This window comes from Petromyzon marinus, chromosome 30 (genome assembly GCF_048934315.1).
Source record: "Petromyzon marinus isolate PM22_M1 ecotype Great Lakes invasive population chromosome 30, UKy_Petmar_22M1.pri1.0, whole genome shotgun sequence".
Taxonomy (NCBI): Eukaryota; Metazoa; Chordata; class Hyperoartia; order Petromyzontiformes; family Petromyzontidae; genus Petromyzon; species Petromyzon marinus.
Genome location: NC_133696.1, coordinates 10,361,191 through 11,449,785, shown reverse-complemented (window position 1 = coordinate 11,449,785; position 1,088,595 = coordinate 10,361,191). Strand labels below are relative to the sequence as shown.

The 1,088,595-nt window shown below is 45.1% G+C and overlaps 4 protein-coding genes and 6 long non-coding RNA genes across 17 annotated transcripts; 5 read left to right on the top strand and 5 right to left on the bottom strand.

Annotated features, from left to right (window-relative positions):
• Nucleotides 1-40,244: 40,244 nt before the first annotated feature.
• LOC116947609 (RNA-binding protein 5-like) lies at nucleotides 40,245-118,872 on the bottom strand. Of its 5 annotated transcripts, none has more exons than XM_076070747.1 (26): nucleotides 118,265-118,872; nucleotides 69,582-69,640; nucleotides 69,249-69,358; nucleotides 68,699-68,820; nucleotides 65,158-65,328; nucleotides 64,454-64,523; nucleotides 62,775-62,848; nucleotides 61,768-61,854; nucleotides 61,604-61,664; nucleotides 61,112-61,174; nucleotides 60,253-60,425; nucleotides 59,499-59,596; nucleotides 58,597-58,660; nucleotides 56,086-56,190; nucleotides 55,575-55,674; nucleotides 54,895-54,962; nucleotides 54,245-54,377; nucleotides 53,532-53,623; nucleotides 52,428-52,610; nucleotides 51,819-51,968; nucleotides 50,986-51,069; nucleotides 49,081-49,266; nucleotides 48,565-48,639; nucleotides 47,664-47,761; nucleotides 46,492-46,621; nucleotides 40,245-41,499 (listed from the first exon to the last, which is right to left on the bottom strand). In XM_076070747.1, the coding sequence occupies exons 2-26, from the start codon at nucleotides 69,596-69,598 to the stop codon at nucleotides 41,374-41,376; spliced, it is 2,640 nt and encodes an 879-aa protein (XP_075926862.1). In that variant the 5' UTR covers nucleotides 69,599-69,640; nucleotides 118,265-118,872; the 3' UTR covers nucleotides 40,245-41,373. The 5 variants fall into 5 exon arrangements, with proteins under 5 accessions (XP_075926862.1, XP_032819445.2, XP_032819446.2 ...); XM_032963554.2 differs by lacking the exon at nucleotides 118,265-118,872 and adding an exon at nucleotides 71,160-71,313; XM_032963555.2 differs by lacking the exon at nucleotides 118,265-118,872 and adding an exon at nucleotides 70,609-71,153.
• A 314-nt stretch (nucleotides 118,873-119,186) lies between these two features.
• LOC116947610 (uncharacterized) lies at nucleotides 119,187-120,315 on the top strand. Its single transcript, XR_004403700.2, has 3 exons — nucleotides 119,187-119,350; nucleotides 119,752-119,850; nucleotides 120,071-120,315. It is a non-coding gene; the product is annotated as an uncharacterized LOC116947610 (long non-coding RNA).
• Nucleotides 120,316-141,486: 21,171 nt separating this feature from the next.
• LOC116947608 (interleukin-17 receptor A-like) lies at nucleotides 141,487-179,377 on the bottom strand. The gene is made up of 11 exons (XM_032963553.2): nucleotides 178,905-179,377; nucleotides 167,797-168,066; nucleotides 166,591-166,615; nucleotides 164,115-164,261; nucleotides 158,385-158,506; nucleotides 157,070-157,196; nucleotides 155,630-155,677; nucleotides 154,013-154,173; nucleotides 149,257-149,334; nucleotides 148,059-148,122; nucleotides 141,487-142,892 (listed from the first exon to the last, which is right to left on the bottom strand). The coding sequence occupies exons 2-11, from the start codon at nucleotides 168,004-168,006 to the stop codon at nucleotides 142,642-142,644; spliced, it is 1,233 nt and encodes a 410-aa protein (XP_032819444.1). The 5' UTR covers nucleotides 168,007-168,066; nucleotides 178,905-179,377; the 3' UTR covers nucleotides 141,487-142,641.
• Nucleotides 179,378-259,916: 80,539 nt separating this feature from the next.
• KCND1 (potassium voltage-gated channel subfamily D member 1) lies at nucleotides 259,917-760,811 on the bottom strand. 4 transcript variants are annotated; one of them, XM_032963620.2, is made up of 7 exons: nucleotides 757,982-760,810; nucleotides 393,072-393,234; nucleotides 292,520-292,645; nucleotides 291,381-291,476; nucleotides 279,028-279,087; nucleotides 267,957-268,213; nucleotides 259,917-262,636 (listed from the first exon to the last, which is right to left on the bottom strand). In XM_032963620.2, exons 1-7 carry the CDS (start codon nucleotides 759,088-759,090, stop codon nucleotides 262,441-262,443), a joined length of 2,007 nt encoding a protein of 668 aa, XP_032819511.1. In that variant the 5' UTR covers nucleotides 759,091-760,810; the 3' UTR covers nucleotides 259,917-262,440. The 4 variants fall into 4 exon arrangements, with proteins under 4 accessions (XP_032819511.1, XP_032819512.1, XP_032819513.1 ...); XM_032963621.1 differs by having other exon boundaries at nucleotides 292,547-292,645; XM_032963622.2 differs by lacking the exon at nucleotides 279,028-279,087 and having other exon boundaries at nucleotides 757,982-760,811.
• On the bottom strand, nucleotides 638,332-664,666 carry LOC142929389 (uncharacterized). The gene is made up of 2 exons (XR_012945694.1): nucleotides 645,931-664,666; nucleotides 638,332-645,745 (listed from the first exon to the last, which is right to left on the bottom strand). It is a non-coding gene; the product is annotated as an uncharacterized LOC142929389 (long non-coding RNA).
• Nucleotides 760,812-797,984: 37,173 nt separating the features above from the next.
• LOC142929388 (uncharacterized) lies at nucleotides 797,985-805,666 on the top strand. The gene is made up of 4 exons (XR_012945693.1): nucleotides 797,985-798,688; nucleotides 799,858-799,949; nucleotides 803,420-804,362; nucleotides 805,244-805,666. It is a non-coding gene; the product is annotated as an uncharacterized LOC142929388 (long non-coding RNA).
• A 22,898-nt stretch (nucleotides 805,667-828,564) lies between these two features.
• LOC142929387 (uncharacterized) lies at nucleotides 828,565-844,810 on the top strand. The gene is made up of 3 exons (XR_012945692.1): nucleotides 828,565-829,560; nucleotides 830,827-830,946; nucleotides 833,661-844,810. It is a non-coding gene; the product is annotated as an uncharacterized LOC142929387 (long non-coding RNA).
• A 52,191-nt stretch (nucleotides 844,811-897,001) lies between these two features.
• Nucleotides 897,002-928,361, bottom strand: LOC142929386 (uncharacterized). The gene is made up of 3 exons (XR_012945691.1): nucleotides 926,656-928,361; nucleotides 913,183-913,299; nucleotides 897,002-898,389 (listed from the first exon to the last, which is right to left on the bottom strand). It is a non-coding gene; the product is annotated as an uncharacterized LOC142929386 (long non-coding RNA).
• A 46,035-nt stretch (nucleotides 928,362-974,396) lies between these two features.
• LMOD2 (leiomodin 2) lies at nucleotides 974,397-1,011,784 on the top strand. The gene is made up of 3 exons (XM_032963552.2): nucleotides 974,397-975,559; nucleotides 996,511-998,022; nucleotides 1,010,111-1,011,784. Exons 1-3 carry the CDS (start codon nucleotides 975,281-975,283, stop codon nucleotides 1,010,135-1,010,137), a joined length of 1,818 nt encoding a protein of 605 aa, XP_032819443.1. The 5' UTR covers nucleotides 974,397-975,280; the 3' UTR covers nucleotides 1,010,138-1,011,784.
• Nucleotides 1,011,785-1,050,865: 39,081 nt separating this feature from the next.
• Nucleotides 1,050,866-1,053,696, top strand: LOC142929385 (uncharacterized). Its single transcript, XR_012945690.1, has 2 exons — nucleotides 1,050,866-1,052,984; nucleotides 1,053,429-1,053,696. It is a non-coding gene; the product is annotated as an uncharacterized LOC142929385 (long non-coding RNA).
• Nucleotides 1,053,697-1,088,595: the final 34,899 nt, after the last annotated feature.

Genomic DNA, 1,088,595 nt, shown 5'->3' with positions numbered 1-1,088,595 from the left:
CAGTGACGATTATCTGAACCGGTCCCGGGCCTCCCCTAGGTCGACTCAGCCTCAAATGAGTACCTGGTGCGGTGTGTAAACATCGCCACTAGGGAGACAAAGGCGGTCGGGCGTGGTGCTGGCCACCCACCCCCTCGTGTACCGTTCCGGCCTTCATAGGTGCTCGCTAACAGCACTTGCCCCTACAGTCTGTGCAGGCTATATGGGGGATCTTTGTTTTTGTTTGGTGTCCCGCTTGGCTCGTGTTTTGCTGTCCCCCCCCCCTACACGCGCGACGTCCGTGCGAGTTTTGCCGATGCGATCGGCAAAGCGCAAGGGGGGACTTTGCGCGTCGTGGGCACGCGTGGCCAGCGCCACACGGCCGTGCGAAGCAAGCGAGGACGTTCGTTTGACAATAGAACAATGAAGGCGATGTTTACTTATTTTGACAGCAGCCGCCCAATTGTGCTGTCCGCCTTTCGCTGTTGTTCTCTCGTCTGACACTGGCGAGGCAAGGACATGAATGAGGCGGGTTCGGGTGTAGGACAATCAGTTTAATAAACAAAAACACAATGCCTTTTAAGAATTATCAGAGCATGTCTGTTTGCATGTTTGACAACCACCGTGTGTGGTTAATGCCGATTTGATTCCTTGCACAATGTTTCTACTTGGTGTTTGAACATCTTAACACCTGTTTTTATTGCCAGAAGGGGTGAAACATATTCTTATTGATTCACCTATCAAATTGTTGGTTAAACATTACATGCGCGGTAGTAACGCACGTGTACAGACACGTACGGTGTCGGTGCGCGCTCATGAATTGTAATGAACTTTGGTGCGAGGCGATGGTAGGTAGGGGCTGGAGCCAACCTTTCAGCTGCCAAGGCTTTATACGTGTCACAAACGAGTTGTGCAAAGGTTTTAATGTTATCACGCGTAGCGACAAGTCAGGGCGAGATTCAAGCTCCTCGACTCGTACGCGATTACCCTGAGTCAAAGAACAGGTCGTGCGTTTGCTGCGGTGGTCTGCACCCTGGTTTGTCTCGTAGCGGCGTCAATCGCGTTTTGAGAGCAGTATCAGAATCAGCATAAATGTGTCTCAACGTAGGTGCATCCTCTGCCACCAGTTCGGATATTTTGGCAGATTTTCCCGTGCATGTTTTGTGTATAAGATGCACAGAATCACACGGGAAAAAAAAGATTGTCAGCAAGACTCTACACGTTAACTCCAGTCCACACGTTAGTAAATGTTGGTTCTCTTGAGTGTATTCTGGGTCTTTCGGTAAAGCCACGTAGATAAAAAAATAATATCACGACGTTTCGATCGCAACAAAAGCAATCGTCTTCAGGTGAGAGGAAGACCCATAGAATATGTATTCCTGCAGTCACGATAGCTTTAAGTCAATATATATTTAGGTGTTTAGGAGTAATATATTAAGGTTATTGAAGGGTCTGTCTCCTACTAGATAGTTACGAATGGGTAACTATTCATACGCCAATTTAAAAAATACTGGTGATTACAATAAAAAAAACAACTATCATCATTGCCCCATCATGGTGTGAAGCGCAGTCTCCAACTCTCATCCTCTCTCTGGTCTCTATTTACGTGCTTATGAAGAAGGACCATTGCCCGAAACGTCGCCTCCTGAATATTGTCCCAGTTAAGGCGGCGCGGTTCCGTTGGAGGAGGCGCCAGAAAGCCGTCGCACGCCGCTACCAACAGCGGGACGAATCGCCAAGACGTTTGGTTCCCGACCGCTTGGTCAGGATTTGAACTTGACTCAGTAGCTGTTAAACTTTAGAAATCAACTCCAAGTTTTGCGTTTGTGAATAATATACAAGTGTCGTATATCAAACTAAAAGCTGAGCACAGACCGGTGGCGAGATGTTAACTACCTCGCTTGGTATGCAGGAGGTCGTGGGTTCGATCCCGACGACGTGTAGACCCCAGGCTCTGGAACGCTCTTGCATGACATATCAGGATATCTGAGTCTGTAAACATTTGTAAAATGCGTCTGAAAAACCTATTTACACGCTTCCGTTTATTCCACTCTTAGTTCGTTTAGTAAATGGATTCTTAAAATGTATTTATAATATAACTCATTTTAATGTCGAACGTCAGTTGCTGATGTGTCCTATACATCGCTTTGAGATTCTTGATGAAAATTGCTATGTACATAGAATTATTATTATGAGTTTGCGTGTTAACTCCGTGGTGGCGTGGATTGCTCTTCGGGACCTCCGGCTTTTGCTTCCACATTTAGAATCAACATGCGTTTAGAGTATTTGGCTGCTATGAATATCCACGTGAAATATGCATGTATGCTGAACTTCTTTCGCACCGTGCGTAGCCAACCGTGCTAAACACAGCCACTTTCGTTGGGCTATCATTTGTGGCCAGATAGCTTCTGAAAAACAGCTATATAGCTCAGTGGGCCTTACCCGGTAAAATAAAAAAATAGTAATTTAGTCGTTGTGACCTGCAGTGTGGAGAGTGAGTGGGTGGGTTGGTGTGTATATTGTGACCTGCAGTGTGGAGAGTGGGTGGGTTGGTGTGTATATTGTGACATGCAGTGTGAAGAGTGAGTGCGTGGGTGTGTATATTGTGACATGCAGTGTGAAGAGTGGGTGGGTGGGTGTGTATATTGTGACCTGCAGTGTGAAGAGTGGGTGGGTGTGTATATTGTGACCTGCAGTGTAGAGAGTGGGTGGGTGTGTATATTGTGACCTGCAGTGTGGAGGAATGGGTGGGTTGGTGTGTATATTGTGACCTGCAGTGTGGAGAGTGGGTGGGTGGGTTGGTGTGTATATTGTGACCTGCAGTGTGAAGAGTGGGTGGGTGGGTGTGTATATTGTGACCTGCAGTGTGGAGAGTGGGTGGGTGGGTGTGTATATTGTGACGTGCAGTGTGGAGAGTGGGTGGGTTGGTGTGTATATTGTGACCTGCAGTGTGGAGAGTGGGTGGGTGGGTGTGTATATTGTGACCTGCAGTGTGAAGAGTGGGTGGGTGGGTGTGTATATTGTGACGTGCAGTGTGGAGAGTGGGTGGGTTGGTGTGTATATTGTGACCTGCAGTGTGGAGGAGTGGGTGGGTTGGTGTGTATATTGTGACCTGCAGTGTGGAGAGTGGGTGGGTGGGTGTGTATATTGTGACGTGCAGTGTGGAGAGTGGGTGGGTTGGTGTGTATATTGTGACCTGCAGTGTGGAGGAGTGGGTGGGTTGGTGTGTATATTGTGACCTGCAGTGTGGAGAGAGGGTGGGTGTGTATATTGTGACCTGCAGTGTGGAGGAGTGGGTGGGTTGGTGTGTATATTGTGACCTGCAGTGTAGATAAAGGGTGGGTGTGTATATTGTGACGTGCAGTGTGGAAAGTGAGTGGGTTGGTGTGTATATTGTGACCTGCAGTGTGGTGGTTGACTTCAATGTGGATGAGACGAAATAAGTAAACAGGTCGTGCCAATCGAGTGCAGGACATAATTACGGTACGGTAATGTACCATCCTGTGTGCATGGGAGTTTCCGTGTTGTAGGCTTTAATTGCTTGGTAAAATAATAATTGTTTAGTTTCCAGAGTATTATTATCGATCAACGTTGAAGAATAATGAGAGAGAGCCCTCTTCACAAGAAGGCTGCTGCTGGCTTCACACGAGTCCGAGAAGGGGAGAGAGAAAGCGCTTGGCCACAGCGAACGAGAGAGCCCGCGAACCTGTGACATCGTTCCCAAGAGTGGGGGGCACGCAGACCCCCCCGGGGGGGGGAGGGTCATACGCACGCGGCTGATAAAGATTTCCATCGGCACGGCGATCACGGCAGGATTCAGCACAGCAGCTGCACCCCCTCCCCCCTCGGTGGGATCTTATCGGGAGTTTTTTTTTGTTATTATTAAGGTTACTCGTTGAATATGTAACAGACTGATACCTAAAGCAGTGCAATATTAATCTCACGTGCACAGAATATATCCACGTGTATTTTCCATACGAGTGAGTGTTTTTTTGGGCATGTGACCCGTTATTACAGAATGTGCAAAGACCTGCCTTACGCATTATTATATCCAATATTGATATTCATATGGACACACACGAGCTCAATGCATCGGGATGTATTGGGGGATTTCTTTTAGTATGAGAGATGCGAATCTCATTATGTAGGCATCATTATGTGGGCATCATTATGTAGTTACGTTTATTTCTACAGTGCACAATTTGGAATTTTATGGATGTTTATTGAACATATTTTGCCCCGTACGTAGCCGACCCTGCTAATCGGCGGTGCGGGGGAAGAACCACAAACTAAACACAAAAAGCAGTTGTAAATAAATGAGTTTTCAATCTAGATTATTTAAAAAGTGCATAGCTCCAGTGGCTTTCTAATATCGGAAGGAAGAGCGTTCCAGACGGCCACAGAGGCGCGTCTGAAAGCGGCGTGCGATGTGGTGACCGCCGTCTTTGTTCGATGGTGTGAGGATGACCAGAGTTTGCGTGATGATGGTTTACGCTCCGTGACGAGATCAGCCAGGTGTTGTGGTTCATTTGTGGCAAGCACTTTGTGCGTAATGAGTGCGATCTTTCACTTGATGACAGCTGACAGAGAATCACGTCTTCAATGTCCCGACGATGCTGTTGGCAATTATTTGCTCAAATTACCGATCAGATTTCAGTGGACCCACGACGGTTCAGCCTGGTCTGGTGCCACGTGTCGGCGAAATTTACATTTCACGAAACGAGCTTATTGAGAGAGAGAGAGAGAGAGTCACTCACCGCACGTTCGACACGACGCAAAGTTCCGCAACCTCGTAAAAATGAATACACGTTTTAATATCGAACGTGTGACTAACTGACGTTGCTCACTTCCGATTGGCACGGTTGGCTACGTACAGTGCGAAAGAAGTTCAACGTAGACACGTGCTTCCAGTGCACGATTCGAGACGTGCGGAAATCAAAGGTGCAACGGAGTTGAACGGTCGCGCCAGAGCTTTTGGAGCGCCTCGTTGGCGAAACGGCTCATCGGGCCCACGTGCTCCTGGAGGCTGCTAGCGTACGGAGCTCGACAACCTCGACTCCTCCCCGAGCAATCGTGCGTATCCCTTTAAAATAAATAAATAAATCAATATCCCGAACCAGAAGATTCGTGCTGCGTACAACTGCATTTGCGAAATGTGATTCCTAACATTCATCCTTACCCCCCGCGCCCCCGCCGTGTATGGATAGTTACTTTTTAACGCGCAATTTTACTGAGTCGTTGTCTTGGCTGGGGTCTGGGACCCTTCTTGATGTTGGTTTTGCTGCCTTGCCCAAGCTTGGGAATTGGTGTACCTATGAAATTTTAACTTGCATACTTTATCTATTTTACGTATGTATCTTCAGTTACTTGTTTTACCTTCCGTATACTTTGCGCCCCTATCGTGTTTTTCGATTGTTTGTTGTTGTAACTTTGTAACCGGCCCCTACTGGACATCTGGAAAAAAGGAGCTTTATAGCTCATCGGATTTCTCCAGGATAAGTAAAAATTATTATTCTGAATAATCATCTTCATCATTATCATCATCATCATCACGTGTGTATTTCAGATTGCACGCGGTGATTATGTGTCCACTTGAAATTGAATATATGAGTAGGTGTGTGCGTGTAAGCTATGTCTATCTAATGATGACTTTAAAGTTTGTGGAGAGGCATAGGACTCTATTTACATGACATTGACTTATCTAGGAAAGCCTCACTGGGTCGCAGCACGCTTTTTCAGGAGGGTCCTGCATTAGATTTTAAGAAGTTTTCAGCCAATTTATGAGTTGAGTGTAATGATACAAGTGGGAGAAACCCGGAGCACCCGGATAAAACCTCCAATCAACACGGCGAGCTACGTACGGTACGAAAGAAGTTCATAATACGCACGTACAAGACGCACGCCTCGCGCGGGGGGGGGGGGGGGGCAACGCTTTATCCCCATACAGATGGAAACAGATGGCTATTGGTCCACTCACTGTACCGTCTTTTCATGGCGAGCCAGTGTACGGCACTTCCTCGACTCCCACTGGGAGGGAGTTTCTAGATTACAGTCTGTGTGTGACACCACTACCGCGGTGGCTAGGAGATGTTAACTACATCGCCTGGCATACAGGAGGTCGTGGGTTCGATCCCAACTCTGACGCCTGCTGCTGTATTTGTAGACTTTGCGTGTCTCTCTCTCTCTCCCCGTGGTCACGTGGATTTTTTTCTCCGGGTCCTCCGGTTTTTCCCTCCACATTAAAAATCAACATCACGTGTTTAGAGTATTTGGCTGCTATCAGTGTCCACGTGTTAAGCCACTTCGTTGGGCTATCATTTGTGGCCAGGTCGCTTCTGAAAAAGAGCTACACGACTCAGTGGGCCTTAGTTGGTAAAATTGAAAGTGTTAGTTCAGGATGATGCAGGCTGTAGAAAGTAAGCCCTCTTCCCGTACCTGCAGCTGTGTCGTTAAAAGCGATCGCGTGAGATTTTGGGTTTGAGACGTGAGCCGGTGCCTTCCGCACGGCGTTTCCTCTCCCTGCTCGAGGCCAACTTAACGTGCCGGGCACGCGTCCCGCGGGGAACATCCGCCATGTGCCGCTGGCGAGAGGCTGTATTTTAGTGAATGTACGTACGTTGAACTTCTTTCGCACCGTACGTAGCCAACCGTGCTAATCAAAAAGCAGTTCTAAAAAAAATGAGTTTTCAGTGCATAGCTCCAGTGGCTTCTTAATATCGGAAGGAAGAGCGTTCCAGACGGCCGCAGAAGCGCATCTGAAAGCGCGCGGCGCGGTGATCACCGACTTTGTTCGATGGTTAGCCAAAAGCCGCTGCTGCGAGGATGACTGGAGTTCGTGTGACGGTGCTTTACACCCCTTGACGAGATCAGCGAGGATATTGGTGTGGTTAATCTGCAGCAGGGACTTTGTACGCTAACAGAGACAACGTTGCGCACACGTGCGTCGATGCACGGCGATTTGTGTTTATAACCAGCGCCCACGAGTGGGTCGTCTTGTCAATAGGCGGAGGTTCATTTGAGGGGACCGCGTCCACAGTGCAGCAGCTTCGTGGACATGGGCAACCCCTCGTCCACGTGGCGCTCAATGGCAGTTATCGGCTCTCAAGTTCGTTTTCGGGTTGTGCCGTGTCGGACGTTTCGCTCCACTCGAAGCTTCTTCAGGACCTAATAAGAGCACAGGATTTGTTTTCCTTGGGTACGTAAACGCAACGCGGAACTCTTGAGCGTAATGTATCGGGAATGACAATTTCCCAGACGAACCTTTTTGGCGAAGCCATCGAACAAAGACGGCCACTGCATCGCGCGCTTTCAGATGCGCTTCCGCGGCCGTCTGGAACACTCTTCCGATATTAGGAAGCCATTGGAGCTATGCACTTTTAAATCACCCGATAGATTCACAAATTAATTTCATTAGAACTGATTTCTGTCAGTTGAACACGTAGTAGGCTTTCGCAACCAATATTATCCATAAAAGAGTTTGGGTTAGATCTCGTAAATGTAAATGTGACGTTAAACCCACCACCACCCGACGCAGCCAATTAGGAAGGTTTGTCACGAAAGTAAAACGCATGCCAAGTTGTTACTGGTCCAGCACACCGGTGCGCTGGAGAGAAAACCCGCAACATTTACAATTCCCGTACCGTGAAGTTTCACCGGTGATTACGACAACCAGCCTCATCAGGTGACAGCCAGAGTTGTGGAGAAATCCTCCTCCGGTTTCTGTCTGTTTGTGTTTAGTTTGTTGTCTATCCCTCCCCGAAACCTCCGATTAGCACGCTTGCCTACGTACGGTGCTAAAGAAGGTCAACAGACATACATACTACCACCTTGAATGACGCTGGCACACCTTTAACCATGAATAGTTTAATTTTTTATGAATTCTGCCTGTTGCCACTGGCTGCACAACGGTCGTACAAACACAGACACACACGCACAACGTGAGAGTAAACCCAGACGCACGAGCAGTAACCAGGCCAGAGGTAGGTTGTGCAGGGACGTCCCCAGCCCAACGCTAAGGCGGCCTCCTCTACACCACCAGCGACACGGAACACGGTCTCCAGGGATCGAGCAGTTGAACATTCAGGACCGTGTAGCGAATGCATCTGGATCAAATTAATCTTCATTTCAGAATCAGAACATTTATTTAGACTGGAGGAATCCGATGAGCTATGAAGCTCTTTTTCACAGATGTCCAGCAGGGCGCGGGTCAGAACAGTACAACAAACAATACGAAAAACACGATGGGAGCGGACATTATATATGTGTATACATACATATATGTGTATATATATATACATATATATGTATATATAAACATATATATGTATATATCTATGTTTATTTAACCAGGTAAGGCCGACTGAGCTCAATCGCTTCAGAAGCGAACCTGGCGATCACAAAAATCATTCCGCCAAATGAGTGGCAGCAGCCAAATGACAATCTGCGTCAATCCCGTCGGGTCCACGGCGCCTGTTTGAGAGCGGGACAGGGCGGCCCGGCACCCTCGCCGCTCCGCCACGGCCAGCGACACCGAGGACGGGGCGGTGAGAGTCACCAGAATCCGGTGAACTCCAGGTAAAAGGGCGCATTCGGCTTTCGTGAGCCGGGGGCGCGAGGTGGACCTCGCTCAAGCGGGGTAATCGCGTCACACCGACGAGATGGGAGACGCGGATTTGACGATGCCCGGTCGTTTTTCGAGCCGGTGCCTGGGCTTGAAGCCGCTAAAACAAAACAATGAAAACCCCTCCATGTTGCTCTGCCACCTCAACGGTGGCACGTGCGCTTGACCAACGCGAAAGCCCGGGCACGCCAAAGGGCCCATCCCGATGCGCGTTCCTGCAACGATGGCGTCGTGGCAAGCGCTGCTGTGGGCCCGGTGAGCGTCACGCGAGAGGAGGGCGGCCTGGCCAGCACCACGCGTGGCAGCCGCCATCGCTGATGTGTACGCATCGCGATCGGCCCAGTAGAACGGCCCACACGCTCGTAACGACGGCCATTGGTTCATGGCGGAAGCGGCCGTTAAGCGAGTTGCTCGTTAAGCGGGTGTACGGAGTACGCGTGAAAGGGTTCACTCGTTCCGATAGCGTCGACAGTTGCCCCTTTTCAACACCCCAAAAAACGTACGTTTATAATATTTAAGCAATGGATATGGATACATGAAGATACTGACAATATTAATCACGCATAATATTAAAATAAACGTGGTTAATCGGTGGATTAATTAATATTTTCTGTACCTGCAACAGCCCGTTGTTAACAGGGGAATGGTCGGTAAGCGAACATATTGGGCTCTTTGGAGCCCTACACTGCTATACACTACACTATATACTACACTATACACTACATTACTACACTACTATACCTTACACGATACACTACACTATACACTACTATACACTACACTATACACTACACACTACTATACACTACATTACTACACACTATACACTACTATACACTACACTATACACTACACACTACACTATACACTACACACTACACTATACACTACACTATATACTACACTATACACTACACTATACATTACTATACACTACACTATATACTACACTACACTATACACTACACTATATACTACACTATACACTATACACTGCACTATACACTACTATACACTACTATACACTACACTATACACTACTATACACTACTATACACTACACTATACACTACTATACACTATACACTACACTATACACTACACTATACACTACACTATACACTACACTATATACTACACTATATGCTACACTACACTATACACTACTATACACTATACACTACACTATACACTACACTATACACTACACTATACACTACACTATACACTACACTATACTATACACTATATACTACACTATACACTACACTATACACTACTATACACTACACTATATACTATACACTACACTATACACTATACTACTATACACTACTATACACTTATATACACTACACTATACACTACTATACACTACAATATATACTATACACTACACTATACACTACTATACAATACACTACTATACACTACACTATACATTACACTATACACTACACTATATACTACTATACACTACATTATACACTACACTATACACTACTATAAACTACACTATACACTACACTACATACTACTATACACTATATACTATACTACACTACATTATATACTACACTATACACAACACTATACACTACTATACACCACACTATACACTACACTATACACTACTATACACTTATATACACTACACTATACACTACTATACACTACACTATACACTACTGTACACTACTATACACTACACAATACACTAGACTATACACTACTATACACTACTATATACTACACTACACTATACACTACACTATACACTACTATACACTACACTAAACACTACTATACACTACACTACTATACACTACACTATACACTACTATACACTACACTATACACTACACTACTATACACTATACTACTATACACTATACTACTATACACTACTATACACTTATATACACTACACTATACACTACACTATACACTACACTACTATACATTACACTATACACTACTATACACTACACTATACACTACACTATACACTACACTATACACTACACTATACACTACACTATACACTACACATTGGGCTCTATGGATGCCCCATCGTTAAGCGATTAGTTGTTAACAGGGGTGGTCGTGAAGAGGAGTTCTACTCTACACTACTATGCACTACACTATGCACTACACTACTATACACTACACTATGCACTACACTACTATACACTACACTATGCACTACACTATTATACACTACACTATGCACTACACTACTATACACCAAACTACTATGCACTACACTACTATACGCTACACTATACACGACGCTACTATACACTACACTACTATATACTACGTTACTATACACTACACTACTATACACAGCACTACTATACACTATACTATACGTTACACTACTATACGCTACACTTCTATACACTACATTACTATACGCTACGCTACTATACACTACACTAGTATACACTACACTACTATACACTACACTATACGTTACACTACTATACGCTACCCTCTACACTACACTACTAAACGCTACACTACTATACACTATACACTACACTATACGCTGCAATACTATACACTAGACTACTATACACTACACTACTGTACCCAATACTACTATACACTTCATTTTGCACTATATTACTATACGTAACACTACTATACACTACACTATCCACTACACTAATAGACACTACTATACACTACTCTATACACTACACTACACACTAGACTATACACTACACTACTATACGCTACACTACTATACACTACTATACGCTACACTACTATGTGCTACACTATTATACGCTACACTACACTATACACTACTATACATTGCACTAGACACTACACATTGGGCTGTATGGAGGCCCGTCGTTAAGCGATTAGTCGTTAACAGGGGTCGTCGTTAAGAGGGGTTCTACTCTACACTACACTATACACTACACTATGCACTACTATACACTACACTACTATACACTACTATACACTACACTACTATACACTACTATACACTACACTACTATACGCTACACTACTATACACTACACTACTATGCGCTACACTACTATACACTACACTACATTATACACTACTAGACACTACACATTGGGTTCTATGGTGATTAGTCGTTACCAGGGGTGGTCGTTAACATGGGTTCTACTCTACACTACACTATACACTACACTACTATACACTACATTATACACTACTAGACACTACACATTGGGCTCTATGGTGATTAGTCGTTAACAGGGGTGGTCGTTAAGAGGAGTTCTACTCTACACTACACCATACACTACACTACTATACACTACATTATACACTACTAGACACTACACATTGGGCTCTTTGGTGATTAGTCGTTAACAGGGGTGGTCGTTAAGAGGAGTTCTACTCTACACTACACCATACACTACACTACTATACACTACATTATACACTACTAGACACTACACATTGGGCTCTATGGTGATTAGTCGGTAACAGGGGTGGTCGTTAAGAGGAGTTCTACTCTACTCATTCAAGGCTGAGTCGACCCCAGAGGATGCTCAAAACCGTTCAAGTATTCACCGCTTAAGTTGACCGTGGCTGGGCATCAAACCCACGTTAGCTGGGGTGTGCGTGACGTAGTGCAAGGCGCTAGCCACTACAGCACCGCTCCCCGCTCACACAACCCAACTCATACGCCGTGTGTCAGGGCTGGTTAATGTTAAACAAAAAGAAAACTGCCGATGTAAGTGCAGATTTTTTTTGTACTTTCTTCTGCCAACTTGATGGAAGTGTAATCTCCCCTTGGAACATGCGGGCGCGGTGCCTGTATACACACGTGTGCCCCGGCGTGTGTATATGTATGTGTGTATGTTGAGCGTCTTTCGCACCGTGCTAATCGGAGGTGTGTGTGGGGGGGAAATAAACTAAAGAGTAGTTCTAAAGAAAAAATGTTCAATCGAGATGATTTAAAAGTTCCATTGGAAACCTCCTCCTCATCTTCCTCCTCATCCTCCTCCTCATACTCATCCTCCTCATCCTCCTGCTCATCCTCCTCCTCATCCTCCTCCTCATCCTCCTCATCCTCCGCTGTCCTGCCTCCCAGCTCTGATTAACACGGTTGGCGACGTACCGTGCGAAAGAAGTTCAACATACATACTACACTATACACTACTATACACTACGCTATACACTACTATACACTACACTATACACTACTATACACTACACTATACACTACTATACACTACACTATACACTACACTATACACTACTATACACTACTATACACTACTATACACTACACTATACACTACTATACACTACACTATACACTACTATACACTACACTACATACTACACTATACACTACTATACACTACGCTATACACTACTATACACTACACTATACACTACTATACACTACACTATACACTACTATACACTACACTATACACTACACTATACACTACTATACACTACTATACACTACACTATACACTACTATACACTACTATACACTACACTATACACTACTATACACTACACTATACACTACTATACACTACACTATACACTACTATACACTACGCTATACACTACTATACACTACACTATACACTACTATACACTACACTATACACTACTATACACTACACTATACACTACTATACACTACGCTATACACTACTATACACTACACTATACACTACTATACACTACACTATACACTACTATACACTATACACTACACTATACACTACAACACTACACTATACACTACTATACACTACACTATACACTACTATACACTATACACTACACTATACACTACTACACTATACACTACTATACACTACACTATACACTACTATACACTACAACTATACACTACTATACTACACTATACACTACTATACACTACACTATACACTACTATACACTACACTATAAACTACTATACACTACACTATACACTACTATACACTACACTATACACTACTATACACTACACTATACACTACTATACACTACACTATACACTACACTATACACTACACTATACACTACTATACACTACACTACATACTACACTATACACTACTATACACTACACTATACACTACTATACACTACAACTATACACTACTACACTACACTATACACTACTATACACTACACTATACACTACTATACACTACACTATACACTACACTATACACTACTATACACTACACTATACACTACTATACACTACACTATACACTACTATACACTACACTATACACTACTATACACTACACTATACACTACTATATACTACACTATACACTACACTATACACTACACTATACACTACTATACACTACACTACATAGTACACTATACACTACTATACACTACACTATACACTACTATACACTACACTATACACTACTATACACTACACTATACACTACTATACACTACACTATACACTACTATACACTACACTATACACTACTATACACTACACTATACACTACTATACACTACACTATACACTACTATACAATACACTATACACTACACTATACACTACTATACACTACACTATACACTACTATACACTACACTATACACTACTATACACTACACTATACACTACTATACACTACTATACACTACGCTATACACTACTATACACTACACTATACACTACTATACACTACACTATACACTACTATACACTACACTATACACTACTATACACTACACTATACACTACTATACACTACACTACATACTACACTATACACTACTATACACTACGCTATACACTACTATACACTACACTATACACTACACTATACACTACTATACACTACACTATACACTACTATACACTACACTATACACTACTATACACTACGCTATACACTACACTATACACTACTATACACTACACTATACACTACTATACACTACACTATACACTACTATACACTATACTATACACTACTATACACTATACACTACTATACACTATACACTACTATACACTACTATACACTACACTATACACTACTATACATTTCACTATACACTACTATACACTACACTATACACTACTATACACTACACTATACACTACACTATACACTACTATACACTATACACTACACACTACTATACACTACTATACACTACACTATACACTACTATACACTACGCTATACACTACTATGCACTACACTATACACTACTATACACTACTATACACTACGCTATACATTAAACTACACTATACACTATACACTACTATACACTACTATACACTACTATACACTACTACACTATACACTACTATACACTACACTATACACTACTATACACTACGCTATACACTACTATGCACTACACTATACACTACTATACACTACTATACACTACGCTATACATTAAACTACACTATACACTACTATACACTACACTATACACTACTATACACTACGTTATTCATTAAACTACACTATACACCACTAAACACTACACTATACACGACACTATTCGATACACTACACTATACACGACAATACTCCACACTATACACTACACTGCTATACAATACACCACTTTAATAAGTTTAAATCTAATTTCTTTAGAACTACTTTTTGTTGTCCTTCCCCCACAACTCTCATGACCACCGTTGTGCTACATATGGTGCGAAAGAAGTTCAACATACATACTACACTATACACTACTATACACTACGCTATACACTACTATACACTACACTATACACTACTATACACTACGCTATACATTAAACTACGCTATACACTACACTATACACTACAATACACGACTGTAATAAATCGAAGATATGCAGTTTTAAACTTGAGTTTAGGCTTCCCTGACTGCAGAAATTACTCTTTGGTTCTTTCGGTAAAGTAACGTAGAAAGAGAAAATAAGCAATTAAATAATAGCATTCGACGTTTCGATTGCAACACAAGCAATCATCATCAGGTACAAATGAAAGAGAAAACAAGCCTAGTAAATATATATTCTTGGTTCTTTCGGTAAAGTCATATATATATTATTATTTTATTGTTTCCCTTCAACGTGACTTTACCGAAAGAACCAAGAATATGAATTACTGCAGTCACGAAAGCTTTAAATCAAAACCTAGTAAACTTAGAAATATAATGCAATACAACACAGATAGTCGGCTAACACAACAGTCAACACCCTACCTGGTGGATTACGTTCTTCCAAAGATTGATAAATTTAAGAGAGAGATAAAACACAGAACCGGAGACACATGGACAGACACATACAGTGAGGCAAAAAAGTATTTGATCCCCTGCTGATTTTGTACGTTTGCCCACTGACAAAGAAATGATCAGTCTATAATTTTAATGGTAGGTTTATTTGAACAGTGAAAGACAGAATAACAACTAAAAAATCCAGAAAAACGCATGTCAAAAATGTTATAAATTGATTTGCATTTTAATGAGAGAAATAAGTATTTGACCCCTCTGAAAAAAGTGACTTAGTACTTCGTGGCAAAACCCTTGTTGGCAATCACAGATGTCAGACGTTTTGTGTAGTTGGCCACCAGGTTTGCACACATCTCAGGAGGGATTTTGTCCCACTCCTCTTTGCAGATCTTCTCCAAATCATTAAGGTTTCGAGGCTGACGTTTGGCAACTCGAACCTTCAGCTCCCTCCATAGATTTTCTATGGGATTAAGGTCTGGAGACTGGCTAGGCCACTCCAGGACCTTAATGTGCTTCTTCTTGAGCCACTCCTTTGTTGCCTTGGCCGTGTGTTTTGGGTCATTGTCATGCTGGAATACCCATCCACGACCCATTTTCAATGCCCTGGCTGAGGGAAGGAGGTTCTCACCCAAAATTTGACGGTACATGGCCCCGTCCATCGTCCCTTTGATGCGGTGAAGTTGTCCTGTCCCCTTAGCAGAAAAACACCCCCAAAGCATAATGTTTCCACCTCCATGTTTGACAGTGGGGATGGTGTTCTTGGGGTCATAGGCAGCCTTCCTCCTCTTCCAAACACGGCGAGTTGAGTTGATGCCAAAGAGCTCCATTTTGGTCTCATCTGACCACAACACTTTCACCCAGTTGTCCTCTGAATCATTCAGATGTTCATTGGCAAACTTCAGACGGGCATGTATATGTGCTTTATTGAGCAGGGGGACCTTGCGGGCGCTGCAGGATTTCAGTCCTTCTCGGCGTAGTGTGTTACCAATTGTTTTCTTGGTGACTATGGTCCCAGCTGCCTTGAGATCATAGACAAGATCCTCCCGTGTAGTTCTGGGCTGATTCCTCACCGTTCTCATGATCATTGCAACTCCACGAGGTGAGATCTTGCATGGAGCCCCAGGCCAACAGTTATTTTGTGTTTCTTCCATTTGCGAATAATCGCACCAACTGTTGTCACCTTCTCACCAAGCTGCTTGGCAATGGTCTTGTAGCCCATTCCAGCCTTGTGTAGGTCTACAATCTTGTCCTTGACATCCTTGGAGAGCTCTTTGGTCTTGGCCATGGTGGAGAGTTTGGAATCTGATTGATTGTTGCTTCTGTTGACAGGTGTCTTTTATACAGGTAACAAGCTGAGATTAGGAGCACTCCCTTTAAGAGTGTGCTCCTAATCTCAGCTCGTTACCTGTATAAAAGACACCTGGGAGCCAGAAATCTTTCTGATTGAGAGGGGGTCAATACTTATTTCCCTCATTAAAATGCAAATCAATTTATAACATTTTTGACATGCGTTTTTCTGGATTTTCTTGTTGTTATTCTGTCTCTCACTGTTCAAATAAACCCACCATTAAAATTATTAGACTGATCATTTCTTCGTCAGTGGGCAAACGTACAAAATCAGCAGGGGATCAAATACTTTTTTTCCCTCACTGTAAGCAGAGAGAGATAACACAGAGACACAGAGAGAGAGAGAGACACACACACATAGGCGCCCTCATTTATTGAGAACTGCTTTTTCTGTTTAGTTTGCTGTGATTCCTCCTGCACCTTGTGATTCGCACCGTTGTTGCTACGTATGGTGCGAAATAAGTTAAACAAAGATCCCCCATGTAGCCTTAACAGACTGTAGGGGCAAGTGCTGTTAGCGAGCACCTATGGAGGCCGGGACGGTACACGAGGGGGTGGGTGGCCAGCACCACGCCCGACCGCCTTTGTCTCCCTAGTGGCAATGTTTTACACACCGCACCAGGTACTCATTTGAGGCTGAGTCGACCTAGGGGAGGCCCGGGACCGGTTCAGATAATCGTCACTGGTGTTTGCCGTGAGCGGGAATCGAACCCGGGTGGCCAGGTTCATAGCGCAGCGCGCTAACCGCTACACTATCGCTCCCCTAAGTTAAACACACACACACACGCACAGACACACACGTGTACATCAGGTTCGCTAACGCCGCGTGCCAGGTAGCGGCACGGAGCGTCGTTCATCGTCAACGCGCGAGCCTCCAGACATCTGTGACGAGGGGGAGAGGGGGGTCAGACATTTGTGACGATGTGTGACGAGCTGGGGGGGGGGGGGTTGAGAAATGTGACGTCACATCGAAATGCGCAACTTTAAATAAATATAGACAACACGTTCTACTTAATTAAATTGACTTTTTTAATAAATGTTTTCTCCTGCAACATCAGAGTGCAGCGCCACATTAAACACGCACTACAATGACAACAATAGTTTAAAGCGATTTGAAGCGTGGTTTTATTTTGGAGGGGCGGGGGCAGAGCTTTGTGACGTCATATTTGAGGGGGGGTCTGATTTTTTGTGACGTCGCGTGACGAAGGCGGGGGGGGGTCAAAAATCGCGTGACGTCATTTACGGACGGCCCCTTTGCGCCGTACCGCGGCGCTGCCCGACGTTTCGCTCCGCGTGGAGTCGTCGCTTGAAGGGATCTTGGCGGTAGCCCCTTGGTGTCCGCCTCCGTGGACCGTTCTCTTCACGGCAAGGGTTGCGCCGCTCTGCGGGAGAAGGGGAAGGGAACGGATTCTTTGTCTCGCGACCACGTGGCACTGATAGCGCCGTCAGATGTACGTACAGAGGAGCCTCGGAGATCGAACGCACCGGACCTCGAACAAATCGGTGTTCCAACGATTCACGCACTTTGTTTTTTTTCGGTAAAGTCACGTAGGTAAAAAATTAATGAAAACTAAATTAAATCACGACGTTTCGGGCGCAACACAAGCGTCCTTCTTCAGGTGGGGACAAACGTGTAGCGAAAGCACAAACGCTTCAGTGTGTCTCACTTAAGAACAAACGCTTCAGTGTCTCACTTAAGGACAAACGCTTCAGTGTCTCACTTAAGGACAAACGCTTCAGTGTGTCTCACTTAAGGACAAACGCTTCAGTGTGTCTCACTTAAGGACAAACGCTTCAGTGTGTCTCACTTAAGGACAAACGCTTCAGTGTGTCTCACTTAAGGACAAACGCTTCAGTGTGTCTCACTTAAGGACACACTTAAGTGTTTGTGCTTTCGCTACGTTGTCCCCACCTGAAGAAGGACGCTTGTGTTGCGCCCGAAACGTCGTGTATTAATTTAGTTTTCATTTTTTTTTTACCTACGTGACTTTACCGAAAAAAAAACAAAGAGTATGAATCCTTGCAGTCACGAAAGCTTCAAATCTAGAAGTTCGAACGATATTTCCGGACATTTTTTTTTGCTCCGGAAACCAAACGAAATTCGGAGGTCGAACGGGGCAATCGCGACTTGAAAGAACCTGTACACGGCTGAGACGCTGATGGCCAGCAGCGTGCATGACGCTTGCCCAGACAAAGGTTTTACTACCACCACCTCCTCCTCCTCCTCACCTTCCACTCAAGCCATCAACTCTCCTTACTGCAGGTGAAGTGAAGTTCAATGTTCATTCATTTCATTTGTCCCATATATTTATTCATTTATTCCATTTATTTATTGTATGATTTTATGCATGTAATTACTGTAAACTTCGTGTCAAAATGCTTTCTAATGAGAGATTTCTTGTGTCTGGAACCAATTAATGTCATTTACATTAATTCTTATGGGGAAAATTAATTCGGTGTTCGAACAAATCGGTGTTCGAATGGACTTCTGGAACGAATTAAGTTCGATCTCCGGGGTACCACTGTATTGGCTTTCGCGACCAATATCATCCATAATACAGGTTTTTTAGGTTAGATCGCGTAAATGTAAATGCGTCGCTAAACCAGCCACCACCCGACACAGCCAATTAGTAAGTTTTGTCAGCAACACACAAGTATGGATTTACTCTCCAACACACCTGTGTTGCTGTACTAGCGACGAACTGGCCACGTTCTGTTTACGTGACGAACCTTACGAATTGACTGTGTCGGGTGGTGGCGGGTTTAACGACACATTTATATTTACGCGATCTGACCCCCCCCCCCCCCCCAAAAAAAAAAACAACCCCGTATTATGTAAGATTTAAATACATTTAAATCCACATTCTCACGGATGCGTGCTGTACGAGATCTCTCTGTGCCCTCGCTCGAGTGCTGGCCCGGCGCACTGAATCCCGGTGAGAGTCGCCGTGGGTTCTGTAACTCAAAGCTGTGGAATTTGGCTTCGGATCCCGCGTGGCGGTGAACCGTGGCGAGCACGCGTCGAGAAAGCAAAAGAACCCTGAGGGTGTTCGCCGCGAGGCTCCGGGCACCGCGCTGCCTGGATCGCAATGTGCCTTGCGTGTCGTATGTACGTTGAACTTCCTTCGCACCGTACGTAGATAACGCCAAACTAGATGCAAAAAGCAGTTCTAAATAAATGAGTTTTCAATCTCGATGATTGAAAACTAGTGACCTCCTAATGTCGGAAGGAAGAGCGTTCCAGACGGCCGCAGAAGCGCGTCTGGAAGCGCGCGGGGCGGTGACCACCGCCTTTGTTCGGCGGCCAGCAGCCAAAATCGTAGTTTGCGCGATGATTCATTTGCGTCAAGCGCTTTGTGCGACCTCACCTGTGATGATGATGATGATGATAGCCATGAGAGTCCGCCTCAACGTATGGAACCTCGCACAGCCAGGCACTGTACGTGAGTGCAATGGAATGGGTGGCTAGCATGTGCCGACTCAGCCTTACATGACGAGCACTTGGTGCGGTGTGTGAAACATCAACACTGGGGAGACAAATCCGATTAGCACGGTTGGCTGCGTGTTAAAGAAGTTCAACATGAATACATATGTACGACAAATGTGGCCGGGCGTGGTGTTGGCCTCCCACCCCCTTGTGTGCCAAGCCGGTCTTCGTAGGTGCCCGCTGACGGCACGTGCCCCAACAGCCGATTAAAGGCTACATGGGAGGATCTTTTGTCTTTGGTATTTGTGTCGCATATTGAATGGCCGAATTACTTTGATAAACTATCATAAACACATTTCAATGAGCCTCTGCTCAAAAAATTCACGCGGTGTGTCGGAGGACAGTCGTCTTTTTTAATTTTAATCAGGGCAACATTTTTCCTCCAACTTTTATCTTGAACCGCGATTGTCCTCCACAGTGTCCAGAAAAAAAAACAGCTCCAATTCAGGTGACACACAATTGTGTGTAAATGCGTTGGACTAGTGAACCCTTTGTTACACGCTTTCATTTAACTCACTCTGTCTGTTGTTGTTGTATCCTCAAATTACTGTAACTCAATTTTAACCCACTTCCCAATGTGGTATCGACTGCAAACTTGGTATACATATGTCATGCTGATGACAATACTGTATTCTATCATTAAAAAAAGCATATTTTTAAACATTATTTTTTTATATGTTATGTTTCGGCTTGGGTCTAATTGTCCACTGTCAACTGACGTTGGCTGTAAATCACCACGGGCCCCTTACGTTGTGGCAAGCTTCGGGGCCACTTCCTGGAGTTCTTACATTACTAGTACATTTCATTAAAGCGTGTTTTAAAAAAGTTTTTTTTTAATATTACTTATTTTTAACCGGGTAAAAGTCGGTGACACAGTGGTCAGCCCATTCACTGTGTTATGAACCTGGTGACTCGAGTTCAATTTCCAGCCAGAGTCCGGATCAGTATCGAGTGATATCTGAACCAGTCCTGGGCCACCCTTTTCACGAACCCGGACTGACCAGCGTGGTGAAGTATGGTCCAACGACACGGGGTGGAGAGGCATTCATCCAGCAGTGGACTAACAAAGCGGCGGTGAACTATTACTTCAAAGGATATTTAGGATATTAACGAATGCAGTAAAAACAATGAAGGACACATTTCCGTTACACAAACCTAACAAGAGCATGTCTGTACGTATGAATGTTGAACTTCTTTCGCACCGTACGTAGTCAACCGCGTCAATCGGAGGTGCGGGGGAAGGACGGCAAACTAAGCACAAAAAAGCAGTTCTGAAGAAATTATTTTTCAACCTTGAGGATTATTTAAAAGCGCACAGCTCCCAATGGCTTCCTAATATCGGAAGGGAAGAGCGTTCCAGACGGCCGCAGAAGCGCATCTGAAAGCGCGCGATGCAGTGATTGTCTTTGTTCGATGGTCAGACAAAAGCCGCTGCCAGTGACCGACTGTAACCGATTGGGTTATATCGCAATTTTTTTTCAGAAGCGACCTGGACATGAGTGATAGCTCAACGAAGTGGCTTATCGTGTGGAAAGATCTACCAGTCAAATACTCTAATCGCGTGTTTCTAAATGTGGAGGGTAAAGCTGGAGTACCCGAGGAAAAAATCCACGCGATCCCGGGGAGAGAGACACGCAAACTTCAAATATACAGCAGCAGGCGTCAAGTTGAACACGTAGGCTTTCGTGACCAATATTATTCATAATGAAGGTTTTTGGGTTATATCGCGTTATTTATAAAGCGATATAACCGTTATTTATAACGCGATCTAACTCAAAAACCTTTGTTATGAGCAGGCGTCAAGGTTGCGATCGAACCCACGACCTCCTGCGTACCAGGCGAAGTAGTTAACATCTCCTAGCAACCGCGGCGTGATTGTCGGGTTGAGCCGGCCAAACGTTTGGTCGTCGTGAGACCCTCCACCACCCGACGCAGGCAAGCAGATTGGCCTGTCGCGTTGGTGTGCGAGCGTTTTAACGACGGCGTTTTAACTGCTGCCTCGTCGCTCACGACCAAATGCGGCAGTCGCTGGATGTGGCCGTGAGAACCGCTCAGCTCCTCGCCGGCAGCGTCGCTGCAGATGGATTCCAGCCTCAGGGGGTTTCCAGTGGCTAGGAGATGTTGACTACCTCGCCTGGTGTGCAGGAGTTCGTAGGTTCAAATCCCGACCCTGACGCGTGCTCTATTTTTGGAGTTTGCGTGTCTCTCTCCCCGTTGGTCGCGTGGATTTTTGTCCCGAGTCCTCCAGTTTTTTTCCCCTGCACATTTAGAATCAACATGCACCGGTAGAGTATTTGCCTGCAATACATTTGTACGTGATGAGCCACTTCGTTGAGCGATCACTTGTGGCCAGGTCGCTCTGGAAACGAGCTACACAGCTCACTGGGCCTTACCTGGTAAACTAAACAGAGATTATTTTTTAGTTTTAGTCTCGTTAGTGCGGAAAAGTAGTTGCCCGCTTTAGCGCCAAACTAAAATCCCAACAGGCATGAGATTCCGCTTGTTTGCATTCAATCGCTTCCGGCACTGCACCTGCAATAGAGCCGGGTAAAGAATTGACATTTCTTGTTTAGTTCGCGTCGTGAGTTTGCGGAACGGCTGTGGTGGAACCAATGGCACCACTGATGGGAGAACGGGAAAATGCACTCAAAGGTGCTTCGCCAGGCATGGCTATTGATTTCGTAGAGCGGCGTGGCCTTTAGTGCGGCCCCTGAATGTGCGGCCACCCACCGACAAAACACAAAGAGTGACAAGACCGCCCATCATCGTCGTGCTGCTGTCAAACCCCCCCAATGGTTTCAAATGGTGTGGCGGCCCTCTCATACTGATGATGTCTCATCAGCGATAGTCCGCCACCCACCCACCCACCCCCCGGAAATGAGTGAAGAACGCTGTTGTAGCCACTGATGTTACTCGCACGAGGTGAGAGCGCATTGAGACCCTCAGTTGTCTTGCAACGTTGAGCTGAGCACAGCGCAGGGACACAGCTTCACAGCCGTAGATGGTACAATAAAAACAAAGCATACGAATATAACGTTCAGATTGTTATTTGCCTGGGTGTGGCACACGCGTGCCTCACAGCCTAGAAGGGCCCTCTGTTTGATTATGGGGCACCTTTTGCTCTGTGGATATCTCTGGGGCCTTTTTCGGCGGTACTTTTCAAAATGATTACCAAATAACGATAATAAAAGGCCTTTAGCCTTTCTGGCTAATAAAACAGAAGGTGTTGAGATGATCAAACACCAAATCAGGTCAGCAATTCACCACGTGTACTTGTGGCAAAAACATGCAAACAAACATGATCTCATAATTAGGTATGCATTGTCTTTGAAAGCTAATCGGCCTACACCAGAGACGGCCTTCTCTATGGGCACGTCTCACCGCCGGTGTTAGACTAGAGAACTCCTAAAGGCGAACCAATGCTGCATGGGGGTTGAATGTCCTCCACACTTGTTCTGCACGGGGTTCTATCCGGGCTCTCCGGTTTCCTCTCATCGCTATAAAATAAAATAAAAAAACATCCATTGTTACTGGCGTTGGCCAACACATTGGAATGATTAAAAAAAAAATTCCACCTGCAAGTTACGGATACGAAATGACACTTGAAGACATCAACCCCCACCGTGGGAACTTGCCATGACCCTCCGGTAGGAGAGATTTTGAGGCTCGGTGAGGCTTCCATTGCTAAACAGGCACGATCATAAAAATAACAACAACAACAACGACAACAACAACGTTAATCATGAACACAGTGCACAATGACACACATGACACTGACACAAAAAACAAATCTGATGTCTAAAAACGAGAACTGCAGAACGCTTTTTAATCAGTTCAACTCGTGATACCATAATATGCTCTCTCCTTTTACTGCAACAGTATTAAAGATCAATCGAAGCTCGTATGTTGCAGCTGGCTGGTTTAGAATGCAGAAATAGCGCTCCTGTTGTAGATCCCATTACATTTGACATTATAGATGCTATAGAAGCGATGCAAGTGGGGTGAATGTGTCACCATATTTGTAATCGAGTGAATGTGTGAACAATTCCTGGCATCTGGGGAAAACCCCACGGGACACGTGTCTTATAGTACACGCATTGACACTCATGCCACACGTACAGAGGGAAACACGTAGACACACACAAAGACGAAGACACACACGCACACACACATAACAATACACACACGCACACACAAAAGAAACGCGCACAGACAAAGACACAAGCGCACACACAAAGACACACGCGCACAGACAAAGACACACACGCACACACACAGAACAAGACACACACGCACATACACAAATACAAACACGCACACAGTCCAAAACTTTGGAAATGAATGCGCGCTAAAATAAATGCGTGACTCAATACTTTATCGCTGTATGTGTGCATGTTCAACTTCTTTCGCACCGTACGTAGCCAACCGTGCTAGTCGGAGGGAACGACTGTTCCAAAACTCAATGTTGGAGGTGTAACGGTGCATAGATTAATCGATCAACAATCGATTCTTACGTGCATGATACATGCATCAAAAACTTTAAACGATAACCAACAAGTAACACCCCCCCCCAAACCCCCCCCACGTTTCGCACTAGAGCATTTTGAGGATCTGCTGAAGACACGCGCATCTCATATCTCACTTTCTGCCCTTCGTGTTCCTCCTTTTAAAATCTAATTTTAGACGTGAGAACTGACACAATCCACTAAAAATACTAAAACAAAGATCCCCCATATAGCCTTGACAGACTGTAGGGGCAAGTGCCGTTAGCGAGCCCTCTCTCATCTTCTTCTTTGTGATTTTGCTCAAACCTGGCGTCAGCTCAAGAGTGACTCTGCGGCCGAAACGGAGCGATTCAGAGTGACGCGGAGGGGGTCCGCGTGGGTGTCGAGTGCGGGACACGCCACCCAGTTCTGTCCCGCCACCCGCCACCCGCCACGAGTCTCTCGCTAAAAGCAGTGCGCCATCAAAGGGAGAGCCAGTCCCCTGGACAGGCTTCGGACTCAGCCATCGAACAAAAGACGGTGAGCAGCTACTGGCCGAGCCAGTGGGGCATCATTGGGGGGGGGGGTTCCTCCCCCCCCAATGATCCGATCGAAATGCTTAATTTCGATCGGATCATTGGGGTGTATGAGTAATAAGTCGGCATTGTGCGACCCCCACTGCCACTGTGTAGCATATTATTACGTGCCAGGGGACTCTATGAGATGATAGGACAATAGTCTGAGTCCATAAGTGGCAATAAGTAACGGCAAAGCGGTTATAAGTGACTCACAGAATTGTGCGCAGTTGCGTCTACAGAGTCCACGACTTCCCTGAAGGCATCGACACCTCAAGCGAGCGCGGTGCCGATCACTAACAACGCGGTTCGCAATTCGACCCTCGATCGATGGCTGCGTCATCGCTGTACGCGCGTCGAATAAAAAGCAATGGACAAGTCCTTACTTACTAACAACTCCTATCATTTTTCATTACTGGAGGGGCTGAAAATCCTAGCTCCGCCATTGTGATCACCCCATCGCGCGTGTTCTGGCGGCCGTCTGGAACGCTCTTCCTCCCGATATTAGGACGGCGCTGGGAGCTATGCACTTCTAAATCATCTCGACTGAAAACTCCTTTTCTTTAGAACCGCTTTTTGCGTTTAGTTTGTTGTGCTCCCTTCGCACCTCCGATGTAAAAGTGCTTAGCTACCAGTGGCTTCCTCCTCCTCTGCCCCGGCTCGTAGCTCCGATTAGCGCGGTCAGCTATGCACGATGAGAAGGAAGTTCAATGTACATACATACAAACAGGGAAAGCCATCTCTCATAGCAAACCAGCCAGGTCATGGAAACATGCTAAATCCACGCGTGTGTGGATATTTTTGATTTGGCGGCAGAGAGAAATTAAAACCGTCACGACCACGGTTTGTATTTCTTCACTCTCACGGAGAGAGCGAGAGAGCGAGAGAGCGAGAGAATCATTCTGAGCCACAGGAAACCACAGGCGAGCGGGGTTAGGCAGCCAGAACCGGCGCCACCTATTGCCCAAGCTCTGTGGTCCTACATTGGGATGTTGAGTCAACTACACATCGCTGGCGTTTTTACGCACTCATTAATGTTTTTGCACAGCCCATCAGACAACACGGATATATACATAATCGCTGATTTTCGTATCCCATTAGACGGCGCGGAGTAACGATGTAGCCTTTCCTTTCTATAGCCCATCAACGTTTTGCGAAGCGGTGGCCGTCTCTAAAACTGGGTTAGAGTGAGGGAGTGCAATTAACCCTGCACATTCCCCATCGGCCGTGACGGTGTCAGTGAGGCAACGTTAGTCAGAGGCACGCAATGAGTCACGGTCGCCCGTCCCTCCCAGCGATGCTGTGACTTGTCATCGTCCGGAGTTGTGATTAAGTTAAGGAAGAGCTTCCTCTGTGTTCCGTTTTTATCGTTTCCTTCATGTCTATTTTCATCTCAGCTGTGCGAGTCTCTTTCACCGAATTACCCTAAATGTATGTGTATCGAACTCCTTTAGCATGGTACGTCGCCATCCGTGCTAATCGGAGGTGCGGGGGAAGGACAAAAAAACTAACGCACCAAAAAGTAGTTCGAAAGAAATTCGTTTCCAATCTGAATTTAAAATTGCATAACTCCAGTGGCTTCCTAATAATATGTGTGTATGTATGTTGGACTTCTTTCACACCGTACGTCGCCCACCGTGCTAATCGGAGGTGCGGGGGAAGGACAAAAAAACTAACACCAAAAACTGTTCTCAAGAAATTCGTTTTCAATCTCGATGATTTAAAGTGCATAGCTACAGTGGCTTCCTAACAGTAACATTAGCAATGTCATCTGTCCGTTCAATGCAACCTCATCATCTCCCTGAATGCTCGCAACCAAGTTTTACCTTGGCCCTCAGGGGCCACGTGTGGCCTCTGGGCGCGTGAACTTGAAGTGTTGACCCAATTGACCGACATTGGCACAAATCCCAACATTCGCACAATCTCCGACATTCACACAAACCCCAACGTTCCTCACGACTCCCAATATTCACACAATCTACAAAATCCACACAATCCCCAACATTCGTACCAAACCCCTTCCTTGGCACCCACGCACTCTCAGCCGCTTGCAGCCATCGGAGGCCTTAACTTGGGGCCCCAACTGGGTCACGATTGCACCGCTGGAGAGGGCCTGCGGCGATGCGCGGCGCGAGCCCTAGAGAAGGAACGACCCTGGAAAAATAAAACCACGCTCAGGGAGGATGGCGCGAGAGGCCGTGCCAACGCCCGCGGATGAACAGGCTCCCACGGGCTGGCCGATCTGTCTGTCGGCTCCGATAGCAGAGGCAAAAAGCGGTAATTTTGCAGGGGGGGTGGGGGGTGGGGGTGGGGGACGATGCTGCTGGAGGGAGGGCGCCTTCGGGGTGACGCTGCGCAAGATTCATCAATTGATGAACAAAACGTTCGCACGCAATGGACGTGACTTGGAACATTAAGTCACGCGATAAATATCGCCTCTGTCGTAATCGTGGGGCGCCGTTGTTGCCCATCAGTCGCTAGCGTTCCCCAAGCTAGAATTCGGTGGTGATGCCGTTGATGAACATTCCACATTCCTCTGGCAGAACCCAGTTCGGTTTTTTTGTACCACTCTTCAGGAAGTGTTTTTCTTCCAAATGTGTTGTTTTCCATGAGATAAATTATATGAAATAAACAAGGCTGATTGGATCTCTATGTACACCCCAAGAATATTTTAATGACTGGAGGAAAAATTGATGTTCACACGCGTGTAAAATTATAACATACGAACACAGGCACATTTAATATGCAATTTAATATATTCAAATCCCACAGTGGATTGACAAAGGGATGTTAATCATGCTTACCGTTCATGTAAATAATACTCCACACCCTTAAACAAATGAAGAGGCTTGCACACGGTTGAAGGGAAGTCATCCTGCTCTATTTCACAGGAATACACTTTTATTTGTATTCATCAAAACACGAAAATCTCAACCAGTGGTGGGCAACGTGTGCCTCCGGAGGTAGTGGATCTTTAAGGCGTTAAGGACTGCAGTGCGGCTATTTTAATTCAAAAAAATGTCTCTTCTTGTTATTTTGGTTGCCGACCCCTGATCATGGAAGTCCGGTTCACCATGGAAGTCCAGTTTACCATGGAAGTCCAGTTCACCATGGAAGTCCAGTTCACCATGGAAGTCCAGTTCACCATGGAAGTACAGTTCACCATGGAAGTCCAGTTCACCATGGAAGTCTAGTTCACCGCGGAAGTCCAGTTTACCATAAAAGTCCAGTTCACCATGGAAGTCCAGTTCACCATGGAAGTCCAGTTTATCATGGAAGTCCAGTTCACCATGGAAGTCCAGTTCACCATGGAAGTCCAGTTTATCATGGAAGTCCAGTTTACCATGGAAGTCTAGTTCACCATGGAAGTCCAGTTTACCATGGAAGTCCAGTTTACCATGGAAGTCCAGTTCACCATGGAAGTCCAGTTCACCATGGAAGTCCAGTTTACCATGGAAGTCTAGTTCACCATGGAAGTCCAGTTCACCATGGAAGTCCAGTTCACCATTGAAGTCCAGTTCACCATGGAAGTCCAGTTCACCATGGAAGTCCAGTTTATCATGGAAGTCCAGTTTACCATGGAAGTCCAGTTCACCATGGAAGTCCAGTTCACCATGGAAGTCCAGTTTACCATGGGCAGGGGTCGCCAAACCTGCAGCTCCGGATCCGCATGCGGCTCATTAAGGACCGTTTCGTGACGTCAAACATTAAGGACCGCCACTGTCTCGCGCCTCCTGACACATTGACCTTGCTACCGAATTCTAAACCAATGGCTACCCTCGTTGCGTTGGTTGCCGACCCCCAGATCTAAACGGATAACCCCCACCACCCCCACCTCCTCGCCGCCTCGTGTTCGCTCCACGTCCAGGGCGATCTACTTGAGTCACACGTCTGAGAGCCGAGACTTGAGGGACGCCCGGGGCTAATGGTGTTTGGCGGTGAGCGGTCGTTGCAGACGAACGCCGCTCACGGCACGCGGCCGCGGGGCGGCGCGAACGGCGAGGGCCTCAGATCCGGGGTGGCAAGTTGACGGGCAGGGCAGGGCGCGGCGGGGAGGTTCGGTGCCACTTTTTGTCGTCGCCCTTGCCAACCGAGAGAGCCGTGGAGGAAGAGTCTCGGGCCGGCGAAGGCGCCGAGAGTCGGGGAGCCAGAAGAGCGAAGGGGAGCGGTGGGCAGGCGGGCGACAGAGCAGGCGGGGACCCCTGGACAGTCCAGGTGAGGCGGGGCCTCGACCGCCCCTTGTCGCTCGCTGGCACGCGCTCAGCGTCACGCGGCTCATTCCATCGATCGACTTCGCAGAGCGCTTCAATGTTGACTTGGATGCTGATCGGGTGGCTTGGGAGCCGGCCGAAATGAATGCCGGTGAATGACAGCAGCCGGGCACCGCGAGCCGATGAGACTACGAACGCCTTTTGCGCCTCACAAGTCCACAAAGTGCCCCCTGCACAGGTTCACAACGCAACGTGGACCCATGTTATTTACTCCATAATGGAGGTTTTTGGGTTAGATCGCCACCGCCCCGCCGCAGACAATTGGTAAGATTTGTCACGTAAACAAAACGTGCCAATTCGTTACCAGCTCAGCACACCGGTGTGTTGTAGAGTGAACCCAAAGCATTGACTATTCGTCCACGACGTTTCGCCAGTAATTACAACCAGCATCATCCGGCGGACAGCCAGATTTGTGGAGAAATCCTCCTGCTTCGATCTGAAATAACGACACATTTATATTCGCGTGATCTAACCCAAAAACCTCTATTATGGATAACATTGGTCGCGAAAGTCCATTTGTTGAACCGATGTATTTATGTTTTGGTGATTTGCCTTATCTTTCAGATGCTTTGCACTCCTAACGTGTTGTCGCACTGTTTGTTGTTCTGATGTTCTGACCCGCTCCTTATTTGGACATCTGCGAAAAAGAGCTTTACAGTTCATCGGATTCCTCTGGCGGTATACTTACTGATTCTGAGATTCGTATTACAACGAAGCAGGCGTTATTGGGGTTTTGTGAGACTAAGCCATCCCAGCGATATAGGGCAAACTTAGATCCGTCTAAGTGTGTCCTATATCATTGGATTTTTCCAGGATAAGTAAACATTCTGATGTGCCGTCTAAACGTGACCACTTAGCGAGATGTTGTACAGGCGCAGTGGACACGTTGACATTCACAATGGCGTGCTGGACTTACACGTACAGCAGAGAAGACAAAATACCAGCAACAGTTGCCAACATGTGCGTTGGGTAGAAAACTACATAACAGCATTTATATTTGATTTTAAAGTTTATATAGTTGCCCTATTTTTTTTTAATAACAAACGTCGTTGTACTTCATAGGAAAGCTCACATCTACTTTCGACGTAAATGAAGCCATAACATTTTCAGAGTGCAGGAGAATTGATCGTAGGGTGTTCCATTTATAGATACCTCACTGGTTTCCAATGACCCACTCTCTCACTCTCCTCTTATTAACACGCGGATTGAACGATGTGAAAGTATATGGCTCCACGTCGTACGGACGGGAGCGTTGAACGATCGAACAGTGTGCATCTCGGTATGTAAATTGGTGGCAGCTGCGCGCAGAGACTTTGAAATAAAATGTTGTTGGCTGCGTCTACCCAATTTGAGTAATTTAATGGTGTAGCTATACATGGATCGCCTTTGCATTGTTGCGTAATCTTAAGATCACTCGGTAGGTTTGGCAGAAGGAGCAAAGGGATTGCCTTGAAGCTGTAATTCAATAGTCATGTGGGGAAATGTTTGTGTAATTATTTAAACAAGCCAATGCGTATCCTGGTGTAATGGAACAAAAAAAACGTGGATGCTCTTTATGCTTAAGAGCTGTGTGCAGCTGAATTTCAAGTAAAACATTTTCCAATCGATCAGCAGGCGAGCTGTAAAAAAAAAAATAGCAGTTACCGTAAACTAACGTTGCAATGATTCAATGGTTAGTCATTGTGCACCGACATGATTTGACTGAAAGCAACATTTACATTGGGAATATATCACAGTGCTCCACATGCAGCACAACGCGGTGATTAGAGACGGATCTAAAGTGACCCTATATCGCTGGGATGGATTAGTTTCACGAAACTTTAAAAAAACGTCTGCTTCGTTGCAATACGCCTCTCACAATCAGAATTTATACTGCTGGAGGAATCCGATGAGCTATGAAGCTCTTTTTCACAGGCGGCCAGTAGGGGCGGATCACAAAGTTACAACAACAATAAGAACAAATGCGATAGGAGTACAAAGTATAGCAAAGGTAAACAAATTACAAAAAAATAAATAAGCTATTTTTTTATTTTACCAGGCAAGGTTCTACTGGGCTATTCGCTTCTTATTTAGAAGCGACCTGTCAATGACAAATGACAGCTCAAGGAAGTGGCCGCGTATCGCGTGGCAATGTATAGCGGCAAATCACCCTGACATGCACATTTCTAAACACGGACGCAACACACCGTGAACAACAAACCAACAAACAAGCCGATGTCAGTGTAAGCGACTGGGCTAATCGGTTCGGCGTCGACTACCAAAGAGCTTCAGTCAGTTGCGTTCGTTCGTGCACTCGTTGCTGTGGGTCAAGTAGCCAAGTGCGCCCCGACGTGGCATGTGTCATGGGCGGAAATGAGCCAGCTTTTAATGAATTGGCATCAGCACCTTTTTGTCGTGTGTACAGTGAGGGGAAAAAAAGTATTTGATCCCCTGCTGATTTTGCACGTTTGCCCACTGACAAAGAAATGATCAGTCTATGATTTTAATGGTAGGTTTATTTGAACAGTGAGAGAGAATAACAACAGAAATCCAGAAAAACGCATGTCAAAAATGTTATAAATTTATTTGCATTTTAATGAGGGAAATAAGTATTTGACCCCTCTGCAAAACATGACTTAGTACTTGGTGGCAAAACCCTTGTTGGCAATCACAGAGGTCAGACGTTTCTTGTAGTTGGCCACCAGGTTTGCACACATCTCAGGAGGGATTTTGTCCCACTCCTCTTTGCAGATCTTCTCCAAGTCGTTAAGGTTTCGAGGCTGACGTTTGGCAACTCGAACATTCAGCTCCCTCCACAGATTTTCTATGGGATTAAGGTCTGGAGACTGGCTAGGCCACTCCAGGACCTTAATGTGCTTCTTCTTGAGCCACTTCTTTGTTGCCTTGGCCGTGTGTTTTGGGTCATTGTCATGCTGGAATACCCATCCACGACCCATTTTCAATGCCCTGGCTGAGGGAAGGAGGTTCTAACCCAAGATTTGACGGTACATGGCCCCGTCCATCGTCCCTTTGATGCGGTGAAGTTGTCCTGTCCTTTAGCAGAAAAACACCCCCAAAGCATAATGTTTCCACCTTCATGTTTGACGGTGGGGATGGTGTTCTTGGGGTCATAGGCAGCATTCCTCCTCCTCCTCCAAACACGGCGAGTTGAGTTGATGCCAAAGAGCTCCATTTTGGTCTCATCTGACCACAACATTTTCACCCAGTTGTCCTCTGAATCATTCAGATGTTCATTGGCAAACTTCAGACGGGCATGTATATGTGCTTTCTTAAGCAGGGGGACCTTGCGGGCACTGCAGGATTTCAGTCCTTCACGGCTTAGTGTGTTACCAATTGTTATCTTGGTGACTGTGGTCCCAGCTGCCTTGAGATCATTGACAAGATCCTCCCGCGTAGTTCTGGGCTGATTCCTCACCGTTCTCATGATCATTGCAACTCCACGAGGTGAGATCTTGCATGGAGCCCCAGGCCGAGGGAGATTGACAGTTCTTTTGTGTTTCTTCCATTTGCGAATAATCGCACCAACTGTTGTCACCTTCTCACCAAGCTGCTTGGCAATGGTCTTGTAGCCCATTCCAGCCTTGTGTAGATCTACAATCTTGTCGCTGACATCCTTGGAGAGCTCTTTGGTCTTGGCCATGGTGGAGAGTTTAGAAGCTGATTGATTGATTGCTTCTGTGGACAGGTGTCTTTTATACAGGTAACAAGCAGAGATTAGGAGCACTCCCTTTAAGAGTGTGCTCCTAATCTCAGCTCGTTACCTGTATACAAGACACCTGGGAGCCAGAAATCTTTCTGATTGAGAGGGGGTCAAATACTTATTTCCCTCATTAAAATGCAAATCAATTTATAACATTTTTGACATGCGTTTTTCTGGATTTTCTTGTTATTCTGTCTCTCACTGTTCAAATAAACCTACCATTAAAATTATAGACAGATCATTTCTTTGTCAGTGGGCAAACGTACAAAATCAGCAGGGGATCAAATACTTTTTTCCCTCACTGTATGTGTATTAGGTGGATGAAGCCAGGTCTGCATCCAGTGTGACACGCACGCAATGCACACGTCTTGCGGAGAGAAAACGGACGCCCGTTTAACAACGCAACTCATGTATATAAAAAAACAATGCTGCCGAAACAGGATTTTTTTTATAAATACAGTGAGGGAAACAAGTATTTGATCCCCTGCTGATTTTGTACGTTTGCCCACTGACAAAGAAATTATCAGTCTATAATTTTAATGGAAGGTGTATTTGAACAGTGAGAGACAGAATAACAACAAAAAAATCCAGAAAAACGCATGTCAAAAATGTTATAAATTGATTTGCATTTTAATGAGGGAAATAAGTATTTGACCCCCTCTCAATCAGAAAGATTTCTGGCTCCCAGGTGTCTTTTATACAGGTAACGAGCTGAGATTAGGAGCATACTCTTAAAGGGAGTGTGCTCCTACATGCGTTTTTCTGGATTTTTTTTGTTATTATTCTGTCTCTCACCGTTCAAATAAACCTACCATTAAAATTATCGACTGATCATTTCTTTGTCAGTGGGCAAACGTACAAAATCAGCAGGGGATCAAATACTTTTTTCCCTCACTGTAAGAGGTGACGTTCCCGTGAAATGGCCCTTCTTCATAGTCGAGATACATATGACGTACGTACACGTTTGAAGAAGGAAAAAGAAAGGTCGTACGACTTCGTGTGACTTGCAAGCGGCGTTTGTTTTGCTTTCTGAGACTTATTCATTGGGCGTATCGTTAATAATATGTCAAGAGTTATTTCTGAGCCATTCTCTGTTCACTGATGGATGAATGGCTCGCCAATGTTTTTGTTTTCTCGTGCAGGTGCAATCATCATCATCAGCAGCAATCATTCCACACCCACGAATGGATGAAGACTTAACCATTAAACTCTGCACTTGAAGCTGATTGGGGTGCAGTGGTGGTGAGATGTTATCTCCCCCGCCTGGTACGTAGGAGCCTGCGGTTTCGATCCTGACCCTGACGATGCCCTTTTGAATATTTGGAGTCGGCGCGTTTTCTCTCGCCATGATCGCGTGTATTTTTCTCCGGGTTCCTTCGGTTGTGCCCTCGACTGTTAGAAAGACGCATTTTGATTATTTGGATATCACTATAAACTCTAGCGTGTGATGATGATGATGATATTACCCACTTCGATGATGAGCTATCGTGTGGCCAGGTGGCCTCTGAAAGCAGGCAAATAGCTGTGTTCTGTAACTAGTCTAAAAAATAAAATTGTGGTAATAGTTATTGTACATCGGTAATATTTTCAGCCCATCTGCTTAAAGCTCTCCCTCAGCTGGCTACAGCGTTACAGCACCTGCTTTTGTTGCTGTAGTGCAAATGTGAATGCTGTAATGACCCATTGCAGAATATCATACACTCGACACATTCACTGCGAACGCTGCCCTGAAAAACGTGTCGACATTTCTTTGCCACCTGATGGGCATGGCTGATAAATAACCCACCGACCACACACAGAAATTCGCAACGCAAAGACCCTCCCCCTCCCCTGTAAAATCTTAATAACTAAACAAACCGAAAAACTCAACATATCCCTCAAGAGCACTGTGGCCTTAAAAGGAGGGGGGGATACAATAAGTGACGATTTGGGCAACAGTTTTCTTCATAATGTTGAAGGGGAATATGGCACACGTGCTTTGTGTGGCAGTGTTTTATTGACAAATGTGTTGTCTTTTGTTGTTGTTTGTGTTTGTGCACCACCGCCAACGCTATCTGGTATTTTGTGTTGTTCTTTTGAATTCCACAACAGCGTTATTCTTAACGAATAAAAACAATAACTCGCTACAGTACAGAAACAGCAACAACACTGACAAAAGCGATAGCTGTATAAACTTGCAGCAGCATAAAAGCAGAATGAGGACGGACTACTTTAAGTGGAAAACCAGCTTAGCAGCGGCTCGGAATAACGGTGTGGGTTTCGCTACAGTTGGAAACGACTTTGCGCGGAAATCAGATGGACTAAAATAATCGGGAACACCTGAATACAAGGGGGTCCCCCAAAGTGCATCTCTCTCTCTCTGTCCCCGTGGTCGCGTGGATGTTTATTCAGGTCTCTCCGGTTTTATTCCCCGACACATTTAAAATGAACAACACGCTTTGAGGAGTACATGGCTGTTGCTATACATTTTCCACGCGATAAGCCACTTCGTTGAGCTATCATTTGCGGTTTTGCCAGGTCGTTTCTAAAAAAAGAGCGGTATAGCTAAGTGGGCCTTACCAGGTAAAATAACAACACAAAACACAGTTTAAGTTATTTTTTAAAGTATCCTCTTACGCAGCGGGATCCGAGTGCAACCATTCCCAAACGATTTAAAGCTTTCGTGACTGCAAGGATTCATCTTCTTTGGTTCTTTCGGTAAAGTCACGTAGAATGAGAATAAAATAATAAAATAGCACAATAAAATTCTCACGACGTTTCGGCCACAACACAAGTTCTGTTCTTTCACCTGATGAAGGCTACTTGTGTTGTGGCCGAAAAGTCGTGAGAATTTTATTGTCTTATTTTATTTTATTATTTTATTCTCATTCTTCGTGACTTTACCGAAAGAACCAAAGAAGACATTCCCAAACGCTGCGCCAATTCTTCCACTCGTGTGGTTTCAATCGAGCGGCTTGCCGAGCTTTGATTTTAAGCCAAAAAGACGCATTGAAACTTTGAGATGAATGTGGCAAGATTATGTTTCCACAACAGGATATTTTACATTGAAATTGTTGATGCTTTGAAAAAAACGAAAACAAATACTTCGCGTTACGTAGTATAAATTGAACTTCTTTCGCACCGTACGTAGCCATCGGAGGTGCGGGAGGACAACAAACTAAACACAAAAAGCAGTTCTAAAGAATTGAAATTTCTATTATATCAGTGAGATTGTATTCGATTAAGATGCACCCTACTCATTGTATTTGTACACCGATAGCCTAGCGTTCAATCGAATAATACAAACCCAATCAAGATCGAGGAGTCAATTTAAATAAAAAAATATATGTACGTTCATATCCAAGAGAAGGCAGTTGTAAACCTTCATGTTATGGCAGGCATGGGCGTCACGGTTTCAACAATCAAGCAATCCCAAAATCCTGCTGAGCCACCTCTTATGAATATTTAAGACTGTCGATCCTCAGGTTCTGCAGATACACCTGTAGAGATGATTGAAGGAGTCACGTCTCACTTTTAAACGTCACACAGCTTCTCGTCACGGGACGCACGCATATGTTACCAACGTTCGACTTCCGTGGCTGGGAGGCATGCTGTCGAGCAACGTGTGAAATAATGATATCATGTACCGCTGGTGGCCCATCAATTGGCCACTGTCGGATATTTATACACATTCCGCCGTTGTGGAGTGTAACGAGGTGTTTTATATTCCACTCATTTTCGCTTCACCACCACCGTTCATCGCACGCCGTTGGTTATCATTGCTTTCACATGAAGACGGACGCCGGGTCCATCTATTAGGCATTACGGTGGGAGAAAGAACATACAACAGTTACTATCAAAACGTGCGGCAAACGATCATAATATGCGCAACAATTATAATGCACTGGATGGAAAACAACATTGTCCTGGAAATCATGGCTCTAACCTGGGCGAAAAGCAACACCGTTCAGGTAGGAAACCGAAGTTATAAATATCTGTCCGGCATATTCCACACTCAAGGATTACGTCTGCAATTAAACATCCACAGGCTGTGTGACGACATATCCAGACACCCAATGCAATATTTATCTACTCGGCAAGGACACCCACGTAAAAAATTTATATTAGCCTGAGACATGTGCATATAGAGCTATTGCAATCATATTTTGACAAAGTATTTTTTGTTGGGAATTAAGGGAAATGTAAACTCTTAAAGTTTTCAATAACTCTCCCGTGGCAGATCACAAGTTGCCCATCGTGACTACAGCATGCAATCTATTCCTAACATTGTACACGAACTCTGTTATAATTGAACCTGCATTGCTGTGTTGTTTTCGCTCGGTTAACAAAAAATAATCTTAAACCTACAATAAGCCAAGATAATTCCACTGCTAGATGGAGGGCTCCCCAAGCCTTCGCCATCTGCCGTGATCCCGATTTGCAATAATCCACCGAGCAACTCTGCGCGAGAGGCGATTTCATCGCTCCATCTCCTCCTACGGAGGACGATTTCTTGGCCACATTCACTCCATTCGGCTGCTACCCGGTCACTCTCCACACCACCGGCACCGTCATCCCCTTTGGAAACCAAAGGACCGCCCGACACAATTAAACTTCTGTAACGTTTTTATAAAGCACTACAAATGTGCCCGCTTGGATGCACCTGTTTATAGGTCTGTGTTGTGATGTGCGATGTTTACAATGCTCCACTTCACACACTGCCCTATTGACAATGGCAGCCACTCTCGCCTGCCATGGAGCAGCAACTCGTCACCACCGCACAACCAACCCCAAGTCAAACACCGACAACTGCCAAATGCTGAAATACTTCTCAATGAATGTTAGTACGTATGTTGAACTTTTTTCGCGCCGTACGTAGCAAACCGTGGCAATCGGAGGTGCGGGGGACGGACAATAAACTAATTTGTTTAGATCTGATTTGAGTGTTTAGTTTTCAATTTAGATTTAAAAGTGCAGAGCTGTAATATTGGAAGAGCGTTCCAGACGGCCACAGAAGCGTACGTGAAAGTGTACCCGCTTGGATGTAACCGTTCATATTTTAATAAATCATTGTCACAGCAGGATCTTGTGCCGGATCATGAATGTATTGAAGACCTAACTCTGCTGATGAGACGGAGGTCAAAATAGTGCAGTGTTTTCGTGTGAAACGGACGCTGCGGGATACTGGTCTTGAAAGCCAACAATAGGCTGGTTAATTAAAACACCTTTTTAAAAATTATACGTGCAAATAGAAGAGTGGCGCGTGTGTATAGATATGGTTCTATGCGATTGGTGTGTTGACAGAAATAGCAGCATAATTTTCTCTCTGGGTCACTCAAGTGTGGCGTGGTGTTTCCATTACTTGTAGGTTGTTAATATGCACTTTAAATCTGCATACTTGCGTACGGTCATGAGCTTTTTTTCAATGGGCACTACTGCACAACATAACTACAATACGTACAGGACTTTTTGGGGGGGGATGGGACACAACTAGCAATTCGCTAGCATCTCTTTAATAGCGATTTCTTTATTTTAAAACGTCATTGTCAATTACCATCAATGTTACCTGCCATGCTATAATAGACTCGCGGTGTGGGAAAGGGGGGGGGGGGACGCATCCAGCAATGGATTGCCAGGGTCGAGACACGTGCACGTTCAAACCCACCAGCCAGCTCGATCGAGGACGTGAACGGTCGGTACAAGAGCAACGCCAAAACTGGCGAGAACATTTCAAATGCTGCCCCCCCCCTCCCCCCCTTTAAAATTGATACAACTAAAAAAGTTAAATTAACTTTCGATGATGAGAAAATACGTAACATTAAAACGTACGAAGGCGAAATGCCACGATACCGCAGCAGGTTATGACATGCCTAACATTTCAACCATTGACGTAGACATTGCACAAACATTACAGAATTTGTCAGCACTCAAGTTGGGACCAAAGCAACGAAGTCGGATCGGTAAACTTAATTAAAGAAGCAAAGTAACGGAGCCTCGTGTGTGGGCGTCGAAAAATGTTTCCAGTGTTGTTTCGAGATATTTGTCCTTCCGTGTGGCCCCACCGACGCGTTCCTGCTCTAAAAAAAAAACACACTTCCTGTGGAAAGGTCATCTGCCACGTACGCCTACACGAGGGCCGGCTTCCTTCAAACCATCGCAACCAAATCTACTCCAGCACGTGACGCGCGACCATTTGGCAAGGGCCCTGCAACGATGTTAGCCAGCACTCCAGAAACAGAACAGCGCGACAATTAAGTGTCCACTTGCAGGATTCGTCTGCAGACTTTTGCCAGAAAGTTGTTCGTACGTTGGGGAATTTTTGCTTGTTGTGGTCGAGTGAATTTTTGTTTTATATCCAGGTCCTCCGGTTTTTCCCTCCACATCAGAAACATGCGTTTCAGAGTATTCGGCTGCTATGAATTTCAACATAACCCACTTGGTTGAGCTATCATTTGTGGTCAGGTCGCCGAAAAAGAGCTATATAGTAGCTGTGGGCCTTACACCTGGTAAAATAAAACAATTGTAAAAAAAAGTCAACAAATATACACAACTGTGGATTTATTTTTCAAACATTGAAATTTATTCCAAACAAAAATGTTTTGTTAACAGGACTAAAAAAAACATGTAAAAAGTTGTATTGGAGTTTCTAAGACATTATTAGCACTCTGACAAAGAACTAGGTGAACATGATTAAAGATCAAAAGCATTTGTGGTATTGTTTTAAATAAAAAAATCTCCGACTACTAAGTTACAAACAGGTTTGCCTGACATGCCACGCAGTACATCTTGGTAAACACCAGTGTCACCTTAACTCAAACATATTTTTGTTTTTCAAGACATGAGTTCAAAGCTATTTCACATGGCTGGACCACCTTAAGTGCTGGCAAGCACGTGCAGCACAATTGTCTATACGTTTAACAAAAAGACTTGGACATAACTCGCAAAGGAAAATTACAGAAAATGCAAAGAGAATGGTTAACTATCGTGAACACAACGGTAATTTACATATATACAACATTTAACAAATGCAACGTATATAAAATGTACACGGTACATTTTACAAGATGAACAGATGCATAAACTATAATTTCTACGAAAAAATATGGTACATTTTCAAGCAAGGTTCTGTTGGAGGAAAATAATTATGCCAACACCACAACGTGTAACTTTCTTTAAACAGATAACAAAACATTTCTCGTATCAGCCGATTACCTGAATTGTTTTAGATTTCACTATGTTAATTTATATACCACCCACGAGCCAAACTATGAAAAAGAATATGCCTACACTTTGCTCAGGGGGCATCATTCAATATCGACATTTTCAAAAGCAGTCTGTACGCTTTGTCAAAGTTCCCCCACCTTTCACGCCCCCCACCCCTCACCCCGCAAAAAGCAAATTCGAAATGCCGATTCAGAAACTTACGTTGGCATTTGGCCTTTTTTTTTCTTCCTCAAGTTATTTTTGCAACATGCACACAAGGTTTCGTTCCGCGCCCCCCCCCCCCCCCCCCGGCATACGGTGTGTCGCACGGCGTCTTGATAAACGTCGCCGAGCATTGGAATTCCATTCTTATTGATCTCTAGCATCCCGTCGCGAAAGCTCCCTGGCGATGAATGCCGCGCAGTATAAACGGAGCAAACATTCGGGCCCTCGGCAGCGGCTCCAGGCGCCCCGTAACCTCGACTACTCCATCTCGTTGAAGCGCGCCATCATGGCCCTGCGCACTTGATCCTTGTAAGTGTCCGCTGCCGAGGCGCCGTAGGTGGCGCCCCTCGCCCCGAGTCCAGCGCCCTGTGTTCTTTTCTTGGCCTGCGGTGGAACAAGGGCGGACGGGGCACGCGGCAAATTTAACACCAAGGCTTTCGCGACCCCAAAAATCGGGCAGGTTATTTTTTTTGGGTAACATCGCGTAAGTAGAAGCGAGCCGTTAAACCCGCCATCAACCGACGCAGCCCGTTAGTAAGGTTTTTTTTTTCACGAAAAGAGAACACGACAATCCGTGTACTCGTTGTAATTACCCGCGAAACGGTACTCGATTTTTAAATGTTGTGGGTTCACTACTCTCCAACACACCGGTGTGCTGTACTTGTAACGAATTGGCACGTTTTGTTTACACGACAAACCTTACCAACTGGCTGCGTCGGGTAGTGATGGGGTTTAACATTTATATTTAAACGCTCTAACCCCCCTTCTCCCCACAAAAAAATCCTCTTATGGGAACATGTCAAGCTCGAAAATGGCACAGGCTGTCCCGCCACCACCGCCCCCCCCTGCCCCAACTTCCCGTCGGGCATTTTAAAGCAGTCACGCTCACATTCAAGCACGGTGATGCCCGAGCGTGCTTGCCGTTAGGACGCGAGCATTCCGGCTAATCATCATGGGGACCCTTTGGCGATACTAAATGTAACCAAACTGTAAAGTGTAATCAGGGGTGGCTGAGACATATGTCAATAAAATATAGCAGTGGTAATTTGGATTTTTATAAATGGGGTGAAAACCCTAACATTTTCTAATGCCATAACACGTTTTATTCTGTATTAACATCACATTCATGTGTATTGCCAAAAAATGCATACCTTTTTTTCTGCATAAACTACAATCAGTACTATTACCGACAATGGAGAGTATATTTGCGGCAGAATATTTTTGCAATACGAATAAAGCACAGGCTGGTGGGACTTGGTATTGAAGCAATATGGCTAAGGGTGTGCATCAGAAGCAATATGGACATTTGTTTCTCAGAGGCACTGTATTGATCAAACTAGAGCATACTGTGCTGTACACAGCAGCTACATCATGGTGAAATTAAGACCCAAGCACAAGAAACATTTGCTTTACCAGCTGATATAAAAATGAACTATTTTATTTTTACCAGGTCAGGCCCGCCGAGCTATACAGCTCTTTTTCAGAAGCGACCTTGCCACAATTTACAGCTCAACGAAGTGGCTTATCACGTGGACATTTATTGCAGCCGAATACTCGAAACGCGTGATGTCGATTCTAAATGCGGAGAGAAACACCAGAGGACCCGGATAAAAATCCACGTGACCACGGGGAGAGAGACACGCAAACTCCAAATATACAGGCGTCAGGCTCTGGATCGAACCCACGACCTCCAGTGTACCAGGCGGGGTAGTTAACATCTCGCCACCTTGGTGCCCTGTATATTTGGATATTACCCATGGGAGATGGCAAGTCTCTTTCACAACGGTGAGCTGTGTGAACAAGTGTCTGCGGTGACCCGAGTCAACAAATACGTCTAACGCCGTGTTTAATTACATTATTTTTCTTCACAAATTCAAAATTAAACGTTACGGAATTTTGTTTTAATAAAAATGTTGTAAATACATGTTCTCTCTTGTAGTCACTACTGTGGCAATTCTGTATGAACCGTACGAGTATGTTGGAATCCACTGACCACTACGGCATAGACAATTGCATGGTTGCATTGCAAAACTTGCAAAACTTTGTGCGAATCATATTTCTACCGGTGCTTAACTGAAAGGAACCTTTAAAATGAAGCATATATTAACTATTGAAAAGTTTTTGGTCAATTGTCTAACATAAAAGTCATTGTTATTCACACCGATGTTGTTTTGCTAATTTTCTAATACAAGGTGTAAAATTCTCAGTTTCATAAAGGAGACTGTAAAAATATATTTATTTCTTAAGTGCAGCTTATATAATTTACGACGCTGAACGTCCGCGTTGCTAATGCTATAATAACATGTTATAATAAACATGCCAAGGGTAATTGCTTACAAACGAGAAGGTAAAAACAACGCCTTAACTGGTACACATCAGGCTCGCGGTTGACAATTTAATTTCAGCGGGAGTTACGATTGCAACAATTTCAAAGTGCAGTCCCTGATACGGCTCAAAGTTACCAGCACGTACGGACGCCTTATCCCACGACTGCCAACGCAAATACAACCACAATGACCTTTTTTTCTCTTGAAAACACATTTGATATAACGCGGGTTTTCAACATACGGAAAACAAATCTACTGCACAATACAAACAAAGCAATATGGGCTCTGTATGCGAGGGTTTTCACAAATTATTATACAAATAAAGGACTTCTTGATTCTATTTATTAGCCAAAATTTAAGTCATTTTATTTTAATGGGCATACCACGGTTGTGCTTCAGACATTTTATAACAATGAATGGCTTAAAGTTTCTAACTTGTTCATTTTGAAAGTTATCACAATATTAGCTTAATGTATGACGGTTCAAGGTTTTTGAACGCAAGTTAACTATCCACATTTAGAAACATGCGTTTAGAGTATTTGGCTGCTGTACATTTCCACGTGATACATTTATTTGAGCTATCATTTATGGCCAGGTTGCTTTTGAAAGAGCTCGATAGCTTAATGGGCCTTACCTGGTAAAATACATATTTGTTAAAGTTTTTTTTTTCAGATTGCTGACTATAGGCCAATGTAAGGTAATGGGGCCTCGTGTATTTTCTCACTTTTCGACATCTGGACAAACCACACAGGCATCAGGCACGCACACAGGCACACAGGCACCACAAGTCCACGCGCGCGTGCGGGCGCATCTCGTGCGATCACATTTAAACACCCACACACAAACCTCTACGAACGCTGTGAACACACAATCTTGTTTACAACAGCAGCTGCTGCACAATTCTCAAGGGCATTCAAGTGAAAGAGAGAGCTCGTCGGCTCTGCCGGTCTAAGACTGCCTCGGCGTAGGATACATGTCACCTCGCCTGGTGAAGCCTGACAATTTAGTTGTGCGAAATTATTAATCGGCAATTTTTCATCTGGCTGGAGTGCTTGGCAGTCAGCAAGGTCACCCCCAGTCAGTTTTTATTCCCACAGAAAGTGCGTTACCGGAAAGGAGTTTAACTAAACATTAGACTGCTACCAAATGGACAAAAGCCACTTCTGAGGTCCATCGCAGCATGTACTTCAAACAAAGATTTTAAAAAGTTCGTATTCCTTGCAAATAAAAATAAATGGGATCTCACCAATTTAAAATGGACCATGATTGTGAAAAGCCAGTCAACTAATCTACAAATGGCTCAAAATAACACGTTTGCATTCTTATCCAGCCGTTGAGGGCAAAATATGTACCATTTGGTGCACTTGGTATCAACTCCATCTAGGAAATGTTTGGGCGTGAGTGGTTCGGTGATCTTGGCCAGTGGTTTTTAACCTCAATCCCTGCGAGCCACCCACGGACTTCACTTTCCATATCTGAAAATCCTCAATATATTCGAGCATAGTTGTGCATCAGCTGATACACAAACCGGGTAATGACATTGGATTCAAATGTAAATTGGTATTCCACATAACAGTTATTAAAAGTGAAATTCTGCTTCTGGAGTAATAATGCCAAGCTGTGCAATTGGTGCTCTGGGTAAAGAGGCACACATTTATACAAGTCAAAGAATTCCCCAAGAGGACAAGCACAGCTTTCGATTATATTCCCATTTTTTGCAGACCTTAAAAGCCTTCACAAGCTTGCCAACTTAAAAGTATAAAGAGCAGTCGCGCCAACTAAACGAACATCTAGATTACAAACATCCAACAGGAAGTTGAGATAAGACCCAGCCATAGCCATGCAGTATGCAGCCAGTAGCCCGAGCAGCAACATCACCTTTACAGAGTAGGCACCTTTAAAATTATGTACAGGGGATCACAATTCATCTAGAATTTTAGGACAAAATTAGTCATGTATTTTTGTTGAGTGGGATACAATTATGGTCACAAGTCCGGCACCCCTTACATTTCCAGGCGATGTTCTGTAAGCGGTCTCCTGAATTAATAATAATCCAATTTATAACGCGCGCAAATTTGCGGACATAACGGCCGAAACTCATAGGCGCGGAGCCAAGCTCAGGAGTCACTCGAAAGCGTAATTATAGAGGTGAGTTTGTAAGAGTCTCTTGAAGGAGACGATTGAGATGATGCTGCGAATGTGCAGAGGGATTGCGTTCCAGACTGTTGGGACAGCCACCGAGAAGCGGCGCATAAGCCATGACCATCCCGGATCTTGGTATCAAGAGGAGGTCGTGAGTCGCACTGCGAAGGCATCTGCCGTGTGCTGCGCTGCAAGTCGTCAATAATGAAGAGAGGCAGAGGCAGGCGATCTTGTATGTGACCCTGCTGGCAATGGGTAGCAAGTGGAGGGCACGGAGAGAGGCCAAGTGCGTCGAGACGGGGATGAGTGCGGCCAATGACGACGCGTGCCAGGTTGTTTTGTAGTCTGAAGTTTTTTAGGTTGCCAGAGGAGCACCGGACTAGGACGGAGTTGCAATAGTCGAGGAGAGACCCAACTATGCAACATGCCAATGTGTTGGCAGTTTCAGTGGAGGTGAGAGGACGTAGGTGTCCGAGAGCCTTCAGGTGAAATTTATATGAACTGATGATATGAATGGTTTGACGGTCGAAGCATAAAGTTGAATCTAGGATGACACCGAGGTAGCTGAAGTGATCGGTGAACCAGATGCTGTGACCAAAAAAATTGTTGAAATAAAGCAAACGTGTCAATAATTATGCCCAGTTCGGAATCTGGCTAGGCAGCTCAGCAAGTGGCTGACATTCGAGGGTGGCCAATTCAAATCTTGGTTGGGGGTTGACTCAGCTCAAGCCTCTGGGGTCAATAAAATACATCCCATTTTGTGGGGAAATCAACAATGTGTTTTCTATAGACTCACCTCGATAATTTCCACCACCGGCTCATGGATTTATGATCACCACCTCGATGCACATATGGGCAGGAAATCACTCGACTTTGGACTGGTGTAGTAAAAGTGCAAGGTCCTTGCCTCGACGGGAAGCGTGATGCCTTGATGCTTCTTGCCCAGGCCGCTGCCCTCCGTCCAGCCCATAGCCTGCAGCATCTTGCTGCCAATATTGTCACCACCGATGCCAGCTTTGGTTGGTTGTTCGTAGTCACTGCGGCCAAGTGAGAATTGGACCAGTTACGTCAACATCGGCCTTGCAATGCTGACCAACGTTTAACAGAGTTATTTGAAAACTGTATATGTGGCAAGAATGCTAGACGGGGGGGGTTTAATGCATCAAGAGATGTCCCAACATGAGCACGGTTGGCTACGCACGGTGCAAAAAAAGTTCGACATGCATACAATAGTATTTTTTTTACACCTTGAAACATGAATATGCAGTTGAATGCTTCCACAATGATTGTAGTCATTGTGTATTAGAAATATAATACATTCAGTACTTTGCTACTTCTATAACACAATGACAAATTCACATTGTACAAGCAAAATGCTCTTTTACAGCACTTTGTCAATAGAATGCTGCATGATGGGTCTCCTTATGCAAGTCAGTCTGGTTTTTCATTAAAAATTATACATTGCATTATTTTGCCAGTGTTCTGAAACAACTAGAGGCGATCCCACCTATACCCATAAATATGTAAGTATAAATATACATGTGCCAAGCTCCACACTGTTCACTTGTATTGCTCTTTGAATGCTCACTAGGAAACAGCTACTCTGGTGCATTACCTTCACCCCTCCTTACTGGCTTTGTTAGCGTTTAAGTTATATAAGCAACATTCAGTGCATGTGTCACCTAGCAATCACCATCGTTACTATAAGCGTGTAGTGAATACAAAAGGGATCCAGTTAATTGAATTTGGGACGAGGGAACGTAATTTATCAAGCTAAATTTGTATTGAAATACCACCCCTACCCCCCTATCCGACATAGCCAAGCAATGTGTCACACATTTAAGCGTTTAACTCAACTAATATTATTCGAGCTTACCGGCAAAACGAATAACTGTCAACTAACTTTGGCAATCGGATGTGACGTTTCGCTCGAAACTATGCCACGAGTCTTCAGGACGACATCTGAGAAGTCAGAGCGATTGTGTCACCTGACCCAACTTGTGAAGGAACGCCAGTGCGGACCACCGTTACGAGTGAATAGTCGTAGAATATTAAAGCGGCACATGACGTTGTTCTTACATCGTGGGCTCTGGGACCACTTTCTTCTTCTTTGGCTCAGGGGGCTCGGGAATCCCGTACTTTTCTCTCCTCTCAGCTGCACGGTCCCGGTATTTTGCCTTTAATTTAACAGAAAAAAAAACAGATTATTCAATCTCCATCCTTGCATAGAAACAGTCCATGTAGCTTTTGCTTACAGAAACGTCCAGCCAGTGCAGAGAACGGGTTTGACTTCTACGTGAACAGGAATAGAACGGTCAACTGCCTGTAGGGTAGGACTGCAGAGTATTTAGGAAGGAGCACAAATGCATAACTGGTCGGTATGACACATCTACACAATTCAGTGTTAACAGCATGGACATCAAGATTGTGGAAATACTATTGTTGCCTTTATTAGAATGCACAGAGCCTAAATTAGGTTCCTCAAATTTAATGCATTCCCTTGAAATAGCACACCGTGTTTAAAATTCACATTATGTATTTGATCAAACACTGACTTTTGTTTAATAAAGTTGTTTATTCTTGCCTTGCAGTTACTACTCCCACATACTTATTTCCAATTCCAAAACTCATTAAATGTAACATTAATGGAACAAATCTGGCGAGGTATAAAACATGTTGCTATTTTAAAATCAATGGAATTACATTTTGCGAAGCATGAACATATTCTGCATTTCCTACAACTTTACACATTCTCAAACATGCCGTCTGGTTTCATCTCAACTCATCCGTAGCCATATCTATCCACTCGTAAATGGTCTCCAAAAACGATCTTCTATCCTCACACAATCTCCCAATGCAACAAACCATCTAGCTCCTTCGCAAGCGCTGATTTCATCGCTCCATCTCCGCGCTGCACGTCCTCTCGGGTGGATTCTCTCATTTGGCTTGCGTTGGGATCATCCCCGTGTTAAAGGCCTACCTCGCGTTCCTTCTTTTCCATCTCTTCTATTTCAGCAGCAGTCATTTTGGATCGCCTGTGTTGTTCCAAGTTTTGCTGGAAGAGCCGCAGAACAGATCACATTACAACGTTGTGCAGCGGAAACAGAAAAAAAAACTAGAATTGACCTTCCAGATTGGAAGTGAATTAAATGAAAGGTCAACAGAGGGCTGGGGTAGAATTCCAGTCGGAATGTTTTTTGTTGATCTGTAAAAAAAATGGTGTTGGCTCATTAAGCTGCAGTTCACTGTCACACGCACACAAAATCACGTTGTTCTACCCCCTCCGGCATCTCCGATTAGCCCGGTCGGGCTAGGCACGGTGCCCCAAAGAGGTTCAAACATACGTACACACAATACCATCTTGCACGTAACAAAGTTTGGTGGGAAGGACACCGGAGCCTATGGCGGCCAAAAGCCAGAGGGGGGCACGGCACCACTGGGAAGGGCAAGCGTTGCGCGCACGCAAGCAGGCGCCGACAGGGGGGGCCGTCGTCACCTTGTGCAGGTCCGAGAGCTGCTGGTGGCGCAGGAGGGCCTCCTTGCTGGGGAACATGCGGCGGCATAGCAGGCAGGCCAGCTTCACCCAGTCCGTCAGCTTCTCCTCGCGCGCCTCTGCCGAGTTGTCCTCCTCGCTGTCGCTGCCACCGCCGTAAGAAGCCACGAGCGTTGCATCCGAATCCGCCTGTGGAGGAACAACAGCGGTGGCCTTCAATTGCCTCATGTCAATCCTGTACTTCTCTAGGCCAGGGGGTCGGCAGACCAAAATAACAAGACACTTTTTTTTTGGAATCGAGTAACAAACTCAATACATCAAGAGCCGTGCCGAGACACGGTGGTCCTTAATAAATGAGGTCAGGGGAAACGGTCCTTAAAGAGCCACGTCAGGAAACTGAATCGAACCGGTGACATCTGTATTGGTGGTCCCTGGGCTGCATGTAGAATTTCTTTTGCACCGTACATAGCCAACCGTGATATTCAGATGTGAGGGGGAACGATAAACTAAATACAAAAAGCACATCTAAAGAAATTAGTTTTCAATTTTGAAGTGTATAGCTCCAGTGGTTTCCTAATATCGGAAGGTAGAGCATTCTAAAGATGATGGCCATAGGTGCATTTGTAAGCGCGCACAATGCAGTGACCATCTTTGTTCGATGGTTCGCCAAAAGCTGTTGCTGCAAGGATCACCGGAGTTTGCGTGATGGTTTATGCCCGATGACCCAGATCAGCAAGGTATTGTGGTTCATTGTGCGCAAAGCGCTTTGTGTACAAAGACTGCGACCTTACCATGTATTAGTTTGGCAACCGCAAGCCAATACAGCTCAGCACGGACACGGTCGGATCTTGCAGTACCCGTCACGTGCCAAAGAATTGTGTACACGCTGCAGCTTGGTAACAAATACCAACGCCAGAAATGTTGCTCTTTCTTTGTTCATAACTTTTACTTTCATTCCCTCCCTGTTCTCACCCCAAACCATATCATGCCAGCATCTTTAACATTTTCGTAATTCAAACACCCACGTTCGTATTTTGCAAGGGCGGCTTAGAAAAAAGTAGTGCAATAAAAATATTTGCATTTCCAGTCTATTAATTTCAACCCAAATCCAAGGTTTACATTGGAAAACATGGTTAAAAAAATATATTTATCGACAAAGATTGCCTGATAATATCTAAATATGTTTTTATTTCACATGTGATGCACGACTTTTGCGCATTACATCAATTTATAAATTACTCTGTAGCATTTATATTCACGTGACGCAACTAGCAAAACACGCATGCTTTAATGTATAAAAACTAGAATTTTCATTATTAAATGGGAGCCATCCCATGCAATGCATGAAACCCAAAAAAAAATGTATTGTCACTTTCAAAATTATTCTTCCTGGTGTGAAAATATTGTTTCATGGAGAAAAATCCCGAAAGTCAAAATGGTTCTTTATAGATATGAAACAATTTACGCCCAGCACTAGATTTCCCAGAATTTTATCCATTCCGCTAAACCACAAGTTACATTGGACCATACGAGCAGATCTTTGGGAGTCGGTACAACTGGTCAAGGCTCAGAAACGCAAACCAAAGCATTATTTAAAGAAGTGGTTTACAATGCACCGCTGTGATAAAATGCACAGCAGTTTAAATTTTTAAATAGAATAAATTTTCCATAAAAGTTATTAGCAGAACTAATGTTTTCCTGTATTTATTTAAACAATAGTAATAATAACACAAATTTGTATCAACTTGTCTTCGCAGTGCTATCAATATTTAAAGGTTGCTTTTCTGTAATTATGTATGTAGAACTTCTTTCGCACCGTACGTAGCCAATCGTTCTACACAGAGGTGCGGGGGGGGGGGAAGGACAACAAACTTCACATTTAAAGAGTAATGTATAATGCACGCTTACCGGTTCTGTGTCTTCATCGTTTCTTTTCTCGATAATTTTTTGAAGCTGATTCAAAACAGCAAGCTGCCTGTCATTCTGTGTGGCCTGTAAACAGTTGCCATCACACGGCACAAAAGGTCACCTTCATGTTTAATTCCCATTGAAAAATACAAACGCACACAACACCAAGCACACATTTGGTAGACTCCTGCCAACAGCGATTTCTTATCTCGCAGAACATGAGGCTCCAGGAGCATGGGAGTAAGGAAGGGAGCTATAAAAAGGAGGGATCTATGTAATTTCAAACCTTAATAAGATCACCTACGATTGCACAGAAATTGTCAACGTATTAGCCCTTACTTAAGTTCATGGAAAGTATTAATCCTTTACTGTATCAAAAAATATTAAAGAAACGAATTCTTACAAAGGAATTCACAGCCCTTTGTCAATCCACTACAGCATGATGGCCTCCCCACTGTTAGTAATGGGAGAGGTCTTGACCATATTCACTTGACTGTATTAAAACCAGATAAGCAGGAGGGCCCAATAGACCTAACGGAGATGTTGTGGAAAGGTAGCTTCTGCCCATGTGACGATGACAACGTGGCATTCTTTTTTTTCAAAACAAGAATCAGGTGCTGTCATTAAACTAAAGTACCACGTCACTTCCGTGCATCATGTTGCTTCAGGTGACGACACTTGTTTGCACCAAGACATGTAATTAGTACAAAAAAAATCGGAAGATGTAACGTCTGAAATAATCCTTTGAAATGCCAACTTTAGTTCCACACTGCAGGTGTAAGTGAACAATGTAACCGCACAGCGAGTGAGCTCCTCCACGCGTCAATCCTCACCCGCTTCTCCAGCATCGCGTAGCCCGCGTCCGCAGAGGCAGACTCCCTCTCGTCATCTCTGCCGCCCGCCCCAACCGGCTGGAAGCTGTTCTTGAAGAACTCCTTTTGCTTGTTGAGGCTTTTGGCCCATTTTTCCATGTCCTTGGCGATCTGCGCAAGTGTCGGAATGCAGGTTAGCCGTGGTCTATTTGCCGCTAGGTCAAAGACACCGTGTGTTTTTGATCCGGTATGACAGCAACTTGCAAATCAAACCCCATTCCAAACTAACTGGTCTAACTCCACAAAGGCCACTATTTTAGTATCGACCATCACCTGACATTTTGAAACCTTCATCAGGCTAACAATTACAATGCATGTCAAATATCCATACATTATAGGAGTAAAATTTTAAAAAAATATTGTGCGAGTGTACAAACCAATGACTGTGGCTAAGGTTTTAAACCGGACACAAAAATGCCACGGTAAAACATATGCAGAGAATGAGCATGTATGACAGATACCATCACCTAACTACATTAAGAATGTCACTGGCCATTACAAATAATGGCAAACTAAAATTATACTCAACAAGCACCACATTTTTTTGTAAACATAAAAAAAGCAAAGCACCTGCTGTGCAGTTTTAGTTTTTGGCTTGTCTTTTTTGTCTTTCCCTTCCTCCGTGCTTTGTTGAAGTTGTAGCTGTTGTTGCTGCTGCTGCTGCTGCTGTTGTTGCTGCTGCGAAGCTGGCAGGTAGGTCTGCCGTTCCGAATCCCAGTACAGATACTCTTGCGTCTGCGAGTTGTAGTAATACTGCAAGACATTTCACAAGCGTGTCATACCCCCACCAACATAACACATCCTGTTTTATGTGGTTGCCCCCTACAGGTGTCCATTAGCTCAGCACACGTCAACTCAAGACTGGAAACCAATAGGCTGATTATCCTAGGATATTTATTTTTACATGGCGATACAGAATGGAAAGCGATGTATGGGAAGTCAACGTCAAGGCTTTTGCGACAGCCCTTGATTCAAAACTTCAATCTCTTTCTCATGCACCAACATTAGGATATATGTGTGTAATTAAAGTAAATAACTGGTTAGACACATATATACATTTAGAGAATCTTTGGTTCTTTCGGTAAAGTCAAGTAGGTTGAAAAATAAAATAATATTACGTAGGTAGAAAAATAAAATTTAAAAAAATATTACTTTGTATTTTATTTTTCTACCTACGTGACTTCACCGAAAGAACCAGAGTATGGAATCCTGCAGTCACGAAAGCTTCAAATCAAGATTTACAGAATCCTTTTCTAAAATTGCTTCTGAGTAAAAGCTGAGCACAGCTTCACACAAGGTACTGTACACACCACTGAATGATCTAGTGCAAATTCCAAGTTCAGGCAGCAGGTGGAAGCATTATACAGGAAAACCACTCCAGGATCGACTGCAAGAGCCTGTTAGCTAATTTTGCCTCTAGAAAATTGCCTTTGTTAAATATTTACAATCATCTTCCTGTAAAAATCAACTCGGGCTTTCGTAGATTATTACACTGAAACTTAGTATACGTTTAATCAAACTTCAGTGCATATAGTTTTTTAGTTACACAACATGAAACGTCATTATCATTATTCAATTACACTTAACAAGCAGATACCAATATGTGCTACAAAGGCTGAGTGACAAGTTGGGTAGGCCAATAAAATATATTCAAGGTAAAGTAGAGTGCTCTACCTGGGAGCTGGAATCGTAGTACAAGCCGATCTGAGGATCATAGTAGTAGCCAGAAGACTCGTCATACTGATATGTTGACACATCAGGGACAGCTGAAATGACAAACACAGGCAATCACAAGCAAGCAGAACATCGTTATTCCAGGGCAAATGGAGACTACTTTGCACCAATCGCCAGTTGACGCTCACAAATCAGACCCAGAGCAGGTTGCAGGCATATAAAGCAAGTGCGTAACTACGGTGCTCGTTCACTGGTTGCAAGCACCACAATTGGTAACGCTGTTTAGTAGGCACATAACAATTCAATTAAAACCGATTCTAACACTCAGAACTAATCCATTGATTCAGGCGTGGAAGAAATAATTTGAGTCATGTCCAGTTTCAGGATTGTGAGATGCCAAGCGGCTTGGCGAGGGGGCCTTAATCCAGCTTTGAACTGCCCATGGCTGATGATGATGAGATATTAAATGCGATTGTTTCATGTAAACCCTGCATTTAAGTCACTGGACGCCAATACATTCAACATGACGGCAAAAACTATATTCTTGAACCGAATCGCGATCCTGTACGCGCGTTGAACTTCTTTTGCACCGTAACGTAGCCAGCTTTGCTAAATCGGAGATATGGTGACTATTGACTTCCAAGATGGGCGCATTGTTACACTCCTACTGGTTAGACACCAGCATCGGACACATGGCAGCCGAGGGCACTCACGGTATTTCTGGTAAGGCTGCGTTCCAGTGGGAGCGGGAACGGCGGGAGTGGCATGGGTGGTGCTCGCTTGCGCCATGGATGCCGCCGCTGCCACACTGGAGGTCGATTCCTGCGCCGTGCTTGCAGCCACGCGCTAAGAAAGGAGCGCACACACACAACTCTCGGTTTAGGCAGCGATTCATGTGCCTGAAATGTACACAGAACGATTGAGTTTCCAGTCGCATAAGGATTTCAATGATGGCACTACCAAAGTGTACCCTTTGCAGTGCCCAGAATAAGTGAATTTTGTTAATTAGTCAAGAACTAGAAGTATAAGGATTTAATATTTATATGGTGCTGAAAATGCCTCAAGCATCTAAAAGGCCCTTGCATCACATCTCAACCATCACAGTTTAGTCAAGGGAACCCCCAGTGGCAGCCATTCCTATGCTGCAAAATTGGCGTTGGAATCCCAACCCGCAATAATATTCAAACATCTAAAAAAGGAGTTAAAAAGGTATAAAGAGCAAAAAAAATTCGCAGTTTTTGTTGTAGAAGGCATACGATCTCTTTTCCCTATAGAAAACCTATATAGCCTCCAGAGAAGAATTGTCGGGCAGCAGGCTCAAGTAAAGAGGTCAATGTAAGTTGGCAACCAGGCTCTGACTTACCGCACCACTTGCCTGTGCTGCTGCGGATTGTTGAGCTGTAATCCCCGCTGCGACAGTGCCAAGCACTGCTACAAACACATTAAAAGCTACAAATGAGTTTACGTTTGCAAACTAGAAATTGACGCCAATACACTTTACAATAATAATGATCAAAGTAGCACAAGCAGAAAAAGCAAAACAGGAGATATATACGTATCAAATATGGTACAACATCATCATAGAAGTCTGGGATTCCTGATTGTCAGAGCTTATAGGAAATGCTTGTTCAGGTCTCTATTTGTTAACTATACGCTGTGCATATATTTATGCACGTACACAATGTACAAAATCATACATGTATATAGATGTGTAGTAATAACTTAATTGCTTTGCGATCATTCATTACAAAGACGAGAATTGCTCAAGAGACAACACAACCAAAATAGTTTTGATCAAGTGACATCACCAACGTGCTATAATGGTGCTTAGACTAACTTTAGACCACGTACCACTGAAGACCCTTCAAGCTAGTGGCAATCAGCCTGGGATCGCTTGTATTTTGGCTTACAGCCTGTATTTTGGGTTGCATCCTCCGATTAGCATGGCTCGCTATGTACGGTGCGAAAGGAGTTCAATGTACATACATAAATTATAACAGACACCAACGCGCAAGGTGGTTGCTGCGCAAGTGTTATTCCTACCGTTGGCTGCAGAAGCATTTTTTATCGCCAAAGCTGCTGCGACGATCTGGTTCGGGTCGGCTGCTGCCTGTTGGTAGTACTGGCTGTAATCTCCGTACGCCTGTTTAATTAGGCACACAAAAACACACATTTACTTCCTAAACAATAGTTTAGGAGTGATTCATGCGAGCACTAAAAACAGAGTTATGTACGACAAAACTATTCCGGTATAAAAATAAGGGCACCAATAAAATGTTTTAATTAACATGTTTGTGTCGCGGACTGTTTCCATCTATGCCAATTGCTGATTTATTAGAACCGTTTGCCAAGTGAGCCTCGCTAGCGTCCCAAGAGTGCTTAACAGGTGTGTCCTGGACACATTTTTAGTCGGGGTCGAATTTGCTGCGTGCAATTCCAATCGAATCATTTGCAGCTAATTTTCCAGCATTGTGCCCCACCTCTACCGCCCACTCCTCTCGAAACTGTGTGCGGAGGAGGAATGTGCTCGAGAGTTGTTGCGGAGTGTCCATACCTCCCCATACTGCATGTAGTTGGGGTGCTGTCCGTTCAGGAACAAGGCGTAATTTGCTTGCTGGGCCTCAGGTGTTGCCCAAGCTGCGTCAGAGCCATGCGGAGCCTTAAACACAGCAGCACACACAGTTAGGCACGATTAGCATTTGCGCAGTTTAAGCAAGACGTAGACTTCACCAACGGTAGGATACAGGAAGAGGGTGCAGCAGTTTTTCTTTGGGAATGTCAAGCCTGCAACTGGTTGTTTTGCTCAGGAAAACATAACAGTAAAAAACACAAAGGAAAAAAATAGAATAGTTTCACGTGTCCTGTGGAGTGTAATCCGTTATTGGAAAGAAACCACTAACCATGTAATAACAAAAATGTTCAGCCCTCAAGTCAATCCACAACTGTATGAAGACTCCTCATGCTATGTCAAGTCACAGGGATTTTGTTTGACCATACATCACCACGTTAGTCAGTACAGGTCTATGTAAGGCACAGCCCAGCACTGGTTCAGATTACACTTGTCACATGTTAGCTGGGTCTGGGGAAATGGAAATAAATTGCTGGGCTTATAGTTGCAATTCACCAAGAACCGTGCCACAGCTCCACCTCAAAAGAATTACTCTTAATTTTTATTGTCAATGCAAGACAAATAGGTTGCTTAAGGCATATTCAGGTTAGCGCTTAAATAAGGTCCAATAACACATTGTATAGGCAATTAAAAATATTTGTGGATTGGGACCTAGTTATTCTCTTTAAGCATAACATAATGTTTGAGTGAAACGAGTCATTCGTGACGAGCAATTAAGACTACGAATTACATTCACACATCACCCTCACTTTAAATGATAACTGCTTACGTTGGGTTTCCCCTTATAAAATATAAACAGACCATTCCTCCAATCAATGACGCATAGTTGCGATTCAAACAAAACGCCTCCACCCCCCCCCCCCCGTCACCTCTACTCGAGTTAATTTTGTATGCCTTCTTACCGAGGAGCAACGTTTTAAAAATCGGGAATAAGATAAAGCAAGCGGGGAATATTTTTTTTAGTTTGGCTTAAAAAAAAAAAGAGTTGTATGGCTGAAGTAAATGGTCACACAAGTATGAAAGGGTTTTAATGTAGACACTCCCACCAAGGAGTGGATTCCTGGCTTCTACTCCTTTTCTCTCGGAGTCCCAGCACACACAAAAGGGTTGAATAAAACCCATTTTATAGGATGTTTAGATACATCTTGACTTAAAGCTTTCGTGACTGCAGGAATTCATATTCTTTGGGTCTTTCGGTAAAGTCACGTAGATAGGTTCTTTGAAAATAGGATGTTTAGATAAATACATATACCAATGCGAATGTATCCGGCATTTAAATAATGCATGTACCTTGGATTAGCACGGTTGAACATGTAAAAACCTCAAGTTAAAAGCATTTTTTAACTAAATAGCATATTATGCTAAAGTATTAGTTATGGCCCAAGTAAATCTTTACTCTGGTTGATTAAGAGCTGCACTGCTTCTCGATGTATTTTATTAAGTGACAAGAACAAGAAAATTAACACAAACACAAGAAAAAACCTAATTTTGTATTCTGGAGCGTTTTTGGGGAAATGTAACATCCGTTGGCGTCTCTCCACACCAAATTAACTCACTTATTCACCCCATGGACCGTTATATGGACCTTTGGAGCAGTATTATCCAGCAGCATGTTTTAAGCAACCAAACTCTGTACTAGTTTTTATTTTCACACAAATCTCCACATACAACATTGCTGGGTTGAATAGGACCCATTGTGAAGTTGGGAGCAAAGCAACCCATTTGCATTTCTTACAGAGCATATGATGATGAAACCCAAAATGTCCTAAACCAGTCCAGTTTGCTTGCATAACCAAATGCTGATGGGTAATCTCTTCTGGAAGCCCAAAGGCTGATGGACTAACAAAACACTTTAATGTGGAGAGAATAACGGACATTTTGTTGTTTTATTGCTAGGGTTGCCACGATATAGCGATAAGATATAATAGTATGTAAGATTTGCAATATTTCTGTTGTCCATTTTTTTTAAATCTTCAGATTATTGCTCATTTTATCCAAAAAATGTTTTATTTCCTCATAAAATAGGTCTTGAAAAAGTGAAAGAAAAGTTGGCACTAAATAGCAAAACATTTTCTGAGTAATTGTCAGCTTGACAATGAAGCATTAATTTTTACAGTTCACTGAATTTTCATCACAGCATGTGTGACACTGATTGCAAATATGCAATACAAGCCTTACGTGTGCCGCATAGAGAGTTAAATGCAGTCGAAAAACCATAGCAAAAACTGTATTTGTACAGTGTAACACAAAATCTAAACAATTCAATTACAAAGTTTTGGGAAATGCTATTTGGTATATATTTGTTTTTTATATATATATCGCAGCAACCGTCTTAATTACCCAAAAGGCATAAGGAAAATAACAACCCTGTAACCGAGGTCAACGGTCGGCAAAGTTACAGGTGCGACGGAGATCTTCCAGGTGGTGCAGGCCTACCTGTGTGGCAGACCAGTGAGCAGCAGCAATGGCCAGGCTTGCCACGGATGTAGTAGTCACTTCCCTAAAATAACGAGCAGTTGTGTTTAAGATGTGTTTAAGAGCTACGTTAACATTCGTATCCCTTACATGTTTTGTATGTGTCTGGGACTCGGGGGGGGTGGGGGGTAAAAAAAATATCTTCGGTATCGCAAGTGCCACATTTGTCAACGCGGTGATGACCCGCTATGTACACACCGACGTACAGACGTGGGTTGTGAACGTGACGCTCGCGCATACAAAACCACATGGTCAGAGTAGCCGTAAAGAAATGTTAATCTTTTAAAGTAGTTTTTTTTTTAGTTCACTGCAATCGTCTACAATTGGTGATGAAGAAATGGACATCGATGATGCCAAAACATCAAAGGATAGCCGCGTGTTCCACACTTGTGGCAATAACTGCACTTGAGAGCAAACCTGTAGGTCAGAATGTATTTGTGGTACCTCCTTAAAGATAAGGTGTCTTTACTCAATTGTTTCTTCATCCCAATTGTTATTGCAGTTACACGGGCTGTCTTTGGCAGTCTAAAGGGGAACCTCAAATACTACGCAGCACACGCTCTCACTAGGATCCATTCTATGAGACACCACAGGACATCTCCTGGAGTTCATATCGTCCTTTTCACAGAGTGCTTCTCAGTCTGCTGACTTAACGTTTCTGTCTTTCAGTCCAATGCATTGCAGTGATAAAACAAAAGGCGCTCACTGCATGAAGTGCAAAGGCCGCTTTTTGGAAAGTGTTTTCGTATGGTTAAGAAAGGGTTCGGCTGAAAATGTGTTTCAAGATGGACAAAAAGAGTTGCAGTAGAAATATAATAAAAAAACCCACAGACTGCAGACCAGCGATGATCCCTCCCTCTCACCTTTTATTTCCCTTGGCATAATCTACGTTGACCGTCTTATTATCTATCCTCAAGGGAGGCTGTAGAGTTGTGAGGATCTGCAGCAGCTGGCTGGCTTCCTGCAAAACATAAGAACAGCGCGCGACATTTGAAAATTTGACCTTGGGGGTGGCAAAAGCATAAAATATTCAACAAACGTGTTTTCTGCGGCCTTCCTGAAAGGAACACTGCGATTGAACGCAATTTTTTTTATAAGCTGGGTAACACAATAGTCCCTCTGTTAACGATTTTAAGCCATTCCACGAAAACTACCGTGAACCGAAATAACTGTTAATCGAATTCACCGAGAAGTTGAATAGGTAAAAATCACGGAGTCTGCAAGAGAGCAATTTTCACTGCCAAAACAGAAAACGTAATGTAAACAAAGCCAGTCGAGGTTTAAACGCGTATAAATGGGCGTCGCCGGCTGGTCGAGGCATGCTCAACCCACTTACGAGGACTCTGATTGGCCAAAATTAGCACCCGCGTGCATAATGTAAATATAGCGTTAATCAAATATTAGCGTTAACTATGGGGGTCCCCTAAGGGAGGCGAAACGTGAACCTAAAAACCGCTAACCGATGTCACTGTTAACGGAGGGAATGACTATATTCAGCTGGGAAAGGCTGTGCTCGGGCATCTATTGTCTCACGAGCAGCCCTTGAATTGCCACTGCTGGGAAGATATTACTCTCACAATGTCTGTGAAAAAAAGACTATTATCCGAGGAACCTCACCAGCACAGAGCCAAGCTCAACAAAAGCAAATCCACGGTTGTAGTTGGTCATTCGGTCCTTGATCAGACGAATGTTTGTGGGCGTGAGCATGGCGTATGGCAGGAGAGCCTGAATGATGGCCTCCACTGTTGTCTGTGCACCCAGGTTGCGAATGATGAGCGCTGTTAGGGGCACAGAAGACGAAAACCATCATAGGAACAGCTTGAAAATCTGAACACTATTCAGCGATTGCTTCAACAATGACACAGCGTTTTCAGTATGAACCAATGGATGGAGGCCATAGACCCCCCCCCTTCCCATTGTGAATGGATGCCTTGAACCAAACGAAGACACACTTGTGTTTTTGTAATGCAATAATCAAGGGTCCAACTATGGTGGTGGGAATAATTTAAATAGAGGCTCATCTGCCATTTGTAGTTTACATTAGGAATCCCATAAACATAGGCAGTACACCTAATGTTGTCCATCTCCTAAGACAAACATCAGGAATTATTATTACGTTATAGGTGTATACAGATGATTCTATTAATCTAAGGACAGAAGAAAATAAGCAACGTGTTAGTTTGGAAAATGTTTCCAAGAACCACTGAAGAAATGGTGCAAATTTTCACAAAGATAATGTTGCAATGAGTGAAGTACATTTGCCGAGCCATCACAGGTGAGAGACCAAGAGCCGGAAAATGGGAATCATCCAAAGAGCGGACTGGATACGGGACTGTCAACTGTGCAACAGCTGTACACCAGTTGTGGGACAATGGCAAAAAGGGCGTGATGGCGAGGTGCCGTTGCATCAACGGCAGTGGTCGTGATGACCTCTTCACCTTTCAAAGCCACATAACGCACTCTTACTGGCACTCACTTGTTGCATCTGTTCCATCGCGACCAGCCGAAGACGGAGAAGGAAGAAGGGCATCTCCAAGCACTGGGCGAATACAATTTGAGACGAGGGTTATGCGGACACTCAAATAATGGTGTCAGAATGACTATATTAATGACGAGCTGAACACAATTAACCTATTAGGCAGCATATTGAAGGTACATACCAACATTCTATGTGAGAATATATATAATTGTATTACTTTGAATAGGCTGTAAACAGAAAGGTGATAATATTTTGTAAAACAATGAGAAAATTTACAATATCACATTTCCTAAACACAAAAAGGCACAAAGAAAATGTCATAGGCTCTGGCTTACTGCGAAACATGTTTCATTAGTTAGGACTGCTTAAAATTATCCACAAAAGAAAATGCTATTGACCAATTGACAATAAAAGGTTTTAGAATGGCCAATATTGGACAATTTACCATGCTACATGAGTAATTGTAAATACACCAATCACAGTACTTACAAGATCTTGGAATGCCACATTTCAAACAATGATCTCTTCTGCTGAAGTTTTGATAGCCGCACTGAAAAAAAACATTTAAAATTATGCAACCATAAAATTATGCCATATTTAAACATTTATCCAATACGTCCTGCAGAATGAGCAGATACAAAACCCCACAATACCGTGCTGCAGATCCAGTCTTCAGCGAGCTTTGGCTTCATGTGACTGTAGTCCACAGACACTCGCTGGCCCTGCATGGTAAAGTTGTGCTGAAAAATACAAAACACACAAAGTTGTAAGTCAGATTCCGTGCTGCGAGAAACAGGGCCAGTTGCCTGATAAAGCTCAGCAAAGGTGTGCCGAGTACATGCAGGCTTCTGAACCCTAGGGAAGGCTAGGCGTCCAGGGAACCATGGGGCGTTACGGATAAATTAAAAAAAGCAGAAGAAACTTAATCCAGCCGGGCCAATGGCAGAAGAAGAGATAGGTAACATTGCCCCTCCTTCCTGTCCAACGCGTGTTAAAAGTCTGCAAATTGTTCGTTCCTGTGACTTTTCATTTTCAGCACAGACAAATAATACATTACGAACTGCAGCTTAACCTGGTCAACAGCAACCTGTACAAGGTATTTTATTTTCATAGCTTCCAACGTTGGGACTCCTTTAAAATGGCTACGTTTAAATTAGTTCACACGAATTAAAGCGACGCGCGTTCATTAAGGGTCAATACCGCTCTAGTCGTGCTAACATTGCACCGTCAAACATGTGAAGTATAATAACAGCAGTCTTCCCAATTCAGGCCATGAATGCTTCCACAATAATGATGAGGTGATCACAACTCTATTTTTTCAATTCTTTAGCACGATGAATCTATCACATTTTCCTATATTTAAAATATGCACAATAAATCTTTTCGGAAATATTAACAATTGGTCAATTTTGTAAATAACCTTGAAATGAAAGTCATGGGACTGCTGCATACTGATACGTTACTTTTAATTGTACAATGTGCTTATCATCCTTTTCACAGTTGTGCAATATAGAATAATTGCCAAATAGTAAACATCTCGCAGCCATGACCGAAGTTTCCTTTTAAAATAAATCACGAGGTTTTTTTTTTTTGAGCAAGGCAAGGCACGTTTCAAACGTCGGTAGACTGGCTCAATGATCGGAGTCTACACCAAAGCAACCTGATTGGCTTCCATCCATCTGGTAGCGTCCTGCAAGTGTATAAACTCCACGAAGGCGAAGCCTCGGCTCTGACCTAGAGGTGGCATTCACATATACACGGATCGGTGTTAGTCTTGGGACTTGTATCACGTGGACACAACACCGACAGCAACATCGCTCCACGGCACAAAGCTCAAAAGGGAAGGAGGCTTCGTATTCCAGGATGTGTTTCAAGTGCATCGACTCCATCGCGTCAGTTTTGGTGGAAAGAAAAGGTTGGACTGAACACTTTTACGAAGTATTATATTCTTACAATTCTCTAAAATGTAAGAGGAACAAAATGGGCCAAGGTCACCGTGATATCCTTGTATTTTAAATTTAAACAGTCAAATTCCAAGTTACCACTGCATAACATCAGAAACTCCTTCACTGTTGAGCAGGCAGGAATTGTTTGCCCTGGCCAAGAGGGATCTGAACAGAATGCTGAAAGATATTTACTAATTTTTAAGTCACCACAAATTAAAATTGTATCCTAGAATTTAAAATGCAGGCTAAGAAATAACAAACATTTTTGCAGCAACCATTCTGGGCACTTACCGTTAACCTGCACATTCACGGCAACAGCTATGTAAATACAACTATTTGCCGAATGGAAAATAAGCTATGGCCTGTAAGTCTTGTTTGTTCATTCGTTGGATCTCTTAAGTCATGGTTAACATGTGCCCTGTATACGTTAATGCAGTCACTATTGGCATCTAATGTTAACATCTCGACGTTTTCTCCACCTGCCAAAAAATTAAGGTTTTAACAAGCACAGCCTATAAATAAACAAGTTACTCCCAGGCATTGAACAAAAGTAGAATTAATGGCTGCAAAAGCTACAGCTACTTGACAAAGAAGTGCTCACAACATGCTCGCAATTGCGTACAAACACAATTTTGCAACTTTGCCACCTCTAACTGCCAAATAACATTCAATTTTTAAAAAAAAGTTTAAAGATTGGGTGATTAAAGTGAATATTAGTTACGTGAATACATCTGTCCAATAATTACAAAATGTGTAGACACATTTGCTCAATCAATTGTTAACAAGTGTTTTATATTGTAAAATGGTTCAAACAAGTCGGCGCCATCATATGCCGCTCTGCCACTCACATAAATGTGCCAGTGCCCATCACTGCGCTGGCAGGATTGCATAGCAGCAACATTGCTCAACCTGGTCTATAATCAATCACAAAAGTTCATCCGGTCTTGCATTCCTGGTGTGAACATGTCATTTCTTGTGTAGTGAGATGCTGTCAATGTGGATCTCCATCCCACCCCTTGTGGCAAACGCAAGGTCCTTGCCCAAGTGCGAGCCAGAAGAAAACACGTTTTATGCGATTATACTTGCCTTCAATGGCCGTCAATTTTTTTTTTCCAAGTTAATCACCCAAACCTAACAATTAATTAAGCAATTACAACTAAAAATCATAGGTCACTATTCAGCAAGTGAATACATTAACTCAAGAGCACAGATATTTTACACGACAGTGCGACCGAATTCCCAGCCTGCATTCACAAGTGGGGAGACAAAATCCGGCAAGGCTCTTGGCCAGGACAAACTACCATCGCCGCCGGCGTTACATGTGGGTCCACTGAGTCGACGGGCGCCATGGGGTTATGAGCACGGAACAAGCCTGGAACCACAGCTGTCTCACCTGTCACTTTGTTTTGGATCAGCCTCACGTCCCTTAGCGGAGGTCCAACCTTCTGCATCTCAGATTCAAGCTGCAATAAAAGTGACACGGTTTCCACGTACCGAATAAACACGCTACAATATTACTGTTTGCACACCTGTGTAAGGGAAATGCTATGCCGAAAAACAGTACGTATCACTTAAAAAGCAGCTTCAAAAGATAATTTGAATTCCATCACCAGTGCAAAGCAAGTTAAATAGTTAATGATTTATTGATTGCATTGACGGCCTATAAAAATGTAAGAGTTCTGGTGTCAATTTGATGCTAAATAAACTAAAATTGTCTTGTTAAAAAAAACAAGCATATACAATATATTGATACAATCTACAAACACAACAAAAAATTTGACTGCATAATCCACAAAAAATGAGTCACCTTTGTACACCCGGGGTCAAACCAAATAATTGTATTCTTGTAGAGAAGGAAAATTACAGTTTATCACTTTCCGAATGTTTAACTTTCAATACACATATGGAGGGCAAACAAGTTAGCCCACTTTTTAGGAGTATACATAACTTCAAATGAACGACTTAATCTGGTCAACAAACATACCAAATTGTGCTGGATCAGTCATGCCTTCTTGTGTCCACTGGTCAATGTGGTTATTTAGCAATGTGCATCAACAAACAATTTTTTTTTCCATAAAGCATGAAAAGGGAAACTACCTCAGACTTGGTGAGAGACAGAGGCAGGTTGCGCAAGATTATGACAGTGCTGGGCTGCACATCTTCAGAATGGCTTCCTCTGTAGTCCTGGTCATGGTATCCTCCATCCGGATGATATCTGTTTCCATCTTTAGCATCATAGCCATAGTCCTCTGTATTGTCATCACGTTCCTGATATAGAGTGGGAAACATTGTTTAAAGTTCCGCTTGTGTGGGAATTTCTTTCACACTGTACACAGCCAACCGTGCTAATCGGAGGTGCGAAATCTGCTCCAGAAATCCAAGCCGTCATTCCTCGTGTTATTTATAGGGCCCACCTGCTCTTCAATGCCACTTGGTTTATAAAATAATAATCCCTAGTTGCCTGCACCACGACTCATTCCTATTGTTCAGATCCAAGATAGTTATTTTCTCATCCGCCTATGACCAACTCGTTAATTCCATCTCACATTTTAATTTTCAACCATTTTGTAGTTTGTCTCCTCAAACCCACCCACTGTCCTAATAAAACAATCTTCTCTTCACCAGCGTCAGACTATCTTGACTAAATATTAGCTTATTACTAGAAAAACACTGCTAAATATACCAAATAATGTGCACGTAAACATTTATTAAATGTGAACACGTACAAAATAACTGCCTAAATTCACATGTTAAACATGAAAATACCGACTATAATCACCCAGGAATGTCCTTAACGCTTGTGACTTCACTTCATGTTGACCAGCCCCCCTAATTAATATTCATGAGCAGGTGACGTACTCCAAATGGACCCCCCCCCTTTATTATCGACTATGAGCCAAGAATGTTTGTGTGCATCACTCGTGACGTCACTCCACGTCGAACAGCTCCCCTCATTAATAATCATGAGGCGACATAACTCAACATCGAACAGCCCCCCTCATTAATAATCATAAGGCGACGTCCTCCAAACGGACACCACCCCCCATTCATAATAGTTAGCGGCTGACGTCACTCCACATGGGGGGCCGAGGCGGCTCCTCCCCCCTCCTCGGAGTCAACTTACAACCTTCACTTCAAAGGCAGAACCCTCACGTCACGCGATCTCCGTAACGCTATTGAGACATAGAAGTAAAAAGGACGTCATGATGAACAAGGGATTATAACCTTTACAATGAAATAGCTGTCACCGCACCCTTAAAAACTGCACACGAACGGATGCAATTAATATCACGTCGCGGTCTGATTTTCGCTTGCAAGTTGCAGATTTACTGCAATAGACCCGCGTCCTTGGATGGGCATAAGGCAAGTTACAAAGAACCAAAGAGTATAGTTACAAGTAGTTATCTTTGCCAGACACGATCCACTGCAAGATTAAGGTTTTCCCTTTGTATTCTATCACGTGTAGTTTTTTTCACATGTGGCTCTCTCTGTACAAAAACAAAAAACTTAGGGTTCTGAGACCCAGATTAATATCACCTCATGAACCTTACCTATAAAAGTATTTTTTTTGCGTCTTGCACACGCGTAGCCTTGCAACGCTTTCAACTGACAAACTGTTGGGTTTACGTCTCAACAAAGTACACAGATCTAACACACTAAGCCTCCTGACAAAAATGTGCTATTTGTTTTTCCGCTTGGTCCAATGTAAACTACTAAAATCACACTTTATAACTATTTATTTTTACGCCGATCATGGGCTATCTTCGTGGCGCCATCTGCACATGCGCGGAAAAGCCGACTCGCGGTTTCCCCTAGCAACGCACACGAGCTTGCCGAGCGGCAACTGGAGAACCTCAGAGTAAAAAAAACGCAAAATATTAAAAATAATCAAGCATTGTTATTGCTGCACAACCACGCGCCGAGGTAAATACTAAAGTGTGATGTCCTCTTCTCCCCCCACCCCAATGTGTGCAGTTACTACTATAGTCAGTAGATACTACTGTAGACTCAGTAGTTACTGCTATAGTCAGTAGATACTGCTATAGTAGTAGATACTGCTATAGTCAGTAAATACCACTGTACAATCCGTAGATACTAGTTAGTAGATACCACTGTAGTCAGTGAATACTACAGAGTTAGTAGGAACTACTGTAGTCAGTGAATACTACTGTAGACAGGAGCTACTAGATACTACTATACAGTCAGTAGATACTACTATACAATCAGTAAATACTACTATAGAGTCAGTAGATACTACTGTACTCAGTAGATAGACCTATACTAAGCAGATACTACTATAGTGAAGTATATACTATACTAGTCATTAGATACTATTGTAGAGTCAGTAGTTACTATTATAAAGCCGGTAGATACTACCATAGAGTCGGTATATACTACTACAGTCAGTAAATTCTGCTGCAGAGTCAGCAGATAGTGCTATAGTCAGCAGAGCCTATCATAGAGTTAGTAGTTACTATAGTCAGTGGATACTACTATACAGGCAGTAGATACTACTGTAGAGTCAGTAGTTACTATTGTTGGGTCAGTCGATACTACTGTCGAGCCAGATACTACTATAGAGTCACTAGATACTACCGACTATTTTATGTAGTGTGTAAGGTATATATGCCAACAAACAATGGCTGGGGGGGGGGGATAAAGGATTTTTGGAAGAGAGGGTTTGACAACGTTTGTAAACCTTTTAGATCAACTATTTAGCCCCCAATTTCTATTACCTTCTGCAAGCCTCTTATTTTGTTGACGGAGAAATGGACAGACAAACGGAACGCATGGCTTTCACAGTAACTTAGTGTTTGTGTATGTTATGTTTTTAAGAGAAAACAAGTTTTGAAATATATTTTTCCCCCAGGCATAGCCGGGTACTTCCTGCTAGTAATCTATATAAATTCAGGTTTGTCAGCTTGTTTGCAATTTCACTGTCATTGGCCATATCGATTATTCACATGCCTCAGGGGTTGTGCACGTTAAATACGTGATTAATATGCACAATGGATGCATAATGCTGGCTACTGAATCTAGTAAGACAAATCCTTGGCGTTATTTTTTTAATTTCATGCCATTACATTTTATTTTTTTTGTTATAATTTGAAATGTCTCAATAATGTATGACCGCTTATAACACAGTACTATTATCATTCCTTGACCTTAAGCAAAAGCATGTTTTGGACATACTTAAACGAATAACATTAATGTCTTAGGTCAACATTGCCACAGTAAACCGTCTGCGACCTGTGTCTACCACCGCTTTGTGCTGTACGGTGGCACAAGTCTGTAAATCTCTAATCCAGTAATTTGGAGTCATGGGATTGTACATGACCAATTAGTGAAATTTACAAACTAGTTGGGTTGTGATGTGGCAAAAAGACAGCAGTATTTCTGTATACACATTTCACGTGTTCCCATCTAGTAAGCATAGGTTGTATCAAGGCAGTCTGGCTTCATCCCACATGCAAAAAAATGATTTGAAAGTGGCCAAAAAAACCAATGCAGGAACCTAGTGAAAATTAGTCTCGAGGCTTTTACTGCATATTGACTACACTCCTGAGAACAGTATTTTTCAGGTAATTAACTTACTCATTTCATAGGCACATGTGTTCAGGCCTCATTGTTAACCCACCTCTGAGCCACCATTCCTTGAACTGCGTGAATCCCTCCTGTATCCTGGACCACTGCGATAGTCCACATCTTTGTAGTCATAGTTTTTGCGGTCAGACTCTCGACCATCATCTCGTTTCGGACCTGTGGAAACCCCCGAAGCATAAGCATCATTCAGAAACTGTGTGCAACGTTCCAATTCTTTTTTTTAAGGAATATGGGCTTTAGTACAGACTGTGCCAAAACTGAAAGTGCTTCATTTGCGCATCAAATCCCCATGTGGATTAAAATTGACGATTTTATCTTTGAAAAACACCAATGGCATGCCCCAGAAGACCTGCACACAATTGGCAGACGTATGCCATTATAAAGCTAAACCCCAAAATAATGAGCCTACAAGCAGTTAATAAAATGTAGAAATTAAGTTCCGACGCAGGGTTTTCCTAACAACCAAAATCATCGTGTAGGCAAAGCATACATTGATAAGTCAGCGACAACCAGGAGCTTATGTAATAATCAAAAAGCTGGCTTGCATGTCACTCCATATCCAGTTTCTTTTTAAAATGCCTTACTGATCGAGTCATCACTTTGTCGATCGTCTTTGGAACTCCATTCCTCATCGCGAGACCACTTGTCTCGGTCACCATCAGATGGATAACGTCCACTCCTGTCACTTCGGCTGCTATTAAGTACAAACAAAGTTATTATAGATTTACATGACCAACGTAGCTTTACTGCATAATAAACATTGACATTCGTGCTCGTAAATGAAATAAAACATTTAAAAACCTTACAATTTTACCTCCCGGTTTACAATTGTTAATCCATTCTTTATAGATATTACCAACATATTTGATATAGCATGCAAACACTTGTTTGACAAGACTGACATTTAAAAATCTTACCGCTTTTTCCGATCCATACTTTACACTTGCGTTGCAATTTCTGATTTGTGGAAAGAAATCTGCAATGAAAATATAAAGTGTTACAGTATTATTGTTCATTCAGCAAAGTGTTAATGAATGAGTAATTTTACGAGCACATTTAACTGCTCAGCTTCATTTAAATAAACAGTACGATGGACTTAATGCACTTTGAACCACTGTTTTTCTGCGAGAGCTTTAACATTTCCAGGGCATGATGCCCAATGGCCTTTTCCTCTTGCCACGTGCACAGATTGTGTTGGATTCGGACAATCCATACGAATTTGCTGCAATGTGAATTCACTCTGCTCAACACGAGCCGATGCAAGATAATTCACGGACAAAGCGCACAATTGTATTGGGCCATCCATGCGCAGGTGCGGATTTAATTGCACAACCGCAGCATTCGGCTGTTCTTTGCGCATCGCTGCTCATTTTCAAACAAAACGTGACCGTCTCGTGTAACGATATTCACACGCGTAGGCCATGCAAACGAACCACTTATAAAATGTGCGTTGCATGGCTGTTCAATAACGGATGTTTATCCTGTTAAATACTGTACCGAACGCAATAATCAGTTTAAACCAAAAATACGACGGCCTCAATATTTAAGAACCTTAAAACGACACATTACAATGATTCGGACATTTGACAAAAAACATATTTTAATCCACCGGCTACGTTTCATAGTTTTTCTTATGATGTGGACGCCTACGTACAATCAATTCCTTTACATGCCAGTCAAATTCGTACTTCCAAACTCTCGTGTTATATAGGACCTTAGCTGTCACGCGGTACTATGATCACGCAGCGCAAATTGCGAACGGGTTTAGCTAATTCAGCAAAGAAAATATCCCACTGTTGCAAAGGGGTGCCGCGCGCCGGGGAGATCGAACCGGTGACCTCTGGATTGCCGCTGTGAAGCATTATTAACAACGCAGAGCGGCGCAGCATCCATTTTAAACACAGTGGCACTCGAAACATTCAAACAAAACAAAAAAAAACATACCGGGTCGATTCCCGCGCGTCACGTCGCGCACCTTAACACCCCTTAAAGGTGCCGCGACGTGTCGACGGACGGACAAGAACGTTAAAGGGTGGAGCTGCGGCGTGAAGAACGAGCGAGCAACCCCTCAACGCGAGACGAGGAATGAGAATTCGCATTAAAGCCGAGGCCCGGGCGCTTGTAGGCCCAACGCCTCCATCAGCTCCCAGCGATCGCCACAGCCACAACGAGCTTCGAATTCCGATGGCCAAAAATAGAGTTAACACGCGGCCGCGATCTTCGTTGGCCACACGTTTAAGCGTACGAATCGGGCGCTATTGTACAAATGTGGTGAAGGCGTTGGGGTGCGTTATGAACATTCGCCCCGTGTAAAAGCCCTCTCCCCCTAGGCCCTTCCGCGGCAGGCACACGCAGACGCGTCGACGCGACCATACGCGCATTCACATCGGTCGCGCATAACGTCGAGTTTATATGAACAACAAAATACATAAAAACAAAGTCCCCGACGTTTGTTAAATAATGTTACGAGGCTACGGTAAAGGCGTTGCGCTTACCGGCTCTGCAATCGAGGTAATGGCGGCGGTGTCTCGGTGACGTGCTAAGGGGGAGCGCGGACTCGTCCACTACGCGATAGGGGGTAATAGGCAAAATAAAACTAACTCTTTCAAACAAAACAGATTTTGTGAAAACGCTTAGAACAGCTAAGAATTAACGTATTCTAATATAATAAAAAAATGCATAATAGTTTGTAAGTTTAGTATAACAGCGTCGTATCATGCGATTTAAATAAATCGCCCCCCCCAAGAGTGTAATGGTATATTCCGAAGAGGAACGTAGCCGACTTCGGTGCAGTGGGAGCGTCACCGCGCATAAAGGAGCGGCGGTGTTTTATTTGTTGTACTACCGGAAAACGGAAGAGGCTTCCGGAAGACGGTAGACAGCTTCCGGAAGACGTCTTCAGGAAGGGTGCTTCCGGAAGACAACTTCCGGAAGTTGTGTGCGCCACGCACGTGTTCGGTGACTCGGGCAGGCCATAACGGGGAGGGTTTTTTGGGGGGGTGGTTAGATCGTGTAAATATATAATTGTGTCGTTAAACCCGCCACCACCCGACACAGCCAATTAGTGAAGGTTCGTCACGTAAGCAGAACGTGGCCAATTCGTTACTAGTACAGCACACCGGTGTGTGTTGGAGAGCAAATCCACAATCCGAGTACGACGTTTCGCCAGTAATTCATATTCTTAGTTTTTTCGGTAAAGTCACGTTGAAGAGAAAACAACAAAATAACAAAATATATAAAACAATAAAAAATTCTCACGACGTTTCGACCATAACTCAAACGGTCATCATCAGGTGTGTCGGTTTGCATAAATTTATTTTGAAAACGGCATATTTATTTATATATATAAAAATAACGTTTGCGTCACGCGCAACGATGGCAGTTTGCCAGGACTAGTCCATCTATTTTTTGAAAAGAGGAGGGGGGAGACGAAATTTGTTTTTATGTATGCTGTCTGAAAGGCACTGTAAGCGTGAACAATCAATCAAGAACTGAAATGATTTATCAAATCTTTCCAATGATTGCTAAGATAGAATCCATCTTCTCGGTTGAAATTGTCTCTGTGTTTGTATATGTGGATAGCCTCATGAACGAATCTCTCATGGAAGCCAGATGGCTTACAAAGAACCTCCGTCTTGGAAAAGTCAATGGCATGTGAGCCTACTGAATTAGAACAATGATCTGCTACGGCCGAGGTGTTGGTCCTACCGTGTTTAAGGTCTGCTTTATGTTCACGAATGCGGTCCGAGATATGGCGTTTGGTTTCTCCAATGTAACTACTACCACAGAGGCAACTTAGTTTGTAGACACCAGGGTATTGTATGTCCGGAATCACATCTTTTACAGACGGAACCAGATCACGGATTTTATGTAATGTGTTGAAACGGACCTGGATCTTGTGTTTATTCAAGATTTTGGAGATCTTTTTTGTGATCCCAGCAATGTAGGGTAAAGTGATGGTTTTGAAAGGCTCCTCAAGAGGGTTCTTCTTCATGGTTTGAGTGATAGCTTTGCGGATTGTATAGTCGGAGTAACCATTAGCCCTAAGAGCTTGGTGTACGTGCTTGAGTTCACTGCTTATGTGTTCCTGGTCGGATATGCATTGGGCTCTATGATACAGAGTCTTGATGAGAGAATTCTTCTGTGATGGATGGTGGTGGGAATCCGGTTTCAGATAAGCATCCGTATGGGTAGCTTTCCTGTAGACAGAGTGGCTCATTGAACCATCAGGTCTCTTTTTAATTAGGACATCCAAAAAAGGTATCTTGCCATCTATTTCGACTTCCATGGTAAATCTGATGGCTGGCCCAATGCATATCCGACCAGGAACACATAAGCAGTGAACTCAAGCACGTACACCAAGCTCTTAGGGCTAATGGTTACTCCGACTATACAATCCGCAAAGCTATCACTCAAACCATGAAGAAGAACCCTCTTGAGGAGCCTTTCAAAACCATCACTTTACCCTACATTGCTGGGATCACAAAAAAGATCTCCAAAATCTTGAATAAACACAAGATCCAGGTCCGTTTCAACACATTACATAAAATCCGTGATCTGGTTCCGTCTGTAAAAGATGTGATTCCGGACATACAATACCCTGGTGTCTACAAACTAAGTTGCCTCTGTGGTAGTAGTTACATTGGAGAAACCAAACGCCATATCTCGGACCGCATTCGTGAACATAAAGCAGACCTTAAACACGGTAGGACCAACACCTCGGCCGTAGCAGATCATTGTTCTAATTCAGTAGGCTCACATGCCATTGACTTTTCCAAGACGGAGGTTCTTTGTAAGCCATCTGGCTTCCATGAGAGATTCGTTCATGAGGCTATCCACATATACAAACACAGAGACAATTTCAACCGAGAAGATGGATTCTATCTTAGCAATCATTGGAAAGATTTGATAAATCATTTCAGTTCTTGATTGATTGTTCACGCTTACAGTGCCTTTCAGACAGCATACATAAAAACAAATTTCGTCTCCCCCCTCCTCTTTTCAAAAAATAGATGGACTAGTCCTGGCAAACTGCCATCGTTGCGCGTGACGCAAACGTTATTTTTATATATATAAATAAATATGCCGTTTTCAAAATAAATTTATGCAAACCGACACACCTGATGATGACCGTTTGAGTTATGGTCGAAACGTCGTGAGAATTTTTTATTGTTTTATATATTTTGTTATTTTGTTGTTTTCTCTTCAACGTGACTTTACCGAAAAAACTAAGAATATGAATTACTGCAGTCACGAAAGCTTTAAATCAAAAGTTTCGCCAGTAATTACAACTAGCATACCATCAGGCGACAGACGGATTTGCGGTGGCTGGTTGAACGACACATTTATATTTATGCGATCTAACCCCAAAACAAAACCCCGTATGATGGGTGATATTGGTCGCGAAAGCCTATTACGTGTTAAACCCGGGCAGACCCGTCTCGACTTAGGAACGCGGACCGTGAACGAGTAAGTCCGGTCCGTGAACGCGCAAGTACTCCCAAAGTGAACGGAGGGCCCTTGGTAAGATTAAGGTGGGATATTTTACGAGTGGCCCGGATGTACGCGGTGTTGGCAGTCGTAGTTTGTGCGGTTGTACAGCACTGTAAATTGTCATCTCAGTCAAACCCGTGGTTTGTGCGGTTGTACAGCACTGTAAATTGTCATCTCAGTCAAACCCGTGGTTTGTGCGGTTGTACAGCACTGTAAATTGTCATCTCAGTCAAACCCGTGGCGCCTGGGTCCATTGCGCGACCTCCCGCCCACTTATTGGCGAATGAGTGTGTTGTATTTTGATTTAAAGCTTTCGTGACAGCAGGGATTCATATTCTTGGTTCTTTCGGTAAAAATATAAAACAGTGTTTAAAACAGAACGTGGCCAAAACAATGTTTTATATTTTTATTATTTTATTGTTTCCCTTCTACGTGACTTTACCGAAAGAACCAAGAATCTGAGTGTGTTGTAGTTTGTGTGTGTGAGCCAGTGTGCGTGCCTGGGAGTGGTGGTGCAGCGGTTAGCGCGCTGCGCGACGAACCCAGCGACCCGAGTTCGATTCCCGCTCACAGTCAACACCAATGACGATTATCAGAACCGCTCCTGGGTCGACTCAGCCTTAAATGATTCCCGAGTACGGTGTGTGAACATCGCCACAAGCGTGGTGCTGGCCACCCACCCCCTCGTGTGCCGTGCCGGCCTTGATAGGTGCTCGCCAACAGCACTTGCCCCAAAAAGTATGTTAAAGATCTATAGGAGATCCTTGTCTTTATGTAATGACGACTTGCAAAAGCCCCGAGTCTCCCACGCCCCCATTCCCGAACCTTCTCGCTGGTTCTAGACCGCTCGCTCTACCAGCAGACTCCACCGTCCTCTTCCGTCACCTGGCCACGCTCCTAATCTAGATCATTCTCACAGCCACCAGTCCATTCAATGACTCCCCTGTCATTACCTCCCGTGGCCACTAGTCCATTCATACTGCAGGATGACTACTGTCATTACATCTGTTTGATGTAGCTGTAGTTCTGTGGGTGTTTCAAACGTCCATTCTGCCCGTACGATGCATATACACGTAACACATTTAGAAACATGCATTTATATTATTTTTCTGCAATACATTTCCACGAGATAATCCACTTTGTTGAGTTATTATTTGTGGCCAGGTCACTTCTGTAAAATTCTGTAAAATAAATATCTCTGGCCTTTTACCTGGTAAGATAAACATCGTTAGTTTTACTTGTATATATATTTTTATTATTTGCTTTACTTTGCACGCCTATCGTTTGTTCTTGTAACGTTCCGACCCTCCCCAACTGGACATTTCTGGAAAAAGAGCTTTATAGCTCATCTTAGTGTCAGCCGCATCTTAGTGTCGGCCGCATCTGAAAATGTCTCTGCGGTGCACCGGTCAATGTCAGCCACATCTTAGTGTCAGCCGCATCTGAAAATGTCTCTGCGGTGCACCGGTCAATGTCAGCCGCATCTTAGTGCCAGCCGCATCTGAAAATGTCTCTGCCGTGCACCGGTCAATGTCAGCCGCATCTTAGTGTCAGCCGCATCTTAGTGTCAGTCGCATCTTAGTGTCAGCCGCATCTTAGTGTCAGCCGCATCTTAGTGTCAGCCGCATCTTAGTGTCAGCCGCATCTGAAAATGTCTCTGCGGTGCACCGGTCAATGTCAGCCGCATCTTAGTGCCAGCCGCATCTGAAAATGTCTCTGCGGTGCACCGGTCAATGTCAGTCGCATCTTAGTGTCAGCCGCATCTTAGTCGCATGTCGTGTACTCAAGGACACAATGACCTCTTTCAACCGGGGGGCTATGCAAGATACGACTGTGCCCCCCCCCCTACTATCTCCCAACTCACTTTTACTGAAATAGCTACGGATTATTTTAATCCGTATACAATAATACGTATGCTATAACTATATATATTATTTTAGTTGCACCGTGTATTGGGTTTAGAGGAGGACAGTCTTACAGTGACAGTACTAAATGGTTTAATTACGTGTCAAGAGTAAAATGTGGCCTTACAATATTATGGGATCGTAATGATTTGATTTATGTTGACATTGCGGAAAATGACGAACGCTTGCCACGTGCAATCTGTTATCATCATCAGCCATGGTAAATTCACTGCTGGATGACGTCATCTCTAAGCCGCCGCCACCACGATCCTCTGATGTAAGAAGGCACTGAGGTGCGTGCCCATGAATTGATTTCATCACTCAGTTCTCGGTGGACGTTTGTTTTTCATCATTGGCTGCCACTATGTCCTGGCAATGGCTGATGATTATGCTAATTAAAAAAAACAAGTATTTAATTTGCTTAACTAAAATTCAAGTAATTGTAATTTTGGTTAACTTTTTTAGAACAGTTCTACTTAAGCATGGGAATGTTTTTAATCAAAAGCACAAAATGACAGAATTAACCTAAGATATAAGGTTTGCCGTGGTGGCTAGGAGATGTTAACTTCCTCGCCTGGTATACAGGAGGTCGTGGGCTTGATCCCAGCCCTGACGCCTGCTGCTGCTGCTGTATATTTGGAGTTTGTCGCTCCACGTAGTCATGTGGACTTTTCTTTCGGTCCTCCGGTTTTCCCCTACATATTTATAAACATGCCTTTTAGATTATTTTTTTGCTGTACATTTCCACGTGATGAGCTACTTATTGAGCTATAATTTGTGAACAAGCGGTGTATAGCTCAGTGGGCCTTACTTGGTAAAATAAAAAATAATTTTGTTTTAGTTTATATGACCCACATTTTTTTAACGGCAGCATTGCAGCAGGGCGTAGCGCTACTGTACCCTAATTCTGGTGTAGGTGCTGATAGGTCTAAAAATAAGCTACGGCAATAAACATGACCTTACACAGAGATTCAGCACAACAGTCCATGGGAATATAGGTGGCTCAGAAATAGTGGCTGATTTATTGACCTCAGTGAGGGCAACATTCTGTCACGTATGCGACATCTGTAGCGAACCGTTGGTATCAAATTGCAGAGATCTGCAAAATTCCTTCCAGTTGAAATTCACACTATATAAAGACATATCCCCGTATAGCCTTAACCGACTGTTAGGGCAAGTGCTCTTCGCAAGCACCTATGAAGGCCGGAACAGAACACGAGAGGGTGGGTGACCACCACTCCCTGCCGCCTTTGTCTCGCGGGTGATGATATTTACACACTGCACCAGGCACTAATTTGAGGCTGAGTTGACCTAGGGGAGACCCAGGACCGGTTCAGATAATCGTCACTGATGTTGGCCGTGAGAGGGAATCAAAGTTGGATCGCCAGATTCAAAGAGCAGCACGCTAACCACTACACTACCACTCCCCACTATATATATCCATACACACAAGAGTGTATATAGCATGGATGAGGTCATTCACAAGGGTTAACAGTTTACAATCTCTGCATGCACGGTGATGATACTGAGATAACCAATCTATCCTTTCACATCTGTAAATGACGAGGATACCCTTAACAACAGAAACATGAAAGTGGGCTGGAAACAGACACATTTATCGACGCACAAAGGTGTGTAGCATTGTTCTCAGCTGTATCCAGTGCACGAGCACCAATAGAACTGAACATGTGACCATTTTGCTGTTTAGACCACCATCTAGAATTGTTCAGTGCAGTTTCATTTATTAGGTATAGCACTGTGAGCCATGCGGCTCTTGACTCGGGTGCAACCGCAACAAAACAAAAACGTGAACAAGAAAACATCTTAAAGTGAGCTTGGCTGTGTTCACTGCAGCGCTGTCCTCGAGACAGTCTGGTCCCTTCACCTGATGAAGGCCACTTGTGTTGTGGCCGAAACGTCGTGAATTTTTTTTTATTTTTGTTGTTTTATACTTTTACGTGACTTTACCGAATAGAACCAAAGGGTATCTTAAAGTGACTACGCGCAACAGAAACATCCAAGAAAAAAAAACAAAGTCTTCCATGAAAAAACACCGTGTTTCAACGCTGTGTGTCAGAAATCCCAGTGGGATGCACGCCGAACAATAACAACCATAAGACAATTTATATTAAACTTATCAAGCTAACTCTAACTCTTCAACAAACAAACATGGCTAAACCATACGTTTTCGAAATCACCAAAATAAAGCTATGAAAACAATGTAACAGTGATCATCGGAACTGTGATTCAAATTTAACAATAAACGATATACATAACATGTACGACCAAACTTTGCAGCCATAGCTGGCAGCATGAGTCACTCCTTAACAGCAGGAGTATCAGTAGGAGTATCAACATTTTTCAATACACCTTTAAAGATCAGCCCACTATAATTAAAACTCAAGATCATGCTTTGCAGTGGTCATCCGGAGCGATGCAGTTGGTTTCAGGCCACTGAAGATGTCACAGGTAGTGATCCAAGTTGGTAGTTATTTGGATCATCTTTAGGGTCCCCTTTGTGAAGTGGACGTACATAGGAATGTTTCCATTCTAGAGGTACTGATGCTTCTTTGATGAACAGGTTGAAAATATGGGCTATAGGTTTGTATATTAGGTGACCAACAGTTAGCAGAGCAAAGAAGGGACTACTACCCGCTCAGGTAGAGGAGGACCCTTTGAGGTAGGACAGTTGTTTCAGAACACTACTTTCGTGGATAGGCTTGAAACTAAATTCGTTTAATGTTTGGACAGGGGTGTAGGAAATTGCATGAGCAGGGGTGACTCCCAATACATTGCAGTATCAAAAAGGTCACCAGCTTCAGAAAAATGAAGGTTAAAATTGTCGACAATATTTTGGGGCTCTGAAAAATAGTCCCCATTTCGGTTAAGCGCAAAGGGAAGATTATCTGTGTTAGATGCCTTTTCGATACATTTTACTGTTTTCCAGAAGATCCTGGCGTTGCCATGTGATTCCAGGAGAGTGGAGGAAAAGTAAGCATTTTTTGCATGCCGTATTTTTTTGACACATATCTTCCTTAAAATCCTGTACTCTAGCCAGTCATTGACCACATTTATTTTCTGAAAACATGCCCAAGCCTTGTCCCTAGTTTTCCTGAGCTTAGTAATCAAAGGATCAAACCATGGTGAGCCGTTGCCTTTAATTTTAAATCTAACCAACGGAACATGTTTGTCAAGAATTTGAAGAAACGTGTACCGGAAGGCCTCCCAAGCCGTAGTCAGGTTGGGGATATCGCAGACCTTGTCAATATCAGAGTGAAACCATAATTCAGAAATGCCTGTATGCTGAAGTGTCTCATGGAGTGCTTATCAACCAATTTAGGGGGGCTTTGGGTCTGGCTGACGATCTCACCCCAAATATGAAGGAGTGATCACTAAGGTTATTACCCAGAACACCAGTAAGTGGGGAAATTGTGAGGGGCATTAGTCAACAGGACGTCAAGCAGAGATGACTGTCCCGGATTTTTTAGGTTGGGTCTTGTGGGGACATTTACTAATTGAAATAGGTTAAATTCATTTGCAAAATTTGTGGCCACAGCCAGCAGGTTTAGCCAATTCCAATTCAGATCACCCATTAAAATTATTTCACCTTTAGGGAGGCTTCCAAGAAGCTCCCTCAGTGCAGTCCCAGCTTCAACATCATTACCACTAGGTGGTCTATAGCAGCACACTACCAATATCTGTTGATTTTTAGGGAGAGTGATTCTGAGAACCAGACCTTCAAAGCAATATTTTTTTAACAAGGAATGAGCTGGTGTACATGCAATAGTACTACGGACATAGATGGCAATTACACCTCCTTTAGACCCTCGGTCAAGCCGAAAAAGGTTGTAGTTGTCAATCGTGATCTGCAAGTCATTGACGGTCGGAGTGAGAAATGTTTCTGTAAGACAAACAATGTCTGGGTCCAGGTTTGCCACTTCTAGTTTTAGTTGACTTAATTTAATCACAAGCCCTCTGATGTTGACGTGTAGAACACCAACACCTTTTCTGCCAGAAAAATCTAAAGAATTATATGAGTTCTTAACATTTGGGCCAGGGTGAAGCTCAATACCTCTCAGAAATAAGAAAAGTAGAATTAATAGTTTGCACAGGTATTTTTCTGTGAAAGGATGAAGAACGGCGAACCTTGGACGAATAGCAGCTCGCGGATGGTGACATTTCAAAGAGCAGAATGAAGTTTGGAAGGAGTGCTGGTGAAGTAATGGGACAGAGATAGGGTTTAAAAGGATACAGTGATGGAGTGTACAAGTGGCTATAAGCTGTTTCACTAGCAGGTGTAGTGGCAAATGGAGCATCAAGTATGGACGAGAAATAACAAGGTTCGCTGATGGTAGAGTTGAGTGTGGCATTAGATATGGCTGGGAGGGATTGCAGTATGATAAACAGCAGAATTGCCATCATGGGCATGATACAGAAGAACTGGCTAGTGTGCGTGCTGCAGGCTGCGTCCACCATGATGTCAAACACTCGCCGCTCATTCGTGGGGTCCATGCCCCTCGCTCTGGTGGTGAGCCGCGAGCTCGTGGAGAGACGACTCGGAGCGGAACTTGATCCTGACTGCCAAAGCCGTAGCCGGCATAGTCCTCCTCGTTGTCAGTTAAAAGGTCCACCTCTCCGGCACAGCCGAGGTTTTTCAAGTATGAGCTGAACCTGGCATCGATCTGGGATATGAGGACACCCAGGGGCTCCAGCCACTGCGGCTTCAACGTGACTATGTGTCTCTGCTGCTGCCCCAGGGTCTGTCTCAGCGTCTCCACCTCCTGCCCCAGCTCTGCGATGGCCACGCGGCGACTCTCAAACTCCTCCACCACCTGGGGGTTGATGTTGAGGAGGGATGCCTGTGTCCGAGCGTCTTCTATGGCAGCGTCGATCTCATCCAGTGTCTCAGGGCCTCCCTCGAATGCCTGCTGCATCTCGGGCGGAACGTTATCATCCGGACCGAGTCCGCAAACCTCCTTGAATTTGAGCAGCATGGCCCTGCAGACTTGGTAGAGATGTCGCTTAGCATCCTGTAGGTCCTTGAGTCTCTGGTGGAGGTCGTAGAGGGCACGGGATCCCGTGACCTTTGACGGACCTCTCCGTCTCTTCCAGACGGTCAACGCGAGAGAGTTTGTTAGTAGCGAGTAGCACCACCTATGATGCACACACAAAGCTCCCTCAGGTAGCCTCTAGCAGGGCTGTAGGGGCAAGTGCTGCTAGTAGCGAGTAGCAGCAGCACCTATTAAGGCTACCGGCACTGTGGCACACAAGGGGGTGGGTGGCCAACACCACGCCCGGCCGCCTTTGTCTCCCCAGCGACGTTTGCTACACTACACCGCTACACCAGATACTAATTTGAGGCTGAGTCGACCTAGGAGAGGCCCAGGACCGGTTCAGTTAACTCGGGTCGCCAGGTTCATAGCGCAGCGTAGCGCTAACCTCTCACCACCACCACCGCGCAGACCGATAAAATTTCTCTCATCAGGAACAAAACTACAAATGTTTGGGTTAGCAAGACATTTGTATCCACGTTTCCTCGGCAACCACATAAACGACTTTGGCATCAGACTTTCGTCTGGAACGGCATACTATTTTTAACTCTCAAATCATTGCAGTTTTCCCATACAATTAAAAAAAAAGTCTTTATAAAGAGATAGGGCTAGGGCAATTGACAGCATCAGTAAATTTTAGAATGAAAACGCCAACATCCAGTCAGGCACATGTGATAATGTAACCATGGTAACCCTGCCACGTTGGAACTAAATGCATGTTTGGTATTTGTGAGCGGATATGTTTATATGTGTGTATGTGTGTGTTATTGTTCAATGTGCGCTCGTGACAATTATCTGAACCAGTCCTGGGCCTCCCCGAGGTCGACTGGGCCTCAAATGAGTACCTGGTGCGGTCTGTAAAATCATTGTCGCTGGGGAGACAAAGGCGGGCGGGCGTGGTGCTGGCCACCCACCCCCTCGTGTGCCATGCCGGCTTTCTTAACTGTTACTCGCTAACAGGTCTTACCCCAAGTCTGTTAAGCTGATACGGGGGATCTTTGTGTGTATATATGCACACACTGTATGTTTAATGTAGATGTGCTTGCATATTGTTTAAAACGGCTGTGTTGTGTACGCATGAACAGTAAAGCCTCAGCTGGCTCCGTCTCATTGGGAACGGAGCCCTCGTTTGCATAACGGGCCGTACGGCTTGCAATCAGGAGCTTGCAATCAGGAGCTTGCAATCAGGAGCTTGCAAGCTCAAATCCTGACTAGGGGTTGATGACTCGGCCCATCATCATCCTGCGAGGTCGATAAAGTGAGCACGACTTTGCGGAGAGACTCGTCCCCACAATGGGATTGATGACTCGGCCCATCATCATCATCCTGCGAGGTTGATAAAGTGAGCACGACTTTGTGGAGAGACTCGTCCCCACAATAGGAATTTCCACCTTGCACTCAGGAGACAAGCGCCACCTCAGCGCTCATTTGAGAAGCAAATCGCTTGAGCTGTCCGGATAGTGGAACTTTCAGCCAGCTACAAAACGCATCGATATATCAATGTACAAAAAAATACAATGCCAATGGATTTTGGTTTCCGCTGCCGTTTGCTGGAAACGTAGCACCATATGGCATGCTACAACACCTATGTTCATGCATGCTGGTCGCCCATCCCAGAATTATCCAGGCTCAAAAAACCTGCTTGGCTTCTGAGATCTGACGAGGATAGGGCGCAGCAGTCCCTTGTGATTTGGCCAGAGGCAACGCTTGTTAGAATTATATTCAAAAAAAAAAAAGAGGCACGAGGTGCAATAGGGCGCTCTGTTCGCCAGGGGGCGCACCGCTCAATGCGATTTCCATCCAGTCCTGGTTTGTTGCCTCGGGTCAAAGGTTATTAAACACGGCCCATCGGCCTCCTTGGCGGTTTGCACGGCGATTTTTTTCAAGAGAAGTTTGTACGATAGCTTTTGTGTTCACATTTGCATCTCAACAAAATGTAAACGCACGACATATCAAAACTAACGTACTTATTCGCCTTTTAATGAATGATGGAAAGCAAAATATTGATTTTTTTTTAAACAAGTGCAGTGTGCTGTATTCAAATAATGATGCGAGTAGGTTGGTCCTGGTTAATTTTGACGTCTCCCAGATATAAAAGTGGTTGGTTCCTGTAGCGTGAGTTGAGAGAATCAAATTGTCAAAGGGCTGTTGGGGCTGAGGGCTTTCAGGGTAAGAGAGTCCCGCTATTTTCAGGGTAAGAGAGAGTCCCACTATTTTCAGGGTAAGAGAGAGTCCCGCTATTTTCAGGGTAAGAGAGAGTCCCACTATTTTCAGGGTAAGAGAGAGTCCCGCTATTTTCAGGGTAAGAGAGAGTCCCACTATTTTCAGGGTAAGAGAGAGTCCCACTATTTTCAGGGTAAGAGAGAGTCCCGCTATTTTCAGGGTAAGAGAGAGTCCCGCTATTTTCAGGGTAAGAGAGAGTCCCGCTATTTTCAGGGTAAGAGAGAGTCCCGCTATTTTCAGGGTAAGAGAGAGTCCCGCTATTTTCAGGGTAAGAGAGAGTCCCGCTATTTTCAGGGTAAGAGAGAGTCCCACTATTTTCAGGGTAAGAGAGAGTCCCGCTATTTTCAGGGTAAGAGAGTCCCACTATTTTCAGGGTAAGAGAGAGTCCCGCTATTTTCAGGGTAAGAGAGAGTCCCGCTATTTTCAGGGTAAGAGAGAGTCCCGCTATTTTCAGGGTAAGAGAGTCCCACTATTTTCAGGGTAAGAGAGAGTCCCACTATTTTCAGGGTAAGAGAGAGTCCCACTATTTTCAGGGTAAGAGAGAGTCCCACTATTTTCAGGGTAAGAGAGAGTCCCGCTATTTTCAGGGTAAGAGAGAGTCCCGCTATTTTCAGGGTAAGAGAGAGTCCCGCTATTTTCAGGGTAAGAGAGAGTCCCACTATTTTCAGGGTAAGAGAGAGTCCCACTATTTTCAGGGTAAGAGAGAGTCCCGCTATTTTCAGGGTAAAGAGAGAGTCCCGCTATTTTCAGGGTAAGAGAGAGTCCCGCTATTTTCAGGGTAAGAGAGAGTCCCGCTATTTTCAGGCTAAGAGAGAGTCCCACTATTTTCAGGGTAAGAGAGAGTCCCGCTATTTTCAGGGTAAGAGAGAGTCCGCTATTTTCAGGGTAAGAGAGAGTCCCACTATTTTCAGGGTAAGAGAGAGTCCCACTATTTTCAGGGTAAGAGAGAGTCCCACTATTTTCACGGTAAGAGAGAGTCCCGCTATTTTCAGGGTAAGAGAGAGTCCCGCTATTTTCAGGGTAAGAGAGAGTCCCGCTATTTTCAGGGTAAGAGAGAGTCCCACTATTTTCACGGTAAGAGAGAGTCCCGCTATTTTCAGGGTAAGAGAGAGTCCCGCTATTTTCAGGGTAAGAGAGAGTCCCACTATTTTCAGGGTAAGAGAGAGTCCCACTATTTTCAGGGTAAGAGAGAGTCCCACTATTTTCACGGTAAGAGAGAGTCCCGCTATTTTCAGGGTAAGAGAGAGTCCCACTATTTTCACGGTAAGAGAGAGTCCCGCTATTTTCAGGGTAAGAGAGAGTCCCGCTATTTTCAGGGTAAGAGAGAGTCCCGCTATTTTCAGGGTAAGAGAGAGTCCCATTATTTTCAGGGTAAGAGAGAGTCCCGCTATTTTCAGGGTAAGAGAGAGTCCCACTATTTTGAGGGTAAGAGAGAGTCCCGCTATTTTCAGGGTAAGAGAGAGTCCCACTATTTTCACGGTAAGAGAGAGTCCCGCTATTTTCAGGGTAAGAGAGAGTCCCGCTATTTTCAGGGTAAGAGAGAGTCCCATTATTTTCAGGGTAAGAGAGAGTCCCGCTATTTTCAGGGTAAGAGAGAGTCCCACTATTTTCACGGTAAGAGAGAGTCCCGCTATTTTCAGGGTAAGAGAGAGTCCCACTATTTTCACGGTAAGAGAGAGTCCCGCTATTTTCAGGGTAAGAGAGAGTCCCGCTATTTTCAGGGTAAGAGAGAGTCCCTTTATTTTCAGGGTAAGAGAGAGCCCCGCTATTTTCAGGGTAAGAGAGAGTCCCACTATTTTCAAGGCCAGCACACGCGGCTCGACGACTGTAAGCTCAGCTCTGGGTCACCACGGTGGCGAGATGTTAACTACCTCGCCCGGTATACAGGAGGTGGTGTGTTCGATCCTGACCCTGACGATTTTACACTTGGAGTTTGCGTGTTCTCAGTTTTATATCAGCTGGTAAAGCAAATGTTCCTTGCGCTTGAGTCTTAGTTTCACCACGATGTAGCTGCTATACAGCGCAGTATGCACTAGTTTGATCAATCAATAGTTTTGTTCCTGAGGACTAGGGCTGGGGAGGGGGCTTAATATATACAGTGGTACCCTGGAGATCGAACTTAATTCGTTCCAGAAGGCCATTCGAACACCGATTTGTTCGAACACCGAATTCTCCCCATAAGAATTAAAGTAAATGACATTAATTGGTTCCAGACACAAGAAGTCTCTCATTATAAAGCATTTTTACACGAAATTTACGGTAATTACATGCATAAAATCATACAAAAAAACAAGAAACACAATAAATAAATGGAATAAATGAATAAATATATGGAATAAATGAAATGAATGAACATTGAACTTCACTTCACCTGTAGTAAGGAGAGTTGATGGCTTGAGTGGAAGGTGAGGAGGAGGAGGAGGTGGTGGTAGTAAAACCTTTGTCTGGGCAAGCGTCATGCACGCTGCTGGCCATCAGCGTCTCAGCCGTGTACAGGTTCTTTCAAGTCGCGATTGCCCCGTTCGACCTCCGAATTTCGTTCGGTTTCCGGGGCAAACATTTTTCGGAAATGTCGTTCGAACTTCTAGATTTTTTTCGAGTTCTGGTGCGTTCGATCTCCGAGGTTCTACTGTATAAGGTTTCCTGGGTTTAAAACGGATAGAATCTAGCACCAACCCACACTGACCTGTGTGGTGTAGTACGCTAAAATAACTTCCATGAGCGGCACAGGGTAGGGAGTCCCTCATTCAGCACTGGAAAGCCATCAGGGTAGAAACAAAACAGATGACAACCACTGTGACAGGTAATGTGCAAAGTTTATTGGTATTTTTTCATGTTGGCCTTTATTGTCATTTGAGAGCGTTTTTTTTAAGTGTTGATTAAGGGTCGTCCATAAATGACGTCACGCACCTGGGGGGGGGGGAGGTCAGACAGTTGTGACGATGTGTAACGTGGGGGGGGGGGTGGGGTTTTGAGAAATGTGATGTCACATCAAAATGCGCAACTTTAAATAAATATGGAGAACACGTTCTACTTAATGAAATAGACTTTTTAATAAATGTTTTCTCCTACAACATCAGAGTGCAGCGCCACATTAAATACGCACTACAATGACAATAGTTTAAAGCGATTTGAAGCATGTTTTATTTTGGGGGGAGGGGGCAGAGCTTTGTGATGTCATATTTGAGGGGGGGTCTGACCTTTTGTGACGTCGTGTGACGAAGGGGGGGGGGGGGTCAAAAATCGTCCAAAATAGCGTGACGTCATTAATGGACGGCCCCTCATGTTGACGTCTGTCTGGCTGCAAACTCAATGGATGCTCACCAACCTCATCCCTCTCAGTCCAATGCCAAACATACGGTCATGTTCTCGTCTGCACACACCTCTCACGTACTTCTCCATCAAAGTCACGCATTACCACGTGGTAACGTCCAAGCACCTTATTGTTGCCATGGTGGCAAGATGTTAACAACCTCGCCTGGTATACAGGAGGTATTGGGTTCGATCCAAAGCCTGAAACCTGTATATTTGGAGTTTGCATGTTTTCCCCGTGGTCACGTGGATTTTTATCCTGGTTCTCCAGTTTTTCCCTCCACATTTAGAAACATTTGTTTAGAGTATTTGGCTGCTATAAATTTCCACATGATGAGCCACTGCATTGAGCTACCATTTGTGGCCAGGTCGCTTCTGAAAAATAGCTAAATAGCTCAGTGGGATTTACCTGGTAAATATATATATATTATTTAGATTACTGACCTTAATGCAACATTGGTCATCACCAACACCTGGTATTTGGCCAAAAAAACGACCATATACAATACACTATTTGATTAAAGAAGGACATTTACAATAAGGTCAGAGTGCCACATTATGGTTGCAAACATGCTATGCTGGGCAACTATTTACTCTATCACCACGTGCTATGCCAGAGGTGGATCTAGAAACTCCCCAAGGGGGTACGGTTCTGAAATTTAAAGCTGTTAAAATACGTCCTACATTCATTCAAAATATATACATTCAATGTATTTTCTTTGGTAAATATAAATGAAATACAAGTATGTGTGACCCGCCCCTCTGCTGTCTCCTCCCCTTGAGTACAAACACCGAGCACGCAGAGGCCGTCGACAGTCGGGGAATGCAGGGACTAATCTATCACCTGAATTTACCAGTTTGCATCCTTATATGGGCTCAACGATGGTGTGTAGCAAGGGGCGTTGTGCGGTGGCATCGGAGGCGATGGCTTAATGCCCCTGGCGTCCTGTGTGGTAATGGCCGTGTTCACGCTGGAGAGGATGTCCTAACCCCAGAATGAAGCCTTAATACCATCGTGAAGCCTTAACCCCAGAGTGAAGCCTTACACCAGAGTGAAGCCTTAACACCAGAGTGAAGCCTTAACACCAGAGTGAAGCCTAAACCCCAGAGTGAAGCCTAAACCCCAGAGTGAAGCCTAAACCCCAGCGTGAAGCCTAAACCCCAGAGTGAAACCTAAACCCCAGAGTGAAGCCTAAACCCCAGAGTGAAGCCTAAACCCCAGCGTGAAGCCTAAACCCCAGAGTGAAACCTAAACCCCAGAGTGAAGCCTAAACCCAGAGTGAAGCCTTAACCCCAGAGTGAAACCTAAACCCCAGAGTGAAACCTAAACCCAGAGTGAAACCTTAACCCCAGAGTGAAGCCTAAACCCCAGAGTGAAGCCTAAACCCCAGCGTGAAGCCTAAACCCCATAGTGAAGCCTAAACCCAGAGTGAAGCCTAAACCCAGAGTGAAGCCTAAACCCCAGCGTGAAGCCTAAACTCCAGAGTGAAACCTTAACCCCAGAGTGAAGCCTAAACCCCAGAGTGAAACCTAAACCCCAGAGAGTGAAGCCTAAACCCAGAGTGAAGCCTTAACCCCAGAGTGAAACCTAAACCCCAGAGTGAAACCTAAACCCAGAGTGAAGCCTTAACCCCAGCGTGAAGCCTAAACCCCAGAGTGAAGCCTAAACCCCATAGTGAAGCCTAAACCCAGAGTGAAGCCTAAACCCAGAGTGAAGCCTAAACCCCAGCGTGAAGCCTAAACCCAGAGTGAAGCCTAAACCCCAGAGTGAAACCTAACCCCAGCGTGAAGCCTAAACCCAGAGTGAAGCCTAAACCCAGAGTGAAGCCTAAACCCCAGAGTGAAACCTAAACCCAGAGTGAAGCCTAAACCCCATAGTGAAGCCTTAACCCCAGCGTGAAGCCTAAACCCCAGCGTGAAGCCTAAACCCAGAGTGAAACCTAAACCCCAGAGTGAAGCCTAAACCCCAGCGTGAAGCCTAAACCCCAGCGTGAAGTCTAAACCCCCAGAGTGAAGCCTAAACCCCAGAGTGAAGCCTAAACCCCAGAGTGAAACCTAAACCCCAGAGTGAAACCTAAACCCCAGAGTAAAGCCTAAACCCCAGCGTGAAGCCTAAACCCCAGCGTGAAGCCTAAACCCAGAGTGATGTCTCCGGTCATGTTTCTACCTCTTAAGAGTTTATTTCGAGGTATTATTTAGACGTTTTTTTTAAATATATAAAATACCGTTTTACTATTGTGTCATTTTAACAGTTAAGAACGAATTTATTATAATTTATTATTTAAATTGACTGCTGTGATAGTATGAACTGCATACTTATTTTCTAGATAGTCTACCTTGGCTGTGCCAAATATAATATGCCATGACATGTATTTTTCTTTTACATTTGTATGCAGTGGAAATATATACCTGTAGGGTTTAGGTTTCAGAAAAGGTCATGTCAGATATGGAGTTTACGTGCCTTTGTCAAATTGGCACAGCTGTTTCTGGCCCCATAGATCCTCTGAGCAGAAGATGTTTTTGTTAAATTAAAAAATCTCATTCCGAATCCGCCGTTGGATTAACAAGTCATGACAAGTCTTTTTTTTCTCTTTCAGAAACGTAATCTCTACGTCTGGGCCAGGTGGTTGTCAGCTCCGTTCCGCACGAGTTTAACGGGAACTCCGCTGCTCAAGTAGAGGCTGAATACAACATAGACTGCGTGTGAAAGGTGTATAACAAAAATGGGGGAAAGGTTACTGTTCCCACCACTGCTCTCGAGAGCTCATGTGGAGGGTAATTGGCCAACTCTTTCACGCTGGCCCGCCGGGTTGGAAGAGGTGTTGCACGAGCAACTGTGGTTTATCAATTTACACTGCTGAGTGGACAGGTGGAGGGGGGAGGATTTTAGAAATTAATTAATACAAATTCAAGCCTATGAAGCACAGTGTAATTACATGAACGCTGTAGTGTTGCAGCGTGCCGCACCTACGTCAGATCTGCCCCATCCCAACACGTAGAGTGTTGTCGTGTCAAACCTTTTTCGGAAGTAATTTAGAATAACGATCGAGCAGAAAACAGCGTTAGGGCTAGGTCAGCGCTCATCGCGTAGAGTGGCTGTCAAAGTCAACTTACTTCAAACAAAGGAACCAAGGCCTCATCGCTAACCCAACAGCGGAGGTTCCCTGCCTTCGACCTCCCTCGAAGACATTGGACAGCGCTCAACGGAACACACACAACAGGGCATGTGCCATGATCCGGCCACCTGCTTCACGTAGTGGAAGATGAGAGATGTGACCCCAAGTACGACTGTGGCCATGAGTCCCAGACCGTGGAAAATTTTAACTAAACTAAAACTTTTTTATTTTACCTGATAAGGCCTACTGAGCTATATGCTGTAGCTCTTTTTTCAGAAGTGGCCTGGCCACAAATAATAGCCCAGCGAAGTGGTTTATCACTTGGAAATTTATAGCGGCCAAATACTCTTTAAACGCTTGTTTCTAATGCGGAGGGGAAAACCGGAGGACAGGACTCGCAGAAAAATCCACACGACAATGAGAACATGCAAACTCCAAATTTACAGGCGAGATTGAAGCCACTACCTCCTGTATACTTGGCGAGGTAGTTAACATCTCAAACGTATCGCATTGACCTGACCACTGAGGTCGGTTGCAGAAGCCGCTTCATTTCTCCTCTTGGCATCTCAGGAAGCCGGCGAGTGGATCGCCAAACCGGACACCCCACTGCAAGCTTCTCCTGTCGTACAAATGAAGAAGAATAGTATCCGGAGAGTCACTGAAGTTCCTCGTTGACAATTTATTGACATTCGTCAACAAAGTTATTTTGAGAGAAAAAAAAATCCCCTCTTCAAACAAGCTTGTTATTTTACAAAATATTATTGTGCAAGTGCCCGCTTGCTGGATGTGTTCATACCACGCCCTAATGCCCTTGCCTCCAGCGTTTGCGTGAATATATGTCCAATCAACTCAATAAATCTGTGCGATTGTATCAAAACATTCATTCCAGACTATTCTATTGCTCATGACAATGTTCAGACGTTAAATGCCAATGTCGAGGTCTGAGAGCCCCAATGACAGGGGCTTAAGGAGAGAGTTTGTGTAGTTTTGCTGTTTCCTCCTCCTTTGAAGGAGCGCAGACTACAGTGTTTCACTCTCTGGTCAATAGTTTGGATTTGCATGGCCACAGTCACATTGTGGCTTGTCTTTAATTTGACATGTGTAGTGTACTCATTCACAGACACTAGTAGGAGGTACTCTCTTTTATTCCGGCCTTCACAGCCTTAGGAGATAACCACATACCGGGTAGGGACAGCCAACATGCTGCCAGACCCATAGCTTGAAGAGGGCGAAGATCACGACGACGACATTACGACGAGTTCCATTCCAGATCGCAGCAGCCCCGACTGAGTCGGAGCTCGCCTTTTATCCTGCCCAGCGTGGCCAGGCTCCACCCTCGGCCCGCACCCCTCTGGATCACCCAGAGGGCTCCGTGCCTTGCCCACAGGTCCAACTGGTAGAACGGGCTGCTACCCCTAATTCTATTGTCTACCAATCTCCTAGCAGCACGCGCGACAGTGACTCGTTCAATGTCACTACATATTGAAGAAGGAGATACAGGGCATTGGCCTGTTGATGTTCTGATGCAATTGGTGATTTGCACCGGTGTCTTCACGGCATGTCACAGCCAGGGAGGTGAGATGTTTGGGTCTCGCACGAGGTGTCTATTCTGGGCGTCTTCGTTCCCACTCTGCTCGCCAGCGTTCTGCCGGATCCGGTGAGATTCTAGAACGGTGACAGCAGCAGCGCATTCCCAGAAAGGAGGAATCACGCTTAAATCGTTGAGGTCTTGGTTGATGGGTAGGTGGTTGTCGTTGGTATGTGAACTGTAAACTCCTTTGCACTTTGCACGGTGTCTCTGTGGATATTTAGTGGCAGAATGTTCGTCAAAACAGGGATCCAGGGATTGGTGTCAGTCTCGGTGTTCTGGTTACGATAGCGCATTGCACTCCTTCATTGTGCAGTATTCCCCCGATATTCACGAACTTGTGGCGAGGTCGCTTCCGATTTTGGGTCTCTACAAATTGCATCTGGAACACGACACTACCGCATCGAGAGAAAGTGAAAGTGATGAGACAAAGTGATGAGGCAGAATGTGACGCGAGAAAGCGATGAGATAAAGTAATACTTTAATGTTTATTTGTACTTTATGTTTATTATAGCATAGTATTTGTGTATGTGTGTATTATGATAATTGTCATGTATGCAATAGCTTATTTACATATTTATTTAAGGTCATTCATAAAAAAAAATGTAGATATTCATAGGCCGGGCATCATTATCCACGAAATTAGCTATTGACGAGCACCTCCGGAACGTATAACAACTCGCGAATAACTCGCGAATAACGAGGGAACACTGCACATCGAGCGGCTTTGTTCGCGAGCTCGCAGAGCCGGCTGCAGCGCAGGAACTCTGCCGCCGAGCCGATGGGCGAGAAGGCGGCGGTTTGGAGCGCCGCCGGTCGTTCCTGCAAACTTTCCGTGGCAGGGCGATGCTCGATTTGACTCTTCTCACAGATCTGCTTTACGTGAGGCTTGAAGGTTTGGCCTTCTGTCCGTAATCCCGAAGGTGTCTTGCGGCGGGGGTCATGGCGCACCGGGCTACCGTCGGAATGCACGTCAAGGGGCGGCGTCCGTTGCTCGATTGTTGAGGTGGAAAGTACTTGTGGTGGTTTTGGAAGGATTTGGTCGCAGTGTCCAGCGAGGAAAGTATGCCTCCAATAAAGTGAGGTCACGAGACCTAGAGGTGTGTGCCATGTGCGTAATTAACTCTTTGCGAAAGCCTACGTGTTAAATTAACTCCTGCGAGATGAAATACATGGCAGGTCACGAATATATATCACAGTAACGATGCCAGTACCAAGCCTTGAGGTAGACCACTGTACAATTATCTTGCGGCTGTGTTCACCAGCGAGGCGTTCGCCCTAAGAGTACGTACGGCTGGCTGAGCATCGCGACGATTAGGCGTACAAGTAGCATGGCACCTGATGACTTTTGGCCATCTTCAGCGGCAGGCCATGGTGCCAAACAGTGTCATATAGGTAGCGCCAGCGTTCTGTCGACGCGAGAAACCAGTTTCTATGAGGGCGGTGATGGCAACGACCTGTTCGTAGCAACAGGAGCAGTGGCAGCTACGGCCGTGTCAGAATCTGGCTCGTTGGGGGGGCTCGATGATGGGGGAAGAGTCTGGCGAGCGAGGGCAAGGGGTTCAAACCCCCACAGGGCAAGGGGTTTAAACCCCCAGAGGGCAAGCGGTTCAAACCCCCAGAGGGCAAGGGGTTTAAACCCCCAGAGGGCAAGGGGCTCAAACCCCCAGAGGGCAAGGGGTTTAAACCCCCAGAGGGCAAGGGGTTTAAACCCCCAGCTTGGAGGTGGAGGACACAAGGACGTTGCGGTCTGCACTGTTTTGCACACAAACACGCGCGTTTCTTAAAAGGCGTACGTGGCTGTGCCGTTTCGTCTCGTCCATTCGGTGTCCCGTCCCGTGCCCAGCCGCCCCTCCTGAATGTCATTTTGTTAGTTTAACACGGAGATTTTCGCGACCAATATCCATAATACAGGTTTCTTTTGGGGGGTGGGTTAGATCGCGTAAATATAAATGGGTCGTTAAACCCACCCGACACAGCCAATTAGTAAGGGTTGTCACGCAAACAGAACGTGCCAATTTGTTTTTTACTCTCCAACACCGGTGTGTTGGAGAGTAAACCCACAACATTTACAATCTGTTATGCAATTATATATTGCACACCATGTTTACAAAGCGCACGGCATATACATTGTCATCGTTGTTTTACTAATTATTTGCTTTTCATACACGTTTCAGATAATTATTGTTGTTTAACCAGCCTACCTCGTTTGGCTAAGTGGACAATGCGGTAATTTGCATGAAACATAAATAATCGTTTCTCACGCACCCGCTTCGATGTTACGCATTGAAGACAAAGGGTTTTAATTATTACCAACGAATCGATGCACGACCACAAGCTCATCCACCAACAATATGAAACACTTCATTAGCCGATGTAAATACATACGCTATGTTTACGCATTCGTGGGTGGACGTTGTTGGAGGGACGGTGATGCCATCCACAGTGCGTGTTTTTAATATTCCAACTTTTGCAGAAACAAGGGCAACATTTGATACACATGCGATTTGATACACATTTGCCAGAGGCAGGCAGTCTTGTTGCCAGGAAATTGCCCGCCTGGGCCGATTTCAGAATTCACGAGCGCATTTTACGTTCAAGCAGGTCGGAGTGCACGAGTAGCTCACGGATACTGAAACGATCCTATCGTGGACGGCTCTGGCAGGTTGAGGATACGTTGGCTGTGTCATGTAAACCCGTATGCCCCCCTTTATGCTTGGACAGGCAGACTCGGAGCTTGCTGGACTTGCCGATGACTGGTAACGCGAGTACGAATGTCGATCTCTGTGGAGGGAGCTCATGAAAGATGTGACTTGGCAGTTGGTGGCAGCCACCTTCCATGAACAACGGAAGACAGAGGGGTGATGCTCAGTATACCAGAGCTCCGAGTGTCTAAAATACAGCCAGCTGGCACAGTGGGGGGCGCAGATGGCGCATCTGCCACTCATCACATTCAGTTAAAACATAACACCTGGGTTTGTTCCATGACCTATCGGTGAGTTTTTTTGCACTTTTACGCGGCCTGGCACAAGTGCCCGTGGTGATATCAATACAACCACCACCACGTAGTTAAACTGCTTGGGGATATTTACAAATACTCGCACACGTACGTATGTGCGTGTGTATATAGCCTATGCACAGCGGTAGTGTGGGAGCAGTAGTGTAGCGGTTAGCGCGCTGCGCTACGAACCCGCAGACTCGAGTTCGATTCCCGCTCACGGCCAACACCAGTGACGATTATCTGAACCGGTCCTGGGCATCCCCTAGGTCGACTCAGCCTAAAATGAGTATTTGGGTGTGGTGTGTAAACATTGCCACTAGGGAGACAAAGGCGGCCGGGCGTGGTTTTGGCCACCCCACCCCCTCGTGTGCCGTGCCAGCCTTTATAGGTGCACGCAAACATCACTTTCCCCAACAGTCCGTTAAGACTATACGGGGGATCTTTGTTATGACCTAAATGTGTCAGAACGCACTGGGGACTGAGCAAGCGGGGCTGCCTCGAAGGGAGATGCAGCTGCACTCCGCCTTCCCACCAGGATGAGACCAAAATATTTTTGTGCCTTTTTTCTTCAGCCGCACAAATGACGACGTGGAGTTTGACGGATGCAAGCGCTCGCAATTGTTTTTCGGGTCACGCCGCGTGTTGTTCGTCATGTCGTCCGACGTTTCGATCCGCGTGCTGGGAGCGTCCTGAGGCATCGGCTTGTGGAGCGAGAGATGTTGAAGACACAGGCGCGCGGTACAGCCCACAGACACATTTTTTTCCGCGCCTCCGATTCGCACGGTTGTCCACGTACGGTGCGAAAGAAGTTATACATACATGCATAACGTCGGTGAGATACACAGCACGACCATGCAAACCTATGCAGCAGGATGTAAATGGACGACCAGTTGCCCGAGATGTGTCGCCATACCCACTCCTCAACCTTTATCCATAATAATTGTTTTTTTTGGGGGTCAGATCGCGTGAATGTGCCGCTAACCCGCCACCACCCGACACAGCCATTGAGTAAGGTTTGCCACAATTCTGGAAAATCGCCTGATCAAGCTGGTTGCAATCACCGGCGAAACGTCGTAGTCAAATTGTAAATGATGTGGGTTTACTCTCCAACACCACCGGTGTGCTGAAGTAGTAATTAATTGGCACGTTTTGTTCACGCGACAAACCCCACTGAATGGCTGCGTCGGATGGTGGCGGGTTTAGCGACACATTTACGTGATCTAATCCAAAAAAAACCTTGATGGATAATTTTGGTCACTAAAACCCTACTACCACTAATAACTACTACGTGTTAAACTCCTCAACCCGTTGTTTGGACCATGACCCTTGCTGCACCCTGGCCACACACGCGTGCGTGCACTCCGCCTGCCGGGTGGGTTATGGCAGGATGCAATTCTCCGATGCTGATATGGGCCGCTTGCTGAATGAAAGTTTGCCGTTGGCGGGATCGGGATGGCATGGGTGATTGGTAAACTCACGCGGCAATCCACAGCCCAGGTACTGACGCGTTGGAAGGTATGGAAGTTGTTCTGAAGCAGATCGTATGGTGTAACCCACGTGCCCAGCCAATGCATGGACAAACAGCTTCTGTTTGGTCAGATAAAGGGGGCTAGATGGGCTTGGCAGACGCTAGAGAAGAGATGGGCTGGACTTGGAGCTAAGTGGACTTGCTAAATGATTTGTACCAGTGGTGTCACGATGTGTCTGTGTGGCAGCGGCTCGTGAATTATTATATTTTGGCAGTTAGTGGCAGCTGCCCTCAGTTTTGTTGTTCGCTACCTGATGTACAGTTCAAGACTGTTTTGCATTTTTTTAAATTTCAACTCGTGTTTGGTTTTGGACCTTGCATCTGCACGCACAACAACGAGCGCTTCTTATCTTGATGCCCGCTAACAAGATAAGTGGCTAAATTAATCATTTTACTACTTGTTGAAGTAGGTGGATGCCGCCACTGTGGTGCAATGGTTAGCACACTGGACTTGCAATCCAAGAGGTCACAAGGTTGTTGGTTCGAACTCCTTGCGTGATGGGAACGTTACTTAAACCCCCAAGCCTCTGTCCACCTAGCAGTATAATGGGAACACCGCTGTGAAGTCTATCGGCAGGTCATGTGTTGTGGGATAAAGTGTGGGGGAACACCCACCCCTTCCAAAACGTCGCCCGTGTGGAAGAGTAGGCCAGATTCCCTCTAGTGCGGCTTATAAATTGAAATGAAGTGGACAGAAATGTACAGTATTATTAAGCAATACAATTCAATAAGGCGCAATAAACAAGTAGGTGCTATGAAACTTATAACTTCTTCTTTGGTTCTTTCGGTGAAGTCACGTAGAATGAGAATAAAATAATAAATTGATAAAATAAAATAACACAATAATATTCTCACGTTTTTTATTTACGTTATTTTATTCTCATTCTACGTGACTTTACCGAAAGAACCAAAGAAGATGAATCCTTGCAGTCACGAAAGTTTTAAATCGAAAATTAAACTTATAACTTGTAAGAAATTCATTTTCATATCGCACCTCTGATTAGCACAGTTAACTACGTACGGTCTGAAAGAAGTTCAACGTACATATCGTGTAACTTTCCGTGGTGATTCCAATAATAAACAATTCTAATAATATTGTGTTTACATTTCAATCAGTGGTAGGACATAAAGTAATGAAGCCTGAGATGAAGGCCTCAGTGATGGCTGGTGTAAGGGAAGAGCGGATGCGGGGGGAGATTGCGTAGAGGAGGGCACGAGGCACTGTGGAACTGAGGTACTCCGGTTTTTCCCTCTGCATCTAAATTAAACGTGCGTTTAGATTCATAATTCTTAACCTGGGGTGCACGCACCCCCTGGGGGTGCGAGATGCCCTTTCTGGGGGTGCAAGACATGACCAGATTTTTTCAGAAGATAAATCATCGAAACACAAATTAAGCGCGGGCGTTTAAGTAGAGCGACTTTGTTTCACCAAACCTATGCATATATTAACATTATACATTTTTTTTTTACGATTGAGAACGAAAGGGGTGCAAGGCTGCATTAAAGGTTAAGAACCACCGGTTTAGAGTATTCGTCTGCTATACATTTCCACGTGACGAGCCACTTGCTTGAGCTATCATTTGCAGTAGCCAGGTCGCGCTTCTGAAAAGGAGCTATACAGCTCAGTGGGGCCTTACCTGGTGAAAATTTTAAAAAATAGTTTAGTTTCGTAAAAGAACAGGGGTTTAAACGTCAATAAGGGCTCCAAGGTGTCTCACGCTGTGCCAGTCTAAGGTCAGAGTGTAGGAGGTGCACAATAAAACTGGAGTCTTTACCATGAGTGGGATTTTCATGAAAAAAAACGAAACATCGGGCTTTGGCTCTTCTCCTTGGCCATGGCCTATTGTTACCACTCCAATGGCTGCCTTGCCAACCTCTTCTGATTACTACCTCAACTCTTGCCTGCCGCATTCTGTTCAGAATTTCCCAGCTGCTTACCATGTTCCACGATGACATTTAGAAAATCCTCCGCATGCACGTTTACCCGTGAATCCAGTGTCTATGGAGATAACGGTTCGAGTCTCCTAGCTGTCTGGTTATTTCTGCATACTCTGCTTGTAAATACCAAAATAAATGCCGCTGTAAGCCTATGGCTAATTGTAATGATCACTTGTCCTGCAGGAGTGATGACCTAGGGAGGACGTCGCCACTGCATTAATCTCAGAAAGACCGAACCGAGAATCTCTAATTAACGTGGCATGTCTGTTGCAAGTGATCACGTAATGTCTCTGCCTCAGGACTGAGCTCGTTATAAAGCGACATTGAACCGGTTGGCTACATTTGCAACTGGTGACTTTGGATTATAATCACAAAGGGGGGGGTGGGGTTAAGATTTGGGTCCCCCCCCCTACCTTGTAGATAAACAAACTTATCCGGTCTCCCAGCAACCCTCAGAAGGGCAGCCTCTGAAGCTGCTCTGCTCTATTCCTTTCACTCTCCCTGCCCTCCCGATGGCCCCGTCTCCTCACAAAGTCATCCAGAGAGGGCCAAGGGCCTCGCAATACCAGACTGCACAGTAGCAACTCTTGTTACCCTGGCACCCGCACGTGCTTCGGTGTGTTTATGCTCGAAAGGCGCTCGCCCGTCGACTACAGCGGCGTGCACACTGCTCCCCGTGGGAAACGAACGGCTTTCACAACTGTGTCAGTTGTGAAATTGAAAGGTCAACGTATGTTGAACTACTGTCGCATCGTATGTAGGCAACCGTGCTAATCGGGGGTGCGAGGGAATCCCAACAGTTGAAACACAAAAAGCAACCCGAAAAAAATGAGTTTTCAATCTATATGATGATTAAAAAGTGCATAGCTCCAGTGGCTTCCTGATATCGGAAGAGCGTTCCAGACGGCCGCATAAGCACATCTGAACACGTGCGATGCGGTGATTATCGTGTTTCTTCAATGGCGAGCCAAAATGACCGCAGTTCGTGTGATGGTTTATGTTCCTTGACGAGTTCAAACGTCTGTGTGCAGGCTTCGTACGTATGTTGAACTTCTTTCGCACCGTACGTAGCCAACCGTGCTAAGCGGGGAAAGGACAACAAACTACAGCAGTTATTAAACACTGATCCATGTGGGATTTTTTTTATAACATGAAATACCATCAGCAGGGCAGTGACATTGGCCGCATGCCGTTAAAAGCTCTGAGGAATTTAAATGCTTGTGTCATGGGTTCGTTTGAGGCGCACACTCAACTTGGAGGCAACACTTTATTAACACGTAACAACAACGTGAACACTATACATGAGGTGGTGACCACCGTTCCTAATTTAACTAACAACTCGGGAGGGAATATTGCATAACATGACCAGGGCAGGTTAACGGGCTGCCTGGTCACGGACGAAGATCGGAGACTCGAGGACCGCCGATGGCGTCTTCTTCCCGGGGTTGAACAGCCCAGCTCTCTGTTCACACCCCGCTTATAACTGCTGCTGCTACGGCGTGGCCGGCCCCGCCCTAGGCCACGCCCCCCTTCCCGATCCTTCGAGAAGGCCCAGGCCCCTTACCACGTGACCACCAAGCTCCCCCATGGGGCCCCTAGCCCCCCCTTCGTCCGGTCACGTGTCCTGTCGGGGTCACGCAAGAGTGTCACGGCCTGTGACACCCCACCTGCAGTCGCCATAGAGAGGCAACACAGTAGTGACGTCATATGTCACTACGCTCGTACAGTCCCGACACAGTAGTGACGTCATGTCACTACACTTGTATAAAAATACCGTATAATCGAGATATCAGTTTTCAAAGATATCAAATTGCAGATTACTCTACGTTCTTCATAACTACTTTGTTTCCATTACAGCTGGCTTCCCATACTGGACTTGTTATTAAAGTCAAATCCACGTGTGTTTTTTAAGTACAGTATTCAAATGTAGGTTGAGAGGGTTTGTAGCAGCAGGAGGTGATAGCTAGGTATTGTCGCATCAGCAGTACGGGCCAAATCGAAATGACCACACGATCACTCTTCTTCTTGGGATATTACACCTTTCTTTTAAAGTGTTTTTAGTGCGTTAAGGTGAGAATCCATGGTGTCCAGGGGCCAGCTTTATGCCATACTGACAGTGAAGTCTACAGCCTTAGTTTTGAGCCCCACGTAGCAATGTATGCATGTTGAACTTCTTTTGCACGGTACGTAGCCAACCGTGCTAATTGGAGGTGCGGGGGTAGGCTAACAAACTAAACACGCAAAAAATATTTCTTACGAAACGAGTTTTCAGTTCCAATTGTGGATCCTGCAGCGCAAGGCCGGAGCCATGGAGTCAACAGAAGAAAAAAATCGAAATTTGAAATCGAATTTCCTGCCTAAAGTATAAAAAAATTTCACTAACACATAGGATTGACTTTTTATCTATTTTTTTTACAATAATGTCTAATAGTGTATTGTATTACATTGCTCTGTTTTTTCTTTTTTGCCTTTTCTTGTTTCATTGTATGTAATGGCAGAGATTAGGGATTAATAAAGTACAACAATAACCACAATCATATAAACAGAAATGTATTTTATAGCAATATATTGGGGGGGGACATTTTGAGTATATTTGAATATGGGGGGGGGGGATGTGTCCCCCCCCAATATATATTTATAATTACGGCCTTGCTACAGTGGAAAATCTTGCTCATGTAGGCCAAGACCAGCTTTTAGTCCCAGGGTGTCCCAGAAAGGCATTTCTACAACATCAATTCCATAACTCGATTGGTGTTCTTGATGAACAACAGTCAGAATGAAGCTGACACTTTCACAGGTTGTGACAATATTCCTCTTTTGCAATAGAATTCACGCTGGACGAAAGGTTGACATGTGCTGCATGAGTTCTGTATCTGAATGAGTACGCGGTGTGTTCAAAGGTCATTTTGATGAGAGCTACCCTCCGTTATAGCAACCGGGGCTTTGAGAAAGAAGCTGTTGAATTGCAGAAGTGTCTCGAACATTATCTATCCAATGATTGTCGACAAGCGGTAAAGTGGGGGTGCTCGCTGCATTCGCGAAGAGCCCAGGGAGAAATCCGAGTTCGCGAGGGGCTAATGCGTGCAGAGTACATAATGGTGGGCAATTTGAGCGATGCCACAAATGCAGCGGCGAGAAACGCAAGATATTTCTTTTTGTAGGCTCCACAATGCGGACAATGCATTGTAAATTCAAGCAACAAAAAAAACCCCTCTTAATGTTTCAAGCGTGTCGCATTCCTTGTTGAGATGCCGTGTCCCTTTAATTGCAACGTACAACGTAGCCCGCTCATTCCACCCAACATCCCTTTGGTTGCTGCCCATATGCTGCATGCCGCGTTGTTGATGTGGACGCTGCAACCGTTGCAGCCTTTGACCTTCACCGTCCTTGAGAAGCATTTCAATATGTATTTTTAGAGACGCTGTCGGTGACACGTATTCCTCCCCAAAGCAGTGCACGGGGGAAAAAAAAAATTAGAGGTTTACGGGAGCACGTCCTCTGGGAATGCAGAGAAGCAATGCTTTAGATGCTGCTGTTGTTACCCTATCCTCGATTAAGGGAATGCAAATAGGGAACCGTTTGGTGCATTATTTACAGCTTAACAAACCCATGTGTTTTTCAAGCATTACATATCGCTGAATATTGGAATGGTAATTGTGGTTAAATTTAATAGCCGCGTAACCAATTTAGATCGCAATTACCAAATAAATTGAAGTGAACCATGGTGAGGTCAAGCGAAGTGCATTTGGCTTCAGTGGAAGGCACTTCAAAGATCTACCCAGCAGTGAGTGGAACAGCGCTACGGACACACAGAATCGAGTTATATTCCCAGCCATGACCAACATCAGCGATGTATGATATCCGAACCAGTTCTGGGTTCTACCCCCTTTACCAACCGAAACTGACCAGCATGGTGAAGTATGGATGGTCAAGCAACCCCCATGATAAAGGGCTGTTTTATACCGTATCATTTACATTCGTGACTTTGTCCTTGAATTCCTTATTTTATAAATGCTCGTCAAGCAACTAATTAAAAGGTGGTTGGCTAAGTGGTAAACACCCAGTGGAAGGTGTAATGTGGTCCGTGTGGAAAAGTATTGATGCATTTTATATGCCGCATTGCCTTGCGTTTATCAACCTCAAATTATATATTTAATATAAGCATAAATGGTAAGAAACCCATCACCGAGCTTAATAGTTTTTTTTTTAACTTTCAAATAAGAACATTAAAACTACAATATGCATCGTTGAGCTGAAATAAATTACAGTTTTGAATAACACTAAATATGAATGTACCTCAATGACTTGGACAGTTTTTTTCTTCTTCTCTGTAGTTGCTTTTCAACAAATTAGTTATGAGTAACATATTCAGGCACACGTCAGAGGTGAAATGCAGGTCACAAGCAAAACAAATGTATAGTAAGTGGCCATAAGGACACCTGCGTTGCAAAACCGTGCCTCAACGAGTTAATATTGAAAATTAAACTTGCCATGGTGCTTTTTTTTATGAACCAGGGAGTGGTGTGACAGTCGGTCAGGTGGACAAACGAGGGCCAAATCCACATGAGAGAACTGAGCAGCAGCGCTGGGTGTGCGTCACCAGGCCACGGCCCGAGAGATCAGCCACCAGACTGACTCTGCCAAGCATTTTAAGACTGGGCCGAATCTACCTCGGATTGTTGTCCTTCCCCCACACCTCCGATAAGCACGGTTGGCTGCGTACGGTGCAAAAGAAGTTCAACATCCATACATGCCTGCAGTACATACGTTGTGACCGTGCTGCCTCCCACAATATTTCTAGGAAGGCCGGAGGGCTGGGGGGGGTGGGGGGCAAGGCACCGCCGTGCAAAGCCATTAAGCTGGTAAGATCGGTTGGCCTGTGAAGGTTGTTGACTTTGGAGAGCGATCTCACGTTCCAACAGTCTGGGCCAGACCAAGATCACCCAGATCTGCTGAGCTGGCATCGTTGAGATCCTGACAAGCGTCCGAGGTTCTACAAGTCTAGTGATTTGATGGTCTTGGCTAAGTCGCCAAAGACCGCACAATAAAACACCATATTACATTTGGATGCTCATAGAATGTGGCTTATTCTAGCTCTGAGAATTAACAAAAATGAATTTGACATGACAAATTCACACTTCCACACCTAAACAAAGTGACACAAACAATGTCACGTATTTGCAATTTTCTTTACTTTGCACATGTGGCTGGGTGATGCAGCTGTAGAGTGCATGGCTTGCAATAGATGAATTGTTTAGTTCAAATCCCAGTCAGGGTCGATTCACTCCTCCATCTCTCAAGGGTGAAGCAAACAAAACGGTACCGTCTTGTGGAGAAGTCACCAGTTTGTTTCGTACGGAAAGACCATTGGAACGTGGACTTCCCGTCGCTCAATTCAGTGGCAAACCGGCTTGAGTTTGTTACATTTGCCATTTATTGTGCCTCTGGCAACACTTTGGCAAAACCACCTTGGCAAGCCCTCACTCCCAGCCAAGTGACAACTCCAGTCACAGTTGGCGACAAGTGTTTGTGTCGCGACACGGGCGGGTCAGGCACGGACAGATCGCTTGGTATTTGCCATTGGCGCTCGGCAAATGCTCAGCACAAAAACATTCTGGCGCCGCCCTTTCAGTGCTGGGATAAATAAATGGACAGCCCATGAATTGCTCGCTCTGACGCCACTGTTGGCCGAAAGTCCTCCACTAGAGGGAGCTCGAGAGGGTCCTTGTAGAGGGCATTTGAGGTATTTTTCTACGCTGGCCCGAGTGGGAGTGCCCACAGTTTGCGCCACGATTACACGATCTCTCAAGCGACTGACGTGGGAACCCATTTAAACACCTGGGTGGAAAGACGTGAGGAGGAGGGAAGATTTGAGAAACTTGCCCCACTGTTTGAGACACTACTGCGCAAGGAGGTCGAATCGAACCGGTGACCTCTGGATTGCAAGTGCAAACTATTATCACACCGTGGCAGCATCCCACTTGCAAATGTTCTTCTTCTCAGCGAGGTCGCCCTTACACAAGGTGGTCAACGATGTGTCGGGGGCAGCCTTGCTTACGAAAAAGCCCACGGACCTTAGGGGGGCTGTTGTTGTGGCCTCACTCTCGTTCATAGGGTACGCACTGAGTAACCAGTATAGTAGAAATCGATGTCTAGGCTGTGAATCCAGCTGCTGGCTTCAGAGGACGAGCGAATAACACTCGTGCCCTCGGAGATCCCTCGCAGCAGGCTTTTCCTTTGCCGTCCTATTTGGGTCCCGTAAACTCCGTGACTTTTCTGGAATGACGTCATTCCCCAGATTACTTCCAATCGGTCGAACGCGGGTTTTTTTCGCTTTATTTTTACATTGTGGAATATGCTAGAAAATGTATAAATAATGCTGTGGAAATTAAATATTTATCAGGAGCCTTGAATAGGAAATAATGATTGCTTCGCAAATCACGTCGTTTTGAAATGTTTTGTTCAAGGTTTTTTTCTTTTTCACATTAAGTAACCATTTAACTATGAACAATAGCGACCGAGTGACAAATGATGGCTCAACGAAGTGGCTTATTGCGTGGAAGTGTATTTGCAGCCAAGTGCTCAAAACGCATGTTTCTAAATGTGGAGTGAAAAACCAGAGAACCTAGAATAAAAATCATGCAAAATCAAAATACGCGTCAGGGTCGGGATCAAACCCACGACCTCCTGTATACCAGGCGAGGTCCTAACATCTCAACACCATGGCGCCCTATGCATCACTGCCTGCTAGAGCTGCACAAGCGATGCAGCCCCACCACCACCTTCAAGCCAATCGGTCATGGCAGCCTGCGATGGTGTGGGGAACAGTGGCGCAGCAGTTCGCGCGCCGCCCGATGATCCCAGCGACCCCAGTCCCGATTCCCTGCCGCAGCTGAGATGAGTGCCCAGCGGTATGTGGAGCGGCCGTGGGCTCCCCAGCGTGGTGAAGTATGGTCAAACAAACCCTGTGACTGACACAGCATTGGGGGGGGGGGGGGGGGGGTGGGGGAGGGGGGACGCTTCATCCAGTAGTGAAATCACATTGATTGGAGCCAGACATATTTTCACGTGTGTAAACTTCACTGGCTTAGCTGAGATGGCCAAGTGGACAACGCACACACAAACCATTCATGATCGTCATTGGGTCTGTCCACTGCAGGGCTCAATCCCACACACTCGGGTACCACGCAAGACCCTGTTACAGCACATGACATTCCCGAGTCCACTGGCTAATTGCATTGCTTGAGACACCGTTGGCCTCATTCATTGCTTGGGATTATGGAACTTTCCTTTCCAGTGGTCACGAAGTTGCAGCCCCTCATGATAAACTGCCAAATTCCAACGGGGAAAAGCATTCTGCGGTTTGTTGTCACCTGACGCACAAGGCCAATATCTCGCACAGCGTGGAACAAAAGTGATCACTCTTTTCATGACTGCAGTGCGGATTAAATGTTTGAATGCAAAATGAAAATTAAGACGGAGGAATAAATACAACTCACCACCTTCTCCACTAACACTGCCTTATAACGATGAAGTGTAATCTACAACTATAAGTCCATCTGGTTTCAAGCCGCTCTGAATAAGGGCCATTACCCAAAAAGGTTTAGCTCTTACATCTTCTGTCCATCCTAAGAGTCAAGAATGAAGGTGGCGAGTCTTTAGAATTTGTTCTTTTCCTAAAATGCGTTTTCATTCAAGACAAATGCCCGTCTGTACATTTATGAAAATTTATCCAAATACAGGACAATCGTGCTCATAGCGGCTTTGTCGAGCGAATGTTTTGGCTCTGCACGGTTTACCCAATGAGGTCTGCCTTGTCTCGGCTGTACGTGGTTCGACGCGGCTGAGCTTCTCATCTCCGCGTTGAATAGTGCCGTGAGAGTGCTGCATCCGCTGGAAGGTGCGAATGAGTCGACTGTGAGAACGATTTATTTACCATCTCGCTGTTTCGTCGTTGAGGATGTCAGTTAGACGGACGCCTAGATGGCAAATCATCAACACGGACAACGACACAATTTAAATGATAAAGACCCCCCCATATAGGCCTTAACAGGCTTTAAGGGCAAGTGCTGTTCGTGAACACCTACGAAGGCCAGACCGAGGTGGTGGCCAACAGCACGCCCGGCAGCCTTTGTCTCCCTGGTGGAGATGTTTACACACCGCACACCAGGTACTAATTTGAGGCCGAGTCGCCCTAGGCGAGGCCCAGGGCTGGTTCAAATAATCGCCACTGATGATGGCCGTGAGCGGGAATCTAACTCTGGTGTGCGGGTTCATAGCGCAACGCGCTAACCGCTACACTGCCACTCCGCACCACACATTGACACAACAATAAAGATTCCCCGTATAGCCTGTAACAGACTGTTGGGAGTAAGTGCTGTTAGCGAGTAGCACCTATGAAGGCCGGCACGGCACACGAGGTGGTGGATGGCCAGCACCAACCCACTGACACACACACAACACATTGCCACATGTATCTAGCATGTCCACTCATTGAGGCCGTTAGATGGCGAATTATGAACGGTTCACGTGTCCGGCCGGACACGCAGCGTCAAATGGTGACGCAGTGGCAGACAATTGGATGCCGAGAGATGGCGGTGGCTTGGGAAAGCCTTCGTCCAGCCGGTGGATTGATTCGCGGCTGAGCATGATGACAGCAGCGTCATCGGCGCGCGTGTTGCGCACGGGTGAAGAGAGCCCGTATAGGAGGCGCCGTACGTGCAGCAGGTAGGTTTTACAAGTGCTGGCGACCTTCACAGCGACATACGTGTAACGCCCTGCGTCTCATCAGGCCACGGAAACACACGGTCAAATTGGCCCATCCCTCCCTCCCTCCCGCTAGGCGTGAGTCTTCACTCGCAATCCTGTCACAGACACACACGCAATGACAGGCATCCACACACCCGCTGACACGCACGAGATGCATGCAATGACACACATTGACAAAGATACTCCGTGTAGCCTTAACAGACTTTTGGGGCAAGTGCTGTTAGCGAGCGCCTATGAAGGTTGGCACGGCATACAAGGGGGTGGGTAGCCAGCACTACGCCCGACCGCCTTTGTCTCCCCAGTGGCGATGTTTACACACCATGTACTTATTTGAGGCTGAGTCGACCTTGGGGAGGCCCATGTCCGGTTTAGATAATCGTCACTGGTGGTGGCCAAACTTAGGCGGGTCGCTGGGTTCATAGCACAACGCGCGAACCGCTACGCTTCACACTGACACACCCACACATCAACACACACATCAACACACACACACATCAACACACACACACATCAACACACCCACTGACACACCCATCAACACACCCACTGACACACCCACACATCAACACACCCACTGACACACCCACACATCAACACACCCACTGACACACATCAACACATCCACTGACACACCCACACATCAACACACACACATCAACACACCCACTGACACACCCACACATCAACACACCCACTGACACACGCATCAACACACCCACACATCAACACACCCACACATCAACACACCCACTGACACACATCAACACACCCACTGACGCATCAACACACCCACTGACACACACATCAACACACCCACTGACACATCAACACATCCACTGACACATCAACACACCCAATGACACACATCAACACACCCACTGACACACACATCAACACACGCACATCAACACACCCACTGACACACATCAACACACCCACTGACACATCAACACACCCACTGACACACATCAACACATCCACTGACACACATCAACACACCCACTGACACACATCAACACACCCACTGACACACACATCAACACACCCACTTACACACAAATCAACACACCCACTGACACACACAACACATCCACTGACACAAATCAACACACCCACTGACACACAACACATCCACTGACATACATCAACACACCCACTGACACATCAACACACCCACTGACACATCAACACACCCACTGACACATCAACACACCCACTGACACACACATCAACACACCCACTGACACACATCAGCACACCCACTGACACACACCAACACACCCACTGACACATCAACACACCCACTGACACACACATCAACACACCCACTGACACACATCAACACCCCCACTGACACACAAATCAACACACCCACTGACACATCAACACACCCACTGACACACATAAACACACCGACTGACACACCCACACATCAACACACCCACTGACACACATCAACACACCCATCAACACACCCACTGACACACATCAACACACCCACGGACACACACATCAACACACCCACGGGCACACATCAACAACAACAACCGCCATTCGCCACTAAGTGGCGGTGACGTCACCACGGCGCTTGTGCCAGGCTATGTGCACCTTGAGGCCACGTGAAGTGTCGAACGCCCGTTGGCAGGAGGTCACGGGGCAGACCCAGGTGCCACGGGTCGACTGACTGAGATGACTGGCTGATGCACCACCTGTGCCCCCTACTGTGCCAACCTGCTGTGCTTTAGCCACCCGGCGCTCCGCTCGTTGTTCTGAGCGTCGCTCCTCCGCCCTCCGTTGTTGTTGGAGGGCGACTACCTCCAACTGCCCAGTAGCATCCTTCACGAGCCTCCTCCACAGAGGCCGATCTTGACACCGCTGGTACCAGTCATCGGCAAGTCCACTCAGCTCCACGTCCTCCTGTACCACATCACTCCATCTCTTCTCTAGCCCGTGCCGCGCCCGCTTAGCCCCCTCAATCCGGCCGAACAAAAGCTGTTTCGGCATGCGGTGGCTGGGCATGCGGGCTACATGACCCAGCCATCGCAGCCTTGCCCGCCGGAGGAGCTCACTGATGGGACATTGCCCAGATCTTTCAAGGATTTGTGAGCTCCTCACACAATCCAGTCTGGTTAAACCCAGGATGGATCGTAGGCAGGCCAGCCTAAATGTTTCTAACCGGCGAAGATGTTCCATTAGGGGGGTCCACGTTTCGCAAGCATAGAGAAGGGAGGGAATGACCGTGGCCGAGAAGACCTGAAGCTTAGTGCGGAGCGACAGACCAGGTAGCTTCCACACAGCGTTACGCAACCGATGAAAATATATTGCCGCTCGACTGATTCGGAGTGAGACCTCTGCTGTTAAACTGGAGCTAGTCATAAGCACACTGCGCAGGTATGGGAAACTCTCCACTCTCTCCACAACTGCCCCATCACTGATTGGGAGTTGTGGGGGTGGAGTGTCCGATGCTACAAAATACCCAGGCAGGTACTTAGTTTTGGTGGGGCTGATGGTAAGGCCCCACCTCTTAGTGGTACGCTCCAGTCTCAGCAGCAGCGTCTCCAACTCCTCCTCTGACTGAGCAGCTATTACCAAATCATCAGCATACATAACGTGGTTGAGCAGTACAATACACCCACTGACACATCAACACACCCACTGACACACATAAACACACCGACTGACACACCCACACATCAACACACCCACTGACACACATCAACACACCCACTGACACACACATCAACACACCCACGGACACACATCAACACACCCACGGACACACATCAACACACCCACGGGCAAACATCAACACACCCACTGACACACACACATCAACACACCCACGGACACACACACATCAACACACCCACTGACACAACACCTACCGACACACATCAACACACTGACACACACGAGGCACATGCAATGACACACATTGACACAAAGACACACACACACACCAGGCAGGACACACGCCAACACACCTCGACACGCGCGTAGAGATAAAGACACTGACCCACACACAACCTCGCAGAGGTCACGCAGACCGAGTTCCCAATTAGAAGTTAAGAATAATTAGCCCAATTACTGTCCAGCGTGCAGATAAATCACATTCAACTCGGCGTGGACAAAATACGTGCGGCTTTAATGCGGGTCGTGGCTCGGATACTTATATTTATAGGAAGTATACATATTTTTAATCCGTGATAATTATTTTAACTGAATACCACCCTCGCGCAAACACCTCATTGAGTCACGCAAGCGGCGAGCTGTAAAGCAAAGATATCCCAACACGCTTAACACGTAGGATTTCGGGACCAATATCCATAATACAGTTTTTTTTGGGGTTATATCGCGTAACAATATAAGTGCGTCATTAAACCCGCCACCACCCGAAACAGCCAATTAGTAAGGTTTGCCACGTAAACAACACGCCAATTATTCTACTAGTGTAGAGACACAGCGCCGACTGCTGTGCAGCAGCAGCAGCAGCAGCAACTGCGGTGGACACTTGGCGCACACGCCGCCCCGAGCACGTACAGGGCGTGTGTGCCGGCAGGGCGGAGGAACCGGGGCAAGGGTCACGGTAGACCTCGTGGGGAGGCCCCTGGAACCCTCTGGATTGGTCTAGAAGGGAGGCGCGGCTAGGGCGGTTCCAAGCCGCGCCGAGGAGAATAAAAGCAGCGGAGAGCGGGGAGCTCCGGGCTGCCGGTTCCGGGAGTGGACTCGTCTCGTCGTCGCCGCCTCCGCCCGATCATCGCGCGGCCGGACAGCGGTTGGCTGTCTCGGTCGACGCCGTCGGTGCAACGCGGACAGGGTCATGTCTGGGACAGGCCGTACGGCAGCGTGGTCGTGAGACAGGAGGCCAGAGTTGGTGGTGTGAACGAGGGATAATAAAGAGAGACAGTGCCTCCTGCAACTACCTCGTCTCCGACTGTGTGCGCCGCACGCACACACACGCCAGGAGGAAGGACACTACACTAGTACAACACACCGGTGTGTTGGGAGAGTAAATCCACAACATCTACAATCGATTGTAAACAATCTATTGTAATTGTTGTGGTGTGCTCTACTAGTGTAGAGTAGTAGTAAGGGGACGTGACGTCATACGCGCTGTGCGGTAAGATGACGTCATGTCTCCTCGTGACGGAAGCGCGGTCGTTGTGGGAGCCCGGGATGGAGAGACATGGGGTAGAGCTCAGGGAGTCTGGAGAGAAGCCGGCGGTAGTCGTGGAAGGTGCTGCTCTCCCCGGTCGGTCGGTGTTGGCTGAACCCCCGATCCGACTCGAGGGAGAGAGCCCAAGAGCTAGCCGAGGCTAGGGACAGACAGAGCCGAGGGTCCACGTGAAGGACCCAGTGTAGGCCACCTACCCCTGGTGAAAGTTATCAAGAACCCTTATTAACAAACCGGCGCAAGCCCTTACGTGAAGACCTGCCTCTGTGTCGCCATTAAGCACACAACCACTAGTAACAAACTGCCACGTTCTGTTTACGTGACCAACCTTACAAATTGGCTGTGTCGGGTGGTGGCGGGTTTAACGACACGCGATCTAACCCAAATAAACTTCTATTATGGATATAGCAACACGCTTGTAGCACTGGCTGGGACCAGCCCACAAAGATCCCCCGTGTAGCCTGTAACAGACTGTTGGGGCAAGTGATGTTAGCGAGCACCTATAAAGGTCGGAACGGCACACGAAGGGGTGGGTGACCAGCACCACGCCCGGCCGCCTTTGTCTCCCCAGTGGAGATGTTTTACACATCGGACCAAGGTAGTAATTTGAGGCTGCGTCGACCTAGGAGAGGCCCAGGACCGGTTCAGATAATCGTCACTGGTGTTGGCCGTGAGCAGGAATCGAACTCGGGTCGCCGGGTTCGTAGCGCAGCGCGCTAACCGCTACACCACCACTCCCCATGGACACACGTGCTCACACTCGCACGGTGTGAGCGTGCTCACACTCGCACGGTGTGAGCACGTGCTCACACTCGCACTGCCACCTGCAGTGCGTGCGCTCAGCAGCGATGACCTCGACGCCTGCCCGTGTCCGGGTTGCAGCAACTCTCGCATCCGTTCCGTACAACGACTGCGTCACAGCACTGTAGGTGACACGCCACGCCGTAGACTACACACCACAGACTGTAGACTACACACCACAGACTGTAGACTACACACCACAGACTGTAGACTACACACCACAGACTGTAGGTGACACCCCACAGACTGTAGCCTACACACCACAGACTGTAGCCTACACACCACAGACTGTAGCCTACACACCACAGACTGTAGCCTACACACCACAGACTGTAGCCTACACACCACAGACTGTAGCCTACACACCCAGGCAGGTACTTAGTTTTGGTGGGGCTGATGGTAAGGCCCCACCTCTTAGTGGTACGCTCCAGTCTCAGCAGCAGCGTCTCCAACTCCTCCTCTGACTGAGCAGCTATTACCAAATCATCAGCATACATAACGTGGTTGAGCAGTACAATACACCCACTGACACATCAACACACCCACTGACACACATAAACACACCGACTGACACACCCACACATCAACACACCCACTGACACACATCAACACACCCACTGACACACACATCAACACACCCACGGACACACATCAACACACCCACGGACACACATCAACACACCCACGGGCAAACATCAACACACCCACTGACACACACACATCAACACACCCACGGACACACACACATCAACACACCCACTGACACAACACCTACCGACACACATCAACACACTGACACACACGAGGCACATGCAATGACACACATTGACACAAAGACACACACACACACCAGGCAGGACACACGCCAACACACCTCGACACGCGCGTAGAGATAAAGACACTGACCCACACACAACCTCGCAGAGGTCACGCAGACCGAGTTCCCAATTAGAAGTTAAGAATAATTAGCCCAATTACTGTCCAGCGTGCAGATAAATCACATTCAACTCGGCGTGGACAAAATACGTGCGGCTTTAATGCGGGTCGTGGCTCGGATACTTATATTTATAGGAAGTATACATATTTTTAATCCGTGATAATTATTTTAACTGAATACCACCCTCGCGCAAACACCTCATTGAGTCACGCAAGCGGCGAGCTGTAAAGCAAAGATATCCCAACACGCTTAACACGTAGGATTTCGGGACCAATATCCATAATACAGTTTTTTTTGGGGTTATATCGCGTAACAATATAAGTGCGTCATTAAACCCGCCACCACCCGAAACAGCCAATTAGTAAGGTTTGCCACGTAAACAACACGCCAATTATTCTACTAGTGTAGAGACACAGCGCCGACTGCTGTGCAGCAGCAGCAGCAGCAGCAACTGCGGTGGACACTTGGCGCACACGCCGCCCCGAGCACGTACAGGGCGTGTGTGCCGGCAGGGCGGAGGAACCGGGGCAAGGGTCACGGTAGACCTCGTGGGGAGGCCCCTGGAACCCTCTGGATTGGTCTAGAAGGGAGGCGCGGCTAGGGCGGTTCCAAGCCGCGCCGAGGAGAATAAAAGCAGCGGAGAGCGGGGAGCTCCGGGCTGCCGGTTCCGGGAGTGGACTCGTCTCGTCGTCGCCGCCTCCGCCCGATCATCGCGCGGCCGGACAGCGGTTGGCTGTCTCGGTCGACGCCGTCGGTGCAACGCGGACAGGGTCATGTCTGGGACAGGCCGTACGGCAGCGTGGTCGTGAGACAGGAGGCCAGAGTTGGTGGTGTGAACGAGGGATAATAAAGAGAGACAGTGCCTCCTGCAACTACCTCGTCTCCGACTGTGTGCGCCGCACGCACACACACGCCAGGAGGAAGGACACTACACTAGTACAACACACCGGTGTGTTGGGAGAGTAAATCCACAACATCTACAATCGATTGTAAACAATCTATTGTAATTGTTGTGGTGTGCTCTACTAGTGTAGAGTAGTAGTAAGGGGACGTGACGTCATACGCGCTGTGCGGTAAGATGACGTCATGTCTCCTCGTGACGGAAGCGCGGTCGTTGTGGGAGCCCGGGATGGAGAGACATGGGGTAGAGCTCAGGGAGTCTGGAGAGAAGCCGGCGGTAGTCGTGGAAGGTGCTGCTCTCCCCGGTCGGTCGGTGTTGGCTGAACCCCCGATCCGACTCGAGGGAGAGAGCCCAAGAGCTAGCCGAGGCTAGGGACAGACAGAGCCGAGGGTCCACGTGAAGGACCCAGTGTAGGCCACCTACCCCTGGTGAAAGTTATCAAGAACCCTTATTAACAAACCGGCGCAAGCCCTTACGTGAAGACCTGCCTCTGTGTCGCCATTAAGCACACAACCACTAGTAACAAACTGCCACGTTCTGTTTACGTGACCAACCTTACAAATTGGCTGTGTCGGGTGGTGGCGGGTTTAACGACACGCGATCTAACCCAAATAAACTTCTATTATGGATATAGCAACACGCTTGTAGCACTGGCTGGGACCAGCCCACAAAGATCCCCCGTGTAGCCTGTAACAGACTGTTGGGGCAAGTGATGTTAGCGAGCACCTATAAAGGTCGGAACGGCACACGAAGGGGTGGGTGACCAGCACCACGCCCGGCCGCCTTTGTCTCCCCAGTGGAGATGTTTTACACATCGGACCAAGGTAGTAATTTGAGGCTGCGTCGACCTAGGAGAGGCCCAGGACCGGTTCAGATAATCGTCACTGGTGTTGGCCGTGAGCAGGAATCGAACTCGGGTCGCCGGGTTCGTAGCGCAGCGTAGCGCTAACCGCTACACCACCACTCCCCATGGACACACGTGCTCACACTCGCACGGTGTGAGCGTGCTCACACTCGCACGGTGTGAGCACGTGCTCACACTCGCACTGCCACCTGCAGCGCGTGCGCTCAGCAGCGATGACCTCGACGCCTGCCCATGTCCGGGTTGCAGCAACTCTCGCATCCGTTCCGTACAACGACTGCGTCACAGCACTGTAGGTGACACGCCACGCCGTAGACTACACACCACAGACTGTAGACTACACACCACAGACTGTAGGTGACACACCACAGACTGTAGACTACACACCACAGACTGTAGACTACACACCACAGACTGTAGGTGACACACCACAGACTGTAGCCTACACACCACAGACTGTAGCCTACACACCACAGACTGTATACTACACACCACAGACTGTAGCCTACACACCACAGACTGTAGCCTACACACCACAAACTGTAGCCTACACACCACAGACTGTAGCCTACACACCACAGACTGTATACTACACACCACAAACTGTAGCCTACACACCACGCTGTAGACTACACCACACTGTGACACACCACGCTGTGACGCACCACGCTGTAAACATCACCCACGTTGTTACACGTGGTCACCCCCCACGCTGTATAACAACCCCAATGCTGTATGTAGCTACACCCGTGAACAACAGCGCAGCACATCGCCCCGCACACCACGGCCGTCCCCACTCTACACACCACCCCCACTCTACACACCACTCTACACACCACCCCCCCTCTACACACCACCCCCACTCTACACACCACCCCCACTCTACACACCACCCCCACTCTACACGCCACCCCCACTCTACACACCACCCCCACTCTACACACCACCCCCACTCTACACACCACCCCCACTCTACACACCACCCCCACTCTACACACCACCCCCACTCTACACACCACACCACTCTACACACCACCCCCACTCTACACACCACACCACTCTACACACCACCCCCACTCTACACACCGCCCCCACTCTACACACCGCCCCCACTCTACACACCACCCCCACTCTACACACCACCCCCACTCTACACACCACCCCCACTCTACACACCGCCCCCACTCTACACACCACCCCCCACTCTACACACCACACCACTCTACACGCCACCCCCACTCTACACACCACCCCCACTCTACACACCACCCCCACTCTACACACCACACCACTCTACACACCACCCCCACTCTACACACCACCCCCCACTCTACACACCACCCCCACTCTACACACCGCCCCCACTCTACACACCACCCCCACTCTACACACCACCCCCACTCTACACACCACTCTACACACCACACCACCCCCCACTCTACACACCACCCCCACTCTACACACCACCCCCACTCTACACACCACCCCCACTCTACACACCACCCCCACTCTACACACCACCCCCACTCTACACACCGCCCCCACTCTACACACCACCCCCCACTCTACACACCACCCCCACTCTACACGCCGCCCTCGCGCCGAGCGCGGTGCGCAAGGAGCCCGTGGGGGTCTCGCCGCGCCCTCGAATAACCCCGGCGGTGGGGGTGTGTGGGGGTGTGTGTGGGGGTGTGTGTGGGGGGGGGGGTGTGTGGGGGGGGGTGTGTGGGGGGGGGTGTGGCGGGGAGCGGCAACACCGCGGGGCGAGAGAAGTTTGGTCTGGGGCCCCGTCCATTGAGTCGGTACGCGCACGAAACGTTGTTGTCAACACGTGACCACCATCCCTCTCTCTCTCTCTCCCTACACGCGAACTCTTTACACCACCCCCTCCCCCCCATCTGCGTACGTACGATTAACACAACCCCCCCTCCAAATCCTATAGAACGGCCGACATTTAATCCACGCAGAAACGATTAAGGATTAATAATATTAACGCGTTAAGCTAACAGTCCACCGCCGGCTGCATTATTATTATCGAGGCTTCACCACCCCCCCCCCCCCCCCGTTTGCAATACGTGCATTGTCAGTAGACCCCCCCCCACCATACGCAAGCGAACACATTTGGGTGAACCCCCCTCCCCCCTACTCCATGCGTACTCAATGGATGACCTCTTTATCGACCGCGATGAGCGAGTTGTCGTGAGCGTTGTAGCCTCGTGTTGTGGTGGTGGTTGCAGCAACAACATGGTCAACCCGTGCTACGCAGGACCACAATCGCGCGAGACGCCTCCACCAGCATCACCACGATGATGAACTAACACGTGGCTCTTGACACGTGTTAGTTCATCACCGGCTCTTGACACGTGTTAGTTCATCACCACGACGATGAACTAACACGTGGCTCTTGACACGTGTTAGTTCATCACCACGATGATGAACTAACACGTGGCTCTTGACACGTGTTAGTTCATCACCACGATGATGAACTAACACGTGGCTCTTGACACGTGTTAGTTCATCACCACGATGATGAACTAACACGTGGCTCTTGACACGTGCTGTTAGCGGAGCACGCATGAACGCCAACACGGCATACGGGCAGCTGAACCACGCCCGGCCGCCTTTGTCTCTCCCCTAACCACCCCACGGGTAGACTTAGTGGGGTTGGCCCAGGAGCGACGTTCCGCTGTTCGCCACTGATGTTGGTTGCGAGTTAGGGGACTCGAACGTCGGGGTCGTGTCGCAGTGCGCTAATCGCACCACGCTACCGACAAAAGCTTAAAAAAAATACAGATTTTCCCCCCTTCCCACGTATCGCCTTTAACACATTGTTGGGGCAGTGATGTTAGCAGGTAGCACCTGTGAAGGCCGGCACGGAACACGAGGGGGTGGTGGATGGTCAACGCCACGCCCGGCCGCCTTTGTCTCCCCCAGTGGCGGCGATGTTTGCTACACACCGCACCCAGGTACTCATTTGAGGCTGAGTCGACCTAGGGGAGAGGCCCAGGACCGTGTCAGAGAATCGGTCGCCGGCGTTGGTGGCCGCGAGCGGGAATCGAACTCGGGATTGTCGTCGGTGTTTTGGTTTTCCCCAAGCGCATCGCCGAAACTGCTACGCTACCGCTCCCCGCAACAGTCAACAAAGATGCCCCGTGTAGCCTTAACGCATTGTTTGGGGCAAGTGCTGTTAGCGGCCGCCTTCGTCTCCCCAGTGGCGGCGATGTTTACACACATCTCACCGGGTACTCATTTGAGGCTGAGTCGACCTAGGGGAACGCGCAGCACTGGTTCAGATAATCGTCACTGGCGTTGACCGTGAGCGGGAATCCGAACCCGTGTCGCCAGGTTCTTAGCGCAGCGCGCTAACCGCTGCACTACCGCTTCCCGTACAACAGTAAACACACACAGGCACACAAACACACACCACAGGCACACAAACACACACCACAGGCACACACACAAACACACCACAGGCACACACACGCAAACACGCACCACAGGCACACACACACGCGCACACCACAGGCACGGGTGGAGCGTGGTGGTGGTGTGCACAGGAGCGCACGAACCACAGGCACACACACGCACCACAGGAACACACACACACCACAGGAACACACACACGCACAAACACACACACGCACACACCACAGGCACGGGTGGTGGTGGTGTGCACAGGAGTGCACGCGCCACGCATTGGCGGTTAGCGGACGCCACCCCCCCCCCCCTTTGTGCTGCTGCTTGCGGGATGTGTGGCCACTATGTGCGGTCTGCACCGCCGTGCCCGATCCTTCTAGAACATTCGACTCGGTATTTCCGCTGCCGGCTTTGTATAGAGGGGGGTGCTGGTGGTGGGGGCTATGTGTGTATGAGGATGTGTACGTGTAAGCTTGCGCGTCGTGCGCACAAAATATATACATAGCATAACGCGTGCGAGTATGCGCTTTATACTATACGCGTGTGTGTGTGCGTGTGTGCGTGCGTGCACGATGCCACGTATACCTGTGCAAGTCAGTCCCGTTTGTCAATCCACCGCTGGATGAACCGTCCTGGGCACCTCGTGTGTCGTGCGACGGCTTGCGCGGACCATACGTCGAACCCACCATACAGCTTAGCCCACGCCGACGTGTGCATGTTTGTGGGGGAGGCGTTGAGAGCCTACGAGGGTATCAAGCCTCCCCGCACTCCTGATGTGTTGTGAGCCGTGGGCTTCACCACTGCGCCACCTCCATTCCGCCGCTGTAAATGCACGCGTGCGTGCGTGCGTTCGCGCGCGCAGGTGCGCAAGGCAGAGAGAGAGAGAGCGCGCGTGGCATGGTGATGGGCGAACCGATTGATATTCGGTACCCGCAAAAAAACCATAATAATAATCAATAAAACGTCGCATTTAATGGCACGGCCGGTACGAATACACAACGTTTGGCACCGATCCCACCTTCGATGATCTCGGCCCGACAACGCGAGAGAGTAAACCTGTTGGGAGCAACGGGGCACGCGCCGACCAGACCCGCGTTAGCCGCGCGCAAGTTCGGAACGCGACCGCGCCGTGCCAAATAGGCGCTCGCAAACTAACGCCGGGGGTGGGGGGGGAGAAGTCATCGCGCCGCGTGTTAACTACCGCGTTTTATTGCGCGCAAATCCCGACCACGTATGCAACAGGCTACACACACACACGTGCGTGCGTGTGCACGGGTGCGTGCGTGCGGTTGGTGGGGCGATGTCATCGTTTCTACTGGATAGTTCCATTACCCCCACCGCCATCCCATATTCACTTGTTGACGCCGGAGTGAAGCAGGCAGGCAACGGAGGTGGTGGTGGGGGGGGACGCTGGGCATGGCTGCAATGCAGGGCAGGGCTAGCTGGGCTGTGTAGAGGGAGATTGCGGGGAGGAGCTCATCTGGTTCGTACTGGCTGGAGCTGGAACTCGCCTATATAAGTGAGCGTGGCGAGTTAGCATCGCTACGCACTTCCAAACCACTCGCTCCGTTCAATACCTCGTGTCCTGTCTACTACTGCTGCTGCTGCTGCGCGAAAGCCGACTTCGACGTCAAAGCCAACCTACGCATCGACAGACAATGTCTGGGAAAGGTGATTATCTCTCTCTATATATCTCGTTTATGAATTCTCGGCACAGCGCATGCTGCACGTTCGCAATAAAGCGATGTCACCGCCGCATGTCAATGTGACGACGCTGTGCAATTTACGGCGCTGTGCAATTGCGTTGCGAACGAGGGGGCTCCTCCGCGTGGCCAATTTCTCGGTTGCTGTGAGGGATCCCTCATTAACCACGCATCGGAAACAATGCACGGTGGGGGGTTTTGTTATTGTTCAGATGCGCAACCGCCTCTGAAGGTCGTAGTCTGGGCTGCCGCGTTCTCCTACCGAGAGCAATATTTGCAATGGGTGAAAATGCACCGATCATGTACGTTTTCAGAGATGCATCTATATCTATCTCTCATGTCTATGCATACATTTGCGTGCGTGTTTAGGTACTGCCCCGAAGAAGGGAACCGACAAGGCTGCCGCCGTGACGACAAAGGAGCCAGCGAAGGAGGGAGAGAAGAAAAAGGAAGGAGCGAAGAAGGAGGGTCCGTTACGACAATCATTCTCACACGGGACATGCGCTCCGCCAACAACAACAACGCCATTGCAGCGCATCGTGCACGTTACGCAGCGCCCGTTGTTGCAGCCAGTGAAATTAAATGTTGTTGCGTGTTGAAAGTCCCCTGTGCTGTGCACGGAGAAGGGGGCCCCGTTAATAACCTTTTTGTGTGTGTGTGTGACTGCCGATTTTCTTTTGGCTCGTAGGAGGAAAGAAGAAGTGATGTGGCGCACGTTGCAAAAGGAGAATCCGGCGGGGAGATGAGGAGGAGTTGGATGCGCGCCGTGGTGTATTTTGTTGAGCGCGCCTGTGGATAGTTCTACTACAGTCGAACACGTTCGTGGTTGTATTTGTGCTGTGTAAATATTGAAGGGCTTTGACACCCCAATCATTCCTACTTAACAAGAGATGTACTCTGCGTTGGGTTTGTAATAAAAACAACTGAATGGAATCCCATATTTACGTGTTTTTTTTTGTTTGTTCGCGCGCGTTCACAACTCGAGAGGTTTACTACTCACGGAATATTTTAGTAGGTCAAAGCAACACAATACGACCGGGACCGAGTTCGATTCCTGCTCACGGCCAACACCAATAGCATGGAAATGATTTGTCCGGCCAAGTGGCTCAGTGGGAGAGGAAGCAACTCCAATCGATAATGAGAGTCACATATCCTGTTTGGGGATTTTCCTCATCCCATCATCCCTCTTTCAACCCCCCGGGTCGATAAAATGGGTACCACTGTGGGAAGCCAACGATGCTATGGAAAAGACTCCCCCCTAACAAACGTGGCATTTCCACCACTGCCTCGGAACTGCAAAGAGCATCGCCTCGACGCTCATTTGGAGCAGAAAATGGCAATGACCTTAGGGTGGGATTGTTTATAGCCTTAAGCAAACAGTGGTAATTCCACATTCCTATGGATGTCAACCCACAGGGGCCATGCATGGCGGTGAGTGGCCGGGCTTGGCTGTTAAGAGCCAAGCGTGGCCGAGTCCCACATGCGAAACAAACAAAAAAACCCATACCCGCACATTTGAAAGATTATGCATTCTGTACCCTAGTCATATTCGAGCGCTAAGGTGGTAAACAAGACCACAAAGATGGTTGACGTAACTGGAACCAATGCGGGGAGGACAGACCCGAGCAATGGCTCTGCCTCTCCTCCCCCTGCACATCAACAACGGCAAAGCCGACAGGGGGCGCGCGAATTCCATCCCCGGCGAGAAGGTTCGAGTTGACCTACGACGACCTCGTTCGACATGCGCCGCACGCAGGCGCAGTTGAGATGATGCTGAGTTTCTGAGTTTGTTTTAATTGTTACACGGTTGATGGTCCCGTTTAGCCAGTTGCCCGGCAATTTTACATGGCAGATCCTTGGTGTGTGAGCACAGCAGCAGCAACATCAGTGTAGCAGAGGGCAAGGGTTCTTAAGGAACAATTGCACAACGAATAGGTTGTTAGGTTTGGATAATTGGAGGGGCTGCCGATGCTGCCCCAGGTGCCTGGCTGTCAGGTACCTCACAGGCTGCTGGGTTTTCGCTGCCAATACGATGCATATTTGACTTTTGGGTTAGATCACGTTTGTCATCATTGCGTGCCCCAACAAATCAATTGTGACGACATGCACCCGAGTCAAACCTGGAGGGATGAACACCTGAGTTAAAGCCCCCCCCCCCACACAAACAAGGGTTGGAAAGCGCTGCCTTCTGATTGGGAGCTGCACGCGCCACCCAGAGACCATGCCGTATACCGTGGTGGATGTACCGTGCCCCCTAGATAACGAAGTATTTTTTGTATTCATTGGGAGATCTTAAAAGAAACAAATCGCACTCCCAAAGCTCAACACGTGAACAGCGTGCACAGCAATAACTTCAGCGTGGGGTAAGCCACTTTCTTGAGCTTTTATTTGTGGCCAGGTCGCTTCTGAAAAATAAGATAATAACTCAATGGGCCTTACCCGGTAGGATAAGAAAAATTGTTTAGTTGCATTCGTATATTTGTTTAAAAGTAATTGGTTTACCTTTCCTGTACTCTGAACTCCTGTCGTGTTTTTCTATTGTTTGTTGTTGTAACGTTCTGACCTGCCCCCTACTGGACATCTGTGAAAAAAAATGCTTTATAGCTCATTTGATTCCTCTTAGTTTAAACAAACATTCTGATTCTGCTGCTGCTGCTGCGTTGTTGTCAGCTCAGCCGCACGCCACGCACTCATTACCCCGGAGCATCGGACTGTGTTCCTGAATTCACGTGTGATTGCCTAGTGGTTCCATGGGTGTCATTTGTCTTTACGTTTTATTACCTCTGGAATGTTGATTTTTGAAATGTATACTTTTACAATAAAACGAAAACAATATAAATAACATTGCAAGATGTCAATGGGATCTTTATGGGAATAATGGGGTCTTATTGTTACAATGGTCACAGTAGGTTGCCAAGAATGGTACAGTACGTGATCAAACTAAGCGTATATACTGGAATTGGTAGCAATAAATTCACCAGACACGTTTATAACATTTACGCACTAATTTCTCCACCAAAGAGAACATTTGAACAGCTGGATATTAAACGTGTTATTGGTTAATTGCTGTGATATTCATTGAGCAGTTTGGGCAAAACGGTGTTGGGTAGCAATGGGCTTCCTGAAGATGCCCAGTGGAGGTTCAGATGAATTCTCTGGGAAGTAAATTAAAGCAGTTAATTATAAACCGAGAGTGCACACAACCCCCAAGTGTGTCGCATAGCCAACACCGCTGCGCCATCTCAAAGTTAAGGCCGTGAGCGCACAATAAGGTGTTTGCGACCTTGTTCCAAACCAAAGCACGTTTTGCCACATGTGAAATATGTATTACAAAGAGCCACAGCGATGCTGATAAGGTGGCCATACACCCTTGTTCTTACCGCTAATCTCACACACACAAACGCAACTGGACAACAAAGCCACTGGTAATTGGCGGTGAGAGGCAATGGCATGCGTCGTGTATTTCTAGTTTGTGTTGTACAATAATACGGTCGGCAATGTAGTTTTGTCCGGCTATGAAGTAAACAAACTCAGAAAAATATACTCTTTGGTTCTTTCGGTAAAGTCACGTAGGTATAACATACAATAAATCACGACGTTTCGGGCGCAACACAAGCGTCCATCATCAGGTGGGAAAGCATGGGCTGCTGCTGAGGCAGACTTTTAAAAGGTTTGAAATGGGTGTAGCTCAAGGGTTATAAAGAAGTGGCCGGGGCTAGTGATGTTAATGTGAGAGATTGGCATGCAACTGTAAGATAGGAGAGCGGCCTCCGAGACGAGGGCACGGTTGGTTATGTTAATGTGAGAGATTAGCATGATGTTAATGTGAGAAATTAGAGGGCACGGAAGTGGCTATGTTAATGTGAGGGATTAGCATGATGTTAATGGGAATCACATCACGGATTTTGTGTACTGTATTGAAACGAACCTGGATCTTGTGTTTGTTTAAGATTTTGGAAATCTTTTTGGTAACCCCTGCTATGTACGGCAAAGTGATGGTTTTGGTTGGATCCTCAGAAGGTTGTCTCCCCATGGCTGGGGAGACAGCTTTGTGGATTGTACGGTCCGAGTATCCGTTCATCCTGACGGCTTGGTGTACGTGTTCCAACTCACTGGCTAGGTGGTGCTGGTCGGAGGTGCAACGGGCCCTATTGTGTAGTGTTTTGATGAGGGAATTCTTCTGGGCTGGATGGTGGTGGGAGTCATGCTATAGATAGGCATCCGTGTGGGTGGCTTTCCTGTAGACCGAATGTCCCAACGAGCCATCAGGTCTCTTCTCGATTTCCAAAATCTTAAACAAACACAAGATCCAGGTTCATTTCAATACAGTACACAAAATCCGTGATTTAATCCCATCTGTAAAGGATGTGATTCCTGACATGCAATACCCTGGTGTCTACAAACTGAGCTGTGGTTGCGGCAGCAGTTACTTTGGGGTAACGAAACGACATGTCTCGGACCGCGTCCGTGAACACAAGGCAAATCTGAAACACGGTAGGACCAATACCTCTGCCGTTGCCTATCATTGTTTTAACACTGTGGGCTCAAACGAAATAGATTTTTCCAAGACGGAGGTACTCTGCAAACCTACCGGCTACCTTCAGAGATTTGTTCATGAAGCCATCCAGATATATTAACACAGACACAACTTCAACGGAGAGGATGGGTACAAACTGAGCAATCATTGGAAGGACATTATTAGCCAGGTAAAGTCTTAACTGACTGTGATGTTTCCATCCGACCCGCCTATGTCAGCTGTTACTTCGACTCTCTGTCTCTCTCTCTATGCCTCTCTCTTAAATCTCTCATGCTCACATGTCCGTTGCATTGCACTCTCATGCCTTTGAATTGCACTCTCATGCTCACATGTCTTTTGGATTACACTCTCATGCTCACAAGCCCTTTGGATCACACCCTTTGGGTTGCACTCCCTTGTCGAGGAAGCCGCTCTTCTTCTCCTTATTTTCTACAGTTACATGCTAATTTCTCACATTAACATCATGCTAATCTCTCACATTAACATAGTCACTTCCGTGCCGAGGAGGCCGCTCTCCTATCTTACAGTTACATGCTAATTTCTCACATTGACATCACTAGCCCCGGCCACTTCTTTATAACCCTTGAGCTACACCCATGTTGCGCCCGAAACGTCGTGATTTATTTTATTTTATACCTACGTGACTTTACCGCAAGAACCAAAGAGTATGGATTCCTGCAGTCACGAAAGCTTCAAATCAAGATTCAGCAAATATACTACTCTGTGCTTTAATGAGTTGATATTTTGTAATGGCAGCACGCGTGTAAAGGGAAATTTCCCCCACCCTATTAAAATCATTTGCTTCAATAAACACCATGCCCTCAAATCAAATGTGGAATGTCCACCCTCGTTTGACGCCTGAAATAGGGAGGATCTCAAATGTTAATGCCAGTATTAGAAGCACGGAAACCGTGGAGCTTTCTGGCTCCAGTTCCAGAGGGGCGACAAACTCCCCGTCGGGTTTTCCGGTCTTCGGTGGTAACGCTCCACACGTGGATTCATTGAGAAAAGGGAAAAAAGAGTTGGGTGGGGAGCACTTTTTTCCGATAAGACATCATCAGTGTGAGGCCCGCCACACATTTGAGACCACTGCGGGTTCGGCAGCACAATGATGGTGGGCTGTTGTCACGTGTTGTGTGTTGTCACGTGTTGTGCGTTGTCACGTGTTGTGTGTTGTCAGGGGCCGCACTAAAGGCCCCCAGGGGCAACCAGTGGCACGCGGGCCTTGCAACGAAGAACGCTGCACTAAGGTGTTATCTGACAACTAATAATATAGAGTGTTTAAATGTGGGAGGGAACCGGAGCATACAGATAAAACCCACGCGTGTGTACGAGGGGGAACAACACTATAAAATACAGATGAAGAGGAGATCGAAGCCGGTTCCAAAGTTGTCTTGCTTGAACGCGTGCTGCTCAATAATGTTGTTCTGGACAACCAATAGGCTGATGGGCTAAAAGAAATATTATCATTTGCGTTTTGCCAATAAAAGGCTACATGGAAACGGATAACTAGTTTGTGCATTAACTGGCATGGTGTGATTTCCACAGCAGGCTCGTTAATGATGGCCCATACTGGACATCCGCCAAACATACTGTACGTCTGTGAAAAAAAGAGCTTCACAGCTCATCGGATTCCTCCAGTCGAATTGAAGATTTTGAATGCGGATGGCGATTCGGTGAGATGCCGCCGCTCGCTCTCAGCCCACCAGGTGGTCTCCTGCCCCCTGCCGATCGGACGCAGATACTTGCGGCACCCGTGATCTCACAGAGGCAGCTCGTTCCTTCGCCAAGTTGGGGCAGAGTTTAAAAAAAATATACTGCAATAGTACTTTCATCGTATGTAGCGTCGTTCGTGTTTATAGCATCACATAACGATGCACATTAATTATATACGAGGACCAAATCCCAAATACAGCCACTACCAAGCAAAAGAAAACGATTACACAAATGAAGAAATACCACTATACGAAACAGCACAAACAACAGACGTTATCACAACAATGGCATTAGTCCATTAGATCACATCCCAAACCAAAACTTACTGATTTTCACTGTTATTTAAACACGGCCGAGTATATGTTGCCACCACAAGCGTACTCAAACATTGGGAAGCGGTACATAGAGCTGGACGGGGGGGGGGTTTCGTTAATGTGTGGTGATGAGTACAGATTAAGTTTTACTTTAGCCGTGTGCAGTGTAAGCGGAAACTCCTTAATCAAGTCCACGTGAATCAGGCTCTTAAATAACTAAACAGCAGCAAATGTAAATTCAAACGATGGTTAAATGGTTTAAACAATACATCGATTTAAATACACCCAGAGTCACATTAGCAATATAATATTTAACGTGTGTTAATTCACCTATATAATGTATACACTCGAGAGAGAGAGTGCATGCGTTGTAAGTGCAGGAATACCCCGATTTTACGTTTCCCCCTTATACGGCGTTTCGCAATTACGTCGTCCCTTTACTATTAATACCACCGATTGATTTGCGTCGCCTCAACCCCACACTCACGTGGCTGACAGCATCGTCCGTTCGTCCTTTCTCGCTATCCGTCACTTCTCAGCCTTCGCCTCCACCACCTATCCCGTGTACGTCGCTTTGATTTACGTCGTTTCGATATTCGTCATCGCACATTTCAGGAACACGTGTGTGCATGTGCACCACTGTACTTTTAAACGACCTTCACCGTTAGACTGTTTTGAAACATCTGTCTCCCCCTGAGCTGCATTCATATTACGTCTGCTTCAATTGTCTAGCCCTGAACTCGGCCGTCAAATTCCATGGCCCCATCTCGAAATCAAGAAAACACCCAAAGCATTCAACAACCGATCAGCACGGTTGACTACATACGGTGTGAAAGAAGTTCAACATACATACAATAACTGTGCCTTTCCTGTGTTGGGTTTATTCGTGTTACGTGTGCGTGTGCACTACTGCCATCGCAGCAGCAGCAGCAATCAACAAATACTTGCATCACTAAACGAGCAGAGTAGGTAAATAATAAAAAAAACTAACTAACTATCTTTTATTTTTTGAAGCGACCTGTCCACAATTGATAGCTCGACCAAGTGGCTAATCCAAATATACAGCAGCAGGCGTGAGGGTCGGGATTGAACCCACGACCTCCTCTACACCAGGCGAGGTAGTTAACATCTCGACACTGCGGTGTAAAATAACAAAGCCACAGCTACGAAGTCAAACACGATCTAGGAGTAGTTTTTAGTTGTGGTAAACAGGTTTCTCATGCCCCGGCGGAAGATTCCAGAACTTGGCATGAGTGGTTAAAAGCTACACAACACTTCTTGAGAAATTGGTGACGGGAAAAAATCCTGTCCTTTTGCCACATCCTGGTAACCAGACAGTAAGATCATGACAATCGTTACTAGCAGGAAACCGCGGAGCTCCTGCCGTAGAAATGTTTAACATTTCATATTAATTATTATTAACACTTCTCCGCTCGTATTAAACAATCGTGTCTAACATATAATTTGGTGACGCTAGGTTGGTAATGCCTGGCCGCAACCGGGATTGCACTGCATTGACGCAGACAACAACAATAAGCATCTTGGAGTACATTTTGACTTAAAACTTTAGTGACTGCAGGGATTCATATTCTTTGGTTATTTCGGTAAAGTTACGTAGATAGAAAAAACAAATTCGGTAAAGTCACGTAGATTGAAAAAGTCACGTAGAGAAAATATATTATTAATTTCTTATTTTTCTATCTACGTGACTTTACTGAGAGAATCAAAGAATATGAAATCCTGGAGTACATCACTTTCATGGTGCCAAAATGTAGCAAAATACACAACCCCACCACCACTTCACATGTTCATACAGAACACGTTTAACAAGAACTATATTGTACCACTACAAGTAGATATCACATTTTAAAATAACACCTGGTAGTGAATCGGGAGCTGGGTTCGCGGACAAAACTCCCACCCTCTCATATGGTCATGGGCTTTGGGTGATGACCGAAAGGATAGAGATCGCGCGTACAAGGGACCGAAATGAGGTTTCTCCGCAGGGTTGCCGGGCTCACCACTCCCTGTGATCGGCTGAGCAGCTCGGTAAACCCGGGAGAGCCTCAGAGTCGAGCCGCTGCTCCTCCGGATCGAGAGGAGCCAGTTGAGGTGGTTTCGGGCACCCGGTAAGGATGCCCCCCCGGTAGACTCCCCCTGGAACTCTACCGGGCAGCAGCCGGCCCAGGACACGCTGGTGGGACGATGTCACTCGGCTGGCCTGGGAACGTCTCAGAATTCCCCCAGGAAGAGCTGGAGACTGTCACCAGGGAAAGCGAGGTCTGGACCGCCCTTACTCAACACACTGCCGCCGCGACCCTCACCAGGACAAGCGGACTGACAAACGAACGAACGAACGTTATTCGTCATGGAAAGCTTTCACGCCGAAGTGTAATAATACGCTGGATGTGTTTAAACGGAGTGCCGCAGATGATGCACTGTTGCCAAAAACCCTTTGCATAAAACAAAGCCCAATCATGCAGTAGTACATTTACCGTGTTGAAGAATGCATTCACTTAATGACGATGGTATCCAGGGTGCACTTAATTAAGCTGTAAAACTAAGCGTACATCAGATTAAGATGCCTTTGTTGTTTCCACATTTGTATGCCAATGTTAGAACGCGCACAATACTTACTTCATGGGCAAAAGTCACCGCCTAGCTCCAGTATCAGTCGAAATCCAAGGGAAGGTTGGCTATGTGCGATAGAAGTTCAACATACATACAGCGGGCATAGGTGGGTGGTGGGTGAACTTTAAGTTTCTATTAAAAGTCGCTGTAGGTTGACTGCTGCTGCTGCTGCTGTGAATGTGCAACAGCAGTGGGACAATGGTGATGATGATGGCCACGTTCATGACAGAGGGGCCTGCCACGGAGACTCGGACCCCTGCAGTGGACCACAGAGCAGCAGGAGGGGGTTGTGAGTCGCTTTGATGCTGCTGCTGCTGCAGAGAGTTCCACCGTGAGCCGTGGTGCAGTGCAGTACTCATACAAGACACCAAGACTCACATCGAGTTACAGGACCTCTGACTGGCCTCCTGCAGTCTTGAGATGAGGTTGCATTTGGAAGAAGCGAAGCTAATGGGCCCCAATAGTGCAGAGTGAGGAGTTCGAATGCTGTCCTGCACGTATACGGCTGCAGTACCAGAAGCTGACTCTGCAGCTGTGAGGATTTGGTGACAATATCGCACTGATGAGTCCTAACAAGGACGTCGTCGGCCTACAGTTGTCAGTCGGTCACGTTTGTTCAAATTTATTTTATGGTGACCTAAGACAAGAAGATCACAATGTAAGTCCTTCATGAACTGTTGATGGTTGTTGCATAATGCAAAGTGATGATATTGGTAACGATTCATAGGTAACTGTTCCCATGCCAATGTAGAATACAAAAAATACATTTGATCAGACAATCATTGTGTTAAACGTGCAGCCTCCATCTCTCTGGCCTCTCTATGTTACATGAATACGGGTCATTGCCCGAAGCGTCGCTTATATATACAGTATTCGATATTAGGAAGTCACTGAAGCTATGCACTTTTAAATCCAGAATTGAAACTCAATTCGTCAGAACTGCTTATTGTGTGTTTAGCTTGGATTTCCCCCCTGGGTCGGTGAATGAACTCAACCATCGGAGGGACTGGTGCTTGTTACCCGCATTCAGATCGTCCCCGCGTGCCGTGTGGCAAGGAGAAACCTGCAAGAAGTAACGAAGGCACTGCAAATGTGGCCATTTGGTAACACTAACACGGAGCATTTATAAATGGTGATACGTATTAATGTTGTGTTTCTCATCTTAAGGACGCACGGAGTTGTCATTGACGAACGCGTTGAATCGCATAGTAGTATAAGCTGCTGCTGCCGGGGGGAGGGGGGTTATAGCGACATCTAGCGGGCATCGGGGCTCGCTTCACGGAGCTCAGAGAGAGTCGATCCTCGCGTCTGGCTGGGTCCCAACTCAGAAGACAATCCCTCTCCGTCTACTGCTGTGTGATCTCACGGCTTGTCCCTCTCACGGCCTGTAACTCACGTTCGTCTGACGCTTGGCTCACGGATTGTCTCGCTCACGTCGCCGCACGGAAAAAAAATAATGATAAAAGGGCGGCGGATAGCGTCAGTGGTACAACGCGGGCGCGAACCCGTGTTAGTGTTTTGTGTTTGACGGAGGAAGTAACCACTCGACCACGCCGTCACCCGCTCACCACGGGTGCACGCAGCCCATTTAGAGGCGCCGCAGGTGACGACAGCGAGAATCGCCTACCGCGAATATTCGAGATGCAAAGTTTCAGTCGAACCGGCTTTTGGGGTGTATTACCATTCAGTTGATGGTTAACCACCCTCCCTCCCCCCCCCACTTTAAATGCACCTCAATTAATAAACAAACGATTCATGTACAGAACGATATGAATAAGAATTAAATAAGGGGCCGTCCATAAATGACGTCACGCGATTTTTGAACCCCCCCCCGCCTTCGTCACGCGACGTCACAAAAAGTCAGACCCCCCCTCAAATATGACGTCACAAAGCTCTGCCCCCGCCCCTCCAGAAAAAAAACCACGCTTCAAATCGCTTTAAACTATTGTTGTCATTGTAGTGCGTATTTAATGTGGCGCTGCACTCTGATGTTGTAGGAGAAAACATTTATTAAACAGTCTATTTAATTAAGTAGAACGTGTTGTCTATATTTATTTAAAGTTGCGCATTTTGATGTGACGTCACATTTCTCAACCCCCCCCCCCCAGGTGCGTGACGTCATTTATGGACGGCCCCTAAGATGCGGGTTTCTTGGGCACATGTTTGTTTACCCCCCCCAAGTGCGTGACGTCATTTATGGAAGGCCCATAAGATGCGGGTTTCTTGGGCACGTGTTTGTTTACCCACCCCAGGTGCGTGACGTCATTTATGGACAGCCCCTAAGATGCGGGTTTCTTGGGCACATGTTTGTTTACCCACCCCAGGTGCGTGACGTCATTTATGGACGGCCCCTAAGATGCGGGTTTCTTGGGCACATGTTTGTTTACCCACCCCAGGTGCGTGACGTCATTTATGGACGGCCCCTAAGATGCGGGTTTCTTGGGCACGTATTTGTTTACATTCGTCTCGGCCAATCAGAGCGCAGCAACGCACTCCGCTGTACAGCTGTGGTGTGGGTGGGCAACGCAGCCTTGTGGATGCACCGAAGACGACACTGGCGAGTGTGAATATATTATACTCTTTGGTTTTATTCGGTAAAGTCACGTAGGTAAAACGAATTAAAATAAAATAAACAATTTAAACACGGTGTTTCGGAGGCAACGCAAGCTTCCGTCTTCAGGTGGGACCAGTCACAGCTAAAATCGCTGCACCAAGATTTTAATTCGTTTGCGTGACGAAAGCTTCAAATCTAGAATGTGAATATCTTATTACATGCTTTCTTTTAACTCACTCTGTCTGTTGTTGTCGTTGTTGTATCAAAGCTTGTAACTCAATTTTTACCCACATCCCAATGTGGTATCGACTGCAAACTTGACATACTTATGTCATACTGATGACAATACTATATTCTATCATTAAAATATATATTATGTTAAACATTTTTATATGTTATGTTTCGGCTTGGGTCTAATTGTCCACGGTCTTCGGGGCCACTTCCTGGAGTCGTGGAGTTCTGCCATTACTAGTAGAGTTCATAAAAGCGCGTTTAAAAAAAAGAAGTTTTTAAATATTAATTATTTTACAGTATAGTGGACTGTTTATTTTATTTGTCAGTTTTTAATTCTCATACTGTAGAAGTACAAGATGTAATAATTATTTGCAATAAAAAAATGTCTGTTTACAATATGAATAGTGAGTCATGCAGTGTTTCAAGTATGAAATGGCAAGTTACGAAGGCTGGGAACGCAACCTCACATTACTAATGTAATGAGTTATTCAACATACGACGTTTCCATATAGGAACGAAGCTTCAGGAACGCATCTGCTTCGTATATCGAGGTATTCCTGTAGTTCTAGTCTTGCACATAGATTGTCAGCAGCAGTAATAGGTTCAGGAGGATACATTACAATGTCGATGGCTACTATCCATGACGAGAGGGCTTCAGTTCAGCTTCAGTTTTCAGTTGCTTTATTTTGGTATAGCCCTGTGAGCCATTCGGCTCTTGAATCGGGTGCAACCACAACAAACTTAAAAAAAAACAAAAACACGAACAAGGAAAACATCTTAAAGTGACTATGTGTGACTGTGCAAAACAGAAAATCCATGAAAAAAACCAGCAAAATATTCCTGAAAAAAAAGCACCATACACCAACGCTGTGTGCAAAAAATCCCAGTGGGATGCAAGTCAAATAACAACAACAACAATCACAAGACAACTTAGATTAAGGCCGTCAGTTGAGAGAGTTGGTGGAGTTTTGCAATTCCACCACGGCAGAACCATCTTGCATTCAAGCGATTGTATGTATGTATAATGTCGCCTAACTGTTGTTATATTTAAACAGAGAAGACGCTGAAAATCGTGTATATTTTGTACCCAGATTGGGTAACGCAATTTCATAAAATATATTACTTCACAGTTGTAACGATCTCTAACTGTTATTTACACTCGGAAACTTAGTTGTCCTAACTTCCTATGGAGCTTTCACAACCTAGCCACTCTCTTTGCTTCTTTCGGTAAAGTCACGTAGGTATAAAATAAAATAAATCACGACGTTTCGGGCGCGACACAAGCGTCCATCATCAGGTGGGAAAGCATGGGCTGCTGCTGATGCAGACTTCACTGCCCCCAACTGCTATTCACCCTTTGCTATATCGACTCTCATACTCCATAAATTGCCCCAACCGAGAGCCTCATGGCTGCCCGTTAACTGACAGCCAAAATTAGTTCCAAGGGGCCGTCCATAAATGACGTCACGCGATTTTGGGACGAATTTTGACCCCCGTCGTCACACGGCGTCACAAAAAGTCTTACCCCCCCCCCCCCATTCAAATATGACGTCACACTCTGATGTTGTAGGCGAAAATATTTGTGAAAAAGTCTATTTAATTCAGTAGAACGTGTTGTCTATATTTATTTAAAGTTGCGCATTTTGATGTGACGTCACATTTCTCAAACCCCTCCCCTCCCTCGTCACACATCGTCACAAATGTCTGACCCCCCCCCCCCTCAGGTGCGTGACGTCATTTATGGCCGGCCCCCAACTCAATTCGTTAGAACTACTTTTTGCGTGTTGGCTAAGTGGTGTGCGAAATCAGGTGAACACACACGATGTTTATTTCTCTTGTTAAGGCCGCACGGAGTTGTCATTGACGAACGCGTTGAATCGCTGTCGGGGGGAGTTATAGCGACATCTAGCGGGCATCGGGGCTCGCTTCACGGAGCTCAGAGAGCGGCCCGTAGCTCCACGCGTCTGGCTGGGTCCCAACTCAGAAGACATTCCCCCTCCGTCTCAGGTAGTACTGACGCCTTATGTAGTCACGGCTCGTCTTGCTCACGCCGTCTCACGGCAAGATAATAAAAGGGCAGCGGATAGCGCCAGTGGTACAACGCGGGCGCGAACCCGTGTTAGTATTCGTGTTTGACGGAGGAAGTAACCACTCGACCACGCCGTCACCCGCTCACCAGAGGTGCACACAGCCCATTTAGAGGCGCCGCAGGGGACACAGGCGACCGCGGGAATAGCACGGCGACACCGCGGTACGCGAATATTCGAGATGCAAAGCTTCAGTCGAACAAACATTGGATGTATTACCATTTTGTTTAATGGTAAAAAACCCCTATAAATGCACCTCAATGAATAAACGATTAAACGAATGATCTATAGAACGATACAAATAAGAATTACATAATAAGATGCGGGGTTTCTTGAGCACAGAATGTGTGTTTACATTCGTTAACTTCCCCGACTGAGAGCACTCGTGGCTGTCCACCGATCCCACTCCACCTCGCAACCCACGAGCTGTAGGAGTGGGGGCTCTGTCCACTCAGTGGTGCTGAAAACGTTCACGTTCAGCACTCAGCTCCCCGTTGTGGTGTCACCTCCCCTTAACGCATTGCCTCTACATTTCTTTACATATGATTGTATTTCACTACATATGTACGGTATGTTGAGACATTTTCCGCATCGTACCGTGGCCAAGCGTGCTAAGCGGAGGTGACTGGAAGCTTACAAGTTCGCCAGAGGCACAATAACCCTTTTCTCAAATAAAACAAACCACACGTTTAAAGCTCGAGAATTGCCAGCGCTCTATCTCCGGGGACAGGTTTAGCGACCGATTTACCAGTCCACACGTGACTTACTTGAGTATTGCTTCTTATGAAGTAAAACATGGTGAAGAGCGACTGGACAAAATCTGATGCACTTGGGAGTTAAACGGATGGAACCGTACATTCTTTCTTGCTGTTCTTTCTTTTATTGTTTCAAAAACGCGAGAGCCCCGACACAGCCAGCACGCCACGAGGCTCGCACAACCGGGTGTCGCAATTCACGGAGGGCGCAGTCCCGACGAACCAACCCCAAGTGAGGGCACCACACTCGGGGAGAAGATGGAACTTTAAATGGGGAGGGGATAACAGGGGAGGGGTTGAGTATAACCAACCTAATGAGAGGTAAACCTAGGGTCGGGGGGGGGGGAAAGGTGGGGCACCGTATTCTTACTCATGACTGGTTTAGCTTCTAACTCGGATACTTTCATAAACGGTACACGTGAGCGTCTCGGGCTCACCTCCGTGGAAAATCCTGAGCGTGGCTCAGACCATCCCAGAGCGAGGCCTTGAGCCGGCTCACTTGAGCCAGACTACATGTACTGAACTTCTATTGCACCGTGTGTAGCCATCGGAGGTGCGGGGGAAGGGCAACAAACTAAATACAAAAACAGTTGGAAAGAAATTATTTTCAACTTAGATTTAAAGTGCATGACTCCAGTGGCTTTCTAATTTCGGAAGGAAGACCGTTCCAGATGGCCGCAGAGGTGCATCTGAAAGCGCACATTGCAGTGATCACCTTTTGTTTGATGGTTAGCCAAAAGCCACTGCGAGGGATGACCAGAGTTTTCATGATGGCTTATGCTCCTTGACGGGTTGTGACCAAGAATATTGGCCATACACAGCAAGGAAATGCAGAGAGCCCGGATAACACAACACTCAGCCACAGGAGCAGGAGACACAAAGCATGTTCCCAGCGCTGCTTCTGGAGTATTTGGAGTGTTGCACGGAGATTGATGGGAGATTCAGACAGAACACAGGGTCTGTAGTGGAGAAGTAGGGCCAAAGGAGCACAATGAGCCTTGAAATTCCGGTTTCCCTTCTTGAAGACGAAATCTGCTCTTACCAGGCTCTGATGTGCCTACAAATGTCACAAATGCATCTCTATCTCAGATCAAACATGTACTTCTATTTTGCACCTCTGATAAGCATGGTAGGCTACGTGCAGTGCGAAAGATGTTCAACATATACGCACGTACATTTCAGATCAGTAAGAACTACGTAGATATGGAGACAGCATTTGTTGTCGATGGGTCGGTGAATTAACGAAACCATCACTCGTGCTTGTTACCTGCATTCAGATGGCCCCGGGTTTCTTTTGACAAGGAGAATGCTGCAGGAAGTAAAGGAGATATTGAAAAGGTTGTCATTTATAAATAATGATTACTTAGGCTTTACACATTTTTAATCTTCACACTTGTGCGTTTGGAGAGTGAAAATGCTCGAGATTACAAAACTGCACTTGCTTGAGACAATGCAGCATAATCATCCAGAACATCATCTTTGTTTATTAAAAAAAAGTTTCCAGTCAAATGAGAGCATGTCTTTACAGGGCCCAACGGAGCTTTACTTTGATGAAAATAAAAGTCTTCACTTCATTAATTTACGTCTTTTTTACCTTAGCAAGTTAAAAAAATTCGAACCAATTTCATCTCAAACACTCATCTTCAAACCACTTGGGGTTCAGTTTTTGATAGAGTTTAAACTGTTTAATGGCATCACAGAGCGCCTTCCCACTCCCAGATAAATTCCAGTCCTCCACTTGTTTGTGGCTCCTTTTGGCACCGTTCAAGTTTGACAACATCTGACACATCTTTCCCAGTTGCCTCGTGAGCTTATACGTCTTGGCTGGCGTGAAAACGTCGGGGATGTCTTTCTTGTCGCTGATCTCGTCAAAGTACGCGACCGCGTACTTGCCGAGCCGGGACGGCGTTCCTAAGTCGGCACATATCAGTGGCAGTGCCACCGAGAATTGGTCACCGGCGTGGGACTCCTCTCCGAGCCTCGGCGCTGCGCCCTGCTCTCCGGCGCAGGTGGCAGCGGTCCGGTGGGCCTTCCACTTGGCAGCCACGCCTCTGGAGCACACCAGCAGCACCCGGCCGCCCGTCTCCCTCGCCGCCTGCCGGCGCGCGGCCAGCCACGCGAGCGGCCCGCGGCGCGCGACCTCCACGCTGCTCCAGAGGCCCAGGGCGACCGTCACGGGGCAGTGCGCTTGGACCAACGAGGCAAAGGACAGGATGACGTCCTTGAAGAGCGCGTGGTCCAGCGAGTAAAGGATCAAGAGCGTCGGGAGGTCTCGAGGTCGCTCCAGCCGGTGGCCGGGCGCGTGGGGAGGAGACGCGTGCTCTCGCCGTCGGTCGCTTGCGCTCGGCCTGCCTCGGTGCACCGTCCACGCTTTGCCAGCTGCGGGCACACGCAGGAGGGGTTTTGTTTTTCCCTCCATACCGGTCAAACGACAACGTGCGTACGCAGGCACGTACGGCACGTCACTTTACAAATGCGTGTCCCGTCAGGGATGCCTAATTGCTGCCCCCTTGCAAGATATATAATCAGCGCCGAAGCTATGAAGAAACTGGCGGCGGGCTGAATGGGATACGGAAATTCGGAACTGTTTAATAACGTGGCGTCGCAATATCACATCTCCCGTTGATGGCAACGGAACAATAATTAAGATCTGTAGATGATGGGAAAACCCATCAGGAAAGCTTCTGGGTCTCCGTGGTGTAGAAGTGGGTTCTCTATACATATGAGGCTCCCAGAGGCAGATTTTACAGCAGTGAGCAATCGATTACTCTGTTGAGTCCCTGTAAGGACGATACCAGCCTCCCCTGCCTCTCAGTTTGTCACGTTTTTCATTAATTAACAATGTGCGACTCAAGGCAAGATAACCACTATGCAGTTTTTCAGGAACTGGTGGTTGTGCATAACGCTGTTGAGGCTATTGCACAATATGTGACCCCCATTTAATTCTCTTCAACGGAATACATTTTGACTTAAAGCTTTCGTGACTGCAGGAATTCATATTCGTTGGGTCTTTCGGTAAAGCCACGTGGCTTTACCGAAAGACCCAACGAATATTAATATATTTTTTATTAAGGTTAATTTCAAACAAAAATGAATATGCAAAGGAAAAACATGTTGGGGGTCACAAGACATCTGGACCACCCTGTACTGTTGTCCCATGACTCTCTGCTGGCACCAAGTCGACTGTGCCTGTTGTCGCCCCCCCTAGTATCGACCTTCGTGAATCAGGCCCCGTGTGCGTTTGAAGCCCGGCACGGACCAGGGTTGTATAAACAATCGGTTCTGAAAGTCAGGAACCGACGTTGCAGCTGCCGAGCCAAGGAGATGGAATTGAACCTGCAGGTCCAGAGGTTGGAGCTCCGGCGAGCTAACCATTGCACCACTGTAACCGGCTCCTTTTGTTTCAGCTGAACACACGTGAATGTGTTGGTTGCTCTATGTGTGGCACACCGGAAATCGGTTTTTACTAATAAAAAAAACCGCGATTTTAACAACCACAGTTTTATGCAAACTATTCCGTTCTGTACGTGTGACAGTGGGAAAATAGTATGGTGAATTCAATTTCGGGAAACGCAAAGCAAGATAAACAAAAATCCAATTACCGATAAGGGTGCAATGTGTGAAAGTGTTACCAGTTTGGATATGCCATACACAAAAATGAAAAATGTAATGATAAGAGTCATTTCTTAAAATCTGGAATGATTAAAAAGTAAACAAACGTGGTTAAATTGTAAGTTCCAATCGGGAAATATTAATTATTAACATTTGTAATATATCTGCACACGACAATGCTATTTACAACAATAATCTAAACACATCAACTGTGCTGTCTGTTAGCGAGTTATGCTTATTGGACTACGTTTTCTCCATGCTACAAATTAGAACTATAATCGTATGCCAATTTAATAGCATGGCAACTCAACTCAGACGTGTAATTACAGTAAATACTATTTTATTGTAACATCAAGGTAAACCGAGGATGGCTTATACTATTTTAATTTAAACTTAATTTAAAATTGTATTGCCATTACAAGAGACCTCAAATTGTGCTAAATATAACAGAGAATAACTAAACACTGTTTTTTTTTGTGTGGGAAAATGTGGCAGTTAGAGGGAGCGCTTGTATAGACTGTGCTTCTGTGTGCTGAATTGGACATCACTGAAAAAGAGTTTCATAAGTCATCGGATTTCTAAAGGATAAATACTGATTCTGAGGATTGTGGCTTAGTAGGGCGGTGGTGCTATTATTTGTGAACATGGTAATTCACGAGGGCAATCTTGAACTTTGACAAAGGGCTGCTTTGTCAAATAGTTCAATATATTAGGTGAGCATTACCAGTTGAATAACCGTAAACCACAGTCCTATTTCAAGAAAACCCTTATCTAATAACTGCTGCTTGGCAATTGCCTGGATTGCCACAAAAAATATTCAGTGACAACGTCACGTGACTCTGACATGGCCTTGTTTAATACAATCGCACCTTCGATTAGCACGGTTGACTACGTACGGTGCGTAAGAAGTTCAACTTACATACAAATTGAAATCATGGGCCAAAACATACAAAACTCACTTAAAATGAATTGGCTAAATTTTCCAGTGCAGACCGTGATTGAAAGATGTTTCTTAAAACCAAAGTGAGGCTTTTCCTGGATAAGTGGCATGATCACTGCACATATACTTGCGTTTTTATGTGTAACTTAGCAAGGGACAAACACACATCCTCCTCTTAGCGTTTGTCCAAAATTGTAAAGTTTCACCAAACGTCGAGCATTACACAGTACGGCCAATAAATATTACACTGTGCAACATTGCACTTGCAAAATACAACATTGTACTATGCAAATAATAAAGTGATGACTTTACAACTTTACATTCTGGTGTTTTACTGTCTTGTTTAATATACGACGTTATTCTGTAACTGCTAATTGCTGCAATATCAGCTTAAAATGAATTGCCCTCCCCATACACACTACTTTTGGCTCCCCATCGAACAAAAACAGTCACCGCATTGCGCGCTTTCAGATGCACTTGTGCGGCCGTCTGGAATGCTCTCCCTTCTGCTATTAGGAAGCCCACTGCAGCTATGCACATTTAAATCATCTTTATTGTAAACTAATTTCTTTGAAACGGACGTTTGTGTTTGGTTGGTTGTCCTTCCCACCGCGCCTCCGGTTAACGCAGTTGGCTACGTACGGTGCGAAATAAGTTCAACATACACACATACGTACAAACTTCCATAGCACCGGAAACCATTTTAGTAAATATATTTTTTTGCCCTGCGCTCAACGTTGCCGCTGTTTGACCGGGCTCGGTGGCTGCCGATAGCCCCCCGAGTGGGGCCAAGCAGCACCGCCTGCGTGGAGGAGCCCGTGAAGGTCATGCGAACCACCCGCACGGGAGGCGCCACGGTGGCGAGATGTTAACTACACGAGGTCGTGGGTTCGATTACGACCCTGACGCCTGCTGCTGTATATTTGGAGTTTGGATGTCTGTCTCTCTCTCTCTCGCCGTGGTCGCGTGGATTTTTCTCCGGGTCCTCCGGTTTTTCCCTCCACATTTAGAATCGACGTCAAGGCGTTTTAGAGCATTTGGCTGCTGCTATAAATGTCCACGTGATAAGCCACTTCGTTGAGCTATCACTTGTGGCCAGATCGCTTCTGAAAAAAAGCTGTATAGCTCAGTGGGCCTTACCTGGTAAAATCATATATATATAAAAAAACAAATATAGTTTATTAAGGCCCGTCCCACTGGGGTTTCGCAATGCTTCTCCGAGCATTTATTCGTGGCCTCGCACCCCTTGCGGCAAGCTGCACCTCTCTCCCCCCGGGGATTGGGATCCTCCGCTTGGAAAATGCCGTTTCGTATTTGCGCGAGTCTGAGCACATCACGGGCCCCATCTAGGGATTGAGAATGAGCCTATGATATGGGCGGCATCCTATCCCTGGAAAGGCCCAGCCGAATTCGATTACGGGCACCGCTTTACATTCAGGGGGTGTGGTGAAACACCGAAACGGTTCAATGCTCAACGAAGGGCTCACACCATGCTACGTTGGTCACGGGCAGGGGCTGGCAACCGACATAAGAAGAAGAGCCATTTTCTTTTCGAATTTGGTCCCAAAAAAAAAAAACCCGCAATGCATGCGAATAGGAGACGGTGGTCCTTGATGAATGACGTCACGAAGCATTCCTTCGTGACGTCAGTAGCCGCAGGTTACTGACCCCCCCCCCTCCCTGGTCACGGGTTTTTTGTGTTACTATCTGACCATACTTCATCATTGTGGTCACTGGGGCGAGGGGGGCGGGCCAGATTAGGTCGCCGATGCGCAAACCAATGCGCCACCACACCTTCCTACTAATTATGCTGTTCCTTTTTTTTAAAAAAATCTGCATTTTAATTGTAATGGCTCACTCATCGGCTGGTGCCAACACCTACTGCTTCTGTCTAACTGGCACACAGAGGCCGAGATAGCGTCACCCCCGAGGTAAAGGGTCTATCTCGTAAAAAAGTAAAGTTTTGTAGTTCACTGCCTGTAAGATAAAACTCAACATGTCAACTCTAAAGGATTAAAAATTGTCTCATTTAAAAAATGTTGAAACAAAGTTTACTATGCCTAATTTAAATTCGCACCTTAACTTATTGCCTCGTGAATTATATAACTTATCACAATTTAGAAAAATTGAATCTATCAGACTTCTGTACGGTAATGCAATAAAACTCCTTTTATTTGCAGCCGCTTTCGAAAAATGTGTTACTTAGAATACTCGATGTAAGATATTATTGTACCCCAGTATAAAACATATTCTGCTACAATTGTAGAGCAGTATGACGACGTGACGTCATGAGCGCTGTGAGGAGCGGTGACGTCATGTCACGGGATATACTTAAGGGGAGACCCCGTGACTGAAAGGGGGGGTCGTTGTGGGAGCGTCTGAAAGGAGGTCTCGTGACCGGACCGTGTTGGCTGACCCCCCGTCCGGGTTCTACGAGTAGGAGAGCCGAAGAGATACAGCCAGGGGTAGGGCTCTGAGACGTTTGTGAGAGCCGGCTAAGGTTAATTAGTAGGAAGGTGTGGTGGCGCAGTGATTTGCGCATCGGCGACTTAATCCGGCCCCCCCCCGCCCCCCTCGCCCCAGTGACCACAATGATGAAGTATGGTCAGATGGTAAAAAAATAAAACCCGTGACCAGGGGGGGGGGGGTCAGTAACCCGCGGCTACTGACGTCACGAAGGAATGCTTCGTGACGTCATTCATCAAGGACCACCGTCTCCTATTCGCATGCATTGCGGTTTTTTTTTTGGGACCAAATTCGAAAAGAAAATGGCTCTTCTTCTTATGTCGGTTGCCAGCCCCTGCCCGTGACCAACGTAGCATGGCGTGAGCCCTTCGTTGAGCATTGGACCGTTTCGGTGTTTCACCGCACCCCTGAATGCAAAGCGGTGCTGCTCTTCTCGATCGGGCGGTGTTGCCTGAACCCCCGTCCCGACTCGAGCGTGAGAGCCCAAGGTGATAGCCGAGGCTAGGGACAGACAGAGCCCGAGGTCCGAGGGAAGGACCGAGTGTAGGGACACCCATCTCCGGTGTAAACCCTTATCCCGTGTGTTGATTAACCGGCGCAATAACTTAATAAGAGTTCCGTCTTCGAGTCGTTCTGCACTACACAACACAATTATGGCATTAACGTTCTGTTATTACGCTAGAATAGGGCATCTTGATTACATTTCTGAGGTTTTTCGTTGTTCTAAAAACAGATCAAGGATTGTTTATCAAGTGCTCGCCGTTTTTTTCTGATTATGATTGTATACATTTCAAAAGGGTAAACAGAATTTGTGGAACTCTACAAAGACACAATTACGAACATTCACAAATGCATATATGGACGCGAACTTCGGTATCACCATTAAGCCTGGCATAGTGACACACGATGCCTGTAAACCAGGGCTTTATAAGGAAGGATTGATGGATCACGTACAGTTTGTTAAGCTCTTAAACCCCAAATAGGTTGTGACAAAGCGTGGAGATGGCAGTACAGAAATTGGGTTAGCAAACTTTCCTGAGTGCTATCCCCTCGCTCGAGCAGACTTTCTCTGGGTCGTTATAAGGGCACTCGCCAGACACCCCCGAACGCAGAATTCTCCTGGAAAAGTCTTGGAACTCAATGAAGATTCTTGGGGATAAAAAATATATGAGGATCCGGTTTAATCAGAGACGGTCGCTTGGATTCTCACCCCTCTGACCTCTCAGCCACCCATCTGTACAATGACTCAACGCTTATCGCTTAGTGGCTGTGCATAGGTTCCAGGCCATTCATAGGCTGCAGTCATTAAACCTTTGAGCTGTCACGATTATTTGCAGCCAACACTGGAAGCTGTCAATGCTCTACCACGTGGGTTACTTTTACAGAATCTAGGCAACACAATGGGACGTGCTTTCAATTCTGCACCTTTGTGTCCCGATTGCCAACGAGCCATTGCGGCCGTGCTCGTTTTCCCGCGGGTAATGAGCAGGTGTGAGACCGCGCGGGGTGACGTTGGGGTGCGCCTCTGCGTCCGCGTAACTCGCCTCTCGCCTGCAGACGCACGGTGCGCAACGCTGCCACCATCAGCGTGACCACGAACAGCAGTGCGAGCGCGCCTCCCACCGAGGCGTAGACCAGCGGTGGCCGAGGCCCCCCTACGGCATCTGCAACGAAACAGTGGCGGGAGCTGACGACGCACTCTGTGAACGCTGCAAATCTCTACTGCCCCAAGTTCGGCGCCGATAGCCCCCCCCCCCCCCCCGGCACAGAGACAGCGGTGTTGCAGAGGAAGTGACACGCCAGTCAGTCAATCTTTTTTAACGCTTAAAGTAGTTCCTTCCGATGAAATGAAACAACAGTGTGGACAATGTGAACACAATAGCAACACAGTTTTCGTGGGGGCAAATAATAATAATGATGTAATGTAAAATCGAAAACATTTAACCTATACATATTGCCGAGGGAATTGTACTGAAATGAAACCAACAGGCTTGCTCTCATTATACAAGTTAGATGAGTAATGTTAATATGTTTGATAGCTTTCTGCTAGTTTCACAAAATACAAAGGTCACACTGCTGCACATAGGGTATTGCATCATCATTTACATGCATTAAAACACGTGTAAAATAAAAACTTGCTTACACGTGCGATTCAAGTTGCGATGTCTCTGTATTGGCTCGAACATTCTACTCGCACCCATCATATGAGCTGCAAATGACGCTCGCTTTTACAGTAATGAATTCAGTCTGCAGTCATAAAGAACCAAAATAGGGAACTTCGTATCGTACATATTAAATATGTAGCTTCTTCTGATATTTTCTTGGTGGGTTTGCGGGTACGACACAACGCCGTGCAATTAGAATATATATAGCATCTAAATATGCAATTGAGTTAAGTACCTGGGCAGATGCGAGACAGAGAAATTGTGGTGCCTCTGAATAATGCACAAGTCGTATACGGGGATGTATGTACAGAGTATTTACAGTAAAAGCTTGGATTGCGAGTAACTTGGTCTGCGAGTGTTTTGCAAGACGAGCAATTTTTTTAAAATAATTATTAATTTGATAAACGAGCGAGGTCTTGCAATACGAGTAGTGCACATATACGCTTTGTACTGCCGAGCATCACCTGATCACAACTGATATACGAGTGCTTTGATATACGAGTGCTTTGGGTTACAAACACGTTTCCAGAACGAATTATGCTCGCAATCCAAGGTTTTACTGTAGTTGTCATTCCTTTAAAGCCTCTATGGTAAAGTAAGATTCAATTTTTGATTTTACATTTCACTCAACCCCAAATCAGTTTTGATTGATGTGTACAATGTGTTTTTATGCAAAGCTTTCAGGTCTGTGCTCCAAACCTCGTTTGAAACAATAAATACAAACAAGAATTGACAATTTCATTTTACAAAGGTGGGGCACGGAAAACGGAGTGGTGATGCCCAGTCGGAACAACGTCGCTGGGTACATTGCCATTTTATTTGGACCTTTTAAGAAGTATCTGAAATCAACAAGCTGCGAATTGGGGGCATAGTTAAGTCCAATTTTCCCCAATGTATGTGTAGTGACATCGTTGGATGTGACATCGTTGGATGTCACTGTGTATGTCACTGTGTGATGCCGGTCCGGGAGAGGCACAGCGCACGATGTATTGACACCACTGAAGGTGGATGCAGAACCGGGCCTAGCGGGGCTCAGGGTGCACTGACTGGCAGGAATGGATGGCACCACGCGCTGCGTGCAGTGCCAGCCCCTACAGGATAGGGTACGAGAGTGCCGGCCTCAGAACGGGGTTTCAAAGGGGCCATGGCACTCTGGTTGACCCTGGAGGATACGTGACCGGAGGTGTCTACCCCGGGACCCCCAAAGGGGGGCTAGAGTGATCACGTGGCCAGTTGGAGATCCGCCTCGAGAATTCGAGGTGGTCGTGGCTAGGGGCGGAGCCAGCTCCACCACACACAATATAACAGGGGTCGGGAACCTTTTTGACTAAGAGAGCCATGAAAGCAAAAAAATTGGAAATTTATTTCAGTGAGAGCCATATAATATATTTTAAAAGTGAATTCAACTAAATGTCAGTATAATAAGCCTCTGAATTTATTCTTTTAAATAATGTTGTTATAACACTCACCATTAATGCGACTTCTGGTGCTGCATGGATTTGCTGATGTCTTTGTAGTCGGGTTGGTACTTGGTGAGGTTAAGCTTCATGCAAGCGTTGAGGCTTTCATCCGTTAAACGTGATCGTAGGTTGGACTTGATGTTTTTAAGATGTGAGAATGACTGCTCACATGCATACGTAGATCCAAACATGGTCAATACAGCAATACTCACACGCTGCAGTGTGTGGTATGTGACAGGAAGCGCGTTCCAAGTTTTGAGAATCAGCTGGTCTTCGGGTTGGAGTTTTTTCATTTCTGTCCACATGTGCTTGCTCGCCAACTCCGCTTTCTGTCGTGTGATTCTTTCCAAATCTTCATTCAGTGACTTGAACTTATTCACCCACATGTCTGAGGCCTTCAGGTCAGCCACTTCTGCTTCAAAATCTCTGACGGAGACACCAGGGATGTAATTCAGGTCGGCTGTGTTCAGTGAACACTCGTTTGGATGGGTGATGAACTTAAAAAGACGAGTGTGCTCACGAAATTCTCCAAAGCGTGCTTTGAAGGACTGTAGGAGACTGGATGTGCAGCCAGCTAGCTGGTGGAGATCAAGGTTTTGAATGGGCTCACTTGCTGTGCATGCATCTTTAAATTGGCTCAGTTTTTCAAAATGTAGTAAACGACCTGTTTCAAGATCCGTGATGAAAAGCTCCAGCTTGTTTTCAAAAGCAAATACAGCTTGTTGAAGGGATAACACTGTATTTCCAATGCCTTGCATTTTCACGTTTAGCTGGTTCAGATGTTCAGTCAGATCTACGAGATAGTAAAACTTGAGGAGCCACTCGGTGTCGGCTAGCTCAGGATGCCCGACGCCTTTCATTTCAAGGAAAGTCCGGATTTCGTTCAGGCAAGCCGCAAAACGGCTAAGCACCTTCCCTCTTGACAACCAACGCACATTGCTGTGCAAAAGCAGACCAGGATAGTTATTTACAACTTCATCCAGCAATGTTTTAAACTGGCGATCATTTAAGGCTCGGGCAACAATAAAGTTGATCACACGAATGACCAGCGACATCACTTCGCCAAACTGCCTGTCACACATCTGAGCACAAAGTGCCTCCTGGTGTATAATGCAATGGAAACTTAGGATGGGTCTATTTTCATGTTCACGGAGAAGCGCCACAAATCCTTTGTTTTTCCCCACCATACACGGAGCACCATCAGTACACACTGAGAGAAGTTTATCCATAGGTAGACTTTTTTCTTGAGCAAACTCCATGAAAGACTTGAATAAATCCTCACCTCTTGTGGACCCTTTTAATGGCAGAACAGCAAGACTTTCTTCGCGCAGTGTGTCACCAACAGCATATCTTGCAATCACGCTGAACTGCGACAAATGGCTCACGTCTGTTGACTCATCCAAAGCCAGAGAAAAGAACGGCGCTGCATTTATGTCCTTCACTTGCGTTTCCTCCACTTTGTTTGCCATCACGATGGTACGATCATGAACAGTTCTTGCCGACAGAGGCATGTCTTGTATCCGTTTGATTATCTTGTCTTTGTTCGGAAGATCATCAAAAAGTTCATTGGCTACATCCAGCATGAACGTTTTAGCATACTCGCCATCTGTGAATGGTTTTCCGTTCCTCACTATTGCTAAAGAACCAGCAAAGCTAGCCGAATTATAGTCACCTTGCCGGGTCCATACGCGGAGTTGCTGCTGGCTAGCTTGCACCCTGCTCAGAAGCTCTTGGCACGCTTTCTTTCTGCTGTCTCCCGCAGGGTATTTTGATGCAAAGGTAGCGTGGCGCGTGTCGAAGTGCCGCTTTACATTCGACCATTTCAACGATGTAATTTTGTCATTGCAAATTAGACACACCGCAGAACCCGCTCTCTCCACAAAGGCGAATTCTTCGGTCCATTCGTCCTGAAATGTACGATACTCGTCGTCTTTTTTTCTTTTCGCCATCTTCTTCGTCGAAGGGTTAGCTTTGAGCTAATGACCGAGCAGACGCAGTCTCAGACTGATTCAAAAGGGGGCGTTTACCTGTTTTACCCAGCAACGGCAAACGTAGGCCAGTATCATCCAATTAAAATAATGGACAATTGCTCCTGCAGCCCTGAACAGGACATGCGCAGTGAAAAATCGATGGATGGATTAAAACAAGTGAGAATATTTTGTTTTATCTGCGAGCCATATGCAATCATCAAAAGAGCCACATCTGGCTCGCGAGCCATAGGTTCCCGACCCCTGCAATATAAGCTGGGCCCCCTCAGTGGGACCAGTGACCGTTGTTCATCCTGAAGGCTTCACGTCCCAAATCTAACGTTCCACGTTCTACAGAGTCTCCAACACGAGGACCCGGACCCGAGCTGTGGTCCGGTCCATTGTAGCTAGTTCCGTGCGATTCGTGTGGCTAGCCTGGTGGTCCACCACCATAGAGTACTATCTGGTGAAGGGGCAGTTACCCCTTCGTGTTAACGTGGTAACGTTAATAAATGTGTTGTCTCCAAAAGTACGTCTGAGTCTCCCTTTGAGCCCACTACATATGTATGAACAGGTCCCAGTGATTTAAAGCTTTCGTGACTGCAGGGAATCATCTTCTTTGGTTCTTTCGGTAAAGCCACGTAGAATGAGAATACAATAATAAAATAAAAATAAGACAATAAAATTCTCACGACGTTTCGGCCACAGTTCTGTTCTTTCACCTGAAGAAGGCCGCTTGTGTTGTGGCCGAAACGTCGTGAGAATTTTATTGTCTTATTTTTATTTTATTATTTTATTCTCATTCTACGTGACTTTACCGAAAGAACCAAAGAAGGAGGTCCCAGTGAGCAATGTTGATCCCGATGTTGTCGCGGTTGTGCTGTCTAGCTGCCCGATGTGTTTTGGTGTCGTGCCGCGCGTTGTTCGGCACGGTGCCTGACACATCGATCCACATGCTGGGAGCACCTTCAGCCACTGATTGCATATTCAGTTAGTAATTCTATTCGGCATCAGTTCCTAAAAAAGCTATCAGAATGTGGAGCGAAACTTACGGACATCATCCCTAATGCGCAGCAGCAGCAGCAGCAGAGCGGAATGAGAATAATTATGAGAGGTGTGCAGCCACAGCTGGAAAAATCTACGAAGTACTCGGAGTGGCGTGTCTGTGACTTAACTTGCGCTGTGTTTCGTGAAACTAAATGGACGAAAGTTCCGATCGCGAGGTTGGGAGACGTTACCTATAACAAAGCTGCTCCTCCTTCCCTTACACAGGCTTTTGCAGCACGTGTTGAATGGACGGATCTGGAAGAAAGCTCAGGTTAGTGGATGAGATATTTGAACTGCTTTCGAGATAGCTAATCGATCTGGCCGATGTTATAGCAGTGTCTGACTCACAGGTGGAATCCTGAGTTCAAATCTTCCACGTTTAATCAAATTGCTAATACTAAATGTCCAAACAGCCACATGCTACCCCAGGCGTACTGATAAAACATTTAAGACAGTATTTTATTGGTACAGTAGTTATTAAATTAAGTGACTATGAGAGTATCTGGCTTAGTGGTCCTTCAGTCCGAATGTTTGACTCAATCAGAAGATTGCAAGTTCAAATCCTCGACAGAGAACAACTCAGCCCATCATCCTTCCAGAGTGAATAAAATTAGGTATCGCTTTATAGAAAATCAACAGCAGTTGTAGTCTGCAGATACTGATCCCCACAATAGGCATGTGGAACAAATGGAGACATGCAACACCCAATGTTTTTATTTCACTTTTTTATTGTAAGCTATAATTGATCTATTTTCATTATTTGTGCCACTTGTTGCTAATGCCCTATTATCTATAATTTACAAGTTCAATATAACACGTTAACCAAACTTTATTGAGCAAAATGCTTGACGGAACAAAGGCTTAGCTTGCAAGACAAAGAATCACGCAAATACGTTAATGCAGTGCAACAAATTGCTACATCACTACCACACGTGCCATTACTACACCATCACACGTGGCCATACAACATACATGTGCCATGACTGTACTACAACATATACACAAAATATACATCTCCGGGTTGGGCGTGGTTGTAAGATTCGATGCGGCGTTGGTCTTACTTCTGGGTAATTTCGGAGGCTCGGCCACAGGAGGAATATTCTGAATGTAGCAGCTTGCGCATCTCGTCGATACAAAAACTGAAACGCGGACCCTATGATTTATTGCATTTGAACGCTGGCACGGCACAAGGCATTGTCCGTTTAATTCCAGGTATTACAGAGCGTACAATTTAAGTTGCTCTAGTGTGGCAGTACATTCAAGTGGCGAGCTATGGAGTCAATTTTTAACGATGTCAATTACGCTTCATGTGGTGGGTGGGAATCATTTTATTGCCAGACGAGATCTAATGTCCGATACCAGTTCCTGGTGTGGCACCAGAATACTTACTTTTACTGTGACGTGGTCGCAGTGTCGCTCTAAAGATGAGATAATAAAAACCGCACTTTCCGTGGCATTGTACGCACCCTGTGGGAGTGAGGAATGATTCACAGTTACGAGCATCAGACTTTGGGTAATCACTATAGGAGTACTTTGGAGCAATACAAATCTAAGGCGGGCAAGCCCAGGCGTGGCCGGGAATACGGACGTATGTATGTTGAACTTCTTTCGCACCATACATAGACAACTGTGCTCCTTGGGGAAAAAAAAAACATTTTGTTGAAATAACTTATGCCTGCTCTTTAAAAAAAATATACTATCTGGGTCGAATGCCAAATACAAAGATACAGGTTCAAGTGAGGGTATGTTGTTGTCATCTCAAACAAGCATACACATGCATAAATTACTTGAAAAACGCGAAAGGGTCAAACGCATGTGTAATGGGTTCGATAGAGGCGCACACTCAACTTGGAGGCAACACTATTTATTCACAACGTAACAAACAACTTGCGTCTTCATCCTGGGGTTGAACAGCCACGCTCTCTGTTCACACCCCGCTTATAACTGCTGCTGAGGCATGGCCGGCCCCGCCCTCGGCCACGCCCCCCTTCCCGATCCTTCGGGAAGGGCCGGGCCCCTTACCACGTGACCACCAAGCTCCCCCCTGGGGCCCCTAGCCCACCCATTCAGTCCGGTCACGTGTCCTGTCGGGTTCACGCAAAGTGTCACGGCATGACGCGACTTCCGTGACACCCCGCCTACAGTACCCGTACAGAGCCAACACTGTAGTGATGTCATATGTCACTACACATGTACGCGCTGCGATCGGCGCACTGCATTTCGCCATCACTGGCATGAAGAGTAAATTGTACACAAATACGCCGACAGTGGTTTGAGATAGAGACTGGCATTCTCCGCGGGGGTGAGTTTTGTCACCAGCATTGTTCGACGCTTTAGAGGGAAAAAAACCTCAGAATTTGTAAACACAGAGAGATTGATTTTAACAAAGCGACCACCAAAAGAGCTATATTCTTTGGGTCTTTCGGTAAAGTCACGTAGATAAGTTGAAAGAAAATAACAAAAAATAACAAAAAACTACGACGTTTCGATTGCAACGCAAGCGTTCCTCATCATGAAGAAAATTGAGGGGGTTAGCTGCTGAGGCAGACTGTTTTCAGATTTCACCAAAAGAGCTGTTCAGCCGTGCAAAACGTCACTTAACACTAAACATTCAGACACCAGGAAGCCCATCAAATTGACCTCATTGGCACGATGATTTAGCCTCAGTGTGAGAACAAACAATTTTCAGCAATCATGTTCAAGGGATTAAACAGATTCTGGGGCAGAGTTACCAGGACACTCAACTACTGGGGCAGTGTGATGTGACAAGAGGGGGCTTCAAAAAGTGTTTTTATCCGAATGGGATATTTGTTTTCTAACTCGTCACACTTCGCGGGATACCAGTTTCATCTTGTACACCACACGTCCACGGTGCTTCCAAATAAGCCCAAGGTGAGGTCAGTGTGACCGTATTAGAAAATACGGCACCTCGTGCAGCTCCACTGCGGCCCCGCCAATCCCACGGCTGACAGCCTTACGAGAGGGAACGTTCCGTGGGTCAATAGACATGCGATTATGCAGATGTAGTGGAGTAGGAAGGTGTGTAGCACAAACAGCGTGATTACATGATCACACAGACAGTAACGGGTTATCTTGGGTCAGTCTGTAGTGAAGGCGAATACAGTGCAGGTTATTTTTAGAGTTGTCTTTTTTGTTTGCATTTTGACTGCTTGTGTTGTGGTTATTGCAAACATGATGCCTTGAATAAAGGTGTCAGTTTTTGTGCCAGTTAAAAGGGTAAAACCTATTCCTATATCTTGTTTCTGGCAAAGGAGGTCTCATAATATTAATGCTCACCCCGAGCCCTCAATACTCCGATAGTGCGCTGTTTTTGAGTTGTACGCCTTTTGGCGTCTTCTGGTCCAACACCAATGGAGACTAGGCTCTAAGAAAAGCTGTCTCGGGTGTGGACCAATCAAATTCAAGGACAGTGCATATTATTATCAGAGTTGTCTTTTTTGTTTGCATTTTGACTGCTTGTGTTGTGGTCATTGCAAACATGATGCCTTGAATAAAGGTGTCAGTTTTTGTGCCAGTTAAAAGGGTAAAACCTATTCCTATACCAGTGCAGGTTATGTTGGGGCAATTAAGCTGGGGTAGCCGTGGACGGCTGTGATTGGTTGGTGCTGTTCCCGGAGCTGGAGAGGCATCTGGAAGTCTGGCGAGAAACAGGTGCGACGGTCACACGGAGCGCCGTTGGGACGCGGGTTAATTAATTGGGGGTGTAATGAGAGCGGGTATAAGAGCGGGAGTCGGAGTCAACAGAGGGGAGTTGAGTTGAAGGGAGTTCAGCTTGGAGATGAGTTGAAGTTGGAGAGCTTGGGAGAGTTGGAGTGAAGAGTTGAAGGGTGGAGTTGCTGAGTGCAAAGACGCTGTGTGCGAAGACGCTGTGTGCGGAGTCGCTGTGTGCGGAGTTGCTGTGTGCGGAGTCGCTGTGTGCGAAGACGCTGTGTGCGGAGTTGCTGAGACGGAGTTAGAGACGAAGCAGTTAGTAGTGGAGTGAGCATAGTGACGGTGATAGCGGAGAACAGATACGAAGTAGTTAGCGGTGGAGAGAGCATAGTGACGGTGATAGCGGAGAGCGGAGACGAAGAAGTTAGTGGCGGAGTAAGTGAAGTAATCGTGGGGAGTGGAGAGACAAAGGTGGCGAGCGAGTCGAGTGAAGCACGGCGAGCGAGCTGTGGCGACCAGGATACTGCGGAATATGGAGGACATGCTGAGAGTTGTAAATAAAGCGGTGTTCGAAGAAAGACAGAAGTTGTCCGCGTGAAATCGAACACTACACAAGCATCACCCCTCCCTGCCTGTAACTAGCACTACAGTTTTTCGAACGAAAGTGCTACACTTTCCATTCCTATAAATTATATATTTTAAAATTTTTACCAGTTAGGGCCCACTTAGCTATGTAGCTTTTTTTCAGAAGCAACCCAGCCACAAATGATAACTCAACGAAGTGGCTTATCACGTCAAAATTTATAGCAGCCAAATACTCTAAATGCGTGTTTCTACATGTGGAGGGAAAACCCGGAAGGACCCAGATAAAAATCCACGCGACCACGAGGAGAGAGACATGAAAACTCAAAATATACAGCAGGCGTCAGCGTTGGGATTGAACCCCTCCTCCATACCAGGCGAGGGATTTAAAATCTCGCCGCCTGCACGCACACACGCATCTCGGGCATTCTCTGCGCCATAGACACGGAGTGTGGAGCCCACTAGTGAGAACCCCTTCGGTGCGTTTGGGTAAAGATGTTCACGCTCATCATGCCAGGTGTAGAAATTTAGTGTGGAATTTTTGCATTTGCGGAGCATCGTTTTGAATGCCACTTGGGACGATTGTTGATCTCAGGATTGTTGAGGAGGGAATGTTGAACTCAGGATTGTTGAACTCAGGATTGTGGAGGAGGGAATGTTGAACTCAGGATTGTTGAACTCAGGATTGTTGAGGAGGGAATGTTGAACTCAGGATTGTAGAACTCAGGATTGTGGAGGAGGGAATGTTGAACTCAGGATTGTAGAACTCAGGATTGTGGAGGAGGGAATGTTGAACTCAGGATTGTTGAACTCAGGATTGTTGAACTCAGGATTGTTGAGGAGGGAATGTTGAACTCAGGATTGTTGAACTCAGGATTGTGGAGGAGGGAATGTTGAACTCAGGATTGTTGAACTCAGGATTGTTGAGGAGGGAATGTTGAACTCAGGATTGTTGAACTCAGGATTGTTGAGGAGGGAATGTTGAACTCAGGATTGTTGAATTCAGGATTGTTGAGGAGGGAATGTCAGTTGTCTCCTTGCATTGGCTTCCAGTGAAATACAGGATCGAATGTAAAGTTCTTGTCGTGACTTTCAAGTTCCTGAATTGGTTAGCTCCGTTATATCTCGGTGATCTGCTGAAACCGTTTGCCCCTGTCCGGCAAACTTTGATCCACCGAATCCGGGCACCCTGGGTGTACCTCGGACACATCTGCGTTAAGTGGCGCGACAGAGCCTTCAGTCGTCAGGCGCCTCGTTTGTGGAACGCTTTGCCCCAGTCCCTTTGGGAAGCTCCGTCAGTCTAGGTTTTAGGGCTCATCTGAAAACACGTTGTTGTTGTTTCTCTTGCATATCCGTCTATTAGTTTTAATGTTTAATGTTGTTTTTTTACTGGAGTTGTGTTGTCAAGTGCTGTGAGGCCTTGTGTGAATGGCGATATATACAACTGAGTTTTACTTCCTTACTTAACATGCCACGTACATGATGCTCATGTAAGCTCAATTGAGCTTACATTTACCGTACTATTTTAATTATTCTAATTTCTGTTGACATTTTTAGACGATTATATGAAAGCACAGTGACCAGCACCAGTGGAGACAATTCATAATTCAACTGCACCCAAGTTACTAAAATACAAACATGTTTCATGTTGATATAAAAGAGAATACATTATGTTGAATGTTTGAATTTTTAATGATAATGTGACTCATGCCTTGAGTGCATAAGCAGCGGCGGCAGAAGACATATGTGTACATGCACGCTAATCATTAACGACACCAACAACAGCACTTTGCGCTTTCGCTTGATATACTCGAGCCAGCCAGTTGAAAGCAGGCATCCATGCGGAGGTCATGTGCAAAGTTGCCAATCCCGAGTGAATGTGTGGTCTTACCTTCATTACATTCGTCTCCATTTCTTTGAAGCAGCCCCTGTCATCTTCATGACTGAAGACAACAGCGAGCGTGTAGTGATCAAAGTAAGGTGCTGTGTTGAAGAACACACGTAGACTGTTTGAAGCCAGTGTGATGTTCATCTTTGGGTCCCAATCTATTCCTGAAATGTCAAGTGAAGGTTTTAAAAGAATTAGATCTTTGTCCCAATTGTATTGTGCAGAAGTAGAAAGAAAGTAAAAGGATAAAGGGGCAGCCCTGATGTATACAGGTGGTCGTGGGTTCGATGCCACATATTTAGGTTAAAAGTTTAAACTGCAAATAAGATACTGACTTTGAATTTCCGTACAACTCTTGGCTGTATTTAGTACAAATATAAACCGCAAGATAAGGGGGTGAAAGTAATGGCACCCAGTGACCCACGTTGGCAAGATGTTAACCATACAGGAGGTTGGGGGATCGGTCCCAACCCTGACACCTATATATGTGGAGTTTGCATGTCTCTCTCTGTGTGGTCGCGTGGATTTTTATCTGGGTCCCTCCACGTTTAGAATCAACGTCACGCGTTTAGAGTTATTTGGCTGCTATACATTTCCACATGACGAGCCACTTCGTTGAGCTATCATTTGTGATAGCCAGGTCACTTCTGAAAAAGAACTACGTATCTCAGTGAGGCCTTACCTGGTGAAATAGTTTAGTTTTACCTTATGTCCTGCTTAAGAGGATGCTGGTCGAAGGACCTGCACCAGAGGCAGCAATAGAGAGCCCCTTTCGAGGTGATTGTGTTTCCTCTACTACGTTGCCCAGATGTCTTGGAAGAGGCTAAAGTACCCACACTTAACCCATCACCACACACACGACTTGCCAATGGACTATTTATCTTGTGCCCAGTTATACCGGGGGAATTTTAAGAAACGTTGCGCATTACTTCATCCGCTGGACAGAATTGAACGTGCGACCTCCCTATGTTATGGATGTATGTTGAACTTCTTTCGCACCGTGCGTAGCCAACCGTGCTAATCGGAGGATTGGAAGTCCAGTGTGCATTCCTGGCCGATTATCTGCTCAGAATAACAAGGAGAGGCAATGCGCGCTGACAGAAAAAAACACAAGATCATCAATTGTCGAGCCAATAGACCCTCGATGAGACTCGTGATTAATGATCCACTCGACCACACTGAGTCATCAATACGACTTTTTTTAAAATGAAAATTTAACCACTTTTATATTTTGGCCTACATCAGCATATATTGATTTCTCCGAAACTACTTACACAAGCTATGGCATGGAAATGTATTACGTGGAGAATGCTCTCTTGAATACATTTAATTAAGAATGTTGCCCATCTTGTATCGGGCCACATTGTCCATTGTTAAAGATAAATTGTAATTTAATGTGGTTTCACATGGCTTTAATGATTGATTTTAACCGATTGTGTGCTCATTAACTGCACTCTACGGCGAACAAGTGCTTTTTGACTAAGTGGACAACGGAACACCAAGCAACAACATTATTGCAAGGTGCATCATGAATAATTGTGGGCTATTATTTTGGACTGTATGTAGCCAACCGTGCCAATCGTAGCGTATACAGAAGCTACACCGCGAAACCGGACACACCTCTGACGATGCATTTGTGTGTCTTTTTCATCGCCTCACTTTTGCAATCTGAAAAGGCAAGACGAATTACATTGAAATAGCCCCTGGCACGCTTCATCGTTCCAAAAGGTGATTGATCCGCTCACAAATGCTGCAAGCATTCTATTTAAAGTGGTCAGCATGCCTAAGACTGCACAATTGCATACAATTCACGAACTGCCATGCAAGCCACCGAGCACATTTATTTTTGGTCTCTGTAATTCTCATGCTTGTCAATCCTGATTTAAGTGGCTGCCTGCCAACGTATGAAACACTTTTGCAGTATACCGATTTAAAAAAGCAAAAATGTAGTTAAAAATCCTGAAACTATTCATAAAGTGGTGTGACACGGTTGATGATCGTGGCATTTTTAAAAAATAAATGGATGGCAGAGAGACTGCGCGGCAAACTGCGTACCGGTTTCGTACTCATTAAGACTCGTCAGAAGTGTATAGCCATACTGGCCTCCTGCCGTCGCATGTGCCCCAGGAGCTTGTGTGGGCCGGTCCAGCTGAAGACGCAACGATGAAGCTCGAAACGTTGAATTGCTTCTTCAACTAAAGTGTTTTGAGTTCGATATAACTGAAAATGTACCCGACTTTTGTGACACCCAAGTCACGTGCAACGTAAGCGCATCACCCAGCTGCCCGAATTACGATCGAGTGGGGCTCCATTTGGATGGCTTCCTCAGTGCGAACGACAAATGCAGAACCACGTTGCCACGCGCACCTGCGACCCATTTGTACACACAGACACACCTCCTCAAGGAAGCCCTCGTCGTTCGGTGTGGAGATCACGGAGGGCAGAGACAATTTGTTGCAGTGGTCATCGGGTTTGCAGATCACGTGGCATTCAGGATGAGTAATAGTATTTATAGGGCACTGCCTAAATGGCTCAGCATCGTAAATTCTCCTTTTATGTGATCTCATCTCAAGCATTCAAATGTCCTACTGTAGCACGGCCAAGGGAACCCCCAGTGGCAGCTGTCCCTGTGCCACACAAGGTGAATGCAGCACGGACCTCTAAGTGGGAATGCGTCTGCCAGTCGGGGACGATGTTGCTGCGGCTTTTTAAAATTATATAATTTGCAAATACTGTAATTGATCAAATGTGACAAATACAATCACTTGATCTAGAGTTGGTCATTTATCACGCAGGCTACAGGTTATACTACCTCCTGTCCAACTTACTCAGGGTGCAGGGATTCTACCATCCCATTTTAGCTGCAGTTTCACTGCCATCGCTTCTGAAGCTCCCAAGCAAAAACGTCGGACGTCATGCCGAACAATGCACGGTACAACCCAGAGAGTCGCGCAGTGCAACCGCGAAATGCATTTTGTGTTTATCAATACGCGAAACATATAACTGGGCTCAGGACGGAGGGTGCTTCCTGTAAGCAAGTCTGATGGTTACATCGCTCACCTGGCACCTTGATGCTACCTTGAACATGAGCGTCGTCCTCCCCCGTGGATGGCCGTGGCAGGTGGTACACTGTGACCGTGACGTAGTCCGAGGGCTCCACCTCGTATTGGTCGAAGCTAAATTCCCACTGAAATACAATACGTGACGGCCACTCCGCTCAGAGACAAGTCGACGCTGTTCCGAATGGCAAGGCATAACTTATGATGGAAACCTTTGATAATGTATGAAACATAAGAATAGGTTTCACCCTTTCTGGCAAAAAAAAACAGAAGGTGTTATGATGTCCAAACGCCAACTAGATACCTCTTGCAAGGCATCAAGTCTGCATTAACCACACGTACTTGTGGCAAAACATGCAAACAAACATGCTCTGATAATATATGTATCGTCTTTGAAACGAATTTGCCTACACCAGAGACAGCCTTCATTATGGCTTTGTCTCACCAGTGTAAGACCAGAGAACGCCAAAAGCCAAAAAGCACAAAGACAATCCAAATATCAGAGCATTTATAGCTTGGGTTGAGCAGTTATATCTATGGGACCTTATTGCCAGTATCAAAGTATTAAAAATAAGAATAGGTTTTACCCTTTCTGGTCAGTGCGGGGGGTGAAGTTGGCCAGATTTGATGGTGACATCAACAACACATTGGAGCGACGCACATATTCAGTGTCGGACCTAGGCCAGCAATGGAATTACACATTTTTCAATCTTTCCACAGGACAACTACTGTTGCCATCCCACAACAGCCAGGTATTGGTAGTACACGCCTGCGATCCATGACTTTGGAGGCAAAGCTTGGTGAAGCTCGCAAGACCTTGCTGGTTTGAAATGGCCCGGAGATGGCAGAACAGCAAACGGGTTCTCAAATTAATCTTTGTGACCTTTCCCCTCATTAAACTGTATGTGCAATTGATGTGGGCACACCAGTTTACTTCTACATGCAAAACACTCCGATTAGCACGGTGCGAAAGAAGTTCAACAACATAATGAAATGGCCAAACATCCCAATGCAGGACCATCTTGCAAAAGAGCCATGAGTCTCGGTAAGGTGTTCCTGGATGAATATTTGTTACTAGTCTATTGAACCTGGAGGGGTGATGGGCTGAGTTTGCCGCTCACTGATAAGTGAACTCAGAAATCCTTCAGACTGTTGGGTAGACACCTGGGTAGACAAAGTCTTAGCATCATAAAGGGGTATATGTGCATCTAATCAAACACAAGTAAACCATCATCCTTTGAACTTAACAGATTAACAAACCGCATGGACTTTAAGCAAGAACTCACTACAATGTGGGCATTGTGTAATGGTCTTACATTTTGTCCCAGTTGTGTATTTCGCCTGGGGAAGGGGACTTTGCTAAAGTTGAAGATGATGTGGTGACTTTTTGAGCCATGGGTGATGATTAGCTCTGCACCATCCAAATGATTTATGCTTCCTGATACAAAAAACATGGCATCATAAACACAGAGTATTAGAAAATATCGCATTACAACCCCTACCATACTCATGAACATTTAAGTAATTCAAGAACATTGTGGCTAGAACAGTATTTCAAAGGTCTAACAAGTATTGTTGTAATGTGTGTACTGCAGACGAGACATTCAAATAACAAGAGAATATAAAAAATGTAAGTCCAGTGTGACACCAACTTTACACCACAGCAGCGCCCAGCAGAGTATCAATTTATTACGAAGAATTTTAGCGATCGTTTTTTTCTTTCAGCTTGGAACCTGAGCAACCCATTGCGCTACAGTGATTGCTGAACAAGGGGCACGTGCACTCCGATATTCCCTCCATTGGCCTGGCAAGAGGCCTGAGCAACACAGCCATAAGCTGGCGTGGTGTGGCCTGCTGTTATATTGTACAAGTGAAAACGAGGCGCTTGTATAGCGATGGCTTCTCAAAGTTCACCCCGCCTCTTAGCAGTGGTTCGAGAGTGAATATGTCGAGCAAGATGTCAGCAAACGCGATTCTATATATATAAAAAAGGCAGTGTTGACTTTGAAGAAATCCGAGATTTTGAAAAGCACCTCTCAATTGAGAGACCAGACAGAACATTCTAACCGTGGGAATAATGGAGTAGACACTGCGTGAGATTCTACGCGCGATTCATAAAACCCTTGGTGCGAAGTGTTCCACGCATTTGTTTTTATTGACTGGAAATGATAAGCGCTGAACACGCACAAACTGATAAAGAAATCGACCCACTTATACATCGGAGAGCCCTTTATCTTGGTTCAACATTACCAAACCGCCAACTGCCACCTTTGTACCCTTGATCGTGTACGTTGGTTCGTGTTGTGCTCACCTGTGTAGCCTTGATCGTTTTCGTGTTGCTTCTCTGTGTTGTGTCTCTGTGTTGTGTCTCTGTGGTGTGTCTCTGTGCTGTGTCTCTGTGTTGTGTCTCAGTGTCTCTGTGGTGTGTCTCTGTGCTGTGTCTCTGTGCTGTGTCTCTGTGATGTGTCTCTGTGTCTCTGTGCTGTGTCTCGGTGTCTCTGTGTTGTGTCTCTGTGTTATGTCTCTGTGGTGTGTCTCTGTGGTGTGTCTCTGTGTCTCTGTGCTGTGTCTCTCTGTTGTGTCTGTGTTGTGTCTTTGTGTTGTGTCTCTGTGGTGTGTCTCTGTGTCTCTGTGCTGTGTCTCTGTGTCTCTGTGTTGTGTCTCTGTGTTGTGTCTTTGTGTTGTGTATCTGTGTTGTGTCTCTGTGTTGTCTCTGTGGTGTGTCTCTGTGGTGTGTCTCTGTGTCTCTGTGTTGTCTCTGTGTTGTGTCTCGGTGTCTCTGTGTTGTGTCTCTGTGTTGTCTCTGTGTTGTGTCTCTGTGCTGTGTCTCTGTGTTGTGTCTGTGTGTTGTGTCTCTGTGTTGTGTCTCTGTGTCTCTGTGTTGTGTCTCTGTGCTGTGTCTCTGTGTTGTGTCTCAGTGTCTCTGTGGTGTGTCTCTGTGCTGTGTCTCTGTGGTGTGTCTCTGTGTCTCTGTGCTGTGTCTCGGTGTCTCTGTGTTGTGTCTCTGTGTTGTGTCTCTGTGGTGTGTCTCTGTGGTGTGTCTCTGTGTCTCTGTGTCTCTGTGCTGTGTCTCTGTGTTGTGTCTGTGTTGTGTCTTTGTGTTGTGTCTCTGTGGTGTGTCTCTGTGTTGTGTCTCTGTGTCTCTGTGTCTCTGTGTTGTGTCTGTGTTGTGTCTGTGTGTTGTATCTCTGTGTTGTGTCTCTGTGTTGTGTCTCTGTGCTGTGTCTCTGTGTCTCTGTGTTGTGTCTCTGTGTTGTATCTCTGTGTTGTGTATCTGTGGTGTGTCTCTGTGTTGTCTCTGTGTTGTGTCTCTGTGTTATGTCTCTGTGCTGTGTCTATGTGTCTCTATGTTGTGTCTGTGTTGTGTCTGTGTGTTGTGTCTCTGTGTTGTGTCTCTGTGGTGTGTCTCTGTGTTGTGTCTCTGTGTTATGTCTCTGTGCTGTGTCTATGTGTCTCTGTGTTGTGTCTGTGTTGTGTCTGTGTGTTGTATCTCTGTGTTGTGTCTCTGTGTTGTGTCTCTGTGCTGTGTCTCTGTGTCTCTGTGTTGCGTCTCTGTGTTGTGTCTCTGTGTTGTGTATCTGTGGTGTGTCTCTGTGTTGTCTCTGTGTTGTCTCTGTGTTGTGTCTCTGTGTTATGTCTCTGTGCTGTGTCTATGTGTCTCTGTGTTGTGTCTGTATTGTGTTTGTGTGTTGTGTCTCTGTGTTGTGTCTCTGTGGTGTGTGTCTGTATTGTGTCTCTGTGTTATGTCTCTGTGCTGTGTCTATGTGTCTCTGTGTTGTGTCTGTGTTGTGTCTGTTTGTTGTGTCTCTGTGTTGTGTCTCTGTGTTCTGTTTCTGTGCTGTGTCTCTGTGTTGTGTCTCTGTGTTGTGTCTCTGTGTTGTCTTTGATGTTAATGTTATTCGAAGTGTTCAACGTTTTGATATGCAAGTGTTATGAATGACGCTGGATAAAATTATAATTATCAGTTAAGGTAGCATGAACATGAATTAATGCACTTCTTGAATTGAGCAAGTTTCTACAGTGAGGGAAAAAAGTATTTGATCCTCTGCTGATTTTGTACGTTTGCCCACTGACGAAGAAATGATCAGTCTGTAATTTTAATGGTAGGTTTATTTGAACAGTGAGAGACAGAATAACAACAAAATCCAGAAAAACGCATGTCAAAAATGTTATAAATTGATTAGCATTTTAATGAGGGAAATAAGTATTTGACCCCCTCTCAATCAGAAAGATTTCTGGCTCCCAGGTGTCTTTTATACAGGTAACGAGCTGATATTAGGAGCACACTTTTAAAGGGAGTGTTCCTAATCTCAGCTTGTTACCTGTATAAAAGGCACCTGCCAACAGAAGCAATCAATGTATCAGATTCCAAACTCTCCACCATGGCCAAGACCAAAGAGCTCTCCAAGGATGTCAGGGACAAGATTGTAGACCTATACAAGGCTGGAATGGGCTACAAGACCATTGCCAAGCAGCTTGGTGAGAAGGTGACAACAGTTGGTGCGATTATTCGCAAATGGAAGAAACACAAAAGAACTGTCAATCTCCCTCGGCCTGGGGCTCCATGCAAGATCTCACCTCGTGGAGTTGCAATGATCATGAGAACGGTGAGGAATCAGCCCAGAACTACACGGGAGGATATTGTCAATGATCTCAAGGCAGCTGGGATCATAGTCACCAAGAAAACAATTGGTAACATACTACGCCGTGAAGGACTGAAATCCTGCAGCGCCCGCAAGGCCCCCCTGCTCAAGAAAGCACATATACATGCCCGTCTGAAGTTTGCCAATGAACATCTGAATGATTCAGAGGACAACTGGGTGAAAGTGTTGTGGTCAGATGAGACCAAAATGGAGCTCTTTGGCATCAACTCAACTCGCCATGTTTGGAGGAGGAGGAATGCTGCCTATGACCCCAAGAACACCATCCCCACCGTCAAACATGGAGGTGGAAAAATTATGCTTTGGGGGTGTTTTTCTGCTAAGGGGACAGGACAACTTCACCGCATCAAAGGGACGATGGACGGGGCCATGTACCGTCAAATCTTGGGTGAGAACCTCCTTTCCTCAGCCAGGGCATTGAAAATGGGTCGTGGATGGGTATTCCAGCATGACAATGACCCAAAACACACGGCCAAGGCAACAAAGGAGTGGCACAAGAAGAAGCACATTAAGGTCCTGGAGTGGCCTAGCCAGTCTCCAGACCTTATTCCCATAGAAAATCTGTGGAGGGAGCTGAAGGTTTGAGTTGCCAAACGTCAGCCTCGAAACCTTAACGACTTGGAGAAGATCTGCAAAGAGGAGTTGGACAAAATCCCTCCTGAGATGTGTGCAAACCTGGTGGCCAACTACAAGAAACGTCTGACCTCTGCGATTGCCAACAAGGGTTTTGCCACCAAGTACTAAGTCATGTTTTGCAGAGGGGTCAAATACTTATTTCTCTCATTAAAATGCAAATCAATTTATAACATTTTTTAACATGCGTTTTTCTGGATTTTTGTTGTTGTTATTCTGTCTCTCACTGTTCAAATAAACCTACCATTAAAATGGTAGACTGATCATTTCTTTGTCAGTGGGCAAACGTACAAAATCAGCAGGGGATCAAATACTTTTTTCCCTCGCTGTAAGTACTTGGGAAACGAGGCAATGGGAGGGAATTCCAAAGTTGAGTACTGTACGTGACTTCTCCTGCAATGTGGAGGTTCAACAAAGTATTGACGAGAGAGGCGGTCTGGTACGCCGAGGAAGCAGCTTGGGTGCAGGAGCAGTCCACGTGGTAGCAGCAAGAGAGGAGTGTTAAGGAGACGACAGTGGCGAGTGACTGCCTGCAGTGAATCAGTGCGTAATGGATTATCAACCATCCAGATTGCATCACGCTGATGTCTGTCAAGTGTTGTGGGCTAGCAACTCAGTGCTCCACCCTCCACAGGATTACAACTGGAGCCGAACTTGTGCTTTGTGTGCCAGCAGTCACGCAACGTTCAGTGACACTCTCCTAGGAGGTGACCAAGATGTGTGGTGAAGGGAGGTGGAACGTGCAATGTGTTTGGTTACCTGTTAAAACTCGCATTTCCGAGTTATCTTCAACCTTAACTTTAACAGCCCTTTGGTCCAACTCATTACAATTCCGCCACCTTTGGCTCTCCCGAGTACACATCAGCCTCACCCTTTCATCCTTTTCATTAAATGTTGTTTATTCTGATAAGGCGGTCACCCATGGACCACAGTGAAGTGTGTTTTACGCAAGGGATATCTGAAGCCACACTTTTAGTAACCAGCATGGTACAAACGTGATGGGATACATTCACGTGAATGACATGATTGCTTTAAACTTACCTTTGATTCTGTAAAGAAAATATCGTTATTGAGTCACGGTGATTTAATGAATTAAGTAGCAGGTGTGTTATTCGTAAAGAAATTACTGCCTTCATGTTGTTTTTTTAAAAATACATTTCTTCTGCAGGCTCAGTTCTCGTGGAATATGTAATTTGTCTGGGCCAAAGAGATTTTACATTGGTGTTATTCTTCATTTAACAGGTATTGCCTCAGCCACTTTCCCTTCACAAGCCCATGTAGAGCGCTTTCCCAAACCGCTTGGGCAGGACAACGCGGCGAGAAGGGACGGTGCCCCCAATGTCGAGCGTAGGCATTGAGTGGCAGTCAAAACATTGAAAGCAACCCAGACCACATCCCACTGAGGAGATGGAGCGGTGAAGTCCGTACGTGTGCTTCAGGTGGGTTATCACATCGCAGCTCTGCGAGTGGTGGCGGTGGTTTTGGGGGATGTCTTCATCCAGCAGTGGATTGACCATGGCTGATGATGAACCATGAGGTAATGTACATTCTGTATGTATGTTGAACGTATTTCGCACCGTATGTAGCCTTTCCCCCCGCACCTCTGATTCCTTCCCACCCCTCAACCTCCGATTAACACGGCTGGCTACGCACGGTGCGAAAGAAGTTCTACGTACGTACGTACGTTGAACTTCTTTCGCACGTAGCCAACCGTGCTGCTCGGAGGTTGCGACGCTTCAGTGAATCCCTCACCGTCTGGAATGACCTCCCAGCTTGCACGGAGCCAAGGAGTGCCACGTCCACCGGCACCCGGAGCGACGACCACGCTCAGGCTCAGAGAGCGTGGGGCAGAGGGCGTCCACTGTGCCGGCGTGGACCAGCTGTGGTGATTGGCCGCCGCTGTAAGACCACGCAGCGCACACAGCACACCACCACCAGGGCCCACAGGAAGGGGCGGCAAATGCTGCCTGACACCAATAAAGATTGTGCCACTGAGAGATTGATAGCAGAAAAAAAAGTGCGTCAATTACCAGCATTGCCTGCCACGTTTCAATACGAAAAAGATCCAGCCGGGTGGGAAGCCAGCGATAATAACCGATGACTTTTGCAAAGGAGATGTGCATTTAGGTTGAGAGAATTCGTGGCATTTTAAAGCAATCCGTGGGCAGCTTTGAAAATGCAACTGGTAATAATACCCACGAATGATGTCACGGTGGTTTTTATTTTTTCAATGACCACTTCACAACGGGCAAAGACAAGTGGCAATGTCGACTGCCAAGGCGAGAGACATAAAATGTGCAGACCAAATCAGGTCACGGTTTGCTCGTTGTCGTCATCATCGCCGGCGCTCGGGAAAAAAAAAAATCAAAATCAAACCCTCGTAATTTAGGTCAAAGCGTCCCTTCCTTGCATTTGAGAAGTTTCATCAGACAACCAACGTTGAACCGTTCGCCAAGCAGTGCAAACATACAAAAAGGGTATCTGTTTCATGCTTGAACATCTTAACACCTGCTTTATTGCCAGGAAGGGTAAAACCCTATTCTTATTTTTAATCATGTTGGATACTGGCAAAAAGGTCCCATCGATAAAACTGCTCGACCAGAGCTTAACGTGTTCTGATACTTACAGTGTCTCTTTACTGTTAGATTTTTGGCGTTGTTCTCTGGTCTGACACTGGTGGTGAGACGAGGTCATAAAGAAGGTTGTCTCTGGTGTAGGCCAATCAGTTTCAAAGGCAATGCATTTATAATGATCGGAGCATGTTTGTTTGCGTGTTCACCACAAGTATGTGTGGTTAATGCAGACTTGATTCCTTGCAAGAGGTATCTAGTTGGTGTTTGAACATCTCAGCACCTGTTTTATTGCCAGAAAGCTAAAACACATTCTTATTTTTCATCAGTAGAAACATACATATTAATTGCAGTTTGCTGCTGCTTTATTTGCCAGTACAAAAATAAATAATCATCAAGAAGTAGAGTTCATATCTACAGTGTGGCACTGTAGCGTATCTACATTGTCCACCTAGTGTCCTGATATTCTGATGGGAGGAGGCATTAGACCCATAAGTTATTAATGAAACTAATTTCAAGGTGTTACATAAAGTCACGGATACTGATAATAAAAATAATACGACATACGTGTGTTTTGGATTTGGGTTAAAGCAGAAGACTTTTTTATACTCTCAGATTTAAAAAAAACATGAAAAAATTTTCTTAAACAATCATCTTGGCAGTAGTTATACTGTTTGGAACATCTATAATCCACGAATTAAAAAGTAATCTGTGTAACCCGAGGTGAGTGTTTTATATTTGTTCACCAAATGAGTCATTCCCTCGTGTTGTGGGGAAACCAGACAGAGGATTTTGTGGCAGGTACCGACCGAGCTGCCTCTGTCACCACTTGTTTTTGAGTCTTGTGTAAGTGCACTATTTAGGTCACCCTTGCAAAAGTAGAGTGGTAATATAAACTTAAATTATTTAAACTGAAATTTGTTTCTATTTGATCAGGTAAGGCCCACTGAGCTCGTTTGCGGACGTGACCTGGCTACAAGTCATAGCTCAACGAAGTGGCTCAACACGTGGGCTTTTGTAGCAGCCAAAGACTCTGAACGAGTGTTGTTGATTTTAAATGTGGAGGGAAAAACCGGAGGACCCGGAAAAAAACCCCACGTGACCACGGGGAGAGAGACACGCAAACTTTAAATATACAGCAGGTATCAGGGTCGGGATCTAACCCACAATCTCCTGTATACCAGGCAAAGTAGTTAACATTTTCTAGCCACCTGCCCAGGTTTTACTCGGGCAGTCTGGGAATTGGCATCTGTGTGTCTGACGGCAGGAATTGATTCTTTCCCGAGATCTGGTGGCGTTGTGTTGAACTTTATTACATTTTACTGACTGAGAAATGTCTGGGTTTGGTCTGTGGAAAACGTGGCAGCCTTCTACAAGAGTGATATAACACCTGTAACATTGCTAAATGATGTAATTAAGCTTTCCCCCCCCCCTTCATACCCCTCTTAGAATGATGGTTAAACATAAACGCCGATTTTGCCACGTCAATGCATCACCATTTTAAAAGATTTGCAAAAATAAAAATCACAGACGGTAATGTATCGTGAAACATTTGTACCGCATAGGCCATAATGCATCAACTGTTGGTAATTTCATTACCCGTGTGCCTTATCGCGCAGACGATAAGCAAATATGCAATCAATAACAGCGTCCCTTACCTTCTCGCATTGTACAAACAATTCCCTGCAAAGCGACACACACACAACAACAACAACAACCACAACAACAACAACATCATTTTTTTTACCGCTTTAAAAAATGGGCAAAATTCAATTTTTTTTTATTTTATTGCCGGCCGGAGATTGAAGACCGCGCGGGACGAACGACGCCGCTGCTCCCCAAACGCCCTGTCGCCAACAACGCGCGCCGTGCAACAAAACTAGCGCGCCGTGCAACAAAACTAGCGCGCCGTGCAACAAAACTGGCGCGCCGTGCAACAAAACTAGCGCGCCGTGCAACAAAACTAGCGCGCCGTGCAACAAAACTAGCGCGCCGTGCAGCAAAAACTAGCGCGCCGTGCAACAAAACTGGCGCGCCGTGCAACAAAACTAGCGCGCCGTGCAGCAAAACTAGCGCGCCGTGCAGCAAAACTAGCGCGCCGTGTAACAAAACTAGCGCGCCGTGCAACAAAACTAGCGCGCAGAGGAACAAAACTAGCGCGCCGTGCAGCAAAAACTAGCGCGCCGTGCAACAAAACTAGCGCGCCGTGCAACAAAACTAGCGCGCCGTGCAACAAAACTAACGCGCCGTGCAACAAAACTAGCGCGCCGTGCAACAAAACTAGCGCGCCGTGCAACAAAACTAGCGCGCCGTGCAACAAAACTAGCGCGCCGTGCAACAAAACTGGCGCGCCGTGCAACAAAACTAGCGCGCCGTGCAACAAAACTGGCGCGCCGTGCAACAAAACTAGCGCGCCGTGCAACAAAACTAACGCGCCGTGCAACAAAACTAGCGCGCCGTGCAGCAAAACTAGCGCGCCGTGCAACAAAACTAGCGCGCCGTGCAGCAGAACTAGCGCGCCGTGCAGCAAAACTAGCGCGCCGTGCAACAAAACTAGCGCGCCGTGCAACAAAACTAGCGCGCCGTGCAACAAAACTAGCGCGCCGTGCAGCAAAACTAGCGCGCCGTGCAACAAAACTAGCGCGCCGTGCAACAAAACTAGCGCGCCGTGCAGCAAAAACTAGCGCGCCGTGCAACAAAACTAGCGCGCCGGGCAACAAAACTAGCGCGCTGTGCAGCAAAAACTAGCGCGCCGTGCAGCAAAACTAGCGCGCCGTGCAACAAAACTAGCGCGCCGCCCCACCGCGTCGTTTGCGAGCCGGCACGGATGAGTTGCTGAGCGTCGGCGCAGCGCGGGCTCTTACCGGCTGTGAGCAATCGGTGTGCCGTAGTTGCACGCCGCGCCCGCAGACCGTGGCGGCGTGCCCGTGCGGTGCCTGGCGGCGAAGGCACAGCGCCGCCACGCAAAAGCGCAGGAGCAGCGGCAGCAACAGCGTCAGGTGCTGCTGATGCTGATGATGCTGATGATGATGCTGATGATGATGCTGCTTGGGGTTCCTTTTCACGTTCATCATCGGTGGTGCGTCGCGGGTGTCGTCAACGGTGCGTGAACGCGGCGCGCGCGCCCAGAAGCCCTGCGGAATCATTTCACGAGATCGGAGAGGGAGGGGGGTGGGTGGGTTTGGGCGCGGAAGCCAGGGTTTGTTTGTTGTTGTTTGTTGTTTGTTGATGTTTGTTTGTTGTTGTTTGTTGTTGTTGGTTTGTTGATGTTTGTTTGTTGTTGTTTGTTTGTTGATGTTTGTTGTTGTTTTGTTGATGTTTGTTTGTTGTTGTTTTGTTGATGTTTGTTTGTTGTTGTTTGTTGTTGTTTTGTTTGTTGATGTTTGTTTGTTGTTGTTTATTGTTGGTTTGTTGATGTCTGTTTGTTGTTGTTTGTTTGTTGATGTTTGTTTGTTGTTGTTTGTTTGTTGATGTTTGTTGATGTTTTTTGTTTGTTGTTGATGTTTTTTTTGTTGATGTTTGTTTGTTGATGTTTGTTTGTTGTTGTTTGTTTGTTGTTGTTTGTTTGTTGATGTTTGTTTGTTGATGTTTGTTTGTTGTTGTTTGTTTGTTGATGTTTGTTTGTTGATGTTTGTTTGTTGATGTTTGTGTTGTCAGCACAGGACCCACGCGAGTTACAGTCGAGCCCTCGGCTTGCTTCAAGTCACCTCCTGATATTTACAAAAGATGTTGTCGGATCTTATGTTTTAGGAGTATAAATGCTGTCAAAACGTATAATTGGCACTTAAGAACAGGCTTGTATGTCAACTTAGATTAGATTTGTTGTGATAGGCGCATTGATACCTTTTGTGAATTGCACTTTTTGAGAAATAATCAGCGATTGACTGTATCAAAAGATTGCATTGCCGAATTACTTACGTGCCATGCATCTCCATTTAAACTGCACACCATATCAACAGCTGTTTCCCTGTGTTCTTCTGTTGCTCAAACACTGCGGTCTACACGGCTGGTGCAACGATACACTATCAGTACACGTTGGAGTAGCAGTTATTAGCTACTTCCGATTAAGTGCTTTGATTCGATGACACCCATCACAAACGCTGAGACTTAATGGAGCCCCAATCATAACACAGAGGTTACGGCTGACGTGAAAATCGAGCAGACCATGTCCTGTGAGAGTGGGCAGAGTGTCTCTGGTTACGAAACCCAATCAATGTCAATATGTTGAGCCAGCACCCATAAGATCTCGAGTTCAAACGCTTGGGTTGTCTCCAGGGCACGTGAAGAGGGTTACTCATTGTGTCGCAGGTTTGACGAGATATACCAGGGCAGTTTACACCGTGCGTTTAAAGTGCCACCGCAGATTTAGATTTGCTCAGACTTTCAAGATATACATTTTCGGGGACATGATCCGATATGCATTTTCACCTCGTTGTGATTAATACGGCGTAATTGTCCCATCGTAACTTTGCAACTGCATTTTCAATTTTTCTTGTATTGTGTTTGTGCTTTGCTTTACTTCCAGTACATTAAACTGCACTTCGCTCGACGTAGGTCTTCTATTCATTGCAACTTTACAATCTATACCACACTTATGCAGAAAATTATTAAACTACTTAAACGCATACATGTAGGACTGCTATGCTGTCAAAAGCTCTATAAATAGTTTTACAGAGTACCAATTTTATGGATGTATAGCCATTCATGTAGAGCTGTATTCAGTGTGCCTTTGTTACTGTATAAATATATTTTCAGGAAGCAAAATATTCACGCAAATGTGAATGAGCAGCAATGATAATCATGACAGAACGATATTCAGCAAAATGTGTGATACGATTTATTGCGGGTACAATATTCCCCCGTTATTCACGGACTTTCTGTCTGCGATTTTGGCTGTCCGCGACTCTACACGAGAGAAAGTGACGAGAGAGAGAATGTGATGTAGATAAAAAGATGAGATAAAAATAGGAGATAAAATAATGAGAGATGAAGTGATTCTATGAAGTGATGTGTTAATATGATAATGTTCACGTATTTAATAGCTTCTTCATGTATTTATTTAAGGGAATTCATTAAAAAAAGATAGGTTTTCGTAGGCCAATATCATTATCTGCGAAATTTGCTATTCACGAGCATCTGCAGAACTTGCCCCTCGCGAATAATGAGGGGAATACTGTATTATAATGTGCAGGATATTGTAGCACCGTCTTACCACGGTAATCGTGATAATTGGACCAGCATAGCGACAGGAATTCTAGAAAGATTTTATGGAGGCCTGGGGCAAAATGCCAAGATGGGGCCCCTCCTCTGCCCTTTCTCAGGCCCCCCCTGTGATGCCCTCTTGGATCAAAGGCCCAACACAAAATGGCCCACCTGACCTCTCGCTGGCTCCGCATGGTACATCAACAACAGAGTTGGGGGTGGATCGGCACATTTGGCTGATCGCAGAGCTGATGCTGTTGACAGGGCTGGGGCAAGCATTACTGAGAAAGTAACTGAAAACTAAATTAGTGATCCAGCATGATGTCTCACTCAGCTGTCAGTCAGAGTTTCAGCGAAGGAATAGAGATTTGTCTTTTTAAATGACACCGGGGCAAATATATAAAAGATTATGTATAAAAAGAGATATCTGCATAGCATGAAGACAGCGAGCTGTCTGAATCATCTTAAATAAAAGACGATGAGTGGCGTTGCGTGCTAGCAATTTTATTAAGCACAGGATAGCGGTGACATTTCACAGCCAACTCTTTCATCATTAGACCTCCTTTGCCAGTACCAAAATGTCATTGGGTTTTTCCCCTTTTTTCTGGCAACAAAATTGAAACCAATCAGTTTCAAGGACAATGCATATATTATCATAGTATGTTTTTTGTTTGCATTTTGACTGCAGGTATTGTGGTTAATGCAGACATGAATCCTAGTAAAAAGGTTCCAGTTTTGTTGCCAGAAAAAAGGGGAAAAACCCTATTATTATAAGCCAACTCTTTGTTACTCGGAGCAGTTTGCAACCTCATGGCAGCTCAATGCGGGCGGTTTATCTCCATGAATGGAATCATAAAACCACCAAATAGAACTCCCACGAGTGGCGGATATACCAATGATGTTTGTATGATTGTGAATTTGCAGTGACTGTGCTTGTCACTGTATGGTGCCGGGGCTTGCGAAGCCACGGCCGGTAATGTGTTGTCATTACGGGCAGCCCGGGTTACGGGATGTAGTACCACCAGCCTAGCGGGGTTTGGATGAGCGCTGGTCAGCGTGGGGGCACCGCGAGCAGTGTGCGGTGCGGGCTCCCGGTGAGGGAGCGAGAGGACGTGTCAGCCAGCCAGCACAGGGCTACCTTGGGGCACGATACGCTGGTTGACCTGCTGTCACGTGACCGGACGATATTGGAGGGGGGCCACCGGGTGGACGTGGGCCGTGGGGCGGTCACGTGGTCCAAAGGAGCTCTCGGGAACCTTCGAGAAGGAGCTCGAGAGGCCTGGAGGGTGGGCGGAGTGAAGGGCGGAGCCAGCCCCAGCCCGGGGGGCATATAAGGAGGGCCCCGTGAGGAGCTCGGGGTTCTTCGTGTGTCGGTGTGAAGAAGATCCACGTCGGGGAGAAGAAGCCTCTAGCCACGTGGTCTGGGACCCAGCTCGTGGTCTGGACCGGGATAGCGAACCGTGTCTATCTCTGCCGTAGCGTGCTTAGATGGGCATTCGAGACCCGAGTGTAGATCGTGTTGTGTTAATGTGGAATAAATAGTGTTGCTCCCAAAATAACGTCTGTGACTCAGTTGGACTCACTACAAATTGATCATGTAATAGATAGGCAAAGGTGCATCCTTACAATTTCTTGTTTACACCATGGCTGGCAGAAGGGCCTCAACAGCAGGGGGCTCTGGAAAGGCCCTGTAGAGGGTAATTTGGCCTACTCTTCCACGCCGGTAAAACATCTTGGAAGAGGTGGGAAAACCGACTTATACCCCACCGCACGCGACCCATACCGATCGACGATCCCAATTATAATGCCGGGTGGACAGAGACGGGGACAACTAAAAACGACTTTCCCATTGCTTAGACTGCCACTCCGAGAGATCGAACCTTCGACCTCTGGATCGCGAGTCCAGCTTGATAAGGGCCACGCCGCGGCGGCATCCCCCATGCAACGGGGAATTAGCGAAAGTCGCGCACTTGTCTCGGTATTGGGCGAGCGAGATCAGTGCTCTCCACGATGGATTCGCTGGCTTGGCAAACACACGTGGCATCGCTCTCTCACCACTTAGCCCCCGTGCCGGAATCGGCTTCTGAATTCTCACCACCGGCCACGCTATTTACGTTAGGAATGACCAAATTGCTCGTAAACTTAGACGCCAAAATTCCACGTGGCACATTTGCACTTGACGTTGAACAAAGGTGTGACGTTCGGGCCGTGACGCCGCCACGCAAGGTGTAGTAGGCCTTCTCGTTTCGAACAACGCCGTTTCCAATCTTTAATGTCCTCTGCGAAGCAGATGGCGTGCGCGGTGACGCGTTTGTTTTTTTGACAGCGAATGCACCACAAGCGAGTGGAGTTCCTCAATTTCCAATTACAGCAGGAGCCACTAGGCACACGGAAACCGTCCCACCGGGTGGCTGCGGGTGGGGAGGTGTCCCAGGAGGAGCACCGCAAGCCGAGCTTTGGCTGTCTCCGAGTGCACCGCGGACAAACGTTCGTCTCGTGCACGCGTGGCCACCACGGAGGCGAGATGTTAACTACTTCGCCTGCTCTACAGGAAGTCGAGGGTTTGATTCCGACCCTGACGCCTGCTGTGTATTTGGAGTTTGCGTTTCTCTCTCTCTCTCTGTCTCTCCATGGGCGTGTGAATTTTTCTCCGGGTCCTCTGGTTTTCCCCTCCACGTTTCGAATCAGCATCGCGCATCCAGAGTATCTGGCTGCTGCTATAAATGTCCACATGAGAAGCCACTTCGTTGAGATGCCACTTGTGGCCAGGTAGCTTCTGAAAAAAATGGCTCTGTAGGTCAGTGGGCCTCACCTGGTAAAATAAAAAAAAAGTTTCTAGTTTAGACTTGATTTGAAGCTTTCGTAAAGTCACGTATAAATAAGAAATAATAAAATAACCGACCGTCTGTGTTGCTTTATATGGTTTCCAAAATTTTGCTAAACCCTGTTTGTCTGATATGCTTCTCTCTCTGTGTCCCCTGTTGTATCTGTGTTAGTTCCCCCTACTTGGGTGTCTGTATATACATCTGGGGTTATGTGTTTCCCCTCTCTCTTAAATTTAGCTCTTCTGTACCTGATGATGGCTGCTTGTGTTGCAACCGAAACGTCGTACGCTATTATGTTATTTTATTATTTCTTATTTATACGTGACTTTACCGAAAAAAACAAAGAGTAGTTTCTAGTTTATTTCCCCGCACGCTCCGGTTTCTCCGGTTTCCTCCTCCAACTCCTCCATATAACTTCACCCACCCAGGGCAAGGTATTTGGTGTAAGATTCCGAGTGGGTCAACCGTCACAATAGAGACTCGGCGAGGCTTTGCACGGCGACTCCCACCATCGAACAAAGACGGTGGTCACCGAATCGCGCGCTTTCAGAAGCACTTCTGCGGCCGTCTGGAACGCTCTTCCTTCCGATATTAGCAAGCTACTGGAGCTATGCACTTTTAAAACTAGATTGAAAACTCATTCCTTTATAACTGCTTTTTGTGTTTAGTTTGTTGTCCTTCCCCCGAACCTTTGATTAGCACGGTTGGCAATGCACGGAGCGAAAGAAGTTCAACATGCATACGGGTACGTACAATATATGGCTTCAAAGCATTTGTGTGACGCCTTCACGGGGAGTTAATACATGAGCTATACATATAATCCATAAATAATGCAGTCTGCTCGAAAGCTATACAAGCTGTAAAGAGCCTGTGCACATGCTGAAAGAGAAACCAACTGCGTGTGGCTCGCAGGATGGCCCCATGTTGAGGATTAGGTGCAATCACAGTACAGTACTAAGAAGGGTAAAGGTGCAGTATTGAAATTCCTGGCTAACACCACTGCTGGTCAAAAGGCCTGCACACTAGAGGGAGCTCCAGACAGCTCTTACTAGAGAGTATTTCTCCTACTCTTACACGCTGGCCAGACACCTCTGATTGGCACGGTTGGCTATGTATGCTGGGATATAGTTCAGACCTACGTACCCGACACCAAATATGTGGCCTGGTGACTGATTAAGTGTGGTGAACCCATTTCGACTGCTGGGTGGAGAGAAAGATGGAGGGATTTAATAAACATCCCCAATCGTTATCTTTGGTTATTTCAGTAAAGTCACCACGTAGAATGAGAATAAAATAATAAAAAAGCACAATAAAATTCTCACGACGTTTCGGCCACAACGCAAGCGGCCGTCTTTAGGTGAAAGGAACAGACCTGTCGGGACGACAGAGCTTCAATGAACGATGTTAAGATTCGTAGCGACTTTTAAGCTGGCACCTTGACAAAGGGGTTTACATATCAAATAGCTGAGGGATTAGCTTGTGACTGGTTACAGGAATGGCTATGTTAAAGTCAAAACCTACACATCCACAGAGGCAACTAGTAATTTAGCATTGAAATAGCTAAGGGATTTGCTTGTGACTGGTCACAGGAATGGCTATGTTAAAGTCAGAACCTACACATCAACAGAGGCAACTAGTAATTTAGCATTGAAATAGCTAAGGGATTAGCTTGTGACTGGTCACAGGAATGGCTATGTTAAAGTCAAAACCTACACATTCACAGAGGCAACTAGTTGTCTCCACGACTGCGCCCTGGAGGTGGAACTGTCCATCTGTGGATTGCAAGTCTAGCATGGCAACCATTACACCACGGTAGTATATTCATCGGTGAAAATATATTAATGACTTCAGTCTTTTCAGACTGAACGGGGCAAAAACAGAATGTTTGCACACACGCAAATATATGCGAGCCTTGTGCACTTATCGGGGCAATTGTCAGCAAGTGTCTATTAAAGGCGCAAGACGATGTAATTCCTTCCAGAACGCAAACGATGATCAGACTTTGCAGTGGATGAATTCGTACAGCCACAGTGTAATCGCGTCGTCACAGGGGATTCAGCCGTCGAGGGGAATTTTCTTTACAATTCATGCACACTCTCAAGTGCTCATGCAGCAGCAGCAGCAACAGCAACGATGTGTCTCGTCTTATTTAATAAACGGCAAGAGACGCATGTGTATGTGGACGTCATGGAGCGTGCTGTTTTGTTTTATCCATCTAGAATGAAAGAAACACGCTAGCTTCACTGTAATATGTTGCAAAAAAAACACAATCTGCACTTTTAATCAGAAGCTAGGGGCAGTGACACGGTGGTTAACACACTGCGTTGTAAATGATGCAAAGTGGGCTTGATTACAGGCCCCTGGCTAACGCCAGTTACGAAGTGATATCTGAGCTGGTCCTGAGCCTTCTCACTTCTCGAACCTGAACTGGCCAGCATTGGTCAAGTGTGCTCAGTGAACCTCCATGGCCAACACAAGTGCGAGGAGGCATTGATGCAATAGTGGGTTGATGAAGGGCTAACGTATTATTACTCGCTTTTTTGCCCGTCCAAGGACGGGTGTATATTGCAGCAAATCTGAAATATTCAATAGAAAAATTGTTCAACTCATGATTATTCTTTGGGTCTTTGGGTAAAGTCGCGTAGATAGGTTCAAAGAAAATAGCAAAAAAGCAACAAAAGAATGCGACGTTTCGATCGCAACGCAAGCGTTCGTCATCAGGGAGAAAAAGGAGGGGGAAAGCTGCTGAGGCAGGCTGTTTTAAAAGTCTAAAATGGGTGTAGCCCAAGGGTCATACACGAAGTGGGCGGGGCTAGTTATGTTAATGTGAGAAATTAGCATAATGTTAATGTAAGATCGGAGGGAGACATCCACGACGAGGGCAACGTCCACAACGAGGTGATTATGTTAATGTGAGAGATTAGCATGTTAACGTGAGAGATTAGCATGTTAATGTGAGATATTAGCATGTTAATGTGAAAGATCAACATGTTAATGTGAGAGATTAGCGTGTTAATGTGAGAGATTAGCGTGTTAATGTGAGAGATTAGCATGTTAACGTGAGAGATTAGCATGTTAATGTGAGAGATTAGATGTTAATGTGAGAGATTAGCATGTTAACGTGAGAGATTAGCATGTTAATGTGAGAGATTAGCATGTTAACGTGAGAGATTAGATGTTAATGTGAGAGATGAACGTGTTAATGTGACAGATTAGCGTGTTAATGTGAGAGATTAGCGTGTTAATGTGAGATATTAGTATGTTAATGTGAGATATTAGCGTGTTAATGTGAGAGATTAGCATGTTAATAACATACATTAACATGCTAATCTGTCACATTAACATGCTAATTTCTTACATTAACATGCTAATCTCTCACATTAACATGCTAATCTCTCACATTAACATGCTAATCTCTCATATCAACATGCTAAAAGAGATTAGCATGTTAATAACACACATTAACATGCTAATCTTTCACATTAACACGCTAATTTCTTACATTAACATGCTAATCTCTCACATTAACATGCTAATCTCTCATATCAACATGCTAATCTCTCACATTAACACGATAATCTCTCACATTAACATGCTACTCTCTCACATTAACACGCTAATCTCTCACAATAACACACTAATCTCTCACATTAACATGCTAATCTCTCACATTAACATGCTAATCTCTCACATTAACACGCTAATCTCTCACATTAACATGCTAATCTCTCACATTAACACGCTAATCTCTCAAATTAACACGCTAATCTCTCACATTAACACGCTAATCTCTCACATTAACACGCTAATCTCTCACATTAACATGCTAATCTCTCACGTTAACACGCTAATCTCTCACATTAACACGCTAATCTCTCACATTAACATGCTAATTTCCTACATTAACATCACTAGCCCTGCGATCGAAACGTCGTACTTTTTTGTTATTTTGTTATCTTAAAACTTTCGTGACTGCAGGAATTCATCTTCTTGGTTCTTGCGGTAAAGTCGCATGGGAAATAAAAATAATAAAATAAACTTTAAATAATGAAGACCGCTTGTGTTGTGATCGAAACGTCGTGCGTTCGTTTGCTTTTATTATTTTCAATGTATTCGTTTTATTTTTTATTTTTTTATATTTTTTATCTACGTGACTTCACCGAAAGAACCAAGAATATTTTCTGTAATTTTTTGTTATTTTCTTTGAACCAATCTACGTGACTTTACCGAAAGACCCAAAGAATATGAATTCTTGCAGTCACGAAAGCTTTAAGTCAAGATTCAGCTCATGATTATTAATGGTGGGGGGTTTCCCCATGTGGAGTGACGTCACCCGCTAATTGTTACTGGGGAGGGGTGCAGTATGTTGAGTGACCTCAACCCCTCATGGTTATTGTGGAGGGGTGCGGCATGTCGAGTGACGTCACCCGCTCATGATTATTAATGAGGGGAGGGGCATGTGGAGTGCGCGACCTTCTTGTGTGAATATTAATGAGGGGGGTGGGGGGGTGGGGGCTCTTTTGCAGTGACGTCACGCACGGATGTGGCACTGTGCTGCGTGGATTTATTTTTTTACCGTCACTTTCTGTCAAGAAACGTCGTCATATTTGAAGCGACTTTGCATAATAAATTATTTAATTCATCTCGACCTTTGCGTTCGTGTAAAAATCCACCCACTCATGAATATTACTGAGGGGGGGGGGGCACATGTGGAGTGACCTCACGTGCGGGGCTGAGAGAGATTTCTGATTGATTATCGTGGGTAATTATTGAATCAGATCGATTTCAACAATTATTTCCGAATTGTGTATTTTATTTATTCATATTGCATTTGAAATATATTACTTCTATTCATTACCAAATTTTTATATACATAACTTATTTACAGAACAAAATAAAATAGCAAGTTTGTCATATGAAATCACATACTCTGGAATTGGTAATGTAAAAAGTACATTAACTAATCTTGTGTCCATCTGGACATTTGTGAAAAAAGAGATTCATAGCTCATCGGATTTCTCTATGATAAATTCAGATTCTGACTAAATATTCTGATTCTAAAACATAACATCCATATATATAAAAGGCAAAGTTGTGATTATGTGTGTCTGTTCAAAATGTTTAGCGTACTTCCTGACATGCAACAAACTGGTAATTTGCCATGTGGGTACTTTACAGACTGTACACCATGCAAAAATGATAAAATTACACTTTTTTTTTAGGTGGGGAGCTCAATAATGCATATTTTTTGCGCGGCAAGTGAGCTGTGACGTCAAATCTGTCATGTGACTCGAGCATGTGGAAGCGTAACGCATTGCAGTGTAGTGGTTAGCGCGCTGTGTGTGTGTAATCTGTGTGTGTAATCTGTGTGTGTGTAATCTGTGTGTGTGGAAGCGTAACGCATTGTAGTGTAGTGGTTAGCGCGCCGCCCTACGAACCCGGCGACCCGAGCTCGATTCCCGCTCACGGCCACCACCGGTGACGATAATTTCAACCGGTCCTGGGCCTCCCCTAGGTCGACTCAGCCTCAAACGAGTAACTTGTGGTGTGAACATCGCCACTGGGGAGACAAAGGCGGCCGGGTGTGGTGAACCCAAGTCCCGGGCGAAGCCGGGTAGCACAGCTAGTAATTGAATAAATTAATGGACATCAGAACATGTTGCCACAAAAACAGGCTGACGTATTATTCATAACGAAATGTATATATATTGTTTGCAGGACACACTAAACAAATTTCATATTACCCGGTACTCACATTTGGATTGGCTACGTACGGCGCGAAAGAACTTCAACGTACATACGTACATGAACAGCAAAACGAATACGCAGTTACTTCCACTGTAACAGCGATAACCCACAGACCCCGTGTCAATCGACGGCTCAGATCGTCCGATTCACAGAGCGGTGCTCCCACCCCACGCAGAGCAAACACGGTTGTTACTCACTTTCAACAAAGTCCCATGAGTCCTGGGCCAAACGTGCGTAACATCGCCTCCTGTAAATGTAGTCGGGATTCATATATATAGATAATAAGTTAACATAAGTGCCGACAGATGCTCGCACGGTAAGGTTTTAACAAAGCATCACCGTGCCTACATCCTCGTGTTGCGAAGGCAAAGAAAGGCGTGCAAGTCAAAGTGTTAGACGGAACACAAACAACACCGATTGCCAGACAACCCACTCTTACCTGGCGGGTGGCGTCACTGTGGTTAATGATTACCGAAGGCGGACTGCTTTCGTCGACCTGAGTTCGGGCTGATGTTTGCACAATCACAAATATGAATCTGATATTGACAAGATGATTTCATAACGCATGCAAGCCTTCCAAGCTGTTCAAACATTGCTCTCATGCATTCACACGTGCACATTTCTGAGTACCTGGTATACATGTTGACAATGTCGACAAACGTAACCAAAGGCTATAACCGTGGTGCCTTAAACCATGTGTACGCCACATCGTATTAACAGCCAGGACTTTTAGGCCACAAATACATTGCTTATAATTTGTGGTTTTCCTACTCTAGAACGTAGCACACATTCCACACATTTGTCAACATAACGGACTATTATATTAGAAATATATCCATATAATCAATGCCGACAGTGGCTGGCACTGAACTGAACTGATTTGAAAAGCCTGGCACCTGCCATGAAATGGAATTTATACCACTGTCTCAGTGCCTTAAAGTGTGGCGAGCCCTCTACCACGTGCTGGTTTGAACAATATACACTTGGACTTTTTAATGAATCCCATCTACTGCATGTAAAACAAAAATCACGAAACAACCAAACTCATCTAATCACTGAAGAGCAATGTGCTTTCACACAGAGGCCGAAAGGCCCTTACTTGCCTACACAGACTGTTATGGAAAGTGCTGTTAGCGAGCACCTACGAAGGCCGGGCACAGCACAAAAGTGGGTGGTGTGGCCAGGCACATCCACGGCTACCTTTGTCTCCCTCGTGCCGATGTTTAAGTACTGAACCAGGTATTGTACAATCTAGATCTGAAGTTTTCGTGACTGCAGGGATCCATATACTCTTTGGTTCTTTCGGTAAAGTCACGTGGGTATAAAATAAAAAAATAAATTAAATCACGACGTTTCGGAAGCAACACAAGCGTCCGTCATCAGGTGGAGCAGCCACAGCAAGAAACAAATTGCTGTAGTGGGCCAAAGAGCTGCTTGTGACAAGAGGCCATATAAGGCAAGAGAGGGGAGGAGCCAGGGAAGAGAGAGGGTGGGGGTGTGGGGTAGGGGGAGTGGAGCTCTGCCACTTGCACCGCAAGTGCGACACAAAGCCGGGGCTGGGAAGTGGGCGGGGCTGGGAAGTGGGCGGGGCTGGGAAGTGGGCGGGGCTGGGAGTAGGAGGCTGAAGACACTGGAAATGCGGATATGAAGGCAAACTATGAAGCAGTAAGAGGTTTTACCTGGTTAATAACATCCTTCACCACCATGGTAGTGGGGAAGGATGGTAAGCGACCATTCCTGGATGTTTTGTTCGAGAAGAAACCTGATGGTTCTCTGGGACACTCTGTCTACAGGAAAGCCACCCACACAGATTCCTATCTGAAACCTGATTCCCACCACCATCCGGCACAGAAGAATTCCATCATTAAAACACCACACCATAGGGCCCACTGCATTTCTGACCAACACCACCTGGCCAGTGAATTGGAACACGTACACCAGGCCCTTAAGATGAATGGATATTCAGACCCCATTATCCGCAAAGCTGTTTCTCCAAACATGGAGAAACAACCCCTTGAGACGCCGATCAAAACCATCACGTTACCATACATAGCTGGCGTTACCAGTACACAAAATCCGTGATCTAATCCCCATCCGTGAAGGATGCCATTCCTGACATGCAATACCCTGGAGTCTACAAACTAAGTTGCACCTGTGGTGATTGTTACATTGGGAAAACGAAACGACATATATCGGACTGTGTTCGCGAGCACAAGGCAGATCTGAAACACGGCAGGACTAACTCCTCCGCCGTGGCTGACCATTGCTATAACGCTGTGGGCTCTTATGATATTGTTTTTTTCCGAGACCAAGTTGCTCTGCAAACCTTCCGGCTACTATCAAAGGTTTGTTCATGAAGCCATCCAGATATATAAACATAGACATAACTTAAACCGAGAAGATAGATACAAATTGAGCAATCATTGGAAGGATGTTATTAACCAGGTAAAACCTTAACTGCTTTATAGTTTGCCTTCATATCCGCATCTCCAGTTTTCTTCAGCCTCCTACTCCCAGCCCCGCCCACTTCCCAGCCCCGCCCACTTCCCAGCCCCGCCCACTTCCCAGCCCCGCCCACTTCCAAGTCCCGGCTTTGTGTCGCACTTGCGGTGCAAGTGGCAGAGCTCCACTCCCCCTACCCCACACCCCCACCCTCTATCCTCCCTGGCTCCTCCCCCCTCTCTTGCCTTATATGGCCTCTTGTCACAAGCAGCTCTTTGGCCCACTACAGCAATTTGTTTCTTGCTGTGGCTGCTCCACCTGATGACGGACGCTTGTGTTGCTTCCGAAACATCGTGATTTTATTTTTTTATTTATTTTATACCTACGTGACTTTACCGAAAGAGCCAAAGCGTACAGGTACAGTACACCAAAGCCTTGCCCATCGCGGTGGTTACGTCCTTGAAAATAGCCGCAATCGGCAAATCCGCGACCCAAAAACTCAAGAGGCAAATGGGGTGCCGCGGTCGTGCGATGTTAACTACCTCGCCGGGTATACAGGAGGTCGTGGGTTCTACCCCGACCCTGACGCCTGCTGCTGCTCTATATTTGGAGTTTGCGTCTCTCTCTCTCTCTCTCTCCCCACGGTTGCCTGGATTTTTCTCCGGGTCCTCCGGTTTTCCCCTCCACATTTAGAATCAACGGCACGCGTTCAGAGTATTTGGCTGCTTATAAATGTCCACGTGATGATAATCCACTTTGGTGAAGCTATAATTTGTGACAGCCAGGTCGCGTGTGAAAACGTGATAGCTCAGTGGGCCTTACCTGCCACAATAAAAACCCAAACTACCGTTTGGTTGCCAGCTCGTAATACGACACCCCCCTTCTTTTGTTTTATGCTACTTGAAAATTCATAAAACACGATGGAATTATCTGTAGCGTTAAATTGCCACAGATTGCAGATTGATGTCGGTCGGGAATAACGTAGCGTCACAGTGCTGGACTGAAAATAAAGATACAGCAAATGGAATGCAGTTTAAAAAGAACAAGCTCAAAATAACTTTTTGCTTGATACGAATGTATGATGGCTCGGCAGCGTCACTGCGAGCAGAATGCAAACACGAGTTACCACCGAACAGTAAAACTTGTTTACGATGCACAACCATAACAGGCACATCTTGCAGACAAACCGCGATGGGCAAGGTTTTTTTTTGGTGGACAGTACTCACTCAAGGCCAAGTCGACCTAGGCGAGGCCCGGCACCGGTTCAGATGAATCGCCGCCGACATAATGAACCGGGCCGCCAGGTAGCATGGTCGTGTGCGCTCACCCACTTACGCTACCTTTCCCCCATCCAAATACAAAGATCTCCCGCGTAGCCTGTAACGTTGGGAGCAAGTTGCTGTTAGCGAGCAGCACCTGTGAAGGCCGGCACAGCACACGAGGGGGTGGGTTTCAGTTTATTTTATTTTATTTTTCAGTTTATTTATTTCGGTATAGCCCTGTGAGCCATTCGGCTTTTGAATCGGGTGCAACCACATCAAACATAAAAAAAAAACACGAACAAGAAAACATCTTAAAGTGACTATGGGTGGCCAGAACCACGCCCGGCCGCCTTTGTCTCCCCAGTGGCAATGTTTACACACCGCACCAGGTACTAGTTTGAGGCTGAGTCGACCTAGGGCAGGCCCCAGGACCCGTTCAGATAATCGTCACCGGTGTCAAGTTGACTGCTGCACTACCGCTCCCCAGACACATTCACAGAACGCACATTCCTACAGAGGGTGGGACGGCAGGGAAGGCTATTGCCGCCTGCATTGTCATCATTTAATGTCTGCAACACCTGAGGGTCAAAGGTCATGAGGCTGTTTGTTCACATTGCAGCCCCGGGTCCAATCTCTCGTTGTCTGCGGACTGTTTTTTTTTGCGAACAACGACCGTTTGTCCTTGCACAGACTCAAACCCTGGCCTTCTCGTGCCCAACATGCTGCGTGTTTTCGTGTTACCCGAAACTGTCATTCGGCGCGATGGACGCCGTGAATTCCGATCCCAGGTATGATCAGGAGAGCTAAATGCCGAAATTAAAAATGGCGATTTTTTTTCAAGGGGCAGAACCCGATCGGACGAGGTCGTCGAGTGACCCCAACCAGACATCGAAGAACTCTCAAGACCCCAAATGCGGCTTCCTCGCCAGACATCCGAGAGGGAAAATAACGCGAGCGTCGTCGCCTCACAGGGGACGCACGCCGAGGAGAGCGCAGCGGATGGCGAGTTAGCGGATGAACGCTGCTGCTGTTGTCTACGACCCTGGACGTGGCCTGCTCGCCACGTCCAACGCGCAAGGCCTCAAGGACGATGACCCTCAAGAGCGGTGGCCAATGGGCGTCTTCCGAGCCGCGCGCGGCTCTTCCATCAGAATGTTTCAGAATCACAATGTTTTATTTATACCGGAGGATGAATCCGATGTGCTATGAAGCTCTTTTTTTTTACAGACGTCCAGTAGGGGCACGTGGTAAGAATGTTGCAACATCAAACAATGCAAAAAAAAACACAATAGCAGTGCAAAGTTCAAGATAGGCAAACAAAGCACCCAAAAACATACAAATTATACGAAACCCAATCCTACCAGGCAAAGCCCTCTAAGATATTAACTTATTTTAATCCACCACATGCGGCTCTATCGACGGGGCATAACGTAGAAAGTGATATAAACACTAGCAATGAATAATGAATGAAAGTTGCATGATAAGTTGTATGATAACATATATACACTTGGCTCTTTGCAGAACTCACGGGTACTTTTTGACTCTTGGGCTGTTACAAGCTGGCCACCCTGGCTCTCAAGTCACCCCCACCCTGCTCCTCGTTCCACCCCTCCTATTGTGACGTCAATTAGCCCCCCGTCACGTGGCATACGCTGGTGCAGCCAATGCCCTGGAGCTTTGGTTCAGATTCCATGCCATGGCCACCTGCGCCAATTTGAAACAACACACGAGACTAATTCGATGTTGGATATTCACCACGAGGCTACTGCTGAAGCCATACACGCTGGGGATGAACAATTTGGGGAAAATCTCTAATTGCGATTTTTCTGACAGATATTGCGATTTGATTTGCGATTACATTTTTTTAAGTGGATCTTCAGTTCAATGTTCACTGTGTATTAGATTTAAAACATGTGATGGAGCATTACCACGTGATACCATATTAATATGAACTGCTCTATATATTCTAATGCAAGAATGGGAACTTAAAAAGATATGAATTGCTTCCAACATGTATTTATTAAAAAATATATTAATTTAAATAGAACAATTAAACATAGAACAATTGTAAAGTTAAATAAATAAAGTTATCATAAAAAAATAAAACAATTCCAATAAGAACGTAATAGGACTTTTCAAATCAATCGCACTGTTTCAAATTGCGATTTGGAATCGATTAATCGTTTAGCCTTAATACACGCTGGCTGTGCTCAACACGAACGTTTGAACTTTGCCGATCGACTCCCCGGCTTACGACAGGCCAGAAGTGTAACCTCGCAGGCCTGCCCTAGCTTTAATCAGCCTTTAGTTTTCCTTGTTACGGGGCAGGCGTCCGTGTCAATGTCATCGTACACTTCATGTAGGTCATACATGATCGGTTGTTAACAGCGCGCCTCCAAAGACTAACAATATAAACAAGACAATTCATGTTTTTTTTGTCCTCATGATAAATATTTGAAATGTATATATGATGGACTTCTTTCGCACCGTACGTAGCCAACCATGTGAATCGGAGGTGCGAAATACATGCTGAAGATACAAATTTGATAAAACAATCCACGCTACAGTGCTAAAAGTCGTGATTCACTTCACTAAAACACATGCCATGAGAGAAGTATATATGCACCGTGTGCTTTATTTAGAATATTGCTCAACTTACGAGGATTTGTCACCAAATACATCTCTGCACAGCTGTATTGTTGTGAGAGATAAGAGATGATATGCTGTTTGCAGCTGACCGCATTACCCCAAACACACACACAAGATTGTGGGGCAGGTGTGACTTCATTGGTAAGTAATATATATGGAGTAGAAATGAAAACAAACAGATTAAACTGGACCGCATCTCTCTCTCTCTGTATTTGCATTGTCTACAGATGGCTTTATCAGCTGGGATGTGAATCCCATGACCCACAAAAATAATAGAGGGTATTTTGTTGTCATGCAGCATACGGGCATTGGAAGAACTATTTAAACTTTGACGAGTTGCCATAGCATATATAAACAGAACTCTGGTCTTTGTCTCCACATTTTCTACTATACACGTATTATAAGACGTATATAAAGACTATACACGTATTATAATACGTGCTGTAATTATAAACAACTTTGGCTGGCATGCAAGTGCTGTTGCCTGTTGCTGACGTCACTCGCAATCCTAGCGACGTCATCACGCCCCCCCCCACTCACCCTCCACCCTGGCTGGGAATCGAGCGCAAATGTGCGAGGGTAGTGCTAGTTTAAATACAAATAGTATGTTTTAGTCCATCATCAGCCCATTGGCTTTCCAGCCTAATATTATTCGGCATTTGTTCGATCTTTTGGGTCTCATCAGCAATCAGTAGTCAGGCAAGTTAACGCAAATGCTGCTGATTTGCCAGATAATACTGACAAGCGGACTCCAATCCAAATAATGAGCCATAGCCTCTTCTTTATGAGTCTATTAATGATAAAATGTACCTGTTTGTCCTTTTTTATGGCAGGTGGTATAGCAAATGCTTTCTATAGTTTCCATAGCACCATGTCACGTCGGGATAGATAATGCCACTTAACCTTGGCCAGTATTACGTCAATAGAACTGTCTTGCCCAGTGCCAGATGGCGAAATATTAACTCCCTCGCTAGCTATGTAGGAGGTCGGGGGTTCGATCCCGACCTTGACGCCTGTATATTTGGAGTTTGCGTCTCTCTCTCTCTCCCCGTGGTCGCGTGGATTCTTCACCTCCACATTTAGAAGCACGCGTTTAGAGTATCTGGCTGCGATACATTTCCTCGTAATGAGCCACTTCGTCCAGCTATACATTTGTGATTGCAAGGCCGCTTCTGAAAAATAACTATACAGCTCAGTGGTCCTTACCTGGTAAAATTGAAAAAAAAGAAATGATGGTGCCACTTGATGATGTCTCATTTTACAGCATTGCCAGCCCCAGCTCGGACTGGGCACCTGGGAAAAAGGAGCTCCATCGCTCATCGGGTTCCTCCAGCTCAAGGTATAATGTCCACGTCCCAAAGCATTCCACGGCACGATACGTGCGACACATTGGCAAGTTTTAGTCCACGTGGTCGGTGGAATTAATGAGAAGATCCAAATGTGGATGAGGGTTTGCAAGTGGTCGGCGTTGACGAGATTCACGCCGCCATTTCACTCCACAATAGTGCCGAGAACCAGATTCAAAACCAGCATCTCAGTGGGAAAGACTTAGTATATAGTGTCATGCGGGCTTTTATGTCTTACTGATGACTCTTTACTTTAACAGCTGATAAATTGTTGTAAATTATTACAAATATTGTTTCAAGGATGGATAAAGGCTGTGGGAGATGAAAAATAGAGTGACTATGATGGGTTCAGAGGATGAGGTAGAATTAGGAGGCACAAATGTAGTTAGGTAGGGCACAGGTGTAGGTAGGGCACCAGTGTAGGTAGGGTACAGGTGTATGTAGGGTACTGGTGTAGGTAGGGCACAGGTGTAGGTAGGACAGTGGTGTAGGTAGGGCAGTAGTGTAGGTAGGGCACAGGTGTAGGTAGGGCACAGGTGTAGGTAGGGGACAGGTGTAGGTAGGGTACAGGTGTAGGTAGGGCACCGGTGTAGGTAGGGCACCAGTGTACGTAGGGTACAGGTGTAGGTATGGTACCGGTGTTGGTAGGGCACAGGTGTTGGTAGGGGACAGGTGTAGGTAGGGCACAGGTGTTGCTAGGGTACAGGTGTAGGTAGGGCAGCGGTGTAGGTAGGGCAACAGTGTAGGTAGGGCAACAGTGTAGGTAGGGCACCGGTGTAGGTAGGGTACAGGTGTAGGTAGGGCACCGGTGTAGGTAGGGTACAGGTGTAGGTAGGGCAGCGATGTAGGTAGGGCAGCAGTGTAGGTAGGGCACCGGTGTAGGTAGGGCACAGGTGTAGGTAGGGTACCGGTGTAGGTAGGGTACAGGTGTAGGTAGGGTACAGGTGTAGGTAGGGTACAGGTGTAGGTGGGGCACAGGTGTTGGTAGGGTACAGGTGTAGGTGGGGCACAGGTGTTGGTAGGGTACAGGTGTAGGTAGGGCAGAGGTGTTGGTAGGGTACAGGTGTAGATAGGGCACCGGTGTAGGTAGGGCACAGGTGTAGGTAGGACAGCGGTGTAGGTAGGGCAGTAGTGTAGGTAGGGCACAGGTGTAGGTAGGGCACAGGTGTTGCTTGAGTACATGTGTAGGTAGGGCACAGGTGTAGGTAAGGCACCGGTGTAGGTAGGGCACCGGTGTAGGTAGGGCACCGGTGTAGGTAGGGCACAGGTGTAGGTAGGGTACCGGTGTAGGTAGGGCACCAGTGTAGGTAGGGTACAGGTGTAAGTAGGGCAGCGGTGTAGGTAGGGCAGCAGTGTAGGTAGGGCACCGATGTAGGTAGGGCACAGGTGTAGGTAAGGCACCAGTGTAGGTAGGGCACAGGTGTAGGTAAGGCACCGGTGTAGGTAGGGCACAGGTGTAGGTAGGGCACAGGTGTAGGTAGGGTAGCGGTGTAGGTAGGGTACCGGTGTAGGTAGGGCACCAGTGTAGGTAGGGCATCGGTGTAGGTAAGGTACCGGTGTTGGTAGGGCACAGGTGTAGGTATAGCACCGGTGTAGGTAGGGTACAGGTGTAGGTAGGGCACAGGTGTTGGTAGGGCACAGGTGTAGGTATGCCACCGGTGTTGGTAGGGCACCAGTGTAGGTAGGGTACAGGTGTAGGTAGGGGACAGGTGTAGGTGGGGCACAGGTGTTGGTAGGGGACAGGTGTAGGTAGGGTGCAGGTGTAGTTAGGGGACAGGTGTAGGTGGGGCACAGGTGTTGGTAGGGGACAGGTGTAGGTAGGGTACAGGTATAGGTAGGGTACAGGTGTAGGTAGGGTACAGGTGTAGGTGGGGCACAGGTGTTGGTAGGGTACAGGTGTAGGTGGGGCACAGATGTTGGTAGGGGACAGGTGTAGGTGGGGCACAGGTGTAGGTGGGGCACAGGTGTAGGTGGGGCACAGCCATAGCCTCTTCTTTATGAGTCTATTAATGATAAAATGTACCTGTTTGTCCTTTTTTATGGCAGGTGGTATAGCAAATGCTTTCTATAGTTTCCATAGCACCATGTCACGTCGGGATAGATAATGCCACTTAACCTTGGCCAGTATTACGTCAATAGAACTGTCTTGCCCAGTGCCAGATGGCGAAATATTAACTCCCTCGCTAGCTATGTAGGAGGTCGGGGGTTCGATCCCGACCTTGACGCCTGTATATTTGGAGTTTGCGTCTCTCTCTCTCTCCCCGTGGTCGCGTGGATTCTTCACCTCCACATTTAGAAGCACGCGTTTAGAGTATCTGGCTGCGATACATTTCCTCGTAATGAGCCACTTCGTCCAGCTATACATTTGTGATTGCAAGGCCGCTTCTGAAAAATAACTATACAGCTCAGTGGTCCTTACCTGGTAAAATTGAAAAAAAAGAAATGATGGTGCCACTTGATGATGTCTCATTTTACAGCATTGCCAGCCCCAGCTCGGACTGGGCACCTGGGAAAAAGGAGCTCCATCGCTCATCGGGTTCCTCCAGCTCAAGGTATAATGTCCACGTCCCAAAGCATTCCACGGCACGATACGTGCGACACATTGGCAAGTTTTAGTCCACGTGGTCGGTGGAATTAATGAGAAGATCCAAATGTGGATGAGGGTTTGCAAGTGGTCGGCGTTGACGAGATTCACGCCGCCATTTCACTCCACAATAGTGCCGAGAACCAGATTCAAAACCAGCATCTCAGTGGGAAAGACTTAGTATATAGTGTCATGCGGGCTTTTATGTCTTACTGATGACTCTTTACTTTAACAGCTGATAAATTGTTGTAAATTATTACAAATATTGTTTCAAGGATGGATAAAGGCTGTGGGAGATGAAAAATAGAGTGACTATGATGGGTTCAGAGGATGAGGTAGAATTAGGAGGCACAAATGTAGTTAGGTAGGGCACAGGTGTAGGTAGGGCACCAGTGTAGGTAGGGTACAGGTGTATGTAGGGTACTGGTGTAGGTAGGGCACAGGTGTAGGTAGGACAGTGGTGTAGGTAGGGCAGTAGTGTAGGTAGGGCACAGGTGTAGGTAGGGCACAGGTGTAGGTAGGGGACAGGTGTAGGTAGGGTACAGGTGTAGGTAGGGCACCGGTGTAGGTAGGGCACCAGTGTACGTAGGGTACAGGTGTAGGTATGGTACCGGTGTTGGTAGGGCACAGGTGTTGGTAGGGGACAGGTGTAGGTAGGGCACAGGTGTTGCTAGGGTACAGGTGTAGGTAGGGCAGCGGTGTAGGTAGGGCAACAGTGTAGGTAGGGCAACAGTGTAGGTAGGGCACCGGTGTAGGTAGGGTACAGGTGTAGGTAGGGCACCGGTGTAGGTAGGGTACAGGTGTAGGTAGGGCAGCGATGTAGGTAGGGCAGCAGTGTAGGTAGGGCACCGGTGTAGGTAGGGCACAGGTGTAGGTAGGGTACCGGTGTAGGTAGGGTACAGGTGTAGGTAGGGTACAGGTGTAGGTAGGGTACAGGTGTAGGTGGGGCACAGGTGTTGGTAGGGTACAGGTGTAGGTGGGGCACAGGTGTTGGTAGGGTACAGGTGTAGGTAGGGCAGAGGTGTTGGTAGGGTACAGGTGTAGATAGGGCACCGGTGTAGGTAGGGCACAGGTGTAGGTAGGACAGCGGTGTAGGTAGGGCAGTAGTGTAGGTAGGGCACAGGTGTAGGTAGGGCACAGGTGTTGCTTGAGTACATGTGTAGGTAGGGCACAGGTGTAGGTAAGGCACCGGTGTAGGTAGGGCACCGGTGTAGGTAGGGCACCGGTGTAGGTAGGGCACAGGTGTAGGTAGGGTACCGGTGTAGGTAGGGCACCAGTGTAGGTAGGGTACAGGTGTAAGTAGGGCAGCGGTGTAGGTAGGGCAGCAGTGTAGGTAGGGCACCGATGTAGGTAGGGCACAGGTGTAGGTAAGGCACCAGTGTAGGTAGGGCACAGGTGTAGGTAAGGCACCGGTGTAGGTAGGGCACAGGTGTAGGTAGGGCACAGGTGTAGGTAGGGTAGCGGTGTAGGTAGGGTACCGGTGTAGGTAGGGCACCAGTGTAGGTAGGGCATCGGTGTAGGTAAGGTACCGGTGTTGGTAGGGCACAGGTGTAGGTATAGCACCGGTGTAGGTAGGGTACAGGTGTAGGTAGGGCACAGGTGTTGGTAGGGCACAGGTGTAGGTATGCCACCGGTGTTGGTAGGGCACCAGTGTAGGTAGGGTACAGGTGTAGGTAGGGGACAGGTGTAGGTGGGGCACAGGTGTTGGTAGGGGACAGGTGTAGGTAGGGTGCAGGTGTAGTTAGGGGACAGGTGTAGGTGGGGCACAGGTGTTGGTAGGGGACAGGTGTAGGTAGGGTACAGGTATAGGTAGGGTACAGGTGTAGGTAGGGTACAGGTGTAGGTGGGGCACAGGTGTTGGTAGGGTACAGGTGTAGGTGGGGCACAGATGTTGGTAGGGGACAGGTGTAGGTGGGGCACAGGTGTAGGTGGGGCACAGGTGTAGGTGGGGCACAGGTGTAGGTAGGGCACAGGTGTTGGTAGGGGACAGGTGTAGGTAGGGTACAGGTGTAGGTAGGGCTTAGGTGTTGGTAGGGTACAGGTGTAGGTGGGGCACCGGTGTAGGTAGGGTACAGGTGTAGGTAGGGCACCAGTGTGGGTAGGGCACAGGTGTTGGTAGGGGACAGGTGTAGGTAGGGTACAGGTGTAGGTAGGGCACAGGTGTAGGTGGGGTACCGAGTTGTGTTTCCTCTGCAGACCCACACTTGAATTAAATTGGAGCCTTTAGAGGGTGCAAAATCAATCTTCAAAACATACACATTGACCAGCTAAGTCAATGGCTTTTGGCGAAAAGGCCTTAGCCCCTTGATCCATTAGGAAGGAATCTTTGATTGGCTTTGTAATCAGATTTTTCCCCAGTTAATGTATTAAGCCTGATACTCTTCAATTGGCATGGACAAGCGTGACTAATGTGGGATAACAGCTGTGTCAGGTCTGTGTTCATTTAAATAAACAAGAGTGGGATTGCAGAGAATGCAGAGGCGCCAATGATATTCAAAGTTGTCCTTGCAGCTTAAGACTGATATCGGCTGTCTCAAATTAAAATCAAACAACAATGTGATGGAGAATGATCCTGATGAGTGCCTTCCCAAATGGAATAATTGTTGAGGTTTAGTAGCGCTCTAAAATCCATGTTCATACGATTAGCTCTTCATGCCTGCCAATCAATACGAGTGTAATACAAATCATTTAATCTGCATGCTCATTAAGATTTCCGACGTAATATATGAGATACTCTTGCCTTCAAGAAAATCAATACCTTCATAGTCCCTTTTAAATCCACTGCTGGATGAAGGCCTCTGCACACTTTGTTAGTCACTCGGGAAGTTGAACTACTCAGTGGTAGCCCGACACAAGGAGACGCAAGGAGGCAGTTGAACTACTCAGCGGTGGCGCGACACAAGGAGACACAAGGAGACAGTTGAACTACTCAGTGGTGACGCGACACAAGGAGGCAGTTGAACTACTCAGCGGTGACACGACACAAGGAGACAGTTGAACTACTCAGCGGTGACACGACACAAGGAGACAGTTGGACTACTCAGTGGTGACGCGCCACAAGGCGAGACAAGGAGACAGTTGAACTACTCAGTGGTGACGCGACACAAGGAGACAGTTGAACTACTCAGCGGTGACGCGACACAAGGAGACAGTTGAACTACTCAGTGGTGACGTGACACAAGGCGACACAAGGAGACAGTTAAACTACTCAGTGGTGGCGCGGTACAAGGAGGCAGTTGAACTACTCAGCGGTGACGCGACACAAGGAGACAGTTGAACTACTCAGTGGTGACGCGACACAAGGAGACAGTTGGACTACTCAGTGGTGACACGACACAAGGAGACAGTTGGACTACTCAGTGGTGACACGACACAAGGAGACAGTTGAACCACTCAGCGGTGACACGACACAAGGAGACAGTTGGACTACTCAGTGGTGACGCAACACAAGGAGACAGTTGGACTACTCAGTGGTGACGCGACACAAGGAGACAGTTGAACTACTCAGTGGTGACACGACACAAGGAGACAGTTGGACTACTCAGTGGTGACGCGACACAAGGAGACAGTTGAACTACTCAGTGGTGACACGACACAAGGAGACAGTTGGACTACTCAGTGGTGACGCGACACAAGGAGACAGTTGAACTACTCAGTGGTGACGCGACACAAGGAGACAGTTGGACTACTCAGTGGTGACGCGACACAAGGAGACAGTTGGACTACTCAGTGGTGACACGACACAAGGAGACAGTTGGACTACTCAGTGGTGACACGACACAAGGAGACAGTTGAACCACTCAGCGGTGACGCGACACAAGGAGACAGTTGAACTACTCAGTGGTGACGCGACACAAGGAGACAGTTGAACTACTCAGTGGTGACGCGACACAAGGAGACAGTTGGACTACTCAGTGGTGACACGACACAAGGAGACAGTTGGACTACTCAGTGGTGACACGACACAAGGAGACAGTTGAACCACTCAGCGGTGACACGACACAAGGAGACAGTTGAACTACTCAGTGGTGACGCAACACAAGGAGACAGTTGGACTACTCAGTGGTGACACGACACAAGGAGACAGTTGAACTACTCAGTGGTGACACGACACAAGGAGACAGTTGAACTATTCAGCGGTGACGCGACACAAGGAGACAGTTGAACTACTCAGTGGTGACGCGACACAAGGAGACAGTTGAACTACTCAGTGGTGACACGACACAAGGAGACAGTTGGACTACTCAGTGGTGACGCGACACAAGGAGACAGTTGAACTACTCAGCGGTGACGCGACACAAGGAGACAGTTGGACTACTCAGTGGTGACACGACACAAGGAGGCAGTTGAACCACTCAGCGGTGACGCGACACAAGGAGACAGTTGAACTACTCAGTGGTGACGCAACACAAGGAGACAGTTGGACTACTCAGTGGTGACACGACACAAGGAGACAGTTGAACTACTCAGTGGTGACACGACACAAGGAGACAGTTGGACTACTCAGTGGTGACGCGACACAAGGAGACAGTTGAACTACTCAGTGGTGACACGACACAAGGAGACAGTTGAACTACTCAGTGGTGACACGACACAAGGAGACAGTTGGACTACTCAGTGGTGACGCGACACAAGGAGACAGTTGAACTACTCAGCGGTGACGCGACACAAGGAGACAGTTGGACTACTCAGTGGTGACGCAACACAATGAGACAGTTGGACTACTCAGTGGTGACACGACACAAGGAGACAGTTGAACTACTCAGTGGTGACACGACACAAGGAGACAGTTGGACTACTCAGTGGTGACGCGACACAAGGAGACAGTTGAACTACTCAGTGGTGACGCGACACAAGGAGACAGTTGGACTACTCAGCGGTGACGCGACACAAGGAGACACAAGGAGACAGTTGAACTACTCAGCGGTGACGCGACACAAGGAGGCAGTTGAACTACTCAGTGGTGACGCGACACAAGGAGACAGTTGAACTACTCAGTGGTGACGCGACACAAGGAGACAGTTGGACTACTCAGTGGTGACACGACACAAGGAGACAGTTGGACTACTCAGTGGTGACACGACACAAGGAGACAGTTGAACCACTCAGCGGTGACGCGACACAAGGAGACAGTTGAACTACTCAGTGGTGACGCGACACAAGGAGACAGTTGAACTACTCAGTGGTGACGCGACACAAGGAGACAATTGGACTACTCAGTGGTGACACGACACAAGGAGACAGTTGGACTACTCAGTGGTGACACGACACAAGGAGACAGTTGAACCACTCAGCGGTGACACGACACAAGGAGACAGTTGGACTACTCAGTGGTGACGCAACACAAGGAGACAGTTGGACTACTCAGTGGTGACACGACACAAGGAGACAGTTGAACTACTCAGTGGTGACACGACACAAGGAGACAGTTGAACTACTCAGCGGTGACGCGACACAAGGAGACAGTTGAACTACTCAGTGGTGACGCGACACAAGGAGACAGTTGAACTACTCAGTGGTGACACGACACAAGGAGACAGTTGGACTACTCAGTGGTGACGCGACACAAGGAGACAGTTGAACTACTCAGTGGTGACACGACACAAGGAGACAGTTGAACTACTCAGCGGTGACGCGACACAAGGAGACAGTTGGACTACTCAGTGGTGACACGACACAAGGAGGCAGTTGAACCACTCAGCGGTGACGCGACCCAAGGAGACAGTTGAACTACTCAGTGGTGACGCAACACAAGGAGACAGTTGGACTACTCAGTGGTGACAAGACACAAGGAGACAGTTGAACTACTCAGTGGTGACACGACACAAGGAGACAGTTGGACTACTCAGTGGTGACGCGACACAAGGAGACAGTTGAACTACTCAGTGGTGACACGACACAAGGAGACAGTTGAACTACTCAGTGGTGACACGACACAAGGAGACAGTTGGACTACTCAGTGGTGACGCGACACAAGGAGACAGTTGAACTACTCAGCGGTGACGCGACACAAGGAGACAGTTGAACTACTCAGTGGTGACGCGACACAAGGAGACAGTTGAACTACTCAGTGGTGACGCGACACAAGGAGACAGTTGGACTACTCAGTGGTGACACGACACAAGGAGACAGTTGGACTACTCAGTGGTGACACGACACAAGGAGACAGTTGAACCACTCAGCGGTGACGCGACACAAGGAGACAGTTGAACTACTCAGTGGTGACGCGACACAAGGAGACAGTTGAACTACTCAGTGGTGACGCGACACAAGGAGACAGTTGGACTACTCAGTGGTGACACGACACAAGGAGACAGTTGGACTACTCAGTGGTGACACGACACAAGGAGACAGTTGAACCACTCAGCGGTGACACGACACAAGGAGACAGTTGGACTACTCAGTGGTGACGCAACACAAGGAGACAGTTGGACTACTCAGTGGTGACACGACACAAGGAGACAGTTGAACTACTCAGTGGTGACACGACACAAGGAGACAGTTGAACTACTCAGCGGTGACGCGACACAAGGAGACAGTTGAACTACTCAGTGGTGACGCGACACAAGGAGACAGTTGAACTACTCAGTGGTGACGCGACACAAGGAGACAGTTGGACTACTCAGTGGTGACACGACACAAGGAGACAGTTGGACTACTCAGTGGTGACACGACACAAGGAGACAGTTGAACCACTCAGCGGTGACGCGACACAAGGAGACAGTTGAACTAATCAGTGGTGACGCGACACAAGGAGACAGTTGAACTACTCAGTGGTGACACGACACAAGGAGACAGTTGAACCACTCAGCGGTGACACGACACAAGGAGACAGTTGGACTACTCAGTGGTGACGCAACACAAGGAGACAGTTGAACTACTCAGTGGTGACACGACACAAGGAGACAGTTGAACCACTCAGCGGTGACACGACACAAGGAGACAGTTGGACTACTCAGTGGTGACGCAACACAAGGAGACAGTTGGACTACTCAGTGGTGACACGACACAAGGAGACAGTTGAACTACTCAGTGGTGACACGACACAAGGAGACAGTTGAACTACTCAGCGGTGACGCGACACAAGGAGACAGTTGAACTACTCAGTGGTGACGCGACACAAGGAGACAGTTGAACTACTCAGTGGTGACACGACACAAGGAGACAGTTGGACTACTCAGTGGTGACGCGACACAAGGAGACAGTTGAACTACTCAGCGGTGACGCGACACAAGGAGACAGTTGGACTACTCAGTGGTGACACGACACAAGGAGGCAGTTGAACCACTCAGCGGTGACGCGACACAAGGAGACAGTTGAACTACTCAGTGGTGACGCAACACAAGGAGACAGTTGGACTACTCAGTGGTGACACGACACAAGGAGACAGTTGAACTACTCAGTGGTGACACGACACAAGGAGACAGTTGGACTACTCAGTGGTGACGCGACACAAGGAGACAGTTGAACTACTCAGTGGTGACACGACACAAGGAGACAGTTGAACTACTCAGTGGTGACACGACACAAGGAGACAGTTGGACTACTCAGTGGTGACGCGACACAAGGAGACAGTTGAACTACTCAGCGGTGACGCGACACAAGGAGACAGTTGGACTACTCAGTGGTGACGCAACACAATGAGACAGTTGGACTACTCAGTGGTGACACGACACAAGGAGACAGTTGAACTACTCAGTGGTGACACGACACAAGGAGACAGTTGGACTACTCAGTGGTGACGCGACACAAGGAGACAGTTGAACTACTCAGTGGTGACGCGACACAAGGAGACAGTTGGACTACTCAGCGGTGACGCGACACAAGGAGACACAAGGAGACAGTTGAACTACTCAGCGGTGACGCGACACAAGGAGGCAGTTGAACTACTCAGTGGTGACGCGACACAAGGAGACAGTTGAACTACTCAGTGGTGACGCGACACAAGGAGACAGTTGGACTACTCAGTGGTGACACGACACAAGGAGACAGTTGGACTACTCAGTGGTGACACGACACAAGGAGACAGTTGAACCACTCAGCGGTGACGCGACACAAGGAGACAGTTGAACTACTCAGTGGTGACGCGACACAAGGAGACAGTTGAACTACTCAGTGGTGACGCGACACAAGGAGACAGTTGGACTACTCAGTGGTGACACGACACAAGGAGACAGTTGGACTACTCAGTGGTGACACGACACAAGGAGACAGTTGAACCACTCAGCGGTGACACGACACAAGGAGACAGTTGGACTACTCAGTGGTGACGCAACACAAGGAGACAGTTGGACTACTCAGTGGTGACACGACACAAGGAGACAGTTGAGCTACTCAGTGGTGACACGACACAAGGAGACAGTTGAACTACTCAGCGGTGACGCGACACAAGGAGACAGTTGAACTACTCAGTGGTGACGTGACACAAGGAGACAGTTGAACTACTCAGTGGTGACACGACACAAGGAGACAGTTGGACTACTCAGTGGTGACGCGACACAAGGAGACAGTTGAACTACTCAGTGGTGACACGACACAAGGAGACAGTTGAACTACTCAGCGGTGACGCGACACAAGGAGACAGTTGGACTACTCAGTGGTGACACGACACAAGGAGACAGTTGAACCACTCAGCGGTGACACGACACAAGGAGACAGTTGGACTACTCAGTGGTGACGCAACACAAGGAGACAGTTGGACTACTCAGTGGTGACACGACACAAGGAGACAGTTGAACTACTCAGTGGTGACACGACACAAGGAGACAGTTGAACTACTCAGCGGTGACGCGACACAAGGAGACAGTTGAACTACTCAGTGGTGACGCGACACAAGGAGACAGTTGAACTACTCAGTGGTGACGCGACACAAGGAGACAGTTGGACTACTCAGTGGTGACACGACACAAGGAGACAGTTGGACTACTCAGTGGTGACACGACACAAGGAGACAGTTGAACCACTCAGCGGTGACGCGACACAAGGAGACAGTTGAACTACTCAGTGGTGACGCGACACAAGGAGACAGTTGAACTACTCAGTGGTGACGCGACACAAGGAGACAGTTGGACTACTCAGTGGTGACACGACACAAGGAGACAGTTGGACTACTCAGTGGTGACACGACACAAGGAGACAGTTGAACCACTCAGCGGTGACACGACACAAGGAGACAGTTGGACTACTCAGTGGTGACGCAACACAAGGAGACAGTTGGACTACTCAGTGGTGACACGACACAAGGAGACAGTTGAACTACTCAGTGGTGACACGACACAAGGAGACAGTTGAACTACTCAGCGGTGACGCGACACAAGGAGACAGTTGAACTACTCAGTGGTGACGCGACACAAGGAGACAGTTGAACTACTCAGTGGTGACACGACACAAGGAGACAGTTGGACTACTCAGTGGTGACGCGACACAAGGAGACAGTTGAACTACTCAGCGGTGACGCGACACAAGGAGACAGTTGGACTACTCAGTGGTGACACGACACAAGGAGGCAGTTGAACCACTCAGCGGTGATGCGACACAAGGAGACAGTTGAACTACTCAGTGGTGACGCAACACAAGGAGACAGTTGGACTACTCAGTGGTGACACGACACAAGGAGACAGTTGAACTACTCAGTGGTGACACGACACAAGGAGACAGTTGGACTACTCAGTGGTGACGCGACACAAGGAGACAGTTGAACTACTCAGTGGTGACACGACACAAGGAGACAGTTGAACTACTCAGTGGTGACACGACACAAGGAGACAGTTGGACTACTCAGTGGTGACGCGACACAAGGAGACAGTTGAACTACTCAGCGGTGACGCGACACAAGGAGACAGTTGGACTACTCAGTGGTGACGCAACACAATGAGACAGTTGGACTACTCAGTGGTGACACGACACAAGGAGACAGTTGAACTACTCAGTGGTGACACGACACAAGGAGACAGTTGGACTACTCAGTGGTGACGCGACACAAGGAGACAGTTGAACTACTCAGTGGTGACGCGACACAAGGAGACAGTTGGACTACTCAGCGGTGACGCGACACAAGGAGACACAAGGAGACAGTTGAACTACTCAGCGGTGACGCGACACAAGGAGGCAGTTGAACTACTCAGTGGTGACGCGACACAAGGAGACAGTTGAACTACTCAGTGGTGACGCGACACAAGGAGACAGTTGGACTACTCAGTGGTGACACGACACAAGGAGACAGTTGGACTACTCAGTGGTGACACGACACAAGGAGACAGTTGAACCACTCAGCGGTGACGCGACACAAGGAGACAGTTGAACTACTCAGTGGTGACGCGACACAAGGAGACAGTTGAACTACTCAGTGGTGACGCGACACAAGGAGACAGTTGGACTACTCAGTGGTGACACGACACAAGGAGACAGTTGGACTACTCAGTGGTGACACGACACAAGGAGACAGTTGAACCACTCAGCGGTGACACGACACAAGGAGACAGTTGGACTACTCAGTGGTGACGCAACACAAGGAGACAGTTGGACTACTCAGTGGTGACACGACACAAGGAGACAGTTGAACTACTCAGTGGTGACACGACACAAGGAGACAGTTGAACTACTCAGCGGTGACGCGACACAAGGAGACAGTTGAACTACTCAGTGGTGACGCGACACAAGGAGACAGTTGAACTACTCAGTGGTGACACGACACAAGGAGACAGTTGGACTACTCAGTGGTGACGCGACACAAGGAGACAGTTGAACTACTCAGTGGTGACACGACACAAGGAGACAGTTGAACTACTCAGCGGTGACGCGACACAAGGAGACAGTTGGACTACTCAGTGGTGACACGACACAAGGAGGCAGTTGAACCACTCAGCGGTGACGCGACACAAGGAGACAGTTGAACTACTCAGTGGTGACGCAACACAAGGAGACAGTTGGACTACTCAGTGGTGACACGACACAAGGAGACAGTTGAACTACTCAGTGGTGACACGACACAAGGAGACAGTTGGACTACTCAGTGGTGACGCGACACAAGGAGACAGTTGAACTACTCAGTGGTGACACGACACAAGGAGACAGTTGAACTACTCAGTGGTGACACGACACAAGGAGACAGTTGGACTACTCAGTGGTGACGCGACACAAGGAGACAGTTGAACTACTCAGCGGTGACGCGACACAAGGAGACAGTTGAACTACTCAGTGGTGACGCGACACAAGGAGACAGTTGAACTACTCAGTGGTGACGCGACACAAGGAGACAGTTGGACTACTCAGTGGTGACACGACACAAGGAGACAGTTGGACTACTCAGTGGTGACACGACACAAGGAGACAGTTGAACCACTCAGCGGTGACGCGACACAAGGAGACAGTTGAACTACTCAGTGGTGACGCGACACAAGGAGACAGTTGAACTACTCAGTGGTGACGCGACACAAGGAGACAGTTGGACTACTCAGTGGTGACACGACACAAGGAGACAGTTGGACTACTCAGTGGTGACACGACACAAGGAGACAGTTGAACCACTCAGCGGTGACACGACACAAGGAGACAGTTGGACTACTCAGTGGTGACGCAACACAAGGAGACAGTTGGACTACTCAGTGGTGACACGACACAAGGAGACAGTTGAACTACTCAGTGGTGACACGACACAAGGAGACAGTTGAACTACTCAGCGGTGACGCGACACAAGGAGACAGTTGAACTACTCAGTGGTGACGCGACACAAGGAGACAGTTGAACTACTCAGTGGTGACGCGACACAAGGAGACAGTTGGACTACTCAGTGGTGACACGACACAAGGAGACAGTTGGACTACTCAGTGGTGACACGACACAAGGAGACAGTTGAACCACTCAGCGGTGACGCGACACAAGGAGACAGTTGAACTACTCAGTGGTGACGCGACACAAGGAGACAGTTGAACTACTCAGTGGTGACGCGACACAAGGAGACAGTTGGACTACTCAGTGGTGACACGACACAAGGAGACAGTTGGACTACTCAGTGGTGACACGACACAAGGAGACAGTTGAACCACTCAGCGGTGACACGACACAAGGAGACAGTTGGACTACTCAGTGGTGACGCAACACAAGGAGACAGTTGGACTACTCAGTGGTGACACGACACAAGGAGACAGTTGAACTACTCAGTGGTGACACGACACAAGGAGACAGTTGAACTACTCAGCGGTGACGCGACACAAGGAGACAGTTGAACTACTCAGTGGTGACGCGACACAAGGAGACAGTTGAACTACTCAGTGGTGACACGACACAAGGAGACAGTTGGACTACTCAGTGGTGACGCGACACAAGGAGACAGTTGAACTACTCAGCGGTGACGCGACACAAGGAGACAGTTGGACTACTCAGTGGTGACACGACACAAGGAGGCAGTTGAACCACTCAGCGGTGACGCGACACAAGGAGACAGTTGAACTACTCAGTGGTGACGCAACACAAGGAGACAGTTGGACTACTCAGTGGTGACACGACACAAGGAGACAGTTGAACTACTCAGTGGTGACACGACACAAGGAGACTGTTGGACTACTCAGTGGTGACGCGACACAAGGAGACAGTTGAACTACTCAGTGGTGACACGACACAAGGAGACAGTTGAACTACTCAGTGGTGACACGACACAAGGAGACAGTTGGACTACTCAGTGGTGACGCGACACAAGGAGACAGTTGAACTACTCAGCGGTGACGCGACACAAGGAGACAGTTGGACTACTCAGTGGTGACGCAACACAATGAGACAGTTGGACTACTCAGTGGTGACACGACACAAGGAGACAGTTGAACTACTCAGTGGTGACACGACACAAGGAGACAGTTGGACTACTCAGTGGTGACGCGACACAAGGAGACAGTTGAACTACTCAGTGGTGACGCGACACAAGGAGACAGTTGGACTACTCAGCGGTGATGCGACACAAGGAGACACAAGGAGACAGTTGAACTACTCAGCGGTGACGCGACACAAGGAGGCAGTTGAACTACTCAGTGGTGACGCGACACAAGGAGACAGTTGAACTACTCAGTGGTGACGCGACACAAGGAGACAGTTGGACTACTCAGTGGTGACACGACACAAGGAGACAGTTGGACTACTCAGTGGTGACACGACACAAGGAGACAGTTGAACCACTCAGCGGTGACGCGACACAAGGAGACAGTTGAACTACTCAGTGGTGACGCGACACAAGGAGACAGTTGAACTACTCAGTGGTGACGCGACACAAGGAGACAGTTGGACTACTCAGTGGTGACACGACACAAGGAGACAGTTGGACTACTCAGTGGTGACCCGACACAAGGAGACAGTTGAACCACTCAGCGGTGACACGACACAAGGAGACAGTTGGACTACTCAGTGGTGACGCAACACAAGGAGACAGTTGGACTACTCAGTGGTGACACGACACAAGGAGACAGTTGAACTACTCAGTGGTGACACGACACAAGGAGACAGTTGAACTACTCAGCGGTGACGCGACACAAGGAGACAGTTGAACTACTCAGTGGTGACGCGACACAAGGAGACAGTTGAACTACTCAGTGGTGACACGACACAAGGAGACAGTTGGACTACTCAGTGGTTACGCGACACAAGGAGACAGTTGAACTACTCAGTGGTGACACGACACAAGGAGACAGTTGAACTACTCAGCGGTGACGCGACACAAGGAGACAGTTGGACTACTCAGTGGTGACACGACACAAGGAGGCAGTTGAACCACTCAGCGGTGACGCGACACAAGGAGACAGTTGAACTACTCAGTGGTGACGCAACACAAGGAGACAGTTGGACTACTCAGTGGTGACACGACACAAGGAGACAGTTGAACTACTCAGTGGTGACACGACACAAGGAGACAGTTGGACTACTCAGTGGTGACGCGACACAAGGAGACAGTTGAACTACTCAGTGGTGACACGACACAAGGAGACAGTTGAACTACTCAGTGGTGACACGACACAAGGAGACAGTTGGACTACTCAGTGGTGACGCGACACAAGGAGACAGTTGAACTACTCAGCGGTGACGCGACACAAGGAGACAGTTGAACTACTCAGTGGTGACGCAACACAATGAGACAGTTGGACTACTCAGTGGTGACACGACACAAGGAGACAGTTGAACTACTCAGTGGTGACACGACACAAGGAGACAGTTGGACTACTCAGTGGTGACGCGACACAAGGAGACAGTTGGACTACTCAGTGGTGACACGACACAAGGAGACAGTTGAACCACTCAGCGGTGACGCGACACAAGGAGACAGTTGAACTACTCAGTGGTGACGCGACACAAGGAGACAGTTGAACTACTCAGTGGTGACGCGACACAAGGAGACAGTTGGACTACTCAGTGGTGACACGACACAAGGAGACAGTTGGACTACTCAGTGGTGACACGACACAAGGAGACAGTTGAACCACTCAGCGGTGACACGACACAAGGAGACAGTTGGACTACTCAGTGGTGACGCAACACAAGGAGACAGTTGGACTACTCAGTGGTGACACGACACAAGGAGACAGTTGAACTACTCAGTGGTGACACGACACAAGGAGACAGTTGAACTACTCAGCGGTGACGCGACACAAGGAGACAGTTGAACTACTCAGTGGTGACGCGACACAAGGAGACAGTTGAACTACTCAGTGGTGACACGACACAAGGAGACAGTTGGACTACTCAGTGGTGACGCGACACAAGGAGACAGTTGAACTACTCAGTGGTGACACGACACAAGGAGACAGTTGAACTACTCAGCGGTGACGCGACACAAGGAGACAGTTGGACTACTCAGTGGTGACACGACACAAGGAGGCAGTTGAACCACTCAGCGGTGACGCGACACAAGGAGACAGTTGAACTACTCAGTGGTGACGCAACACAAGGAGACAGTTGGACTACTCAGTGGTGACACGACACAAGGAGACAGTTGAACTACTCAGTGGTGACACGACACAAGGAGACAGTTGGACTACTCAGTGGTGACGCGACACAAGGAGACAGTTGAACTACTCAGTGGTGACACGACACAAGGAGACAGTTGAACTACTCAGTGGTGACACGACACAAGGAGACAGTTGGACTACTCAGTGGTGACGCGACACAAGGAGACAGTTGAACTACTCAGCGGTGACGCGACACAAGGAGACAGTTGAACTACTCAGTGGTGACGCGACACAAGGAGACAGTTGAACTACTCAGTGGTGACGCGACACAAGGAGACAGTTGGACTACTCAGTGGTGACACGACACAAGGAGACAGTTGGACTACTCAGTGGTGACACGACACAAGGAGACAGTTGAACCACTCAGCGGTGACGCGACACAAGGAGACAGTTGAACTACTCAGTGGTGACGCGACACAAGGAGACAGTTGAACTACTCAGTGGTGACGCGACACAAGGAGACAGTTGGACTACTCAGTGGTGACACGACACAAGGAGACAGTTGGACTACTCAGTGGTGACACGACACAAGGAGACAGTTGAACCACTCAGCGGTGACACGACACAAGGAGACAGTTGGACTACTCAGTGGTGACGCAACACAAGGAGACAGTTGGACTACTCAGTGGTGACACGACACAAGGAGACAGTTGAACTACTCAGTGGTGACACGACACAAGGAGACAGTTGAACTACTCAGCGGTGACGCGACACAAGGAGACAGTTGAACTACTCAGTGGTGACGCGACACAAGGAGACAGTTGAACTACTCAGTGGTGACGCGACACAAGGAGACAGTTGGACTACTCAGTGGTGACACGACACAAGGAGACAGTTGGACTACTCAGTGGTGACACGACACAAGGAGACAGTTGAACCACTCAGCGGTGACGCGACACAAGGAGACAGTTGAACTACTCAGTGGTGACGCGACACAAGGAGACAGTTGAACTACTCAGTGGTGACGCGACACAAGGAGACAGTTGGACTACTCAGTGGTGACACGACACAAGGAGACAGTTGGACTACTCAGTGGTGACACGACACAAGGAGACAGTTGAACCACTCAGCGGTGACACGACACAAGGAGACAGTTGGACTACTCAGTGGTGACGCAACACAAGGAGACAGTTGGACTACTCAGTGGTGACACGACACAAGGAGACAGTTGAACTACTCAGTGGTGACACGACACAAGGAGACAGTTGAACTACTCAGCGGTGACGCGACACAAGGAGACAGTTGAACTACTCAGTGGTGACGCGACACAAGGAGACAGTTGAACTACTCAGTGGTGACACGACACAAGGAGACAGTTGGACTACTCAGTGGTGACGCGACACAAGGAGACAGTTGAACTACTCAGCGGTGACGCGACACAAGGAGACAGTTGGACTACTCAGTGGTGACACGACACAAGGAGGCAGTTGAACCACTCAGCGGTGACGCGACACAAGGAGACAGTTGAACTACTCAGTGGTGACGCAACACAAGGAGACAGTTGGACTACTCAGTGGTGACACGACACAAGGAGACAGTTGAACTACTCAGTGGTGACACGACACAAGGAGACAGTTGGACTACTCAGTGGTGACGCGACACAAGGAGACAGTTGAACTACTCAGTGGTGACACGACACAAGGAGACAGTTGAACTACTCAGTGGTGACACGACACAAGGAGACAGTTGGACTACTCAGTGGTGACGCGACACAAGGAGACAGTTGAACTACTCAGCGGTGACGCGACACAAGGAGACAGTTGGACTACTCAGTGGTGACGCAACACAATGAGACAGTTGGACTACTCAGTGGTGACACGACACAAGGAGACAGTTGAACTACTCAGTGGTGACACGACACAAGGAGACAGTTGGACTACTCAGTGGTGACGCGACACAAGGAGACAGTTGAACTACTCAGTGGTGACGCGACACAAGGAGACAGTTGGACTACTCAGCGGTGATGCGACACAAGGAGACACAAGGAGACAGTTGAACTACTCAGCGGTGACGCGACACAAGGAGGCAGTTGAACTACTCAGTGGTGACGCGACACAAGGAGACAGTTGAACTACTCAGTGGTGACGCGACACAAGGAGACAGTTGGACTACTCAGTGGTGACACGACACAAGGAGACAGTTGGACTACTCAGTGGTGACACGACACAAGGAGACAGTTGAACCACTCAGCGGTGACGCGACACAAGGAGACAGTTGAACTACTCAGTGGTGACGCGACACAAGGAGACAGTTGAACTACTCAGTGGTGACGCGACACAAGGAGACAGTTGGACTACTCAGTGGTGACACGACACAAGGAGACAGTTGGACTACTCAGTGGTGACCCGACACAAGGAGACAGTTGAACCACTCAGCGGTGACACGACACAAGGAGACAGTTGGACTACTCAGTGGTGACGCAACACAAGGAGACAGTTGGACTACTCAGTGGTGACACGACACAAGGAGACAGTTGAACTACTCAGTGGTGACACGACACAAGGAGACAGTTGAACTACTCAGCGGTGACGCGACACAAGGAGACAGTTGAACTACTCAGTGGTGACGCGACACAAGGAGACAGTTGAACTACTCAGTGGTGACACGACACAAGGAGACAATTGGACTACTCAGTGGTTACGCGACACAAGGAGACAGTTGAACTACTCAGTGGTGACACGACACAAGGAGACAGTTGAACTACTCAGCGGTGACGCGACACAAGGAGACAGTTGGACTACTCAGTGGTGACACGACACAAGGAGGCAGTTGAACCACTCAGCGGTGACGCGACACAAGGAGACAGTTGAACTACTCAGTGGTGACGCAACACAAGGAGACAGTTGGACTACTCAGTGGTGACACGACACAAGGAGACAGTTGAACTACTCAGTGGTGACACGACACAAGGAGACAGTTGGACTACTCAGTGGTGACGCGACACAAGGAGACAGTTGAACTACTCAGTGGTGACACGACACAAGGAGACAGTTGAACTACTCAGTGGTGACACGACACAAGGAGACAGTTGGACTACTCAGTGGTGACGCGACACAAGGAGACAGTTGAACTACTCAGCGGTGACGCGACACAAGGAGACAGTTGAACTACTCAGTGGTGACGCAACACAATGAGACAGTTGGACTACTCAGTGGTGACACGACACAAGGAGACAGTTGAACTACTCAGTGGTGACACGACACAAGGAGACAGTTGGACTACTCAGTGGTGACGCGACACAAGGAGACAGTTGAACTACTCAGTGGTGACGCGACACAAGGAGACAGTTGGACTACTCAGCGGTGACGCGACACAAGGAGACACAAGGAGACAGTTGAACTACTCAGCGGTGACGCGACACAAGGAGGCAGTTGAACTACTCAGCGGTGACGCGACACAAGGAGACACAAGGAGACAGTTGAACTACTCAGCGGTGACGCGACACAAGGAGGCAGTTGAACTACTCAGCGGTGACGCGACACAAGGAGACAGTTGGACTACTCAGTGGTGACGCAACACAATGAGACAGTTGGACTACTCAGTGGTGACGCGACACAAGGAGACAGTTGGACTACTCAGTGGTGACACGACACAAGGAGACAGTTGGACTACTCAGTGGTGACACGACACAAGGAGACAGTTGAACCACTCAGTGGTGACGCGACACAAGGAGACAGTTGAACTACTCAGTGGTGACGCGACACAAGGAGACAGTTGAACTACTCAGTGGTGACGCGACACAAGGAGACAGTTGGACTACTCAGTGGTGACACGACACAAGGAGACAGTTGGACTACTCAGTGGTGACACGACACAAGGAGACAGTTGAACCACTCAGCGGTGACACGACACAAGGAGACAGTTGGACTACTCAGTGGTGACGCAACACAAGGAGACAGTTGGACTACTCAGTGGTGACACGACACAAGGAGACAGTTGAACTACTCAGTGGTGACACGACACAAGGAGACAGTTGAACTACTCAGCGGTGACGCGACACAAGGAGACAGTTGAACTACTCAGTGGTGACGCGACACAAGGAGACAGTTGAACTACTCAGTGGTGACGCGACACAAGGAGACAGTTGGACTACTCAGTGGTGACACGACACAAGGAGACAGTTGGACTACTCAGTGGTGACACGACACAAGGAGACAGTTGAACCACTCAGCGGTGACGCGACACAAGGAGACAGTTGAACTACTCAGTGGTGACGCGACACAAGGAGACAGTTGAACTACTCAGTGGTGACGCGACACAAGGAGACAGTTGGACTACTCAGTGGTGACACGACACAAGGAGACAGTTGGACTACTCAGTGGTGACACGACACAAGGAGACAGTTGAACCACTCAGCGGTGACACGACACAAGGAGACAGTTGGACTACTCAGTGGTGACGCAACACAAGGAGACAGTTGGACTACTCAGTGGTGACACGACACAAGGAGACAGTTGAACTACTCAGTGGTGACACGACACAAGGAGACAGTTGAACTACTCAGCGGTGACGCGACACAAGGAGACAGTTGAACTACTCAGTGGTGACGCGACACAAGGAGACAGTTGAACTACTCAGTGGTGACACGACACAAGGAGACAGTTGGACTACTCAGTGGTGACGCGACACAAGGAGACAGTTGAACTACTCAGCGGTGACGCGACACAAGGAGACAGTTGGACTACTCAGTGGTGACACGACACAAGGAGGCAGTTGAACCACTCAGCGGTGACGCGACACAAGGAGACAGTTGAACTACTCAGTGGTGACGCAACACAAGGAGACAGTTGGACTACTCAGTGGTGACACGACACAAGGAGACAGTTGAACTACTCAGTGGTGACACGACACAAGGAGACAGTTGGACTACTCAGTGGTGACGCGACACAAGGAGACAGTTGAACTACTCAGTGGTGACACGACACAAGGAGACAGTTGAACTACTCAGTGGTGACACGACACAAGGAGACAGTTGGACTACTCAGTGGTGACGCGACACAAGGAGACAGTTGAACTACTCAGCGGTGACGCGACACAAGGAGACAGTTGGACTACTCAGTGGTGACGCAACACAATGAGACAGTTGGACTACTCAGTGGTGACACGACACAAGGAGACAGTTGAACTACTCAGTGGTGACACGACACAAGGAGACAGTTGGACTACTCAGTGGTGACGCGACACAAGGAGACAGTTGAACTACTCAGTGGTGACGCGACACAAGGAGACAGTTGGACTACTCAGCGGTGATGCGACACAAGGAGACACAAGGAGACAGTTGAACTACTCAGCGGTGACGCGACACAAGGAGGCAGTTGAACTACTCAGTGGTGACGCGACACAAGGAGACAGTTGAACTACTCAGTGGTGACGCGACACAAGGAGACAGTTGGACTACTCAGTGGTGACACGACACAAGGAGACAGTTGGACTACTCAGTGGTGACACGACACAAGGAGACAGTTGAACCACTCAGCGGTGACGCGACACAAGGAGACAGTTGAACTACTCAGTGGTGACGCGACACAAGGAGACAGTTGAACTACTCAGTGGTGACGCGACACAAGGAGACAGTTGGACTACTCAGTGGTGACACGACACAAGGAGACAGTTGGACTACTCAGTGGTGACCCGACACAAGGAGACAATTGAACCACTCAGCGGTGACACGACACAAGGAGACAGTTGGACTACTCAGTGGTGATGCAACACAAGGAGACAGTTGGACTACTCAGTGGTGACACGACACAAGGAGACAGTTGAACTACTCAGTGGTGACACGACACAAGGAGACAGTTGAACTACTCAGCGGTGACGCGACACAAGGAGACAGTTGAACTACTCAGTGGTGACGCGACACAAGGAGACAGTTGAACTACTCAGTGGTGACACGACACAAGGAGACAGTTGGACTACTCAGTGGTGACGCGACACAAGGAGACAGTTGAACTACTCAGTGGTGACACGACACAAGGAGACAGTTGAACTACTCAGCGGTGACGCGACACAAGGAGACAGTTGGACTACTCAGTGGTGACACGACACAAGGAGGCAGTTGAACCACTCAGCGGTGACGCGACACAAGGAGACAGTTGAACTACTCAGTGGTGACGCAACACAAGGAGACAGTTGGACTACTCAGTGGTGACACGACACAAGGAGACAGTTGAACTACTCAGTGGTGACACGACACAAGGAGACAGTTGGACTACTCAGTGGTGACGCGACACAAGGAGACAGTTGAACTACTCAGTGGTGACACGACACAAGGAGACAGTTGAACTACTCAGTGGTGACACGACACAAGGAGACAGTTGGACTACTCAGTGGTGACGCGACACAAGGAGACAGTTGAACTACTCAGCGGTGACGCGACACAAGGAGACAGTTGAACTACTCAGTGGTGACGCAACACAATGAGACAATTGGACTACTCAGTGGTGACACGACACAAGGAGACAGTTGAACTACTCAGTGGTGACACGACACAAGGAGACAGTTGAACTACTCAGTGGTGACACGACACAAGGAGACAGTTGGACTACTCAGTGGTGACGCGACTCAAGGAGACAGTTGAACTACTCAGCGGTGACGCGACACAAGGAGACAGTTGGACTACTCAGTGGTGACGCAACACAATGAGACAGTTGGACTACTCAGTGGTGACACGACACAAGGAGACAGTTGAACTACTCAGTGGTGACACGACACAAGGAGACAGTTGGACTACTCAGTGGTGACGCGACACAAGGAGACAGTTGAACTACTCAGTGGTGACGCGACACAAGGAGACAGTTGGACTACTCAGTGGTGACACGACACAAGGAGACAGTTGGACTACTCAGTGGTGACACGACACAAGGAGACAGTTGAACCACTCAGCGGTGACGCGACACAAGGAGACAGTTGAACTACTCAGTGGTGACGCGACACAAGGAGACAGTTGAACTACTCAGTGGTGACGCGACACAAGGAGACAGTTGGACTACTCAGTGGTGACACGACACAAGGAGACAGTTGGACTACTCAGTGGTGACCCGACACAAGGAGACAATTGAACCACTCAGCGGTGACACGACACAAGGAGACAGTTGGACTACTCAGTGGTGATGCAACACAAGGAGACAGTTGGACTACTCAGTGGTGACACGACACAAGGAGACAGTTGAACTACTCAGTGGTGACACGACACAAGGAGACAGTTGAACTACTCAGCGGTGACGCGACACAAGGAGACAGTTGAACTACTCAGTGGTGACGCGACACAAGGAGACAGTTGAACTACTCAGTGGTGACACGACACAAGGAGACAGTTGGACTACTCAGTGGTGACGCGACACAAGGAGACAGTTGAACTACTCAGTGGTGACACGACACAAGGAGACAGTTGAACTACTCAGCGGTGACGCGACACAAGGAGACAGTTGGACTACTCAGTGGTGACACGACACAAGGAGGCAGTTGAACCACTCAGCGGTGACGCGACACAAGGAGACAGTTGAACTACTCAGTGGTGACGCAACACAAGGAGACAGTTGGACTACTCAGTGGTGACACGACACAAGGAGACAGTTGAACTACTCAGTGGTGACACGACACAAGGAGACAGTTGGACTACTCAGTGGTGACGCGACACAAGGAGACAGTTGAACTACTCAGTGGTGACACGACACAAGGAGACAGTTGAACTACTCAGTGGTGACACGACACAAGGAGACAGTTGGACTACTCAGTGGTGACGCGACACAAGGAGACAGTTGAACTACTCAGCGGTGACGCGACACAAGGAGACAGTTGAACTACTCAGTGGTGACGCAACACAATGAGACAGTTGGACTACTCAGTGGTGACACGACACAAGGAGACAGTTGAACTACTCAGTGGTGACACGACACAAGGAGACAGTTGGACTACTCAGTGGTGACGCGACACAAGGAGACAGTTGAACTACTCAGTGGTGACGCGACACAAGGAGACAGTTGGACTACTCAGCGGTGACGCGACACAAGGAGACACAAGGAGACAGTTGAACTACTCAGCGGTGACGCGACACAAGGAGGCAGTTGAACTACTCAGCGGTGACGCGACACAAGGAGACACAAGGAGACAGTTGAACTACTCAGCGGTGACGCGACACAAGGAGGCAGTTGAACTACTCAGCGGTGACGCGACACAAGGAGACAGTTGAACTACTCAGTGGTGACGCGACACAAGGAGACAGTTGGACTACTCAGTGGTGACGCGACACAAGGAGACAGTTGAACTACTCAGTGGTGACACGACACAAGGAGACAGTTGAACTGCTCAGTGGTGACACGACACAAGGAGACAGTTGGACTACTCAGTGGTGACGCGACACAAGGAGACAGTTGAACTACTCAGCGGTGACGCGACACAAGGAGACAGTTGGACTACTCAGTGGTGACGCAACACAATGAGACAGTTGGACTACTCAGTGGTGACACGACACAAGGAGACAGTTGAACTACTCAGTGGTGACACGACACAAGGAGACAGTTGGACTACTCAGTGGTGACGCGACACAAGGAGACAGTTGAACTACTCAGTGGTGACGCGACACAAGGAGACAGTTGGACTACTCAGCGGTGATGCGACACAAGGAGACACAAGGAGACAGTTGAACTACTCAGCGGTGACGCGACACAAGGAGGCAGTTGAACTACTCAGTGGTGACGCGACACAAGGAGACAGTTGAACTACTCAGTGGTGACGCGACACAAGGAGACAGTTGGACTACTCAGTGGTGACACGACACAAGGAGACAGTTGGACTACTCAGTGGTGACACGACACAAGGAGACAGTTGAACCACTCAGCGGTGACGCGACACAAGGAGACAGTTGAACTACTCAGTGGTGACGCGACACAAGGAGACAGTTGAACTACTCAGTGGTGACGCGACACAAGGAGACAGTTGGACTACTCAGTGGTGACACGACACAAGGAGACAGTTGGACTACTCAGTGGTGACCCGACACAAGGAGACAATTGAACCACTCAGCGGTGACACGACACAAGGAGACAGTTGGACTACTCAGTGGTGATGCAACACAAGGAGACAGTTGGACTACTCAGTGGTGACACGACACAAGGAGACAGTTGAACTACTCAGTGGTGACGCGACACAAGGAGACAGTTGGACTACTCAGTGGTGACACGACACAAGGAGACAGTTGGACTACTCAGTGGTGACACGACACAAGGAGGCAGTTGAACCACTCAGCGGTGACGCGACACAAGGAGACAGTTGAACTACTCAGTGGTGACGCAACACAAGGAGACAGTTGGACTACTCAGTGGTGACACGACACAAGGAGACAGTTGAACTACTCAGTGGTGACACGACACAAGGAGACAGTTGGACTACTCAGTGGTGACGCGACACAAGGAGACAGTTGAACTACTCAGTGGTGACACGACACAAGGAGACAGTTGAACTACTCAGTGGTGACACGACACAAGGAGACAGTTGGACTACTCAGTGGTGACGCGACACAAGGAGACAGTTGAACTACTCAGCGGTGACGCGACACAAGGAGACAGTTGAACTACTCAGTGGTGACGCAACACAATGAGACAGTTGGACTACTCAGTGGTGACACGACACAAGGAGACAGTTGAACTACTCAGTGGTGACACGACACAAGGAGACAGTTGGACTACTCAGTGGTGACGCGACACAAGGAGACAGTTGAACTACTCAGTGGTGACGCGACACAAGGAGACAGTTGGACTACTCAGCGGTGACGCGACACAAGGAGACACAAGGAGACAGTTGAACTACTCAGCGGTGACGCGACACAAGGAGGCAGTTGAACTACTCAGCGGTGACGCGACGCAAGGAGACACAAGGAGACAGTTGAACTACTCAGCGGTGACGCGACACAAGGAGGCAGTTGAACTACTCAGCGGTGACGCGACACAAGGAGACAGTTGAACTACTCAGTGGTGACGCGACACAAGGAGACAGTTGAACTACTCAGTGGTGACACGACACAAGGAGACAGTTGGACTACTCAGTGGTGACACGACACAAGGAGACAGTTGGACTACTCAGTGGTGACACGACACAAGGAGGAAGTTGAACTACTCAGTGGTGACGCGACACAAGGAGGCACAAGGAGGAAGTTGAACTACTCAGTGGTAGCGCGACACAAGGAGACCGAATAAACGCCAAGGGCCTCAAATAGCTCAAGGGGACCCTGGATCCACCAAATTATGAGCGCAAACTCAAATCATAATCAAGCCAGCAAACTTATCACAATCAATGCCAATTAGTCTCTCTCACCCCCCCGCCCCCACTTTACTGCATCGATTCGTCTCATCTCACGACATCTCTATGATTTTTGATTTAAAGCTTTCGTGACTGCAGTGATTCATATTCTTGGTTCTTTCGGTAAAGTCACGTTGAAGGGAAACAATAAAATGATAAAATATATATAAAACAAGGAGAGTATATATGTCTATGATTGTCTACAATTGCGTTATCTCTTGTCTGTATCTCTTCTGTGACTTCACTGGGATTTTCTACATTGCAAGGGTGGCCAAAAGAAACAATTTCCACTTAGAAATCACTCGCCACTGATGTCAGCTGTGGCTGAGAATCGAACTGTGGTTCACCTGGGTTCGAGGCGCAGGAGATTTGCCAAGCACCGTGCCACGTAATAATCGAGCAAGTAAAAAAAGAGATGATGTTGACAAGTAATTATTAGGGGCCGCTTGTTGACTAGCAAATACAACCTTTGCACGGGTGTATTTCTGTGAGTGTACAGATATTGCAGGGTCACCGGTGCAAGAGTTGTTGCCTTTCATCAACGGCTATGAAGGCAACGTAAATAAGATTTAGGTCTCTCTGTACGTGGCACGTTGATGTTTGTTGTTTTTGTTGTTGAAACACTCGAGGAAGGAAGACAAATAATGCCGTGCCTAAAGTCCTGGAGAAAACTATTTTTAAAACGTGCAACTACTTGCAAGACGTAGCGGCGCAATTCGCCAGAGAGTCCGTGCGCTTGTGCACCTCTAGAGCAATGGAATGCACGTGGCTGCTGCGGAGGCTTTAGCGCGGTTAGCGGCAGTGGAGCGGTTAGCGCGCTACGCTGCGCTACGAACCCGACGCAACCGAGTTCGATTCCCGCTCATGGGCCAACACCAGTGACGATTATTTGAACCGGTCCTCGGCCTCCGCTCGGTCGACTCAGCCTCAAATTAGCACCTTGTGTGATGTGTAATAAACATCGCCGGGCGTGGTGCCTGGCCACCCACGCCCTCGTGTGCCGTGCCGGACTTCATAGGTGGTGCGCGCTAACAGCACTTGCCCCAACAGTCTGTTAAGGCTACACGGGGGATCGTTGTCTTTAGTGTCAGGGCATGCGGTGGGGGTTATTCTGCTGCGTAAATAAATGGCAGGGTCGGTCTCCAGTAAAAGCCAGTGTTATGATACATTAAATCTGCTTTACAACTTTTGATAAAAAAAGTATTCGAAAGCCTAGCAGTTAGCACACTGCACAGAAATATAACGGCATGCAATTGTAACCGAATGAATGAGCGAGTCTTTGTGCATTTGTGAACTTTTGTGTCAAGGTTCTTGGCTTTGTGTTATTATCCATTTATATAAATTATATAACAATCGTGCACCACAGGCATCCTCTTTGTAAACACCATCCATCATGAAGAGTCGCAAGTTTGGGTTGAAATGTACGAATTTATTTGTGAATTCGCACGTGTTTGTTTTGTTTTAGGTTCGGCAGTGGGATATAGGGATTATTCTCGGTGCGTTACACGGGTAAACAAAAAAGGCACCGTCTTCTTCGGTTCTTTTGGTAAAGTCACGTAGAATGAGAATAAAATAATAAAATAACACAATAAAATTCTCACGACGTTTCGGCCACAACGCAAGCGGCCGTCTTTAGGTGAAAGGAACAGACCTTATTGTCGTCCCGACCTTATTGTCGTCCCGACAGGTCTGTTCCTTTCACCTGAAGACGGCCCTTGCGCTGTGGCCGAAACGTCGTGAGAATTTTATTGTTATTTTATTATTTTATTCTCATTCTACGTGACTTTACCGAACGAACCAAAGAAGATTAATCCTTGCAGTCACGAAAGCTTCAAATCGATAAGGCACCGTTTTATTCCGCAAGACAGCAGCGGCATATCCTGAAAACAACCGCGGTTGACACACGAGATCTTCCACCCTGACGGATCTACTACCTGTGTATGACAACACATCGTTACGAATTGAGTTGTTAGTGATTGCCTCCCTTTCAATTCAACAAAAAATGTCTTAAATTTCGATTTAAAGCTTTCGTGACTGCAAGGATTCATCTTCTTTGGTTCTTTCGGTAAAGTCACGTAGAATGAGAATAAAATAATAAAATAAAATACGAAACGTCGTGAGAATTTTATTGTCTAATTTTATTTCATTATTTTATTCTCATTCTACGTGACTTTACCGAAAGAACCAAAGAAGAAAAACATGTCTTCTTCCAATTCCTCGATCTTTTGTATTGTTGGGACCATCGCCATCTCTTTCGCTCTCAGCATCTTCTCGTCGCGTCTCTCCACTACGACTCTTCGTCACTGCTTCCTATCTCGACTGAGGCGGCTTCCATTCCGTCCGGTGTCCGATGTTTGACGTCCAGTTGGATCACGGTCTCCTTCTTCCCCGAGCACCTCGCAGTGTTCCGTCCATCACCGTCCTCGACAGCCGGTCACCATTCACCCTGGCCACCTGTACAATATATCGCAGCTTCACGCACTTGAACCCCCGACTCTCTTGGCCCTGAATCTTTGTCCGCGTAAATTCTTTCCCACACGTCCTTCGATAATGCTGCTCCTTATAAGCCATTTTAAGGATTCTCATGAGGCTCTTCTTCCGGAGGGACTGATTGTCCTTCCCTATTCTTTACTCAGGGCCCACGTTTCGCATCCACGCGTCGCTAATGAAAACACCAAGGGTACACGTTCATTATTTTCTGTTACTGACAAATATCAACTTTTACCAGATTGTATCCAGTTTCCCCTCAGGCCGCTGTTGCCAAACCTAGTCTCACGTTGACATCCATTTCACTTCCAGCATCTACTGAGATATTTGAACTGTTTCGTGGCTTCAGGTGGGCGTTCGTGTCCAATGCTTTTGAATACCTTTTGTGATTGTATCATTAAATGACCTTTGTCTTCTCGGTCTTTATCTCCTACTTACATTTGCAGAGCCTGTGCTTGTAAAGCTCAGCACCCTCAGCTCTACTCACAACGCTTGTGAAAATCCCCACTGTGACCATCAGCCCGTCCTCGCGCATGCATATCAGACATCCAAACAAAGACAAAGGTCCCCCGTATAGCCTTTCATAGACTGTTGGGGCAAGTGCTGTGAGCGAGCACCTATGAAGGCCCGAACGGTACACGAGGGGGTGGGTGGCCAGCTACCACGCCAGACCGCCTTTGTCTCCCCGGTGGCGATGTTTACACACCGCACCAGGTACTCATTTGAGGCTGAGTCGACCTAGGGAAGACCCAGGACCGGTTCAGATAATCGTCACTGATGTGGTCCGTGAGCGGGAATCGAACTCGGTTCGCCGGGTTCGTTGCGCAGCGCGCTAACCGCTGCACTACCGCTCCCACGACATCCAAACAAAGACAAAGACCCCCCCCCCCCCCCATATAGCCTTAACAGACTGTTGGGGCAAGTGCTGTTAGCGAGCACCTATGAATGCCAGAACGGCATGCATATCAGACATCCAAACACACACACACACACCAACAACAACATCGAAGAGCAATAAGCACAAATATCAGTGATAACGTTAAGTGAATTATTAACGGGGTCTATAATCTCACCTCTTGTATCCCTAACGGCTAAACCGCCGTAAAAATTATTCACAGACTAACAATTCGGCTGACTCACCTTGTGCAACTAGGGGCCGTCTATAAATGACGTCACGCACCTGGGGGGGGGCGGGGTCAGACATTTGTGACGATGTGTGACGAGGGGGGGGGGGGGGTTGAGAAATGTGACGTCACATCAAAATGCGCAACTTTAAATAAATATAGACAACACGTTCTACTTAATTAAATAGACTTTTAAATAAATGTGTTCTCCTACAACATCAGAGTGCAGCGCCACATTAAATACGCACTACAACGACAATTGTTTAAAGCGATTTGAAGCATGTTTTATTTTTTTTTTGGGGGGGGGAGGGGGCAGAGCTTTGTGACGTCATATTTCAGGGGGGGGTCTGACTTTTTGTGACGGGAGGAGGGGGGGGTCAAAAATCGTCAAAAATCGCGTGACGTCATTTATGGACGGCCCCCTTTAACAACGTATACCGGCAGTAAAGTATCTTAGCAGAGCACATTGCTGAATACAGCAACATCTTGCGTAATACCGTATCTAGATGCACCCAATGATAGCCACGTGGCAACGGTATGGTCACAAGGTAAATGTAATGCCACTTTTCTTAAGATTCCTCTGTGCATACTTGACAATACAGTATTGGGCAGAAGGTAACTGCTTAATTGGCAGGTCAATCAATCAACCAATAAATAAATATGCTTTGTAGGCGTGTCTCACTTAATGGACGCTTTTACGAAAATTCGCTCTAACGAGAAATTTTAATTCAGCCCAATTTGTTCGCAAAACGAGCAAATGTTCGCGTAACGAGCAGAGACCTCAACACGACCCGCAGCTGTTTGTTTACCAGCTGTGCTGTGCTGCGTAAGCGCGTGGGTGCCGGGGGAGGGGTGGGGAGTGGCCGCTAAGGGCCTCGTGGTGGCACTGCAACGTGTGGGTTGCGGGGAGCGGTGGCGCAACGGTTAGCGCGCCGCGCTACGAACCCTGTGCGGTCCGAGTTCGATTCCCGCTCACGGCCAACACCGGTGACGATTATCTGAACCGGTCCTGGGCCTCCTCTAGGTTGACCCAGCCTCAAATGAGTACCTGGTGCGGCGTGTAAACATCGCCACCGGGGAGACAAAGGCGGGCGGGCGTGGTGCTGGCCACCCACCCCTCGCGTGCCGTGCCGGCCTTCATCGGTGTTTGTATAAAATCCAGAGATAGAACCAAATCATTTGTCTCGAGGCATACCGTATATGCTTTTGAATCTGCATAGGCGAATGAGTGTATGCGATACAGAGACGACAGGTTCGGTATTAGCGGCTGCGCGTCCTGGAGTTAGGAGGACACGTGTGTTCACAGCTGCTGTCTATGATAAGACGTCCGTGCATCAGCAATGTGCCCTTTAACCCGCTGGCAGCCCTTGGGATACATCACTCTCTCTCTCCGTGGTGAGGGGGGGGCTGCTTATCTTTACCGACATTGTAAGAGTTGCTGGGGTTTTTTTTCAACTTAAATGTTGGTTTATATTTTAATGAGAGAAATATGTGTTGTTGTTTTATTTTTTTGAGTTGTACGCCTTATGGTGTCATCTGGTCCAACACCAGTGGAGACTAGGCTCTAAGAAAAGTCGTCTCGGGTGTGGACCAATCAAATTCAAGGACAGTGCATATCATTATCAGAGTTGTCTCTTTTTGTTTGCATTTTGACTGCTTGTGTTGTGGTTATTGCAAACATGATCCCTTGTATAAAGGTGTCAGTTTTTGTGCCAGCTAAAAGGGTAAAAACCTATTACTATATCTTGTTACTGGCAAAGGAGGTCTCATAATGTAAAGGCTTACCCCGAGCTCTCAATACTCTGAAAGTGCGCTGTTTTTGAGTTGTACGCCTTTTGGCGTCATCTGGTCCAACACCAGTGGAGACTAGGCTCTAAGAAAAGCCGTCTCGGGTGCGGACCAATCAAATTCAAGGACAGTGCATATCATTATCAGAGTTGTTTCTTTTTGTTTGCATGTGTTACTGCTTGTGTTGTGGTTATTGCAAACATGATCCCTTGTATAAAGGTGTCAGTTTTTGTGCCAGCTAAAAGGGTAAAAACATATTACTAAAAATATGTGTTGTGTATATAAAAACAGGCCACGTAAAACGTTACTCTCGCAAATAATGCCAAGGATTGATTTTTAATGTTCAATATCCAAAAGATGGAAAGGTTTCTGATAGAACTTCGGTTGATGGCGTACGTTCGAAGGTGACTTGTGTATTCACATTTCTTTACTCTCTCTGGCAATAAAACAAGAGGCGTTAATATGTTCAAACACTCAATAAATACCTACTTGCGTGGCATCAAGTCTGCATTAACCACACACACTTGTGGCAAAACATGCACACAAACTATGCTCTGATGATACTGTAAATGCATTGTTTTTGAAAACGAATTGGCCTACACTCGAGGCAGTCTTCTCTGTGACCTTGTTTCACCAATGTCACACCAGAGAACGTCAAAAGGCGAACAGTACAAAGGTTTCTATTTGGTGTTTCAAGCTTTCGTGACTACAGGAATCCATACTCTTTGGTTCTTTCGGTAAAGTCACGTGGGTATGATGACGGACGTTTTCCCACCTGATGATGGACGCTTGTGTTGCGCCCGAAACGTCGTGATTTATTTTATTTTATACCTACGTCACTTTTACCGAAAGAACCAAAGAGTATGTATTTGATATTTTGAACACCTTAACACCTGTTGATTGCTGGAAAGAGTTGCGCCTATTCTTATTTTTTCATTATTTTGATACTGGCAAAAAGGCCCCATAAGATATTCCCATTTCTCCTCCTTGTGTGTGGCTACTTGCTGATATTTCCTTTGTTGTCTTCTCTTTTAGAGGTTACGTGTCATAGGCGAGAGTATTTGCCAAGCGTGGGTGTGAATGGTATAGCTCCTTAGGGGCCGCCCATAAATGACGTCACGCGATTTTGAACGATTTTTGACCACCCCCCCTTCGTCACACGACGTTACAAAAAGTCAGACCCCCCTCAAATATGACGTCACAAAGCTCTGCCCCCCCGCCCCAAATATGAAACATGCTTTAAATCGCTTTAAACTATTGTCATTGTAGTGCGTATTGAATGTGGCGCTGCATTCTGATGTTGTAGGAGAAAACATTTATTAAAAAGTATATTTAATTCAGTAGAACGTGTTGTCTATATTTATTTAAAGTTGCGCATTTTGATGTGACGTCACATTTCTCAAACCCCCCCTCCCCCCTCGTCACGCATCGTCACAAATGTCTGACTCCCCCCCCCCTCCCCAGGTGCGTGACGTCATTTATGGACGGCCCCTTACCGATGTGGTCTTGCTGGTGTCTTGTATCCACGATTGACAGCAGGAGTAATCAAATCACCCAAATACCAACTATCACTACAAATATAAAGCGTCTACCATGTCCCGTACGGAACATGCGACGGGGGTTCACATCGGTCAGACGGACAGAACATCAAATTCTTTGGCGAGTGTCGTGACGGACGCTGCAAGATCCGTCCATGTCCGTCCAGTGCTCGCCGAGTTGCATTGGCTTCCAGTTTGCCGAACGAATACGTGATGAGGTCGCACTCATTACACGCAGAGTGCTTGCCACGACTGAACCACAACACCTTGCTGAACTCAAGGAACATGACCCATCACCGAACTCCGGTCATCCTCGCAGCGGCGGCGGTGGTTCGAACATTGAACAAAGACGGTCCCCACTTTTCAGTGATCTAGATTGAAAACTCATTTCTTTAGAACTGCTTTTAGTGTTTAGTTTGTTGTCCTTCCCCCCCCCCCCCGCACCTCCCGCACCTCCGATTAGCACGGTTGGCTGCGAAAGAAGATCAACAAAGATCCCCCATATAGCCTTAACAGACTGTAGGGGCAAGTGCTGTTAGCGAGCACCTATGAAGGCTGGAACGGTACACGAGGGGGTGGGTGGCCAGCACCACGCCCGACCGCCTTTGTTTCCCTAGTGGCGATGTTTACACACCGCACCAGGTACTCATTTGAGGCTGAGTCGACCTAGGGGAGGCCCGGGACCGGTTCAGATAATCGTCACTGGTGTTGGCCGTGAGCAGGAATCGAACCCAGGTCGCCAGGTTCATAGCGCAGCGCGCTAACCGCTACACTACCGCTCCCCACACACACACACACGTACACACACGTACACACACGTACAACGAGAAAGCAAGAACGTGAAGCTGCGGTGCAACCTCCTGGCTTCTCATGCGTCGTGAAAGCAGTGAAGGCGACTTGCAACACTCCGATATGCGTGTCGTTGGGCGCGCGAAGACGGGCGGCGCTGAGCGCAGCCTGCCGTGAGGTGCCACCGTGGTGAGAATTGCGCGAAAGCCATCGGACATTCACTGGGGCCCCGCGAGACACGTTCACTGCAAAACAAGGAGCCAAAATCTTCGGCGTTACAACTAATCGCGGAGCCAAAAGTGGCGGAGACTAACAACGTACACATCTTGATTTAAAGCTTTCGTGACTGCAGTAATTCATATTCTTAGCTCTTTCGGTAAAGCCACGTTGAAGGGAAACAATAAAATAATAAAATATATCTAAAACAATAAAAATTCTCACGACGTTTCGACCATAACACAAACGGTCATCATCAGGTGTGAAAACCAACGGCAAGAAACATTTCAAAGAAGTGGCGGTTTGTATTTATCTATCTATTTTTAAACGGTGTTTGTATTTTAAAAAAAAAAACGTTAGCACCACGGGCAGCGATTTGGCAGTTTATTTAGAAGGACGAGTCCATCTATGTTCTGAAAAGAAGAGGGGGGAGACGAAAATTTAATGTATGCTGTCTGAAAGCCACCGTAAGCGTGAACAATCAATTAAGACCTGAAACCATTTCAGGTCTTAATTGATTTTCGTCTCCCCCCTCCTCTTTTCAGAACATAGATGGACTCGTCCTTCTAAACAAACTGCCAAATCGCTGCCCGTGGTGCTAACGTGTTTTTTAATAAATAAAAACACCGTTTAAAAATAAATCAATACAAACCGCCACTTCTTTCAAATGTTTCTTGCCGTTGGTTTTCACACCTGATGATGACCGTTTGTGTTATGGTCGAAACGTCGTGAGAATTTTTATTGTTATATATATTTTATTATTTTATTGTTTCCCTTCAACGTGACTTTACCGAAAGAGCTAAGAATATGAACGTACACATCCACAAACACCGCGGGAGATTACCAATCAATAACGAACACACATTGTGCTGTGAGTTCACCAGGCGTTGTTGTAAGCGGTAGCGAAAAAACGTCAGCTGAGGCCAGGCTGCTCTGAGTAGGGCTGAACGATTAATCGATTTCAAATCGAAATCTCAATTTGAAACAACGCGATTAGCAAATCGCAAAGGCTGCGATTTTTTGCGATTTGAAAAGTCCTATTGCTTCCTGATTTGGAATTGTTTTTTCATTATTATAACTTCATTTATTTAACTTAACAATTATTCTGCGTTTGATTGTTCTGTTTAAATTCATTTTTTTTTTTATAAATTCATGTTGGAAGCAATTAATGTATTTTAAGTTCTCATCCTTGCATTAGACTATAGAGAGCAGTTCATATTTTGATGGTATCATGTGGGAATGCTCCATCGCGTGTTTTAAATCTACTACACAGTGAATATTGAACTGAAGCTTGACTTGAACATTTTTTTTTATCGCAAATCAAATCGCAATCGCAATATCTGTCAGACAAATCGCGATTAGATATTTTCCCAAAATCGTTCAGCCCTAGTCCCCGAGGATGCCTCCAAAGTGGGGAGGAAGGCGTGACAGGCGGAGAGCGGAGCAGCGACGCTCCAACAGCAACTCTTCCCGAAAGAGCAATGAGAAATACTCTTAAATTATCATCGTTTTGGGATTCGGAAACAACAACACAAACGTCCCCCCAATACAATCATCCCAGTGAGATGCTCAACTCTCCTTTGAAGGAATCTCGACTCCAGCGCCCCAGCGAGCCTTCAGGAAATGCGGAGTGGCGGCCGTCCATAGCGGACCACAACTTATCGGTGGCACGCATGCGGCGCATCTGAAGTTGGCTATAACGCGAAAGCAATGCCCTTCCGTTACAATGTCACGTCACGATACTGAATCGTTAAGCGTTCCCTCAGCAAATTACGATCGCGACAGGACACCAATTAAATGCAGATGTTTCAGCCACCCTTGTGTGTGTGTTTTTTTCAGGTAGGTGGAAAAAGTTATTTAATTGAGTTGATTAATCCATAATAGAGGTTTTTTTTTGGGGGGGGGGGGGGGTCAGATTGCGTAAATAATAATAATAATTCATTTAAACCCGCCACCACCCGACACAGCCGTATCAGTGAGGTTTGTCTCGTAAACATAACATTCCAATTCGTTACTAGTACAGCACACCGGTAGAAAACACGTTTTTAAATACACACACTTTTATTTGCACTCAAAAGTAGACAGTACATTCTATTGACCACAGAATTAATCAAATTTGACGTGCTGAATAAAAGTGGGTGGATTGCATAAGTAAAGTTAAACATATCGAAAGGATCCAACAACATTGTAATTATACATTAGCTTGTTTTCTTTACAAGCTAGCAAGTTATAAGACTTTTTTTTGTTCGCTGTAAAAATGCCTTTAGAGTCCCATTCACAATGCGACATTGGATAAGAGAGGCAGGGCCAATCACAGCGATGGTTGTGGGTCAGAGAGCGTTAACGTCCCCACTGGGGATTAACTTACATCGTCCCGTTGATAATTAAAAAAAGCTCAAATAGTCTCGTGATGAACGCTCAGCTTGTCTCATTAGAAGTTACACTCCAGTATCACGTGGTCAACAGGCTCCCACGTGAGTATAAACTTCGTGATAACACAAATGAACAGTTTTAGGCTCCTGGAACAGGCGACTGTGGAAGACCGGCGGAATTTAATTCCAGCTTTTGCCAGGAGATAATTACACAATGCGGGGATTGTGAAAGTGTTACGTGAAGATGTTCTTTCTTGCCGGCTTCTGTCTTGCCTCTTGACAGACTCGCTCCTCGTGCCCAGTGAGTGCAGCCGGAGTGCCAATTTTACTTTGTATTCCGGGGTAGTTAAAATTGTCGTTACTCTCAAAAGCTGGCGGCGGGAACAAAACGCGTGCAAAATCTTTAACCCGTGCAAAGTCACGCAAGCGGTCAACCTTGTACACGATCAACATCGACAGGAGGAGTTGCGGCTAATACTACGGCGGCCGCAACTATTCCCTCCCGCTGCATCCGGTCTGCGCCACTGCTGCCTTTTTACTTGAGCAACCTTTCGTTTGCTCCATCTCGCTCATGGATAATTGCCTCGACCAATTGTTTGTTCTTGTAAGCTGCATATTATTATGATTATCTTTCCTCTCTCATAACCAGTCCTTTAACTCGTCGCGAGTTGTCTCTACCTGTGTCCTTGCCCGAGTGATTTTAGTTTTCGCTCACTTTTCACGCGGGTGAATATATAAAGGTCATCCCAGTAAACTGATGTCGCCACGACTGCAGGTCTTCCGTTTTTTTGTTTTAAAGAAGCAATTACCCTATTCTTCAAATGCTTGTGAGATGGGCTGAAAAGGTTGGGGCTAGCCACACACTAAGTCGCAACAAGGCAGCCGCCGTGACGAGACTCCCTTGCTGGATGGACGACGCAGCAGAGTATGAAGACGCACGCTTCTTGTGTCTTTGATCGGGAGGAAAACGGATGGATTTTAATAACACGAAATATCCCGCGGCACGTGATAAACGACTGTCATACCGTGACCAAGATAGAGTAGTTACAGCTCTTATCAAACTAAACTATTGTTTTTTTGTTTTACCAGCTAAGGCCCACTAAGCTATTTAGCTGTTTTTTTTCATGAGCGACCTGGCCACAAACGGTAGCACAAGGAAATGGCGTATCATGTGGAAACTTATAGCAGCCAAACACTCTTGAACGCACGTTGATTCTAAATGTGGAGGGAAAAACCGAAGGACCTGGACAAAAAATCCACACGACCACAGGGAGAGAGACGTGCAAACTCGAAATATAAAGCGTCAGGGTCGGTATCGAACCCACGACCATCCTGCATACCGGGCGAGGCAGTTAACATGTCGCCACTTTGGCACCTCATCAGTGGTGAGCTGAACCAGTCGTAGGCCCTCTCTTCACCAAGCTGCCTGCGCAGCGTGATCTACTGAGGTCCCTCCACGTGGGTGATGGGGGTGGCACAATTTACCCCACGGGCAGCATATGTCCACGTTGTTTTCTGTCTCCGGCACTGGTGAATAATGAAGATAAAAAATCTGAATATTAATTTATACTGGAGGAATCCGATGAACTATGAAGGTCTTTTTCACAGATGTCCAGTATTTGATTTGTTGTGTTTGATTTCACATGCTGTGAATATTGTCCCACGTGCATTACTACTGTGCCAGGTGAAGGTCTCTGCTTGATCGCCAATTACAGCAGAACACATGTAATTTATTTGCTTTCATATTTAATTCCACTTATCTCGGATGCTAGGCTTTACCTAGTGCATAATATATTGTGGGAAAATATATTGTACTTGTTTTTGTTCCAGAAAGTGTTGATTGCTAATTGGGCTGAGACTGTCACCTTGCTACACGCAAAAGCTTGGTTGTCCTTGGTTTTAAAACCACGAATATCATCAACGCTCGATCACAGCCAAAACATTCATCTCAGCAAAAAGCTCTGGGTTGGATTCCTGACTTGGGCACCTTTCTGTGTGGAGTTTCTTTTCACGTTCTCAAGGGTTTCATTTGGATTCTCCAGTTTCCACCCCTAGCTAAATACAATAATATAATGTAATTGTAATTGGACAGACGTCCCAATGGAGAAAATTATCTGCAAATGATTCAATTGGATTACACATCGCAACATCACCCCCTGTGGTCCAAACTTTGCAGGACCCTCCAATATAATGTATTGATACGGAGGCTTTCGTAGGTACACAAGTTATAATACCGCTCCTACTATTACGATATATTGTTCAATATAAGATCCACAATAAAAAAAAGAAACATGGTCCATTTGAAAACTATCATTTAATAGTTATCTTTGCTTGGATTCTAATGTAAAAAAATGTAATTTCCTGACAATATCCCTTAAATAACAATAACACTGTGTAACATGTATTTATTTTTTTCTTCCTGGGTAGTAAGTGATATTTCCTAATTGCTTATGCCTCAAAAGGACAGAAAATGCCTATTATTCCCGACAAACTTTGCTTTTGTGACCAGGACATTGATATTTTGAAATTTACCTATTTTCCAGAACATTCCAGATAGATTCAGTGCTGGGTAAACTTGGCGTAACTTCTAGAACATTCTACAACTTTCCAGTAATATAAATAGTAGTATAAATACAGGGGCCTTAAGCCCACCATTTCAGTTTAGTTCCAGCTGCCTAAGTGGATACATATCTGCATTTTTCTGAGATGGCATCAAGAGGCTGAGAGCATCCGGCAGACGCATTTTGCTATGTCTGCGGCCAATTTTTGAAGACAAGCGAAAAAGTACTCTGTGGAAGCATCTGCTAAGACGTGTGAGGCCTACAAGGCCTATTTCGGCATGCCTGTCTGGGATCAAGACAAACCCTGGGCACCTCATTTCACCTGCGAGCAATGCAAAAAAAAAACTCTGGAAGGGAAGATGGATAATTGTTGCTCGGAATTTTACGTGATCAAATTTGTAAATCTGTTACAAGTTTTTTTTAATAAAAAAAATGTTTCACTATTTTCAATGTTATCGAAAAAATATATATATCACGTATGAAAAATTTTGCGAGAATCTCTTGCACATTAGTCATGGGTGAAGTAATTGTATTTTTGTAGGATGGTACAGAGAGGAAAAGAGAGCCGTGAAGTTCGCCATCCCAAGAATTTGGCGGAACCCACTAACTACTCAAGCAACTGCTGCTTCTGCATGGTGGATCCTTCCAAACGTCAGCCTGGCAAGAAGGCACCTGCTATCACGTATCCAGACCTTCCTTCATCCATCGCCCCGGTGCCACACTGCCATGAGTTCCCCGTACCCACTCATGCGGAGAGAGAGCAGCCGTCTATAGAAGAGAGCAGCAAGTCAGAGAGCGAGGAAGACGTAGATCCAGATGACAATTTCAGAGGTGGAGCTGAGGACAGAAACCCATACTACCCCAACCAAAAAAACCTCAATGACTTGATCAAAGATCTTGGTCTCACCAAGTCAAATGCCGAGCGTTTTACGTCTAGGCTCAAGCAGTGGAACTTGTTGGATGAAAGTGTGCAAGTCGCAGATCAAAGGAAGCGTCACCAACCTTTTTGCAGCTTCACCCATCAAGATGGGCTCTGCTTCTGCCACAATGTGACAAGTCTGTTCGAGGCAATTGGAATCGCCTGTAACCAGAATGAGTGGCGCCTCTTCATTGACAGCTCATCCATAAGCCTCAAAGCCGTGCTGCTCCATAATGGTAACAAGTACCCGTCTCTTCCCCTCGCTCACTCGGTGCACCTCAAAGAGGATTACAACAGCATCAAGACCTTGCTGGACGCCTTGAAGTATGATGAGTACGGCTGGGAGGTCATCAGAGACTTCAAAATGGTGGCATTCCTGATGGGTCTCCAAGGCGGTTTTACCAAGTCTCCCTGCTATCTTTGCCTTTGGGACGGCAGGGACACCAAGGCGCACTACCACAGGCGGGACTGGCCACAGTGGACTGAGTTCTCTGTGGAGATGAACAACGTCAAGTGGGAGCCACTGGTGGACCCCCGGAAGGTGCTGATGCCACCACTGCACATCAAATTGGGCCTCATGAAACAATTTGTCAGAGCTGTAGATAAGGAGTCGGCAGCCTTCAAGTACCTTCAAGACTTCTTCCCTAAGCTGTCTGAGACAAAGGTCAAAGCTGGTGTCTTCTTTGGACCTGGAGTGCAATGAATTCCCCAAGAAGCTGACTAGTAAGGAGAAAGCGGCTTGGGACAGCTTTGTCGCAGTGGTTCGTGGCTTCCTGGGCAATCACAAGGTCGAAAACTATGTGGAGCTGGTTAAGACTGGTGAAGAACTATGGCACAATGGCATGTAGGATGTCCCTCAAAGTCCATATCCTTGATGCTCATCTTGATAATTCAAGGAGAACATGGGAGCGTACTCGGAGGAGCAAGGCGAGTGCTTCCACCAGGATATACTGGACTCTGAACGCTGCTTCCAAGGACAGTATAACGAGAACATGATGGGAGACTACATTTGGGGGCTGATTCATGAAAGTGATTTACAGTATAATCGTAAATATCGAAAAACTCTTTTGTCGTAATTTTGTAGTGCTTTAGTATAAATACATGTTAATTTTGAATCGTATTAACATTATGAGACCTCCTTTGCCAGAAACAAGATATAGGAATAGGTTTTACCCTTTTAACTGGCACAAAAACTGACACCTTTATTCAAGGCATCATGTTTGCAATGACCACAACACAAGCAGTCAAAATGCAAACAAAAAATACAACTCTGATAATAATATGCACTGTGCATATTATTATCACAGTTGTCTTTTTGCAAACATGATGCCTTGAATAAAGGTGTCAGTTTTTGTGCCAGTTAAAAGGGTAAAACCTATTCCTTTGAATCGTATGTTTTTTTTCCTGACTTTATGTGAATGAAAAGACACATTCGCCCGTTTTCTCATTGAAAATAGGTTAATTTCAAAACATCACTGTCCTGGTCACAAAAGCAAAGTTTGTGGGGAATAATAGCCATTTTTTAACTTTTTAGGCATAAGAAATTACGAAATAACACTTACTACCCTTGCAGAAAAACTGTGTTAGATAGTGTAATTGAAGTTATAAATAAAACACCTTGCTGAGCACTGCATTCGTGCGATTCCCAAACATTTGCAGAGCAGACAAGTAACCAAAAGTTTCGTACATTAATGGATGTTTCATTTCGTCTCGTCTCTACTGAAGGTATTGATCATTTTTAGCATTGATCCTCGCGCAAAAAAATGCTGAATGGCCAAAATTGTGACGCGAAGTCAGTCAATGTTTTGCCGTCATTAAGTTCTGCGGGTTGACTTTCACTGCAACTCCGTCACTCCTGTGGCAGCGGTCGAAGAACGTCGCTGTCGGTGTGGGAGCCAGAGGTAAGGGTGCAGCCCCACAACTGATTTCTGGCACCACTGCTGCTGATGGAAGGCCCTCCACTAGAGGGAGCTATAGAGAGCCCCTATGGAGAGTAATTAGCACTAAACTATTTATTTTTATTCTTTGGGTCTTTCGGCAAAGTCACGTAAGATAGGTTCAAAGAAATTAACAGAAAGCTACGACGTTTCGATCGCAACACAAGTGATGGCGATCGAAACGTCGTAGATTTTTTTTGTTATTTTCTTTGAACCTATCTTACGTGACTTTACCGAAAGACCCAAAGAATATTAATTAATGCAGTCACGAAAGCTTTAAGTCAATATTTATTTATTAGTATTTTTCCGGGTCAGACCCACTGAGCTCTACAGCTCTTTATCAGAAGCGACGTGGCCACAAAGGATGGATTAACAAAGTGGCCTATCACGTTGACATTAATCGCGGCCAAATACTCTAAACGCGTGCCGATTCTAAATGTGGAGGGAAAAGCCGGAGGTACCTGGGAAAAAAAAATCCACGTGACCACCGGGAGAGAGACACGCAAACTCCACATATACAGCAGGCGTCAGGGCCGTGATCGAACCCACAACCTGCATACCAGGCGAGGTAATTAACATCTCGCGACCGGCGGTACTCCTTGGCCAACCTTTCCATTATCGCCAGACATCTTGCAAGAGGTGAGAAACCCAGGCTTCGCATTGTCTTCTAGTTGCCGAACGAATGCACTATAGGGTCGCACTAATTACGCACAAAGTGCTTGCCACAAATACACCACAATACCTTGCTATTCTCTTCAAGGAGCATGCACCATCACGCAACACTCCGGTCATCTTCACAGCAGCGGCTTTTGGCTGACCGTCGAACAAAGACGGGGGTCACCGCATCGCACGGCGCTTTCAGATGCGCTTCTGCGGCCGTCTGGAACGCTCTTCCTTCTGATGTTAGAAATCCACTGGAGCTGTGCACTTTTAAATCATCTGAATTGAAAACTATTGTCTTGAGAACCGCCTTTTGTCTTTAGTTCGTTGTCCTTCCCCTCGCACCTCCCATTAGCACGGTTGGCTACGTGCGGTGCGAAAGAAGTTCAACGTACACGCGCGCATGTCACACGCAGCCCGCCGATCAATTCAACTAACTTTGGTGGAACTGTACCCATTTTTCCTGCTTGGTGGACGGAGTCTGGTGGGAGGAGGCACTTAGAAGTCTTCGCCGTGGTCTCAACTTCCTCACCAAGAGATCGGGTCGACCTCCGGACGTTGTGTGTTCTTTTAAAAGGTTTAACAAACAATGTTGCTGTGTTTAAGCTCGGCTCAAAATAAATAAATAACAACACGCTCATTTCTCCCGAGGATAGCTGCGCGCGTATATCTACAGCATGGTTTTACTCTATGAAATATCTAAGAACGAGCAACGCGTGTATTAACAATTACATAACCAGCATGATCTATTATTATGCAAATTAAGCTGCAGCGTATGTATTCAAGTGTGTAAGAAACTACATTATTGTATGCATTAACACCTGACACGTGTAAAGAAGCGAACTCGAGTTTACAAAAGCAATTAAACTTGCTTGAAACCATATTCACCGTTTTCAAGCTCGTGTCGTCACAAATGTAAAAAAAAAACAGATCTGTACAACTACCAATGGTAATATCGCTAAAATGTCATTACTGCCAGATGAGAAAGCTTCTTAGATTCGTCGTAGTATTGCGCCGTTCAGTAAAGAGTAATTTGTGCATTACGTGCATCGCAAACCTTTGTAAATTGGGGCTTGCGGAGCGGGTGCACATGGCTACGCATGGTGAGGACCGCACACAAGTCCTACAAAACTTTCCTCAGGGTAGAATCGAGATTACATGAATAGGTGAGATGCCATCTGTGGCCTCGTTAACTTGAAGCCCCTGGGCCACATTGCCAGTGGGACCGTGGGGATCGTTATGACTCGGCGGGGAGGCTCGAAGAGAGGCGACGATACCCGGAAAGACTCTGAAGGGAGGCCATGCAAAATATACACACGGCAATGCAGAAACCCATAGGGCGATGAACAATGAGGTGTTATACAAAAAAAAAAACCAAGGCAGCAAATAGAACGGATAAATGAGAGATTGTTTGTCTTCGGCCATCCTCGATCCGAGGGTTGGCCGCTCCATGAGCAATCCTTCGTCACTGTCTTCTGCTATCCTCATTGTCTGTTCCAGCGTGAGCCCCGTCCATGCTTTGATGTTATCCATCCATGTCATTCTTGGCCTTCTTGCCCATCCATTGTGCCTTGCATAATTTGTTTTTTTTCCAAACAAGTTACATTTTTGTTCTTCATGACATGACCATAGTAGGCTCGCTTTTTTATTTTTTTTTATTTTACCACCTCTAACAGTTTTATTTCAACACCAGCTTTCTACAGAACCCGTTCATTTGTTTTACTTTCAGTCCGCGACACACGAAGTAATATCCGCCTCGAGTCCTTTCATTTCAAAGGCGCGTATCCGTGCCCCCCCTTTCTTCTCGATTGTCCAACTTTCACAACCATACGCAGCAACTGGCCACACAAGGGCATGCAAAAGTCTCATTCTTCGTGCAGAAGTCTGATCCAAATGCGAGATAACCAATGGCTTTGGGTAGGCCCTCATCCAGCAGTGGATTGATCATGCGTTAAGGGCTGCCGGTGGTAATGCCTTCAAATTTGACATGGATTGTTTGCCCGACTTGAGAGTATCAACAGTGTCCTGAGATAACCAACGGTGTTGTTCATCAAGCAAAGGGAAAGTTATTGTTAGGACTAAAGGAGACACCATGGCATGTACAAGGAGAAATATAAAATATCACATATTTGATAGAGATGTGTACATCACTGCATTCCAATCCAGCCCGTGTACCCTGTTCACAGGCAATGAACGTGTAGAGGAGTAGCTTTTATGCCAACATGTTTACGGATTGAAGGGTTTATTTTCCAACTGACCTTGAGTTTTTTGTTCAATATGGAAGTAAAAATGTTGCGAGCGCAAACTTGGGTCAAATCCAACGCAGAAATCAAAAGAAACGTGAAATGGGCGCGAGGCATTCAGTGTTATTAAACACATAATCACGTGAAAGAAGCCAAAACACATTGCTTATTTTAGAACGTAAATAAATCACAGATGTATTTGCATTTAAATGAGGTGCTGGTATATTTGTTCACAACTTATTTTTTGCCAGTTCCATCTACCCACAGACGAGAGGTCCCCCTCTCTGCCAACCCTTCCCCAATGTCGCCCAGCCTTGCCATTCCCAAGCCCCTTCATCATCATCATCATCACCAAAGACAAAGATGGGCCATATAGCCCGCATAGGTTGTTGGGGCAAGTGCTGTGAGCAAGTGCCTATGAAGACTGGCACAGAACACGAGGGGTTGGGTGGCCAGCACCATGCCCCGCCATCTTTGTCTCCTAGTGGCAATGGGTGCCGCGGTGGCGAGATGTTAACTCCCTTGCCTGGTATGCAGGAGGTCGTGGGTTCCATTCCAACCCCGACCCCTGTATATTTGGAATTTGCGTGTGTCTCTCCGTGGTCGTGTGGATTTTTCTGCGGGTCCTTCTGTTTCCCCTCCCCCCTCATTTAAGAACTCGCGTTTAGAGTATTTGGTTGCTATACATTTGCACATGATAAGCCACTTCGACCTTGGGAAGGGTCAGGACCAGTTCAGACAAACGTCACTGGTGTTGGCTTTAAGCAGGAATTGAACTCGGGACGCTGGGTTCGTGGCACAGTGCGCTAACCGCTACACTACCGCTCCCCACATCATCACCACTGCACACGCACTCGCTATTCCCCTTTATATATGTAAATGTAAGAGTAATGATCTAGCACTGCGGAAATATTTGTTCAACTAAAAGGCAACTTCCTGAGAATTATGTATGTTGTACTTTTTTCGCATCGTATGTAGCCAACCGTGTTAATCGGAGGTGCGGAACAACATGCCCATTATGAGTGATGGTACACAAATGGTATAATCGAACAGTACATAACAACTTGGGTGTACATAGCGTCTAAAGAATACTACACTAAGGATGCTGTACAGACATAATAAGCATTGTTCGTGTCTTGTTTGGGTTGTTATTCTGACTTTTTATCTCTGGGTCCTCCGGGTTTTTTGCTTCCACATTTATAAACATGCATCTATATTATTTCGATTATTTTGCTGCTATAAATTTCCACGTGATAAGACACTTCGTTGAGCTATCATTTGTGGCCAGTTCACTTCTAAAGAATAAACTAATAGCGCAGTGGGCTTTACCTGGTGAGACTAAACATAGTTTAGTTGTATTTGTTTTTATTATAAAGTGATTTCTTTGCCTATACTTTGCACTCCTGCCGTGTTTTTTAAAATACTATTTATTGTTTGTAACGTTCTGACCTGCCCCTACTGGACACATGTGAAAAAATTGCTTTATAGCTCATTGGATTCCTCCAGCATGAATAAATACTGACTCAGTATTCTGATAATCTTAATTGGATGACGCAGGGAAATATTCAGCAATGCTGCCGACAGGCTGTGACAAGACCCAGTAAGAATGCTGGGCAAAGACTTGCGACAGATTATTCTATATTGAGTCTCCAAATTGATGTGGCTATGCGGGCGGTGGAGATTTGTGAAAAGGCAACAAACTCCCTGTGTCTGGATGGCAACAGGAGAAATGGGATATAATTGGACAATAAGAAAATAAGTAAACAGAGCGTCTGTTTATGGGTAGATATGTTAAGCTGGATGGAGCAGAGAGGCCCATTGAGCTTACAGAATTATAACTTGTTTAATGGAATGTGAATACACGGTAAATCACAGGCACCTCATTCTGGCCTATCCCTAACAACATGACACCATCGAAATAAGGAACAGTACCCCCGTACTGTGTCATTGTGTACATGCAATTGTTTTTTTTATTCGCATCCAGATTACACATTATCAGCCTCATCAGAGGCACACATCATACTGTGAAACGATAGTGAAGAGATACCACTTGCATGCTCCTCTTTGTCCTTTAGTTCCCCTTCCCACTCATTTATTGAGATACCGGAGTGTGGTTCGCTATCTCATAAACATCAAGGCAACCCATGGGGCGGTCTGTACGAAGAGTTTTCATCAGTTGTTGACGCCAAATTGACCAGCAACAATGGCACACTAAATCAGTAACAATCAGAACAAATTCGATTGCCGTAATTTCAGTTTGGATTTTTTCGTGCAATCGTTGGATAGCACAGCTGAGCCCATCAAACCTTACATGGGAACCAAACCTACTGCTCATGCACGCACTTGAGACTCAGAGCCAGGGATTTCAGCATTGTTGCAGGCTTGGTGCGGTCCAGAGGGCTTTTAGATCCCTAAGCCACAACATGGCTTACCTGTGAAATGTCAATCTAACATTACTTGAAACTGATCTGAATTGTAACAGGAATCGTTTTCCACCACTAGATGTCCCCATTTGCTGCCTTATGTCAATATGACCACAAATGTATGACAGTATAGCTTTCACATTTGTTGTGCCAAACACTATTACAAATTTGTGAGTGTTAGTAAACTAAACGATGATTTGAATAAAATTGTATTTAGAAATGTGAAGCGAATTGTAAATCAACATTGAATATCGCCGTGCATTCCACGTAGTCATTACAATGTATTGTAAACACTGATGATGAATGTACAATATAGCCATACAATCTGTTCGCGTTGTGAGGAATGGAGGGAATGGAAATACGAAATGCTTTTAAAAAAAAACATGTTTTAGCAAAATATCTTTATAAACTTGCCCCTGTGTTGGCAGGTACTCAGTAACTTATGGCATTGTTTTATGTGAGGTTATTTTATGAGGTTAACAAAGGCTGTAGACTAAAAGTGAATGTTTCACAAGCAGATTTATTTTGTTCTTAAGTCTGTCAGCTTGGGTCGAAAATAGTGGTGATTAAAAAACTACCAGACTTTTAAAGGAATGATTCATATTCTGTAAACTATTTGTGCATAGCTGCAGTTTTGTTTTGACCTCGGTAAGGCCACATTAAACTGCCTAATTAGCAGCTTGGTTTGCTGTACGATTGTCCGAATTCTGCTTAATATCATGAAAATAGTAAATGGTTAAAGCTGATATTATGGGGTTTTTTTAAGGGCCGTAAAACAGAATAATGGCTAATACTTTGCCTCCACGACCTATCAAATGCACTTTAGGTAGAATTTATTTTCAGGGTATACTTACTGAAAATGTAATTTTCAGTAAGGTAATGTCATTTCATGCAGTGAAACAGCTGTGCTTGAGAGAGGCTCTGTTTATCATCATTTGCCGCACGAACGTGCTGGTCATGATAACCTGCTTCTTCTCGTCAGGCTGCGCTTGAGACCTGTTTAAAAGGCCCCTTGCAGGTCGAACGACACGCTTTTGAAAAGGTCTCATTACACAAGCCTCTAACTAAACAACAACAAAAAGCCGCATACATTTTGGTTTCACAAGTAGGCCTTCGCGACCAATATTATTCGTGATAAAGTATTTTTTTTCTCTATTATTATCAGGCAAAATCGCCCGATGAAGCTGTATGTAATTATGAGCCAAAAGTCACGGTACTTAAATAGTGAAATGTTGTGGATTTACTCTCCAACACACCGATGAGCTGAAGTAGTGACTAATTGGCACGTTTTGATTACTTGACAAAGATTACAAAGTGTCGGGTGGTGGTGGGTTAGCGACACATTTATATTTACGTGATATAACCCCCCAAAAATTGCTTTATTATGCATACATTTCCACATTTCGTGAGAAGCTTGGAATTGAGAATATTTTTTTGGATGGTATAGCATAACTGTATATATATATAAAACGGTAGAAACTTATCCCGTGGTGACATACATAACTCCTCTCATCAACGGTAATGCAAGGGATAAATATCACGGATCCATATTATCTGCAGGGTTATCCGCAACTTTATCCCACTTATCGACAAGAAAACATTTCAGATAGTAAATAATAGGAATTTAGTCCTCATATCCGAAATGACTTTGCAGATATGAGTTTTTCTTTTTTTACGTGAGAGCGATTTCCTTTAGCCGGATAAAAAAAGATTACATAGAATGGGATTGCACTACAGTGATTTAAAAAAAATGGTATGATCGTTTCAGATACATTTCCCTCCCCCCTTAAAATTCACCAATGATTGCACCCTGTGCAAATTGAACTAATTTTACATTGCAGGATATATGGTAAGGTGTTGTATTTTGCTGTGACCTCACTTCAACGTTTATTTCCCATAACCTACTAACCTTCGTCTTATATAGCAAATTTTGGGGGAGAGGGAGGGGTGAAAGTTTACATACTTCTTGCCTTGAAGCCTTCGTGACTGCAGGAATCAATATTCTTTGGGTCTTTCGGTAAAGTCACGTAGATAGGTTCAAAGAAAATAACAAAAACTACGACGTTTCGATCGCAATACAAGCGGTCGTCATCAGGACAAAGGGTGACTACCTTGTCCTGATGAACGTCGTAGTTTTTTTGGTTACTTTTTTTGAACCTATCTACGTAACTTTACCGAAAGACCCAAATAATATTTCCATACTTTACTCACAAAATGCCCTCTCCTGACCGAGTATCTGCATGTCAGGCTGGTGGACCTGTAATGGGAGGCTCACAGCATCCCCGATTGAGGCTCCGCCCAGCAGTATATGTTGATCAAAAACAATGTTGAGTCAAATTTTGATTTAAAGCTTTTGTGACTGCAGTGATTCATATTCTTGGTTCTTTCGGTAAAGTCACGTTGAAGGGAAACAATAAAATAATAAAAAATATATAAACGTCGTGAGAATTTTATTGTCGTATATATATTTTATTGTTTCCCTTCAACGTGACTTTACCGAAAGAACCAAGAATATAATGTTGAGTCAATATGATTTTTCCCCTATTTATTGCATTTGCCAGGTAAGGCCCACGGAGCTACGGTAAATAGCATTTTTTTTCCGAAGCTATAGTTCAAAAGAAGCGCCTTATCACGTGGTAAATTATAGCAGTAGCCAAAATACTCTAAGCGCACGTTTCTAAACGTGGAGGCAAAAAACGGAGGATCTGGAGAAAAAAATCCACATGGCCACGGGGAGAACGTGCAAACTCCAAATATACAGGCGTCAGGGTCGGGATCGAACCCACGACCTTCTGTTACCATATTAAAGTAAAAAAAAAAATTACAAATTCAAAGCTATGTTAAGCAGTTGTACACTGAACGGGTAAACAAAATACGGTCCTGCTCTGGTGCCAGCTGCAGTGACGAATAACTGCATCAATGAATAATTAAATGCTCTTAAAACATCAGGCCGAGGACAGGTGTGTGCACCAGGAAAATAGGTCGAATGCAGACATCGAATGTGCAGAACAGCTTTGCTGTTGGTGGAAATTGCACATCAGGCAATCATTCCAGATGTTCTGCAATTTGTTCCATGCGAATTGGCAAGGACAGGATGTTCCAACTGCGGCGTACGTGTGCTGAATGGCACATTCAGTAACATCATCACCTCGCACCACGCTTCCCTTCGCGTTACCTAAAGAGGGCCCACGTGAAATTGGAGTCGAGGCACGTGGTGGAATTTAAGATAGCACCACACAGGCACAAATACTCGGTTGTGTTAAACCCCCCAATGCATGGATAATTAAAAGAAAGAAAAACTGGCAACTTTGTTTTCCCCACGTTGTGATTTTATGGTCAGACGGCACACACGCATGCGCATGAAAATCATTCGTGCATAGTTTTGTTAAGGGTCATGCGAGGACACCTTTGGGTGATGTGTGTGGTGGGGGGGGGGTCACGTTAAGCACAATAATTAATGAACGACGCCCAGTGCATGGCCGGGCGAGACAGTGGCAACGCACGGGATTGGTCGAGGACTCGGATGAGAGATTTAGGGAGGGAGAGAGAGAGAGAAAGGAGCGAGAGTGGAAAGTAGGAGGAGATTTGAGGAACCTTCTGGAAAATTCCAGAGGGAGCGAGGAGGAGGTTTTATGAATGGGATGGTGACGTATCCTCAGGGCTTTTTGGGGGTACTGCATGGAGATTAAGGGTCTCCAGGAGTGTTGCTGTGCAGCATGGAACAAAAGAGTTATCTGAGCTTTATGGAGAGAAAGATCAATTGGGGGGGGGGGCGGGGGGAGAGTGGGAGGCGGAAGAGGATGCCAAGGGACAGGATTTGTGGAAAGGAGGAGTGGGAGATTTGCGGAACCTTTTTGGAAGGTTCCAGAGGGAGTGAGTGGGAGGGAATATAAATGAGGTGTGACGTATGCCCAGAGTACTGGAGATTAAGGCTCCTCCAGTGTGCGTCGCTGTAGAACGCGGAGCAACAGAGTTCCCTGATCTTGGAAGAATCGTCTGCACCCCAACCCTTTCAGTTTCGTAGCGGTCCCATTGGACTCGACCATTCCACCATCGTGGACATTATGAGCAAGAGTTTACATTTTCTTAGCTCTTTCGGTAAAGCCACGTTGAAGGGAAACAATAAAATAATAAAATGTATATATAAAACAATAAAAATTCTCACGGCGTTATGGTCGAAACGTCGTGAGAATTTTTATTGTTTTATATATATAATTATTTTATTGTTTCCCTTCAACGTGACTTTACCGAAAGAGCTAAGAATATGAATTACTGCAGTCACGAAAGCTTTAAATCAAAATTTAAGAGTTTACATTGTTTATTTTGACAGTTTAACATGTTTAAAAAGACACGTTTACATTTTAACTTTTGGTTTATTGTTTTAAATACACCTACACGCTTATAAATAATAATCCTTTCATTTTATATCGCGTCATTCATGTCAACAGCATCCCACAACGCTGTAAATTAATTACATAAGGACCAAATCCCATTTATGCGGTTGGCTAGGCATTGCGTGACAGAAGCCCCACACACACATACACGCCAAGCGAACGAAACCTCTACAGCTACCAAGCAAAATCTAAAACGAACAAAAAAATGGAACCAAAACCAAAAGTACAAGCAACGAAAAAAAGTTATCAACAAACAAATGAGTCCATTCTGTCTACACATCCCAGACCACAACCCCTACTTCTCAACCAAGCGTGGAAACCCGAGTTGGGAAGTTGGGTTCAGTTCCACGTCTCGGTGTTTTTTTGGACAAAGAAAATATGATAATAACCAGCAATAACGATCTGCATGAAAAAAAAACGTGAATATGTACACTTTACATAGAATTCCATCGGCATAGCATGACATAGTATGAACAGAGATTCCTTTAACCTTGTGAATTATAGATCCATCTTTAGAAAAGCAATTTTTAAGTAGAACATTTTAAACGTTAACTTTTCGTATAATTTCAGCTTCATTGTGGCGGTATTTAAAATGCTCAAAAGGTCAACAAACCAGGAATGAAATTTGACCAAGATTAGTACTTGATGTAGCGCATTCATTGTAATTATTCGCCAGACGAAGTTAAATTACGAGTGCAGATAGATGATGGCAGTAACCAATAAATGGACCACAGCACAATCAAGGCCCAGAGTTTAAAGTACGTTACAAAAGGGCCATTATTATCATGTTGAACTCGAGGGTTCGTTGAGCACTCCTTAACTAAATATTTCTAACCTAAAATTAAACTACTTTTGATTTCACCAGGTAAGGCCCACTGAGCTATGAAGCTCGTTTTCCGAAGCGATCTGGCTATCACAAATGATAGCTCAACGAAGTGGCTTATAGCGTGGAAATGTATCGGAGCCAAATACATCTCAGAACGTATGTTTATCCTAAATTTGGAGGAAAATACCGGAGGATAGAAATCCACGCGACCACGGGGAGAACACGCAAACTCCAAATATACAGCAAGCTTCAAATCAAGTCTATACAGCAGGCGTCAGGGTCGGGATTTAACCTGCGACCTCCTGCACACCAGGCGAGGTTTTTGACATCTCAACACCGTGGCGTCCCTTGCTTCATGCGAGTTCTGTTGGTGCGATGGAAACATATATGAGACTAACCTATTTCTTCCCAAAATTCGTTCTATATGCAGTTTTAATTTAAACGTGTATAGCTCTGTAATATATGTTTTTTTGTTGTTAGATCGTGTAAATATAACTGTGTCGTTAAACCCGTCACCACCCGACATAGCCAATTAGTAAGGTTTGTCAGGTAAACAGAACGTGCCAATTCGTTCCTGGTACAGCACACCGGTGTGTTGGAGAGCAAATCCACAACATTTAAATCTGAGCAGGACGTTTCGCCGGCAACTACAACTAGCACCATCAGGCGGACAGCAAGATTTGTGGAGAAACCTTCCTGTTTCGGTCCTTAAATAGAGGGGTAGATGTGACGACGTGCATTGCTCTCAGGCTCGCATCATTATCATCATCATCATCATCGTCGTCATGATCACCATCCGCAGCAGTACCCAGCCACAGCTGTCTTCCCCCCCTCCTCTCTGGCTTGTCCTGCCCCCATGTACAGCAACAGCAGCAGCTGGGCCAATTACCCAGGCGAACCCTGGGTAATGAATGCCCTCTCCCACCAGTCAGACGAGCAGCATTGTTCTGATTGAATAAGACCCCACCTGTTTGTTCATAAACAGTCGATGCACTGCATGGCTTTACACAAGGGGAGGCCTTCAACGTGTATATAAATATAACCAGTTATGCTGGCAGAAATGTAGCAGATTCCCCACGCTATTACACACGTAGCTTTGTGAATATTTGACTGTTTATTGGTTTGTATCTACAAGTGGATATAAAAAACCCACTGATTTTGACAATTTCTACAATCCTTAAGTTGTTTTCATTGGTACAATTACCCAATCCCTGCAATTAGGAGGCCAGAAGAAGCAGTTAATTGGCAAGACATATCAATGTGCCTGCAAATTGAACAGCAATAATTTCATCAATGTGTTGATCGGATGGTGTGGAAATATGGCACGCCGGCAGGAAGGTGGTCCAGATGCACTGCACTTTGTTGATGATACAACCACCGCATCGGTAAGCAACATAAATTTCCAATTTAGACAGCAGAGACGGTAACGGGCATATAGGATAGTGGTGCACGTAAATTATGGCTTGCTTGCCGCATTGTAAATGACTCGAGAGTTTTACGGCACATACTAATTACTGCGCATTGCAAGCTGGAAGCATATGTTCACGATGTTGTGTTGAAATCACCATTGACAATTTGTTTACCCGTCAAAGTTTTTCACTGAGGCAGTGCTCATCTGCCGTTGTACAGCCCCGAGCCAGGAGTGGAGAACTCCACTTTCCTGTGGAGTGGGTGAGCCTACCGTGCAGGACAACCACTGTTGACTTTCCCACAAAGTGGTATTCATTTTTATTGAATCCCAGAGGGATGCTATGATGTCAACCCCCCATCCAGGATTTGAACTTGCAACCTTCCGATTGCGAGCCACTCGCTGTACTGCAGAGCCACATCTCTGGATGTTTTCGTTGTTGCAACATCCTCTGCACCATCTGAATTCAAGGCCTGCTCAAAGAGGTCATCACGGCCAGTGACCGGATTCCATGGAATCTCGACAACGCTTCCGACTAACTGCTGGAATCCCACTTTTGTGTCAACCCATTTTGACTCATCATCTTAAATCCTGAGTTATCCGATGGTGGATGAAGGCCTACTCAAGCCATCACCATCTCTCGTGGTCTAAGGATGCAACGGTGCATCTCGCTCCTGCACACGAATTGATTTTGGAAGTCTTCCCGGATCTGTTCCTCCTTTAGCTGCAAATCCGTTGTTCGTCTCGTCGCATGTTCTCTAATCCTTCTCCTCCTGTTCAAGTCTCAGTGTTATGCCGGTGATAATGAATGTAGCACACACAAAAAAAAACTATTCCTTTGATCAGACTATGCACTCCCCTAATTGGCAGCTCTACCTGTGCCGGGTGGTGTAAATAATCATTGCTGGTAATTTCCGTTTCGTTGTAACGTATGCATTTGCAAGATGCCTGCCAGCCGTCACACGAAGGAACTGACATAATTAAAGGCTCATGATGGATGTGTCATACACTGGGTAAACACACTCCTTGTTGTGATTGTCACAAGCCTCCAAAGTGCGACCTTGTTTTAGAGGAAGGTGGGGGAGGCATACTAACAGAGCACACCACCGTAGTATGTGTGTGCGTTGAATTTCTTTCGCACCGTACGTTGCCAACCGTGCTAATCGGGGGTGCAGGGCAAGGACAACAAACTGAACACAGAAGGCAGTTCTCAATAAATGAGTTTTCAATCTATATGATTTAAAAGTGCACAGCTCCAGTGGCTTCCTAATATCAGAAGGAAGAGCGTTCCAGACGGCCACAGAAGCGCATCCGTCTTTGTTCGATGGTTAACCGAAAGCCGCTGCTGTGAAGATGATCGGAGTTTGCGTGATGGCTCATGCAGTTAAAAAAAGAAATGCATTCTCAAAAATGCTTTACAAACTGCCGACGTTATACAAACTGGAAAACAAACGTGGAATAAATAAAAAAAACCGTGGAATGCTGAACAGGAGGAGTAACGGACGCGATCGCTGCTGGTGCAGCTCACCGCCGCGTTTTTTTGATGTGGTGCAATTGTGAACAACAGCAATATCAGACGTAAGTACATCTCATCGGCGTAATCATTGGTTCACTGCGGCTCAAAGACTCAGTCCCTTACAAGGCGTGCGGTGAGGTTTAGGAGATGTCCACGTGCTCGGCATTTGAAGGCCTGAAGAGGGCAAAGGTGCGGCTTGGCAGGAGTTGTGTGTGTGAAGAACGGCTGTGCCCAGTTATGGCTGTTGGCCCAAATGGTGAACTTTAAAAGAAATCCTCCGTTGGGGTTAAATGTTGTTTCAAACATTTTTTGACTGTGGACTACAGATAGGGGTGTGGGGGGGGGCTGATCCTTCAGCGAGGATGGGGGGTGGGTGGCTTGGACACCTCCATCCACTCCCCCCCCCACCCACCAGCCTATCTCCGATGTTCCATTCACTTTCGGGCAACCTGTGCTTCAATCTATGTATGTACGTACAGGGACTCCTCTACTTACCAACGAGTTAGGTTCCAAAGGTCTGTTCGTAAGTAGATTTGCTCACAACTTTACTCCTGTCGATTCCAACCATGTCGTACAGCATGTAAACGCAACACGGGGAATGGCTTTAAAAGTTGTATAATGCCCTGTAGATGCTACTGGTTCTTCATGTTCTGCAGATGTAGTTGCCAACACCGCCATATATTGCGCGGTGGTTGAACTTACGACAATCGGTCCGAACAGGCAACTGGACATACGGACAGGTTTGTTTGTATCTCTGAAAGTTCGTAAGTCGAATGTTTTATAAGTATGTTGAACTTCTTTCGCACCATGACATTTGAGATTTAAAACAAGCACAGTTGTTCCAGTGACCATCTCCACCTTCGTGGCGCTTAAATGAGACTTCGGACACAAAGCTGTTGGGCGAATTAAAATGACCTGCAGGTTTATTGCAAAAATGTTTGCATCAAATCTCAGCTCAAACATGACGAAACAATGACACATGGTGGTGCTCGTGTTGCTGCGATTTTTTTTAAAAAAAATTTGATACGAGGTTAATGTCGGGGCGATTATCGCAATGCTAGTTTCCCGAAACTTCACATTTTTATTGTTTTGTTTTTGTGCTTTTCTGTCTTTTGAGTACGAGTAAAAAGATAGATGAAAGGGCTTCAAATTGCAGTGCATTCAATTTGAGCCAGCCATGAGTCTTTGTCATCATTACAATCTGCATAAGTTAAACGCACACGCTGCCAGTTACACTGAAACTAGCCAGGTAAAGCAACAATCTAAAAAATGATTACATCATACACAGGAAATGCCATGCCGTTAAATACTTCGGGAAATATTTAACAAAAACATTATTTCATGTAAAATACCCATTATTATCATATGTTTACGTCATATTTTTTTTTAGTTTGTTGTTTCATAACTATTTCAATATTTTTTTAAAAAGAAAAGCATAAAAAAATCATATGATCTAGATTTTTAAGCTTTCGTGACTGCAGGGATCCATACTCTCTGGTTCTTTCGGTAAAGTCACGTGGTAGGTATAAAAGAAAAGAAAAAGAAATCACGACGTTTCGACTGCAACACAAGCAATCATCATCAGGTGGGAAAAGCACAGCAAGAAAATGTTCAGCTGAAGTGGGAGAGAGATGCCGTGGTAAGAGGTTATATATATAGGTGACAGCGGGGGGAGGGGCAAGGGAGGGGGGTAGGGGAGCGTTGCGTGGACGCTAGGAGAGGGATGTGAAGCTGGGCGGGGGGAGTGGGCGGGGCTGGAAGTGGGCGGGGCTGGAAGTGGGCGGGGCTGAGAGAGCTGGGGATGCGCGGTGGGGGGAGGATGCAACAACCACGACACTGCAACAACAACAACACTGCAACAACAACAACAACACTGCAACAACAACAACCACGATACTGCAACAACAACGACACTGCAACAACAACAACCACGACACTGCAACAACAACAACCACGACACTGCAACAACAACAACACTGCAACAACAACAACAACACTGCAACAACAACAACAACACTGCAACAACAACAACCACGACACTGCAACAACAACAACACTGCAGCAACAACAACAACACTGCAGCAACAACAACAACAACACTGCAGCAACAACAACAACACTGCAGCAACAACAACCACGACACTGCAGCAACAACAACGACAGTGCAACAACAACAACGACACTGCAACAACCACGACACTGCAACAAAAACCACGACACTGCAACAACAACGACACTGCAACAACAACAACAACCACGACACTGCAACAACAACCACGACACTGCAACAACAACAACGACACTGCAACAACAATCACGACACTGCAACAACAACAACGACACTGCAACAACAACAACAACACTGCAACAACAACAACAACCACGACACTGCAACAACAACCACGACACTGCAACAACAACCACGACACTGCAACAACAACAACCACGACACTGCAATAACAACGACACTGCAACAACAACCACGACACTGCAACAACAACAACCACGACACTGCAACAACAACAACGACACTGCAACAACAACGACACTGCAACAACAACCACGACACTGCAACAACAACGACACTGCAACAACAACGACACTGCAACAACAACCACGACACTGCAACAACAACGACACTGCAACAAAAACAACCACGACACTGCAACAACAACAACGACACTGCAACAACAACCACGACACTTCAACAACAACAACCACGACACTGCAACAACAACAACCACGACACTGCAACAACAACGACACTGCAACAACAACGACACTGCAACAACAACCACGACACTGCAACAACAACAACAACCACGACACTGCAACAACAACAACGACACTGCAACAACAACAACCACGACACTGCAACAACAACAACCACGACACTGCAACAACAACAACCACGACACTGCAACAACAACAACGACACTGCAACAACAACGACACTGCAACAACAACCACGACACTGCAACAACAACAACCACGACACTGCAACAACAACGACACTGCAACAACAACAACGACACTGCAACAACAACGACACTGCAGCAACAACAACGACACTGCAACAACAACAACCACGACACTGCAACAACAACAACAACAACGACACTGCAACAACAACAACACTGCAACAACAACAACCACGACACTGCAACAACAACAACAACCACGACACTGCAACAACAACAACGACACTGCAACAACAACGACACTGCAGCAGCAACAACAACGACACTGCAACAACAACCACGACACTGCAACAACAACAACGACACTGCAACAACAACAACGACACTGCAACAACAACCACGACACTGCAACAACAACAACCACGACACTGCAACAACAACCACAACACTGCAACAACAACCACGACACTGCAACAACAACAACGACACTGCAACAACAACAACGACACTGCAACAATAATCACGACACTGCAACAACAACAACGACACTGCAACAACAACGACACTGCAACAACAACCACGACACTGCAACAACAACAACCACGACACAGCAACAACAATCACGACACTGCAACAACAACAACAACAACAACCACGACACTGCAACAACAACCACAACACTGCAACAACAACCACGACACTGCAACAACAACAACGACACTGCAACAACAACGACACTGCAACAATAATCACGACACTGCAACAACAACAACCACGACACTGCAACAACAACAACAACAACCACAACACTGCAACAACAACCACGACACTGCAACAACAACAACGACACTGCAACAACAACCACGACACTGCAACAACAATCACGACACTGCAACAACAACAACAACAACAACCACGACACTGCAACAACAACCACAACACTGCAACAACAACCACGACACTGCAACAACAACAACGACACTGCAACAACAACAGCGACACTGCAACAATAATCACGACACTGCAACAACAACCACGACACTGCAACAACAACCACGACACTGCAACAACAACAACGACACTGCAACAACAACCACGACACTGCAACAACAATCACGACACTGCAACAACAACAACAACAACCACGACACTGCAACAACAACCACAACACTGCAACAACAACCACGACACTGCAACAACAACAACGACACTGCAACAACAACAGCGACACTGCAACAATAATCACGACACTGCAACAACAACCACGACACTGCTACAACAACAACCACAACACTGCAACAACAATGCCAATGAAGCCAACAATGCCAATGCAGCAGCAATGCCCAAACGCTGGGGGTGCAATTAACTCGGAAAAATAGACTAGTGCTCGGCAAATATAGACGATATAATTATAGACGATAGAATTATGGATTCTAAATCGTACGATATACCGTATCATTTCCATATCGTGGCAACCCTAGGTGGCATGTACGCAAAATATGTTGCTACTTTTGACCAGAAGAGGCTAAAGTGATGAGGTTTCTTCCAAGGCCTAAATTATATATTAGATGCCAATGATGATATCCATGAGCTTACAAAGGACATGTTGAGGGTGAGGTATATTCCAGAGTATTCTTTTTAAACCAGCATTAAATAATTGTATGGAATTTTTTTAAAAATATAATTCTGTTTAACACGTAGGCTTTCGCGACCAATATTATTTAAAATAAAGGTTTTTGGGTTAGATCGCGTTACTTATAAATGTGCCGTAACCCTCCACCACCCGACACGGCCAATCAGCAAAAAAAGTGTCACGTTGACAAAAGACAAAAAATTCACTACTTTAGCCCACCGGTGTGTTGAAGAGTGAATCCACATTTACAGTTTGAGTACGACGTTTCGCTGGTAAATACTTCCAGCATCATCCGGCAATTCGCCAGAATGGTAAAGCCCTCGCTTGCTCCCGGTTTTATATAGAGCAGCAGGGTGACGTCATCACTTAACTCATATCAGGTGCAGTGATTAGAGGCGGAGGGGGGGGTATTGTAATTATATAATCGATTAGTAATCAGTCATTGGTTATGATTAGTAATGAGTTGTAGATTAGTAATTAGTTTCTAACGTGTGTTAGTGATTATATGCTATGTTAGTAATCCGTTAATTAGTATGTGTTTCCCTTATAAGGAATTGTAATGTGCATTCATATTCCTAGCTTCCTCGGCAAAGCCACGCCGAAGGGAAACAACAAAACAACAAACATAGATATTCTATTAATTTATTGCTTCCCCCACAACGTGACTCCACCGAAAGAGCCAAGAACATGAATCACTGCAGTCACGAAAGCTTTAAATCAAAATGTAATGTGTATTATTTAATAATACGCTTCCAGACTGCACTAAGCCTGTAACTGTCAGAGCGATTAAAGTTATTCTTATTCCTCTCAATTTCAGTGGATTCTCTAATTAATGTATATCGGATTTATTGTTTATGTAGCAGCTGCTACATTGGGCAGACGGGACATAACATCAGCGTAAGACTAAAAGAACATCAGAGAAATATTAAATTATCTCAAATACAACTGTCGGCAGTGGCAGAACATGCTTGTCAACAAGGACACTCATTTGATTTTGACAATGTTGCAGAGTTGTGTAAAACTAATTATTACTGGCAAAGACTAATTAGAGAATCCATTGAAATTGAGAGGAATAAGAATAACTTTTATCGCTCTGACAGCTACAGGCTTAGTGCAGCCTGGAAGCGTATTATTAAATAATACACATTACATTTTGATTTAAAGCTTTCGTGACTGCAGTGATTCATGTTCTTGGCTCTTTCGGTGGAGTCACGTTGGGGGGGGGGGAAGCAATAAAATAATAGAATATCTATGTTTGTTGTTTTGTTGTTTCCCTTCGGCGTGGCTTTGCCGAGGAAGCTAAGAATATGAATGCACATTACAATTCCTTATAGGGGAAACACATACCAATTAACGGATTACTAACATAGCATATAATCACTAACACACATTACAACTAATTACTAATCTACAACTCATTACTAATCATAACCAATGACTGATTACTAATCGATTATATAATTACAATACCCCCCCTCCGCCTCTAATCACTGCACCTGATATGAGTTAAGTGATGACGTCACCCTGCTGCGCTATATAAAACCGGGAGCAAGCGAGGGCTTTACCATTCTGGCGAATTGCCCGATGATGCTGGATGTATTTACCAGCGAAACGTCGTACTCAAACTGTAAATGTGGATTCACTCTTCAACACACCGGTGGGCTAAAGTAGTGAATTATTTGTCTTTTGTCAACGTGACACTTTTTTGCTGATTGGCCATGTCGGGTGGTGGAGGGTTACGACACATTCATAAATAACGCGATCTAACCCAAAAATCTTTATTATGAATTTTATAATTCTTATTTTATTGTTTGCTTCATGGCACAGGAGGGGCTATGAGGCATGATTACAGAAACTCCCTTTACATTATGTCCTTGAATCTTTGATCTTTAGTGGAGCAGTCGTAAGCATATCTTTAAATTAGAACCGGCAGGCTTTGCTCTGTAATAATTGATTATAGAAATAACAACTACACATTCCATTCCTTAATGCACATCTCGCATCAAAGCATTTACCCCCAGGCCAATTCACAGTTAAATAAATATCATAGAATAAACTAAATATAATTGGTACATAAAGCCAAAGGAAACAATGTCATACGTGAGATGTTAATCACTTCATCCCGTATACAGGAGGTCGTGGGTTTGATCCTGACCTTGATGCATGTGTAGTGACATCGGGGATGTCACTGTATGGTGCCAGCCCGGGAGGGTCGTGGCGTGCGATGGTCTTACGTTCGCGGACAGCACCGGATTGGTTGCTGTGTGATGCCGGCTCTAGCACAGCACGGCGTGCGATGCACCGTCATCGCGTACACCCCGTAGGCGGGTGTAGTACCAGCCCGAGCGGGGCTTGGTGAGCACTGGGATAGCGCAGGCACCATGCATAGCGTGCGGTGCGGGCTCCCACAAGGGGGAGCGGGAGACTGTCAGCCCAGGGACAGGGTTGCCCCGGGCCATGCCACTCTGGTTCACCCTGTAGACACGTGATCTGGAGTGTCCACAGAGAAGGAATCAGGTGGGGGGGGGGGGGGGGGGGGGGCTAGGGGGTGATCACGTGTCCAGGGAGAGCTCTCGAGGGGGATCGAGAGGGAGCTAGAACGCTCTAGAAGGCGGGCGGGTCTTGGGCGGAGCCAGCCCCGACCCGGGAGGATATGAGGTGGGTCCCTGAGAGGGACCGGGGTCGCTGCATTCTACAAGCTGGAAGCTCTACGTCTACAAGTCGGAAGCTCTACGTTCTACAAGCTGGAAGCTCTACATCCTACAAAGCATCAACACGTGGCCGGGGACCCGAGCGAGGGTCCGACCCTTCGTAGCTGTAACTCCTACGTATAGTGTAGTTAGCTGGGTGGTCACCACCCCAGGCTGTATCTGGTAAAGGGGCAGTTACCCTTTTGTATATACGTGTTACAATAAATGTTTTGCCTCTGAAGAATAACGTCTGTGACTCAGTTGGACTCACTACACTTGTATATTTGGAGTTTGCATGTTCTCCCCATATTTTGTGTGGATTATTCTCCAGGTCCTCCGGGTTTTCCCTCCACATTTAGAAACGTGAATTTAGAGTATTTGGTTGCCAAACATTTCCACATTATAAGCCACTTAGGTGAGCTAACATTTGTGGCCAGGTGGCTTCTGAAAAAGAGCTATATAGGCTGACTCGCACCGCGGCGCCGTAACTTGGGTTGTAATTACATGGTCACGACGGGGCTGCTGAGCCACCGCAGGTAGAAAACACACACACGACACACACGGGTCGGCAGGCAGGTAGAGGGGGGACAGAGTCACGAACGGCGGGAAAAACAGGGCCGGTCCTCTGATTGGAAGGACAGATGCGCTTGTTTAGAGCGTAAAAAGTGGACGTCTGAGAGAGCACCGGCCCCGGGGAGAGTGGCGGGAAATCCGAGCCACCTGATTGGACGGGAGGCCAGCGGATCAGCGCCGATTTATCTGACCCCCGGCTCCTCGTTCACGTGTGATCCGCTGCTCCCCTCTTCCGTGTCCTCCGGAGGGTTACTGCTCACCGACTCCCACCCCCCCCCTTCGCCGCGGCCCCTCGGGGCATGATTCGCGACTGACGCTTAGCCACCTGCGGTGAATTCACACAATCTCCGCGCACACTCACACCCACTCACTCGAAATCCGACGTCGCTCCTCTCCCGTGCCGCGCACCAATCGCGCGCACGGGACTGGGGGTCGAGGGTCAGAGGGCAGGGACGTCACTCGCACACACGTTAAACACAAGGGCGTATGAGTAATCTCACGTGCCCCTGAACGAGTCCGCCGCCGCTCACCACACGCACACTCTAACCACGAGCTACACGCATGGGCGAGCGTGAACACGTGGGTAAATACACACTCGCGCACAAACACAGGGTACAACGACACACACCACCATGCGTCCGTTCCACCCTCGCAGAAACCACACGACAAGGTTTAGTGATCCCCAGCAGTTTATTCTCAGCGAGTCCGAGGCTAGATTACCCGAGTCAGTTTGAGTCAGCAGGGCAGGTCTAACCTATCTCCCGATGGTCTAAGAGCCGATCTGTCCCACCTCTTTCGAATCACTCTCCTAGGAAAATCTCACGATGGCCTCAATATCTCACTCTCGGGTACTCACGGTTCGACTCGTACGGAGCTGCTGGGTCGGATCCTCGCTGCACTTGGACTCGTCACACGGACGTTTGAGTGGCTGGGAAGTCGACGGCCCCGAGCGCTGGCATGAGTAGAATACCAACCAACTCTATCCCTACCTTCTCTCCTGTTTTACTGTCCTCTACATCCTCCCCGACAATCTCCCGTATAGCATTAGCGGACTGTTGGAGCAAGGGCTGTTAGTGAGCGTCTATGAAGGCCGGTACGGCACACGAGGGGGTGGGTGGCCAACACCACGCCCGGCCGCCTTTGTCTCCCTAGAGGCGATGTTTACACACCACACCAGGTACTAATTTGAGGCTGAGTCGACCTAGGGGAGGTCCAGGACCAGTTCAGAAAATCGTCACTGGTGTTGGTGGTGAGTGGGAATCGCGATAACCACTGCACTACCGCTTCCCCTATTGCCTACGCTATAAGACAAAGACCCCCCCGTGTAGTCTTAATATAGTATTGGGGCAAGTGCTGTTAGCGAGTAGTAGCACCTATGAAGGCCGGCACGGCACACGAGGGGGTGGGTGGCCAGCACCACGCTCAGGCCGCCTTTAAGGCGCACACTCTGACACACGCGCATGCTGGTCCACCTATCGAGAAAAGCCATTTCGCAAAACGCCGATATAATTTAACCGTATGGTCACGGACTGTGGTGTATACACTTCGTGGCGGTTTTACTTGACACGCGACACGCATAATAAGTTGTTGTATGTTTGTGTGTGTACGCAGTGCAACAACAACTACCAGTGCCGGCTAAACCCATGAAATGTCATCCGTGAGTTTTATTTGCGAGTGCTCGTAATGTGCATCGATGGTGGAGTGTGCCCCTTTTTTGACGGTGGAGAACTATCCGTCCCCCTGATTTAAAATGCGGACAACCACGAAACCCAGTGTGCCACTCGCATTCACCTCTCACAAACAACGCCATATGCCTGTCGTACAATCTAACACGTTGCTAGTTCGGCGTTATATCTTTTAGGTTGATTGTTTTTGACTGAATTGTTAGAGTACTTTGAAATTTAATTGATGCTACATTTTTTTCGTTGATAGTTGTCAAAGTTAACATGAACGGATGTTTGTGAAACCCGTGTCTATCCACACAGATTGACCCTATTATCTATGCACAACCACTTAGATAAACGCAGATTGAAAAGGGGTAACTTTTTCATGCTTCTTCCCAATAACTCGCCTGCGCAGAAATCTGCAGGTAATATAGAATGAATTTAGCGATCCAGATGGGACATCCCCATCAGGTGGCACAATATTATGCACCCGAAGCACGCATCCAGTCACTCCTTGTGCATCTTACTCTGGAAAGTAAGACGCACCCATGACCTTGGAGTCGTTTTGAGTTTGCTTCACTAGAAAACACGACATCCCGGAGAAGCCAGAAACAAACGTTTAAAATATAAAGTTACGAAATTTAGAGGCGGACCCTGGGAAATACGCGCAACGTATCATCCAGAACGATGCAGAGTCATTGCAAGCTAATGGTCATGGGCTGTTTCAAAACGAAGAGAACTTCCTTCTTCTGTAAAATTATTCTGATCTGAATTGAAACACGTCTTCCGCAAGATAGCGTATGAATGTTGAACTTCTTTCGCATCAGAGGTGCGGGGGAAGGACAACAAACTGGAACACAAAAAGCAGTTCTAAAGAAATTAGTTTGTCAATCTAGATTATTTAAAAGCGCATAGCTCCAGCGGCTTCCTAATATCAGAAGGAAGAACGTTCCAGACGGCCACAGAAACGCGTCTGCAAGCGCGCGATGCAGTGACCGTCTCTGTTCGATGGTTATTACTATGTAGAGATGTCTCCCGGAAGATGATCGTGAGCGCGATGCTTTAAAATGGGGAGAGATGATGTCTTCTGGAAAATGATTTTGAAACGCGAGATCAGTTTCAGGTTACGTACCAAAAATAAGATGATCCGATTCTCCACATTTTTTTTTAAATACGTGAAGAAAAGTACGTCGTGTAATCTGAAAACGAATATAATAAATAACAATATGTTTAAAGGATCATTGCCAAAATTGTAAGTCTATTGCAAATGATTGTTCGGCGGAGTTTATCACGGAAGAAGATGATTATATTTGTTTTAACCGTACCGCAACACCACTGTGCCAACTAAGCTACGAGATTAGTTTGTCTTTCTGGAAATGCACTTTAAGCCGCTGCTCTTGCAAAGCACTGCCCTCGTGTAACAAACGCCGTCTCGACGACCCACAGTCTGAAGCTTGACCTTCCTCAGCTTACTCTTTGGTTCTATTGGGTAAAGTCACGTAGGTGAAAATAAAATAACAAAAAAATAACAAAAATCACGACGTTTCGTGATTTTGGTAAAGTCACGTAGGTGGAAATAAAATAACAATTTTTTTTACAAAAAATCACGAAACGTCGTGATTTTTGTAAAAATTTTTTCACGAAACGTCGTGATTTTTGTTATTTTTTTTGGTAATTTTATTTTCACCTACGTGACTTTACCCAATAGAACCAAAGAGGATGGATCCTAGCAGTCACGAAAGCTTTACATCTAGAACTTCCTCAGCTTATCGAGCGTGCTCTCAGAACACCTTGATGCAAAGTCACTACTTTATCTCTCCCCTCTCTCTCTCTCTCCTGGCACAGAGGGGATGTTTGCCGACGCTGTGCCTGAGATGTAAACGGTAATGACACTGTCTGATCTCCTCACGCCACCCGTTTATTCAGACACGGCGGTGAGCGCCGCGTGGAGAGAGAGAGATGGGGGCGAGACGCAGGTTTGTGAATGCAGCCGCAGAATTGGGAGAAAATAAACATCGGGACAAAATAGAGTGACTTTCCACAGAAATTTGCGCCGCGCAAAGGGGAGGCCTTTTGCAACCAATGCAATGAAAACATTCTCTTGCCAGAGAATACTTGTCAACTTCACGGGATTGTTTTTGTTGCTCCTTTCAATTGCAAATTACGGATGAAGGAGCAGTCCTGTAGCTGCTCGCTCGCGCCACTTGCTGGCAGCAGGGCCTTCAGTGCAGGGTATTTGGCCTACTCTTCCACTCTGACCAGACGTCTTGGAAGAGGTGGCACTACCCACATTTTGCCCCGCCACAAGCGACCCCCCCAATCGACGGTGGGGTATCCCATTTATATCAATCAACCAACGTGTATTGGTCGCATACACAGCGAAGCTGATGTTATAGCGGGTGCAGAAGAAATGCTTCACTTGTCAGTTCCACAACAATGTCTAACAAATAATCAACAAAAAATTTCAAACAAAAATCTAAACATTTCACGAAATATCCAAAACAAAAACTACAAACCAAATAACACCTTAACAATAATCCAAATAACAAAATGTGCGTATATGCATGGCACGAATGAAAACAAATCTATATACTATGAATGATACGTACAACAATATATATTAGCGTGAGCTTTGTCGAGTATACAGTATGTAAGTACGCAGTGATGGCTGTTCAACAGTCCGATGGCCTGATATGGCAGGAGCTTTGATTTAAAGCTTTCGTGACTGCAGTAATTCATATTCTTAGCTCTTTCGGTAAAGTCACGTTGACCGTTTGTGTTATGGTCGAAACGTCGTGAGATTTTTTTTTATTGTTTTATATATATTTTATTATTTTATTGCTTCCCTTCAACGTGACTTCACCGAAAGAGCTAAGAATATGGTAGGAGCTGTCTCGGGGTCTCTTGGCCCTAGATCCGATGCTCCTGTGCGGTCTGCCAGACGAAGAGCAGAGTGAACAGTCCGTGGCTCGGGTGGCTGAGGTCCTTAATGATCTTCTACGACACCGTAGTGGTGTGCATGTCCTGGAGGGCAGGCAGTGTGCCCTCGGCTGTGGCTTCGGACTGAAACGTCTGGTCACCGGGGTTTTTCTGCGCACGGCTTCTCGATTTGCCACGACACAATGTCAGCGAACCTTGTGCCGGGGTTAAATTGTGCAGAGGACAAGCGTTAATGGAACCTCGTGGCAGGGACGCACACTCTGTGGAACGATGCTTTAGTCGGTGAGTGACGGACGGACAGATACGAAATAGAGGCAAGAGAATACAGTTCTTATCGAGAGGATCCTCTCTCTCTCGCCAATAATTAATTATTCTATTCTAGTGGACCACCTCGTTACCGTGGTAACAATGTGTAAGAATACCCCTTTCATGAGAGATGTTTAGACATTGAGAAAATACCGTCTGTATCGAAACTGATTGGCTCAGTTTTGTCGTGTTTCGTGAATTCCGTAATTACAACGCCCGTAACGAATTTGTCACGAGTTTATAATACAATAATGAAGCGAATGGAATGCAATTTAACGTGCAAAATAGTTGCTTTTACGTATAACTGTATAGTTTGAAACGCTTACCACCGTGTTGCTGTAAGCACCCAGGGAGATGATGATTGTGTAGTTGCTGTGCCGTGTTGTGTCACACGTGGGGTTAGATTTCGAGGTCGCTCTCTCGGTGTCCTGTAGAGATCGCGAGGTCCGAGTGTTTGGACATTGGCACGAATAAAGTCTGCTTGAAAAACTTGCGGACTTCCACGCCTCGCTCTTCATCTTCAGCAGTTGCAGCTGTTTGACAGCAAATATAGTTGAGATATCGCTTAGAATTCAAGCGTGTTGTTTTTGTTCGGGGTAATACTTCGGAAATAGTTTCGCGCGATCCCTTTGTATAATTAGAAGCAATTAGCGGAATACAAATTAGGTACTTGTAAGATCACATCCCAATGGTGATCTTAAATTATAATGATCATTGTATAATTCCACGTACCCTTTCAACTTGTGCTGCAGTCAAAGGTGTTTAGGTCATATGCTATGAGGCGACATAATTCCATTGCAACGCTCAGCAGAATGTGTGTGTATATTGTATATAATGTATCATACCTGGCCAGTTAGGGCACGTTTTGTCTTCGTCACCTTATTTTCTCCCATCAACACACACGTGCAATAATATGTTGACATAAATTTTGATTTAAAGCTTTCGTGACTGCAGTAATTCATATTCTTAGAATATATGTTGACATGTTTTGCAATGCAATTTACCACAGAGGGTGCCATGAGGCTTTGCTTTCTTTTGTCCAAACGAGTCGCCCCAATAATCGGAAAGGAAATTAGATGTGGGTAGGGGGGATAAATGTGTACCGCTAATTCAAATAAGTCGGTTACAAAAGTGGTGCGTTGCATGTCATGCGAACAATGGACGATGCTGAAAATGTGAAAGAAAACACCCAGAATAGCAGTGCAGGCCAGGAAAAGCGTGAGTTGCAAACAACCCGCACACATGTGTACTCATCAGCATGTCCTGAAGCCTTTTGCGGCGGTTGAGCATTGGTGGTTGTACTGTGCTGATGGGTCATGATCAAGACGTTTATCACTGAATAACGGCTGCCCGTCGGTCAGATTTGGTCAATTGTATTCTGACGGTGACCTTACTTAAAGGGGACCACAGTCAGTGCCGGACTAAGCTAGTGCGGGGCCTGTAGCATGATGTTATAAAGGGGCCCTAGATTAAAAAAAAACACGTAAATATTAAAACGCAAAATTTTTTACTTGCATAGTAAAGTAATTTGTATTTTTTCATTTGCTATACAGCCAGATAATACGACAAATCGCTAACCTTAAACACCCGGTCGTTCATAAAAGTTGAAGGCGGTATAGTACTACAGTAATAGAGCAAGTGCAGAATCACTGAACCGAAATTTACAGCTGGAAAGCATTTAGCGCGGAGCCCTTGAAAGTGCGGGGGCCGTAGCATTTGCTACCTTTGCTACTCGGATAACCCGGCACTAACCGCAATGCAATTCTTCAGGCAATGTTGACGGGTTTCTGCATATGCAGAACAATTTTAGCAGCAAACCAAGCTCACACCGCTCATAAACTTGGTTTGAATTTCGGGAAACGGCCAAGAATCAACAACATTCTCACACGCTTCTCAGCTTATCCATTAATTACCACCCCCGTCTCCACAAATAGTAAACTCGTTGGTATTAACTTCGTATGGTACCGTATTTAGATGGTATAAAGCTGGCTCAGTCTATTGCAACTCTGACAGAGCTGATTGTTGCTGGCTGCTTGACGTTTTGGGCCTTTGCTCAGCAACTGTGAATACAATCCCCGGAGGAGAGTCATTTTTTTCGCAGTGAAGCAATACACATCACGAATGATTTGCAACAGGCATTAACTTGAGTGTAATGGGTGCTATAGAAGTGCTGCAGAAGGCTGTTCGAGCATCGTTGTGTGGGTGATCACCTTCCCAGAACCGCTCCTTGGCACGACGCATGTGATCTCTGCTGGCTGCGATCTTTCCTCTGCAGGGAGGGCATTCACCACATGGCATGATCATCAGCCGTGAACAATCCACTCCTGGATGAAGGCCTCCCAAAGCCACCATCACACCTCTTTCACAATCACGCGATGTAAGAGTCCACCGATCACCTGCACACACGAGCTGTGTGGTGAACTTCTTTGAAGACCCGCACGTAGCCAACTGTGCCCATCGGAGGTGCGGGGGAAGGGCAACAAACTAAACACAAAAATCAGTTCTAAAGAAGTAAGTTTTCAATGTGGATGTAAAAGTGCAAAGCTGACTTTGATCACTCCCATCCTCTCTGTGGACATCCATCCGAATGCAGTTGACTGCCACTCCACCAACTATTCTTGACCGCTGCATCATCCTAACGTCGTATCCTGCTCAAGCCCACTAACTTTCCTGAGTAGTTGGGATGTGGTCATTAACCTGCGCGTGTTCTCTCATCCAAGTCTTCCTCCGTCGGTCTCTCAGTGCAATTCCCAGGATGCATCGCTCTCCGTGTTTTATTTGTACTTTTCAGATTTCTCTTGTTTTGTTGTTGTTCATGACCGTGTTGTCTGAACTATATATGTCCTAGCAGGTAGTGAGCAGTTATTCAAACATTCTTTGGGTGCGCTTGGGATATACTGTAAAAAATAACCTAAAACATTTACAACAGTTTAAGGTATTGGTTATATGTTTCGACCTAATCATGGCGATATATGGTAGCTGTGGCTGCTTTAGGGGACCCTTCTTAAAGGAGGAATGTATTTTTTGGTTGGCTGAGAAGTATTTAGTGTTACATTTACCACCTGTTTGTTACACTTTGATAGTAAACATATTTTATGTAATTTATAACTAATAATAATTCAAACAATATATAACATTCTGATACAAATATACTAATTATGTCTGGCCAATTCCCAATCTGTGCCATCTACAAATAATTATCGACTAAAAGGGAAACCCAATGGGATCAATGTTTAGTCACATTTGAACATAAATGAAAGAGAGTTTAGAATGGACCACGTTCACCGCTGTGAATAGTAATGTGCGTAATTACATTTACAATTATCTGTGTATAAACCCATGCTTGGCAATATTCCTTGGCCTTATCCTACCACGAGCTCATTGGGACTGACAACAAAAGGACAATGTACATTGTGCCCTGCTATCTCAAAAGAAACTCTCGCCCTTTTGATAAAGATTCACATATATTCCGGTGCTCAGATGCAAGACGTAGCTCACACAATGCTTGAAGTCTCGAGGCAGTAGCTTTACTACATAGTTGGCAGTCATATGCACACCACATTCAAATCATATTAAGTTAATTCTGGTGGAGCATGAGAAAAAAAAAACAATCGTTCCATCTGCATGAGGGGGAATAAATTATCGTTCAAATTGCACTTTAAGACCTCGCATTTGGGAGGAAATACACAGCAAAACCTTACGATTCTCATCAGAAGAGCAATTAAATGAATTCACAAATTTTATTGAACTGTTTTCTCTTGCGCATATCCACTTAAAACTAGTTTATTTAACAGAGAAAGAGAATGGATGTTGACCGATATATTAAACTTCTTTCAAAGAGAGCGCAAAAAAAAGGACCTACTCTATATGGTGATGGGGGACTGGACATGAGCACTAGATACATTGCACTTAATGCATATTAAGCATGCAAAGATTCATTTTATTTGCTCAGTGTTGCACAAGCGATTTTATAACAGATTTGTGCATCTTTACAAAACCAATTGGAATAAAGGAGAACGTATAACAATGCAGACATGTGTGAGACCTAACACAGTGAACTATGCAAGTAGCTGTCTGTTGGTTTATTTCACGAAATGTGCTAACGGCAATTCTAGAGGTTCACGCGTCAAAAAACTAGAGAAGATGTGTCACGTCCCAGTCCTGTAAGGAACAAATAGCCAGGCAAAAAACATTTTTTTGTACGGACTTCCTGTTGTCTCTTTCCTTCTATAACGTCCCCAAAGCGAGTCACTTCAGCACGCCAATTTCACGACCTCCGAAACCCGAAGCAGACACGTAGACAGTTAAAATAAGTTCACGACGACAATAAAGCGTTAGTCCACGCAACGCAATGCACCGTACATTCCATTTCAAAATCAGAAGGCCCTAAACCGTTTGTACACTTCCTTTCAAAAAAACTTTTGCGGTAAGAAACCCACTGCCGTTAGACGTGTGATCGGAAACTGCTGGCTTTGTGTTTTTTTAATGTTTTCACTTTTTTTTACTTATTGATTTTTTTTATTATTATTGCATAAACCTCCAACAACAAAGTGATTTGGAAGTATCTGGTCCGAAGTCAGCATGAACATATATATGTGAATGTATTATACCACTACCCTGTATTCAGTGAAACCATCATCAGCCCCGTGTGGGGTTCCCTTCTGATCAGGTCACAGCAAAACCGCTGCAGTGATAGTGTGGCCCAACTTCATTAAATCCAAGCACGTGTTTTGCAGATGTCTGTTCTACCTAACCTCTGTACTTTTGATAGCTATGCTGCAATGAAGCATTTAAACTCTATGCAGCACTACTGTATGGAAAAAATGCCTGTTTTTTTTTAAAATACATTATAATTTTTTTAAACATATTTGGCATCAACAACACATGTAAAAGGTTAGGGGGTTATGGTACTAACACAAAGTTACTACCTAGGAAAGATAACACTGGAGCATTTCTTTTTTGAAGCCATGCATGTGTCTGAATACGTGTTGTCCATAGAATTACAGCATTTCCATTATCCATTATAAATACACAAGGCTGGACTATTAAAAACTAAGATGTCTTGTAACATTGTCATGGGTGTGAGAACCACCACCTGTTTATATTATACGATGGTTGAAAGATGTCACATTTTCGAACAGCAATTCTTGCTGAAGCCATTTGCTTACCATGAAGGAAGCCGAGCTGGGTTCGTGTTCATCTCAAAATAATAATAATCATCATCATCATCATCATAAACCCAAAACACAACATTCTCAAACCTTATGCTCGTGAAAATGTTGTTTCACACTCGGCTTCGGTGCAATCTTGAAAAGTCTGAAAAATTCTCCGCAATCAATTCCCTTAATGTACACACGAACAAAGAATGTGCAAGGGTAAAGGTATAATTTTATCAAAATAAAACAGTAACTGTAACTTTGCAGTACCTGATAGAAATCTTTCTTGCTTACCAACAAAACGTCCTGATGATGACATGCATAAAGCTGGCCATTATCTGTGTAATATACACAAAACTGTTACGATTCCTCAAACCCTTCCAACAGTGAAACCTGAATTGCACCGAATTCCAAACACTCAGAGAGAAACGCGCCTCTTTCAAATGTGCACGGACGAGTGGTCATGCATACGACGAAACGAACAAAACGCACAGGTGACAGAATATACAGGTGCACGGGAGCTGTGCGCACGCACACACAGTAAGAAACTTGAGAAACTAGCCTCATTCCATTGTATTCACATTGTGAAACTCAAGACTAAAATTCCGTGAAGCTTAATATAAACAGCTAATACATATTTACTTCCACGTGCTCTCTGCATAAAATTAAATAAATATTCCATTCTCGGACACAGTCTGGAGACAGCATCGGCAGCAGCAAAAAAACGTAACCAGACCGAAACTCTCTTCTCCTCTCTGTGTGCAGACCCCCACGGAGCCTCCCGCCAGAGTAGTTCTGCTCCCGGCACCGTCTCCGTGCTTGCGAACGGGAGTCCTCCTCCTCCCGTCGGCTCTTGCTCGCGGCCCCTCCGCCAGTAAAACCTGCCTGTGGCCTCCACTCTCCATCGTGCTGGAGCACCTGGGGGCTTCCAGCCACCATCCTCCTCTTCCCAGCCACCCTCCTCCTTCTCTTCCTCGCCACTCTGCCTCCTCCTTCTCCTCCTCCTCCTCCTCCAGGGCCCATCGCAAGGCAACCAAAAAAAAGAAATCAAACCACCCGAAAAATGAACGACTTTATGTATCGGTGGCCTCACAAGGCGGAGATCTTGATGACGCTGGGGCTGGCCTGGCTGGAGGGGTGGTGGGCAGCGCCGGGGGACGGGGGCCGGTTCTCTCCTTCGGGCGTGGTGGTCGGCGTCGGGATGCTGATGATTGCCGTCGTCATGTGAGATGGGTCGCAGTTGAGCTTGGCCGTCTCCTCCAGCTTGGCGTTGAGACTCTCGCGCCTGCGGACAGGTGAAGACGGAGGAGTTCACTTCGCCTCCCTCCCTCCCTCCCTCCCTCCCTCCCTCCCTCCCTCCCTCCCTCCCTCCCTCCCTCCCTCCCTCCCTCCCTCCCTCCCTCCCTCCCTCCCTCCCTCCCTCCCTCCCTCCCTCCCTCCCTCCCTCCCTTCCCTCCCTCCCTCCCTCTTAGCAAACCGTGTCAAATGTCGCATCTTTTTATCACGAAAATAATTATTGAAAGGCTCTGCACTCATCGATCAAAGCTGGTGCTCCCACGGTTGTTAATGGTTAGCTCGCACTGAGAGGTCACTGCTTCGATCTCCCAGCATGGCAAGTCAATCGATGGGCAGGTTTTTAAAGTCTCCCCCCCCCCACCCCACCTGTGTGTGCCCAGCAGTATAATTGTGGACATCAGCAGGTGACCGGTAGGTCGTGTGCGGTGAGATAAAGGGTTACTGCCACCTCTTCCGAGATGTCTAGACACCGTCTTTGCTGTCCTTCTCCCGCACCTCCGTTTAGCACCGCTGGCTACGTACGGAGTGAGACATACATTGTGGAAAAAGTGGACGAAAATGTAGCCAAGAGGGGCTTTCGAGTAGAGACCCTTCTGTCAGCAGTTGCGCGAGCAGATATTGCAGGGCTGCACCGTCATCTTTCACAGTGGGCAGTGCTCATGTCAAGAGAATGGACCTTAAAAAATTATATCAGAATTCTTCCAAAGCCACGTCAATGGGCCTCTCACCCGCAACTGAGTGGGCACAATTGTCATTTTAATCTGTCCCGTAAAGAGTGTTCACCGCTTGGTAATCAAACTACATTTTTTAAAAATCCCTCCGCACTAAAATGCGATAACCGAAATTAACAAAGCAAATGCCATTTGATTTCATTTTTGTGCAGGAACTGGTGATTACTCTGAGATGATTGACTCACCAGTTCAGTGCACTGACATGAGCATTTGCCACACAACCCATCCAGCCACATCGAGTTTTGAAGTACTGAATTTAAGCAATGCAAATATTATAACGTACAGATCTGTCAACCCACTTCTGGTTGAAAGCCTCCACCCACTTCTGGTTGAAAGCCTTGTCGGTCATTGGCGTTGTTTGACCATACTTCACCACGCTGATTTGTGCATATTCGTGAGGGGGGGAGGGAGGGGGGGGAGGTGGTCTCGGAACCGGTTTAGCTGTTAGATTTCCACTGAAGTTAAAGACATGGTAGGGAATCCAACTCGGGTCGCTGGGTCATAGTGGAGTGTGATACCTATGGAACCATGGCTCCACTGCTGTACCAATGTGCTTGCAGTGTTTCGTTTCAACTTTTATGAAACTTGTCCCGTGATAGCGCCAGTGGGGATAACGTCTTGAAAGCTCGTGATTTGTTTTCAATTGCCACGGGTTTTCTGTGGCTTGTTTGGCAATGCCATTGTTATTAGTCCGAAGTATTTGAATAATGTTCATATATTTAAGACAGATCTGAAGTCATTGTAGGATTTTTTTTTTACAGATATAGGAGGCTATTGATATTTGGTAATACATATAACCATTATTAAATTATTACTTTTATTTACGAAATTTTCCTGATAGATTTTACAATGTTTTGATGTGAAACGGAACTAACCCGAGATTGTGCAATGTGATAATATCGCCCCTTGTAACCTCTGGTATAGGATGACCTTACAAGTAAATTGATTTTATTGACCGATTTAAATGAAGGTTAAATGTTGACGATAAACATTAGCAGGCAGGTTTCCACATCTGGCATGCAATCCTTGGGAATCTAAACTTAAGGAGCCTTAACATATTCACAGCCACGGTCTATAACTCACTTTCATTATATTCTGAAATATGAAATAAATTTCAAGCACTAGCAAAACTTCCAAATAGTTACAAAAACTTTAAAACTTTTTCCGTGAGGTTTGAAATTTTCAATGATTTCCATTTCATTGTTAATTAACTTATTGACTCTCCATGCCATAAGAGGACTTAGATATTTGAACATTTTTGATGTGTGAATCAATTAACTAAGCTGAAATGATGCCATGTGATAATATAGCCCTTAGTAACCTTTGGTAAAGGATGCCCTTCCAAGTAATTGATTGTATTGACTGCAATGAAGGGTTTAATGTTGAGGCTAAGCTTTGGGCTCGCGGGTTGAAACATCAGGGATATCGCTTCTGATGGTTCTCAACTCAAGAAAAGTTGCTTACGCACTGGTCCAACATGCGTCCACTTTCAGTGAATTTGGAAACATTCGAGAAAACTCAAGCATTAGGAACATTTATCACTTGGCTATCACACTACCGAATAATACTTTGACTGTAGTAGCTGACACCTCACCATATTGCCACACTTACGTCTCTGTTTTTTTTTAATAGTCTCCCATTTCCAATGCCTATATGCCTGAATAAGAACAACAATTAAAAATAATTTCAGCCCATTCTTAAAGTGCACTGCTCAATGAAGGCCTCCCAATGCCAAATCGGTCGCGGGGTTGTTCGACTGCAGTGGCTACGCTGGCCAAGGCGCGTTGGTGAAGGCAGAGGGGGGCGCTCATCATTGATTTCCGCCATGGTTAGGGAATCAAACTCAGAGCTTGGGGTGTGTGGACCACTGTGGCAATGCTCCCCAAGACACAGACCCCCCGTGTAGCCTTAACAGACTGTTGGGGCAAGCGCTGTTAGCGAGCGCCTATGAAGGCCGGCACGGCACACGAGGGGGTGGGTGGGCAACGCCACGCCCGGCCGCCTTTGTCTCCCTAGTGGCGATGTTTACAACACCGCACCAGGTACTCATTTGAGACTGAGTCGACCTAGTGGAGGCCCAGGCCCAGTTCAGATAATCGTCACCGATGTTGGCTGTGAGCGGGAATCGAACCTGGATGGCCCGGTTCGTAGTGCAGCGCGCTAACTGCTACACTACCACTCCCCACCATGCTGTATATATGCACACACACACATTGTCATTTTAAATCTTGCACACTTTACACCAATTCATGTACCTATGTCCTTGGACATTCAGGATTAATTCTAACATTTTCCTGATACATAGATCTATAGATAGTTTATAATGAATACTGTTTACAGTGATGTCTAGCCCTGCATACCAGGTTCTTTCATAAAATAAATCGGCCCGTCGCGACAGTGTTTTTGTCATGCCACTGAAACATAATGTCCCATTCTTGAAAATATATTAAAAGTTTTCGTGACCCCTTTTTTTACAATTGTCAGTGCCCTCTCGCAATGCCTCACAGCGGTGGTTATTAAAGCATTGTGAACTCCCTCAATGGGAATGGCATTCCCATTGGGGAAAAAATTATACACCTCAAGGGTAATTGACAGTTTCAAGATATATTGCATACCTACGTGTAAATGTGGAATTTCCACCACTTTCAGGCTCAGGGTCTGGGTCGTGATGTGCTATTATTGCCCCATGAACAACTTAAATGGTAAACGTGCAGACCGACAATACTTTGCTCTTCACCCATGCTGGTGAAAGGGCCTCCACTCGAGTGAGCTCTCTAGAGCCCCCTCTAAAGTGTATTTGGCCTAATCTTCCACATTGGCCAGAGGCTCTTGAAAGAGGAGATGGGAGTGCCCACACTTTACCCCACCACACGTGACCTGTTGACCAACTAACTGTAGGCGAACCCATTGATACTGCTGTGTGGACAGAGGGGGTGGGTTTTAGAGACTTTCCCATTTCATTCAACTGCCGTGCCATATCCAATTGGACGATTTCTGGATTGCAAGTCCAGTGTGATACCCATGACACCAGGGTAGCTTCTCTCAAACATTGAATCACATTTATGCTACGAGAAGCCTTATAATTCATGTTTGGCAGAATAGCAGTTTCCACTTATGTGTCGCAGCAAATGTGACACATAATTGAGCAATTTTGTCTGTTTTTTTTCACCAAAAAATTGTGGACAGAATGTTCTGACAGCCCACGATTGATACGTTAAAAATAAGAATTTAAATTCAAAATATTACCCACAAATCACGATTCATTGTGCCTTATTTTAAATGAAAAATAATAATCTGGACTGATGAACATTGGCCATGATTTAATATAATATAATTGTGAATAATTAACTTGGCAAATTTCTCTTTAAAAAAGAAATACATATAAATGCCTGCTTGGCATAGTTGGTGTGTTAACACTGCTGGCTAACACGTGATAGGCGCATTAAGAATGACAGGTGAAAAGCAACCTTACAGGCATGAAACATAGGTTCACGCTGAAAAATGTTGGCTCACTTTTTCTAATTATGTTAAATTAATCCCTCGCTTGGGCAAGGTTTTCGTTTCGGAATATTAACAGTGCTATGTGCCGATATAAAGCATGAGGCACAACCACACCTTTGATAAACATATCAACACGATAAAATATTTTTTTTAATTTTATTTTACGGGGTAAGGCACGCTGAGCTATACATCTCTTTTTCAGAAGCAACCTGGCCACAAATGATAACTCAGCGAAGTGGCTTGTCACGTGCACATTTATAGCAATAGCCAACTACTCTAAACGCGTGCTTCTAAATGTGGAGGGGAAAAAAACAAACTGGGGGATCCAGAGGAAAATACACGCGTCCGCGGAAAGAACATGCAAACTGAAAATATGCACGCGTCAGGGTCGGGATCGGGATCGAACCCACGGCTTCCTGCATAGCAGGCAAGGGAGATAACATGTCGCCACCATGGTGGCTAAGGAATGTGTTCTCTTGATGTCTTCATTAAGGCACCCCCAAAGCTAGAACACTCTGGCGAAGTCTGTCCAGGGAGTCGGGCTCAGTTGAGAATCTTCAAGTCGCAGCCTAAAAACTCTTTCTTTCAGAAGGTCTTTTCTGTTTTAACTCGGCCACTTCTTACCCAAATGGCCCAAAGGCCATTGATCTGAAGCGTCTTGAGATTTTATGGAAGGCGCTGTAGAAGCTGTAACTCTTATTATTTTTGTTGCTGTTAGGAATTGAAGACAAAAATATGAGCGTAGCGTGAAATGTTTAGCTCAACCCTTTGACGAACACCGAGCAAATACGGTGGTACTCAATCTACTAGGCAGATTTTGTTTTAGTTTCTGCTATAAACGGATACCGCCGAGGGAATTACGTGAATTACACGTGGCACCAGATTTAATCACCGTTAATTATTGCACTTAAACAAACTCCCTGGGCGCGAGCGCCAGATTTAACGCCTTGCTGGCGAAGCTCGCGATCGGCCACGTGGTTTGCGCTCAGACGCCCGTCCCCCTACGCCCGAGCGGGCATCTCTACCACGCCCCCCACCCCCTGGCCACTTGGCCAATCCTCTAAGCGGCACCCTCACCTGTTGGGCAAATGCGTGGCTCGCTCCAGCGAGCGGATCTGGATGGTGTTGAGCTCCTGCGCGCTGCCGACGCCGCTGCCAGAGATGTTGGAGTTGGGCAGGCGGAAGGCCTTTTTGTTCCCCCGGCGGGAGCAGCACGTGCCCGTGAGGCTGTGCATGTGGGAGGAGAGCGAGGGGCTGCGGCTGGGCGTGCGGTGTCCCACGGATCCCTCCAGGCAGTTGTCCTCGAACACCTTCTCGTCCACGAACTCGTGGTTCTGCCGGCGTACACGCGTGCACACGGGACACGGGCGTGAGCGGTGACGGTGCGTGGCGTGAAAACTGTGCACGGCGCACGCGGACGCAGTCATTGTTTACGCCTTAAGAAGAGCCCAGCTGTGGATCCCTCGCCGCATGGCATGTGACGACGCGTGTTTTTTTTTGCGCGCGTTCTCTCGATTTATATCGTTTGTAAAAATATACAAATGTTTGAATTCGAAGTGTGTGCGTATGAATTGAACATAACCATTGAGAATAGGGCATGAATGAAAATTACATTAAACTTAATCTATTTCAAATATAAATCTTCTGGACCACCGTTTCACACCGATTTGGGCCCCTCGGGATGACCACGTTCCAAAGTGATGCTATGAAATCAAATGTCCCGATCAGGTTGGATACTCGTAATCGTTCAAAGCTCTTTGCAGTTTGGTCAGTCTTTACAATGCTCACGTGAGAAAATTGATGAAATAACCGTTGCAACGTCAAGACTGATCTGAAATAAATACGCCCTTTTTGACACAGACGCTCTTGCTTATCGCAAACAATAACATACGAGTTGAGTAAACCGTATTTAAATCTCAATCTTTCCTTTATAGTTGCGCAATATATCCCGTACAAGGATAAGAGCGTTACCACTGCTCTTTAATTGTCAGCACTATCATATTCACAATCACCCTCAACGTCATCATCTAAACAGTTAAAAACAGGCGGGTGGTTTAAACCACAGCAAAACACCCGGGAGTTATGGTGTACTCTGGAGAGTGATATCTAGTTAAAAAATAATTTTCACATCTTATTGTGCCTGTTGGTACTGTTCCACTTGGACGAGTACAAAAAGCATTAAAGTTTACATTATTTTTCTAATATAGTATACCTCTGTGGATAATTAATTCTCATCACTTTCAAGTTGTGCGAATTTCAAAATGTAATGTACTTTATAAAAAAAAAATGGTAAATGTGAGCACAAACAAAATAATGTTAAATAATTGTCGACAAGGGAGCATTCAACAGACCACCATTTCAAAAGGAACGTACACTTACGAAAATATTACGCAACCAAAATAGTTAATTTTCCCCACTGACAATATTGTGGGAAAAAAAACAAAACTGAGAAAGGACGTGATGAATATTTTGTCTCGACTTACAACTTTAGAAAATGGAATCGAAAACAATCAATGCAAGGTCCTTTTAAACAATCATATTGGGCACTGTAAGAGCGATGGGATATTTTCGTAGCACTGGAACAAAAAAAATCAATTAAATGTGCCTTAGTAGCGTGGTAATGCAGTCAGCATCCCATTAGCCAGTCGGCATCAATCTTGTATCCAGTGATGTAGAAGTGCATTGAAATACAGATCTTTCTGTAGTTGCAACATCTGCTATTTCCTGCCTCTGCGTTCCTCAGACTATAAGGTTTATAAACCTTCCTCAATTAAGATTGTGTTTAACAGCACCTGACAGCAAATGGCTAGGATGCTCAATAATTAATAAAAAAAATAAAGCTGATCTTCACGTAAATAAATGTTTCATGCTGGCATTTTAAATTAACAAAAGTAATCTCGTCTCGTAACTGCAGTGTAAGTACAAATATTTTGCTTGTGATAAAAAAAGGTTTTAAAGCCCGGAACATTCGTTGTATATTCACAAAACAATCAAGAGAGTGAATTTCAAAAAAGGTAACTTGAATGATCATATCCATACCCAAACATGACGTGAATTAAATGTTAATTCTCTTCTAAGTGACTTCTCAACGTAACGTAACGGACGATGAAAATATTATCTCCGGGACCTTTTTGCCAGTATATATAAAATAAAGGTTTTACACCTTTCTGGCAATAAAACAGGTGTTCAGATGTCCAATCACCTAATAGATACCTTTTGCAAGGCATCAAGTCTGCACGAACCACACATACTTGTGGCAAAAACACGCAAAACAATGTTTTGCCACAAGTATGAAGCTCTCGTGGTAGCCGTGGCCGAGAGTGAAACTCTGGTCACCGGGTTTTCAGCGCATGGCTTCTCATTACTAAAACACAATGCTACCCACATTTTGCTCCACCAGGCACGACCTGCTGCGATGGTGGATCCATTAATACTGCTGAGTGTGTGTGTGGGCGGGGGGGGGGTATTTAAACTATAAAAAAAACTTGCACCATCATATCAACTGTCGCGCCGGAAGATCAATTTGAATCGGGATTGCAACGCCAGCGTGCGGGCTATTACACCTTAGCAGCAGCATCAGCACTAGCGGAATCCTCACTCAACATCAACTAAAAGTCAAATTACGTGAGCAGTGATTGCACGAGTGGTATGGATTGTGTGCTCCGTTTATAATTCTGTCATGATTCTCATTCTCTCGCAAAAATCACTCCTCTCCCTGCTGCTGCTGCCAGAACGATGTTTTTTCCAGTCCGAGTACAACCGGCAACCAGTCAAAGAGCGCTCCTCCACCCCCCTTGGCGGTTTTACATCTCGAGACTAAATAAGCGCGAATCATAAAGCAAGATAAAATTGCCAATCTGTAAGGCTGGAACTCTCAACCTTACAAGGCTGGTGTACATTGCTGGTTGTGCGTGCTATAAAACCAGTCGGGCGGTGGAGGCGCAAGCCTGCGATCGATTCGTTGAGAGGGTTGTTGGATCGCACAAACGTTGCGAAGCTCCCTTTCCCTGGGCATGGAGGAGGTGTTCGGTTTCATCTCACACTCATCAATGGGCCTGGACGCCTTGTGTATATTCAGGAAGCAAGTGAGAGAGTACATACAAAAAAATGTCATTTGAATTATTATCTCTCCACCCAAGGTTGACGTGAATTAAATAAATGATCATTATTATTAAAGTCACTTTTCAACCTAATGTAGCTGACGATGGAAATGTCCAAATATATAGAGGACTGCGGCAAATTCTGGTTTCGGGCTCACTGCCTGGCTGCCTGCCAGCTTGTGTGCGGTTCCTCAGCGATTGTGAGATGCAATTTGGACGAACGAAGACGCTACGTATAAAACTAAACGTTATTATCGTAACAAATGGAGTGCAATTCTGTCAGGAGTTCAGGGAAATATGCATTTAAACGACACGTAAAACGATACTTTGCTTGTGAATCTGATTTGTCAGGTGGCATCATTATCCCCCTCCTCGTAACCCTTGCTGTATCCTGCACATGAGCACTCTTTCTATAAAATGTCCTGATGGCTATCACTCCGAGCTTATAAAAAAATAATAATAATAATGATGTCTCGACCCATAGCCGAGGCCTCTCCAGCCAACTGCAAGAGCAGCCTGATAACAGCAGCCACCACGCTTGAGAAAGAAGATCTGTCAAACACTCGCTCATCCACGCTGGGCAGATAACCCTCCAGAGTTTTTCTTTAAATTTTTTAAAAAAATATTTCTTTTTTAACGTTAAAACACGAAGAGCTGAATTTGCTAAACAGCAGCGACTATGGATGGGCTTCTTCGGCGCCAGTGACCGTGTAGCGGGCAACACAGCTGACGATTTACATTTACCGCGTGCGGCCGTGGAATTTTGAAGCAGGCTAAATCTCCACTCTGCCAGGCGCGAGGGGGGCGAGGGGGGGAAGTGTTACACCGCCTATTGGCCAAAGCCAGTGAGAAAATCAAGTGAGACGTGAAATAACAATTGGGAAGGGCAAGCAACGCGTTTAACCGCGAGGGCAGAGGGAGATGGGGCAGTCCCCGTGTTGGCTGTCGCTTGCTTGCACGCACGCAGAGAGACGCTCACCCCCGCTAGTTAACACAGCGCGCCGATGCGTCAAGGCTGACCGATATCCGGATTGCCGCTGAAAAACGCGTGCCAAGCGCTGTGAAATGCATCGCTCTGCTTCACCGTATTCTGCGGGGCGGTGAATATTTTATACTGAGCGCAAACGCCCTCGGTAACACATCGAACCGCACATAACGATGCCCGCTAAACGTACTTATTCCCGCAATACATCTTGAAAATATCGCTCCTCAATTTAGCCCCTCCTTTGAGGAGGCACTTAGTGTATGTTCTCGCCGCCCGATCAGCTGTCGGCTAACAAAGCTTTTGGAAGTTTAGTGTTTTTTTGTTTGTTGTTTAAACCTCTCCTCGAACTTCAGTGCGCACGCTCCGCGCGGCTCAGTCGTGCTGGTGGCATTCTCTGCACTTTAATTTCCCTGTCCTTTCCTTCACAGCTGACTTTGTTGGAGGGGGGGGGAGGTTAAATGTGTTTTTTAATTCCAGCACGTACGACCTGCTGTCCTTTCCTGCCTCGTTAGCTCTTTCTACAGCCGCAATGGGGTCTCGCGGCTGACTTCACGCTCTGCCAACCATGAGACTGAAGCTCATTGCAGAATGCTGCAGTGCGGTGGATAAGTTGAACAGAATTGTTCCTTAAGCACCCTCCAACACAATGGTGTGCTGACCGAGTAACGAATTGGTATGTTTTGTTTACGTGACAAACCATGCTAAGTGGCTGTCGGATGGTGGCGGGTTTAACGACACATATATATTTATGCGATCTAACCCAAAAACCCCTCTATTATGGATAATTTTGTTCGCGAAAGCCTACGTGTTAATCAGAACTGTGCCTCTTTACACAAATTAACGACTGCATATCTCCTTAACCACAATGCCTACAATTTACCCAATAAGGTTAACAAGTGGATTTACAGATCGGGGCTTAGTGTGTGTGTGTAGGCAATCTTGGGGTCCTATATCCTGAAGCTACAACGTAAATGGATTGTGAAATTCTAACCCAGAGGACACCTCTAATGAAAACATTGTTGCTTATGTGTTTAATAAGCAATAACCCCTCGGGCATTGTTGTGGTAACATGGGTATTATTGCATAGGCCTTTGCATAGTGAAGTTGTGGACATAGATCATCGTAGATAAGTTTTAAATTACGGGCGGCAAACTGGCCTAGCAGCTAACTTTCTCAATTTTTCCTGCCCCAATCAGTTAAAGGCAATGTCTCGCACGCTTGAATGAAAAAAACTTTACAATGCAATGACATTTTGCAAACATAATTATATAGTACTTTGGAGGAGATGGCATGTCCGATATCGGACGTCCTGCACCGGGGTGAACAAGAGCCGATTTTCTCATTTCAAAATAGAACAGAATACTCGGTCTCTGGGTACATTTCAACTTTCAAGTGGGTCCAGCCTCCAGTCATCGGCACACTTTACAATTCCAAGCTTGCGAAGATGATGCCGTGTTATATTACAATCGCTCAAATTGTATGTCTGCACGCTTTTTATGGCTTCAGTATTTGTGGCCCTCTTAGCAAATGGGAAAGGAGCATTAGAAAGTTACTATCAACTGAGTCACTTTGTTTTATTTGGTGCGACTTGCAGTTCCTCGACAGCGGCTCGAAGCACTGGAGGTCTGTCGCCGGCCGATCAAGGCCTCCGCAGTTTTAGTAGTAACGAAATTGAGGGGAAAAAAAAGCTCCCATGATATGTTCGGCACAAGAGCAGACGGCAGAATGCCAACGTCTAGTTAAAATTGTCCCGTACATTGCAAGTGGAGGAGACGGTGCTCATGATGTACAGGCCTATGAATCAACAATTGTATCTTTCGTTCGTCTTCTCTCCAAAAACAATACTTAATAACGAAATTTTTTGGTTCACAAGTGCTGATACTTTTTCTGAAAAGTACGAAGTTGAAATATTTCAGAAATTGCTTATTAGTGCAGTAATTTACGTTGAATATACTACGTACTGTACATGTAATGCAAAGTTAGATCCCGTTAAACCCGCCACCACCCGACACAGGCAATTAGTAAGGTTTGTCACGTAAACAAAACATGCCAATTCGTTACTAGTTCAGCACACCGGTGTGTTGGAGAGTAAACCCACAACATTTACCATTCGAGTACTGTGAAGTTTTGCCGGTAATTACAACCAGCATCATCAGGTGACAGCTGGAGTTGTGGAGAAATCCTCCTCCTGTTTCGATCTTAGGTACTACAATACTTGTTTAATTATGGATGACAAAATATTAAAATGTGTCTCTGTAATACTGTGCATGTGCAGCGTGCACTGAAGTTTGTAGACCCCTTATTGGATTGAGGATAAATTATTTCTCATTTTTATTGATATCAATTTATATTTTTCTGCCATACGCTCCACGCGGAAAATCCCGGATGGAGGTGGGTCAAGTGAAAGAGATGATTTTAAGTCTGTCAGACTGTGCCCTCCTCGAACATTGAGGCGAAGAGGCCCTGGCTGGGGTAGTTGGAAGGTCACAGTGGCACATCACTGAATTTAAATGACCGACGACATGAGCAAGCCGAAATGTTCGAGCCCAGACGGCTCGTCACGGACTTTAAACGCCTGGCGTGAGAACACATTCAAACCAGCGCTTGGAATTCACCTCGCATTATCGCGGAGTTGCCGCTTGACACTGCCAAATGGAATTCACGGCGTCCATTTTGTGACATATATTCTGAAAGCCTCCGAAAGTGTGGGATCGGTCAATGCTTATAATTCATGTCCGTCCATATGTGTGCATTCATTTTCATGTCTTTTGCCAAAGTCAGTGTGTCACGACGATTACAAAGTGGTTGCGGTGTTACTTTCAAACAAAAGATCAGGTTGAAATATTCGTGGGCAATTCCTGCTACGTCCACTACTCTTGCACGTGACCGGTAAGTGGTTGTAGTGCCCTCCACTCCGGGTGGCTGCAGTGGCAGCGGCAGCAGCAGCAGGGAGAGGAGAAGGAGGAGTCCAGGTCTCCAGAGGAGCAGAGAGGTCGTCTCGATCTGGCGTAGGCAACGCGAGACGACAGGCCGGCCGGCTGGGCGCTTCCAACCACTACAGTATTGACTATCTCTTCTCAGGGAGACAGCGTTAGCAATGAGGGCACAACAAGTGGAGTTTAAACGATGTGGATGGTGGGAGGCAAATCTTGGTTGTGTGGCTACAAATATCTTGGGAGTTGTTCGCAAAAAACATCTAAACGCGTTTAGGTTTCAGTGTGGGGAGGGACTCATCCCCTTCTGTTTATAGGCCACATTCATATGTCTGGCAGAGACAAAATTATTTGAAGGTCGATTGCTGTTGCCTTTCCACAGAGTGGTACTCATCGACTGCGTGGGGAGAGAGGAAGAACTGAGTTGACACCAATCTGAGATTAGATTTGTGACATTTATGACAGCTTATCTGGTCAGATAGAACATATATTAGATTTATGTGCAGAGAATTACAAGAGTGGTCAGAGCATTATGAAGGTCCAGCGGTGTGTGGCATGTCCTGTTTCGCAGAATATAAAAACAAAACTAATTACGGTACAGTTAGACACAGTAAAAGGAATATTATGAAATGTTTTTGGTGGGGACCAAAATTATGAAGGCAACGTCTGCGTCTTCGTACCAGTAAAGTGCAGGACGAGGGGATCAGGAATTGTATCAGCGCAATCACTGGCACGACTAACATTGCATACAAGAACACGGGGGGAAAATCAGAGTTCCAATTGATAAATCGCGAAGATCAAGATGTACGCTTTTTCGGGGGGAAAATTATGCATTGCAATCACACCGGAGGAGGAAGGTATTCCAGTGAGGTCAGCATTGAATTATCTTGGCATTCAATTACCTTGGCATTAGCTTTGTATTAAGTTATCTTGGCATTCAATTAACTTAGGTTTCAGTCCAATTATTGCGTAGGGTTTTCAATAATTGCATTGCAACAAATTATTTTTTTGAGGATTTAAACGCTACTTTGAAGTGAACACTGAATGGGTGCAAAGACAATTGAAGCCAATTATTTATTTATCTATCCCTTACGGTGCAGAGGCAAGTGAAGTCATTATTTATCTATACCTTACGGTGAATGAGTTTCTCTGTTCCCGAATTTGTTGCCGTGAACTTTAAAATCGTGCACACATTTGTGGATTGACATCGGCACCCAACATCCTGCTTCTGCAAATCGTATCACAAAAGTCCCCAATTTCCAACTTTACAGGATGACAGATGCCTTTGGTAATTCCCCACAGAAATGACCGGTTCGGTTCTGAGAATAGGACCCGTCAAGCACATACGTACGTACGTACGAGCGGGCTCAGTGGTAAGCGCAGTAGCCCCACCAGAATATCTGGGTGACCTCATAAATTAATGAATGGATCAGCCCTGCCAGGAGGTCCTGGCGCCGAACATCCCAGCAATGCCTCGGCCCCCCTCCGTGCCCCCCTTCACCCTCCCACCCATGAAAATTGTTGGGAACATTTGGTCATGCGATGCACCTGCAGCCACTTAGATTCTAAATTCACAAAGGTTGCACTACACAGCCGGATGGTTCATCATCGTCACTGAACCAGATCCAGTGATCTGCAATATGATGCCAGATGCCCGGAACAGCAACCCACAGAAGACTATTGTGCTAATCCTTGTCTGCAGTGGAACGTGGCATATATATAATATCCAGTTCCCTTGCACTTGTTGAATGGGCTTCTTCGTGTACTGTAATCCAAATTGAGAGTGATCGCAAAAAAGGACCAGTCCACTTGATGAAATACTGCAGTTAAATGTCCTAAAATCCATAGCATAGATATACGTACAATATATTCCATGGACAATGAGCCCGAACGAAAATATTAAATTTACTTCAAGCGGCATTATCAGGCTCAGATGCAAGTTGTATAAATCCCGGGAGGATGTGCGCCGACACCATGAAATTAGGATGTCACGAGCTTCTCAAGCGTATACTTTCCGCTTCTCCTTTATAAATGGGCATGTGTGTTTGCCATGTGCAATATTCAGTGAGACGTCGTCTTTAAACGGCACTCGTGCTTTGAGACCACAGCCAGTACAACACGGTCACACGTCACTGGGTTTGAGCCGCCGGTTTTTTGTTCAGCTGCATTACAACGGCAAAGCATGCGGCTCAGACACCACACAAGTTCAAAGGCACACCTGTACACGCCCCAGAAGAAAAATGATCCGGTAATTTGTGGTGTATTGTAACGTGTTGGTGCTAATGACATGGATATATAATTTTGCTACTGTGATGTGAAAATGCCACTTCAAAGATACGTATTATCATTTGTGAGAGCTTTCCTTCAAATGATGATGCTTTAAACAATATGTAGTTACGCTTTTTCTTGCGAGCGTCTGACTCAAACGTAGTAACCTACCTTTTGAGAAGTCTCAAGGACGCGAACATTTAGAAAGTGGATTGTCAAGGGTGGCAGTAATTTACATAAACATGGGATTTTAATGCTCATGTAGCATTTTAGTCTTAGCCAGAAATTAACAGTGAATAGGAAGAGAACAAGAGTTGAACGGACTGAAAACAACTAATAGCCGAAATATTGGCATTCTTGATGCTGGTGTTGTTTGCATGGCAAGAACTTACATTAGCAGAATTAATAAATAGTAATTAATAAATCAGATTCTCCCTTGCAGTGCCTTTCCGATCTTCCAAAGGGAAAGAGCAGATTGTGTTAATATACAGCATGTGCCTACTAGTCATGTCCTGCTGGACAGATATTCGAAAATACTTTGAACATGACAGTTTATGCGAAATACATCGACAAGACCAGGTCACCCGCCCTGCAAATAAAACCACACAGAGAGCATTCGACCGAGTGTGTGTTTGAATTCGTATGAATTTTGTTATCGTGATGGGTAACACATTTATCACGAGGGTGATTTTTTTTTTCCATCGGTGTCTTCAAATAAACAGCCAGATGTGGAAGCAAATGAAGCGATGTTAAGCGAGTCCCATGTGCACAGCTGTCACTGTGATCATTTGACGACTACCATTGCATCCATCTGGCTGGAAACAGAACCTATTCAAAATAACGTCACCTGCGCAATGGCTGGGTTACTCGACGGTAATATTTACACTTTATGAGAATGTCTCGATATGAATTTACGCACATAAAGTGGCCCTGTAAACAGATAACTCAACGCTTATTACCTAAGATTCGCACACTGCGATTATGCGTCTAAAAGGCAGTGGCACACACCGGTCTTAGAGGAGGGAATGCCCTCTTCACTGCATAGGATTGTGTTGTGATTTATTTCGATACTTTAAGAACTTTGAGGCTTGCTACTATTAATTTAGCTTACACAGTATCATTGTTTTAAGCAATGTATATATGTACAGTATGATTGTATTGCAAAAGACACTGATTCAGTTTTTGGAAATTGAACATTTAGAGAATTATGAAAACAACACGATTCGTAAATATGTTAGTGCTTATGTAATTGGAGTATTAATGGGTACCATGTCACAGTAGATATTAAAACGACATACCACCCTTCTTGTATGCAACTGTTGTTACAATGCATACACAGTATACTAAATGGTAAGATTTAGGTAGGCTGTTGTGTTCATAGTTGAAAATATTTATCTTGCTTATATTTTTTATTTTCTCTTTAAATCACCCACAGTAATTAGTATCTCAGTGTGACATGAGGAGCTTAGTCGGAATATTGCCTGAAACCATTATTGACAATATGTTCCCTTCAATCCGAGTGCTAAATAATTAAATATTTACTCGGCACAAGATAACCATTTGAACGAACGTGTGTGTTCTGATATCTGCCTGTCATCCCCTAGCACAGGGCAAATCACATTTTGTATAAATTGTATGTATGTGCGTATGCTGAGCTTCTCTCGCACCATACGTAGCCAACCGTGCTAACCGGAGGTGCGGATTTAAAACACTCGCAGTCGGAAGCACAAAGCACATTTAAGGGAATACGGCGAAAAAGACTCAAATTAAAATACTGCATAAGGCAACTGAAAAGACTGCGGAGACGACAAAGACTCGAGCACAACACGGGACGCAACAACAGACAGTTACAAATCCTGTACCTTTGTAGCCCGTGCAGCAGGGATGGAACAGTATGGATCATCCACTAGATAGGACAACCCCTGCAAGCAACATGCATCAGGGGAACAGAGAACAAAGGGGAAAATAATAAACATAGAGGGGAGAAAAGGGGGAAGAGCAATCGCATTCACAGCATACGCGTGTTAGAGTTAAACAGATATCCGTTCAACAGATATCCGGTCATTCACGTTTGCCGACATGCAGATACACATTTTTGTCGTCTTAGAGGTTCACAACCAGATGCCACCGCACGTGGCAGAGAGGTAAGTTTATAGCGCCGAAGCGAATACATGTTTTGATTAGGCTTCTGCGATGTACGTTCAGTTTCACATCCTTTTGACCTCCTCCCCACTTCGCTCCAGAAATGTCATCTCATTTAAAAATTTTTTGTCAGTGGAGTGGGCGGAGGGCTTTTAAAGATGGGTATTAGAGTGGAAGCGACCTTGAAAGTACAAGCCGAGGCATAATTAGGTTCAGTGAAGGATTTCAATTAGATTGCGTGATAACACGTCGGTTATTACATTTCTCTCGAATGCAGGTGGCACGTCTGAATTATTCAAGGACCACCTAGGAGCAAGTAGCGTGTCCATGTCGGATCTGGCGGAAGCGTGAGTATCTAACTTTATCGTCGGTCTTTGCGGCGTGCATGATAACTTCTTGTTCCGTACGGCTGAGGTGGACGCAGAACAGCAACTACAATTTCAGATTCAGGCGGTCAAGCCCAGATAGGCGAGGTCAGGAGGAGCGTTGTGCATCGCTGTGATGATGTCTCCTTCGTATGTGATAACTGTGTCCTCATGAAAGTATTTACAGATGTAGGCCTGCTTAACTCAAACATAGAGCGGTGTCACCAGTCTTCATTTGGATTACATATACGCTTTATATAGAGGATCCCAACATAATGCAATTAATACATTGAGCATTATTATTTGAAATATTCCGATGAAATAATCATTATTTTGCACTACTCGATGAAGGCCTTCCCACGATGTGTTGGCTCTGGGGGTTGTTTGACCATACCTCACCACGCTGGTCAATGCAGGTTTTTTTTTTAAGTGGGGGAAGGGAGGGGGGTATTGCCCTGGAATGGTTAAAACATCAGATCAAACTGCCGTCCAATTGTAATTCTTTCACGCAGGATGATGCATTTTACAGCCACCCTGCACGATGCAATGCGTGAGAGATAACGATGGACGGACCCCGCTGTCAAAACCGCTACCGGACGATGACCTTCGACGGGCCGCGTGGGTCGTTGGGGTTTTGTTGGACGACACTTCCCCGCACCCCGACACCTCGTGTCCCCTTTTGACAGGAGATGGAGTGAAGGTTAACGGCCGCTTTTGCTCACACGCGTGTCCGGGAGAAAGAAACCCCCCCCCCCTCCGCCGCGGATGAGCGCCAAATAAATTCCAAGCCGAGTTGAAAAACTGCTCAATTTGCACCTCCCTCCCTCTCTCTCTCCCCCTGTGTGTGTGTGTGTGTGCAATGGGGACCCTGGACACACTACCGCTCGGAGATGACGCTCCAACACTCAGACTCGTTTGTCACGATACGTTTACAGGTCACGCACGTGCATTTATTTGTGAAGATCTAACGACCGAGGTCTCTCTCCACCACGTAATCGTGCATCTTACTTGCCTTGTAATTAATTGGTCATTTTGGTCTTTCGTGTCCCAGAGAAACGCTGACGAAACCGTCCAGGTTATAGGCAGCACTCGATCGTGGCTTGTTTGAGTTAACACACATTTCACTCTCTTTAAAAAAAAAATACCAATTTGCTTTGGTGCTCGCACAGTTAACGATATACAATCTGCACACTTTTACTATGAAATAAGACACATGCGATGGGACAGGTGAGTGGATTGGGCATCAGAAATGGTAGTTTTGACAGGCAAGGAGGAAGGTAGGAGATGACTTATACGTGAGCATGATACAGCTTTGTTTATAGCTATGAAAGCAGATGGCTTATTGGATATGCTTAGTACGGTCTATTGTATAACTTAAAATAGTCATACATATGAGGTTAGCAGAGCTTATGTTACTATGCGAGAAGCAACAGACCATTATTGTTCTTCGTGCCATTAAAATTTTAGAAAAACATAGGTAAAAAAGCCATGCTAGGTTTTGATTGTTGAAATCATTTAAAGTTAGAGGTGATTTTCAACAATAAGATTTAGGTGTGAAACTGAAATCATTTAAAGTTAGAGGTGATTTTCAACAATAAGATTTAGGTGTGAAACTGCCACAAAAATGGGCCACCCTGGCAAATAATTACCCAGGGTGGTAAAATGCCAATTTGGCAGTATAACTCATCTTCAGCATTATTACCACATTAGAATCTGTGGCAGTTTCCTTTGGCTGAATTCCATCAAAATGCTGGGAAAATTACTTCCTCATTGGTGATGAAAACTGCCCTCACTCATTCGAGCATGTAGATCCTTTGCTGTGACTTTAATTTGGGATGAGTGATGTCTGTGTCAAATTACATAGTGTGCAGTTTCAAAATCTCAGACAGCACTCTTCCTGGAATCCGGACAATAAAAGTGCAGTTTCTTACATAAGGGCGCTCTTGAAAACCCTTTCCCTGATATGAAAGTGCATTCTTTGGTCCAACTTGCACAAAGAATATTCTGAATTAATTTTCTTCAGCCACTGCCAAGCAACACAGAATGGAAAAGTACACTTCTATTATATTCTTGGTTCTTTCGGTAAAGTCACGTACAGTGAGGGAAAAAAGTATTTGATCCCCTGCTGATTTTGTACGTTTGCCCACTGACAAAGAATGATCAGTCTATAATTTTAATGGTAGGTTTATTTGAACAGTGAGAGACAGAATAACAACAAAAAATCCAGAAAAACGCATGTCAAAAATGTTATTAATTGGTTTGCATTTTAATGAGGAAAATAAGTATTTGACCCCTCTGCAAAACATGACTTAGTACTTGGTGGCAAAACCCTTGTTGGCAATCACAGAGGTCAGACGTTTCTTGTAGTTGGCCACCAGGTTTGCACACATCTCAGGAGGGATTTTGTCCCACTCCTCTTTGCAGATCTTCTCCAAGTCATTAAGGTTTCGAGGGTGATGTTTGGCAACTCAAACCTTCAGCTCCCTCCACAGATTTTCTATGGGATTAAGGTCTGGAGACTGGCTAGGCTACTCCAGGACCTTAATGTGCTTCTTCTTGGGCCACTCCTTTGTTGCCTTGGCAGTGTGTTTTGGGTCATTGTCATGCTGGAATACCCATCCACGACCCATTTTCAATGCCCTGGCTGAGGGAAGGAGGTTCTCACCCAAGATTTGATGGTACATGGCTCCGTCCATCGTCCCTTTGATGCGGTGAAGTTGTCCTGTCCCCTTAGCAGAAAAACACCCCCAAAGCATAATGTTTCCACCTCCATGTTTGACGGTGGGGATGGTGTTCTTGGGGTCATAGGCAGCATTCCTCCTCCTCCAAACACGGCGAGTTGAGTTGATGCCAAAGAGCTCCATTTTGGTCTCATCTGACCACAACACTTTCACCCAGTTGTCCTCTGAATCATTCAGATGTTCATTGGCAAACTTCAGACGGGCATATATACGTGCTTTCTTGAGCAGGGGGACCTTGCAGGCGCTGCAGGATTTCAGTCCTTCACGGCGTAGTGTATTACCAATTGTTCTCTTGGTGACTATGGTCCCAGCTGCCTTGAGATCATTGACAAGATCCTCCCGTGTAGTTCTGGGCTGATTCCTCACCGTTCTCATGATCATTGCAACTCCAAGAGGTGACATCTTGCATGGAGCCCCAGACCGAGGGAGGTTGACAGTTCTTTTGTGTTTCTTCCATTTACGAATAATCGCACCAACTGTTGTCACCTTCTCACCAAGCTGCTTGGCAATGGTCTTGTAGCCCATTCCAGCCTTGTGTAGGTCTACAATCTTGTCCCTGACATCCTTGGAGAGCTCTTTGGTCTTGGCCATGGTGGAGAGTTTGGAATCTGATTGATTGATTGCTTCTGTGGACAGGTGTCTTTTATACAGGTAACAAGCTGAGATTAGGAGCACTCCCTTTAAGAGTGTGCTCCTAATCTCAGCTCGTTACCTGTATAAAAGACACCTGGGCGCCAGAAATCTTTCTGATTGAAAGGGGGTCAAATACTTATTTCCCTCATTAAAATGCAAATCAATTTATAAAAATTTTGACATGCGTTTTTCTGGATTTTTGTGTTGTTATTCTGTCTCTCACTGTTAAAATAAACCTACAATTAAAATTATAGACTAATCATTTTTTTGTCAGTGGGCAAACGTACAAAATCAGCAGGGGATCAAATACTTTTTTCCCTCACTGTAGAAGGGAAACAATAAAATAATAAAAATATAAAACAATACAATTATCACGACGTTTCGACTGCAACACAAGCAATCATCAGTTGTGAAAACCACAGCAAGAAAATTGAAAAAAGTGGCGTTTTTTTCTTCTTCAAATTTTCTTGCTGTGGGTTTCACGCCTGATGATGATTACTTGCGTTGCAGTCGAAACGTCGTGAGAATTTAATTGTTTTATATTTTTATTATTTTGTTTCCCTTCTACGTGGTGACTTTACCGAAAGAACCAAGAATATGAATCCCTGCAGTCACGAAAGCTTTAAATTAAAATTTACATTTCTATTGTATATAGGAAGAGGGACATTATGCTATCAATGCATCGATAGATGAAGGTAAGTGCAGGTGCGGTGTACAACACAAGCCATGGATTTGCTTCACCTCAACAGTTTTTCTGCACATCAGCGAAGCTGGAAAAGCCAGCATAGGTGATGAGCAGAACTACGCTCAGCGGAGCAAAGGCAAGTGCTGGGCTGGTGTTGTCTGCTTCTATAGCATGCAGAGAGTCATTTTACTTATAGGCAGAGACATTTTACAGACAGAGTCAGTCAAGCAAATGAGCAGCAGCAAAAGCAAATTGTACATCTGGGGGGGTTCCCTACGTCAGCACACTCTGGGACTCCGCAATGACCAACTCAAGTCCAAATATGTTCGACTCATTTTGAAACCATTAACATCATCGTTACATGACAAAATATATCTGATTCATAATTGCACAGTTGTGCTCCGCAGCTCTTGTGGTGCTCTGCAAGGGTCAGGGGTCAGGCTTAGGAACACTGCGACCCGACTTTACCGAGAGAAACAATGTCGACAGGCTACTTGTTGTTTTAACGGAGCAGCGAACTTTGGAAGGACCACAAAAGATACAGCACACGTGTGCATCTATCAACTCAGAAATTAGTCACCAAATAAAAAAAACTTGGTATTCATAAATAAATAAATATAGCAAACAAAACATACTTCATGTAAACATAGCACAATGTACAGGGCTTCAACAATTTGCTGTCAGTTTTATTTTATTTTTTAAATCGCTCATTGAATGACGGGTAAACAAGGTTGGTGATATGCCCACGAAACATTTTGCTGATCAAAAATAAATCGGGCTGTCTCTCTCTCTCTGTCCTCATAACCATGCTGCCTTTTCGTGCCTCTCAGCTGTAATCGTGCTTTTGTTTTTCTCTCACACTGAATATTGTACCCTCTTGAAATGCAGAGCGCAGGTGGCTACTTCTGTATTTATACTCTTTGGTTCTTTCGGTAACGTCAAGTAGGTGAAAAAATAAGAACAAATCTAGAATGTACTTCTGTATTTGTGTTAAACTTGTCAGCTACCAAACAGACTATTTATAATTATACAGAGTTACTGAAGAATTGGACAATATCAAGACTCGGAGGAGTTGTGCCCAGTGGCTCTTTAATGCACATCAATTCAAGTGGACATAACTATTTACATTTCATACAATGAAGGCATGGTAACTCCTGCACTTTTGGAAAGCTTTTATATATGTATCAAGGCAATCATATTTTAGTTCAGTGTAAATAATATGCTTCTCGAATTAGCAAAAGCAATGGATTGAATATGCTTTTTCTTCCTAAAATGAAATGGTGGCATCAGAGGCTGCAAGGAGACACCAAATGGCTGTGGTCATGTGTGCTGGATACATCGTTGAGATATCCATCATGGTTTTTCAGGTTCATACAGCGAAGGTGATTTTCTATTCTCTTTTTCGACATTTATTTTTTTTTTTTAATCCAGAATAATTTTAAAATTTGCACGAGCGTAGGCGACACCCTAGATAGCGATGATGACAGACTCTTGTAAATACCACGTCCATTTTTTGGTAGACAGCACACTTGATAATTCATTGCTCTAATTATTAAGCGACTGGGAGGATTTAACCGCGAAGGGCTACGCAAGAGAATTCTAATCGCCAGGTGATATTTGCTGCCGTATTATAATTTAGTGCAGCACAGACATCCATGTTTGCAGGGATAGCTTTATCCAATAAAATCTGACAACCCAACAGTATTTATTTAACAGGCCTGGGTGCTGGTGAGACTTAGAAAGTCAGAGCCAATTTCAAAATTTGCCTGCTTGAACAAGCACTGTTGGAAAAACATTTGTCCAAAGGACTCATAGGTCAAAGGCCTAATAAAATGTGTATTTAGCATGGCGATATGGACTGTTGCCTGATTATTTATTCATTGTATTACCCACAATTCCCCATAATAGCACACTTATTTCGTGAATTGGATGTTGTTTTTAGTTGAATTGTGATGCGTGCAATTACATAGGCAAGTCATCAATGGCTAAGATAAATCGTAAAAAAATGCTAAGATGTTGGTTACAGGAATTAATGTACCAGTCGGGCACTATCTTTCAGTCATACACTGTCGTGGGTAGAAGGTTTACACATCTGTAGCATCTTATATCTGGGTCATTTCAAGTCAGTTTTCCCTCCGAATTCCAGTATCATGGCCTTCTTTTGCTCTCCGATTGTGCTGGCTTTTAGTCACACACAATGGAGGCCATACGCCACGTGTCAGTTCTTATATAGGCCGAGCATTTCAGTCCGAATAACCATTCACACATGGGGAAGGGTAGGTTGTCTACATTCACAAATGGGTTTCAGTGCATTTTCACACGAGAAAGCTTACGAACAAAAACACTCATGAGCTCTGCTCCTGAACCTTTTTGCAATCATTTATCAGTTATTTAACTCTATGTATACTTCCTATTTGGGTGATCTGGCATAGACCGACCCCATCTATTTTAGGTGATGCGACTTCTTGTGGGTGTTTATAAATGCGTTAAATATCAACGCAATGACATCAAATTGCATTCTGTTCTCTTTTGATCGTTGAAGGTTGAAGCGTTGTACATTAGCTTTTCATTATTTTGAACATAGCAATCACCATATACAGAAATACACAATAGCTACTGAGTACATCCTTTTTCCTCTGGAGTGTCCGATAATGGATCACTACTCTGTGATGTAAATACTTTGACCAAATTCCGCCACATTGTTAAGGATATACTCGGAATGTATTGTGGATTATCCATTGAAAAAAACCCGTCACGTTACTGCAAGTCTTTAGATGGAAATATATTCACGAGCCTTCACAAAGCAACCTGTGCATTATAATCATGCAAACAGTCCGCATTCCTGTAATTACACGTCAATGATATATAGCTTGAAAAAATAACATTCAGGAATATGATATGAATAAAAAAAAAACATTCAGATAAGATGACAGGCTCTAAACAAACCCAAACAAAAGGGAACGTGATTATGGAGCTCTATAACATGACCACAGGGATGTTTAAGACAAGACAAACATACTCAGATGCAACACACACAAACGTTAGCCACTTTCACTTGTTAAAAGCTTGGAATAATGTTACACATTTTTGGTGCGGAAATTATCAACATTACTTTGAAAAGGGCAACCATGTGAATGCCGTTAGTTACATCATACCCATAGAAACGTGACAGTAAACAATTGCACATGTTAAGACGTACGAAAAGCAAAACCGTAGGCATGATGGCGCATGGGTGTATCATTCGTTGGGTGTACCGTTCGGTGTTACGTTTCCAAAAATGATTTGCGTGCAACTTGAGCCGTCTAAACACGCGCACGCACTCGTTTAACCGCAGTGCACAGCTTCAGATGTCGCGATCGAATTCACATTTACGGGCATCAGATGCAAAGTAAATAACTCCGACTCCACATCTGTGAACTGCCCTCAAAAGTCCAGAAGCCACAACGCTTCAAAAAGTAAGGGGTAGAAGCGTGACAAGTTTTGTCCCAGGGCGCCAGCATCTAGATACTCACACAGAGGGTCTCTCCCTCTCTCTCTCTCTCTCCCTGCATTCGTGAGGCCCTTTAAAAGTGTTTGAAGATGGCCCGATTGCACGTGCTAAAATGCGTGCGGGACTTTTGGTCGTGTGCAATTGGGCCCGTTGAATATTTAGCAAAGGTTCGCGGATGAATTACACCGGTTAGCAATTTTTTTGTGTTCACTGCGTTCGAGTAAAGCCACACGTGTACTGCACACGTATTGGGGTTGTGCTGTGATGGGCATTATAAGCGGTGTCGACAGGGAAAATAAAAATAACATGTATGTTACATGAAGCTTATGCTAGATGATGACCAGAGAACACACTTTTATTGTAGCTGGGAATGTGTCTTCGTAAGGCATTCATTTGAATAAAGGCATGTAATATAAGTATAAGGGGCATTGTAACTATTCCATAGATTTCGGATATTCTCCATCTGTAATTATTGAGGAAAACAATGAAGGGAAAAAACAACTTTGGGCAGGAAAAATATTAATACCTAGACTCGCTGAAGGGACAATGCCACCTTTTCAATATGCATCGTGAGAGAGCTCACGCTTTTCCCTAATCCAATGTGATCTCAATGCAACGCAGACTCGAATCCTGAGGAAACGGAAAATGGTGACATTTCTCGGAAGACGCCGGCAGAACCTGGAGCGGCGCAGCTGCACCAGACCGTGCGTACTTCTTGTGTGCCAGAGGGCCTTTGGGCGAAATATGGCAGGGGCCTAATGTTTTGAAGCGATAGGCTTCGCGCGTGAGTGTGTAAATAAATATAAAAATGGCTAGAGAGAAGAAAAAAATCCGATTCAAATGGAAACTTTCAAGTAAAAAAGCAGAGTTGCAAGAATATTTAACAAACTGTCATACCACCTATGTAATTATATAAGTTAATAAATATTCCCATTAACTATCAATTAATTAAGCGTAATGTACCTCCTCAATGAATCTGGATCGTGAATTTGTTGGCACATCCGTCTTACTCTGTGGGAAACGTGACGTTTACTGAAATGCATGCAAAATAAACGGCAGCAGAGATGGCCTTCCTGCTCGGAAGCCAAGGGGTTGGATGTTGCTGGTACACGACTGCAGGGCATCAGACTCAGGTTTGATAGCCGAGGCCCTCAGAAGTGGAATAGCTGCTATGCACTGGAGCTATGACTTTAGTCTGACCACACCTAAATGTGAGTGTAGCCAAAAACCATGAATCAAGGCCCAATCACTGAAGCGTTTTGACACGCAGAGAAGTGGAAATAAATACCAGCCCATATGGTTTTATTTAAGATGGGTTTACCTTAAACTAGATGGTTTTATTTTATCTTCAAAACAATACACTTTATGTATTTTCTAACCTCTTTGCCTGGCTCACAGAATCATAATGGATGGTATACGCCATTCCTTATGGCCCTAATCAAACAAATAATGTATAATGCAAAGGGAAAATTTCGCAAATGTTTGGTCAATTGGCGTTTATTGCAGCCTAAACTCATGAAGAAATCATTCTGGTCTTTAGTTTGTGTTTTGTCCAGGCAAAGAATAAAAGAAATCCACACTTGATACCTTAATGACGGTAAAGACACATACTGAAATTTGAGAGGTGTGTAATCTGCCTGTACCCACTATCCTTCAATGGTCCGTCTTGAACTTAGAATCTTGCCACTCAGTGCCTGCTCTACGATGTAGTTTTCTGCCAAACGTATAGCTTTCACACCACCACTGTTACGAAGTAGGGGGCACTGCGTTGGCAAGATGTTAACTCTCTCGTCTGGTATGCAGGAGGTCGTGAGTTCAATGCTGACCCCTGACACCTGCTGTATATTTGGAGTTTATGTGTCGTTCTCCCCGTGATCAAGTGGATTTTTCTCCGAGTCCGCCGATTTTTCCCTCCACATATATAAACATGCGGTTAGATTATTTGGCTACTGCTATAAATTTCCACACGGTTAGCCCCTCCGTTGAGCTATCATTTGTGACCATGTCGTTTCTGAAAACGAGCTATATAGCTCAGTGGGCCTTGCCTGGTAAAATAAAAAAGTTCATAGTTTAGTTTTAGTTCAAGTAGGATTGACGGTGGGGCTGTACATCCCTCGGGTATGCTTTTGTGTTGCGCTGCACATTGCGTGGAATAATGTCCGACGTTTCGCTCCACATGCGACTCGCTGCAAGCCGTGTTACCAGTGGTGCCAATTGTGGGGACTCAAACATTTACAACTATACAACATATTCTTGGTTCTTTCGGTAAAGTCACCACGTAGAAGGGAAACAATAAAATAATAAAAATAGAAAACAATACAATTCTCACGACGTTTCGACTGCAACACAAGCAATCATCGTCAGGTGTGAAAACCACAACAAGAAAATTTGAATGTATGGTATACGCCATTCAAATTTTCTTGCTGTGGTTTTCACACCTGATGATGATTGCTTGTGTTGCAGTCGAAACGTCGTGAGAATTTTATTGTTTCATATTTTTATTATTTTATTGTTTCCCTTCTACGTGACTTTACCGAGAGAACCAAGAATATGAATCCCTGCAGTCACGAAAGCTTTAAATCAAAATTTAACTATACAACAGTTCTGGCTTAGCTGTTTGAGCTACCTAGCTACCTCAAACTTGCACAGCTAATGTAAAACTGAATTTGTATAATGCAGCGATTAGTTACGTTACATGCCATTTGTTCAGAAGGAGGATCTGTTGAACTGTGCATTAGAAAATGTCTACTATGAAGACAGGTACTAGTGCCAATTACGTCGAAGGAGCATCCTGACCTTGTCTTTTTCAATGATGGTTCTCCAGCAGAGGGTCTATGGGGAGGGGTTATCTCATCCTTATTATTATTATTAAATATGGAAAGCTCCCCTTGCTGTCTAATGAATTATTTCACCTCTGCATTCCAAAACAGACTTCACCAGCTGCTAATTAGCTATACAAGTGAGACAGCCCGTGCCTTGGGCCCTTATATCTGCCACGGTTATTCCGATTTGTCCTCCTCGAGAATGTGTTTAAAAAATAAAAAAAGTTGTGCAGTCTGAGAAAGGTGGTTAACAAGCGTGACACGAGGGAATTAAGCTGACACTGTGCTATGATCAACAAGAGAAAAAGCGAAAGTGCCAATCTTTAGTGGCTACAGCAGCCAAGTGCTACACACAATGGCGCTTACGCCTGCCTTGTTTTGCCTACAACAACTGGAGGTTAGGGAGGGTTGGGCTGGGTAGCATTGACAATGAGTGCTGACCACAGGTGGACAATGGAACAAACGGCACTGGAGAAACACGGACACACACTCGATACAATACGCCATGTCAATTTGTCCTCGCGGCAAAAAGCGCTGACAGTAATGATTGCGCGTGGTTGCTATTAGGCAATAGCACGTGGGCCACAATGGCCGTTTCCCCCGCAGATTGTGGCCGAGCCATCGCTGCCTGCTGCTGGCTGATAGCCGGCGTGTTTGTTTAGTATTGCGTGCCCTGGCGGTGATACAGCGCTCATGGAAGAGGACGAGCGGGGGGGGGGGGGGTCTGGCGCATGCACAGCTGACGGAGACATTCGCACATATCCATGGGAGGGAGCTGGGACCTAGCGAAGATTGCGGGATTACAGTTGGATGCATGTGTTGCGTTGGATCAAATGTCACACTTTCATGGATTCATCGTGAGGAAAGCGTACACCTCTTGTGCGGCAATGAATGCGTGCAGCAGTAAACGTGGCAGCCTCTCCTGGAAGCGAAAGATTAGTGGATTAAGTGCTATAATCGGGTGGATGAAAATGCAACATAGCACGTAATTAGTGAATGTGGCACACAGCAATCTATGTACACGTACACAGACAAATATGACATGTCAGGGACGTAGATGTGAGTGAGCATGTATTGAAGATGTCATGGCGGGTTGTGGGGGCGAGGCCAGAACCGTGCCCGGCCACCTTTGTTTCCGCACTGGTTGATGTCCACACACTGTGCCAAGTACTCATTTTGGGGCCGAGCCACCCTAGGGGAGATCGTGTATAGCTTCAGATGCAATAAGCAAAAGTGGCGTTTTGGTTCAGGAAGGGGGTCACGCGCGAGCTCATGCGACGGAATGTATGAAGCCTCGTCGGGGAGCGTAAACAATACTCCCTACCCCCTCCGCTTACCGTGGTCTTCTCCAGGCAGTGCAGCAGATGGTGATGCTGCATCTCGAAGGACGACGGGGATTTGACCACGAGCGCTTGACCTTCATCACAAGAACTCTGGAATAGCCAAGAGCGCGTGTGCAGTCATCACTTTAATAACGACACACCCCGAGGCCCGCCACCGCCACCGTGCCCGACCAGCCCACTTGGTTTAGGGCAGCCCGTTAAAACAGACTTAATTAAACAATGTAAGGATTTCCACACCCCGCCCCATCGCTCCCCCCAATGCTTCGTACGTCGCACCCACGCGCCGCCCGCTGTAATTAGATTGCCGCGGCTACATTACACCAGCAGCTTTGTGTGGGAGAAAAAAAAATGACACTGATTATGCTTTAACACACTGACGCTTGACTTTTTTTCTGTTTGGCTTTTCGTCCTGAAAAGCACCTGTTACCATATCGACGCGGCTCAATGTCTACGTTCTTTGAATTTTTCTGCAAGTGCAACAACAAAATACCGTATGGCGTGAATATCCTGACGTTGTTCTTTTTTTGCAATTAAGGAGTTGTTTGCTCATTTGCTTACAAATTGAGAGCGGCAGGGTGAAATGAATGAAGCTTGGGGCACGTGAAAATTTGGCAGATGCATTTGACCAAAGTGAAACCTTTTCATTCTTTCCCATTCAGATGACGAGTGTGTACGTCAACAGTTTATCTTCCTATTCCATTCCGAGGGCGTATACGTACGTCGTCAGGTCGGAAGACGTACCGGGGCACCCACAAGGCCATGCGGGAGGGCGTGCGGCACAATTTCGGCGCCAGTTATTGTAGAGTGCGGTCGTATCGCAACAGTTCTCTGCGGCGAGCACAATGTCTTTACAAAACAACGGCGCTACGCCCCTCTGAATAGAATTAACGCTGAACCGTTTGCACTGATCCCAGATTCAGCGGTGAGCTGGACCCCCACACCCTCCTGCAAATATCAGACCTCTCAGAACCGGGAAGCGGTTAAACAATGCACCCAGTTCCCCCTTTTCATCCCGTTCATGGCACCTTCAAGACACGTTTATGCGGAGCAAAGACGGTGGCGCATCTCAAGGGCCACCTGCGCGCGTGCGTGTGCGATGGCATTTGGTGTGCGTGGTGTGGTTGGCGTTGTACCGCATTGTTTGATAATTCTTGGCGTACTTGCTCAATGGCATCCATTAATTTGCCATTCTTTTTGCTCTGAAGGTAGGCGTGCGAGCTCCCACTCTTCGCCACACGGATCCGGGCCAATCTTGCTTTCTGCACAGGGGACAGGCGGTGGGTGGAAAGGAAATGGGTGCAAGACAAATGATCAGCATTATTAACCTTTTAGCTGTGGATACCAAGAGAAACTTTACTGAACATTCTGTCCGGCACATATCAACGATAATACAAGACAAAAACATACCCCTCTCTCTGGTTTCCATCCCCGCACCCCCCCCCCCCCCCCGAGTGATTACACATTGTATAGATTGTATATACACACACGTACGTACACAAAGACACACGGAAGATTGCACTCGAAGAGAGAACATGACGACTTTGACATCACGGCGCTCGTAACCGCGTGGTGCTCAATTGGAATACAAATGCAACGTAAAATAAAGGGAACAGTTAAAATTCCAACAATTACCTCGTTACGTCAGATTACAAGCACGCTCACTACTGCCATGTTGACACTTCCAGCTGCACTGCTTTTGATGTGTGGAGATCGGTGCACGTGGCACCGGTTACAGCTCAGTTGTTGCTGCTGGTGATTTATTTCGTTGTCATTCATTTTATGCACCTTTCATGACACGCGGTGTATTTTGCTCGTGGTTTGCGCAGCATTTCCACGACCCGTAACAAAAACAACGGCGAACATTACGAGCAACAATAAGACACCTCAATAAGACACGCGTCCTTCTTGATTTGATGTACAGTGCCAAATGGTGGCGATGGCAGTTTGCATGCCACATTCACCGCAACATGTTCGTCCACGGAATCATAATCGAATTCAAACATTTATTCGTAAGTATTTTATTTATAGAACGAATTATATTTCCAATTCCACTCTTGCAAAGCCAACACGCATTTTTATTCGTCCACACACGGTCGACCTCACTCAACGGAAGAGGCAAAGCACAACAAGGGGCATGGTTTTGTTTTAACATCAAAGTAATATTAATCTATGGCAGTGCATGTTGCGGTAGAGTTAGCGTTATCGTACTGGACTGTTAATCAGGAGGTTGCTTCGTCAATCTCCCAGCACCCAATGAAACAACGGCCTTCGTTTTTATAAATCCATCACCCCCCCCCACCCATCCCACCCACCTAGCAGGATCATCAACGAAGGCCGCCAGTTTGTTTGGCCCGATTCATCGTGCAGTGTGCTAAACCACTACACCACCATTCCTCCACACACACAACCTAAGAATGTTACCACAACGTGACTCGTACTCATCAAGTTAATGCACAGACCACTTAAATGTGTACGTTTTAGCATTACTAAAAAAGGGTTACGTGCATGTTATTGATACTCATTAACGGTCAACGTTGCTTACTGATGCCCTGCCTCGCTCATGCCATGTCCCCCCTCCTTCCCTTAATCTTCCTCGTGTTCTCCTGTCTCGGTCGCGTTCTCGCCCCTATTCTGATGCTAAAATGCGGTGCGCAATGTTCAGCGTTTTGAGACGCAATTTTCATGAACCCCCCCGCTACATTAAATAAAATAATTATTATCATTACATGAATAAATTGATTCACTGCAAAGCCATCGTGATCTAATTTGGCATGTGACCATTATAAACACAATGGATAATTGCAAGTCATTCCTGACTTGCATTAATCTAACCATATACTGCACGTACAGTGAAGGAAAAAAGTATTTGATCCCCTGCTGATTTTGTACGTTTGCCCACTGACAAAGAAATGATCAGTCTATAATTTTAATGGTAGGTTTATTTTAACAGTGAGAGACAGAATAACAACAAAAATCCAGAAAAAACGCATGTCAAAAATGTAAAAAATTGATTTGCATTTTAATGAAGAAAATAATTATTTGACCCCCTCTCAATCAGAAAGATTTCTGGCTCCCAGGTGTCTTTTATACAGGTAACGAGCTGAGATTAGGAGCACACTCTTAAAGGGAGTGTTCCTAATCTCAGCTTGTTACCTGTATAAAAGACACCTGTTCACAGAAGCTATCAATCAATCAGATTCCAAACTCTCCACCATGGCCAAGACCAAAGAGCTCTGCACGGATGTCAGGGACAATATTGTAGACCTACACAAGGCTGGAATGGGCTACAAGACCATTGCCAAGCAGCTTGGTGAGAAGCTGACAACAGTTGGTGCGAATATTCGCAAATGGAAGAAACACAAAAGAACTGTCAATCTCCCTCGGCCTGGGGCTCCATGCAAGATCTCACCTTGTGGAGTTGCAATGATCATGAGAACGGTGAGGAATCAGCCCAGAACTACACGGGAGGATCTTGTCAATGATCTCAAGGCAGCTGGGACCAGAGTCACCAAGAAAACAATTGATAACACACTACGCCGTGAAGGACTGAAATCCTGCAGCACCCGCAAGGTCCCCCTGCTCAAGAAAGCACATATACATGACCGTCTGAAGTTTGCCAATGAACATCTGAATGACTCAGAGGACAACTGGGTGAAAGTGTTGTGGTCAGATGAGACCAAAATGGAGCTCTTTGGCATCAACTCAACTCGCCGTGTTTGGAGGAGGAAGAATGCTGCCTATGACCCCAAGAACACCATCCCCACCGTCAAACATGGAGGTGGAAACATTATGCTTTGGGGGTGTTTTTCTGCTAAGGGGACAGGACAACTTCACCGCATCAAAGGGACGATGGACGGGGCCATGTACCGTCAAATCTTGGGTGAGAAACTCCTTCCCTCAGCCAGGGTATTGCAAATGGGTCGCGGATGGGTATTCCAGCATGGCAATGACCCAAAACACACGGCCAAGGCAACAAAGGAGTGGCTCAAGAAGAAGCACATTAAGGTCCTGGAGTGGCCTAGCCAGTCTCCAGACCTTTATCCCATAGAAAATCTGTGGAGGGAGCTGAAGGTTCGAGTTGCCAAACGTCAGCCTCGAAACCTTAATGACTTGGAGAAGATCTGCAAAGAGGAGTGGGACAAAATCCCTCCTGAGATGTGTGCAAACCTGGTGGCCAACTACAAGAAACGTCTGACCTCTGTGATTGCCAACAAGGGTTTTGCCACCAAGTACTAAGTCATGTTTTGCAGAGGGGTCAAATACTTATTTCCCTCATTAAAATGCAAATAAATTTATAACATTTTTGACATGCGTTTTTCTGGATTTTTTTGTTGTTATTCTGTCTTTCACTGTTCAAATAAACCTACCATTAAAATTATAGACTGATCATTTCTTTGTCAGTGGGCAAACCTACAAAATCAGCAGGGGATCAAATACTTTTTTCCCTCACTGTATCTTCAGTCTACGGGGATGCTGCCGTGGGATAACAGTCGTCACACTGGACTTGCAAATCCAGATGTTGCTGCATTGTTATTATTATGATTATTATTCGCTTTTATCATAGTTCTTCATTTTATTGGAATTTCGAGTGTAGTCATTCATATTGTTACATCAGCTTTCTATTTCACTTAGATCAGTGTTCTTTACTAATTTTCAAAGGCGGCCAACTTTCGCCGATGAGACATCATCAGCGTGAGGCCCGCCACACATTTGAAACCATTGGGGGTTTGACAGCAGCACGATTATGATGGGCAGTATTTTCACTCTTTGTGTATTGTCGGGTGGCCGCAGCACTAAAGGCCCCCAGGGGCTGCCAGTGGCCTGAAGGCCTTGCAATGAAGAACACTGCCTTAGGTTGTACCTATACTAGTACAGCGCTTTGAGATACTGCAATATGAAGGACGCTTTTATAAAACAGAGGTTATTATTATTGTTCCCCCATTGAGGCAGTTCGAATCCATTTCGTTTTTTTCAAATATCGAACCCCAATTCTCTCCGACCAGCAGTATCCGGTCCGTGGGTTCACCACGGTCAGTCGATTGGCAGGTCGGAGTGGTGGTGGGATAATGTGTGGGTAACTCCCGTCTTGTTTCAAGATATCTGACCGGCATGGAAGAGAAGGCCAAATACCCTCGAGAGGAGGCTCTCTAGAGCTTCTCCCGAGTCGAAGCAGTTCCATCAGCATTGACGTAAGCAAGCAATTGCAGGACTGCAGCCTGAAATATGTAGCATTTTGTTTTAATGCAAGAGGTCACAGGGTGCTGAATATTATAGATTTCTGCTTCCAATAAAATCTTTACGTACCAAGGGAACCTTGACACGCACCGAGGCAGTAGGTTACGATGACGCACGCACTGCTGCCCTTCCTGGGTTATGCCCCAGATACTGCACGCGTGCAGGAGAAACGCACGTGGCAGAAAGTGCTAATTACTGAGGCCGCAGTAACGCAAGAGGGAGTAGCGGAGCCACCGATGGCTGTCTGCCCCGTTACAGTGATGACGCATTGCACCAGGCATCGCTTCAGGCACAGCAGACACACGTGAAGACCTTAATTGGTAGAGCTACAGATGTTAATTGCTATGGTTGGAAATCCAGCCACTTTTTTGTCAAACTTATTTATTCAGGAAAGCCTCAAGACTCTTTTTCAGGCTGATCCTGCCAAGGTTTTTCAGTCAGGGGAAATGTTGCTCTGCATAATCCCAAATTAGTCATTTGAAGGTCATTTTGGATTCTTGGTATGTATGCCTTATAGCCTTCACAGATGGTTGGGGCAAGTGCTCTGAGAGAACATCTATGAAGGCCAGCATTGCAGATGAGGGGGTGGGTGGCCGGCACCAAGCCTGGCCATCTTTGTCTCCCTCGTGGTGATGTTAAACCCAGAATGGATTCTAGGCAGGCCAGCCTGATGTTTCAAGCCAGCAGAGATGTTGCTTTCGAGGGGATCCATGTTTCGTGAGCATAGAGTGACAGACCAGGTGTCCACACAGCGTTACGCAGCTGATGAAAAGATGATGCTCCACCGATTCGGAGTGAGATCTCTGTTGCCAAACCGGAGCTGGTCGCAAACACGCTACCCAAGTATGGGAACTTCTCCACTATCTTCACAACTGCCCCATCAGCACTCATGGGGAGTGGAGGGTGAGGTGTTTGATGACACAACATACTCAGGCAGGTGCTTAGTTTTGGTTAGTGGCAAACTCCAGATTCAGCAGCAGACTCTTTGTCGGAGTGAGCAGCAATTACAAAATATGGTTACTAATAGGGAGCCATCCCTCGACCGCACCCGGGCATCGATCAGCCTCCCATTGTATCTGTAGCAGATAGAAATGAATCTGGTACAGCCATAGAAAGCTTCTCGAACTATGTGGTTGAAAAGGTGTGAAATAATGTGGGAGCCAGAGGACAACCCTATTGCACTCAAAGGTGAATAGGGAATGTCTCCGACTCCCGGCCACACAGCTTTACCTAGGCCTGCCCACCATCATGAAGGTTCTTAATGATTGTGAGCAGAGTCGGAGACCCTGAAAGCACAAACAACAACCCACAGCCTGGTCTATTGATAGTACCATAGACCTTAACCAGGTCAATAGAGAAGAGATTCCCTACACCTCTGCTGTAGCAGGACAGAAAATATGACATCTCTGCAGTACCGCTCTGGCCTCAAACCACGTGCCTCTCGTCAGCGTGCCTGGCAAGGCAGTGCTGAATAATGCTTGTCAGGACCTTTCCCAGCACACAACAACAACCACCTTTCGCCACTAAGTGGCGGTGACGTCACCACGACGCTTGTGCCAAGCTATGTGCACGTTGAGGCCACGTGAAGTGTCAAACGTCCGCTGGCAGGTCACGGGGCAGATCCAGGTGCCGCGGGTTGACTGACTGAGATGACTGGCTGATGCACCACCTGTGCCCCCTACTGTGCCAACTTGCTGTGCTTCAGCCACCCGACGCTCCGCTCGTTGTTGTGAGTGTCGCTCCTCCGCCCTCCGTTGTTGTTGGAGGGCGACTGCCTCCAACTGCCCAGTAGCGTCCTTCACGAGCCTCCTTCACAGAGGCCGATCTTGACACCGCTGGTACCAGTCATCGGCAAGTCCACTCAGCTCCACATCCTCCTGTACCACATCACTCCATCTCTTCTCTAGCCCGTGCTGCGCCCATCTAGCCCCCTCTATCTGGCCGAACAAAAGCTGTTTAGGCATGCGGTGACTGGGCATGCAGGCTACATGACCCAGCCAACGCAGCCTTGCTTGCCGGAAGAGCTCACCGATGGGACTTTGTCCAGATCTTTCAAGGATTTGTGAGCTCCTCACACAATCCAGCCTGGTTAAACCCAGGATGGACCGTAGGCAGGCCAGCCTGAATGTTTCTAACCGGCAAAGATGTTCCATTAGAGGGGGTCCACATTTCGCAAGCGTAGAGAAGGGAGGGAATGACCATGGCCGAGAAGACCTGAAGCTTCGTGCGGAGCGACAGACTAGGTAGCACACACACACAAACACACGCTAGTAACTACAAATGTTAAATAAACTAATTTCCTCCACTAATGTATCCCTAACAGCTTGAATAAATGCATTATGTGGAAAACAGGTTAATGGTGCAAATATTTAGATAGCATGGCACCAACACTTTTATTATCGCTACTGCCACGGTTAATGTTCCCATGAACTTCACTCACTGATTCCTCCATCCATGTTGAAGACTTGTTCTTCCAGACAGGCCATCTCCTCTCATCCGTACTGTGTTCAACTACCACACTGCAGGTCACAATCATACTCTCACTCACCCACTCACTACAACTGCAGGTAACAACAATATATATTTCTGCTTCTTTGCTCGAACTGCTCAACTCTGGAATTCCCTACCGTTGTCTATCTCCACAATCTCTCGAACCTTGCCCCCCCTCCTCCTGTCGCACGGCTACTGATGGAGATGCAGAGCAACAACCACAATTTCATATTCATGTGGTCAAGTCTAGATAACCGCGCCAGCCAGATAAACTCGCTCAATTCTAGATATGTATTAACCACTCATCTATTGCAACCTCAGTCATTCTCGTCGTTCCCGGTGGTCGGAGGCTTTGGATGTTTGCTCAGCAAATGGGATGAAAAGTCATGAACTCTGGGAAGCCACATAATGCCCTCTGCTAGATTAGGTGGCACGGTGGTGCAGATTTACCTTGATAATCATAAGATATTGACATGATTAAAATTATTATTCTCCAGTCATTCGTACCTCTCTATATGTTATCAAATGTGCAGCACACGAGACAATGCCATGCCAATTTTACCGCATCTATTACTCATTGCAGACCCAAATTCGAATCTCTATAGTTAATCCGTAACGGTTGTAATACAAATGTCTGTTTTTCAAAGACCCTGACAATGGTGAGAGATGTGGGATTAGTGGCAAGAGAAGTACTCTGATTCTGTAATTGCATTACCCACTTAGGGTTCAAGCACATGTCAGGTTTTGGTAAGAATATATATTTTTTTGTTCCTATACCATAGGTTCTGCAAAATGAGAGAATGCGTTCTCATGGAAAGGCAGTGGAGCAAAACGTGACTCCTCATTTCGCTCAATTCCCACTTCGAACATTCGTCCCTGACAAGACTAACGTGCGTGACAAACTCAACAGAACAGATATTGGAGAAACTCATTTGAGCGGCCTGCGTGGATGGCTACTCCCGATGTCACAGAGCCAAGTCATCGGAGCGAATGGTTGCAGAATGTGGCTGCAGCATTCTGCGGTCTACAAAGGGCACAGATTGTCTCAAGCCAAGTAAATGGCACATGCTGGAAAAGCTACGTGCAATTTATCTCCTAAAAGACACTTCTACATATTGAACCTCAACAAATGTAACATGACAGTTGGACCGAGTGGCATCTGTGAGCAAATTAAGTTTCCTCCCGATGGTCAGTAGTCCGGCGCATGATTTTTTCAGAGAAGTGGCCTTGACCTCAGGATGTTGTGCGCAGACCACTACCGGCAGAAAATCTAAGGAGGAGCATTTGGGCGAGGGCGGTGGCTCGCCCGAGCGGCTAGTTGCAGAGGCTGAAGGTGCAAATCTAGTGGCCACCCTGGTCAATACTGCCAGTGTGCATTGACTGCAAAAAAACGTGCAAAATAGCAATTTGTAATATCTCATCTGGTAGCAGCAACCTTTTTGAGCAATTATGCACTTTTTCAATTTATGAGGAGACAAATTGGAGGGTCAAATCCTTCCACCATGGGACATTCCCTTTTTGCCATGAGGTTTGATTTCGCTGTATCATCAGTGGGAGGGTAATCTATCACACAATGCATGTTTTTTGTTAAAAATAAGTAGTGGAAAACTCTTCCCGTGAAGCGCTTCCTATCCCAATTCCGGCACAACAAGTATGAGGAAGAGAGTTATGTTCCTGTTCTGGTGGAGGGCCATCGTCCTCCTTCACAGGTAGCCTACCACATCTTGCTCTGCTGTAAGGCAGAGCATTGGCAACAATCGCCATCACTTGATTTCAACCAAGTGAGGGGACACATTCTGGCGATGCTCGTCAAGAGCAAATTTCGCAGATAATAATGATGTTGGCCTACGAACATCTATCTTTTTAATGAATTACCTTAAGTAAATACGTAAATAAGGTATTAAATTCATGACCATTACCATAACACGCAAAAAGATGGTTATAACAAAAATAAATATTCAAATATTAAACATTAGTTTAGAAATTAACTTATCTTAAATTATGATGTTGCGCTTCATCACTTTAACTCATCAATTTATCTCATCACTTTCTCGACTCACACTCACTCATCACTTTCTCTCTCTCTCTCTCGCTCTCTCGATGCAGTCGTGTAGAGTTCCAGATGCGATCCGTGGATGGCCACAATCACGGACAGCCAAGTTCGTGAATGACGAGGGAACGCCGTACACCTCCTCACCACACTCGGTCATTGCAAAACGCCGCATACATCGAGGTCTTGCACTGTGCAACATAAAGTAAAGCTCTACGCCTGACCATAAACCGACTCCTTGCCTGAGCGTGAACTTTGTGCAGTCAAGGAATTGCAGACATGGCGGAGGTGGCCAAATCATCTATTCAAGCGTAAAATCATAGACGAGATTCCGGTGGCATGCGACTGCAGAGAGCCTAACCACAGCGCTGTGAACCATTGTGAAGCGCGCTTACATTCAGCAGAGGCATTGGAGACATCCACAGTCAGCTTCTCCCTGGAGGCTGTGCTATTGCTATTATCAGACCTGGATATAGAATCATAATATTTGTTTGTACTGGAGGAATCCGATGGGCTGTAAAGCTATTTTTCACAGATGTTCAGTAAGGGGCGGGTAAGAACGTTACAACAAAAAACAATACAAAAACATATATTATAGGAGTGCAAAGGACAGGAAAGGAAAACAAATCACCCAAAAACATGCACGTGAAACTAAACCATCCCCGTACGCAAGAAGGAGTCGGGTAACGGCACAACGGTGCACACAAGCTGCACGTTTGGACAGAGCCAAAGTCCATAGTAAAAGGGTTTTTTGGGGGGGGGCTCGTCGCGAAAGGCTACGCGTCAAACAGAGCCAATTCGTGAAACCGGCCAGCGGGAGACTTGGGGTTGGCCACTCTCAGGAGCAGCTTGAACAGGTGCCAGCATCGGGGTGGTGCTGTCATTGCGTCGTTTACATGTGGCTCGGTTGGGCGTTTAATATACGAGGACATTGGGATTGCCATGGTCTTACAGTGAGGGAAAAAAGTATTTGATCCCCTGCTAATTTTGTACGTTTGCCCACTGACGAAGAAATGATTAGTCTATAATTTTAATGGTAGGTTTATTTTAACAGTGAGAGACAGAATAACAACACTAAAATCCAGAAAAACGCATGTCAAAAATGTTATAAATTGATTTGCATTTTAATGAGGGAAATAAGTATTTGACGCCCTTTCAATCAGAAACATTTCTGGCTCCCAGGTGTCTTTTATACAGGTAACGAGCTGAGATTAGGAGCACACTCTTAAAGGAAGTGCTCCTAATCTCAGCTTGTTACCTATATAAAAGACACCTGTCCACAGAAGCAATCAATCAATCAGATTCCAAACTCTCCACCATGGCCAAGACCAAAGAGCTCTCCAAGGATGTCAGAGACAAGATTGTAGACCTACACAAGGCTGGAATGGACGAAAAGACCATTGCCAAGCAACTTGGTGAGAAGGTGACAACAGTTGGTGCGATTATTCGCAAATGGATGAAACACAAAAGAACTGTCAATCTCCCTCGGCCTGGGGCTCCAAGCAAGATCTCACCTCGTGGAGTTGCAATGATCATGAGAACGGTAAGGAAGCAGCCCAGAACTACACGGGAGGATCTTGTCAATGATCTCAAAGCAGCTGGGACCAGAGTCACCAAGAAAACAATTGTAAAAACACACTACGCCGTGAAGGACTGAAATCCTGCAGCGCCCGCAAGGTCCCCCTGCTCAAGAAAGCACATATACATGCCCGTCTGAAGTTTGCTAATGAACATCTGAATGATTCAGAGGACAACTGGGTGAAAGTGTTGTTGTCAGATGAGACCAAAATGGAGCTCTTTGGCATCAACTCAACTCGCCGTGTTTGGAGGAGGAGGAATGCTACCTATGACCCCAAGAACACCATCCCCACCGTCAAACATGGAGGTGGAAACATTATGCTTTGGGGGTGTTTTTTCTGCTAAGGGGACAGGACAACTTCACTGCATCAAAGGGACGATGTACGGGGCCATGTACCGTCAAATCTTGGGTGAGAACCTCCTTCCCTCAGCCAGGGCATTGAAAATGGGTCGTGGATGGGTATTCCAGCATGACAATGACCCAAAACACACGGCCAAGGCAACAGAGGAGTGGCTCAAGAAGAAGCACATTAAGGTCCTGGAGTGGCCTAGCCAGTCTCTAGACCTTAATCCCTTATAAAATCTGTGGAGGGGGATGAAGGTTCGAGTTGCCAAACGTCAGCCTCGAAACCTTAATGACTTGGAGAAGATCTGCAAAGAGGAGTGGGACAAAATGCCTCCTGAGATGTGTGCAAACCTGGTGGCCAACTACAAGAAACCTCTGACCTCTGTGATTGCCAACAAGGGTTTTGCCACCAAGTACTAAGTCATGTTTTGCAGAGGGGTCAAATACTTATTTCCCTCATTAAAATGCTAATAAATTTATAACATTTTTGACATGCGTTTTTTTGGATTTTGTTGTTGTTATTCTGTCTCTCACTTTTCAAATAAACCTACCATTAAAATTATAGACTGATCATTTCTTTGTCAGTGGGCAAACGTACAAAATCAGCAGGGGATCAAATACTTTTTTCCCTCACTGTACATGCATTTGGTAATGATCGCCACGTGCTGGAAATGTGTGAGATTTTCCATTGGCAAAGTAAAATAAAATAAACAATTTTTTTATTTACCAGGTAAGGCCCACTGAGCTTCATCGGTATTTTTCAGAAGCCACCTGGCCACAAATGACAGCTCAAAGAAGTGGCTTATCATTTAAGACATTTATAGCATGCCGAATACTCTAAACGTGTGTTTCTAAATGTGGAGGGAACATCCGGAGGACCCGGAGAAAAAGCCATGTGACCACGGGGAGAACACGCAAACTCCAAATATACAGGCGCCATGGTCCGGATCGAACCCATATCCCCCTGTATACCAGGCGAGGTAGTTAACGTCTCGCCACCGTGACGCCCCTATGAGAGTCCGTGAAAGATGCAGCGTGCGTTGTGCGACACTCGAGGCTCACAACGACACGTGACCTTGGCAAGCGGCCACATAAGCAAGCACACGTTGGAGTGGTGTTTATAAAACTAGGGGCCTCAACCCTTCTATAAAACGAATTCTATCTGCAGCAAATCACGGGTAACTGGATACGTTTAGCGCGTTTCTCCTGTTACGCATGAAAACGTGGAAAACAGGAATTAATTCCCGTGGACTGTTTTGATATTCACGCGGGCGGAGCACCTCCATTGGCCGCAGGGGTGATGTGAACCCACTCCATACAATGAATCGTTGTCAGCCATGATCAATCCACTGCTGGATGAAGGCCTCCCCTAGCCGCCGCCCACCCATCACGGATCCCGCGATAAAAAAAAAAAATGATATCCACCCGGCACGTTCACATCAACTGATCTCATCGCTCCACCTCCGCAGCGGCGGACAGCCACTTGGATGTTTGCCATTGCTTGGCTGTCACTGCTTTATCATTCCGGACCATCGCCGTCCACCGTCCCTTCTGGCCGTGACGCTTCCTGCCCAAGCCCCACTCACTTGTTGTTGTTGTTAAGGATTTTATCAAACAACAACAACAACGTAGGCCCTGTAACCAGCGCTTTAGGCGACTGAAAAACGGGACACGGACAAACTCGGGGGCCTTCAGACTCGACGCGACCGGTCTATAGAAGAAAACCACGGGCGTGGGGGGGGGGGTAGACATCTATCGCCTCTTTCACACAAAGGAATTGCGTCGGGGGCCTGATGTGCTTTTTCATGGGGAGGGGGGGGGGGGTGATAAGGGACGAAGGGGAGTACATTCAACTTACGGAGGCCCACTCTTTTTTCTTCATCGTTTTTTCGATGACATCATTTACCTGCGTACATTTTCCAATCCATGCGTTCCTCTTTCTCTCTCTCAGTGCAATTCCAAGCAGAAAATATCCAATGAAAATAATAAATTATTATATGCACGGTTTGATTTTTTTTAAATCAAAAGCATAGGATTTGATATTAATTGAGGAAGTGTTGCATTGTTCCAGACCCTTAACAGGTGGGTAGCATGATTGATAAAATAATTAAATTATATTTAGGCTCAGCTTGGTTTGGTAGAATATGGAATCTATTAAAATATGAGAACACAAAATCGAAATACAAAACACGTCAACACTAGTGCCTACTGCGGGACAAAATTATTAGCGTGCTAAAAATAAAACGTCCAACTCTGTGTCTATTTATCAAACGATTTAAAATGCTCGACCTTACACTTGGCAAGAATAGGTTATCTACGGATGTAATAGGCTAATAATTAAAATTTAACGTGCCGAATGCCATTATCAGATAGAGCACGGCTCAGCGTGTCGTGATGGGGGGCTGGGCCGTGTACAGGGCGAATTCCACACCAGAGGCAGCGGGCACCAGCATCACGGAGCGTCTGCGTCCGTATTCCAAAGATAGGTATATTGGCCCTGCAAGTGGCATTATTCAGGGGATCCCATTTGTCTATCCCACATCACCAACGCCGTGTCCCCTCCTCATTCCTTACAAGTTGCTCCTATTTCTCAATCCCACTGGTCATCAGGGTGGCGCTCGATCCCCCTTCTCTCCGTCTTCACATGAGTCTCTACTCCCAGACAGACAGGTAAAGGTGCATCTCAGCAGTTTCAGTCTCACGCCACTCTTTAGTGGAAAAGACTCCACTCGAGGGAGCTCAAGAGAATCCCTGTCGATGGTACATTGCCACACTTCACATTCCACGCTCGCCAGGCATCTTGGAAGAGGAGGGAGTACCCACACTCTGCCCCACCACACACAACCTTTAGGCGTAATTGCCCTCTGGAGGGGGCTCTGTAAAGCTGTCTCCAGCGGAGGCCCTTCCACCAGCAGTGGCGTCAGAAAGCAAAATGCAGGGCCGCGCCTGTACCTGTTCCGTATGATGTGTGGCAATGTGCGAACAAATGCCTTACAAAGGCTGAGCATGTCCGAGGGTGTTCAAGTGTCCACTTCCTGGCAGATGGTACACATGGAGGGCAAGGCTCCATCACCATTGCTGGGAGTGCGTGATCATTGGAGCAATGGAACTCGATTAAATATGCTGCAGAGGCAAGCAGGCCAAGCACTCGTCCAGTTGTCCAAATGGAACCGAGAAAGCTGACATTCACGACCGTGGATGACTTGGTGTGTGTTAAGACACGGCATTAAAGTATTCCCTCATTATTCACGAACTTCCTGTCTGTGATTTGGGCGATCCGCGGATTGCATCTGGAACTCGACACAGCTGCATTGAGAGAGAGAGAAAGCGCTGAGACAAAGTGATGATTATACAACTGCACAGCATCATCATAATTTAAGGTAAGTTCGCTGAACTATTATTCAATATTTATTTACTTTGTGTTTATTGGAACCAATTTTTATTTTATTTTGTGTTATGAGAATTTTCATGTATCTAATAATTAACGTAATTCATTAAAAAGGTAGGTTTTCATCGGCCAATATCATTATCCGGGAAATTAGCTATTCATGAGCATCTCCGGAACGTATCCTCCACAAATAACGACGGAATACTTTACTGTCACGCGAGAGGCTTTGACCGGTTGTTTTTATCAGAGGTTCAAGAGATTTTCCAATCGAAAAAAAGGAGTGCAGAGCAAGACAGTTTTAAAATCTGCAGAGGAAAATAATAAAAAAGAGCGTAACATCTAATTGCGATTGCATTGGGGAGCACAAAAAAGTACCATTCAGCAAAGTTTAATTTAAAATGTGCCAAGCCTTGCTGCCAAGCATTTTTATTGCTCAAATGAGGCTCCAAATAAAGAAAGGCCAAGCATCTGTTCATTCATCTTAAATACGGACACCAGTAAAGTGGTTTTATACATATCGTAACGTACAAATTGCCATTCACCTAATCAGCTTATAACAGCTTGTGTGTTTCGTTTATGACCCACCATTGTCCATAAGCAGGCTTTGTTTCATTTTTTTTATTTCTTTCCTTTTGACTCTCCTTTTTATGGACCTCTTCAGCTCATTGGTCGACATAACGGTTGAGGAGGAATTACACGTGTAAGTCAGGAATTATGCCATTAGCGGGAAGCACGCCCGGGGGTGTGAGCTATGGGTCACTGCGCACAACACCTTGTCCCACGTGAACCCTTCAGGTACTGTGGCACAGATGTGTCCTCAACTAACACCAGCCCAGTCCTCACAACTGCACCGCCAAATGGAATTCCCTGGGCCCATTGCTGACTATCAAGAAATTGAAAGTGGATAACCGCCAGCACGCTAGCAGTAATATAAATTCCATACAAAAAAAACCCTCCACAGTGGTTTATAGCCAGGGACCGCAAAGCCACAATAATGCCGAACTACTGCCTGACTCAGATTAGGATTTTTTTTGCCTAAACGTTTTTTTTTCTTCCATAGTGGTGGCAATTTCCAAATCAACTCCCACCGGGGGGCGAGGAAATCTATGCCACCAAACTGTGTGCTTTATTCTACAGTGTTTGATTTCCTCATGTAAATTCTTAAGCAAGAATCCTCCTTATGAGGCCTGTCAGAAATTCGCATGGGTATTTCAAAGAGAAGATAGAATACTATTTATATTCTGCTCGAAATAAAATAGGGGACGCTGCTACATGTAATGGGCTAGCGGCCGCCAGACATGCGATCCAGAACTTCAAACAATGAGGGCGGGTTTCCCAAATCTCTCTGCCTCTGTCCACTAAGATGGGTGGCGCCACGGTGGTAAGATGTTATCTCCCTCGCCTGGTATGCAGGAGGTCGTGGGTTCGATCTCGACCCTGATGCCTGTATATTTAGAGTTTGCGTGTTCTCCCTGTGGTCGCATGGATTTTTCTCCGGCTCCTCTGGTTTTTCCCTCCACATTTAGAATAAACAGCATGCGTTTAGAGTATTTGGCTGATATAAAATTCCACGTGATAAGCAACTTTGCTGAGCTGTCATTTGTGGCCAGGTCGCCTCTGAAAGAAGAGCTATAACTCAGTGGGCCTTACCTGGTAAAATGAAAATAGTTTAGTACATGGACTCCTTCTGTTCGGATAGTAGATTTTTTCAACTTAACTCTTGTCGATTCCAAACATGTTGTATGGCATGTACTCTAAATAGTGGGAATGGCTTTAAAAAATGTATAATCTCCTGTAGAAGCCACCAGCGCCATCCATTGCTACTCTCGGTCCGAACAGGCAACTGGATATACGAACAGATTTGTTCCTATCTCTGAAAGTTCGTAAGTCGAATGTTCGTAAGTCGTGGAGTCCCTGTATAGTTAAGCATACGCTATAGTCGATTCGCAGGTCGAGTTTGATGGGATCTAGCGTGGGTACTCACAGCTACTCACACAAGACGTTTGGATGGGGAATTGGCCACTTACCCTCGAGAGGGGCTCCATAGAACTCCTTCCAGTGGAGGCCCTTATGCTTGTAGTGGTGTAAAACGTGCAATAGCAGGGCTGCGACTTTAACGTTTTAGCTTTTAGAAATATAATTTAAACCTGAATGGTATTTATTAGCAAGCCTATGAAATAAAAAATACATACGTATTGGTGAGAAACTATAAATTAGCTATTAAGGTTCCCTGAACAATTATTTTCCGGACGGAATGTGCATTTCACATCACGTTCCTGTGAACCAAACATAAATGCTATTTTTTATAACCTTCTTAACACCATTAGGTTCATAAAAGTAATCTGTCATCACTGGCTCCGAAGGATTCACAATTAAAAATAAACTTTTTTTCAATGAATAAGCAGACCATAATGTGTCTAATATAGATAATATAAAAATGAGTTTACTTTCCTAATTAGCATGGCGTTTGTGATTGCACGTCATTTAACAACATTTTTGCGAGGCGAGCGGGAGTCAGGAGGGCAGTTTGGGCTGATGGCTTTGGTTGTTTTAGGGAAGGGCACGTACACGCTGCCCAGGGCGCCGTGTGCCACTCTCATCCGCTATCATTGTTATCCTGCTTGTTTACACCCCTCTGTTCCTTACTGCTTGGTGTACATCCCTCCTGGGCTCCCACACTCACACGCGCACACAGGCACAGAGGAAGCGCGTTGCAGAAATTCGTTGCAGAAATTCGCGGTTTGTGCCCCGCGGCTGCCCTGGTTAACCATATATAGCGGCGTTTCTTACATTTATAAAGCGCGCCTTGGCTCAAGGCGCTCTCTATAAACATAGTTTAAAAAGGGGAAGCAAAAATGGAGTGATTTAGATGGCAGAGGCGTGCAAAGGTCCAAGGAATGAGTAACCACGAAAGGTCTATAGGGGGAGGGACGGGAAGGAGTGGAGGGCCGAGGGGAAGGAAGAGGAAGAGAATGGGCGGTGGAGAAGAGGTGAGGCTTGAGAGGTGGACGGAAGAAGGTTAAGCAGTGGGACTGCATAATGTCCGTTTGTGTCGTGGTGGACGTTCGAGACCACGTGACGTTTTATATATAATAAAAAAGGAGTACGAGCCGGCTTCACATTCCACATTTGCCAAATGAAAAAAAACCTTTCCCGTTCTGATGACGGACTGGAATAAAAAATAAAATAACTGTATCGATATCGAAGCTCCCACAAGGCCATGCAGAAGGGCATGTGGCACAGTTTGGCGCCATGTAACATTGAGTGCGGTGGTCGTGTTGCTACAGTTCTCTGCGGTGAGTAGCAGTGTCTTTGAAAATAACGGTGCTACACCTCTCTAAATAAAATGAACGCTAAACCGCTTGCGCGTTCTGAGATTCACTGGTGAACGGGACACCCGCCCTGCAGCTTGCAGCCGTCTCGAAAACGGAATGGGTGAATTGGGTCATATCACTCCCCTTACTCGTCGACAATACCTCACCTGTGAAACACACCCACCTGGATTCCGAAGCATAGCTCTGACGCAGAATCTGTTCATGCTTATCCAGCCACGCGAGAGATACATACTCGTTGTGGTATCGCGCAATTAAATTACTATTTTAAGGTGACAGGTACTTGCATATATTGACCCAAGATGTGAGAATGTGGATGTCAACATCCGTTTTTTTGACGAGCCGTCCATGGAGATGAGCGTCACTCAAGAGCCTAGGGAAGTGGTAATGGATTTGTATTTATTCAATCTCATTTCAACACAAAACACCTTACACACACACACACGTATGTATATGTCGAACTTCTTTCGCACCGTACGTAGCCAAGGCACCCATGTATAATGGGGTAAAAGTGGAGTGATGACATTTAAACTGCAGTCGAAGGATTGTTTAAGTGAGCACTCTGGTAGGTGGCAGCAATACCACTCTCCATCAAATGCGCCGTGTATGCAGAATGTGTTGCTCGAGGAAGGGTAAAGGTGCATCCCCGCAATGGCTGGATCACAGCACCGCTGTCAGAGGGGCCTCCAATACAGGAAGCATTGGGAGAGTACTCCAATCTCGGGTGTTTGGCCTACTCTTCCATACTGTCCAGCGTTCTCGGTAGTGGTAGGAGTACCCACAATTTACCCCAATAAATTGTAAAATATATACCTTCACCCAAACGGAAACAGTAAAAAAAAGCAAGAACAGTAAACTAAACACAACTTTTACAAGCTTCGAATCAAGATTGAACTTTTACAAGCATGTGACAACAAATCCAAAGGCTTCTTAACGGTGAGGTCAGAAGTCATCAGATGAGGCTCTGTTGAACTGACAAGAGGCAGTGACCTGTTATGAAAAAACTAAGAATAGGTTTCACCCTTTCTGGCAACAAAACAGGTGCAAAGATGTTCAAACACCAAACCTTTTGCAAGGCAACCACACACAGTGGCAAAACATGCGGACAAACATGATCTGATAATATCGGCATTGTCTTTGAAAGCCGATTGGCCTACACCGGAGAGGGCCTTCTGTATGACCTTGCCTCATCAGTGTTAGACCAGAGAACGCCAAAAGATATGACCCGCAGTTAGCTGGTAAAATGTTTCACACCTCTGAGAGTCTAATCAAGGCCAGACTGCTGGAGCATTTATGTTTTAACAATGCTGCGTATGCAGTTTTTATCACTCGGCGGATGCTTCGTCGACAATGAGAGAATTGGAATATATATAGTGTCAGGCCATTCATATCTACTTTTAAAGCAGGGCCTGAATTCTTGTGTTTTTAGTATGGGAAAAAAGCAATCACTATATAATTATTATACGTATGATTTTATTTCCAAATTGGAAAATTTTCCCTCTAAATAATTGGCAGAAATTGCCTTTCTATCAACATACATATCAGTTGCCGAGTGTAAATGCTGTTAATATTAATAATAATCAACTGGTATCACCAATCTCAAGCTGTCATACGGGATATCAAAATTATGTTATTAATGACATCTTAGGATGAACCTCAGCAGTGACTTTAATATCACATCCTACTTGCGGAAGAATAAAACCTCCAGACAATTTTCACAGCCAAGGAGTTCATTCAAATCAAACTGAGGAGTTCAAATAAAGGAAGATACTGCACTGTGTTAAAAACTAAATGAGCCGCCGCCACTAACACCGCACGTCTCCTTTTCAAGAGAGCCCTCAGGGGTTTACGGAATGGGAAGACAAAGGGGTTTTCACGCTCTAATGAGCATTAGAAGCTGCTACCCATTTTGATGAAACAAATTATTTGACGACATTGCGTTGGCAGTGATGCACAAGCACCAAGGACAAACCCAACACGCTTGTGTGTCCTATTGGGAAATGCCCTTCTTCATAGCACAAAGGTAAATGTGTGTGCTATTGAAGAACAGCAATCGCCCAAAAAACGTCGCCATTATATATTATTTTCCTTTTCAGGAGATACCAGTGATGTTGACAAATGTGTTGGGTTTTATTTATTTGTTACATTTTTGGCTGGCAGTCCTGAGGCAGTAGTGGAAATTCCATATTTCTACGGTGGGACTGGCATCTGCATAGGACAACCACTGTTGACTTCCCACAAAATGGCCCTAATTTTATCACCCCAGGAGGAATTATGGGCTACGTCAACCTCCCAAAAGCAGCTTGAACTCATGACCGGTTGGATGCTGTCACAGTGGAAGTAACCTTAACATACATCACGCTGCAATATTGGTCAAAATATATAAAAACATCAGTAATAAAAAAATAAGTCAAATAATGGAAAAGCCAATGCAATAAAAAAGCCTAGAAATTATAATGATGTACTGTATATATATATGATTCTAATGACAAAACAATAATAGATTCTTGGAAATGTAAAAACGTGTTTGCATAAATGTGATCATGTTAGATATTTACTGAATTGTCACCAATTATACTTGGATTTATTCATCTACTGTACTTGCCTGCATCAGAAGGCATTACAATGTTTAATGTCATGAATGCTAATTCCTGATATAATTTGTGAAATTAAATGTCTTAGGAAATAATAAGCAACAGACAGATGTATAAAACCAAACCAACAATCGCTGCTCCTCCGGATCGAGAGGAGCCAGTTGAGGTGGTTTCGGGCACCCGGTAAGGATGCCCCTCCGGTAGACTCCCCCTGGAACTCTACCGGGCAGCAGCCGGCCCAGGAAACGCTGGTGGGACAATGTCGCTCGGCTGGCCTGGGAACGTCTCAGAATTCCCCCAGGAAGAGCTGGAGTCTGTCACCAGGGAAAGGGAGGTCTGGACCGCCCTTACTCAACACGCTGCCGCCGGGACCCCCCCCCCCCCCCCCAGGACAAGCAGACTGAGAAACAAACGAACCTTGAAATAGTGAATTAAAAAAAAACCTGCAGTTGAACCAAATTCATCCTCATTACTATAATGTTCAAGTAAAAAAAGTAATATTTTCAAGGAAAATCAGGTTTCACTTGCCCTTTAAAAAAAATGATGGGAAATTTACAGGATTTTCTTTTTTAAATGAAGGGTCTGTAAATTATGTAAATTGGTTGGCAGCATTTTAAGTTAACCTTTTTAAAGTACAGGATCATGAAACTCTCTCAGCTGAGGTGACCCAGGCCATGAGATATGTGGCTCACTCACGCATCACCCAGGATGGGCACGGGGCAGGCGGACGGGGCAAGGATGATCTCGGGAACAAATACAGCGAGCAGCTAAAGTTGTCTGTCGCCGGGAGTCATTTTGCCCATTTCCTTCAGGGTCCGGTTCACAATACGGGCGGGAAATGAAAAACGGCCGAGCACCAAAGCACCACAGCAGAGGGGAACAAAAAAAAATAGGCCTCTGCCCTGGCAAACACACCTTTAAAAGTAGATATTTTCTTTTGATCGTTGATGTGTTGAGAAAATGTCGTCTGGTTAATACCAGTGTCAATTCTGTGCATGTTTTAAAGAGTGGTTCATAAAAAAAAAAAACTACTTCCTACGGTTTCATGTTTTTGCACAACTATTCTAATAAGTGTTTGGCGAGGGGGCAGAGGGAATAAGAATTAATTTATAGGATAATGCACTCGTGATGTTTATGTCATTCTGGTAATTATTTTTTTTTCGTATATAATTGTGGTGAACAAGATGTTTATTATGTATGTTATAGGATCTGCCATTTATTATTAATTGGTTCCACGAAAAACCACCGTACGTTGAAGTGATTGTTAATCGAATATTGGAAAAAAACATGTAAAAGGCTTAATTTGTTCCAAGCATTTGCTTTTTACGAATCCATATCAAAAGAAGTCTCTCCATTTCCACAACCATTTCCTTACCTTTAAGATTCCTGGTCAAGGCAACCGTCACATTTAAATCTTAAAATGTGTCCTGTTCAATAATCGTGGAAATGGTTGATTGGGACAGGCTATATACGCGAACCATGGCACTGGTTGTTACACCTCTTTCGTGTTTTTTTCTAAAATGTCCTGCTTCATTTGCACACTAATTGTTTTCCTCACTTTCTTGTCTTTGTTACTGATCTCATTTCACTTAAGTACAAAAAAACCCACTAAGTATTCCAGAGAGTTGTTTCCATAAGCAACGCACATCAAACATTGAAAGGCGAGAAGCCAGTTGTTCTCAAACCGCTCATTAAAGGCCGTCGTTGATTGGCTGAGGTCTGCTGAGTCTGCTTAGGAGCACTCCGATTGGCCGAAATTATTTATTTGGAAATGTATCGTTAATAGAAACAAAGTGACCCTAGGCGAGGCGGATCAAAGTATCATGATTCCCCGGGGCCGGCCCAAGACACGCTGGCGGGACTATGTCGTTCGGCTGGCCTGGGAACGCCTGGGAATTTCCCAGGAAGAGCTAGGGTCTGTGTATAGTATTGCATAGTAATGTAGTGTAGTAGCGTATAGTGTAGTAGTGTATAGTGTAGTAGTGTATAGTGTTGTAGTGTATAGTGTAATGTATAATGTGGGGAGCGGTAGTGTAGCGGTTAGCGCGCTGCGCTACGAACCTGGCGACCCAGGTTCAATTCCCGCTCACGGCCAACACCAGTGACGATTATCTGAACCGGTCCTGGGCCTCGCCTAGGTCGACTCTGCCTCAAATGAGTACCTGGTGCAGTGTGTAAACATCGCTACTAGGGAGACAAAAGCGGCCAGGCGTGGTGTTGGCCACCCTCGTGTGCCGTGCTGGCCTTCATAGGTGCTCACTAACAGCACTTGCCCCTACAGTCTGTAGTAACCTGGGCTTGCTGTCTTCAATCCAACGCTGTCCTCTGGACAGTCCAGTCCCTTCACCTGATGTGTTGTGGCCGAAACGTCGTGATTTTTTGTTATTTTATTTTTACCTACGTGACTTTACCGAATAGAACCAAAGAGTATGGATCCTTGCAGTCACGAAAGCTTCAAATCTAGAATTGGTCTTTGTTTGCTGTCTTTCAAGAGTACCGCATTTTCCCGCATATAACCCGCGGGGTATACCACTTTTTACAAACAAAACAAGACCCTGCGGGGTATATGGAGGTGCGGGCTATCCAAAAAAATATTTTACACGTGTTACTTGTCATAACTCGTTTAATGTTTTCATGGTAGGACTATCCACTATGCAACACGTACCTTTGACTAAAGCATTGCTGAATAAACAGCTCACACTTAAATTGCACATGTTATCACGTTTTAAATGATTCGAATTGTTTGTACAATGAAACGACAATGTTTGAAGTGGGAGAACTTTGTTTACCGGCGACGGGAGAGCTGGGGGGAGAGAGAGGTGGGGGCGAGGCAATGGAGTTACCATAGTGCTGCTATTAGTTGCACAGTGCGCAATCTACCAGTGCTAAAACTGTACTTACTTATTTACCAGTTACGTGTTACTTATTTATTGGATATTTACTTTTGTTACTTATTCACTGTTTTAAGTTCACTCGTTTCCGGTTAGTTTGTTTTCTTTGTGCACGTTATGATTTTAATGTTAACAATTGATAGTGGAATGTATTACAAATGTAAATTTCGTATTAATATGATGGAACTAAGCTGTGGTAACGACGTTAAAGATATGAATGCATGTGGGGTATATGGAGGTGCGGGCTATCTGAAATTTGTTTTACACAAAACTATTTTTGCGGGGTATATGCGTCTGCGGGTTATATGCGTATGCGGGCTATATGCGGGAAAATACGGTAAACTGCAACCACAATGTTCCCTCTTCAGTTGCACAAACGAGAATAGTTTACTTGGAATGCAACTGTCCTGTGATCGCGCAGAGCCCTGACATTGTTAAGGATAATCACTCATTTTTTAAAGCATTCTTATCATCACTGCGACCTTCAATGAAACAATACATGTGTAGTGACATCGGGGATGTCACTGTATGGTGCCGGCCCGGAAGGGCCGTGCCGTTCAATGTTCCCACATCGTGGACAGCACCGTGTGGGTGGCTGTGTGTAACACCAGCCCTAGCGGGGACAGCACCGTGTGGGTGGCTGTGTGTGACACCAGCCCTAGCGTGGACAGCACCGTGTGGGTGGCTGTGTGTAACACCAGCCCTAGCGTGGACACCACCGTGTGGGTGGCTGTGTGTGACACCAGCCCTAGCGTGGACAGCACCGTGTGGGTGGCTGTGTGTAGTACCAGCCCTAGCGGGGACAGCACCGTGTGGGTGGCTGTGTGTAACACCAGCCCTAGCGTGGACAGCACCGTGTGGGTGGCTGTGTGTGACACCAGCCCTAGCGTGGACACCACCGTGTGGGTGGCTGTGTGTGACACCAGCCCTAGCGTGGACACCACCGTGTGGGTGGCTGTGTGTAGTACCAGCCCGAGCCTGGACAGCACCGTGTGGGTGGCTGTGTGTGACACCAGCCCTAGCGTGGACAGCACCGTGTGTGTGGCTGTGTGTAACACCAGCCCTAGCATGGACAGCACCGTGTGGGTGGCTGTGTGACACCAGCCCTAGCGTGGACACCACCGTGTGGGTGGCTGTGTGTGACACCAGCCCTAGCGTGGACAGCACCGTGTGGGTGGCTGTGTGTAACACCAGCCCTAGCGTGGACACCACCGTGTGGGTGGCTGTGTGTGACACCAGCCCTAGCGTGGACAGCACCGTGTGGGTGACTGTGTGTGACACCAGCCCTAGCGGGGACAGCACCGTGTGGGTGGCTGTGTGTGACACCAGCCCTAGCGTGGACAGCACGGTGTGGGTGGCTGTGTGTAACACCAGCCCTAGCGTGGACAGCACCGTGTGGGTGGCTGTGTGTAACACCAGCCCTAGCGTGGACAGCACCGTGTGGGTGGCTGTGTGTGACACCAGCCCTAGCGGGGACAGCACCGTGTGTGTGGCTGTGTGTGACACCAGCCCTAGCGGGGCTTGGTGAGTACTGGGATAGTGCGGGCACCACGCACAGCGTGTGGTGGGGGCTCCCATGAGGGGGAGGGGGTGAGCGTCAGCCCAGGGGCAGGGTTGCCCGGGCCATGGCACTCTGGTTGACCCCGTAGACACGTGATCTGGAGAGTCCACACAAGGAGCCCCAGGTGGGGGGGGGGGGCTAGTGGGTGATCACGTGTTCGGGGAGAGCTCTTGAGAAGGATCGAGAGAGAACGAGAATGCTCGAGAAGGCGGGCGGGGCCGAGGGCGGGGCCGAGGGCGGGGCCGAGGGCGGGGCCGAGGGCGGGGCCGAGGGCGGAGCGGGGCCGACCGGCGAGGGATATAAGGCGGGTCCCTGAAAGGGACCGGGGTCGCTACATTCTACGAGCTGGAAGCTCAACACCTACAAGCTGGAAGCTCAACATCTACAAGCTGGAAGCTCTACACCTACAAGCGGGAAGCTCTACGTCTCAAGCTGAAGCTCTTCATCCTACGAGGCAGCCACGTGGTCGGAGACCCAAGTGAGGGTCCGATCCGTCGTAGCAGTAACCCCTCTGGATAGAGATGTTAGCTGGGTGGTCACCACCCTAGGCTGTATCTGGTGAAGGGGCAGTTACCCCTTTGTGTTACGTGTTACAAATAAATGTGTTGCCTCTAAAAGGAAGAACGTCTGCGACTCATTTGGACTCACTACACTTTTAAATGTTGATTTAAAGCTTTCGTGACTGCAGGGATTCATCTTCTTGGGTCTTTCGGTAAAGTCACGTAGAAGGGAAATAATAAAATAATACAAATAAAACATAATAAAATAAAATTCTCACGACGTTTCGGCCACAACACAAGTAGCCTTCCTCAGGTGAAGAAACAGAACTGTCGGGAAGACAGTGCTTCAGTGAACACTGCTAAGCTTGGCAGTGTATTTTAAGCTGGGTGGGAGGAGCAGAGTGCCTTTACAAAGGAGTTTACATATCAACAGAGGAATTTAGCATTGAAGTAGCTGTGTTAATGTGATAGATTAGCAGGATGTTAAAGTCAGAAATTAGCATGTAACTGGGAGATTAGCATGATGTCAGTGTGAGGGATTAGCATGTAACTATGTTGGAAAAAAGTGGTGCTTTCTTTTTTCTTTTCAACGTTAGCACCACGGAAAGCGACGAGCTTTGTTCAGACGGACGAGTCCATCTATGCTCGGAACGGAGGAGGGGGGAGAGAGAGAAACAGCCACGATGCGCTGCTCTGTCCTGTTTTGCGTTACAACTACGCTTGATTTGTCAGAGTACTCAGTGCTCTGACAGGGCCAATACCATTAACCCACTAAGTCACCCAACTACCTCAATCAGGAAATTCAGAAATTCAGATGAAGTTGTTTTGGCCAGACACACACAGTATGTATACAACACACAGTACACATGAGTCACAATACATATTTCACGTCCACACTACGAGGAAGTGTGACCATCATCCCGTAAATGACACGAAAACAGCTAATCGCTCCTCATTCAGCAAATCTATTTGGGGTTTTAACAGTTAAATGTTACATACTGATTTGTAATTGAGATTCGGTATTGGGAAATGTATTATCTTTAGAGCAACCCCATCATCATCTTTGTATTATTATTACTGCTACTACAGAGGCAGGTTTGGTATGGCAGGAGGCCCATTCCTCCAAAGGGGAGCCCTTGAAGCAAAGCTCTGGGGGTCTCGTCATCGCGATGAGCCCAGCAGCACCGAGCCGGAGAACCCTGGCCAGGAGTCGCACTGCCCAAGAGGGTTGTCAGCTGCAGGGCCCTCTTAGGGAATGGACATTGGCGAGAAAATTTTCCTCTCTGGCGTCCTCCTTCATCACAACATCGATGCCATTTATTTATGCAGGAGAACTTTCACTACGTCTCAAACACTATTTTCGGGAGGGTTGTCCACTGGGATGTCCTGCCAATTCCAAGTTTGCCTGTTGAGGAAACCAGAAGTACATATTAAAAAAAAACACCACTTGCACCGATGAGGTGATGATAATTTGAGGACCCGCTTGCTGTACTGCCCTCACGTGGCTACCTCACAGCCCAATGGGTTTGAGAGTTTCAAAATTGTTCACGATCCCCTAACTCTTGCCCTCAAATTGCGAGGATGTGTGTGACACTACGTCCAGCGAATCTGAGAGGTTGAGTATTTACCAGTGTGGAGAGAGTCAGTGCTCTCATGGGAGATAATCTCTGCTCCCTTGGCTACCCTGTCAAATGGAATTCAGTGGGCACGGTATTTGACCTGAGGTGTTCATAAAGAGTGGGTGATGGCATGGCCACATGCAAAGGACGAGGCCCTAAATATGGCCCGGGCTTCCAGAGCAAACTAATCTTCATTCAGGGTTAGTTTGGGTGTTCAATTGGTACTAAGATGCCTGGCGAAAACGTTGACCTGGAAAAATATTTGTGCAAGAACCTGCCCGAGCAAATTCCATCTTCGTGCATATGAAAATCGAATAATCAATGTTGTAATGTATATACATGATGGTAAATGCGGTTTTAAGATTTAAATAAGATCCTGCTGTCTGCTTAAATTCACACTCGACTAATATCCCCCTGGTTATACAATTGTCAAACTTTGACTTACATTACCTTAGGTGTGACCTCATGAACTGGTTTCTTAAATGAGGTAATGATTAGTATACATTTTATAAGGAGGGGGGGGAGGTTATGAATACTATGAATACATTTCATAACATTGGATTTTCCAATTACAAGTCAGTCACAATGTTCTGACTGCTCTATTTCTCTGCCCTTAAAGAAGGGCGAAGGCCAGGAGCATTTGCTTCCTGCATGTTTTTTTTTCTCTGAACAAAAAAGTATCGTCGATGGAAATAATTGTGAGGTTTTATTTTGTCAAGGTCTACTAAACGTTTGTTGTAATAGATGTCAGTCATTATTGGCTTCCTCAGGTTTGCACCGACGCAAAACAGAATTGTGGAGCGTCTCCTTAATTATGTCATTTCCTCCTGGGCTAAGAATGTATATAGGTATGTATGTTGAACTTCTTTCTCAGCATACATAGCCTATTGTGCTAATCTGAGGTGCGGGGGCAGAATGGCTCAGATTCACCTTTAAAACTTGATATGGGCTCACTCACATTAGAATTCCTCCCACCGCGAGTATGGACAAGATAAAACAGTGAGGCTTCACATTTGTGTCAGGGACGGTGTGGTGATCACGAGAGGGCAGAGAAACGTGACTCAGATGCACACTCAATATCGTTGCACGCTTATTAACGGTGAACTACTTTGACCTGTGATTAACGAAGGCTTCTCTGCAATAGTTCATGCTATGGCGATGCCAGTGAATATTTTTGACGACCAGCGAAAGTTAGACACCCTTCACCAGTAAAACGCACGCCTAAAAATTCACCCGGGTTAATTGGAGAACTTTACATGAATCTTCCCAGCGCAATTTGAAAGCACAATTGCTAAACTGAATTGCTATGTTCTATATTTAATAAGAAAAATTGTAAGTATGGGAAACAACATACTCTACAGACCATATTTAATAAGTGTACTTTGCATGTAATATTATCCATAGCAGGTATAAGAATGCAAAAGTGCTGCGTAAACAATTATGATAACGCGTAAAATTAAATTACTGCCTTTGCACACAGTTACCATTTTACACATCAGTTGTCCGCAATATCTGATAATGTGTTCCAATATTGAATTCACAAATATTGCATTTTCTAATTGGATGTGAAAATGTGATGCTGTACAATCAATGCTCTGCATGCAGATGACTATTTGCAAACACAGCAATTCATTAGCAATAAAACGTTCAAAGATGTATAAATATATTTTTTAGAACAATAACACTGCCATGTATATATACTGCGACTCTTTTGTTTATAGGAAGAGACAAAGTATGTCTCTGCTCTGGAAGGTATTCATTTCCACTGGTGGCCCGGAGGCACTGGAATATATTCCAATTTCCTACAGTGTCCCCACATAGCAACCACGTTACAATGCCCTGCTATTTTAACTCCTATGATGCTGGAGATGCACCGTTTTGGACGAAGCATCTCTATTGACACCACGTACAAAGGTGAACATTGCTGTGTCTAAATTACAGCGACAGCATCACTCTCCTCTTTGGTTCTTTCGGTAAAGTCACGTAGAATGAGAATAAAATAATAAATTGAAAAAATAAAATAACACAATAATATTCTCACGACGTTTCGGGCACAACACAAGCGGCCTTTATCAGGTGAAGGGACAAGACTGTCTGGAGGACAGCGCTGTCCTCCAGACACGTCGTGAGAATATTATTGCGTTATTTTATTTTATCAATTTATTATTTTATTCTCATTCTACGTGACTTTACCGAAAGAACCAAAGAAGATGAATCCTTGCAGTCACGAAAGCTTTAAATCGAAGCATCACTCTCCTCTGGTGTTACCTGTGTGCATATTTAGACTCCTGCACATGTGCGGTTGATAACTGTTATACCTCGGTGTGCGTAGCCACCGCAGCCAGAATGACAGCCAAAGCCAAATTGCCCCCCTCCCTCAAAGCATGTTGCAAGTCATGTGTAAACCAGGTGAGGACTCAAGGGACAAGGATTGTCTCATTTGCAAGTGTCACCTGGGGGATAAGTCTGCCAGCAGGGAGCGACAATTGCTCCGATAATCCCAATTGAGTCATTGTGGGTAACTTTCAAATTAGGTGGCACTCATCTGTACCGGTGATCCTGAGCCAACAATGTGAATTATACGTTCCCATGGCAGGAGCCAATTTCACACAATAGTAATTCTTTTATCGACCCAGAGGTAGAATGAATGGGATTTCAAGTCGCAATCTTCTGAGTCTAGCACTCAAATCACGATGCAAGCTGGATAGGCTTGCAGAGAACACATTTTTTTGCAACGGAATTTTTAAAAATAAATAAATAGGCATACTGCCATAGTGTAATGGTTATCACTGGAACTATGCAATTTTAAATCTAGATTGAAAATTCACTTATTTTAGAACTGCTTATGTATTTAGTTTGTTGTCTTTCCCCTGGCCAGTGTGGAAGAGTAGGCCAAGTGACCCTTTAAAAGGGGCTTTCTAGAACTCCCTCTAGTAGAGGTCCTTACTACAGCAGTGGCGTAAGCCAGCTATTGCAGGGCTGCGCCTTTAGCCTATTTACTATATTTTATTTAAAATAATTTGTTCCCATGATGGAGAAGCTCCTTGTGAAATATACCTAGGAATTCTGAAATAAGCCGTAATCCATCCCAGCCACTATTCAGTCTGTGTAGTGATTTTCACTGTGCTACATACTCAAAAATATAAATTGCTTTCGTGATTCCCTGTGTCTTTGGGAAATAAATTGGAGGACAAGAATACATAAATGAATTAAAGAAATTGCTTTGCCAATTTGCAAACAAATCATGTTTTAATTCGGAATTGTAAATTCGCTTTTTTTCTTTGTAAATCCACAAAATATGTCCTACAAAAATAAAATTACTGTTTTTGTTTCCCCCCCCCCCACTCGTGGAAAATTATTAAATTTTCACCGAATCGGGTATTTGAGCGAACCGGCGGTTCTCTGAAATTTTGTATTCGCCGAAGGTGCCGCTCACGGTTTTTCCATTACGGAGTCACTTTGCCTCTCTTGCTTGCACGCTGTCCCAGGCCGAGGATTTGGCTCTTTGTCTCTGGCAAAGGCCGTCCCAGCGGCAGTCTTCCATAATGTTCGATATTTTTTCTTATATATATATTTCGGCAATGTTCCGCTCAAGTTTAATTTTGACATCACCGGAAAAACGAGAGAGCAATAGGCATTGGCGAAATAGCCCCAAGAACCATTCTCAGTTTCTCCTGTTTTTTATTATTTATTCTGGAATTATAAAAATTCGTATTAAATGTGAAACGCGGCTAAAAAAATAGATGTGTATGAAGACAGAGTATGTACTTTCGGTAACTGTTTTCACGAAGTAAAATGTAAATTCTGAATTTATATAAACGGTTGCACTGAAATACAGTGTGCACACGAACGCTTTTCAGTGAACGTTTCAGTTAATGAAATAAACATCCCGTGGAAGTTCTCAAAAAAACATTCTTTTACACGTTATCAAAGTGCAACATTTGACGATGAAATTAAATCTGCATGTTTTTTCGTGTTTTTTTGTACGGCCCTCAGGTGCGTTTTCGGGTCCGTTCGATGTCCGACGTTTTGCTCCACATGCTAGTTCACTTATTAATCTCGGTCGTTAGTACCTCAGCCTTAAGAGTCAGATTACCACAGCTCAATAGCACGACTCCTCTTCCCCAAGCTGAACATATTGAGAAGTTTACGATGGGATGTGGCAGCTATTCATGAGTTAGGAAGTTAAAGACCCTGAAACGTAATGTACGTAGTCCATTTGCATCACCTTTGTTTTGCAATGAATTGCTTGTAGCATACAAGCATCGGGTCCTTATTATTGTGTAAGTTGCCACAGCAACAAGCCCCAGTGCCAAAAGGGGAGAGCCCTCCAATTGGCTACATTGCCACAAGGAAAAGAGTAATCACGTGGATAATGAGTCAAGGCATGTTTAAAATAGAGGGTTTTTTTGGGGGTTAGAGCGTGTAAATATAATTGTGTCGTTAAACCCGCCACCACCAAACACAGCCAATTAGTAAGGTTTGTCACGTAAACAAACATGCCAATTAATTACTAGTGCAGCACACCGGTGTGTTGGAGAGTAAACCCATGACATTTACTATTCAAGTACGATGTTTTGCCAGCAATTATTCTGATATATGAACAGACATTATTTAAAGGCATTATTGTGATGCTAGTAAGCAGAGTAGCCTCTTCACTTTGTAGCCTTGATGTCACAGGGAGCTTTACAGTAAAAAAAAAACCTACTGATTATAATCAAAGACTTGCATTAAAAATAATACGACCAAAAATTAATCAGTGCGACAATGGCACTTCTTCAGACATGAAAGTACTCAGAGTTGTATTTTCATGCCTCATTTTCCATGACCACATTGGGAACCAGACTGCCAGCGCAGTTTCCTTCCATCCTATGGACAGAGCAAAATTTACAAGGGTGGATCACATTTAACGAGCCGGTCAAGAGCATTATTGGACAGGGAGTTAACTTTTGCCATCCCGCCAGGAAGCGAATACATGGGGCGACTGTTCAGGACGCGTTCCGGCGTTCCGTTGCGCAAAGTTCGCCTGCGCAGCTGCGGTGCGGACCGTCTCGACCGTCGCCACTCGTGCATCGGATACTGTCCGCATCACCAGTGAGAATTCCGAATGCGGATCACGCTCACGCACCGCCGCTGGGATCGTGAAACGCCAGGAGGTTTGGGCCTTGGGCCGTAGGGTCTTAAATCAGCCTACGGTTTTTGACATTTGTGCTGCCAGCTTACTATTGGCTATTTCCTGGCGCTCGACCAGCACAATGGCCCGGATCCATGTCCCTACGTTGCATGTTTGTCTCCTCCCACGCCTTCTCCCCTCCCTTGACCTCCTGCTACCATCCACAGCTACGATGTCCGAATAGCGTAGTTGGCTACGTGATGCGATCTTCAAAAATGTAAGTTTTTTTGTGTTCATCTCCATCTGCCACGACGGCCAACCACTGCTGGATGGAGGCCTCCTTAAGTCGCAGCTATCTCCCGCTCTGTAACAATCCACCCAGCGTCTACATATGGCCCACATTTTATTCCTCCATCTCCTTAAATTGGTGTATCTCTTAGACAATTTCCATTCATTGACTCTCACTTTGTCACTATTACTGACGGTTGGCCACCGTTTCTTCTCGCAATGTGTCTTGCCCAAGCCAACTGACTTTCAAAAAATTATAATTAGAATGGGGCGCCGAGGTGTCGAGCTGTTATCTCCCTCGCCTGGTATGCAGGAAGGGACGTGGGCGGGGAGGGGCTAAGTTGAGCCGCCTTTTGTTATTCTGCAGGGGGTTCTGGGGGAGGCGGTGGTGTACTTGCACGTAAAACCACCGTTTGTTATGCTGCAGGGGGTTCGGGGGGAGGGTGATGGCGTGCTGCACGAGAGCGAGTACAATCCTGGTGGAAACGGAAACGGCTGTATAATTATAAGCCAGCTAAAGTTTGACTTGGTTGATAACATCTTTCCAAAAGTTGCTCAATTTAAAACCATCCTCTCGGTTGAAGTTGTGTCTATGTTTGTATATCTGGATGGCCTCATGGACAAATCTTTGGTAATAACCGGGAGGTTTGCATGGTACTTTGGTATCAGAGAAAATAATGTCATGAGAACCCGCTGTGTTGAAACAATGATCAGCCACGGCCGAATAATTCGTTCTGCTGTGTTTCAAATCTCATTTGTGCTCGCGAATTCGGTCAGAAATATGTCGTTTCATCTCCCCGATATAGCAATCACCACAGGTACAACTCAATTTGTAAACACCGGGGTACTGTAAGTCAGGAATGACATCCTTTACGGATGGGATCAGATCACGAATTTTGTGTACTGTATTGAACCGGACCTGGATCTTGTGTTTGTTTAGAATTTTGGAAATCTTTTTGGTAACGCCTGCTATGTATGGCAGTGTGATGGTTTTGTTCGGAGTATCAGGTGGTTGTTCCTGTATGGTGGGAGACACAACTTGGCGGATAATACGGTCAGAGTATCCGTTCATCTTGAGGGCCAGATGTACATGTTTGAATTCACTGGCCAGGTAGTGTTGGTCAGAAATGCAATGAGCAATATGGTATAATGTTTTGATGAGATAATTCTTTTGAGCCGGGTGGTGGTGGGAACCAGGCTTCAAGTATGAATCTGTGTGGGTGGACTTGCTGTAAACAGAATGTCCCAAAGAGCCATCAGTCCTCCTCTCAAACAGAACATCCAAGAATGGCAGCTTTCCATCTTTCTCCACTTCCATGGTGAATTTGATGAATGGGTGTCTGAAATTTATGTGGTCTAGGAAATGTTTCAACGCTGGGAGGCCATGTGGCCAAATGACGAAAGTGTCATCAACATATCTCTTCCACAGGGAAGGAAGAAGGGTGGATGTCTGGATGGCGTCTGATTCAAATTTCTCCATGAAAACATTGGCTATCACTGGTGACAAGGGGGAACCCATAGGGGTACCCTCATTTTGTTTGTAGAAGGTGTCATTCCAGGTAAAGTAAGTGTTGGTAAGGCAGTGCCTAACCAGCTCAGGTACATCAGGGTTCAGTCCATGTTGGACCAAATCTTCAATTATTGTTATGGTGTCAGGCACTGACGAGGATATAGTCAGGAGATAGTACAGTGTCATTGACCATAGAAACCAATTGGGTTGAGTTAAGTACTACTGAGGTGGTCTTGCCAGTGAAGGGAAGCTAGAGTATCCGATAAAAAGCGGGCTAGCTTGTAGGTAGGGGAGTTGATCGTGGACACGATGGGTGGTAGTGGGGTACCTTCTTTATGGATCTTGGGAAGACCATAGAATCTGGGAGGTCTTGCAGCCCTGGGTTTGAGGGAGGGACGTTTGGTTGGTTCGATTAGGGAAGTCGAACTAGTGAGGATCTTGTTGGTTTATATCGTTAGGCTGTTAGTAGGATAACTTTTAATTTTTGAGTAACTCCCATCACTGAGTAGGTCCTACTCAGGTCCTACTCAGGTCTTTCTTCTTGAGCCACTCCTTTGTTGCCTTGGCCGTGTGTGTTTCGGTCATTGTTTTGCTGGAATACCCATCCACGACCCATTTTCAATGCCCTGGCTGAGGGAAGGAGGTTCTCACCCAAGATTTGACGGTACATGGCCCCGTCCATCGTCCCTTTGATGCGGTGAAGTTGTCCTGTCCCCTTAGCAGAAAAACACCCCCAAAGCATAATGTTTCCACCTCCATGTTTGACGGTGGGGATGGTGTTCTTGGGGTCATAGGCAGCATTTCTCCTCCTCCAAACACGGCGAGTTGAGTTGATGCCAAAGAGCTCCATTTTGGTCTCATCTGACCACAACACTTTCACCCAGTTGTCTTCTGAATCATTCAGATGTTCATTGGCAAACTTCAGACGGGCATGTATATGTGCTTCCTTGAGCAGAGGGACCTTGCGGGCGCTGCAGGATTTCAGTCCTTCACAGCATAGTATGTTACCAATTGTTTTCTTGGTGACTATGGTCCCAGCTGCCTTGAGATCATTGACAATATCCTCCCGTGTAGTTCTGGGCTGATTCCTTACTGTTCTCATGATCATTGCAACTCCACGAGGTGAGATCTTGCATGGAGCCCCAGGCCGAGGGAGATTGACACTTCTTTTGTGTTTCTTCCATTTGCGAATAATCGCACCAGCTGTTGTCACCTTCTCACCAAGCTGCTTGGCAATGGTCTTGTAGCCCATTCCAGCCTTGTGTAGGTCTACAATATTGTCCCTGACATCCTTGGAGAGCTCTTTGGTCTTGGCCATGGTGGAGAGTTTGGAATCTGATTGATTGATTGATTGCTTCTGTGGACAGGTGTCTTTTATACAGGTAACAAGCTGAGATTAGGAGCACTCCCTTTAAGAGTGTGCTCCTAATCTCAGCTCGTTACCTGTATAAAAGACACCTGGGAGTCAGAAATCTTTTTGATTGAGAGGGGGTCGAATACTTATTTCCCTCATTAAAATGCAAATCAATTTCTAACAATTTTGACATGCGTTTTTCTGGATTTTGTTGTTGTTATTCTGTCTCTCACTGTTCAAATAAACCTACCATTAAAATTATAGACTGATCATTTCTTTGTCAGTGGGCAAACGTACAAAATCAGCAGGGGATCAAATACTTTTTTTCCCTCACTGTACCTGTGGTGACTGCTATATCGGGGAGACGAAACGACATTTCTGACCGAATTCGCGAGCACAAATCAGATTTGAAATACGACAGAACGAATTATTTGGCCGTGGCTGACCATTGTCTCAACACAGCGGGTTCTCATGATATTGTTTTTTCTGATACCAAAGTACTATGCAAACCTCCCGGTGATTACCAAAGATTTGTCCATGAGGCCATCCAGATATACAAACACAGACACAACTTCAACCGAGAGGATGGTTTTAAATTGAGCAACTTTTGGAAAGATGTTATCAACCAAGTCAAACTTTAGCTGGCTTATAATTATACAGCCATTTCCATTTCCACCAGGATTGTACTCGCTCTCGTGCAGACCGCCATCACCCTCCACCCGAACCCCCTGCAGCATAACAAAAGGTAGTTTTACGTGCAAGTACACCACCGCCTCCCCCAGAACCCCCTGCAGAATAACAAAAGGCGGCTTAACTTAGCCCCCCCCTCCCCCGCACGTCCCTTCCTGGCTCCCCCCCCCCCTTAACCTGTATATAATATCGTGTGTCCCATAGCTGTTCACTTGACACAGCTAATTTTGCTGTGTCTGTTCCACCTGAAGACGGAAGCTTGTGTTGCCTTCGAAACGTCGTGATTTAATTTAGTTGTTTTCATTTATTTTATTTTACCTACGTGACCATTACCGAAAAAAACAAAGAGTATGAATCCTTGCAGTCACGAAAGCTTCAAATCTAGAATGAGTTTATGGTATTTGGCTGCTATACATTTCCAAGTGATTAGCCACTTCGTTGAGCTATCATTGTGGCCAGGTCGCTTATGAAAGAAGAGCTAATAGCCCAGTGGGCGTTACCTGGTAAACATTTTTTTTAAATAGATGATGTCCAGTGTGCTGACCATTACACACCACAAGGTAGCAGCAACCACCCAAAAGTAGCATGCACGTTACGTCAGCCATTGCAGGCGAAGTTTAGCCACATTGGTCGTGTTTGAATGATCGATATGAAATGCAACTAAAATGCATTGTGTAGTGTTTGTCAGGCGTGGCAAAGCATGCCTGTATTCCAGTCGCTTATTTGGGCAGATTAGATTGGGCAGATTTGAGCGAATGCTGAGCTTGCTCTTGCAGGATTGGGGAAAGAGCAAATTGGTTTGTAACTCTTGATTGTTGTCCCTTTGTACGTGTGTGTTCTCGTGAGGTACTCCTGTATTTTTCACAAGCAAAAGCACTCATTTAAGAAAGAACGAGTTGGCCCAGAAGCACGATACGGAACCTTCCGGAAAATGTCTTGAGACTCAGCGAGGCTTTAAAAAACAAACATAGAAGAAATGTATTTATTTTCATTGTATATTTCATATTTCAGATGACAGTGAAAAAGAAAAATGCTGTTAATTTAGCTCCCCAGTTGACCAGAATTATTTCAGTATTTTTCACAACCATACATATCATATTTTTCCACCAGGAAGACAGGTTTACACACAACTGATGAAATACTACAACATCCTGGATTGAAGGAACTGCAATTCCACCATTTCATTAAAAACCCCAAGAACTTTCATTTGGACCAAACAAATAGCACAAAAATAGGTTTCCCTGTTGCTGAGAACCATAACACCAAGTTTGAATCTTCATGATGGAAAAATGATCCCATCACCTTAAGATTTTATACCGGATGTGCGCGGCCCACTTGATATGCAACTATACATATTCCTGCATACAAACTGCTTCAGCACAGAACACGACCCTATAGTTTAGATCGAGTGCTCTTGCCTATAATAACATCTGGTATCTGAGCAGCAATTATTTAACAAGCCTGATCCTGCCGATGAGACACAGAAAGTATAAACCAGTCCAGAGTTTGCTTGCTTAAACAAATTCTGGGGGATAATGTCTTTGGATTAAACACTATTTATGTGGAGACAGAACAGAGTTCTGCATATCTTTTGCAAAAACCAGCGTGGTGAAGTATGGTCAAACAACCCCTACGATGGACATGGGGAGTAGGTTGACAAACGAATGGAGTTTTTGTATTTTAAAAAATCACAATAACAATGGCGATGATAAAATCGATGACTGTGTAGCCTCGAGTAACAAAAATTCGTTGGCAATACTGCAGGTGCTGAGACAGCCGGTGAGTGTTTTCTGCACACGTTGACGGAGGAGCGTTCCACAGCTTGTGATGAAACGGGGGGGGGGGAGGGGGGGGGTTTGGGGGTGGAGGGCCGGTGCGGTCCTCTGGGCATGCGGACCAGTCCCCTGCTGCGCATATCCGTATGGGGAGGACACTCGTGGAATGATGCTTGGCTTCCCTCAAGGAAGGCGCGCCTTGCCCGCCGTGCTCCTGCAGATTTAACGGCTGCCACTGGCGTGACCTTCGCCTGGGTGATTGCAGCGGCTCCGAATCGAGACGCCGGCAAAAGGCCACTCGTGAGGTGTGTGCATATGTGCGTGTGCGCGCGACGTCACGCTAGGATAACTCTCCCCCGTTACAAATGGAGCTTCTTCACAAATCCACGCGCTGTGTGCTGGTCACGAGGATGTAACCTTTTGGGGTAGCCCTGGGCGTGCTCTCTATCATTACGCCCGGTGGCCAAGCCTCTGATCAAAAGGTATTGTTCATGTCTGCTCTTTAGGGCTTTGACACCGGTAAAACAATGGGATGCTGAGAAAAATTATGCAACTGGTCCTTTTGAGGTCTACTTCTCGTTGTAAAGGCATTGCTTAAGCCACAAACAAGCGGCAATAATATTAATGGGGACACTGAATTGCTCGATCATTTGAATATTGGCTCAATGGCAAATACAGTGAGGGAAAAAAGTATTTGATCCCCTGCTGATTTTGTACGTTTGCCCACTGACAAATAAATTATCAGTCTATAATTTTAATGGTAGGTTTATTTGAACAGTGAAAGACAGAATAACAACAAAAAAATCCAGAAAAACGCATGTCAAAAATGTTATTAATTGATTTGCATTTTAATGAGGGAAATAAGTATTTGACCCCCTCTCAATCAGAAATATTTCTGGCTCCCAGGTGTCTTTTATACAGGTAACGAGCTGAGATTAGGAGCACACTCTTAAAGGGAGTGCTCATAATCTCACCTTGTTACGTGTATAAAAAACACCTGTTCACGGAATCAATCAATCAATCAGATTCCAAACTCTCCACCATGGCCAAGACCAAAGAGCTCTCCAAGGATATCAGGGGCAAGATTGTAGACCTACACAAGGCTGGAATGGGCTACAAGACCATTGACAAGCAGCTTGGTGAGAAGGCGACAACAGTTGGTGCGATTATTCGCAAATGGAAGAAACACAAAAGAACTGTCAATCTCCCTCGGCCTGGGGCTCCATGCAAGATCTCACCTCGTGGAGTTGCAATGATCATGAGAACGGTGAGGAATCAGCCCAGAACTACAAGGGAGGATCTTGTAAATGATCTCAAGGCAGCTGGGACCAGAGTCACCAAGAAAACAATTGATAATACACTACACCGTGAAGGACTGAAATCCTGCAGTGCCCGCAAGGTCCCCCTGCTCAAGAAAGCACATATACATGCCCGTCTGAAGTTTGCCAATGAACATCTGAATGATTCAGAGGACAACTGGGTGAAAGTGTTGTGGTCAGATGAGACCAAAATGGAGCTCTTTGGCATCAACTCAACTCGCCGTGTTTTGGAGGAGGAGGAATGCTGCCTATGACCCCAAGAACACCATCCCCACCGTCAAACATGGAGGTGGAAGCATTATGCTTTGGGGGTGTTTTTCTGCTAAGGGGACAGGACAACTTCACCGCATCAAAGGAACGATGGACGGTGCCATGTATCGTCAAATCTTGGGTGAGAACCTCCTTCCCTCAGCCAGGGCATTGAAAATGGGTCGTGGATGGGTATTCCAGCATGACAATGACCCAAAACACACGGCCAAGGCAACAAAGGAGTGGCTCAAGATGAAGCACATTAAGGTCCTGGAGTGGCCTAGCCAGTCTCCAGACCTTAATCCCATAGAAAATCTGTGGAGGGAGCTGAAGGTTCGAGTTGCCAAACGTCAGCCTCAAACCTTAATGACTTGGAGAAGATCTGCAAAGAGGAGTGGGACAAATCCCACCTGAGATGTGTGCAAACCTGGTGGCCAACTACAAGAAACGTCTGATCTCTGTGATTGCCAACAAGGGTTTTGCCAGCAAGTACTAAGTCATGTTTTGCAGAGGAGTCAAATACTTATTTCCCTCATTAAAATGCAAATCAATTATTAACATTTTTGACATGCGTTTTTCTGGATTTTTTTGTTGTTATTCTGTCTCTTACTGGTGAAATAAACCCACCATTAAAATTATAGACTGATCATTTCTTTGTCAGTAGGCAAACGTACAAAATCAGCGGGGGATCAAATACTTTTTCCCCTCACTGTACAATGACAAAAAGGTTACTGTGATTTCCTGTTAATGTGCTCAAGACGTCAAAGTTTAACTCGCTTATGACAATGCATTGACTTTGTAGGGTATTTAAACCAATAACTAAAACTAAACTTGTTTTATTTTACCAGGTAAGGCCCACTGGGCTATATATCTCTTTTTCAGAAGCGACCTGGCTATCGCAAAGCATAGCACAACGAATTGCTTTATAATGCGAACATTTATAACAGCCACATACTCTAAACGCACGTTTCTAAATGTGGAGGGAAACACTGGAGGACCTGAAGAAAAATTCACGCCACCACGGGGAAAGACACATGCAAGTTCCAAATATACAGGCGTCAGGGTTGGGATCGAACCCACGACCTCTTGTACACCAGGCGAGGCAGTTCACATTTCTCCACCGTGGCACCCCTGGTCTAACAAGTAGATATTTCCCGCACCTCCGATTAGCACGGTTGGCTACGTACGGTGCGAAAGAAGTTCAACATGCGTGCAAATGTTCACTGGTCTAACAGGTGGAGGGTGGGGCTGTGTTAGAACATTGTTCTATGAATCCAGTTACCTCCTTTGATTACTCGCCACATCCAACATTTTTTAAATCTGCACTCAAGGCCCAACTTATTTTACTCCAGAGTTTGAATATGTGCAAGATAGCTGACATGTATCAAACATTACAATATATTTCTTCTGATTTTAGTTTTGTCTACAACCCCTTTGATACTCTGTGAATTGCACTTTCTTTCGAAACGAATATTGATTCACATTGATTTATATTGACACAATGGGTGTATATTTTGCTATTTAAAGTCAGTGTGTCCTTTTTTTAATTAAAAGTAAAATCCTGTAATCCTCATCTCTGGAGGTGGCCCTGAATCAGCGAAAGAAATGCCACAATTCCATGGCTGACAGTGAGCACTTGGTTCCATCTGTTTATTGACCCAAAGATAGATGCTGCATTGACTCCTGAACAGGATTTCAACTCAAGACTTTCCAATTGGGAGCAAAATATGTTAAAACGACCACACCACCGAGCTAGACTACAAATGAGACACGATGCATTTGTTACATACGAAACGATATGCTTCAAGCCTTTGGTAATCACGCCTCAGCTGCAGCATGATTTGATTCTTCCTTATATGTCTGACATATTTTGTAAATATTGGCCATGAAGGACACTTAGAACAGCAGCAGCTCAATTGCTGCGTGAGGCGCTTTGTATTCATCTTGTGATGCAGATGCCGTGGCATGTGACTGGAGCACTACACAGCTATGCCACATATCTAGTATTCACTTTTTATAGAATTTTATGATATACGGTCTTTTTGTCAATCTACTGCTGGATTAAGGCCACCCTATGTCATGCCAATTATGAAATTTGATTGGCCATACTTCACTACGCACATCAGTGTACTTTGGTGACAGCTGGCGAGCCAGGATTTGTTCATGTCACTCACCACTGATGCAAGCCTTGGCTGGGATTTGAACTTAGGGGGTTAGATTCATAGTGCAGCATGTGAACCAATGCCGCACCATTCCACACTGCTATGAAGTTTCAAGAATAAATAAATAAATAACAATGTACTTCTGGTATTCACATCTTGAACAGCTGTGATGAAATGGCAATATCCATAACACTATGATACATATATACTCAATATATCATTGCTCCTCAGTCAGATTACTGCCCAATGAGATGTATTTTTTTCAAAGGATAAACCTAAGCCACATTTGGCTGTGCACATGTGGTACCAGGGGCAGCATTCCTTTATATGGGAGAAGAAAAAAACAACTCTTCAGGGTCACGTAACCATGAGCAAGAAGCATTTTCAAAATGTTGCCCATTTACGCCATCAGAGGGTCGAACAGGCGACGTTTCCAGGGTCGAACAGGCGAGATTTCCAAATCCGAGTACTCCAGTTCTGGGCTACACGGTGGATGGAGCGGCGCACAGCTGAGCCACACTGATCCGTACCGTCCGATGTCCCCCCCCCCCCCCCCGGCTTGTGTGTGCCGTCTGGCATTGTTACGTGAGCATTGTTGTTCATTCATTCCATTCTTTGGTGTGCTGGAGAGGAGCTTCTGCTATATCACAAACGATCACTACATTCGTGAAATTCTCAATTTAATGCGCGAGTGAATGTGTCTGAAACTTGTAATGGCAAGACAAAATCACGAAGGCTCAGTGTCGCTGCCCTCCGTTTGTTCTCCAATGATGGTCTACTGCATGCAATGTTAGCACACTGTGCATATTTCCAATTATAAACGTATTCTTGACTTAAAGCTTTCGTGACTGCAGGAATCCATATTCTTTGGGTCTTTCGGTAAAGTCACCACGTAGATAAATAAAAAAAAAGTGAATAAAAAAATAATAAAAAATATCACGACGTTTCGATCGCAACACAAGCAATCGTCATCAGGAGAAATGACGATTGCTTGTGTTGCGATCGAATCATCAGGAGAAATGACGATTGCTTGTGTTGCGATCGAAACGTCGTGACATTATTTATTATTTATTAATCACTTTATTTTCATTTTTATTATTTTTTCTATCTACTTGACTTTACCGAAAGACCCCAAAGAAAATAAAGGAATTGCTAACGAATGATGCACCTTCTTTTATGTAAACTTTAGCAAGACAACTATTTCGGTAATTACTTTGATAATCGGCCAATCGCTTTTGAGAATACAACTGCTGACCCTGTGCAAACTGTCCCAGTTGCGAGTGTCATGACCACGTAAGAATGGTGCGGTGTGTAAACATCGCCACTAGGGAGACAAAGGCAGCCGGGTGTGGTGCTGGCCACCCACCCCCTCGTGTGTCGTGTGGACCTTCATAGGCGCTACTCTCCCAACAGCTTCGTCTTTGTGCAATCCACAGGGTTGTATTTATTGATAGCCCACTGAAGTGCATCGTGGCATTTGGTGTCGGCTGCAATTGTCGCTCCACAATGAGGTTTGGACGAGTGCATCACAATAAGCCACAATGCAGACAAACACAAAACACTGGGTTGTAATGTTACGCCAAGTCCAGGGGGAATGCAGAGGCCGCTATCTTGCTTGGGTCGGCTCAGGTGGCGGCGCCAGCGGTGGCCAGAGAGCAGTTTCTTCAATTCAGAAGTTTGCGGATTCAAATCCAGCGTCAAGGGTCGAATCAGCCTCGTAAGTCAAAAACGAGCAGGGCATTGTGGGAAATCAACGTTGGTTGTCCTATGGCATAGACTCGCAAACCGGCGACAGGAATTTGGAATTTCCACCACTGACCCAGAGCTGTAAACAGGAACCGCGATGCGCATTGCCCCCCCCCCCCCCCCCATTGCTTTGTACGAGTTAAATGTAACTGCTACTCAATGTTTATCAGGTTGGAGAACACTGCACAAGCTGCTTTGTGAACGTCCCCCTTGAATAACATTACAAAGAACGGGCGCGCATGCACACACCCCAAGTGCGTAGCGGTGATATATTTTTTTTTACTCATCAAGGTTTCAGCAGTCTAATTTCACTTCGCATTGCATGGCTTAAAACCCCCTTCTGGCTTACATCTGACAAGGGCATTATTTTTACTTGTGTAACAATGAATGCTGAACGATAACACGATAGCACCAGAGAGTAATTGGGCCCTCTTGTGAGGCATCCATATCGTGGTCATTAGCATTGCTGGCACAAACACCCCGGCGTGCACTTTCAGAAACACGCTGTTGGCACGCAAACATTTGCACTCCGCAGACCTTCCCTAACCCCCAGTCGCTCTGCAGGTGCATACACGCGACTCCAATTAGCACGCTTGGTGACGCGCGGATATGCTTCTGCGGCCGTCTGGAACGCTCTTCCTATTGATATTACGAAGCAACTGGAGCGATACACTTTTAAATCATCTAGATTGAAATCTAAATTCCTTAAAATTGCTTTAAGTTTCGATTTAAAGCTTTCGTGACTGCACGGATTCATCTTCTTGGTTCTTTCTCCTGTTTGATTTTTAAACTCCTTTGTCAAAGCACTTTACTTCTTCCACCTAGCCTAAAATACGCTGCGAAGCTTAGCAGCGTTCATTGAAGCGCTCAGCTGATCGGAGAGTATATAGAGTTTATTGATAACATTGATGTAGTTTATATTTTAGTTTGTTTTATTAGTTTACTATATGGTATTCATTATATAGTGTAGTGTATACCCAGTTACTTTATGTTTATAGCTCAACTTATTGAAGAATATATTGCGTACATTTATTATATTGATGTAGTTTATACTTAGTTTTTTCACATCGGTTTATTGTATGATAGTTGGGTAGTTGCACTCCTTTAGCGTCCATATAATAAATGCCTCTGTTGATATGTAAACTTTGACATTGACATAGCTATTTCCGTGACCGGTCACATGCTAATCCCTCACATTAACATCATGCTATTCTCCCAGTTACATGCTAATTTCTGACTTTAGCACCCTGCTGATCCAACACTTTAACACAGCTATTACAATGCTAAATTCTCCTGTTTGATATGTAAACTCCTTTGTCTAGGTGCTTTACTTCTCCCACCGAGCTTAAAAGACGCTGCGAATCTTAGCAGCGTTCATTGAAGCGCTGTCGCTCCGACAGTTCTTGTTCCTTCACCTGAAGAAGGCTACTTGTGTTGTGGCCGAAACGTCGTGAGAATTTTATTGTCTTATTTTGTTTTATTGTTTTATTCTCATTCTACTTGGTGACTTTACCGAAATAACCAATAAGATTGCTTTTTGTGTTTAGTTTGTTGTCTCCCCCCCCCCCACACCTCTGATGAGCATGGTTGGAGAAGCACGGTGCGAAATACTCAACATACACACATAATCCATACGCAAATGGTTGTGTACACACGCACGCGGAATTATACATATACAGTACCTATGTGCAACACGCGCACGCATGCATGCACGTATACAGCTATTGTAGCTTATTCACGGTGTTTAGGTGAGAAGTACCTCGTGTTGCCCCGATGTAGTAATCGAGCACATTAAACCGTGTTCTGGGGCTAACGACCCTCCAGAGGGGATGGGCTCCACCTGGGTTCTTGCCACACAAAGCGATTGCTCGCCCGGTGAATTCGCACGCGCGCTCCCGCGCGAAAGTCCGGTTCGTGGGCCACTTTCCACTTGTTGGTTCCATTGCGGGTGTTGCAGAAGAAAAGAGGGGGAAAAAACCCCCCTCGAATCGTATTCATGTCGCAGGACCGTAGCCCCATGCGTTCGGATGAATTAGTTGAATCTAAAAATGAAATGAAGTCACCGTCGGCTGTGTCAGACACATGTGCATTTAACAATTTGGAGCGAGAGCTATGAAAATTCAACCAACCGTTGCAGGCTTATTATTTGTCACTATATTCATGGAATTATAATACACTGCTGGATGGAGGTCTCCCCGTATTGTGCTGGCAGTGGGGTGGTAGGGGGCGAATATGTAAAAAACTAAAGAAATGGATTTGAGGCGGGGCCTCAGTCCGTAAGAATTTTAGTACCCCGCCAACCCCATTGTTGCGGTCAGTGCCTTGTACTGGGATCTTGTTTAGTTGAATACAAAAATAAAAATGTCAATTTTTTTTTAAAGAATTTACATAGAAATTAATGGCTTTGCATCAAGAGGCTACAACTCTAACCCTCGTGCTCTGGCAATGAATTTTCACTCAAAGCCAATTCGGTGCCTTGGACGATGGCGTTCCTTGCGTTAACGATCCTCGAGGTCGGCTATTTTGTCAGCACATTCACGGTGCACACTGAGCGCGAGAAGGGGAGCGTTCATCACGGTGCACTTGGTGGAGAGTTTCCACATTTCAGTTATAGGCAACTTCATTTGTGTCTTCTCAAAGACGTCGAAAGCCGCAGAATAGTTTGACATTTTTGCCTCGGTTCTTTTGACACCTCTGACACCTTGATATGGCAAGTTAACGTTTGGAGCCTTTTTTTTCACATGGTGGCGAAATGTCTGCCAGCACGTTCATCGGGCCCACACACAGCGATCGCTAATGCTCGTGCGCTGCCACCGTGAGTCTGTCGAATAAAAAGTGGGCAAAGGTTTGTTTTTGAAGATTGTTGCAAGGGCATTGCTTATTCATTTCATGTTCAGTGAGTTAACCTAATGGCAAAGCACTAAATTACAAAAAATATGAGTTTTTTTTTAATGTTTTCTTGTTTAAGCAATTTGGAACAACGGATTAAGTGTTGTTCCTTCCGGTGATTTAAGCAGACTTTAAAAAAAAAACATTTATTTTACATACACAGTGTTGCCTGCTGTGTTGTCACATTGTGGAATTTGATCGGGATACTTCCAGCTCGGCTGTGGCAGCAAAGTGGCAACCTCTTAAAAAGCATTGATCACTAGAGAGCATATGCGCTTTCCTACACACGGATAGATGTATGGTTCAGTAGTTAGCACTCTTGCCACTTAGCCAGTTTATATTGATTCAGAAGTCCCAGAACGGCAGCCACACTCTAATTTAGCAGAAAATTAACAGAGTATACCGTTTTCTGACAAGTGTATTAGCGGATCCATGATTCTGTTGGCAATGTCTACCAGCACCATGAGAGAAATCGAAATTTTAATTAACGCTATCGTCATTGTAAAAAAAAAACTTTCCCTGAGTAGCTGCAATTTCACGGGGAATTTTTCGTCAATGTCATGAGAATCTCAAATGGACTCATTTGGTTTGATTCAGGGACACTGATAACATACTACTTTCCAGCATAACAAAGCACCATTGAAAACGTACCACACATCAATAGCGACGACAAAAAACAAAACCACTTGCATAGGTTTGGAGTCAGCGACGAGGTCGCTCACCGCTTCCCGTGAGGTTCGATGAAAATTCTAAAGTGTGCATCTGGCGGCCAAGGTGGAGCAGCAAAGCCAAAAGTGTAAGGTGTGTGTGTGTGTGCGCTCAGCCGGTGCAGCATGCGATGATGGCAGGAGGTTTTGGAGAATCTATATTGAAGGGTTAGACAACATCTCCCTCCCCCCAGTACATCTTGTCTTGCCCATGCATATTAGCAGCTATCGCGTGTGTTCGCTTCAAATCACCTTGCTCCTACCGGCTACCCTCCAGTCCGCCCGTAATGTGCGTGCGCACAGACATTAGTGCGTGCAAATTGATTGTGCAGACAGCTGCAAGGCACGGCTCCGTAATTTAAAAAGAAATCGCGATGCATTTTCATTTGTAACTATGCCACTGGGATTGTTTTTTTTTTCACAATCGTATAGTGGCAGCTCCGCTAGAAGTATGCAACGCGGACCAATATCCTCCTTGGCACGGCCAGTGCGAGCGTTCACGATATCGTCGCTGCGAACGTCACGGTAGCGTTTGATTCCATTTATTTTATGAGACGTTGATGGACCAAAAGCATTTCAAAAACGTTCAACTAAAGAGTCATTCTCTTCTCAAACGATAAACTGTTGCGGGCGATTTCACCGCACCCACCTTGTGCGGAAAATACAAGTTTGAAAGCTGCGCCTGCGTGGGCGTGATGTGGCAAAACTACAAAGGGGGAGCCAATGTGGAATCGTGCCCTTTGAGTCCGTGTGATGTATCGGGGCCGCGTATAGCGGAAAGGCGATGAGTGCTCACGGGCGGCACGGGCAATACGTATCGTAGCTGTCAATTTGAATTTGTGGGTGGGGGAGGTGGGTGAATGCCACGTGGCTCAAAATGGGGCACTCATGTTACTCCAAGGGAGTCGGTCACTAGGGAAGGCCAGGTCGCTTCCTTTTCAGAAGCGACCTGGCCACAAATGACAACCCAACGAGGCGGCTTATTTATAGCAGCCGAATACTCTAAATGCACGTTAATTCTAAATGTTTAAGGAAACACCAGAGGACACGGATAAATATCCACGCAACCACGGGAAGAGAGACACATGCACACTCCAAATATACAGGCGTCAGGATCGAGATCGAACTCATGACTTCCTGTATACCAGGCGAGGGAGTTAACATCTCACCGCCGTGGGCGCCCATGATCGCCATCCAGCTGTGTGCACCTGGCACAACGCGTGTGACAGTGTTTAAAAATACGGGCCAGGAAGGCGGTGGGAATTCAATGTGCTCATGGCAAGCTGTTCAAAAAGGTTGCATCGAGAACATTGACAGAGGTGCATCGTTGTGTTTGATCGGGTACAGAGGGATCGAAAACAAGCGATACACGTGATTGAATCCACCCAAAATATATATTTATAGTTGAGTTTGTCAAGTTCTGCATTGCAGTAATGATGGTATAAAAATCAGTGCCTTTATGGTGGAGGTATACTTTATCTACTTATCTCTGCCAATTTGCAAAGCTAAATACATTTCATGAGAATCCGCCAACATCCAACAAAATACAAATTACAGGAAAGGCCACCCAAGACTAACCTTTATATGACCCCATTTAAATTAGAAAATCTGCCTGGTTACAATTTCGCAAGCATTTTCGCTTTAATTGCATGCTTATTATATATCACCCGTAAGCACATTGCAAATAAATTACCTGTAGTAATGCTTCGCTGTTGCCATTTTCATTCCCATAAGGAAGGACGTTGGATTAATATGTGCTGGGCGCATTACAGCATGTGCTGTATCCAGCCATACAAGGTGTAAGGTGACTTTGAAGAAATAATAAAAACATACATGCATCGCTAAAGCCTCTTGACAATTTTCGAGAAAAATAATTTTGCTTGTTTTTTTTTAATGTGAACACAACCGTCGTCATGATATGGATTAAGGAGACAACTGGAGTTGTAAAAAAGAATCGGCAGCAAAGATACTTTGAACGTTAACGCACAAAATGCCGGCTCAGTTTTTCAACCAAGGTGATATCTCTCACCTGTGTATTTCAAGAAAAAAAAATAAGTTACAAAAAACACTTCATATCCTGATTCGCTTGAAGCCCTTTCTTACATTTTGGCCCAGATTGTGTCCTGGACAAAGCGGGCCCGAAACGTATTGATTCCTTTTTTTAAAATGTAAAAATCAATGTTCAAGCTCAATATTATAGCGTGAAAAGAAATTACCCTTTAAATCGTTATGGGGAAAAAGAAAAAAAAATGACTCCCCAAAAAATTCCAACTTTTGGCACGCCTCCTTCTTCCACTCTGACATTTACCACAGAGCCACGGCCGATCGCACCGCGATACGAGGGCATCTAGAGCAAGGTTCCCGAGTTATGGCTGGCTCGCGCGAGCTTTTATAGCCCAAGCACAGACGTCCCCCTTGAGTGTCCACAATTTTTCTCCGTACCCTTGACCTAGAAAACAATGTCAGGTGTCCTTTTTTTTCTCTTTTCTGTTGTTGTTAAAGTGCGTACCTTATTACATTCCTTTTCTTATTCATCCCAGCCACAGCTTATTGCATTTGCACAAAGCCACGACTACATTCCGAACCTGAGCGGCGCGCACACGTTACAGCTTCAATGCCAGCCGTCATCCTTAACCCGTCAGATATCTGGCCGCGCGTACCACCTGATCTGGGTGGACCGCCACATTCGCAAGGCGAAATAATTCGGTGCAGGTCCCAGAGAAGGCAATCCATCAAGTGCGCTGGCCTTGTGCCTACCCCCCCACCCCCGCAGGTTCATTACGGCGAACGGAGGCCTGAGATAGGCCCGACGTTTAAACCCGGCTGGTACGGCTGGGAATTATTGACGTCAAACAATGCGCTCACCCGCCCAGTGCGCCTATTATAATAGGAGCTAGAGAATGGTCTTATGCTCAAATATCCACTCACAAAAAAGCTGGAGGGTTAACTCTGCTCCACTATTTTCACCGAAACTTTTTAATGCCGTGAAAATAGCACATGCACAAATGTTGCTCATGCGCACACACACGTAGAGATATGTCCACAACAGCACACATTCACAAAAACACACAAGCACGTTTACTCATGCAAACATGGATACGTGCAAATTATTTCCAACCCTTTACCAATCTAATGCTGGATGAAGGCCTCCTCATGCATTCTTTTACCATACTTCACCACAATGGTCAGTGTAGTTTGGTGAAGAGGAGGGCCAATTACTTATTTTGACAGTTACTCGCCACTGATGTCAGCTGTGTCCATGCATCAAACGGATGCAGGAGGCAGTGTGCTCATGACCATGCCACTATCCCCCGTCCACCCCCCTTTGCACAAATGCATTTGATCCTTTTTTCAGTCACAGGCGAATGATTTCCGATGCGCAGCACGCAAAATGCGTGGTGAGGGTGACAGAAAGCTCAAATGGTTAAGTGTACCGGTGTACGCATGTGGGCCGGATGCGCGTGTAATGCAGTCGTACACTCTCATCGCGGTGATCTTGGACGACTCAAACAAATTTGAAGCGCAGCGTGTGGGAATTCACAATATGCCCCTTAATATAATCACGGATCCGCAGAAGCATATGACGTTGTTTACATTTTTTCTTAATAACCTCACAAAACTCGTCAAAATTCTAGCAATTTTAATCTGTAATTTTATTACATTGATGGAAGCTTGTTTATTGGATTTGCAATGACATTAAGAACGTTTGTGATCGAAAAAGCACGTGAGTCTGAAATCCAACGATTAAAGAAAAATTCGCCTGACAGCGTTGATACACCTTGCCAAAGAGGCAGCCTCCTCGTCCCAAGGTCAATATTCACTGTTCTCCGCGACTTTGTGAGAGCCCAAGTGTGTGATGCATGATAATGAACATATATGTGAATTCAATTCAGCTTGATCAATGGAAAAGCCTTGCCCTTTGGTCAACCGGAATCACAAACGGAAGGCGATAAAAGTATCCTCCTAAAATAGGACTCAACGGCGAAAGTCATTCACAGGTTTAATTCTGAAACAAGTGTGGGGAACAACAGCTTCCAATTCGTCACGCTTTTTGTGTTCTGCTAGATTATTCACGCGTATTTTAATTCTCATCAGACAGTTTATCCACTGCAGGATGAAGATCTCTCATACTCAGCCAGCATCCAAAATGGTCCAGCGTTGCCATCATCCACCTCACTCCTGGGTCTCATTGCTCCATCTCCTCGGTAGTCGTACCCTTGGATGTGCTCCCTTTAGCTTTCATTCGGTGATTGCTTATTTTGTACATTACAAGGCTACATTTTCTGTCATTGGAATGTCCAACTTTATTCCTCTTACCTAACGAGAGAATATTCTCTGATTAGATATATAAAAAACCACTGTGAATCACCCTCTCTGCTAGAAATGTGTCTTTATGTGTTTTTACACAAAACAAGGTCCAGACATGAACTGCAGTCACAAAGCAGATAGCTGGTGGAGAGGGAAGATAAGGCAGTGTACTCTTCACAGAGATAACTAAATCTCACCAATGGGTAATTGTCTCAGGTTACAACCCACTTTTTGTACTTTGCAATTTGCTATGGATTTAAATATATATAAGTGCAATGTGTGTCGAAACCGGTCCACGATTTTCCTGTATTGAATCAATGCCTGCTGATAGGTGGCATTCCCAGATTAATTGGGCCAATAGGCTGTGTGTGTGTGTAAAACTACAAAAAAAGGTTTTTATTTCTTTGGAGAAGGCAAAATATTGATTTGTCTCTTTATCTATTTTGCCATTGAGAGGTGCACATTTACCAAACACAAGGACCGGCCTTGTCGAAGTCAGGAGCCAGCCTCAATGCTAAGCCATGACTACACCACAAACAATTTCAAATAATGGGCAGTTAAGGACTCAGTGCTTCAGCAAGCATCCAGCTGAACTACGCTGCAAGGGAAATAGAACAACCTTCAAATGTTTTCTTTTAATTGAAAAGGCGAGGGCTTTTCTTTTGGGCAAGCCGCTGTACGAGTGGATTGCTACACGAGCGACAACAGTGCATTAAGTGCACGTGGACACATTCACAGCGAATGGCATCAAGCGCAGACATTTCATTAGCCCCTGACCCGAAGTAACATTGTTTTTCTTCACTTTTTTCTTCTTCCCCCGGACGTGTTGTCAAATTCATGTAAAATATGGCAACTTGGAGACACGAGGTTATCATTCCAGATCAGGTTATTAGCGCGTGGCCGGGTGACTCAGAGAGCCGATGGCTATGCCAGAACGATATCTCAATACAAATCTCTCTGATTATGACCTGGTTCGACTTTTTAAAATAACCCTCCAGAGTGAGAGGGGTTTTCAAAACTTGAAAATCAGCGACAAGTAATTAGCAGTCACAAAAGGGCTGACAACGGACAATAGCTGGTGGAAGGTATTTAGAAGCTAACACAATGATGGCAATCGATGATTACTAAGAACAGACATTATATTGAAGGGCTGTGAAATTATAGCCCACCGTAACCTGTACTTTATGGTAAATAAAAACGACGCACGTTACTTTTCAACTGACCTTGGAGATAGAGAGAGGACAATTCATTTATCTGCACAGCGAAAGTAGCCCAAGGACGAGGTCTCAAAGGGTTATCATGGCCAATGCCGCTGATGTCGCCACATTCTGCCATCGCTTCCCCTCCCTTATGTTAGATCCATGAAAAGAGTCCGCTGAAGAATTGTTGGAAACACAGTTGCTTGGTGAGATCCCTTCTGCTACCACAGTGGGTTCTATAGCATGTTCTGAGACGGGCAGTAAAATGTACCGTCCTCTTGCTTGATGTTGCCGCTTACGTGGAAACAATTCGATTGCAAGCCCCAGGGGAACCATGCATGGAAATTCGTTTCTACAAATAACAGAGAAAAAACTGGATTAGATCCAGATCATAACGGAACCGATCACACCCCCCACCCCCCAAATGTGTATGTCGGTGGAAGGGGAAGACAGACTGCAACCCATGAAACAAAACTGTGTCGGTAATTCGACACCACTTGTCCATTTCATAATTAAGAGGTTTTTTTTGGCAGAGTACATTAGTTGAGCTCCATTAGCCGTAGGTATTTAAGCCGAACCCTACGGATCCGAGCCATTTAAAAGACGTCGAATTGATTTCGTTTAGTCGTCACCTACATTGCTACGGACAGTAGTGGTGGCTGTGGAGGTGACAGGGTGTGCTAAAAACACAATGATTTATATGCTTGTGGTCAAATACTCTAACGAATGGATGCCGGGATGAATTTTACGCACGTGAACGAACATACAAAGTGCGAATTCTGTTTAGGAAAATAGTCAATCACAGTCAGTCATGGTTCGTAACAGAGACTTCCACGCACGACCAGTCTGCTCCATCCTCGTGCACAATGAGAATGACCTTATGCACACACTGGCTCTCTTTGCACACGTATAACAAACCCTAAGATTCACACATAATGTTGAGAAAACAAAGGTGCTCTGTCAGCCTGCCTCAAGACCCACCACTGGTCACCATCGAGGGACATACTTTGTAGACAGTTTGAACACTTGCGTTACCTCGGTAGCGACCCCCTTTCAAGGCGAGAACATCGCCAGTGAGATTCAGCACAGGATCCAGTGCACAAGCACTTCCTTTGAGAAACTGCTCTGATGCGTTTTCACTGACTGTGGTGTTGCGGACAGGAGACCAAGATCTATGTCGATAATGCAGTCGTAATCCCGACACTCCTCTATGGATAAGAGACCTGGGTGACCAACTGACAATGCATTAAGAGTGTGGATAAGTTTAATAAACTATACACGACTAAACATTTTTTTTTATTTTACCAGATAAGGCCCACTGAGCTATATAGCTCTTTTTCAGAAGCGACCTGGCCACAAATTATAGCTCAACTCAGTAGCTTATCATGTGGAAATTTATAGCAGCCAAATACTCAAAATGCATGTTTCTAAATGTGGAGAGAAAAACCAGAGGTCCCGGAGTAGAATCAATGCGACCGCGGGGAGAACACGCAAACTCCAAATATACAGGTGTCAGGATCGAGATCGAACCCACGACCTTCTGCATACCAGGCGAGGTAGTTAACATCTCACCACTGCCTCTAGAAGATCCTTCACGTCAAGTGGGCAGATCGGCGCACTAATGCCAGCGTCTTCGCTGAAGCCAATGTCACCAGCATTAAGCCACTGATCCTCATTGCACCAACTCAGGTGAACTGGAAACTGTGCGTGGAGGCCATATTATCGTCTCTCCAAACAAGTCCTCCACTCCGACGTGCCGATAACGGGGAGAGATGCCTCCATAAGACGATTCTGACCAAGTGGATTTAAAGCACGTCTTCCTGGAAGCCAAATGTATTCGACTGAATTAAATAACGCACCCCCAACTTTTGCTAAAAAAAAAAACGGGGAAAGAAATTGGATTATACAGTGTTACTTACCCAACGCCAGACAGATTCCTTCATACTCTTAAAATGTTAATGCTGAATGTTCCACGGCTGGATTAGGATGCAGAGTAAAACGTACAAAGCCTCCAATGCTGGGGGAAATCGATGGAAAACACCTTTCATGAAGAGGCTCATACATTGATGCATGGTCAACACGCATGAGTCAGCGAACGGAGTACGTGCAGGCGGATTGTAATTTTAGGGTATTGAACAGGTAGCCTACAGCATCGCCATCCTACATTCTATGTGAACATTAACAAAGTTGAACATGAGCCCTCATTGGAACCCAGGGAAGCTGCGCACCTGAAAGTGAATCCATGTAGGGTGGCCCAGGAGGGAGAGAGACAGTGCTCACGACAAGACTACAGGGGATACACCATCCTATATTTGATTTAAAAAGACATTAGCGGTTTTTCCACCATGAGTAAGATTACGATCGTCCCCGGGGTCAGATCTGTAGTGTACACGAGTTAAAGTAATCTGTAACGCTCCACCAGAGTGACCAATCACAGGGGCGGCAAGAATGTTCAACTCTCGCAAAAGCTGCCGCGGAGGCAGACAGGTAGGTGGTGGTAGAGAGAGCGAGAGGGGGGGGGGGAACTGCTGATTAAATGAGTGCACAAAGAACGGCGAGCGTCGTAGTGAGCAGGGCAGGAGATAATCCGGTTATCAGTTTTTTTCTTTATAAATAGGCAGTATCTTACTCTTTGTTTTTTTTTCGGTAAAAGTCACGTAGGTAAAATAAAATAAATGAAAACAACTAAAATTAAATCACGACGTTTCGGAGGCAACACAAGCTTCCGTCTTCAGGTGGAACAGTCACAGCAAAAAAAACTGTATCAAGTGAGGAGCTCTGAGACACCCGAAATTATATACAGGTTAAGGGGGGGGTGGAGGAGCCAGCAAGGGACGTGGGTGGGGGGGAGGGCTAAGTTAAGGCGCCTTTTGTTATGCTGCAGGGGGTTCGGGGGATGCGGAGGTTCACTGCGCGAGCTCAATGGAAAGGCTGTACCATTGTAAGGCAGCTAAAGTTTGACTTGGTTTATGACATCTTTCCAATGGTTGCTCAATTTAAAACCATCTTCTCGGATGGTTTTAAATTGAGCAACCATTGGAAAGATGTCATGTTAAAACCATCTTCTCGGATGGTTTTAAATTGAGCAACCATTGGAAAGATGTCATGTTAAAACCATCTTCCCGCCATAAGGTTCACTTCACATGGCCTCAAAAGTGCACCTGGCCTGGCCGCAAGCGCTGTGGTAACATCACCGCCACTTAGTGGCAAATGAAGGCTTTGTTCTTGTTGTTGTGTCCACTTATATCAGTGTCCCTCGGGTCTGCCGGCTAAGATCGTCCTGAATTACAGCGTCGTCTTCATAGAGTAGAGGCCGACGACGACAGACTATACTTACCCGACACGGTGCGCGTGCGTGGGGCAAGGCGTCTGATTGGCGCACGGAGGCCTCAAAGAGGAGTGGCTAAGGGAACAGAATTAACACATTCCTGCGGAGGGAGCTGGTAGGAACGTTGGGTTGCTCGGTCAATGGCCAGGGTCAACGGCGGCACCACGTGGTGTATTCCGCAAATATGCCCGACCGTGAAGGCGGGCACAAGCCGGCGTGAGTAGGTGAAACGTTGAGTTTTATAAGGGCACCACGGGGTGACCAGCCCCTCCCCACCCAGCCCCACCCCTCCCACCCCACCCAGCCCAACCCGTCCCAATTTTTGGCTGCACGACGGACGGACACAATAAACCCTGTGGGCTGCTGGTGTAACCAGGAGGTTCCTACCAGTATAACTGGTGAGAGAGAAAATTCCAAGGTAAAAGGCGAGAAACGAGGGTGGACTGTCGGGGAGGGGGGGGTGCAGGGGGGGGTGACAACCGTTGGAGGAGCATGGGGATTGGCTGAGGGGTGTGCGAACCTTCGAGAAGGTGGGGGGGGGGCTCTCGATGGGTATAAAAGGGGGATACCACAAGGGGGGAGGGGATGCTTGGAGAGAAGCCAAACTTCGTGCAACAGGAACCGAAGTTCGGGCCTGAGGAATAGTGTCGGTGTCCACAAAGGCTCTTAGTAAAGCAAGAACGTGTGTCGGGCGTCGTTACAATGGTGTACACGCAATGTACACGCTTGTGCCTTTTGCCACTTATGAGGTCTGACATTGATGAACAAACTCGTGCCCGATTTTTTTTCTCCCCTCTAATTTTTCTTGTCTCATCAGTTACACGATGATTGTGCCATCACCGTCAACGCTGGACATCACTGCAGTAGTCCATCACAGAACTACCTGCAGACAAGAGAACATTGTGTCGCATTGGTGAATGACCCTGAAGGAGACTAAAATAACGACTGCTGGTATATCTAAGAGAACCCCCCACTCATCCATCTTCCACAAACAACACCACGGTGCTCATTCAGACGACATTATCAAATATTACCTCACAGCTGAATTGTGCACAAACTTTTTATATAGATTTTTTTTCGTTCACGGAAAAATGTGTAGAGGCATGAATCTTGTATGTATGGGCATGTGACCCACTGGGACTTGTAAGTTTGGAGGTAACTTTTTTGCAAAGCGGCAGCAGGTATAAAGTTGAAGGAAACGTGTTCCAGCTTCATTTAACAACATAGGGCAGCACTTAGCTCCATTTGTGACTCGAAGCCGATGATAGTAATTTCACTGCCCTATGAGAGAGAGCCCAATCTTCTCATAGGACAACCACTGTTGCCTTCCAAAAAAATCACCATGGTGGACAGATGTTAACTCCCTCTCGTGGTATACAGGAGGTTGCGGATTCGATCCCATCACACCTGCTGTAGATTTGGAGGTTGCATGTTCTCCCCGTTGTCACATTAATTTTTCTCCGGGTCCTCCGGGTTTTCCTTTCACGTTTAGAATCAACGTGCGTTTAGAGTATTTGGCTGATATAAATTTCCACGTGATAAGTCACTTCGTTGAGCTATTATTTGTGGCTAGGTTGCTTCTAAAAAAGAACTATATAGCTCATTGGGCCTCCCTTACCTGGTAAAGTAAAACTCAGTTTGTAGTAGTAGTACTTATTCTTTTAAATCCTAATAATTAATATTAAGGAAATGCCAAATATATATTTTAAGTTATACGAGCACACAAAAAAATGAGTAATTACATTGGCTTCAATAATAATTGACAACACTGGCAATCAACTGCTGGTTGAAGGCCTTCCCTACAACATGTCGGTCATGGGTTATTTGACCAAACTTCACCACGCTGGTCACTGCAGGTTTGTCAAGTTTGGATCGGGGCTGGGAGGTGGGCCAGGACTGGTTCAGATGCCAAACCCCACCGATGGCAGCCATGGCCAGATACCGTACGTGGGTCACCGGGTTCAAAGTGCAGTGCACTCGCAGGTGTGACACCACTCTCATTCCGTAACGTGTTGCTAAATATCAGTGCTTTCGTGTTGGGAGACACACGGCAATTCCTGCTTGGGAACAGAGGCGGTGTTAGTGGGATATCATGCGAGTCAAAATGGCGTTGTCTCTAATGATACAGGGAAGACCTTACACCTGGCACGTAACGATTTAAGTGAAAAAAAGGTACTTTATTCTTTTCACCGCACAAAGCCGTAGGAGACTGGGCTATGACCCTCAAACTCAGCGGAAAAGGCCTGGGTTTCAAATCAACGGGCATGCTCAGAGTGCAGGCATAGGCATTAGTTTGGCGAGCCAGACAGACACCTCTCGCTGGCGAAGTGTTGAGAGCTTATAGTTTATGAATAAAATATTTCACTACTCCAAGTCATCAAGTTCTTCCATCTGTCAGTCCCAACCATTATCAAAAAATGTACCCGTGCAAGGAACTACAAAGTGTAACTTCAAAGTGGACCGTAGATCAAAGTCCAGCAATATAATTCCATAAAAAAACTGAGATAACTAAAGAACATGAAGGATCATCCCCAAGGGGATTACAAGTTACAAATACAAACTGTTAATTCCAATTTGCCATGAAAGTGTAAGTAGTTATCAGAATTCTTTTTTCAAACTTGAAAATTTGTGTAGTCACTTTTTATGAGGCATGCTCAAAATGTTTCAGGGTATAATCTATGCAATATGCACAGCAATAACTTCGTATGGCTGGGTGGTGTTGTGATGAAAGCAGTTGACTTACAATCTAAAAAAACTGGTCCCCATCATAGTGTGGGACTTCCACTGTTTAGAGCCGATAATTTCCCAGATGCTTTTTTAAAATGAGTTACTTTGTTATGATTTTGATTGTTTATGTTCTTTAAAGTCCAATATTTTCTTCAATTATTTGTTTAATACCAGTACATACCATGCAAATAAAGTAACGAATAGTGGTCCGCTCTACGAAGGGTGAGCTTCTAAGTGTTTGTCATGAGATCTGAAAAAAATAAATCCGTGTTGGATTTCGGGAGCTTAGTGGTTATCAAACTCACCACCGAGCCTGTTAGAACATGTGTGCCTGTTTGATTCCTGTTACTACACATGGAGAATCGTTTTCAGAATTTAGAAAGTTATTTTGTTCGTTTGAAGAGGATATAAAATATCCGGCGAGTCCAATGTGTAATGATTATAATTAATATCACAATTTGAAAATCAATATCCCTATGTATTTGCATTTCCCAAGGTCTAGAATGTTCAGTGGCTCTTATCTCACGAAATATATGTATTAAACTTGATTACAGTACAATTATTTTCCTTTCCTTTACAAACCTGAAAGCCATATGTATGCATTACTCAAATATATGGCACAAAATTACAATGCGAAATGTATACAGTGCATATATACATGAATTCCAATTATTGTTTCTTAAGGTCAGGCGCAAATCGGGAAAGAAGAGGACCAGGCATTCAAGCAAATAAGTACACAACCGTGTGTGTGTCGGACTTAATGCGCAAGGATGTTTTGATAAGTAAAGAGGCAAAAAGAGATTGTTCAGAGATCATCTGAATGCACCAAGTATTTCTCAAGCAAGTCACCCTCCACTGAAACACATTTGTTCCAGGAAGCCCTTAAGCCTCCGAGTGCCGGCAGCACACAAGTCCATTGGTCGGTCCTTCAGAATGAAGGCACCACTTTCTTCGCAGCTTATTCACTGTGGAACTGCATTTCGAGTACAGCAACTTTCAGAGGTCCGTACAGATGAACATCCCACAGGGGACGTACGCTGTATGTACCAAAAACATCACATCCAAGTGTTCGAAACGCTCACCATTGTAATTGCAGTGTGTGCATGCATGTGTGCTTTATTGTTGCTGGACAACAGACCATGGCACTCCATGCGAATGTCGTCAAGACTTATCCAAACTCGACCTCTCGAAACGACCGATGCTCGCCAGAGTTGAAGCATCGGCTGGCCCTGGAAACCCATGTCATCATCGCAAGCACTAATTTCCCGATTACATACACTCGTATGTTGGACTTCTTTCACACCGCATGTAGCCAACCGTGCTAATCGGAGGTGTAGGGGAAGGACAACAAACTAAACACAAAACGCAGTTCCTACCACTTGCAAATCTGTGATACAGTTGCCACCATATTGCAGTGCCTTTCTTCAAGAGATGTTACTTCATTTTACACCCTCACTGGAACAATAGGAGCTGGCTGTTATATCTTATATGCAGGTGTGCAAGGTCATCACCATCTATCGTCATGTGATATGTTTGTTATTTAATAACAAAGTAAAACAACAAAAAATGCACAACAGTACTACTGGGGGTGATGCCATATTGACTACACAAGTTTCCATAACTAACGAGGGTTACAGAAATACTGAGTCCCTTTAACTTTGAAACACCCTCGTGCACTGCAGATCATCCCACCACGTATAAATCACGCATCCGGGATATGGGCTTGGCTTGTCCTTGGCCAAGGGCAACTGCGTGGCGTTTGGCTACGGAGTGCACGATTGGTCACAATTATAGAAATCCGGTCTTACCAGGCATGGGAATATGACGGCACCCTGAATCAAAACCTTTGCTTCAGAACAACAGAGGGGAGGAGGTCCGTGGTGTCGGTGCGTCTTGTGATGAGGAACACGCGGCAGTTTCTCGCTCGCATTTGTCTTCATAAGACGGCGGTCACCGCATCGCACAGCGCTTTCAGGTGCGCCTCTGATGCCGTCTGGAACGCTCTTCCGATAGTAGGAAGCCACTATAGCCATGTACTTTTAAATCATCCAGATTGAAAAATAATTTCTTTAAAACTGCTTGTTGTGTTTAGTTTGTTCTCCCCCCCACACTCCGATTTGCGTGGTTCAACATACATACACCTAGTCTGTTATTTCGTACAGGTAGCATCTTCTCCGTGGCAGAGAATTCATGAACACAAAGTGGCTTTGACATGCATTGTAAGTCACTGGGCATTGTCAACACGCACACATACGTACAACATACATTTAAAGTAATTGACAAATGCTGGTTGTGGAAAGCCTTTGCAGAGTTTCTATTTTGTTTCACAAGGCCAGGAAGTCATCGCCTCATGCTTTGTCGATTGCCTTGAAGAAAAACAGGCTGATGCACAGTGTATGCCTGATGTTATTGAGGTTGACTTATATCGTGGGACCTTTTTGCCAGTATCAAGGTATGAAAAATAAGAATAGGTTTACACTTTCTGGCCAATAAAACAGGTGTTAAGATGTTCAAACGCCAAATAGAAACATTTTGCAAGGAATCAAGTCTGCATTAACCACACGATTCTGTAGTGAACATGCAAAATAGCCTAAAGAAGGCTGTCTCTGGTGTAGGCCAATAAGTTTCAATGGCAATGCATATATTATCAGAGCATGGTTGGTGTTTGAACATCTTAACACCTGTTTTATTGCGGGGAAAAGGGTAAAACCTATTTTTATTTTTCATGAGGATGACTTTTTGATTCCAAATTTGCAAAAGGGGATTTGGAGGACCCCTATGAATATATGTGCACTTTGGAGGTAATGCAGTAGTACTGTGACTCCTTTAGATGCAGGAAAATACAATTGAAGATTGTGGCAAACATACGAGCTTGTGAAGGCTTTCCTCTTAAATAACAGACTCATTAAACACACAAGCCAGGGTTGTGCCCACTTTTCACTTCAAGTAGGAAGGCACTTTCATTTTTCGCTGACAACTTAGCCACTCTAAGCTCATGTGAATGTAAGAGAACAACACAAATGTGCGTATGCAGGTATGGGTATGAGGGAGACTGCAAGTTCAAGTACCTTGTCTGGAGGAATGGTCTCCAAATAAGACTGTGTTATATATGGTACCACGATCCATACGTTCACTCACCTCCATGTACTTACATGTGAAATAATTCACCCTATAAACGTTGGCGTGAATACAAAATACGCGTATGCCAAGGCGCTGTTGACTCACGTACTTGCACCAACCACCTTGATCTTAACTCTCCTTGAGCCCCAGCAACTTGTAGAGCGAGGCAGTGCCGCATCGCTCACAGCGATAGCCATCATGAGCGAAACGTGGCGGTGGAGGTGGTGATGGTGGGGGCCCAAAAGAAAAGACAAAGATCCCCAAGATAGCCTTATGAGATTGTTGGGGCAAGTGCTGTTAGCGAGTATTGTTTGTAGTGCAGTACACGCGTTGTGTTACAAACAATGATGTAACACTGCTCTGTTTTGATTCCCGGCCATGGCTAACATCAGTGGCGAGTGATATCAGAACTTGCCCCAGGTCCAGGGCCGGATCATGGTCCCGTGAGGCCCCTGGTCACGTGTCTTTTGGAGGCCTCCCCCCCCCCACCCCGCTATCCTACAATGGTGTCTTTCTTGCCTTCCTCCTTGCAAAATCATCCACTAGATCGTCAAAATCTCGCTGTCTGACAAGGTCTGACTCTATTGACACAAGTGACAATGAGCTGAGACGTGTTTGGCAACGCGCTACTCCGCAGCTCATTCTTTATTCTGCTTAAAAGGGAAAATGTCCGCTCACCCTGGCAGTTAGTCACTGGCAAAGTTAGAAAAATCCGAAGTGCCACGAAAACATTGGGGAACACTGACTGCAGATTAAGTGCCTGCAACGTCTCAAGCAATTTAGTTGGGCACTTCTCACCCACAGAGTCAGACATGAAAGACTTGAATTGGATGAGTTCGTTGGCAAAGTTCATGTCCAGGTCTGATGGATATACAGCGGAGAGTGCATTTACCTTTTCCACTATGACATCACTGTTATACACCTGATCTGACATAAACAGAACTCCAAAGAGACTGGTCAAACGCTTGTAAGCATCCACGCGATGTTTAAGGCATGCCACTACCTTATCAATGACCACATAATATGTTTCTATTTTGAACTTATCCCTCCCCTCAAGTGTCACACCTGGCTCTGAGCTCTCATCTGCAAATGTTTTGTGTTTCCTCTTTCGCTGAATTTCGTGCTTATATGACTTAGAGACACCTGTCACATTTAAGGCTGCCCTTTCAAAAGCCTCAAACTGGTTTTGATGTGTTGTAGCCGAAACGTCGTGAGAATTTTATTGTGTTATTTTATCTTATTAATTTATTATTTTATTCTCATTCTACGTTAATTTTACCGAAAGAACCAAAGAAGATGAATCCTTGCAGTCACGAAAGCTTTAAATCGAAATTGCATGCTTGTTGCGTGGAACCGGTCAAGTATGACATGCGAGAAATGTGCCATGAACACCATCTCTAAGGTGTCAAATATAGCACATAGTCCAGCGGCCTCAATTCGAGTATCTCTTTTCTCATTATCATCTTTGCAGATACCACCAAAGGCCTCTCTAATGTGGGTGTAATTTCTCCACAGTGCCTTGGTTGACTCTGCCCGAGCACTCCACCGAGTACTGGACAGAGATTTTAATGTCAGTCTGACATCTTCCTTCCGAAAGACTTTCCCCCATCTGTGTGTATATGAAGAGTAAAATGTGTACAGTGATTGCAACATGTTAAAAAAATACTCGTCAGCCTCTAGGCTACTGCCGTCTAAGGTGTTAATACCAACTAAGTTAAGTGAATGCGCTGCGCAAGGTACATACTCTAACAGAGGGTATTTTTGTTTCAGGTGGGCCTGTAGCCCATTGTATTTTCTGACATGTTGCTTGCATTGTAATATGACTGACCTCTATAGTTTGAGAGGTCCAACCCAAGACCCTCCACCAACACGAAGTCACAGTCTGCTAAACTTTCGCCAAATGGCTCAAAGCCCAGGAATCGTTCCACCACATTCCCGTTTCTGTTAACAAACCGGAATATGAACGTCAAATGGTCCACATGTGACAGGTCTGGGGTGGCGTCAACAATAATTGAAAAATATTTGGCATCCCGAATCTCATCTGCGATTGTTTGCGAGCTTTATGACCCATTAGCTCAATGAGTTCTTCACATATTGTCGATGACAAATAGGACACTCTGCCTCTTTCTTTTCCGCCAAACTTTTTAATATGTTCAGCTAAGAATGGGTTAAATTGTGATAGAAATTCTAGGATGCCAAGGAAATAACCGTTATGGGTTGACCCAAACCGTTCATCATCTCCCCGAAACGCAAGTCCTCTTTCACCCAATAACTTGATCACTGCTACAACTCTTTTCAAAATGTCCCTCCAGTATTTACGTTCCCCATCAAGTTGCTGCATGAGATCTGCATCTATAGCACTGCCCTTTGCCCGCTGGTGCAAGGCAAGCATGCATGATCTGTGTTCTGCACTTTTTTCGTGTTTCCCTATTCTTTCAGAGTGCTTATAGTCGCTAAACCCCTGACTAAAGCCACCGAGCTTGCTGGAGTACAGTTTGCATGCAAAACAGTACACACAACCTGTTGAGGGTGAGTACAGATGCCACTGTTTAGAAACCTTCTGCCCATTTGGCAATATACAGTTCAGAAGTTCATCGTTGAAACTTCTCGTCTTTCCACCAAGCGCTCTATCTCGGACTGAAGCTGGGTATTTTTCACTGCGATTTTGGAGGACTGCTCCTCTTTCAATAAGCACTACTTAACAATGTCACTGGAAGTGCTTTGCCATAATGCAGGGTCAGTGATCTTATAGCACCAGGAATGGCTTGGTTGCTGATTCGATTCTTGTGAACTGCCCAACTGCTCCTGAGGTGGAAATGATGGTTCTTGTATACCATTAGCTGTTGAGGGTTCAGCTTCAAAGGATGGCTCTGGGGGAGTGACAACATTACTGGAAACTGAACTTGTGCTAGTTCCTTCCTCACAGCTGACAATAGTGCTGCTGTCATCATTATTACTATCAGATGTTTTTTTTTAAGAAGTTGGCAATGTGTGGAACACTTTGAAGCAAAACTGCCTCTCTTGCCTCCTTTTCTTTTTTGGCTTTCCTTTTGGAAGCACCGCTATTCCAAAGTTTGTGGTCCATATTTCAGGACTAGTATGAGATATATATGAATATATTTATAGCATATCTCAATACTTATGAAATAATAATTGAATTAATATATATTAATGACAACACCATTCGAATACTGTTGTTAAAAAATACAATCAAATGGTAGTATTTTATAGTCTATTTATACCTAAAGGCAGCTTTGAGTATATAAAAGAAAAATATCTAAAAGCACATAATAGAAAATAACCATAACCGCTTAAAAAGGCTGTTAGAAAATAGCCCTTAGGATGGATTGTTGAAATAGCCTTTAAACAGGCTGTTGTTTTAGAAACAGATGAAAAAGTCTCTGAATATATAACTGTGGCGTACCAAGCAAGGAAACAGGAATCTGTGGCTTTTCCTACCAAGAAACGTCTTATATACCTGCCTGACACAGAGAGAATTATGTTGCTTGAAATTCAAAAGATAACCTTTTTTCATTGGCTGAACAACCAACAAAGGTTTCTGATATGTTAGTGAAATTACTTGGTGGAGACTACGCACATAGGCCACACCCCATCGATGGGGAGGGGCCATACCCCATAGGCCACACCCCATCGATGGGGAGGGGCCACACCCCACAGGCCACACCCTATCGATGGGGAGGGGCCACACCCCATAGGCCACACCCCATCGATGGGGAGGGGCCACATCCCATAGGCTACACCCCATCGATAGGGAGGGGCCACACCCCATAGGCCACACCCTATCGATGGGAAGGGGACAAAAAAAAAACCTCGTAAGAGCTGTCCACAATTTGCATGTCAACGTGAGCAGCATCTACTTCCGTGGATCTAAAAACAGACGGTGTATGGAAAACAATTAATGGGGTTTTCCTTCAACTTTAGGTATGGATTGGGTTCTCATATCTGCGTTGGTGTATAATAAAATATAGCTTTTAGCATATCTTTTTAATGTTTCACAAAACCACGGTGTATTTTTAATAATTGTTTTGTCAACGGCTAACTAAGCTCTCAACAAACGACGAGCCCTTAGTCTCACTAGCTGGCTTTTTAGTGCAGCTAATTTGATTGTAAGGGCAGCTAGCTGGCAAATATGGAAGCTAGCTAACTAATTTCTGTTAACAAGCTGAATCATATGGGCAGCTAGCTAGGGAAAATGGGCAGCTGCTAAATAAAAGGATAGCTAGTTACGCTAAGTCAAATAACGAACGGCTTGCCAAAATATGACGCCCTTTAAACTGTCCTGTTATTCAGAATCAACTGACTTGTTGGTGAATATTGTATCATGTCACAGCGTATTGTAGCGTGCCGACCAATGGCTCAGTTGTACAGAAGCACTGTACTCTCCGAGAGGCTCTCGTTTTAAGCATGCACTGTGTGTACCAAGGGGCCCAGGTGTTACGCTCGATGTGTGCACCGAAGGGCCTGGGGGCCCTAGTGGTCAACTCACACTGTAAGCACCCAGGGGCTCGGGGGCCCTAGTGGTCAGATCACGCTTTAAGCACCCAGGGGCCCGGGGTCCCTAGTGGTCAGATCACGCTTTAAGCACCCAGGGGCTCGGGGGCCCTAGTGGTCAACTCACACTGTAAGCACCCAGGGGCTCCGGGGCCCTAGTGGTCAGATCACGCTTTAAGCACCAAGGGGCCTGTGGGCCCTCACACTGTAAGTGCTGAGAGGCCCAGGGGCCCTAGTGGTCAGCTTACGTTTTAAACACCAAGGGGCTGGGGACCTTCACATTGTAAGCGCTGAGGGGTCTGGGGGCCCTAGTGGTCAGCTCACATTTTAAACACCAAGGGGTCTGGGGACCTTCACACTGTAAGCACTGAGGGGTCTGGGAGGGCCCTAGTGGTTAGCTCACGCTATAAGCACCCGGGGGCCTAGTGGTCAGTTTGCGCTGTGCGCACTGAGGGCCCTGGCGTTCAACTTCCTTCGGAAGTCTTGGGCAATGCACCGCGCGCGGCCTGAGGTTTGGAGGTCCCCTGGCAGTCCGAGGGCCCGGGGCATTGGCCCCACTGGCCGGTCCATAATCCAGCCTTGCCCGGGTCAATATTCTCCACCGACCTGCCCTGACCAGTATGGTGAAGTATGATAAAACAAAGGGATAGTAAGTGCTGGTTGATGAAGGGGAGGCACACAATTATTCTTGGGATCACTTGCCACTGATGTTAGTGGTGGCCGGGAGTCAAATAATTTGTATTCTGCCACCGTTTTTTAAACCATGCGAAGTGCCTTGAGTGAAGGCGCTCTATAAATATAAAATTTGATTGTTGTTAGTTCGTAGTGCATAGTGGGAACCACTGCATCACCACTTCCCTCCAATATTATTGCTAATATTGCAGTGCGGTATTACTGTAATATTATTTCGACATGGTCTGTGTAATGCCATGTTCAGAGATCTACCACATGCCCGATGTTTCATCTCCAGCATGAGTGACTTATCGTAATGTTAGGAGGAGATGCATCAACACAGCATGGAGTGGACCATATTACAGACGCCGCAAAATGAGCCACTGTGTTATAGTCTCCTCAATTCCAACATCTCAACAGCAGAAAGATTACTGGTGACGAACTGGGACCCTTCTCTTAACAAGCGCCAATCCCTCGAGACGGTCCATGCACACCCGGTTCCTCTGCGTAAGGCTTTTGTCGTGCTCTTTACTGCCTTTGCAGACAAATCCATCCGTGCACAATTATGGTGAGGGAGCGAATACCCACAGGGATCATCTATCCATGTCCAGATTTAAGACACAACGGACTAGTATGATGCTCACCGACATATTGCCAAGTGTGGAATTCTCTGCTGCCAAGTTGTTCCTGAAGCTTCGTCAAAATGCAACGTTTTACGAGGGCAAAAATGGAATTACTGTACATTACTCGATGTCTAAAATCTTCAAGATATATCCCAGTCTCTTCTTGATTCGTTGTTCTGGGGAAATAGGTCAAGGTGCTCCCATTGCCCTCTGTCGTTATTTCTAAGAGGTTACCTGTGTTAAAATGCCTCGAGCTCTCTCGTGAAAGTTTGGCTCCAGGTCTCGGATGAATTGGCTCAATTTGCATTACGAAGAATTTTTTCCCATCCAAACCAAGGTCAGAAAGATGGAAATCACGAGGAGCCACAGTGGACCACGCTGATTTCTGGCTTATGAGGTTATTGGGTGGCTTGTGGAGTAAATGCCGGTGGGACTGAGACTTTGGGTTTGAATCCAGGGGAGCAAATTATCTTTCTAACGGGCAATGACTGCTCATTAAAAAAAAGTTTTTCACTACATTTCGCTCATCCCTGCAGACCAAAACAAAAAAAATCAGATGATTGGCATGCACCTGTTTAATCAGCAACGAGAAGAAAACTGGGAGTTTTGTATACAGCGTTGGGCAAAAAGAGACCTCGTGAACCGACACGGTTCTGTGTTGTCATCTCGCGGGGCCAATCTCACGCAGACGGTGGTCTAGCAGCTTGCGTGCCGCCTGGAAGCTTCTTCACCTCATGGCATGACTCCAATACCACACACATTATAGAGCAGTGGCGATAACAACAAAAAATTATCGCTTTCGCAAATCCAATCAACCAAATTGAATTGGTATCGTTATACATGTTATTCGGCTTGTGTGATTTGCTGTAAGCAACTCGTGAGTGTTAAAATTAACAGATAACCAAAGAGACAGGTAGGCAGGATAGGATTTCTTCTTGAAATGTCAGCACGGTGTCTATTACTGTAACGCGATACGTGGTATAAATGCTTCTACAACACGACGTTCTCGTCCACCAGTCACAGACTCACAGCTTGGGTCTAAGGAAACCCAGCTTGCGCTTGCCGAACCAACTGACGTTGCGCTGAGGAATCTCACCGTGCGGTGCACGCTGTGTGACAGCCACCAGAGGCCAAGGGGGCCGCTGAAGGTGTTCAGCTGCAAGTCTCTCGGGATAGCTCAACGCTATTTGGTGATGCACAAGGGTACCGTTGTTAGGAAGCCACTGGCGCTATGCACTTTCACATCATCTCGACTGAAAACTAATTTATTTAGAACTGCTTTTTGTGTGCGTTTAGTTTGTCGCACTTCCCCTCCCACACCACCGATTAGCGCGGTTGTCTACGTACGGTACGAAAGAACTTCTACATACAGTACATACATGAACAATTAACAAAACACTCAGATTTGTCAATAACACTGCCTAAAAATGAAATATATAATAGGCGACCTTCAGAGCAATCGCCCCTCCCTGTTGTATGTGCTTTGCGGAAGGGCCATTGGCTCAAACTTCGCCGGTTGTATATTTTTGTATTTGAATGGTTGCATGCCTACGCACATTGTGATAATAGAAAACAGTTAAAATCATATTTGTTCGTGATTTCACGATAAGTATTTTTAAATAAAACATTTTCCCAAATTACTTTTTTTTTATTTTAGTCCGTGACACGTGAATTAGTCACAGCTGAATGGATGCATTCAAAAGAGCATCACCGCTCCACTGAAGAAAGTTCAGGACACATTCCTTAGCTACTGACTATTGCATTTGTGTCAAAGCGCAAGATTCACATTCAGGTGTGTCTGGGAGAAAAAAAGTGTGTGAATTTAAACGTGACACAATCGATGCTTCCATTTCATGTCTACGTTTCTTGAAATTGATATCCTCCTGGATTGCGAGGGCAATTGCTGTGTACAGATGAGTACAATTGCACGTGTACATAGAGCCGAATGCATCTTATGCTATGAAGTAGGGCCAATGGATCCTGCCTATTTGAATTACATCTTCTATCAACTATTTAAGGGTGCGCTCATTGACGCGGTTGCATTGTGCAAGTAAATATCCTCGTCTGTTGCGGTCTCCATGAATGAGTACATGTCTTGATTGGTTGAGTAATGACGAGATGTATTAATGCCAACGGCTGTGGAGTAAACGTTTTTTAGGTTTCCTTGATTCTGCCCGAGTATGCAACTCCGAAGACCCACGTTCGATCACAGGGCCCCAAGGCCCCGAGTCCAACAATTTAAAATTGACCCTCGTAACCAATGAAGCATTCTTGCAGATCGATCCCCCCCCACTGAAATCAGGATTGTTATCAGGAGCTGAGAGTTAGTGGCACTGGGGCGGAATACATTTGCGTTAGCACCGTGTCAAACAGCCCTTTGTGTGCCAAACCATGAAACAAATATCCTATGGCAACGCAATCTTCCCATTGCAATTAACTCTGATTTTTTTTTTGTATTAACAATGTGTGCTACTGTGTGAGGTTGGTCCCAATGATTCCCGGTACTTTCAATGCCAAGCAACGATACAATGACTACGTGGCTGCTGACCTAATTCCGTGCTAGTGGTGATTCAATACTGTGGAGACCTGTGACAGAACAGCGTTCTCAAACGCAATGAACTTGATGGTCAAAGGCAGTTGGACTGTTTTAATTACACAGTTGCAGGCTTAGCAGTGGACGGTTAGGTATACTGTGCAAATGTTTCTGTATACATGTGTACCAGAACATACAGTATTACTGTATCAATCCAGCAGTGGATTGAGCATGGTGACGACTTCCGAAAAGAGCTCCATCTGCTGCCACCTTCCCCCATATCTAGAAAATGTCCGAAAACAATCGAGACTGTTTACTGCCATCATTGGCAAATAGGCCCCACAAACACTGAAAGGTTGCCAATCCATTTATTTTTCTGTCACCACAGCCTTTGCGCACCATTTTGCGTTGACTGCAACTGTTGTTACTCATTCCGTGGTTGAGTCTACCTAGGAGAGGACTTGGCCAAGTGCCCGATGTTGAGTGATACCAGGTAGAGCATAATCAAAACTTAAAACGAATCCCCTGTATAGCCATACGGACGGTTGGGGCATTGCTGTTAGAGAGCACCTATTATGGTTGGAATGGCTCACAATCGGTGGTGGGTTGTGGCGATAACCATGCCCAGTTTTTCCTCTGTTTCCCCATTTTCTTATGTTTGCACGCCACGTGATTTAAGACCGAGTCAACCTAGAGGAGGCACGGGAGAAGTTCTGATAACGCTTGTCACTGACGGTAGCTGTGGCAGGGAATGGAACTCAAGTCACCGGGTTCGTAGCGCAACTGCACTTACTGGTGTGACTGTTCCCTACAGTACGCTCACTTGCACACACACACATACATTGCGATAATATTTGTGTTCTATATTTATATTTTATAAGATATTGACAATCAAGGATAAACAACAAAATCAGAGCATTGCTTTCATTAACGCGGTACATTTGTTACGTACGATGGTTCCCAGAACTCTTTTGTGGGTGTGGGCTAGTTAAATCCATTAATTTGTTCCCTGGAAAAATAACATGCACACCCGTGTTTAATACACACAGAAAAGAGATAAGAGAAATAGCAGACAATCGAACATCTTTAAGTTATTGCTCCTGGGATGAGACTAGCACTTTAAAGTCCGTATGCTTTATTTGTAATTGTTATTAATCTCGATTTCTTGATTGTGGCTACACCCATTAAAGTTTGCATTTTATTGTATAGAGCAGCACCATGTGACCCCCTCCCCCACCCTTCCCTCCCCCTTTTGGCAATGAGTCGTAGCCCTTACCACCATTCCCCTATATATATGTATATTTTATCACGTATTTCTAAAGTGATGTACGCGGCCGCGGCGTGCCGGCTCCTTTGACCCACGCGAGTGTGAGCGCGTGAATGAACGATTTATATATTTATATAGGAGACACTTAAGAGGTAAAAAAATGAAGTTTGCGGTAAAACAGGGAAGAAGGGTTGGCGAGCAAAGCACAAAACAAAAAAGCCATTTGGGCCGGCGTCTTGAATTTTGTGCGGAAAAAAAAAAGCGTTTCGTGGCTACGTTGCGAACGTCAGAAAGCGCCACGTTGAGAGCAAAAAAATATGCCTCGGTGCATTCTACAGCTCACACGGACATCGTGATGGACAATTTTGTTGTTGTTGTTGCTATTCCATCATTGTCAGCACAACATGCCTTGGAGATACCATATTTACGAACCTCCCACCGCATGCGATTTGAAAGTGTGAAGCGTCTTCAAAAAAGGTGGTGTTTTAGGACGCGGGTAATATCCACCGCAAATGCTTGCTATGCAAATCGAAAACCTCGTGCAAAGCTGTTCGCTTTGAGACGCTCAAGGTGCTCTGTCGATGTGAAATTTTGCTGCACCAAGCATAGCATTACATTTTTACTACCTTGCCAGCCATCAAGATATGTAATTGCCCACTTGCAGACGTAAACATTTAGCGGTAGCCGAGGATTCGTTTTTGATTTACATGTGCCATGCGTGTGAAGTCATGTTGTATGGCTTCACCAGAAGTGACAGGGAATTGACATCCCGCCACCGTTGCAACCGCGGTGGCGGGATGTTAATTACCTCGCCCGGTACACAGGAGGTCGTGGGTTCGATCCCGAGCCTGACGCCTGTATTTTTGTAGTTATCATGTTTTTTCACATTTAGAATCAATGTTACGGGTTTAGAGTATTTGGCTGCTATACATTTCCACGTGATAAGCCACTTCGTTGAGCTATCATTTGTGGCCAGGTCGCTTGTGAAAAAGAGCTGTATAGCTCAGTGGGCCTTCCCTGGTAAAATAAAATAAAAATAGTATGTCGAACTTCTTTCACAGGCAACCGTACCAATAACATTGGGATCATACAGACGGATCACGTAAATCAGCACTGTGGCACACAGCATCTGGAACATGGCACACGATACATTTGGCACGTGGCATTCATAATTATGGAACGGAGCGTGCCAGACAGAGTTGCAGGACATGGGACGCAGCATTCAGAACAAGAGCACACAACGTAGGGATAGCACCGAGGACGGCACATTCATAATAATAATAGTGCTGATGACTTTCAGCCCTTTGTCAATCTGCTGCGAGGTGAAGTCCCTCCCTATGTCGCCTCACGTGGGTTATTTGGTAGCAGCGAGGCCAATACACTCGCACAACGGCAATTCGGGTGAGGTATTGAACAAAAAAATACACAAATCATAAGGACGTTGGTTTAACAGGCCACATTTTTCTAATGGAACTCGCTGAAGTAAAGAGCAGTCCAAGGCAGCCTTATTTAAATACACATTACGGTTACAAATAATGTTACATTTCCATAAACGGATATGTGCTACTTACATTAATCCATTAGACACCTCTAACCATTTTTCACACATGGACTTAAATTTGCTTTCTGGCGCAATCCTTTGACCATTCGTTTTTTTTAAGTTAAGTGTTTGTACAGCACTGTGTTACACTCCTCACATATTAGTCCAATACACAGTGAGAAGAACCCTTGCAAAGTTTGAAGACGATTCCCCCATTGGTGTCGATTGTGACCTTTCCACAAGCAATGGAAAGAGTCAGCAGCCCAGGAAGTAGCGCTTTTTTTCGTTCCAGAATCAACAGTCAGGCCCCAGATCACTCGCCCACACTTAATGCGCCCCAAGCGTCTCTGAAGCCCCCTCCCCCCGTTAGCCCCCTCCTGCCCCCCCCCCGTTCCCTCCCCCCATCCCCCTCCCCGCTTAGTCCCCCTCCCCATCCCACCCTGGCCCCCTACCCATCCCACCCTGGCCCCCTCCCCCCCGTCCCACCGTGGCCCCCTCCGCCCACCCCGTGCCCCAGACCACTGCGAGCCAACTCAGCCAGGGCGCTAACCCCATGCCACCCATGACCAACCTCCCCCCACGCAACCCTCAGTGCGCACGCGCAAAAATTCACGGCCACGCGGACCGATGCCGAACGCCGCCGAGCAACGCGTCGCAACAGCGGCACGTACACGCACGATCATCATCTTAGGGGCCGTCCATAAATGACGTCACGCACTTGGGGGGGGGGGGGTGTCAGACATTTGTGATGATTGCTTGTGTTGCAATCGAAACGTTGTGATTTAATTTATTTTTTTTATTATTTTTTCTTCCACCTATGTGACTACCGAAAGAACCAAAGAAAATGGATCCTTGCAGTCAAGGATCAAAATGCGCAACTTTAAATGAATATAGACAACACGTTCAAATTAATTAAATACACTTTTTTTTATAAATGTTCTATCCTACAACATCAGAGTGCAGCGCCACATTAAATACGCACTACAATGACAATAGTTTAAAGTGATTTGAAGCATGTTTAATTTTTTTGGGGGGGGGGGCGAGCAGAGCTTTGTGACGTCATATTTGAGGGGGGAGGGGTCTGACTTTTTGTGACGTCGTGTGACGAAGGGGGGAGGGGGGGGGGGGTCAAAAATCGTCCACAATCGCGTGACGTCATTTATGGACACCGAGGAGGCTCTTGGGACGCCAGCTAAATAACGCTCGCCCCATCCTCCCCCCGTCTTCTGTGAGTGACAGGCCCCGGGCCGGGAGTTTGCCATCACCCACAGGGACAAAAGGGGCTTACTTGCTCTTCCCCCCATGTACGATAGTCTGTAGACTCTGCACCGCTACAGATTTCGAGTCTTATTTTGTTGTTGTTGTTATTGTTGTTGTTGTTTAACCGCGAGAGAACTCAAGGGCGCAGGATCGTCTCGATTGTGAAAGAGTGCCCTGGATGCGTTCGTCTGCCAGTAGGGGGCGGGCGGTCGTTGCTATGAATAATCCAAAATGGGCAATTAGCAGTTTAAAATGTATGACACAACAATGCTGTCACGCCAAAAATAATTATTAACTTAAATTAACTACATTTTGTTTTGTTATATCATCACCATAACGTCAATTACTCCAGACAACGTAAACCACCCCCCCCACCCCATAAATTTATATATATCTGAAAAAAATTTAGTTGGATCATCTGAAATGTCCTATCCTGGCCCAATTTTCTGATGATTTGGCTTAATCGGAAAAACAGGAGCACATCACTGTGACATCGCAACTCCAAACCGTAGCACAATTACAACACTGCTTAACACGTGACAAGTCGATGCCCTCAGCCTATTTCACTGCATATTTCCTTTCCCATTTGGACACAAAACGTCCTCTGAACATTACGCACGATGCCACGAGGCTTACACAAGCGTTACGGGGAGTTATTTTCCAGAGAGTTTCCACTCCAATGAGCCATCGGATGCTTGTAAGCATAGCGAAAAAGTGAGCAGCAGAACGAATTAATAAATGAGACAAGGGAAAATGTTGTTTCATTCCGTTTCACTGGCAGATCAATTGGACCTTACATTGTAAATAATTAGTCTCACCTCCTCTCCATAGCCTGAGGTTTGCATCATATTCTGGTTATAATCATATCTCATTTGTCTATGCTAAGCATCCACATTCAGAATATCGATGTGTATTGTATGTAGGCACTTTATATCAAGGTATAGCACACAAGAGGCAGTTGACATAACGTGTGGGTAGCAAACACAGGGTACAAGGACAAGTATAGTGCAAAAAGGGAGGGACAGGCTTTGAAAAGGGAGTGCAACATTAACGAACAGCAGCAACTTTGAATACAACGTAGTGTAACAAACTATCAAAAGCTTACAAAACAACACATGGTGTAAACAAACAACATGAAAGGATTATGATACTTTTGTTCTACTACCAATGTAGGTGTACAGTACTCTAAAAAACATGCTACTTTTATTCCTGGTGATAATTGACAAATGACTACAGTAATACCTCGATATATGGCGTAGATGCTTTCCTGGACCATCGTTCGTATATTGAAACGTCGTATATTGAATAACTTTGAACATTAGTACTGTGAGGATGCGTTCACAGCCTTCGTCATTTGCCGTTTCATACTGGAAACACTTAAAAACTAACTATTCATTTTGTAAATAAAGACAATTTCTATTGAAAATAATATTAGATTTGTACTTCTTCAGTGTTAAAATAACATAAATAAAAGAAACACAGTCTACTGGACTTCAAAATATGTTCACACTCGCCAGTGTCATCTTCGGTACAGTCAGTCACAAGGTGACATTGCCCATCACACACCACAGCTGTTGTGTAGTCACAAGGTCGCATTGCCTATCACACACCACAGCTGCTGTGTAGTCACAAGGTCACATTGCCCATCACACACCACAGCTGCTGTAGTCACAAGGTCGCATTGCCCAACACACACCACAGCTTCTGTAATCACAAGGTCGCATTGCCCATCACACACCACAGCTGCTGTGTAGTCAGTCACAAGGTCGCATTGCCCATCACACACCACAGCTGCTGTACAATCACAAGGTCACATTGCCCATCACACACCACAGCGTCTGTGTAGTCACAAGGTCACATTGCCCATCACACACCACAGCTGCTGTGTAGTCACAAGGTCACATTGCCCATCACACACCACAGCTGCTGTGTAGTCAGTCACAAGGTCGCATTGCCCATCACACACCACAGCTGCTGTACAATCACAAGGTCGCATTGCCCATCACACACCACAGCTGCTGTGTAGTCAGTCACCAGGTCGCATTGCCCATCACACACCACAGCTGCTGTAGTCACAAGGTCGCATTGTAGTTGCAATGCTGCGCTCTAATTGGCCGAGACGAATGTAAACACACGTGACCCATCGCGATGTGCCACGCTCAGGAAACCCGTATCCTTGTATTATTATTTGTATCGTACTGTAGATGCATAGTTTTATTAATCAATTATACAGTTGAGTGTATTTATGTATTATTTAATCAAAAATATACCATGAATATCATGGTAATAAATTCGTTACACCGCAACTTTGTATATTGAATATTCGCATATCGAGGTAAAACTCTGTTTACTTTTCATTCATTGTTCCGTAATAAAGGTGTTGTTGGGTTAGATCACATAAGTATACATGTGTCGTTAACCCACCACCACCCGACACAGCCAATTAGTGAGGTTTGTCACGTAAACAAAACGTGCCGATTAATTACTAGTTCAGCCCCCCGGTGTGTTGGAGAGTAAATCCACAACATTTACAATTTGAGTACGAAGTTTCACTGCTAATTACATCGAGCATCATGGGGCGATTCTGCCAGGAATAACTTGTTTTGTATTTACTACTCACCTTCCTTACTCGTTTCGCACGGTTGCACTTTATTCTGCGCGCGGTGGCAATTTACTTTGCTCAGTCAGTGTTGGCCGCCGAGGTCTTGACTGGTTTTCTTTTTTTAAATTCATGTTTGCTCTATGCCCGCCACCCCCGGTCCAGGCCCTGTTCCGCTGCAGTGTCCACCGATGCTGATTTTATTGAGGGCGCTATTGGCACATAAAATAAATATTGATTGATTACTGTGTTGATTTCACATTTCCAGGAAGCTCCCCAAAGACGTGTGGGTAAAACAGGCAATGTTTATCATTAGAAGCTCCTTTGCCAGTACCAAAATAAAATAATAGGGTTTTTTCTCCTTTTTGTTCTGGCAACAAAAACTGAAACCTTTTTTTTACAAGGATTCATGACTGCATTAACCACAATACCTGCAGTCAAAATGCAAACAAAATGCATTTTGACTGCATTCACCACAATACCTGCAGTCAAAATGCAAACAAAATGCATTTTGACTGCATTAACCACAATACCTGCAGTCAAAATGCAAACAAAATGCATTTTGACTACATTAACCACAATACCTGCAGTCAAAATGCAAACAAAATGCATTTTGACTGCAGGTATTGTGGTTAATGCAGACATGAATCCTTGTAAAAAAGGTTTCAGTTTTGTTCCCAGAAAAAAAGGGGGCAAAACCCTATTATTAGGCAATATTTAGTTTTCCACCAGTTTTATAATATTTTACCAAATGCCAATGAGCGGTGACAATTCTCACGGTAATAATGTATTGTGCTCGTGTTCATTTGTGTGCATGCTGTACAAACTGCGTATGGCATGTTTTGTTTTTCTTTGGATAAAGTATCCATTGCTCATTGAACTCATCAAAATGTTGTACAATACATGGGCATTTGAAATACATTCTAAGACGGTTGATAGCATTCCCTTTTACGTCTCCACTTTCAAAAGGGGAAATTATACAGTCGCCGATGTTTAACTTTACGTAAATTCACATAACGTTTAAAAGCTTGACAGTAAATGAGAGGCAGTGGAGCTCGAATCGAGGCCACGGGGGATGTAATATAAGGACTCGCCTTGCAAGGGATTAGTGTCGGAGTCTACATACACGTGTATGTTGTGTATATACCGTGCAGTCGTTTATTATTTGTCATCTTGTCTCATCCAGGCAGCACGCTTAAATAAGAATAGTTTCCTTACCCAAGGGTACCTTTCTGCTAAAAGTATCAGCCTTAAACCAGAGCTTAATATCGTTTCTTCTGCTGCCATCCCCACTGACTTCCCCGTGCCAATCCTCCACTTCTTAGCCTCCGGTTGTTTTTGAAGCTCATAAAACAATCTGTGCCTCGTTGAGTTTTCATACTTTTTTTTTGCAGATTTAAATAAAGTTTTAAAATAGCAAAGATGATAAAAGCATGCAATACGATTAAGGAAAGCAATATTGTGTATAAATTGTATGTTATTTTCTTGGAGGGGTATGCAGTTCTTACGACCCATCTAATATTGTAAATATGGAAAGGCGTTTGTATTGTAAGCATTGCAAATTCTGGGCATACTGCCCGTAGAATTAAAAGTGGGGATAGAAATATATATTTACAAAGACTGTAGCGTGAATTGCATGCACTCACAGAATCCGAGTATTTATAAGTGCAGAGAAAATTACGTATGGTTTGGTTTCATATTGGGCTAAAATTGTTACATTGTGTGTAAGTTCGATTAAGAATTCCTTTCATATTCAACACTATTCGTGTTTTCTTTCATGCTCAGTGTGCACACAAACAGGACATTTTTCACGACGGCAAGTAACATGCCCAAACTTAGTGCACAGGGCGCTTATTTTATTTAACAATTGCCATCCGTATCTTGACTTAAAGCTTTCATGACTGCAGGAATTCATATTCTTTGGGTCTTTCAGTAAAGTCACGTAGATAGGTTAAAAGAAAATAACAAAAAACTACTGTTAATTTTCTTTGAACCTGTAACAATAAACTACTGTTATTTTCTTTGAACCTATCTACGTGACTTTACCGAAAGACCCAAAGAATATCAATTGCCATCCACTGGTTGTGGGAGATTGTTCTGCTGCTCGATTCATTCGTAAGGAGAAGGAGAGGAATATGAAAAAAATATAAAAATGAACTTCAACATCCCAGTAGGAACACATTAATGCCACTGTGTTTGTGTAAGCACGGGCCCGAAAGCCAAAGGAGACAGACACGCTGCGACGCAGCAGCATCGCAGCATCTGCACCTGCGTGGGTGCTGTCAAGGCGGATACCGCTTTGTCAGTGCACGCGGTGAAGCGGAATCAGTTAATAGTGACACAGCAAGTGCCGGGGAGTGGCATCGAGCACCCGCTTGTCCGGCAGTCTCGATTAATGTCATACAATTGTCCCCGTGTGGTACACGAAGCGTTGCCCCTTAAGTCTTCTCAATGGCTGGTTCTCTTCCAACGTGAGATCACCAATAGGCCAGGAACTACCCCTGGCTGAGACAACATAGGAACATATCTCCGGGCCACAATCATTTGGCTCCTCCGATTAGCACGGTTGTCTGCGTACCGTGGGAAAGAAGTTCAGCATTTATACTCTACATCTTGGGATTTCTTCTTGAAAACTCAGTGCTGACGCTAATTTATACTAAATGGCCACTTGCAATCATTCCCCAGTTGGTTTAAACATTCATTCCTCAGGCCCTCGTGAAAGATTGCAGGAGAAAACTTACGCATTTTAGGAACTTTCTTGGTACTTACTTTTAAATCAAACTGTATAATTTTCGATTTAAAGCTTTCGTGACTGCAGGGATTCATATTCTTGGTTCTTTCGGTAAAGTCACGTAGAAGGGAAACAATAAAATAATAAAAATATTAAACAATAAAATTCTCACGAGGTTTCGACTGCAACACAAGCAATCATCATCAGGTGTGTAAACCACAGCAATAATTTTTTTTTAAAAAGTTGCGTTTTTTTAACGTTAGCACCACGGAGAGCGATTTGGCAATTCCTCGACCACATCAATTCCATACACCCAGCCATCAGATTTACCATGGAAGTCGAAAAATATGGCAAGCTACCTTTTTTCGATGTCCTAATAAAAAAGAGACCTGATGGTTCAATGAGCCACTCTGTCTACAGGAAAGCTACCCATACGGATGCTTACCTGAAACCGGATTCCCACCACCATCCATCCCAGAAGAATTCACTCATCAAGACTCTGCACCATAGAGCCCAATGCATATCCGACCAGGAACACATAGCCAGTGAACTCAAGCAAGTACACCAAGCTCTTAAGGCTAATGGTTACTCCGACTACACAATCCGCAAAGCTATCACTCCAACCATGAAGAAGGACCCTCTTGAGGAGCCATTCAAAACCATCACTTTACCCTACATTGCGGGGATCACAAAAAATATCTCCAAAATCTAGAATAAACACAAGATCCAGATCCGATTCAACACATTACATAAAATCCGTGATCTGGTTCCGTCTGTAAAAGATGTGATTCCGGACATACAGTACCCGGGCGTCTACAAACTAAGTTGCCTCTGTGGTAGTAGTTACATTGGAGAAACCAAACGACATGTCTCGGACCGCATCCGTGAACACAAAGCAGACCTAAAACACGGTAGGACCAACACCTCGGCCGTAGCAGATCACTGTTATAATTCAGTAGGCTCACATGACATTGACTTCTCCAACACAGAGGTTCTCTGCAAGTCATCTGGCTATCATGAGAGATTCGTTCATGAGGCTATCCACATATACAAACACAGAGACAATTTCAACCTAGAAAATGGATTCTGGCTTAGCAATCATTGGAAGGATTTGATAACCATTTCGGGTCTTAATTGCTTGTTCACGCTTACGGTGGCTCTCAGACCGCATCCATTATTTGCGACTCCCCCCTCCTCTTTTCTGAACATAGATGGACTCGTCCATCTGAATAACTGCCAAATCGCTCTCCGTGGTGCTAACGTTAAAAAACCGCTACTTTTTTCAAAATTTTCTTGCTGTGGTTTTCACACCTGATGATGATTGGTTGTGTTGCAGTCGAAACGTCGTGAGAATTTTATTTTATATATTTTTATTATTTTATTGTTTCCCTTCTACGTGACTTTACCGAAAGAACCAATAATATGTATAATTTTCTTTAGTATTTTGGTGAGATTGAAAATTATGCTTTTGTTAATGTTATGTTCTAGCCAAATTAAATATTAGTTTTTTTAATCAAAACAGAATGTACTGGAGACTTCAAATAAAGGATTAAACGTTGGTGTTATTCGTCATATATTTTTTAAGTAAAAATGTTAATTGAGGATTACCGAACCTTAGATGAATTAATGCTCTAAAAAAGACCAGTGCATGTTTATTTAATCTACGATCGAATAACATTTTTTGGGAGATATTTAAAATGTCTGAACCAAGTATATGAACATGTACATTTCGAAAAGCCTCTCAAAATCAAAGCTTTTTTTCAACTTTCATCATGAAATTATTATAACAAGCTCCCCCCCCTCCAAATCATAACAGAACAATGAGGATTTCGTAAAGTTATTTGACATAACAAATAAATATAACTTCAAGCATTGCCTACACCTTGGGCTGGCAAATGACTTGAAGATGAAAACTGATCCCCGTTTCTCTCTGCCCTGTTTCAATTGAACCCTTGCCCCTTGCCGTCACCCTAACCCTCACCCTCCTAAGCCAATATGCAGGCCCTTGCGTCACCGGTAACCTTGCCCTGTATTGTGCCATGAGCCGATGGTAAAGTGGTTCACATGGCTTTTCAGAATCAGAATCTTAAATATAGACTGGAGAAATCCGATGAGCCACGCAGCTTTTTATCAGAGATGTCCAGTAGACATATTAGACAGCGGCAAGATCCACCACTAGTACTGCTCAGCCTGCCTATTCGATCCCTGTCATTGATTGCCTACATGGAAAATATACCTCCAACACAAAACAAAGAGAAAGGTTCCCCCCGTACAGCCTTTAACAGGCTGTTGGGGCAAGCGCTTTTAGCGAGCACCTTTAAAGGCCGGCACGGCACACGTGGGGGTGGGTGGCCAGCACCACGACCAGGCCGCCTTTGTTTCCTGTGTGGCGATGTTTACACGCCGCACCAGGTACTCATTTGAGGCCGAGTCGATCTAGGGGAGGGCCAGGACTGGTTCAGATAATCCGGTCGCCGGGTTCGTAGCGCAGCGCGCTAACCGCTACACTACCTCCAACACACACACACACATGTTGTCGTTACTTTGAAGTATGAATAATGTTACACGCAGACGTAAACATGTTTGGCTAGGTTTGCCGCAGTATGGCTATATTGGGTCATCGAAATGTGTTTATATTTGTTGGGGAACGGTAGTGTAGCAGTTAGCGCGCTGCGCTATGAACCAGTCGACCCGGGTTCGATTCCCGCTCATGGTCAACACCAGTGACGATTATCTGAACCGGTCCTGGGCCTCCCCTAGGTTGACTCAGCCTCAAATGAGTACCTGGTGTGGTGTATAAACATCGCCACTGGGGAGACAAAGGCGGTCGGGCGTGGTTCTGGCCACCCACCCCCTCGTGTACCGTTCCGGCCTTCACAGGTGTTCGCTCACAGCACTTGCCCCTACAGTCTGTTAAGGCTATACGGGGAAAATTTTTTTTGCAGTCTTTTTTCAATCCACTGCTGGATGAGGGCCTCCCCATACTTGTCTAGTGGACGTTATATACTTCACCAAAGTTGGTCAGTTTGAGATGATGGCAGGGAGCATAGATGTGAGGGCAGAGTATAGCACTGCCCTCTGCTGCCCACAAAATAATTCAACGTACGACCACTCTCAGATCTGCAGTGCTAAAAATGGTGGTTATGCTCACAATACATGTGGATCATTTCATTGGACACTTTCAAGAAAACAAACGGGCCAATATCATTGAAATACAATTGCATACGGTTATATTTAAATATTCACTGCAGCTATGCGCTTTTACATTTAGATTGAAACCTCATTTCTTTAGAACTGCTTTTTGTGTTTAATTTATTGTCCTTGCCCCGCACCTCTGATTAGCACGGCTTGCTATGTGCGGTGCGAAATAAATTAAACATACATACATTTTTGTTTAGATTTTGACAAGCCAAGAAATGAAACAAATATGATTTACAACTCAATATGTGGACCGTGGACGTCTCAACCTACTACGCTGTGCCAACATTAAGCAAACAAAGGATGATTTACAGCCCTCTGGCAATCCATCGCTGTCAGTCATGGGGGTTCGTTTGAGAATACTTCATCACACCGATTAGTGCAGGCTGGTTAACGGAGAGCCTCGGATTGGTTCAGATATTACTTGCCACTGATGTTCGCCATGGCTGGGAATCGAATTCAAGTCACCAGGTTTGTAGAAAGTAGTGTGCTTACCGCTTATTCACCGTTCCGCCCAAGTGATTTGTTCGTCCGACCATTGCTACCAGGTAAGACCCACCTCGTGCTGCTACTGAGTAGAAAAAAAGCTTTATTTCTGGGTAATTTTACGTCACTACTAATGACAACAAAAACGTTTGCCTCTTATCTTTTTAAGTAACACAGTATTCCACGACATATTCGATAATAATCAGACCTGATCCTCATTGGCTAATCCGGGCAGGGTTTTGCTGCTGACAAAAAAAAACTGACTCCACACCTCTCCGAAACAATCAAAAGAAAGCACGTGAATTGCATCCAATTTGCACAGAAATGGATTCGGCTGTGATTGGACTGGACGCACTCAAAACTCCATCAGACCTGCACCGTGGCACCGACCGTGCACACGACGGCAGGCAAACAAGTCGCGTCACGCGCAAAAAAACCAGTGTGATTTGCGGCTCAAGAGGCTTGCCATTCTTACCTCCTTAAAGAAAATGCAAAACGGGTTTTTTTTTCGAGACACGCAGGCCTCTTTCGCAAAATAAAATGCACTATATCATAAAGATCAGATCACTTAAGCGCATTGCACACAGATGTACTGTCGTCTCCAGAATCACCATGGGAATACTGGCGCTGGGAGCTTCTCCCTCGCGAGGCCTAACCTGTCCTGATTTTACTATTTTATTAACCGGCCATTTACATAGACACTTTTGAGTGTAAGTAATTGAAATTGAATATACCTGAGGTATTATTTTTTGTAGACCGTTATCGTTCAATAGCAAGGCTGCCATTGGTAATAGTCCCCACTTTGTGAAAAATTCCACAAACTCTCCAGTGATGGCTTATTAGCTCTTTTTGTTCCTAAACAGCAATTGCCACATAATAATGCCATCACCTTCTTAAAAAGTTTCGTTGAAGCACATTAAGTGCCCATTATTTTTATATTAGCAGGGTGCATTGGGTCATGGAAATGTTTCATAAGGAGGCCTTTTCGATTTCCATTTAAAGATTTCGTGACTGTAAGGATTCATCTTATTTGGTTCTTTCAGTAAAGTCACGTAGAATGAGAATAAAATAATAAAATAAAATAAGACAATACAATTCTCACGACGTTTCGGCCACAACATAAGTAGCCTTCTTCAGGTGAAAGAACAGAACTGTCGGGAAGACAGAGCTTCAATTAACGCTGCTAAGATTCGCAGCGTCTTTTAAGCTCGGTGAGAGGCGTGGCGAGCCTTGACAAAGGAGTTCACATATCAAAGCAGGAGAATTTAGCATTGAAAAAACTGAGGGATTAGCTTGTGACAGAAATAGCTGTGTTAAAGTCAAAGTTTACAGATCCACAGAGGCATTAAGTATATGGACGCTAAAGGCCTCCAATTACCAACTATTATAAAGTAAACCATAGCGTCTTTTAAGCTCGGTGAGAAGCGTGAAGAGCCTTGACAAAGGAGTTTACATATCAGAGCAGGAGAATTTAGCATTGAAATAGCCGAGGGATTAGCTTGTGACAGAAATAGCTGTGTTAAAGTCAAAGTTTAAATATCAACAGAGGCATTTAGTATATGGACGCTAAAGGCCTCCAATTACCAACTATTATAAAGTAAACCATAGCGTCTTTTACGCTCTTTGTTCTTTCACCTGAAGAAGGCCACTTGTGTTGTGGCCGAAACGTCGTGAGAATTTTATTGTCTTATTTTATTTTATTATTTTATTCTCATTCTACGTGACTTTACCGAAAGAACCAAAGAAGACGAGGCCTTTTGGAGTTATACTCTCCTTTTAACCGGACAATCTAATCTTTATTTTGGCATAAGTCCAAAAATGAGGAGGCAGATGATCGTGTACTTTTACAGTGCGTATATATGTAGTATATTTTATTCATTTAAATGTGTATGTCAAGTAATTGCAAAAAAATAGGGTCAGGATGGAGAGTTTGAAAAGCCCTAAGGCACTATGTTGCTATTCTGGTGTAGGGATGATTAATCCAGACAGAACTATATTCGGCTGGGCAAAGGTGGCATAAATGATTAATAAAGCTGACACTGCACCAATAGGCATCTTTTAGACCATCGCTTCATAACCGAGTCACGATGGGTCCTGGTTCACTGTGCTAGATCTTGCAAACTTTCGGTTTATAACCAAAAGCAGCATTTTGTCATTAATGTTCAAACAGTGCTTGCAACTGCAATACTAAAAATGACAAGGAAACGTATTCTAGGCATTCCAAATGCACCAGTGGATAAAAATCTCCCCACGCCATTCAAACATTTGGGGGGTTGGCGATGCTTCGCCAATCTGTTTGGTGCAGCTTCACAGAAAATTAGACACCTCAAGTAAATGTACATACGGTCCATTCCAAAGCATTTGCTTGTCTATTACATTTATTTAGTTTTTTAAAACCCCAGTAAATAAAAAAATACTTCTTGTGTAAATACGTTTATTCATTCTCAGGGAGAGAGACAGTGTGACTCAGAAGCGTGAGGAACCACAGACAAGCAGGAAGGCAGCCAGGCGGCGAGCCCGAGCAAGCAATTGCCCAAGCTCTGCGGTCCTCTACAAATAAAAGGTTTCAGTTTTGTTGCCAGAAAAAAGGGGAAAAACCCTATTATTACATTTTGGTACTGGCAAAGGAGGTCTAATGATGTAGATGCTCACCCCGAGCCCTCATTACTTTGATAGTGGCATTGTCTTTGAGGTGTGTGACGCCTTTTTGCGTCATCTGGTCGAGCACCAATGGGGTCGAGGCTCGAAAGATGAAAAGAAAGCCGTCCCTTGGTGTGGACCAATCAGTTTCAAGGACAATGCATATATTATCATAGTATGTTTTTTGTTTGCATTTTGACTGCAGGTATTGTGGTTAATGCAGACATGAATCCTCGTAAAAAAAAAGGTTTCAGTTTTGTTGCCAGAAAAAAGGGGAAAAAACCCTATTATTACAAATATATTAAGATGTTTCCAGCCAAGTAAGTAGTGTTCATACAAGTGGGAGGAAACCGTAGTGCCCAGAGAAACCCCACGCTTGCGAGGGGCCTACTCTCTACCCCATACAGATTAAATAGATGGAGTCTACATTCGCTCCACTGCCTTATCCTGGCAAGCCAGGGTTATGTATGGCAGCTGGACACCCACGGTAAGGGAGTTTCACAACATTTGTGTGATGCACCAACCCTCGCGCGCCCACAGTGCTGGGTTGTAGACCATGCGCTTAGCCACCACGGCCCGGCATGTTTTCACGATACAAGGTACTTTTAATAAATGAGCTGTTACCTCATTATCATACGATGTTTAATTTAAATGTCCCACGAGGAAAATGTTGTTCTTTCTGGCTTTGCCAATTTCATTATAGTTTCCTCACAAATATTGATCATGTTTAGAAAACAACATTGACAATGCAACGTTCGTATTATTGTTGTCAACTCTACTTTCACGAAAAGTATATATGGCATAATGTAACATTTTTTTTTATTTACAGTAACTTGTATACATTATGTAAATAATTGGGAGGAACAGTGGCACAGTGGTAAGTGCTCTGAACCCGGAGCCCAAGTTTGATTCCTGGCCATGGTGGGGGGTGAGGTTGGAACCTCCACCCTGATTTCCACCCCACCCTCTCCACAAACCTGCATCGACCAGTGTGGTGAAGTATGCTCAGTCTACCCCCATGACCGATACAACACGGAGACACATTCATCCAACAATGGATTGGCAAAGGGCTGTACATTATTATTATCATCATCATCATATATATATAATTATCAACTTGACACTGAGATGGTACAGGTTTCCACGAAGCAGTTGGGGTGATTAAAATCCACAGTCCACTTTGAACCTAGTAATTGTAGGGACTATTTCAAGGACCCTGAAAATGGATGAACCCAAGTGGACTGTGGGTTCATCCATTTTCATTCCTGGAAATGCTGCACTACATGACACTATGAAAATCTCAGATTGTCAGTTTCCCGATAGAATCTACAATCTAAGCAACCCGTGTTATGCGAGAAACAACGCTATGAGAATGTCATGAAGCCGAAATCAAACTGTAAGATAGTTATTGTAGCTTTAGTCCCAAACTTCTAGGGCAATAATTCTAAAGGTTTTAATAATAATGCATTTGTATCTGTGCCACCAAAGGCCTTCTCCCCAAAGAGAAATAACACAAACGTAAATAAATATCTCTAAATTACTTTTGTTTCCACGGTTTGTATAAACATTACCTGCACAATCCCATCAGCAACTCCCACACCTCTCTTCCCTAGGCTTACTTATAAACGTAATCACAGTGCCATTACCGTAGTCTACAATGGTTCGTGTGGACACTAAATAATAAGAGTCTATATCACACCACATGATACCCAAATACAGTTATTCATGGTCGATGAACGCGTGAGTTGATCTTGTGCATACAAGCACATCATCTGATGTCCCTGTAACACTCGTATGTACAATATACAGCACCAATGTTTCAGTTTAATACTTGCACAATTAACTCCCGTCTCTCATTCTGCACTGTTGCTTCAATATTTTGTATTCTAGTAATGCATTTTTTTGTTGTTGCAATGCCTTACAAACAATTTATCGTTATATTTGTATTTCAATGCATACTGAAGCGTTTCACAATTTGAAAGTGTACACATTTATTATATTATTTTAGCCAATAGTATTGTCAGAAATATTTGTGCCATGTAATGCTCTCATTATTGCTGCCAGTGAAAGTGTATCTGCTCAATTAAACCATGGCACGTTGCTCATATCTGCTAACGGTGGGAAATTTCGCTTTCCCATGGTGGGGGAAGAGTCTGCCATTAACTAGCCACTCTGGACTGCCAACGTGAATGTCATTGTATTGACCCCAATGGTAAAAAAAATGGGACTAAGTGACCCCTGATTGGGATTTGAACCCACAAGCTTACACTGAATGGTTCCGCATAGTTTTTTTTGGATGACTCGTGAGATTCAGGGAAGTTGAAAGCAGTTCACAAAATTCAGAGAAGTTGAAACTAGTTTAGATCTGAAGTTTTGTTGACTGCAGGGAACCATACTCTTTGGTTCTTTCGGCAAAGTCACGTGGGTATAAAATAAAATTAATTAAATCACGACGTTTCGATTGCTACACAAGCATTCATCATCATCGTCTATCATATCCTCCGGGTACTACTACTCCACGCAGCACTCCCCCTACCCCACCCCCCCATCTCTCCCTCTCCTGCCTTACTCCTACGCTAATTGCTTTGTAGTGGTTGTCGTCTATTATATCCACCGTGTACTACTACCGTACTCCACGCAGCACTCTCCCTCCCCCATCCCACACCCACACCCCTCTCCCCCCCCCTTGCTCCTCCTCTTTCCTTGACTGTATAACCTCTTACCACGGCAACTCTCTCTCACTTCAGCAAAAAAAATATTGCTGTGGTTTTTTCCACCTGATGATGATTGCTTGTGTTGCAATCGAAACGTCGTGATTTAATTCATTTCATTTTATACCTACGTGACTTTACCGAAAGAAGCAAAGAGCATTGAAACCAGTTCACAAGTTGCCATCTGTAAACAAATGCTGCTGAAAAGCTCTTTTCTAAAAGGTCCATTTGGATGGTGGACTCAAATGTAATTTTATACAGTTTAGTTGGCAATAAATGGAACATTGTGATATGGATTTGTGTTATTTTATGCATACATTATGCATGTAGTAGAACATCAACGTCTTTTAGAACGTAATATTGAATAATGTGTTGTGCATAAGAACATTAAGATAAAGTAGTTAGATGGTGCTGAGGTCTGGTAACATTCTTAGTTCAAGCTCTGAGTGCCCAAGGCAAACGTGGCTCTGGAATGCAGTTAGTTAATATAATTTCCCCAGCCAAATCACTGAATGTTGCATGCAAATTGAACGAGATATTGAACCCAATTCTATCTCCCCCCAACTTGTCAGGTTTCATCAGTAAACATGTCGCTTGTCCAAAAGAGATGCGGCTTCAATTACATTTTACAAGCTGAACAATATTAGGAAAGTAAAAATTAATTAAGTTTATGTATGTGTCTTTTTTGTAATGAATATATAGCAATGTAATGGGAATAAATAAAATAACTTTCCTAATACAATGAAAGATGGTTATGTTCTATACATTGGTGACACATTTTGAGAACTGTTTAATGGTGCATTTTATATTTTCAACATATATTTCTATAATCATAAAAACAAATTACTAGGATTTTTTTTTATAATTTATATTTGATCAATAGTCACTATAATTACATAGTTTGTGATGCCAAGCATTTCAAGATAGCTTTCCTAATAATAATAATGAATGTGGACATACAATACATTGGTCCGTCGGTTAATTATATTAATTGGCTCCACGAAAACCATCGTTAATTGAAATTATCGTTAATCGAATATAGGAAATACATGTTAAAGGCTGAATTTATTCCATGACGATCAGAAGTGGACCTTTTGCACCCTAAAACATAGTTCATAATATTTAAGCACGCAATTGTAATAAATTAACGTTATTGGAACATATTAAAGCATTAATATGATTAGAAACACTTGTTTTTAGATGTCTTTCGTATTTTCAAAAATGTCCTGCTTAATTTGCACATTCATTGTTTTTCTCACTTTAATTTTTTTTATTTACATTCATAGTAGGTACCATTGGTATTGATCTTATTTAACTTTTAAGTAAAAAACACTAAATATTCAAGAGAACAATTTCCATAAACAACGCACATCAAACATTGAAAAGCTAGCAGCCATTTGCTCTCAAAATGCTCATAAAAGGCCGTCACTGATTGGCTGAGGTCTGCCGAGTCCACTTAGGAGCACTCGGATTGGCCGAAATCGGTGGCCGTGTGATATCGTAAAAATATCGTTAATCGAACATTTATTGTGAATAGAAACAATGGGGGACCCTATGCGAGGTGGAACGTTAATCGAAATATCATTAATCAAAGGCATCATAAACTGAGGAATATCTGTATATCGATTAAAATTAATATGTAGTGGAGTATCGCGCGCGGGGGTTTGCAAACAGCGAGGTCACGCCAGGGCAAACGGATGCAGAGAGGAGAGCAACTAGTAAGGGGCGACCAATTAAGATGCATAGCAGTGATTGGCTGGCTGCAAATGCAGACGCGGAGAAGGCGCCACAGAGGCGAGTGATAGTGGCGATAAGGGGGGAGAACACTTGCGGGAGGCGTTGGGATGATGCAGGGTTAATGAGGGCCATCTGAGGGCAATTAATGAATGAGAAGATATGAGAAGATATAAGCAGATGTGCGGGGAAACGGGAGCGGAGTTGGTTGGAGTCAAGACAAGGGAGAAGTGAAGAGAAGTCCGGGACCCCGCTCTCCACACCTTGTCCTATCCAGCGGTGTTGGCTGATCCCCCCGCTGGATGCAAGGGCAAGGTTGAAGGAGTGAGTGTGAGACAGGCTAGCAGTAGAGAGGCTAGCGGAATCCTAAGTGTGAGAAGGCTAGCAGTAGAGAGGCTAGCAGAATCCTCAGTGTGATTGTGAGATAGGCTAGCAGTAGAGAAGCTAGCGGAGTGTATAGTAAGAGGCTAGCAGTGGAGGAGCTAGCAGAGTGCAACATAGTAGGCTAGCGGAGCGAGAGAGAGCGAGCGGAGCGTGGTGGACGTGCAGTACAAGAGGAAGCATTGCGACAGAGATGCGTGGTGTTGAACGCAAGGAATTCTCCACGAATAAAATGACACAGGAAAAAAATAAGTTGCCCGTGTGAAATAACACCGCTACATTTGGTGTCGAAGTGGTAAAGAACTGCTTCACCATGTCAAAAAAAGCGGCTAAGAGGAAGGACTTACCTGTCGACTCTTCCGACGATGAGAACGACGAGGAAGTTGTTCTCGCCACGGCTCCCGAGAACGTTGCTGAGCCGGCGGAACCAGAGGACCGGCTGCCTTCGGATCAAGAGAGTGAGCGCGGGGAAACTCCAGCCAGCGCAACCAGAGGGAGCTGGCGGGATGTTGCTCACACACTCGGAGACCACGCTCGCAGCAGTTACGTACTTGTTCAACATCTTGACAGCGGCAGGCCGGACGACGTCTACGGGGATGGCGACGGATGCGACTACTCTTCACATCGCTTCGACAACGCCGATCGCGTCCGAGTGAGCGGGCGAGGGACCCGCCGTGGCAGTGGCCGCGTTAGACTCAACATCTACGTCGCCGACGGTACGTACAGCTCTGTTACGCCGGTTGCCACAGGTCCGCGCATTCTTTGTGACCGAGGGTGACTGGGCGGCATTTCGTCGCCGCTTTGAAGCAGCATATCGCTCCATCGACTGGTCGGAGCGCGAGGCGTTGCGGGGCCCTGCTGACGGCCCTCGACGACGACTCGTTGGTCGCCTTCTACTCCATCCCCGAGGCCAATCGATCATCGCTCGCCGGCGCCTGCGCTGCGATGGCGGCTATCTTCGAACCACCGTTGACCATCCGGAGGAAGTTCCTGCTCAGAAAGCGGGGAGATACGAAGTCACCCTTGGCCTCCCGCAGCGCTCTGTTAGCCCTCGGACGGGCAGCGTACCCCTCCATGGATAGGGCAGCTCTCAACTCGCTCGCCTTGGAGCGGCTCTTAATGGTGGCAAAAGATTTGGGGGTCGTCCTCTCCATCGCCGCCGATGAAGACCTCTCGTCCCTCCAAGTTGCGAAGAACATTCAAGTGCATCTAGACCTGAGGGACGAGCCAGCTGTGATGGCATGCACAATGGTGAAAGGGGACACAATGGCCAGCGATGGCCATTGGTGACCACCACGTCGCTGACCGCTGAGGGGATACGCTTAATGCGGGTGCTACAACTGTGGGCAGATGGGCCATATCGCCAGGAACTGCCGGCTGTGCGTTGGTAGTCCACCTGGAGCTCCGGCGGCATACGATGTCAACTTCTCCTCGTTCCGAGGACCACAGGCGAGTCGCGACGCATCATGCACATTGCCGTTTCGTTCCCATCACTCATCCGCCACGTAGATGCTTGTGCCATTACGGCTGCGTAAAAACTTTCCCTCGGTGAACCTGGTGGAGGGAGTCTTGTTGACCCCCTCAAATGCGGTGTTGCGGACACCCTCTTTGGTGGGGGCACTAACTGTGGTGTCGGCAAATAGTGATCCCTTCATTCAAGTCGTTAATGCGGGGCAAATGCCGATTGTCATTCAGGAAGGCACCGTGTTGGCACACGCGACGGCGGCCGTGGGTACGGAACAGGTGGCGGTGTGCATGTCAAGGGAGTCGGCATGGGTTGCCGGTATGCGATGATGAACCCGAGTGGCTGCGGCGGTTGTGAGGAAAACCGGAAATTGACATCTGCACAGCGAGCACGACCCCGCCTGCTTTTGCATGAGTTTAAAGACATTTTTAGTGACGGCAAATATGATATAGGCTGGACAACCCTATTACAGCATCATATTGATATGGGAAACGCGCCTCTGATTCGTTTGAATTCCCACAGGATGAGCCCACGTGAAAAAGATTTCATTCGGCAGACGGTGGAGGAGATGTTGGCGCAAGACATTGTCTCTCCCTCCACCAGTCCTTGGGGATGCCCATTGTATTAGTCAAAAAGCATGATGGCTCGTTGCGCTTTTGCTTGGATTTGAGGAAACTTAAGGTTTCTGTTGCAGATGCATACCCGCTTCCGCGCATGGATGATTCTTTGGACGCCTTGTCAAGTGAGTGATTCTTCTCGACCCTCGATCTTTTGTTGGGATTTTGACAATTGCCTTTGGACGAGGAGTCGAAACCAAATACGGCTTTTCGTACACCACAGGGGTTGTATCACTTCAATGTCCTTCTGATGGGACTCCACTTCACGCCGGCCACTTTTCAGCGCCTTATGGATTTGGTTTTGTCTGAGTTGCAATGGGAATCGTGCCTTATTTATTTAGATGATGTCATTGTTTTCAGGCGAAATTTCGATGAGCACTTGCAGCGGCTGCGCTCTGTTTTTTTACAGGTGTGGGACGCGGAATTGAAATTCAAACCACAAGTATCACTTGCTACAGACGTCAGTTAAGTATTTGGGTCATGTGTTTAGTGCGTTGGGGGTCGCTACTGATCCGGAGAAGATAACCCCCAAATCAGTGTCGGAGGTCCGCAGCTTTGTGGGATTTGCCTCGTACCACCGCAGGTTCATTAAGAATTTCGCAACGATCGCGAAACCACTCCATGCGTTAACAGCTAAAGGACACAAGTTCCACTGGAGCAAAGCACAGCAGGATTTTTTTTAAGCGCTTCGTGACACACTCGCCGATACACCGCTGCTCGTTTACCCAGATTTCTCTACAGGCATAGGCGCTGTCTAGTCACAGGTGGTTGATGGAGTGGAGGGAGTGGTGACGTACGGCAGCCGTGTTTACAGGTGCGTGGCGGGCTCGTCGCGGTGCGGGCCGCCCCTGCAGATGGCCCTTGATACGGTCGCTGCAGCCGTTTCGGGCCCGGCAGGCGTGGTGCATGCTTCGAACGATTGCATTTTTGGGCTCGAGCTCAGTGATTGAGGACGCCTACAGGTGAAAGATTCCTCCCTGTTGAGATTGTGGCGTCGGGCTTCCTGGACGCCGAGGACTCCTCTTGCAATGGGACATCGAGCCTAAAAAATGTTGTATTGTTGTGCCCACGAGCCTACGAGGCAGACTTGTGCACATGGTGCACCATAAATTAATGCATTTGGGAGTAAAGAAAACTTTGACTTTAAAGAGAAATGTCTATTGGCCGGGTATGGAAAATGAAGCGCGCTTGTTCGTTAAAGCTTGCCCTGAATGTGCGCATCAGAAGGCGCCCGCGCAACCATACAAGGTGTCGTTACAGTCCATACAAGTTTCTCGGGTCAACGAATTGGTGGTATTGGTTATTTTGGGTCCATTTCCCATTACCCAGAGGGGGCACAAATATTTGCTGGTAGGGGTTGAGTATCTCACCCGGTGGCCGATGGCGTGGCTGTTGGTTGACCAATCGGCGGCGTCCATAACCGAAGCCTTTCTGCAAGGGTATGTGCTGGACAAGGGTGCACCAGAAAATTTGCTCACTGACCAGGGTAAGAATTTTTAATTGAAACTGTTGAAGGCGGTGTGTGATTCCCTGGGCGCCAAAAAGATTTGGACTTCCCCGTACCATGCACAAACAGACAGGATGGTTGAGCGCTTACATCAACCCTTGAGATCCATGTTGTTTCAACAAGTTAATGCGGCACAAACTGAATGAGATTTGCACATCCCGAGCGTCCTGGCCGTCTATAGATTGCCTCCACAAAGGGGGCCCTAAAGATGATCCAAATAACTACCGACCTATCTCAATTTTGTCCCCGTTGATAAAATTTTTTGAAAAATTATTGACCTACCAAATTAGCAGTTTCCTGTCCACTAACAATCTACTGCATCTAAAACAATCTGGGTTCCGAAAAAAAATACAGCACCACATCTGCTGTATTAGACTCTCTGAATCACATTTACAGTGGTCTTGATAATAAGCAGTACTGTGCCTGCCTTTTTCTAGACCTGTCCAAAGCTTTTGATACAATAGACCACAACACTCTGCTTAGAAAACTAAGTTGCCTCGGTTTTTCCGAAAACGCAGTAAAATGGTTACAAAATTACCTCTTTTCTCACACCCAAACTTTATTCACAGATGGTTGGAGGTCAAACAGTGTTAAGATAACAAAAGGAGTTCCACAGGGTTCCATCCTCGGCCCCCTTTTGTTCTCTCTTTATGTCAATGACTTGGGCACTGACCTGGATCATTCCAGGATAAATCTTTTTGCAGATGACACGATACTGATTACTGCTGGCCGCTCTCCTACAGGGTGATTTCAACAAACTACAACATCAGCTAGTTGCTCTTAAACTAGTCCTGAATACCTCCAAAACCAAGCTGCTATGCTTCTCACCAGGACTAAAGCAGGAAGTTATTTTTCCCCAATTACATTCCTTAAATAATTATCAAATAGAGCAAGTCAAGATCTCTAAGTATCTTGGGGTCATCTTGCATTCAAAACTTAATTTTGAAGATCACATTGAATATATTGGTAAAAAGACAAATAAAAATTGGTTTTCTGTATTGACACAAGCACTGCTTCCCCCCAATGTTCCGTTTGGAATTGATAAAAGCTACCATACTGCCTCTACTTGACTACTGTGACATCGTGTATAAATCAGCCCCAAGTACTGTACTGAAGAAGCTTGATTCCATCTATCACTCGGCCTTAAGATTTACATTGAACTGCCCATATAGGACTCACCACTGTGATCTCTAAATTGGGTTAAACTTAACATCTCTTAATGTTTGACGGCTTGTGCACCAGATCTTATTTATTCACGATGTACTTACAAAAAAATCTGCAGACTACCTGCTGGATATCCTCTCTGTTTCAAAGAACAAATTTGACCTCAGGTCTTCGCTCATTTACCAGCTTCACATTCCCTATTGCCGTACAAAAACTGGTGGCAGGGCCTTTGCTATTGATGCCCCCAGAGTCTGGAATGCTATTGCCAATAAACTGCAACTTGAATCGCTACCAATGAGATCTTCTCTCAAACTGCTCTAGAGGAGTTGTACACCCCTAGCTGCCACTGCTATTCATTGGCGTAAAATAAAATAAAATGTTTCGCTCCAGATATCTGTATTTTGATTTAGCGTGCTGATCTTAAAGGTGCATTGAAAAATGTGATACTCGGACTCATGCTTCTGTTATTGTGGAGTAACTCATGCAGCCAGCTATGGCTCTAGGATTTGGTGTTACATGTTATTTATGTAGTTTATTGTAAAAATTCGGTCACAGTCCCTGTGATCACTGTTACGTTGCAATTATGGCTTTATTTTTTGGTGATTTGGAAAACGTTTTTTTTGGTTTGGACATGTTTGTTTTGTTGTAGTACGGAGTTAAACTGATGGCCTTAATCTAAGTTTTCTTGTGGTTGTTGTTGTTGTTTGACTTGCATCCCACTGGGATTTTTTGCACACAGCGTTGGTGGTGTACGGTGCTTTTTTTCAGGAATATTTTGCTGTTTTTTCTCTCATGGATTTTCTGTTTGGACAGTCACATAGTCACTTTAAGATGTTTTCCTTGTTCGTGTTTTTGTTTTTAAAGTTTGTTGTGGTTGCACCCGATTCAAGAGCCGAATGGCTCACAGGGCTATACCAAAATAAAGAAACTGAGACTGAAAAAAACTGAAACTCCACACGCCTCCACGGGGTATTCACCCTTCTATCTGATGTATGGATAGGAACCCGATGCTTCCGCTTTGGTGAAATTGGGCGTGTGTCCACCAGGAAAGGCATCGGCCGTACCGGTTCCCATGCAGGTGACCCACGGCATCAGGCAGCCTGCGGGGTATGCAACCTTCGCGCGAACCGTGGCGTGAAGGTGACAAGGCGTGGCTCCATTGCCCTGTGGTGCCGGTGGTCACGTCATCCAAACTACATCGCCCGTGGCAAGGTCAGGTAGAGGTCGTTGATGTTCGGTGCGCATTCAATTCAGGTGACGCTGGTGGCATGTGCACCCATCACGGCTAAAGAAATTTGAGCCACCGATTTACGATGCGTCATCTACCATCCCAAAGCAGCGTGTGTCAGATGCGTCCGACGAGCCTGTCGCACCGCCCCAAGCGGACGTGCCTCAGGAGTCTTGTTCCCTTACACCCACAGGATCACGGCCGACTAATGCAAGGCGAGCCGACCCGGCTGGCCATCGGAGCCCGAGTCGGAGGACCAGCCACAGCCGGGTTAGTCGTTTTGGCGCGAACGGGATCCACGGGAGGCTCACGGTTCACTGCGGAAGAAACACGGCCCCTTGTCGAGCCCTAAGCCGTCTCTTCCTTCAGCTGTGCGGGACCCGGTTCGTGGTGATGGACCGGCGGCGGAAAACCGCTCCTGGAGGACTGGCTGCAAATGCAGACGTGGAGTAGACGCCACGGAGGCGAGCGATAGTGGCAACAAGGGGAGAGAACACGTGCGGGAGGTGTCGGGATGATGCAGGGTTAATGAGGGCCATCTGAGGGCCATTAATGAGTGAGAGGATATAAGCAGATGTGCGGGGAAACGTGAGCGGAGTTGGTTGGAGTGAAGACGAGGGAGAAGAAGTCCGGGACCCCGCTGTCCACACCTCGTCCTCTCCAGCGGTGTTGGCTGATCCCCCGCTGGATGCAAGGGCGAGGTTGAAGGAGTGAGTGTGAGACAGGCTAGCAGTATAGAGGCTAGCGGAATCCTAAGTGTGAGTGTGAGACAGGCTAGCAGTGGAGAAGCTAGCAGAGTGTATAGTGACAGGCTAGCAGAGGAGAAGCTAGCAGAGTGTATAGTGACAGGCTAGCAGTAGAGAAGCTAGCATAGTGTATAGTGACAGGCTAGCAGTGGAGAAGCTAGCAGAGTGTATAGTGACAGGCTAGCAGTGGAGAAGCTAGCAGAGTGTATAGTGACAGGCTAGCAGTAGAGAAGCTAGCATAGTGTATAGTGACAGGCTAGCAGTGGAGAAGCTAGCAGAGTGTATAGTGACAGGCTAGCAGTGGAGAAGCTAGCGGAGTGTATAGTGACAGGCTAGCAGTGGAGAAGCTAGCAGAGTGTACAGTGACAGGCTAGCAGTAGAGAAGCTAGCGGAGTGTATAGCGACAGGCTAGCAGTGGAGAAGCCAGCAGAGTGTACAGTGACAGGCTAGCAGTGGAGAAGCTAGCAGAGTGTATAGTGACAGGCTAGCAGTGGAGAAGCTAGCAGAGTGTATCGTGACAGGCTAGCAGTGGAGAAGCTAGCAGAGTGTATAGTGACAGGCTAGCAGAGGAGAAGCTAGCAGAGTGTATAGTGACAGGCTAGCAGTAGAGAAGCTAGCATAGTGTATAGTGACAGGCTAGCAGTAGAGAAGCTAGCAGAGTGTATAGTGACAGGCTAGCAGTAGAGAAGCTAACAGAGTGTACTGTGACAGGCTAGCAGTGGAGAAGCTAGCATAGTGTATAGTGACAGGCTAGCAGTGGAGAAGCTTGCAGAGTGTATAGTGACAGGCTAGCAGAGGAGAAGCTAGCAGAGTGTATAGTGACAGGCTAGCAGTAGAGAAGCTAGCAGAGTGTATAGTGACAGGCTAGCAGAGGAGAAGCTAGCATAGTGTATAGTGACAGGCTAGCAGAGGAGAAGCTAGCAGAGTGTATAGTGACAGGCTATCAGTAGAGAAGCTAGCATAGTGTATAGTGACAGGCTAGCAGTGGAGAAGCTAGCAGAGTGTATAGTGACAGGCTATCAGTAGAGAAGCTAGCATAGTGTATAGTGACAGGCTAGAAGTGGAGAAGCTAGCGGAGTGTATAGTGACAGGCTAGCAGTGGAGAAGCCAGCAGAGTGTATAGTGAGAGACTAGCAGTGGACAAGCTAGCAGAGTGTATAGTGACAGGCTAGCAGTGGAGAAGCTATCAGAGTGTATAGTAAGAGGCTAGCAGTAGAGAAGCTAGCATAGTGTATAGTGACAGGCTAGCAGTAGAGAAGCTAGCAGAGTGTATAGTGACAGGCTAGCAGTAGAGAAGCTAGCAGAGTGTATAGTGACAGGCTAGCAGTGGAGAAGCCAGCAGAGTGTATCGTGACAGGCTAGCAGTGGAGAAGCTAACAGAGTGTATAGTGACAGGCTAGCAGTAGAGAAGCTAGCAGAGTGTATAGTGACAGGCTAGCAGTGGAGAAGCCAGCAGAGTGTATAGTGAGAGACTAGCAGTGGACAAGCTAGCAGAGTGTATAGTGACAGGCTAGCAGTGGAGAAGCTATCAGAGTGTACAGTGACAGGCTAGCAGTGTAGAAGCTATCAGAGTGTATAGTGACAGGCTAGCAGTGGAGAAGCTAGCAGAGTGTATAGTGACAGGCTAGCAGTGGAGAAGCTAACAGAGTGTATAGTGACAGGCTAGCAGTAGAGAAGCCATCAGAGTGTATAGTGACAGGCTAGCAGTAGAGAAGCTAGCAGAGTGTATAGTGACAGGCTAGCAGTGGAGAAGCTAGCAGAGTGTATAGTGACAGGCTAGCAGTGGAGAAGCTAACAGAGTGTATAGTGACAGGCTAGCAGTGGAGAAGCTAGCAGTGTATAGTGACAGGCTAGCAGTAGAGAAGCTAGCAGTGTATAGTGACAGGCTAGCAGTGGAGAAGCTAACAGAGTGTATAGTGACAGGCTAGCAGTGGAGAAGCTAGCAGAGTGTATAGTGACAGGCTAGCAGTGGAGAAGCTAGCAGTGTATAGTGACAGGCTAGCAGTGGAGAAGCTAACAGAGTGTATAGTGACAGGCTAGCAGTAGAGAAGCTAGCAGAGTGTATAGGGACAGGCTAGCAGTGGAGAAGCTTGCAGAGTGTATAGTGACAGGCTAGCAGTGGAGAAGCTAACAGAGTGTATAGTGACAGGCTAGCAGTAGAGAAGCCAGCAGAGTGTATAGTGACAGGCTAGCAGTGGAGAAGCTAGCAGAGTGTATAGTGACAGGCTAGCAGTGGAGAAGCTAGCAGAGTGTACAGTGACAGGCTAGCAGTGGAGAAGCTATCAGAGTGTACAGTGACAGGCTAGCAGTGGAGAAGCTAGCAGAGTGTATAGTGACAGGCTAGCAGTGGAGAGGCTAACAGAGTGTATAGTGACAGGCTAGCAGTGGAGAAGCTAGCAGAGTGTATAGTGACAGGCTAGCAGTGGAGAAGCTAGCAGAGTGTATAGCGACAGGCTAGCAGTGGAGAAGCCAGCAGAGTGTATAGTGACAGGCTAGCAGTGGAGAAGCTAGCAGAGTGTATAGCGACAGGCTAGCAGTGGAGAAGCCAGCAGAGTGTATAGTGACAGGCTAGCAGTGGAGAAGCTAACAGAGTGTATAGTGACAGGCTAGCAGTGGAGGAGCTAGCAGAGTGTATAGTGACAGGCTAGCAGTGGAGAGGCTAACAGAGTGTATAGTGACAGGCTAGCAGTGGAGAAGCTAGCAGAGTGTATAGTGACAGGCTAGCAGTGGAGGAGCTAGCAGAGTGCAACATAGCAGGCTAGCGGAGCGAGAGAGAGCGAGCGGAGCGTGGTGGACGTGCAGTACAAGAGGAAGAGTTGCGACAGAGATGCGTGGTGTTGAACGCGAGGAGTTCTCCACGAATAAAGTGGCACATGGAAAAAAATTAGTTGCCCGTGTGAAATAACGCCGCTACAGATATTAATTGTAGGTCTTTAGTATATACAGGAACATTTTTATACGAATAATGCACCATATGTTTTCAGTTATTATTTTTGTAAATCGTCCACATTATTATCCATCTATACCACCCCAAACTTTAATTTTCCATTAAAAAAAAGATACAAAAATGACCGAAACCCCCCTTTCTTCTAAAACATGCATATTTGGATATGTACAAACGTTCACGCAATATCAGCAGTACAGAGCCGGGCACTGCATCAGGACTGTTGCTTGACTTGCCTTTGAGGGACAATCTAACTGGTGCCGTGCACCAAAAATTGCCCCGAAGATGAACACCAGCGGGCAAAAGGAAACCTGGGAGATCCAAGACCACGTGGCGCAAGACAGTGAAGGACGAGCTTACAGCATTAACCAACCTCTTGTGGGGTGAGGCGCAACATGTTACCAAGGACAGGAAGAAGTGGAGGGAACTGATTGCTGCCTTATGTCCCGGAGGGCATGAAGAGGATTCACTAACTAACTGGTGCCTTGTCTCGGGTCTGACCTTGTCGGCATGGCTAACGGATACTTGAGTGAAATAAATCCACTGACGGGTGAAATCCTTCACGTTTTGCAAACAGTTTTTGAATTGGTTTATTGAAAATACACCGGAGGAGGGCTATGCTCCGTTATTCATAAAGTTCACCAATGTTTCAAGTTTGTTGTGTTTAACCGGGAAAGAGTCTCATTTGCAAGGGTGAAATGAGTCACTAACAATACAAAGGCAAAACACGTAAAAAAACACAAGTACAACAACTGAGCAATTAGAAATCAGCACGAAACATCCACATTATAGAAGTCGAAAAAAAACGAAGCACAAAAATAATCATTACGAACCATATTTCCACAAACAAAAAGTTACGAAATTACATTAAACAACCATTCGTAGTAAAATTCAATTACAAAAACATCAACATAGATTCAGGGTGATCGTCGCCCCAGTACGTGAACAGACGAGTAATGTACGTACGTTCGTGGAATAAAAAAAATAATATTCAAGGCACATCGTCAAGACGACGCCAGGCAGGGCTACAAGCAGGGCGGTTTCACCGGACTGCCGTACCTTCTGGGCGCGCCGCTTGTCCGCACGCTGGTTCTGGTGGTAGATGCGGCTGAAGTTGGAGACGATGACAGGCACGGGGAGAGCGATCACCAGCACGCCGCTCAGGGAGCAGATGGAGCCGAAGATCTTGCCAGCGATGGTCTTGGGCACCATGTCTCCGTATCTGCCGGGACAAGGGCACGGGGGGACAGTGTGGCTTCGTGAGTATTCCCAATGCCATGGCAATGAGAGGATGGTGGGGGGGTGGGGGCTGGGGAGCTGGGATAAGGTTCGTGAAAATACCACAGAGACTAAATCATAAGTAAGCACAAATCATAATTAGAATAATTATATACAAGCCTTTGGTCAATCAACCGCTGAAAGAAGAACTCCCCCACATCATGTCAGTCATCGCGCTTGTTTGACCATACTTCAAAAAAACACAAGAAGAGGCATTTTTTTTCGAATTCGGTAAACCACACAATATTTCAAGAGCCGCTATGCGATGTAAACACGAGACTGCGGTCCTCAATAAATAACGTCACGAAGCGGTCCTTAAAGAGGTGCATGCGGATCCGAAGTCACAGCTTGACGACCCCTGACCATTCTAAACTGGACGTCCATGGTAAACTGGACTCCCATGGTAAAGTGAAATTCAGTGGTGAGCTGAACATCCGTGGTAAACTGAACTCACATGGTAGACTGAACCCACATGGTAAACTCAACTTCCATAGTCAGGGGTTGGCAACCAAAACAACATGAAGAGCCATTTTTTTTGAATTTCAAAAGCCGCTCTGCAGTCCTTAAAGAGCCACAGGACACGGCTCCTGAGCCACAGGTGGCCGACCCCTGACCATATGGGCAATCATGCGAGTTGGTGAGGAAGAGAGCCCGTGACCGTTTCAGATATCCCCGCCACTGATCTTAGCCGTGGCTGAGAATCGAACTCAGGTTGCCGAGTTTGTTGCACAGGGTGTGTACGAATCACTCAGCCATCCTTCACATGGGTGCGCGCACACACGCACACACCTTGCTGCACACACACCTTGCTGCACACACACCTTGCTGCGCTGACATCTTGCTGCACACACGCACACACACCTTGCTGCACACACACCTTGCTGCACACACACCTTGCTGCACACACACCTTGCTGCACTCACACCTTACTGCACACACACCTTGCTGCACTCACACCTTGCTGCACACACACCTTGCTGCACGCACACACCTTGCTGCACACACACACACGCGCACCATGATGCACACAACTTGCTGCACACACCTACACACCTTGCTGCACTCCTGCACACACGCGCACACCTTGCTACACACACACGCACCTCACTGCACATACGCGTAACCTTGCTGCACCCACACACACACCTTGCTGCACCCAAACACACTCACCTTGCTGCACACACACACCTTGGTGTGCACCGTACTATAATTATGGACAGCAGGAGTAACTCTCAAGTTCATCAGCAACCCTTACATTGTTCATGAAAATGTAGCATTGGAGATTAATGACAGGAATAGATTTTTGCATTGTTTTTCTTATTAAGAATACAAATAAGAATATCCTGTATGCTAAGTAGACGTATGCTAAGATTTAGCAGTGTATGTGTTTTGGTGTATAAAGTTTCAAGGGAAAATATATTTACGTGGAAAGGTGCGATTATTCAGGCCAATGAACCATTAAAATAGACAGCACATGCTGTGAATCTGAGTTGCAGACATTGGGGGATTATTGATCATGGTCTTGGCATTGTGGCTTTTATAAAGGTCTCTGAATTGCTATGCTTCTAAATTCATCTGTGCCTCCTGAAAATTGCCACGATTTCCATGGGCGTATAAATAGTATCATTGTCGCTCGCCCTTCTGGGAAAAAAAAATCACGCCACAAAATAATGAGGCATGCAATGGTATGGAAAAAAAGCATCTCTCACAACCACCTCTGATCTCTTTCCAACTTCTCCGCCCCAACCTCGCCATTGCCCTCGCTTCAATTCGTTTCAGGCAAAGCACTCCCAACTTATGCTTGATTCTTTCGGTAAAGTCACGTTGAAGGGAAACAATAAAATAATAATATATAAAACCTCCTAGTCCGGAATCTTGTATATTGTGGCAAACGTACCAGCTTCATTTCCGACGCCGAAAGTGTTATTTATCCTCGCAGTTTTTGTGCGGGCACGTTATGGAACCTAACACGAGCCGCAGTGAGAAGCTTTCATTCGCGCAGCAAAAAAGTGTCATTAGCACATTAGCAAATGAAAAAGCCTTCGCCCCATTAGCTTTGGCGACGTATGGGAGGGACGCCCTTGAGTGGGTCCTTCCGGATGCCTCTGGACCTGATGCTGTTTTAAACCTTTTTGTTAGTTCTTTTCGGTAAAGTCACGTCGATAGGAAAGAAAATAAAAAACCTCACCACGATTCGCACACCTTTGTACAAAACACAAGCTGACAATCGTTAGGTGTTTCTGCACAATGTTTTTTTATCTCTCCCATTTTTAAACGTATATATATTAATTTCAAGCTTGCGAATTGAGTCGCCAAGGTGTTACACGTAACCTCTATATAATTGGATAGTTGTCCTTGTGTTTTTCTTTTCTTCCGAGGCTGATCTGCAATTTTTTTTTATCATGTGGCTGGAGGGCCCAGTGGTTAGCACACTTTTCAATGAGCCAGTTTCCACGGAGAACATGCTTCAATGTTGACAATCTTCCTTCATCTTATTCTGAGACAAACATGTGAGTCTATGGGTCTCTGTGTGAGTCTATGTCTCTATGTGAGTCTATGGCTCTCTATGTGAGTCTATGGCTCTCTATGCGAGTCTATGGCTCTCTATGTGAGTCTATGGGTCTCTGTGTGAGTCTATGGCTCTCTATGTGAGTCTATGGCTCTCTATGTGAGTCTATGGCTCTCTATGCGAGTCTATGCCTCTCTATGTGAGTCTATGGGTCTCTGTGTGAGTCTATGGCTCTCTATGTGAGTCTACGGCTCTCTATGTGAGTCTACGGCTCTCTATGTGAATCTACGGGTTTGTAATCTCCATAGCCCTTCTCTTGCATCTTCTTTGTCTCTTCTCAATACGTGTCCAAACAACATCCAGCCTCCCTGCTGGAATTTACACGAGAAAATAATGAAAAGCGAGGTCATCACAACTGGCCATCTGATCAATGCATTGCAACAGAACAACTTAATTCGGTACAAAAAATTGGACACGTTAATGCTCGACTCGTGTTCGTCGAGTTGATGGCTCCAGAGCGAATCATCAATACCATCGCGATATTTGCAGTAACGAGAATATTACGGAGCTTGTAACATCCATCAAATTAGAAACGATGTGCATCGTTGTCCATATCGTACATTAATGAAATCCGTAATATTGCGGCTTGCGCTTGCAAAAGAGGCAATGCATATAAACAGGCCTCTGGCTTAAACGGGCAACATCGCTGTTGTCAAGCTAAGTGGGGAGGGCTAAACAAGAAGTGCCGCCTTCTTGGGAAATAAACAGTGGTTGTCTTGGTCAAAGACTCACCTCTGCCATAGGAATGTAGAGTTTCCACCATTGGGCTTGGTGTTGTAAACTGGAGATTTGCACTATCCTACCCTCAATTTGAGCGGGGGAAACCACTCCGATTTAACGCGTGAAAAAAAATTAATCTGCATTGATGGCAGCAGGTCGCCGTCGAAGTGTGTAGTTCATAGTTGGGGTGCTCGCCAAATTACCGCGAGTGCAATGTCCAGTTCTGGGGTGATGTAGGCAGTGCATGACAACAAGGGATTTGTTCACAATACAAAGGCATCCCTCGGATCACGAAAGGGATGCGTTCTTTGACAAATGCGCGTAAAACAAAATTTCGTAAATCGCAATGGCTCTCCCATTAAGTTAATATTGAAAATCAGGGATGTGTTTCAGACAGCCGTTCCAACTCTACTCCTAGCCTAAAAATATAAACCACCCCGATATCACTTAAAAAAATAAATTACAAAAACAAGAATAGCAACAAAAAAAACCAAGAATAAATAACAAAAAAAACATTCAAACGATTGAATAATAATTCATTTTAAACGAAAATCATTAACCTTTTCAGGGAACTCCCTAAAAGATGCGCTGCGTGTAAGGGATGACTGTAAAGGTGACGTGGAGTCGTTACTGCTGCACTGCAGGGACGCACCGTGACGCCGTCACCGATGGAAGATGATGCAGCCACGTGGGTGGCTTCTCGTTTGACGATCTCATGGCGCGTGGCCAGAGTGAAATTTTGTTAACGCGGAAATGTGATCTTGTTCGTGGAAAAGTGTCCGTGATGTGTCCATTGCGCTAATGTGAAATTTCATAAACTGAACGTTCATATCTCGATTCGAAGCTTTCGTGACTGCAGGAATCCATACTCTTTGGTTCTTTCGGTAGGAAAATAATCATAGATCGCGGCGTTTCGATCGTCGCACAAGCGATCATCCTCCTGAGGTCCTCCTGAGGACGATCGCTTGTGTGGCGATCGAAACGTCGTGATCTATTATTATTATTTTTCTCCGTGACTTTACCGAAAGAATCAAATCGTATGAACGTGCATACATCGAGGGATACCTGTACTGTCCATATTAAAGCATATACAAGCACTGGTGGAAAGCCTTGGGTATAGCAGTCCGTTAGTAGTATTATTTGCAGTTAATTGTGCACTTCACCCATTCGCATTTCATTGCAGTGATTACGACGTAATGTTAGTGAAGTAGCGTGAATAATGATTGTAATAATTGCACAGTGAAAATAATAATGCCATTCATTATTCATAAATTAAAGCTTCACTGAGCTCAAGGCTAACTTTCAGGAGTGTCCTCTATTGGGCTGTGTAGCCAATTCCGTCAACGAGTATTTGGCATTGACATGTGGGGGGTAAACTAACTAAAAGTGCCAGGAGAACACCCCGGCATGTACGGGGAATAAACATTGCAAACTCCAGGCACAAAGATTCCAGAATCCAATCGTGTACTGCCATCACCTGGTGACCTCACAGCCCAAGCCTTGAACACCCGGTATTCCAAGCCTCCGATACACGTGCTAGAAAATATCAACCTTGCCGAGCCTCCCAGATCTGGACAAGGTCGGAACACATCCAGGGTAATTTTTGTCATAGACATGCTGGTGAGCCAGGATTTTATTGCAGACCCAACGTGGGCACATGTAAACAGGCCTTGTACCTACGTGACTTTACCGAAAGAACCAAAGATTATGGATTCCTGCAGTCACGAACGCTTCAAATAAAGATTAGGCCTTATAGGCTTCTGCAGGTTTGCGATGTATTCGCCGCCTTCACATCTGCATTCCACAGCGGCACAGGTACCACAAACGAGCTGTGGGTAATTTGATTTGTGAATCGGGTTTTGCTTTGTGAGCGGGAGGTTAATTTGTCCTAAACGGGAGGGTTTGGACTAAGAAGTGATCATTAAGTAGCGTAAGCCCTCAAGGAGAGCCCCGCACATTAAATGCACAACATCTGTGCGATTTACGTGAGTTCTGCAATTTAAATGTAACTCCTAAATATACTTTTGCCCCGTTTAAGATTGTTGTCAAGCGTTTTCGATTTGTTTTTCTATAACCCACTCGGCAGGTGAACAGAAAGAGGTGAAAGGAAAAAGGGGCAGCCCTGCAATCCCTCGCTTGTGCCACCGCTGGCAGAAGGGTCTCCACAAGAGGAAGCTCTAGAGAATCCCCCTCTACAGGCTATTTGGCCTCCTCTTCCACACTGGCCCAGACGTCTTGGAAGAGGCACGGGATTATACAGAGATGGGAGAAACTTTACACGGATGTTAAAAAAGAACTGGTGAAAGTCACTATGAGTCACGTGACATAATTAATGTTCTAACAAAGTGGAGCGTTTTTATTTATTTCATTAAATATTGCTGTAAATGAACTCTGGCACTTGCCTGATGCGCGTTGACAAATGTGCAGAATGGTTGTTGGCAACAACATTAGAACATCCAGTTCGTAAATTAAACTCATTTTAAGCGTGCTAGGCCACACTAACACAGAATGATACCATCACAAGCCTGTTTACATTTAGTGAATGATCGATTAAAACACAATCACGCATAACATTAGCAGGATAATTAGCATAACAATAATTGTCTCTAGACATTTTACTACCATGAAGTGGTTAAAGTGGAGAATGGACAGTGCTGTTTAACTCTGCCACATCTGCTTAGGATGTCTCACCTGCTCGCTAGCGCAGTGGAGAGGCTACACGCTCTACATGAAAATTAAGCAAATCCCAAAGTGGCTGAAGGGGTGCGGAGTTGGGCGTCCATGTCAATGTCCTGTCACCTCCAATTGTGACCTCTGTATTTTCGCACACAATAATTACACAAGACCCAAAGTGAAAAACGGTGCAATTTATGCCAAATAGATTCCGGAGCAGGATCCTCGAGTCTGGTATCGTTCACTTTTTTTCTTGGGCTCGTGGGAATTCGAGACAAATAGTAATTCAAGAGATCAATCCTCCCCCTCCTGCCCCTGTTTAGCTACTGCCCAGCCACCCTTAATAAAGAAGACACGTTTTTTGTGCAAATGAGCATGAGGCAGTGCTAACCTCAGCTGTTGGCCCTAAGCCGACGGTCTACATTATTTCATTGCATCGTATGGAAACAGAATCCATAATGTTCTGGAGACTCCATGTAAAGATGAAATCTTTCCATGTACACAAGTCAGATACGTTATGGAATTTGTAGCACCATTTGGACTGTGAGAGATAGCAATAGTGTGATGAAGCCTTCATCCAGCAGATGATAGATCGTAGATGATTATGATGATGATACTGACTATTTAGTTGTATAGAAATATGTAATCTATCACCGACATGAGACAGTTATATATTTATTTGACAAGGGGCAGTCCCTTCATAATTCAACCATTGTGGACTTCCCACAAAGTGGTACTCGTTTTATACAGTTCAGAGGGATGACAAAGTTGAACCTTTCTCAGCGTGAGATGGGTGCGATCCAGCAGCACTACCCCAACCTGCTCTTAAGAGAAAGGGCACCACGGTGGCGAGATGTTAACTACCTTGCCTGGTGTACAGGAGGTCGTGGGTTCGATCCCAACTCTGACGCATGCTGTACATTTGGAGTTTGCATGTTTCTCTCCCCGTGGTCGTGCGGAATTTTCTCTGGATCCTCCGGTTTTCCCCTCCACATTTCGAAGCATGCGTTAAAGAGTTATTTGGCTGCTCAACATTTCCACGTGATGATAAACCACTTCGTTGAGCTATTATTTGCGATAGCCAGGTCGCTTCTGAAAAAGAGCTACATAGCTCAGTGAGCCTTACCTGTTAAACTCAAAAGTTGTGTATTATTTTCGTTAGTTTAGTAAATTGTCGAAGCATGACTTGTGGCCTTGACCCAAGAATGAGTGTAAATGCAAGTAGGGCAACTTTGACGTTAAGAAGAGCGATGATTTGCTCTCTGCTCAGGTGAAATTGGCAATATTATAGCCTTTTCCGTGCAACAAACAGTTTAGTTTCATTTAGAAAGTGAAATGCGATTTTTTTAATTTTACAAATGTCTGAGAGAAGTCATAGCAATCACATTGTCTCTCTAGGGACATTTCCCAAAGGGACAGCAAGTCCTTTGTTTGAAAGCATGCAAACAAATAATTAAATATTGAAGACGACAATGAATAACAACGCTCAGATTTCAAAATTACAATTCACTTTCAAGCGGATTTGGATATTACCTTGCAAAATATATTTGTTTTGTAAATGTGCCTGTATCAGCCAAAAATGTTGACATCAATATTGCACTAGCCATGCTAAACTAATGATTAAAGTTAGCTATTGTGTCACACGCGTGTACATACTACAACTCTGGTAAAAATAAAAAAAAAACTGATGTTGTTTTAAATGCATTTTAAGTTAATTCCTAGGGCTGCTATGGGGCACAGATGGGAGTTCGGTTGAAGGTCCACATATTCTCTCCCCGCATCAACCAATGGATTCATTTCCATGGAGAAAGTTAAACAGTACACTCGATTAAAGCAGTAAATTCTGAGAATGTCAATCATATTTAAATTACCTTTGGCCCACAATGGAACGTATTGCTGTTGTAAAATCAATTATTAAATACATTACGTTGCAATCAATGCACTACTTAAATGCCGTATCACTGCCAAAACCCAGCGAGTGGGAATAGAGATTTCTCCAGCTTAATGCATTCAACACGAAGCAACGTAATTGCATTATCTGTAAGCCCTCGCCATTTAATGCAATTACTTGACGCTTAAAGAACGTATCTGTAAACTTGTTTTTTTTTTCTCTCTGACCTGTCCGATCCCAACGAGAATTATTTATTAAAGGTCGCACATGCGCCACGTGTGTAATTGACTCCTCGTGGCGAATTTAAAGCTAATTGTTATTCCGCACGTTGCATGCGCAGCTTCACCGGCGCAGAGAGCGGTGCAAAAGACAACATCCGTATGGGACGTGCTGTACCACGTCGCCAAATTCACGTACTGTAAGCCTCCCTTTGAGAATCGTGTTTTTACTTAATTACACATTTCAAAAAATACACAACAAACAAAAGAACGCGTGCCGCACATATACAAATGCACCGCCGATTAGCGTGCTCGGCTACGTACGGTGCGAAAGAAGCTCAACATACCTACAAATGAACATGCACATGAACAAATGAAGAGAATAGCAGTTTTTGAGTGGCCCGTTTGGCGAAATGCAGTTCGTATTTGCTCACTGTCTACAAGGACAGCACAACCGAGGAGTCGAGGGGGTGCCATGATGGCGTGTCCCCCCCCCCCCAGTCCACGTTTGTCTCTAGATTTTCAAGGTGGTCATTTGACACAAAGATGACCTAAGGCCACGCATGGCTACCCATTGCTCACAGCGCCTATGAAGGAGGGCACGGCACGCAAGAGGGTGGGATAGCCAACACCATGCCTGGCTGCCTTTGTCTTCCCAATGCTGGTGTTTACACACCGCACAAGGTACAGTACTCATTTCAGGTTGAGTCGACGTAGGGCAGACCCAGGACCGGTTCAAATATTCGCCACTGTTATTGTTCATTATCGGGAATCAAACTCGGGGCGCCGGGTTTGTGGTGCAGGGCACTAAAACCACTCCACTACCGCTCCCCATATTGCACACACGAATCCATGCATACATGCGCGCGCACGTACACATCAACGTTAGAAATGGTCATATTAAATATTCCGCTTGGCTTTTTGCAGGGATATTGCAAAGCAGATTGCGGTTGCTGTGACAGTGATTGTGGTGGCAAAAAGGGGCGGGAGACCGTTGCCCACCTCTAATAGACTTAAACTAAACTATTTTATTTTTAAAGCTTTCGTGACTGCAGGGATTCATCTTCTTGGTTCTTTCGGTAAAGTCACGTAGAATGGAAATAAAATAATAAAAATAAAACTTTAAGTTTAATTTTTATTATTTTATTTTCAATACTAAAATAATAAAAATAAAACGTAAATAATAAAAATTAAACTTAAAGTTTTATTTTTATTATTTTATTTCCATTCTATGCGGCTTTACCGAAAGAACCAAAAAGATAAACTATTTTACTATGAACTATTTTTTTTATTTTACCAGGTAAGGCCCACTTACCTATATAGCTCTTTTTCAGAAGCGACCTGGCTATCACAAATGATATCTCAAGGAAGTGGCTTATCACGTGGAAATGAATAGCAGCAGCCAAATACTCTAAACGCATGTTTCTAAATGTGGAGGGAAAACCCGGAGGACCTGGGGCACAATCCACGCGACCACAGGGAGAACAAACAAACACACCCGCGACCTCCTGCATACCAGGCGAGGGAGTAAACATCTCCCCACTGCTGCACCCATGTAGCCGTGCGTCTAGTTTATTTAGATGATTTTGCTGCTAAAAATGTCCACATGATACGCCACTTTGTTGAGCTACAATTTGTGGCCAGGATGCTTCTGAAAAAGAAGATAATAGCTCAATGGGCTTCACCTGGTAAGATAAAACATAGTTCAGTTTCATTTGTATATATATTTAAAAGTTATTTGTTTACCTTTATAATTCTTTGTACTCCTATCGTGTTCAAGTATTGTTTGTTATTGTAATGTTCTCAGCTGTCCCGACTGGACAATCTTTGAAAGAGAGCTTTATAGCTCATCGGATTCCTGGAGTTTCAATACAGATTCTGATTCTCTCGACTGCACCAGAGCAATAAATGCTTAAAACTTCCACTCGTGTTCCGTTCTTAAATCGTGGAGTGGTTTGCACACTAGACTAGCAAATCCAGAGTTTGCCAATATGTTGCAATGGTATTACCGTGATGAAAGACAACATCGTGGATTGCATTTCGGCACGCGCCGCATCGCTGATGCAAACACATTGCATATAAGTTGCACATGTAATCAGAACCGACAACACAGTGAGATCTGTGTGAATGCACACAAGGGGTGTTTCTACCCCTTTGTGCAAGCCCTCATGGCTTTCCGTCCACGTGTAAGGGACACCGAGATTCAAGAACAACAGAAATATATATTCACTGGGCATGTATGCATGTATGTTGAAACTTTTACGGTTGAAAACGTTTCTTAAAATCCCTTGTCTCTGTCCACCCAGAAGTTTAATAGGTACACACCACAGTCAGTTGATTGGCAGGCCGTGTATCGTGGGCTAAAGTGTGGGTAGTACTCACACACACCCAAGATGTCGAGCCAGTGTGTAAGATGAACCCTACACAATGTGGAAGGGCTCTCTAGAGGCCCTTCCACCAGCAGTGACATTAGCAGGCAATCGCAGTGCTTCACCTTTACCTATATAGCCTTAGCACGCATCTGCATTCGTGAACCAATCTCAACAGTGTGAGATGGCTAAACCACCGTGTTATTTCACCACGTATTGATGTTTAGGATTTGCTACGTATAACACAATGACGGTCACTGCACGTCACGCTTGCAGATGCGCTTCTGCGACCATCTGGAACCCCTCTTCCTTCCCATATTAGGAACCCGCTGGAGCTAAGCAATTTTAAATCGAGATTAAAAACTCACGCCTTTAGAACTGTTTTTTTGGGGTTTAGTTTCTTGTCCTTCCCCAGCACCTCCGATTAGCACGGTTGGCTACGTAGATGCTGAAGCCGTTCCACCCACATGCATTCACGCAAACGACAGGAATGCATCTCCTCTTCTAATGCTGCACTTGCAAGACCCCTCATGTGCATACCGCACACGCGGTACAACATTAAAGTGGGGCACCGTCAGCCCCCAGGCCACCTTTGTCTCCCCGGGGGCTGAACGCTGACACGTCGCGCCAGGTACTAATTTAGTCTGCGTTGACCCGGGGATGTCCGAGGCTCACTTTCGATAGGAACTGTCCACGGTGCTCCGAACCTGAAATTATATCTGGGTTTGCTGGTATTAACAGAAGGACACTCTTCGCTAATCGAAGCCAAGGCAACATTTAAATAACGTGCAATATTTTTCACCAATGGTACAAATTCACTGACTGCGGGTGAGACGGTAAACGAGGCTTCAATTTGTTTTGGTAAGGCTTCCAAGCGCCGTGTAATACATCATGCCTCGTACGTGCAAGCACGGGCAACACATGCATTGGATTGCTATGGTATTATCGTGAGATGAAAGAAAACACACAACCACATCGCTGATGAAAACGAAATTAATGTAAGTTGCACGCAAAATCCGAACCCACAATACACCGAGGTCTGTGTAAATGCACACCAAGAGTGTTTATACACCTTTGGGGCCGTCCATAAATGACGTCACGCGATTTTGGCCGATTTTTTTTACCCCCCCTTCCACCCTCGTCACACGGCGTCACAAAAAGCCAGACCCCCCTCAAATATGACGTCACAAAGCTCTGCACACCCCCCCCCCCCCCCCCCCAAAACCATATTTCCATTTTGAAAATAAAACATGCTTCAAATCACTTTAAACTATTGCCATTGTAGTGCGTATTTAATGTGGCGCTGCACTCTGATGTTGTAGGAGAACATGTATTAAAAATGAGGCGTTAGAAAGCTGAAATTTAGCATAAAATTCACTTGAAAATATTCATCGTCTAACTAAAACTGCAGATGTTCAGAATATTACATTGAAATTCTCTTATAATTATAAAATATTAAAAGTAATTATTAAAAAAATACTTGAAACTTTGTAGTAGAACGAAGCAAAATGGAGAGTACAATTATAACAATCACATATTCATTCCACAGAATGAAAAGCCCTGGTAGAATCAAAATGTTTAATAACAATAATTCAATTTTTTTTCCAAAATGTATGCTTCTCCATTTTCCCATGGAGAAGCAAAATGCTCCTTCATGAAATAAAAAAAAAACTATTTTTTGCGCGTAAAATACAAAATCGTGCACACGATATTCTGAATCGTGAGCGGGTAAAAAAAATGTCATTTCCATGAGGGAACTCCGTAGTTAAATTAAAGATCCTAAATGGTTAAATTCAGTCACTCGTGGTTCATAGTAGGACAATGGCGAAAAGAAGCATGACGCCATTGTCTGGGTACAAAGAACTACAATTTCATGGAGGAATAATGAATCATGGAGGACACGTTGGCTATTGTACGCTTGCCGAATGACGTCTATTTAGTTGGGACTCCATGATGAATTATCCCTCCATGCTCAAAAATGGCTGTTTGATATCTTTGTACCCAAAAACTTTTCCCTCTATATTATCATGAATGTTATCGTAACATAATAATAGTATAAAAAATGTAGTACTGATATTAAAAATTAATATTTAATCAACAAATGTGTGTGATTTAAAATTCTGTCGATTGATATGACAGGAACAATAGTACTTACGTTTTTAAAATTCTTATTCGAAACTATCAAGCGCTTTTAATAAAACGACTGCATTAACATTTTATTTGCACTTCACCTTCCTGACGAAGTATTATTCTCTATTAAAGTGTGACGTAGTTTGACTTCCGGTTCTTAAGTTTAACATCAAAATATAATCTATACTAAAAATAAAAGGTGACCTTAATCAAATTAAATAATAAAAAAGTTAATAATGAAAATTAATCAAAATTAGTGTTGTCATAACAATCCTATTTAATTAAGTAGAACGTGTTGCTTATATTTATTTAAAGTTGCGCATTTTGATGTGACGTCACATTTCTCAAACCCAACTTTACATGAGTAAAGTTGGACTTACGAACAAATCTACTTACGAACAGACATCTGGAACCTAACTCGTTCGTAAGTAGAGGAGTCCCTGTATCAGAAGGAAGAGAGTTCCAGACGGCCGCAGAAGCGCATCCGAAAGCGCCGCGCGATGCAGTGTAACCACTGGCTTTGTTCAAAGCCACCGCGAGGTTTGGATTTGTTTGGACGGTTTATTACTCTGAAGGCTTTGCGAGTTGCAAATAGCGACGCGCGACTCTCATTGGCGAGGAGCTATCACAGGAGCAGGAGCCGACGTAGGGCGACTCAATCTGATTGGAAGGTGTAGAACTATTCCAATCAAATTGATCGTCAGGAGTTAATTTGAAAGGAGACCCCAGAAAAAAACAAAAGCTAGCTTGCTTAGTTAAACCAGTAGATTTTCTTATGGAATAAAAAATAGGGGGAGTTTTATTTGTTGCCAATTTCAAAAAGGAACAAATTCTCCAGTTTAGATTATTGACTGGACGCCAATTTAAAATACCGTGAAACCAAGCATTCAGCTGACATATTTGTTGTGTTTCAAAATTGAATATCAGGTTGAGCATATACAGTGAGGGAAAAAAAGTATTTGATCCCCTGCTGATTTTGTACGTTTTCCCACTGACAGAGAAATGATCAGTCTATAATTTTAATGTTAGGTTTATTTGAACAGTGAGAGACAGAATAACAACAAAAAAAGACAGAAAAACGCATGTCAAAAATGTTATAAATTGATTTGCATTTTAATGAGGGAAATAAGTATTTGACCCCCTCTCAATCGGAAAGATTTCTGACTCCCAGATGTCTTTTATACAGGTAACGAGCTGAGATTAGGAGCACACTCTTAAAGGGAGTGCTCCTAATCTCAGCTCGTTACCTGTATAAAAGACACCTGTTCACAGAAGCAATCAATCAATCAGATTCCAAACTCTCCACCATGACCAAGACCAAAGAGCTCTCCAAGGATGTCAGGGACAAGATTGTAGACCTACACAAGGCTGGAATGGGCTACAAGACATTGTCAAGCAGCTTGGTGAGAAGGTGACAACAGTCGGTGCGATTATTCGCAAATGGAAGAAACACAAAATAACTGTCAATCTCCCTCGGCCTGGGGCCCCATGCAAGAGCTCACCTCGTTGAGTTGCAATGATCATGAGGACGGTGAGGAATCAGCCCAGAACTACACGGGAAGATCTTGTCTATGATCTCAAGGCAGCTGGGACCATATTCACCAAGAAAACAATTGGTAACACACTACGCCTTAAAGTACTGAAATCCTGCAGCACCCGCAAGGTCCCCCTGCTCAAGAAAGCACATATACATGCCCGTCTAAAGTTTGCCAATGAATATCTGAATGATTCAGAGGACAACTGGTTGAAAGTGTTGTGGACAGATGAGACCAAAATGGAGCTCTTTGGCATCACCTCAACTCGCCGTGTTGGAAGGAAGAGGAATGCTTCCTATGACCACAAGAACACCATCCCCACCGTCAAACATGGAGGTGGAAACATTATGCTTTGGGGGTGTTTTTCTGCTAAGGGGACAGGACAACTTCACCGCATCAAAGGGACGATGGACGGGGCCATGTACCGTCAAATCTTGGGTGAGAACCTCCTTCCCTCAGCCAGGGCATTGAAAATGGGTCGTGGATGGGTATTCCAGCATGATAATGACCCAAAACACACGGCCAAGGCAACAAAGGAGTGGCTCAAGAAGAAGCACATTAAGATCCTGGAGTGGCCTAGCCAGTCTCCAGACCTTAATCCCATAGAAAATCTGTGGAGGGAGCTGAAGGTTCGAGTTGCCAAACGTCAGCCTTGAAACCTTAACGACTTGGAGAAGATCTGCAAAGAGGAGTGGGACAAAATCCCTCCTGAGATGTGTGCAAACCTGGTGGCCAACTACAAGAAACGTCTGACCTCTGTGATTGCCAACAAGGGGTTTGCCACCAAGTATGTTTTGCAGAGGGGTCAAATACTTATTTCCCTCACTAAAATGCAAATCAATTCATAATTTTTGACATGCGTTTTTTCTGGATTTTTGTTGTTGTTATTCTGTCTCTCACTGTTCAAATAAACCTACCATTAAAATCATAGACTGATCATTTCTTTGTCAGTGGGCAAACGTACAAAATCAACAGGGGATCAAATACTTTTTTTCCCTCACTGTATCTGGTACATTCACAGCCCAATAATGTCACCAATGAGACAGATTTGTACTTTTAAGTAGATTTTAGAAACTAGGGGCAGAAAACTTACATAATATACTGTACGACAGGACATACTTGTAAAGGTCTTTTGAAAGACTTTGCACTACGCGGGCACTATTTAGCTGTTTTGGCAAGTATACAGTGCAATCTGGATATTGTGCTGATAATCTCTTCAGAGCGAGGCATTGACACGTATTGGCAGAGGCTTTAATGTGGTGTTGCTATTGGTGACTGTGCTGGGATAGTGGTACCCGGGAATCTTGGAGAAGAAACATTTCAGAATGTCTGGAAATATATTTGCATGTTCATGCAAACCAAATTCAAATTGTAGTTTATTGAATGCTATGCCAAGTGGGAGCCTGGGGACTTCAGGAAAGCTTTCAAAGGCAAACTCAGGAATTTGAAATTGGCATTAGCCCCTTGGGTTGACCAGGCAAAGTTGCATTAGCATTTCTAAATTAATGCATTAATTTCCTTTATAGTCAATACGACCTACATTAAATCTAAATAACTATGATAACACACCATTTATGATATATTTTATCTATCGAGAATACACCAATAATTCTTGACTTAAAGCTTTCGTGACTGCAGGAATTCATATTCTTTGGGTAAAGCCACGTAGATAGAACAAAAACAAATATTTTTTAAAAATGTTATTCACGAATTGTTATATCTACGTGGCTTTACTGAAAGACCCAAAGAATACACCATCAATGTTTAAAACTATGCATACAGTATATTCTATGGCATATAAGGGTTCAAACATAACCAGAGATTTAACAGTTCAAATCAAAATTTTTATTTAAAGCTTTCGTGACTGCAGGGATTCATATTCTTGATTCTTTCGGTAAAGTCACGTAGAAGGGAAACAATAAAATAATAAAAATATAAAACAATAAAATTCTCACGACGTTTGGACTGCAACACAAGCAATCATCATCCATTATTTTTCGTCTCCCTCCTCCTCTTTTCCGAACATAGATGGACTCGTCCATCTGAAGAAACTGTCAAATCTCTCTCCGTGGTGCTAACGTTAAAAATAACCGCCACTTTTTTCAAAATTTCTCGTTGTGGTTTTCACACCTGATGATGATTGCTTGTGTTGCAGTCGAAACATCGTGAGAATTTTATTGTTTTATATTTTTATTATTGTATTGTTTCCCTTCTACGTGACTTTACCGAAAGAACCAAGAACATAGTTCAAATCCAGTTATAGGTTGAACTGGCTTATCATTTTGTAGTGGCTGATAAAGTTAATGTCACATCGCAAAATGTCAACAGTAATAGTAATCAGTGTTTTCTATAGTCTAATTCATGTAAATTGCATCTCCTACATAGGTACACAACACCATATAGATAGAAATATATATATTTAGACAATTAATACATGTGGGAGAGGAAACTGGAGCGCCCAGAGAAAATCCACACGCAGAAGGGGAAATACTCGATCCCATACAGATGGGACAGATAATAATAGTCGATGCCAGGGGTGTCAAACTGAATCGAACAGCGGGTGCCACACAGTTGGGCATATGAAAATGAAGAGCATATGAATAAGGGTATTAATCAGAAAGCGCAGGAAAATAGAGTTAGTCGATTGTTTTTTTTTTTCGGCAGGGCGTGCCAACACCCCCCCGCCCGCCCCATTTAAATTTGCGGTTTAAAGTGAAGCTGAACTTCGGTAGAAGCTTAAAAAAGAAAAGTAGGAAAAATTAAAACACGTGGCGGGATGGAGGAAGGGGCTTCGGGGACCGGGTATGACACCTCCTCGACGCCATCTGGGAAAGGAGTTTCAGAACATTTGTGTGATCCGCCAACGAGTCGCCTCGACAGTGCTGAATTGCAAGCATACTCCACCCGGCGGTGGGTGGTTAGCCAATGGAGAGGGCCTGTTTCCCTTAAAGAGCAGCGTTGCAGCCACCGTGGGTCCCGTGGGTGTGTATGGATACCCCGTCACGTCCGGATACACGGCTGCACCCACGAGGCGCTAGGAAGTTCATTCAAGTTGTCCCTGTATCTAAGGTACACCCACAACGTTTCCCACAAATCATGGACGGCAATTATTTTCCTCCCTTAAACAAAGTGACATGAAATGATGATTATGCTGCTGATGAAACTTGAACAAAAATACATTTAAATGGCCGTACATCGATCTCCACGTTCATCAGTGCCGGTTGGTGAATGGGGCAGTGGTTGATGAAGGTGGAGGGGGGGGATAGAACTGGTTCAGATATCGCTCACTGCGGCCAGCAATCGAACTCGACTCTCTGGGTTCGGAGCAAACCGTGATAATCACAGCACCATCACCACCACATGAATAGCACAGTATACATTACACCATACGGTATACAGAAGGCATGTTTGCATATGCAGTGTCCTATAACAAACATGTTAATGTGCAAAATAGAATCAAGTATCGAATAGACTTGCGTTGCATATTTTATCCGTATAAAAATGGTCAAATTATTATGAGAGTAATGCAAATAATTTAGTCAAGTGTAGCGCGATAAACGAAAGCACTAATCTCAGTTATTTATAGGAAGTTACAATTAATTACTGTTAGATTCTTTTGAGCTCCGTCAGAAATCCATTTCCTTTGAGCTGTCAGAACACTGCCCTTTACTAAGGGTAGCAAACACGTGACACACTGCCCTGAGAGACCTTTGTTTAGTTTGGGGATTGAATAGAAGTTTGTTGGTACAAGTTTTTGGGCTGTAGCAGTGTATATGGGACATGTCCCGTGAGCAAACATGTCTGCAACTTGAGCAGAGGAGTGGAGGGCAGAAGATTCGTGTTCCCACAGCCACTGTCAACACCAATTACAACAACATTGCCATTTTACATGTGATGACAAAGCCTTTTCAGAATAGCTTCGACACAAATAGTATTCATCTATGAAGTTTAATCCCATCAAGAACATTCATCATATATTATTTTCATCGAACAAAGACGATCGCTGCACCGCACGCTTTCAGATGCGCTTATGTGGCTGTCTGGAACGTTCTTCCTTCTGATGCTAGCCATGCACTTTTACATCTATATTGAAAACGAATTTCTTTAGAACTTATTTTTGTGTTTAGTTTGTTGTACTTCCCATGCACCTTGGATTTAGCGCAGTTAGCTACGTATGGTGCGAAAGAAATTCAACAGACAGGTGGGTACAAATTCTAGAAGTTCAAATCGAGTCATGGCCTACCAAATTTAATTGAATGAATTGCCCCACGGGGAGATGGAGCAATGAGATCGGATTGCGTGCAGATGCAGCGCGGATTGTTACACCACATCGAGGTGGCTTTAATCCAGCAGTGGATCGACCATGGCTGATGATGAAGGTGGCCTGTCTCTCCATATGAGGGCCAAATTTTGTAAAACCCTTCATTAGCTGTGGCCAAACCTGAAGGTATCTGCCAACCCTCATTATGAACGTTACAATGTCTGCTTATGAGCGTTATCGACATTTCTTAATACATTACAGTGAGGGGAAAAAGTATTTGATCCCCTGCTGATTTTGTACGTTTGCCCACTGAAAAATAAATAATCAGTCTATAATTTTAATGGTAGGTTTATTTGAACAGTGAGAGACAGAATAACAACATTTTAATGAGGGAAATAAGTATTTGACCCTCTCTCAATCAGAAAGATTTCTGGCTCCCAGGTGTCTTTTATACAGGTAACGAGCTGAGATTAGGAGCACACTCTTAAAGGGAGTGCTCCTAATCTCAGCTTGTTACCTGTATAAAAGACACCTGTCCACAGAAGCAATCAATCAATCAGATTCCAAACTCTCCACCATGGCCAAGACCAAAGAGCTCTCCAAGGATGTCAGGGACAAGACTGTAGACCTACACAAGGCTGGAATGGGCTACAAGACCATTGCCAAGCAGCTTGGTGAGAAAGTGACAAGAAAGTGGAAGAACACAAAAGAACTGTCAATCTCCCTCGGCCTGGGGCTTCATGCAAGATCTCACCTCGTGGAGTTGCAATGATCATGAGAACGGTGAGGAATCAGCCCAGAACTATACGGGAGGATCTTGTCAATGATCTCAAGGCACCAGGGACCATAGTCACCAAGAAAACAATTGGTAACACACTACGCCGTGAAGGACTGAAATTCTGCAGTGCCCGCAAGGTCCCCCTGCTCAAGAAAGCACATATACATGCCCGTCTGAAGTTTGCCAATGAACATCTGAATGATTCAGAGGACAACTGGGTGAAAGTGTTGTGGTCAGATGAGACCAAAATGGAGCTCTTTGGCATCAACTCAACTCGCCGTGCTTGGAGGAGGAGGAATGCTGCCTATGACCCCTAGAACACCATCCCCACCGTCAAACATGGAGGTGGAAACATTATGCTTTGGGGGTGTTTTTCTGCTAAGGGGACAGGACAACTTCACCGCATCAAAGGGACGATGGACGGAGCCATGTACCGTCAAATATTGAGTGAGAACCTCCTTCCTTCAGCCAGGGCATTGAAAATGGGTCGTGGATGGGTATTCCAGCATGACAATAACCCAAAACACACGGCCAAGGCATCAAAGGAGTGGCTCAAAAAGGAGCACATTAAGGTCCTGGAGTGGCCTAGCCAGTCTTCAGACCTTAATCCCATAGAAAATCTGTGGAGAAAGCTGAAGGTTCGAGTTGCCAAACGTCAGCCTCGAAACCTTAATGACTTGGAGAAGATCTGCAAAGAGGAGTGGGACAAAATCCTTCCTGAGATGTGTGCAAACCTGGTGGCCAACTACAAGAAACCTATGACCTCTATGATTGCCAACAAGGGTTTTGCCACCAAGTACTAAGTCATGTTTTGCAGAGGGGTTAAATACTTATTTCCCTCATAAAAATGCAAATCAATTTATACCATTTTTGACATGCGTTTTTCTGGATTTTGTTGTTGTTATTCTGTCTCTCACTGTTCAAATAAACCTACCTTTAAAATTATAGACTGATCATTTCTTTGTCAGTGGGAAAACGTACAAATCAGCAGGGGATCAAATACTTTTTCCCTCACTGTAGTCACGAGTGTTGATGAGTGTATGGTGGCGTCATAGACCAACATTTCATTTTGACATTTATTCCATCTGCATGGAAAGAAACAATGGTTACACTAATATAATCTGCATATGACTATCGTCAGATGGGTATTTTAAAATCGAAATCCATTAAGCATTATTGTTCCGTACAACATTTTTTTTCAAAAAGGTGTTTCTTTCTTTTTACTTTGTAAATTACATCTGTGATTTGGGTCTTAATTCTTTAGTATTCATTTCTTATGTAACGTCCAAAATTAGTGTTAAATAAGTGCTCATCTGTAACAAAAGTACCACATTTATGAGTCAATCACCATCTCGACTGATTGTTTCAAAACGGTCATTATTATCGTAAGTATATTCTTGGTTCTTTCGGTAAAGTCACGTTGAAGGGAAACAATAAAATAATAAAAATATAAAACAATACAATTCTCACGACGTTTCGACTGCAACACAAGCAATCATCATCAGATGTGAAAACCACAGCACGAAAATTTGACAAAAGTGGCGGTTTTAAATTTTCTTGCTGTGGTTTTCACACCTGATGATGATTGCTTGTGTTGCAGTCGAAACGTCGTGAGAATTTTACTGTTTTATATTTGTATTATTTTATTGTTTCCTCTTCTACGTGAGTTTACCGAAAGAACCAAGAATATGAATCCCTGCAGTCACGAAAGCTTTAAATCAAAATTTATTATCGTATGGTGATTATGCTGTCAGTCTTCTCAATAGTTTTTTTTTACTTCACAAAACTCAATGCAATTATCTACCTCTTGAATTCACCCAGCACAAAGAATCTGTTTTTCATTGCGTGCGTTTTGATGTTTACATTAATTCACCAAATCGCTATTTTTTTGCCAGTTCTCCCTTGCAAAACCAGGTGTGGTTTCTGAATCTGTCTATCTATCACCACCATCAATCTTTTCCCTCCCACGGGTAAATGGTCCACGCCAGACAGAATTCTTACACCGAGACAGACAGCTGTCCCTTCCGCACAACCTTCACTCGTAGATAAGTCTTCCGGTTGTGTGCCTTTCGGCGGCCACGAATTGTATCAACGACCTTCGGAATGCATCAATGAAACTGACAGCACTCGAAGGAATTCTCTTTCCCGGCAATCCCCAAGATTGATCCCCAGATAGGCCGCGCGCGTTAAGCGACAGACCTGGAGAGGGATCGCGGTTGAGACGTTACACGTTGCCAGAAGTAAAGTAGCTCCCGTGTGATGTGTGTGTGTTTTGCGTCATTTACATTTGTGCATTAGAGTTGCTTATTGTTGTGTTTAGTTTGTTGTCCTTCGCCCCACACCTCCGATCAGCACGGTTGGCTACGTACGGGGCGATAGGAGTATAACATACGCACACACATACGAGATGGAGGAGTGCTTGTGGAAAACAAATCTCTGTTTTGCAGAGCACATGTCTGAGAAGGAAAGTAAATACTTCATGCTTACGACCAGCCATTTCGTTTTCGTTATATTAATCGGATAAAAAAGCATTGCCTTTCGCAAGGCAGACTGGATACCATAGTTATAGAGGGACAATTATGTTTTTCCTTTGTGACTGCAACAAAATACAATTTTCTCAATATTCAAGCTTGTGTTGGGGCAGTGTTCATCTGCGAGTCGGTTATAGCAGCACCCAGCCTAATGAAGATTGGCTGATCCGTGTTCCAAAGGAAGATTTGACTCCTCGTGCTCGAAACTTGGTCGGACAGTTCCTTGATTCAACGGGACCCAAATCAAACGTCATTATTGACCTTTTATTTAGCAAGTCTCAGTAGACTAAAGACTTTTTTGTACCGCGTCAAACTTGGCGAGAGGGTCAATTAAAGCCTATTAAACATATCTGCTGATTCAAATGATTATTTTAGGACTGTTTTATGATGACCGGTGTGTTACGCTGCACCGGCGTGCCGCCAATACGTCCATATAGCAAGCGGTGTGAACTCCTCAAAAAAAAGAGGTACTCATTTTTTTTTACCCCGAAGCGACGATGCTGTTGAGAGTCGGTTCGCCAGCTTCCTTTTGAACTCTCGCCACACCAAGCTGTCAATTTGGGTGTGCTTTCGCGGGACCACCAAACGTGATTGTCGCAATCAACGACGTCACTGCAATGAGAGGCAGACGCTCGAGCTCGTGAGGAGTTTTCAGAAAAAGAGTCTTTTTTTGTTTGTTCAGTTCGCCTGTCGATGTTAAAACGCGGAGGTGCAAACTATCCACGGTGCGCGCTGAGGCTGTCCGTTAATCCATTGAGCCAGGGAGTAATATCTGGATACAATTCCAGGGCTGACAGCGTTGGTTAAATTTCTAGCGGTGTTGAAGAATCCCTTCTGCGACTCAGGCTGACAGATGTTACGACTCTTGACACTTTCACTTTCATCTCGGATCCCGGTGTAGGGAAACCCATTTTGCTTAAAAATAGCGGCTTTTGAAGAAGAAAATGGAATTAAAGTCCAGATGCTGCCTAAAATTACAATCTCCGTATCAAAGTTTATACAGAGAGTTTTCAATAAAAGTGGGTTTCTGGAGTTTAATAGAAGTTTTAATAAGTGCTACTGACAGAAATGTTAGTGCCAACAAGGAAAACGTGTAAGAGGGCTAAAAAGTTATAATACAACAGTGAGATAAATTGTAATAATATTTACGGCTACATATATGTACAAAATGATAGGAGCTTGACGACATTTATAAATCCGAGTTTTCTAGGTCAATAGTTAAGCTTGAGACAATCATAATCAACTTTTTTATTCAAATAGACGGGCAATTGATCTATTAATTTCTGGTTTCACACCGCTGATGATTCACAAATACCTCCTCCTACCCACACAAAGGGAATTGATTTTCAGAGTTGTCAATTGAATGACCCCTCTCACAAACAAACAGGGCTGCTTCGTCAAATCAAGAATCAACTACTGTCTTCTCATTTGCCTTGTATCATCTGCAAAGAGTGTCTCATCTGTGCTGTCTCGTTTGTATTGTTAAAGTAATCTTTTGGTTGTGCTGTCTATCTCAATTTCATGATCAGTCTCATTGCATTGTTTCATTTGTTTAGCCATTCTACATGTATGTTTATAAAACAAAGGTAAAGATAAAGACCCCCCCCCTCCCATTAAAGCCTCAAATGACTTTTGGGGAAAGTGCTGTTTGCGAGCGCCTATGAAGGCCGGCACGGCACACGAGGGGGTGGGTGGCCAGCACCACGACTGACCGCCTTTGTCTTCCCAGTGGTGATGCTAACACACCGCACCAGGTACTCATTTGAGGCTGAGTCAACCTAGGGGAGGCCCAGGACCGGTGCAGATAATCGTCACTGGTGTTGGCCGTGAGCGATACACACACACACACACAGGGCATAATTGGCACACTTTTTGCATAAATTGTGAGTAATTCTTGCTTGCATGATTTAATCCATGCTTGCCGTGAGTGTTTGCATCCATTCTAATCTAGTAGATGATGCATCGTGACGTGTCGAGTTGACAGCTTGCCCAGCAATCTTTATGCCATCTGCCCCAAAATGGACGTTAAAGGTCTCTTGACATTATAACGGGGGGGGGAGGATACGTTTACGTGCCAGCATCGTGATAAAATGGAGAGAAAAAAACCGATAGCTTCAGGGCTTTGCGTGACACCAACTAAGCATCAAAGGACTCTCAAGACCTAAATGTGACTCTCTGGCCAGAAAGAAAGCCGAGGGGAAAATAACTCGGGCGTTGTCGCCTCACAGGAGGCGATGCACGGATGGCGAGTTAGGGAATGAACGGCGCCACCCTCGCTGCTGCTGCTGCTGCTGTCTCCGACCCTGCACGTGGCCTGCTCGCCAACTTAGAATAATTATAAACTTTGGAGAAGTTTTCTTGACGAGTACCCACGACAACTTAACCCGCAAGTACAAATTATTTCACAAAATGTTTGATGGACATCCTTTTAAAGCGGGATGCAATCTCGTCTTTAAAAAAAAAACATTTTAAACACGCACGTCTAAAGCATATTAATGTTCAAATAAATCAAATTGTGTCACAAGTCAATGTGCTAAATATTTAGTTTCGTAAGGGCGGCACAGCATCCCAACAAATTTACATCGAGGCAGCCGGCTGGGTTACGTAAGTCGGCGATCAGAATATTTATTAATACGGGAAGAATGTATTGCATGTGGAACTTCTTCCTCACCGTATGTTGCCAACTGCGCTCATCGATTACGTACGCCCAGAGCACCGAGCCGGCACTGCTAAGGGCCGAGGTTCGAATTATGGGCAGCCACTGGTGATTAAACCATGTTGTTTTCTGTAGGGTGTGATCACCATTGAATGTATTTAAACTCGATATTAACTTTGAGTTTACACCACGTTTGGATAGATTACAGGTCTGAGGATTAAAACAAAAATCAGTTTTGTTGTCATTTGACAAACAATGTAATAACGGAATGTATTGGAAAGTGCGACGCCTTTTCGCGTGGAAAGAACAAAAAGACAAAAAGGCCACTTAAAGGATTTTTCAGATGTCCAATGAAAATCTTCTCTGCAGCCATTCTCTGAAACGTGGGCAAAGTGCTCTTTGAGATTTCTGAATAGATTGTTCAACGCCTGACACAATGCCAACAGTGGAATAGATTTGGGAAAAATACTGTAAAATGTGTAAAACATTATTTGGCATTACACTGTCCGCACAATTTTTTTTATAGCTCTATATAAGTAAATAAAAACACGAGCGCCTCTTAAAACATTCCTATCATAGTTCAGTTCAACACCATAATGAGCCATTGTCTATCAACTGCAGGTTGAAGGCTAGCCAAAGCCGACACCATCCCTCAAAGTTCATGATAAGTCTTACTCCTTCACGTAATCTAAACTAAATTGTTTATTTTACCAGGTAAGACCCACTAAGCTATGTAGCTCTTTTTAAGACGTGACCTAGCCACAAACGATAGCTAAATTAAGTGGTTTATCGTGTGGACATTTGCATTGCAAAAGGTGTCTATTTGGTGTTTGGGACATCTTAACACCTTATGAGACCTCCTTTGCTAGTAACAAGATATAGTAATAGGTTTTACCCTTTTAACTGGCACAAAAAACTGACACCTTTATTCAAGGCATCATGTCTGCAATAACCACAACACAAGCAGTCAAAATGCAAACAAAAAGACAACTCTGATAATAATATGCACTGTCCTTGAATTTGATTGGTCCACACCCGAGACGGCTTTCTTTATAGCCTAGTCTCCACTGGTGTTGGACCAGAAGATGCCAAAAGGCATACCTTTTATGCCTTTTGGCATTATGCCTTTTGGCATAAAAGGCATATTATTATCAGAGTTGTCTTTTTTGTTTGCATTTTGACTGCTTGTGTTGCAGTTATTGCAGACATGATGCCTTGAATAAAGGTGTCAGTTTTTTGTGCCAGTTAAAAGGGTAAAACCAATTACTATATCTTAACACCTGTTTTATTGCCAGAAAGGGTAAGACCTATTCTTATTTTTCATTCTTTGATACTGGATACAAAAAGTTCCCATGATACAGTTGCTCACCCCGAGATATAAATGCTCTGATACGCGCATTGGCTTTGTGCTGTTCGCCTTTAAGGGTTATCTGGTCCGACACTGCTGAGACTAGGCCATAAAGAAAGCTGTCTCTCGCGCAGGCCAATCAGTTTCAAAGACAATGCACCACATTATCAGGGCATGTTTTTGTTGGCACGTTCATCCACAAGTACGTGTGGCAAATGCAAAGATCCACAGAGTTATGAATTGTCTCGCAAGAAGGTGTGCACGCACGTGCACCTGTGAACACTCTCAAAGCGTGCCAGTGACTGACAGACTTTCTCGGCCGTGTGCTCACAGAAGTGCAAATACGCAGCTGTGCACTGGGTTTAACGTGCCCGTCTTGGCGTGCCGAGAATGACACGGAGCCAGGGATCGTGCCGTCAGTGAACGATGGTGGAAAGATTAGAGGTGTTCCTACTAATCCAAATTAGTATTCCATTAGCCACCCTGGGTGTTGTAATTTATGACAGCGACGCTAATTCATGCGTTGCAAAGGTATTGCAAATCACATTGGATGTTCTATTTCTAAACATGGTAATGAAGCACCTTGTAGGGTTTTCCACCCTATATTTATATGCTTCTAAGCTGTGACATCAAACTTAGCAACATTTAATGACACCCTTAGAGTCTAAAGACAGAACAATACAATGTATAGGAATCCTCTCAGGCAAACGTCTGTTTTTTTACGCCCAACACTTTGAACTAGTAATTGCACTATGATGCTGTTTTAATAACCGTGCGTACATATCTATACACAAACCATAGAGATTTTTTTTTTCTCATTCCAAATTCTGAACTATCCATGGCAATTGCTTGGTATGATTAAAAAAAATCATTAGTGGTGAGAAAATCATATTATGTTTATCTTACGTGTGTCATCCGTCCCTTGAATTTACATTTTGTAATTGCATGCATTTTTCCCCTTCCCCTGTTTAACGGAAGCTTTGTAAGTCATGAGCATCATTGCTTTAAACAGGCAGCTAATCGTATTTGAGCCTATCCAAGCATCTACTCTATACAATTGTGTAGCCTTCTGAGAAACCGTAAACTCTAACACTTGATCAGCCATTTGAAAACGATGCCAAAACTTTGACTTAACATTCGATCACAACACAACCTTGGTTGTTTTATTCGTGTGTCCTATTACAGGTATTTTTAGCCACGCTGCACCTATTACGTAATGATTGCCACCGCTGATAAGACCAAAGCAAAAGACCCAGACCGTTAGGAATGCTCCAGTGGCCGAAAACAAGGTCAATGGATTGAGGGTAGAACACGTTCCTTAACCCCAACAGAGTGGCACAGTGTTCCATGCATGCTTCATGCATTGCTACGAGAAAATAAATGAATAGCCCCACATTTATCCGCGCCCTTCCATTTCACGGCGTGGTCATTTTGCTGTTGCCGCTGTTACGTCGCCATCGTCGCTGCGGCCTTCACGCGGGTGGGCGTGCAGACAGGCAGCGTCGAGCAGCTGGCCAAGAGCAGAAGCTGGGAAAGGGGTTGCCCGTCGAAAATACGAAGTTGACTTTGAAAATGTGTGGCAATGAAGGATAATCATAGGGCGACACGTTTTCCCTACAGGACGTCCCGGTTACAACGCAACGCACTACTCTCACTTGGGGGGGGGGGGGGGGGATGGGCACTCCCAGGCATTACAGGACTTCATGCCAATACCCAATCAATAAACTCGCTTTATCGCAACCCTCCTGAGGTTGTCTTCCGTCGCTGGACAAACCAGACATTTCCACTCCGTACCTCTGATAACCGCTTGTTCCTTAAGGACTGAGCTCGAGTGGACAGAAAGGGTGGGCTGCACACGCACTGCCGTGAATCTTTCTGTTTTTCAGTCATCAGTGACTCCACCGAGGCAATGCAACTCTGCACAGGGGGCATAAATTGGGATAAGGAGACAATGTTCCAATTTAGTTTCTGTTCTTGGGCCTCAAATCAAGGCCACATATGCAATAGTTGAGTAGAATATTGTTGTTGTAATGGATATTGGGTGTGCGGGAATAATGTATTTGAACAAAAAAGTACAATTGAATACAGCTTTTACAGAATGTATGCAATGCCAATGAAATTATTCGACGATTACAATAAACACAATTGCCGTCAAGTTTAACATTTCACCAACACACGTGTCAATTCTCAGACTTTAAGATTCCTGTAATAAAAAAAGTGACTGAACAATACAAATAGTAAACAGACGTGTGAAGATAAAAGAAATATGTTCGTAAGTGAAAGTCCATCTGTCAAAGGTCCCCTCTAATTGAGCCCAAGTCGTCTGCATTCCTGACCGCCATATTCATTACCAGCATATCAACCACATCCATCCACATCCATCCACATATTTGCTTCGCGTTAAAAAAAAAAATCAATTTCGCGCACGAATGCTAAGTGTCCAATAATAGACACGGAGGAGATGTGGCCACGTGATGACATGAAGAAATGCTCTGACCACAGAGCCACGACAACTAATTGAGTATTTCTAAGTGACCAATTGGAATGCTGTTACAGGTAGCGTGTTTGTAGCGGTGAGGAATACGTGTTCGACAGCCGTTGCTAAGTTGGCTATAATGAGTTTACAGCCTATAGGCTTTCAAGGTTGTGTTGTTTCAGGGCTAAAAGTGATTTGTTACTGTGTAATGAAAGCTCCCTCTTCCAGGTGGGGCCTTTGTGGATGCGCACTGCACATGATGTGCCATTTTAATAACACGAATTTAATGCCCTATTGCACTCCAGGCTGTTGTTGTGAACATCACTGTGGACGCTTGTATGTTGCCAAAGCTTCCCCTCTTAAGTCCATTGTGCTCACTGACGATGGGCTTACCACAGAGTGAACGAATAATATTCCGGACACTATAGCGCATTGGCATTATCTAGCCGTAATGTTGCGAATACGATTCTTTAGGCCTTCCAGCAGCAGTTGTGTGAGAAAGCAGTTGCAGGGCTCCACCCTGTACGTTTCTCCTTGACTGACAATGAATTTGAAACCAATAACATGGGACAACTCTTGGTGTTGTGTTAGACAGTGATTTTTTTTTTACAAACAAGGTGGCAAGCCAGTACATTAAGTGAGATTATTTTTTACATTCATGCACAACGTTAAATCAATTGGTCATGTACGGAATATTGGAAATTGTGAACAATAATTTTAATGATCGTATTTTTGTCATCTTATTTATTTACACTCAATTGTTATTTGTCATGCCAATAATAAACCATTGAAGGGAGTTATTATCACTTGCCATTGTGGTCATTATTTGTTTTTACTGCATCTGGTAATGGGGCTCTAACATTCAGGAAGAGCACGTAAAAGTGTCGACATATAAAGCCAACTGCTCACAGGGTATGGGTCATTGGTCACGATGTTATCCCCCGAGCATTAAGCGGCATTTAATAGCGGATTTAAAATAAAGTAACAAAAGACAAAATAACGGAGACTCTCCGACATGCTTCAAGGTTGTACAGAATGTGGCACGGCACGATGTCTGACTTTTTCTCTACATGCTAGGAGCTACTTCAGGAAGAACACGTGGTACAACCCAAAACACATCAGAGCCATAGAGCGCAATGGCGAAAACCTCCACAGGATGGTATAATTTTATTATAATTTTATTATAATTGTATTTATGCAACCAGCATATATTATAGAATCTCGATGGTTGTGCATCTGGCAGCCAGCCTAATATTGTATTCCTGTTGGGAGCTGCTCTATCTTCAGCTGGTGCCACAGAGGTAACATGCCCCAGGTTTGCTGGTTCGAGCCCCCATCAAAGATTTTGCACGAGCAGTTTCAAAAGAAGCAACGCGAGTACCCGAGTCCTCACAAGACTGGTATCCTATCCGCAGCTGGCTGTGGGGAACAACAGCGCGCCATGCCTTGCTTTGAAGGTGCAGTTAATCCGTTACTCTCTGCAAGTTCCATGCAGTGCAAATGACGACTGCAGTGACTCAATTTAAGCTAAACTTTATTTGGTTTAACCAGGTAAGGCCCACGGAGCTATGTAGCTCTGTTTAAGAAGCGAGCTGGCGACAAGTGATAGCTCAACGAAGTGGCTTATCACGTGGAAATTTATAGCAGCCAACATTCTAAACGCATTTTTCTAAAACGTGGAGGGAAAAACTGGATGACCTGGAAAAAAAATCCACTCGACCATATGGAGAATTTTATAAAACGCCAAATAAGCGTCAGGATCGGGATCGAACCGATGTACCTCCTCCTCTATACCAGGCGAGGTAGTTAACATTTCGCTACGGTGGTATTCAACATTTCCCAGAGAGGGTGTACAGTATTTCACATACAAACGTGTCTTGCAGCAACCACTGAGAAGTATATTGAACCTTCGATATGAATCTGTTAGCACCAAATGCAAACATTGTACATGAATGCAGAGATTCAAAAATAAATGCTGTGGTTTAAAAAAACATTTCATTTTTACATGAAATGTTTAATTTGGGATGTTTAAATGGTTGTTGATTGTAAAATTATATTACCAGAGCCAATGTATTAAGTGTTTAGGTTTGTGAAAAACATTTCGTTTCATTATCTTATGAATAGGATTTTTTTTTTCACTTCACTTCAAATGAGCTAAGCGTAATTTAAATTAATGTTCCATGTTAAAGCAATTCTGGCCAGTTTGAAATACCGTAAGTGATTTCAAATCCATAACTATTCAAGCTTAACCATCCTGCTCGCGTGAAAATAGTGCTGAGTCACTGGAACGTTTTTTTTTGCTGACCGTGTCCTTTGAGTAGATTTAAAAATTCATGAATTTAGCTTGTAAATGCTTCACACTGAAATTGGATTTTTTTTTGGCTGCAGGATGTCATCATTCAAATATTTAAAGGAGAGGCGACGTTATCTCTGTTGCCAGTCTTTGACGCACCCATACCTTGATTGAGACAGTGGTGCCGATCCTCAAAATATTCGCTATCCTTTCACTTGAAGATGGTGGTTACTTTAACGGTTGTTGACCAAAGGGGACATAGGGGTTGTTTAACCACAACTCGCTATGCTAGTCAGTGTGAGTTGGTGAAGGGGGGGGGGGGGCGAAGAGGGGGGCCAAGACCAATAAACCTTTTCACGTTTCCGAGACATATGCAAGTTGCAGGGTCGGTGTCACGTTCACCGTTTCAGAGACATATGCAAGTTTCAGGGTCGGTGTCACGTTCACCGACAAATCTCGGAACGCGCAAGCGGTTCGGCTTTAATTTTATTCAGAGAGGCATAGCGCCCTTGCTTTTGAAGACGTTGCTACTCACCATAGGGAACTGAAGCGACACGACTGCACCCTACAATAGTTGGTATCAAAATGTGACACAAACCCTCACGCATGGCCGTGTGGGAGCCTCGGGACCGATAAAGTTGATTTACATCATTAGACCTCTTTTGCCAGTACCAAAATATAAGGTTTTTCCCCTTTTTTCTGGCAATAAAACTGCAACCTTTTTACAAGGATTCATGTCTGCATTAACCACAATACCTGCAGTCAAAATGCAAACAATAAACATACTATGATAATATATGCATTGTCCTTCAAACTGATTGGTCCACGCCAAGGGACGGCTTTATTTTGAGCCTCGACCCAATTGGTGCTCGACCAGATGACGCCAAAAGGCAATGCATATATTATCAAAGTATGTTTTTTGTTTGCATTTTGACTGCAGGTATTGTGGTTAATGCAGACATGAATCCTTGTAAAAAGATTTCAGTTTTGTTGCCAGAAAAAAATGGGAAAATCCCTATTATTAAAAGTTGATTGAATTTAGTTTTTCTTTCGGTTTGCTTTCTGATGACAGAGTATATCATCTGAACGTAATCGCAGGAAAAACTGATCATGTACGTCATTGGAATGTGAAACACTGGCCACGGATGCTAGCCGTGGGCAGGAATCATCTCATGCCAGACACATGGTGCATAGCACAGCTTGCTAATCACGTCGCCACTTCTCTGCTCTGAACGAGCAATAAACTCTTCCCTGCTCTGAACGAGCAATAAACTCTTCCCTAAAATATATTGGGCTAACATTCGCAACGGGATTCTCGTCATATTCTTGACATCGAAGCTTTCCTGGGTAAATCAAGGTTTTAATACTTATAATTGTATCACAAAGGGTTTTTCCTGAAAGTAAAGTAACAGCAAGGATGGGCAACTTGCACCCCCGTGTCTCATGTTCCACTCGCACGCCTGCATTGCGAGATGCCTCGACCATTTCAATTTCCAGTTGTGCCATCACGCCACACTGAAGATAAACCAACGCCGACCCCCTTACAATCTGTTTAAATTCTCACAGTGCAGAGGTCCGGGGCCATAGGCTGCCTCACAGTGATACTTCCTATAGCCTGCGATTTTCAGCAGCGCATGGGACACATTATTTTATCAGCAGACCTCTGCAATGCCACCACTGCAATGGGACCCGTGGAGAGATTGGATGGGTTACTGCTTCAGGAAGCACAAGGAAGCACAATATATTTTATTAATTAAATGGTTGTCGAGCTCTGGCCTAAAGGCCAGAAACATCAAGCTGCCCACAACACACCTCAATATTGGAGGTGTAAATAGATAAACGTTAATGCGTTTATTGAATTGAGCAAGGTTATAAGAACTTTGGAAGAGAGACGATTGGAGGCAATTCTATTCCCGCTTGATCTGGCTCCACCGGCCGCCAGCGGTCGTGTTTGAACTTGATGACCTATCACCAGGGGATACATGCCGGAGCTACTTCAACCATACATCCCCTTGAGATGTCCGAGATCAGAGAGTTTGCAGATCTTCTCACTGTCGTGAGATTGAAGCGCTAATCTTTAAGGGGGGAGGGGGGGGGGCAGGGATTTTGCTTTTGAGTTTCTGCCACAAAGCCATGGAAGCCTCCGTCGAGACACATCAGGCATTTCTATTCAGCGATGATTTTTAAATATCACCTGAACGCTCGCTTTGTTCGGGCAAGCTTTTTATTCACGTTTTACTTCGTTGCTGTTTGTTGTTTTTGGTCCTTGTATTGTGTTTTAACTCTTTGTTGATAATGCCTTGGCTGATGTTTAACACTTTGGGACCCTCGGGTGAAATGTGCTGTATGCATATTAAATATTGTTATTATTATAGTCGAGTAGTGCGAGGGAAGAAGCACAAAGAGAAGTGTTTTGACCTGCAGATGTCAAGCATAGGAAATCAATTACGTAGCGCTCCAGTGTCTCCATACTTCCCACAATGGACTCTTCCAGACCCGGTTTGTCTGGCCCTTTAAGGCCCAATTATCCAGTATCTCGAACAGGGCGACACCTGTGAGCCTAGTAGATTTATAAAAGGTTGGATTACAACGATTATCTTTATTTATACAGGAACGTGTCACAGAGCCTCGACTCATTTACCAAAATGTTCCACATTAATATTTCCGACCAATTTTTTTTCAAGTTTTTCGGAGGCAAGCGGGGAACAATACTACAATACTGCTTTATCGGGTTTGAAGCTTTCGTGACTGCAAGGATCCATACTCTTTGGTTCTATTCGTTAAAGTCACGTAGGTAAAATATAAAATAAATTGTTGTTAAAACAACAATTGTTTTTTGTTGTTTTAATTTTTTACCTACGTGACTTTGGGCACAAAATAAAATTACTTGATCAAGCACAAACACTGTACATACATCAAATAAGATCGTGGCTTATTTGAAGCAAAGCAAACATAAGAACGTTGTGGTTCAAATTCAGAGGTACCCATTGACGGCATACGACTCTCTCTCTCTCTCTGAAGAATCAGTCCTGTCGCTAGCGGTTTATGTCATCGCATCTTGTGATCTGTGACTCAGACAGAGCCAGCAGAGCCTTACAATTACATTCCACACTTTCCCGAGTGATCCATCAAACGGAGCCTCTTGATGGCCAGATTACTGTGAAAAGGAAAACCTTGTCAAGGTCTACAGTTGATTAATTGTAAATAAAAGCCACAAAGAACAATCGTTATTTTTCTCTCTTCACAAGCTATAACATTGTACAGGCTCCTGTTGAGAAAGAGGCACTTTGGTACTCTTACGATTCCTATTCTCATATTTAAGCATGAATCGAGTGCATCCCTTGGCCTTGACACCAAAGCATCTGCGTGCACAGGCTTGTAAATCATAGTGCCCCCCCCCACCCCCGACTGCCATATATGTGCTCATCCATAACACTTGCTCCAAGCGTCTGACTACAATTTAATTATCATTGTCAACAACAGGCACCACACATTGGGGTAGATGCTTTATTTGTGGTGCGCGTGCGTATTGGGTGTTGACGTAGCTGGAAAGCAGTAGCATTGAACACAAATATAAATCACAATTATTGAGCCTCAGAGTCAATGCCACATCAGTAGAAATTGTGGTCTGAGCTTGGCTTCCACCTTACTTTAGATCAGCCAAAAATGAAAGCCTGTGGCTGAATTTACGTGTTTCCAGAAGCCATTTTTTTCACGAGAAAAAATAATGCTCCATTTATGCAGTAAATAGCAATGGAAAATGTTTTCTCTGCTTATCTGTCAAAGTTTCCTGCAAGCAGAGAGAAGCACTCTCTGCTCGTTTACTGTCCACCTGGCAGGAACCTAATAAGTGTGCCGAGCGAATGGAGGCTGTGTACGGGCCACGTTTCCGTCGAATTCATTATCCAAGTTTCCAAATGTGGATGTCCTTCCGTGGGGCATGAGCAGGGGAGTGGGTGTGGTGGCAGTGCCAAGAACATTTTCATACTACCAGGGGGCAATGGTCTTTCCAGGGTTCGTGATAGAATTCTTGTACAAATGTGTTTTTTTTTTACATTCAAAATGCTATTTCTGTCCAAAAATGTTAGTAACCTCAATCGTCATGGGGGAAAGGGAAAAAAATACTTTTTGTTGTGTGGATGTGAGTTTCCAAACTAAGTGGAAGATTCCCACCTGTCAGAAATGCGATGTTGCGCCCTCCGATTATACACAAACTCACGTGTAGATGTTAATTCCACAAACATTTTGTTGCGAGTGTGCGATACATATTCACGAATAGGTAGGTAAACTATAAATGTGTTAATGCAGGTCAAAAGGTCATTCCGACCTTCCGACTGCAACTTGCCATCATCACCTTCTTTCTGTTAGATACCTCCGCTGTTGTACCATTGACATCCACTCTCCAAGGTCTGCTCTTACCTGTGCATGCCACGCATACTTAAGTAGCTACTGCGTAGGCTCACAGTTGTGCTGATCAGCTCTCCGATGCGTTTTTTTTCCTTATGATTGTAGCGCACGCTGTTGTACCGCGGTGTCTTATATTTCAATTCACGTGGTTTGGAGCTTTTTCAGGAACTGAACTATATAGCTCCCAGCATGTTGGGGCCAAACGTCGGACATCGTGCCCAACAACAGGCGGTGGTGCAACACGAACACACATTGGAGAGCTAAATATGCGAATAAGCTGATTTGAGTGGATTATAGCGACTCGCGGAGACGTGTCATGGAAGGGCTATCGGGTGCCGTCTACAGAAGCTTCCAAAAATAATAGTGATCTACATCATTCTTGAAAACTGATGAAACATACTTTTTGATAAAAACAACAACAAAATATGGTCGTGGAATTGTAAATGATTAACCTCGGTTGAAATCAAGTTCAATAAGTGTCGAGAGGTATTATTCTAATTCAAGGAGCAGCAAAATAACAGTGGCACAAATGATGGGCCACGCTTGTTGTTGACGAACGTGTAAAGTTACATATTTGGAGAATGTTTTTGTGCACAGCGGTGAAAAAGTAATTTTTAAAGTAATGTTTACCACCCAAAAACCCTACTTCTGTATCGTGATGAAAGCAAATGCTTGTTGCTAATGTGGCTTAACTTTCAGTTCAGTTAATTTTGAATTACCCCGTGAGCCAAGAAGCTCTTAAACCGGGTTTCTTTAGGGTAGATGAATACAATTTAAGCCCCACTTTAATAAGATCTAATTAAAACAATATAAATGCTAAAGTTAATCAAATACCGGTTTTATGTAATATAATCAAACATCTCAAATTTGGTGAAGGGTATTGAATTATTTTTTGTTCCATGTTAATTTATTTCTGTATATAATTCATTCCAAATCTTCTTTGCAAATAAATACTTGTCTCAGTGGATTATCACCTAGTAAAACAAAGATTATTAACTGACCGGCCAAGAAATGGTGCAATATTTTGCATAGGAAACTTTTTAATAGAAACTAAAAGCTTGAAACCAACACAAGTCAACACAATACATCCTTATTCTTAATATTGTGAGCGAGCATGAGAGTTCCAATAATCTGAGAAAGTAAAAAACCTTTCTTTCGAATGTTTTAATCAAAAGCAGCAGAATGTAAGTACCGTACTGATAACACGATCTTTAGAGTCTTCATTCCACGGGATTTTGGCAATTCTATGCCTTCGAAATCTTTCATAATTGATAACCGCCTCTAGCTTCCCACCTTGGTCTCGTTATTGTTTTACGTACACATGCATATTGATCAACATGGACCCTTTGGTATTCGTGGCTCAATGTCACGCAGTTCACCTACTACGTGCGGGCAGAAGGGGGCACATGATACTAGGCAATGAGAATAGGCGGACTTGAATTAAATCACTGCACCATATGCACGCATGCAAGCGTTGAACGGGTAGGTGTTTATTGATGACACACTGATCAATGACTCCAGGCCCGTCCCCCACTATCCTGAGTTTCTGTAAGCGGCTGTTTCTATGTAAAAGGGTTCCTCTTCTTTCAAAGGCCATACAGTGTCCCATTGTCTTCAACAATGGGCAAGAATAAGTCACTTTTAAAAGCAATCAAGAAGAGAAAATGGATTGCACTGTCATTTTGCAAAGGTTGTTGAAGAGTGTACAGCTTGACAGATAACGCAACAAGATCACTCCGATGACTTACCCTTCGCTAATCGTGAGTATCATTATTAAGGTAGCCATGCAGTTTCATAGCCACACAACATGAAGCTACACAGCCCTGGGCTAAAATGTGAAGGGAATGGGTCTGTCAGAGACCCGTGTCATTTCGGAGCTTGAAATGATGATCTGACAATAATTCCACCAACCCACAACCACGCGCAGAAATCTTCTGTGAAGGATGCCAAACGCTGATGTCACATTTTGACAAAAGGTCGGTAATGAATTAATGTCCTGCGTCGTAAATGACAGCAGAACTTGCACTTTCAACCTCACCTCAAAATCTAGTCCAGTGTATCCTAAAATCCCACTCTTTGACACTCCACAATCCAGATGTTCACGTCATAGAATCGATGCGAGCTCAAATGTCCATTGTCCGATTTGCACGTGAACATTGCGTGGATATAGAAGATGTCCGGCATAAGGACATTCGGGGAGTCATAAAAAAAATATTTGAGCCTAAATTAAAATAACCTAACAGGAGGGATCTGCAAATCAGGAATTCCTGTGCTTACTTACACGCTTGAGCGATTTTATATTAATTTAAAGGGCTGACGATGCACGCCCCACTTTTTATTGGCACATTAAGTACGGCTCAAAATGCTCCTGCACATTCCAGTGCATCTCTCATATTTTCACAACCCAGAAGATTTGAGCCCTCGAAGCAGCCGATTAATTCGGCGCTGCACCGCGGCAAATGCGAGGCCAACACAATGCGCCGTACCAAATTAATCCTGAAACTCTGACTGGACTCTGATTAATTGACTCTTATCGTTCATTGACTATCGACCTCCCATCATCGTCTCCACCGCTTCCATTTTGAATATACCCCCAGTAACCCCACATGGCCCCGAGTTGTTTAATAATCCATGAATATGCCACTGTCATATTGATGTACACCTTGGCGCGTCCATTGATTGCATGACAAGCTGTTCCTTTTTTCGCCGTTCGAGATTACACGTGGAGTGACACTGGCGCTATGCTCGGGCTGATATGTGGACCCGTCACGCTGAGCCATCACGACCCCGCGCGGAAGCAGCTTCTGTCGTGCCCGTGCCACTCTGGCTGCCACGGCTGCAGGAGGCAGCCCAAACAGGCGATGCACAGCGCGCGTGCCAGCTCTGTGTGCAGCAGCAGCAGCGTGAACGGGCCCCTACTATTACTACTACTGACTAAACACAAATCTTGATTTTACCAGGTAAGGCCCACTGAGCTGTATTGCTCTTTTTTTTAACAGCGACGTGGCCAGCACAAATTATAGCTCAACGAAGAAGTGGCTTGTCATGTGGACATTTATAGCAGCCGAATGCTGTAAAAGTATGTTGTTTCTAAATGTGGACGGAAAAACCGGAGGAGCCGGAGAAAAATCCACGCGACCACGGGGAGAACATGCAAACTCCAAATATACAGGCGTCAGGGTCAAGGTCGAACCCACGACCTTCTGCATATCAGGCGAGGTAGTTAACATCCAGCCCCCCTACGGTCTCCATAGATGGTGGCATTAGCAGGACAGCAGACAACGTGACAATAAAAAAAACCTAACAATCGAACCAGTATTAAAGTGACCCTGTCTCTTCGTCACATTGCCTGACCGGCAGCCAAATACAATGTAGGGAAAAGGTGACAATTGCGACGGGAACCCTGCTACAGGTTCTGTCGCTGCGATGCGACACCACCGACGGGCTGCCCACGATTCCCGTTGGTGGCGGCCGTGCACGTCATCCATCCTGCCTTGGCACTACCAGGCGTGGCTTGCGTGCGCGCGCGTGCCTGCGAACGGCCAACGCCACCGTTTCATTCCGCCAGAGCGGCGTTGCACGAAGCCTACCCCGCCATCTGTGGCGCTTGACAGCGAGTGAACGTGGGGGGGCGGTGAGGGGGGGGGCATCAGGACAGCCAAGTCGTGGTCATTAACGAGACGGCAAAACCAGACAGCCGCTGACCCCCCCCCCCCACCTCTCTCCGAGGTGACCTCACACCGACTCCACTGATGTGCACATTACACCGAGTACCGGGCCTCTGGGAAATGAGCACCGCTGCAAATTGTTGGCTTGGTTGGGAAGTTCGGACTGTGGCCTGGGATGTGTAGTGGACCTCACGGACTCATTTCCTTGTTGTGATAACTTTTTTGTTGTTTGTGCTTTTTAGCTTTTTGGTGCCATTTCTTTATTTGCGAATTCATTTTTGATTTAGCTTAGCAGCATGGGGCTTTGAATTTGCTTGGTAGTGGCTGTTTTATGGGATTTGGTCTTTACATATAATTCATGTACAGCGTTATGGGATGCTATTAACATGCATGACGCTATATAAAATGAAAGTATTATTATGATGATGATAAGAACACCTCCTCTGGAGGGGTTCTCTCTCAAGCTCTCTCCAATGGAGGCACTTCTGCCAACAACGGCACGAGCAAAGGTTTTGCAGGGCTGCGCCACATTGTCTATCGAGCCTCGAGGCTGTCCGCTGCAGCAGCGGTGGTGGGGGGAGGGCGTTGCGTGTCTGACCAGCCCCCACACTTAGCTATGCCCCTGATGCAACGATCAATGCATGGCAGAATCGTTTTTCACTGCACAGCCGCACATGCTAGGTAATCCTCTCATGTGGCGGGCGAATTTGATTGGCAATACCCCACCGTGAGATTGGTTCCCATGAGAGCTGTGTAACATTTTCTGCCACTTGCTCTCGGCTGCCAGTGGGTTTCGTGTGGGGCATTGCTCCACACCCGATTGGCCATGGGAACACTTTTACTGACATCTCTCTGTGCTGCCCATTTCAAACAACTTATGACGATGATTTAGGGATATTAACTTAATTTCTGTGGGTCTTTTTCCCCCTTTTTCAATTTTGAGTTTAAGTAAAATTTGGGTTTCGTGTAATATCACTGTTATGCAAAAAGATTTGTGCCTTGCTGAGCTGTGGAGTAGAGGACCAACTCTGTACTGAACTTCTCGGTTGAGCATCAGCATGTGATGCCAGGAGAGCGAATGTGTCCCGTGCACTGTGCTATGGAACTCAACTACTTGAGTTCGATTCCTGGCCATGGCTAACGTCAGTGACATGTGGCGTCCCTTTCACCAACCTGCACTGGTCAGCATAGTGAAGTATGGTCATACAACCCCGATTGCTGACATGGTATGAGACCTTCATCCAGCAGTGGATTGACAGAGGGCTGTATATTACTATTCACCAAGGCCGTAGCCATGGAGTCAACATTGGGGGGGGGACCAAATCTTCCAGCGGGTCTGGGGTTCCCCCCCCCCCCAGAAAAAATCTCAATTTGAAAACTCATTTCCTGCCATTTCCTGCCTAAAGTATAAAAAAAAGTTCACTAACACATAGGATGGACTTTTTCTTATTTTTTTACGATAATGTCTAATAGTGTATTGTATTACATTGCTCTGTTCTTTTCTTTTTTGCCTTTTCTTGTTTCATTGTATGTAATGGCAGAGGTTAGGGATTAATAAAGTACAACCATAACCACAATCATATAAACAGAAATGTATTTTATAGCAATATATTGGGGGGACATTTTGAGCATATTTGAATATTGGGGGGGGGATGTGCACCCCCCAATATTTAATAATTACGGCCTTGCTATTCAGACAATGTCACCCAACTATTTGAGCAAGGGAGAGGCTTATGACTTGAATTTAATTTAAGAGACATAGGAATTCATCCCATTCATACATGGAGGCAGGGAGGCCAGGTTGGCAAGCAATGAAGTGGAGCACATTTTTGTAGAAAAAAAAGCTTGCCTTGCTCGTTATTATAAATCCCTAAAGCCAACATGCATGCATTGTCTTGTAGCCAAATTAATAAAAAAACGCACAATCAATTGCATGTACACTTGAAAGGAAATCTGAGGTCCAAAAGTGATGTAAAGTAGGAAAATTGTGGTATGGTTTTGATGCCAGACATTTTTGCGAGGTTATTCCCGACATAAGGGGACACGAGGAAGGATACAAGGGAATTTCATGGAATGATAGGAAACCAAATCGGAAATGTGGAAAAGAACGTGTCACTCTAGTGTGCTTAGAATGGAAACAGAGGTTGCACCTCTATAAAATACTGTAGGTGTGCAGGATGGGAGTGGGGGTGGGGGGGGGAGCAGGTGACCGAGATAGGAACTGGAGTGCTACCCAGAGGTCAGACAGTAAAGGGCAAGACCTAAAGACTTGTTGGTAGAAGAATATCGTGAGAATAGACATTGGAGATGAAGTGTTGACTCTGCAATACCTGCAGGATCATCGCATACAGCAGAGACGTGAAGTGTCGTGCCATCAGCAACAATGACCAGTTACGACCTTTTGACCATCAGCTTTTAACTGTTTGCAAAACAAGCCGTCAGACTGCTAGGTCATCCACCAACCCACAATGAATACACTTTTTCCTATTTTATGATAGTTATTATATATATTTACCAGGTAAGGCCCACTGAGCTATATATATCTTTTTCAGAAGCGACCTGGCCACAATTGATAGCTCACCGAAGTGGCTTATCATGTGGAAATGTCTCGCAGCCAAATACTCTCAATGCATTTTTCTAAACGTGGAGGGGAAAAACCAGAGGACCCGGAGAAAAATCCACACGACCACGGCAAGAAAATGCAAAACTCCAAATATACAGCAGGCGCACTTGGGCATTCAGCAACGTGAGCCAGCATAGTGCAAACGGTCAACTAATGGCGACAGCAGGTGTGGCATAGTGTCCAGAGGCCTCACAGTTGGGATGCAAGGAATGGGAGGGAGGCAGTGGTCGTATTAACGGCAAACAAACGCCGCATTCAGTGCGCGGTGGCCACAGCCAAGGTAACGTTTCCACCGCAAGCCCCAGTTTAGACAACGTCTTTCTAGTTCATATCCATGTCAGATCTCTCGGGAGGGGACATACACGCACCATTGTGGCCAGGCAAGGGGAGAGGGACCGCAACCACAAAGCCCTGCACCCATCCCCACCTCTGCCCCAACAAAGATAAAGATCCCCCGTATAGGCTTAAGAAGCTGCTGGGGCAAGTGCTGTTAGCGATCACCTATGAAGGCAGGCACGGCACACGGGGAGGTGGGTGACCAGCACCATGCCCGGCCGCCTTTGTCTCCCCAGTAGCGATGTTTACACACCGCACCAGGTTCTCATTTAAAGTTGAGTTGACCTAAGAGAGGCTCAAGACCGGTTGAGATAATCGTCACTGATGTTGTCCGTGAGCGGGACTGGAACTCGAGTCACCGGGTTCGTAGTGCAGCGTGCTAATCCCTACACTGCCTCTCAACCCTACACCATCACTACCAGCTCAAATCTTCATATTTCCATTTCCCCGACCCTTGTCTGAGATGCACTCGAATGTCCGAGACGTACTCTCATACACGTGAAGGGTCATTGACAGTGTTGAGCTAGGAATATGGGGGATGCTCAAATGCGATCCAGTGTTTTGTATATGAGGATTTGTGGATCACGCAGATGTGTCATTCTCAAATGCGCCGAGCTGTATGAAGTATGGCCCAAGAGATGGTAGTACAGCAAAGTGGGTTTGCGAAAAAATGTGTTTAGACCGTAAGCTCTAACCCCCTCATATGCGAGGATTCTCTGGGTGCTTTGGTTTCCTGCGCCGTGCAAAACATCCCCAAATATCCCTAAATTAAGTCGTCATATTGGAGAGTAGTCTCAAGAACAGCAGAGTTCATCAATCTTCATTTTTTCTTTTGTTTTTATGTCTATGTAATGTTTTGAATACCACATTTGGTCTGGAATAACTTTCTTGTCGGGATATTATTTCAAAACGTCCCGTGGCTCTGGCGGTTTGAGATGCACAGCATGGGAGGCACAGTATAGGTAATGAATCATGATCGATAAGGATCAGAAATCATGATATATATAGATCATACATCAATATACATCATAAATCATGATGATCATGGTGGTGGTGGTGGTGAAAACATTTCCAAAAAATTCCCACGCAGGGTCCCCCACTGAAAAAAGTCTTCAAACTTGTGGAGGCTTTTCACGATAAATAAACGACATCGTTACTTTTCTTATTGATAAGAGTTGATACTCACTGTAATAATGCACGTAGTCTCACACTGCATTCCCCCATGCTGCAAAGGGACTGAAACAACAAGCTCGTTCATTTGAAGATGAAGTACACCGGCGAGGAAAAAAACGACAAATGTTACAGCACAAGACCGATGGAAATGCCAATTAAGAGCTCATCTGGCACATCCAATTATAAAACAATGGGGTTGTAACACAAGTGTGCGTCTCTATCACAGGTCGTTGAATTCCAACTCAGTTGAGGTTACGTCAGGTGGGTTAAAATGCAGGCACTAGCACCTATTACAAGTTTTTTTTGTTTGGCCAGCATGGAAGGGTGCGCTGAATACCCTCCAGAGGGGTTCTCGCAATCTCGCTGTCAAAAAGGTTCCTACCGTCAGCAGTGGTTTGGGCGAGAAGTTGCAGTGCTGCACCTTTTCCTTTCACCTTTAGTCACGTTGCACGACGGCTTCATGTCACATCAGATTTGCTGTGAAGGGTATGGTTTCGGTTATGAATGTGCGGCGAGGCAACAGCATGACGCACCAATCTTATTGTCCGCTGATCTGGCGTTTGGCACGCACGTGACGAAGCGAATGTAAAGCCATTCACCTTGACGCACTGACGAAAGATCGAGGGAAGGAAAAAATACAGAACACATCAGGAACATTGTGTGTGGATGGCGTAGTAGAGCTAAATTCCAACGCTTGAGACCTCGACTCACAATATGAAATCTGCGATTTCACACTCTTGTACCCTACGACAAAATCACCACGGACCAGCTTGATGTCATTGGATAGCGAAAGATAAGCACTGTGAAATTCTGGTGCCCTCTCGCCAGACTATGACAGGACAGCAATTGATTCTTGAGTCCAGCCTGTGCAGACCCTTTTGCACATTATCTCCCCGTATGCATGGGTTTTCACGAGCTTCTCTGTTTTGCCGCCCACATGAAGCCAACGCTCAATTAAATGGGATTGGCCAAAAACATCCGAATTCAGGGTCCTCTTGAAATCGAGGCTCACGATTTTGCTGGCACTTTTCTTGATATAATATAATAAGTGCGATTGCTTCTTCCTCGATCTACGCACAAGCACAGATCATCCGCCAGCCGCGCCGGCGGCTTGGCAGAAAGTTTTCCTTTGGCCGAATTGGAACATTTGGGACCGGCACCTGGGGGGAAGGGGAGGGGGGGGTAAGGAGAAAGAATTTCCAGGACATTTGGAGCTCTTGCGCAAGTGCCCTCGGCCTGCAGGTGAGCCACAACCTCTGCAGAATTATTGAGCAACGGTGTTGAATTGCAATTGGAAGGCTGTTTCTCCCCCCCACCCCTATAATTGTTGTTATCGTTCCTTCAGTACTACCGTATGAACCCATTTTAAAATAACAATAATTGCCAGGCTCACTTTTATTTAATCTGATTTTACAACTCCCCACTCCAGTAATAAAGCTCTCGATTGAATGTAATTATAAGATCCATGACGCGGTAATGCCCTTCATTCTTCTCGGGAAGGAGCCTCAATGAGGCTTAAGGTTTATTTTCAGGCAGATGCTGCATTGGGACGTTTGGCCACTTTGGCCAATTCCACGGATGGCTCTTGGAATATGCGAGGAAATCAAAGCAGCTGGAGAAAACTGATGCTCACAGGGTAGTGATGGGCAACCCGGGCGAGTTGGTGGGCCACGTGAACGGCCCTCTACCTCAGTGGGCTGCAGGCTTGACATGGTGCTTGTGCACTAACCGTGACCCCAAGCAACACCCTAGACACACCGAGACCAGGCCACCACGCGGGGCTGCACGGGTGCCCAGATTACCCACCACTGCTATAACGGCTCACATTCAAAGCTCTGCCAAGTTGGCTTCAATAATCCAATGGCCACCTTCCAACCCATACGCGTGTCACTCTTAAATTACACGTCACAATCTAAGAATGGTACGTCTATCAAATAAAGACAGCAGCTGCAGACACCTCACTAAAACTAGTAAAAGGGTTCAAATTAAATATCCACTCACTTTCATAAATGCACAAACTCAACGTCTTCAAAACCTCTGACTCCTGTTTTGCTTCACATTCATTTACAAAGAGATATTGACTTCTACCCTCTTCATCTGGCTTCGGGATGACAAAGGGCTGTAAATTATGATTGTAATTACTTATTTTCATCATCTCACGGGACGCTGTGTAAACATATGTGGGGGAGCATATTATCACATATAATTACGATTGTATATCATACTCGGCTAAATATGTTATGTAAATGTGCGTCGTTGAAGCAATGTTTTGCTCTGGTTAAAGCAGTGTTTCTTCAACTTTGTTAGCCCGTGGAGCACTCAGACCAGCCCCTACTGCCCCACCCCTGGTGAAAAAAGGAATTTACCTTTGTCTCTAAATACCACTCACACAAAATTATGAATTTAACCGGAACATTTTTTTTCAACGCAGCGAAAAGGTTTTTCTTCAGGGGTGGCATTTAGATCTTAGGGTTAGGGTAGTTTAAACAGGGTAGTTTACCTAACTTTATCTTTTTTTGTAATTAAATATTATGATTAAAATATTAATTAAAGTCCGAAAAACTAAAAAGTATAAACGTCGTCATTATTTCCGTATCGACCTGTGTTTCATGGACCACCTGGAGGACCGTCGCAGTCCGCTGGTGGTACCGGGGACCGCACTCAGAGAACCACTAGGGTTCAAAGTTCACTGACAAGTGCGCACGGCATTTGGTCACAGACATAACAGAAATCTGCTGGGTTCCGTAATCCCACTGTTTGGGCGTAATGAGCTCAGTGACAGCTATCGCTTTTTCTGTAAATCCCCCAGGTTGGTGTGAACCAACAGGGACACTCATGCAAACAGCAGAGAACGGTGTGGCACTGATTTAAACCCCGGTCTTAACTGCAACGCATCTCACCATACCTCGTGACATTGACCGTTTATGAACCAGCTTGGTACTGTATAATGGACAATGTTCTATTTGATGCAGCACTACGCCAACATCTATAACGTTGTTCTCTTTACAACAAGGTTTTTAAGACCTCAGAAACAATGTCTACTTTGTAAGGGAGACCTGGGATACATGGAAAGGTCCCTTGCTCTGAAACGCTTTCACTTGATTTTTTTTTACAAAAAATGACTTTGTTGGAAGTTTTCAGCAGTGAGATGTGGGCTATGACAGTCGGGTAATGTCAAACTGCTGCGAATTATGTCCACGTTACGAGTGGATGGTTCGATTGAGCAATGTCCCCTATATTTACCACGCAATGCTGGGATTTGAATAATCTAAACCCGTGGCTCAGTGGCAAGCATGAAAGTAAATACCCTGCCACCAGCTTTCCACTTTGGTTGCAATTCCCTTTCACCTGCTGAGCTGTCTATCACAGGGATGGAATTCAATAATCTGATATGGAGCATTGCGACATTCAATATTAACCCTAATCGGAGCAAAGTACACCATTTTAATATATCACAGCATAATAATGTAAAATATGCATTTCATTTCTATTGACTCTAAAATAAAATCTGCAGGTTTGGGCATGAACACATCTCTAGAAGATTCGATGTCCAGTGGCAGAGAGGTGGTAGAATGACATTAAAAGGAGGGGCAGGAGCATTGAAAGTCTCAATGCAGATAATTGATCCTAAATAATATAAGGTACAGTATTGGAGTCAAATACAGCAAATGCACCGTTATATTTATATTTAGGCATACGTATTCGCATTAACTATTTTTTTTATTTGACCAGGCAAGGGTCTTTTCCAGAAGTGACATGGCCACAAATGATGACTCAACGAAGTGGCTTATTACGTGGAAATTTACAGCAGCCAAATACTCTAAATGCATGTTTCTAAATGTGGAGGTAAAACCGAAGTACCTGGCGAAAAATCCACGTGACCACGGGAAGAGAAAGAGACATGAAAACTCCAAATATACAGCAGCAGTCGTCAGGCTCGGGATGGAACCCACGACCTCCTGCATACCGGGCGAGGTAGTTAACATCTCACCACCGTTGTACACAACGAGTGTGGTTCACCGAGTTGATGAGGCTCATTTGCCAGGAGCTGTTCTACATATTTTAGATTGTGACACTGGCCAAGTGCTCAGGGTATTTCTTTGCTAATAACACGGACGAAGCTTTGATGATCGAGACGTACGATCTAATGAACCGCAGTGCCTAAAACGCTTACCTGACAATAGGCAAGGACAATCTTGTTAGCTAGGCATCTTTCTTGGGGATGGGCAACCAAAGTGGTCCATGGTAGCGAGATGTTACCTCTCTCGCCTGGCACGCAGGAGGTCGCGGGTTCAATCCCGACCACGACGTCGGTATATTTGGAGTGTGCGTGTCTCTCTTGCTGTGGTCGTGTGGATTTTCTTCGGGTCCTCCGGTTTTTTCCCCTCCACATTAAGAAGCGCGCGTTTAGGCGTTTTTGGCTGCTGTAAATTTCCACGTGATAAGCCACTTCGTTGAGCTATCACATGTGGCCAGGCCGCCTCTGAGAAAGAGCTGTATAGCTCAGTGGGCCTCACCTGGCAAAAATAAAAGCGGGAGTGATGATGGTAAAGCGGCCGCCCACGAAGCAGAGCTGCGAGGGGCGGATGAAGACGTGCGTGCACGGAGAACGGTACCAGCTCTCACCCCCTCAACGTTACAGACGCGTCATGGGGGGGGGGGAGGGGGGGGGGTGCGCGCACATATGGGACAGCATGCGCAGAGTGGCATGATGGATCGCAAACGGCAGGGTTATTACCCGAGGGTTACTGTCAAGGGGCAATAATGTTTTTGTTCGCCCCCCCCCCCTCCCACCGGGCGCGCTGTTTACATGAAGGGCAGCCCTGCTGCTGGCTGTTGAGGTACAGCAAATCAGGTCGAGCGTCTACGCAAGGTTGCTCGCACAACCAATGGTAAAGTAGGCGTGCTTGGTTTGCCAAACTCACCTCCTTGTCCTGATCCGACCTCGGGATTCATTTCGCTTAGGTCCATTTTTTTTTGTTTGGAGGGGAAAAAAATATAGCCTGACCATTGTACGGCGTTGACTGATGAACTCGCTCCTCTGTCCTGAACGTTTCCCTACGCGCGCGCTGCGTCGCTTTCCGACGTGGTTCCAGGTTGCACCGCGGCGTGCCGTTCGGCACGTTGGACGATGTTTGGCTCCGCGCGCCGAGAGATTCCTCAGGAGCTAAGCGCAGCGTGCGCGCGCTGCGCCTTAAGAAGCACAGAGTGAAACGTCGGACGTTTGTGCCAAACTACGTGCGGTTACAATTTGAAAATACAGTAACTTACGTTACTGTATTTCTTCTTTTTTTTTCCTTTCAAAAACCTTAGTTGCTTACCCAAATAAGCCAAGAGTGCTGCTCAACTCTTATTTAGAGTCCTAAGCCAGTTGTGGAAATTCCACATTGTTACGGCAGGGACACGTTCATTCAATAAAAAAAAACAAGCGGCGTCTTTTACTCAGAACTGGGGTTTGAACTGGAGACATTCCGGTTGTGCGATCCAGCCAGCTATTTTACGATTAGGATATTGTGTTTTTTGTTGTTAGTCATGCATGCTGACAGACGCTTCCTTATCAACACTGCTGACACTTTACTCACGTTGAGACGATCCTGCGAGATTTGCGTTGGCAGAAGTGTGTGTTTTGCAGCAAACTGTCCGCAAAATGCTATACAGCAGCTTGCCCCCGTGCCCTGCCAATGAGCTTGGCAGGCTCGTGGTGATTTGATTATAGTGCTGTCACGACTGGAAGAAAAAAAACGACCTCAAGAAAGTTTGGAGACATTTTTTTCTTTCCTAAAACCCAGAATCCCATCAAGGAAGGAAGCGACTCTCTATGCAGTGGCAAACCTAGAGGATTTTTTTCATGCATATCTATGGTCTTCATTACATAATTCAAATCAAACTTTACTTACATAGCACAATTTGTGCATAAAATACCATGCCAGGTGCTTTACAAGACAAATCAAAAGCGACTGACACAATTTAAACAACAATATGATTAATTTCGATTTAAAGCTTTCGTGACTGCAATCATTCATCTTCTTTGGTTCTTTCGGTAAAGTCATGTAGAATGAGAATAAAATAATAAATTGATAAAATAAATTGTGTTATTTTATTTTATCAATTTATTATTTTATTCTCATTCTACGTGACTTCACCGAAAGAACCAAAGAAGATGAATATGATTAATACGTAAAGAAAGACGTAACATTGCATAATACGCACACAATTAGGGCATCCAAATAAAAAGGCAATGTAAAAAGGTATGTTTTAAGATGTCGTTGAAAAAAAAATTCACTGAACTACAGTAAATACTGTTTCATTTTGTAATGATGTCACTGAATAGCATGAGGCAGGAACGTAAAGTCAATAAGTCGTCATGGCCAACGCCGTTTGATTTCACCGCATCTCGCCATCCTTTCTTTCCTTTTGATAGACCCTCTCCGCTCCTGCAGCGTTGACAACATCCTGACAAGATATCCACTGATAATATCCAAACGCACTCTTGATCACCACCCTGTGGGTTCCACTCCAACACCTGGTATCTGGTTTATTCCAGGATGTTTCTGTTACGCGTTGTCGCTTTAAGATGTTCTGTGCTCAAATTGTGTTTGTTGCGGTGGCACCCGACTTAAGAGCCGCATGGCTCACAGGGCGCTGCCTAATAAATGAAACTTGAAACTTGATTTTGCCCTCCTCCATCCTGCATGTGTCCCACCAAATCGCAAACCTCTTCTTCCCTATTACATCTGCAGTGCTCGCTCCGCCATATTCAATTACAACTGGTTTCCAGTTGCGGACTTTATAAATGGGATGCCACTGGGTTCGATCTCTTTTCTCAGTAGAAACAATGGTGCACGTTGTTGGCGAGATGTTAACTCCCTCGCCTGGTATGCAGGAGGTCGTGGGGTCGATCCCTACCCTGACGTCTCTCTCTCTCACCGTGGCCGCGTGGATTTTTCTCTGGGTCCTTTGGGCTTTATAAACATGCGTTTTAGAGTCTTTGGCTGCAATAAAAATGTCCACGTGATAAGCCACTTTTGTCAAGCTATCATTTGTGGCCAGGTCGCTTCTGAAAAAAAAACTCATAGCTCAGTGGGGCCTTGCGTGGTAAAAACAATATCTCACATCTCCCCGATCTGACCATGCAGCAGTCTAAATGGGTTTATCACCGCCGAACGGGGCAAGGCGTGGGTACCCCCCACCTTTCCGAACAGTAGACCAACAACACCCTCGAGAGGGGCCCCCTAGACAGAGCTCGTGGAGACTCCTTCCATCAACAGTGGCATGAGCAAGAAATTGCAGGGCTATACATTTTTCACCCTGTAATGCCACGCGATTCCTAGCATCCTCCAAAATGCAAGTGTATCCCAAGGGCCGGCAGCTGCTTTTCTAGTTGCTGCGATTGACAACGGTGAGTCGCAGCAATGTCACTTGAAGATGGGACATTGTTTTACTCAGTGCAAAGACATCGCAATTCGTGGTCCAGTGTCATGGACGAGCAAAGGCACTGGGCTATGTACGGCACCGGCAAACGATGACAAAACGCTTGAAAATGATGACGCAAACGAGCCTTCTGCTTTTGGCTTCACCACAGAACGATTTGCTTTGGCCGATTCCACGTAGTAATGATCGGCCAACTTGTGCTTGAAATTGTTCCTTCAACATCTGCTTTGTTTTAGTCACAATAATAATAATACACACAAATACTCTGGATAGAAATGTCTTGACATAAGGTGTTTCAAACAAGTCTTATAATTGCAATCTGAAATAATGTTTTCATGCTGATCTTTCAGACCATGCCAATTTATTTAGTTTCATGAATAAAAAAACACACTCAATCAATATTAATTCTTATTTTGCTTATCACGATTAAAATTAAATGACGAAAAGCAGGAATTTATCATGCTCATTGCATTTTTTGGTAAAAACACACTTAATTATTGTTGGCATTGTTGGCTGGTTTTTTTTGTGTTGTTGTTCAATTTTAAAACCAATTTGGCGCCGGCGAACTTTAAAAGCCGATGTTTTAGCAGCATGGGCTGCCTCAACAGGCCTGTCTGCTGGATGGGTGATCATTTTGTGCGCCTTCTCGAGGGATCCCAGTTGGGCAAGTCACTCGCTAAGTGCCGTAATCACTGCTTTTGGCGGCAGCACCGCCATCTGGCTACATCTGCGAGGCACCGATTTCCGTGTGCAGCCTTGTAACAGCCACCAGTGCCACTCTCTTGGACCGTAGAATAAAGGAACATGTATATGCGGCCAACTGTCGCTACCCATGGTTTGGTGTTCTCGGCGCTCAGCGGTTATTTATTTACGGCTCAGCTGCCCAGGTGGCTTTGTGGCAGTGTTCAGTGGCTTACAATTGCAAGGATTTAATTCTCGGTCAGGAGAAGCTCAACCCACTATCGCTGCAAGATCAATAAATACGTGTCACTTTGTGGACAGTCAAAACTCAGTTGTCCTATGGAGATTTACCCCCACCCCCGACCCGATAAGCTTCTTAAATTTACACCACTCAGGGCTGCTGATGGCGATGAGCACTGGTAGTTGGGGCACAGAGACACTTTGATATTTGCTACTTTCTAAATTAATGCTTATTTACATTAAAAAAATAACTAACTAAAACATTGTCGGAAATGTATTTGAAAAAATGAAACTTATACATGCATAAGTCCTCAGTACATTCCAAACATTATTCTCCAACAACGTTTAAAAAAAAAAAACTACCGTGGCATTTCGCACTTTTGTCATGACAAGTTCAGCGAACTTGAATGTCTCGCCACTGTTCTAAATCGGAAACTTGGGTCACGGTTTTCACAGCCCGGTGGTGATGGCCGGCACCCTCCCCGGTGAGTTCAGCGGGACGTGACTCAGCCTGGCACTTTGTTTTTCCCTGACTTGCCCCTTAGGGCTGGGGGACAACCTGTGTGTTTGAATGAACGTACCTTTTTGCGTGTAGGTTTAAAAAAAAACAAAAATGTTATAGGAATAGGTTTTACCCTTTTAACTGGCACAAAAACTGACACCTTTATTCAAGGCATCATGTTTGCAATAACCACAACACAAGCAGTCAAAATGCAAACAAAAAAGACAACTCTGATAATAATTTGCACTGTCCTTGAATTTGATTGGTCCACACCCGAGACAGCTTTTTTTATAGCCTAGTCTCCACTGGTGTTGGACCAGAAGACGCCAAAAGGCGTGCCAGTTAAAAGGGTAAAACCTATTCCTCTATCGTGTTACTGGCAAAGGAGGTCTCATAATGTAAAAACAAAAATGTCAATCCTGGTAAAACTTACACACACCGCAATTGTGGAGCGGGGGTATAACAATTCCGCAGACCAAAGCCCGGGTTCGGTGCTCCTGGGCTCTGGGAAGCAGGAAAAGATTGGGGCTCGCTGACCACCCCCCCCCCCACTCAAGTGGGGACTGCGAGCAAGCTGGAGCGCTGGGGTTTGTATATGGGGAAGGCGAGACGAGGGAAGAGGAACAAAAGTAAAGGGAAAAAATGGGTTGGGGGGGGGGGTGCACGTAACATAACCTACCAAACAAAATAAGCTACACGCGTCCAAGTGAGATAAATATCGGCATAAGTCCCACAGAGCAGCGACTAACCTCAGTCTATCCCCAGGATGTGGGGGGGGGGGGAGGATACCCCAAACGCTCGCCCCCTCCCCAGACCTCCCTGCATGCGCACCTTGCGTGAGGCTCCGTAGGGATGGGGAACCATCTTGGCATCGAACCTACCGCTCCCCGCCCTTGAGGTTATGGCTTAAATGTTCTGTTCCTGCCAATGGGATAGGAAGGGATGGGTGTATGTATGTATGTTGAACCTATTCTTTCGCACCGTACGTGACAGTGAGGGAAAAAAGTATTTGGTCCCCTGCTGATTTTGTACGTTTGCCCACTGAAAAAATAAATGATCAGTCTATAATTTTAATGGTAGGTTTATTTGAACAGTGAGAGACAGAATTACAACAACAAAAATCCAGAAAAACGCATGTCAAAAATGTTATAATTGATTTGTATTGTAATGAGGGAAATAAGTATTTGACCCCTCTGCAAAACATGACTTAGTACTTGGTGGCAAAACCCTTGTTGGCAATCACAGAGGTCAGACGTTTCTTGTAATTGGCCACCAGGTTTGCACACATCTCAGGAGGAATTCTGTCCCACTCCTCTTTGCAGATCTTCTCCAAGTCATTAAGGTTTCGAGGCTGACGTTTGGCAACTCGAACCTTCAGCTCCCTCCACAGATTTTCTATGGGATTAAGGTCTGGAGACTGGCTAGGCCACTCCAGGACCTTAATGTGCTTCTTCTTGAGCCCCTCCTTTGTTGCCTTGGCCGTGTGTTTTGGGTCATTGTCATGCTGGAATACCCATCCACGATCCATTTTCAATGCCCTGGTTGAGGGAAGGAGGTTCTCACCCAAGATTTGACGGTACATGGCCCCGTCCATCGTCCCTTTGATGCGGTGAAGTTGTCCTGTCCCCTTAGCAGAAAAACACCCCCAAAGCATAATGTTTCCACCTCCATGTTTGACGGTGGGAATGGTGTTCTTGGGGTCATAGGCAGCATTCCTCCTCCTCCAAACACGGCGAGTTGAGTTGATGCCAAAGAGCTCCATTTTGGTCTCATCTGACCACAACACTTTCACCCAGTTGTCCTCTGAATCGTTCAGATGTTCATTGGCAAACTTCAGACGGGCATGTATATGTGCTTTCTTTAGCAGGGGGACCTTGCGGGTGCTGCAGGATTTCATTCCTTCACGGCGTAGTGTGTTACCAATTGTTTTCTTGGTGACTATGGTCCCAGCTGCCTTGAGATCATTGACAAAATCCTCCCGTGTAGTTCTGGACTGATTCCTCACCGTTCTCATGATCATTGCAACTCCACGAGGCGAGATCTTACATGGAACCCCAGGCCGAGGGAGATTGACAGTTCTTTTGTGTTTCTTCCATTTGTGAATAATCGCACCAACTGTTGTCACCTTCTCACCAAGCTGCTTGGCAATGGTCTTGTAGCCCATTCCAGCCTTGTGTAGGTCTACAATCTTGTCCCTGATATCCTTGGAGAGCTCTTTGGTCTTGGCCATGGTGGAGAGTTTGAAATCTGATTGATTGATTGATTCTGTGGACAGGTGTCTTTTATACAGGTAACAAGCTGAGATTAGGAGCACTCCCTTTAAGAGTGTGCTCCTAATCTCAGCTCGTTACCTGTATAAAAGACACCTGGGAGCCAGAAATCTTTCTGATTGAGAGGAGGTCAAATACTTATTTCCCTCATTAAATGCAAATAAATTTATAACATTTTTGACATGCATTTTTCTGGATTTTGTTGTTGTTATTCTGTCTCTCACTGTTCAAATTAACCTACCATTAGAATTATAGACTGATCATTTCTTTGTCAGTAGGCAAACGTACAAAATCAGTAGGGGATCAAATACTTTTTTCCCTCACTGTAGCCAACCATGCTAATCGGAGGTGCGTGTAGTGTTAAAACCCCATATTTAATAGTCATCACACAGTTTGATCCCAAGCTAAAGGTGCAGCGCTGAAATTGCTTGGTGAGATGAGATGTGATATAGAGTGCTCTGAGATGCCCTAACATAGAGACTGTTCTAATAAAAAATAAATTATTATAGACCCTCCGAAATAATTTGCACATTAGGCCAATGCTGTTATACTATCCGAGCTCACATGCAGAACCTAGTAAGTGCTTCAAACTAAATTATAAAAATACATTGTGGGTTATGTAACTTAATTCCTCAATTGTTAAAGACTTGAAGTAATGAATAGGAATGAGTTTTCACCTGCCTAATTATAACGATGTTGAGTGTGCACAGCGCATGATAACAACGATGATGATCACGCTATATGCAAAGAGCGCAATATTTCACGGACATTAATGCAGCACAATTCAGTGTCACTCGAACGCCGGGCAGCGGAGGTGAGTGAGGTGGTCTTGACCTCATCGGCAGTAAGCAGCCTGGACAGGTCAGATCGGTGAGACGGGCCATTGGGGACAGAGGGAGTGTGCTGATTTGACTGGCCACTGTTCATACTGCTGTCTGGATGGCCGATCATTGTTCACTTGATGAGCATTGCTTGCAAATCGATTAGAACATATATTTTTTACAGATACAAAAAATTAATTCAATTCCACCCATGTGGGTGCACACGTGTGTATTTTTTTGCGTGAGCAGACAAAAAATTACTTGAAGCAAGGGGTTTAAGTCGAGTCGAAGTGTCTCTCTCCATAAATGATTAATTGTACAATGTCCTAAAGCGTATTATTTATTCGATATATCCAGTGTGGGTCTCAGCAAACACTTATTTATTCCACAGGAAACATAACAACCCTACATTAGAAGCTACACTGTTCCACCCGACTGATGGATACAAACGCCGAGAACAAATTCTGGACATAAAATACTAAACAAAAAAAACCCTATAGAAATGTTGACATCATTAAAATTCCTATCACGCATGCATTGCTCATGCACGTTTACACACACAAAATTGCATCCAATTTGGCACTTCTTACGAGCCCAGCATGAATGCTCCACCGATGTTACTGAACCACGGTGGGTATGTCCCGTTTCCCGTGAAAGGAAATGAAAAATGTTCAAGCATGGTCATTGTAAAAGCCAGTGTTTTACTGAGAATTTCACTGCAAGTGCCAGAGTAAATGCTAATCCCACCACTAATGAAGAGTTACATTTGTAATGCACCATAAATGTTACGTGAATGCATGAAAAGCAATACGTATTTTTTACCATTAAAAGTAATATCAATTGGCTTTCATACCTCTCTCCCCTCTCCAGTGATTTTCATTGGGGACTAAAGGCCCATAAATCATCTATATATATATCTCTTCTCACACTGAGTTTACTTTTGAGTTCATTTGACGTGTTGTACGGATGACCCCATTTGACCAGCAAAAGAAATCGGTGGTGTGAGGATAAAAAAAGACAAAACCACCAACGTTGCAGAGAATGAGTGCAGAGACCTTCATGAATATTGCACAACTGATAAACGGTGTATTTAACGTTTGTAAATGAATCGCCATGCAAATACAACGACAAATTTAAGGCAAATATGACAGCAAGAGGTGCCAAAAAATTATGGATACCGGTACAAGCTCTATATTTTAGTCTAACGCACATGAACGAGTTAATAAAGATTGATGAATCCACGGCCCTGAGGTTGCACTCTGTAGTTTGAGCACTATGCTATGGACCAGTGACCCGATTTGGATTTCTGGCGACACTAAGTAAAGGTGCAGCCCTTAAATGTCCTGCTAATATCACTGCGAGGGAGAAGGGGCCTCTCTCAGATGCAGTTCTATGGAGCACCTCTAGATGGTGTTTGGCCTCCTTAGCATGCCGGATGTCTCGGTAGAGGTGGGATTACCCACACTTTACTCCACCACACGTGGACCTGTCGATCGACTCACTTTGGTGAAACCCTTTACACTGCTGGGTGGACAACGGTGGAGGGGTTTAAAAAAAAAAAAGCTTGCCTCATTGTTTCAACTGCCGCGCGAGGAAACTGAGCCGGCAACCTTTAATATCTTACAAGTCCAGTGTGCTAACCAATACACTAACGACAGCATCCTGGAGAAATTGGCACCACTTCTTAAAGAAGAAAACTCACTTATTGAACCTGTGTAACATCTTCATTGGACCACTTTTGCCAATACGAAAATATGAAAATAGGTGTTCCCCTTTTTTCCTGCAACAAACAGGTGTTAAGATGTTAAAACATCAAACTGAAATATTTTACAAGGAATAATGTCTGCATTAACGACAATACTTGTGGTCAGAATGCAAACAAAAAACATACTCTGATAATATATGCATTGTCTTTGAAACTGATTGGTTCACACCAGAGACAGCTTTCTTTGGAGCCACACTACCATGAGCTCCTGGTACCCACTCCTCCAGAGAGAGCAGCCGTCTTTAGAAGAGAGCAGCAAGTCAGAGAGCGAGGAAGACGTTGTAGATCCAGATGACAATTTCAGAGGTGGAGCTGAGGAGAGAAACCCATACTACCCCAACCAAAAAGACCTCAACGACTTGATCAGAGATCTTGGTCTCACCAAGTCCAATGCCGAGCTTTTGAGGTCCAGTTTCAAGCAGTGGAACTTGTTGGTTGGACCACAGATAATGAAGATCCTGGAGTGCAATGAATTCCCCAAGAAGCTCACGAGTAAGGAGAAAGCGGCTTGGAACAGCTTTGTCGCAGTGGTTCGTGGTTTCCTGGGCAATCACAATGTAGAAAACTATGTGGAGCTGGTTGAGACTCTGGTGAAGAACTACGACACAATGGGCTGTAGGATGTCCTTCAAAGTCCATATCCTTGATGCTTATCTTGATAAATTCAAGGAGAACATGGGAGCGTACTCGGAGGAGCAAGGCGAGCGCTTCCACCAGGATATACTGGACTTTGAACGCCGCTACCAAGGATAATATAACGAGAACATGATGGAAAACTACATTTGGGGGCTGATTCGTGAAAGTGATTTAGAGTATAATCGTAAATCTCAAAAAAACTACTCACTTTATTAAATGTAATTATTTAATTTATTTTATTTCTATGTGACTTTACCGAAAGAACCAAAGAGTAATCAGATCCCACCTTGACACATTTGAAAGGACACCCCCAGTGGCAGTTGTCCCTAGGGGTACAAGGCAACTCAGTACCTGGTCTAAAAATAAGCCATTCATCTACAAGTAGGGGGGGCTGTGATTGTTATGTACCCTGAAATCCAAATTAAGAAATGCAACTACTCCAAATTGGCATTTACTCATTGCGTAATAATTAAACAAAAAAGTAAAAAAAATAACACAAACAGCTCTTCCACATTTGACAGATTCCATTTTTGTAATTATTGTGAATACAAATGGAAGCAGAGTAAAGCCAGTGGTGGGGTTTCAATTTAGGATGCCACGGTGGCGAGATGTTAACTACCTCGCCTGGTATGCAGGAGGTCCTGGGTTCGATCCCGACCCTGAAACTTGTATGTTTGGAGTTTGCATGTTCTTCCCGTGGTTGTGTGGATTTTTGTCCAGGTTCTCCGATTTTCCCTCAACATTCAAAATCAATATGCATTCATAATAGTGTGCTGATATACATTTCCACGTGATAAACCACTCTGTTGAGCTATCAGTTTTTAGTTTAGTTTTAGCGATGGATGACTGCATGCAGCCTGTGCTCTGCCTGAGTGGGATTGGCTTTGTGTAGCCGGCGTGTCTCCAGGTCAGGGTTCACGGCTCCCAAACAGAGCCCCAGTCACCGGAGCTCTGCCGTGCTCAAGAATCACCGAGCCCGCCATGTCGAGGCTGGCGTTGTGTCACCTGCTCTTAGCTATGGACCCTTTCCTATTCAAAGACGTCTGCAAGTTGCAGGGTGGGGGTGCTGTTCACCGATGAATCTCGGTACGGCGCAAACGGTTCATCGTTAATTTTATTTATAGTGGCATAGCACCATTTGTTTTTAAAGACATTTGCTCACCACAGAGAACTGTCGCGACGTGACCGCACTCTGATAGCTGGTGCCAAACTGTGCCACACGCCCTCTTGCATGGCCTTGTGGGAGCCTCGGTACTGATAAAGTAATTTCATTACATTCCGATGACGTACGTGTATTTTATCAAAACGGAATCGGAAGAAAAACTGATGACGTACACGTACGTATGCCATCGGAATGGGAAATGGTTAAGCATCCCATGGTGCTGCGAGTAAGGTGGAGAGCGCACGTACTAATTACAGGTGTCTGGGCAGGTATGTGCAGCCGCGTTTTTAAAAATAAATCTGATTATAGTAAAATGGCACAATCGGAAGGAAACAATGTTATAATGCAGTTTTAACAAAGTACAAATCTGCTGCAATTACTGCAGAAAGATCGTTACCCACCCACAGCGAAGTAGCCGCTGAAAGCATCTCTGTGAGCCACGTGCATTAACATTAAGCTCTAAACGTGTCTTATCCTGGGTATACGAATCTCAGCCATTAAAAAAGAATGGTAAGAATCCGAAGGCTGCCTTAGTCTGGCTCTGAAACTTGGGGATTAATTATAACCCACGGGAATCCCATAATGACAGTGTAGCTGAATGAGCCTCAGGCATTAACTCTTAAACCTTAAGAATCCTAAATGGTCCTCGAGTAAAGCCTCTGTGTAGTGGACGAGTTGCTTGTTATTTAGGCGTGGTGGCTATGCACGTCATTGACTAAATGTTTGCATAGAATACTTGCAACAGGTGTGGCTATAATGTGTAATATAGACAGACGTATTTAATTCATTTCTTACTAGTACAATTCAATAAAAACCCTTTTATTTTGCCATTGTGGAGAACAGACAGATGTAAAAGATTAAAGTAACATTTTCAAACTTGAACTTTTTTTAAATTGGATTAAAACGTGCAAAAAACAACACTGAAGGCAACTTTGTTTGACATTTAAATTTGAAAGTAAAAAAGGCACATACAGTGAGGGAAAAAAGTATTTGATCCCCTGCTGATTTTGTACGTTTGCCCACTGACAAAGAAATGATCAGTCAATAATCTTAATGGTAGGTTTATTTGAACAGTGAGAAACAGAATAACAACAAAAAAATCCAGAAAAACGCATGTCAAAAATGTTAGAAATTGATTTGCATTTTAATGAGGGAAATAAGTATTTGACCCCTCTGCAAAACATGACTTAGTACTTGGTGGCAGAACCCTTCTTGGCAATCACAGAGGTCAGACGTTTCTTGCAGTTGGCCACCAGGTTTGCACACATCTCAGAAGGAATTTTGTCCCACTCCTCTTTGCAGATCTTCTCCAAGTCATTAAGGTTTCGAGGCTGACGTTTGGCAACTCAAACCTTCAGCTCCCTCCACAGATTTTCTATGGGATTAAGGTCTGGAGACTGGCTAGGCCACTCCAGGACCTTAATGTGCTTCTTCTTGAGCCCCTCCTTTGTTGCCTTGGCCGCGTGTGTTGGGTCATTGTCATGCTGGAATACCCATCCACGACCCATTTCAATGCCCTGGCTGAGGGAAGGAGGTTCTCACCCAAGATTTGACGGTACATGGCCCCGTCCATCGTCCATTTGATGCGGTGAAGTTGTCCTGTCCCCTTAGCAGAAAAAACACCTCCAACGCATAATGTTTCCAACTCCATGTTTGACGGTGGGGATGGTGTTCTTGGGGTCATAGGCATCATTCCTCCTCCTCCAAACACGGCGAGTTGAGTTGATGCTAAAGAGCTCCATTTTGGTCTCATCTGACCACAACACTTTCACCCAGTTGTCCTCTGAATCATTCAGATGTTCATTGGCAAACTTCAGACGGGCATGTATATGTGCTTTCTTGAGCAGGGGCACCTTGTGGGCGCTGCAGGATATCAGTCCTTCACGGCATAGTGTGTTACCAATTGTTTTCTTGGTGACTATGGTCCCAGCTGCCTTGAGATCATTGGCAAGATCCTCCCGTGTAGTTCTGGGCTGATTCCTCACCGTTTTCATGATCATTACAACTCCACGAGGTGAGATCTTGCATGGAGCCCCAGGCCAAGGGAGATTGACAGTTCTTTTGTGTTTCTTCCATTTGCGAATAATCGCACCAACTGTTGTCACCTTCTCACCAAGCTGATTGGCAATGGTCTTGTAGCCCATTCCAGCCTTGTGTAGGTCTACGATCTTGTCCCTGACATCCTTGGAGAGCTCTTTGGTCTTGGCCATGGTGGAGAGTTTGGAATCTGATTGATTGATTGCTTCTGTGGACAGGTGCCTTTTATATAGGTAACAAGCTTTAAGAGGGTGCTCGTAATCTCAGCTCGATACCTGTATAAAAGACACCTAGGAGCCAGAAATCTTTCTGATTGAGAGGGGGTCAAATACTTATTTCCCTCATTAAGATGCAAATCAATTTATAACATTTTTGGACATGCGTTTTTCTGGACTTTTTGTTGTTATTGTCTCTCACTGTTCAAATAAACCTACCATCAAAATTATAGACTGATCATTTCTTTGTCAGTGGGCAAACGTACAAAATAAGCAGGAGATCAATTACTTTTTTTCCCTCACTGTAGCTGTAAATGACAGTGCAATATAATCAATGACAATTGTAACCCTGTACAGTTTGTATGCTGTAGTTACTATAAAATGGATAAGGCAGAGAATTATCATCATTGCCAAACGGTGGTTGAGAAATACAACAGCAGTGCAATTAATTATAAACATGCAAAACAAATCTTGACTTAATATGTTAAACAAAGAAGGACGTGTTTATAAATTGCTGAAGAATACGTTTGAGAGAAACATTAGGAGGCAATTATCTCCAAAAAGGATTACAGATTTCGATTTAAAGCTTTCGTGACTGCAGGGATTCATCTCCTTGGTTCTTTCGGTAAAGTCACGTAGAATGGAAATAAAATAATAAAAATAAAACATACAGATATTGGAGACAGACTTGTTCAAACTTTGCAAAAGCTGATTTGTAGCTCATTCAATAAGCAAATAGCAAAATTCTTAACAAAAGCCGAATTTAAATACAGGGCCTAAAAACACACGCAAAAACTATAAACTGATCTCAACATACAATCCCACTATTGTGCATCGATTACATTATCTGCAGCTGGGAAGTCAAACACAAACCGAAATGAAGAAACATATTACATTTTGTTTTGGCTTCAATGGATCTATGGGGATCAATATTTCCTATGATGTTACAAGACGTGGAGTTGTTTACCACACTCGTTTCAAGATCTGAAGAGGTCCCCTTATCCCTGGACAATCCTACCGCTGACTTAAGGGCACAAACAGAGATGAGTCGCGAGACCAGTGTGCGTGAGCAGTACAGGTTTTCCTACGCTCTATCTGGGTCGGGTTTGTCCGATTTTGCGTACTATACACGGCTAACCTATTTCTAACCCAAAAATCCGATAAATGCGGTTTGTATTCACTCCATATGCGGTTATGTACTGTAGTTGGCTGTGGGACAACATCGTGGGCACCATGTGCGCCATACATGCGACTCGGCAGATAGCTCTCCTCGTGCGATGGCAAGAATGTTAACTACCTCACCTACAGGAGGTCACGGGTTCGATACCGACCCTGATGCCTGCTGTATATTGGGAGTTTTCATGTTTGTCCCCTGGTCGCATGGATTTTTCTCCGGGTCCCTCGGTCTTTTCCTCCACATTTAGAATCAACATCACGCGTTTAGAGTATTTGGCTGCTACACATTTCCCCATGATAAGCCACTTCGTTGGGCTATTATTTGTGACCAGGTCGCTTCTGAAAAAGAGCTATATAGCTCAGTGGACCTTACCTGGTCAAATTAAAAAAAAAAAATTGTTTCGCTTAGATTTCGTATTGCACGCCCTTTTATTGGAATGCATTCTACTACCGCGTAAAGGGAGGGAAAGTTGCAATTCACCACGGTGGTCAGTGCGGGCTGCTGAGTCCCACGGCAGGTTCATATAACTGCTAAGTCTGGGAATCAAACTCAAGCCACCGGTGCAAGAGCACAGTATGCCAACCACTGCACCACCGCCGCTTAACATCTGTTACGGTATATACAAAGGTAAAGGGGCAGCCCCGAAATGTGTTGCTCATGCCACTGCTGGCCAGAGGGCCTTCACTCCAGAGTTCTAGAGAGCCCTTAAAGGGCATCTTGGCCTACTCTTCCATACTGGTCAGACATTTGTAATAGATGGGAGTCCCACAATTTAGCCGACTACATGTGACTTGCCGATTGACTCCGCACTTCCGATTAGCACGGCTGGCTATGTAGGGTGTGGAAGAAGTTCAAAATATATATATAAAGCTGTGTTCTATCTATTTATACTGCTGCATGCACAGAAAGGGGGGGGGGTTAAGATACTTGGCCAATGTTCTAACTACCATGCCATGCGACTGAATCAGTGAATTATGGACTGCAAAGTAAAGCCTTCTAACCATTACACAACTGTAGCATCCCTCATATTATATACGCTTGTATACAGATATCTTCTTGAACGAAATGTTTTTTTGTAGTCTTATGACCTTAATCCATTTTTCACACGTGCGATGTTATGCAACAAAATTGCTGCTGAGCTCATGAGCTGCACAGGCAGTGTGCGTCAGTTAAGTAGCACAAGGATCAATCACGCCAATTAATGGATTTCTCTCATCCGTTACCATCTGCGCGCTTTCATTTGTCTGTAAAATTGGTGTTGCCCATGAAGCCTCTCTTCCAGGGAACTGATATCTTGGTTTGATTATTTGACAGTAATTTAATGAATTAATGCAGACCTCTCTGGTCGTGGAAATGTTTGCTAAGGTTGTTGGTTTGTATAACCAGGGCATTTGAGCGTGGACCTTTTGCAGTGTGAATCGCTTAGCAGAGTAACATTAAAATGCCACGGCAAAGCTATTCGAAGATCCGCACGAAATAAATACAACGCAGAGCTGTCTTAGTTTCTCAACCACCACACGTACTTTTTAATCCGCAACGGTTGATTCTGATTTGCTGTAATGTTAATTACGATTTAATGAAGAGCAATCGCTGTTCAAAATACGAAAGCAATTAGCTGCTTACATATGATATCCAGAGCCAAGTGGTTGTAAATTGGCCATACATTTTGATAAAAAAGAGTGAAGTGTATCGCAATGTTTTGCCCAATAATACTTTGAAATAGAAAAAGCATCATCAATATCTGAAATGTGCAATAATCCAATATTTAATTACACCTTATATATGCCATGTAGATCAAGAATGATCTAGAATGCTCTGACCCAAATCATGAGGAGTCATTGCTTTTAGTGTTAAAAACTAAATAAATAACGCCTCCTTTACCGTATTTTTCATACAGCCGCACGACATTTCTGGGAAGGCATCCAGAATTAGGAATCGACTGTGAGAATGATGTATTTATTTATTTACCACGTACTTGTTTGTGCGTGTATGTTTTTCGTGTGATAAATTCAAAGACGCTCAGCACGAACACCGGCACAGCGCAAATGTTCACACATTGCCGCATGCATCTGGGACGTCCAGTCGTTGACGTTACAGTGGTCATACGGACGCCGAGATGGCGACTCATTAACGTTCAAGTGACGTTGTTAGGGGGCGAGCGCTGGGTGCGGTGCGGGAAGAAGAACGGAGGCAGGGGTTTTGTGTTGAGGGGTGATTGAAAAATAAAGAGTGGACACACACACAAGAAATGGAAAGCGACTCTGCATCCTTTAGTACAATAACAAGGGGGAAATCGAGTAGAATTAGTTCAGCAAATAATGAGGGAGTGATCATTGCGGATACAGGAACGCAATGCTGTTTTCCCGAACAAAGACGGTCACTACATTGCGCGCTCTCAGATGCCCTTCTGCGGCCGTCTGGAACGTTCTTCCTTACGATATTACGAAGCAATTGGAGCTATGCACTTTTTTATTTAAATAGAAAACTCACTTGCTTAGAACCGTTTTTTTATGTTTAGTAGGTTGTCCTTCCCCCACACCTCCGATTAGCACGGTTGACTACGTATGGTGCGAAAGAAGTTCACGCATACACACATAAGGTCTATCATTTGTTGAACACGGTTTTGGCATTTTCCAAGAACGCAACCTCCGTGTTCGGCGAGGTTTTTCCTATTCTTAAATTTATTGATGTAAAAAAACAAAACAGGTGTTATTTTTTGACTTAGAAGGCTGTGGCCAGGCAATTCTCATATATTTCACACATGCAATCACATATATTCGTATGAAATGTATGTATTTATGTATCTTCACTTTAGCCAATTTGTTTCAAACTGAAAGAATAGATATGCACCGGAACATGTCGAATACAAGACAGCTAGACAGCAAAGATACATGTCTGTTTGAAATTACTCTTTTAAGTGAATGCTGCTTTGAAGTCAAAGATACCTTGATGGGCATCTATCAAAGTGTTCACTTCATTCACAACTATGAGAAGTGAACATGTGAAAAATGCAGCAATACAAGAGAATAACACCACGTGGATGCACATGAACACTGCATCCCATTATAATAGTTTTGCTGAAATATGTAACTATTATGTAAAACATACAAAAAAATGTTTTTCCAAAGACCATCAGATTTCCTTTTTTTGGCGCGGTTGGCTACAGTGAGGGAAAAAAGTATTTGGTGCCCTGCTGATTTTGTACGTTTGTCCACTGACAAAGAAATGATCAGTCTATAATTTTAATGGTAGGTTTATTTGAACAGTGAAAGACAGAATAACAACAAAATCCAGAAAAACGCATGTCAAAAATGAGAGGAACAAGAATAACTTTAATCGCTCTGACAGCTACCGGCTTAGTGCGGCCTGGAAGTGTATTATTAAATAATACACATTACATTTTGATTTAAAGAATTACTAATCTACAACTCATTACTAATCATAACCAATGACTGATTACTAATCGATTATATAATTACAATACCGCCTCTAATCACTGCACCTGATATGAGTTAAGTGATGACGTCACCCTGCTGCTCTATATAAAACCGGGAGCAAGCGAGGGCTTTACCATTCTGGCGAATTGCCCGATGATGCTGGATGTATTTACCAGCGAAACGTCGTACTCAAACTGTAAATGTGGATTCACTCTTCAACACACCGGTGGGCTAAAGTAGTGAATTATTTGTCTTTTGTCAACGTGACACCTTTTTTTGCTGATTGGCCGTGTCGGGTGGTGGAGGGTTATGACACATTTATAAATAAACGCGATCTAACCCAAAAACCTTTATTATGAATATAAGGTACACAGTTCGTTTCACGGATGTGCAAAGTCGATTTTCAGAGTTGTGGTATAATGATTGCGTGACCGAGATGGCAACGTGTATTGAGCAATGAATGACTAAGACAATCTCGCGCGTATGGTTTCATGGCTGTACTGGGTAACTCTCTGGACACGCCGAACAAGATGGAAAGACTTCAGGGAGCTTACAATAAAGTCGTTCCATTTGCAGCTTTTGGCTGACCCCGCGTTAAATGTAATCTCACTGACTCCGTCACGGTGGAGATTGTATACGGATATGCTATATAGACATGCGCAACAGCTGTCTTTCACACTTACAATTCCTCTTAAAACAGCAGGAGACCACGCTCCTCAGCAGAAATAACCGCATTAAATACGACCTGTGCGCGCTGTTACATTTACAAGATGGGCTGTTGGGCACGCGCAAGACCGCCTTTGCATTCCAACACCGTATCAAAAGGAGAACACATCGCACCACTCTATCCGACGAAGTCACCGGGATGCATTGTACGCATGCACGCCGAACTTCTCTTGCACCGTGCGTGCTAAACCGGAGGTGCGGATTATTCAAAGTCACGTGCATTGAAAACTTTTTTTTTGGCGGCTGCACGGCCCTTGTGCACCTTCGGTTTAATCCGTTTGTTTCCTCATCGCGAGCTGCAATTCTGCGTCCTTCCGGTGCCTGACACGAGACACGTTGACATTTGCTCCATGGCTTTTTGTTGGTCGAAAACATGCCTCCCGCCCCCCCCCCCCCACCACCTCTCATTGCTCTGCGGGTTCCATCCCCTCTCTTGGCAGAAGAGCGGTGACCCCATTGTTCAGCTCCACTGAACGTTACCTGGGAGCCCTTTATGGGTACTCTAAGGCCATTAAACGAATGCTGCCCTGCGCCGAATTCTGCTCCGAGGCAGATTATTGAACTAACGAGGGCTTGCCGGGGCAGGTTATCATTTCAATGACATGAAGGTAATTTTGTATGCAGTAACAATGTAGTGCACGCACATCTATTGTACGTCGTAAATATATATGGCTTGCAGTTGCATCTATCACATTAAACTATACATATGTATACATACGTGTTAAATTATTTACCCCCAAAAATAGTCATTTCCAATATTTGTATTATTATGTGAAATGTACATTCATTTATACATCTTCTCCAAAATAGTATTGACATGAATATTGTATATAACCATTCATAAAAAAAAAATGATTTAAAGCTTTTGTGACTGCAGGGATTCATATTCTTGGTTATTTCGGTAAAGTCACCACGTAGAAGGGAAACAATAAAATAATAAAGCAAATATTTTTCTTATTTTATTGTTTCCCTTCTACGTGACTTCACCGAAAGAACCAAGAACATTCGTAAAAAAAGACAACTGTATTTGTCCAGAAATCACAATTCAACACAGAATTTTACAACACAGAATTTTACAACAAATACGATTCTAAAAACCACTACAACAAAATAAAGGAATCGACCTCATTGAAAACTTTAAATTTTCTGATAGCCGAGAAGAAAACCACGTATTTTGCATTTGTTTAAGACCTACAGAAACATGCGTTTAGAGTACTTGGCTGCTCGAAATGTCCACATGATAAGCCACTTTGTTGAGCTTACATTTGTGGCCAGGTCGCTTCTGAAAGAGAAGCTAATTGCTCAATGGGCCTTACCTAGTAAAATAAATAAAAAGAGTTTAGTCTTTAAATGCCTTCGTTGGTGGTTGTGCGACATTCCTCACGGAGTCTGTAACTCGTCTGCAATATTTATGTTTTGTCATTCGTTTTTGTTGCACCACAGATCTCCCGTTTAAATTAGCCGGGCTAAACAGGACCATCCATAAACTCAAGGTCTAATGATGCCACAATTTTAATTTCATTAAAATATATTTGTTTTCACTATGGTATAAAAATGACACATCATACGTCTCATATATACGAGTGATATGGAGACTGATTAAATAACAGGTGTTTTATATATTTCATTCTTAAGAAACTATATGTATGGATAACTAATTTCACACCGTACATAGCACACCGTGCTAATTATTAACCTGAAGGGGAAAGTGTTGGTAGTGTTAAAACAAAATTACGTATTTGCATAATTGTTACAAACTTTCAACCCAGAATTCCTCACCACGTCTCAATGTGCCCGGTTCAACATCTCCCATCCTCTCATGGGTATGATGAAATTAACGAGGCCGAATGTTAATCATAGTCGTGGTCACAGAGACCCATTTCCACCATTGTAACGTGGATTTCCATGCAATGAATCGAGGTCCTAGGTGCTTTGCAACTAATAAGTGATGGGGCTGTTCCCAGTGCTCAATAATAGAAAGGCAGCACGTAGTCATTTCGACGACGTGCACGATAACTGTCGGAAAGTATAACTTAACCCCATTAAGCACGTGTGCGCGCGCGTGCATATTGAAAAACCGACTCCTCGCACGGCGAGTTCTTTCCTACCTGCAGCTTAGCGCGTTTCCAAGAACGTTTCATGGTGCGCGATAATCAAATTCCTGCAAACGGCAACTTCGAGAACAAAACGCCGATGCACGACCGTGTGAATTTTTTGCGATGCGAGAGCTTCCCCAAAATCTCTTTGGTTGATTGCCAAAAGCCTTAACACATCGTAAAATTTTCCTTTAAAAAATACACACACACACACACATCCCGAAGCAGAAGATTAGTGCTGGAAACAGCGGCCACATTTGCAAACGTGATTTGTAGCTTTACCTGTGTATCGATAGTTACTGGGCCATTTTCTTGAGGGACGACTGCGTGGCGTTATCTTGGTGTGGTCTGGGACTGTTTTCTTGTCGTTTTTGCTGCCTAGCCCAGGCCTGATACAAACGCAATGATATAATAAATGTAGCTATTTATATTTAGTAACTTACCGTTATCTCTTTTTTTGAATTCCTCCCGTCTTTATTCGTACTGTTTGTTGTAACTTGTTGACCCACCCCTATTGAGTAAATAAAAAACAGTTTTCTATAGGGCAAAACAGCTTTCTACAAAATTTTTTTTTTTAGATAACCTTCACGAGAGTTGTGACCAAACAGACACATATAATGCATTAACGCATTCTCATGTACTTGGAAAACGTTAATAATACATGCATTTAGAGAATTTCACTGAACTTTTTAAAAAATATACTATTCATAAATATCCCTAATTTTGCATTTAGGCTGTTAGGGAAAGTGTGAGTAGCCAGTATCGAGCACTTATTAGGGCCGGAATGTGGCTCAAGCAGGTAAAGCGGCCAGGACCATGCCTGGTGGTGATGTGACCCAGTGGGATGGGTAATCATTTATGTCCGAGTTGACCTAGGGGGAGCCGCAGCACAGGTTCACATCTAAATTCATTACGGTTCGTGACTAACCACAGCACAATATTATATGCTGTATAAAGACAAACGATCCCCTGTGTAGCCGGAACAGACTGTTGGGGCAAGTGCTGTTAACGAGCACCTATGAAGGCCAGCATGGCACATGAGGGAATGGGTGGCCAGTACCACGCCCGGCCGCCTTTGTCTCCCCAGTACCGACGTGTACACAGTGCACCAGGTCCTAATTTGAGGCCGAGTCCACCTAGGGGATGCCCAGGACCAGCTAAGATAACCGTCACCGGTGGTGGCCATGAGCAGGAACGGAACCCGGGTCGTTAACCACTACACTACCGTTTCCCACATACTGAATATACACACACACACTTAAATCTTATTTACCCAAGAGGCAGTCCATTGAGATTCATTGCCAATAAAATAATTCCTTGTGCAGGGAAGACCTAGGTAACCTGGTAATTTAATTGACCATAGTCAATAGGGTCCACAGCAAATAATTAAATAGGGCCTACCACCCCCCCATCTCCAATTTCCCCCACTCTTCATACCACGGCACCAGGGCCCCACAAGGCTTGGCAATCCTGGGTTGCAGTTGCACCACGTCAACAAAAAGGGGTCTTTCGAACACGGTGAGGGCAACATACACAACAGGGTTAGATTTGATACTGGCTAAAGGATATCCCATGACATAGCTGCTCACCCCGAGCTATAAATGCACTGCTACGTGCATTGTCTTTGTACTGTTCGCTTTTTGGCGTTCTCTGGTCTGACACTGGCGAGACTCGGCTCTAAAGAAGGCTGTCTCTGGTGTAGGCCAATCCGTTTCAAAGACAATGCGTTGATTATCAGCACGTTTTGTTTGCATGTTCACCACAAGTACGTGTGGTTAATGCAGACTTGATTCCTTGCAAAAAGGTTCGGTGTTTGAACATCTTAACACGTTTTGATTTAAAGCTTTCGTGACTGCAGTAATTCATATTCTTAGTTTTTTCGGTAAAGTCACGTTTGTTGTTTCTCTTCAACGTGACTTTACCGAAAAAACTAAGAATATCTTAACACGTGTTTTATTGCCAGAAAGGGTAAAACCGGCTTTTATTTTTCAGGGTTAGGTTGTACACTTCTTCTTAATACACTATCAGGCTCGCGGAACGCTGCACCACACACAATCACCCCATTACCCTGCAGAAACGCCAGCAGTATGCAGCAACAGCTGACCATTCCTGACCTCTCTCTGCCTTGCAGAGCCCCCTTCGTATAGAAGAAGCTGCTGAGCCAATTGGCCAGGTACACCTTGGGTAATGAACGGCCTTCCACCAATCAAGCGGGGCTTTGTTTCTATTTGATGATCCCCCCTCCCCCCACTAACCCCTAACCTGATTGGATTTACCGAGTTTTCAAACAGTCCATTCCCTTAATGGCTTTACACACACATCAGCTTCTTCTACCCATAGAAAACCAGTAATGCCGACCCGCCACCACAGTAACAGATGGGTTACATTTCAACTGTGCATGCCAGTTTTTAAATTGGGGAATTGAGCTTATGAAAAAAAAACCTGCAAAATGACCAAATGTCGCACCGCAGGATCTTTAGCATTCACTTAAATGCCAAGTGCAATAGCATATGTTGGTAATTTCCTGCAGTAAAATAGGCAGATGGTTAAGAATTCAATCTCGAACCGAAGGTTCCTATGCATAGCGTTGCTAGGTGAAAAATATATAACAGAGTACTTGACGACCCATCAGCTTCCATTTGACTGAATGTAGCAACCAGGATGGATGGAGGGATGTTTCTATGCCCTCCCATAGAAACGTGACGTCTTTACTACACAGCATTAATGTGAAAACTGTAGCAGGCATTGCTTTGGAGTAAAACTTTTTAAGCTGCACAGTATACTGTATGCTAGTGGCTCATAGACATTACAGCAAACAATCTTTGATGGCCTTCACATAACCATGCCACAAGTATCTGAACTTGCCATTTGATTGGGAATGCCCTTCTGTGTGTTGTGCATGACCACCATGTCCTCTCTGATCGTGTGTTTTTTTTTTAAATTCGTGTCTTCTTTCACCTTGATGTTGGCGTTGACAATACTAATTTGCGCTATCGTGCTTGATCACCTTGAACATCTTGCCGATATCTTTGGTACCCTTCCTCATAGCTTTCAATCTGGATAGTTGGGCCCCACGGTGGCTAGGAGATGTTAACTACCTCGCCTGGTATGCAGGAGGAGGTGGGTTCCATCCCGAGCCTGACATCTCATTATTTGGAGTTTGCACGTTCTGCCTGTGGTATGCGCGGATTTTTCTCCGGCTCCATCCGGGTTTTCTCTCCAGATTTGGAACCATGCGTTTCGAGTATTTGGCTGCTATTAATTTCCACATGATACGCAACTTCGTGGAGCTATTATTTTTGGCCAGGCCACTGTTTAAAATTATCTATATAGCTCAATGGACCTTAACTGGTGAAATAAAACGTAGTTTTTGGTTTTGAAATTGATTTGATTTCAACAATATTTTCCCTGTTTATCAGCAAGCTAGACCTCTGCAATATGACATGTCTGAAGGTTATTTCTATCAAGGCTATTTATTTTTTATCGACGTATCTCCCATCCAATGTATCATGGAATTAAATGAGCATATGAGATTGATCATCCCATATACACCGACAATGCACGATTGTTTACATTGGATATATCCTTTGTTTAAATATGTGCATATATAGAAGGTCATGGAACACTTTTTTTATTTTGTGCATCAATTCCAAATGCATAATGCTTTCCTCTTTGTATTACTAAATCTTTAATCACAAACTACAGCTGGAGATGGAGTTATTTTGGTGATACTGCATTTCCAGTGGTGCACAAGCAGAGTTAACAATAAACACACCACCACATTCATCAACAACGCCGCCTTGAACGAACACATAACGTGTGGCAATTCAGGCATTGGTATTTCTTAATAGAAGGGACATTTCCCAAAGCTGATAATGAATACCTTTGGTCACGTAGATGGCTAATAAGACAACCATACACACGAGCTCCGGAGATTTCTCCTTCCAGTCTTAGCAAATTATCAACAGGCCATCGGGGGCTTAAACGTTCTGTGTCGACACGCACAAAGGGTCAAGTCTTGTCTCCTTCTGGAAGGCAGTGTGGTTGCATTGTCGACACAACTTCTCTCGTATCGCCACCAATAACGTCCATGGCCTTGCTCTCTCTGGCTCTGGACTCCCTTAAACGTCCATATAAGTCTCAGCGTGAATAGCGGCTGAAACATTGCTACGCAGTTCTTATTGCAAGCGATGAACTTCTGCTTGATGTCTAATTTCAACTCCACGTTTGAAATCTGGAATGAAGAGCGACCTCTTCGTCACTACATCTGGTCGGTTGTATTATATGTAGGTTCGACCCCGACCCTGACGCCTATTGTATATTTGGAGTTTGCGTGTCTCTTTCTCACTCCATGGTCGCGTGGATTTTTCTCCGGGTCCTCCGGTTTTTTCCTTCCACATTTAGAATCAACATGCGTTTGGAGTATTTGGCTGCTATAACTTTCCACGTAATACACCACTTTGCTGGGCTATTATCTGTGGCCAGGTCACCCAATAGGGCTTACCTGGTAACGTAACAATAGTTCTAGTTTATGTATTTCCGCTCTCTGCAGGCATTCCTTTATATAAATATTTTCTTTGCCACCTACAAATGAAGAAGATCATTGAACCCAATGTTACCGCATTATCATCTGACGACTCGTGTTATTAATGCTTTATTTTATACACAGAAATGAAATCGTGATGAGCAATTGATTTCTTTGCAATTGTTATCTATAAAAGAATCCATGACTTCTTGTAGGAAAGCTCACCCAATAAGAAATATATAGTATCCTATTTTGCTCAACGGTTACCGATAAAATAAATAAGATAAAAATTTAATATTCCACACAAAACGTTTCATTTATACCGCCATATTAAACAATTGATTTCCTTTTATGGTTAAAAGGGGCTTTACATATGTTATCAGAGTGCTGAGAATATAAACACTTTTGCATATAAAACTATTTTGGATTATTCTAACGGACCTTTTGTATGCAGATAATATCACAACTCAACACCTGCAGTTTGGTAACCAAGTGCTAGTAAATATTACTTTTTTGCAGAACTAAAAACAAAACAAAAAAAACTGTTACATCAATTCCTGAAGGAAAAAAAATGAAAAATCTCGTTAAGGAAGGGTTTAGGTGTTTGACGCAAACAGACACACCCACGGAGACTGGAGCCAAGGGGTGTAATTCAATTGGCAGTCGGAACAACGTGGTGAAGTGTTTCATCAAATCCAAGAGGCCCCACTTGGATTGTAACAGATGCAACCTATTTGTGTGACAAGTTTCCGCGTTGCAAAAAAACTCGAGTCGATGGTAAAAGTTAAAGCCCCTCTTCTAACCTGTCTTAAGACATGCGTCCATCAATCACACTTTAATTAACACGTGCGTCATGAGTTGCTATTCTAATCACTAAAGAGGGCAAAAAAAGAAATCTATATTCTTTACTCCACGGCCATGATTCCATCGTGTTGCTTTAATGAATACAAAATGGCTGTTTAATAAGGGTAAGATTACAGGGCCTGAAGTTGACAGTAAACGTTCAATGGCCAAGTGTGATGTGTTTAGAAGAGAATTGTGTTGTTGACAAGGCTATGAACAGTCATCTTGAAAGGGTGTAGTGAAAGTACTGCAGCTTAAAGGTTATTGGCCAGGATAAGTCACGTGTGTTCTTGGCTCATATTAAATGTAGTTATTTACATTATTTCCCTACCCCCTCCCGCTCCCAATATATAAACATTCACTTTTAGCAATTTTTTACATTTGCACACAATGAGCGTAAGCAAATGGTCTAAGCATCTCGGTCGAGAAAGACGGACTCTAAACTTATGGACCATGGAAACATGTGTTTACATCGAAAATTATATTGGAAAACATATTCTTTGGTTCTTTCGGTAAAGTCACGTAGAAAAAATATATTGGAAAAGCACATTAATTGTTTTTTAACCAATGTATATATAATTTGATTCTTCAATTCACTTCAATGGGCAAGGCTGTGACATTGGAGCGAGCTGCAGACAGAGTTGATTTTTTTCCACCACCTAATGAAAGCCCTTTTCACAAAATACTGGCCTGAAAAGAAAACTGGAGGTCAGCTGCCATAATAACAAAAAAAGGGCGGCCAGATTTCAGTGTGCATAACAAAGGGATACCAGTAAAAACACACTTATTCGTCAAATAGCCCAAAAAACGTTGATCAAAGGGACCTTTCCGCCAACAAAAGTATTGAGAGTTCAGCAGCAAGGCTTTCCTGAGTACATAGATGGAATGGGATGCTTATCATTGTGATAACAAGTGAGAGACATTGTGCTGAGAATAAGGTGGGACATGCGTGAGAAAGGGAGAATCAATGCGGGTGGACACGACATGTTGGGGGCTGTCAGCACGGCGAGGCCATCGAGCATTGAAGGGAAAATATATAACAATCGTCTGAAACCACAGCAGCAACAACAATACCACGGAACAAGCCTTCACTGTATTCTTAGTTTTTTCGGTAAAGTCACGTTGAAGAGAAACAACAAAATAACAACGTGACTTTACCGAAAAAACTAAGAATATGAATTACTGCAGTCACGAAAGCTTTAAATCAAAATTTAAAGCCTTCACTGCTTTCAATCGTAGCTACCATAGGGTGGAAATCGGTTGCTAGAAAGGAGGTGGGCAATATTTTTTCTACAGCCTGTGTAAAGTAAGAAAACATTTGGGCACGTTCATCAATACCACAGTGGCATTAAAGGTAACAATTAATATATATTAGGCAATCCTTTGGGCAATGGCCCTTCTTCAGAGCACATAACAACAGAGGCAGAAGGGGTACAAGTTGGAGAATACACTTTACGCCATGGTGCAGAATTACATTTTTTGAAGTTCCCAATGAACAGTTATTAAATTGTGTGAAATGGATAATTCGTTTTGAATAGTTTACCGAGACCAACCGGTTTTTTTTTTGGTAACAGGTACACTGGCGCATCTGCATCGCAAGTGCTGCATGATTGTGAATGCTTGAACACCAACCAGGCTTATGGAGTAAATCTGTGTTTACCCAATGATGCTAATTCATCATACGCATCTCTCATCAGTAAATTACACAGTGTTATATATCAGTACACATGCCAACAGAAAATTAGGACAAATATAAATAAATAAGTGCTATGCTTCTGATATTGTGGACAGATTTTACCGGTTAATTGGCAGCTGTTGCATACAATTTTAAGATTAGGTGCTCATTGCGTTTTGGTAGCCACTGATGTAATTGAGGAACATGTGGTGTTCATTTAGTTTTGCTTTAAATAACTTCTATATTGTTTCCCCTTGCTACTGCCTTTGATTTAATTTTAGGGCCCGACACCAAAAAATGCCGTGTGGTGCATGTGTTTGGTTGGTGTGGTTGCCACCATTTGGTCACCCAGCCCGGCACGTGCCCATGCCAGCATTCATAGGTGCCTTCTCACAAACATCAATTGGCCCAACAGTCTGTTAAAGGACATGGGGGGGCGTCTTTGGATTGCTTGCTTTAACTTTGATCCCAGAGTCCCTGTGACTCATGAATGCCCATGCACGGTATCGCCGATGCGTGGGCATTCCAATTGCGGCCTTACGTCCCATAGGGGATGAAGAAGATTAACGATGGCCACTCCAATACGAAGGAGGCAATGGTTGGTGGATCGCACAAAATATCCGGAAACTCCCTTCTATGGGGCGTCGAGGTCACAATATCCCCCTGGTTTGTGAGGAGATGGCGCACGGCAAGTGTGGAGAAATCAACATCTGTTTCTATCTGTATGGGAACAGGTGTTGTCTCCAGGTGCTCCGGTTTCCTTCCACACGTATAACACTCATCAATAGGCTGAAAACAAATATATATGTCAATGAATGCAGAGGTTGGGCAATTGTTGGTGTCGGCTGACTGCCCGGCTGCTGCTTCCTCATGTGTACGTGGTTCCTCGGACCTCCGAGTTGCTCTATCTCTACGAGAGCAAGTGAAAAATTGGGCGATACAAGTCTACATTTTGATTATAATCAGCATCATTGTCAACGGCAAGTGGTATCTTAATCTCTCCAAATATTCCTTAGGTCGACTCAAGCCAAAATGAACACCTGGCAAGGTGTATGAACATCAGCAAGGGTGGCCAGAGGCATGGCTCTGGCCCTACCACCCCCTCCATATGCTGCGCCAGTGACAATGGGCACTCGCGGCAGCACTTGCCCTGATGGTCTGGAATGCAAAAAATAGATTATTTCATGGGACCTCGCTTGCCAGTATGAAAATCTAAGAATAGCTTTTACCCTTTCTGGCAATGAAACCTATTGCTATATTTTGATACTGGCAAGGAAGGCCCGATGATGTAGCTGCTCTCACCCCGAGCTCTCAATATCATGATAGTGGCATTGTCTTTGTGCTGTTCGCCGATTGACGTCCTCTTGTCTAACACTGTTTTAGACTAGGCTCTAAAGAAAGCTGCCTCTGGTGTGGGCCAATTCGTTTAAAAAAACAATACATATATTACCAGAGCGTTTTTTGGTTCCCTAATGTTAAGTCAAGCTTCGCTAGGAGCTATAAAGGACTGCGGTCCCTGGGGTTTGGAGGCCACTGCCTGGAATTATTCAGTAAAGCACTCGTTCATGTTGAAGCTTCTCTGCCTCTGGTCTGATTAAGGAGTGAGTCCGGGGTTGCTCTAGAGGGTCAAGACGCAACAAGCAAAGTGGGCGACGAAGGTTCGACGGACAAATGAACAAGCTGTAAACGAGTCAACAAGGAATTTACTCGTAAACGTGAAAATCAAGAGGAAAGGAGTGAAAATGCCACCTCTTCTTACTGGAGCGTTTGGCCATTTAGACGAAACAGGGGAGCAACGGAGCACTTTACTGAATGACTCCAGGAAGTGGCTCCAAGCCCTAGGGACTGCGGTCCGTTACAGCTCCGGGCGAAGCTTGACAACGTTTGGGACCATGGACGATTACACCCAAACAACGAAATGTCCATAATAGAGGTTTTTGGGTTAGATCGCGTAAATATATAAATGCGTTGTTAAAACTCGCCACCAAATGTATTGATAATCACAGTACTACAATATTAAGGATACGGCTGTGGCGAGTCCGAATATTCTGGCCCAAGTGCTGGAAATGTGGGGGCTTGTGACACTGCTCATTGTTTTTTTTGGTAAAGTCACGTATGTAGAAATACCATAAAATGATATTAAAATAAATCAATCACGACGTTTCGACCGCAACACAAGCGATTTTCATCAGGTGTAAAAAAACTAATAGCGAGGGAGCATACAGGGTGACATCAACGCAGCACATAGAGAGCGTTAAACTGCACGGAGGTAAATACAACAAGAAGATGAGAGACGAGAATTCAACAAACCTAAGAAAAAAATTACGTGATGCAAAACCAGTCAGGCCAACAACACAGTTAGACACTTGCCTGGCGGACCACGAATTTCAGAAGAGTGCTAAATTCCGTGTTCATCCTCTGGATTGAACATACCAGCATAGACAGAGTGAACAAATACGAGGTACAAGGTAGCAGAAATACACTGGTGCTTGTGACGCTGGTTCGGAGCCACCAAAATCGACGTGCACCACCCCATTGCTCGTGTGACGAGAAACACTCTGACGTTGAGACTTTTTACAAAGCGAATGACGCGTTTCATTACAATAGTTCAGTGAAAATGCACTTGTGCTATGTAATCGTGTGTTTACTAATGAGCAGACGAAGAAGAATAAACTCCCAAGCTTGGGAGTTTATATCTAAGCATGGCTCTTTCATTGCAGAAATGAAACATTCCTTTTAAAAAAAAAATGCAAGCGCTGTATCTTCTTTCCATTCCCTTACGCAGCTCAAGCGGACCTGCGCCTCGCGATTATTTGGCTGCAATTATTTAGCTGCGTTTTTTCGAGGTGGGCAAATTCTCTGAAATACAGCAAACACCCCCCCCCCCCAATCCACTCGGGTGATGAATTCCATGGCGCAGCGTCCACAGCGGGTGGTGAACCAACTCTCTCGTCTTCCTGCATGGACGGTTCGGGTGGACCGCTGGGCTTCTCCACAAGCAAGGGAGCACGACAGACGCTGGGGGTGCATCTGGGAGCGCCGAGAAAATTGTCTCCTTGAAACGATCTACTTGACTTCAAGGCTCTCGGTAAAGAAAATTGTTTCGCCGGTCCGCACACTGCACCCCCCGAATGCTTTTCAGAGTTGGTGTCAAGGAGCACACCCATTGGGCAGCCTGGTGTAGCATTTACCTCGCTGCGCAGCTGTCTACCACTGGCTGTGGCTCGTCAGAGGGATGCCATCAAACTGTAGGCACTTTACGTTGCCGTCAGGCAGCAATTATCACGAGCTTGTAACCAATATAATTTACGTCGGTTATCAGTCAAATCTACCTAACATTGGTAAGTAAAAACAAAGGATCTGTCAAAACTCCACCCCCATATGAAAGACACCGTGCCACCTAATTGTGCACAACACTGCCAAGCCACGCCCTTGGCCCCAGTTGCCAGAACATTGCTCCCTTTTCCGGATATGGAACTACCTCCCTGAACACATTGTCGGCGAAATCACCGATTCTGGTCTCCATGACTTCAAATGCCGGGCACAACTTCATTAGCACCGTACGTAGCCAACCGTGCTGATCGGAAGTGCGGGAGGAGGGCAAATTAAACACTAAAGGCAGTTCTAAAGACATTGGTTTTCAATGTAGATGAGTTTTAATTTTTGCTCGTGGCCATGATCAAATTAAGCACCCATTTAAAAGTTAAACTAAAACTCGACGCATGTTGCAAATGATACTTGGGTGACTGCTCGTTAACCTGAAGAGAGTTTAATAACTGGTGGTACGTAAAAATAATAATGGTATTAAACCATACTTATTGGTTCTTTCGGTAAAGTCACGTAGGTATAAAATAAAAGTAAATCACGACGTTTCGGGCGCAACACAAGCATCCATCATCAGGTGGGAAAGCATGGTCTGGTGCGCCCGAAACGTGATTTATTTTATTTTATACCTACGTGACATTACCGAAAAAACCAAAGAGTATGGATTCCAGCAGTCACGAAAGCTTCAAATCAAGGTATAAAACCAATTTGTAATTAATACAATAAATATTTAAATCACCAATTAGTTTTTAAACATGCAAATAACGTTTATAGTGAAACATTTATAAGGTAACGAATTCATACAGTATAGAGTTTACACTGGTGGCTCAATCGAGTTTAACAGGAAGACACCAGGTAAGGTCCACTGAGCTATATAGCTCTTTTTCAGAAGCCACCTAGCCACAATGAAGTGACTTGTTACGTGGAAATGTATAGCAGCCAGATACTCTAGACGTGTGATGTTGAGGGAAAAACCAGAGAACCGGGATAAAAATCCACGGAGAGAGAGACATGCAAACGCCACATACAATAAGCGTCAGGGTCGGGATCAAACCCACGACCTCCTGCACACCCGGCAAGGTAGTTAACATCTGTTGAACTAGTACTGATATTTATTGTAGGATATTGTACTGCCATGTACAGCAAAAGGACAAAGAGCACCCATCTAGCCTTTTAAATTGTATATATGTTGAACTTCTTTCACACCGTGCGTAGCAAACCATGCTTATTGTATGGATAAGTGCTGTTGGTGAGCAGCATTGGCGTTTACAAATTATCAGTCCGGAATTCATTTTCAGTTGAATCAATATGGAAGTGACCAAGGATAGGGTGACGTCCCTTTTAACACGTATGTACACGGCTGGCACCAGAACCCATGTCACTGGGGTTATATCACAGTGTGTTAACCACAACACGCCTGCTTCCAGATCATCATCAGACAAAATCTATCCACTCCAGGATAAAGGTCTCCCCTAGTCATCATGGTCTTTCAAGGCAATACTCCATATTGAACTTGTACACAAGTTGTGTTTTTCGCTCCATCTCTGCAGTCGGCATTCTCTTGGGCATTAGTCCTCTTTTGGCTGCCACTCCACCATTAATATCAACCACTGGCCATCATCCCTTCTAGTTACATGTCGTGTCTTACGGCCAAATTATGTTTCGAACAGTGAATATGAGGACTCTAAATTGCGTATGTTGTAAAGTCCACGCATTCCTCTCTCTCGCTCTAATTCGAAGCGTGCACTTCTCCCTGCTTTTAGATGCATTTTTCAGCTTTTGGTGCATTTTCTTTGTCAATATCCATATTTATGATCCATGTGGCCATGTACTTCCAAATACACACGTACAAAACATTTAAAATGTGCACTCAAAGTGATTTTCTATAGTGGTGACTACAATGAATCAGAAAACGCCGAGCAAAAGAGTTAATGTCCACACATCAAGCATTCCCTTGAAATTCCACAAAGGACCCGTTCACTTAATCTATTATTTATCATTGTGATGCTGGCCTTCTATTGTATTGTATATATTTTTTTGTACGTGCAAGATGGACATTGGATGAATAGTCCAAGTCCAACATAAAACCTTTTAAAGTTTCATAAACCACAGGAGCATTACTATTTTGTGTGAATACAGGTAATCAATGATCATTTTCACTGCTGAAACGCTGTAAGGACAATCCATTACATTTGGACAATCGTGACTTTTTATTATCCCTTTTTTTCAAACCCATTCTTTTTTATTTTCACGCTTTTGTCTGGGGGCTACTTCAAAAAACAAAACTACGCAACCGCTGGGGGTGGTATTCACCGAGAGTGTGAAATAAATTAAAGTAACTGCGATATATATTTTTTTAAATTTGTAAGAAACACAAACTTTTTCGTTTGCATCGACCCCCCCCGCCCCCCCCCCCCATTGTCACAGTGTCCATTACTTGGCCTGCCTCTCGGGGAGTATTGATATCCCTTCCTGCAAATCAAAACTTGTTGTTCTTTGGATGCACATTACGCGGACGTTGAATTGCTGGTTAAATAGAACCTTGCAGATGACTGGCCTCCTCGCACTCTCTCCGCTACGCATTACTGAGCAACGCTGCAAGCGCTTGTGGCTTTCCTTGGTAAGGATTAATAATCGGCTGCCGGACCTCCCACGGGCTGTGGTTGTCGGTGTATTTTGCCTGCTTCGGGAACATTACAGAACGCGGTGCTATTTGCTGGTCTTGGTTAAGCTGTTACTCCCACGGCTAAGTTCACCTGAGTGCCACCAGCAGGATTTATTACTCCGCATATGTGGGATGTTTGTTCAGGGGGGCTGCTCTCCATGGTGCTCAATAACACAGCAGGAATGACAATGGGATACTCAAAATGGATAAAATAGTGGAATGTCCATCTGTTTTTTTTTTTTAAGAGCGCTTCTGCTGATAATAGGCGAATTCATTAAATTCCATTTGGCTGAGGGTGCAGCAAAGACAAAGGCCATTATTCGGCACCAACAAAAAAGATCGACATTCTTAGCGGTGATAATTTTGCACATTAGCTCTACAGCCTCCATCACTTGTGCGTTTTCGTCATGAAATCATGTTTTAAAGTCTACCTAGTGGAAATATTTATTTTGCCGAAACATCTCGGGTATTCCTTTAACTGGGAAGACACGTGTACAGGTACACTATGGCATAAACTGTACATGTAGGTATTTTCATGGATGCACAGTTAAGACAAGATGACTTCTAAAAGCAATGACCAATTAAAAATGTTGCTAATTTGATAATTTTTTGAAAAAAATCCCAAATGTATGGGAATTGACACGAGTATATAGACACAATGCGAACCACAATGAGTATTACCAACATTTTATAACCTGCCTATGCCATTTGGTCCAATAAACTCTACATCCTTAGTGTATAATTCCTTAACTCGGATAACCTTCGAAGGAATGGATGGGGGGGGGGGGGGGGGGAGAAAACGGAGAGGGCGAGGGTTAGAGGGGGAGTGGCAGGGGCTTGCCTAAATACCCGAATGAATGATGTAAAGAATCTATGTTCAGCTGGAGGAGAAGCCGTGAAGGAGTTCCAAGTTTGGTGGTAGGCCTTCTCCCAGCCCCTGACATTTGTGGCACTCAGATGTTTTTCGAGCCAACTTTTTAAGGTTTTAACAAAAATGGAAAATGTCGCCAATATTAGAAAATAATAAATGCCTGCGACGACTTTTCGGTGAATGGGTAACACCCCCCCCCCCCGCCGGTGAATGGGTAACAACCCCCCACCCCCGCCTCCCCGCCCAACACTCCTTGGTGATGAAGGGCCCCACCACGTGTACCCCGAGTCTCATTGCTGATCCCCTGTCTGCTCCAGCTGTCCTTGGGGATCGTTGTTGGCAGTCATGTGGCCTGGGTATTTGGCTCAGGCTATGCTAGAGTCTCTCTCTCTCTCTCTGCCGCCTCTGGCACCCAACCCACCCAACCTCTCCCACCACTCACCCACCCACGTCCTTCAAACATAATTTAGTTGCAATTCTTTGTTTTTGTAACTCACGGATTGCGGTTACATTTTAGGCACTGGAATGCGATTGCTTTTATAGATTAAAATGTTTGTTGTCGAACACAAAACAGACGTGTGTTTGAATTGTACAAATAAGTGGTGCTGTGATTCAGTGATAAAGGAAACATTGATTATATTTACAATACATAACCTCGCTAATATGCATTCTTTCTGTGCAACAAAAAATAATCAATTTAGTCTGTTTAAATTGATGAGAAGATTTGGATAGGTCTTCATCTGGCAGTGGATTGACCAATGGGTAAAAAAAGTGTGTTCATGATTATTATTATTATCATCATCATCATCAGTGTATACTTTAAACCAATGCTACAGCACCTTTACTGGTTGAGAGTTCTTATATATGAGACTTCCGTCTCGTGTTCTCCGGAGGGTATAGTACGTACTGTGACATCCCCTATCCAGACCAGGCATGTACTTAAATACTGCACTGCCAACTTCCGAGTAGGAGAGGTCTCAGCAGGATAACTCATCCCACAAGTAAAACCATGTGCAGCAGTGACGTGCAGTGAGGTCAATGGCTGGGGGAGGCACTGGCGAGTATCAGAGCCAGATTCACACACTGAGGGGTGCGTGGCCTCACGGAGGGGGGCGTGGTCTCACTGAGGGGGGCGTTTTAGACACCCCCCCCCCCTCAGTGAGGCAGATGTGATAGCTGCCTCCCCCGGTGCTTTTTAATTGCAGTTTCATGACGGTCTGATGGCCAGGTCTGTGATGTGTCCACGGGGACGGACGTACGCTTACGGAGGCTGCGCCTCTGCGAGACTGTTCCTCCATCCACAGGATGCCAGGGCTTCACGCCCATGGGACCGCCGGCAGTGCCGCCCACGGGCGGACCGGGATGGACGGTACAACCACCACCCGCTTCTTTCACTCCTCCATCTTCGTCCTAGGGGGGACCGCGCCCATTGGGCCAACTGCGAGTTGCCCCCGGGGTTCCTGGGGGACCCGTGCCGGGCCCATATGAGGGACCGGCGACAAGGACCAATTCCAAGACAGTTCGGTTCAGATGACCGCCCCTGCTCGTCGTTGGGTTGCTGTTACTTTTAGGGCTGGATTGTTGTCATGCATTGCGAATGTTGCATGGATATTGCTGTGTTTGTCCCGCTACGTGACGTATGGAGGTCAGCCGGGACGGCTGTTTTTTTTCTTCATGGGGGGAGGGGGGTTGGGGGGTGACGTAGTGGCATTGAACGAGTCACTGTAGCACGTGCCGCTGGGAGATTGGTGGACAACAGAATTAGGGGTAGCAGGCCGTTCTCCCAGTTGGACCTGTGGGCAAGGCACGGAGCCCTCTGGGTGATCCAGAGGGGTGCGAGCCGAGGGCGGAGCCTGGCCACGCTGGGCAGGATAAAAGGCGAGCCCCGTCTCACAGTCGGGGCTGCTGCGATCTGGAATGGAACTCGTCGTAATGTCGTCGTCGTGATCTTCGCCCTCTTCAAGCTGTGGGTCTGGCAGCATGTTGGCTGTCCTGACCCGGTATGTGGTTATCTCCTAAGGCTGTGAAGGCCGGAATAAAAGATAGAGAGTACCTCCTACTAGTGTCTGTGAATTAGTACACTACACATGTATTAGAAAAGCAAGCGCTATATGACTACAAAAATGATGTTTGTTGAAGTTTAAAGTTAATTTTGTTAAACAAGGTGAATAATTCAAGATGCCACGATGGTCTCCTTTGCAAGAGTGGCCTCTGTCATGAGGTTATCAGTAGGAGGCGATGTTTTCTGTGCACAATCCCAACTGAGTAATTTGCAGGGTAAATTTCCTAACTTCGTACGATTTAGACCCTGACGCCGGAGCACAATGGCCTACTGTTATGAATTAAGTCACAGGGGGATCTCTGACATCCACTGTGAAGCAGACAGCGCAAATTAATATTATCGTTGCTGTTGTTACACATCTCAGTAATAACCAGGGCGGCCGCTGGAACCGAACCGCGAACCTCTGCAACAATTGGTGGACGCGTCACCGCCGGGCCGCGTCACTGCCCACCTTAAGGAAATTATGTTTCGGCAACCGAAACTTCATGATTAAAGTTTGGAAAATGGATGACTACACGCTTGACCTCATTAATCAGAATAACCGAGAAGTTTGCATTTCACACGTGCAAGTCAAGGGTCGCAGTAGGGTGGAACGGGGAGCCAGGGGCAAGGGGGTAGGACTAGGGGAGAGCACGGCGACAGGGCTGGAAGTGGCTGCGCTCCTCGGTCGACCATGTTGGATCAACCCACGGCCGGCGCAGAGGAGGAAGCACAGGGCAGCCGGCCGTGTCGGGAAGTAGTGGGACCTAGCCCGTGACCCCTAACCCCTGGGAAGTTGTTCCCCCCGTGTGTATTGTGAAACACTATTATAAACTTACGGCGAAAGCCCTTAACCCTTCACGTCGTCTCCGAGTGCGTCCTGGGAACTTCTCTACAACTGGTGTCAGGAGTGGGGTCCGCTTCCGTCATGGTTGCAGCCGGGTCGGCTGTTTCTTTTCACGGGGGGGGGGGGGGGGTGGTAATGTAGAGGAGTAGTTGCGGACATGACGCCATCTCTCTCTACACATGTATTATTATATTGATAGAGACGTACCTCTAATGAGGCAGGGTAATGATAAACGCTGGGATCGTGTAGAATTCCAGACATCTATAGAAGGTTAAACAATCTAAGGGCGGCTGTTTAATAATTTCAGATTGTAATGATTATTCTTGGTTCTTTCGGTAAAGTCACGTAGAAGGGAAATAATAATATAAAAAATAATAAAAATAAAACAATACAATTCTCACGACGTTTCGATTGCAACACAAGCAATCATCATCAGGTGTGAAAACCACAGCAATAATTTTACTGTTTTAGTTTTATTTTTTATTATTTCCCTTCTATGTGACTTTACCGAAAGAACCAAGAATTTGAATCCCTGCAGTCACGAAAGCTTTAAATCGAAGTTGTAATTATTCTTCAGCATTTTAATTCAATCGAACATATATCCCAAACCAATACAATTGCAAAATTGAGAGCTGAGTAAAGCTTTACCACTGCATGTGGAGATATTAAACACGTTAATGTTATTTTAAGTAAACATTTGTGTCATGAGCTGCAGTGGAAGTATTTTATGGAACAACTGATTACAATTTAATTGCTGGGCTATTCGAGAGGTGAGAATTGCGCCTAGATATCAGGGCTTCTTAACACGTAATTCTGCTACTTTTATATTAAATAAATGGATGTGACATTAATAACCCGCACTCTAATGTGGAAATTACCATTACATAAGCAACATTATAAGTTTAAGCATTTCATTACACGTTTTCACCAGCAGTTGTAGTTTTACAGCAAAAAAAAAGTGTTTTGCAACCACGAATAAAATGTAGTTACGAAATTTACTCCGCAGATAGGTCACAAGATGCAAACACTTATGCTGAGCACTGCATCTGGTTGCTTATCCTTCTCCAGTGATGAAACTGGTGATACCGCTTTGGGTATTATATTAGGAAAAGTCAACACGTTGGAGGCCCATGTTATGTTCAGATAACGTGGGCTTCCAGCGTGTTGACTTGCCTTTCTAAGAATTTGGTCCAGGTTTTTGCCACCACAGCTTAGTGCATTTGCCAATACAACACCACACAGAGCCGCACACAAAGATCTCCCTTATAGCCTTGAACAGGCTGTTGAGGCAAGTGCTGTTAGTGAGCACCTATAAAGGCCGACATGGCTCACGATGGGGTGCTGTAGCCAACCATGTTGCACGCTCGTCTAGCTCACCCACCTATAATGGACATCTGTGAAAAATAATTTCATACCTAAACGGATTACTCCAGTCTAAATAAGGATTTTGATTCTTCTGCATCTTGAATATCTATCTGCAGGCCCAATTTCAGAACGGACTACAGCTATTGTATTAATTTATTTTACCAGGTAAGGCCCACTGAGCTACGTAGCTCTTTTTCGGAAGCGACCTGGCCACACATGACAGCATCCACGAAGTGGCTTCTCATCAAATGGAAATTTATAGCAGCCAAATGTTCGAAATGCATGTTTCTAAATGTAGAGGGAAAATAACCCGGATGACCCGGAGAAAAATCCACGCAACCTCGGGAAGAACATGCAAACTCCAAATATGCAGCAGGCATTCGGGTCAAGATCGAACCCACGACCTTCTGCATACCAAGAGAGGGAGTTAACATCTCGCCATACGTTAACATAATGTGGTCGTAAAATATGTATTAAATTTTAACAAAATTGCCGTATTTAAATCAACGTAAAACTTTTGCTTTTTGGAAAGTGTGTACATTTCTCAGCGCTTGCTGTTGAGTTATGCATTGTGTTCGTTCTCCAACAATGCAGTTTTAAGCTGCAACTCTTCATCGCAAAATCGCTATATTTTCCAGATTATGTACGTACTAATAGAAACACTTTGAACAGCGAAGGGCAACCTAATTGTACATGCATACCACTTACTTTACCATTTGCATAACACGCAATAATGAAAATCAAAGAAATCAATTAATCAAAGATGTTATGTCGCGGGCACGGGAATGCATTCGCATGTGTGTTTTCATCGCACAAAAAGGCAGCGGCAATATCAGAGCAGCGTGGCCATTAATCTGAAAGGCGTTCGTGCAAAGACTTCAGGCTCGGGTTCCTTCACGAACGCATGGAATTTCACGGCGCTAATGGGGCGTGAAGTTATCCGAAATTCTAATGGAGTCTAACAGCAAAGAGAGGCTGCGTTTCTCTACAAGGGGCCGCGAGGACCGGCACGCTTTTGAACCAAGATTTTTTTTTATGATACTCTTATGGAATTAGCGCACGTATTTAAACATCCCCCCCCCCCACTATCATCACGTCACACTTGGAATGTGTAACCACCCCATCATACACGTCCAAATGCACGCTCCAGTAATAATTGTAAAATCATCTGTAAAAGCAATCATGTCAAGGTTTTTTCCTTGCAGGAGGATTTTGTTGTTGTTGTTATTTCAGAGTGGCATTCGGAGTCCCGTTAGCACCCTCGGAGATTGCACGCTTTACACTTTCGCATGCGGCACTTGAAATAATTGCGGTCTGTTACACAACGCGAAATGTTCGCCTGCTACACCCAATGTGATCTCTCACGTGTGAATGTGGTGCAAAGTTAGAACGCGTGGCCTTCCGTAGCACATGTGTAGTGACTAACTCGGAGACAGTAACACTTAGAGGCACTTCTTTTATTTCACGAGCTCCACCGGGATAATACACACCCTACGTGTGTACACACTAGTACTGTAACGACGACTATCTTGAACAGCACAGCGGGATCCCACTTACAGCAACACCCACGAGGTCCCCGACAGAGGTGGGGAGTTATTAAACTACCGTGCTGGGAAACAGAGTCGAACCGGCGACCTCCGGATTGCAAGTCCAGTGTGCTGATCATTACGCCATAGCAGCATCCTTGGCAATTATATATATCACGCGTTTAAAAAGCAGACGCAGCCATTCAGCTAAGTAACCAAGGCAAAGAAACAGAGCACACATCAATTTACGCTGCGGTGAAAGTGTGCTTCTTATCTTTGTGAAGTGTGACACCGTCCACATCAATTGGCTTCCTGTCGTCATGGAGTTCTGGTATCTTTTGCAAGAAATGTCATTTGAACTTGAATGAGGAAATGAATGTTAAACATTAAAAATGTCACAGGATTTGCACAACAAGATGAACGAAGTCCCTTATAGAAGTGATAATTAAGCATAAGGTCAGACAGTCCAAGATGTGCAAGGCATATCAAACTCCTATGCCATGTGCCTCATTTTAACCCACCTCCTGGACAAGATGTATCGGAATGGCACAACATTTTGTTCGGCCTATCAGATGCATATTAATCGATTTTTGTGTTTAGTTTGTTGTCGTTTGCCCACATCTCCGATTAGCATGGTTGGCTACGTACGGTGTGAAAGAAGCTCAACATACATATACGTATGCATATTCCTACCCACAAAAAAAACATCACTCTCAACTAATAATTGTTACAAATAGACGGAAGATATCTCCAAATCTACAACAATATGGGTCGCACCAAAAACGAGATAATCGCAATGTGTTCGTCATTATCTGGCTAAAGGTTGGCGATTCACTGATAAGACTGTTACAATTCTGGAAAAGAAGCAATATCATAGGCCGCGCATACGATAGCTGGGGCTTTTAGTCCGCTCGGCTTCGGAGATCTCGCCTCAGGCTTGAGAGAGCGGTGCGACACTGAGCGGACACTGGAGAAGCATCTCTCTTTGTTTGGGGAGCTGGTTCGCATCAGTTCGCGGCAGCTCAAGAGGCACTCCAGGCCAATCGCAAAGCGGCCAAAGAGCCAGGTGTGTACATGGCAGCGCTTATTAACCCTCCTTAAGGACTTGCAATAATGCAGTTCTTTCCCCCCCCCCCCCATACCGGCAACGCCGCTGGCTGCAATCTGAAATAATGGATGTTCTGAGACTTGATTGGCACACCCATTTGCACAACAGTTGTGCGCGGATTACCAGTGTGCAGTTGGACAAAAGGGGCAATCTTTCACAGGTGCACGGCAACTCACCATCAGCCAACAGGTGTGCAATGCTGTACACAGTCATCGTTGTTACATTTGAGCCCTAACCCTGACATAATTGATGCCGAGCATTCCATCAGTATCCTCACAGGACATTATTTTGCATTATGATATTAAAGGAGACCTATGAATATCGCGCGGGTTACGTTCTTGGAAAGCAAACTGGGATATTGAATAGTTAAGCCTGACCTAAATTATAACGGGGTTAGGTATACGGCAACACATCACAAATGAAAGAAGTCCTGTGACCTGAGTGATTCACATTCACGGCCAACACTAGTGATCTGAATCGGTCCTGGGCCTCCCCTAGGTCGACTCAGCCTCAAATGAGTACCTGGTGCAATGTGTAAACATCGCCACTGGGGAAACAAAGGCGGCCGTTCGTGGTGCTGGCCACCCACCCCCTCGTGTGCCTTGTCGGCCTTCATAGGTGCTCGTGAACAGCACTTGTCCCAACAGTCTGTCAATTGGCTACACAGGGGGTCTTTGTCTTTGCCCACGAGATGCTTGCACTGCCTCGCGTCCCCCACCCACGGTATCAGCAAATGATACACTACTTCCAGGTACAGTATAAGGCCAAAACTAACCCCCGCGATAGATACATTTCCATACAGAGAGGTGGCTCGCGATAGGTAGACATCGCGAACGATAAACTCGAAAAAATTCAAGGGCCACCCGTGTACCAAAATCACGCAATACAATAAGTGCTTTCCTACATATTATTAGGAAATGCCTTACATGACGCGTACACAGATTTCTCCGATTTATTGTGAAATATTGGTCAGCAAGTATGCAATACGAGAAAATTAAATCAGACACGTGTGTTTTTTGTGTATGGTCCCTGCTGTGTTTTCGGCTGTTCATTTAGCACAGTTCGCTACGTACGGTGCAAAAGAAGTTCGACATACGTGCAATATGTTTATCCAAAATGCAATATCCAATATGTATTAAACAATCAATCATTGTTATATACAGAGAGGTCCACACAGCTTGGGCGATTGTTGGTAGTGCCAGCTCACTGCCTCGCTGCTGCCTTTCCTGCTCATCTGTTGTTCCTCAGCGACTGTGAGATGCAATTTGCATGAACGGCGCCGTATAAAACGAAACGAATAAAAATGTCCTTCAATTCACAAATTAAATTACGAAAAAATAACAAGGGTGTGGTGGTTTGTGGGAATCGACGCTAAAGAATAGCCATTCATGATTCCCTTACCACAGTTGGTTGGCCGGCAGAGGCAATACAAACAATTGTGGTTATTCAGTTGGCATATATAAACTATTTTACAGCGTTTCATAACACTTGCAAAAACAAGCCAATCTGATTTCTCTCTCAAAATATGTTTTATTGGATTCAGAGGTACATCTACAAATGCAATCTTTCGTTTTGGCATCATTATTTTCACAGCAGGCACTACTCCCAAGCATCAACTATAATATTTAGTATGAGTGGAATGGTGCAGACACATCAATTGATAGATTCTTAAGTTCACGATACCCGCAACGAATCGAATGGGAAATGCTTATTGTTTTCGATCCGCATATCCTGTATGTAATGAGTTCATGTGAACCCCTGAGGCTACTACAGTTCACGACTATAGGATAAAAAACACATTATTGAATAAAACCACAACTCTGAATAATCCAAAATATTAGAGGCTTGTAGGCTTGTGGGCCTGTGGGGAGTAGCGGTGAATTGGTAGGTGCATCGTATTTTGTCTGCCTGGGAAATACATTTTTACAGACAGCACTGAACAAATCTACAATCCTTTCTGTCTGATACCCTTCCCCCCGATGGTGTTATAGAATTCTTTCATTGGGCTGAAAGTAATATTAATATCGCTACGAGCAGCACTCGGCCCGTTTTTTTGGATTCCAGAGTGGGTCACAAGTGACGAGATTTCACATTTGCAGAGGTTGCTTTGGTGACGCGGATTGAGAGTGTGGGTGGCGGATAAGAATGTAAATGGAAAGCTTTGTGAAAATGATGATTATAATATATTACAAAGCAAATAATGTTTAACAAGAGTTATTATTAAATCGTAATTAAATCACACTGGAGAGAGCAAAAAAACTGTTCACTTAGCTGCATGGAGCCAATTTTTAATTAAATTTCTCTTCCATTAAAGTATTGCTGTAATTGATATACAATCATCTTCAAGTACAATTATTGTTCTTTAAATGTAAGTTACATTCACCACCGACTACAACATCTCATCGGGATTAAAAAGTTTTAGTTTAGAATGGAAAACTTTAACTGTGATTAATGAGTAAGGTACTGGAGATGAAACCAATATTTGTGATTGATGTATCGCATTAGGAATCTAATAACTATAAGGTTCCCTACTTTTACGGATAAAAGTGATGAATCAGATATAGCCATTTAATGCGTACGTTTAATCTTCAATTATTAACGAGCGTGTGGCTTTTGCGGGGTTTTTTTGTCATTTCTCAGGGTTGCCGTGGTCTTAAGTCAACGTAATTTGCGCATTTATATTTTAACTGGTGGGAACCGGTTTACCTGGCGTATTAAATTAACTTTCATCTGAAAGGCAAATATTTGCGTGGAGATGAATTCTGCAGCTGGTGCAATCACCGTAGCGGGCTTGAGAAAAAGGGCCGATTAATGCAATCAGCATGGTAATCCTGACGACGTTCAAACGAGCAAGTGACAAGAGGACAAATTATACGAAGGAAGCGTCTCCCCCTTCTGTCTGTCACCGCCCCGACTGAGCTGTACGGAGAATATCCCCGTCAGCCGATGATGCGTGGTCAATGTTGAGCGCAGGGTGGACACGTGCATCTCGATTGTCGACCCAAGACTGAATGATGAGGTTTTCCCCGTGCCGTGCAAGCAGTGAGGGTTGCCTCACCATATTTCGCCACGTTGATCAATGCAGGTTGATGAAGGTGTTGGGGGTACGTAGAGAACAATGAGAGATTTCTTTTTTGCACTGCCCTCTACTGCAATGCATTAACTGCGGCATCTGCGTTATGCATAGGCAGCCACCTAGTCCAGCTTCAAAAGCCCTGCTTAGCTTCTTGAATCCATCTGTCCACGCTCAGTCGTTATGATAACGGTGATGAAGTGTTAATAAAAAAGTCGAGCAATGACGGACACACAGGAAAGGCACACGTAGAGGTCTTGGTGCGGATTCGTTTATGGCATTCCCGCAGCGAAGGTCACGTCACGCATTCCTGGCTACGCGTTGATCAATTTAGGTTCATCAGGACAAAGGCGAGCGTGGCAAACGGGGCCACGTGGAATTACACGGAATCGTGGGGGGGGGGGGAGGGGGTTCACGTCTCCGCAAGCAGCCCGTGAAATCGAATCGATGCCATTTCACCAGCGTGCGCTCCCACGTCTTGCACAGGGGTAGGGCTCAAATCAAAGAAAGGGGATCCGGAGAGCGGGGGACGCGACCGGCTAATACGGAGGGAGTGGTGGGGGAGGGCTGCCCCAGGGAAAAGCCTCCACAAGCCCCCCCCCCCCCCCCGTCATGAATAATGCGAAGCGCGAGGCGAGGCGACAGAAATAGGCCCAGACATCAGCTGGTGCTGCCGCGCTGCCCATCGTGTGATGCTCCGTTGGCACGACCGACAGAAATAGTGGTGGACAATCAAAGGACTCTTTCCCACCCTCCCACCCAAGGGGCGTGACGACCTATCTCAGCGGGGGCTATACAAGAAACGACTGTGCTTCTCCAGACTCACTTTTACTAAAATAGCTATGGATGTTTTTTGACCCGTGTACAATAATATGCAGGCTATAACTTAATATATATGCGAGTTTGGTTTGCGCCGTGTATTGGCTTTAGAGGAAGACAGTCTCACGGTGACAGTATGATAAAAAAATATATATAAAGGTGGTAATAATACTCGAAATTAAGTTATCGTGCGTCTTGCTTTCATGCTGGACCATCGGTATAGAATTTCCTCAAAGGGGGTGGATCGTGCAACTTGATGCTGCTCTGTCAATACGATGACAGCCAGATGCGTTAATCGGGCTTTGCCCATGGTAGACCGCAGCTCATGTTTAATGAATACTTTAAAAATATATAGATCTTCTTGACAATTTGCTACTCGTTTATCTGTTGATTCGGAGCCCCTTGTGCCCGACTAGGCTCCTATGTGTCGCATAACGCTGCCCCCCCCCCTCATTGTTGCACCACTGCCCCCCCCCCCCCTGAACCCCCCAGCAAACATTTAATTAGCCCGCTCTCTGAAATTATCAACGAGTCCCGGTTTGTAACTTTTTCTCTCTCTCTCTCTCTGGGAGCTTTCCAACATGTCTTTCTCCAACCCTGTGTTTTGTAATTGCACTGCGGAGTGGGAAAGTTTCGGAGAGAAAAAAAAGATCTGGCTGGAGTGTGTCTCTGTGTTTTAGAAAATTTTGGAACTGACATGAGCTTGGATAAAAGAAAAAAAATAAGACAACTCTATGAATAGCCGAAATAAAAATAACATTTTTTTTTTTTACAATAGAATAAATATTACATTAATTTACAGCCATCGTCATAACAGAGGGTTCAATTCCATGCCAGACGCTTTCCAATCTTCACAATCCTCTCTCATCTCTCACGGAGCGTTACGACCAACAGTTTCACACTGCCCCCACCGACTGATCTGTTTCCTTCCTCTGCCCCTCTTCCATTTCCCCTGCAGACTCATCTTCCTCTGAGCTCCAGCTGTGACCCTCTGAGGATGTCTCCCGTACATGCCACCTTCCTTCTCGTCAGACTTCTTAGTAATTCTCGCCTGTAGCGATTCTCCCTCAGCACACCTCACTTGCTCTGTGTCACGTTCTGAAATCTAAAAATGCATGTTTAATGCGCTATAGTTATAATTTGAATGGTGAAACGTATGCATATTTCACGCATACATGTCATTGATAAAATGTAATTTAAATGGCTTCAATTTTAACCCGGGGACTGTCAGGACAGTGTTGATCCACCAGTTTGCCAAATGGGGGGGAGGTGGAGAGGCATGGCTCCCCTGCCCCCCTTGAGGTACCACCGACGATGGCACGTCTGGTGGCACATCTGGCGATGGCGAGATGTTAACTACCTCGCCTGGCATACAGGAGGTCATGGGTTCGATCCCGACCCTGACTCCGATGTATTTGGAGTTTGCATGTTCTCCCCATGGTCACGTTGATTTTTCTCCGCCTCCTCCGGTTTTTTTCCCTCCACATTTAGAACAGACATGCATTTAGAGTATTTAGCTGCTCTACATTTCCACGCGATGAGCCAATTCGGTAAGCTGTCTTCTGTGGCCAGGTCGCTTCTGATAAAAGAGCGATAGAGCTCAGTGGACCTTACCTGGTCAGATAAAAAGTTGTTCAGTTTACATGCCTGCCCACAATCCAGCACTCTAAAGGCAGGGTTGGTGGATTGCACGTGTTTCACCCATACTCGCTGAGCTGGGAGGAGGCCAGAAGAGAAATTAAAGTAAATTTGTTCCAGGCCCCAACTCTTCCGTTTGGATCGCTCTCCCCGTGCATAAGTGCGATATCTTTGAGTCATCCACTCTCATCCCACACGCCAAGCACTTCTTTCAGGAATTGGCCAAACATCCCAGCAAAGGAGCTTCCGTCAAGAGTCCTGAAACTCTGAGATAAATGCATTAAGTCACAAGTGGGTTGTGCCTGTGGGCAGATAAACTGACGTTCTCTAAGTACTGCGTAGGGTTTTTTTTTAAAAGTGCACTTTTTTCAAATGCATCGTTCAAAAACTTTGCATAGCTCTCAAGGCAACCGCCGCTACTATCGCAATTTCAAAAAGTGAGAAATGTGAGGGTTTGAACGTGCGGCCAGTCACAGCCCTGGCGCGCGCGCGCGCGCGTGCCCCATGGTCGTGACGGGAGCGTGAGAGGCTCCGTCCCCCGGGGTACCGTTGACAGCAGATGTGCAGCTCTCCCACCACATTTCCCCAAGCTGGAAAAAGCCCCCTGCAAGAATATCACGGCAAACCGAGCGGATTTTCGGGACCAATCAGCGCCACGACACCTTCAAGTCGACGATGTAAATCCACGAACCTCAAAGGGAGGGTTTTTATTCGCGGTGTGGATTTCAAAGCACTGCCACCATGACCGTGTTAAGACAAGACATTGACGCGCAGTGTTTACACACATTTTGTGCACGGCCACCCGACCGTGGAAATTAAAAAGGGCTTTCAGATTCCCCCCACTGCTCCTACAAAGGTCCCAACTCGTTAATGCCTATAAGAATAGGTTTTACCCTTTCTGGCAATAAAACAGTTTGTGTTAAGATGTTAAAACACCAAACTGAAACCTTTTTGCAAGGAATCATGTCTGCATTAACTGCATATACTTGTGGTGAACATGCAAACAAAAAAAAAACATTATGATTCATTGTCTTTGAAACTGATTGGTCTACACCAGAGACAGCTTACTTTAGAGCCTAGTTTTAAACAGTATTAGCCTAGAGGACATCAAAAGACGAACAGCACAAAGACAATGCCACTATCATGACATTGAGAGCTCGGAGTGAGAGCAGCTACATCATCGGGCCTTCCTTGCCAGTATCAAAATATAGGAATAAGTTTCATTGCCAGAAAGGGTAAAACCTATTCTTATATTTTGATACTGGCAAGCGAGGTCCCATGAAATATTCTCCATTTCGCATTCCAGGCCATCAAGGCAACTGCTGCCGTGACCGCCCATTGTCGCTGGTGCAGCATATGGAGGGGATGGTAGGTTTTACCCTTTCCGAGATGTGAAACGCGTCAGATTAAAAAAAAGCTGGGCAAGATATTTACACATATTTACACATATCTTGCTCAATGAGCAATGGTGGGCCCTCAGTGAGTGGTCGAGATGTACCGTTAAAAAAGAGAATCTTCACAACGTTGGCCCCCATTAAATTTTCGTCCTGGTTCTGTTCAACAGGAAACAGAGGCAGCTATGAATCACCGCGGGAGGCCAGTAAAATGTTGGTCCGTGTTCTGTGACAGCTGATGTCGTGGACAAACGTATAACGAATGCCTCTAATTTGCAAAATAACAACCGGTGTAACCAGAGTACATATTCTGTGCCATTTAATCAGTGCTTTAACAATGGTGTCCCATCCATTGTTATGTATTAGACAAAAGAACCGATATGAGCGTAACGTGCGTATTAATTGTTAAAACACACAAAATAAATGTGAATCAGAGAATGTCCAAATGATGGGGCCACTTAGTTGAGCTATCATTTGTGGCCAGGTCGCTTCTGAAAAATAAGTTCATGCCTCAGTGGGCTTTGCCTGGTAGGATGGGGATGGTTTCGTGTTTTATTTGTTTGTGTTATTTTGTTGACCTTTCTTGTAATTTGCACTACTGTCTTGTTGTTGTACTGTTTGTTGTTGTGACGTTCTTACCCCGTGCCCCAACTGGACAGCTGTGAAAAAGAGCTTTATATATTCTTGGGTCTTTCGGTAAAGTCACATCGCTAGGTTCAAAGAAAATAACAAAAAATAACAAAAAAACTACGACGTTTCGATCGCAACACAAGCGGTCGTCTTTTTTTTTTCTTCCTGAAGACGACCGCTTGTGTTGCGATCGAAACGTCGTAGTTTTTTTTGTTACTTTTTGTTATTTTCTTTGAACCTATCTACGTGACTTTACAGAAAGACCCAAGAATATGAATTCCTGCAGTCACGAAAGCTTTAAGTCAAGATTTAAGAGCTTTATAGCTCATCGGACTCCTCAAGTACAAATACATATTCTGATTATTCTGATAAATGGTGCTCACATGTCTCCCAGTTTGAATTGGGCAGCACCCATTACTATTGAAGGCCCAACAGCCGCGGGGAAAAACAACTCCATATACCTAGGGCAGGGAAGGATCAGTTTCCCAATAGGACAAAAACTGTTCACACCCCACAACGTAATGATGTTTTTTTTATATTGGCATAGAAAGGATGATGAGCCGAGTTGACCCCTGACCCGGATTTAAACTCGCAAGCCTTCCAACTATGAGCTGAGTGCTAATGCAGCACCGCTTGGCTCGGTGATGTATGTCAGTATGTGTCATGCGATTATTTACTATTTACAGCAGACTCTCAATTATATACCATATTGAGCAGACTCTCGATTATCCGCGCTATGTTGTTATGATAATTGTAATGTATGTAATAGCTTGTGTATGCATTTATTTTAGGTAATTCATTGTAACAAAAGGTAGACCAACATAATTACCCACGAAATATGACATTCACGAGCATCTACGGAACGTGTCCCTCGCGATAACAAGGGAATCCTGTATACCCTCGGGGCGGAGTGTCAGCGAGCATCCCTTCATTTTGACACGGGCATAGTGTGGCCAGCACTATGCCCAGACACCCCTGAAACCTTCAAATATTTACCCACTGCAGGCAATGGTCGCGAGGGTGCAGTCAACATCGTGAATGCGAAGGTAAGGTTTAAGCGAAACCACTCATCGCTGATGTTCTTCATAGCTCAGGAGTCGAGCCCATGATTGCGGCGTGATTGCTCTCACGCTTCACCCTTCACAGCAAAGACAAAGACCCCCCGTGTAGCCTTAGCAGACTGTTAAAGCTTCGTGTGGAGCGACAGACCAGGTAGCTTCCACACAGCGTGATGCAGCCGATGAAAATATAATGCTGCTCAACTGATTCGGAGTGAGACCGCTGCTGTCAAACCGGAGCCAGTCATGAGCACACTGCCCAGGTATGGGAAACTATCCACTCTCTCCACAACTGCCCATCACCCACTGGGAGTTGTGGGGGTGGAGTGTCTGATGGTAAAAAATACCCAGGCAGGTGCTTAGTTTTGATGGGGCTGATGGTAAGGCCCCACCTCTTAGTGGCAAGCTCCAGGTTCAGCAGCAGCGCCTTCAACTCCTCCTCTGAGTGAGCAGCAATTACCAGATCATTGGCATACATAACGTGGTTGAGCAATAGGGAGCCATCCCTTGACCGCACCCGGGCATCGATCAGCCTCCCATTGTATCTGTACCAGATGGAAATTCCTCCGGTACAGCCATCGAAGGCTTCACGAACTACGTGGTTGAAATAGATGTAAAAAAATGTGGGAACCGGAGGACATCCCTGTCGCACCCCACGGTGAACAGGGAATGGCTCCAACTCCCGGCCAGGTAGTTAATGATTGTGAGCAGAGAGTTGGGGACTCTGAAATCACAAAGAACAAATCCAGAGCCCAGGCCTACGTATGGCATCATAGGCCTTGACCAGGTCAATAAAGCATAGATGTGGGTCACCCTTCACAGCACACGCAGACACACACACCAACTATTCATTTAATTGACCAATTATAAACGCAGCCTGTCAACGGCATGAGTGTAAACAACGATTGATTGATTGATTGACGTCCCAAATGTAACCAAGCGGAGCTCATTGAGATTCATTCTCTTATTATATAAAGACAGCCGCCGGTAACCATGGCAACAAGTGAACGACCGCTCCCCAGATTTAAAAACACGTTAATGAGCCATGAAAAAAATAATGACTCCATACCACCCCCACCACACATACACACAGTTGGCTTCCCGATGGCCCCATACAATGTCCTAATAGCCTCATACATCTGCCAGTGTTAAAAAAAAAATGGCATTGGCAGAAGGTCCCACACACACCTCTAAGTATAGATCACCCCCAGGGTGTGTGCAAGCAACCCACGCCCCCTCCCCCATCCCACACTTGTGATTTGGTCATTGCCTCGCAGAGTCCCTACACCGCGCAACTTCGGGATTCCTGTCTGTCGGGGGCTCTTAATTGTGATGTAAATACACGGGATTGGGCCCCGCACGCTTCTTAGACACGCGCAGCGTCGTTCAAGTCCCCGACGATATATACCTCAGTTTAACACGTAGGCGGATTTCTGAGTACTCGGATTGCAAATGTTGTGGATTTACTCTCCAACACACCGGTGTGCTGTACGAGCAACGAATTGGCATGTTCTGTTTACGTGACAAACCTTACTACTTGGCTGTGTCGGGTGGTTGGAGGGTTTAACGACACATTTATATATTTATGCAATCTCACCCAACAAACCTCTATTGTGCATATATACCTCATGTATACAATTGGAAGCTATCAGTTTCCTTACACATCACAATCCAACTAAATTAGCTTCCAGGTGCGGTCCATTACATTTCGCGTGAGGGAGGAAATAGTTCAAATTATTTTGATACATCTCAGATTTCAGGTAATCTGTCAACATACATGTACAGCGTGTGTCATTTCTTCACATTAAAATAGGATGTATGTTTATGTGAATGTATAAATTATTGTTTTTTTCTCCCTTTAAAATGTACAAGGTATGCAAACTCAGTAAATGTAGCGATGTGATTAATACCTGACCCAGATAGTTACATCATTATTAAATCTTGGTGAATGAATGTGTACGTGTAACACCTAGTCTGGCACAGGTGGCGATATCATTACTTCTTGATGAACGAATGTGTATGTGTAACACCTAGCCTGGCACAGGTAGTGACATCATTATTGCTTATTGGTGAATTAATGTGTATGTGTAACACCTAGTCTGGCACAGGTGGTGACATCATTATGACTTCTTGATGAATGTGTATGTGTAACACCTAGCCTGGCACAGGTAGTGACATCATTATTGCTTATTGGTGAAATAATGTGTATGTGTAACACCTAGTCTGGCACAGGTAGTGACATCATTATTACTTATTGGTGAATGTGTATGTGTAACACCTAGCCTGGCGCAGGTAGTGACATCATTATTACTTCTTGGTGAATGATGGCTTTGTAAACAGTACAGGTGCACCCCACCATTGTCTTGCTCCCACAACTGCTGGTGGATGGGCCTCCACAAAAGGGAGCGCCAGAGAGCCTCTCTGGATGGTATTTCTGGCGTCCTCATCTTTGCTGGCCAGACGTCTGTCCCGGAGGATACGGTGGAGTATCCGCACTTTGCTCTGCTCTGCGCGGGGCAAAGTTGCCGACACCAACTGGCACCATAAAATAGTACGCTCAGGGATTGAACCTGGGTCATCAGAATCAGAGCATGGTGCACGAATCGTCACACCACATCTCCTCTAGGCATATGCAAACACATGAGCATACAACAACAAAGATCCCCCATATAGCTTTAACAGACTGTAGGGGCAAGTGCTGTTAGCGAGCACCTATGAAGGCCGGAACGGTACACGAGAAGGTGGGTGGCCAACACCACGCCCGGCCGCCTTTGCCTCCCTAGTGACGATGTTTTTAATGCACCGCACCAGGTACTAATTCGAGGCTGAGTCGACCTAGGGGAGGCCCAGGTCTGGTTCAGATAATCCTCACTGGTGTTGGCCATCAGCGGGAATCGTACCCGGGTCGCCGGGTTCATAATGCAGCGCACTAACCGCTACACAACACACAAACACACCCACATGTACGGTAGATGACCAAAAGGTGTATGGCCTGACAGAGAGCATTGTATGAATATTCTTTTGATTTTGATCTAAAGCTTTCGTGACTGCAGTAATTCATATTCTTACCTCTTTCGGTAAAGTCACGTTGAAGGGAAACAATAAAATAATAAAATATATATAAAACAATAAAAATTCTCACGACGTTTCGACCATAACACAAACACACCTGATGACGACCGTTTGTGTTATGGTCGAAACGTCGTGAGAATTTGTATTGTTTTATATATATATTATTATTTTTTGTTTCCTTTCAACGTGACTTTACCGAAAGAGCTAAGAATATTCTTTTGATATCATACGTGGGCTATTTTTCAATTCATCCAGATTCGCTAATTAAATATTACTTTTAAAAGCTGACACATTTTAGAGTATTTAATACATTTGAGAGTATTGCATATGGGAGTTAACATCACACAGATTCAGTACTTATTATTCAGTGCATTTTTCATATTAGATTTATAAAAAATTCACTTTCAGGGAAATCTGCTCTTTCTTACATTGAACGAGCAACTATGCATTTTTAAATAAGCCAAACTCTTCTGAGCAAGGTACGATATAAGCTACTGAACGATGAATACAAATTAGATGAATTCCCAATGCATCTGGCAAAAAAAATTATCAATTAATTATTAAAAGTACACCCATCGGCACAGGCACAAACACTGAGTGCACAAGAAGAGCGGTGCATCATAGACCAGCCTGTCACTCACGTTACCTATAACGGCGAACCTTTGCAGGCCACATTAAAGGACTACCGGAGGTCCTTAACCACGCGTGGACTCAAACCTCCGATGGCAGAGGCCGTGAGCGAAGAGTGAACACACAAGGGGAGTGCCTCCAAAACTTGTATTGTTGTTTTCTCTCGCGCGCCGTGTGGTGCAAGCGAGCACATTGGTCACTTCCCGCTCGCTCGCTCGCTCACCGGTTTCCACTCTCCGCTGTGAAGTTATAAGCTGGGAGGATCGGGGGGGGGGGGCACAACTAAGACACCCACGGCTGCCCAAGCCTTCCAGAGTGCAATTGGGAATCCGTGAAGAAGCGGGGGAGGGGGGAGGGGCAATGTTCATCATAAGTATGCGTGTGGTTAATGCAGACAGGATTCCTTGAATAAGGATTCTGTTTGGTGTTTTAACATCTTGACACAACTGTGTCATTGCCAGAAAGGGTCAAACCTATTGTTATATTTGGGGGGGGGGGGGGGGAGTTAACACAAATGCACGCATTGTTGGTCGCAATGCCCTTTTTGAAATGTATGCAGCGCGAGCTCGAACTGCACAATAAAAGGATATTTTGCAAATTGATATGCGTTTACATAAAGTAGATTGCGTCATTATTCACTATAAAGCATTAAAAAAATGTGTTGCCGGGTTCAAGGCATTTCCCAATGTCGTTTTTGTCATAGCAGCCTGACGATTGGCATTTCGCAGGCGTCTTTTTACATGATCAAGTCACGTGATCAAGTCACGTGTTTATTTGGGTCCACAAAAGCCAACCAACCTAACAGTTTTATATAAATCTGTCCCTTCAAAGTGACGTCTCAGACAATGTACGTTATTAAATTACACCATGAATCATTGCTTAAAGGCCAATTTATGGTAATTGATAATTGGCAATCAGTATGTTGTAGAGACATGATATGCTAAATCTGTAATTTAAACATTTCCAATTCATAGCATACTTATAACGCGTCTTTGTAAGCAATGCTTAATCTCACGTAAGCTATGTTACTTCAAAATGTGCAATAGCAATTCTGTAGAACGCTGTTTCGGTCAGTGGTTGTCTATAAAACCTTGGAACACGTGAGGCACAACAGAGTACCATAGCGATGGCTGGGATTAACCCTTTATCTTCTAGCGTTGGAAGTGAAATTGGTTTCTCAGGAGCCACCAATTGTCAGGGTGGAAGCGGCACGCGCGCTTCACTCGCAATTTAAAACCAGGGAGTTCAACGCTTAGTCAGCGTTCAGTCACCCATCACTTCTTTATGGTTCATAACATAACTTCCATTTATTGGAAAATCAGCAGTGACTGCCCATATGTAAAAGGGTGCCACGGGAGCGAGATGTTAGCTACCTCGCCTGGTATGCAGGAGGTCGTGGGTTCGATCCCGACCATGACGCCTGCTGCTGTATATTTGGAGTTTGCACGTCTCTCTCCTCGTGGTCGTGTGGATTTTTCTCCGGGTCCTCGGTTTTTCCCCTCCACATTTAGGAACACGTGTTTTCGAGTATTTGGCTACTATAAATTTCCACGTGATAGGCCACTTTGTTTAGCTATCGTTTGTGGCCAGGTGGCTTCTGAAAAGATCTGTATAGATCAGTTGGCCTTAGCTGGTAAAATAAAAAAATAGTTTCATCGTTAAAAAAGCTCCCACCACAGGAACGTGGAATGTCCAAAAATGGCTTTGCCGAGCGAGAGGAGTGCCATACTCTTTGTGCAGGGAGACACTTAGAATTTTCAATGGGAATGAATATCCTTTGAATTTAAGATTTCCATGATCGATAATATATAAAAAATGAAAATATGCATCAACAAATGTACAAATATAAAATTCTCATTCAAACACAGGGCCCTGCTTCTTTGTATGGCTGATGTCGGTGTAGAGCAACAACTACGAATTTTACACGGAGGTGGTTGAGCCCAGATAAATGCATCAGGAGTAGCGGAGTGTATCGCTATGATTCTTCTTAATATATTAGAGTGATTTTTACTTTTATTAATGCGGTGCACTGGCACTTTCTACATATGCAGTACGAGTGGAAGACAACTCTAGCCTCTAACTGTGGACATCCAGAACAGCCCATACAATGTATAACAGCGCAATGCCCGATCCGCAAATACGAAGGAGACATCACAGCAATAAACTCCGCTGCTCCTGACGCGGTTATCTGGCTCGACCACCTGAATGAGAAATTGTTGTCGTTGCTCTGCATCTACATCAGCTCTACGAAAGAATAAGACTCTTGCCTCTGAATGCAAACTACACTCCACATTTCCATACTAACAAATAAGAAGTTTTCTCACAATGTCCATTGTCAATTTCCATTATGAATTGACGAGAAATGTTGTCACGGAATGATCAGCTGCATCTGCCCTGCAGGGCTGTTATTTACATCACATTTAGGAGCCAGTGGGAATGCCGATTCAATCTCCCATCTTGGCAGCTGCAACAATGGGATGAGTTTCTTCAATTCCCCACCCCCCCCCCCCCCCCACGGCCCCTATCCACCCAGCAGGTCGCTTGTGGTGGGGGGAAAGTGTGGGCACAACCTACCTCTTCCAAGATGTTCAGCCAGCATGGAAGAAGAGGCCCCAAAAAAGGCCTCCATAGGAGCCCATCTAGAGCCCCCGGTTAGTGGAGGACCTTCCACAAGCGGTGGCACGAGCGGGATTTTACAGGGCTTGCACCTTCACCTAGGCGCGAGCGAGGCACAATACGGAAGGACATTCCGGAAACTGTGGAACCTGCTACGCTCACGTGCTTGTGGAGAGGAGCATTCTGGGGACATCTAAGCACCCCGAAGGTTAACCGTCATAATCAAACGGGTCATCGAGTCTTGAAAAAATGCACAGGGGATTAGCTATGCAGTTCGGTGATACAGCATCTTCCACTTGCACAGCACTGCACTTGGCATGGTGTAAACACTCGGAGGATGGCTGTGAATCTGTCACAGACGATGCACATGCCCATCAGCAACGAATGGTTATGACATCCCAATGCCATTGTAAAAGAAAATGGAAGTGCCAAAACAATTATTCACACCCATTCCATGTTACAGTCTACGTTATAGACTGCCAGTACACTCACCCAGCTAAATAACCATTGCTGCAGGCTACATTATAGACTACCAGTACACTCACCAAACTGAATAACCAGGCTATAGTCTACATTATAGATTTCCAGTACACTCACTCCGATAAAAAAACAGGCTACAGTCTACATTAGTGTTTTTTCTGTTTTTTTATTATGTTTATTCACTAATTTTTTTATGTTTCTATCTACGTGACTTTACAGAAAGAACCAAAGAATATAAGAGAGTTTCATATTCTTAGCTCTTTCGGTAAAGTCACGTTGAAGGGAAACAATAAAGTAATAAAAATATATGTTTATAATAAAATATATGTTTTATATATATTTTATTATTTTATTGTTTCCCTCCAACGTGACTTTACCGAAAGAGCTAAGAATATGAATTACTGCAGTCACGAAAGCTTTAAATCAAAATATAAGAGAGTTTGTTTCTTAATGGATGACTGAGCTAAATGTGCATATTGTAAATGATAATACAACACATATTTGTCAATAATATTGCCTTGTAACTAAAACGTATACATGTATTTTCTTCACTTGGTTCTCTACAATTTCAAGAGATATTAAATCATGTAATTTTATTTTTTGACAGGCCAGGAAAAGTGCACAATCTTTGAACGAATACTGTGGTATGAAATCTGGTCTCATGAAACTAAGATTCAAGCCACAAGGTGGCCCCATGTTACTTAGACTTAATATCTCACAGTGAAACCAGAGCCACGATGAGCACGTGTAATGATTGCCTTTGACCTCTTGAAACATTTCAGAGAGAAAGAACAGCACCTGGAAAACCGTGCATCACGTGACGAGGTGTCACATCATCACGTCTCTCAGGACTATTAAATCCAGCACGCAATGGGGAGAATCCATGTAATTTCATTCAACAGAAATACATCTACCACCATTCTATATCTCCATGTGAAAACAATATATTATTAGTTTATCAGCTTTCCAGCTTCACACCATTGTTAGCTAACAGTACTTGTTTCACGAACACAAATACTCTGGACCACTTGTGATGTTCTGGGTCTCGGCAGCCAGGTGTGTTAGCAAATATTGCTGGTTTCATCATCATCATCACGATCCATAGTCAGATAGCCCATAGGCAAATAGTCCACTGAAAATGTCATCATTTGTTTCCACTTTCCTCTGTCTTGTGCCAATATGCTCAAGTGGTGCCACACCTTTCTGGCACCAATCCCTAATGTCGTCAAGCCATTCTCTGTTAGATCTTCCTCTCTTGCAGGTCCCTTCAATTTATCCCAAACAACACACTTAAAATTTTCCTGTTATTGCCCCTCCTACATGTGTGTCCAAATAGTGCCAGTTTCCTTCTCATCACTGCCTGCATCATCAGGACTTCTACGTGCAACCTTTTTCTTACTTTTACATTGGTCACTGTTTGGGTCCTTCTGGAGCAATACATTTTGAATGCCGGTATATTATCTCTGTCAGTGTTTTTCAATGTCAAATTGCTGGTTTACCAGATGTCATGAACAAGAGCTCTCCCTCCAAATAATACGGCCTTGTCACAATATTTGAAAAACACATTCTTAAGGAACATTTTAGTGGCAGTAAATTTCGAAGTGATAATGGTGTCAAAACCAGATGTTCTGAAGTTAGTTGTTGTGTGTATGCCCTTGAGATGTTTATGATGGCTGGCATACAGGCAGTTGTACATGGGTGAGAAGTCGGTTTTGGTTATGCGGGGGGGGGGGGGGGGGGGAGGATCTCAAATGGCAGGGTAGGCTTAAGATGCTTCAATGTCCTCTTGAAGACTGAGGACTACAGTTAATATTGAACAACCTTCATAAAGCAATCGATTGTCACTCAGCGAGAAGGACACGTGTGCAGAGCAGTTTAACACGTAGGCTTTCACGACCAGTATTACCTTCATATATATAAAAGGCAAAGTTGTGATTGTGTCTGCTAAAAATGTTTAGCGTACTTCCCGACATGCAACAAACTTTAAATTTGCCATGTGGGTATTTTCCAGACTGTGCACCATGCGAACATTATAAAAATACACTTTTGTGGGTTTTTTTTGGGGGGGGGGAGCTCAATAATGCATATATTTTTGCACGGCAAGTGAGCTGTGACGTCAAATCTGTCACGTGACCCGCGCATGTGGAAGCGTAACGCATTGTAGTGTAGTGGTTAGCGCACTGCGCTACGAACCCGGCGACCCAAGTTCGATTCCCGGTCCTGGGCCTCCCCTAGGTCGATTCAGCCTCAAACGAGTAACTGTTGTGGTGTGAATATCGCCACTGGGGAGACAAAGGCGGCCGGGTGTGGTTCCGGGCGAAGCCGGGTAGTACAGCTAGTTAGATCGCGTTATTATAAATGTGTCGCAACCCTCCAGCACCCGACACGGCCAATCAGTAAAAAATGTGTCACGTTAACAAAACGCCAATTAGTTACTTCTTCAGCCCACCGGTGTGTTTGAAGAGTGAATCCACAACATTTAGAATTTGAGTAGTACGCCGTTTCGCTGGTAATTACATCCAGCATCTTCGGGCGATTTGTCAGAATAGTGAAACCATCCACCTACTTCCGGTCTTAAATAGGACAGGGTGATGTCATAATTGTTGAACCCCATCAGATCAGTAATCAGCCACTTAGCATGTGACTCCTCTATAAGAAATTGTAATATGTTTAGTGTATTACTTAATAATACGCTTCCAGGCTGCGCCGAGTCTGTAGCTATCACAGCGGTTGAAATTATTTGTATTCTTCTCAATTTCGATTGATTCTCTCATTAGTCTTGGCCGGTAATAATTAGTTTTGCATAACACTTCAACGTTATCAAAATCAATTGAATGTCCTTGTTGGCAAGCATGCTCTGCCACTGTTGGCAAGCATGCTCTGCCACTGCTGACAGCTGTGTTTGAGATAATTTAATGTTCCTTTGGTATTATTTTAGTCTTACGCTAATGTTACGTCCCGTCTGTCCAATATAGCATTTACCGCATAAGCAATTGATCCGATATACACCATCTGTTGATAACTTCGGTAATCCATCTTTAATACAAGTTTTTGAATTTTGTGTACCATACCAAATCTCACTTTAATGTTTTGCTTTTGCAAAACATGTTTTTGCTTTTGCAAAACATGGGCTAATTTGTCAGTAACCCTCGAGATATATGGTATTTTAATTGTTTTGATATAATCGGATCACTTTCAACAGTATAGTTGTTCGGTCTTGGTTTGGCATTCAATGCTCTGTTAATTAGAGCATTATTGTAGCCATTCAGTCGTAGTGCTTCTTTAACATGTTTAATCTCTCTCCTTAGACATTCACCATCTGACACTGTTTTTGCCCGATGTATGAGCGTCTTGATGAGAGAGGATTTCTGTGCTGGGTGATGATGCGAATCTGCATTCAGATAGGCATCAGTGTGCATCCCATTTCGGTAGACGCGGTGTTATTTTACCATTTTGACCGCGTCCAAGCAAAATATCCAGGAAGGGGAGTGTGTTGCTCACCTCCATTTCCATGGTGAACTGGGTTATGTTCATTGAGATGATTTAAAAATCCATTAAGTGTATCTTTGCCATGTGGCCAGCAACCAAAGTGTCATCGACATATCTAATCCAAAAGATGGTTTTAATGTACTTGAAGCAAGTGCTCTGGTTTCAAAGTTTTCCATGTACAGATTTACAATAACAGGAGACAAATTTACCTCTCCATAAGGAATAAGTGTTTTTTAGACAATGGTCAGCTAGTTTTGGAATATCTTCTGGTGAACCTGCCTTCTTTACTAGTGTATCAAGTAATTTAAGTGACTCGTTAACTGGAACGTTAGTGAATAGAGAAATTACATAAAAAAACTTACCAGAATATCATTAGAGCAGCAATATCATGATCTCCGAAGGCTGGTAACAAGCCTCGTTTTCTCAACCCCAGCATTGATGCGGCTTGACCTGTATTCAGTGCTCTTTGATTAACAAGATGAGAGCTGATTGAGATTCGATAAAAAATATATTCCAAAGAGACCTAAGGAACTATAGTTGATTCGAGATGTGTATTTACTTCGGTACTTTATGCGTACAATGAAAACTGTTTTTATTTATATAAGGGCGATGATATTTACAAATGATTGGCCTGGCCCTCTTGAATAAAGAACCAGGATCGTAACATCCGACGTGCACAATAGACTAGTAAACGAATGCCCTTTATTTATCACCGAAAGCATCAACATCCCAACCCTCTTCTGTGGTGGGAGTCCCTGTATTGGGATGTTTCCAATGATCATTTAATGTTTTGTGTGTTTCTCTGGAGTGACCAGAAAATAGCAACACGTGAGAGGGAATAACAAAGGTGTACACGCATTCCTTTCAGAACCAACTTGCTGTACCGGCATCCCTCGGTGCCCTCGTAAACCCAATGAAGTTGGGAGTCGCAGCACAAGGTGAAATCTGCACGATCAGGAAATCCACCTCCAAAGCACTTCGTTACAAGTGCACTGATTAAACGTGGTGATGCAGATTAATTGATTAGCATATATAATACTTGCCACAATGCACGCATTGAACGTGCACGTGATCATATATTATTTACAATGCATGCAAATGACGTGCACGCTTAGCTAATAGTACCGTATTGCGTTTAGGCTATTGACGCCACCGGCACGAAAAAGCAATAATGAATGGTGAATATCTGATGAAAAGAGACTAATTGTACTCTTGAAGCGCGTGGCGATTCTGAATTGTGACCAATTAAATCACAGTCACCGGGAACATGAAACCATTTCAACCCAAGTAGCAATTCCTGCTGGAATTACTGGGAAGTTATAGGGAAAAAAAAAACACCCACCGATTGTATGCATACTGGCAGAGTTGGCAAAATGCCAAACCACGCACATCCCAGAACAGAGAAGGGACAGAGCAGGCAAGGCAATGTGTGCACACTGCTTTAATCAAACTTCGTATGATAATATTGTGCAAACAGCACATTATATTTTAATCTTCTTCCAACATTGACATGTAATTATTAGTGGGAATGGGGCTAGGAGTGTGCCATTAGATGTTTTTAATCACGCTTTTTGTGAATTGGAGGGAAATATATGAGCGGGAAAAAGCGTCACTTCACAATCAGATATCAGTGATACACATACATTACATCAATCTATAGACAATAACCACAAGAATAATTCAGTCTAACCATGAAATGGACATTACGTTAAAGCTTCAATAAAACATCATCCATTTGAATGAATTTAAAGATACAGCATGCTATATACTCTTTTGTTTATGACGTATACTATCTGTATAAAAGGTACTTTTAAAATAGCGTGATGACAATGGGCATTTCCAGACAGGTGGTCGTTGGGGTGGTTCAAAGGTCATGGAGTATAGAATGGTCATCTCAGCCAATCGTCCTACAGGAGTTGGGAAAAACCATACCACCTGGTGTACAGTGAAGCGGTTATCGTTTTGGAGATATCATACTTGTACATGCCATTTCTTTCACTAATCTATCATCATCAGTGGATTATAACAACATATCCCAGGTGCCAAAAACATGGATAAATATTTAACTTTATAATTGCCCCAAACAAAAATCATAATCTGGTGTAAGTGAATAAAAGCCACATCAAATATTTGGGTTCTGGATCGCGCACGCATAGCTCTGCGTTGCTGCTTACACGGCCCTCTGAGCGGTTAGAGCACAACAGTCTGAATCACACAAATGCCGAATGACGTTGCTCGGCTGTGCGGGGGAGTCTGTTGCCGAGCACAGCGGGGCCGCCCGATCTATTTTGTCGACGCAACTGGCCCTGCGTGGATGTTCAGCGTTTGCGTCGGCGAGGACATTTCTCGCCAGAGCCGCGGAGCAGATTGGCTCCACTCCCGCAGAAATTCCAGTCTCTCTGGGTGGCTTCGCGCAAGCCATCCGATAAAAAAAGTGGACTATCACTCAAGGCGGTCTATTTATCGGCCACAAAAATCGGACGGTTCCGCAGCCCATTTGCCAAAATAATCATCCCCACGGGGGTGCTCAGCATAAAGGTCACTCCTTAGCACATCCATATATATACTACACACCGTATATATACACACACTACACACCGTATATATTTACAAACAGACACCCTTTCCATCCTTCTCCTTTGGGCCACAACACCCTCTCAACTGCAACCGCCCTTATTTTGCAAATAAAAATGAGAATAAATGTATACATATTTAGTGTATACACACGTGCGTTTTTATATACCGGATACATATTGAATCATTACGCTTTTTTATCTACGCCAGCCTGTATTTAACAGCAACACCTGATGCAACGATGGTGGTGAAATATATACGCAGTCTATGACCAAATGACCCAGACTGCACTCAAACTCAGTAGACCTTGGAAGCTAAGGCAGAGTTGAGCCTGGATAGTGCCTGTATAGTGCTTGGATGGGTGATCCCTATGCAGTCGGCTATGTGGACAGCAGAAGGCAGTATATAGAAATCCACTCTTGTTTTTCACTCCACTCAGCTCCACCAACCGGAACTGACCAGCGTGGGGAAGTATGATCGAGTCGTCCTCATCCAGCAGTGGATTAACAAAACGGGATATATACGTGAACATGCATGTAGAGAACATATATAGATTAGCATACGTGGATACAGCAATTATTAATACTTGAGTGGCAATACGAAATGCGGGCACATATAAAAATTGGCAATTGCTACGTGAGGAACAGTTACTCGTGTGCATTGCATTATTAATACGATCACTTGTGCTGGAGAAGCGAAATCTGCCAGGGGATGAAGCAAATCGAGGAGACCTGGATGCAGAGAATCCAACACCAAACCTGCTAAGGGCAAATCGCCCTCCAACTGCCACCTGTGCGTGACATCTGCGGAAGAGGCTTCCTTCACAGAGTCGGGATAACCTCGCACCAGCGCCAAGCACGGTACAGATTAAACGAAACTATATATATTTTTTTCGTTTTACCAGGAAAGGCCCACTGAGCTGTATATAACTTTTTTTCAGAAGCGACCTGGCTGTCATAAATGATAGCTCAACGAAGACGTGGCTTATCGTGCAGAAATGTATAGCAGCCAAATACTAACATGTGTAGAGTAAAACTGGAGGACCCTGGAGGAAAATCCAGGCGACCACGGGGAAACATGCAAGCTCCAGACATAGAGACGTCAGGGTCGGGATCGAACCACTTGCATACCAGGCGAGAAAGTTAACATCTCGCCACTGTGGCGCGCCTCGCTCATGTGGGCCACACTCATCATCATGACCATGAATAATGTTCCGTTGTTTTATTTGTTGTTTGACATTGACATACAGTGGCCAAGTGATCCGAATGAAATTGCAAGTGTTATGAATTTTCACATCGCAATGCAAGTGGTGCTTTATGCAGAATTTACTGAGCCGTTCCAAGTCAGCCCAAACCGACCCTGTGATAAATCACGAGGCTGATTAGTTCAGTACAATGTACGGTATCTGTGATATCGAAAATGTTATACGCAAGCATACTTGAAACTAGGCGAGCGGCTTCTTACCTTGCTTTGTGGAACACGATGGTAGTAGTAATACTAATAATAGTTACGAATTTGTAATGCGCCGCGTAGTAGTTCACTCACTCTCAGAGAGGTAACAAATCTGAGGAGCGAGGAGCCAGGCAGGTGGGAAAGGCAAAGTCATGTGGCGAGCCAGCGCCATCCCCACGTAATCCCCCGAGGTTTGCCGTTTGTTGTGTTTGAAGATGACCAAAATGTTTGATTAAAATGTAAAAATATCCAATTTGTGGGACAAAAAAAAATCAGAAAATCCTACATCTGTTAAAACTTAACCTGAAACTCAACCCGAGCATATGCGTGTATGTATGTTGAACCTCTTTCGCGCCGTACGTAGCCAACCATGCTAATCGGAAGTGCGGGGAAGGACCACAAACTAAAGGCAAAAAGCAGTTCTAATGAAGTGAGTTTTCAAGCTAGATTTAAAAGTGCATAGCTCCAGTGGCTTCCTAATATCGAGAAGAAGAGCGTTCCAGACGGCCGCAGAAGCGCATCTGAAAGCGCCGCGCGATGCGGTGACCGCCGTCTTTGTTCGATGGCCGAGCCAAAAGACACTGCCGCGAGGATGACTGGAAGCACATTTAACTGTGAACTCACTTCTTCACTTTCCATTCTACTCTTGCGCAAGATGGCAGCAGTGCGGTTCAGAGGAGCTAAAAATGGCCCCCAACGTCGAAGTCCGAGAGAGGTAACAGCGAGGGGGCTTTGGCAGAGAGAGTTTGCGTCGTTTTGCTCTGCTTACATTGAGGGAGCAACGGATAAGCACGTTGCATGTTAGTATAATGCCAGCGGTGCTTACAGGACATAGACCTCTACGAATGCGCAGAAAGTGAATGCCTGCGTCAGAAATTGCACATAATTGACCTCAAAGGGCAATGCCAACAAGGGGGAAGCTTTGTTCTCGGCACTCACATTTAATTCAATTTCTCACAACGCAGCCTGCCTACTCATCTATTTCGTGCACCACCGTTTAACGAAAAAAAAAAACCTCTGCTTCTGGTGAGAAAGGAAATCGAAAAAAAAGGGCAGGAGAAGATTATGGTCATTAATTCATATTATTACTTCATGTAAAGCAGGCATGATGGGGTTATTGAAGTGCACAGCTTTGAATCTTTCCTGTGCACTATCGGTCAAGCACAATATACATTATCTGATGCCGTCCCCACAGTTAACCAATTTAGGTAGATGAATAATTAAATGACAGTAAATTTTACATGTAACCCCTCCCCTTTCATTGACTGGCTTCGCGAGCTGACATTCCGCATTTTTTAACTCGTGAGTGCAATTCCAGAGGGTTCCATTATTTCACGTGGACTTTTGTGTGAGGGCACAATTTTGCTCAATTTACACAGATCTATCCGGGCTAACAAATGACATATTGATGGGAGTCGCTTCCACATTTATTTAAATAAGCACGGTCAGGACGGAATGCTGCTGCGCTTTCACATCACAGAGAATGCCTGCATCGCATTGAAGAAGCATCATCGCCGGCGGGATGATTAATACGCGTGGCGTTGCTATTGACGCGCGGCTGGTTTGTCAATAATGCTCTTTCCATTGGCACATTGATGCCCATTATTATTGAACAAACGAGATTTTTTTGCTTCCATTTCGACATGAAGAAAGAAACAAATGTTCTTGCTCTACACCACAGATGCATGTAAAACATGTTTATGTTCCCATTTAAAGCTTTCGTGACTGCAGGGATTCATCTTCTTAGTTCTTTCGGTAAAGTCACGTAGAAGGGAAATAATAAAGTAAAAATAAAACGTGATGAAACGTCTTAAAATGATGTTGTATCTTCTTTGGTTCTTTCGGTAAAGTCACGTAGAATGATAATAAAATAATAAATTGATAAAATAAAATAACACAATAATATTCTCACGACGTTTCGGCCACAACACAAGCGGCCTTCATCAGGTGAAGGGGGCGAGACTGTCTGGTAGGACAGCGCTGGAGTGAAAGAGCCACGTTCAGATACGGCCTTTAAGCTGTGTGAGAGGAACAAAGCGCCTTGACAAAGGAATTAGCATATAATTTAGCATTGAAATGGCTGAATGATTAGTTTGTGACTGGTCACAGAAATAGCTATGTTAAAAGTTAAAGCATACACACCCGCAGAGGCACCCATTGTTTAAGGAATTAGCATAGAATTTAGCATTGAAATAGCTAAGTTAAGGCATACACATCCGCAGAGGCACCCCTTGACAATGGAATTAGCATAGAATTTAGCATTGAGATAGCTGAGTGATTAGCTTGTACCTGCTGCAGAAATAGAGCTTGTACCTGCTGCAGAAATAGCTACGTTAAAGTCAGAGCATACACATTCATTGTACTAAGGGCCTCGGTGAATGTGTATGCTCTGACTTTAACGTAGCTATTTCTGCAGCAGGTACAAGCTCTATTTCTGCAGCAGGTACAAGCTAATCACTCAGCTATCTCAATGCTAAATTCTATGCTAATTCCATTGTCAAGGGGTGCCTCTGCGGATGTGTATGCCTTAACTTAGCTATTTCAATGCTAAATTCTATGCTAATTCCTTTAACAATGGGTGCCTCTGCGGGTGTGTATGCTTTAACTTTTAACATAGCTATTTCTGTGACCAGTCACAAACTAATCATTCAGCCATTTCAATGCTAAATTATATGCTAATTCCTTTGTCAAGGCGCTTTGTTCCTCTCACACAGCTTAAAGGCCGTATCTGAACGTGGCTCTTTCACTCCAGCGCTGTCCTACCAGACAGTCTTGCCCCCTTCACCTGATGAAGGCCGCTTGTGTTGTGGCCGAAACGTCGTGAGAATATTATTGTGTTATTTTATCAATTTATTATTTTATTATCATTCTACGTGACTTTACCGGAAGAACCAAAGAAGATGAATCATTGCAGTCACGAAAGCTTTAAATCGAAATGATGTTGTATTTTTATTTCATTATTTCCCTTCTACGTGACTTTACCGAAAGAAACAAGAATATGAACCAAGAAGATGTTTATATTCATTCTTGGTACTAACATCGTGTGCCTCTGCGTAAATATTCAGAACTCCTGATGCAGTTGTTGTTTCTAATCAAGCTTTACCAACTTGGTTTAGTGTGGGGTTGTGAATGGGTGGATCTGGAACCTGTTCACGTATCACTTGCCACTGATGTGAGCTGTGTCTCGGCGTCACACTCCGGTAATCGGGTTCACGGTGCAGTGTGTGAAGCCTTGTGCTACCGACAGCACACACGTGTTGGGAACAGTAGGATAGTGGTTTGATTACCGCACTAAAACCGCAGCAACCCAGGTTCAAGGAGAACGCCAGAGGAAGATGGTATGGAATCCTGGTAAAGTTCTCCCCGAGGTTGACTCCACCTATAAAGCTATCAGGCACACGGTGATGAATACAGGATTAGTGGAGGGGATAATTGCAGCGAAGAGTGGTGCCAGCCAAACTGCTCTTTACATTGTGCCAGATTGGCATTGCTCGGACCTCAGCGATTTCAAAGAGGCTGCTATCCACATGAGATACGATCGATATATACGCAACATTGATTCATGATTGCTTTTGTAAGAGCTCCCTTCACACTTCATAATGTATATCCTACTTACATCACATTTGTATGTATTGAGTTATTGTCTGGTTATACCTTATGCCCCATATGTATTATTCTATCACGATGGTAAAGAATGCATGACCCTATACTTTGGATACTGTGTGCACGCCAACTGAAATGTGTGGACAGGCAGACCTCGCCAAACGAGGGGGGTTACGTTCCTGGAAAATGCCGCGTTGGGCAAAACCGCGTCCTCTGGTCTAACACCGTTTGAGATGAGGACCAATCAGTTTCAAGGGCAATGCATATATTTCGATTTAAAGCTTTCGTGACTGCAGGGATTCATCTTCTCGGTTCTTTCGGTAAAGTCACCACGTAGAATGGAAGTTTGTTGAAGGATCTCAAGGTTACCTGGAATCCCTCCCCGTAGAGGCGGTAACATTTCGATTGAAAGCTTTCGTGACTGCAGGGATTCAAGTTTGTTGAAACTTCCATTCTACGTGACTTTATCAAAAGAACCAAGAAGATGAACGCATATATTATCAGAGTGTGTTTTTTGTTTGCATTCTGACCACAAGTATTGTGGTTAATGCACACATGATTCCTCGTAAAAGGTTTCAGTTTTGTTGCCAGAAAAAAGGGGAAAACCCTATTCTTAAATCCCCTAAGGTTGATTATATTATTAACCAACCTTAAGGGAAATGTAGGGTTGTGTCCCTGGGTCCATAATGATCACCCCCCTCCCCTCTTTGTCGGACAAATGCTAATAAGATTGTTTTCCCCTTGTTAGTATCCTAAAGGATGCTGAGTAGGTTTCTATTTCTTGTGTGCATGTGTGCAGACCGAGCGCTCGCCCCAAACTCTTGTCACTCAAACGTTGGTGATGCGCCATCTAGGCGTCCGTATGGCTAACATCCTCAAAGACTGGACGGCTATATGTATGCGCGTTTAACACTTAGTCTTGCGTGACCAATATCATCCATATTACAGGGTTTATTTTGGGTTAGATCACGTAAATATATAAATTTGTCAGCAAAACCTAGTTGTAATTAATGGTTAAACATCGTACTCAGATTGTAAATGCTGTGGCTTTGCTCTCCAACACACCGGTGGGCTGTACTAGTAACGAATTGACACGTTCTGTTTACGCGACAAACTTTAATAATTGGCTGTGTCGGGTGGTGGCAGGTTTAATGACACATTTATATATTTACGCGATCTAACCCAACAACCCCTGTATTATGGATGTATGCGGCAAGGTGTGAACGTTTGCATTGTGCATGTTGAGTACAGTGAGGGAAAAAAGTATTTGATCCCCTGCTGATTTTGTACGTTTGCTCACTGACAAATAAATGATCAGTCTATAATTTTAATGGTAGGTTTATTTGAACAGTGAGAGACAGAATAACAACAACAAAATCCAGAAAAACGCATGTCAAAAATGTTGTAAATTGATTTGCATTTTAATGAGGGAAATAAGTATTTGACCCCTCTGCAAAATATGACTTAGTACTTGGTGGCAAAACCCGTTTTGGCAATCACAAAGGTCAGACGTTTCTTGTAGTTAGCCACCAGGTTTGCACACATCTCAGGAGGTATTTTGTCCCACTCCTATTTTCAGATCTTCTCCAAGTCATTAAGGTTTCGAGGCTGACGTTTAGCAACTCGAACCTTCAGCTCCCTCCACAGATTTTCTATGTGATTAAGGTCTGGAGACTGGCTAGGCCACTCCAGGACCTTAATGTGCTTCTTCTTGAGCCACTCCTTTGTTGCCTTGGCCGTGTGTTTTGGGTCATTGTCATGCTGGAATACCCATCCACGACCCATTTTCAATGCCCTGGCTGAGGGAAGGAGGTTCTCACCCAAGATTTGACTATACATGGCCCCGTCCATCGTCCCGTTGATGCGGTGAAGTTGTCCTCTCCCCTTAGCAGAAAAACACCCCAAAGCATAATGTTTCCACCTCCATGTTTGACGGTGGGGATGGTGTTCTTGGGGTCATAGGCAGCATTCCTCTTCCTCTAAACACGGCGAGTTGATATTCATATTCTTAGCTCTTTCGGTAAAGTCACGTTGAAGGGAAACAATAAAATAATACCGAAAGAGCTAAGAATATGAATTACTGCAGTCACAAAAGCTTTAAATCAAAATTTAACGGCGAGTTGAGTTGATGCCAAAGAGCTCCATTTTGGTCTCATCTGACCACAACACTTTCACCCAGTTGTCCTCTGAATCATTCAGATGTTCATTGGCAAACTTCATACGGGCATGTATATGTGTTTTCTTGAGCAGGGGGACCTTGCGGGCGCTGCAGGATTTCAGTCCTTCACGGCGTCGTGTGTTACCAATTGTTTTCTTGGTGACTATGGTCCCAGCTGCCTTGAGATCATTGACAAGATCCTCCCGTGTAGTTCTGGGCTGATTCCTCACCGTTCTCATGATCATTGCAACTCCACGAGGTGAGATCTTGCATGGTGCCCCAGGCCGAGGGAGATTGACAGTTCTTTTGTGTTTCTTCCATTTGCAAATAATCGCACCAACTGTTGTCACCTTCTCACCAAGCTGCTTGGCAATGATCTTGTAGCCCATTCCAGCCTTGTGTAGGTCTACAATCTTGTCCCTGACATCCTTGGAGAGCTCTTTGGTCTTGGCCATGGTGGAGAGTTTGGAATCTGATTGATTGATGGCTTCTGTGGACAGGTGTCTTTTATACAGGTATCGAGCTAAGATTAGGAGATGACAATCTTAGCCGCGTGAAACCACGTAGAGCTGGGACATCACCCCCGTGTTCGACAAGGCAGACCTCATCGTGTAAACCACGCAGAGCCGCAACACTCTGTCAGTAAAACTGCGTTGGGCAAGGTTTTCCCGTATACCGTGCATTGTGTGTGTATTCTATGTGTAAATATGCCATTAATTACCGTGCAGTTTCAGAAAGCACTCATTACTACTATAATGAGCCAATAATGTATGTGTGTAACGCGCCTGACGTCACTCCACATGCCGCACCCACCCCCGTTATGAATATTCATGAGCGCGTGACGTCACTCCACCTGCCGCACCCCCCCATCATGAATATTCATGAGCGGGTGGATTTTTACACTCACGCAGAGGGTCGAGCGGAATTTTTTTTCGCAAATTCGCTTTAAGTTTCAAGTTTCTTTATTGAAAGTGAATCCAATAAATATTTATACGCAGCAACAAGGTGGATTTGGTGTCTTTATTTATTTCTTCAGCACTTGAGACAAAAGGTAAGTCTAATTTATGCTTCTACATTATGGTAAAATAGGCATTTCTGGGTGATTTTCCAGATATTGTATCGAATTCCAATTTATTTCAACCCCAGCGACCGAAAGCAGCAGAGAATAAAGTATCAGAGCAATGAATTTGAACTAATTGAAGGTCAGTTATATACAGTGCTACAGTGACATGAAGTGAGGTGTTTTATGTCGTAGTTTTGTGCAAGAATCACTGCCATTAATACAGTGCTACAGTGAAATGCAGTAAAGTGTTTGATGGCATACTTTCGTGCAAGATTCACTGCCATTAAAGAAATAGCTATGTTAAAGTCAAAGCCTGTGACCAGTCACAAGCTAATCCCTCAACTGTTTCAATGCTAAATTCTCCTGTTTGATATGTAAACCCCTTTGTCAAGGTGCCTCACTTCTCTCAACCGGCTTAAAAGACGCTGCGAATCTTAGCAGTGTTCATTGTGGCTCTGTCGTCCCGACAGGTTTGTTCCTTTCACCTGAAGAAGGCCACTTGTGTTGTGGCCGAAACGTCGTGAGAATTTTATTGTTTTATTTTATTATTTTATTCTCATTCTACGTGACTTTACCGAAAGAACCAAAGAAGATGAATCCTTGCAGTCACGAAAGCTTTAAATCGAAAACATACAAGTTGTATAAAGTCCACAGGGCATCACAAGCTTGTGGACTACATTGGGCCAACTGCTCGGGTTCATCTAACAAGCAAACACCTTGCTGATGAGACCGAGTGAATTATAAGATTGGCTCAAGGTAAGGATGTATTTTGGTAATGCTCCTGGACAAACATTAATTGGTATGTTTCATTTCGTGTTCTATTAAGGAGATGGAGCAATATTATCAGGGCATGTGCAGCTGATAGGTGGATAATTACATTGTAGGATCATTTTGAAACGGTGACAATTACAGAGGTCATAATGATGATTTAGTGATAACGAAAAAAAATCACTTGTTTTTGTTACGTAATGTGTCTCTGCTTCAAGGTTGTAATCGCAAAAAATATATATTCTCTCATCGAGAGGCAGAGGCTTGTCTTGTTCCAGCAAATGTCTGGCCAAATGTTATTATTGCACACATCTAATATTGTGAAACGCTGGTATTCCACACACACACATATATATTAAAACTTTCACAATCGTCCCGTTCTCACCTCCACAATAATATGCGTAATAATGATGTCAGTCAAACGAGAGCTTGACCTTGCTGCCCGGAGGTGTGCGCTTGCTGCAGCTGTGCCCTAATGAGCGGGCGTGAGTGTCACGCTGTATGCACCGGGGTGGTGCGTCACACTCCTCGGTCGCGCCTCGCTCACCTCAACAGCTCGCGGACTCTGTATATGTGTGTGTGTGACTGTGTGTGTGTATAGCGCGCTGCGCTATGAACCTGGCGACCCGGGTTCGATTCCCGCTCACGGCCAACACCAGTGGCGATTATCTGAACCGGTCCCGGGCCTCCCCTAGGTCGACTCGGCCTCAAATGAGTACCTGGTGCGGTGTGTAAACATCGCCACTAGGGAGACAAAGGCGGTCGGGCGTGGTGCTGGCCACCCACCCCCTCGTGTACCGTTCCGGCCTTCATAGGTGCTCGCTAACAGCACTTGCCCCTACAGTCTGTTACAGGCTATATGGGGGATCTTTGTTTGTATTTAGAACTTCTTTATATGTATGTATGTACAATTTATTTCGCTTCGTGCGTAGCCGACCGTGCTAGTTGGACTTGGCATACGTTGTTTGACCTAAGTTGTTAAAAAAATAAATATATACTTACAGCCCTTTGTCAATCCACTGCTGGACAAAAGCTTCCCCATGCCGCATCGATAATTGTGCGAGTAGGGTGGTGGGGGGGTTGACCACACTTTACCGTGTTGGTCAGTGCAGGTTGTTGAACAACTTGGGCCAGGACCCGTTCAGATATTTAACTTGCCACCGAATGTCTCCTATTCGGGTTATCATACGTTGATTAACTGACTTACCCAACCGGTAATATGTACAGCAAATTCTTAAGATTCACATAATACACTGGAATTTATATGATTACCCCCCCCCCTCCGCTGATCTGCGCACCGAATAGTCTCACAATTATGACATCACCTTTACTCTATTTAAGACCGGAAACAAGAAAACTCCTTCACAATTCTGGCAAATTGTCTGATGAAGCTGGTTGTTGTCATCACCACCACCACCAGCGAAACCTCACAGCACTCAAATTGTAAATTGTTGTGGGTTCACACTCCAACACACCGGTGTGCTGAAGTAGTAATTAATTGCCACGTTTTGTTTACGTAACAAACCTCACTCATTGGCTGTGCCTGGTGGTGGCGGAGTTAACGCCACATTTATATTTACGCGATCGAACCCCAAAAAATAACTCTATTATGAATGCCACTGTGATGTCACTGTGCAGATTCTTTATGCCAGAACAACGCTCTTTGTGCACAACGCTCACTAACGTTCCATCCCTCCACCACCACCATTTACTTTTTTTTAATATCCCCAAATCTACTCCAAATGCACCCCGAGTGTCAAGCCATGAGGACAGGAGGAAATATGCAATTGCAACTCACCACGAGCAGCATACCACATCATGTTGGGGGAATTGAACACGGAGGGTAATGTGATAGAAAGTATTTCTGAAGTTTCTTCAAAAGACCATAATCTATAGTAGGAGGTGCACGAGTATATTCTCCAGAAGGCAATTGTCACATGGCTGTGGCAAACCATAATTTCTCGTCCTTGAAGCTGGAATTTATCCAAACTCAAAAAACTTTATTTAATATAATTGGTGTTTTTTTTTTAGGTGTGCAATCATTAGTGACCGAGCTGAAATCACAAACTTACGGCACTTGAGAACTCAATTCATGGCAGGTGGCTGCCAAGACCAGAAACCCAGGATCTCAGAAGTTGCCAGCTAAGTGGACTGACACGGCATCAATCCCTTGGGTCATCTCGTGTGCATCGGGCCTTGTGCCTCTCTAGAAGAGGAGGAGCTGCGCCTCTGAAAAAAGCATTGAGTCGCACACTAATGAGTACCGTGAAGTGTTCACAAGTAGTGCGCTTTTAGTTTATTTTTCTTGAACATTAGATACTTTCCTAAAATTTTTGAAGTGTTGTTGTTATCAAATAATATGTTGTTATCATGTCAGATTGTCACGCAGACTCGTGCATTATTAGACCATATGTGATCCGATTGGGATTGGAATTCACCGATCATTACCAACATTATTTTGGTAAAAAGAGCATTTTTTTTTAAAAGGGGAAGACCTACTGTTCATATAAATATTGTTTGAAAAGTTTTAAAATATGGATCAAATGAAATGTTATATAGGGCAAAAATAATACTTGAATTTGTGAAGCACTTGTGTATGTAATAGTAGCATTTCGAATGTATCAAAAGTCATTAATTTAGCATAAACAAATATAACCATCAATTACATGGTCATGTGGAGGTTGTGTGACCATTCTCACCACTAACATGGCAGATAATAGGGTGATAGTTTTCTTGACTTTGCTAGGAATTATGAGCTATGCTGACTCCCGACTACGATATGCGCTCGTAACTTTCCGATGTTGAAGTTGGAAGCTCTGTCACGTGACACCAGCCCGGCTCAGAAGGACGCACGCGCGCGCGCCGTAACAACGGCAGCCCATCGCGACTGGAGAGATGAGAGGAGTTAAACGGTGTTTCAATGGAAAGATACCTGCAAACAGAGCGAGCGCTCATCCTGTAATCTATCCTTCCAGCAGTTGCGTAGGCCACTTCCAACAGTGTTAAACAAAAACGCCACCCAACCCATTGTGTCACTGGCGGAGAGATGGCGTAATGGGAGATGCACAGTTGAAGCAAACAAAAAGTGAAATAGTTAAATAAGCGAGCGGGCATGCGTGTCTGCGCAGCGATTAAAGTTGCCTTCTATACACTGATGCTGAGTTTCTGCAAGCGAGCCCCAACGATGATAACACGAGCACCAAAAATCATATTGCCATTGCACAACATTAAAAAGCCCACTGAGATACAACAATGCAAAGAAGGAACATGCCATTTAACTGCTGGACTCACCGAAATATATTGACGTCGTGAGATTTATGGGAACCCCCCCCCCCCCAAAAAAATATGTCTCAAGACAGACAAAGCAAACCCACCGAAATTTCGTTGATAGTATTCATACCTATGGGTTAACTGGCTCATGCCATGAAACGGTGAACTATATACCAACGGCTCAGAGCCACAAAACGTGCACCGCCATATCCCCTTTAAAAATAAAAATTATGGACGCACCGACTTATACGCGATATTCATAATACAGCTCACCTGTTGCATTTCACAGTCAAGTTATGCGTGATTCGCACGTTTCCGAAACGAATAAATAAGAAACTGGACGGATATAATACGTTGTTTTGTGAGTGCGCGCACAAAGCTCATTGCTGTTACAAACATGTCAGTGTGGGGCGCGCAATCTATTCGTGCCAGTTGTACGCTGCTGGATTTAGCGTTTGTAAAACAAGAATCAATGCTGAAACAGAACCCAATTACTTTTAACTATAGCGCACGGCGGTTATATTTCCTTGGTGTCCACCTGCAGCAGAATGCTCGTGTGCAATGGCAGGAAAGCAAATTGTGTGGCGGTGTGTACAATATAATTAGTTCTTCTTGGAGTCGCGAGCCCCGTTTCGTGGCTGTGGTCACCATACGACTGTTAAGAGGGGAACCGAGCGAAGCCGCCGTCGTCAGTTTTCATCTCGCCCCCTGCATTGCCTCTAGAGTTATTGTGCGTGCCGAAGTGGCACTGAGACTTGACCCCCACCTCCAAAGACAAAGATCCCCCGTTTAGCCTGTAACAGATTGTAGAAGCAAGTGCTGTTAGCGAGCACCTATGAACGCCGGCACGGCACGCGAGGGGGTGCGTGGCCAACACCACCACGCCCGACCGCCTTTGTCTCCCCAGTGGCGATGTTTACCGCACACCGCACCAGGTACTCATTTTGAGGCCGAGTCGACCTTGGGGAGGCCCAGGATCGTTTAAGACAATCGTCACCAGTGTTGGCCGCGAGCGACAATCGAACCTGGGTCGCCGGCTTCTAAGCGGTGTTGCTAATCGCTGCCCTACCGGCTCCCCACCTACCCGCACACTGACACATTCATTCGGCATTGCAATATCAATGGGGGGGGGGCGACTAGCATCTCATTGTTTTGCAGGCAGATGTGAGATTGTTTTGTTTGTCGCATCGCATGCAGACCATCGCGTTGTTTAGCATAATTAGCTGTGCTACTGCCTGACGCTTTAATTCACGAGGGGGTGCCCGCTGAGTGCTGCTGTTATAGCCAATGTTCCACATTTGAACGTTTAGCGGCAGCTACAATTAAAAGAAAGTTAAAAGCACAATTAGCTACAGATTACCTGGTCTCCGTTATAAAAAAGCAATCTTTAGGAATGGGCTCTCAGATGCTTATATGAATGGGGATTGCGTTTAGTTGAACTGTATTTCCTACTGCAAAGGATTGCATTGTTACACCGCAGGATTGTTCGAGGTGGTGGCGGCATGCATAGGCCTTCATCCAGCAGTGGATTGACCATGGCTGATGATAATGACGACGAAGAATGCAGAGGATCAATATATACATATTCAATAGCTTCGAGGAAGACATTTACAAATTCTGTCATTATCAGCATGAATAAAAGCAGACGAATATGTCACGTTGTTACATGGCAAATTACACATTTTAATAATGGGTGCAAACTGAAATGTCACATTACAAACTAATAATTGCCAAACCTTTCCTATGCTGTCTCAGTCATGGGTGCTGTTTGACCAAACCTTACCACGCTGATCAGTGAGTGTCGGTTGAGTGGAGTCGTTCAGATGGTCGCTCACCATCAGTACTCATATTAGCCCCTGGCCAGGAATTAAATTCAGGTTATTATAACTATACTGTACCACCGTAATCATGGTCATCCAGGTTTTCTTTGCGCAAAAATGTAATTAATCTCAATGCGATTATAATCAGGTTGATACGGTCGCTCCTTCTCATGTACTGACCCTATGGTCTGGAACTCCATCCCATTAGCCATCTGCACTGTTATTTTCTGGCCTTTCTTAAAATCCAGGCTCGAGAACCATTCTGTTCTTTTTCACCTATGACTGACTGTCTTTCCTAATTAATGTATCACTGCTGCGCACACCCTCTTTTCCCTACGGTGTACGCGTTTCAATGTTTTGTAAAGTGTTATACGATGCCGTTGCATGTAGACGTTCTATAAATCCAAATAGTTGTTGCCGTTGTTATCACTTTAATACGGTATGCAATAAACATCATCGGATGGCAAGCCGCAACACCATGAAGTGTGTTCAAAAGGGAGTATTATTTTTGCAGGTAAGTTTACTGTAAAACAAGTGTTGCAGGCGCACGGATTAAATATTTATGGCAAATTATGGAGTGCTTTTCGTCGAGTGCCTGGAGGGACGGAGGAGTCACCGGGAGCCATAACTGGGTCAGGACGTACCAGGAACGTGATAACCGGGCACGCGGTTTATCCGTTGCGCAAATTTCGCTCGCGAGCCGAGCGCCTTCGAGTTGACCAAACACAGCGACAATCAAAGCCTCCTCGGTGCCCCCCCTAATGGAGCTGGAGAGGACCTGCCCCCACCTTCGTACGCTGCCACTCAGCCCTCGCTCTCCTCGACGCTTTATCAATTTTGGACGAACAAACATTTCCACAGGACCCTTGAAATCACCCATTGAGGCAACCGCCGAGGACACGCGTTTTGGACGTTCGCGACGCTGCACGAGTGCACCATCGCGCTCACGTCCCCTGCACACACGTTGGCTTGTCACTTTACAAAGGCCTGCGCCCCGCGCTATCGTGCTCACTCATTCGGGGGGAGGTGGGGGAAGGGAGAGTGAATTCTATGAAATGACAAACCCAGCACTTAATAGTTGAGTGAGATTATCTGCAGGTAACTCTTTGAAATGGTCACTAATGGTGTGCATTTTGCGTTTCTTTTCTTTGTGAGTATCGTCTCTATTTTCGGCGCATTGTCACAGTCGCACGTCGCCTCAATGACACTTTTGATTTTGCCGTCTGTCCCTCGAGATTAAAACAGAGGGTCTCACTCTTGTGGCAAAGTTCAGCAATGTCAACCATTTCGGGCTAAATTTCGCTATGCTGGAATGCATATACTGTAAATATATATTCTTAAATATAAAAAAAATGTTTAATTAGGAATGTCATAGTCATACTGGACACATCCCATGACCTTGAGCCAGCAATGGCTCAATGTGCAATTCATGCATTCAGAGGGAAAATCTGGACAAAAGTACCATTATACACTGCACCTTCTGTCACGACAATTACAAGCCTTGACACAAGTACTTAATTATTATTTTAAGTTATCCAATATACACACACACGAGGCAATAAAACTAACTGCTTTGACAAGCGTTGTATCTATCGAGCAGGTGGATAATTGCGGCGGGTTTGCAATTGTTAGGAATGAAATCACATGCTTTCATGGCAGCAGAAAGAGGCTCGGCGTTCACGAGAGAGTTGCTGCCTTCGCCGGTGCTTTGCGGTTGACACTGCCACGGCTTTATTCATCCAGCCACAGTTGTCTCTCAGATGACCAGGACACCGGACACAGTCGGCTGTGCTGAGTGATGGTTACTCCACGTGAAACCCGGTAGGCTGTAATTACCGCTTTGTGTGGGATGCAAGGAGCCAATGCGATCTGACAACGGCAACTCATCCTTAATGCATAGTTTTAGTAACGCGTCCCTATATGGTTTCACACGTTTCTTGCCCGCTCCTCCCAGTGCGAGCATCGTCCAGTGCAAGCATCGCCCAGTGCAATCGTGCAAGTCCCCAGCCATCACGGGAGATCAGCGGTTGGCATCACCTTCGATGTGCGATGCGCCAGGCACTGCGTGCGATGCTTCGCGGTGTTGCGATTTAAACTTTGAATATTGCCGTGGTTTTTCTTTGTTGAGCATCACGTTTGAGCCACGTGTACAGTACCGTGCGTTGCTGTAGGTAGCGGAACAGAGGAACTTTGTGGACCCTGGCCTATGATTAACATTTGTTTTGGTGTAATGCTGGTCCGGTGTTGTCACGTTGAGATGAAGTCATTAAAACACACCATGCCTGTGATGTCATGGGCCACCAAATTGCTTTAGCAGTATATTTTGGAGCGACAGCCCTGGCTGCAATTTGGGAGGGGTTGCCACTAAATCACACGTTAACATGTGTAAATCTAAATTGCATTTTTATTGTTTCAATTATAATTTAAAAGAATAAGGGATGAGGCGATCAATCAATATTGCAGCCGTGAAGTAAATTAACAACGTATGCGTCATGCACCTTGCAGTCTACTTTGGTTCTGACACTATTCGGGAGGAACCATATGTCTTGCTGTAATGTTCACGTCCGCATATTCCCTCTTGCTTCATAAATCCTAGGGAGTGACGTCTGAAATGTGTCACCGTAATCGGTTTGAAGCTCAGCTATGCTCCCCCTTTTGTCATCTCGCTCCTCTCTGCACTGCCCTTCACCCAACTAAGCAAAGCCCCGTGTCAAACCACCCGGTCAACTGCCGCTCAACGGGTGGTCATCTCTTCCCCCACCGCTGGCATCCTTTGTATCTGGAACACCTTACCCCCGTGGTCATCGACACTGCTAGGGGTTCTTTCTCGGTTCACATTCAGGGCTCAAAACTTCCTCTCTTCCTCAGCCTGTGACTCACCGTCTCGCTTCAGTGATCAATAATAGAGGTTTTTGGGTGAGATCAAGTAAATATGTATGCGATCTCACCCAACGTGATCTAACCCCAAAGCCTCTATCATGGATGATATTGGTAGCGAAAGGCTACGTGTTAAACTCGCTTCAGTGAGTTGTCTCCATATTCTACTCATTTACCAAACGGTCAACTATTTTCGTTCGTCTCTGCCCTGTAACCTTCTACCCATAACACACTATGTATGTATGTACGTTGAACTTCTTTCTCACCGTATGTAGCCAACCGTGCTAATCAGAGGTGCGGGGGAAGGACAACCAACTGAACACTGACTAAACTACAACCATCACGCCCTCTCCCATCCCCGGCTCCCATGTCCAGAATATTGGAGATGTGGTACAAATGTGGCTCAAAACACACGTACGAGCAGACGAAAGAAAACATTCGTTTGAACCAATCTTATATTCTTAGCTCTTTCGGTAAAGTCACGTTGAAGGGAAACAATAAAACAATAAAACATATATAAACCAATCTTGTCCACGACACGCCGCCGATGCCGTCACCATCACATCCCTTAATTTTACAGGCTCACGGCTCGCGAAGGAACCCACGATTTTCTTGTCCACACAAAACGCGCACAGCCGAGGACGGCAAGGAGATGTCGGGAGCTCAGTGTACCACTCCTCGGAGTGGAGGCTTTCGGCGAGATTATGAATTTAAACTGTCGTGATCGATGTGACGCATACGCCCCTCTTTTTTGCTGGCTCCAGGAACGGGTCACGTGACCATATTTATTCGTGCCCTTTAACTGATGCTGCCACCAGCAGCGTCTGCTGACAGGTTCTCCTTCAACGGAATATACGCCCCAAGTCCACCCACACGCTGTTTTTGGTGAAAGTTATAACAGATATAGGACTTTATATATATAATAAAGGCAGGGGATAAAATAACTTCAGCCATCTGTTTTGTTTTCTCCTTCCAACGGTGTATGTGCAAGATAACCTCGCTTATCTTGCTTATTGGTTTTTACCCTGAGCACATTGGTCTATCTCTCATTGTGAACGCATTTCCATGGGTTCCACGAGACAATAACAATCCCTCTATTGAATGCAGCAAAGCCCATCGTGCAGTTCGACCCACATAAGTGCCCAGAACGGATTACATTTTGGGCGCAACTCAAATAATATCATTCATTCATTCGTGACGCATGTTCAGCGAAGGACCGTTGCGTCAACGGCTTGCGACAGCGTTTGCGTAAACTGCTCTCGCTGCCCTACCGATGTCTCGAGTGATATGTTTGATCCACGGATCACGTTGGGGGAGAGGGCGGCGGGGGTGTGTGACCACGGGAGCGGCGCCACTCCTGTGAGTGGTCGCAGTCCCCACTTCGAACGTCGACCGCCAACTGAAGCGAGCGCAATTTTGCTTGCTGGAGTTTGCGCGTTAAAGACGGGGCGACGTGTCCACAAAGTGACACGGCCGTCTCCCCCTCGAACGAATCTCTCGATCGCCAGGAGACCGGTCGCAGATGCAACGGTGACATTTCTGATGAAGTCGAACCATCGAATGCCAAGAAGGCGCCTTCTCGGAAATGTTAAACTAAAAATGTTCTGCATAAACGTGCACCGTGTATTTAGAATTACCACGGTGAAACCACGTCCGTGTCACTGCTTCGGCGCTCAATTGGACCACCAGAAGCTGGTGCCCATGACGACCTCCTTAGCAGGCATTCCACACATCCCATGTGTGGAGTGGTCCACCCTCAACAGGTGCAGGACTGGTCACGGCCCATGCCTTGCCAACCTCCACCGATGGGGCATAAGAGCAAGCCCCCCTATGTGCCTGCGGGGTGGAGCAAACCGTGCCGACCACATCCTAGCAGTCTGTTCAATCCACAGACTCAGCCGTAGGCCGACTCACCCTCGACACTGCAGGACCAGAAGCAACCGCTTGGCTTAGGGACTTTGCATTCGCGAAATAAATAAATAAACGGCTGGACAATTAGAGCGACCAATCATAGCCATTACATGTCAGCGCCTGCCGCGAACAATTGCCCATTGAAATGAACGGTACGTATTGCCACTCAGGTTTGATTGAATCTGACTTTACAGAGCAACAAATAGCAAAGTGCATTGTAGTTTAATAGCCTGGCTTACCAGCTTGTGCAGGTTTTTTTGTTTGTTAATTCTTAATATATACATTTATTTTACACCGTAGATCGGGAACTAATCGTGCCTGGCAAGGGCCTCACGGATTGCCTTACATGTCCACGATTTTCCACAGATTGCATTCCTCTTCAGCGCCATCCTACAGATTGCGTTACATCGGAAATTTCCCTCGGCTGCGGGAGAAAAAAAACCCCACCACCACCAAAAAAGGATCGAGTGGTTTCTCCTTGGTATCAGGGGCCCAGAGTAAATTGAAAGGAATTGCTGTCAGCGGACGTTTCGTTTCCCTGCTGTCTCAAGAGGAGCTCCAAGAAAATCTCCCGATTTGCACCGTTGATGAGGCTACCTTTTGATGTGTGGCCATTTTCCCCATGCGAGTTCATCGTTCGTCGGCCACGCCTGACAAGCCCGGACTGTTGCACAAAGGAGGGCCCCCTCACCGTCTCGCCTGGAGAAGCCTTTGCGTGAACGGCTGTCCTTCCACAGAAGGGGGAAAAACCCCCGCTGGGAGATCTCCTCACTCAAATATTAGGGGCATTATTCATGGCTGTATCACCGACCTCAATACACAGACTCACATTTAGACACGCACACGCACACACCGTGACAACTCATACTTTCATAACGCCACAGCAGAGCAGTGACTACCGGTTATTTTATTACTTCTGAACGCATTTATTGAATGGTGTATTATTAATGTTGGATTGGAGGTAACCTTTACAACAACAACCTGCGTGACACATCAGAAAAAAATGGCAGTGATAATATCGTTGCGCTCCTGCAATTCAATTGCACGTTAGCACGCGTCCGGTGATCCAGATGCCTGGGCTGTGGGGTTGGTGGATCGCGGCGAGGTCACGTGATTGAAACGCCCATCTGCAGACAGGATGGGTCTGTAGGAGGCAGTATAGTGCGGTGTGAAGTTTGAGTCCTCCTTGTTGCTCTGTATGCAAAGCAGCCCAAGTTTCCTCCCACAAGCAACAGCAACTCTCCACGGCAAATCGAAGTCATAGTCTCGTCGATGACAATCTGTGGAATGTGAGTCACGTCTGTGGATTTCACGTAGAAATTTTTCTCTAAGTCTAGTCAGCTAAGCAGCCAAACATTTAGTTTATTCTGAGTCATTCAATGTTGGTGTGAGGAGTATGCAATCCACCCTAGTACCCAATAGAATGAGGTCAGCCAATCAGTTGAACTCAGTTAATACATATATGCATATTAAACTAATGACCATGTCTGGTCTTCCTCTGTGCACTGCTGTCTCTAATAGCGTTATTAATCACCTTCATCCGTGTCTTCGTTCAGACTTATTAATTGCATCTCATCACGACCTTGCATAGGCCATTAGTTGGTTTCAGTCATCGGCAAGTGTATTCTATTCATTCGTCGTCTCTGTTCACGAATAAAAAAAACACACTTCATTGACAAATATTCTGTCACTCGTTCATGATAAATTAGCACTACAACAATAAACTCCAGTGCAAACAAATATATTAATCTACCTGTTAATGTAACTCGTCACATTTGTTGCATTGTATATTCAATGTTCCCAAAATAGACAACCTTCTTTTATTCCTAACGTGACTATTTTCTTTTATTTGTTACATTTCAATATCATGGTGGTGTTTTAATGTATGAATAACATTTAGAGTAACACTTGAATGAGCATCACGTTTGACTCTAATGTTCTCTGCAAAAATAAATTATCATCCTACTAGAAAGGTGGCAGCAGAGAGTTTACTTGCAGCTCGTGACGTTAATGCTGCCGTCTGTAATTATACATTTTCCATTATGTTCTTAGGAAAGGCCATTGCTCAAAATATTAGCCTGTAACTACACTCTACATAGCCCACGAAGGGTTGGACAGTACCACCTGAGGTGGCAAACACGACCAGTGTCCACCATGGGAAAAATCCACCATGGCAAGTGAACACCATGGCAAGTGAACACCATGGCAAGTGAACACCATAGGAAGTGAACACCATGGGAAGTGAACACCATGGGCAGTGTCCATCCCGGAAGATGACACTTCGTGGAAAGGCTTCGGCCTGTACTGACATAGGAAACATGTGTAGGACTGAGCATTGGCCTCGTCTATGTAAGCACCACGTGCTCTACAACGTTGAGCAGCATGCTGAGCTTATCAAGTAAAAAACAATTCAACACAATGGCATCCAGTTTTGCTAACAAGTGGACTTACTGCGCAAAGTTAATAAGCGGAATTGCTGATCTGCATTAATGAATGTATGTATGTTGGCATTCGAAATGTATTTCTATAGAAGGATACTGCATCTAAGTTGGGACCAAAGAGTGACCAACGTACAAGAAAAAGGTTGCGCACAGAAGAAGGCGACCTGATGATGCAGGCAGTGATGAGAAGGAAACTGGCACTACTCATTGGTGAAACTGGCACTGTTTGGATGCATCATGTAGGATGGACAACAACAGGAACGTTATAACAAGTGTGTTGTTGTTCAGGAAACATGGAAGGAACCAGAAAGAGAGGAAGACCTCACAGGGAATGGCTCGACGACGATGACATCACGAGAGATTGGTGCCACCGCTTGAGCAAATTGGCACAAGAGGAGAGTGGAAACAAATGATGAAATGTGCAGTGGACACCTGCGGGACTATCTGCCCATGACTCACGATTGTTATAATGATGATGCATGTTGAACTTCTTCCACACCATACATAGCCAACCGTGATGATCAGAGGTGCGGAATACTAAATTAGTATTCCATCAACCAAATGTGCTATCAGCTAACTTGGGTCTTCTTTCACCCACTTACTTCACTCTGTTTCTCTAGTGCACCAGAGCTAAATGAAGATACGCTTTTAAAAGTTTACAAACTCTAAAGGCGATGTATTGCTTTGAATTACCACGAGTAGGTGTAGATTGAGTATCAGATTCAGACACGCACTAAATGCACGTGATGTTGCAAGGGCGTCTTAATGGGAGAAATTAACGCGGTGAGAACATGAGAACGATGTCAGTAAAAAAAAGAAAATAGGTGCCAAACCATTTATGGTAACGAGAGACAGACATGAAAATGAGATAAATGGAGAGCAGCTCAATGAAGATGAACAGCGTATTACGGAATCGCCTACTTAAGTGCAAAGCCACTCGAGATTAAAACCCACTGTGAATTTTATTTTATTTCTAGAGGCATAGCGCCGTTGTTTTTCAAGACATTGGACTCACCGCACAGAACCGTAGGGACACGACCGGCACCGCACTCCACGGTAGCTGGCGCCAAACTGTGTCACACGCCCTCCCGCATGGCCTTGTGGGAGCCTCGGTACCGATACAGTTATTTTATTTTAGTTTTCTGAATCGGAAGGCGAACCGATGACGTACGTCGACGTCGTCGGAATGGGAAAGGGTGAAGAGATTTTGTCCAGCTGTGGGTGAAAGTGGTCTTCAATGACCTCTAACAAGGCGGGTTCCTCTGCGATGATGTGGGCACGCTGGGAGAACAACACGTGACTCGAGACGATTAAAATATAAGTTTCAGAAATCACTGAACCACCTTCACTGACCAGCTTGACGAGGCATAGCTCAATGATTACCACTTGAGGGATGGCGTTGGCATGTGGAGACCTTCATCCAACAGTCGATTCAGCATGATGCGAGGTAAATCAACATTATTGCAGGATTTGTTTGTGTTCATTTCACCTCTAATTATTCCAATTCTTATCGGATCATTAGACCTTCCTCCGATCAAATTCCTTTCTGTTGGCATACACGGTGTAATATCTCACTTTTATTGATGCAGCTCGGAAGGCATTTGGTATCTAATGCTGGGTAAACCTGTGCCATACGTAGGCTGTAAGAAAAAATGTAAACCCCACACAAGCAATGCGCTGCGAGGTCGGTTTCAAGTGTGCACCGAAACTTTTTGAATGAAATGCGCCCTGTGGAATTCTGCAAATCAATAGACAGCATTCTTTGTGAGTGGCATAAATCATCAGCTCATTAAGGTCATTGTTAAATGTTTAAATTTTTTGTTCAATCTGATGCCCTTCAACGAAGAAAATATTTACATAAATACAGTTTATCCAATGATATAGAATTATTATTTTACCTTTTTCATAACTGTTGTATAATTTAACCCGAATTTAATGTTTATAACGTGCTATTTTCAGAGCTATAATTTTATCAGATTAATGCAGAACCAATTTTATTGTGTGGTTGTTTTTTTCATGTAGTCATTGGCGCCCAGGCTGAGACAACCGACGAAGCAATGGCCTGGATTCAAGCATCGGACCTCAGCGATGCCAGCCCGGCACTCTGAACCACCCAGAGCCACCAATTTTTTTGCGAGATATTTCCCCACTTGCTGACAAAAAGTTGACAACCTCTGACAATGTGCTGTGCTCTGGATCACCACCCCCGTATCAGTAGAGGACCCCCGCCTTCACGGTGGGTCAAACAGTGCTTTCGCCCGTGAAGAAGAAGCCTGGGCTCATGGCCACTGGAATGTAACCCGTCCCCACCCATCGCCTCAGGCCCACCAGTGGATATTTTGCGGCTGTCCCGGGTCTCCTCGCTCGAGCAAATTTGTACGGTTTCGGGTGCAATTCCAACCATTTGGCAGGGACCCGGGGTCGGTCTGGCAAGATTGCTTCATCTTGGCAGAGCTCATGGAAAACAAAAAAAAAAACACAGATGGAGCTCTCTGCCAGGGTTAACTGTTCCTCCACCAAAATAGTAAATTGCATTTTACGACTTGTTTAAGCATTGTCGTTGTCGTCATCATCAGCAGCCATAATATATCCACTGCTGGATGAGGGCATCGTCATGTCGTCGCCGTTCCTCGTGGTCCTGCGATGCCACGACCATCTGCATCGCTGCTGATTCTGCGAGCCGCTCCCGTCGCTTCACCTCTGCGGTGGTGGCCCCCTCGAATGTGCCTCGCTCCTTTGACTGCCAAGTGTCCAATGGCCATTATCCGTTCCAGTAACGTCTCCTCGCCAAGCTCGCTCACGTTTCCAAACAGTACACCCGAGGTCTCCGTCGCCTTTTTGTTTTTTGCTGTTGAGCAAACGTCCTGCACGTGACTGTTGTTTTGCTCATTCTTAAATAATTCCCCGTAATATATTTACATCGGTTGTCATCATCGGCAAATCAGAGATTGTTCATGCATCATGCACACTTGATCTTCTGGCATTTAAAGTTGTTTACGTGGCACGATATGTGAATTTGGAGTATATCAATCGTAATACCCATCCCTATGCAACCTTAATCCTTTGACCAAATCGCCGGGATTACCACCGATCTCAGAAGCTAAGCAGGTTCCAGCATGAATAGGGCTTGGATGGGTGACCACCATTCGTAACTGACAGGTGCATTGTGATTATTCTGCACTGCAGTGACCAGCATGGTAAAGTGTGTTTACATAACCGTCATGGCCAGCAAGCTGTGAAGAGATCCTCATCCAGCGTTGTATTGACAAAACAAACTTTCGTGAACCAGGAATATCTGAATAATGGCTCTAAATTAACTAAATTGAAGAACATAGAATAGGATATTTGCTTATTTGTTCTCAACAGGGCCACTCTTGCGGGTAAAAGCTTATTTAAAAGATGGCCCCTGTTTTTTTCTGTGTGATTTTTACTAATTTATTGCAGGCGGCACATTTATTCGGCTAAAACACCTCGAGCATACAATGGCATAGCTTTGTGGCGATATTTAACATTCGCTGCTCGGCAGAAAATCAGGTTTAATGGAACCTGGGGAAACACAGCATGCATTTTGATGCTGCGCCAACGTTTCAAGGTGGGCATCGAACCATTGAACGTTGGAATTGGAGGTAAGTTGCCTTCATCTCTGGAACCACTCTGGAATTACCGTATTCCAAACTCTCTCAGCAATTAAAATAACCTTTAACTCTCGGATGCGCTATATTTTCAGTAAAATGGCACACCCTATTTGGCTTAATGTTTAAAAAGGTTAATCAAAGAGTGAAAGTAAAGAATACAGTCCGAATGGTGCTTGGAGATATATAAACACGCACACATATATATTTAGAAGCTTTCATTAAGCTGATATTTTATTTTGAGGACTTGATGCGGTACTACAAGTTGCAATGCATGCTAGCTTGGCTAGCAACATATAAGTGGGATTAGGATTTCAGTTCATGATTGTGGGACTGAGATAAGTGCACTGCCAATCCATTAAGCATGGCATTTGTAGCTAAACACGGCACTGACTTACACTGCATTGCATAACTTGGATTGCACATACTTGGAATGAAACACACATGCAATGCCTTATGCAATTGTACATTTCATATTATGGTATTATTTTTGCCCAGGATAGCCGCAAGTTATACTGAAGACTTTTTCTGTTTTGATGGGTCTTTATTGAGTAATTTTGAGTATAGTAAGAGACAATACTTTTCCAGAGAGAACACATGTGTATGAGTACAATACAAAACAAAAACCTATATATTGGAACGGTTGAAAATCCTACTTGCTGCACTTCCCCTTGAAATACAAATTTGTAGGAATACAGGTAGGCGTCTTAAGCAATGCATGTTTTATTTAGGTATGCACTGCACCACCGAGTGTAAGTGTCATGCTGAGTGGGCCAGTAATGAGTGTTCATGTATAAGGAATGTCTTAGACATGCGCTGTGCATGCAAGATGATACAATATGGGCAGTGCTATGGCCCAGAGGTAGCGCCTTCACCACTTGTTGCAGAGGCTCACGGTCCAAATCCAGTGGCCATCCCGACTATAACAACGGTGACACTATGTGCCACCTGCTTCCCAGTGGACGTGGAAGTATTTAACTCCCGACATCATTTCGCAAGAGTGGCCAATTGCGTGCCAGTGTCAGGGTGCAAATTTGCCAAATTAGAAAATTAATTCAATTGGGATTATACGCAGCAATCATCACCCCCTGTTGGCAGACTAACCCCCCAGGCTACTCTTGCAAATGAGACTTATCCTGGTCTCTCGAGTATCTCACATGGATGAGCAAAATAATATTAAAATCTGAAACTTGAAGTTTAAATGCAAACTATTTTGCACACGAAAAAAAAGCGTTCAGACCTTGCCCAAAAACAATCATAATAATACGGCTCTGGGTATTTTATGTGCAATCTGGAGCTGTCAAAAATTTTACCCACCCATGGAAATGAGAAGGCCAAGATAATCTCGTTAAGAATTTCCACTGCAAAATATGATATACTCTACTTAGCATGCAACAACCGTACTTGCCAGAGCAGGCAGGTAAATTGCAGCAAGCTGCAATAAAAATTCATCATGAAACTTCCAGATTTTCTGTGAATAGCCTCTTTTGTGGCTATGAAGGCCGGAACATGTGTCACTCCAGCGACCTCATTATCAGAAGAATGCATCCTTGAGATTGTCCTCACCTCTTGCGTGCGCACTCTTTGAAACGAACGCTTCTGTTCGCGGCAGTGTGCATGCAGCCTGCGTGCACGCAGCCTGCGTGCACATTGAACCATAACCGTTTACGGAACACCCACACAAATCCTACTTCGTTCCGGTTGGAAATAAACATTTTTTTTTAGTGGTCCAGGTCCCCAACCTTTCTTCAAAAGGTTAGCCACACAAGTCAACGTCAACACGAACGAAGCATAGCGTCGTGGGCACCGCCTCCTGCCAGCCCGCCCGCCCGCCCAATCCAAATATCTTTGTGACCTTCGGTGGCTCAGAGTGAAAACATCTCTCCCATTAAGGGCATTTGAACCTCGCCACGCCCACGGAAGCCCACGTGCCCTACACCAGCGCCCCCCACCTCCCAAACCCCTCTCTCATGGCTCTCATACCAGCCAGCCTCTGCATTTCCTAACTCACTCTGGCAGCTAGAAGCATGTAAGCATCTTCACGCCATGCGCAGGTCAAGGTTCGTCGTTGCTTGCTTTTGTATCGGCGCATAATCGCATCACAAATGTTATATTGATGCCTGGCCATGGGGGAGTGGAGTGGGAAGCCATGCACATTCCCACTCGTTTGTCATTACTGCCCCTCGCAGGTGCTCACCTATTTTTTTTTTTAAACAGAGCTGACAAAGCCCTGCCAGTGTTCCTAGCTTCCCTGTACGGCTGCCACTCAACCTGCTGCACTATGCACCATCTTCTACTTCTCATTCCATGTTTGTTTTTTAGGTTGTTGGGACAATGACCTTTTCCTTCACCGATATCTACCTGTGGTGTCTCTCCGCTTCTCTATATGTCGCTGCGTCTCTCAATTGAGATGGCTTCCATCCCGTCCGGTGTCCGATGTTTGACGTCCAGTCAGATCACGGTCTCCTTCTTCCCCGAGCACCTCGCAGTGTTCCGTCCATCACCGTCCCCTACAGCCGGTCACCACTGACCCTGGCCACCTGTACAATATATCGCAGCTTCTTGCAATTGACCCCGACTCTGTGTCCTTGATTCTTTGTCTGCGTCAATTCTTTCCCACACTTCCGTGCACATTGCTGCTCCTTACAAGACATTTTAAGTATTCTTCCGAGGCTCTCCTTCCGAAGGGGCTGATTCTTCGTTTTTGTTAAGAGTCCAAGTTTTCACATCCGTACATCGCTCCTGAGTACACCAAGGAGCTCAACAGTTTATTCCTTGATGTTTGTGATATTTCTCTACTTTTCCTGATTGTATCCGAGTACCTTCGCCTAGTAAATATGATATCTAACGGCTGACTCGCCTAGGTGGCATTGTGGTTAAAGTTGTTAAATTCACAAAGAGAGGTTTGCGAGTTCAGGTCAGGGGTCGTCTCAGTCCATCATCGCTCTGGGGTCAGTAAATTGAGACAGCACTCTTGTTAGTCAACGGTGGTCGTCTGTCCCCCACCATAGGAATATATCATTAACCACCACGGGATCAGGGGCACGAACAGGGATGAGTGCTGGGTCACTCATGTCCAGAGCCATATCGGGTGTTGTGTGACTAGTTCCCGTTGCCACAATGGGCCATGAACGCATTTCTACCAGCAGCACCTTAAACTGTTGCTCATACCGCGGGTGCTACGGTGGTGAGATTAACTACCTCGCCTGGTATACAGGAGGCCTGTATATTTGGAGATTGGATATTCTATTTCCCTGTGGTCGCGTGGATTTTTCTCCGGGTCCTCCGGTTGTTCCCTCCACATTTAGAATCAACATGCGTTTAGAGTATTTGGCTGACATAGATTTGCACGTGACAGGCCACTTCCTTGAGCTCTCATTTGTGGCCAGATCGCTTCTGGAAAAGAGCTATATAGCTCAGTGGTCCTTACTTAATAAAATAAATAGCTTCGATTAGTTTACCTTGTCTCAAATCAGATTGCCCGCTATAGCACGATGGTGTAAACCTTCTGTCTTGACTTGCCTCCGACATCTACACTGAGCAGAGTGTGGGTGCAGCCGTGCTTGCTTCTGTATATTACTTGTATGTGGGTACTATACGGTGAGGAGACATGCTGGGATAATCATTATTGACTTCAACCTGGGGTTCAGTGGGCGAGAAGTGCATCAAGGGAATGTATGTTACAAATGACTGCAATGACAAAGCAGCACTGGTCAATGCTCTATAACCTGTTCAACACGTGGTAGGCTTTCGCGACCAATATCATCCATAGTGGAGGTTTTTGTGTTAGATCGCGTACATATATAAATGTGTCGTTACAAAAACCCGCCACCACCCGACACAGCCAACCAGTAAGGGTTGTCACGTTTCAGTTAGACTTCTCCACAAATCTGGCTGTCGCCTGATGAAGCTAGTTGTAATTACTGGCGAAACGTCGTACTAAGTTGGTAAATGCTGTGGCTTGGCTCTCCAACACGCCGGTGTGCTATACTAGTATACTACACTATACACTACACTATACACTAGTGCTGTACTAGTATACTACACTACACACTAGTGCTGTACAATTTACGAATTGGCACGTTCTGTTTACGTGACAACCCTTACTAAGTTGGCTGTGTCGGGTGGTGGCGGGTTTTAACGACACATTTATATATTTACGCGATCTAACCCAAAAACCTCCACTATTACTGTATAACCTTTTGTAGATTCCATGAATCTACAAAAGGTTTGTTCGTCAATACTGATTATAATTCTTCTTATTTACAACATACCGCGCCGGTCGTAATTTACATAAGTGTCTCAACAGTACAACAAAGCACACGTGGCATTCTACAAAAAGTTTGTTTGGTTATGGGACTCACAAACATTATCCTACTTTGAAAGTATTGGCACAGTTTTGCTTTGATTAGCTCTTTTCATTATAGTTTCCATAGTATACGGTTGGGATTTATCCCAGTTAGTGAAGCTGAATGGCCCTTGATCATGAAACATGCCTGCACATCTCAGCGAGAGCCAAGCCAGCCAATCATCATTCATTCAGCAGTGGTAAAAGAGCCGCCCCCCCCCAGCAAACACTAGCCCCCCACCACCCCCTATAGAAAATCAAAAATTATATCAATTATTATCTCCATTCAGCATTATGAGTCAATACAATAATTGATTATTTTGTCTTGGTTTATCGGTCTTTTAATATTGTAATTTTTTCTCTCAACCTCATTTGTAACGTTTTGTCCACAATTCAATGTGCGCATCGTGGGCATAAGAATTGATTTTGAATCGTCTCGATCCCGTGGATGTGACAAGGAATATAACATTTAGAATTGGTGATGGACTACAAACACAAATGGCCACCCAGTCAATACTCATTTTGGTACAGAAATGTATTACTTTACTTTTATTCAGGAGTTTCCAATCTCGTATATTATTTATTTTGCAAATCATGAAATGGCAGTCAAATTGTTTTTGGAATGACACGAAAGAAATACGAGAGTCCATCCTGGGCATACAATGATGCAATGATTAATTGCTGGAAAAAAATGAATCCTTGTGTTCATGATGCATGCATTGCATCAAATAATTCAGGGAGAAACGTGTCACGACTTTGTAAATGGCACCGTCACGTTAAATTTAGACCAGAGCAAAAAAAAAGCATTTTCAAACTGAAAAACATCATCGAAGAGAAAACATTCTTGAAATCAAACCGCGAAACGCAAGTTGTAGCAATCCTGCAGATGTGGTGCAAGCGCCGGATGTGATGGACTGGTGTCATTGACGTTAATTTTCGCTTGATGAATTTCATCGGCTTGTCGCTCAGGAGGTTATATTCTAGGGTAAAATTTTATTTTATATAATTTATATAGCCACCTTACAACCTGTTGAGATATGACATCACAGAGCGCTCCACTCACAACAGCAGCATTGATTTTTCAAATCCCAGCCGGGGGCCGAATCATTCGTCCAGGGTCATTAAACATGAATACAAAATGTACAGTGTTTGTTCCGTGGCGAGACTGGCCCCTGCCATAGCAATGATGCATTTCCATCAGTGGAGCAGGACTGCCAAAGGAGATTCTCACTGAGGAGAGAGACGCTGGCTTTATTTACTGGCTCACATTGGCCTACTCCTTTTCAATTATGCTTTCGGACCTTGTATATCTCGAGTGGAAGGCAGCATTTGGTATTATATACTGGGAACAAAGACACCCGAAACTAATGACACTCCACAACCTCATTGAATAGCTCCCGGAATGCAACAAGCTCACCTCTGGCAAAACGTTTCTGCGGTAACTAAACCGACTATCCACACACTCACTCGGCAGCTCAGCCACCTAATTAAAACAATAGAAACCCGCCATAAATGTTTCAATCAATGTGTACTACCTGCTGTGACATGCGGTCATTATTAGAAGATATTGATCAAAAACTGAAACGTGCACAGAGAGAAGCCACGGAGAGGTGCAAGCGTGGAATCGCATTGAGAGACGGAGAGGCACACATGGGTTAGAGCAGTGGTTCTCAACCGGGGGTACGCGGTCCCCACGGGGTATGTCCCAATGTCCCAGGAGCTACGTGAGGTGGTTTCTAAATGTGTGAAATTATATCATATGTATGAGAGTCATTTGGTGAATCATCGTGTATGAATCTGCCAATATACACCTACGATTAAATTTAAATCCATATGGTTTCCTAGAACGATGTAAAATACCTCTGTAACTCATCGATCCGAAGCAATGTGGTTTCCAAGCGTAACCTGCGAGTGCAAAAACATTACGTGATGCATGCAGAGCATCTGATGCACTTGTTCTATTTGCGTGCAGTTAACAGCTAGTTAGGAAACACCTCACTAAATGGACAATTGGTTAAAATATTGACGTTCGTTATTCGTACGTTTTTTTTTTCTCAGAACCACGTTGGGTCAGACAAGGTGGGTACTCGTTTAAAACAAAACTAAACAAGGGGGTACTAGTGGTAAAAAAAAGGTTGACATCCACTGGGCTAGAGAACATGTGCAGATTAATGACCTCATTTCAAACTGTTAAGAAAGGTGGGCTCGGGAAGGACATGTCACTGGACAAAAATGACGGTGAAGAATAATCATGAAGGAGTGACAGCCGAGGATTGTAACGCGCACCAAGAGCACACAGGTGTGCACGTGCCAGATGGATTGCTGCATGGCAGGATCGCGAGAGGCGGTTGGTGGCTTGGGGGAGGCCTTCATCCAGCAGCGAATTGATCATGGATGATAGTGACGATAGTTTATTTTCATTTTCGCACGTACAGAACGGCGCTTGCATTGGAGCAAATAGACACGCGCTTTAAAAGCAAACTTGCCTTCACGTTTACCGAGCGAGCACTTCACAAACTGTTCACACATCGCATTCGTTTTCAACCATTCCGAAATGAGCTCGTTAATTTCACCCACAACAAACTCACGTTTCGAAGTCGAAAAGTGGAGTTCACTTGTCGACAGGGCCATGAAGTATATTTGTAAAATGATTCAAACACGTTATCATGCTGTCTCCCAGTGAACTTGGAATCAAACCTTACCGCAATTGCATTTTCTTCACTGTGAAATATTCTTTGCGGTAACTTTTACAAAATGTTGATGCAAAAATAATTTCAGGCAGTGCAGTACATGAATTAAGTTCAAATTATATTGAAAACAGTCTCTAGGCAATAATAATAATTAATTTGGTCTGACGTTCATATCAGTGCCGGTACAGACAACCGTGTGGATTTAAGGCCTGCAACACTTAAGTAAAAATAATAATAATTCCGAGGTGATAATTTGGTTTTAGTATATAAAACAGTACTGTATTGTTCTTAAATAAACTTTGACCAAATAGGTCGCAGATTGCATTTTGAAAGAGAGAAGGGTGACAACATCAAAGTGGTCTTGTTGTGCAAGACAGCATTGGGGTCACATTAGTGGTGACCTATCATGGTGGGGCCAGGGGCATCACCTGACGAGTTGAACCAATACGAGGCGAGGAAGACGTTGGACTCACGGAACGACTAAAATAGATAAAATGTCAGCACTAAACTCTTGCGAATCTTGTGCGTTTATTCTACAACCGAATGGTATGCCGAAGTAATAACTATCTGGCACGTTTTTTTTTTTCACGTGACAAACGTAGATAATTGGCTGTATCGGGCGGTGGTGAGTTAACGACACATTTATATGAACGCTATCAAACGCACATAACCTTCATTACTAGCGGCTAAACTTAAATGCATTGACTATTTTTGTGCAGTCTCTGGCAAACCGATATATCTATTTTTTTTAATACATTTAAATGTTGACAGACGAGACAAATCATTTTTTTTCCCCCACTCTCTTGGGTTCCCTCCCAGGATTTCACAAGTGCCAGCTGAGTGCTGGAGAGTAGGGATAATCCCCCCGGGCTAAGCCAAACAGGTAACTGACTCATCACGGGGGGTTAATTTCAGCACAGCTCAAGGGTGGCAGCACTAATACTCCAATATATTCATCCACCGGCATGGCCGACTCACAGTAGGCGCTATAAACAGGGTCCCGAGCCATCACCGGCTCACGAAACTTGACTGACAGCGCCGCTTTCAAATCAAGAAAATGTATCTTCTTTGGTTCTTTCGGTAAAGTCACAAGAAGATGAATAATTGCAGTCACGAAAGCTTTAAATCGAAAGACAATGTATGTTGAACCTCTTTCACATCGTACGTAGCCAACCGTGCTTGACCCGAGGTGCGGGGAGGAAGGACAACAAGCTACACACAAAAATAAGTTGTAAATAAATGAGTTTTTAATCTAGATTTTAAAAGAAGCAATTGCTTTGGAACCCTACCCGCCTGGTTGAGTGTAATCAATATGAGTTGCACAACAACAACGACCATTTGTCAGCAAAGTGTTATCACCGTACGTAGCCAACAGTGCTAAATCGGAGGTGCAGGGGAAGGCCAACAAACTAAACACACAAATAAAGTTCTAACGAAGCGAGTTTTCTCTCTTGATGATTTAAAAGTGCATAGCTCCAAAAGGACATATCCACTTTTATGCATATGAGTTTGCAGATGTGTTTGCATAAAAGTGTATAATTTGTGTTACAACTGAAAAAAAAAGCGCACAGCTCCATTTGCTTCCTAATATCGGAAGGAAGAGCATTCCGGACGGCCGCAGAAGCGCACTGGATCGAGTGTATCAAGGTTGACTGCGTTTCATTTTGCAGGACCAACGCTTGTTGACACCGTGATTTTCGCCTCTTTGTATTCGTTACCTTTTAAGCAAGCGATTGGAATGATGCATTCAACCTTACACACGTTGTCTGATCCGCGCGTCTCTCTGTCTCTTGCTGGAAGGGAATGATGGGCGATGGCCAGGAGAAAATGTGACGCAGGAGTGGCAGCCAAGGAATGGAACCGGACTGAGAGGACTTCATATTGGAGGGGACGGAGCGATGGAAATCAGCGCCAGTGCTGGGTGGTTTGTTGCGTCGCGGAATCATGAGATACGGCCCGATGGCTTGGGGAGGATGGGCTTTGTCCAGCAGTGGATTCATCATTTAAATCGCTCGGCTACCTGTGACTGGAAGCTGAAAGCTTACTGGGCAATATATGCACAATTAAACCAGTCAACCCGCCTGTACAGCCCGAAGAGAGAGCGTAAGTCTAATGGTGGTCCAAAATATACCCTTGAGGGATTTCACCAAAGTAATTTGAGGGCAATTCATTCTACACAATGATGTATGGCTCGACTGTGATTGAGGATTCCAAAATGTAGAAAACAGTCAGTGCGCCCAAATGTAGGTGGTTACATTTCCAAGTATTTGGTGTGATAAAGAAAAGAAAAAAAAATAACGACAGAAAAAAATACCCGTTACCCTCAGAGGGCACCGTTTCAATCTCCCGGAGTGGCGATTGAATCAATTCGCACGTTTCTTGATCGCCCTCCACCCAGCCGATCAGCAGGCTGCGTGCAGTGGGGGGAAGTGTGGGTACTCCCACCTCTCCAAGAGATCTGGTAAGCGTGGAAGAGTAGGCCTCCTCCGCCAGCAGTGGCATGAGCAAGTCATTTCAGGGCTGTACCATTTCCTATTTACTTACAAACAGGTAAAGCATACAGAATAATAAAAGGCTCTCTCTCTCTCTCTCTAAACTCCGAAAGCAATTACTCTCATTGCCGAGCCCGATTGTTTGATTTAAATTTGATGAACAAATTACTTACTCTGAAACATGATCTTGCTAAGCAGTGGAAAGGTGTGCAATTTAAAATAGAGCGGCCGCTCAGGAATTGAAAGCCTTAGAGGAAAAATGCTCAGATCGGGTTATGGGCTATGACGTTGCAATGTTACAGATACAGGACATACTTCACCCTTGCAAATCTACCCGGAACAAAACACCCACTACCACCATTGCGTCTTCTTATTTCAATGCTGTGGCACATTATCTTCTTCTAGCACTTGGCCAGATCAGTCCACAGCATCATCATTTGCTGCGCTCAGTACTCAGTCCTCCATCCGATCTGCTCGGAGAGTAACCCTCCACAGTATATATGCGTGTGTGTCACACTCTGGGCCATCCTGGATGCCCCATCTGGCCCCATTGGCTGCACAGTGACCTATGCTAAACTTGTCCCCATGTCTACGTCTGTCTCCACGTTTTTGCCTCAGCCACAATAATAAGGGGAGGGCTGGAGGGAAACGCAGAATTTGCCGATCCAATTTTCAGCACCATGTATTATTTTACGTCAAAATCATCAACTTCCTCTGGTAGCCTCTTGTGAAGAATGCATTTTATTTCTTAAAATATATACTATTAACATATCTGAGACTCGACGTACCTTCTGTATAATTTTCACACGTGCAGCGTCGTTAGCATTACAGGCCCATTCGTCTGTAAATCATATGCGGTAATTTAGAATCACTCATATCTTTCTCGATTGCAGCCCTCCAAAAAAACCACACACACACAGTTGTGGTTCAAGAGGGTCCCTTGGAATATAATATCAGGGTGGATGCTATTCTTTAGGCTGACATGTTCTTGGTTTTAAGAAACATTTGTCTACGTGAATTGGCAGTTTGCATTTCATTGGTTATGGTAATAGTGGTTCATTTTTCACCGTACTACACCATCTGTAAGCATGAGAGACAATAATAGACAAATGCTTTTTTTTATTCGTGTGCTTTCTTGATAAATCTGCAAACAATACCGTGCAATTTTTCCCAGAGTGGAGGCTTGCTATTATTTGTGTTTCGAAAACGATATCATTTTTTATTGACCTCCGGTTGTTTTACGATCTGTTACTCGGTTTGTTTTAGCTTCTCTATTTAAGGGCAAACACTAATTTAAATGGTTGTGTATAACTTCTGACTTTTTATTGCCCATTAAACACCACGGACAGCACCGCAAATCAAGCATGACTATAAACTTTGCCATAAATATGCTGCAGCGTAAAACAAAATGTACACTATATATAAAATTCTCAGGTTCATAAAAATCTCACGTTATTTTTGATTTTGATTTTAATGGCCTTCTAAATAAAAGCTAGAATCCACACTTTGGGTAAAAGCCCATCTCCAAATCACATCCACGGGTCACGTGCTTTCTGTGTACAAGTTCCTGCAAGATACACAAGCAACTCTTATATGAAGACCCACACAATGAGCTAACATCCATTAATTACCTCGGTGAGAAGGCAGTGACATTCCTCCTCTTTCATAAGTTTTTACTGGAGATATATTTTCTGGTTTCAGTTAATACTGATTGAACCATAGCTTTATTTTTTTTTACGGCAGGAGATGTAATTTGGCTACAATGTACGTCAGAAATTACCACATACAGATATCGGAACAAGTCACTGTTGATTCCATCCAAGAATGCCGACGAAAGAGGCAAGGCTACTTGGCCGCCTGTCAATCTCGACGCATCAAAACAAATTCGCCCAAGCTATCATTGAAATGAATACCAGGCTTGTATTGATAGTCGTGTTTTTGTAATGGTGCACCGATGACAAAAATTAAATTAAAAAACATCCATCAATCCATTGATATATAACGTTATCTTTATGCCATGTATGAATGTATTGCTTTCATTCCAGTTTCCCTTTAGGAAGATCTTTCTTAGTTCATCACTGGGGCGTTCCACAATACCATGGCACGTGCTGCCTCTGACTTCCTACAATATATTACAGTTTTTATTAACCCCAAAGGGGTGATTGGCTACATCTTCCAATGGTGAGACGAGAATTCGAACTACAACACCACCTGGGCAGATTAAATATGTAAGTAAGCAATATACAATGTATAACATATATCACTCACGATGCATTCGTTGATATTTGTGTGACTTCAGCGTTTATAAATGTACTTACGACTGACAGCACCGCATCGTTTCCCAGAAATATAATTGTATCTTGTGCAAACTGTAAGTGGTTATATTTGTCATGTTTTCTTGAAATGGTTTAGATATTATTGACATTTCTGAAAACGTTTTGCAGACACTGATACCAAAATCATAATCCACATAGCAACACGAAGCCGCGTTGAATGGCCATATCAATCTGCGACATGATGATGATGATAACATGTCAGAAATAAGTTGTACTTCTAGAGTTTAAAAAGTGAACTGACTGATGTAATTGGTCTGACGCCTCTGCAATGTGCCCAGTCTCGAAGCACAGACCAAAGCATTGCATTCCAGATCTCACCTCGCACAACAGCCGAGCTACACAAGTCTTGACGTGACATAAAAATAACACCTCTGAATATATCATTGCAAGTCTTTGGTTATTACTGGGGCACCGCGGTGGTGAGATGTTAACTACCTCGTCTGGTATACCAGGAGGTCGTGGGTTCGATCCCGATCCCGACTCTGACGCCTACTGCATATTTGAATTTTGCATGTGCTACCCATGGTCACGTGAATTTTTCTCCGGATCCTCCAGTTGTTCACTCCACGTTAAGAAACACGCGTTTAGAGTATCTGTATTGCGATACATTTCTACATGATAAACTACTTCGTTGAGCTATCATTTGTGGCCACGTCGCTTCTGCAAAAGAACTATATAGCACAGTGGGCCTTACCTGGTGAAATGAAAATAGTATTGTTGAGTTTATTGTACCTACACGTGTCCGCATCTCAAGATGTTGCGCAGCAGCGGTGGCTCAATTATTTTATAGAGAGAAGGCATCCAGTCGGACATCGGCAAAACGAAAATATGAAGGTGTTGAGCCTGAATACAACACAATGTAGAACAAGCCTTGAGAGCAGGGCTTGGCAGAACCGAGTTCATACACAAACTCGAACTACACCGGCGTAGTTTAGTTATTGTTTACTTTGGTATAGCTGAGAGAGCTATTCACAGGCAGCACGGTGCAGCTTGGCTTCGTTCGGATGGGGGTGGGGGGGTGTGGAATTTATGCTCCGCATCTATAAACCCTTCTGGTTCCGTGCTTTTGAGAGGGTGCAACAGCCCCCAACGTTTACGTCGCTCGAATCGAGCGCGACACCGCAGAACGAAGACGCGCAGGTGACACGAGACACCGACCACACACACAATCCACGGGGTTGCGAAGAGCGGCAAAATTTGGCGCAGGGCCGAATAAGCTGGGAGGAGCGCTCAGTCAACGCGTTTCCCCCTCCCCCCCCCGCCCATGAGCAGCCCCGCCGCGGAGATGGAGTAATCTGCCACGCTTGGATGGTCATCCGCCAGCCACGCGCATCACCCTCGTGATGTTTAAGTTGTGTTTACTGAACTCGATGTATATCAGCGTTGACGCGCTCCATCATGCCTATACAAGGGTCCGTGCAACGAACACTGCTTCCTGCTCTCCTTTGTTTGTGGGACGCCGCCGCGGTGCCAGGGTTAGTGTCCTGGGCTTGCGATCCAGCGGGTCCCGTTGGCTTCATCGACCAGCGTGGCAGTTGAGACAATTCTGAAATTTTCTTTAATTCTTCCTCCTCTGTCCACCACAGTTTAGTCGATCGGCAGTTCGCTCGTGGTGGGGTAAAGTGTGGGAACTCACACCCCTTCCAATATGCGCCGCCAGCGTGGAAGAGTAGGCAAAATACCTCCGGAAGCTCTCCCTTGGTGGGGGCTCTTCTGCCAGCAGTGGTGCAAGCGAGAGATTGAAGTGTTGCACCTTTACACCTAACTGTGCGAAGTCAGTCAAGGCATGTGGAACTTCTCTCAGTGGCTTGGGATATCCAGTGTTTATGTGTAACCGCAGGGACATGGTGATTGTTTTCATATTTTTTAACGGAGGTCTACGCTAAATTGGCGCGCACAACTTCTGCAAGCACATTATATGCACAGTATTTATTTCCTTTTTTGAGAGGTCATGTTTTGTGCGTTCGAACGTTAATCATAATTGTGATGCAAAATAAATCGCAGCATTACCTTTTTGAAAAACGATTAATCTTTGGGGAGCACCCTGTTACGTAATTAGTTGTCTACATGCCCGGAAAAATGTCTTTCACGCCCCCCCGCTCCACCCCTAACGTATACAGAATAACAAGCCGAACGTTACACCCAATTATACGGCCCTTCCCATCGTCAGCCCAGTCCCGCAGGAGCGTTAACAAGCAATCTATATCTCACCCATGCTCCCACGCGGGTGTACATTTTTGACAAATAGGTCACTTGGCCATCCGAATGCACCAGCAATGGATGGGCCACACTCGTGAGGTCATCTTATATTTCAAAGCCCAGGGGGTTATGGTTATGGCCTGGCCGGCAAAAACAACCATTCTCCAAAAGCAATGATTTTCGGCTCCAGCACCAATATCTCACAGCGGCATACCATACCAGACACACCCGTCAACCGATATTAGACCGGCTTACCGACACACGTGCATTGCGTAGACGAACCGCAGACACTACCCGCCGGGACAATGCGATGTAAGAGAACTGGAGAGCTAGACTGACTGCTATGAATAATTAATTTCTCGCTCTAAAAAATATAGGCTCATTTAAAAGTCCAGCAATCATCGGTGCCACAATGGGCTCTGTCTCGCTTGTCATTGAAAAATGTAGAGTAATAAATAAATAATATGGCGACATCTCGGCATACGCACCCAGCATACTTATTCTGGTGTAACTCGCGCTGACGTCAACACTGCTTATTCGGTGAAGCCAGGAGGAAAGCAACTGGCGAGAGGGACGGAGACCAAAATTGACCGTGGAGTGGACACCGAGAGGAGGCGACGCAAGGAGCGGGAAGACAGCGGAAGAGGCGGTAGCAGCGACACGACAGAGTTCGGAAGCCACGACGGGACAGGTCGCACTCATTGTACACGAAGTGCTTGCTAGAAATGAACCACAATATCTGGCCGATCTCGTCAAGGAGCATAAACCATCACGCGAACTCTGATCATCCTCACAGCAGCGGCTTTTGGCTGGCTATCGAACAAAGACGGTCACCGCATTGCGCACTAGCAGGTCCGCTTCTGCGGCCGTCTGGAATGCTCTTTCTTCCGATGTTAGGAATCCACTGGAGCAATTAACTTTTTAATCTAGATTGAAAACTAATTTCTTTACAACTGATTTTTGTGTTTAGTCTGTTGTCCTTCTCCCACACCTCCGATTAGCACTGTTGGTTACGTACGGTGCGAAAGAAGTTCAACATACAAGCAAAAGGTAGGAGGCCTCGCCTGCGGGAAGTTAATGGCTGACAACAACAGAAGGATTTGCTTAAATAATCACCGCTATTTCTCGCCGCGTCGTATTTTTTACTGCTCTTCCCATTGCACGTTAAGGTGAGGGAAAAAAGTATTTGATCCCCTGCTGATTTCGTACGTTTGCCTACTGACGAAAAAACGATCAGTCTATAATTTTAATGGTAGGTTTATTTGAACAGTGAGAGACAGAATAACAACAAAATCCAGAAAAACGCAGGTCAAAAATGTTATAAATTGATTTGCATTTTAATGAGGGAAATAAGTATTTGACCCCTCTGCAAAACATGACTTAGTACTTGGTGGCAAAACCCTTGTTGGCAATCACAGAGGTCAGACGTTTCTTGTAGTTGGCCACCAGGTTTGCACACATCTCAGGAGGGATTTTGTCCCACTCCTCTTTGCAGATCTTCTCCAAGTCATTAAGGTTTCGAGGCTGACGTTTGGCAACTCGAACCTTCAGCTCCCTCCACAGATTTTCTATGGGATTAAGGTCTGGAGACTGGCTAGGTCACTCCAGGACCTTAATGTGCTTCTTCTTGAGCCACTCCTTTGTTGCCTTGGCCGTGTGTTTTGGGTCATTGTCATGCTGGAATACCCATCCACGACCCATTTTCAATGCCCTGGCTGAGGGAAGGAGGTTCTCACCCAAGATTTGACGATACATGGCCCCGTCCATCGTTCCTTTGATGCGATGAAGTTGTCCTGTCCCCTTAGCAGAAAAACAGCCCCAAAGCATAATGTTTCCACCTCCATGTTTGACGGTGGGGATGGTGTTCTTGGGGTCATAGGCAGCATTCCTCCTCCTCCAAACCCGGCGAGTTGATGCCAAAGAGCTCCATTTTGGTCTCATCTGACCACAACACTTTCACCCAGTTGTCCTCTGAATCATTCAGATGTTCATTGGCAAACTTCAGACGGGCATGTATATGTGCTTTCTTGAGCAGGGGGACCTTGCGGGCGCTGCAGAATTTCAGTCCTCACGGCGTAGTGTTACCAATTATTTTCTTGGTGACTATGATCCCAGCTGCCTTGAGATCATTGTCAAGATCCTCCCGTGTAGTTCTGGGCTGATACCTCACCGTTCTCATGATCATTGCAACTCTACGAGGTGAGATCTTGCATGGCACCCAGACCGAGGGAGATTGACAGTTCTTTTGTGTTTCCTTCCATTTGCGAATAATCACACCAACTGTTGTCACCTTCTCACCAAGCTGCTTGGCAATGGTCTTGTAGCCCATTCCAGCCTTGTGGAGGTCTACAATCTTGTCCCTGACATCCTTGGAGAGCTCTTTGGTCTTGGCCATGGTGGGGAGTTTGGAATCTGATTGATTGATTGCTTCTGTGGACAGGTGTCTTTTATACAGGAAACAAGCTGAGATTAGGAGCACTCCCTTTAAGAGTATGCTCCTAATCTCAGCTCGTTACCTGTATAAAAGACACCTGGGAGCCAGAAATCTTTCTGATTGAGAGGGGGTCAATCCGGTCAAATACTTATTTCCCTCATTAAAATGCAAATCAATTTATAACATTTTTGACATGTGTTTTTCTGGCTTTTGTTATTGTTATTCTGTCTCTCACTGTTCAAATAAACCTACCATTAAAATTATAGACTGATCATTTCTTCGTCAGTGGGCAAACGTACAAAATCAGCAGGGGATCAAATACTTTTTTCCCTCACTGTATAGTCGGTGACAATCACGCCTCTTTAAACGTACACTGTAAATAGCCAGAATACAAGCATCTGGTCGTTGATTATATTTACAGCAGGCGGATTAACACGTGGAGGATTCAACAAGGAAACGCCACATTTTTGGGACTGGTGGAGTATAGGTGGAGGAGAGCAGGTGACAGAAACTGGAGGGAGCCCCTGAAGGTGACACAAAGCCACAAGGTGCGACACCGGAGGAACAGGCTAAGTGGTGGGTTTGGCCTCCAGTTCTGTAAGAGTTGTGAGATTCAGCAGAAGGGAGGGATGATGAGGCATTGCGGAATCATTGACGTTGGATTTTTTACCATCATGACCTTGACTTTTATATATTTTCACAAATGGCTGAGAACAGCAGTAAAATTATTATACGTATATATATAAAACATGCTTTTTTCAAATTCAAACTTTTACAGTTATGCTGACCATTGATGGATAAAACAATCACACCCTGACAGCAGCAGGAGTAGTGATCGTGACAAACGTGTTGATAAATCTGGCGGGTCAAGCATTGGGAAATTTTCAATGGAGAAAATGTATAAGTCTGCCCCTCCATCCATCAAATATTTCTCCGTACTTTATACTTATTAATCTTCCAAGTGCATGCATACATTTTACACAGGTGCACACACACACGTACTTGTATGACAACAGACTGTTGGGGCAAGTGCTGTTAGAGAGTAGTGTCTATGAAGATCGACACGGCACATGAGGGGGTGGGTGGCCAGCACCATCTACGGCTATAGTGGCGATGGTCACACCACACCAGGTACTCATTTGAGGCCGAGTTGACGTAGGGGAAGCCCAGGACCAGTTCAAATAATTGTTTCTTGTGTGGACCGTGAGCGGGAAATCGAACTTGGGTAATAAGGTTCGTAGCACAGTGCACAAGCCGTTACACTATCGTTTTCCATGAATGTATATATGGACACACGTGCACGAACAGACGCAGGGGTGCATGAATGCATATTTAAACAGGCCTCAACTAAGCCTTGTTTCAATAAATCAGGGAACGAAAAAGTTTCGTATCGCTATAATTCTCGACAAAAAGTCAAATCAGCACGAGGCACTGCTGATCTACAAATGGAGTGCCCTGAGATAGCAGTAGAAATCCCACATTCCTATGTGAGGAGGGCGCCTATGCCTAATTCAACTCCCTTACCACATTGATCATCATGCCATGAAATCAAGAATGATCACGGACTGAAGTCGACCGCGGAACCAGGATTTGCGTTTTACAGTCTTCATCTCTTTTTTAGCCAAACGTTATTCAATTGTGTAATGCGTGTCATATCATTAGACAAAGCGTCCATTCAAAACCTCTCCCAGACCAGAGCTTAACCCCTTAATGTAATAAAAACGACTTCTGATATAAAGAAAAATGTTCCCTAATCGACACACTCGGAGGCGGTGATACACCTCTCCGACACTTTCTGCTACAGATAAATGCCGGCACGAAGCTTCAATGTGGCTACATTTATTGATAACCCACACTGTACATTTTACGTGTCATAAATTTGACCGAATTAAGGCCAAGAACCCATTACACCTGAACAGCCTTCGTTGGCGGCGACCGGGAGTCAAACCCAGAATCTCACGCGTGCCAAATCGATGCTCCAACCCGTTTTGCCTCCAACACACCTGTCCATAAAATCGCGAGTTTAACCCGCAACTTGATGATTTGTGGGGAATTTTGTCACCTACTACCAGGATATGCCAAAAATTGCAACATATGCAGCACACAGTTTACATTGTTTAACACGTCGGCTTTCGTGACCAATGTTATCCATAATCTGAGTTTTTGGGTTCGATCGCGTAAATATAAATGTGTAGTGAAACCCGCCTCCACCTGACACAGCCAATTAGTAAGGTTTGTCACGTCAATAAAACATGCCAAATGGTGACTACTTCGGTACACCAGTGGGTTGTAGAGTAATCCAAAAACGTCGATTATGGAATATACATTGTTTTCAAGATTTTATATAATGAAAATAGCATTTTCATCAGAGTTGAAAAGATAATTTCATTATAATTTAAGTGTACGAACAATAATATGAGAAAACTTCACCTTGCATTTGTCGATATAATCGCTGGCACATCGGAGGTGTCAGCTGCAGAGTGCTCAGGGGACCAGTATCAATCAATTAATATATTTATATCCAGGTGAGAGCCTGAGGAAATACAATATCTCTTCTGCTAAATAAGGAGGCTTGTCTAACTCTACGGTAATCTAAGGTGATGGTTACTATTCTTTTTTTTTATAATGGCAGTCGTGGGTTATTCTTTTTTTTGTTATGCAGAAATTGGGATGTGAAGGCTACACAATGACCGAGTCTTGTGAAAGGCATCACATATACATTAATATTCATTTTACAGCATGAGGTATGGTGATATATACAGGATTTGAACTGTCATTCTACAGCTATCACCATTACTCTCACTGCAAAATGAATATTACAACATTATTGAGAACATTTCGAACAATTCCTTATGATATCATACGAACTGTTAAGAGGAGCGGTGGCACAGGGGTTACAGCGTTCTGTGCCATGAACCTGGGTGACCTGAGTTAAATTCCTGGCCACAGCTAACAAGCAGTGACAGGTCACGTAGGTAAAAAATAAAATAAAGGTAATCAAATCACGACGTTTCGGAAGCAACACAAGCCTCCGTCATCAGGTGGGATAGTCACAGCAAGAAGTAATTTGCTGTAGTGGACAAGAGCTGCTCGTAACAAGGATATTATATAAGGCAAGAGGGGGGGGGAGGAGCCAGGGGGGAGAGAAGTAGAGGGCGGGGAGGGGGGGTGTGTGGAGGAGAGGAAGGGGGGTTGAGTGAGCATCAGCCACCTGGTACGCAACACGGCTGGTGCGAACAACACAATAGCGTAGCAGGTTTATGGAATTGTATATTTTCCTTTAGGAGCGTGAGAAACCGACTCGACCAATTTAAACCAGAAAGTCACACCCTATACAAGAATACCAAGCCTCAGTATAGGAGCCCTGTGCTGACAGAATAAATAAAATGTGCACAGTAAAAAAAAAATCATTGTCAATTACACCGTCGCATATCCGACTCGCAGGGTATTGAGGCATGGGCAGATATATGAAAAAGGTCACACATGTGAACATACATCGGAATTTCTGGGTGGTAAGTTGGTCAGGGCGGATATGTGACGGTTGGGTATACGACGTATCCGCACTGTACTAAATGTCTGGCCAGATAGCATTGTGGCAGGGTACTTGGCACGCAGGATAAGGTTGCAACATCAAATTCCCATTTCCGAGTGTGCTCATTCTAACGTCCCTCCTGGGGGTCGATAAACCAAGTACAACTGTGTGTCAAGTGAACAGCCGTTGCCCAGTGAAGAGGATGGCCTCCACAGCAATGTGGAATTTCCACCCCAAGCTCAAAGTCGGCAGGGGAGGTAAGGACCACACAGTCTGCTATGGGACATGACTTCTTGAATTGAATAATGCAATGTAGGATTCCCACTCTGAGTACACATTCACAATACTCGTGAAAGCAGTGCTAATATGCACAATTAGGATTCTGTCGTCCTCCACTGGTCTGTTGATTAACGTGGATGTCTCTCGGAGGAACAAAAGGTTATTTTATTTTAAACACTACCCTAAAACATGCGTGAGTCACCAACCTGTGCTTGCAGGCAGCTAGCTACCTACAATGCGCTTTCGGAGTCATGCCCCGCTTGTTGTTCGGCACGATGTCCGACGCTTCGCTTCAGGCACTGGGAGCTTCGTCAGCACCTTCAGGAACTTTAGAAACTCCCGGCACGTGCGGCGACATGGACGTCGCGCTGAACGACACGCAGTGATGCAGCGCGACCTCCCTCCCCCCAAACACAAAAGACCCATCGGTGCCGGCTCATTAAAGCAGGGCATCATCCTTGCTCCTCCCACCGGGAGGCCCCGAGTTTTCCTCAGCGCCGTTTTCCTCTTCCCCCCCCCCCCCTGCAATGGTGTCCCACGATGCCCTTGCGAGCGAGCAAGCCAATATGTTAGCAGGCACAGCTGCCAAAACGGTGCAGTTAATCTGCGAGCCAGGGCAGGGCTGAAATATGGAGGCTCGGGAAGGCAGCTCGCTTGCCCCGTGCTATTTTAAAACCCATTGCTTTACCACTCCAGTTGCGATTTGGTGAACATTAACAGGCTCTGAGGATCGGAGGCAGCGATACGGGCGTAGCAGGAGGCATTAACCCGAATAAAGGCTGTGGCTAACCCCCCTCTCAGATCGGCTCATTGCCACAACAGGTGTCCGAGTGACTTCGCAAGTGCTGCAGTCATTCGCATCCATACGAATGACTATTTCCAAAAAAAAGAAAAAGGATGACGCTCGAAAAAAAAAGAGCAAACGTTGTGTGGAAAAATGAGATTTTTATTTACTCAGAAACAACAACAACAACAAAAACACGAGCTGTGGGGTGGACTGGGACATGCAATTGTTGAGAGAGAGAGAGAAAAACAAGTGGGAAAATTAACACAGAAGAAGCAACTGCAGCCCATAAGCATCTGCGCGGTGGCACTTTGTCATTTTAATAACCACTGCCTGGGCTTTGGAGACGCATTGTGAATACGAATTGAGCCATTGTTCACGGCCACGTACACAATGGCCGAACGCTTCCCAACTTCTCTGGCTGGCCTATCGTGCACACCCGAGCGTTTTAAACTCGAAGAAGTCTAAGCGTGTCCATCCTTAAACGGGCATTGGAGGGCGCTCGTCTCTGCATGTGGCCCTGAGCCAAGGGCGTGCAATTCCACATTCCTTTGCTCGCCGTCAGTCTCTCCAGAGGGCAATCGTTGTCGAATTTCCACAAGGCGGTGCTCATTTGATAAACCTCGTTGGGATGGCTGACTGTGCGTGTGCGTGTGTTCACCCTTGACTGGGATATTTACGTCCCTAATTTTAGATGATTGTAGCAAGACAATGGCTTATGGGGGAAAAATCTTCCCTGATCTAAGTTTTTCACAAAAAGTAAACATTCATGTCACTTTTGATTTAAAGCTTTCGTGACTGCAGGGATTCATATTCTTGGTTCTTTCGGTAAAGTCACGTAGAAGGGAAACAATAAAAATATAAAACAACAAAATTCTCACGACGTTTCGACTGCAACACAAGCAATTATCATCAGGTGTGAAAGCAAAGGTAAAAGTGAAACAAAAAAAAATTGTAATTTATTTAACCAGGTAACGCCCACTGAGCTATGTAGCTATTTTCAAAAGAGACCTGTCCACAAATGGTATCTCAACGAAGTGACATATCACGTGGAAATGTATAGCAGCGTTTTTGAGGGTTGCAGCGATTTCAGATCTTTGCTACATTGGAGAAACCAAACGACATGTCTCAGACCGCATTCGTGAACACAAAGCAGACCTAAAACACGGTAGGACAAACACCTCGGCCGTGGCAGATCACTTATAATTCAGTAGGCCCACATGACATTGACTTCAACAAGACAGAGGTTCTTTGCAAGCCATCTGGCTACCATGAGAGATTTGTTCATGAGGCTATCCACATATACAAACACAGAGAAAATTTCAACCTAGAAGATGGATTCTGGCTTAGCAATCATTGAAAGGATTTGATAAACCATTTCGGGTCTTAATTGATTGTTCACGCTTACGGTGGCTTTCAGACCGTATCCATTATTTTCGTCTCTCCCCTCCTCTTTTCCGAACATAGATGGACTCGTCCATCTGAATAACTGCCAAATCGCTCTCCGTGGTGCTAACGTAAAAAAAATCCGCCACTTTTTTCAAATTTCCTTGCTGTGGTTTTCACACCTGATGATGCTTGCTTGTGTTGCAGTCGAAACGTCGTGATAATTTTATTGTTTCATATATTTTTTATTTTATTGTTTCCCTTCTACGTGACTTTACCGAAAGAAGCAAGCATATTCATGTAACTGTCCATATTAATGCTTTTTAATATTAGCCATTTCCCCCAAATTCGATCCTGATCATGCTGTCAACATCATGCGAAGAGACGAAGTATCCGTTCAGATATCTCAAAGAACAGTGCATCCCTTCATATGAGAGAATGGCCGAGGCGACTGGATATCACAGAGCTACTTTTGAGATCCCTTCAAATGACATCTGGCTCACACATTCGAAGGCAGTACACGTTCCTAAACACCTTGCATACGTGAGTAATGTCCGTTGCGTTAGAGTCAAACCAACATTCCGTTTCATTCTCTCAGGTGGCATTTAATCAAAGTACATGCAGAAATAAATTCAGATTGGCGTTTTTCCTTTGCTAGCATTCATTGGTGACCGAGGTGACACCATCAAATTGCTACACTTGAAGATGCAGTTAAATCACAGGCATCTGCCTGGATTCAAACCCAGGATCTCAAGTGCCAGCTCAGGGCTCTGACCTTTGAGCTACCAGGCCGTATCCTCTATCTGTCTTCATAAATCAACATTGTACTTTGCTCGCAAGGTAACCCACAAGGCTTCTCTCTACGTCTATTCCTGCAAACGACCCACCTTGTGTATTGGAGGTGTCTAATTCCCATATGTACACAAACCAGAGTCATGTTTTTTTGAAAGGGTGGCTCATCTATTTGGGAAGGCCAACAAGGATCCTTGGCAGGAATTCATTAAACTGCCAAATTGCCTTGATGAATGTGACATTGACAATGGGGTGGGAATGATCTGATTGTGTGGTGTGGTCAAAGCATAACCTATGTTTAGATGCAAATGATTTATCGATTATTACTATTAAGTTTATATATATATTTTTTATCTTGGCTCATGGTTGGGCTGCTTAGCTGTGGTGGTCATGTTGACGAACGTATAATGAAAGGGAAGAGTGTGAAATTAAGCAGGTTTCATGATAATATGACATTTGCTCCTGCCTTGTGAGAAGTCCTATTGTTCCGTTCAAATGTCAAAAATCTAAACAACGTACAGTATATCAACGAAAAACATCAATTCGCAACATATCAAACGTAATGCAGAGCAGCATAAGACACTTCACGGTGTAAATGCAATCCTCACTAAAATGGTATAGATTTGAAAATGTCAAAATCTTGTCTTCGTTTTTATCTTCTTTGCATAGATCAAGTCCCGTGCGGATTCATCAAATTTCGACTGGAAAAATCCAACACTAATATTGATACATTTGTGGCCCCCGTAATTATGCCTGGGATGGTCATGGTTTTACTCATGACCAAGGGTTAATCCTAAAAATCCAAATCTTTTCATTCAGGACTCTAAAGCCTGCAAAATCCACAATCCCCATCATCAGTGGACCAAGTAATTCACCTCCTGTGGATTTTGACACTAAATCCCATAAAATAAATAAGCAAAGCCCATGGAGAACGGCTGCTGGTGGTATATTCAGACACACACACACCCGGCACACTGGATTGCATCACCCATTACACCCCACACTTGTATTTGTTTAGGGCATTTGAGGAGATCATTTGTAGTGCATCTTGGAAACTCCTGTAGTGTTTTTGCAGAAACGAACTTATTAAGTGCGTATATATACATACAGTGAGGGAAAAAAAGTATTTGATCCCCTGCTGATTTTGTACGTTTGCCCACTGACAAAGAAATGATCAGTCTATAATGATAATGGTAGGTTTATTTGAACAGTGAGAGACAGAATAACAACAAAAATAAAAAAAACGCATGTCAAAAATGTTATAAATTGATTTGCATTTTAATGAGGGAAATAAGTATTTGACCCCCTCTCAATCAGAAACATTTCTGGCTCCCAGGTGTCTTTTATACAGGTAACGAGCTGAGATTAGGATCACACTCTTAAAGGGAGTGCTCCTAATATCAGCTTGTTACCTGTATAAAAGACACCTGTCCACAGACGCAATCAATAAATCAGATTCCAGACTCTCCACCATTACCAAGATCAAAGAGCTCTCCAAGGATGTCAGGGACAAGATTGTAGACCTACACAAGGCTGGAATGGGCTACAAGACCATTGCCAAGCAGCTTGGTGAGGTGACAACAGTTGGTGCGATTATTTGCAAATGGAAGAAACACAAAAGAACTGTCAATCTCCCTCGGCCTGGGACTCCATGCAAGATCTCACCTCGTGGAGTTGCAATGATCATGAGAACGGTGAGGAATCAGCCCAGAACTACACGGGAGGATCTCGTCAATGATCTCTAGGCAGCTGGGACCATAGTCACCAAGAAAACAATTGGTAACACTACGCCGTGAAGGACTGAAATCCTGCAGCGCCCGCAAGGTCCCCCTGCTCAAGAAAGCACATATACATGCCCGTCTGAAGTTTGCCAATGAACATCTGAATGATTCAGAGGACAACTGGGTGAAAGTGTTGTGGTCAGATGAGACCAAAATGGAGCTCTTTGGCATCAACTCAACTCGCCGTGTTTGGAGGAGGAGGAATGCTGCCTATGACCCCAAGAACACCATCCCCACCGTCAAACATGGAGGTGGAAACATTATGCTTTGGGGGTGTTTTTCTGCTAAGGGGACAGGACAACTTCACCGCATCAAGGGGACGATGGACGGGGCCATGTACCGTCAAATTTTGGGTGAGAACCTCCTTCCCTCAGCCAGGGCATTGAAAATGGGTCGTGGATGGGTATTCCAGCATGACAATGACCCAAAACACACGGCCAAGGCAACAAAGGAGTGGCTCAAGAAGAAGCACATTAAGGTCCTGGAGTGGCCTAGCCAGTCTCCAGACCTTAATGCCATAGAAAATCTGTGGAGGGAGCTGAAGGTTCGAGTTGCCAAACGTCAGCCTCGAAACCTTAACGACTTGGAGAAGATCTGCAAAGAGGAGTGGGACAAAATCCCTCCTGAGATGTGTGCAAACCTGGTGGCCAAATACAAGACACGTCTGACCTCTGTGATTGCCAACAAGGGTTTTACCACCAAGTACTAAGTCATGTTTTGCAGACGGGTCAAATACTTATTTCCCTCATTAAAATGCAAATCAATTCATAACATTTTTGACATGCGTTTTTCTGGATTTTCTTGTTGTTATTCTGTCTCTCATTGTTCAAATAAACCTACCATTAAAATTATAGACTGATCATTTCTTTGTCAATGGGCAAACGTACAAAATCAGCAGGGGATCAAATACTTTTTTCCCTCACTGTACATACACAAATATTATTACGGACGTATTTAAAACACCACACAAAACACCACACATTATAATCGCCAAAGTGATTTCACTGTACATACACAAATATTATTACGGACGTATTTAAAACACCACACATTATAAAATCGCCAAAGTGCCGTATTGCCCAAATGAGTGTGAGTGGTACTGGCTCTATAGCATTGGGCGTGCTGGAGGGGGCTAAACCCCCCCTCTCCCAGGTTGTAAGTCACTCCCCCCCCCCCTTATTTAAATGTGCAAACTTAATTTCTATATAAACCGTCTGCAGTAGTAGGAGGGGGCTAGATAAAATAAGAAAAAATGCGTTAAATTACTAAAGCAATTAACATCACAAACCATTGCTCATTACAAATGGGGGGGGGGGGATCATACCGCTACTCATTCTCTCATTCTGATGAGCGTCTTAACGTTCGCTTAAAGTGTGTTTGGCGTCGGCTGTGTCTTGCCAGTGGTGAACATTCCACATTCCTACAGCGGGAGTCAGTCTCCTCTAGAGGGCAACCACTGATGACCTCCTACAAATTGATACTTATTTTATCAACGCTATGATAGATGATGAGCTGAGTTAACCTCTGACTACAGTTTGAAATCATAACTTACTGCTTATGAGGCCCATTGCTCCAACCTTCATGCCACCATTCCAAGCCAAACTTACCTGTCAAGTCACTAGTGTGGCAGACCAGGAATAGAATATGGGTTGCTGGGGTTGAAGTGACGGGATGCTACCTCTATCTCCTGGTACGCAGGAGGCCAGGATTTCGCTGATGCTTGCTGTATATTTGGAGTTTGCTAGTTCTCCCAGTGGTCGTGTGGATTTTTCTCCGGGTCCTCTAGTTTTTCCCTGCACATTTAGAATCAATTAAAAAGTTTTTAGCTTTAAGTACAAAGCACGAATCACGATGCCCACCCCACCTCCTCCTACTCATATGCACATGCCCACACAGAATGGAAATCACCCCCTAGTATAACCATTTGGACCCATGGCAGGTGCTGGAACCGGTTGAGACTATAATGACGCAACGAGGGGCTGGTGGACCAAACACCTCATCGGCCACCTTCCTATCCCAAGTGCGAATAGTTACCACGCTATGCACTAATTTATGGCCGAGTTAACCTCAGGGAGTCCTCGCAGCAGTTCAGACATCGCTTACTGCTGATGTCATGTTTTCTTGTGGTTGTTGTTGTTGTTGTTTGACTTGCATCCCACTGGGATTTTTGCACACAGCGTAGGTGTACGGTGTTTTTTTTTTTCAGGAATATTTTTGGTCTTTTTTCATGGATTTTCTGTTTGCACACTCACATAGTCACTTTAAGATGTTTTCTTGTTTGTGTTTTTTTGTTTGTTGTGGTTGCACCCGATTCAAGAGCCGAATGGCTCACAGGGCTATACCAGAATAAAGAAACTGAAACTGAAAATGTCCATAGGGTGGTGGGCTACAGACTGCACCCCCCACTCCAAAGACAAAGGATCCACCATATAGCCTATGCGGGATGTTGGGGTAAAGTGCTGTTCGAAAGCACCTCGTAAGGTCAGCACCAAACACAAGGAGGTTGTTCGGCCAGCACCACGCCCCACTGCCTTTGTCTACCCAAGTTCTCATGTTCACACACCGCACCAGGCACTCATTCATGGCCAAGTTTTACCTCGGGGAGGACCATAATTGGTTTAGATTAATACCACTAGATGTTATCCATGGCCAGAAATCGAACTTGGGGCAACATGCACATGGCGCAGTGCACCAACTGCTAAACTGCCGCCCCTCTCTATACACACACGCACCTCACACCCCACGCGTGCTCCTAATACATATTTATTCAGATCCGAGAATCCTTTATCGAATGGACAGGATTCCGAAAAGCAGGATTGTTCTGCCGAGCCATCCACATACGAACATTGTCGGACCTCATCGGTAATCCCAGAAAACTCCCGTCTCCGATTTAAAATAAACAAACATTCACGAGGCAATACATATGTCGCACGCTTGGGTTGAATATTTATCTAAAATAAAGCGTTGTACATCGTTGACTATGTCATATTCTCAGAAGGCCCCGTCAAAGGACTGAAATATTTAAATCGCCACCAACAAAAGTTGCCTCACCTGTGCCCAATTTCACCAACCCGACCATGTAACCAGACTCAGACTTTATTCATTCAGCTGGGAGAGGCCCCCGTTGAGCTAAGCAGCCCCTTGTTACAAAGACTAACACAGCCCAAGACTGTCAGGAGTGGCTTGCAAGTTACAGGACATCGCAGGGTGAGAGAGAAATATAAAATACTAACGCGAGCATTGAGTTGAAACGAGACACAACAACAACAACACGGGCACAAATAAATTACAGGGACCACTTCGCGTGGTGTGTCACCCGTTGCGGTATTATAGATGAATGACATTTCATGCATTGGACCATTTTCAACGCGGAATGATTGTTTGACGGTCTAACCAGTTTCACGCTCAGGAAACTGCACGCAAAAAACCCCTCTCACTTACTTCCTAAATCAATTACCCTCAGCGCTTCTAAGCAAAGAAATTGCAGCCATCTGTTTGCACAATGTATACTCTGTTTTGAACTGTTTCTTCATATAAACCTGCAAAAAGTGTAGCGTGCGAAACGGCACTGATTTAATTCCACGCACCTTTACCCTTCCAACAATAAAATAAGAGTGATTAAAAACAGGAATTTTTAAAAAATATATATATAAAGCATTCCAAAGGCGCGCACATATTCCGCATCGCCACTGTACGCGCTGATATATTTGTCACAGTAATATGCGCGGGAAGTCACAATGTATGTCGCCGTACCCACAGCGTTTAATAATTTATAGCAGCAGGTGGCAGGCAGAGGCAAAGGGCCGCCTTGTTATGAGCATTGTACTCCGCATTTTCCACCAATACAGGGCCACTGTGACGATTCCGCCACAAAGCAGAGTTGACTTTGCGGTGGGCCGGGAGCAAATTGGGAAATTTTGTTGACGTGTCGCTAAAGTTTTGCAGAATCGTCGCCTTTGCACGGAGGCATATCAACAACAACAACAAAAAGCGTACGCTATTATAGGAACAATTCGTTTTCAAACCCAGGCAAACATTGCTCAATTATGTTTGAAGGCTGGTGGTGGGAGGGGAGACACTTTGGTGATGCCACCAAAAGCTCTCCACGTGGGTTGTCGCACCACCCCACCTCTCTAGGGTCATACGAACGGAGGCTACGAGGCAAAGGGAGAATTGTTCACATCTCACCAAATCAAGCGGCAGTGCCAATCCATCACCGGCATGTGATTCCCCCCCACTTCCCCTCCCTCGTTATTTTGCACAGGAGCTCTGGCGTTCGAACGGATGAAGTGGAGCACGTGGGTCAGGCGTGTCACCGAGGCAGACACAAAACGAGCGCACGTGGGGAAAGAAAGAGAGAGAGTAAAATCTTCACGACGAGTGTGGGTGATTTGGAACGTCGATCACGACACCGGCACGCGATGTCCCCGCACTCTTTGCGAATGATGCTGCGAGGGCTCTGACGGCTACTTTACAGCAGGTGGCACTCTGGAATAATTACAGTCGTCCCTCGGTCAACAGGGCGCCATGGTGGCGAGATGTTAACTACCTCGCCTGGTATACAGGAGGTCGTGGGTTCGATCCTGAGGGTTTTCTCCGGGTCCTCTGGGTTTTCCCTCCACATTTAGAATCAACACGTGTTAAGAGTATTTGACTAATCTACATTTCCACGTGATAAGCCACACCTCACGTGGCCTTACCTAGTAAAATAAAAAAAAAATTGTTTAGTTTTTTTAACAGTGACATCGGTTAACGGTTTTTCGATTAACGTTTCGCCTCCCATAGAACCCCATGGTTTCGACTAATGTGGACATTTTTTATTAACGGTATGTTTGCGTTATGCACGCGGGCAACCAATCTCGGACAATGCAAGCGCTGATTAAGTGAGGCTGAGCCTTGTCCTCAGCCAGTAAGCGACACCCATTCATGAGCGTTTCGAGCTCGACTGGCTTTGTTTGACGTTATGTTTTCTGTTTATGGCAGTGGAAAAACAGCTCCCTTGCAGACAAATATAATTCTACATTCGATTAACAGCTATTTCGGTTAACAGTAGTTTTCATGGGACGGATTGAAAACGTTAATCCAACCTGTTGACGAGAGATCAATGTCCGGGTTTAGTATATTTTTTTTATTAAGCAAGAAAACACGTTATAACAAGCAATCAGCTGTTATTTGTTGTTGGCGTAATTGTCATCCTTCCTCCCCTCCCTCAGTTATTTCTGCTGAGAAAACGACAATCTATAAGAGGTTTTTTGGGTTAGATCGCGTAAATATATACATGTCATTAAAACCCGCCACCATCCAACACAGCAAACTAGTAAGGGTTGTCACGTAAACAGAACGTGGCCATATTCTTGGTTATTTCGGTAAAATCACGTAGAAGGGAAACAATAAAATAATAAAAATATAAAGCAAAATTCTCACGACGTTTCGACTGCAACACAAGCAATCATTATCAGGTGTGAAAACCACAGTAAGAAAATTTGAAAAAAGTGGCGGTTTTTTCAACGTTAGCACCACGGAGAGCGATTTGGCAGTTATTCAGATGGACGAGTCCATCTATGTTGGGAAAAGAGGAGGGGGGAGACGAAAATAAAGGATGTGGTCTGAAAGTCACTGTAAGCGTGAACAATCAATTAAGACCTGAAATGGTTTATCAAATCCTTCCAATGATTGCTAAGCCAGGATCCATCTTCTCGGTTGAAATTGTCTCTGTGTTTGCATATGTGGATAGCCTCATGAACGAATCTCTCATGGTAGCCCGATGGCTTGCAAAGAACCTCTGTCTTGGAGAAGTCAATGTCATGTGAGCCTACTGAATTATAACAGTGATCTGCCACGGCCGAGGTGTTGGTCCTACCGTGTTTTAGGTCTGTTTTGTGTTCACGAATCTGGTCCGAGACATGTCGTTTGGTTTCTCCAATGTAACTACGACCACATAGGCAACTTAGTTTGTAGATGCCAGGGTACTGTATGTCCGCAATCACATATTTTACAGACGGAACCAGATCACGGATTTTATGTAATGTGCTGAATCGGACCAGGATCTTGTGTTTATTCAAGATTTTGGAGAGCTTTTTTGTGATCCCCGCAATGTATGGTAAAGTGATGGTTTGAAATGCTCCTCAAGGGGGTCCTTCTTCATGGTTGGAGTGATAGCTTTGCGAATTGTGTAGTCGGAGTAACCATTAGCCTTAAGAGCTTGGTGTACGTGCTTGAGTTCACTGGCTATGTGTTCCTGGTCGGATATGCATTGGGCTCTATGGTGCAGAGTCTTGATGAGGGAATTATTCTGGGATGGATGGAATTCGGTTTCAGGTAAGCATTCGTATGGGTAGCTTTCCTGTAGACAGAGTGGCTCACTGAACCATCAGGTCTCTTTTTTATTAGGACATCCAAAAAAGGTAGCTTGCCATATTTTTCGACTTCCATGGTAAATCTAAAGGCTGGGTGTATGGAATTGATGTGGTCGAGAAATTGGTCTAGAGCAGGCCGGCCATGTGGCCAGATGACAAAAGTATCATCCACGTACCTCTTCCATAAGGTTGGGCACAGAGTGGCAGTCTGGATGGCGTCAGTCTCAAATTTCTCCATGAAAATGTTGGCTATAACCGGAGATAGGGGGGAGCCCTTTGGGGTGCCCTCAGTTTGTTTTAGAAAGTTCAATTCCAAGTGAAGTATGTATCGGTTAAGCAGTGTCTCACCAGGGGGGGAGGGGGGGGTACCTCAGTGTTTAGTCCTTGATGAACCAAATCTTCAATGATTGCGATGATGTCAGGTACAGGAACTTTGGTGAATAAGGAAACTACATCAAAACTGGCAAGCAGGTCGTCTGGGGACAGGGAAATACCCATGATTGTCGATACCAGGTGAGTGGAATTTTGTACCGCAGAAGTGGTTTTCTCCAGTGAAAGGCCGCAGGATTTCAGACAGATAACGAGCCAGTTTATAGGTGGGGGAGTTGATAGTAGAGACGATGGTAAGCCATATACTCTTGGTGGCCTGGCAGCATAAGGTTTCAACGATAACTGTTTGGTTTGATCAATTAATGCGGTTGAATCAGAAATTATTTTGTTGGTTGGTATGACGAGGCTGTTGGTGGGATCTCCTTTTATTTTTGTATAGCTGCCATCATTGAGTAATTCTTGAATTTTGTTGTTATATTCTATTTTATCCATGATGACAGTGGCATTGCCACTTGTCGGCTGAGAGAATGACAATGTCATCCCTCTTTTTTAATTAATATAATTAAAAACGCTCATCTTTGCTGAGGTTGCTAGCTGGCATCTTAGCGTTTTTGAGCGTTGCAGCGATTTCAGATCTTGCTACATTGGAGAAACCAAACAACATGTCTCAGACCGCATTCGTGAACACAAAGCAGACCTAAAACACGGTAGGACCAACACCTCGGCCGTGGCAGATCACTGTTATAATTCAGTAGGCTCGCATGACATTGACTTCTCCAAGACAGAGGTTCTTTGCAAGCCATCTGGCTACCATGAGAGATTCGTTCATGAGGCTATCCACATATACAACCACAGAGACAATTTCATCCCAGAAGATGGATTCTGGCTTAGCAATCATTGGCAGGATTTGATAAACCATTTCGGGTCTTAATTGATTATTCACGCTTACGGTGGCTTTCAGACCGCATCCATTATTTTCGTTTCTCCCCTCCTCTTTTCCGAACATAGATGGACTCGTCCATCTGAATAACTGCCAAATCGCTCTCCGTGGTGCTAACGTAAAAGAAAAATCCGCCACTTTTTTCAAACTTTCTTGCTGTGGTTTTCACACCTGATGATGATTGCTTGTATTGCAGTCGAAACGTCGTGAGAATTTTATTGTTTTATATTTTTATTATTTGTTTGATTCCCTTCTACGTGACTTTACCGAAAGAACCAAGAATATGAATCCCTGCAGTCACGAAAGCTTTAAATCAAGAACGTGGCCAATTCGTCACCAGTACAGCACACAGGTGTGTTGGAGAGCCAAGCCACAACATTTACAATCTGAGTACGACGTTTCGCCAGTAATTACAACTAGCTCCATCAGGCGACAGCCAGTTTTGTGGAGAAGTCTTACTGTTTCGTTCCTTATATAGAGGCATAGATGTGGTGACCACGCTTTTGTTTTTTACGGTCTTGAAACCAAAAAGAGACGTGAAGGGTGGCAAGAGACAATGGTTGGAGGGAGAGGGAAGGGAGGAAAGTAGCCTGCATGGAGAAAAACCTAAAGTGCCTCCTTCCGCATTTGTATTCATTATCACCTCCCATGATGAGCCTACTCATTAGAGAGAACAGCACATGAGTGTGTCTCCGACAGAGCAAGCCAACTTCCTATGTTTCATTTACAGACGCCCTTAAAACTGCATGAGCCTTCAGAGCAGACATTGTTGTTATGATATTGGGTAAAACTTGCCCATTTTCTTTTGTTGTATCGCGGAAAATATAATGCAAGAAGAATTGTTAAGTGAGAATAATTTACATGGCGAATGTTGCTGTTGTGTGCACTGCTGTCGCAACTTTTCTGTACATCTTTCATTATGGAAATTACATGCTGCACAAAGTTGATATTGCATTAATTACATTCAATAGAGATTTAAATTATGCGAGATGGGGGAAATGTATGCATGAATGTGAATGAGATCAGACTTCAGACTCAAAAACCAGACAGGATGTTTGCACATGGCTGCCTACAGTGAAAATTTGCATTTGAAAGAAACAATTTAAAATTTACATCAGACCCTCTTCAACTGAAATAACAGGCTTACAAATGCTTGTAAAATGTCTTGAATAGGTACATTTGGGATATGCCAATTTATTAAAGATTTTTTTTCACAAGGTACAAATTCAGTGCCAAACTAAAATTGCCCATTAAAGTTCGGTCAAGGGCTTACAGCATTAGTGCCTTGCCTGAGTATTGAAGTGTATACTATTTGGAACATTCAATTAAACCGCGAGGAGCAAAATGTGACCGCATAAAGATATATTTTTTACCGACCATGTTCAATCCACTGCTGGATTAAAGCATTCCCACCCCCCCCCCCCCCCCTGTATCAGTCGTGCAGTTGTTTGACCATTCTTCACTATGCTGGTCAGCGTGGGTTGACGAAGGGGGGGTTTAGATTTCAATCTCCACCGAAGGTTAGCTTATGGCCGGGAATCAAACTGCAGGTGGCCGGGCTCATAAAATGGTGCGCGGTAACATCTGTGGCAACTGCTCCACAGAGATGAATGCATTTAAATAGCGAGTATATGCCGAGCGTGACATTTCATGAAAATGATCACAGATCAAGATTTCGCCAGTGAGTAAGTGAAGCAGATGGAACGAGGACGTACCAGTAATTTTGGCATGGCTGCCAACATACATGAGTTCGAGAACAATCAGAGGTGCAAGACGCAACAATCGTTGTGCAGAATAGAAAACGGGACTTGGCTGCTGGTGACAGGAGAAATAATAAAAATAATATATAAAGTAAAACAAATAAAGATTACATGACCAAGGGAAAGACAAAAGGAATAGTATTAAAATGAATAGTATTACAATTTGGAAGGTGGCCGAAACGTCGAGAGAATTTTATTGTGTTATTTTATTATTTTATTCTCATTCTACGTGACTTTACCGAAAGAACCAAAGAAGATAAACAAAAATGGTCATTCTATGGCCACACTGTGCCCTGCCATGGTAATGTGGAACTTAAACACCAAAAAAACACTCGCAACATGCTCACGACCATTTCTCACTCAAGCAGAAAGACTACAGTTTCACGATACAATTAGGCTGTGTATAGCATCGACATGCAACGACATGTCAGGGTGCTCTACAGAACAGTGGAGAGACAGAGCCATAGGCAGAGGAAAGGAAGGTCCCGTGCCTGGATTTGAACAGGGACAGGGAGTCTACAGCACGTATGGCTGAAAGAAAGTAGTTACAAACGAAGGGGCCAGCAACCAACAACAAACTACCTACTCTTTGGTTTTTTCGGTAAAGTCACGTAGGTAAAAATAAATAAATGAAAACAACTAAATTAAATCACGACGTTTCGGAGGCAACACAAGCTTCCGTCTTCAGGTGGAACAGTCACAGCAAAATAGCTGTTCCGCCTGAAGACGGAAGCTTGTGTTGCCTCCGAAACGTCGTGATTTTATTTAGTTGCTTTCATTTATTTTATTTTACCTACGTGACTCTACGGAAAAAAAACTAAGCGTATGAATCGTTGCAGTCACGAATGCTTCAAATCTAGAACAAACTACCTCCCACTGAGCGAAGGTCAACTTGGAGGGATTGCCTGCAAGAGTATAGAGGAGAGGTAGAAGAGTGAGATGAGAGGGGAGACGTTGGCATGAGCAAGTCCATGGAGGGTCTATAAGGTGGTGGGTATGATCCCCGCAATTGATCTGAGATTGTCATGGAAGCCAGTTGAACTGGAATACTGTTGGGCATTTGGCAATGTGATCTCGTTCATTGGTGCGGAATTTTCCAGTGGCATTTTGGATCATCATGAATTTGGAGATGAGGGATTTGGGGAGGCCATAAAGTTAACGGTTGCAGTCTTCGAATCTGGGTGTCATGGAGGCACGGATGAGGGTCGCAGCAGCAGCTGGGCGAGGAAAAGGTGGATTCAAGACTTGTTGCGCAGATGGAGGTTTACAGTCCTGCACAGTTGAGATATGCCATTTAAAAATAGGCCAGCTTGTGAATTACGCAGTGCTTATACACAATTTAACTAGGTCAACGTTACGCTACATAAATATATACAAATATATTTTATTCGCATGCAGAACGTTGCGCCCATATTTTTTCATCATCATTATTTATGCTCCAATGTCAATGCAGTCCCTTCGGAGTTATTTGTGCCGGAGATATTTATCCAGTTCAGAAAACACCCAGGAAGATACGGTATAATATGGTAATGTTTTCTCCACACTTGGCGATAATATATTCGACACATTTGGTCTACTCTTGTGAACGTCATGAGATATTGTACATCCATATGAAGTAGCAGCTGCTATGCTTAAGCAATAACATTATCAGGCCACATTACCGGGGGGTGGGGGGGGGGTACTGATGTTAGATTCAGAATGGCAAGCCATGCATCCAGTGGCCAAAGCATAGACCGCTAAAACAACCAGTAGCCCGCCAACAAACAACCATCGAATATTTATACCTGTGAAATGTAACCCTCATATCCCCATGAGCATTTGAGCCCAATATTGCTTAACAATTGGCTTCGATTAGCATTCGTTTTTTTTAATGAGCTTTCGTGCAACATTGATCACCAACGCAAATGAGAATAAACCAACTGGCTCTTGTAGTAGAGGGCAAAAAGAGAACAATTCATGGGACACGTGACGGGGGCATTGGGTCAAGGCTTGGTGGTTCACCTGTCGGGTCGATCAGTGTGCCCACTGCTGGCCCAGTGTTCATGGAGGCAACATTTCAGTCGGAAAATACGAAGGCATTTAGATATGTGGCAAAGAGTCATAACACATCTTCTTTGGTTCTTTCGGTAAAGTCACGTAGAATGAGAATAAAATAATACATTGATAAAATAAAATAACACAATAATATTCTCACGACGTGTCTGGAGGAGAGCGCTGGAGTGTCCTACCAGACAGTCTCGTCCCTTCACCTGATGAAGGCCGCTTGTGTTGTGGCCGAAACGTCGTGAGAATATTATTGTGTTATTTTATTTTATCAATTTATTATTTTATTCTCATTCTACGTGACTTTACCGAAAGAACCAAAGAAGATGAATCATTGCAGTCACGAAAGCTTTAAATCGAAAAGTCATAACATACTCTATATAGAAGTTATATATATAGGTCACTTACTAAATATATGTTATGATACGTTTAATATATATTTAAAAAGAAGGTACCAGAATGCCCAGATTATATTCAGACCCTCCCATTCTTGTCGCGTGGAAGACCAGCCCTGAAGAAGAGCTCACGAAATCCAAGCAGCAGATCTAGGCAAGGACATCTGGCTTGATGAGACCAACTCAGATTGTAAAAACATAAATCCAGGAGTTCTATAGCAAACATGTTACATGGAATGTATACAGTACTCCCAGGTCAAGGTTGCACTCTTTTGGTGATCGGGCTTTTGTTAGCGTTCCACTCAAGCTATGGAACGACTTTCCACTTGAAATCAGGCAGAGCCGGTAGATATAAATGTCTGCTTTGAAAATCCATCTTTTTAAAGTGGCCTTCCTTCTTTAGTTTGGTCGGTTGCCCTAGTTTTAACACGTAGGCTTTCGCGACCAATATTATTCATAATAAAGGTTGTTGGGTTAGATCGTGTTATTTATAACTGTGTCGTAACCCTCCACCACCCGACACGGCCAATCAGCAAAAGTGTCACGTTGACAAAAGACAAATAGTTCACTACTTTAGTCCATTGGTGTGTTGAAGAGTGAATCCACAACATTTACAGTTTGAGTACGACGTTTCGCTGGTAATTGCATCCAGCATCATCGGGCAATTCGCCAGAATGGTAAAGCCCTCACTTGCTCCCGGTCTTAAATAGAGCAGCAGGTGCACCTGAATGAGTTAAATGATGACGTCACCCGTCATCATTTAACGTCACCCGTCATCATTTAACTCATTCATGTGCACCTGAATGAGTTAAATGATGACGTCACCCATCATCATTTAACGTCACCCGTCATCATTTAACGTCACCCGTCATCATTTAACTCATTCAGGTGCACCTGAATGAGTTAAATGATGACGTCACCCTGCTGCTCTATTTAAGACCGGGAGCAAGGGAGGGCTGTACCATTCTGGCGAATTGCCCGATGATGCTGGATGTAATTACCAGCGAAACGTCGTACTCAAACTGTAAATGTTGTGGATTCACTCTTCAACACACCAGTGGGCTAAAGTAGTGAACTATTTGTCTTTTGTCAACGTGACACTTTTTTGCTGATTGGCCGTGTTGGGTGGTGGAGGGTTACGACCCATTCATAAATAACGCGATCTAACCCAAAAACCTTTATTATGCCCTATTTTTGTTTTTGTTTCCTGCTTTCCATGCATTGCGCATTGGGATCCAAGCATGGAATGCGCATCATAATTATTATTTATTATTGTGGGTAAAATAAGATTTGTATTTTAATTTTTCATAAAATACTTAAAACAAGGGATTGTTTTTTTTTTAATAAAATTTGAAGCTCCATGCTGCTTAGCCACGTAAATATGCATTTCGGTTTTTTTTCGAGAATGAAGTTGCTGCCCTTTAGATTTCCTTTAAATGCATGTAATCACAGCCAATCACAGAGCTATTCTCCGAGCAGCATCCAAACCTGACAATTTCCCCCCAAATCTGATTAAAATCAGGTGCATTTGGTCAATCAGGCAACTTGGTCATAGGTGACCAAATGATATCCCTACCAAAATTCTCAAAAGAAAACTGATTGTGTACCAGCAAAAACTGCAAACGTATAACATCTGAATGATAATTGCAATGACATATGGGAACATGATGGCATTTGGTTCTCCCTCGGAAACTGATAATACAATACTGTAGAACATTTAATAATACACTTGCCTTATTTGAATGATGGCCCATATTATCCCAGGATTAAGCACATTGTGTTTCAATGAGCTCTGAACAGTTTTACCATTGCATTAATTGGAAAAATACACATTCTTACATCTCACTTTTTCCCAACAAACGGATGTTATTTTTCTCACTTACATATACCAATATGTTTTATTTCTGAAACCCGTCGTTAATATATATTTTTTGCAAGTGAAATGTCTGAATCAATTACTTAATAAAATACCCCCCTATAATTTATTTTAACCCAACTTGAAATGCTATTCATTAAATTATACGAGCAAAAATGTGTTGAATCTGTGATATGGCCATTCAAGCTCTTTCCATAGCACTGCTGTAGGAACGGTCTGGTTTGCATTGGTTTACCTTCATTTGTACTTTGCCAAAAATATACCTAAACAAAGCCTTTAGAATTGGGACAAAGCTACGCCGGCTAATATGCCTTAAGGTTTAATAAAAAAAGAAATCAGTTCCCCCCCCCCCCCCCATATCCAAATAATTGCAGTATGAGCGAGACCATATTGTGACTCAAGGTCGACAGCCCATCTTGCATCGTGGTGAAATGCGCACCACTTGATGGGAAGACTGCTCCTTGTCATAGAGACGTGAAATTTCTTCCTCCAACGGCTCAACTGTCAATGCAAGTGAACAATGCCTCGGCCATTGTGAAATAAACAATGCTAGAGGCATTGTTTATTTGCTAGAGGCATTGTTTATTTTTGAATGAATACATGAGCAATCATCGAAAGAGCACGGGCGAGGCTTTTCATGTTATCTGTAGAGATACCAGCATCAATTATGAACATGCATATGTTCAGCACTCACAGAATGTCGGTAATACATTTACATATAACTGTTTCAAGACGCGAGAAGACGTATGATGGGGCATTGGAGAGCCTGAGCAGAATAGGTCTATGGTCAAGTTGCTTTTGTTTGAACCAGGTGAGAACTCAAAAGACCAAGACGAATCCAACTTGCAAGGTTGTCCTAGGGCCACCAAAAGGACAAAGATAATGAAACAAAGACTAACAATGAAGCAAATATAACATTTTGAACTAAGAATATGAATATAAAGAACCGTGTTACAGGAGATAATAGGGAGGGGTTTGTATGCTTCAAAATGTTTACTGGAAACATTTGCAGGGATGGAAATGCATCTGTGTGCATGTAAATACAGAAAGTTGCATATCAATAGTCGAGGATCAGCTGCTGAACAGGCCCAAAACGCCTCATGGCCAGCAACAAACAGCACCATTGAATGTGTTTGGAATTCAGCAAGGTTGTGAGATCTTTGGAAGTAGATTTTGGGAGGGAATTCTAGAACTGGGCAGTATTGGTGGAAGAAGCGTAAATTAAAAGTGTACGTGGGTGTACACAGGTTGGAGGAGTCAAAAGGATCGGTCCGATTTCCCAAGCTCCAAACCCCAGGTGTATCAACAAGAGAAGGAGCGACCTCGTTTCTCCAGCGTAGGACAAAGGGATGGGAGAAGAGTGATAAAAAAAATCTCCCTCTCAGAAGTCGGCTGGGAACAAATTATTGAAGGATCTTGCAAACAGCGAGGGTGATGTGATACTCGTTGATTGTGAGCCAGTCTAGGGGATCTCAGGATTGGGGATGATGTGATGTCAATCATCCGTGTATCTGAAGACTCCATCTGCATTTCTTTTGTGGATTTGCTCTCCAACACACCGGTGTGCTGTACTAGTAACGAATTGACACGTTCTGTTCACGTGACAAACCTTCACTAATTGGCTGTGTCGGGTGGTGGCGGGTTAAACGACACATTTATATTCACGTGATCTAACCACCCAAAAAAACCTGTACTATGGATATTTGGTCGCGAAAGCCTACGACGTGTTAAACGAAAACAAACAAAAAAACACGCGTACACTCTTGACGCCGGAAGTTGCGATCCTCACTAAAGCGTCGCCGTTTCGACGAGCCGCTGAGCAAATGCAAAAAAAAAACACCCCGACAAAAAAAAAGTGAAACAGGCGACACGGCACACCATCGTCGTGTCGCACGCTTGGGGAGTGGTGCGGGCGGGGAGGCATCGCCGTGCCCCGGTGAGTGTCGCTACACCGAGAAACAAACGAGAGCAGCAGGCGGCTAGGGGGGGGGGGGTATCCACAAAGGAGGAAACTCTGGAGGCAGAGTCCCTGGGTGGCAGCTCATAAGCAAGTGACAGTTTTCCCGCGGTGGGCCGAGGGCCCTAATTGCGAATGTAAACACTGGGACGTCCCGCGATTGCCAGAGACTGCGTGAGTTTAGCGAGGGAAGGGGGTTGGGGGGTTGCGGCAGACATCCGCGTAATCACCCCAACCCTCCCCGCGCACCCCAAAAGCCGCGGGGAAAGCTGAAGAAGGCAGGTGGCAAAACGGGCGTGCGCAGTGCGCGCGCGCACCGACGCACGCGTGCATCGGTGCGCGCGCGCAAAGGGGCTGAGCCGTGTCGGCGCGTGCGTGTGTGCGCGTGCGTGCGAGCGAGCGCGCGCGCGTTCGGCAGACGAACGCGCACGGGCACGGGCACGCGCGTGCGTTAATTACGCAAGCGCGCGCCGAGCTCGCACGCCTTTTGCGTGGCGTGGCGCGCCTGTGTGTGAGCGAGGGGGGCGCCGCGGTGGCTAGGAGATGTTAACTACCTCGCCTGGTACACAGGAGGTCGGGGGTTTGATCCGACCCTGACACCTGTTGTATGTTTGGAGTTTGCACGTCTCTATCCCTGTGATCGCGTGGATTTCCCCCCCCCCCACCCGGTCCCCCAGTTTTTCCCTTCAAGTTTAGAAATATGCCTTTAGGGTATTTGTCTGCTACAAAAAAATCCACGTGATAAGCCACTTCGTTGCACTATCATTTATGGCCAGGTTTCTTCTGAAAAAAGAGCTATATAGCTGAGTGAGCCTTACCCGGTTAAAAAAAAGATGTCATAGTTTGAAGATGCACGTGTGCGGGACCGTCTACGCGCATCGATGATTTAAAAAAAAACGATCGCGGCCGACCTGGGGCGTTCGCGTGTGGCCAAATGAGGAAATGTGCTTCCCCAAGTCCAGCATCTTTGCTTTTTGCCCGAGCACTCACACCAGACGCAGCGCCTTTCTTGGCTTTAAACAATACCTTTGTGCGGTCACCCTGCATAGCCTGACCTTCAACCTGTCTCGCTTCCCAGCCATTGCCTCTGTGCGTGACCTCAAAGCGCCTTCGTTCATTAATACAAGTAGTGCCCGACTTACGATGGTCCGACTTACGATATTTTCGACTTACAATGGTGTCGTCGTAACGCATCTCCATCGTAAGTCGGGGACTACCTGTACATGCATTGAATGTAAACTCAAATATTCGAGTGAAACGCATGTACTATGTGTAGGCCATATTACTAATAAATATGGATTTATGAATGATGTAAAGGCAAACTTTAGGCTATGCAGTGTTGTAGAAGTGAAGCACAATTTAGTATGGGGACCAGTTTGCAGGGCTCTCATTACATATTTCAATCCGATATCCAATAATTATACCACGGAATTCACCAATACGATAACCCCCGCTCCATCCATTGAACAATCATCGAATTGGCTAATATTTGAGGGATGTGGCAGCTGACTGCAGAATATGCGAGTTGTTGAACATTTGACACATTTGAAAAATATATATTCTTCCCCTTTCCAAGTTTGTATATATTTAATCACGTTCAGTCATTGAATGCATTGTTGGTAAATGATGATGACAAGGACTGTATTAATGGCACACTTTCAAGACTATGTATACAAATATATATTTAGTGAGTGCTCTGGCAGTGACAGATAAGCACGGATAACAACTGGATGAATAACGGTGACCTGGATGGAAACAAAATACGTCAGGAGTTGACGTTTTGAGAAATGGCCCTTCTTCATAAAAAAAGACATATTTGTAGAATAAACAAAAATATATATTTAATAGCTTAACCATTGTCCTAATGAGTGTTGTATGCGGCAGGAAACTGCGAGTATCTGAAGAGAGAAAACCCTCACAGATGGGCATAAGTTTGCCGCCACTGCGGTTAAACAATTAACTTGAATAATACAACTTCCAGCTGAGACTCGTTAGGAGCCCTGCCGCTAAATTAGCGAAGTTACACAATTAGTGAAGGCAGCGGTGGGCGGGGGGCGGGGGGCGGGGGGCGGGGGGCTCCCCATCCCTGCGCCAGCTCGTCTGGCCATGCTGTGGCGATGGAGCCACAGGCGAGAAGAGGCCTAGGGGGTAAGTTGAGTGGACGGCGAATTCCACCGCCGAGCCACTTTGCACGGGCATTGACTGTCTCATTCCAACGCCCACCCCCGGTGATTTCATTTGGGTGGGGGGTGGGTGGTAATTGTGGAGACGTGCCCCCCCCACTACCGTAAATCGCGCGTTAAAGAGCCTGCGACGACCTTCTCACGGGAAGAGGAGGAGCACTTCACCTCTCAGACACCACCACCAACATTTTTTTTAATGTGAAAATTATTTGCCGATTTAAAAAACTTTTTTTTTATCTGAACTTGTATTGCGGGGAGAAAGAAAATAGATAATGAATCTCACGGGGGGGAGGGTGATACTCAGTTTAAATCAAGGCCGTAATTATAATATATTGGGGGACAAACATATCCCCCCCCCGTATTCAAATATGCTCTAAATGTCCCCCCCCAATATGTTCTGTTTATATTATTGTGGTATGGTTGTACTTTATTCATCCATAATCTCTGCCATTACATACAATGATAGAATAAAAGAAAAAAAAACAGAGCAATGTAATACAATACACTATTAGATATTATTGTAAGAAATAAAAAAAAAAGTACATCCTATGTGTTAGTTAATTTTTTATATATTTTAGGCAGGAAATGGCAGGAAATTCGTTTTCAAATTTAGATTTTTTTCTGTGGGGGGGGGGGGACCCCAGACCCCCTGGAAGATTTGGTCCCCCCAAATGTTGACTCCATGGCTACGGCCTTGGTTTAAATGAAGGGAGAATAACCGGTGTAGGTGAGCGCACGCACACAGGAGTGATTGTGAGTAATTTGTAAAGGTATCTTCTTGTAAGATGCTCCAACTGTGCAATGTCAGCTTACATGGCTTACATGGCTCTCATCGCCTCACTACATCTGCATCACCCCCCCCCCCCAACCTCACCGCCATCTACTCTCTCATCTCATTGCGCATCCGATTCGCACGGTTGGTTACGTACGGTGCAAAATAAATTAAACACGCATACGTACATTATATCTGTCCAGATCCTATATTTCTCTTCACTCATCACCTCGCTACATGTATCCCTTGTCTGCATCTCTCACGTCACATAATAGCTCCATCCCGTCTGCATCTCTAATCTCATCTCAATACGTCAGTTTTCTTGTCTACACCTCTCGCATCTCATCGCTGCATCTGCATCACCCCTCGTCATCTCTTCTCAAATGCATACAAAATGGTAACGCTCAAAGCTCCGCACAGATTTATTCAATGCAGTTATCGCGACAACTCAAGTGCATTTGTCATCGCAGTTTTTGGGTAAATGTGTGAATATTCAAGAATATTTGCATTATTTTGGGATGGTGAGGAGTGGAAGGATTATTTTACATGCACATGTCTTATTGACTGATACGCCGATTGTTGTAATACAGTTGATTGCCATACTGTGTATGCATATGAAGTACATGAATGCATGTGGACATGTCACTATGTGGAAACGTGCGTGAATGTGCACGTGCGAAAACTGCACATTCCAATGGCAGGCGTGAAAGTCTCTATCCATAGGACGGGGGTTGTGAACTTCTCCACGAAGCGGTACTCATTTTATTGACCCTGGAGTGAAGATGGGCTGAGTCGACTCCACCACAACTCGGGTTTAGAACTCGCAACCTTCCCATTGTTGAGCCACTCGCTCAACCGCCGAGCCATCTGGCTAGCAACAACAGCAATCATCCCAGCGTTGTATGGGGGGGGGAGGTGATCTTTGTAGTTTTTTTATGTGCGCGTAAGAGTTCGCGCGTGAATGCATACACGAGTAGTCACACGTTACAAGCGCTCGTGTGAATATCGGCCCCGCGAGCATGTGCATGCCAGCCTGTGCATGCCAGCCTGTGCATGCGTGCGTGGGCATCTGGCTTGAGTGTGTGTGCGTGTGCAACCTTCCAAATATCCCGTGTTCCCGAGTCACAAGGGGGATCCCCCCTGTGGCCACATTTCATCGACAGGCAAAGGCTGCCACTGCACACCCACACCTAACATCTGTGCATCGACATCTTGGAATCCAGAGGCAAAATCGAAACCACGGATGTATCGTTGTGTGCGTGCCGAATCACAGGAGCCATCTCTTCACAACCGTTAGTTGTGAGTTTCCAGTCTCTTCAGTCCATTATTCCACTTGGGGTAACAAAATAAAAGGAGTACTGTGGTACTCTGGAGGAAGTTGACGGTGATCGTTTTATGGAAAGACTGAAATAAGTAATTGGGACGTGGTGGAGTTGTCACCACTGGCTCGGAGCTACCAGCGTTGATGAGTCCCGTGTCAGTGATCTTTGTTTAAGTGAGGAGACACTTTGACCGCTCGGAAAAGGAAAAACATATACTTTTAAAAGGGTGTAAAATGCAGTATAAAATAAACAAAACTCTTTTTTTATGATTTACCAGGTAAGGCCCACTGAGTTACATAACTCTTTTTCAGAAGCGACCTGGCCACACATGATAGCTCAACGAAATGGCTTATCATGTGCAAAGTTATAGCAGCCAAATACTCAAAACGCGCGTTTCTAAATGTGGAGGAAAAAACCGGAGGACCCGGAGAAAAAGCCACGCGACCACGGGGAGAGAGACACGCAAACTCCAAATATACAGCAGACGTCAATGTCGGGATGGAACCCACGACCTCCTGCATACCAGGCGAGTTAGTTAATATATCGCCACCGCGGCGCCCCTGTGATCAGTTCACAAGCTAAACTCTTGTCGGTACCCCGATCGCCACTAGCGGCCACAGACTTGAACCGATCACAGCATGAGAACACCTGCTCATGGTTACACGGTCCAGCAGATCTCACATCAATCCAAGCGGCAAGTACCAGGGGGGGGGGGGGGGTCTGTGGCATGCGGGAGCCAGTTTAACCTTGACGCGCCAGCCACCACATTGCCGGAAAACCCATCACTAAAACCTATCGCTAGTGACAGCGGCCAAGTCATCACTCAGAGCAAAATTGGTCATTACTTTTCCAGCAGCTTGTGGGGGGAAAGCGAAGGGGGCAGCGGCAATTTGAGGGGTTGTGGTTGGTGGTGGAGCTGTGGGGTGGGTGGTATGTTAGCGCTCGTCTGTTCCCACAGAATGCATTTTTATCTTTGGTTTACAATTCCATAAGAAATGCGCTTGAACAATAACTCACGAAAGGGAATTACATTTGTGTATTCACTTAATAAAATGTTGAATTGGTGACACTGAAGCAAAGTGCTTACATAACATTCAGCATTTACGATAGGTCGGTTAAAAGTGATACACGGGAAAAACAAGAGTTTAAGTATTGTTTTAGAAACATTTCATTCCTACGGTGGTGACTTTCCACAACGTGTTGCTCATTTATTGCCCCAGAGATTCAGATAAACCGAGGACGACAATTAAATGCAACACAGTAGTAGTTTATTGATAACTTGGCATGTGTCAAATGTCAAGACATTAAAGTTCCAGGTTGTAATTCAAATTTTATGGGAAAATTGGGATAAACAATGTCTGGCCTTTATTCTTACCGTGTTTGAGTTAATGGAAATACATAGCAGTATTTCACAATCCGTGACTTGTTTCAGCACTATGGAATATGTGTACATATTTATTTTTATTTCAGAACCTAACAGCGGTTAATCATAGAGGAGCTGACTCTTTTTTTTATAGAACAACATAACAAACATATACGTACTCCAGCTAGGTGGTGAGAGTTGCTTTAGTTAATTACCTGCTGAGTAATTAAACCGGAAACATATGCCTGCCAATAATCGTTTTTCTTATCCTCGAGAGAGATGCAAATATACTTTTTCTTATTTAAGTACATAACTTAAAGCTAAATCAGCAACATAATTAAATGTAAGGAACACATTCATCACCGTTATTGCAAGTGCTATTAGCAAGTGCCTATCAAATGCCAGCACAGCACATTAGTGGGTCTGAGCGGAGACATTCCAAAACGGAATTTATACATAAAGCCCACTTTTATGTAACGCACTGCAATGTGAAAAATAGCTGAGTCAACCTAAAGGAGGGCCAGACCAGGTTCTGATAGCAAGCCATCATTATTGGTCAACAAGAATACGATCCTAGTCACTGGGATAGTGATGGTGTGCCAGCCACTATGCCACACACATATATACACAAATATCACTGCTCACATCAGCACATTATTCGCCCCCCCCCCCCCACAAAGGCTGATGAAACATGTGCTACTTTGTGAGAAGGCATCGATGGTTGTGGTATAGATAGACTTTCTCTCTGCCCCAGGGAACATTGAATTCCCACCACTATGTTAAGGCTGCCAATTGGAGATGAGCACTACTCTACTCTAAGCAGGGACAACTTTTTAGACTTTCTTAATGTATGTATAATTAAATGAAAAAATAGATAGGTTTTTTTTAGTCATCAAGTAGAATTTGGTTCATTAAAAGAAACAAAAAACACGATCCGGTAAAAGGTGTTTAGATATTGCTCATGATTCGTTTGTTTATAATTAATTTTTCATTCGTGTTTTTTCCCCCAAAAATAATTTGTAAAATGCAATTATATTCGCGTGTTTAATTACCATGTTCATAGCCTTACTTTCAAACCACGATTTTAAAAATCAATCAATCAACGACCCTCCATTTAGAGCATGGTGCCAGCCCTTTGCGGTTGTCTCTTTTGCAAGTAAGGCCCAGAACAAAACATCAAGGGGCACATTTCATAGCTCAAATTCGCAACTCGTGCGAAGGTGCCAGGTGGATTACTACACGTATGTTGAACTTCTTTCGCACCATACGTAGCCAACCATGCTCATCTGGGGTGCGGGGGAAGGGCAACACACTAAACACCAAAAGCAGTTCTTAAGACATTAGTTTTCAATCTAGATTTAAAAGTGCATATCTCCAGTGGCTTCCTATATATCGGAAGGAAGAGCGTTCCAGACGGCCGCAGAAGTGCATTTGAAACCGCACGATGACCATCTTTGTTCGATGGCTAGCCAAAAGCCACCGCTGCGAGGATGACGGGACGTTCGTGTGATGGTTTATGCGCGTGAGAGGCGGTGACGGCTTGCGATGATGACGACGATGATACAATTCAGTGCAGTCGCAAATCAAGAGCAAGTTCTGTTCCCTTTCACGTGTCACGTGTCCAACTTCGCAGCCGCCTCCCGAGAGCCACTTGGCCCCAAGAGAGCATGCTGGGAGCCAGAGGGATGGGTTAGGAAGAGGGTAGGGCTGGGGGGGGGGGGGACCAGCCGGCTGAACAGTGTGAAATGTCACCCCATTGATTTTTTCAAAGCAAGGTTACGAGCAAGTATAGCCCACGTCACTTAGGATCGGACTGTCGAGCTGCGTGCTGAAGTCCACGAACCCACTTGCTGAGGGGCGTCTATTGTCCCATGGGGCCTCTAAACAAATCACACACACACACACACTGTCACGGAAGCCGGAATGATGGATATCATGGGATTTTGCTGAGGAGAAGCATTACATAGGACGGGTGTCATCCAATTACATGAACGCAATGGCTTGACATGAATGATAACCCCAACAGAGGGCATATTGCTCACGCGTGTGTTACATTTGGCACACACGAAAATTGGTGTGTGGGTGGGTATATTAGGAGGTGCCAGTGAAATATTGTTTGAACTCACCCTGGACCACCCTTTAGTTTGGTTCAACATTAAATGAATGCCAGATGTGGTGCGTTACAACATTTGCTCTCGGTGGCCGTGCAGACCGAACCCCTCATTTTCCGTTCCAGCCTTAACAGGTGCTTGCTAACAGCCTGTTGCCCTCATGGTCTACAGGTATACAAATAAAGATCGTTATAACACGTAGGCTTTCGCGACCAATATCATCCATAATACAGGTTTTTTTGGGGGGGGAGTTAGATCATGTAAATATTTACGAGATCTAAATATTTACGCGATCTAACCCAAAAAAACCTGTATTATGGAGAGATCGTTTACTTTGTGTACATTTGTATTCCGAGTTTCAGTGCAAACATATGAGTATATCCTTACTAACGCTTGTCCTGGTAGCCTTTAAGGCGACTTAATGAGGCAGGTGTGGATTGGTAAAGCAGTGGATAGCGTACTGGACTACCACCAGCGGACTTAATTTCTGATCACTTATACCATCAGGAGGTAATTGCCATCTCATCTTGATCTGGGCTTCCTCTAGGAATCGACACCGTTGAATCTGTGATGGATAAGGATGAGGGCGTTTCTTGAACTGAGCGAGGTTTATGAGAAGTTGGAAAATGGGGCAAGGAACCTTGGGAGGAAAAGAAGCAGAAAGAGAAGCGGTGACCACGGTGGCCATAACAGCGTTCACTAACATAATTTCTCCCGACAGTACAAATGGAAAAAATGTGGGGCACTTTAAGTTTTTGTACTAATACTATTGATAAATGTCAGAGCTCATAGGGTTAATTCTATTCCGGCTAAACGCTATCAAATGAGCTATTCCACGAGTGAATTGGTCCAGTAGTTCAAGAGGAAGAGGATTAATAAGCGTTTACATGTGTACAGATTACGGGAGGCTTGTTCCACACATAAACAAGCTTGCGTGCCCGGAAGTAGCGCGCGTGCGTGTGACGACACCCGAGTGCGGGCACTAGAACAGATTTAAACAAAGTATTAAAGAGGCTTTGCCTAAGCGATGCTTTTTTCTGTGCTGCTGCAAGATCAACAATCGAAAAAGAGCGGTTTTGTTAAAAATGCATTAACCAGGGTTCGGGTTCCCAAACGCTTTGATCCTGAACTTAGTAATGTTTTTTTTTTTACACAGCCGTGCCACTTTGCAGTCTGATTTTGACGGATTCTAGAAGTCGAACTTGGTTAGGGCCTAAGCAGTGGTTTATTGAATGCTTAATCAAATAAAGGTTATTTCCCACAATAGGCAATTGAAATGTGGACAAAATGATTGCTCACCGTTAGCAGTAGAGCTTCCACCAGAGAGAGCCCTAGAGCCACACTAGAGGGTATTTGGCCTACTCTTCCACGCTGACGGGACATCTTGGAAAAAGTGCGCGTACCCACACTTTACCCCACCGCACGCGACTTGCAGCGTGCCGAACTACACCTGCTGGGGTGGGCAGAGGTGGAGGAGACTTTAAAAAGTTGCCCAGTGCTTCGCAACCGCAAATTTTCACGAGAAATGTGTCGTATTGTTTTTTTATTTCAACTCAACTCGAGCCCGGTACAGAGCATCGCTCACAGAACAAGAAGAGGGGGGATAAGAATCTGGAGGAAAAGCTCGATATCATTTTTTTTTCCCTCTCCGACGAAAAAGGTCATCGTGCCATTACTTTTAACTGATAATGTTAATTCACGCTATTATAAGGGGCCGTCCATAAATGACGTCACACGATTTGGGCCGATTTTTGACCCCCCCCTCGTCACACGGCGTCACAAAAAGTCAGACCCCCTTCAAATATGACGTCACAAAGCTCTGCCCCCTCCCCCCCCCCAAAAAAACATATTTCCATTTTTAAACAAAACATGCTTCAAATCACTTTAAACTATTGTCATTGTAGCGCGTATTTAATGTGGCGCTGCACTCTGATGTTGTAGGAGAAAACATTTATTAAAAAGGAGGTGTTGGAACGCTGAAATTTAGCATAAAATTTACTTGAAAATATTCAACGTCTAACTAAAACTGCAGATGTTCAGAATATTATATTTAAATTCTCTTATAATTATAAAATATTAAAAGTAATTATAACTAAAAAAATACTTTAAACTTTGTAGTAGAATAAAGCAAAATGGAGAGTACAATTATAACAATCACATATTATCGTCTTTGGTTCTTTCGGTAAAGTCACGTAGAATGAGAATAAAATAATAAATTGATAAAATAAAATAACACAATAATATTCTCACGACGTTTCGGCCACAACACAAGCGGCCTTCATCAGGTGAAGGGACGATACTGTCTGGTAGGACAGCGCTGGAGTGAAAAAGCCACGCTCAGATCACGACCTTTAAGCTTTAACTTAGCTATTTCAATGCTAAATTCTATGCTAATTCTTTTGTCAAGGGGTGCCTCTGCGGATGTGTATGCTTTAACTTTAACATAGCCATTTCTGTGACCAGTCACAAGCTAATCACTTAGCCATTTGAATGCTAAGTTATATGCTAATTCCTTTGTCAAGGCGCTTTGTTTCTTCTCACACAGCTTAAAGGTCGTGATCTGAGCGTGGCTTTTTCACTCCAGCGCTGTCCTACCAGACAGTCTCGTCCCTTCACCTGATGAAGGCCGCTTGTGTTGTGGCCGAAACGTCGTGAGAATATTATTGCGTTACTTTATTTTATCAATTTATTATTTTATTCTCATTCTACGTGACTTTACCGAAATAACCAAAGAAGATGAATCCTTGCAGTCACGAAAGCTTTAAATCGAAAAAAATCACATATTAATTTTACAGGCTGAAAAGCCCTGGTAGAATCATTATAATAAAAATGTTTAATAACAATCATTATTTTATTTTTTTACAAAATGTATGCTTCTCCATTCTCCCATGGAGACGCAAAATGCTCCTTCATTGAATAAATAAAAGGTGACCTTAGTAAATTTAAATAATCAAATAGTTAATAATGAAAATTCATCAAAGTTATATTTTTATTATTTTATTGTTTCCCTTCTACGTGACTTTACCGAAAGAACCAAGAATATGAATCCCTGCAGTCACGAACGCTTTAAATCAAAATTAGTGTTGTTATAACAATTCTATTTAATTAATATTTATTGAAAGTTGCGCATGTTGATGTGACGTCACATTTCTCAAACCCCTCCCTCCCCCCCTCGTCACACATCGTCACAAATGTCTGACCCTCCCCCCCCCAAGGTGCGTGACGTCATTTATGGACGGCCCCTCAGCACAATGATGCGTTAATCTCAGAACAAAGTCAACGTTATGTCCCGCTCAAATAAGCATCGAGTGCCCATCTCCCATTAAACGCCCTGAGCCAGTTGTGGAAATTCCACATTCCTGTGACGGGGTGGGGGGTTTATCCATCGCAACACCACTGTCACGATAGCTTCAGGCTATGTGAGTACTATCTATGTTAAAATGCCTATTGTGTGTATTTGGTGTGCAACAGCAAGCATGTTGCTCATTATGAAGGAAGTTCTGCTGAGAGTGCTGTGACAGTTAAAACAAACACCTGCAGCACGGTAGCTAGCTACTGGTCTCACAACTTGCAAGGTCGTACATTTTTATACCCGAGGGCTTATTGGACCGTATTTTAAAACGTACAAAAAAAACCCACACGAGTCTACCCAAAGCTATTAACGTAGAATGCTATCACCTCACAAAAATTGCGTGGACTTGGATGGGTTAATCGACGCAAAATTAATCCGTACATTTCTATGCAGGGGTTTAATGCAAATGAGCTTTTTATCAATAAATAACTATAATATTGTGTTTGTTCCACAGAATAAGCAGGCATGCTCGGAGTAAGCAGGATTCTTACCTGCTTATAGATTTGATTATCACAATAAAATTAAGCCTGACACACATTATGTTGAACCACGTGTAGTTTTCCTATTTTAGGTTCAATATATATTCAAATCGGACATTAAATGTGATTAAATATGAGCCGATTTTTACTGCTGCAGTGCCAGTAAAGTCACGGGTTTGCCTATCCTTGGGCAATACTAATGTGGAACCCATTTATAGTGAAACCCGAGCGTGCAAGAAACACGGAACGTACCAAATCCACCGAGGTATGATGTTTAAAAATAACAACTTGTCTTCTTGGTTCTTTCGGTAAAGTCACGTAGAAGGGAAATCATAAAATAATACAAATAAAACAATACAATCCTCACGACGTTTCGATTGCAACACAAGCAATCATCAGGTGTTGTTTTCACGACGTTTCGATTGCAACACAAGCAATAATCATCAGGTGTGAAACCCACAATTTGATTTATATTCTTGGTTCTATCGGTAAAGTCACGTAGAAGGGAAACAATAAAATAAATAAAAAATATAAAACAATAAAATTATTTTATTTTTTCCCTTCTACGTGACTTTACCGAAAGAACCAAGAATATGAATCCCTGCAGTCACGAAAGCTTTAAATCAAAATTTAAGCACAATTTGATTGTTTTATTTTTATTATTTTAATATTTCCCTTCTACGTGACTTTACCGAAAGAACCAAGAATGTGAATCCCTGCAGTCAAGAAAGCCTTAAAACGTAATGTAACAACTTGCCGTGACACGCTTTAATTACAGCCTCTCTTTATGCCTCCATTCCTACTTAATTCTCTGCTTGGCTAATATCAATTCGTATCAAAGTGAACACTTTCACAACACGAGCGTGCGTGCGCGCGCGCGCGTTCCGATGTTTCCGTACGTGGGACTGTGACCACGTGGGCCGACTTCACTGCACAGGTATCTGAGCTACGCGACAGAAGTGCACGCCGCTTCGACGTGAAGGCGTTCACAAACCGTAGGATGTGGCGTGCTACGCTGCGGGAACAGGGAAAACACATTCAGGGGAGAGGCGCAATTCACTGAAAAATATTTTTTGTTTGCGCTTTAGCGCTGCATTGAGACAGCTTCACGGTGGAAATTAAACATGAAATATTATTTCCAATCTGGACACGCCATGTATGCATTCGGCAGCAATAAACGCTTTGTTCTTGAGGAATTACGATTCGGCATGACGGCACTTTAAATGGATTGCTCAGAACAACACATTTGAAGTGCATTACATGCAATTATATGTGTATTTTTACGATACTTGCTAGACAACGTGACTTTGGTTAATTTATATACGCTCCTGCTCTTTGATGCATCTCAAGGAGTCATAATTATTTTGCTGATAGCGGCAATATTGTTTATTCAGGGACTCGTTGCTTAACCCGCATTAATGTGGACTATTGTTGCGCGCAAAACAATTCACGACGCTCATTCTTGCAGAATAAACATCGAGAGTCTGAAGTGTTCAGTGATACACCGATGCTATATAAACGCTGACAAAATGTAATTTATCATTTCAACTGTTTATCACTCCACTGCAGCATCGAAGGCCGTCCGATGGCACGTTGGTGACGGGGGGTGGTTGTTTGATTATACTTCACCACGCTGCTCAATACAAGTTGGTTAAGGGTGGGCAGGACTGAGTCCGGTTCAGTTGCCTGGTCAACCGAACAGTGAGCCAACCACTTGGCACCAATTGTCCCATTCAAGAGATTATTTGCAATTGCATTTCTCTCATATTTGCCCCCGTAACAAACATTCACCAGAGTTATCCAAAGCATGGCCGCTCAGGAAATGCGATAAGACATATGTCAGCCCTCACGTGAATATTTACGCAATTAAAGTATAGCAATATATATTTTTTTAATTTTGGACATAATTAACAAGGAGGATTTATATTAAAGTAGGTTTAACAATAAAGTGATGCGTTGCTTTATGTAACACGGAAGCATTGCGCTAAACGGCACGACCCTTCCAAAGTGTGAGCGTAAACAGTACAGGGACTCCTCTACTTGCGAACATTCGACTTACGAACTTTCAGAGATACAAACAAACCTGTCCGTATGTCCAGTTGCCTGTTCGGACCGAGAGTCGTAAGTTCAACCGCCGTGCAATAGAGGGCGGTGGTGGCATCTACGTCTACAGGAGATTATACAACTTTTAAAGCCATTCCCCGTGTTTCGTGTACATGCCATACAACACGTTTGGAATTGACAGGAGTAAAGTTGGACTTACAAACAAATCAACATCTGGAACCTAACTCATTCGTAAGTAGAAGAGTCGCTGTAAAGGTGTGCTGGGAAATGCAGGGCTGGCCTGCCAGATGCTGCAACTACGGTTGATATTTGATACAGTCAAAACACATTCCTGCGGAGGGAGCTGGTAGGAACGTTGGGTTGCTCGGTCAATGGCCAGGGTCAACGGCGGCACCACGTGGTGTATTCCGCAAATATGCCCGACTGTGAGGGCGGGCATAAGCCGGCGTGAGTAGGTGAAAAGTTGAGTTTTATAAGGGCACCACGGGGTGACCAGCCCCTCCCCACCCAGCCCCACCCAGCACCACCCCTCCGACCCCCCACCCAGCCCCTCCCCACCCAGCCCCTCCCCACCCTCCCCTCCCCACCCAGCCCCACCCTCCCCACCCAGCCCCTCCCCACCCTCCCCTCTCCACCCAGCCCCACCCCTCCCATTTTTTGATGCACGACGGACGGACGGACACAATAATCCCCCGTGGGAGGTTCCTACCAGTATAATGGATTAAATGTGAGCATCTAATGCATATGAATGACATGCATACGAGCAAAATTCCTCGTGCTTTACTCGAAGGAAATTCATGAATCATATCTTAAGACATCCATCGTGTGAGATGTTATATTTGGAATTGTAAGTTTTGCCTTCAAATATTGGTCCACAATTGAATTTCTACCATAATTCCGCACGCAAATTTACTTGTTTGCAATTGGCATGCATTGGTCGCTCATTATTCCTTGTTTCGGAAAAAAATGTAAGATTGTAAAAAAAAAAGAGCTGAGGTTATTAATACTGCAAGACATGGATATTGATCTGTTTGGTACAAGTACATATTTTTTATTCACCAAGTTGACAATGTAACATTTAACACTGCACATAGCAATCTCAACTGATAGGATGAGTGAAGAGCAGATAGGTTAATGTAAAAAATGTATACCAATACAACTCATTCGGCACTTTTTCACCACTGTTTCCGTCCTTCCTCCAATTAATTTAATGAAATTAAATATAAAATAGATTAACCCCCATTTACCCAAAGTTCTGAAATATATACGTTTTTAAATGACTATATTCAGGTGACATTTTATTCTATATTTTTAAGTGAAAACAATCAATCAATTCAACATGTTTTTTAATTACATAAATGTCTCTCTCCACATTAAGGTTAACATACCGTCAACGGTAATCGACTTATTACATTGGTACAAAATATTTAATAACATATAATTTTAAGAAAATAAATATACTAACAATGATGTTACCGTGTTTTTTTCCCCCCCACAAAGTAAGAACGTGAAGAATTCACGCAAAAGAAACAGACAGTTAGAGGCTGGATTCGACGTGGGAGCAAGGGATCTCTCTTCCACAATGTTTACCGTCTGCTGTAGAGTGGAGCCCAATCAGTGATCTAACACAAACCGCCTTGAACCTCTGTGTGCCATCCTATTGCAATTGGCACATTTGAAAATGGCTCGCCGGCACATTACCACCGAGCAAATAAAAACCAGAACCAAAAATACTTGGCCTTTAAGGTCACAGCAGAGAATGCTGAACTTACGACAGGATAGAGTCGGCAACTTCGGAACTTGGCAATAGAACGTCGTTTTGGGAGCATTCACAATGTAATCAAAATTGAAGCAGTTGTGATAGGTGGAGGGGGGGTGGGAGCACGCCGAGGATGGAAGAGTGTAAAGGTTACCAAGATTGGCCCTCGAGGTTGGCAAACGAGGGAAAGATGTAAGGGCCAGATGGTGGGATAATGTCAGAGCAGAGCTTGGAGGTTGGATGTCAAACTGTGCAACAGTTACAGCATCTAGTGCAATGGCAGCGGCAGCATTAGCCGTGACGACCTTTTGACCCAGATGTAGAGATTGCTGTGAAGGTTTCTCGTGCGAAATGAGATTCATTAATTCAATGGGCTCTGACCTGATTTAATGAATGGGTGAATGCATTTGCATAAGAATGTTATGAGGGAAGATGCAGTGAAAGGGTATTGAAAGGGCCCCATTGCACTGCTGATTAATTAGCCACGAGTTGTGTAATCTATGTCACGTGATTCAAGATAAATAGACTTAAAACTGAAAATAATTTTGAGACTTTGCAATATGTGCCAGTATAGCGATTGTTACATTCAGACGAAACAAAATATATATATTTTTTTTCATTTAAAATGAAACTCAGTGCATGCAGGCATTGGCATATATCGCGACTAAATCCCAAGACTGCTCCCACAGGTTCCACTGCAAGCAGATGTATCCGTAATAAACGGCCCGTGGGCCCCTCAAAAAGAGATAGCTGTGCTTGATACTTGCCAAAATGAAATGAGCCGCGAAGTGATGTAAAAATAGCACATGCCTTGTTGCTAGGCGACAGACACATGTGATGGCTGGTTGCTGAGCAACCAAATGTAATTGCACTTTACACCGCAGGCTTTTAAAGCTGGCGGTCGATCATTGTGGGAATTAACCACAGTCACAAAATTACCAGCGGCACCTTTCTTCCAGCACGCATGCATTTAAGATGTTTTACTCCCTGGCGTTTCAGGAATAATGAGTCTCAAAATTGGCCATATCCAGGGGTGGGGGGAGTGGGTGGCGGCAGCTCTTGTTAATTTTGGGACTCCAAAGCGTTTCGCCCACGCACACGGGATGCGATCGGATTGAGCAGACACCGTCATTTTGTCCACAGGCCGCAAACGTTTTCATTAAGCCAGGTTTCCTGCCACGCCGCCGCCGCCGCCGCCGCGGCCGTGCCAAAGAGCGTGAGCAGACATTAGGGGGCCATGATTGGAATGCACAGGGTCAATCAGTGCGCCTCTCGAGGGGGCACTTTAGCATTCATGACCCTATTAATTGCCGCAGTACATCACTCCCCGCAATTTTCTTGTGAATTGTAAATTATGAATGCTTTACTTATTTAATAGTGTAATAAATATATTAAACTTTGCATTTATGCAATGTGTAACAATTTAAATTGATTATATGTGTCTGTAAAGATATATTAAGACCCGCCGTACAGCCTTAACACATTGTCAGGGCAAGTACGTATGTATGCAGAACTTCCTTTGCACCGTATGTAACCAATCATGCTCATTGGAGATGCGGTGGAAGGACAAACTGAACACAAAACGCAGTTAAAAGTGGCATAGCTCCAGTGGCTTCCTAATGTCAGAAGGAAAAGCGTTCCAGACGGCCGCAAAAGCACATCTGAAAGAGTGCGATGCAGTGACCATCTTTGTTCGATGGCAAGACAAAAGCTGCTGCGATGATGACCATTAGTGACTATCTATGAAGGCCGACACGGCACGCGAGGGGGTGGGTGGCCAGCACCACGCCCGGCCGCCTTTGCCTCCCAAGTGGCAATATTTGCACATCGCACGAGGTCCTCATTTGAAGCCGAGTCGACCTAGGGGAAGCCCAGGACAAATTAAAATAATGGTCACTGGGTTTGTGGCGCAGCACACTCGCCACATCGCTACCACTCCATCTTTGTTCTAAGGCTGTAGACACACGTGGTTTCATAGAAAGTGACATTTTAAACAAGTCTGGTTTATAGGACTTTTTTGAAAATGAAGAGAGAGAGAGCACTTTGGTGTGCAAGCACATCTGTAGGTACTGTGTATTTATGTAAAAGGTTGACCATCCTGTGTGATGTGTATAGGTACACATAGCAGTGTATAGGTACACATCTCTGCTCAGATGTGATTGTGACTGAATATTACTTAGGACTTATAAAATACCATAACCAGTGTGAGAGATAACTTTACATAAAAAGTTGACTCGACTCAAATTTTTGCAGTAAATGTGTCCAAGTGTGACTCAACATACATTTCAAACATTATCAGCCAATAATATGGAAAATAGCAACTTAAAAAAGGAGCATAATTTGACCAAGATCAAAATGGTCACGTGACTTGTCATATATCACCATAACAGGTCCCTGCAGGGTGGGCTGGTAGGAACATTGGAATTTTGCGCAATTTTATAAGACATATCAAGTCTCTGCGCTGTCTATTGCTGATTTTACACCCAACAGCACGAGATTTCACTTCGTTAAAGTATTGAAAGGGGACGGACGGACGGACACATTAATCTATTGCAGGCTGGTACACTCAGTTTACAACTTCGTTCCTACCAGTAAAAGTGGCGTTACATCTGAGCAGGGGGCGTTCTCACAGGATATTTTGTGTAAATGCTCGGTAAATATTCAAACCGATGATATTGAGATACTTTAAAGAAGTAAGAGATGACTGAAATCAAGCCGGGCACTTATCTGAAATTAAACTGTATTAATATCATTTCCATTATTAGTCAGCAACATTACCTTCCTGCATTTTGATAATGACAGTGTGAATAGTGTCCCTTTATCTGTAACAGTAGACATTTAGATTTGCTTTTGCTTGTTAAAGCAGAGGTGTATACTCTCTAAGGAAGGTAAAATTTTACATCGAATGCTAACAAGCTACAAATTACAGTATCAGAATTACAGGATAACATTGCCTCATGTGGCACAAGAACACATGGAGTTTTGTCATGCTTAACATTAGCATTCAACAATTATTAGTGCTCAATATATACAGTGTATTAAAGTGCAGAATATGCATACATACATGCGATACTTAAACAGTACATATTGCAAAGAATTATAATAAAACCAAAAGATGAAAAAATGCTCAATGTGGATGACAAACTGTCCATATGCAGTATAGTAATCACAACAGGATACACAATGCCAGTGAACTCACAGTGCATCGTTTTAAACGATAGCATCTAAATGCTCCCCCCTTTCACTTGGTAGAACGTTCCACATCAGATTTAATACACGTCTCACTGAACTGATTTAGCAGTGCAAACAGTACTATTTGCCTTTAAAATGAGCCAAATTCTATGCGAAGCATTGGCAGATATAGTATGTGCCTCAATAATATAACCGTGGTCTTTTCTTCCGGCCTTTTTTCAAATGTATTGATATCTTCCACGACAACCAAATATGAACACAAAGACTTGGGGTTTACCACAATGGACCACGCCAACCAAAACTGTATTTGTTTCGATTGACATATTTTGTCTGCTTCACCTTTTGTCGTTACTTTAAAGTGAACATTTTATAAAAAAAAAAAGAGTTGAAGTGCTTCAACACAAAATTCCGGATCGTTACCGGCTAATGTTTACCTGTCTTGTGTCTGACTGTGATGGAAACAAATGAAACAAAAGTCCCTGCGCACATTTTAAATGTTGTGCTTTATTATTTTGAGGGATAGATAATAATCTACCCATTTAGTTGATATCATTGTTGAATCATCTCCCTTTTTCAAAAGCCTCCACCAAGCCCTCAGAACGAAGTGTTAACCTTTACAGTTACATTCTCGGAGTGGCAATTATGTAAATATAGTTCTTCAAACGAGATGTGATCCAGAAAATGGGACAAGTATATCCCAAACTATCTCCTTTAAAGCCTTAGATCAGAAAGACAGTAAGACTCTTAGTACAATTACTGTGTGCATGTTTAAACCACAATCTACACATACTGGTTGCATGGACGCGTTTCAATTTCTACCATGGCTCACTCAGGACCACACGTCTCTTCTCAAGAAGCAGTCCTCACAATCTCCAAGACACGTTTCATCGAAATGAAAGTCAAAAGTCACAAATTTGTCCCGTGAGTCGGTAGTGAAAATCCCATGTTCCCATGGCAGGGGCCAGTCTGTTCATATGACGGCCCCTGTTGACTTCCCAAAAAGTGGAATTTATTGAATTGGTAGATCGGAGTCATCTATGACCCCAGACACGACATTTGAATTCACAGCATTCTGATTGCGAGCCTAATGTTCCGAGCAAAACCACCAACCTGCTACGGCGGCTGCATTGAAATACTATCGCCCGCATTGTTGTGCAACTCAATATCCACGGAAAACAACGTGGCTTCACGAGCTCCAGGAGTCCTCAGACAACGCAAGATGGCGTCATCATTGTCGCACGCAGACTTTGTGATGGCGACCGGCTCAAAAAACGAGTCGCGTTTGGCTCTCTGGATTGAAGCGACCACAAGGCTCAATGAAGCGACCGAGCGCCACGTTTGATGCGTGAGCAAAGCCATCTTTGCCTGATAATTATATTTGTCTTCTTGAGCTGGTGGCAACAACAAGGCTGTGCGCTTAATATATGCAAGGGTGGTGACAACCTCTTTGACACGCAAAAGCATGTTACTGTATGTTTTCCATTGAACTTAGCTTTTTTTATACAAATTACCATATAACAATAATAAATAGTAACCTTTAATAAAATGTTACTCGTAACATTCAAAGCAGGCCCACACAGTGTTGTGTTTTTTCACTTCCAAATATAATAAAGAAAGCAAAAGGCTGCCTAACTAGGCAATTTGCACTGCAGGGAATTATTTTTGCAATATTTTAACATTTTAATGTGATGCAGTGCTTTTTCCCGGTTTTTATCCGTTTGCTTTTGTCGTTGTGGTGACCCAGGTCACTTCTTATATGCACGGATGTTAAACTTCTTCCATTTTTTGAATATTTTTTCTTTCACATGTTGAAACTTCTTTTGAACCATACGTAGCCAAACGTGCTAATCGAAGGTGCGGCAGAAGATACCAAACAAACTAAATACAAAAATCCGTTTTGAAGAAATTAGTTTTCAATCTCGTTTTAAAAGTGCATAGCTCCAGTGGCTTCCCAATATCGGAAGGAAGAGTGTTCCGGATGACCACAGAAACACATACGAAAGCGTGGGCACATCTGAAAGTGCAAATGAGGCTATCCTGGTCCCTTGTGTTCTCACCCGGTTTACACAAAATAACTTGAAATATCATAATTCCTGGGCATATGCAGGAATTGAAAGCGCGTGCACGTGACGTTTTGATTTACATATGAACTCGAATGCCATTAGCCACGACCATTCGGCAGCCGAGGAGAGTTTTTTTTTCTCGCGGCAACCCACGAAAGTTTGCGGGCGAGTCCACCTCTTTCACTGCCGAGGCCATTTTTCATGGTCGGACATCAAACGAGACTTTCCGGAACTCCGAGAGACTTTTGCGATCACAACACAAGTCGCACTGGACAGCGGGGCCTTCTCTGCTGCAGTGTTTCAAAACGACATCTCAACATATGCACCCCCCACCATCTGGTGGGAATACCCACATTTTACCCCAACACACACACGCTAACTGTGGTGGTTCCATCAATACTGCTGGGTGGACAGAGGCGGGGTTGATTTAAGAAACTCGCCCCATTGTTTCGGGTTGTGCGCGCCGGGAGATGGAATCGAACCGGGGACCTCCGGGTTGCGAGTCCAGCATGGGAACCGTCAATCGCTAAACTGTAGTGTGTGCATTTGACCAGAGGTGACGGTTTCTATCTCTGCGTGACACTGAAAATCAGAATGTGAATATTTATTTCTCCTGGAGAAATCCGATGAGCTGTGACACTCCAGTAGGGGTGGGTCAGAAAGTTACAAACAATACAGAAAAAACGATAGGAATGGGAATTATAGGAAAGGTAAGCAAATAACTAGAAATAAATAAAAAAATAAAACGTTACTATTTTTATTTTACAAGGTAAAGCCCACCGATATATGCAGTTCTTTTTAGAAGCGACCTGGCCACAAATGATAGCTCAACGAAGTGGCTTATCATGTGGATATTTATAGCAGCCAAACAATCGAATCGTACGTTGATTCTAAATGTGGAGGGGAACGAAATAATATCATAATTGGGAACCAATCTATTTCATTCGAAGATTAAAAATTGTCACCACAGTATGTGCTGGCGACATAAATACCACCAAGCACAAAGCATGAAATTCAGAAAATGGCTTTTTCTGGTAGGGTCGCTGCTTGATTGTCAAGAATTGGTCAGTTCTCAGTGGCTGGGGCGTACGACAGGATTAATGTGTGTGGTTATAACCGACGATCACTCTAATTTGTTGAATAGGATAAGCTTGCATAGTTGCCGACTTGTCAATACATTCCTCCAGCCTATTTCCTTTCATATGGCCAATGAAGAGCAATTCAGTGACTCAGACATTCACAATTCAGCCGCTGTGGTTGTGCTCGAGCTTAACCAGATGGGTGGCAGTGTGAGGTCACTCACCATCGCAGGTTTGTGCATCCAAATTGATTGGGGCATATGAAGCGAATCAGCCCCTCCGGGGTCAATAAACGTATTGTTTGTCCACTGTTGGAATTCATGCCGCTGGAGCAGAGCAGCCAATCGAGATACAAAAGAAAGGGTTCTAAACACTTGTTTCAACCAGGAGGCAGCAGTACTCTCCTTTGACTTTTATTCTATTTTTCAATGCTATGCTATGTCTTAACATGTATGCACGTTGACCCGGTTGAACTATATTTGTCTGCTAACTTTTGACAACGTAAATGTTCCCATGATCATTTTTTTGGGCAAATGTTACTTGAATGCGCGATGGTATTTGTCAACAATTGGACTACCTATAGATGCTGCACTCCTTTTGGGGTATATTCCTTTGGTGCATTTTTTTTGTAATGGCCAAATGCCGGAGTGCAGAGCTTGGAGGATGGAATTGCTTTAGACTCGCACTGTCCTGAGGACAATGCTTGCATATGAATTATGTAAAGGGCCTATGCATGTCACTGTATACTGCAATTAGACTGTTCTATAGCCTCGCGATAAGCATTGCCAATGAGCTAGGTTTCATGCAATTGGGTTCCCATTATTGAGTACAAGTACAGAATATCCTATATCTGGTGCATGCATAGAAATGTTATCCCAAAATGTCCTAGATTCATATCCCAGTTGCAAATCGGGAAAATTGGCTCCTTAGCAGCAACAAGAGACTATGGGTTAAACAAAGCATTGCATTTATTTTGCATGAATGCATCCATATTTGTAATACATATATTTAACGGAATAACATTTTGTATGTAAAGTAGTTCATTAAAAAACATAGTGGATATGGTTTTAGTTATTATATTTTTCCCCTTAGTTTGGTCACAATAAATCCTAAAAATATAAAAATAATTCTCACGAAAAGATGTTTAAGTATTTTTAGCCGAAGTAAAGCTTTATTAAAACCTGCGGCCAGCAGTGTGTTTGTATGTTACTGTTTATTTCAGATCGCTATGGTAACAAAGCCCATGGTGCTTCTTACGGGCTCTTTCCAAAAATATATATCTTGAGGCTATTACATTTGTATTAAATATGCATCGAGTGAGTGAATGTGTACACTCAAATTAGCTTAGAGTAGTATATGTCCACTGCCTGATCTAAACAAGTGTTGGAAGTTCCATATTGCTATGGTCAGTACAGTATTGTAAACGACCACCACTGGAACCAGTGGGCTGAAACATAGATTTCAGCATTGACTGACAATATAATATTTAGGCATTATATTCAGAACAAGCCACGGTAAAAGATAAATCGACCAAGAAAAAAATCCGTGAGGAGACGGCCAACATAACCGAGGTATAACGGGGTTCCCTGTTAATGGTTTCTGAAGCCTTGTCATATTTACTTATTGCTCACGATTTACTATTCATGAACCCATTCAGAGTTGAATATCTCCCCCCCCCCCTCCCCCAAAATGGTTGATCTCACATATCGGGTGGATCTGCCGTGGTTAACAGACAAAGCCATCCCTGTTCACATGCTGTGGGTGGGTGGGTTGGGGGGGGGGACAGTCTGCATGGCTCTGTTGAGTCAGGGACTGTCCCTCTGAATGCCCGGGTATGGATCGCACACGGGATCAGAATACCAAACGCAATCGCGGAACGGCGGAGGCGTTGTGAGGAAGAGGGGAAGCGAAAGAAAGATGATGAGGGAACATTTGTCAGCAATGCTTCACGTGGCTTGCATCAATTTTCTCTCAATGGTTTCTCTCAGATGACCGCAAGTAATGTCGCTTATCATCCTTGCTTTAAACGTGTCATACTGCGCTGTTGGCACAATATTCTAAGTTCATGAAAATGCCAAGGGTTGCCTATAATATGCCTGGTTCCACCAGTGTGTTAATCGTCATGGAATGCATATTCAAGACGATGAAAACATGTACAGGGCTTCAACTTTGCCGTGCTGCTAAGGATAACTGCATTCTTGGGTGGTTAGCTTTCCCTTAAAACTTTGTTTTATATTTAGTGAGGTTATTTAATATGTGCATTTATGAATTATGAAAAAAACAAAGGACTCCCAACTGTTCAAAAACAATTATTCTAAACAGTATGGCCCAGCTGCTGCAAACATAATAAGCTCTCAATTCCTTTGATACCAATTACACTATCGAGGATTTGGTACAGCTACCACACAGACACCCTGACGCTGAAGACATTACCTGGTGCAGCCGATTGTCATGCGCCTTCAAAATGCACACTGAAAATATGAACATTCCAAAGAAAAAACAACTTAAGTGAACGTTTATCTTGTTTTAACAAAAAAATATGATTTTAGGGAGAGTTCTGGTGACTCAGGGGTTCAGAGTTCAGCTAGTGCTGCCGAGATCCTGGGAATGAACTCAAGCAGCCCCCACCACGTGGTGATCAAACTAGATTCCCAGTTGATACATCTCAGCCCCATGCCTGATCACTACACTGAACACAAATGATTTAACTGAAAATATTTTTTCAGATAATTTGAAAAAAATAGTCATGTTTTATTTCCACGCAGGGAATAATTCTGGAGCAGGATACTGAGATAGCATGGTTATTTATTTATTTTTCTTTATTTATGTATCCAGGTAAGCCACACGACGACTCCTTTTCACGTGGCTCCCGCATTGGGTTTGACATTTTAAAGACTTTTTCAGCCAATTAATGAGCATTTATTCAAGAAGCGGGAGAAAACCGGAGCGCCCAGAGAAAACCCACAAGTGCAAGGGGGCAACACTCTATCCCCGTACAGATGTGAAACAGATGGCGATTAGTCCACTTGCTGTTCTGCCGTCTCCTGGCGAGCCAGAGTGTGGCACCTCGATGCCCACGGGAAGGGATGTTACAACATTTGTGCGGTTATCCACCAACCCTTAACCTCCACCTTGCTGGAATACAGACCACGTGTGTAGCCACCACCGTCCAGCTCAAGAATAGGTCACTTGAAGGGAACTCAGAAAGCATTTAACCTCCGGGCCGCCTTAGGATGATGCCACCTTTTTGTTAGGGCACTTCTAAAAGAGGGTGGTACACTGCTGCAAGAGTTGTAAATGTAATCAAATAGAATAATTTGTAAAGATGCATGGCATTCGTAGATTCCTTGTGCGCCATGTATGGAAAGCAGGAAATAAACTAAATCAGGGCAACCGGTCAGATATCGCGGGCAAAGGCCAATTTAAAGAGGCGAGTTTTCAAGACGGACTTAAATAGCTCAAAGGGTTCTGATTGTATTTTTTGTCAAAGGCAAACGCGTCGTTCCATAGTCCGGGAGCCACAGTGCCAGGATCGCCATCACTCTACGAATGGAGCCTTGACATCGGAGTACTCAGCAAAGATAGGCAAATCCGAAGATCTCAGAGGCCACGTTGGAGAGTATGAACGTGGATCAGTTCCTGCAGGTATTCCTGGGGCTAACCCATTGAGAGCCTTGTAGGGTGAGCAGCAGCAGGACCTTACAATCCACTCGATACTTGACTTGTAGCCATATGGCACAATTTGAATACACATTGTAACAACGCTGCACGACAGCTGATCGCTAAGGATTGAATGTGTGTGCATGTTGCCGGTCACACTGCACCTACGGTGGCCCAAGTTAGAGTTTCGGCCACATTAAAGTGACACCGTCTAAAAACGGGAGCCATAAGACCCCCGCCCCCCACCTCCACCGTTTTAGACCCTTTCAAAGAGTTATTAATGTTTGATCAATTTGTAATGGCTATCATGCACTCTGCCCCTACCACCCTTTACCTACCCTCATCCATGCCCAGCAACAGCACCTATCTATCTGATCACTTCACGTGTGTGCCTCATACCCCGCTTGCCTCTCGTTCAAGTTGCTCCCATCTGTCACCCTCAATCACCATCACACGCTCCACCTTATTCCTCCTTCCCTACCCCTGCAACGTCAGCTCCTTTCCCAGCCCTTGTCCCTCCATCCGTCCCATCACCTCCCTCACTGACAGCCGCTCCACCCCCACCCGTTCCTCCCCTTTTGAACCCTCTGTGTACCGCCGCCAGTTTGCGTTGAAAAAGATACATTTTAAAAGAGAATGGAATATAAATTGTAGTTGATGCTCTTGCATCTGCATAGGCCGTGCCAAAGAAGAAGAGGACTACTGCCAAAAGTGTGCGCATGACTGCAGAGTTCAAATCCTGCCAGTAGTTGAGCAGCAGGAGGCACCCTTCCCAGAGCGTGCTCCTGTGAGCAGTACGCTCAACACAAAGGCGCTCAATCGTTTATAGTTACGGACATGGTGAAGGTGTGACCATCTGGAAATGGACCCCGCCTCCTCGTTCCAGAAATGCGGCGACGCTAACATGGTTGGCGTTAGTCGTCAGCACCTGCCACGGGTTCCTCCCCGACTTAGGCCCGTTCTTACCATAGTGGTGAAGTATGGTTAAATACCACGACCCGCACAACCGTGAGGGGGGGGGCGGGGGGCGCGGGGGGGGCTTCATTGAGTCGTGGATTTTTAAAGGTCTGTACGTGCACACTTGTACGTGTTCAATTAACGAGCAACCGTACATGAGGATTACATTTATAATCTTGGATCTGGAATGCAATGTATACCGTGTTATGTTCTCAATCACCCGTCGAGTTTTGTTCAGCACAATTGATTGTTTTTTACGAGACGCTTTGTCGAAATTAACCAATATGCAATAATGAAGGGTGGGGTGGTTGAATAGCACATTTACGCGATCTAACCCAAAAACCTCGATTATGGATACTATTGATCGCGAAAGCCTACGCGTTAAACTTGCAGCTCCGTGTTCCCCATTTCATCCAGAACTGCCACGTCCGTTTTCAATCCGCGGCATGAATATCATTGTCGTCGACAAAGATTCTCCCATTTTACCCAATTAAGCAAACACCTCCCGCCCCCCCCCCCCCCCCCCCACACACAGCGCAACGGAGCCGCCAATGTAACATCACCCCGAGCGATTTCGGAGTGCGTGGGCCACTAACGGACGACGGCGGTGGCGGCATGAAACGAGTGGCGCGCGCTGGTCGACGACAGTGAACTTGATGCATTAGTCATGAACTGTGGGGAAAAAAAAAGTGTGTTGGGGGCGGGGAGCTTCCTATGTCTCATCCCTCCAAAGCCTCATCCTTCATCCAAACCCACGAACAAGAAGAAGAGGAGCAGTCTTAAATGTCCCACTCTCTGTCTCGCGAGAGAAGAGAATCCGTTATTGTGTTTGGAGCCAGAAGAGCCGAGCAAATTGGTGCATTTGGATAAAGCACGATTGTTGTGAGACGAAAAAAACGCGGTTCACGTGGAAATTGCAGATCTTGGGGTTTTTTTTCAGGGGCTTTCATGAAAGATCAGCGAAAGCCAGCAATTGTGGGGCTTAAAAATGGCAAGCGAAGGAATGTGTAACGTGAAATAGACTTTAAAAAAACCTCGCACAATTCCCCTTTACAATTAAAAATGCACGATTCGTTAAGTAAGCGTGTGGACCCGCTCTCATGTCAAAAACCCACGGCGTGGAATAAGAACATGTGCTGGATACTTTCACGTTTTACCCTCAAAGCTGTAACGCGCACAACACAGGTGTGGCTATGAAGAATCGCGAACACAAGTGCCCGCACGTAATTTGATAACAAAACCATTGGACATTTCATGTTGAAAATAAATAAACACTTCAAAAAAAATGCACGCTTGCATCCAACTATTGCAACCTCATTCATTTATTCTGAGCAGTATATTAATGGCCCATCGCTCACGGGCGATGGAATCTGTCTGGGGCTGCGCGCTGCTCGCTGCTCGCCCGCGCGTTTTGTCACGAGGCCGATTCCGTGCCGAAGACGACAGCGGCAGACGTTCGTGTCACGTGGGGCGACTAAAAATACATCGGTTTTTTTTTTTAAAAAAGCATTGCAGTCTTCCCGCAAAGCTGTGCATTGAGGATGGTGGCGGCGTAGGCTGACCCGGCCGCACACTCCAAAGCTCACCACACACGGCCGAGTAGAGCCTTTGCCGAGCTGGGAAAACAAAACATGCAGGCTTTAATTGGAAGCCGATAGGAGAGGTAACGGTCCGTGTTGTCGAGATATTACTCCCCTCCCACCCCTCTAACCCTAGGAAACATTTAGCATCAGATGCTGCGGCGTTTCACGTCGCGTCGCAGTGCCCCTGTAATGCCACGGTTTCCATAGTCTCTATCACCATTGCTATCATCATTCTCACCAGTCAAAGCAATCATTATAATCATCATCACCAACACGCATGGTAATGTTAATATTTTTGGTATTTATTTTTTCCAACATGACCGCAAACAGTGTTTTGCTTATACCCTTCAGATATATGTACGTATGCATCCATGTTGAAATTCTTTCACACCGTACCTCGCCAACCGTGCTAAACGGAGACACGTCAAATCGGAGACACCACAGGGACATGCACACGACGATGGAAACATTCCCGAGATATTTGCCACGGATGCCACGGAGAATCGCCGCCGTCTGTTACAGCCGCCGCAGTGCCGGAATAAGCTAGTGCGCGGGGCCTGTAGCTGTATTTTTTTCATTTGCTATACAGCCAGATAATACGACAAATCGCTAACCTTAAACAACCAGTCGTTCATAAAAGTTGAAGGCGATATAGTACTATAGTAATAGAGCAAGTGCAGAATCACTGAACCGGAATTGATAGCTTGACATTCATTTAGCGCGGGGCCCTTGAAAGTGCGGGGGGTGCCCGTAGCTACAACACATGTAGCTACTACTACATATGTAGCTACAACACATGTAGCTACTACAACATATGTAGCTACTTTTGCTACGAGGAGAATCCGGCACCGGATTGCTGTCGCCACGCAGAGCGCAGTCGGTGAGAGGTTCAGTCTGCCGCAGCACGAGAAGCCATCATCGATTGCCGGGAGCCGATTTGTTTTCACGCATCCCGTTGTGGTTTTTTTTTTGCTTTTTCCTTCAATCAAACTGTGCGGGTGTCGCCGTGAACAACAAAAAAAAAACCGAGAGAGTAAGTTATTATCTAACAAATATCCGCAACGTAATTTCAGGCTCAACCAGCCGTGGGGCTAAGGCGGCTGAGTACACCAGCCCGCGGTGGTCCACACGTGCGGGGGACGGGCAGACGGGACGGGACGCGCGCATTCGTTTCGCAGCGCGCGGACTGCACGCGCGATCATTTGTGAGCGAAAGCGGCGGTGGAATGAAACGAATTAAACAATAACTCTCGTGTCGAGAGTCGGCGTGCGTTCTGTTGACATTTCGCTTCTATTAATTCCGGCGTTTCGGCCGCACGTGCAAATCAAACGCTACGCAAGCTTTCTAAAACTGGAAGCCCGCATTACAAAGCGTGCACTGCAAAGCAGGTAATTAACACCTATTTTTGGACTTACGTTTACCGTTACACAGCCCACCACCACCACCCTTTTCCCCAACTCCTGTGGGGTTTTTTTTTGGGAGATTAGCCACGTTTTACCGCGACCATGTGAGCCCGTGCGTGAACACGCGCGCTTTGCCACGTGCATGCGCACGCGTGCGTACGCGCCGCATGTGTGCGATGCAAATCAAATGCATTAGGAACCGTGCGCGTGTAAATCTTTCTATTTGCCAATCATCCAGGGCACACAAGGCAATTTGATATTCTTGGTTCTTTCGGTAAAGTCACGTAGAAGGGAAACAATAAAATAATAAAAATATAAATCAAAATTTAAGGCAATTTGAGTTTATTTATTTTTTACCGACGACATTCCCCGGATCAGCCTTTGCATACACCACTTTTACGCAGAGACTCTGTAGTGCTCCACTGCGCTTATGCTATTCATGATTACACGTGCTCTCGTTTGCCCGGCAAAGCCTCACACCGAGTGTCACGACTCATTTTCAGGAGGGTGCTGTCGAGTTTTTCGCAGTGGACGAGGGCGACGACTCCTATGTGTATACTCCAACGGTGTAATCCGCGGTGTCGTTCTTTTCTAATTTGGATCATGATGCCAGCACACAGTGGCGCACTCTTAAGCCTGACATCACGGGACCTTTAACGTCTCCAGTGTTGCAGTTGGTGGGTATTTTTCTTTCGTGGCACGCACACACACACACACACCACGGGAATAACCGCAGAGCATCCGCTGGATTCGAATCGTATACCTCTGCAGGAAGTGGCAAATACGCCGCTCAATCTCTCTCATCTCGTATTACTTTTACAAGAGCAAATTAAACATCTTCTTCTGCACAAATAACCATCGAATATTCATAACGCTGTGCCCCAATTGCGGCCACGCAGTTTAAAATAGAAAAACATGTTCATGCCGACTCTTTCACCTCTGCCACTGGTTCATTTGTTAAACTGCTACGTTTAATACAAACAAAAAAGAATTCTTAGACTATACCAGCAACCCAATTATGAGGCAATCTTCTAATTTTTTTAAAATTTTATTTTGACCATGAGATTATGTGGCACACGTATATAACACAACTGCTTAAAAAACAAAGCCAAACTCCTGTATTGCGGAATAATTGCATCATAATGATGGGCGAGACTCAAAGGATGCACCGCTAGGCCCCTATGCCCGAGGCTTTCCAACTTCCAGATCTCTGACCTTGTGCACACATCATTTACATTCCCCAAGCTCGAAACATAGGGCCATGCTAAACCGCCGTCACTATGCTTCATGTACAAGGACCACTTTTTGTCAATCCACTGCCAGATGAGGGCTACCAAGCTCTGTCGCTTATCATGGTTTTTTGACGCCCGTCAATGAGGTTTTGTTGAAGGCTGGGAGCATATAAATTACCGTACGGAACAAATCTGTTTGCTCCACTGCCCTCTGCTACCCACCACGTAATTGACAGCCGATTTAAACTTTCTGTGCATGGTGGTCGCCCATCCACATACTGTGAGGGCTCGGATGGGTGGATAACCAGTGACTGGGATCAAACCATTGATATGGAACTAAATAATATAAAACCTCCTTGAATCTTCAATCAGGCTACCCTTTCACCCGTGGATCGAGAAGTGCTGGCTTTGTTCCCGCTCACATCTTATGCTTGCGTGTGTTAATGTCACTGCAGCAAGTAAATTTTCTCCCAAATTGTGGAGTAGGCTTTTCTCTTGCTGCTCGGTTTTTTTCACGCTCTGAATCTTTTTAAATCCAAACCGTGCCATTCATGCATTTACACTGTTTTACTAGAACTGCATTATATCTTGAGACATACATCAACTTGGGCCATTCCTCACCCAATACGATAACCTCGGGAATGATAATGTGATGGCGTATTTAGGATCTACTTTACAGAAAATGCCACACTATTGCTAATTTATGGCAGAAATCACTGAATATGCTAACTGAATTGTCAAAACCACATAAAATGGCTCGTGAGTTACACAAGCCACGGTGGTGAGATGTTAACTCACTCACCTGGTATGCATGTCGTGGATTTGATCCCGACTGACTTCTGTATATTTGGAGTTTGCGTGTCTCTCTCCTTGTGGTCGCGTGGATTTGTTCTGCGGGTCCTCTGGTTTTCCCCTTCATATTTATAATCAACATGCGTTGAGAGTATTTAGCCGATATAAATTCTCACATGATACACGACTTAATTGAGCTATCATTTGTGGCCAGGTCGCTTGTGAAAAGGAACAATATACTTTTGAATTAAAGCTTTCGTGACTGCAGTAATTCATATTCTTAGCTCTTTCGGTAAAGTCACGTTGGTTTTCACACCTGATGATGACCGTTTGTGTTACGGTCGAAACGTCGTGAGAATTTTATTGTTTTACATACATATTATTATTATTTTATTGTTTCCCTTCAACGTGACTTTACCGAAAGAGCTAAGAATATGAACAATATATTCTCTGGTTCTTTAGGTAAAGTCACCTAGATAGAAAAAAATAATGAAAGAAAACACGACGTTTTGGTTGCAACACAAGCGTCCGTCTTCAGGTGAGAAAAATTATCTGCTGTTGTGGCTTTATATAGGCACGGGGGGGGGGGGGGGGGGGAGAAGTTTGGCTGTAGGAGTTCACAGGCGAGAGTAGGGGAGGGTTTGCGGCCTTACCGGGTAAAATGTAAAATAGTTCGTTTTAGCTTAGCCTATATATCCAGCCTATGCCCAAATACGGTACCAGCTATAAAATAGTTCGTTTTAGTTTAGCCTATATGTATCCAGCCTATACCCAAATACGGTACCAGCTATCTGGTAATTCTTTATTAAATAGAAAGAGCTAATTGTATAAATTTTAGATGAATGTGAGTACTGTAATGCATCGATTATTACCACTAATTTCACGGTGTACATGAGTTGATGCTACGTAGGAAAATTCATGGAGGCTTAAATGCAACACTTATAATATTTTAAGATGTATGGCCATAATTATTGCCATTCCATTAAGGTATAAATTGGTACTTATCTTTAAATTGCACTTTATGACAGTTTGACATGCTTATAAATGTGCATTAATGAGCGAAAGCGACATTTAAGAACCTGCAATGGCCTTGTGTTTGTCATAGGGATGGCACAATTATTCCCACGTCATCAAATCACAAGGATGCATTCACGGGCAATGACTGCTATATAATTAGAGGCTGGTGATAGCCAATCTATTAGTTCCTTATTTCACGGAACGATTAAATGGCTTTAACATCTTTATTATGATTATTATACAGTATGGCATGACAATTTACTTACAACAGTGGTTAGCTCACTGAGCTATAAATCTGGTGACCTGTGCTCGATTCCCGGCCACGGCTATTGTCTGGTGGCGAGTGATTCATCTGAACTGATTCTAGGCCTGCCTCCATTGGTGGTGAAACATTGTGGTCCAGCGCAAGGCCGTAGCAGATGAGTCAACATTGGGGGAGGGGACCAAATCTTCCAGGGTGTCTGGGGGTCCCAATCCATAAAAAATATCTAAATTTGAAAACTAATTTCCTGCCTAAAATATAAAAAAAAATTAACTAACACATGATATTATGAGATTTTATTTATTTATATAATATCTAATAGTGTTTTGTATTACATTTATCTGTTTTAACTGTTTTACCATTTCTTGTTTCATTGTATGTAATGGCAGAGATTAGGGATGAATAAAGTACAACCATAACCACAATCATATAAACAGAAATCTATGCATTGATTTATATGAAGACAAGTCCAGATATTGTGGCCAAGGTTAGCAAATTGTTGTTTTTATGTATATAGCATAGCAATTATTTTAATAGCAAAATATTGGGGGGGGGGGACATTTTGAGCATATTTGAATATTGGGGGGGGGGGGGGGGATGTGACCCACCCGATGTATGTTATAATTACGGCCTTAGTCCAACAAGACAAATGTGGCTGGACGTGGTGCTGGCCTTCATTATGGCGGGACCCCGGGTTCCCATAAGCCCCCGGCTCTCGCATAAACATATTATTATGTAAATATTATATTTATAATGTAAACAAAAACTTTGCTCTTTATCACCAATGGGCTTGAAGGATGGTGGCAAGTGTTGTCTTGTTAAACTATGCCTTTAAAACTGAAAACTACGTACATGCAGTACCTCTATTTAAATATACTATCCAAAAAACTATTTACACCCCTCTGTCAATCATGGTGTTTCTCAGTGTGGATTTGTCAACACACTTTGTAAACAGTACATAAAATAGTACGCGTTTTCAATGCGCTGTTCATATTGTAACAAGCGTTTAGACCAATGTTACTCTCCAGAGTAGTGGGTCGCCGCTCCTCTTATCCGCATTGATACCAATGGTATGTGGGGACTATGGCTTAACCGCAAAAATAAAACCTATCTGCACAGATGCATACGGACAAGAGAAGTATTATCAAACAGGAGGACTTAACGGTGCAACGCATCTCATCTGTTAAATATCTGCAGCTAATAGGATTGTAATCGATTGATCCTGGCTGGAGACATTGGTAGGTCACAAATAATAGTGAAGATAAGAGAGCAGTTTCACTGTGTTAGCATACCGTTATGACGAATAAAGGACTATAAGTCGTGTAGGCAGTTTGAGCAGCCTGCCCATACCCGAGCATGGGAGTGCAATCGCTTGTTCAGCTCCTGTGCGCATTCGTCCTCTCTGCTGCCTTTGGACGCGACACGACACCAACAGAACGAGCCGCGCCAGGCGGGTTGCGGCGTTTATGCGCGCGGTGGGACGGAGTCGCCAAAAACATAAATACATTAATTAATTTATTGAGATTTTCACTTCCCCGGGGTACCGCCATAAGGTTCCAGTGCTCGCTAACAGCGCTGACACCATCAGTCGACACGGTTATTTGGGGGTGGGGGGAGGGGTGGGGGGATTGGGTGGAGCGAGGGGTGGGGGGGTGGGGGAAGGGGTGGGGGGAGGGGTGGGGCAAGGGGTGGGGGAGGGGTGGGGCAAGGGGTGGGGGAAGGGGTGGGGGGAGGGGTGGGGGAAGGGGTGGGGGGAGGGGTGGGGAAGGGGTGGGGGGAGGGGTGGGGAAGGGGTGGGGGGAGGGGTGGGGAAGGGGTGGGGGGAGGGGTGGGGAAGGAGTGGGGGGAGGGGTGGGGGAAGGAGTGGGGGGAGGGGTGGGGAAGGGGTGGGGGAAGAGGTGGGGGGAGGGGTGGGGGAAGAGGTGGGGGGAGGGGTGGGGGAAGAGGTGGGGGGAGGGGTCGGGGAAGGGGTGGGGGGAGGGGTGGGGGAAGGGGTGGGGGAAGGGGTGGGGAAAAATCTGTCGTTGTCTAACGTTTTCCCTTGTCGTTCCACATCTCACGTGGAAAGTAGCCCAGACAGGGCAGCCAAGACTCATCATATTTCATGCGACGCGCACTCTCAACACAATCGGGCAGCCAATGCTGCACACGCATATCGTGCATGGGACATTGCAGTTACTGCCACGTTAAAATGAGCGCATTTTCCCTAGTTTAGTAGCGTTGCGCAAAGTGTGCCGTCACGTGCTTTACTCAGACTGATCGTTCATCAAATGCGCTTCTTCAGCAGCAACTATTCATTACGGCACTGAGCCAATGTAAAAGTAGGTTAAATAAGAAGCGGCGATTCAGTAATCACCTGGTTAGTAGGGCATGGCAGTCATGATGTGTTTGCACAATGGCTGTGCTGGTTCTCATACAGCAAACATGAACTACGTCTAATGTAAATATAATTAGCAATATGCCAGTTCGATCTCCCGTATAAGCAATTGAAAGAATGAGTACGTTTCTTAAATTCTCCCCACCTCTGTCTAGCCAATAGTATAATATAGGTACGCCACAATTAGTCGATTGTAAGGTCACGTGTGATGGGATGAAGTGTGGGCTCTCCCACCTCTTAAGATGTCTGGCCAAAAAATAAAATAAAAGGGTCATCATGAACAACTGAGCTATAAACTCAACTTATTTCTGTTTAACACGTAGGTTTTCACGACCAATATCATCCATAATAGTTTTTTTTACCTATATTAACTCATCTCTGTTCCTAGCCCCGAGCGAGTGGGGTAAATCTACATTCCGACTGTTGGACCCAGTAAATATTGTTGACTTCTTACGAAGTGGTACTTTTTTTGCGGAGTTTTGAAGATTGACGAGCCAAGTCGACCCCCTGACCGGGATTTCAGATTGCAACTTTGCAATTAGCAGCAGTTTCTGCCGTATTTTCCACTTGAGCCGAATGTTTTAAGTCCATGGTATTTTCTAAAGATCTGCATGAGAGAGCATCGTAGCAATTATACAGCATTCACACCTATGGATATATCCATTTTGATTGACTCGTGTAATGCGCTGTATGAAAGTACTGAGAGAACGCAGCTGTTGCCGGAGAGTGCACAACAATGTGATCCGTGTTGAGCGCACCGCAAGTTGTCCTGTGGACATGTTTGACAGGTCACAGTGTATCCACACGGAGGAGCTTGAGAAACAATGACTGTATCCTGCTTATATTTCCAAATAACCAAAACACACACAACAAACCTCGTTTAATGACACAGTGCTTCTACTTTTCGCTCGGTATCCCAAACGAGAGCCGAGTCTAAATCACGACCATTGACAAAGCAGCCAATCACCATCATCAACCCCCTTCGGTCAATACATTAACACCAGCAGTGATTGTCATATGTAGACACTCTTCCCCTTCCATATGAAAGTGGAATTACCAGAAATGAGAACCACCAACGGGGATTAGCGCCACTCAACATGCACGCATTGTTACGTTTGATTACCCAGCAGAATTTCCTCATGGCCTCTTCATGAAGGCCCTGCTGAGTTTGTAACAGCAGGAGGTCGCAGTTACATTGTGTTGTTTCTCATCCAAGTAATTTGAGAGTCATTTTTCTAATGTGGTTAATTTTTAAAATTAATTCAAATTGACAAACAAATACAACCCTCAATTAATACCGTGACATTTTACACAAGCAGCTTTCTATGTTACCCGTGTCCTCGTAATATAATAGCACATTTTGGCACATTGATAATTCACTATGTAACACGATTTTTGTCTATGGGTAGTAAGTGTTTTTTTAAAATTGCTTATGCCTAAAAAGTATAGAAAATGGTTATTATTCCACACAAACTTTGCTTTTGGGACCAGGACTTTACGTTAAGGAATGACACAAATGCACACCACGTTTTCTCATTGAAAATATGTACATTTCAAAATGTCACTGTCCTGGTCACAAAAGCAAAGTTTGTGGGGAAGAACACTTACTAGCCAGGAACAAAACCTCATTGGCGGGGGGGGGTGGGGGGGGGATGACTCGTACCGCCATATTCCGGGGTAAATCTAATTAAACAACACTTTGCGTGACATTTTCAGCACCATAGCAATGTGGAATTTCCACTCGTGGCCTTGGGCCTCCGACGGCGATGAGCTCCACGCCCTTGCTCGCCCGAGCACAGCGATGCTCTTATTTGACCTGATTTCACCGTGTGGCCACAGCAGGAACCGCTCAGGTCGCGCGGTTGCACCCGTGGTATAAAAGAAAAGCTATTGGCAGAGACTTCAGAAATAGTTCTGCGGTGTCCCTGGCAGGGTCGTTCCCAGTGAGACCCCCCCCCCCTCCCCCCGTGTGCAAGCCGGTGGAGAGTTCTGTCTATGATGGATGGCTCCAGTGCTCTGCGCCGTGACAGCAGTTGCGCAAGTGGGACAATAATTGGTGCCAGGAAACTGGGAAAACTAAATAAAAAATAAATGGGGCAGCTCATTTGATCGCCGTGCCTGCGACCTCCCTCGTCTTCTACATTTTGATCCGGCTAAACTGGGAAGGATTCCTGGCACAATTTTTTTTTCTAAAAATAACGCACGGGTATTTTTATAGCAAGCTCGGCCGCAAAGTGGGGATGTGCTTTTATTTTTAAACCAACATTTCAGTTCAGGCCATCGAGAGAACAAACATTGAACCTAATTTCAGCTAAACACTAAAGAATGATTTCTTTTTTGTCCGTGGCACATGATCTGAGATTGCCAATTCCCCATCTATTTTGTGAGAAATTGACACTCAAACCCATTTTAAATACTTCCTTTGTGGTTTATTATTAAATGTATTGGTTACCAGTGAATTAAGGCTCTTATTGGGTTTAAAACTCTTGTTTTGTTATGGTAGGAGTTTGCATGATAATGCTCCTAGATATCTATGTGGCGACTATATAATGTACACCGCTATCAACTAACTCATGCTCTCCAGGGTGTACTTTGTGTCTCATTTTAAGAGCACTGCCTTTAATGAGATGTTCTGCATGCTTATCTTGGGGGTTAAGATATTTTATTTCTCATCTGCTTTAAAAACATTTTTTTAATAACCTCGACACGCATTTGAAACACATTTTTAAAAGTAACTTTGCAGGAATGCGTTTGCATGATCAACATACTTTACTCTGCAGCTTCATGTAATATTATCATTGGCATTGAGCTCCAGAATATATTGCCATATGCAAGAATATGATTGAATATTGTTATCATAACTACGTAACAAAAACATGTTTTTTTCCTGGCTAGTAAGTGCGCAGCGGTCAGCACCACCCGTCTGGATGATACACTAGCATTCGGTATAATGGAGCAGTGACAACACTAACATTTGGTTTAAAAACAGAGCAGCGACGAGCTGAGCCCAAATATTTTGGTGCCAAAATCCATCTCATAACAATAAAATGCAACAGTTCTTTATCCAGGAATATTTGACTGATTCTGCCTGGAGTGTTGACTGGAGAGGAAGCCAAAATTCCCAGAGAAAACCCACACAAATTAGGAAAGAACTCATAATTCCACAGTCACATCTCACCATCCTGTTAGCTTATTGGTTGCTAGATTATATCCACATCATTATTGAATACTTAATCATGCTTACATTTGTTTACCCAGCGACTGAGACTTTTTTTTGCAGTCGATTCTGACATTTCTCTCTAATCCCAATTGAGTAATTTGCAGGGAATTTTTCAGCATTGGGATCTATGGCCAACACCACTCAAACTGTGTTCGATGATGTTGTTTTGTAAAGCTATGAAAGGAAACTGGAGAACCCAGAGGAAACTCGTGTAGAACACGGGGGAGAGAATTTACAAAGCACGACGCACAAACGTGCCTGAGTCAGTAATCAAGCCCAAGTCCTTCTTCATGCGAGGAAACAAATGTTGCCACTGCACCACCATGCCACCCATGAGAACATGCTTCATCTTAGGTGGCCACCTGAAGCTAGGATCGCAGAAGTGCCGGCTGGCTCAGTAGTTATGAACGCAACGTATTAGCCACTAAAATCCTCAGAGTAATTTCAAGATTCCTCTCTGAATTAAAATGGACGACAACACAGCTCTATGCTTGGGGAAAACGTGCTTAATTTATTAAACATGTCCTTATTTGAAAGCTGGCTCTGAACCGCAAGTCTCTTGGGTCAATGTGTACGCACTTTATAGCCCATAGTGCACACAGCATCCCCTGCGTTGTGTGCAGCCTCATCTACAAAGATGCCCTGTGCTGAACTCCAATAAACAATCTGAACACCAAAAGTGGCTCTAGGGAATAATGCTAAAGTGCTTGCCAGAGCACCACACCAGAACGATTGAGATCTTGCATTCAAAGCCCAAGCCATCAACTAAATTGTCCATGTATTTTGTGTCACAATGACTACTTTAAAAAAATCATATACTTTAGGGACTATATATTTTTTCATGAAGTGCAACTCTAAAAAGTGATTCAGCACCTATGCTAGGTGAGCCACTCTTCCTTGCACAACATAGTGTTGCCACTGGGTGGAGTAAGATAGAGCGCAGCAGGATGTCAGTTGAAAACATGTGATATTTCAAAACGTTTCTTCATCTGACGCATTGCTCGACAAATGGAACGCATCCGATAAGACATTCACTGAGATGGAGCAATGAAAGCCGCTGTGCACAGGTGCTAGGTGTGTCATTGCATTGCAGAATCACGAGAGATGATGGTGGTGGTTTAGTTGGGGGGGGCAGTGGACGTGTTTGTATGTAGACTTCTTTCGCACTGTACATAGCCAACCGCGCTAAATCGGAGGTGCGATTGACCATGGCTGACGATACTAATTCCCTTTCTGAAAATGTATTTTAAAATGAACTGCCATTTGTTGACAGAGCTCCCGAAAGCATAGTTGAGATATAATTGGTAAAACTATTTTTGTTGTTATTGTAAAATCATACACCTTTATAAATGTGCAATTGGTATTTGAGCTCTGAAATATGATTGGCTATATACAGAAAATTATCCTAGAAAACTGGGCCAAACTCAGCAATTCTCCAGACCCCCATCACTATCCTGCGAAAAACATGCGTCCTCCTGGTCAACCGTTGCGAAATATGGGCGTTTTACACGAGCAGGAGTGACAATTCAATCAATCACATGCCTTTATTTCACCTGGTCCTTTTGTGGATGGAGCTAGCTTATTGCCCGAAAGATTGCTTATGATATATATATTATTTTCTCCTTTTAAGCCATTGTTATTGGCACATACGTTTAGTTTCTGTTATTTGTGCCACATGCATGGCAGCCAATGGAGTATCGCATTGTGTGTTGTTTAACAGTGGCTCTGCAAAAGTGAGGGAAACTCCACATTTTCTTGGTGGGGGCGTGGGGGCGACTGCCATCGACTTGCTAAACATTGGGATTGGCTTCTCTGCTCGAGCGGAGTGACGGGCTAAGGAATATGGATAGAAACACCTGGACTAGTGGCCTTGCACACCTTGTGCCACATGCGAAAAATCATTACGTGCTTTCCACTTGTCAGAATGTTAGCATAGGGTCAGCAATTTCGACGCATCCTCCTGCGGGTGGCTGCGCCGGATTGATGATGTGTTGGGGTAGGCGGTGACAATAAGGTTATGCTGGAGGTTCTCTTGAGACTTTCAGGAGACCAATTACGCCTAACTGATTGAAATGTCAGGCTTATAATTATTGCATGCTCCTTACAGCCACTTGTTGGCCCTAGCACACTATTCAAAATCAATTTTGTTTCCAATTTGTGCCGGTTTGTTTTATTTCCTACACCATCAGCCATCGCCAATCACAAACAAGTGTGATGTGTTCAGCGTCACTTCCCTGTTCCCACAACATCACTTGAATATCCTTCATCGGTAATTATTTTGAAAGATAACAAAAATATGAATGAAATCTGATTTATGGATGTGAGTATTTTATTTGTTCACTTGCGTGTTTATATTTACCAGCTAGAGGTGATTGAAAAATATACTGTCGCACGTATTTTTTTTTACCAATCAAATATTGTACTTGTGCTGCACAGCAGCTTTGAGCAAACCATCGAATAAAGACCGTCACTGCATCAGATGCGCTTCTGCGGCCGACTGGAAAGCTCTTTCTTCCAATATTAGGAAACGAATTTCATTGTAACTGCTTCATGTGTATTTTCTTGTCCTTCCCCCGCACCTCCAATTTGCACGGTGGGCTACGTACGATGCAAAAGTTCAACATACATGCGCACACCCACATGGTGTGTTATAGATACATGTATTATTTCCAGATCTATTCTTCGCCAAGAGGATTCCAGGGTTTTCTTTTTATGAGCAGTTGTAGTTTATTTTTCAAACGTGGACAAGTGCAGCAACACAACATTCCCAGCTCACTCAAACGTTATCACAGGCGCTTATGAAAAAAAAAACTTTTCAACAGATGGGATTGCTCTGATAGTGCCCTTCTGAAATTACCAGGTGGCTCCAGAAATGTAAGGAGTGACCTTTTGAAATCCGGTTCACTGGAAAGTGCCACTAACCACTGGGCGATAACTGTGCAGTCTCCTCACTCAGTGGCCCTGGCAATTGTTTTCTTAAGAGGGATGATGCATTTTGTACATAAAATGGCCACAGCACAATAATCTAAATTCTCCCCCCACAGCTTTCCACAAACCACACGGCCTCAGAGATCACTGCCCGAACGTGAGAGGCTTCACGCTGTACCCATAGGTCGGGTTCATCCCCTCTGTTGGCTCTAATAAAATGATGGAAATTACACGTTCCTATTGTTAAGGCCACTTTTCAACAAGATAATCTTGGTACTATGGCCACTTAAAATATCATGAACTAAACACACGTTGTGGCATATAATACGCAAGCTCGTGAATGAATGATGTACTACAAATCGTGTGTATCTGGGTGGGCATATTATGGGTGCTGCAGCAATGACTGAATGGGAAAGTCTCATAAGATACAAAGATGCACAGAAGGCAAATTACCCTCTCGTATGAGACCTCGGGGGTGAGAGATTCTCAAAGGTGCGCGTACTAATTCATATAGAGAAAATAACAGTTGTAATGAACATGTCGTATAATTTTCGATTTAAAGCTTTCGTGACTGCAAGGATTCATCTTCCTTGGTTCTTTCGGTAAAGTCACGTAGAATGAGAATAAAATAATAAAAGAAAATAAGACGATAAAATTCTCACGACGTTTCGGCCACAACACAAGTAGCCTTCTTCAGGGTAAGGAACAAAACTGTCGGGATGACAGAGCTTCAATGAAACGTCGTGATAATTTTATTGTCTTATTTTATTGTATTATTTTATTCTCATTCTACGTGACTTTACCGAAAGAACCAAAGAAGATGTTGTATAATTTGATTTAAAGCTTTCATAACTGCAGGGATTCATATTCTTGGTTCTTTCGGTAAAGTCACGTAGAAGGGAAACAATAAAATAATACAAATATAAAACAATAGAATTCTCACGACGTTTCGACTGCAACACAAGCAATCATCATCAGGTGTGAAAACCACAGCAAGAAAATTTGAAAAAAGTGGCGGTTATTTTTAACGTTAGCTAACGTTAGCTAAAAATAACCGCCACTTTTAACGTTAAAATAACTGCCACTTTTTTCAAATTTTCTTGCTGTGGTTTTCACACCTGATGATGATTGCTTGTGTTGCAGTCGAAACATCGTGAGAATTGTATTGTTTTATATTTTTATTATTTTATTGTTTCCTTTCTACGTGACTTTACCGAAAGAACCAAGCATACTTCCATTTAAAGCTTTCGTGACTGCAATGATTCATCTTCTTTGGTTCTTTCGGTAAAGTCATTCTACGTGACTTTACCGAAAGAACCAAAGAAGATGAACCAAGAATATGTTGTATACTATAAGTTTTTTTTTTCCTTTACAAATCAATATCCAAATGGAATGGTTTTCTATAAGCACTCGGGTTTCCTCCCATACTAATAAGCCTATTAATTTGCAAAACATACCCTCGAGTAAGTCTTGAGAGGGTCTGTACTGCAATGGTTTTCTTCGAACACAAGACGTGATTATTGACGTTATATTTTTAATGTCAAATTAAAACAATGCTGATATTGTCATCAAAAATCGTAAAAAGTCTAAGAGATTGTATTTGTGAGTCCAAAGCATGGCTACAGGTAGGCTCTGTTCATTCCTGCAATGCCACAGCAAGAATAGCAGACATCCTATCAACCATTTAATATTTGAAAATGTATTAACGTGTAGGCTTTTGCAGCTGATATTATGACTTCCAGTTAATTTCTGGGGTTATGCCACAAAATGATCTGGCCAAATTTGTGCAAATTATTTGTTTGGCTGTGTCGGGTGGTGGAGGGTCTTCACGACACAACTTTGGCTGGAGCATTACGCCACCTAACCCCAAAAAGTATTTTCATTATTTTGCTGCAGGATAGCATATTGTGTTGTCTAATTTGTGCACTCCTATAGTATTTACAAAGCAGCCCCAAGCAATAAATTATGTTCCAAGTGAGCCACACACTGTCATGACTGTGTGACATGAAAAACTTAACAAGGCAGTTATGCCAAGTCACGTGCAAGCTGTTATTCAGCTGCAATATCCACGGGCAGCATGAAATCCACAGTGATTTGCTTGTGAAAATCATATCCAGAAACCCTCTATGAAGCCCAGTTTGTATTTTTAGAAAAATGTGGGGGGGGGGGGTTCCCCAAAAAGGATTTGCGTTTATAGGGTGCTTAAATGCCTCAACGATTTTATGCACCCAATGAGACGGCATGTGGCATTTTCTGGGGAAATGTAAAAGAAAAATACCATTTGAAGAGACATGGGAATGTAAAATTACAAAAAGATGAATGATAACAAACAATTGCAAAACATATCCAAATTAAATTACAATGTATAATGTTATAAAATGCTGAGCTTGAATGCTTTAAAAGGAATAAGCGATGGTAAAATACAAATGTTGGTAATCTAGGACCTTACATCATGGGACCTCCTTTGCCAGTACCAAAATACGAAAATAGGTTTTCCCCTTTTTCTGGCAACAAAACAGTTCTGTTAAGATGTTAAAACATCAAACTGAAACCTTTTACAAGGAATCATGTCTGCATTAACCACAATACTTGTGGTCAGAATGCAAACAAAAACCGTACTCTGATAATATATGCATTGTCTTTGAAACTGATTGGTCCACACCAGAGACAGCTTTCTTTTGAGCCTCGTCTTAAAACGGTGTTAGATCAGAGGACGCCAACAAGGGGAAAACCTCTTCTCATATTTTGGTACTGGCAAAGGAGGTCCCATGATGTAGAATTGTAGATGCTCGCCCCGAGCCCTCATTACTCTGATAGTGGCATTGTCTTTGTGCTGTTCGCCTTTTGGCGTCCTCTGGTCTAACACCGTTTGAGACAAGGCTCTAAAGAAAGCTGTCTCTGGTGTGGACCAATCAGTTTCAAAGACAATACATATATTATCAGAGTAGGGTTTTTGTTTGCATTCTGACCACAAGTATTGTGGTTAATGCAGACATGATTCCTTGTAAAAGGTTTCAGTTTGGTGTTTTAACATCTCAACACCTGTGTTGTTGCCAGAAAAAAGGTGAAAACCTATTCTCAAATCTAGAACCTTATCCAATAAATGTGGAATAATGCAACGTACATTCGGAAATAACCACGAAGTGAAACTACATAAATAAATAACAGCCGAATTTGCTTCACATGCGCGTCTCACTTCGCGTTTGGCAAAAATTACTCGTCATTCGAAAACTCAAACGATCGTCGTTTTCCCATCGACCCCCACGTTAAAACCCGGAGTTACGTTTCAACCCTCAAATGCTCCACTCTTGAACAACTTTAACGTGAGAAATGAAAATACAAAATATTAAAATAAAGTGATAAAACAACACACGCAACGCTAAAGAACTGCAGTGATTGCAGTTTGCCCGTCCTCGGGTTTCTGCAATTAATTAGCGCCACCCACCCTCGAATTAACAGTGCCACCACGAGAGGCCCCCCTCCTCCACACGGCGAATCACGTGCGCTGTAACTTGATGTCATGATTCTGCGACAGCATGAATGATATATTATGTTAATATACAACATGATATAGAATGAATCAGAATGAATTATATAATATGTAAATATGTAACGTGATATAATGCATCAGCGACATTATGAATTATAGATTATGTTAATATGTAACGTGATATAATGAATCCGCGACAGATTGATTATTAAATTATGTTAATGTACAAAGAAGCCAATTCAGCGTCAAGGGGCGGCCTAATATTAACTCTTTCGATCCACAAATCGTCTCTTGAAATCCTCTAATCATGTGCGATCCACAAATCGTTGCTTTCGATCCAGAAATCATGTGACAGGAAACAAGTTACTGATTTAACGATTAAAAAACACATGTCATAGCTTGATCCATGCTGGAACACGTACCCCGTTTGATCGAGCATTGGAAGGTTTCAGTATTCCTCAAATTAACAAAGCCACGCCCAATTACTCCACATATGGGCCTAAAACATTAACATAATTTATCATTCATTCTGTTCATTATATCCTGTTACAGAGCTTGCGCAACACAGCACAGCTACATCATGGGACCTCCTTTGCCAGTACAAAAATATGAGAATAGATTTTCCCCTTTTTTTCTGGCAACAAAACAGTTGTTATTATTTAATGTTTCCCTTCTACGTGACTTTTACCGAAAGAACCAAGAATATAGGTGTTAAGATGTTAAAACACCAAACTGAAACCTTTTACAAGGAATCATGTCTGCATTAACCACACTGCTTGTGCGGTAAACAAACAGCTGCGGGCGACGGCACGTTTACTGCCGCCATGGAACGCATTTGATCGATCGGTCTCCACTCGTTAAGCGAATATTTTGCTCGTTTTGCGACCAAATTGGTCTAAATTCAGATTGTTCGATCGGGCGAATCCTCAGAGAAAGAACGCCGGTTAAGCAACAGACACGCTTACATTTGCCTGCACATTCGCTACACAAAAAAAACAGTTGCAAATGTGTTGCACGTTCAAAGCTCGGACACACAACGTAACATTCACTCAGCGAAGATGGGAAACCTGCTGACGAAAAAAGTCCCAGCCGAAACAATCCAACTTAAATAAACACTGTTTATTAAAAGTTTTACGAAAAAACGAGAAAGAACAGGAAAATATATTGACCTAAAGCTAACGCGCCCGCAGGAATTCATATTCGTTGGGTCTTTCGGTAAAGTCAAGTAGATAGGTTCAAGGAAAATAACAAAAAACTACGACGTTTCGATCGCAACACAAGCGGTCGTCATCATGATTTTCCTTGAAGCTATCTACGTGACTTTACCGAAAGACCCAAAGAATAGGAAAACATGTAGATATGTAAATATGATATTTAAAGTAAAAAAAAAGTTTGGCTACTGCAATACTTAACTGTTTTCCAAACATATACATTCTACAACAATGATGATGATGAAAGTTAAGCGAGACATGCTTCAAGAGAGGGTCCTGCATCGACTCTGGGCAAACCAGACTCTTGTTTCTCTCTCCCCCAGAGCATTTGGATAAACAGGGCAGCTGTGGATCAATTCGACTTCAACTCAGGGGGGTAGAGATTCAGTCACATCATTCATCCAGAACGAACAAAACGAGTAACCGCTGTGGGAAAGTCAGTCGTAGTTTCCCTACGTACTGGTCACCCACTTTAGGAATGTGGAATTTCCAGCAACGGCTTATGAGTGCTCACGAACCTGTCCCGCAACTTCTTAAAGTGTGGGGGAGGAGATGGGGGGGCATTATGGAGGTCTGATCATGAATCTCTGTCGGCTGTCAAATGGTTAAATAAAAATTATGCCAAATTGAAATCAAACTGCGGGGAGGATAATGACAGCTCGAGTGAACCGCGAGAGTTTCGATTAAAATCACACCACGGATTTTAATTTCAGTCGCCCACATCAGGGTGCTCACAAATAATGTAACGATAATCGCCTAATCACTTCACATTAACCTTGCTCAGCATATCTGCCAGATGGAATTTAAAATACCTAGAGGAGATGTACACAGCCTTGGGCACTCTCCCCCCCTCCCCTCACTCAAATACCCTACACCCTCACCTTGGGGCCAAGAAGAATATTAATGCATTAGGTAAAATGTGCAGCACTGCACTGGACATTCTCCGCGCTATTTTTTAAGAGTCCATTACTTTGTGAATAAAAACACGGGGACAGAAAACACACAGACGCGTATATGCATACATGAGTGCCGGTCAGGAGGTTAATGCTGTTTCAGGGGGCGACGTTTATTCTAACTGTGCGGGCGACTTGGAGAGATGGGGCCTGCCTGGTTTGTGTGCAGCCCTGGTCTCACACTTAATCAGAGGATCACATTGCTTGGCCGGATGTCATCAACTATGACGACATTTGCTTGCTTTTGAGGCGGGGGGTGTCTTATCAGTAATACAAGGGGCAACATTTACATGGATGGCATCTGTAAAAATAGAATGTGTTCCCAATTGTTTCAAACGACCTGAAGGACTTAATATTTTAAATGAAACTAATGATCGCCGAATGATCACTCAGCTAATATATCGACTAGATCACGATTAACGGTCACCTCCATTGCGGGGTTGAGCCATTGGCAGGCATTCCACGTTCCTGCGTTTGGGAGAATGATTTTCTAAGGATGATGTTGACTTCCCATCGACAATGGCACTCATTTTAGGAGCCCAATATGGTAGGTGAGATGTGTTGAATATTGCCAGGGTTTGAACTCATGATTAATATATTGAGCTCCATTATATTTCAACATGGAAGATTATTTGACAAGATATTATACACTACATGTATACTAGTGTCATAGTAATGGACAATAATCAGTTACATTATAAATTATCAACAGAAGGTGTATATCGGATTAATTATTTATGTGGCAGATGCTATATTGGACAGACGGGACGTAACATCAGCGTAAGACTAAAAGAACATCAAAGAAATATTAAATTATCTCAAACACAACTGTCGGCAGTGGCAGAACATGCTTGTCAACAAGGACACTCAATTGATTTTGATAACGTTGAAGTGTTGTGTAAAACGAATTATTACTGGCAAAGACTAATTAGAGAATCCATTGAAATTGAGAGAAATAGAAATAACTTTAATCACTGACAGCTACAGACTTAGTGCGGCTTGGAAGCATATTATTAAATAATACATACTACAATTCCTTATAGGGGAAACACATACTAACTAACGGATTACTAACGTAGCACATAATCACAATAACACATATTACAACTAATTATTAATCTATAAATCATTACTAATCATGACCATTGACTGATTACCAATCGATTATATAATTACAATAACCCCCCCCCCTCCGCCTCAAATCACTGCACCTGAATGAGTTAAATGATGACATTGCTTGCTGCTGATGAACGATTATCCAGAAGTACATTTTTGGTTTGGATTCTCCATATAAAAAATAACACTTATATATCCCCGAGCTCGTTAGCGCTTGTAAAAAAAAATTACACTGTGTTCAGCACCTTCAATGTCTCATATTTTAAATATATAGCCCCTTTCCCAATAATCATGAATAATGCATAAAGTTATCTGTTTAATCCCAAAAAATTCAGGAACTGCGCTTGGCCATAAGAGGCAAATTTAAAGATCAAAATTAATGGCAAAATGTAATAGTCGCAAAATACGTTGACAGACTAAGTATTGCTGGTTTCTACACAAAGGTCATTTGATGAAAATAAAAACATTTCCGGTACCTTTATTTTCTATTTGCAAATGTACCCGTTTCATTTCCGTTTACCGGTATCAATGTACTGGCTTTCAAATTGACTTCTGCAAAGGAGCTTTTACTAAGACCATTCTGAATGCTGTACGGGAGGCCTATAAATTTGTGCAAAGTCAGGAATATCTAAAATAAATCTACAATTAGAATTTTAAAACAAAAACTCGATACCAACAATGTGTTCCCACTACACAGAGCATTTCGTGAGTCCGGCAGTGATTCGTAAGCAACCGCTGTGTAATCTGAGGGTGCCGTGGCAGAACTCTCAACACAACAATGCGAGTTACAATTCCACTCGGCGCTCGACTCAGCCGATCATCCCTCCAGGGTTAATGAAGTATCACTCTGAGAATTCAATAGTGATTGTCTTCCAGAGGGAGAGCGAGACGCTTGTCAAAGGAATGTTTACCACTGGCATAGGACTGCCAACAGAGATGATAGCCACCCCATTAATTAAATAAACCTCACGTGACACAACACGTCTCATTATGGGACGTCTCTAAAACAAAAAAATAGATATTCTTGGTTCTTTCAGTAAAGTCACGTAGAAGGGAAACAATAAAATAATAAAAATATAAAACAATAAAATTCTCACGACGTTTCGACTGCAACACAAGCAATCATAATCAGGTGTGAAAACCACAACAAGAAAATTTGAAAAATAGATGGACTCGTCCATCTGAATAACTGCCAAATCGCTCTCCGTGGTGCTAATGCAAAAAAACCCGCCACTTTTTTCAAATTTTCTTGCCGTGGTTTCCACACCTGATGATGATTGCTTGTGTTGCAGTCAAAACGTCGTGAGAATTTTATTGTTTTATGCTTTTATTATTTTATTGTTTCCCTTCTACGTGACTTTACCGAAAGAACCGAGAATATGAATCCCTGCAGGCACGAAAGCTTTAAATCAGAGTCCATCTATGTTCGGAAAAGAGGGGGGAGACGAAAATAATGGATGCGGTCTGAAAGCCACCGTAAGCGTGAACAATCAATTTAGACCCGAAATGGTTTATCAAATCCTTCCAATGATTGCTAAGCCAGAATCCAACCTCTCGGTTGAAATTGTTTCTGTGTTTGTATATGTGGATAGCCTCATGAACGAATCTCTCATGGTAGCCAGATGGCTTGCAGAGAACCTCTGTCTCGGAGAAGTCAATGTCATGTGAGCCTACTGAATTATAACAGTGATCTGCCACGGCCGAGGTGTTGGTCCTACCGTGTTTTAGGTCTGCTTTGTGTTCACGGATGCGGTCTGAGACATGTCGTTTGGTTTCTCCAATGTAACTACTACCACAGAGGCAACTTAGTTTGTAGACGCCAGGGTACTGTATTTCCGGAATCACATTTTTAGAGACGGAACAAGAGCACGGATTTTATGTAATGTGTTTAATCGGACCTGGATTTTGTGTTTATTCAAGATTTTGGAGATCTTTTTTGTGATCCCCGCAATGTAGGGTATAGTAATGGTTTTGAATGGCTCCTCAAGAGGGTCCTTCTTCATTGTAGGAGTGATAACTTTGCGGATTGTGTAGTCGGAGTAACCATTGGCCTTAAGAGCTTGGTGTACAGTGAGGGAAAAAAGGTATTTGATCCCCTGCTGATTTTGTACGTTTGCCGACTGACAAAGAAATGATCAGTCTATAATTTTAATGTTAGGTTTATTTGAACAGTGCGAGACAGAATAACAACAAAAATAAAGAAAAACGCATTTCAAAAATGTTATGAATTGATTTGCATTTTAATGAGGGAAATGAGTATTTGACCCCCTCTCAATCAAAAAGATGTCTGGCTCCCAGGTCTATTTTATACATGTAACGAGCTGAGATTAGGAGCACACTCTTAAAGGGAGTGCTCCTAATCTCAGCTTGTTACCTATATAAAAGGCACCTGTCCACAGAAGCAATCAATCAATCAGATTCCAAACTCTCCAACATGGCCAAGACCAACGAGCTGTCAAAGGATTTCAGGGACAAGATTGTAGACCTACACAAGGCTGGAAATGGGCTACAAGACCATTGCCAAGCAGCTTGGTGAGAAGGTGACAACAGTTGGCACAATTATTCGCAAATGGAAGAAACACAATAGAACTGTCAATCTCCCTCAGCCTGGGGCTTCATGCAAGATCACCTCGCGGAGTTGCAATGATCATGAGAACGGTGAGGAATCAGCCCAGAACTACACGGGAGGATCTTGTCAATGATCTCAAGGAAGCTGGGACCATAGTCACCAAGAAAACAATTGGTAACACACCACGCCGTAAAGGACTGAAATCCTGCAGTGCCCGCAAGGTCCCCCTGCTCAAGAAAGCACATATACATGCCCGTCTGAAGTTTGCCAATGAACATCTGAATGATTCAGAACAACTGGGTGAAAGTGTTGTGGTCAGATGAGACCAAAATGGAGCTCTTTGGCATCAACTCAACTTGCCGTGTTTGGAGGAGGAGGAATGCTGCCTATGACTCCAAGAACACCATCCCCACCATCAAACATGGAGGTGGAAACATTATGCTTTGGGGGTGTTTTTCTGCGAAGGGGACAGGACAACTTCACCGCATCAAAGGGACGATGGATGGGGCCATGTACCGTCCAATCTTTGGTGAGAACCTCCTTCCCTCAGCCAGGGCATTGAAAATGGGTCGTAGATGGGTATTTCAGCATGACAATGACCCAAAACACACAGCCAAGGCAACAAAGGAGTGGCTCAAGAAGAAGCACATTAAGGTCCTGGAGTGGCCTTGCCAGTCTCCAGACCTTAATCCCATAGAAAATCTGTGGAGGGAGCTGAAGGTTCGAGTTGCCAAACGTCAGCCTCGAAACCTTAATGACTTGGAGAAGATCTGGAAAGAGGAGTGGGACAAAATCCCTTCTGAGATGTGTGCAAACCTGGTGGCCAACTACAAGAAACGTCTGACCTCTGTGATTGCCAACAAGGGTTTTGCCACCGAGTATTAAGTCATGTTTTGCAGAGGGGTCAAATACTTATTTCCCTCATTAAAATGCCAATCAATTTATAACATTTTTGACATGCGTTTTTCCGGATTTTTTTGTTGTTATTCTGTCTCTCACTGTCCAAATAAACCTACCATTAAAATTATATACTGATCATTTCTTAGTCAATGGGCAAACGTACACAATCAGCAGGGGATCAAATACTTTTTCCCCCTCACTGTACGTGCTTGAGTTTATTGTTTACCTTATTTTTTCCCTTCTACGTGGTGACTTTACCGAAAGAACCAAGAATATGAATCCCTGCAGTCACGAATGCTTTCAATCGAAATTTAAAATAAATACAATTGAGTTGGCATGGAAAAAAAAACCAGCACGGCACGTAGGTTTAGTGTGACTGCTCGCCGGATGGAGGGAATGCAGAACGGCAGGTTTCTCTCTGCAGCTAATTACGAGCAAACGCAGGGCTTAATGAAAGCTGCCGTGGAGTGTGAAGGTGAACACACCGATTACGGCTTCTACCCCCTGTAGCGCACATTCAACCACCCCCTTTGTAACCCAGCCACTCTCCATCCCCGAAATGCTTTGGAGCTGGAGCAAGCGCATTATTGCACTGAGTAATGAAAACCGTCGCACAGACACGGAGAAGCGCATAAGAGACACGGGGGCACACCGGGGTGGGACGAGCGGAGGGGGGGGGGGGCGCAGAGGTGCTCACAAAACCCAAGTGGAGGAGGAACTGTACGAGCGCCCTCCCATCCAAAGCGGTTCAAAGTTCTGTTGATACGCCTCGGTGTACACCAGTGACTAACACTGTCGCCAAAACAGCGCCTTTGAAAGAAAAGAACCTTCCACGAGACTGGATCGAAGCTCCTCTCTCAAAAGCTCCCGGTGCAAACTAAGCCTGCCCTGATTTGTCTTTTTGTTGGTTGCCATCCCTTCGCTTTAATTACGGCCACTGGGGTCCAAACGCAACGCCCGTTCATTCAGGCGCTTCATATCGCTAACAAGTCGCCGTCGTATCTTTCCGTGCATTGGCGTCGAGACCACGTGCACCGAGGCTGATGGCCGGTCCTGCTCCAAGGCGAACCTCTGCCGTTCTTGACAATGAATTGGGACCGTTGGATGGGAACGCACGGTGACAATTGTGCAACCAGCCGTTGGCTTCCCGATGAACGCCGAGAGCATGGAGCCAGTCCAATACCGGTGCCGTCACAACATTGCTGATGCCAAACATTCATCTTGATGGCCTGTTGGCAATATATATGAGACTCGAACTTAGGGCCTAAGCAGTGCTGGCTCAGTGGTTTTATAGGGGCATTAAGTCTCCCCCCATCCACACAGCCACTTCCCCTTCATAATTCCTCATAATAGCTCAGCCTAATGGACAGTATTGGGCAGTTGACTTTTAATGCAGTAATTTCTCAGTGAAAGTACTTGGGCATGACAGTGTCGTGTAGTGGTTAGCCTAGCAGCAACGTACAGCAAACCTGCCATGTAAGAAAAGCGACTACGACCAGGAAGCGCCACAATGACGGTTGGTGGACCTGTCAATATGATAAACTGCCAGGGTTTTGCGGTTAGATTCTCAACACCTCCAAAGCGTATTGCCGCTGCTGGAGTGGATTTTCAACAACAATGTGCCAAGTTGATAGCGCAAACTCTGACATGCAATCCCACATGCCACCGAACGCAGCACCTCCGCCGATTAGCACGGTTGGCTATGTGCGGTGCGAAAGAAGTTCGGCACACATACACACACACACGTACATAACAAAACGCAGCTACATTAAAATGTTGGGCAGCTGTAGCAAACGCAGACGAGTGATGTCAGTTCTCACAGCTGCCCAGCTGGGTCTCCTTGAAGTTACGACCGACTACGGCCATTCACCACGAATAGGGACACGAATGATCTTGTGATGTCGTCGTTCGCAAGCGGTGGTTCTACTGCATGCCGCTACCATGGCTCAAGTCTTGAAAAAAAATGTGTCAGCCTTCCTGGTCCACTTCACTCATTCCTGTCCTGTAACATGCTTTTTTCGTGTCCACACCACACAATCCTTCACTCCAAATTGGTCTCTCCTCATTCGAAGTCAAGAAAATTAAAACAAAATTAATGAAAAACTGGCCGATGCAGTGGTTCGGGATTGAGGTGCCAGTGCAATAATTACACGCGAATGGAAAAATCAGTGTTACAAGCAACTTAAACATCCTCCTGCCGCGCGCCCCGATCTTATGAATATGTAACATTCATCAAGGCACAATGCGTGTCATTCTAAGCCAAAGGACATAGGATGGGTGTTTAATCACAAAAATGAAAATGTACATTAGCACATTGTTAACCGATGCACGCAGAACAAACAGGCGTAAATCTTCATGAATAAAGACGTGAATTTTGTCCCAGTAGCTCAAGTTGACGGCGTTGCAAATTTTTGCAATAAAAAAGCAACAATTGTCCATCACTTCACCGTGAGAGAATTGTACGGCTATGGCAGTTATTGCCTTTTAAATATTTCAGTATGCAATTGAGAATCTTTAAAAACTTTCCTCACGTGAATGAAATGGGCTGCATTATTTACACGTTTACCGTGTACAATGAAAGATTACTTTAAAGATTGTTTATTCTCAGAGTAAGCACCTTCAGAGAAATGAACGCGCTTTGTTTGCGTGTCAGCTGGTGTAATGTTGCAATTGGCGTGGTCGTGCTCGCGTGAAGTTGTTTACCAATTCGCCAGCTTTGAGTCTGAAAGTGCTCATTATTTTTGTCCTGCCCATAATAAAACTCGCTAACTTAATTTTATTGGCATCACGAAGTTTGGGAGCATGGAATTGTTATAAATTTATTCTGAGAGGCAACCATATTGTTGGTGGGTAAGAGTTATAATGGAACATTCATTTAAAATGGACACAATAGTGAATGAAATTTACTTGTTTAAAAAATATGCTCATGGCAAAGGGCTGCATACAACCATTTACTCCCACAATGCACTGCACGGCTAACATGCCCCAGAAATAAATGTTCCCGCCTTATAAAGGTTTAATTTAAATCTCTTGCTATTCCACAAAGGTATACGCAATTTGAACGGGGAAGTGGGAGAGGCCTATACAAGTCAGCTATTTTTTTCTCACAGGAACAGAAATTACAACGTCCCATCTGCACATCGCTTTAGATCCCAGCCATCTTTGCACACGCCGGTCTTGCATCTCGCTTTAGAAAGAACATTTGAAGTGTGCCGGAGACAATGCATTTTAATATTTGGGGGAAATGGCACCTGCATTCAAGTGTGGTATCAAACATGATGAAATAATCCCTCGTGCCCGATATCCGAGGCTAAGTCGTGTTGAGCCTGGCCAGTGCTTGGACTGGCGACCACAATGCACTGCAGGCGTAGCTCCTGCAAGCCAACGAAACCCATTGTTGCACTGTGCACTTCCAAAATCTATGCTTTCAACCTTCACCAAAACACACTGACCAGCGTGGTGAAGTATGGTCAAATAAACCATCACAGTCCATGCGGTATGGGGAGCAGTGGCTTGACAGAGGACTATACACGTACACACACAAATTGCGTCGTATTCTTTGTAGGATTACTTAATCCCATTATTAGCAGCCATGATCAAGCCACTGCTGAAGGGTCCCTAGATCCACTGTCATCTCTCAGGACTCCGAAATGCAATCATCCACCCAAAGCACCCGATTTTGCAAAACGAACAAATTAAATACCACCATCGCCTCCGCGGACGTCTGCATCACTCAATATGTAAACGATTGCTCTTTGAGGATTGTGCTGCGCATCGTTTGCGAGTAAGAGCACCAGAGTTGCCGAAAACACAAAAAGGAGGCGGCGTGACCGAGCTCGAGGTGGCTGGGGATTAAGTGCCACAATGAGACAGCAATGAAGGACACTTGCCTGGAGCAATTTGCACAACTCCTAATTACTAACAAGAACTCACAGTGCCCCCCACGGAACAGTACACGTGTGACATACTAATCATGCAACTTAGGGATAAGTCATGATTCTGCTTTACCTGTGTACTTGATTCCAGAAACCTCGAAACCTGATAGAAAGAAATACAAATTCTAGTGGAAGAAGGCTGAATGGCTGTTTTTCATTCCTGCATATCCAGGGTAAAAAAAAGACTGATATGCAGCGATAACCACACATCAAAAATGGTCTACGCATGTATTGTGAAACTTTTTTTAATGGTCAGGATAGCATCACCGAGTCTTTTTTTCAGGAAGGTACTTCTTGGGCATGTGGCCAAATATTACCCGTTAGTATTTTTGGTGTTAGCAAGAAACAATTTTACGACAGAAAAAAACACCTAAAAAAATCTGAAACCAGATCACAATCCTATTTGCGGTCATGCCTCCTACAGGCATATTGTGACGACATTGAAGGAGGTTCTTTCACATTGGCTCCATCTGTGTATGTTCCAGCAACTCTGCCTTCAAACACCCAACCATAAATCACATCAGGGTGAACGTCGCTTTCAAAGCATTGGCACAATTTACAGCAAATGCGGCGAGTTTAATTGTAAGGAAGTATTAGGAAACGCACAATATGGCCGGGCGCTCCGGGCGCACGCTATAGCATCGTGCTGCCACCGAGCGTTCAAGAAACACTCCGCCAACCATTTCACTTTGGAGACTCTTGGTTGGGGCTCAATGTAATCGAGCCAATCCGGGCGTTCAGCTGCTGTGGCTGTAAACACGTCAGCCCACGCCGTGTGCGCTATACGGCTCTGCGTTTCATTGCCACGGCAAGGGGGATGATAAAAAAAAATGAGCTACAATGTGCAGTGTCCTTGCTGCCGAAGTGCTCAATTAGCGCCGCCGCGATCCATGCCACGCCACCAGCGGACGCCGCGCAGCGCGATGTCTTCAGCGAGAATTTATGCCGCGACAATGGATTCGAGCTGCCTTGCCGCTTCACCGGCGATGAAGCGGCAAGGCAGCTCGGGAATGGACGCTGCAGCTACGTGGCGTGTTAAGCACAGTTAGTCGGGGGGGGGTGGGGGGAAATGTTATGACATCAACCGCTGTGCATTTGTGCATTCTCGTTCTACGGTAAAAGAAAAAAAACACATTCTTATGAACAACACCACCGTCAAAAGCCTCCATAAAAGTAACCTCCAAAGTCGGACGTCACTCTGACGAGCATCGGGCAGTACTGAGCCAGTGGTGAAAATTCCACGTTATCGCGTACAACCTGGGGACAAGTCGCTCCGCAAGGTGAGCGCTGTTGGCTTCCTGGTGAAAGTTGAACATGTTTCAACCCAATGAAGATGATGGGCTGAGTCAAACAGCGACTGGGATTTCAACTAACGAGCATCTGATTTGTCTTTTGGGCACAAGAGTCCAGAAAGGCCAACCAGCAGCATGGATGCCACCAAGCCCGTTTACAAATTGATTTATAGCTTAAGCCACGTGGTAATCTTCGTGGCCAGTGGTGTTGGTGCAGGCAGCATAACATTGCTTCCTTGGTACTGTTCGATCTCACACCTGACCTTCAAAGGAAAAAAACGTAACACTATCCCACTTCCCCCTTGGTCACCGAACTTTGGATAGTCACTCCAATGGCTGTGCCTGCCACCTGCCCTTCTCCATGCTGCACGCATGCCCCACCCATCGTGGCGTTAGATTAACAGGGTTATATCCGCAACATTTTTCGAAGTGCACGACGCCTCCTGAAGATGTTGAAAATCCCGTGCCATTATCTTTAATGAGAGCAGAGCCGTGCGTGATACTGCAAGAGGCCACACTTCCAAAACTTAAATATTTAACATTTCCTAAGTCAAATAACCCAGGTCTGACTTCATACGCAAAGTAATATTTGTGAATTGGATTTCAGTTAAATAATATGAATTGTATCTTACATGTGTCTGACACCAAGTAAAACAAAGAGCTCATTCTATCATAACAAGCTGTAGTGCACACGCAAAGAGAGATGTGCGCTGGCAAATATTCGATCATCTGCATTGTGGGTATGCCAACATTTGTCCATTATAACGCGAAAATCACCTCATGGCAGACTTCATAATAAAGGTTTTTGGGTGTGATCACGTTAGTATAAATGTTTCGCAACCCTCCACCACCCGACACGGCCAATCAGTCAACTATGTGTCACGTTAACAAAACGCCGATTAGTTACTTCTTCAGCCCACCGGTGTGTTTGAAGAGTGAATCCACAACATTTAGAATTTGATGTTGATTTGAAGCTTTCGTGACTGCAGGAATTCATACTCTTTGATTCTTTCGGTAAAGTCACGCAGATAAAAAAAATAACCAATAAATCACGACGTTTCGATCGCGACACAAGCATTCGTCTTCAGGTGAAAAAATACCATAGGCGGAGTGCTGAGGCAGGAAGAAATGTAGCGAGAGAGCTATTGCAGACAAAGGTTATATAGGTTTGAGGTGGGTAAGTGGGCCGGGGCTATAAATGGAATTTGCAAGTAAATGTAAAATCGCAGAGCTAGGTATCCCTCAGCTGATCCGAGGGAGGGGGGAGGGAGGGGAGGGGGAGGGGCTGCCGTAACGGGCGAGAGGGTGGGGGTGAAATTCAGAGAGGGAACAGGGTGAGAGAGACAAAGAAAAAATATCAAACTTAGCAAACTTAGAAATGTAATGCAACTCAGAGAGTCGGCCAACTTCAAGCGAGAAGATAGATGCACATTTTTGCAATCTTTGGAAGGACGTTGATCAACCAGGTAAAGTGTTCACTGTTGTGTTGCGATCGAAACATCGTGATCTACGAGATATTTTTTTTTTATATCTACGTGACTTTACCGAAATAACCAAAGAGTATTTATAATTTGAGTATGACGTTTCGCTGATAATTACATCCAGCATCTTTGGGCAACTTGCCAGAATAGTCTAACTATATTCTAACTATTCTGGCAAATCGCCCGAAGATGCTGGATGTAATTACCAGCGAAACGGCGTACTACTCAAATTCTAAATGTTGTGGATTCACTCTTCAAACACACCGGTGGGCTGAAGAAATAATTAATTGGCGTTTTAACGCGACACATTTTTGACTGATTGGCCGTGTCGGGTGGTGGAGGGTTGCGACACATTTATAATAACGCGATGTAACCTAAAAACCTTTTCTAATGAATAATACTGCTCGCGAAAACCCGCTACGTGTTATCATGGCATACTGTTCGCATGTTCCACCCCCCCCCCCCCACCGGTGACACACGTCTCACACATGGGTCATTCTATCCCCAAATCAGCACTCTCATATTAGTATGTAAAAATTAATCGGCATTTTTTCGGCATCGGAACACAGCACTAAAAATTATAGATAAACCCGTGACAATTGAATGCCACGATGTTATCTCTGTCCGTCACATGTGCCGTATTATCGGGCTTAATTGAATGCGGCGCGTTATCGGAGAGTGTGTGGTAATCGTCCCATTCGTGCAACATTTGTCTTTGTCCATGTAAATACAGTATCCATGACAACAAAAGCGAGTAATATTTTTTCCATTTAGCCTTAAAAATAAAAATGCACACAAGTGAACAGAGGAATAAACGTGTGACGGAGTTGTTGTGGGACTACAGACGATGAAACAATACGGAGAGATCTTCAAATGAAACTACAAATGCGTTTCGACGAACACGCAACATGGCCACATTCAAGCTCTTTCTTCGTCTGTGAAACTTCAGCGGGCATATTTCACGTACAAGCTTCCCCGATTGTCGAAATTTTCCACCGTATAATGGAGTCATTTCTTTTTTACTTCTCTTTTACTCTTAGCATTGCATTATTTGCTGCACCGATCGTAATGCTTTACACAATAACACAGAAGCATGCTATTTGCAAATTGCACATTTCCACTTGGAGAACGTGCTGGGTTTTTTTCTTCCCCACTCTACGGGTTGTTTAGCTCTTCACTCGATAAGACGGCGCCAATGAGGATTTATAGGATCACCATGCTCTAACATTTATTTGTGAATTACAACAGCATATCCTCAGCCCATTATGTTGCTTACCCCTCGTTAAATAAATTGAAGTAAATGCCCTCAAGTCCCAGTCAGGGATTTACTCAGCATATCAAATCTCTAGAGGTAGACCACATTGAGTACCACTTTGTTTGAAGTCTTATCTAAAGACTGGTTCCCATCATAATAATGTAGACTATCCACCACTGGCCCAGGACCAACTCTTACAATACGCTGCAATGTGAACATTTCCCAAAGCCGTGTCTCAGCCAGGGGAACACCAAAATTGAGTCACCAGTCTAGACTTGCGAACGGGTTAATAAATTGTGTCTACAGGTGTGCAGAAAAAAAAGCAGCCTCAATTGAGTATCAAATTCCAAGATATCTTGAGTTGCCAAGTAGAAGATATGATGTACTTTAATTTGTATTAAGCCCAAAGTTAAAAAGGACTTTGAACGGCGAGAAAAGTTGATACTCTTCAAACTTGATTTGATACTCTTCCTCACCTTGAATGTACGACCCACGGCAAAAATTAATAAATGGATACAATTTCCTCAACCCCTGAATTACCACAAGACTCCCTTCATGCGTCCGTATGCTGGCCTGTATTTTGGTCTACTGGAAGTGACGTTTCAAGACACAAGGTGGCTGTTGTGCATTCCTGCATCACACCAATTGGCAGCACACCTTCTACAAAACAAGCACGCCCGAGCTATAAGGCTATATATACTGTCGATGCCTTCATTCTAAATGATACTACTCAATAGAATTTACAGCTCTCAATCCACTGATGGATGACCGCTGAATAGGGTCAATCATGGGGGTTGTTTGAACAAGCTGATCAGTGTGGGTTGGTGGAGTGTTGTATATATAGGCCTTTTTTTCCATTTTTGTTTTTTGATATTAATAAGGATTTTGCCAATATATACTTTTTTCAATCGTGGTTACACTTGGGGCAAAAGGGGGTGATACAGCCCCCTTCCCTCACACACAACAGGCCGCCGGAGATAGGCCATAAAAAGTAATAAACCAAAACCAGAGGAAAAGGGGGGAAAATTATTAATGAGACTCAAGGGGAACTCTACAGGACTTCAAATACCCCTTTTTTGAGAGCACAGACAACCAGGCGCCACTCACAGGTGAATTCTAAAATAATTTCCCCTTTCGTTACTATTAATACAACGGTTAAAGTTCAGATCTTAGCAACAAATGAGTCGACATCATAGACTGTCCACACACTCACTACAATAAAAAAAAACCGGACTACAATCTACATAGCGGGTTATTACTTCTCATACATAATATTAATACTAATGTTATTCATCTTAAATTATATCACATCTTGCCATTTACGTGACCTTACAAAAACCAAGGAATATGAATTTCAACCGTCAAGAAACTTACCTCTAAAACTCAGGACATCAAAAAAAATGACTATAGTATAACAGCACCGATCCCCGGATAGAGACGGGGGGACGAAATTAATAAACCCTAGGAAATGCGTGGTGATGACAATGTTAAATCACAAATCTTAGGAAACATAAACCAAATAATATTTATGCAGTATTAAACCGAGGGTTATCGAGAAGGGATGAGGCGAAATAGGTCAAACTTATACAACCAAGATAAACTGTGTTCCATAGGAAAAGAGCCGCCCAACCATCTTTGTCTTCCCGCAGCACGGGATAGCAAGGAACGTAACACCCAGAGCGAGGGAAATTACTATTTTTATTGCCGGATGGGGGCATCTGTGTCCCACGGATGAAAAGATCGCTTAATAAATGACACACACACACGTACAGCCCCCCCCCCCCCCACAACACAGAGCGAGATCAAAGTAAGTTCCAGTCCTTTGTGAGAGGGCGAGCGGAGTAAGGAATTTTTGGCATAAAAAGAGACAAAAACCAAGATTGAACGCAGCTACCAGCGGCAGAAGACGGCGACCATCAGCTACCGAAGATGACCAGCTAGCCACCGACGCAGAAGAGGAGTCCACAACTGATCCAGGATGGCGAGGCTCGCCGGAGTAGTGACATGCTACGCCGTGAGAATTCAGCGCCATCAGAAGAAGTATCGCTCGAAAATCATTCCGCTCTGGGCATCGACTCACAACAGCCACTGCAGTTCGAGCTAAGCTGACGAGAATTCCAGCATCATCCGTCAGAGAGGGCGTAAAGCGCCAAACAGTCGACCAAGCCTGCCATCAACGAACGAAAGCGTCGTTCATCGCCAGAGAGCCGGAGCAGGAGAGAGCGTGCAGCAGCGCCACCAGCGCCACCAAGCAAGGGTGTCAGCTGCCAGCGGACGAGCTGCGGGTGCTACCTGTCGACGGGATCATCGCGCACCGACGGTGAGCATCGTGCCAACTCTTCCAACCGGCTGTGGACCAAACTCCGGCCGCCCGTGTGAAAGAAGGAGAACCCAGCTATCCGTACGATACGCACACCGCCACGCATTACAACGCATCACCTGGCGTCTGCTTGACGCAAAGAATTGATCAAGAACGTATCCACACTCAACACATACACGAATCATTCATAAGAAGACTAATCATAAAGTGCATGAACCATCAGCTGGCCGTGAAGGCATCGCGGCTCATCGAGTGATAAGAATACGTCGTTTACATTAATATATTTTTTCTTCTTATTTTGTTTTATGTGATTTTACTTCCAATTGCATAAATTACCAATAGATGAATCGATACATACTAAACTTTTGAAACCTTCGTCACGAATCTACACGCTCACAGAGAGACTATCGTGTTAAACCTGTTTCTTTATCATATAACCTTGTCCACGAATTAATTAAAACGTAGCCAAAGATAAGAATCTCCCGTAGGAGGGCACGCACCCCGTCGCACACCCTTATTTCAAGACATATCGTTAATTATATAAACTTGCTGATGAATCTATTGACGTATACTTCTGCCTTTTATAATAATTTGCTTTTACTGCCTTTCGTATGAATATCGTCGCATGAATTTTTATTCCTATTTGCCGTATATGCTCGTGTTACTCTGAGGAAGTAATCAATTGTTCTGTTACCCAGTTAACAAACGTGATCATTGAGGGTTAAATGTATGGATCAATGAGGGGAACATCTCCTCGAGTACTGTGTTGACAATTTCAAGCATAAGAATTCGCATTTTAGAGTGTTAAGGTTTTGTTTAGAATTAAAATTGCTTAACACAGAAGTGTTTGAGTGTTTCTTTCCTGAGTTCATGCTTAATAATCTTAATTATAAGAACTGTATCCTGCGGTGAGATTTGAATTTGGAGACCTGACATAACACTAATACATAATCAGTAAATGTTAAAGCGAGAATAATTGTATTATACTGATCGATAATACGAACCTAGACAACGAAGCCGAGCTTAATCTGGCATACTTACATCACACCTGCATAACTTCATACGATTAATTGTCTTATCCCGATTGATGATACGACTCTGGCTGGGCAACGAAGCTAAGCCTAATTATCATAACTGCCCTCATTGACATAAATTAAAAAGATTAGCATAATTTATGTGCATAATTACATAAATTAACATAATTTCGGATGATTATGCATTTGTATAACTTTTTATTTAATTTTTATTATTTTCATCAAATTTTCAAGACCCGGCATATACAACAGGAGATAGGACCTGGGATCAGTTCAGATATCACTTGTCACTGATGCTAGCCGTGGCCAGGAATCGAACCTGGCTGGCCGGCTTCTAACTGCTGCAATCACCACTTCCAGGCAATGATCTAAATGTTCTGGCAAAAAAATCAAACAAAGGGCTTTGCTGGTGGGTGGGTGGCCGACTGAGCTTGGGTTGGTCGGATCATGCCGATTCCATCGCGTGCAATGAAAATTCTCAAATTGCTGCGTGGCAGAGAGGTCAGCTCGTGGCAGTACACCAAGTAATGTGTTGACCTTTCAGTACAGATCGTTTCAAATGTTATCTTCTCAATGCGTCGGTGTTCCATGGTTAAAACATATCATGGAGAAACAGTAGTTTTCAAAGAAATTGGCGGAACAGAAAAATACAGGACTCTAACAACGAACCAGCCTTGAGACTCGGCAGGCTCTCCTGGATAGCAAGGTATTCGTTTCAAAGGTTACACCCTCAACGGATGCAAGGATGTCCATACAAAACAATTCCATGGGAAAATTCTACCCCACGTATTTCAACAGGCAGGAGGCAAAAATAAAGAGCACGTTGTCCCGAGTACGCCCTCATTGACCCTTGTGAAATACATTCGAGCTGGTTGAATGAAAAAAAAAGGCGAAAACGGCGTAACACTGCAGTGTGCTCAAAGGCAATAAATCTACCCATTCCTTGATGGGTTAGTCATTAAGCCCATGACATCGACCTCTCACGCCTTCCTCAGAGCGAAAAAATTCACCGGGCATTGGGAGCGGCCGGAAGGAGGTCGCCGCGAGAACACGAGACGTTGTTTTCCGCGGAATTCGCGAGCCCTCGAGCGCTCACGACGGGCAATTGTCACGGGCACCTTGGCCACTCCGAGTAGCACGGCCCCCCCGTCCAGCAAAACGTGGCCAGCGCGAGCGATAGTTGCACGCTGTGATGCGAGCGGGGTGACGTCTTTCCAAGCATCCGCTCCCATCGGCTCCTGTTGCCTGCCTACGCCGAACCAAGAGGGGCGGCCATTAACGCTCTGTCTCGAGAAATCAGCGGAGTGCCCGGGGTACGGCAGGCGGGGGACGTGCCATTGTGGCATGGCACTGCATGTTAAGGAGCACCGTGTCGCGCGACTCAAGGGAGGCTCGAGGCTAGGGCGGATTGACCACAACGTACCCGCTTTAAATCCAGGGAAAGCCTCGACGAATCTCGAGGACACTTTTCAGAAGGAACCCCCCTCCCCCCACCCACCACCCGCATGCATTGTTCGCTTTTTGGATAAATTCCCTGAGTATTGTGTTCGTCAGATGACCCTGGGGGAAACCCCATCATAGCGGGGGGGGGGGGGGAACACGATGCTCAAACATCTGTTCAGATAGGTTGGCGACCCTGCTTGGCTCTTACCGATATGCGCCGGCCATCTCGCACAGCCCCGCGAGGTGGCCAGGTGACGTGTACCAAAGAGGGCGAGGATAGAATATTTAAGGATTGTGGTCGCCGCATTTCAGCTTCGGTTTACTCGATGATAGAATGGACATGGCCGATGCACTGACGCGGCAACAACGCTCGCTTCCTGGGTTAAGCGGCAATTATTTACGTGGGCTAGTTCGTGTTGTGTTGACACGTGTAAACCACCAACCACCAGGTTAAGCTTCAGTACATTAGGCACAAGTCTAGCTGAACAACTGCTTACATCCAAAATAATACGTCCGAGAAATTGCAAGGCTAATTATCTGACGGAACGGCCGAGCTTAGTTACCAGATAGTCACAATGCAGTGGGCGACTAAAGCAGTGGTAGATCGTGCCACGTCACGCAATGTTATAACTACGCGGTTAAATGGCACCATGATTCGCGTGTAATTAAACCCACAACCTGAAGGTTATTCATTTGAATTCTGGTCAGGGTCAACTCAAAAGAGGTTGAATCCCAAAATCCAGGGTCAATAAAATCAACACCAATCGATAGACGGTCACTAGTGGCCATCATGCGATGGAAATGTGGAAATTTTGGTGGCACCAATAAGTTAATTTAGTCATTTAACCTAACAACAATTGTAAGCAAATACTTTGTTGTGGCCGATTGCCTGTGGTCCCTTGAAGCAAACGACAGTCGTCACATTATGCCTCCTGAAGGCAGGAAACCCCACCCCCCCCATGAGCCACGAGGCTGCTGGTGCCGATATTACCAAGCCCTGCCCATTACCTCCTGTTCAGCGGCACAGATGGGAGCAGTGCCAAAACTTCCTCCCAACCTCCTACCACCCACCCCACTATTTTATCGGATTAGTTGAGTAATCAAACCGATAATTGGAAGAGTAATCGATTACTTGAGCGATCTAATAGCCCGACCGCTCGTGAAATTTGCACCGTCGACTCCGGGGGGGGGGGGGGGGGGGGGGCATTGAATTTGTGCCACCCCACTGGTCATGTGAGTGGCGAGACAGTTTTACTGACGACGCACAGAATCTACACACACGTTGATGCAAGACGGCACACCGTAACTTGCATTATGCATGGGGGTCTTTGTGAACGGGACACAGAGCAGAGCAGAAGCTTGCGCCGGTGTGGCTATTTTAAGCCTCGATCATGTGCACATATCGTGCGCGCTTTTTCAATGTGCTTTGCGGGCATGCGTTTGATTTTGCTGCGGCTACTGTGGGGGCCAGCGAGTGACTTCGCGTCGGCTTTAGGTGCATATTGAGTGCCTATGTGAGCGCATTATCATCATTACGCGTTTCTTTGGATTCCGAAGTGTGCTCAAACAACAGTGGGGTTTTGGGCCCTCGTTTAGAACGGCAAGCACCACAACCGTCTTTACTCAAACGCCCCAAACGTGAATATTGCATGACCACGTACAAACTTGCAAAAGACAACTCGTCGACAAGACACGTCATGATCAAATGAGACTCCTTGCATAACCAAGTATAACCAAGTATACACACATACAGGAGAGGTAGGTGCTCTGATTTACGTCCTGTTGCACGCTATGTTGCATAAGAGGGTTCAGAATGTGAGAAAGTGCCCGTATGTGTGACCATTCATCCATACATTGTACCAACTGCTTCATCACCCACGTTTACTGACCAGCATGCTGAAGTATTGTCAAACAGCCCCCATAGCTGACAGTGTGGGGAGACCTTAATCCAGCAGAGGATTGACAAACAGTTGTAAATTGATAAAATTTTGCTACCAGTTAATAGTTTTATACACAATAATTTAATACTTAACTGATAAGTATATTGAAATAATAGTTTGGCAATGTTCATCGCTCATCTCTTTTGGTATTCCTAAACATGGAGTTGGAATTCCACATTTCCATGGCGGAGGTCAGTCTCGTCATAGAGTGATGATTATAGAGATCCTATTAAAATAATGTTATTAGCTTTGGAGAAATTATGGGCCAAGTAAGCCGCTGACTTGGATTAAATTCTTGACCTTCCAGTTGTGAGACAGACTCTGCCACTGCACCACCCAGAGAGAAAACTACATTAAAAACAAATAAGTATTCATCCAAATAATAACCACGGGTTGTCTAAAACAATACTCTTTTGATTATAGTGTACTTTTCGTAAGATGTTAAAGTGCACAACATGTCAAAAGTAATTTTTAGGACTAAACGAGCGTTGGGTGGTGCTTTTCCTTCACAGAAATGTGTTTGCCAGTGGCAAACGTTACAAATTCCTATAGTTTAGGCTCGTTCACTGATAATGCAACTGTTGTCAACATCTTACAAAATAGTCTGGATAATGCAAATTGCAGCCACTCCACAGGGTTTATAAAGCTGCTGCTGCTGATGATGATGATAGTGCACAGTTGTATCTGGTTGGTGTATGAACTCGGGTTTTACCGACTCGGAGGCCTGCTGCAATTTCTGAAAGTGATCTGGTTACATATAGGGCAAACAGTATTTAATGCCTGAAAATCTCTACAAAAAAAGTACTCGCGGTTACTATTAATATCATTAAATAGTAAATATCGCTACATTATATATAGACGTACCATTAGCCAGTTTTAACATTAATTTCCCCCTTTTTTGCAAATGCCTTTTTTCTCTTTAGTCAAGGAATTAAGAAAATGAACAGCTGCAAAGGACAAAAGGGCAACCGCTAAAGCCAATGCTGGCTCCACTAATTATTCAATGTCATCGAATGCCAGTTCTCTGACACATCCGATGCACACAGAGACATACACACTGTTGGCATCCACTCGGTAAACTTCCTGTGCTCTTGGGATCTCAGAACATTAGAACAACAAACCGACTACATCAACAGCCAGGTGTGTATCCTTGCCCACCGGTATAGTGTGATTGGGAAAGGCCCCCGGTGCAAGAAATGCAACGTGGCTCCAGGGCCAGATCAAGGTTCTTGTAGGGCTAGGCCCTAGGCACCTCTGTTCCGGAGGCCTTCAGTGATAATTCTCTACAGTCGGTACTGATGCTACCCCATGTCACTACTACTGCCCCTGTCACTATGCTTGTTTCACGCCTTCTTCGTCCAGCCGCTGGACAGATGTCGTTACTGATACGTTCATTATTTAGCCTGTGCCCTAATTCAATGGGAGCGCACTGTGTGTCGCAGATAAGCAGATTTCATTTGATATTGACAAAAAAGAAGGTACGCCTAAAAATATTATAAGATATTTTTTTTAATACAAAAATACATGGTCATTTTTTTTTCGTAGGCCCTTTAGTTTTGTATTGGATCATGTGGCCCTGCATGGCTCCCTAACCATCTCCCCCTGCCCCACCTCCCACCCGAATGTCGCCCAGCACCCGGGTCTCTCTGGCTGATGCTTCCTCAGAGCAGTTGCACCGCCTACACACTCTGTACCCCCCCCCGCACCGCTTACTATTCTCTCTTCCCTTCGGCGGCCCAAAAGAATTCGCACATTTACATGGTGGTGATGAGTGTACGATTAAGACAACCACCTTTGACTTCCATTAGAACCACTTATTTTAAATAAGCCTTCAATGAGTGATAGGTTGAGTCGACTCCTATATGGCAACTGAACTCGAGACCGTCAGATTGAGAGGTCAATATTTTGCCACAGCCCCACAAGGTCAGGTTGTTTACATCTCATGTTATACAAAACTGTATGAACCTGGGAGTTCCATTCCCAACCACAACTAACATCAGCGGCAAGCGGTATCTGAATGAGTCCCCCCCCCCCAAACCCCTATCTTTATAAACCTTCACTGACCAGCATGATGAAGTATGGTCAAACAACCCCCGTGATCGATTTGGCAGGAGGCCTTCATTCAGCAGTGATACAGCTGTAAATTAGTATTACTCCTATTATCCTGTATGCTAAGAGCTAATTATTACTTGGCTCAATAACTGCTTTACCTGGGACTATGTCTTCAGCACTGCTATTGAGCAGAACGCCAATTGCATGTGGTCAATGATGTGGCATCGAGCTCACAGTCTCTGCAAATGGAGACGAGAGGGTTTCCAAGTAACCACTTGGCCCAGTGGTAAATTTCGAGAGTGCATCGCCGTCAGGGTCTCTGCAGACTCTTGGAGCCTCCCAACCCAAGATGTTCCCGATCATGGGAATTAACTTTCTGGAGCTGTGTGAATTGGATCAAAATTGTACTGAAATTGTGCAAAACAGACTTTTAGTTTGTATTATTTTTTACGGTGACTTTATGTAAAGAAAAATTATATACAGGTTTAACAAACATATTATATAAACCGGACACCACAACATTTATTTGTACATATCGGTATCATATTTATATAAACTGAAAAACTATTATAACTAAACTATTTCTTTTATTTTACCAAATAAGGTCCACCGAGTTTTACAGTTCTTTTTCAGAAGTAATCTGGCCACAAATGATAGCTCAAGGAAGTGGCTTATCACGTGGAAATTTATAGCAGCCAAATACTCTGAACTGTATTGATTCTAAATGGAGGGGAGAGACGTGCAGACGCCAAATATAAAGGCGTCACGCACCAGTCAACAGAGTTTCATAGGGTTCCATCCGAATTTTCCCAACCAGTTTAAATGATCACCTATAAGATTCCAGTGGGTAGTGGTCCTGTGGTTAGCCCATTACATTAGGAACCCAGTGAACCGAGTCAACAACCAATTTACCACTAAATGGTGGTGACGTCACCATGGCACTTGTGCCATGCTAGGTGCACTTTGAGGCCATGTGAAGTGTTGAAGGCTCGCTTGCAGGAGGTCGTCGCTCCTCTGCCTTCCGTTGTTGCTGGAGGGACACTGCTTCATCCAGCAGTGTCCTTCATGAAACTCCTCCACACAGAGGTTGATCTTTACACTGCTGGTACCAATTCCTGGCAGGTCCCAATCAGCTCCACATCGTCCTGTAACCACATCAGTTCATCTCTTCTCTAGCACGTACCACGTCCTTTTAGCTCCATCTATCCAGCCGAACAGAAGCATGTGGTGGCTGGGCATGCGGGTTACATGATCCAGCCAACGCAGCCTCGCTTCGCAGAGGAGCTCACTAATGTGGCATTGTCCAGATCTTTCAAGGACCTGTCGACTCACACAATGCATTGTGGTAAAACCCAGGATGGATCGTAGTCAGGCTAGCCTGAACATTTGAAACTGGCTTAGTATGGTCAAACAACCCCCATTACTGACACGCCATGAGGAGGCCTTCATCCAGCAGTGAATTGACAAAGGGCTACATATGTTTTTTTTTTAAGATTCTATATAGTGCATAAACACTGACAATTGCATGCGTGCAGTTATGACAGTAAATAATGATGTGACATAATGGCTTGGCGCCACATCCTTGAAGCATATTCCTATAATAGCTTGAGAAAGAGCTTTAGGGCCTGTGCAGTCATTATAGGACTGTGACAAATGAAAATTTGTTACCATTTAAGAGGATAACACGAGGCAGCATGAGGATTGTTAGGTTTTGTATTCATTCCCTTAATGACCAGGGGATTTTGAAAGGCTATGGTAGACGTCCCTATAGATTCCAAAGTTTCAACGCCAATTCTCGAGGCTCGCACATACACGAAGCTGTACCTTCACATTTCTTTACAGATGATCTAAACGCAAGTCGAGGCACAATTAAAACTATTTTCGGTGCTTTGGAGTCCACGTGCAACGCCCCTGTAGCATGAACTTGTTTTAGAAAAGGTGGGGAGGAGTGGTGGGGTGGGGGGGAAGCGTCAGAGTCAATGTTACACAAACGTTAACGGACGTTAACAGTCAATGTTACACAAACGTTAGCCGACATTAACAGTCAATGTTACACAAACGTTAGCCGACATTAACAGTCAATGTTACACAAACGTTAACGGACCTTAACAGTCAATGTTAAACAAACGGTAACGGACGTTAACAGTCAACGTTACACAAACGTTAACGGACGTTAACAGTCAACGTTAAACAAACGTTAACGGACGTTAACAGTCAATGTTAAACAAACGTTAACGGACGTTAACAGTCAACGTTAAACAAACGGTAACCGACGTTAACAGTCAATGTTAAACAAACGTTAACGGACCTTAACAGTCAATGTTAAACAAACGTTAACGGACGTTAACAGTCAATGTTAAACAAACGTTAACGGACGTTAACAGTCAATGTTAAACACACGTGAACTGCTGTACCGCTTATCCTTCTCTATCGCGAATTCTGCTCTCGCTCTAGCAACTGATGAAAGCCCGCGATTCCCATCGCGCCGTGGCTTAATTGCACTTCATTAAGAATTTAAAAGGGGGGTGGGCAGTCTTCAGCAGGGAGGGGGAGCTCGGATCCCTCTAGCCCCCCACGTCCCCCAATGCTGGACATGTGTGAAAAACAGAGCTTCATAGCTCATCGGATTCCTGCAGTATAAAAAAATATTCTGATTGTGAATCCGACAGGAGGGAGGAACAGTGCGAAGGGAGTCAGTTGAAGAGCAGCAGAGCGAGAAAACTACCCAGGTTATCCACGGCAGTAAAAAAACAAGCATGAGATGCACGTGTTACTATATTCAAGAGTGGAGCATTTGCAAGCAGCGCGGAAACGCAAGCTTAATCGATGACGCCTGAACTGAATAATCTCACACACACACTGCATTTTGAGCACATATCTGCTCCAACGGATCGAATCTTTTAGCTCAATTAAGTCAAAATGAGATGTGCTAATTTCAGAATTGGAAAGCCTCAATTCCACCCGAGGATGAATGTATTACACAGATGCACATGATACAAAGTTCAAAGGTTAATTAAATTAATTAAAATATGTCCTGCTAGTTTACTGTATAATTTGTCCAGTGGCTCTCTTTAGCTCCAGAAGTTATAATACCATTGTAAGTGCTACAATAGCAGACGCTGATTAGCCGTTTGCGTTTACGAATACAATTGATCGCATACCTGTGTTACTGCCACGGGGTGGACTGTGCAGACATCTTCAAAGCCCATTAGGGCCACGTTAATGTCTGCCATACATTACAAAATAACAACAATAACAATCCGGTGTGCCGGAGTCGATAACTATGCAGACCGTTACCTCCGTCACCACGGTACGTTTGGTTCGCCAGGTCAACTCGTGCTCGTATGGCGAGGGTTAAGTCGTGCGAACGACTAGACCCTCGTACGCCAGTCGCCACACACGACAGCGCAACATCGAGCAGCAAGGCGCACGCAGTATCTTGTGAGAACCAAGCACCGCTTCTGCTTCTTCCGCTTATTCTTCTTATTCCGTACGACCGACGTAGATGCAGAGCAACAACTGGAATTTCGCTTGCGTTGCTGCTCTGGGGACTGAGGCAAAAAAAACAAATCTATGTTCGGTCGCCACGTTGATAGTATTCGTCGTGATATATCAGGGGCCACGTGAAGGCTGCCACCTGCACCAATCACCAAAACACACGTCACACACACGTCATGCACATACGTCACACACACACGTCACGCCCATGTCCTTTGTGCTTAGTTTGTTGTCCTTCCCCCACACCCAGTGCCGGATAATTATCCTCGTAGCAAAAGTATCTGCTTTTGTAGCTACGAGCCCCGCACTTTCAAGGGCCCCGTGCTAAATGCTTTCAAGCTATCAATTCCGGTTCAGTGATTCTGCACTTGCTCTATTACCATAGTATTATACTTTTATGAACGACTGGAGTGTTTAAGGTTAGCGATTTGTCGTATTATCTGGCTATATAGCAAATGAAAACATACAATTACTTTACTATGCAAGTTCAAAATTTGTGTTTTAATATTTATGTTTTATTTAGGGCCCTTTTATAACATATGATACAGGCCCCGCACTAGCTTAATCCGGCACTGCCCACACCCCCGATTAGCTACGTACGGTGCGAGAGAAGTTCAACGTTCCCCAACGCGTGCACACTCTCGGATAAGGCTACCTAAAAGCCGTTTCGCCCATCCATCCGGATTAAGGGGACGTTCACACCATCCGCCACAAGTAGTTCCGATTCACGCCGGGGTTCGCACCGTCGCTATTGCACCCTCGTCTCGGCGAGTCTTCAGGGTTATTGGAAGTTGCTGGGCTTCCAACAGCCCCCTTTGATCATCAGGACACCCCCCCTTATACCGCAGTATTCCTGCTGGGTGCTCACCCACTGGTCTTGCTCTTCACGCCCAATTTCTAGCAGATGGTACTATGACCCCCTCAGCATCTTGTGATGCTGTCACACTATTTTTAGTGAATTCAGCTCGGCTCTACTCCGTGCTCTGCTCCTCTCTCCACTGCTGGATGTTGGGCAACGGTGCTCAGGGCTGGTTGTCCTGCTGCTGGGTTCGTTTATTTGAAATTTGAGCTGGGTTTGGCAAGTGCCATTGGTTCATTTCCTGATGATAAAACTCAGCCCCGGCACCTGTTGTCAATACAACAATGCACGCGCCTTTCTCCGCGCGTTCTGAATTAATCTCAGCCAGAGCACGCGGTTCCTCCGCTGATAATTATTGAACTCGAAGCGGCGGTGCTGCGCCGTTGATGGATCGGCGAGCTGAACGAGGGCCTCGTCAATTTCGTCATCACCTTGGCAAACACAACGTGCTCTTCCCCTAACAGTTCACCATCCCTCTCATTTCAAACACGTGGTCCACCCACTCACCCTGTATCGGGATTGAACTCACACGTGCGCCGCACTCCACTCTCACCTTTTTCTGCATTTTTTTAAAATATAACAGGTCCCTGCAGGGTGGGCTGGTAGGAACATTGGAATTTTTACACCCAACAGCACGAGATTTCACTTCGTTAAAGTATTGAAAGGGGACGGACGGACGGACACATTAATCTATTGCAGGCTGGTACACTCAGTTTACAACTTCGTTCCTACCAGTATTACACCTTCAATCTTTATTGTACCACTTACAAATCGGCCAAGAGAGCTTGTATTCGTTTGTAACGTTGAATTGCTTGCTCATAACTTTCAAATATTTCCGACATTGACATCGCATTTGCGACACAATTATCTCGCGTATTGGGAGAGAGAGAGAGAAAAAAAAGCAGTTATAGAGTTAGAGATTAAAATCCCTGTTCACAGTAATGTTCAGGCTAAGTATGTAACCGAGGGACCATTGATAGTGAAATTGCTTTAAGTACATGGGGATGAATTGTCTGATAACACACTATCTGGTCTGGATTCTCGTAACGAATCAGACGTGAGACCTATAGGTTAACGTTACACAAAAAAATAACCTTTTTTAATTACACCAACAGCATGTGCCTTTCTGGAATTCAATTGGTGCCAAAACACTTGCTGAATGAACAGTGTATTAAAAAAGCTCACGTATTCCACTGCTGTTTTGACCCGATATTGTGAATGCTAATTATGGTAATGATGGGTCAATACTGCATTAGCTGTGACATCAAGGTAGGATAATCGGCATTAAGGATAATACGCTTTTCAGATGAGAATCTCGGACATGATTCATTATATAAATTCTCGACACAATGGCCAGCAATTGCGTCTCTGGGGACTTCAAACGTGATGAGAAAAAATAGCATTCAGGAAGCATAAGACAGACGCGCGTACATGCACATGCAAAGACAGAGATCCCCCGTATAGCCTTAATAGACTGTTGGGGCAAGTGCTCTTAACGAGCACCTGTGAAAGCTGGCAGGGCACACGACGAGATGGTTGGCCAACATCAAAGACGTGGGAACATACACAAACAAAAGACAAAGACAAAACTCCCCATTATCGCCTTAATAGACTTTAGGGGCAAGTGCCAGCACCACGCCCAACCCCCTTTGTCTCCCCAGTGGCGATGTTTACACATTGCACCAGATACTCATGTGAGACTGAGTCGAGGCAATAGGACCGGTACAGATAATCGCCACTGGTGTTGGTCGTGAGCGGGAATAGAACTCGGGTCGTGAGCGGGAATAGAACTCGGGTCGCCGGGTTCGTAGCACAGCGCGCGAACCGCTCCCCTGCCGCTCCCTCCACACACAAACGCACGCACGGACGTATGCGAGCAGAGTTAAATCATGAATATTGGGCCACCTTTTGAATTAGAATGGGGCTGATTTATTGCATTTTTTCCAATTAGTGTTTGATGACTGAGCAATGCGTGGGAGAGACAGATGAGTCCAATGGCGCTGCAAATACATGCGCAAACAATCACTTCATGGCTCCTTAAAATGGCAGTGTTACCAATGTTAGTGCAATACGTAATACTCCACTGTATTGGTCAGACCATTAGCTCCTAATTAGCGTGCTTCAAGCAGACAGCGCGAATCGGCGGGGACCACCGCGCACAAACACGTTGTCGTAGGGACGTGGGGCCACGTGGTGTCGTCCAGCACGGCGTGGGGAGGCCCTCATCCAGCAGTGGATTGACAAAGGGCTGTGCATGTAAACGCTGTATTAAATGTAATTAGATTTTATTCCTTGAATGCCTTTGCCGAGCCCATCACAAGAGGCTGCCAAGGAATATCTTTTTTTAAAAGGCCACACCACTTGCCGACGATGACTCAGTAAAACGAATAACCTTTTACCGGTTTCCTTTGTTTCAATAAATGCCACTGCAATGCATTAATTGAGCAGGCCAAGGCTAACGAGAAAAAAAAAGATTCCATAAGTGTACCGAGACCACAAACTTTTTGCGATTTGTTCAAACAAAACATGTCTGGCCAACTCCTGGAATTCTGCAAAAGCGCAAAAACAAATTCTAAGAGACATTTAGTCCATTTTTGTTTCATTTTGGTGACTAAACGAGCTCTCCTGGCATACTTCCTGATTATTAACAACAATGTTGCAATCAGTCCATACAAAAGTGCACGCAGCGAAACCTGCATTGAGTCGAAACACGTGTTTTCTCATTTAGCCTGTCCTTTAAATTTGTGTGTATTGCTTTGACTTTGACAAAAGAAAATCCGTAAACAACTTACACTCTTTCATAACGTGTTTATTTACTTACGTTCAAGTTAATTTGCATGCCATTACTTTTAATAGCCTATTTATTTCACGTATTTTCTTGTTCATGTTTTTCACTTCCAGTTCGTCACCTTTGCTGTTGCACGGAGGCTACCACGGTCTATGTCGAGGACTATCAGTGATATGTTTCGGCAATGTTAGAGCCATCGCTTCGGTGTTAGGTGAATCCACATTTTAACGTTCAAATCATTTGAAGTTCTTATTTTTTCACGCTTTTATTATTTAACTCACTCGGTCTGTTGTATCCTCAACTCTGTCGTCGTATCCTCAAAACTTGTAACTCAATTTTAACCCACTTCCCAATGTCGTATCTACTGGTATACGTATGTCAAACTGATGACAATACTATATTCTATCATTAAGAATAAATTATATATTTTTTAGCAATCTTTTTTATATGTTATGTTTCGGCTTGGGTCTAATTGTCCACGCTCAACTGACGTTGGCTGTAAATCACCACGGTCCTGTACGTTATGGCAAGCTTCGGGGCCACTTCCTGGAGTCGTGGAGTTCTGCCATTACTCGTACGGTACATTTAATTAAAGCGTGTTTAAAAAATATATTTTTTAAAATATTACTTATTGGATACCCAAGCTTCGTACGAAGAGCCTCAGACTTGTAATTTGGTACAGCGCAGATGTAAGGAGGCTTACTTTTTGGACATACATGCTCACAACTTATTCCTTGGATCGGAAATACAACTTAAGAGATCATTAGCAGTAAGAGCAACAAAGAGAGAGGTCTTCTTTGGTTCTTTCGGTAAAGTCACGTAGAATGAGAATAAAATAATAAATTGATAAAATAAAATAACACAATAAAATTCTCACGACGTTTCGGCCACAACATAAGCAGCCTTCATCAGGTGAAGGGATGAGACTGTCTGGAGGACAGCGCTGGAGCGAACAAAGCCACGCTCAGATCGCGACCTTTAAGCTGTGTGAGAAGAAACAAAGCGCCTTGACAAAGGAATTAGCATAGAATTTAGCATTGAAATAGCTGAGTGATTAGCTTGTGACTGGTCACAGAAATAGCTATGTTAAAGTAAAAGCATACACATTCACAGAGGCACCTAGTACAAATCAAACAGGAGAATTTAGCATTGAAATAACTAGGAGAATTTAGCATTGAAATAACTGAGTGATTAGCTTGTGACTGGTCACAGAAATTGCTATGTTAAAGTCAAAGCCTACACATATGAGCTATTCACAGTAACTGGGTATACACTACACTATATAATGAATACTATATAGTAAACCAATAAAAAACTAAAATATAAATTACCTCAATGTTATATTCTTCACTCTTTCGGTAAAGTCACGTTGAAGGGAAACAATAAAATAATAAAAAATATATATAAAGAACAATATATATTTTATTAGTTTATTGTTTCCCTTCAACGTGACTTTACCGAAAGAGCTAAAAATATGAATTACTGCAGTCACGAAAGCTTTAAATCAAAATTTTACCTCAATGTTATCAATAAACTCTATATATTCTCCAATCAGCTAAGCTACCAACAATAAGTCGTTATATATCACAATGCTATATGGCGAAAAAATGGGTGGATTCTTACCCTCAACTTTAGCACCACGGATAGCTACGAGCCCCGTTCAGACGGACGAGTTTATCCATGGTCGGAACGGAGGAGGGGGAGAGAGACAGCTGCGAGGCGCTATTATACTCCATGTTGTAAACCATACCATTAACCGTGGTGTGAGAGGTATTAAGAGTCAATGCCAGCGAAAGAGCTGCGGTCTGAAAGTCATCGTAAAATACAATTAATTAAGAACAGAAATGGTTTAAAACATCTTTCCAATGGTTACTAAGCCAGAATCCATCTTCTCGGTTGAAATTGTCTCTGTGTTTGTATATGTGGATGGCCTTATGAACGAATCTCTCATGGTAGCCGGTTGGCTTGCAAAGAACCTCCGTCTTGGAGAAGTCGATGTCATGTGAACCCACCAAATAATATCAGTGATCTGCCACGGCAGAGGAGTTCGTCCTACCGTGTTTCAAGTCTGCTTTATGTAACTTTGATGTAAAAGAGAGAGGTGCATAGCAGGGTCGGTATGGCAGGTGTAGCCAGCATTGACGAGCGGCAGCATTAGTCCCACGGCATGATAGTGCAAGCGACGGGGAGAAGGGATTGTCGTACTGAACTGCAAACCCACATGACTCCATTTGCTTGCAGAGTGCATTCACCCATGGCTGCTGATTAATAATAGGCAATAGATTACAAAGTGATAAACACATTCACTTAGCGGTGGTGGTGGTGGTGGTGCTGGGGACTTCACGATGATGGGTGATCGCAAGCGGAGCGTGACATCGCGACGGTACTCCCACGGGCACCACCGGACCCCCGGGGGAATCCTACGGGAGTGGTAAATGAATGTAAAGAAATAGGTGGCGAGAGGAATAGCGCTCATGGGAACGGACGGGATTGGGATGGTGCGAAATGGATTAATCATTTTGGAAGCACACGAGATGGAGTGGGACTCCAATGATATTTTTTTTGTCAAGCTCAAGGGCCAGGATGCGACGTTTGGAAGTATCAATGGATGGAACAGAATCCGAATTAAATTCCTGTGTCACTCTGTAATTGGAGGAAAGGTTGTCCGAGAATTATATATATTTTTTTATAGCGAGCTACTTGATCAAGCTAGTGCACTAACCACCGCACACCGTGGATCTCCACAACTGATGAGCACCGCCGATGAGCACGGATGGCTACGTACGGTACGAAAGAAGTTCAAACATACGCACATACATACGACTGGGGCAAGTGCTGTTAGCACGGCACACCTATGAGGGGATGATGTGGTCGCCCGTGTCTCTCCAATGCCAATGTTTAAACGCTGCACCAGGTACACAATTAAGGCCCAGTCGACTTAGGAAAGGACGAGGACTGGTTCAGATATTCACCCTGGCTGGGTCCGAACCCAGGTCAGTGCGTAACTGATGCAGTGTGCAAACCACTATCCTACCGCTCCTCACACACATACACACACATACATACACACACACATACACACACCAGTCAGCGCAAATCAATAAGCTCATAGCACATCATCTTTTCAACAAAGACCAATGTCTACAACTACTGTCCATAACATTGTCGTGTTTATTGGGTTCTTTACAAAAATCGTTAAAGTGTCTAATAACGGTGTTTATATTTTTTTCTAAGGAACATTCTCTTGATAATCACATACTAGGCGCAAAAAAAAAACCTCCTTCCGTTCAATTTGCACTCTACCACTTGATGTGTATGAACGTATAGCACACTTTCAGCAGATATTTTGAATACAGGGTGACAGAAGCAACGTGATATGTCGCACGTTCTCAACGAAGTGACGAGGGCCTCCAGATCGATGATAGCGACACATTCATTTTGAATATTTGTAAAACGCAACAAGACGTTTGTTGTATACTGATCAGGCCTTCCATCAGGCCTCTATTAAGGGCGCCACGCTGGCGAGATGTTACCTACCTCGCCTGGTATACAGGAAGTCTTGGGTGAGATCCCGAAATTGACGCCTGCTGTATATTTGGAGTTTGCATGTCTCTCTCCCCGTGGTCGCGTGGATTTTTCTCCCGGTCCTCCGGTTTTTCCCTCCACATTTAGAAACATGTGTTTAGAGTTTTTGGTTGCTCTAAATGTCCACACAACAAGCCACTTCGTCGTTGAGCTATCATACTGTATCTGGCCAGGTCGCTTCTGAAAAAGAGCTATATAGCTCTGTGGGCCTTACCTGGTAAAATAAAAAATAGTTTAGTTTTTAATGTATCTGTGTGGCTGCTGATGTTAGCCAAACCCAGGAATAAAACCCAGGCTGCAGGGTTCATTAGAGCATTGTACTAACCGCTGCACCACTGTTCCACACCAGTACAACAGTACATTTAGTGCAGCGAAAATATTTTGAGAATGAGTTCGGTGTATGAATTTGAAGTTTGTCATTCGTGACTTAATCAAATGATAAAAATTATGGGATACCCTTCATTCATAATAACTGTGAACTTGGATCACAAAGATATGTAAAAATTATTACGTACACTTATACAACCACATACTTTGGCACTTACACATACAATGCATCGCAAGTAAGAAATGTTGGCCACCAAAGTGTCCCCATGGGCACACGAGTATCATTGCAACTCTCATTTTCATTCGTGACCTTGATCCAGCAGGGTAATTTCCACATGTCCACATTCCATAGCAGAAGGCAGTCTATCCACCGCAAAAGCACTGTTGCCTTCCCACAAAGTGATATTTATTTTACGAACCCGAGAAGGATGACGGTTTGAGCCCAAATGGAACACGACCTCACAACCCTCCGTTTGATGTAAAAAAAAAACGACAATTTATTCTACGTACCGACATTTGTGTTGCTAAACATATGAACCTAACTTAATTAAATGCTAAGGTATGTCATACTTATAGACTTAAAATATCATTGAAGTCATCGGTAATTAAACAACATTGAAAAAAAGTCAATTTTTTACTGTTCGTCTTCCATAATCATATAACCGTGTTTGAATTTGGCGTTGATACATGGAAACTTAATGGATGTAAGAATTGATTTTCGGTTGCAACAGACCTGTGCCCAAATGTGTCACACTGATGAACTTTCTTGCCCAACGCATGTCCATACAATAAACCTCACTGCGTTGATAGTAACCAACATCAATGTAATTTCAATGTTCATAGAATTTGTCAACGTCACCTTTGGACAAAGCACTCGATAACTAACGAAACAAATGAACAAAGCACTGCACGAGTCAATGTATATTTCCGGTTGAGATGCATGTGTAATTTGAATTTCATACTGGCTGCTTCGATATTATTTAAAATGCATCAATGGGTAGCATTCATGCATGCCATGATGAAAACTGCCATTCTAATCATCTGAACAAAGAGGTATAACTATCCAGAACACATTCAACATCCTCGGCTTTACACACCAAGCCTGTAGTTCAACCAATAGAATCAATCAAGCAATCAATGTTGTTCATTGAACCAGACGTATGGTGAAATATAACCCTCATGGCCCACAAGGTGAGCAGGAGGCCCTCGTAAGAGCTCGCTGTGCATTGTACACAACCATTATGCACACACAAAGCCACACGAAAACGTATCCGTGGGTTTTCTCCTTAACGCGCTGTTTGGCACGTTTGGCCTCGCGGAATAATTCCCTCGGACTCGGTGGGAGAGCCTTCGTAGGTGGCCCTTGCCTTGGCAGCCTCGCCAGGCATGGAAGCCATGATAGAATTGGAGTGGCTGCGTCAATGGCCCTTGCAGGAGCGGCACTTCTCAAAAGCCTTCAGCTACGACGTGACGCGACAGCACTGCGATGCGTGCCCTCGCACTGCGGGCAACGGAGACAATGGTCATTCAAACGCGGCCTCCAAACAACCCTTCGCTCCATTTGCGCAAATACCTGCTCCAGATTCACGCGCTTCCCGGGGACGTGAAGGACCATTTCAATGGAAACCAAACTATACGCTCGGCTGCGGTCTGCTGGAGCGAAAAAAAAAAGCAACAACAAAGTAAAGGGTTATGTTTTAAAGTGCTCTCGGATAAGTGCTTCAAGCGACTCTGAGCTGAAGACTCATTTTGCAATGAAATAGACAAGAAGCTGGGATTACATCCCTTTTGTTAATCTACAGTACTGCGAGATAAATGAGTGCACGTTTGATTATGAACCACCACACTGGTCAGTTCAGGTTGGTGAAGCTGGGGGCCATGACCGGTTTAGCTATCGCTCACCATCAATGTTAACTGTATGAACTGAGGTCCAGCACTTTATGCTAACACAATACAGGCACTGCATTGCATGTGCATTAGAGAAGAAAACAAGTTTATGAAATCCCTCCGCCTCTGTCCAGTTCGCATGGGCGCCACTACAGTTAATTGATCGGCAGGGTGCAATCGGTGGGTTCAAGTATGTGTACCACCAACCTTCTCCAAGATGTCTGGCCAGCGGTGGAGAGCAATGCCAAAATGCCCTCCGGTGGGGCTACCTGGGAGCTCCCCTTCCGACGGCAGTGACACGAGCGAGCGCCTGCAGGGGCTGCCCCTTTAGCTCGCACGTCCAAAGGTCGACAAGCCGTGAGCCCCCCACACGTTCCAAAGAGCCGCCGACATCGGCGCGCGCGATTATATTCGGCCGTAAGCGTGCTCGTTTCTGGCGAGTGCAAAGGACCGCAGTTAGTCTTCATTATTGGTGCACCGCTCGCGCAGAAATTGGTCGTTAAAGATGCAGCACAAGGCACGCGAGCCCGCGACGGCCTCGGAGAGTGATCTTGCGAACAGCCCGCGCGTGTCCTACGCGGTGTGTGTTTTAAAAGGTGAATACGCCGCTTGTGTATTTACTTAGGCAAATGTGAAAATCCAGCAGGGAACACGATGAGGGGCGGTAGCCTTCCATGCTGTTTGCATGCAGCCCAGCCAGCACAGCTAAAACGTCGACATGGGAATGGGTGGTGAAACGAACGAGTGGGATGGATAGATCAAACACTGGATAAATGTATTCATATGGTTACAGACATATGGCCGCTGATATTGCGTTGCCAAAGAATGTGAATGTAAACTAAACTATGAACTATTTTTTTATTTGAGCAGGTGAGGCCCACTGAGCTGTGTAGCTCTTTTTGCAGAAGAGACCTGGTCACAAATGATAGCTCGACGAAGTGGCTCATCATTTGGGAATTTGTAGCAGCCAAAACTCTCAAGGCACGTTTCTAAATGTGGAGGGAAGAAACCGGGGGACGCGGAGAAAAATCCACGCGACCACGGGGAGAGAGACACGCGAACGTCAAATATACAGTCGGGATCGAACCAACGACCTCCTTGTATACCGGGCGAGGTAGTTAACACCTCGCCACCGTGGCGCCATTTGTTAGCCAACACAATAAATATTCCTCTCTCGGACCAAATGCATAAATTACACTGACGTATATTTGTTGCACTTCTTTCTCACCGTATTTAGCCAAATGTGCTAATCGGAGGCAATTCACTCATAGATAAAGCCTTCCCCGTACGGTCCCCCTCTTCAGCCATGAACATCAAAAACAAAATCAGCATGCATTCTCAGCTCATTTCCACGAAAGTAACACATCGCCGCATTAATAGTTCATGGCAGGGTAAACAAACACAATTTAATAAAAATCTTACAACGTTATGCAAATGACTTCCACGAGAACACGCATCAATCCGCGCACACTTGACTCTGAGCGAGTCCACAAATATACAATATCAGTGACAGAAGAAAAACAATTGCAATGATTTTACCACAAAGCCCTTCATTACATTTATAGCCATTAAAATATAATTAAGAGGTTTATTTCTGTTTATGCTTAATTCACCTGCCCACACGGAGATCACAATTTGTTGTTTAGTATGGGTACCAGTCTCTTGTATTTATCAAGATCGTAACGATCACCAGCCATGTTCACTCCACCGCTCGATGAATGCATCCTCCCCGAGCCATCCACCATCTCTCACAATCCTCCTTTGTAATCATCCCCTTACATCACTGAATAATCTCCGACTCAGAAGTCATTAATTTCGTTGGCAGCTCGGCTGTACATCTCTATTACCCACAGGCATTGAGGAGTAGCGTTGTGGAATGCGATAACAGGGCTCTGAAGATGTCTCTCGCTTCATATGCCCCCCCCCCGCTCACTTTTATTTTTCTTCTTGCATATGCTCGTGCAGCTGCAGTTTTATTATCGCGGCACCTGTTCCACCAGGGGTAGCCTCACCGAGGGTCGTGGCTCTGTCTCAGGAGGGTTCTTGCCAAGTTGTGCAGTAGGGGAGGGGGGGTGATCGTTGTGCGCATTTCAATTGAGCAAATTTGTATATAATAATTATATATAGACCATATTCTGTATTATAATGTAAACAGTATATAGACAATCTCCGTTATTTTCTCACCAATGGGGCAATACGTGGAATGTCAATGTATATTTTGCAACAAAACGTATTTTATATATCAGTCAATGTTTCCTAATACTAAAATGTGTGCGAGACAGCAAATGAAGTGGACATTCAACGAGATTTCTGCTATAAGCTCGCTTCAGAAAAACCTCGCAGGAACGCAAACATTACCGTTTAAACTGACCCCAATGACAAGTTATGCCGATCACTGGGCTTGGCAGCTGATGAGGAAACATCGAGGTTACCCATCAGCGCGGCGAGATCTGCCGGGCGATCCTTTGGCATGCCGAGTGAAACGAGAGACAACCCCGTGACTCGAGGCGAAGAGAAAACATAATTGGCCTTGGCGTGGGCCACAATGTCGACCTACGCGCTTGCGGAATGCATCGGCTGTTCAATTACCTCCAGTGAGCACACCTGGCACAGGGAATTGTTGACGCCCCTAGCCGGGACGCGTTTGTGCGAGTGTAAGCGATCTTTAGCCTCTCCTTCCTGCTTGTTGTCACTTTGGTAGCCGTGAAAACACTCGCGCGCCTGACTGGCGTTTGGCGACTGCAGACTGCCACCGCCTATCGTTGAGCTTTTGCTTTTTTGTTGGTGTCGTTCCGTCATTCAGGATTAGATTTTTTTAATTGAATGGAAAAATATAAATGATTGTCATTCTACTAAGTTCAAACCCGAATACTGTAAAGTGTGGCTCTCTCGGCGCTCCCACGAGCAGCAGAGTGATCGAGCAATTGTAGGGCTGCACATTTACATTTTTACCCTTTTAAACCAATGTCGCTGAGTGGCATTGTACCTGGAGTGATCAGCTCGCAAAATAGGTGTGTAACGGCTGGGGGTTTGACTGAACTCATCGTTCCTCAGTGAAAGATAAAATAGGTACCACTTTGTGAGTAGTTGACGCTGTTCATTCAATAAAGAATTGTCCCGGCTTTGGAGGCATGAGGTTTTCCCTGCCGGTTTACTGCCTTGAACAGCAAAGGGCGCCGCTAAACACTTTCTCTTGCACATGACGACTTTTGACTTTCATTAAAAATGAAAGTGCCATAAGGATGTATTCCATCACTAAATTTAAGACTGTACATTTTATCACGGTAAGATCATTCTTTTTTCGTGTGCGTGAAAGTAAAATCCATTAAATCAGTGGTGGGCAACATGTGCCCGTGGAGCCCCACGTGGAGGCCTGGTCTAGGCGTGCCTCTGGTGATATGTGGGGTCGTGATTAGTGCACGGACACGATGTCAAGCTTGCGGCCCACTCAGGTGAAGGATGGCTGCTCACGTGGCCCACCAACTCGTCTGGGTTGGCCATCACCGAATTAATTGCTTTACTTGTGTAGTGTAATAGCGTCGGCTGGTGACCAGCAGCTGCAACTGTGGTGGACAAACAATACACAAGCCGGTGAACATATACACGGGTGTGTGGGCAGGGCGGAGTAACTGGGGCAAGGGTCATAGAAGCCCCCTGGAACCTGCTAGTGGGTTCAAGAAGGAGGCGTGGCCAGGGCGGAGAGAGGCTGCGCTGGTAGCATGAAAGGGGTCGCGAGCGGGAGCTCGAGGCTGCCGGTTCTGGGATTTGATCGTCTCGTCGTTGCTGTCGTCTCGTCGCTGCCGTCTTCGCTCGACATTGCGCTGCTAGATAGTTGTTGGCTGTCTCCGTCAGCCTATACACAACACGAGACGGCTCGTGTTGCGTATAGGCGAGCGACTGTAGGGTGTGCGCAGGCGAGATTGTGAGTGTTCAATAAAGAAGTTGCTTCTACAAACCTCGTCTCAGACTCACTGACACTACACTTGTAATACCGTTCAAAGGTGCCATCCCCGCAACCTCCAATTAGCACGGTTGGCTATGTACGGTGAAAAATAAGTTAAACGTACATAGATCCACTTAAAGGAGGAAAGCTTTTTTTTAATTGAGTCAAGACCGTCACTAACTCAGGGCAGTGGCTGTTTGAGAAGTGTGCACACCTGCTGTTTAGCCGTTTGCATGTCATCCACGATTCGAGCCCTGCCGTGCACCGACAATTGTTGGGTTGGAATTAGCGATGCTCGTTGCGTCTCATTAAGTGGCATTTTAAAGGTTTGCCATATGAGCAGCCGCAGGAGAAGACTATAACGTAATGTCTATCCCAACTCACAGTTATGAAATTAACCGCGAGTGTATTGTTGTAAAGAGGGTGCTCAGCCTGGCACAGTCGCTCAGCTTTACCTTGCAAAAGAGGCAACAAACACGCATTAAAAAAACCCAGCCCCGTCTCACTTTCGCCCCTCCAATTCTCGTGGTTGGGCTACGTGCGGCGTGAAATAAGTTCAACATACGTACGTACTTTATACCTGGACATGTTCATTTATGGTGATGTTCATTTTGTAAGTGTTTTTAGCCTCGACACATCCCCAAACGTAACCAATCGTTTTCTACTGTCGTCCGTTAATGTGGTTGAGCCATAACATCACTGCTCTTACCCCCACGCAGTTCCAATATCTCAATTAGCCCAGATGCGTTTCTTCCAGATTGAAAATTGGAATTTGTACGCACACCCTCACAAAAGGGATGGATGCAAACCATAACGGATCGATTTCAAACATCTGTCGACCTTCCAAGGCACTGTAAAAGTTTGTCAATAATCAATTAGTGGCATTCCTCAAGGCAAATAACATTGGCTACCTAAATGAACACTCCTGTCTTCGACACTTGTACTAGAAAACAATGGCGTTGCTGCAGAAATATTAGAAAAATGTACTGTGTGTGCTCAACATTTTGTGTCTAACAAAGCCTTTCAGTAAAGTTGACCATAACATAGTCAATTTATACTCTATGGTTCTTTCGGTAAAGTCACGTAGGTATAAAATTAAATAAATCACGACGTTTTTGGGCGCAACACAAGCGTCCGTCATCAGGTGGGACAACCACAGCAAGAAACAATTGCTGTAGTAGGCAAAAAGGCTGCTGTAACAACAAGCTATATAGGTTAGAGAGGAGGGAGGAGCTTGGGGGGAGAGATAGAGAGGGGGGGCGGGGTGCTGCGAGAACGAACGTTTAGAGGACGAGCAGACAAACTGCCGGGGGTGGGGGGGGGGGGAAGTGGGCGGGGCTGGGAGTGGGAAGCTCAAGAAACTCGAGATGCAGAAATGAAGGCAACACCATAAAGCAGTTAAGGTTTTACCTGGCTAATAACATCCTTCCAATGATTGCTCAATTTGTATCCATCTTCTCGGTTGAAGTTATGTCTGTGTTTATATATCTGGATGGCTTCATGAACAAACCTTTGATAGTAGCCCGAAGGTTTGCAGAGCACCTTGGTCTCGGAAAAAACAATATCATAAGAGCCCACAGCGTTATAGCAATGGTCAGCCACGGCGGAGGAGTTAGTTCTGCCGTGTTTCAGATCTGCCATGTGCTCGCGAACACGGTCCGAGATATGTCGTTTCGTTTCCCCAATGTAACAATCACCACAGATGCAACTTAGTTTGTGGTCTCCAGGATATTGCATGTCAGGAATGACATCCTTCACAGATGGGATTAGATCACGGATCTTGTGTACTGTACTGAATCGTGATTTAATTTATGTTATACCTACGTGACTTTACCGAAATAACCAAAGAGTATAGATCCCTGCAGTCATGAAAATTTCAAATCTAGATAGTCAATTTACACTGGCAATCCAACAAAATCAGCCAGAAAGCTGCAGCATGCTTCATGTGCTATCTCCCAGACAGAAATAGGCACACAATAGTAACTCAACTTCCAAACTTGTCCTGATCACACTATCCAGATTCTCAAATCCTTGTTCTATTCCTTTCATCCGTCTATATTGCTAATGTGACAAGTTTGAGTTTATTTGATTTGTTACATGAAAGATGCCATTTAGCCAGTTAGCTGGCTATTTTACCAGGAAGATTCGTGGTGCATGAGCAGCCAGATTGCTTAGGATAGAATAGGGTATAATCTCAAATGAAATCTGTGATTTGCGATTTAAAATCTTCTCAGAAACCTTGGTTGAGTGCCACCTTTACGGCGCACGACAATGCTTTTCCATTCAGGAGGCACGGATCCCTCAAAAGGAAAAGTAAAGGTTGAAGAAATTGGATATTGGTTTTGCAAATGAGGTTTGTCACAAGGTGGAGGGCAAAGGCGGGCTGGTCAAGGGCGCCATCGCCATAGGAAGTGTTTTGTTAGTGGGGAGAGCAAGGTTAGGATGTCAAATTCTGAGATTGGGAGGAAATTAAATAGTTTGAATAGGGGGGAGTGAGGAGGGCTGGGTCAAGAGGGGTATGAATAGTGGTATCTAAAGGCTAGAGTCATTGTTGAAGGAGCAGCCTGAAGGTGCAAAGTGTGAGTTAAAGCCATTTATAACCGAAGTTTGATCAGAAAGGCAACTGCCATTGAGCAAAAAGCACTCAACAGAACTCCATATTCAGATATTTTACCTTCAAGGGTCTGTATTGTTTTCCAGAAATTTTGCGATCATCTTTTAAATCCAAAAGGGTATCCTGAAAATGATGGTATATGATTGGCCAGACTAATTTTGTACAGTGGCTCTTGAGGACTTTCACCTGACTCTAGAATATACTTTTTATAAATGGGGACTATATTTGTCAAGTATAGAAAGGAAGGTCTCTCCAAAGAAAGACCAAACTGTGTCCAATATAGGAATCTTAAAGACGAAGTTCGGTCAGAATTAGTGATGTCGTGGATGAAGGCCTGATGGCTGAACATTTTCAAAGACTAAAGTGTAGGTACTCCCACCTTGTCAAGACAGCAGTGGCGTAAGAAAGTAATTGTTGGGCTGCACCAATGTCAACATTAGGCACCGCGGTGGCGGAATGTTAACTCCCTCACCTGGTATGCAGGAGGTCGTGGGTTCGATCTCGACCTGGATACCTGTATATTTGGAGTTTGCATGTTATCCCTGTAGTTGCGTGGATTTTTCTACCCAGGTCCTCCGGTTTTTCCTTCCACATTTAGAAACATGCGTTTTGAGTATTTGGCTGATATAAATGTCCACATGATAAGCTACTTCGTTGACCTATCATTTGTTGCCAGTTCACTGCTCAAAATTATTTATATGACTCAGTGGGCCTTAACTGGTAAAATAAAATAAAAATAGTTTAGTTTAATAACTGGCAACATTCCAGCTGCACCTGCGATTAGTAGGGTTGGCTACGTACGGTGTGAAAGAAGTTCAATATAGATACACACACATACATACCATATCGATGTTATTATTCGCGGTGCGATTCCTAAAGCAAGAGGCAGGTACAACAAAAACAGTGTGGCCATTGTTGTCGTAGTAGGGGCATAGCTACGTTGTGCATCTTGGCTAGCCTGACGCAGGTTCGAAGCGTCGTCAGTGAAGTGTACACGGATAACCTCACAGTCGCATCACGGTGCAAGTTGTGGGGGGGGGGGGACTGTGCTCTGTGACAAACGCAGACGAAGGAGCATCCAAGTAGAAATCGGTGTAACCACACTCACCCAGACACACGTACAAGATTTAGCTTTCCGCCCCTATTGCTCCTGACAACACGGCGACAAGATAAGGCACCCGTCGTTGCAACTGCGGAACGTGTCCACACCCACGACGGGAACTCCGCGAGTCTTAATGCTGTCTGTGCACCTTTCTTTGTGCATTGACAGCCCTCACATTCGCCTCGTGTCATCGTGAGGCTACTCAATGTCAAGTATACTCAGCTATAAAAACCACAAAATACAAACCCGGTACAGTATTCCACCCCGACTCCATGCGAATAAAGTTAATGCCACCGGCCTGCCCATATTTTGATTGTTGTGACACCATCTCCCGCCGAGCTTCTGAATCTACCTCTACTGGAATTCACAATTCTTGTCAAACGTTAGAATATTGGTGATACAGTTGGTTGCTTCTCCTAATTTTTTTACTGAGCTTTACAATGGCAAAACAGAGTCAAAGCCTATTGGCCAATGTAGTGAATTACCTGTCACACTTGCAATCGCATGCCATGTATATGTCTGGCCACACGAATTACTGTTACTGTATTGAGGCTTTTCTTATCAACAAACAAAATCACCAACATTGAACAGGCGCATACAATGTCATCTCCTCCAACTCTCGAGACTTTTGATTAAAGCTCTGATTTATGATGCATCTCTCCCCCCTCGCCGACCTCACCTCCTCCTGCCCCATGTTATTTTCGGCGCACCATTACCAACATGTCACCAGATGAAGAATCCATTTGGATATCTCGCAGAGCGGCGTGATCTTGTATCTCAGAGAACATCTGTGGAAGTGATTTTTCGTTGGACCTCGGCTGAAAAATCATTATTCACACATATGCCCTTTTTTTTACCCTTTGTACTTTCAGGGGATGCACTTTCCCATTCGCTCCATTATGAGATTGACGCATCGTGGTCAAGTTAATGACTTGAATTGTCGCAGCTGGAGTTTAGCCAAATTAAATGCAAAAAAGTTAACAAAAATTATGTGGTGTGTGTCCTCATTGGTGAATGGGCCGAGACCACCTTGCCATGCCTTGGCACATTAAACAAACAATTGTACGGTTATATTCTTAGTTTTTTCGGTAAAGTCACGTTGAAGAGAAACAACAAAATATAAAAAAACAATAAAAAATTCTCACGACGTTTCGACCGTTTGAGTTATGGTCGAAACGTCGTGAGAATTTTTTATTGTTTTTTTTTATATATTTTGTTATTTTGTTGTTTCTCTTCAACGTGACTTTACCGAAAAAACTAAGAATATGAATTACTGCAGTCACGAAAGCTTTAAATCAAAATTTAATTGTACGGTTGTTATTTTGAAGGGAGGGTGTGGTGAGGCATTTTGTTTTAGAGATAAACTTTCGACCAGTTGATGTAAAAGTGTTTTTATCACATTACATAAGACTGGAAGTTAATATCTGGACCTTCGAGTGATCATAAATGACACTTATAAATATAAATTTGATTCGATTATGCAAAACAATGGGTGGGACTGTACCATGAGTTCAACTGGCCACACTTTATTTCTGCAATATACGTTGCCTGCATGTATGTCGAACCTCTTCCGCACCGTACGTAGCCAACCGTGCTAATCCGAGGTGCGTCCAGGTTGGATCGGGTGTGGCTCGGCACGATATCCAACGTTTTCCTCCGCGTGTTCACAGCTTCTTCAGGAACCGCACTTGTGATGATGCCATACTTTGCGGATGGTACTTAGGGAATTTAAAGCAGATAAAGTTGGCTTATATATAGGGAGCAATACATGATATTGTTAGCCAATTCAACAAACAATTTAAAGGCCCTCCCCAATGCAGTATTCCTCTTGAGGGTTGACCAAACCATACATCACCACGTTGGTGAGATATCACTAGCCACTGACGTTCGCCGTTGCTGACAATCAATCTCAGGTCTACGGATTCGTGGTAAAACTACGTAATAATAAAAATGTGTCGGTCTATATAGGGTTAGGGTCATGCAATTTGCATCTCACAATCGCGAGGAACCACAGTCGAGCTGGAAGGCAGCCAGACAGTGAGCCAGCGCCAACAATAGCCCAAACAGTCAAGTGTAAAATTAGATACTTTTAGAAAATGATATGTTTCATAAATCTAATACATTTCAACCAATTCACAAGTGTGTATACAGTGCACTAACCACTGCGCCGTGGCTCCCTGTAACCAAATTCATGTGAATCCAGCTTAACCAATTTGAATTAAATTCCAATTAATATTTAAAAACGGAAAAAAACTATTCAAAACACGCGATGGAAATTAAGTGTCCCGTGATTCGCTTGCGTTTGAAAGTCGCAACTATTTTTTTTTTATAAACTACACGCGTCATATATTTAACGGTCTGTTGCGCCAACTGGTTTTAATTGTAAAAATGAGACTTCCTGGAGTTGGTACACCAGGGTTTGTCAAGGCCGTGGCTGGGTCAGAATGAGAAGGATACTTTGTCTCTAAATGGTTGGTTAAATGGCAATTTCACTGTTGAATGAGACAAATGTGATTGCCTGCATTGGTACAATGTGTATGTAAGGGTATAGTGCCAGTTGTATAGGAAATATAGGTTTACCGTTGGAATGCAGTGACATCGGAGCAAATATATCCCAGGCAACATATTCCAAACCACTCCGCCCTCCAATCGCTTTGAGAAAAAAACTGCCCCTGTAGAAGGGGTTGCACTATCTGATCTCCCATTAAAAAGTGATCATAAATAAGGCAGACGTTGGGACGGAAACGGATATTATTTTGCCCCCCCCAACCCCGTCTTTCATTTTTTTCTATCCCAGTCCATGGTATAAGATATATAAACAAGCGATAGTGATGTAATGAGGATGACAGAAGAGTGGTGCAGATCAAATAGATATTTACTTTTTATGGAAATTAGGCTGTTAAGTTCATTCCAATTTTGATGTCAGCTGATGTTTGCCGGAGCCCTATTGTTTTTTTTTAGCCACTTGGAGGGCCCTCAGCCTGCGCTCGCTTCGCTCCTGCCCAGCGTACCACCACTGCCACGCAGCACACAGCGATGCGGCGTGCAGCGAGCTCCCGTACCTTGCTCCCCCCTTATTCTCTGTTGGGGGGAATGGAATAGGGCACGTGAGCAATCAATCTCCTAACGTTAAGAAAAAAAAAATCACAATTTTAGCTGTGTGATTAGATTATAAATAGTCAATAAGTTACATTTTCTGTTTAAGAGTAGTCAGCAGCTCAGGCCGTGAAGATAATGGCTTTGAACTCCACAAAAAAAAACACTGGACGGAGATTTAATCGCGAGAACTGCCTTGTCTTTATCTTGATGAGCCACGCATGTCTGTGATTTAAACCAGTCTTACGTGGACCTGAGGCAGACACGGCGTGTACTGAGAGGAAGGAGAGGTCTTGGCGGTAAGGGTGTAGGAAGCGACCTCGCCACAAATGGCAGCTCAACAAAGTGGTTTATCGTGCAGCAATTCATGGCATCCAAATACTCTAAACGCGTGCCTCTAAATGTAGAGGTAAAAACTGGAAGACCCGGAGAAAAATCCACACGGCCACAAGGAGAACATGCAATGTCCAAATATACTGTATAGGCGTCAGGGTTGGGATCGAACCCAAGACCTCCTGCATACCAGGCGAGGTAGTTAACATCTCGCCACCGTGGCACCCTAGATGATGACAATGCTACTATAATAATTGTTATGGTTTCATCAACAACAACAAAACAAGAATGATACAAGGAGTCTTAGGCAGCAGCTGATAATGGGTGAGGGGTATGTCAGTTGGAATCTTGGTGAGACTGAACAATGAGATGTTACAGTCAGGGTTTGCTGCATATCTAAATCCAGAGTATCTAAAAATAGCGAGTGTATTTCCCAAGTCCCTTGGGAAATTGCCTCCGTACCCCAATCTGTGCTCACCTCACTGGGTCATTGATTGATTCATTCACTGAGCTTTCATTTAGACCAATTCACTAATGTGGGATATTTTGGTGTATCCCAACCAACCTCATCATCATCATCACTGGCAGCTGTGGTAAGAAACACTGTCAATGTAACAAACATATGAATTCGAAATTGACGAATCAATCTTATTTCAGAGAATATATTAAACATATTAATGATTAATCTGTCGGGTGCACCCTCACAATGTCATGGGAAAACTTGTCTTCCATAGTTACTGATTTGTTCTCTAAAAGTCACCTTCTCCTCGAGAGTAATTTGTAATCTGATCATGCCCACAGCCGCTGTCACGATTCATATCCCCGATTGAAACGTGTCCTTTTAGGGCGCAGAGAGGGGTAAGATGATGAGACGTTGGAGTAAAAGTTAGATCTTGGGCCGAGCCACTTGTGCTAATTAAAAATAACTGTTTAAAATAATTGTATCTTGTTCGGCCAAGTGAAGGTTAGGAGGCCATCACTACCAATTATGTTGATGGCTCAAAATCTCATCACCACTTCCTTCTCAACAGTCTATTTAACTATTTACTCTCTTTTTTATTTCACCAGGTAAGGCCCACTGAGCTATATAGCTCTTTTTCAGAAGCGACCTGACCACAAATTATAGCTCAACGACGAAGTGGCTTGTTGCGTGAACATTTCTAGCAGCCAAATACTCTCAGCGCATCTTTCTAAATGTGGTGGGAAAAACCGGAGGATACGGGGAGAAAAATCCATGCCACCACGGAGAGAGCATGCAATCTCCAAACATACATGTGTCAGGGTCGGGATCGAACCCACGACCCTCCTGCATACCAGGCAAGGGAGTAAACATCTTGCCACTGCGGGGTCCCTAACACCCGCTCCCCATCAGGCATACATGCCCCCACCTGATGCAACCATCTTGATCAAATCACAAATAGGTCAACGCCCAAATTAACATACGTGTCGTGTTTTCTTTATTTCACAAGCAATACAAACCTGGATATTGATAACTTTACAAGGTATATTATTACATCATCGTGATTTTATAATATACTTGCCGGTACATGTACAATTTGGATTTGGGATATTACATGGGATCTTATTTTGCAGAACATGACAGTCTTGGACGTCCGCTAACACCTTTTCGTTCACATTCGCAAGTCAAGTGATGCTTGAACTGGCAGCAACGGGAATTGAACCATCAGCCACGTAAAAACTGGCCAGCTATATTAACGACATACAGCCTCCCGGGCATATGCACTTCGACACACACTTGATTAAATAAATGCCATAAATAGATTACAGCCTGAATATAGAAATCTTTCCATTCTATAACTCGTTTAATTTGCCGGTGGCATTGTTGTTTTTTTAGCCACTGCCTGCATTAAATCATTCATTGTGCCACGAGTGGCTATCAGAGGGCATCCAATGCACCATGCTTGTGCGGGGCACAGAGCCACCGGCTCTCACAATCCTGGGCTCGAGCTCCGGCGGCTGGCAAAACACAAAGCAAGTGGCATATCCTTGTCCCAGAGCGATTGTCTTTTCTCATGCAACGAGTTGTCATGGGGCCACATTGAAATCAATGGTGGTTTTATGGAGACAAACAAAAAACAAATTCCCAACATTCGTCGTAAAAACGTAACCGTTTTTTTATTGTGCCTCAGCTCTAGCACCGTGGACATTCATTCAGCGTGCGCGTAATATAATCGCCGAGCCACCTCGTAGTGGCGGTGGCCACGTCTAGTGCCCGTAGACCTCCGCTGAACAGTAGACAGTCGTCAACCGACAAGCGACGTTGTTTTTTGCACGGTGCCACAGCTGCAGTGTGGGTTTGTCATGAAGACCCCCCCATCGTGTTGAGGCTGCCTACGCAGAGACCTCGCCCTGTGTCCGGAACTTGTTCAGCAATGCCCACGGACGGCGTGGCAGGGTGAAGCCGGGTGGACAGACTGTAGGATCCACGATAACGGAGCTGGTTTGGTGCCGATTCTGCAGAATCGGTGATGGTCAGGTGAAGGCAAGAAACTAAATGGTCTAACCGACGATACTCCACACGGAACAATGGCTTTAGAATAAGTAATAGGGTACAATCTGCGCACGATGCCAAGAGCTCTCAGATGTGTTTTTTCACGTGCCGAGAGCTTCTTCAGTGAACACCATGCGGAGAAAAACGTCGGACATCAAGGTCAAACAACAAGCGCTACAAACTGAAAACGAACTGGAGGGCTATGCGGCACAACCTCGTAGACCCTCCATAGTGGTAGCAATGCTAAGAGCTGGAATTGCAAGGAGTCAGATGGGGCCTTCTAGCCCTGCAAGGGTGGTACGTGCACTCAAAAAGCATGCACTAATTCACGTGTACTCAAATTGCACATTTACACACACACACGAATATTTGCTATGTGCATGCACGCGCACGCATGCAATAATACGCGCACAAAGGAGGAAGGTGTGACCTTGGTTTTGCGTCGCAGACTGTCAAGACACGCACTGTTGGCGAGCTCCTATTAATGCCAGCATTGTAAAGGCGAAGCCCCGCAATTACTTGTCCACGCCACTGATAGATCAGCAGAATATGGTGCAAATTCTCGTGAGAAATGCATTACAATGATTGTACTGTTGCCTAATTGACTTGGCATGACGCGGCATTGTTGTGTTTATGGCAGCGCCACCTGTGGACTGTTTGACATGTTACAATGCGTGCACAGATATTACCAATGATGATGGTTTTGTCTAATTTGTATGCATTACTGGTAGGAAACGTAGTGGACTGGAAGCCCAACCGGGATTAATTCACAGGAGGCAGGGGATTAATTGTGTATGTCTGTGGATGTCTGTCCACGTGGGAGGGGTGGGGCTGGGTGGAGAGGGGAGGGTAGGGAGGGGCTGGGTGGGGAGGGGCTGGGTGGGGAGTGTGGGGCTGGGTGGGGGGTGGGAGGGGTGGGGGGTGGGAGGGGTGGGGCTGGGTGGGGTGGAGCTGGTCACCCCGTGGTGCCCTTATAAAACTCAACGTTTAACCTACTCACACCGGCTTGTGCCCGCTCTCACGGTCGGGCATATTTGCGGAATACACCACGTGCCGCCTTTGTTGACCCTGGCCATTGACCGAGCAACCCAACGTTCCTACCAGCTCCCTCCGCAGGAATGTGTTTGGGTCATTTCCTTACCTTTATTGCACTTTGCACGACTATCGTGTTGTTGTGTTGTATGTTGTTGTAACGTTCTTAGCCGCACCTACTTGACATCTATCAAAAAATAGCTTTATAGCTCATCGGATTCCTCCAGTATAAAGAAATATTCTGATTATGGATTCAGCTTAGGCTTGAGCATTAATTTTTTGTTTTCATATACAAAACTCAAAATATCTGTGTTAAAATGCTCATGTGGGTAGTGTGTATCTCCATTGGCAGCCTTGAATGAGGAGTGGAAATTCCTCATTCCTATGGCAGACATCAGTTTTTCAGAATGGCAATATTGGCGCCTCCCCGTCCACATCATCTTCGGGTATATATTTAAACCGTGAAGCGATCTACACTCCACTCGAAGGTGCTTTATTTGTTGGAAAGTGCACACTTTGATTGGTTGAGAGAGCAGTCAACAAAGGTGCGCTACTTTTTCCCCACGTGGCAGCCTGAGACTCGGCCCCCCGGATATGAAGTTTCAAAGCACTGAGCGATCCCACACTTGGACACGCTATTATAGAGTAATCATATTTCTGCTGGGTATAAACGTGCTTTTGTAACGTCGCTGTAGAGCACCACATTGGGGACGGCAAGGGTGTGTTTTCTTGATTGAGGTTCCTTTTCAAGGACCGCAGCGCCTCTGTCGACCCGCAGCGTTATTGGTCCCCAGAGGAATCTGAAAGGAGGAGCACCCAATTTCCTTGTGCCGAAATGGAAGAGGAAGAAGAACCCAGCAAAAATAAAGGACCCTTGGCCTGATATCCCTAAAGGATCCTGGAGGTAAGTGCCACAGAACCAGATAACTGTTCCAGGCTGAGTTAACCCTGAGAGAGACGCACTTAGGAAGAGACGCTGGAAATTGATCCCCAGGTCACTGGAGTAGCAACGGCACGTGGCGTTATGCTCACGGTGCCACCTGTCTGCTCTGGCTTCCCCCTCTGCCCTTAGGCAGAACATTAGACGTCAAAGGTAATCTGTGAGCGACTGATCCGAGATCGAATTTGTAAAGATTTCTGCATAAATCTGAACCGGAGTAATGCTCGCAAGGGGGTCTACGAAGTCAATGTGTTCAACTTTTAACTTTTCGATTTATACTGCGTTGTCCGTATGTCCAACCAGTATGCTATTGGTACTGAATATTTTAATGGTACATTTGCATTATTTATGCGACTTCATTCCAGTTTATAGCCCTCTGCTTTCAAACACCTGGTTGTGATAATGGCCCTTTGTTCACAAATTAAAGATTTAGTCTCTATACGTCTATGTTATTTAGTTGAAAGAACATGGCAATTGTAAGAAACTTGCATTTAAACCCAATGCCCTCTATATCTCCAGCAGAGATCCCAATGTCATTTGCTATCTCTCTGACATTTGTAATTTGCGATTCCTCATGAGCTCGCTATGACACGTTATTTAGGGATAGCATAACTGGGTCTTTATTGACATCATCACAGCTGGATGGAACGCTTCGGTAATTCCCCACAAGAATGAGCGGGTGCCATCGGGCAACGGATCTTTATATTTGTCTGAGTAGGATAAATGCTCAGACTGCGTGTTAATGCATATACCCATGTCTTTGGATATTTAACTAGAACATGAGGTTTGCTGCAAACATGCTAAAATTTAGTGCACATCTGTCCATGAAACTAAGCCAGTCCTAGTTACACGAGAGAGAGGATTCAAAATAAAAATAGGTGTTACCCTTTCGGGCAATAAAACACATGTTAAGATGTTCAAACACCAAATAGAAACATTTTGCAAGGAATCAATTCTGCATTAACCACACGTGCAAAATGGTGAACATGCAAAACAAACATGCTACGATAATATATGCCTGTGAGAGTATATATGTATTGGAACATGTTGGTTATATAACTTACAGCCCTTTGTCAATCCACTGTGGAATGAAGGCATCCTCCATGCCATGTTGGTCATGGGGGATATTTGACCATACTGAGTGGAGGGATATTTACTGAGCTGAGTGGACTTGCCGGTGGCTGGTACCAGCGGTGTCAAGATCAGCCTCTGTGGAGGAGGCTCGTGAAGGATGCTGCTACTGGGCAGTTGTTGGCAGTCACACTCCAATAACAGCAGCGGGCAGAGGAGCGATGCTCACAACAACGAGTGGAGTACCAGGCGGATAAAAACACATTGGCACAGGTGGTGCATCGGCCAGTAATCTCAGTCAGTTAACCTGAATGAGTCTGGACAGTTCAGGACTGTACGTAATTATTAGCGGTTTTTTTTTATTACAGCTAGCTCCCTATTTTTTTTAACGGAATTTTCTACACTGCGGCTTTGTTTTAAAGGGTACATATCAATCATTCAGAATATATTCCATTTTCAAAGCGTGCCGAGCGTGAACAAAAAAAAATGAACTTCAAAAAAACTTTTAAGTGCACGAATGCAGTGACCGGTCTCCGGGAGTGTGCACACAGAATGCGTACACACACACACACCAGCATGCACGTGCGCACACATACACGCACGCGCGCGCACACACATACACGCGCACACACACATATACGCGCGCGCACACGCGCGGATGCATGCACGCACACACACGCGCGCACACACACACATACACGCGCATGCACACACACACATACACGCGCATGCACACACACACACATACACGCGCGCGCACACACACACATACACGCGCGCGCACACACACACATACACGCGCGCGCACACACACACATACACGCATGCACACACACACATACACGCGCGCGCACACACACACACACGCATGCACACACACACATACACGCATGCACACACACACATACACGCGCGCGCACACACACACACACGCATGCACACACACACACATACACGCGCACGCACACACACACACGCACGCGCACGCCACGCATTTGCGACCACCGCGCCGAGCTTCCTGGAATCCGCGTCAACGCGGCTCGACTCCCCCCGCCTGGCCCACTTCCTCTCGGGCACCTGGGACGCGCGCCCGCGGCAGGCGATGCCGGCGTCGTCGGGAGTCGACGACGCGATGGCGCGGTGACAATTCTGCGCCGGGGACTGTCGGAGCGAGACCGCCACCACATCTCCACAGCAAGGTCTTCATCCGGGCCACAAGGGGCCACAAGCGTGAAGTGATTTACCAATTGTTACAAAATCGTTCTTAATTTCATTCGCATGGGTCTACGAAAGGTGACGTGATTGCATAGCGTGTCTGTTTAAGTTTTTGTGTTTTTTGGGGGGAACAATTAATAACAGCGCAATATTATTCATAATAAAGGATGTTTTTGGTGTTAGATCGCGCAAATATAAACGTGTCGCGTAACCCTTCACCACCCGACACAGCCAGTAAGGTTTGTCACGTAAGCTAAAAGTGTCCATCCGTTTCTACTTCAGCCCACCGGTGTGTTGGAGAATAAATCCTCAACATTTACAATTTGAGTAGGGGATTTAATCTCAAACACACCGGTGGGTTGAAGTAGGAACTAATGGGCAAGTTTTGTTTACGTGACAAACCTTACTGGCTGTGTCAGGTAGTGGAGGGTTACAGCACATATATACTTACGCGAACTAGCCCAAAAAACCTTAATTATGAATTAATATTGGCCGCGAAAGCCTACGTGTTAAACAGCAAATTATCTCTGGGCAACGATCTGTGGTTGTTGATTTGTTGTCTCTGGATACTGGGATAATGCATCTGTGAGTGGCGTTGGTTAGGTGGATATATGGGTAGGTACGTGAGGGTGTAGGTGATTAGATAGGAAGATAGGCAGTGGAGTAGGTGGTTTTGTGCTTTGTTAGGTAGGTATGGGGGCAGTGTGGGTGGGTACTTGGTTATGTGGGTAAGTAGATAGTTAGGTATGTAGGTGGATGGTGAATACGTGGGTGTGTGCTTAGGTGGGTGGGTAGATGGGGTAGATGGGTGAGTGGACGGGTAGGTAGGCGTGCCAGCTGTTAAATGTGTGTATCGGTTGGTAGGTCACTAGTTTAAAGGTCGTGAGTTAAAATCTCAATTTGGGTCGATTTAACCAATCCACCATTTTTGGCTCAATAAAAAAATGGTAACAATTTGTGGAACGTTGACAACATTTGCCCTACAGGAGATAATATCCTGTACCATGAGAATGTGAAATTTTCACCACTTGCTCCAGGTCACCGGTAGCGATGAGTAGGGCCACTAATTGCTAATCTGTATAAATAGATATTCCACCTTTTACTTTGTGAGAAATCAATGGTACAATTCTAGATGGAGGTTAGAGGGCTGCATTTTCCTCACATGGGTCTGGGAGTGATGTGCGGGTTAATGGGGTTTGAGGGCTAAGTTCAAAACCTTGAAGGTGTGCATCAGCTAATGATATAGCCCGGTGTCTAACGTGTGATCCAGAATTCCCACCACAGCCGATTCTTGCACTAAAAACACGCCTTTGTTGCATGAGGTTTGCAAAATTTCGGCTAAGTGTGGTTGTGTCAGTCCGGATGTAGAACTTCTTTCGCACCGTACATAGCCAACCGTGGTGAATCGGAGGTGCGCAGGGGGGGAAGGATGACAAACTAAACTGAGTATCCGCACGGGGGGGGGGGTGGGGGGTGGGGGGTAGTAGTGTGCACAGAGAGGCAACGTTTGTGAGAAGGAAGCAGAGGTATTTGAGTCCTGAAATAGCAACAATTTCAAGTTATTTTCACTCGCAAAATGGATATGCAGTGGCCCTTTCGCGAATGTAATACCCCATTCTCCCGTGCAAACGAGACAACGAATGTCAATGGCCTCTCATCTGGTTATATCGGGGACATTCAATAAAATTATACACAAATAAGTTGAATCTTCTACGAGCATTGTCAACTCGCATCGTGCTCACGGGAAGCGTTGCGAGGCGGAAGAGTGTGGGCGTTAGGATCGATAACAGGACGTCACGTTTGGTGATTATTGTTTTATTATTTCCTATGCATGCACAGATGTTAACTCCCCTTGTGCCCCTTACCTTGGACTTCATCAGCACAAGGACGCTGCCAAAAACGCCGCCGCAATGCAACCCGACGCAAACACCGCACATGCAAACCTTGAATGAAAACGTCCGTGCGTTGTTGAGCGGCGAAGTTGCGAACGCAATGGGATTTCATGCCTACAATTTATTATGCAATTAAATACGTATAATATTGGCACAGTGTCGCAGAGGCGATCAAAAATGATCCCCAAAGACGAACAAACACGAAATGTAAAGTGTACATTGATGGATATAAATGATACAAAAAAATAACAATTTCATTTATGCATGTATCGCAGGTGTGCAGGGGTTGCAAGATATTGTATTCGTTAACTTCACAGACGTCGGCTGTGCAAAGGTATTTCGGTGGCTCAAGGACACTGACGTTTGTCACAATGTCCTGACCCAACGCTCCCAAGATCCTGGGTTCAAGCAATTGCATCACTCTGGCAGAGAGTGTTACGGAAACTTGGAGTTGCCATTGATCCCGAACTCTTGTTCCTTTCCCATAACTCTGCAGGGACAGCAGCACTTCCGACAGCGTGACGTCTCTCGCACCCGTCATTAACGTACCTCATCTGCTGCTCGGAGCCTCGTCCATCCCTTCATCACATCCCAACCTGAATATTGCAACTCTCTCCTCTACAGCCCCCTCCCCAAATATCCCTCATCTCCACACTTGAGATGATCCAAAATACAGCTGCCAAACTTATCTCACACACACACATGTAAATGGGACCATATCACCATAATACTCCAAGCCATCCATTGGCTCCTTATCTAATCCCGGATTATTTTAAAGATCGCACCCACTGTCGCTAAGATCTTCCACGGGCTGTCTCTTGCCAAGCTCTCTCCTATCACTTCACTCTACTCCCCACCATACAGCATCCCAGAAATCCACATTGTCGACTCCCAAGTCCAGGCACCAGACCTTCCTTTAACCTCGCCTGGTATACAGGAGCTTGTGGGTTCGATTCCAGCCTTGACACCTGTATATTTGGAGTTTTCATGTTCTCCCCGTGGTCGCGTGGTTTTTTTCTCCGTGTCCTCCGGATTTTCCCTCCATATTTAGGAACGTGTTCAGAGCATTTGGCTGCTATAAATTTCCACATATAAGCCACTTCGTTGAGCTGTCAAATTGTGGCGAGGCCGCTTCTGAAAAAGAGCTATATACAGTGAGGGGAAAAAGTATTTGATCCCCTGTTGATTTTGTATGTTTGCCCACTGACAAAGAAATGATCAGTCTATAATTTAAATGGTAGGTTTATTTGAACAGTGAGAAGCAACAACAAAATCCAGAAAAACGCATGTCAAAAATGTTAGAAATTGATTTGCATTTTAATGAGGGAAATAAGTATTTGACCCCTCTGCAAAACATGACTTAGTACTTGGTGGCAAAACCCTTGTTGGCAATCACAGAGGTCAGACGTTTCTTGTAGTTGGCCACCAGGTTTGCACACATCTAAAGAGGGATTTTGTCCCACTCCTCTTTGCAGATCTTCTCCAAGTCATTAAGGTTTCGAGGCTGACGTTTTGCAACTCGAACCTTCAGCTCCCTCCACAGATTTTCTATGGGATTAAGGTCTGGAGACTGGCTAGGCCACTCCAGGACCTTAATGTGCTTCTTCTTGAGCCACTCCTTTGTTGCCTTGGCCGTGCGTTTTGGGTCATTGTCATGCTGGAATACCTATCCACGACCCATTTTCAATGCCCTGGCTGAGGGAAGGAGGTTCGCACCCAAGATTTGACGGTACATGGCCCCGTCCATCGTCCCTTTGATGCGGTGAAGTTGTCCTGTCCCCTGAGCAGAAAAACATCCCCAAAGCATAATGTTTCCACCTCCATGTTTGACAATGGGAATGGTGTTCTTGGGATCATAGGCAGCATTCCACCTCCTCCTCCAAACACGGCAAGTTGAGTTGATGCCAAAGAGCCCCATTTTGGTCTCATCTGATCACAACACTTTCACCCAGTTGTCCTCTGAATCATTCAAATGTTCATTGGCAAACTTCAGACGGGCATGTATATGTGCTTTCTTGAGCAGGGGGACCTTGCGGGCGCTGCAGGATTTCAGTCCTTCACGGCGTAGTGTGTTTTTCCAATTGTTTTCTTGGTGACTATGGTCTCAGCTGCCTTGAGATCATTGACAAGATCCTCCCGTGTAGTTATGGGCTGATTCCTCACCGTTCTCATGATCATTGCAACTCCACGAGGTGAGATCTTGCTTGGAGCCCCAGGCCCAGGGAGATTGACAGTTCTTTTGTCTTTCTTCCATTTGCGAATAATCGCACCAACTGTTGTCACCTTCTCACCAAGTTGCTTGGCAATGGTCTTGTAGCCCATTCTAACCTTGTGTAGGTCTACAATCTTGTCCCTGACATCCTTGGACAGCTCTTTGGTCTTGGCCATGGTGGAGAGTTTGGAATCTGATTGATTGATTGCTTCTGTGGACAGGTATCTTTTATACAGGTAACAAGCTGAGTTTAGGAGCACTCCCTTTAAGAGTGTGCTCCTAATCTCAGCTCGTTACCTGTATAAAAGACACCTGGGAGCCAGAAATCTTTCTGATTGAGAGGGGGTCAAATACTTATTTCCCTAATTAAAATGCAAATCAATTTATAACATTTTTGACATGCGTTTTTCTGGATTTTTGTGTTGTTATTCTGTCTCTCACTGTTCAAATAAACCTACCATTATAATTATAGACTGATCATTTCTTTGTCAGTGGGCAAAGGTACAAAATCAGCAGGGGATCAAATACTTTTTTCCCTCACTGTAGCTCAATGGGCCTTACCTGGTTAAAATAAAAAAAAATAGTTGTTTTAGTTTAGTTTAATATCAGTCTCGATGGGGTGAATTATTACACAACTAACAAAACCCGGGAAGACTTACAGATGTCCCAGGGCAGGCAACTGGGGAAACCAAGGAGAGGTGCCAGCCCTAGTCCGTCTCTCTAATCTATCCTGAGGAGCCACATTTGCCAGCACTTTGGTTAGGAGATCTTCACGGGTATATGCTTAATCGACGTTCACTGAATCCCTCCATAGAAATTCCTCTTTGCTAGGAAACATTTTATTTTTCACATAATTTCAACCAACACTGTCCAACGATAACTTGTAAACTTTTGATGAATTGTCAGAGCCAACCCCGGATGGGCGCTCCCTGTTGTGAGATGTCCTTAACTGCCACAGCTATTCTCACATCAGTGTTTTATTGTTCAAGTTTATGTCTGTTTGGACAGCTTATCAAACCCCCATGCACAAAGTGTGAAGTTCTTGAATAAAAACAAATGCATTCAGCTTGCAACAGAAAATAAAGTGTTTAGAAACATTATGCTCACTCATGTCGTGGTTACCAGGGGATGCTGATGCTGGCAGGGCACTTGAATCACAATTGGAAGGTCACGTCAATTCTGGTGAGGGATCACCTCAGCCCATCATTCCCCTGGGGCCGATACATTGAGTATCACCATATGGGGTTTCAGCATTGGCTGTGCTATGGATAGGCTGCCCCCCACCCCCCCCCCCCCATCTTGGGAATTTTCACCGCTGGGTTCAAAGCTATCGATGGACAAGAGCAATAATATTTGGCGAAGCAAAACATGTACTATCTGGAGTGCGCACTGTCTGGGTAAAAAGGCGTTGTAGTGTAATACTGTGCACAAAGCGCTGCAGTGTTATACTATTTTGACAATATTTTAGGGCGTGTGCGTTGCGTGGCACGCTCACGGCACTTGCGTGAGAGCAACATGCGTCACAGAGTGGAACGGAGTGCTGCGAGCGCGTCACTCGGCATCACGAGTGACGCGTTGGTGCCACTGCAGATGCAATTGGGCTCGGTGACCTGCGGTTTTCGCTCATGTACCGGCATGCGTCTTCGCCAATGCCCCCCCTTTGTAATGGCCCTGTCGTTCTTCTCCAGTTGCCCCCTAGCCCTGACTCCAACACTGCCCCCCCCCCCACCCCATGTCCCACCACTGCCGCGTTGTTTAACGCAATTTCACGCACAACGAAGTCCCCGAGGGTAATTGTTGCACTGGGGATTCTTCGCAATGTTGTTTTCATCGCAACGTGAAGCACAAATTTTCGGTCAGATTGAACCCCACGTGCATTTGATCATATAGAAATAACTCCATAGATTTTAAAAATATATATTTTTTAACGGTTAAAACACATTTAAATGTTTACTGTGAAGACGCAAATGCAAAATAATGTAGATTTATGTAAATACAAGAGATGGCACATCTAGTTGATTAAGCCCATCAAATGTCATCAACGATGTTTTGTGGTTGATTACTTGGGTCTCTTTATGAATGGCAGATTCTCATACATCCTGTCTCCCGAAGGCTGGTAACCCCCTGCAAGCCACGCCTAGCTCATTCTGTTAACGATGTCATAAGCATATTCTTTGTGTCTTTCGGGAAAGTCACGTAGATAGGTAGAAATTAATTAAAATATATATATATATAAAATAAACAAAAAAACTACGATGTTTCGATCATAACATAGGCGATCGTCATCATGAGGAAAGAGGATGTCATAATCCCCAACAACCACCTCCCATCCAGTGGCACACATTGAAACAGAAATGATGATTTTACAATTTTCATGTTATCCGATAGTCGGGTAATATAATTGTTAACCTGTAGAGTAAATGATTACTTAAATAATAGCATAGTCTAGATCTAATGTGCACGGAAAATTCAGATTTTTGGTATACTAGCATCTGTCCATAAATGCATTGTCTCCATTCATTCAAAGCATGTTAGTTTCTAATCACAACTAGTTGCCTTGATGCAGTGCTGATTGGATTAAAAAAATGTATTTAACATTCACTTTGGCAGCTAAAAATATGTAGTAATGTTTCCATGAATAGAGGAAGAACTCATGACTTCGGTGTGTAATTAGGAATGCTGACGCTATCAACTGAATTAACCTGAAATTCAATGACAATCTGAACTCCAGTGATATGTAAAATTGTTAATTTAAACGGTATAACATGATGAACGAATTCCACACCGTTGTGATAGGATTGGTCATTCAAGTAGGGCACACATCTTGCTCCATATGCCGGCATGTGTGTGAAGTATCTCAATTGCCTAGCTTGAAGGAAAAAGAATAGCCATGCTGTAAACAGTGCAAAGCAGTAACGTTTTTTTTTAAGGTGATTGGGTCGCCTCATTTATTGTGAAAGATCTCAAACACACACAGAAATGACGTAAGAGACTGTGTTATTTGAACTGAAAAGAAAATTATAACTGTTGGGGGGAAAGAAAAAAAACTGTCGCAGTGGTGAGTCACCAGGCGTGTAACTCCTCCCTGTGTTACGTTCACCGATGCCGTGATATCAGCCAAAACGGTCACCGCTTTATTTTTCTCTCTAAATGCACGGTATATATATATTTTTTCTCCGAACCCTTTGTACGCTGCCCGCGTGAAACGCCGACACAGCGAGTGGAAAACGCTGGCCTATACTCGCGAGATATCTCCCGACCCGTCAAAGCGAGCGTGATGAAATTGCACGGTTGGACGGGGCTCACCAATTTTGCACCACAGATTAACAGGACTAAAGGTCAAGACTCAAGGTCGCGCGGATGCTCGAAAAGCGTCACGCACCCTGGGAGTGGCCAAAGAAGACAATTGCAACCAAACTAATTTCCAGTTTGTTTCACTGACCCCTCAGACCCCCCTCCCCCGAGCCCCCCCCCCCCCAAAAAAGCAAATACCCAAGCCAGCTTAGGGGAGCTGATTTGACTTCCACGTCAAAATTACACGTGTGCAGAGGCGGTCGGGCCTCTGGGGGCACAGGGGGCTACTGTCTGTGTCAGAGGCAGCGCCGCTGGGATCCCGGGTTGATATCCCAGGCTTCTATTTCAGTTAAAGTCAGGTAACGAAAGACGGCAGACATCGTGATGTCAGACTGGTTACCAATTTGTTGCCCCAAATTCATTCCATTTGACCGAGCCGAGTTCGAAAGGCTTATTCAGCAGATAGGCAAGGAGGGAACTGTCGAATGCTGCAGCTGAAAAGTGTGCCTGGTGGAGATTTGTGTAAGATATATCACTGAAGGATATCAATCAATGGTCTATGATGCTACGTCTAGTTTATTCCACTCTCTGTGGTTTTTGTCGTGGGAGATGTTTGACTACACCACGCTTTCAGTTCGATTGTAAAATTGGCACAAAATGTGTGAAAAGTGAAAGAGTACACGTCATAAATGCATTTTGTTGGATCCATGAATTGAGTGGCAATAATATGAAACAATAGAATATTATAGTATTACCATAAAAAAGTTATTACAGTAGTACTATGAACCAGATGACAACTCTCAGAGCTGAAATGTTGTCAAAGTGAGCAACAAAAGTCATACATGTCCTTGTGCATTCAATGCTGACAGGAATGAGACGATCAGCCACCTTCACTTGAGAACCAAGTTTAATCACGGGCAGATGCCTGGGTTCAAAGCCAGCTTCTCGGCTGAGTGCTATGACCCCTGAGACACTGCCTCCTCTATTGATATTTATCGTTACGAAGAGTTGACGATGCAGATAAACATATTTTTCCGAGCTTTCTGCTGCACGAGCAATTTCAATTTAAGCCATGAATAGCTTTGACCCCAAAGCATGAGGGCTATCCAGTAGCCACTGACTTGAAGGGGCATGCCTGGCTGATGAGATACAGCGAAATCAGTGCCAGTATGAAGGATGCGTTTTAAAGCAAATGCGGATGGGGATCAATAAAATGGATGGTTCGTTGGTCATTTGGTGACGAGACATTCATTTCACTTTCAGCCATTCAACAAACTCGCGTACTGTGTCTAAATATTTGTTATTACCACGGGTGTTGTAGTATTGGACAGTGCTTAATGCGTTGCACTGTGAACCTGACGACCAGAGTTTGAGTCCACGTCACGGCGACTATCCACAGCGAGGGATAAAGTGAACTGATGCTCTTCACCAAACCACACTGACAAGTGTGGTGAAGTATGGTTGAAAAAAACCCACTACAATGAACTAAAAAGGCATGAGGAGGAGGAGGAGGGCGTTCATCCAGGAGCATGACATCTGGGGTTTGCGACGGTGACATGCGTGTGCGGAACCGTGGACATGGGTGTACAGACAGGCTGACGTTTTATCACTGCAGGAGACGCTAATCACGGAAGTATTGGAGTGGAGACGGCAGTCACGTCAAGATAGCTCTCTGGGTGACGAGGTTAATTAGGTGGCAGCTTTTCGTGCGTACGGGAGTAATTTTCACTCGAGGTCCCTCGTCATGCCGCGCATTAAGGACAATTCAAATCACGCCCACCTTCCCTTTCCTTCCTCTCCTCTGCAAGTACGCTGCTCGTGATCGTCATCGCTATGATGGTAGGGCTGTTAGCTTTTTTTCGGTTAGATCGTGTAAATGTCAATGTGTCATTAAATCCGCCACGCCACCAACCGACACAGCCAATCAGGAGTTCTGCACATCGATGTGTTGGAGACTAAACCCGCAACATTTACAATTCGAGTACGACGTTTCGTTGGCAATTACAACCAGCCTCATCAGGCGATAGCCAACTCACTACTACACTATTACAACCATAGCTGCCACTGCTATCCTGTGGCTTGAAATAAAAAAATATAGCTGTAGATGACCGATGTATGAAATTATTATGTATTTTGATTATAGTGCGCTGCTACTGCTATTGTTAATCCGGCTGTTATGGATTGACTTATGCAGCTAGCAAAGGACGCTAGGTTTAGTGGTATGTTGTGTGTGTCGCTATTGTAATCTTTTAATCACATTTGTTGGGAAAACTGTTACGTTGTCTACATAACATTGTTTTAGTAAGTTTTAGATGGGCTTGGTTTGGCCAGATTTTTTGATTTACTATAGATTTATACTTACATTTTTTTATCTGTATTGTATTATGATTGTTATTGGGATCAAACATCGAAATGTAATTTTTTGCACTTTTTGTACGCAGCATGGACGGGTGGTGCTTTTTCTGTAGGATGTTATTGTTTATGTGCGTGATGTTTAGATTCGTGTACAATGAATTCTAGGTGCATCTTGTAATTGTATTGTTTGTTGCGGTTGCACCCAAATCAAGAGCCGAATGGCTCACAGGGTAAAGCCTAATAAATGAAACTGAAAAAACTGAAAAAACTACTTGAGCACACACCGGTGCGTGCTGAAGTAGTAACTAATTGGCACGTCTTGTTTTTAGTGGCAAACGTCACTAATTGTCTGCGTCGGGCGGTGGCAGGTTTAATGAGACATTTACATTGACACGATCTAACCCCCCCCCCCCCCCCCCCCACCACTTTATTATGGATAAGGTACCCGCTGACGGAGAATCGCCTACCAGTGCGTGCCGTCGGAAAGGCTGAGGCCCCTCACCAAACGCCGGTGCCGACGGCGTCCATAAATGACGTCACGCCGGTGCCGACGGCGTACATAAATGACGTCACGCGATTTTGTACGAGTTTTGACCCCCCCCCCCCCCTTCGTCACACGGCGTCACAAAAAGTCAGTCCCCCCCCTTATATGATGTCACAAAGCTCTGCCCCCCTCCCCCCCCCCCAAAAAAAATATAAAACATGCTTCAAATCGCTTTAAACTATTGTCATTGTAGTGCGTATTTAATGCGGCGCTGCACTCTGATGTTGTAGGAGAAAACATTTATTAAAAAGTAGAACGTGTTGTCTATATTTATTTTAAGTTGCGCATTTTGATGTGACGTCACATTTCTCAACCCCCCTCCCCCCCCTCGTCACACATCGTCACAAATGTCTGACCCCGCCCCCCCCCAGGTGCGTGACGTCATTTATGGATGGCCCTTTACCAGTTGTCGCACGTTTCTTGTGCCCCTCAATCGAGGGGTCTGTTGGGCCAACCTCCTCCAACCTCCTCAACGGCGCCTTTTACGACAACATATCTGCAGTCGTCCGGAAGGTAGGTAACGATTGTGATACCTGGTAAGCTGTTGCAGGTCACCACGACACAGGTAAAGCCAATGCAAATTGGTCACCAGCTTCTCGATCATCACGAACACCCATTGCTTCAGCTACCTTGCCAGGAGATCGAATTTAACTGGTGACCTCTGAGTTAATTGCTTCGCCAGTGTTGCGAGCCATTGCACCGGGGCAGCCATGACTGCCATTTTACTAACTTGTAAGAGTTGACGACCACATGTGAAAGATTCGCGTGCCATCAACCGTCCAGACAATGTGCAGGAATTGTATTGCAGTGTTTTAATTTAACGTTGCCTACTTGCATGGCAAAAGTTAAACAAGCTCAACTTACAGTATTCTCCTCCGATATTTATCTATTCGTCAATTTCTGCTTAAATTTACATTCATGAGTTTTCTATCAAGCGGCGGGGGATCCTTATAAGACAATAATGCAAGAACACTTGCCTTCAATGGAAAACTACTCTGCTAGGTTGGAGATTTATGGGTCCCTGGGTCATGTTTCCCATAAAGTGAAAGACAAGACTTGGCCTCAAGTCCACAGCCCTCTGTGTGCCAAGTGGCCTTACACCCTTGGCATGTTCACTAAAGCAGTGACACATGCCCTTGCAATCAACAAATTGAGTCCTGGCACAATTAACATTAATTTTATTTAAACATATTTTTTGACATTCAAATACACTCCGCTCTAGGTTTTACACATATATCTAAAATCCCATTCATGAAGCTACTTAGCCCATCATTCCCTTGGGGAGGAATAAAATTATATCACTTCGTGGAAACAATAGCAGCCGCACCTCTGCCATGAGAGTGTGGAATTTCCACTGCTGGCTTATGGCCACCAAAGAAGCTGCCCTGATGCTAATTTCAGCAGGCAGACATTTCAGGCTTAATATTTAAGTCAGTGCTCATTACTGAACACGCTCGTTCAATCCAAATGTAGCAACGCAAATCCACTGTTGTTTACTTTCAATCGTTGATCCCAACACAAGCCTTTCCAGATCCTTGTGTGCGTGGGAATATAACGCGCAAAGTCCCCTGCTTATCGTCTTTTACTTCATCCACTCTAAATCCTATTACAGGCACTTGCCCTGTAAACGCGTTGTTTTGCTTCGCGATACCCTTCATTGCAGCTCACCACGAGCAGTTTATAATGCCATCCGACCTTAACCTAGCATCGGCCAGGTCACTTAAAGTTACTCGTGAAGCCATTTGGATGATCAAAATTCAAAATCATCGTGATGTAAGTAGTCAATGTTATTCATTCTATCACACTGACAATTTTCTCAACAACAAAAGCAGCAGCTGCACTCACTTTAGATGATTCAGAAAGCTGCTCTCAGGACTCCTAATTTATACCCGTAAAAGGAATCATGTTACACATAACTTGAAGTTGTGCCACTGGCCTGCACATAAACTCTCTCTCTGGTTCAAACGCCTTGCATGGCCTTGTTCCTGCTTATCTGCAGCATCTAATTTCTAGGTTTTCTAACCCTCGCTCGCTGTGCCTCGAAAAAAAAAACTGCCCTTCCTCATAGCTTCCCATAAACACTTTGCAGGCAAGCGTTGGTGGATCGTGCAAACTTTTGTAAAAACGCTTTTAAAAACGTGCTGGGGTACGAGGTGGCCTGGGGATGGCAGTGCAGAGAGCTGGCTTGTGAGAGGACACATGTCCGAGTGGATGTTCGAGTTCCGAACGGGACATGTATTCATTCTTCTCGCGATGCCAATAGCGCAGATGAAATAAACTGGAAGTAAGGTGTAAAAGAGGTGATGAGGTGGTATTTAAGACGTATGCTGGTCCAACGTGGAAAATGTTAGTCCCCCAAGGTTGTTATATGGATTTTTGAGTGCAAGCCTCGAGCATGTGTTTTGGCATATGTGCAAGTCGATATATATAGAAACACATCGCGTACACATTTTTTAAAACTTAATGTCGGAGTCATACAATAATCTCGAATTCACCATCAACTGCCCAATGACTTCTGGTCTCGGTGGATTTTTAAGTGTACAGTCCCTGCCAGCATCTGACTGCGAGCAGATGCTCAAATGCAAAGTTCCCACACAAGAGAATCCCCAGACAATAACAAGAATAATAGTCAAGTGAAATACAACTAATTAGCAAAAACTACGGGTATTAAGGACAAGCTCCCATTGGGAGCCCGTGAGGAACACAACTCCAAAAAGGTATTTGCAGTCCAATGAAACGTTTGGCATCAAACTATTTGCTCCAAATTGTCAGATTGGTTATCATTATGTTCTGCAGCATGTTTTTTTTATCCTTTTGCTTTTCCCACGTGGCCCTACTCGTCAGGGCACACGTCAATGCACTTTAGGGTCGTATTTATTATATGGCTCTGTTTATGCGATCCTATTGTCAGTTGGTAAAGTAGTGCTCTCTCTCTCTTCCCCCATCAAGGTCATATTGGAAGGTGGCAGCCGGTCCTGCTACTAGGCCCATGGGAGTTTTTACACTTCAGATACTGCGCTACGGAGTTGGGGAAAATTGCGATGGTAAACTTTTGGAGTGAACTTCATTAATGCATGTGTAGAGGTGCTAACTACTCACTGTTCGGTAACCTGCATTGCCACTAGGTATCAAAGGGGCAGTGCAGCGTTACCTCTCTGTGTGAATAACGGTTGGGGTCAGACGAGGTGAAGTGGATCGTAGCCACAGTTTGGTAAGAACCAATCAGACAGATCCACGTGGGAATGTGGGATTGGTTAGACCTGGTCAAAAACGGGTATAAGTGTGAGAGCGGAGAGCACGGGGAGTTCTCCCCACACGAAGACCGAAGCCCGGGCTGAAGATAGACAGGACCCTGGACCCAGCCTTCCAGCCCTTCTGAGGGCTAAGGCTCGGCGTATCCAGTGGTCAAGACCCACCGGGCCAGCGGTGGGTCAGATAGCCTCCCCTAGGTCCCAGCCGGAGGACTCTAGGATAGCGGTAGACGTGTGAGTAAATCCCGCCAAGACAGGAGGCTGTACCTCCTTAGGTTAGCAAAGAGACCTGTGTGTAGGTCACGCTAAGTCCGGAGGCTGTACCTTCTTAGGTTAGCAAGAGACCTGTGTGTAGGTCACGCTAAGTCCAGAGGCTGTACCTTCTTAGGGTATCGGGTGAGGGGACCGTATACCCCTTTGTGTGTTAGGGACCGTGTCAGAGGAGAAAGACAATAAACAGAGTGTGACTCATAAGACGTTTATTCGTCATTATACAACACTACACATGATGTAATTGATGGGTGCTCCTTTTGCTGTACTACAAATTGAACATTCTATATCGATAATTTAATTTAATAATTTATTACAGTACTGCATTTAGGTCATGTACATTTGGCCTGTGGGTTGCTTTGTGAAATTAGTCATTCCTTAAGACGTGCTTCCTAATTGGATAGCCAGTCTCATGTGGATGAAATTATCACTCTTGATTGGCCACATGCCCACTTCAGCAAAGGCACCTGGGTGCTCATTCTATATGCGGCTGGGTTATAGTGCGAAGCAATTAATCTGACTTTCAACTGGGGTCATTAAAGAACTGTTTACCTTTCAGGCTAGGCAACAGTCAAGTTAAGTGTTAATGTCTTTGTGAGTTTGTGTATGGACAGGGATATATGAACCTTATGGGGGGACCCTGGGGTCCCATAAGCCCCCGGCTCTCACATAAACTGTGTTGCGACGTCATTTTATGTCTGTTGAAGGCAAACGATACGGCAATCTATTCCTCTCGACGAGCTCTACACGATGCGCTAAATCAAAGTTTTCGTTTCTTCTGCGCATTCGTCCTCGCTGCTGCGCTTGGACGACACGACAAGAATGATCCGCGTCATGTGGGTCGCGGTGTTTACGTGCGCGGTGGGACGGAGTCGCCAAAAATAAACAAATTACGATTTTGACTTCCATTTATTCGGGACGCCGGGTCCCGTCATAAGGTTCATGTATCCAGCAGACACCAATGTGCGGCGTATGCTAGGCAAGACCCAGGCCTCTGGTGGCTTTGCTAGGCCACATAATACAAGTTCATCTCTTTCTCCATTTCCAATCTCATTTCTCTCTCGTTATTATTTTTTTTTTATCTTTAGCCTGAAATCTATTTGAATGTGGTAAAATCTTCACCGACTCTTCAACTAATATGACTATAGAAATGCATTCCAACATGGTCAGCCAACCACTCTGGACTACAGAGTGGTTTTCAAGTAAGTTGCAACTACTATAGTAGTTGATATCTAAAATGAAATAGTATAGTTGGCTCAAAAAAATAAGTTCCCTGATTAACCTTCGTCAAGTGAAGACATCGTTGTCTGTCTGCAATATAGCTGGGCAATAGCACAACTCTCTAGCCACGTGCTAATTAATTCAACCAGAATCATTATCCATTGCGATTCAGGCTGAAAAAAAACAGTACATTTCTTTCCCTGCTTATGCCTATTGACTTCTTCCCTTTGTCACTTTCCCCAAGTTCATCCGACCTTTTTTCAATCATTCGTGTTCCGAGTTTGCTGGTCACTTTGCATTGCAGGGTCTTCAGACGTGAGCTCAAATCCAATAATAATAAATATATATACAAAATCCTGCGTTCCTGCGATTGATATAGTTGTGAATAACTGGCAGTATTAATTACTTAAATAATTTCACGGAAAATGCAAGTAAGTGGATCATAAAGCAGGAGCAATTATGTATTTATTTCCAATATAAATGGCTATTTCCACGCAATTTGTTATGCACCTGGGGAAGAACCAACTCCTGATGGAGTGTAATTCAAAAAAGTTTCGTGCAAAGGGCACTTTTCCTTGTAAATTGCATGTCTTTTATAACGCTTGCTTGCCAGAAAGATACTGTACCAGGTTTAATCACTGTACGTTAATCGAGAAAAAAATAATAATAATATCAACCATCGCATTGCAATCCCGAATTGATAAACAGAACTTTGTGACTGCCATGGGGTGAAATGTATGAAGGATTTAGTGATAATAACACAAACACATTAGGCTCTGTAGTTAGCATGAGGTTCTGCGGCTGTATATAAATAGATATACCACCATTCATTAAACCTCTCTTCCCTGTGCTGCAGAAGGCAGTGATGGCAATTGTATACAAAGACAAAAATCCCCCGTGTAGCCTTCATAGAATGTTGGGGCAAGCGCTCTTAGCACTTGCCCCAACAAAAGGGGGTGGGTGGCCAGGACCACGCCCGACCGCCTTTGTCTCCCCAGTGGCGATGTTTACACACCGCACCAGGTACTCATTTGAGGCCGAGTCAACCTAGGGGAGGCCCAGGTCTGGTTCAGATAACTCTCACTGGTGTTGGTGGCCGTGAGAATTCAACTCGAGTCGCTGAGTTCGTAGGGCAGCGCGCTGACCACTACGCCACCCATCCCCATGTTGTGTACATCGCTCACAATGAGACATTCGTAAGTTTGGGAACAACATTACAGGCCGAGACAAGCAAAGCACCTTTTATCCATATGCAGGTAACCCAGGAATTTCAACCTCGGGCTGCAGAGTTTCCGGCTGCAAAACTCTTAACACACACTGCCACCTCCGACAAGCATTTCTTTTTGCACCCTCGAAAAATGTACCTCACGTTACAAAATAAAAACAGTGGTGCTGTTTTAATTTTTTTGCATTCAAAAAAATATTAACTGCATTTGAGGTCTGGAAAAGGAGGGATGTGTGCTGGAAAAGGGAATCTCTGCCATAAGACTCAGGGTTAACCAGCTATGTTCCTAAAGCCAGCAATTAACTGTGAACACACATTTCATTTACAGCGGTGGATATACAAATGTAATTCCCAATTTTAATCTCCGTTTTAACAATTAAGGGAGCATTTCTAATTGTCACTATGAACACAATCACTTTTGTTTTTAATTCATCAGAGTATTTATTGAATACAACCATTAGCTTAATTGTCACTCAATTATGTTACGACTATTATTCCTGCAATATTCAATTTGCCAAACAAATTGAAACGTTTAAAAAAGACACGTAAACATTAAATGTAGCAAAAATGCCAAGAAGCCATTTTTAGATGTGCACGCTCTTTGATGGCCGGGTAAAGGAGGCCCATCGCCAGTGGCGCTGAAGGTTCCACCAACACCTTGAAACCTCTTCTGTTAAAGATGCCACAGCTGTTGAACATTCCCAAACTCGTGCCGCCGCTCTCACAGAATGGATTATTAAGGTCCTGCCTTCGGTCGCTGACCTCTGGGTGCCACTGCAATGCCTCTCTGGTGCCGCGGTGGCGAGACGTTAACGCCCTCGCCTGATGTGCAGGCGGTCGCGGGTTCGATCCCGACCCCTTGACGGCTGCTGTATATTTGGAGTTTGCATGTTAGTTTCCCCATGGTTGCGTGGATTTTTCTCCTGGTCCTCCGGGTTTTCCCCTCTCCAAATTTAGAATCGACGTCACGCGTTTAGAGTATTTTGTCGCTGTAAATGGGCGCGTGATAAGCCACTTCTAGTTGGGCTTTCATTTGTGGCCAGGTCGCTTCTGAAAAAGGGCTACAAAGCCCAGTGGGCCTTACCTGGTAATATAAAAAGTTTAGTTTAGTTAGTCTCGTCTGCGTAACCTGCCTGCCTCCACCCTGTACGCGTGCCCCATCCTCAGCCTCCTCTTCCCGATTTCCATATATGCCACTGTAAAGTACCTTCCACATTTTGCAGTGAACTTCAAAGCGTCTTCATCCATCCCGCCATGACATTTGAAAACGACTGCAGTGCTCAATTTAGGTGGGGGGAGACACTTTGACTTTGAACTCGTGACGTTTGTCTTCACATCATTGCAGCACTTTGGTGATCCGCACGTAAGTGACTGACCGGCCCTGGGAATAGAGTTCCGTTGATTCCTGTAACATGTCTCGGTGGGTAGCAAATCGCATTGGGTTCATTCACACATGTCCATACTGGATGTACAGTATGTTGAACCTCTTTCGCACCGGACGTAGCCAACCATACTAAATCGGAGGTGCCGTATGCTTTTTCACCATTTTCGGGCCTTTGCCACACTTTTAACGCAAGTTGGTGAAGAGGAAGGGGTTGGAGGTGGCAAATGAATGGTCCCAAATATCACCTGCTGCTGCTGATGATGCAAGCGAATCGAACGCAGGTCGCCGGGTGCACAGCACAGTGCGATAACAACTGCGCCACTGCTCCGCCCACGTATATAACACGAATAGCACAGATATAATCTGAACAAGCCTCTTTATATCTTGTACGCCTGTTCCACAGTTCTGATTAGTGAGTCAGCTACTGCCGATGCCGCCGCTGCTGCTGCTGCTGCCAAATCAAATTGCGTCTGGGATGATCATACAGTGAGAATAGGCAGTGGCGTTAACATGCAGAGCTGGTGGAGGGGTTTTCTATTTTTAGAAAATGAAACTCCATATTGGGAGAAAATGCACGTATACACACAGCATGCAGCTGCAATCTGGCAAGATAAAGATTGTCTTTCTACACGAGAATAAGGGGAGCCCTTAAGGGCGTGACTTTTTAATACCAACGATGCGCTGGAAATGTTTCACAGTTGCCCGACCCGATGCATCAGTTGGTAACCTCAGGGCATTAACTGGTGGTGGTGGCGGTGAACAGCTGTGATCCAGCACTATCAAGAGAACGATCACTGGGACCACATGTTTGTCAAAATTCTACACCCGTTGGGCTGCGAGGTGGCCACGAGATGGTAGTACAGCAAGTGGGTTTATGACCCCATCCTGAGGATTGGTTTAAATGTTCCCCCCGTACTGTTTCTCTGAGAACTCTAGATTAATTGGAGTTTGGACGTGAATCACGACAGTGTATTTTCTAAAATCGGAGGGATTTTTGTTTTCGCTTAAATATTGCGACGTGGATGTTGATTGTGCGGATGATGGAAGCTTTAAATACCCAGTAGCATACGAGCGTAAGTATGCTCAGTACCAAGTCAATAACCGGTAGTTGCCATACTTTAATATGATTGTACTGTTGTTCAATTAAGTTAAACATGTGCTAAGTAGGAATTGTCAGAACACAACAGTTGAGCACGAGACCAAAGCACAAACATGTCAAACGGCCAGCAACAAACAGCGATCGGTAAATTACATCCTGTTCCCCGATAGCACGGTAGTAGTTGCGTTCCTGAAGAACACCGCGTTATGTTAAAATCGCGTTATAATAAATAATATAGGGTAAAGCACGGTCCACAATAACAAGTAAGATGCATGTGCAGCATCAGGAAGCATCCAGCAGTATCCCGTCTTGTGCGACACTACGCCGCAGCAGCCGTACACCGCTTATTCCTACTCGCGCGAAGTAGCTATGTTCACTTGATCGCGTTATGTACACTTCGCATCCGCGTTATAGAAAATGTGTTCCCTTTAACATTCGCGTTTTATCCAATTCGCGTTATGAAAGCACGCAGCGTTATCGGAGAACAGACTGTTTTTGCGCAAATAATAGTGTGACAAGAGTAGTTTATGTTAGAATGGGCACGTACCGGGCCCCTATCCATCCGTAATCTAACCAACAACTATGAGGAACTTGTCGCTAGTTGGACTCTCCCTGCATCTACAGTGGCCATGGCCCTGCTTCCCAAGCACCCCTTAATGTATGTTGTATGTATGTTGCATATATGTTGAACTTCTTTTGCACCTTACATAGCCAACTGCTACAATTGGAGGTGCGGGGAGGGGGAAGGACAACAATCTAAAAATAAAAAGCTGTTCTGAAGAAAAGAGTTTTCAATCTAGACGATTTAAAGGTGCATAGTTCCAGTGGCTTCCTAATATCGGCATGAAGAGTGTTCCAGACGTCTGCAGAAGCGACTATGAAAGCACTCGATGCTGCAACTGTCTTTGTTGGATGGCCAGTCAAAAGCCGCTGCGAGGATGACCGGAGTTTGAGTGATGGTGTATGCTCCTTGACGAGATCAGTAGGGTATTGTGGTTCATTTGTGGCAAGCGTGTAACGAGTGCGACCACATAACGTATTCGTTCGGCAATCACAAGCCAATGCAGCTCGGCAAGCAGCGGACAGACGTGGTCGGATCTTGCAGTACCCGTCATGACACGTGCCAATGAATGTTGTACACGCTTCAGCTTTGTAATGTTTTGCCAGACATCTCGTAGTGTAGCGAGTTGCAATAATCGAGCCTTGTCGATACTGTGCTACATAGTATTCTACAGCAACACTACCCACCTGGTTGTCAATAATATAAGTAGCACAACAACGACACTTTGTCAACAAAAGTGGTGTCATGTAACAGCACGTTGGTGTGCTGGAGAGCCAAACCACAACAGCAACGCTACCCACAACATTGTGGCTTGGCTCTCCAATACACAGGCGTTCTGACGAATTGGCATGATCTGTTTACGTGATAACCCTCACTAGTTGGCTGTGTCGGGTGGTGGCGGGTTTAACGAGACATTTATATATTTACGCGATCTAACCCAAAAACCTCGATTATGGATGATGTTGTTTGCGAAAGCCGATGTGTTAAACGATACAAGTGATGATTTAAAACTTTCGTGACTGCCGGAATTCATATTCTTTGGTTCTTTCGGTGAAGTCACGTAGATTGAAAATAATCAAATATTAATTATAAAATTTAAATACATTTAATAAAACCAAAAATTCACAACGTTTCGATCGCAACACAAGCGATTATGAGTTTTGGGTTTTTATACATTTTTATTTTATTAATTTTATTTTCTATCTACGTGACTTTACCGAAAGAACCAAAGAATATGCAAGTGATATTTGAATTAACCAAAAACCGCGTTGTTCTTTAAAGGACTGACCGATTTGTCCATTGCGGCAAATCAGACGCGAATTTACACGAGGCAAATTCTCCCAGGACAAGTGCGACTGCCCGAGAGTGCAGTGGACGGGAGACTGAAGTGAGATGCGGCCGCCACGTAGCTCAACGCAGCAACTCGTCACCCTCGCGTCGGCATTTAAGCAGCACGCATTAATGAGCGCCATCATTGCCGTGTGCTCACGGTGTGCAAATCGCTCACAACAGCAAAGCAATGATAATTTATATTCTTAGTTTTTTCGGTAAAGTCACGTTGAAGAGAAACAAGAAAATAATAAAATATATATAAAACAATAAAAAAAAATTCTCACGACGTTTCGACCATAACTCAAACCAACACACCTGAAGATGACCGTTTGTGTTATGGTCGAAACGTCGTGAGAATTTTTTTTTATTGTTTCATATATATTTTATTATTTTCTTGTTTCTCTTCAACGTGACTTTACCGAAAAAACTAGGAATATGAATTACTGCAGTCACGAAAGCTTTAAATCAAAATTCAATGATAATTTGTCACGCCCGCTGTGCAAGCCCACCTTTCACTGGGGCATGGCAAAGGTGAATTTTTGGGGAACCGGTGAAACTGATGTACGTCATCCGACATCTACGGAAAGAAACGTAAAGGTCATCTCGACGCATAGTGTTTACATCACTGTGAAAAGAGGGGCTCCCCTTGAAGGAAATGTCATTTGATCTAATTCCCTCGAGACCGAAGGGTCCCGTGCTTACATGCGAACCGCTAATTGCCTCGCTTTGGTTGTTGACATTTTTTGCCGCGAAGTTGACCGGAAAATTGAGGACAGAAGCAACTCGAATGACGTTTTAAACCGCTTTGGTCTGGGAATTGATATCAACACTGCACGATCCAAAGAATCAAATCGAACCATTAGAACAACTGCTATTCGCGCCATTCTTAATAGTGCAAGGCTATCATTGGAAGCGCTGTGTTTCACAGATGGGGATAGTCCACCAGGAGGGGATAATTAAATAATTGTTCTCAAATTCGGCAACACTTGGACCGTGACACCAAGGAACTTGGCCGACTCGTTTTCATCACGGGCATGTCCGACATCCAGTGTGAAGCAGACGGCGTGTACGTAATGTTCATGGTTCATACACCAGCAGTATTGACCAGGGCAAGCCACACCGGGCTCATCAAACCGCAACTCTCTGTATGAGCGGCGAACTCGCGACTATTCGGCGTGGTCCCCACCCCGTCCCCCCCCCCCCCACTCGAAGGTGGCTCTAACCCAGCCAAAAAAGCCCCGTGGATGTTATGAACGAGCAGCAAACGGGCTTATGCAGCTTGATAGACTGCAGCATCTGTGTAGATACGTTGCTTCACTTTACGGAATACTATCGGGAGATTTTGTTCTATACGTTCGAAACGCATTATTAATTTAAGCTTTATTGAGTCTATCCTTTGAAAATTGTGAATCTAAAAAGCCTTGAATGTTAAGCCTCAATGTCCCAAAACAAACTATTCACAATTATAATGAAAATAAAAATGGCAAAATTGAAGCTTATTTCATGAAAATAACATTCATTTTTCTGAAGGGAGACTGAATAAAATCATAAATGGACTTTATATTTTTGATTTTAAGCTTTCGTGATTGCAGGAATCCATACACTTAGGTTCTTTCGGTAAAGTCACGTAGGTATAAAATAAAATAAATCACGACGTTTCGGGCGCTGCACAAGCGTCCATCATCAGGTGGACGCTTGTGTGGCGCCCAAAACGTCGCGATATATTTTATTTTATACCTACGTGACTTTACCGAAAGAACCAAAGAGTAAGGACTTTATATTATTTGTGCACCGTGATTTTATTGCACAAGCCTTTCAGATACTTTATTTAACTGACACCAATTTCACCTCTTGATGGTAAAAATCCATTTATACATGTGTAGTGACTGACTTGGAGACGTAACTTTTTGGAGGCAATTCTTTAATTAAACACCGAGCACACTTTGTACACTTTATACAATACACACCCTACACCGTTACACACTCTCTGTCTCCCGCTTATACGCAACTCTACACTGGTTGCTAGCCTACACACAGCGCTAGCCATCTGACACTGACGGCGCTGAACCGAGACAGCCAACTACTGTCTAGCAGCGCAAATATAAAGTGACGATGATAGCGATGAAGGTGGCGAGATGACAGCGATGATGGTGACGATCTTCAGCAGCAACGACGACGGTGATCCCACTCCAAACGACAGCCCGAGGTCGCCTTTTATCCTGTAAGCGTGACCTCGCTCCGCCCCGGCCACGCCCCCCTTCTGGAACGTACTAACGGGCTCTCGATGTGTCCATTCTGTCACCTTTACCCTAGATCCCTCTCTGGTATATCACGTGGCCTGCTGTCACAGTCAGGCTGCTTCAAGCTGCAGATCCCCTTCCCTGCCAGCAGCCAGCGCTATGCTATGTAGTGACCAATTATATGTCACTACACATGGGAAAACCAGGGTAGCATAAGAGAATGCTTAGGGGTGCAGTAATATTGTTTTGAAAAAGTTAATCTAAACTATGACTGAGCTGTATAGCTCTTTTTCAGAAGCGACCTGGTCACAAGTGAAAGCTTAACGAAGTGGCTTATCACGTGGAAGGTTATAGCAGCCAAATACTCTAAATGCACGTTTCTAAATGTGGAGGGAAAAACCGGAGGACCTGGGGAGAAATGTCCACGCAACTACAGGGATAACATGCAAACTCCAAATATACGGTTATCAGGATCGAGATCGAACCCACGACCTCCTGCATACACGGCAAGGGAGTTAACATCTCGCCACTGAGGTACCAAATTATAAGCATCATGAATAGCATTTCACATCTTGAAGAAGAAGCCATTTCTGTATAAAATCCATATGAAAGACATTTAACTATGTTTCAATGAAACAACGGTCGTGAATATTTCATATGAATTTGCACAGTTGCATATTGGATTGAAGATTAGTGCTGATCTGTATAAAATGCCTCCAAAACAAAGGATGAGGTTGAACTTGTTTTCATGGAAAGTGTGATATATTTCTTAATAAAAACAGCTATTCAGGTTTAAACTCTTTTACATGATACTCAACGTTGATATTAACGTTTAAACATACACTTACGTACCTGCATTGTCAATGTTAAAGGCACACAAAGTGTTCTAGTTGTGTTGGATGTTAAAACATAATTCAGTCGTATTTCCATGCTCTTGTTTTAGAAATAATAAAGTAATCTTGAATCTTGGACCGTCTGAAAACATTTAGATTTTTAGACAGTTACATTCAACAAAAATAGTCAGGTTATTTATTGATGAACTTACAACCAGCCTGATGAGGCTGGTTGTGATGAACGGAAAAACGTCGTACTCGAATTGTAAATGTTGTGAGAATACTCTCCAACAAACCGGTGTGCTGAAATAGTAACCAATTGGCACGTTTTGTTTACGTGACAAACCTTACTAATTGGCTGTGTGGAGGGGGGGGGTAGCGGGTTTAATGACATCTATATTTACGCGATCTAACCCAGAATAAACTCCTCTGTTGTTGTTATTATTATTCCACATGTTTACCCAGCAAACCTGTTTACCCAGAGTTTCAAGACTCTTTTTCAGGAGGGTCCTGTTTGTGGATTGTGTTGGTTCGTGTTTCGTTGTTGTTGCTTTGACCAGGTTTTTTTTTATTGTGTAACCAGGTCCCCATAACAAAACATGGGCCAGTCATTGACCAACGGATTTGATTTACCAGTGCCAAAAATAAACCAAACCAAATTACGTAATCACAATTATTTTTCAGCATTGGGATATTTTGGCCAATTGCAGTTAAATTGCACTTTTTATGGCTATCGGAGGAAACTGGAGAACCCGGGAGGCCACCCATGCGGAACAGAGGAAGAATATTCAAACTCGACACAGAGATGCAGCCCAGTGAGGGATCGAACCCAGGTGCTACTTTCTGTGAGGCTCAAGTGATGTCACTACAAAACACGGGCATGACTGGTATGCATTGTGTACTGTATGCCGGGTAGCTCCCATGTTAATAAGATTAATCGAGTTGCCGTTGGTAGAATTTAATTATTGGAGTCATCATTTAATTGTGCTATCCACTACAATTTGCATTTTTGGTTTTTGCTTTCTCTCATCAGCATCAACATCTCTATGAGAGAAAAGGTGTGCGGTATGAATTGTGGTGTCCGACCTAAATTAATCTCAAACGTTGGCAGGAATGCCGTTACATTTTGAATGTAATTTTGCCTTTTTAAATATTCATAAGTGAAAAAGTAGGCTGTCAAGATGAAATATATCCGTGGATTAATTTAATGAAGGTTTGACTTACAGAACAGATTTTCATATTACCCTGGCTGCATGCAGACAAATAGAAGATCATATTACCCTGTGTCTTTTGGCAACATGGTACATTCCGAACACATTTCCGATCATATTTCAGGAAAGGAGAAGTTGACCGGCCATACCATCCTGTGCGAGAGGGGGCGCATGAATATCAAACCCCTCCATAAATAGTCATTGAATTAAGCATGCACACGGTGCATTAGCATTCAATATATAAATTATTGTCTGGGTTGTAGTTGGATGTGTGTTGCTAATGCATCAGGAAGATGCCTGTATGCTGTGGAGGCTGCTATGAGTTCTTGTATTCACAGTGGTTAGCGCACTGCACTACGAACCCGGCGACCCGAGTTCCATTCCCGATCACGGCCTATATCAGTGACGATTATCTAAACCTGTCCTGGACATCCCCTAGATCGACTCAGCTTCAAATGAGTACCTGGTGCGGTGTGTAAACATAGCCACAGGGGGGAGACAAAGGCGGCGGGGTGTGGTGCTGGGCACGCACCCCCTCGTGTGACGTGCCGGCCTTCATAGGTGGTCATTAACGGCACTTGCCCCAACAGTCTGTGAAGGCTGTACGGGGGATTTGAATTTGCATTCATATATGGGGAGCAGGGGTAGTCAGCACACGGTGATACGTACCGTATGCGAACCCAGCGACCCGAGTAAACAGTGCCGAATACTTTAACCGGTTCTGAGCCTCCCCTAGGTCGACTCAACCTTAAATGAGTACCTGGAATTATGTATAAACATCATCATTAGGGATATAAAGGTGGCCGGGCGTGGTGCTGGACACTCACCCACCCACCTTTTAATCTGCCACTCCGGTATTCATAGGTGGTCGCAAACATAACTTTCCCCTGCAATCTGTTAATGACTCCACTGTATGGGGGCTCTTTGTATTCACATGAGAAGCAGTAGCTTAGCGTTGTGTTCAGGTTATGTCCCATCCTATCTGGAGCCAAGCGCCCCACTGGAAATTGGATCTCAAGTTGGGCCCTTGACCTCCGTTGGGTTGACCCTTAAATGAGTGGGTCCTGTATCGCGAGGTGCCTCGTGTGTGCCCCTGGTTATTGTTATATAGCTTCACTGAACAACAACTAACTCACAGCCACAACTTATAATTAACTAGATTGTTCTATCTTTATGTTTCGAAGTAGTAATGGGATGTGTCAGAAAGGTGCCCATTTGTTTCAGCAACAAACATTAAGTTGACTTGAACCGATGTGTTATGAACTCGCATACTTTCTGAAATAACTTTTTTTCTCGCATTTCAACCGTGGATGCGAATTCTGCCAGACAGCGACGGGTGTCTTTAAGGGTGTGTGTTTCAGCGTGCATTGCAGATGCTTTGTATAGGCTGTGCGACTAATTCACTCTGTTTGCTATTTGAACATTGTGCTCATTAAACTCTGTGCCTCAATAATTCCCGGCAAATGAGAAGATATTTTTTAAAGCATTTTTATAATGAATAAATACATAGCTAATAATGCAACACAAAATAACTTTGTCGTTTGAGATATTTTAACCATTGTTATTCGTTGTATTTTAAGGAGGCATGTAAGGGTCTAGATGCAAAATGGTAGTGCTGAGTGTGTAATTAAACCGCATTACAAATACATCTACTGCACTGTGAACCCAGAGACTTGAGTTCGATTCCCATCCACGGCTAACATCAGTCGTGAGTGCACTGCACTGTGAACCCAAAGACTTGAGTTCGATTCCCAGCCACGGCTAACATCAGCCACGATTGATATCTCAACCGCACCCTCCATGATCCCTCACTGAACGTGCGGTGGATGTTGCGGTCATCCTCTCGGGTGCAATGCCACCCGTTGGCTGCCACTCTCTCCACAATCTCATCCATCGGCTACCGGAGCCCTCTTGCCGTTCATAACAAAGCAACGTTATGGCCCGAGGCTCGGTGAGCAAGACTTCAGCACACTTAGGAATGATGCGGTTTATGATAAATGGGCAAAAACTTAGACCGATTAGTATCAACAGCTGCACAGCTGTGGATACCTGTCCAGTTTAACATACTAGACACATGATTCGAAGACGCGTTTAAACCAATTAAAGCTGTCATTCGCCCCTTTGATCTTTGGTACCCTGTGCAATGTATTGTTATTATGACCCTGCTGGATTCAAACATCAAAAGTCAAGGTTTTCCCAAAATAAACACTTTTTGATCTATTGATGTTTCCCAAAAAGGCTATTCATCTTCTCAAGAATAACGAAAGCTTTAACATCAATCACTCACGATAACCATTACAACGCCTTCCATAGGGTCAAATGTGAAAAGTCGAGATTTTTCCAATATTTGGCACCTTTTGACTTATTAGTGTGCTCTCCGTCACATAGTGAACAATGAAATATCACTTGCTAACAATCCACTATATATCATTTAAAGTGTCTGAGTCAAAGATCCCTTTTACTCAAGACTGGTGCATGGTGCACAAAGCTAATGGTGACAGAAGTGGCAAGTGCACATTACTGTAGGGTGGCATGGAGGAGTACACACGTATATGTAGCACAACCAATGCTGAATCTCCACTGAATGAAGCTCATAATCATCATCATTCGTGGTCAATCCACGGTTGGATGAACACCTGCCCAAACCACGGCCATCTCTCGTGACTCTAACTTTGCAATAAATCCACACGTGCGCTGATATCTCTCTACATCCTCCGCAATGACGAGCCGCGGTGAAGTATGGACAAGAATCCCCCTTGGACCGACGCAGTGTGAGCAATGCCTTCATCCAGCAGTGGATTAAGAGCTTTTTACGGTAAGCTATAAACTATGATTGTAACAAATTGCGACGGAGCACGTGCGACTGTAAAACCAAGCATTGGACATGACATTCGGTGTTCCCTCCTTATTCACGAACCTGCCTTCCGCGATTTTGGCTATCTGCTAATCACATCTGGAACTTTACACCACCGCATGGAGAGAGCGAGTGATGAGATAAAGTTATGGGATAAAGTGATGAGAAATAAAGTAATGAGATAGAGTGTTGATGCGTAGCATCGTCATAATTTAAGGCACAGTAAGTTAATTTAGAAACTATTATTTAATACTTGAATATGTCTTTTTTATTTACTTTGTGTTTGTTAAAAGCAATTATATTTTTTTGTGTTATTGTTATAACGATCATGTATTTAATCACTTTTTAAAGTATTAATTTCAGGTAATTCATTAAAAAATATATGTATTTTGTAGGCTAATATTATTATCCGCGAAATTTTCTGTTCACGAGCATCAGCGGAACGCGTCCCTCGCGAAACAACGAGGGAATCGTGCAGATCACGAATCCAATCCTTGCGGATGTTGACAAGGGAGTGAGATTTGCCCACTAACCCTAGACGGGCAAGCGTTGTGCACAGCCACCATCAGCCGGTGGCATCTATTGTCAGCGATAATGGGCATAACCTAATAAACGGAGGGCGGAACACCTGTAAAATTCTAGTCTTGCCACCCCCCATGTCCGCCAACAGCCCCTCGCTACGCCCCTGCAGCCAGAGGGGTCACCACAAGCGAAGCTGACAGCACGCGGATGGCCACGTGACGGACCGCGGTGAGGAGGATCAATCTCCCAACTCGCGCTATGGATTATCCATTTGTCAATCGATTGAAGCAATGGGGGGGTGGGGCAATACTTTGTTTCCTTGCGACCGCCACTCAGTGTGACGATGGAGGACCACGAGCGAGGGCCCCGTTGTTTTTCAATTTCTCGGTACGCCCGAGGTTCAAACGAGTGAGCGGTGGGGGGGGGGGCGTTCAGATGTCACGCGACGCCTGCGTTAGCTGCTTGCGCCGACGCCTCCATGCAAGTTACTCGCGGGGGGTGGGGGATGGGGGGGGGGAAGCAAAAGGGTGGAAAAATTGGTCGGATATTTAATTACAAACGTTGCGAAATTGCCGCTGGAGTGGCCAGCGGCCGTGTTGCGCTTTAATCGTCTGTGTCTGCGTGCGCCTGAGTTTAAAGGGGCAGTGGCACAACGGCTCACATACCGTGTCAACCCATCACGGTTTACCCCCTATTCTTGTACAGGGAAATTGAGTTTTTCAGGTCCATACGGCGTAAAGGCCGTTTCAATTTGGGCACTTTTTTGTCTATTTGTTTGTGTTTCTCCCTTGTGATGGGACTTGGTAGGATGAACGTTGAGATTTATAAAAGGGCACGGGGTGACCAATAAGGTCTGAATTGGTCTGTAATAAGGTAGGTCACTGATAAGGGGTTGACAGGCATGGGTTCTTGTACCCCCCCACGTTAACATCCCGGTGACATAGGTTTGGTTACTGGTCACAGATTAAAAATCAGTGATGTGGTTGTCATATTCCGATTCACGCCTCCCCCTTTTCTGTTGTTTCACAATTACGTCGTCAATTCATGATTCATACCACTGCCTGATTTGCGTCGCCTCAACCCCACACTCACGTCGCTGACAGCATCGTCCGTCCGTCCTTTCTCGTTATCCGTCCCCTTTCAGCCTTTGCCTCTACCACCTACACTGTTAAACCGCTTCGATCGACGTCGTTCCGATATTCGTCGTCGCACCTTTCAGGAGCGCAACCCCTGACGTAAACCGGGGTACCGCTGTATCCGTACCTTTGCTGGGCCTTCTCTAGATACACTCAGCCATAAATTGTGCAGAACATCGACAAAGGTGGCTTGGGCACACAAACCTGGCCGCAGCACCCCCCCCCCCCCCCCATTCATTCGGTGTCCCGTAGGTTCATCAGCAACCCCATCTGTAGTCGGGATGCAGTAAGTTAGATTCATGTTGGTGAACCAGGTGATGACTCAAAAGACCAGGATAGTTCCATTTGTGAGAGCGACCTGGTGCATTGGTCTGCCAACAGGGGGGTTGATGATTGCTGCATAGAATTACAATTGAGTAAAGTTGCCAGGAACTTTGGAAATTTGGCAAATTTAGACCCTTACTCTGGAAAAACAATGATGGCCTCGTCTTGCGAATGACATCGTGGGGATTGGGAACATTTGACTGTGATACAGTACCAAGTTAAATTTCGATTTAAAGCTTTCGTGACTGCAAGGATTCATCTTCTTTGGTTCTTTCGGTAAAGTCACGTAGAATGAGAATAAAATAATAAATTGATAAAATAAAATAACACAATAATATTCTCACGACGTTTCGGCCACAACACAAGCGGCCTTCATCAGGTGAAGGGACGAGACTGTCTGGTAGGACAGCGCTGGTAGGACAGCGCTGGAGTGATCGCCAGGGCTGTCCTACCAGACAGTCTCGTCCCTTCACCTGATGAAGGCCGCTTGTGTTGTGGCCGAAACGTCGTGAGAATATTATTGTGTTATTTTATTTTATCAATTTATTATTTTATTCTCATTCTACGTGACTTTACCGAAAGAACCAAAGAAGAAGTACCAAGTTATATATGTGAATGCTAAGGGAAATTGTCAGATCATTGTGTGTGACATTTTTTACGGAATTTTACATTATTTTTTGCGAAAATAGGGTTTTACCCACATTGCATCCTCACTTAAATTATATATAACAGGTCTCCTTGGAAAATGCAATGGACTGTGACCTTGTTTAAATAAAGTGAGTGATGGTTATGTGACAAAAAGAATAGTATCGGCTGAATGCAGACAGGCGACGACATGCAAAGTGTGTTGCAGAATACAAAATCATTCCAAAACACAGACTGAGTGCTTTAAAAATAGACACATACATAAAAGCGGTTCACATTCCAAAAAAACTATTTAAATAATTAATGGTATATATCTACACGCAAAAATGACGATGCTTAGAGGGATAGTTAATTTAGCATTTGTGTATATATAGATATACAGTCATTATATGTTGCTTTGCACCGCAATACTGTTTATCATTTTCTGCACTTCTCACATTTCATTTGCAGCAGCAATGTCCCATCTCAATGGGTCCTCTCGTGCTTTTGAAAATAATGGGCTTGAATTTGCAATTCGTCTCACGATTTGTCCGAAGGAGCATACTGGTTACAAAGGACAACGTGAGTGAAATAGTCGGTTGTGGTTGGGAGAGATGGAGTGAGGATTTGATTTGGGCCCCAACAAGTTTTTGAAATGGGGCCCTTCCACAAACATGTACCGTTATGGCAATATCAATTGTTGCAACAACAACAAAACCCTCCGTTGGCCATCTAGTGAGAGAACAAAAAAAACGATCTTGTTGGCAAATGATACGTTGACCTACTATTGCAAAAAACAATCCCTGGGTAAATATGCTGTCTATTTTGTGATATCTTTGATGTGATATTTATTAATTATAATATATATATCACCAAGTGACTATGCTTCAGGATCTTTAACTCTGCGTTTAATTAGTCTAGCCACTCTGCTTTGATATATAATGCTAAAGCTGAATTACTAATTGTATTCGTGGTTATGTATTTATTAAACACAAATACAAATGCCAGTAGACACCAAAAAATAAAAAAGCCATCAATGTGGTAGCAACAGAGACGAGACAACCAATCTGGGTCTCCAAAACGTCCATGACAGATGCTGTAAAAACAATTCCTAAAGGCCAGAAATTAAAACATTTGGGTTGAACGTCACCCCACACAGGAGCACGATTCAATTATGATCTCTGAAAAAAATGCAAGTCTATTTTACAGCAGGGAGTGCTTTGCTAATTTCCTGCATTTAAACCTTACGGCAGTACCCCGGGGTACCACAATACCCCGGCTCTCGCATAATGTCCGTGATGCAGTAATTTTTAGTTTTCCAAAATAAAGGTTTTTTGGGTTAGATCGCGTATCTAACCCAAAAAAACCTCTAATGGATGATTTTGGTCGCGAAAGCCTACGTGTTAAACTGAATTTTTAGTCTACTGAAGGTCGGCGATGTGGCAATCGACTCGTCTCGACGAGCTGTGGTGCATCGTGTACACTATGCGAGCGTTCAGGGTTTCAGCGCAATCGTCCTCGATGCGTTTCGACATCGCAGAGTAGCACTGATTTCGGAGTGATTGGTACCACAATCGTGGAGTTAAGTACACCCCTGGAAAAAAAAAAGTGTCCCAGAAATAAAATATTTAATTGCTTCGGCCATTTTATATTATTTGGTACCCCGGGGAACCGCCATGAGGATAATTTGTCTCTGCAGGAACTGAAAAATATCAACTCAACTCAAACAAGTATGCGGGTCATTAAGCCATGAAACCCATTACATAGAGTAACCGTGCAGAATTCTTAATGTTTCCTGAGCATCTGTCAGAATGGCTACGTGAAAAGTTGGCCCAAATGTCCCCCCAAGTTAATCGCACAATTTGCCGTATGTGCAACCCACGTTCTAATAGTCGAAAAATTACAAACCCTATGTAATTTACCGAACCCTAACATCCATCATATCCAAGAGAAAACATACCCTGTTATACGCGGGCCTTTGTGAATCTTTGACAAAGCTACGATTTAAATGTACTTTTCTAGGAAAAGCTCTATTTTTCCCCTGAAAATATTACTTCTCTCGGCAGGTGTCTTCGGCCAAAAATGGAACGTGTAACTCGCTTGTGCTGACGCTTGGAGTTGATGTCACTCGCAGTGGGGTTTACTCATCCGGGAGGATAGTAGCGATGGTTGTGTGCCAGATTAGATTTTTTTTCCCAATGAGAATCTTATGATCTCACTCAACTGGGTTTAAGCCTGCACACATTTTTCAAACACGTTCATGTATTCCACGACGAGTCAACATTTGTCTTTTAAGCCGACTACACCAAATGCATGCTATTGAGGACACCACAACAAAGCAAATGCAAGCAGCATGCCAATGTAATTTTAATAACTTGTGATTTTGTAAAAATAATCATTTACATCAAAAACCTCTGTGGCTTACCTGGATGAGGGGCACCGCGGTGGTGAGATGTTAACTACCTCGCCCGATATACTGGAGGTTGTGGGTTCGATCCCAACCCTGACGCCTGTATATTAAGAGGTTGCGTTTCTCTCTCTCTCTCTCCCCATGATTCCGTGGATTTTTCTCCGGGTCCTCCGGTTTTTCCCTCCACATTTAGAAACATGCGTTTAGAGTATTTGGCTGCTCTACATTTCCACGTGATGAGCCACTTCGTTGAGCTATCATTTGTGGCCAGGTCTCTTCTGAAAAAGAACTACAGAGCTCAGTCGGCCTTACCTGGTAAAATAAAAAAAATATAGAGTGTTGTGTTATGAACACGCTGATCTGAGTACAAGTTACGCAGGAAAACTTGTCAAATTTCCTCTGGCTACTGCCATAGGAATGTTGAATTTCCATGGCAAGGTCTTTCACATGGTGACGGATTTAAATAATGGTCAGGGCTCAAAACGGCTCCATAATCCATTCTAGAGTTGAAAAAAATTAGTAACCATTAGTGGAAACATGAAAGGTCTTTGACTTATAAGCTGGTTCCAGCCATAGCAAATGTTGAATTTAGAAAACTAGGTTAAGGTTACCAGAGGTGTGGAGCATCACAACAATGCTCATTTCAGCTTCGAAGCAATGTTGTGTTTTTTTCATTTGATACACGTTAGTTGTAATTGAAATTTAACTCGGTTTTCTCCATGCATGTCAGAATCTATTGCCGTTCATGCCGTATTTTGCAAAAGTGGCTCATTCGGCGCCATTTACCCGGAAACAACTGTTATTTGTTTCCTTTGAAGAAAGAAGAACATTTTAAGTTTGTGATTTGAGTAATAACAACACGCAATGATCCATTTGTTTTTGTTACATGATAGCATAGTGTCATTAACATTCACTTCATAGATCAAGCAATCCTCGACCTGAATTCAAGTTTATTCGGATCATCTCCCCAATCACCTTGATCACCTTGAGCCATGTGGTGGAAATTCCACATTCCTATGGCAGTAGCCAGATGAATATAGAATATCCTTGCCAGCAATACTCAACTCGGATATACCAGTAACCTTACCCAGCTCACCCAAACAATGTAAGCGATACTCTTGAAGCGACCGATTGTATCTCACAATAGCCCAAGATAACTCATGCTATTTATGGGCCTTTGACTTTGACTGACCGTCTTCTCTGTATCAAGTGTCTTCATCCTCACCTGCACTGTTCACGCTGTCTCCTCTCTCCTCTGTGGCCTCAATTCTCATCGTGCCCCTCACCCACTCACCACGTAAACTCACCTCTTTTGTCAGGAAAAAAAATCATCACCTCTCTCTTCCTAACATCCCAAGATGCAGATATATCCCCTTTATTTCTGCATCGCCTTGGGAAGTCGACAGTGGTGGCAGGGTGGCACGGTGGTAACACTCGCGCATCACAACCAGAAGCACCATCTCCCAACTCGGGCACCTTTCCGTTTGGAGTTTGTAGGTTCTCTCTCCCCTTATTCTGCATGGGGTTTCCTCCAGCTTCTGTCAGGTGTACTCCTACAGCTAAACAAAACACAGTGTGTAGCTGGTATCGCCCAAAAACATTGCAATGCTGAAAAATCGCCTGCAAATAACTCAATTACGATTACACGTAACGAAACTGCTCCCGAATGCAAAAACACTTGGCAGCGCCCTCTTGAAAATTAGTTCAGACTCAGCGTAAGGCCTTCTTGGGTAAAACAAGGCTAATAATAATGATTACCAATTAAAATATTATAAATCCAAAAATGTTTTTTTGTAATTTCACTGTAGTTGACGAGCGCAGGTGAGTCGTGCACACCTGGCTAGCCCCCACGGAAATGTGAGACTTGGTGGCAAATGGCAACTGGCCGTGCACATACAGATGCTTGTCAGCGAACGCCCTGGCAGCCCAGTTGTTTCCTGTGCTTAGTTGACACGAGGAGCCATGGAAACCACGGTGGATCGGATAACCAGCAATTTGCACGACTGAACAGGGTGCATCCGAACATAACGCTGGCGATCAGCGTTATTCAAATCGACCGAAAGTGAAAGAAAAAAATAACTGGAGACCAAAAAGTGAAATTCAATTCAACCTGAAATAAAAATAATAATAGTGAAACCGTAAAAAGGAATTTGGCCTGAAATTGACTTTGGCTAATGTACTGAATGGGCTAATTCTGGTCCATATGTTGCCACGTGCTATTGAGTATGATCTTCAGCAGCAGCCAAATGCTGCTGTTTAAACTTCACTTAATATGAAACAGAGGGAGGCATGCACACATTTCTCTATTGCCCAACTCGTCAAATACAACTGCCAAACCGGCAACTTCTGGAATGCAAGTCCAGTGTGTGAACCACTGCATCAGCCACCCTAATAAATAAATACGTAAATAAATTAATATGAAAGCAATGTTTTTGGTTTCTATTGCAACAGATAGATTTTAGATTTGAAGCTTTCGTGACTGCAAGGATTCACTCTTTGGTTTTTTTGGTAAAGTCACGTAGGTAAAAAAAACAGTACAATTAAATAAACAACTAAATGTAGTTTTTATTTTATTTTAATAACAGAGTATGCAACAGATAGCTTTGTTTTAGCCGCATAAATGGACATTAGCCCTGTATAGTAACATCGTGAACTCACGTTCAATTAGAACGCTCTATGCATTAAAAGTGTGTTTCTTCAAAATAAGCATTGGTTTGCGTCTATCATCAATGGGTGGTCATGAGTGCGTTGTGGAATGTACACATTCCTATGGCAGGGACAAGTCACCCTGTAGGACAACAACTGCTGAATGTCCACAAAGCGGTTACTTGATTTGCCAGACCCATCCAGACCAACGGTGGACTGAGCCAAACCCCAATCCGTATTTAAACTCGCAGCGTTTTTATTGTAAGTCGAGCGCTGTGTGATAACACAGCGACGCCCAGCCAGCTCCGTGCATTCATGAATTGCGCCCTACGTGCAATAGCCAAAGAAACCAAAATAAATAAATAAAACGTGCATGTAATTGAGCTTGATGAGCTTTTGGGGTGAAAGTTGATGCCGGAGTTTGGGAGTATACAAACAATGGCTTGATACCTGATTTAATAGCATGCAAGCAGTATTGCTTTTTGCCAAGCTGTTGCTTACTTTCCATCTGCTTGTTCTGTAACGAACCATCTGTTTAGCCTGTAATTTGACGCCACGTTGTGCTGCATTTATTTCATGCGCTGCGGTAATTGATGTTGAAAAAAACGCATTAGTTCGATTATATTATTTTAAATCTATCCAGGTGGTACTGTGGCAGAGGAACTGATTGACGATATGAATATCTGGGTCTACAGGGTCCGTGGAAGTTGGTGAAAACGAGTTTTACTTTTAGCAGCGGCAACAGTGATTCTTCTAAAGAGAGGTAAAGACGCAGCCCTGCAATTCCTCTCTCACGCCACTGCTGGGCCTGCACTCGAGGTAGCTTCCAGAGAATTCCCTCTAAAGCAGTGGTTCTCAACCTTTTGATGGCTACTCTACACCTTCTGTTGAATTGTGTTTCAACCGAGCACCCCCTTGCCTGACACAATTGTTCCCGAGAAATAAATGTTTGAATGATGAACAGCAATATTTGACAACATGAAATGCCCATTTTGTGAGGTACCTTAACTATCTAGTAACTGCAAGCGAATAAAACAAATTCAACGGGTGCTCTTGCACACGTGATCGTATTTTTGTTCTCACTCCCTTGGTTACTCTTGGAAACCACTTTGTTTACAATCAATGGGTTTAGAAAAGTGTGTTTACATCGTTCTCGGTTACCATCTGGATTAAAATTGTATCACAGTTGTTTTATATTACCAGATTCATACATGATTATTTACCAATGACTCCCATGTATGATGTAATTTCTCACATTACTAAATCACCTCACGCAACCCCTGGCACATTGCCACGTGTACCCCCAGGGGTCTGCGTACCCCTAGTTGAGAACCACTTCTCTGAAGTATATATTGTTTTACTCTACCACATGATAAGCCACTTCGTTGAGCTATCATGTGTGGCCAGGTCGCTTCTGAAAAAGAAGCTAATAGCTCAGTGGGCTTTACCTGATAACATAAAAAAAAGTTTCGTTTCTATTCGTATTTTTTGTTGTGTGATTTGTTTACCTTTCCTACACCTTGCACTCCTGTCAGGTTTGTTGTAATGTTTGTTGTTATAATCTTCTGACCCGCCCCTACTGGACATCTGTGAAAAAGAGCTTGATAGCTCAGAGGATTCCTCCAGGAGAAATAAATATTCTGATTTTTTGAAGAGGTGGGAGTATCCCCACTTTACACCACCACACTTGACCCAAATTATAGATTAGCTATGGTGTACCCATTTAAAAGATCCCATTGTATCAACTGCTATGTTGGGAAATACATTTTGGTGACCTCTGGATTCAAAGTCCAGCGTGATTACCATTACACCATCCCTAAATGGTTGGAAATACAAATCCCTACCATACGAATGTGCAATTCACATGCATGGCTCACGACCAGCCACAGAGATGAGCTCATTTTACTATGAAGGCACTCAAAAGTACATTCAAGTGAGGTGCACTGTCATCGACACATGTCCATCATTCCTGCTCCACCGCTGTGAATGTACAAACCTGGGCATTTTGTCTAAATAATAACATAAAATATAAAACAATATAATATATTAGAAGAAAAAAACACTCCAGCCCGTGAGAATGTCACAAACTTTTTTAGTTTACTAGGTAAGGCCCACTTAGCTATGTATCTCATTTTAAGAAGTGACCTGGCCACAAATGATAGCTCAGCGAAGAGGCTCATAGTGTGGAAATGTAGAGCAGTAAAATACTCTAAACACGCGATGTTGATTCTAAACCTCAAGGGAAAACCCGGAGGACCTGGAGAAAAATACACACCGCGGGGAGAACATGCAAACTAAGGCGTCAGGGTTGGGATCGACCCCACGGCCTCCTGTATACCAGGCGAGGTGGTTAGTTGTCTAACCACTGCAGTGGCAGTGCAGCACTGGGAATTCAGACCCCCAGCCGGAGTGCAGGCCGCCAGCTCACAGAGCCAGCCGACACTACTCCTCAATCATTCATTGCGTCTGGGCAGCAGCAGCAGCAGCAGCACGTCACGTGTGCCCAGGCCACCGCGCGTGGCGACGCGTTGCTGCCGCCGCGTAAAGACGTGCCAAGGGGTAAACATCACACAACAGCGCTTTTCCCAAGGTTACCGAAACGGCCCGGTTTTCACGGGGTGCACTATCGAGGTTATTGAGTTTGCCTCTGAAGCACTGGCAGAAATAAGTGTTTGTGAAATGATTGACATTTTAACATTATAGTGATGTCCAGGTTTTTTTTTTACTGCTTTCTCTCTCTCTCTTTTTTTTGTAAACAACCACTTTTTTCCGCATCCTTTTATCACGGTTGTGCCTTTAGTATCCGCGTAGCACTGCGCTATGACCCCAGCGGGAGGGTGGCGCTGGATGAGTTAGGGTGGTTGCAACGTCATTATCAACAGAGGCAGGATCATCATCATCTGTAGCAGAGGCAGCATTATCACCATCGGTAGTAACAACATTGTCATCATTATCATCATTATCACATCACCATCATCATCTTACATCGTCATTGCTGTAATGACCATAATAATAATCAAACTCCATATCATCTATCACCATCATTGTTTGTAGGTCACGCTCAAGTAAAAGATGGCTTGACGCAACAATTCTGCAGTTGGGGGGGGGGGGAGCTGAGTGCGTGTGATACAAACAAAGCCCGATTGGTCAGCTCGGTCCGCCAGTGTGGCGAGCGTTCTGACGGCATGCATCGCCCCGGTTCCCCTCAGCGCTCTCCAATAACTGATTAGCCACGGGGGTTCCATGCGCAAAGGGGATTCGACCCACTTGGCCCAGTGGATTTGTACCAAAACCTTGCCCACCAATTTGATGAAATCGCACACTTGCGGAGCATTCCAGCCATTTCGAAAATTCCGCAAAAGCCCGTAAACAACCTCCACGTGAATGGGGCCCTTTTGGCTTTGTTAGACTCTCGTGAAAATGTTAGGCTAAGTCTTCCATAGGTTACACCCACTGACGTCAGTGTTGCTGCATATGTTTAAAACTCAATGGCTATGACATTGAAAAGGATCTTCGCTCTATTAATAGTTGAGAACGAGTATGTCATTTTTAAGCTGCATAAAAACACTGTCACATTAATGCAAATGGTTTTACATTAATTCTACGTCATGTCTGAATTTCAATCCGTGTACTTTCTGGAGAAATTGCAGCTTGCTCCATATATATATGAGGGATGCTGTAAAAGTCTTTGGTCCTGTACTCTGCTCTGAAGGATTGCTATATTTCACGGTGACATTTTAACTCTTTATCCTTTTTCATGCATACTATGCAATCATCTTGTTTCTGTAATACAAATCTTGAGTTATAAAACTTTCATCCCCCCCCCCCCCCCCATTGTCGCGGTGAACGGACATGAGGCCAGATGTTAATTTGCTTAAAACTAAACTGAACTACTTTTTTATTTTAACCAGGTAAGGCCCACGGAGCAATGTAGCTTTTTTTCAGAAGCAACCTAGCCACAAATGATAGCTAAACGAAGCGGCTTATCGCATGGGAATGTATCGACCGCCAAATACTCTAGATGTCGATTCTAAATGTGCAGGGGAAAAAAAACGAAAAACCCGCAACGACGAAACGCCGCTTCACCGAATCGCGTGCACGTCGAGCGGCGCCTTTGTGACGTCGAAGCGATGTGCACGGTGAACACGCGGCTTTGTGGAGCAGGTCAAAGGAGTATTTCGTCGGGGATTAAGCCCGCGTGAAACCGATGAACCCCAAAGGGAGGACGTAGAAGATAGTTTTCATTCAGGTCAGTCAATGCTTTCCATATCATGTGATGGACCTTTCAGTCATCCCTAGCATATACAGACATGTATGTACGTCTTTTTTTTATTTTTTTGTAACTTGCCGACCCCCGTTGCCCCGACTGGACATCCGTGAAAAAGAGCCTCAGATTCCTCCTGCAGTCTAAATAAATATTCTGATATCCATCTTAACATATATAATTATATATATTCTCAATAGATTGTTAAATTTCAACAAACCAACAATGCAATATTTTCTATGTGGTAGGCATTCCACATTTCTGTGCTGGGGAGGGTGGGGGCAGCACATTGCTCACCCCCCCCCCTCACTTCCGAATCACGTAACCTCTTTTCAAATTCCACGCAACGAGGTCACTCATTTTCTTCTGCTGCTCTTACTGTCCGAGAAAACACTGTCCCCTTCTAACCCGTACATCGGGCTGTATGTATATCTGCGCCTTTAAATATAGACCTACATTAGAATCCTGGCTCTTTCCTTCAGCTTATGATTGATTTCTTTTTCCTCCGTTCAGGCAGCCTGTTGTTGATGTATTTTTATAGGCGACGTATGGACCAGCAGATATCATGTTGTGGGTCAAGCATTATCATAAATTAACAAAAAACACAGGCTGTAAAAGTAATTTAGACTCGGCTGAAATACCCAAACTTTGCCAAACCGTGTTTCCATTGGTACACGGGCCTCGCAGCATTGGACGTCACGACTACCTACGCCGACGCAAAAGATGCCCTCCTGAGTGGCGGCGAGTGTTTACTCGAAAGATAATTTCAATGAATTAAATTCACGATACCCAAAATGTTGCCAAAGACAACGGAAATGCTGCCGATTGTTCTCAAATATCTGCATCGCATGAACCACTGCGCCGCAAAAAAAAACAGCGTTTCAACTGCGAAGAATCTACGCAATGCCACGCGCACACCCACACACACAGCGAGGGAAAAAAGTATTTGATCCCATGCTGATTTTGCACGTTTGCCCACTGACAAAGAAATGATCAGTCTATAATTTTAATGGTAGGTTTATTTTAACAGTGAGAGACAGAATAACACCAACAAAATCCAGAAAAACGCATGTCAAAAATGTTATGAATTGATTTGCATTTTAACGAGGGAAATAAGTATTTGACCCCTCTGCAAAACATGACTTAGCACTTGGTGGCAAAACCCTTGTTGGCAATCACAGAGGTCAGACGTTTCTTGTAGTTGGCCACGAGGTTTGCACACATCTCAGGAGGGATTTTGTCCCACTCCTCCTGGCAGATCTTCTCCAAGTCATTAAGGTTTCGAGGCTGACGTTTGGCAACTCGAAACTTCAGCTCTCTCCACAGATTTTCAATGGGATTAAGGTCTGGAGACTGCCTAGGTCACTCCAGGACCTTAATGTGCTTCTTCTTGAGCCACTCCTTTGTTGCCTTGGCCGTGTGTTTTGGGTCAATGTCATGCTGGAATACCCATCCACGACCCATTTCCAATGCCCTGGCTGAGGGAAGGAGGTTCTCACCCAAGATTTGACGGTACATGGCCCCGTCCATCGTCCCTTTCATGCAGTGAAGTTGTCCTGTCCCCTTAGCAGGAAAACACCCCCAAAGCATAATGTTTCCACCTCCATGTTTGACAGTGGGGATGGTGTTCTTGGGGTCATAGGCAGCACTCCTCCTCCAAACACGGCGAGTTGAGTTGATGCCAAAGAGCTCCATTTTGGTCTCATCTGACCACAACACTTTCACCCAGTTGTCCTCTGAATCATTCAGATGTTCATTGGCAAACTTCAGACGGGCATGTATATGTGCTTTCTTGAGCAGGGGGACCTTGCAGGCGCTGCAGGATTTCAGTCCTTCACGGCGTAGTGTGTTACCAATTGTTTTCTTGGTGACTATGGTCCCAGCAGCCTTGAGATCATTGACAAGATCCTCCCGTGTAGTTCTGGGCTGATTCCTCACCGTTCTCATGATCATTGCAACTCCACGAGGTGAGATCTTGCATGGAGCCCCAGGCCGAGGGAGATTGACAGTTCTTTTGTGTTTCTTCCATTTGCAAATAATCGCACCAACTGTTGTCACCTTCTCACCAAGCTGCTTGGCAATGGTCTTGTAGCCCATTCCAGCCTTGTGCAGGTCTACAATCTTGTCCCTGATATCCTTGGAGAGCTCTTTGGTCTTGGCCATGGTGGAGAGTTTGGAATCTGATTGATTAATTGCCTCTGTGGACAGGTGTCTTTTATACAGGTAATAAGTTGAGATTAGGAGCACTCCCTTTAAGAGTGTGCTCCTAATCTCAGCTTGTTACCTGTATAAAAGACACCTGGGAGCCAGCAATCTTTCTGATTGAGAGGGGGTCAAATACTTATTTCCCTCATTAAAATACAAATCAATTTATAACATTTTTGACATGCGTTTTTCTGGATTTTGTTGTTGTTATTCTGTCTCTCACTCTTCAAATAAACCTAGCATAAAAATTATAGACTGATCATTTCTTTGTCAGTGGGCAAACGTACAAAATCAGCAGGGGATCAAATACTTTTTCCCTCACTGTACGCAACATGTTGGACGTCACGACTACCTGCACTGACGTATAAGAGTAAATGTCATGTTGACAGCAAAGAGTGTTATTAATAGAGCCGTAATTTAACATACAAATGGCCGAATCTGCACCCAAATCATTTCAGATTTCCTATAAAGTATGCTCTGCGCGCGTTCATTTTCATATATAGCCGGCGTTTTGACATTTCCAGATTGGACATCGGTGTTCATCGTTGAGAGATGATTAAATAAGCAGGCGCACAAATCAGCGATGGAGCCGAGAGCCGTGACGACGGGTGAAAAAAAACCCCCGCAGATGCATTCTCGGCATGAACATGAGCGTGCGTGTGAAGGCTGTGAAAGATTGTTGTTGTTTTTTTTATTATCAAACAACAGATTTGATTAATGTTACGTACCCATGTCGTACACCCTGGCACGCCAGTGCTGCCGGCTGCGGAAGCACGCTCCGCCCGAAAGTCCCGCACTCCGGTCATGAATTCAAACCCAAGTCGGGGGGGGGGGGGTTGACACGGCGTAATCGTTCCTCTTTGGGGGTCAATAAAAAAATTAAGTGCCATTCCGTGACAAAGTCAACAGTTGGGTGTCCTTCGCAAGAGACTGGCTCCTGCCCTGAGAACGACTACTCCTGCGAAGTGGTGCTGCACTCACTTTAATGACCCCGCGCGGGAATGATGGGGATGTGTCAACCGTCGACCAAAATTTGAATCGACAGCCGCCTCAACACCAGTTGAGTGCCCCGACTACGAAGAATGGTGGCGCGGCTCGGCACAAGCAAACCAAAGCAAAAAAAGCTCGGGGTTCCCAACAGCTCAAGGTCCCCTGGATTAATTAAACACATATAGGGGCCCCATCAAATATCAGCTCAGATTGTTAACCCAGTTAACACAAAAAGCAAAATAGAATAAAGCCAATTCATTTATCTGATCTCCATCTGGTATGCATCTCTCATCTCACATCTTCGTTTTTTGTCTACGTCAATCTTATCTCACTACTTATATATCTCGTCTGTTATCTCACTAGGATATTAGAGCTTGAAAAGAGGGGAGGGGGGGGGGAGCGGAGAGAGGGGGGGGTCAAAATAATTTCTACTCGGACACCAGCACTGCTCGCCATACAGCTTCCTGGATTGATGAGCACACACCACCCAGTGCCGGATTCTCCGAGTAGCAGAAGTAGCTACACGTGTAGTGGCTACTACTACACGTGTAGTGGCTACTACTACACGTGTAGTGGCTACTACTACACGTGTAGTGGCTACTACTACACGTGTAGTGGCTACTACTACACGTGTAGTGGCTACTACTACACGTGTAGTGGCTACTACTACACGTGTAGTGGCTACTACTACACGTGTAGTGGCTACTACTACACGTGTAGTGGCTACTACTACACGTGTAGTGGCTACTACTACACGTGTAGTGGCTACTACTACACGTGTAGTGGCTACTACTACACGTGTAGTGGCTACTACTACACGTGTAGTGGCTACTACTACACGTGTAGTGGCTACTACTACACGTGTAGTGGCTACTACTACACGTGTAGTGGCTACTACTACACGTGTAGTGGCTACGGGCCCCACACTTGCAAGGGCCCCGCGCTAAATGCTTTCAAGTTATTAATTCCGGTTAATTGATTCTGCACTTGCTCTATTACTATAGTACTATACCGCATTCAACTATTATGAACGACTGGGTGTTTAAGGTTAGCGATTTGTCGTATTATCTGGCTGTATAGAAAATGAAAAAATATAATTACTTTACTATGCAGGTAAAAAAATGTGTTTTAATATTTATGTAGTTTTTTTTTTGTTCAGGGCCCCTTTATGACATATGCTACAGGCCCCGCAACTAGCTTAATCCGGCACTGACACCACCTCCCTCTTGAGATCCCACAAACATCCTAAAACGCCCACCTCTCTCCCCAACACCTTCCATTGCACAATCTCTCCACTGCAGAGGGTAGAGAGAATGTTTTGCGCGTACAAAGAAGGCGACCTGACAGACGATACGGGCAAGTGATGAGAAGGAAAGTGTCATTGTTTTGACACACATGTAGGCTGGACAACAACTTTAACATTAAAAGGTGCGTTGTGTGGAAAAAGTGGAAGGAACCAGAAAGAGAGGAAGACATCGCAGAGAATGGCTTGACGATGACATCATGCGAGATTTGTGCCAGAAAGGTGTGGCACCACTTGAGCATATTGGCACAAGACAAAGGAAAGTGGAAACAAATTACGAAATTGTGCAGTGGAAACCCTACGGCCTATCTGCCTGTGGATTGTGACGACGATGATGATGATGACACTTCTCACCGTGAGCATGGACACATAAAGTGGCTTGTTGTTCTTTTTGTTGCTCAAAGGTTGGTGTCGAATCGAACACCACGCCGCGACGCTTTGCCAGCGGCTCGAAGTCGGATGATAGACGCCGCGTTCGCGCGCGGGGAGACGTGGATTGAGTCGCGAAGTCAAGAACCGCGAGGCATTCCTCCCCCACCCCATCGCCACGCCATCATTTATCACCATTAGCACCTACAATTAGCACGGCTGGCTACGGGCGGTGCGAAAGAAGTTCAACATATACGTACGTTCGGATGAACGTCAGCAATGGGACCCAGCACACAACGTGATCATCATCACAGCGCTTTAAAAAAAAAAACACTCTTTACCTGTCGAGGGTAAATGTGATAAGCTTATTGCATGTGACCCTATTCTCCGATTCGTTTTATTATTACACGCTTTTATTTAACTCCCTCGGTCTGTTGTTGTCGTCGTCGTTGTATCCTCAAATCTTGTAACTCAATTTTAACCCACTTCCCAATGTGCTATCGACTGCAAACTTGACATACTTATGTCATACTGATGACATTACTATATTCTATAAAAAAAAGAAAAAAACTTTTTAAACATTCATTTTTTATATGTTATGTCTCGGCTTGGGTCTTATTGTCCACGGTCAACTGACGTTGGCTGTAAATGACCACGGGCCCCTTACGTTGTGGCAAGCTTCGGGGCCACTTCCTGGCGTCGTGGAGTTTTGCCATTACGAGTACGGTACATTTCATTAAAGCGTGTTTTTTTTTTAAAAAGTATTTTTTAAATATTACATATTTCCCGTGCCTTTGCACGATATTTATGCGTGTGTGTGTGTGTGCGTGTTACACGTGTGACTCAGCTTCAAATGAGTAACTGGTGCGGTGCGTAACCATCGCCACTAGGGAGACAAAGGTAGCCGAGCGTGGTTCCTTGCCACCCACCCCCTCGTGTGCCCTAACGGCCTTCATAGGTGCACGCTAAAGGCACCTATCTAAAAAATCCGTTGAGGCTTTACGGGGGATCTTTATCTTTGACACGCGTACGTATGTATTGGGGATGACGTTTGTATAGGAATAGGTTTTACCCTTTTAACTGGCACAAAAACTGACATCTTTATTCAAGGCATCATGTTTGCAATAACCACAACACAAGTAGTCAAAATGCAAACAAAAAAGACAACTCTGATAATAATATCCACTGTCCTTGAATTTGATTGGTCCACACCCGAAACAGCTTTTCTTAGAGCCTAGTCTCCACTGGTGTTGGACCAGAAGACGCCAAAAGGCGTACAACTCAAAAACAGCGCACTATCAGAGTATTGAGGGCTCGGGTGAGCATTAACATTATGAGACCTCCTTTGCCAGAAACAAGATATAGGAATAGGTTTTACCCTTTTAACTGGCACAAAAAGGATGACGTTTATAGTTGAGGTTTGGAATATAAACATTTTGATTTCTGGATTTCTAAACGGAAATTTGTAAACGTGTTAGGGAGGAATTTTGACTTCAAACTTTCGTAACTGCAGGAATTCATATTCTATGGTTCTTTCGGTAAAGTCACGCAGATAGAAAATAAGCAATACAAATAAAGTGAATGAAAAACTATCCCGACGTTTCGATCGCCTCACGTCCTGATGACGACCGTCTGTGTTGCGATCGAAACGTCGGGATAGCTTTATTCACTTTATTTTTTTATTATTTAATTGTTATTATTGTTTCTATCTACGTAACTTTTCCGAAAGAACCGCAGACTATGTTAGGGAGGATTTTGGGATCATTTACATGATGTAATAACAAAGTGTCTACAGCAGGTAGCAACATCAAGTATGTGTCTAACTTATCGGTGTGTAGTTTGAGTTATCCCCTTATGGGCAAGGTTTTATGTTGATAATTGTTATATGCAGTAAACTGTACCGACCAAGCCAAGTCAACGTGCCTCCCTGCTCAAAGGAGTATGACAGAGGGTCCATCGCTATTTACAACCCTTATCCCGTGGTGGAAATTCCACGTGCATACGGCAGGAGACGTATTTCTGTATTTTCTACTGTATCAGCTTCACTATTACTGGCGACTGGCATATTCTCACCGATGGCACTCATAATGAATAAAGTAAACTTGACAAACTCTAAATTAATACTCGGGAGTGTTAAATTTTCATTCGCAGTAGCCACGGCATGATTAAATACATTTCAGGCAATCGTTCATAAAGCAAATGAAAATGCACGTATTAGCATGCTGAACAGAGCACAATACGCGGGGAACGTGATTTAATACAACGCTCGCCCATTTGCATTTTAACCGTGATTGAATATAAGCTAGAAAACTGTGGAATTAGCTTGTTAATAATTAAAATGGAATGGATTTAAATCTGTTTAATTCGACCCACATTTACAACCAATTTAGCAGAAGGGGCTGACACTTGATAAAACACAGTAATAAGGTAACAGTGATGACTGAGAGAGCACCTATTAATTATCAGCAAACAGAGTTCAGGTCTATCGTGTGCACGATTATAATAGACTCGCGGGGCGCGCAGTACATTCTCCTTGTCGCGATGCTGCATCTCAATGCCCCCGCTCTAAAACAAGCGACGACGCTTCCGCACGCTCCCCGTCACTTGCCACCGAGACTGTAACGTGGTGAATGTCGTGTATGCTTATTGCCCACCAGCGAGGCATCTGCACAATTACCCCCTCCCCCCCCCCGTCAAATCATTAGCCAATGACTGCAAACAAGACCAACATATCATCATCTCATCGCGACCTAGAAATTATTGCGTGTTTTTTTTTACCCATGCATACATATTGCGCCTCTGGGCAAACCGTTGTAAATGCTTCTGAACATTAGAGCCTCTAATTAGAGTGATTGATATATAGTTAGCAGATATGTTTAATTAAAATTGGAAATGGTAACGATTTTAGTGGCGAGGTTTGGACGGATAGTCTCGCTTTCCGTTGAAACACATCATGGGGAGTGGCCTAAGACTTGTGAATTCTGCGGTAACTCTATTAATTCACGCAATTCCCCTCATTGAAATGTTTTTTTTAATGTATGTTGAACTTCTTTCGCACCCTACGTAGCCAACCGTGCTAATGGTTTTCACAGTAAGTACATAATTCACGTAATGTGCACTCAGTAACTAAAATCGATGTCATTCCTGACCTCATGCATTGGGCTACCCACCTCCTGCCTCATTTAGCTCTTCGGAGATGCAAGGTGAGAGGCGGGGTGCTGACCTGCACCCAAACAGCCCCCCCCTCCCCCCCACGAGCCTCACCCTCCACTCGGACTCCATACCTTAAACTCAGGACTCAAAACTCAACCACGCTGCATCACCCGACTCCGTGCAGTGGGACCACGACTTCCAATCCAGGTTTCTGATCCCTCCCTCATGGACCCAGTCCAGTGGATGGAGAAGCAGAAAAAACTGCATACGACAATTTTAAAAAACAAATCCCTCTCTCCGTTTTGGTGGCAACATTCCAAAGGCCGTGTCTGTCTCGCCCGTCACCATTTACAAATATTGAACCCAGCCACTTAAGCGGCAGGGTGTTTTTGTAATTGTGCCATGGGGCTTGATTTGGGCTGTGACTCATGCCAGCTCAGAGCTACACCCCTATGCACCTTGGGCTTGCCAAGAGAGGATGACTCTCTCTCAGCTCTCTCTCTCTCCATTGTGTTTTTGGATTGCACAGTCAGCTGTTCAGGAGATGCTCCCAGCACGTGGAGCTAAAACATCAGCCATCACGCCGAACAACTGTGGAAATCTGTGCACAGTGGGACAATTATTATGCTAGGTGCCCGGGCGTGGCATTTCTCAAGGATCTGGGTAGGCCGTTTTTGGCCTCGGAAAGCAGGGTAGCGTTGCATAAAATACTTCTTCTCTACAATATATTTCTTCAACAGCGAGCATTCCCATCCTCATGCCGTCGTGCTACGAGACGCTGTAAAAGGCAAAGCTCAAGCAGCAAGCACCAGGACAGCGCTCAGCTCGATCGGTGGTCCAGAGTCAGTTTTTTTGTTCTTTCCACAGGACAAACACTCTTCACTTCCTACAAAGTGGTAGCGAGCAGATCAATTCCAGATTCAAAGAAAGGGCTGGAGTCACCCCGAGTGCAACTGTTTACCCCAACTATGAGTCGAGCACTCTGACCATAGTGCTACCAACCCAGATATTATAAAGTTGCACTTTTAAAAAAATAGCTGTGGGGAAAGTGTTAATCAGAATCAGTTTTATCCTTTCTGGAAATAAAACAGGTGTTAAGATGTTCAAACACCAAGGCATTTTTTTGAGACTGGCAGAAAAGGTCCCATAGATAAAGTGGTAATCCTTTGCAGTAAAGTATTCTTACTCCTGGGCCACATATGACTCGGATGAAGGTGGAATTGGGTTCACTTACAGAATGCGTTATATCCATACTAAACGGGAACCCAGTGGAAACAGCTCTCTGTAAAGACGCAGTGTCGCATAAGGTCACGCTGCGTGTTGGCTCCACTAGCAAGTGTTTGCTGTACATTCATCAGGCAAGTAAACAATTTGTCAAAATATCGAGCATGTCTTCCATCAAATGCAGTGTTACCCATTGCTCTGGAATATGTTTTTGCAAAGCAATGCAAAAAAAATAATCATCAGACTTGCAAAGAGATTTTCTACGTAACTTATTATGAATCCCGAGTTTTTGCCATGAATAATGCATGTCTTCATACATTCTCAGATTTTGCAGTTTGTTTTTGTTATTATATAAAGTCGGCGGTCGCATTGTGGAATGCCACGTTGCATTTTGTAACACGTCGTGAATCCATCTCACTTGCTTCCACGTTAGCTTCAACTTTGTGCGACTGGGGGAAGTCATTGACACAAATTAAATGCTGCACCTGTGGACGAAGGGCAATCAAGTAAGGGGGAATGAATTGGTCAATGGTGCAGTGGAGTTACCATAACGACCTTCCACAAACCTCATGGTCCACCCCAAACCACATCAGCACGAACCATGGGCAGATGCGGATACCTGGTGCACAAGTGGAATATTAAAAACTCTCCGGTAGCGTGCGGCCGTGGTCATGCAGGACTGACCATACAACATGTAACGATGCAATGCCCGATCCACAAATGCGAAGGAGACATGACAGCGATACACTTTGGTGCCCCTGACGCGGTTATCTGGTTTGACCACCTGAATGCGAAATTGTAGTTGTTGCTCTGCATATACATCAGCCGTACGGAAGAAGACAAAGTCCATAATACACACAATGGACTTAATCTCCCGGTGGTACGGCGGTTGAAATGATGGTGCAAGATTCTAAACCACCCCCTGGCTCTCGCCACCGCATAGTATCAATGGGTAGGTCACGTGTGGTGGGGTGCAGTGTGGGTACTGCCACCCCTTCCAAGATGTCTGGCCAGCGTGGAAGAGTAGGCCAAATACCCTCTAGAGGATGTCTCCAGAGCTCCCTCTGCTGGAGAGCTTTCCACCGTGGTGGCGTGAGCAAGCTATTTCAGGGCTGCACCTTCACCCTACAATGATATTCAAGGCACAAATGAGGTATTTACAGCACGAGGTGGCTGGAGAGTCCAGTGGTTATAGTCAAGTGGTGATCATATCTCGTAGTGACCATGAGACGTTAATGATGATAGCGACTGACAGAGTTTGCAAAGGGTAGGGTCATCCACTTGCCGAGGTAGCGGTCCTGGTTAATCTGAAAGTCTTCCCAGGACTTGAAAAGTCCCGGGTTTAGTCGAGGTACACGATGGTACACGGGTTGAGACAACGAATGTCCACGTAAATCTTTCCTCTTCCGATATTCTACAATATTCTACTTGCCAATTACATGTCCCGGTTTTATGTACCGAATAGGTATCAACCCAAGATACCCGTCAACCAAAATCTTTTTACAACGTTCCCCCATCACCCAATGTTCTCTCTCGCCTGCTTAAATGAAGGAAAAAAAATGTTTTTGCTTGAAATGAAGTGCACGGTTCTTTGGCTGATCATGGCACACCTGCAATGCGAAAATAACATCGAGAAGTTCGCAGAGAGATACAATGCAACGACGACAAATACTTCCCGGCTTCCCCGCTGTGGCTTTACAATGGGGTTGTTTTCCAGCCCACTGCCCTGCCTAGGCGTTTTACCAAACTGAGATTTGTATAATATTTATTTTTAAATCTCCCCTCTTCAGTCCAAGAAGGCAGCTAGCTCTCAAGGTAATTGTAATGGAGGACGCCTGCACACAAAGTCCCAAAGTAATACGCTGCAGTTCACACGCTACAAAACTTCGTTGCGAACAAGTTGCTTCCCAAACTTTAACCCTGTTAAACGGGAAGCCTTCTTGTTCACGGATTCTACGTGAATTCCAACACAGAGAATGGTGTGCAGCTGAACCGCAACACGCCGTCCCATGTACTTTAACCCAGCCCTCTTCGTCATTCGTGCACCAGACTTGCACGCTTCCCCAAGAGGGAACAAAACAACCAAGTTGCGGATTTGGCTGCGTGCCAAGATTGAAATACTCCAGCTCATGAAAGCCGACGGACCACCAGGTACCGGCGGCAAATCCATGCCGATCATAGCAGCAATGCGTCTGCGTGTGGCCAACGCATCCCTCCATAAGCGAAATGTTGATCAAATAATTGTCCATCTGCCAGGTAGTGCTTTTGACAGTCTCATTAAATGTTATGTTCGGTGTTGGAAACTTGCAGCCGTGTTTTTACTGCTAGCATTGTGGTCTCGAGCCATACATGCAGGATGTTTCACAGACTGGGTCACCTCTTACTCATAATTCTATTTCAAAGGGAGGTCAGCTCGTGAGAGTTGCTTACAGAGGCTCTGCCACATCGTCCAATGACCACATTCATGTTAAAATCTTGCAAAAGAGATTAGAAAAAGTTGTTTTTTGGTTAAAGCTCAGCCCTGAAATTGCTTTCGCTCATGTCACTACTGGTGCAAGTCCTAGAGGGATCTCTAAAGAGCCCCTCCAGAGGACGGCTGGTAATTTTGAAAATCCATAGTTTATCCGTGCACAATTGGACACTGTCATGGCGGCGATTCTGTTTAGGGCCTTGTGGAGCCAGGTGGTGGAAGTTTTACATTCTCATGGATCTCCATAAGACAACCAATATCAACTTCTGACAAAATGGCATACATTTTTTATCAACTCACGAGGAACGAGGAGCCAGAATGACTGTATTAATGAATGTCAATTGCAACGTGACATTATCTTGCAAAGGAGTACCATTAACTGCGAGTGTCAAAAAACACATTCCAATATTTTCAAATTACCAGCAAACACAAAACAGACCGATTGATTGATAACCTTTACCATAATCAAGTTAGAGCCCATTGAGGTATACGGACAATTATGAAGAGGTATATATTTATCATGACGATGTTTTATTACAATCCACCTGCAAACAATGACCTAGTCCTGTGAATGTTGTTCGGTGGAATTTGGTGGCCAACATATTTGTTCATTTGGACAGTAAGCTGCGAGGCTCAAGCATTTCGGTGGACAAGCTGTGAAAGCGTGCCAGCAGAAAACACTGCAAATGAAAACTACCGACATCGAAAAAAGTCATCCGAAGCAGAAAATTGCAAACTCAGCTTTTGGTGGCCCAGATTCCACCAGGTGCCCAGTAATTACCAAAGTGCCTGTCACGAAGCCAGTTTGCTGGAGTGTGACGCTTTGAATTTGAATCCTAACTCGGCCGATTAATATCGCGAGGCATTAACTGCAAGTTTACGCTGCTGTTCAGAGAGGGCATTACACACCGTGTGGCAGGATTGGTAGTTGGAAGCCGTTCCTTTCAATAATTTACAAATAAAAGCCTCACCGAGTCTCGAGGCGTCCAAACAGGAGGATCGTGCTTATGGATATTCACCAAATTACGGTTAATTTGGAATATTTTTGCACGTCAAATGGAATGTAAGCGACCGGCGAAAAGCCACGTGTATGAGGTGATAATTCAAAATATGCACGAATAGGTCAGCAATGTATTTGTTTCAACTGCCATCGTCTGTTCACCACAATAAAAATCATCATCATCACCACTAATGACATCGCTATCATCATCAATTGGAAAATACCACCAATCAACAATGCCCCCAACTGGATGATTAATGCCCCTTTGCAGGCTGGTGCTGCCCTGCACCTTGTGCTTCATAGAGACAGCTGCCACTGGGTGTCCCCTTTGTTTAGACTGCCACAGGGCATTGTAACTCTAAAGAGTCCATCTCGAGGGTATTTGACCTCTTCTTCTATATAGGCCAGGGGTCGGAGCCACATGTGGGTCTTTAAGGACTGCTTCTTGACGTTGTTTCATTAAGGTCCGTCTCATTAACATACCGACCCACACTTTACCCCAACACTCGTGAGCTGCCGACCGACTAACTCTGGTCTATCCCAGTTATACTGCTGGGCGGAGGCAGGTGCAATTCTGAAAAGTGTTTAAATTGCTGCGCCAGTATATTGAATTGGTGGTGACCGCTGGAGTGTAAGTCCAGTGTGCTGACGTGACGCCACGGTAACGCCACTGTTGGTCTACAAGAACGATGTAGAAGATGAACGTAGAAAAAGCGACCTGCAGTGTTGACGGACGTTTGGTAAAAAGCGGCGCACTCGTTACCCGTGATACCAGGGCTGACAATTCCCACTGCGTACGCACGAGCACCAAGCAACCGTGCGGAGCACTCGGCTCAGAGGTTAACATTTCTCTCCTATCCTCGCACGGACCATGGGACGCGCACCCACTCTCAACAACGTAACGACATAATGACCGGAGTCCATTTCCAGCAGAGATGCTCCCTAAAACCGCGCCACCCCCCACCCCCGCCAATGCACTAAATCCACACCAGGTCACGGTGTCCTCCCGCGCACACTGGAGGTATTATCGGCCATAGGGCCCCAACATAACAATTAAAGATGCTTTGCGGTCGCCTCTCCCCTTCAAGGCACATCAGCACGTGAAGGCGTCCATCACCAAGTGACTTTACGACGTCCTCCGTACTCGGAAACGAACTCCGAGCAGCACTTTGTGTACCTCGAAATTTAATGTTTGTTTATTTATTCATGACTTGCAAATAGGAAGCTAATGGCGAGGTTTGGTGCCAACGCCAACCTTTCTTTATGCATAACAGAACAGTTTTACTTTTTCAACCACGACTGGATTTATTGGTGCTGTTATTATTCGTTATTATTATTGATATAGCTGGAATGGAGCGGCGGTGCCGTGGTTAGCGCACTGCAACCCGAGTTTAAATTTACAGCCGTCGCTAACGTCGGTGGTGGGTGATATCAGAATTAGAATCTTTATTTAGGTTGGAGGAGCAATCGGATGAGCTGTACAGCTTTTTTTCACGGATGTCCAGTAGGGGCAGTTCAGAAAGTTACAACAACAAACATTACAATATAGCATATGAATGAAATGACAATACTGGCAAAGCGTTTGTGTTGAGACACTTGTCATCCAACTGAGACTTTAGAACTCACTGCACCAAGAACCAGAGCTGCTGACTCAAACCAAGCAGCTCAACATTACTCAGTCATTGCGTTCACCTCCTGAGTTCCAAAGACACATTATTGCAGTTTTATTCCATCAATAAAATGCTACTTACAACCAGATGACAGAGAACCCGATGGAAGGAAAGGGCGTTAAATAAATCCAAACTAGAATAGAAGGCTACATTTTGGTTCTACAAATGAGACACGTGTGGCACGACACAATGAGTTAAATAATGATTGCATATTTCATTTTCACATTCGGAAACCTTCCCACGGGTACTTTTACTTGTGTTTTTGTTCCTTTGCCCCCGAGTCTCGCGGCGCCTTAGGCTGGCACACCCCAGCGTTAAACAAAATTTGAAATTGCATAAGGTCACGCATGCGCGCGCACTGTGTAAACCGTGCACGTTTAGCCCACTCGTCCCAGCACCTCCGCCAATCGCTCCCCCCCCCCCCCACCAGCTGTGCAAGGCAGACTGAGTGGGGCCACGCAACCAGCGTCTGGCTTCCCACGTCACGGGTTATGTCACCAAGGCCTTCTTTTTGCCACCTCCCAGCCACCCAACGACCTCAATTAACTTTGCCGAGCGCAGTGCATCTGGGCCGGCCTGCGTTCGCGAACACCCAAAACCTAGCATCACTGACCCAGAATAAATTCACAGCATTACTGAACCGTAAAAGACAATTAGTATGTTTGTCCTAATCATGTTAATGACCACGTTGTGGTTGCAGCTAATCAATGGTTAATCCGTACTGCGAGTGGATTGGAATCTTGCTTTCAGATTTTTAGATAGAAGAAAAAGCGATTGTCACGTGTGCCATGCTGTCAAGATGCCTATGGCTATGTGTCAAGGGAAACTCGACATTAACCACATTATGGTCAGCATTATTTCAGCAAATTCATTGCATCCATCTCTCTTATATTACCTGCACGTGTCCTATAAACTAACCTAGTTAGATAGCCCTTTGGAAACGACACCCAACATAGATAACCCTTTCCCACAATGCATGTGCATGGCATTTATATATTTAATGGAAATAACATTTGCAACCATAAGAGGTTTTTTGGGAGGTTAGATCGCGTAAATATATAAATGTGTCGTTAAAACCCGCCACCACCCGACACAGCCAACTAGTAAGGGTTGTCATGTAAACAGAACATGCCAATTCCTCCCTAGTACAGCACACCGGTGTGTTGGAAAGCCAAGCCACAACATAATTACAACTAGCAGGCGACAGCCAGTTGTAATTACTGGCGAAACGTCGTACTCAGATTGTAAATGTTGTCGAATTGGCATCTTCTGTTTACGTGACAACCCTTACGAGTTGGCTGTGTTGGGTGGTGGCGGATTTTAACGACACGTTTTATATATTTACGCGATCTAACCCAAAAAATCACTATTATGGATGATATTGGTCGTGACAGCCTACGTGTTAAACTAACATTTGCAACACGAATTATCATTTAGAACAGCATCGGGTAAGCCACGTTAAGTAGTGGTCATGATATACGATTGTAGCAGGCAAAACACACTAAGCAACAAAAATAGGGGACCTGCTATACATGCTGATTTGACAGATAGATTGGTGGCATAACATCGCGTGAGAGTAAACAATGCCCAACAAATCCACTGGAACGAGGAAGACAAATCGTGCGCGTGCATGGATTCTCGTCGTAAGGATTCAGTTTGCGATAACGGGGGAGCACTCGTGGGAGGTGCGAAGGAAGCGGCACACAATGAAGCTACAGGGCTCAGATAGCGGCTCAGCCACTCGCCCAGAAGCGTCGGGAGGCCCAGGAACCGGTTCCAGTAATCGTCGCCGGTCTTGGCTGCGAGCGGGAATCGAACTCAGGTGGGCCCGGGTTCTTCGCGCAATCCAATAACTGCTACAGGCCCGCATGTTAATGCGTACGCACAGAAACGCATGCGCACAGCGGCGGCAGCAACGCGCCCGTCGTGCAAGTCACGTACCGGTGTGGCAAGGATTTTAAACATGTATTTCGGGCTCTTTCCTATTTCATTTATTCATGCATGTATGCACGCATGATTTATGTGTCCGTGCTGTGGCAGAGCCACGCACGGATGAGTCACAAACTCTTGATGGAGCCATCGGCGGCGGGCAAAGCCACGGAGCCCCGTCACGTGACTGCACGGCAGCGTCTTGGTGTCCAGGTGCGTGAACCCCGAGTGCCAAATAAATTGCCCTGCAGAGGGAGGCAACATTGCAAACCTGGGAAAAAGGGTGGCATTCACTCCCCTACTTTCCAGCTGCATGTTGTGTGGGTGCAAGCAACCCTCTGAAGTTTGACCACCACGAAGCTTCAGATTTGGTCTGGGTGTTCTCAAGAAGTGACAGCTCCATCATCTCATCCATCACAGGGAGAACCACGTGGACCAAATCCAGGGTCTCCTTGAAGCATTCAGCATCACCCATGGAGTTAACGGCTGCAAAGGCGCCGGTACCACCGGTGCCTACTGTGAGGTCTGTGTACAGCTGTGAAACGCCAAGCATAACATTGCTATTTAATAGGAATGCATCTCAGGAATGTAATAATGTTCCGATTCATCAATTAAAATCGATTCTTACACACATAATACTTGCATCCTCTTGATATGATATAATGCCTTTGTGGTTGATATAATTAGGTATACCATGTAGTTGGAAGTTTACAGCATCAGACATTTGAAAAGTATAGTTCCAAATACAGGAACGTGGAATGTCCACCACTGGCTCTTACCAGCCAAAAAATATGAGCACTGCTCTCGCTCATTTGAGCACGGATACACTTTGACCTTTGACTTTTGAATTTAATATAGATCAGTAACGTACTATATATAAGTATTTAAAAAGAAAGCCAAAGGGATGATAATACAATCATATGGATTAGAGAGAAAATGCGAATTTGAAATGGCACATTGGCTATAAAGCAAAAGAACAAATATTCTTGGGCAAATAATTTCTCGAAAAAAAGGTTGAAATTCAATGGATAAACCGAGTAACAAAATCAATCGTTTCACCCAGAGGCAGAGCGCGCAAACGAAGGATCAACCAAAGAGGAGCCAGAGTGCTGAATGCATGGCGCACATGCAAGTGTGATGGAGTGCAGTCGTTTAGTACCATAGATAATTATTTTGTCAGAGAGAGGTCTTAATGCAGCAGGTGACTGAGAATGGATAATGGTGATGACTACACTTGAAGACAAAAAAACAACCGATGGCCAAAACGGTCACAGTGAAACTGTGGCTACATCACAGCTCTGCTATGCAATGGCGACGATCCAACAATGCAATTTGGGCCAGAGCAAATGCTCAATACAAGACGCCGTAATGATGTAACCGCAATCAAAATGTTTAATGCAGCAGTCGCATCTGGGCACCGGGTGATTGTCAGTCGAGGTTAATGATGTCCCGCGGCGAATGTGCGAAGAAGCACGCCCTCGGCAGATGACATCTCAGTGCCGTGGCATGAACGGAAGTTCGGCATGCAACCTCGTTGCCTCCTTCGTTGTTTATATTGCATTAGCCCCAGAGCTCTGGCAACCAAGACCAGTTCCTTTAACTTCGCTGCCATTTCAATAATTGCGCAGAGTTCCATCGTAGAATCGGGATAAATTTCTCTCCCGCGCCATTGGCCGCAATTCATAGTCCGCATACACAGGTGGACACTCAGTGAAATTAGTGTGAGCGCTAGGTCTTATCCTATATAGATGCATATGCTCGGGGCGCTTTACAAGAATGGAAAAATGAGCAGAAGCTTATGGGAATTGTGGGGGGGGGGGGGGGGGAGGTTAAAAACGATCCGGGCTGAGGAGTTTTGTATCTGTTGTTGAAGAGGAGTGAAGGCGTAGGCAGGAAGGCCGAGAAGAATAGAATTGCAATAGTCAAGGTGAGTGAACACGAGGGAGTGAACCAGGAGTTCGGCAGCAGAGCGTGAGATGAGGGGATGGATTTTTGGGGATATTGAATCAGTGAAAGCGGCGAGTGCGGGCAGTGGCAGAGATGTGGTTGGAGCAGGAGGAGGGGTTCAAGATGACCCCGAGGTAAAAATGGCATCATAAACAATTATTTTAAATGAACACATTTTGATGAACAAGAGTCTATTGACCAACAAGATGTCCCAATGCAATTTTTTTCATTTATTTTTTTAAGACATTTGTTTTTTTAAAAAAAAGGCAAATCCCAGAGCTAGTTTTGATTGATTTTATCAGCAAGGTGGCCCTTAAACTACATTTCGCTGGGCTTCCTGGTGCTACACACAAGCATTACCAATGACCACGCCAGAGCTCCAAGTCACATTCTGCAGGGTAAAATGAATCATGTTTTCAAATGCCCATATGCCAAGCATTGCGCACTGCATGTATCGCCAAAGGGAGATTTTATGCTGCACCATAGCACGATGTCCTTGTAAATTGTCTAATTCTAAACACCGTGCTCTAGGCCTTTATACCAAGTGCATTGCATTTAGTTGAGCAAATTCACGAGGGCTGGGATCTGACACAGCACACCGTAAATAGGTTTAAAAAAAAATCCAAGCCGACATGCCAAAAACATTCATCTCAGTAAAGGGGATTGTACTGTCTTTAGACAAATGGAAAGTTCGAAAGCGAAAATACCTTATTGGGGAAAAGCATATTGATAGCAACAATTACTTTTCATTTGAAAGAAAATGCCTGTGATCTTAAACATTGTCCTTCTTGTGTGTTTTGCATCAGCATAAACTTTCGTACAATGTTTGCTATACAAGTATATAAACTGTATATATATTGTTTAAATCAGAGCGCCGTGCCATCTGCATAAAAACCATTTAGGTGATTGCCCAGGCCATGCTCACTCTAATGGTGCTGGATTTATGCCTTAAGCCATTATGTGAGTGAGGACTCAGGGCTGTTATAAATTTTAAAATGTAGAGAATGCGATGCCAGCCTCAGTGCAGGCACTCAGGTGAACTGTTCTGCCCTGCCTGTGTTTGGCTCAGCCTCATTTTCCAAGCCACTTCACCAGATCCTTATGGAGAAAAAAGAATTCGCCCCATACACACGTACCTAGTAACATATATAAATGAAAGAAAGTGTTAATTAGAAAGCTAATATGTTTTATTGTTATTTTTATAATTAAGCAATATGTTTTTTGTTATTTTACATGAACCTATCTACGTATAACACACGAGGCTTCCAATCCAGAGGTTGCCGGTTCGATCTTCTGGCTTGGCAGTTTTTAAAAGTGATTTGCTTACCTTGCCTATAAATTGCACTCCTATCACGTTTTTGTTTATTATTTGTTGTTGTAACCTTATGACCTGCCCCCACTGGACATCTGTGAAAAAGAGCTTCATGGCTCATCGGATTCCATCCAGTATAAATACACATTCTGATTTCGGAGTTAAAACATTGGCGCAAGTTCCTTAAGTCACGCTGCCTCTCCCGACGCAGCGATGTGCACGGGTTCAACAGAGTTAGTTAATAGGCAGGCCGCTTGCGGTGGTGTGAAGTGTGGGAACTCCCACATCATCCACGATGCCTGGCCAGCGTGGAAGAGAAGACCAAGATGCCCCTATGACAGGCTCCATGAAGCTTCCTCTTTTGGAAGCCGTTCCTCCAGCAGTGGCATGCGGAAGACATTGCAAGGCTGCACCTCGACTTATTGTCAAGTGTAAAACACACCCCGTGGTAGTACCGTATAAATCTCTCTCGAACTCACTCTCGGCAATCGTAAAGCCATCAAAAACACCATGTGCCCTCGTTCAAACGAATCAGATACCAGCTTTGGACGGGTAATTATGCTCTCTGAAAAAAATGACACGCGATGTTTTAAATATATATGTATTTTTCCCGCGACTAAAAAATAATGCAGACAAAATAATGCAGACCAAAGTAATTGCTTTGTCATAATGTTGATGGCATTTGGAAGCATTACAATTTATTTATTAACCATCAGAGCCACCTGCTGTTTTACATGAAATGCCTGTTATTATTCTAAAAAGATATGTTGTTGTGGGCTATTTAGATATTAGCTGTAGGCTATTACACTCTTGAGAATCGCTTCCTGAGCTTTGTGCCCTTACAACGGGCACGGTGGTTACAGTGCAACACTCACAATTGTAAGGCTACGAAGTTCAAATCCCAGCTGGTCATTGACTCAACCAATCATTCCTTTGTGATTGATTAAATAAGTGCCACTTTTTGGAAGGGTCGGCCAAGGTCATTCTATGAAGAAACCGACTTTTGCCACGGGAATGTGGAATTTTCACCACTCGCTCAGGGCCATCAGGCGACACGGATGGTGTCCCATTTATTGTTTGAGCAGGAGGACACTTTGCCTCGGATGAAAATTCTTAATGTGTCCTGTACCATTACCCCCACAGAGTAGTAATGCTGTGCCTCACACAGAAATGTAGTGACTGCACGCCACCCTAAGCTAACACCCCCGTCCTCCCCCCACTGGATTCCACGCGTCGCTTCGGAGCGGCATTACTGGGTAACGGGAGGTAATTGCATCATTCACTCAATATAGAGCGTGAGGCTATTGCATGTCTTCTTATATTGCAGGGGCACCACGGTGGCGAGACATTAACTACCTCGCCTGGTATACAGGAGGTCGTGGGTTCGATTCCAATTCTGACGCCTGTATATTCGGAGTTTGCATGTTCTCCCTCTGGTCGCGTGGATTGTTCTTTAGGTCCTCTGGCTTTTCTCTCCACATTTAGAATCAACATCACGCGCTTAGAGTATTTGGCTGTGATACATTTCCACATGATAAGCCACTTCGTTGAGCTATCATTTGGGGCCAGGTCGTATCTGAAAAATAGCTATATAGCTTAGTGGGCAGTACCCATTATTTTAATAGTTTCACAGGGCATTCATTTAAAGAGCTTAAATGGTTTGGATACGATACAAGAACGAGCATGGACAGGATACCATTGTATGTACGTTGAACTTATTTCTCACGGTATTTGAAGCCCACCGTGCTTATTGGAGATGCGGATTAGCACGGTTCGAAGGAAACAGGAGGAGGGGAAAGACCGAGAGAACCAGGTGGATAGATGCAGTGGTAGAATATATGGAAGAAGACTTGTTGAGATTGAGTGAAGCAGTGACAGTGGCTAAAGTAAGAGAGCCGTAGCATACGTGTGCTTGGCCCCATCGCCGCAAACGAGCTGACGGAGAGGACCGACGTTGAAACAGACATACAATATTAATTATATTATATTAATTATAGAGGACGACCGAAATTCGGTTCGGGTTTCGGCGCCGAAAGTTGGCAAATGGCCTCTTTCGGCATACTTTCGGTTTCGGCCGAAAGTTAACTTTTTTACTTTCGGCCTGGTTTCGGTTTCGGCCGAAACTGATGTTGACTTTCGGTCGCCATTCGTCAACCGAAGATCTATTTTTTAGAATATAACGCTAGTGCTACGTCTATCACTCTGCCTATCGGCCGGTCAGTCGGCGCTAGGCAATCCTATGCGATAGGCTGCAAATACTACACACACGTACACACAAACACACACACACGTACACACAAACAAACACACACACGTACACACAAACAAACACACACACGTACACACAAACACACACACACACGTCAGCAGCAGCAGCAGCAGCTTGGGAGCGAGGTTACAGCCGCACCAATGGTCTGCTAATGTCTATACGACCGGTCAACAGACCGCAGCCTGCATCTCCATCCGTGGGTGGAGTCTCTTTGGTGGGACGACAACAAAGTGCCTCTGTTGTCTGTCCCCAGCCGCTTGCCCGCTTTTCTTTTGCTCATGTGTTGCGTTCGCTTCAGTCTACACGCGTGTTGATACCGAGATTCAAAGTCTGACAATTAGAGGCCGACCGAAATTCCGTTTCGGTTTCGGCGCCGAAAGCTGGCAAATGGCCTCTTTCGGCATCGTTTCTGTTTCGGCCGAAGCCAAAAAGTTTACTTTCGGTTTCGGCCAAAGGTCAATTTTTTTACTTTCGGTCTGGTTTCGTTTTCGGCCGAAACCAGCAATTCAGTTTCGGTCGGCCTCTAATTAATTATAAATGACAATGAAACAGCATTAATTACCTCAACGGGTAATATCAGTTGTAAGCCGCTCACGCGTTGATATATGGCCATGGAAAGGAACTACGGTTGCTGTAAATGACAGTCGGCTAACCAAGATGCCATCACTCCCCCACATCTTATGTAGCTTATGTTTCTATATATTGCACAGGCAATACAAATTTAATGTATAAATATTGCAGTATATGACGCACAGTCAAAAAAGTTCTGAACCCGGTACTGGGATCAAACTGACATTGTTTTGCGCTGTTTCTATAAAATGAAATTAACCACGTAGGATAATGGCTTAAATCCACTGCTGAATAAAGGCCTCCCAATGTGTGCCTGCTACACAGTCAAAGTGTTTAGCTACGGAGCTTGAATGCGGTTCACAATAAGTATATAACATGGAACGTGTTATGCAGGGCGGGCAGAGTTGTTCTGTCCACACGATGTAAACAGGAGAATGTCCTTGAGATTGCTGAGCAAAGTAATGGAAAATTAACGACCCGATATTCTTTGTTGTAATGTTAGAAGACTGCCAATCTAACACCACCCCAAACAACTTCAAAATGTTTAATCAATAATACACAGGCACTTAAAATATACAAAGTATGATCGTGGCTGTGGGGAGCCACAAGCGAGCTCTGATGAAAGACACTGCCAAGGGTTTGTTTTGTACTTTGTGGCGTTTGATTTAATTGGGCAATGCACTTTTCACATGCACATTTTAATCGATCGCTGTATATTGCATACTTTATAAGTATTATATAGAATGCAACATTCACCATTTAAAGCGGCTATTCGCTTTGCAACTTGCTTTCCGTTAATTCCTTAATTCTTTATTTATCCAAGGTCTCCTTTGCAACAGAGGCGTTGCGTCCAAGGGCTGTCAACTGATAAAACGAAGGCAATTGAACCTGCACTCATGACGAACATCAGGTGTGATATAAAACGATGCCGACAACACAGTGATGAAGGCGATTGCTGCCGATCTTGACATCTCGAATCACGATTGGATCTCCCCGACAGGGGTCCTTCATAGTTAGTTAGTTCATAGTTCATTTATTTGGTATAGCCATGTGAGCCATTCGGCTCTTGAATCGGGTGCAACCGCAACAAACAAAAAAACATGAACAAGAAAACATCTTAAGGTGATTATGTGACTGTGCAAACAGAAAATCCAGGAAAAAAACATAAAGCATATTCCTGAAATAGCACCGTACACCAACGCTGTGTGAAAAAAATCCCAGTGGGATGCAAGTCAAAATAACAACAACAACCACAAGACAACTAAGATGAAGGACATCAGTCTAACTCCGTATACAATAAACAAAAACATGGCCAAAACAAAAAAACTTTTCGAAATCACCAAAATAAAAGCCATAAATGCAATGTAACAGTGATGATCGGGACTGTGACCGAATTTTTAAAAAGAAACTACATAAATAAATGATAACACCAAAATCTAGAGCCATATTTTAGGCCACTGAATAGCAGTGGCAGCTAGGGGTGTACAACTCCTCTAGAGCAGTTTTGAGTGAAGATCTCATAGGTAGTGATTCAAGTTGCAGTTTATTGGCAATAGCATTCCAGACCCTGGGGGCATCAATAGCAAAGGCCCTTCCTCCGGTTTTTGTACGGCAATAGGGAATGTGAAGCTGGTAGATGAGCGAAGACCTGAGGTCAAATTTGTTCTTTGAAACAGAGAGGAGATCCAGCAGGTAGCCTGCGGATTTTTTTGTAAGTACATCGTGAATAAATAAGATCTGGTGCACAAGCCGTCGAACATTAAGAGATGTTAAGTTTGACCCAATGTAGAGATCACAGTGGTGAGTCCTTATGGACCGCACTGGCAGCATTGTCGTTCCGGTGTTTGCCGGTGCAGTCGGTGTTTGCCTCTGCCCCCTCATGGTGATCCAGGAGGTGTGAAGGCGATGGTCAGATTCCTGCCGCCAATCGTCGAGTCTGAGCAGCACAATGTTCTCCAACGTGGCGCTTCGTCACCCTTCCACAATGCCATGGTCCATATCCACACACCTCAGGTGAGCACGGTTGGCTACGTACGGTGCGAAAGAAGTCCAACATACATACATCTTGAAATCTAGCAGACTCCTCGACTCACTAATGATAAGTTTGCAAGATCAAATTCCAATCAGGTGTTGACTTGTCAAATCATTCCTCCTGGGCAAATGAATAGGTCACACTTTGTGTATAGTCAACGGTGGTTATCCTGTGGAGAGACTGGCCTAGTGGGTGAATGGGTGGATGAGTAGGTTGGTGGATGAGTAGGTTGGTGGATGAGTGGGTGAATGAGTGGGTGGGTGAGTGGGTGGGTGAGTGGGTGGGTGAGTAGGTGGGTGAGTGGGTTGGTGGGTGGGCAAGTGAATGAGTGGGTGGGTGAATGGGAGAGTGGGTGGGTGAATGGGAGAGCGGGTGGGTGAGTGGGTGTATGAGTGGGTGGGTGAGTGAGTGGGTGAGTGAGTGGGTTAGTAGGTGGGTGGGTGAGTGGGTGGGTAAGTGGGTGAGTAAGTGGGTGAGTGGGTTGGTGTGTGGACGAGTGAATGAGTGGGTGGGTAAATTGGAGAGTGGGTGGGTGAGTTGGTGTATGAGTGGGCGAGTGAGTGGGTGGGTGAGTGAGTGGGTAAGTAGGTGAATGGGAGAGTGGGTGGGTGAGTGGGTGTATGAGTGAGTGGGGAGCGATAGTGTAGCGGTTAGCGCGCTGCACTATGAACCTGGCGACCCGGGTTCGATTCTCGCTCACGGCCAACATCAATGACGATTATCTGAACCGGTCCCGGGCCTCCCCTAGGTCGACTCAGCCTCAAATGAGTACCTGGTGCGGTGTGTAAACATCTCCACTCGGGAGACAATAGCGGCCGGGCGTGGTGTTGGTCACCCACCCCCCTCGTGTACTGTTCCGGCCTTCATAGGTGCTCGCTAGCAGCACTTGCCCCTACAGTCTGTTAAGGCTATACGGGGGATCTTTGTCTTTGTATGAGTGCGTGAGTGAGTGCGTGAGTGAGTGCGTGAGTGAGTGCGTGAGTGAGTGCGTGAGTGAGTGCGTGAATGGATAGATGAGTGGGTGGATAGATGCGTGAATGGGTGGGTGGGTGAGAAAATCTTAATTCTGGCAATTCATCGAATCACTCAATCCACCGCTGGATTATGGTCATGGGGGCGATTTGACCATACTTCAACCAAGCTGATCAGTGCGGGATGTTAAAAGGTGAGTACTGTAGTTGAATATTATGAAAACGCACTCACACTCTCATTAAAGAGTATACTTAAATTGAAAATCAAAAACCTGTCTGTGTAACTCATGGCGAAATTGCCCTGTCAGAGCACTGAACCAAGACTGGTGAGACGCCAAGTTCAAATCCCAGAATCCCACCTGGGATTAAACCAGGCTTTCATGTATCGGGGGTTTGGCGGTCTTAGCTCAGCCGACGAAGGAGTGTAAGAAGAAAGTCGAGGCAAAGCCGAAGTATTTTTCTGCTCAAACGCCCGACGCGGTAGCAGCACTTGGATGCTATTGGCAGCTCTAAGCCTTCGGACAATTCCAGGAAGGCGCCGGTTACTCCTGTGGCTCTCCTAGAATTAATTTGGTCCATTCATCACTGGCCTGTGTCTGTGACAGTTTGGCCACTTGCTCTTCTGAATGGAGCTTCAATGTAGGACTCGTGGCAAACTTTTCGTTCTTTAAAAAAAGGACCATAAAAAGGTTGCATCAAGCAAAGACTCGGTTATATTTGTTTTATTATTTCCCCCATCCAAATGATCAGTTGTGCTTTTTTTGGATTATTTTCCCTAATTTTGCTCAAAATATTATTGCAATTGTGCTAACGGTGTGTCAAAATATCCCACAATTGCCTTTTCATTAATTATAGGTAGTGCACTTTCAGCCATGCCCTGACATTGTGTTTGTCACGTGGAAATATAACCTCAGAACTGCAAAAAAAGTCTTATTTAAAATATGTGTATCGTGGAATATTTTGTGCACCCGTTAGTGAAATGAGTTCATGTGCAGGCGCTAATTGGATGTTTACATTGCAGGATTGTGAGAGATGGTCATAGCTTGGAAAGGCCTTCATCGAGCAGTATATTGAGCAAGGCTGCTGCTGCTGCTGATGATGATGATTAGGTTTACAGAATGAAAGTATGAACTCTGTACACCCCGGCGTAATCATCGCTGAACCCGGGCTTGTGAGCAGTGCCCGGGTCTCAGTGCTCTGATCAGCGTGGCACCTGGCCAGGGATGTGCTGGGCTCCAGATGATGCAGGGCAGGGTGGTGAGTACCACCCCCAAGGTTTTCCAGCACAGAAAACCATGCAGCCTCCCAGCAGAACAGGTGTGGTGACAGCCCAGCACCCACTCGGGCATTTAGCATTGCCTCCACTTTACTCACGACACACTCAAAGTGCTTGCAAGAAATTAACCACAATACCTCGCTGATTCTGGTCAATAAGCAATAAACCATCATCACGCGGATTCCGGTCATCCTCGCAAGCAGCGGCCATTGGCTAGCCATCAAACAAAGAGAGTCACTGCATTGAACGCTTTCAGATGAGCTCTGCGGCCGTCTGGAATGTTCTTCCTTCCGGAGCTATGCACTTTTAAATCTAGATTGACAACTGATTTCTTTACCACTGCTTTTTGAGTTTAGTTTCTTGTCCCCCCCCCCCCCGCACTTCCGGTGAGCACGGTTGGCTATGTACGGTGTGAAAGAGGTTCAACATATATGCATATTATCCTGATTAATTGATCACCTGCTAATTCCACGTCCCTGCACTTGGCCACCATTGCTAATCAGGCAAAGCGATTGTCTCACAAACTCTTCTGATTGTGTCCCTCATATCTATGGGACCTTTTTTTGCCAGTATCCAAAATAATGAAAAAAATAAAAAGAGGTTTTACGCTTTCTATCAATAAAACAGGTGTAAAGATGTTAATAAAAAATAATAATGGGTTGGATGCTTTCTGGCAAAAAGGTCCCATAGATATAACTACTCGACCCGAGCTATAAGTGTTCTGATACGTGCATTGTCTCTGAACTGTTAGATTTTTGGCGTTCTCTGGTCTGACACTGGTGAGAGAAGGTCATAAAGAAGGTTGTCTCTGGTGTAGGCCAATCTGTTTCAAAGATAATGCTTATATTATCAGAGCATGTTTGTTTGCGTGTTCACCACAATTATGTGCGGTTAATGCAGACGTGATGCCTTGCAAAAGGTTTCTATTTGGTGTTTGAATATCTTAACACCTATTTAATTGCCAGAAAGGGTAAAACCTATGCTTATTTTTTCATACTTTGATACTGGAAAAAGGTCCCATTTGCTGTCAAACCATTTCCGTTTTTTTCATTATTGTGTCCTTCATGTTGCAGGACTCTCTTTGTAAATCAAAACGATATCAGAACACTTGGTATGAATTCGATGATTGCTGAAATGGAAAACTGGATGGGTAGCAGTTAGAGCAATGCAGTTTGGAAAATTCTGGATTCACCCTGTACTGAGATTCACATAGCCACATTGTGAACAGCGGACAAAAATGCTTGCAGTTAAATATTTTAAATATTTCCACAATATAAATTCCCAACGGCGACCAACAAAAATTGTTGTCTATGAATTGATAATGACGCAATGACAATGGTCGATTCTGAGATGCATTCCAAGGCCTCTCCTCAACAGAAGGTGAGGTTCTGGTCATGTAAGATTCAAGGAATCCATCTCAGGCGTCTGGAAACAGACAAAATTGACACGCTCGCGTGGGAATGCAGCGGTCGTAAATGAGATTTAAACTCGGAAAGACCTTCAAGACTCGATTATGTTGTCGATGTCTTAGCGTTACTGGCAAAATGCACGCAGATAGAATGTGTCCAGAATAATGCCTCAAATTTCACTTGGAATTGCAGAGGTGACGCAAATTGAATTTCTGATCTGCATTCAAGGTTTCCCGGTTACACTGACATATTTGGTTGCACATTCATACCTGCGATTCATTTGTTCATAAATCCATGTATTACATGGAATTCCCCCAAAAATGCCATTTGGCTGTTTTTTTTTTATCTAACTTTGTGTATATATGTATAAAATGCCCCATGTCCCCAATGCGAATAATACATTATTTTGCCACTAAAACAGCATACATATATTAGAGAACGGCAATGCAAATAAACAAAACCGTTATTGTAAGGCAAATTAATGTAGTCGCTTGAGCAATGGGCTAAACATATTTCGATGCATTTTATTATGTGCCTTGAGAAATTCACGCGAAAAAAGGTCAAACAATTTGGAGCGCACATTCTATCATGGCCACAATGGTCTATGCTGTTTATTTTCTCTGTACATAATACCCAATAGTGGCACTGCAAGCTCCGGAGACAAACAAACAACATACCGATAGGGGAATCTAAATTAGTTGAAATTCCATTCGATATCCGTAATGAACTGGATGACAGCGCATCGAGAGTCATGATCTCTTTCACAAGTGAGACCTGTGCAACCATGTTTGAGAAGGGACAGTTGTAATGACACCGTAGTTATTTTGAAATGTAAGATTCAAAGAATCTTGATTTAAAGCTTTCGTGACTGCAGTAATTCATATTCTTAGTTTTTTCGGTAAAGTCACGTTGAAGAGAAACAACAAAATAACAAAATATATATAAAACAATAAAAAATTCTCACGACGTTTCGACCATAACTCAAACGGTCATCATCAGGTGTGTCGGTTTGCATAAATTATGCAAACCGACACACCTGATGATGGTCGAAACGTCGTGAGAATTTTTTATTGTTTTATATATATTTTGTTATTTTGTTGTTTCTCTTCAACGTGACTTTACCGAAAAAACTAAGAATATTCAAAGAATCATTTAACATTTTCAGATAATGGCTCCGACGCTTTCACATAAAGAGCACCTGCTTTTTGTGAAAGATGTCTCTGGAATGTTCCATGTTGCCCACACAGCAAAACCGTTTCAGCATCTGCCTCAACCGATAATATCACCAATAATCCCATGCAATTGCTAACTGCCTCGCTGGCTCAATGGCAAGTGGACCGACCATTACATTACCCCCGCCATTTTACATTAACAATGATCATTTAAAAACCCTTTGTCACTCCACGGCTGAATGAAGACCTACCTGCGCCGTGGCGGCCACGGAGATTGTGCGATTACTGATCACCGCGCTGAGCGTTGGTGTAGAGGATTGATAGTTGGGTGGTGCAGAATTCGTTCAGATGTAACTCATCACTGACGACAGCCATGACCAGGAATCGAACTCAGGCCTCCGGGTTAAGAGTGCCATGTGCTAAAAAAATGTGCCACCGCTCAACCCCCGGTCGTCTGATTGATTGAATGCTACGTCGTCACGTAAACACCGAGTAAATTCTATGCAAACAACTGTATTCCCACGTGACGAACACAATTGGGGGAAAAAATATTCAGACATCACCACATCACCACCCCAGACAGGCTTTACATATTGATTTAAGGCTTTCGTGACTGCAGGGATTCATATTCTTGGTTCTTTCGGTAAAGTCACGTAGAAGGGAAACAATAAAATAATAATAAAAAATATTAAACAATATTGTTTTACAAGATTAACAAAGAAAGAACCAAGAATATAGGCTTTACATATTTAAGTAAGTGTCCTGGGCAATACATTTATGCTCAAATGTAGCCTTCAGAGACTTTAATGTTCCTTTTCCTCATGAAAACATTCACCTCCTTGTTACCAACTTTCTTGCGCTGACTCCATCCCTATGGTGCGCATGAATATTGCATTTGTTCACTGCGTGCAGTCCTTGCAAGTTAGACGCGCCCGCTCGCTTTAATAGCGCGTGGTCTCAGTCTCAGCTCTGCCTCAGGCTTTGGCAATTTCTTTGTCTTGTTTTTTTAAACACGAAAAATTACATATATATTACATATCCCCTCCTTCGCTTCTCGTTTACTGAACACAATACGCACTCTTTGGCTGCGTGCGTTTCAAATGCTCACTACACGTTGCTGTTGCTAAATAATGCATGAACAAAATCATACTTTTCTCTACAAATATTACCCAAGCTGCACACACGTATGTCTACAAGAAGCGACTTCTTGAAAATGCTGAAAGTGCTGCACCGCAGAAATTTCATGACCCAGCCATAATTGATCAGGTCTATTAAATCATAATAATATGCTCATACATCAGGAGGAAATTATTTGATGCTATCTACTGAGTTTGTTTTTAAAGATAAAAAGGAGAACAGCATTGACCAATCAGTGGTAAAACGTGCACTGACTGTCAAAATGGATTGCCTTTATTTTAAGGAATGTATTACATATGTTATGCAAAAACGCAATGAACAGTCGTTAAGGGACATCCACTTTGAACACATTCATGTCAATTCTGGTAATACAATAGCTAATATTATTAATTACCGCTAGCTTATCTGGGAATGTGCTTTAAGCGAGATATTATTATTTATGCAATCATAACAAGCAAGTAGGTAGTTTGGTATAAACAAAATAAAGTTAGGTAAGTCAAGTGTTCTAGGTGAGGATCTCTTGAGCTCCATAGAGTGGAGGCCCTTCCATGAGCAAGTGTCAGCGTGCAAAAGGGGTGCCGTGGGGGCGAGATGTTAACTACCTCACCTGGTATACAGAAGGTTCGATCCTGACGAAGCCTGCATATCTGTATCTCCGTGGTCACGTAGATTTTTCTCCGGGTCCTTTGTATTTTTCCCTCCACATTTAGAAAACCTGGCCACAAGTGATAGCCCCACATGATATGCCACTTCATTGGCCTATCATTTGTGACCAGTTTGCTACTGAAAGAGAGCTGTCTAGCTCAGTGGGCCTTACTTGGTAAAATTACAAATTGTTGAGTTTAAATTGCATTACCTTTACTTTTTAAAGTCACTCAAGTGAGTGATTGTGCTTATTTCCATTGTCGGACTTGAGCCAGAGGCAGAAGTTCTGAATTTTTACTGGATATCTATGAAAGAGAGCATTATAGACAGTGCGGGATTAAGCTATGGCGGGGCCTGCAGCATGTGTTATAAAGGGGCCCTAATTTTTTTTTTAAACGTTAATATTAAAACACAATTTTTTACTTGCATAGTAAAGTAATTGTATTTTTTCATTTGCTATACAGCCAGATAATACGACAAATCGCTAACCTTAAACACCCAGTCGCTCATAAAAGATGAAGGCGGTATAGTACTATAGTAATAGAGCTGGTGCAGAATCACTGAACCGGAATTGATAGCTTGAAAGCATTTAGCGCGAGGCCCTTGGAAGTGCGGGGCCCGTAACATATGCTACTTTCGCTACTAGGATAATCCTGCACTGATTATAGATCATCGGATTCCTCCAGTATAAATACATATTCTGATTATTTTTACAAGCGGTGATGGTTGGACTCTCCATAGGATGACCACAGTTCACAATCATAATCTTTATTTATCCTGGAGAAATCCGATGAGCTATGAAGCTCTTTTTCACAGACGTCCAGTCGGGGCGGGTCAGAAAGTTACAAGAACAAACAATACAAAAAAATACGATAGGAGTGCAGAGTATAGGAATGGTAAGTTGTCGTCCCGTCAAAGAGTTTACATAAAAGTGCAGCCCTGCAATTGCTTGCTCTTATCCCTGCCGGCATAAGAGTCTCCACTATAGGGAGCCTCACTCTGGCAAGACGTTTTGGGAGAGGTTGCAGTACCCACAGGTTGCAAGTCGCTTGTCACATGGAAAGTGGTCTGACATGCTGGGCTTAAAGGGCACTCTGTATCAAAAACTAATAATAATTACTATCGTTGCGTTTCCTTTTACTGACCCCCCAGAGGGGTTTGAACTCTTAACTTTTCGATTGTGTATCATCCCGCTTGGCTAGATTCAGATAAACAGATTTGTGCTGTGTGTATTAATGCAGCATGCATTGTAAGCCGAAGGCAAACCAAGTATGAACACTATGAAAGGAGAGTTATGAATCATGGCACGTGTAATTAAATGGAAATTGAAACAGTGTTCATGTAACCAACGGTAACATTTTTGCACACTACAAGTGGAAAGTGGTGCTAATCTCTGTGATTCTAATAGAGTGATCGACTTTCCACATTCATATTGGCGGGACTGGCCTCTCCATGCAACAGCCACGATCCTATTACGTAGCTCATGTTTTTTTTATTACCCACTGAGCCCTTTTTCAAAAACAACCTGGCCACAAATGATAGCTCAAGGAAGTGACTTATCGCGTGGAAATTTATAACAGGCAAATACTCCAAACGCGTGTTTCTAAATACGGAGGGAAAAACAAAACATGAGGACCCGGAGAAAAATCCACGCAACCACAGGGAGAACATGCAAACTCCAAATATAGAAGCGTCAGGGTCGGGATCGGGATCGAAACCACGACCTCCTGTGTACTAAGGCGAGGGAGTTAACATGTTGGCACCGCATCTACCCACAACTAACCACTTGGGACGGGCCTCAAGAAGATGTAACTTAATTATATCACACTCAAAATAAAATATTCATAATTAAGTATATTTTGTAGTGTTATTAAAATAATGAGCGTTTTTTTTTTATTTGTATACGGAAAGTCGATATAAGATGCACGCCGATCGTTTGTTAATCCATGGCCCCTTGGAATACTTGGGATCCCAAACCTTTGCTTAGTTTGCTTTTGCCCAGCGCCGCCACTGGCTACTCAGCACTCGGTGCTCAAACCTCTGATGCTGGGGGAATGACAATGAACGGCTGCATCAGCTGTGGCCAGTGCAATACGACGTGTGGAATTATTTTCTAAACTCTCCAAGCCAAGTTTCAGCATCGACTGAGTGGTATATCATGACCTTTCAAAACAAAACTCACTCCCAACGATTCCAATGGGCTCTTCAAGCGGTTTGAGAAGAAGGGCGCACCGAATTAAATTGCCTTTCCTAATGTTGTGCCTTCTCCTATCGCCGGCAGACGGCAGTTTACGGGCTGTGCGTGCGCTGTGAACGCCTCGCAGATCTTTAGCTAAGCGAGCCGCCGTGTTTTATGTTCATAGCGAATGCACACTGCCTGTTCATCGCCGCAGAGTAGCCACTGTTCAGCTGGAAGTAACGCGGCCGTTACGAGGCCTCCTTCATTTGACCATCGACAAACGCAACGCTAATTGCGTCGAGAACCGACAGTTGATGCCCATTGCTGCCCAGTCAACGTTGCCATTACCTCTGTACGGCTCTGTGCAGGAAAGCCTTAGTTATGCGCACCGCATTATAGGTGTTTATGTTTTAACAACAAAAAAAACACATTAAAATAATTGACCTCACTCTGGCCCTAGGCGGTTTTACTTTCCATTCCTATGAATAGACAGCATCTGCTTAGCACGTCCCATATGCTCGATCTTACCTTGCACACGCATAGTTACTTTGTAGCCCTGTGGCATTTTCTTTTGCATTCTTAATAAAGACAATGAGGGTAGAATGAAAATAAAATTGATTTACTGTTAGAATTTCATGGAAACTCTACCCGTGTCCTTTTACTGCAGACAAAACAATGTTGAAAAGGCGTAGGTTTTTTTTCTTCTTCTTCTCCCCTATAGAACAAACGCACATCGTTCAAATGAATTATAAAGCGAAGTTTCATCAAATGCTGTGCTGCAAAGTCGAGGGAAGGAAAGCGTGTGAATAAAATATGTGCTCTCAGTCTATTAAAATATGTAATGCTCCTTGTAATGTCTTATTTTGGGCTGTGCCGTTCATCCTCACAGAAGATGTGTATCTCTTCTTAAAAAGACAGTTCATTCTTCTACTCAAAGCCATATTGGCATAATACTCTGACAATAATCCTGGTTTCGTAAAACTAATACCAACCTAATTGTTGTTCATAATTACATCAGTGCGATTTCATCTGCTTATCTCGGGAGCAATGCCTACAATGTTCAAATGCAGGAGGTGCTCCTTGTTCATTACGTAGACGTAAGTCAATAAACACAGCCCATGAAAGCAGCAAATCAATTAAATGTAATGTACTTGATTTAAGCAGATGACAGCATATTAAGATTTTACAAAAGGTCTAAGTGTTCCCATGGTATTTTAACCATCGGATGATGCCTTAGCTCAATTGTCGTTTCCTGAGACAGCAGTGGATCGTTCCACATTCCTCTGACCCCCATTGTTGACTTCACACCAATGTGGGTGCGATCTCATCAGGATGGTGGGAAAAGTGGGCCTTGACGAGACGCTTACAACAAGAATGCTCATCAGTGCGAGCCAGGCTAGAACCACGTCTCAAATGAGATACACTCACACGTGTACAAAAGGCCCAAGATAGTTATGCAAGAAGAGACACTGTATAATGTAAAGCAGCAAGTAATTTTCTCAGTTCGTGTCTGGACGAGGACAATTTTAGACAGTGGACTGATTCTGGCATTAAATTTGGCACATGAAATTGCGTGCTTTGCTATTCATCTGGAAAAAAATATATATGGGGCAGCAGTTGAAATTAGGTGGTCCATCAGTGGATGGGTGAGAAAGTGATGCCCTTCACCGTGTGGACCAGAAATAACTTGAAAGTATGTCAGAGGTAGCTCTGTGATATCCGCTTCCGTGGGCCCCTCTCTAATATTAAGGTATGCACTGTTCTGCAATGAATCCACATGTCTTCCTCATCTCATTGTGTTGCCAATAGCGCAAGAGGAATACAATTGAGGGGAAATCACTAACAGAAATTCCCAGTTGGGGGTTGACTCAGCCCATAAACTCTCCACAGTCGATACAATTAGTAGCATATATTTAGAAATGAAAAGTGGTTGCCCTATGGAGGAGAAGAGCCCCTGCGAAAGCAATGAAGGTTTGCTGCCCCTGGCTCAGGGTTGCCAATGGAAATTAACATCACTCCATTACTTATTTCAGCGTCGAGACATGCACCAAAAACTGTAATTTTTAAAAATATATAATTTTGGCTTTGCTCAACAGAATGGCACCATGGGTAATTATTGTCAATGGGGTCATATCTTCCATATTTTAGGAAGCTATATATTTTTATGTGGTCTTTCATTATATTCCCAGGGCTATGAGAGACGGGCACAGTGAAATCATATTTCTAGACCTTCCAATAAGATCACATCCACATGTCACACTGCACCCAGAAGTGACATCATAAGCCTTCATCTGATATCCTACACGGGTCTGACCTACCTCCCACAGTAGACTGCGCTCTTTGGAAGTACAGGCAAGTGACATCTTTGCTGCAAGCCTATTGCCTAAGTGCAGCCTACCCAATTGCTCACTCACGCCACAACAGGAATAAGGGACTCCAATAGAGGGAACATGAAGGTGCCGCACTGCATGGCATTTGGCCTACTCTTCCAAGCTGGTCAAACACGTTGGATGCAGTGATAATACCCACACTTCAATAATCTTTCCTGTTCTCTTGGGCTGAGCTGGCAACCTCTGGATTGCAAGTCCATTGCGCTCACCATTACACAACAGCAACATCTCCATATGCCCGAAGGGTCCTTAAGGATGGGAAGTCCAACTGGTTAAAATCAAAGCAAACGGTCGTTTCTTTTTTTTGTAGTGTCATTGGAGACCAAGCCAAGCACATCGACCTGTGGCCTGCTCTGATGTCGGATCACCACATGCAGTTGCATCAAGGACCTCGGTGATGCTGGCTCGGTGCCTTGACATAGACATTGCCCATTGAGTCGGCCAGCCACCCCTGGGAACAACTATTTTTGCTGCGGCTCAGATACGCCCTTAAACGTGTATTTGAGTTGGATCACATTGCCACAGACTGTGGAATAGAGGCTTAAGGTACCTGCAACACGCGATGTCTGGAGATCAATCAAACCACGCTCAAAGGTGTGCAACAGTCCGCCGTCATTTTGCAATGCAACTGTTGTGTCAAAAGAAACACGACGCATGGCTTAAACCGAAACCTTCGGCCGTGTAATAAAATATTGGCAATTGTAATAAAAGTGTGTTCATGGTCGCATGTGCACGTGTGCATTTTTGCGCTGCGCCATCTGGGTTCGATTTACGCTCATGGCCAACACCAGTGACGATAATCTAGACCAGTCCTGGGCCTTGCCTAGGTCGACTCAGCCTCATACGAGTACCTGGTTCGGTGTGTCAAGATCAAAACTGGGGAGACAAAGCCAGGCGGGCGTGGTGAGGGTCAGCCATTCTTGCTTTCGGAGATGCTCGCTAACAGCACTTTCCCCAAGCCGATACGGGGATCTTTGTGCGTACACTTCTTTTGTTACCATTAATTCCAAGTAAATATGCTTAAGCCTTGGACAACACAACCCAAATAAGCGTTTGCCAAGCATCGTGTATTACAACAAACAGCTATACCACACAACAGAGGCCAAAAAATAAAACAAACCTAGCCGCTCACTTTAGAAATATTCATGCATTTTCTTTACTTAAATAGTGGGCTAGAAGCATATGTGAGGTTTCTTGCTCTCCAGGATTTAATGGCGTTACCTGACCCTTTCATTCACAGATAGGCGGTTTTTTTTTTTGTCAGCACCGTATTCTATTTGCTCGCATTGTTAAAATGTGTATTAGCGCGCAGTAGGAGAACGGCAGCAGGAGTGGCATAGAGGATGAGCTCACAATTCCGTTTCAATTCTAGGATCGGACATTCACTTTTATTCAAATGCAAGCCCAGAGAAAGTAGCGAATTGGTTTGCTGTGCATCACTCGGGTGCTTCGGCCCCGGATATGAAAACAAACACTAAACATCACAAGCTAGCCTAAGACCCGTTTTATGTTTTCATAACATTAAGGTCAAGAGGTCATCATGCACATTGATGCCACCACAGCTTGTCATCACTACTACTATTATATGTAGCATACTATGTAGCAAAGTATCGATTATTGTAACTCGCTACTCTACAGGATGTCTGGCAAAAAGAAAAAAAACCATCACCAAGCTGCAGCGTGTACAAAATTCTTTGTCACGTGTTGCGATGGGTACGGCAAGATCCGACCGTGTCCATCCAGCGATCGCCAAGCTTCATTGGCTTCTGGTAGCCGAACGAATACGCGACAAGGTCGCACTCATTATAAGATCGCCACACAAAGTGCCTGCCAGGAATGAACCACAATACCTTGCTGATCTCGTCAAGGAGCATAAACCATGGCTAGCCATCGAACAAAGACGGTGGTCACCGCATCGCGCGGCGCTTTCAGATGCGCTTCTGCAGCCATCTGGAACGCTCTTCCTTCGGATGTTAGGAAGCTACTGGAGCTATGCGCTTTTAAATCTAAATTGAAAACTCATTCCTTCAGAACTGCTTTCTTGCGTTCAGTTTGTTGTCCTTCCCTCGCACCTCCGATTAGGACGGTTGGCTACGTACGGTGCACCAAAAGAAAAGTTCAACATACAAACAGTAACATCCTGCCATATTCATAAAAAAAACATAGTCCAATACTGCAGAGCCTACCTACGCCTGACCATTCAGGTCCACGCTTACAGTCTCCCGACCAGCCGGACTTCCCTGTTCGCTGACCCCTCCGTCATGTCTCAGTGACCTGCCCTCATCGCTCCTGCACACGAGGCCCCCCACTCCATGCCGCCTCCTCGCCCGGCTCACGATCACCATCCTCTCTTGCCTCGCTCTATTCTGAGCGAGCGCCCAAGTCGGTGTGCTGTGTATGAGGGACCAGCCTCCTCCCCCCTACCCCCCCCCCCCCCGACAGCAGAATGACATTTGACATCCCACAAAAGCAGTGTGCGTCTTACGACCCGTAGAGATATTGGAGCGAGTCAATCCAGAATCCGGGACTTGAGCATGCAACCAGAGTTAATTAACCCAATCTGCGTCAGTACCCAGCCATATACCTATATAATGTACTTGGAAAATGTTGCAAAATTTATCATGTAGAAATTGCTTTTTAGAAACAAGAGTTTAAGATAATATTTCGCCATCGCTACGAGTTACCATAGCAGTTTCACAGGTGTCACTGCATTTTTTTAAGACCCCACTGTTCTCAGCAGACTGACTGTCGTCTAAATAGAGACGTGAACGACGTTACAATGTTTATCAAAATGCCGGCTTCATAGTCCAGGATGCTAGTGCAGACAAAGTGCTTTTATATTCTTCGTCCGCAATGCAGATTACTTTCGCACACCACTGAGGAACTGCGATAGCTAAAACCCAAACCAGAATCAGTGCAAAGCCACGCTCACCCACAAACCTGAGGAGCATGTACAGTAATCTCCTATGATCAATTCACCTGCCGTGTTGAGGTAGCCAAGTTGAGTCACCATACATACCCATGCCATGACTTCTGAGGTGAAGCTTGGACACCATTAATACACCTGCCTGGTGCCCAGATGGTAGTGATGGCCAGTACACTATCCTAAACCTGGACTACAACACCCTCAATATACCTCGTAAACTACCTATTTTAATTTTACCAGGTAAGAGCTTTATAGCCACAAATTATAACTCAACGTGGCTTATCGCGTGGAAAGGTATAGCAGCCAAATACATTAAACGCGTGAGAACGCGCACACTCCAAATATACAAACGTCAGAGTCGGCATTGAACCCGCGGCCTCTTGTACGCCAGGCGAGGGCGTTAACATCTCCGAGCCACCGCGACGATGATGAGAGAGAGAGAGAGAGACGTAAAATCCAAATACACAGCAGGCGTCAGGGTCGAGATCGAACCCACGACCTCCTGTGTACCAGGCGAGGTAGTCAACATCTCCTAGCCACATGTGCAGGAGGAGTTGTGATGAATGATCCTGAACACATGACCGATGCAAGTGCTCACATGCCCAAGAGGGCTCACAGGTAAACCTCCTTCTCACCAACTCTGTGAGATCTTCAGCAAATAACACCTTTCCACGACAGGGCAGCGTTAATAAAAGTATCACTTTAAAGAGTATGGGGCCCGATTCATTTGCTAGCAACGAATATGGTCAATTGTGTATTCATATATGCATCCTTTTTTTTACAAGTGTCAATTGAATCGATTTGCTATAATATTTTAGCTAGAACTTTCTGAAAACATAAAAACCAGGATGCATATGCTCATTATAATAAGGTGCTTGGATAATTCTGTACAAGTTGTCCGTGCATCACTGATGCCGATCATAGACACGTGGCCATAACGTGCTTCCTGCTTTCAAAACGTCAGCACGTTTGGTTTGGGCCTAAAAATAATAATTTCAGAACGTGCAGAGCTCATGATGGCAAAATCCAAACTCCTATTTATGCGCACGAATGTGATCGCTATGTCGGCCCCACATTATCGTGATAAATACCCCATATTGTAAATGCAATTCTAGGCAGTGCTTAAACAGTATTGAGTACAGTGTGGTTTTCCAAATTGTGTGTATATTATTTTTTTTTATTTTCTCTTTGAAGAACAAGTTGGAAACGGGCTGCCCTTTAAAAAAAAAACATCAACCACTCAAACGACTCCTTGACAGATGCTTGGAAGAATAGGACCTTGTGGCCTATTCTGAGTTGCAATGTACCGCATCAGGAGTTGTTCAACAAAAGACTGTTCGGAACTTCGCGCAGGGCTTTTTGGCCCAATTATATTCCTCTACAATGTTGCAAACAGACGCTTTGGCGCGGTCTCAACTTAATACAACATATCAAACCCACGCGCATAGTACCGTTCCCAAAAGATCGAAACAAGCACGCCTCAGAACAGTTTACACGGACAACAACAACACAACAAAAAAATCTCCCAAAAACTTGTGTGCATGTACGTTGAACCTTCTTTCGCAACGGGCATATCCATCCGTGCTAATCGTAGGTGCAGGGGAAGGACAACAAACTAAAACACAAAAAGAAGTTCAAAAGTTTTTGATGGCAAAAAAAAATATATATAGTAATTGCTACACCTACCATATGCACGTTCAGAGGTGTTTCATTTATATGTGGAAAACCGAGTCTTTTAAAGGAAACATGGACATTCTAATTATTAATAACTTAAAATAAACCACACGTGAGATCCGAGGTGATAGTAAAAGCGGTGCTTTATGATGTGATCCATGGAAGCAGAGGAGAGACTTTTGAGTGTCTCCTGTGGGTCACAGTCTGTGGGTCAGTTTGCTAATTTTGAAAGTGCCAGCTAAGCTCGAGAGTGATGCTGGTCAACCTGGCCGAGCTCAGCCATGCAGACCGCTGCCTTGGTCGAAATGCCACGATTTTATTCACACACACACATTCTGCTCTGTTGAAGCAAAGCAAGATTGAACTGTCCAGGGCCAGACATAAAACTGGCTCACAATCACGGCATTATCGTGAAACGGTCCATTCCCTGAGTCTTGAAGCCATGTTTCAACATGCTGAGTTTTTTTTTTTCCCCATGAAAACACAAACGGTTCACGTGCTGCAAAAAGTTGCGCAATGCTCACAGGAAAACTCACGGGCTGTACGCTTGTGCATTGATCAATCAATGCAGACGTTTCACCGAGAGTAAATAATAGATACCATTATAGTGAATATCACTATGATATCACAATATTCAAGAAGGCAGTCGCTATGACTATCAGCATAAGCCATCAGCAATCGTCAATATACTGTTGGGTGAACAATTTGCAAGCTGTAGTTAACGTATCATTATTGATATGTTACGACAATTACTTTTGGGACTCGACCAGATTATAAAAATCAGCAATATCAGATATTGTTACTGCTGTCAATCTTTCAAAGTGAGGGTGTAGCAAGAGGAACACGAGCAAATCATTTGCATGTTCACAGCTGTCTACTTGAAATGTGAAGCACTGTAGCTCTTTGTTATCATTGATACAAGTATTTACTAGGTAGACCACATCATGCACAGCCACTTACAACGCAAATGCACTCGTGTATTCTGTACCCTGGTATATATATAGATGCATATATATATCATCCATAACACACCATTGCACTGCAATGCAATTGTTGAAGCGGTATCATTCTTATAATAATCTCAATCTCCAGAATATATCCACTGCTATGGTGAAATGACAGAGGCTCGGGTGGCTATGGCTCCCCCAAAATTAAATTGTCTGTCTGATGTCAGGTAGGGCTCAGCTTTGTGCGGCACGATATTAAATCAGTACAATGCACTGCGCCAAAACAAATATTCAAAAACAGACATCAGGTTGCTTTCACCGTGCGAACGAATTAATTCCCTCCCGTGCAGCTCGCAGTAAAATTGTGCTTCCAACTGGTACAATTTTCTCCAGGAAAAGTTGTTATGAAAATGACCGACCCAATATTGTGTGAATGCATGCAAATGCATTACATCATGCAAATGCTGAAATGTGCGCATGTCATATTCACGTTCAATTGTAGTCCCCAAAAAGTGTAGTTCGTGTGGCAATGAATGTAAAGCCAAACACCAGTGTACAGAATTCCATTTTTTTTACATTGATTTTGCCTTTTTCACAAACTCTGTCTGAATTGTTTCATGGGTTTCTGGCTAAATAAATATTAAGGTTATTTTCTCTTTCACCGGAACAACAGGGGAAAATAATGTGCTGTATTGTGGATGGATTTCCTCAATATACTTTAAGGATGCATCATTCACATCTACTCTTTAGCCGTACGATTGAATGGCTCATTCCACGCTGATCTGCCAAATAAGCCTCCCAACGCTGGACTGCGGTGACTTAAAATTAAATGCAAACCCCATTTGCACACCAATGTGAGCACTTGCAACGAGTCTGAAAGCAACAAAATCCCTGCCCTTAAAGAAACGTGTGAGCCGAGGATTCACACCCAGTATTTGCCCCCTGAGCTACGCAGCCACCTGGGCCATATTTCAAATCGAGTAAAAAATGCATGAGTTGGTGCAGGGGTACCGGAGGACAAGTGTCACCCACGCTCACAAATCTTCTCAACATTCCCTTCCTGCACTCCATTTCCACATTAGTGCAACAAGCAACATAAGAAATAAGCAGTAAAAGGTTTTAGAATAGGCGCATGAGTGGCATGTTTGTCCAAAACCACGGCTGATGTCACTAGAGTGCTCTCGGCAACAATATCATCTGAGCTGGCTTTAAAATGCTGTCCAATCATTTACAAATGCATGCCTTCTCCTTCTCGTAATCATCACCACCACCACCACCGGTTACAGGAGGTGGCTGCGTAACCCTCGGTGCTTACGCGCATGCCAGGACTTAACGATGGAAGATCCCAGGTGCAAATCTTGGGATTAACCTAAGAATAAACAAGATTCTGAAGCATACAGTCATCAATGAGTAGACCAACATTGTTTTTTGTTTGAAGTGTGTTATTCATTTGAGTTCCCTTATCGCAGCTCTACAAAGACAAAATGTCTCTCACTCAAACGAGCATTGGCCTATTACTGAACCTGCAGTGGAAGCGAGTAACTGTTGACTTGGCAGATCACTGCGGACTGTTGACAAAATGTTACTGATGTTATTCACCCACGAACAATGATGGACTCACTTGATCTCCCACTGGTATTTGAACTTGCAGCTTTCCAAATTGCAGTCAAATGTTCTATGCACAACGACGTGTGTATAATAATGCATGAAATTATAATTGACAGTACTTTGTCAATACACTGCTGGATGAAGGCCTCCCCACACTGTGTAACTCAGTTTTATTTATTTACTCGTGGGAGTTGTTCGACCATACTTGGGTTCGTGAGGGTGGAGGCCCCGCACCAGTTACGGTATCACCTGTGACTGATGTTTGCCATGGCTGAAAATTGTACTCACGTTGCCCAGTTCATAGTATAGCGCACCAACCACTGCACTTCTCCTGTCTGTGTGTGTATATATATATAAAACATACCGCACTATATATTAGATATACAGCGCAGAGTTGATTGACACAGCACGATGAAGCATTGTTCTCTTCGTTGCTGGGAGTAAGGTTAAACTGAACGGACCGTGGAAGCTTATTGTGGTGCCATTCCCTCATGTGACCTGTCCTGAACCATAGCATTATTGCAGGATGTTCAAGAAATGATGCTTCTTCGCCATGTGCCTACAGCCTGATTGTATAATTTTCATGGAGCTTGGTGATAAAAGTGACGGTACAATGGGTATAATGGTTTCGCCTTTGGCTGGCACAGAACGACAGGCACTGTCGCACAAAGTATTCTATCACGTGCGACGCGATTCAGAGATAGACTTCTATTAGCAGAAGCAGTGTGAACTGCAACTGGGTTGTTTTGTGTACACTACAAATAAACCTCGGATGGCAAATAAAGCCCAGGATGGAGAAATTGAATCACCGTCCCTTTACCAAACTCATCCCGAGGTCATCTGACTGGATTATGACCATGCCACTGTCTTCGAAGCAGCCCCTTGATCACTCGATATATGCGAATGGCTCTAATTTATAAAGGGATGACCCAATCCATCATCTGTGACAAAGGCAATCCCTCATTTTTTTTCCCCAAGCAGTGGAGGCAAGTTACAATGATGCCACAGAACGTCGCAAAGCAACAAGCAACCCTTACAGGCCTCTCAGAGACAACGTGCAACGGCCCTTTAACGTTTTGCAAGATGCCGCACCATACGTGCAGAACGATTATGATAAATGATTCAGCATTCTTGATTGGTAACGACTTTAAAGCCCACATTTTCTCGCAACATCTTGCCACAGCTACAGTTTTTTGGTCGTATCCTTTACATATGTGAAAGAGTAAGAGGTCTGTTTTTATAATTATGATGAGATAAAAAAGCGTTGAGTTGTCGTTGATGAAATAATACTCGTCCTTTTATTTAACCAGGGGGGGGGGGGGGGGAAACCTCAATAAGGCTCAGCACTCCTTTTTATGAGGAAGGCGCTGCTTTGGGTGATACTTGGGAAATATCTTCATGAGATAGGCCAGAGTAGCAGGAGGGCACCGACAGATACATGGGGATGGCACTCTATTCTGATGTTGGTGTAACAGTTAACGCACCAGACTTTGCAATCTAGAGGTCATCGATTCCATTCCTGGCGCCTCACTTGGAAACGACGGTGCAATATCCGTAAATGTCCCCACCGCTGTCCAAATCGGCAGTATGAATGGATAAACCGCAGTGAGTCGACCGGCAGGTCACGTCTGGTGGGATAAAGTGTGGGTACGCCCACCTTGTCCAGGATATCTGGACAGTTTGTAAAAGTAGGCCAAAGTACACTTGAGAGCCTCTCCAGAGCTCCCTCGAAAGAGAAGCCCTTCCCACCAGCCGTGACGTCGCAAGTATTTGCAGCGCGGAGGCGTTTACCCATTGGTCTAGGGAGTCACATTCTCGGTACTTTTGGTAAAATTCTCACGACGTTTCGAATGCTTGTGTTGCGATCGAAACGTCGTGAGAATTGTATTGTTTTATTTGTATTATTTCCCTTCTACGTGACTTTACCGAAAGAACCAAGAATATGAATCCCTGCAGTCACGAAAGCTTTCAATCGAAATTTAGTCTAGGGAGGTCAAGCAATTCACTTTTCAGCGCTACCATCCACTAGCCACGTCATAACCTTGCAGGTTGGGAGTCTTACACAAAGGCGCCACTGTGCAGAGATGTTAACTACCTCTCCTGCTATACAGGAGATTGACGGGTTTGATCCCGGCCCTGATGCCTGTAATAGTGGAGTTTGTGGTGTCTCTCACCCCGTGGTCACGTTTAGAATCAACGTGCGTTTAGAGTTATTTGGCAGCTCTACATTCCCACGTGATAAGCCACTTCGTTGAGATATCATTTGTGGCCAGGTCGCTTCTGAAAAATATCTCAATAGCTCAGTGGGCCTTACCTGTTAAAATATGAAATAGTTTAGCGTAATTTTTATAGGAAGTGATCTGTGAGATCAACCACCTCCATGCCCAAAGTGCTGTGTGTATATCACTGGCAAATGGAACTGGGCATGGTAAGAATTGTGGATGCTTTAACCGATTTCACGGAATGCTTGTTTTTTTTATTCAGGCAACTGTTGACGACTGAACTGAGCACGTCGACGTTTGTGAAAATGTGAAGTGTTTTTTTTCCCTTTTCTGGACACGTGACCTTCAAACCCAAGATCTCAGCGGTGATGCCTCACAGCGCCCCAAGCTTAAGCTTCCTGTGCGATCCACTTGGCCACCTAAGTGATGTTTTTTTTTTAATGAGATTCAATTTAATCTGCATTTACTCTCGTGGTAGGCCTTTGGAATTAATTGTGTAGCAAAAAGCATTACTTTTCTTCTGTAAACAAATATTGTACATTACATGATTCGTAAACATGCTGTCTGAAATTAAATTGGATTATAGAAAGGCTATAACCTTGCCAATCTTACATTTGCAGATTTGCAGCAAAAATGCTATGCATTTATACATGTGTAAACCATCACAAATGTTGCATGTGGTTGCTACTCTTACAGTTGTTTATATCTGTGGCGCCATTGATGTAGGCGACACGTTAAATAACCCCACGTGTGGCACAATTCTCAGCTGTACGATCAACGTTTGCCTGGCTGTGAGGGGCAACTTCACTCACTGGGAGAACGTGATTGAATGAATGGAAATCTGCGCTTACGTCTCGAAGTCAATTCCCGTGAAATATAAATGACTTTAAGCATGGCGAAGACAACAGCGGATGCAGTACAAAATTAAGACATTTCCATTGCGAACATCTTAACGCTGTGCAGTGTAGTACGAACCCCGACGTACAGCAAATCGCCGCGTGCAGCACGAGACCCCTCTGTTACATAAAAATACGCGACGGCAGAAAAAAAAATGTGAAATATAAATCAAACTTTGCCACAGTTGGACATTAACGACGACACTCAACAGAGACATGCACGACAGTTTCATGTGTTGGGCAATGGCCCCGCTCGTTAACGGGGAATGGCGTTGTGTTTTAAGAATGTTTTGACTCGCGTTGTAAAAACACTACCCAATAGAAGCCCATGGCGGATATATGTTCATAATAGAAGTGGTTTGGGTTAGATTGCGTAAATATGTGTCGTTAAATCCGCCACCACCCGACACAGCCAATTAGTAAAGTTTGTCACGTAAACAGAACATGCCATTGTGTTACTAGTACAGCACACCGGTGTGTTGCAGAGCAAATCCAGAACATTTACCAACCCAGTACGACGTTTCGCCAGCAATTACAACTAGCATCATCAGGCGAACAGACACATTTGTGGAGAAATCCTCCTGTTTCGTAAATGTTGTGGATTTGCTCTCCAACACACCAGTGTGCTGTAATAGTAACGAATTGGCACGTTCTGTTGACATGATGAACCTTACTGATTGCCTGTCTCGGATGGTCGTCGGTTTAATGACACATTTATATTTACGTGATCTAACCCCCAAACAAAAACTATATTATATACGATATTGATCGCGAAAGCTAACGTGTTAAACGGGTATAGGTTGTTTTTTTATATTTCATATTCACACAAGCAAGAGAGCTTGGGAAATGTTATTTGGGAAGTTTATGTTTATATCTTTTTAAAGGCTGTGGCCGCAATGGCGTTGGCTGTTATGACCTATTGCTCTTGATATTAAATGTATTGGCAGACTGAGAGTTACGAGACGTTACTTTATTTTGTTGTAACATGGTAACCACTCACGCTTATACACGTCGTCTTTTACAGGGGCGCTATTTCAAATAGAGTGTGTGAAGTATACTATAACTTGTCAGCATATTTTTTTCTCAAAAACCTACTACGCCAGTCCCCATGTAGCCTATTGCTATATGCACATGATCAATATGTTTCCAATAATAACTGTACTCAAAGCGTTTAAAGCTAACAGTACTGTAAGGTAGGCAACTGGCAGATTGTGTGCGGTGGAGCATAGCGTAGGTGCTTCAACCTCTCCAAAGACGTCTGGCCAACTTGGAAGAGTAGGCCAAATACCCATTGGGAGGGTCTGCCTAGAGCTCCCTCTAGTGGAGGTTCTTCAATGAGCAGCGGCGGCAGCAAGCAATTGCAGTGCTGCACCTGTACCTTTTACTGCCAGTAATTTGGGTATAAATTATCGATATATATTTGAAAACAGGCCTTTGAAAAATTCAACATGCGACAAGTGATTTATTGTTGTTTTTCACTCGTTACTTTCACCATAGACCAGTTAGTAAATCGTGTGCGAGCATTTGGTGAACGGCGTCTTTCCATCGCAGGCCACACGGCTGTAGATTGTCATACATAGAGCAGATGCTGCATTGTAAAATGCATTGGACCGTAATGAGGCTGTCTCTCACAGTGACGGTGCATCCCGTTTTAAGTCAGTATTGCGATAACCGCAATTCGCAAAAATGTTGTCTCTCCCCACAAAGTGAAAAAAACCGTAATAGTTACAACTCTATGTGATATTGCGTTATGTATAAAAAAAAATCCCATCATTGGTTGAATGTTGCTGGGTTAATGATGTATGAATTACATTATCGGAAAAAGTTGATGGAGCACTGTTAAATATGTATGCAATTTTATGCAATGTCCTTGCAACATTCCCTTTGTGAAGACAATGTTTGGCTTAAAAAAAACATCACCCAAAGCATTCCACGGTGCACACTGATGTCGGGCTGGACATGTTGCGAGGATGGATGCCAGGAGACCTCTCTCTTTTGATTAGCGAGAGCCATCATTTAATCTGAAGACAACCTTCCAGTTAAACTTGCCGTGGACACTTTTATGCGTTTCCCCATTGCCCATTACCGTATTTAGCCCAATCCAATATTCCGTGCGGTATAACCCTCATTCACGTATATTTTATTGGCCACACGTCAATTGTGTAGTTCCCCCTTGCTTACATAGGCTGCTTGGCATAATTTATATCACAGACAAAAATGCACACGCAGTTTCACAGTAACGGACAGATTCTCAGTGGTACATATGCTGCAATATAGTATACAGCCTTTTTGTATAATTCCTTACACGTATACAGATATGCATACATCCATTGTGTGTGTATAGAATCAAGTGCATGTGTTATCAACAGGACGTTCCATATGCTCTTGACATATGCCCGAGACTTGTAATATTTTATATGGGCTGAAATGTACAGACACACCATGGGGTTGGGTTTGCATACACGTATAGATTGCTTGATAGACACTCCGATGTGTGCGCAGATCAACAACACCAACACGCCTCCTCTACATAGCAGTGGGTTGATGTGCACCGCGCACGCATCATAACGCACGCGGTGCGTGTCAGTGCGCCTGCCTGCAACACACTCAGCAGTTGGATTCGTCCTTGGCGGTAATTGCTCTGTTCTCCATACGACATTCCCTGATACGATGCGAATGCGTCTTTGTGAGCCTTGCGAGGCGCGGTAAGTCGTGGGAATGCGACTCACCCGTCACCGCACGCCACTCGAATGAGCAAAAAAAAACAATAATGGACAATGCAGCAAAGGCAGACAACAACAACAAAAAGCCACCCGCCCCCATCTCACGTTGCATCGCATTGAATGAATGGCATATTTAAATAGCAAAAGGATGAGAAGCAGTGAGGGGGGGGGGGGGGAGAGAATTAAAAAAAGAAACAAGCCAATGACAGGCAGCTAATAATATTAGACGTGGCATTTGAAATGGCTATCGATTAACGCAGAGCCGGGAATGAATGGAAGGCGGCTAATGGGATGAAGATGAGAAGCATGAGGGGCACGGGGGGTGGGATGGGGGGGGGGGGCTCTGCCGGTGGGAAGTACAAATGTGTGTTAGGGGTAGTATTCGCAGCTGTATTATTAATTCATAACACGTGAAATCACCAGAGTGATGGTGCCACAAAAACCCTCCACACCCCCCCCCCCCCGCGTTTAATGAACGTTCACCACCAGGTGAGTGAATTGTAAAGCGGTTTTCCATGCTGAACCGCGCTATGTGATTCGCTTACACCCAAACGGACGATCAGGCGAAGGTGGAATGACTCCGCATAACTCGGGCGGGGTTCGATTTAGCACGCGCGTGCGTGACCTCACAGTCGACGATCAGCAACAATCATCAGCAGCAGCCGCGCGCGCGCGTGCGTCTTGAACACGTGATGAATACATCAACGTGCATCACCAACATCATCGACACGCGAATACATCCGTAATACCGAATAACGAAAGATCTTACCTTGATGGACATATGACATTACTGTTCGTATGCAGTCTGTGTGTGTGTGAGAGAGAGAACACGTGTAGGCCGGGCAGCGAGATTTTACACGGCCGGGCATTAGACAGCCCTGCTCGATTGACTGCAGCCATCGACTGTGCTCACTTCGCGGCCACGTTGACGCACGCGCTCACCATGGTTCCAATCAGGTTATTCCGGTTAGCAGTAATTGCATATAAAGAACGGGGGGGTGTTATGCGTTGTATTTCAAGATTGTGCATTTGCACGGGGTAATTACACGTGACGCTTCTCATTAAACTTTAAAGACAATCCGCGAAGACCCAGCCAATGAACGATCGCATTTTACAATTCGTGTACGCGTATGTATAAGTGGGGGTCTATGAGGTTGGGCTAATCAGCTTGGCATAATCATTGGTACCAGACATTCAACTTGTACCAACTGAGTTAAAGTAAACGTGTTAGTTTTGTTTAGAATCGAGAACATGTATGATTTAGATGTGGTATAACAACAGATCGCAAACTCGCGTATTTATTACGAGCCAGCTCAGGAAGCTGATAACTATTGAAGTTGTTTCTCTTCGAGGCGCGCCAACTTTTCCTGTGGCCCACAGTGTGACACAGCAGGCGTGCTTGTGCGTACAGACAAAAACACACACACACACCAAGACAAAGATCACCACCCCACCGTATAGTCTCAACAGACTGTCGGGGCAAGTGCTGTGTAGCGAGGACCCAAACCCACGCGCAGACAGACACGCGCACTCCTCGCTGCGGGAGGGGTTCCTGCGGGTGCTGTCTGCCGCATTCGTGTCACTCACCCCAGGGTGGTCATGGTGACGATGGTGTACCAGAAGGCGGCCGGGATGCTCGTGAACTTGCTGGCGGAGGAGCCCTTCTCGGCGTAGAACATGACCGTGGCGAAGATGATGATGGCCATCGTGAGCGAGAAGAGCAGGAAGCCGAGCTCGGAGGCGCAGCTCTTGAGGGTGTAGCCCAGGATGCGCAGCCCCTGCGAGTGCCTCGAGAATTTGAAGATGCGGAAGACTCGGAAGACGCGCAGCGTCACAAAGGCGCCGCTCACGTCCTCGTTGTCCGTCATGACGAGGCCGATGTAGTAGGGCATGATGGCCACCACGTCGATGATGCTCATGACGCTCCGTATAAACTTGTAGCGGCTGGGCGCGGCGAAGAGGCGTAGCAGGTACTCGACGGTGAATATCATGACGCACGCCGTGTCCAGGCAGAAGAAGGCGAGCGCGTATCGCTCCCCGCACGGCAAGTCGCGCACCGTGCCCGGCATGGCGCCGCACGGCACCGTCTCCACCACGTTGGCGATCACCGACACGGCGATGAAGAAGCCCGTCACGTAGTAGAAGACGAGCGCCAAGGTGCTCGTGTGCGGGTTCTCGAAGGCGCGCCACATGCGCTCCCGGGAGTTGGTCCTCGGCAGCAGGCTGTCCGGATTGATCTCCGAGTCGATGTCGTCCTGGATCCTCTCCTGGTTCTCTCGCTTCCTGTCCTTGTACTCCTCGTAGCAGCAGTCGCCGATGATCTCGGGGATGATGCCGAAGAAGGCGAGCTCCTCGTCGTAGGCCATGATGCACTCGTGCCTCGGGTAGTGCAGCTTGCCCGTGCGGTAGAAGTTCAGGATGTGCCTGAACGTCTCCGGGTCGCGGTCGAAGAAGTACTCCTTGGTGTCCTCGTTGAAGAAGAACTCGCGCTCGCTGCTGCCCAGCAGGGTGTCCGGGTACCGCTCCATGGTGTTGCGCCACGTCTGGAAGCGGCGGCCGCTCACGTTGAGCACCATCAGCTCATCCTGGTGCTTCTTCTCGCGCGGAGCCGGGGGCATGGGGCTGGTGGCCACGGGCATCCACCCGATGGCCGCCGCCCGGGCGAACGGGAGCCACGCTGCCACCCCGGCTGCCATCTCCGAGCGATTGAGAGTGGCGGTCAAGGTCGGCGGCGGCAGTCCACGGGGTGACCAGGGGTTAGGTTCTCGGGAGCAGATGCCCCAGGGGGTGCGGGCGGTGTGGAGGGGGGGGGGTACAAGATGTGAAAGGAAAGGTAAGCCAGGGACCAGAGTCTGGGGAGCGATGCCGAGACGCGAGGAAGAGCAGCTGACTTGTTGGAGCGCAATTCACAACATCCGGAAGAGTCTTCGTGAAGTGAGCGGCGGGTCCAACTGGCTCGCCGACTCGCTCACTCACCGCGGTGGCAGTCGGTTGCGTGTGCGCGGCAATGTCCCGACAGACGCGATCACGCTGCACTATTTCTCCCTCCCTCTCCTTGCTTCGTGCAGTCGTCTTCTTCTTCTTCGTCACCGCTGCTGCTGCCTGCGCGCAATCTCAATTCACGGCGTTGTCATTCACGAGCAGCGACGGCAAAAGTCCAGTTTCACGGTGGTAACGGCGAGAAAGCGTGACGGTGCGCGCAGCCCCGGACACGCACGGCGAGCCGACACCGCCACCACCACCACCACCGCTCGGCACGTTCCCGATAGACGATGCGCTTCGGAGCGGTGCACACCACCACCGCCGCCGCCGCCGTCGGCGAGTGAGCGCGGGGATGGGATGTCTGGAGGCGTCAATGTGACGACCGAGGCGAGGTGCGGCGCATAATCTCGCCAGCTTTCACCCGCCAAACAACTGCCGCTGCTGCTCCTCGAAGCACAGACAATGCCGCTCGCTTTTCCCGACGGCGCGATGCAAGGTAGGGGGGGTCTTGTCTGGCCGTAAGGCGCGGTAGGGTACACCGCACTGATTTCGCTGCGGCAAGAACCACTTATCTTGGTCCGCAAGAGATACCCCCCACGCACACGCGCAGAAAAAAAGGCAGAGAAGCGGGCGGGCGGGCGGGCGGGCACGGGGGGGGGTCAGAGACGGAGGAGATACAGCGCCGGGACTTGGTGGGTCGCACGACGCCTCCTGCACTCACTCTCTGCCACAACCGAATAGCCGGAGCTCACCTCTTAATGTCTCAGGGCAGCATCACCGGAATGCCCCCCCCCCACCACCACTCTCGGCGAGCGACCTGAGAGGGAGTGAATGTTGTTGTTGTTGTGTGTGCGTGGTGGCGCGCCTGAGTGTGTGTGTGTGTTCACACGCGCGCACAGACGCGCACGCACGCACGCAGTGTGTACTGCGCGGGAGCGCTTGCAGCGGCGAGCGAAGGGAGAGCCGGCCAGACGCGGGAGGGGACGAGAGGCAATGTGAGCCCACCACCCCCCCCCCACCGACTCCTCTATGCGCTGTTGCACTTTCTAACCTTCGCCAAATCCGTCTGCAGCAGAGAGAGAGAAAAGAAAAACGATAGCCACACGCGACGGGCCTGAACAGATGCGAAAGCGGGCGAGTCCGCGCCTTACGGAGCCCTCTCTCTCGCTTGTCCCTTGCCCCCTCTCTGTCCGTGTCCCCCTCGCGCTCTCTCTCTCTCGCGCTCTCCTCCGTGTCTTCAATGATGCGCGCGGGTTGCCGTGGACGTGCGTGTGTGTGTGCGCGCGCACGGGAGGCACAATGCGTGCACGTGAACGCGGGGAGCTGGCGGGCGGAGCTGGCGGGCGGACCCGGCTAGCGAGGTGATTAAGATGCGCCGTGCGCGCTCATTCCGCTGTGCTGCTGCTGCTGCTGATGCGAGCTGCGCCGGTTGATGCTGCTGCTGCTGCTGGGTGGGTGGCTGCACGGGTGGGCTCGTGGGAGGGAGGGAGGGTGGTAGGAGGGGAGATTGCGCTGGCTCGTCAGTACGGGATCCCGAGCTGCTGCTAGAGCGCATCGTGTGTTGTGACAGTCGTTTCATATCAATGTGGTTTTTTTCTCCCTCTTTTAACTCACCTTTTTTTTTTTACACCGCCTGTGGTTTATATTATAGCCTGTATGTTTGCAGACACTTAATGGATGTGAATATGGATTGGTGGCGCTGCGGTGAGAGCGCCTGACTCCCAATCGGTCAATTGCGAGTTCGAGTCCTGGTTGGGGATTGGCTTCGTCGGTCGACTCTCCCCGTCCGGCCTCAGCCAAAATGTGTGGCAAGGCAACGATTCTCGTCTCGTGGAACCAACGGGCCCCACCGTTGGAATGTGGAATTTACCAATGGCTAAGACTCATTTTCTTGGGTGATAGGGATTCTTTTTTCCAGTGCAGCTTCCAAGATTTGCAAAGCGTTGCTTTTGATTCTGCGGTGGTGGTGGTTATCTGGGGTTTACAGCCCTGAACCAGTGGTGGGAATTCCACATTCCTATGACGGAGGTGAGTATATTCATAGGATAACCGCTATTAACGTTCATACAAAATTGGTACCGACTGTATCGACCACGGAGCGATGATGGGGGCCGAGTCAACCCCCATCCACGGATTTGAACTCGGAAGCCGCCGATTGCGAGTTGAGCCAACCCAACCAGACGCATGCTTAGCCACGCAAAGCTCCCAATTCCACACCACAAAAACAACACACATAATACGCAGGAATTTAACCTTGAACCGGCTGATAACACGACGGTACAATGCGACACGGATGAGTGGGCAAGGGAGTTCAACAGGTTAGGCCACGGGATAAACTAGCGGCACAATGCCAGCGACAGCTTGAGCCTCGCAAAAGACACAACGGACGCCCCCTTTTTTGTGTTCGAGATCCCCCGCGTCTCGCGCGCTCGACATTAATAATAAGCGAACAATCATCGCCGCCGGCGTAATCCTGCGGGAGGCCAAGCCATCCGTCGTCATTATCCAAATCATCCACGGGGCCGAGGGAGTCAACAGAGCGATGCTCGCGGATTGGCGAGAGGAAGGAGTGGATCGTCTTACGCATTCGAGGCCGGTTTGTTTTGCGGGAGGAGGGTTGTTGTTTTTATTCCATAGTGTCACGCGCGTCTCGCCGTGGAATCCGCATCCAAGTCGCAAGGGCCTCAACAAACAACAATAAAAACATCTCTAAACGAGCAATGCGGCACGGGCAGGCCACTCGTTCATTCGGTCCCTTTGATAACGCCGAGTTAGCGTAGGAAATTCCACATTCCAACGGCGGGGCCAGTCAATCCATAGAACGAGCGCCGTTGACTTTGCCACGAAATTGTTATCTTTTTTTTGTTATCTATCCCGAGGAGAACGACGGGTCGAGCCTTGGTTCAGGAACTCGCAAAAATAATCTTCCCAAATTGTGAGCCGAGCGGTCTCATCACAGCGCCACCTGGCGCGCGCGATTACACTTCCCACACCAGCTCCGCGACACGCCGCGCATGTCATCACACACGAGCACAAACCACGCCGTGATGATCCATCATCATCAACATTGCAGTGCACCACCATCACCAGCTATGCTCGATCTACGGCTGGATGAAGACCTGTCTGTGATGTAAAAAAAGATCCACCCAAGCGCCTGCAGACGGAGCCGTTTTCATCGCTCCAGCTCCTCCGTGGACGCGTGCTATCGAAACGATTTCCATTCTCTTTTGTACGTATGTTACTTGTTGTCGAACTTCTTTCGCACCCTACGCAGCCAACCGTGCTAATCGGAAGGGCGCCTGCCACTCCGGTCCACTGTTCCTGACCATTGGTCACCACAGTGCGACGGGATAAATAGCACGGCTTCGTTCATAACACAGGACGGACGGTTTGGGGGTTATATCGCATAAATATAAATGTTTTAAAACGAAAAAAATAATCCCTCATAGATGTTACTGCAGGATCCATTGTGCATCGTATATGCATCTTGCTCGTTTCACCGCACGTTTCATATATACCAAGCATCAACAACAGTCCCGTATTCTACACACACACGGAGCGTATGAAGTAGATGAAAGGTGATGTTATGGGAATGACCCCGGCGACTCGGAGTGTAAGACAAAGGTCCCCCGTATAGTCTGAACACCCTTGTGAGGCAAGTGCTGTTCGCGAGCACCTGTGAAGGCCGGCACGGCACACGAGGGGGGTGGATGGCCAACACCACCCCCGGCCGCCTTTGTCTTCCCAGTGGCGATGTTAACACACCGCACCAGGTAACTCATTGAAGACTGAGTCGACCTCGGGGAGGCCCAGGACCGGTGCAGATAATCGCCACCTTGTTTTTGGGCCGTGGGCGAGAATCGAACTCCGGGTTCGTAGCGCAGCGCGCTAACCGCTACACTACCGCTCCCACTCGCAGTATAAGAGCATCAGGGACACACACTTGCCGTTCGTCCGACTGAACGTTTGATTGTATTAATCGCAGCCACTGGGTGGCGCTAAGTTCAATGTCAGAACTTCCCCAACAAGTTTTTCAAGTTTATTCTCTTTCAACCAGGTGGAGCGAATCTCGAAAGGCCAGTGATAAGTCTCATTTGGAAGAGCGAGCCGGGTCACTCAAAGGCAAACAAATGTTTCGCAATAATGGGGGCAAATAGAAATTGGGAGCAAAAAAAATAAGAGCGTCGCATGAGGCATCGAAAATAGTTCACTGCCGTTGATGAATGTCAAGCTATACATTCACATGAGCGAAAGTCGGCTGGGGCGAATGATATTTAACCGTGACACAATAAGTGCAGCTACTGAAACATGGAAAAAATGCAGGGTGAGTGTGGTCGTGGGACGTCTAAATGTGTATGTGTTTTTTTTCATAGGTGCTACTCGCTAGCAGCACTTGCCCCAAACAGTATGTTAAGGCTATACGGGGGATCTTTGTCTTTTGTCTGCATGTTTTGTTTTTCTTTCGAAACTTCTTTCGAACCGTACGCAGCCAACCGCGCGAACTGGGAGGAGCGGACCGAGCGATTGCATCTGTTCGTGTGCAGGTCGACGATGAACACATCGCAGGCTCATGAAGGAAAGCCTCCATCCAGCAGTGGATTGAGCGTGGCAGATCAAATGATACGTACTGCTGCATGTTACAGACTATACATGTGTACCTTTTCACGATTAAACCTTTAAAACGGTGTCATCGCATGCCCGGAGTAAGATTTAATAAAGAATGGGGCATAATTAACGCGCGTATTTAAAGAGTCGTAATGATAATAAATGCAAGGCTTTATTTCAAATCATTTGTTGAACTGAATAGGCCAATTGCAATGTATTTAAATGTCAAGAATAATGCCAATGGCGCTGCATTAGTAATTGATACGTTTAATTACAAAACACAAATCTAATTAATACAGGAGCGGTGGCATAGTGATTCACGCATGGGGCTTGAACCGGACCACCTGAATTATATTTACGTCCGCTGCCAGCAATAGAGGCTAATGTGACCAGTGTGGTGAAGTATGGTCAAACAAACACCGATTAACGACGCGGCATGGGGACGCCTTCGTCCAGCAATAAACCATCACGCAAACTGCGGTCATCCTCGCAGCAGCGTTTAACTAGCCCTCGAACAAAGACGGTGGTCACCGCATCGCGCGCTTTCAGATGCGCTTCTGCGGCCGTCTGGAACGATCTTCCTTCCGATATTAGGAAGCCACTGCAGTTACTGTATGCACCTCCGATTAGCATGGTTGGCTATGTACGGTGCGAAAGAAGTGCAGCATGCATACAGCATATCGATTGGTAAAGGGCTGTTAAAATCCACCTTGAGGCCATATAGGAGACGTTTCTGAGAGTAATTTACCAGACTCGCGAAATTAACCATCAATTGTAAAGAACAAGCTGAATGATGAAGTAGGATTGATTTCTATTACCGACGATGTGATTGCTATTAATCAAAGAATAAACTTTACTCACCAGGTGCTGATGTCAGACAACTGGACGGACAGTGCCTGGAATGTCAGTACATATCCCAGTCCCAAGTCAACGGTAGCTCAGCCAATCATTCTCCTAGGGTCGGTAAAATTAATACCGCTCTTAATGGGTATCCGACACGAGTCCAACGCAGTGGCAGAAACCCTCCGTGGGAATTTGGAACTTTCCCCACTCACACAGGATCGCCATTTGAAGAGAAGCACTTTTCCATACTCACGTGAATAAAATGTACTATTTTGTTACGCCCAGCATACAAGATAACCCTTGTCCAGTGCAGTATATGCGAGTGTCTGTGCATTTCCATAGACACACAAACATTCCCTCCAGGGTCGAAACAATGAGTCACGCTTTATAGGAAGTCAACGGTGGTCGTTCAGAATGAGAGACTGACCTCGACCACGGGAACGTGGAATTTCCCCTGCTGGGTCAGAGAACCCCATTGGAGATCACTGAGCAAGGAGACAGCTTGACTTTGCTGTACTCCGCACCTCCGATTAGCAACATTGACTCCGTACGGCGCAAAAGAAATTCAACATATATACGTACTTACTTGACTTACCTTGACTTTGCTTTACTGCCGCTCCTCCGATTGCCACGGTTGGCTCTGTACGGTGGGAAATAAGTACAACATGTATACATACATAATCTTGATTTGAAGCTTTCGTGACTGCAGGAATCCATGCTCTTTGGTTCTTTCGGTAAAGTCACGTAGGTATAAAATAAAATATAAATAAATCACGACGTTTCGGGCGCAACACAAGCGTCCGTCATCAGGGGGGAAAGCATAGTTTGCTGCTGAGAAAACAGTCTGGTGTTACAGCGTATGTACATGTGTTAAACTTCCTTCTGTACAGCAAAGCAACCAATTTGCTCCTCTCAACCCTCTGCAGATCACTATGCGGCTTCACCCACAACAACGTTTACACGACCCTTCTTAGAAACATTCATCTTAACCGCTTCTCACCTGGTTACAATAAAATATTAATGCTTCGTGTTTTTGGTGTGTCAACTATTTCCTTGCGGCAGTTTGGCCAATGGAGCCCCCATTGGCTACCTTTCGACACTGATTGCTTTTTAACCTTGGGCAATTACAGATGATTAATTAGTGTGGAATAGCGTCGCTTTGGTTTTCCTACGTTGATTTCTCTATCCATGTACGGGGTCGACTGCTTTGTCTAATACAGCGGTCCTTAACCTTTCCTGCAGCCTTGCACCTCTTTGGTTCTACATCGTTAAAACATGTATCATGTTAATACAAACATAGAGGTTTTGATGAAACATCGTTAAAACATGTATCATGTTAATACAAACATAGATGGTTTGATGAAACATCGTTAAAACATGTATCATGTTAATACAAACATAGATGGTTTGATGAAACATCGTTAAAACATGTGTCATGTTAATACAAACATAGAGGCTTTGATGAAACAAAATAGTTGTGCTTACGTGCCCGTGCTTTGTTTGTGTTTCGATTATTTACCTTCTAAAAAATCCGGCATGTCTCGCACTCCCAGAAAGGGCATCTCGCGAATTTGTTGCGTGCACCCCAGGTTAAGAACCAATGGTCTAATCCATACTGTGTTCGACCACAGCACTGCAGGTCACAACACCATCCAGTTCCGCTACTTCCCTCCCACTGCTCAACTCTGGAAATCCCTCTCATCGTCTCTCTCTCTCTCTCTTGCCAAGCGCTTATAACCTCGCTCAAATCTATGAACATGTTTACTCATGTTATAACTTTAAAAGTGCCGTTTGTTATTGCCGTTTAACATTTTTTTCTTTGGGCCTGTGCTCAGCAACCCTTTTTATAGATTCTATTGCTTTATAATACAGTTTAGTTGTGCTGGCAGATGTAGACATGATAAAGGTCATGTGCTAAACCATAAATACATTTTCCCGAAATTATTGTAGTGCCACTTTGGACTTGCCATTCTCAGCCTGAGAGAAGAGCAATGGGCACCATATTACACCGCTACCGCACATCCATCTAAGCTGGATGTGCAAGAGTGTGAGACGTTGGTAATATATAGACTAAGGTCTTATGACGAAGGTCTTGCGTTAATCTGCCAGAAATATGGAGTTAATTAAGGCTGCTCTATGACTGATGAACCCAATACTTTAAAACAATCGTATTTCTCATGACCATGTCTAAACAAGCCAAAATTAAATGCCCAGTGGATTCAACGTATGCTAACCGGTGGAATTATAGACAAGCATGCATTAACCTAACATGATCAATAACTATTGAAACTATTTAATAGCAATTATGAGCACATGTTGTGACTGAAGATATTTGAGCAGGCTATGGTGGAGTGGTGGCGCAGTGGTTGGTGCACCTCGCTACGAACCTGGCTACCTGAGTTTTATTTCCTCCCACGACCAACATCAGTGGCGAGCAATAGTCGAATTGGTCCCAGGCCTCCTCTTCATCAACCACTACCGACCAGCGCGGTGAAATATGGTCAAACATCCCGACAACAGATACAGCGCGAGGCAGCATCTATCCAACAGTGGATTGACAAAGGCTGTAAATTATTATGAATATCAATTGTTGGGATAGTGTAGTGATCGCTGCACGAGCATTACAAGTTATTGGCATCTTACATGAGAGATCTAAAATGCAACCTTAAATTGCCATACAGTATGAATTATGGTGACTGTAAAAGCTGCCACTTTTGTCAATTTTCTTACGTTCTCGAATGTGTATGAAATAAATAAATTATTGAAAATAATAGCAAATGTAGGTAAGAAATAAATAAAGAACTGCATCCTAAAATCTCACCAACCCTGCAATTCCCCATGTCAGCAATTTCACGAACTCGATTGCACACGGACAAATACGCGACAGTGAATACCAAAATACGGCGCTGCATTTTCTCCGTACAGGCTTTAGGCTTGGCACGGGACGTGACGAGAATGCAAGTTCCCCCCAGATGCTTTTCCAGCGCACGCCACCACACATAATTCCTCATTTGCCATCTTAGGCTTATCTGCAAAATTGCACGCACAAAGCCCTGCCACAGCCTCATACAAGATGCATTCTGTGAGTACCACAAGGAATGTTCACCTTCAGTACGGAGTTGATTCGCCATTTATGCACGTATGTATGATGAACTTCTTCAGCACCGCACATAGCCAACCGTGCTGATCGGAGGTGCGGTGGCAGGACAACAAACTAAACACAAACAGCAGTTCTCAAAAAATTCGTTTTCAATCTAGATGCAACAGTTCATAGCTTCCAGTGGCTTCCGAATATCGGAAGGGCATTCCAGAAGGCCGCATAAACGCATCTGAAAGCGCCCGATGCAGTGACCGTCTTTCGATGGCCAGCCAAAAGCTGCTGCAAGGATGACTGGCGTTCGCGTGATGGTTTGTGCTCCTTGACGCGATGTAATGGCACGTTGACGATCCAAGTACTTCGTCTCCTTTTTTTTTCATAATAACGGGAGAGTTGTCCGTATGGCTCAATGTACGAATAATATCCCTGTCGGCACACTGAACCATCATCAGTGATGCACTGAATCTGAATGTCTGGCAGCCACCAATGGCCAAGCAAGGCTCTCGGGTGTAACGGAGTCGATGGCTTTTAGTCATTTCAGTGTATTCTCGTTCTTAGGGGCTAACATTTCATTTGATGAAATATGCCAATTGAAGTGACATTAGGGAGTTGTCACTTGAAGCTATCGCCTTGCAGGGCTAGTTCCGTACCATTATGTAATTGCTCTGCTATCTCCGAGGCTTTTTAAAGCTCATTTCTATTTCACGTCACAACCCTGAGACTACGATTGTTATAGAACGTATGATAACAGTAAATTTAAACATGCTTTAAAATCCAGCCAATTGCTGCTGCTGCTGCTGCCACCGCAACAGCAACAGTGTTTGGCTCACAACTGCAAGGTTATAAGGCTACAAGTGATACATGTTTGGGAGTTAATGCTGCTCATCATACCTCTGGTGGTCAATACAATCACTACTACTTGGTAGTAAGTTCATATTGTTTGTTCAATGGAGACAATTGTCGAAGTTCACTTGCAATGTCGTCTGCAAATGAAATTGCACATTTGCATTTGAAGCTATGCAAGTTTTAGCATGGCACATACTTGAATATATGACCGTCAGTGCATATCACGTGTTCTAAGCATGAGAGCACGGGGAGTAAGGCAGCAAGGATATAGCAATAGCGTTATGGGCAATTTAATTTGTTGGGTTTGTTTCTAATTGAAGGTATATGTGCAGTCACCCCCTCATTACCCGTGGGTTTTCTCTGGGTAATCTGGATTTTTCCCACATGCCAAACACTCATTAATGGTATTGACCAAACGGACTAATTGCAGTTTGGCTCCCGAAAAAAGTATTTCCTGGCTGAAAAAAATAAATAAAACTCAATAAACCATTGGCTCAAGACCTCCAAACAATGAAAACTGCAAATGTGAGAATGGCTTGCAGTGTTCAATGTTACTCGGCTTGCTTTCCCAACAAAAGGTGGACACCATGTAGTGAGATGAATGCTTAATGGCATCAGTCATGGCCAATCCACTGCTGGGCGAAGGCCTCACCAAGTGACCGCCAATCTCTCGCAATCCTGCAAATTCACCTGATCGCACCCAGCGGCCGCTTGCACGCGAGTTGATCTCATCGCTCCAACTCCCTCGGTTGATAACTCTGGCGCGCGGTCAATCCCTTGGCTGTAGGGATACAATTTATTATGCACAGGAAATCAGATTCCTACGTTTGCGTAATGGTTATTCAAGGACGAATACATTCAGGTGCAACGTTTCATTTTGCTACTGGACCTGTACGCATTGCTCGTAGAGTTACAATACTGTACCTCCCTCGCTTCTATACACGCACAGTTGCATTATTTACATGACGTCACGTGTTTCACACGCCTCTCACCGTGCCCACATTGCCTTCCGCCAACTAGAAACACAAAAACGCTCAAATTACATATCGTGGGTGTACTTACAAAAAAATACTTCAAGAAATACAGTTTTAAAAATAATTGGATTGTAATCTTTGGACCAGTACAATTTACTATTTTCATTTTATTAGGTAAGGCTCATTGAGCTAGACAGCTCTTTTTCAGAAGCGACCTGGCCACAAATTATAGCTCAACGAAATATACTCTAAATGCACGTCGATTCTAATGTGGAGGGGAAAGTCGGAGGACCCGGAGAAAAATCCACTCGACCACGGGCAGAATACGCAGACTCAAAATATACAAGCGTCAGGGTCGGAATCGAAATCACGACCTCCTGTATACCAGGCGAGGTAGTTAACATCTCGCCACCGTGGTGCCCATTGCAAAGGTGATACTGCATGATGCAATGGTCAGTACACCGGACTTGCAATCCAGACATCGCTGGCTTGACCTTCTAGTGGGGCAAGTTTCTCAAATTCAGATTGGCAAGTTGCATACGGCGGGGCAAAATGTGCGTACTCCTACCTCTTCCAAGAGGTCTGGCCAACGTGGACCAACAGAGGGGTGCTCGAGAGCTCCCTCGAGTGGAGGCCCTTCCATCTGAAGTGGCGTGATGAGCGAGGAATTGCAGACGCGCACCTTTGCCACCTTTACAATGCGCAGTGTATCCCAGTGTTAGTTTAACACGTAGGCTTTCGCGACCAATATCATCCATAATAGAGGTTTTTTGTGGGTTAGATCGCGTAAATATATAAACAAAAGCAGGTGGACTTCTCCACAAATCTGGCTGTCGCCTGATGAAGCTAGTTGTAATTATTGGCGAAACGTCGTAAATGGTGTGTCTTGGCTCTCCAACACACCGGTGTGATGTACTAGTGACGAATTGGCATGCTCTGTTTACGTGACAACCCTTACTAGTTGGCTGTGTCGGGTGGTGGCGGGTTTTAACGACACATTTATATATTTCCGCGATGTAACCCAAAAACCTCTATTATGCCAATGTTCAAATTTTGATTTAAAGCTTTCGTGACTGCAGGGATTCATATTCTTGGTTCTTTCGGTGAAGTCACGTAGAAGGGAAACAATAAAATAATAAAAATATAAAATAATAAAATTCTCACGACGTTTCGACTGCGACACAAGCAATCATCATCAGGTGTGAAAACCGCCACTTTTTTCAAATTTTCTTGTTGTGGTTTTCACACCTGATGATGATTGCTTGTTGTTGCAGTCGAAACGTCGTGAGAATTGTATTGTTTTATATTTTTATTATTTTATTGTTTCCCTTCTACGTGGTGACTTTACCGAAAGAACCAAGAATATGTATCCCAGAGTTCTTCACTAATTTTCAGAGGGGGGTGGGGGGCACTTTCGCCGATGAGACATCATCAGTAGTGGTGAGGGCCGTCACGCATTCGGTGTGTTTGAAAGCGGCACGATGATGATGATGACGATGGGCTGTGTTTTCACTCTTTGTGTGTTGTCAGGGGGGGGGGGGGGTGTTCGCACGTAAGGGGCCACGCTAAAGGCTACCAGGGGCCGGCAATGGCCCGCGGGCCTTGCAATGAAGGACGCTGCTGTGTAACCTTCTCAAACGAGCATTGGCTGGTGCTCTTCTCTGCTCGCGGTCCTGTGCCAGAAATGAAAAATCGACAGTCCCATGGCATATGCCAGTTTATCAATTGGGTATGCGTTTGATGGAGTGGTACAATTCAGATTCAACAATGTTTTTTATCTCTGTTTTACGTTCTCTTTTTGTCTCGTTTGTATAGTTTTAATCACTCCCTAAGCCTAAATGTAACATTGCTGTGTTATTTGCACGAGTGCATGAATGATCAATAATAAATTCTGACGCACCCAATATAATGCCCACTTCGCAGGAATGGGATTAAATTTTAACCGATTATTCGATGCATTATTACATGCCCACTATCGTTAGGAAAACCACTCTGGAGTTTCTAGAAAGTGGTACTCATGTTGTCTACCCAGAGAATGACAAACAGCATTTGAAATGTATGTGATTTATTCGCGATTGTGCTGTGGGTAATCATTGCCTTGAGGTCAAGAATCCGAGCGGATCTCTCTCGGAGCATTGCGATCATTCGTGCGAGAGAACGGCTTGCGGAGACTTTTCTAACCGTGAGTTAACAGTCGGAATGCAATCATAGGGAAATAATCAAGTGGGCAGATTAAGTTACTTGGATTATAGCAATTACGCAAATAATAAATTATGAATCAAACAAATCAGCAAATTCCGCTGATTACATAAAAAACGAAGCAACTTTACAACACCCTTTACAATAGCTTACATTGGCGATCGTGCTTGTCAGTATTCACCCCACTCGTACTCCCTCTGACCTGCTTGTCTCGTTGGTCTTCCCGATGAATGCACGGGAGGGTGTGAAAGGTCACCCTCATGATGCTGCAAATCAAAAACACATTCGAATTCAAATCAGCGCAGCGCTATTAAGCGCTGTGTCTCACAGACACCGACTGCCGTGTCTCACAGACACCGACTGCCGTGTGTCACAGACACCGACTGCCGTGTCTCACAGACACCGACTGCTGTCTCACAGACACCGACTGCCGTGTCTCACAGACACCGACTGCCGTGTCTCACAGACACCGACTGCCGTGTCTCACAGACACCGACTGCCGTGTGTCACAGACACCGACTGCCGTGTGTCACAGACACCGACTGCCGTGTCTCACAGACACCGACTGCCGTGTGTCACAGACACCGACTGCCGTGTGTCACAGACACCGACTGCCGTGTGTCACAGACACCGACTGCCGTGTGTCACAGACACCGACTGCCGTGTCTCACAGACACCGACTGCCGTGTCTCACAGACACCGACCGCCGTGTCTCACAGACACCGACTGCCGTGTTTCACAGACACCGACTGCCGTGTCTCACAGACACCGACTGCCGTGTGTCACAGACACCGACTGCCGTGTTTCACAGACACCGACTGCTGTGTCTCACAGACACCGACTGCCGTGTCTCACAGACACCGACTGCCGTGTCTCACAGACACCGACTGCCGTGTCTCACAGACACCGACCGCCGTGTCTCACAGACACCGACCGCCGTGTCTCACAGACACCGACTGCCGTGTCTCACAGACACCGACCGCCGTGTCTCACAGACACCGACTGCCGTGTCTCACAGACACCGACTGCTGTGTCTCACAGACACCGACTGCCGTGTCTCACAGACACCGACTGCCGTGTCTCACAGACTGTGTCTATGTATGGTGGGTGGGGGGAATGTTGCTTCGTGTGTAATTTGCAGGTTTATTTTTAAACGAGGCGATATTTGTGCCCCGATGCCGGCACGCAATGGGCCCCTCTCTACGTATGACGTCATAGGATATTTAACGGCGTGCATTGGTGCCCCGCAGTGTTCAACAATCTGAATATTTGTTCATGCTGGAGGAGAAATCCGATGAGCTATGGATATCGTTTAGATTTCACGGATGTCCAGGAGGTATTAACCAGGGCGGCCAGTCGGTTCCCTCGACCCACAACCTCGGCCTGCAAGTGGCGAACGCGCGAACACGTGTCACCTTACACTACGATATAAACGCTGTCCATTAATAACGCAATGCAAATGTCCGCAGAAGGGGACCTTGACACCAGTCAACATCATCATCATCATGATCACAACAATGTTGACTGCGGATTTCAGAATATCTCATAATGGGATGCGATAAGCTCCTTTCGATAATGGCCTCGTGTACGTGCGCGTGGGCACAGGTGGATAATGAGAAATAGGACCCGGTGCTGGCTGGGGTTGTCTCAAGAACGCACTCCTGCCATCGTTTTAAAGGTTGCGGGTGGTGGGTGGGTGGGAGGGGGTTGGAGGCGTTACGTCGTTAAACGGCGCGTTCAATCGTGAGATTAGGAGCACATCTCTGCAGGCGATGATAATGATGGTGCCTGCATGCACGCAGACTCACAAAGACAAAGATGCACGCAGACTCACAAAGACGCCCCCCCCCCCCCACACACCACCATATAGCCTTTGCAGACTGTTGGGGCAAGTGCTGTTAGCGAGCACCAATGAAGATCGGCACGGCACACGAGGAGGTGGGTGTCCAGCACCACGAGTGGCGATGCTCACACACCGCACCCAGGTATTCATTTTGAGGCTGAGTCGGACCTAGGGGAGGCCCAAGACCGGTTCAGATAACCATCGCTGGTATTGGCCGTGAGCGGGAATCGAACTCCAGTCGCCGAGTTCGTAGCGCAGTGTGCAAACCACTACACTACCGCTCCCCACACGCATGCACATACACACACACCCGTGCATACAATCAGTCTAAGAATGACCTCTCTATTTCCCCGCTTGACCCGTCGCCTCCTCCTCCTCCCACTGATTGGCACCTGTAAGTGACAACGAAACTTAATTACAGTGTTGCTGCTTTAGTTGTTTCTTAGCAATGCGTGGTGGAAGGTCTTGGCGAGTGCTGCTTCTTTTCCCCACCTCTGTCATTTGGAGCTGCGGTTCACTATGGAATTAAAGACCGTACTCATTGTTTATTTTTTAAGGACACAATATATGTGTATACCAGTGGAGTTTTTCTTCTTCTTCAAATGCAACGTCTCATCTGACTGTCTCCTTAATTCACACTTGCCTATGCCGTTTGTTCAAGCGGTCCCTACCCAGTGTGACGGAGATTTTAATGCTGTGTAGCCTATTGTATGGCACACAAGTGTTCATTGAATGTTCACGCAGTTGAGAGAACAGCCTTGATGCATTGTGCAGACCTTAGTTACTGTAATTTTATGTTAGCTATTACTGCTAGAGAACTTATTTCTCTGCAGTGGAAAATAATAGACAGCTGTCATGTGTATGCTCTTCTCACAAATCCTTCACTCAGAGCACGACAAATTAATCTTCCTTTGACGTAATACAACGCCAAGATAATACGTATTGTGAGTTTTTTTTACCTTCACTAGGATTTAAATAATTATCTGCTGAAATAATTACATTAATAGGAGCACACATTGAGAAATTAGCGATTTTAAATTGACCGTGTGAGTCTTCTGTTTTCAGTTCTGCCACTGCCTCAGTGTCGCGAGCTAGCCATGATTATTGTTGTTAAAGGTCTTCCAAAGGTCTTCTTCCAACATTTTTACTTGATTCAATGTTTATTTGTTACACGAAAAAACAAACCATGCAGCTAGTTACCCAGCTAGTTTCGGTGATAACAGCCCGCAGCCACTAACAACAGAGTTATTGTTGGGGCGTGGGGAGGTGCTCAGACAGCAGCCAGCCAGGAAATTCGAGGCATTGATTATTATTAACAGTAGTATGATTCAATTGTCCATAAGTATGCAATTTCATGTACTCTTTGTGAATGATTTGCATACAAGTGACAGGAAGCGAATGGGTATCTAATTCCTCAAATGAGCATTGTCTCGATTTTTTACAATAGCAGAATTTTTAAAGGCATTGCATTGATATGTAAAGATTGATTCAATAGGGTTGACAATCTTCATCCGACAGGTGTTTAAAAAAACAAACAGCACACGTGCCTTCCGTTCTCATTTCCACACAAATGCCACTGCACCATCAAACGAATTTTACTCGCCTCGTTGCGGAAGTGCAGTCTGTCGCTCGCTACCTGAAAGGACCCCCCCTGAAAGGACCCCCCCCCCTCCCTGACAGGACCTCCCTGACAGGACCCCCCTGAAAGGACCCCCTGAAAGGACCCCCCTGATAGGATTCCCACCCCTCCCGAAAGGACCTCCCCCCCTGAAAGGACCCCCCCCCCCGAAAGGACCCCCCCTTCCGCTACGCTGCCTTGCTCCTCTCCTGGTGACCCTGAACCAGTGGTGGAGATTCCACATTCGTTTGCCAGAGACGAGTTGACCTCCTACAAAGAGGTACTACTCCACGTAATGACCCTCACTCTCCCAACCGAGATTTAAAATTGCAACCTTCCAATGTTGCGTCCAGCACTTTGCCATTGTGCCACGTGGCCCAAAGTAGTGCGAATGCGATGTTCTGGTTTATGGTCAACTGGCTGTCTATATTTACCGTGACAATTCCTTGAATTTTCCACAAACTACCTTTCAAAACGCATTCATGGTGCCTTGCCTAAAACAATATGCCCTAACTTGATTTGGCGCTTTCGTGACTGGAGGAATTACTCTTTGGTTCTTTCGGTAAAGTCACGTAGAAATAGAAAATAATACATTTAATAATAGCATACAACGTTTAGATTGCAACACAAGAAATCATCATCTCACTCTCTGTTGTCTCTCTCTACCCGTGTTTCTGTCTTTGTGTCTCCGTGTCTGTGCCTTGTCTCTCTCTCTCTCAAATTTCACACTTAGCTTCTAATTTAGCAATCTTTGGAAGAACGAAATCAACCAGGCCATGCGTTAATTGTGTGTTCACCGACTCTGTGTTGCATTGCATTATATGTCCAAATTTTACTAAGTTTGTTTGATTTAGTGCGTTTTCTCTCTCTCTGTCTCCCGTCGTTTTGTTGATCTTATTTCCTGCAGTTACGAAGGCTCCAAGTCTCTCATTGACATGCTAATTTCTCTACCCCCCCTCTCTCTCTCTCTCTGCCACCTCTCTCTATTTAAGGCCTCGACACAGAGGCGTTGTGTCTCTGTGTGCCTATGTGTGTGTCTCTCTCTGTGTCTTTGTGTTACCTCTCTCTGCTTATGTGTCTGTCTGTGTGTCTCCGGTTCTGCGTTTGATATATCTCTTAAATTTAGCAATCTTTGGAAGAACGTAATCAACCAGGTAGGGTGTTGACTGTTACGTTAGCCGACTCTCTGTGTTGTATTGCATTATATTTCTAAGTTTACTAGGTTTGTTTTCACTTTCATTTGTAACTGATGATGACTGCTTGTGTTGCAATCGAAACGTCGTATGATATTATTTAATTTATTATTTTCTCTTTCTACGTGACTTTACCGAAAGAGCCAAAGGCAATATGCCCTGCCATTAAACGGAACGGCGTGGTGAAGTCGACTCCAACGATGCCGCCCTGCATGATATCAGCCAGGCGCACATGCGAGCAAAGGGACAACCATCTGGAAATTGCAATTCAGCTATTTTAAGGACAGCAAATTACCTAATAATTTAATGAAATACTCACATGCATGGCTTACGTAATAAAAGGGAACTGGAAAATCAATACGCCGGTGTAATGAAATTATATAAATGTGTGCGCGGGCGTGTGTGTGTGTGTGGTCTATGGGTCCTCAAAGTAACGATTCGAGTGTAAACATTTATCGATCAACAAAATCCCTTGTTTAACGAAAAGATGCATAATTAGACTCGACATTTGATTTATACTGCAGAGCTGCGAAATAATCTGACAAATTGAAACATCATACTCGGTCACAATTCAGTGTTACTAACCATAAATATATAAGTACGCTCAAAAAGACAATCGAGAGACCCTAAGCCAGTTTTAGAAATGTCATTCCCATGCTGTTAGTCCCTCCAAAAGGATGTTCGACATATGTGTAGTGTTTTGTAAAATCACTCAGGCTGACACGTTGTAACAAGCCACCTGCTTACACTTTATTAACCTATTTTTGCTCCAGCTGTAGGCACTCCTGTAACTATCTATACGGTCACTTCTTGTTTAACCTGTTTCACACTCTCATCTATTCCACCTCACTTAATCGGCACTCGGCAGCTCCTCACACAGAGGCCTCGCACGCAGCTTCTCCACACAGAGGCCTCGCACACAGCTCCTCACACAGAGGCCTCGCACACAGCTTCTTCTCCACACAGAGGCCTCGCACACAGCTCCTCACACAGAGGCCTCGCACACAGCTTCTCCACACAGAGGCCTCGCACACAGCTTCTCCACACAGAGGCCTCGCACACAGCTTCTCCACACAGAGGCCTCGCACACAGCTCCTCACACAGAGGCCTCGCACACAGCTCCTCACACAGAGGCCTCGCACACAGCTTCTCCACACAGAGGCCTCGCACACAGCTCCTCACACAGAGGCCTCGCACACAGCTTCTCCACAGAGGCCTCGCACACAGCTTCTTCTCCACACAGAGGCCTCGCACACAGCTCCTCACACAGAGGCCTCGCACACAGCTTCTTCTCCACACAGAGGCCTCGCACACAGCTCCTCACACAGAGGCCTCGCACACAGCTTCTCCACACAGAGGCCTCGCACACAGCTTCTCCACACAGAGGCCTCGCACACAGCTTCTCCACACAGAGGCCTCGCACACAGCTTCTCCACACAGAGGCCTCGCACACAGCTTCTCCACACAGAGGCCTCGCACACAGCTTCTCCACACAGAGGCCTCGCACACAGCTTCTCCACACAGAGGCCTCGCACACAGCTTCTCCACACAGAGGCCTCGCACACAGCTTCTTCTCCACACAGAGGCCTCGCACGCAGCACCTCGGCATCCGGCAGCTTCTCACGCTCCACCGCTGCCCTCGCCTACGCTCCGTCAGACCCACTCACTCGTCTGTCCCGGGCGGGGGGATCAACCATCACCCGCGCGGTGACTCGTGAGGGTTGGCGGCTTGAGCAGCAGCGGCGGCGGCGGCGGCGAGATGTCTTCACCAATGCCCCCCAGTAACAACTCACCCCGCTCCGCTCATGCACACGTCCTTATATCCTCCTGCCAATTATCCGAGAGCTCTCGTGTGTCTCTTTAAGGCTAGCCAGGCTGGCGCCTGTCAGCCCATTAATCAACCCTTATCTCCCCGTCTCTCTCTGGCAACACCTCCGGTGTGAGCGTGCACAACCATGTCGACCCGGGTTGCACCAGCTTAGCCCCTTAATTAGGTGGCCGTTTGTTCGTGAAACTCCATGTTGCTCACGCGCACCTGTTTGCCCTCGGTTGCCCTCGGTTAACAGTGCACACCGCGTATTTTACTCCTCTACATATGTAAAACATATGTAACACATACGTAACCCATAAACTCGGGTGCCGCGATGGCAAGATGTTTAATGCCTCGCCTGACATACAGAAGGTCGTGCGTTCGATCCCAACCCTGACGCCTGTATATTTGGGGTTTGCGTGTTCTCCCTGTGGTCGCATGGATATTTATCCGGGTCTTCCGGTTTTTCCTTCCACATTTAGAAACATGCGTTTAGAGTATTTGGCTGCTATACATTTCCACACAATAAGCCACGTTCAATTATAATTTGTGGCCAGGTCGCTTCTCAAAAATTACTACATAGCTCAGTGGGCCTTACCTGGCAAAACAAAATAGAACTAACGTGACATTCTAAACTGACATCTAATTGTACAACTATTCCACGTCATACTAGTTTCCTGATACATGTTAATCTATAACTCCCATTTTTCAGTGAGGGAAAAAAGTATTTGATCCCCTGCTGATTTTGTACGTTTGCCCACTGACAAAGAAATGATCAGTCTATAATTTTAATGGTAGGTTTATTTGAACAGTGAGAGACAGAATAGCATTTCAATGAGGGAAATAAGTATTTGACCCCTCTGCAAAACATGACTTAGTACTTGGTGGCAAAACCGTTGTTGGCAATCACAGAGGTCAGGCGTTTCTTGTAGTTGGCCACCAGGTTTGCACACATCTCAGGAGGGATTTTGTCCCACTCCTCTTTGCAGATCTTCTCCAAGTCATTAAGGTTTCGAGGCTGACGTTTGGCAACTCGAACCTTCAGCTCCCTCCATAGATTTTCTATGGGATTAAGGTCTGGAGACTGGCTAGGCCACTCAAGGACCTTAATGTGCTTCTTCTTGAGCCACTCCTTTGTTGCCTTTGCCGTGTGTTTTGGGTCATTGTCATGCTGGAATACCCATCCATGACCCATTTTCAATGCCCTGGCTGAGGGAGGTTCTCACCCCAGATTTGACGGTACATGGCCATCGCCCCTTTGATGCGGTGAAGTTGTCCTGTCCCCTTAGCAGAAAAACACCCCCAAAGCACAATGTTTCCACCTCCATGTTTGACGGTGGGGATGGTGTTCTTGGGGTCATAGGCAGCATTCCTCCTCCTCCAAACACGGCGAGTTGAGTTCATGCCAAAGAGCTCCATTTTGGTCTCATCTGACCACAACACTTTCACCAAGTTGTCCTCTGAATCATTCAGATGTTCATTGGCAAACTTCAGACGGGCATGTATATGTGCTTTCTTCAGCAGGGGGACCTTGCGGGCACTGCAGGATTTCAGACCTTCACGGCGTAGTGTGTTACCAATTGTTTTCTTGGTGACTATGGTCCCAGCTGCCTTGAGATCATTGACAAGATCCTCCCGTGTAGTTCTGCGCTGATTCATCACCATTCTCATGATCATTGCAACTCCACGAGGTGAGATATTGCATGGAGCCCCAGGCCGATGGAGATTGACAGTTCTTTTGTGTTTCTTCCATTTGCGAATAATCGCACCAACTGTTGTCACCTTCTCACCAAGCTGCTTTGCAATGGTCTTGTAGCCCATTCCAGCCTTGTGTAGGTCTACAATCTTGTCCCTGACATCCTTGGAGAGCTCTTTGGTCTTGGCCATGGTGGACAGGTGTCTTTTATACAGGTAACAAGCTGAGATTAGTAGCACTCCCTTTAAGAGTGTGCTCCTAATCTCAGCTCGTTACCTGTATAAAAGACACCTGGGAGCCAGAAATCTTTCTGATTGAGAGGGGGTAAAATACTTATTTTTCTCATTAAAATGTAAATCAATTTGTAACATTTTTGACATGCGTTTTTCTGGATTTTCTTGTTGTTATTCTGTCTCTCACTGTTCAAATAAACCTACCATTAAAATTATAGACTGATCATTTCTTTGTCCGTGGGCAAACGTACTAAATCAGCAGGGGATCAAATACTTTTTTCCCTCACTGTACATAGATGCATCTTGTGCACTACACCTATGGGTGTGTGGATATCTTTGCGATTGAAGCATATCCTATACATAGCATCTACGGAGTATAAGCCTGAAATTGAATGCCAAGTTTGTCAGAGCATATAGATGAGGGTTTTATGTGTTTCACGTAAACATTTCAGTACAAAAGAATGGGGAATTCGATTTAATCCAACTACATTTGTATTCGGTTCCTTGTGCATGTGTGTATAAAGACAAATACAAAGATCCCCCGTATAACCTCTAAAGACTGTTGGGGCAAGTGCTGTTAGCGAGCAATCTATGAAGACCGGCACGGCACACGAGGGGCTGCGTAGCCAGCAGCACGCCCGGCCGCCGTCGTCTCCCAAGTGGCGAAGTTTACACACCGCACGCACTAGATGCTCATTCGAGGCTGAGTCGACCTAGGGGAGGCCCAAGACCGGTTCAGATAACTGGTACTGGCCGTGAGCGGGAATCGAACTCCAGTCGCCGGGATCGTAGCGCAGTGCGCTAACCACTGCACTACCACTCCCCATTGCCGCATGTGTGTATACACACGTGGACTTGCAATATGTATACAGTACAAAATCTTGATTTGTCTTCGTGGCATATGTAAAGTCACCCGACCAGGCGCACACTTCGTATATTGCCTTCTGAATATTGAAATCCACGTCCATCTCAAATGCAAGGGACCAGATAATCAGTCATAGGCTGGGGTGGGGGGGATAGGGAGGTCTCAAGCCTGAACTTGAACACGGCCGGGGAGTCGACATTATGGGCACAGCAGAGAAGGCGTGACCTTCAACTGAGAAAACATTTCCTGAATACTCCAAAACAGAAGGCCCTGGTCGCCGCAACGGAGTATGAGTGTGGAGGAGCAGAGTGAAACGAGAGGTGGAGAGGGGGTAAGTCCATGGAGGATTTGGAGATGGCGAGCGCGATCTAGTAGTCGATTTTCCCGGGTGCTGGATGAATGGGCATCCGGTCGTATCAATAGTTTGACTCCCGTCTGATTGATTCGACTATTGACTCGCCGATCTAATCTATTCAAATGTGGTCAATCAGCAGGAAATCCTGCCACAATGGAATTGAATCATTGCAATAGCCAATCCATAATGAGTCTCTCCGTGTATAGAGAGTAATAAACATTGCGATACAATTGGAGTTTGTGTAGCACCTAAAAGTGACTGCATGTCAAGACGCTGTACAAAAGCAGAGAGCAGGTTTGTTTGATTAAGATAATTTGGCAGTCAGTCATCATCAGCCAATGATGAATGCACTGTTGCATGAAGGCACCAAAAGTCATCACTCGCTCATCTTCAGTCTGATGCCACCGAACCCCCCTCCCCCAATAATCAATGAAATATTGAGGCCTTCATCGAGCAGCGGATCGAAAATGGCAGACTACTAATCTATATTAGATTATGGATGAATACGTTGGATGAGCTCGTAGGGATATGCGATCTACGGTGGGCACCTCTTTAGAGGCTTGTTGAAAGGCCTTCAGAAATAGTTTAACGATGTTGCCTTCTTAGAATACGCGGTGCCACTGTTATGTCTTGCTTACGCCACTGCTGGTGGAACGGTCTCCGTTGGACAGAGCTCAAGAGTGCCCATCTATAGAGCAGTCGGCCCACTCGTCTACACTGGCCAGATACCTTGGAAGCTGTCAGAGTATTCTCACTTCATCTTGAGTACCCTCAATTAAAGTGAGGACCCTCACAGTAACAGCAGTGTGACAATCTAAAATATGCAGAACAGCTCCTGGCAAATGAGCCTCATCAACTCGGTGAACCACACTCGTTGTGTACAACGGTGGTGAGATGTTAACTTCCTTGCCTGGTATACAGAAGGTCGTGGGTTCGATCCCGACCCTGATGCCTGTATATTTGGAGTCTGCGTGTTCGTGTGAAATTTTCTCCGGGTTCCCCGTTTTTTGCCCTCCACATATTGAAATATGCGTTTCAGAGTATTTTGCTGTTATATATTTCCACGTGATGATAAGCCACTTCATTGCGCTATCATTTGTGATAGCCAGGTCGCTTCTGAAAAAAGAAGTATACAGCAGCTCAGTGGGGCCTTACCGGGTAAAAGAAAAAGAAAAGTAGAATAAATGGCTATCCCACCACACGTGACCTGCAGATTGACCCACCGTGGCCAACCCGTTAAAAGCTGCTGGGTGGACAGAAGCGGGTGGGTTTTTGTAAATGCCTTTATTATTTCAACTGCCGCACCGGAAGGTTGAATCTATTTGGAAATCCAGTGAACTAAACATGAGACTGCTGCTGCAGCAGCATCCCCCCCCCCACACCGAAGACGTGAAAACGATCAACACGAGTTAAAATATTTTTTTGGGGCAGAATAACGTTCAGGAAATTAAATGTCAAGAAGAAGGGGGGGGGGGTGCCACGTTAGTCGTGGGCAGGAGGTGGGGTGTTGGCTCTGAGTTTAAGGGTGGCGAGGAAGGGCGGGATAGAGAACGCCGCATCCTCCGAGCGGTGAGTGGGAGGGTGGTGAGTCACTGATGCTGCAACTATATTTTGTCTGACCAGTAAAGGTTGGGTCAATATGTAGTGACATTGAACGAGTCACTGTCGCGCGTGCTGCTGGGGGTAGCAGCCCGTTCTACCAGTTGCACCTGTGGGCAAGGCACGGAGCCCTCTGGGGGATCCAGAGGGGTGCAGGGCCGAGGGCGGAGCCTGGCCACGCTGGGCAGGGTAAAAGGCGAGCTCCGACTCAGTCGGGGCGGCTGCGATCTGGAGTGGAACTCGTCGTAATGTCGTCGTTGTGGTCTTCACCCTCTTCAAGCTGTGGGTCTGGCAGCATGTTGGCTGTCCCTACCCGGTATGTGGTTATCCCCTAATGCTGTGAAGGCCGGAATAAAAGAGAGAGAGTACCTCCTACTAGTGTCTGTGAATTAGTACACTACAAATATCTGACATTATTACTCTGCCAAAAGCCATTATTTTTTTCAGAAATTTCCCATCTCTCAGAACTCCTCCGGTGAGCATGACCTAAACCTTGCACATTTCACACCCAGCCATCCGAGTTCTATTCCCGCTCACGACCAACACCAGGTGACGATTATCTGAACCTGTCCTGGGCCTCCCATATGTCGACTCGGCCTCAAATTAGTACCTGGTGTGGTGCGTTGCTTCCACAGAGTTCACTGGAACGTTGAACGGCCATCACTGTTCTGATATAAACATCTACAGTGGTCCCTCGGTTTACGATTCCATCAATTAACGATATTTCGATTAACGATTCGCCTCCCATAGGGTCCCCCCATTGTTTTAATTAATGATACGGTTTTAGGCTATCACGTGAACCTGCCAATTTCAGCCCATCCGAGTGCTATAAGTGGACTCAGCAGACCTCAGCCAACTTCAACTTCTCCATCAACCCCTTAAGCCACCCATCTTCTTAGGCTAATGTAAGTAATTTTACATGCTCTATTGATGCACCTTCTTATGCTAGATTTAGTCATTATTTATCCATGTTTCTATAAATATGAATGCTTTAATATGTTCTCATAACGTTTATTTATTAAAATTGCGTATTTACATATTAGTAACAATGTTTATATGTATTCATGGTTCTTTCGGTAAAGTCACGTAGAAGGGAAACAAAATAATAAAAATATAAAACAATAAAATTATCACGACGTTTCGACTGCAACACAAGCAATCATCATCAGGTGTGAAATGTGAAAATTTTCTTGCTGTGATTTTCACACCACAGCAAAAAAAAAATATTGCTGTGGTTTTCACACCTGATGATGATTGCTTGTGTTGCAGTCGAAACGTCGTGATAATTTTATTGTTTAATATTTTTATTATTTTATTGTTTCCCTTCTACGTGACTTTACGGAAAGAACAAAGAATATGAATCCCTGCAGTCACGAAAGCTTTAAATCAAAAAAATAATGTTTATATGGTCAAACATGTCAATTTCCGATCGTTTTGTAACAAATTAAGCCTTTAGCATGTATTTCCTATATTCGATTAACGATAATTTAAATTAACAATGGTCTTCGTGGAACCAATTAACATCGTTAAACGAGTGACCACTGTTCATCACCTACTAGCTTTACTACCCGGCTTAAATCACGGCCTACGCGAAGGGTTGGGGGGGGGGGAGGTGACGCCAGCAGTCACACTGCATAACGCTGCCGCATGCGGATGACATCACATGTGTGACATCAAGTGAGCGGTGACGTCACATCACAGCAGTGACGTCACATCACAGATGTGACGTCACTGCTCACTTGCCGTGCAATTTATTATCCATTAATGCGCCCCCCCCCCCCCCAAATAAAAAAAGTCTATTTTGATACTTTTTGCATTGTGTACAGTCTGGAAACTACCCACATGCCAAATTTCAATTTTGTTGCATGTCGGGAAGTATGCTAAACATTTCAAACAGACACACATATTCACAAATTTCCCTTTTATATATAGAGTAACTACTGTGAGTCGGTCCTCTATGGCCTTCCAAATCTCTCATCATCAAAGGATTCAAGGATGTTTCCTGCCATTCATCCATTTTCATCCAGAAGCGAAATCCCTCTACAATCCTGGACCGACTGCCAGATCTGAATGGACTTACTTCTGCCAACTGGTATGGTCTCATCTCACTTTATTCTTGACTCTCCTCCCTATGCCCCCCACTCCTCTAGTGAAGGTCCTCTTCTAAAATCGGTGCTCAACACCAACTCAATATTCAGTCATTACCTCTCTCTCTCCATCTACTTTTGCTATCTGATTTTTCCCAGCCTGTCCACATTGCTGGCTCTGGTGATAAAACTGTATAGACTGCACGTGTATTTGGCTGCAATATTAACTGTTTGCGTGTATATTTTTTATTGTGGTCACCGGGCGTATGTTTCGAGATCTGGCCAATCATTGTAATGGGGATACAGTTTATGAAAGGAAGCCTTTGAATGATGTCTGCTCCACACCTGGGAGATATGAGTGGGAGGGTGACTAACGCAACATCCTGGGTTTGGCACATTGAGGTTATATTGCCCCAGATGTATAAAATACGAAGTCATGATGTCATCTCATATTCCGATGGGAGTCAGGGCTCTGTGTGTTCCTGCTCTGAAAGCCATTGTAAAGTGACAAACTCCGTGCCAAAGGTCAAATCATTAGCACGTTCACTATTCGTACCATTATTAAAGCGAGAAGCTATCACAAAGGAGCTACGTTTCACAGCCGGGTAGAGTGTTGCAGTAGTTGAACAGTAGAAGACAATGAAAGTGCATCGTTTGTTTTAATGAAATTAACTAATTTGTGAATAGTTTTCACATTTTGCTAATTTAGCAAAATCAAGCTAGCACACATTGGTTGCTCAAATAATGTCACCAGATCTTTAATGTCCACTGTGAAATCGACCACGGACATGTTTTAAGGAAAACATCTGCAGTATTAACCAGGGAGGCTGCTGGCCTCCGAGTGTTAACCTCTCTAACAAGCGGAAAACGCCCTGCCACTCGCGCCACATCACCACCGAACAAACTGAACATTCTCTATATACTGGGTGGCCCAAAGGTCAGAACACATAAGGTTATCATACAGGATGGCCCAACAGACAAGACACATAGGGTTATTAGACAGGGTGGTTCAAATGTCAGGACACATACGGTTATTATACGGGGTGGCCCAAAAGTAAAGCCACATAGGGTATTATTCAGGGTGGCCCAAAAGGCAGGACACATTGAACAAAGATGGTCACTTTTCGATTTAAAGCTTTCGTGACTGCAATGATTCATCATCTTTGGTTCTTTCGGTAAAGTCACGTCGTGAGAATTTAATTGTGTTATTTTATTTTATTAATTTATTATTTTATTCTCATTCTACATGACTTTACCGAAGGAACCAAAGAAGAAAAAATATGGTCACTGCATCGTGTGCTTTCAGATGTGCTTCTGCGGTCGTCTGGAACGCTCTTCCTTCCGATATTAGGAGGCCACTGGAGCTATGCACTTTTAAATCTAGATTGAAAACTAATTTCTTTAGAACTGCTTTTTGTGTTAAGTTTTTTGTCCTTCCCCCTCTGCTGTGCCCATGTTCAAGTCCATTTTTAAAAAACATAAGTGGCAATCATTGAATTTAACATGCAGGCTTCCGCAAACAATATTATAAAAAAAATGGTGAAATTAAACGCGTCATAAACTCACCACCACCTAACAGCCAATTAGTAAGGTATGTCACGTGAACAAAACGTGCCAATTAGTTACTACATCAGCACACCAGTGTGTTACAAAGTAAATCCGCAACATTTACAATTTGAGTACGACATTCCGCTGGTAACTAAAACAGATTCATCAGGCTATTGCCAGAATTGTGAGGTCTGCCTGTTTCCGGTCTTAAATAGAGCAAGGTGATGTCATCACTGTGTGCCTACAAGCGCGACGAACCCAGCAGAGTTAATGTATTCATATAAATATCAATGCATTATGTTAATATGAAATTATGCAGCACGTGTTATCGGTAGGGTTAACCACAGTTAATCAATATGACATGAATAAGCATGCAAAGTTTGTGTTGGGTGCAGGAACGGTAGTGTTGCCTCTGTAGAACATCTGCGACTCAGTTGGACTCACTACATATTTATAAATCATCTCACATTTACATTTGTAGTGTAATGTTTATTCACGCGGACAACTTCGTATTTTCTCCTGTGTCACTTTATTCACAGCATCCCACACGGATGCTCCTCTTGTTCAACATCACGTATCCCTATCGCGAACTCTTCCTCTGCTAGCCTGCTACTTTGAGCTTACTCTCTCTCGCTCCGCTAGCCTGGCACTCCCCGCTCTCCAAGCCTGTCACGAAACTCTCTCTCTGTATACTCTGCTAGCTTCTCACCCCGCTAGCCTATCACACTCAGACAAAAGATTCTGCTAGCCTCTCCACTGCTAGCTTGTCTACACCCACACCTCCAACCTCGCCCATTCCCCCAGCGGGGGTTCAGCCAACACCGCTGGGGAGGACGAGGTGTGGAGGGCGAGGTCCCTGACTTCTCTTGAATCTCTTCACTGATTCATCTCCAACCAACTCAACCCAACTGCCCCACACGTTTCCCATATATCCCCCTCCTCATTAAGTACCCTCAGATGGCCCTAATCAAGCCAACGTCTTTCCGGCGTCTCTTGCACATGTTCTCCCCCTTATCACCTCTATCTCTCGCCTCCGTGGCACCTACTCCGCATTTGCATTTGCAGCCAGCCAATCACTGGCTCTTTCCCTAATTGCTGGCGTCTCTCTGTCTGCTGTCACCCAGGCCACCCGCCTGCACCTGCTCGTCCTGAGCTGACCTCGCTGTATGCAACCCCGTACATGAATGCAACTGCTGTTTGCAAACTCTGCGCGCGTTACGGCACTACACATTTATATGATCCAACCCAAAAGACGTTATTGTGGGCAAATCCTTGATTAAGTCCGTGAAATTACAGACGATTATGATTATGGGATAATACGTGTTGTGTAGATACTCTCATTGTGTGCAACTCAGATGGTGTTGTGGATAGGGTTACCTGCCACCACCGATCAGGGTTTGACCTGGGTAGTCCGGAAAAATTGGCATCCATGTTCGGGTGTCAGGAATTGATTTGAAATTGTATTCTAGTACACTGCGCAGTGTTGATAATAGACCGAGCCTGATTGAGAAATGTGTCCAGATTTGTCATTGAAGTGGAAAAGGTGGCAACCCTCATTGTCCTTGTAATCAGGGGGAGAGCAAGCTGAGATGGTGCCGGATAGAGGAGGGCAGGTTACCGAGACAATCACAGCAATGGCCCTGAGAAGTCGGCAACCGAGGGGAATTCATGAGGCCAGATGGTCGGATTACAGTAAAATTGGACATGGGGATCAGTCGGTGACTGTGTAACAGCTGTTTGATTTAGCAAAAGGAAGCAATGACAAGGTGTGGTGGCATCGGCAAATGCTGTCGATACCGCCAAATTACACTCAATCCTGATAAAAAAAAATTTATTATTTACGGTTATTAATTTGCACTTGAACGTCAAAGTGTCTCCATGGTCATTTGAGCAAATACACTTTATTTCCGCACGTTGAATATTTTTGAATTATCGTTTCCCTTCTACGTGGTGACTTTACCGAAAGAACCAATAATATGAATCCCTGCAGTCACGAAAGCTTTAAATAAACCATTCATGAAATAGTCGTCAATTAAAGTACGAAGACCGTGAGGAATCACCATTAGGCACACTTATAGACACATTTCAAGTATAGGACATGTTTGTAGTATATACGAGTGCCTGCGGTTTTTTTTGCTTACAAATGAACCATCCAACTCGCGAACGTTCAGCCGTACTTACGAGCCGAAACGCGGAACTATTTTGTTCGGTGGTGTGATCTTCGGCGAGATGAATGAGTCCCAACATCTCGCGTGATGCGCATTGACAGTAAACCGTTCAACTCAAGGCGAGTGAAAATAAAACTGATTGTTTTTTTAATATTCTTTGGATCTTTCGGTAAAGCCACGTAGATAGAAAAAATAATCTAAATAATAACAATATCACGACGTTTCGATCGCAACACAAGCAATCGTCTTCATGTAAATGTATTTTGTTTTTGATTTAAAGCTTTCGTGACTGCAGGGATTCATATTCTTGGTTCTTTCGGTAAAGTCACGTAGAAGGGAAACAATAAAATAATAAAAATATAAAACGATAAAATTCTCACGACTTTCTTCTAATTTTCGTGTTGTGGTTTTCACACCTGATGATGATTGCTTGTGTTGCAGTCGAAACGTCGTGATAATTTTGTTTAATATTTTTATTATTTTATTGTTTCCCTTCTACGTGACTTCACCGAAAGAACCAAGAATATGTATTTTGTTTTATCTACGATACAGTATTTATTACAGTATTACATGCAGATGTACAATTCTTTTTCTCATTTACGAATTTAACAATGTTTCCCTTCTTGGTTGAACCATAACACATTTTATAACACAAACCCAATGTACAACTAACTCTTGAGTTCCGAGATATGAACAAATCAACGTACGAACGCGTCTCAGGAACGTAACACATTTGTAAGTCGAGAACTGCCTGCACTGCCGTTTTGTCAATCCACTGCTGGATGAAGGCCTCACCTCGCCGTGCGGGTAATCACATCATAGCATACAATATAATTGTGCATTGGTTTAATATAAAAGTGAATGTCTTATGCTCAAAACAAGCATTTGGTGATAGCATCTGCATTTGGCAGCCCTGGGTGAGAAGTAAACATTCCACATTCCTATGGCAGAGATCAACCCTCAAACAGAATGACGACCGCTGACATCTGACAAAGCAGGACTCAATCATCCATTTGTCCTGGAAGAGTGATGCTCTAAGTCATCCTCCAAATGGGATTTGGATTCACAAACCTTTTGGATCCGAGTCAAGCCCACTGCTACGGCCCCCATCTGGCCAGATTAGTAACATGCCATTAGGTAAATTAAACTATCTTCCATGCTTTTGATACCCTATTAGCAAAATGTTGTGACCACCGCCAATGTATAAAGAGTAATTTTCTTTTTTTGTAAATGCACATTTTTTTTTTAGGAAAAACAAGTATCGCGTTTTTTTTTAATAAATGGTGAAAATTTTAACCGTACTCTTGGGGACTGGCAAACGCTTTTTTTTATTTCCCCAAACGGTGTTTAATTAAAAACTCTGTTGGATGTGAGAGATGTCACCGTCGGGTGCGTTAGACGGCTTACAATAACCGTCGTTCTATTTTTGGTTATGAAATGACTCACGCAGGCTCGCATGAGATTCTGCCGCCGTGAAAACCTGGGGCTATAAATACAGGGACTTGAAAGCATGGCGCCGCTTTCAATGTGCTTCCAACCAAATATTTAGGGCGAGAGATTTTCAGAAATCTGCGGAGGGGCGAGAAAAAAAAACCTCCACTCCAGTTAAGGTTAGCCCACCACGCTTACGGAAAACGCATTTTGTCACGGCAATAAATCATCCCTTGCTGAGAAAGGCTGACCCCCATCGCAAGCCTTTTCCTGGAGATTCTCATCATGCCTCCAGAGGATGAACATCCTCAGCTAAACGCCCTCCCGTCCATCCCCGCCCCCCCATGAGAACACAAATGTGTGCCATGTAACCAAACCATCGGGATATGCTTCATTTAAGGCCAGCACAATTTACGTTGACCCATTCAACAAGTCATGAATGAAAAAGAACATAGATATACACTCGATCAAAATAGGAGTGGCGGCGAGAACGCCGAGCCAGTCCAGGTCGTAGATGCGCATTCTCTGCCTGACTTCATACGACGTGTTACATCGATAAGCCACTGCGACGTGGAAAGGCAACACACGTTATAACTTCAGTTATTTAGCCATTCAATGACCCTGTTTGTGAGTTGATGCACATTTAAATAATGTATTCTTACAATGTCTCTAATGACCGGACATAGCTTCAGTGGGTACATGTTTGATGCAGAAAAATATTATTTATTAAGTTAATCAATTATTCATGATTTGTATTCCTTCATAGTTTGGGAACAGTTTATTTTATTACTATTATTTTTCACTTGAACTAGATTAATATTATACCCAGCCCACATAAAAAAAATGTAATAGTCAAGTCAATAAACGTTGGTACAATAATTAACACCGGTGGGAATTAGGCGATGGGCGTTGTAGCCTTTAAGTCAGAGGCTGAGAGCGAGAGCAGAATTCACGATCGACAAAAGAAGAACGTAACCCATTCTGTCTAGGTTTTAACATCGGTTTCATGTTAATTTAGCAATGGTTTGTTTGTGCGCCTCCCCTCTTTAAAGGAGGTCACGCTACAAGAGGGCTGGGTCAAGTGAGCATCAACCAGTGGTCATCCAATCAACATGGAAGAATCGCAGCACGTGAATTGCTCTTGCACTGTAATGACTCCCACCTGGTTATGAGTGAATGAGTTAACAATGTGCATACTAACAGTAAGCTATTGATGTGAAATGATAATTATGTGTTTAGGACCCAACCAGAAGCCAGGCCTTCATTCGAGGAGTGGATTGACATAAGGGCTCTATGTATGTGCGTGTGGGCAGGTTCAATATTAGTCTGCAGTCGCACTGTTGCTGTACGAGTGCACGCAGTGCCAACAATCGGTGGAGGTCACTCGATGGGGAATGAATTGCCATCGGTGATTTCTCACCTTGGTTATAAATACATGCTGCAATGACTGCTCACCTGCTTATGTGAAGGTCATGACAATAATAACGCTGCCAGGTAAAGTTATTGATTATTTTGGCATAACAAAGCAGTGCAGCCTGAGCAGACAGAGGTCGTGAATGTGCAGCCACATTCAATAATCAACGGCACATCGATAACATCGTCACATCATTTAACCTTTTAAAATGCACGTGATCAAGCTCTCTGGTCAGGTTTAGGAGTTATAGTTGGGGTTAGGGTTTGGAATTAGCCCAACGACTTTGTAGAGAGCAAGCGGCCACTTCATGGATACTCAGACAATAGATCTCCTTTACATCGCTGTTCCTCTACATAAAATATAAAAGTATTTATTGCGCAACCTATTGGACCCACGGCCTTCTGGGAGTCACTTTATGGATGAAAATCTATCGCTATGGTTACACGGTCTCAGCAGCCTAGGAATGACCCATTTAGTATTCTAGGATCAGCAGCACGGAACGGATCCATGTCTCCACACTTCCTGAGGCACGAGGTACCGTGGTAGGCTCATCCCATCCTACTCCACCCCTCCATGCCCTGTGTCCTTCAGTATCCCCCAGAGCCAGGGTTGGAGGCAATTGTGTACAATGCAACATTATTAACACACAGTAGCCTGTGTTAAATTAGACCTACATTTGGAGGGGGCGCCACGGTCACGAGATGTTAACTACTTCGCCTGGTATACAGGAAGTCGTGGGTTCGATTCCAACCCTTATCCCTGTATATTTAGAGTTTGCATGTTCTCCCCGTGGTTGTGTGGCATTTTTCTCCGGATCCGATTTTTCCCTCCACATTTAGAATCAATGTGCTTTTAGCGTATTTCGCTGCTATACATTTCCACATGATAAGCCACTTCGTTGCGCTATCAAATTGTGGCCAGATCACTTCTGAAAAGGAGCTTTGTAGCTCAGTGGGCCTTACCTGGTTAAATAAAAAAAATAGTCGCTAGTTAATCCAAACATGGAATAGAGTTTTTTCTACCTACATCTATCCCATTATTTTTTTTCTTCACCAGAAACAGAAGGGATTTTGAATGAAAGTAGGTATGCCACTGACTTTGCATCCCAGCTTATGTTGTGACTCCATGATGTCACAACTGGTTCCATGAGAGAGGCTCAAACAAAAACGCGCGGTTCCCTGATGACGGGGAATTAGTTTGGGCCCACTTTCCGGACTCACCTGGTGTAGCGTTAGCCCATTAGCACTGCCGCAACACTGGCCGAGCCCGCAAGCCCAGTATGCTATCTGAGCCAGCACCCATCCGTGCAGAGCGAGGTTAGTCGCCATTTTGTTTGTAGTCTCATGGGTAACAACACATGGAACGTTGGTCGAGTCTAAGTCAGTGGATTTCACTTCGTCACTACGATACAACAAAATGGTGGCTCGATTAACAGCGTGTTCACTGTTTTAACTTAGCATCTTTCATTTGAACTCCACAGACTTGAGACTTGACTAAACATTCCGCGGGTTTTTGTGGACTAGACTAGCACTAAATTAGCACTGCTTCCTAATAGTCGTGTAAGTGCATCACAAGTCTCACTTGACTGGGTTTAAGAGCACGAAATGGGTGCACAAAGCGTGATACGTGGTCCCTTACCAGCCATTCAAAATCTAATCATAAAAATATATTTGCAAAGGGCTTCATTGATTTGAAGTATTCATCTGAAATATAATGCCCTTCACACTGATGTAAATATATAAATGGCCAATTTATTTCTATCATGTGGTAATTTAAGCCTACATTTTGAGGTTGTTAGACCAGCACGTGGCTGTGGAGATTTTGACCGGACCATGGACCACACTGTGAACCAATATGAACGGTGCTTAAATTAATCAGATGGATTGAAGACATTCAGACAGCTTTCCCCGAGGCTGTGCTTTGGTTATCAGACCTGGGCATGGACTTAAGAGTTGCTTTATAGAACCATACACCAGAAGAATAACCAGAATTGGAAGGTTTCTCATGTTATAATCCTTAATTGGCTTCACGTGGCTATTTGCGCCTGGGATATTTCTACTGGATCACAAAAAATATTAAATGTTTTTTTTTTGCGGCTTCAAACGTGTGTGACCTACACGTAGAGAAGTTCACAGTGGCACAATAGCAGCATGGGGCGATTGTCATCTCAAATGTTGCCTTTTCGAAAGGGTGATTTGCTCAGCCGCCCCAAAGTTTCTCTGTTAGCATCGAGAAGAATCTAGCGAAGATACCGTGACATTCCCCGCGACTTCGCCATGATAGACGTCATCCCTGCGCTCAAAATGGAGTGATGGCAGGTGCGACAAACCACAGCGCGTCTGGCAAGAGACACGGCGACTGTTGAGTGACACTTGCTGGGACAGTCTTTCTCCACTGCCTCCGTGGAGGGGAATTAAGTTGGCCCACAGTAACTGACAGTTTAAAAACTCGCTACCCACAACAACATTTTTTTTTAATTTGTCCCTTTAACATAACAATACTTATAATTAATATGATTTAATTGGCCTCTTTTTATAGTTTGCGCTGTGTGATAGCCGGGTCACGTTTGTTATTATCTTTACGCCCCAGTTGTATCTAAATCGTGCAATCAGTCGGTGTCACAACGTGAGAAGTAATCATCCAGAAGACTCACGCAGCAGTACAACCCCTGTGGTATAGGACGGAAGTAGACACCACAGAACTACTTTTGAGATCCCTTTGAGTCACACATTTACAGCTGCTGGGTGAACAGAGGTTGGGGGGCGTTTTAGAAATGAATCCAATGTTGCAATTGTCGTGCTGTTATGTCGAACCGGCTGACAATTGCATTGTAGGAGGATTCCTGCTATGCCGTATCCCATGTTGAGCGTCATGCCACACGCACATGTATATTCAGAACTTTTTTTATGGAATGAGAGCAGTACATGTGTTCGGATTCTCTGGTCAAAATGGTCTCGTCCACCGAGATCGCCCATCCCATGCGTCAAGGATGAGAGCATGTTTCATTGTTTCTACATTTCCCAGAAACGGCAAAACAGTTGCGACAAAGGAGGTTGATACGAGGCGTACAGTGGAACTTAGGCAAATTAATTTCCGCATATATACATTTCATATTCGCGAATTGCAGTCGATCCACAGCAGCACATAACACTGGATATAATCAATAAGCAAGGCCTTGAACATGCGCAAAATCATGCTGATAATAGACGCACATTCATCAGCCGCGTTCAATGCGTCAAGCTTTGCTCGACTGTTGAAGGATTTTTAAAAATGTATTCGTACTTTTGCAATTGCACACCCACAGTTTACCAATGTCACTGTTCTCTAAATTATATCGCAGACTGTGAAACGAGTTTTAGTGACGATAATGATCACGAAATTGAGATCGCGTCAACTTGTTCAATGACACCCACATATTTTAATCACAATCAAACGTACTTTTTGGCAGGATTGGCATAATATCAATCTTCGTAAATAATTGATGATGCACTGACAATTCATAGACCGTAATCTGTCTCATACTGCAATGCATAATTAATTCACCCATATCATACATTTTATTTCAATAGCTTTGAGAAAAATCCTTTCTGAACGCTTGCAACTTTTTCTTTTTTTGGAATATCAAAGAAACTGGCACAGAGGCTTTAAATAAACCTACGTAAATATTTAATCAGAAATACAAAAAAAACTGCTGGAGTTAATTATAGACAGCAAACGTAAAACAAAATGATTCAGATGTGAATAAAGAACCATCTGTTTAAATTTTAATTTTCAATAAGCATTAAAAAAATTAGTCACGTTACAATGATGCTGGAATATAGTTTGGGAACTGATTAAACTAATTTCTCAAATGTATTAAAATAGTTCGTGGTGCTCGCCTATTAACCAATGAGTTACCACGTAACAATTCATACATGTATCGATTTATTTTCACGATAATGATACATGCATAGAATAACGCATGCAATATATTTTTTAAAATATATATTTTTGACTGTCCATTATCCAGCAGTGGATGAACACAGGGCTACTCTTTATGATCTTCTTTGGTTCTTTCGGTAAAGTCACGTAGAATGATAATAAAATAATAAATTGATAAAATAAAATAACACAATAATATTCTCACGACGTTTCGGCCACAACACAAGCGGCCTTCATCAGGTGAAGGGGGCGAGACTGTCTGGTAGGACAGCGCTGGAGTGAATGAGCCAGACTGAACGTGGCTCTTTCACTCCAGCGCTGTCCTACCAGACACAGCACCTTCAGAATAAGTTCAATACACGTACATACACACAACACCCGGCAATACGCCAAATCTCGTCACATCTCAGACGCTCGGCAGGCTTGAGCCTGGATAGAGCTGCGATTGGTTACCCGCCGTGACCCTGAGGTTTGTTATAGGGACTACTTCGTGGGCAGCGAAGGGCAAGGCATCAACATCCCATTGTCGCGATGTGTTTCTATGCTCCCATGCCCGTTGCTAAAGTATCCACTACTTTTCACCTCCATCACTTTTCCTATCTTAAATATCGCCAGTATATGTTTGTCTCATGCAGAATTATTGAGTAAAATCAGAGACGGAGCTCATTTAAAAGGCCAAGATCACCGATGTGTTTGAGAAAGGACATGGCATGCAGTGAGATATATATCATTATGAAATGTATTTGATGCTCCACTAAAACAAGAGGGATAAATGACATACAGAGATTGTGATGAAGGACTGTTACTCATGCTATCGTGCACACAGAAGATGCATTCTCCGTAGCTCTTACAGTCTTTGCTGTTATTCTCTATAACTTTTAATTGAAACCGTGCCGCGGAATTGGCGATACCATTCAGAAAAAAAGTTTTCTTTCGCGGCAACGCGCGCCCACATTTCTGCTGGAATAGACTCTGCATGTGTATGCGTGTGTGTCACAGACCAGAGAATCTTCATCCATGCCATCCCCCTCTCTCTTCCTCTGTAAGGTAGAGAGCATGGAGCAATCGCTTTCGCAATATTTGAAGTTTTCACAATATACAGGCGACTCTGACGCCTGTTGTACAATTGGAGTTTGCGTGTTTCTCTCCCCGTGGTCGCGTGGATTTCTCTCGGAGTCCTCCGATTTTTCCCTCCACGTTTAGAATCAACATGCGGTGATGGCATTTGACTGCTATAAATGTCCACGTGATAAGGCGATTCATTGAGCTATCATTTGTGGCCAGGTCGCTTCTAAAAAAGAGCTACATAGCTCAGTGAGCCTGACCTGGTAAAATAGAAAAAAAAATGTTCCGGTTAAATCGCGCAAATATCAATGTGTCGTTAAACCTGCCACCACGCGACACAGCCAAGTAGCAAGGTTTGTCACGTAAACAAAATATGCCAATTAGTTACTAGCTCAGCACACTGGTGTGTTGGAGAGTAAACCCACGACATTTATCATGGGTAACATTGGTCGCGAAACCCTGCGTCTAAAACTTAAAAGTAGTTTTCGTTGAGTTATTAGCAATATTCAGCCGCACATTGAGAAGAGAGTAAGGCGGCCGTCAATGGTTCTGTTTGACATACGCCTCGCCACTCGTTGACCCCACACAGTGGCAACAGGCACGGATTTTTCTCCACAATGAACGAACAAGCGCACGAAATCCCCCCCATTGCGGACATTTGTATATGCATTTAATTTTGGAGAAGCCAAAAGCCCCGACGGGAGATTTCGCCACAAAGAAGAGGCGTGCAGAACAACGCATTCACACACAATGCAGAGATAAAGAGAACGGCGTCTGAGTGGTTTCGTGAGATAAAGCCTTGAAGGATGACGGGCTTAAGCCTGTGATATCAATTCCAGGCTGTTCCCTGCTAGATGTGTGTGACATCTGCTGTGACAAGCCTCTTGGGAAAGTAGAATCACCCTACTCTTTGCATATATGCCAATAACAGAATGGGGGGGGGGGGGGGGGGGTGGGACTATGACTGGCAAAACAAAAAAATTGCGAAATCAAAATGTAAACTATTAAGAATTGGTTCACCCAACTCACAAGCGTGGCCTTCTTTAGTAGCCTCCTTCCTCCCTAACTGTCATCCCATGATGCTGATAATAAACGTTTGTAGCCTCCAAGTAATACTGTTGGGAAAAAAAAATCACAGTAGTTTATTTCCTCAAATGAGCATCGAGGCGATGCTCATCTCCTGCTTTACAACCCTGAGATAGTGGCGGAAATGCCCCATTCCTATGGCGAGGATGAGCCTCTCCATAGGACAGCCAGTGTTGATGTCTCTCCAACAAGCGGTTACTCGTGAGAATTGTATTGTTTTATTTTATTATTTCATTCTAATTCTACGTGACTTTACCGAAAGAACCAAAGAAGATGAAGCGGTTACTCATTTGACCAACCCCTGCTTGGGCGTCTGCGAAAAAGAGCATCGTAGCTCATCGGATTTCTCCAAGATAAATACAGATTGTGAATCTGATGTTGGGCTCAGTCAACCCGGATTTGAACTCGCATCCATTCGACCGCGAGCTGCTCGCTCTATACTGCACGCGAATGTTTGTTTTACCCTAGCTTCACCCATCCTTCTCGTGGGGTTTTTTGTTGTTGTTTAGCCTTTTGTACCTCAACCGCGACGTGATCGTTTCATTTTGTGTTTAAGGCTTCGAAACGTTCCAACAGAGACGATGCTAATGTGTGCTGGCATTTGCTCCCCCAGCTGCACGGTATGAAAATAAAAGCAATGAGATGCAAAGCACATGGCCGCAGCTGACTTGGCAGTGGACTGCACAGTAGGGAGCAAACCAAATGACACAAATGTGGTCTGTTCAGGGAAGCGAGAAATCTGTTCATATGATCGTGAAGAGCCAATCAAAGAGCCTACTCCCTGGGCCACGAATTACACCTGCACGATTCACCTCTGTAAGTAGATATGAATATATAACTATATCATTATATATTGCCAATTGTGTTACAATTACGCCATTGGAGTCGCGTCATGAGATGGAGATCTATTCAGCCAAGTAAGAGCAGGCATCGAGGCCACCTGAAATGTGTATATGTAATAATGCAGCTTGGAAAGAATATACCAGTAGTGTCCTTGTTATGGAACGTTGGTGTCACACAGCGCGGGCACGGTGGTGAGATGTTAACTACCTCGCCTGGTATGCAGGAGGACGTGGGTTCGATCCCGACCCTGACGCCTGTATATTTGGAGTTTGCGTGTCTCTCTCTCTGTGGTCGTGTAGATTTTTCTCCAGGTCCTCTGGTTTTCCCCTCCATATTTATAATAATGTGATTAGAGAATTAGGCTGCTATACATTTCCACTTGAAAACCCGCTTCGTTGAGCTGTTATTTGTGGCCAGGTTGCTTCTGAAAAAGGGCTCAGTGGGCCTTACCTGGTAAAATAAAATGCTAGAATACTATAAGTAAATATATATTTTAAAGCACTTTGCCAAAAATGGTAAAGGCATGATTCCATACACTTACATATTCTCCCCACTTCAGCTTGTGTTGGTTATCTGAGTGTTATGTTACAACTCACAAAAAATTCAGATGGTGTGGACTTTCATCAGCTGGCATGGATATTAGCTCAAGGATTTACAGTCCTATTTATTTACCCATAAATGCCTGACTAAGACCCTTCCCAAGAGCGTGCTGCATTGGGACGTTTGACCAATACTTTTCTTGAGAATTAGGCTTTTGGGAAGTCACCGGCGAGTTGAGAGTAAACCTACAAATACGAGAGGGGTAAAGCTCACAGCTCTGCACAGATGGATATAATAATCTACCGCTGCATCATTTTGGCGGCCTCGCATTTTATTTAATGTAGATGCATGCATTCAAAATGTAGAAGGAGACACGCATTTTATCTGTAAATGCCCCTATTATTTTTGAAAGATCCAAACACATAAAGATGGATTCAATGTGATAACAAGGCACGCATATGTCATTCACAATACATGAGATAGGTTGCACAACAGGCGCTGCAAACCTGCCATTATGCGCCGCCGTTATGCCGGCTACGTGTTGTTGTTTTTGTTGTTGCATTGTTCACTTCACCCGCATGACATGTTTTAACTTGGCACAGAGAATCTCAAGGCGAAGTTGCGAAAAGACCGGGAGCGCGAATGAATGCCGGCTCTTGGCGATGCCATTTTCAGTCTATCATGGTCACGTTAGGTGAGTGCGATGTCAAGCCGATGTTCCCCGAGTCATTCACTGAGAGCGATCGGGTCTGTGAAGAGCAACTGAAGGCGGGGGGGGGGGGGTTGGGGGGGGTGCGATACCGCAAAGTAATTTGGCATGACGGCGTGGCACCCTTGCGGCAATGGTGGCACGGGTGGTGTGTCTTCGTGATGTAGCGCCTTACTCGCTATACATCGCAACACTTGGTTTTTTTACATTATGAGACCTCCTTTGCCAGTAACAAGATATAGTAATAGGTTTTACCCTTTTAACTGGCACAAAAACTCACCCCGAGCCCTCAATACTCTGATAGTGCGCTGTTTTTGAGTTGTACGCCTTTTGGCGTCATCTGGTCCAACACCAGTGGAGACTAGGCTCTAAGAAAAGCCGTCTCGGGTGTGGACCAATCAAATTCAAGGACAGTGCATATTATTATCAGAGTTGTCTCTTTTGTTTGCATTTTCACTGCTTGTGTTGTGGTTATTGCAAACATGATGCCTTGAATAAAGGTGTCAGTTTTTGTGCCAGTTAAAAGGGTAAAACCTATTACTAACACTTGGTTTGTTGAAGCTGCCTTTGCATTGGTGCAACAGGCACAGATGAACAAAGACTGACCGAACGACATTCGTCAATAACTCTGCATCAAATGGAACAAAAATAACTTACGATGAAGAAGGGCTACTACTGACGTAAAGCTTTCGTGGCTGCAGGAATTAATATTCTTGGGTCTTTCGGTAAAGTCACGTAGACAGGTTTCAAAGAACATAACAAAAAATAACAAAAAACTACGACGTTTCGATCACAACACAAGCAATCGTCATCAGGAGAAAAAAATATCGGGAAAGCTGCTGAGGGCAGGCTATTTTAAAGGTTTGAAATGGGTGTAGCCCAAGGGTCATAAGCAAAGTGGGTGGGGCTAGTTATGTTAATGTGATAAATTTGCATGTCAATGTAAGATCGGAGAGCTACCTCCACGACGACGAAGCTGCGGAGGTGGCCATTGTATTATTTGAACCTATCTACGTGACTTTACCGAAAGACCCAAGAATATGGGCTACTACTGCCCGAAGCGTCGCCTACTCTGTATTTTTTTCCTTTTTGGCAGGGTTATTGATGAATCATTGACGTAATTATATATATACTTATTTATTTCCTTCTCTATGCTCTTTGGTTCTTTCGGTAAAGTTACGTAGGTATAATAATACAAATAAATTAAATCACGACGTTTCGGGCACAACACAAGCGTCCGTCATCAAGTGTGACAACCACAGCAAGAAACAATTGCTGAAGTGGGCAAAAGGGCTGCTGTAACAAGAGGCTATATAGGTAAGAGAGGGGGGGCGGAGCCAGGGAGGAGAGATAGAGAGGGTGGGGGTGTGGGGTAGGGGGAGTGGGGTTCTGCACGACGACAAAGCCGGGGCTGGGAAGTGGGTGGGGCTGGGAAGTGGGCGGGGCTGGGAAGTGGGCGGGGGCTGGGAGGTGGGTGGGGCTGAGAAGTGGGCGGGGCTGGGAAGTGGGCGGGGCTGAGAAGTGGGCGGGGCTGTGAAGTGGGCGGGGCTGTGAAGTGGGCGGGGCTGGGAGTAGGAGGCTGAAGAAAACTGGAGATGCGGATATGAAGGCAAACTATAAAGCAGTTAAGGTTTTACCTGGTTAATAACATCCTTCCAATGATTGCTCAATTTGTATCCATCTTCTCGATTGAAGTTATGTCTGTGTTTATATATCTGGATGGCTTCATGAACAAACCTTTGATAGTAGCCGGAAGGTTTGCAGAGCACCTTGGTCTCGGACAAAAAAATAATCTCATAAGAGCCCACAGCGTTGACCAGCTGACCATTGCTATAACGCTGTGGGCTCTCATGATATTGTACACCATAAGACAAACTTTTAAATAAATAACATAGCTTGCACCAAAACAGATCCCGCATTAATTCCAACCACCATTCCAACAGACGCACTAACGCCCCACGTGGGTTTTAACTCTGGAAACAAAATATGCGTGAAAATTATACATCGAGTACATTCCATGTTGCCCAGATTGCTTTGCAATTAACATTGGCATTTTATGTTGTGTGTATGATGTACAACTTCATAGAATTTAGTAATTACAACACATAAAAGAGCAATCGTTTGTATGCAGAGATACGGAACTGTATTCACATTGCGTAACATTGTAATTGTATTAGTTTTTAAAGCTGGCCAACAAATAGACCCTAATTTGAACGGGGAAATAACCACCATGCAAGCTATAAAAGCAACAAACAATGTCTTGGTAACGTGATGCATTAAAGGCTAAAGGGAGTTACATGTGAACCACTGACAGCAAATGCTAAACAAAACGCTTCCCAGATCTCCATTGCATATAATTGTAACTCAGTGGCAGGCCAGCCAAAAACACCGACGTCTGCAAAAAATCGGTGCCCATAGTCCTTCGTTTTGCTTGTCCCTGATACCTAGTTATTGACTGAGATACGGTGTCGTTTTGTGGGCAAATGCTTGTTTGTGAAATCACTCTTTGCAAAAATAAATGTTGTGAAGTTTTAAAGGGTCTAAACATTTGTGCCCAGATTACATGCTTTATGTGTTTGATAATCGCAAAACAATGTGTTTTCCCATAAAAGCCCAACTTGATTCAAAATACTTAGATGTTTGGCCACTTATTAGTTGTTTTTATTAACAAGGGGAAAAAAAACAGTGCCTGGAGAAAAAAACATTAGGAGTGCCACCCAATTGCCCATGCAAGTCGGATGAAACATTAACCCGAACCCCACACCCACCATTTAGCCCCATGATTAGTTTAAAACACACACGTCGCTGCTTGTTTATAGAGGTGGTAACATCACAAGCTTGCTTATCAATGCACACTTTTGTCATAGAAGAGTGTTGGCATGGCCGTTGAGATGGTGTGCATCTGTATGCATGTTGTACTTCTTTCGCACCGTGGGTAGCCAACCGGTGGCCTGGATACATTTCCAGGACCTCCTGTCCGCAAGTGTTTTGCCAGTCTAAAATCTAAATGGTTGTTCATATTTAAGACCGAAACACAAGGAGGATTTATCCATGGCTGCTCTAGCCTGAGGAGACTGGTTGCTGTTGTGGGTTTACCCTCCAACACATCGGTGTGCTGAGGTAGTAACTCAATGGCATGTTTTATGAACGTGATGCACCTCACTAATTGGCTGTCAGCTGGTGGCGAGTTTAACGACGCTTTTATATTTTCGCAATCCAGCCCAAAAAAAAAACCTCCATTTATGGATAATATTGGTCGTGTTCAAGTGAACATATTTGTAATCAAAGCAACACGGAGTGAGGAGACAGAATACTGCTTGTGTTGATCACGAGATGATGACATTAAATCCTGGCTAAGGTTAACTCAGCCACATCATTTAGCCTGGGGCATTCAAAATAACACAACCTCGTGACTGACACTTCATGGAAATTTCATATGTTTTTCTTTTCTCCAGGGGCAGACTAGTCTCCACTGCAGCTATGTAGAATATACACCACTGGATCAACGCCATCAATGGAGATCTGCATTGCCCGATACTCACTGACATATAGGTACAGAGACAACGACAGCGTTGCCATGGTGTGATGGTTAGCACAGTGGACCTGCATGTCGCTAATTCAATGTCATCTCCCGGCATGGCAACTGAAACAGTTGGCAAGTTTCTTGAATATCCCCGCTTCTGTACACCTTGCAGTGTAACTGGATACACCACTGAGTGTTGATTGGAGTAAAGTGTGCGAATCCAACTAATTCCCAAATGCATGGCCAATAGTGAAGAGTAGGCTAACCCCCCCCCCCCCTCTCTCCCTCTCATGGAGTCCCAACTGCCAAGTGTTACACAAGCAAGCAATAGCAGGGCTGCCCCTTAACCTTCGTACAGAGACAACGTGAAAATGCAATCGGTTTCCAGTGTAACAAAGTGCTTGCCAGAAAATGAACCACAACACCTTGCTGATCTCAAGGAGCATAAACCATCAGGCAAAGTCCGGTCATCCTCACAGCAGCTTTTGACTGACCATCGAACAAAGACGGTGGTCGCCGCATCGCGTGCTTTCAGACGCGCTTCTGCGGCCATCTGGAACGCTCTTCCTTCCGATATTGGAAAGCCACTGGAGCTATGCACTTTTGAATAAAAAAATTGAAAGCTCATTCATTCGGAACCGATTTTTGTGTTCGCACGATTGGCTGCGCACGGTGCGAAAGAAGTTCAACGTACGTACGTACGTGCGTACATTATGCTACACCGTGTGATTTTAAAAATATTCTCTTCCCGTGGCCGAGCAACCCACGTGCGCCGCGCGGGCATTTTCAATGTCACCTGCCCTCAACCAGACTTGGGTTTTCTCGCAAAGCCTCACAGCAAGCAGCGTCAGCAGCAGCAGCAGCAACATCCCACGGTCTGTGTTGCAGCTGACATACTTTCCTTGTTCCTTGTTATAATTAACTGCAGTGACCCCCCCCCCATATTTACTAATTTCTTATCACTTCGTTAATCTACCCATGTCTCTTTAATTTCCTTGAACATTTTTTTTAAGTATTACGCTCCTGTCCTCATTTCTCTTGCTTCAATTTCTATCCTGGCACTCGGCAATATGCCCCAGCATTGATTGTTCCACTGGTCTTTGGAAGGTTCTTGAAATACTACCCATGTTATACTCGTTAAAGTTATAAATATATACATGGCCTTAAATGACGCAGAGTATTAATAGCTTATACTGTGAAGAAAAAATTACAATCAATGTTGCCTTGTGTTTGAAAAGATTCTGTTTTTAGAACAAAAAATAATTGGAATAGGTTTCAGAAATATCCACCAGAATAATTATACTGTGAATGCATTGCATATATATTTCTGTGACTTTATTATAGATATACTGGTTTTATTAATTGGAAGAAAATTTGCCGACTTTTTGCTGATTCCAGATTGATAACTATTCTCAGATGAAGACACTAAACACTTATACAGAACAATTATTACAACTCATAATTGTAAAAAAAAAGAAAATCTACGCTATATTAACCCAAGTTTGTAATGTCAAAACTTCCTCTTCAAATAAAAAAAAATGCAACCTTTGGCCTGTTAGGACAGTATTTACCATAGATTGTATAATGAATACTGGACACCTGTGAAAAAGAGCTTTATAGCTTATAGGATCCCTCTAGTATAAATACATATTCTGATTCTGCTATACTGTCTGTATACTGTAAAAACAGCCTTCCATGCTCGAAAACCTTATTCTCTCACTTGAATTAATCGATATACATCTACCGCATTCTCCAGATTACAAGACGCTCCAGACGGCAATACATACGGAATAATGAAGAGCGCTTTTTCAGAAGACGACAGCGAGCAACGCACTGCTTTATCATGGGGAGAGAGACGTCTTCTGGAAGATGATTATCAATGGCTGGTGGCGGTGCCTCCTGGGTGGCCGTGTATCGCTGTGGTGAGTCAACTTGCGGGAGACGATTCTGAACAGCAAGATTGAAAACACGTTTTCCACAGGGCGAAGTGTTCTCCGGATTTTAAGATGCACCCCCCATCTTTTTTTTTTAAATACGTGGTTTGCGGCCGGGAGGTGAATGGTATCGTGTAATCTGGAGATTACGGTACAAACCAATGAAAAAAATACAATAATGAATGCAACCTACAAAATATTCGGCACAAATTCCAGAATAAACTATCACCGCATTTTTCATCAAACACATTTGTACTATGATGATTATTATTAGAGACTGTGCATGTGAAATTAATTTTGGATTTAGCTCCTCGTGACTTCACCTCCGTCCTTCACCTGATTGCCCCATCCTTCAAGACTCCATCTCTCCCACAGTGAGCTCAATGTCCAGCTCACACGTCCAGCCTGAGGCCACGTAGAATCCAAGTCAAAGTGCCCCTGTTTTAATGAGCTGCCAGGAAGTGTTCATCTCCATTGGCAGCCTTGATCAGTCGTGGAAATTCCACATTTCTACGGAGAGGAAGCCAGTCTCTCATTAGTACAGCCACTGTTAACTTACAAAGATGTAGTGTTTATAGTTGATTGACCCCAATGAGATGATATGCTGAGTTGACCTCTGACCGATATCTGAACTCACAACATTCTTCCTGTGAGTCAGATGCTCTGCCAATAGTATCACTGCAGGTGTAATGATGCAATGATCTATCGATTGATATTGATTATTAAACTCACGATGTGTGCTAATGTACAGGGTGGTACACATATCTTGTGACCTCCATTTAATTCTCCAGAACTTAATATATATTTTAATACCAATTAGTGTGTAATGTAATGTAGCCAATATAAACATCACACATCATAACTTTAGTAAGTAAGTCTGGATAAGAACGAGAATGTTACGCAACATTTCCAGGTCCACTTGAGCAAATGTATGCTTCACTGACTCTTTTAATAATTATGTTGTCCTGTCTCTTTTGTCTTGAGACACAACTTTTGATAAATACTCACAGGGAGTTATCACATGGGGGGGGGGGGCGGGGCGGGTCACGAGACATCTGGACCACCCAGTACATGTGGGCAGCGAGGCCTGTAGCAGCTCGCACACTGCACGATAGTCCAGGTTCAGAAAAATAAAATGTATCTACACTGGAGGCATTTGTTTAGCTGCATAGCCCTTTTTCACAGATGTCCATGCTCAGGTTACGCCGTTTTGAGTTCCAGCCGTGTGCACAGCACTGCCGGGCCGGCATGTGACAAGCGCCCTGCACTCTTCTCGAAGTCTGCTCTGCGCAAAACGACGTGGTGCAGTTCGCATTAGCAATGGGGAGACGACGGAGGTAGAAATATTCACCTGGCCACACCGCCACCAACAACCGCCTATGGGTAAACTGTCGATATTGGTCTTTGTCTTATAATGCATGCGTGTGTGTGAGAGTGAGAGAAAGAGTCATGTACATGAATATAAATGAGAAACGAAACCTCGATGTGTATGTGTGATTAAGCCGAATGTCATTTACCTGTATACCAATGCCTGCTAAATGTGTTTGTGGTCATACGTAGTGAGTATGTTAATTTGGTCCAGATCAGATTAATGGCCTCGGCTTTTTCAGCAAGACACTCGGGTTCCCTACACGTCACTAAATTGGGCATGCTCACTTTAAATCCCAATTCCCTACCTTGATCAATGAACGTGACTTTCGTAATTTATTTGCAAATAAGAACGTCACGTCGGGCTGGCTTGCTTCTCACATGGCAGGAAGCATATTACAAACGAATTTTAAATCCTATTCAGGTAATTTAAATGTTCCTTAAAACTGCCCAGTGCATATTGCACCTTTTTTTCCTCTCTCTTCAAAAATGCAAGAATAAATAAAATCTGTTACATATAATATATCACGTTGAAAACATGTTCTTCCAATACTCGCAACTGTCAACTCGCTGCCAAATCATCAAACTAGCCATGCAAAACAAAACCCATAGATGTAGAAATTCGTTGCGGGCTGATTGAAGAAGGTGTTTCATTTGTGGCAGCTTTTTTTCCCCCTGCCTGCGTCTCCCGGTTTTTTTTCTTTCCTTAACGCGCGCCCATTATAATTTTCTAAAACATCCAAGCGAAGAGAGCCATATGTGAGAGAAAAGAAGGTGGGGTGAAGGCGTAGGCCCTCCAACTAACTGCCCACTCACGCCACTGCTGGCTGGAGGAAGAAGGGCCTCCTCCACTCCCAGGGAGTGCTAGCGCCCCCCCCCACCCCCCTCTATACAGTGAGGGAAAAAAGTATTTGATCCCCTGCTGATTTTGTACGTTTGCCCACTGACAAAGAAATGATCAGTCTATACTTTTAATGGTAGGTTTATTTGAACAGTGAGAGACAGAATAACAACAACAAAAATCAGAAAAACGCATGTCATAAATGCTATAAATTGATTTGCATTTTAATGAGGGAAATAAGTATTTGACCCCCTCTCAATCAGAAAGATTTCTGGCTCCCAGGTGTCTTTTATACAGGTAACGAGCTGAGCACTCCCTTTAAGAGTGTGCTCCTAATCTCAGCTCGTTACCTGTATAAAAACACCTGGGAGCCAGAAATCTTTCTGATTGAGAGGGGGTCAAATACTTATTTCCCTCATTAAAATGCAAATCAATTTATAACATTTTTGACATGCGTTTTTCTGGATTTTGTTGTTATTCTGTCTCTCACTGTTCAAATAAACCTACCATTAAAATTATAGACTGATCATTTCTTTTTCAGTGTGCAAACGTACAAAATCAGCAGGGGATCAAATACCATTTTCCCTCACTGTATATCGGGGTATTTTTGGCCCGAGTAATTGACCACGAAAATCTAAAACAATTGTCGGTTTCAATTTCAGTCGATTCATTGACTTAATGGATGATTTGTCCCAGCTCTAGCATTGTGAAAATGCGTGTTGCAGCAACAACAAAAAAAGCGTAGCTTCAAATATATAACCACGTATGATTGATTTAGTGAATCAATCCCGCGCGCCGGGCATAGCGAGAGATCAGGCTACACTTTTCAATATAACGACGTGATTCTGTCAACATTGCGGGTATCGGCCTGTTACTGGGTTTCTTAAGAAATAACACTTACTGTTGCAATTGCCAGCATTACTCGTTGCAATGAATGAGTGACATATATAAAAAAAATCAACTCAGTTAAATTTCATGGAACAACACAAATCTTGCTACACTGACATTTTTGTTGCTTAGTCATAGGTAATGCCTGGCAGGAGGGGGATGCTTTGATATTACATAGATTGACGAGCAGCTTGAGATGCAACTAATCCCAAGATATCCCGAGCTTGTGATCCTGACACAATACTAATGAGCTCAGTTGAGGGCCAACTCAGCCCATAATCCCTTACAAGTCGATAAAATATATAACACTTTGTGGAAAGTCAGAAAAGGTTGTCCTGTGGAGAGAATGGCCCCCACGTGGATTTTTCCACCAATGGCCCAGGACCATCTCGCCGTGGTGGCGAAATGTTAACTACCTCCTCGCCTGATATATTTGGAGTTTGCATGTTCTCCCCGTGGTCGCGTGGACTTTTCCTCCGATTTTTCCCTCCACATTTAGAAACACGCGTTTAGAAGATTTGGCTGCTAGAAATTTCTACCTGATAAGCCACGTCGTTGAGCTATCATTTGTGGCCAGGTGGCTGCCGAAAAGAAGCGATATAGCTAAATAGGCCTTACCTGGCCAAATAAAAAAAGTAGTTTATAGTTTAGTTTATAGTTTATCACTGACAAAACAATTAGCAGCACCTCATAAATGTCAGAGCAAGGGAGAACTGATATAACACTATGTTTGCTATATTCTTAGTTTTTTCGGTAAAGTCACGTTGAAGAGAAACAACAAAATAACAAAATATATATAAAACAATAAAAATTCTCACGACGTTTCGACCATAACTCAAACGGTCATCATCAGGTGTGTCGGTTTGCATAAATTTATTTTGAAAACGGCATATTTATTTATTTATTTATATAAAAATAACGTTTGCGTCACGCGCAACGATTGGCTGTTTGCCAGGACTAGTCCATCTATTTTTTGAAAAGAGGAGGGGGGAGACGAAATTTGTTTTTATGTATGCTGTCTGAAAGCCACTGTAAGCGTGAACAATCAATCAAGAACTGAAATGATTTATCAAATCTTTCCAATGATTGCTAAGATAGAATCCATCTTCTCGGTTGAAATTGTCTCTGTGTTTGTATATGTGGATAGCCTCATGAACGAATCTCTCATGGAAGCCAGATGGCTTACAAAGAACCTCCGTCTTGGAAAAGTCAATGGCATGTGAGCCTACTGAATTAGAACAATGATCTGCTACGGCCGAGGTGTTGGTCCTACCGTGTTTAAGGTCTGCTTTATGTTCACGAATGCGGTCCGAGATATGGCGTTTGGTTTCTCCAATGTAACTACTACCACAGAGGCAACTTAGTTTGTAGACACCAGGGTATTGTATGTCCGGAATCACATCTTTTACAGACGGAACCAGATCACGGATTTTATGTAATGTGTTGAAACGGACCTGGATCTTGTGTTTATTCAAGATTTTGGAGATCTTTTTTGTGATCCCAGCAATGTAGGGTAAAGTGATGGTTTTGAAAGGCTCCTCAAGAGGGTTCTTCTTCATGGTTTGAGTGATAGCTTTGCGGATTGTATAGTCGGAGTAACCATTAGCCCTAAGAGCTTGGTGTACGTGCTTGAGTTCACTGCTTATGTGTTCCTGGTCGGATATGCATTGGGCTCTATGATACAGAGTCTTGATGAGAGAATTCTTCTGTGATGGATGGTGGTGGGAATCCGGTTTCAGATAAGCATCCGTATGGGTAGCTTTCCTGTAGACAGAGTGGCTCATTGAACCATCAGGTCTCTTTTTAATTAGGACATCCAAAAAAGGTATCTTGCCATCTATTTCGACTTCCATGGTAAATCTGATGGCTGGGTGTATGGAATTGATGTGGTCGAAGAATTTGTCTAGAGCAGGCCGGCCATGTGGCCAGATGACAAAAGTGTCATCCACGTACCTCTTCCATAAGGTTGGGCGCAGAGTGGCAGTCTGGATGACTGACGCCATCCAGACTGCCACTCTGCGCCCAACCTTATGGAAGAGGTACGTGGATGACACTTTTGTCATCTGGCCACATGGCCGGCCTGCTCTAGACCAATTCTTCGACCACATCAATTCCATACACCCAGCCATCAGATTTACCATGGAAGTCGAAATAGATGGCAAGATACCTTTTTTGGATGTCCTAATTAAAAAGAGACCTGATGGTTCAATGAGCCACTCTGTCTACAGGAAAGCTACCCATACGGATGCTTATCTGAAACCGGATTCCCACCACCATCCATCACAGAAGAATTCTCTCATCAAGACTCTGTATCATAGAGCCCAATGCATATCCGACCAGGAACACATAAGCAGTGAACTCAAGCACGTACACCAAGCTCTTAGGGCTAATGGTTACTCCGACTATACAATCCGCAAAGCTATCACTCAAACCATGAAGAAGAACCCTCTTGAGGAGCCTTTCAAAACCATCACTTTACCCTACATTGCTGGGATCACAAAAAAGATCTCCAAAATCTTGAATAAACACAAGATCCAGGTCCGTTTCAACACATTACATAAAATCCGTGATCTGGTTCCGTCTGTAAAAGATGTGATTCCGGACATACAATACCCTGGTGTCTACAAACTAAGTTGCCTCTGTGGTAGTAGTTACATTGGAGAAACCAAACGCCATATCTCGGACCGCATTCGTGAACATAAAGCAGACCTTAAACACGGTAGGACCAACACCTCGGCCGTAGCAGATCATTGTTCTAATTCAGTAGGCTCACATGCCATTGACTTTTCCAAGACGGAGGTTCTTTGTAAGCCATCTGGCTTCCATGAGAGATTCGTTCATGAGGCTATCCACATATACAAACACAGAGACAATTTCAACCGAGAAGATGGATTCTATCTTAGCAATCATTGGAAAGATTTGATAAATCATTTCAGTTCTTGATTGATTGTTCACGCTTACAGTGGCTTTCAGACAGCATACATAAAAACAAATTTCGTCTCCCCCCTCCTCTTTTCAAAAAATAGATGGACTAGTCCTGGCAAACAGCCAATCGTTGCGCGTGACGCAAACGTTATTTTTATATAAATAAATAAATAAATATGCCGTTTTCAAAATAAATTTATGCAAACCGACACACCTGATGATGACCGTTTGAGTTATGGTCGAAACGTCGTGAGAATTTTTATTGTTTTATATATATTTTGTTATTTTGTTGTTTCTCTTCAACGTGACTTTACCGAAAAAACTAAGAATATGAATTACTGCAGTCACGAAAGCTTTAAATCAAAACTATGTTTGCTGTTTGGAAAATGTTGACATCATTGCCAGGATTGCAACACTGATGTCGGGTAGAATAAACTGCAAAGGTGAAGCCTCACCACAGCTCACTCGCGCCACTTCTGGTGGCAGCGGCTCCGCTAGAAGGAGCTCGAGAGAGCCCCTCTACATCTCGGAAGAGGTGGGAGTATTAAGAGTTTACCCCACCACTTCCCCCATTAGCATCTCCGATTATCACGGTTGGCCATGTACGGTGCAAAAGAAGTGCAACATACATACACATCCTGCAAAATTGCCTAAATTGTGGTGAACCCATTTACACTTTTGGGTGGACAGAGGCGGAGGCATTTTAGAAATATTCCTATTTTGTCAAGCGTGCTGTGCCGGGAGATCTAATCGACCTCTGCATTGCAAGTCCAATGTTACTATTACACTGCAGCAGCAATCCTTTCTGATGTACGTACCACGAGCACGAACATCTGTCTCTGTGCATTGTGAGCCACTTCTTTCTGGAATCCTCACAATTATATTCGTGGCCTTGGCTAAGATTGTGCACTTTGCTTTCAAAAGGATGCCTTCTTCTGTCTGTTGCGTCGTTCGCATTATTGCTCTTCGCCCAAGCAAAAAAAGTTCAACTGCACGCAGCGGTCTTGCCGTCTCCAATGAGGCGTCAATGAGAGTGTGCATCCTGGTGAATGATTTGCCAGGGAGCGGAGCAATCACTTGCTCAGAAAGAGAGAGAGAGGCGTTAAGAGTGGAATGCGTTCTGAAAACAATGAAAAACGAAAGTGGGCAATGTCATCCGCTTTCGTTTCTCAACATGATAGGGGTTGGCTCGGCGAGCAAGAGCCCAGCAGCGCCAGCGGGCACACCAGAGCAGCCGAGATGTCACAGTAGCTGCTGCTGCTGCTGTTCAAGATTATTTTGGTTGTTGCGAATCCATCATCCGTATTTACTTCAAATCCATGGGGGTCTACGGGAAATGGGAAGAATTACAGAATACCCTGCCTCTCGCGGGATGGATAAAATACATTCACAATAAATTTGGACGACAGATAAGAGGAGGTTATACTGTGATTGAAAGTACCGTGGTTTTCTGTGTGGCTGTGCCAAGTTTGATGACCTATTGCTTACACTGGGGAACTCAGCAGGGACTGCTGAAGCGTGGGTCGCAGACCTGGGTCTCGGCGAGGCTCTCACCTAGTCAAGATCAAGCTTCGTCAGCTTGGACAAGAACCGTTGACGCCACCGCATCTCGCCCACGCTTCCTCCTATTCCGCCAGGGCCCCCCGCCAGCTGCTGCGCAAAGAGACGTGCAAGCAAACTGCCAGGAACTGCCCTCACAGTCTCTCCCACCAACTGCCCTCACAGTCTCTCCAACCAACTGCCCTCACAGTCTCTCCCGCCAACTGCCCTCACGGTCTCTCCCACCAACTGCCCTCACAGTTTCTCCCACCAACTGCCCTCACAGTCTCTCCCGTCAACTGCCCTCACAGTCTCTCCCGCCAACTGCCCTCACAGTCTCTCCCACCAACTGCCCTCACAGTCTCTCCCGCCAACTGCCCTCACAGTCTCTCCCACCAACTGCCCTCACAGTCTCTCCCGCCAACTGCCCTCTCGGTCTCTCCCGCCAACTGCCCTCACAGTCTCTCCCGCCAACTGCCCTCACAGTCTCTCCCACCAACTGCCCTCACAGTCTCTCCCGCCAACTGCCCTCACGGTCTCTCCCGTCAACTGCCCTCACAGTCTCTCCCGCCAACTGCCCTCACGGTCTCTCCCGCCAACTGCCTTCACAGTCTCTCCCACCAACTGCCCTCATGGTCTCTCCCGCCAACTGCCCTCACAGTCTCTCCCGCCAACTGCCCTCACAGTCTCTCCCGCCAACTGCCCTCACCGTCTCTCCCACCAACTGCCCTCACAGTCTCTCCCACCAACTGCCCTCACAGTCTCTCCTGCCAACTGCCCTCACAGTCTCTCCCGCCAACTGCCCTCACAGTCTCTCCCACAAACTGCCCTCACAGTCTCTCCTGCCAACTACCCTCACAGTCTGTCCCACCAACTGCCCTCACAGTCTCTCCGCCAACTGCCCTCATGGTCTTTCCCACCAACTGCCCTCATGGTCTCTCCCGCCAACTGCCCTCACAATCTCTCCCACCAACCGCCCTCACAGTCTCTCCGCCAACTGCCCTCACAGTCTCTCCCACCAACTGCCCTCACAGTCTCTCCGCCAACTGCCCTCATGGTCTTTCCCAACAACTGCCCTCATGGTCTCTCCCGCCAACTGCCCCCACAGTCTCTCCCACCAACTGCCCTCACGGTCTCTCCCACCAACTGCCCTCACAGTTTCTCCCGCCAACTGCCCTCACGGTCGCTCCTGCCAACTGCCCTCACAGTCTCTCCCACCAACTGCCCTCACAGTCTCTCCCAACAACTGCCCTCACGGTCTCTCCCGCCAACTGCCCTCACGGTCTCTCCCGCCAACTGCCCTCACGGTCTCTCCCGCCAAACTGCCCTCATGGTCTCTCCCACCAAACTGCCCTCACAGTCTCTCCCGCCAACTGCCCTCACGGTCTCTCCCGCCAAACTGCCCTCACGGTCTCTCCTGCCAAACTGCCCTCACAGTCTCTCCCACCAACTGCCCTCACGGTCTCTCCCGCCATCTGCCCCCACAGTCTCTCCCAACAACTGCCCTCACAGTCTCTCCTGCCAATTGCCCTCACAGTCTCTCCCACTAACTGCCCCCACAGTCTCTCCCACCAACTGCCCTCACAGTCTCTCTCACCAACTGCCCTCACAGTCTCTCCCACCAACTGCCCTCACTGTCTCTCCTGCCAACTACCCTCACAGTCTCTCCCGCCAACTGCCCTCACGGTCTCTCCCGCCAACTGCCCCCACAGTCTCTCCCACCAACTGCCCTCACGGTCTCTCCCACCAACTGCCCTCACAGTTTCTCCCGCCAACTGCCCTCACGGTCGCTCCTGCCAACTGCCCTCACAGTCTCTCCCACCAACTGCCCTCACAGTCTCTCCCAACAACTGCCCTCACGGTCTCTCCCGCCAACTGCCCTCACGGTCTCTCCCGCCAAGTGCCCTCACGGTCTCTCCCGCCAAACTGCCCTCATGGTCTCTCCCGCCAAACTGCCCTCACAGTCTCTCCCGCCAACTGCCCTCACGGTCTCTCCCGCCAAACTGCCCTCATGGTCTCTCCCGCCAAAATGCCCTCACAGTCTCTCCCGCCAACTGCCCTCACGGTCTCTCCCGCCAAACTGCCCTCACGGTCTCTCCTGCCAAACTGCCCTCACAGTCTCTCCCACCAACTGCCCTCACGGTCTCTCCCGCCATCTGCCCCCACAGTCTCTCCCAACAACTGCCCTCACAGTCTCTCCTGCCAATTGCCCTCACAGTCTCTCCCACTAACTGCCCCCACAGTCTCTCCCACCAACTGCCCTCACAGTCTCTCTCACCAACTGCCCTCACAGTCTCTCCCAACAACTGCCCTCACTGTCTCTCCTGCCAACTACCCTCACAGTCTCTCCCACCAACTGCCCTCACGGTCTCTCCCGCCAACTGCCCCCACAGTCTCTCCCACCAACTGCCCTCACGGTCTCTCCCACCAACTGCCCTCACAGTTTCTCCCGCCAACTGCCCTCACGGTCGCTCCTGCCAACTGCCCTCACAGTCTCTCCCACCAACTGCCCTCACAGTCTCTCCCAACAACTGCCCTCACGGTCTCTCCCGCCAACTGCCCTCACGGTCTCTCCCGCCAACTGCCCTCACGGTCTCTCCCGCCAAACTGCCCTCATGGTCTCTCCCGCCAAACTGCCCTCACAGTCTCTCCCGCCAACTGCCCTCACGGTCTCTCCCGCCAAACTGCCCTCATGGTCTCTCCCGCCAAACTGCCCTCACAGTCTCTCCTGCCAACTACCCTCACAGTCTCTCCCATCAACTGCCCTCACAGTCTCTCCGTCAACTGCCCTCATGGTCTTTCCCACCAACTGCCCTCATGGTCTCTCCCGCCAACTGCCCTCACAATCTCTCCCACCAACCGCCCTCACAGTCTCTCCGCCAACTGCCCTCACAGTCTCTCCCACCAACTGCCCTCACAGTCTCTCCGCCAACTGCCCTCATGGTCTTTCCCACCAACTGCCCTCATGGTCTCTCCCGCCAACTGCCCCCACAGTCTCTCCCACCAACTGCCCTCACGGTCTCTCCCACCAACTGCCCTCACAGTTTCTCCCGCCAACTGCCCTCACAGTCGCTCCTGCCAACTGCCCTCACAGTCTCTCCCACCAACTGCCCTCACAGTCTCTCCCAACAACTGCCCTCACGGTCTCTCCCGCCAACTGCCCTCATGGTCTCTCCCGCCAACTGCCCTCACGGTCTCTCCCGCCAAACTGCCCTCATGGTCTCTCCCGCCAAACTGCCCTCACAGTCTCTCCCGCCAACTGCCCTCACGGTCTCTCCCGCCAAACTGCCCTCACGGTCTCTCCTGCAAAACTACCCTCACAGTCTCTCCCACCAACTGCCCTCACGGTCTCTCCCGCCATCTGCCCCCAGTCTCTCCCAACAACTGCCCTCACAGTCTCTCCTGCCAACTGCCCTCATAGTCTCTCCCACTAACTGCCCCCACAGTCTCTCCCACCAACTGCCCTCACAGTCTCTCCCACCAACTGCCCTCACGGTCTCTCCCGCCATCTGCCCCCACAGTCTCTCCCAACAACTGCCCTCACAGTCTCTCCCACCAACTGCCCTCACGGTCTCTCCCGCCATCTGCCCCCACAGTCTCTCCCAACAACTGCCCTCACAGTCTCTCCTGCCAACTGCCCTCACAGTCTCTCCCACTAACTGCCCCCACAGTCTCTCCCACCATCTGCCCTCACAGTCTCTCTCACCAACTGCCCTCACAGTCTCTCCCACCAACTGCCCTCACTGTCTCTCCTGCCAACTACCCTCACAGTCTCTCCCGCCAACTGCCCTCACGGTCTCTCCCGCCATCTGCCCCACAGTCTCTCCCACCAACTGCCCCCACAATCTTTCCCACCAACTGCCCTCACAGTCTCTCCCGCCATCTACCCCCACAGTTTCTCCCACCAAACTGCCCTCAGTCTCTCCTGCCAACTGCCCTCACATTCTCTCCCGCCAACTGCCCTCGCAGTCTCTCCGACCAACTGCCCTCACAGTCTTTCCCACCAACTGCCCTCACAGTCTCTCCCGCCAACTGCCCTCGCAGTCTCTCCCGCCAACTGCCCTCACAGTCTCTCCGACCAACTGCCCTCACAGTCTCTCCCACCAACTGCCCTTACAGTCTCTCCCGCCAACTGCCCTCACAGTCTCTCCTGCCAACTGCCCCCACAGTCTCTCCCACCAACTGCCCTCACAGTCTCTCCCACCAACTGCCCTCACAGTCTCTCCCGCCAAACTGCCCTCACGGTCTCTCCCGCCAAACTGCCCTCACGGCCTCTCCTGCCAAACTGCCCTCACGGTCTTTCCCGCCAACTGCCCCTACAGTCTCTCCCACCAACTGCCCTCATGGTCTCTCCTGCCAACTGCCCTCACGGTCTCTCCCGCCAACTGCCCCTACAGTCTCTCCCACCAACTGCCCTCACAGTCTCTCCCGCCAACTGCCCTCACAGTCTCTCCTGCCAACTGCCCTCACAGTCTCTCCCACTAACTGCCCCCACAGTCTCTCCCACCAACTGCCCTCATGGTCTCTCCCGCCAACTGCCCTCACGGTCTCTCCCGCCATCTGCCCCCACAGTGTCTCCTATCAAACTGCCCTCACGGTCTCTCCCGCCACCTGACCTCACCGTCTCTCCCGCCAACTGCCCTCACAGTCTCTCCTGCCAACTGCCCTCACAGTCTCTCCCATCAACTGCCCTCATGGTCTCTCCCACCAACTGCCCTCACAGTCTCTCCCACCAACTGCCCTCACAGTCTCTCCGCCAAACTGCCCTCACAGTCTCTCCTGCCAACTGCCCTAAGGTCTCTCCCCCTTGGTCGGCGAACTTGAGGAGACCGCTTCAGTGTCTCCATGACCCAGCCATCTTCCATCCTCCGATTATCACGGTTGGCCACGTATGGTGCCAACGAAGTTCAACATGCATACTTGTTGAACTTCTTTCACACTCATAATACAGATATATTTGGGGTTGCATCGCGTAAGTATTTAAATGTGTCGTTAAACCCGCCAGCACCCGACACAGCCAATTAGTAAGGTTTGTCACGTAAACAGAACATGCCAATTTATTAAGAGTACAGCACACCCGTCGATTGGAGAGCAAATCCACAGACATTTAAAATCCGAGTACAACGTTTCACCTAATTACTGCCGAAACGTAAACATGTTCTGATTACATGACAAACCTTACTAATTGGCTGTCGGGTGATGGCGGGTTTAACGACACATTTATATATTTACGCGATCTAACCCAATAAATCCTGTTTTATTTATGATATTGGTCGCGAAAGCTTACATGGTAAACCTTCTTTCACACCGTACGTAGCCAACCGTGCTAATCGGAGAATGGAAGATGGCTGGTTACCGAGACATTGGAGCAGTCTCCACAAGTCCGAAGTTCAACATACATACATGTTTAAAACATACATGTATGTATGTTGAAAATATTTATGTATGTTGAACTTCTTTCCCACCGTACATAGCCAATGTACATACATGTATGCCGAACTTCTTTCGCACCGTACGTAACGACATACATCCTACACGAGCATGCCTTACCCATCGGAACTGTTTTTGCTGCTGCAGACTTACCACGTTTCCTTCTGGACGTCTGTATTGCTCATCCTGTCTTGCCAAAAAAATTAACTCCCCCCCACCACCACTCCATCCTGAAATACCCAACCTGCAGGTTCATAACCACCGCATTCAAGTCGCATTTGCAATGTTACAGCAATCGCCCAATACGTGGTGCTGTTGAATTTGAGCGGAGAGGTTATTTTCGTGGTTTCTTTTCATGTATTTTAGATATGGTATGTGGGTGTATGTATATTGAACTTCATTCGCACTGTACACAGCCAACCGTGATAATGGGAGGTGTGGGGGAAGGACAACAAACTTAACACAAAATGCAGCTCTAAAGAAATGAAGATGAGTTAATACAATTTATTTTGATGCTGGCAGTGCAGTCATCATACTATTCAGCATTAAATGTTAGTTATTCACTGCATTGTTTAAAAAGGCTATGGGACTTTTAATTTCATCTGGCTCACATTTAACTAAAGTTACGTTTCAATTGGGTTTTTTCAGTTTCAGCTAATGGACTCATTATTCTGTTAATTGCCACTCTATTTCAGGTTCACCTAAAGAACACGGCTCCAGATAAACCCTCCTTGTTATGCATTCACATATCCCTCTCCCCCTAAGGGACAATTTCTTCCTTGTGAATCTCAATCACTGCCTTGTATATCACAAAACGAGTTATTGCGCTCAACATTTGGCCACTGCATTGACAGTTCACGAATGCTCCTCAGTTACTGTACCTTGAGGCGTAACGTGCCCTAATACCCTAACACCAAGCCATCTACTGACTCGTGTATATGAGTTGTTTTGTTTGTATGTACGTACATTGAACTTCTTTCGCACTGTATGTAGTTAGCCGTGCCAACCGAAGGTGTGGGGGAAGTACAGCAAACGTAACACAAAAATCAGTTCGAAAAAAATAGTTTTCAAAAAATAAAAGAGTTGAATTATTTGCAGGAGGCTTTATTTCCTACCAGCAAAGATGTTATTTACATTATAGATTTGAAGTTTTCGTGACTGCAAGGATCCATACTCTTTAGTTCTTTCGGTAAAGTCACGTGGGTAAATAAATAAAATAAAACAAAAATGAAAACAACTAAATTCAATCACGACGTTTCGGAGGCAACACAAGCTCCCTTCATCAGGTGTAAATGGCACAGCAAAATTACTGTAGAGAGAGCTATTTGTGATGAGAGATTAATTATATAGGGTAAGAGGAGGGGGGAGCAGCCAAGGAGGATGGACGCAGGGTTGGGGGGGGGGGGCCAGGAAGGTAAAGCTGCTCCGACTAAAGCTCCTGTACCACGGATGGGGGGGGGGGGGGGGGACGCAGAGCGGGGGAGAGTGGCGGCTAAAGTTAAACATGGTTAAAAACATCTTTAAGATGAATGGATACTCGGACCGTACTATCCGCAAAGCTGTTTCTCCTACCATGGAGAAACAACCTCTTGAGACTCCGATCAAAACCATCACGTTACCATACATAGCAGGCGTTACCAAAACGATTTCCAAAATTCTAAACAAACACAAGATCCAGGTCCGATTCAGTACAGTACACAAAATCTGTGATCTGATCCCATCCGTAAAGGATGTCATCCCTGACTTACAATACCCTGGTGTCTATAAACTGAGTTGCATTTGTGGTGATTGTTACATTGGGGAAACGAAACATGTATCTGGCCGCATTCGCGAGCACAAGTCAGATTTGAAACACAGTAGGACGAATTCTTCAAGCCGTGGCTGATCATTGCTATAACGCTGTGGATTCTCATGATATTGTTTTCTCCGATACCAAGGTACTCTGCAAGCCGTCTGGATACCACCAAAGATTTGTCCATGAAGCCATACAGATATACAAACATAGACAGAACTTCAACCGAGAAGATGGATTCAAATTGAGCAATCATTGGAAAGATGTTATTAACCATGTTCAACTTTAGCCGCCACTCTCCCCCGCTCCACGTCCCCCCCCCCCCATCCGTGGTACAGGAGCTTTAGTAGGAGCAGCTTTACCTTCCTGCCCTTCTGGAGTAATTTTGCTGTGCTATTTACACCTGATGAAGGAAGCTTATGTTGCCTCCGAAATGTCGTGATTTAATTTAGTTGTTTCGATCGCCACACAAGCAATCGCTTTTTTTCTTCAGTTCATGAATTATTTACCTCAGTTCATGAATTTGTTCAATTTTATCAGCAGCAAAGGTTAACCACATTTAACGTCCAGTGAGATTTCTTAATTTTTCTGAGGCGATCTGAGAGGTGCGGTGACCGCCAGGCGATGGCCCAATGGCACGTCACAGAATATAAGGTCCACGATAATCGCAACATCCATTTAGCAAAGTATCGTTATTTGGTTATTATCCTCGCTGATATGTACGTGTTATTAACCAACATTCATAAATGCACCTCTGAGTAGCACGGTTGGCTATGTACGGTGTGAAAGAAGTTCAACATACATACAAATAGAAAACAACAATAATGAAAGTTCTAAATAACCATTACCCGTTAAAATGGTGGTTATGAAAAAATACTCGTAGCATTAACATTTATTTCGTCTTGTATTGCAGTGTGAAAAATAATATAAGGAAAAGGTCCCATTTTGTAGCTGCTCACCCCGAGCTATAAATGTTCTGAAAGTACATTGTCTTTGTACTGGTCGGCTTTTGGCCGTCACTGGTCTGACACTGGTGAGACTCGGGCCTAAAGAAGGCTGTCTCTGGTGTAGGCCAATCAGTTTCAAAGACAATGCGTTTATTATATAAGAGCATGTTTGTTTGCATGTTCACCACAAGTACGTGTGGTTAATCTTAACACACCTGTTTAATTGCCAGAAAGGGTAAACCCTATTCTTATTTTTTATACTTTGATACTGGCAAAAAGGTCCCCAAAATAATCATGTTTGTAACCCGACTGAGAGGCTACGGTTGATATTTTTGGTTCTTTCGGTAAAGTCATGTAGAAGGGAAACAATACAATAATTAAAATATAAAACAATAAAATTCTCACGACGTTTCGACTGCAACACAAATTTTAAATTTTCTTGTTGTGGTTTTCACACCTGATGATGATTGCTTGTGTTGCAGTCGAAACGTCGTGAGAATTTAATTGTTTTATATTTTTATGATTTTATTGTTTCCCTTCTACGTGACTTTACTGAAAGAACCAAGAATATGAATCCCTGCAGTCACAAAGCTTTATATCAAAATTTAAGGCTACGGTTGGTTTAAAAATGCTGCTTGAAAACATTGGACTGGAAGGCCCAGACATTAATGGAATTATATTACGTTTTATGTGGTGAGACGGACCTCGTCTTTCTATTAATAACCTCAATCCACCACAGCAGCAGCACGTAATGAATTTTTGTAGAAAAAAATTGCTGCTGAAGCTAAATGCGCCCCCATTGTGTTTTTGTGATGTCCTCTTGCTTCCAAAATATAGCGACGCCAGCGGCATTTCGTTAAACAAGCCACGACTACTGATGAGACTCAGAGAGAGTCAAACCGGAAGATTAACATTGTGTCTGCTTAAACACTAATTAAAACACTAATATGTAAGTGTTGTGGGTTTACTCTCCAACACAACCAGTGTGCTGAACTAGTAACGAATTGGCATGTTTTGTTGACATGACAAACCTAACTAATTGGCTGTGTCGGGTGGTGGCGGGTTTAACGACACATTTATATTTACGCGATCTAACCTAAAAACTTATATCATGGATTGGAGTGTGGTCATTTATTTATATATATGGGATGATACACACGCGTGCCTGTTTAATTTATCACTCACCATCCAGCATAACAGCATATAATTCAGCGTGTACATCAGTTTGGTACACAGTTATCACTTTGTTTTGAATTTAATACCAAGTAATTTACACATTTGATGCCACATGACCTTAAATTGCCACTCCACAGCAGATGGTGCGCATTCATAAATTCTGTGGAAAAATTACCACGGGACAAATAATACTGAACTGTTGGCTCTGCACAAACTATCTTTCCAATAAACATGTATGTAATACTAGGTACACCAATGGTGATGATTCCAAAGATGGTCCCTGAAACACATTCAATTTCAAGCAAGCACTATGTGGCACATTGCCTTTCACAAAGGAGCCACGTTCCTATGACAGGTGACAGTTTCTGTACGTCGACCCATGCGGCCTTCCCACAAAGTGGTATCCATGTTATCGACCCTAGTGAGATGATGCAATGAGCTGACCCTCAATCAGGATATGTACTTGCAATCTTCTAATGATAAGTTATACACTCTGCCTCAGTGCCACCTGGTCAGATATGCCACCACGATAGTGAGATGTTAACTACCTCGCCTGGTATACAGGAGTACATGGGTTCGATCCCCACCCCTGATGCCTGTATATTTTTAGTTTGTGTGTTCTCCCCGTGGTCGCATAGATTTTAATCCAAGTCCTCTGGTTTTTCCCTAAACATTTAGAAACATACACTTCGAGTATCTGGTTGCTATAAATTTCCACATGATAAGCCACTTCGTTGAGCTATCAATCCTGGCCAGTTCGCTTCACGGGGTAAGTGGGCCTTACCTGGTGAATTATGTTATTTATTTGTTCATTTATTATATGTAAAGAGCAGCGATAACCACAATAACATGGACTCTATGTTGTACGATATATCGTAGTATCGCCATAAAGTGGCTACACCGAGCGATCGATCCGATTAGTATATTTTTTTCGTCTACGGGGATGAGCGAGATTGTCACGAGGCAGATAGCAGCGCGGTAAAGCGCACTGAGCACCGCCCAAGCCGCAAAAACGCGGGCTGGGCCGAGTGATTCAAGGCTCGTGGTCCAGTCAAGGACATGCGTATACATATGTTGAACTTCTGTTATAGCTAAACACATCATCAAGCAGTTCTCGAGAAGAGTTTTCAAGGACCACGGCATTGCATGAGAAAAACATAGCCAATTACAAATTTCTCAGCGTAATGCAATGCGGCGTGTCTGCGACTTTTGAAGCCAGGGGGTTATCATGTGTGGGACGTCTCTGTATTTCGCAATGGTTTGTAAATGGGGTGCAAACAAGCCGCCCTAGCAATTCCAATTGCTCACAATGACAAACTAAGATTTCCGGCTGGGTGTTTTTTTTACATTTCAAAGTGTTTGCGATATTCGATAAAAGTGATAATCTTTATGCCGCTCATCTCCCTTGGTGGCCGTGAGAAAGTCGTGAAAATTCAACACACCCCCATTGCGGAAGCCAAGTTTGTCTACTAGGAAGACCACTACTGCTCTGGTACATCGGCAAAGTGGAACAGAACTCCATCCCTAAAATTGCTCTGAACCGTCACCAAGGAGTTTGGTCAGGTGAAGCTCTCATGGGGAAAGGCACAGCATGCGGCCAAGGACAGAAAAATATGGAGAGAGCTCATCATATAGGTTTTGTTGGGTAAGATTGCGTATGTCGTTAAACCCGCCACCACCCGTCACAGCCAATTAGTAAGGTTTGTCACGTAAACATGCCAATTCGTTACTAGGACAGCACACCGGTGTGTTGGAGAGCAAATCCACAACATCTGCAATCTGAGTACGACATTTCGCCAGTAATTACAACTTGTAGCCATATGTCCCAGAGCAGATGAAGAGGTGTAAGCAAGTACATCGGCAAAGTTGCAGCCCTGCAATTGTTGTAACGTGCTACTGCTGAAGGATTTGGCCTCCTGAAATAGGTGGGAGTACCCACACTTTACCTCACCACATGCGACCGATCGATTGACTGATTTGCTGCATATTGATACGTATATTCATTTGATTGGGCCCACGGACTTGGAGTGGCTGAGGATACACCTGTCCAGACTTTGAACTGACAACCTTACAATTATGAGTCTAAACTGAAACCAAACTATTAACTAAAAACTAAAACTATTAAATAAGAATAAGTGTTACCGTTTCTGGAAATAAAACAGGTGTTAAGATGTTAAAACACCAAACATAAATATTTTGCAAGAAATCATGTACAGTGAGGGAAAAAAGTATTTGATCCTTTGCTGATTTTGTACGTTTGCCCACTGACAAAGAAATTATCAGTCTATAATTTTAATGGTAGGTTTATTTGAACAGTGAGAGACAGAATAACAACAAAAAGATCCAGAAAAACGCATGTCAAAAATGTTATAAATTGAATTGCATTTTAATGAGGGAAATAAGTATTTGACCCTTCTGCAAAACATGACTTAGTACTTGGTGGCAAAACCCTTGTTGGCAATCACAGAGGTCAGACGTTTCTTGTAGTTGGCCACCAGGTTTGCACACATCTCATGAGGGATTTTGTCCCACTCCCCTTTGCAGATCTTCTCCAAGTCATTAAGGTTTCGAGGCTGACATTTGGCAACTCGAACCTTCAGCTCCCTCCACAGATTTTTATGGGATTAAGGTCTGGAGACTGGCTAGGCCACTCCAGGACCTTCATGTGCTTCTTCTTGAGCCACTCCTTTGTTGCCTTGGCCGTGTGTTTTGGGTCATTGTCATGCTGGAATACCCATCCAGGACCCTTTTTCAATGCCCTTGCTGAGGGAAGGAGGTTCTCACCCAAGATTTGACGGCACATGGCCCCGTCCATCGTCCCTTTGATGCGGTGAAGTTGTCCTGTCCCCTTAGCAGAAAAACACCCCCAAAGCATAATGTTTCCACCTCCATGTTTGACGGTGGGGATGGTGTTTTGGGATCATAGGCAGCATTCCTCCTCCTCCAAACACGGCGAGTTGAGTTGATGCCAAAGAGCTCCATTTTGGTCTCATCTGACCACAACACTTTCACCCAGTTGTCCTCTGAATCATTCAGGTGTTCATTGGAAAACTTCAGACGGGCATGTATATGTGCTTTCTTGAGCAGGGGGACCTTGCGGGCGTTGCAGGATTTCAGTCCTTGACGGCGTAGTGTGTTACCAATTGTTTTCTTGGTGACTATGGTCCCAGCTGCCTTGAGATCATTGACAAGATCCTCCCGTATAGTTCTGGGCTGATTCCTCACCGTTCTCATGATCATTGCAACTCCACGAGGTGAGATCTTGCATGAAGCCCCAGGCCGAGGGAGATTGACAGTTCTTTTGTGTTTCTTCCATTTGCGAATAATCGCACCAACTGTTGTCACCTTCTCACCAAGCTGCTTGGCAATGGTCTTGTAGCCCATTCCAGCCCTGTGTAGGTCTACAATCTTGTCCCTGACATCCTTGGAGAGCTCTTTGGTCTTGGTCATGGTGGAGAGTTTGGAATCTGATTGATTGATTGCTTCTGTGGGCAGGTGTCTTTTATACAGGTAACAAGCTGAGATTAGGGGCACTCCCTTTAAGAGTGTGCTCCTAATCTCAGCTCGTTACCTGTATAAAAGACACCTGGGAGCCAGAAATTTTTCTGATTGAGAGGGGGTCAAATACTTATTTCCCTCATTAAAATGCAAATCAATTTATAACATTTTTGACATGCGTTTTTCTGGATTATTTTGTTGTTATTCTGTCTCTTACTGTTCAAATAAGCCTACCATTAAAACTATAAACTGATCATTTCATTGTCAGTGGGCAAACGTACAAAATCAACAGGGGATCAAATACTTTTTTCCCTCACTGTATGCATTAACCACACATACTTGTGGTGAACATGCAAACAAAACATCTTCTGGTAATGTAAGCATTGTCTGTTCGTCTTTTGGCGTCCTCTGGTCTAACACTGTTTTAGACTTGGTTCCAAAGAAAGCTGTCTCTGGTGTAGACCAATCAACTTCAAAGACAATGCCATATATAGCCAGAGCATTACTCGATTTGATGCTTTCGTGACTGCAGGAATTATTCTTTGGTTCTTTCGGTAATGTCACGTATGAATAGAAAATAATAAATTACATAATAAAATACGACGTTTCGATTGCAAAGCAAGCAATCATCATCACGTACAAATGAAAGAGAAACACACCTAGTAAACTTAGAAATATAATGCAACAAAGCACAGAAAGTCGGCTGACACAACAGTCAACACACTACCTGGTTGATTACGTCCAAGAGAGAGACAAGACACAGAACCGGAGACATACACAGACACACAAGCGGAAAGAGTTAACGCAGAGACACAGAGAGAGAGAGAGACACACGCATGGGCACACAGAGAAAAACAACGTCCATGTGTCGAGGCCTTAAATAGTTAGAGAGGGGGTACAGAGAGAGAGGGGGGGGTTAGAAGAATTAGCATGTCAATGGGAGATCCCACAATGAGAACTCCACCACCAACGCTGCAACAACCGAGGGGAGACAGAGAAAGCAACAATAAATCAAACTAACTTAACAAAATTTGGAAATGTAATGTAATGCGACACAGAGTCGGTCAACAGACAATTAACACATGGTCTGGTCGATTACGCCACTCCAAAGATTGCTCAATTAGAAGTTAAGTGTGAAATTTGGGAGATAGACAAGGCACAGACATGGAGACAAAGACAGACACACAAGCAGAGAGAGACAACAACGAGACACAGATAAATTTGGGAGAGAGACAAGGCACAGACATGGAAACACAGAGACAGACACACAAGCACAAAGAGACAACAACGAGACAGAGAGAGAGGAAAAAAACAACTTAAAACCTCCACGTAGAGGCGATACAAACTCGATTTGGAGTGGCATAATCGACCAGACCATGTGTTAATTGTGTGTTGACCGACTCTGTGTCGCATTACATTACATTTCCAAATTTTAAGTTAGTTTGATTTATTGTTGCTTTCTCTGTCTCCCCTCGGTTGTTGCAGCGTTGGCGGTGGAGCTCTCATTGTGGGATCTCCCATTGACATGCTAATTCTTCTAACCCCACCCCCTCTCTCTCTCTGTACCCCCTCTCTAACTATTTAAGGCCTCGACACAGAGATGTTGTTTCTCTGTGTGCCCATGCGTGTGTCTCTCTCTCTGTGTCTCTGCGTTAACTCTTTCCGCTTGTGTGTTTGTGTATGTGTCTCCGGTTCTGTGTCTTGTCTCTCTCTTGGACGTTAATCAACCAGGTAGGGTGTTGACTGTTGTGTCAGCCGACTTTCTGCGCTGTGTTGCATTATATTTCTAAGTTTACTAGGTGTGTTTCTCTTTCATTTGTACCTGATGATGATTGCTTGCTTGCTTGCTTTGCAATCGAAACGTCGTATGTTATTACGTAATTTATTATTTTCTATTTATACGTGACTTTACCGAAAGAACCAAAATAATAATTACCAGAGCATGTTTGTGTCTGCATGTTCACTACAAGTACGTGTGTGGTTAATGCAGACATTATTCCTTGCAAAAGGTTTCTGTTTGGTGTTTTAACATCTTAATACAACTACTGTATTGCCAGAAAGGGTAAAACCAATTCTGATATTTTGATACTGGCAAGGGAGGTCCCATGATAAAAACTAAACTAGATTTATCTCACCAGGTAAGCCCCAATGAGTTATAGAACTCCTTTTCAAACGCGACCTGGCCACAAATAATATAGCTCAACGAAGTTGATTATTTATTGCGGCCAAATTCTCGAAACGCATGTTTATAAATGTGGAGGGAAAAACCGGAGGACACGGAGAAAAATCCACACAATCACGGGGAGCACATGCAAACTCCAAATATACAGCAGCAGGCGTCAGGGTCTGGATCGAACCCACGAACTCCTGCACACCAGGCGAGGTAGTTCACATCTCACCACGGAGTTTTGCACCATTACAACTGGGTGAATACAGTGCCGGATTATCCTCGTATCAAAAGTAGCTACACATGTAGCTACGGGCCCCGCACGTTCAAGGGCCCCGCGCTAAATTATTTCAAGCTATCAATTCCGGTTCAGTGATTCTGCACTTGTTCGATTACTATAGTACTATACTGCCTTCAACTTTTATAAACGACTGGGTGTTTAAGGTTATCTGGCTGTATAGCAAATGAAAAAATACAATTACTTTACTATGCAAGTAAAAAATGCGTGTTTTAATATTTATGTGTTTTTTTATTTTATTTAGGGTCCTTTTATAACATTGGCTACAGGCCCTGCACTAGCTTAATACGGCACTGGGTGAATGAAATGTAATGTTTTCACGTGACAATTTGTTAAAGGTGGGAGTGATGCATCGATGATTAACATTTCTACATGGTCTGCTGCACAGTGTGCACTTATAGAACTTCACCCAGCATGTGTGTGTGAGCATTCATCTGGATTTCCTGCCTTCATCAACTTGCATTTCCACCAAGGACCAACCGCATATCCAGCTCATTGAGCACGCACACTCGCACCCAGATGTGTACTAAAAAATTAGAATTGTGTGGGTGGACCACGTTAATTGTAAAAGGATTATTTGTATCCTACATTTATAATTTATCTGTTAAGTGTGTGCTCGTTTCATTTTAATTGCGTCTCGAATGTAGTAAATTTCTAGGCAATTGTATCCAGGTAATTGTATCTGTGAATGACTTTTTTTTTTTAAACACATTATCGCAGAACGTGTGGAAGTGTACAGGGCAGACCGGCAGATGCATACATGCGTGCAGGCTTAAGCTCAGTAAGTGAAATCCTATAGTGCGCTCACTTAAAAATAGCCAATCGTTGAACGAGTGGGTGTGACTGATTGCCTGCAATTTCAGCACGATTGGATCGCGAGACAACGACGTTGCGTCGAGTGTGTGGGTGAGCACCCCCCCGCTGCGACCGTGTCAAGCCCCACCACACACGCGCACGTGTGTGCGCATTCGCAGTCTTGCTCCCCCATTACCGCTCATCACGAGGGACATCTTAAGTTTAAGGTGCAACATTTGTAAGGCCGCGGCCGCATTTGCAGCACTACAAAAAAGGGAAGCCAAGTTGCGGTGATTTCAACAAGAACTGCTGGATGCTGCCGTGGTGCTCGTTTGTTGTCCTTCCCCCGCACCTCACATTACCAGGGTTGGCTACGGGCAGTGGGAAAGAAGATCAACACACGTGCTCACAGTCGGCGCATCAGACTCAAAATGTGGAGGTCGCCCATCGACAACGCGGCTGTGGAAACGACAGCGTGAGTTTCTCGAATTCCACCGCTTCTGTCCACCCAGCAGTATAAATGGGTACGCCACGGTTAATCGATTGGGGTTGCGTGTGGTGGGGTAAAGTGTGGGTAGTCCCACCTCTTCCAATGCATCTGGAAAGGACAGAAGAGGAGGCCGAAAGCTCTCTCTGGACATTTTAACCATTGCACACCAGGGAAAGGGGAGTAGGGTTAAGGACAGAATTTATGGGAAAAGCAATAGGAAAAGGGGACGGGAAGGGAACAGAAAAATGGGACCAAAGGGTCAGGAAAGATGAGGACGGGGAGGAAGAGTTTACGCGATGGCCCGGTGCTGCTGCACGGAGTGGCGTGAGTTTTCACAGTGGGCAGGGAGAGAGGAGGGATTCAGAGTGGGGGTGGCCACGCAGAAGTCACGTGATTTACAGGAGGCTTGAGCTGATGTAAATATGTACATATATGTGTTTACAGTCAGCAAAATATTACTAACATTTCTGTGTCACATAAGGTATAACGAGGCTTCCCGTTTCATTATACATAGCATATGCCAGTGTGGTTACGAGATGAAGATGTGGTCAGGTCTTTGGATAATTATTGATTGAATCTTTAAATAACACTGTGTAAAAAATAAAATTGTCCCTCGGTAGTAAGTGTTATTTCCTAATTGCTTATGCCTCAAAAGTACAGAAAATGGCTATTATTTGAGACCAGGACAGTGATATTTTGAAATGTACCTCTTTTCCAGAACATCCTAGATAGATTCAGTGCTGAGTAAACTTGGAGTAACTTCTAGAACATTCTAGAACTTTCCAGTAATATAAATAGTATAAATACAGGGGTCTTTAAGCCCACCAGTTCAGTTTAGTTCCAGCTGCCTAAGTGGGTACATATCTGCATTTTTCTGAGATGGCATCAAGAGGCTGCAAGCATCCGGCAGACGCGTGTTGCTTTGTCTGCGGCCAATTTATTAAGACAAGAGCGAAAAAGTTTTCTGTGGAAGCACCTGCTAAGATTGTGTGAGGCCTAACAAGGCATATTTCGGCATGCCTGTCTGCGATTAAAACAAACCCTGGGCACCTCATTTCACCTGCGAGAAATGCAAAAAAAACTCTGGAAGGTAAGTTTGGACAATCGTTGCTCGGAATTTTATGTTATAAAATTAGTTACAATTTTAAGATTCTAATTTTTTTTAATTTTAAAATGTTATTGAAAAAATATATAATATCTGAAAAAATGTTGCAAACATTAGTCATGGGTGAAATAAATGTATTTTTGTAGGATGGTACAGAGGGGAAAAGAGAGCCATGAAGTTCACTAACCCAAGAATTTGGCGGGTACCCACTGACCACTCAAGCAACTGCTACATCTGCATGGTGGACCCTTCCAAACGTCGGACTGGTAAGAATGCACCTGCGATCACGTATCAGGACCTTCCTTCATCCATCACCCTGGTGCCACACTGCCATGAGCTCCCCGTACCCACTCATCCGGAGAGAGAGCAGCCGTCTTTAGAAGAGAGCAGCAAGTCAGAGAGCGAGGAAGACGTTGTAGATCCAGATGACAATTTCAGAGGTGGAGCTGAGGACAGAAACCCATACTACCCCAACCAAAAAGACCTCAACGACTTGATGAAAGATCTTGGTCTCACCAAGTCAAATGCCGAGCTTTTGACATCTAGGCTCAAGCAGTGGAACTTGTTGGATGAAAGTGTGCAAGTCGCAGATCAGAGGAAGCGTCACCAACCTTTTTGCAGCTTCTTCACCCGTCAAGATAGGCTCTGCTTCTACCACAATGTGACAAGTCTGTTCGAGGCAATCGGAATCGCCTGCAACTAGAATGAGTGGCGCCTCTTCATTGAGAGCTCATCCAGGAGCCTCAAAGCCGTGCTGCTCCATAATGGTAACCAGTACCCGTCTCTTCCCCTCGCTCACTCAGTGCAACCTCAAATAGGATTACAACAACATCAAGACCTTGCTGAATGCCTTGAAGTATGATGAGTATGGCTGTAAGGTCATCGGAGACTTCAATATGGTGGCATTCCTAATGGCTCTCCAAGGCGGTTTTACCAATTTTCCCTGCTATCTTTGCCTTTGGGACAGCAGGGACACCAAGGCGCACTACCACAGGCGGGACTGGCCACTGCAGACCGAGTTCTCTGTGGGGAGGAACAACGTCAAGTGGGAGCCACTTGTGGACCCCCAGAAGGTGCTGATGCCACCATTGCACATCAAATTGGGCCTTATGAAACAATTTGTCAGAGCTGTAGATAAGGAGTAGGCAGCCTTCAAGTACCTTCAAGACTTCTTCCCTAAGCTGTCTGAGGCAAAAGTCAAAGCCGGTGTCTTCATCGGACCACAGATAAAGAAGATCATGGAGTGCAGTGAATTCCCCAAGAAGCTCACTAGTAAGGAGAAAGCAGCTTGGAACAGCTTTGTCGCAGTGGTTCGAGCCTTCCTGGGCAATCACAAGGCCGAAAACTACGTGGAGATGGTTGAGATTGGTGAAGAACTACGGCACAATGGGCTGTAGGATATCCCTCAAAGTCCATATCCTTGATGCTCATCTTGATAAATTCAAGGAGAACATGGGAGCGTACTCGGAGGAGCAAGGCGAGCGCTTCCACCAGGATATACTTGGCTTTGAACGCTGCTGTCAAGGACAGTATAATGAGAATATGATAGGAGACTACATTTGGGGGCTGATTCGTGAATGTGATTTACAGTATAATCGTAAATCTCGAAAAACGACTCACTTCTAAATCTTTTGTAGTAATGTTTTATTACTTTAGTATAAATACATGTTAATTTTGATTCATATGTTGTTTTTTCTGACTTTGTGAACGAAAAGACACAAATTCGCCCGTTTTCCAATTGAAAATATGTCAATTTCAAAATATCACTGTCCTGGTCAGAAAAGCAACGTTTGTGGGGAATAATAGCCATTTTCTATACTTTTTAGGCATAAACAATAAAAAATAACACTTATTACCCAGGGACAAAAATTGTGTTACATAGTGATAATCAATTTAGAGCTGCCTAATCAACTGAGGGGCTATTGACGTAAATGTCCATGCACGACTTCAGCTAGCAATACGAGCACACGACGGCATACTCTTGTGAATAATGTAAAGGTTATACAAGTCTATGAGAGAACACACGTTCGTAACAGCAATTACTGAGAGGCTGCCGGAATCAAACCGTCAACGCGAACTGGCTCAAAGGCACACGTGTTCAAAACTTGTCCGTAATCCAGCGCGTTGGAGGAACAGTACGTGGATCACGTAGATCTTTAAATTTGCCGCGAGACCTGCTGGGTTGTTGGTTTGAGCAGGAGATGACAGTCGAGCAACACATTTGACAATAACACCTACCAAAGGATGAAAAATTAATTCCAATATGTCCGTGATGATTTTGACACCGTCCTTTTTCGTAGCAGATAGATGGGGATGCCACGGATATCGAGTGAAACATTGTTAAAAGCTGCACCATACACGCAATGACGGCACCCCGGTAGAAATTTACTTTTAAGAATGTATTTTACCAAGTGAGGCCCGAATGTTTTCTCTACGAGAAGTGTTACATTCGAATATGACACTACGCATTCGTACCTGCACTTGTACAGCAACGCCGACGCAGTGCATGCCAGCTTCGACAGACACCAAATGGTGTCCGACTACGATCCGTGGCTCGCGGCGACCTGCTGCTGCTGTACCCGCCGCGTGTAAACCTCGAGTGTGATACGGCCAGCTCACGTTCGGGATCCATCCCTGAGTCTGAACCAGTTCTGCAACACACTCTGAATCGGTGTTGTTGTTTCAGAGCGCCCACTTCAATGTGTGATCAATGCGAAGTCGTGATAGAATGGACTCATTAGAGCGCGCAATAACAACTGTTCTTACTTACTTAGTTTTTGTATTTGTGTTCCTCTACATATGCGTTGTTTTCTTTTAAAATAGCTCAATGCAGGACTCTCGTGGAAGGGAGTCTCGAGACTCTGCGAAATTTTTTTTTCTTTTTTAACGGGTGAATTAAAAATCGATAAATTATTAATATTTATTTAGACGCGTTCGCTTGCTGGCAGACAGGCTTTGACCTTTTTTTTGCTTTTCCCAGCCTCGTGGTCTCGTGCACTCCCCACCGATTGCGACGGAACTTTGCACGCACCTCAAGATAACCGAGTGGTGTTGGTGGGTGCGGGGGAACTCGATGAGCGGCTAAATGTTTCCGTCGCGTTCCCGCTGTGAATGTTGTCGCCGGCTCTCTTCTACAGGGGTTTAATGGACTTTGTCAGGAAAGTGATCGCGCCCGCAGAGGGAGGAGGGTGAATCGGTTGACTGAACGTATTAAAAAAAAAACGATTTAACTATTTTTTTTATTTTCCAAGGTAAGAACCACCACTGAGCTATATCGCTCTTTTTTTTTCAGAAGAAACCTGGTAAACAAATGATAGCTCAACGAAGTGGCTTATCACGTGGAAAATTTATAGCAGCCAAATACGCTCATCGCATGTTGATTCTCAACGTGGAGGGAAAAATCGGAGGACGCGGAGAAAAATCCACGCAGCCACGGTGAGAGAGACACGCAAACACCAAATATACAGGCACCAGGGTCGGGATCGAACCCATCGCCTGCTGTATACCAGGCGAGGTAGTTAACATCTCGCCACCGTGGCGCCCAATACAGTATAATTTCCTCGTAGGAAATACTCAGGGAGGGTGATACGTTCCAGGACACAATGGTGCACGGTGATACCCGTGCAGGTTTCCAAATGCACGGAAACTACGTTATGGTCGGGAGGGATGAGTTTGTTGTCTTTTGTCGGAAAACAAAGGCGTAAAAGTCGCCGTCAAAGTGCAAATCCAGTAGACGTTTTTTTTTAAAGAATGAAAATGGTTTGGAATTAAACACAAACAATGTCAAGTGACTGCATTGCCAGGCACTAAACATGAGAATATTTCAAGTTTAGTGTAAACGAATATTTGTTTGCGAGTATGCTCTGAGTAAAACATTTTGTTGTATAAATGTTGGAATTTTCCCGTGACATGTTCTCCTTAATTTTGGTGAGGATGTTTACGTATAACCTGTAAACTATAAGTAAAAGGCTGGACAATTTTATATTGTTGAGCATTAACTGTGTTAAGTCGTGGCGTTTATCACATGCGACGCCGCCTGCTCAAGCCAAAGCTGACGTGCACTTGATGTGGTATTTAATCGTAGAGGGAGGGCGTCTTCGTCAATGACAACGAATGTTGGGAAGCGCCAGGACAGGTCGGACGATCGTACGCACGAACGGCCATGCACTAGATCCAGAACGTGTGAGTCCAGAGCAATTGCTAAAAGGCGGACTGGGATTACATTGATTAAATAAAGGGGCGAGCGAGAGTGGGTTCCAGTACCTTTTGTAAATGTAATGACAAGCAACTTACCAGTATCCCTAAAGAAGAAAGTATTTCCTTCTGTAACATATGGGATCGGAAATATGGAGAGTTGTGAAGACTGTGGAACAAAAGCGCAATAGAAGGGAAATAAGTATATGAAAAATAGAATGAAAGACAGAAAGTCGAACACGTGAATCAGAAAATAAATAAAATTTAGATTAATGTATTTATGTATGTTGAACTTCCTTCGCACTATATGTCGCCACCCGTGATAATCAGAGGTGATAGTTCATAAAAAAAAAAATGGACCTGGGAAAGACACTTTGCTGGGTCAAATTTTGGCCAAATGGTGAGATTAGTGATGGAATGGCAGCCAATGGAGGGGACACGAGAGTACGACCACCACGGATATGGAGCACTGACGGTTCACGCGAAGGAGCAAGATATCATTTTGGCCTCGCAAGACTCTAAGGAATGGCGATGATGTCACCACTCAAATACATCTGGAGTCACTTCAATCGGCCTCCCCTGTGCGTCACTTCATGCTGCTCAGATGTATCCTCTAAGGAGCTGTTCACTCTGGGTCCAACACACAATGCTTATACATTTTACTCTGCGCAGCTGAGCGGGGCCAAAAAAAGTGACGAAAAAAATGGTAATGTGAGAGGTGACATGCTGGTTGCCATTGTCAGCGACACGGCCTTGATCGTTCACCTGCTCAGCCTCTCGGCCTTGTCACGGCTGGCTGCCTGGACCCATGCCAGCCATGGTCAGGCCACTGCTGGATGAAAAAATCCCCAAGCCATCACTAGCGGTCATCCTCGCAGTGGCTTTTGGCTAAGCCATGAAACAAAAACGGTCACCGCATCGCGCACTTTCAGATGCGCTTCTGCAGCCGTCTGCAATGCTCTTCCTACCGATGTTATGACGCCAATGGAGCTATACACTTTCAAATCTAAATTGAGAACTTATTTCTTTAGAACTGTCTGTTGGTTTAACTTGTTGTCCATCCCCCACACCTCCGATTAGCGAGGTTGGCTACATACAGTGCAAAAGAAGTTCAACATAATACATAAATTACCACCTCTCACGATTCTGTTTGCTTAACTTGTCCATCCTAGATTTAAAGCTTTCGTGACTGCAAGGATCCATACTCTTTGGTTGGCTACATACAGTGCAAAAGAAGTTCAACATAATACATAAATTACCACCTCTCACGATTCTGTTTGTTTAACTTGTTGTCCATCCTAGATTTAAAGCTTTCGTGACTGCAAGGATCCATACTCTTTGGTTGGCTACATACAGTGCAAAAGAAGTTCAACATAATACATAAATTACCACCTCTCACGATTCTGCGATACAACGGTGCACCCATCCTGCACACAAGGCGATTTCATCGCTCCATCTCCAGTTCGTCGCGTCCTCTCGCGTGCATTCCGTTGCTTGGCCACCATTCTGTCGAAATCCTCGACCATCGTCCACTCGGTGGTCTGAATGGTGGGCGGCTACAAACGTGGCAAAAACCAAAACATCTTGCAGGACCCGACCATGGAAGTACCGGGATTCTCTCTTTCTCTCTCAACGGCTGTGGACCACGCTGAACCACTCTCGGACGCAGCACGGGAGATGCTCATCGTGCACGTCGTTCCACAAATGCAAACATCAAGGAATCGCCAAACTGCGACAGTGTTTAAGCCCAAACAATCAAACACATGACCGATGACTGTGCCATGCACGCACACCCTGGCGGTATTGCTGCAACCCACAGAGTACCTACTGCCACCTCGGATTCGCTGAAGGACCTGAACATTTAACTATGACATCCATACAGACTGTTGCTTCTCTTCCCCCCCCCCCCCGCCGCCCCCATGCCACATGAAAGAAGATCGTCCGTCATCCCTTCTTGCGACGTCTTCTGCACAAGCGCCAATTATTTTTCAGTGATAATTCTGTCTCTATCCTGCAAATGGCTTCTAGTCCACGTTGTTTCTCTTTCTGCCTATCACTGTAATTCCGAGCATGCATCTCCCCATGCCTATTTGCACGCTTCTCAGTGTTTTGTTCTTTGTCAATGACTATATTTCCGATTCATGCCATCGCACGGTATGCTGTGAATACGTGTGTTTTTTTTCCTTTAACTCAATCACTGCACATTAAAACGCGTGACATCAAGAGCAAAGGACCACTGCTTTGAAATGAACATAAACAGTGCTTTCGAGCGCTAATATAACCAAAAAATGATAAGACGGCCCTCACCCAGTTGTGGAAATTCCATATTTTTGCGGCAAGGCCAGGTCTCGCCATTGTGCATATCAAATAAGTCACAATGCACAATCTTTAGTTTTCCTTTGGACCGAGGCTAGAGGGGGCACTAGAAAACCTCACGGTTGTCTCCAGGCTAGCGTTCAAAACATGACAGTCGAGAATGGAGATTCGATTTATATATATTTGAAGTGACTTGAAAGAAAATCATCACTTTGTGCAATCCTTCAAGAGCAACGTTCCGGAGCTCGGGCTTTTACGGTCCGTCGGCCCTCAGATTTGGAACGCTCTCTGCCTGAAATGCAGCGCCTGATCGCCGACATTCTCCCAATTTAGAAATATAAAATAAACTCCTTATTTCATACAGGATACATTAGGTGAAGTGTAGATGTTGCTGGGTTTTTGTTTGAATACATTTGAAAACCTTGGTTGGGTCTGCTGCGCCTAAAGAACACGTAAATAAATAAAATATTTACATTAACCCCCCCCCCCCCCCAATACAGGGGAACTTCTTCACAATTCTGGCAAATTGCCTGATGATGCTGGTTGTAAACACGCCGTACTCGCATTGTAATTGTTTTGGGATCGCTCTCCAACACACCGGCGTGCTGAAGTAGTGACTGATTAGCACGTTTTGTTTACGTGACAACCCTTACTAACCGGCTGTGTCGGGTGTTGGCGGGTTTAACAACACAATTATATTTACGCAATCTAACGCAACAAAAACCCTTCGTCATGAGAAACAAAGTCACAACGGCGAGCGCACGCATCGCTCCAGTCCCCACAGCGCTGGGTGGGATGATAATGACCTATGAACGGCGTGGTCAGAAAATTGGACAGAAAATAGCAGGGTACACTGGGACGCAGACAGAATGATGGACGACGGGGGTCTGTGGCACGTTTGTTTTGCCTCGTTGCGGTGACCTTGACGGGGGGGGGGGGATTCGTGATTGAGAATCAAGCATGAAAATAGACTTGGCTCTCGTGTTGGCTTTGGGGAGGGCATCGCAACTACGGTGGGTAGCGATGACTCATAATTAAAGGGAGGTGTCCACTTCTGCAAAGGTGTAAAGATGTTCTGATAATTCACACAAGTGTGAGGTTTTTTTTACGCGATATTTTTTGTTGTTCAATATCATATTGCTCTTAATGGCCACTCATCTGGCTGGGTGGCACTTGTCTCCATGTGCTACGAGGAAGGGACATTGCCCGATACGTCACCGAGTATGAACTTTTCCTTTTAAGGCCACGGTGGGTTATTAAAGCGTGCTTTGAGATGTTCACTTCGCGACTACTTGACTCACAATGGGAAAGTTGCGATTTCAAACACCGGCTGGGGTGAGGGGATCGACTCAGTCCATAATCCCCTTGGGTGCCAATAAAACACGAATCACTTTGTGGAAAGTCGATAAAATAGGTCTGACCCCCCCCCCTACGCTGCCGACGCTGAATCACCGTTAATGGCTCAGGGCCATCGGTTGAGTGAAGTGCCACGTTCGCTTGCGTCATGTACTTTTCAGATGCCACGTAAATACAGTACACGTGACAACCTTGGCCTCCCAATTAAATTTTACACTCAATGCACCCGGATCTTGGAAGGCAAAGGAATATCGATCCCGATTCCCAATTTGATGAGAAGCCGTCTGGGAAAACGAGATAGTATATTCTTGGGCTGCGAGAAGGGCAACGGTGGCGAGATGTTAACTACCTCGCCTGGTATACAGGAGGTCGCGACCCTGACGCCCGCTGTATATTTGGAGTTTGGATGTGGTCGCGTGTATATTTTTTATCCGGGTCCTCCGGTTTTTCCCTCCGCATTTTTAAACATGCGTTTAGAGTATCTGACTGCGATACATTTCTACATGATAAGCTACTTCGTTGAGGTGATCATTTGTGGTGGCCAGGTCGCTTCTGAAAAAGAGCTACATAGCTCATTGGGCCTTGCCTTATTAGATGAAAATAATAGATAGTTTACAAAAAAAATGTTCATTGCCTCCTGCACCACTTTGGGGCAATGAGGGTCACAGGTGATCCCTATCGCCCCAATCTTCCACAGCACCTTGGGGATTAAGGACCAAGAGGGAAGATCGTATAGGAGCCTGGGACTCGAGTTCTGAATAAAAAAAAATTGGTCGCCTCTGCTACTCTGCACTTGCTACTATTAACATTGCAGTTTTAATGCAGATGCTAATGAGTCCAGAGTGACGATTTCCAGAGTGGCGATGCATCTGTAGCTTTCCTTTGTGTGCACTGCAGCCAGTGACGTTCCATAGAGTATTTTGTCATTAACTATGCACTCAACAATAATAATAATAATACAATTTTCCGTGTGCCTTTCAATGTATGGCATGGATCGATTGCATATTAGTTTATACGCAGTTGTATGTGTAATTAGCTATTTTAACCAAATCCCTCTGCGGATACCCTCATTGAGTTTAAATGTAGTCTAGGAGCACTGATATACAGAAGTGTTGACGCTATACGGAAAGCAATCATTAGCACCTGGTCAATAACGTGTAAATTTTTACCAAACATTCGACCTTGCATCACAGGCACCTTGTTGGAATTAAATTCAAGGGTGAGAGTATATAATTATTGTTCTTCGATCTGATCTCACAGGTTGAATTACAACACCTGTATTCATACGAGAACATTGACGACACTGGCCTAACTTTATGCCCAAAAAGAATGGCCACAGAAGCTGGAAGCAAAACGTCTCTTGCTTTATGCCATCCTTACGCCATTTAACCCGACCGTGATGCAGCATTAAAGACGCTTGACCGCATTAAAAAAAAGTGGACGAACCAAATGTCATCAAAGTTTGACGCGTGCAGCATCAAACTGAACGGCAGCAGCAAAACACAACTGTGGCCGCGCGAGTTTGTTGTTGTTGATGTTGACGTTGCGCGGGGGATAGCAACGTTCGCAGTTTACCTGCATCACCTAGTTTCGGGCCTCGGGAGTTGGGTAGAACGCAGTGGGATGCTGCCACCGCTGCTGCTGCGTTGCGATCGCCATCGGTGTACGGCGCTGGCGGTCTGTTTATTGTCAATGAACACGGCGCCTCCACCAGCTCTGGTGGGGGGTGTGATGGTGGGGGGTGGGGGGAGTCATCTGTGACGTACGATATTGTGACGTCGCCGTCACGCAAATGCGATAAAGTAGCAATGATGATGATGATGATCTAGCTATGTATTCGTCCGGGAAAGCCACGCTGAATCTCACGAATCTTTTTTTTTGTTGTTCGCAGGAGGGTACCGCATTGGGATGTTAGGCAAATTCAATCGCGGAGCGGCTTCATGCATGTGCTTTAAACCAAACAATTGTTTAACATTTTTTTAAATTGACCAGGTAAGGCCCAGTGAGCTATATTTTCTATATTTCAGAAGCGACCTGGCCACAAATGATAGCTCAACAAAATGGCTTATCACGTGGAAATGTATCGCAGGCAAACGCACCAAGCGTGTGATGTTGATTCTAAATATGGGGGTGGGGGGGATCTGGAGAAACATTTATATGACCACAAATAAACAGGCGTCGGGATCGAATATACAGGTCGGGATCGAACCGATGACCTGTATACCAGGCGAGGTAGTTAACGTCTCTGCTCAGATTATCTTTTCAGCAGTGGCCCATTGTTACTGACAGCCTTGATTCATTGAAAAAAAAAATCTACATTCCCATTGCAGGGGCTAGTGTCTTGATAAGAACAACACTGATGAGGTATCGTATCGTGAAACACAATGCATTGATTTTGGAGACACAATGGACTGAGTCTACTCCCAACCAGGGTTTCAATTTGAAGCATTCCAATTGTGAGTCAAGCTCTCTGCCAACAGCAGCACCAGGCCAGAGTTGTGTGCTCATGCCGATATCAATAACGATCCACCGAGCCAGCACAAATGAGATTCTGGCTGAGGTCCTGGAAGCTCGTGGCAAGATTCGAGTGTTGTGAGTTTGACTCGGGCCCAGGCAGCAGCACTGACTGAACCACTTAAAAGCCACTCATCAAAGTGAAAGTGTCTCAATCCCACCAAAATGAGAAATGAGACAATGTAAATTGTAACAATGATCATATCCATCAAATAACCTCGTGGTGGAGACAGTTGAAACAATCGGGATCATTTCTTAAATACCCCCACCTCCTCCCACCTTCACACCTCTGTCCATCCAGCAGTATAAATGGGCACTCCAGTGGCTTCCTAAAATCGGAAGGAAGAGCGTTCCAGACGGCCGCAGAAGCGCATCTTAACGTGTACAATGCAGTCATCGCCTTTGTCCGATGGTTAGCCAAAAGCCGCTGCTGCTGCAAGGATGACCGGAGTTTGCGTGATGATGGTTTATGCTCCTTGACGAGATCAGCGAGGTATTGTGGTTCATTTGTGGCAAACACTTTGTATGTAATGAGTGCGACCTCATAAAATGTATTGATGTTGAAAAGCTGTTGGCCTAGTACTCTCACATTTTACCCAACCACACGTGGCCTGCCGATTTGCTAACTGTGGTCGGGTAACGTGTGGATACTCCCACTCTTCCAAGACATCTGGGCCAATTTGGAAGAGTAGGCCAAATACCATCTCGTGGTGGCTCTTCTGCAAGTAATCGCAGGGCTGCACATTTGATGAATGCCCTTGCAAGGCAACGGGTGGTTCCACTGCTATAGCACTCAGCAGAGCAATATGAAAAACAGAAAACAGCTGACTCAGTCTCATCCAGTCTGATGTTTACTACATTTTAAACAGGGCGATGGCATGCATATCCCTCATAGAAACTGATGAGGTCAGATTATTGGAGCTGTGCCCAATAGCAGGACAGTTTGCTGTGTGTTAATAAACTGCTCAGTGACACCATTAATTACTATTCTATCATTTCTATACCAGGGCATATAGAGTGAATGCAAATCTCATTTAGCTGGATTGCCCATGAATCTGACGCGACGGACATGGAATTTGAGTTGCTTGAACTTTGGATGTAGCCCCTGCTTCTTTAAAAATTAAGTATTTCTCCAGAGCATAGCTTTGAGGCACAACACCTGAAACCCTCATTTAAAATAATCAGTTTTATTTCAGCACTCTGCAAAGGTCTGTCAGGCGTTGTGGTATGAAAAGAAAAACATTCATTCTGGATTAAAGCGGGTCATATTACAGAAGCACAACAAATGTGTGATGAGGACTGAGACGCTACCTTGAATAAACACATGGACGATACATATTTGTTTTTTATATATTCATATCCAGGATTACAAATTAGGCACCCGATTTTAAATCAGTTGTTAGCCGGGACACATCAGAATCATTGGTCCAGGATGATGGTGGCGGTTGCGATGCAGCCTCAGGCCTGAGGTGGCAGCACTGGCAATGTGTCTTCGTGCAGCTCTCGGTAGTTTATGTTTTCTTGAGGTTAGGATAGGTGTTATTTTGCCACGGGTAAACCCAATTTGGCATTCAATGCTAATTTCTGTTGGGCACCTGATTAGAAACCTGGTTACAGCAACAACTAAACAAAAAAACACGAGCACAACAATGGTAGCGGTGCAGTGTGTGGCTGTAGGGACATACTACGTCGGTGTAATCCTGTGATCCGTGTTTTTCAGTAAAGTAATTGGTTTTAAGAGCCTTCGAAGGATTATTTTAGCCATCCCCTCAACCACTGCATTAAGAGTGCAACACACGTGTAGTCGCATTACCAACACATGTATTTGGAAAGTGTTCCCAATGTTCGCATTTATCAGAATTATGAAAAATAATAATCAGGTCTAGATACAACATTTTGGATCATTCGACGTGTTTCTTTTTCGGATCAATCCGAAAGTCTGACGTTACCGTGAATGACATCACAAAGTGTACCACTTTCACATTATGTCACGTGGTATTGATGGCCACATCATCGACGTCCCAGTGCTTGTTTGAGCTTGTTGACTCTTTGACTTGAATCCAAATTGAAGTGTCCATGGAGTATTGAAACAGTCACACAAAAGGTCATTAATTTGTGTGTGTGTGAGACAGCAGTGCTTCAGATTTGTTCAGCCGCAAGTCCACCATTGAGGAGATAACGTTGTCTTCTCCCAGATTCATTCATTACCTGCTCCATGCGGCTACTTGTAGTAAATTGAGGTGACAGGTGAATGACGTTAACATATTACCTTCTCGACAGCCTCAGACAAAGAGCAGAGCACTTCTGCGCAGTTTAATTGATGCACTTACGAGGGATGCATAGATACACATACGTTTGGAATAGACGAAAAAACAATTACATCATTTGCAATTGCCTGGAAATACCCATTATTACTACCGGGTGGAGCGAGGTGCTGGGTAGATTTAAGAAACTTGCCCAATTGTTTCAACTGCCGCACCAGGAGATCGAACCGGCGACCTCTCAATCGCCAGTCCAGTATTGCTACCCATCATACCATGGCAACATCGCGAACTGTAATACTCGTACTTAGTTTCACTCTTTGTGTCCCGCCATCTACTAAAAAATGTGTCTCACGTGCCGCGATGACACAAGCTCCAACCAATAGCATTTGCGTGATTTTTTTTACCTCCAAAGTTATACAAGAAAAGTTCGTATCAAACGTGTCAACATTCTGTGTACCCTGTCAGCCTGTCGAAACGGAACGCAATACATTGTACCAGCAACAAAACAGCCAACCAGTTCTTCATTAGACTGGGCAATAAAGTGCAATGCAATTTATATCCCTTTCTTGAACAAAGGGGAAAACCCGTCAAGGACATCAATCTCTTCCGCAAAGGAGACTGGGGATTACCTGGACATGGAGGAACAAGTTGAGTTATTATACATTTTCAATTACTGTACCATACTAGCAAAAAAAAAACAAGATTGATGCATGATGACCAGTCCTTGATTGACTACCGTGCATCATTGATGCCAAAGGGCCTTTGAGCTTACAGCAGACAACATTCTCTGGGGAGCCTTAAAGCCCTGCGAAATTGAACTACAGTCTTCGTGGCAGTGGAAACGGCCCAGCAAGTAGGGGGTTTGTCATGTGTTGTTTCGGATGCCGAGATGGCGAATCGTCGACACGATCAACGGGAACGCACAACGCGAAAGTTGACACATTGCCTGCATGCATGTGTAGAGGTGTTACAGAAGGGTGACACGCGGTTGAAGGGCGGTGGCCACAAACACGTCCGCTACGGCCACCACTCTGGGGGGCTGTGGGGGATGCTGTGAACCCTCCCAGCCCCACTCCTCAGTGAGGGACAGTATAAAAGGTGGGACCCGGGGAGCTGAGAGGCAGTTCGACTCAAGCAAGATGAAGAGCCAGTGAAGAAAGAAGACCGACTAGCCAGACCCTGGAACTCCTTTGACCCGCTGTCCTTTTGAGGGCCGGGCAAAGCAAGCCAGGGTGCGACACCAGAGCCGCGAGGGCCCATGTCCTTCTGAGGGCCGGACTCGTGTGGCTGGTGATCGGGACCTGCGCCGAAGCTGGGCCAGGTCAGATAGCCTCCTGAGAGAGGACCAGGATAGAGGGAACCAGGGAGCTGGCATGGGCTAAAGCTCGGGGAACGTTCCCTCTATAGAGTACGGGTGAAGAGGCCGTTACCTCTTCAAGTATCAGATTCGTCACTGTAATTGAAGTGTCTGTAATAAATACGTGTTGCCTGGTAAAGAACAGTCTCCCGCGTCAATAAGGCCACTACACATGCAGCTGTCGAGTCATTGAGGACGTTGGTCAGATGGACGCCCTGACGGAGAATCGTTAATGCGCCTCCGATTAGCACGGTTGGCTACGTGCAGTGCGAAAGACGTGCAATGCACACACATTAACGTTCGAGTGACAGTGATAGGGGGCGAACGTTGTGGGGAGAGGTGGTGGAGCGGTTAGCGCACTGTGCTATGAAACTGGCGGCCCGAGATCGATTCCTGCTCATGGCCAACACCAGTGACGTTTATCTGAACTGGCCATGGGGCTCCCCTAGGTCGACTCAGCCTCAAATGAGTACCTGTTTTGGTGTGCAAACATCACCACTGGGGAAACAAAGGCGGCAGGGCATGCTATTGGCCACCCACCCCCTCGTGTGCTGTGCCAGCCTTCATAGGTGACTAGCTAACAGCACTTTTCCCCAAAGTCTGTTCAGGCTATGCGGGGGATCTTTGTCTTTGGGGCAAGCGTTGGGCGAGAGTGCCACGGTGTGGGAAGAGTTATGGAGACGGAGGTTTTGTATTGAGGTGAAATTGAAAAATAAAAAGTGTACGCAAACACGCACACACGCACAAGACATGGAGAGCGACTCAGCATCCTTTAGTACAATAACAAGGGGGAGGGGGTTCGTGTAGAATGTGTTAAACAAAGAAGGATAGGGTCATCATTTTTCACCCATAAAGGTAGATTATTTGTCGAACGCAGTTTTACCCAACACGGCATTTTCCAGGAACGTAACTCCCACGTTCGGCGAAGTCTGCCTGCATTTATTACTAAGATATCAGACCAGACCCACAAACGAGTTTTGAAATGTTTGTCTCATGGCATAGGTGGCTAAAGTAATAGTGTACGTGGTTATAAATAGCTAATGCGATTATATTTATGAATAAATAATGCCCCTTTAAGAATAGAAGAGAGTATTAAGCATTACGGTTTCACAATTATCAAGTGACCGTATGGTGTGCCCTTCAATGCCCAAAAATCTGCGGATCCAGAATTGGACTCCTCAGCGACCTCAAGAGCCACCACCAAAATTGACGGACGTCATCATCGAACCCCGAGGGGCTGCCGACCACGACGTGCATGCCAACACCCGGGGTCTACCGGCCCTCCGTCTCTAACACAATTAAACGTTGAGCCACCGACCCTGGACGTAAGCTCTACAGTTTAGAAATGCTACACGGGCACTGTTCTCCGACTGCCACCGTAAAGATGCGTATTAACTCTCGAGGTTATTGTAAAAAAAAAAAACAATGTTTAAATCTTTAACTAGATGCAGAGGGGGGGCTTTTATTTGGGCGATTCAATGTGATGCACCTGATGTAACTGTTTTTGTTAAAACATACACCGAGTGTCGATCCAAAAAAAGGTACAAATTTACAAGGTGACTTGTCTTTTGGATCATTTTCGAAGAACAAATGTGACCTGAGGTATTCACTCATTTACGAGCTTCACATTCCTTATTGCCATACAAATACTGGAGAAAGGGCCTTTTCTATTAATGCCCCCAGGGTCTGGAATGCTATCACCAATAAATTGCAACTTGGATCAGTACCTGTGAGATCTTCACTCAAAACTGCTCTGGAGGAGTTGTACACCCCTAGCTGCCACTGCTATTCAGAATGGCCTGAAATCAAATGTTTTGTTCCGGATGACCGCTGCAAAGTATGATCTTGAGTTTTTATTATAGTGTGCTGATCTTTAAAGGTCTATTGATTTTTTTACTGCTACTGATACTCCTGCTGTTATGGAGTGACTCATGCAGCCAGCAATGGCTGCAAAGTTTGGTCATACATGTTATGTATATTGTTTATTATTAATTTTGAATCACAGTTCCTATGATCACTGTTACATTCTTTTAATAGCTTTATTTTGTTGATTTTTAAAAGTTTTGGCTTAGCCATGTTTGTTTGTTGTAGTATAGAGTTAGCCTGATAAGCTTATTCTAAATTATTTTATGGTTATATTCTTAGTTTTTTCGGTAAAGTCACGTTGAAGAGAAACAACAAAATAATAGAATATATGACAATAAATATATTTTATTATTTTGTTGTTTCTCTTCAACGTGACTTTACCGAAAAAACTAAGAATATGAATTACTGCAGTCACGAAAGCTTTAAATCAAAATTTATTTTATGGTTGTTATTGTTTGACTTGTATCCCACTAGGATTTTTCACACAGCGTTGATATACGGTGTTTTTTCTGGAAGACTTTGCTGTTTTTTCCTGGATTTTTCTGTTGCGCGAAGTCACTTTAAGATGTTCCTTGGTCATGTTTTTGTTTGTTGCGGTTGCACCCGAGTCAAGAGCTGCATGGTTCACAGGGTTATACCTCATAAATGAAACTGAAAACTGATTTTATGGAGATGCAACTCTTGCCAAAAGCGTTTCATTTTCAAAAGGTAAAATTTGCACTGGCACAAATCTGGTAAGAGCTGCCGGTCTGGTGTGAATGGTTTTAAAAAAAATACGAAACTCAAAACACAGAAGTGACTCCAGAAAGGTTTTCGAGGGCTTCCTACAGCTTGGCAGTGCACGTTTGAGATTCTGGTGTATTGGGAGTTGTGGGTTATTCAGGATGTTGTTGTTTTGAACGGGTCACATCATGAGCACCTTACACACAAAGTGCTTGCCACAGATGAACCACAATACCTTGCTGACCTCATCAATGAGCATAAACCATCACGTGAACTCCAGTCATCCTCGCAGCAGCTTCTGGCTAACCATTGAACAAAGACGATCACCTCATCGCGCACTTTCAGATGCGCTTCTGCGGCCAAATGGAACGCTCTTCCAATATTAGGAAGCCACCGGAGCTATGCACTTTTAAATCTAGACTGAAAACTCATTTCTTTAGAACTATTATTTGTGTTTAGTTTGTTGTCCTTCCCTCGTACCTCCGATTGGCACAGATGGCTACGTACGGTGCAGAAAAAGTTCAATATGCATACATAACCAGCATGGCTGGTGATGCACCTCCGATTAGCAACATACACGCATACAACTGACGGGAGATGAGAGAGAAAACTGGCGTTGGAGGGCGGGATCGAGAGCAGAGGAAAACAGTGGAAGAGATGATGGCAGTGAGACTAAATCTATGAGTTGAGAGGTCACCACTCAAAATAAATTTCATGAGGTAAAGAACTTTTGTTTTTTTCAAACCATCTTCGAGGCACAAACCTATGGGGAAATTATAACTACCATAAGCGTAAATGGTTGTGACCTCAGTCACGGACAAATATGACTCTCCTTTACATGTTCGAATTATAACCTTTCCTCTTTAAAATGTAATTTATGCTGTCATATTAATGCCGCTTTTCCAAGGGCATAGCGGATAATGAAGCCTATTGCCTCACCCTAAAAAGGCTGGCTGGAAAATGAGGCAGGCAGTCGGGTATACAGGCTGTTGATCATGGCTAAGAGTCAGAATACACACAAGGGGGATACACTAATGTGACATCCATGGCATTTTAAGTGGGAGGCACACGTGTGTACAAATGGGACTGTGCACAGTTCATTATGATAAGGAGTGGGCCAACAGTGGAAAATGTATTATTTACTATGACGATGATGCTTTTTAGAAGTGGATTGTGGTGTTATCTTTACCTGTTGTTAACTTTACCTGTTGTTAACTTTACCTGTTGTTAACTTTACCTGTTAACTTTACCTATTAACTATACCTGTGTCCTCCCCTCAAGGGTTAGCAATGAGTCCGTCTTTGTGCAACGTCAACGGTAGTTTTTGTATGGTTAAACTGGCCTTCTTGCCATAGGAATGTTGAATTTACACGAATAACATCTTGGCTTAAAGCTTTCGTGACTGCACAAATTCATATTCCTTGGGTCTTTCAGTACAGTCACGTAGATAGGCTCAAAACATAATAAAATAAACGAAAAAACTACGACGTTTCGATCGCAACCCAAGTGATCATCATCAGGTGGAAAAAAGGGAGGAAAACACTAAAAGCAAAGCTGTTTTAAAGGTTTAAAATGGGCGTAGCCCAGGCGTCCTGGTATCAGAACGAAGTAGGCGGGGCACACGTGCCCTGAAGCCAGTGCAAGTACGGCGTGGGAGGGGCACAAGTGCCCTGGAACCAGCGCAAGCGCAATGGTTATGTTAATGTGAAATCGGAAACAGGAGAGGGGGCGCCGCATGAGACGTAGAGTCATTAACCACTTGTGGTAAACCCAATGCAGGGGCGACGCAGCAGGAACTGGGATTGCTTGTCCCATCTTGGTAAAGTAAAACGAACATCGGAAGGTGACAAGATGGAAACATCACAAGCATAAAAGATTTCCAAAATCATGAGCAGACACAAGATACAAGTTAGATTTAACACAGTGCACAAAATTCGTGATCTGATCGCATCTGTGAAGGATAAGATCCCTGACATGCAATACCTCCTTGGTCTTCAAACTAAGCTGTGTCTGCGGCAGTAGTTACATTGGGGAAACTAAGCGACATGTCTCGGACCGTGTTCGGGAGCATATGGAAGATTTGAAACATGGAAGGACCAACACTTCAGCCGTGGCTGATCATTGTTTTAATGCTGTTGGCTCACACGGAATTTATTTATCTTAGACAAAGGTACTTTGCAAGCCCACTGGCTATCAACAAAGATTTATTCATGAAGCCATCCATATATACTGACACAATTTCAACCGAGAGGATGGGTGCAAACTCAGCAATTCTTGGAAGGACGCCATCAAGCAGTTTAAGTCATAACTGGCTGTGATGTTTGAAGGACGCCTTCAACCAGTTTAAGCCATAACTGGCTGTGATGTTTCCATCTTGTCACCTTCCGATGTTAGTTTTACTTTACCAAGATGGGACAAGCAATCCCAGTTCCTGCTGCGTCACCCGTGCATTGGGTGTACCACAAGTGGTTAATGTCTCTATGTCTCATGCGGCGCTCCCTCTCCTGTTTCCGATTTCACATTAACATAACCATTGTGCTTGCGAAGGTTCCAGGGCACTTGTGCCCTGCCCACTCTGTTCTGATACCAGGACGCCTGGGCTACGCCCATTTGAATCCTTTAAAACAGCTTGACTTTTAGTGTTTTCCTCCCTTTTTTCCACCTGATCATGATCGCTTGTGTTGCGATCAAAACGTCGTAGTTTTTTCGTTTATTTTATTACTTTTTTAACCTATCTACGTGACTTTACTGAAAGATCCAAATAATATTTACACGACTAATTCGCAGCTGCCAACTGAGGTGAATGCTGCATCAAGCTCGCATAAAGATGGTGATACTTGAACGCACCTCCGATCAGCACGGTTGGCTATGTACAGTGCCAAAGAACGTCAACATACATACAAACATACATTGACTTGACCTGGTATTCGTACCAAGAAGCTCTTAAGCAGCAGTAGATAGAGAGAGGTTGCTGTTAGCGTTCGAGGGGAGTAATTACAGTGGTTTGGCCTGGGCAAGAGAGCTGCTTCATTCAAGTCGCATAATGCATTCTAAACAGATCTGCTCAGAAATTAAGCGCAATAAATGTAAATGGCATTGATTGAGAAGGGACAGAGTGCACTAAGCATGAACTTTTTTTAGGGTGCTCTGCATTACAATGTCCCCCTGTAAAACAAGTAGCCTCGTAGAACATACTTTCACGTAAATTCCAAGGGGCACATTTCTTCTTCCGGACAATCGAAGGAGTACCGCAAATAATCAAACTGAACGGGAGCTCCCTTCCCTGAGGACATACTGATAGTTCAATGTGGATATACAGCTATATTATGCGGCTATATAACTTCCGCAGCAGTTGACCACCGAGACCGATTCAGACCGTTTCAAGTTGATTAAGCCAGACTGAGCGCGAGAGCGCTCATGGTGAATTTGGACAAACCAAAAAGATATTGGCTGTAATGCACGAAGCCATTGTGGCTGTACCCTTTTAAAAGTGGACAAAAGACAAAAAAAAATGCCAGGTTGGTGCTATGTCTTCGCATTTAAAAGCAAAACCTGGAGCTTGTTATTTACATCGTTTGTCATATTCTTTATACATATATAAAGTGCAATGCTCTATTACAATTATATTGTACAATTCTTCTGTGTGTTCACTACGCTGGTATATACTGTTAACTGGGCGAAATGGAACGATATATAATCGCGTATCATGAATATTTAGTGGCATTTTGGGTGTCACCAATTATGATATTTGACAAGGAACAAACACGGTCCATACAGAGGTTAGGATGCATGTAGTACGTATTGATGTAGGCACACTAACAATTTGTCATTAGCTGCAGGCTATTTCACACACACTACCAGAGACCTCGTGCAATATTTGCCTCGCTATAATTATAGCTTTTAAAGCCAATCCACTTATATGTAGTGAGTCACTTCGGAGACACTAATAGTAGGAGGGACATACGTTTATTCTACACTTAAACACTTCTGTTCACACACGGGATAACTACAGATGGGTCAAGACAGCCGGCACGCTGCCTGACCCACGACGCCGAGGAGACGAAGACGTGGCATGACGGGTTCCATTCCAAACGACAGCCCCGATCCAGCCTCGGGACCTCCCTTTTATGCCCCCCAGCATGGCCTGGCTCCGCCCTCGGCTACGCCCCCTTCTGGAACCTACCATAAGGTTCTGGGCTATGCCCAACGTGCCTCCTCTGTCACCTTTGCCCTACATCCTTAATCCGGCCTATGACTTGCCCTGTTAGCCGACCAGCCTGCTACGTCCTCAGATGCCCTCTCTCTGCCAGCAACCAGCGCTACGCACCTTAGTGACACATTCCATAACATTGCATGTTCTGCTGGCAGATCGGCTGCTACACCCACAATTCCCCTCTCTGTCAGTAACCAGCGCTACGTGCCGTAGTGACCCATTCGATGTCACTACATATATATGCAGGCCCACCTATGCTGTGTCAGACATGGGGTTTGTCTGACCATACTTCACTACTTTGGTCAGTGTACATTGGTGGAGAGGAGTGAAGCCCCGGACCATTTAGGTATCACCACTGATGCTAGCTGTGGCTAGGAATCGAACTCGAATATCTCAGTTTATAGTGCATTGTACTTACCAATGCGCCACAGCTCCACCCCAATAATGCATTTACTGCCACGGTCATATCCTCCAACCGGGGGGGGGGGCAAGCGTCAAGCCAAAACAATGCAAGGGATGATATTGTGCTCTGCCCCGTGCAATTTTAAATGTCACCAATTATGGACCTTGACAAGGGACACACACACACACGAGAACTGTGCACATGGGTCAGGGTGCACCGCGCATACGTATTGATGTGGGCACACTAACAACCCATCATTAGCGACGGGTGGCCTCGATCACACTTCTCGCCGGACCTTGTGCATTCTTGTCTCACTGTGTTGACAATTATTTCGCATTATAAGCATATTTAGACGGGAATAATAATAACTCTAAAAAAAACATCACTTTAACCAGAAAGGCAAATCTAACTTCCTAGTGTAGAGTGAAGCAAGCTTGCATTTTTTTCATAGAGCTTTCGTTGACAGCAGACTGTTAATGGTCCTTTATCGCCTTTATCGTTCAGTCTGACAATCATTAGATGTATCTCTGGCCGTGCACACAAAGTGAACATTTCTCCTCTCCATGCACCTACCTGCAGATGAAGGCAGCCTCAGTAGCTGGGCGGAATCTAACGCTTAAGCAAATAACCGCGACGGGATTTCACGTCGCCACCGACCATCAAACCTGCGGCGATGTCGCAATTTGGCTGCATCTCAGTTGGGAGACTCAACTCGAGCCCAGTGGGGGGGGGGGGGGGGGGGGGGGGGGCTCAGTGCTGCTACCTCGGTAAGCTGAACCTTGACTCCCTGGGCCAGTCAAGAATCTCGGCAAGCGCCTGTCAAACACAAAGTTACTTTCGACAGCACTGACACGACGAGTCTACCCCAGCGCGTGGCAAAAACAAAAATCATAACTTAAAGCGTTTGTGACTGCAGGAATTCATACTCTTTGGGTCTTTTGGTAAAGTCACATAGATAGAAAAATAATAATAAAAATAATGACGTTTCGATCGCAACACGAGCAATCGTCTTCAGGTAAAAAAATACAGCAGGCGGACTGCTGAGGCAGGAAGAAATATAGCGAGAGAGCTACTGCAGCCATAGGTTATAAAGGTTTGAGATGGGTACAACTCAAGGGTAAGTGGGCAGGGCTAGAGATGGAATTTGCAAGTAAATGTAAGATCGCAGAGCCAGGTATACCTCGGCCATTGTATTGCCAGATATTAAGATCGCAGAGCTAGGTATACCTTGGCCATTGTATTGCTAGATATTTGCATGTCAATCTGTTAATGTAACCCCATGGTTATGGTGCTGAAGAAGCCATTGTATTGCTGGCTCGAGCACCTGTGAGCACAATAAAGGCCAGGTTCAGCCAATGACCAATATGACTGACGGGTGTGACAATCAACCGACGGTGTGGGAATGTGTGTGTGTGGGCGTTACGAGAACCGGACAGTCTTGTAACGAGTCCTTCTAGCCGGGCCCCCAGGCGAAGTGGGCTTGAGCTCCCTGGGGGTCCCGGGGGGAATTCGAGAATGTCCTGATGAGCGCTGCTCCTCTCGAGGAAAACTCAGCGTCGCCGCAGGTGGTAGGGTAGACGGGCGCTCTGCCAGCTGGAGACGGTGCAGGCTGCGGCATTGGGGGGTGTTAAATGCTCGGATCCTGTGGGCGGGACCACAGAACTCCCCTGAGGACCAACCTAAGCGGGCGCATACCCCAGCTCGCCCGACAGACCCGACACTCGGCCCTTGTGTGCTGGAGATGAGGTGAATTCACAAGGCGCAATGAAAGGTTTAAGGTGTGAGTGGTGAACGAACCAGCTTTGCCGACCGAAGCAAATTTGAACACACTGTTGCCTGTCAGCCTGAATAACGTCAACCGGCCCTCGCCAAGGTTTGTACAATTTTGGCGACATTCCCACTGGTACTTGAGGACAGTGCAGCCAAGCCCTGTCACCCGGAGCCCATGTCTTCCCTGAAAGGCGGAAACCCCTCAGCCGCTCATTGGCCAATTGCCGTGAGGTCGAATTTTCTCTGGAAGCCTCGCGTGCTTCCGAAAGTCTCTGAAGGGTACGGCACATGGGCTCCGAAATGTTAGCCTTAGACCTGTTTGGCTCAGTTTCCAGTTGGACATAAATCGGGGGGTCATGCTCCCTTCTGTACATGAAAAAATGGCGAGTAGCCGGTGGACGCACGGAGAGCCATTCTATAGGCAGTAAGAACCCCGGGAACATGCAAGTCCCAGTCGCCCTGGGACTCGCTGACCTGCTGGCTTAACATGGAGGTCAGAGTCCTGTGCAATCTCTCCACCATCCCATCCGTCTGGGGGTGATAAGGCGACGTTCGTACTTTTTTTGTTCCCAACAAATCACACACCTCTCATAACAATTTAGGGGGAAAGTTTTTACCCTGGTCAGTCAGGAGAAGCTCCGGGGCCCCCTTGTCCAACACATAACCGTTGAGGAATGTCTCCATGATAGACACCGCTAATTGGTTGGGAAGCGGCCAGGCCATTGGCCACTGTGAAAAATATTCGATTGGAAATGGACTGAGTACATCGAGCACGACCAGCTCATTTATATGCAAAAGCGGACAACAACTTTTAGATGGTGGTTTCCGCCGAGCGCACTGTACACAGCCATTCAACAAGTTAGCGAGATCCTCCACCATGCCGGGTGGTCGATGTTTTGTGCATACCAAGGTGCATCAGTCGCTCATTCACCTCCCAAATGATTTTACCCCTCAGGGCAGTGGGCACAATAATGTTTAAGTGGCGCAACCCTCCATCCCAACGCATCAGCAGGCCACCTTTGAGGATGACAGAGGCTACCCCCCGTCGATCCTCCCCACCCTTAGCACCCTTGACACAGCATCGCAATTTCAATAAGGAAGCATCCTCCGCCTGGAGGCATCCCCACTCCGCATGGTCCAGACCAATAGCGGTGTCACGTTCATCAGGACCTTCGGGATTGTCGGGAGTTTTAACATCTACCGATGCCACAACGGGAGGAGGCAAGGCCTCGGCAGCCGGCCTACAGCGCCCCGAACCCAAGAAACACGCGCACCTGTCGCTCCGTGGTAAACGCGATAGTGCATCCGCATTCGTGTGTCGAGTACCCTTGCGATAGGAAACAGTAAATGAATAGTCCTGCAGGACTTCCCACCAACGTGAAAGCTGACCAGACGGCTCTTAAATGCGCAGCATGTACTGTAGGGCTGCATGGTCAGAGCGCACCTCAAAGAGCCAGCCATAAAGGTAGGGGCAATACAGCTTTACAAAGAAGGCTATAGTCAGAAATTATCGGCGTGTAACGCAGTATCGCTGCTCGGCCGGAGTCAGCACTCTGCTGCCATATGCCACAACGCTCTCCACCCCATCCACGACTTGAGGTAGAACAGAGCCAAATTCAGTATTACTAGCGTCCGTATCTAGGACGAACGGCAAGGAGAAATTGGGGCATCGGAGGGGAGGGGCGTTCACCAGGCCATCCTGGAGGGCAACAAATGCAGCTTCTTTCTCCTCCCCACAATTAAACTTCTGACCTTTGCCCATCAGGGCGTAGAGAGGCTTAGCGATAGCGGCGAACCCGGACACAAAACGGCAGTAGTAGGACGCAAACCCCATGAAACTCCGCACGTCACCCACCTACTTGGGGTCAGCCAAGAACGCGTGCACGCAGCTTTATCCGGGTCCGTCGCTATCCCTGACTAACTGCCTATGTGGCCGAGGTACTGAACCAATTTTTTAAACAGATGTCATTTCTGCTGTGTAAATTTGAGGTTCGCCGCACGCATTTTAAGAAAGACAGCACGCAACCATTCCAGATGTTCTTTAAACGTACGGCTAAAAACAATAACATCGTCAGGATATATCAAACACGAGTCCCACTGGAGACCCGCTAGAACCAGTTCCATCAGTCACTGGAATGTCACTGGGGCCGAGTGAAGACCCATCGGAAGCCTATTGAATTTAAATAAACTCTGCGGTGTGCAAAAGGTGGTGTTGGGCTTAGAAGACTCATCCAGAGGCAATTGCCAAAATCCGGATAGGAGGTCAAGAAACGTTGGAGTTTTTTGTTATTTTTTTGTTATTTTCTTTGAACCTATCTACGTCACTTTACGAAAAGACCCAAGAGTTGACAAATAAGGTGCTCCTGCCAGAGCATCCAGGGAATCATCCATTCTTGGGAGGGAATACGCATCAGCCACTGAAATTTTATTAAGCTTGCGGAAGTCGACACAGAAGCACAAACTACCGTTATGGACTGGTGGACGGCGAGATAATATCGGCGGCCAACATCGATCGCTAGTTGTACATGGTCCTTCTCTTTGGGGCTAAGCCGATAGGGATTCTGACAGATGGGGGCGGCGTTACCCGTATCGATGTGGTGACTCAACAGGGTAGTGTGGCCAATGTCGAATTTTCCTCTACGTCGGAGAATTCCCTCAAAAGCATCCGCAACTTCCTCTGGGTTTCTGACAAATCTGGGTTTTCGAAGCACAGCGCATCCATCCACTTATCATCGCAATGCCGCTTTGGCTCCGTAACCGATGCGGCACTCACTCCACCAACGATGTTCCCCTCGCGAAGCGCGGGCGACGCGTGGGCTAGCACGGTGCCCTGCTGTATAATCGACGTGTCCAACCCCACGTTGAAGACCTGAATTAACAGTTCCTGGTCATTGGACACTAGAGTCTAGGCCCCAACCAACGTCAACCCACAAACCGCTTTGTTTGAGGGGCCTAGCAGGGTTTCTCCTGCCGTTGCCTCCTGGTAAAGCGGTTTCCGCAATCACAAGGGAACTAGCATTTGCGCACCGGGAGGAATCTTTACAGTTTTGCTCGCAAGAGCTTGTACAGTAGCGTTGGCTGTGCACAATCGAGTGGGAGAAGGCAAAAAGGCCATGCGACAGCCCGATGGAAACTCGAGACATCTTTGGTCTATAAAACATTTCAAGGGCATCTTCCCTAAGAAATCAATCCCTAGCAAGCAGGGAATGGCAACACGAACCGGTCCCATCAATTTGACATCACCAATGCACACTTCAGCTGTTATCTGACCAATGATGCCTAATGAGTCGCCATTCGCGGCAAAGCACGGAATCCCGACGGGACACAGGGTATGACACTTAAAATATTGTAAATTATTTCGGAAATGATTGTAGCGGACGCACCGGTATCAACGAGTATCCTAATTTCTATCCCTTGTATCATACCGATAACAGCAGATGATCCCGCCGCCATGGCAACAACCCAATGAGCCAACCACTGACCCGGTCGGAGTGGCCAGCCAACCTCTGCCAAAACCGAACCCTCACACCCCATGACACGATGGGAATGAAAAACGTCCAAACACGATGAGTGAGGTGGATGCAAGGGCCGAGTGTGTGGTGTGCCGCGACTCACCTTGGGACCTAGCAGAGTTGAGGACGGTTGGGAGGATGATGGCGGCGGTAAGGGGAGTTGTCGTCGTGGGGCGCGGCAACCCGATGAGACGTGTCCCGGCAGGCTGCAGTTGTAGCATTCAACAGGGCCGCTCCCTGGACGAGGAAAGGTCCCCCACCGTCGGTCTTGTCCTTCCCGTCGCTTCATGCCGCCGCCCCACCAGCCTCCGCCGTGGACCGAAGCACAGGCGAGGACGGGCTCCGCATCTTCGGGTGCACCACGCGTCTCAAGAGGCGCGGTGCACGCCACCAACCCCGCATGCTGTTTTAAAAGCAGGTGCGCCTGAACGCACCTCGCAAATTTGAGGGATGACAAATCATTCTCCTCCGTAGCTGGCAGGACAATGTTGAGATCTTTCGCCAGCGTCAACAACCTTTCGAGGACCAGTGAGTCGACTTCAGCGTGGTCCATATTCGGAAAGGCCGCCTTTTCCATCGCCAGCAGCACACTGCGGAAGGCGAGGGGCGTCTCGGCCTCCCCCCTCCTCTGCGAGCGAACTTCTGGCGAACATTTGATGGCAGGTCGTAGATTGCCGCCATCTGGGCAAAGGTCTGCTAAGGCATCATCGTTAAGGGCGGCGGGAAGCGCTCTCAGCGCCTCCACCTCCGTCCATCCCGCCAAGTCACAATTCGTCGTGAAGCGACGCTCGAAGGTCACCCAATCGCCTCCCATAGCTGTAAACTCCTTCATAAAAGATAGACGGCGCCTGATTGATGGGATCTCGACAAGCGGTCTTGGCGGGCTTTCAGATTTGGCGGGCTTTCCTTCGCGCCTGACGAGCAAAATGGCGGCTGCATGCGCGGGCTGTGCAACCAAACCCTCCCACATGCGGGAATCAGCGGCGGAGGACTCGGCTCCGTGCAGCTCTGGCACTCTCTCCTCCACCCTCGGCTCGGCGACCTTCGCGGCCACAGCCTCGAGAAGTTCGGCGAGGCGGGCACGGAGTGATCAGTGCTCTCTCCCTGCAGGCGGGGAGGCGTCGCTGTGATGATCGTCACGCTGTTCCGCCGGTGGAGCCTCGCTCCCTTTTTCCGGGGTCGCCATCCCCGGGGCTGTCTGGGGAATAATGTCCTCGTCGTCTTCATCGCCAGACAACGTCCTGGTAGGTTATCTTCGCCGCATAAACATTTAATCTAACGAGGCCTATCTCTCGATAAAGTTTGGCCACTTCTGACGCCAGTTGTTGTGGGTTCAACTGAGTCGCACACTTAGATTCGGAGGCAGCGCATTTATTACTTCAACACAACGGGGTAACTTTACCCCTTAACAAGACAACGACCTAGATTGGTGACCACCCTGGCTAACTACGCAAGTTACAGGATAACTGTCAACTTCGGACCGTGACCAACAGCATACTGCCTGGGTCCTCGTGCTGGAAGATTTGAAGAATGGAGATCGTAGACGAAGGGTTTCTTCCTCCCGGACGGACAGCCAAGCTCCCTCTTGGGACTCAGCTTGTATTTCTCTCCGGTGTGGCCGACTCCGCCCCTGGCCACACCCTTTTTCCAGAACCTTCAGGAAGAACCTTGGTCACGTGTCCTCCCGGGTCAACCAGGCTGCCATGGCCTTACCCGACCTTCCCTTCAGGTCGACACACACCGTGCCCTCTACTGCACTTACCACATGGTGACATCCAGCGATGTCACTGCACTAACAACAGTACTAGCAGCAGCACTAGCAGCAGCAGCACTAGCAACAGTACTTGCAGCAGCATTAGCAGCACTAGCAACAGTACTAGCAGCAGCACCAGCACCACGAGCAGCAGCACTAGCAGCAGCACTCGCACCACCAGTAGGAGCAGTACAAGCAGCAATACTAGCAGCACCATCTTGCAGCAGGTGAGACGAGGCTGGCCAGCTGGGTGCTCCCACTTGGCCGTTCTAGGAGCATAACCCATCACCACCGCAAACTCCGGTCGTCCTCGCAGCAGTAGCAGCAGCAACTTTTGGCTGGCCATCGAAAAATGACAATCAATGAATCGTGCACTTTCAGATGCGCTTCTGCGGCCGTCTGGAACGCTCTTCCTTCCGCTGTTAGGAAACCAATAGAGCTATGCACTTTTAAATCTCGACTGAAAACTCAGTTCTTAAGAATTGTTTTGTGTTTAGTTTGTTGTCCTTCCCCCCGCACCTCCGATGAGCACGGTTGGCTACTTACGGTGTGAAAGAAGTTCAACATACATACAAACATACATAACCAGCGTGGCTGGTGATGCACCTCCGATCAGCACGGTTGGCTATGCACCGTGCGAAAGAAGTGCAACATACACACACACACATACTCCACGCCAAGACTCAATGCGGTGCGCTGTAAGGCGATAGTAGCCGGGGTTGCTCTCTGGCAACCGTCTGACGTGGCCGGATAGTGATGGTCGCCTCCTGGCGATCGTATGGTCAGTTTGAAAAAACGAGAATAGTAAACTACTTGCGTAGACAATGGCGTAGACAAGTTTTCTTTTGGGGACGCTTAATAAATTGGATTTTTTTTCCAGGCCTGATTTAGCTGTCATAATTAAGTTTGAAGAGGTGAAAGAGGTAAAAGGAGGTGTCTGGGTGATGAAGTGGTTAAAGTTATGCATGCTGTACCACGGGAATGAGGCAGCATTATGCCATCCTGTGTCTAATCACAGATTCCCAACTCGGAATAATCCGAGGTCTCGTGTGTTAATGCACAGCGTGCTTGATGCTTGCAGACTAGTCACTGAAGAAAGCCTAGGGAAAAAAAAACAAGGTGAAAATGGGTTTGTGCCTATTTCCATAAAGCCTAGCTTTGAGGGCTGATCAAGTTGATAAAGGACAAAGCACTCATTCGTCTGCAAAGACGATGTCACAGCAGTCTGGGGGACCTGTTACGATAGAGCACTAAAGCACATTGGGTGAACCGATGTGATCTTACGTATGGCTCTTTCCAAAATGTGTGTTTTGCTCTACTTTCAAAAGAAAAGGATGCGCAAAGCAAGAACGTGAACATCGATGATTTTATAGACGCAACACTAAACTTAAAGTCACGTGAGTTTGATTAACCAGTTGCGGACGTGTCTTTTGCAAGAGTGACCTCACCATATATTTTAAAGGCGCCTTACACGAGATCACGCATGTACATCATGGCGTCCCTTTAATAACGTATCATATGGTTTAACTACCTCAGGGTAGTTTGCACAAAAGAGTAGAATAAAGCAGTACTCATCTGCATTTAAATTAAGAACACAGTCCTATTGATTCAGCATTGTGAGCGATGTGAAGCCATTTAAATGGGTTTGTTGGTTGATCTATGCCTGTAGGGAAACCAACACATATACCAAATGTCCTTGCGGAATTTATATTAATAACACTTATATAATCAATAGCCATATTAATTAACTTATCCAAACATGTTAAGAAAGGCCAGTTTTATACCAAACTCAATGCGCCATATGCTCTTTCAGCATCTTTCACAACATACTCTCTTTGTGGAATACATTTTCAAATATTAAAAAAGGAAGAAAAAAAGCATCTATCGGCATACGGGGCTCCCAGATCAAATTCTTTCCAATGGCATTTCTTTCAAATGCCAAAAGGGAATTCTTTTTTAAAATAATTTTTAGACGTATCCCAAGTGTGCAGTCAGAAGGTCTTTGAAAAGCTCTGGCAAATGACGAAGGTTGCCGGAGCATCCAAAGCAAGGTAAACCAACTCCTACGATGCAACTTCTCTCAACTGCATCCCAGTCTTGTGTGTGTCATTGTGAGGCGCATTAGAATGCGTTTTCGGTGCGGTCGAGTTTCAATAATTCACTCTCTTCAACACGACAATCACCTCCAGTGTTGAATACAACGACGGGGAAAGGTTTATAGCTCAGTGGCTATGCTAATGTGAGAGATTAGCATCTCTCATATTAGCATTTCTCACATTAACATCTTGGACGCTGCTCTCTGATCTTAAATTAACATGCTAATCTCTCACCTTAACAAAGCCACTTCCGCGCCCTCGTTGTGGAGGTCGCCCTCCGATCTTACATTAACATGCTAATTTTTTAGATTAACATCACTAGCCCCGCCCATTTCGTTTATGACACTTGGGCTACACCCATTTAAAACTTTTAAACCGCCTGCCTCAGCAGCTTTCCTCTTTTCTCTTCCTGATGACGTTTGCTTGTATTGTGATCGAAACGTAGTCGCTTTTTTGTTATTTTCTTTAAACCTATCGACGTGACTTTACTGAAGGCCCCAAAGAATATGATTTCCTGCAGTCACGAACGCTTTAAGTCAAGGTGTTTTGATGGTGATCTAAGTAAGAGGACCACAATGCACTCCTTCAGGAAATGCTGATGGTTTCTGCATATGTAAAAAGGTGGGTACATTTTACACAATGTTGGGTGTTGTTTGAAAAGCACAGTTTTCCAGCCTGCAACTTATTCTGTTAGAATGGATTATTGTCATCATTTGCAGACATGAAAATTGTTGCGTGACAGTCAATTCAGTGTTAAGATGTTCAAAATGTCAGAGCTGGAATTTATACAACTAAAATGGAAAACAGAAAATGACAAGATGTGCTTTTGGATTTGATTTGTCACTTTGACCAGACTGAGACCATCAAGTCGCTACAATTGAGAAGTAAGTGTTTAATCATTGGCGGCTGAGGCGTGGATTTGAACCCAGGAACTCAACGGTGCCAAATCTTGAGTTAGTCACCAACTTGATAACCAACCCTCTGTTCATCCAAGCAGGGTGGCACTTTTATTTATACGGAGTCTCTCCTTATTAATTATAAAAAGTATTTTGTTTGATGAAAAGGCTCCTTGGCTTTTCATGAAAAGTTGGGATTTCATGATTAATTTTAGCTGCAATTAGCCAAGGCTTTGTGAAAACAATGGATTCAATGGAAAGATTTAGAGCCATTACATGGCATTATTTCCCCAATTAAAAATATGCATGCCAGGTAATTGAGCAGCTGGCTGACCCTAACTCGAATAAGAATAAAACATAGCACCCATAACCCACAGAATGACTTTGACTGTTATATTAAATAGGTAATGTCCATAGCTTCAGAACTGCAAATGAAAGTCAAAGTTATTAATGGGCAAATATATCCAAAGTTTGCTCAGGATAACAGGCCAAAATGTAATTCAAATTTTTTGTAATTTTACCAACCAACCGGTATAGTTTATATAAAGCGAGTTATCCAAAGCAGCATTTGCCTGCTTTTCTGAGACTTTAGTGTCACACTGCACAAAAGGTTAATTACTCGGTTTACTGATGATATGGAGCATATGTATATATGTGTAATGACATATAATGGGTCACTACGGAACACCTAGCGCCAGTTACTGATAGAGAGGGGAACAGGGAGTATAGTAGCCATCTCTGCTATGTCATGGAAAAGGGTCCCTGGGGGGCATGGATCTGGTGGCTGGCAGAGAGGGGGCATCTGAGGATGTAGCAGCCCGGTCGGTTAGCAAGGGCACGTGACAGGACAGGGTAAGGATGTGGGCCAAAGGTGACAGAAGGGACACATGGTGTATGGCCCAGAATCTTCTGGTGAGTTCCAGAAGGGGGCGTGGCCGAGGGCGGAGCAAGGCCATGCTTGGGGGCATAGAAGTGAAGTCCCAGGGTCCCATCGGGGCTGTCTGCTGGAATGGAACCCGCCGTGCTGCGTCTTCTCCTCAGTCTCCGGTCTTTGCGCTCGTCATCGTGGGTCAGGCAGTTTGCTGACTGACCTGACCCGTTTATATAGTTACCCCGTGGTGGTTACCGGTTATGTAGTTATCCCGTTGTGGTTACTGATAATGTAGTTACCCCGTTGTGGTCGTAGAATAAACGTGTTGTCTCCTGAATTAGTGTCTCTCAAGTTAACCCACTACATATGTATAGCATAGGACAATGCAATGTAGAACTCAACGTGTTAGGCTAACTCTGCGTGAAACTAACTGACCTCTTAGCCATATATGTTGGCAACCCAAAGCAGAACATTTTAGTTTTTTTAACGTGTATAGTTACAAATATAGACTGGGCTACAAATATAGACTAGACTGCACTATATATGTGTCAATTTTCTGCTTCATAATCCTTTCAGAACATCATCAGAATTTACAGCAGTTACACAGAACGGTTACAATCATCTACACATTAGATGACTGGAGATATGTGAGGTGGCGAAAAATGAATATTTCCCCTCAGCAAGGCCTTGAGAGCATCCCAAACTGAATTGCCAAGTTCGTGGTATCTGAAGTTTGATTCTCTTTCAAGGAGAGTTGGCTTTCTCCCATAATGTGACAAAGTGTTTTCTGATCCTTGAGCAGACTGCCATCTCATCACCAACAACGTTTCACCGAGCCTGCTTTCGCATAGAAATTAAATAAAATGGGTGCATGATCATAGCTTTTTATTTCACCCCGGTAAGGCCCACTGAGCTATATTCAGTAGCTCTTTTTCAGAAGCAACCTGGCTACAAATGATAGCTCAACAAAGTGGCTTATCACGTGGAAATGTGTAATAGCCAAATACTCTGAACGCATGTTGATTCTAAATCTGGAGGGAAAAACTAGAGGACCTGGAGAAAAATCAGTGCGACCAAGGACAGAGAGACACACGCAAACTCCAAATATATAGGGTCAGAATCGAACCCACGACGTTCTGCATACCAGGCAATGGAGTTAACATCTCACCACCGCGGCACCCTAAATTTCAATTAAATGGATGCATGAGCATGTGATTGGAAACCATACATTTTAGCTGGAAAGATATTCTAAATCAGATTTTTTTTTTGGAAAAAGGACAAAATTTATTCTGGAACCTATTTTGTAGGCTTTAGAAAGTGACTAAAGTGTTAATATCACTCGGAACTGGACAAATAAATCCTTTTTATTGGTCTCTATGAGCTGGTAACTTTTCTTGGCTTGGAATTTTTGTCAAAGACTAGGGACACATCCAATTCTAGTCTCCACCCGACAATTATGATGTCTAGAGGCCAATTCATGAGTAGGCAAGTGACGTCTTTCGACATCACAGTGTCAACAGGGCACAGATTGTAAACATTAACCAAAGCGAGTTTGTGACCGTACATTGCATAAGACGTTTCAGCGTTACTAACCACTCTTGAGGAATGGCAGTACATAGCGTACATTTAAAATCAACTAATCTACAAAGTGTCACCAGATTGAACATGTAGCATTTGCACTGCAGACGAACTCTCCAACAGAACATATTCCAGCATCATACTTTTTATGTCCATGTTAAATTACACAAAACAATTGGGAGGGTCTTGTGGAGGGAGGATGTTCGATGGGTGGTTCAATGGAAGAGCGTAAATTATCCACAGAGAACACTGAATGTAAAAAAACAAGAGTCTGAGGTCAGAGACATGAGACTGAAAAACACCCAAGTTCCCCGCGAGTCAATCTTGCAAAGCAGCTTACGGGCTGAACGTTTACTAATCCACATCAACAAGTATGAATAAAAACAACAACTGATGTCTGAACAAACTGCGATAAACAAACCAGCCATCACAGATGACGATTTACAAGTCACCACAACGCTCACATAGAATGAACAAAGAAACCCTTCTTGGATGTATTTAGCTATGTCGCAGCTTGGCACTGGCTGCTGGCAGGGAAGGGAACCTGTAGCTTACAGCAGCCCCGACAGCCGCAGGCCAGGTGATACACCAGAGGGGGATCTCGGGGAAAGGTCAGGGAAGGGACACACCAGGAACCCCGCGGGTAGGTTCTAGAAAGGGGGCGTGGCTGGGTGCGAGGTCAGGCCACGCGGGCAGTATAAGATTGGCCCCGAGAATTGACCTCGGGGCTGTTGTTTGGAGTGGAATCCCCATCGTGCTGCTGCTGGAGTCTTCACCGTTGTTATCGTCGTCTCCGTCTTCACCATCTCGGTGTCGCCAGTCAAGCAGTCTACCCACTGTCCTGACCGGGAACCGTAGACGTACTATAGACGGATTATTTGGAAGTGTTAACCCGTTGGTGCATGTTAATAAACAGAGCGCCTCCAACTCTTAGTGTCTCCGATTCAGTCACTACATTTGTAAAGGCAGCAACGGACTGGGGCTAAAAATCGGCCCAGGCATTTATATATTTTTTGGTATTTGTATTAAATGGTTGTTGTGCTTCACACCGTGAACTACTTACTAACTAGATCTGCGACGTGACGACTTGTTAGCGTGATTAATCCGTGCGATCTCATTGGCCTGTTTGGAACTGGTCCAAACAAAAACAAAATGGGCCGCCGAATATGGGGACTTCATGCCAACTGAGAGCATAAATAAGCAGTGAAGCGTAAACATTACAGGTAATATATGTTAACATTTTCATGAAAAAAATTAATGAAAAAATATTATTACTCTGATCACAATTTGCAATTCCCGACACAGACCGACCCACTGGTCCTCAGAATAGACCGGCCCACCGGGCATTTACCCCGTAGACTGCTGCGCTATGGCCCAGTCCTAGGCCTGGTTATATTGGTAAGAAGCTCCTGGTTACACCAGCAGCCCACAGGGGATTATTGTGTCCGTCCGTCGTGCATCCAAAAATGGGAGGGGTGGGGCTGGGTGGAGAGGGGAGGGTGGGAAGGGGCTGGTTGGGGAGGGAGGGGCTGAGTGGGGAGTGGAGAGTGGGGAGGGGCTGGGTGGGGAGGGTGGGGAGGGGCTGAGTGGGGAGGGTGGGGCTGGGTGGGGGGTAGGAGGGGTGGGGCTGGGTGGGGAGGGGCTGGTCACCTCGTGGTGCCCTTATAAAACTCAACGTTTAACCTACTCACGTCGGCTTGTGCCCGCCCTCACAGTTGGGCATATTTGCGGAATACACCACGTGGTGCCGCCGTTGAACCTGGCCATTGACCGAGCAACCAACGTTCCTACCAGCTCCCTCCGCAGGAATGTGTTAGGTAGGAAACAACAATCAAATATTAAATTACGTAAGTGTAAGGGGAGAAATAGAGAGATGCATGATTGTGATTATATGGAAAGACAAACAAGAGGAACGTGTTAATTTTAAAACACAGGATAAAGACGCAATTATTGCTGTTAAGAGAAGTGAGCTTGGACTGGCCACATGGATGGATGTGGCGTGGTGGCGAGATGTTAACTACCTCACCTGGTATACAGAAGGCCGTGGGTTCTCTCTGTAGTGAGATGTTAACTACCTCACCTGGTATACAGAAGGCCGTGGGTTCTCTCTGTAGTGAGATGTTAACTACCTCACCTGGTATACAGGAAGTCGTGGGTTCTCTCTGTAGTGAGATGTTAACTACCTCACCTGGTATACAGGAGGTCGTGGGTTCTCTCTGTAGTGAGATGTTAACTACCTCACCTGGTATACAGGAGGTCGTGGGTTCTCTCTGTAGTGAGATGTTAACTACCTCACCTGGTATACAGGAGGTCGTGGGTTCTCTCTGTAGTGAGATGTTAACTACCTCACCTGGTATACAGAAGGCCGTGGGTTATCTCTGTAGTGAGATGTTAACTACCTCACCTGGTATACAGAAGGCCGTAGGTTCTCTCTGTAGTGAGATGTTAACTACCTCACCTGGTATACAGGAGGTCGTGGGTTCTCTCTGTAGTGAGATGTTAACTACCTCACCTGGTATACAGGAGGTCGTGGGTTCTCTCTGTAGTGAGATGTTAACTACCTCACCTGGTATACAGAAGGCCGTGGGTTCTCTCTGTAGTGAGATGTTAACTACCTCACCTGGTATACAGAAGGCCGTGGGTTCTCTCTGTAGTGAGATGTTAACTACCTCACCTGGTATACAGGAGGTCGTGGGTTCAATCTCCAAGGGGGCGCGCGCGTCTGGCGGCGCTATAAGGAGCCGCGTGCCGGCGGGAGGTGATTGGAGTATTTGGCTGCTATACATTTACACAAGATAAGCCACTTCGCTGAGCTATCATTTGTTGCTAGCTCGCTTCTGAGAAAGAGCTGCATAGCTCAGTGGGCCTTACCTAGTTAATTACTAGTTAGTAAGGAATGATGGCAAGAGGATGGGAATAACAGTTAAGTGGCAGCCAAAGGGAGTTTCACCTGGAAACCCAAGTCAACATCCAGCCATGGCTGACACCACTTGTGGGACCTCACCTGTCTCCCTACAACCTGCACTAACCAGTGTGGTGAAGTACGGTCAAACAACCCCACACTACCTACACTGTGTGTGGGGAAGACCGTCATCCAGCAGTGGATTGTCAAAGGACTTCTATAATTATTATTCTCTTGCACCTCCGATTTAAATAAAATAATCTCTACGCAAAAATATGACGTCCAAATTAAGGGAAATGTGCACTGCTGCATCCATGCCCTCAAGAAATAATCATTGGCAAAGGTCGAATTGAGGAATGTTTCTACAGAGAATCCAAATGATTTTCCAAGCCATACATTTTATATATATAAAAAAAATCTAATGTATTCAAGCAGCAAAAGTACACTTTGTAGCACTGCCCTAGGTTGTCCCTTCGCTGCATGGTCCCGTGAGAGAGCCAACGCCTGGGTTCACAGCGAGAATGCCGCTTGAAAGACACCACTGAATGGATTGTTGTTCGGCACTGGGCATACGGGGCTGCTTGCGTGTTCTGCATTGATAATCGTGCAACTTTTGCAAGGCTCTCGTGCAATGTCTCCACTCAATGCGAAGTTCCATCGTACCAAATAACACAGGCCAACGCCACCAACAATCGGGTTGTACAGCAGGCTGTACTAAAGTGGGAAAGCGTGCAGGGCAGATTAAGCTAGTCACTGACAAAAGCTTAAAGTCGACAATTAAATAAATGTTCAGCAAGTCATACAATTGTATTAAAGCTATCAGAGTTTAGCCCAACTTGTTATTCCCCAATTTACTCAAATGTGCCTACAAAATGGGCACCATCCAATAGTGTCTATATCCAGCCATGTGACACTGCTGACGGTGCTTGATTATGTTGTGGGTTCAAGGGCCACAAGTGTTTTGTCAGCTTAGTTTCTCATCACACAGGGGTTTTAAAATGTATACGACTTTGGTTGGAAGGTTTTTTTACAAATTGGCCCACGTCACAGCAGTGTGGAATTCTCACCATTAGATTATAGTTATCCACAAAACAAATATATCTCACCATCGAAGTGTTCACATGTTCTTTCAAGCAACTGGTGATGCTCATCTCTGTTTGTGATTCAGGGAGGGAAGACTCACACACCATAACCCTCCAACTCACATAATTAAGTGATAGTACAGTGGTGTACAAGATAAGTTTAGCTGTATTCCTGGTTCTTTCGGTAAAGTCACGTTGAAGGGAAACAATAAAATAATAAAATATATAAAACAATACAATTCTCACGACGTTTCGACTGTAACACAAACAGTCATCATCAGGTGTGAAAACCAACGGCAAGAAACATTTGAAAGAAGTGGCGGTTCGTATTTATTTATTTATTTACGTTAGCTCCACGGATAGCGATTTGACAGTTTGTTTAGATGGATGAGTCCATCTATGTTCGGAAAAGAGGAGGGGGAGACGAAAAATGTATGTATGCTGTCTGAAAGCCACCGTAAGCGTGAACAATCAATTAAGACCCGAATGGTTTATCAAATCCTTCCAATGATTGCTAAGCCAGAGTCCATCTTCTCGGTTGAAATTGTCTCTGTGTTTGTATATGTGGATAGCCTCATGAACGAATCTCTCATGGTAGCCCGATGGCTTGCAAAGAACCTTTGTCTTGGAGAAGTCAATGTCAAGTGAGCCTACTGAATTATAACAGTGATCTGCCACGGTCGAGGTGTTGGTCCTATCGTGTTTAAGGTCTGCTTTGTGTTCACAAATGCGGTCCGAGACATGTCGTTTGGTTTCTCCAATGTAACTACTACCACAGAGGCAACTTAGTTTGGAGACACCAGGGTACTGTATGTCCGGAATCACATCTTTTACAGACGGAACCAGATCACGGATTTTATGTAATGTGTTGAAACGGACCTGGATCTTGTGTTTATTCAAGATTTTTGAGCTCTTTTTTGTGATCCCCGCAATGTAAGGTAAAGTGATGGTTTTGAAAGGCTCCTCAAGAGGGTCCTTCTTCATGGTTTGAGTGATAGCTTTGCGGATTGTATAGTCGGAGTAACCATTAGCCTTAAGAGCTTGGTGCACGTGCTTGAGTTCACTGCCTATGTGTTCCTGGTCGGATATGCATTGGGCTCTATGGTGCAGAGTCTTGAAGAGAGAATTCTTCTGTGATGGATGGTGGTGGGAATCCGGTTTCAGATAAGCATCCGTGCGGGTAGCTTTCCTGTAGACAGAGTGGCTCATTGAACCATCAGGTCTCTTTTTTATTAGGACATCCAAAAAAGGTAGCTTGCCATCTTTTTCGACTTCCATGGTAAATCTGATGGCTGGGTGTATGGAATTGATGTGGTTGAAGAATTGGTCTAGAGCAAGCCGGCCATGTGGCCAGATGACAAAAGTGTCATCCACGTACCTCTTCCATAAGGTTGGGTGCAGAGTGGCAGTCTGGATGGCGTCAGTCTCAAATTTCTCCATGAAAATGTTGCCCTCAGTTTGTTTGTAGAAAGTTCCATTCCAAGTGAAGTATGTATTGGTTAAGCAGCGTCTCACCAGGGGGGCGGGGGGGGTACCTCAGTGTTTGATGAACCAAATCTTCAATGATTGCGATGGTGTCAGGTACAGGAACTTTGGTGAATAAGTAAACTACATCCCTTCAACGTGACTTTACCGAAAGAACCAAGAATATGAATCACTGCAGTCACGAAAGCTTTAAATCAAAATTTAAGTTAAGCTGTGTCTTAAAACTACGGCTTTACTTAAGTAGGTTTTTTTTCTATTGAGGTTCTATTTTTAGCACAGGTAAAATCGATCGGGCAATAAGTGATCATTTTCGATGGGGACCTGGTTACAGAGAAGCGGTTTCAGCAACAACAAAAACATGAACAATAAAATCCTAAAACAACTGTATACAGGGTAAAGTTCCATATGGCAAGAAGGTGCATCAACATCACGATGCAACCGACGCAAAAACATAGAAGGCTAAAAATGAATATCACAACAAAAAAATATTTGTAACTTAAAGTCTGCAAAGAAGAGCAATTAATTGCATGTACTCATGAAAGGAAAGCCGAGGTCCATAAATAATTTACAGTAGGACAAATATGGTAAGGATTCGATCCCAAACATGTTCCCTGGGTTACTTATACTTACAGCCACGAGGCAAAACAAAGAGACTGCTATTGATAGCTTTATAAATCATCGTCGTCATCATGAGCCATTCTCAATGCAGGAGAGTAAGATTCGCTCCACAAGCTTATACCATCCATAATGTATTGCCCTCTACAACTCATTCAACAGTCAAATGTAAGGAGGGGACTATGTTATAAACAAATACATTTTGCTGGCAATCCTGTTGCAGGCACTTCAATATAACTGGCATGATAACCTTTCTTAAAACTAAACAATTTTTTTTTATTTTACCAGGTAAAGCCCACTGAGCTATATAGCTCTTTTTCAAAAGCGACCTGGCCACAAATGATAACTCAACAAAGTGGCGTATCGTGTGGACATTTATAGCAGGCAAATACTCGAAACGCATGTTTCTAAATATGGAGGGGAAAACCGAAGGACCCGGAGAAAAATGCACACAACTACGGGCGGGAACATGCAAACTGCAATTATATGCGTCAGGGTCAGGATCGGGATGGAACCTATGACCTCGTGCATATCAGGCAAGGGAGTTAACATCTCGTCACAGTGACGCCCAAAGTGATGCAGCCTAACCAGGTGGTGAGTTGCTCCACATGACTTTTTACTCACATTAGGGTCCCGATGTGTTCTTTCTACGAGGATCAGAAATTAAACCAACGACCTTGCAATCATAAGCATGGTGCTCTACCCCATGAACTGTCTTAAGAAGCTACCCCAAATAAAAGAGGATGTAACACAGGGAAACAGCTCATGTTTTATACGTACCGGCTCATTAGCATGAGAACATTTTATGCTTTTTTTTAGATTATTAAAAATAGGCTGGAAGTCAAAACAGCAATTACAGTGATTAGGACAGTAATTGTAGTTGTCTGCTTGTTAAGTATAGAAATAGTTTATCAGCTTACACAAGTCACAGCTGCAGTAAAAAATAAATAAAGGCCAGCATTTAAGAATGACTAAATATCAACCAAAGTAATAAAGTAGTAAAGCTTTCGTGACTGCATAAAATTACTCATTGGTTTTTTCGGTAAAGTCACGTATGTAGAAATACAATAAAATTATATTAAAACAAAAAACAATCACGACGTTTCGATCACAACGCAAGCGATCTTCATCAGGTGTCAAGAACAAATCACGGAGGTAAATACAACAAAAAGATGAGAGACGAGAATTCAACAAACCTGAAAAAAACATTATGTGAAGCACATCCAGTCAGGCCAACAACACAGTTAGACACTTCCTGGCGGACCACGAATTTCAGAAGAGTGTTAAATTTCGTGTTCAACCTTTGTATTGCACATACCAGCATAGATAGAATGAAAAATACGAGGTACACGGTCAGTAGAAATACATATACAAGTCCACCAAGAGGTAAGGAGGGAGTAAAGACGGACAGGGAGGCAGAGAGAGAGAGAGGGGGCAGCTCAAAAAAGGACCACCGCTGCCGTTTTTTATGGTGGACTTGTATATGTATTTCTACTGACCGTGAACCTCGTATTTTTCATTCTATCTATGCTGGTATGTGCAATCCAAAGGTTGAACACGAAATTTAACACTCTTCTGAAATTCGTGGTCCGCCAGGAAGTGTCTGTGTTGTTGGCCTGACTGGATGTGCTTCACATAATGTTTTTTCAGGTTTGTTGAATTGTTGTCTCTCATCTTTTTGTTGTATTTACCTCCGTGATTTGTTCTTGACACCTGATGAAGATCGCTTGCGTTGTGATCGAAACATCGTGATTGTTTTTTGTTTTAATATAATTTTATTGTATTTCTACATACGTGACTTTACCGAAAAAACCAATGAGTAATCAACCAAAGTAATTCCTTCATGCTGGTGACCTATAATGAAAGTCAACAATGCAACAACCATTCTAATGGGAGCAGAACCATTATATTGACGCGAGCACTTACTTTTTACATCAAAGTAACATAAAGCAGACTTGAAACACGGTATAACGAACTCCTCTGCTGTGGCAGATGACTGTTATAATTCAATGGGCTCACATGACATTGACTTCTCCAACACGGAGGTTCTTTGCAAGCCAACCGGCTACCATGAGAGATTCGTTCATGAGGCCATCCACATATACAAGCACAGAGACAATTTCAACCGAGAAGATGGATTCTGGCTTCGTAACCATTGGAAAGATGTTTTAAACCATTTCGGTTCTAAATTAATTGTATTTTACGGTGACCTTCGGACCACATCTCTTTCGCTGGCATTGCCTCTTAATACCTATCACACCACGGTTACTGGTATGGTTTATAACATGAGTATAACAATTAATAGTATAACATTGTAATGTTTAACATAACTCATAAGGCAATATATAGCATCGTAATTGCATAGTGAATATACAAGTGTGGTATATAGTTGGATTCATAGAATAAGACATAGTATAATGTTACAAGTCTAATATTTTATAGTCTAAAGTATAGGGTAGTGTAAAGTAACGCATTGTATAATTCAAAGGTGGAATTTGTCTACGTTATACCATGTAGTTTAGATTGGAGGGTATAATATTGTATTACATAGTAGTCTTGTTTATAGCATAGTCGTCATGCAACTCAGTACACAGCAGCGCACCTTGGCTGCAGGCACTTGTTTACCTTTTTAAATTGTTGTTTGTATCCTACCAGCACCCCTCCCTCCTCTGCCCTGGAGGTTGTGGGCAGGTAACATGCTAATCCAACTCTGCTAATCCAACTCTGCTAATACAACTCTGCTAATCCAACTCTGATAATCCAACTCCGCCCATACAGCTTTAAAAGAGAGTCGGTCCTTGTGTGACAGCGTCCATTCAAGCTCTGTCTCCTGGATAGACCTGTTTCTTCACCTGAAGAAGGGCACTTGTGTTGTGACCGAAACGTCGTGAGAATTTTATCGTCTTATTTTGTTTTATTGTTTTATTCTCATTCTACGTGACTTTACCGAAAGAACCAAGAAGATGCAACTTTATTATTTATTTACTTACGCCGCTCAGCATGCGACGCAGCACGCATTTGCGCATGCGCGAAACGCTGACCGGGGGTTGCCCCTAGCAACACACACATGCTATCAGTGGAAGGGGGGGATTCTCATTAGCGTTTAAAATGCAAAAAAAATAAACACAATGCTGAGGTAAATTCTTCAAAGTGTCATGTCCTCTTCTCCCCCCACCCCCACCCCAATGTGTGCACTTACAACTATAGGGCCGGTAGATAGTAATATTACAGCGCTACGATAGTGTAATGGTTCGATAGAGGCGCACACACTCTCGTAGGGAGGCAAACACTATTTATTAACAAAACAGTAGCACTACACATAGGGTGGTGACCACCGACCTATTCTCACTAACACTCGACACTCGGATAACAACTGGCGTGGCCAAGCCAGGAGGGTTACTGCTTGGCCACACTGACTTGAGGCTTGACTATACTCTTCATGAGGCGTCTTCATCCCGGACCCGAGCTGCCTCGCACCAGGTGCGGAGCCCGCTTAAATGCGCCTGGGCGTGACCAGGCCACGCCCAGGCCACGCCCACCTTCTCGAATCCTCGAGAAGGCTCAGCTCCTGGCCACACGACCCCCAAGGTCCCCCTGGGGTCCCCGGCCCCCACCTTGATCTGGTCATGTGTCCGGCCGGGTTCATACCGAGCGCCATGGCCTGACACAACCCTTGTGGCACTGGCAACAGCCTCCCGACTGCCCGACCCGGCCATGACGTCATTCCAATACACCCGACGTAGTGATGGCATGTGTGTGCAGGCTCATACAGTAGTGACGTAGGCAGTCACTGCAATAGTATTATTTCTTGACTTAACGCTTTTGTGACTGCAGGAATTCATATTCTTTGGGTCTAGGTTAAAAGAAAACAAAAAATAACAAAAAAACTACGACTTTTCGATCGCAACACAAGCGTTCGTCATCAGGAAGAAAAAAGAGGGGGACAGCTGCTGAGGCAGACTGTTTTAAAGGTTTAAAATGGGTGTAGCCCAAGGGTCATAAACGAAGTGGGCGGAGCTAGTGATGCTAATGTGAGAAATTAGTATGTAAATCTAAGATCGGATTGCGGCCTCCATGACGAGAGCATGGAAGTGGCTATGTTAATGTGAGAGATTAGCATCTTAATCTAAGACCGAAAAGCGGCTTCCATGAGGGCGCAGAGGTGATTATTTTACTTTGAGTGATTAGCATGTTAATGGCAAATCGCATAGCAGCAACGTCGAGCTCGGCGTGCAAGGTGGGTGTTTTAGTGTGGAACATTTCACCTGTTCATGTAAAATCAGAGAGCCGAAAATAACAACTAACATCGGAAAGTGGTAGGATAGGAACATCACAGCCCAGTTATGATGGTAGGATAGGAACATCACAGCCCAGTTATGACAAACTGGTTGATAACGTCCTTCCAATGATTGCTCAGTTTATACCCATCTTATCGATTGAAGTTGTGTCTGTATCTGTATATGTGGATGGCTTCATGATCAAATCTTTGTTGATAGCCAGTGGGTTTGCAACGTACCTTCATCTTAGAGAAATTAATTTCGCGTGAGCCAACCACATTTAAACAATGATCATCCATGGCCGAGGTATTGGTCGTACCGTGTTTCAGATCTTCCTTATGCTCACGAACACGGTCCAAGACATCTCGCTTAGTTTCCCCAATGTAACTACTGCCGCAGACACAGCTTAGTTTGTAGACGCCGGGGTATTGCATGTCAGGGATCACATCCTTCATAGATGGGATCAGATCACGAATTGTATGTACTGTGTTAAATCGAACCTGGATCTTGTGTTTGCTCATGATTTTGGGGATCGTTTTGGTGACCCCTGCTATGTATGCAAGGTGATGGTTTTGATTGGGTCCTCAGATGGTTCTTTCCCAACGGTTGGGGTTATAGCATTACGGATTGTGAGTCTGAATATCCATTCATCTTGAAAACTTGGTGTACATGTTTCAGTTCACTGGTTAGGTGATGATGGTCGGAAATACATCGAGCTCTATGGTGTAGAGTTTTGATGAGGGAATTATTCTGGGCAGGATGGTGGTGGGAGTCAGGATTTAGATATGCAACCGTTTGGGTGGCTTTCCTGTGGACAGGGTGTCCCATTGAGCCATCTGGTCTCCTTTTGATTAAAACATCCAAGAATGGTAGCTTACCATCCTTTTCCACCTCCATGGTGAATTTGATGGCTGGGTGTATGGAATTGATGTGGTTGAGGAATTGGTTCAGAGCTGATCAGCCATGTGGTCAGATGACGAACGTGTCATCTAAGTATCTCTTCCACAAAGACGGATGTAGAGTGGATGCCTGGATGGCATCTGTCTCAAATGTTTCCATGAATATATTGCCTACAACTGGAGATATGGGAGAACCCATTGGGGTACCTTCAACTTGTTTGTAGACATATCCATTCCAGGTGAAGTAAGTATTGGTAAGGCAGTGCCTCACCAAAGTTGGCACATCAGAATTCAGTCCCTTTTGGACCAAGTCGTCAATGATTGCAATGTCAGTACAGGAACTTTGGTAAACAAAGAGACTACATCGAAACTAATGAGCAAATCACCTGGAGATAGTGAGATGTCCTTAATTAACGATACCAAGTGAGCTGAGTTAAGTACAGCTGAGGTGGTCTTTCATACCAGTGAATGGTTGTAAGGTCTCAGACAGAAATTGAGCCAGTTTGTAGGTGGGTGAGTCAATAGTAGAGATGATAGGACGAAGGGGTGTACTCTCTTTACAAATTTTTGGTAAGCCATACAATCTGGGTGGTCTAGCAGCAGATGATTTTAAGGAAAACTGCTTGGTTGGTTCAATTAAAGATGTCGCATCGGTGATGATATTGTTGGTTTTCGCAAAGAGACTGTTGGTGGGATCTCTTTTCATTTTTGTATAGCTACCGTCATCAAGTGGGTCCTGATTTTTGTTATTGTATGTGGTTTTGTCCATGATGACAAAGCCTTGTCGGCTGAGAGGATGACGACGTCATCTCTACTCTTTGGTTCTATTCGGTAAAGCCACATAGGTAAAAAATAAAACAACAAAAATCACGACGTTTCGGCCACAACACAAGTAGCCTTCTTCAGGTAAAGGAACAGAACTGTCGGGACGACAGAGCTTCAATGAACGCTGCTAAGATTCGTAGCGTCTGTTAAGCTGGGTGAGAGAAGTGAGGCACCTTAACAAAGGAGTTTACATATCAAACAGGAGAATTTAGCATTGAAATAGCTGAGGGATTAGCTTGTGACTAGTCACAGAAATAGCTATGTTAAAGTCAAAGCCTACACATCCACAGAGGCACCTAGTACATGGACGCCAAAGGGACTGCACTACCCAACTATCATACAGTAAACCGATGTGAAAAAACTAAGTCTAAATTACATCAATATAATAAATGTACTCAATATATTCTTCAATAAGCTGAGCTATTAACAGCAACTGGGTATACACTTCGATGGTGTGAAAAGGGAATTTTAAGAGCTGCGAAAGTTTGGGGTACCACTACTTGAAAAAATATATTGTACCATTGAAAATTAGTTTAATGTTTGGTTCTATTTAGAACATCTTTCCAATGGTTGCTTAATTTGAAACCATCTTCTCGGTTGAGATTGTGTCTGTGCTTGTAAATCTGAATTGCCTCGTGAACAAATCTCTGATAAAAACCCGTGGGTTTGCAAAGAACCTTGGTATCGGAGAAAATTATATCGTGATCACCCACAGCGTTGTAACAGTGATCAGCCACGGCAGAAGAATTCGTTCTGCCGTGTTTCAAATCTGATTTGTGCTCGCGAATTCGGTCAGAGACATGTCGCTTCGTCTCCCCGATATAGCAAACACCGCAGGTACAACTCAATTTGTAAACCCCGGGGTACTGTAAGTCAGGAATGACATCCTTCACAGATGGGACCAGATCACGAATTTTGTGTACTGTATTGAACCGGACCTGGATCTTGTGTTTGTTTAGAATTTTGGAAATCTTTTTAGTAACGCCTGCTATATATGGTAGTGTGATGGTTTTGACCGGAGTATCAAGTGGTTGTTTCTGTATGGAGGGAGAAACAGCTTGGTGGATGGTACGGTCAGAGTATCCATTCCTTTTGAGGGCCAAGTGTACATGTTTTAATTCACTGGTCAGGTGGTGTTGGTCCGAAATGCAATGAGCCCTATGGTATAAAGTTTTGATGAGATAATTCTTTTGAGCTGGGTGGTGGTGGGAATCAGGTTTCAAGTAGGAATCTGTGTGGGTGGGTTTCCTGTAGACAGAATGCCCCAATGAGCCATCAGGTCTCCTCTCAAACAGAACATCCAAGAATGGTAGCTTGCCATCTTTCTCCACTTCCATGGTGAATTTGATGGCGGGATGTCTGGAATTGATGTGGTGTAGGAAAAGGTTCAGAGCTGGGAGGCCATGTGGCCAAATGACGAAAGTGTCATCCACATATCTCTTCCACAGGGAAGGTCTGAGGGTGGAAGTCTGGATGGCGACCGATTCAAATTTCTCCATGAAAACATTGGCTATCACTGGTGACAAGGGGGAACCCATGGGAGTACCCTCATTTTGCTTGTAGAAGGAACAATTCCAAGTAAAGTAGGTGTTGGTGAGGCAGTGCCTGACCAGGGTAGGTACTTTGGGGTTTAGTCCATGTTGCACCAAATTTTCAATTATTTCAATGGTATCAGGTACCGGGACCTTGGTGAACAAGGAGACCACATCGAAGCTGACAAGGATATCGTCAGGGGACAGTACAACGTCTTTGACCATAGAAACCAATTGGGCTGAGTTAAGTACTGCTGAGGAGGTCTTGCCAGTGAAAGGTAGCAAGGTATCTGACAGAAAACGTGCTAGCTTATAGGTAGGGGAGTTGATCGTGGATACGATGGGTCGTAGTGGAGTGCCTTCTATATGAATCTTTGGAAGACCATAGAATCTAGGGGGTCTTGCAGCAGACGGTTTTAGGGAGGGACGTTTAGTTGGTTCGATTCGGGAGGTCGAACTTAGCAGCATTCCAGAAGGCTACTTGTGTTGTGGCCGAAACGTCGTGATTTTTGTTGTTTTATTTTTTACCTACGTGACTTTACCGAATAGAACCAAAGAGTATGGATTCTTGCAGTCACGAAAGCTTCAAATCTAGAATTTATAGCCTCTACGGGGAGGGTTTTCACCTATCTGTTAGAGCTTTTAACAGACGAGACAAGAAGTCACAGCTCATCGAGACGCTAACCTTCCTCAAAAGATTCCGCGCCTACAAGGTAATACCCATCGCTTTCACACTCACTTCTGCTGCTGTGTCCTCACCGAATTCTAAACAGATTCTGTTTAAGGCCAGCCTCTCTTTAATCGCAGAGAGGATAAGACCACTCCATTTTGAACTCGATACTTTAGACAGGACTTTCCTACAAGCTCATTTAACATTAACACAAAAAAATTCACCTTCTGATTGGAACCACGTAGACAACATGACTGCTTCTTCTGCCGATTCACTTTCAATCAAATGCAAAGCTAACCTAATTGCTAAATTCAACCACCTATCAAAGGAAAACCCGGTTCCATAGATCACAAAACTAGACGTTAACAAAATTGTTATCAATCAGAGTAGCACCCCGATTTCGGACAATCTGAAAACAGTATTGGCTAAAGGACTAAATTTCGCTGTCACCCCAAAACATATACCGATAGTTGATATCATTTCTCAGGTCGATGTAGCCCTCAAAGATATAGGACACATCCAAGCAGACGTCGCGAGAGCTGAAGTCATCCTCTCAGCTGACAAGGGCAATGCCACTGTAATTATGGATAAAAACTCATACAACAATAAAATGCAGGACCTACTCAATGATGGTAGTTACTCAAAAGTAAAAAATTACCCACCTAACTATGAAAACCAACAAGATCATCACAAGTTCGACCTCCCTAATCGAACCAACTAAACGTCCCTCCCTAAAACCTTCTGCTGCAAGACCCCCTAGATTCTATGGTCTTCCAAAGATTCATAAAGGCACTCCACTACGACCCATCGTACCCACGATCAACTCCCCTACCTATAAGCTAGCACGTTTTCTGTCGGATACCTTGCTGCCTTTCACTGGCAAGACCTCCTCAGCAGTACTTAACTCAGCCCAATTGGTTTCTATGGTCAAAGACGTTGTACTGTCCCTGACGATATCCTTGTCAGCTTCGATGTGGTCTCCTTGTTCATCCTTACTGATATTGGTAATAGGTGTCTTAGCGTTTTTGAGGATTTCAGCGATGTCTGATCTTGCCACGTCTGCAGTGATGTGTCCCAAACCTTAAGGGCTATGTCAACCTGGGTAATGTATTATAGTAGAGCGGGTGGGGGGATGTTTTGGGAGGGCGAGGGTCGCAGCCCAGTCCCAGCCTGGCAAGGTGCTAGCTCGGCCGGCTGGGAAATATAGGCGAGGGCGGGGGCTCTGCACGGGACTAGGCCTCACGACAGTACTGTCAGGTTAGTAGTTTGTGCTATAGAGTCAATATATACTGCTATAGAGTCAGCATGTACCACCACAGTCAGTATGCACTGCTGTCATCATAGCAGATACCACCAGTCAGTATGGACTGCTGTAGTCATAGCAGGTACCACCACAGTCAGTATGCACTGCTGTAGCGAAAGCAGGTACCACCACAGTGGGTATGCACTTCTGTACTGAAAGCAGGTACCACAACAGTCGGTATCCACTGCTGTAGTGAAAGCAGGTACCAACGTAGTCGGTATGCACTGCTGTAATTAAAGCAGGTGCTACCACAGTCGGTATTACTGCTGTAGTGAAAGCAGGTACCACCAAAGCCAGCATGCGCTGCTGTAGTCATAGCAGGAACCACCACAGTGAGTATGCACTGCTGTCATGAAAGCAAGTACCACCACAGTCGGTATGCACTGCTGTAGTGATAGCAGGTACCAACACAGTCAGTATGCACTGCTGTAGTGAAAGCAGGTAACACCAAAGTCGGTATGCACTGCTGTAATCATAGCAGGTACCACCACAGTCGGTATACACTGCTGTAGTGAAAACAGGTACCACCAAAGTCGGTATGCACTGCTATAGTGATAGCAGGAGCCACCACAGTCGGTATGCAATGCTGTAGTGATATCAGGTACCACCACAGTCGGTATGCACTGCTGTAGTGAAAGCAGGTACCACCAAAGTCGGTATGAACTACTGCAGTGATAGCAGGTGCCACCACAGTCGGTATGCACTGATGTAGTGATAGCAGGTGCCACCACAGTCGCTATGCACTGCTGTCGTGGTAGTAGATACTGCTATCGAGTTGGTAGATACTACTATAGAGTTAGTAGATACTAAGGGGGTCGACAATTTTCGCAAACCTTTAAGATCAACTATTTACCCCCCGCTGTCTATTACTTTTCGGACTTCTGCAAGCCTCTTATAATTTTGTTGGTAGAGAAATGGACAAACGGCCCACCGGGCTTTCACAACAGCTTAGTATCTGTGTATGTAGATGTAAGGTTTTTAAGAGAAGTTTTGAGATATATTTTTCGTCCCGGCAACCCCGGGTACTTCCCACTAGTGGATTATAAATGTAAATATGGCAACATTAACTCATTACTGTGTAATATGTCAATTGCTATTCAAAGTAATCCACTGTTAATTGAACATTGACCATTAGTTGTGGTATGCTTCCTCCTCTTTCCGGACATTTGTTAAAACCTTGTACTATCCCTTGAAGGGTCCCCTCGAGAGCACATGTATCCTGCCTGTAACTGCACTTACTCCTGGTCCCTGGATAGCTCAGTGGTCAGCACAATCACCACTAGAGCCAGTTTGCAGCCAGTCAAAATATTTTCGTGTTTGCTCAGTACATTATTGTTGTATTTGGTGGGGGGTAGAGGGGTGTGAATCTATTGTAACAGATTTAAATGCATTTTATTGTATCGTGGTGTTGTACATTTTATTTTTTTGGAAAGTATGATGGCCAAGTAGTATGCCCCCAAAGACTATTCTGAAAATTATGGTCTCTGCAACCATGACACATCTTGGTAAATAAACTAAATACTGTAATCTAACATTGAAATATTTGCAATACGGGCCTCAGAAATTAGGCCACGTATGTACCAGTATCTTATCTGAAATGATACGTTTCAATATAACTCAAAACTAATTTGGAAAATATATTAAACCGTCACTGTGTAATGATGGTGACATAAAACTCTCTGACAAAACTATTGAATCTGAACATATTTGATAGCTCCAAATTTCACGTGGCTTGAAGCTGGTGTAAATTATATAAAAAATATATATTTGCAATAATGGGCAAAGCTGCGGTATTAGTTTGTGCAAGGGTGCATACAGCGTGCATTCGCATGCATGTTTGTTGGCGTGTGTGTGTGTCTGTGTTTTCTTTCACTTATGTGCAGGTCACTAGCTTTGTCAAATGCGGTGTCAAAAACTGCTTGAACCTGCGAATTGCAGGTCAGCAAGAGGCTGATATATAAGATGCCTGAACTCAACCATAAGATATGACTATGAATGCCTTTGCCTTTGGAAATGTTATAAAGGTGACCTTTGCACGAAAGCCACTGCAGTTTGAAATGTATGCAGTTTGTGTAATAATTATATTTTTAATTATAACTAGATTCCCACGAAGAATGTTATTTGAATTGTATTTTCTCACAGCTCGTCGGGTTATTTAAACAATATGTAACACCTATTTTAGTCCTAGCACAAGCTTCACACCATACTGAATCAGAGCCCACCGAGTATATTTTGCATAGGAGGCCTGTGTAACCACAACGGTAGGAAGAGATGATTAATAATTTGTGAGTCATTTTGTACATCTCCATATATATAAAAAGCAAAGTTGTGATTATTATGTTAAGCGTACTTCCCGACATGCAACACACTTGACATTTGCCATGTGGGTACTTTACAGACTGTACACCATGCAAAAATTATAAAAATAGACTTTTGTTGTTATTTTTTTTTTGGGGGGGGGGGGAGCTCAATGTTTTTTTTTGCACGGCAAGTGAGCTGTGGCGTCAAATCTGTCACGTGACCCGCGCATGTGGAAGCTTAACGCATTGTAGTGTAGTGGTTAGCGCGCCACGCTTCGAACCCGGCGACCACCACCGGTCACGATTATTTTAACCGGTAGTGGGCCTCCCCTAGGTCGACTCAGCCTCAGCCTCAAACGCGTAACTGGTGTGGTGTGTGAACATCGCCATTGGGGAGACAAAGGCGGCCGGGCGTGGTGAATCCAAGTCCCGGGCGAAGGCGGGGTAGTTAAGCTAGTATAAGAACAATGAAGGTTTAACACGTATGGAAGATACATAAATACCAGCACACAGTTGCCAACGATGGCAAAGAGCGTCACGTTGCCTTTTATGGCCAACCTAAGCCAAACTGCACACTCAAGTCATTGCATAAATAGTATCGGCAGTAAACTACCCTTGAACCGGCTCCATAACAAACACAGTGGGCGGCTCGGATAAGCAACCGGTCTATATATATACAGCATACACCTTTCCTGCATATTATATATCACAGGGGTGGAGTGTGACACAGCAGTTAGACCTGAATCATAGAATGGTGGCAGGGGGAGAATGATCCGTTATCTACCCTTGAAATATCACACATCTGAAATTAATATCGTCATTATTTTTGCACCATTTAGCTACATTACACAGGTTGATGATGTTTGCGCTTTGCTTAGGGTTGCTTGCTATTCCGCTAGGGGCTTAAGAGTTGCCATGCCACAGGGCGTTCTAATGCAACGGAAAACCCGGCTTGTTACATATTCACAACGGTGTCATGACCGTGTCTTGGGAAAAGGGCAAAGCGCATTATACACCATTACCCTGTCCAAATGCGCTTTGTGGTTACACATATGTATGGAGCAATGGTGGATAATGCACGCTGGACCGTCTCCTCGGCTCACTCGCAAACGTGTGCTGGAGACCAATAAGTGAGCGCTGGGCGGCAAAAAAGGGCCGTGCAGGAGATTTATTTTTAATGTTCGTCTGAGTCTGCGGGGACTCTATCACATTCCCATTTTAAGCCCTTGCTGGATGTACATAAAAGTTTGTATAAAAGACCGAATGCGTAAAGACCGCCCAACAGAATGATACATTTCTGCAGCTGCGGTCTCAAGCCGGCATGCGCGAGTTCAGTCTGCTCTCATCAATGGTCGCCGTGCATCGCGCGATGGCTGTGTATATGATGGTTACTTACGGCGAATTCGAAGCGAAGCAGAATCATGGAAAAATATGCACTCGCACCAATTACCACTTAAATTTCTCGTGTTTTCAGGGTGTGGAATATTACCAATAACCCCCCCACCCCCCCAAAAAAAAAATCCACGTGTATAACTTACTATACATGTGAAATGTGATGAAATTATTCTGTTGTTGCAAAAGCTTGCCTGAAACATTTTTCACGATTGTGCCTTGAATGACATAATAGCAATCATGTCTCAATTTTAATACTGTGTACCCATTCTCACGTATAATGGATCCCACTGTGAAGAGTGGAAACAAAACTCATTTCCAAAATATTCATGGCAAAATGTATACAAAAGGAGTAACATTTTAAACGGCATAGATTATAAGCGTGTACTGTGTCTCACTCTCAAGTCCAGATTTCAGCTTCACCAAATCTGAATATTGTGGTTTCGAAAAGGTATCGATTTTTTTGCAGGAATAAAATCAAAAGCACTCAGCAAATTTCAAAACATATAATCTGAAAATGTCTTAACACGGTAAAACCACAAAATAATAGCCCCCTCCCCTGTATTGGTAGACTAATGCCCACATGCAGGCCAGTGCTTCATGCAGGCCGTGCCTTGTCGGGGCAGCTGCCACCGGGGATCCCCCTTGGCTAGACTGCCAGAGGGCATTGGAGATTGTGATAGAAGGCACACTGAGTTGCAAGGACATTTAACTGCCCCGCAAATGCAAATCCTCATCCTAATCTACAATGAGATCCTCCCCCTCCCAATCCATCAAAGATAACAGGAATTCCACTGTGTACACATGTTGGATATGGACAGGACAACACACACGGATGACCAAAAGGGAGGGGACAAGGTAGAGCTAAAATAATCTGGGCACGTGTTGTATTGAGCTTGAATAAGGATTTGTAAATAAAGAATTCTTAAATAAAGCATTTCACCCAGCTGTAAAAAGAAAACATTTCAAATAACAACGTAGTTAAATTCATGAATCTAATTACCTTATTTTACATGAAAATGTGTTTAATGGAACTCAATAATCTGTACTCTTGCTACTTGCTGCTGCTGATAATGGTGACACAACAATGGTGACAGATCAGCACGTGTCCCTAAGTCCTTAAGAGCCAGCAGGTGACTTCCCTAAAAATACATATTAATTCCAAAGGGCCACGGTTCAAACACATGATCAGAGAGCCCTGGCTATTTAGCTGATTACACTATTAATCCCTTAGGGTTAGAGCACTGGTGAACAGTGATTTCCTGGTCCTGGAATACCCTGGAAGCTGCAGTGTCTGTCGGTGATAAGCTGTGATGAGTAGGCTTTTGCATCAAAATGCACAACGGAATGGGTTGCACTCAAATCGTCCCCATTGTTAGCCTGCAGAAAGCCTGCTGTGGGTCACATCCCGCTGCATATTTACGTATGCATCATCCATCCACGCATCCAGCCGAGTAGCACAGAGGTTAGAGACACTCGGTTTGCTATGTTAAGGTTGTGAGCTCTAATGCGGGTCTCTGGGGTTGAAAGCCCATCATTCTGCCGGGGTTTATAAAGTGAGTAAGTGAGTATCGCTTTGTGGGAAGTGAACGGTGATTGTTCGATGGATACACTTGTGGCCAGCATAACCACGTGGAGTTTGGACTGGCTCGATACTCTAATCAGAAGGGCGATGAGCGGTGTCTCATGATCGTTTGAACATGAAACAACTGGTTTTCATTCATTGTATTTACGTGAGCGTGAGAATACAGGTTTCATAAAGCCAACTCAAAATGCAGTAGTTTTTATTGCGTCATCGGAGTGTAACATTTCACCGTAGCCCCTCCCCACACCCCCCAACAATTTAAAAGTGCACAATTGGGGAGGCAATTATATATAGTTTTTCTGTCTCATTTGTCAAATTGTATTAACCTCAGTATCATAAAACATCGGCACTTAATTCGCAATTGTTTTTTTCATAAACCGTAATTGACTCTCACGTACGCGACTTGAAGCACATACCGCGAGCGAAACGAACGGCATCATTCATCAAAGGATAATCGAAGCATCGTCACGTGCCTCAACCCTTATCGCCGTGATGTCAGGACGAAGACCTCCATCCGCTCGCCTGACTCGAGAGCTCCACTTAATCACAGTTTGCTACACGGATTCCCGCCGAATCTCAGCGGTTCCAGCTCTCAGCCAAAAAGCACTTAGGGCCCCCTGAGAGACGCGTTGCCGCCTACAGCAGGTGTGTTAGTTTATGTCAAGGCACTCTGTAGTTGCGGGGGGCTTATTACGTGCTGGATCCCCACTGAGTACCAGTCACACTTGCTTCGTGTGTTCGCTTGAAATGAATATCGCCCGACTTGTGGGTGTGCTATTGAGGGGTTTCTCATTGCTCGTGTTCCCAACGAGATGCCTATAAGTCTCTCGGAATGAACGAGGCACGCGACCGCTCTTTCCATCACAGCGGCTCGCCTTCCATTGTGTTAAATGCGAAGCGTTTAAGATTGCTTTTCTGGCACTCACGGTTTTGCCACATTTGAAATAAATATGTAGCGTTCTGCTTACAGATTGCATTAATGAATCAATTATACAAAACTAAATTGAGAGCACGGATGAAATGTGAACTATTTGTTGTAATAATGCAAGTCTGTGCCTACCCTAGCTCCAAAATAAATTATTATTTTTATTACGGTATAAGGATGCATGGAATGTAAACAAATACATTCCGTAGCTGTTTAAGCACACACAATTGAAAGGTGTCTAAAATGCAGCACGGCGCTCATCGGTTGGTTCAATCTGTACGTACACATTAGGGCCACATATTTTAAGTGTTATACCTGCTTGGAAATCACCGTTACAGTATTATTTTTTTGCAAATGACATTCAATTTAGATAGGGTGGTCCAGATGTCTTGTGACCCCCATTTAATTATACAAATATATTTTCTGCTGTAAGGGTTATTTTAATCAGAAATTAATATGCAAAGGGTAACAAATGTTAGGTGTCAATAATTGAGGGTCACAAGGCATCTGCACCACGATGCACAATATATATTGTATAAGGAAGCCATAATAAATCGTGGGATTCAAATACAGAACCCGCTGCCTGCAACAGAGGTTTTATTCCCTAATCTTTTTTAATAACACAAATGATTCATTGACCAGAGCAGGTGTGGGTTTTTATTTTTTATGGCGGTCTCAGTGAGGGCTCATAAGGACTGAGAAAGCAAAGGCAGCTTGGAAGGAAGCGTGTTTACAAAGCTTAGATTAGGCCCAGGGCAGCTTCTGGACAAACACCCTGCAGAACACGACTCTGCCCCTAATGCGTCAGGGGTGGTACTGAGGCACGAGTTATCGCATTTGTACGGCTGAAAGTCTTCTACAAATACCCAGGTCACGGTCTCAATTCAATCGGGCGAATTTACGGGCATGGAATTATAAGGCTTCAGAATGACGCTGCAAATTATGAAAACCCAAACATACAACAGTGAGTATACTCGACAATGGTAGATACAGTGAGGGAAAAAAGTATTTGATCCCCTGCTGATTTTGTACGTTTGCCCACTGACAAAGAAATGATCAGTCTATAATTTTAATGGTAGGTTTATTTGAACAGTGAGAGACAGAATAACAACAAAATCCAGAAAAACGCATGTCAAAAATGTTATCAATTGATTTGCATTTTAATGAGGGAAATAAGTATTTGACCCCTCTGCAAAACATGACTTAGTACTTGGTGGCAAAACCCTTGTTGGCAATCACAGAGGTCAGACGTTTCTTGTAGTTGGCCACCAGGTTTGCACACATCTCAGGAGGGATTTTGTCCCACTCCTCTTTGCAGATCTTCTCCAAGTCATTAATGTTTCGAGGCTGACGTTTGGCAACTCGAACCTTCAGCTCCCTCCACAGATTTTCTATGGGATTAAGGTCTGGAGACTGGCTAGGCCACTCCAGGACCTTAATGTGCTTCTTCTTGAGCCACTCCTTTGTTGCCTTGGCCATGTGTTTTGGGTCATTATCATGCTGGAATACCCATCCACGACCCATTTTCAATGCCCTGGCTGAGGGAAGGAGGTTCTCACCCAAGATTTGACGGTACATGGCCCCGTCCATCGTCCCTTTGATGCGGTGAAGTTGTCCTGTCCCCTTAGCAGAAAAACACCCCCAAAGCATGTTTCCACCTCCATGTTTGACAGTGGGGATGGTGTTCTTGGGGTCATAGGCAGCATTCCTCCTCCAAACACGGCGAGTTGAGTTGATGCCAAAGAGCTCCATTTTGGTCTCATCTGACCACAACACTTTCACAAAGTTGTCCTCTGAATCATTCAGATGTTCATTGGCAAACTTCAGACAGTCATGTATATGTGCTGTCTTGAGCAGGGGGACCTTGCAGGCGCTGCAGGATTTCAGTCCTTCACGGCGTAGTGTTACCAATTGTTTTCTTGGTGACTATGGTCCCAGCTGCCTTGACATCATTGACAAGATCCTCCCGTGTAGTTCTGGGCTGATTCTTCACCGTTCTCATGATCATTGTAACTCCACGAGGTGAGATCTTGCATGGAGCCCCAGGCCGAGGGAGATTGACAGTTCTTTTGTGTTTCTTCCATTTGCGAATAATCGCACCAACTGTTGTCACCTTCTCACCAAGCTGCTTGGCAATGGTCTTGTAGCTCATTCCAGCCTTGTGTAGGTCTACAATCTTGTCCCTGACATGCTTGGAGAGCTCTTTGGTCTTGGCCATGGTGGAGAGTTTGGAATCTGATTGATTGATTGCTTCTGTGGACAGGTGTCTTTTATACAGGTGTAGTGATTGTAGAATCACTACTGTGTACACACGCACAAGCGTGACGTCACTATGCGGGGGAGCGTCATGACCACGCGGGTCTACACACACGCATGACGTCATCCCGGCTGGAGGCGGGAATGACGTCAGGGCCGGTTCTGGGCTCCGGGAGGCCACGAGGGTGGTGTGAGGCCGTGGCACTCTCTGTGACCCCGGCTGGACAAGTGACTGGGGGGCCTAGGGGGCACCTCGGAGGGCACGTGGACAGCAGGGGGGCTTCGAGAGGGTTCTCGAAGGGAGGCGTGGCCGGGGTGGGGCCCGGGCACGCCGAGGCCCATATAAGCAGCCTCCTCACGAGGTTCGAGGCTGCCTGTATCAAGAACGAAGATGCATCGTGAAGACGCCAAGAAGAGTCAAGCCTCCAGTCAGCGGACCTGGCAGTAGCCCACCTGGCTGGATCACGCTAGAGTATTTGATAAGTATGTGTTAGCTAGAGTAGGTTGGTGGTCACCACCTTATGTGCAGTGTTATATTACTTACCGTTCTAATAAATCAGCGTTGCCTCCCAAGGAGTCGTGTGTGCACCTAATTCGAACCCACTACATTTGGTGTCAGAAGTTGCGGAAAAATAAATAACGTTAGGTGTTATCCTAGTCAGTATAATATGTGCACGATTACTACAACTTACCTGCTCACTTTCACACGACGAGGAGGCGAGACGATCATCTTCGGGGCAGCCCCGGGGTTCTGCAGCCTCGGTGAAGGAGGGAGATGGCGCTGCAGGCGGGGCAGCAGCACGCACATCACGTCGCTGCTTCGCCGCCATCGAGAGAGAGAGAGCGACGGAGCTGGAGGAGAGAGGACGCCGCCGCCGCTGCTGCGGGTGCCTGGGCGGGAAATTCGCGCGCGCATGGTGCACGCGCGGCCGCCATCTTGGCGGGCGGTCGGGACGCGGTTCCCGCCAAAACGCCGTTCCCGCCATTCTCAACGCCTGTGGAGGGAGATCTTGGGCCGTCTTGGTGGCATCCTGTGCTCACCATCCAAGAGTCTTCAAGTTCCACAGTGCAGCCTCCGTTCCTCACGGCCTCTCAGGCGAGTCGTGACACAATGCACCCGGCCCTAAAAACACACTTCACCCATCTTGCGTGCGCCGGGTTGCGATTAGGTGGGTTTTTTTACTCGCTGGGTTGCGAAGCGTGTTAGTTGGGTTGGGTGCGTGGCAGATTGACGCGGCGCCCGTGCGTGTGTCTGCTTTGTAACAGTGTTAAGTACGGCGTCGGGATTGTTATCTTAAGGAGCCAGTTAATTATTAATTCGGCTATGTGGGGGGTCTCGGGCTCCGTTAAGATCCAGTGAATTGCCGGGTTAATGATTTGTTGACACTTTGTTTGATTGCCGTTGCGGAGTCGCGATTGTTTTTGCGTATACAGTATGCCGCTTCGCTCGTGAATGTTGTCAATGTGTGACTGCGAAACTTTGCTTGTGAGTGTTAACAATGTATGCTTTGTATGGAGCTTTGTTCGTGATTGTTAATATATAGCTTGTGCCACATTTGTTAACAAAGTGTTGATTGTATGGGATTTTTCTCGAGATCGCGATGTGTGGACTGTGTGTACTGCATAGACTGTCTCTCTGCACTGATACGGGTTGTGACGTACATTGTTGTGATCCTTGTTGCGGATCGTTAAATTGTGATGGTGACATGGTGCCAGTGATTTGGATTGTGCTGCTGGCTGTGGCTAATCTGGGCCAAAGATCCTGACCAGAATGCCCCCCTGTCATTGTTGCGTGTTGACACGAGTGTGGTCCCGTCATGGTGTGGCTGACGGCTTGACCTGACAGCCCGGAGATTGAGACACTCCGTGGCGTGTCTATCCTAGTGGGCAGTTCGCTCACATGGCTCAGAGTGTGGTCCCGTCATGCTGTGGCTGATGGCTTGACCTGGCGGCCCGGAGATCGAGACACTCTGAGGCGCGTCTGAGACAGTGAGCCAGAGGCTCAGGGAGCTTGTGGTGAGTTGCTCGCTCAGCTCAGTTGGTACAGCTAAATGCTGCAATGCGAGGCTTGGAGAGAGGGGTTGGTGTGTCCTCTCAACCCGGTTGGGACAGCTGATTGCTGCAATGCGAGTCCTGGAGAGAGGTGTTCTTGTGTCTTCTCAGCTCGGTCGGAACAGCTACATGCTGCGATGCGAGTCTTGGAGAGAGACTGGGTTATAATTCCCCCGATACGGCCGACACGTGCGTGTCGGAAAGGCGGGGGGTGCTACCGAGTGGCATGAGATGTCTGGGTTGGCCTTCAAGGGGGGGCTTCTGAGTTGTGCGAGCGCGGAAAACGCGCGTGGGGCCGCCATTTTGTGCGAGCGCGGTAAACCGCGGGGGATGCGGCCGCCATTTTGTGCGTGCATGGGTATTTGTGTGAACCATTTCTGGGCAAGAGCAGGCATTTTTTTTGTCACGTCGATTTTACATTTTTTTTTTTTTACAAAAAATGTAGATACTGAGGCAACGCTGAAGTGCAACTTCTTTGCCCAGTACATGGGTCAACCTGGAAGCATGACTTCCTTGACCCGGGATGTTGTACAACATCCAACGGTTGTACCTTTGGTTGCAGCATACTGGCTCGACCTTGAAGAGTGACTTCTTTGAGCCAGTACATGGGTCGACCCTGAAGTGCGACTTCTTGACCTGGGACGTAGGGAGACGTCCGGAATGTTAAGTGGTGTTTGTAGGTGGGTGTTAGACTTTCGGTCTTCGCCCTATTGCCACCTGTGGGGTGGAACGGTAACAGGGCGGTGTGAGACCCTGCCATCTATGGGGTGGTTGTGTGGTTTTTGTTTGATTTACCGGTGTTGGTTGTGCATCCAACGCGTCGGAATCTATGTATTTTTGTTTTTATTTCTTCCGCCGGGCGGAATACGATCATCTCCACTTCCCTGGGCCGGGTGGCTGTCGTGTCCGACGAGCTGAGGCGTGGGCTTGTGGTGCTGTGCCTCAGGAGGTGGTTTCTTCTTGTCACAGGATTCCTGCACCTGCCGCCCTTGGAGTCGCCGGTTATGCTGACCGGATGTGGACTTGAAGGGGAGAGTGGAGTGCCCGTACGTCACTCCTGCTCATCCTGTTGCCCAACTCCTGGGGAGGGGCCGTGCCCTTTTTGGGCCTTTTTCAAGTTCCCCCAGGACCTCCAGGGAGAGCGTGCTCGCCTCCCCTGGAGGCTCGGCCACGCGAATTCGTTTGAAGACTGGCCGCTGTCCATGACTCTCACACCTTGTTGATTGCCTACACCGTTGTCAAGCAGCCACATTCATATGTTGGTGCATGCGTACAAATTCACACGGATGGGCTGTGCTAAGGGATAAGTGGGTTGACCAGTTCTTTTGGTGTACATGTTGTTGTTGGTTCCCCTCATTCCATACATTCTTCCCTTCCCCTCCTCTCGGTGTGTGTACATATGTTTCTCGGGGTGATTATTGTCGGTCGCCGGTTGTTTGTTGACGTTGTTGTTGGAGGCACACTGTTTTTTTTTCTGTATTGTCACAGCCGAGACGGCTGTTTTTTTTTACATGGGGGAGGGTGATGTAGTGATTGTAGAATCACTACTGTGTACACACGCACAAGCGTGACGTCACTATGCGGGGGAGCGTCATGACCACGCGGGTCTACACACACGCATGACGTCATCCCGGCTGGAGGCGGGAATGACGTCAGGGCCGGTTCTGGGCTCCGGGAGGCCACGAGGGTGGTGTGAGGCCGTGGCACTCTCTGTGACCCCGGCTGGACACGTGACTGGGGGCCTAGGGGGCACCTCGGAGGGCACGTGGACAGCAGGGGGGCTTCGAGAGGGTTCTCGAAGGGAGGCGTGGCCGGGGTGGGGCCCGGGCATGCCGAGGCCCATATAAGCAGCCTCCTCACGAGGTTCGAGGCTGCCCGTATCAAGAACGAAGATGCATCGTGAAGACGCCAAGAGTCAAGCCTCCAGTCAGCGGACCTGGCAGTAGCCCACCTGGCTGGGTCACGCTAGAGCAGTGGTTCTTAACCTGGGTTCGATCGAACCCCAGGGGTTCGGTGAGTCGATCTCAGGGGTTCGGCAGAGCCCCCGCCACGGAGGTCCGGACACACTTGAATTATTGTGTAAATTTGTGATGACACACACGGCCCGCTTGGCCATCACTGGCTGCAGATGATCATGCTACACTGCTTGGCCAATCAGCGCTGTGGGGAATTTAGTGCGTACTCAGTAGTCAACGTGTGACTGTTGTTGTCGTACGTCGTGTGATTTCTTTAATATTTTATCCATACTAACTATGTCGGGCAAAAGAAGAAAGTGGTCGGACGAATATGTACAACATAGATTCTCATGTATCACGGAACGTGATGGGAGTGAGCGTCCTATCTGCATGATTTGCAACGCCAAGTTGAGCAACTCTAGTCTTGCACCGGCAAAACTAAAGGAACACTTCTTGAAGCTGCATGGAGACGGGGAATACAAGAACACAACACTTGCTGAATTCAGGGTGAAGAGAGCCAGATTCGATGAAAGGGCCACTCTGCCTGCTCTTGGATTTGTACCTGTTAACAAACCGATCCTGACAGCATCGTACGAAGTTGCTTACCTGATCGCAAAGCAGGGCAAGCCACACACCATTGGTGAAACACTTGTGAAACCAGCTGCATTAAAGATGGCGAATCTGATACTCGGAACAGCGGCCGAAGGTAAATTATCCCAAATTCCCCTTTCAAATTACACCGTCAGTGACAGAATAGAAGACATGAGTAAAGACATCTTGGCTCAAGTAGTCGCGGATCTGATTTCAAGCCCGGCAAAATTCAGCCTTCAACTCGACGAAACCACAGACGTTTCTGATCTAAGCCAGCTTGCTGTTTTTGTACGCTATGTGAAAGACGACATGATAAAAGAAGAGTTTTTATTTTGTAAGCCTCTTACAACAACAACGAAGGCAGCCGATGTGAAGAAGCTTGTGGATGACTTCTTCAGAGACAACAATCTTTCATGGGATATGGTTTCTGCAGTTTGTACGGACGGAACTCCAGTCATGCTGGGAAGAAAGTCTGGTTTTGGTGCGCTAGTAAAGGCCGATGCACCACACATCATTGTGACGCATTGTATTCTGCACAGGCATGCGTTGGCAACAAAAACCTTACCTCCAAAAATGGCAGAAGTATTAAAAACTGTGGTGGAATGTGTGAACTATGTGCGAAAAAGTGCTCTGAGGCACCGCATCTTCAGTGAGCTGTGTAAAGAAATGGGCTCTGAATTTGAGGTACTTCTGCTCCATTCTAATATTCGGTGGTTATCCCGGGGACAGGTGCTGAATCGTGTTTTTGCCATGCGTGTGGAATTAGCCCTGTTTTTGCAAGAGCACCAACACTGCCATGCAGGTTGCTTCAAAAATCCTGAGTTCATTCTCATTTTAGCGTACATGGCTGATATATTCGCAGCTCTCAATCATCTCAATCAGCAGATGCAGGGTGGTGGAGTCAATATCATGGAAGCGGAAGAACACCTGAAGGCTTTTCAAAAAAAGCTACCGTTATGGAAACGACGAACAGAGAACAATAACTTCGCAAACTTCCCGCTTCTGGACGACTGTGCAAGTAAGATCGAAGATGTGTCTGGAATCGGAGATATTTCTGTATCCACGGAACTGAAGCAAACAATTGCCACGCACTTAGATGAGCTTGCAAAGTCTCTCGACGGATATTTCCCTACAAGAGAGTCATATCCAGCATGGGTGAGACAGCCGTTCACGTTTGCTGTTGAAACAGCAGATGTCAATGATGAATTCCTCGACGAAATCATTGAAATTCAGCAGAGCCAGGTTCAACAGCAACTCTTCAGAACAACAACGCTCTCAACGTTTTGGTGTCGACAAATGAACAAGTATCCAGTTATTGCTAAGAAAGCCCTGGATTTTTTTAATACCATTTGTTACAACATATCTTTGTGAGCAATCCTTTTCGAGGATGCTGGACATAAAAACGAAGAAAAGGAACAGACTTTGCTGTGAAAATGACATGAGAGTGGCACTTGCCAAGGTGAAGCCACGCATATCTGAACTGATCTCTCAAAGGCAACAGCAGAAGTCACATTGATTTCCAGGTATGTAATTTGTTGTGAGTTTATGCATTGTGTTGGTTTTATTCTTTGAACAAGGTAATGTTCATGCACGGCTCATTTTGTGTACCAGTAAAAAACATATCTATGTCTTGAATTTGAAAAAAATCACATTTTATTTTTCACTAAAGAGGGGTTCGGTGAATGCGCATATGAAACTGGTGGGGTTCGGTACCTCCAACAAGGTTAAGAACCACTGCGCTAGAGTATTTGATAAGTATGTGTTAGCTAGAGTAGGTTGGTGGTCACCACCTTATGTGCAGTGTTATATTACTTACCGTTCTAATAAATCAGCGTTGCCTCCCAAGGAGTCGTGTGTGCACCTAATTCGAACCCACTACACAGGTAACACGCTGAGATTAGGAGCACTCCCTTTAAGAGTGTGCTCCTAATCTCAGCTTGTTCTGGGTGCCAGAAATCTTTCTGATTGAGAAGGGGTCAAATACTTATTTCCCTCATTAAAATGCACATCAATTTATACCATTTGAACATGCGTGTCTCTGGATTTTTGTTGTTATTCTGTCTCTCTGTCTTCAAATAAACATCATTAAAATTATAGACTGATAATTTCTTTGTCAGTGGGCAAACGTACAAAATCAGCAGGGGATAAAATACTTTTTTTCCCTCACTGTAAGGGACAGGCAGGTGCCTAAATACTGTACTAGCAAAATCGGATTGGTAAGAGAACACTTCAGGAAGATGAAATAAAGGCATGTGCAACTCAGAAGGCAGTATGTTCAGAGAGCAGTGGCGAATACTTATTTTTCAGCGATGATAGTTTTAATCTTGATTTGAAGCTTTCGTGACTGCAGGAATCCATACTCTTTGGTTCTTTCGGTAAAGTCACGTAGGTGGTTGTGGTTGTCCCACCTGATGACGATTGCTCGTGTTGCGATCGAAACGTCGTGATCTATAATTTGTCTACCTACGTGACTTTACCGAAAGAACCAAAGAGGATAGTTTGAATGTTTGTACTATTAATGTAGAGCCCTATTTAAAAAAAAAAAACTTAACATCTCAAGATCACCCCCGACTGGGAAGTTTCAAGATCTGTCTCTGCGTGAAAGTGGTCAAAATTCCACATTTTTATGGCCAGGGCCAGTCTATTTACAGGACTATCACTGCTATATGTAGGCTCTGGAGGAGATCGTTATCAGCCTGTTAGGGAAACTAATCGAATCTCGCACCCAACACCACTGTGGGTCCTGCCGTGCAGCAGGTGCATGCTGGTCTCTGGTTAAGGCGTGGGGGGACAGTCTTCATTGGAGGTGGGGGAGGGTCGTCATCCGCAAAGTTTAAAATGCCAACTTAGGATGAGGTTTCTCAGCGAGCGTAACGCCTCATAACATTGAAGGTTTTCGCGTTTAATTCTTTCGCCTGTGTGTGCGTGTGCAGTGTGGTAGTGTAGCGCTTAGCACACTGCGCTGCAATCCTGGACACCTGGGTTCGATTCCTACTCACAGCCAACACCAGTGACGATTATCTGAACTGGTCCTGGGCCTCCGCTCGGTCAACTCAGCCTCAAATAAGTACCTGGTGTGGTGTGCTTAAACATCGCCACTGGGGAGGCACAGGCGGCCGGGCGTGGTGCTGGCCGTTCACCACTTCATGTGCCGTGCCGGCCTTCATAGGTGCTACTCACTAACATCACTTGTGCCAACAGTCTGTTGAGGATACGGGGGGGGGGATCTTTGTGTGTTATTCACGATCGAGGTTGTGAACGTGAAAGAGTGGCACTGTGCTCTAGAAGTGGGAGACATGGGGAACTGGAGTGGGAATTTCCAGCTGAAGAGAGAACAACCATGACTCGTGGCATTCTCGACGCGCAGTGCTTACCCGAGCCGGGAGGGTTTACAGCGGGAAGAATGAGCGGAGGGAAATCAATGCTTAAGGGGGCTAATGGAAGAGCTGAGGATGTGTGGCCCCGCAGGGAGTGTGGTGCGGTTGTTAGGATGGGTGCTGTATAAACAGTGCTGCGGGTTGCTTATTTATCAATTTCCGTGGGTTAAGTACGCCGGTGTTTGTGTGTGTGTGGAGCGGTAGTGTGATGGTTAGCGCGCTGCGCTACGAACCTGGCGAACAGAGTTCGATTCCCGCTCACGGCCAAGACCAGTGACGATTATCTTAACCGATCCTGAGCCTCCCCTAGGTCGACTTGGCCACAAATGAGTACCTGGTGAGGTGTATAAGCATCGCCACTAGGGAGACAAAGGCGGTCGGGCCTGGTGCTGGCAAAACCACCCCATTGTGTGCCGTGGCCGCCTTCATAGGTTCTACTTGCTAACAGCACTTGCTCCAATAGTCTGTTAAGGCTAAATGGAGGATCTTTGCCTTTGGTGTGCAAGACTCCCTTTTGTCTATTGGGCATCGGTTGTTGTATCGGCCTCGCTGTGCGCTGCGTTGCACCACTATCATAGTAGTAAACCTCGCATTCAATAAACATTCAGAGCCAGGGTGAACATCCGACTCCAATGTATTTAATGAATAGAACGAGGTAAAACTGATGGATAAACAGAGCACAAAATACAGCATCTGTTAATACTTGCAATATCGATACAATGAATGAACACAAGGAGCATCATAACATTGTCTTAAGATAACTTGAAACTTAAAAATAGGTCCTGGATGGACAAGGCACCGACATTAGCACTGAGTAGCTACACAAGAGAATAAGCTACTGTGTTTAATAAGGTCACATCGTGTAATCACCATACTGCAGCCTAAATGTACAGCGCTGCACATAATACTGAACTGTGGATGCGATACTTCTTCATCCTTGTTCTCAAGATCGCATTAAAGTAACATGGGTACAAGTCCGGCTCAACTTATCCAACTACAAGTAACATTCACAATAATGCAAGTGGCAGGCTTCGTTGTTAACTAGGCCTCATATTTATCATAACAATTTAACAGCATTATAAAGGCATTTACAGCATTATAACGGCAATCCTAACATTATAACAGCATTCCCAGTATTATAAGAACATAAACGAACTTACAGGCAATGCTTCTTAAAGTCCCACAATGAACAGATGCACCTGTCTTCACTGAGATGCTATTTGTGCCTCCATTTTGTACTCTGTGTAATGGCTGACACCCTGCCGCATGGCTTAGAGAATCTTAAATCGTAACTTTCTGGTCATGTGACCAAACTCAACACCATATCAGGAATTTGCTGTGTACACACACCCCCATACCTGCCGTGAGGCAGAACAGTAGTGTTTCTTTGTCAAGTCTGAGAGAGAGTGTCTTCGTTCCTCACGCGAACGGCACGTGGTGGTACTTATCTCTGCACGTGCTCTTGAACCAAACGTAGACATTCCCCACTCGAGTTGTGGGGACCAAGTAAAATCATGGGAGAATCACAAAGTGGTACTTAGGTATGGCGCCCCGAGGGGATGATGGACTGTCGAACTTCTTTCGCACCGTAAGTATCCAACCGTGTTTATCAGAGCGGGGGGGAGGGGGTAATAAACTAAACTATTCTGGATGTAATTACCAGCGAAACGTCGTACTCAAATTGTAAATGTTGTGGATTTACTCTCTAAAACACCGATGGGCTGAAGTAGTAACTAATTGGAGTTTTGTTTACGTGATAAATCCCTTACTAATTGGCTGTGTTGGGTGGTGGAGGGTTAAACACATTAATACTACGCGATCTAACCCAAAACCTTTATAATGAATGAACACAAAATGCAGTTTTCAAAAAATGAGTTTTCAATCTAGATGATTTACAAGTGCATAGCTCCAGTGGCTTCCTAATATCAGAAGGAAGAGCGTTCCAGACGGCCACAGCATCACGATTCTAGCGTCGTCGCTATCGGCATCTGGCTTCTCCTGCTCCTGTGAACAACAACAGCAACAGCTGAGCTCATTACCCCGGGCACACCCTGGGTAATGAAGCATCCTTAGGGGCCGTCCATAAATGACGTCACGCACCGAGGGGGGGAGGGAAGGGGTCAGACATTTGTGACGATGTGTGACGAGGGGGGAGGGGGGGGTTTGAGAAATGTGACGTCCCATCAATATGTGCAACTTTAAATAAATATTAATTAAATAGAATTGTTATAACAACACTAATTTTGATTAATTTTGATTATTAACTATTTGATTATTTAAAATTACTAAGGTCACCTTTTATTTATTCCATGAAGGAGCATTTTGCTTCTCCATGGGAGAATGGAGAAGTATACATTTTGTAAAAAATTGTAATGATTGTTATTAAACATTTTGATTCTAATGATTCTACCAGGGCGTTTCATTCTGTGGAATGAATATATGATTGTTATAATTGTACTCTCCATTTTGCTTCGTTCTACTACAAAGTTTCAAGTATTTTTTTATAGTTATAATTACTTTTAATATTTTATAATTATAAGAAAATTTCAATATAATATTCTGAACATCTGCAGTTTTAGTTAGACGTTGAATATTTTCAAGTGAATTTTATGCTAAATTTCAGCTTTCCAACGGCTCCTATTTGATGTTTTCTCCTACAACATCAGAGTGCAGCGCCACATAAAATACGCACTACAATGACAATAGTATGAAAATATGGTGGGGGGGGGGGAGAGCTTTGTGACGTCATATTTGAAGGGGGTCTGACTTTTTGTGACGCCGTGTGACGAGGGGGGGAGGAGGGGGGGTCAAAAATCGGTCAAAATCGCGTGACGTCATTTATGGACGGCCCCTTACTACCAATCAGGTGAGCAACATCGTTCTTCTCGAATCAGTCCCCAAGACCGAGTGGATTCACCCGCTTGCAAGCAAATCTCCGTGACGACTCAACAACAAGCCCAGGCCTTCGCTTCTCTCACTAGATAACCCACGTGTTCTGGCTGGCAGCAGCACCACGTGTACCAGATGCCCCCACCCTGGCACGTGCCGACACGGCAGCAATTGCCCCCCACCCCCCCCCCCCCAACACTCTCAGGAGAAATGTTTGAGGGTTTCCTTTGCATTGGTACATCAATACATCCGCACATTCGATCGGCACGGTTGGATACGTACGGTGCAAAGGAAGTTCAACATACGTACATCCGGAAAGGTGTTTCTTGCAGACGTGCAATATATGCATTTGCATGCACTCACGTTACATGCAAATACATGTGTGAATGTGCAACGTGCATTTGTTTGCGTGTATTGTGTTTGCTCGTCCAAGTGCGTTTATGGAACCAGTTGATATAAACTCAAGCGACCAGGATAGTCTAATTTTGCCAGTGACCGTGGTCAGCAAAACGACAAAGACAAAATAAATTAGCAACTTTACACATGCAGTTGAGTGCAGTAATGAAGCAAATAGAAATCAGAACAAAAACTGCGGCACGACAATGACAGTGACGATGAATATATTTGACTCTAAACACAGATTATAGTGCATGCGTATGAATTTAAGTAGTCCGTGTATCGGGGAGCGATAGTGTAGCGGTTAGCGCGCTGCGCTGCAAACCTGGGCACCTGGCTCCGATTCCCGCTCACGGCCAACACCCAGTGACGATTATCTGAACCCGTCCTGGGCATCCCCTAGGTCGGCTCAGCCTCAAATTGAGCACCTGGTGCGGTGCATAGTAAACATCGCCAGCGGGGAGACAAAGGCAGCCGGGCGTGGTGCTGGCCACCCACCCCTTTGTGTGCCGTGCCGGCCTTCATAGGTGCTCGCTAGCAGTACTTTGTTTTTTGTATCATCTATGTAAGGGACTGGCTAATTGATGTTGCAGCGTTGTGGGATGCAATTGCACGAATGACGCTGTGGAATGAAATTAGTATTATTACTTACCCCCAACAGTCTGTTGAGGCTATACGGGGGGGTCTTTGTCTTTGCGTTTATCGACCTGTGTGTGCGCGCATATCCCGGAGCGATTGGCTGCCTTGTCTCCGTCATCCCCGGTGACTTCCGACACGAGACGGCCTCTCAGAGCTCGGCCAGCATGGCTACAACAGAGTAGCCCCCCCCCCCCGCAGTTCACAAGCAAAAGCCACATGGCCATAGTCGTTTTCATGACACTTGGTCAATTATAAAATACCTGTCATTTATACGTTTAAGTAGATTTTTAAATTGATTATACCCGCAGCCCTGCGCGTCCTTTGGATGTAACCGTCTATCTCTCCCAGGCAGCCAGAAAAACTTGTATTCTTGTCTCTCTCCACCTTTCTCTTGCCTTCTCTGTTCTGTATATCCCAATGTATCTCGATGTGTTACTTTGTCTCTGTTTCTAGCTGTTTCTCTATCCCTCTGTCTCCTCTCCTTCCCCCTCCACTGTACCTCACCCCAAGGCCGTAATTATAATATATATTGGGGGGGGACACATCCCCCCCCAATATTCAAATATGCTCAAAATGTCCCCTCCAATATATTGCTATAAACAATATTTTAAAAAAATAATTGCTATGCTATGTAAATAAAAATAACAATTTGCTAAACCTTGGCCACAATATCTGGACTTGTCTTCATATAAATCAATGCATATATTTCTGTTTATATGATTGTGGTTATGGTTGTACTTTATTAATCCCTAATCTCTGCCATTACATACAATGAAACAAGAAAAGGTAAAAAACAGAGCAATGTAATACAATACACTATTAGACATTATTATTTAAAAAATTCCATCCCATGTTTTAGTGACATGTTTTATATTTTAGTCAGGAAATAAATTTTCAAATTTATATATTTTTTCTGGGGAGGGGACCCCTAGACCCCCTGGAAGGTTTGGTCCCCCCCAATGTTGACTCCATGGCTATGGCCTTGCCTCACCCACCTACCCCCTATATCTCTCAATCACCTCTCCCTTTACCGCCTCCATCCCATGACATAGCTGCTCACCCCAAGTTTTAAATGCTCTGGTACATGCATTGTCTTTGTACTGGTCGCCTTTTGGCGTTCTCTGGTCTGACACTGGTGAGACTGAGCTATAAAGAATGTTGTCTCTGGTGTAGGCCAATCTGTTGAAAAAATAATGCATATCTATACTGTATATATAAAAGGGAAATTTGTGAATAAATGTGTCTCTTCGAAATGTTTAACATACTTCCCGACATGGAACAAACTTGAAATTTGGCATGTGTGTAGTTTCCAGACTGTACACCATGCAAAAATTTTAAAATAGACTTTTGTATTTTTTGTTTTGGGGGTGGGGGCGCAATAATGGATATATTTTGCACGGCAAGTGAGCGGGTGACATCACAGATGTGACGTCACATCTGTGATGTTACCCGCATGCGGAAGCGTTACGCAGTGTGCCTGCTGACGTCACGCATCCCCACCCTCCGCGTAGGCCATGTATTAATCCAAGACAAGAATCCAAGTCCGGAGCGAAGCCGGATAGTAAAGCTAGTATTATAATATATGCATTGTTTTTTCAATTATCAGAGAATGCTTGTTTGCATGTTCCCTACGAGTATGTGTGGTTGGGGGATGACATCACTCCCAGATCCTTCTCTAAGGTTCGGAAGGAAGGCGTGGCTAGGGCCGAACGAGCCACGGGCCAAGGATAAAAGCCGGATCCTGAACGGTCCGAGTCAGTCGTTGTCCAGCTGAAGACAAGAAGCTCCTGAAGATTGAAGAGTCCAAGGGCAGAGCCGTACCCCTGGCAAGGGACGGCCCAGCTTATATACCAGTGAAGATCCAAGCTTCACTCAAGGATTAGCCAGTGAGAGGCGCATTAATCTGGAGGGCACACTCTCCATCGTTTATCAGGTATGAGGTTGCCGTACACCTCTACGTTAATTGTTAAAATAAACCTGTGTTGCCTCAGATAAGTTTCCTCTCTGTCATTGAACCCACTACACTTGTAAAAGGTATCTATTTGCTGTTTGAACATCTTAACACCCTCGATTTAAAGCTTTCGTGGCTGCAGGGATTCATCTTCTTGGTTCTTTCGGTAAAGTCACGTAGAAGGGAAATAAAATAATAATAAAAATAAAACATAATAAAATGAAATTCTCACAACGTTTCGGCCAAAACACAAGTAGCCTTCCTCAGGTGAAGAAACAGAACTGTCGGAAAGACAGCGCTCCAATGAACACTGCTAAGCTTGGCAGCGTCTTTTAAGCTGGGTGGGAGGAGCAGAGCGCCTTGCCAAAGGAGTTTACATATCAACAGAAGGATTTAGCATTGAAGTAGCTGTGTTAATGTGAGAGATTAGCAGGATGTTAAAGTCAGAAATTAGCATGTAACTGGGAGATTAGCATGATGTCAGTGTGAGGGATTAGCATGTAACTGGTCATGGAAGTAGCTATGTTAAACACGTAGGCTTTCGCGACCAATATTATTCATAGTAAAGGTTTTTGGGTTAGATCGCGTTTATTTATAAATGTGTCGTAACCCTCCACCACCCGACACGGCCAATCAGCAAAAAAAGTGTCACGTTGACAAAAGACAAATAATTCACTACTTCAGCCCACCGGTGTGTTCAACACCGGTGTTCAACACCGGTGGGCTGAAGTAGTGAATTATTTGTCTTTTGTCAACGTGACACTTTTTTTGCTGATTGGCCGTGTCGGGTGGTGGAGGGTTACGACACATTTATAAATAAACGCGATCTAACCCAAAAAACCTTTACTATGAGCTATGTTAAAGTCAGAGTTTACATATCAACAGAGGCATTTAGCATATTGACGCTAAAGAACTGTAACTACCCAACTATCATACAATAAACCGGTGTGAAAGAACTAAACTAAACTACATCAATATAAACATCAATATAATCAATATAATCAATGTACTCAATATACTCTCCTATCAGCTGAGCTACTACCAATAAGTCATTATCCATTACAATTCTATGTCGAAAAAAGTGGCGGTTTCTTTTTTCCTCAACGTTAGCACCACGGAAAGCGACGAGCTTTGTTCAGACGGACGAGTCCATCTATGTTTGGAATGGAGGAGGGGGGAGAGAGAGAGAGAAACAGCCACGATGCGCTGCTCTGTCCTGTGTTGCGTTACAACTATGCTATAAGCTAGACTACTATACATTACAATATTATACCACGATGCGCAACAGAGCAGCACATCGTGGCTGTTTCTCTCTCTCTCCCGCCAAAACCAACGCCTGCGGAGGGGGACTCTCGACCATCCCAGGAGCACCCCCATCCTTGAGTGCGGCCAGCTGGATCACGTCGCAAGAGGATGCCGCGCTCGCCAAGCAAGAATTTTCACATCGTTGTCAGCTTCCACCCTGCCACCCTCCGCTTCGTCAGACCCATCAGGCAAGTTGTGACACGTCCCGCGCCCGGCCCTTGCAGACACATCACTCATCATTTGTGTGCCGGGTCGGATTTGTGTGTTTTTTACTCGCCGAGTTGCAGAGCGTGTCGGCAGAGTTTGTGTTTTTTACTCGCAGGGTTGCGGAGCGTGTCGATCGGGTTGTGTTTTGTAGCGGATGGACGCAGCGTCCGTGCTGGTGTCCGTGCTGGTGTCCGTGGTGTAACGTTGTTTTTTGTTGTTACGGCGTCGGGATCATCTAAATGTACGGACTGCATGGAGCACTGCTCGGGATTGTTGATGATGTGCGGACTGTATGGAGTACTGCTCGAGATGGGTCATGATGTGCGGACTGCATATGGTGCATTGCTCAATATCGTCAATTGTTGTGCGGACTGCATATACTGCATTTCTCGGTATCGTCGATTATTGGGAGAATTGTGTATGGTGCATTGTCGAGAGGCGGGTGCTCTGAGCCCCGGGTAAATCCTGTGTTGATGTTGAGGGGGAATTTGTAATGACAGGTCTGGTGTTGTTTCGAATTCACTAGTTGTATCCTGTCCGTTGTACGTAATTTTTTTGTGCGAGAATGCCCCTTATGTTCCTAATGAATTGAGGGTGCGTTGGACTGTTATCTGCCCGTCAAATAGCGTTGCTCTCTCCGCTCGATAGTGTGCAGCCGAATGCTGACTTGCGAGTCTTGGAGAGGGTGAGTGCTGTGTCTTCTCCGCTCGTTCGGGTACAGCAGAATGCAGTAGTGCTAGCCAGGGAGAGAGACGGTTTTAAAAAGAAATTCCCCCCTATACGGCCGACACGTGCAATTGTTGAATTGTGATGCCATGTCGGAGAGGCGAGGGGTGGTAAAGGGTGACATGACATGTCCATAGTGGTCCTCAAAAGAGGGCTGCTGATGTGTGCGAGAGAAAAGTGCAACGCCGTGACTTTGTGGTGCCAACTGTTCTGTGGGGCAAAGTTGTACGGGCTGCGCACTGGCGGCTGTTACCCGAGCGAGCACGGGAAACCACGGAGATGCGGTCCACGCATGCAGCCGCCATTTTGTTGCAAGCGCGGGAAATCATGGAGATGCGGCCCGCACGTGCGGCCGCCATTTTGTATACGAGCAGGACGGGTTTCCCGCCAAACTCGTTGCTGTACCTTTGTGTTCAGCATATTGGCTCGATCTTAAAGCGAGACTTCCTTGAGCCAGTACATGGGTCAACCTTGAAGCACGACTTCTTTGATCCGGGATGTCGCAAGACGTCCAAATGGTACCTTGGGGTGCAGCATATTGGCTCGACTTTGAAGCGTGACTTCCTTGAGCCAGTACATTGGTCGATCTTGAAGCACGACTTCTTTGACCCGGAATGTCGGAAGACACCCAAAATTTACTTACGCTGCACCTTGGGGTGCAGAATACTGGGGCGACCTTGAAGCGTGACTTAGCGTGACTTCTTTGCCCCGGTACATTGGTCGACCTTGAAGCACGACTTCTTTGACCCGGGATGTCGGAAGACGTCCAAAATATAATTTGTGGTGTGTGAGTGGATGGGCGCTAGACAGTTCAGTCTTCGCCCTATCACCACCTGGTTGGTGGGACGGTTGAAGGGTGGCAGGGGACCCTGACGTCCGTGTTGTGTCAATGGATGTGTGCGGAGTCGGTTCGATCGCCGGTGTTAGTTGTGCATCCGTCGCGCCGGGCAGAATCCCTTCATCTCCACTACCCAAGGGCTGGGTGGATGACGTGTCCAACAAGCTGAGGCATGTGTTCGCGGAGGTTGTGCCCGGGGTTTTTTTTTTCTCGTCACAGGATCCCAGCACCTGCACCCTTGGAGTCGCCGGTTGCACCGACCGGATGTGGATTGGGGGGGAGTGGAGCATCCGTCATCCACTCCTGCTCCTGCTGTTGTTCGACTCCTGGGGAGGGGCCGTGCCCTTTGGGCCATTTTCGGCTTCCCCCCAGGACCTCCAGGGAGTTCGTGCCCACCTCACCTGGGGGCTCGGCAACATGGACTTGTCAAATACTGTCCAGTTTAAAGGACTCTCCTCCACCGTGCTATTTTTTTTTCCCCTGCGCGGTCTGCTGACACACACACGGGGGTAGGGCTGTGCTGTTAGTGGGAGGGAAAACCGGGTTGTGTACATTGTCAACATGTATTTTTGCTTGTTGTTATTCCCTCTCTCTCTCCTCTCTCTCTCCCCCTTCTCGGAAACTGTATATACTGTATTTATTGCTCAGTCGTCGGTTGCTCATTGTTGTTACATTTTGGGATGCACACTCTTGTTTTTTACGGTTGGTTATCAGCCGGGAGGGCTGTGTTTTATAAAGAGGGGGGCGATGTAGTGATATAAATGGTGTCACTATAGTTTAGCGACAGTACCGAGTGAAGAGTGGTACTGTATGTGCGGAGCCTCTCTCTAGCACCAGAGTGAGTATGCCATGGAAGGGCTCTCTAGGGGGCATAGCCCTGGTGACGGTGAGAGAGAGGTGGGGCAAGGACAGAGTACTCTGAGTGAACCCGAGAGGGCACGTGACCGGACGAGGTGGAAAGGGGGGCCCAGAAGGGGGTGAAATGGACACGTGATGTAGGGGCCAGAGTCTTCGAGAAGGATCTGGAAGGGAGCGTGGCCAGGGGCGGAGCCCGGCTATGCCACGGCCAATAAAAGCCGAGTCCCGAGCCCGATCATGGCTGTCTCTGGGAATGTAACTCTTGGCTCTTCGGTCTTGGGTCTTCGCGCACGGCATCATGGACCAGATAAGATGTTAACTAGCTGGATCCAATTGTATAGTTACCCCGTGGTGGTGACCACTATATAGTATCTCGTCCAGTGGTTTAGTAGTTAGCAGTGGTGGTCACCACCCTATGTCGTTATCCTGTAACTGGTTATATAGTTACCCCGTTGGGTTGAGAATAAACGTGTTGCCTCCAAATTCGAGTATGCGCCTCAGTTGAACCCACTACATTTATATAGCGCCTTTATCCAAGGCGCTTTAGAATGGTTATGAGTGGTACAATGAGAGTAGCTAAAAGTGATGTGGTGAATAGGGATGTGGTATGGGGAGGGAGGTTGAGTGGGTACGGGAATTAGGGGAGTACTTCGGGATGAGCCAGGGAGAACAGGTGGGTCTATGCAATAAGGTATTTGTCATTTGTTTATTCAAGAGACTCTGATTTCCACAGTTTAGCACAAAAGAGAAACACGCTTCCTGCCACAATCCGTGTCCAAGCGCTCTGATCACGTGGTACGTCTTACAACAAATACACGTGTTCTCTGCACACCCATCTCTTGTTGATGATTAGCATTCAATGTTTATAATTGAAGACTGAAACCTCTCAAAAATATGAATAACAACAGTCTCTATATATGTGTGCATTCCAGAGCAGGATTAAGGTTCTTGTATGCCCGAAGCACTTCCGTTTCGGAGGCATTCAGTGATCATTCCCTACAGTCGGTACTGCTGCTGCCCCGTGTCACTACTACCACCCCTGTCACTCCGCTTGTTTCACGCCGAATTCGTCCAGCCGCTGGACAGATGTCGTTACCGATATGTTCATTACTTAGTCTGTACCTTCATTCTATGGGAGCGCGCTGTGTACAGCAGAAATCTGATTTAATTTGAAATTATCGAGAGAAAATAGCAGCAAGGCATGCCTACAAATATTATAAGCGAAAATGTCTTCAACTATTTTTTTTACCATGATAATCATATCGGATAATACAGATTTAAAAGGATGCCGTTAATTTTCATCGAGAACAATTTCAACGTTCTGACAGGACGATCGCGTGGCGAGCGCCATGTCGCTTTTACTTTCGTATAAGCTTAAAGATGTGTTTGACTGTAATTGAGGGTGTAATATGCCTCACAACAATGAATTGTGAACGGGACCGTTCTTTTTCGAGGCTAAACCTGATTTTTTTTTCAACTGTCATAGGATAATAACGCTTGTCTTCCCTTGAACTACTCTCTATTGAGAATGAGATTATGCGAAAAACACCATTTGAAGATTTTATTGATAATTTTGCAATGAAAACATCTCGAAAAGTAACTCTTCGGTGTTAATTTCTCTCACCTTATGAAAAAGACGATTGACAATGACATGACATTGCCTTTTTTGTGTACACACTGTGCCTATCCTTGCGATGTAAATCTATTTATTCGAGAACATATCTTGGGAAACATTTTTGTAGGCCCTAGGCACATTGTCTGCTGTGGTCTGTTGGATAATATGGCACTGGTGCATTCATCACCCTCGAATGTGTGCGAGAAATAAAGCAGTACATAAAGCAGTGAAACAGACTCCGAACTTGCGTATTTTGATTACAATAGCTATGAACGGATGCTGAGACTAAAATTAATAATATGCGCACCTTGTTGCTGTAAATCACACGTATGGGGGGGGGGGGGCGCCAGGCTGTGTTTTCACCAGACAGCTGTATAATGCGTTTTTTTTGTTTGTCTTTGATTGCACTTTTGGACCACTTCAAAATTGCCTAAGTGATAAATTACCTCCCGCGGCAGCTCAAGCATTTACCGCATAATTGTAACAAGTGCGTGGAATCGTGAAGGTGCATTTCTAGGACACGTGCCGTGGGGAGGGTAAAAACGTGTTAATGTTAAAACATTAGCTACTAAAAATCATAACAGAAATTGAAGACAAAAGTCTCTCCGTTCACAAAGAAACTTGCGAAAAAGTCGAAATTGAACGTAGGTGTTCAGCTATATGTGCGAATATTTCGGTTTCAATATGACAAAGACCCTTAACATCTCGTGTTATAGCTCTATGTAGGTCACACTAAGGTTGTGGCTTCATCTTTTGGAGGCCATTCTCCCGTCTCCTTTCTTCTTTTGTGTGGTCGATGAAGAGCGACTGTCAGAGATTCACGCGTGAGTGATGTTCGCCATTAAATTGCTTTGGCGGCAGGAAACGGGGCCCTTTGTGTTTGCGGGGCGGGGGGGGCAAGAGGACCCATTCTCTTCGCCCTCTCTTTCTGCTCCCCATTCTTCCTCTCTTTCTCCTCCTTCCTCCTCCCCTCGTCGTCTTTCTCCGCCGCGTCTTTGAGCCGCTCCTCCATCCCGCGCGTTCACACGCCGTGATGGCGGGGAGGAGGCCGCGATGACGGGGAGGAGGCCGCGATGGCGGGGAGGCCGCGATGGCGAAAAGGAGGCCATGATGGCATGGAGGAGGCCGCGATGGTGGGGAGGAGGCCATGATGGCATGGAGGAGGCCGCGATGGCGTGGAGGAGGCCGTGATGGCGTGGAGGAGGCCGCGATGGTGGGGAGGAGGCCATGATGGCATGGAGGAGGCCGCGATGGTGGGGAGGAGGCCGTGATACACTCACTCATCTTATACTGACTCAGTCACACATCATACACTGACTCACTCACACATCTAACACTGACTCACTCATCATACGCTGACTCACTCACACATCATACACCCACTCACACTACCACTGACTCACACATCATACCATTGACTCACTCACACATCATACACGGGGAGTGTCATGCTGACAGATATGGCTGCAAGTTTGTTCGTACATGTTATGTATATCGTTTATTGTTAAATTTGAATCAAAGTTCCTATGATTATTACTGTTATATTGCATTTTATAGCTCTTTTTTGGTGATTTCTAAAACATATGGATAAGCCATGTTTCTTGCGGAAGTGCGGAGTTGGCCTGATAACTTGAATCTAAATTGTCTCATGGTTGTTATTGTTTGTCTTGCATCACACTGGAATTTTTGCACACAGCGTTGTAATACGGTGATTTTTTTTCTGGAAGACTTGCTGGTTTATCCAGGATGTTTCTGTTGCGCGTCGTCGCTTTAAGATGTTCTCTGTTCATATTTTGTTTGTTGCGGTTGCACCCGACTCAAGAGCCGCATGGCTCACAGGGCTATACCTAATAAATGAAACTTAAAACTTGTCTGAGAGTTGGTGAATTGCAGACGCACCCACTACCATTCACGTGTGTATTCGGGGTGGTGCAAATTTATTTTGTCTGTGGTTTGGAATACAGGGCCTTTGATTGAACACGCGTGCATTTGGTACCCGCATCATAGCCCCATTCCTCGACGCCACACACATGTTCTGCTGGCAGTGAGAGCTCTGGGCAGACGTCTTTGGCCCTCGTGATACGATAACCGGAACATAGGTATAAAAGCAAATGGCAAAAAAATGAAATGTTGAAAGCGACATTGTACAAAGAGATTAAAGCCGCATGGGTATTGACTGTTCCTCTCGCTCTCATTATCCCTATTGGCCCAGACGTACATCTGTTTACTAAGCTATTTGGATCCAATAACATTTCCATATGGCATTACCCAAGCTTGTTAGACAAATGCTCATGCACTTGTTATGTGTAGATTATATCCCTTACGCTTTCGATGAAAAGCCATTGTTTGCACCGATTCCACACGCTCCGATTTAATAAAGCTCAAGAGGCTATTTGTACATATTTAATGTTAAAGAAGCAAGTTAATTTCATAGTTTTAAAGTCTCAATCCGCAATAGTTATTATTTTCATTACGTGGTTAATGAAATGTGTTAGATAATAATTAGGTGTAAATTTAATAAGGTAAAGGTGCAGTCCTGTACATGCTTGTTCGCAACACTGCTGGTGGTTGGGCCTCCACTAGAGGGGAGCTCTCCCGAGCCCCCCTTTAAACGTATCTTGGCCTACTTTTCCACGACAGCAAGACACACTACACAACCATCACGGGTGACATTAACGTACGCACAAGTTTCTCCGAAAGATAAATGGATATAACATGCCATTATGTGTGGCAGTATGTAATCAATGGAAAGGAATGTGATCCAGTATGAAACTGATGCAGCCATCCACACTCTCACAAACCCAATGCCTTTATGCAAATGTGCAGAGATTATAACGAGTATTAAAATGTTACAAATGCGCTGAGATTGCGTGACGAAAGTAACAAAATACTAATCGAAAGAGCAACAAGGCCAAGGAGGAGAACATTCACCTCTGGTTATTCACAATAACATCTGAATAAATTGAACATTAGGATTGGAGGGAAAAAAGGCATAAACATAACTGTAAAAGTGGTAACATTAACAATCTCGGATTCGCTGGCAACACAGCCTTCACAACAATAAGTGAAAATCAACAGCGAACGAGCCAAACAAAAGTCCGCTATAACAAGTTCACTCAACAAAAGAATACAATTGTTGGAGGGACACAGTTGAAAAAGACACACACGGACTACGTATATCTCGGACAATTGTTGAGGTCAGAATGGGATCAAATAATTGGATTGCGTTTGGAAATTGAATTTTATAATGAAAAGCAAAGTACAGATGTGCCTAAACAGAAAACATGTTCAATAATTGTACATCACTTGCTTTGGCATATAGATTAGAAAGATGGACACTGACAAAAGAAATAAAAAAACAATAGCTTAAAGTTTCACAGAGAAACATGGAGAGACAATGCAAGCTGGAAATATAGATTGCGAGACGAAGAATAGTAATGCACAGGTCAGAGAGCAACTGTCAATCAGAGACGTGGCGATTGTTGAGAAAATTGTTAAGAAGATTGACTCGCTGGAAGGGATGATGGTCGACGGATGAGAAAGGTGAACCAAAACGATAAACTGTTCTTCTTTTAAACTATTTGTATTTTACCAGGTAAGGCCCACTGAGCTATGTAGCTCTTTTTCAAAAGCGACCTGGCCACAAATGATAGCTCAACGAAGTGGCTTACCGTGTGGACATGTATAGCAGGCAGATACTCTAAACGCGTGATGTTGATCCTAAATGTGGAGGTATAGATCAAAGGACCCAGAGAAAAATCCACGCGGCCACAGATAGAACACGCAAATATACAACAGGCCATAATAGAGGATCGAACCCACAACCTCCTGCATGCCATGCCAGCGAGGTAGTTACCATCTCGCCACCGTGGCGTCCCGAGAATGGTAACAGGAAAAAGGTGACAGAATTGGCATCCAAAGGAGACGAAATGCCCACGTGGACACCCACCATGGAGTTGGAGCAATGAGATCGGCTCATAAGCAGGATCGAGATGGATAGTAGCATCACTGGACTATGAGGAATTGGGTGACGATGCCTTCATCCAGCAGTGGATGAAGATGCTTTTGTATCTACCTTCTCTACACCTATTGTTATTAATAATGTGCTGTCTCATTGCCAGATAATAATATTGGTCTGTATTACATTACCAACACTGTTTTTTTGGCCTCGTAGGTAATATCTTCCTCTTAAGGATGCGTGAATTTAACATATATATTAAATCAGTATGAAATATTCAATTCGTCATTTGCAGTGTTGATGGGCAATGAAGGGAAACATTAAAAGTTCAAAGTCACGGGACTGCAGGTGTCTGGGTAAGGATGTGTGTGTGGGTCGGCCGCTTGGAATATAGAACAAGTCTGAAACTAAATATCAGAGAAGAGGGAGCATTTTAGCAAGAGCTGGTGTGTTACACATGATGACAGGATATATATTCAAACATAAATACCACTTGGGTCATGTAACATTTTGTTATTAATGGATTTATAGCAAACGAGTTCCTGCGTCAGTGTTATTGCAAAAAAAGATGTAAAATATGTGTTCATTAAATTAATCAGCCCGCGTGAAAGGAAATGTACACGATCGGTTTAACAACAAGCGGAACCCGGTTATCTGCACAAGGTAACGACTATTGTTACAATTTTGTTTGTAATTCAATTATTAGACAATCCCAAATTTACATTATTTAAAAATGTAGACCCGAGAAACAACAACTGCATTTCCACAAAACAGTTGGACAAATACTTATTAACATTTGCCCTGTTTTTTTATTAATTTAAGAACTTATCGGTTACTAAAAAATAACTGTTTATCTTTTGACCGTGACTATTGTCATTATCGTCTACTGTGCTTTTCTTATTGGGCAATAGCATCCTGTACACATCTGTAAATTGGATGGAATCTGTCAAATGTTTAAACTTAAGATGCGTTCACTGTGCCCTTAAATGCATTTATTTCAAAGATATAAAACATGTGTATTTTGTTCATGAGCAGGATAATAAAATTTTGCTAAGGACGGCTACAAATTGTATCCATCTTGACTACTTTCCAAAAACAAACTTGGTCTGGACAGATGACTCTTAATCAATTAAGAAGTAAGTTGTGAATGCAGTACTGTAGTTATTGTTGCCAGTGGTGTCACTGTATACTGTATACAGTACACTTTTCTTGTACACCAGATGCTGAGCAGAGGTCCAAAGGCCCAACATATCGAGCGGCCAGCAACAAGCGTCAATCTCGGCGTTTTTACAGACGAAATGTAAACGAGGTTGTTATGAGTTATGGGGAACAGAGAGGATGAGAGGGCATTCCAAAGTTCAGCAGTGCGAGAAAAGAAGCAGAGAGAGAGAGAGTGAGAGAGGAGTTTGTTTGACCTGCACTTTGTTGGCGGTGGGTGAACACGGTGTGGTGGATGAGACGAAGCGGTCAGTGTCTGGTCGGCCGAGTCCTCAACACGCGTGGAGGGATCAATGGGAGAAGTCGTCGCGACACTGCCAAACACAGAGTTCATGGTTCATTTATTTGGTATAGCCCTGTGAGCCATTCGGCTCTTGAATCGGGTGCAACCGCAACAAACAAAAAACATGAACAAGAAAACATCTTAAAGTGACTATGTGACTGTGCAAACAGAAAATCCAGGAAAAAAGACATCAAAATAATCCTGAAATAGCACCGTACACCAACGCTGTGTGCAAAAATCCCAGTGGGATGCAAGTCAAATAACAACAACAACCACAAGACAACTAAGATTAAGGCCATCAGTCTAACTCCGTACTACAATAAACAAAAACATGGCCAAAACAAAAAAAACGTTTTCGAAATCACCAAAATAAAAGCCATAAATGCAATGTAACAGTGATCATAGGGACTGTGACCGAATTTTTAACAATAAACTACATAAATAAATTATAACACCAAAATCTAGAGCCATATTTTAGGCCACTGAATAGCAGTGGCAGCTAGGGGTGAAGATCTCATAGGTAGTGATTCAAGTTGCAGTTTATTGGCAATAGCATTCCAGACCCTGGGGGCATCAATAGCAAAGGCCCTTCCTCCGGTTTTTGTACGGCAATAGGGAATGTGGAGCATAAACCATCACGCGCACTCCGTTCATCATCGCAGCGACTTTTGGCTGGCCCATCGAACAAAGGCGGTCACCGCATCGTGCCCTTCGGATGCGCTTCTGCGGCCGTCTGGAACGCTCTTCCTTCCGATATAAGGAAGCGACTGGGAGCTATGCACTTTATAGAATGAGAAGTCATTTCTCTAGAACCGCTTTTTTGTGTATTAGTTTGTTGCCCTTCCCCGCCGCACCTCCGATTAGCGCGGTTGGCTATGTACGGTGCGAAAGAGGTTCAACATACACATTTTACATACGAAGTTCATGTAAACAATAACCATGGTTATAACAACAGCAGAGTGATAAGGAGGTGCCTTATCAGCAGGGAGTATTTTTGTTTTAACGGAGGAATATTAGCAGAGGAACAAAATGATTGCACAATACAACACAGAATATGAAGTAAGTTCCAAGCAGTATGGGCAGGAGATACAAACATTGGCTTTGAGTGTAAGATCACATACTAAACTAAACTTTTATTTTACCAGGTAAGGCGCACTGAGCTCTATAGCTCTTTTTCAGAAGGGACCTGGCCACGAATGATGTAGCTTAAAGAAGTGGCTTATCGTGTGGAAATGTTTCGCAGCCAAATACTCTAAACGCATTGCTTCTAAATGTGCAGGGGATAACCGGAGGACCCAGAGAAAAATGCACGCGACCACGGGGAGAACATGCAAACTCCAAAAATACAACAGGCCAAGGGTCGGGATCGAACCTAGGATCTCCTGCATACCAGGCGAGGTAGTTAACGTCTCGCCACCGTGGCACTGCTTAACCCTTAAAGCATTAAGAAGTGTCAAGAACAGGCCTTTATTGTTGTCAGAGAGGGTGCAGGATAGCAGATTAGAATAAAACGAGAATACCAAGACCTTAACAACACAGTGATCTTGTAATTGGTCTTCATAAAAACAAAAAACACATCCTCATCAAGTATCCTGTCAGTTTCAAGTCCTATCTCAGGGCAGAGCTGCTCCTGCTAAAGACACTGCCCCCCCCCCCGATCCAGCAGTCCCATCACTCTGATCGCATGCACATTAAACATCCCGGCCGTGTGCATCACGGAAAACGTTTGCTGAACGTTACATTCCAACTGAACTTGCCACCCGCAGAAAGGAGACAATGACCTTGCCAGGTGTTCTGAAGTCACCACAAGCCTTGTGCCCTGTGGGCATCCTTTGATTTAACGTCGGGAGTGCACCGCTGGCGTGTTTGAAAGCACAACTCTAACCGTGCATTATTAGAATATTAATGTTTAACTCATCGAGTGTTGTGTCGACAATACTTTGTATGCCTTCGTCGTGTGTGTGCTCTATAGAGGATTCAATTGTAGTATATATCAATTACTAAAATAATTTTAATCAGAGATGTGTTCAAGTTGACTGAGTACTAGCATACTCTTCTTATTTACTATCATAAAAATGTGTCCTAATCTTCTTTGGTTCTTTCGGTAAAGTCACGTAGAATGAGAATAAAATAATAAATTGATAAAATAAAATAACACAATAATATTCTCACGACGTTTCGGCCACAACACAAGCGGCCTTCATCAGGTGAAGGGGACGAGACAGCGCTGTCCTCCAGATAGTCTCGTCCCCTTCACCTGATGAAGGCCGCTTGTGTTGTGGCCGAAACGTCGTGAGAATATTATTGTGTTATTTTATTTTATCAATTTATTATTTTATTCTCATTCTACGTGACTTTACCGAAAGAACCAAAGAAGATGAATCCTTGCAGTCACGAAAGCTTTAAATCGAAATGTGTCCTAATGTTCATAAGTAAACAGTGGTTATCCATTGGTTAGACTGGCCGTGTCATAGAAATGTGGAATTTCCGACACTGGCTCGGGGCTGACAATGGCGATGAGTATCAGCCTCACTCACTTCAGCAGAAATAAAATGTGCCTTTTATTACGCAACCACTCGCCTCGTAGCCTGTAATTATTCCTAAAGCATTCCAGTCAGCTGAAACATCCATATCTTCGTCTCGGTCAGGAATAAAATCGTGTTTCACTCCATATGAAAGTCAAACTGTTCCAAAAAGAAATTGGCAAATATCCCACAGCCTGGCATACCTATACTAAAGTCTTTCAGTGATTTGTATGCAAAAATGTAAAGGGTAAAAATGCGGCCTGAAATGACCTGCACATGCCACTGCTGGCAGAACAGCCTTCAACAGAAGGGAGCTTTATAGACTCCTCGAGACGGTATATTTACCTTCTTCCATGCTGGCCAGATGTCTGGAGATTCCACATTTTACCCCACCGCACGCGACCTGCCAATTGACTGTGGCGTATGTATGTTTGTTGAACTTCTTTTGCGCCGTACGTAGCCAACCGTGTCAAACTAAACACAAGAAGCAATTCTAGAGAAATTAGTTCACATTCTAGATTTAAAAGTGCATAGCTCCAGTGGCTTCTTTGTCCGATGGTTATCCAAAAGCCGCTGCTGCGAGGGTGACTGGAGTTCACGTGATGATGGTTCATGCTCCTTGACGCGATCACCAAGGTATTGTGCTTCATTTGTGGCAAGCACGTTGTGTGTAATGAGTGGAGACCTTATAAGTGGTGGGTGGTAAACATAATAAACCTGGCCATTGTTTCAACTTCCACGCCGCGAAATCAAACCGGCGATCTCGGGATTTTTTTTTTAATTGTGCGGTTCTTCTCAGATTTGGGCTCTGGCCTACGAAGCAGCAGCAGCAGCAGCAGCCACACAATGGCTTACTCTCGCGATAGCTCACGTTCGTGCGCATTCAAAAGATGACTCGACGCGAAGGGCGATGTTCGCGGACCTCGATCGGAGCGAGCTCGCCGAGCGTAGCCGGGTGCTGCGAGGCGCACGTCCCCTGCGCGGTGGGGCGTGCGTGCGTGCCAAAGCGCACCCAGCAACGCGTGAACCAGCGCCCTCGGCCAACGCAGCTGGTGTGATCGGCGCCGCTCACCGTGACCAAAGCTCGTCACGTGCGCGTTGAATGGCCTCCTGGTTAAACGTAAAGCTGTTGGGTGTTGCCCTTCTCTAGGTCTGCACGACGTGACACGTGACACACACACACACAAATCGTTGTTGCTGAGGATAGAGCCAAAGGCCCAGAGCTCGAAGAGGTCAGCAACAAACGGCACGACTGAATGTGTATCATAGATAACAGTTAATGCGTTTCGTAAATTGGGCAGAAGATATTGTAAGAACTTGGGAATTGAGACGGTGGGAGGAGGGAATTCCAAAGGGGAGCGGTGCGAGGGAAGAAGCAGATAGAGAGTGTGTTTTGACCGGAAAGTTCCAAGCTCACATCTCGGTCAGGGGTGGCACTCAGCCCACAATTTTTGCCGGTCTATAAAAATAAGTACCCACTTGTGAGAAGTCAACAACGGTTGTCCCTGGAAGATAGTCCCCCAGCCAACACCTCCACCCCATTCCCCAGAGGACCGAAATAAATTAACAGGAACAGCAAATGCGCAACACGTAGCATATCGCAGACGCTATTATGATTCGTATTCGATATTTTTGCGGTAAGGGCACGTAGTTTTTTTGGTCAAAAAATGCTTTATTTGAACATGGAGACCTGTGTGGATGGATTTTTGTTTTACAGACCGCGTGTTGGAATGAAATAGCTGGCAGGATCAGAGGTGATATCTTTGAAACAGCCTTACTGGGATTCTTGATTTGAATCCAGATTTAAAAAAAAATGAGATCCAAGCTAACTTGTTTAAATCCTAACTTGCAGGAATGGGCAGTACCACCTGAGAGACTCGAGTGGAGAGTAGTGGGTGTTAAATAATAACATTAAAGCCGCTCCACTATAAATATCAAGCGATTAACTTGTTTAAAATACAATTAAACTAAATGAAATAAAAACTGCCTGATTATGCTGGTTTTAATTATTGTAATCATTAGTGAAACATCCGCAATAATGTATTAAATAGTGTGAGATTGCTCACCAGTAACGCACCCGTAGTGTGCTGCTGAAGCAGTAATACATTGTCACGGTTTTTTTTTTAATCACGTGACAACTTTGTTAATTAACCGTGTCGGGTGGAGGAGGGTTTTTACGACACACGCTCGACTTACATCACGATCTTATCAAAAATCAAGTACGTATGAATGTATGTGCATGTGGAACTTCTTCCGCACACCGTACGTAGCCAACCGTGCTAATTGGAAGCATAACGCTGGTGGCGAATTCCCGCAATGGGTTAAATGGCGTTGCCCAGTCATTGGAGGCTACAGTCAAGCCAGTTGTGCACTAGGGGGCATCTCTTGACACGAAGAGACACGTGGTCGGTAATATTTTTTTGAGGAACAATTTGGTAATCTTAAAATATTCAACTGGTGTCAGTACTACACGTGCGTTAATTAATCAGTATTCGTTGCAAACTAAAAGTTGCTTTTAACTGGAGATGAGAGTGGACAAAAGATGTCAGTGTTGTTTGTTGCTCCAGCATACGTCCGGGGTTTTCCTCGAGGCGTTGAATTCATGCCACTCAAACCTATTTAAACAAATATTTGTTTTACCAGATTAGGCCAACTGGGCTGTATAGCTCTTTTTCAGAGGCGACCTGGCCACAATTGATAGCTTAACGAAGTGGCTTATCATGCGTAAATGTTTAGGAAAAAAACCGGAGGACCCGGAAATACATCTACGTGACCACGGGAGGGAACATGCAAACTCCAAACATACAGGCGTCAGGGTCGGGATCGAGCCCACGACCTCCAGTACACCAGGCGAGGTAGTTAACATCTCGCACTCATGATTGGAGTTGGCCAAGCATCCCAGTATTGGACAGTCATATTGAATCTTGAGACTGAGTTAAGCCCTCCTCGGTAAATACATCGAAATTGTTATATATATATTTTACAACGATTGCAGTCGACACGTTTTAATCTTCAGCAAGATAATGGGAACCGGTTGTCTTTCACGTGACGTGCCAGGCCGCCGAATGGCCAACCCAATTGCCTCTTTGTTTCCCAAATATTCACACCATCGCCTACACCATGGATCCCCCCCCCCCATCTCATGCCCCCCCCCCCACCCTCCGTCTCGTCTAAATGATCCACGGAATCGAATAGCACCCAAGCTTGTACAAGGTTGGAGCCACCAATGTTTCCAGGTTACAGCACGTCATATTTACCGTCATTATTTAAATGCGTATCAGAGGACCTTGCGCTTTCAGGTATCAGAGCATTCTAGCCAACCGGAGTGAGGCGCTCAGGTATGGCAATTGGCAGCATGATCGCACACGAACCGTCTGAATTATTCACGTTAACCTGAAAAGAATGCATTTAATAATTTAGCTGCAGGTTGATATGTAATTTAGATTGACATAACAACACAATGAACGGCCTCCTCTTGAAAACGTCGTCAATTGATCTGTAATGTCCCTCGTAGCGGGCAGATACACTTTAGCAATTCCTCGCGCGAAATTAGTTGTTGGACTCGAATCATCGACGGCTGTGCCGACCGGCTCAGTGATGACGCGTCGGCCCCGAGGCTATCCAACCTTTTGGAAGGTCGTATGCCATTTAATTTTGTGCTTTACCAGCCTACACAAGTCAAAGGGTCTCCTCCATCGATTGGAGAGTTGGGTGGCGGGGAGGAGTTAACACATCATTTGGATTGCTTCATCCCCCACCGCCCTCCCCTGTCCACCCCCTAACGCCTCCCCCCCCCTTACAAAATCCACTAATGAAGGCATTTCCACCAACAGGGTTATTTTTCATTTGAACTAAGCCCAGTCCAGGTAAGAACATCTTCTCGCTCAATCTAGCAAGCGACAGTGTTCATGCACCGTCGATAGAAAGCGAGCCAGTGATGGAAATTCCACATTCCTCTGGTGGGTGGTGGGTGGGAGATTAAGTTTCAAAGTGGTACTAATTTTATGCACCCCAGAGGGATGTTGGCCTGAGAACTAGTTACCTTCCTATACTCTTATATAAGCGCGCAACTTTATCTATCTGTGATGAACACTGCACTCGTTTTCATGCAGGGGGCGCTGCAAACCTACGCACCCCCTGCATGAACGACGGAGGCGCAGGGACAGACGTTCGATTACGTTGGAATCAATCTGCAGACGGCGGTCTTCTCGCACGGCCAGCTCTATGTCGCCTTATCTCGATCCCGCAATCCAAAACAGGTGAAAGTCCGCATCGAACCGAACCCCCAGCAAGGCCATCTACTTAACGACGAAATACAATTATTTAATTCAAAACATAATACCGGTAATTCAAAACATAATACAATTCAAAGATGTTTCATTTTAAAACTTCAAAACGGAGCATCGGGTGCTTGCGTGAATGCGTCGTCCGTGTGCAATTTTTTTTAGTGACTTTCCTGGTCGAAGGCCATAAATGGTTGTGACGGGCACCACTGGAGCCCCCGAACAACACCTAGTTTTAAATAATAGTCCATTGGCCAAAGAAGAAATGTATACCACCTAAGGTAGTAAAACCATTAGTAGCACCAATGTATGTATGACCAATCAAAGAGTGATTTACTTGACAACCTCCCTAATTTCAAGTGGCCATTACACAATTCGCTGTTTGTTGGCGACACAAACACAAAAAAGAGACTCGTGAAAGCCACCTCTGGTGGTACCGACGGGTAAAATATCCCTTCTGGGCTCATTGACTACAAGTGCTCTGCCACAGTGCCCACCGCCGATGTTGTAGTTGAATGGATAAAGGCGCAGCCCTGCGAGTGCCTGCCCACGCCACTGTCGTCAGAAGGGGCCGAGAGAGAGGCCCCGTTTACATTTTAGTCTCCTCTCATTGCCCATCACCCTGCCGCACTTCAAGCTTGAGTGCAGATGTTGGTAACGTACGTAGGTCTAGGGGCTGTAACCTGCACTACTTCTGTGCGCAGGCTTGTGGTGTCCCAAATGCCTCCTTTGCCCAGTAATCTTCCGGACGTGCCGCGGATCGCTCGTGACAATTGAACAATTGTGCAGATATCCGCGGCGATGTACAAGGTGATGGAATTGACAAAGTGTAAGCCACTGTTAATAAAGAGATAATATTGCACGATGCATTATAGATGAGCGCAACTCTGCCACTCTTTGAGTCCTTGTGAATAACAGGTTCTGAGGACGGGCCTATATTACACGTGGGCATGTTGCCCACGTGTAATATAGACACTTAAATATTTCATTTTGTGATGAAAAAGAGAATAGAATCTAATAGAATTGGACACGGGTTTTTTTTTTTTTGGGGGGGGGGTATTTGTTTCCCAATGCGGTTGTATACAAAGGAGCACAAAGTTGTTTTTGAATGCAGTTAAGGAATACGACGTGAACGTCATAGTACGTACTTGCCGCAGATGCATTACAAAATACTACAGTGGGCACTACTGATACATCAACAGAGGCATGTTGTGCTTCACCGCTGTAACCATTGCCAACCAGTGACTTCAAAATTGAGTCTATCCTGCAATTAGCTCTCCTTTGGGCAATGGCCCGCCTTTTGAGCAGACCAGAGGGCAGAATGTTGTGAATAATTGTACGTGAGGGGCATTTAATTGTATAGAAATATTTGTGTCTGTGTGAGCGTGCGTTGTGGTCGTGTATCGGGGGATCTTTGTCTTGCCTTGTGGAGCGTGTATCACGAATATTTTATTCCTCACAATTGCAAATTACCAATGGAATTGCCAACTGAACTTGTTCAGGGCCTCTCTTAGGGTGGTCGAGTCTAAAATGTCAAGAAAAGGTTGCTCAAGTCTTCTGGATATAAATTGTTCGTGTTGTTCAGCGACATGGAATCATCATCTTAATCTATCCCGGAGAAATCCGATGTGCCATGGAACTCTTTTTCACAGATGTCCAGTAAGAGGGCGGGTCAGCATGCTACTGTCTGTGTCATTCTGATTTAAACTTAACAGCATCTACAATGGAAAATACTGCAAAGGTGCGACGATGAATATATGCAGCTGAACACGCCAGAGTTACATTTTATTTTATAACAATGTTATTCATTTCCACAGTTTATTTACGTATTGAATGAGTGGTATTTAGAGTAGGCGCCACAGTGGTTGGTACGCTGCACTATGAACCCTGCGACCTGAGTTTGATTCCTGGTCTCAGCTAACATTAGTGACAAATGATATCCCATCCAGTCCTGGTACCATCCCTTCATTAACCCACGTTGACCGGCGTGGTAAAGTTCCGGAAAATAACCTCCACAAACGACATGGCATGGGGCGGCCTTCCACCAGCAGGAGATTGACAAAAGGTTGTAATCGCAAATGTGATTTGTAACTATGATTCTTACCCGTGTATCGACGGTTCAAATTAAATGTACAATTTTTGTTTGAGGGACTGCGTGTTTTTGTAGTCTTGGTGTGGTCTGGGACTGTTGTTGTTTTGCTGCCTTGCCCAACGCTTGCATTTATTGTTGAAAAATGGGCAGGAGTTGATGTCATCCTGCAATTTGTTCTCATATAATCTTGATTTGAAGCTTTCGTGACTGCAGGAATCCGTACTCTTTGGTTCTTGTGGTAAAGTCACGTCGGTAGAAAAATAATAATAGATCACAACGTTTCGATCGCAACACAAGCAACCGTCATCAGGTGGGACAACCACAACCACAACCACTGCCTACTTCATCAGTTTTTCTTGCTGTGGTTGTCCCACCTGATGACGATTGCTTGTGTTGCGATCGACACGTCGTGATCTATTATTTTTCTACCTACGTCACTTTACCGAAAGAACCAAAGAGTATTGTTCTCATATACTTACATTTATTTTTACTTGTTTTTTTTTAGTGACGATCTTCTATATATTATGCTTTGCACACCTATCAGTGTTTGTATTGTTGTGACTTTCTGACCCGCCCCTACTAGACGTTCACAGCTCATCAGATTCCTCCAGTCTCAATAAAGAATATGAATGTATTACCATGCACGCATTACGACAGTTTATATTTAAACAAAAATTAATTTAAACCAGCATTTAAATTTACTGTTCCCAAACCGTGTTTTCCTTTATGCCATGCAATATTTTCCGGTCTCTTGTTATACAGTAGAAAGCTTAAATAAATAACTTGCTATTGTGTATGTTTCATATTCTAGGTAATCTGAACTTTGAAGTTTAGCAGGAACAGCGCACTCAAGGCATTTAAAATTAAACGTGGGGATGAGTGACGCTGCTTAAGTGCAGCCAATCGCAAACAAGTTTTGATCGCGTGAGCATCTTTAAAAAAAACACTAGTTAAAAAAAAATTTAGTTTACCAAGTAAAGCCCACTGAGCTATATAGATCTTTTTCAGAAGCGTCCTGGCCACAAATGATAGCTTATCGCGTGGAAATGTATAGCCGCCAAATACTCTAAATGCACGTTTCTAAATATTGGAGGGAAAAACCCAGAGGAGCCGGATAAAAATTCACACAACCACGGGGGGAACATGCAAACTCCAAACATACAGGCATCAGGATCGGGATCGAACCCACGATCTCCTGCATACCAGGCGAGGTAGTTAACAACTCCCCACCACGGAGCCCGTTTTCACCTACCTTGAATCTCACTAAATCTCCCCTACTCCATTGGTACGGCATTTTGCCGTGGCGCAATGGGCTAGCACACTGCACCATCATTGACATGCTAATTTCTCTACCCCCTCCTCTCTCTCTCTGCCCCCTCTCTCTCTATTTAAGGCCTCGACAGAGAGGCGTTGTGTCTCTGTGTGCCTATGTATGTGTCTCTCTCTGTGTCTTTGTGTTACCTCTCTCTGCTTATGTGTATGTCTGTGTGTCTCAGTGTCTGTGTTTTTATCTCTCTCTTAAATTTAGTAATCTTTTGAAGAACGTAATCAACCAGGTAGGGTGTTGACTGTTATGTCAGCCGACTATCTGTGCTGTATTGCATTGTATTTCTAAGTTTACTAGGTTTGTGTTCTCTTTCATTTGTACCTGATGATGACTGCTTGCGTTGCAATCGAAACGTCGTATGCTATTCTTTAATTTATTATTTTCTCTTTCTACGTGACTTTACCGAAAGAACCAAGGAGTAATTCCTGCAGTCAGGGAAGCGCCAAATCAAGTTAGCACACTGCACTTGCGACCCAGATGCGATCTCCAGGGGCACGTGTGTTGTTACATTTCCAGTGGCTCTGTCCACGCAAGCGGTGTAACTGAGTCCACCACAGTTCGTCAATTAGCAGGTCGCCTGTGTCGGGGTAAATCGTGGTTACTCGCAGACATCTGTCCTGCATGGATAGGCCAATTACCTCTAGAGGGGCTCTAAAGAGCTCCAACTCACGAGCAGAGGCCTCTCCGCCAGCAGTGGCATGAGCAAACACCAACTTTATCATATCGATAGGTTAAAAACTACGTGAGAGTCAAGGTGTCTGTCTCCCTGCTCGTGCGAGTCGTGCGGTGACAACTCATCTATGTTGATATATCTGAGCCAGTGGCGGAAATTCCACGTTGGGGGGACGAGTCTGTCGTGATTGCTGTTGAGTTCCCATGATGCGGTAGTCATTAAACGATCGGCTGGGTCAACACCAGAGCAGGATTTGAACTTGTAACCCCTTGCATGTGTGATTGTATTTCTATTATCGGTGATTTTTTTTTCAAAATTTTCTCTATTTGCAGCCCTGATCCTTTGTTGCGTGAAAAAACCCCAAATTCCTTTGTCTTTGAGAAAATATGGAATGACAATTTCATTCCAAATGCTTCTTTCATATTTCTACACCAAAATAATAAATGAATTAAGAATTTCTATGCCATCGATAATCGTCTACTGTATATTGACCGACATATATAGATACGTGATTGCATTTCAAAAGGTGGGACATCGCACCTATTATTGGTATTACCTTAACATCTTCAAGGATCGTTTAAATCTGAGCCATGCATGCCGATGAGTGACTGACTTCGCAATTATCGAAGTACAGTGTTAGTGTTAATAATGCAGTGTTCATAATCGTATACTCGACCGATGATCCTATCCATCACGTCTCATCGCTGAAATGGAAACTGACATTTTAATATTTAGAACGCGCCGCACTGTTCATGTTTTTTTTTTATAAAGCAAAGAGGCGCAGCGCTTATCTCGCCTCGGACAATTGCACGACACGAGAGTTCAAATCGCGGTCACGAGTTGACTCAGACTATCATATCCTCCGGAGTTCATACAATGAGTGGCACTATATGAGAAGTCAACTGTGATCATCGTACAAAGGATGACTCCGAACGAAATAAATGTGAAATTTCCACCACTGACAATGAAAGCGAGCACCGCTAATTTGACATGTTAGTCGTTTTGACGTTATATACTGTATATGTATTTCTAAAATGTAATTCCATTGGTGCTATCTGCGTCAATGTGACAAGACGGAGTGGTCATTGGGAACCCACACATAACTGCGGGTGTTGAGTAACGGCCCGATAATGTTGGTTTCATGGAACTGGTTCTCAGAGCCCTTGAAGTTAATTCTAGATTTGAAGCTTTCGTGACTGCAAGGATCCACACTCTTTGGTTCTATTCGGTAAAGTCACGTAAAAGTATAAAACAACAAAAAATAAAAAATAAACTCCGCCAATTAAATGCTATTTTTTATGCTAATTCCTTTGTCAAGGCACCTTAATTCCTCTCACACAAGCCTAAAGGTCGCGGTCTGAGCTTGGCTGTGTTCACTCCAGCGCTGTCCTCGAGACAGTCTGGTCCCTTCACCTGATGAAGGCCACTTGTGTTGTGGCCGAAACGTCGTGAATTTTGTATTTGTTTTCATTTTCTGTTGTTTTATACTTTTACGTAACTTTACCGAATAGAACCAAAGAGTATGAACCCTTGAAGTTACATAATTTTTTTTTTTATCCACACACTCCATAGGTGTATAGTCGTGGCGACATGTTAACTACTTCACCTGGTATGCAGGAGGTTGTGGTTGTAATCCCTACCCTGACGCCTGCTGTTCAGAATAATGTCCGACGTTTCTATGCACGTGCTGAGCGCTTCTGCAGGGATTCACTTCGGTTTCGGCGCCGTGGAATGGAACGTCGCAACGAAACAAAACGCGCCACCGCTCGACACGCACCAGAGGTGCTACCTGGACACCGATCTTGCCTTCGGACTTGGTTGCTCTTAACTCATTGATCACGACGTTCACGGTACACACGGCTCGCACACGATACATGTTCCTAACACTTCTGGCATCTCGCACAGCTGTACTTGATGAAAGGTAACAGAAAAAAAGTCACACAATGAACATCAGGCACTTTTACAAAGATCTACGATCTTAGTAATCGTCGAGGAAGACGAGTCGAGAGAGGTAGGTGGCCAAAGGTAGACAGGGCCAGGCCCAAGCGCGATGTGTAATACAGTCATCAAAACGGAATGGGCAAACACATTCACAATTAACGTTGCATTTTGATTTAAAGCTTTCGTGACTGCAGTAATTCATATTCTTAGCTCTTTCGGTAAAGTCACGTTGAAGGGAAACAATAAAATAATAAAACATATATTGTTATTGTTTTATATATATTTTATTATTTTATTGTTTCCCTTCAACGTGACTTTACCGAAAGAGCTAAGAATATGAATTAACGTTGCATTCAATGCAACGTTAATTGTGAATGGCGCTGCAGGGCGGTGAGTCCTCGCTTAACGCGTGGCGGTGTTCTCGCTGCCGCGCGTGATCGCTACAACGCGGAACGCGCGCCGACGGCGAACTACTTTCTGGACGTGCGCGGCTGAGCGGTGCAATGCTGCACGCGGAATGATACAGCAACGTGGCGGCATACGTACCCTCCATGTCTCTGCGTGTGCGAACATCGTGTCTTCGTCGAACTCTAATCGTCACAGTTCTTTTTTTAAAAAAATTGGGAAATTGTTCTCGCTTCACGCGGGGCATTTTTAGGATCGTAGCTACCGCGTAAAACGAGGGCTCACTCGATTCAAATGTGTACCTCGTGGGCGCACTTGTGGATGTGTACAATCCAGTCGCTCGATCACCTCTGCACAACGCGGGGGTTTATACTCTTTGGTTCTTTCGGTAAAGTCACGTAGGTATCAAATAAGATAAATCACGACGTTTCGGGCGCAACACGAGCGCCCGTCATCAGGTGGGAAAGCTGATGACGGACAGCTTTTTGTTGCGCCCGAAACGTCGCGATTTGTTGTATTTAATACCTACGTGACTTTACCGAAAGAACCAACGAGCGTGGATTCCTGCGGTCACGAATGCTTTAAACCGTGGGGGTTTCTTTACCATAACTGCACCACGCGGGGCAGTGTGGGTAGGCGAAGGCAGTGGGCGCAGGAGTGCAGTACAACCATGGATTTTCTCCACTGCCCTAACCCCAACCAGAAACGCATCCCTAACTACCCTGCCAGAGACCTCCGAATGGTATTCACCAAAGACGCCGAGAGCATGACAGTGTGCTGCACCCGTTTCTGAGATCAACCGCATTTCTTGACCCCTGGGGACGCGCGCAATTTGCAACACTCGTGAGCCTCTCCAATGGGCACGAGTCAAATTACACCCGGACAGCGGGGCGGGGAGGGGGACATCTGTTTCACTTGCATTCGTCAAATCTCCGAATGTCGTCTACGCTGGAGGACGTCCCGCAAGCGGCTGAAGTCATACATTTTTCACAACCACCGCGCACACTTTGCGGAATTCACGGCGTGAACTCTGCAAGCGGCAAGACACGGGACGCGCGGATGGTGTGTGAAACGCTTGTCAGCTCCATCATTTGACAGCTCGTCACTGCCCTGCATTGCCAATGCGAAACCACACGGAACGTGCATCTATTGCCGAGTTTCGACAAGGGAGGCTGCACCTCGTCTTAGCTAGGGGCAGCATGCACCCAAGCGGGGTTTTTTTTTCTTCATGTTTGCCCTCTAAGGTTGTATAAACAAAGGGAATGCAATAAACTCAGCTCTACTTGTTGGAGCTGCAAGGATGACACTGGATGTGTGCACAGGGACACACGGAGCTGGGATCCGCATGCACGCAGAGGCACAACAGCGTGCGTGGTCACACGCAGGCACGTGCGGGCACATTTACGATGAAGCACGGTTCGTTCGTACGCAGCGGCGAGATGAGTGCTGAAGAACGCAAAAATATTTCACCCGCATGCCCCACTAAACGGGTTAGTGCTGCCTGCATAAAAACATCCAACTATTTTGGCGTGACTAGAAATGAGGCTGACATTACGCACGTTGCATCGGCAACCCATTCAGTCTCCGCTGCTGCTGCTGCATGTTCACGGGCCATCAGGAACTACAGCCAAGGTGTCTGGCATCAAGACGTGGGGCCGAGTGACTACCAGTTCACTCACGAGGCAAAACGCGCACTCAGTTCCTCCCGCATGGGCGTACTGGCTCCACGCGTGGCTAGGAGATGTTACCTACCTCGCCTGGTATACAGGAGGTCGTGGGTTCGATCCCGACCCTGACGCCTGTATAGTTGGAGTTTGCATGTTTTCTCTCCCCGTTGTCGCGTGGATATTTCTCCGGGTCCTCCGGTTTTTCCCTCCACATTTAAAGTCAACATCACGCGTTCTGAGTATTTGGCTGCTACAAGACCGTAACTATAATACATATATTGTGGGGGGGGGGGGGACACATCCCCCCCACAATATTCAAATATGCTCAAAATGCCCCTCCCCCCAAATTATTGCTATAAAATATATTTATATGATTGTGGTTATGGTTGTACTTTATTAATCCCTAATCTCTGCTATTACATACAATGAAACAAGAAAAGGTAAAAAAGAAAAAAACACAGAGCAATGTAATACAATACACTATTAAACATTATTGTAAAAAAAATAGTCCATCCTATGTGTTATTGAATGTTTTAATATTTTTGGCAGGAAATAGCAGGAAATTCGTTTTCAAATTTAGATTTTCTTCTGGGGGGAGGGGGACCCCAGACCCCCTGGAAGATTTGGTCCCCACCAATGTTGACTCCATGGCTAGGGCCTTGGGCTGCTATACATTTCCACGTGATAAGCCACTTCGTTGAGCTATAATCTGTGGCACGGTCGCTTCTGAAAAAGAGCTACATAGCTCAGCGGGCCTCACTTGGTAAAATAAAAAAAATTCTTGGTTCTTTCGGTAAAGTCACGTAGAAGGAACTTTACCGAAAGAACCAAGAATATGAATCTCTGCAGTCACGAAAGCTTTAAATAAATAAACATTGTTTAGTTTCGTAAACATATATATTCGGAAGTGGCGGAGTGAGCGGCTCGCAATCGGAAAGGCGACCAGTTCAATTCCCGGTAGGGAGGTTGACTCAGCCCATAATTCTACCAGGGCCCATACAACGACTACCCACTTTGTGGGGAAGTCAACAATTTATTTTCCAATTGAGTCTCGTCCCCACCATGGAAACGTGGAGTTTCCATCACGAGCTCAGGAGACAAGCAGGGCCTCAATGCAGTGTACATACGTAGCAGACTGTATCCGTATCTTCTGGTACAGTGAATAGGTGAATGACTGTAAAAGTGAGGTTGTGAAAAATTTGAGTAGGGTCAAGTGCTTTATTGCAATTGATAAGCCTTTTTCAAGGCTTCCATAAGTCTTCATCAAGTTACATTTTAACGTGTGAGCACAGAATCTTGTAAACACTTTCAACATCACTGATATAACATATTTAGGGCTCTTGTGTATTGATATTTAAATTATGACTCATTTCGTTAAAAAATATATATGTAGCCGTTTCTAGCGCTTTCGCAGTAAACATGCAAAAGTTGGGCGAATGTTGTCGAACAACATTGGCCCAACGTTGCCAGTCCTTGCGCCCGTAAATTAACACGGGTACATTTACATGTTCTTTGATGCAAAGGTTTTCATGCCATATTTGAAACTCAAATGTCATTCCCAAAACATATTTTCCTACCCCCAAATCAAAGAATCAAATCAGAGAGTTGACTTATAAAAGTGAAACCCATCACACTCATGATTAATAGAAACACGGATGCATACCTAAATTAGTGGATAGGATGCTCACGTGTTTCATTTGTAGAAATTAGACACGCCGTGCACTTTTGATTCAAAAAGGATGTCATTCTACAGGCTGCAGCCGTAAAAAAATGTGAAACATCGCAACAGTTGAACTGCTCATTGAAATACATATTTCTAGTTTACAACGCGTGTTGCTTTGCTGTGCAATTGCCTGATCAGTCAATCAGTTGCATGCACACTCCCACATTTATTCAACACTAAAAGGGTGAACACGTATAATCCAAGGATGATTTGTTCGTGGTTTATTTAAAATATACACGATCCCGGCACTGATGTTCCAGGTAGCTCGTCATCATTTGTGGAAATTCACCGGACGTGCGATCCAGCTGAACATCGTGCGCGCTTGTCCAGCGTACACATCACCAACACAATCCGCACATTCATTGCAAATGCGGCGGAATTAGTCATTCGCGGTCGCGGATACTGCAACGCCACGCCGTGCGATGGCTCTCTCCGTCCTGCCTGGTCGTTCTCGCGTCCCGACGAGCCGTGGACTAACGCGGTCTGCCCCAGAACGGGGAACCCCGTGATCGGCCTCGTGCTCTGTTAAGAGCGAACACGCTCGACGTGGATTTGCACGACACGTGTATCTGCCCCGGCCATGTCGCCGCCCCCAATGTTGTAATAGGCCTGCCCTGTATATACACACACACACCAAATAAAAAGACCGATCTTCGCCACTGATGTTGGCCATGACTGGGAGACCGGCTCAGGTCAACGGGTTCATAGTGTAGCGCATGAACTGCTGCATTCACTGTTCCGCATCACCACCACCACGGAGCCTCGACAGACTGTAGGGAAAAGTGTTGTTAGCGAGCACCTATGAAGGCCGGAATGGTACACGAGGGGATGGGTGGCCAGCACCACGCCCGACCGCCTTTGTCTCCCCAGTGGCGATGCTTAAACACCGCACCAGGGACTCATTTGAGGCTGAATCGACCTAGGGGAGGCCCAGGACCGGTTCAGGTAATCTGCTGGATTGTTAATAATACGGAAAATCGCGTTGAGAGTGTCCTGGACTAATGCTCACCACGTGCTCGACTATCCCACAGACTCTCTCACTTGCAGACACAGAGAGAGAGGCCATTCATGATGGCCATGAAGAGCAAACGCTCTTCAAACTGCCCAAACAGGCTCTCCGCTCTTGCGATCAGGATGGTGAAAGCATTGCCCTCTAGTGCACAAGTGAGGTCCATCTTCAACATGCCAGCAAAGGATTGTCCACGGCGGTCTAATGTTTTGTGACTCCTCCCCCCGCATGTAATTCTCTAAAGCGTCATATGTTGTAAGGTCACAGGACATCTGGACCACCCTGTACTATACGGTAAGTACTTTTTCACAATCCTGTAAAATTATACGGGGTTTCCAACTCGCTTGTTTGCTAGAATAAGCTGAGTTGGCCTATTTACATAATATGCCTATCATTAAACCAAAATAACATAGCTAGAGCTGCAACGGTACATTTAAGGTTAGCTCAAATGCTTAGAATTTAGACCTATGGATACATACATGCATATATGGTGCAGTTAATTAAAAAAAGGGTGGATATTTTGATATACACTTCGTTTGAAATCAGTTTATGATCGGTAACAACAATGCATTTCTAAACCATAGGGGCGCCATGGTGGCGAGATGTTATTTGTCTCGCCTGGTACGCAGGAGGCCATCAGTTTGCATGCTCTCCCCGTGGTGGCGTGGATGTTTCTCTGGGTCCTACGGATTTTCCCTCCACATTTAGAATCCACGTGCGTTTACAGTGTTTGGCTGATATAAATTTCCACATGATGAGCGACTTCGTTGAGCTTTCATTTGTGATAGCCAGGTCGCTTCTGAAAACGAGTTACATAGCTCAGCGGGCCTTTCCTGGTAAAACAAAATTGAATTAATAGTGTAGTTGTTGCACTGTGATGTGATAACAGTAAATACGATGTCCCGATGGTCCCGTTGCTCTCCAGTGCACTTGTCCATGATGGACATGGCATGGGGCGATTTGGAGGGTGCTCAGGGCTTCATGCAGCAGTAAATTGACAAAGGGCTCTACATTGCAAATTGCCGATTTCAGCTGGTTGCACAAATCATGATTGTTGAGCCACTGCATGAAACAAAACTAGCATGACAGTAACCCATGGACAGGCTGTATCTACGGGGGATGTCAATGCATTACAGTGCTCGGATAGTGAATTACTTTCCTGGGTACTTGTTCAGAGCCTTGCTTATATAAGCATGTCCACTGCCTACGAGTCACAGCAACTACACTCCCCTAACAAACATGTGCCCAATGTATAATAGCTACGCATGATAATAGACTAATGTAGAATAATGTTGGGAATGATTCGATTGCAAGAATTTTGCAATGAGTTCAGGGTTAATAATTACCGGCGCTTAACTCATCATGGAATATTTCCTGCGGCCACAAAAACCCTGAATGAAAGTGGGGAGGTGCAAGTATTATGATGAATTTCTTTCGCACCGTACGTAGTCAACCGTGCTAATCGGAGGTGGCGGGGGTCGGGGTATTGTTTTCTGCAGCACCGTCCTGGATAGCTCCAGCTGAAATTAAGATCTTACTAAATGTCGTGTTCACATACAACGCAGAAGTTGAATTTTTTTTTTCACAGCACTCTGTTTGTTTACCGGATACAACTGTAATTACGTTGGGTTTGTTGTATGATCTTGCCAGGCAAGTTCTACAGGGAAATGCCCAAACGCGCCGTCTGCCGCAAGCTACTGGCGACTCATTTCGCAGCCCTAACGTGGCATTTGCCAATTTATCCCTGCGGCCAAATTTGCGAGAACCTGGCAACGACCCTCGGTGCCATCACAAAATCCACTCTTATTTCTCAGCGCCCGTTAAATAGAGATGCATTTTGACGTCGCTGCATATCCCGCGAGACTCGTTTTGAAGTTTGGGCGCCGAGTAGCCATTGATGGGATCAATGTTGAGAAGGCTAGGTGGCTCACGAAGGCTATTAAGCAAGGGGGCACAACATATGGCGTGCGCCCCCCCCTTGTCCAAAATCCGAAGTTGGCAGGCGAGGGGGCAGGTTTCCCCGCTTTGTTCCCACGTGTCCGTGTGCACGGGAACTACAACTGGCATTGGAAGGTGATGCCCACAGCCTCGCGTGAACCTCTACAGTGACATTGCAGCCCTGATTTGGCTCTACTTCATTACATCAGCGTTCATTATCCACTTCTTCTCCAACTCATCGCCATCTCTAACGGTCTTGAAATGCCATGATCCGTCACGCTCCTGCGCATGAGCTGATGCCCAAGAGCGCCACTTCTGCGGGTGTTTTTCGTCCTTTGGCTGCCATTCTGTCACCAGTCTCGACCTTCGGTCGCACCTCCGGTTGGCACGGTTGGTTACGTAAGGTGCGGAAGAATTTCAACATAGGGACAACCCTTTCCATGATGTCCCTTGCCGAAGGCCACTTCTTTTTTTTCAAATAGTCAGCAAGATCAACATGATTCCCGCGTTTCTCTTTCTGTCTCTCCGTTTAATTCCCAGCATGCATACTTCCGTGTCGGAGTCCACGTTTTCCACAGTCAGGCCACGTGTGTATTGTTGCATCGTCGCTGGACATCAGGCTAAGACAATTGGCTTGCCCAACGTGGGGGTCGTTCTTGTAGTCGAGGTGGAAGCCCGGAAGCTGTGGCTCATTCTCTGTGAGCCTGACAGAGCAGTAACTCCACCGAGCCACGCTGCCAGCTCAGCTCAACGCGTATTTATGTTTTTTAATTGTGCCAAATCCCATTGCCTTGTGTTAAATTATTCAGCTGCTATCCTGTGTAAGAAGAATCAGAACCGTAAAAATGTAGACCGCTTCTTAATATTAAACAGTTCTTCGAAGCCATTGAAGTTTAAGTGTAAGAAAATATATGGAATTACATAAATTATGCAATGGTAAAAGGATATATATTCATCGAATATACAACATTAAGAACGCGTTTTGTGTTTACCTTTTGGTTTTGAAAATATATATTTTTTTATTTCACTTAATACCCTGAGCATAAAACGGATGCTCATACATAAAAACAAAACTTCAATATTTCTATAGTGACTGTTTTTAAAAAAAAATCTGATTGTGTTATTGTTTCCCAAAAAACACCCACACACTCCAATACATTCAAGAAAGTTCTGCGAGTGCAACATTTTAACTTTATATTGGCATTGCAACTGCAAACTTTGAAAAATTAATTTATAAAATATAATTTTCATGACATTGCGTTTGATATATATTCCTAGAAACGCTAAGAAAAACATATTTTGTTACAAGTAGAAGTTTTCTCTTTGGGGGGTTTTACCATATTATACTGAACACATTTTGTACAACGTTTTAAGATTTAATTTCACAGATATCCTGTTATTTCTGTGGGGCACAGCATGGAGCACACGTGCGGAATGAAGGAGAGTATGTCACCCAGACAGCCGATGGAATTGGGAACCCAAATGTCCGCACACCAAAGAAAACATCTCAAGGCAGATGCTGGAATTCTGGACGAGCACACCTTCGAAATCAGATGTCAATTGTGCTGTGAGATCTAGCAAATAGAAGGAAGCAATGGCATGGCGTCGTGACATCAACGTAAATTATTTTGATTATTGAATGCTCTGTTTATGACTTTGACGCTAAAAGATTGGGCAAGGTGCCATATGACAAATCTGAAACTTTGAAAATATTTTTTATTAAAATTACAACTCATGCATGCTTGAGTATTGTGGAAGGTTTGAAAAGGTTACTCTTGATGAAGCTATGATAATATGCTAAATTTTACATATTACATTTAGTGTACAGGAGTTAGTATTTTGCAGCTTACATAATTTTAACATAAGGAATTATCCTTCTATGAATCGTGTAATGCCATTGATATTTTCAACAATCAAACGTGATTGTATTTTTTTCTTAAACGTTCGTGGAACTAGTTTACTCATTTGCCTGTACGTGGTGTTCATATTCTTGGTTCTTTCGGTAAAGTCACGTAGAAGGGAAACAATCAAATAATATAAATATAAATATGTACGTGGTGTGTAGGAGTTTTGTCATGTCTTGTATGAGCTCAGAGCCCACGCCATTCATAAAACCGATGACTTCCCTCGACTGGATACGCTTATCGATTTTGGTTATATTGTTTGTTTTTATTTTTGTCCTTCATGATGAGGTCACCTTAACGAAACTTACTGGGACTACTTTATACCTGACATCACCAGAGACCAAGTCATTTGAAATCAACGGAGGAAAAAAAAACCATTGCATGACTTTAAGGCAGTGGTCCTTAACCTTTACTGTAGACTTGCACCCCTTTGGTTCTCAACCGTAAAATAAAATATTAATAAACACATCGTTTTGATTAAACAAAGTAGTTGTGCTTACGTGCTAGTGCTTAATTTGTGTTTTCGATTATTTACCTTCGAAAAAATATCTGCCATGTCTCGCACCCCCAGGGAGTTGCGTGCACCCCAGGTTAAGAGCCACTGCTCTAATGATACATTTTGATGTGATGACACGAAGCATAACGATAACCTCCCTTGGTCAAGTGAGAAATGGGGCAGTGCTCATCCCCAATGATGTCATTCGGGGAAATTCTACATTCCCATGACATGAGCAGCCATCCACATGACCACTGTTGACTTTTCACAAAGCGGTACTGATTTTATTAACCCCAGTGGAATGATGGATTGGGTCACCCCCCCCACCCCCTCCAACCTCGACACGGGATTTGAGTTCACGAACTTCTGATTGTTATAATCGTAACGTCACTTACGCTCGTGTATTGTATTAAGACTGTCAATTGTGTTGTATTTGGAGCGTAGAAAATATGACATCGTTTACGCTTCTGGATTGTATGCGAACGACATAATAGACTTTCCATGGTGGTGGGGGGGGGGGACAGGTAGAGGTTGAGAGTCTTGGAGGAGAGATTGGAGTCGGGTTGGGGAATTGGTGAAGGGAACATTTGGAAATTGAAATCGGGTACAGGGAAACAACATTGACAAATTGGTGAGGACTATTGGTCAATACCAACACAGGCAGATTATTATAATTTCTCTAAGATTGTTTTTGTATTTATTTTTTTAAAGCACACAGTGGTTTAATGTCTGTTATTGTTATGATTTGGGTGTCAGTCATAGGGGAATTAAACGTATGTACAGTACATTTCAAATGATAAAGTTAATCATCATCATCGCGTGAGAAATGACATGGATCGGCGGCCAGGCCACCTCGCAGGTTCACGGGTATTAAATCAGCGGCCGCCCTCATTAATAATGCCGTGGCTTCACAGGGGATGTTCAAGATCCCATTGGCGCCATTCGCAAGAGTAGGCCGTTCTGTGCTAGCATCGAAAGAAATGTACCCACAGATTACTCAATTTGGCTCGTACGTAGCGCTCGAACGTAACGTTCATCGCCTCTACTGTAAAAAAAAATGTTGTCAGGACCCTCCTAAAAAAGAGTCGTGAAAACTCGGTGAGGCTTTCATAAAGATCAATGATAAGTGTAATTATGATAATCATGTGTAATACATTGCTAAATAACGTTCTTACCCGCCCCGACTGGACATCTGTGAAAAAGAGCTTTATAGCTCATCGGATTCCTCCAGTATAAATCAATATTCTGATTCTGATATGAGAGGCCTTAGGTGAAAACAAATAACGCTCACACTAAAAAGTAATTAAAAAGGAAACCGCCCAAGCATCGTTATGCATCAACCCTCGAGAAAAAGACCGAGATGAGGCATTCCCGGATAAATACACGAAATTATTGTCGAATTATTAATTCAATGTCCTTTATTTAACCAAGTAGCCCATTGAAATGCATGATATATTTTTTAAAGGTGACCTAAATACCACTGTTATATATTGACAAATACTTGCTTTGACAAATAAGTGAAATGTAATAAAGAAATGTTTGGAGTTGAGTAATTGGTACACAATGGAATTCTTTGAGAATTGCCTTTTCTGGCTCCTGAAATGCACAACTCACAGCAGACAGCACACATTCGCAGTTCCCAGCAGACATTTATAAGAAGGCCAATGCCTCATTCACCCTAAGTTCTACCTCCATAAGTGTAGTCTTGCTCTCCACTCGCTGAAAAGAGAGCACCGTCGCCTCAAATAGGACCACGACACTATACATTCGTAGGAATTACTGAGAAGTCTGATGAGACGGAAAGGTGGCATACGCAGTGCATATCCTAAGAGGGTCACACTCACAGCTGGAGACATGACAAGCGTGATTCTGCAATGGAAGAGGAGGGAAAGGGGATTAATCGAAGGGACAGGGGTGAGACAGTCGGTGGGCAGTTGGACGGGACCTCTCCATGAGAGACTGCAGATGACGAAAGACAGAAAACGTGTCTGGCATGAGCATCAAGCCTCAGTTATGATGACGATGACTCTAGATAGATGGATAGACCGCCATTAATGTCAGTGAAACTATTTTCATTGTGCATCTGTTTGCTGTGGGCAGCGATTGTCGTGCTCCACTATGCTCCTACATTTATGCCCCCACCTTCACCAACCAGCACGGGCCAGCGTGGTGACGAATGATCGCATAACCGATGTGGCATGGGGAGGTCCCTCATCCGGCCGCTGTATTTGACACGAGAGCTGGACAAATGCGTGCACCCTTCTCGTGCAAGATGTGGAGATGTGCCATCCGGTGTGTTCGTTGTAACTGCAATAGTTTGAAAAAAATTCTCAAATCGTCAATTTCATTTCGAGGCTGGAGAAGCTGCATATGTGGAGCCCATGACCTTCATCGGAGCATTTTCGTGCGGCGCTCGGAAATAACTCATGGAGAAGTGAACTTAGGAAAGAGTGCGGGTCTTACCAATCATGTTTGACGCCTTAAGTTAATATTGTAATGGTGCTGAGGCAGCTGCAGGATTATTTTACTATCACAGGTTGTTGAGTTTGAATATGAGGGCTTTGAGTACATGGAGTTCTGGGAACCCTAAATAAAATGCACCCAGGCGCATTTAAGCACTGCAATATTTCAGAGCATTAATATTCATGTTGTAAAACAATGGAAGCATAATATTTGATATAGATTATATTGAATGCAGTACAATACTTGCATTTGTACGCACAAGGGCCTGAATTAGATTCCCAGTTGGAGATCGACACAGCCAGTCATCTATCCAGGCTCGAGAAGTACCAGTTTGTGCTAAGTTAAAGGTGGGTGGGTGTCTTATGAATGGACTGGTTACATTTTTAAAGAATGTGTGGAACATCCATGGCTGGCGTAGAATATGTATAGGTTACCGCCAATTTCTTAAACATATAGACACTGGCTTATTTACCGTTTATAACAAAAAAATGTGTTGTGCATATTTTCATGTACACAGAAACGAATCACTTTTAAGCAGTAATTAATCGCTCCCTGAAATGTGTATACATTAATCAATTTCTGCATTGCAATACAGTCTGGTGGAGCAGCTACGAACCCGGCGATCCGAGATCAATTACGGTCAACATCAGTGGCGAGTGACATCCGAGCTTCCTCCTTCACCAACCCACACAGACGAATGTGGTGAAGTATGGTCAAACAAGCCCAATGACCGACACAGCATGGGGAAGCCTTCTACACGTGACTGAATTGAGCTAATCGACAAGGGTCTGTCATCTTCTTTGGTTCTTTCGGTAGAAAGAACCAAAGTATGGTCAAACAACCAAAGAAGATGAATCCTTGCAGTCACGAAAGCTTTAAATCGAAATTTAAGGGTCTGTCAATTACGTTAGAGAAATAATTCCTCAAAATAAAGTGTCTTAATTCAAATGCCTTCGTGCAGCATAAAACAAATGACGCACTGTTTAAGTATATAAAATGCGGTAATTATTATTCATTATCCACAGCTTGACATCCAGGGATTATGAGACGCAAAGAAATTGTAGAGTGGGGAAAGATCTTGATCTGGGATTATAGTAATTTCAGAGCGAAATACATCGTGCGTTCGGTTGTCAAACGGATACATTATAATATCGCACTCATTATACACAAATAAAAGTCGTACTCAGATTGTAAATGTTGTGGCTTGGCTCTACAACACACCGGCGTGCTGTACTAGTGACGAATTGGCCACGTTCTGTTTACGTGACAACCCTTACTAGTTTGCTGTGTCGGGTGGTGGCGGGTTTTAACGACACATTTACATATTTACGCGATCTTCCCCAAAAAACCTCTATTATTAATGCACAAAGGGCTTGCCATAAATGAACCACAACACCTTGCTGATCTCATCAAGGAGCATAAACCATCACACAAACACCGCTCACCTTCGCAGAAGGTGGTCACTGAATCGCATGCTTTCAAATGCGCTTCTGCGGCCGTCTGGAACGCTCTTCCTTCTCATATTAGGAAGCCACGGGGAGCTATGCACTCTTTAAATCGCAATTGAAAACTCACGTCTTTAGAACTGCTGTTTGTGTTTAGTTTATCATCCTTCCCCCGCACCTTCGATTAGCACGGTTGGCTATGTACGGTGCGAAAGAAGTTCAACATACATACACTATATATTGAACCCTGTACCCCCATGGCAGAATGCATACATGGACAATCATTCGTGCCTCAGCTATTTATTCAGTGGACGTTGAGTGCAACGGCTACTCTGTCACCGGCCTTACAACAGCGTGAAGCAGACATTACGTGCATTGCTAGAGTGTGTCGATGAGACCCATTGTTGATCATTTGTAAAAGTATACCATTGTGTAGCAGTCTTGGTAATTATGCATTTCATACAGGGTGCTTAAACAAAGATTTTAAGCTTTCGTGACTGCAGGAATTACTCTTTTGTTCTTTCGGTAAAGTCACGTAGAAAGAAAATGAATTCAATAATAATTAGAATACGGCGTTTCGATTGCAACACAAGCAACCATCATCAGGTAAGAATGAATGATAAAACAAACATAGTAACTTAGAAATATAATGCAATACAACACAGAAAGTCGGCTAACACAACAGTCAACACCCTACCTGATTGATTACGTTCTTCCAAAGATTGCTAAATTTGAGAGAGAGGCAAAACACAGACACGGAGACGCATAGACTGACACACAAGCAGAGAGAGACACACACAGACAGAAAGACAACGCCTCTGTGTCGAGACCTTAAATAGAGAGGGGGGGGGGCAGAGAGAGAGGGGGGATTGCGGTAGAGAACAATGAGAGAGTTGTGTGGAAATACTGCCCATAGCGGCCGGAGGAGAGATAATGAACTTATAAACAAACAAGCACAGAACAATGAGAGAGTTGCATGGAATTCCTGCCCATAGCGGCCGGAGGAGAGACAATGGACTTATACACAAGCAAGCACAGAAGAATGAAAGAGTTGCGTGGAATTCCTGCCCATAGCGGCCGGAGGAGAGACAATGCACTTATAAACAAACAAGCACGGCAAAATTTAGAGAGAGAAATAGGAAGTTTGAGAAAATTTTAGTAAAATTAGGAAGTGTAAGGTTTCGACATAGAGGCATTGTCTTTCTGTCTGTGTGTCTCTCTCTTAGAATCTAGTTTGAATCACTTCCACGGGGAGAATTTCCTCACAACTCACACTTAACTTCTAATTTAACAATCTTTGGGAGAATGCAATCAACCAGGCTATACGTTAACTGTGTGTTAACCGATTCTCTGTGGTGCATTGCATTACACTTCCTAATTTTATGAAATTTGTTTTCTCAAACTTCCAAAAATCCCTCTAAATTTTGCCGTGCTTGTCCGTTTCACACTTAACTTCTAATTTAACAATCTTTGAGAGAACGCAATCAACCAGGCTATACGTTAACTGTGTGTTAACCGATTCTCTGTGTGGCATTGCATTACACTTCCTAATTTTACTAAATTTTGATTTAAAGCTTTCGTGACTGCAGTAATTCATATTCTTAGTTCTTTCGGTAAAGTCACGTTGAAGGGAAACAACAAAATAATAAAATCTATTGTATTAATTATTAAATATATATTTTATTATTTTGTTGTTTCCCTTCAACGTGACTTTACCGAAAGAACTAAGAAATATGATTTACTAAATTTGTTTTCTCAAACGTCCTATTTCTCTCTCGTTCCGGACGGCCGCAGAAGCGCATCCGAAAGTGCACGCAATGTGGTGCCCACCGTCTTCGCTCGGTGGCCAGCACGTAAAAAAATAAACATGATGTCAGTTCGCCACTTCTCTCACCGGTCCCAAATTCACGTGCGCGTTGAAGACACTCTTCGTAACGCCTGCAGGTACTTTTGGTAACGGTTCTGCCATGCGCAGTGGAAATAGAGATCTTGGCCAAGCCGACACTTATTTACAGCATTTACTTTTGTTGTTGTTGTTGTTACATATAATGGTCATCTTAATTGTCTGCGTAAACTGTTGGTGTTTCCCGACTGCACCAGGTAATAATTTAAGGCTAAGTCTATATAAGGGGAATTCCCGAGACGGGTTATTATACCACCTGATATCAGCTATGACTGGAAATCAAGCTCAGGTCAATGGGTTCCCAGTATAGTGCACAAACCACGACACCACTGCTCCTTATCACAAACAAATACAAAGACATACCTCCCGTATAGCCTAACATAGGTAAGTGCTGTTCACGAGCCCCCATAAAGGAACCACGGCGCACGAGGCGGTGTTGTGATCAGCGCCACGCCTGGCCACCGTTGTCTCCCCCGTGCTCACGTTCATACATCACAGCAAGTACCCGTATATGGCCGAGTCTACCTAGGGGAGGCCCAGGTCTGGTTCAGATTTTCGCCACTGATGTTGGCCATGACCGGGAGGCCGGCTCAGGTCAACGGGTTCATAGTGTAGCGCATGAACAGCAGCATTGACTGTTTGGCGCCACCACCACAAATGCAAAGATCACCTGTATAGTCTGGACAGACTGGAGGGGCAAGTGCTGTTAGCAAGCATCTATGAAGGCCGGCACGGCATACGAGAGGGGGTGGTTGGCCAACACCACGCCCAGCCGCCTTTGTCTCCCCCAGTAGCGATGTTTTTACACACCGCACCAGGTACTCATTTGAGGCTGAGTCGACCTAGGGGAGGGCCAGAAACGGTTCAGATAATCGTCACTGGCGTCGGCCATGATCGGGAATCGAACTCGGGACACCGGGTTCGCAGTGCGGCGCGCTAACCGCTACACTACCATCGCCACACACGCACACACGTGCACGCCCTTAATTCACTCATCTGTATTGCGAGTGTGCCTCGCAGGCAGGAGACTATGCAGTGTTTGGCAAGAGGAAGGCCAAATATATTCGGAATTCAAAAGTAAATCTCCCAGCGGTATGGCCTAGGGCTGAGGAAACCGGGGGGGAGGGGAGCGGGTGGGGGGTCACGTTGGGGGTCGTCCCGTGATTGCTGCGGTGGGTGAGACCTGCAGGGGCGATTCAAGCGCCCCCCCCCGCCCCGACCTGAGGGCAGCAACAGCCCCGCAGATTGCAATGCAATCAATAGGCCCCCTTTGCAGTGCTCCGTGCATATTGAGCCGCATGCCAAATTTCATTTGCAGGCTATTAATCTTATTGTTACCCAATTATCGCCCGGGTAATGTTTACAAGCGGAACCGTTTGAGGGGTTGTGAAAGGGCCGCAGTGTGCTCTGCATGAGCAATAGCTTTAGTTTTGTTTCTGTGGCTACGCTGCATTGGGCAGCGGCGATACGTTTCCCACTGGTTTTCCCGAGCGCGTGCCGCTTAAGTTGTTTTCGCTCCATCCGGTGAAATGGTTCGTCTCCGTTTTATGTAAGTGGCGCTGAACAAGACTGGCACTTTGGCAAAGCTCTGGCTTCGCAAAGGGAAGGTTGTTGAGTTCATTGCTCCGCTGGGGGGTTTGACTCGGGTACATCGTCCCTTTTGTTGCCGATGAAATTGGCATCGCTTTGTAACAAACGGTGGTTATCCCGCGCAGAATCCCGTGGGGACCACCATAGGAACGTGGAATTATCAACACTGGCTCAGGGCCACCCGTGCAGACGAGCAATGCGCAATGTGTGCTCAATGTACGGAGTGCACGTTGACTTTGGCTATTAACAAGGAAGATCAGCAAGGCGGCTTGGGGTTTTGCCTACCACTACTCTAAGCATTCTTCACTGGTTGCAACTGGTGTGGCACAGTGTCGGATTAAGCTAGTGTGGGGCCTGTAGCATATGTTATGAAGGGACCCTAAATTAAAAAAAACATGAATATTAAAACACAAATTTTTAACTTGCATAGTAAAGTGAATGTATTTTTGCATTTGCTATACAGCCAGATAATACGACAAATCGCTAACCTTAAACACCCAGTCGTTCATAACAGTTGAAGGCAGTATAGTTATTTCGGGAAAGTCATGTAAATAGAAAATTAATAGATCGCAACACAAGCGACCATCTTCAGGTGAGAGAAAGAAAGCTACTGAAACAAGGTCTTATGTAGGCCTGAGATGGGTGCAGCCTTAGGGTAAGAGAGCAGGGCTAGAGATGATTTGCCTTAGGCTGTGGAAGTGGCTATTGTATTGTGAGAGATTAGCATGTCAATGCACGAGCTTAATATGCCGCAGCATCGGTGACTTGCCTAGTATGTCGCAGCATCGGCGACTGAGTGAGAAGGACATCCAGCCCGTCAATACAAAGACATCCAACCTAATAATGCAACTCAGAGAGTCAGCTAAAATCGCAGGAAGGATGGAAACATCACAGCAGGTTAAGACTTTACCTGGTTAATCACGTCCTTCAAATGATTGCTCAATTTGTTCCCATCTTCTCGGTTTAAGTTGTCTCTGTGTTTATATATCTGGATGGCTTCATGAACACATCTCTGATGATAGCCAGTGCGTTTGCAGAGAACCTTCGTCTTGGAAAAATCTATTTCGTGTGTGCCCACAGCGTTAAAACAATGATCCACAACGGCAGAGGTATTGGTCCTACCGTGCTTCAGATCTGCCTTGAGTTCACGAACACGGTCCGATACATGTCGTTTCGTTTCCCCAATGTAACTGCTGCCGCAGCCACAACTTAGTTTGTAGACACCAGGATATTACATGTCAGGAATCACATCCTTTACAGATGGGATTCATATTCTTGGTTCTTTCGGTAAAGTCACGTAGAAGGGAAACAATCAAATAATCAAAAACAATAAAAAGTGATAATTGTATTGTTTAATATTTTTTTTATTGTTTCCCTTCGACGTGATTTTACCGAAAGAACCAAGAATATGAATCCCTGCAGTCACGAAATCTTTAAATCAAAATTTAAAGATGGGATCAAATCACGGATTTTGTGTACTGTGTTGAAACGAACCTGGATCTTGTGTTTGTTTAAGATTTTGGAAATGTTTCTGGTAACCCCTGCTATGTATAGCAAGGTGATGGTTTTGATTGGGTCCTCAGATGGTTGTTTCCCCATGGCTGGGGAGACAGCTTTGCAGATTGTACGGTCAGAATATCCATTCATTTTGAGGGTTTGGTGTACGTGCTCCAGCTTACTGGCTAGGTGGTGCTGGTCAGAGATGCAACGGGCCCTATGGTGTAGTGTTTTGATGAGGGAATTCTTCTGGGCTGGATGGTGGTGGGAGTAAGGCTTTAGATAAGCACCTGTGTGGGTGGCTTTCCTGTAGACAGAATGTCCCAACGAGCCATCAGGTCTCTTCTCGATCAAAACATCCAGGAATGGTAACTTGCCATCCTTTTCCACTTCCATGGTGAATTTGATGGCTGGGTGTATGGAATTGATGTGGTTGAAGAATTGGTTTAGTGCTGGCTGGCCATGTGGCCAGATGACGAACGTGTCATCTACTTATCTCTTCCACAAAGAAGGACGTAGGGTGGATGTCTGGATGGCATCTGTCTCAAATTTCTCCATGAAATATATTCGCTATCACTGGCGATAAGGGAGAACCCATTGGGGTACCCTCCTCTTGTTTGTGGAATGTAGCATTCCAGGTGAAGTAAGTATTGGTAAGGCAGTGCCTCACCAAAGTTGGCACATCAGAATTCAGTCCCTGTTGGACCAAGTCGTCAATGATTGCAATGGTGTCATGCACAGGTACCTTGGTGAACAGAGAGACTACATCGAAACTGACAAGCAAATAATCTGGAGACAGTGAGATGTCTTTGATTAGAGAAACCAAGTTAGCTGAGTTTAGTACAGCTTAGGTGGTCTTGCCAGTGAATGGAAGCAGGGTCTCAGACAAAAATCGTGCCAGTTTATAAGAGTATAATAGTAATAGAGCAATTGCAGAATCACTGAACCGGAATAAATAGCTTGAAAGCATTTCGCGCGGGGCCCTTGAAAGTGCGGGGCCCGTAGCATCCGCTACTTTGCGACGAGGATAATACGACACTGGTGCGGCACCTCGAGCCTCGCGCTTTTCCGCTGAATCCTCTGAATATGAAATATGGCTCGAGAGAGTCAGCTTGCGGCAGCTCATAGCTCATGCGGACACTTGCTGTGAATGAATTTATTCATTTTTCTGGTTCTGGTATTTTTATTCTTAAATAATGATAATCAGCATTCACACGCGCACACTTTGATACATATTCAGCATGGCACAAGGTCACATTTTCTAAACCACGAATATGTTCTCTTTATATTTTTAACGCCTGTAATATATTGGCAATCAGTGGTGGTACAGCGGTAAGCGAACTTGACAAGCCCAGTTAAATCCCAGCCACGGCTACCGTCATGGTGAGTGATATCAGAACAGGAGTTGCCACCCCCCCCCCCCCAACTTCGCCAACCAGCACCGTCCAGCGCGGGGAAGTATGATTGGATTGGGAACGGCTGGAATTTATTTACGTTCATTGTAAACGGCTCTGGTATTTCTTAAAGGCCACTAATGACAGATGCTGCATTTCCATTCAGGGACAACTTAAACGTCACCTGCTGGGAGTTGGCGCCGGGAATGCGGTTGGAGGCATTGTCGTCACGGAGACTTGTGAAGGAAAGAATCAGCATTGCAACGCGCGTGTACAGTATATACGCGAATGGGATAAACTTGCACTAGGATAACCGTAGTCACGTTGGCATTTTTGCATTAACAAAAATCATTTTTTTTAAAACCAGCCACGTACCGAGCGGTGCGACGAGGACGATTTCAGAATCCGGTGGACCAAATCGCTCAGGGAGACCGTGCTTAATGCCAGTGTTAGTCCCAATTCAGAGGGTTGTGCTGATATGCACTTTGATCACTTTGAAGGCACAAGCCACGTGTCTCGGTTTGGCGTTTGTGATCAAATATTCTTATTGCAGACAGTTTTGGGGTGTCTCTCCCAGGTTTGTTTTTCAAAGTGAAATGAACAAGACACTGCTGTCTGTAAGAAGTGTTTTTTTTTTATTAAGAACATTGGTCACAAAATAACAAAAGCAGAATATATAAACCACTTTTACATAACACGCAATAACAGCCCAGAAAAGAGAAACGTGACATTTTAATTGCTTCTCGTAGAGTAAACACGCAACCAAGACATTGTTGATGTGAATAATACAAACTGCACATTACAGCACCCGCAGCGGCAAGCACCACAGTGGGTATATTGTCGCTGCAGGTGTTATAACCATGAATACAACGGCCGTCCTCTTCACAGTGGACGTTCAAGAGCCTGTGACGTCTTTCGAGAAAAGTAGGCCAATGTGTACTCGTGGTGTTATCTGTAATTCGCCAGAACATGCTACCTTGACAGAAGCTCCCTTTACTCCGCTGTACGGATATGGAACTGCCTCCCTGAACACATTGTCGGCGAAATCACTGATTATGGTCTTCGGGCCTTCAAATGACGAGCACGTGGACATCTCCTAAACCTCGCCGCACGCCTTATAAGGGACTGAGTCTCTGAGCCGCAGTGAACCAATGATTACGCCGATGAGATGTACTGATGTCTGATATTGCCGTTGTTCACAATTGCACCCCATTAAAAGAACCTCTCAAACAAAGCAACTGCATGGCTGCATCACTTAGAACTGAATCTCTTAACAGTTGCTCTTCAATGGCAATGAGGAGGGGGAGAAAAACATGTTTTGGGGTAAATTACAAATTTCTTTGTAAGGGAGTACATCATAAGGCATGTTGGTGTCAGAGTCCAAATCGGATCATTTTCAATTTTTGACTTACTTAATGCATCCAAGATCCCGCTACACCCTTTGAAAAATAGTAACGAACTAATTATTGGCTGTGTACTCATTCGCCTCCGAAATAATTACCCGCTTAGCTTCGCGCATTAACACGAAGCCACACTTTGTTTTAAAAGTCACCTATAAATTGTGTCGACGTAAAACTGCGACAAATGTCCTCACTTGTAATTACAACAGCGTAAAATGTCCGCCAAGCATATGCAAAAGGTCATGCGCGCTCACATACGCTAATTGTCGAGTAGTTATATTTGCTCCACATCGCCCAAATAACCACTATCTTGCTCATAATTACACATGACGCCGTCACTACGATGGCTAGAGGAAAAAAATAGCGGTTGATATCTGTTGTGTGCCATTTCAACGGTTGATGCGCACACGCACGGTACAGCCGTGGGCGTATCTTCTGTGCTGGGGAGCTCAGCCTGAGGGCTGCTTTATGGTTTCAAATTTCCTTGGTTCTCTCCAATCTTTTGTTTTACTTTTTATTTGTCGTGAAGAAGACCCCGTCGAGTTTATGCACACGGCACCGTGAAAAATGTGGTCGGTTTAACCGCCACCATTCACGGTGCTTAAAACTCCACTGATAAATGTGTCCGCCGATAATAACTTCCTTTCAATTTTGCCAACGTTAATTACGTCAGCGAAATGATTTCCCTTAAAGGGAAGTACCATAACTGTTCCCATTATTTTGATGCGATCTGTATACTGTCGGGGGATGGACTCGGCCCATCATCCCTCTGGGATCAATAAAATTGGTAACAATGTGTGGGGGAAACCAACATATTGGCGGGGACCTTCTCGTGTCAATGTCACGTGATGTTTAATGGCTTCTGGTAAAGTTGCAGTCCTGCAAGTGCTTAGTCATGCCACTGCCGACAGAAGGGCCTTCGCTAGCGGGAGATGTTTAACGGCCATCCTTCAGAAATACCTCCTGCTTTGATAATTATCCGACAACTTGGGGTTTGCACACGAGTTTCTAGCACCATAAGCATGGTGGGGATGGGGATTCCTTTGGAAATGTTGTGGCATGCATTTGCTGCGTGCCCCCTGTATTTTCCACTGTATGCAAATGCTTATGTCACCCTCCCCAACATATGGGGTTCCGCGGTGGTGAAATGTTATCTCTCTTGCCTGGTATGAAGGAGGTTGTGGGTTCGATCCCGACCCTGATGCTTGTATATTTGGGGTTTGCGTTTTCTCTTGGTGTCTGTGTGGATTTTTCTCTGGGTCCTCTGGATTTTCCTTCCACATTTAGGGTTAACGTAAGTTTACAGTATTTGGATGCTATAAATTTCCACACGATAAACCACTTCGTTGAGATATTATTTGTGGCCAGGTTGCTTCTGCTAACGAGTGACATCGCTCAGTGAGCCTTACTTGGTTAATATAAAAAATAGGCTTTTTTAGTTTACACGAGAAACAAAATAGAACTAAATTTGGAAAAGTGCACAAATAATAAAGCTTACCTGAGGAAAACAATACAATCACATACATCATATTGGTCATTAAAAGGGAGTGGGCTTGGTCATGGCACATTGCCAGAAGGGATGATGGTTGTGGTCGATAGTGATGACAGAGTGGCAGCTAAAGAAGGGAACCACGTTCTGGTCCCATTCCTTCATCATCGTTGAGATAGAGCACTGAGATCAGCTGATGTGCAGGAGCTTGATGGATCATTGCATCATGAAACCTTGAAGGATGGTGACAACTTGAGGAAGCCTTCATCCGCCAGTGAATAGATCATGCATGACGATGACAGGATCTACAAGTAGGTGTTTGAGTTTGTTCAGCCCTTTCTCTAGACACTTCCGTTTTCCCCTACATGCAAATACGTTAACACACGAGAAGTTTCCCAACATGCTCAACATACATTTATGTGGAGATAAATTCAATTACCGTTTTTGAACAAGCTAAAAAAATAGAATGTTATTTTAATCGGCACTAGCAATAATAACTTGGCATTTGTAAATGAGAGTAAAATGGAATTGTGTGTGTGTGTGTGAAGTGGTTAGCTATACCTAGCCACGTGAAATGGAACGCGTCGTCCCATCACGCTGGGTAGGATAGCGAAATCCACTCCTCCAAGGAACAACGCACCACATCTTTGTCAGCTCATCTGTGCATGGAGATTTTCTTTGCATGCATATCACAATCTGGCATCGGCAAAATAAACAGTGCAACAGTCATGTGGGGACCTTGCAGCAGAAGCCGGATTGAGAAACTTCCCAGGGGGGAAGTAGAGTGGTGGTGGTCCCGAAAAGTAAACAAAAATCCACATATTTCATCTGGTAAATATCAATATCTTGAATCTGCCATGGCTATGCGGTGTCCATAGGGCTGTATAATATATATGAATACTTATACTATATGGGAAAGCCAAACCGAGTCGTAGAACCCTTTTCAGGAGGGTCCTTCATTAGGTTTTCATTTTGAGACATATTCATATTGAACGATAGATCATACAGGTATGAGGAAACCGTAGCGCCCAGAGACAAACCACACGTGCGAGAGGGAAACGCTCTATCCCCGCACAGATATAAACAGATGGCGATTCGTCCACTCGCTGTGTGCCGCCTTCTTCTGGCGAGCCAGGGTATGGCATCTCGACGCCCACGGGAAGAGAGTTTCACATGTGTGTGATCCACCAACCCTTGCTGCTGCCTCCACAGTGCTGGATTACAGACCACGTGCATAGCCACCACCTCCCAGCTATGCTCACCGCACACAGCGAGCACAAGCAGTCGTCTCAGCGTCTCTGATGAAATGTGCTATACAGTGCCGTTGCTGCAAAGTGCACACACAAGGACAAACCAGCTAGCCCATACATTTTTCATTGGGCAGTTGCTGTTAGCAAACACCTATTGAGATGCAACTGCTGTGACATATAATTCCAAATTGAAAAATGTACAAAGTTTGCATCGCACACGAGTGGTGAAAGGGTTAAGTCCAGCACAATTCCTGGCAGACTTTGTTTCCCAAATGTTGATATTCACAGATTTCCATCGGGGGCTCAATTAATCTTAAGTAGCCTCTTTTTAGACTCGCAAAACGATTACTACCGATGTGCCTGACGAGTAAAATGAACCTGTGAATCAGCGATCAGAGCGCAGTGCATTAAGCACAACTCTGCCAACTCCCCCGCTGTCACTGGTCCGCCACACATTCATATGGCGAATAAATGTGCCCGATATCAACTGCCTATCAGCATTGCTCTATTGACACCACAGGGTGAATTGTGGGATATTTGAAAACCTTTATTTATTGCCAGGGGGAAAGCGTGGTGACGTGCGATATTTCTTCCCCGTTTGCGAGGCTGACGACGTGAAGAGAGATTCTAAAGTAGGAGCTGCCACCCACACGACGAGAATTCACTCGCCTGCCGCAATATCCTTAGGTTTCTAAAAGGGCGAGCCACATCGGCAGAATATTGAGTTTGTCATTTTGTGTATTGGGCAAGATGTTGTCTCTCTCTCCTAGTATGCAGGAGGTCGTGGGTTAGATTCCGGACCCTGACAATGCCTGCTGTATAGGTCTCTGTGGGTTTCTATGAGTATGAATCTCTATGGGTCTCTGTCGGTCTATGAGTCTCTGTGGGTCTATGGGTCTCTGTGGGTTTATGAGTCTATGTGGGTTTCTAGGAGATGTTATCTCCCCCTCCTGGTAGGCAGGAGGTCGTGGGTTAGATTCCGGACCCTGACAATGTCTGCTGTATGGGTCTCTGTGGGTTTCTATGAGTATGGATCTCTATGGGTCTCTGTCGGCCTATGAGTCTATGTGGGTCTATGGGTCTCTGTGGGTCTATGAGTCTATGTGGGTTTCTAGGAGATGTTATCTCCCCCTCCTGGTAGGCAGGAGATTGTGGGTTAGATTCCGGACCCTGACAATGCCTGGTGTATGGGTCTCTGTGGGTTTCTATGAGTATGGATCTCTATGGGTCTCTGTCGGTCTATGAGTCTCTGTGGGTCTATGGGTATCTGTGGGTCTATGAGTCTATGTGGGTTTCTAGGAGATGTTATCTCCCCCTCCTGGTAGGCAGGAGGTCGTGGGTTAGATTCCAGACCCTGACAATGCCTGCTGTATGGGTCTCTGTCGGTCTATGAGTCTCTGTAGGTCTATGAGTGGTTTCTAGGAGATGTTATCTCCCCCTCCTGGTAAGCAGGAGGTCGTGGGTTCGATCCCAACCCTGGCACCTGTATATTTGGAGTCTGCGTGTCTCTCTCCTCATGGTCGCGTGGAGTTTTCTCCGGGTCCTCCGGTTTTTCCCTCCACGTTTCGAAACATGCGTTTAGCATATTAATAGGTCTAATGATGCATTTAGCATATTTGGCTGATATAAATGTCCACGTGATCAGCCACTTCGTTGAGCTATCGTTTGTGATAGACAAGTCGCTCCTGAAAAAAAGCTATATAGCTCAGTGGGCCTTACCTGGTCAAATAAAATACATATTTCGTTAAATATTTTACAATATATTCCAGATTATAGCGATGCACTTTGTACTCATTAACTCTGACAGCTATCTACACAGAGTATTTACACGAAAGAATGCTTCTTGAAGCACGCTGCTCAATACGTTGTTTGACGTTGAGATGCGGCTTCTTTGTGTTTAATGTAAGATTCGTTTGTTATTGCAACAAAATGGAAGCTCAGGTAAAAATGTTGGGGAACACAGAGAAACAATTGTGTGTAAGCATAAAATGCAGTTGTCGGGATTGCATTGGTAAAAAGTGTGGAAGCGTGGCCTCAAAGTCTCTCCCATAAATGGTGAAAAATGAAAACCTCATTACAAGTCGCGCAATGATTCACCTCCCGAGAAAATTGGATGAATTATCACAATTCAGGGTCACGATTCAAAAGTCAATGACATTCTTCATGTTTAGCGTCATGGATCTCATGAGAAAAATCACCCAGAAAGCACTCGGATCTCATCAGGTCTCGGAAGCCCGTGGAAAAGGGTTCAAAACCTGCAGAGTGCGTGGATGGGTGACGGAGCACGCAGGTTGCTACACGGCTGGTGGGGGTGGATTGCGTCCTGGGCAGTGCCAATAAATCCACTGTTGTGCTATACTTCTATGCTTCCATGCCTATGCTCCCTGCCTTGACAACCCACACTGACTGGCATTTTGACATTTGGTCACGTAACCAACATGAGCGGGCAAAATCTTGCGAGGGAACTCTCATCCAGAAGTGGATTGACAAAGGGCTCTACATGTATAAGTATAGCTTGTCATTATTTATGTTTCATTGGTGCAGTTGTGTCTCCTCCATCAACCTACATATAGCATTAGCATATCATTTGCCTCACATTTACATAAATTGCAAATAATGTATGCTGGCACGCATGATTCAATGCATGTATCATGAGCATAAGAATTTATTTAAATTGATAAATTGAGGAATTGTTACGTACCTAATTATAACTGAGAAAAATATATAATAAGATAATTTTCTTGGTAATGGCCTTTTCAGAGGAAAGAGCAATAGAATGTGACTAATGGTCACAATGTGAAGGTTGGGATTTTACATGGGCACATATTTAACAATACCAATGCGGCTCTCGGCGCTGCTTTGCTCCCTCGCCGTACTTTCCTTTGTTTGTTGTTTTGCTTTTGTAATTTTGGTGACCCGGATCACTCTTCTGAATGCTACTCTATTGCTGGTCTCTTACCTTCTCGCCAGGGCCGGATCATGGTCCCGTGAGGCCCCTGGTCACGTGTCTTTTGGAGGCCCCCCCCCCACCCCGCTATCCTACAATGGTGTATTTCTTGCCTTCCTCCTCGCAAAATCATCCACTAGATCGTCAAAATCTCGCTGTCTGACAAGGTTTGACTCTATTGACACAAGTGACAATGAGCTGAGACGTGTTTGGCAACGCGCTACTCCGCAGCTCATTCTTTATTCTGCCTAAAAGGGAAAATGCCCGCTCACCCTGGCAGTTAGTCACTGGCAAAGTTAGAAAAATCCGAAGTGTCACGAAAACATTGGGGAACACTGACTGCAGATTAAGTGCCTGCAACGTCTCAAGCAATTTAGTTGGGCACTTCTCACTCTCAGAGTCAGACATGAAAGACTTGAATTGTATGAGTTCGTTGGCAAAGTTCATGTCCAGGTCTGATGGATATGCAACGGAGAGTGCATTTACCTTTTCCACTATGACATCACTGTTAGACACCTGATCTGACATAAACAGAACTTCACAGAGACTGGTCAAACGCTTGTAAGCATCCAAGCGATGTTCAAGGCATGCCACTAGCTTATCAATGACCACATAAAATGTTTCTATTTTGAACTTATCCCTCCCCTCAAGTGTCACACCTGGCTCTGAGCTCTCATCTGCAAATGATTTGTGTTTCCTCTTTCGCTGAAGATCGTGCTTATATGACTTAGAGACACCTGTCACATTTAAGGCTGCCCTTTCAAAAGCTTCAAACTGGTCTCGCTGTCCCAACACAAAATCCCTCAACGAAGACAACAGCTGTGCTGTTACAGAGATGTCAATGTCACTTTACTGTAGGTGCATGCTTGTAGCGTGGAAGCGGTCAATTGTGACGTCCCATAAATGTGCCATGAACTCCATCTCGAAGGTGTCCAATATAGCACATAGTCCAGTGGCCATAATTCGAGTATCTCTTTTCTCATTATCATCATTGCAGATACCACCAAAGGCCTCTCTAATGTGGGTGTAATTTCTCCACAGTGCCTTGGTTGACTCTGCCCGAGCACTCCGAGTACTCGACAATGATTTTAATGTGAGTCTGACATCTGTCTTCCGAAAGATTTCCCCCATCTGTGTGTGGATGAAGAGCAAAATGTGTACAGTGACTGGAACATGTAAAAAACTCGTCAGCCTCTGGGCTACTGCTGTCTAAAGTGTTAACACCAACTACGTTAAGTGAATGTGCTGCACAAGGCACATACTCTATCAGAAGGTTTTTTTTTGTTTCATGTGGGCCTGTAGCCCATTGTATTTTCCTGACATGTTGCTTGCATTGTCATATGACTGACCTCTACAGTTTGAGAGGTCCAACCCAAGGCCCTCCACCATCACAAAGTCACACAGTCTGCTAAACTTTAACCAGTGTGGCTCTCAATTGGCTCAAAGCCCAGGAATCGTTCCACCACATTCCCGCTGCTGTTAACAAACCGGAATATGAACGTCAATTGGTCCACATGTGACAGGTGGAGTCAACCATTATTGAAAGATATTTAGCATCCCGAATTTCATCTGCTATTGTTTGGCCAGTTTGACCCATTAGATCAATGAGTTCTTCACATATTGTCGATGACAAATAGGACACTCTGCCTCTTCCTTTTCCGCCAAACTATTTAATATGTTCAGCTAAGAATAGGTCAAATTGTGATAGCAATTCTAGGATGCCAAGGAAATAACCGTTATGGGTTGACCCAAACCGTCCATCACCTCCCCGAAACGCAAGTCCTCTTTCACCCAAGAACTTGATCACTGCTACAACTCTTTTCAAAATGTCCCTCCAGTATTTACGTTCCCCATCAAGTCGCTGCATGAGATCTGCATCGAAAGCACTGCCCTTTGTCTGCTGGTGCAAGGCAAGCATGCATGTTCTGTACTCTTTTCGTGTTCCCCTATTCTTTCAGAGTGCTTACAGTCACAACCCCTGACTAAAGCCACCGAGCTTGCTGGAGTACAGTTTACATGCAAAACAGTACACACAACCTGTTGAAGGTGAGTACAGTAGCCATGTCTAGAAACCTTCTGCCCATTTGGCAATATACAGTTCAGAAGTTCACTGCTGAAACTTCTCGTCTTTCCAACAAGCGCTCTATCTCGGACTGAAGCTGGGTATTTTTCACTGCAATTTTGGAGGACTGCTCCTCTTTCAATAAGCACTACTTAACAATGTCACTGGAAGTGCTTTGCCATAATGCAGGGTCAGTGATCTTATAGCACCAGGAATGGCTTGGTTGCTGATTCGATTATTGTGAACTGCCCAACTGCTCCTGAGGTGGAAATGATGGTTCTTGTATACCATTAGCTGTTGAGGGTTCGCCTCCAAAGGATGGCTCTGGGAGAGTGACAACATTACTGGAAACTGAACTTGTGCTAGTTCCTTCCTCACAGCTGACAATAGTGCTGCTGTCATCATTATTACTATCAGATGTTTTTTTTAAGAAGTTGGCAATGAGTGGAACACTTTGAAGCAAAACTGCCTCTCTTGCCTCCTTTTCTTTTTTGTCTTTCCTTTTGGAAGCACCGCTATTCCAACGTTTGTGGTCCATATTTCAGAACTAGTATGATATATTAATATATTCATAGCATATCTTAATACTTATTAAATAATAACTGAATTAATATATATTAACAATGACAACACCCGGCCCTGGAGGGGCCCGGTGAACGCTGAATAATAGTGCTCGATGGCACCACGCTTTGTCTGCAGTGCCGACCCTACAGGACATGGTGTGTGGGTACCGGCCGAAGGATGGGGTTATGTTAGGCCATGACACTCTGGTTGACTCAGGAGGACAAGTGACCAGTTAAATCTACAAAAGGGCCCCAGGAGGGGGCTAGTGGTGGTCACGTGATTGGGACCGAGACCCTTCCCGGAGATTCTGGAATGTGGACATGGCCAAGGGTGGAGCCAGCCACGCCACAGAGAATATAAGCCGGGTCCCGAGAAGCACCAGGGTTGTTGTTCATCCTGGAAGAAACTCTTCGTCTACGTTCTCCGTTCAACGAGTTTCCAACACGTGGACCCGGGCCGAAGTTGTTGGTCCCGGTTCGTAGTAGCAGTTACGTTGTAACTAATGTAGTTAGCCTGGTGGTCACCACCATAAGTTGTTATTCTGTTAAGGGGAAAGTTACCCCGTGTGTTGGAACTGAATAAATGTGTTGCCTCAAAGTCTACGTCGGCGACACAGTTGAACCCATTACAGTAGCATTTTATACTCTACTCGTAGCTAAAGGCGGCTTTGAGTAGATAAAAGAAAAAAATAGAAAAGCACATAAAATAAAATAACCCTAACCCTTTAAAAAGGCCGTTAGAAAATAGCCCTTAGGAGGGATTGTTGAAATAGCCTTTAAAAAGGCTGTTGTTTTAGAAAAAGATGAAACAAGTCTCTGAATATATTGCTGTAGCGTAACAAAGCAAGAAAACAGGCATGTGTCTGTGGCTTTTCCTACCAATAAATGCTTTATATACCTGCCTGACACAGGGATAATTATGTTGCTTGAATAAAAAATATTACTTTTTTTTCATTGGCTGAACAACCAACAAAGGTTTCTGATAAGTTAGTGAAATGACTTGATGGAGACTACACACATAGGCCACACCCCATCGATGGGGAGGGGCCACACCCCATAGGCCACACCCCATCGATGGGGATGGGCCACACCCCACAGGCCACACCCCATCGATGGGGAGGGGACAAAAAGACCTCGTAAGAGCTGTCTACAATTTGCATGTCAACGTGAGCATTATCTACTTCCGTGGATCTAAAAACAGACGGTGTATGATAAAAATGAATGGGGTTTTCTTTCATCTTTAAGTATGGATTAGGTCTCTTATATATGCGTTAGTGTATGAAAAAATATAGCTTTTAGCATATATTTTTGTTTCACAAAACCGCGGTGTATTTTTCATAATTGATTTGTCAATAGCTAAGCTCTCAATAAACGACAAGCCCTCAGTCTCACTAGCTGGCTTTTTAGTGCAGCTAATTTGGTTGTAAGGGCAGCTAGATGGCAAAAATTGCAGCTAGCTAATTTCTGTTAACAAGCTGAATCATATGGGCAGCTAGCTAGGGAAAATGGGCAGCTCGTTAAAATAAAGGATTTGCTAGTTACGGTAAGTCAAATAACCAATGGCTTGCCATAATATGACGCCCTTCAAACTGTCCTGTTATGCAGAATGAACTGACTTGGTGAATATTGTATGTCACAGCATATTGTAGCGTGCCAACCAGTGGCTCAGTTGTACAGAAGCACTGTACTCTCCGAGAGGCTCTCGTTTTAAGCATGCACTGTTTGTGTAATGGTTCGACTGAAGCGCACACACTTGTGTGGAGGCAACACTATTTATTTAACACAACTGCACCCCAACTGCAACACAACTACAGTTAGGGTGGTGACCACCGTCCTGCACTCGCTGACACTCGGATACTACTCGGCGTGGCCAAGCCAGGAGGGCTTCTGCTTGGTCACGACGGCTGGAGGTTTCTTCAGAGTCTTCGTGAGACGGCTTCATCCCAGACACCAACAGCCCCGCTCTCTGTGCTCCGCCCGCTTATAAGCCTCTCTGACGTGGCCGGCCACGCCCTGACCCCGCCCCCCTTCTCGAATACTCGAGAAGGCTCCACTGCCTGACCACGTGACCCGCAGGGTCCCCCAGGGCCCCCGGCCCCCCTCTTGGATCCGGTCACGTGTCCAGCCGGGGTCACTCGGAGTGCCATGGCCCGACACAACCCCCATGGAACCCATCAACAGCCTCCATAGCGAACAGGCAGTGACGTCATCCATACAGATCCAACAGGGTAGTGACGTCATGTGTATACAGACCCGACATAGTAGTTGCGTCATATGTCACTACATATGTACCAAGGGCCCCCCAGGTGTTACGCTCGATGTATGCACCGAGGGGCCTGGGGGCCCTAGTGGTCAACTCACAGTGTAAGCACCCAGGGGGCCTTAGTGGTCAGCTCACGCTTTAAGCATCGAGGGGCCTCACATTGTAAGGGCTGCAGGGCCCGGGGGCCCTAGTGGTCAGCTCACGCTTTAAGCCCCAGGGGCCTAGTGGTCAGCTTGCGCTGTGCGCACTGAGGGCCCTGGCGTTAAACTTCCTTTGGTAGCCTTGGGCCTGAGGCTTGGAGGCCCCCTGGCAGTCCGAGGACCCGGGGCACTGGCCCAACTGGCCCGGTTCATAATCCAGCCTTGCTTCTCCCCCCCCAAATTAAACAAAATAATCTTTAAACCCTGCGCAGTCTCTCAATGCTCCTTCTCTGTATGGCAATCCCAGGTCATTGGTGGATTGTCAATTTGAATCCAAGATCGTGGACTATTCCCGTCCATTTCAGTGTCACATGAGTGTGGGGGGCGGCGCTGTGGCCATATCCCTCTCTACTCACAATGGGACGTGGACGAGTTGAAATCCCATGGTCAGCACTGACCAAGCTCATCGTCCATCCATGCAGAGTTAACAGAGCGAGCAACTACTATGTGGGGAGTCAGCAGCAGTTGTCACGATTCATAATAGATTATTTGGGTGAGGCCACATCCTGAATCCGGTCACATTTCTGTCGCAAGAGACCCCCCCGCCACCCGACATAGCCAAACAAATAAAATCGCCATTATGAGGTAAAATGGTTGTCTAATTAAGAAATTGGCCTCCCACAGGAATGTGGAAAATATCCACCACTGAATCAGAGTGGCATTTAAGTCGCAAGTGAGCTGCGGGGAAAAACACGTGCCACGCTTTTTCTCTGCTGTGCTGCGGGACTGCACCACAAGTCTCCCTTGTTGAGCCGATGGCATGTCCTGCAATCCTGCACTACGATGACTAGTAAAACAAGAAAAATCAGCTTACCAAATAACTTTGAAGATATGAAGTGGCCCTGTGTCTTCCCGTGGCTTTACGAGGAAAAGCCTTTTCCCATCACTGGCATTACAACACGGGACAGGGCAAATATTCGGAGCAAAAAAAACTGGACAGGAGCAACACACACACACTATATAACCTGCACAACTCCACTCTTTGAAAACCAGCGTGATGGCGCATGGTTAATCCACTGCTGAATGAAGGGCTCCCCGACCCACCACTAAATATCAAGATCCTACGATTTAACAATCCACCCAGCACCTTCACATCAACGGATTTCATCGCTCCATCTCCTCGACGTGCTCTCAGATGCGCCACACTCTGATGTAGAAGTGCTTTAATGGCAATCCAGTAGTGTTTGGTGCAGTTGTTAAAGTCGGCATAGCAACGTGAATCGTTCAAACTGTGACAGCACCAATGTTGGTGCAGGCGTGAATTACAGATTGGGGAGCCGTGAAAATGTCTCACCGTCAACAATGAACAAGGAACTGGGATTGTGGGTTTCAAATACGAGTTACAATGCCGGAGCACGATTTCTATGTGAATTGACCTTACCCGACCTACTTTGCAGAGTTCTACAATGTCACGCTTTTACAAAACAAATGCTAAAAAGCGGTAAAGCAAGAATATCAAAATAATTGCTCAACTGTGATGACGACATCAAATACTGAGCAGACAAACTAAGATTTCATTCGTCGTTTAATATTGAACTGCACGCAAAGTAGAATGACTAATACAGTATATCATCCTCATAGAACTTCTAGTTATCATTCAGCCAGGTGAGAGCTCATTAAGGCAGCTGAAGTGTTTAGTTTCAATTGTAAATGTGGCAAGCACTCATGCTATAAGTTACAATACTTGTTACTTAGAAGAGGAAATCAACGTTGAAATAACACTAAATGTTTTTTTCTTCAGTTGTACGACACGTGCATTAAACCTGTTTACGTGTGCAAAGCATCGTCGCACAATATCTATCAAAGGCTGTCTTACGGTGCACAATTTAGTCCACGCATCTGCTCATTAGGCAGTAATGCATATTCCTCTTCATTATTTGCATGGTGTGGGGTCTTATTATCAAAATGACGGCACATTTTAAAATAGATTTTTTTATTCATCACAAGCACGCGGTAGGCGATTTGACGTTTCCATGGCGAACATGCCCACGTGCGCATCTGCGTGGGTGCACGCGCGTGTTGCCGGGCAGCACGGACACCGACCACCTGGGTTTGACGCCAGGACACGTTCCGGCGCTAGGTGGCACGTGGTGCGTGAACCCGTCCACTGAGGCCTCCCCTGGGTCGACTCGGTCTTGAGTGAGTGTAAAATTTAGCAAGTCGTGCGATTCACGAGCACTGGGAAAACAAACCCCCGGAACACACCATGCTCCTGTGTGCCATTACGTCATAAATATATCCTCGCCGAGAACAATTCCAAATTCCACCACCCCCCCCCCGTTCTTTAAGACCAGTTGACAAACCTTTGTGCATGTGCACTTGCGTGTGTGAATAAACTAAACTATATATGTTTTTTACCACGTAAAGCCCACTGAGTTATAAACCTCTTTTTCAGAAGCGAACCAGCCACAATAACTCGGGTAAGGACGACAAACTCTTAAGAGTTAGGAGAAGCTCTCCAATTCCAAATTAGGTCACAGCAAACATCTGAGGGGTGATTTATTTAATTCAATCTGTGCTGCCTCTGTGCATTCGGTACATTCTAGCACAGGAGTGTTCGGGCTGTAGTCAAGCCATCACCGTGAAGACGCGTCCTTTTATTGGCGCGTCAAAAACCGTAAATGTATGAACCGACGCGACACACTGGGCGATGCTGCCACCACATTACGAGCAGCAACAAAGGCGGCAGGAATTGGGTCTCATTACGGTCAACCATCGGGAACGGAAGCAGAGAAACAATGCAACGCAAGTCTAATTACTCCTTCACTTGACAGATGAGAATACCGTAAATGGTTATTGAATCATATTCATGACGTCAAAAGTCGAGGCGTAACGTGTAAAACGTATCCCGTTGCTGTAAACTTATTGGGGAGTCAAAGCACATTGGAGGTTGGGACGAGCAAACACATTTCACCACGAGACTAATTACGGTGTCTCTTAAATATTTGCTAAATATGTACTGAAACATCATCTATTGTACGTTCTTCTTTTAGGGCAGTATAATTGATGCGTGTGACGAGTTTTTGTTATGTGTGCATATGCACAACTGCCAATGCACTTTTTTAATATATACTGTATATAAAACTGTCTCTTAAAGAGACAAATTTTAAACAATCATCCCGCTTCATCAAATGTCAACCATCTCTTGTGTCAAGTCTTTCGAAGAGTGATAAGCCAAAGACAAAATGTCAGTGCTTACATTATCTCTTTGTTTTTTTTTTCGGTAAAGCCACGTAGGTAAAATAAAAATGAAGTAAAACCAAATTAAATCACGACGTTTCGGAGGCAACACAAGCTTCCGTCTTCAGGTGGAACAGTCACATCAAGTGATGCAGCGATCTTGCTGTGATGCAGCGATCTTGCTGTGACCGTTCCACCTGAATACGGAAGCTTGTGTTGCCTCCGAAACGTCGTGATTTAATTGTTTTCTTTCATTTTTATTTTACCTATGTGACTTTACCGAAAAAAAAACAAAGAGTATGAATCCTTGCAGTCACGAAAGCTTCAAATCTAGATTTACATTATCTCTGTTGGGTGTAGCCATTGGTACCTGGGCTGAGACCACCAACTTTTAAATATGAACTTCTTTGAGCTACAAATTGTGTCCAGGACACTTCTGAAAAAGCTGTATAGCTCAGTGGGACCTGCCTGGTAAAAGAAAAAATAGTTAATAGTTTTATTTATTTATAGTTTAACTTGCTACACTTGCGACTGCGGTGCAATAGCGGGTAGGCGCTTGGTATTCTCACCCAGATTCAATGGCGCTTGCTCAAATGTCAGACGAGTTCTTTCACCCACTGCACCACCGAGACCGGCCTCTCCCGCATCCCCCCCCCCCACCACTCGCGCGTCTCCAAACAGATCGGTAAATATGGCAGAGGCGTACCCAGCACCTGCCACGCATTGCTCCAATTTAAACAAAAACAACACACTGTGACAAGTGAGTGTAACTTACAACAAAGCCCACGAGTATTTGATGGGCTCACCGGACTACTGCGGTTAATAGCTTACAAGTGTCCGCCTTGTAAAACATAAACGTGTTCCGATAAATAAAAATATCAAAAACAATACATCATGTCAAACCGTCTTGGCAAAGAGGTTGCCCTCGTGACGTCAGGGGTTGGAATGTGACAATGGCCGTCTGGCTTGTGTCACAGAAACTTTTTTATCTTCCACACTGCTGTTGATCCAGCCTCAGCTCTCCTCCATTATGTGAGAAAATGTCTCTCAACAGGCCATGATGGGGTTTTTTTTTTATAATGAAATAAAAGGCGACTATTTATTACTCAGGTCGAATTGGCAACTGAGACACTAAGTTAATCATGCCTATCAAGGGGTTATAAATAAAGTATTGATTGGTTGAGTCACATGTTTGTGGAACATTGGAAAGCCATAGTTACAATTTGCTAACGGTAGTAATCCATTTATAGATGAGCGATGATTTACGCTATCGATTAATCTACCGATTAGCTGTTTTATTATTCGACGAAATCGGATAACAATGAAATAATTTGACAAAAAATCTCACCTCTCTGTCTGCTGCGTGTAAGATATCAATCGTGAAATGATGGCTGTGTGTGCGCGCAGGCATTAGGAACCTAAGCAATGAACATCAATTGGCACACGCGAGTTGAGAAGCAATTTTTTTTTTCTCAGAATTCATCCCCCTATTATCTCAACGGTGCGGCTCGGAATGTTGAGACAAGAACTAAGCCCTATAGAGGGGCTCTCTGGTGCTCCGTCCAGGGCAGGCCCTTCCGCCAGCAGTGGCTTGCAGGAAGCCATTGCAGGGTCTGCACCTGTACCTTTACTGCACGTTCACGGGACTCAAACCAAAGCTTTGAACAGGCGGGTCCACTTGAAATTGCCAAGACCGCAAGGGGCCACCTGGCTGTATAAAACATCACGTTCAGAAGAAGAAATAAAAACAAACTGCCAGCACCCCCCCCCCCAAGCGCCCCCCCTTGATGCGTTGTTGCTGACGGGGATGGCATCGTACACACGTTGCGCCTTTGGGTGTAGAGATCACACGAGGACATGACGTGCTGCTGTCGCCAACCGATGAGCACGGTCGGCTACGCACTGTGCAAAAGAAGTGCGTCCGTACATACAGGGGCAGCGATATCGGTGCAGAGCACTGCAGTTGAAATCGGAGCTGGCTGGCAGCGCGATCGCTTGCCCCTTGCTTACAGCAAGCACTCCATGCCCTGGCGTGAACTCCGGAACCAAAGGCGCAGCCGTGCGCGTAAGCGCCGCGTCGAGCTTTATAAGTCGGAGGTGGTGAAAACGCCCTCGCACGAATGACCTCGTGAACCACCGCAACAAAGCCCCCCCACCCCACCCCACCACTCCCCACGTCCGCCAAGAAACCATCCCCGCATACTTTCCTGCAACCTCGTTTAACCCCGGCAGCCCGCACTGCGGCCGCGTTCCATCCTCGCGCTTTGTCGACGCCCTGCCTCCTGCCACTGTGCAGCGTCTCTCTGCACCCTTTTCTTGTCGCGTGCGTTTAGTTCGTTGCCATTCCCCCCCGCGCGCGCGTGTCCGATGAGCACGGTGCGAAAGAAGTTCAACACACGGGTTTGATTTGTCGTCCTTCCCGCGTGCCTCCGATGAGCACTGTTGGCTACGTACGGTGCGAAAGAAGTTCAACACACGGGTTTAGTTTGTCGTCCTTCCCCCGCACGCCCCTCCGATGTGCACGGTGGCTACGTACGGTGCGAAAGAAGTTCTACATGCATACGTGCGTACATACCTTGGCACCCGAGATCATGTCAGAATCAGAATATTTCAACACATGCCTGTCAATACCATACGGTGTACCCGAATTTCTTATTCAGAGAAATTGAGTAAAAAAAATCTATCTTTTTGTATTTCTCCCTTGTGATGGGACTTTGTAGGATGAACGTTGAGATTTATAAGGGTACGGGGTGACCAATAAGGTCTGAATTGGCCTGTAATAAGGCAGGCACTGGTAAGGGGTTGACAGGTATGTATACAGTGCTAGAGGAATCCGATGAGCTCTGAAGCTCTTTTTTACACATGTCCAGTCGGGGCCTCGTTGGAACGTTACAACAACAAAACAAAACACAGTTTTGTTTTGTTTGTTGAAAACAAAACACGATAGGAGTGCAACGAATAGGAAAGGTAAACAAATCACTGAAAAATATATACAACTAAAACCAAACTATTTTCATCGTACCAGATGAAGACTACCGAGTCATTTTTCAGACGCGACCTGGACACAAAATTTTAGCTCAACAAAGTGACGAGTGGAGCCAGAACGCGTTTCGACCCCCACCCCCCACCCCCGCTGTGTCTCTGCCCACGCAAATACCCGTATAGCAAATGAATGGGCGATGTTTAAATACGGTAACGAGCGCGTATGCTCACTGCAGACTCTGTTTGAACATTCAGGGAAGCAAGGACACGGGGGAGTAGGCGTGGAAGTCTGCTTTGATTAATGCATCAAAATCAATTCCCTCGCTCACGCCGAACTCATCGACGCGTAGGCGAGAGAATCCGTTACCTGTGGTTTTGAAGCTAATTATTTGCAAATTGTATGCCAATGTTACATATAGGCTAACTGAAGGAACGAAATTATACGAACCAGTGAATGAGGGAACACTGCGAAGGTGTCGGGAGGAATGAGACGAAAGAAAAAGGATCGATTACTGAATCAAATCATGTTCGTTCCGAGGGCAGACCGGGAGTTGAATGTTCGTGTGGCTGCCGAGTTTACAAAGCATGAGTTCAACAGCGCCGTGTTGGGTCTCACAGTCGTGCTTTGGGTAGCTCCTCCTGCGTGTGTTTGGATTGCACCGCGTGCCGCTTGGCACCACGTCCGACCTGTCACGGCGCGTGGAGCCGAAACTTCGGACACCGTGCTCAACCGCGCAACGGGGATTCGACTTCCCTCCGCGTCCTGCCCGGAGACTGCCGTCCGCCGCAACGGAGTCACGCCGACATGCGTGCTCATTCTCAGGGCTGCGGTTCAGCGGAACACGGTGCGATTCCCGTGTGCGGTCGTTGGTGACCGGGCTGGTCGCGAGCGACGATGCCGCCGAAGGAAGGGGGAGCACGTATTGAGAGGGAACAACCGAGGTGGATTGTGAGATTGCAGGATCGTGAAGATGGTGATGGGTTGTTTTTCTGTTTTTGTTTTCTCACACAGTTGCTGAACACAGGCTCAAAGGCCAAAAAAGGCTAGGCGACCAGAAACAAACTGCACCATCGAAGTTGTTATGAAATGAGCGAGGTTATTATAATTATTATTTCTTGCGCCTCCGATTAGCACGGTTGGCTGCATACGGTGCGAAAGAAGTTCAATGTACGTATGTACATACGAGATTTGGGAAAGAGCCGATGGAAAAGGATTCCAAAGAGGAGGAGTGTTTCCCTTCTACGTGACTTTACCGAAAGAACCAAGAATAGGAGGAGTGTGGTTAAAATCAGTCTGGGTGAGATGAAACGGTGTCTGGTAGGCCGAGTCCTCAACACGGGTGGAGGGATAAATAAATGAAGTTCATGGGAACGGTAACCATGGTAGTAGGGATAGTAGAGTGATAAGGTGACTGAGAACCGGCGAGCGAGTAAAAACTAAACTTAACTGATTTTCTTGGTTCTTTCGGTAAAGTCACGCAGAAGGGAAACAAAAAAATTATAAAAATATTCTTTATTCTTAAATCGAAATATAAAAATATTGTTTGATATTTTTATTATTTCATTGTTTCCCTTCTACGTGACTTTACCGAAATAACCAAGAATATGAATCCCTGCAGTCACGAAGCTTTAAATCAAAATTTGAACTCATTTTGTTTGACGAGTAAGGCTCAGCTATATAGCTGTTTTTCAGAAGCAAGATCGCCATAAATGATAGCCCAACGAAGTGGCTCATCGCGTGGAAATGTATAGCAGCAAAATACTCTAAACGTGTGACGTTGATTTTAAATGTGGAGGGGAAAAACTGGAGGACCCGGAGAAAAATCCACACGACCACGGGGAGAGAGAGTTCACGCACACTCCAATATAACAGCAGGCGTCAGGATCGAACCCACGACCTCTCGTATACCCGGTGAGGAGGTTGACATCTTGACACCGAGTGCCTTGAGTGAACTGGCAAGTGCTGGATCATCAATCACCCTGGCCGCTTTGCCCTCAATTTTCTTGTGCAGCGAGAGGTAGGAGCTGGGTGCCCCACCCCAGGCTGTGACAGCAGCAGGATTCCAACCTCTGCTAAATGTGTGTGCCTTATACAGCAGCAGAAATCATTGTTCAGAGTGAGCGAGGCTTCAGCACGGATAGGAAACCAAGCTTCTTCGATGCATCTTTAGCCAGGTTAGATTAGGCTTGTGGAGGCTTTCATCCAGCAGTTGATTGATAATGGCTGATAATAAAAATTATCTTGACTTAGCTTTCGTAACTGCAGGAATTCATATTCTTTGGGTATTTCGGTAAAGTCACATAGATAGGTTCAAATAAATATAAATAAATATAAAATAAAAAAACTACGGCATTTCGATCACAACACAAGCGATCGTCATCAGGAGGAAAAAGAGGGGGAAAGCTGCTGAATACAGACTGTTTTAAAGGTTTAAAATGGATGTCATCCAAGGGTCATAAACGAAGTGGGCGGGGCTAATTATGTTAATGTGAGAAATTAGCATGTCAATGTAAGATTGGAGAGCGGCCTCCATGGCGAGCGCACGGAGGTGGCTATGTTAATGTGAGAAATTAGCATGTTAATGTAAGATCGCAGAGCCACCGCCATATCGAGGTCGGTGCACGGAGATGGCCACGTTGACGCGAGAAATTCAACCTGTTAGTGTAAAATCGGAGAGCCGAAGCCACGGGGGGGAAAAATATAACATCAGAAGGTGGCAAGATGGGAACATCACAGCCAGTTATGACTTAAACTGGTTGATGACATATTTCCAATGATTGCTGAGTTTGTACCCATCCTGTCGGTGGAAATTGTGTCTGTGTCTGTATATGTAGATGGCATCACAAACAAATCTTTGTTGATAGCCAGTGGGCTTACAAAGTACCTTCGTCTTAGAGAAATGTATTTCGTGTGAGCCAACTGCATTAAAACAATGATCAGCCACGGACGACGTGTTGGTCCTACCGTGTTTAAAATCTGCCTCATGTTCACGAACACGGTCCGAGACATGTCGCTGTATCACCGATCATCATCACCTAGCCAGTGAACTGAAACACGTGCACCATGCTCTCAAGATGAATGTATATTCGGACCACACAATCCGTAAAGCTATCACCCCAACCATTGGGAAAGAACCATCTGAGGACCCAATCAAAACCATCACCTTGCCATACATAGCAGGGGTCACCAAAAATATTTCCAAAATCTAGAGCCAACACAAGATCCAGGCTAGATATAACACAGTACATAAAATTCGTGATCTGATCCCATCTGTGAAGGATAGGATCCCTGATATGCAATTCCCTGGCGTCTACAAACTAAGCTGTGTCTGCGGCAGTAGTTACATTGGGGAAACTAAGCGACATGTCTCGGACCATGTTCGTGAACATGAGGCAGAATTAAACACGGTAGGACCAACACGTCGGCCGTGGCTGATCATTGTTTTAATGCAGTTGGCTCACACAAAATACATTTCTCTAAGACGAAGGTACTTTGTAAGCCCACTGGCTATCAACAAAGATTTGTTCGTGATGCCATCCACATATACAGACACAGACACAATTTCAACCGACAGGATGGGTACAAACTCAGCAATCATTGGAAATATGTCATCAACCAGTTTAAGTCATAACTGGCTGTGATGTTCCCATCTTGCCACCTTCTGATGTTATTTCCCCCCCCCCCGTGGCTTCGGCTCTCCGATTTTACACTAACAGGTTGAATTTCTCGCGTCAACTTGGTCATCTCCGTGCACCGACCTCGATGTGGCGGTGGCTCTGCGATCTTCCATTAACATGCTAATCTCTCACATTAAAATAGCCACCTCCGTGCGCTCGCCATGGAGGCCGCTCTCCAATCTTACATTAACATGCTAATTTCTCATATTAACATAACTAGCCCCACCCACTTCGTTTATGACCCTTGGACTACACCCGTTTTAAACCTTTTAAACAGTCTGCAGTCAGCAGCTTTCCCCCTCTTTTTTCCTCTTGTGTTGTGATCGAAACGTCGTAGTTTTTTGTTTTTTTTAATTTATTTTTATTAATTTGAACCTATCTACATGACTTTACCGAAAGACCCAAAGAAAATAAAATAATGATAATGCACCATAACAGGGAACTTTAAAGTACATTGAATCTAATGTTCTCGTGCAATCAATCCTTACTTGGTTAAAAGAAAGAACCATTCCATAGTTTCCACAGTCCACCGAACTGTGAGGGGATATTTTGTTTATTTTTTATCGTTGCCGGGGAACGGCCGATTGCAGAGAGATGAACGGAACAGAACCTTGAGACGCGTGCGTGAGTGCGAATGTGTGTATGTGTGTGTGTGTCTGTGTGTGTGGAGCCCTGTGGAGGAGGCTCGTGAAAGACGCTGCTGGGCAGTTGGAGGCAGTCGCCCTCCAACAACAACAGAGGGCAGAGGAGCGACGCTCACAACAATGAGCAGAGCGCCGGGTGGCTAAAGCACAGCAAGTTGGCACAGTAGGGGGCACAGGTGGTGCATCAGCCAGTCATCTTGGTCATCTCAGTCAGTCGACCCGTGGCACCTGGGTCTGCCCCGTGACCTCTTGCCAGGTGGCGTTCGATACTTCACTTGGCCTCAAGGTGCACATAGCCTGGCACAAGCGTCGTGGTGACATTACCGCCACTTAGTGGCGAAAGGCGGTTGTTGTTGTTGGGGAGCCCTACTACAACAACGGAGGGCGGAGGAACGACGCTCACAATAACGAGCGGAGCGCCGGGTGGCTAAAGCACAGCAAGTTGGCACAGTAGGGGGCACAAGTGGTGCATCAGCCAGTCGTCTCAGTCAGTCGACCTGTGGCATCTGGGTCTGCCCTTTGACCTCCTCCCAGCGGGCGTTTGACACTTCACGTGGCCTCAAGGTGCACATAGCCTGGCACAAGCGTCGTGGTAACGTCACCGCCACTTAGTGGTGAATGGCGGTTGTTGTTGTTGGAGCGGTAGTGTAGCGGTGAGTGCGCTGCTCTACGAACCTGGCGACCTGGGTTCGATTCCCGCTCACGGCCAACACCAATGACGATTATCTGAACTGGTCCTGGGCCTCCCCTAGGTCGACCCAGCCTCAAATGAGTACCTGGTGCGGTGTGTAGTAAACATCGTCACTAGGGAGACAAAGGCAGCCGGGCGTGGTGTTTGCCACCCACCCATAGTGTGCCGTGCCCGCCTTCATAGGTGCTCGCTAACAGCACTTGTCCCAACAGTCTGTTAAAGGCTACATGGGGGATCTTTGTATTTTTGTTTTTGTAGCCGGGGTCGCCTAGAGATTGTGACGCTCACTCCCGGGACACACCGTGCGGATATCATCGGTGTGACTCTCATCTGCATGAATTTTATGTCAGGAATTGCCATGGCACTGTTTGTTGTGAAGCAGGCATTAACAAAAACAACCAAGACATATTTCTCCATATTAGAAGATGCACCCTCCACCGCCCCCATCTGTAAATGAAAGTAAAAATTGAGTGCGTCTTATGATCTGGGTAGCTGTATGTATGTAACCAGGTTTAAGAAACTTAATTTACACTGGGCATAGGTCAGAGGATTGACTTACTTTACAAAGAATCTTATAATCCACAGGATACAATAACAAAATTTGTATGACTACGGTAATCAAAATACATTATTTAAAAAAGGTCATTATTTTGTCACTACATTACGTAGAATGCAGTTACATCGTACTGTGCCAGAGTGCTTTATCTTACATTCAGTCCAGTTCGGGTCAGAGGTCAAATTGGTCCATCATCCGTGCAGGGGTGATACAAATGAGTAGCAGCACTTGGTGATGTTAACCGTGGTTTGTACTATGGAGAGCCTTGTTCCCAGCATAAGAATGTGGAATTTTCATCACTGGCCAAAGGGTATCTAAGTGAAGATGAGCATCACCTTGCAATTAATTTGCATTTTACATTTTACTTAACATTTTGAACTAACAATAAAATGCATTTTTCTTTGTTATCAATAAAGACACTCGTTCGCTAGCCTGAGTTTACCATTAGATGGTCGTGGGAATTAATTAACTTTAAGACCAGCTAAAAATTCTGAGCTACGTGAACATAAATTAAGTTTAATCCAAATGCAATTAACGCACAACACAATGTGTCCTTGTGTTCGGGCAATTAGATTCACCATATATGGGTTTATCTTGGATTTTTAGATTAGGGTATACACTGTACCTTTCCTAATCGCCTGCTCTTACAGCTTTTAAATATTTTTAGCAAGACAATTAACAATTAACATTAGGAGGCATGATAATATGAAGCCGCTTAGAGCTGTGCACTTCACAGGCACTCCCCAATCAAACATTAACATGTATTTTCGTGACATTTTGAAGCAGCATTGTCCAATGTGTTGACTCAATAAAGACCAGGCCAGAGTTAGGGCCTTAGGCAGAAGGAGTTCATTTCAGTGGACTGATTGTATAAAATTCGCTCAGAATCTTTAAAAATATAACCGAATATTTCTAAATATTGCCGATATTTCAAAACAACATAGATAATCGCTAATTTCATCCCCTTATGTAACAAGTTTGAACACCATTTCCATCAACAAGGGGAGCAGCTAACGCTGCCAAATTTCTGGGAGGCTCAGTCTGGTAAGAATATAGGTGTTGGAGTGGAGATCATGGATGAGAGCCTGCACATGGCCGAAAATGAAAAGCGGCTTAGGCGACACCACAATCTGAGAAGGTCCCGATGGAGAGGCACGAGAGTATCCGAGTTGTGGGAGGATCTGGCTATTCGAGGGTCGGGCTGCTTAGCCAACAAGGAGCTGCACCCTGACACACTGAGCAACGGGCGTGGTGGAGCAGTCATTTAATACGGTGGACAACAGTGACGAAGATTGAGCTGTGAGACATCCAAAGAGATGTCAGAATCAAAATTGATTGTTCCTCCATCTGTGCAGAGTTTTGAGGGTTACCCCCTTGTCACTTTCTGACTTGCCCCTACTGGATATCTGTTAAAAAGAGCTTCATAGCTCATCGGATTTGCCCTGGACTTACAAAGATTCTGATTATTATTGTAAGTATGCCAAACACTGTAGTAAGTGGCTAAGCAATAAAATAGTTCTCTCCTGAAAGAGACTTGAGACTTAGTAAGGCACTCCTGGATAAATAACTGTCCACATTTTTACTTGCTGTACTTCCTCCTACAGACATTTAATTAGCCTGCAGTGAGACATCTCGACCATATACATGTGTGGTCCACGAACCCGACCTTCAAGTCTGGATTACACAATAGGTTTTGGAGAAATAAATTGTAATGATTTTTACGGCCATGGTTAAAAGTGTTGACAATGTTTGTGCTTGTAGAATTAGTTAAAGCCAAAGTACATGTATGGTAATGTGACAAAAATTATATAATTACAGGTTCGTGCTGGAGCAAAGCACGCACACAAGAACGCTCTGATATGTTTTTGGGTTGTTCTGCGTGTTGTTTAGCATTATGCCCGACGTTTCCTGAATAATCCCCTCACTAAAGAAGCTTCGAGCGCAGGGAGCAAAACGTCACGCATTATGCGGAACATCACACGGTACAACCCGAAAACACATCAGAGAGCCGCGCAGCACGACGTGAAAAGCTTTTGCAAAAGTTACAACTCGTTCCGCGCCATGATGAATGTGGTGTTCTCTGGAGAAGCATCAATATTTCACGGAGCAAAAGATAACAACTTGGATTTTTTTATTACATTAATTTTACGGATCGCAACTGGTTGATGGCACGATTAACACGAACAAAGTTCCATAGAGGGAAAAACATATCTACAACCCAAAATCAGAGTTATTTTTCAAATTGTTACGTAAATGACAGTTCCCCATTCCACAGTCCTCCTTGTTCGTTTCACATCCGCTCAAGGGGCTAAAGAGAGTATTTTCCGCCTGTAATACAGCAACTGAAGGTGGTATTTTATACGTTACCTCCTGCTTTTGGGAAGTTGCTGCCGTGCGTGAAACGTGCGTAATAATGATAAAGAGACATCACCTATGTTTAACCATTACACCGTGGCGGTGGGCAGACTGCAGTTATACTTGTGAGCCTTCCACAAATCATGACCCAGGTGCTGACAAGGTTTTTTTGACAGGAGACATATTACAGGTGTGAAACCTGTCAGCTTTCTCCAGCAGTCTGTGAAAATAACAATAAGAATTGTTATCACATCTATTTACAGTAAAGGGGTGATTAGCACATCACAGTCCTTTGTTATTCACTGCTGAATGAAGGCTTCCTCACTCTGTGATATATCTAAAATTTAATGTTTAAATACTGCCAGTAACAAAACCAAAATATAAAAAAATAACTTTTGACAAATAAAACTAAATACTGAATGTAAAAATAATAAAAATCACTTCCATTAAAAGCCATAATGGCTTGCTTCCAAAAGTTGACAGGCCTTTACTGGAAATAGTAAAATACCATGAAACAGTTTTTATTTTCATATAAATGTTGAAATATTTACAAGGGCACTAAAAATGTGATTCTTATCTTCACGCACACATTCCAGAGAGTGGGAGAAGAGGCAATAGCCAAGAATGTAAAAACACTGGGCACAAATTCCCCGCGCGTGTGACCTCGTGCGAGCTGCTGCAATTACAGCAGAGTCCATTTTTGGTTAAAACTTTAAATGTTATATTTTTTCCTCTTGGCAGCCCAGAGGTTGTGCCTGCAGTCGTCTTTCATGTATTTACGGACGTACTTTGATCCTCTTTATGTGTGTATGTTGAACGAGGCGCTTGTAAACATCTCATCGACACACTCTAGCAATGCACGCAATGTCTGCTTCACGCTGTTGTAAGGCTGGTGGCAGAGTAGCCGTTGCAGTCAACATTCGGCTCTCAAACGTGCCCAGATAGGGCACTCGTCATGTTCACTAAATACGTAGCGGAGGCACGAATGATTGTCCATGTACGTATGCATTCTGCCATGGGGGTGCAGGGTTCAATATGTATGTTGAACTTCTTTCACACCGTACGTATCCAACCGTGCTAATCGGAGGTGCGGCGGGAAGGACTACAAACGAAACACAAAGAAACTGTATTAAGAAAACGAGTTTTCCATCTAGATTTAAAAGTGAATAGCTCCAGTGGCTTCCTGATAGAACATTCCAGACGTCCAACAGAAACGCATCTGAACGCGTGCGATGCGGTAACTGTCTTTGTTCGCTGGCTAGCCAAAAGCCGCTACTGCAAGGATGAGCGGAGTTCGCGTGATGGTTTAACTTCACCTGGAGGTTGTGCTGCCTGGCATGAGACTTGCATTATTACACGATACATGGCTATTTTTATTTACATGTGGTATACTTTACGTGAATGTCTTCGGGTTCATACAAGTACCGGAAAACAGTGCTCATTTCATATTGTAGTCAGTGGTGGAAATTCCACGTTCCAATAATGAGCACAGGTCTGTCCTAAGAATGACCACTTTTGGACTGCCACAGAGTAGTACTTATGCTATTGACCATAAAGGGATGGTGGTCTGAGTGGACCTCGCCTGTTGGATTTGAATAAACTGCTTGTCCAATTGTGGGTGGAATGCTCAACCAACACCCTACACCTGGCTAATATGTATAAATGTATTCACTTCCAGTCTGTACATTTAATTAGCAGAAACGTAGTGTTTGTGTATGTGCACTCAGAATTAGCTACGAGTATTAGATCGGCTATGGTCACATTAACGTTTGTGATTTTTGACCCTGCAGAACACCAACGGCAATTGGTTTATTCGCCACCCCTGGGCCTCCTCGCGGCAAATCTAATCAAATCTAACACCTGCTAGAGTGAAGGTATCAATACCAGTACCACACCATCTCATTTGCGCTATGCTGACCTAAACAGGTCATTACTAAACGCGTGTTCACTTGCATACAGGGTTTAAAGCAAAAGGGCGATTTGGATGTATAAACCCGTGTGTGCCTTTGCACGTGACTAGCACGGTTGGATACGTACGGTGCGAAATAAGTTCAGCATACATATACACAAGTGTGTGTGTGGTAAGAAATCACTGATCAAACACCAAAGTCAATCACTCAGACACAAAGTTAAGGGGTCCTATCTTATATTCCCGTTCACATCATTTGCAAGCGTACACAAAGAAGTGTCTCCATTCAGCAAGTCCTCTGTCCACCCCAAGAGTGAACGGACAAGGGACATGGCTGTAAGTTGGTTTAATGGTGCACTCATAGCTGGGAAAAGTGTGTGTGCCTCCATCTCTTCCAAAGCCCCTGGCTGGTCTTTGCTGAAGCCCCTTTGTAAAGAGTAACGGACTCTCTCCTGCAGCGCTTAAGTGCCGTGCTAACTTGTGCTAAGGCATAGAAGAAGTGAACGCGTAAAAAAATCACCGCTTAAATGCACGCATATATACACGGCAATTGTGAAGTCGATTTAAGCCTACAGTAAGAACATGTCATCATTAAGTATAGCTGGCTACGTACGTTGCCAAATAAGTTCAACATACGTACATTTATTTTTAAAAAAAACTTTTAAATAAAATTTATATTCCTGATACTATTCTCTGTGTGCCAAAACTTAGGTGTGGAGTTGAGTTTTCACTTTCGTAGAAATTGATCAACTACGATTTTACTTTAAACGCCACCGTTTCCCGGGCACGATCTCTTAATTGACTGAACAACTTCGTACGGCTTTAGCATGGAGGGCACTATAGACAAAAAACGTGTGCCCCCTACGCGGCTACAAACGGCCTTCTCCACCTTCGAGTGCCCCTCTGTTTATTAATCCTCTGGCGCTCCACCAAATTACACGGCTGTCTAAACATTTACGTCAGCAAATTGACACGCGCGTGTGATGGTCGCCGGATGGAGAGCATTCCTGTACAGGGGGTTATTTACGGAGAGCTTACGAGCGTTCAATGGCGTTCCACGGTGCGATCCGTGGCCACTGCCAGTGACGCTCAGAGCGATGACCTCATCTGCCAGCCTTATTAGGAACCAGGCAGTATATGAACCCAGATCCTTGCACGAAAACGACGTTTGCCGCGGTAGTTCCCAGTGTGAGCAGGCGCTTCTGCTCCCCGCAGCCACCAGCCCTCACCCCGCCACCGCCCGTGGCTTTTACTCATTTCTTCTTGGGGACTTCGAACGGATCTTGCCGAACGGGAGGGGGGGGGGGTAGAAATAAATCTCGCGCTTCCTGCTCTCTCTTTTTGGCGGGCACTGCGATCATCCCAGTCCTGAAAGATGCTGCTCGATTGCTAGCCGCTGCCATCCCAACGACGACAACACAAACGCGCGCGCATTCACGCACACACGCACGCACACACACGGGAGAGCACCTCTTGTCTGGACCGTGCACACGGGGGGGGGGGGGGGAGGAGGAGAACCAACTCACCTCACAGCAGCCACGTCGGTTCGCGAGACTCTCGCGCTGGCCATGTCGTTCGGGTACCGCAAAGAGCTGGACAAGTACGAGGAGGTGGACGAGGATGAGCTCCTGGCTGCGCTCTCGCCCGAGGAGCTGCGGGAGCTCGAGCGCGAGCTGGACAGCATCGACCCCGATGAGTCTCTGCCCCTGGGCCACAGGCAGAAAAGCGCGACCAACAAAGCACCGACCGGCAACTACAGCCGCAAGGGCCTCCTCACCTACTGGGAGAAGGAGACCAAGAAGATGCTGGAGGAGGAGCACCTCCCCGCGTCGTTGCTCGATGGACAGGTGAGCCGCTCGCGAAGCCCCTCGGCGCGGCTGCTCGTCCGACCGGGGTGAGACGTCGCGTCGGGAGATGACATGAAAATCTCTCTCTCTCGAGCGAGAGAGAGAGGGGTTTCAGTCGTGTGTTTTTTTTAAAGGAGCTCAAACGAACGTTTCGACGTTCACTTTCAAAGGTAAAGAAGTCACCATGCTTAAATTGAGTGAGCTTAAACGAACGTTTTGACGTTCACTTCAAAGGTAAAGAAGTCACCATGCTTAAATTGAGTGAGCTTAAACGAACGTTTTGACGTTCACTTCAAAGGTAAAGAAGTCACCATGCTTAAATTGAGTGAGATTAAACGAACGTTTCGACGTTCACTTTCAAAGGTAAAGAAGTCACCATGCTTAAATTGAGTGAGCTTAAACGAACGTTTTGACGTTCACTTTCAAAGGTAAAGATGTCACCATGCTTAAATTGAGTGAGCTTAAACGAACGTTTTGACGTTCACTTTCAAAGGTAAAGAAGTCACCATGCTTAAATTGAGTGAGCTTAAACGAACGTTTTGACGTTCACTTTCAAAGGTAAAGAAGTCACCATGCTTACATTGAGTGTGCAGCGGTGCTTGTTTCTGTTCGCGATGGGAATTCCACACTCTGATCACCGCGACCGTTCTTGCCAATGGACAACTACTGTCCTCAAAATGGCACTGGTTTTACCAACCACAAAGGGATTCGAAGTCGTACCCATTCTGATTGCGAGTCAAGGATTCTGGATCACCCAGCTGCCTTTGTATCGTCTAATTACGAATACTTTTCAAGTGTCATTTAGCGATAAGAAACGAGCACGTGCCGGTAAATCACATGGCAGAGTCTTTAATGTGCTCTGCGCTGAAGTTTGCACACTTTGGTTATTCCCTGCAGATATTGTTAGCTGGAAAAAGAAGGAAGCTAGCTGCTAACTCCTATAGCCTGCCAATCACTGAACTATCCAGTGACCATATAAGGGAGAGTACATTGTTTTGTTTGAAACACGGGGCATGAAATGTACACTGAGGAATGTGGCCTGACATTTCCGAGGCGTTAACATCGAGTATTAATGTGCACATTTGTTTGATATATATATTACTTTAAAGGATAGATGGAGATTAAATATATACCCGACACCATATGCGTACATTGTGCCATTCGTTTGGTACATTATTCTCAAAACCTTGCAACGACCCCTCATGTATTAAACCAATCCTCAGCCCACATTTGTTTAGCTTTTCCATGTGTGTGTGCTTGTTTACCGGAATGCTTTGGGACATATCAAAAATGCATTTGAGCCAGAATTTGCATTTTAATATTCCGTAGGGTCTCTGTGGGCACAGCTCTCCATGTCATATTTGTTTGGACCGACTATTTGTGTAATAAAAGAGAGTGTGCGTGTGCCGTGCACGTTCAAATATATGGCACGACCGTATATTTAAATTATGTTTGGCCATGTTAGCGAAAAAGGGAATCTAAATATAGTTGACATATATGCATTTGTAAACAGCCAACATGTGTCACATTTGAGCCTGGTTTATTGAATATGGTCCCCTAGCGTGTCAGGCTAAGACATGGCTCAGCTGCTCGCGCAGCAGACATCCCAGTCATGAAATTGCAAATATCAAATCCTGGCCACGGTTGGACTCAGCCAATCACTCTTCTGAATTTCACGTCCATAGTGAGGCTATAGCATTTGGCTGGAGGTAAGCCGAGGTCGTCCAAGAGGAACACTGAACCCCACTCCTGCAAGGTTGAATGTGTTTCATTCGGTTGTTGATCTCTCCTTAACCTGGGTCGTACATATGTATGTTTAACTTCTTTCGCACCGTACGTAGCCAACCGTGCTCATCTCGGAGATGCGGGAAAGGACAGCAAGCTAAACACAAAAAGGGTCACGGGTGAAGGAAGAAGCAACCCAATGGCAGATAGCTCTTATCTCATAGATTTGTAACTAGACTGTCCCCTGACACCCCAACATGAGATCGACGCTTCATCATAAAGAGAATGCTGCTCCTGTGGTGCAACGGTTATATCTCCCAGAGCGGCAGTTTACACATTGGACAGGTTCTTTGAATCGCCCCGCCTCTGTCCATTCAGCGGTATAAATGGGTGCACCGCGGTTAATCGATTGGCAGGTCACGTGTGAGGAGGGGTAAAGTGTGGGTACTCCCGCCTGGAAGAATATGTTGTTTTAAGAAAAATAGAGTGCTAGGGAAGGACTCACGATTATGATGCTGAAGTCCCTTATTGCATGAACGAAGCTCCACACTTGCGTTGAGCAATCCAGAGCACGCGACTTTGCGCATGGGAAAATATGGGCATTAATAAAAGAGACAGTTTCATCTTCTTTGGTTCTTTCGGTAAAGTCACGTAGAATGAGAATACAATAATAAATTGATAAAATAAAATAACACAATAATATTCTCACGACGTTTCGGCCACAACACAAGCGGCCTTCATCAGGTGAAGGGAGCGAGACTGTCTGGTAGGACAGCACTCCAGCGCTGTCCTACCAGACAGTCTCGCTCCCTTCACCTGATGAAGGCCGCTTGTGTTGTGGCCAAAACGTCGTGAGAATATTATTGTGTTATTTTATTTTATCAATTTATTATTGTATTCTCATTCTACGTGACTTTACCGAAATAACCAAAGAAGATGAATCATTGCAGTCACGAAAGCTTTAAATCGAAATTTAGACAGTTTCATGTTTTCTTTTTTTGTAAAAGATCAAAGTATATAACGAATGTGCGTCGAAGATGTCCAACTGCATTGTACATATGGGTGCGAAATGACCGGGATCTCATCTCGTCCATTTGGTAAACAGAATATGACACAATTTTACTCCCCGTGTCTATGTTTACATGTAATGTCTAAAAGTTTGAGAAATGTTCCATTCGGTGTTCACAACAGAGTCCCTTCCCTCACCCCCATGCTTTAACAGTGCACAAAATAAATAACACGTGAGTGATGCACCTAGAATATAATCCCCGCACCCAATGGTGGAGCCAGGATTTTCAGGTAGAGGGGGCAACCCCTCCAGCAATGAAAAATTATAGAGGAGTTGTTCGTAAGTAAGGACTTGTCCCTTGCTTTTTATTCGACGTGTGTGTGGCGATGGCACAGCCATCGATCGAGGGTCGAATTCGAACCATGTGTGATCGGCATCGCGCTCGCTGAAGGTGTTTGCCTTCAGGGAAGTCGTGTACTCTATACGCAACTGCGCACAATTCTGTGAGACACTTATAACCGCCTTGCCGTTACTTATTGCCAATTATGGACTCAGACTATTGTCCTATCATCTCATAGAGTCCCTGGCACGTAATAATATGCTGCACAGTGGCAGTGGGAGTCGCACAATGCCGATTTATTACTAATAAACCCAAATGATCCCATCGAAATTAGGGATTTCGATCGGATCATTGGGGGGGCACGTGCCACCCACCCCCCCCCCCCCCCCCCCCCCCCCCACTGGCTCCGCCAGTGCCTGCACCTCTGATTAGCACGGTTGGCTTATGTACGGTGCGGAAGAAGTTCAACATACAGTACGTTACTACTCATTAGCAATGTAAATGTCCTCAACATCTCCGGTGCACATGCACACTAATGGGGGCGCATGTCAAATACGATTATTGAACAGCACATTTGTCCAGAGTAGGTGCGTGACTGAGCAGCCTCTTTGTCCGTCCACTCAACAGAAAACCCCCTTGCAGTGGGGGCTAACTGCTCACTTCCTGCAAAACATCAAAGTGCCCTCTGCTCCAAAGGAGCAATTTGGTGGCACATCTGCAGTTGTGGCCCTGAGCCAATGGGAAGAAATTCAACACTCGCATGGTGGGAGCCGATCTTACCACGGGATCTATCACCGCATCGCGCGTGTTTCCAGACGCGCTTCTGCGGTCGTCTGGAACGCTCTTACTTCCGATATTAGGAAACCACTGGAGCTATGCACTTTTAAATAATCTGGATTGAAAACGTATTTCTTTAGAACTGTTTTTTTTATGTTTAGTTTGTTGTCTTTCCTCCCCACACCTCTGATTAGCACGGTTGGCTACATACGGTGCAGAAGAAGTTCAATGCACATACATATTGACTTCCCACCGAGTGTTGCTCACCGAATGAATGTTGACTGGGATCTCTAACAGAATCCTTGCTTGCTGGAGCAGAGAGTGTGCGGAGTGGAGTACTGTAGAGTGAGATGGCAGGGGAAAGGTAGGCAGTGGACGAGTGTGTGGAGGACGTTGAAGAATGTGGGAACTCGAAACTGATCTGGGATTGGATTGGGAGCTGGTGAAGGGATCGGAGTATCAGTGGTGATCGATGTGGTCTCGTTTTAGAATCAAAATCTTTATTTATACTGGAGGAATCTGATGAGCGATAAAGCTCTTTTTCACAGATGTCTGGTAAGGGGCAGGTCAGAAAGCTTAAACAAACGATGCAAAAACACCACAGGAGTGCAAAGTATAGGAAAAGTGAGCAAATCGCGAAACAAGCCCACTGAGCTATTAGTTTTGTTTTCAGAAGTGATCTGGCCACAAATTGTAGCTTAACTAAGTGGCTTATCACGTGGACATGTATAGCAGCCAAATAATCGAAATAATATAATGATTAATCTGAAGAGTGTGTGGGAGAGAGGTCTGGCAGGTACATTTTGGATCACCTGGAATTTGGAGACGGGGAAATTGGGGGGGTTGTACAGGCGAAGTTTCAGTGGTTGAGTTGGGGTGGTGGTGAAGGCATTGATGGGGCTCCTAGCGGGCAACTGGGGAGTAAGGAAATCATGGATGCGAGAGATGGTCGGGCACGTGGAGGCATGGGGCGGGGGGGTCATGCACAGCTGATGTGTGGGAAGAGAACGATGATCTCAGGATCGATGACAACTCCACAATTTGGCGCTCACTTTGCCATGGTGGTGATGTCAAAGTTGAGGAGGTGCACGCATGTCCATATGTTGAACTTCTTGTAAACACCCAACATGTGTCAGATGTGAGCCTGGCTTATTGAATACGGTGCCCGAGCGTGTCAGGCTAAGGCATGGCTCAGTTGGTCACGCAGCAGGCAACTCAGTCATGAAACCGCAAAGTTCAAATCCTGGCTACGGTTGGACTCAGCCAATCATTCTTCTGAATTTCACATTCATGGTGAGGCTCTAGCACTTGGGTGGGGGTGAGCAGAGGCTGTCCAAGAGGAAGACTGAACCCCACTCCAGTAAGGTTGAATTTGTTTCATTCGGATGTTCATGTCTCCTTAAGCCCTGTTAACATCAGCTGGTCGTATGTATGTACGTTGAACTTTTTTGGCACCGTACATAAACAACAGTGCTCATCGGAGGCATCCATTCAAATTGGCGTCTTTGCCGCGAGTGGGCTCTTAATGGAGATTTTAATGGAAATGTTCTCAAAATGGCGGCATGAACGCGAAGTGCATTTAAACACGTTCTGCTAGGGGGCACCATCCATAACAGGAAGCTTCTGGTTGTTAGCAAAAAAAAATTACCAAATAAGACCAGAGTATTTTTTTCATTGCCGTTCATACCATAATCAGGCGATGAGACTCATATCACAGAGCAAAGGACACAATGAACTCCCGTAAGACAGCCAAAGCTTCACATAAAATCACGGAATGGCTCAAGAGAATAACGCCACAGAACTACTGCTGGAAACCCCCCCCCACCCAAAATAACTCTCTTTTAGCCAAATGCAGACGGCGCTCCCTCGTGTTTTGTCAAGAGCGGTCTCGCTGCAGTTCAGTCACACAACATATTTACTCAGTTTTTGCCTCGAAGGCTGGACTAAGTCAAGTTAATCGAATGGCTCAATTACGCTACTGTCTTGTTGCACAACAACCAGTGGGGAATGTGCTTAAGATAGCACCACGCTGCGCCTTAATTTGTGAACCTGGATGGATTATGGATGGCTGTCTGGAATTTGATCCAGGAGCCCGATGGTGCTGGCTCATTGCCCCGTCATACATTCAGTGCCCTTTAAGCCTCTACGTTTGAAGGTTGTTTGTATGATGTTTTTGTTTTCCCATAATGCTGTAGCGTGTGCAAAATTATTTGGCACGTGTTGTGATGGTCAGCCAAAATCACACAGATTTTGGCTGGCCATCGAACAAAGATGGCCACTGCATCGCGTGCTTTCAGATGCGCTTATGTGGCCGTCTGGAACGCTCTTCCTTCCAATATGAGGAAGCCACTGGAACTATGCACTTTAAAGTATAAATTGAAAACTCATTCCTTGACAACGGATGTTTGTGTTTAGTTTGTTGTCCTTCCCCCACACCGCTATTATACATGGTTGGCTACGTACAGTGCGAAAGAAGTTCAAAATACATACACTAAACTTTATTTCACCTTAAAATATTTGACACTAGAGTTAAGGTTTTTTTTTTCTTCAGTATATATGTGAGCAATCGGCATGAAAACAATAATCGGTTATTCTAGTGTAAGATTAATTACGTCCATTTATTGCCGTTAGTTTTCCAATCTGTCAAGGCATTTATTCCACTTGGAAAAACAGCTTTGAGCAAAACATTAATTAGTAGCAACCAGATGTTACACGAATAAGTTTTACGTGGTTCCAGACTTGGAACAGGACCATTTGAAACTGGCCATCATCTGTTTACCAGGACACGTGAGTTACATGAGTGTAGGTATGGCTGTACAGCACAAGTTCACGTATCTGACCATCGCGTATCTGTCCTAACCGGTTAATAGTCCACACACAGTGCAGCATTTCTGCACTGTGTAACTGTCGGGTCTATAGAGATTTTTCCAAATTAGACCTTTGTACGTTTCTAGATTGAAAAATATTTTTGTAACTGCTTTTTGTCTTCAGTGTGTTGTCCGTCCCCCATACCTCCGATTATCCGCAGTTGGCTACATACGGTGCATAATAAGTTCAGCATACATACGTACGGATGTATTTGTTTAACCAGGTGAGAACTCAAGAGACCAGCATGGTCTAATTTGCAAGAGCGACCTGGGGCATCAGTCTGCCAGTGAGGGGGTTGAAGGTTGCTACGCGTAATACCGACCGACTATTGTGCGCGCGCGTAATTTTAGAATCTGGCAAGTTTGAACTCGTCCTGGGCACACGATGGCCTACTCTCGCGATTGTCAGGGGATGATTTAACGTCCAATGTGAAGTGGACGGCGCACAGTATTATATCGGTTGCTACACACGCAGTGATAACCGGGGCGGCTGCCCAATTCGGACCGTGAACGCCTGCAACAAGTGGTGGTGAATTCGCTCCCGAAAGGTTGTGTCAGCGCCCGCCGCAGTGGTGCAGTACTGACCTTGCGTACCTCCGCTGACTTCTAAAGTCCAGTACTGGGTAGCAAAGTTTTTTTCCCCATGTTTAAAGTTGTTTGCACTTCACTATCACTCGGTAATGCATCTGTAGTGGTTTCTCTGAGACACACACTTGTTCTTGGAGGCAACACGTTTATTCTAATGCCCCAACAGGGTAACTACATAAACGTAACACAGGTAACACTCTACTCTGGTCCACTACCTAACCACACAACCGGATACTCCATAGTAGTAACCACCACGGGGTAACTATATAACCGGAGCAGGTCAGTTAACACACTGCCTGGTCCACGTCTAACAAGCCCCGAAGCTCGGAGACCGAAGAGACTGAAGAAGGCGAGTTCATTCCCAGAAGGCAGCACCCCAGATTGCTCTCAGGAGTCTGCTCTTATGCCACTCAGCGTGGCCTGGCTCCGCCCTCGGCCACGCCCCCTTCTGGATCTAACCAGAAGAACGAGGACCCTACACCACGTGTCCCATTTCCTCTTCTGTCCGGTCACGTGCCCTCTCGGGTTCACCCAGACTGTTACGTCCTCCCATGCCCCCCCCTCTGCAGTCACCAGGGCCATGTCCCTCATGGACTCTCCTTGGTGCCCCAGCACACGCCGCTGACAGAGAGGGCCATTCACACCCCTGGTTCTCCTTGAAACTGCAGCTGGCACCAAGCGCCGTAGTGACCCCATATGTCACTACACATCTATGTGCATGCTGTAACTGTCATTTTATAAATAAATATATATGTTTACATATCCAAGTGGGATGTGCAAAGTTGTATTGGGTACACACGGATTGCCGAAGATAAAGGTACAAAGACAAAGATCCCCCATATAGCCTTAACTGACTATTGGGGCAAGTACTGTTAGCGAGCACATATGAGATAAAGGTACAAATAAAAAATATCCCCATATAGCCTTAACAAACTGTTGGGGCAAGTGCTGTTAGCGAGCACCTATGAGGTAAAGGTAAACACACACAGCCCCATCTGAGTTTGCTGTGGCCCAGATATACAGGTTGGTCCAGATGGCTTGTGACCCCCCCCCCCCCATTTAATCCTCTAAAACTTAATGTTTGCATACCAATGGGTGTGAAAACAGAAATGAATAAGCAAAGGGGAAAAAATAGCATGGGTCAATTAATTGGGGGTCACAAGACATCTGGGACCACTCTGTACAATGGCGGGAATGGAACCACGAGCGATTTCATACGCGGCCATCCAGTCGCCAATCACACGCATAGATCTATCCACGTGTCTTCAACCAGGTGGGCTTCGAGTCTTACAATATAGCACATGGTCCGAGCCCTCACTTGGGTTGTTAAGATTCAGCCAGCGGCAGGGTCGGTTCATATACTCCAAGGAGACAAGACTGGAATGCCCTAGCCAAATGTTCAGTGCGATTAATCATCGCCTTCAGAATAACTCGATTGAATACACGTATATGAAAAGTAATCACTATCAAATATAATTTTATAACCGACCATGAGTGATGGTGACACTGTTTTGGAGGCTTTCGTTGATAGACAATGAATAAATATGGCACTGATAATAAACAATTTACTGAATGAGTAACAAAACTTCACTGGGCTATTCTAGATCTGATGTACTGAGCCACAATGTCATGGCCTCAGAATTGTCGTTTAAACGCTGCACCAATATGGCAATTCTTAAATAATTGCAATCTAAAGATAATTATAATAATAACCTCCCAAATGCATTGCTGCTATTAACCACATTTCCCTTGCAAAATATAATTCATCTGAATAGGCTCTCAGCTGGTTATATAAAGGATGATGAATGACATTGACAACTTATGCTTTTGTGTTGCCAAAATTAGAAATGTGTTGATTAACTGTGAATAACCCAACCAATAATAGAGATCCATTGTAATTTATATGAATATATAACCCCCCCCCCTTCGGGTCTTCTTACCTGATGACATCACAAGTGATGTGATCACAAGTGATGTCATCACATTTATCCCTCTTAAGACCGAAACAGGATTTCTCCACAACTCTGGCTGTCGCCTGATGAAGCTGGTTGTAATTGCTGGCGAAACGTCATACTCATAGTAAATGTTGTGGGTTTACTCTCCAATACACCGATGCGCTGAATTAGTCTCGAATTGGCACGTTTTGTTTACGTGACAACCCTTACTAATTGGCTGTCGGGTGGTGGCAGGTTTAACGACACATTTATATTTATGCAATCTAACCCAAAAACATCTATTATGGAAAATATGATAAATATCCTCCCCATGATCAAAGGGACATTAGGTGGTACTCATTCATTGGTAGGCACCAACCAGTAGTGTAAATTCCACATTCACAAGGCAAGGGGAACCATTTTTACAAGGGCAATTTAAGTGGTACCCCTTTTTGTCACACCGGAGAGACGATGGGCTGGAGCGACCCCTAACCTCGATTAAACCTCACAGACAGCTTCCAGCTGCAAGACGATATGCCGCTGTGACAGTGCCACCTGGATAGCTGATGCACAGCACACACATCATCTCCCATAAGTACAGGACCGTGCCGGCAGTTAAAGGAGCGAATTTAAGGTCTACTGACCGCATGAACGGGGCCCAGTAAAAGGGGGTATTTCTTTAAAGCAACTAGCGTACAGCGCCAATCGGTTGCTTTGGAATAAATCACCTTTGTGGAACAATGTGGTAGACGTCTTCATCGCTTCATTTCTGTTTAAACCCTAAAAAGGGTAAGATATTTGAAACATGTGGTTTCATTTATTTTTTTCTCTGCCAAGCAGTGAAGGAGGGTGCCCATCGAGCTGAAATAACGTGTCCTTCTCTCGGGGGGAGGGGGGTGGTACAAACTCAATGATATAATGAGTACAATTATTCCGGGCAGGGAACGTGCCCTACGGGCTCTTGCCACCCACGGACGCAGATCAACAAAGTGCGGCTCCCCACCACCTCATGGGCCCCCCTTGTGTAACTTCATCTCCGAGAAGCATCTGCTCGGGGCTGGAGGGGCGGCCTCAATTTTATCAAGCGACATCATTTGTAACCTGTAAAAGGCTGGCTCCTGATGAGTAGCGCACATGGTACAGGTGAGGTAGAAACACTTGTGCAGAGTATTTGGCTTCTGTAAATTTCCACGTGATAAGCCACTTCGTTGAGCTGTCATTTGTGGCCAGGTCGCTACTGAAAAAAAAACTATGTAGAGCTCAGTGGGCCCTATCGGGTAAAATAAAAAAAATAGTTTAGTTCTTAGTTAAGTATAAACTACATTTTTCCGCGATGACATCGTTCTCTCATCGGTCCTTCTCAGTATTTTGCTAAATTAAGCCCTTTCTTGGACAATTTAATATGCTAAGGCCCTGTGTAGCTGTTGCACGCCTCATTTCTATATCATCAGCCAAGGTCAGTCCACTTCTGGATGAAGATCTTCCAAGCCGCCACCACTTTCCGTGATCCCTCGCAGTGACACTCCACCCAGCACCAGCATGAGCCGATTTCTCCGTTGCGTATACTCACAGTGGATGTACTCTCAGATCTGTGTCCTGTTGCTTGAATGCCACGGCCGTCAGTTTTCCTTACCACTGGCCATGATCCCTTATTGTGATGCATCCTGCCAAAGCCCATTTACTTGTCTTAACATAATTATGTCTTTAACCGGCATATGTCCTCGAATCCATTCATGCATTCCTCTTTTGTCTCTCACTATAATTCCAAGTATGCACATCTTGATGCTTCTCCGCACATATTTTAGTTCCATTTTTCTGTGCATACTGTATATAATGATAATGAAGTAGGGCCAAGTCAATGTAAAAGTATCTCCCTGCCCAAACCAGCATGGGGTGGTGCCTATCCATGTTGGTAGCACCTATGGAAAGTCCACATTCTTATGGCAGGGACCAATCTCTACGCACTGTTGATGCCCCACGAATGTGTTACTCATTGTATCAATCCTGGAAAAGGATCAGGGCTGAGTCTTTTCCTGGGTGGGATTTGATATCACAAACTTACAATTTTGAAGTGCTCTAACTATACTGCTATTGGACCAGATTAACACAAACTTACCTTCATATCTGTAGATAAGTCAAATTACTGTACATGTAAAAGGGATTGTGCAATTGCTGTTTGTGTGTGTACAACCACTTGGAACTTAAACTATGGACATCAATGGCAAACTCGAGTTGAGATGCTGTTTTAATCTCAGAACGCAAACCACTATCATTTAAACAGTGTGGCTCAGAATGTTGACACAAGTGCTAGGCCCTTGAGGGCCCCTTGGAGCTCCCTCTAGTGGAGGCCCTTCCACCAGCAGTGGCGTGAGAAGGCCAATTTAAGGGCTACACCTTTTTTTGTAGTGAGCACCTGGGGCTTGAAATACCCCGCCACCAAAATCCTAATGACCGTGGCTTATATTCAATGTGCAAACAAGATTAATGAGATTGTGATTTAAGTGACCCAGACCGTATCATTTGCACCATCTGTTCTTGGCATGAAAAGGTAAGTAGGGTTTTTTGTTGTTGTTGCCCCAAGAACCCTAAGAGACGATGGGCTGGATTAACCCCCAAATGGGATTTGAACTCGAAAGCTTCCAATTGTAAGACAAGCGCTCTCGCCACGGTGCCCAACTGGCCCGTGAGTATTTTTAGTTCTGGTAATGTGAGGATAGTGAAGCAAAAACCCAGAATTAGTTCCTGCCGTTCATCAAAGTGGAGTCATTCCCCACTGCAAGTGACGATCTTTTGTCTGGAGGGGACTTCGTGTGAATAACAGCTTTCACCCTGCACCTTATTTCAGGGAACGCTCCTGGGACGCAATCAACGCAACTAGAAAAGTAGCATCGCCGCCCACTGTGCACCTTTCGAGCCTCCTTTTTTTTAACAGGCTCTAAGAGTCAAGAGCCACCCGATTGTCCCTCCCCCCCTCCCCCCACGTAATAGACAGCGGCAGCGGCCACAGCGCAGCGTCACACAGCTGTAGGGCCCTGAATTCACAGCTACTTCTCTTCTGACACCAGGTCAGCGGGATGTCTGTAACGTAGTATCTCATTACCCAGCAATGATATGGAAATAACTTATGGGCCAACCTGGTTTAAGCCCGGACTATACACATCTATTACACGTTAATTTTCCATTCACAAATCATGTACTGACGTTTACAGTGTAATAATAAGCACCGTATTAATGTACCACTGTTTCGTAGAATATTTATTGCGCAACTAAGTCATAAAGCATTTTCTAACAGCAACTTTCAGCACCATGTAAAAAAAAACATATACACACAAATACGCATTATCGTCATCATGAGCCACGGTCTATCCACTGCTGGATGAAGGCCTCCCCTAGCTGTTGCTCTTTCTCGCGGTCTCACAATGCAACGATCGATCTAGCTCCTGCAAACGGGGCAGACTTCTATGCCCCATCTGCTTGGTCGATGTTATCTTAAGGCGTTGTTGCCACTCAAAACATCATGAAGCCATGCTCCCCTCCTCCTCTTTATATTCTCGAGCCAGTGATGGCATTTCCCAAACTGTGATGGCGGAAAAAAAGTCAAATAACCATGGCAACCGCTATTGACTTCAAACAAAGTGATGCTTCCCCCTCTCCTTCCACACAGTTTTTTTTTAGTACAGGCCCCAAAGCCAAAAAATAAAGTGGCTAAAAACAAACATCACCATCGAAGTTGTGATAGATAAGAGATTTAAGTTTTTTGTCCCCATCACCCCCCGCACCACTAATTAGCAAAGTTGACTACGTACTGTGCCAAAAAAAGGTTCAACCTTTATATTGGCTGAATTGAGCGAGGTTATGAGAACTTAGGCAAAGCGACGATGGGAGGGAATGACGAAGTCGAGCGGTGTCAGGGAGCGACACGGGAGGAGGGAATCGATTAATGAAGTTCGCAGTAACGGTAACCATGGCAGTAGCGATGGATGAGTGAAAGAAGAAGAGTGATGAAAGGCTGAGTCGATCCTCAACCGGGACTTGAACTTTCTGATTTGTGAGCCGTGCGCTTGAACTACTGCAGCCTGACTCGCGTAATAGCAAGGGATTTTAAAATGACGGCTGCGCAGGCTTCGCGGTCACTCTGTATGTCCTTTTGATGTGTTCTTGGGTTGTACCGCGTGCCGTTCCGGCACGTTGTCTGACGTTATACTCCACGTGTTGAGAGCTTCTCCATTTCGTCGGAGCGTAACGCCGCTCGGCGCGCCGAACAACGCGTGGCACAACCCAAAAAAACAAGGCGGGGGGGACTTTAAAACTAACGTAAAAAAATGGTTGGTGCAATTGTTCTTAATAATGTATTTCACTTCGTAATTTATTTACATGCATTCATTTTACATGCCATATACTGTACACGTATGCGGCAGTGTCATCGTGGTTATGCATCGGGCTGCAATTCCATTGACTTCTATAGACGTCTATAACAAAGTGCCGTTTGGTGTCCGAACTAATGTAACCTGGGGCCCCCCTCTAGGTCAATGCAGCCTAAAATAAGCCACTGGTGCAGAGGTATGGTCAAAATCAGCTCAGGGCAGACAATGTTTATAATATTATTCCCAACACCCATCCGTGTGCCATGATGCTTACCTTTACAGATGACCAATGCTCACTAGCAGCACGGTACCTCTCCTGTCAATTTGAAATCTCTGTCTAAACATGCATAATATATATACGTGACATCCATCTAACAAAGTGCAGCAGTTAACCTCTTCCCCATAAAACGAATGAAGGGCGGCACCTACGTAATTCTGAAAGCAAACGCCGTCGAATGGCTAAAGTACCCAGACATCAAAGCATAATTTGTGTTGCGGTTCCACAAATCAGTTGCTTATCTCTGCAACATGCCATAACAAACCAGCATGAACAGATGGTTTAGACTAATTATGTATATTCATGTCAAGTACTGATTGTAAAGATAGATGCTTCTTCGCACATATTAGACTGCAGTCAAGAAGACAATTTGTCTATGGGTACTTCTGGAAATGTTATATTGCATTGGGTCGTAACCCAATACTCTGAAAAAACATTCTTTGATTGACCCCACCATTCTAATTTAAGATATACTCACTATGATGTACAACGGCCAACACATGCTGTTAAAATCAGGCAGGCTCAAATGACAATGACATAATGCCGCTTGGTCATTGAGATGCCCTTGGTTAGCTTAAACAAAAAAAACTATTTCAATTCGACAAGGTAAGGCCCACTGAGCTACGTAGCTCTTTTTTTAGAAGCGACCTGGCCACAAATGATATCTCAACGAAGTGGCTTATCACGTGGAAATGTATAGCTGCCGAATACACGTGTTGATTTTAAACGTGGAGAGGAAAAAAGCGTAAGACCCAGAGAAAAATCCACGCGACCACGTGGAGAACATGCAAACGCCAAATATACAGGTATCAAGGTCGGGATCTAATCTACGACCTCCTGTACACCAGGCGAGGTAGTTCACATCTCGCCACCGAGGCGCCTGACAATCAACCACGCTCGAATTAAAACATCTCCATTACGGTACTAGATTCAACTTCATTGTACAACAAGTTCAAAAACAAGGATGCTGCCATGGTGCGATGCTTTTAGCGCGCTGGACTTTTAATTCAGGTCACCGAGTGGACTTGGGTGTGCTGGAGCGGCAGTTGAAATAACTTGGCGACCGCCCAGCCGTATGAACGGGTGCGCCACGGTTGGGACGATTGGCAGGTCACGTGTGGTGGAGTAAAGTGTGCGGTGGGTGCTTCCGACTCTTCCAGGAAGTTCTGGCCAACGTGGACGAGTAGGCGCTCTCCAGTGGAGGCCCTTCCGCCAGTGTTGTGCCGATCCGTGGTGCGCCTATTTAGACTGCGGGGCGGACAGAGGTGGGGGGAGGAGGGATTTCGAGAGACTCGGCAGTTATTTCAACCGCCACGCCGGGAGATTAAATCCAAAACAGGCAAATTCTAGATTGCAAGCCCAGTGTGCGGCCCATACCGCTGCCTACTCCTGGCGAACTTTCACGGGAACATCGAGCGCAAGTGGCATTTTGGTAACCCGCCGCAACAATTACTGGACGGCAGTGGGAATCCTTTGGCTCCTCAGGTCACATGTTATATATGTCTATCCCTCACCCTAACAATAACAAAACATTGTGTACACTGCGTGTAAATTGTTTACTTTCAGCGGCTAACATCCGGGCGTATTATTCAAACATTAGCAAAAATGCTCGTAATAGCAATTAAGAAAATGTTTACTCTTGGCACAATTTTGGGGCATCGTGTTTACTCTTACGAGGCATTACCCAACATTGTGTTTCATTGCTATTTCACCGCAAATGATAACAAAACTACAAATTAACGACTGCAGCATCTAGTTGTGGTAACCTAAACATCCAATCTACACCTTGTAGATCGACTTATCGTGCTGAACCCATTTAGAGTGCTGGTTTGGGCAAAACGAAGGAGATTTAATTAAACCGGTGACTTCTGCATTGCAAGTCCAGCTTGCAAAATAGTTTTACGTAACGGAAGCTCAATCGAGCTTCAGTGGACGTTGAAATTCACATTTAAAATTGAAAAAGCAAAATGGTATTTAAAACAACATAAAGCAGATACTCTGAAGATCAGTCGCCAACTTAGGTAATAAATACACATTCTATAAAACAAAATTCGTGCTGAAATACATACCTGAATCTAGATGTGGCCAGGTTGCATTCGTTTGAGGAAGAGTTAATGTAAACGAGTTACAGAACCAAATCGGGCACCGCAAACATCGTCTGGATTTTACAGACGTTGTTTTGATTGTGTGGGTTTAGGTTCTGCGATATGGATTTTACTCGGCTGTCTGGTAAATGCAGGAACAGTCAAATAAATGTAAATGAGATTAAATTAGACCCGTAGATGGCCAAGGGAATGAAAAACAGGAATTATCCAGATTTGAAGCAATATAAGGCAATCTGAAAGCTCATCTCAACCTAGGCTTGTAAACAACAAAGCTATTTAACATTCACCAATGACATGACAATTGTCCAGTCGGCGTTAGTAAGCAGCGGTTGCTTAAATGGACAGACCTGCCCCTGTCATAGAAACGTAGAAATTACACATCGAGCTCAGGGACCCCCCCCACCCACCCCTCCCCCCCCCCCAAAAAAAAGATGAGTGAAGCACAATGCTAATTTCGAGCAGGGTGACATTTTGAAATTAATTCATGCCTGAAGGGACATCCTATGCGGTGATCAAGCTACGAGATCGGCTCGTGTGCAGGACCTTGATGGATTGTTGCATCGCGTGACTATGGGATGGCGACGACTTGTGGAGGCCTTCATCCAGCAGTGGATAGATAATGGATGATGATGAAGTTGAATTACGTGTATGCCATTCAGAAGCCGCTACAACACAGTAGAGGCACATGTCTCACTGTGCTGCCACACAGCAGGGATATCGTGGGCCTCTGGACATTCTTCAGGGACCCGTGTACACGAGATAAAAATAGCTGTGCATCTGTTTGTTTGTGTGCATGGTGGGACCTCACCACGTACAGGGACTATGAGAGTGATTTACATATCAAGATTCAGCTAAGACTCAGTGGAGGGGGGGGGGGATGGTGTCACGGCGGGCTAATTTTGGAAGAAATAAACACGGAGAAAAGATCAATGTTGGGAAAAAACGTGGGAAAGGGAAAGGTTTTAGGGGGCTGGCTAAGATACAGTGCCGGAGCGTAACAGGTCACCCTCCCGAGCGGTTAAACACAAGTCACCATTCTGGGCCATGATTCGATTCAAGAAAAAAATCTCCATCTCGTTCCGTCCTGGTTTCGCGTGTTTCATGTTTTATTTGTCAGCGCTTTGTAAGCCACATTACCCTAAATGCGCGCCTCCGATTAGCACGGTTGGCTACGTATGGTGCGAAAGAAGTTCAACGTACACACATGCACAAATGCAACATTGCAATGTAATTTGAATACTTCTTAAGTGACCGATTCTTTAGACACACAATGCAATGCATGCCTCATGAGCACAAGGATATTGTTTTAGTGATGAATTGGCGGCATCGTCACCTGCCTAATGAAATAAAGCAGTGTGAAGCCATGAACCACACTCCCTGGCAGTGCCCTGCAGGCCCTGTTGCTCCTGCTCTGCTTTCATAGTTTAAAGTTAAACTGTAAATAAGGCAGCGATTGTATATACATTATATATCATTCATAAATTGTTTATATATCGCCTCCTCCAGTGTCGGATTAAGCTAGAGCGGGGCCTGTAGCATATGTTATAAAGGGACCCTAATTTTTTTAAGAAAACAATATTAAAAGACAAATTTTTAACTTGCGCATTTTTTAATTTCCTACACAGCCAGATAATACGATAAATCGCTAACCTTAAACACCGAGTCGTTCATAAAAATTGAAGGCAATATAGTACTATAGTAATAGAGAAAGTGCAGAATCACTGAACTGTAATTGATAGCTTGAAAGCATTTAGCACGGGGCCCTTGAAAGTGCGGGGCCCGTAGCTACATATGTGGCTACTACATATGTAGCTACTACACGTGTAGCTACTACATATGTAGTAGCATATGTAGTAGCTACTACATATGCTACTCGGATAATCCGGCACTGGCCTCCTCATTGTTATTCGACCAAAACTACTCGTACATCTGCGATTAGCACGGTTGGCTACGTATGGAGCGAAAGACGTTCAACATACATACATAACTCTAACACTTATAACAGTATCCAAAATGCTGTCTCTAGTGCTAATAATAACACCGGGCCTTAACCGTGTTCCTAACATAAGTCGTGATCACAGCAGTGCTGGCTCCGTGATATACCCTGGCCATTAAAACCTCTACAGGCTACACATCCTCCTGAACGTCGCTCGTTTCACAAGCCCTTCTCAAAACACCCATCAATTGTAAAAAAAAAACATTTCTGCGACTCGCTGGAAGGTGTTATGGCCATTTTAGGCAACATTTTTTTTTTTGCAAAAACATTTCAGAGGGTTTGTGTAATTTTAAATCACTGAATGAGTGACATTGTAGCATTACATTTAAAAATGTATATCTAAAGTTTTAACTCTTTTCCCCCTCAATTAAAAAGTTTGGCTGAGACTGAATACTTGGTTTAAATTATTTTATGAAATAGATGCCCACTTTGGTATTAACCTCACGAAGCGTGGTCGTTGGAAAATTACTGAGGAATTTGTTGATAAAAATTTTCCTTCAAAAGGCAAGTTGCGGTGTCCATTTTGAACATGAGCCAGAGCGAGATGTCCAACAGAACCTGGAATGTCGGCCGTAAAAAAGTTTCCCTTGCGTAAATCGAGGCCGGTTTGGGCCGGTCTGCTTTTGGGTTTTGGCTGGTCTGGATTTGTTGTTTATGCCGGAAATAGCCAACTCTCGAGCCACAGCACGTTGCGGTATCCTGACCAAAACATAGGTTCCACTGGGCTCGGTGTGCCAGGCTCACTGGAGCCCAGGGCAATTACTCTCAAACCTCTTTTTCATAAATGTCATCAACAACTCTGGCCACAAGATTACGTACGAAAAAAAAACACGTGAGCTTGCAAAGGCTACGGAAATTAATTTCATGTAAACATTTAGCAAATATATTACCCTTGGGTTCTTTTTAAGTGTGTCCCTACGCTTTAGTAAGTGCAAGGTTATGCTCGTCTCTGTTGGTAGTGTCTGAGGCAGCGTTTGTAAATTCCACATTATTGTGCTAACCAGACTAGTCCCTCCATAGGTCAGCCACTGTTGCTTTGTGGGAAACGGGTTGGTCAATCTTGAAGTGGGATTGATTAGATACGTAAAGATTCATCCTGCCATGCAACTCTTCCACCTCCCCGTGGCACAATTCATATCTCTTTTCCACTTTACAACCGAGCCACGCTGGGCCGTGCTGAGGCACCCTTCCTCTGGAGGCCCCATTTTGTTTTTTCCACTGCGCAAGTCGAGTATTGCCTCTGGCATCGTGCGTAAAGAACACACTCGGCCGGTGAAGCGGTCACACCATTCTCACATCGTACTGGCTCATGCCACATGCGATGGCCACGTTCGTCAGTCCTGGCCTTCGCCTTGCTTGGCCGAGTCTCGTGATATCATCGTTTGGTCACAACTCGGTATTAAAAATAGCCTGGAATGTCAATGTGGAGGTCACAATTCCATCAATATTCAAATATGATTGTTTTACTAATTTGTGTTGTCTCATTTTAGTATCGTCTTCATTTACATCAAATGTGTATACATTGTAATTAGTCCATGAAATGCATTATTCAATGTGTGTATCATGTATATACGAATCAATTATATGTTTGCAATTAATTATTGATGCATGTGATTAATATTTTATCTTTATCGGTCCCCTATTATGTCTGCCTTCATGCACTGTTTAATAAGACTTAGATGTTACCCATTTAAGTGTATTGGTAATAATGAATTATTGTGTGCCCGTATCAGCCCAAAAAATATTTAAAACTTCCATTTTACAGAAATGCAATTACCTAAAATTTGCAATGTTCACAAAACACCAGCAAATTGGTAAAGCCTACTCTTCTTTCACATATGCAAAAATCTCCACAGCAATGATTCTCCCACAACACTGGAATCATGGACTGCACTCTCATGCTCACATGCCCTTTGGATAGCACTCTCATGCTCACATGTCCTTTGGATTGCACTCTCATACTCACATGTCCTTTGGATTGCACTCTCATTATCACATGTTCTTTGGATTGCACTCTCATTATCACATGTCCTTTGGATTGCACTCTCATGCTCACATGTCCTTTGGATTGCACTCTCATTATCACATGTCTTTTGGATTGCACTCTCATTATCACATGTCCTTTGGATTGCACTCTCATGCTCACATGCCCTTTGGATTGCACTCTCATTATCGCATGTCCTTTGGATTGCACTCTCATTATCACATGTCTTTTGGATTGCACTCTCATTATCACATGTCCTTTGGATTGCACTCTCATGCTCACATGTCCTTTGGATTGCACTCTCATTATCACATGTCCTTTGGATTGCACTCTCATGCTCACATGTCCTTTGGATTGCACTCTCATTATCACATGTCCTTTGGATTGCACTCTCATTATCACATGTCTTTTGGATTGCACTCTCATTATCACATGTCCTTTGGATTGCACTCTCATTATCACATGTCCTTTGGATTGCACTCTCATGGTGCTAATATCTCATTAACACTGCTGTTGTGTGCATATGCGGGCATGATACTCTTATGCGGCGACGGAAGCTTATTCATGTTAATCTTCCTCCCTAATCCTTCTCCACCTAATCTCCCCCATTAACACAACGGACGTGCTTGCGTCCGGGGATGCAATTCCTTTCCAGCTCAGACCCAGCTTGCTTGCCCATCGCCACATCTATAACCTTGTTGTAACAGCTCTCTCGCAGGTTCAGCAGTTTCACTGCTGGATTATATTTTTTCCGCCTGAGGACGACCGCTTGTGTTGCGATCGAAACGTCGTGATTTATTCTATTTTATACCTACGTAACTTTACCGAAAGAACCAAAGAGTAACTATTGTAATGTACGAATGCATACACGGTTAAATGCTTGATATCGATTCACCTTGAGGATGATGATGATGATGATTATGTCTCTAAAGTCTAAGATCATGATTGTCTCTAAAGTCTAAACTCTCATATCACCCCGTTTCAGAATTCCGAAGATGACGATGACAGTCACGATGCCGTGGACAACCGCAAACAGGAAGAAAAACCCACGATGGCACCGAAACAGGACAATCAGGCCCAGCAGCAGCAGGCAGCAAACGCGGAAGATCAACGCGCAGCGGACGAAGACAGCAGCGACAAAGACGGAAGCGACGACGATGACGACGATGACGACGACGACGATGATGACGATGACGAAGGGGTGGCGAGCGAGCAGACGTCCGAGGAAGAGGAGTTCGTGAAGCCACACGTGAAAGCGCCCGTGCAGCAGGCGAGCGCCCCTGCCAAGACCGCCGACCCCACGCCCGAGAGGAAGCAAGCGGCGGCCACGCCAAAGCCCAGCGTAGCGAAGAAGGCGGCCCCGTTGCCCGCCAGCGAGGCGCCCGGCTCCAGCGGCTCCAACGGCAACCCCACGGTGGCTGAGGAGGCTCTGGAACGCGTGCGCGACAACGACCCCGAGACGACCGAGGTGAACCTCAACAACGTCGACAACGTGACAGCCGAGACGATGATCGAGTTCGCGCAGGCGCTGCGGACGAACGGCACCGTGCGCTCCTTCAGCCTGGCAAACACGCGGGCCGACGACCGCGTGGCTATCGCGCTCGGCGCCATGCTCGCGGAGAACGAGAGCATCACGAGCCTCAACATCGAGTCTAACTACGTCAGCGGAAAGGGCATCCTGGCCATCATCAAGGCCCTACAGGTCAACAGAACGCTCACCGAGCTCCGCTTCCACAACCAGCGCCACATTCTCGGTGGCAAGGCGGAGATGGAGATCGCCAAGGTGCTGCGCGAGAACGACACCCTCCTCAAGCTGGGCTACCACTTCGAGTTGGGTGGCCCCAGGATGACCGTCACTGGCATTCTGAGCAGGAACATGGACAAGCAGCGGCAGCGGAGGCTGCAGGAGCAGAAGCAAGGGCAGCAACAGCAGAAGCAGCAGCAGGACAACTCCGCCAGCCCGAAGCCCGTCAACAAGCACCTGAACATCACGTCGCCGAAGGCGTCCCCTCTGCCGTCCCCAAAAACCTCTCCTTGCCCCTCGCCCCTCGTCGCCAAGAAGGAGGTGAAGAGTGCAGCCCAGAAGACGGAGGTGCGGGCACCGGCCACACCTCGGGTTGCTCCACCTGCTGCTCCTCCTGCTGCTCCTCCTCCTCCTCCACCGCCTCCACCTCCTCCTCCGCCACCGCCTGCACAGCAGCAGCAGAAGGTGCAAGCCAAGCCCACGCGGAAAATTGCCGAGATCATCAAGGAGCAGGACAAGAGCAAGAAGGGCAAGAAGAGTAAGACGGAGGAGGGCGGCAGCAACAAGAGCAGGCACCCTCGCAACGGCGAGTCAAAACAGCTGGTCTCGCTCAAGGGCTCGCTGCGCCCTGTGTCGAAGAAGGTGGAGAAGAAGCAACAACAGGACGATTCTAGGCCCTCAACCCCACAGGCCAACTCACACGACCAGCTGATGGATGCTATAAAGTGCAGCACTATCAAGCAGCTCAAGAAGGTAAGCGTGGGTATAGCTGGGTCACAGCACATGCACATTGTCAAGTAAATGGGACAGCACTGCTGGGTCTACCAGTTTGAATTTTGGGCTATTATCCAAAGTTAAAACGGACTATTTGAGGAACTTTTTTATCATGGTTGTCGAGTGCGCATCTGAAAGCCAAAACACCAAGTGGCCAGATAATAAATTGCACTCTTGACAGTCGAACAAACACGAGCCAATATGGGTTACACTATACCCAGAGTAGCTGACTTACAATGGCAAAGTCATAAGGTTTGAAACAGCTACAGTGAGGGAAAAAAGTATTTGATCCCGTGCTGATTTTGTACGTTTGCCCACTGACAAAGAAATGATCAGTCTATAATTTTAATGGTGGGTTTATTTGAACAGTGAGAGACAGAATAACAAAAACAAAATCCGGAAAAACGCATGTCAAAAATGTTATAAATTGATTTGCATTTTAATTAGGGAAATAAGTATTTGACCCCTCTTCAAAACATGATTTAGTACTTGGTGGCAAAACCGTTGTTGGCAATCACAGAGGTCAGGCGTTTCTTGTAGTTGGCCACCAGGTTTGCACACATCTCAGGAGGGATTTTGTCCCACTCCCCTTTGCAGATCTTCTCCAAGTCATTAAGGTTTCGAGGCTGACGTTTGGCAACTCGAACCTTCAGCTCCCTCCACAGATTTTCTATGGAATTAAGGTCTGGAGACTGGCTAGGCCACTCCAGGACCTTAATGTGCTTCTTCTTGAGCCACTCCTTTGTTGCCTTGGCCGTGTGTTTTGGGTCATTGTCATGTTGGAATACCCATCCACGACCCATTTTCAATGCCCTGGCTGAGGGAAGGAGGTTCTCACCCAAGATTTGATGGTACATGGCCCCGTCCATCGTCCCTTTGATGCAGTGAAGTTGTCCTGTCCCCTTAGCAGAAAAACACCCCCAAAGCATAATGTTTCCACCTCCATGTTTGACGGTGAGGATGGTGTTCTTGGGGTCATAGGCAGCATTCCTCCTCCTCCAAATACGGCGAGTTGAGTTGATGCCAAAGAGCTCCATTTTGGTCTCATCTGACCACAACACTTTCACCCAGTTGTCCTCAGAATCATTCAGATGTTCATTGGCAAACTTCAGACGGGCATGTATATGTGCTTTCTTGAGCAGGGGGACCTTGTGGGTGCTGCAGGATTTCAGTCCTTCACGGCGCAGTGTGTTACCAATTGTTTTATTGGTGACTATGGTCCCAGCTGCCTTGAGATCATTGACAAGATCCTCCCGTGTAGTTCTGGGCTGATTCCTCACCGTTCTCATGATCATTGCAACTCCACGAGGTGAGATCTTGCACGGAGCCCCAGGCCGAGGGAGATTGACAGTTCTTTTGTGTTTTTTCCATTTGCGAATAATCGCACCAACTGTTGTCACCTTCTCACCAAGTTGCTTGGCAATGGTCTTGTAGCTCATTCCAGCCTTGTGTAGGTCTACAATCGTGTCCCTAACATCCTTGGAGAGCTCTTTGGTCTTGGCCATGGTGGAGAGTTTGGAATCTGATTGATTGATTGCTTCTGTGGACAGGTGTCTTTTATACAGATAACAAGCTGAGATTAGGAGCACTCCCTTTAAGAGTATGCTCCTAATGTCAGCTCGTTACCTGTATAAAAGACACCTGGGAGCCAGAAGTCTTTCTGATTGAGAGGGGGTCAAATACTTATTTCCCTCATTAAATTGCAAATCAATTTATAACATTTTTGACATGCGTTTTTCTGGATTTTGTTGTTGTTATTCTGTCTCTCACTGTTCAAATAAACCTACCATTAAAATTATAGACTGATCATTTCTTTGTCAGTGTGCAAACGTACAAAATCAGCAGGGGATCAAATACTTTTTTCTCTCACTGTATCACCTATCTGTTGTCCACCACTCTGCATAAATAAAAAAATGATTAGTCCATTAGCCTGAGGCCCTTCAGGACTAATGTAATTCATGACCCATTCAAACTTTATCTAGAGTTTGATTACTTGACCATTGCTGGACAAAAACGAGCTTGGACATCTCATAGGCTGACGGATGATATTAGTTTTGTGATGTGGAGGTACAACTTTTTATTATTATTTTATTTTCTTACACAGTTACTGAACACAGGCCCAAATAGGCCAAGTGGTCAGCAACATTTGCCTGCCAAAAAATGTATTTGTTACTTACCCATGATGCTTAGTGGCAGTACATTGTGAGTATGTTTGATTGAATTTTTGTCACTATTTCCCGACCACGATAGTGGAGGAAATCACGAACCACTACTTGTTTAAGCATGGAAAAACAAAACTGATGTTATTTGTAAAATAATAATAATAACTAAAAAGTGTTATATATATTACACGTAATTGATTGTGGGGTTGTTTAGCCATACTTCACCACAACTGTCCAGCAACGGTTGGTGAAGAAGGTTCTAGGAACAGTTTATATATAACTCGCCATTGATGTTAACCGTGGGCAGGAATCAAACTATGTCACCGGGTTCGTAGCAAAATGTAATAACCGAGTTCTTAATTGTGTATGCAAAATAAAATAAAAAGTGATCCTGCCACCTGCACACCATGAAAGGGTGCCACCGTGGGATTATGATGAAAGGAGTCATTGAATAAATGTGATGGAAAATAATTCCGTGAAGTCAGCAAATCTCTTGAGGCGTTAGTCGCCACCAAGGCATGAGAAGCTCTGCCGTCTAAAGAGGTTTTTGGAACATATATACGTCCATTATGTTTTGCCTGTGTGGCGAAAATCACAATTGGAATATAATTTGACAGAAGAAGCAGCATACATGTTTGAAGAACGAAATGGTATATAGAGCTCATGGGAAAGCAAGCATGAATACATAAACACAAAAACAGAGTGGGGTAACTTAATTGAATTCTTTTGAGCTTTTTCCTGATATAGCTGTATTAAAATGTGTGTTTGATATCGCATTCGTTTCACAAAGCCTCTCGTTGTCATGTGTCACAAATATTAGCCCGAGAGCGATCGAGCCCTCAGGTGCGCTTATGGGCCGTGCTGCGTGGATGTTCAGCACGAGGTCTGACGTTCCCCTCCACAAGCTGTTTCACTTCCCAAGCAGGCTCACGGCAACGTGCCAAAACAACACGCGGTAAAACCCAGAAACACGTCGAAAGAGCTGTGTGGCACAACCGCAAAACCCTACGGGAGCAAATATGTCAGAGTCAAAGTGGGCCCCTGCTCAGACTTGCAGTGGCGTGGTGCTCATCACCTCCAGCGGTGGCTCCGAGCCAGCACTAGGAATCCACATGTACCGTACCTCCGATGAGCACGGTTGGCTACGCACGCGCGAAAGAAGTTCAACGTGCTTACAGTACATACGTATTCGGTACAAACCGATCTCTCTACAGCACAGCCACTGTTAGCTTCTTACAAAGCGGTAGGCATTTTATTGATCCCCAAAAGGATGTTAAGCCGAGTTGACCCTTGACCTTCAGATTATGGGTCAAGTATTCTGACCAATGTGACACGACTGGAGCACAATTTCATACAACAGCGGTACAGGTGAACAGAGTTTTTATAAAGGCAAAGCCACGTCACATTCAATCATTGGCCCTTTCTGGGATATGTACATGCTACACTTGGATTGAACCGCATCCACTAAAAATACTGCAAGTATTATAAAAGTTTCCCAAATTAATATTAAACAGCATTGGCATACATTCACATTACATGCCCCTGTTTTTTCGAACTTTGACTTGGACATTCATAGTAAGCTCCACAGGCGGAGCCAGTGGGAAGGGGGGGTGTGGGGTGGCACGTGCCCCCCCAATGATCCGATCGAAATCCCTCATTTCGACCCCCACTGCCACTGTGTAGCATATTATTATGTGCCAGGGACTCTATGAGATGATAGGACAATAGTCTGAGTCCATAATTGGCAATACAGTAAGTAACGGCAAAGCAGTTATAAGTGACTCACAGAATTTTGCGCAGTTGCGTATAGAGTACACGACTTCCCTGAAGGCCTTCACCTTCAGCGAGCGCGATGACGATCACTAACAACGCGGTTCGAATTCGACCCTCGATCGATGGCTGCGCCATCGCTGCACACGCGTCAAATAAAAAGCAAGGGACAAGTCCTTACTTACAAACAACGCCTATCATTTTTAATTGCTGGAGGGGTTCCCCCCCCCTACCTGAAAATACTGGCTCCACCATTGGTAAGCTCCCACCTCATTTATGTTGAAGACCTCTGGTCCATACTTTACTCGATCCAATGTGAATGTGTATGCATTTGCTTGATAGAAATCTCTGATTAGGCACACGTGTTCAGCCACTCAATGCAGCTTATAAGAAACCTATTCTGAACAGCCCATTCAATAATGTATTCATTAGCAATCGCGCACAAGATACACACAAAACACAGAAACACTTTCACCCAAGAATGTGCATCTCTGCTGCATCCTTTCCAATGTTTGTCTTTTAAAAGACGTAACATTTTATTGTTGATTTTTTTTTAATATTTAGAATGTTAAGAATCCAAGCATACTACCTGATATGTATGACAAGGTTCACAAACATGGCCATTCACAGCAACAACAAAATGGAACAAAGACTGCAGAGCACACAAAGGAGCATGGAGAGATTCACAGTGGAAATAAGATTGAGAGACAGAAAGAGGAGCACGTGGATTAAAGAACATATGCTGGTCAGGGATATCATCCAAACTGGTAACCAAAAAAGTCAGTGAGCTTGTGCAGGAAACGTCGCGGGATGGGATGGTGAATAATGGTCAAGAATAGTGGCGGGTTGGCAGCAAAGGAATTGACCTTGTCCAAGAAGGCCAGCCAGGTATCATGTGTATGTATATTGAACTTATTTCGAACTTCATTAGACCTCCTTTGCCAGTACCAAAATGTAATAATAGGGTTTTTCCCCTTTTTTCTGGCAACAAAACTGAAACCTTTTTACAAGGATTCATGTCTGCATTAACCACAATACCTGCAGTCAAAATGCAAACAAAAACATACTATGATAATATATGCATTGTCCTTGAAACTGATTGGTCCACACCAAGGGACGGCTTTTTTTTGAGCCTCGACCCAATTGGTGCTCGACCAGATGACGCCAAAAGGCGTACAGCTCAAAGGCAATGCACTATCAAAGTAATGAGGGCTCGGGGTGAGCATCTACATCATTAGACCTCCTTTGCCAGTACCAAAATGTAATAATAGGGTTTTTCCCCTTTTTTCTGGCAACAAAACTGAAACCCTTTTACAAGGATTCATGTCTGCATTAACCACAATACCTGCAGTCAAAATGCAAACAAAAAACATACTATGATAATATATGCATTGTCCTTGAAACTGATTGGTCCACACCAAGGGACGGCTTTTTTTTTTAGCCTCGACCCAATTGGTGCTCGACCAGATGACACCAAAAGGCGTACAGCTCAAAGGCAATGCACTATCAAAGTAATGAGGGCTCGGGGTGAGCATCTACATCATTAGACCTCCTTTGCCAGTACCAAAATGTAATGATAGGGTTTTTCCCCTTTTTTTCTAGCAACAAAACTGAAACCTTTTTACAAGGATTCATGTCTGCATTAACCACAATACCTGCAGTCAAAATGCAAACAAAAAACATACAATAATAATATATGCATTGTCCCTGAAACTGATTGGTCCACACCAAGGGACGGCTTTCTTTTGAGCCTCGACCCAATTGGTGCTCGACTAGATGACGCCAAAAGGCGTACACGTACAGTTCTTTCGCACTGTGAAAAGCCTGTAGGTAGCCAACTATGCTAATCAGAGGTGCTGTGAAAAGCCTGATGAAAATGAGATGTCGAGAATGAGTAATTTAAGAGTTTATCACAGTGGTGAATGACACCCTGCAACGTCAGTGGGCCAGTGGTAATACACATGCGGGGCATATTCATATAGAGCGTTTATCAAATGTATGGGAAGCCTACCCAGTACCGGTTAGATATCACTTGCTACTGACGTGCATTGCATGGAATTGAACACAGGTCACCAGGATCATAGCGCAGTGTCTATATTCAATGCATCGGCACTCCCAACAGTGCGTTTTGCAAAGACACAAACGCAGCACATTCTGTGCACATTTCTGGAGCTGAAAATCATGCGGATCCTCTACGTGTGACTTTATGTCAACGGATGGCTGAGCGTTCAATAATGGATATAAGAACGTGTGAATGTGCACGGACGTTTATATTAAAAGCTGCCGTCACTGAAATGACGCATTTTCTGTATTACATAAGCCCGACATAGTACTCAAAATAATATAGTGTAAATGTATGCCACCACACTCGACCAAAATTTGGATGGTGCTCGGTTGCATTGGGGACCCCGAGACAGCAGAGAATAATCCACAATATATCTCTCTCTGTAGAATCACCACTGCCGAATGCCCACGAACGTGATCCTTATATTATTGATGGACTGAGCTTGGGCCCTAAAAAAGTACGAGCATGCTTGCAAAGGACAGATGAGAATGCTGTTGGGAATATCTCTAAAGGAAAGGAGGTGGAATGCAGAAGTGAAAGCCTTGCCGGGGATTACTAATACTCTCTAGAATGGAAGAGAGTCGAGGCTAAGATGGATTGGGCATGTTATTATTATTATAATATTATGTGCTGAGAAGAGACAGAGATGACGCAATAAGAAGGGCTTTAGAGATGAGAGACCCATAGACTTGTACAGAGACACATAGACCTGCATAGAGACCCATAAACTCGCACAGAGACCCATAGACTCGCACAGAGAGCCATAGACTTGTACAGAAACACATAGACCCGCACAGAGAGACCCATAGACTCGCATAGAGACCCATAGGGCGACACAGAGAGCCATGCAATGCAACGTTTTAAACGTAAATTATTGTTCACACGTACAACCGTTGCATGCAGCTCCTATACATGCATTGCAATGAGAACATGGACCATTGCACATTACCCCATGTCGGCACGTAACAAGGTTTTTGCACTGAACGGGCCAAACAGTGTCCGTGGATGTTTTCTTGCTGATAGCTTCAGACAACGCAACAGAATGAAATGAATTGGCCTGGCTACGGGTGAGACTCATAAGCTGAAACTGTTCCATAATGTACCTGCTTAAACAAATGGTTCTGGGTAATATTTGGTCCAATATTTATATATGGAGAGACAGCATTGTCTGCTTATGTATTCATGTAACGTGTCATTATGGCTGTATTTTTCCTCTCTCCAGTCCACCATTGCCAACGCTGCCCATTAAGGTTTCTTCGCAATAAAATAAAATAAAAACTGCGAATGAGGCGTACGCTGTAACAAAATAAAATGGGGAAAAGGCAATTCTACCATTAAAGTTCACCTTATCACTGACAAAGAGCCCGATCATCTCGCCTCGCACATTTCCTAAAAATAACGTGTGAATTGGCGCAGCACCGATGAAACTATCAATTATCTTTACCCTCTAAGAACCCCCCCCCCCCCCCCGACGTGCCTCCTGGAAGAATCTGCGGTGTGTACGCGAGAAACTCTCCGTTGTAAGCTGCACCACCCACAGTAATCCACCGCCTTTGAAAGCAGCGTTGCCCTATTTCATTATAATTTTTTACTTGCTAGGTGGCACAATAATTATAGATCCTGACTCATGGTAAAAACATTGGGACAGGGCTCAGACCCATCCTATCCTCGATCAGGAACGGATAAAATTAGAACTGATATTTGGGGAGTTGGCCCTGGTTGCACTGGACGGGACTGGTCCTTGCCTTGAGAATGTGGAATCTCACCACTGGCTCAGGGTTGCCAATAAATATGTGTATCACCCCTTTGCTGGCTTGAGCAGCAACAATCTTGCAAGACGTATTATTGTTTTAATATTGGTCTTGTGAAGGCCGACAGAGACGAAAATCACTCAGCTCGGCCTTGATCCAGCAGTAGATTGATGATGATGACGATGATGATTGGAAAGACAGATGTGGAAAGGCAGGATTCTGGTTACAATATCCATGCTTGTTAACAGCACTCTTCCAAGCAGGACTACAGTATATGCAAGGCTGCAATGTGGATATCTGTCTTTGCATGCATTTATGTACTGCATTATATATGTAAATTGTGCCAACTATTTCAACGTTCCTTAATTTCCCATCACCTATTTGAAATAACAAATGTTGGTATGTTTCGTTTTTTATCATTTAATTATCAATCATTTCCAAATGGCCAAATTTGTTTATGCTTTAAAACATGTATTCATGAAGAACATAAGTCACATTCTCCAAGAACAATCAGGGTAACTGCGAGCATACTTGTGATGCGATGCTCCTCAAGTGTTTACAGACATTCAAAAATTAGTTTCAAAGTTGTTTGAGCAACAGCGGCAACCATGCCCAATCGCCTCCTCTTTAATCAGCAAATTGAGATGTTGGCCATACATCAACGGCCATGCTTTTGTTTGCCACACAGCAAGGATGTGTTAAAGAATAACGCAAATGTCAAATACTGCGCTGTGAAATGCCACACTAACTTCCCAAAGCTGACATTTAATAAATGAACTCTGCAGGCGTTGCATAAGCAGATGAACACGTTTAACTAAATTTTACATCTAGTTGTGTGTGCTTATATATTCGGAGTTTCCAAGTTATCCCCGTGGAAACGTGGATTCTTCTCCAGGTCCTCCAGTTTTTCCCTCCACATTTCGAAACATCCATATTTAGAAATATATTATACTGTATATATAGCCAAATATTCGAGTATTTTGCTACTATATATTTCAACATGATGAGCCACTTCGTTTATCTATCATTTGTTGTCAGGTCGCCTCTGAAAAAAGAGCTATAAAGGGCCTAGTGGACCTTACCTGGGAAAAAAAAGAACTTTTTTATATGATTGTGGAATTTCCACCGTTGGCTGAGGCCCATCGTTGAAGACGATCACCGATGCTCGTTCTAGCAGGGAAAACTTTAATGGCAGAAATTTGAATTTAATAGCAGAAATTTTAATGTCAAGCTGGCTTGGAGTAGGGATTATCAGCACAAGTCACTGCCACTCGAGATCACCTTAAGGCTGTCTATTATAATCATCCTATATGTTATTACACTCTATATTTGTATCATCTTATGAATAGTTTTAAGAAAGTGTAAGGCTAGATGGATGCGACGTGTCACAATTGTCCCTAGGCCTGAGTTGCTAACTGTTCCGGCTGGAATTAAGCACACACTATGGGCCCTTAGGGCCTGTGTTGAGTAATTTTATTTTTAATTTTTAAATCAACTTATTATTGCAGCATTGTTTTCCCAATTTGGGTAGTAACCTCTGGGTCTCAGATCTTCCACCTCAGTGTTAAACAGGGGATGTGTTTATGTAATAGCCCCACAAGTCACGGAGATGACAGTGGAGCTGTTGCAATTGATTTTTTTGTATATCTTTTATATGTGGCAGCATCGCGAAAATATCGCAAGACATTCCGAAGTCATAAAAAAACATAAACCCGTCGGATCCAACACCAATGACTGACATTTGTGTACTCTGCTAGCAATCTATGATAACCGGTAACGTAAAATATAAACATTATTTACACAGTTAAGCGTAACTACAATGTATAGGACTTCAACACCATCCTGTATAAGAGATGCATAATTCTTCATACAATTCAACAACAAAAATCCTGTTGATTTAACTCAAATTGCTGCAAATATCTGTTAACCGCAATATTGGTACAGTATTTCTTCATGGTGTCGAGAAAAGTAGTTTAGCATCAAATGATATTAAAAGAACAACCAGGTTAATCATAAACAATAGCAGGTGCTTTCTGCCTTCGCTCAAGAGGAAAGGCAGATCTCAATGCTTCAGCTGACTCGCCTTCTCCAGGAGATATTGAGAATGACGCAAGAGAGTGAAACGTACTGAATGAGAACATCAGTGGGATTAGGTGATGTCAGGTGATGGACTTGCTGAGGTTTTCAAAAGATTGATATTCAGTATAAATATAATACAATTAAAATCACCTGACACTTAACAATGGGTCTGGTATGGGTCTGCCATGGTCTAGTGGGTAGCACGCTGGGCTTACAATGCACAGGTCATCGGTTCAATCTCCAGGTGCGGTAGCTCAAACAATGGGGAAAGTTTTGACAAATCCACCCCTCCGCCCTCCCCCCTCCACCTCCACCCCCTCCCCTGCCTCTGTCAACCCAGCCGTGTAAATGGGTTCACCACAACTAGCCAATCAGCAGGTCCCATGTAGTGGAGTAAAAGTGTGTGTAATCTCTCCTCTTAAAAGACATCCAGCAAGTGTGGAAGAACGTGCCAATTAGTTACTCCTTCAGCACATCGGTGTGTTGAAGAGTAAACCCACACCATTTACAATTTGAGTACGACGTTTCGCTGGTGATTACAACCAGCTTCATCAGGCGGTTAGCCAGACTTGTGAAGACGTCTTCCTGTATCGGTCTTAAATAGAGTAAAGGTGATGTAATCGCTGTGAGCCTATCAGGTGCGAAGACCAAATTCTGGCTAAACGCCAATACACCGGTGTAGTGAAGTAGTAAGTAATTGGTATGATTTGTTTACGTGACAAACCTTAAAGATTGGCCGTATTGGGTGGTGGTGGGTTTAACAACACATTTATATGTACGCGATTTAACCCCCCCAAAAACTTTATTATAGATATTGGTCGTGAAAGCCTACATGTTAAAGTGTGGAAGACTAGATAAAAATACTCTCCAGAGGAGACCATTCCACCAGCGGTGGAGTTTAGAAAGCAATTGCAGGGCTGCACCTTTATCTATCGATATACCAAGGCATGCAAATTGATACGAAAACTTGATGAGTGCTGTGGTTGTCCTACCTGATGACGGACGCTTGTGTTGTGTCCGAAACGTCGTGATTTAATTTATTTTATTTTCTTTACCTACGTGACTTTACTGAAAGAACCAAAGAGTATGGATCCTTGCAGTCACGAAAACTTCAAATCTAGAATGAGCATTTAATCGTTGAACATCAACCACCGGTATATGTACATGCATTCGTTAATAACCATTACAGATTGTCAGCAAATAAAATGCACTAATTGGAGGACACATGGACATGAAAATAAATGGGATATTACAAGATGCATTTTTTTCCTGCCCTGTTTTCCAAATGAACGTATTGGCGGTACACTAGTGGTGTGCGGTATAAAAAAAAAGCTATTTTTTCGCAATCATTATTTATGTTCCTGCGATTCGCAACCCTGGCCAGAAAATATTGCAGGGTGGTGATGGTGCGTCAAAATCAGTTCTCGTGATGTCGAAGCAGTGGGAAGAGGAATGTTTATATCAGGGGTGGGGAACGTCCGGCCCGCGGGCCGTATGAGGCCCACGAAATAATTTGGTCTGGCCCTGCCAAGGCAACCGCAGGCGGGACTCGAAATTCAATAAATCTAGGAGCAAACCTGGAAAAGCAGTTGCGAGTAGCAACATCGTCAACACCAGCTAACATCATCACACTCCTCGCCAAAGAGAGGCAGTTCCAGCCCATCACATTCGGGGTGAGTTAATTAAATGTTTGAGCAAATATATCAGGCTATTTTTTTAAGTTGATTATTTTGTATGGCCCGCGAATGATGTTATAAATATCCAAATGGCCCGTGGCAGAAAAAAGGTTCCCCACCCCTGGTTTATATGAGCAGCTGAACACTACGCTTCGCAGTCTGTTGCCATATAGCAGCACCCAGCCTGATGACGATTGGCTTCAATGTGTTCCAAAGTCAGATTTGACTCCTCGTACCCTCGACTTGGTCGGACAGTTCCTCGATTTAAGGACCCAAATCAACAGTCAATATTGACATTTTTTAGCAAGTCTCAGTAGACTGAATAAACTTGGCGACAGGGTCGATCAAAGACTAATAAACAGATTTGCTGATTCAAATTTAGATTGTATACTGTTTTATGAGGACCGGTGTGTTATGCTGCACCGGTGTACCGCCAATACGTCCATATATATTGAAGCTGATAAGAATAAAAATGATGCCGCATGTACATCTGATGTCAGGTGTTCATAAAACACAGCAAATAACGTTTTTTTCTCTCTCTCTCTCTTTGTCTTTTTCATGAAGGTGGAAGTACCCAAACTTCTGCAGTGATGAAGCTGAACTGACACCACAGTGCAGGCTCAAAGGGAAAGGGGTGGAAGTTTAAAAATGATGTAAAACAAAGCACGCCGAAACTCCTCCTCTGCCGCTTTTAAAACTCGGTTGCCGCCCGACAGAGCTGTGGAATTTTTTTTATGTACACACGAGGAATACAGGAACACGTTGTCGTGCTTAATGTACCGTGAATGTAAACAGGATGGTTTTATTGCACACGTGATTCTACTCGGTGTCGAGGGGGTCGTTTTCACCCCAAACGAAGACATTGTTACGATGTTGTCGCCGTGAACCCAGCTCGTTTGAATCTGGTCGAGAGCTTTCGAATGTCCTTCTGCGAAACCGTCTGAACGAGCTTCGGGTGTACATTGTTTGTATATGCGCTAAATGTTACTGTGCTTTTGAAGAAATATCATCCGCTTCTACCGTACCTATAATAATGCCACTGGATGAAACGTTCTCATTAGCAGCATAAGCTACGGCAGTAACACGTGCTGCGGTGATTGTCAAAGCAGTTAACCACATGAGTCTGCATGTAGTTACACGCTTGTTTTCGGTATCCTTAGAAAGCTATATTGTAAACGGTTGTTAAAGTTCTCATGCTAAATTAGCGTGGATAATGTTGACACAAAGGTCACTCCGTGTCTGTGACCAAGAATGATTCCACAGAGAGCAAACGTTAAACTCAGTTCACGAACTCGATTGTCACCGCTTTTCAAATCGGATTTGGAGTGAAATAATTTCACCGAGGCCATGGCAGTCACTTGATGTGGGGTAAAATATTGGTATGAGACATATCGATACGAATAATTTTCATCAAGAATAGCATTTCGTGCAGGATACAATGTATGGACATCATACATATTCCGAAATTGAAGCCTTGTTGCGAATCAAATGCCTATGATCCATACTATAGAAATCTGGTGTACACACGTCTCAACATTATTTCACACTTTTGTATAGAATGTAACATTCGAACTGTAGGTTTTCAACATATAAAAGACCGAACGAAACATGCCACAAAACTGCCGTGAGTTTTAGGAACATGAATTGGCATTAAACAAAGGGCACACTACGACCAGTATCGATTTGCAATGCGTTTCGTGTAGAAAAACTACCTTCTTAGTTTCGCCGTGTCTGCCACGATGCCTCGCACCAAAGGCTGAACAGCTCCCCTTCGAGTAAAATGGCACGCTCCGCAGTAGCTAACAAGTTGTAATACACAGAATGAACAGTTTCTGAACGGGGTGGTTGTGATCATAACTTTGGCCGAGGGGGCTGTATCGTCTGCTCTCGTTTGACCTCCACGTCTGATGTATTATGTTGCCAACTCTATCGGTTGTCTGGGGCTAATGCTGCAGTTATGCCATGCATTGCATTTCGCATTTTATAACCAATAACACAGCACGTATGTAGTTATTTTGCAACGCCTAAATGCACTTTTCCGCAAGAAAAAATACCAACAGTATAATTTTGACACTGCGCCTTAGATTTGCAAAAACCGTTGCAATAAACGGTGTCGTAAAAATTAAAGAGTACTTAAAACAATAAACTCGTCATTGTATTAACTATTTTTAAAATATATTAAATGCACTGCCTGCAGCTTTTTGTAAAGTACAATAATAAAAATGGTTATATATATAACGCTGAGTTAATGTCTCATCTTTAGTAAGAGTTGTAAAGCTTGGACGTTAAAAAAACTCGACGGCTATTGCAATTAACGGTGCCTCGTGACTGAAAATATGCAGCAACTCCTCTCACGCACGAAACTGCTACCCGCATCTCCAATTATCAACAAGAAGATGTGCCATCTGCAAAATCTCTCATCATCCGTGGCCCGACTCTTGCGAATATTCGAGACTGTCCGTGGATTTTCTCAACCTGCGTTGCACAACGGCCTCCCTATAATCCGTCACGTTCTTCCCCACGTATAATTAATTGGAGTGAACGCGTGCGTGCGTGCGTGTGAGAGTCGCGCCGAACGAGGAGACGGACCGATGAAATCAGCTCGTGCGCAGGTTCCGGGCGGATCATTCCTGCGCAGGATCACGAGCGATAGTGGCGGCTTTGGTGAGGCCCTCGTCTGGCAGTGGATGGACCATGGCTGGATGATGATGGCATTTTGTGGGAGTCAGACAACTGACTGTGCGTGTGGCTCATCGGCGAACCTCCTGTCTCGCCAGCTGCACAGTGGCAACATATTTCATGAAAGCTGCATATGGAACCGTCACAGGTTTGTGTAAATATTTGTTTCGGAGGGTGATTTGTTTTCGGTATTCCAAACAAGTTGTCTCATTTTTTTATTTATAGCTTTCGTGACTGCAGGGATTCATATTATTGGTTTATTTCGGTAAAGTCACGTAGAAGGGAAACAATAAAATAATAAAAATATAAAAAATAAAATTCTCACGACGTTTCGACTGCAACACAAGCAATCATCATCAGGTGTGAAAACCACAGAAAAATTTCAAATTTTCGTCGATAACACCGTTTCTTGCTGTGGTTTTCACACCTGATGATGACTGCTTGTGTTGCAATCGAAACGTCGTGAGAATTTTATTGTTTTATATTTTTATTATTTTGTTGTTTCCCTTCTACGTGACTTTACCGAAAGAACCAAGAATAAGTTGCCTCATGAAATATTAAAAGGAACACAAAGTTAACATTGCATTTTAAAGGCCATTTTCAAGATTATATTCGCTAACTGTTCCAGCCAATCATTATATATATAGCTCACACTCGTAAATAACACTGCTCCCAATAAGTGTTATCGACGAATGGGTTGAGTTTTTATTGTTGTTCACAGTGCTTTGTGCACTGCTGCCAAAACTTGGCAGCATCGCCAAATAACTTTTTAGGAGAAAAAAAAATCCAATCTGGCACGTCAGATTTTTGTCTTGAGTTTGAAACAAATTGTAAGGGAAATAAGGACCACAGTGTAAGGGAAAGAAATACTTCTGATTTACCATCTCCTTTCAATGTCACCACATCCGATGGATCATCATGATCAGCAGCAGCCATGATTCATCCGCTGCTGGATTATGGCCTCCGTAAGCCGTGCATGTACTGTGAGCTCAACAGTCAAAATTAATCAATGATTCAATGCACAATTATACCTTGACTGTGTTGATTTGGATATGTACTCTGAGCACTCATCAGTGAGCCAGAGTGGTGTGTTGTAGGTAACAGGAAGATAATTAAAAAGACACTTTTACTTGTCTGCACTTTCCAATTGCATCATCATCATCATCACATGGTCCTCACCTGCTGAACTTCTTTCGCACCGTACGTAGCCAACCGTTATAAGCGGAGGTGCTGTTAAAGCACGCACACCCTGATGTAAACCCTCTCAGTAATCCAGGCTTTCTGCGTGCAGCAGAGCATCCTCAGGCTCTTGCACAATGTCACAGATCTTGGCATCGGGCCGACAACCTGTTCCACGTTAGGGACAAGCATGCCTTCTGGAGCTGCCTCACCCCTCAACTTAGCAAGAGACCTTCACTCTTACGCAGCTCAAACACTACAGGGAGAAGGAGCCACTCTGCTGCTTGAAACATGATTCCAGAAGACTAAGTTCCAGGCAATCAAAGACTGGGAGTGGAACAGTGCATCAATTCGTGATATATATGTTTATGTCTGGCGCTGCCACGGTACAATGTTTGACACACTCGGGACTTACAATTCAGACATCACAGACATAACAGGTTCGATCTCCTGCAGTGGCAATTTAAACAATGGCAAGTTTCGGAAATCCCTCTCACCTCTGTCCAACCAGCAGTATAAATGGGCGTACAATCATAGCAGGTTTGATTGGCAGGTCACGTGCGATGGAATAAAGTGTGGGTCCTCCCACATCTTCCAAGACGTCCCGCCGGCGTGGAAGAGGAGGCCCACCTTCTAGACAGGCACTCTCTAGAACTCCCTCTAGTGGAGATCCATCCACAGTGGCATGGTCAAGCAATTTCCCCGCACCTCCGATTAGCGCAGTTTGATACGTGTACGGTGCGAAATAAGCTCAACATACATACAATTGTAGGGCACCTTTATATTGTTTTACCTAACATTGTATCTAATGGGTTCATGGGACCTCTGCAGCCACTATTGGCACTACCATTCTCTGCAAAATCAGACAAAATAGCTGATTATTTAACCAAAAATCATGGAAAAGTAGCGAATCAGTAGGAGTGATGGAGCGCGTGAACATCACGTCACATTGGCGAGATGTTAACTACCTCGCCTGGTATGCGAGTAGTTCGTGGGTTCGATGCCGACCCTGACACCTATATATTTGGAGTTTGCATGCTCTCCCCGTGATTGCGTGGATTTTTCTCCAGGTCCTCCGGTTTTTCCCTCCACATTTAGAATGAACATCACGCGTTTAGAATAATGTGGCTTCTGCTATAGCAAGGTCACTTCTGAAAAAGAGCTATATAGCTCAATGAGGCCTTACCTGGTAAAATAAAAAAAGATAGTTTCAATAGTTTAGCTTAGGTGTGAGAAGAGCTGGCTGGAAGAAAGTAATTGCGAGATGGAGGTTGGGTGCATTGTGCGGAATTGGCTGTCAGAGACGGTAAAGTAAGTAAGTTTGACAGGCTAACAAAATGGAATTTGAGTGTTTTTTATTCTTATATTAATGGTTGGCCTCTGGTTACTATGATTTCCTCCCACACCAAGTATTCCTAAAAAAATACAGCGAAATTTCCAGCGCAGCAAGAGGGATGTAGCGAATGTGTTTTTGGTTAAAACTAAACAAATATATTTTTGGTGGCACCAGCCTAACAAACCCGAAATAAAACGTCACCATGTGATCGCAGTTTGATTACATTCGTATTTTTATTTTATTTTTACAGCCAGGTGAGAGGCAAATAAACGTCTCCTTACTCAACGGAGACCTGGGATAGAGTCAACAACAGCATAAACAATAGAAACTGTCTATATTCGAAGCTTTCGTGACTGCAGGAATTACTCTTTGGTTCTTTCGGTAAAGTCACGTAGAAATAAATTAAATAATAACAGAACACGACGTTTCGATTGCAACACAAGCAACCATAATCAGGTACAAATGAATGAGAAAACAAACAGTAAACTTGAAAGTACAATGCAATACAACACAGAGAGTCGGCCAACACCACAGTCAACACCCCACCTGGTTGATTACGTTCTTCCAAAGATTGCTAAATTTGAGAGAGAGACAAAACATAGACACGGAGACACACAGAGAGACACACAAGCAGAGAGACTCACACAGAGACACACACAGAGAGACACACACAGAGACACACAGACAGACACACAAGCAGAGAGAGACTCACACAAAAACAGAGAGCGACACACACAGAGAGACACAGAAAGACACACAAGCAGAGAGAGACACACACAGAGACACACAGACAGACACACAAGCAAAGAGAGACACACACAGATACACACAGAGAGAGACACACACAGAGACACACAGACAGACACACAAGCAGAGAGAGACTCACACAGAGACAAACAGAGAGAGACACACACATAGACACACAGACAGACACACAAGCAAAGAGAGACACACACAGAGACACACAGACAGACACACAAGCAGAGAGAGACTCACACAAAGACACACAGAGAGAGACACACACATAGGCACACAGAAAGACAACGTCATCAACCAGGTGGGGTGTTGACTGTGGTGTTGTCCGACTCTCTGTGTTGTATTGCATTATATTTACAAGTTTACTATGTTTGTTTTCTCATTCATTTGTACCTGATGATGGTTGCTTGTGTTGCAATCGAAACGTCGTATGCTATTATTTAATTTATTTCTCGGTGACCTTACCGAAAGAACCAAAGAGCACTGTATATAAGTTGAACTTCTTTCGCGCCGTACGTAGCCAACCGTTCTCATCGGAGGTGCGGGGGAAGGACAACAAACTAAACACGCACACAAATTAAGTACTTCCTGTGTGTGTGTATAGAGTAACTGGGAGCAGCGGCTTTATTCACTTTCTCTTACAAGAAAGTCACTTGAAATGTTGAGTTATTAAAACGTATCATTTGGATTAAGCACCCCTCAATCTCAGGATATATATTGGCATTTTAAGACCTATAAACTTTGGCACCAATCGTACCACCTATAAAACCGTAAACATAGCTGAAATTGATAAGACCGCAGGAATTTGAAGCATACGTTTTAAAAGCCACATGTCCACTGTCCAAGGAATCCAGTAACCTCGCCAGGGTCTCAAAGACTCAATAGCGATTATAAATGTGTAACAGGAGCAATATGATGCCATGTTTTCTGGGTATCAAACGCAAAATGATTTTTAGAACCCTAGCATTAGCGCATTTATCAATAAAATACCGCATGAAATATGCATCGTATAGTTTCATGATGCTCTTCAAATTTCGATCAGGAGTCAACTCAACCCGTCACGACGCATCCGGCATCAACCAACGCGGAACGCTGCCTTGTGGGAAGTTGTGAAAATAGGGGGTCTCTTCCTCGAGCCATCGGGGGGACTCCCACAACAGGGTTCGGTGTGCACTTGCCATTTACACATCCCCCCCCCCCCCAATATTCAAATATGCTCAAAATGTCCCCCCCCCCGCAATATATTGCTATAAAACTATTTTATAATAATAATTGCTATGCTATGTAAATAAAAACAACAATTTGCTAAACCTTGGCCACAACATCTGGACATGTCATCATATAAATCAATGCATATATTTCTGTTTATATTATTGTGGTTATGGTTGTACTTTATTAATCCCTAATCTCTGCCATTACATATAATGAAACAATAAAAGGTAAAAAAGAAAAAAACAGAGCAATGTAATACAATATACACTATGAGGCATTATTGTAAAAAATAAATAAAAAGTCCATCCCATGTGTTAGTTAATTTTAAAATGTTTTAGGCAGGAAATGAGTTTTCAAATTTAGATTTTTTTTTCTGGGGGGGGGACCCCAGACCCCCTGGAAGATTTTGTCCCCCCAAATGTTGACTCCATGGCTAAGGCCTTGGTAAACATCGCCAATAGGGAGACAAAGGCGGCCGGGCGTGGTGTTGGCCACCCACCCCCCTCGTGTGCCGTGCCGGCCTTCATAGATGCTAACAGCACATGTCCCTACAGTATGTTAAGGCTATACGGGGTATCTTTGTCTTTGTACCTTTACCTCATAGGCGCTATATTCGCTGACGGCACTTGCCCCATAAGTTCGTTGAGGCTATAAGTGCGATCTTTGTACATTTATCTTCGTCAATCCGTGTGTGCGCAGTCCAGCTTCGCGAATCCCACTTGGATACGTGAACGTCTTCTGTCTTGTTCTACATACAGTGGTACCCCGGAGATCGAACTTAATTCGCTCCAGAAGGCCATTCGAACACCGATTTGTTCGAACACAGAATTAATTTTCGCCATAAGAATTAATGTCAATGACATTAATTGGTTCCAGACACAAGAAATCTCTCGTAATAAATCATTTTTACACGAAGTTTAGAGTAATTACATATTTTAAAAAAATCATACGAAAAAACAAGAAACACTAAATAAATGGAATAAGTTAATAAATATATATGGAATACATGAACATTGAACTTCACTTTACCTTTAGTAAGGAGAGTTGATGGCTTGAGTGGAAGGTGGTGAGGAGGAGGAGTAGGAGGTGGTGATGTTATTGTTTGGAAGGGGAGTCCCCTTTGTTTGGGCAAGCGTCATGCACGCTGGCCACACGCGTCTCATCCGTACAGGTTCTTCCAAGTCGCGATTGCCGTTCGACCTCGTTCGGTTTCCGGGGCAAAAAATGTTCGGAAATATTGTTCGAACACCGATTTGTTCGATTTCTGGTGCGTTCTGCTGTTTATAATACGATGACCTTCAGACCGCAGCTCTTTCGCCAGCATTGCCTCTTAATACCTCTCACACCACGGTTAATGGTATAGTTTTACAACATGGAGTATACTAGGGCCTCGCAGCTGTCTCTCTCCCCCTCCTCTGTTCCGACCATGGACGAACTCGTCCGTCTGAACGGGGCCCGTAGCTATCCGTGGTGCTGAAATTTGAGGGCGCTTTGTTCCTCTCACACAGCTTAAAGGCCGTGATCTGAACGTGGCCCTTTCACTCCAGCGCTGTCCTACCAGACAGTCTCGCCCCTTCACCTGATGAAGGCCGCTTGTGTTGTGGCCGAAACGTCGTGAGAATATTGTTGTGTTATTTTATCAATTTATTATTTTATTCTCATTCTACGTGACTTTACCGAAAGAACCAAAGAAGATGTTTATAATAGTCGAAATTTGTCTGTGGGTTGGTGGCGGAGTTTGTGTGTGTAAGGTTTGTTTGATTTCGCGCGCTTGCAAAAGATTTGGCTCTCCAACGGTGGGGTTTACGTAAAATAAAAATAGCCAGGTACCACGCCGTAAGCCTCGCCGTGAGCAAGCGCTATTCCTTTTTCACATCCGTCAACTTTTAATTAGTTTAATTAGCGATTTTGTGCGATTTTCGTGTGCTTTTCTGTATTTATTTATGACACGTGCACGACCGTACCAACTCACGCGCCTTTGGTGGGGGGGGACGGCCCATGCCAAGTTGCACGCCTTCGGTGGGAGTGAGGAGGACATTTTATTTCGCTTTCAAAATGCTGTTAAAATACACTAAACGCTCAGGTAAATTCTTCACTGTGTGATGCCCCCCCACCCTGATGCGTGCAGTTACTACTATACAGTCAGTAGATGCTACCACTATAGGGTGTAGATATTACTGCAGAGCCGGGGAGATCGTGGCTGGTGGGGGGGGGTCAGGGGTAGCAGCCCAGCCCCAAACTGCCAAGGTGTCACCTCGGCCGGCTGGGCAATCTAGGCGAGTCCGGAGGCTCTGCACGGGACTAGGCCTCACCACGCCACTCTGTCAGGTGAGTACTTAGTGCTATGGAGTCGATAAATACTGCTATAGAGTCAGCATGTACTACTGTGGTGACAGCAGGTACCACCACAGTCGGTATACACTGCTGTAATCATAGGTACCACCACAGTCAGTATGCACTGCAGTTAGATTTTTAAGAGTAATTTAGAAAAATGTTGGCCCGGGCAACACGGGATAAAAAATATCATATATATTTATAAAACGACAGTTACGGCATGCACAGACGATGCATTACTGAACAAAAGTGAAGTGCAAACCGCGTGAAATACGGGAAAAACGCTTTTTGCTACAATGAAGTGTAGAAGCATGCAAAAGGTAACGCGAGGTTAACACTGCACCGGTGCGGTGTGGTTCACGGTCCGACTTGGGCAGCCACCCTGGATAACGAATTTCCCCCCTCCCACCAATCAAGTGAGCGCCATTGTTCTAGCTTAATCACCCTCCCCCAGGCCCGATTCGATGCACCTGCGTGATTCCAGTCCATCCCCTTGATGGCTCTGCACAAGTTAACATCTCGCCGCGGTGGCAAGATGTTAACTACCTCACCTGTTATACAGGAGGTCGTGGGTTAGATCCCGACCCTGACGCGTGTTGTATATTTGGAGTCTGCATGTTCTCAAATTTTTCTCCGGGTCCTGTCTTTCCTTCCACATACCTACTAAAATCACCCAGTAATGTCCTTAACGCTCGTGACATCACTCTACATCGACCATCCCCCTTTATTAATATTCATGAGCAGGTGACGTCCTCCAAATGGTGACATTCTCCGAATGGACACCCCCCTCCATTCATAATAATTAGCGGCTGACATCACTCCATATTGAGTACCCCCCCCCCACCCTGCGTCATTAATAATGGCATTACTCCACAAGCAGAATGGTGGAGCGGAAACTTAAATTTATTTAGGCACAATTGCTTGCACTTTGCCACTATTATGACGTAATCTACGCGTCACCTTATGTGACATGTGACAAAAACGTCTGTGTGTGTCTCCCGCATGCACGTCACTCCACATGCGGACCCTCCCGTCATAAATAGTCATGTGTCCCTGCATTTCATTACTAACGTTCAGGAAGTTGGAGTGACTATTGCTGCATTTGTAACGCCAATTCACCCATCTTTTATACAGATGAAGAGGAGTCGGAGACTGGTTACGCACTTGTTTATTCTTCAACCCACAGCCACACTCGTTCCTAAAACCAACCCCGAACACGCGTCTCGCAGCCCCTTTTAAACCCTCCATCTCCGCCCTCATTCCCAATACACATCCTCGTCTTGCAAGCCGGGTCCATATGATGTCAGTGCCCTTTGACCCCCGTCTAGTGCTGAGTGCATGGTGCGAGTGCGTGAGGATGGCTCGCAGACCCCTTACATCACCCCCCCCCCCATTCCTTGAGACAGAGCCATCCTTTGCTCAACAACTGTGTGCTTCGGCCGGTCAAAGCCAACCATGGCCGGGCGCATGTAATTTCAACAACAACAAAAAGTGCAATGAAGGCAAAGTAACAACGAAAATGTGCAATAAAGGCAAAAGTAACACAACACAATTCCCCCTCGATCCCCTTGTTAACAAGCGCGCCGCCGCTGTCGCAGACTTCCCCCACGATCCAATCCCTCGACCGAACACAACAGGGCTGCAGGGATGTCCGTGTCCACAGCTGCGACGAGGCGGCGTGAGCGTGAGCGGGTTAAAGGTCCCCGTCCTGTGGCCAAGTCCTCGGCCGATGCCGCGGCTTGCATCTTCAGCCACGGACGCCAATGTATCCAGTGCTGGCATCCTGGTCGCCTGTAGTCCTGCAGGATGAACAGTGGCTGCATTGTCAGTCGGATTCCACGAGTGTGACAACCTCCTCCCACCCGGCCGAACTGACAATGAAGGTGGTAAAGGTGACGATGCTCATAGGAGCAGCTCGGCCGCGACGTCACTTTTTAACCTAGAGGGGTGAACGTACCACCTACGTTTTCCCAACTGAATGCGAACACATTGAGGTCGCAATACCTGCACCACTGTGGCCAGACCCTGCCAGGGCTGGTGCAGTTTCGCTGACGTATGTAATGCTACTTGTGGGCAGTACAGCCAAGCCAGGTAACCCACTGCAAAGGGATCCGCGACTGGCGGCTGAGCCCGCAAGCACTCGTTCGTAGCTTGCACAGACGCGGATGCTGCCGAGGCCGCCTTGCTAGCCTCGTTCAAATACTTGAGCGAGTGGCAGAACGCGGCTGGCCAATCTCCCGATTGCAATGGGACAGAGCGCAACTGTGCCTCAATCGGAGGGCTCGACTCGCGTCCATACATCAAGAAAAAGGGTGAGTATCCCGTTGATGCATGTGGCGCCGAGCAATAGGCTGTCAAAACCCCAGGGATGTGCAAATCCCAGTCTGTCTACTGGTCATTGACCATGTGACACAGCATCCCCGAGAAGGTGTGGTTAAAGCGTTCTACCATCCCTTCCGGTTTTTGGGTGGTAAGGGGACATCTGCACCTTCTTGACACCCAACATGTCACACACCTCCTGCAAAAACTTGTTGGAAAAGTTTTTGCCCTGGTCCATCAGCAGCTGCTCAGGAGCCCCCTTGTCAGCGACACACTCATTTACAAAGGCGTCCGCTATGGACGCCGCAGTCTGGTCAGCCAAGGGGCCAGCGTGTATAGTACTCCATCCCCATCAGTAGGTATCTACTTCCTCGAGGAGTGGCGGGGAAGGGGCCCAATATATCGAGGTCCACGAGCTCGTTTACCCGGGAATCTCTAATGGACTGCAGGGGAGCGCTTCGCACGACCGGCGGGGGCTTCCTGCGCGCACAGCCCGCGCACGCCGATACCCCACGGTGGATATAGGCAGACATGCCCGGCCAAAAATAGTGAAGACGTAGCGCAGCCTCGGTCTTATGGCTACCTAGATGGAGCAACTGTCGGGCGTGAACATCGGAGCATAACTGACTCCGCAGGTAAGAGGGCACCACCAGGACTTTATGGTTTACAATCGCGTCCCAGCGCATCAACAAGCCTTCCCACATGAGGAAAAACTTCCCCGACGTGGGGAGATCGTCAGCGCGTGCCGTCTCCACCAGTCGGCGAAGTGGTGCCAAAGCCACGTCTGCCTGCTGCCGGTCAAGAACATGTCAAGAACGGGTCGGTATCTGCCTAGCCCCAAATAAACGACTGTCCCTTCGCCATGAGCACATGCAAGAGCTTAATGATGGTAGCAAAGTTCTCAACAAAACGGCGGTAATAGGATACAAACCCCATGAATCTGTGGACTTCAGGCACAGACATGGGTGTTGGCCAATCACGGACACACGCCATTTTGTTGGGATCTGTCGCGACCCCCGACACATTAACGACATGACCCAAGTATTTTATGGAGGAGCGAACCAGATGGCACTTGGAGGGTTTTAACTTGAGGTTCGCGTCACGAATTTTCGAGAACACTTGTCACAACCGGGTTAAGGGCTCCTCGAATGTGCGAGTGAATATGGTTACATCGTCCAGATAGATGAGACACGACTCCCACTGCAACCCCACAAGTACCAGCTCCATCAATCGCTGGAAAGTGGTGGGAGCCTTCTGTAAACCCATCGGCAAACAGTTGAAATCAAAGAGACTTTGAGGCGTTATGTGAAAGCCGTTTTCGGCCTGGATACGGCATGTAGTGGTAGCTGCCAGAATCCTGCGAAAAGATCTAGTGTGCAGAACATTTTTGCTCCTGCGAGTACATCCAATGAGTCATCTGTGCACGGTGAGCGAGTAGGCATCCACCACGGTAACTTTGTTGAGCCACCTGAAGTCTATGCAAAACTGCAAGGATCTATCCAATTGCTTAACCAATGCAACCGGCGTCCCCCAAGGACTCGTAGATGGTGATATAATGTCCGACTCCATCATCTCCTGCACTGCCCGCCGCGTATGCTCCTTCTCGCTAGGACCCATCCTATAGGTGTTCTGCCGAATGGGTGGTGCATCGCCCATATCAATGTGGTGCTCCATCAGCGTTATGCGACCAACATCGTAGGGATCCTGACTGAACACGTCTGCGAAGTCACGCAACAAATTCCTGAGCTCCCCTGATTCCTTTGCCGACAGATCCTCTGCGCTGACCGACGGACTGTCCAAATGCATATTGTTGACAGTCTGCGCCTCAGGGTTCGAATGCATGGGACTGATATTTGCAAACAAGGTCCCTTCCTGAACTGTAATGGGTGTGTCAGCTGTGTTAAGGACCTGCAGGAACAGTAGCTGATTTCTGCGCACGACCGTGTCAGCTGCTGCTAGGCAATGGCGACCCACCACCTATGGCACCGCGGAGACAATGAGCGGCACATCCGACCGGGAAGTGACGAGCGGGGCGCGATATTGAAGCGGCACTAAGGCCTGCGCACCAGGTGGGATCGAGACCGTAGTCCCGACTAGCGCCTGAAACCCCAACGGGGTTTCGACACAGCCTTCGTCCGTCAGAATGCGAAGGGGCATGTGACTCAACAGGTCCGTGCCCAGCAAGCAGGGAACTGTGAGCACACTGGAGACCAGTACCAGAGCCCGTACCTCCAGCTCCCCGATGTGGACCGGCACTACTACTTGGCCTATTATCCCCATACTTCCCACATTTGCGGCTATGTAACTTGCCTGAACTGGCACGAGACGACGCTGTCCCTCCAGTAACAAGTAAAAGACACGCAGGGATATAATGCTGGCCGATGCACCCATGTCAACCAACACGCGGACACTAACCCCTGCCACCATAACGGACATCCAAGCCGTGGCCGCCACCACCCTTCTGGCTAAACGACGCCATGTATTAACCGTGTCTGGCCACATGCCCGGACCATCAGCAGGAATCCCGCCCCCGAGGAATGAAATGCGTAATGAGGTGAACCTGGGGTATCGGAGGTATCAGCACTCGCCTGAGTCGGAACGGCCGCGGACCGAGGCTGACAATCTCGGCTGGTCGTCTCCGGTGCACTCGTCATGCTGCGGCATCCACGGACGATGTGTCCCTCACGACCGCAGCGATGGCAAATGGCTTCTTCGGTGACCCGAGGATGCTCTACTGCAACGCGAGGTGCCCAGCGCCGGGGTCGGTGCTCCGCTTCCCGCGAGATCCTCGGATACTGCCGCAGGGCCGCCACCATCTCTCCCTCATCCTCCTCCGCCGGGGGTGCGTGGTTGGGGGCCGTGGCAGCCCCTCGACGTCACCGCGATCCCAAGCGACGTGTGCCACACTTCACACGGGTCCCGCCCTCTCTCCGTAAGCACAGAGATGTCATGCAACCCATAGCAAGGTGCGGGCTTCCTCCTCCACCCCCCGGCAGCATCACTCCTGCCTTCTGTGCCATGGCAAGGAGCCGCTCCGCCTCTAGCGAGTCCAGGCCCGGCTCGTTGACACCCTGCAGGGATCCTCTTTTTGCAGGCGGAATCCGGTCGAACACTGCCAGTGCAGGTGCGTCCAACACAGTGGGCAGCATCGTCAGGGCTTGTTCCTCCGTCCACTTCATTGCCCGGGCAGCTGCCTCGAACCGGCAGATGAAAGCGTGCCATTCTCTCGATCTGGACGCGAACCTCTTTATCGCGCCCAGCTGGCGGCTCCATCATGGTTCTCCCTCCGCAGACTGCCTCGGCTGAGTTTCGGGCTGAATCTCGCTCCCGACCTGTGTCCTTGCCCCTTGCCCGGCCAGCTGCTCTCCACTGCGCTCCAGTCGTTCATGTCCCCCGGTTGCCGCTGCTGTCGGCGGATATCGGGAGGACAGGCCAGAGTTTTCTCCCAGGTCCCGCGCGGGACGCACGGTCGGCGGTGTCGCTGGTGCTGCTCCATCCCCTGATAGCTGCTGCGGAGTGACTGCTCGGGAAGGCTGACCGTGGCTCCCATTCCCTCGCTGGGGAGGCGGTGTGGCTGATCTTCCCCCCTCTCGTTTGACCTCAGGACTCAGCCGGCGAAGCAGCGCGGTTACTGCCTCCAGCAGCTGATCCATCCTCCGATCCCTAGAGGATGATCTGTGGCGGCGCTGGGTCTGCATCGCTGGGTTAGTGGAGGAAGGTGTCCACACGGGACGAGCAGCTGCCACGAATCCCGCCGATGAGCCGGGGGATGAATCCTGACTCGTCGGTTCAGTTTCCGAGCAAATCTCGTCCCGGGCACCTAAAGCGTCTTCTGGTTGGGTCTCCCTGCTGAGTCTCAGCTAATTAATCATCGTCACTCCGCAAGGAGAAAGGTGCAGCGGAAATTAAACTTTGTTTAGGCACAAATTATATTTTTTATGTCTATTGTCCGCACTTCATCTGGAGCTAATAACCAAGCAATTAATTCGACACCACATCCCACTGCCTTTTCTGCTTTCATTTCTTTCATCGCCACGTCAAACAAAAGCAAGGTCAACTTTACGCTTGCAAATTATGCTAAAATAAACATTTCTCTGCTGTTTAGCTACCATTGCCTCCTATTCAAATTGTTTGTTGCTCCGGCAAGCTACAGCACACCATAAGTAAGTCTCAGAGCACTGCACCTAAAGTAATTAAATTTGTTTAGGCGCAAAGGACATTTTATAAACGACGACAACTTCCCATAATTCCAGCGTATGTGATCAAAATCAACAAGTCGCAGGGTCAGACTTTTTAAAATTTGGGAATTTATCTCAAAGAACCCGTATTTTCCCATGGACGCTCTGTCCAGATCTAAATCTTCAGAGGATCAAAGTGTTCATCAAGGATAGCAAACTGCAGGGAAATATTTTGAACAGTAATAAGAGATTCACACAAAATATCGTATACCGAGAAATCTTACAAAGTCATTGACTTCATTTATTAATTGCCACAAAAAGAATGTTACGCCCAGCTTTTCGTACCTGAATCTGCTATCACACAAAACGTATACTAACATCTTTATAATTACATCTTCCGTCCTGGGACGGGCTAGCAAGCTAGTTTAAAAATATACGTTTAGAGCATTTGGCTGCTATAAATGTCCACATGATGATAAGCCACTTGGTTGAGCTCTCATTTGTGGCCAGGTCCGTTGTGAAAAAAAGAGCTCTATAACTCAGTGGGCCTTTCCTGGTAAAATAAAATTAGTAGTTTTCAATCCATTCCCTTTGATGGCTCTACACACAAGCCGAAGCCTCGGCTTCTCCGGCAGCAGCACCTTGTAACAGTTGCCCCTACTCTGTCACAAACATTTGGCCTCGATTTTTCTTTTACTAACATTTTATAAAATTTCAAATATTCGTTTTTACTCTTCATTTTGCGTGCATTCTATGACCATGAAAATCACTGCTTGTTTGTTTTTACAGTGGATGTGAGCCCAGGATTCAAGAGCCATGTTTGTTGGTGTTTATTCAGTGCTCTGATATGGGCATAGCATCGGTGCACACAATTGCCATGGCACCTTAGTCGCCCAGCTTGCTTGAGAGGAGACCAACCCAGTGGTGTCCATTGCCCTACAGGTCAGCTTCTTCGCCGTGTCTCGTGTCCAACCTATATTGGTCTTTTCCCAATATTCTGCACAGACCACCACTCCTGGTGTTGGCATTGCCAGACCTTGAGGCATGCATTTTGGCGCTGCAGGGTATCTCAGCAGACGATCCATGATTTGCTTCTCCTGGCAAGTATATTTGTTGGTTGTGTAGATGCCCCCCCACCCGCCAATAATTTCATGAGAGAGTTGCATCTGCCGAAACCCACTCACAGTCTGTTTAGGCTCCGTCATGTGAGCCATTTTGGAATTGAAGCCAGATGCGGGCTCCTCACTGGGGGATGATTCCTCGCCGGCTCCATTCAGCAGTTTTGTCACTTGATTTTTCCCATTCTTTTTGCCAAAGGGAAGTTCTGGCAGATTCTGGTCAACTTAAACGTGCTCACGATGTTGTGGACATGCGTGCCTACCTGTGATTCGACTGCTTCCCTGTGTTACGACGTTCCCGTGGCCACGATATTGTTCATGATGCCAACCTGCGCTCGTGACCAATATGGAAATTCCCATCAAAGGAAAGAGAATCCCCCACAATACCATCACCTGAAGCAGAAACAAGTCAATAACGATACAATGCAAACAGAAACTTTAATCGGAATAAGCAATTACAATATACAATGGTTCAAAGTCCCACAGGACGAGGTGTTACTATCTCGCTGAATCTTGCAGTGGTGCTCATCTCCATCAGCAGCTCAAGGCCAGCAGTGGATTTTCCACGTTTGTCGCGTGAATGTGATGATATTGTAGCAAAGCAGTGGCCAACCTGCGTCTCCTGAGCAGCGTGCGGCTCTTTATCCTCCTCGCTTGGTATGCAGGAGGTCGGGGGTTAGATCCCGACCCTGACGCCTGTATATTTGGAGTTTGATGGGCCACTTTGTTGAGCGATCATTTGTGGCCAGGTCGCTTCTAAAAAGTAAGTTAATACCTTAGGGGGCTTTACCTGGTAAAATCGGAATGGTTGAATATTATTTGTACGTGTTTTGGTGATTTGTTTACCTTGTACTTTGCACTACTGTCATGTTTTTGTACTGTTTGTTGTAACATTCTTACCCCAGACTGGATATCTGTAAAAGAAGCTTTATAGCTCATCGGATTCCTCCAGTATAAATAAATATTCAGATTTTGACATGCGGCTCGATTGAAGGGGCAAGTCACCCCCTGCCCCCACGCATGTTACGCTACTTCATAACAATTATTGGCCCCTACTCCGAAAACCTGGCAGGACCCTCTTGAAAAAGAGTCATGATACTCAGTGAAGCTGAGTGTGTTGTGACTGCATGTAATTGCACGGTCCATATTGGGAAAGAGATTTGGATATGTGACCAATATAATAAACAAATCGGGTTAAGTTTATTTGTTTAACCATGTGACAACTCAAGGGAACAAGATACTCTCATTGCAAGAGTGACCGAGGTCACTCCGGGGAATCAATACAGAATCAATACAGAATCAATACAGAATGAATAGAGAATCTCTTATCTCCTCACCCACTAATCCAAAGCCATTCCATGGGATTCAGATTATCAATGTCAATGATTATGCTCAGCACACACTGTACTATGTGGGCATGTGTCATTTATGAATTGTAAGTTGCTAAGATTATTATACATAATAAAAAAAACTGTGTTAGATCACGTAAGTATAAATGTGTTGTTAACCTGCCACCACCCGAACACAGCCAACTAACAAGGTGTTGTTACATAAACAAAACATGACAATTAGTGACTATATATATTCTTAGTTTTTTCGGTAAAGTCACGTTGAAGAGAAACAACAAAATAATAAAATATATATAAAACAATAAAAAAATTCTCACGACGTTTCGACCATAACTCAAACGGTCATCTTCAGGTGTGTTGGTTCGCATAAATTTATTTTTAAACGGCGCATTTATTTATTTATAAAAAAAACGTTAGCGCCACGCGCAGCAATTTGGCAGTTTACCCAGGACTAGTCCATCTATATTCTGAAAAGAGGAGGGGGGAGACGAAATTTTTATAATGTATGCTGTCTGAAAGCCACTGTAAGCGTGAAAAATAAATTAAGAACTGAAATGGTTTATCAAATCTTTCCAATGATTGCTAAGATAGAATCCATCTTCTCGGTTAAAATTGTCTCTTTGCTTGTATATGTGGATAGCCTCATGAATGAATCTCTCATGGAAGCCAGATGGCTTACAAAGAACCTCTGTCTTGGAAAAGTCAATGGCATGTGAGCCCACTGAATTAGAACAATGATCTGCTACGGCCGAGGTGTTGGTCCTACCGTGTTTAAGGTCTGCTTTGTGTTCACGAATGCGGTCCGAGACATGGCGTTTGGTTTCTCCAATGTAACTACTACCACAGAGGCAACTTAGTTTGTAGACACCAGGGTATTGTATGTCCGGAATCACATCTTTTACAGACGGAACCAGATCACGGATTTTATGTAATGTGTTGAAACGGACCTGGATCTTGTGTTTATTCAAGATTTTGGAGATCTTTTTTGTGATCCCAGCAATGTAGGGTAAAGTGATGGTTTTGAAAGGCTCCTCAAGAGGGTTCTTCTTCATGGTTTGAGTGATAGCTTTGCGGATTGTATAGTCGGAGTAATCATTAGCCCTAAGAGCTTGGTGTACGTGCTTGAGTTCACTGCTTATGTGTTCCTGGTCGGATATGCATTGGGCTCTATGATACAGAGTCTTGATGAGAGAATTCTTCTGTGATGGATGGTGGTGGGAATCCGGTTTCAGATAAGCATCCGTATGGGTAGCTTTCCTGTAGACAGAGTGGCTCATTGAACCATCAGGTCTCTTTTTAATTAGGACATCCAAAAAAGGTATCTTGCCATCTATTTCGACTTCCATGGTAAATCTGATGGCTGGGTGTATGGAATTGATGTGGTCGAAGAATTGGTCTAGAGCAGGCCGGCCATGTGGCCAGATGACAAAAGTGTCATCCACGTACCTCTTCCATAAGGTTGGGCGCAGAGTGGCAGTCTGGATGGCGTCAGTCTCAAATTTCTCCATGAAAATGTTAGCTATAACTGGAGAAAGGGGGGAGCCCATTGGGGTGCCCTCAGTTTGTTTGTAGAAAGTTCCATTCCAAGTGAAGTATGTATTGGTTAAACAGTGTCTCACCAGGGGGGGTACCTCAGTGTTTAGTCCTTGATGAACCAAGTCTTCAATGATTGCAATGGTGTCAGGTACAGGAACCTTGGTGAATAAGGAAACTACATCAAAACTGACAAGCAGGTCGTCTGGGGACAGGGAAATACCCTTGATTGTCGATACCAGGTGAGTAGAATTTTGTACCGCAGAGGTGGTCTTTCCAGTGAAAGGATGCAGGATTTCAGACAAAAAACGAGCTAGTTTGTAGGTGGGGGAGCTGATAGTAGAGACTATGGGACGAAGAGGTGTATCTACTTTATGTATTTTTGGTAAGCCGTATAATCTTGGTGGCCTGGCAGCAGAAGGTTTCAACGAAAACTGTTTAGATTGATCAATTAATGCGGTTGAATCAGAAATTATTTTGTTGGTTTGTGTGACGAGGCTGTTGGTGGGATCTCTTTTTATTTTTGTATAACTACCATCGTCGAGTAATTCTTTAATTTTGTTGTTGTATTCTATTTTATCCATGATGACAGTAGCATTGCCTTTGTCAGCTGAGAGGACTACAATATCATTCCTCTTTTTTAATTTATATAATTCAAAACGCTCATCTTTGCTGAGGTTGCTAGCTGGCATCTTAGCGTTTTTGAGGGTTGCAGCGATTTCAGATCTTGCTACGTCTGCAGCGATGTGACCCAGGCCCCTGAGAGCAATGTCTACTTGGGCAATTATATCATTAACTGGTATGTGTTTAGGTGTGACTGCAAAGTTTAGACCTTTAGCTAAAACGGATTTCAGACCATCGGAAATAGAACTGTTACTGCGATTAATTACGACTTTATTAACGTCTAACTTTTTGGTGTGTGGGTCCGGTCTTTTGTTGAAGAGGAGGTTACATTTGGAAATCAGATTTTCCTTACATTTGGTCGACAGTAGCAGCTGAAGAGGCAGTCATATTGTCTACATGTTCCCAATCCGATGTGGACATTATTGCCGTCAATGATAAGTGTGATTTGTAGAGTGTCTTGTCTAACTGATCTAGTTCTGTGCGTATAAGTCTGATTTTTTCTGAGATAAGAGCTAAGCTAGTTTTGAAAAGAATTAGTTTCGCATTAGAAGAAGTTACAGCAGCAGAGGTCAGTGTAAATGCGATTGGTATTACCCCAGAGTCGCGGCATCTCTTCAGGAAGGTGAGAGACTCGATCAGCTGAGCTTTCTTATCCCGGAGTTTGTTGAAGGATCTTAAAGTTATGTGAAAACCCTCCCCGTAGAGGCGATTAAATTTTGATTTAAAGCTTTCGTGACTGCAGTAATTCATATTCTTAGTTTTTTCGGTAAAGTCACGTTGAAGAGAAACAACAAAATAATAAAATATATATAAAACAATAAAAAATTCTCACGACGTTTCGACCATAACTCAAACGGTCATCTTCAGGTGTGTTGGTTCGCATAAATTTATTTTTAAACGGCGCATTTATTTATTTATACTAAACGTTAGCGCCACGCGCAGCGATTTGGCAGTTTACCCAGGACTAGTCCATCTATATTCTGAAAAGAGGAGGGGGGAGACGAAATTTTTATAATGTATGCTGTCTGAAAGCCACTGTAAGCGTGAAAAATCACGCCGTTTAAAAATAAATGTATGCGAACCAACACACCTGAAGATGACCGTTTGAGTTATGGTCGAAACGTCGTGAGAATTTTTTATTGTTTTATATATATATTTTATTATTTTGTTGTTTCTCTTCAACGTGACTTTACCGAAAAAACTAAGAATATGAATTACTGCAGTCACGAAAGCTTTAAATCAAAATTAATGACTACTTCAGCCCACCGGTGTGTTGGAGAGTAAATGTACAACATTTACAATTTGAGTACTGGATCTACTCTCCAACACACCGATGGGCTGAAGTAGTACCTAATTGACACAACTTGTTTATGTACCAACACCTTCTGGTTGGCTGGGTGCGGGTGGTGGTGGATTAATGACACATTCATACTTACGCGATCTAACAAAAAACTTTATTATGAATAATATTAGTCGCGAAAGCCTTCACGTCAAAGATGATTATACTTATGTAAATACAGCAAAAATTTAAAAAAAACCCTTTGTGAGGCCACACTCGAATAATTAATGTATGCTGCCAACTCATTATCCAATTGTCATTTAAATTTTTTTGTCACAAAAGCCACCATATATATCACCATATATTTCTCCATTGTCATCACCTTGGACAAAAATAATTACTTAGCACTGTTTTTTTTCATTGCCGACTTGTGCAAAATGCTTTGATCAACATGTCTGAATTTCTCCAGAAGAAAGTTCATGTGTTTTTAATCATCTTTGCGAGAGTCATAATAACCCCAAGCTACACACAGAGCGACCGACCGCCAGAACTAATAATATAACGCTTTCAGCCTTATTCAGAAAAAAAAGTGTTTAAAAAAATATTTTTTTTGTGTCATCATTTGCTGTCCATCCAATTGAAACACTTGGGAACCCGATGTAATCGCTGCGGCTGCCTGGATTTGGACTGCAATTCTGAGCATCGTTGGCTCAAGCGCGTTGACTAGGAGCCGTATCCCCGCGAGGCGTCCAATCCCATCCCACTCGCTGTGCATTCAACACACGTTGTGAGATTGGCTTCAGAGGTCTCACAGCGACACAAGTCAGCGACAACTGCTACCCCAAGCACTTTTCGCAGCACCGCCAAGCCCTCCTTGCGAGTCGCCGCCCTGAACCTGGCGTGTGTTTAACTTTGTGTACATAGCAGCAGGAGCGATGGATACCACGGCGAGGGCTGGCAAAATGCAGACAGCTCTCATTACACCACCACCACCCCCCCCATCCCCCGTGTATTAAAGTCCCAAGCAACTGCGGAGTGTGAGAAATCGTAGCGGTTAAAAAAAAAATATGGCAGCAGCTTTCAAGTCTTCCTTCCAGATGATCAAAGATAGTGTCTCCGGTAAGACAAGCTCCCAGGGATGGGCTCTGAATTAATTCCGAGATGAATTCCTCCCACGGTATCCACGCTAATTGGACGCGAGCTTCCTGCCAGGCAAACGGATCATTCTACGATGCTGACTGTGCACATTCAGAGGTGCTGGGGAGGATGAGGAGCGAGGGATAATCCTTGATCAGTGTGCACTTTGCGAAGGCTTAGCGAGGGGCTGTGTCGTGGTGTTTCCGTGACCTTTCCCGTGCAAGTACGGCGGCTTAAAAATGCAGACAAATAAAACTCCGCCGTCAGTTTAACTAAAGCCATTCCAGCACGTTTGGTTTCAAGCCCATTGACATTCTCCTCAACAATGGGCAAATAGCAAATGGAAATCGCCTCATGAAATATTTAGCGCAGCCATTACCGGCCTGCGCATTGTATTTTAAACTTCATATGTATAAAATATGGCGATCAAAACTTTTATTTGGATTTGTATGCATTTTTTAACTCCTGTTAAATTGATAATGAAGCAATGGATTACACAGCATGTGGGCATGCAAGTTTACCTGCATGCTCCTATGAAAAGTGTTATTCGTGAGCAGCGACTGTATAGGTGTGGGTAGCGGTTGCTACCCCAGTGGCAAGATGTTATCGCACTCACCTGGAACACAGGAGGTCATGGGTTCGATCCCCGACCCTGACGTCTGCTGTATATTTACCACTATAATGAGCCAAGTACGTCTGTGTGTCCCGTGCGTGACGTCACTCCACGTCGGCCAGCCCCCCTCTTTAATGATCATGAACAGGTTACGTCCTCCACATGGACCCCCCCCTCATTAATAATCATGAGTGGGTGACGTCACTCCACATGTAGCACCCCCACTCATTAATAATCATGAGCAGGTGATGTCACTCCACATCGAACAGCCCCCCTAATTAATAATCATGAAGAGGTGACGTCTTCCAAATGGACAACCCCCCCCGCCATTAATAATAATTAGCGGGTGACGTCACTCCACATGGGGGGGGCGAGGCTCCTCCTCCCCCCTCCTCGGCTCACTACAAAGGCAGAACCCTCGCATCACGTGATCTCCGTAACGCTGTTGAGACATCGAAGTAAAAAGGACGTCATGATGAACAAGGGATTATAACCTTTAAATGAAATACATCCGTGTCACCGCGCCCTTACAAACTGCACACGAATTGATGCAATTAATATCACGTCGCGGTCTGATTTTCGCTTGCAAGTTTCAGATTTACTGAAATACACCCGTCCTTGGACGGACAAAAGGCGAGTTTTTTATATGTTCTCCCTGTGGTTGCATGGATTTTTCTCCGGGTCCACTGGTTTTTCCCTCCACATTTGTAATCAACATTCTTTTAGAGTATTTGGCTGCTATAAATTTCCACGTGATTTGCCGCTTGGTTGATAGATCAATTGTAGCCAGTTCGGTTCTGAAAAAGAGCTATGTAGCTCAGTGGGCCTTACCTGGTAAAATAAAAATAAAAGTTTATTTTTGTAAATTCTCTGTGCTACAGTCCCTGTGAGTTCAGTTCCTGACCATGCAAAACACCAGTGCCCATTGGTATCCAACACTGGCCTAGGGAATCACCAAGGTTGGAATCAGGCTTAAATGAATACTGAGTATTTGGTGAGTATGCATATTGTGTTGATACGTGGGATAAACAACGTCTTTCAAGGGAGTCAGTAGAAGTTGTCCTTTAGGCAGACTTGTCCCTGCCATAGGAAAGATGAATTTCCACCACTTCATCGGGACCACTTATTAAGATGAACACCACCCAAAGCCTGCTTATCATACTAATTTAAATGCATAATGCGCATTCCATCATAGGATCCCAAAGCACCATGCTTGAAACGCTGGAAACAAAAAAACAGAACCAGGGCAACCAACCAAACTAAAGAGGGAAGGCCACTTTAAAGAGATAGGTTTCAAAGCAGACTTCAATATATCCACCGACTCCGATTGCCTGATTTTAAGTGGAAAAGCGTTCCATAGTTTGGGTGCCAAGCTAACAAAAGCACCGATCACCAAAAGATTGCTACCTAGACCTGGGAGTGCTGAGCAGTTGGAGATCAGAAGATGTTAAGGGCCTTGATGGAATATATAATCATGAGGACCTTTTAGACCAAAGTGTACATTGACCAAAAGTAATATTTTAGAGCAATTATTTTCCCTCTCTCGAGCAGAGAGTTGACATTCTGACCACAGCTGGTCTCCTCAAAACACATCTGGGAAACAATTCATCATCAGTTACGCATGTGCACGCGTGTGTGTCTGTTTATTATTTCATCCATTGTGATAAATCGTTTTAATCCTACAACACTACTTTGGGCTGGTCTGAGTTAACAAAGCACACACCGCTATTAAATAATTCCATTCTTGACCAATAAAGTGCCCTCATGCCCCTTGAGCTTTTCTCAGTGCTTAATTACGTTCCTGAGCCAATAGACATTCCATGTTCCTATGGCGGGGACCGTACTCTATATTTGACAACTACCAATTCTGATTTAAAGCTTTCGTGACTGCAGGGATTCACACCTGATGATGATTGCTTGTGTTGCAGTCGAAACGTCGTGAGAATTGTATTGTTTTATATTTTTATTATTTTATTGTTTCCCTTCTACGTGACTTTACGGAAAGAGCCAAGAATATATATAACTACCAATTCATATTATGTGGTGCATCCTTACCTGACAATCGGTGGTGGCACTGGGCACAAGCAAAGGATGAACGCCTCAAACAGCTGGAGAGTGCCTTCTTTCATGAAAAAATATGGATGCATCAAATATCAGCTCAAATAAAAATGCTAATAAACGCAACCAGCTAATTCACATTAAAAAAGCGAACACATCGCTGTGCGCTCCATCTTGTCTGAATCTCTCTTCTCTTACTGTATCTCACCACGCGTCAATATTTTTTTGTCTACGCTTATCTTACCACATCTGTATGTCTTGTGTCATGTGTCTTCTGATATAATCACCACGATTTTTTTAAACTGAAGGGGGGGGCAAAGAATACGAATTTCTTAGTGCCCCCAATGTGTTGACACCACCACTGCCTCCAATGTCTCATCTGTGCCCAAGTTACCAACCGTGACCAGCACTGACAAGCCAATAGTTCGCCAGTTTAGCTAGTTTTGTTTAAATACAGAACACCTAACAATGAATGTTAGGACAAGGGCACAGCGTGAGATGTGTTTCTGGGTGTGAACACTTCTTTCACTTGAAAGACAAATGTGATTATAGGACACCTAGTCTTGCAGCCGTGAAGCAGCACACACATCGCAATGAGCCATTAAAAATGGATCTATCTGCATTGACTTTTCGTGTAAAGGAAGCCACAAATGATTCCCATTTGGACTATGAAGTCAAAAGGTGTAAATTTGCCATTGTTAAAAGTGATCTTTAATTGGTATCCAGGAAGAAATCATCCCAGAAGAATGATTATTTAAAGAGTTGACTGTGCCATCAGAGTGTAAAATAAAAATAATGACTCACAAACTGCCACTACTGTGTTCAATTTCCCGGTCGAGGCAGTATTGTGCATATCTTCTCTCCCACAAAATACAGTCAGCCGTGTTGGTAATGAGTCATATCATAGTCATCACCATCATCATCAACAACGGTTATATGAATAAACTGCCACTGGCCATAAGAATGTGCAAGTTCATCACTGGCTGAGAACCGCATGCCCTCTCGTGTTGGAAGTTTATTTGAAGGCAGTATCATTGATAGTTTCAGTTTATTTTGCAGCACCCTGTGTGCTAAGAAGCACTTAAGTCGGGTTTCATCAATAAGAACCACACCGCTTCCGTGAGAGACGTAACACGTCAGAGAAAAATAAATGAATACAAATGAATAAATAAAAAATTAATAAATCATAGAATGCGGCTCTGTGGCAGGGGGCACCATTGAGTCCGAAGGTTGCAGTCCATCATATCTTCGGCATCGATAAATAAGTAACTACTTTTGATGAAGTCGACAGTGGGTGGCTTGAGTAAGGACTCACTCTGCCTTAGGACTGACTCACACTTGAGTAAGGACTCACTCTGCCTTAGGACTGACTCACACTCGAGTAAGGACTCACACTGCCTTAGGACTGACTCACACTTGAGTAAGGACTCACTCTGCCTTAGGACTGGCTCACACTTGAGTAAGGACTCACTCTGCCTTAGGACTGACTCACACTCGAGTAAGGACTCACTGCCTTAGGACTGACTAACTTTTTAGTAAGGACTCACCTTGCCTTAGGACTGACTCACACTTGAGTAAGGACTCACTCTGCCTTAGGACTGACTCACACTCGAGTAAGGACTCACACTGCCTTAGGACTGACTAACTTTTTAGTAAGGACTCACTCTGCCTTAGGACTGGCTCACTATTGATTAAGGACTCACCTTGCCTTAGGACTGACTCACACTTGAGTAAGGACTCACCTTGCCTTAGGACTGACTCACACTTGAGTAAGGACTCACCTTGCCTTAGGACTGACTCACGCTTGAGTAAGGACTCACTCTGCCTAAGGACTGACTCACTTGAGTAAGGACTCACTCTGCTTTAGGACTGACTCACGCTTGAGTAAGGACTCACACTGCCTTAGGACTGACTCACTCTTGAGTAAGGACTCACTCTGCCTTAGAACTGACTCACACTTGAGTAAGGACTCACTCTGCCTTAGGACTGACTCACACTTGAGTAAGGACTCTGCCTTAGAACTGACTCACACTTGAGTAAGGACTCACTCTGCCTTAGGACTGACTCACGCTTGAGTAAGGACTCACTCTGCCTTAGGACTGGCTCACTCTGCTTTAGGACTGACTCATTCTTGAGTAAAGACTCACTCTGCCTTAGGACTGACTCATTCTTGAGTAAAGACTCACTCTGCCTTAGGACTGGCTCACTCTGCTTTAGGACTGACTCACGCTTGAGTAAAGACTCACTCTGCCTCGGGACTGACTCACTCTTGAGTAAGGACTCACTCTGCCTTAGGACTGGCGCACTATTGAGTAAGGACTCACTCTGCCTTAGGACTGACTCACGCTTGAGTAAGGACTCACACTGCCTTAGGACTGACTCCAACTTGAGTAAGGACTCACTCTGCCTTAGGACTGACTCACGCTTGAGTAAGGACTCACTCTGCTTTAGGACTGACTCACACTTGAGTAAGGACTCACTCTGCCTTAGGACTGACTCACACTTGAGTAAGGACTCACTCTGCCTTAGGACTGACTCACACTTGAGAAGGACTCACTCTGCTTTAGGACTGACTCACACTTGAGTAAGGACTCACTCTGCCTTAGGACTGGCTCATACTTGAGTAAGGACTCACTCTGCCTTAGGACTGACTCACACTTGAGTAAGGACTCACTCTGCTTTAGGACTGACTCACACTTGAGTAAGGACTCTGCCTTAGGACTCACACTTGAGTAAGGACTCACTCTGCCTTAGGACTGACTCACACTTGAGTAAGCACTCACTCTGCCTTAGGACTGACTCACTCTTGAGTAAGGACTCACTCTGCCTTAGGACTGACTCACACTCGGGTTAGGATTTACTCTGCTTTAGGACTGACTCACACTTGAGTAAGGACTCACTCTGCCTTAGGACTGACTCACACTTGAGTAAGGATTCACTCTGCCTTAGGACTGGCTTACTCTTGAGTAAGGACTCACCTTGCCTTAGGACTGGCTCACGCTTGAGTAAGGACTCACTCTACATTAGGACTGGCTCACTCTTGAGTAAGGACTCACTCTGCCTCGGGACTGGCTCACGCTTGAGTAAGGACTCACTCTGTCTTAGGACTAACTCACTCTGCCTTATGACTGACTCACGCTTGAGTAAGGACTCACCTTGCCTTAGGACTGACTCACTCTAGAGTAAGGACTCACTCTGCCTTAGGACTGGCTCACACTTGAGTAAGGACTCACTCTGCCTTAGGACTGGCTCACGCTTGAGTAAGGACTCACTCTACATTAGGGCTGGCTCACACTTGAGTAAGGACTAACTCTGCCTTAGGACTGACTCACACTTGAGTAAGGACTCACTCTGCCTTAGGACTGACTCACGCTTGAGTAAGGACTCACTCTGCCTTAGGACTGACTCACGCTTGAGTAAGGACTCACTCTGCCTTAGGACTGACTCACACTTGAGTAAGGACTCACTCTACCTTTGGACTGGCTCACGCTTGAGTTAGGACTCACTCTGCCTTAGGACTGACTCACACTTGAGTAAGGACTCACTCTGCCTTAGGACTGACTCACACTTGAGTAAGGACTCACTCTACCTTTGGACTGGCTCACGCTTGAGTAAGGACTCACTCTGCCTCAGGACTGACTCACACTTGAGTAAGGACTCACTCTGCTTTAAGACTGGCTCATGCAGCCCTATGCTCGTTTGAGCAGATACACTTTGACTTGGCATTTGCCTGTGACTGTGTGCGTGGCGGCTGGCAATATCAGACCTCAATAACATTACTGCATTGTACAGTAGACGCAAACCATGGCTGCAGATGCGGATACCTGATGAAAAATGGAAAATTAAAAACTCTCCAGTCGTGTAGCAACTGTGGGTCATCCAGAACAGACCGTACAACGTGTAACGACGCAATTCCCTGACCCACAGATACGAAGGAGACATCACAGAGATACACCACTCCGCTGCTCGTGACGTGGTGATCTGGCTTGACCACCTGAATGTAAAGTTGAAGTTATTGCTCTGCATCAACATCAGCGATATGGAAGAAGAAGAAGAAGGCAACCGTAGACACAAGTTACGGCTACTCTGTCAAACGTTTGAAATTAATGTGGGGAAAATGGTTCACAAATTATCACGAGAATCCCAGTGAAGCTGCCCACGCGCCAGTAAATGAGCACAGCAATGCATACAATCGTGTGACCGAAAGCCTAATCGGAGGACAGAGCGTGCAGAGAGACAAGGCATCATCGGGGATCGAACGACAGCCACGGCAGAGAAGGTGGCTCACGATCGAAGAGGTGGGAGGAAGTTGCGTGGACAGCGCCTGATGATGATGATGATTGAAGTCTGAAACGGTTGGGCTACTTTGAAAGGCAAGCAGTATTTGCAGGGAATGTACGCAAGTTCGATGCGATGCAATCGATAAGTAAAAACTCTTGAGTTCCCCCCCCCCCCACCCCGCTCGCCGTCCGCGCAGTAGGGGCCATACGAAATATCACGTCTGAGAAAGATCTGGACAAGTTCAGGGCAGAAGTGACACCTGCAAAGGTTGCAGGTAAAATGAATATGTTCGCGCCAGGCCAATATTGCATGGATCTAAAAATAAACTTCAGAATACAATTCAATTATTAAAACTAGCAAACAAACAATGTGGCACCTCTAGCCAGCTGGTGATTTACTCCTTTATAACACAATACAACTATTCTATTAAATAAACTATTTTTATTTTACCAGCCAAGACCCACTGAGCTATAGAGCCCTTTTTCAGAGGCGAACTAGACGCAATTTATAGCTCAATAAAGTGGGTTATCGCGTGGAAATGTATAGCAGCTAAATACTCTAAATGCATGCTTCTAAACTTGGAGGGGAAAACTGGAAGACCCGGAAAGAAAGCCACACAACCACGGGGAGAACACGCAAACTCCAAATATACAGCAGTCGTCAGGGTCGTGATCGAACCCACGACCTCCTCCATACCAGGTGAGGTGGTTAACATCTCACCACCCTGGCGCCCCAACAGGTCGCCCTTACATTGGCTAATCTTGTCATGGACACCACCGTAAGCTACGATTCACAAATGCTACCTTGGAATTTTTTTTATTTATTAAAGGCATTTTCAATTGTCTCGCTTTCCACACAAGCACTGCCCGGTGCTCATCTCTCCCCGTGGCGCACGGCCGGGGGGAAGTTCCACATCCCACATTCATCTGGTGGGAAGCAGGCCTTCCCTTGGGACAACCGCTGCTGGCTTCCCACACAGTTGTACTGATCTTATTGACCCAGAGAGGTCAACCTCTGACCCGTATTTGAACTTCTGACTTTGCCACTCAGCTGTATTCATACCGATTTGCCATATAAGAGCCCAGTTTTCCTGTACAGCCCAAAGCGCACAAACAACAGCACACTCTAGCCAGAAATCTATATTTGATTTGGCTTTGTCGTCTGGCATACTGCTGCCCTAGATTGAGGACATGATCATCATTCAAGTGAGCAATGTCTCATGTGCCTGCACTGCACATGGCCTTATTCGGAGAGCTATGTTGATTCTTACACTTCTGTTGCTACCATTATTTTGTCAGAGCCATCGCCAATGTTATGCCATCTATGGATAAACAGCATAAGGTCCTTGTTGGTGAATACGCTAGCTTGCATTACGTAGCTGGATGAGGGCACTTTTTTATAACGTGACCTTGGTAAACATTATTTTAAATGATTGCAATGATGACAGGGAAATGCCAATGCTATTTATAAGCGAACATCTCTTATCACATTGTGTTGAAGTTAACATGCTATTGGAAAACTTGAGCAGGACGTGATTTAGCAACAGCTTGTATTGATATTCTTGGTTCTTTCGGTAAAGTCACGTAGATTAAAAAAATAATAATATTAAGTGATACATTTAAAATAATAAAAGCAAAAACCACAATAAAAATGAAAAAAGTAAAATAAACATTTCTTATATTCATTTTTTTATTTTACTATTTTTTATTTTTATTGTGAATTTTTGCTTTTATCATTTTCAAGTTTTTTTTTTCTTCTATCTACGTGACTTTACCGAAAGAACCAAGAATATGAATGCCTGCAGTCACGAAAGTTTTAAGTAAAAAAAAGCTTATATTGACTTCAAAGTGCAATTAAGTTGCTGTTGATGCTCTATGCTGATCATATGGAAACATAAAATGAACTCAGCCACGTGCGGGTGGCTGAGTCCATAAAGCCTGAGCTCACATTATTTTAGAAGCAGACTGCATGATGCACATATAACTGAAATATTGGCCAAGTAAAACAAGTGCCAATGAGCTATCTAGCTCTTTATCAGAAGCGACCGGACGATCACAAACGATAGCTCAACGAAGTGAAATATGGTGTAGGAAATGTAGAGCAACCAAATACTCTAAATGCGTGTTGATTCTCATTGTGGGTAGGGGAAACCCGGAGAGGGGACCCGGAGAAAAATCCACACGACCACAAGGAGAGCATGCAAACTCCAAATATACAGGAACTAGGTGTTGGGATCGAACCCACAACCTCCTGTTTGCCAGACGAGGTAGTTAATATCTCGCCATTGTGGCGTCCTTACACATGGGATAGATCCGATTATGGTTAACACTACGTCACACTTTTACTAATTCAGGTAGACAGACTGACCGCATTTCACGTCTATTGAACTGCACCACCGCTTTAATCTATTCCAGATGCCCATGATTAAACCAGATTCTAAAGTATCGTCATTTGATTGTTTTAAATTTGCCATCTTTAAGCGCTGAAGACTCAAAACGTTCAATCTGAATGCCACCACACAATCCACCTCCGCACGTAGCAGCCACAAAATGCGTCAAATCTCAACAGAGCTCGTAAGCTAAGTGGGAGCGTAAGCCTGAGTTGTTCTTGGAAGGGGAGACCGCCTGATGTGTGGCAAGCTTCGACTTCAAGATGACCAAATGGCAGTTAGGCAATCAAGGCGAATATATCTGTGTGAAGTGTGCACCTCTCGATGTGCTTGGGTATTCTCTGGGTACTTCAGTTTCCCCCCACGTGCCAAAATACCCGTGAATGAATTCGGCCAAACATCTCAGGGCAGTACTCTCCTTCCTTAACAATAATCTGGACATTTTCACTTAAAACTTTCGTGACTGCAGGAATTCATATTCTATGGTTCTTTCGGTAAAGTCACGTAGATAGAAAAAAAATACTAATAATAAAATAATAAATGAAAATATAGTGAATTAAAAATATTGTTTTTTAGACACTTTATTTTCCATCTACGTGACTTTACCCAAAGAACCATAGAATAATAATCTTGACACGCAATGAATAACCAATATTATTATTCGAGTACTGTCGAGGGCATACACGGTCGTGTATCACCAAGTGTTGGAAAATAATAAAATTGTTGCAGAGTTTTCTGACAATATTTAATGTTGCAATGCTCACAGAAGAGAGTTGTAAGTGTGTTCCTCTCGTGACTTGGAATATAATTGGATTTTTTTATGTAGGTAAAAGATTTTGGTTTTATTCCAACCAACTAGCCAAATGTAGTACTTCACAACACAACAACGTCTATGCCATAATAGGTATGTATGTTTAACTTCGTTCGCACCGTACGTAGCCAACCATGCTAATCGGGGGTAAATAACAGAAAACTGTTAACTGGACTGAGAGCACCATTCTCTCTAAAGAGATATCCGGCCGGCGCGGAAGAGTACACCAAATTCCTTCTGCCAGTAGTGCGTGAGCAAGCGGTTGCAGGGCTGCACCCTTGCCCATCTCTCTTTCCCTGCGTTGAGGAAAATGAGTGCAAAATGTCATCAATCAATACAACATTTTTTAGAGGCGTTTTTAATACGAGCCAATAATGCTAAAGAATATGGACGCGTCACGTGTTTTAACCTCCATATGGCAAGCTTTCCATTAGACGTGCAGGCGGCTTGCACGAAACATGTCAGCCAATTAATGTAGACTACAGAGGGGAACAGCTGTTGGTCATGCCTGTCAAGCCAGTGACAGATATCTGAAAGTACCACACAGAAGGAAGCAATTATTTCCACCCCCCCCCCCCGCTGTTACTACAGGGGCAAGAGCCTACATTCGTATTTTATTACATTCAATAATGTTCTTTGAAGACATTTCGTGGCGATGGCGCAAATAAATAGCCACTGTCATACAAGCGCACACCAGCAGAGTACACGACGCTGTTTGTCAGTACATGAAATGTGTCCGTTTGGAAATTACATGCTCATGAATGCTGCTTCCTAATTTCTTGTGCATGCTGATATATTTACGACTGTTGGCTGCCCGCATTTGGAGTTTGAAAAACATCACTGTTTGTCTGCCATGGTGGTGGGATGTTAACTACCTTGCCTGGTCGTGGGTTCGATCCCAACCCTGACGCCTGCATTTTTGGAGTTTGCATGTTCTCCCCGTGGTCGCATGGATTTTTCGCCGTGTCCTCCGGGTTTTCCCTCCACATGTGGAAACATGCGTTGAGAGTATTTGGCTGCTATGAATTTCCACGTGATGATCCACTTCATTAAAGTATCATTTGTGGCCAGGTCACTTCTGAAAAAAAGAGCTATATAGCAGCGTTCAGAGACCTATACCGCAGCATCACAGTCCTGGATTGTAACAACAACAACAACAACAAAACCTCAAAGTAATTTCCTTATTCATTCTAGATTTCAAGTTTTCGTGACTGCAGGGATCCATACTCTTTGGTTCTTTCGGTAAAGTCACGTGGGTATAAAATGAATTAAATCACGACGTTTCGGGCGCAACACAAGCATCCGTCATCAGGTGGGACAACCACAACAAAAAACAATTGCTCAAGTGGGCAAAAGGCTCCCCCCGCACCCTTCTCTTGCCTATATGGCCTCTTGTTGCAGCAGCCCTTTTGCCCACTTGAGCAATTGTTCCTTGCTGTGGTTGTCCCACCTGATGACGGACGCTTGTGTTGCGCCCGAAACGTCGTAATTTAATTTATTTTATTTTATACCTACGTGACTTTACCGAAAGAACCAAGGAGTAAAGTAATTTCCTGCTCAAATGAGGCAGCTATAGAAATTCCACATTTCTGGGGGAGGGGGTCAAGTCTATCCATAGGTCAACCACTTTTTGACTTAGGCACGACGTGGCACTTATTTTATTGATCACGTAGGGGTAATGGACTCAGTAAATCCCTTACCAGAATTTGAACTCACAAGATGATGATCGTGAGCTGCTTGCTCTACCACTGAGCTACCGGGCCAGCTCCACTAGATTGCTGAAGCACCATCATATCTTGTTCTTTGAACAATTTACATCAATATTTGTTTTTATGCAACCATTCATGAATACACTGCTGGATGAAGGTTTTCCCCACGATGGGCTTAACATGGGGGTTGTTTAACCATACTTCACCACACAGGTCAATGCGAGTTGGTGAAAAGTGGGGGAGGAGAGGGGGGGGAACCTAGACTGATTCAGATATCACTCACTACTGATGATATCCGTGACTGGGAATCGAGCTGGGTCCATAGCGTACTGCAGAAACACTGCAGGGAAGTTTCGCGGATTTATCTTGCAGCTGGATTGTGATAGGTAGCTACGGCTTGAGGCAGGGAGACCTTCGTCCAGCAGTGGACTGAGCATAGATGATGCTAATGATGATGGCGATCTTGCGGTGCCTAAAGCCAATAAACGAGCCCCTTTCCCAGCCATGGATGGTCATTGGTAATTTGAAGCTAAGTGGAAGTGGTTAGTCGATACAGGCGACAAGATGCTTGGCGAGATGTTAACTACCTCGCTAGGTATGCAGGAGGTCGTGGGTTCGATCTCGACATAAGGCCTGTATATTTGGGGTTTGTGGTGTCTTTCACCCCGTGGTCGCGTGGATTTGTCTCCGGGTCCTCTGGTTTGTTCCTTTCACAATTATAAACGTGCGTTTAGAGAATTTGGCTCTTGCTATAAATTTCCACGTGATAAGCCACTTCGTTGAGCTATCATTTGTGGCCAGGTCGCTTCTGAAAAATAATTACATAGCTCAGTGGACCTTACCTGATGAAAAAAAATTGTAGCTGGGTCACGTGACATTCTACCTAGGCCTGAACCACACTCATAAGCAGTGTGGAAATCACAGCAAAGTGCATCATTAGAATTCCGTCTGTCAACTGGTGACAATTTGCAAGGGAAAAAAATGGAAAGGCCACTCAAGGTCCTTCTCCTTGACTCTTTGACAAATACCACCGAATGTCAATAAATGTGAGGTTGCAGCCGATATCGATCTTCGAATGCAATTTATTTCGTCAGGAGCGGCGGAGGGGGTTGGTGGCATAACGGTGGAGGGGCGCGGGGAGGGGGGCTGTGGACGGAACAGGGGGCGACCATATAAATTGGGCACCTGCCCTAACCCGAGTTATGTTCAACATGGCAACTGGGGAAAATACCACTTCACTTGTGGGGCAGGGGGTGTCAAGTAATTATATCCACATCACAAGTCCTCCGGCCACGTGACGGGACTCGTGAGCAGAGGGACCTTATGCGGTGCAAGACGAGAGCCTTGCCTCCTCGAGGGACGTCCGTGGAGTTCACCCAAGTTCACAGAATGTCCCTTTCCACTCACCGAAGCCCTTTAGGAGGGGTGCATGGCACTGCGCTGTCGAGCACCGGACCCCGCAAAGTGCGACATTGGGCGACGTAAGTGACCACTCTCGTAAATCCATGCCGCGCAGGCTTTTGGGGTGTCCGCTTTGCAGGAGACATTACCGGTACGTCTCGATTAAGCACCGCGTGCACTAAAGGAGGAAAACGCGAGCAGCGGAAGGAGGAGCGCTGGCGCGGCCGTTCATTTCCTCCGTCGACGACGATACATCGGCCGCAACGATCCGCAAACGGACACCAGGCTTCAAGCCTTCACGAAGACGAGCAAGCATCTCCACAGTCCCCCAACCCCCCCCCCGCCACCCCCCACTGTATCGCACCAGCCACCGCCGCTCTGTGGATATTTTTAATCCGAGAGAGGATTTTGCAACATCCACACAGAGAGAGGAACGCGGAGGCCAACCGATTGCCTTACCCCAATGTTCTCCCTGCGACTGGCCCCCCGCGAGCACGCGAATTGCTATGCCATCGGTGGGATGGCAAGCTCTCCGCAGCGGGGGTTGGTGGGTGGGTCGGTGCGTGGGTAGGTGGGCGAGTGGGAGGGTGGCGGCGCATCGCCGCCTCGTTTGTGACGAACGCGTGGGGCACGGGGCGCGTTGAAGGGCGCTCGTGTTTTTTTTTTGCCCCACAAAGTCGTCAGGCGCCTCCTCCTCCCTCTCTGTTTACCGGCGGGATTGCTCACACCACTGTTGGTGGACGGTGCAGCTGGCCCGCTCGTTGCGAGTGATGTCTCAATGCGCACGCGGCGCTCGGCAGCGAGACGGGTACTCGACAGTGATGAATGGTCCACGTGCCAGTGGGAGTGGAAGCCACCACCCCCCGTTGACTTCCCTCCGCACGTCACATTTCCCCGACAAGCGATGTGCCCGTGGCACGGAGAGATTGTTCGCATTGTCCGTCCACTTGGTGGAATTAGAGTCCATTCGTTGCCTGGCAATCAGCTTCGATGGAGCGGGTTGGCTATTTTCGAGAAGAATACGATCGTTGATTTAAAGCTTTCGTGACTGCAAGGATTCATATTCTTGGTTCTTTCGGTAAAGTCGCAAGAATAAGAATACAATCGTACATGCGCGAATTTTGCCGGCTATAGATATTCTTGTAATGATTGTCAATTCGGTGCATTCAACCATTCCGTTTACACTAACGATGTATTTACTCTTATAATAATATGCCTCTAATCCAAGAAAGATTCACTGAATCTCCAAGAGATATGTTGTCTCCTATTTGATTTTGTTTAGGATGTTTGGGCAGTTCCGTTTACCGTCTATATTTTGTATGTGGAGGATTTTTTTTTTTTTAAACTGGACTATCAGAAGAAAACCTACTCATACAGGGAGGGAATTGAAACCCCACAACTGAGAGTCAAGTAAAGCGACTCACTGAACCGTCTCCTACAATTACGTCGTTGCCCTGCAGGTCAGGGTGTCTCACACGATGATGCCACGCAGCTTTACGCTTAAGGCTCACTGAGGCTCAAACCTTTCTCGCAGCGGCTTTTTGGCGAGCCGTCGGACGAAGACGGGTCGCTGCATCGCGCGCTTGCAGATGCGGTTCTGCGGCCGTCTGGAACGCTCTCCCTTCCGGTATTAGGATGCCACTGGAGCCATGCACTGTTAGCATCTAGATCGAAAACTCGTTGCTGAAGAACTGCTTTGTGCGTTTAGTTTGTTGTCCTTCCTCCGCGCCTCCGATGAGCAACATTGGCTACGTACGGTGCAAAAGAAGTTCAACATACGTACATTCGTTACAAGTAATGTCAGCGTCGATTTAAAGCTTTCGTGACTGCAAGGATTCATCTTCTTTGGTTCTTTCGGTAAAGTCACGCAGAATGAGAATAAAATAATAAATTGATAAAATAAAATAACGCAATAAAATTCTCAGCGCTGTCCTCCAGACAGTCTCGTCCCTTCACCTGATGAAGGCCGCTTGTGTTGTGGCCGAAACGTCGTGATCATTTTATCGTGTTATTTTATTTTAGCAATTTATTATTTTATTCTCATTCTACGTGACTTTACCGAAAGAACCAAAGAAGATAATGTCAGCGTGTTTCATTAGGCCACATTATTAGCATTGCACAATGAATTTCCTTTACATCGTGGACAAAATGCAAGGGACTAAATATTGTGTTATGCATGACGTCACTTATCGCCTGCGCCGTGCCTCACAGCAGAATTTGAAAGAGATGGTTAAGAGTGTTCTCTGGTGACTCGGGAGGTCGTCGTGTATCTGAGTAGCCACTGTGTGCTCAGGTCCGCAGAGTGTAGTTTTTGACAGGTATCTCCCGGTCTGCTCCTCCACGAGATGCCGATCGTCCTGATCAACGCCCTAAACCAGTGGCATGCCTGTCAACCCCTTATCAGTGCCTACCTTACTACAGACCAATTCAGAACGTATTGGTCCTACAAGGCCCGCATAGAAACGGCTGTAGGCTATATGGACCTGAAAACTCAATTCCCCTGTACAAGAATACGGGTTGGCAGCTGTTCAATGGTTTTCAACCTTCCCTGCAGCCTTACACCCCCTTTGGTTCTCAATTGTAAATATATAATGTCAATAAATGCATAGGTTCCGTGAAACAAAGTAGTTGTACTTACGTGCCCGTGCTTAATTTGTGTTTCGACGATCTACCATTAAAAACTAAATCTGGCCGTGTCTCGCACCCCCAGGGGCTGCGTGCCCGCCAGGTGAAGAACCTCCACTCCAAATGCTGACCCGAGGACCCCGTGCGAGTGTTTAGAGCGGCGCAAGGGGATGGCCTCGAGGTCACCGGTTCCATCTCCCGGCGCGGCAATGGAAACAATGGGGCACATTTCTTGAATCGCCACACCCCCCCCACCCCCACCGCCTCTGCCCACCCAGCGGTGTAAATGGGTAAATCACAGGTTTTTTTCTGGTGGAAGGGCCTCCACGAGAAGGGACTCTAGCGAGCCCCATATAGACAGTATGTTTGCCTACTCTTCCACACTTATCAGATGTTTTGGAAGAGTTGGAAGTGCCTGCATTTTAACCCACCGAATGCGACCTGTTGATCAACTAGTGCACCCGTTCATTCTGCTGGGTGGGCACAGGTGGATGGTTATATTCCAAAAATATACTCACCCGATTATTTCAACTTCCGAGCTGGGAGATCGATCCCAGGTATTGCAAGTCCAGTGGGCCAGCCAGGGCACCGCGGTGGCGAGATGTTAACTCCCTTGCCTGATATACATGAGGTCGTGGGTTCGGTCCCAACCCTAATGCCTGTACATATAGGAGTTTGTGTGTTCTATTCTAGATTTGAAGCTTTCGTGACTGCAAGGATCCATACTCTTTGGTTCTATTCGGTAAAGTCACGTAAAAGTATAAAACAACAAAAAATAAAAAATAAATTCACGACGTTTCGGCTACTTGTGTTGTGGCCGAAACGTCGTGATTTTTATATTTTTTATATTTATTTTTTGTTGTTTTATACTTTTACGTGACTTTGTGTGTTCTCCCTGCGGTCACGTGGATTTTTCTCCGGGTCCTCTTGGTTTTGCCCTACACATTTAGAAACATGCCATTGAGAATGTTTTGCTGCTATACATTTCGACATGATAAGCCATTTATGCCCCGGTTGCTTCCGAAAAAGAGCAACATAGCTAAGTGGGCCTTACCTGGTAAGATAAAAACAATTGTTTAGTTTCGTACACAACGACAGCTTCAGCTTGTTACGACGAGAGAGAGAGAGAAGGGCAAGAGCGAAAATAAATCTGCAATAGCCGGTTGAGCTGTACGAGTGAGCCATGATCTATACCCGCCAAGTATGTCAAGACCTACATTAATCACATTGGAAAAGCAATATAATTGGCAGATATATACACACATCAGATGAAATGTAAACAATGCAGCAATGTGCAGTACTGTATCAAGAAATTATTTAAATACTGCAGCACTGCTTTTGTTTACTGCCATTTATATACACAATGTTCAAAGGCTCATGGCTTATAAATAATAATAATAACAGCGCTGCATTCAAGAAATATTCCACCTCATGAAGCACTCACTCAGGTTTTACAGCAGGCTTGTTTTATGGATTGCAATGTTAGTGATCTCAGCTGCACAATATGTGTCAAGCCAACATGAAGAAATGTGCGATTCGTGACTTTTTTTGTATTCCGATCGTGAATTTCCACAGTGCCTTATTCACCAAGAGCCAAAGTCAGATCTGAATTCCCCCAGCAAGCATCGTGAGGCGCTCATCCCCACTGGTGGTCACGTGCCGGTGGTGGAAATTCCACGTTCGTGTGTCGGCGACTAGTTTCTCCATAGGATGGCCACTGCTGACTTTAGTACAAAGTGGGGACTGAATGCATTGACCGCAGAAGGATGACAGTTGAGTCAACCCACAATCAGGATTTAAATCCATGACCTCACAACTGAGCCGAGCACTCTGCCGCTGCACCGTCTGACACATATCTTCGGCAGGGTTGCACAACTCACGAAAGTGTTCACTTGCACTGGTTGTCGTATACGGGTAGAGTTTCTACCATCATTGGCTCAGGGCTTTAATCAGTGCATCACTGCAGGAAATACATTTAACTGTTTGTACTTTTCATGGCCTCCATCATGAGAATGTGGAATTTGCACAGCCAGTTTTGGGCCAACAAAATAGAAAAAAAGCATTGCGAAAATGCAAACTGGAGCATGGAGACTCTTTGACATTGGCTGAATAGACTCAGTAGCCCCCGCCGTGAAAAAAATACGTCTGTGATATATTACCAAAACACCTCGAGCAATACACTTTCCTTAAAATTGCGAAACGCCACACGTCACGTAAGCCAATGAGAAGACTGCAAATAGTGCCGGGGGTTCATTCCAGAGAGCTACGAACAACGTCTCAATGTTTCAAACTCGCAACGATATCAACCAAAAATCGCTCCCTCCGCTGATTTTTGAATCATTAAGGCTTCAGCGAGCAACATTACGATAAGTCATGACACGCAAGAAGCATTTGCATGAATTGTACAGTGTAACAAACAAAATATTTGTTTTTGTTCCTGGGTCGTAAGCGTTATTTCCTAATTGCTTATGCCTCAAAAGTACAGAAAATGGCAAATTATTCCCCACAAACTTTGCTTTTGTGACCAGGAAAGTGATATTTTGAAATGTACCTATTTTCAATGAGAAAACGTGGTGTGCATTTGTGTCTTTCGTTCGCGTAAAGTCCTGGTCACAAAAGCAAAGTTTGTGGGGAATAATAGCCATTGTCTGTACTTTTGAGGCATAAACAATAAAAAAATAACACAGTACCCAGGAACAAAAATTGTGTTACATGGCGAGGGGGCACATTCTGGAGCCCTGAAATGTCAGCGCAATCCCCGTCATTGCAATCAGAAAGGTCGTGCCCTGGCCAGCTGCTGGGTTTGTGTTGCTGCGATTGCTGTGTCCTTTCGAAGCAGGTGGGCTGCATGGCCCGTGCCAGATGAATTCAAATTACATCTACTCCTCTATTAAAGCTTACAGCTGTCCAACAGGCCACACTGGGACCTATCAAAACGGTTGTAAAATTTGACATCGTGGTTACAGTCGATGGCTAAAGAACAAACCTCAATCGATGGCACACTGGGCCTCTGATGAGATAATATTTTGGGTTTACAAACATTCTTTGCCAAGCTGCCCGGGGCAGTACAATAGACAGAGCACTCAATTTAAATAATAACAGGGGAGTTCAAATCCTTCTCCAGACGTGACTACCTCCATCATCTCTCTTTAAGTAAAATAAGTGCATCGTTGTGAGAAGTTAAATGCGATTGGCCTATGGAAGGACCTGCTCCTGCCATAATGTGACATATCTTCCACTGATTCATGGCTGCCAATGGCGATGAGCACAGATCACAGGAAATACAGACACTCCGAATTCTTTTTTTACTTATTTAGTGACGTTGCACTGAGTGACTTTTTAACAGGGAGATGCCGACTGGGAGGTTCAGCCAAATACATTTTTTTCTCAATAAAATTGTACGGCAACTCATCATCGTCCAAACATGATGGAAAAGCTTTCCATGTCCAATGTGGCCCATCGGTGATTGTGTATGTTAATGTGCTTTGCTTTGCTTGTTTATAAATAATTGAGGAAAATTAGAGCTAAATAACGAGAGCGTCAATCAAATCCCTGGAGAGCTGCCCAGTCTTGGCTATGCTCACATCTGCTGGAAACTGCATACGTCTATTAATTACGGCTTAGTTTTTAATGAAGACAGTGGTGAGAATGTACATGGACAGGAGAGGGTGGGCGAAAATGGGTTATTTTGATTACCTCACCAAATATGCAGCAAGTCCAGGGCTTTTCTTTCTCACCCAATAATTTCCAGGTCGCTTGCAGACTGGATTCGGCCTTTGACTGTAGTAGCCGCAGCCTTAGCGAGAAGAAAATAGTTTTTTTTGCGTGCCAGGTGCAGAAATATGTTATGGCCTGACAGACACAGTTGAATGTTAACTAAAGTAAAGCCAAATATCTTTTTTTTAACCAGGTTAGGCCCACTGAGTGAAATAGCTCTTTTTCAGAAGCGACCTGGCCACCAATGAAAGCTCAATGGAGCGGCTTATCATGTGGAAATATATAGCTTGCAAATGCTCTAAACGCACGTTTCGAAATGTGGAGGGAAAACCCGGAGGACCTGGAGAAAATCCACTCGACCACGGGGAAACTCCAAATATACAGGCGTCAGGGTCGGGATTGAACCCACGACCCCTGCATACCAGGCGAGGCAGTTAACATCTCTAAAATGGGACCTTTTTGCCAGTATCAAAGTGTAATGCGAGCGTACACAGACGGTCGCCGATCGGTGGGATAGGCTTCGCCGCTTCAGCTTCTAAGCCAATCGGGTGAAAGGGATTATCTGGGCCAAAGTTCAAGGGCGGAGCCCGAGAGTGCTAGTGGGGAACTATCTAGAAGGTTCGTAAGGGGGCGTGGCTAGAGGCGGGGCTAGGTGACGCGGAGGGGGGTTATAAGGGGAAACCGGAAGGGACTCGAGGTCAGTGTGGGAAGTCTGTGGCCTAAAATTAAATAAAATGTTTTGCTCCGGATGACCGCTGCAAAGTATTATCTGTATTTTGATTTAGTGTGCTGATCTTAAAGGTGCATTGAAAATGTTGATACTCTGACTGATGCTCCTGTTGTTGTGGAGTGACTCATGCAGCCAGCTATGACTAGAGTCTAGAGTTTGGTGTTACGTGTTATTTATGTATTTTTTGTGGAAAATTCGGTCACAGTCCCTATGACCACTGTTACATTGCATTTATGGCTTTATTTTGGTGATTTCGAAAACGTTTTTTGGTTTGGCCATGTTTGTTGTAGTACGGAGTTAGACTGATGGCCTTAATCTAATTTGTCTTGTTGTTGTTGTTGTTTGACTTGCATCCCACTGGGATTTTTGCACACAGCGTTGGTGTACGGTGCTTTTCCAGGAATATTTTGCAGTTTTTTCCTGGATTTTCTGTTTGCACAGTCACATAGTCACTTTAAGATGTTTTCTTGTGCATGTTTTTGTTTTTTGTTTGTTACGGTTGCACCCGATTCAAGAGCCGAATGACTCACAGGGCTATGCCAAAATACATGAAAATTAAACTGGAAGCGGGACCACGTCTCGCGCCTCCGGCACGCCATCAGCCACGTGGCGGTCCGGAGGTGTTCTCCCTGCGCGCCGTCTGCCAGCGGTCCGCGGGAGCGGGAAGAGCGAGCGAGCGTGCGCTAATGATATCAACTCACGCCGCGCAACGCGGAGCGAGGGTGATAGCGTGGGAGAACGCGGAGCTGTCCAGTGGCGATAAATAAATAAATAAGACAGCCAGATTGCCATCGAAGTGTTTTATTACAAAAGTATGAAAAAAATAATAATAGATTTTGCCATTTTTGGCAATGAAACAGGAAGAGTTAAGATGTTCAAACACCAAATAGAAACCTTTTGCAAGGAATCAAGCCTACATCAACCACGCGTGAAAAATGATTATTGCCAGAAAGGGTCAAATCTATTATTATTGTTTCATAGTTAACATCTGACCAAAATAAAAACCCAATGCAGAACCCTCCCGAAAAAGGGTCCTACTCCTCAGCGCGGCTTCTTCCAAAACTGAAACCTCTTCAACAACTGAAGAATCTACCAGCACGTTGACCGAAACGTCGGACATCATGCTGATTTTGCATATGGCACAACCCAATAACCCGTCTGAGAGCTTACACCGCTGTTCAGTTATCGGAGATTGGAATTAATTTCATGGGAGCCCTCGAGAATGATGATGGACTCAACGAATGGCCAAACAATTGTAAGTCAAGGCGTTGGCCAAGAGGTTTCTCGCTACACTGTGATTTCGATTGGCTAAATTAATGCCTCTTGTAGAGCAACCTCTGCCTCTTTTCCTCTTTTACAAGTGATTCGAGCCAGTCCCGCACAGTGGCCACCGGGTAGTAGTTTGTTTTTCCGCTGCACAACCCGTGCTGTGCCGCTGACGTCGTGCACAATGAACGGGTGGAGATGCGCGTGGGTGACGCGTGTGGGTGACGTGAGTGACTGACGTGAGTGGGTGACGTGAGTGGGTGACGTGAGTGGGTGACGTGAGTGAGTGACGTGAGTGAGTGACCTGAGTGGGAGACGCGAGTGGGTGACGTGAGTGGGAGACGTAATTGGGAGAGGCGAGTGGGAGACGCAAAGTGAGTGACGTGAGAGGGTGACGTGAGTGAGTGACGTGAGAGGGTGACGTGAGTGGGTGACGTGAGTGAGTGACGCGAGTGGGTGACGTGAGTGGGTGACGCGAGTGGGAGAGGCGAGTGGGTGACGTGAGAGGGTGACGTGAGTGAGTGACGTGAGAGGGTGACGTGAGAGGGTGACGTGAGAGGGTGACGTGAGTGGGTGACGTGAGTGGGTGACGTGAGAGGGTGACGTGAGTGGGTGACGCGAGTGGGAGACGTGAGTGGGAGACGCGAGTGGGTGACGTGAGAGGGTGACGTGAGAGGGTGACGTGAGTGAGTGACGCGAGTGGGTGACGTGAGTGGGTGACGCGAGTGGGAGAGGCGAGTGGGTGACGTGAGAGGGTGACGTGAGTGAGTGACGTGAGAGGGTGACGTGAGAGGGTGACGTGAGTGGGTGACGTGAGTGGGTGACGTGAGAGGGTGACGCGAGTGGGTGACGCGAGTGGGAGACGTGAGTGGGTGACGCGAGAGGGTGACGTGAGTGGGTGACGCGAGTGGGTGACGTGAGAGGGTGACGTGAGTGGGTGACGTGAGAGGGTGACGCGAGTGAGTGACGTGAGAGGGTGACGTGAGTGGGTGACGTGAGTGGGTGACGTGAGTGGGTGACGTGAGTGGATGACGTGAGTGGGTGACGCGAGTGGGTGACGTGAGTGGGTGACGTGAGTGGGAGATGCGAGTGGGTGACGTGAGTGGGAGATGCGAGTGGGTGACGTGAGTGAGTGACGTGAGTGGGTGACGTGAGTGAGTGACGTGAGTGGGTGACGTGAGTGGGTGACGTGAGTGGGAGAGGCGAGTGGGTGACGTGAGTGGGAGATGCGAGTGGGTGACGTGAGTGAGTGACGTGAGTGGGTGACGTGAGTGAGTGACGTGAGTGGGTGACGTGAGTGGGTGACGTGAGTGGGAGAGGCGAGTGGGTGACGTGAGTGGGAGATGCGAGTGGGTGACGTGAGTGAGTGACGTGAGTGAGTGACGTGAGTGGGTGACGTGAGTGGGTGACGTGAGTGGGAGAGGCGAGTGGGTGACGTGAGTGGGTGACGTGAGTGGGTGACGTGAGTGGGTGACGTGAGTGGGTGACGTGAGTGGGTGACGCGCTCAGTCCCTCAGTCGGAAGTCAAGATTGGTGGCGTGCCCTGTACTCCGAATGGTCTACACGTTGCTGAGCATGTAGCTGCTGTGCACATCAGGCCAAGGGTTCTAACTCTGATCATCATTGGCTTCACTTATAGCAGTGGTTCTTACCCTGGGGTGCGCGCACCCCCTGTGGGTGCGAGATGCCCTTTCTGGGGGTGCGAGACATGGGCAGAATTTGTTTGAGAAGGTAAATCGTCGAAAGAAAAATTAAGCACGGGTACGTAAGCACAACTTTGGTTCATCAAACCCTCTATGTATTCATTAACATTACTCGATTTTTTCTCCGTCCAAGGACGGGTGTATATTGCAGTAATTCTGAAATATTAAATAGAAAAATTGTTCAGCTCATGATTATAAATGAATGGGGGGGGTTGCCCCATGTGGAGTGACGTCACCCGCTAATGGTTATTGGGGAAGGGTGCGGCATGTGGAGTGCGCGACCTTGTGCGTTCGTGTCAATTTCCACGCGGGCATGAATATTAATTAAGGGGGGGTCTCTTTTGCAGTGACGTCACGCACGGATTAGCACTGTGCTGTGTAGATAAAAATTTTACCGTCACTTTCTGTAAAGAAACGTCATATTTGAAGCGACTTTGCGTAATAAATTATTTAATTTAGCTCGACCTTCCTCTGCATTAGTGTAAAAATCCACCCACTCATGAATATTAATGAGGGGCGTGGGCCTCGTGTGGAGTGACGTCACGCGGGGGGGTGGGCCTCATGTGGAGTGACGTCACGCGCGGGACAGACAGACATTTCTGGGTGATTATAGGAGGTAATAAAAAAACACATTCCTAAGGAGGGGGGGGGGTGGTAGGAACGTTGGTTGCTCGGTCAGTGGCCAGGGTCAACGGCGGCGTGGTGTATTCCGCAAATATGCCTGACTGTTTGTATATGTGGATAGCTATACAAACACAAAGACAATTTCAACCGAGAAGATGGATTCTGGCTTAGCAATCATTGGAAGGATTTGATAAACCATTTCGGGTCTTAATTGATTGATCACGCTTAAGGTGGCTTTCAGACCGCATCCATTATTTTACGTCTCCCCCCTCCTCTTTTCCGAACATAGATGGACTCGTCCATCTGAACAAACTGTCAAATCGCTCTCCGTGGTGCTAACGTTAAAAAATATAAAAAATAAAAACGCCACTTTTTTCAAATTTTCTTGTTGTGGTTTTCACACCTGATTATGATTGTTTGTGTTGCAGTCGAAACGTCGTGAGAATTTTATTGTTTTATATTTTTATTATTTTATTGTTTCGCTTCTACGTGACTTTACCGAAAGAACCAAGAATATGAATCCCTGCAGTCACGAAAGCTTTAAATCAAAAAGATTAAATATGACCTAAAAGTATGATCTATGCCCCCCCCCCCCCCTGTTCTCAGTAAAGCATCCGCTCCTTTTCCCTCCTGGCTCCCCTCTATTGGAATAAACTCCCACACCACACCAAAAGGAAACTTCACTAAACAATGTTTCGTTCCTCCCTCAAGACTCGTCTTTTTTCAAAAAGCGGATCCCTCTAACTACTTCCTGTCCGCACCCCTTCCCCTTGCTATCCTCACCTTTCCTTGCCACCCCTTCCCCTCCCCAACACTCAAACCCCATCCATTTTCCCCATCAGCCAATCACTAATGTACAATTCATAATTCTTGTAAAGCGCTTTGACAAAAGCGCTGTATAAAATGCCAGATGAGAGAAGATGATTTACAATGATACATGTATTTCAACAATGTGCCAAAGCGCAATGCTGTGGCTGAGCCAAACTTCGCCAACTTGACTTGTATTGATGTGGATGTTGAGAAACGAACGTATGCACATTGCACCGTCAACACAACCTAAGAGAGTGTCTCATTAGGGGAATTGAAAGGAGAAATATGTTTACGTGTATAAAAAAAATGCAGTGTATTGACATATCAATGTGAACTATAACAACAATCGACCCATATAAGCCACTCGTGGCCACATGAGCAGTTACACAAACGTTTGAAGGTTTTTTTTTGTTCATGTACCTGTGGCCCTGAATGTTTATTTTCTGCTCTGCGATTTGTTTTTTTGTCTCAATTGCATGCCAATTAATTTGAGATTATCGGAGTCCATGCTACGCGCACGCGAATACTAAACATCTACCGCACGCGAATACGAACATCTACCGCACGCGACGCGAGATGTAATCGCATTCAGCTGGGTGGTGCTACAGCAGACACGTAATTGGAAGTCTGGAGTTTCAAATCCAAGTCAGGGGTCAGTTTTGCTCTTCATCGCCTTTCTGGGGCATGACAGCGAAAAATGAGGACCACTTTGGAGAAGCCAGGAGTAATTGTCCTCTGGAGATTATGGCGTCCTTCAAAGGAATGCGGATTTTTTTTTGTTGCGGTTGGGTTAGGACCAGCAGTGGGTGATTATATGACACTATATTTTGCCACACAAAGCGGCACCTAACGTTGTGTATCACACACGACGAGCAGCCACGCCGACACAGCGGTAGGCCCAGTGACGGATTAAACTGTATCAAAACACACATTTCGTATTTGCTCTGTAAGGTAATTGTATTTTTTCATTTGCGAAACAGCCAGATAATACGACAAATCGCTAACCTTAAAAAACCCAGTCGTTCATAAAAGTTTAAGGCGGTATAGTACTATGGTAATAGAGCAAGTGCAGAATCACTGAACCGGAATTGATAGCTTGAAAGCATTTAGCGCGGGGCCTTTGAAAGTGCGGGTTCCGAGAGGTTTTCAAACGGCGCTGTGAACTCTGTAACATGAGTTCGTTTGCAAGCCACAGCTAACATCAGCAGTGAGTGCTATCTGAACCGGTCCTGGAACACCCCATCTCTAATCCAGGCTCACCAGCATGGTGAACTATGACCAAACAAGTAGAGCCCAAGAAGAATGTGCCCTGTTAGGCATGGGCGTGCTTTGGTTACGACAAAGGCGCGCTTACAATATCCCCCGAAGACGAGCCCTCTCATTTCCCCTTGTGTATTTTATTATCAGGCTGTCGCAAACAACAGCCCACGACCAATACAGCTGGGGGATTGGGTAGGGGAGGCCTTCGTCCAGCAGGAGACTCACAAAGCGCTGTAAGCTGTTATCATAAATGTAAACACACACACACGGCCAGGCCAAACACACAACGCATGTATGGGCAGTAGGAAACAGAAGGACTCCATCAAGCACCTTCAAATGGCACAGGGGGCTCAGCTATCGTGCGAAGAGACAGCTGTTGAAGGTGTTTAAGGCAGGGGCAATGCATGAGTCACTCTGTGCGGATGACAGTGCCCACCCAGGCTTTAGTAAAGCTACGAGAGAGGAAGCTGCAAGCCTCTGAGTTTTGGTGCAAACAGAGGCTGTGTGTGCAAGATGCAGGGTAGGGTAAGACACACGGAAGTTTGGCACGGAAGAAACTTGGAAGTTTGCCCGCACCTCCGATTAGCACGGTTGGCTACGTACGCTGTGAAGGGAGATGAACTTACGTATGTAAGATAGATAGTAAAAAAAATCACCCCCCGCCTCCTGCGAGTGCCTTCTAGCTGCTCTCAATGGAGTCGAGTGCCGTCCCTCACTCGCTTCTCTTTTGAAACTAGCTCTCGATGTGTGCCTGCATCGTCACAGTCAAGAGCGCCGCTCACAGCTGCTGCTTTTCCAAGCGTATGGAATGTTGGATGGCTTCTTACTGCCAGCCTTCGCTACCTAAAGTTGCATACAAGGGCTGCGTGGTTTTTCGAGTGCCAAGCAACAACGGAATCTCCGGGAAAATGTAGTGTACACGATGGTTGAACGCGTTGAAAGGGTTCTGCAAGGAACAAGCAGCTGCTCATATAAACAAGGAGATACATAAACAAAGTATTTCAATACAGATGCACCCTATAGGTGCTGTGTGTTACGTACGTATATCTGCATACGTACACATGGCAGATGTAAGTATGCAACCTGTTTTCCACACAGCTACCCGTGATTTTACTCCACTTAGACGTGGGGATAATAGGATGCATTTACCGCATACGGTCAAATAACCCCCACCAGCCAAACGGTGTGCGGATGCCCTCATCCAGCAGTGGATTGATGAAGGGCTGCACAAGTATAAACATGTTTATGTATAATACAGGGTTTTTTGGATTAGATCGTGGAAATATATATAAATGTGTCGTTAAACCCGCCACCACCCGGCACAGCCAATTAGTAAGGTCCATCTAGTAAACGAAACGTGCCAATTCGTCACCAGTACAGCACACCGGTGTGTTGGAGAGCAAAGCCACAACATTTACAGTCTGAGTACGACGTTTCACAGGTAATTACAACTAGCTTCATCAGGCGACAGCCAGATTTGTGTATAGGAGATGCACATATAGGAGATGTACATGTATAGGAGATATGCGAGAGAAATGTCATCTGCTTGGGCATGTTTTGCATGCCAGGCCTACGCACAAGCACCTCTCTTACATTGCTCTCAATTATAATCTGCCAAAATGGCTGAACGATCGCTTCATTTTGATTTGAATGAGGCCGTTGCTGTGCAAAAGAATGACTCCTCTTGGTCCCGCTATCGATCATTAATAGCAATCCAGTCCTTTCCATCACTCGAAAACTGACGTGTGTTTCTCACTGGCACGAGGCAATTTAATGGGATAGTCGCTGGACGCTAGGTCTAGTCGCAGTTCCTCAAAGCCACCTTGCCTAACGGTGCCTTTCACTGGGTGACCGATGACGCAAGTTATACTTGCTAACCCTACCGATTGAAGTGATAACCTGTGGATATTTGTTTTTCCTTTCACGACAGATTTTTTTTAAAATAATCAAAACGCTTCATTAAAAAAAAAATGGGGGTGGGGTAGTTTTGATGTAATTTTTACTTTTATTATATACAAAGTAAAATTTTAATATGTCAGTCTTCGGTAAACCGCTTAAATTGGTAGGGTCGGCAGGTATGGGCAGGGTAGCTTTGTTTTGAAGGTGTACGAGAAGCCGTGCCAAAAGGTGAACGTTACATGGATAACCAACAGCGCTTCGCCAAACAAACCTTGGGTCACGTAGTTCACGTCATGTGCAGGTGGACCGTTCCGTCGCAGGATGTGTGTATGTACGTTGAGCTTCTTTGGCACCGTACGTAGCCAACCGCGCTCAACGGAGGTGCGTGGGATGGACAACAAACAAAAATAAGTTCTAAAGAAACGAGTTTTCAATCCAGATTGAAAAAAGTGCATCGGTGCCAGTTGCTTCCTAATATGATCACGAGAGGTGGCAGCTGTATGGGAAGGCCTTTATCCAGCAGTCGATTGATCACGGCTGATTATGTTCATGTGTTGTAGGTAATCCGGTTCATGTCAACCGTGCAGTCACGAGTGGTACGGTGCTACCATTCACTGCGATGTGAAGAAAATGTTGACACTTGAATTTGAATCGCGACAATTCATCAAATCACCGGGGACACGTACATTGTTATGCCCTACGAGCTACCTGCCAACAGTGTCCCAACACAGCTGTGACGGGTCCATTCACGCATGCCCCTTAGGCGCATTACTTTTATATTTCCTCGTGTACACTCGATTTGAAACATCCTCACGATCATCAGCAACCGTAATCTATCCATGAGTAAATGAAATCCTCTCCAAGCCGTCACCATCTCTCATGGTCTTGCGATGCAACAATCTGTTCGGCAGCTGCACCCGAGCTGCTTCCATCACTCCGTCTCCGTGCGGGATGTCCTCGTGGGAATGTCACCTCTGTTGGCTGCCACTGTCGTGAGTGTCAAACATCGGTCATCATCTTCTTTGGTTCTTTCGGTAAAGTCACGTAGAATGAGAATAAAATAATAAATTGATAAAATAAAATAACACAATAATATTCTCACGACGTTTCGGCCACAACACAAGCGGCCTTCATCAGGTGAAGGGACGAGACTGTCTGGTAGGACAGCGCTGGAGTGAAAGAGCCACGTTCAGATCACGACCTTTAAGCTCTGAACGTGGCTCTTTCACTCCAGCGCTGTCCTACCAGACAGTCTCGTCCCTTCACCTGATGAAGGCCGCTTGTGTTGTGGCCGAAACGTCGTGAGAATATTATTGTGTTATTTTATTTTATCAATGTATTATTTTATTCTCATTCTACGTGACTTTACCGAAAGAACCAAAGAAGATGAATCATTGCAGTCACGAAAGCTTTAAATCGGTCATCATCTAGCATTCATCATCATTTATGTAACAGGTAGCGCAACAAACACACACCAGGGCAGCGAAATGACAAAGATCGGGGAGAAAAGTTTTTTTTTTAACTTAGACGTATAACGGCGGCATTGTCGCAAAGCGCGGACAGCGCCAACCTGCCACTACCGTGGTCAGATTGCAACACGAGGCCAGCTGGCACCCGTTCTGTAAATCCGAAAGTAAAGCCAGACATAAGACAACATCTCGTAATTAGACGCAGGGGAAACCGGAAAAAAAAGATTCCGGCTTTGTTGGAGGATGTTTAGAAATATTCTATTGGGTCTTTCGGTAAAGTCACGTAGATAGGTTCAAAGAAAATAACAAACAAAAAAACTACGATGTTTAGAAACTTCACGGCAAGATATGGAAAGCGATTTTAAAGTTTTGACAGTAAACCCCCCTGCAAATCCTAACCTTGATTTTCACCCCCCCCACCAACCCTTTCCCTCCCTCCAAAACCCCGCACTGATGTGTGAGGACACCACGCTGTCAACAGAATAACAAACATGTATTTTATTTTTTAAATGTTGGGATTTGTTCTTCTGCAGTCATGTATTCTGTCGCTAACATTTCCCCCCCCCCCCCAAAAAAAATAAAACGGTCCACACGTGGCGATTGGTATTTGTCACCCGTGTGATTTCAAAACCAATTGGTTAAGGGGTTTCGTGGTTTTCGTGTGAATGTGAAGTGTCAGTGGGCCGACGACAAAACATTTCTGGGGCTTAGCAATTAGTAGTTGAATGTTTTGTTTTTAACGCTTGTGTGTGGCCTTTAAGAATGGGTGGAGGCATGTTAGGAATATCATCGCAGACAAGGGCAAGCAGCTCGGGGAGTTTGGAGGAGGAACGTAGCATGACCTCGAGTGTGTGTGTAATCAACGTGAGATTGTGATTGCCAGAGCATTTGTTTAGGAAAGTAGAGGGCAAGTTGCTGAGAAGGGCAGTGGACTGGCACCCAGAGATCAGCAATAAGCTATTAAAAATAAAGACTAAATTATTATATATATTTTTTTACCAGGTAAGGCCCACTGAGTTACCTACTGTAGCTATTTTTCAGACGCGACCTGGCTATCACAAATGATAGCTCAACGAAGTGACTCATGGTGCGGAAATGTATAGCACCCAAATACTCTAAACGCATTTTCCGAAACGTGGAGGGAAAAACCGGAGGACCGGGAGAAAAATCCACGCGACCACGGGGAGAACATGAAAATACCTCGTTCTTTATGAGAAGTGTAATAAATAGTTTTTTTATGCAGAGGGAGATATAATGTATGCTTACTCTTTGTTTCTTTCGGTAAAGTCACGTAGATATGAAATGAAATAAATCACGTTTCGCGTGCAACACAAGCGTCCGTCATCAGGTGGGAAAGGATGGTCTGCTGCTGAGGCAGACTTTTAAAAGGTTTGAAATGTATGCTTGTTTCTTTTGTTACTTTTTTAACATCTTGCCATGGTGGCGAGATGTTAACTCCCTCGCCTGGTATGAAGGAGGTTGTGGGCTCGGTACCAACCCTGACGCCTATATATTTGGAGTTTGTATGTTCTCGCCATGGTCGCGTGAATTTTTCTCCAGGTCTTCAGGTGTTTCTCTTCACATTTAGAAGCATACGTGTTTGACTGCAATACATTTCCACGTGATAATCTACTTCGTTGGCCTATCATTTGTAGCCACGTCGCTTCTGAAAAATAGTTATATAGGTAAGTGGGCCTTAGCTGGTGAAACAAAAATAGCTAATCGTTAACTGAAGGTCGAGTGTTCACCTTGTGATGGCTGTGGGATCTAGCAGAAATAAGTGATGAGCTGTGGTGAGATAAGTTGCTGTGTCCATGATGACCTGTTGACCATGAGCGATAGTACTTGCTGCTACTTTATTCAGCTGGTTGGTGAGCAGATGTGCATTTCAGGCTTGGATCCATCTTTGCATACATTACACTTGTAATTTAATATTCAGAAATACAAATTAGTAATGCAACTTAGATGTACAGCATTTTATTCGGGCTCAACGTCCATGTCTCCATACTCAAATCAGCAATAGGGTAGTATTCATCTCATTGGTGGTCTCAAGCAAGTGGTAGAAATTCCACATTTCTATTGTAGGAGCCAGTTTATCCATGCAACCTTGTATTGATGTCCCACTGGAGTAGAACACATTTCTATAAACCCTGGAAGGTTTGACGATCAGCCGGGTTGACTGAGCCCCAAGCAGGATTTGAACTCAGACGCTCGTGATCGTGAGTCACGTGCCCTCGCAGGCCTCGGTGAGATTATGTGAATTTAAACTTAATTCTTTAAATGTTATACATTCTATCACGCTGAATAATGTAATGATGGAGCCAATTGATTCTTTCTCTCAAACAATCAATGCTATTACATGGTAATTGATCAAGCCTATCTTCTAAGCCCTATTATATGCCTCGGAGGTGGGATTATCAATCAGAGATAGTGTAATTTCAATAGCAATTAGGAGGTTCTATAAAGTATGGATATGTGCTTTGTATCCCAATCATCCGAAGTATTTTACTGGGACACAGAGGAGGAAAATGACTTGTGTAATAAATCCAGTGTATCATCAAACTCTCCTTAAAGGTGACAATGGGTCTGGAATGGATTAATAAGCCAAGCCTCTTGGCGGTAATAAGGCACAATGTATTCTTTCACCTCCCTCGCAGGAATATAAATGTTTGTGAATATAGGACACCTCATACAAACGAGAGAACAGGCTCCAGCGTAGCTTAGGCATTGGGCACATCGCTTTTGCAACTACCGCAGGAGTTGGCCTGCCAGAAATTGAGTGACTAAAATACGAGGAGAGAGAGAGAGTGAGAGTGCATTTCAAAGTCGACGGGGAGCGTGTGAATGTCGAAGCATTTTCGTGCACTTGTTCTACAGCACAACCTCCAAAGGCGTCCCGGGCCCAACGGGATCGAGGAGGTCAGCAACGGTAGCAACAATGCGGTCACAACAACCATCACTCCTGTAAAGGGCGAACATCAACAACTCGGTCGTGTACGTTTTTTTTAACGTAGATAATGACGCTGCAATACACTGAGGTGTTGTGATATGTGGCTCAAGGTGGCACTGTTGCAGATCATTCACCTCACAATGGAGGGGGGTAGCAATTTCACAAGCATTTATATTGTAATCTTGATTTTAAGCTTTCGGTAAAGTCACGTAGGCATAAAATAAGCATCTGTCATCATGTGGGAAAGCATGGTCTGCTGCTGAGGCAGACTGTTTTAAAAGGTTTGAAATGGGCGTAGCCCAAGGGTCATAAAATACAGGAAAGCCACCCACACGGATGCCTATCTAAAGCCTGATTCCCACCACCATCCAACCCAGAAGAATTCTCTCATCAAAACACTACACCATAGGACCCGTTGCATCTCCGACCAGCACAACCTAGCCAGTGAGCTGGAGCACGTACACCAAGCCCTCAGGATGAACGGATACTCGGACCGTACAATTCGTAAAGCTATCTCCCCAGCCATGCGGAGACAACCTTCTGAGGATCCAACTAAAACCATTACTTTGCCGTACATAGCAGGAGTTACCAAAAAGATTTCCAAAATCTTAAACAAACACAGGATCCAGGTTCGTTTCAACACAGTACACAAAATCGGTGATTTAATCCCATCTGTAAAGGATGTGATTCCTGACATGCAATACCCTGGTGTCTACAAACTGAGTTGTGGTTGTGACAGCAATTACATTGGGGAAACGAAACGACATGTCTCGGACCGCGTCAGTGAACACAAGGCAGATCTGAAACACGGTAGGACCAATATCTCTGCCATTGCCGATCATTGTTTTAACACTGTGGGCTCACACGAAATATATTTTTCCAAGACGGAGGTACTCTGCAAACCTACCGGCTACCTTCAGAGATTTGTTCATGAAGCCTTCCAGATATATAAACACAGACACAACTTCAACCGAGAAGATGGGTACAAACTGAGCAATCATTGGAAGGACGTTTTGAACCAGGTAAAGTCTTAACTGACTTTGATGTTTCCATCCTACCTGCCTATGCCAGCTGTTATTTCATGCTAATCTCTCACATTAACATCATGCTAATTTCTCACATTAACATCATGCTAATCTCTCACATTAACATAGCCACTTCCGTGCCCTCGTCTAGGAGGCCGCTCTCCTATCTTACACTTACACGCTCATTTCTCACGTTAACATCACTAGCCCCGGCCACTTCTTTATAACCCTTGAGCTACACCCATTTCAAACCTATTAAAACAGTCTGCCTCAGTAGCAGCCCATGCTTTCCCACCTGATTACGGACGCTTGTGATGCGCCCGAAACGTCGTGATTTTTTTTATTTTATACCTACGTGACTTTACCGAAAGAACCAAAGAGTATTTAGATTGTAAACAGTGATAGCTGAGGGCAAGTTGTTGAATCCTTTATTTAACCCGGGGATGAAATAAACCCAGTGAGCGACATGAAGCAACATTGCCTCTTCTGGCAGGGGTGACTTTCGTTACATCAACAAAAAATGAAGTGTCTAAATAAGTGTTGACACTAAGGGGAGCGGTAGTGTAGCGGTTAGTGCGCTGCGCTACGAACCCGGAGACCCGAGTTCGATTCCAGCTCATAGCCAACACCGATGACGGTGATCTGAACCGGTCCTGAGCCTCCCCTAGGTCGTCCCAACCTCAAATAAGTTCCTGGTGCTGTGTGTAAACATCACCACTGAGGAGACAAAGGCGGCCGGGCGTGGTGTTGGCTCGTGTGCCGTGCCGGCCTTCATAGGTGCTCGCCAACAGTACTTGTCCTTACAGTTTGTTCAAGCTATACGGGGGATCTTTGTCTTTGATAGTAATTCTAACCATGTTCCATATAGGCTTGAGCCGTGAAACATTCTCCAAGAGGAATGTTGAGGTTATCAGGTTCAAATTTCCACAATAATATATATTTTTTTAATCTGCAACCAAACCGAAAATATATGAATTCATTAAAAAAAGAAGTTGCTCGATTTTTAGCGGCTTTGGTGGTTGCGCTCTATAACGAATTTCCGTCATCGGAATTTCCATAACTCTCTCAGAACGTCCACCAGAGAACGGCACTCCCACGTGTTCATTCGACCAGGGATATACTTAGATTTATTTATCATCTCATTCTATGTGGAACTTGAACCTTTAATATTCCCTATGATACACAATGTACGTCAACTAAAGTTCGGCCGAGGATTTCTGGTTGGCAGCGGCGAACGGACCGGCCACTAGACAACCCAGCCACCCCATTTCAACCCAGCCTGCCCACCCAGCCACCCCACCCAGCCACCCCACCCAGCCACCCCACCCAGCCACCCCACCCAGACAACCCACCAGACAACCCAGCCACCCCATTTTAACCCAGCCTCCCCACCCAGCCACTCCACCCAGACAACCCACCAGACAACCCAGCCACCCCATTTTAACCCAGCCTCCCCACCCAGCCACCCTACCAGACAACCCAGCCACCCCATTTCAACCCAGCCTCCCCACCCAGCCTCCCCACCCAGCCAACCCACCAGACAACCCAGCCACCCTATTTCAACCCAGCCAACCCACCCAACCAACCCACCAGACAACCCAGCCACCCTATTTCAACCCAGCCACCCCACCCAGCCAACCCACCAGACAACCCAGCCACCCTATTTCAACCGAGCCACCCCACCCAGCCACCTCATTTTAACCCAGCCACCCCACCAGATAACCCAACCACCCCATATCAACTCAGACACCCACCCAACCAGACAATTCTAGCAACCCCATTTCAACACAACCACCCCACCCAGCCACCCCACCAGACAACTCAGCCACCCCACCCAGCCACCCCACCAGACAACCCAAAGCCACCCCACTAGACAACCTAGCCACCCCACCCTGACAAACCACGAGACAACCCAGCCACCCCCATTTCCCCAGACCCTGCGGGCACATTATTTTGTGCCCTACAACACGGCAAATAGCTCCGTGTCAAAAAGGATGAAGTTTGCCCCGCGGATTTTTATCAAAATTTACGGAAACATCCGGCCTCTGGAACGTTCACTTGGTTTCGCAAGTTTGAGACGCAGCCTTTGGTTAGATGCAAATTGCGCTCATTCAGTCCAATATTCCTTCATTCAGAGCCAAAATAGAATTAATTCGAAAGAGAACGTCTATTATAATAAATGACCGAGTAAATGTCACAGCAACAGCTCTCTACAGACTGTTCACATATAACGCGGTAGCGGCTGCGTGTCTGAAGAACACAGTGTTATGGAAAAATCGCGTTATATTAAATAATTTATAATATAGCGGTAAAGCACAGTCCACGATAACACGCGAGATGCATACTCTGGGGCGCATGGGTAGCATCTAGAAGCATCCAGCAGAATTCCAATGCCTCGTGTGATGATGCGTCGCCGAGGCAGCCGCACAACCGCTTATTCCTACATGTGCGACGTAGTTCCGTTTACTCAATCGTGTTACATCCAATTCACATCCGCCTTACAATTGTTTGTGTAGGAGAACAGACTGTAGACGGTAGATTTTAATTCGAAGCTCAACATGTCCGCGTTTGTTGGTAGCCTTGACACACGGTGGTTTGGTTTCCACATTCACATGGCAGCTGCAGTGACCATGGAAGCGCAGTGCGTTCAGCTCACCCTCGCCCAGAATATTAACTCACATTTTTCAAATTGAGTCAAGCAACCAGGACTGTAACGATTTCCTTATATATAATGACAACCCTTTGTCAATCCATGGCCTTCTATCGGAGTTGCCATTGGGGGGTTGTTTGACCATACTTCACCACCACTCGCCGGTGCAGATTGACGACAGAGGCACCCAAGACTGTGTCAAATATTAATCAGCACTGATGTTAGCCTTGCCTGGGAATCAAACTCGGGGCCATCGGGTTCACAGCGCGAACCACTGCGCCCACTGCGCCCACTGATCCACCCCCAAATGGCATTCGGTTGCGCGCAGTTCAATTATTTAGATAATTTCACGTCGTGAGAATTTTATTGTTTTATTTTATTGTTTTATTCTCATTCTACGTGACTTTACCGAAAGAACCAAAGAAGATTAATTTCACAGGGCCTTCACGTTCATTCTGGAGAGCGACTTGCATGTGGTGCGGCGAAGCATAGGACGTCTGGGCAGCATGGAAGAGTAGGCCAAAACATACTCATTTATTTAAAACTGCCTTTTTGAGGTTTAAATTGTTGTCCTTCCTCCCGCACCACCGATTATCACGGTTGGCTATGCACGGTGCGAAAGAAGTTCAACATACGTACAAACATACACAAATTCACTCTTGAGAGGCTGCCACTCGAGCTCCCTTGATTGGCAGCCCCTCCACCAGCAGGACACTTCAGAGGGCCGTACAGTTGCGTCTCACGGCTCAAGAGGTTGGTGGTGTAGGGGGTGGTATTTATTTCGGAGTCAGCGACGTAAATTTCATGTTCCTGAGGCAGGGGTGGCTCTCCCAATTGGACCGGCAATTCGTGTACTTCTCACCAAGTCGGTACGCGCTCATTTGTATCTGAAACCAGACAACACAAGGCATCGCACGGGGCTGTAAGGACAAGGGCATGCTTGCTGACCACTCATCTTTTCCTGCCAAAATCAAATGTTTCATGTAAATATTGTACGCCATGAAATGTTAATGTAAATAATAGATGTTACGTGGATAAAATGTGAAGTGCACCCTTTAAACATGCCCATACATATTCTGAAAGGTGTTACTAATTCTGTGGTCTTTGGTTCTTTCGGTAAAGTCACGTAGAATGAGAATAAAATAATAAATTGATAAAATAAAATAACACAATAATAGTCTCACGACGTTTCGGCCACAACACAAGCGGCCTTCATCAGGTGAAGGGACGAGACTGTCTGGTAGGACAGCGCTGGAGTGAAAGAGCCACGTTCAGATCACGACTTTTAAGCTGTGTGAGAGGAAACAAAGCGCCCTCAACTTTCACTCCAGCGCTGTCCTACCAGACAGTCTCGTCCCTTCACCTGATGAAGGCCGCTTGTGTTGTGGCCGAAACGTCGTGAGAATATTATTGTGTTATTTTATTTTATCAATTTATTATTTTATTCTCATTCTACGTGACTTTACCGAAAGAACCAAAGAAGATGAATCATTGCAGTCACGAAAGCTTTAAATCGAAATTTAATTCTGTGTTGCCAAAGAGCTCAAGACTATCTGAGAAAGTATTTTATAACGAACATCCAACACGTTCTAACGTTAATTTAAACTCACATATTATTAGCTAGATCTAATCTACTCTGGATTGCTGTCGATAGAGTGAAATCTAACAAGTACTTATTAATAACGTAGAAATAAAGTATTTAAAGCACATGTATTATAAGCCACGTTCACATTTGTGTGTTCTTTTATTGAAAAAAAATCAAAGAATCAGGGATTAATGCAATTTCCACATAGGTTCTGTATAAGCCTTTGAGTGACACGTGGATATCAAACATTCATACTGCAGATTCTTAACCATCATAGCATTGGAATACATCGTTTATCCGATTGCTGTAATTTATAAATGTGGTGTTGGCGGTACGGTTTATAAGTCTAAAGGTGAAATGTTGTTGATATGAAATGAACTTATCAGACACAAATCAAACTTATTTAACGTCAGACTTGAAAGGAAGAGTTGATAAATAATGGACCCAACTACTCTGGACATAAATAGTCATGCATGAGACGCGACGAGTGGCTAGGGAACAGGACAGGGACGGCCGGGGAGTACGAGGTGATGAGGAGCAAATGTATACAATGCGTCTTTAGCCAGCATTTGTTAAAAATATTTCGACAGCAGTGTTGGCTCAGGGTTCTGGCACAGGAAGAGCGTTATCCAAGCTACCCAGTCACCTCAGTCATCAATTCTTAGAATATTAATCAGCCGAGCTACTTTCATGGCCACACACACAGATATTGCATATGATAATACGGTGGTTCATACTCATACAATATTTAAACGTGGTAAGACACGTGAAATTGGAAATGTAGGTGCTTGCCCAGATTTTTTTTTCTTTTTTCTTCCAGTGACGATGTAAATGTTTGGTCCGAGCTGGTTTCTACCCCAAGGAATTCAAAGAAACCCACAAGGGCCAGCGCTAGTGCTCAAGGGATGATAAATGTGGGGGGGGGGGGGGGGGTGGGCAAGGGGGAGGTAGCTTTATATATGAATAGAGTCCATATAATCAATGCCGTAATATGAGCTATACTGATACGAATGTGGCCAGGTGAAACCGTGTTCTGGGTGCTTCAGGTCACTATTCGTTTTCTTCCCGTCATCCCGCACCTCCGATTAGCACGGTTGGCTTCCGTACGGTACGAAAGAAGTCCAACATGCTTACATGCATCCGACACAGCCCAAGGTTAGTTCGGCAAAGTGCCGTTGGGCAAACGTATTACGTGCGCCCTCTGGCATGGCTTCTCTTACAACGACAAAAGAAAGCTTCCCTGCCAAGGAAGCTTTGTTCAACACACGTACACGTGTAGTGAGTCATTTCAGAGGCACTATTTAGGAGGCAACAACGTTCATTCTACAATTATATTCTTGGGTCTTTCGGTAAAGTCACGTAGATAGGTTCCGCTCGTGTTGCGATCGAAACGTCGTAGTTTTTCGTTATTTTCTTTGAACCTATCTACGTGACTTTACCGAAAGACCCAAAGAATACTGCGATGGCTTTTAAACATTTGTGTACATACAAAATAAAACTTTCAAAGGTTTTTTTTGTTATTTTTGTTATTTTCTTTGAACCTATCAATGTGATTTTACCGAAACACTCAAGAATATGAATTCCTGCAGTCACGAAAGCTTTAAGTCAAGATTTTATTCTACAATTACGTAACACCGTTACACACGGGACTGAATACACCAATCTCTCACATTTGTTGCATACGGGACCACAATACACCTATTCCTCTTGTATGCAGGCTAACTATAATCGGGTAAGAGCAGCCAGCGTACTGTCTGACCCACGGTGTCGAAGACGTAGACGTAGCACTTGGCTTCCTCTTCACCTGCAGACAGCCCTGATATGTGATCGGAGCTCCCCTTTTGTCCTTCCAGGCACGGCCTGGCTCCACCCTCGGCCGCGCCTACTTCTGGAATATTCCCGACGGTTCCAAGCTACACCGCACCTGTTCCCTCTCTGGCTCCGCCCTTAACCACGCCCCCTTCGAGAACTCTCCAGACGTTTCTCAGCTACTCTTCCCGTGTCCCTTCGTTCACCCATGGCCCACTTTCCTCACCCCGGCCCATCACGTGCTTAACCGGGTTCCGGGGTAACTCGTCCCCACATGCCCCCAACCGCCAGCCGCCCCCACCACTCTCCCAGTGCCCCACTCTGTGGTGATTCCCTGCGGCGGTGGCGGAGGCTGCAATCCCCGACTCTGCCGCTAGGACTCGTCAGGCTTCCTCCTGCTAGCACCCAGGACCGTGCCCCTAGTGGCCCACTGAGTGGTACTGCACGGCGTGTGAGCCTCTGCGCCCGTTTCTACGGCACTTGGCGCTACGCGCCGTAGTGATCCATTTAACATCACTACACACACAGAGAGTGCAAGTGCCAAACCTATATGTGGGGTGGCACCATCCAATCATTCCACTGCAGTCAATGAAACTGGTGTCACTTTTGCGGGACATCGGCAGGGGAATTTACACTCCTAAGCTTGGGCCACCGAGATGGGCACCACCAAAACATTTTGACTTTGAAGAAGGAAATAAATCCCACCAAGTGCCTTGAAGGAGACTGACATGGAGGGATGTGAGAGTTTGGGTAATTTGTGGCACGACCAAGAGGGAAATCTGAATTATTCACGAGTTCCAGAAGGCCATGTTCAGTGCCCTATGTCTACAAGAATTGCAGGGACCCAAAGCTGCCTCTGACACCACATCCAGATCAGTAATTTTAGGGTCGAAGATCGAGTGCTATGGATTTCATGCCCTGAATTTGCACAGTAAATGGCAAATGCTTGTAGCTTCAGTGCTCACGCAAGAAATATATATTTTTAAATACGTTTTAAATTATCTTTATAGGGAGAGGATGGAGGTTGAGAAGTGTAGAGACAACTTTTTTGGCCAGCTGGCCTTCTTCACAATGCCGAGGGTTGTTGTTGTGTATGCCCACGTGTGTGTGTTTGTGGAGCGGTAGGGCTAGCACGCTGCGCTATGAACCCTGCAGCCCTAGTTGGAGTCTCGCTCATGGGCAACATCAGCGACGATTATCTGAATCGGCCCTGGGCCTCTCCTAGGTCGACTCAGCCTAAAATGAGTACCTGGTGTGGTGGTGTATAAGCATCGCCACTTGGGAGACAAAGTCGGTCGAGCGTGATGCTGGCCACCCACCCCATCGTGTGTGGTGTCGACCTTCAAAGGTGCTCACTAACAGCACTTGCCCTAAAGGTCTGTTAAGGTTATATGGGGGATATTTGTCTTTGTGAAGCGGTAGTGTAGCGGTTAGCATGCTGCGCTACGAGCCCAGTAGCCCGAGATCGACTCCCACTCACGGCCAACACCAGTAAGGATTATCTGAATCGGTCCTGAGCCTCCTCTAGGTAAACTCAGCCTCAAATGAGAACCTGGTGTGGTGTGTCAACATCGCCACTGGGAAAACAAAGGTAGCCGGGCGTGGTGCTGGCCACCCACCCCCTCGTGTGCCATGCCAGCCTTCATAGGTATTTGGTTGCTATCAATTTCCATGTGATAAACTACTTCGTTGAGCTATCATTTGTAGCCAGGTTATTTCGAAAAAAGAGAGCTGTATAGCTCAGTGGGCCTTTCTTGGCAAAATAAAAAAAAATTGCTTTAGTTTATAGACGATCACTAACAGCACTTGTAGAGTGGTGGTTATGATGTTTTTCCTGTAGTGTATAGATGGCATCAGTGGCAGGGGAGTGGTGTGAGTGGAGGCAGCTCGGTAGCTTGCACACCACGCCGTGAATCCAATATACGGTCACGGATTGACGGCTAACATCAGTGGCGATTGATATCCGAACCATACCGAGACACACCTTTCACCAACCCTCACTGACCAGCGTGGTGAAGTATGGGCAAACAACCCCCCCCCCCACCCCATGACCATAATTACACGAGGAGGTCTTCATCCAGCAGTGGAATAACAAAGGAATGTAAATAATGTATCCTTATAAAGCGTTCATCAAGCACCAGTTAGCCTTTCTAGAACCACCACGTTGATTTGTACCGTTGTGGTGCACCGCTCTCGAACACGTATTTTAGGATGTGCTTCGCGTCGCTGAAGAAGCTGCCAGCACGTGGAGCGAAACGTCGGACACCGTGCGCAACAACACGCGGTTACGACCTAGAAAACGCAACGGAGAGCAAAAACATTTCCATTAAATGATTCACGTAGAAAAAAAGCATCAGCGGTGCGTTGATATGATTCAGCAATGCGGTTTTCTGCGGTCTGGCATGGCGGTTAAGCAGAAATGACGGAATGGTCGATGGGACCGTCCCATCGACCGATCAAATCCATCACACCTACGGACCCACCATCGCGATGCAAGCGGCAGTCACCCGAGGGATATTGAAAATCTCACTCAGTAAAAGCGGACTATATATGGATACCAAGTGAGAACTAATGTGGAACGTTTTTTTTTCTTCCAAACAACTTTCCTACACATATCACTTAAGCCACCTCCTTTTGGCTAAACGGCGGCACGAGCAAAAACAACATTTCCAAATAAGTCCGCCCGTGGGGGGGGGGGGGGGGGGGGTTGTGTGTGTGCGCTTTTGTTGCTCTTCACCCAGTCAGGCCAAGCGTTTTTACCTTGTATGAGCAAAACTCGAGCGACCATTTTTGCTATAAATAACGGCCGGCAAAGCGGATACCACCCCCCACCACCACCTCGTGTGGCACGTTTCGAGGTTGTCTCCTGGGGGGCCTACGACGGGAGGGCCCTGGCTGAATGGGTGTCCCTCTCCTTGCACTGGGATTTACTCAAAACTTTAGAGACGGAGATGGAGAGAGGGAGACAGAGAGAAAGAGAGAGGGAGAAGCCGCTTAGTGAAGCTGAATTTGAAACAACAACAAAAAAACCTGGTGAAATGGCAGAATCAGAATATTTATTTGCACTGGAGGAATGTCCGTTACAACAACAAACGATACAAAAAAATACGATAGGCGTGCAAAGTAAAGGAAAGGTAAGCAAGTCAGCCTTGGGACATACACATATGAAATATATACCGGTAGTACTGTGTATACACACATGGAAGAGATTATTTAAGTGATTTAGAAAAGATATAAGGGTCGCCCCCCCAAAAAAAAAATTGTTAACTGTTTTCTTCACCAGCGATTTGCTTGTGTTCACGCTACGAACAACCAAGGTCACGAATTTGCATTATATAGTATGTCTTTGAAAACAAATATAACGTTTGCATTAAACAAAAAACACCCCATGTTATCTTTCATCCGCATTGTAGCGTAGCTCTGTGTTCATGTGCGCTGTGCAAAAATTGTAACAGTTGCCAATTAGAGTTCTAGCGATTTCCATGAGAGTCCATCTATACATTTGTACTGTCAACGATTCGGAGATTTAGTTTCTCGGAAACACTTTCTTTATTAACAACTTCCACGGTCTCGTCCACACACTCCACAGTAGCTTAGCCTGGCTTCTACACAACACTAGCCGTCTAACAACTGACGGCGCTGACTGAGATAGCCAACTGCTCTCCTTCGTTGCGCAACATCTAGCGGAGACGGCAGTGACGACGAGACGAGTCCACTCCCAGAGCCGGCAGTCTCGAGCCCCCCGCCCCCCGCTCTCGGCTCCTTTTATACTACCCAGTGCGGCCCTGGCTCCGCCCTGACCGCGCCTCCCTTCTCGAACCCGCGAGCAGGTTCCGGGGGCCCCCCTCCAGATGGGCTCCTCCGTGACCCTTGCCCCAGTTCCTCTGCTCTGCCAACACCCACCGTGCTCACGCCCACACCGGCGTGTGCCCTGTCTGTCCACCACAGCTGCCGCTGCTGTCCACCAGCCAGCGCTATTGCACGACACATTTCACCGGGACCTTAAGAGTTCGTGTATTTCGTGTTCTATGCGTGTAAAGAGCAGTGATGTAAAAATGGTCAAAGAATACAGCTTCGACCGCAGGCAATGCACTAGAGAAGTGTGTCTTCACTCATTTTCAGAGGCGGGGGGGGGGGGAGAATTTTGCCAATAAGACATCATCAGTGGGAGGGCAGCCACACATTTGAAACCATAAACCATTGGGGTTTGACAGCAGCACGATGATGATGATGGGCGGTGTTGTAATTCTTTGTGTATTGTCAGGGGGGGGGGGGGGGTGGGGGCGCACGTCAGGGGCCGCACTAAAGGCCAACAGGGGCTGCCAGTGGCCCGCGGGGCCTTACCATGAAGGACAGCCGCACGAGAGTGATGCGGCGCCTCGGTTCACGAACCGGGCTCGCCGGCTTCGCCCACCTTCCCCCAGCGGCGATTACTCGGCCGGCCCGACACCACGTGGGCTCGGGAATTAGGCCCAGGAGCTTAATTGAATAAGGGAGCGGCACACTTTTACCTGGGCCGGCATAGGGTTTGCCACCTGTGAGGTATATAAAAACAAAAATTGTGGGAGGAATAGCTCTCACAATATCAGGAGAGGGGAGAACTACATGCAAATGAAAGGTCTTCAGCGGTGCATTATTATACAACTGGCAATAACCGGGGGTATTGTTTTCGTTATGCACCTAGGGGGACTAGAAGACTTACAGATTTGCCAGGACAGCTGCTTAAAAAAAAAAGACGATGCTGAGAAACCCAGGACAGCTGGCAATCCTGGTTGGCCTCCAGACTGGTAGATGACTTCACGCGGTTTGGGGTCAGGGCATTCTTCAGTAAGTTCACCTTGAGGGTGGAGCTTTTTTGTGAACAGAATAACCTGTGGAAAATTCACTCACGTTAATGAATGCGTGCTAGATTGGCATAGAGCCATTCGGCTCTTGAATCGGGTGTAACCGCAACAAACAAAAACATGAACAAAAAAACATCTTAAAATGGGTATGCGCAAACAGAAAAATCCAGGAAAAAACAGCAAAATATTCCAGAAAAAGCACCGTACACTAACGCTGTGTGCAAAAGTTCCAGTGGGATGCAAGTCCAACAACAACAACAACCACAAGAAAACTTAGATTAAAGCCATCAGTCTAACTCCGTACTACAACAAACAAACATGGCCAAACCAAAAAACGTTTTCGAAATCACCAAAAATAAAGCCACAAAAGCAATGCAACAAGTCGAGAGGGGTAGAGTTTGGAGGGGAGGGGCCAAGTCCACAAAGCCTTTGGGAGTACGAGGACATGGATCCAGGCCATGCTGCCTCTTCTGCTGCGTGGCGGCGGGGAGTTCATCAGCGGTGTTCGTGTCGAGGTTGGGGAGTGGCTTCAGGAGTAGCCCTCACGGCGGATTGTCTGAGATGCGTACCGGCGAATGATCCAAGTGGGCGGTGATGTTCCTGTGCAGCGAGTGGTGACCGCCGCTGCCTTGTGGGACATTCTGAATTGTCCACGGCGTAAGGGGCCGTCCATAAATGACGTCACGCGATTTTGGACGATTTTTGACCCCCCCCCTAGTCACACGGCGTCACAAAAAGTCAGAACCCCCCCCCTCAAATATGACGTAACAAAGCTCTGCCCCCCCCCCCCCCAAAAAAACATGCTTCAAATCGCTTTAAACTATTGTCATTGTAGTGCGTATTTAATGTGGCGCTGCACTCTGATGTTGTAGGAGAAAACATTTATTTAAAAGTCTATTTAATTAAGTAGAACGTGTTGTCTATATTTATTTAAAGTTGCGCATTTTTATGTGACGTCATATTTGTCACCCCCCCCCCCCAGGTGCGTGACGTCATTTATGGACGGCCCCTAAGGGGGGTAGCCCCGTCTGCCGTGCGATGTCTCTGATAGGGTTTCAATACAGATCCATTGCTTGTGGGGCAAATGTAAACCGGGAAGTGTTTGCCATGATACTGATCCTGCAACAAAAAGTGGGTAATTCCTGGGCCATCGAGCCCAGTTACAGGTGGTCATGTGAACATTGCACGATTGTGGTGAAAATTCCACGACCCCATTGCACGCGACAGTCTCCTGCATGGGTCAACCACGATTCAATTCTCGTGAAGTGGCACTTATTTTATCAGCCATAGAACAATGATGGGCTGAGTCAAAAACCGCGATCGGAATTTGAACTGGCAATATATATGCACGTGTTTTTTTTTTATTGTGAGGTGAACATTCTCCTGCAGTGCCAACCATCTGGCTAGATAGCTTAATGGGCTCATAAAGCTGCGTGTACACATACTTGTAGACCTACAAAATGAAACACATAATTCATCGGCGTTGTCCACCATTAAGAGAGCTCATGTCGTGGTTTGACCGTGAGTGCACTCACCTATGGATCATCCACGGCACAAAACCTTCCCAGCACGTGGCATTGGCAACAACAAAACATCATCCTTGACTCGCGGAGTCCCACTGAGTGGACGTGAGAGAACTGTAATTGTCAGCTGGCAGTCAGGAAACAATTTTCTGCTTCGAATACGGCGAAACGCAATGGCCTTTGATCGAAATTCACAGCAGCGTTGACCTCGGTTTGGTCCATTTGTTAAAGTTCTGGCAAATACGTTCAACTGCAGCAACACACGTTATTTTGGCTCTGAGACTATTTTATCGTCTATAAAGTAACACATTGGGTGTTTATCACAGATTGACGCGTCAACGGCTTTGCATTGGCTTTGACCTCATTTGGTCACCAGCTGTGCGAAAAAGTGACGGATGATAGGTGGCCTAGGTACGGCGCGAAAGAAGTTTAACATAGATACATACTAAACTAACGAAACTAAACTTTTTTTTATTTTACCAGGTAAGGCCCAATGAGCTCTTTAGCTCTTTTTCAGTAGCGACTTGGCCACAAATGATAGCTCAACGATGTGGCTTATCACGTGGGAATGTATAGCAGCTAAATATTCCCAACGTGTGTTTTTAACGTGGAGGGAAAACCCGGAGGACCTGGAGTAAAAGCAGACGACCACGGCGAGAATATGAAAACTCCAAATATACAGCAGGCGTCAGGGTCAGGATCGAACCCACGACCTCCCGCATACCAGGAAAGAAAGTTAAGATCTCGCCACTGCGATGCCATAACATACGAACGGTAAACAGATTAAATGTTAGTGTGAGAGAATAGGTCTATGGATATGGTTAGTATGAGGAGATGTCAGAGTTAGGAAGACGGAATAATGCGATTTGATTGTCGTTAAGGGACAGAGTTTTGATGGTTAAGAGTTACAGCTGTGGGATGAGGTTACGAACACAGGGCCAGCATTGGTTTAGGAGGTAATGGACACGACTTCTCTAGCGAGCACAAGACGGTTATTTTCACAAAGTCAAGTTCGTTTTAGGGGGCACACGCTGTGCAAGAGATTCGAACTCAAGAATGCACAAATAGCTCATTGAATTAAGTTTGGCAAACAACATGGCCAAGCACTTATGTATTCTTGTCAACAATATGACTCGTAGAAACATGAAGCAATGTACATACAAAAAAAATAAAGACAAAGATCCTCCGTTATAGCCTCAACAGACTGTTGGGACAAGTGATGTTAGCGAGTGGCACCTATGAAGGCCGGCATGACACACAAGGGGTGGGTGGCCAAGCACCACGCCTGGTCACATTTGTCTTAACCAGTGGCGATGTTTTTTTACACACTGCACCAGGTACTGATTTGAGGCTGAGTCGACCTATGGGAGGCCCAGGACCGGTACAGATAATTATCGTCACTGGTGTTGGCCGTGAGCAGGAATCGAACTCGGTTCGCCGGATTTGTAGCGCAGCGCGCTAACCGCTACACGGCATACATAACACACATACACGCAGATATGTCACGCGTATTGCATTAACCAATGCAATGTTTATTTTAGGCTTACAATTTTACTAAAAGTTAAGGTTCGTTGTCACACTGTTAACGTGGTCACGTTGAGGATTTTATTTTCAACAGACATCGTTTGGCATGCTGTTACCATCTTTAACAATAAACATAAGACTGCCATGAGCTCTTGAAAAATATTCGAATTAGCTCCACATGAGCGTATCAGCTCAATAGTTTCGCGGACACAACCATAGCCCATCTGCTACATTCTATCAATGTGTTCTGTTTAAGCTGCAGATCCATAACAAAATTGTAAATGAGACCTGGCTGACAATAACGACGTGAGAGGTGATATTCATTGTCTTGAAATTAAGTTGCAATTAATTTGTTAGTTTTAGTTTTTTTCTCCCGTTATTTAAATTTGTGATGCAGTCATGTTATCCTAAAACCAAGTAGCCATGTATTCCTCTCGCAAAACGATTTCACAGAATCACTTCTAAAATCACTTAATTCCAACCTTGCTTTATCGACACAGTAAGGGGAATACTTCCCCGCATGGCCTGTTACAGAGCTATCTTGTTTACCAGTGAAATGAGGGTAAAAAAACATATTTGTATTATCTGAGCTGGAATGTAACGAAATCAAGTGGAACACGCAAATTGCATTTTTAAAGTAATGCAATTAGATTTACATATATACAGCGCTTTCGTTCGTGCAGATTACATCTCACCATCGCTGAGGAGCCACAGACCGAGCTGGAAGCCTGCCAGGTGGTGAGCCGGCACATCCAACAACTCCTCTGCAGTTCTCTATGTGTTAAGATGTCTTCAGCCAATGAATGTTCATACGTGCGCCCTGAGAGAGCCCACGCGTGCGAGGAGGCAACGCTCTATTCCGTAAAGAACAGATGATATTAGTCCACACTATTAGTCCACACCTTGCTGTACCGCGATCTGCTGGAGAGCTAGGGCATGGCTCCTTGAGGCGAGATTTGCAACATTTGTCACTTGTGCGGTGATTCACCAACCCTGGCTGCCGCGTCCGCAGTGCTGGCTTAGAGACCACGTGCAGAGCGCCACCATTGCTGAACGGACTGAGACCTTCCACTCGCTACTCCTGAACGGACCAGGTTAATCATGGGCTGGATAACCTCGATCGCAGTGCCCGGCTTCTCAAGCAGCGTGTCAAAGTCAGTGTCCCGACACCCTGTGTCACCGTGGACTCATCGCGGATTTGAGTTATAACGCTGGCACATACCTGGAACCACCCTTAACAAATGGTGCGACGTCACCTTTGGCTTCCACTTCACAGCGATTGGCATGCATTTGATAATTTCCATTAACTTTTTTGCTGCTTGGCTGCAGGATGTGAACTGCTGTTGGCTCCGTGCAGCTGCGCTAACTAATGATGGACAGTGTTGGTCCCATGTTGACAGCCATTGAGTTGTTTTATTTTACATAAATGTACAGATCCATAATGGAGGGGTTTTTTTCCCCGATTAGATTGCATAAATATAAATGTGTCGTTAAACCCATCACCACCCGATACGGCCAATTAGCAAGGTTTGTCACGTAAATTAAACGTGCCAATTAGTTACTAGTTCATCACACCGGTGTGTTGGAGAGTAAACCCACAACATTACGATGTTTCGCTTGTAATTACAACCAGTCTCATCAGGCGACAGCCAGAGTTGTGGAGAAATTCTCCCGATTCGGTCTTAAATAGAGGGATACACCTGAAGTCGTCACTTCTGAACCAATCAGGTGCAAAGCCCAGAGGGGTGGGGGGGGGGTTAATGTAGTCATATACATTACAATGGATATCACTTATTAGTTGGGTTATTCGCAGTTAAGCAACATGCATACATGTACAGATATTGTGTTCGCAGGTGATGTGGCTCATGGGATTGATACCCATGTGAGGAGAGTAAAGCCCACAACCATTGAGGTTGTGGGTTTGAATCTGGAATACAGTCAACCAGGACCTCCAGGTTTCCGTGTGCTGACGACTTAAGACCAGTCATTCATGACTCGTCACATTAAATTTAATAAAAACCCAATGCAATGCTTATTTACATAAAGCCTAGCTGTCAAGCTGAATAAGGACAAACCACTCATTTATCTACACAGCTGATGGGACTGCATTCTGGGTATTTTGTGTGTATGTTGAACTTCTTTCGCACCGTACGTAGCCAACCGTGCTAATCGTAGGTGCGTACTATCGTGCCCAGTATGATAGATCATTAAAGGGCATGGAGTGAGCTCACGTATGACTCATTCTCATATGTGTGCTGCTCTATAAAAATCGGCATGCACAAAGCAAGACTTGGAAAATAAATTAGTTTTTAATGTAACTTTGAACATTCAAACCAAGTGCTATTTGTTTGACCAGATGAGGACTCGAGACACAAGGAGGGTCTCATTTTCACGAAAATGTCAAAAGTATAAACAAATAAAATAAGTAGAGCCGCGAAACAAATGGAAATCAGACGAAAACAACTGTCAGAAATTGGAAGTAAAAAATATTGCGCGAACGTCTATCAATATTAAATAATAAATATCCTGTGGTGTAAGTTGGCTCAGACAGTTTAGTTTCAGACCGATTAAAGTACATTTACAATTAAGATAGGGAAATGTTTAAGATATATGTTTGGCTGTTGTGTCATTATACAGCACTATTCAAATGCAATTGCACGTGAAGTTATCATAAATGATCAGCAGCTTAGCGTCAAATAAGTGAGTGTCTGCTGCAAAGTGAGTGTCTGCTGCAAAGCAAGCAGACGATGTTTGGCTGCAATGGCATCGCGTGTCTCCCTTTGTACACAACACATCCACGTTTCTAAGGAATGAGATTACTTTGTGGGCAGTGACGCATACAAGCAGAAAAGGGCATTGATCAACATCACGTCACTGACTATTAAAATGTCACGAAGGCTGAAGAGTGCACAGATGGGAGAGATGCAACGGCTATTGATGAGAGATGGCGTAACACATAGATTATAAGAGGAAATCGAATCGAAGACATCGCTATCACTTTTAGGGGGAAAAAAACTAATGGCCTTGATGCAGAACATGCTGAGGAATGAAAACCAATGCACGAAGCTCGTCATGAGATGATAGCAAATAAAGAAGTTAGGCAGTGTGAGATGACTTGCAAAATCCTGGAGCCCTAAGGCATTGCCATTAGAATTAATAAATAACAACAATCATCGGACTGGACATCGTCGCGATGGTGATGATGATGATGAAGAAGAAGATGGTTTGGATGATGATAACAATGTCAACAATGGTCATGCGTCTGTCAAGCGATCCATCGGCAAGATATTGGAGTCGATAATGGCATCAAATGTCATCGGTGCAATATTGGGTGCGTGCATATTCCTGCAAATGGAATTTAATCCAGCGCGTGTGGCACCTTTGCGGAAATGTATAAAGAGTCCAAGTGTCTCGCCGCTCAATAAAACAATGAGGTGGTGCTCATCTCCTTTTTTTTTGCAGCCTTGAGGCCCATGATTGAAATTCTAATGTCACAATGCAGGCCCCAGCCTGCAGAACTAATTTATAATAATAATAATAGGTTTTACCCTCTCTGGGAATAAAACAGCTGTGTTAAGATTTTCAAACACCAAACAGAAACCTTTTGCAAGGAATCAATGTCGGCATTAACCAAACACAGGACTTGTCGTGAGCATACAAACATGTACTGTTCGCCTTATGGCGTTCTCTGGCCTAACACTGGTTGAGACGAAGCCCCAAAGAGGGCTACTGTCCCTGGCGTAGACCAATCAGCTTCAAAGACAATGCCATATATTACCAGAGCATGTTTTTTTATTTGCATGTTCACTACAAGTATGTGTGGTTAATGCAGACATTATTCCTTGCAAAAAGTTTCTGTTTGGTGTTTGAACATCTTAACACAACTGTTTCATTGCCAGAACGGGTAAAACCTATTCTTACACTTTGATACTCTCAAGAAAGGTCCCAAACATAACTTATTTTGCGATGGGCTGAATTGATAGCCACGTCATAATATAATTCACCACCTTACAATTGCCAGCAAAGCACGTGCACACCTTGCAAGTGTGTCTAGATATGTATGCACGCATTATCAGCGGCCGCGATTTATCCACGGCTGGATTAAGGCCTCCCCAAAGTGCCACCTTCGATCCCGATGTTGCGATGCAACAATCCATCTGACTCCTGCGCATGAGTTTGCTCTCACTGGCTCAATCTCCGCGGAGGACATCCTATTGGGATAGTTGCCTCTCTGCAGCCGAAACTCGATCACGTCTCGATAATCGGCAGTCATCCCTTCGATCGACGTGTTCTGGCTAAATCCCACTTCCATTTCTTATCACCGTTGTGTTCCTCTTTCTCGTCTCTCGGTGGAACGTCTCTCCCGTGCTTCCTCAATCACTTGTCGGATTTTGTTCCATTTTTATTTGTCAGTGTCTGTGAAGAGATTCACAATCATATCAATTGAAAGCGAATTCCTTTAGAACTGATTTTTGTGTTTTATTTGTTGTCCTTCCCCGCACCTACGCACGGTACGAAAGAAGTCCAACATACATATGTACATACAGGAACGTGATGCACTACCATTATGGAAAGGTATTTTTTTTTAATGGAAAAAGCAAGCATGAGATTAATAATACAATGCCAAGGTTGTAAAGTTTGGGGAATGCGAATGTGTGTGGTGCATTCCTTGGCCAAAATGAATGGCTATAAAAAATATATGACACCTCCTTGGTAGAATGTTATCAATAACACTGTCGCACAGTGTACATTTTTGCACAATTTGTCAAGGGCAAAATCCGTAAGAAGGAAAATATACCCAGAAAATAATGAACGACGGATCGCTGCGTGTGTTCAAACTTGAGCTTGCATACTCACATGAAGTTTGTAAACAAGCAGCATAAAATCGAAATTGCCCTTGTCGGTTTTTAAGCCGTGTAGATGCTTAAAGTCTGAAAAGGTTTACAAACGTATGGATCTCACCGACACCCACAAATATATATACGTGATTGTTAGGAAAGATGGAATGAAAAAATAGATATTTCCAATGAAATGATTGGTGACTAACCTACCATCGTAAACTTGCACCCACAGAGCAACTTTTGATCGTATGATATCGGATTGCAGGCCACAAAAAAGATACATAGACGAGCCGTAATGTGATCGTGACATTTGTCAAGAGTTTAATGTTATAGTTTCCTAACCTTATGGGGGCTGTCCACAAACAGGCGCCCCGCAACACGAAGGGTCAAAGCGCTCTGTGTCTCGCAGACAGCGCGTCACACGCCACAACACACGATTGGAGTTTACAATCCCGTTGCACGCCATTTCATCTCAAAATTGCTGTGGGTAGAAGTCTTCTCAGCGAATTTAAAATCGGATTGAAAAAAAAACCCCGTGACTCGTACTATTTAATACATCATCATCATCATGCACTATTTAATTACCTGAAGGAACATTCTCAAATAGGCATGCAGAATGCCAATTTGCGTGATTTGTTAAAAATTCCATTGCCATGTTCACAAGGGTAATATATTGTGCGTTAACGCCATGGCCAAATTTGCAGTATTAGATGACAATAATATTTTCTCCATTATTAAATACCAAAATTCTATGCTCCTGTTCACAAATACCAGAGTTCAAATCAAAGTTGGTTATGGTGACGATGATAATTGAAGTACCATGTATTATTTTCAATGGATACTTGGAAATAAATGCAAGAAAGAAACCGTACAATACAGAAAATGCTAATAATACATGAGGGTAATAGAGTGTTAATGCAATTGCAATCATTACAATCTACGAAAGTTGGTGACGGCCTGTAATAGCGCAGACATAATAATTTTAGAGTCAAGCTGCAATTCAACAATCTATATATTTTTTTTTTTAAATCGACACTTTTTTTTAAAACCATCCGTTGTGACTGGCACTTTAGTGGCGTTCACGTGAGCAAAGTTAACGGAAAACTTTCCACGCGGTAACATTTTGTCTTTGTCAACAGAAGAAGCATTAGGTCTGAGGTGAACAGCAGAAGCATTATATCTGTAGGTCTGCGGCTGTGACGAGAAGTGTAGCCGTGCTTTTGATCGTGCTTTGGATAACAAGATGAGGGCAGTAACATGGCACCCACAGGGCAGAGCAAGCACCCAGAGAGCGAAATTCATTACACACAGAATAGGAGCGGCTTTGGCCATGTTTCACGTTCAGTGTGTGGTTTTTTTTAAGCCTTTAGCTCATCCATTATTATCCGTCCGACAAATGCCCAATCGATGGAGCTGTTAATTTGTGCACGGTGGATGTAACTAGAAGATATCTCACACCTCCTGCACACTCTCCTGCACACTTTTTAAACATTGAAGTTGAGAGAGGTTTTTTTTTTGTCAAGTTATGCAAGTGTCCTGAAAATATTGATCTTAATTATGGGGGTTGTTATCTCTTGGGAGACGGGGACATATTTCCAAGAAAGAAAAACAAAACACATTTACATTGGGAAAATTACAATGTTAAAAGTGGTTGTTCTCTCTTGGATAAACTCGCCTCCACCATAGGAATGTGTACGTTCCACCACAGCTTCAGATCTGGAAAAAAATGATTTAACCCTTGCTTAATACTCAACACCATCGACAGAGATGAGTTTTGTATAATGCTCATTTGACTCAGGGTGTATGTGTGTACGTGTATGTTGAACGTCTTTCACACCGTACGTAGCCAACCGTGCTAACCGTGCTAATTGGAGGGTGCTAATTTTTGTCAGCCTATTAATAACGCTGATGAATGATATTGCAAAAAATTCACTTACTGAAATAACCCGAAGTGGCATACACCATTAAAATTAAAACAAAGCTTCACGATTTTTGATGACCTAGGAAGAGCCTATTTATATGGAAGACAGGGCAGGCATCGGTCAGACCTGGATCACTATTTGAACCCAAGACACCACTGTGCCCGTGTTGTAAACATTTTCTCTCATGGCCTGCCAGAATTATATTAAACAAATACGCGTTAAAATCTCAATAGTTTAATGTATCTGTGATGGAAAGGGGGGGGCGGAGTAGATATGCCATGAACTTTGGTCGAATAATGGTCTTGAAGTTGATATTGAGTTGGAAACTTGTGTTTTGTATGCATGTGCCATAGCCTGGGGATCACCCAAAATGTTAAATTATTTCCATCGATATTAAATGTGTATGTCGTTCACCGTGGACAGCCTTATGTCATGGTGCGTATGCGATAGAACAAGAAATGTCCTCACTTTAGAAGCCGTGGACGTTTGGAATCCAACTTGAAGGTCATATTTTAAGTATATTTGAGGGAAGGATGTAATGTTGCTCGCCACGACTTTTTTGTTGTTGTTGTTGAACAGTGACTATGAGAGGTTAGGCAATAGCTAATGTTGCGTTGCAATACAGGACATAGCTCTGCCTGAGTTGGCTTCAAAGCACGCAATATTTACTTTAAAATTCTGAGATAAGTCAATATAGGAACATCTTGTTTCTTGCCAACAACAACTTTCCATATTTGAGAACGCACGATAATAAACCCTCGGGGACATTCCAGCTTTACAGTCAACATCCACTTGGAAAACATTGTAAAGTACAACAGAATACAGACACGTGAATGTACACGCACTGTGTATTATAAAGGAGGGTGCTATCGTGATGTAATGGTTTGCAAACTGGACTTGAAAGCCGAATAATGCCGGTTATTAAATCCCCACCCCCACTTCTGCCTACCCAGAAAGTCGATCGGCAGGTTGTGTGTGATGGGGTAAAGTGTGGCTACTTCTTCCATCTCTTCCAAGATATCTGGGCCAGTGAGGAAGAGTAGGCCAAGTACCCTCGAGAGGGCCTTCTCTAGAGCCCCCTCCAGTGAGAGGCCCTTCCGACGGCAGTGGCGTGAGCGACCAACTGCAGGGCTGCGCCGTGACTTGTCATATACCGCATACACTGGTGATATGTGTATCTCTTTAATGTAATTCCATGCTTTGTTTACTTCGCCGGGATACATATCTTAGGTGGTACCGTCATATCGGTGACGAAAGGTCATGCTGCATTATAGATACAGCAGGCGAGCCATGTTTGAAGATGGACTGCCCCATAAGCATCGGGAAGGACGGACGCGCGTGAGGATGAATGGGCATAAAGCATCACGCGAACTCCCCAGGTCATCCTCGCTGCAGCAGCAGCAGCAGCGGCTTTTGGCTATAGCCATCGAACACAGACGGTCACTGCATCGCGCGCTCTCGGATGCGCTTCTGCGGCCGTCTGGAACGCTCTTCCTTCCCATATTAAGCAGCCACTGGAGGTTTTACATCTAGATTGAAAACGAATTACTTTAGAACTTTGTGTTTAGTTTGTTGTCCTTCCCCCCCCCCCCCCCCCGAAATAAGTTCAACATTTATATACATATATCCTATGTATGCAAGACAATTCCGGTTTTAATACGGAAAACTGTTGGTAAGCCCAGCAGTGCTTAGAGATACGGACATTTGTATCCCAACTCTTAGATTAAGACAAATGATGCCTCTGCTTGATGCTAGGCGATAATTTGAACAGGGGTGGAGGGGATGTGTAAGAATCTTATTGTTATACAAAAAACAAAGATCCCCCTATAGTCGTAACAGACTGTTGGGGCAAGTGCTATTAGCGAGTAGCACCTATGAAGGCCAGCACGGTACACAAGGGGATGGGTAGCCAACACCACGCCCGACCGCCTTTGTCTCCCCAGTGGCGATGTTTACACACCGCACCAGGTACTCCTTT

Bases quoted from the DNA above. Each gene is read 5' to 3' on its own strand.
- LOC116947608 (XM_032963553.2), bottom strand. From the start codon at position 168,006: ATGATGAACGTGAAAAGGAACCCCAAGCAGCATCATCATCAGCATCAT. The intron at 166,616-167,796 runs GTAAGAGCCCGC...GTCGCTTTGCAG, and splicing joins ACACCGATTGCTCACAGCCG to GGAATTGTTTGTACAATGCG. The intron at 155,678-157,069 runs GTGAGCGATGTA...TTGCCTTTTCAG, and splicing joins AGGTAGCATCAAGGTGCCAG to ATTGCAAAAGTGAGGCGATG.
- LOC116947609 (XM_076070747.1), bottom strand. The intron at 54,963-55,574 runs GTAGGAATAACA...ATGTGTTTGTAG, and splicing joins AAATGCTTCTGCAGCCAACG to CAGTGCTTGGCACTGTCGCA. The intron at 41,500-46,491 runs GCAAGGACCTTG...GTTCCACCGCAG, and splicing joins GCATCACGCTTCCCGTCGAG to GCCAAGAAAAGAACACAGGG.
- LMOD2 (XM_032963552.2), top strand. From the start codon at position 975,281: ATGTCGTTCGGGTACCGCAAAGAGCTGGACAAGTACGAGGAGGTGGAC. The intron at 975,560-996,510 runs GTGAGCCGCTCG...ACCCCGTTTCAG, and splicing joins CGTCGTTGCTCGATGGACAG to AATTCCGAAGATGACGATGA. The intron at 998,023-1,010,110 runs GTAAGCGTGGGT...TTTTTCATGAAG, and splicing joins CTATCAAGCAGCTCAAGAAG to GTGGAAGTACCCAAACTTCT.
- KCND1 (XM_032963620.2), bottom strand. From the start codon at position 759,090: ATGGCAGCCGGGGTGGCAGCGTGGCTCCCGTTCGCCCGGGCGGCGGCC. The intron at 393,235-757,981 runs GTGAGTGACACG...TTGTCCCGGCAG, and splicing joins GTCACCATGACCACCCTGGG to ATACGGAGACATGGTGCCCA. The intron at 268,214-279,027 runs GTACAGGATTTG...GTACGCCGGCAG, and splicing joins CTGCTGCACGGGCTACAAAG to AACCACGAGTTCGTGGACGA.